At 31.4% G+C, this 973,214-nt stretch overlaps 24 protein-coding genes, 3 long non-coding RNA genes and 1 pseudogene across 70 annotated transcripts; 9 read left to right on the top strand and 19 right to left on the bottom strand.

The window, feature by feature from the left end:
* The first annotated feature begins 2,620 nt into the window (after nucleotides 1–2,620).
* Nucleotides 2,621–27,715, top strand: Gycalpha99b (guanylate cyclase 1 soluble subunit alpha 2). The gene is made up of 11 exons (XM_083097914.1): nucleotides 2,621–3,671; nucleotides 14,846–14,925; nucleotides 15,710–15,792; nucleotides 21,815–22,160; nucleotides 23,645–24,008; nucleotides 24,239–24,418; nucleotides 24,728–24,866; nucleotides 25,148–25,314; nucleotides 25,922–26,065; nucleotides 26,985–27,139; nucleotides 27,227–27,715. Exons 1-11 carry the CDS (start codon nucleotides 3,435–3,437, stop codon nucleotides 27,420–27,422), a joined length of 2,091 nt encoding a protein of 696 aa, XP_082954040.1. The 5' UTR covers nucleotides 2,621–3,434; the 3' UTR covers nucleotides 27,423–27,715.
* Nucleotides 4,531–5,509, bottom strand: LOC145970879 (uncharacterized). The gene is made up of 3 exons (XR_014438653.1): nucleotides 5,345–5,509; nucleotides 5,036–5,208; nucleotides 4,531–4,866 (listed from the first exon to the last, which is right to left on the bottom strand). It is a non-coding gene; the product is annotated as an uncharacterized LOC145970879 (long non-coding RNA).
* LOC145970878 (uncharacterized) lies at nucleotides 6,400–36,249 on the bottom strand. The gene is made up of 3 exons (XR_014438652.1): nucleotides 35,812–36,249; nucleotides 19,821–19,908; nucleotides 6,400–6,641 (listed from the first exon to the last, which is right to left on the bottom strand). It is a non-coding gene; the product is annotated as an uncharacterized LOC145970878 (long non-coding RNA).
* Kek5 (leucine-rich repeat, immunoglobulin-like domain-containing kekkon 5 protein) lies at nucleotides 36,048–305,669 on the top strand. Of its 4 annotated transcripts, XR_014438650.1 has the most exons (9): nucleotides 36,048–36,667; nucleotides 102,628–102,720; nucleotides 189,132–189,170; nucleotides 244,146–244,218; nucleotides 276,579–276,645; nucleotides 285,411–286,312; nucleotides 286,521–287,043; nucleotides 288,253–289,392; nucleotides 305,394–305,669. XR_014438650.1 is itself a non-coding variant. In XM_083097912.1 (8 exons), the coding sequence occupies exons 6-8, from the start codon at nucleotides 285,422–285,424 to the stop codon at nucleotides 289,143–289,145; spliced, it is 2,307 nt and encodes a 768-aa protein (XP_082954038.1). In that variant the 5' UTR covers nucleotides 36,048–36,667; nucleotides 102,628–102,660; nucleotides 189,132–189,170; nucleotides 244,146–244,218; nucleotides 276,579–276,645; nucleotides 285,411–285,421; the 3' UTR covers nucleotides 289,146–296,459. The 4 variants fall into 4 exon arrangements, 3 of the variants coding, with proteins under 3 accessions (XP_082954038.1, XP_082954037.1, XP_082954039.1); XM_083097912.1 differs by lacking the exon at nucleotides 305,394–305,669 and having other exon boundaries at nucleotides 102,628–102,660; nucleotides 288,253–296,459; XM_083097911.1 differs by lacking the exon at nucleotides 305,394–305,669 and having other exon boundaries at nucleotides 288,253–296,459.
* LOC145969764 (uncharacterized) lies at nucleotides 51,091–79,060 on the bottom strand. Its single transcript, XM_083095992.1, has 2 exons — nucleotides 78,994–79,060; nucleotides 51,091–54,766 (listed from the first exon to the last, which is right to left on the bottom strand). The coding sequence occupies exons 1-2, from the start codon at nucleotides 79,058–79,060 to the stop codon at nucleotides 51,501–51,503; spliced, it is 3,333 nt and encodes a 1,110-aa protein (XP_082952118.1). The 3' UTR covers nucleotides 51,091–51,500.
* On the bottom strand, nucleotides 103,813–111,158 carry LOC145970877 (uncharacterized). Of its 3 annotated transcripts, XM_083097917.1 has the most exons (14): nucleotides 110,911–110,986; nucleotides 110,466–110,547; nucleotides 106,874–109,828; nucleotides 106,672–106,790; nucleotides 106,392–106,565; nucleotides 106,144–106,313; nucleotides 105,959–106,049; nucleotides 105,699–105,884; nucleotides 105,444–105,617; nucleotides 105,229–105,367; nucleotides 105,081–105,153; nucleotides 104,894–104,998; nucleotides 104,456–104,796; nucleotides 103,828–104,172 (listed from the first exon to the last, which is right to left on the bottom strand). In XM_083097917.1, exons 3-11 carry the CDS (start codon nucleotides 106,929–106,931, stop codon nucleotides 105,146–105,148), a joined length of 1,119 nt encoding a protein of 372 aa, XP_082954043.1. In that variant the 5' UTR covers nucleotides 106,932–109,828; nucleotides 110,466–110,547; nucleotides 110,911–110,986; the 3' UTR covers nucleotides 103,828–104,172; nucleotides 104,456–104,796; nucleotides 104,894–104,998; nucleotides 105,081–105,145. The 3 variants fall into 3 exon arrangements, with proteins under 3 accessions (XP_082954044.1, XP_082954043.1, XP_082954042.1); XM_083097916.1 differs by lacking the exon at nucleotides 106,874–109,828 and having other exon boundaries at nucleotides 110,911–111,050; XM_083097918.1 differs by lacking the exons at nucleotides 106,392–106,565; nucleotides 106,874–109,828 and having other exon boundaries at nucleotides 103,813–104,172; nucleotides 110,911–111,158.
* LOC145970875 (xylosyl- and glucuronyltransferase LARGE1) lies at nucleotides 296,199–302,298 on the bottom strand. The gene is made up of 12 exons (XM_083097915.1): nucleotides 302,017–302,298; nucleotides 300,095–300,236; nucleotides 299,899–300,026; nucleotides 299,640–299,823; nucleotides 298,776–299,320; nucleotides 298,550–298,699; nucleotides 298,154–298,456; nucleotides 297,641–297,837; nucleotides 297,405–297,546; nucleotides 297,075–297,205; nucleotides 296,888–296,980; nucleotides 296,199–296,793 (listed from the first exon to the last, which is right to left on the bottom strand). Exons 2-12 carry the CDS (start codon nucleotides 300,171–300,173, stop codon nucleotides 296,670–296,672), a joined length of 2,076 nt encoding a protein of 691 aa, XP_082954041.1. The 5' UTR covers nucleotides 300,174–300,236; nucleotides 302,017–302,298; the 3' UTR covers nucleotides 296,199–296,669.
* Mesh (sushi domain containing 2 mesh) lies at nucleotides 302,831–311,372 on the bottom strand. Of its 2 annotated transcripts, XM_083097910.1 has the most exons (15): nucleotides 310,872–311,366; nucleotides 309,947–310,188; nucleotides 309,498–309,685; nucleotides 309,065–309,380; nucleotides 308,660–308,828; nucleotides 308,330–308,587; nucleotides 307,998–308,194; nucleotides 307,778–307,923; nucleotides 307,424–307,705; nucleotides 306,745–307,214; nucleotides 306,326–306,600; nucleotides 305,765–306,191; nucleotides 305,456–305,638; nucleotides 303,089–303,239; nucleotides 302,831–303,011 (listed from the first exon to the last, which is right to left on the bottom strand). In XM_083097910.1, exons 1-15 carry the CDS (start codon nucleotides 311,299–311,301, stop codon nucleotides 302,918–302,920), a joined length of 3,828 nt encoding a protein of 1,275 aa, XP_082954036.1. In that variant the 5' UTR covers nucleotides 311,302–311,366; the 3' UTR covers nucleotides 302,831–302,917. The 2 variants fall into 2 exon arrangements, with proteins under 2 accessions (XP_082954036.1, XP_082954035.1); XM_083097909.1 differs by lacking the exons at nucleotides 302,831–303,011; nucleotides 303,089–303,239 and adding an exon at nucleotides 303,692–304,649 and having other exon boundaries at nucleotides 310,872–311,372.
* Nucleotides 311,373–313,099: 1,727 nt separating this feature from the next.
* On the bottom strand, nucleotides 313,100–316,317 carry Pop2 (CCR4-NOT transcription complex subunit Pop2). Of its 4 annotated transcripts, none has more exons than XM_083097427.1 (7): nucleotides 316,123–316,317; nucleotides 315,618–315,703; nucleotides 314,748–314,930; nucleotides 314,463–314,622; nucleotides 313,978–314,254; nucleotides 313,707–313,847; nucleotides 313,100–313,584 (listed from the first exon to the last, which is right to left on the bottom strand). In XM_083097427.1, the coding sequence occupies exons 2-7, from the start codon at nucleotides 315,631–315,633 to the stop codon at nucleotides 313,456–313,458; spliced, it is 906 nt and encodes a 301-aa protein (XP_082953553.1). In that variant the 5' UTR covers nucleotides 315,634–315,703; nucleotides 316,123–316,317; the 3' UTR covers nucleotides 313,100–313,455. The 4 variants fall into 4 exon arrangements, with proteins under 4 accessions (XP_082953553.1, XP_082953554.1, XP_082953557.1 ...); XM_083097428.1 differs by lacking the exon at nucleotides 316,123–316,317 and adding an exon at nucleotides 315,369–315,497; XM_083097431.1 differs by lacking the exon at nucleotides 316,123–316,317 and adding an exon at nucleotides 315,369–315,487.
* Nucleotides 316,318–322,431: 6,114 nt separating this feature from the next.
* Calpc (calpain C) lies at nucleotides 322,432–385,409 on the top strand. Of its 5 annotated transcripts, XM_083096253.1 has the most exons (18): nucleotides 322,432–322,966; nucleotides 323,300–323,369; nucleotides 323,647–323,704; nucleotides 352,477–352,620; nucleotides 355,094–355,163; nucleotides 361,886–362,168; nucleotides 381,771–381,954; nucleotides 382,026–382,100; nucleotides 382,227–382,396; nucleotides 382,638–382,810; nucleotides 382,904–383,013; nucleotides 383,086–383,318; nucleotides 383,829–383,998; nucleotides 384,103–384,161; nucleotides 384,477–384,624; nucleotides 384,716–384,832; nucleotides 384,937–384,995; nucleotides 385,088–385,409. In XM_083096253.1, the coding sequence occupies exons 4-18, from the start codon at nucleotides 352,483–352,485 to the stop codon at nucleotides 385,112–385,114; spliced, it is 2,016 nt and encodes a 671-aa protein (XP_082952379.1). In that variant the 5' UTR covers nucleotides 322,432–322,966; nucleotides 323,300–323,369; nucleotides 323,647–323,704; nucleotides 352,477–352,482; the 3' UTR covers nucleotides 385,115–385,409. The 5 variants fall into 5 exon arrangements, with proteins under 5 accessions (XP_082952379.1, XP_082952376.1, XP_082952380.1 ...); XM_083096250.1 differs by lacking the exon at nucleotides 323,647–323,704; XM_083096254.1 differs by lacking the exons at nucleotides 322,432–322,966; nucleotides 323,300–323,369; nucleotides 323,647–323,704 and adding an exon at nucleotides 338,406–338,818 and having other exon boundaries at nucleotides 381,771–381,933.
* LOC145970744 (uncharacterized) lies at nucleotides 367,325–374,232 on the top strand. The gene is made up of 8 exons (XM_083097668.1): nucleotides 367,325–367,952; nucleotides 368,310–368,429; nucleotides 368,724–368,890; nucleotides 369,168–369,409; nucleotides 369,499–369,731; nucleotides 369,835–370,198; nucleotides 370,717–370,847; nucleotides 371,122–374,232. Exons 2-6 carry the CDS (start codon nucleotides 368,360–368,362, stop codon nucleotides 369,927–369,929), a joined length of 807 nt encoding a protein of 268 aa, XP_082953794.1. The 5' UTR covers nucleotides 367,325–367,952; nucleotides 368,310–368,359; the 3' UTR covers nucleotides 369,930–370,198; nucleotides 370,717–370,847; nucleotides 371,122–374,232.
* LOC145969917 (dipeptidase 1) lies at nucleotides 384,658–494,433 on the bottom strand. The gene is made up of 8 exons (XM_083096255.1): nucleotides 493,812–494,433; nucleotides 392,474–392,803; nucleotides 390,955–391,087; nucleotides 390,678–390,866; nucleotides 389,976–390,178; nucleotides 388,965–389,125; nucleotides 388,536–388,665; nucleotides 384,658–388,131 (listed from the first exon to the last, which is right to left on the bottom strand). The coding sequence occupies exons 1-8, from the start codon at nucleotides 493,815–493,817 to the stop codon at nucleotides 388,000–388,002; spliced, it is 1,284 nt and encodes a 427-aa protein (XP_082952381.1). The 5' UTR covers nucleotides 493,818–494,433; the 3' UTR covers nucleotides 384,658–387,999.
* LOC145970813 (uncharacterized) lies at nucleotides 419,650–426,822 on the top strand. Of its 3 annotated transcripts, XM_083097808.1 has the most exons (7): nucleotides 419,650–420,133; nucleotides 420,599–420,780; nucleotides 422,489–422,757; nucleotides 424,775–424,882; nucleotides 425,346–425,533; nucleotides 425,639–425,698; nucleotides 426,272–426,822. In XM_083097808.1, the coding sequence occupies exons 2-7, from the start codon at nucleotides 420,778–420,780 to the stop codon at nucleotides 426,601–426,603; spliced, it is 960 nt and encodes a 319-aa protein (XP_082953934.1). In that variant the 5' UTR covers nucleotides 419,650–420,133; nucleotides 420,599–420,777; the 3' UTR covers nucleotides 426,604–426,822. The 3 variants fall into 3 exon arrangements, with proteins under 3 accessions (XP_082953934.1, XP_082953935.1, XP_082953932.1); XM_083097809.1 differs by lacking the exon at nucleotides 425,639–425,698; XM_083097806.1 differs by having other exon boundaries at nucleotides 425,346–425,698.
* Nucleotides 494,434–504,334: 9,901 nt separating the features above from the next.
* On the top strand, nucleotides 504,335–619,390 carry LOC145970871 (uncharacterized). Of its 8 annotated transcripts, none has more exons than XM_083097906.1 (7): nucleotides 515,786–515,977; nucleotides 518,377–518,491; nucleotides 543,852–543,942; nucleotides 566,150–566,446; nucleotides 612,544–612,656; nucleotides 617,062–617,297; nucleotides 617,879–619,390. In XM_083097906.1, exons 3-7 carry the CDS (start codon nucleotides 543,852–543,854, stop codon nucleotides 617,994–617,996), a joined length of 855 nt encoding a protein of 284 aa, XP_082954032.1. In that variant the 5' UTR covers nucleotides 515,786–515,977; nucleotides 518,377–518,491; the 3' UTR covers nucleotides 617,997–619,390. The 8 variants fall into 8 exon arrangements, with proteins under 8 accessions (XP_082954034.1, XP_082954032.1, XP_082954029.1 ...); XM_083097903.1 differs by having other exon boundaries at nucleotides 518,340–518,491; XM_083097901.1 differs by having other exon boundaries at nucleotides 518,192–518,491.
* On the bottom strand, nucleotides 588,270–592,217 carry LOC145970570 (uncharacterized). The gene is made up of 8 exons (XM_083097434.1): nucleotides 591,921–592,217; nucleotides 591,409–591,528; nucleotides 590,948–591,114; nucleotides 590,429–590,670; nucleotides 590,107–590,339; nucleotides 589,644–590,003; nucleotides 588,995–589,125; nucleotides 588,270–588,719 (listed from the first exon to the last, which is right to left on the bottom strand). The coding sequence occupies exons 2-8, from the start codon at nucleotides 591,476–591,478 to the stop codon at nucleotides 588,453–588,455; spliced, it is 1,470 nt and encodes a 489-aa protein (XP_082953560.1). The 5' UTR covers nucleotides 591,479–591,528; nucleotides 591,921–592,217; the 3' UTR covers nucleotides 588,270–588,452.
* A 4,309-nt stretch (nucleotides 619,391–623,699) lies between the features above and the next one.
* Nucleotides 623,700–926,864, bottom strand: Nmdar2 (glutamate ionotropic receptor NMDA type subunit 2). 16 transcript variants are annotated; one of them, XR_014438640.1, is made up of 20 exons: nucleotides 926,741–926,864; nucleotides 735,900–736,405; nucleotides 733,102–733,273; nucleotides 673,107–673,285; nucleotides 672,396–672,810; nucleotides 670,146–670,329; nucleotides 669,631–669,769; nucleotides 654,518–654,747; nucleotides 640,998–641,145; nucleotides 639,980–640,163; nucleotides 639,543–639,682; nucleotides 638,834–638,946; nucleotides 637,869–638,153; nucleotides 636,915–637,096; nucleotides 636,501–636,736; nucleotides 635,802–635,995; nucleotides 632,898–633,014; nucleotides 631,535–631,636; nucleotides 630,820–630,977; nucleotides 623,700–630,714 (listed from the first exon to the last, which is right to left on the bottom strand). XR_014438640.1 is itself a non-coding variant. In XM_083097881.1 (20 exons), the coding sequence occupies exons 3-20, from the start codon at nucleotides 736,191–736,193 to the stop codon at nucleotides 630,920–630,922; spliced, it is 3,372 nt and encodes a 1,123-aa protein (XP_082954007.1). In that variant the 5' UTR covers nucleotides 736,194–736,405; nucleotides 868,232–868,457; nucleotides 926,774–926,860; the 3' UTR covers nucleotides 623,700–630,919. The 16 variants fall into 16 exon arrangements, 13 of the variants coding, with proteins under 13 accessions (XP_082954007.1, XP_082954006.1, XP_082954012.1 ...); XM_083097881.1 differs by adding an exon at nucleotides 868,232–868,457 and having other exon boundaries at nucleotides 623,700–630,977; nucleotides 926,774–926,860; XM_083097880.1 differs by having other exon boundaries at nucleotides 623,700–630,977.
* On the top strand, nucleotides 677,096–680,872 carry LOC145970865 (alpha-galactosidase MYORG-like; annotated as a pseudogene). Its single transcript, XR_014438645.1, has 6 exons — nucleotides 677,096–677,172; nucleotides 677,357–677,524; nucleotides 677,754–678,682; nucleotides 679,064–679,582; nucleotides 679,712–679,868; nucleotides 680,056–680,872. The product of XR_014438645.1 is annotated as an alpha-galactosidase MYORG-like (transcript).
* LOC145970866 (peritrophin-48-like) lies at nucleotides 686,441–687,869 on the top strand. The gene is made up of 2 exons (XM_083097893.1): nucleotides 686,441–686,532; nucleotides 686,691–687,869. The coding sequence occupies exons 1-2, from the start codon at nucleotides 686,526–686,528 to the stop codon at nucleotides 687,701–687,703; spliced, it is 1,020 nt and encodes a 339-aa protein (XP_082954019.1). The 5' UTR covers nucleotides 686,441–686,525; the 3' UTR covers nucleotides 687,704–687,869.
* On the bottom strand, nucleotides 763,349–769,611 carry LOC145970302 (uncharacterized). Of its 3 annotated transcripts, none has more exons than XM_083096920.1 (2): nucleotides 768,999–769,611; nucleotides 763,349–768,546 (listed from the first exon to the last, which is right to left on the bottom strand). In XM_083096920.1, exon 2 carries the CDS (start codon nucleotides 768,368–768,370, stop codon nucleotides 763,766–763,768), a length of 4,605 nt encoding a protein of 1,534 aa, XP_082953046.1. In that variant the 5' UTR covers nucleotides 768,371–768,546; nucleotides 768,999–769,611; the 3' UTR covers nucleotides 763,349–763,765. The 3 variants fall into 3 exon arrangements, with proteins under 3 accessions (XP_082953046.1, XP_082953047.1, XP_082953045.1); XM_083096921.1 differs by having other exon boundaries at nucleotides 769,069–769,611; XM_083096919.1 differs by lacking the exon at nucleotides 768,999–769,611 and having other exon boundaries at nucleotides 763,349–763,693; nucleotides 763,868–768,952.
* On the bottom strand, nucleotides 799,394–802,728 carry LOC145970677 (uncharacterized). Its single transcript, XM_083097546.1, has 3 exons — nucleotides 802,091–802,728; nucleotides 801,498–802,010; nucleotides 799,394–801,452 (listed from the first exon to the last, which is right to left on the bottom strand). Exons 1-3 carry the CDS (start codon nucleotides 802,726–802,728, stop codon nucleotides 799,394–799,396), a joined length of 3,210 nt encoding a protein of 1,069 aa, XP_082953672.1.
* On the bottom strand, nucleotides 800,822–805,124 carry LOC145970804 (uncharacterized). The gene is made up of 2 exons (XM_083097798.1): nucleotides 803,757–805,124; nucleotides 800,822–800,871 (listed from the first exon to the last, which is right to left on the bottom strand). Exon 1 carries the CDS (start codon nucleotides 804,564–804,566, stop codon nucleotides 803,862–803,864), a length of 705 nt encoding a protein of 234 aa, XP_082953924.1. The 5' UTR covers nucleotides 804,567–805,124; the 3' UTR covers nucleotides 800,822–800,871; nucleotides 803,757–803,861.
* Nucleotides 818,473–819,790, bottom strand: LOC145969931 (uncharacterized). Its single transcript, XM_083096271.1, has one exon. The coding sequence runs from the start codon at nucleotides 819,787–819,789 to the stop codon at nucleotides 818,929–818,931; it is 861 nt and encodes a 286-aa protein (XP_082952397.1). The 5' UTR covers nucleotide 819,790; the 3' UTR covers nucleotides 818,473–818,928.
* Nucleotides 819,949–821,289, bottom strand: LOC145970676 (uncharacterized protein F54H12.2-like). The gene is made up of 2 exons (XM_083097545.1): nucleotides 820,392–821,289; nucleotides 819,949–820,211 (listed from the first exon to the last, which is right to left on the bottom strand). Exons 1-2 carry the CDS (start codon nucleotides 821,287–821,289, stop codon nucleotides 819,949–819,951), a joined length of 1,161 nt encoding a protein of 386 aa, XP_082953671.1.
* LOC145970675 (uncharacterized) lies at nucleotides 822,908–824,014 on the bottom strand. Its single transcript, XM_083097544.1, has 2 exons — nucleotides 823,606–824,014; nucleotides 822,908–823,539 (listed from the first exon to the last, which is right to left on the bottom strand). The coding sequence occupies exons 1-2, from the start codon at nucleotides 824,012–824,014 to the stop codon at nucleotides 822,908–822,910; spliced, it is 1,041 nt and encodes a 346-aa protein (XP_082953670.1).
* LOC145970674 (uncharacterized) lies at nucleotides 829,286–834,655 on the top strand. Its single transcript, XM_083097543.1, has 4 exons — nucleotides 829,286–829,516; nucleotides 829,620–829,757; nucleotides 829,880–830,068; nucleotides 830,337–834,655. Exons 2-4 carry the CDS (start codon nucleotides 829,697–829,699, stop codon nucleotides 834,653–834,655), a joined length of 4,569 nt encoding a protein of 1,522 aa, XP_082953669.1. The 5' UTR covers nucleotides 829,286–829,516; nucleotides 829,620–829,696.
* On the bottom strand, nucleotides 846,785–852,243 carry LOC145970764 (uncharacterized). Its single transcript, XM_083097701.1, has 8 exons — nucleotides 851,854–852,243; nucleotides 851,377–851,496; nucleotides 850,916–851,082; nucleotides 850,397–850,638; nucleotides 850,075–850,307; nucleotides 849,608–849,971; nucleotides 848,959–849,089; nucleotides 846,785–848,682 (listed from the first exon to the last, which is right to left on the bottom strand). The coding sequence occupies exons 2-6, from the start codon at nucleotides 851,444–851,446 to the stop codon at nucleotides 849,877–849,879; spliced, it is 807 nt and encodes a 268-aa protein (XP_082953827.1). The 5' UTR covers nucleotides 851,447–851,496; nucleotides 851,854–852,243; the 3' UTR covers nucleotides 846,785–848,682; nucleotides 848,959–849,089; nucleotides 849,608–849,876.
* On the bottom strand, nucleotides 926,789–930,859 carry LOC145970869 (MAPK regulated corepressor interacting protein 2). Of its 4 annotated transcripts, none has more exons than XR_014438646.1 (5): nucleotides 930,601–930,857; nucleotides 929,620–929,732; nucleotides 929,402–929,527; nucleotides 928,960–929,098; nucleotides 926,789–926,912 (listed from the first exon to the last, which is right to left on the bottom strand). XR_014438646.1 is itself a non-coding variant. In XM_083097900.1 (4 exons), exons 1-4 carry the CDS (start codon nucleotides 930,603–930,605, stop codon nucleotides 929,022–929,024), a joined length of 318 nt encoding a protein of 105 aa, XP_082954026.1. In that variant the 5' UTR covers nucleotides 930,606–930,859; the 3' UTR covers nucleotides 927,888–929,021. The 4 variants fall into 4 exon arrangements, 2 of the variants coding, with proteins under 2 accessions (XP_082954026.1, XP_082954024.1); XR_014438647.1 differs by lacking the exon at nucleotides 926,789–926,912 and adding an exon at nucleotides 927,888–928,359; XM_083097900.1 differs by lacking the exon at nucleotides 926,789–926,912 and having other exon boundaries at nucleotides 927,888–929,098; nucleotides 929,620–929,729; nucleotides 930,601–930,859.
* A 7,291-nt stretch (nucleotides 930,860–938,150) lies between these two features.
* On the bottom strand, nucleotides 938,151–938,961 carry LOC145970870 (uncharacterized). The gene is made up of 3 exons (XR_014438648.1): nucleotides 938,924–938,961; nucleotides 938,490–938,576; nucleotides 938,151–938,198 (listed from the first exon to the last, which is right to left on the bottom strand). It is a non-coding gene; the product is annotated as an uncharacterized LOC145970870 (long non-coding RNA).
* Between the last annotated feature and the right edge of the window lie 34,253 nt (nucleotides 938,962–973,214).

Here is a 973,214-nt window from a genome sequence, read left to right as displayed (position 1 = left end):
AGTTGACATCGAGCGCAATATCGGGTGACGAATTTTCGACGGCGAGGATACAATATTGCCCTTTCTTTTCAAAAGTGTCGTCCCGACACTTATACGAGAATACAACTGTATATATAATATATAGTCAATATAATATATATGTTCACAATGACATTATAATATTTTTTGCCTATTTAATTAACAAAGTTTACAATCTCTGAGTAATATCTATAGTTGCTGTGGTTTTATGTATATATTTTTATGTATTTATGTTGTGAAATAATGCAAAAATATACGTTAGTTTTGAGTTATTTTAATTTATAATTACAAAATAATTCTCTCTATATTTTAAATTTAATAAATAAAAAAATTTTATATATAAATCTACAGAGAATGTAGATAATTTTACGCGCCTTGGTAGTCCGAGAAATTTGAACGAATTACGAATCACTGATTTAAATGTGCTAATTCTGCAATGTCCGATATGCACCACTTCCAAGAGATATTTATATCTTTATTGCCCTCATTCTATCACACAATCTAGTGATTATTTTCTCGACATCTTCGCAGCGTATCGATATTTGCATATCTCAAAAATAACACGTTCACAGGACATATACGTTGCTGGACATTTACGTATTAAATATTTTTTTAATTAGCAGAAAATACTTCGATATTATAAATATATTCGTAAAATATATCTCTATTTCTGCCAATTCCTTTTCGTAGATTTCTACAGTGATTGTAATTTACAGCGCATTTCCGTCGGGAATCTCCTGAGTAATGACTCGGCCAACCGACTTCCTCTTGAATGGACCGCTGACATTCAGCTGCGGCACGAAGCAATGTTCCTCGTGATAATGGTACAGATCGATCGCTCCAAATTGTCGAACATCGAGATGGATATCCGACCCCGCCGCTTGTAGCATGAAGACAAGGCAGAAAAGTGCTGGACAAACTTCGTTACCGAACTCATCCATTCTACTACTCTTTATGCTCTCTGCTCGTTTTGTCAATAATCTGATGCAATTCGTTCTTAGCACATCTTATAATTGAAAAGATTACAATTGAAAAGACATTTCAGAAAAAGGAACGATAGAGTAAAATATATTTGCATTAATAATTAATTATTACTAATTATCAATGCCATTAGCATCAACATTTAGCGTCAAAGTGTGCTCAATCGATATTTATAACAATATAACACACACAAACACACATATGTATATTAAGCAATTATATTAAAATTATCTTAATGTTATAAATTTATATGAAAAGACAATAAAATATATTGTATCGCTACATATATAATATTTAAATTAAATTATGCTATAGTTTCACAAACGAGGATGCCACAATAATGTAAAATAGGAGTAGAACAAGAAATAGTCATAAAAAATAAAAGTCTGCATTCTACTGCAAATAACTTGTTATTCCCAGAAGAGAGATGTGTTATTAAAAGATAATTTAAGAACTAATTGTTAGTAGTATATTCATTTTTTCGTGTCAAAATGGTACATTTAATTTTTAACTATTTGTTATATCAAAGTTAATTGTCAGTTTCTCTGACAGAATGCTAGCATCAATCATTGTTAGTATAAATCAGTATAAATTTGTTCAAAAAAATATTAATAAAATTTAAAATTTGTTTATGATTGTAAAAAACTTCTCTCTCCTCTTTTTCTCTCTATCTCTATGAAAACTATTTTTAACTAGAAATATCTGATATTATAATTTTTTCCAAAACTTTCAGGAATTATAATATTGCGAATATATAGCTACGATATCCCAATTTTCGCGATAAACATAGTCTGGCACGATATTAACCAACACAATATTAACCTACCACTTTATTTCAAGAGATGCAAGATAATGACACTAAGATCTTGATTATGGGAAAAACGGAAATTATAAAGTTTTATGATAAAGTGGATAAAAAAATAATTTAGATAGAAAATTACATATAAACGACGAAGCTAAAACGATATGCATCTATTAATTGCAGCAGAAAATATATTTGCATTAATAATAATATTTGTTGTATGACAGATATTTTTTTCACTATGTATTCAATTAGATCATCGTTAAATAAGCCTATCTGTTGTTATTTTCAATTTTAATGACTAACATCGCGCGCAATTTACATTCCACTAATATGATATTAAATGTTCATGTTAAATTTCTAAAATACATTTCATTAATATTATTAAGTGTTCGATAAATTTTTAAAATGAATGAGGATGCATGCTGCACAAAATTTCCATCTGTCAGCTAAATACACCGTTGCGGCAAAATTACAGAAGTTAATAATAAATAATGAGATATACGCTAAATTCCTGAAAATTCCAAGAGTTAGTAAACCGTACGGAAATGCTAGTAGCTAACTGCAAGGCAGGTCAACCAGGTGAGCAAACAAGCGAGACAGGCAGGCAGGCAGGTAGATAGATCTCCTTCTCTATAACCTGCGAGAGGAGAAGACAGAAAGCGCGAGCGGTGTTCGAGAGGGAGGCTGGAAAACACGCGCAGGCGTCTCCGTTGCCCTCCATCGTGGCGCTTTCACCCTCCGTGCACCCCCTTACGCCGTCGACTCACCCTCGCTTGGGTGCCTTCCTCGTCGCTCTTTCCTCCCCGTCGCCTCGGAGCGTTGCTCGTTGCGCCTCGGTCAATCCGCGAGCAGTATGGCGCTACGCGCTCCAGCACGGCAACGTACATAGCGCGTTGTCACGTCGTGTATTTATCGTGACATCCACCGCGTTCTTAGCGGGGTGAATCCGCGCGCGAATTACGGTTGCCGAGCAACTGGATTGCCCGACGTCCCGAGGATTGTGAGTGGAACGGACGAAAGATTACGATTCCGCGAAACGTGGTGAAGGGAAAAGAATCGAAATTTTAGGTAAACAAATTTCTTCAGAGGGTTCTCCTAACGAGTTCTCCACGTTAACATGCAACCGCGTGCGCCGCGTCCGGCCCGACGGAAGTCATAGATGACGCCGGATAGCGTGCGCGCGAATAGCGCGTTGCGGTGCGACGAAGCTTTCCTCCGCTACGTGCAATAAGCGATAACGGGCGATCGAGAATGACGGCACCCTCGGCGGTCATTAGTCATACCGGTATCAGCTACATCACGACGACGACGATCGAAGGAACGATCGCAAGAGCGTTGATAGCGGCAGGTTTTCGGATCGGTCTCACGTGTTCGCGCGCAGCTTAGGATAACGACATGAGAAGATTGCAAATGATAGCAACACATTCGTATGAGATTTGCTAAGAAGTGCGGTAAAGAGATATATTACTAAGGAGCGCGTTCACAGAGTTTTAGACTGTACCAGCTGATCGCTGATAAATAACAACGCGCGACATGTTTATCGTTAATTAACACCGCGTGCTCGCTCGTCTTTCGTTGATAATCTGGAAGATCCTCTCATTGGACTACAGTAGAGCAGTACATCTGCAAAATGGCATGCCCGTTCTCCAGCAGCCGTTTCAAATTAGATCGCAAGGATGAAAATAAGGACGGGGATCATCGTAGGATCCTGAGGATCAGGCAGGACGAGTGGGACAAACCGTCGCGACAATCGTCGGTTCAAATAACGTCATCGCTTCTAGGAGAAGACGGTGACGATCTCGAGGATACGCAGACACTTAATCTGAAGCACCTAAGAGCCGCGGTGACCCTCTTGACGAATCCTTCGGTATTGTATAAACGATAATTTTATTTCTTCAGCTTTCGCTACACAGTTGCATACACAGTCCTCACATAATCTCTTCGCAGTGTGCTTTATCGCTTTATCCAGCATGTATTCTTAATATCATTAATACCTTATCGATGTAGTAGAAAAACTTACACAAATAAATGCATGTATATCGTTCCCAAGTTTTTAGATAGAAGTGAGAGACCTAGAACTATCGTCTAAGGAATAGCTTCAAGCGTGAAGAACCAGCTATCTTTTGTACGGCTTTACTCTCGATGAGTTCAAAGTCGGATTAGTACAGACGGTGACACGCAATTGGTGTAGTTCGCTCAAGGTTTTATTCTTTGTCGTCTATGTACATCTCTTTGTTGCGAAAATTTTGCTCTTCACTGTCGTTGCTCTAAAGCCGCCTATAACCGCGGATTTCGAACGCGACCGAGTTCCGTTTTCAAAGACGACGACGATCGTGATAAACGAGACGCCGAATTGAGGTCGTTTTGAAGTGCAGTATCTGCGCATTGGACGGTTGAATTTATATTTATCACGTTGACCTAAATGTTGAAACAATAAATTTAGATGATTTTTTAATTTTTATTTCATTGCTTTTTAAATAATACGAAATAAATTATGAAATATACGAACTATATAAGAATACGAGATAATTACTAGCATTTGTAATGATTATTTTGATATTTTATGCCGTCTCTAATAACTCAGCAAAATTATTCTCATGATTTAATTATAAATAATGATAACAATGCGCATTTATACCAATTACTACTTATGTATAATGTTAAATATACTTTTTACGTTCTCTTCGTTTGATATATGTAAAAATATCTATTACAAATTTCCCATTTGTTAAACGCGCGCGCGGTTACTAGAATCATCATGGGGAATCGGGACAGTTTTTCATTGAGAACTAGGTCAGAAATATATAATAAATCCCAACGAAAAGTTTCCTGCCGTTCCCGTTAGAGAAAGCAGGAGTTTCCAAGTTCTCCCTCCGCACGGAAGCAAACCGCGTTAGCGACTCACGCGAACGGCCAATGTTTCGAAACCTTGTCTTGAAGAAAGACACAGAGCTTCTTGCTTCAAAGCATTAAACTTGGCACAGAGAAGTCTTGTCTCTTCTACTAATGCGTAATTCCTCCTATAATGCCTTCCTAATACCTTTCTTTTACAGTTCCAGCACCTATGTGATAAATTATGTAATACGTTTGAATTTGAAGATATGCAATATATTATTGAAAAGCGTTTCTAGTTCTTATGTTAAACAAATCTCATATCTATAAATCTCGATAGCTATAAATAATAGTTATATTAAACGAGAAACAGATATTAGTTTACAAATAATGTCTTACGGATAAATAAAATTACTTCTCGAATACTTCTTATGAGAATGTATGCATTGAATCGATATGGATAGTACAAGTATATATCATCAGATGATATCAGTTTCTGATCATTGAATTGCAATAAATCGAAGAGCCTTCCGTCCAATCACGTTGGATTGATTCCCCTCGCATGATCATATCTGTAGTTGGCAAATGTCATTGGTATTTCAGAGGGTTAACGGCGTTTGATGGCAGATTAAGGGAGACGAGAACGCGGCACTTAAAGCGATAACGTCGGGTGCAAATCCAGGAGGCGTTAAGCCACAGCCCACTCACCATCAGCGCTCGATTTCGCGTGTACACGATGAATCGGGTGGAAATGAGTAGTTTCTTGCAAGAATAGGCATCAGGACGAGGCTGTGATGAAGTTTATATTGGGTAAAATCGAAAGTAACCCTCGAGACTTATCGATTGCATTGTATTATGTCATAGGTTTGCGCAATAGAAGTAATTTCTCCCATAAAAGGCACGCCCACAAATCCTTCGCTTTTTCCAAAATTCTAACAATGATGAACGAACAAAAAAATTCATCATTTAATGACACATTGCTTATTTTAAATAGAAAAAATAAAAAAATTGAAATAAATACGATAAATCTTGTTAATCGAAATATTTTCTTTATTTTCTCTTATCAATTGATATTTCTTATAATAATAAATATAATTAGAGAAAGAAATTAGCAATAATAAAACGAATTTTTCAAATATTCGGATTAAATATTATTGAAACGAACATTGGTCGCTTTGCATAAATATTACTGAAACAAACATTGGAGGGAACACACGCCAAGTCCAGTTCATTAGCAATTGAATTTTTATGAAAATTTAAGCGAGACCATAAAGCAAATGCTATTGAATTCATGCGGTGGTACATAAACCAGCATTTCTAACGCCGTACTCTGATTAACAGGGATTTTCAATGCATCAAACTTTCATCTTTCAATAAATATAAATGATATCGTGTCTCTACAGATTCCGTAATCATTTTGTGAAATTCTTCTTCTAGTACTGATCCACTAAACGTGACTATTTGAAAATTATAACCGCAATTTGAGTACCCGATCGTCAGTTCACAGTTACTGGAGCACAATTTCAACGCGAGTGTGTGCGATATTTCATTAAATAGTGTCACAAAAATCAATAAATGTATAAAATGCAACTCTAAATGAGATTGCGAAATTTTATAATTATAATATCAATCTCTTTTTGGCAGCTATATATGCGCAATAATATATTCGCGTAAGAATAATATATAGATATAATAATAATATAATTTTTCATTGTTTCATGAGAGTTTAACATTCCTATTTTGCGTTGGAACTATATCTCCTTGAAACTTTACATTATTTATCGACTTTATTTTTTTCTCAATAAATCGAAGAATATACATACATATACTTTGTGATGATGCAGAAACGAATATTTTCGGCGCAGTTCCGAGTTAAAAGGGTCAAGAGCAATTAGTCCGACAAAAAGGCGAGAAGCACAAGATTGCTCCGCAACCTGTATACAGCCGAATATTCCTCCATTCAATTAGAAGTGCTCGTAAACAGTGTCCGCTATAGCAAATCGTTCTGCAAAATAAATGAATAAATCATCACCAAAGGCGGATGTTACGAATCATTAATGTGCCACAGAGAATAAAACGGGTGCTTTAGATCTAAAACTTAGTTGTAAACTATGCTTAGCAAAATGCAATCTCCTTAGCACGTTAGCTTTTTATCTGCTTTCTTTTTAAATGAAAAGAGAAATCTTATATGAAGAATGTTTCAAAATATTTCTGAAATAATGGATGTTGCGTGTGGATGCTCGTTTTCATCAGAAAACCGATATTTCATGATAGATTTTCACCAACATGACACTAGCATTGAAAAATAAAATTTACACGAAATCATTATCGATGATCCACATATATGTATATCAATATGAGGAGAACATAACGCAATATATAAAAAAGTGATAGTACGCTGTGTGTGTGTGTATGCATGCATTTGCATATATGGGGAAGAAAGAAAATAAAACCGAAATTGGATTCTACGAGCACAATAGCTGGACGCAATAGAGCGTAGCAGAAAAGGCGGATTGCAAATTCCAAATGCAATTAATCTAACGAACAGAGTATCAAGGTATTGTTCCCGCAATTACCTTTCGGCCATCGAGTTTCCCCAATTTTTTCTTCGTTGTAGTAGAAAGTAAGACAAACGAGAGTATGACGACGTACGAAGTAACCAACAAACAGAGAGAAAAAAAAGAGAGAAAAGCTGTACACTGTAAAGCTCGGGTGCAGCCACCAACTATTTCTCATTCACCGAAGCATTGAATTTTTTACGAAGAGACGTCGAGGAATTCCTTTGTGCGTCTAAGAGAGCGCCTCTTAAATGAACATTAAGTAGATTATCCCGCCTAATCCCGAGAGCGCAGGTATTAAACGAGCCATTCCTAACAGCGGCTTCTTAAATGCCATGTCGTGAGAAACGCCCGTTCGCAGTCCACGAGAAACTTCAGTAGCACATAACTTACTTATCATACCTGACCCAATAATAGTGTACTCCGATCATCATGTCGGAGTTGGAAGCTCTATGATGTATCATGCGGCTTGCGTTAATCGAGGGATCGGAATTGATATTCGAACGAAGATTAAACGACATTTTACCTCATACGCGGGAGATTTCATAAAATAATTATGTAACATCGGTGAAATGCGGACATTAATTATGATTTAATAAACATTATATCCTCGGGGAAAATGACGAGCCAATAAATATACCTGGATTCGATGTCCCGCGTTTTATTAAATCTCACTCGAACGTACCAAACGCGAATATTTTTAACACAATATTTCTGCGTCGAATAATACGTCCGCGTAACCGTGTGCGTCATATTAATGTTTCAAGCTTCCTGCGAAAAGCCGCCACGCATCCAACGACCGGCATAAATATTGCGTATAAATTCACGAGATCATAAATGCAGTTACCATGATAACCGTCACACTATATCACAGCACTTCAGAACTTTAAGCATGGCTAAAGTCTGTACGCTTGCTATCTGTCGCGTGCACGAAGTTAAAATTTAGCCTGCACATGGACAAGAATGGAAAATGATGAAGCGCCGGGAAATTTTAATTATATGTTACAAGCTTTGAAGTATTAGCCCGGATTATTGGATACTTAACGTACAATTTTTTAATCAATCTTAAGTTTTAATTTTGAGAGATTATTTGGGATAATATAATAATCTTAAGTTTGAATTTTGAGGGATTATTTGGGATAATATAATAAAAGTATATTACTAATAATCGTAAAACAAAACTCAAAACTCTTATTTATATTTGATCAATTAAAGAATATAACGCGCACTATATATGATATTACGACAAGTTACTGTCTGACATTCAGAGTATGAATGTTACGAGACATCATTACACATATTTTTGCGACTCATCTCTCGAGAAAATATGTAATAATTCGTAATGGCAATTCCCTCCCGGGCTGTAACTTACGGAGACCTAATCATGCTCATTGCAATGCAAAATACGCTCTTTAAAGGCGATCGATACATCCGTTGCTTCTAACGGCACTTCCAACATCGTCGAGTAATCGCAAGGGTCGTAAATGCAGTTCCGTCGGATACCACGTTACCGTATGCCATGCCATGCTACCGCAATGTTATGGAAATACCACGATCGATTCGACGGATTTGCATAACACGCATGTTACCCCCGCGCGTTTTTACTACGGACTAGTTATGATGGATGATCTTCATTGCACGACGTTTCTCAAACGCGAACGAATGATCTTGGGACGCGCAGTTCCTTCGAGGACGAGTGGATACTTTCGGAGCCATTACGTCGAGGAATATGCCAGATCGATAAACGGTCGCAAATATTCTTCCGCATCAAATAATGTTTCCAATGAAAACGTGAGGTTGAATAAAATTTCCGATAGTGTCCAGAAAATTATATCATAGAATGATATCCTCGCGTGGGAAATTTAATAAGACCTTTTTAATAACACATAATAATACACATACACGCATATCTTTCTAAAATTGAATTAAGATTTAATTGAATTTCTACCTCTTCCATAAGATTAATATGAAGTAAATAATAATAATTTGTATTTTCTCCATTAAAGAGCGTGAACATAAATATTATTGTACGTTGTACCAATTTGAAGCAATTTATGTGCTGTATTCATGTGCGTGCGTTTATCTCCATTGAAACATAAATACTGAAAGCGCACGCTAGAGAGAGATCCAATTTTTATCAAACGATGTTGCAATATGCGCCTTTTACTATGAAAATCTCAACGGATTAGTATGTATATAGATACATATATGTATACATATGTATATATGTATATATATATGTGCATATATAAACATTTTCATATGGAAATTGTAACATTTCTGTCTGTTAACGCTTTATAATGCGGAAAAATAGCGTGATAGAAAATATGACATTTATAAAAAAAATTCTTTTTGGAAATAAAACATTTCATTCAGAAATTTCTATTATTGTTTGCTATAATATAGCAAAGCTTCTTTATAACTGATGTCTTTTGTTTTATTTTATTACGATTGTTTATATGAAAAGAAGGATTGTGTCATTAAAACTCGAAAATTCATTGTATAAGTTATATCTCTTTCAACTTTCCACGTTACAAAATACGAAAGGAGCTAGATATTTCGCTTTCATAACTCTGGAAAGTTGCATATATTATTTCATTTTTGAGGTAAGAAAAATAGGTGCCAAGAAGCAACAGAAATACCGTAATCTTATAACGTCTCCCAAGTTAACCGAAAACCATTATAGGAATAAGATAGATAAGTTAATAAAATAACTAGGCAAACTTGGCAATCGAATCTTTTGTGAATTCATAACATGTTTACGCGATATATCGTATAAATAAACTCAATAAAAGATTATAATTTTGCTTAATATGTTATATCTATATCTATATTTTTTTGATAAGTACAATAGTTCTTCCTCTACAATTCTCTTGTAAAATGAATACAATTTTGCATTTATTATTTTACAAACATCTTTACATTGTTTGTAATATTTCCTTCAAAGTATCAGCTTTTGAATGTGCAAGCTCAGTAACTTCCTATGCAAGAATTCCTTTCTCGACGAAAACGACGCTAACAATATCGTGCGGTGAAAGTCCAACAATTCGAACTTCATAGGACTACGTAGAATTTCCGTAAAACGGACGAACATTCAGCATATCTTGGTTAGCCACATGGTATTCATTCTTACCAGGCTGTCGGCTCTTCATTAAAGAAACCTTACGTACGTTTTACAACAAGGACGTGTATAAAATTAATCCTTTTTCTTGCCTTTTTATTTTCTCGAGTATATCGTCCCTTTGCGCTTTGTAGTAGAAACTTTAGTACTTTATGAGAAGCTGGTTCTTTTCAGCAAAATACTAGTCTTCGTAAGAAAGATGTTTAACAGTATAAAGGATATAACAAAGTATTTCATGACAATGTTTATTTCGAGAACAGTCAAAGAGGAAACTGATGTAGCTAAATGACTATATTCTTTAGGATTGTTGCAACAAATGGCAAATATCAGGAGCAAAGATTACAATTATCATATATCTATGTCATAATATACAAATAGGATTGTCTAATAGAAAGGTACAACTAGGTTATTTGAAAAATTTGCAGTATCTATGAGCATCTATTTTTGGTGTGGTCAGAAATAATCAAATTATGCTTAAGGTATTAAACAGAAGGTTCATATCTATTACATGATATAACGTTTCGCCAGATTACAATGGGTACGTTGGTATACTACCCTCTCGCCCGTACAATCCCTACGCGTAAATACGCAGGATGAATGAGAATTGCAAAAACAGATTGCATTTGTCGCCGTGCGTTCGAAAGATATGTCTGTGACACTTGTGACTAATCATTGTTACCGTGAATGACACATAGACAGATAAGCTTTATGGTGATAGGCGAGCGAATCGACACGGGGTTCCATTCCACTCTACGAATTGGATGGACGCGACAGAAACTTCGTTACTTAGTTAAATTGATGGAAATCAAGTTTTACTCCTACTTGTGGAATTGCGTCGATATGCATGTCGTGATGAAAGTGTAGACATCTGGGCCTGCATGAAAATAACGTCAAAATTCAACAGCGATGAATTTTGCAGGAACTGCTTGTAACATACTTGAAGTATAGAGTTTTTAAGATTTCTCGATAAAAAAAGTGAATTTCAATTTAACAGGAATTTTAAAAGTATTGTAAAACAAGTTTCGATAAACAGGTTATACTTACACAGGTTATGATAAAAAAAATGTGTAAGTATATGTGACATAATATTTATGCGCCCCGTTTTCTATAATGAAAAAATATATTTTATATCCTCTTCATGAAAATATGATTTTATAGTACAATTTTCTGCTCAGCAAAAATATTATATTCTATAAGGAACAAATTAATACGCATATATCGATTCAAGCGCAAATTTTATATAATTCGTATAATGATTTCGTATAATGATTGTGAAACGCATATATGTACTTTTATTTCTTCATTGTTCTGCTTCAGTAATTTGCATTTTATCAGTTCTTTTTCTTTCAAATGGCGAAGCTTTATAAATATTCCTGACGAGCAAAAGTGTTCATTAAAATAGAAGTATTGACTTAATGCTATCGAGCAATCAGTTGTCGTGCGAATCTTGTCCCCATAGCCATCACGTTATGACGTATTTGAAATGCAAAAATAAAAAAAGATCTCTACTAAGCCACTAAAGTACCTCTCACGATGTACTTACTTTGATTTTTGAAAGCTGCTGCAGAATAATGGTTGACCGATTTTCAGTGCAATAAAAATATTAACTAACGGAATATCCAATATGATAGTCATTTCTCATAAATACACTGTATAATTATAAAATAATTATTTTCAAAGATGTCATTATTAAAAGTATGTAACAATTTTAACGTATGATTCTTTTATAATAATTATATTATTACAGAATGAAAATTATAATTATATTATAATAACAATTTTTTTAAGAGAAATAGATACACAAAATACATTATATATGATGTTATAAATCAATAGTAAAAATATTTAATTTAATTAACCTTCAAATAGAAAATGACAATTTGTGAATCTTCTTATAACAATAAATCCGACACAACTTATTTTACAACATTATACGTACTTTCCACGATTCTATAAAGTGATAAACATGTCAATTCGCATGACTGTTTTCTCACAAATAGTTTAAATGACCTTCCTCTGCCGTTCTAGAGCGACCTCCTATCGATTTTGGCTCAAATCGAAATGCAACTATCAAGACCTTAATCGAATAACACTTTGTATTGCCAAAATTCTGTCACTTTTTTTCTTTTGTAAAAAGTATTTATATAAAACATATTTATATATAAAATGTTTCCATAATTTTTATAAGTGCTTTTAAATAAAGAAATATTTTTGAAAACTGAATTTTACGTTCTTCAGCATGTTTCTCAACATAAATAGGTCAATCAATCTATAATCGAATTAAAAGTCCATTATATTCTTTTACTTTGTTTTTTGATATTCATTGTAGCATGTAACATCTTATTTTATAATTTTTATCAGGAGTGTGTAATTCTGTCCTTTTGGAAAGTTAGAGAAAGTAATTTAACTACTTATGCGCCAGATAACTAATTAAGTTGCTTTTCCCATTTCCCTCCTTTTTGTGTACATAATTTTATTATGACATCTAGTTTGTATTATGCTATTATTAGAAAAGATGAAAATTAAGATGCAATGAATTCAATGTCTTTGGAATCGATGACTAATACTGCCATCATAATGGCTTGTATGCATATAACATAGCAAATATTTAAACATAATTATCTTTTAATTAATGGTAAAATTTCCCTTTGTAATTGTACATTTAATTCACATTATTATTATTCTCACAATGTGCGCATGACAATAAATGTTAATATGTAAAGAAGATTAATTGGTTGCCTAGCTTTTCTGTAAATCATCCCTCTGATCTAGAGCTTCTATATAGATTATATATAATTATTAATAGATGCTAGTACATAATTTATTAACAATCTCGTTTATAACTAACCAACATTTAGAGTTTAACTAAATATATTTCTTTTCAAATTATATTAAAACTTTGAATATTTTGTGTGTATAATTACAACTTAATTTTGAATTAAATAATTTGCATTGATGATGTTGTTCTATTAACTTGAAATTTCTGCATTATCTCATATACATACATACATACATACATACATACATACATACATATATATATATAAAACTCATACATAAATTTTATTTTAGAAATTATCAAAACATTTTTCCATCTTATCAAATTATCGGAAAAAAAAGAGATAATAAATAGATAATAAATAATATTGACGTATATCTGTATTTTTTTACATTAATTTTACTTGTGTAAATTATTATATTTTTTAGATGCTATCTTTCTAGCAATGTGTAGATACAAATATCATCTATCAATAAATGTCATTTATCAAATATTATAGTTTAATAAATTGTTATTTACCAAGTAAACTTTTCGTTGTAACAGATTATCTAAATTAAAGAAGTCTTTTTTCCCAATAAAAATATCGTTTTAAAATAAAAAATATATAATAAAATAAAAATCAAAAATGCATACTAATAAGTTCTAATTATTTATATTAACTTATATTAACTATGAAAAAATATACAACTCAAAGCATATATTTTATATAACTAATATTTTATCTATTGCGATTTATTGTGCCTATTATATAATAAAACATTATCTTATAATTTAATATTGTAGCATTCAATACTCAACATTCGACATAATTTATTTTTTATTAAATATTAAAAGAACTTCATAAAAGCTTAGAATCCTTTTAGTATGTAAAATTCTAAAGCATAATGTGTTTAATATAATATAATATATACAATTAGTCACAATTGTATGTAATTGCGTTTTAATGTATTAATCTTATATAAGCTAATATAAATCTTTGTAAAAGTTAAGAGAATAACTTTGACTTCTACATCGTTAAGCAATGAAGGTCACGTTGGTTTAAAGTAATGTCCCATATGAATACTCTACAAGCGCTATTCTCTTGAGAAGAATTGCCCATATGAGCGTACCAAATGATACTGTAATTCTTGTTGCAAAATGCAGACTATAATTGGAACAGCGAAAATTTAACCTCCGCATAACTATCGAATTATTGCACAACGATTATTAAATCGTATGCACATCAGGCGTGTCGTTAAGTCGGACATGTAATATATTTTTTTGGTGTATTGATACATGATATATACATATATATGAGCGCGTATATCAATCTTTTAAATGCGGATTATATAAACCGCATATGCATTTTCCCAACGAAATTTTCGATTCGGTAAAAGTTCGAAATCACCACATATATATACATTATGTATGTGTGGATTTTTGTGCATGCTTCCATGTGTATCAAATATTTTTAAATGTAACGTATACATAACTTAATATTTAGGTGATTATGTGTTACAAATAACAATAAGAGAAAATTCAGTATATAATTTAAAGATTCTCGATATATATCATTTTTATTTACAATTTATAATATATTTTCACATTATCTATGTTTTAAATATGTATCAATTATTTCAGAAATTTTATTAACTTAAGTCACATAATTATTTAAGTATTGTTGTCCAACGACTACACAAATAATTTATTATATTGGACCAATCAATTTCGTCATTTTAAAATTATTTCTGTAACTCCTATTCTTATTTTAGAACGAAGTGGTAGCTGTGGCGTTAGAAGCTCTATTAAATAAACATGAAGTACCTCTTCCAACATCAACAACGTCGTCTTTGTGAGTATATTCATTAAAAATGTTCTCTATTAGAAAACAGATTGCATGTTACTTTATAAAAAAAAAATAAAAAACTTAAATAAACTGTTTTACAATATAGTATATTATATTGTACATTATAAAAATTCGTAATATTATAAATTAGCTTTTTCGTTATTAATTATTGCAAAATTTAATTAATTAAATTTGAAGGTTTCTTGGATATACCAATAAACACAATTGTATTTTTATGCTATATTTTCAATTGTATAAAAGCATAAATAATTAAATAACTATATAAAAGCATAAATATTATACAATATTTTTATAAAATTATCACAGAAATTCTCAAAAACGAGTCTGTTAAATAAATTAATAAAACAAAAAATCTAGATATTGTAATAACTTAAATAATTTAATTTTATACTGTAAAAAATATAAAAATAATAACTTTATCATACATGCAAATGATTCAATATAAATTTAAAAGAAATGCAAATCGATCATTTGCATTTTAGAAATCATTTTTACAAAAAAAAAGGTTTACATTTAATTTATTTAATTTGAATTGAATTAAACAAGAGCGTAGTATAACGAACAACTTCTGTATTCATTAATACGTATTTTTATATAAATTTTAAAATTTGATGCGTTTTTAAATAAAAAAATATCCAAATAAAAAACATGAAATTTTAACTAACAATTTGTAATGTAATATTTTTGCAAGTTCTCACTTTTTTTTTAAATTATAATTGAATATACAAGACAGATATAGTAATATCACACTATATATTTTATATTTCAGAGAAAAGCTTCTAAGTAATGTTGAAGAAGAGGAGAATTATAATTTACTGGAAGACATTTACGAGACATTGAATTACGATTGTGGTAAGATAAAATATCTTTTTTACAATTATATAATGATAAAGAATTCTATTTAATATATGTACGAATTTATACGATATAAGAAGAAGATTCTTTGATGTGATATTATTGAATAATGAATTTTTTAATCATTTTACACATAATTATCTTTGCGGTATGTAATTATTTACTAGCATGACAATAACTTTTGTAAGACTAAATTTCTTCCTTTTTATTTTAAATTTGCACAGTATATAGAAATGATGTAAATTACTGGCAGCATTTAAAAGCATGTGTGTGAATTCCTTCTCTCACATGTCGTTATATAAGACAGTAGATGTAAAAAGAAAAAGAGAGATACACCATAAAATAGTTTCGGTTTACGACCATATTAAAATGCTTACCAATAAGCTCAAGTGTAGCTATAATTCTACGAACCCATCGTACCATTTATTACTGTCGCAAAGAAGATTGATGTATATATCGATTTCAAATAAGACTTTCTATGTTTAACGTTTAACATTGATCGGTTCACACACACACACATACACACGTTGAGACGATTATCATAAATTATCAGAATTAAATTATGGAGATTTATCGTGTCGACATCTTAGTTCTTTGAGGAAAAAAGTCAAGACATTAATTTCAAAATTATATAATAGTTTCGAAATTACATTAACATTTATTACAATTGTAAAAATTATATGAAACTTTATATGAAAAACTTTATATGAAAAAACTTTATATTGCAATAAAATTCACTTAATTATTTAAATATTCGCAAAAAGTAACTTTTCGATGATTATAATTTACAGTAAATTAATAAAAAATATCGCATAAGCAATATTAAATATTTTAAGAAATATATACAGATTTCTATAAAATGAAAAAATAGAAAGCTCTTTATAAAGTGTCTTTTAAAATAGTTCTACATATTAATCGGTTATTGGTCGTGTAATTTCAGCAGATGGAAGCTAATTTAAAATATCCTTTTCCTAGCATCAAACGTCATGCTTGCGCGACTTTTACACTTTTTGCAATTACACATTAAGCACTATTGTCCCCTTTGGTTTTGCCGCTCAGCTGATAACGCGAGAATCCATTAATATAGGCTTGACCGAGTTTTTAATTGAATGAGTACGGAATAAGTGCGAAAACTAATCAATATTTACCACGTCTCAAATAAAATATCCAGCAACCAAGATAGTAACAATGTAATCCATCAATTAACCAATTGGTAGAAGTACCCCTTTTTCTCGACCCACGCTTTTGCTTCTGTCGAAAAAAAATTAATGGGTTGCCTCCGAGAACAAGAAAGAAAGTTTTCGGATTACGAGAATTAACTATGTCACAACTATAAACGATTGCATTCAACATGAACGTTATAAAATGTCTGATGTAGTCATTTTTATGCATATTACTTGCAATGGAAGTTAAAACACAAGGGCTGTGAACGTTGTTACAAATAAAGCTCGAGGCAGTCGTCCTTCTTCGCATTCAAATTATTCCATAGCTTTGCTAAAAGTGTTCGTCCCGGATCCTTGGTTACGCGTTCTACTTTCCCTAGCAACTGCATAGCGAAGCGCAATCTGGCGCCGTATGATAATGTTTTAATTTTGTCCCGCGTTTTAATTTGTCTGTCACATGCAATTTTTAGCTTCAATTTAAAATGCTGCAGTGAAGGTAATTTTTCTACAAAGAACAATAATGCTAATATCATTTTTAAAATAATAATCTAAACATTAATTATTTTAAAGTAAATATCACGCATATATAATACAAAAAAATAATTATGTAAATTATTATTTTTTGCACGGATATATTAAACAGATATATCTCTTTTTTTCGAGATATCTCTTTTTATATTCACAGTTACGCAATAGTTTGACTGATTTTATAAACTCATATATCAAAGTTTTGAGACGCGATATCTGCTATCAGAAATTAGAAACTATTAAGCAATGAAGTACCTTCATCGATACTTCGATCACACGATTTGATACGATTTTAACGAGGATGCTGTTGCAAGGTAGATAGATAGCACAAATAGGCGACCATGTGTAAAGCTTTCCTGGCGTTAACGAAGGAACCTTCGGATAGGTAATACGTACTCCGAAAGATTAATGAACTAGATGAACCCGGTCTCGGAAAATTATGTTTGAGATGTTATTTCGTCGTTATATGATGTTGTATCTCATGGATATATCTTATTGATTTAATCTTATATGCGACTGACACAGATGCTTTTCCCTTCCCCATCCAAATTCAAGGAATATGTCAGTTCTCTTCGAACTTGTCATGTCTGTATATATATACCTTTTCGTATAGTCTTGTAAGAGGATAATCTTGTATTATAAATAAATGATTCGTAGACTCTGTTACTATCGCACAAAAATTGGAACGAAAGACGTACGAGAAATGAATATTTCATCGATAATATATAGAAAAGCGCTGCGCGGAAAGAAGAGAAATGAAAAATTATTCCACCCTATAACTCAGCTCTTGATTTCGCATTGTAAAAGCTTTTTCTATAATATTTAGTGGTGAGTTTGAATAATAACAATATTATTATTTTTCAGTTATTTCATAATACAATTTCACAGATTTCAGTTTCTACGATCAAATTTTTACTATCATTTAGTTTTTTACAATATGTGTTTTACATTTATATTATATTTTGCAATTTCATCTTAATAACGGTCTTGTGAATAACGTATAATAATTATATATTTTATAATTATAAATTCTATCTTATCGTTAATGAACCGTCCCTACGTCTTTTGCATAACTCCTTGTACTTTTAACGAGTTACAAACGTGCTTATATTAACTAATTAATTTTATATATAAGTACACATTAAAGAAGATACACTTGAAAAAGAGAGCGGTTTTTAGAAACCTTGCAAATTCCATTGAATTATTTTTACGATCAATGTATCAAGAATAGCGATTTGACAAAACGCATGTAGACATAGAGAAAAGATATATTTTAGAATATTAATTCTAAAACAAACAAGTACTCTTCGGAAAGAAATGAGACTGTTAAAATCTCTTCAGAAAGTTCTTACAGCTGTCTCTTGAGATACTTATCTGCAGCTGACTATCATAGCCAGCAGTATAACAGACTTTTGAAATGTCTGCAAATTTTATCTATATAAAGCTTTTCTTTATTTTTTATGTATGGACGTATCAAAGATTAAAGTACATATCGTATTGTAAAAAATATATGTTAAAAAATGACAAGATGTTAATATCTTCTTTAAGTGTGCACGCGCAACGCGTATATGATTATTATCTGTATTCAATACTGAATTCATTAGTGAATTAATCAATTAATTTTTAAAAGTGTGTACAATGACAAATATACTTTTCATTCTCTTAATATAGGAGCATATATTGCTATACACACAACTCGTTTTCCCCTCTATTGTCCGGAACGTTTCTAATTAATTAAAAATTCGGATCTCTAAAAAGATTCTTATAATTGCTCTTTACATACATTTTGAACTCTATAACGGGTAGTCATAGATTTCCATGATGCAGAAAATCAAGAGCATCGGGGCTGTTTGTTTGACAGCAATGTTGGCTGTCAGTTGGTTTTCCACCGATCCTTCATCTTTGAGCGCATGTTAACCCAATTTACGTTCAGCCGTTCGAGTACTATAGTTACAATGAAGCATGCTTCAGAAACGTCCCATTAATCACATCACAGACAATTGATCCGTGCATGTAATGTATTCGAATCTAACTTCCTCATCGGAACTTATGAATGAGGTCCGGTTCACCGAAGACAACAGTCGTTGTTCGAGTAATGCGCCCTTTGTAACTAATAACCTAGTACGTGAAACGCATCGCGGATGGAATTTAGCGCTCGTAATTTAGAAATACGGTGTCCTAACGTAATAAACTTGGGGCGCATTGTTATGTAACCACATTAGGAAATGCTGCGCCATGCTGCGAGCACCGTGAGCGATTATATGAAACGCCTGTTTATCTGCTATAAAACATGTAACGCACCGTAGTTTCCTGTTAAATATATCGCCAACTTACCTCCTGCGTCAAGACGTTCCTTTGACGACGATAGCACAGCACATACATATTCTCGGTCGAAGTGATCTCCGTATCCAAGCATGTAATTCTGAAAAAAAAAGACAAGGGTAGTGTAACGCGATACTTTTAAGTTCAAACAAAATCACCCCGCGGTCTCTTTTTTTCTCTATGATATATAAAGGCGCGTATACCGTAAAGAAATTACCATCCTGGTGGAATCTCTTTCCCCCGCGTTAGCAATTATGCCGGCCCTTGAATATCGAAGTTCACTGCTAAAAGCGCAGGCCGCGTATTTTAATGCAATTATTGCGATTCAATACATTGCACATGAGTTTATAAGCAAGAATAGCTTTGGAGATATTTAATTATATATAGCATATATAATTAATAAACGCGCGCGAGAGGATTGCGATAATGAATTAATAATGTCTATTTATCTCTCAATATTTGCGTCACTTGAGATCATCATCAGACCATTAAATTCTCGTGTGCTTGCAGTCTATTAGCAACGGTATAAATCGCGCTTATCGCTCGTTGACAAATATGTACCGTTTATCAAGCATGCGGGAAACGTATTTTTGCTCATAAAGATTCATGGCAAGACAAATGGTGAGCATAAGCCACACATTATTTCCTTCGTCGTGACCCAGAACATCTTTTCGCCCTTTCGCTTGCACCGCGATCACTTCGCGTTTCGTATAGACGGCAGGAAATGGTTGTTGTTGTGGTTACTGGAGCATAGGAGATACCTCTCGTACCAACGTAATGCAATCTTGGGAGAAACTCTAACACCGTGTTGTCACCGAGGATATACAGGACCCTACTAGGCTATTTGCAAGATTGACTTAAGAGAGAAGTGTATACAAAATAGATAACATCTTACAATGTTGTACAGCAAAATTGTTTATCACCAGAATTTATATCACAAAACATATATCAAAGCAAACTGTTTGATCGTATTCGAATAACGCGAACGGACCGTCGCTTATTTTTCTCGCGTATCGCCATGACCTAGAAAGTTCGACCGAAAATTTCTTTGTCTGTGTTTCCTGGATAATCGCAGCGTAAATATCAAGCACATAAATCAGAGATAACATTTCCATTTTCAGACAACATGTTATCCTATATCGTTGATCGTGAACAAACATTTGCAATATTTCATCGCGTGATCTAACGCATCTATCAGATACATGTTACGGTTGACGTGCTTAACGGGATAAATGACGAGAATTTTCCTGCCTGCTTAGCATAAAGTTTTGAGAACTTCATTGGGCTTATTTTTGTACACTTTGTCGACAGTCTATCAATTGAAATAAATCACGTAAAAATTTATTTCTTTACCAGAAGCCATATAATATGGCAGAATATGAAAATGCCATGCGTGATATTCCGAACAATTGGCCGGACGTATTGCATCGTGCGACCGCGCAACCGCTATTTTAATTATCGTGTTTTCATAGTGATATCCGATGTGAAATAATACGGGAGCGTTAGAGCAGCCCTTGCTCACCGTGTCTATTTCCGGATTTGCAAGGGATCCGACCACACACACTGGGTTTAACAGAGCTAAAACGCGACATGTATTATCGATCCGCGAAATTCGCTCGAAATTCTCCAACGCTCCGATTTAGTATTCAATATCATATTAAGCGCTCATAGGTATTTTCAATAAAGTTCAGAAAAATCCTTTGTCCTCGCAAAAGCTGAAAAAAAAAGAATTGAAGGAAGAACTCGTTACTTTTTCTCTCTCTTTATATATGTATATACTCTTTATATTATGTATAATACTAGTTCAATATACAGAGTATCTTTTAGCATAGAAAAGATTATTTGGCAAATTTAAGGAGGCTTTGAAAAGACGTGTTGTATATTGTATACTTGTTATTTACGAAGCTTAGCTCTCTGCAATCTGCTGCAAAGAAAGAAATAAACGGTTTCTAAGTGACTCGACGAAATTCCCTCACGGTGAATTAATGTTTGCGAAACTTTTGCAGACGTCGACGTGAACGTGTTTCTCGATCATCTCGGACAAGAGCTGATCACGTGGGCTTGCGTGGGTCTCTTAGAGCGGGCCTTTCGTTGCCTTGGGAACGATCTGACCGCCTTCCTGATCACACTCGATGGCGTAAACGACGTTGTTCAGCATCAGTCAGGATCGGATACCGAGGCAGAGTTTGTGTGTATCGCCACACCGGAAGCGCTGGAGCTACACTTCACCACCGATCATCCCTCTATAGCCTATCTGCTGGTCGGCAGTCTGAAGGGTATCGCAAGGCAGTTCTATGACGATAAAGCCGATGTGTATATACTGCCGGACCCTTACAATACGAAATTTTTTAGGTAAATCTTTATGGATTCTTTCACTTCATTTTACTGTGTCTGATAAAAAAAATTCAATCTTTTATCTCTCGTGTACTATTATATCTCTCGTTTTACTTTTATTTATAATATCAATCCCCAGTCATACATATGCAGATTTTAATTTCCGTTTCTTTTTAGTTCAATTTTAAAAACGGTATAGGATAGGATATAAAGAATGCATATCGAGGCGTAAATGCGAAGGGATGAGAACATTTTCTGAGCTGACTATCTCTGCGTTTAACGGAGAACACAAAAATTGTTATCAAATGTCACGCGTGAGCGAATTTTCCGTAGCAACGAATATAAAGGTTCACGTTTAGTTCTCTTTGAAGCGACACGGTTTTGATTCGGCGGCAGTAGACGGCTATTCGTATAAATCGGCAAAAAGAGAACGAATAAGAGAGAGAGAGAGAGAAGCAAAAAAATATAAAATCCAAACGGCACAGCACTGGAAATATGATTTGAAGAAATACGTGGAAAATAGGTAGCACATCAATTGTGTAATAGAATTATAGGCTTTTCAATATTCACCGAAATTTTTTTCAGTTCAGTCATGATTAGATCTACGTATCAACGAATATAAATGGTACCTGCAAAGATAAATACATGAAATTTCAACATTGTTGTGCTGACATTAATATCCTGCGAGACAAAGTGCAATAAGCATTGTACACAAGTAGCTCTCGCGACATTGTAAATGTCATCTCATACGCAAATAATTTATACACATTTATTTGTACATAAATCACACAAACAATATCTATGTTTACTTAAAATCTTCGCTGGATTTCGATCACGCGTATGTATTCGTTCGCGCATTTCGTCACGTACTAAATGTGATCTGAAAAGAAAAGATAAATTATTATACCATCTATCCTATGTTACACACGTTTGTTAGCTTTTGCATGGGGCATTTAATGTTTGCTCACTGAATCGCGTGTTCCGAAATAATATCACGTGAGTAGAATGCATAATTCGTACAGATAGAGACAAAGGCAGCATGTGAGAGTGTAAACCTTTCGTTTGAACAAATATTGATTCTCGTCAATGGCAAATATTTGATGATAGGTGCAGCACTACCCGAGTCACGTTAATTCTGAAGGGATAAGGCTGATCTGAGCGTGAACACGTGAATGACGTGGAAAACATTGTCGCCGCTGATCGCTTATATTTCCAAATTTAATTAAACGTTTCAGTAGACACTAGTTACATTTATCCAATGGATTTCGGTTGTCTCTCGTTGTTTTATATCGTATTTCATATCAATACGAGAGACGTTTACATCATCTGCAATTACATCTATAGAATAAATTTTATAATACAGTGATATTTTAATCAAGGGTTCTGCGATATCGTCTTGTCGAGACATTTTCAGTTTAGCATATCTATAGAGAAATGCGACTATTCAACCTTGAAATATTTTTTTACAAGAGAAAGAATGATCGTTTCCTTGAATATTGCAGATACCGTATTACTCCGGAGCGTTACAGCGAACAGGATGTAGAAGACTACGATGCAGTATCGCCCGCTTTCCGTCCACTCTCTAGCGAAGCAACAGATCTTCGCATGGGTGTAGCAAGCTTCTGCAAGGCATTCCCATGGCATTTCGTCGTTGATCGTCAGCTAGAACTCGTGCAACTCGGCGTCGGTTTCATGAAAATTTTTGGTCACCATCTGAATCGACTCGGCAGAGAGATATCAACATATTTCATCTTTACACGACCTCACGGCGTCATTCTGACCTTTCATGAGATCCTAAAGCGCGCGAATACACCGTTTATCTTGACCCTTCAGAGACCGGATAGCGTCGATAAATATCCCGCGGAGGTATGTTCGTAACATGATTATTAACGCACGATGATCAACTTACTCGTAAACGGAGAGAGAGTACTTCGTAATACAAACATGTAAATAAAAGCAAACTAGGCAAGGAAATTATTTTGGTTGGTAACTTTTGCGTGATCTCTTTGCGAAACTATAAATTATTAATATCCTTGGTGCGCAAATCTGTGGTAAAATATATTTATTTATGTAAAAAATATTATCTTGTTGTACAGGGTCTGGAAATGAAGGGCCAAATGGTACACTGTCCAGAATCAGATTCGATTTTGTTTGTAAGCTCACCGTTCTTGAATGGTTTAGAAGGCTTAACGGGTCGAGGACTCTTCATTTCTGATATTCCTCTTCATGATGCTACAAGAGATGTTATACTCGTTGGCGAGCAAGCCAGGGCACAGGTGATTAAATTTATAATCGGTCATAAATTGAGCACTCACGTCTACTTGTCGTAAAAATGTTAATCGACATACATCATGTTATTAACGGTTAATACTACCATTATTTTTTATTATAATATAATAATTCAGTATTTATAGCGTGATTAAAATCGTAGCTCAATATCCTCTATACTATGTACTGCACATACATACATACATACACACACAAACACATACATATATGTATATAATATATACACATATATAATACAGATATAGACTACATCATAATATCTATCTGAAATACAATGGTAAGTAATCTTCTTTCAGGATGGCTTAAGAAGACGTATGGACAAATTGAAGAGTTCTATAGAGGAAGCCAACTTGGCGGTCGATGCGGAAAGAGAAAAGAATGTCAGTCTTCTACATCTTATATTTCCACCGGATATTGCGAAGCGTCTGTGGCTGGGTAAATTACAACAGTTTATATCCTGTCATGAGATATAGTAATACCTTTATGCTTTCCTCTTCAAGTTTTTCTCTTTCAAAGTTGAATTTAGTGTAATAATGTTTGAAAATGAAAAGAATAAGAAAAATTAATCATAAGAGAAATTAAACAATTGTACCATTAAAGTACCAATGTGATTCTATACAATTATCATTTTATTGCGCAATATATATAATATATATGTATTATTTTGTAATAAAAATATATGATCAATTAAAAAACTGATATTTCAATTCGTTTAGGAGAGACAATCGAAGCGAAGACATATCCGGATGTTACAATGCTGTTTAGTGACATAGTCGGATTTACGGCCATCTGTGCTACAGCAACACCAATGATGGTCATTAATATGCTTCAAAATCTCTATGAGCAATTTGATCTGTATTGTGGTCAGTTGGATGTATATAAGGTACGTTTGCTGAGAAGACGTTGACAAATTTTTAATATATCTTTCGAATATAAAATAATCTTTGTGTAATATTATTTGATTTGCTAAATCATTATACTTAATTGAAAGAATCATCATTTCTTGTCTGAAATCTTATTGACAAGAATCGAAATAAATCATCAAACGTTTCACTAAATATTAAAAATGAAATTTCTAGTTTATTATAGATGGCAAGATAATTTATTTTATTAAGAATGGCAAATGAAGTAAAATATGCACAATTTTCTATTAATATCTTTTTATAGAAGAAATTTAGTTGATAAATTGTAACTTATCTTATGACTAAAATGTACGATGCCGCCATCTCTGAGACATTAAACGAACTTGATATGAGGTAAACGCAGGTAAAATTTTTACCTCTATCATTATCAGTTTTTTAAATTTTTTAACACTAATAAATAACAGATGCCGATGAATAAAACGGAATGCCATTTTTCAAACTCAATTCATCAAATCAAATTTAATTTATCAAGGAATTCAAATAATATCATTTATAATATATAACAATAGCTATTATGTACATGCATAAATGGATACATTGATTTTTACTTTATTCTTGTATTAATAGGTAGAGACAATCGGCGATGCCTATTGCGTTGCATGCGGCCTTCATCGAAATACTAATACACACGCGCAACAAATTGCTTGGATGGGCCTAAAGATGATACAAACGTGCTCTCATCACTTGACTCACGAAGGCAAGCCAATAAAGGTATTACACGCTGATTACATGATTACAGATAAGATCGTGATTATATGCGACTGTATTATATGCAATTTTCCTTTAGCGTGATATCGATAGTAATAGCACAGTGAATACTATATTTACAATTTTATTGTGCAATTTGGCATAGCACATCAGTCTTAATTTTATTGTGTGTGTATACACTATACTAAAACGTAAAAAACACAACAAATATTAATATTCGAAACAATAAACTAATATATGTATGTATGTAGCATTGTGTGTGTGCCTGTTTTAATACATATATCATATATGTATGTGTTTAATACATATATCATATACGTATAATATAGTTAAAAATCTTTTTAATTTTATGAATATTTATTCATAGAATGCTATTTCTTGCAATATTAGAAATGCCTTTAAACAAAAATGTAGCTATGTGTGATATTTAGTTTATAAAATAATAATTTCCATATCAAACATTTTTTATGATATTCCAATCTCTTTTAAATATAAATTTTGAATGTACATAATCTTTTTGTATGTATATTTTATATTTCGTATTTGAGAAAAAAAGACGGATACAGCAACTCTCTTTCTCTTTCTCTTTTAAAATGATTCCTCAAAGTTTTTCAATTGAAAGATGTTTCTGATTATTACATATCCACTCGAGCAGATACTTCACGTTGTTTATTATTCTCGTCTTGAATACTATTAAAACTTTTCCCATTTAAAGTATTTCTTAACTACGATAACAAGTGGTCAGTGGGAGGAAAATACGAAGCAAGGCGAGACACTTACAGTTGCATTAACATTTAAAGCAAGTTATATAATATTTCTTTTTCATTGATATTTTCTTGCAACTGTCATCTAAGTTTTATATTGGCTAATATACAATATTAATAATATTCAACTTTGATTGTTCTGTTTATTATTCTATCAGATGCGCATCGGCATTCATACTGGAATGGTGCTGGCAGGCGTCGTGGGCAAGAAAATGCCAAGATACTGTCTCTTTGGGCATAATGTCACGTTGGCGAATAAATTTGAGTCTACAAGCGAGCCGCTTCGCGTCAACGTCAGTCCAACTACGTACCTGTACGTGACTGCGTTTTAATATGTAACATGTTTCCTTTCATATTTATAATAATATAAAGTGTAATGGCATTATACAAATATCTACAGGTGTTTAATACAAAAATCGGGATTTATATTGGAACCGCGGACCAAGGATAATTTACCCAAGGGAATGCCAGCCAATGTTTCAGGCACATGTTACTTTCTCAATGGATATCAGCATAGCGATGTCAACGCGAGCGAACCTCTCGATGTGCATATTCAAGCTGCAATTACGGAACTCGGAATCAGTAGCAATATGTAGATATTGTCCGACACGGGGACATATACCGACGAAGCCGTGCCGCTGATAAGTGTGTTACTTTAACGATATTACTATCGATAATAGCGATGACACACATACCCGACATTATCAGATCGATCGATGTATATGAGCTCTCAAGCTGGCACTAAAGGTACATTAAAAGCATGGCGCTAATTGTACGTACACATTGAAAGGGATCCTGTGCGGATGCTATTTATACGCAGAGTCTTAGATTATAATCATTATATACTTATTAAATATAAGAAGTAAAACTCTACCATGGATTCTCTCTATGTTTGTGTATCATTTGAAAAACCTTGCCCGAACATATCCAAATCCAAAATACCTAACAAAGAAATTCTATAAAATATAAATGTCATAAAAAAACGTGATAAGGAAATATATTTTTAAAAATATTAACAATATGCAAAAATATAAAAAATATCTTTTCTATATATTTAATTTTTTAATGTGAATTCTGAAGAAGATTTTGAAATCAACAATACAATATCGCTTTAGAAAAAGAATTATATAAATATCTTGATATCTGAAAACAAATATCTTTACGTGGAAACGATATATGTATAATCCGCACTATAAAATTTCAATCTGATTAAAATCTGTTATCGAAAAATAAATTACTTATCAAAAAGATAAAGAAGATAAGAGTAGCATAGAGAAAAATATATATATACTCTCTAAATTTCTTAGAGTGAAATCTAACTCCAAACGAGTGAATATTCACTCCAAGTGATAGTGAAAATACTGCCACTCGTAATTAGTGAACATTCACTTTTCACAAAAGTGAACTGTTTAACTCTGAACGTAAAGTGAATGTGTCACTCGGTTTGAAGTGAATAATTCACTCAATCAGAGTGGAGTCATCACTTTCGTCAAGTTATTTTTCACTCAATTACAAGTGAACAGATTCACTCTTAGGAAGTGAGATTCTAAGCCGTCTTTTACTAATAATAAGATAACACGTTACGTATATGACGTGAAGCTTCGATTAGTTAAAATGAGAAGCAATCATTGCTTTTTACTTGAATTAATCGAAGCTGAACATCGCACACAGCATGTTATCTCATTGTCGGTGTAAAAGCCGATTAACCTCCTTTTTTCTTGTCACAGCTATATAAATATATTTAACGTTACACACACAAAAATATGTTTACATTTCGAAATATGTTAAAATAAAAAGATATATCCCTAAGAAGTTACTTTAATATGTCTTGTATACCAAGTACACGTGCGACGAGTTGGTAACGTCGCGAGACAACGATACGACAGTGTTGCTAATGGCGGACTCATGCGCGTTTCACATGCGCTTTACTCACTCTTCATGAGTGAAAATTTTCACTCTATATAGAGTGAAAATGCTACATAGAATGAAAATATTCACTCTACAAAATAGAGTATACATATTTACTCTATTTTGCAGAGTGAATTTTTTACTCTACAACAAAAAGTGAGAAGAATTCACTCCTATGAGTGAAAAATCACTCTAACTAGAGTGACTTGACCAGTCACTCAATTTTTCGAGTGCATTTTCACTCTAAGAAATTTAGAGAGTAAGATCTTATGTAAAAAATAAGGAATCTTTATGCTGTTTTTTAATAGAATAGCTTGAAAAAAAACAGCTTTTATAATGCAGAAAATGTTTTGTTATTCTGTTAGATCAGAAGCATATAAAATAGAATTATCTCATGAGAATTATCTTATAAATTATCTTGAATGAAGCGGAAAATAAAGTATGGAAATGAATCTTTTCAAAATGATATTAATTAAATATATATATATATATATATATATATATATATATATATATATATATAATTCACATAAGTAATTTAATAAAGAGAGATAATGATAAAAATAAGTTATTTTCTCCAATAAGACCTTAATTAAATTGAAATTTTATAATGTCGATGTAATTTTATGATGATCTCGATATCTGGAAACGAATATCTTTACGTGGAAAAAATATATGTATATATTTTTTTCCACGTAAAGATATTATTCGTTTCCAGATATCGAAATCAAGCGAATCAAATACTGCGCAAGTCACTTTTTTTAGATAGTAAATAAAATCAATACCGCGTGCATATCTTCATCTGATTAGAAATAAAAATCTACAATAAATGAAAAAGAGAAATATACGAATTGTCTTGTTCTTTAGATACGAAATAATATAAAGTTTTAAAGTCGTACAATAGAATTGTATTATGCTACTTTATTAATAACAGATGCGCGATTTTTCGTATAAGAAAGCAGTCATAATTTACAAGATGCGATTTACGAAACTACTAATATTTCAACTTACGCGGAAGCATTTTCCCTTGAGGAAACTTGCAGCCGTTGTACGAAGTAGCGGCTTTTAAGATAATAACGTCGGTTTGCGGATCATGGTAATAACTAATTGTGCCGTTCTCACGGCAAGAAGCAGCAGCTTATTGAAAAGCTCAGCCTCTTTCCGCTTTACCATGCGCGCATCATTTTACCAAGGACACACAAAAGAGAGGTGGCATGTATTGTAAAACTAAAAACTAGGAGGCGGTTTTACAAAGCCATTGTCACTAACGGCTCACACATTACTAACGCATATGCTCACAACTATGTGTGTGTATGTGTACATGCATGAATATCTATGTGTATTTGTGTGTGTATAAATATGCGCGTGTATGCGTGTGTAACTGTACTCAATGTTTCTTATAGTGGCATTTGTACAGAGCTGAAGAGAGAAATTAAACATTGTTCCTTCCGGCTACATCATGTAATCAAACGTTTGAGACAGAACAAAGTATTCGTTAAAGAGTTCTGAAACAGGACTACTGTGGATATTAAAATATGTGGAAAGATAAGAAAAACTATACAGAATAGCTGGGATAATGATGTGTGGGCAACATAAAAAGTCAGACCTTAATGAGAAGTATTCTTGCACGCGAAACAAGGTGTCAAAAAGACTATACATTTCCATATAAATATTAAGAAAAGAGAATTATGTCATCGCAAGAAAACTGATATAAATAAGTAATAATTAAAAAGTGATCGAAAACATAAATTTAAAAGAAAATCAAAAAATTAAAGAACATTTATCAAGATGAAATATATAGACAGAAAAGAGAAATAGGTGAAGCATAAGCGCTGTAGGAAAAATCTACTTGAAGTATATTGAAAAGGAATAACATCAATTAAAATGTAATGGGACTTCTATCTTCCTCATCGTAAATTCACAGTCTCTAAGATGCTTAACGCTGTAATGTTGTAATGCGATAAACTTATTCGTATCGCATAAATTCACGATTGTATAAAGAAAGCAAAATGTAAACATTCATATTTTGTCATTTATAATATTTAATTACTTCATATTATAATATTTTTAATTAATTAATATATAATTATATATATATATATATATATATATATATATATATATATATATATACATATATATATTATATAATATTTGAATTCAATAAAGACATACACACATTTTGTATAATTATATAATTAATAAAAAATCATTTAAAATCAGATTAAATCTGCTACTTTTATTTATTTTTTTTTCTTATCTCAGTTATATTCAGATATTATTAAGACTTTAGCTTGTTATCGAAATAATTGCACAATAAAAAGAATTCATAATCAGAGATTTTTATATCGTCATAAGTATAAGTTTTGTCGTACTGAAGAAACTAAGTCAAAGGCTCTCATGAGATCCATGAGAAACATAGCCAAATTGGGTTGGCAAATATTTCTTTGTTAAGAGAAACGATATTTATTGAAGCAACTTAATTAAACTGCAAAATTTCATCAAATAGTGATGCGTTTACGTCGCATTTGACGCACAAGGCGAACCCAAGAACCATCAAGAAAATATTGAATAAATATTGAATTTGCACAAGATTGAAATATAACTCAAATTAACTCTACATCTAAAATACACACAAAAATGGAAAATGTATTTATAAAACCATTTTGAAAGGAGAGAGGGATATATATATATATATATATATATATATATATATATATATATATATATATATATTATGATTTTTATTAGATAATTTAAATAGTTATATACCTATTAAGAAAATTATATTTATTTATATTTAGTATTATATTCTTTATTTTTATAAAATAACATACTTCCGTAAATTACTTATAATTAATTATAAATCGTTAAAATAGTGCGAATATAAATAAAATATAATTAGGTTAAATCGGATAAATATTTAATAAGTGTATGCATTGTTAAACATGCTCACGTAGATATTTCGAGTATCTCAAGTTTAATATGCGTGACATAATCTACATTCTCCGTTTAATTACATTCTCTTGATAGTTTCGAACAGAGTATGAAGTAACTGAAACATTGGCTCAATAAATTTAAGAAATCACGATATCAAGATTCATGTTATTTTATATTATTATGCAAATAACATTGTTAAAATTTGCATAAAACTAAAATTTTGATTTCATTAATAAGTTTCTATGTGTTATTATCTGTTATAAAAATATTATTCAATAGATATATATTATATTTATGTAAATATATATTTGTCTTTAATTATCTTTCCTTATATTTTAATAAAAAAAGGATTATCGCACATATGTTAGATTATGCCACTCTATTTTGTATGTTTAATTTGTCTCTGACATTTCGTGCAGCATGATTCTCTAAAAATCATAAAAATGCCTTCAACTTTGTACGCCTTCATCTTGAGCGTTGTCACCCACTTTTCACACAGGAGGACAACTATGAGACAAGTCTGAAAAATTACCTTAGCTCCTTCTGCTACAAAGGTTTCATTATGGAGCACTTCTATTTATTTTCCTATCTGTCTCACTCTTTCATCGCATTATGTTGAATCATCCTTAACGAAGACCAGGTAATTGTTCAATTAATATTAATCAAAAGCAAATGGAACAGTTTCCGGAATCGCGATTTTATCTACTATAATAATAAATTTTTAAAGATTACTATAATTTTGTTATAACTGTAAAAAAATACTTTTATTTAATATCATGTCTCTCCTAATAAATACATAACTTTTTTATAACTTCGATTTATAAATGCACCTTTAGAGAATGGAGTAATTTTTATTTAAATAAAACTGGATTTTGCATTCCCTGCATATTTCAAATGCTGTAACACGTACGTCCAACAAATGCTTTTGAATTACGCAATAAGTCTTCCTACTTACGGTTCTCTCTCTCTCTCTCTCTCCCCCTCTCTTCTTGTCATACTCTCTCTCTTCTCTGCTATCCATATAAATTTATTATTAATTCTCTCGCGTATGGAATATGAATATATATATGTTCTTTGTCCCGTAACGCGCAGCAGTTCCGCTGGTTCGATTAAACTGTAATGACGCGTATCGATTTGCCTCACTGGGGATCGAAACAAATATTAAATACTTATGTGCACTGTCATATCACCATGCGTATCGACTATCATTGTATGTCTTTTGTTTAAAAAGTTAGCAAAAGAAATACGACTTCGTAATATAACATCCGTTTACTAGAATATAATTCATATGCAGAAAGCATCAAGAACATACATACATCACAAACTTGAAGAATATTGGATATGTATTTTCGATTTAAAAATGATTTGTTATTAGCAAAAATTTCGATAAAAAAATCCTATGCAGTTCATTTATATAAGAGACAAAAATAAGATCTTGAATTTGATAATATAAATTTCTGCATTTTACAATAATATCGCCCCATCCACACATTAGTAATAAATGTTGAAATGAGAACACTTTTCAGCAAAATATAATATTGCCATTTTATTTCCATATTAATTTGAAATATTCGTATTAATTTTACTTATTTTTTTTTAAACTTAAGAGGTATAATAGAATCACATTTAATTTTATAAAACATTTCATCTACTTGAATTACGATGAAGCAGATTTTATAAACTTCATATTTAGCTCACACACACACAGTGTTCATCTTTTCATATGACATCGTGAAATGTAATAATATCTAATTCACAATGTTTGAAATATAATGTAATTTATGTAATTAATTAAATTAAATCTCCTATGATTTAATGTTTTAATCCAAATTTAATGTTTTTATCAATTTTGTACGTTGTATATTCCATTTTAACATTAGTCTAGTGTTATTATTGTATATAATTAATAGCATATTAGAGGAAAATAAATGATTTTTTTGCAATTGAATATGTATGTATGTATATATGTACATGTAATAAAAATATATATTCGGTATATGAATATTGTCTATCTTTTTTTAATATTTTTTCATTTTTTTCAAAAATAAATAAAATATATAAAAATAAAAAATAAAATAGCTTAATTACAACGATATATTCAATTAAAAAACCCGAACATTTTTTTATTTATATTGAATTTTACATAAAATATTTATTAAATGTGTATTCTATTTTATTCTCCAAGGTTTAAAAGAAATAAGTGAAACTAGCGCGAATCTTTCAAATCAATATAAAAAAATTGCGATATTTGATATTAATTTGATATTTGATATTAATTTGTGCATAGTTAAGAATAAATATAATTCAATTAACATCGAAATATCAATGCGTTCTCTCATACGTTATAAAATGCATGATTTAATCGTTTCTTTAAATTGAAATGCGCTTAAATAATTTATTACCCACTGCTACAAATTACTGCTTAAAGAGAGAACCGGGAAAAAGTAATGGGTGGGAAAGATTAAAAAAGGACGATAGAAAAGCAAGGGGATGAACGGTGGGAATGTGAGCGAATGAAGGGTGCGATGAATGAAACATAATTTATTCAATTGATACTTATAAATGATAATAACTGATATTTATTGCATTACCCAGCAGTTATATCAGTGGAATAAAATTAGTACATTGTCAAAGTATTATTATATCGGAGGGAGCACTATTGCACGATGAGAAAAATTCAGAAATAGTGTTATAATGCAACGCTAGTGCAAATTAGCTATTTAGGAAAAAGAATTTCCTAGAGTTTGTTTTAAAAAGTTAAATGTTACAGTCTTGAAAGAATATAATATACACAATTATGATACATCTAAAATTTATGCTCGCTTAATTGTTTGAATTTTAACGTATAAAGCAAAAACACGGAGGATCTTGATATTTTATATAGCAATTATTGTAAAAATCAGTTACTATATATTGTTCCACATACTAGCTTTTTATTATTATTTAGTTTTTATATCACGTTAAATTGATTATATTATTTTTCTTCAGACTGATAAAAATTGTTTTGAGCAAGAGTAAAATTTACAATACAGTTAAGTTTGATTAATATTAAACTTTTAATTTTTGTGTCAATTGACACATTGATTTTTTGCAGAATCTCATTAATTTGAAATTTATGTCAGTAGAAAAAATATAAGATAAAACTAGAGTTTTTTCGAAAATAGATGAAATGTAGTGTCTTTCCCTTTTCTTGAATTATACATGGAGAAATAATAAATATTTTCTTTACCATGCTATCTGAGATCTAATGAGATAGATTTAAACCTGTGATAAAATATTTAATTGCTTTCTGGCAGTAATGCAATCGTGTTATGCATTATTCGTTCGCAGAAGACTCAAAGTTTAATTAATCTCTGTGTTACATTGATCATATATAATTATGCCTATATACAAACTTAACTGCATTGTAATATGTAAAATCTGACAATAACCATTTAACTTCACTCAACATAAAAATGTAACCATCAATTAGGTGTTGTTTCGGATACGCTAATTAACAATTATATTCGGTGCGAATGAAAATATATGTGTTTGCTATCGGACAGTTTTGTTCCATAAAGAAGAGTTTATGTAGACAGTCTCTAATTTATCTATACGCATAACAAAGGTGCGCATGTGTTTGTAAACATTATGAATAAACAAATTCACACATTAAAATATTAAAACGAAATGTAACGGAAGTAAATATTACCTTCGAGAGAATTAATCAGTATAATTTAGTTGTTTATTTAATGCATGCGTATTTTATTATTCAGAACTCATAATTTTCTTCGTAACAATAAACAATACCTAAATGTTCACGAAGGTTTATTAAGAAGCTTAAAATTTCAAGCAATTAATCAGTTTTAGTGTAAAAAAATCCGCGCATGTTGAATTTCAATTATTACAGCTTTATTAACAGCTCCGTTCATTAAGATAAATTACACATGACATTTTTGTCGAGTAAAAATCTCAATTCGAAATATGTTACCAAGATTTCCATTATGCGGGATATGAACACGAATCTCTCTCTATTCTGTGTTTATTGATGGATATTTCATCAAATTTTTTTATCGCCCGAAAGCTCTTTCCGTTCCGTCATACAGGACAATGTTTGAAAGAGAATTCGGAAATGTTAGAAAATCCATGAGTACTCACATCAACTTTTCACGATCTTTGGTCCATGGTCCGCTGTCAATCCTCCCGTCCACTGTATAGATATATTCCTGACTGCTCACTTCCCGTCCAGAGACCACGCCGAGAGAGGGTATGAATCGAAGCGCGAAGAACGATTAAAGACGCCACCGTTGGTTCCAGTATCGGCCGCTAGAAGCGCACCGATCGGGAGCGCGCGCCTCGCCGCGTCTCGAGGCTCAGTTCACCGCAGTCAGTCGCGCGCGTAGGTCGTGTCGCGTCGTCGCGTGTCATGTGATATCGTATCGCGTCGCATCGACGCCGATCTCTCTCCCTTCTTCGACGAGAGAACGCACGAGCTGCGCCGATTGTTCAAAATACGATGCCGTGCGTCGCGTGAGAAACGATTGCTCGCGAAGAATCGTCATTCTTGCGATACTCGTTTTCGCATGATTGTCGCGCGACCAGTACATTCGCGTACACGTTACTTGTGCGATTGTGTCTGCTTTACTCATTGTTTCGCATCTTTGCCGCGCGATCGGTGTACGTTGTTTCTTCGGTGACCCCTGTCGCGCGCGTGCGTGTGTGTGAGTGTATATATGTGTCGGTTGCGCGAAATAGCGTGACGCCGTGCGCCACGTTTGAACGACCGTTACGCGTTCGGATTCGGGAGTGCCGGTCTCGAAGCTAAGTTCATGGTATCGCGATGTGTCTCGGCTTGTGCGTGCGACGTCCTTGGTGAGGAGATTAGAGCAACAAGGAGCCGTGAAGCGAGAAAGAGAGACAAGGCAGCAAAGGTGACGTGCTGAGAGAAGGACGCGAGCGAAGGACATTGCTGTTGATTGACGGATACGAGCCGGACGCAAGTACGCCGATGTTGGTAAGTAACCTACCAATCTCTTTCTTCTCGCTTAGTCCGTTGGTTTCCCTCGAGACTTTGTCGCCACGGGTTGCATGGGTTAAAACGAAGATGCTGCGTACGTGTGTGTGTGTGTGTGTGTGTGTGTGTGTGTGTGTGTGTGTGTGTGTGTGTGTGTGTGTATGCATGTGAGTAGGAATACGTTCTCTTTCTCTCTCTCTTTTCCTCGGATATTACGAGAATGCCAATCGAGCTTATCTTACGTTACGGTCCGTGGCACACGAGGCGGTGCACACCGGCCGTGTTCATTTTATTCGTGTAACGCGCTCTCGCCCGGAATGGAATCTCGTCCGGAGCGAACCTCGTGCGTGATCTCTCGGGATCTCTTTTTTGTCTTCGATTCTTGTCAGCGACGCCGGGCTTTGCTCTTCGCTCGACCGCGCACGATGACGATACCATCTCGTTGCAGTCGTGCTCTCGCCTCTTTGAATCGTATTTTCTATCTACATGCATCTAATATTAACCGCGTATCTAATATTAAATGCGATCGTCCGATGTAATTTGTACATTTATTTCTCTCGTGTGAGGTTTAAAGGAAAAAAATAGAGAAGAGAATACACAAAGTATTATATATTTGAAACAGAAATATAATTTTCACCTGGATATAATATAGAATTTTTACGATTTAATGATAAATATGCGTCGAGAATATTTCGACGTATATAATGAGAATAAATATTTCAAAAATAGAATGCCAAATGTAGCGAAAATACGGTTGTTTATATCGATATGCAAGTACGCCGATATAAATTGGTCGCCTGTGCGTGAATAATAACAGAGTCCGAATATTTAAATTATGTAGCGTAAATCTTGAATATTTTTGATCGGTTGAGAATTACTATTATTATATTACCGAATATCAGCGTGTGCAGTGCATTTGACATAATAATGGTTAATAATAGTATTAATATTCGGAATATAATTTTATATTATGCTTGGAATATAATTTTATTTTATAGAAAGAGAGAGAGAGAGAGAGAGAGAGAGAGAGAGAGAGAGAGAGAGAGAGAGAGAGAGAGAGAGAGAGAGATCAATAATACGAGACAGATTATGTGAATGGAAGAAGTGTATGTTGATTCAGACATAACACTTGATTTAGTACGTATTTAACCTTGCGAATGTCCTTAATGCCTCGTGTTATCAAGTACCGAATTCTTTCAAATGTTTATATACTCGCGTAACCATGAAATTCCTTTAGGATATGTGTACGTAATTGATATTTATACACATTTGATATATGCAATCATATATTTTGTCGGATATTTTATCATGTATTCTTTTAATAAGTTATACAAATATTTTTTTCCAGTAGAGTTTGCGTCTATCTTATCAATGTATTAAAATCACTAGGTCTAATCATTTGAACAAAAATATTTGAAAATATTTGAAAATTGTTATATTACAGAAAATAATTTTTCAAGATACGAATAAAATAAGAATTAAACGCGTTGTTTTTTATTTTTATTTCATCTAAAACGCAATTGCAACAAAAATAATTTTCATAATATTTTATTCTATATTTTATACATATGTAGTTTTATAATTAAATATATTTTAAATGTTATTGATATTCTTGTGATATGTATAATAAGAAGGTAAAATAAATATCTCTTGTGTGAAAAGTCTGGGTAAACATACTCTTCTAATATTTACATACATACTTATATCAATCTTCCGTAAGTCATTGTTGTTTGGAGCAACAGTTTTGCGATGCGAGATATCAATTCTTTCGCAGAAGCGATCAATCTATTACAGTTGGCATAAGATATCAAACTTTTCGAGAGATCGGATGAAAATTTATTTTGATCTCCGTTACCTTAGTACTTTCTTTATCTGAATATCTTGTATCAAATAGATAAATTCTTATTTAATGTAATAGTTTTTTAATTCTTATATGTCTCTAGTATTTATAATTTTTCTATATCAAACATCGTTAAATTATTTCGATAAAGTAGGAATAATTGGCGAGAAGTTTACCGCGTATTTTGTGTAAATAAACATCGTTATACTGTCGCTCCTCGAGATGACAAGAACTGCGAGTCTCAGTTTGCCAGCATAATTGGTGCGCGTTGTCAATTCCGAATATACGTTATTATCAAGTTCGAGGAACTTTCTCTTCAGGACGAGATCCGCTTTGCAATATTATAAACGCAGTTATTTGTACAAGCTCTCTTCCTTCTCTTCATTGAAAGTCGAGACAACCGAACCGTTCTATTAAAACGACAATCGAGTCGCTGGATAGCGAGCAAGGGTCGACAATTTCGTAGAGTATTTAATTATAAGGTTTCATCTCGAAATTTAGAAGAGTTTCAAATGCAAAGAGAAAAGTCAATTTCTTCGACAAAACGCTTTCATTTATCAAACATCACAAAAATAACATTCGATGGATATTAATAACAGACGTGTACACTTTTGAAATATTTACATCTGTCAGATAAAAAATTCTATCAATAATACATTAATAGTTTTATATATATATATATATATATATATATATATATATAATTTGTCTATTATTTTCTAGTCAGTCATATATGCTAATGTGATTCATTCATCGAGCTGTGAGCGAGAAACGTGTTGAAACGTTCATTTTCATTTCAATAATATTCCGGTGGCTGTATATCATTTTAGTGCCTGAAAATTTGAAATCGCAGTTTTATATTTTTATATGCACCCTGATCGTATTTTGAATTAAAATATATATACAGCGATCTTTTTGTTTATCGATTTCGCATTAATAAGGAAATATAAAACTGCGATATATTATGGTTCCTTTACTGTTCTCATTGTATTTTTTCAAGCTTGAACATTGCTGGTTAATTAAATATACTTCTCGGGATTGTTTTCATACTTTTAGAGATAATTGAAGATACTGGTATTTAAAAATATGAACGTTAATACTCGTATCAATTTTTTTCATGTTTTTTATCTCTGTACAATTATATTTGGCGTATTACGTACATATTTAAAATACAAGTATCTATGACCGATATATTTATAGTCCGTTCTTATTTAAAATCGTCTTAAGCAAGATCTGAAAATATTATACGGTCATCGTTGAAATCTTAAAGGGATCTAAAACCATACTTAAGATCTGAAATCTAAAAATAAACTATGTGAATAGCCGGCCTATGTATGTGTCTGTGAAGTTGGCACGACAATCTACGAATTATAAAAAAATACTAAGAGTTCTGATAGCACTTTTCATAGTTCTATAGTTCCTGATAAAAATTAAAAAGAGTTCCGCATTCCTTATACTAAAAAATCGAAATCGAAAAAATGTCGTGCTAACTTCGCGAATCTAGCACGACACTCTTTCCTCTAAAGTACCAAAACGCGTTGAATATTATTATTTTTAGCAAGAGTTCCCGATAGTTCTGTTCAAGTTCAGCCTATATATGCAATTTCAGATCGATATTTCAAAAATTAATAATTTTTAAACAATTTTTAAGATTCTCGCCCAGCATGACATTCTCCCTCTAAAGTACTAAACCGCGTTGAAAATTATTATTTCTAATAACAGTTCTCGATAGTTCTGCTATAGTTCAGCCTATATAGGCAAATTTTAGACCGATATTTCAATAATTAATAATTTTTTACGAATTTTTAATGTCCTCGACCAGCACGACACTTAGTAAAAATGTGTCGTGCTGATGATTTTCCGTAGTTTTACCGGCAGTTCTGGACAGTTCTATATAAGTTCTATCTTTTAGAAACATTTTTACGCAGAGTTCCGACCGATTACTATTTTTTAAATAATTTTTTACAATAACCCAGCACGACACTCCCTCTAAAGTACTGAGACACGTTGAATATTATTATTTTTAGCAAGAGTTCCCGATAGTTCTGCTATAGTTCAGCCTATATATGCAATTTTAGGTCGATATTCCAAAAATTAATAATGTTTAAACAATTTTTATGATTCTCGCCCAGCACGACATTCTCCCTCTAAAGTATTAAACCGCGTTGAAAATTATTATTTCTAATAACAGTTCTCGATAGTTCTGCTATAGTTCAACCTATATATGCAGTTTTAGGCCGATATTTCAATAATTAATAATTTTTAACGAATTTTTAATGTCCTCGACCAGCACGACACTTAGTAAAAATGTGTCGTGCTGATGATTTTTCGTAGTTTTAACGATAGTTCTCGACAGTTCTATAAAAGCTCTATTCTTTGAAAACGTTTTTACGCAGAGTTCCGACCGTTTAATATTTTTTAAACAATTTTTTATTATTATCCAGCACGACACTCTCCCTCTAAAGTACTAAGACGCGTTGAATATTATTATTTTTAGCAAGAGTTCCCGATAGTTCTGCTATAGTTCAGCCTATATATGCAATTTCTGATCGATATTTCAATAATTAATAATTTTTTACGAATTTTTAATGTCCTCGACCAGCACGACATTTAGTAAAAATGTGTCGTGCTGATGATTTTCCGTAGTTCTAACGGCAGTTCTGGACAGTTCTATATAAATTCTATCTTTTAGAAACATTTTTACGCAGAGTTCCGACCGATTACTATTTTTTAAATAATTTTTTACAATAACCTAGCACGACACTCTCCCTCTAAAGTACTGAAACGCGTTGAAAATAATTATTTTTAACAACAGTTCTCGATAGTTCTGCTATAGATCAGCCTATATATGCAATTTTAGGTCGATATTCCAAAAATTAATAATGTTTCAACAATTTTTAAGATTCTCGCCCAGCACGACATTCTCCCTCTAAAGTATTAAACCGCGTTGAAAATTATTATTTCTAATAACAGTTCTCGATAGTTCTGCTATAGTTCAACCTATATATGCAGTTTTAGGTCGATATTCCAAAACTTAATAATTTTTTATGAATTTTTAATGTTCTTAACCAGCACGACACTTAGTGAAAATGTGTCGTGCTGATGATTTTCCGTAGTTTTAACGGCAGTTATCGACAGTTCTATATAAGTTCTATCTTTTAGAAACATTTTTACGCAGAGTTCCGGCCGATTACTATTTCTTGAATAATTTTTTACAATAACCCAGCACGACACTCTCCCTCTAAAGTACTGAGACACGTTGAATATTATTATTTTTAGCAAGAGTTCCCGATAGTTCTGCTATAGATCAGCCTATATATGCAATTTTAGGTCGATATTCCAACAATTAATAATATAATTGTAAAAAATTATTTATGAAATAATAAACGGTCGGATCTCTACGTATAAATGTTTTTGAAGGATAGAACTTTTATAGAACTGTCGAGAACTGCCGTTAAAATTACAGAAAATCATCAGCACGACACATTTTTACTAAGTCTCGTGCTGGTCAAGAACATTAAAAATTCATAAAAAATTATTAATTTTTGGAATATCGACCTAAAACTGCATATATAGGCTGAACTATAGCAGAACTATCGGGAACTCTTGCTAAAAATAATAATATTCAACGTGTCTCAGTACTTTAGAGGGAGTGTCGTGCTGGGTTATTGTAAAAAATTATTTAAAAAATAGTAATCGGTCGGAACTCTGCGTAAAAATGTTTCTAAAAGATAGAACTTATATAGAACTGTCCAGAACTGCCGTTAAAACTACGGAAAATCATCAGCACGACACATTTTTACTAAATGTCGTGCTGGTCGAGGACATTAAAAATTCGTAAAAAATTATTAATTATTGAAATATCGGTCTGAAATTTGCCTATATAGGCTGAACTATAGCAGAACTATCGAGAACTGTTATTAGAAATAATAATTTTCAACGCGGTTTAGTACTTTAGAGGGAGAATGTCATGCTGGGCGAGAATCTTAAAAATTGTTTAAAAATTATTAATTTTTGGAATATCGACCTAAAATTGCATATATAGGCTGATCTATAGCAGAACTATCGAGAACTGTTGTCAAAAATAATTATTTTCAACGCGTTTCAGTACTTTAGAGGGAGAGTGTCGTGCTAGGTTATTGTAAAAAATTATTTAAAAAATAGTAATCGGTCGGAACTCTGCGTAAAAATGTTTCTAAAAGATAGAACTTATATAGAACTGTCCAGAACTGCCGTTAAAACTACGGAAAATCATCAGCACGACACATTTTTACTAAATGTCGTGCTGGTCGAGGACATTAAAAATTCGTAAAAAATTATTAATTATTGAAATATCGGTCTGAAATTTGCCTATATAGGCTGAACTATAGCAGAACTATCGAGAACTGTTATTAGAAATAATAATTTTCAACGCGGTTTAGTACTTTAGAGGGAGAATGTCATGCTGGGCGAGAATCTTAAAAATTGTTTAAAAATTATTAATTTTTGGAATATCGACCTAAAATTGCATATATAGGCTGATCTATAGCAGAACTATCGAGAACTGTTGTCAAAAATAATTATTTTCAACGCGTTTCAGTACTTTAGAGGGAGAGTGTCGTGCTAGGTTATTGTAAAAAATTATTTAAAAAATAGTAATCGGTCGGAACTCTGCGTAAAAATGTTTCTAAAAGATAGAACTTATATAGAACTGTCCAGAACTGCCGTTAAAACTACGGAAAATCATCAGCACGACACATTTTTACTAAATGTCGTGCTGGTCGAGGACATTAAAAATTCGTAAAAAATTATTAATTATTGAAATATCGGTCTGAAATTTGCCTATATAGGCTGAACTATAGCAGAACTATCGAGAACTGTTATTAGAAATAATAATTTTCAACGCGGTTTAGTACTTTAGAGGGAGAATGTCATGCTGGGCGAGAATTTTAAAAATTGTTTAAAAATTATTAATTTTTGAAATATCGATCTGAAATTGCATATATAGGCTGAACTTGAACAGAACTATCGGGAACTCTAGCTAAAAATAATAATATTCAACGCGTTTTGGTACTTTAGAGGAAAGAGTGTCGTGCTAGATTCGCGAAGTTAGCACGACATTTTTTCGATTTCGATTTTTTAATATAAGGAATGCGGAACTCTTTTTAATTTTTATCAGGAACTATAGAACTATGAAAAGTGCTATCAGAACTCTTAGTATTTTTTTATAATTCGTAGATTGTCGTGCCAGCTTCACAGAACTCCTATGTATAACCTATTTGCTGTATCGATAAATAATATTCTCAATTATTTTTATTCTCATATAACATTTGTATTATTTTACTTGAAATATAATAGAACACAATATCGAATTGAACATGCCTTGGTTATATATAGATGCACTGGCATCCGGTAGTCCGTTTTGACCATAAATCGGCTACGTCATTGAACTCTTAAGCCGTCTCGCCATATTCCTCTGCTCTTAGCCATCGTGATGCGTCACGAGCCTTATGATAAAAGTTACTCACGTCGCGTATGAATCATACGAAGCATCGAGTTCATACTGCCCTGCCTTGAATGTCGCGTGATCTTGCGTGTCGTTCGATCATACCTATCTTCGTGGTAGGCCTCTCTCAACGATACCGCACCTACATTATCATTCCAAAAATATGTGTCAGGTAGACAAAAAGTAAAGGTCAGAGTTTTGATACAATAACGAGAGACAGCTATTCTTGGAAAAATTTCTGTTGAAACTGAAAGACAATATTGGGAAAAAATGGAAAGGAGAAAAATCGTATATCCCAAAAGAAACGGATATCTATAAAAAAAGTGGAAGAGAATTAAATGGTAAAAATAGAGAAAACGTACAAAATAGAACAATAATCAATGTTCATAATTGGTATGTTTTTTTTCTTTTCTTTTCTTTTCTTTTTCTTTTTTTTCTTTTATTCTTTTTTTTCTTTTTTTTGGCGAAGATGAAGAGTTAAATAAATTTTACACATGTATAGCGTGCACTAAGGAAAAAATAAAAAGATGATAAAAAGAAGATAAAAGTATAATTTAAGAAATGACAAAAAAAATGTTTAGAGAGAACGTTTAGAGAGGAGGGGGGAGAGAGAGAGAGAGTAATATTTTCTTGTATGAAAGCTTTATAAAGTTCATTTAAGAGATTATTATAAAGCCTGATATGTGCGCATATATTATGAAAGATTCATAATGCAGTTTTATACTTTAGTTACGAGATTGGAAACGACAGCTCATATTATGTACGAGCAGATATTATTTCCAACTCTATATATTCTACAAACTTTAAAATTCAAATTTGTATAACATAGATACACGTTCTGCATAATCCTTCTTTTATAGATAGTAAGTTAATTATTTCGCTTATATATAGGGTAAAGGTATTGTTAGATAATACGTTATCTTGTGTGTGTGATACATATATAAAATAATAATGTTATTTTCGTCGCTTATATTTGACGCTTATGTTACTAAGATTTAAATTTCAGAATGGTACTGATTTTAAAGAGAGATGTAGTATTTAAAATAAAGTAACATAAAAATATTAAAATCAAAATTATGAATGAATATTTTTTGTCGCTTAATCGCTTTAATATTTTTACTTTTCGCATATATGTATATGATATTACATACTGTAACATAAGCGGACATTTGTTTTCATTTTGTATTTTCGATCTTGCTCATCTTGCGATATCCCGTACGCGCAAATCCGACTACAATCATTAGTCACACTTTATTTCGCGTCATTCACGCTAGAATAGTGTCAACCTTTCGAGAAAGGAACTCTGATTCATGACACGCTTTTGTGAGCTATGCTCGTTGGATCGAATGCCAGCGAGCGACTTGCACGATTTAACGATCTGTGGTTGTGCGCTTCGGCTACGCATCGCGCGACGATAAAACGTTTCTTCGGAATCAGCCGGTTCTTGTCGCCTGCCGTGACGTTATCTCGTGACGAGATCGGAGACGGTAGTATGCGCTTACCGGTTGTGGCGCCGGTGACCGTCGTTACCCTCACAGTCGGCAGTCTTCGTTGAAAATTGCTGAAATAGAAACGTCGGGTAGACATAACATTTTCAGAGAAACCCGTAAATCGTCGCTCTTTCCTTGAATGTCGACTGAGTGGTGCGTCGAGTTTCCTTTAACGGATTTTGAACGCACTAAAAGATTTGAAAGTTAGAAGAATTCTTCTTGAAGATGATATAGCAAATCGTTGTCCATGTAACTCGATATTAATTCAATGATGATTTAATAATTCTGTTTTCTGTTTTAATTACTCGTAATAAATTATTAAATTGTAAATAGTCAGGTATAAGAAATCATAACGATAATAAAATATATATAATATATAAGATATCGAAATGGATTTTAAATGGATTTTATCATATATTCCCGTCCACAGAATATTTGTGTTGTCAATTAATTATGATATGAATGTTTTTCTTTTTTTTATATATGAGATGCACGTTAATATATACAGCACACGCGCTGTGAATAATCTACAAAACTAAAAAGAAATATTCATAAAACCTTCTTTGTATTGTTTCTTCATAATATTCGCTGAGATTATTTACGATACGAGTCAGCAAGTTTTGCACAATTCAGCGCAATTTAAAAAAGCAGCGTTTATAAAAGTGCTGCGTTGACCGTGGGAACATTTTATCTTTTAAAGAATAGCATCAGTTAGGCACGTAATATCCAGGACAGAAATTGAAACGAGTTTAAGATCAGCATACTTTATAAATTGTTTTCGTAAGTTGTCCCAAAATGATGCTGTGAGAGAGTGGAATTAATTAAATTTTATCAATTATATTAATGAATATATTATATAAGGATATTTATCCAAAAACAATTTGGGTGTGTTCGTTACTTTGTAATATTATAATTAGAATCACGAAATTATACATAGATATTTAAGAAAAAAAATGGTTGGAAAACGAGTATAGTTTTTACGATACTCGATAAAATATCTGTATCGCAGGAATGAATTGACCTCGTGTTAATGGAAGATAAAACAAGAACAGTTTTGTGCCATAAATAACTGCGTGTTACATTGACAGACAGCGCTACATTATGCACATTCCATAAAGGGCACTTACCCTGATTAAGTCTCTAGGCTTATTATACACTGTATGGTATAGACGCAGATAGAGGATGGACGCATCGGATATTGCTCGGTAATCGTGCGAACATGAAAGGGCAGCGCAGAGTATTTTAGTAATATTTTCATTAGGTAGAGGATCAATCTCTCACTGTAAGAAATTAATTACCTTCTCGTGCATACGCGTGTATTTGTTAGCATAATTTGGTGAGGTTCGTCCTTCGCAGCGTACGTCAATTCGACGCAGCTTGTTTGCCACCCCCTTCCCCTTTCCAGTCCACTTATATACGTATTACACATCGTATATGTGCGTGTTTTCACTTCTGTTGGCGGGAAAGTGCACACTGTAATCTGATTTAAAGTCCACTCCGAGTGTGGTACCGTTGACTGTGGCCGTAGAATATAGGAACAGCACGCAATGGAGATCTACGTGACTGATAAAACGACCGGAGCTCGCGGAGACTTTTTCTCCCTCCTTCTCTTTCTACGGGATGTTTTATTTCGTGTATAACGCTCTTTATACATCGGATCATTAGTGACGTAGAACTTATCGAGCCTCATAACGAAGCACGGTCGATGCTGGAATCGTCAATCACAATGATAAGGCGTTTTAGCCGATGCTTATTTTAATTTCCTCGAATTTATTCCCGCACGCGCGTGTGTTCGATTCCTCTCCCCTTCTGTTAACTTTATTTATCTTTGTCAATGACTGGAAAAATCTCTCATTTATTGATGCCAAATCAAACAGTCATAAAAGCGGAAGTCTCCTTCAAATTCATAAGAATTCGAAATTTAATAAGTAGTACTATCTTTTATCTGATGTTTCCTCTTGTTAGTGTCTTTTATATATTTCGAATATATAAAAAGGGAAATTCAAGACTTTCGTTTTTTTTACTTTCTTCGCCAAATCCTACATTTCTCTTCCTCTTTTTTTCTCGCGCCCGATGTTAATCATCGGACTACGAATGGATCACTAAAGGAATGGATCGAGCCGAAGCTTCTTAAATCCCCATCGTTCATAATGGACGAGACGACGCGAGATGACTATGAATTTTTAATACGATCACGTCGAAATCATTATGCCTTGTCAGCGCGATTTACAATCCTCGTCGTGCGCGCGTAATGTAAGACTTATGAGACTTTATCGTGCTTCGAATAATAAGTCTTCCTGTGTTAGAACGAGAGCTACTTCGGATTTCCCTCTGACGACATCAAATAAAGGTGACAAGCCGCTAAGTGCCGAAAGAAAAACATTACGCTGGAAATTAACTTGACTTTCTCGCTGTATTTGCAACTTTAATAGTTAAATATAATCTGACAAGATTTTCGATATTGTAACACGTCTTATCTCGAGCAAGAATGTTATTACATTTTGTTATTACATGTATTACATTTTTTAATCTTTATAAAGAAGTAAATGTTTCATGTTTCTCTTTCGTATCATGTGAATTCTTAAAATGACTTGATATTAAATACAATACAATGTATGATTACATCGATAACGCGTAATATTAATGAAAATTTTGTCAATCTTAGAACCTCAAGATAGAATTTACATCTGACTTGTTGGTCTCACTTTTGAGAATTAATATCAATTTTCATTTAACGAAAAACTGTTTTTCGGATTCTTATTTTTTACATTTAATCTCTCGTGAGAAGTTTTCTAAGTAAATTAAAAATTTTGTATTTATTGGAAGAAAGTACTGAAATTCTATAAATTAGATTTGAAATTTTAAATTAATTGCTTCACAAAGAGATATTTTTTCATTAATTTAAATTACACTTTGTTACATCAAAAATTTAATTTAATTATCAATGCATCAAATATTTAAAAAATACAGAAATTATGCAGCAGATGACAAAATTTTCACCTCTGTTAAGCTAGCAGGACCAAATTAGCAAAATCAAACCAAATCTATCAAATTATTTAGTACCTATTTTTTACAACTTAGTACTCTTAGTATAGAGTTTTAGATTTTGTACCCTCGCCGATTATTCAAAAACTATCCCCGACCCTCATCAATCTCAAGAGTAAAGTACTCGTTTCCATTAGCAGAATCAATCGCTACTTGTACATTCGATGTGGCATAATTTGTATTATCAAAATATAAACATACTTATTCGATATTTTTATATATAGAATCATAAAAAAGAAAAAATTTTATTGCTGAATGTAATATTAAAAAAGGACAATACGGTATAAATATTGAAACTTTATATTTATTGTTGAGACTGATGAGAGGGTAGTTTTTGAATAATCGGTGAGGGTACAAAATCTAAAACTCTATATTTTGATAGTACAAATTATGCCACGTCGAATGTACAAGTAGCGATTGATTCTGCTAATGGGAACGAGTACTTTACTCTTGAGACTGATAGGGCTAAATTCAATTGGGAGTTGTTTGAAGCAGAAGGGATGAATATATTAAGTTTTTTTGATGGTACAAATTAGTACAAATTCAGTCTAGTGTATTTCTGTACTTGATTTTCTTTTTTTATTTTTTTTTTATTATAATCCTGCTGGCTTAATATTAAGGTGGCAGTGTTATGGTTTTTTTCGAAATTGTACAGGTTACAAAATTATTATTAATGGTACAAATTAGTACAAATTCAGTCCGTTATATTTCTATACTTGATTTTCTTTTTTTCTTTATTTTTTATTGTGGTCCTGCTGGCTTAATATTAAGGTGGCAGTGTCACGGTTTTTTTCAAAATTGCACAAGGTTAAAATTATTATTAGAAAATTTTCTCTGGACCAAAAAAAAACAAAAAATTAATCAAGCATATGTTACCATATTTTGCAAGTTAGTTTGTGTTTGTTTGCCGTTCTTTATTCGGATATGTTGTTGGATACTGTTCCATAATCCTTTTTATGAACAATATATCAGCGATCCAAAGTTTTTTTTACGAGTTATTCAGAATAGAAAAACATGTTTGAAAAATTGGGCCGCTCTATCGTAGCCGGATAACAAGGGCTTCTAGCTGCCACGCGACAAAGCCGATAATTATTGGATTTAGTAGAGCTATGATCTTCCTGAATGTGCACGTTTATCACTGTGGAAGATAACAGATAAAAAACTTTTTTATTTATATGGCAGATGTAGCGAGATTATGTTATATATAATTAATGAAGTTTCGAGTCTCATGCTATTACCGTAATTACCTCGATTATCATAATTGTCATTGCGATTATATGTTGCTGAAGCAGACGTGTTATTACATAAATACATCGACTAAATTAATTTTCTTAATCATGTTGCAATGAGACTTGCTATATCGGTTTAATGAATGTTTTCCTCGGTAACGAATAATACATATGCGATTAAATATCACAATTTAATTTCTCTCTCTCTCTCATTCATTGAATTATATGTATTTATATGCTGGATAAATATTTGAATAAATTTTTTATTATATTTGACTAGGAACACTACATGTATACATAAAATGCATATAATTATAATTACTTTTAAAGTGAGCAAAATATAAAAAGATTCAGGTCATTATAATGTTCATTAATATCATCAATGGATTATAGGCATAAGTGCTCTTTGTATTATGCAATGTGTTAAGCACACGTCATACGATAATGCATCATATTTAACGTTTCTTACGTATCTTTAAACAGATCTTGTGCGACTCATCGAATGTTCTAGTTTCGAAGAAACTGCGCAAGAGCTTAAGCTACGTAAACCTGCTCGAAGTGCAAATGTGAGAATGTTAACACATCGTTGAACACGTTCATTAACTTAATATCATTTCAACGTACAGTATAATAATGATTACACTGTAGCTTTATTTTACATGAAATTATAGATCGTTTGTTTCTTCACGAGATATTTTTCTATAAAATTTCTTGAAAATGAAAATGCCATAAAATTTCGTTACATTTAGTTTGTTAAAAATAGAAAAAAATAGTACATAAAATTCCTCATTTTCATTAGCTTCTCATTCTTTATACAAATGTTATATTAAATAAGAAGCAAAACAAGGCTAGGAACCAAAGACGCAGGGTAATGGTGCGTGATAATAATTATATTATGATAGAAACTTTGTAAAGTTATTTATCTTACAATAAGGAGCGTAAAAATATGTTTAAATTTTTATATGTTTAAAATGTACTGTCGACGATGTTTCCTACTGTGGGTCTTTTTCAAAGTCAAATAGGAAAAACATAATTTAAATATTTATTTATTATTTATTGTTCTTAATCCATGCCTTATGGCTTTGAATGGACTTCCAGTCTTACAGAGCTTTACAAGTTTTGTATTCATTAACGTATAAAATATAAAATATAAAATGTGATATAATATATAAAATTAAAATAGAATAGAAATAGAAATAGAATAAAGTATAATATATAAAGTGTATAGAGTGTAAGGTGTAAGTTACAGTAGTTGAATGGAATAAAATAAAATAAAATCTAAATCTAAAATCTAAAATCTAAAATCTAAAATCTAAACTTTAGCATAACAGGCGGGGAAAGTAATATGAGATATTATAAAATAAAATAAAATAAGATAAGATAAAATTAAATTAAATTAAATTGTAACTGCTGATAAGAGTAAAATAAAAGTAAAATCAGAATAAAATCAAAATCAAAAATAAAATAAAAATATAATGAAAATAACGTTGCGAATAAGAAAACATTATCTGTCTTAGCTCCTATCTAATCTAATCTAGTCTAAATGAGTAAAATGTTAAATGTTATGTATTATATGTTATATGGAGTGTGTAAAAACTCTTAGATCTCCCTTTGTAGTTTAGTAATTCTATGTGTTCTATCTTTATTATCTTTGGTATCTTTGGTATCTTTGGTATCTTTGGTTTCTTTGGCTTCTTTGGCTTCCTATTTTGTTGTTGTTCTTAGTCATTATTACTTCTTGTCTCTATCTTTCGTTGCACCTCGGGTTTCCTTGACTTGCGATGGTTTTATCCGCCTTCTCCGTCCTCTTCTCTTCTCGTATCTTGTCTATTTTTCTCATTATATTCAATCCGTTTCCCTCTTCGCTCAAGAATTCTTCCATTGATATTTCGTCTTTTGTTGCTTCGCATTCCTTTAGTACATGCTTTAGGCTTTCTTCTCCTTTTCCACATATCCTGCATTCTCTTTCTGTCTCCTCCTTCCAGTAGTATCCTCCTCTCACTTCGCTACCACATCTATATCTTGCAATTCTGCTCCTATCTTTCTTACTCTTTTTTCCTTTCAGATAATTCGGTACTCCTTCTGTCTTTATCTTTTTATATATATCGTTATATCTTGAATCCTCTGTTTTCCTCTTCCTCTCTTCTTTTTGTCGTTCTTCAATTCTTTCCATTATCTTTTCGGATATCTCTGTCTCCCCTTCTTCTCTCTTCTTTTTCAGTTCTTCTTTACCCATGTCTGCCTCCTCTAGTATCCTTCTCCTTTTCTTTTCCCATTTACTTTCTTCTCCACTTTCTCTCCTTTTCTCTATTTCTTTCATACATTCTATTATTATCTTCTTCTCCGATTGCCTTGCCTTTTCTTCATATTTTATTGCTCTTTTTATGGCCTCCGTTCTCAGTTCCTTCATTTTTGTTTCTTCTTCCAGTATGTAGTTTGGTGTCCTCCTGTCTAGTTTCAGTATCCATTTTATATATTTCCTCTTTATTTTCTCCATCCTTTCCTCGTTTCCCCATCCCCATATCTCTGCCCCGTATAGAGCCACGCTTCCTACTAACGCATTAAACATCTTTATTCTTCTTTCGTAGTCGTCCGCGAATATCCTTTCTCCTATGCTCCAGGTCTGCTTCATCGCCACCATCGCTCTTCTCATTCTTTCTACTATATGTTTCTCCGCTCCGCCGTTCTTTTGCATAATGTAACCTAAGTAGTTCATTTCTTTTACCTCTTCTATTTCTTCTTCTCCCCATTTCCATTCTCTTCTCTTTGTGCGTCCTCTTCCTTTCTCGAATACCATTACCTTTGATTTCCTTGCGCTTAAGGTTAATCCTTTCTTGTCAATGTATCTTTTAAATCTTTTCATCATCCCTTTAAGTTCTACTTCGCTTCTCGCCATCAACACAATATCGTCTGCATATGTTATCGACCATAGTTTCTCTTTTCCTATCACTACGCCTCCCGTTTGCTCCTTTTTCATTTCTCTTTCCAGATCCATTATGTATATATTGAATAATGTTGGACTCATGGGGCATCCTTGTCTGACTCCGCATTTCGTCCAGAATTCTTTGGACTTTCTATTTCCAACCTTTACTATATTCTTTGTCTCTTTGTATGTTTCCATAATTCTCCTTCTCAGTCTCTCTCCGATCCTTGCCTCCCTCAGCATCTCTCCTAGTTTTGCTCTGTCCACTCTGTCGAATGCCGCTTTGAGGTCTGCAAAGAAGGCAAAGATCTTACCTTTACTCTTTGATAATTCTCTGTTGACTATGTAGTTCAGTGTGAAGATTGCATCTGTTGTCCCTCTTCCTGTCCTGAAACCGAATTGTCCCTCCTCCATCCTTTCCTCCGCCACCTTCTTCATCTTTCCGTTCAGTATGCTAGCATATATTTTATATGCCGTATCCATTAGTGTTATTCCCCTATAGTTCTTCGCCTCCTTCCTGTCTCCTTTCTTGTATATTGGGCTTATTATCCCTTTGGTCCACTCCTCCGGTATTCCTCCTTCCTTCCAGATTTTGTTCAACAATTTAAACAATACTTCCCCTACTTCTTTCGGCATTAACCTCCATGCTTCGTTCTCTATTCCATTTTCTCCCGGTGCTTTCCCTTTCTTCAGCTTCTTTAATTGTTCTATCATCTCTTCTCTAGTTATTTCTTCTTCTTCTTCTTCCTTGTAACATTCCTCCCTTTCTTCTTGTACTTTTTCTTCTTCCTTCTCTTCTATTGTCCACCTCTCCTCCGTTCCTCCTAGTAATTCCATGAAATGTAGTCTCCAATCCTCCGTACTTATTTCTTCATCTACTCCTTCTCTCTTCTTTCTGTATCTGTTTATATATCTCCATGCTTCTGCCTCTGTTTTGATTAATCTTATTCTTTCTTCTTCCTCTTTCTCATGTTTCTCCTTTTCTTCCTTACACCATATTTTATATTCCTTTCTTCTTTTAATATACTCTTCTCTGTCTATCTTGTCTCTTTTCACTTTCCTAAGTGTCTTTCTTAGCTCCCTTTTCTTCATCTTCCATTCCTTGCTGTGCCATTCTCTTTTTCCGAACTTCCATGGTATTATCTTCTTCTTGATTTTCGTAATCGAGTTATTTACTTTCCCTTCTAATTCTTTCCATATCCGCCCATTCTCTTCTTGTGTGCATTGCCATCCTTCGCATTTTTCGTGATATTGCATCACTCCTTCTTCCGTCCAAACGCTTTTCTCTTTTATTATCATGTCACTTTTCTTTCCTCTTTTCCTTTCCATCCCCGTCAATTCCACCTCTATTGGCATGTGGTCCGATTCAGTCCTGTTTCCTTCTCCTACCATTTTAACCTCTTCTATAGCTTTGTCATTTGTTATTACGTAGTCTATGATTGACGCTCCTTGTTCCCCGATATACGTCCATTCTCCCTCTTTTCCATAACTGCCATTAAGAATCATCCAGCCTCTTTTCCTGCATTTGTTTATCAATATTCTTCCTTCTTTATTTATCTCCTTGTCCTTTGATCTTCTTCTCTCTTCTTCTTCCTCCTCTCCTGATCCTACCGGTCCTCCTTCTTCTCCCGTTCTCGCGTTGAAATCTCCTCCCAGCATGAGATGGCTCTCCTCTTCCTCCTGTATTTCCTCCATTATTGCTTCTAGAATTTCTTCGATATTTCTGCTATAAAGTGTTACAATTCTCCATTTGTTTCTATTATGCGTTAGACTTATCTCCATTGCCTCCTTATTAATTTCTTTAACCTTTACTCCTTTCAGTTCCTTGCATATTGCCGTCATTATCCCTCCTTTGGCTCTGCCTCTCTTATTTTCTTTGGTTGCTGGAATACAGAACCATTCGAATTTGTTTGGCAATCTGTTCCTGATTTTGTTCCATGTGTATTCTTCCAGCCATGTTTCAGTTAAGCCTATTATATCAAATTCTTCTAAGTATTTCCATGTCTCTTCGCATTTGTTTATTACTCCAGCTGTGTTCCAGAAGCAGATTTTTAGGCCTCTTTCCTCTTCTTCTCCTCTCTCTTTTTCTTGTCCATCGCGCCTTCACTCTTTGCCTCCTCCTCTTTCTTCCAATTGTTCTTTTTTTTCATTCCAGCTGTACCATTTTCCTCTCATATATATTTTCTTGTATCCTACTTTTACTCTTCCGTCGCCTTTTTCTCTTTCTTCTCTTGCTAATTCTCTCAGTCTTCGCTGTATCTCTCTTTCTTTCCTAGTTAGGTCGTTATCTATTATTATTCCTTTTTTCAATTTATTCTTTTTCTTCATCACGTTGTTCTTTTGTTCCCATTTGTTTATTTCAGCAATTATTATCTCCTTGCTCCCTCTCACTTCAATTTTGTTCGCTCTTTTTATCTCTACGTTTACTTCTATGTTTTCTTTGATGTATTCCGTTATCTCTTGTTCCAGATTTTCTGTCTTCCAACTTACTCCTCTGATCACTATATTATTTTTCCTCTCGTTCCTTTCCTTTCTCTCATTAATCCATTCTAGTTCTGCTATTCTTCTCTCCAGCATTCCTTTTTCTTTCGACCATTCTTCTCTCTCTCTTTTTCTTTCTTCTGCTCTCTCTTTCCTTTCTTCCGTCATTTGTTTTTTTATCTCTTCCATCATTTCTTTCCTTATCTCCTCCATCACCATCGTTAAATGTTCTTTCATTTCTGTTACCGTTTCATCTTTGCAAGCTCTCATTATTCCTTCTATCTTCCTTTCTGTATCCGCCTCTGAGTCCCTGCTCATCCCGAAATTATAATTTAAATACATGTATTTAAAAGAAAAACATAATATTATTTAAATCGACAGTACATTTTAAACATATATTTTTGCGCTTCTTATTATATGTAAAATAAATAACTTTACAAAGTTTCTATCATAATATATTATTATTATCACGCACCATTACCTGCGTCTTTAGTTCTTAGCCTTTCTTTGCTTCTTATTTGATTTGTATCACACACACACACACACACACATTTGAACCATTTTTACATTTTTATATTTTTACTTTTTTAAATATTATATTTACATAGAGAGAGCAAGAAATATAATTCATATACATTGCACTTAAAAATATAATATTATTTCACTTGCAAGTTAAAATAAATGAGATTTCTTCGCACACGTATTTGTATGCTAGCAAAAGTCCATAAAGTTGCAGTTAACGTAAATGCATTGCTTGTTTATATGGCATGCCAGAGAGTAGATTCTTGATACTTTTTATGTATTACTCGCGCTCCATAGAAAGTAAGCATGATGTAAACAGATATCCCAGTATTTGATTAAGCCACATACTCTGTTTACAATCCCACACGAAAAGTTTTAATGTCGATGATACGTGGGAATCTGTGTCTGTTATTGTTATCTAAACTGAAGCATTTGGCTTTTCTCTTTCTTATCTAGTTTTATTCAACTCTTTTTATAGTAATATTCTATTTCTAATACTCTGTTTTATAGTAATATAATAGAGTAATATTTATATCAGACATTTTCAACGTAATCGAGTTATAATGCTGTACTTTTAAAATCTATATTAAAAAATTCTATATAAAAGAATTATGTTATAACTGGAATAAGTATATGTGCTGATTTTTGCTCGGATCATATGACAATCGATGATGTATTTCTATGCGTCCTTGTAATTTGACACATAATTATCTTTCCACATCGACTAGTCTTACGTAAAATATCCAGTCTTCAAATAACCAGATCAAATTCCGTTCACCTTGTATCATGCGATGCAAAATATAGTAGATAAGAATATTATTACTTTTTATTTTCTTGAAATATTTTTAATTTAAAATTTTCTACATTTATAAACATGCATCATTGTTTGTATCATATATGTTTGATGTTAAAAATTAAATTTTGTATCATAGTTTTAATCTCTTTATTAATCAATAATTTATAAAATAAAAATTTTACTAACTACTTGCAAATGCAAATGATTCCGCTGATGAGATATGCATAGATAAGAATATTGATCGGTTGTACATATGAACGAGAATTGTGGTTACGCTATGCAATGAAGATATCTGTTTATAATTTAATGATTATATCTTGATGCATGTGTCTAATGCGGATTTGACGGTATGAAATGAAAATAGGATTCTATAGTACAAAGCATGATTGATGGGAATTAATGGGGATTAGGGGAGAATGAGTACAATTTGAGTTATAGCGACATTTATCATCAAATATTGACAATTATGTTCACAATAACAATGTATTAATCTTATGTAATCTTGTTAAAAATGGTTGCAATTCGCGAGAACATTTTTATAAGAAATTTGATTTAAGTTTTATATACATTTCGTTGATACACACATATTTTTGTCGGCACAAATTTTGCGATTGAACTGAAAGAATATGTTTAACCAATTAAATGTTCAATTCCATTGGCCGCTTTTCTTTCGAACAAACAAATCGGAAAAACTCCACTTCGGCTATCACTCCGATTGTACTTTCTGAATATCGGAAATATATCGGCCGTTAGTTGGACAACTTCTAATATGAGAATTATTAAAATGTTGAGAAGTTTTGCCTAAGAAAGTTAGATTAAAACCAAAGTTCAAGATCGACAGGACCGATGTTTGCCGAGTTCGTGCTCGAATCGACTCAAGTCCACGGGTTGCATTTTTCATATAGGCATTAATCAACGTCGCACAAATCGACACCATTTCCTGGGGGGCGTATATTGAAATAGCTACCAACAATATGTTGGGGCATGCGAAAAAGTAGATTTACGATAAGTATGATCAATCAAGAATTGCACTGTGCACTCTGTTTTGAAAAGAGAAAACAATTTAGTTGATTCTAAAGATATCAGAATGCATTACCAGAGAAATATTACCGCGAATATACATATGCACGAGAAATGTCATAGAAATTGTTTAAAATTACTATGCACAGTTCAACTTAATATATCACTATAAATTGTTAAATTATGCACTGACGTATAAATATTGCAGAATTAGTGCGTACACTCGTACATCTGGTCAACTATTTGTCGTTGATACATAATATATACTTATATATAGCTACTTATATCTGTCTATATATATGACATAAATTATCGAATCACTTATTTTGTGTAATTATTGTTATTTTTTATATTCTGTGCAACAAAAAGTTACATGAAATAAATCACATGAAATTTTTCACAGCTCAAAGTAGGGCATGAAAAGTGCGGTCGCACAATATCAAGCTGAGATTCTGTATATAACGCGTAAATAATTCTGTCGATATTTGCTCTGTTCCATACTTGTCTGCGATTTGAAGGTTTGACATTCGCGAAATTATTTCTATCGACACTCCGCAAACCCGTAATATGCGGAATGCTGAAAATATATCGCGCAGATGCACACCGAACACAGCCAAATGGGAGATATACTATGAGACGATGTCGCAAAAATGCTATATACGTTATGAAGGTAAATATATTTCTACGAAAGACGAAAAAACGCGAAATAAGATCCATATGTAGTTTAATCGACTACTAAAAAAATCATGTTTTCTATTTATACATATCCCGTCTGCTTAATATAAAAAACGAAGCATGCTTTGCACTTTGCATCGTCGTGTGAGTGCAGCTCTACAGGGTTTCTATTCGAGCGTAAACATTTCTCCGGCGATGAAGAAAGAATAAGAAGAAAATGGAATAGATGGGAAATGTTAGCACTCGCCATTTATTTATGTGTGTACAATTCATTCTTCATCGAAAATTACGAGAACCTATATATCATCGTAACAATTTATCGCAAAAGTTCAATTACACCGGCAAGCAATACAGAAAATGAGCAATACATAAGAATATTAATAATTGTGAAAGTCCACAGTGTAGATCGATAAATTTAATTTTTCATTTTTTAAATTGATATAAATCGCTAAATGGAGATTCAATTGAAATTCTGAGCAAATCCATCGCCAAGTGTACACAAAGGATCACTTCTTTACTCGCGTTCTTTCGAGTCGCTATCGGTTCGCATGAGTCATACTCGCCTTGATTTTTAATATTCAGCAAACCGTTGGGGATATAAAGCAAGCTTTGTACCTACTCACGACGCACAATCGCATTAACGGTTAAGGTACCATTAAAATCGAGGTCGCGTTCGCGATGGTATTCGTGATACTTTCGCGTACACAATTTTCTCCATTTGCCAATGCAAGAATAAATTTTTTTCTTTTTTGATGCAAAGATAGTCTCAGATTGCGCGATATATTTTAGATACATTTCTTGTCTAAAGACGCGTCGAATCGAATAATTATCACGCGCGTGAGTTATTTGCGTGCAAATTATCAAAAGAATTGTTCTATATGTTACGAGAAACAACTCGCAGAATTCTATGTCGCGTGTGACTTTGCAATAATTTCATCCGCTTGAAATCGAAGATGGTATTGCGTGTGATTTACAGACACAAGAGAGATATTTATAAAATCCGAGCAATTTATATATCTGGACATATTTACGAGCGAATGTACGAATTATTGAACTGAAAGAACGCGTATATCCGCGTCGACGCACTTTTTCGGCGGTAAATCTACTTTCCACCGTTATATTCCGTTTTATAGGTCGATTGGACATAGTCGGATGTAAAGTAATTTTACTGATTGCGAGAAGTAGCGTAAAGAGACGATTAACACGACTGCCCCAATTTCTCGTATCCCTGGCTAATCGAAACGCGAAAGAGTAATTTGTATTAAGCTTCTCCGCGATTCATATAATCATCAATCTACATGTAATTAAGAAAGTAATTTTTCTTGCACATTGTAAAATAATGTTCACTAGATAATTAACTAGACAATATTAAAGATAAATTTGTACGTGTGCTACATCGAAGAATATATATTAATAAAAAAGATTTAACGCACGTCCTATTATTTTATGCAATGCTCGTTTTCAAGTTTGTTTGCTTTTATAAAAAAAAAAAAGAATCGTGCAGTACTCATCGAAGTATATTAAGAAAAAGATGTAAAATTCGCGTTTCGATTATTAAGTCAATTATTGTTTTCCGCGTCGGCGCGTTATTGTTGCGCCAATATTTTTTCCGCTTCGTCGAGAAGCTGGGGCCATCGAAGCGGAAGTAGGGAAACTTGCTCGGGACCGAGAGAGGATAAACGCGCTACCGAGTACACTCGTTTGCTTTCTTTTATTACTGCCTTGCGAAGCAGCGGTGCTGGGATTTATTTGATTTGGCTTACCGAATGGGGGGTAGTCCGGAATCGCAGATTCATTAACATACGTACGACCCAGTTGTTTTCGTTGTTTTCTTCCTTTTGTTGCGTTGCGATAAGCACAACGGTTCCAGATTAAATATTAAGATATGAAATTCGGCCATTCTATGTCGGTATTCTTGGTATCGTTGTATTCGAATAATTCATCTTGTCAACGTATAGCGGGTGCAAATCTTTTTCGTGAATTTAGCACAGTCATAAATACAATATTACAAGTGTATGTAAATACGTGCTTTTTTATATGTTCATAAAGAATAAAGATTTCAAAATTCACGAACTGTATAATATTATTATAATAATTATTATTTAATATAATATGTAATTATTGATAAATATATAATAATTATATAATTAAATAATATGATATGTAATTATTATATGATCTGTTGCAATATTATGGATAAGATGTTATTTAATGTGCCTGCGCTCTATCACTGCAAAAATAACAACAATAAGTTCATTTTAATCCGAGAACAAAATAAAAATATGAATGTAATCAGAAGAGAATATATTAATTTAAAAAATATTTGTTTAAGCAAAATAATTGTCATTATGCCAGGTATTGAACCAGTTTTTATATCTTTATGAAATTATTTTTTTATCAAATGCTGTCAGAGTTATTCTTTTATATTTGTATTAACAAATGGATGCTGTTTCAACACGATTTTTTCCCGCAACATTTTTAAAAATTATTTATTATCTTGCCATCTAATCTTTTGTTAATAGATTGAATGGTCAGTGATGAAAAGTGGTTTGAATGACTGACGTGATATATGATGTCGAATTTTATAAACAAATTTTTGTCTCGGGTTACATCGAGAATACAACGCGAATTTCCCTTCGCTCGACCCAGCTTCGCGCGAGTTGCGTATTTATTCATGCCGCGCCGACGGTGCTTTACTTTTTCGAAGCTATTCGTTCCATTTTCTCCACGACTGCTACGCTCAGCTCGTTAAGCGTGTGTAACGTGTATATGCAAACATATGCTCCAATTACGGAAGTTTGTACATAATGATCTAATTGTGGTATCGAGAAGCAAATTGGCTATGCTTCGCGCTCTATTCGTATAACCGGCCATACATCGGCCGATATTCCGTTTTAGTGCGCGCTGCTGGATGCCCATACGAGCTGGGAGCCCATAGAGCATAGAGCTGGTGCATCGTATACGAGCTGAAGACGCTCGTACTAAAATATTCATGCTTCATAAGAGGGAGCGCCGTGCGCCGGCCGTTTCCTCGAGAGCGATGTAAAATCGCGAGAGCGCGTGCGAGAGCGAGCCGTTCGCAAATTTACATGAGATATCCGAGGGAACCTTAAGCGAATCTACTATCAGCGCGGTAACGATTTTGCGATGAGACCCGGAAATTCGTCCGACCGAAAGTTGTCGAAACCGAGGGATAAACCGCTAGGGAATGTTGCTTGTACAAGATCGGGATATTAGTAGGAATTAACGGGTATTAGTCGAATGGGGTATTACTCAATTAGAGAGTACTCTAATGCCCATTTAACTCGTAAACCATCAAGAATATCAAATACCGTTTCATTGTGTGACGATTATCACGATTTAATTACTCAACATCGCACGAACATTATTAGTATAAATTTAATACTATCGGTGCGCGTATGTGCGTACCAATGTTCGTAATGTTCTCTCTGTATCGAGTCGGAATTACCATCGAATTACTTTGTTATTACGGAAATATCGTACAAGCCCTTTTGCAACAGCCGATTCCTTTTTCCGATTAAAGCGACCTTTATAAATTTGCACCGTAGTTACATCAGCGTATCGTTACTCGACGTCGACGTCGAGGCGATAACAATTTTATGACGTAATAATGATAAACTCATTTACGGACATCGCTTCACAGCTCGCGACCCATCTTCGCTCTTCATTCCGAAGAGTTGCGAGAAGCGTTACTTTATCGTCCAGGACAATGCCGCGCGTAATTTATTTCGGATACCGGAATATTCCCCGCGGAACGGGACAGCGTTCGAGATAGCGTATCGATAATTCACATTGTCACGCGTTTTCATAGTGCGTAGCGGATAACTATATCGATGTTGCCGCGGATAATCTTTCATTCAGCGTACCGTTACGAGCTTGCAGAAGTCATTTGTATAACGAATCGCGCTGACGGTTGTTCGTTCGTGCACAATCGATTTGATACGCTGAGGCACAGAGTCGTTTGCAAACCAGAAACTTTTCGAATTGTTTTCGTCGCCTCCGTAATTTTCTCATCCAATATTCAAAGAAACTATCTGCTTGAAATAGACATCTACTTTCTATTCATTTTTTTATTTATATGATATGTGATATTATACGCGCGAATAAATTCCACAAATTTTATACCAAAATTTTAAGGTCTTTATTTTAATAATATTTAAATAATTCCGCACATGAATTTTATGCTAAAATTTTAAGCTCTTTATTTAATAATGTTTAAATGGTTTCTATTTATACGTTAACTTGAATTATTATCACGTTAGTGTCTTATGCGATTTTAATCGCGATTTCGAAATAGAATATCTTCGACGGTGGATCGTCTCTATTGTGGTCGCACAATGCGATTGGCGTTTCTCGAATACCAATATGACGGATTTCCCTGGGGGGTTGCAAACTACTTGCGGAGTAAGGGCACGTATGTATCGATAGTGGCGATCTATCGGTTAATGTTAATACGCACACGTGTCAGAATTGGTTCCTATTGTTAGGTCACATTCGCATAATAGTTGACATTTCTGACTCTTGTCCCTAAACACCAATGTTCAAGGTGCCGCGAATGACCAAGAACTTTGCATATACAAATATATATATATATGAAAGGATATTGCCGTTGTGTATGATCCATGCTATTCTATATTGACTGTGCCATTTTGAGCAATAATGTCTTTTCATACTGGTTCCAAGTAAAGAGGAAAAGCACATTGTAAGCACAAGTGATCTCATTCGATATTTCTGAGGTATGAAAATTGGTTTGCAAGTGAACATACGAATAGTGAAAATATCGCTTTTTATTGGATTCAACGCTCCTTTCTCCTTTCATAACGAAAATCACATAAATGATATAAATGATAATTAATTTCATCATGCCACTACATTAAAATTATAAATGTCAAGAATAACGAATAAAATGTATATTTATATCTTGTAGACATTTTTTTAAATTTATTAATTACAATTGCTTTTTAAATTTCTCTTAATTATATATTTAATATTTTATTTTCTACTAATTTTTAATTCTATTAATTTATATAAAAATTTTTCCATACAAATTAAATTGTGCAGAATTAACATTCGATTATTAGTCAGTAGTCTCTCGTACAATATTTACTTAAAATATAGTTATTACTCCGTTATACAGGGTGTCCCGAAACTAACGCTTGATATTTTAAAGGCAGATTCTCTGGCCAATTTAAAAACGATTTTTCCTCAGCGAAAATGTCGAGGGAGATCATTATTTTTTGCATATTCCCAATTTTTGTCATCATGTATCTTTCTAATTAAGCCTTAAATTAAAATTCTATTAAAGTAAACTCTACCTAAAATTAACTAAAGAATGTGACTTTATTAATATTTTATTCCCATAAGCCTTAGTTTGCGAAAAACCCTTTATTTTCAATTGTTTATAACTCGAAAACTATTAGTGCCGCGACATTTTCGCTGAGGAAAAATCGTTTTTAAATTGGCCAGAGAATCTGCCTTTAAAATATCAAGCGTTAGTTTCGGGACACCCTGTATAATTCTTTTCTTCAAATAAATGTGACGATTTTATTTTGAAAACCATAGATTAAAATAGAGATCGATTTACATTTTTTATAAATGTCACATTGATATAATTTATTACATTATTGAATTTAGTGAATTTATTATATTAATTTCCAAGTTTTTCGCAAATGTATTTTGAATATTTTATCATTCTGCAATTATTATTTTTATGAATAGCACATCTATATACCATTATTTTGTAATCTTTTTCTTACTACTATAAAATCGTCTAATGACGTATTATACGTCATTAAAACATTATTAAAACATCTTTAGAGGTCATCATCATGTTTGTTGTGTGGGTGTTTTCTTATAAAATTTTTACTTTTAGCTACAAACATTTTATATTGTGTTGTATATTTCATGTTACTTATATAAACAATGTAAAAAAAGATGAAAGTGTACATTTACATTGCATTTATATGTGGAAAAAAGCAGTCACAATAATTAAAATGACTCTAAAATAAATACAACGGTAAGTTTAAAATTACATACGTGATAATTGAATAAATATTAAATACTTCACTTTGTGTGTTAAATTAAAATAATTACATCAATAAAGCGAGCAATTCATTATATAACGAAGATAAAATAGTTTATTTACGCTTGCGTGATTTAGTTTACATTTTTTATTATAAGTTAATATTTTTAATTGTGCACAAAAAATTGGCTTACCTTTTAGTAATTTAATTAACAATAATGAGATTTACTTATTTTAACATTATCAAGCAAAATTACTAATAAATGACTATTGATTCAATTAAATAAATTTATATACACATATAATTTCTCTTCTAGTGAAATAAAATCGAGGAATGTATATTATTATTGTATGAATATTACATTATTATATGATTGCTTTGTAAAATACATCATTTATAAGCACGTTTAAAAAAAAACTGAAATTATTTTTTACAATTAAACGACGACGAAATAAAGGCGCAGTGTCATTTCACTCTTATGAAACCATCAACGTTCGACGTTTTAAAAATAATATAGAATTATCAACTTCTCTACCGCGTCTTCTTACATCTTTACGATTTAACGGTACTAGAGCATGCACTCGCGTAGAGCAGGTTCCCACCAGCGAACGTTTTCAAGGGATTGTTACTCGTTATAAAAGGGCGACAGTCTATTCGCGAGGCAGGCTATAAAGATGGCCGAGATGCATATGCGCGAAAGTGGTCATGATGTTTTTACGTTTTCTCGGGTAATTTCCGGTATATATAAAGTTCAACGTGCTTTTCATGCGCAGACGTGAGTAAAGATAGTTGTCCTATATATTTTATCTGGTCGATTTTGGTTTAATTTGAGTCCTCGGCGCGCAGTATGTGTGTCTGGAGCACTGATGGTCGACACGTGCAACGGCAATTTCTCAAGAAACTTTAGAATTCCCGATTCCACTCGGCATGAAAATTCTGTCCTGAGTGCGAGATGAAGCAGGCTTGTTTTCTCCTTTTCGAACGTGCCGTTGCACGCGCACGTTCTACATTAGAGAGCTGCATGCAAAAGTTGGCACTAATCGATGCTCGTATTATCCCGTTTCGATTGATCACTGCTACTTTACACGTTTCTAAAATTACCACGCTCAAGTTAGTGGACAAAACTTGTATGTCGATTCTACAAATGTTGGATTATTAAATAATAATTTTCAATAGAGTAATCAAATGAATTTTAGAATAGAATATACATATAAAATAAATAGTAAATGATAATAGAATAATAAAATACTTGTGACAATTTTAAGTAATTCCAATAAATGTTAAATTTTTCTTTGTCGGGCAAAATTTAATATTTAATGTTTAATAATGAAGTAATTGGATATACGCATCGAATATTATTATATTATATATATTTAATATTTATATTTATTATTTTATATTTTTATTATATTTATGCATCTTTATTTATCTAGCAAATTCGAAATATATTTTAGTAATACAAAAGCTTAAAAATTAGTGATCAGCTATTTTAGTGGTAATGCGTTTTATCTTCTTGAATACTCGCAGTTTTGGCATCACAATATGAAATAAAGTAATATATAATATTTATTGAGAACATGCGTAACACAATTTATTTGCTTTATGTAATATTATTATACAAAATAAAGAGAGAAGAGGCAAACATTATTAAGAATACAGAATTTTATTTATATACGTCAATTTTGTTTAATACAATGACGCTTTATCTCGATACATGAGATTTATAAAACACAAATGTTTTCACACATTCTATCGTATAAATTTTTAACAATAGAATCGGGGTGAAAAATGTTAATAGATGAAATAATACGATACTCAAACGAAGTATCATCTTTGATAATGTTGTTATCGCGCAACAAATACAAATTTTACAAAGACCATTACTTACCTGTGTGAACCTGGCACCCGACTTTTACAAAATTAATTTCTTTTTATGGAAAATGATAGCATTTTGTTTGTAGTTGTTTGTAGTAACATTAATTTCGTTTGTAGTTCAATGGATTAAAAAATATAAAAATTTTAAAAAATGACGCACCCGACTTTGCGATATCTCAAATCCGCTTGCGGGACTCGATTCAGAATCGTTTGTAGTTGTTTGTAGTGCTTTTGCTTTCGTTTGTAGTTGCACCGTTGCTGAGAAATAATTATTTAGACATTTAGAAAAAAATAATTTTTTTTAATTTTAAAGATATCGCAAATCCGCTTGCGGGGCTCGATTCAGAATCGTTTGTAGTTGTTTGTAGTGCTTTTCGTTTCGTTTGTAGTCGAACGGTTCAAAAATTATAAACATTTAAACAAATGGCCAAGAGTGAACTTTTTTGTTTATTGAGATATCGCAAATCCGCTTACGCAGTCTTCTTTAGAATCGTTTGTAGTTGTTTGTAGTGCTTTTCGTTTCGTTTGTAGTCGAACGGTTTAAAAATTATAAGCATTTAAACAAATGGCCAAGAGTGAATTTTTTTGTTTATTGAGATATCGCAAATCTGCTTGCGCAATCTTCTTTAGAATCGTTTGTAGTTGTTTGTAGTGCTTTTCGTTTCGTTTGTAGTTGAACGGTTCAAAAATTATAAACATTTGAACAAATGGCCAAGAGTGAACTTTTTTGTTTATTGAGATATCGCAAATCCGCTTGCGCAGTCTTCTTTAGAATCGTTTGTAGTTGTTTGTAGTGCTTTTCGTTTCGTTTGTAGTCGAACGGTTTAAAAATTATAAACATTTTGTTTAAATGTTTAAACAAATTGTTTAAATGTTTATAATTTTTAAACCGTTCGACTACAAACGAAACGAAAAGCACTACAAACAACTACAAACGATTCTAAAGAAGACTGCGCAAGTGGATTTGCCATATCTCAATAAACAAAAAAGTTCACTCTTGGCCATTTGTTTAAATGTTTATAATTTTTGAACCGTTCGACTACAAACGAAACGAAAAGCACTACAACAAACAACTACAAACGATTCTAAAGAAGTCTGCGCAAGCGGATTTGCGATATCTCAATAAACAAAAAAGTTCACTCTTGGCCATTTGTTTAAATGTTTATAATTTTTGAACCGTTCAACTACAAACGAAACGAAAAGCACTACAAACAACTACAAACGATTCTAAAGAAGACTGCGCAAGCGAATTTGCGATATCTCAATAAATAAAAAAGTTCACTCTTGGCCATTTGTTTAAATGTTCATAATTTTTAAACCATTCAACTACAAACGAAACGAAAAGCACTACAAACAACTACAAACGATTCTGAATCGAGCCTCGCAAGCGGATTTGCGATATCTTTAAAATTAAAAAAAATTATTTTTTTCTAAATGTTTAAATAATTATTTCTCAGCAACGGTGCAACTACAAACGAAAGCAAAAGCACTACAAACAACTACAAACGATTCTGAATCGAGTCCCGCAAGCGGATTTAAGATATCGCAAAGGGTGCAAGTCATTTTTTAAAATTTTTATATTTTTTAATCCATTGAACTACAAACGAAATTAACGTTACTACAAACATCTACAAACAAAATGCTATCATTTTCCATTAAAAAAAATTAATTTTGTAAAAGTCGGGTGCCAGGTTCACACAGGTCCATTACTTTGATACGTAAACGAGATGATTTTTCCCATATAGGACTTTATACGATATCATGAATGTCATAGAGTTTCATACCGACAGAAATATATATATCCTAATTGACTGTTCACAAAGGTTGCCAACATTATACGAATGCGTATCATGATCTGTAACTACCGCAACAAGTATATATCGGGATATTGCATCACAAATACGCAGTCGAGTGCTTTTTCATGTGACATTGTTATTTCTCGAATTGATACGATTAAGTGATTTAATTTCATTATTATTATTTCGTCACTTTTTAAGCTTCTCTTTAGAAGAATTTAACTTTTACAAAAATGTAAAAAAAATTTGATCGGAAACTTTTTTTAAATTATTTATATAAATCTCTCTCTCTCTCTTTATTTCGATTAGTGATTAAACAAAACTTTGAGTTATTTTATATGTAGTTCTTTTTTCAATTTGTAGTATTTCTATAATTTAATAGAACTGTTATTATTATACGTAACATTTCTTTTTTTGTAGCATTCAATTACTTGTATTAAAGAGCAGAGCCAAACAAAATAATTTGCTGCATTTTTGTAGAGAATCATTATTGTATATATTATTCATCGTAAACAAAGCGAATCGTAATTAGAAGGGTATTTCATGATTTTTGTTTTCCATAAAATTGTCAGTGGTGATGTTATCCTTTTACATAACGTTATACATTAATGAATTTATCCAGGAACTCTACATAAGCTTTTTCAGTATTTTTATTATCATTATTAGTAGAATACTTTTTCACAATTTAAAGCTTTACAGTTCGCCATCTCTAGTCTATTAATCATTGTTTTATTATCTCTTGCATGTGCAATGTAATTCGAGCTACGAGATAGTACATAAAAAAAGAAATTATATAATCGTGCACAAAGTTATTATGTTCAAATGTTTTACATAGTTATGATAGTGATGTTATAAATCCGCTAATATTTATTATAGATATGAAAACTAATAGCTGCATTTAATGTAATCATGCACGGCTGCAATTTTATTCGTTTAGGTCAGTTACATGCAAACATATTCTCGAAGAGGCGCATACGACCGTCTCTATGGAAACTTCCTCGAGTAGCGTAAATCATGGACGAAGGTTAAAGGTTTCCGATAATCCTCCATATATCACGCGAGAGGCGCAAGGTTCGAATTAACGTAAATGCGGTTTTCGCCCTCTGAATCCAGTAATTGTTGTGCTTCTATCTAGGGACAGCGGTTTCGTCACTCGTTCCGTTACTTGGAACTTGTTCTCTCGTTATATTACCCTTAATCTATCGAGACTAGAATTTCCTGCGCACTATGCGGGTATGTATTTAATTTTAAACGCATGTATGCACATATATCCTCGACAGGTCAGTTTCTCGATGTGCGCTGCAATTCAAAGCAATTAAAACTAGAGAGCGAGAGCGAGCGAGCGAGAGAGAGAGAGAGAGAGAGAGAGAGAGAGAGAGAGAGAAAACGGTGATGCAGTGATTGGGACTTTGTTAAAAGCGTTAATTAGTATCAGAGAATAATTTCCCGTATTTAATTTAAATTCATTTTTAATACGATATAGTAATAATGAGAAGATAAAGCTAATGATACGTTAAAACCAAAGTTTTAAAAATAAGATTTTTAAGGACGGATATTTAATATGCAATGTATATTTAATTTGAGATTAAATGACTGTTAAATGATACTTTATAAAAATTAATGCGGGATTTTACTCGTATAATAAAAAGCATATAATTGGCCAGCCAATGATCCAGTTCAAAGTTCTAATGGTAAAACTGTGATTGGAAAATGCCGTTCTTTATATGCAAAAGAGATGAAAGTGAAGACATCTCGAGCGAGTTAACGAATCTGAATATTCATGCGAGTATTTGCATACTTTGCAGTACAGAGTATTGATTTGTTTCGTGTTTTCTTAACATCGTGTTTCATTTATCAATTAATGCATCCTGCTAACATAGATAAAATATTACGGCAAATTTTTTACTTATTCGAAAAATTTATTCGATTTTTATTTATATTAAAAAATTATATTTTTACTATTACTACAATGTAATTTTCACTACATTTGGCAGTATATTTTATTATGCATGACAAATAATGTAACTAACGCTTTGTTTTATATAATTAATATTTAAATGATGAAAAGTACGAAATAAATATTTCACTAACATACGATGCAAATATTTTTATTGGATACTCATTATATTAATTATTCTGCAAACATTGATAATATAAACATCGAGAATGATGTACACATACATTATGTGTTGAACGAAAAAGGCGCCCCAACAATAATGCGTTGTAAATTACATTGTAATCGATATTGCGAGAACGTAAGCAAACTACGTATAGTAGTTTAGGGCGGTAGCTCGCGAACGAGTGCGTGTCGCGCCCTTTTTTATCATTCCCGAACTCGCGAAGTTGCGTGCGGCGGCCTCGTTGCGATGTTCGGAATATTTAAAGACAGTTCCCGGATCGGCTCGATAAAATTATACACCGATGCGACTCCGGTGCGCTACCGGACACAGTGATACTCCGCATATTAAGCGTCAATTTCACGGGACATCGAACAATCACGATATCAATCCCGACGCCGCGTGGTGATATTATTAGTCTAGGCAATGACAGCGTAGCACGCGGCATTGCATCGTATCGCGTCGTGGTTAGAGGAATATCGAATGTCACAGTGGGGTATCGCGTGGATATTCCGCCGATGGATGAGATAGTAAACGCGCACGAGCGATCAATTGTTTAATTGCGGTTGTGTAGGAAGAGTTAGTTAATTGTTTTGTTAATAAGCATGTCGGACAACGCTACGAACTGTGGAGAGTTTATCGTGGCATCGAGGTTTAACCGAACGGGCGCGGATTATTCGTCGTAAGTGGTTTGCCCCGGAGCTTCTGTTCGGAAGCATTGATGGAATAATGTATTCACGCATTTACACTTCGGCAGGTTATGGTTTGATCAGATCTTCCCGATTGTGTTGCGCATTATAATACACGTATGTAATTTATACCGTGAAAATGTTCTCTAATTCGTACAGACGTAAAATTTGCTTTGCTCTTGATGTGTTCGGCTATATAATTTCAATCTTCATGTTATTAAACTTTTCTCTAAAATTATGTGCCCTTCGATATGCTATGTATATAGTCGACGCAATGATTTTTGCATATACACCGGGAACGGTGAATTGCAACCGCGTTCTTATCGCTCGAGGGAATTTCCGAAAAACTTTCGAATCTGCAAACGAATCTAGAAATGGGAAATTCTGTAGCAATGAACGTCTGGTGGAAGGTGCATCTTTTTTTAAAGATATGCGTGATTGAAAAAGAGATTGATCGATAGATAGACAAATAGATAAAGGAAGAGGAAAAGAATTTTTTATCTTTTTTTATTATGTATAAAAACTTATATTAATCTTTTGAAGTGAATTATCTGAATATGATGAAATATCTGACAAAAAATGTAGCATAATAAAATGATTTCAATATCCAACTTTCTATATAAACTGTTAAAATTAAACATGAGCAACGATGTTTCTTTCATAATGGTCCGTACTTCTAATTAAATGCGAAAACCGATAATTTTACTTTGATACTTTTTAACAACATGTAGCTAATCATTTAGTAAAAGGCTATTCCTCATTCTCTGCGGAAGCATCATCTGTAAATAATGCACATTGTGTCTCCACAAAAGTATACGCACGTCGCGAAAGGAGGATCGATATTTCATTTGATGTCCACTTGCTTTAAAGCTCTAATGTCACAAGACAGAATTTGCATTACTGAGTCATATTGCAGTCCATAGCAAAGATATTGACAAGATACTTCATTATTGTCTATCAGAGCATATACTAGAATACATCATGATTCCATCTTGTGTATTTATTTTTTCGAATTCGTTTGAATTTACTTTGTATTATTTTTTTGTACAGTTTTTACAGTTTTTAAAGATTTTTTGAAAATCACTATTACTTGATTTCAATCAATTCTGTTAATTTTTTATCGCAAAATTATGTTAAATTTGATGTGTGTATATTAAATATACGCGTATATAATTAAGAATTCTATTAAAATTATTTCGCGCGCGCACCACATTTTCGATTCTCTCTTACCGAGAGAAACTTTTGAGCGAAACTAGTTTCTTTCAAGATCTTCATACAACTTGTAGAGGTGATATCAAGTTATTAGCCCTCTGCCCAACGAAAGAGCATCATATCGTGCAATGCAACTGAAAAGAAAGTCTCTGAGATATAAGATAGGAGTAAAAAAAGCAACTTTACATGTATTTACATAAAGACGAAAGAAAATTGAAGTTTTAAATATATATATATATATATATATATATATATATCTTTTATATATAAAAAAGTTTATTATATACTCTTTGCACAATAACGTGATTGAAACTTTTGCAATTTGTCAGTTTGACAGATGCAATGATAAAAATGATGATATTTAAAAATACGTTATTTATAAAAGATAAGTAATCTCCTTCAAAGATGAGTCGATCGTAAAATTGAATCCGATAAGTCGGTGCTAATCTAATGCATATGGTTATCTTGTGCGTATGTTTATCTTTTCACGGGTTATATAGTATCCATATGCGGGAGATACTGACATGCTTTTAGGGGGGAAGTATATGTTTATAGACGATAAGATAATTTCGTACTAGGAAAAGCTTTATATATACATATATGAGGATGCTGCAAATAGAAAAGTATTTCTCTCTCAAGATCTATAAAAAGAAAATAATAAAAAAATTTCTATTGTAAATTATTTTTCCGAACAATTTACGTAATTATATCTACTACTCTATTTCCATTCAGCTAAAGTTAGTTTCAATATCTATAAAAAGATGAGAAATATAAATATAATGTTGCGGCATAATTGTATTTTTCAGTGTATTTGTATAATTAATTAATATAATTATCATGTATGACATAATAATGCAACGTTACAAAACAAAAAATAACGATACATTATTTATTAATATTTGTACAATACATGGCTTTTATGATTCATGCTTTCTATCTTTTTCTTTCTTTTCCTTGTCAAGTATTTTTAAATATTAATATTATTATAAAAAATAAATGTATTCTCTCTATTTAAAAAAAGTGGTTGTATATAACTAATATCGTTTATATAGCAGTCTTTTTGATATAAAATAGCGCAAGACGCGACTATTACTTCAAAAGTTAAGGTGTTTCGACATTAATAAGTCATTCGTATGTATGTGGATATGATGCGTAGTGACGTTGGGACTTTCGTGCAGTTTTACGGGCTTTAGACTTTTCAGTGAACCACATTTATATGGTATATAGTTAATAATAAAGTTTTCATATGCCACAGCGTAAGCATTGAAAATATTATAGACGTCAAATCGAGGAAAAGGAGAGAAATATTATTAACATGGAAATAGAAAAAAAAAATAAAAATAATGAAAAATAACACACACGATACACAATAAAAATATCTTTAAAGATATTTATAAGAGAATCCAATTTAAACATGCCTTCAGCGAATCATATATTTAGCATTTCAATACATGCTTATCTTATTCTTCAATATTTCTTCGATTACATCTTTTTGTAAATAAATATTATTTTTACAAGGATGAGGAAGCACAAGCGCAGAACACGATTTACTTGCTCTTCGCTTGATGCACGGCAGCATTTAATTATTCAAATTACGCGTGACACAGTTCCTTGGGAATAGCTCTTATATCTAACAGAGTTGCGCTTCTCGCGTCGAATTTCTCAAGAAGGAGGACATTTGAAAAACTGAACTGCAGAAATCTTCTCGACCTGTGAACAAGACAATGCACTTCCTTGCTCGTCCCTCGTATTATCCATTCACCGCGTACGGTTTCACTATTATAGCTTTTACTAAATCGGTTTTGCATAATCCCGCTTGAAATCGGTTTTACTCTGAGGATTCAGAGCGGATTGTACATGGCGAATTTTTTTTGCGCGCTTTACTTCGACAAGTATAGAGAGACCGCTATGTAAATTTGCTTTATTATATTTATACACTTTATCTATATCTCACTAAATTTACGTATCAAATTCACATTATATGTATATCGCTTACATCGCTTTATATAATCGAGATACATAATAAAGTAAATTTTACGCGAAGTTATTTTCGCACACATTCGTATCTTGTTATTATCTTCAATTCATCCAACCATTAACTTCCAACATTACTCTTATCCGATTATTTTATCCGATCAGAAGTTATTTTTATGGCATTTTCGACTCGTATACCTGTTACACTAATGCAAATATGATTGTACCATATGGTCGTAGAAATGTATGCATTGAAGAGAATTTGTGTTGTACGCCTATTAAGATATATACTGAAATGTTCAGAGTTCCTATTGATCTGATAGAATCAAATGCGAAAGAGCGAGCGTGGCTCGCTTGAAATTCTCCGAGGCTCGATATAAATTCCCGACTATTGGTTGCGCAGGAGAAAATCAGATTAAGAAGCACAGAACGATTACCAATAACGTGTCGGGGAATTTTTTTGCGCGATACCACGAACGAGCAAGGCGGCGAAAGGCGAGATGAAATCGATAGGATTAACGGGATCGTGACAAGGGTGATTCTCCCTGTGTGCACGAATGCTAGGTAGGAAAACTTGCCGCGATACCGAAGCGGAATTCAGCCGCATCCGCGTATAACCGCAGCTGAAATTACGCAACAAACGCACGTCTACCTTGCTCGTCGACTCCCTCTACGTTTGAATGCATATTGTCGTAATAATCCATAAACAGCAGCGTCATCGCTGGCGTTTGATATTATCGGATTTGTAAACTGGCCGACGTTTGTGACGTGGTACGGTAAACTCATTGACGTTCGGATATTTTCCCCCTCTCTTTCTCCATCTCTCTTCAATTTCCAGCTCTTCGATTCTCCTCCCCCCGTCGTTTGTTCTGTGATCGCGGCTATACCGGCATACATGCATACTGATGCACGCGGATCGACATAGTTGTCTCCGTTTCGCGGAGCAATTCGTGGGTTATCTACGCGAAATTGCGGAGTCTTGCGCGAGACGATCGGATTCCGACGATGCGCTGACCTTAATTTCATCCAACGCAATTTCACAAGCAATACTGGCAGTCGACGATCGTAAATAGTTGAGGGCTCTGATTCGCCTATAGATTACCGAAGTTATAAGTTGAAAATTCAATCTGACAGGAACGTTAGCCAATCTGTAATTTATAGCTAATTTAACGTTGATATTAAAATGTGATTTTATTACGTTAAATATTAGAATTATTTTTGCTTACAAAATTTAGTTAATTTTCTATTAAAATTCATTAGTATTTTGAAAAGTATAAACTACAAATATATGAATAAAAAAAAAATTTTTTTAAATACAAATATTCATATAAAGTTTATTTGACTTTCTAAAAAAAAAATATAATATTCATATTTCGTTTGATATACGTACTAATCACACGCTATCGTTAACGGCGCATGTAATTTTGCTTAATTTATGGGCGACGATTTACCCCTCGTGACTGGTTCCTAATTAGCGATGCGTATGAAATTTCAGTGGAATGAGAAGTGAACTGTGAAGGTTGAAATTACATAGGCTCTTACGTAGGATATGTCAGTCGCTTATCGATTAAGGGTTAGGTTAGATCCCATGGGCTATATTGAATTACTATTGAAAATTATTTTCGCAATCAAAAGTTTACTATTTCGTTTGTTTATTGTGTTCGCAGTGTTTACTGTGTTTCAACATACATTACAACATAACATTGCGGTTTCTCGAATTAAAATTAATTAATTATACATGTAGCGTTATACGATATCATTATTGTCGAGCAGGCCGAGTTTGATTTTTATTCGTGAAAATCCAATCACGTAAATAAAATCGGAACAATATAAGTTTCTCGGGTAATAATTTGTGGAATTTATAGCTAAACTTTTAGATTTGGCAGTTACTCCCTTATACAGTTGCATCGTATCTGTTTACGGGATGATTCGACCAGCTTGCAATTTCCGAGCCTTGGCGGGGTGTCAAAGTTCCGATGTTATCCAAGTTTGTACGATTTCCTTAGCGCGGCTAGCGTCGCCTCGTTTCGGAATTACGATTGAATTTCGGCAAAGTATCGATACGTGCAACTTCTTGAAATATAGTCAGGAATATATTTTAATCCGGTATACATTTTGCGGCCATTCGCAAATGACATCCGAGAAGTATGTTTGAGGCAAAAAATAGTTTCCATGTATTGCGAGATCCGGCGGAGCGTGGATGTCATCCAAACACATTTCCTAATCCGATAGTACGTGTTGGATATTTATTTTTGTTGGAACGAGAGAACCCCTCGCGTAGAGATATCAGAGTTCTCGAACGTGATCGTGCGCGATGAGATACGAGTCCGAAGTGTCGTAATGTCGGCGATGGAAAGAGCTACGGGCACGTACGCGTTTTAAGCGAGTTCCAAGTTAGAAACCCGAATGAAAACTGTGATTTCGGGGTCCCACGAGGGAAACGCGGAGGACTGGAGGAAGACGCGAAGCACGTACGCGTGTGTAAGATATCCACCGGCGCTGGCAGGGGAGAGCAGGTAGCTAGGTAGTAGGTATGCATCGAGGCAAAATGGAGAGGTAAGAAAAGTATGTGTACTTAGCGAACGATCGTGAAATCGCGGTGAAATTACGATCGATGACCGACAGTCTATATGCACAGCCAACGTATCGAGCTGTAATTTGGAGCGAACGAGTTATCTGCATAACAAAATAATTCAGCAGCTTCACTCTGACCGCGAGCGATGCGCATCGATACGCCGACTATCAATTGTTGTCTCTAATAATTTTATCGCATGTCTGACCGACATTGTAGCGCGACGTAACGTATTCGTTCGGACCGACCGATAGCATCTGATCCGGACTGACAGCTTGATGCTATTGATACAGGTGACATAAAAATGCGTCCCGACACATTTGCAGACACAGGCGCGCGTGCGATTAAGCGAGTTTAATCGATGGATTTATACGCGACCTTCGTGTGCCGCGTAAATCCTGCTACTCGAAATTGGCAATTAGTTGGCCACCGTGTCTTTGCGCAGTCCTGCCCCGGAAGCATTTCCGGATAAATAATTGCCAATTCCGCCATGTCTCGCGAAAGGATTGGAGTCACCACGTGGCAGGTCATTCTCTTTCATTTACGAAAACAAACAGCGTAATTTTACCGCAGGTAGGAAGGTGGATCGCGTATGTTATGTTAAGATATTGCTAACGTACGTATAAAAACATCGATCAATTGTTTCACGTATGATGTTCTTCGCAAAAGAATTTTAATTCTCTCAATTTCAAGAAATAATCCCCACTCCATCATCATTAATTTGCCTTAATTTGAATTAAATTTCATGTACACAAGTTTCCGTTAAACTCAAATTTGACAAAGATCGAGCTTTAATAATTATATTTCATGATTACGTAATGATAACTGCAAAGACTTAACGATTTAAAATTGTAATTTATGATTCAGCAAAAGATATTCTTTTAATATTTTTTAAAATTATTTCCATAATGTTGTATGGTCACGAAAGAAAATACATAAATTAAAAAATCACGAGTTTAAGAGGCAGGCTAATACAAATATGACTTTAAATAGAAAATATCTTCTCTACGGATATGTTTTTTCATTCGTTGAACTTGTACTTCTCACTCGGAGCGTTTTCGAATTTCCGCTTAAACAAGCATAGGTATATTTTCGCGAAAAGCGTTCTTCTCTACCAATATATCCTGTGAATATTCGGTGAGTATGTGGAAAACGTATTTTCCGGTGTATCTCTCTAACGCGATCCTTTCGCCCATTCTCTTCGTATTTATTCTGCTTTTATTTCTTGGCTCTGCGCTCGGTCTTTAGTCGCGAAAAAGCGCAGCTTTTCCCTCTCGATACACAGAGAACTCGACTGTTACTTTCTAGTAATCGAACACTCGAGCAGAAGATACACAAAGGAGCAAATCGCTAATGAATTTGTTAATGAATACAATTTATGTGTCATAATTAATTGCAATGTAGTAACACTTTAACGCGCTTATGAAACTTATGTTTCTTAATGATACGATAATTGCGTAAATGAATGCTTCATTTATCCGGTATCCTTCGTTACGATCTCATTAAATGTCAACGAAATGTATAAACGCGCACGAAGTATGCCACCTGTGCAATTATAATTGCTCGTAAAATCTACAATTTTCTTAATTGCAGCGAAAGATTGCAAAATAGTATTTTGCTTCTCGTCTGATAAACGAAGTGCTAGCTTTACTTCACGAAAATTCAAGTAGCTCACTCTCGCAAAAAAATATTTCTTTAATTTGGCGGATATAGAAATAATGATATTCAAGAGAAAGATCTCTTAAAAATTCATAAAGTTTTATTTACAAGGTTAATGTAACTTTGTCACTGCGTTGTCTATATTTTTTGTCTATATATCTTATTTTCTTAGCTTTCATGCGATAAAGATGTCATTGTTGAAATTGCAAGACGACATTATTATTCGCGTTCGATATGGAATTGGAATTCAATCAAAATTGAAATCGCGACCTGAAAAACGAATGTGTTGAAATTAATTTAATTTCCTCGATGTGAGATTGGACGGATTATATCGATAATAATCTTTTTAGTGGATACCCTGATTTCGAAGTTTCTACAATGCATGAGTGCTTTTTGTCTCTTTTGAAAGCATCCGCTCGTCGAATAGAATTTTTAATGTACCACGCTATGCATTTATAAAACGAGTGCCTTGAAGAATATCACGCTTGTTTCATCAACGGTGCAACGAATATTAACGATAAGTCTTAAGTGCCGCGATAAAACTATGCAACCCATTTTCAAAGCAGGTCGATACACACACACAGTAACATTCTTCGCTTGCGAAGTAAATCCAGTTTTAATGTAATATTGGATTTTCTCGCCGATCTCTCTCGTGCGCGATTTCGATGGAGCAATCGAAGAAACATTATTTGAATGCCGTGAGCATAAATCGTCTAGCACAATTCGTGCGTAACCCTGGTTTCTAAGTAGATTTACTCGGAGATGCGAATTTCGATTTAGCTTACCCGCGTGATCGTGCAAACCCAATCAGCGATAGATCGAACCTCGGTTTACGTAGCTGCCTAGCCTCATAGATTCGAGGGGAGGGGGAGACGCGTTTACCTGCTTGCGCCGCATCGGTCGATGTTGGGTCGCTCAGGTAAGGCCCGTGTTCTCGACGTTGCCACATGTACCATGAACCATTGGTGGGACTCAAAGCGTTCTGCCTTTGGTTCTATTTGTGTGCCGGACAGGTATGTCCAAAGATACGACGCCTACGAGTGCAAGCAGCCATTGTGCGCTGGTACGTACGTAATATCGTAGAATCGCCTTGTGGCAACCTCTTCCTCTCTCTTCCTCCCTCCATCTCTCTCTCTTTCTCTCTCTCTCTCCTTCCCTCCCTCCCTCCCTCCCTCCCTCTCTCTCTCTCTCTCTCTCTCCATCAATGTTCAGCCGCTCCCGCTCTTTCTCTCGATCTCGTTCCCCAGGAAGAGCAAGCTGATCCATCTGTACGAACTGCTGTGCCGCATTGTTCTCAAATGGTACAGCTGGCTCCCCATACTCTCTCGTCGATGGTAGCGTGTATTCGCATGAAGCGGAGACTACTCGTATGCATCTCGCTCGACGATGACACGACAATACGAGATTGCATAAACGTATAATTATTTTAAAGGATGATTAATGTTATTAGGATATTAATAATTTATTGTGCGTGAATTCGAGGTGTTATATTCTCCTTCGTGCGAAGAAAAAACAGAAAAGTTTGACGACACGTACGCAGTACTTCCATTTTGGTCGACCGTTACAAATTAGATTCGGTCGAGTCTTTCCTTCTAATCTGTTTTATATCCATTGTGTCGAGAAGCTTTTGTCCAATGAAATTAAATGACAATGCAACGGCGACTAGGAAATACATCCGAGTATTTCTAAATTAAATCTGACATAATTGTGAAAATAATCGACACTCAATTTTATTGGAAAGTGAATTTCGCGGACGAGTACGTAAGAAGCATTGTCCAGTTGAAGTACTTCGAGCTTACTTGTTCACTGTGTACGGTACTCTAGCTTGTATTGTATTTTCGCGAAATTTACGGCTTTGCCTCGATAGATGGGAAATTTATCTACCTCCTACGTTATAGTGTTACGATAAAGACAAATGATAGAATTTTATCGTATAAAATTCAATAAGGAGTCACAGAAATTTTTGCATTGTTTTGTAACAGAATTTTCCATACATTATTATTTTCGTTCACGTTTACTCAAAAAAAAAAAAAAAAAAAAAAGCGAAATAACGAAATTGCATGGTTTTTGAATCGCTAAATATTCATTTACGGAGATATAATTTTGACATAAAGTTGTTGGCAATATTTGATGTGCGAAATGAAAACCCGTTATTTGCACGCATCATTGCATCACCGTAACGGCCGATAAAATTAGTTGTCCATATTTGATTTTGTATCTCATATATATATATATATATATATATATATATATATATATATATATATATACTTGCATACATACATACATACATACATACATACATACATACATACATACATACATACATACATACATACATACATACATACATACATACATACATATATATATATATGTATGTATGTATGTATGTATAAATAATATGATATGATATGCAATTCTTGGTAGAAATTTCCGACTTTATTAAACATTATATTATTTTAACGTTCATGTCTCTTACAAAATTGATATTTTAATTTCTATTGTCTATCAATATTATACATATATATATTACTTGTATATAAAAGACTTGCAAAATTATTTCATTATTATAAAGTTAATATTTTATAAGTTAAATAATAATAATTATACGCATATATTGGAAAATAATAATTTATCTATATATTAACAAAGCCTACAATATTATTTAATGTGATAATTATTTTGTTATGGAATTATAATATTAATTTGATACTTTACTTTAGATAGATATATAATATGTTCGCATTCTTTTATTATCTCCTGAAATAAATTATAATATGTGTTCAACTATGAACCGATATATATCTTAATACCAAAAATCTCCAAAGCTCTTTATACCGTGCTGTTTTGCGAAAATGCATAGGTGCACATATTAAATCAGGGTTTAAGAATTATGTGAAAGTGCAGGCTAAAATGTAGGCAGTTGTATTTCATCGTCGATAGAAATGAATTTACGGTCGACCAGCAAAGAAACATTCATGATTGTTTATGGCAGCGAGGTTTTCCGTCCTGGTTCTTTTACTGAGCGCGATCCTTTTTCTTCCTTCGTTCCTTTCGTACACATTTATGCATTCGCGAGGGCCGCGCAAATAGTTACGAGACTCTCGTAAAAAACGGACCATTGTTCATCGAGTTTACCATTTTCCACGTTTCTTCGCGACGCGACTTTTATCCCCCGCGGGAGCCGATTCGTTTTTCGAAGTTACGACTCACCTGGTACGCACTGCGCTTCATGCGGATATCTTATGGGACGCACTGAGGAGTGGAGAGACGGGGGACTCTGCATTACAATTACAGCGTAAAAAAGTTTAAGTCACTTAACACAGTGTGCCGTACAACTATCCCGACGGTATTAAAACTGAGAGGTACGCGAATACGTTTATGCAAACGCGGCGAAAGTCGCCTTATGTGCGACAACTGCATATGTAATATAAAAGCATGTTATCGAAATAAACCATTTTATGGTACTTTAAAACATGTTTGCGAGCATCGAATATTGATAAAAATATTTTTCTATTTACACAGTTTTCGGTGAATTGGTCATTTAAAGTGTTATTTGTGAATTGAGATAAAAGATGTGCATGTGCATGTGAGTGAAGATTACAATTTTAGTACGCAATTATTCTTTTCAAATCATTTGGATGAAAATAGTTAAAAATTTGGAATAATTTGGAATAAAATGGTTAGAAGTAGTACTAATAATAGAAATTATTACAATATATGAATAGAAAGAATTGCGATATTTAAAGAACTTTCATTGTTATTATTTTTATACATTTCTACAATTTAATTTATATTTCTCTCTCGAGATAGAATTATACATTATAATCAAATTTCTCACTCGAAAGCTTATAATATGTTAAGATAGCATATTATAATTGTGTGAATCCTTTAATGAAATTATAAGTATTTGTAGATGCTCTGTTAGAATTCGTTCATGGAGGAGGTAAAATCAGGTCTTCTACCATTACGTGTCGGAAGGTATTTGCAATGATTTATTTCACAGACGGGTCTGCCTGCCCCGTAACGCCCCACAGGAACCCAGCATTATGCGAGGGCGTATATGACTCTGAAGTTTCACGAGGATTCCGATATTTACTACCTCGCGTGCCGGATAGAGTTCTTTATACCGATTTTACGTACCAGCTGTTGTGTTCCTGTCCGTAACTCTGACTCTTTTCCGGGTAAAAAATGTAGGTCGCATATTTCGAAAACGCTCTGCACATGACGATTTACGAAGGATCATCGTCATCGCGACGAACCCTCCATCATATTTAGCCCTCTGTCAGTTACATTCCATCGGTTATCAAATTGAACACGTACGCGTTTTCATTCTGGTTTCATCTATCTAGAAATGATTCGAATAAGGATCGCGGAATAACATTGTCGTTAACGCACTTGCTACGTTTTGTCAAAAGCAAATATATCATGAACTTTTTTTATTTTTTTTTTTACACAATTAATTTAAAATCTTTGGAAAAATATAGGTCAAGGAAGCATGAATTATATTTCAAAGTGACATGAAAAATAATTTTTTTTTTTAAACACGAAGAGTCTAGTTGCGTATCGTTCTTTTTCGTTTTTTTAACATTACTTAGCCGTTTACCGCGAGCAGGATGTATCGATAATATTGCCGTGGCGAAAGGACCGAGTAAACCGCTATGGGTTTACGGCAAGCCAGATGGTGGAATACTACAGATTTGTGCACGACCACGAGAGGAGCACGTTTTTCCTATAACGATCTTATACGTTTTCATGCCCAGATTTGCCGACGCCGGTATGCGAAATTTAGCAAGCCAAGGGAGAAGTAAGCGACAAAATAATACCACGATTGGATAACGCGGTTGTATCCCTAAAACATGATTATATTATCATTTCACTCGCTATGGCTGCGATAGAAATGAATAACAGCTTGCACTGATGTGACTAAAAGATAATAAATATTAATATCGAGCATACACACACACACATTTGAAACAATTTAATCGATTGAATTCACTAGAAACGTAAATCGATAATACATTACATAAATAGACACCTTATTTACGAATAAATGGATATGACTTCCCGATGTGTTTACGAATTAATTGATACGATTGGACATGTACGCGATTAGTGATCAATAATAAAGTACATGTAGTTATGTCCTTCGCAAGTAGAAATTGCTAGAGTAGAGCAAAGTAAATGAGCATTTTCATTATTTAATGTGTCATGCTCAAAGTTCTCTAAGCTTTTTGCCTCGAAGATTTTAACGTACATACATATGATAATTACTTAAGTGAGTTATAATAATTAGCATTCATTTAAATGACTTTACCTTGGCTTCCACCAACGGCGTTGAATCTTGTCGGTCACTAAATCGCTATTTCATCACCACCGCGAGGCAAAAATAGTAAAGCAGATGCTAACTTCACATAAGTATCGTTAGAGAAAGTGCCGGTCGCTCTTTACGGCCCAAGAAGTTGGAATATCTTCGCGTAGAATGGGCCATTCCTGATGCGAATTACAGCCCTCTGCCGCTGTCTGCGACGACCATTCGTTCGGCACTCCAGCCGAGAAAGTCATTGTTCTAACGTGAATTTTCGTCAATTAATCGTCGCGCCCGCCCCCACACCCTACCATTCATCCAAATTAAATCGAGACGGAATGGAATTCCATTTAGCGTACGACCAAACGCGCTTGGTTCCGGCGGGTAGGTTCTGCTGTTGCGTGCTGTGCTCTTCCAACCGCGATCGCTCTTTCCGTTATTAACGGAGTTATTTTTATCTAGCTCGCGATCAACCGGGATAGTCACTTGTAGAAGTCGTTGAACCTATTCCTTGGTACTCGAGGTCCTTATCACGAACGTATAACATATGAGACACTCTCGATGCCGGTTTTACCGTAACGAGCGGCGAATAACGACGAGATATTCAAGTGTCGACGGGATGGTATCGTAACTATTCGCGTTATCGAAGCGGGATACACCTCGAGGCAACGATACCCTAGCTTGTAAGATTCCTCGCTGGATTTCACGCTGTTCATCTGTCGTTATATGGCGTACAGAATCGATCGTTCGCAGTCATTACGCGCGCATGCTGCGAATAGGAAGCGATTCGAGACCAGTTTCAGGAGGGGATGAAAGGCTAACGGGGGCAATGAAGGTGGACGCATATAGTGTTTTGAAAGTTTCAACAGCGACCGCTGCATAGCACGTATGGTACTGCCATGGTTCCGGATACGAAATTATAATTGCTAATCGACGCCTCGATCGTTATTTGCCGCAACCAAATTGAACTCGACCGCATATTGAATTGACTGATAATACAAGCCAGTCGTTGATCCTTTTTCAGTATTTTTCGACCGTTGATTGGAATCGATTAATAATTGATTTCTATAATATCATGACATTTACTAATTCATTAATTGCTAATTAGAAATACCGCAATTAATTTCGGGTCCGAACTGCGAGAGCTTCTCCGGTGGCAGAAAATGACAGTGTTGCAGAACCAACGTTGTTTCTTTTGAAAGTTTTTGTCGCATGCATGTTGCATATTTACGAGTATGGTCTTTTAAAGCTTGAGCTCTATTGATGCGGCATATTTTAAAGGTAACATGTAGGGAAAGAAAAAATGCATATTCATTCGTTTATCATTTGAAATCTTCTATTGTAGATGTATTTTTAGTTGCATTTCTTTTGAGCCGAACGATGGAATTGATCTAGAAAGATGATTTTGTGAGGACGTATCTGTGTAGAATCTATTAACTTGTACTCTCCCTCTTGTTCTCTTCTCTCTCTCTCTCTCTCTCTCTCTCTCTCTCTCTCTCTCTCGTTAGAGCACCATCGGCTTTTACACCGCACCGTTACAACGCCATTATTGTAACGATAATACCGGCCTTAGCGATCGTTGCCTAACGGTGTAATCTAGAACGTTCGTACATAACATGCTTTGGGCGCTAGCCCACAATTCCGAGAGCGTTTCAGGCCGTGTAGCGAATGAAATTTGTTTCGATTGGCTAGTACATCGATCTCGCGCGCGCAAACTATTCCTTTGACGTGTGCATTTTCCCCGACAGATTTCATCGTCGCTCCTTCGAAAGCTCTATCTCTCTCTTTCTTTCTCTTTCTCTCTGGCATGTCCATGTCGGGGCAAGTAAATGCAGTTCGCGTATAGAAGCGCCGAGTGCGGTCACGACATCGCGGTAGTCTTGAATGGAAACTAAACTAGGTTCGATCGCGAGACACAAAATAACAACAACGATAGTTTTTGCGACCGAAGATAACATTGTTTCCAAATCTCTACCGTCTAAAACGCCAAACATAAAATATATTGCAAATTACACAGACATGTTTTGTTTCTAGAAAAAAATTACAAACATTAAGCTTATTAAGCATTGTCCATCGCGGCTTAAAAATTTATGTATTCAGGTTATAACTTCTCTTGCGAAAAGTGTATTCTCTTGGCGACTTTCTCTCTATAGCAGCGACGCCTTCTGATTACGTCACTTACGACCCTTAAAATGAGCATGTCGGTCTAGATCTCCCCACCGTTCCACGGTTTCTGACGGAGCTTCTTTGTGTGTGTTATATTACTAGACGACAAGCGTGATTACCTTCGTCCAACAATGTCGTAGTTGCTCACCGGAAGAGCCGCAGTCTCAATTCCGCGGACTTAAAATTTCACGACGAAGAATGTCGGGCGGATGTTACATTTAAGCCATTCTCTGTACGCTGGAGGGCGCATGCATGTACGCGTATACCTTTGTGATACCCATACTACCTTGCGGCGTGCTCAAATAATTGATGATCGGCCTCTCCTGTTTGTCTCGTATAAGTCGAGTTTAGTTATTCTATTAAAGCCGCAGTGCAGCCGATCGACGCTTGATACAGCTTACCACCATTCGCCGCGTTTATGCGAAAACCGCCAGCGCAGCCCTGTGGATACGGATACGTAGCGTGATTATATGTGGTCCGTATATACAAATCTCAACAATAATTTATTCCGTAGCGAATCATCAACGCCAGACTTCTCTCCGGTTTGCGCGGATATCGATGGTATTTTGGAGTGAATGCTAGAGGGTATTGTATTATATTAAACAGGAGAACGTCAAATATGCAATTTACCTTTAATTAAACATTTCCACGACAGTAATTTTATAATGAATTTATCGCAGCTTTGATATATGTTCAGTATTGAAGAGATTTAATAAATACAATAGTATTTTATTCATTTGATGTTTATTAACGGTAATCTTTTATTTCATTATAATTTTCTATTTATCATGCGCTTTCGCTCGAAGAATTTTTAAATAAATATACAGGGTGACCCATTTTAACTTAGGCAGCCAAATAACTCGAAAAATAAGCAAGATAGAGAAAAATGTTTTAGACAAAAGTTGTATGGTTTCGAGGGGGCCATAAGATGGTATCATTGGTTTGACCTTGAAGAGTCATTTGAAGGTCACGTGAAGGTCACTTCAATTTTTTTAAATGGAACATCCTATATATTTTTGTACATTCTTGTAGCTCATCTCGAGAGCTTTCCAAAACACTATAATTAAGTACATTTTCGTTAAGTACTTTTTGAGTTATGAGGCTTGAAATAATTTCTTAATTTTACATAAACCGTAAAATATCTTGTAAAATATTCATTTTTCGATTATCTTACCTTAATACTTTTATGTACAAAATAATGAGAGGAATCAATTGGTGTAAAGAAAACACATAGTTGTTTCGAAGAAAAAATATGTAATTTGCAATTAACAATTCCATATTTTTTCTTAAAAACAACTATGTGTTTTCTTTACACCAATTGATTCCTCTCATTATTTTGTACATAAAAGTATTAAGGTAAGATAATCGAAAAATGAATATTTTACAAGATATTTTACGGTTTATGTAAAATTAAGAAATTATTTCAAGCATCATAACTCAAAAAGTACTTAACGGAAAGGTACTTAATTATAGTGTTTTGGAAAGCTCTCGAAATAAGCTACAAGAATGTACAAAAATATATAGGATGTTCCATTTAAAAAAATTGAAGTGACCTTCACGTGACCTTCAAATGACTCTTCAAGGTCAAACCAATGATACCATCTTATGGCCCCCTCGAAACCATACAACTTTTGTCTAAAACATTTTTCTCTATCTTGCTTATTTTTCGAGTTATTTGGCTGCCTAAGTTAAAATGGGTCACCCTGTATATGTATATCAAATAGATTTGTGTTTTAGGATTAAAATACAGTCGTTATTTGGCAAAGAACGTTCGTATATCGACGTTAATCCTTAACAGGAGACAATAGCGCGAAAACTTGAGCAGTTTCATGCTCGAGAGGTTGTTGCCATTTAGTAGCCGACTTGATCGTTGAAAGCAGAAAGAAGAGAAAAGCCTCGGTGCAATCATTCTTTATATGGTTAGCGCGTGGTATCGAAGAATGGACGTTTTACACGGGAGCTTAGGGAGCGATCAGAGAAAGTACATCAAACAGCAAAGGCGACTTTTTAGCAGCAATTATGGGAAGACCTGAAAGTATATCATTGTAGAGATCCTAAACTCCTAAATTTAACGGACAATCTATCGTCCAAATGTATTGATTATTATATATATACAACTATATGTACTCGAATGGCTAAAAATCACAGAGTCGGAATTTTTCAGATACAATCTACATGTTAAATGTATCATCCGTGACGACATAATTTTTATAATTATATATATGTGTGATATTTAATAATATATCTAAAAAATTCAAAATTTTTAATTTTATTTTAATATAAAAATGTATATAAAAAGAATTATTCGTATAATTGAGAGATTCAATTTTATCAAGATGATAATAAAAACGCAGGAACTAGATATCTTTTACTACGTTATTAAAATTTGCACGATAATCCACAAAACCATGATATTGATTTTCTGATTCTACTTGTGTCCAGCTGTTACCGGCTTTACGCTCGCTTTATACGCGGGGCGAGTCTTTTTCACATCAGATTACGTCCATGCCGTCTGGCAATATACACATCTCATGTATTTCAAAGAGGTAATACTTCATTTTCTCAACCCTTTCTACAGGAGGAAAACACGTTTATTAATAGGAAGAAGAAAATTATTTTCTCCAAGTTGTTTTCTCTTAAAACATTTAACAAGTTTTGAACGCTCGCGCAATCATTAAGTCAGAAAATTAAGAAGTGTTATTTAAACTTACAATTAGTCCGGAATAATATTCGTTAATCTCCCTCTTTAAATCATTTAAATTATGTGTTCTAAAAAAGAGTACTAAACTCCGATGAAAAATTAAAGGAATAACTATTAATATTAATAGATTTAATTCACGAAAGTAGCTGGTTGAATAATAATACCTGCATATTGTGAAGTGTTCGACATCTGCGGCGTTTTTAATAACGATAAATCTCGGATAACGCCGGTTTTGCACGATATAAAGTATCGCCATGATACTTGTCTCGCGATAAAGAATCGCTACCGCTGGCAAAAAGCGTCGGCTCGCGATGCGGGAAACCATTGGGGAAGCTTTATACTTCCAATATTATCTCGCCCGCAATTTCTCACTAGGAGTCCGCCTGGCCCGCGCCCGTAATGCTCCCCGGGCTTAATTCTTCGCCGGACTTATGATCTTTCCGACCTACCTATATTCATAGGAACCGATATACTATTATCTAGCTGATTTTGCGTTACATCGCGATCATTACAAAGCCAATCTTTTTCTCCAACATGAAAACTTTAAAGCAATCTTGTTTATTTACCTTAATCCGACCTTCTCCATCTGTAAATTATTTTCAAACTCGGCGCTCTTTCCGTGACAGTCGTTTCCTTCGGCCAGGTGTTCGCGACGCGAGAAAGCTTCGAGCCAATCGCTTGAGAGCCAGCCCTTGTAACTTCTCGTTTCGTTGCGAACAAAGTTACAGAGCGGACACCGATCCCTTAAGCTCTACTCTTCCGCTTGTACTACACATAAAGGATTTCAAAGAAATGCAACGTAGCGTATGCACGGAAAACTTGTGTCGAGGGATGTAATCTATCCATCCTTAAAATAATTCTCTTGTAGCAACGAGCGGGCTGTTTTTGAAGGAAATAAAGATTTTCTCTGAAGATTTCTCAAGGAAAATGATGAAATGCATGAACTTGCGCATCATGATTCAGCTGTCGTCAGGTCGCGTTTCGACGACGGGGCTCGTTGTAGCCAAAAATAGCGAGAGCAGCTTGTGGGAGGCCACTGACGGTATTAAATTGGTCGCGCTACCTTAATGAGCAGAAACGTACGGGATCGCTGGAATCTGGTTGTGCATTCCTTTACGTGCGAATAGTGCAGTTAGAAGAGGACACCGACAAGGACGCTGACAAGAAGACGATGCCAATTGTCGGTGACGTTTACACAACGAGTGGAGGACTCTTAGAAGAGAGAGAGACGGAAAAAGGGGAAAGAGAGAATTTCTCGATCCTATCCCACATGACGAATGATCTGTCAAGTAGTTACCGTCTAATGCAGCAGACAGAAGCGCGAAAATACCGCTGATTATGTGCTATTCTTTGAAAGCGTGCCAAAATACACTCACCGTGCGAGACCATGAATGACCGCGAAATATGGTGTAAACAGCACCGAATACTCTCGTTCGTTCCGAATCGTAGTTATCTCGTAGCGATCTCGCTGTAAATGGCGCAACTGCGTTAATTACGCGCCAAATGCCTGAATTTTATTCGTGGATTGCGATTTAACTATACGAAAGATCAGTAACATATACATTAACATCAATACATTCTTTTAACTGATGATATTTTTATTCGCAAGTTAATGTATTGATTAGTTGAATATAATATAATATAAACTTCGACAGTAAAACGTCGTCGTTAACAGACCATTAAATTTTATTTAAAACTATAAAGAGTAAATCATCTTTTTTTATATATTTTTTTTATATATGAATATTTCAATATTCTCGTCACAAAAGTCATTTGTCCATTATTTGTCTTTCAAATGCCTTTCCCACTGTATGTCGCACTTGTAATGGTATAAAAGCAATACATACGTAAAATTATAAATAGCATTCCATTAACGCTTTTCAATATTTTTTAATATTTCACGCCGAGATTACTCGTTACATAATACAGTTTCTCCTCATGACCAGCGGTGTCATGTCATTTTCAACGTATGTCGATAGATACGTCGCTTCTTCCTCACCGAAGCGGCTTATTGAATCTGCAATCGTGTGTATGACAGGTATCCATTGATGTTTCGCGTCCGGCTTGGATGTCAGAGTTAGAGATGTGGATAAACGAACGAAGCTAGAAACACATTTATTCTCGCTAGACAGTCGACGAAGAGATGTGATATTGTTAGGTCCGTCCTCTTTCTGTCTCTCGAGAATTTTTCCTCGATAAGAATTCTTTTCCCTAATTAAAATATTCATGTGTTGATATGAATGAAGAAAAATTTTCTCTTTCGTAATTATTACACCTATTAGGTGAAATCGATTTATTTTATGCTGAAACAGTTTTCGCACATAACATGCAAATTTTAAAATAGAATAAATAATATAAGCATTAAAAAAATTATAAAATATAAATTATAAAATATAAAATATAAAAATTATAAAATATAATGTTTTTCTATGTCCACTAAAAAGTAAAACTATATTAGAAAATTAATAATTAAAATATTTATTATTTACATTTATATTTACACCTTGAAAAATAAATATATCATTAAATCGAGAAAAGTAGAGATAAGAAGAATATAGAGAGTAGAGATAAGAAAAATAAGAAAATAAATTATAAATTTTTATTACATAATATAGTACTGCTTATAAATTATTTTTCGTGTAGTTGACTTGAAAGTGGAAAGAAAATTCTCTATCTTTCGTTCAAAGGTGCTTTTCTGCTCTAAGTTATCACATTCCGCATATGTTTAGGAGTGTATATCCTGGTATCTTTCAATAAGTCCATGAGCGTGTAGTTCGCCAGTCGAGCCCTTACTTCCACATCGTAGATCAAAGTAAGTTGCGCGAGTTGGAAAATAAAAACATTCAAACATTATGCTCTCTCTTCTTATACGAAATAACACACGTTTTTTAAGTTAATATGAATTTTGAGCAAAGTAAATTAGATATAAGATTATTCGACCATATAAGAAGATATTTTTTTTTAAATTGGTATTCCTTGAGAGCAAAAGTTGAGATTATATATTACATACAGTACTTTTTTCAGTATATTTCATCTTTACTTTTTTTTTTAAAAATGGATACTATGAAAATGAGAGAGCAATATATTTATAACATTTCTATTTTTAAAAAAAGTCAGGCATAAATTGTAAAATTCAATCAATCTTGCTCTGCGGTTCGAAGAATTTTGTTTTTGCATAAAAAACTATGTATATTAATTAATTTTCTAATTCTATAATTATGATTACGAACTATCAATTTGCAATACTTTTCACACAATATTGCTCTACTTTCTCAGATATTTTGAAGAAATCTGTGAGAATTAATGTAATAACAAAATGTGTGTTATGTGTGTATGTGTATGTAAGACTTTCAAATTAAGCGAGTCACATATATATTTGTGTGCATATTGATCGGCTTGCAAACTATTGTACTAAAAATGCTTGAGAGAGCGACGTATTTTTATTAACTATGCCATTCAAAAATATACCGTATAATCTGAATGGGAATTTTCTATGGAAATTTACATTCTATTTTATTATGATGTCAAATTTTCTATTTAAAATCTATTTTAAAAAATAGATTTAAAAATTTTTTATTTAAAAAAATTGAAGTCATATGAGAATATATACATATGTGAATATTTAGAAATCATTTATAGAGTATAATTTATAAAAGTGTTTGCATCAAATTCCATTACCGAAAAGTTTCGCAATTTAAGATGCAATGAAAAGAATTCTGCTTGAATTAGGTGACGTTTAATTTATCTCTAGTCGAATATCGGCGAGGATTACTACTTTTGACTTTAATTAAGTTTCAAAGCGATAAAACTTGTTCTTACTTGTTGGCCTCAACCTAAAAATGTGTTCGATCCTGTTACGATGAGACAAATAACTTTTCAGACTTTCAGAAAATATGCTCACATGTTTTTGTTATTATTATTTAATTACAAAAAAAAGTTTAATTAAAAATAATTTTTTGTTTAAAAGGTTTTTTTTGAAAGAATTAAAATGAAAGAACTCCCCCTAGTGTATGTGTATATATTAAATATCAGGAAGAAAAATTAATAACTACACATATGTACAATATATAAATCATTTGTTTTTTCAATTAGTTTAAAGTGAATTTTCAGCGAAATTTTAAATACCGGAAAATCAAAAGAGCGTAACTGTTATAAATTTCCATTAAATTGTTACTAAGAAAAAATCAATTTCGAAACCGTCGGGAAAACTCACCATTAAAATGTTTTTCGCTGAAATTTGATCAACTATCACATATATATGTGATTTCAATCGAATATATTGTGTCGGAAACGGTTAATTTTATATGACGCAAAATATATTCCCGATGTGCGCTTTTGAAATCGAACTGGGACGAAGTGTTCAAACAAGGACGTGGAGATCCTGAGTATTGTATCGTTTTCAAAAGCTTTTAATCAACGAACTGTAATAAATCCCGTTGAGACTTTTTACGGTAAATAACGACGTAAGGTGATATCGTTGATTATCGGAAAGACTACCGAATGCGGCTAAATCGTTTTCTGATTTAATTAAACGTTCCGCAAGATGAATAACTTTTTTCTACCCAAACTGGATCTTATCGGAAGTGTAACTTTTCATAAAGTCGCGAAGGCAAATCGAATCGATTCGCTGGCTTGTACCGCACTGTTGGTCTCTTGTATTTCTATTTTATATTTAGGAAAAATTTGCACATATATATTGTCGGCTATGTAGTAAGTTTTATGGCCAACAAAAATTTTCACTATAGAATCGAAAGTTGAGAATGAAGCACAGCCTCTGGTCGGCCCATTTGTACAATTGGTACGCGAACGTTATAGATGAAAAAAAAAGAACTTGCTGTGAATGTTTTGTGTAAAGTTAATTGAGTTTGCATCGTTCCCTGTCTTTTTTTATATAGTGACTGTTACTATCACTGTATTAGTTCTAAAATATAATACGTGTCCATTAAACGATAGAAAATTGATTTCATGTGTTTGAAATTCATGACGCGTTATGTGAGACGAAAAAACATCATATTCTTTATATTATTATTTGAGTTTCTTTTTAAAATAATATTGCGTTTTTTTATATTTTATTTACGATTGGCAAAACTATTAAAAAATCTGAGATATCGCGTCGCACAATTTTTTCTTTAATACATTAATTCTTACACGAAACATAGCACATGAAAACATGTATTGTTTACAATATAAATTTTAACTTTTAAATCAAAATATTAGATTTAATGCAACAAATTTGATACATGTGACAAAAGAAAAATAAGAATGAAAATAATTACATCTTCCTACAGTAAAGTAAAAATTAATTTTGATATGCATCTTTATCTGTAAATAAGAAATAATCTAGAAATACCGAAAAAAAATATTTACAGTACGTTAAATATCGTTTAATAGTAAAATAAATAGTGCAATATTCGATAACGATGCAATCAGATCCGCGATAAAACCTATTCCTACATTGCAGATGGATATCCTGTGTGCGTATTTAAATATTGGAATATTTGGTTTCAATCAGACAAAATAAATTAAACACAATAAAGGCAAATTATATACTCGCAGAAGCAACTTTGCTCTCTCGGTATACGGAGCTCGGATATATTGGTTGCGGGAAAAAGAACCGATACTGGAGAACCGGGATCCGAGAGAACGAAGCTTCTGCGATAGAACTTCTCGGCGAGTTCGCGCTCGATTAAGATCGCGTATCGCATTCTCCGATCGTCAAAGATCGAACTTTCAGCGACGCGCTTATTTCCGACCGTGCCCCTCGATCCGTTAATTCCATTCCGGCGCTCACGTCGATGGAAAAAAAAATCACCGAATCGAGGAACAACTTAGAAACTTCACTGCAAACTCAATCTTCAGGATTACCAATACTCGCGGTCTCATTCATATAAACTTGTCCGCTTGCCCTTCCTGCCGGAATGGCCTGCCGGTATGTACCTATCTTCAGCTTCTCCTCCTTAGCTCTCTCTCTCTCTTTATCTTTCTTTTTCGACCAGATTTTGCTAGGATAAATTATTTCCCGTCGAGGATTATCCCCCTCCCCCGACGTCAGGACACCCTTACGTTACGCGGATTTCGTACGCGCGTTAACGTCTGGCTGGAATAAAACCACGATACCGGAGATTTTCTTGTCAGCCCGGACGGCGCACCAACGGTACGCGCAAAGGAACTGTAGAGAGGAAATGCCGGCATCTACTTCCGCCGTCCGATCGCGCATCTCGTGCGCTTTTCATTCTTTCTCGTTTTCTCTCCTCGCGTGGCTTATCGATCTGACCTTATTTATATGGCGCATGCCCGATCGCGCAAATATACGGAGCGTCGTTGGGACCGAATGAATTTTGCCTAAATCGCAAAATCGATAGCTCCTGAGGGCTTTTAAGACGTGAGCACTGGAAAATGTAACGAATGGGATAAATATCTTACGAGCGCTAGCATCATATTTCATTATAATTCCTTTGATCAATTTTTTCTTCGAGAAGAAAAAATTTTTCTCTAGTAAAAATTTTAATAGATATAAAACTTTTAGAGGTATTAAATGGTATGAAGATTTTAATTATTTTTCTGCAGTTTTTTAATCAAATATATAACGATATAACATATATATAAATATTTAATTTAATTTTTAAAAATTGCATCATTTTTATGAATTATTGTTAAATAAAGATCTAAAATTAATATAGAAAAAAAAAGATTTAACAAATTATATCATTAGTTAACGATCTACATATTTTAGAAGTAATCTAACTCATTTATTTCTTTGATCATTACAAAATATATTATGAGAGAACCAAGGATAATTACTCTAACAATTTATGAACAAGCAAAATCAATAATAGAATACAGGAATATATAATCCTGTATTTACTTTAGATCATTAGTTGAAATTGGTATAATGAAAAATTCAATATTAGAATCTTAAGGTGATCGATATTTAAATACCAAAAATACTTAGTGTCTGTGAAGCTGGCACGACAATCTACGAATTATAAAAAAATACTAAGAGTTCTGATAGCACTTTTCATAGTTCTATAGTTCCTGATAAAAATTAAAAAGAGTTCCGCATTCCTTATATTAAAAAATCGAAATCGAAAAAATGTCGTGCTAACTTCGCGAATCTAGCACGACACTCTTTCCTCTAAAGTACCAAAACGCGTTGAATATTATTATTTTTAGCAAGAGTTCCCGATAGTTCTGTTCAAGTTCAGCCTATATATGCAATTTCAGATCGATATTTCAAAAATTAATAATTTTTAAACAATTTTTAAGATTCTCGCCCAGCATGACATTCTCCCTCTAAAGTACTAAACCGCGTTGAAAATTATTATTTCTAATAACAGTTCTCGATAGTTCTGCTATAGTTCAGCCTATATAGGCAAATTTCAGACCGATATTTCAATAATTAATAATTTTTTACGAATTTTTAATGTCCTCGACCAGCACGACACTTAGTAAAAATGTGTCGTGCTGATGATTTTTCGTAGTTTTAACGATAGTTCTCGACAGTTCTATAAAAGTTCTATTCTTTGAAAACGTTTTTACGCAGAGTTCCGACCGTTTAATATTTTTTAAACAATTTTTTATTATTATCCAGCACGACACTCTCCCTCTAAAGTACTAAGACGCGTTGAATATTATTATTTTTAGCAAGAGTTCCCGATAGTTCTGCTATAGTTCAGCCTATATATGCAATTTCTGATAGATATTTCAATAATTAATAATTTTTTACGAATTTTTAATGTCCTCGACCAGCACGACACTTAGTAAAAATGTGTCGTGCTGATGATTTTCCGTAGTTTTAACGGCAGTTCTGGACAGTTCTATATAAGTTCTATCTTTTAGAAACATTTTTACGCAGAGTTCCGACCGATTACTATTTTTTAAATAATTTTTTACAATAACCCAGCACGACACTCCCTCTAAAGTACTGAGACACGTTGAATATTATTATTTTTAGCAAGAGTTCCCGATAGTTCTGCTATAGTTCAGCCTATATATGCAGTTTTAGGTCGATATTCCAAAAATTAATAATTTTTTATGAATTTTTAATGTTCTTGACCAGCACGACACTTAGTAAAAATGTGTCGTGCTGATGATTTTCCGTAGTTTTAACGGCAGTTCTGGACAGTTCTATATAAGTTCTATCTTTTAGAAACATTTTTACGCAGAGTTCCGACCGATTACTATTTTTTAAATAATTTTTTACAATAACCTAGCACGACACTCTCCCTCTAAAGTACTGAAACGCGTTGAATATTATTATTTTTAGCAAGAGTTCCCGATAGTTCTGCTATAGTTCAGCCTATATATGCAGTTTTAGGTCGATATTTCAAAAATTAATAATTTTTATGAATTTTTAATGTTCTTGACCAGCACGACACTTAGTAAAAATGTGTCGTGCTGATGATTTTCCGTAGTTTTAACGGCAGTTATCGACAGTTCTATATAAGTTCTATCTTTTAGAAACATTTTTACGCAGAGTTCCGGCCGATTACTATTTTTTAAATAATTTTTTACAATAACCCAGCACGACACTCTCCCTCTAAAGTACTAAGACACGTTGAATATTATTATTTTTATCAAGAGTTCCCGACAGTTTTGTTGAAGTTCAGCCTATATATGCAGTTTTAGGTCAATATTCCAAAAATTAATAATTTTTTATGAACTTTTAATGTTCTTAACCAGCACGACACTTAGTGAAAATGTGTCGTGCTGATGATTTTCCGTAGTTTTAACGGCAGTTCTGGACAGTTCTACATAAGTTCTCTTTTAGAAACATTTTTACGCAGAGTTCCGACAGATTACTATTTTTTAAAATAATTTTTTACAATAACCCAGCACGACACTCTCCCTCTAAAGTACTGAAACGCGTTGAAAATAATTATTTTTGACAACAGTTCTCGATAGTTCTGCTATAGTTCAGCCTATATATGCAATTTTAGGTCGATATTTCAAAAAGTAATAATTTTTAAGCAATTTTTAAGATTCTCGCCCAGCACGGCATTCTCCCTCTAAAGTACTAAACCGCGTTGAAAATTATTATTCCTAATAACAGTTCTCGATAGTTCTACTATAGTTCAACCTATATATGCAGTTTTAGGTCGATATTCCAAAAATTAATAATTTTTTATGAATTTTTAATGTTCTTGACCAGCACGACACTTAGTAAAAATGTGTCGTGCTGATGATTTTCCGTAGTTTTAACGGCAGTTCTGGATAGTTCTATATAAGTTCTACCTTTTAGAAACATTTTTACACGGAGTCCGACCGATTACTATTTTTTAAATAATTTTTTACAATAACCCAGCACGACACTCTGCCTCTAAAGTATTAAAATGCGTTGAACATGATTATTTTTAGCAAGAGTTCTCGATAATTCTGCTATAATTCAGCCTATATATGCAATTTTAGGTCGATATTCCAACAATTAATAATATAATTGTAAAAAATTATTTATGAAATAATAAACGGTCGGATCTCTACGTATAAATGTTTCTAAAGGATAGAACTTTTATAGAACTGTCGAGAACTGCCGTTAAAATTACAGAAAATCATCAGCACGACACATTTTTACTAAGTTTCGTGCTGGTCAAGAACATTAAAAATTCATAAAAAATTATTAATTTTTGGAATATCGACCTAAAACTGCATATATAGGCTGAACTATAGCAGAACTATCGGGAACTCTTGCTAAAAATAATAATATTCAACGTGTCTCAGTACTTTAGAGGGAGAGTGTCGTGCTGGGTTATTGTAAAAAATTATTTAAGAAATAGTAATCGGCCGGAACTCTGCGTAAAAATGTTTCTAAAAGATAGAACTTATATAGAACTGTCGATAACTGCCGTTAAAACTACGGAAAATCATCAGCACGACACATTTTCACTAAGTGTCGTGCTGGTTAAGAACATTAAAAATTCATAAAAAATTATTAAGTTTTGGAATATCGACCTAAAACTGCATATATAGGTTGAACTATAGCAGAACTATCGAGAACTGTTATTAGAAATAATAATTTTCAACGCGGTTTAATACTTTAGAGGGAGAATGTCGTGCTGGGCGAGAATCTTAAAAATTGTTGAAACATTATTAATTATTGAAATATCGGTCAGAAATTGCATATATAGGCTGAACTATAGCAGAACTATCGGGAACTCTTGCTAAAAATAATAATATTCAACGCGTCTCAGTACTTTAGAGGGAGAGTGTCGTGCTGGATAATAATAAAAAATTGTTTAAAAAATATTAAACGGTCGGAACTCTGCGTAAAAACGTTTCTAAAAGATAGAATTTATATAGAACTGTCCAGAACTGCCGTTAGAACTACGGAAAATCATCAGCACGACACATTTTTACTAAATGTCGTGCTGGTCGAGGACATTAAAAATTCGTAAAAAATTATTAATTATTGAAATATCGGTCAGAAATTGCATATATAGGCTGAACTATAGCAGAACTATCGGGAACTCTTGCTAAAAATAATAATATTCAACGCGTCTCAGTACTTTAGAGGGAGAGTGTCGTGCTGGATAATAATAAAAAATTGTTTAAAAAATATTAAACGGTCGGAACTCTGCGTAAAAACGTTTCTAAAAGATAGAACTTATATAGAACTGTCCAGAACTGCCGTTAAAACTACGAAAAATCATCAGCACGACACATTTTTACTAAGTGTCGTGCTGGTCGAGGACATTAAAAATTCGTTAAAAATTATTAATTATTGAAATATCGGCCTAAAACTGCATATATAGGTTGAACTATAGCAGAACTATCGGGAACTCTTGCTAAAAATAATAATATTCAACGTGTCTCAGTACTTTAGAGGGAGTGTCGTGCTGGGTTATTGTAAAAAATTATTTAAAAAATAGTAATCGGTCGGAACTCTGCGTAAAAATGTTTCTAAAAGATAGAACTTATATAGAACTGTCCAGAACTGCCGTTAAAACTACGGAAAATCATCAGCACGACACATTTTTACTAAGTGTCGTGCTGGTCGAGGACATTAAAAATTCGTAAAAAATTATTAATTATTGAAATATCGATCTGAAATTTGCCTATATAGGCTGAACTATAGCAGAACTATCGAGAACAGTTATTAGAAATAATAATTTTCAACGCGGTTTAGTACTTTAGAGGGAGAATGTCATGCTGGGCGAGAATCTTAAAAATTGTTTAAAAATTATTAATTTTTGAAATATCGATCTGAAATTGCATATATAGGCTGAACTTGAACAGAACTATCGGGAACTCTTGCTAAAAATAATAATATTCAACGCGTTTTGGTACTTTAGAGGAAAGAGTGTCGTGCTAGATTCGCGAAGTTAGCACGACATTTTTTCGATTTCGATTTTTTAATATAAGGAATGCGGAACTCTTTTTAATTTTTATCAGGAACTATAGAACTATGAAAAGTGCTATCAGAACTCTTAGTATTTTTTTATAATTCGTAGATTGTCGTGCCAGCTTCACAGACACAAATACTTATGGATTCGCAAACTTATTAGCAATGTATATGTATTTTGAATCTTACGGTCGTTTTTGGGAGAAAACGAAAGGACTGTTCTCAGTTCTGTTTCAGTTATAGAAAAATGGGGGATTTCGCTAGCATGTATCCAGGCCAGCCAGCCTGGGAACCGACTTTACGCCGGGCAGGAACTTTCAATAAGTTTCGCGGTGCCCCGAAACGCTGCTTCCTAGAACCTGCTTCCCTGCTTCACGTATGTGGAAGTGAATCCGAGCTGTGCCGTCTCACCGTGCTCGTTCGCATAGAAACTTACACGATCGTCGAATCGAATTTCGAATTCTTTATCCCGCTCGCCGTAGCCGTCGTCTGCGTCGTCGGTCGCCACCGAGATCCGCCCTCAACTTCGCAATCTGTAACCTCTACTTTCCCTCCCTTATGCCGCGAGTCACGCTTCGCCATAACCATCGCGCAGATTTATGAGTAGCTTTCTCTCGATATATGTATATAGAGATTCATACTCCGTTCGTACGCTGAAGAAAATTTCAACAATATTTATTTTCAATCGAAATCATTTGTTTTCTTTTTGCTGAATACGTTTCGAACTCTTTAAAATTCACCTTTGATTTTACTGCATCTTATAATTAAATATAGGGGGATTATCTAAAAAAAATTTATTTGTATCTATTGTGTATTTTCTCTCATTTTTATCTAAGAGTAGGAGAATAATGTTGTCTTAATAGCTAACATAAATTGTATAATAATTCTCTTACAATAAGAATAAATAAAATAAAATTTATAATAAGCAAAAAGAACAATTTTAAAAATTAATAAAAAAATTTTAATAAGCTGTTAAAAAAGATTTGAGTTATTACAAAAATTCTATCGACAAAATTCTATGGTTTAATCTTTTCATATTTTATTTTAGACTCAATGTTTCTGAAATATTTTTATATACATTATGTTTATAACAAAGTATTTGATTTGATTTTAATTCTATTTTTGTGTTTTTATTTTATAAAGTAAAATATTATTGAGAGATAATGCACTATTTAAAAATATTAATATCAAAACGCGTAAAGTTCGTAAAATTATATTCTTCATGTCAGAATATGATTTAAATTTTCGAAAAATAAAATGAAAATATAAAATTTTATACTTGTTATGATTTTTAGATATTAAATATGTATATAAAATATGTATATAAAAATATATGTATATTATATGTATGTAAATAATATATCATAGAACAAATAATAAAAATTAAGAGCCAGCGCGATAAATGGGACGTAATACGTTATTAATAATCAAAAAATGTAAAAAATATAATACCATATGTTTCGATCCATTTTTGGAACATTTTTGATGGATATAAGAAAAAAATTTATTTATTCTTATTGTAAGAAAATTATTATACAATTTATGTTAGCTATTAAGACAACACATGTAATGAAATTATTATTATCATAAATGACAGAGAATATACATAATATATATATAGTGTTTTTAGTGTAATAAGGAATTTTTTTCAAGAATATGCTATATATATATATATAAAAACAGCCGATAATCAAATATGAGACTGAAATTATTACAATGATATTAAAAGTGAAAGAACAGAAAGAAAGTGTAAAGTAAAATCTTAAAAACTCATCACACATACATATATATGCATACACGGATCACAAATGTAAATTAAATACGGATATGAATTTAAATGAAGAGTTAGCAAATCTCATAAACTTTCTTTGATAGTCATTTAAAAACTAACTTGGCTTAAAAATATTCTTTTTCGTTGTACATTTATACAAGTTAATAGAGTTCATGACTTTCTGATTCGATACAATATTCTTTTCTAAGTCCTTTATTGCTTTTTACTTTATAGCCTCTTTTATACTTGAACTTGGTAAACTTTGACCTCCTTTTTAAGTCAATTATAATCATAGAAAGATAAACACGACAAAATTGCTAGAGAAAAAGATTGCATAATATTCGAAAATTGATTCGCTTACATAACATAGAATCGTGTTATTTCAGTTGCATTTTTTTGACAAAACTGTTTCGTAAAATATGTGCATATTTATTTTAACAATCTATTTTTTGCTATATGCAATTCGTATTTTCTTTGTAAGATTTTTTTACATGGTTTTTTTTTGAAAAAATTAATATTACGAGATTATTGTTCGGATCTCTCAATTTAGCGTTATCGATAATAGTGTTATTATTTATATAGCTTTAAAAATAAAAACAATTAGCAGTTGGATTTAATTTGTTTGCCGTCGTTAATTTGTTTCAGAGATCAACGCAGATATAATTTTATCATAACAATACTGACATGTACGATATTTACAAACATATTTTAATCCATCTCGCTTTTAAGTGCTAATTAGCTGTTGTGTATAGGCTGTTCCATTATTTAATTATAAAATATAACATGATTATATCTTACATTCACTATTGCGTGCAACATTCGATTTTGTCACTTAAAAGTCTATAAAGATATTTGCGCGCATGTTTAGATTTACATTTATAATTTGTTTTGTTAATTGTGGCTAATGGATATTATGGAAATTTTTGTGCTCTTTGCAATTCAATTACGGCATAGAAGCTACACAAAATAATTTTGTAATGAATTTGCCTCTCATAATTTAAAGCGAATATATGTTTCGCGTGTGTTTCGTGACCGAGTCACGTATTCGATCGATCGTACCCAGAGGTAGAATCGCAAAGCGTCGTTCAAGTATTTTCTTAACTATATTAGATGTCGTAAAAATCCAATACGTTGATACTAAAAATGTTATCCATCCGTATACGTATATTCATATCTCGTTTTATACAATTAACAATATATTCATTTACGATTATATCTTTTTGTTTCAGATGCTTTCTATAAAGGGAATAGCACTATTTGTGGTATGCAACCGATTATAATAGCTTGGTAATATTAATCATCCCCGTGTTTCTTCATCTCTGGTAAATATATTTTATACATATATATATGTTTACAACACACACACACACATACACACACACAAAATACTCTCTGAAATTAAATTAACTTCCGAGCTGAAGCTTGCCTGCATTATACTTCTGTGCGAGCGAGTACTTGCGACACATATTTTTGATTAAAATTTCTTAATTATTAATGCGATATACGCGTATTATATAATGACGAGGCGTGTAATTATACTCTCTAAATTTCTTAGAGTGAAATCTAACTCCAAACGAGTGAATATTCACTCCAAGTGATAGTGAAAATACTGCCACTCGTAATTAGTGAACATTCACTTTTCACAAAAGTGAACTGTTTAACTCTGAACCTAAAGTGAATGTGTCACTCGGTTCGAAGTGAATAATTCACTCGATCGAGAGTGGAATCATCACTTTCGTCAAGTTATTTTTCACTCAATTACGAGTGAACAGATTCACTCTTAGGAAGTGAGATTCTAGCCGTCTTTCATTCTTCTTTCCGTTTTCTAATAATAAGATAACATGTTACGTATATGACGTAAAGCTTCGATTAGTTGAAATGAGAAGCAATCATTGCTTTTTATTTGAACTAATAGAAGCTGCACATCGCACGTAGCATGCTATCTGTGTAAAAGCCGATTAAGTCTCCTTTTTTCTTGTCACAGTCATATAAATGTATTTAACGTTACACGCAAAAAGAAACATGTTTACAATCTTACGAAAACTTTTTTGCTATAAAAAATAAATAAAATTGTAAATTTAACATGACAAAATGACATTTAAAAAAATAAACTAGATGTCATATTAATTTTATGGCTATTCATTATTAAAGCAAAAGTTTTCGAAATATACTATACCAATCTCTCTGATCGCAAGCATCATTTTATGAACATTATCTTTCAATATATTTCGTAATTTGAAGTATCTATTTTCTTGCTTCTAACATTGATAATCAAAATAACTGCGACAAGAAATCAGAAGCTGGAACTAAAATAATATTTTTATGTTAAAAGGCAAGTATACCATAAGAAATAGGTTAAAAATAACACAAGTTATAAGAGAACAAATATTTATATTATCAATTATGTATAAGATTATATATATTAACATATAAAATTATGAGTATTGTTAGTATATTATCATAGTATCGAAATATTCTATTATAGTTATTATACTAAATATATTTTAGTTATTAAATATATATTAAATATAAATCTGAATCACAAAATATAGATTTCTTATATGAAAATAAAAATTATATAAAATAAATCTGAATCACAAAATATAGATTTCTTACATAAAAATAAAAATTATATGAAATCTAATCACATGGGAGTTAAATTTAAGTATATTTTAAATTTCTTACATGAAAATAAAAATTATATGAAATTTAATCACATGGGAGTTAAAAATTTAAGTATATTTTAAATTTCTTCATCATCATAATCGGATGATCTGAAAAAATAATTAATTTATTATTTCTCAAATAAAATATTTAACTCGTATATAGAGGCTTGCAAAAATTTATCACATTTCTTATAAATTTATTTTAAAATTAAAGTGAATAATTTTACAAACGCTAAAGAGAAAAAAGCTGAAGTGGCACAAATTAATGGATAACAATAGCACATACTTTAATTGAACGCATATACATTTTTTGTTAGTATTAAGTAAATTAAAATAACCGAAAATCTCTAATATATTTATCTCTCTATATATATTATATGTATATACTTACTCATGTAAATGAATGCTTTTGTTTGTAGATAAATTTTTGAGAGTAACATCAAATGCTACACAACATGCTTTGGGTTGTATTAACTGTAGTATGCAACCAGTGATAAAATTATAAAAATTAATCAAATCTGCAGAAAAATGTACATCAAAACAATAATGCAGTTTCAATAAAATATCAAAAGCTTGCAAGCCATTGCTTCCAATTTCGATTAAATGATCATCTGCCTTAATATAATATATTCCTTTTCTTTCCTCACTAGTCTTACTACATATTAAATAAGGTTGCACATTTTTATTTTTATTATTTTGCGAGCATTCATTTAAAAATAAATCATCTTGTGCCTAAAAGTATAAATATTAATTAATTAATATTTATCCATGTTTATTGAATAAAAATGCTGAGTAAAATGATGCTTTTAATTAGAAGAGAGATACATACATTTTTAAATATGAGTAAATTTTTATGTGGGATTGTTAATCTTGAGCATAAAGTTGAATATTCCACTGAGTGTCTTTTCTTCTTCATTGATGTTATCTCTGTGTCCTAAAATATATGTATAAAAACTTTATATTAAAATATATTTTTTATTAGAATAAATAATTATACATATTTATATATTATTTACATTTTTCTTTTTACTTTTGGTATAATTAGGAGACGGCAATAAATGCGGTAATAAAATTAAAGCTTTCATTTATCTGTAAAAATAAAGTAATGATTATTAAGATATATACTCAGAGAAATCTTGTAGATTATCTGATTTATTTTATTACCTTCAATATCATTAACATGTAGTAGTAAATATGGTGCGTTCAGGGAACAATATTGTAAAATTCTCGGCACGTAGAAAGTAGTAAATTGTGCCAAAAACTTATCATTATCTGGAAATTCAGCTAGAAATTCTCTGTGAATCTATAAAAAACATTAATAATAAGGACAACATTTATATATTAAAGACTTAAAAAAGATAAATAAAACTGTTTCCAACCAATTCGCCTTTATAATACTTAAAACGTGGGTACATTTTTAAAATGTCACTCAATGTTAGTTCTTGATCAGATTCTTTTATTTGTTTTTGGCGATTACATCTCGTTTCATCGCTCAGTCGAAATATATCATCTTTATTTGTTTCATTCGGCATTTTTAAAGCAAGCTCAGCAACCTATGATAGTGATAATTATTGATCTAACACACTATTTCATTATCCTAATTGTATATAATTATATTATCAAATAATATTTACCTTTAATGTAAATATATCTTCTTCCAAATATTTTTCTTGTTTTATATCTTTTAATATTCTTGATTTTTTTATTTTTAATTCTTTAGAAATAGCTTTTCTTTTTTTAGATGGACTTAAATGTTTTCTCATGGTTTTTAAACGATACTCTATAAAACCCTGATTTGTTTTATTATCATAAAAATGTTCCTAAAACCAACATAAAATAGAAAAAATAGGTTTATGTATATTTCAATTTTAAAATATATAAAAAGTCTTCTTACGTAGCCGTTTTCAGAAAGAGTTGATCGAAGTTTCGGAAACTGTGTAATAATTTGCCTCGCTAATTCGATTTTTAATTCGTGTGATGGATATCTTTAACAAGAAAAATAAATATAATCATATCTATATATAATATTACGTAAATATTGTTTATACTATAAATCAATAACAAAATATTATTACTTACAAATTGTTATTGTTAAGTTGTATTAAACCCGCACAACAAATTCTTATAAGTTCTTGTCTATTAGTAGGGTGAATAATACCTGAATCTAAAATATTGATAAGTGATGGATTTCTTTTAGATTCTTTTTCGTTTTCTTTAATCCAGGATCTAATATCAAAATCTCGATGTATCTATAAACAACAATTATATGTCATAGAAATATTAAATAAAAATATTAAATGTTTATATTTTTAATATCAATTTTTTACCTCCTTGCTTTTATTTTCAAAAGGAACTAATGCTTTTTGGCATTTTGGACTAGACGAATTTTCTGTTGTAGATAAAATATTTTCTTTATTTTGTACGTTTTCATTGTTAAATATTTGGTTCTGCGTATTTAATTGCACTAAATTTACTTCATCAAGTAAAATTTCCTGTGAAGACTTTCATTCATATGTATGATTAATAACTTGTACTAAATGTGTGTGTGTGTGTGTGTGTGTGTGTGTGTGTGTGTGTAAGGTATATAAGAATAATCTTTGCTCTTACCACATTATGGCAAGCATTAATTAAATTTAATATTCTTTTCCTTGGGCCAATCTTAATTTTAAGTTCTTTCAAGTCAATTTCAGTTAATTCCATGAAGGCGTAACCGTCAACTCCTTCATCTAAAATATAGAATTTAACTTAAAGAAATGTATTTAAAAAGTTAGAAATTTTGTAATAATAAATACAACGGACATGTACTAACTATATTCTGATGTCTTTATGATGTCCATATCTTTGTATTTTGATATCTCCCATATCATTTATAATATAATTTTATATTAAGCTTTTACAGTGTGTAGATTAAATAAAAAGCAAATGTATATATGTACAAGATATTTAGATGGACGAATTAAAATTTTAATATACATAAATATATGAATAAAAAATAAAAAATTTGTGATTATATACAATGATTATATACAAGATATAGTTATAAAGTATTTTTATAATAATATATGATGAAGAACAATGTAAGATAAATTAGTCTTAAAATCAGTCCATAATGCAAATGGTTTTAGATCACATAACTCATCAGTGTTTATAAATCTAAATGAATCTAACTTAGGATGCACAAGATAAGCATTTAATGATTCATTATAACCAAGATACTGCCATTCTTCACACCATAACCACAGTTCATTGTCTTTTAGTATTATTAATTCTTGAATACAACCAAATGTAATTTCACTATTTTTTTGTACTCCACTGTCAAGAGCAACAAACAAACCTTTTCGATATTCTATACTGTAAACCTCTGCTTTATCAACTTTAATAATTTTGTCTTTACTCTGATATTTCATGTGATATAATTGCTGCCAGCAATAAGTATTTTCAACATAAACTTTTGATCCGTTAACATATTTTAATTTGATTCTTGGTTCTTCATTAGTACCCCAAACTGCGCACTGAGATAACTGACAATAATTACTTAAGGTTTTTGTAATATTTTTAAAATTACATACAATAGATCCATATTTTTTTAAAACATTATGTTTCGCTTCAAATCGTAAACAATTTAACCAACGTAAAGGACCAGAAAAAGATATACACTGAGGGTAGTGAGTTAAATGATGATGCTTATTAATTGGACTTATAGCTGGAAATAATTCTCGGAATAAACAATTGTGTTCTTCGATTAATTCTGATAAATATGGTAAAATAGAGTGTCTTAATTTTGGAGCGAATACTATTTCGTTTATTCTATTCAATATTAAAATTAACGATAGATATTTATCATTTTCAGGTATTAAGTCTGAAACCAAAAAAGGAAAAACTTTTAATAAACACCATGTTTGTACAGCAGTTTGTGAAAGTTTGTAATCTCTTTGATATCTAATAGAAGCCGAAGAAAAATTTGCGGAAGGTTTATTTTTATTTTCTGGTAAACCATATTGAAATAAATTTATTCTGTTGTTAAACAAATCTATGTTAAAATTATAATCGCCACAGGTATTATAATGATGTAAAACCAATTTTAATTCCATTGGTGCGATACCTTCTAAAATATCGTGCATAGGATCAAAGACTAAATTATTTGTACAATGAAAAAAGCGAGAAGAATGTAATGCACTATCTTCTAAAATACCAGACTTTGTTTTAGAATGTTCAATTTCTTTTAATGTTCGTTGAGTATTTATTTCTTTTAATTGTTTGTTATGTAGTTGTTTTGTACGTAAAGAAACAACTTTTAAATTTCTATTATTCTTGAAATCATCTCTATTGATCATGCAGAGTCTACAAAAATATTTAGCAGATGGACTTAAAAATCCCAATAACTGATGAGCGGCCAATCCATCAGCACAAACTGCAGCAATACTTGCTCTTAATATAAAATGTGTCCCATTATACATATATAACATTTACACCATTGTCACTTTCAAGTTTACTTAGATCCAGCAAAAATGGTTTAAATATAGCTTTCATGCCATATTTTTGTATGTCAGCAGTATGACACAAACTAAGAATATGAATTCCTCCTAAAGAAGAGTTAATATATTGAGGCAAATTTTGAATTACAAAATAAAAAGCTCCAATTTTGTGAGGATGAACTTTAGAGCCCAATGGATTATTAACAACTACATCATCATAATATAGTTGAATCCTTAATGCATCTGGATAACGTTGAAAAAATGGATGTTGTTTATAACTTATTCCATCTCTAAAAGTTACAAGTAAATTATCTGAACTGTTTTGTTCAACACAAACATAATTCCGCATTGACGAGTGAGACATTATTAATTTCAATGTTTCTATAATTGGGACATACTGAAAAGTTTCATAAATTTTTTTTTGTCTCCACATTTGTTCTTTTCTATCAAAATATTGCTGCAGTCTGAATCCAAGAGGTATTTCGACTGAATCTATATAATGATAAATATTCTTGACTGCTTTTATTTGAGCTTGTAAGGTATCCATTTTTTCAAATAAATTATCAAAATTTAATTTATTTAATAATTCCTGAACATCAGGAGACTCTATGTTTATATTCTGTTTTTTACAAAAATTATGCATTTCCTCGCGAATAAAATCTGTAACATCTGAAACTAAACACTGTGTTGCATTAGTTATAGCAGTTATAGCCGTACCAGTGAAATTGGATAACATTCTCAAGTTTGCTATAAATTTTTGTGCACTCTTAGAAATATCAAATTCTTTTGACTCTTGAAAATTAATACTGTCTTGAAAATTAATATTGTCTTTATTTTCACAAAATTCATGTATTTCTTCTTTTGAATGTATTTCGATTTTTTCGGAAATATTATAATTATCAGAATTCATTGAATGGATATCTGAATCGCATATCTCATCAGAGACATGCCATTTTTTAATATGGCGAATTAAAGAATCGAATCTTAAAAAATGTTTATCACAAGTATCTTGTTTGCAATAAAACCCTGATGAATAAGATCTGCTAACCATTATAGCATGATGACGACGGAAATGCAAAGAATATTGTCTAACTGTAGGTAATAACATTTTACATTTGAAACATTTAAATAAAGTCATTTTTTATAATATTTAAAGTTATCTTGTAAAATTTTTTATTAAATTGAAATTAAATTTTTTATTAAATTTAAAAGTAAAACAAACAGAAATAAAGATATGTAAATGTACACAAAAACTAATCACTTTTTAACTTTAATCTATTCTCGGGTATCTGTAATACATATAAAAATAGTACATGAGAAAATACAAATCAAACTGAAAAATTGTAGCTGTAGCTGTGTTTCAATATTTAATTTAATAAATATATATAGCTCACATCTACACAAAGAGATTAGAATATAATTCGTCAGAACTATATAACGTTAGTATAACGTTAGTATGTAATTGTGTGTATAATAAATATATTAATTATAAATTATTCTGACGAATCATATTCTAATCTCTTTGTGTGGATGTGAGCAATATATATTTATTATAATTTCCAAAAATATTTATTTATTTATTAAATTTAATATTGAACCGATGAAATTGTCATTAAATATTATAATATATATTTATAGTTACATCATATTAAAATCCGTGTGTTTTTCAAGTGGAACTATTTTAAATTACTATGATAATAAAATGACATTAAAAGCTAAAATAATTTACACAATATTATATATTATAAGACTGGACTCTGTAAATATTGCTCGAAGAATAAATTTTTTCCTTATATAATTTAATTTCCAAAATATATTTTTAGTATACAGAAAACTTTTATTTTTTTAATGTACTTTTTAATGCTTTAAGAATTAATGGTATGTGTGTAAATGTTGTCTTTTTTTACAAATTGAATCAAATCTTACCTTTTAAGATGTTGACGGCGTCTTCCGAAATTCCATTCTGTATGAGAAAGTGTTTCAATTGTTCCGTACTGTTTAGAGTCTCCTAACAAAGGATAATTTATTTATTATTATTTTAATAAACGATTATAATCGAGATCTCACAGCGCGTGGTATGTATTTGTCGATTTAGCAAGCTACAAGTCATTAGATTATTTTTCATTATAGCTATTTGTTTATCGATATACAAGCCGAATGTAACAAAACTACATGTACGGCGAAGCACATGCTGTGAGATCTCGATTTATATATCATTTTCTTGTACATAACTTAGTTTAGTAAGAAATACAATCTAATTAACCTATAACTAACCTATAAACTAATCATTCTTTATGACATGCTATACGTTGAACTTATATAATTTATACATATCGATAAATTAACTACATAAATTCTTATAGACACTTACCTCAGGAAGATACGTTGGCATTTCTGTGAAAATTGTAATCTAAGAAATTGTAATCTAAGGAACGTAATAGCACACGTGGTAACGTCGCGAGACAATACGACAGTATTGCTAATGGCGCGCATGGCGGACTCATGCGCGCCATGCGCGGTTCACATGCGCGTCACTCACTCTTGACGAATAAAAATTTTCACTCTATACTACATAGAGTGAAAATATTCACTCTACAAAATAGAGTATACATATTTTCTCTACTTTACAGAGTGAATTTTTCACTCTACAACAAAAAGTGAGAAGAATTCACTCCTATGAGTGAAAAATCACTCTAACTAGAGTGACTCGACCTGTCACTCAATTTTTCGAGTGCATTTTCACTCTAAGAAATTTAGAGAGTACGCGACTGACGACTCATTAAACGCGGTAACACATGAAAATTGTGAAGTGCCAACAGAAATGAAAGCTAATATCATCGATCCGTTACCTAGAAATTTACCTTACGGCTCGTTATCGGTTATTATCGTATGGAGCAAGTACTCGACGCATGATAAATCAATGAGTCGTTCGCGATAAGACTCAGGATATCGGTTGCACCATATATTTGATTCAGCACTCTTATCGCTATTCCACTACGGATATTGGCACATATGATGGTTAGATGCTGGTCTTGCGCCGTGTTCGAAATGTTCACGTTATGATATATGAGATAAGATGAGATACATTTTCGATACAAATCAAACGGGTTAAATCACTACGGCTGACCAAGCACACGTTTAAAGCTATTACATGTATCGGGAAATTTCTCTCTGTATTTTAATCAATAATAAATAAAAATTGTAAGCTATACAACTGTGTGCGCTAATATAATATACTATATTAGTTTTTATTGGTACGAACTAAAGATTTATCTGTACGCGCGTATATTTGGCTGCGCTTCGATATATCAAATTTAACCGGATTTTGTTCTCGAGATGACATCTCGTCGAATGCACGCGGTACTGTGAAAAACGCACGCACGTCGGATTCTCACGCTTATTTTCAGTTTTGCGCCCTCCAGAGCGCCGTTCGAAAGAATGCATATTGCGACTGTTGCATTCGTAACAATGCGCGCCTGAACGGATTCGAATCGCGCTCGTGTTTGATGCATTCAAAACGGATCGATTGATCGCGCGCTAGCGAAAGTGCCGATTGTTTCGAGTAGAAATTCCTTTGGCAATTCTGTGGGATATCCGTCTTGGATTTGCTAATTAATGTAATGAGATCTTTATGCATTTAGCGTTCACCTCTTTGATATGGGCGGCGATTATATTAATCCGTTGTTATTTTTGTATATTTAATTACATCTGACAAATTCTGAGAAAATTCAATTTATTTGATTTGGCTGCTATATATCACATATTACGTGAGGAAATAATAATTCAAATATAAAAATTACTTTTAAGTGATTCCTTTATTTATAATAGCGGTTAATTCGTTTTCCAATAATTCGTTATTGAGGTTGAATTGGATAGGATAAGATTTCATAAAGACAATTTCGCAAAGATATTAACGATATCATGACGAATTCACGATAATTGTCAATTAGACATTTTCGTTAAACATAATAGACATTAATCATATCAGAGTTTCCGATTACTTAAACTTAGAACTTTAAACTTCAGACGAGAATATAATGACGAATGTTTATTTTATACGCGTGTCATATTTATTTTGCACGTGTGGCAAGATATTATCACTGATGCGCATGAATGAATACACACATATCTTGAAATATATGTTTAACTATTTATCCTTTTCTATTCGTCCTCGCGATACAAAAATCCGCGCGGATTTCACGGGCCTTGTAGGAGCTGTCACACGGCAAATTGTTTAAAATTCCGCGCCCGGTTGGCCGTTTACTGAATTCAAAAGGCTGCCGGTATAAATTGTCCGGACGCGTGTACAAGCGCGACCGGTTGTCGGTCGCGTATGTCCAGAAAATATCACCACTCCGGAATATTTTGGGATTGCCGTATACCCTCGCACGCGCGCGAGACGAGACGAGGGAGACCGATGGAACGAGTCCCCGGGCTCGCCCGTCCTCCCGGATGCCGTCGACGCGCCCGGTGCAGCAATTCGCCACCCCCGAAGCTCGCTGTCTGAATTTTATCGGCACAGCCGCGCCCGGATGTTCTCGCGTTGTGCCCTCGCTCGGAAGACTGTCTCGGCGTCGTGTCTCGTATGTAATGCAATTTGCGAACCAAATTCACATCTCAAACTATCCCGCTGGATAGATAAAGGGTGGCTTTACATTGCATCTGCATGCTTAAAGTCTGCCTGAGTAATTAATTTGCACGAGATACCCCGATGCATGTCCGTCCGACGAGGATCGTCTCGTCGAATCGACCTTTGCTGATTAAAAAATCGTTTATATTTAATTCTTGATATTTGTCGTTATTTTTAGCAATAACATTCGCGCGCGATTCGTAATTTATGACGATTGACATGCCGCAGACTAGCATGAGCTCGCTCTAATGGAATTTACATTGCGTCATAGAATTATGAAGAGAATTTAAAAGGATCTAGCGTCATTTTGGAAAGGATTCAGCCAGTATTCTATATTCTAACTTTGGTGTTAGCTGGTTGATTGCTTTCTCAGATATCTCCTTAAATCTTTTCCTGATACTCTCCTCTAATTCTTCACTATGATGCAACTACTCCTAACAAACTCGTCCTATGTTAAAAAGTTAAATGCAATGTTCGAGAGAGGGGGAGGAAAGGAAAAGGGAGATAAGGAGAGAGAGAGAAAGAGAAGTACACGTTGATACGACAAATTTGATTAATGTAAGTGTAACCTAGTAATGCTACATTATACGTGTTCTCTGATGGTTACGTATCATGTATGCGATGTAATGCTGCGGTATAATAATCTAAGGTAATATAACTAGCGCGCAAGCATCGACATGTGTTACATCATCGTGAGAAATTTATAAAATTAATCGGAGGCAATTTTGCATCGGTAAAACGATTTTAGTCAATTTCTAATATTTACTATTTCATAAATGGATAGTTGTTTGTCATTTTTAATTTCTCGCGATAAATTGTACAAATACAAACACTTATTGGATGCTCTAGAAAAATGTGTGAAAAGTTTGCTTTCAATATCTAAACGAGAAAAATTCATTCCAAGTGAAAACAAAGGGCGAGAGGAAACTTGAACAAGCCTGCGGAAAAACAGATATCGATTACGGCTACGCCGAGTTCCCGATGCCGATTCTGGAAAAAGAGTCGTCGGGATGACACGACGCGTTTCCCCGAAGGATCCGGCTGCAACAAATCGCCTAATCAGGTGGATATATGACGGATGGAGAGGTGAAATTGGTTCCTGGCCGCGAGTAAATCTTGCGTGTGTCAAGGCGGGAAAAGGGTTCCAGAGAAGAGAACCTGGGGAAAATGGACGACGCGAGATCGATTTCCTACGGGATTTATGCCACTATTTTTTATCCAAAGACGCCGCGTACTGTGTCACAGCACCAGGAGGGATGCTATCTTCCGGCGTGTGCCGTTTCTCAGGAGGCGCGCATTTCATTTCGCTATATTTTTCTCGGACGCTTCGAGCGATATTAATACGATAAAGTGCGTCGTCCCGAAAGTTTTAATTAATTCGTCCTCGATGTGATACTTGGAATTCGGCCATGCGTATGCACAACTTTGCGAAACTTTGCGAAGCCTCGATCCGTAACGGATTTTTCTCGGCGCGAATTAAAAAATAGTTCATCGAGTTGACGGTGCTCGCGAGAGTCGGTCGCCGAGCCTTTGTGCGCGACCCCGCTTTAATGAGACACTGTATTCCCAACGTTACCGCGCGCACGCGGACGAAGGTTGATGCAGTTAACCTTCGTGCATAAGATCACGCGAGTTTTTAATGTAATTCTCGTGCCACGTGCAAGTTTTCCCATTGAAGTTACGGTGGTTTTTGCCGCGCAGAGACTTGGAGGCACGCATTAGAGAATCTTGCTTTCCCCATTTTATCGTCGACAGTTTTATTATAGCATTAGAGGAAGTCCCGAGCCTTTGTATCTTTATCTACGCACATTTGCTCTCTAAACCCAGCTTTTGATTTTTACAAAATTTATTCTTTATCGAGTAAAATCGAAAAACTCTTATGATGAGAAAGAGGAACTGACGCTTATTAGAAAAATAAATGAAAAATTAGCTTTTTTATCTCACGATTTACAATTATTTAATCATCGAATTTATTATTCCACGCACGTAACATTTACAAACTCGAGCTTAACCATATGTAAAACGATTTTTCCCTGGGAAAACTCATGCGCATCGCTCGAACATGTTCGATATTGGCGACAATTGCTTTTCCTTCGTTATTCATTCGCGGTAATCTCGTTTGCGTATCTCGAGCGCGGACGTAGCTATTCCGATAACGTGTAATAATCGAAGCGATCGATGATGGTATATAATATGACTGGATCGACAGCGATTAATGAACGGCAAAGTCGGCGCCGCGTTTCCAGATATAATTTCGGTTCGAATTCGCGGACGCGGGGGAGGAGAACGCGGCGCTAACAGAGGAAACGCTCTCCGCGAGCGGAGGATGCGATTTATCACTCATCGGTGAAAACGGCCGTGACGGCGTAGCAGTAGCGTATAATTGCACGTATATTCTCCGGGCCCGGCCGCTATCGGCGACCGCCGCCCCCGCGTCTCACCGCGTCTCACCGCGCCACGAGTCATTGATCGTACGCATCCTCATTTTCCGCACGATTTTAGATTACCATTCGACGAGTTTACGGTCCGTCAATAACCGCGGACGGTGATATTGGAAATTCTCGGTGACGAACGTTATTACACCATCGTGTTCGCGCCGTTCCATCTCCCGACAGTCACTTCGCACCGCGCACTCTTGTCTCCTCCGTCTCTCCTCCATCCCTCCATCCCTCGATACTCTCGAGATATCGGACTCCGAGTTTCTCCGATACGGAAGTTGGCGGTACTTTGGCAGAGTCCATGTAAATTCCCTTTACGGCCTGATATTCACCCTTTTGCGTCGTGCTTAAGTAGCGTTGCCTGCTGCTGGCGCTGCTCCGCTGCCCCTTGTTTGCGGCCGTATCTTTTTTTCCCCTCGGTTTTTTCGTTTCCTTTTTTCTCTCGAGTCTTTTTTTCCCGACTCGCGGCCGTTGTTGCAAGTTTATGATTCGCACATCCGACGAAAAAATCGCGTTATCTCGGAGAACACGAGCGAAATCCGGCTAACGTGATTCTTTTTCCTTCGCGGAGATTATAGCCAGTCGCTCTTATGCGCGAGCGTGCGACGCACATTAATCTTCGCGGAATGATACGCGGTACTACGCTAAAAGAAAAGATCAAAGGTTCAAAAAATTATTTGCTCGCCTTGAAAGAGGACAAACTTTTCTGCCAGCTACCCAGATACATACATACATACATACATTCATTCATTCATACATACATACATACAAATACGCATACATAACATACATCTATATTCGCATACATCTTCTCTCCTTATATGCACGCGTGAACTGACGTTAATGATTTTAAAATATATATATCGAAATACGTGGATCCAATATAAAATCGTAAATGTCGACAGCAGATATGTGATACGGTTTCAAATTTCTATCTCAGGTGTCGTTAAAAATATTATTTTTAATATGTATTCTCGTTTAATAAATTGTTGTAATTTTCAATTTTTCTATTTATTTTGCTACAACTTTGAATCGATTGACGCGACAATTTAATGGCAAGAATTCAGGCTTTAATGTGAAATACGTGATTCCTAAATACCAGGCTTTCTTTTCTCACCCGGAGCAGTTGCTCTTAACGTTTGCAACGGGTGCTTGATAAAATACCTATGTATTTTACCAACCCTAACTCGTGTATCGACTTTCGCGCGAGATAATGGAAGTCGGGAAGCAACGGCGAGCATTTTCGAACGTAACCATTTTATTTAATTGCCTTCATTTTGCTTAACGATCGATACTAGTTGGATGACTTGAATAGTTAACTTAGACAATTTCTCGAGGAAAATTATTTTTGCCATAATATTTTTGACATAATTACAGTATATCGTCTAATCGCCGATAATAATTGAATGACGAATAGGAATAAGTTTTCTTTTACGTAAAACATTTTCCCGGCAATTATGACTCTTGCTCGAATTAATTGTTCAGTTGAATGCAGAAAGTGTACCCTAAAATTGCAAGATATTTGTGGAAAGAGAATCGTCGATGAGATGAAGTTAGCACTCGACATATTTTCAGAACTTGGATATAATTGATAAAGTTTTGGCTCTTCTCTTTTCAAAGAATAATCGTGAGAAATTATCATCTCCATTGCAAATTTTTAATTTTTAAAATCATACCTTTAAATAATTCATTTTCGTTAAATAATCCCTATGTAACTTGGCCGAGATATCTTCTATTTAAATTCTTTATTATAGACATTAAATTTCGCTCAATAATATATGGGTATTGTTACCTTCCGAGAATATCGATTGATCGCTCATTCATTTCGTCTGTTATTTTATTCCTACATAACTACTTATCGTTCAACATAACGATTTATTTCTCGAAATTTTATCGGCATCTATTCATCTCGTTATCAAATCCATTGAGATAATTTGTCGTCTGCGAAATCAATCCCGCATATCGGTGACGGCGCGATGTTTGTAACCGGTAATGTGAGATGATGCTCTTTGTAAACGATGCGCTCTGAAATATCGCAAGCATCCGTATTGGGCAGATTTCCTCTCTCTCTCTCTCTCTCTCTTTCTTTTTATCTTGTTCTTATTTACGCCCGGCGTATTATCTCTATGGTGAACAAAGAATATTTTTTTTGGATAACTTTTTACGCGTTGTCGCTTCTTTTAACTTATGGATGCAAAGAAAATGGATCAGCAAAGGAGAATTCTCCGTTTTTTTCAAACTTTTATATAAGGCGTTCAAGATCTATATATATCGTGTGGGTGTGTTCTTTGAATCAAGTACATGTATATGCAATTTGCTTTGAGAAAAGAGGTTTTACTTCAATATAATTATAATTTAATTTATTCCGGAAGGGTCCTATTTTACGTGTTAAATTTATCTTAAAAATATAAATTTTACCAGGCGGTGGGCATTTACATGTGATCTACTAAAAGAGAACATTTTACAGCGATGTTATCCGGATAAAAGTATTTCCGCTCGCTATTATGCAAAACTGTTCTTTGTGTTTCTACTGTCAAACTAATTGAAGAGATAGCTGTATCTAGAAAATAATATATACAAGCGGGTTTCTTATTAAAATAGCGTTTCATTATACGTACATCATAAAAGTAACAATTGCTGATTAATTGTTTCGCATATATACGAAAAAATGGGCGTGCTTGAAAAATACGCATTACAAGAATATATTTATTTTTTAAATAAAATAGAAGAAATATTGGAATACATAAAATAAAGAAATATCGAAACAATATTGAAGTAAAATTAATTGGAAGATGAAGGATATCGAAATCGGATTAATGAGATTTTTTAAATTAGATATTTATCCTTTGAATAAAAACGAATCTCATACATATATGTCACAATACTTATATTTTATTACGATCTCCGCGTAATATATGACAAGCATTACGGGAAATCGTAATAAAATATAGGCATTAAGAATATTTGAGAAGCGACTTATTACGGATGGATGGAATTTTACTCAAGTTTCGAGTTGCCTGTCTTCCATTTCCCTGACGCATGTCGTAAATTTCTCGTGTCGCTTGGGATCTTCGTTAGAGATTTAGTAGGCAACGCGGGTCGAATTTCAGTATTATTCAATGTGCCAAATTTCGAAGTGTCAAGACAAAGAATGAAGTTCCAAGGCACATAAATATTGTAATTTGATCGATATATTGCATCGCATGCATATTCATACATCCAAAATCCACTATGTGTGAAATAACGCTTACCAATTTAATTGTATATTTCCCAACCGAGTGACACAATTCCGATATTGAATTTATTGCAAGAAAGGAATTTTTTATGCGAATGAGATGTCGTTTAATTGTAAAAAGAAGAAAGAAAAGAACAATTGCTTGACATCGCAAATATAAGTGATTCAAGTGATGAAATTGCTCTCTCTTCGTTAAGCAACTGCTGCTATTTAAACTCAGTTTCGTACGTAGTCTCGTTCAAGTAATAACTTCATATTCGAGTAATTAGCGGCGCTCTGCTAAAATAATATGCACAATTAAGTAAGGATGAACCTCTTGAAAGCTGGAGAGACTGTCGTTTAGAAAATAATGTCGACGCAACAAGATTTATCGTCGCTTATTCGCGACGCGAATTTCGCATGCACGAGGTTGTTCCAATTACAACGTTGTAAGTTCGCCTATCTTTAACATTTATGAGGTGTTGTAATAATTCATTATTCATCGCGTGTCTATGAACATTAACCCGCGCTCGCGGATACAATAGAATAATACGATGAGCGACAATAAATAATAGGCACGTAAGCGTAAATAATTCAGAGCGCAGTAAGCGCATGCACTAGAATGGTGATCATAGACAATGTAAAAAAAAACATGTATTTACCAATATAATTTATACGGTCATAACGCGATAACATAGCGTGCTTCGTGCACTAACGGTGATATTAATTTGTATGAAACTATACATTGGAGGTGAACATTGTATTGTGATTGCGCACTGGATATTCACCTGGATGAGAATAAAATCGATTAAATCTCGTGACCGAATCTTATATACAAACAATCTCCAATATAATCATAAATTTTGCACATATGTATTTTAGATTGTAAAGATTATGAAAATTTTACAGGTTTTCGAATTAGTATCATTTACTTTTCAAAAGTTTAAAAGATTAAAAAGTATGAATAATGATAATTCGATAATAGTTTCAACGTTTGTCGTCGCTGTAAAAATATTCGTTTGTTATATATTCATGTTTAATCTGCAAATAGTTCATCGTTACGGATTTTGTTAGATAAAGCCGCGCAATGTCTTTCCAAGTATCCTCATCACGTCGACATGATGTTCTTGGCGCGATAACAGTTTTTGCATAAGTACAATAGCCCATCTCCGTTCTGCTGGAAAATTCCTTTCTCTCGGTGTATCAGTGCAAATTGGTTTCTCGAGGAAGTAATCTCGACCGGCAAAATAGTTTGATGTTCCCCGCGGAAAAGTATCTAATGAAGTGAATGCGAAGAGAAAACAACGCGGCACGAGCCACTAAAAAAGAGAAATCACCGGTGAACAAGCAACAACATCGCGAATAACGAATCTGTAAATCCCTTTGTCGCAACTGCTGCACTCGGTGAAGAAGTTGGGCGACTTGCTGATTTCTGTCACGGTTCTTTTGCCGCGAAAGCGCGTCTCGGAGTACCGTATCCGAAAGACTCCTCTGCCCGGGACAACTACCACAATATCTACCTCACATACTTGAAACACACGTAAACTCGAGTTCGACTGTCACACATGTACACCCGCGCACACAAAGAACGGTTACTCTTGAGAGCGACCGTAGCCGAGGAAACTGAGAAATATTTTTCCTGAACGTGACAGCTCGGGTATCCGCGGCTGATCGTTCGATGCTTATGTAGCGGGTCTTCGTCAGCTGTGCGCTTCCATCGCCTGCTCTTTCTCGATTCTGCTTTCCATATCGCTCGTCGGGATCACCAATGCGCTAAGGTTACATATACCTTTACCGTCGTTTAGACTAGAGTGGTGAACTATCTCTTTCACGAAGAAACGGAGACCGCGATATCGTTGAGAACATTTATCACTAAAAAGGGCCTAAGGATAGAAATAAATTTTTATCCGCCAAGTAAGATTATTTTGCAACTCTGTCTCAGTGATATTTAAGATAAAGTTTATTAAAGATAAAGACAATTTTTGTAATTTTTTGAAAATTAATATTTTGTATAAAAATCTCTGGATACTACAGTTTAAATAAACCTTTTGCGAAAGAAGAGAAATAAACAGTATCTCAGATATCCTGATAAAATTGCACGCTCGTACGTTTAATCGCGTTCGCGAACATTTTTGTTTACAAAGTTTGCTGGTTCTGAATCGTTTAAGCCGACTTTTGAACAAAAATGTACGTCACGCGTAACTCAGCGTTGGAAGAATGGTACGGGTTGTCGAGTCTGCGCAACGGAAATAGTCGGAAAACGTCGACGTTGAGTCGTTACCCAGCCAGTCGAGACTCGAGAGACTCGCATGAGCGTGATAAATGTGCTATTTCTGGATTGGATGATTGTCGTTTATTACGCACGAGTTCGTAATAATTGTCCTTCCGCACGCCACTACTCGCCGCTCTTTATCTTCGTCACCTTCTCTTCCTCCGCGCTTCCATTTTTCCGGACGTTTTAGTTGCAAACCTTACAAACATACGGAAACCACAGTACATTAAAACTGTGACCGTGGAAAGAGCTGCCACGCGATATATGCATCGGAGCGCGACTCCGATTTTCGTTCGCGCCCCTTTCTTTTAATCCTATAAACGCGCGCTAGGCTCCGCCAGGTCTCCCCTCACCATTTGTCATTTTGCTGGAATTGTCCGTTGACGGAAAATATCGTGCAGTCTTAACCATAAAAGTTTCTCTTAATACTAATTACTTTCTGTCGTGAAATATTTATGAAAACTCCCGCAAAGTTCTCACCCTCTTCATAACATGAAAAAACGAACAAATATATTAACGAAATTAGAGTCACGTTGGAGATAATTGATAACGAAAGAAATAGATAAATTTACACTGATAAATATAGAATAGAGAGACGAATGTATCGATTTTCGCGCTTACTTAAAGAGAATCGTTTACGTTAATTGCAATCCATTACATTCAGGATGTGAAGTATTATACATTTCAAGTGATTTAATTATAATCGTTTTCATTGATCTAACATAAAGAAAATGAGAGTATTTAACGCAGATATTCGAGAAAGATAAACGGAAAGTATGCAGAATTCTAGTGGATCCAATACAACGCATCGGTCTGTGCTCTCTCTTTCTTTTTCTACTACTGTACCGATCGTTAATTATCATATGTCCGCGAGGTATTGCTCGTTTCGATAAATTGTTTGAAATGTACGGGAAAAGAATTACAAAAGGAAGGGAGAGACGAGAAGCGTTAGATATCTGCTGGATTATATCTACAATTCCTTCTTAATTATAAAACGCCAGTCCGTTTCTCTCAGCGAGTCGCTCGTTTATACTTGGCGATGCTGCGAGCGAGTTAGGAACTGAGAGTTATGCACCCCTTTCCGTGGTGCCAGTAGGACCGTAATTTTCTTCCCTCTCCCTCTACTTGTTCAGCATATCGGACGTCGAAGTTTTAATGAATTGGAAGAAAGAGTTTACAAAAGCCGTGAGATTAATACCGTTGTCTTGAATTTTAAAGCGAACACGTAACGGCTACCATCATTTGTAGCTATTTCTATTTCGATGCGAGAAATGGTAGTCTCTTCGAATTATTACAGTCAATTGTGCTAAATATTTAGGCAAGATTACACTTGTCAAGTAGACTTATTATCCGAAGACCTTAAATATCATACGATATTATACAATGAAATAGAACGATTTTCTTTTCTTCCAAATTATGTAATAATCTTAGTTTTAGATTTATTTGAAAATAACTGTGCGATAAACTAAATAAATAAATAAATAAAAATATATAATAATAATATCAATGAAATAATGCGAATAATATGGAATGCGATTTAAATTAAATTTTTGAAATGAATAGCTTAATTAAAAATTTCGATTTCCGAAATATTAAATATCTCAAAAACTGCAAAAACAATAATTAATTAAATTATTATATCATAATTTTTATTAAATATTGCTTCATTTTTCATGTATTATTAGGCTTGATTTGAGTCTATCAGTGGTTTTTACCGCATAAAGAAGATTAAGAGAAAACTGTCTAATTAAATAGATTTTACTGCTCTCGTACATTTTCAAATTTCATGGACACATTTTGCGTAGCTTTGTACTCCAATCACCTATATTCCCCTTGAGTGTAACATTTCGAACGGAAGGGATGGAGGCAACTGCCTCTGTGCATTTCTAGTAATCCCGTAAGGAGAGACCGTGTACAAATCCAAGATCAGTAGCGTGTACACGTTCGTGAGTTATGGTGCACGCGATAATTGACTTACATTACAATGCAAATTACCGCCGTCACGTCATGGTGTAAAATACCATTTTAATTCTTACGCACCGGCTACTTTTCATGTATCCGACTGCAGTCGTTGCAATTATGTCCGTGTAGCGGAGGGTCTCTCGAGCGCCCAGATTCCGCGTGTTGCGAGTTTTCAAATTTTTTCATTAAAAACAGCAATCTCGTTACTTCACCCGTTAAATCACACATTTAATGAAATGCACGGATGCCAGGATTATCGATGAAAAACGCGCGCGACATTGCGTGTAGGTACATACATAGGAACGAGATGATTTATACCAGCAGCGCCGGCGCTTATTCACCAGCTGCGTCATATTCGAGAGCGTTTTAATTGGCTCGCGTGTCTGATATACAATCGCGCCGAATTTTACGCCGTTTTAGCCGCCCTATCTGCTCCCAGATTTTCCTTTCTTACGCTCACGTACCGGTCCCGTGCGAGCACGTGATCCACCTGAAAATGAACTTCGGCGTTGAAAAATATCGGTGCGCACTTAGTAAGCTTTGAACGTTCCTTCGGCTTTCCACCATCACGGCCGATACAATTAAACTCAGCCACGGTAGATGCAGTGCCGTGAAATAAACCCTTTGGCAGTAGATCGGTAAATCGTCCCTATCTTTCTCCCTCTTTTTTCCCCATTATATAGGAGCTTCGGGCGAAAGAATGAATGAATTCAAAGTCCCAAGGGTTTTTCGCGTTCGTTAAAAATTCTATACACAGTTCGACGATTAACACTTGCAACGCGCATATGAGAGCGCGCTCGCGAGCATGAAATAATACGAAAGAGATATTGGATCCCGCGAGAAATCTCTACATGCATCGTTAATGATCCGTGTCTGTTGTACTTTATCTAGCGGAAAGTTAGGGGCACATTCAACCTGACATTGCGTCTCGAGGATCTTGTAGATACAAAGAATTTTGCGGTATATCTGCTGAGTAATATTTTATGCGACCCCGCTAGGAAATCACAGACGAGTTGAAGGCAATTTTCTTCGTGCAGCTGTGCTTCAATTTTATTTTCTGACTAAAGAGACTTCTCTTTTTGATGAAAACTTATGTGTTAGCAGCAATCTTTATTTTTAAAGCTCTTGAATGCAAAGATACTTGACGAATATTATTATTATTTATTCATTATAATGTTTTTGATGTAACACAACGATGGTAGAAGACATAATTGTGAGCGATATGCGTGTTCTTTATTTTATGCGTAAATTAATATTAATTTTTTAGATGCTTGAGTATATTTATTCACCGAAGGTATATAATACAATTTTAACATAATTATAAGAAATACACGATACATCTTGTTTCTTATGATTTGTCGTTTACTCCTTGCATTTATATATAACTGTAGCGTATATTATTCTAAGCAAGCAGAGACTATGTCCTGCAATCTTCAACTTTACAATTTCCAAGTTTTGGTCTTACAATAGCGCTTCCGGCGTACAATAATTCATTACCACGCTAACCGTAATTTCCTTGAATTTTAGCGTGAAATACAGAGTAACAAAAACCGTAACTTCGGTGTACCTACGTTGTGTAGTATTCCACCGTGTCGGGAATCATCAAAAAGCTTTTAACAATGAGACAAAATTTCTTGCGACAACGGAAATCTCTTCTGATATTTCGGACAAATGTCCAGTTTCAATTCATGTTTGTAATTTCTGCTTTTAGCTGTTTTTAAGAATTATTTATGTAATGTTGAAAAGAAAGAAAGTTGAGAGAAAGAAGGAGAAAGAGAGAAAATTTAAGTCTGATTAATACAGGGTATTTGCAGCATGGAAAAATAGGAAGAACGTTTCTTTGTTTTTCTTCTATATTAATGAAACGCACTGGGAAACCTATAATAAAAAATTTTATTTTATTTCAGAAAATCGCATCAAAAATATTTTTAAATATTCTCTCTACATGGAATAAAAATGCCTAAATGGTCAGGAAATTTTTTTACGAGATTTGAATAGGTATTTTATCAATCATCGAAATCGGACGATACAGTTTTATGTTTACATGTTAATAAACTAGCTCCTTTTACGACTAGTAGTCATTTAACATTCAATAACTTTTAGGGATACAAAGCGCTTGTACGTTATCTAGTTTCCCGTTTGCATCAAAAACACCGTTAAATGTCTCGTAAACATTCGATAACAGCATCGAATGGCAATATCATCAGAGGTACAGTAGAGCAAGTGCCGATATAACTGATGGTGAAGAGGCAAACTGCGATCGTTACGCTCGTTTGCCTTGGCTACATCACATCGAAAGGCTCGCAAACGTTTGTAAAATTAGAATCGTCGTGTTTACGCACAATGTAAGTGTAAATAAATTGAAACAAATTTTCTGCATGAGAAACACGTTAAAAGCAGTCCGTTAGATTGATCGTGTTGCAATACAAGCAGTTGATTGTGGAGCGTTAATTGATTCCCGGCGATATTTAACATTTGGTCTGTCGCCAGCATGTGCAAAACAGTTTGTATAAATTTCGTGCTCTTTTCTGCCAGCATCGATTTGCTGTAGCTTGTTTGATTATTAAATCACTTATCAGCTATGGTAATGCTGAACATTATAGCATATGAGAAAAATACTCTCGCAAATAACAGCTTGCTTGCATTAATCATTCGTTCAACGTTACAGTTATTCAGTAATAATTAATTTTCCTTCTCATTGAAACGCGCATTATTCTATATATTAAAAATACAAATTTTCCATCCTATCAATTTGAATTATCAGTTATCAATCATTTGTGCCCATTTTGTAAATCTTTCTGAATTGAATGAATTTCATGTCTTTAATTGTTCCATGATGAAATGGAAGCGCGTCTGTTTGAAAGCTGGATTGTTTCCTCGGCGCCCGATCATTTTTTTCTTCATTTAACCGAGAATTCTGCTTCGCATCCATGCGAACGCTGTCGCATCCATGAATATTGACGATCGAAAGGACCGATTCATATTCTCGATTCTAATCAGGACCCCGTGACTCTCCATTTTTCATCCGTTATCAGCGCTGCATAAACTCCATCCTCTCCTCTCTCTTTTCTATCTATCCCACATTTCCCTTCTTCCTGTTCTTTTGCTTCATCTTCCCTCTTTAGACGGAACGAAAGATAGGTAGCATGAAAGACTGTCTATTTAACGTTTCTCCCTAACGATCTGACGCATCATCGTATCTGCTGCCAATAAATGTAACGACAACACGCAAACAACTCCGGCATCGTTTTTCTCAACTACGAGGAGTACCCCCAAACAGCCGTCCATCCCTCTACTTTTACCCTCCTGTTCGTCACCCAACCGACATCCGCGATACAATGATGAGCCCTTCTTTTTCTTTCATCATATATATCTCTCTCTCTCGTTCTCTCTCTCTCTCTCTCTCTCTCTCTCTCTCTCTCTCTCTTTCTCTATCTATCTATCTATCTATCTCTTTCTTGTCATCTCTATTCGTTCCACCTTGGACTTTATCGCCCTCTTCAGTATCGTCGTAACGATAACGTCGTCGTCGCATCGTCACAGCCATTTTCCCTGTGTAAGAATTCGATCAGAGGCGAATACCCGCTTCGACATCCCTCGGCAACATTATTTCGCGTGAATTGAAAAGAGCTCTAAAGAAAGAGAGAAAGAAAGTCCTTTGCTACACGGAATGACGTGCTCGGCCGAAATGTTTTACACCGTGTCATTTCGTTTCGTGTACGCGCCGAATCTCGCAGAGGCCATTAGGCAGCTAAATGATTAATCGAGCATACGAGGTACACGGCAAGGTTGCCCGCTTCTACATGTTACAAACGCGCGCGAGCGAGGTCGCTGGATAAATTACCATTTCCATGCCAGACACCCCCGCGTTGTCCGCGCGAGATTAGAAATGGGTGGTATATACCGGCTCGCGAGAGCTCTCTGTCATGTATATCTAAAGCCCGAAAAGTTTATTTTATTAATAATAATCTCTTCACGAGAAAGGCAAAGATAGAGAGACAGAGAGTGGTATGTATGCCTGACAACCTCTGCTTAATGTTACATATACATTACTGTTTAACGCTTCGTATAATTTGGAATATTCTAATTAAAGGAGATCAGTATAACTTATGTATTGTACCTATTTACAACCGTACAAGATACTAATGTCATGAAAGATAAAGTCCAGTTTCAAAATAAATATAGGTTAAACTGAAAAATTTCTCTGACATTTAGATCTCTTTGCTTTTTATATCCATTTGACATGTTAGTTTTATCGTTTAAAATCAACTGTCAATTTTCTTTTGTCATGCTTCAAGTCAGTGTTTTTGTTATTGGCTGCGTTCAGCAGAAAAAGCTGCTTTGCAACTGTTGTAAAATTCGTGAGCTTGATTGGTGTATGCTCTTAATTTTGACTGAATCTAAGAGCATACACCAATCAGATTCACGAATTTTATAATAGTTGTAAAGCAGCTTTTCCTGCTGAACGCAGTCATTATCTATTTTTTATAACGCGTTGTCTATTTTTTAATAACTTTAACATGACATAATACCATTGTGTGACTCGGGCTATTTTCAGCTTTATATACAACACACACATAAGTGCTATGAAATATTTAGAACTCTATAATACATAAAATAACTATCTATTCCGATACGTTATCGAAGACGTGTGCAATCATTCTGTATTCCAAGGGAGCTCGTTCAGCGAAGAAATTCTCATTCGCAGCGCAGTTCCTCTCGCGTAATAAAGACTACGAGATTTCTATCGAGAAGGCGGTGCACCGCGCGTTCTCGTGCCCGCGGCGATATATCCATTTGTCTACTGTGTGTTCGAAAAACGTGACACGTGGTGTAATCGGGCAGATACACGCGATCACGCATGTTCGCCGGACCGTTTGGTTAAAAGCAGTCGACCTTCGGGCCTGTACACCCATTGAAAACGGAACACCATCTGTTTGCGCTCTACGATCAAGTCGATGTCTGATAAATGGACCTACCGTTCGATACGATTTCGCAGCGAGAACTTATTGCACGTCGTGCCATCCTTGCATATTCCGTAGAATCCAACCCGAGTTCACATTCATGAGAACATATAAAGTCCCGCATTACCATCGACGTTCTCACATTCTCCCTCTCTCTCTCTCTTTATCTCTTCCTCGGCGGTACCGCTCAATAATAAGCGTATCGTTCATGCGGATCCGTGATAATAACGAAGCGAGACGTCACGATCTCGATTGAGAATTCCGTAACAATAGTATCTCCACAAAGATATTTATAGTTGCAATGCAAGAATGATGACGTATATAAAATAGAAAAAACTAAATATATAGCTTCTATACATTGATACTGTTCAAAAAACCCGGTCAAGAGACAGTAATCAGGACCCTAGAGAGTTAGAGTGGGGAGTCGAAAAGACTCACACTCGATAGAGGGCGTAGCGGGAGTTTTGGAGGCCCTTGCTTCGGAAAAAAAAAAAGGGAACTTGGCGGCGACGACTCGCGAGTAGATACGTTGTCGCAACGCACGTGCATAGCTTTTAATCGAAACTATCGAGTGTTTTCTTTACTTTCGTGGACACTGGGTTCACATTAGATTCTGTGATTGTGATGGACATTGAATATCATTCTTTAGTTCGAATATAAAGACACAGTAGTGTCATTCTGCCAAACAAAGACGAAAAGTCGCTTGCTTACATTAACACGCCGTCAGTAATCCTCATAGGGAGGAATCTCGATGCGATCACTATTTGAGTGATTGTTGTTCACGAGCCTCAATCAACAAATGGTTTGGCTATCGTAAGACTGTGCATAATAACATACAGTACACTGGTAACAAGCTTGTTTCACCTACATACACATACATATGTGTAGATCATTGGGATCATTGTGTCGTGGTCATTGGGACGAATACACACACACACAAAGACGAAAGTCACAGGGACTCTTTGTCTTTTTTTGCTATATACCTAAAGGGACGTATGGTCAGAGTGATCCGTCGTTCTGCTCTTCTTCTATTACGGTGTCATAAGGACCACATTTTATGATTATTGGAATCAGTCTTACCAAACGTTACGCATTAATTAAACGTCTATTATAATCTTTATCGACCAAAGTTCATGATTCTTAGTCTTATTAAAAAGTCTATTTTTCTTGAGTATTACTTCTCCAGAGAGAAAACAAGAATATACTTTGAGATATAAATAACACAAGTCTCTTTCAATTAATAAGAATATATATTACGAGCTTCTTTTCTTTTTTCTCTTTTTCATACGATTGTTCAAAATATATATTACGAGCTTCTTTTCTTTTTTTCTCTTTTTCATACGATTTTTCAAACATATTATTACTATTATTTACTACTAGTTTATAACCAAACTGTTTACAGCAACTAATTTTAATCTTTAATTTCAGGTATTATATTAGTCTGAATAGCGAGTATATTTTATATTTTAATATTTCTTTGGACATTTGCTTTCATTTTTTTGTATACTTAACATATAACTATAACATAAATATTTTCTTTCATATTAGAAACTACAGTTGTACACGTTCATACATATATACTTGTTAACCTGGTTTTCAATTATAACACATTCAATAAATTTTGCCTTTTCAATTTCTTTGTTTATGATACACATAAACGGCTTATTTTTCCTTTGTTGATTTTTTTTAGGTATATCTTGTGTTTTTCCTATTTGTTTTTTTTTAATTTCTTTATTCTAAAATTGAACCTCCCATTTCAGATCTTGACATTTTCAAACAGATACATTCAATTTCCCTCTTTTTAGACATTATAATATAATGCTGTTATATTTAAATTCTTATCCATCGAATCACAATGGCTCTTCGATTGTTTCATGCGACCAAATCTTCAACGACGATGTCAAAACGATATTTCTCGCGTTTGCTTCTTATTACCGTGGGCTTTGCCGTACAATTGTGTGATTTATCGTGATTCTCGCTGCTTCTGCCATCGTTAATATCGTCGCAAAGTTCCCCGAGAGCCGCTGGTAATCCACTTAAAACAATTTATCGGGAGATTGCGAACAGAGTTTACCGTATCCGATGCACGGAAGCTTTACAATGCATGTGTACGTTTGTGCGTGTGCGTGCGTGCGTGTGTTTAATAATATCGTATAATTTATACAAGCATCTTGAAATCATAATTCACTCTGCGCATACGACGAAATTGAAATCGAAATAACAATTATATTTTCACGACGAGTCGCTACGATAATTCGTTGGTTTTTCCATCCGAAACTTAAATTCCTTCGTTAAATGATAGGATTACGGCAAAATTGAAGCAGCCCTTTAAATCGATTACTTCAAAAATACTTATTTTAAATGGATTGTACGGAGAACTCCATTAATCGATCATTCGACATTATTCTCCGCGAGCTTACCATATCTATTGCACGGAAATTTTCAAGCCGGAAAATGCTGCTGGCATGCATACAGACTTGTTATCGAACAGTTATCGGTAAAAAAAAAAATTGCTTGCAGGCGCACGATATTTCGGCGTAGTATTTTTGAAGCACCCTTCAGATTAATCGGAGCTATGTACGATAGTTTAAACAGATGCCGATTTTCTATTTACCTAACAGCGTAAAAACGTTACCACTGTTATATTTAGACGCATCGTCGACCATTCATACCGAATTGTGTCGAGTTATTGCGCGAACCTCTGGTTGCCATTGAGAATAATATTCTTTGCCGTTGATTTCGATTCCCGCGATTCGGTTCCAATGCAAATCTCAGGCAAATGTTAAAAGTATCGCGTGACTGAACGCTTGAACAAAAGGGCAAACAGGACGTCGTGCAATCTGAACGGCTTATGCGCGGCGGCATAATATTACGCTTCGTTTCTGAATGGCGTAAATGTGACACCGCTCGCGCATATATTTAATTCAAGCCCTCGTCACGACCCACTACTTGCCGTTTACTCGGTGCGTGCTCAAACAGGGCGAGACGAGACAAGAGACGAGCGCGAACGCGGTGCATTAAACCCTGCATCTCTCACCGACTATCTACATCGGAAGCGCACGACCCGATACGAGTATTGTTATTAGATGCGTTACTAGGGCGTGGTATTGCGCGAATTTCGGAGCACTGCTTTAGTTTCCGTCTCTACCGCAATTTCCTTTGCTCTTCTCCGCGAGAGAAGACCGGTCTGGACGATATTCCGCACATGAAAACGGACGAAAAGGGATCTGCAACCCGTTTGAGTACGTGGATTTGGGCCAATTTTCTCTCCCTCGCTTGTGCAACAAGCCCGAGCCCTCATCACTCTGGATCACGTATCGCGCATTCCCACGTATCTTTCATCTTATGCCACGTTGCGTGTATTTGCTTATATTTTCTGCAGATCTGTCATCGGTTGCTTTTGAAAAAAGATGAATCAATCGTGTGTCAAGATGAGTTATTTAGATGTATCTATATTCATGATATCGCTCGTAGAAAAGGATCTAATGTCGATGAAAACTATTGGTGAAATGGATTTTATTTAATTTACGAGCCGATTTTACTCCTAACTCGTTCTGTAATAGATTTTACACGATTAAGCGAAGTCAATTTAATCCCTACGGCATGCCTTCAATATAGTGAGAAATTTGCATACACGAGCTATTAATCGTATTTAAAGGGCAAAATAATTTCACGGATGATTCATTATTATCGCGCTTTGACGACGGTCTCGTACATGTAGCCGAGTTACGCGACGCGAATAGATAATGAGGGCGAGATGAAGCATCATCGCGTTTTAATTTGATTCTACGCTCGTTACGTCGTTTGTCGTATATGCCCGGGACAGATCGCTCAACACTTAGTGAATGCGGAAATTATTCACATGCCAGGAATATCAATGTCACTTGCCGGTCGATGGATTAATATACCTAACTGAATCCAGTTGTCGATTCCGCGCGTTCCGCTCTATAAGATGGCTAATTGACGGAGGGACATGAATCGATAATACGCGAAAGCCCGAGTCTGATTTTGAGCGTAATGGCCATCCCCGACGTCGGATATCACGGTCCGTTTGGATAATACGTCTTTTTCTCCCGTCGCACTTCCGGCCGACTGTTTCGTCGCCGTTTCCCTCCTCCCTGACACTCCAACCCCCTCCCGTTATCTCGATATACGAAGATATACGTCGCGCAATGCTTGCCATTACAAAGGGTCCGGCCATTTAGATATCGATTTGCAATTTCGCCGGCAATTACGCAAGGCGCGGAATATGTTCGTACAGATTAGATCAGATTAAATGAATATTTACGAGACGTGCGCGCAACACGAACGTAGTATCACCCACGTGGCTGATCCCATACGCAATACGGCGCCACATTTTTCGATATGAATTACTGCGTCTTCCACGCCGTTATTTAGCAGGCGATATAACGCCATGTTACCAGCAACTTTCGTTAATTAGCTATGCGAAGCGGGCAGAATTTTCAGCCCTTTAAAGCATTCGGGCTGTTCCACAGGATTCGCAAACTGTCAAGCGCTCGTATAAGTCCTTTCGTTGAAAGTTGAAAGGTCGTTCGAGTTCAGGAATACGACTGAATAAAAGTGGTGGATTGTTATTACTTTATTAGTCTACGTTGGTGAAATTATCAGATCCTTCTCGGAAAGTAACGCGGTCGGTCTGTCCTCAAACGTACATGAAAGTCCCGCTTTATACGAAGCGAATCCCGTCGTTTTTGAAATTTTTCACGACTCGCGCGGTTATGGATCGATAAGAGATATGTAAAATAATTCTCCGCACTTGCAGTACTCGCGTCTTATATCCTTATACGCTGCATACCTACTCTATGTATGCTGTACACGTAAAACGAACAGGTACCAAACTAATCTGCGATAAATTTCGACCCGAGCGTCGTTACGCTGTTTACGATCGGGAAGATTCCATGGGCGAACTTTTGATTGCTGTAAAATATGGTGCACCTCTCTCTCTCTCTCTCTCTCTCTCTCTCTTTCGCGCAACTTCCGCCCGCCGACTACGTCGCGCAAAGTAAGTAGAGTAGACTGCCGATATTGAACGGCCATTTCGGTGTGGTACAGCTGGGAAGAGGATCTGGGTTTTTCAATTTTATCTTCCCGAGCGATACCTCGATAAACTCTTTTATTGGCCACCCAGGCCTCGACGGAAAATCATTGTAATGCCGTTCGTCGATCGTGTTGCGTTTTTTCCCGCTATTCTTGCCGCTTCGTGCAGGCTTTTCTCTCTTAAGCGGGTGTGGCAAGTTAATAACTCGATAATTAGATAAAAATGATAGGACTCGTCGCTATATTGGACGTCGTGCAAATGCAATTAGTCGTGGTATCGTACGGAGAGTTAGTAGAGTAACTCCATCAATATCGTATTTATATCAATAAGAGTTTCTTTAACGTGTTTGGCGATAATCTTGTTATACTAGGACAGTGTACAGACTCGACTTTTCGATAATTATTCAGTAACGTTTCTCTTGGAATTAATTTCTCATTCAGCCTTAAATAAATTTTACTTTGACACAGAAATGCAATTTTTTAAGTGTAACAGACAATATAAATTTTACAACATAAATGCGATATTAATAAGTATCTAACTTTTGCCATTTATCATATTAAATGGTTTCGCGATTACGACCATGCTCAAGTAGAGATATCTGAATTTATGCGAGGTTTGAGAGTACGCGAGCTTATCTCCTTTATGATATAGCTGGTTGTTTCTCCGAAAATAAGCGCGTTTAGAAACCCCGGGTGCGCACGCAACAAACTGCGAGACAAAATGAGAGGTCCGTGCTTCAATTAAAATTTACTCGCCGCTGGCGATACCGTAGGTAGACACCTTGTTCGTGCGTGACCGGCTTCACTGATATCTAATGTCAATCCGCAGTGTTGTTTCGAACACAGTGTAGTCTCGACCAGCAGCTATCCGCCATGGTGGCGGTCGCACGAGAGCACCTTGCACTTGTGTGTTCGCACGCATACGTGATTTGTACACACGCGTGTATTTGTACGCGCGCGTACGTACACATACGTATGCACGTACACGGTGATCGAAAACGAGAATCGCCTCTTCGAGAATTTCCTCGATTGCGATTCTAACGATTGTCACTTGTTCGCCCACTTTTTGTCTCGCCCCTCCCCCCCCTTGTCTATCCCATCTATTCAAGTGCCGGTTGCCACAAATTAGCATTTTACGATGCGGCCGAAGGGACAATGGGGTTTGCGTTAAATTCGGTGGAAGAAGAGTAAAGTGGGAGAACCATTACCGCGATCGAGGAAATCCCGGCTGAGTGCTTCATTTAAAATCGAGCGATCCCATGTTTATGGAGCGTAGGGACGGCGATCTACCGCGTCAGAATTTATTCTTAATCGAGCTGATTCTCTTAAGAATTTATATCCGATCCGCATGAACTCGCTAAATTATGATTACATGAATTTTTTAAAAAGTATAAAACGCAATTAAAATATTCTCGATATCTTTATTTTTCTATTTATCATGATTTAAATATACACAACCAGCATTAATATATGCTTTTACAATTCTTCTTTGTGTCTGTGTGTGTAACTGTATATGATTTTTATATTATATTATATTATATGATTTTTATATTATATTATATTATTTTATATATATATAAAATTTTATATTATATTATTTTATTATATTTTATATATATATATATATATATATATATATATATATATATATATATAATTTTATATTATATTATTTTACAATATTATATTTTATATTATATTATGTTATATTATATAATATTATACATAATCTTATATTTTTTTCCTCTCTATGTATTTTTATTATCAAAGCAATGCTGAGTCGTATATTTTTAAATTTTCTTGTTTTTAGTCAAATTTTAAAATAAAAGTTTGAAAATATTAATCAAAATCTGAGAAAATATAAAATAAACTTTTTTCAAGTTTTTAAACATTGAATTATTGAATGCTTTTATATTACATTTATATGTCGCTCTATAAGCCTAACTGTTATCGGCCAATTCTAAGCCATTCGATGATTGAACAGTGTGGTCACGAAACTGACTATGGCGCGAAATCATTAAACGAGGTACTCCGCACCTGAAATAGGCTGCTATTTGTTCGGTGACACAAAATCATCCTCCCTAGATGAACCAGATTCAACAGAGATTCAGCAATTGTGTAGGAACTGATTTGAAATTCCTGTCTATGCTTCGCGATAGATTTGCGTTTATGTATTATATATTACAGTGCAAGTATGTAAAGCGACATAAAGTATATTGAAGGATAAATACGTTGTCGCGTCTGATATCGCAGATAGCATTACAGACACGCCTCTTCCGCCTTTGTAAGTAGAATTCTTTGAATCCTTGTAAAATGCAATAATCTCGAGAATTTTCTCACTGTGCACGCATATGTTGTTTCGTTTTACACGCTTTTAGAATACGAACTTTTGCATTGAAATCTTTCGAATACTTCATATTCTGTTATTCGAAGTATATTTTTCTTGACATTTTTTAATGATTATAAAAAATTTCTTGATAGAAATCTCTGTCTCTTTTAAATAAAAATCGTAATATATAAAATTCTGAAAGCGTCAAAGCAATAATGCTTTTTTTTATCAAATCGTGTATATTGGCTCTTAAATTTTATGTTGTTCTTTTGCTCTATTTTTTTTTAATTTTATTATTCTCACAAAATATGTAATGCGTATTGGATAGCTGAAGTAAATTATATATACAATCCAATATAAATTTTTAATTATTACTATTTACTTAATATTATTAATATTGAATTTCAATTTACTATGAAAATTTCTTTAACTCATATTGATCCATTATTGCATTAATTAATGATGTAATATATATATATATATATATATATATATATATATATATATTACAATTATATATATATATATATATATATATATATATATATATATATATATATATATATTACAATTATATATAATATAACCCAACATATTATATACATATTATATTATATATAATATGTATATAATATGTTGGGTTATATTGTATATAATAACATATACAGGGTGACCCATTTTAACTTAGGCAGCCAAATAACTCGAAAAATAAGCAAGATAGAGAAAAATGTTTTAGACAAAAGTGGTATGGTTTCGAGGGGGCCATAAGATGGTATCATTGGTTTGACCTTGAAGAGTCATTTGAAGGTCACGTGAAGGTCACTTCAATTTTTTTAAATGGAACATCCTATATATTTTTGTACATTCTTGTAGCTCATCTCGAGAGCTTTCCAAAACACTATAATTAAGTACATTTTCGTTAAGTACTTTTTGAGTTATGAGGCTTGAAATAATTTCTTAATTTTACATAAACCGTAAAATATCTTGTAAAATATTCATTTTTCGATTACCTTACCTTAATAGTTTTATGTACAAAATAATGAGAGGAATCAATTGGTGTAAAGAAAACACATAGTTGTTTCGAAGAAAAAATATGTAATTTGCAATTAACAATTCCATATTTTTTCTTAAAAACAACTATGTGTTTTCTTTACACCAATTGATTCCTCTCATTATTTTGTACATCAAAGTATTAAGGTAAGATAATCGAAAAATGAATATTTTACAAGATATTTTACGGTTTATGTAAAATTAAGAAATTATTTCAAGCATCATAACTCAAAAAGTACTTAACGGAAAGGTACTTAATTATAGTGTTTTGGAAAGCTCTCGAAATAAGCTACAAGAATGTACAAAAATATATAGGATATTCCATTTAAAAAAATTGAAGTGACCTTCACGTGACCTTCAAATGACTCTTCAAGGTCAAACCAATGATACCATCTTATGGCCCCCTCGAAACCATACAACTTTTGTCTAAAACATTTTTCTCTATCTTGCTTATTTTTCGAGTTATTTGGCTGCCTAAGTTAAAATGGGTCACCCTGTATAATATGTGGGGCTATATATAATATAATGGGGTTATATAATATAATATGTTGGGGTTATATAATATAATAAGTATAATATAATAATATAATATAGTATAGTAATATAGTATAGTATAGTAATATAGTATAATAAAGTATAATATAATAAGTGGGGTTATATAATATAATATGTTGGGTTATATTATACAGGGTGTTTCATTTTAATCCGACCAGTCGAATATCTCGAAAACCAAGCCCGGAGAGAAAAATATTTCAGACAAAAGTTGTTTGGTTTCGAGGGGGCCATAAGATGGTTACAATGATTTGACCTTGAACAGTCATTTGAAGGTCACATAAAGGTCACCTTAAATTTCTTAAATGGAATACCCTATATATTTTTGCACATTCTTGTAGCTGACATCGAGAGCTTTCCAAAACACTATAATTAAGTACCTTTTCGTTAAGTACTTTTTGAGTTATGAGGCTTGAAATAATTTCTTAATTCTACATAAACCGTAAAATATCTAGTAAAATATTCATTTTTCGATTATCCTACCTTAATACTTTTACGTACAAAATAATAAGAGGAATCAATTGGTGTAAAGAAAACACATAGTTATTTTTAAGAAAAAATATGGAATTGTTAATTGCAAATTGCGCGAGCAACAAATTCGAAACTTGGATATTTCGAGAGCAACAAATTCAAATAATATCTCAATACCAAATTTAAGCGAGCAACAAATTTTTTTCTGATAGTTTACTCTTGTAACTTTGCTCGCTGTGAAAAGTTTTCCGCTATTGTTTAAATTTATTTTGCAAGCAACCAATTGAATATTTTAAGAGCAACAAATTAGCAACAAATTTTTATATTATTATTACGTATAATTTTGTTATTATATATATATTGTTCCGCTAACTTAATCTTCCTTTAGCGGAACATGATTTAAAAAAAAAATTACAGAGCAACAAATTTTTTTCTTTGGCAACTTTTTAGCAACAAATGAGCAACAAATAAAAATATCAATTATAATTGATTCCGCCCATTTTGTTCCGCTAACTTATAAGACGTCTATTTTTATCAAAAGATGTATTAACTGCGTCAATTTTCACGCAAGCTTTATAAAGAGCTTAATTAATATAGACTCAGTTTTCGCGATTATGAAAGCAAGCGCAGTGATGGCAAATTTAGTTACTTTCGTTTAACGCAAACTTTAGGATACTGTCGGCTAATGCAACTAATTTTTAAATTTGTTAAACTCGTTAAATCTATATGTATAAAGTTCTAATTTAATATCGCTTTGATATGGCTCTGACGCTCTGGTCCCTCTGTAATGGAAAGATCAAATATGAAACGCACACAGAGCATGTTGTAATAACATATAAATATATATATATATATGTGTGTGTGTGTGTGTGTGTGTGTGTGTGTGTAAATTGCACGTACACACGGAAACTAAGACACATCTGTCGCAACGAATCGCGTCTCGCGTTCGACGACTGTCCTATTTTGCAACAAGGGATATCAGAGCGATCGTACACAATGTCATTACACACTTGATGGGATTTTTTGTCGACGTGCATATAGTCCATCCCTAATCTTACATCACTTGCAGCCTCCATAACTTTCCTCCCGTCCGATCAATTCTTGATAACACGGTGAAACGAAAACAGGACTCTTGGCCGATGAACGCCAGGGAAAAATTCACTTCGCCTCCACTTCCGCGGCGCTCGGTCTACGGAGATTTACGGTCGCACACGTTCGGAATTTAAGGAACGCCGGCTAAAGGGCGGCCGAGAGCCTATGAAAATTAATCCCACACCAGATGCCGTTAAAGGCCGCGAGATTTATCTACTGCGCGCCCTTTGCCGTGAACTTTACGCTGAAAAACTTTTTCAGCGCCCTCGCCCGCTATTTTAAAAGCTCGTTACTCTTATTGAAATAATCAGTCAGGCTATTACGAGAATATGCATTACGCGAAAAAAAGTTAGATTAATATTAATCAATTGTTGAGTTCGAGACAAATAACTTTAATTAGAAAAAAAGCATATATTTGTAATAAAATACTTGTTTTAAATTTAGATTATTCTGCGGAGAAAATCACTTCAATCACTTTAATAATTTATATATATATATGCGAAAATAATTCAAGTTGAACTGAAATACTCTACTACCGACAAAATCTCCAAGCTGCGAAATTGCCAGGCTCAGATGCACCGTAGAACAGAAGACAGACGTTGGGGGAGGGAAGAAAAAGATAGAAGGGTGAACTGAGAAAAGTCTCGGAAACTTTGGCACAGAACTGGCAGGTGAAATGTAAGACAGAGAATAGCCGGAGGAACGCGGAAGAGCGAAGGAAAAAAAGTGCATTTAATGCTCATGGGAGGGAGAGAGCTTAGCCGATAATCCTCTCGTTTATATTACTTTACAGCCACGCGGATCCTTTCGACCTCTCGGCATTCTCCTCCTCGCCGTCGCCCTTCCCGCCTCTCTTTCACCGACGTGGACTGACAATAGTAGTCTACGGTGTTTTCATATTTCTCCACCGACAACGGGAAATCACCCGAGGATACTACAACACGGTGCTAATGAAATTTCTGCGGAACCGCGCGCGCGCTTGTGGCCGGAAAAATGCGCCATTCCCGGAAAAATAGTTCCCTTTGGCTTATGCGCGCCGCACGTTGTCCGAGTTACGCGAGAAACACGTTTCTGCTTGATTCACGGACATTAAGATAGCGTAACGCTTCCTCAGACGCTAAAGGTTGCCGGCAGTGTTATCAAGCCAAGTGTAATTTAAAACTGTTCCACGTATTTTGAATCCTTTGTTCTTTAAACGCGTATAAACGTTCGAGAAGATTACGTTTTCGTAGGCGCAAAATAAATAAGGCCAAAGAGTTATTCCTGATAAAAGCCAACATGTAAATAAGAGCTTAACTTTAATATGATTATTTGTGGCGAATTTAATTGTCACGCATGCTCTTGATACGAAAATTTATTTAATGGATGCGGAACGTACATTTTAATCGCAATTTTGCCGATTACGCATGCTAGAATATGCAAAGATATGCTAGTAAAATGCGTAAACCCGTCATTCATAAATCTCTCCAGCACTATTATCGATAATGAATTGCCATCAAGCGGAATAGATAATTTTAATGACTACGGTAATGAATTAATATCTCGATAATATATGAATTTTTGGGAAAATGTAACCATTTAGAAGAAAGGAAATATCTTGGCGAATAAAGAGAATAATCACAGAACACAGCATTCCATTATATTCTTCAACTTTCCGTAAGAATATCGCTCTCGGTTCGTTTTATAACGGAAAAAAACTCAAAGAAGGCTATCTCTCAAGAAGAGAAGCCTGAAAGTGACACGCAATTCGAATGCAAAGCAGTCTTCTATGACAATGAGGCCCTTCGGTCGAAAAAGCGTCTCTTCAAATGCAAATCGAGATAGATTCCGCACATATAATTGTCACAAAGTCACTATTTGCAAGTGAAAGCTAAGCCGAAGTTGTTGGAAAGAAAACTATTTAATAACAAAAGAGAGAGAGCAAAATCTCAGATCTTTCTTATTGTTGTATTCCTTGATAATATGGCAGTGGTACACTTGTTGACACGAGATAAATTCCTCTCCTCTCTCCTTTCTACAGTTTTTTCCGATCAGCTTCGAAGAAAGGTGACGAAAAAAGACCAGGAGGTGAAAAGCATGCATCGTAAATAAAATATTGATCGTCTCGTGTGATTTATATATATGAACGTAACGTTATTTTGTGTGTGCCTCTTATGATGACAATGATTAATTTCACGTGATACAATTATCATGCATATATCAAAAGTCACGACAAAAAACTTTGTCACATCAGTCATTGATTGAGCGAGGCAAATGTCTAAAGCAATTTTCGTGCAAAGTCTATGCGCACATCGCGTGTTTCTTTTAAGAATATATACAGCGTAAAATGGTAAAAATCTTTCAAAACACCTGGAGCACAACTTAATCATGTGGCAAGCAAGTGTAAGTTTCGCAGCAGACGCATATATACGGCAGCAACAGCTCTACTGTTTATTTCTTACATAATTTAAGATGATCTAGCCAGGGGATACGAAAGTTGCATAAGAAGAATAACGACGAGGAGGTCTCGGCAAAATGGTTTGCAAAGTAAAATAGAGGCAGCAAATTTTGTTTTAAGTATGCGGTATATAAATACGTGATTGCCTCAATTATGATAAAAAAAATGAAAGATTTCGTACATCGAGAATAGTCTATGATTTTTTCATAGTTTCATCGTTGATCGACTCGAAACTCAATCCAATTGAATTTTCATATAATTCTATGACCGTGGAAATTGACTAATTACAAACAGTAACAGTACAGTACAAAAGTAAAGATAAGAAAGAGACGGCAATATTTGCAACGCAAATTAACCAGTTCAGCGATTTTACTTGAAAATATTGCCTATATATATTGTAATCCTATTATCACAAAAAACCAATAACGTTATTTTTTTTCCAATGTTTTCCCATTGCTTTTTAAATTTTGTCAAATAAGATAATCATATTGTATATAATAACATTAATTTGTTAAGAAATCATGCAATAAAATAAAATATAAATTTAAAATAAAGATTGACATATTTGCAAAATGTAGAAAGCAGAAATATTATAATAAGAATGTTTCTTTTAAAACCTGTCGAGATATTTTAATTTTTAACTAAATTCGTTCATTCTATACATACTGTAATGAAAAATTTAAAAATGTATGCTATTTTACATTATATATTCCATAAATAATTACTAATATACTCTTAATATGCTTCTTCACAATTTTCACAAGTGAGATATTTGGTTACTGATGATAGAGCGACTACAATTAAAATGCATAACGAAGAAGAATGAATTTTCTTTTAAATTAAAAATGTATCTTTTGTGTCACAGAAGAGTTATATATAAATCTGTATTTTTATCATTAACCAACTTTTTTCTGGCATAATTTTAAAAAGCACAATTTATATTCATGGTTCGCATAATAAATTTTGGTGAATTTATTTCGAAATTCCTCCCAAGACTTTGATTATTTTACCGATAATCTTATCGCGACTGCATACAAAAGAAGATTTTTTTTCGGCATTACAGATCTCTTTCATGTATACGATATGCGTTGATCCTCGAATTATGCATCGATTGTATTGTTAAATTCAATGGCAACAAATGTTATCAAAAAGCATAGAAAGAAATCAACCGATGAACACTCCAAATATTCTATAAATAGACTAGTATAAGATAGTAGATAACTACTATCTCGTTAGTCGTTACCATTTCAAAGAATGTATTGGTTGAATCTCGCTTAAGAGCTCCTCCCATTGTGTCGATAATAATACAAGTTAACAGTCTCGCAAGCCCTCTCGACACGAGTCCCGGATTCTTTTCGGTCGAGCATTCCCACGAGCGAGGGAGCCTTAATTGTAATTAATGGTACCAAGAATTAGATTCGACTCTAGTCCAACCCCTCTGGGAGGAAAGACAAGGAACGCGCGACGTACTTGTCTTGTATTTAATCAGATCCGAGTTGCGTATAGCAACGAGACGTTCGCCCTATTACACTCGAAGAATTGGAGGGCAATCCTTTCTTATTCCTGTTTCTCGGGAATTTCACAGAGATTAGATTTGTTCAAGAATATCCCGTGCAGACGCGAGAAATATGGTCGATCGATGGCGGAAATGTAATTTGAGCTCTTTTTACGATGACAGAACTTGTGTGTGTTGAGATCATATAAACATAACATCCGTTTTGCGATTATAAGCCAAGGTCATTCCTGCCAGTTCTGCTTCGAATCCGGTCCGGCAAGTAACAAGATCGTTTCCTTGCTAATGGTATCGCGCTTCGAAGCTAACGTTTTTGCGAGAGGTAAAGTTGTGTCACGCACGAATCCTCAGTATTATGCTTTGAATACCCGCGGCCTTATCTAGGCGTCACACGTAGACGAAGTTTGTAACCGGTAAGTGGATTAGCCCGTCCGCTAATTTAAGTTTATACGTGTTTCAGAAATACGCGAGAAATTTCGCGCCATCATCTAAGCATGATAAGAATGTTCTTAGATAGTTTCGTGATAAAATTTATGGATCATTAAATTTAAACACACGTGATTTTTTCAAATTGTATGAATAAAAAATAGCAAGAAAAAAAAATAAAAAATGGATATATTGGAACTAGATATTTATAAGAAATTTATGAGTTAAATTAAGTATAACGAAGTTGCACACTTTTGCAGAATACATATCAATAGCTTCCAACATTTTTTTTAAATTTCAAAATATTAAATCTCAAAATAATATTAATTATATGAAAACATACAGTACCCTCCATAAGTTTGGAAACACTCTATAAAGGTATACAATATAAAGAAAATAACTTTAATTTCTTTGATATTTGCCGGATGTTATATCCTTCTTCTTGTAAAATAATAATCTTGACTCGCAATTCATATGGAATCTGGCACGTCGGAGCCATTTTTAATGATTGTAGTAATTTTTGTTACTTTTACAGAAACTAAAATCAAACTGCACTTAAATGAGTTCTTATTACTCTGATGTATGTTTCTAATGCGCGTAAACATTACAGGCATTCCACTACAGCATCTGATATGCTGTAGTAGCACTAATTAGCAGAACAAATCAACGCGCGAAATTTAACTCCGAGCAGTTCGGTGCCGCGTAATAATTATTCGACATATTTTCGGTATAAATAGGCGTCATATCATCATTTAAACGTCTTGCAATATATTCATATGAAAAATCTGCATATGAAAATTGCTGCCATGCGATTGTTTATCTGTAAAATGCAATGTGTTTCCAAACTTATGGAGGGTAGTGTACATATTTAAAAAACATACATATTTTTTTAATCATTCTATGATTTGAAAAAACCGAAAATAAAAAGTATTATGTGTCTTCTCATTTATAGCGTGATCTGAAAGCTGCTCTATTATAGTTTGCACATTTGTTAATGCTAAAAAATATACAGATACAGTCTTTGTAGATACAGTTTATAAAAAAATATGCATCTGTTTTTATTTCCTTCTGACAGTTACATTTTTATAGCATAAAATTGAATATAAAACGAAGAAGGATCTATAAACGTTCTTCATAAGAATTTCACGATCTATCTCGATAAAACGATCAAAGACATTAATGCCGTCATCCGTTCTCGTGCGCTGAAAATTTAAGGGAAATCTTCGAGATCGTGAATAAACCAACTGTATTGCTAGCGTATTATCGATCTGTCGCAGCTTTCTTTCAAAAATAGAAGCAGTTTATACGGTTTATAATTAATATGAAAGTGAATATATGCGAAAACTTTGCAAAATTGCATTCAAATAATTCGCGCAATGTTGTATTGAAATAGTATACACTCTAGATTTCCCGAATATTCATTATAACTATATCTAACGATGATGACTTAACTTTGTTTTCGGGCAAAAGAGCTCGGTTAATGCTTATGTCGCGAAAATTGCTCGCCATTTCGTACTTGTCATGATAAAACAACTTTGGATAAATGACGAAAACAGGGGGATAAAGTTTGATCTCGTCATTGTTTCGTTGCCGTCCGCGAAAGTTGATGTTCTTTAATAAGCTGCAAAGTGAAAACTATGTGACACATGATGACACAATGATAAATTATCGTTCTCAGTTACGTCCTTCATTATCGAAATTTTGCACGCATGCTTGCTTACTAGATTCTATGATACGCTTATTAATTGTATCAACACGTTTTAGAGACGACGATAGGCGACGAGATGCAACCGTCGAAGTGATGCGTAAATGCAGAATGTTTCATATGAATCGCCGTGATACAGCATTATAACGCCGTATTAATGTTATTAGAACAAGTATCTGTAGCAAGCAAACAATGTAGATGAGAGGAACTTTCAAGAGCGCGAAGCATACGTAGTGTATATCGTGTCTTCTTTACATTATGAGTCACGTACACATTTCAATTGAATGCAATTGTACCATTTCTGTATTTTGTATTCATATCAGTGACATGTGTATGCAACAGAAATTAGCTTGAATTAATTGGGATACTCCCCAATATGAAGATTCGCGTTTGAATTTCGCAAATATTATTCCTAATGTATCTCTATCTGTACGCAGTGCAGCGCGGTTGATACATGTCCTGAGAAGCTTAAGATATATTTAATCAGTAACATTACGTCAAAGGAGTTATTTTCCGAAACGGCTCATTTATCGTGCTTCAAATACCCAGGAGGAATTCGTAGTATGCAAGTTATCCAAGCCAGAAGGAGGAGCGGGCGGTTGCTCTCGATATTCAGACGGGAGAAGAATCTGTAGCGAATAATTCTCCCTATTTAGGATTAAATTTAAATTTGTTTATAATCATGTAGAAAAAGTTATATATAAAAAATTTAGATTTTACTTGTAATAAAATCACGAATCTCTATTTTTATTCGCCCTCCTCTCCCCTTTCTCTCTCCTTCTTTCTCTCGCATTCTTTTTCTACAATAAAAATGAGAACAATAGCATTTATTATGAAAGTAATTGGTAATAAAATGTTAAATGTAGCATAAAAAGTCATACAAATGAGAATTGATTTTATTAATTTAATAACTTGGTAGAAATGCTAATATAATCATTGACAATCAACTGGCTCACCGCCAAATTAGCGTCAGGATTATCCGCAATGAGCGCCGCTCGATCGAGCGTCAAAGGACGTAAACGTATTCAATCTCGAATCAATCGGGCGTTATAAGATCGACCTGAATTCTATTGCTTAATTGCTGATGTTCTAGATTCCAATAAAACCTATCGAGAATCTATACGTCCTTTATCTCGAAAATCTATATGCCCTTCATCAGATGGATGATTGACGGAAAATTAGATGAAAATTAAAATCAATCGATGGAATAACGCTGCTATAATAATTCGTCATTCTTATTATCTTTTTTTTCTTGTATGGTGATAGAAATTGAATGTTAAACCGGCAAAACAATGCAAATATTTTTGTTTTAATAAAAAAAAAATAATTGTTTAAATTCTATGCACACGAGAGAAGTACGACAGCAAATAATAATCTCTCAAAATATGACATGTTTTTTTTAGCAGCTTGGAATTTGTGTGAATACATATTTAAATCTACCACTACATATAAGATCATTTTAGCCTATATTAATACAGTAATATGAAGCTATTTATTATTAAAAAAATGGAAAAGAAAGAATACTATGCGAGTCAATTTATTTTGTTAGTTTCCGATTTAAACGACTTATTTTGGTGATGAATTTGATTAGAAATCTATTTTTTACTCTATGTAAATAATTATTTACATTATAATTATTTACATTATGTAATTTTATTATGTATTTATTAGGTAAATAATTATTTAGAATTAGTATATGTGTGTGTTTGATGTGTATTGTGTGTGTATATTATATATATAGATATACTCCTGGACAAAATTAATGCATAATTTTTTTCACTTTCTCTTCAAAAGCTGATATTAAAATTTTAACGAAAAATTTTAAAGAAAAAGTGAAAAAAAAATTATGCGTTAATTTTGTTCAGGAATATATATACAAGCAATATTACCTAAAAAATACATGACATATTTGTATATCCAGATTCTGTTTGCGATGATCTCATATCGTCGAGAAGCGCTGTGCAAACTTGTGCTCTCGAGATAATCGACTTCAGCCTCGCGAAACCGGATACTCAAACACGGAGAAGTCGCGTATCATGATGACACGCTACGAAATCGATATTGATGAGTGGTCGATGATGCTTAACCATGTATAGCCGCGAAATCGAAATTACATTGTATAATGCAGCATGCATTCCAATGCAACATATGTGTTAATATTCGATTGCGCTCTATTATAATTTACGAGTTCGGCTTTTTCTAGATCATTCAGGATTTAATGAGGAAATTCTTAGAATAACGTAATTACGATTGCAAGTATGAAAAGCATTGTCTTTGTTTGTTTCGTGACTGAGAGAGAGAGAGAAAGAGATCGTGCTCGAATTTCACTTTTTCCGACGACTGATTTTTTAACTAAAATAGAACTATGTAAGTAATACTTGCAATAGATTGCAATTTGTTAATTGAAACTTATCATGTGTCAAATTTTGTCAAATTGGAAATGTTTGACATTTTGATAAAAAAAAAATATAAGTTAAGGTTTTTTGTGTTAAAGTAAAAATATACTCTTCTCTCACATCATCTACGAGCGTATTTAAATATTAATTTAAAGTATTATCAATGCTTCGATAGTTGAGATACCGTTTGTTAGGTAAAAGAAGTGGAATATAATGATCCGCTGCATATTTTATGTAAAACAGTATTTTATAATCTACAAAAAAATCTCGTAGAATTGACTTATGCAAGAGATCGAATACGACTGTTAAATCTAAAGTATGTGTCAGCAGAACCCGAGTGCCAGTAATGGGCTATTTGATATAAAGTCTCTTAGTTATTACTATAATATGATTACTCGCAAGTTACACAGATGTGAGAAGAAGCATTTCTCGGCATCGCGGAAAAATTCAAGAGAATCAAATTTATGTAAAATATAAACGGAAATTCCACGTAGAAGTTCGACGTGATCAAATTCAATATACTGCTATTCGGCATAGCGAATCTTATGATTTCATAAGAAATATTGTTAAAAGATCTCAAGAAATTTGAACTCGCGCGCAATATCGAAAACATCCACCGATGTACACGGCGCTGCTGGCGCAGCGAAGGGCCTCTCTCAAAAGAAGAGATCTGTAGAGGCGCTGAGAAGGCTCTCTATCTCTGTCCGCCATTGTTAGCTAGTATTCTTTGTTCGGCTCTCGTTACGTGCGGTTGCTCTTCGAAACGACTGCGAAAAGAAACGGAAAAGGGATCGACAGTGTTCGCTACGGCCTTCTCTCATATAGAGAAAGGAGAAAGTTTTCCGAGAATTCGAAAGATCGAGAAATTAAAGTAATCGCAGGCGGTGTTTACCCGTTCTCAAAGTTCTCGTCGTTTTACGAACGACGCAGGCGGTCTTGGACCGTTCTCAGAACTTTCTCGTCGTTTTGACGAAAGACAAGGCGGTCTCGTACCGTTCTCAGAGTTCTCTCTCATACACCCAAGGCGGTCTCGTGCCGTGCTCAGAGTTCTCTCTCTCATACAACCAAGGCGGCCTCGTGCCGTGCTCAGAGTTCTCTCTCTTATAACAGTGACCAGAGGCGGTGTCGATCAGGGATCGAATACCGCGAGAGATCTCTCCCAGCAAGGTCGGAACGAGTCCGACATTTTTCTTTTTTTAATCATTGACGTCACGCAGCGGAAAGTTCCTGTAGGACCGCTAAGCCTACACACGCTCAAACGTGGAGGAAACCGCTTGGTCGTACGATTCTCACAATAAGAATAAAAATCACTCAGCTAAATGGTCGTACGATTCTCAGATAAGTAATAATTAAACTAACGGCTTGAGTAATTCAAGTTCTCAATATATTCTTCCAGGTAACATCCATCAATTACTTACTTGTAAACTTATATGATCAATTTTAAGTATTTAAGATTTTGAAACCTTTTATTATTCTAAATATTTAGTATTATATAGTCCAGCATTAATTTTCTTTTGATATTATCGTTATATTATAAGACTTAATCTTTATTAATCGTTGAAATTTACCTTTAGATATATTACGTTGTTTACTTTTATTTCATTAATCATAATAAGTTAATATATAGGACTTTTTAACACGAATGAATATTCGGGATTTCTTTTCTTTATTATAAATTTTGGTGTTGTTTAACGAAGAAGACACTTGTATTTATCTTTCTGATGTGATTAAGTAAAATCTTTAAATCTTTGCAGTGTTCTTACATTTATTTACAGTCTCACTGAATTTCCTTATCACTTGTCCGGCACAAATATAGTGTTCATATATGCTTCAAGTAGGGAGTGCACATCCATTTTAAAATGAAATCTGTAGAATCTGATAGGAAGAAATTTCCAAAACATATTTTAATCACATTTCTCGAAATTGTGTATTATGTGTATTAAAAAAGTTTTATGGTTCTGATTTAATCCATAAAAATATCCTTTATAAATAAATAAATAAACACACACATACGTATATAAAAAATTATATATATCTTCTAGACTTCCTTCTAGATTTATTTCTTACTTAATTTCTTACTTATTGATTTAAGATTTTCTGTTTATCGTTTTATTCGATCATGCTAAGTTTTATCTTCTTGATCTGTAAATATTTAATCGTGGGGAAGAGATTGCTCTTCTGTCCATATATGTCGATCGCTTCTCGTTGTCTTTGTAATCTCTACCATTCGATCGAATCAAACTCAACGTCGTTTGTTTCCGATGAAACAGTTCTCAAGTCGCTTACGTAGCACATAAATCCAAATAGGATTTAATTTAGTTTAAGCAAACTAATTGACAGCTTAATCCGCGAGATAATTCATGTATGAGTCTTTGAGTTTTTTAAGGACAGTCAGTTATGAAGGACCATTGTTGGATCTACAAATAACGGTATGTAATTATAAAGAATATAACAGGCCTGATTAGCGAATAAATCTACAAAACTAAACTAAATGCTATGAAGCTTACTCAATCCTCCGTATCACGTGGCAAGGTTCTTTAAAGATCATAGTTTGACGTTAAAGATGCGCATGGAACATCATTCTCTTATTTCTAAGTTTCAAAATTTCTTAATTTCAAATGCACTAATTCTCTCTCTAATTAAATCTGATTTGATATTTCCTTGCACGAGAAATTTTTCATAACATATATGTAATTTCAGATGAAATATTGAAACAAAATAAAATTATTTCAATATGATATGATTATGTATTTTCATAAAAATCAGTTCTCGATTTTCAATAAAATAAAAACGCGAATTAGAATATACATTTCAATTCAATATTATTATAATAATCGGATTGACGACAATACCATCGCGAAAAGACAGCCGTAGGGGCAATAGTGAAAGAATTTGGAAAACCAAGTGTCAGGCGAATTGATCCGGAATTTTCTTACGGGAAATATTATATCAAGATCTCGTGATACAACCGAGACGTTGACGGAAACACAAATGCTGTGATGCTGAAGAAATATCGATTGGAAACTGAAGAAACTTTGGTGTTGCGATGAACAACGTTATCCGAGCAGTATCGAAATCTATCCAGTTATCGCTTTCCACGACCGTCATCTCATTTCTGCTTCTATCCGTGTTAAGGAAACTGTGTTACCGATATGAGTCCCAGTTAGAGGGACCTGAAGGCCGCGAGAGGCCCGTATGGGACGTACGCGCTACTCGTGATAAAACAGCGCTTTTACTTTCCTTTTTTTCCTAAGAAGTCGGAGGGCGTGCGTGGCGCGTGCCCCTTGGTTTGAGATGGAGGGGACGGAGTGTGCCTGTGCGCTTTGTCCGTTTCGCGTCCGTAGATACTGCGCTCTAACATTGTATAATTATTGTGCTACGCCGAATCGGGAAGGTCGACCTTCGTCCAATTGGGGACAAAAGCTCGGAGATTACCGTCTCTAGTCAGACACCTCCGAAGGGCAAGCCGAAAGGTGATAGAGAATCGACAAGATTCTCGTAAGATTTTCTCTCGCCCACCCATGCCGTAAGGTGACAGAGTCCTCGCTCGACTCTCTCTCTCTCTCTCAGTGAGCCATGCCGTAAGGTGACAGAGTCTTCGCTCGACTCTCTCTCTCTCACTGAGCCCTGCCGTAAGGTGACAGAGTCCTCGCTCGACTCTCTCTCTCACTGAGCCTTGCCGACGACCCCCGTTGTGGGGCGAGGTGTACGAGTCCCAGTTCGACTCATCCGCATTTCAACAACGAGGTAACAGAATCCCAGTTCGATTCTCTCATTATTATCTGCGTGAGTAACGTCCGAGTTCGACTCTCACATCCGACGCCATTTAGTGTGACGAATCTTCCCCCCGCCTCTTCAGTGGAATGGGAAGAAAGAGTCGGAAGACTCACTCTAGCTTAATTCTAATTAATAACTTTCAGCATTTTTTAGTTACCAAAGATTAAGATTTTAGTGCAATAAGCAGATACTATAGATTATTATATGACTGATAATTTACAAGTACAAAGAACGATAGTTCCTACTTTATTTTACGTTCTTTAGTATATAACGAAACTCGTTTTTTACTTATTTACTCTGTGCATTATGACTACTTTATATTTGTGATCTTATTTTATTAATGTCAATATTTTTAGTAATAATGGATCTCAATTCTGATATTCTTTTGAGTTGTTAGAGGATATAGCATCACACGTTATTAATCTTATGGTTTTAAACAGAGTATTGATTCCTGTTTTAAATTACTATTCTTTTATATAATTTATCTTAAAATACGAGTGTTATTTTTTACGTTACTTTATGTATTTTTATCTAACAGCAAAAAGTATTGTAATCAAGAATTTATTATATTCCTTTATATTATATCTCAAGCAATGAAGTCAGTCATGTCTTGTTTATGATATCACATATGGTGAGATAATTGTTGATGAGCATATATTAAAAATTACTTGATATTTTACATCCACGTTGTAGCAATTATTTTAGATATAATCGTCGGCTATATACCAAAGCAACTGAATCAAGAGACAACAGCGAGGCGCGCGGAACCAGACAAGAGATTCTTATACAATCCGTCACTTGTATAAAGCGTCTTTTCGCGAGCTGGGAAAGCGATAAATTGCCTCGATCGCAGAGTAGCCGGCTCTGCGATCTCGTTCTCCCCGAATCACTGGGAATTACATGATTGCACGGAGACGAGCACATCGTGAATAACGAAAGGCGCCATCAATCTTTAACGAGGATAGCCGGGTCCTCTCCGACGAACTGAACATTGTACGCAATAATGCAGTCTCATTGTTATGTCCGAATTAGATAGCCAGCGAGCCGGAGACCACCCACAGGAGCGGATTCGGCAAATGGCTTTACACGAAGATCGAAGTCGGTCCCGAATCGTCCTTTAGCAGAGAGAACTCGCTACGTGAATTCGACCGTGCGAGATATCCTGACAATTACTCGTAGAGCGATCTTCTTGCAACCCAGCTTCTCGGACAATTTCATATCGGACATCGGATATCCGAGTATTATGCCGTATTAACAGAGTACTTGCTGCAGCGCGCGTTATATTTCTGAACGCAACGCTCGTATATCTTCTTGAACGTAAACGCTACGCGAAGCTGGTTTGACCGTTTCATCTCCGACTACGTGACGTGTCATGAAATAATCGTCAAGCCTCGTGTTCTTCACCTTCATTCTATCAACCCCCGAAATTAATGAAAGGAAATTCGTCGCATTTGCCTCGCGAAAATCCCAGCTATTCTAATACGTGACTGCTAGATCAATGTTGATATCAGTTAGAGAATTGCGCGAAATCGAGCAAACCGTCAATTTTAAATATTTTGATATCGTACATCTCGATTAGAGAACGCACGAAATGTTTTTATACATGCCGGTTGAAATATATACGTGATTATATAATGAACTTTACATTAGAGATTGCCCTAATTATACAGTTCTGAACACATGCTGCAACAAAACTTATATACCCTTTACATAACAATCGGTTGTTATGTAAAGATAAAGATTGTATCCTCGTTCACATGATTATCCGAATAACAATTTGGTATCGCGATGAAAATGAAATGCGATTGTACTCACGATTCGACTTATTATCGGCACGAAACGTTATCCGAGCGTTATTGCGTTCAGTTCCGATTTACTTAAGATGGAGCACTTAATTGCGACACGTATATACAGGATGTTTCTTAATAAGTGCGAAAAATTTTAGGAGATGATTCTTTGTCGAAAATTAAGGGGAGTTTTTCACATAAACATATATACACTCCTACATCCCTGCCTGTGGAGTTACATTCCTCCAAAAATGGGGGTAAAAATTAGCTTTTTATTTTTTTCTCAAATTTGGAACAAGTTAAAGAAATGAAATTAGGTGGAAATTTCCTGCTAGTAAAAAGATTATTTATTAATATTTAAATTAATATTTAAATTTATTTATTAATATTTTTTCAGCCTCCCATAATGTTATAAGGGGATGAAACTAGCAACCCTATTCAATTTTTTATTAGAACTTTTTAATGTTTATATAAAAAATCCTCCTTAATTTTCGACAAAGAATCATCTCGTAAAATTCTTCGCACTTATTAAGAAATACTCTGTATATACGTATATACATGGACATACCTTGATTCATACCTTGATCACAATATGAATTTATGGCGGTAAGCACCGAACTTTAACTCTATATGAAATCAGATAAACGATAAATCGATGTTAAAGCACACCCACGGCAAACACACACGCGACACGGAATTTATCTCCGCGTAATCCGAAGCTCCGGGGCGCGCAAGAGAGCTTTGTATATTGTCCGTTCTCCTCGGATTCTGGAGACCGTTCGCCTCTTCGTGGACACGGATATCCGCCTTATTTGTCACGAGATATTCGACACGTCCGGGGACGTCGTCGTAAAAGACTGAAATCCGAATCGGGTCGATATACGCGGGCGAATATATATTCGCGTCGATGCGAGCGAGCGGGAATCTTGAAAGAATCGCAGTGCGGACTCGGGAGAAGTGGTTATGCATAGCGAACGAAGAATCGACTGCATTTTCACGGTGCACGTATAGCGCGCGCGTGGCACAGCGCCCTCGAAAGCGTAATATTTTCTCGCCCCCTTTGACTTACGCGTTACACTCGAAAAACACGAGAAACATCGGGAGGAAATTTCACGCGTTTCGCGAAATAAAATGGGATATATTCTCCCCGGAGGACAATCCCGAGGTATCGATATAAAATTGGCGGGTACAAACATTTGTATCGGGTCGCATTTTTTTTAATTGTATACCAAAGTTAATTGCGGTTAACCAATTAGACCAACTACCACGGTGCGGTTTTGCCGCGCTCTCCCGCGGCTAATGATAATTGCGTTTCGCTCGTGCCTAGCATGGCAGTTGGTGCAAAGTGCTCCGTGCCGTTAGCGCGTAATGTGCGAGTTTGTCATGCGTGCCACGCGCGCTCGCTTAACAGTTCCCACTGTTTGCGGCAGTCAATGATAAAGTGTCGCTCTCGAGTATGAAACCCCGGGCCGGGAAAAGCTTTTTCTCACCTGACGCGACACCCCAGCGCTCGTCGAGGGAAACGGTCGAGAAATACTTGGCGAATCGGAGTCGGAGGTGATTCGGGCGAGGTGAGTGGTCGTTCTTTTCTCGAGATAATGTCGTAAATCTCTCGCGAATCGACCGGCAAAAAGCGGCCAAATTGCCGCGCCGTAGTCGGAAGTTCGTCAAACTGGATTTCGCACGTCCGAGAGGCAGAGTTTCACAGCTTTAGGGCGCTGACAAACGTTCGTTTTCTTCCAGCGAGCGATGTAGAAACGGCGCGCCGCCCAATGAGAGCGATTCGCTCGAGAGCGCGAGAGCATAAACGGGAGTAAACTGCCGTTGAATTAGGTTGACGAACTTCACGGAGCGCTTCGAGAGAGCGACGGCGACGTCGGCGTTCGAGTACACCCGTCGCTGTGTCTGTTAACGAGCTTAAATTATGTTGTTACAGCTTCGGAGAGTCGTCGCTCGGTGTCACGTTGAACGTCGAATAATGAGTCGTATTGCCCGCCCGGCCTGTTTTTTTTCACAACGCGCTTCTTACGTTTCGGATACACAATTAATATTGTTTTTCCATTGTCGATGAATAAATCTTAGATCATGTTTGACAATCGCTCGAATAACGGATAAATTGTAGTGACATTTACAAAAGAGAAAATCTCGAAATTTACGATTCTCTATCGTTTTTTAGTCTGTCCCTGAGGGAAACAAGCATATTGTATCGATACTACTTTTTCCTCGCGAATGAATTCTAGTTTATGGAAAACGTATTTTTCCGTTTAACACTTTTGCACTAAATTTCTTCCCTGATACGTATTTATAAAATTTATTTTCTACATTGAACGCGCGTGTCCATCAAATATATATTTTTGTCGTTGAGGAAAATTAAATTCGTCGCTTCTAAATTTCTCCACGGTGTTTATCGACAAAAATAGATTGCCAAGCTTCACCGTGAGATTTAGCCCTCATCGCCAAAAAGAATAGATCGAACGTTTCCCTCGTGCTCGTTTATTCGCTCGTGTCTCGAATATCATCGACGATCTCACGTATCGTCTAAAAAATCGTGCCTCGGTCGCTCATTTGTCCCGGTTTGACGTTTTCGCTGATGGTTCCGTTATACTTTCGTTTAGAACCACCTCTCACGTGCGAACGAATAAGATATCCGCAACGAACAGCGAGGAGAACTATCCCGGAGGGTTAGCTCGCGTACAGAGATCCAGATATTGCGATGCATCCGTGTGCAAGCGAAAATGAAGAAGCCACGTGAGAGCCAGACTTTGACGTTTGATCCTGGCAGTCGGTCGGTATATCTCGTGAATTTTCTCGACAGTTCACATGTAGCGCAATTACAGCACGCACGAATATTGCGTACGACTGATGATACGAATATACGAGGCAATATACGAGCTATTTTACTGCCACGCAAATTGCAATCAGATGTTGACAGGAGGTCATGATTGTGATAGATACGCGAAAGTTAATTCTTTACGATTTATGTCATTGATACCGATATCAATTGATAGACTGCGTGTACTATGATAAAATGCTAGAAAATATACACGAATAAAGATATCCGAGATCAATCTTCGGAGAGGAGTGCTATTTTTTTTTTCTTTTTAAATGAACGTATAAGTTGAAAGACTCGAGCGTTTCCGACCCAAATTTTGATTTATGATCGTGAGCATTATTATATGATGCATACAAGATATATTTTACATGCATGCGAAATTTTTCGCCATAAAATTTCTCGTCGACGCGTTACTCCCCGACTTACACAGCTCTGCGTATACACTTTCGCGTGCTCCGCGACTAAGATAAGCAGAAAAATGCCACAACCGAGATCAAAGTCAATAAATTCGGGCAACAAACAGAATGTAATCTTCTAAAAGCTACGTTCCCCGAAATAAATATCTAGCGCGTCGGTCCGCCCCGGGATCCAGCAGCGAGGTTCAAGTCCCGTTTCCGCCTTCCGCGTTTCCGGTGTCTGTGAAGCTGGCACGACAATCTACGAATTATAAAAAAATACTAAGAGTTCTGATAGCACTTTTCATAGTTCTATAGTTCCTGATAAAAATTAAAAAGAGTTCCGCATTCCTTATATTAAAAAATCGAAATCGAAAAAATGTCGTGCTAACTTCGCGAATCTAGCACGACACTCTTTCCTCTAAAGTACCAAAACGCGTTGAATATTATTATTTTTAGCAAGAGTTCCCGATAGTTCTGTTCAAGTTCAGCCTATATATGCAATTTCAGATCGATATTTCAAAAATTAATAATTTTTAAACAATTTTTAAGATTCTCGCCCAGCATGACATTCTCCCTCTAAAGTACTAAACCGCGTTGAAAATTATTATTTCTAATAACAGTTCTCGATAGTTCTGCTATAGTTCAGCCTATATAGGCAAATTTCAGACCGATATTTCAATAATTAATAATTTTTTACGAATTTTTAATGTCCTCGACCAGCACGACACTTAGTAAAAATGTGTCGTGCTGATGATTTTTCGTAGTTTTAACGATAGTTCTCGACAGTTCTATAAAAGTTCTATTCTTTGAAAACGTTTTTACGCAGAGTTCCGACCGTTTAATATTTTTTAAACAATTTTTTATTATTATCCAGCACGACACTCTCCCTCTAAAGTACTAAGACGCGTTGAATATTATTATTTTTAGCAAGAGTTCCCGATAGTTCTGCTATAGTTCAGCCTATATATGCAATTTCTGATAGATATTTCAATAATTAATAATTTTTTACGAATTTTTAATGTCCTCGACCAGCACGACACTTAGTAAAAATGTGTCGTGCTGATGATTTTCCGTAGTTTTAACGGCAGTTCTGGACAGTTCTATATAAGTTCTATCTTTTAGAAACATTTTTACGCAGAGTTCCGACCGATTACTATTTTTTAAATAATTTTTTACAATAACCCAGCACGACACTCCCTCTAAAGTACTGAGACACGTTGAATATTATTATTTTTAGCAAGAGTTCCCGATAGTTCTGCTATAGTTCAGCCTATATATGCAGTTTTAGGTCGATATTCCAAAAATTAATAATTTTTTATGAATTTTTAATGTTCTTGACCAGCACGACACTTAGTAAAAATGTGTCGTGCTGATGATTTTCCGTAGTTTTAACGGCAGTTCTGGACAGTTCTATATAAGTTCTATCTTTTAGAAACATTTTTACGCAGAGTTCCGACCGATTACTATTTTTTAAATAATTTTTTACAATAACCTAGCACGACACTCTCCCTCTAAAGTACTGAAACGCGTTGAATATTATTATTTTTAGCAAGAGTTCCCGATAGTTCTGCTATAGTTCAGCCTATATATGCAGTTTTAGGTCGATATTTCAAAAATTAATAATTTTTATGAATTTTTAATGTTCTTGACCAGCACGACACTTAGTAAAAATGTGTCGTGCTGATGATTTTCCGTAGTTTTAACGGCAGTTATCGACAGTTCTATATAAGTTCTATCTTTTAGAAACATTTTTACGCAGAGTTCCGGCCGATTACTATTTTTTAAATAATTTTTTACAATAACCCAGCACGACACTCTCCCTCTAAAGTACTAAGACACGTTGAATATTATTATTTTTATCAAGAGTTCCCGACAGTTTTGTTGAAGTTCAGCCTATATATGCAGTTTTAGGTCAATATTCCAAAAATTAATAATTTTTTATGAACTTTTAATGTTCTTAACCAGCACGACACTTAGTGAAAATGTGTCGTGCTGATGATTTTCCGTAGTTTTAACGGCAGTTCTGGACAGTTCTACATAAGTTCTCTTTTAGAAACATTTTTACGCAGAGTTCCGACAGATTACTATTTTTTAAAATAATTTTTTACAATAACCCAGCACGACACTCTCCCTCTAAAGTACTGAAACGCGTTGAAAATAATTATTTTTGACAACAGTTCTCGATAGTTCTGCTATAGTTCAGCCTATATATGCAATTTTAGGTCGATATTTCAAAAAGTAATAATTTTTAAGCAATTTTTAAGATTCTCGCCCAGCACGGCATTCTCCCTCTAAAGTACTAAACCGCGTTGAAAATTATTATTCCTAATAACAGTTCTCGATAGTTCTACTATAGTTCAACCTATATATGCAGTTTTAGGTCGATATTCCAAAAATTAATAATTTTTTATGAATTTTTAATGTCCTCGACCAGCACGACACTTAGTAAAAATGTGTCGTGCTGATGATTTTTCGTAGTTTTAACGATAGTTCTCGACAGTTCTATAAAAGTTCTATTCTTTGAAAACGTTTTTACGCAGAGTTCCGACCGTTTAATATTTTTTAAACAATTTTTTATTATTATCCAGCACGACACTCTCCCTCTAAAGTACTAAGACGCGTTGAATATTATTATTTTTAGCAAGAGTTCCCGATAGTTCTGCTATAGTTCAGCCTATATATGCAATTTCTGATAGATATTTCAATAATTAATAATTTTTTACGAATTTTTAATGTCCTCGACCAGCACGACACTTAGTAAAAATGTGTCGTGCTGATGATTTTCCGTAGTTTTAACGGCAGTTCTGGACAGTTCTATATAAGTTCTATCTTTTAGAAACATTTTTACGCAGAGTTCCGACCGATTACTATTTTTTAAATAATTTTTTACAATAACCCAGCACGACACTCCCTCTAAAGTACTGAGACACGTTGAATATTATTATTTTTAGCAAGAGTTCCCGATAGTTCTGCTATAGTTCAGCCTATATATGCAGTTTTAGGTCGATATTCCAAAAATTAATAATTTTTTATGAATTTTTAATGTTCTTGACCAGCACGACACTTAGTAAAAATGTGTCGTGCTGATGATTTTCCGTAGTTTTAACGGCAGTTCTGGACAGTTCTATATAAGTTCTATCTTTTAGAAACATTTTTACGCAGAGTTCCGACCGATTACTATTTTTTAAATAATTTTTTACAATAACCTAGCACGACACTCTCCCTCTAAAGTACTGAAACGCGTTGAATATTATTATTTTTAGCAAGAGTTCCCGATAGTTCTGCTATAGTTCAGCCTATATATGCAGTTTTAGGTCGATATTTCAAAAATTAATAATTTTTATGAATTTTTAATGTTCTTGACCAGCACGACACTTAGTAAAAATGTGTCGTGCTGATGATTTTCCGTAGTTTTAACGGCAGTTATCGACAGTTCTATATAAGTTCTATCTTTTAGAAACATTTTTACGCAGAGTTCCGGCCGATTACTATTTTTTAAATAATTTTTTACAATAACCCAGCACGACACTCTCCCTCTAAAGTACTAAGACACGTTGAATATTATTATTTTTATCAAGAGTTCCCGACAGTTTTGTTGAAGTTCAGCCTATATATGCAGTTTTAGGTCAATATTCCAAAAATTAATAATTTTTTATGAACTTTTAATGTTCTTAACCAGCACGACACTTAGTGAAAATGTGTCGTGCTGATGATTTTCCGTAGTTTTAACGGCAGTTCTGGACAGTTCTACATAAGTTCTCTTTTAGAAACATTTTTACGCAGAGTTCCGACAGATTACTATTTTTTAAAATAATTTTTTACAATAACCCAGCACGACACTCTCCCTCTAAAGTACTGAAACGCGTTGAAAATAATTATTTTTGACAACAGTTCTCGATAGTTCTGCTATAGTTCAGCCTATATATGCAATTTTAGGTCGATATTTCAAAAAGTAATAATTTTTAAGCAATTTTTAAGATTCTCGCCCAGCACGGCATTCTCCCTCTAAAGTACTAAACCGCGTTGAAAATTATTATTCCTAATAACAGTTCTCGATAGTTCTACTATAGTTCAACCTATATATGCAGTTTTAGGTCGATATTCCAAAAATTAATAATTTTTTATGAATTTTTAATGTTCTTGACCAGCACGACACTTAGTAAAAATGTGTCGTGCTGATGATTTTCCGTAGTTTTAACGGCAGTTCTGGATAGTTCTATATATGTTCTACCTTTTAGAAACATTTTTACACGGAGTCCGACCGATTACTATTTTTTAAATAATTTTTTACAATAACCCAGCACGACACTCTGCCTCTAAAGTATTAAAATGCGTTGAACATGATTATTTTTAGCAAGAGTTCTCGATAATTCTGCTATAATTCAGCCTATATATGCAATTTTAGGTCGATATTCCAACAATTAATAATATAATTGTAAAAAATTATTTATGAAATAATAAACGGTCGGATCTCTACGTATAAATGTTTCTAAAGGATAGAACTTTTATAGAACTGTCGAGAACTGCCGTTAAAATTACAGAAAATCATCAGCACGACACATTTTTACTAAGTTTCGTGCTGGTCAAGAACATTAAAAATTCATAAAAAATTATTAATTTTTGGAATATCGACCTAAAACTGCATATATAGGCTGAACTATAGCAGAACTATCGGGAACTCTTGCTAAAAATAATAATATTCAACGTGTCTCAGTACTTTAGAGGGAGAGTGTCGTGCTGGGTTATTGTAAAAAATTATTTAAGAAATAGTAATCGGCCGGAACTCTGCGTAAAAATGTTTCTAAAAGATAGAACTTATATAGAACTGTCGATAACTGCCGTTAAAACTACGGAAAATCATCAGCACGACACATTTTCACTAAGTGTCGTGCTGGTTAAGAACATTAAAAATTCATAAAAAATTATTAAGTTTTGGAATATCGACCTAAAACTGCATATATAGGTTGAACTATAGCAGAACTATCGAGAACTGTTATTAGAAATAATAATTTTCAACGCGGTTTAATACTTTAGAGGGAGAATGTCGTGCTGGGCGAGAATCTTAAAAATTGTTGAAACATTATTAATTATTGAAATATCGGTCAGAAATTGCATATATAGGCTGAACTATAGCAGAACTATCGGGAACTCTTGCTAAAAATAATAATATTCAACGCGTCTCAGTACTTTAGAGGGAGAGTGTCGTGCTGGGTTATTGTAAAAAATTATTTAAAAAATAGTAATCGGTCGGAACTCTGCGTAAAAATGTTTCTAAAAGATAGAACTTATATAGAACTGTCCAGAACTGCCGTTAAAACTACGGAAAATCATCAGCACGACACATTTTTACTAAGTGTCGTGCTGGTCGAGGACATTAAAAATTCGTAAAAAATTATTAATTATTGAAATATCGATCTGAAATTTGCCTATATAGGCTGAACTATAGCAGAACTATCGAGAACAGTTATTAGAAATAATAATTTTCAACGCGGTTTAGTACTTTAGAGGGAGAATGTCATGCTGGGCGAGAATCTTAAAAATTGTTTAAAAATTATTAATTTTTGAAATATCGATCTGAAATTGCATATATAGGCTGAACTTGAACAGAACTATCGGGAACTCTTGCTAAAAATAATAATATTCAACGCGTTTTGGTACTTTAGAGGAAAGAGTGTCGTGCTAGATTCGCGAAGTTAGCACGACATTTTTTCGATTTCGATTTTTTAATATAAGGAATGCGGAACTCTTTTTAATTTTTATCAGGAACTATAGAACTATGAAAAGTGCTATCAGAACTCTTAGTATTTTTTTATAATTCGTAGATTGTCGTGCCAGCTTCACAGACACGCGTTTCCGGTGGACCGTATCCTTTGCATCTTTCAACGTTCGTTTAAACTTCCACTTTATTCATCGTTATCGCGCCCAGAAACCCTCTCCTCGCGCGGTTGATATTCTTACCCTCGACAAAGCGATAGGGGCAAAGAGAAAAAAAAATAAGATGAGAAAGAATCGCCCGGGAGGAGAGAAGGTGAACGCGGGGGAGGGAATGGGAGTGTTCAGAATGCGCTATTTTATCGTAGCGGTTAGACGCGCCCCGCAGGCATCTACCGTTAGGAAGACGAAAACGACGACGTCGGCGATGAAACGTGCCGTCGACCCCCGGTGTGTCCCGCATATGCTCCAAGCTACACGAAAATCCCATAGTCGTACCACTCGCCGGGAGCACTCGTACAACGACGGAGACGGATAAAGGCGGAGAGACTCGGCGAGAGGACCGGAGAATTATTACAACGGCAAAACGGGGGGTAAGTCCATGCTGTTGCCGCAGCAATACGCGGCGACGCAATTTGCACTTGTTGCCGTCAACACAGACTGTGCATTAAGCTTTATTAAACTGGTGCGGCGAGTGTTTAATTTAAAATTACTTCTGGGGGACGGGAGAAGGCGGGGGAGAGAGAGGACGGGGGAGAGTTGCTGGTAAAAATGTCGGCGTCGGTATTCGCGAGAATTCATCGAAATTAGAATCGTGCTCGAGAAATAAAGTCCATCTCATCAAGTAGCTCTCCTTCAAGGCGACACGCGTGAGGATATCGATTGTGGCTAAGATCATCATTCTCGTGCCTCTGGCGTTTTGATTAATTGATAGAATCGATCTTGCGCGGTCCACCGAGTTTATGCGGTGAGAATAAGCTGATTTTGCATACACTGTTAAGCTTTAATAATTTGAGTCGGAATAGAACAGCATTAAATATGTATAATATTAAGCGGATAAAATTCGGATAAAATCTCCGCTACAAATTTAACTATGAGATAAATGAATTTAATCGTGAGATAAATTTGCGCAAAAGCCACGACATACATGAGAGATATATTGTAAGTGAAACTGAATTGTTTTCGCTATACATGTAAATATTGTTAATTAAAAAAAAATCAGGGAACGCGCGGCGTAAAATATATAGCCTTTCGGTACTTTTTGCGTCCTCGCCCGGCGATGTCACGGGACAGGAAACACAGTAGACTTTACTGGAAAGCGAATGGTGCACGTACGGAACATCAAGCTAGGAATGTTGCGCTAGACACGTTCGAATGATGCACGTACAATGGGGTACAGTTGTGGTACATGTTGAGCTGTCAGTAACAAAGTAGACCGACTGAGAGTAAACAGACGCGAGCTGTAAATCGTAAAACTATATACACACTTTGAAATATTATGCGATTAAAACAGCGCTAATTTCCGCAACTTTCTAAATTTGAGAGTTCGATTTTATAAATTGGCTGAATGATAACAGGAAGTAACTTGAACGACTGACCATCGCTCCACATTTGCCATGAAGGAGCATCATCTGTAATACTTAATGCGATCTTATAAATATTTGCCCATTCTCAGAAACTTGTCCCTGCCGTTATATAATATTAACTGCGCTTCGCACAGTTTTCGAGATGAAGGTAAGTTCGCCAATCGCAGAGAAAAGCGGCAAGAGGAAGCGAGTCTGTAAAATCCGATCGCTGCCATGAGGAAAGCCAATATTCTACAAAGAGATCGATATCATCTAAATAAATATTATTCGACAGTCGATACTCGAATTGACGGCATATCCCCCGTTTGTCGCCGAAAGTCAATATTTATTTCACTGGACCGAGAAACGAGAACTTGCGCAAAAGACGCGTATATTACGTTCTTTTGCAAAAAAAAAAAAAAAGTTTGTTAGATATAAATATGTAGCCATCAATATCAAGCCGCGCAAGTATCGGTTCGCCCAGAAACATTTTCGATTAAAGTATCTTTAGCACCAAATGGCTCGATACGGAAGCTTCGCAATTTCCATCGCATAAATACATTGAAGCTTGCTGCAACGTATATAATAGTATACGTGGAGGGGTTTTCAACTCGTTACTTTCAACTACAAAAAAAAACGCGACTTTACAATGGTTAAAGTATAATATGTATCTTACTTTTTGCGTCTGTGCTTGGAAGTGGACAGATAACTTCCGGGAAAACTCACAGCAATATCTCTAGAAACAAAAAAAAGATATATATATATATATATATATATATATATATATATATTTTCGTATATGTAAGATAATAGAAATATATAAAATAAATACATGTAATATAAGTGTAAATACCCTGTGTGCCTGATTATCATGGATTACGTATATAAATGTACTTATGTTTATTATAAATTTATACAGAAGTACGATGATGCGTATCGATTTATGCGCTATAATGCATATCAGATACTCTTTACATGGATTAATGTACAGGATGCGTAGCGTGTTCATTACAAGCGAATCTATGAACATTACCTCCGCGCTGGTAGAGCATTAATGCGAGATAATACTGATTTATGTGGAGCCTTACGAACGAGTTTAGGTCCGTTGTGTCACATGTACTTCCATACAATGTGAATTTCGGTGAGAATATCGATCAAACGTATGTACCACCGACTCTATCGCGATTTTATGTCATGTTCCATTATCTTATGACGCTTGAAATACAGATAAATGACAGATGTTGCCTCGTTTTTTGAAAATTATTAAACTTTTTAACGGAGCATTAAAAAGGCATGATGCATTTTTTCTACATTTTATCTCTTTTACAAATCAAGATGATAAAGAGAGGAAAACGGTCGGTCTTACAATCCTTGCGATTATAATATCTATAACGGCGCATTTTAATAATGCTACACGATCATCGAGGGTTTGATCATACGGTTGAATAGTCTTAAAACATTCCGCTATGGAATTCGCCGCGTCCATGACGTAATCGCGATCGCAAGGATGGAAAATTGATACGAAGGTTCGGAGAAAAGGAACGCGCCGTAGCAAGGAAGATTGGCAGCTCGCCAAAGCGCAGCGATGAGGAGGGGGATGAAGGGAAGGAGAAGGAAAAGAGTCGTGCATCATTGATGACTTTGATGGTTCTGATGCGCCGTACCGCTTTCATTCTTCACGATGCAAAATGCATCGTTGGCTTCGCGATTTAGCCAAGTACATCGCGATGCGCTGCAAGAGCAAGAGAACGAAAATCGGGATCCCGGTAATTTGATTACCGTATAAAATATGTGCCGCGGCATAAAACGCCATTTCGAATCGTGCCGTCGAAATAAATCGCGGCGAATTCATAACGGAAACAAATTCAACCACCCCGATGTTATTGCCGCGCTCGTGTCCGGACGAAATCGAGCGAGCAGCGGACAATATTCGAAAAGCGCACTTCATCCGTGCCAATTTTCGTGCTCGTTAATCGCGAGTTACATCCCTCATCCGATTATGATTCGATACCCGTTGCAATTCCCGCTGCTGTGTCGACTGTAATACCGTAGGGTATGTACCAAAAATCCGTTGTAGCGTATTCATCGCTGTGAGACCCATCCTCGCTTCCTCTAGTACGTTTAACCTTGCGAAATCTTGGTTGATCCGCGCGAATCAAGTTATTCGAGGAGAGAAAAAGAAACAAGAGAAGGAAGAGAGAATAGAAAGGGCAGAAATAATTAAAAGCGAACGATCGGATAAGTATGCCAGATAATATGCATTCCATATTGATGCATGAGAAAAAGAGAGAGCGGGAAATAATGCAAAGTGTGCAACTGGCAAATGAAAGATACGGTGCGAGTTAGCTGTCAGCGCAGCTGTGACTAGTTCCATCGTCGAGAGAATCGGCCCTCCCGACGCTTCTATAATAATAGGAGACGAAGGAACAGTGGAGCAGGGTCGTGTGATGCGACGTCCTCGGAAATTAAACGTAACGGTTCATGCGGTAAAAGCGCGAGAGGATCGTACTGTTATACACTGAAATTAATTCACGACGAAGACCAGTGTGTACATTGAGGAAAAATTGGAAAAGGAACTATAATAAAAGAAACTATAAAACTATAAATTATAGTATAAATGAACTCTTGCGATAACAAGATATACATAGATGTAATTACGCAAATTTCGCTTGTCTTAAAATCTTATTTTTTGTAAGGAATCAAAATATTTTTAGTTGACCTAGTAAAAACAGTATTTTACGATGATTTAAAACCATTATCGATTTTAGCTTTTAGAAACATATAAATTTTACATACATACAAAAATTTTTATGTGACATTTCCAATATTGTACGATGAATTTACTTTATATGTATATATTTTGAATTAAACACATATACAACATACACATATATAATAAATACACATGTATAATAAATATTTCTTTTAATCAATAATATCAAAAGAATCTTAATCAAAGTTCTATTTATAGAATATTATTAAAAAATAAAAATCCATATACTATATTAATTTATATCTATAACGTAGCCAATTGATATCTATAAAGAGATGTATAAAATATTATTATGGATCAATTTGAAGAAGATAAACCGTGTCGTTTAAATTTTATTTTATCGAACAAATGTGGAAAATTAATTCGTCATATTAACGGAAGCACAATGTGCATTATAGTCGAAGGAAATAATTCATGACGTCCTTTATCCCCGACTCGGTATTGAAAGCATTCGTCGCCATTGCGGTAATCGTTAAAGGGACTTCGCCAGTCGCGGGAATCGACTGGCGATTAAGAAAACTCGATATTCAAATCGATCGTCACACCATAGTCGTAAACTACCACAGTCGGTCTCATAAATTCGGCGAAATGCAAATTACGTGGAAACATTAAGGCATATTATTCATGTGACAAGTACATTCCTTAGCGTACATCCCTTTCCTTTATCCGGAAAATATTCTTCTACGCGAACAAGTTTTTGCACATTATCGTTACAAAACGCGATGATCCAAAAATCACATGTGTATTAATCATATGTGTATATTTTCCCATCATGGCTCCATATACGTGAACACCTTGTCGGACATATTGCTGCCATGCTAAGAATTTCCCTTGCGCGATTCCGACAAGAGAAGTTTAATTTCCGTTTCTTAACATTTTTATCTGAAGCAGGAAATATAAATGTACAGCTAACGAAGTGCGAACAATGGGGTATTATAGTTGCACGGATGTAATCAAGGAGCTCTCTTCAAAGAATTTTCAATTCCAAAGGAATCCTATTTTATCGTAGCGTAGTAATTAGGACAGAGATTATTACAACTGCGGCGTGCACAATAATGCGACGTCTCGGCCCTCCAACAGCAAATTACGAAACTCCGAACTCTGGAAGTAAACTCTGGTCGGTCCGATACGGAAGATCCTGGCACCAGGACCGAGTTTACTTTGGCGCTCCAAAGTACCACAACTCTCGCAACCCGCCTACGAAATAGCATATTATAATAACTTATCGTTAATTTTGGCTCATTTCTCCCCGCCCAACTTTCATAACAGAAAAGCGCTCGTTGTAGTGAGGTAACGTTAAGTAGCGGGATCGATTTTCCGATATCGATACAAGACAGACGTTAAGTTGATACTAAGAAAATTAACGTAACGTCTTCATAGCACCCTTCACTATATATTATATTTTAATAACGACAAAGAGAGAGTATTTTCCTCTTTTTAACAAATACGACGTTCTTTTGCCGAAATGTGCATCGTTTGTTTTGAATTTATCCTCTAAATCAAATGGAGATTCGAAAAATAATTTTAAAAATTACCTTCATTTTAATCTTCTAGTATCAATAAACTTGACAAAATTATCAAACGCGCTGTCTCGCAGAGCACAAATTTATTATAATATGCATGAACTCAATCTCTCAATGCAATTTATTAATATGTCGTGATGCAGCAACAAGTACAACGATATATACACGTACTTATCGTAAGTAGTATTATTTCGAAGTTCTAAGATAAAATCCTAGGGATAAATAACGTCTTATAAGTTAGCGGAACAAAATGGGCGGAATCAATTATAATTGATATTTTTATTTGTTGCTCATTTGTTGCTAAAAAGTTGCCAAAGAAAAAAATTTGTTGCTCTGTAATTTTTTTTTTTAAATCATGTTCCGCTAAAGGAAGATTAAGTTAGCGGAACAATATATATATAATAACAAAATTATACGTAATAATAATATAAAAATTTGTTGCTAATTTGTTGCTCTTAAAATATTCAATTGGTTGCTTGCAAAATAAATTTAAACAATAGCGGAAAACTTTTCACAGCGAGCAAAGTTACAAGAGTAAACTATCAGAAAAAAATTTGTTGCTCGCTTAAATTTGGTATTGAGATATTATTTGAATTTGTTGCTCTCGAAATATCCAAGTTTCGAATTTGTTGCTCGCGCAATAAGTTTAAGTAATGATGAGAAACCTTTCACAGCGTGCAAAGCTACAAGAGTAAACTACTAGAAAAAAATTTGTTGCACGCTTAAATTTGATATTGAGATATTGTTTGAATTTGTTGCTCTCGAAATATCCAAGTTTCGAATTTGTTGCTCGCGCAATAAGTTTAAGTAATGATGAGAAACCTTTCACAGCGTGCAAAGCTACAAGAGTAAACTACTAGAAAAAAATTTGTTGCACGCTTAAATTTGATATTGAGATATTGTTTGAATTTGTTGCTTTCGAATGTAATTTAAACTTTGCACGCTGTGAAAGGTTTTACGTTATTGTTTAAATTTATTTTGCAACCAACAAACTCGAAACTTGGATATTTCGAAAGCAACAAATTCAAACAATATCTCAATATCAAATTTAAGCGTGCAACAAATTTTTTTCTAGTAGTTTACTCTTGTAGCTTTGCACGCTGTGAAAAGTTTGCTTATTGCGCGAGCAACAAATTCGAAACTTGGATATTTCGAGAGCAACAAATTCAAATAATATCTCAATACCAAATTTAAGCGAGCAACAAATTTTTTTCTGATAGTTTACTCTTGTAACTTTGCTCGCTGTGAAAAGTTTTCCGCTATTGTTTAAATTTATTTTGCAAGCAACAAATTGAATATTTTAAGAGCAACAAATTAGCAACAAATTTTTATATTATTATTACATATAATTTTGTTGTTATATATATTGTTCCGCTAACTTAATCTTCCTTTAGCGGAACATGATTTAAAAAAAAAAATTACAGAGCAACAAATTTTTTTCTTTGGCAACTTTTTAGCAACAAATGAGCAACAAATAAAAATATCAATTATAATTGATTCCGCTCATTTTGTTCCGCTAAATAGCTCGATTAATGTTTCTAAGAAATACGTTTAATTATTATTTTCCACTGATGATAAAAATCGTAATGAAGCAATGGCGGCGGAAGCAGGTACAAACACAGTCAGTTGCATGTATATTTTTTCGCGTATGTTTTTTTTCGCGAAATGTTGGGAGCAACCGCGATTCTTTCCGCAAGCTTTAATTTATTTCGCGATAGCCTCAGTGGTCGCTAGTGCGTGTGTGGTCAGAATTCCGTAATATAAGGCACAGCAGCCACCACGTGCGAATGCGAGGGACCGAGAAAAAGAAACGCGCGATAACTATGGCAGTATGAAGTGTACTCTCGAGAAGCTTTTCACCCTAATTTCTCTCTTTTGGAAAGTCCGTAGTAGTTGCATGCCCAGCGCAACCGCTATTTCCACGAACTTTCTCCGGAATTACTTGCTCGCGCCCCCGTTGTTTCTAGCCGCTGTTGCCTTGATTTGGATATAATTGTCGCAAAGTTTCGGCGAATAATTTTGTAACGGCGTGTCAAGCGTGCCTCTTGTGCAACTATCAAAGTATACGCGTGACTGTGGATAGTCACGGGAAAGTTTAACAAAAATGTAACCGATAAAAGTTGAACAATGTTCTCGGGGCTTATAAAAATATCAGCGGCATACGGCGGTGTCGCTGATCTCGCGCTAAATCGCGCGATTCGACAAAATATCGCTATCGATATGAAATATAGAATTTTAGTCGTGTATTGTGTATATGATAGAAAGAAAAGCGAAATAAAAAATTATTACCGTCTCTAAAAATACGACTTTAATTCATATTTATAACTGTTACGTATTTTTTTTTCTTAAATAATTAAATATTTGTCAGAATTATAATCGTGATAACATGTTTTAAGAATCACAATTTTAATATTGCATTTGTATACTTTTTTTTGTATTTCATATTGTGTAAAAATATATTGAGATAAAGAAATGTTACATATACTTTACATATACTTTTCTTGATACTCTAATTGGCTGGATTTTATATTTTATAATGCTAATGTCTGCATAGACAGTAAAACAATTTGAGTAAAGAATAATGATAAAGAGTAATGAAAAAACAATAATATGATACAGTTTTATAGAATTTAAGTACTTTATTTTTTAATAAGAAAATTGAGAGAAAATTGTAACAGCAATTTGCGATAAGACACATATCCCAAATGACATGTATAAATACATCACAGATAATAAGATATTTGAAAATAATAAATACATTACAGATAATAAAATATCTGAAAATAATATTTTACGATAACTTAGACGAATTCTTATTTAGAAACGACGAAGAGACGAATTTCTCTCAATAGAATAAGCAATTAAATTATTGAATAGATATTTTTTAGTATATTTGTAATGAAAATTTCACTCTTGATAATCTGATTGCTTATCTCTCGAAATTATTTTTTGATTACAAATATTTAATTTGAACAATGGTTTAATCATTTGGAAACAACACAGCGCTTGCCAATCGCAATCTACTTTCTTTTTATTTACCGAGTGATTTTCGTGCGAAATATCTGCGTGGAAAATGGAAGAAGTTTAACAAGACGTTATACGATTTGAGATAAGGCGGACAGTTTGCTTATGCAGAGGGGCCTGGCTAAGCCAACAGCTTCATCACGGGAAGTGGTGATAAACGAGCCGGCTCGGCCGGGCTATACGTAACCCGACCGCGTTTCTATGCATTATATTTGGGAGAGACGTGGCTCTCGTATCGGGCCGACGAACGATGGTCAGTACGGCGGCAGAGCTAGGGCCAAGCAACATCAGCAAAATCCAGCAACGAGCTCCGGAGAGGCCTCCGGCTTCCACTCGATTCAGCCTCCCTGAGCCGTATTCGGCCGCGTGCACACCATTGCATAACGCGCGGAGATCGCATGTTGCGACGCATGCTGGAATGATGGATCATCGGACCGGCTGAATATATCTCGAAACAGGCATTTTATCGTTATCGGGGACGGGATGGAACAGAGCTCTCGCGGCGCACGATAAAGCACGACGGCTGTTCACCTGTCTCCTCCCCCGCGTCCTCTCTCGACTTTCTTTTCTGCTCACGAAGCTCTGGATCGCGCACGCGGATCTTTAGTCGCTCGCATTACTATCCGCATTACGTGAACCGCGTCTCCTTCGTCTCGAGTGAAAATTCATACGACGTAACTGCACCGTGCGAAGTTTAGTTACTCGCTTTTACTATTACGCGAATCATTTGATCGCGAGCGTGTCGAGAAAATTACCGCAAAAAGTTGATGAATCGCACTTGGAAGGATCTGTTATTCCTAATGTCTTTAATTAAAGAAAATTAAGAGTATAACTTGGAATATCGAAAAAATCAGGAAAATTGAATACCGTGATGAAGTATTGGGGAAAAAAAAATGAAAAAAATTAAATCTTTTATAATAGTTCTGCATATTCTCTAGAAAATTTTTTAAAGAGAAGACAGAGAGAGAGAAAGAGAAATGAGGAACGACAAATAATTTACACTCACGCGAGTAGCTGCGGAATTTTGTACATCTGTCTTTGTCTAATATTAGCATCCGAGTTGGTATGAATAGACAAATAATGTTTAGAAGATAATGTGCAATTTACATCGAAAGATTTATGCAAAATGGTTAGCGTTTTCGTGAAAATGCACAGACAGACGGCGCTTTGCGTCTCTTGTGGCTCAGGTATAAAGCACGTATGTATATACGAACATGTAGCGCATTGCACGCGTCAGTTCAAATTTACGGAACATGTATGCTACTCACGATGGTGAATTTCGGAGACGGAGAACGTATATTCGTAGTCTGTCCCGAGGAAAATTCTGCGGAATAAAATCGCTCTGTAACGCTTTACGATCGTATTATTTCGCGAAAACATACATTATATATGTAAATGTGGCAGTGAATGGTCATTTAAATCACAGGCAACGTGATTCTGACGCCTTATATATGATACTTTGTGTATGAAATGGTCAATATAGATTTTTTGATACATATGCATGCATACACACATGCGTGTATATACATGTGTATATGTGTGTGTGTGTGTGTTCAAATAATTTCTTATAAATTAATAATAATTTCTTAAATAATTTGTTATTTTCCATGTACATATTGATAAATGAAAACATTCTTCTTAATTTTATATAAATATTAATTTTATGATATTATAGGTTCAATTCATTTTATTATATATGTATACAAGGCAGCGATATATATACACATATATCGTCCTTTCTATATATGTGTATATTTTCTTTTTGACTAAAGTAGTAGCTGAGTATCATTTCTTTCTTTCCTCAGTCTATTCCTTTATTCAGTCTATTTCTTTATTCAAAAAATGAAGATTTATATATTTATGGTTTTGGCATGAAGGAAATACATAAGATCCATGGATAGGTAATTTAATAAAGATCTGATAAGAAATATATAATATTCGTTATCACTTCTCTTTTAAAATACCTTATATATTTCCCTTATGAGAATCTAATATAATTTTATAACCTGATTATGGACTTTATATAAGGGAACAGCGTTACAGTTAACTTACTCTGGTACTGATAAGGCAATAATATCAGATTCCGACAACCAAGTCAGGCAAACGTTATATGGTCCTTTAGACTCCACCTTAATTTCTAATTGGGATGTATCACAAGTTCAGAAAGTGAAAGGGAGAGGGAGAGAGAGAGAAAGAGATCATCATTACTGTTACTTCTTAATTACAAAATGTTTATCGCGAGATAATGATGAGACCCTGCAGTTTCAACGTTATCCATGATAAAGCGTTCTTTTGACATGATATATTACTGAATGCTTTAGTTAATAATTCGCATCTCGCGAAGCTTGCATCTCAACTCGCTACCGATGTATTCTATTGCGCGACTTGCATATTAAAGAAAGCCGCTCTTATTGTTAACACCCACGACGTCATTAGTAACTTAATATTAGTAATTTCGAAAGACTGCTTCTTTCAAATCTTTCGATGTATATATACGTTGGGAGAATATATTATATTCTTTCAACGCATATTCTGTCATCAACCTCGTACGTAGCATTTACGTAGACGTAAAACCGGTAATATTATTGCATCAACATCTAATGTTCAAAGTAACACTAATACAGTCATCATCTTTCTCTTTGAAGTCGCCGCGAAACTTTTCCCATTACAGTGTTGCGCGTGTAGATCGAATTACGATTGATAATGGTCGATACTAATTACGGTAATTTATAGGCGAACTTTTGATTCCAAAAGGAAATAGTAGGCAAAATAGGATACCGACACAAGACGATAATCGATCGTATAATAAAATCAAGAATCGACGTTGCTACTAAATTACTACGTATCGTATACCCGTAGTTTCACAGATTTACGGATCGGAGTGAATGTACTTACTAAACATAGTTTTTAAAAATAGGATTTCCTAGAGATACGAATATTTTTCGTTAAGAAGTCGATAAAAGTAGACTAAAATGGAAATATCAAGTTTAACTCATGAAAAATTACAAGTCAAAATAAAATGTCCTCACAAGCGATTTCTAATAAACTGGTAAATTATGACAACCATTTTTAGTAACATTAATATTCGTATATTAATTCCTTCACTGTCAGTGACCCCTATAGGAGCCAAAAAAATTCGTGCCACTTTTGCTTCATGACCTCTATAGGGGCATCTTGAAAAAAACATGTTATTACTATTACGATTTGGTTGTCCTTGGGTATTTTAAGGTTTCTGAGGTCGCTGAATTCGAATCTGAAATCAGAATTTCGAACTTTAAAATGGCGGATCAAAATTCAAAATAATTTTGGGTTTGAATAAAAATGGGTTTCTTATCGTTTTTGGGGTCGCCGAATTCGAATCTAATATCAGATTTTCCAAATTAAAAATTGCAAATTTAATGGAGTCAATAACCGCCACATCCTCGATTCGTGACTCTGAGTTCGGCAGAGAGCGGGATTTAAAAATAATTGAAGAGAGAAATATACAACCTTTATGTATGTCAACTATTTGTTCGAACTCTGGTCCGCCATATTGGATTTGCCATTTTCAATTTGGAAAATCTGATATTAGGTTTGGATTTTGCAACCCCAAAAATGATACACATTTTTATTGAAATCCAAAATTATTTTGAATTTTGATCCGCCATATTGGATTCACCATTTTGAATTTTGTAATTCTGGCTTCAGATTCGGATTCGGCGACCTCAATAATATTTATACTGACATATTCATGCAATTTTAAAAACTTTTTTCTTCAACACACTTTTGGCACGGAAAGTTTCTTTTCGCTTGACAATGAAGAGGTTAATAATAAGTAATTTAAATGAATTGTTTATAGAAGACTTGACATTTCTCGATTTAACATCCGCTCATATGAATTACTGGCGATCATTGCAAAAGTGATCCCTGATCATTTATCGTTTCGGCGTCGAGTTCCAGTCAAGTTTAACTACTTGGTCGAGTACCGAACTTGCGTGGAATATGAATCCGAGTCCTCGATCGTAAGCGAGCTTCAAACTTAAGGTACTTTAGATACTACCCCTTTGAGAAATACTTACACCGCAATTTCTCTATCGCTCAAAGGCCATGCCAGGCTGCTGCGATTTCAAATATTCGTCGAAAGTTCATCGAAATATATTGTAGCACTAGATAATCAGCTTCTTTTATTTAGACTACTTTCTATATAATCTGCCGTCTGCGCCACAAAAGGACATTTCGGACGTATTTCCTCCATTTTCATTCGTTTGTGCATCCTTCTATCCGCCCTTCATTTCATTCCAATTTAGCTTTCTCAACTAGTAAAGGCGCCTTACTAAAGGTTGAAATCGTTGAAGCGAAGAGCGTAAAATTTGAATATCCACTAACAATATCAGCGTTTCGTGCAAGAAAATGCAAAAGCACACCAAGACACAATTTTCCCCTAGAGTAATTTCTTCTTCTTTAGAATTACTTTAATTTACACGAGTTTGCGCATTTCCCTCGTAAATTACGCGGATTATGTGATTTATCATATGATGGTTTAAAAATCCGGTCCAAGTCTTTTTAATAATTCCTCAATGCATATGTATGCATTAAGGGTCGTCTACAATGGTCGTAGCATAAGGTTGTAAGGCCGTAGTCGTAAGAAATTGACCAATCCCAGTTGAAGTTCAGGAGAATAATCAACTGTGATTGGTCAATTTCTTACGACTACGGCCTTACAACCTTATGCTACGGCCATTGTAGACGACCCTTTACGCAACGAAGAAAATTGTAAGATACGATGTGTTAGTATCTCAGAACAAATCTAATCTCACCAAAGGCGATAACATCAATAATTCTGTCTTTTCTTATTGCTATCATTTTTCTTTTTTGATTCACGTTTTATTCTTTCTCTTCTTGCGAGTAACAAAAATTACGTATCAACCACATATCATGAAAGAAAAACGGCTTGGCTTAACGCCAGATGCATCTCTGAGATTCTGAGCAAATCAAATATTTTTCCTCCATTGTGCATTACTTACTTCTGGTTTTAACAATATATATATATATATATCTAACGAAAAATAGCGATGTATAAAAAAATTATAAAAAATCATAATATTACATAACCAAAATCACAGATATTGTAATAATAATTGTTTGCATGCATTTTATTAATGCAAAAGCATCTTTTGTTAAAAGGGATTAGATTTTCCTCTCACATTGCTGGAATGCGAAATAATGCATAACATAATCAAAATTAATTAGCGGATTTTCGAATATATATTTGAATATATATCTTGTCGTTTATTCGTTTCGTATATAAGTTTATGTACTTATAGAACAATATTTGATTTCGTATTATATACGAAATCAAATATTATTCTATAAGTACATAAACTGTAGACACACTTGTACTGTTAACTTAAATTAAATTTCACACGAGATGCTATGTGTCGCGCCTGAAAATGTATAACTTCGCTCGACACACCTTCATGTTGATTTAATAAATAATAAATTAACTTTAAATAAATTTTATGAAAGTCGTCACAATATGTCTTTCTTCGTGTAAAACAAAAAACGAGAGAAAGTGATAATGAATATCTTATAAAGCTTTGCTCAAATATTTACAAACAATATAATATTTGCAGCAATTACAATATTTATAGCAGTTTATATGACTAAACAAGTGCGATTGCTAAAAAAGACCAAGACAAGTTGTCGGCAAAGTTGTAGTTTGCGAACTAAGGTTGATGATCTCTGATAGATGTAAAAATATTACCCATATTAAGCTGGCCCCCCCACTAACGCCAAATAAAATCTTATCCATTAAATAATTTAGTGCTAATTATGTGCTAATTTGTTGCCGTAGTCCGGATTTTGTTGCTCAAACCGTTTAGCAGAAAATTACGTTTGAAGTGGGGGGGGGGGCCAGCTTGACATTAAGCTAGCCCTCCCCATAATGAAAAAAATATATAAAATGCTCCAATTAAAAAATCAATTACACTAGAATTTGTTGCTATTTTGTTGCTTCAAAATAGTGTAAAAACATTTTGTAAAAATTGTGTTATTTAATTAAAACCAACGTACCATAAGTATCGCCGAGCGATGCCATTCATTTGTACAAGAGAAGAGTAACTAAAAGAATTTGTTGCTCGCATGTTTTTGGTATTAAAATAATTGGTAGACAATATACTATCGAAATATATAAAAGACTGAATTTGTTGCTCGTTTTAAACTATTAAAAATCGACACTGTCGGCGCGAAGCCTGTACGGCGCGCATTAATATAACATAAATTAACTAAAAGAATTTGTTGCTCGCATGTTTTTGGTATTAAAATAATTGGTAGACAATATACTATCGAAATATATAAAAGACTGAATTTGTTGCTCGTTTTAAACTATTAAAAATCGACACTTTGTCGCCGTGAACCCTGTACGGCGCGCATTAATATAACATAAATTAACTAAAAGAATTTGTTGCTCGCGTCTTTTTGGTATTAAAATAATTGGTAGACAATATACTATCGAAATATATAAAAGATTGAATTTGTTGCTCGTTTTAAACTATTAAAAACCGATACTTTGTCGGCGCGAACCCTGTACGGCGCGCATTAATATAACATAAATTAACTAAAAGAATTTGTTGCTCGCGTCTTTTTGGTATTAAAATAATTGGTAGACAATATACTATCGAAATATATAAAAGACTGAATTTGTTCCTCGTTTTAAACTATTAAAACCGACACTTTGTCGGCGCGAAGCCTGTACGGCGCGCATTAATATAACATAAATTAACTAAAAGAATTTGTTGCTCGCGTCTTTTTGGTATTAAAATAATTGGTAGACAATATACTATCGAAATATATAAAAGATTGAATTTGTTGCTCGTTTTAAACTATTAAAAACCGATACTTTGTCGGCGCGAACCCTGTACGGCGCGCCTTAATATAACATAAATTAACTAAAAGAATTTGTTGCTCGCGTCTTTTTGGTATTAAAATAATTGGTAGACAATATACTGTCGAAATATATAAAAGACTGAATTTGTTCCTCGTTTTAAACTATTAAAAACCGACACTTTGTCGGCGCGAAGCCTGTACGGCGCGCATTAATATAACATAAATTAACTAAAAGAATTTGTTGCTCGCGTCTTTTTGGTATTAAAATAATCTGTAGACAATATGCTATCTATGTAAATATATAAGAGGCCGAATTTGCTCTTTATTTTATTCGACTTTATTATTATCTTTTATCGTTCTGTATTTCGAAATTTTATTTTTCTTAGTCAGAAACAATTTTGTGTATATGTATGAGGTGTGTTCAAAAAATAAGGTGACTTTTCAAATTTCGCGGGTTAGGTACGTTCGATTTTTAATTTTTTTTTTCTTATGTTGTACACTCGTCCCGAACATATGTTCACAGTTTCAGCTATATAGCATTTTTTGTTTGTATGTGAGAGACATAAAGGTTAGAACTGTTTTGCGTGTTCGGCGATCTGTTGCTGTCGAAAAAATGGATCAAAGAATTTGCATCAAATTCTGTGTAAAAAATGGAATTAAGTGCTCCGAAACGCTTGAAATGTTGACAGTGGCATATGGTGAGTGTAGTCTAAGTAAAAAAAATGTTTATAAGTGGTACAAACTCTTCCAAGAAGGCCGAGAAAACGTTGAAGATGAAGCTCGCCCTGGACGCCCCAGCACGTCAACAACAGATGCAAATGTTAAAGAAGTAAAGGAAATGGTTCTGAATAATCGTCGAATCACTATCAGAGAAGTTGCTGAAGATGTTGGCATATCAGTTGGCTCATGCCATGAAATTTTTTCCTATATTTTGGGCATGAAACGTGTGTCAGCAAAGTTTGTTCCAAAACTGCTGAATTTTGACCAAAAAAGTCGTCGCATGTCCATCTCTCAGGAGATGCTTAATGACGTCAATGACGATCCAGACTTGCTCAAAAGGGTCATAACTGGTGACGAAACATGGGTGTATGGTTATGACGTCGAAACCAAAGCCCAATCATCCCAATGGAAGCAGTCAGACGAGCCAAGACCGAAAAAAGCACGCCAAGTTCGGTCAAATGTGAAAGTTTTGCTCACCGTTTTCTTCGATTACAACGACGTAGTGCATCACGAGTTCTTACCACAAGGTCGTATGGTTAATAAGGAGTATTACCTTGAAGTTATGCGCCGTTTGCGTGATGCAATACGAAAAAAACGCCCTACTTTGTGGAAAGACAATTCGTGGCTTTTGCATCACGATAATGCACCTGCTCACACATCGTTGCTTGTTAGTAGTTTTTTGGCCAAAACCAACACCATAATCATGCCTCAACCACCATATTCACCGGACTTGGCCCCCTGCGACTTCTTTCTGTTCCCAAAACTCAAACGACCCATGAAAGGACGGAGGTTTGCCACGATTGAGGAAATAAAGACCGCATCGCTGAAAGAACTCAAGGACATACCAAAAAGTGCATTTCAGAAGTGCTTTGAAGACTGGAAAAAGCGCTGGCACAAATGTATTATATCTGAGGGGGATTACTTTGAAGGGGACAAAATAAATATTGATGAATAAATAAATATTTTTTGAGAAAATTACAAAGTCACCTTATTTTTTGAACACACCTCGTATATATGTTAGTTTTTACACACAAACACACACACACAAACACACTGACACACTGAGTATATTTGGATATTATATTTTATAGTATTTTATATTTTATATAGTATTTTATATTTTATATAGTATTTTATATTTTATATATTCTTATTACCAAATCTCATATTTTATTTCATTCTTATTACAAAAAACGAAATATGTATATACATAATAGGAGAACATACATATTTTTAACTAACATTCTATATGAAAAGTATTAAATAATAAATGTCATAAAAAACAAAAATTCTTTTAAGAGATTCCTTTAAGAATTCCTTTAAGAAATTATTTTCCCAAAATAAATGTTTATTTATAATAATTAACGTAATATAAAACAAATTTTTATAAAACGGTACGAGTACTTAATTTGACGATTGGAAATAACGACATATTGTTATTTTGACTGATAAACATGTCTAAAACTAGTAGAGTACTTTATTTTTTTCATAAAATTTATTTCTTGTTGGATATATTTCAATAATATGTGTATAAATTATTTTAATACCAAAAACATGCGAGCAACAAATTCTTTTAGTTAATTTATGTTATATTAATGCGCATCGTACAAGCTTCGCGCCGACAAAGTGTCGGTTTTTAATAGTTTAAAACGAGCAACAAATTCAATCTCTTATATATTTCGATAGTATAATGTCTACAGATTATTTTGATACCAAAAAGACGCGAGCAACAAATTCTTTTAGTTAATTTATGTTATATTAATGCGCATCGTACAAGCTTCGCGCCGACAAAGTGTCGGTTTTTAATAGTTTAAAACGAGCAACAAATTCAATCTCTTATATATTTCGATAGTATAATGTCTACAGATTATTTTGATACCAAAAAGACGCGAGCAACAAATTCTTTTAGTTAATTTATGTTATATTAATGCGCATCGTACAAGCTTCGCGCCGACAAAGTGTCGGTTTTTAATAGTTTAAAACGAGCAACAAATTCAATCTCTTATATATTTCGATAGTATAATGTCTACAGATTATTTTGATACCAAAAAGACGCGAGCAACAAATTCTTTTAGTTAATTTATGTTATATTAATGCGCATCGTACAAGCTTCGCGCCGACAAAGTGTCGGTTTTTAATAGTTTAAAACGAGCAACAAATTCAATCTCTTATATATTTCGATAGTATAATGTCTACAGATTATTTTGATACCAAAAAGACGCGAGCAACAAATTCTTTTAGTTAATTTATGTTATATTAATGCGCATCGTACAAGCTTCGCGCCGACAAAGTGTCGGTTTTTAATAGTTTAAAACGAGCAACAAATTCAATCTCTTATATATTTCGATAGTATAATGTCTACAGATTATTTTGATACCAAAAAGACGCGAGTAACAAATTCTTTTAGTTAATTTATGTTATATTAATGCGCATCGTACAAGCTTCGCGCCGACAAAGTGTCGGTTTTTAATAGTTTAAAACGAGCAACAAATTCAATCTCTTATATATTTCGATAGTATAATGTCTACAGATTATTTTGATACCAAAAAGACGCGAGCAACAAATTCTTTTAGTTAATTTATGTTATATTAATGCGCGCCGTACAGGGTTCACGGCGACAAAGTGTCGATTTTTAATAGTTTAAAACGAGCAACAAATTCAGTCTTTTATATATTTCGATAGTATATTGTCTAACAATTATTTTAATACCAAAAAGACGTGAGCAACAAATTCTTTTAGTTACTCTTCTCTTGTACAAATGAATGGCATCGCTCGGCGATACTTATGGTATGTTGGTTTTAATTAAATAACACAATTTTTACAAAATGTTTTTACACTATTTTGAAGCAACAAAATAGCAACAAATTCTAGTGTAATTGATTTTTTAATTGGAGCATTTTATATATTTTTTTCATTATGGGGAGGGCTAGCTTAATGTCAAGCTGGCCCCCCCCACTTCAAACGTAATTTTCTGCTAAACGGTTTGAGCAACAAAATCCGGACTACGGCAACAAATTAGCACATAATTAGCACTAAATTATTTAATGGATAAGATTTTATTTGGCGTTAGTGGGGGGGCCAGCTTAATATGGGTAAAAATATTGATGCTATGTGCACTCAGGTCATGAAGTCGAACGAAAGTTTTATGTACATGCCAAAGAAGTGGACAGGATAGGTCCCATCGCGGAAAAACTTTGAGTAAAATATCTGTCCGTAGAAAGTGCAGAAATATAAATTACATCCAAGTCCCTGCATCGCCAAACATACAAAGTCAATTTCGATAGTGGCGCACATTGCGCCATCAGAGCGATTGCATTATGAGAGATTGTGTTCTGAGAAGAATTCTTGAAGTGCTCGTTGGATTAATATCAAGTCAAAGAAAAGATATGATTGTTCTGCAGAAAATTTCGGTGTTAAATTTGTAAGAAAAGTAATTTGATTCATTTATCGTCGCGTGAAATCTTATTGTTTAATTTTTATGGCGAGATTCTTGCGTTACTCACAATTTATTACGAAAAATAACAGATATACCGAGATTATATCTTTCTTTCTAATTATATTCAAACAAAATACAACAACAATATAACACAATCAAATTATATATTTGAGAATAAGATGTTTGATTTGTTAATTTAAAAAATTAATCTCTTGACAATACATATTGATAGTTGTTTTTGATCTGTGTTTTCTTTCTATTTGTATGAAGAGAAACATTATATTGCGCAAGTTTCAATAGTGGAAAAATATGTTTTGTGTTGAATAACGGGTACAGTCTTTCCGTGAAACAGCCCCCTTGTGCAATATTACAGAAACAACGTAATCGTACGGAAATTGTTTCCAAAAATGGGGCACATTGCATTTTGCACGATATCACCACACGTTTATTACCTTTACTTTCAAGAGAACACTACAATATTCAACACACATTTCTTTTCATAACTATTCTCATTCCCGTTACATTAGCAATTCACATCCTTAAAGTACTTTATACATAATAAATGAATCATAATTATTTGAAATAATTATGAAATTATTCAATTTATCAATTTATCTCTCAATTAATTATATTTTTCATAATCGGAGATGTTGCAATTTATCTATGTTCCGTTTAATAAAATCATTTCGGGGAGAAAAATTGTTCTCTAACTCGTCTCATTTAATTTTCCACGACGTGTATAAGAATAGGGATGCAACGAACTTTTTGCAGCAGCAATCTTGCTCGCAATTGGCCTCCGAGAATATAGCGTTAGGAAGCGTAAGGAAATTGCACGAAATATCTTCGCAGGTTTGTCGTACGCTCACACCGAGCTCTACCGGCATTTCTAATTCAAGAGTTTAGGAAGTTACTATGTAGGCGTACAATACGTAGCAGTTTCGTATCTACAGTCGCGTAGTCTAAAATAGAATTGTCGGCGACTCCGCTAGTCGAGAAATTTCACGTTTGTTTTACACGTTTTGCGTTTTCTGGGGTAATAGTCGCAAACGAATTTTTTTGAGAATTACACTTAATTCTATCATTTTAATTAAGACGTTCTAATTACATTATTTCGCGATTTTTTAAATTATATATGTGAATTTTTATCATTATAGATTCAATCGAGTAATTCAATTTAATTGTATTCGTATTTATTGATCGCAATAAAGCAAGCGCACATTGATGGATCTGTATAATTTATTAATTTCTATATTTTTTCTAGAGTTTGTAATTATTTATTCCGTTATTTAATCCGTTATATCGATGTTTACATGCATAAAGCTACTCTGGGTGATGCAATTTAACTCCATTTTATAGTGCCACGAGAATTTAGAGTTTATAAAGCTCAATATCGTATAGGTAATTTGTGTATTTAGAGGCATATGACATTTGAATTTATTTTGTTATTCAAATAGTGAATAAAGAAGAGAAAGTGGCAGAGGGAACAGGAGGGAGGTATACGGGTGAGAACCTATGCACACAAGACGGTTCGTGCGAAGGTCCAACACGTACTCTGCAGAGTAAATGTTTAATACAAGCCTGTGGAGCAAGATGTAAAGTGGTATCTGGGGAATGCACCTGGACTTTAGAAGAAAATCTAGCACGTCCCACATGTAACTGTCTTTCCATTATTTAGGATTGATAGTTATGCCTTTTCTTAGCAACGCAGTGATATCGCATTGTATTATTTATGACATTTAATACACACCTGATGATAATGTTATTGCAGAACTCGAGGTAAAAGAGAAATGAAAACTTATAATACTTAGTAAATATCGAAGAGAGGATAGAGTCATTTCCGGAAGTAAGAAATTAGCGATATAATTAGTTGATTCATACATTTGGCGAATTAAACGTTAAATTTAAGGCTAAAGTTGACAGAAGAGCGTTTCTTTCGCTTGTGAAACTATTCACGTTTCTAACGCTCGCTTTTACACATCGCAAACACGCCTCGCAGTCGTAACTCTTTAAGCATCGGCAGAAACGACCAACTCGGTGAAAGTCCCGCGACGTACCATTAATTGGCGTTCAACCATCAGCGTAACAGTCTCTTCGTAACGATCGCTCTTCTCCTGTCACAAGACTCACGTTCTGCCTTAACGACGAGGTAAGTTCTGACCTCGTAACGGGGGAACATGTTGTCATCGGGAGGGCATACAAAGTAGCAGTCCCGTATTTATCTCGTGGAAGAGTATTATCGAATACTAGAGAGAGCGGTCTCCGATGCGGTCTTACCAAGAGATAGAACCTTACAAGTACCCATAGTCACATTAGAGGGATGCGCTAATTTATTACGCACCCTACTCGAGAAGAACTGGGACCCACGTACAGTCTATGTCAATTTCGTTCCCATTAATAGCGATGCAATTTGCTTCATCGTCCGCTGTCAATTGCTACCTTTGGTGATGAACTCACGTTCTGTTTGTCTCAAAGTTCGACCCCTGCTCTCCTTTGATTAAGTATTTCAACAGGGGAGATAGCAGAGTCAAGAATTGCCTGCTAAAGCCCGACGCGGAAGTGAATTCGGGCTTCTCAGAAAGTAGATAGAGTACGTAGGAAACGAACCAAGTAACTGCACGAGCTCGCCTGGCTCGCTTCAGTCAGTTTCTTGCTGCGCGAGCGGTGAAGCGTATACGAGAAAGGATTGGATATTGGCGTTATTTTCTTTTTTGGATTCTCGGCCATGTTACGAGTCGAAGACCTTGCATTACGCCACGCGACATGCGTTTGCTCTTAAAAACGGCTATATATTTTACTATCGGCGCGTGTATTCGAAGTAAATTGATGACCTAAGGCTCTCATCGGAAGGCCACTTTCATGCAATAATAATAATCTCGGTGCCGAAGATAAGTGTGTCACAAATGTGTATAATATTATTTCTTCGATTTCTCTTTATTTCTCACGTTTCCTTCCATTTTCGTTTAATGATACTTGTCAAAGAGAATGAAGAGTAAGTCCCTTGAAAAATAAGTTAAATGCGAAGCGCATAAAAAAATATTATGTTCAATTCTACGATGTCACAGAGAGAAACGATAACGCGCTGTATACCTGGGATTTCTCTTTTGTATTGGCACAATGCATTATAGTTCTCATTATATTCCAATATTCAGTGAACAGGACTGAAATCGAATGATTTTTACGCGTCCCGATGCACTAATCCGCGATATAATTGCAGTTAAATGACTTTCGTTATAGTTAGATATCCCGATCCGGTTTCTCATCTCTTTGCGGAGTGCGCGCATTTATGCTGATAACACACAGCTACATCTCAATTATTTCAACCTCTGACTATTGAAGCATTAAACGAATTCACGCGTACAGAGACTGAAACGTAACGAGGTGATGCTATGCGATCTCGAGAACATTACACGACTTTGTGAAGCGATTGCCTGAATACTAATCGTATTCAGATTAATCGATTATCTGATACAATTCAGGTCGGACGTTCCATGCGTAGTTTCCTATACGATAGCTAGGCTAATGGTACACGACGACAAAATTGTAAATGCGTTCTGTCATAGCGGAATTTTTAATAATACAGTGATCTCCTGTGTATCGCGACTCTGCAATAAAACCGCAGGAACTTTAACAGCGCGTTATATTATATTTCTAACGTGTTCATGAAAATTCAATGGGGGCTGGAACAACGCGTGGGTGGGTAACTGTAATAAAGCTAAGCCGTATAACGACACTGTCATTAAGTGGCATTGCGGTCATGAATGTCGGTGCCACGCGATACGACGAACCATTGTTCGGATTAGATCATTTCAACCGAGCTTTTTCGATGCACGAAGATGTGTGATTATTTATTCATGATTACGTATGTAAAGAATGATCTCGCTGTCACACGGTAGAATTCTAGATAATCGCAGGATCGTGGCGAAATTCTGCAAGCCGTATAATCGATTACTCGCCATGTCGCGAGGCGTTGAATCAAGCGAGATGGCTCGACGATAAATGATGAAAATCATTATTTTCTTCAAATAAAATATTTACTTTATTTATTGTTATTAAATATTAATATGCATACAATAATCATCTACACGAGTAAAAATCTAAATAATTTAATAAGGAGATGTTAGCAGCGTGTTGCCAATCACTTTTTCAAATTTATAACTTTTCTTTACGACTTTAATATGCATTATTATTATAATTATAATTATTATTATTATTAATTATTATTATTATTAATTTTATTATTAATTATTATTAGCTTTAAAATTTGTTTGGAAAAATTCTTCAAGTTTATAAAGGTTGATATTTTTTTATTTTATACCGGAAATTTGTTGCTTGACTCTTAATTCGGGCTTAATGGGGAAGGGCACGAGGTTCTCGTGTAACCGTTAATTAAGATGTCTATCTGCGCGTTGCAAAATATAGACCGGCAATAGTAGAGTCCGATAGATACGATCTGGAAACTCGGCCAAATCTTTTCAAAGACGTCGCGCCGTAACGGAGTAATGAAAGACATCGATTTGCAGAGGCGGCACGTTACATGCACCGCGGCAATTCCGGTCGAGCGGCGCGATAGTGGCACGGATAATAAATATCGCTTTGCAATCCCGTAACTTCGTCGTCGAGATACGAATTGTGTCGTGCAAACTATTCGAGTGTCGAGCGAACGCCGCACCGACTAGTGATCGACACGTCGGGAGGAAACCGAGCCTGCGAATTGTGTCATTAATAGATAGACTTCCCCTCCCCGGGTTGTTTCTCCAATGCATTAGCAATTTTCGATGTCATCCGCGCAGGACTCTTTATTACAATTTCGACATGCTTGATGGTTTTTAAGATCTCGACATCTTGATGCGAGCGAGTTCGCGAGTTACATAAAAATAAGCACTTTTCTCGAAATATAGTACATTTTTCTTAAAGTCCAAAACTCTTTTCTGAAATAAGAAACTTACCATGTCATAGAAAGTAGAAGCTTAAAGTGCTGTATAGTTTCGCATACATTTATTTCGAATACGCTACAGTTGCGCTGTAACAAGAGAAAAGACCTGTGGTAATGTACGAGAATAAAGATTCATACGCGGAATAAGGAGAGTTTCTAGTTTTTACTTTTGGAAGATTATTTATAATATAATTCCTGTGTGCATATATATTATCTGTTTCTATTTGATCTCATAATATGTATTTTGATACATGGAGATTTGTTAAATATGTACATCTCAATTGTGTTCTAATCTCCCATATCCTGGCTTACTCTGACATAATTTGTCTTACTGTGATTATATCTGGCGTACTCTGTGTAATCTAGGTCATATTGATTTATTCCGAATGATTCTGATGTGCTATACGATGCACAACCTACATTAGTTCAAATTACACACATCTATTTTCGACTTGATTTTATATGATACTTTAAATTTCTTTATATATGCGTTTTTTGTAAATTTTTTAAAAGTAATTATTGATGATTTATGTAAATTTATATCTGTATCGTAATTTCGTGTGAAAAACTCGTAATTGAGTCATGCAGCTTTTTATCTTTCATTCCGAATATGCATCTTCATTCTCGCGCTAACTCATCCACTTGCGGCGTCGGAGTATTTTGATTCCTTCCTGTCTACAACTTCCTAATAATGACGTTTGAATTCTGAATATAATTATGTAACTTCCGCCATCTACTTGTAAGCATGATCGGCGACCAAGACATGCTTCCGCAAACTCGATCTAATTTCGCAGACAATAGCACTCGGTTCTACGTAACATGCTTATCTAATCGCAACTTTTCTATACATCCAAGAGTTATGACGCGGCATGTCCTTATTGCGGTCACCGAAAGAAAGGTACGTGCTGGAGCACGTGTCACGGGCTTACGTTCTTCCTGGCTGACGGATACGGAGTGCGGCACGCGAGAACACTAATCCCAGAATACACGTGTCACCGTTGTCTGTCACTTGCGGAAAACGCACACGCAAGCGGACGGCATTTGAAAATGCGAGGGAAGCACGCGATAAAACATATTTCCCGTACATATACCTACATATATAACGCGGCGTTGCTTTAAGCGACACTTCTTACAGAATTGTCTGGAACCCTTAGAAAACTCGCCAACTTTGCCAACGCAGTTGGCAAATTTTCGCTATAGACGGCGTCGCAATTTCTCACGACTATTGCCGCTAAAGCGGATTAATTTACGTTCCTCGCACTCGTTCATTCCATTTGAACGAATTATCAACCGGAATACGAAAATTCCCATCACAAGCGCAATTATCCTCCTTTCTCCTCTTTTTTGTTCTCTTTTCTTTCTCTCTCTCTCTCTCTCTCTCTGTCTGTCTCTTTTTTATAAAGTTCATGAAATTAGTACAGCACTCGGTCTCAGTTCGTTCACCGAATTAACGCTTCATTATCTAAAACGGTGAATTTCCATACACCTCTACTGCATGATATTCGAAATTACGCAAAGTACCCTACTTATCACACATAACTAGATATTCTTGTATTTATAAAACGCCATTCCAGATATTGGCGCGTTCATTCTGAAATACAGTTTTTAAAATTTGCATGGCGTACATGCGAAGCTATTTGAGTGGTAAGCGAGAGGAGAACTCGCTATTTAAATACAAGCTATTTTCTAGCACGTATACGATGAATGAATATACGAAGACCCGACAAGTATTCTCCTTAAAATGCGATTGTGAAAGCGGAGAATACTGCTTTTCTCATTCATGATATATCACACAAATACTACAGCGATAAGCTGCAAGAGAAGAGAAGCTGTAACCGAATTTTAGTAATATTGAGAGAAAAAGAATATAAGTATAATTATAAAAAATAATTATAGAAAACGAATATAAGTGTATTTTGGATTAACCGCAGAATATCTAGAGAATTAAAGCTCGTGAACTACAAAAGATTCGAGCGATATTGAACTGTCGCAATTGCTCGAGGTAAAAATAAAAACGGTTATTCCATTAATACGGAATAGATATATATATTTGCATCACAAGTAGGAAACTTCGTGGCTCTCTTTATTATAGATTGACGGCGACGGATGGCGTAATTAAGGAAACCATTAACTGCAAAATCCGATTTATCTGCGACGATTGGCCTCCAAGTTTCGCGACGAGGCAAATGTTTCAATCAACTCTGCTTGGGGCCGGTACCCTACAGCCGTTGTTCCGAGACGTTCAGAATGCGATTATAATAAAGTCTTGGCTAAAAGTTATCGAACTGCCTAAATCCACTTCCGATGATAATAGTGGAAACAAATGGGTAGAAGAGAAAAGATAGCTTTTTTTACATGGAACTATACAGCACTATGTCACAATAGCTTGCATTTCAGAAGCGTTGGGATTGCGATTTGCATGTAAAACGAAATGCGTTTTCTCATATTTACGAGGGGATGATACTTCAATATTCCTTGTCGAGAGATATTCAATATTTTGCTAATATTCATACTTTTTGTCCAATGATTACGGGGAGCTTTTTGTACAGGGAGATTTGATAAGATTTAATCCACAATGATATTGTAATTGAACTCTTTGCATTTATATAAATGGATGGCGATGCAATGCAAAACTGTGTCATCTTGTGCATAGATATAATATTTAAATAATTTGTTTAATTAGAATGCTATTGTATTTTAAATCTCTTTTATGAAAATATTTTTTTTCTTTGTTACAGGTGAATATTTGGGCCATGTTTGAACGGTGCTGCGAGCAGGTATGTTGAAACTTCGTTTGAACTTTATGAAGTGTCTTGAAAACAAAGCCCGGAGTAGAAAATCTACGAGAACAAATAAAAGCATTGTATAGCTATGTTATGCGCCGCTGTGTTGTAGTATTATTATATACAATAATAATTTTACATTTTGCGGAACGTCATATATACAACACGTCGCTTACTTTCCGATTTCCGTTGAAAAAATTGAAATGCTATTTTCCTTTATGACGTTATATGCTCGCATTGCCGTCAATGTAAACGGTTCAACGTGACGGGCCCCATTTGTCCCGGGAATATTTCCGTTCTTTGGCAAAATGTAATTTCCTTGCGGCAAGGGCCATGCGCTTTAAACGAAAAAAAGGTATCGAATGTGAATAATTCAAATGTCATTTCTCAGTCGGATTTGTCGGTTCGATGCCCGCATACTGCCAAACGATATATCCGATAAAGTGCCGAAAGCAATCGCCGTCACCCATTCGGTGTAAAAAAGCTTATTTATGGAGTATCCGTCGATATCCGGCCTAACTTTGATTGTCATCCTAGTACCCTTATACTGTCACAGTTTCCTATCGTGACACAACGATGATCTGGCACCGCTCAGATTGTTAACTAGTGTTTTCCTTTCGGGTTCTCTTTTGCGAAAATATTCCGTTTCCGTGTGAAAAAATGCACATCAGTGCTCTTTTGCGAAATTATTTCTTGCGATATATATATATATATATATATATATATATATATATATATATATATATATATATATATATGTGTGTGTGTGTGATAGAGTATCGCGCATAAACAAAAACGACCGCAGTGCTAGTGATTTAATTAAATTGTCTGTTTTCCAGTTACATGTAATTGAAATGCAACTTTTAGACATCAATGTACTTTTGTACATCGATGTACAAATGCATGTGTATATTTGTGTATGCTGAAATATATTCTCCACATTTGCCCACGAGAAAATATTCGTTGAAACGCGCGGCTTCGTTTGAACAGAATAACTATTAGCTCCCGTTTCGGCTTTCCGCGTTTTATGATTTTAAAATTTGCAATTCTCTGTGAAACATGTTATTGCACGTATTTATGCGGCTTAACATTAAATAATGAACGAACAGATTGCCCTTCGACAGCATTTAACCCGATTTTTTGTAGTTCCGATATATTAAGAGAGCGAGAAAATGAATAATAAATAATATACTATCTAAATAATATGTTATATAAATAGTATATTTTTAGTCGAGTTTCTCTACATAGGAAAATTCGTAATTGATAAAGCGAACTTGTAAATTGAGCTCAAAATTTACGTTTGGATTCGATAATCAATAATCAAATATCTCGTTATTGCCGGGAATAGAGAATTAAATTACCTATATGATCATTTATTGATTAACGAATCAAAAACGGGTTATAAGTCCGCATTTATGATGTGCTGTTATATGGAAAAGCTCATTTATTTCGATGTAATTGAAATACTGCTGCAGTAATGATTCTTAATATAATGAGTTTCAATTTTTTACGATAATACATCTCGAAACATACAGACTTTTATTTTATATAATATTACTTTATAAAATATAATATATTGTTTTAACGTTACTTTATGTATGCTATACAACACGACACAAAATTACATAACTTTTTCACATAGTTCTTGTTTTTCTCTTATCTGTTTTTAGTTCGTATTCTATTAACGCATTTTTTATCATTTAGTGTTTTTTCTTAGTATCTCTCACAAATGCTAGGTAAGAAGCAGCATTTGCGGCGAAAAACTTTGCAAGAGTCATTTATGCGAAGCTATTTTCGAGTATTTTTCCAGTGCGAAAAACCATAGTGTCCCGTTGGTAGCTGGAAGGAACCAGACCGCACGCTAATGGCGGCGATTATCGTGAAAGCATCGGCTTGGCTGCTATATTTCTTGCTCGAAAGAGTTGTTAATACTACGCCCGCGATCCTGCGATGATAACCCAATTTACCGTCCGGCGTGCGACAAGTCGACCTCGTCGTAGAGCTTGACGGTAAACAATGCCGAAAGCTATTTTCGCAGGTCAAGAAGGTGCGAGTCAGCTCGCTAGGCACGCGCTCGAGAAAGTCACGTTTTTGCAAACGGGAGGACCGGCACACACAACCGCTATAAAAAGCTCGTTAGGGCGCCACTTGTTGTCACAGCATCCCCTGAACCCTTTCGACGGCTCTATTATAACGAAAAAATTCATCTCACGGGCACTTCCTTTCACTTGCGAAGCTAGAAGGAGAGATAATACTGTCGGGGGGATCGGCAACGGCTTTTGTTCTCATGGAGGTCATAAAATTGCGCTCTCCCTGTTCAAGGTATATTCCCCGAAGCAATCGATCAAACCAACCCCTTTTGTATCATATAATAAAAATAAACCCGCAATCAAGAAATTAAAGATAAACCCAAATTTTTACAAATACTAATATGTAAGTCAATAGAATGTAAAATACGCATTTTTTAAAAATAGTTTATTGGAATAAATTTATTAAAACATATTGCATTATTTGCTTGAAACGATGCAATTAATAAATACAATGACGTTAATATAAATAAAATATTTTGTATTATTATTATTATTATTATTATGCAAGGTTGAAAACGTGCATAATTGCGCTTTGTGTTCTCTGATAAAAATGAATTTAGTAATTAATACGAAAATAAAATTATATATTTTAAGCGTATTTATTCATTATAATCATGTTTATTTCATTCTTGTATTTTTCATATTTTTTTCTGGATAAAGTGTTTCCAAGATAGCAAGAAATCTACTTGATTAATTTAAATTTGACCTAATAATACGAAGAAAGGATTTGACAAATAGAAAAAATACAATTATTTTATTTATAAACTTTCAAAAAAAGACGGTTTGTACTTTCTCTTTATCTTTTATTATTAGATAAGATATTTATATAATCGCAATATTATATCATATAAACTATGTATCACCGCGATGGAGTAAATACATATCCAATCTTGGACTCCAAATATACTGTTAATATTCGTACACTTTCATAAAATGAAATTGTTAATTATAGAGAACGAAATTCCTCACTTAAACTTCTCTTATATTTATTCAGCGATGCAATCAGAGAGTGTATATATTTTGTATAATATACATTTTGCAAATGGAAGATGAAAATCAGATGAAGAAAAGACGGAAGAATCCTGATAATAAACGTCACGACCTATCTGTATGTTCAAATTAAACTTTTGGAATTGTTACAGAAATTCACGATTATTAAAGTGAGAATCGTTATAAATACCGTAATAAAACATGTTTAAAATTTATTTTATATTATATTTATTATTCAAATTAAATTGTTAGTTATAATTACATTTATTATTCAAATTAAATTGTTAGTTTTATTTATTTTTATTTATTAACTGACAATTAATGTGTTTATAAAATATTTAGCATATAATAAATAAGTTTAATAAAAAATTAATATATATCGATAGCATCGAAATTGGCTGTGAATATCTGAAATATGATGCTTCGGACATTTTCTCATTCGCAATATTTTCGCATGCGAATATGAATATTGAACATTTTCGCAATGTTTGCCATCAATTATTACCGTGTTCTAGAACACCTATGTAATTCTTGCAAATGAGATAGAAGTAATTGATAGATTAACGCGAAACAGCCAAGAATAGTAGGCAATTGAAGGATTAACGGACATGAACAACCAGGAACAATTCGCGAATATTTTAGAGTATGCATGACTTTGACAGGACGACCTATTCAAAATTACTGGCGAGCGTGCGCGCGGTTTGCGTGAATACACCAGATTCTGCGCGAAGCGCCGGGATTAATCATAACAATCGATTCGTATCCGCAGTTCATAAGCGATAATATTGTCAACAGATGAAAGCAGCTGCGAGATGAAGCTTCTGAAAAAAAAGGAGAAGCCTCGAGCCAGCTTCAGCATGAAACGTAATATGACATCGCCCCAATTATGGCCAAATTGCTGTCGCGTTTTTGAAACTGACACTTTGCGCAACGCCCATTGCGATGGAGCTTCGAACGTCCCGATACTAGCGTTTTTTTCCCCTTTTTTTACCATCCACTTTGTTTTTTTCCTTTTTTTTACATCCACTTTGTCGGCCCGCCGGCATAGATAGAGGCTGCACACTGAGAGAAATGTTTTGTATTAGCAAACAAAATTTTGTTACTGACGCAAAAACTAATTGTTGGTATGCGACCAATTAAACCTTTGGTTTCCACGCCGATTTTAATTCGTTGAATTCGTTTACTTAATAATACACAACTATTTTGTATGATATACACAGATTTTGAAAGTGAAAAATATAATATTTTGTTACCGAAACAAAACAATTACGTAAGAATAATATAGTCAAAAAAACTTTTTTGTTAATGTAACAAATAATTTCTTATAAACGAACTTTTTTCTATATAAAATCTAAATTCTTTTGTTCTCGCAACTATATATATATATATATATATATATATATATATATATATATATATACACAGGGTGTTAAAAAAGTATCGCATACGCTCAGTGCCATCCGATAGAGAAGGAGAATTTAAGAAAAAATGTCTAATACAATTTTTCGATCCCATGAATAATTTCGCCGCAATTAATTATTGTAATCAGTTAATCAGCGCGGAGCTACAAGAGGAAGCCAGGGGCGAGGCGCGCGAAGTCTGCGGCGCGACGGCTACCGCACTCATACCATGCTTTCGTACCGAGCGGAGGGAAAGTGCTTGCGATCTATTTATTTATTTTACTCACCTTCTTTTTGATAAGAGTAACAAAATAATTTACAGGAACAATCATCACGTAAAAATTTGCGTGATTATATCACGATACAGACTTTGTTAATTTAATGAAAGAATTTATCAATAAAAATTAGTTAAAAGGCTACAAGGACCAACGCAATGGTGGAAATATGCAAAAAATAATAAAACGGTTATTACAATAAAATAACCATATGAAAATGTTTATTTAATTTGAACATGACAAACGCCGCGTTTCAATCCAATTCGGATCCTTTTCAATGTCGACTAACAAAGTGAATAATAAACATTAAGATAAGATTAAAATTAACGGTCATAGGAGAAATGTAAATAAGTTTCGGAACAACGCAAAGTCAAAAAATCGGAAGCAAATATATGTACAATAACGGAAAATTTAAACCGTCAATCACAAAAAAGGAAAGAACGCATCGCATTAACGTATCGCCACAGAAAACCCGAAAGCTCGTACCGCATACCACCAGTATACCGTTAAAAACGAGATGATCCTCTCCAAAAAAACCGGAAGGAAAACCCACATACAGGTCCATGACCATTTCCAAAAGAAAAAACAGTCAACGATGCATAAATCGATGACCAGTTGGAAACTTGATGGTCCAAATATGTGCGAGTAAAAGCTTAAAAAACTGACACTCTAAAAAAGAAAACCAAGACAGAGCAATAATTTAACAAACAATCCGGAAACTACTTAAGAGAATCCTTCATATAAAGCAAGAGTAAAGTTAATATAATAAAATTACATACCGGTCTCTAAATTTGAAAGTGATCTCAAATCAAAAAATCGAACACAAAGGGAGAGCAAGTTAAGCACAACTTAACGTTCCAATCAACAGAGCCGAACTGAGGCACATGGGGATCACATATAGCACAGAACGCGAAACATCAAAAAAAGGGGGGGGGGAAGAGAGAGAGAAGGGAAAGGAAGGAGAGGAACAAAACGTCACAGAAGGAAAAATTTCAAATAATCACTGCGAACATTTTTTTTATAATGGGCAAATACATCTTATCCAAGAATTCGGTATCGCTCTGAATGTTAAGGCCATGGTTCTGACCAGAGATATGTAACATCTCAGCAATTAGCCTCTTTTTATATCTAGGTTCCTCCTCCAAAATGGAAACATTCTCCCAATCAAACTCATGTCCGTTCAATCTATGAAGAGACACAACTGAGAGAGAACCAGAAGATTTATTAATATCAGAACGATGTTCTTTAATTCTGGTCAGTAACTTCCTTTTAGTTTGCCCCACATATGAAGCATCACAGTCTAAACAACTAATTTTATAAATGACATTCACGTGGTGGAATTTAGATACCGGATCCTTATACAGTCTAATAAGGGATTTTAATTTGTTATTGACTGTATATGCCAATCTTCTGTTCGCATAACTCTTGATGTTGGAAACAAAACCTCTTGGAAAACTTGAGGAAAAAGGAATGGTGAAGAAAGGAATAAGAGAGGAGGAGGATTGAGTGAGAGCAGTTTCGTTATTGTTCACGTCGGAGATTAAAAACTTTAATCTTTGAGAAATAGTGTGAAAAATAAATTTAATAGGATAACCATTGCCTAATAAAGTCGAAATAATAAAAGAAAAATTCTCATTATGAAACCGTGGATGTGACAGTTTAAAAATTCTATCAGTCAATCCAATGATAACTCCTTTTTTATATGACAGAGGATGGTGTGAGAAAAATGATAGAAATCTTCCTGAAAAAGTCGGTTTCCTATACCAATTAAATTCAATATAATTATTGTTGATTATGATAGTTGTGTCCAGGAAATTTATACTGTTGTTGTTTGAATATTCAATGGTAAACCGTAGTCTATTGTGAAGCGAATTAAAAACCTGGAAAATATGTTGGATGTATTGTTTAGGAGCAGCAAGAACAATGTCATCAACGTAGCGAACATAAAAGGGAAGGGAAACAGGAAGAGACGAAATTGCTCTGTCTTCCAGATCAGACATAATAATATTCGCTAAGATCGGGGAGAGAGGAGATCCCATGGGAGTGCCAAAAATCTGTTTATATATGACATTGTCAAATTGGAAGTAGGTGGAGTCCATAATAAGATTTAAAGAAATCAAAAATTCCTTATAAGGAATGTTGATGTTGTTTTTAATTAAATGCCATCTTTTAGCAATTCCTCCAATAACCAAATCTAATGGAACATTAGTAAAAAGACTCTCCACATCCAATGAGACCAAATCGTACCAATCATCTAAGAACACATTGTTAAGTCTTTTAATCAATTCAAAGCTATTCGCAATATGGCTATTCGGATTAGGTAAATTCTTGTCTAACATGTTGTGGAGGAAAGACGCTAGCGAATAAAGAGGGCTATTAATACAAGAGATGATGATACGAAACGGGCAATCTTTCTTATGGATCTTTGGCAGTCCGTAGGCACGTGGTAAGATCCCATCAGTACTCAATAGCGCTCTATAAGTACCGTTAGAGATGTACTCATTTTTACGCCAACGCTGTAACAACTCCCTTAACTGGGAGATGACTCTATTCGTCGGGTCACGGTTCACTACCATGTACGTGTTCCGGTCTGATAGAAGGTCATGCATCTTGTCAAAATATTCGCTCTTATCAAGAGAAACAGTTACATTCCCCTTATCCGCTTTTGTGACAATGATGTCAGGATGGTCAGAAAGGAATTTTTTTGTAATTTTAGTTAAGGATAGCAAACGAGAGTCCAAATCTGAAAAATGAGGAGGAGGTAATAGACATTTATTAAGAGTCTGGACTGACAAACATCTAATATTGTTAGCCGTTTCCTGATCCAAACTGGAGATATTATGTTCAATATTTTTAATGAAATCGAATACAAACTGTTGCGAATTAGGAAGGGAACGCAAACAAAATTTCTCTCCCAATTGTAAGAGGGATTGAACTTCCTGAGGAATATCGGTCTTAGACAAATTTACAAACCAATTGTTATTGACCGAATTAATAAGGGATAAATTATCTTTCATGTGAAAATTCTTGGGATTAATATGTACATTAAAAGGAGTATGAGAGGTTTGTCATGTTCAAATTAAATAAACATTTTCATATGGTTATTTTATTGTAATAACCGTTTTATTATTTTTTGCATATTTCCACCATTGCGTTGGTCCTTGTAGCCTTTTAACTAATTTTTATTGATTTTATCTAACGGACCTTTATTTCATTATAATAATTTTGATATTACTCAGGCGAATTATGAGTGCTCTACAACTTAATTTTTTTAATTTTTTTAATTTTATCGATCGATGTTTCGGAGGCGATGTGAAGCAATGTTTTAAGAATTGGATTGGTTTCAACAAAAGAATTATAGCTACAAAATGTAAAATTTTTTTCTTGAGGGAATGCAAAAGAGTCAACTTGGTTCCGCAACATTTATTTAAATTTACCGATAACGTGATTTCATTTTTTGATGACAATTCAACTTCTTTATACAAAAACTTTGTGCGTGGTTCTATTAGGCGGTTGTTACAGATTGAAATTTATGACGCGTTCAGATTGTTACGATTTCTACAACATAATGTACTGCGATGCTCTAAGATTCTGTTTGGACGGGTCCCGGTTCGTATTCTTAATGAATTTATCAGGAGACAACGTTCCTCTCTTAATCATTTTAATACTGTGGAAAATAAGAGAATCAATAACAAACTAAAATGGATCGCTAAAAAACAGCCGGATTTCCTTCGTCCTAACGTACCTCTTATCAAATATTTTTGTTCCGTCCCCCCCCATCCTCCCATGAATCCTTACAAGCGAAAGTTGAGATCTTTTACAGGTTCTTGCCCTCATGAACAGCACCCCCTTCCCACATTTTCCTTTTCACCCACTCCTCAACCTCCCTCTCATACTCCTTTTAATGTACATATTAATCCCAAGAATTTTCACATGAAAGATAATTTATCCCTTATTAATTCGGTCAATAACAATTGGTTTGTAAATTTGTCTAAGACCGATATTCCTCAGGAAGTTCAATCCCTCTTACAATTGGGAGAGAAATTTTGTTTGCGTTCCCTTCCTAATTCGCAACAGTTTGTATTCGATTTCATTAAAAATATTGAACATAATATCTCCAGTTTGGATCAGGAAACGGCTAACAATATTAGATGTTTGTCAGTCCAGACTCTTAATAAATGTCTATTACCTCCTCCTCATTTTTCAGATTTGGACTCTCGTTTGCTATCCTTAACTAAAATTACAAAAAAATTCCTTTCTGACCATCCTGACATCATTGTCACAAAAGCGGATAAGGGGAATGTAACTGTTTCTCTTGATAAGAGCGAATATTTTGACAAGATGCATGACCTTCTATCAGACCGGAACACGTACATGGTAGTGAACCGTGACCCGACGAATAGAGTCATCTCCCAGTTAAGGGAGTTGTTACAGCGTTGGCGTAAAAATGAGTACATCTCTAACGGTACTTATAGAGCGCTATTGAGTACTGATGGGATCTTACCACGTGCCTACGGACTGCCAAAGATCCATAAGAAAGATTGCCCGTTTCGTATCATCATCTCTTGTATTAATAGCCCTCTTTATTCGCTAGCGTCTTTCCTCCACAACATGTTAGACAAGAATTTACCTAATCCGAATAGCCATATTGCGAATAGCTTTGAATTGATTAAAAGACTTAACAATGTGTTCTTAGATGATTGGTACGATTTGGTCTCATTGGATGTGGAGAGTCTTTTTACTAATGTTCCATTAGATTTGGTTATTGGAGGAATTGCTAAAAGATGGCATTTAATTAAAAACAACATCAACATTCCTTATAAGGAATTTTTGATTTCTTTAAATCTTATTATGGACTCCACCTACTTCCAATTTGACAATGTCATATATAAACAGATTTTTGGCACTCCCATGGGATCTCCTCTCTCCCCGATCTTAGCGAATATTATTATGTCTGATCTGGAAGACAGAGCAATTTCGTCTCTTCCTGTTTCCCTTCCCTTTTATGTTCGCTACGTTGATGACATTGTTCTTGCTGCTCCTAAACAATACATCCAACATATTTTCCAGGTTTTTAATTCGCTTCACAATAGACTACGGTTTACCATTGAATATTCAAACAACAACAGTATAAATTTCCTGGACACAACTATCATAATCAACAATAATTATATTGAATTTAATTGGTATAGGAAACCGACTTTTTCAGGAAGATTTCTATCATTTTTCTCACACCATCCTCTGTCATATAAAAAAGGAGTTATCATTGGATTGACTGATAGAATTTTTAAACTGTCACATCCACGGTTTCATAATGAGAATTTTTCTTTTATTATTTCGACTTTATTAGGCAATGGTTATCCTATTAAATTTATTTTTCACACTATTTCTCAAAGATTAAAGTTTTTAATCTCCGACGTGAACAATAACGAAACTGCTCTCACTCAATCCTCCTCCTCTCTTATTCCTTTCTTCACCATTCCTTTTTCCTCAAGTTTTCCAAGAGGTTTTGTTTCCAACATCAAGAGTTATGCGAACAGAAGATTGGCATATACAGTCAATAACAAATTAAAATCCCTTATTAGACTGTATAAGGATCCGGTATCTAAATTCCACCACGTGAATGTCATTTATAAAATTAGTTGTTTAGACTGTGATGCTTCATATGTGGGGCAAACTAAAAGGAAGTTACTGACCAGAATTAAAGAACATCGTTCTGATATTAATAAATCTTCTGGTTCTCTCTCAGTTGTGTCTCTTCATAGATTGAACGGACATGAGTTTGATTGGGAGAATGTTTCCATTTTGGAGGAGGAACCTAGATATAAAAAGAGGCTAATTGCTGAGATGTTACATATCTCTGGTCAGAACCATGGCCTTAACATTCAGAGCGATACCGAATTCTTGGATAAGATGTATTTGCCCATTATAAAAAAAATGTTCGCAGTGATTATTTGAAATTTTTCCTTCTGTGACGTTTTGTTCCTCTCCTTCCTTTCCCTTCTCTCTCTCTTCCCCCCCCCCTTTTTTTGATGTTTCGCGTTCTGTGCTATATGTGATCCCCATGTGCCTCAGTTCGGCTCTGTTGATTGGAACGTTAAGTTGTGCTTAACTTGCTCTCCCTTTGTGTTCGATTTTTTGATTTGAGATCACTTTCAAATTTAGAGACCGGTATGTAATTTTATTATATTAACTTTACTCTTGCTTTATATGAAGGATTCTCTTAAGTAGTTTCCGGATTGTTTGTTAAATTATTGCTCTGTCTTGGTTTTCTTTTTTAGAGTGTCAGTTTTTTAAGCTTTTACTCGCACATATTTGGACCATCAAGTTTCCAACTGGTCATCGATTTATGCATCGTTGACTGTTTTTTCTTTTGGAAATGGTCATGGACCTGTATGTGGGTTTTCCTTCCGGTTTTTTTGGAGAGGATCATCTCGTTTTTAACGGTATACTGGTGGTATGCGGTACGAGCTTTCGGGTTTTCTGTGGCGATACGTTAATGCGATGCGTTCTTTCCTTTTTTGTGATTGACGGTTTAAATTTTCCGTTATTGTACATATATTTGCTTCCGATTTTTTGACTTTGCGTTGTTCCGAAACTTATTTACATTTCTCCTATGACCGTTAATTTTAATCTTATCTTAATGTTTATTATTCACTTTGTTAGTCGACATTGAAAAGGATCCGAATTGGATTGAAACGCGGCGTTTGTCATGTTCAAATTAAATAAACATTTTCATATGGTTATTTTATTGTAATAACCGTTTTATTATTTTTTGCATATTTTCACCATTGCGTTGGTCCTTGTAGCCTTTTAACTAATTTTTATTGATTTTATCTAACGGACCTTTATTTCATTATAATAATGAAAGAATTTATTTTTAATAAGTAAGAAGGCAAGATAATTTAATTAATATTTTCAGTTAACATTTTAAAAAATGAGTTAAAGAGGATTAATTTTCGCTTCTTACTTATTAAAAATAAATTTTTTCATTAAATTAACAAAGTCTGTATCGTGATATAATCACGCAAATTTTTACGTGATGATTGTTCCTGTAAATTATTTTGTTACTCTTATCAAAAAGAAGGTGAGTAAAATAAATAAATAGATCGCAAGCACTTTCCCTCCGCTCGGTACGAAAGCATGGTATGAGCGCGGTAGCCATCGCGCCGCAGACTTCGCGCGCTTCGCCCCTGGCTTCCTCTTGTAGCTCCGCGCTGATTAACTGATTACAATAATTAATTGCGGCGAAATTATTCATGGGATCGAAAAATTGTATTAGACATTTTTTCTTAAATTCTCCTTCTCTATCGGATGGCACTGAGCGTATGCGATACTTTTTTAACACCCTGTATATATATATATATATATATATATATATATATATATATATTCACTTATACACATATATTTATTATAAAAAACACTAGTTGGGTTATCCATGAAACATGCAATAATTAATATGTACGTACAAATACTGTAATATATATATATATATATATATATATATATATATATATATATATATATATATACATACATTACAGTATTTGTATCTACATATTAATTATTGCATGTTAGATAAATAACCTAGCTAATGTTTTTTTATAATAAATATGTATGTGTAAACGAGTTCATTATAATAAAAAATTATGTACTAATATACAGGGTGGGCCATTTTAATCTATGCACCCAAATTTCTTTGTACCTAAGACAGATACGGAAAAATGATTCAGACAAAAGTTTTATGGTTTCGAGGGGGCCATAAGATGGTATCATTGGTTTGACCTTGAAGAGTTATTTGAAGGTCACATGAAGGTCACCTTTAATTTCTTAAATGGAACCTACTATTTGTCATTGCATATTCTTGTAGCTTATCTCGAGAGCTTTCCAAAACACTATAATTAAGTACTTTTTTGTTAAGTACTTTTTGAGTTATGAGGCTTGAAATAATTTCTTAATTTTACATAAACCGTAAAATATCTTGTAAAATATTCATTTTTCGATTATCTTACCTTAATACTTTTATGTACAAAATAATGAGAGGAATCAATTGGTGTAAAGAAAACACATAGTTGTTTCGAAAAAAAAAATGTAATTGTTAATTGCAAATTACATTTTTTCTTTCGAAACAATTATGTGTTATCTTTACACCAATTGATTCCTCTCATTATTTTGTACATAAAAGTATTAAGGTAAGATAATCGAAAAATGAATATTTTACAAGATATTTTACGGTTTATGTAAAATTAAGAAATTATTTCAAGCCTCATAACTCAAAAAGTACTTAACAAAAAAGTACTTAATTATAGTGTTTTGGAAAGCTCTCGAGATAAGCTACAAGAATGTGCAATGACAAATAGTAGGTTCCATTTAAGAAATTAAAGGTGACCTTCATGTGACCTTCAAATAACTCTTCAAGGTCAAACCAATGATACCATCTTATGGCCCCCTCGAAACCATAAAACTTTCGTCTGAATCATTTTTCCGTATCTGTCTTAGGTACAAAGAAATTTGGGTGCATAGATTAAAATGGCCCACCCTGTATACAATATTATTGCTTAACCACTTTTAAATATAATTTCATGAGAAATAAGATGCAACATAACATTTTATTATATATTTTTTTATTATATAAACTTTAATTTATAATATTCATTATATAAATTTTATTCTTTCAAAATTATATATAAAACGTTGGAAGATAAAATAATATGTGACGGCAAAATGTTACATAAAGTATTGTACGCTACACATTTCCACTTATTAGCATATCGTACTTCATAACTTTGTACGTGATTGCAAAACCGAATGGTATCCATTGTACGATAAAAAATATATTTTCATCTTTATCAGCAAATATTAATTCAATTTTTCCAAAAAGTGGAAATATTTCTTCGCGAAAAATATTTAAAATAAAACCTGGTTTGTAATAAATACCTTTTATATTTATCCATGTTATTGCATGAAATGTTATACATGGTAAAAAAACTTTAATGTTGCAATAATTAGGAAGCTTTAATATTTGCTGCATTGAAAGCTCCTTTCCAAAAGAAATACGTCTTTTTATATCAATGTTTTGAAAAAATCTACAGCACAGTTTTAACTGATGTTTAATCGCTAAGGTTAGTGGCAAATTTCGCCTTGAAGAAGAAATATGAGCAGCTATCTTTGATTGTCTGTGTTTTGCTTCATATCGCATGCACCAAATATTTATTAATGGACCTACAGACTTCATGACGCGCGCATAATGAAGGAGGAAATGGTGCTTCGGTTTTAACGTATCTTTAAATAAGTATAAATAAAGTTCATGGTGTTCAGTAATTAGCGCTTCTAAATATTCTGTACATTGTGAAGTGAAAAACGGTGTAAGCAATATAGTTACAATCTTGTTTAAGCAAATGTATAACTCCCAAAAATTATTGTTTTCAGGGATTTTATGTCCAATGATTAGACCGAAATGAATAACAAACGTTATTGTTTCTGAAGCAGAAAAACCTAGACTAAATCTCTTTAATTTTTCTATTTTCAAGAATGGTGGACGGTTTCCTTCTTCAGGACCAAAATCATACGTACCTATTCTATCATTAAGATTTTCTAATGTAAACAGATTTGATTGTATAAAATGTAATATTAATTTACTCATATCATATTGACAGACACCTTCAAATACATCATGCATTATATCACAACTCATATTTTGTAGAACGAGAAACGAGTCTAATTGATTCCAAACACATATTTCAGTTAAACCAGTTATAGAGACGTCATTTTTTTGCAAGTCATTAGCATATTCATTAACTGTACGTAATAATTGTTTGTCTTCAGCTGTTTGATATCTTATTTGATTAAGAGAGGCTTTACAAAATCTACAAGGATAATTTGCAACAAAACTTTTTACAAATCCACAAATTTCATGTACGCCTAAATTATCTCCGATTACGAGAGCACACTTTATATAAATATATTTACCTTCGTTAGTGATTAGTCCTGACTTTTTTAAAATTTGTAACTCATTAATGAAAGGCCGAAATGTAGCTTTATTCCCATAAGCTTCTCTATCTTTACTCTGAAACAATAACGTTAAAAAAATATTATCAAGTTTTGAACGTGCTTCTGGAGGCATGCATGGTAATGAAAAATATACAGCTCCCACTTTATGGACACCTGCATGACCGCCTAACGGATTATTTGCTTCAAACTCATCATAGTAAATTATTAATGGTAAAACAAGTTTGTCATGAAAATTGTGACATAAGTGTTTCCACAATTCAGATTGAATTATATTACTTACACAATGTAAATCATTTGTCACTTGTTCCATGTAATCTGTTATATCTTTTAAAATATTAGGTATTTCAAATATTGCCTTTAAGACTTTTATTACAGAAATAAATTGGCCTGTGACATTATTCGGAATTAGGGTGAAAATATTGTTAATTTTTCTACTTTCCATAGTTTGTCCAAGTATATAAGAAACAGGTTCTATACAGGGTGATTCTGAACAGACGTTTGTCTTTAAAAAGATAAATTGTCGAGTCTATTCTAAGACGATTTTCCCTTTACCAAAATTGTCTACGAGGCTTAGTTTTTAAATTATTAAATAAAATAGTTCGCGAATTACGGAACGAGTACAAGAGGTAGACAGGGACGGCGCAACTCACCGTCCGATACAGGCGATCATGTGGGGCGCGCGACGCGATCAGCTGATTGCTGCACACGATGAGTGTAACAATCAGTGTGTGTACGCGTATCCACACATGCACCGTACTCTCTCTCTTTCTCTTTCTCTTTCTCTCTCTCTCTCCCTCTTTCTCTCTCACTCTCTCACTCACTCACTCACTTATTCTTACCTTAATAATGAGATTCTTCATACTGCTGATAAATAGCAGTGCCCAGTGTGTTGCACGATAATAATCGTCGTCGACGAGACGTCGTTTCTTCAACACGCAGTCTGACACAAATAAGCGAAGTTTTTTCTTTCATCACTTTCGACACTTTTACAAATTTACTCGCGCACTTAATCACTCACGATTGATAAAAGGAGGAATTTACCAACGGTTACGGTACGAATTTAATAAACGGTTAACGCATTTAATTATTAATTACACACTCGATTAAAGAAACGCGTTAACAGAACGCGATACTCGATGCAAAGCGCGCGACGACCGACGACAAGCAGGTCAGGTTAGTACTAGCGCGTAATGCTACACGTTTATGTTTGGCAGCGCTAGAGGCGCTAGTATTAACCTGACCTGCTTGTCGTCGGTCGTCGCGTCGCGCGCTTTGCATCGAGTATCGCGTTCTGTTAACGCGTTTCTTTAATCGAGTGTGTAATTAATAATTAAATGCGTTAACCGTTTATTAAATTCGTACCGTAACCGTTGGTAAATTCCTCCTTTTATCAATCGTGAGTGATTAAGTGCGCGAGTAAATTTGTAAAAGTGTCGAAAGTGATGAAAGAAAAAACTTCGCTTATTTGTGTCAGACTGCGTGTTGAAGAAACGACGTCTCGTCGACGACGATTATTATCGTGCAACACACTGGGCACTGCTATTTATCAGCAGTATGAAGAATCTCATTATTAAGGTAAGAATAAGTGAGTGAGTGAGTGAGTGAGAGAGTGAGAGAAAGAGGGAGAAAGAGAAAGAGAGAGAAAGAGAGAGAGTACGGTGCATGTGTGGATACGCGTGCATAAATACACCCCCCCCCCCACACACACACACACTGATTGTTACACTCATCGTGTGCAGCAATCAGCTGATCGCGTCGCGCGCCCCACATGATCGTCTGTATCGGACGGTGAGTTGCGCCGTCCCTGTCTACCTCTTGTACTCGTTCCGTAATTCGCGAACTATTTTATTTAATAATTGAAAAACTAAGCCTCGTAGACAATTTTGGTAAAGGGAAAATCGTCTTAGAATAGACTCGACAATTTATCTTTTTAAAGACAAACGTCTGTTCAGAATCACCCTGTATAACAGCCCTGTTGTGAGAAATATTCTTTTATATTCTGTGTCTAGACCGCAAAAGGGATTTTTACATTGATTATAAAAAGACGCTAATTCTTGTTTCATGACTTCTGGAGCTTGTAAAATATTCAAACTTTGATTTACCTTATTTTCTACTATGTCTATAATATTTTCCACTAAATTTGATGTGATATCTACAACTATCATGTTGTCGCGTCATAGAATTATTATTATATAAATATGTTAACGAAGAAGCAGCAGCTTCTTGTATTTCTTTAAATTTAAAATTATTAAAATCTAAAGTATTTGTTAATTTTTCGTCTGCATTAATGCACGCGCAATCGTCTGTATTTTCTAAATCAATATTTGGCACATGAACTGACTGTTTTATCGCATTTGATAAGGTATGTACATTTTTTTCTTTGCAGTTGTGTCCATCAAAAAGATGATCATGTAATAAATGTTTTTCAAAACGAAGCGCAGATTGAAATTCTCGAACGCAAAGTGGTTGCTTGCAAATATATTTATCAAATATACTAAAATTATGTTGTAGTTTTAAATGTTTCATCAATTTCTTTATAGAGTCCAAATTCATTTTACATACCTGACAGACATACATATTTGTTAAACAAATAGATGACAAAAAGTATTATTTTAAAAGTAAATGATATGAGAAACAAAATGTAAGAACGTAATTTTCGTTTACATAACTGTACATACTATTTAGGAAATTTTAAAATAAAAACAAAAAACTTACTATTATATCTCGTATATAAATATCACAAACTTAAAACAATAGAAATTTTTATGTTTTACAAAATTCCTTTTCGATGGATACAACTTTCATATTTATTATATCGGTGTCGTACTTAGTCGTCATTTTATACAAACATTTTTGTATAAGAAGCCATACCTGTTGACATTCTTTAGGATAGCAAGCATGCAGTACGAAAAAGGACTTGTAACATACGTCAATAGCTTTCAGAGCACTCTCAATTTTGTATAATGTTTTATCGATGCAAACGTAGTATCCGTTAACTGAGCTAGCGTCACGTCCTACGAAAATAATAAATGGTTGCAGAGTCAAATTTAACGCAGCTGCTCTATTTCTTTGATGTTCAATATCATGTTCAAGATCAGCAAAACTCTGGAATAAGAAGAAATAAATATTATTTTCAGCTGAACAGCAATTATATTTCCATATACAGGGTAGACCATTTTAATCAATACACGCGAATATCTCGGAAAGGAGAAGTTTTTTCAAAAAATGTTTCAGACAAAAGTTGTATGGTTTCGAGGGAGACATAAGATGGTGCCATTAGTTTGACCTTGAAGAGTCACCTGAAGGTCACGTGAAGGTTACCTCCAACTTTTTAAGTGGGACACCCTATATCCTTTTGCATATTCTTGTAGCTTATCTCGAGAGCTTTCCAAAACACTATAATTAAGTTAGTTTTCATTAAGTACTTTTCGAGTTATGAAGCTTGAAATCATTTCTTAATTTTACATAAACCGTAAAATATCTTGTAAAATATTCATTTTTCGATTATCTTACCTTAATACTTTTATGCACAAAATAATGAGAGGAATCAATTAGTATAAAGAAAACACATAGTTGTTTCGAAGAAAAAATATGGAATTGTTAATTGCAAATTACATATTTTTTCTTCAAAACAACTATGTGTTTTTTTTACACCGGTTGATTCCTCTCATTATTTTGTACGTAAAAGTATTAAGGTAAGATAATCGAAAAATGAATATTTTACAAGATATTTTACGGTTTATGTAAAATTAAGAAATTATTTCAAGCCTCATAACTCAAAAAGTACTTAACGAAAAGGTACTTAATTATAGTGTTTTGGAAAGCTATCGAGATAAGCTACAAGAATATGCAATGACAAATAGTAGGTTCCATTTAAGAAATTGAAGGTGACCTTCATGTGACCTTCAAATAACTCTTCAAGGTCAAACCAATGATACCATCTTATGGCCCCCTCGAAACCAAACAACTTTTGTCTGAAACATTTTTCTCTAAAATGCTTTGTTTCCGAAATAATTGCGTGCGTTAATTAAAATGGCTCACCCTGTATATATGTTTATTATATATGTAGGTTTAAAATTGTGCGAACCCCACCTGCAATGGTTAAAACATAATAGTGAACCATGGATTGATGTTGTTGAACATTGGGAGGTAAGTCGACTTGCTAGAATAAAGGATGTGACTACACTGGATGTAAATGTTCATCTGTTTTTTACAAAATGGCCAATTTTGAAATATCCACAGGGTTACACATTAGTAAATATTGTAGCAGTAGTATTACTTTCAAAGAATTAATAGAATGTGATAATTTTTAACAATTCTTAGATCGAATCTGATTATGCTGCACAATTCGGAAATGTGTTGTCTATATACAATGAATGGCCAGAATTTTCAAGAAAAATATATATTCTGATGAGAACTGAAATTAAAGATAGAGTATATGAAAAACAATTAGATCAAATAAATGACAACATATCAGAAGGTTAATACAAAACTTAACATTTTCTATTATTATTTAATGTATATTTACTTTACTATTATATTATATTATAATATAAGGATATATTTCTCGTAATGTCTCTATTTTTAGAGGAAAGAAATATTAGACTCCTAAAATTATTGCCAGCATTATGTATTCCAACAATGAGAATTCGTAAGGGTATGAGAAACATAAAGCCTACAATAACTGAATCATTAAATTCTTTCATTTTATCAGTAAATGTAAGTAATATTTTTATATCTTCTATATATGTTTTTATGTAAAACAATTTTATGTATGTAATACAAAATGAAATATAATTGCTGTAGTTAAACTGAAAATAATATTTATTTCTTCTTATTCCAGAGTCCTGCTGATCTTGAATATGATATTGAACGTCAAAGAAATAGAGCAGCTGCGTTAAATTTGACTCTGCAACCATTTATTATTTTCGTAGGACGTGACGCTAGCTCAGTTAACGCATACTATATTTGCATCGATAAAACATTATATAAAATTAAGAGTGCTCTCAAAGCTATTGACGTATGTCTACATTTCTGTTCTTGCTATCCTAAAGAATGTCAACAAATATGGCTTTTAATACAAAAATGTTTGTATAAAATGACAACTGAGCACGACGTGAGCAATAACAAAGTTACATCTATCGAAATGGCATTGTGCAAAATGTAAAGATTTTATTTCTTTGTTATTTTCTTTAAAATATTAAAAAAAATTTTTTTTTAAAGTTATATATAGTACATATAAGAATTTATAAGAGTTTATGTACTTCATTGTGACATATTATCACATATGCTTCCAAAATTTTATTTGTTTTGAATAAAGTATGTTTTTTCATCATAAAATGTTTTGTTTATTTATCGATAATTTATATTTATTTAATTATTATGAATATTTATGTAATTTACTTGAAGTATACACACACACACACACACACACACACACACATATATATAAAATATTTTTTTTTAAGTATATTTGCGCAATATTAAATATTAATATAATATTTGTATATATTAATTATATTACGAGGAATATATTATTAATTTCATATCTTATAATAAACTTGTATAATTTGTGTATATAAATATCTCTTCAAATTATTACATTATTGCAATTTCATCCATATTAACGTATTATCAGAAATTTGTAGACTCTTCTTAACACAATACATTAATACGTATGTATCGAATCAAAGCTCTGTACAAAATATTTAGTAATACTGACCAACTTTAAATATTTATTAAAAAATTGTTTGTTTAACTCAATATCATATCGTTCTATACTACATTTAACAAAAATATTTTTTACTACAGTAGATTATTTTGTTCAAATTACTAAAAGGAAATTTATTTTGTAACTACGATAAAACTTTATATTACTACTCACAAAATGTGAGTAACCAAGTAATATCGTTTTGTTAATTCAAGAAATTTATCAAATTTTGTTTATCTAAACAAAAAATTATTACACTTTGCTATCTTTACAAAATTTTCTTATTAAAAACGGCTATTTGTGAGTAATTTTATTTTTTTGCTACCATTAATATAACTTTTTTCTCAGTGTACCTCTGGTATTGAATTCTAGAGACGCGAAATGCCGCTGAAACGATTGCACCCGCCGCGATGCGTTCCATTTCGCGTGAATATCGAGTAGCAAGCGGCAAGAGCAGTCGACTTCCTGATCGCGAGTTATTGTCTGCTACCGACGTCTTCTCGACTCTCTCCTCGAAATTTCTTCCCCCGGTCCTCCACTATCGTAATGCGAATCGCTCTAATTCATCGGCGATGTTCCATCAGGCCGCGCGTCGTTCGAGATGTCACGCCTAAAGACAAGATGCGCATCTCTTCCGCGATCGGGACATCTTATCATTTCGCGTAAATATTAAGACGAGGGCGTCGGTCGATTCGTTTCGGCCAAACTGAATATTACCGGCGATATAAATGAACGATATAACGAAGTTGATGACAGCGCTATCGATATTAACGGATTTCTAACGGAGCGTTATCCCAATAACAAAATTGGAAATTTGGCGCAATATTTCATTCATGGACAGATTTTATTACCGCGACACGATCGCGCATATGCGACAGCATGCAAAACAACGCATTCCGCATGTAATAATTCTCTTATAAAAAGCGATTTCGATGGCGTAGAATAAACCTGGCTCGCGTGCCTTGCATTATTAATACGCTCAATGTAACATCAACTGACAAAATCACGCGCAAAATGCAAATTAGTCATTATTCATTTCTACGTGGCATATAAATCTGTAAGCCGTGGCGTGTTACGAGATCGGAGAGAACGAGCGGGAAAACGAGGAGGAAAAAAGAGAATGGAGGGTGCAATCCGTAAAAAAAGTCATGAAATTCATTAACATTCACTCTAACCTACGTAGGTAGGTGCTCGAGTATTATTCAATTTGTGTGTGATACAAATAATACAAGGTAATACACCAATGTACTCGTTATTCGTGACCTCGTCAAGAAAGCTCGAGCAAAGAGAGAGAGAGAGAAGAGGAAAGGTAGATCGTGTATCGAAATCGGATTATTCATTTTCTTTTCAGTATAGTAGACGAGACCGAATATATTCCAGGCGTATAATATCTCCTGACCAAAGATTACATAACTATGATCGATCGACTGCGTCCTTTCTGCAAGAAAAGAAGCATCGCGTGCCTTTAGGAGCTAATATTTCAAGAACAGCCCGTAATTCAGAGATCGCTAACGGCAATGCACCTTAAGCGATCTGTTTTAAGAGTCTACGGATACTTCTCAATCCAATCGCGCGATTTTCTCTAAAGCCGCATTTGATATCAAAGAACTCATTCTGCGCCCTTTAACATTCAGTGTCAAAAGAATGATGCGTTACACGGTTGAATTGAAAGAAAGACACGATGAACCCTCTAACGAACTCTCAAACGTTCCAGTTTAGCTTTTTACGAACGCGTTTATTTCGCGTATCTACGACCTTATTTATTTCGAGAGACACGCATCGTTAAATTTTTCTGGTTTACTGCGACACGAGATAGTCCGCGTGGGTGCTAAACAAAAATTGTAGCACCTCGGTAGATAAAGAGAGTACTTGCACGGGAATCGCGGGAACCGGCGAAGTGAGACGCCGGGTACATCTACAAGAGTTGTGATGTTCCACTCCAACGGACTACGTCGCGAAAGATATCGTATACCGTGTTCTCTTGTGGAGCAGCGCGCTGCGAGAGAGCGTTTCTTGAAAGCGTGTGCAAAAATACGTCGCGCATAAAATAAAGACGGAAATTTATATCTACGCGCACATTTTTTTATAACGTACTGAAACGTACGAAAACGCCGTGAAATAACGCATGGTAGCTAACTCGATCACTTACAATAACTCGAAAACGCTGGCGTCGACGTCGTCTTAAACGCCTTCAGCGCAGGCTCGTAAAACCATGGATGTTTCGCAGTAAATATTTCGTATATTTGCGCGCACGGATGTCCCGCTGAAATACCTACATCTGACGCAAAATGTAACACTTTTCTGTCGAGCTACCGGACATGCGAACGGCAATAATCGTATCCAGAGTCACAATAAGAGTGCGCGCTCTCGTATCAGCGGTCCTTCGTGTTTTTTGCCGTCGTGTATTTGTTTCAGCCGATATTTGTGGTACCTGGGTATTTTTTTTCGCGAATATCGTGTTCGTTAAAGAAACGTTTCCAAATTTTATATGGAAACCCATATAACGTGACGGTACAACCGAATATTGTTGTGGAAATCGCAGAAAATGGTTCTAGCTATTTTTTATTGTTAATCTTTGATATGCTTTGTAATGTTTTTCACACATTGAATTTTATAGTATACGATGTTTGTGTGCCACGAAAAAAAAGGAAACATAATTTTTTTTAATTTAAAAATTAATGCATTTTTTAAATATTTGCCTATATATAGCGCGAAGCTTTTTCTAGCGAGCATTTTTCGCAAATGTCTCGATACTTCACCGTGTAGCGATGCAGACGCATAACGCTCTTTTATGATATATTACACATGTTGGAATTGGACGTATTTCAACTCCCATCTCGCATCATCGTACGTATCTTTCTCGTAATGCGTTCTCGATCCTTGAACGCACCGGCGGCAGCACCGACGAAATATATTCGGGTCGGTTCGCCGTCGACCCACCACTCGACCCATCCGATCGAAAGCAACGAAAAAATATTTTGCCAGGGCTCGCGATTCTGAAAATACCATTTCGAGGCACGCGCTCAAGGCAAAGGGATATTTGCAATCACGGTAGACCGTTCGCGGTAACGTAACCCCCGGCATCACGATTGATCCTGTGCTAAATGCGATGCGGCTTGCGCAGTTGAAAACTTTCCGCGCGAACGTCCATCTCTCGCGTTTTCGTTATAACGGGATAACGTGCGCAAGACCAACGCCGGTACCGACATTAATCCACGTCTGACCTATCGGGAAATGCGAAATCCAGCAAGGATAACAGCATGGGAGGGTCTTACTGGGTCTTCACCGTATGCAAACACCGGTATATCATACTTGGCAGCTCACTACGTCATGCAGGACTGAGATGTCTCGTACCGAAAACTTGGGATTTCTACACACAAGCCTAACCGCGTCAATACCCGCGTATAAGTTGATATCATCGCACTTCTCAGTCTTATAACTGAGGAGGATTATATTTTTATAAGACAAATTTGAACGCATAAAATACGTTTATACAGGGTGTCAGGCCAATCTCTTCCCAAAAAGAAGCTCTTGTAGCTTACCTCGAGAGCTTTTCAAAACACTATAATAAAGTATTTTTTTCATCGAGTACTTTTCGAGTTATGAGGTTCGAAATAATCTCTTAATTTTATATAAACCATAAAATATCTAGTAAAATATTCATTTTTCGATTATCTTACCTTAATACTTTTACGTACAAAATAATGAGAGGAATCAATTGGTGTAAAGAAAACACATAATTGTTTCGAAGAAAAAATATGTAATTGTTAATTGCAAATTACATATATGCACATTACATAATTTGCAATTAACAATTACATATTTTTTCTTCGAAACAATTATGTGTTTTCTTTACACCAATTGATTCCTCTCATTATTTTGTACATAAAAATATTAAGGTAAGATAATCGATAAATGAATATTTTACTAGATATATATTTTATGGTTTATGTAAAAATTAAGAGATTATTTCAAGCCTCATAACTCGAAAAGTACTCGATGAAAAAATATTTTATTATAGTGTTTTGAAAAGCTCTCGAGGTACAATAGTTTTTTTTTTTTTGGGAAGAGATTGCCCTGTATATATATTAGCGAATAAATTTTGATGAGTCGCAAACGATTAAATATACATACATGTATACAAATTAATACATAGAATTCTGTCGCACGAATAACTTCGTATACGTTGATCGTTTATGTTACCGACAAGAATAATATCATCGTTATTATACTACGCTCGTTATGTTAATCTTACAAATGTTGATTTTATTTTACTATTAATAATATATATGAGGGAATTTAATTAATTACACGAAAATATAATGAATATATAGAACGCTTTACACAATAATTGAATAGTTTGTAATATTCACAATTCTCTCTTTCATTGTAATATATTAAATATATACAATTATTATAAATACTAAAATATAATTATAAATACTAAATAAATACTAAATAAATACTAAAAAAATTATTAAAAATCACAGCGTCCTCCATTATTATTTCCTAAAAAAGTGTAATTACGGTACTTTATATAATTACATTAATAAGCATAGATTTTATAATTATTTATTCGTTATATTTCTCTCTCTAAAAAATATTATCATTGGATTAAATATCGAATATCGGAAGTGTAGTAAAAAGAGCGATGATAGACGCAAGGATCGCTAACGCATTCAGACGATTTACGATGAGTCTTAAAGGAGATTAAAAGATTAAGTGGAACGGTTAAAGGGATCCAATGAGATCGCCTTAAAACTCGCAAGTGACAGCCGTAATGTTTAATAGTGCAAAGGGGTGCAAAGTACTGTACAAGAGTGGCTGGGACCGCTAATCGATAGATTCCAGATCGCGAGACCGTTCTAGGATAAAAAAAACCCCGAGAAACATCTGCTACTGGCATTACAGCAGCAAACCAAACCCGTCAACGCAATTCCCATCGTCATATCGTCGCATGCACCAATGAATAACGGATCTAGTAACGCGCGCGCGAAAAATGTTCTCCATTGGATATATTTTATTTTTATTCGACGGATGATGCGTCACAGGTCCCTCCCTATTTCGTCGCTATTCGTTTCTGCGAACGAATCGGATATTTATTTTTATAATATAATAAAAGAACATACATTCTCAGAGTCGCACGCATGGAACTGAATCATAAATCGATTGATTGCTTCGAAAAAGGAAGACTGACGTAGAGAAGAGGGGAGGAACGTGTCCTGGAAGGAAGAGGGAATATCGTAGTCGGCGAATCTTTCGGTGGTGTATTTCGTAGACGTTGTAAAAATACTACGTCGGCGAAATAAACGCGACTAAGCGTCTGGGAAAGTCAAGACTCGGACTTACGTCGATGGGGCGATGCAAAGGGCAGAAAAAAAGTAAGGGCTCTTCCTTTCCAGGATCGGAAGTGCAATGCCTTTAAGACCGGACGAGAGACCGCTCGGATTATCGATTAAACGACAGGATGTCACTCTCGTGTGTATATCTCGGAGGTGTACGACGACGTCTAGTCGGAGAATAAATATTGAGCAATCACCAGTCGAAAAACGCGACTCGCCTTTCATCTCTCTCTTTGTCCCCTTCTTAGTTCGTTCGCACAGTTTCTATCCTTTTTTAGTACATTGACTCCTCGTACCACGAAGAATAACTTTTCCTCTTCGCTTGCAATATAAAACATACAAAGTAAACATTTTAAGAATCATTTCAATTTGATGACATAAATTATTAGTCTCATTTGCAAAGCGAAAACACGAATAAACGAATGAATCGTCTACCATAATGTAGAGGAAGAGAAGAAGGAGGAATTTCTAGAATTTCTATTTATAGAAAAATTTCGAATCTTTCTCTCAGGATACATATAAGAAGTCGGGTCTGCAAAGCTAACATGAGAAGACGCCGTCAAATCAGAAAATAGAATCGAAGGATCGTAAAATCAGATTCCGCGAGAAATACGTTTTACGATCGTCGACACACAATCTAATTATACTTTGGTTAATATCGTTACGGTGAAAAGGTACGAAACTTCCGTCCCCTGCACACGAGACAATATATTTTCTTTCCGCTTCTTTCGTATCTCGTTCGTTATATTGCGAGCTATTGCGAGGCTTTATGTCACGTCTTTGTTGAACGTCTATACGATGCATCTTCCTCGATAAAAAAAGTGGTCGTTATCGAGGAAAGCGCAGTGACCAATTCATTGACCTCAGGATCTTCGATGGAAGTAGCAGAAAAACGTTTATCGCGGTTCTCAACCGAGGATTTCTTTTCCGCCTCTAATCACTATATTATCTCAGCCACAAGTAAACGGATTAGATTTTGAAAAGTAAATCTTTAGTTGTGTAACAGAAATTTATCGCAATTTTCATATCTCTGCGTTAAAACTATTTGCATGTGAGCGCTTTTAAAAGTGTAAGAGTGTTTGTGTATTTTTCTACTTTCTTTTATTTTTTAGCCTATTGTTTTTATTTAGCTTATATTTCAAAAATATTATCCTGCATTTACGTGAAATATATTCTGTACAATTATTTGATTTCATCATTTATTATCTCTCGCTGAACGTTAAATATAAAAATTCCACTATATTGATGTTATAAAAGCCAAAAATTTTATCAAATACCTTTTTTTAATAAAATATTTGCAATGAATTCTTTGATGTTAAAAATGTGTTAAAATTATTTTGAAGAATTAAAAGAGAGCGAGAGAAAGAAATTAAATTAATTCTCTCTACGGATAATTATATCTAATATCTCTAAAAAATCTAAATGAACAGGGAAGACACTACATTCGAAAATACATTCGTTTTTGTACCTGATACATTCTTTTTACTATACTATTTTCAATGGTATTAAGTCTGACCCTTCTAATTATATGTGACGCATTGTCCTCGCAAATACTTTACTCACGGTGAGAACCCGGGCAAACGGAGAAGATAAACGACTCGATGTACTATAAAAGAATCAACAGCGGCGCGGTCGATGCCGAAAGCCTGAGAGAGAATTGAGAAAATAGGAGGATGAGTAAAAAGTAGCGTAAAGAGGAAGGAAAGAAGAAGGACCAGCCGAGAGAGAGAGAGCGAGAGAGAGAAAGAAGAAAGGACGCGATTCCAGGCCATGCATCGAAGCACATCCAGACGAGTCGATACTGGCTCGCATCGATTTCGTGCGAGCTTATCTCGTCGATAACGGAATCCAGACTCGCCGGGCCAGGACTTTCTGTACTTGTTCGCGCCATGTGTGAGTGGGATGAAAAAAAGAGAGAAAAAACCGTGACCCAGTGCACCATATGCGTGCACCTGGCGAAATGTTTCACCGCCCTGGTGCGATGGAAATCGCGAAATTGAACGACGGACGGATCCTACGCTGCTGACGAGTGACACTGGTTTTGATCGATCACTATGCCGGGTACGATTGGCGCAACAGGCAATTAATAATTCATCGCTTTTCCTACAGATACGGGCATCGCTCTGTCCAGTATTTTTGACAGAATTACCGCGATTGTGTAGTTGAAAATCTCGCATTTCGAGCGTCCATCAATTCATGTTAATTTATCATTTCTCTGTTAATGCTAATGCAGTTTTTACCATTATCAATTATAGCTAATTAGTTAAGCGAATATTTATAGGATACGAGCATCTAAAGAAATTGGATAATTATGCTTTCGCTATTTATGCACGAGCAAATCTAGAAGATATTGTAAGGAAGCATTTAATTTCGCTAAGAAATGGTATTAAATATACGTATGCGATAATTTTATTTTTCGCATACACTTTGCGTAAGAGGAATACTTAATATTAAATACAACATTTTCTCTTTGTTAATGGCTGAATAAAAATACAATTTCATTGCAAAAATACAATATATTTCTGAAAATATATGATGAATAAAGAGATTTCGAGAAAGCTTTATCTAACAATGTAACAATGTAACAATAACCAGATAGTCTGAGCAAGATGAAGGTAGTTGTGAGACATAACATTGTGGGACGTAACATGATTTTATTTGAGAAACTCTCTGATCTCCCGCATAAAAGAACTCGACTCTTCTAGCGGACATTGACCTGCATAGACGGGACGCGGCTCAGTCTCCTTATCAATTGTATCATTATAAAGTTAACGATCTTGCTCGTGTAACAACGGCCGGCCCATTTTGAGGGACTCTATAATCTTTTACAGGGTCTTTGTCCGAGCGTACTCGCTTGTGACATTCGATTTTCCGAGGGCCGGAAGTCACTATTGCCATTCAAAGACCTTCCTCTCGGGTGTGGTGCTTCAAGATGTAATCAATTTTAAATTGTCCATAATCAGTGCCGCCCTGCACGAAGTTACAGTTTGCCTCTGTTTGTGAAGCGACTCGAGTTTCTCAAGGAAAACCGTTTGCGACTTCTCGAATAACAGAGTTGAAGATAAACACGCGTTTACTGTTATTATTATCGTTACTATTATATTCGAAAAAATTCATGAAATATTTAAAACGCACTTTGACATTTTCTTTATATTGTCCGATATTGACATTCTTTTCAATCGGTTAACGCAAGACATCATTTATTTATCAATTAAATTGATCCTGCTGATAATATTTCCCTGAATGAGATAATAATATCGAGAGTAAAATTGTGAATAGCGAAGAGAGAAGTTGACTCTTGCTCGCTCCAGCGAACGCAAAATCTTTCTCCACTCTTGCAAAATCTTTGCCAAAGATCGCAGCCCGTAGTCACGTCGCTCTACAATAATAGAATCTCGTAAAAACGTAAACTCACTTTCACGGTTACGAGCCTGAGACACGAACTTACCTCGAGTACAGACGTGAGGCAAACTATTTTCGAAACTACACAACGACCCGAACCTGCGCGGTAGAGCTGCTTCGTGTTTCACAAATTTTCACGGCTAATTTGCACGCGTTGCTTTTCTCGTTTCCGCTAATTGACGCAATGGCGTGGCGATAATTACTCGGCAGTTTTGTAATAACAATGGCCGTCGAACTTTCTGCATGAAATGTAGATTTGATCGTTGCGGCGGTAAAAATAGATTTCAATCGCCCATCGAATGTAAGAGCTCAGGGAGGATCTCCACGAATTGAGATAAGCGATATTGAATTCTCGATCGAAATAACTGGTCGTAGCAATCACTTATGATGAGCTTGCGGGGATCCGGAAATAATATAAATCCTTCCTAATCTTGATAATTGTTGTTTTACGCCGACGATGTTTAACGCGATTAAATCAGACTTGCGAATTTTTTTCCAGGTTTTTTTACGGAACAATGATTATTTTTAATAGACCACGAAATAACTGCATAAGACGAATAATTTACGTGACATTTTTTTTCAAAAAATTCTATTTTATAAGAAATATTATTTAAGAAATATTTTATAAGAAATGACATCAAAAGTTGGAAATTAATAAATTAAGATAGCACATGAGAAGAAAGAGCACACTGTTAATATTGTATGAAGAGAGATTATTAATTTAACCTCTCTTAATATTAATTAATAAATTCCTTCTCTTTTCGCTTTTTATTATTTATTCCTTAACGAACTCTTGACACACATTATATCGCGTCAATCCTGCTAGAAAATCCGAGAATAAAGAACGAGCGGTGAATTTTATTTTGCCATCTCTTTTTCTGCTTCTAGCATCCGAGAGCTTTCTCACACTTGCGAATTTCAACAATCTGCTTACGCATCTTTCGGGACGCGATGCTGTTTACTTGACGGCTATGTTTTCGTCATGCAAATTACATTTTGCAATGGTACTATGTGCAATTGTCAACGTTGCTGCGGCATATTCGACCATTTATTATGTTATTTCTAAAGGAATCGAGTGTGACTCGACGGCAACGCGTCTTTCTCACATAGCGCCCTTGCTTATGTTTGCCTGCGTGCCTCGCGTTCGCCTCAGAATGCATGTCAGAATGGTAGCATTCCGTAGATGCACGCGACGGGTGAATGTACACGTGTCACCTTGCGTGAGAAACGTCGAAACTGTTTCCCAGGTACGTGACTCTCCAGTTCAACCTGCGAACTCGTCAGAATCCGCTTCTCGTCTCTTCCTCTCTGTCTCTCTCTGTTTCTCTCTCTCTCTCTCTCTCTCTCTCTCTCTCTCTCGCGATTAAATGCGATTCTTTGACAGCGTGATGGAAAACCGGGAAGAAAAAACGAACCGATCTTTAGGGATTCATAATGCTAAAGGTGGATTTATGCTCTGCGAAGATTCGCTTTGATCGATTTGTGACGAGCGAGATACGAATCTTTAATCCAAATTTACAATCGCGCAACGATTGATGGAAATTGACGATGGTATCGACGTTGAATCGAGGCGCTTCTCGACGCGGATGCGAGAATGTAACACCATGAGCGTAGCAAGAAGTGCTGCGAGGACACTAAGAGGACCAGATAACCAGGTAACGAGATATTTATTTTTCACGCTGGAACTTGTAGTCTAAAAAAAAGTTGTTTCGACTTGTTGATGGCGTATCGATGTACTTGTAGAGCACGTTATATTAGATCGGGAAATGGCAATTTGAGAGCCAAGTTTGATCCACAGATTTATTTCGTACGACTTCGCGGAAAAGTCGAATCACATGTGTAATTAAAAATCAATGTTTTATTTAAAAAGTTTTAGTAATTGAATATATTTTAATTTTCTAAAATGGAATTTTTTCATGGATTTTACGATTTATTACACTTGCGTATCCTCCTATACGTATATTTCCGTTGCGTTATTCGAGATTTTTGCATCGCTCTTTTATAGGACTTGGTGATTCTAAGTTGTAAGTATCTTGCGAGAGCACCCGCCGGTATTCCTTGTCGAATTAAATATTTAAGCGACCAGAGTGCTGAATGTCTGAGCACCGCATCTTTTTGCGGAGTAAAAACGTACGTTCACACAGACTGTAAACGCATAGAGTGCCTCACTGTCGTAAGATTATAACTTGATTCTGTGCATAAGTGCTGTGTATACATCGCAAATGGGAAATAGAGAGATGGAGAACATGCTTTTTATCTTAAGATCGAATGAATGGATTAATTTCTTCCAATATCAGTATATTCCTGTGTTTATGGATATTCAACGAACGAGTTTTGCATAGATGAGGAAACGCAGGTCACGGATATGTCACTTCAAGTTCTACAAACCCGCAGTTTACATATCTTGATTGCAGGTTTGCTTTGATAACCGTCGTACGAGCTCGAGAATAATCCGTACTAATCGTTGATATCGTTGATTGCGCGGAAACGAGAGTCAATCCCTAAGACAATTGCGGAATTATTATTTGCCATAAAATATTAACATAGACGTTAAATATCACATCGCGCGGCATCTTAAGAGCACCGGGTGCTCGTTAAGTAAATTCACGAGGTTATAACGTTCCGCGAATCTCCACGGCTCTTACCTACGTTTGATCTTAAATTATTTGCATATCTGGCGTATGCCGATATATGAATGCGTGCTTACGTGTATACCTGGCTGCGCGTGCGTGCGTGCATACATATTTGAAAGTCCGGAAGATTACAGGATTCCCGGAATTAGACTTCACCGGCGCAGGATAGGCGCCATGTACTGCAGCTTCCCCAGCTTTGCGCACTGCATACGCAATTGAGCGGTAAGAAGAGTTACGGGGCCCTCAGGAGAGCCCCCTTGAATAGAGAAAAGAAATGACGAGGGCAAGATCCCGCGAGGATACGCGCGAGTTCTTTCTACCACGTGTACGTGCCACGTCGAATATCATCCTCAAATTTTATTCGTATAAGCGAGCGCGTGTGACGCGGCCACGGATAAAGTATTAAATCCCCCCCCCCTCCTCTCGCATGTGCGTCACGCATTATCCTCAACACGGATTTATTTATTCGCGGGTGCGCGAATGCGCATAGACAGAGATACGCGGCATTCCTCTGGAAAATGCGAGCGATCCGCGTGCGGTATCAATCACGGAACGCATTTGCAATGGAAATTATTCGCTCGGCGCGATCGCACGAGCGCTCCTCCCTTTCGGTAAAAACTCGAATTTCGAACGGTCATCGCGCAGCGATAAAAATTAAATAGTTCGGCGCCGACGTGGCGCGAAGCGACCCCGGAATGCGAAACGAGCGCGAATACCGTTTGTTTCACTCAACGAGACAAATAATCTCGCCCGATGGTTATCGAGAGCGCGACCCACTTTGCGGCCAGACTTATCAAGTCGTGCTAACAAGTCGGATATAGGACAGCCGCCTGAATTCACGGGAGCTGCAAATTCGGCAAACACCTCGTAAAATTCGCCTCCGTGTATTTCGCGGCAAATTTTTCGCCCGTCGTGCTTATCCGCGGATTTATAAAGCAAACGGTGCACTCTCTACTCGCCGCGCATCTGGGGTAGATCTGGGACTTCGCGAGATTTCGTCCCGCGTGTGACGACATATGGCCTCCGCAATCTTCGTACAACTTATCCTATTTCGGCAATCTCTTCCTCCCCCCCCCCCCGGTCTGACCTGACCAGCGATATTTCAGAGAGCGGGATTTTTGCACGGAAACGAATTCTCTTTCTCGCGCTCGATCGCGCCACTCGTTTTCGCGCGATAAGTTATGAATGCAATATCATGAATAATATTCGTTGCGGGTCTGAAACAGCGGAAAGTCTAGAATATATATCTACCAGCACGCAAATCGTATTTCAGCGGATTTTATACGTGTTCCTTTGACTTCTCTGGAAACGCGAGGCGTTCGTTCGTGGTGAGCTCTAATTAAATTAATAAAGCACGCTATCCGATATGTGCGGATAATGGACCAAAGGAAATGTTTGTAAAAAAATAATATTGATGCGGATAATTTATATGAATTTTTTTTTACATCCGTAGATATGATATTTTTGAGAGAACCGAGAATTTAAAATGCCAACGACGAGACGATGATTGGACGGCGATTACAACAGTACGCCGGCTCTTCGGCTCCGACAATTTCCAGTTCGGTGAAAACATTACGGTCGAGCGAGGCTCGCGTTAAAACGAAACGCGTTCAAAAGGAATATCTACTTATCGTTTAACTGGAATGGGGGGAGATCTGCGGCCGACAGTGACGAATTTCGTCGTCGAATATTAATCCCCTTCGACTTATCGGCACGGTTATTTTCCGCGCGGAGGCCGGGCGAGCCTCGTTACCTCTGAAATATCGATACCGGAGTACGGCGGCTGTTGACTACGAGGGTTTTTTCGCAAGAAGGTGGATGAAAAAAGCAGGGGGGAGAAACGCCGCGGAAAAGACGCGCGGCAAGCGAGCAGCGCATTAATGGACGCCTCGAGGCGTCGCGACGCCCGCGCCTGCAGCGAACACGTCGCGGATGAATAATAGCTCTACTACTTAATCGACACTCGCCAGTCATTTTTCGTTTATTCATACACGCTTGTGATTTACATTTTTCGAGGATCCAAACGGATAGTCCGTAGCTTTTAAATAACTATCAGCCATGCTCGCGATGTATGACTAACAAGTGATGTTTACCATATTTCATAATACATCTTTCATCCTGTGATGTTTTTCATGAATAATAATCCTACCACAGAAAGTGACGGAAACTGCTTGGAGAGACATCATAAATTTAATCTCTGCACCATGTCCTACATGAAGTATGAGGAAAAACGCGGAGAAAAATTTCATAAATCTCAAATCCGTGCTACGTACGAGATAAGTTCGTGAGGCTTAATTGATCGTTCGCCAAGAACGAGGCCCGTCGATTCTTCGTATTTCGATTGCCTGCATGCTTGTCCGTCTGTCTGGCTGGCTGGCTGACGGCTCCGTCACGCTTTAACAGGGACGGAATTATTCATGTCACGTAGCTCGCGCTTTATACGCTATTGACTGCATGGTAGTACCCCGTCACATCGAATAAAAAGCAAAAAAAAAGGAGAAAAATACACTGCACGGTCGAAAAAAGAAACAGTACGAGCGGCAAGCCGCATCTTTAAACCCGTTAAAGCGCTATAAATCCACCGAGAGCTTCGAATCATTAAAAGCATATAACGAAGCGAAAATAACATGATCAGAAATAACGTATAAATTGATTAGATGACGCTGAAAGAGAGATTAAGAGAAACAAAACTGTTAGACACAGGCCCAATTGACAAAGATGTACGATCGTCAAATGACTAGCAATTCGTAAAGAGCAAATATCGATACAAGTTCGTTATGCAATATATATTCGAAATCCCTTGTTTAATCGTCGTTATTTATTGCGAACGGTGAGATATCCGATAATCATGTTGTCATAGCGACAAATCGCTCGTTCCGATAGCCTTGAAATCGCCCAGTTTATGCCAGATATTTCATGCTGAATCGCTTGGAACAATCGCGTCATTTTGAAACAATTGTTTCAACGTCGATTTTTATCCGTCCATTTCAATGAATTTTACTCGTCAGTTGCATTATATATTGCGAGCCGCATTAACCGACATCCGCAACGAGTTATTTAATGTTAGGCATTGTAACGATAATGCTGAACGTTACAACGTGTAGCGTGAAGCACAATAGCTTTCCCCCCCCGGGAACGAGATTGTTCGCGCTGACTATGAAAAGGGATTACACGTTATATTTCGAAACTCTCTGGATTTCGCATAGTACATTCTCTATGCGCGTCAACTAATTGCAACGATTTAGTTGCGCAAGGTGTGCCAAAATCACCACATTCTCTTTTGCAACTGTCTGAGATAAACGTAATGACGGTTTTAGAACTCGAGCAGTAACGGTTTTTAATTTGCAAGTAATAGAAAATCAAAGAAACTTATGGAATTAAGGATTGAGAGTGTTGTTAGATAATGAATTTTCTCGTGCAATTAATCTCGAGCGCGAACTTTAGTTTAATAGAAATTTATTACTTAAACTTAACAAGAATTTAATTATTATTTTATCTATATCGAAAGAAAGACCTCCGATACAAATAATGCGTCGTACAAATTTTTATTCTCTAAAAATAACTCGAGTCTATATCTGTCAGAAAATTCGTAATTAGTAGAAAGTGCGAAGTTGCTGGGGCAGTCTCTCCACTGAACAAGTAATACAACAAAGTTTCTAAAGATGAACTTAGAAGTGTGAAAGATTTCAGAATGAAATACCACTATATATTATTGTGTTGGTTTTCTTTTATCTGTCTAAGATACGACATTCTTGGAAATTACATAATGTCCGGCAAAAAAATAGTACAAAATAAAATTTTATTTACAGAAGAGAAATATAAATCCATTATTTATTTTTTTAATATTAAAAATTACAACGCATTTTATAAATATTTTAACAATGTATTTTTACACATGTATACTATATTTTTGTTTTGTAATATAATAATCGTCGATAACATAATTATGTTACACAAATTTCTTCTTTGAATTATGCAATATTCTCGCTAGCAAGAACAATCGATATTATTCGCAATAAACAATTCGGCCTCAATTATTTCAATAATGAACGATGTTTTATGATGTCACCTATACTGGAGAATAGTATATTTCTACAAAAAGAAGTATAATCCAGCCGCTTTGAATAGAAATCGGGAGCAACTGTATTGCAGATGCGCGAAAAAGCGATTTTGTGCGCGTTTGCAATACAGTATACTATGACTTATATCGATAATTATTGATGCGAATTTTGTCTGTCTTTCGATTTGTTGATGCAATAATTAATAGACTGAATCAAGAGAATCATTAATAAGAAACAACTGTTAAATTTATCGCACATGATACTTGAAAAAAAGAAACAAATATTTTTATTTTATTTCATATAATATATTATTTTTTTATTTTATATAATATATTATTTATAATATATTATTTAATATAATACATTATATTATTTATTTTATATAATATATAATATTAATTAATTATTTATTTTATATAATATAATATATTTTTTTTATTTTTATAATAATGATCCAAAAAAAATTAAATTCCATCTGCATCCGAGGATTTCCTTCTTTTGTCATACAAATTACTGTCGACTTTACATTTCGTCGTAACATAATGTCTCTCACGATTCTCTAATACCTTGTAAGAAACGTTACGCAATTCTCGCCAACCTTTAATCTTGTCGCGACCTTCTGTGTCTCTTAAAACTTTGGTTTTAATTAAAGTTTGTTCTATCTGTTACTCGCTTGTTTGAATCATTGCAGGCTTACTTTCATTTCCGCTCCGTTGCTAAATTTTTCATCTGTCATGCGCATTTTTTTCCCAATGTGTATGCGTATTCGAGTGTTAATTCTTCTCATATTTCAGCTGGAATCGTTTTGCAAAAACATTCTTCGCATTTATGAAATGCATTATAATTTGCATGTACTCGGAAATTGAATTATAATTCTCAAAATCAATTGTGCTTTGGTGCAGCAATCGAATCTATTTAAACTCCACTTGATGCGATTGTTTGTCGAATTTATTGACCGACTGTTCATCTACTTCTTTCGACGCGCATTCCTTAATATTTATAAAAAAATTATTTTTGTTACATTGTCTATTATTAGCGGTTGTACTTGCTTATGTAAATTCACGTTAAACACGAACGTTAGAGAAAAAATCGTTGATTAAATCGTTGATTAAATCATTGATTCTGACTCGACAGTAATTTTTTTATAAAAGCTCACGTATTACGATGTTACAACAACAAAAAAATCGGTCTGTGAAATCGTAGAACGAACTTGTAACGCACATCTCGGCGAATGTAAAAATTCGGGAATGTGTATATCTTTAAAATAAAAATAAAATACCAAACACACATATGTACATGCGCGCAAAGAAACTAGGTCACAATGCAATGTCTACGTTTATACAATGAAAAAAATTTGTACGCAAAATAATACGCCTTTATATTAACGGGCAAAGCACAAACTTTATTAACTTTCTTTTTTTTTACATAAAATAATTTCCTGTAATATTTGGAAATGCTGTTTAAAAATAAATGAATAAAATAAGTACATATTCGCTTATATAATATCGCATATAAACACCCTCTCTTCTTTTTTCTTCTTCTTTAGAAATTTTTTTGCTGCTATAAAATAGTGACGCTTGTCGAAGTGAATGGGAGATAAAAAAGAAAAAAAGGAAAATGTATGAACGCGATAATTGTCCAGAATTGTCGCCAATGTGGCAGCTAGTGGCACATGTGCAACAAGAATTACGTACGGCCGATAGGCTAGTCGCATTTATAAACGCCGAGTGTCGTGTAATGAGAAAAGAGGATGGAGTTACGCTCGTATAAGTGGAAAAGAGCGCGCAAAATGAACCGTGAAATTAACGAATGGGCCCGAATTCATATCCGCGCGTCCCATTTTGCCGGCCAATTAATTATTTAAAACGCCCTCGCCTGAAAGCACAACACACGGTCCTGTTGATACCCATATTAACGTTTGCAAGATGGATGACAGAAAATACTCCAACCTTCGCTTTCGACCCTTCTTTTCACGAATGCCAGCATGATGCTCATCCGGAAACATACGCATAGTCGGGTGATGTACGACATGTCTCTTTGCATATATTGCACATATTCTTTCATCTATTATATTTTAATTAATTTTAATTAATTTTAACTTTCGAATCGCTTTTAGTACATAAAAAAAGACAGATGTATAGATTTTGCGTGTTTTATACAGGGTGACCCATTTTAACTTAGGCAGCCAAATAACTCGAAAAATAAGCAAGATAGAGAAAAATGTTTTAGACAAAAGTTGTATGGTTTCGAGGGGGCCATAAGATGGTATCATTGGTTTGACCTTGAAGAGTCATTTGAAGGTCACGTGAAGGTCACTTCAATTTTTTTAAATGGAATACCCTATATATTTTTGTACATTCTTGTAGCTTATTTCGAGAGCTTTCCAAAACACTATAATTAAGTACCTTTCCGTTAAGTACTTTTTGAGTTATGATGCTTGAAATAATTTCTTAATTTTACATAAACCGTAAAATATCTTGTAAAATATTCATTTTTCGATTATCTTACCTTAATACTTTTATGTACAAAATAATGAGAGGAATCAATTGGTGTAAAGAAAACACATAGTTGTTTTTAAGAAAAAATATGGAATTGTTAATTGCAAATTACATATTTTTTCTTCGAAACAACTATGTGTTTTCTTTACACCAATTGATTCCTCTCATTATTTTGTACATAAAACTATTAAGGTAAGGTAATCGAAAAATGAATATTTTACAAGATATTTTACGGTTTATGTAAAATTAAGAAATTATTTCAAGCCTCATAACTCAAAAAGTACTTAACGAAAATGTACTTAATTATAGTGTTTTGGAAAGCTCTCGAGATGAGCTACAAGAATGTACAAAAATATATAGGATGTTCCATTTAAAAAAATTGAAGTGACCTTCACGTGACCTTCAAATGACTCTTCAAGGTCAAACCAATGATACCATCTTATGGCCCCCTCGAAACCATACAACTTTTGTCTAAAACATTTTTCTCTATCTTGCTTATTTTTCGAGTTATTTGGCTGCCTAAGTTAAAATGGGTCACCCTGTATATTTTTATGAAAATATCTTGACATTACATTTCATTAACTTTATTTTCAAATTTGATAGAGATAAATATAGCTTTCGACAGTGAAGCATATACTTCTTATTTGCTAGAATAAAATTCAGAAATTTTAGTCTCATTAAATAGCTGGGGATTTCACTTAACGTTTAATGGTGTGACTTAATTGATCGTTATGAGCGTATTTGTTGCATGAATCAAAAGTAAAACGAGAGAAACTTAACTTTTTGACTTATCTTCACGGAATTTAAGTCATAATGATGTTCTAGATTTTGTGGTAAGCGGGGAATATTTGCTTGGGTACTCATATAAATGAAAGGAGGTCCGGGAATATAATACTGAATAGGCGGAATTAATGGAAATGACAGACTTGAGAGTAATAACCGTGCTTTTGGACGCCATTTGGTTTGCTACTCTTGCAGTTGCATTGAACGTTCAAGCATGGAACGCTGCCTGATCATCGAGTGTCTTTGCGCTTGCTGTACATATATTAGTTAAACCGCCATGTATCTTTAGAGATATTACACTCTTCGCTCGTTCTTGAATCGCAAACATTCATAATGCATCAATATCGAGATGTACGTTGGTTCCTTTAAAATATTTATCTAGAAAAGGGAAGATATTTATATGACACTGAATATGTCTACACATGTATGTGTATAATAAATGTAACATTCAATAGTCAAAGATACGTCTATAGAGGAATTAATATCATTCGCTGTAATAAATAATTACATCCAATTAGAGAGGAAAATCGGAAATTTGGTATACATGCGTGATTTCGAGTACTATTCCATCATGCAGGTCTCGAAACCAATTCAATATTACTACGCAATTATGTAATATATAACGCGTCCATGTTATTTGCAAATAATATATTTGACTATAGACTCAATGACCCACACCTACCGAGGCGTTTCTATGATTGAATGAGATATCAATTTGCTTTATTATACGCGTATGGCGTACAATTAGATTCCCATAGACATGGATATGTTATTATTAACACCGGGGCGCGAATAACGTTTCGTCTCGTAAAATAGGTAAATCAGACAGCATTTCATGCCTAACATCGTGCTCATTGCCTTTGAATTACAGCGTTGCATATCTAGATATAACCTGAAAGGAATAAATTAGATGGGACGTAGATGCGTCCTTATCGAAGTCGACGTTAGAATACAAAATATTCTATTTTTGACTATTTACACAGTAGAATATCCATTGTAAACAGGGGACAATTTCATTCGAAAATTGTTAAATATGTAGATCTATCATCTCGAATGAAGAGATTGTCGTTTTACTAACGATATGATATTCAATTTCGACATTTCGATGCACGTATACGCGTGCTTATTCGCGGTATCTGTTCGCGCGAATAACTGTTGTTAACTCGGACAATAATAACTCGCGGAATAATGGGATTGTAAACTGCAACGTAACCGAAACCTTTTTGCAAGACCGCGAAAATATATGCGGCCCGCGAACGCGCGCGCGTGCACGCAAAAAAATACGATGGCGCAGGAAAAAACTGCCGCGAGGGAATATAGACGTAAATGCGGAGTTTGCTACAATGACATGTAGATATGGTCGGTAATCCGATGGGAAATGAAATAGAGCGCCGGTAATTAGAATATTCAATCTATTCTCGCAAATGCACGGGAATGGATGCGTTTGTGTGCGTATTGTATTCCACTTCCTATAGCCTTTTGTATTTTGCCCTCGTCGTATGCATGAAAATAAAGATAATTTTTTTGTTACTCGCGGCGAAAAATATATTCCTGATTTTCCTCGCGAGAGAAAATTATACCTAATATGGATTAAATTAATATATAATAGCGAGATTTGACGCGAAGAGTTGACCCAATTCATAAAGAAAAGTCAACCAAGTCAAAGACAACAAGAGTATTTTTATGCGACAGATAATTCTCAATTGTTGGATGTAAAATAATCGGAACATTGCATAATATAGTTAATAAACGAGAGTTATAATATGTTTTATTTATGGTATCTCTGATACTAGATATATATGTTGTAAATTTTATTTAAAAATAACAAAATATTTACAATCATGAGAGTAAAAAATATTTGTTCACGTGACAGCTGCTGCAGGGATTCAAGTAAAATTTAAAGAGGATTGAAGTAAACCATTAGCAAATAGTTTCCGTGCATCGAACTGTGTCGCCAAAAAATCCCCGTATCAAATAACAAATAGCACGGATATTTTAACATCTAAATTCGTGCAATTTTTTTTCGCAGAACGACATTGTATTATTATTAATAGATATTTTGTAAACACGATTTCGTTACTATTCATTTCCAGATATCCTAAAGGGCATTTCAGATTTTGAGTTAGTAGCTTAAGCAGCACAATGACCCAAACATTATTCCTGTTAGCGAAGCAATCGTTAATTACATTTAACGTCCTCGTCGCCGAACCATCGTTGACGTAACACATCGATGCTATTGGGACATAAATTATCTAATCGAGCGCGCCGATCGCGTGTGACAGTCTTCAAGTTCCATATCTACCATCCAATTGCAATGACAGATCCAGATTCGTCTATTTGTAATCAGAATAACGAATCAGCTAAATTGAAAATAAGGTCGAAATTTTCTGCAAAGTATATATATCTACAAATTATATCTCTATCTATGAGAATATATGTAGAAATTCTACTCAAAATTGTTCAAATGCTGATCGAATATTAATCGCATGCAATTGGGTTATTTGAATATTTCAATTAATGAAATTATTGTTAAGAAAACGTTATTATTATACTATTTACTTATTCGCGCTTAATGTCATAATGTCAGTGTAATATGAAGGAATTATTTCACTGAAATTAATAAAAATTATATATTAGATTATAAAATTGGACAATGAGACTACTCAATTAAGATTAAAATCGAAGTCCGAAAGAGGCTAACGAGAATGTACGGGAAAAAAGTATGACAGTTATAGAGCGCAGACGGAAATGTAGGGTGATAAAGGAGAAACTGTAATTGGGAATCGTTTTATTGGCCGACGAACCCGTTTTTCTTTCTCTCTCTCTCTCTTCACTGAAAACGTGAATCTTTTCGATTACCGGATTTTCGACATTGTTTCGTCTATCTTTGTCCACGTACGAGCGTTTTTTCGGAATTTTGTCAATTTAAAGTTTCTGCCATGTCCTCATCCACAACCATGTCTGCCACTTCTATTCAGTTTTTTACACTTTTTTCTTTCTCACCTTTCACGACTATTTTTCCTTCCCTTACTCATATTTTTGGCACCTCATTATCATGCGCTATTTATCTCGCCCTTTTTCTCTCTTTTTCGCTTGTTTTTTACATATTTACTACACTGCAGTAACAATATATCTCTCAGCATCTCTTTGATCCGACGCGTTCTTCGCATAGTTATTCTTATTTCTTAGCTTTTTAGCAAATTCCGATAATTCGTTATTTCATTAACGGACTCATTATTACACTTATATAAATAATTTTCTACATCTGTCCTATTTTGTATAGCAAGCGAAAAAATTTAGTAGAATTCAAGTAAATATGCGGTGCTTTAAAAAATAACCCGACATCATTTATACACATTTGTGATTGATTTTGTAATTACGTTAATTATCGCATGACTAAAGTTCGGCGGACGTTGTCGCGATTTCTCGTTAGTCAATCGCAAATCCCGACGTTGAAACAGGTCGTTTTGCGGTTGTTACTCGTTAGTTTAGGGGGTAAGGGTCGATTAGCTCGGCCAAAGTCGAAGCTAAGAGCATAAGGCACACTCCTGAGCCACAGTTTGGCCGATTGCCCGCGTCTTCATCCCTTGGACATCTCCCGTCCGTCCCGTTTCTCTCTCTCTCTTTCTCGCTTTCCCCTTTCCTCCTCTTCACATCTCTCTCTTCTCTTTGTACAATTCCCCGAAGGACCGAAAGCTACGGCACCACATTTAAAGGGACGTGACGTTAAATGGGTACACCTAATACCTACGAGTCTGAATTATACGACAGTCCTTACCGCTCATTTGGTATTCCGCGAGGATAATTTCATCTGAATCCATTAGATGCTCGCGCGGACGAGCAGTGTCAGATCTCCGCTTCTCCTGTTGCGGAGATGCGCAAACGTACGTTATCGTCGAGTAGAGCAAAAACGGAAGAGAGATAAACGTATTACCATCTAGGTCAGATCCTCTAAGACACAATTCGCTCGATATACATATATAACTGCGTTACTCCATTCCGTCGACTCTCGGATACTTTCCCGGATACTTTCCCGGATGCTTTTATGGCAATCTCCATTGTTGATATGAATCTTTGGTAGCGATGTTTTAACGTTTTATGAAAAAAATTCTACCACGAGAATGCTAGAATTAATTCCTCTTCGTAGAGTCGTGTGGAATTTTTATCATCCGGGATTATTTTTAACATTCACGACTGATGCGATGATTGATTGTAACGTACATTTAATACGGTATATATAGTATAACATGCAGATACTTGATTAATACAAATTGAAAATATTTTTTATACGAGGCGATTATATCATACTCTGGTAAAAGAGCCAAAGAAAGCCATTAAAATATTGTGACTCGCAGATAGAAGAGTACGCGCAAAAATCCAGGACAACGCAATAAAAAAATTATTTATACAGTACGTTGAATAAAGTTGACGGATTAGATTACGGCAAAGCATAACATACATTTAATCACTCACGCGAAGCTTACAAAGTAAAACGAGATAAAAGCTTACATAAGATAAAATTTCTTTTATAATCTCCCGTTTTTTATTATCTCTCGCTGTACTATAATTAGCTATTAAATGGTATGTTTTAACATGACTCTCGCGAGAAATGCATTTCTGCCGATTTTATTATATTCAACCAAATCATTACAAGCGAGTTATTTGCTTGAAAAAAAAAAAAGAAAAACAAACATCTCGCGGTTTTAATAATCTTGAAATTCATTATTCTGCGCAAAGTATGACATAATTCATTAGTGCGGAAAAATTTTTTAATATTTTTCGTTATAATCGCGCTCCAATCTTGCTTCGTGAACAAGCGCGATAGAACAAAGCATTTAATATCACTTTTTTCGATATCCAAAACGCAGTTCCATCACGACACCGTTTCTCGATAAACCAAGTATCGAACGATAAACTCCTCTCTCTCTTTCTCTTTTTCTGTATTACAAAGAAAAATAATAAAACCGAAAATTGTTTTGTTTGCACTTTTTTTGTAAGAGAATCATCCAGGATCGTTTCGACACTTTTCGTTCGAGGAGCAATAATTCGTTTCCGTTCGTATCTCTCCACGCGATCGTCTCACTAGCGTCAACAGGTATCCGACAAGACTGTTTTTTTTTTTTTTTTTTTTTTCGTTGTGTGATATCTACGTGCGTACGATTCGTCGAGTTTTGCCGAGGCGAGTTTCGTCCGTGCATCGTGCAATTCGCCTGGGGACGCGCGGTGAGTGGCATTTTATTTGAAAACGAAGTGAATTCCCGGGCGCCGACGATGCCAAATAAGCTGTTTCTCGCGCTCGATACAGCTTAGCCCCCTTCTTCTTCGTTTCGTCCGCCAAATACGGCTGTGTGCACGGCACCGCCAGATAAACAGCAGAAAAGCCCGGCTTTCTATTGAAGAGCTGCCCAATTGAAACGGCGGTGCCTGCAGGCTCTCGTCGGTCGAGAGATGCAAGTGGGAAGATAACTTTTCGCGATCTACTTCTGGTCTTCTGGCCCCCGCGAGGCCAAATGCGTATTAAGCGAAAATCCGTAAGCGAATTCTCTCGCTTCGTGCAAAGAACGTACGCGGGTGTCAATTCCTATCTGCAGAACAAAGTGATGCAATTGAAATGAAAAAAAATCAACTCTTATCCACAATGTGTCTCTCATTTTATTGTTAAATTTAAAGAAAGTCTATATAATAATTTTAGGATAAAATATCTTCTAAAAAATGTACTATTGTATAAGTAAAATATAATAGTATAATTATAATAGTAAAGTTATATAATAATATTATAATGTTATAATGTGCGTGTATGCATAATAACATATATATTTAATATGATTTTTTTCTCTTTTTATATATTTTCTAACTAAGTGAAAAAAACTAAGACCGTAAGAAAGGAGACTTTAAATAAATTTAAATAATTAATAAATATCTAAATAATTAGATATTTGAACAATTATGTGTTAAGTGATATTTATTACGTAACTATTTTCAAAAAAATTTGAACAATTAAAATTATTACTGAATTCGATTGTAATTTTGTTGATTTATTAATAAATTATTAAATGTTCGATAGAGTTTATCGAATTATGATAGTTTTTTATTATTCTATGAGTTTCTTTTTCTAATTTTTAATAATTGAGATATCATTATATAATAAGCATAGATCTAATTTCTTTAAGTGAAATTGCTTCGTCGTATTAGTTATATAAATTTTACCTTTCGTTCATGTGCAGTTTTATTTTTATTTTTATAACATGATTAATTAAACGCAGCTAATATTATCTAATATTATCTAATGAACGTGAGATTAATTCAAGCATTTATGTATGAATATCCTCTTATAACATTATGTGTAATATATATATATATATATATATATATATATATATATATATTTAATAGCTTGCAAAGTAAAGCTTCGTTGAAATTATGTTACTTAAGAAATATTTAAGATAATACAATAATACATGTAGCTCTATATTTTTAGAGATATATTAATAATTAATACAACAGATATCAAATGCATCAAACCATAATTTAGAGTCAGTATTTTTAAGTCATATAAATGTCTGAATAGTATATCTTAGATCGTCGATTCGACTAAAATATAACGGACCTTCTAGTTACAGACGAAATTTCTCATATTCTTTACTACAAGGATTTATATATTTTATATCATAACGTATTACTTACGTTTTGCATTCTCTTACTTGCATTGTACGTATTGTAACGATAAGTTTATGTTGAAATATTAAAGCAGAAATTGTAAAAGTATTATGAATGGGCGTCTTAGAACGATAAAGAGACTTATGTTATAAGTTGAAACTAAGTTGAATATATTTATCTGACTTTACATTTCGTGGCGATTTTGTGGTCTCTCGTTTAGCTTGCATTCTTGTATAGTCTGAATGAAAGTATGTTTTTTCGTAAAATTTTAGCATGTTTTCAAAAATTGCTTATTGCTAAATAATTATTGTTCCTAGGACTTGATGAAGAGAAATAAAGTTTTTATTTTATTTATAAATTTTTTTAACTATACTTTATTTTTTTATTATAATATGTTTATAATAATAAAATTCATACTTATTCAATCTTGTTAGATTTAAAAGTATATATGAGGTATCATTATCTTTTATAAAAGACATAGATTGCATTTCGCGGATATTGATTAATGTCATAACGTAATTGAAACTGATTGAAATAGCGACGCAATCGTCTCCACCTTTACAACGTTCTGCACATTATTGGCAATAGATTAATGAGACATCCTCTCTCGGCAGTCGATCAATTTCTCTCCAATACCTAACCACGCCTCCAACGAACTGTCACTTCCCTCTCGATCATTTCAGATGTATGTATTTCTGTCCGTGCCAGAAACGATCGAATCGAATACGTTTCAGGAATTAAAAAGAAGGTTTATCTATTCAGACGTATAAAATAAGAGGGTTTATATAATGTGAAAACTGGAGAAAGTGAGTGAGAGAGAGACACAGATATCGGAATCACTGCGAGAGATTGTGGCGAACCGCGGGAAATAGAGTACGCCAATGAAGAAGAATGGCCACCAAATTCTCGACAGGTTCTTTATTACTTCTTCGCCGTGAGTTTCGGCTTCGAGGTTAATAGAAGGAAAAAAAAGAGGAAAGACGAAAGTCGCAAACGAATTTCTTCCGTCAAGCGGTGCGAAATCTCTTCCAGAAACCGTCTGTCGCTGGGAGATGAATGAAAGACTCGACGGAACACATTGCTGAATACTTTTAAAAGCTTTCATCAAACAGTCAAGACGTACAGGCACACGCGAATCTTTCGAACAATCTGAGAACGTGCACGCAACAAGAAAATAATTAACTTCTCCGCCCCCCCCCCTCTTTCTCTCTTTCTCTCACGATTTTCTACCGTAGATATATTTAATCACGAGAAACCGAAATTATCCTATACATTTTTTAAATTTATGTTCAATCGATTTACAAAATCAATTTTGGAAGGAATCGCGTACATCTTATTTTAAATATTGTATATGTCTTATTTTTTTTAAATATTTCTTATAATGTGTTATTTACAACAGATTGATAAACGTTTATTGAACATTCCAATCGAGATACTACAACATTTTAAATTACGTTTATATGATTACATCTGTACATATGTATAGTGTATACGTTAACGTTTATACCAACAATTTCCTATATAGAATATAAACTAGGTCAGTTTTGTGGAGAACAAACAGATTGTTTTCTGGTTCGATGCTTTGCATACACAAAAAATTTATATTATATTAACTCAAGTTTTTATTAAAAGTATTTTTAATAAAATACGAAATAATGATCATGCATTTTTCTGGATGTTAGTATAATCAAATTAATATGGCACATTTGCGTGACAACAATTAAAAAGTAATTTTGGCTTCTTGGAAATCGAATTGTTTTACGAGCAACAATTGTACATATCATTTTTAAATAGACGGATTATGACATAATAATTATATGCAAATTGTATTCACGCAATTCTTTACATTGACATAAACTATTGTTAGGGACGTATAGACAGTTAAAACTGGTTTTGTACTTCTTTGGCTTCTTCGTGTGATGAGAGTGCGTATTCTATTTCTTGTTCTTGAACGCATTTTCTTACGTCTTCACTCCGTTATGGCGACTAGCCGACAAAATCAATAGAAGCCAACATCGTCATTTTGAAGCGATGAGGCGACGAGCAGCCGTCCCTGTGACTTTAATATAGAGCGAAATTATCGCATTTAATTATACGGGAACAATATTATTTCAAATAGAGGAACGTGCTCCAATTCTTTCTCCATTGTCGGTTTCAAATAATCACCAATACGAATGCCACGTCCGAATAGCGTGTCGTGCCGCCATTTTTCTATGCTAATTATTCATGTGCCATCTCACACTTTTTGCATTTACAACCCCGTTGATAAATATTTACTTAATAGCATTTTGCAGAGCGCAAACGTCGTATTACCATAAAGCTGCTTTGTTGAAACAACGCGATTAATATATCGATCCATGTAGTGACTCGTCTAAACAAAGTAAGACTTCTACGGAACGGAGGATTTATGAATCCCAGAAATGAAGAGCGTGTTTATCGCATTTTGCCTGTAAATTGATCGATCGTTCTCAGCTTCAATTTATCTCTACAAAGTGCTATTGTGAAATAATACGATTGCTGATTTCCATAAAATATTATTTTTCAATCAAATTAAGTGCAAAGGATATTTCGGAGTGATAGCGATTGAAGAAAGCAATATCGTATGACATTCGATGCACTTAATTTAACGATTGCAAATGTTGGAACGACGTCGACGTCGTCGACGTTCTATATGGGACGTATCCACACAAACGATACCCTTATCGTAAGTGTTTACAGTATCGGCGTAATTTTACAAATGCATTTATGACATGCCTTAATAAAATGACAGCACGTTGCACCACACTAATCTGTAATCAGAAAGTATATTAGATTCTTCTATATTTTTTCGCTTAATGACAAGCTCGCTATATCTTCAGTTCTTTGCTGTGCAGCAAAAGCGTCTTCTCATTTCGCTTCAATTACTTGACTGCGCGACGGTTATTTGAACGAAATAATTACAGAACTATTGTAAACATCTAAGTCTCATTTATCAACGTATGACGAATGGGAACATTTTTCTTAAAAGATTTATTTATACAAGAAAATTATTTATAAGAATTTATTGATATAACAATTTATTTTTTTATGATTAAAATATTGATATCGTAAGATATTCTCATTGAGAGAAAACTCTATCTGAAGCTATTATTTTATGTGATTTCTATCAGAAACTTTCGCATGTTTTTTAGGGATATTATATTCTCAATAATTCACTCTTTTTTTAAATAAAATGTAGTAGTTTTTCTATCAATGACTTTACTGTAATTATCATGCCAAGCTTGCCTTATTTAGATTAGCAGGATATGGTTTCAAATCTTTTAACTAATAATCAGTATTTATAAACACTGTCAGATGGATATGTATATGATGCAATATGCACATGTTATTTTGTTTCAATACTGGATTATTCAATTAATTAAATTATATCGGATCTATTAAATTATTGATTTATGCAGCAATTGACTACGCGTAATTTAATAAATATAAAAATATTTAAATCTATAGTGTGTTGTATTATTAATCATAGTACAATGTGAAAAGGTTTTTTTGTGATGTAATTTCATATAAAGCGCGGTACATTTGTAATTAACAAATAAACACTTCTGCTTTAATAATATATGGAAATAGATCATTCCATTATAAACTCATTTATTTCTCTGTGATATACACATACACACACATAGACGATACTAAATGCAAATAATAATCTTCAATGTCCCAATTCCATCAAATTATTACCGGTACAGTGGGCTATGGGAAATTAAGCCACAAAATTGTTTACGTTCGAAAACATTGCATCCGAAATTAACGTGAAATCAATATCGAATCTCGGAATAAATGAGAGAAAGAGTATTAAGTCGCAATTTAATGTTATACAACGGTAATTCAGTGGTACAAATTTTTGCCATTAATAATTATTAAACACTGACGTCAATAATTTTCAGTTTTCGTCCCAGAATCTTCGTCGAGTGTAATGAAAAGTTTAGAATTACCGTATAAGAGAAATACGTCAATCTCGCACGTGCGATATCGATTTGCATCGATTTTATACCTTATATTGCTGCTTTATATTGTATTTTAATCTCTTTAATGTAACTTTATTCTAAACTAGTTTACCGGCAAATCTGATAATTACATTTTCATTGAGGTATAACGATTATTGCCTCTAGCACAGTATATCGAAATTCAACTGGTACTTGAAATTACTGTTAATAACAACGCTATTTGGATGTGTTAATTATATTGATCAACAGAGGAAAGAAGGCACACGTTTAATATTAGAAATATGATATATGAGCACAAATTTCATTGTTTGAAAAAATACTTATAAGTGCAGTTATTATATTATTAGCAACACTTGAGGAAACTTTGAGTGAACTATGATTGATTATATGTAAAAAAAAGTATTACGATCGTTGCACTCGTTGTTGAAATTAGGCCAATGATGTTATTTCAAGGAACATAGATATCGCCAGACGACGACAATGCTTCCTTAAAATCAGCAGCGCAAACAATATGATATTTTCTTTAAATTCCACTCTATTGCAATAACTTACAGCATCGCGATAGTATACGATATATATTTCCATCGATTTTTCATTATCGATTTTCCAACTACTTTTACATTATTCTCTCAATCAGAGTCTCTTCCAATCTTTCTTCAATCTTTCCAAAAGTGAGTTTACTGAAATCTTCTCTTAATTTTAAATGGTTTAGGAATCGTGTTTTATTATGTAAAATGCAAAATTACTGCAGCGAAATAAAATCGTCAATAATTTTTATTATCCATTTAACCGAAATCAACTGCAACGAAAAGAAATCTCCAGGTCGCTTTGATCGCAAATCTAATCGGCGCTTTGATGGAGCGTCGTGATTGTTGAAAGTGAACGTTTAATCGGAAATTTTGATCTGATATCTAGAAATCATTGTTCGCAAAATGATTCCAGACGGCTGGTCCATTGCTATTTATCCGGACAGGAAGCGTAATGGTGGATGTACAATCTTGTTATTGCTCTGCGGTGATATGGGCCGAGGCTATAGTGATTCAATAATTCAGTACCACGCTCGCCGCCGGCGCTATTTCGTATCTCGAGAGTACTGACCTACATTTACAGGGATAGCTACAAATGAGGGACAAAGCGCAGCAAGAGGAGGGAATACGGAGGTGCGAGGAACACCTTAGTCCAGCCGCTTGCCATACCGTCTCGTCGTCCCATATCCAAGTTCTCCGGGATCCAGGATTCCTGGAAGCGCTTACCTTCGCCCCCTTTGAAAGCGCATAGCGACCGGGGCTCGTGGGAGAACAATGAAAGTCCATCCTCGCTGTGAAACAATGACGAAACGCGCTTCGGTCCGAGTTAGACCCTCCTGGGCTGGAGGTCATGTCGGACCACACATCTCTCTGGGCCTTTTGTCCTATAATTGTTGGCCCGACGGCGATAAGGCGTATCAAACGACCCGGGAAGGAACTCGCTATCAAGCTTCGATCGTGCGTCGCAATGGGCGTCGTTCTTGCACACATATACACGTTACGATCGTAACGTGTTTTAATAGCCGTACCTACCGGCCGAGTGATTAAATGGATAATAATGGCCGCCATTGGTGTAGACACGGATGTCTCGGTACGTATATATCATCCTGATAAAATAAATGTGGCGGAAGAATCGCGTCATTTCACAAAGCGATGATTTCATCTTCGCACGTTGTCGTTATGTGAGTGTTTCGGCTTTTAACTCCACGAGTTCTTATCCGGCATCTCTAGAACTGATTTGATGAAGATCTTTTCCAATATTTGGGAATGGAGTATTTCTCAACTGACAGATATTGCAATCAATCTGAAATGTCATGTCGAAAAATTTTATTATATCGCATTTCTTTAATTTCCTTTCTTGGATATTGGGTGGGTCTACAAATTTTGGGACACTGAGTATGTGAAGGACGTTATTTCAGAGTTATTGAAGGAGGCTAAGGCGGCCTGAGAGAAATTGTACGGACCTCGTTGCAACCTTTGAAGGTTTGAAGGACACCTATTCAGCACAGGTCCTCGAGAAATCCTTCGGCTTCCAGGACAACAAAGGATTTAAGATAATCCTGAAATCCTTGGAGTGTATACCAGCATGTATGCTACTAAAACGAAATTGTATGATAGAGCCAAAAAAATCGATACGAGCAATTTTCGAAACTTATGAAGTAACGAAATAGGTTTGTAAAGAGTGACTTGTAAAACTTATTTAAATTTATCTTAATTTTGATATTCCTCTCCACTTTTACAAACACTAATGTAATGTCACAATTAAAAAAATTTTTTTTATAAAAAATAAAGATTTACAATAAAAATCTTTATTATAAAAAATTAAAAAGATTTACAGAAAGAAAGAACACGTATGTGTGAAAGCATAAAAAGAAATAAATTACACCTATAGCACGTGTTTTTGGTCCGATCGGATAGTTTTTCAATTGACTTTCTGCTTTGTGTTTTTTTTTTGTCAATCAAATACTAACCGAGTTTGCACTTTATTAATTATCTCACGTAGTTTCGCGGTTACTCACGTTCGCGCTATTTTGAAACAAAATTGCAAATTACAATTCGAGTATTCGTTCAAACTCGATCACTTTGGTATTTTTTCAACAACACTCTACATATGGCGTTTCGTTTTTCACCAATTGAAAAGCAATCGAATTTGCAATTTATCGATTATCTTTCATTGTTTATCTTTCTTCTGCGCTTACAACGATATTTGATAAATATCGAAACAAGTTGGTAAAAAACAAAAATACAAATTAACTACGAATTAATTGTTGTGAGCGCGGTAAATTCTAACTGCGGCTTTTTATACATCACGCATTCCTTGGTTGCGTCGCGGATATGTATAAGCAGCCGAAAATAATTTATTTTCGTACGCAAGTTTTCACATCATGTTTTTCACATTAGCAAGCCACGTCTCGCGCAACATGAAAAAAAAAGAAGAAAAAATGCCGGAAGTACGTGCTGTCGACACGCGAATTCATTTCCGGTGCAGGCTTTCGTCGGAACACGCTTGCAGAAGCGCGAGCCCACTCAATTCCCGCGGGAACGTACCTAAAATAATCCCGAGCGCAAAACGTGTCGTTATAAAAATTCCATCGTCTCTCCTCGCGTCGACGATGGAGAATTTTGTGTTCTTCTGACGTTTTCCTCTTTCCTGCATTCGCGCATCACCGCTACCGTCGTGTTCCCATCGTTAAGCACGCGGTATTTCCTCGTCGTCTCTCGTAAATCCGACTCTTCATAAATTTTTCATCGAACTTCGAGGAGGTACGCAACCAGTCGCAGTGCGTAACGTCGATGTGACAGAACGATCACTTTTCTAAAATCGTTTATATCTCACGCGTTCGAAACGACCGGCGTGTCCGGTCCGCCACGTATTCGCGGTTAATTAATAATTAATAAGTATGAAACGCACGTGGCGAGTATAGTAGTGGCCGTCGACGTTAATTGTCATCTAATGAAGGCGCCGACAGCTCTTGGATAAGCCGCTGTCACACAGCGACGCGAAGCCTAATACGCTCAGTGTGGGGAGAAGGCTGTCAATGGGAGAGAAGAGTAAACGGGTAAGGCTTCCATGCAACGGAACCTTTAGCTCCTGTCGGAGAACTGATTATACCTTACGCGAAGTCGGATGCAACCGCGAATAATTAGTTACTGGCAATTACTCGCGATTCCTTACAAGTGGCGCAACTTCGAACCAACGGAGATTGCAATGGTTTATACGGTTCGATGTCTTTCTCTATTCCGGTGTCATCTCTCTATTACGATTTTCGGCGATGCTGGAATATAGAACGTAGCTCAAATTGCGCGAATTGTCGTCGTACATGACAGAACGTGAATTATGAAGGAATGTCGCATAATTCGGACGGGCGTTAATCTAGGCAAATGTCGTCTGATTTAAGTGGAATATCTCGTACATATCATATAGCGAAAGCTGGGAGACATCATCAAATCTTCGCGTCGAATTAACACAGATTTCAAATTTAATTCAGTGTACAAGAAACTGATTTAATATTCATAAAGAAACGCGTGGAAAAAATAACAGATTGTGCAAATAATAAATCAACATCTCTTTTTAATAATCCGTGTGATAAATGTTTGCAATTTTAAATGTATATTTATACGTCATATAAATTTAAAGAGGAAATTGTGCGAATAAGAAATATGATAATATATTTGTCCACATTTTTTACAAAGGAAAATAACGTTAATGTTTTTTTAATTTAGCATTATTCATACGACATGAAAATTTGTGAAAAATTTAAATAATCGATCGCCGAGGACGCGCCTTAGTTACGGATAACATTCGACGGACTTAAATGTAAACGCGAAACTTTGGGCACTTCCCTTTCGCTTCGGGGATTAATCGGTCGACGTCCGATTAAAATTGGCCGATACGCGGTATCGAAAGCCGGTATGCAACGAATGGGCGGCCGTAGTGCTCGCGCATATTAAATCGTATATACTGCGGCAATATACACGATTTAACTCCTCTCGCACAATAGATTCTTCCGCGCGAGTTGCCGCGTTCTGTAAAATCGAACGCAATCGCTCCGAGCCGCGGAAACAATATTTCCCGCGGCTTCTCTTTCATCCGCGCGTTTTCTCTCTCCTGGTTCTCTCTCTCTCTCCCCCTCTCTATTTCTGTCTTTCTTTATCCACGATCTCTCGGCTAGTTTCCTTTTTTGCTTGCCTCAGTCTCTCTTTTCTCCTCTTTAACATCGCGCCAGTAGCGACGACGAGCGCTTTGAACTTTTCCAATTTTCACGCGATGAGATTCAACTACAGAAGCGAATGAGACGCCGGTTGTAATGTGTGTGTAATGATCCTTAGTAGCGTTTGCGGTGATGATGTTACCCCGCTCTGACGTATTAACGAAGGGATCTCAAAGAGAGCATACACGCATGTTGTATGCAATGCATAAAAAAGCCCAGGTTTATACTTTGAAAAATATGTGGATGTATATAGAGGAATTAAAATAGCACATCGCGCATGTAAAATATGCACACATGCCGTATTGACCTAATGTGATGTAAAGAGGCCAAGTTTCGACCAGGACCGTCGAGATTACTAGCGATACTAATACTATTCGTGTCTGATTTCAGGATGCCGACCACTGAGGGACACGATCGTGCCGTCCATGTAGTCCAGGAGAAACTATCCCAGTTCGACACGTAGGTAAGTAGCGCGTTAAATCGACCCCGAGTCCGGACGACGTCAAATTCAATTGCTGGCCCGCCACTTAATATGCTACGGTCAACGAGCTGCAAATTCTTGCCGCGCGGATGCGGTAATTCCATTACGACGTTCGTTAAGCACGCGGTTCAAAAGAAAGATTTCCCGAGGGTACTTAATACCGTAACGAGTTTGTCACAACGTGCTGCTGTGCGACGTGAGTGTCCGGCTGAAATAGCGTAGCGATACATGTGCACCGAGCTCGGAAATTTTACCTTAACGCATAGAGAGGATATCTCTATTTTTCAGAACTGTAGGACGATTACACTGAGAAAAATCGTTTGATTGTACCAACGAGACGTATCTGATAGAAGGCATTTTAAACCAAAGAATTTTTCTAGTTATCATGATAAGACTCGATTTTTTATAACTAGAACGTTTAATAGTATAATAAAACCTTTATTGTAAGGACTTGGTTAATATTGTTCTAGTTGGATCTATAAAACTTCTTGTTATATTAATTAAACATGGACACAGTAATGTGTCCATTTTTTTGTAAATCTAGTATTATTACTAAGAAAATTTGGTAAATTTAACAGGAAAAAATTAATCATATTCATCTGGTAATTCCTAAAGGAATTTTGATTCGTCCATCTGATTTGTCATTTTCCAATAAACATATTGGTTGAATCTATCAGAGTTTCAATTAATGCAACCAGATTTTTTTCTTAGTGTAGGAAAAAACATTTTCACATGCACAGTAAATTTATCATCATATGATCGTATCGGTTTCGATATCTTGCCGACAAGCTCTACGCAATATTTATGAGGTAACGAGTTTAATATCGAAGAGCAGATTCATTTCGATCATCAGTCAACTCATTCGTTCATTCCCATAAGCTTTTCACGGTTCCAGATTTATACTTTCGGGACACGCGGCTCTCGTTCTCGCAATCGAAACTTAATTTATCAGCGTTCACGAATGCACGGTTTCGCGGTTAACTTTGCAGAAATGGAGAGTATTGGATCTACGCGTGGTTTTACGCTGAGCGATCGACTCGATTGCTGATGTTTCTGGCTTATCTATTGACGCATGCATGTAATTTCGCGGACGAGGTTTTGCCATTTAGTCAAGCCAATTAATTAACGTGAGCACGCCTCTACCTTTTTCATTTCGATTATACTCCTACTATGTGCTTTCGTACATAGTAGGATATCGAATATGATCGCTATGTAGGAAATGTACAGTATGCATTATTTAGCGGCGAAGATTGTGCTCTAATTAATGTTTCATGCATTTTTAGATTACATGGAGTTTCCATGTAACTCGTTCATAAGATTAATCAAATTGAAATGTGTTTTTCATATCACAACATGGTATTAGAAAATATGTAACGTCGTGTTCCTTTATTTGTGTTTTGTATAGGCCTGAAAATTTTTAAGGAACGGTTATATCTAGTCAAACTGCCTAAAAAAATATAACTAAATTATGTTATGTTTGATTATATCATCATTCAGCGCATACGCGTGTGCAAATTCGCGAAATAAAAAAAAGACTTGTAGATTAAAGTCAATCAATATGGTTAAATATTCAGTATTAAATCGGTAGCAATAACAACGATTATACCAATTATGATTTAATAATATGTATAACGATCATGTAATACTCGCGGAAAATGCAATTAATTTTGAAATAGCGCTATCGAGTCACGGTCTAGTAATCATGGAAATCGAGATTAGTTGAAATGACATATGGATTACCGCGCAAAGTAACACTCAATTCATTATTATGTATTTAATATCTCACGTTTAACACGCATTGATGCACCACTGAAGTGCATAGATTCGATACATCTATATCTAATTTTCACGAATTTCCAATGCAATAATCGCTGTTACGTTTCGTTAATGAATATCTCGCCGATTCTTTACGCAAGTGATGTATACATAATATAACCGCAGCAGATGTAATATCCGAATTGAGAAATTTAAAGGGAATACGCGTGTTTATAAAGATTCGAATTTGATCAGCCGAGAAATGAAATCATTATTGCTTGTAGCAATTTGCATCAATACCATATCGATTGAAATTCTCTTTTAAATCTGATAAAATCCACCGAATGGCAAAAGACTTTTTATCTCTGGCAAAGCGGATCTCACGTGTGTCGCATAATCTCGGCTAAGCAGCGAGAACGATCGGTTTTCCGCGCGAATTCATTAAATTACTTTCAACACGCTCAAATTCAGCATCACACAATTAGGGGAAAAGTTTCGCGTACCGTTGTACGTCGAAATCTCGAATTAATCGCCCGTTCCAATCGACGATGCCAATTACATCTCGATCGACTCACTCGGCCGGCGACGACGGCTTGCTCATTTGTTTTCTCCATTTACTTGGATGCATAGGTATACCTGTCTACCTACCTATCGACGTCTATATCCCGGTCGATTTACGATCGAGAGAACGAGAGAACGCGCACCGGCCAGAATTTCATTTCGCGGAGACACATTCGGTATCCTTGGGGAGTCGTCCGCTTCCTCTCCCCCGGCGAATTTAAAAAACGTCCGTCATTTTGACAGATCTCACGCGCCGTCTCATGATGCCGTAAAGATGGATTTAAAGGATGTACGGTCGGCGCGACGGAAATGTAACCGTATTGTATCGACACTACGTCAGAGAGTTTTGTCGCGCCACTTGTCACAGCCGCTATTTCGAGAAAGATCTTTTCAGCACGCTCGATAGAGAAAGACCCTATCGCTCTCGTAACTCTAATGTAGCTCCGACTGCACGGAATATTTGTCCCGCGACGCTCCTCTCTCTTATTCCGTAGCAGATGTAACTGCAAAATTCGGTTGCATGAATTACGAAATCGACACGGTGTATTTTTAATATTGTTCATGAATAAAGATATTATCTGAATTATATTCTTCATCAATTATTTACATTTCATGCAGACAATTTGATTCAGTCAAAATTTGAACATAGAAATTTTATCTATTTTGTCGCGCGAGCTTTTATATTTAATACTAAGTTAGTTTGAGGATTTATATATAATCATAGATAATTCAATACTAAATCAGTTTGAGAATTCATACGTATATCAATTTTAAATTAATAATCAGATATATTTTTATGCATGCCATTTCTTGTGATTAATTCGAAATTTAATTTATTTCTGACGGAATTTATTGAGATATTACATTGCAGTTAGTTGGAGCTTTTCGAAAACTAGAATAAATTTTTTAACATATGTATATATATATATATTAAAATTATTAATTATATTTATTAAAATTATATATATATAAATTTATAAGAAATATCTACTTTATCTACTTATCGAGAAAAGTTAATTTCAGCATATTCACAGATATCGAAATTTTGGTCAAGAAATTTTCTGTATAAATAACATACCAAGTATATGTATAATATATATATACGTATATACTTGGTATGTTATTTATACACAGAAAAAAAGGACATTCTTGTTTCGAAAATATATTTAGTTTTAACATGGAAATCTTGAAATGAGATTATATTGCGTTAATTAAAGAAAAATATAATTGCTTGAATAATTGCTTACTTGAATTGCTTACTTGAAGCCATTTTATATAGTTCAATCAAGAAAAATATATTCTTATGATTTAAGATTTAATTTTCTTGAATAGAAAAAAAACAATGTTAGATAGAAAATAACATTTTTAAATCAAAGATTATAATTTTCTTAAAGTAGAATTAAATAATTATATATTCTTGAGGTGGCAATTACAATATTAAAATAAGACTATAATATTGTTAAAATTTAGTTTAATTTATTGTTAAATTTATTGTTAAAATTATTAAATTCTTCTAAGAAGATTATAAATTGTTGCGTATATACGAAACAATGAACGCATTAGTTTAAGTATATAAGTTTTCATTTGACACTTATTTTTTTCTGTATACAGGAAATTTCTTAATCACAATTTCGATATCTGTGAATATGCTGAAATAAATGCTTTTCTCGATAAGTGAAGTAGATTTTTCCTACGATTTAACATTTCATTTGGGCGATATCGATATTACATATTCGTTGAAAATGACAATATAACTCATTAATGCAGTTCGAAAAACGAAGAAGGGCGCAAATGCCATCTCTAAAGTCCGCGCGAAGGCGACGATGGCGGTGATTGCCGCAGTAATACCGTGTGAAATTATACGGAAAATCGGTCTTCCCTGATCGCGCGTTGACCTTAATTTCCACGACAGTACCAAGGTGGAAAAGAGGCCGTTCTATCGCGGTTCGATACTCGAACGGTCCGCCGCTAACAATGGCAAGTGCGAACCAAGCCGGCAATACCTCGACGACGATATATGCGTTCTCGTGACCGAGCGGAACCGCACCAGGATACAATTCGTGTAGATTGCAACAGTTGTGAAAGTTTCGGGCGAACAGAAGAAAAACCCGTGCGGCTATGCGATACACTCGAAACATTATTGCCCAGATAAGGCCATACGGTTTTGTTCGCATACGAGCGGTTCGCCAGTAGCATGAATACCTATCTATCTACCTTGCCAGATACGCGATTAAAAAAGCGAAATATGCCCGAGAAAGGATCGAACTCAAATACTCAATAGTAGTAGAAGGAAAATAAAGCGGATTTGACGATCTCTCACAAAATAATTGACACGTAACCTACAAGATGCATATATTTTTCAGGAATTTATTTTCGGAAAATAATTTATAACGCTGTCATGATTTTAAAATTCTTAATCAGTCATAATGTATGCGATAGTTGATAATGGAGTAAAAATATGATTTAAAAATATACATGTTGACAGATATTAAAATTCAAATTAATTTCTATTCTAATTTTTGCATAAGCTCTCATATGCAAGGATTAATATTTTTATCATTGTTATTCTTGTGTCACTGGTAACTCGCAAATTATTCAGTTTATATTCGTATATCGCTCGCTTATATCACGTTATATATTAGGCAAGGTAAACGCGCGAGATAACACAATCGGCGGCAAACACGCAAGACTGCAGCTGGGTTTTCGGCCAGCCGCAATTGGTACATCGATATGTACACGGATAGGTATTTGCATAGCTATATCAAAATGATGATAAAACATCGCTTGGCGTGGTTTAAACGCACCAAATGAGCCATTAATAGAAAATGCCGCTGAACTCGTGTATATATATCCCGAAAATTCGGGGAGAAATTAATCTATTCAAATTAAAGCGGCCCCGCGGACATACGACGTTACGGCGGTCCCCAGGCGCCCATTAATTATTTAATTAACCGTAATCACGTATGCAGTTTGTGCGAAAAAGTTAGATAAATAACACATCACATCTGGTAATCCGTCGTACTTTGTTAACTCTAGCAAAATCATGATATTTCTTGCGTTACATATATTTCTTGCAATGGATAAAATTACATTTATTTTTTATCGCAACATTCAGCTTACAAAAGACCGATTAAAAATCTTTGAACATTTGCTTACGCATTCATGAAAGATTGATGAATGTAACTATACGATTCTACAAGACGATAATTTATCGAAAGCACGTGAGAAACGATCGGTTTCTTATAAAATATGATAGGGCTAGCAAAGCGCACATTGAAAGTATTATTACGGACTTATATAATGGGGCGCGTATTCCTCCCTCCCTCCCTCCCTCCCTCCCACGCTATATCCGCGTCGATAATAAGCGACGCAAAGTGCCCAATTGATCGCGATCTTCGCCAGTTTCACGCGAAGAGACCACTTTTCTGAGCCAACGAAGCTGAATTAATCGTCGCTCGGCGCTTTACTTGGCGTTTCTGTCAGCGCGAGCACGACGAGCACCTCTTACACTTTCCTTTCACGTCCGAAAGAGCAGCGATTTATCGTTTCTTATTTTCACATCAACCAGACAAAGCGAGCACACGCATACACGTCGAACTTCATGTTTTTGATTCACCTCTTGAAAAAGAGATTTCTAAAGCGCATCTCTTACGTTCGCTTCGTGTATCCAGACTTTTCAATGGCAAGATTTAAATGTGTGTTGAATTGTCAAGCTCTCAATTTTTTGTTTAACTATTAATTGTAATAACGCTTTTATTCATTTCGTATAAAATAAATAAAATGATGTAAAAAATAATAAAAATGCGAAGAATCCAATTAATGTTTGTTAATTAAATGCTAATTTCGATGTAGTTATATTTATGTCTTCTCACAAAAATTGAGAATATTTATATAAAATACATTCTGTATATTTATGTAGAATATTAATCAATTTTTTTTTCTTATATTTTCGATTAAAAAACTGGGAATGTGCGAATTTGTTTCAGACTGCGTGTTTGCGATTCTTCACCTCGTGTGCTACTTCATATTGCTGTGTGAATCTAAAAAGACAAGCGTCTACGAAACCATTGCCGATTCAATCTATGTCAAGCATGTCGTGTATCTTTGCCTCCCCCGAGACGTGTTTGCGATGGCACTCGAGTAGAGATGTTCTAAAATGCGTCTAACATCGTTGATCTCAATTTTCAGAAATTTAGATTGACTAGCAATATATATAACTTTTCTCCGCGTTAAAGATAAACTCTCTTGTCGGATAAATTCAGCCTCAATAAATAATCAGTTAAATAATATTTTTAAACAGTTATATATTTTTTACATAAACGTAAGAAAATTGATGTAATTGCAATTGTTAAAAACGAGAGAGATATTTTGAAAGAAGCTTGGTTCTTCCTTTTGGTTCATCCCCGCAAATCCTCGCAAATATCGTGCGATCAAAACCCGTCGAACATTGTTAAACCAGGATTGCCGCTCGTCCGTCCCTTAATCGGCGGATGTACCGACAAGACGTGTCGTCGACGTATCGGCACATATGCCTGTATACGCTTCGCGGGTTCTTCGAGGATGAACCGCGACGATGGCAAAGGGTCGGTCGAGACGGCCCATTGTGCCCGCCCTGTGCGATCTTCATGGGTCGGAAAGCACACGGCTGTAGAAACACATTCAGGATGGAGAGGAGAATGGCCGCAGCGGGACGACGGGCGGGGGAGGCGATTCCGAGGGACACGAAAAGAGTGTTAAAGAACGTGAGGGACGATGCTGCGCGCGCGTTGCAGGAACAACATGGCTTAGCAGTCTACGAATGTGATACGAATTCCCTGTGAATGTACACGACCCTATATAAGGGATATCTCTCTCCACCGATATAGTGCGCTCCGCATTCTCGGTCTTTATTATTATTTCACACGTGGAATGACTATAGCGGGGAGTAGCGTGAGCACAAAGCGAGCGAAATGTAAAGATCCCGAGGAGCTGCCTGCGGAGAGACTCTTCACTTCAATTGCGGAAAATTCACCACCGTCGAGATTAATAGATATGCCGAAAGGAAACCAAGCAATATAGCGCCTCGTTCTTCGATCTCCTTCGCACACGTAATGAATTCACTGGCGCGCTCTCATTACGTAATCTTGATCGTCAGGTACGAACCCAATAGCATCCCTGTTGCATTCATCTCAATCCACTGTTTCCAATGTTATGGAGCGGTGCTTCGGGCATCTTTCACGATAAAATAGTCCAAACAACAAATAAACACGATGCGCTTCGATCGTTAACTCGCACAAACAAATCGGAAAGAAAAATTTGAATAAAAATGTAAATCTCTTTGGAGTGAACAATTGATAACGTAATGCCAGTATTTTTTATCAAATTTATATTTAGTTCACTAGCATGATATACCCTTTAATCCCACTTTGTGATATAAAGACTGATAAATTCTAATTTTGTTACTCGTCTCTGCCGAGCGAATTATTATATATGTGATCTTATACTCTTCCGTGCGTTTAAAATCGCAAGCACGGGTGATGATGGTTCCTCGGAGAGACTTTAGCATTCAGTGGATAAGGAAAAGAGACGGAAATGCGGACGATTGTTACGAAGCGGTGACGTTTGTGATATGTGTACACTCGCTCCACTTCAGCAAGACCCCCAAATTATTGGGACAACACGGCAGACCGTGTTGCATTTCCATTTGCACTCTCCATTTGCGTACTTCTCTATTCATAACTGCCGCAATAACCGGACATGCTATGTCAAGGATAAATGTCCGTTTTTGCCGTGTACAGATAGCACTTTCTGCGTGGTGTGTGCGAGTGTATCTATTTAAAGCTTGCGATACAGATGAAAGTTGAACGTTTTGTTTATATGGTGATATATATATATAATTGAATATTAATTAAAAATATTTTATTACAAAATTTGGTTACAAATATAAAATATCAGAATAATTGATTGTATAAGCTAATTATATTTAATATTTTGAATATTGCTTTACACTGGTATTTGATCGCCGCGCACACGCACGTGTAAATCGATTGTTTTTATTAATTTTCTGAAATATTTATACCAAAATATCTCGGAGAGTAATATTGACATTTTCGATTCGCAACAATCTCATTTTGAAGACACGATGCACACGATAGCACAGCATAGACCGCAGAAAATCTCATCGAACCAGCGTCACGTGTGCGTAGTCACGTGTACATTGATGCATATAGACGATTGCTTTGCGTCAACCACATCGAGCTCATGCGTCACCGCAAAGCAGGTGCAACGCATGCACGTCAATCAGATTTTCCGACGATCCGTAGACACACGTGGCGAACCGCGTTTAGTTCGCCATTAGCATGATTAAGATCCGCTAATACATTTGTCGCTCTCGATTTACCCAACTTGTAAACGACGTCGCTGATGCATCTATACCAAACGATGTTGCTCATTCCTCGCAAGTGACAAGATATATTTGTGCGTATGATATTATATAATAGAATAAAAACTCTCCCAAGATATTTTGGCATGCGAATTTTACGGTTCGAGATTGGCGGCGTCAAGGTAACGTTATTATCCCTCTGCAAACGAGACACGGAACGAAACCTAGAGTTTTCTATATCCGTCGTAGACGAATATGCGCGGTAATTTTCTCAAGTGGATGTTATTACAGGCGGAAAGAACAAGGAACGTACGAAGTGGGTTGAGGGTGATTACCAAAGGTTACAGCATATACACCAGGTATCGTGAATACTGGGTCACGGAGTCCCGATCTGTCGTGAGATTATGTCGCTACACTATAAGATCCGTTCGTTGTGTTGTACAATGCTCCTTACTATAGCGTCCACTGCCGACACAATACAGCTAACGATGTTTGGTCAAAAATGGACCACGACGTGTTTGATCGAAGGCAACACAATTGATCGTACCTGCCGAATCACATTATATCGCGCTTTATTATGCCTGATCATATCTGTGATCGATGATGTCAGCAAATAGCTGAATTTCACTATTTCTATGCATCCCTTGCTCTTCTAATAGAAAATAATAATTTTATAGATATATGAAGAATTGGTGAAATATGTAAAAATTTAAACTAAAGAAAAATTTTTTCAAGGATTTTATATTTTATTAAAATATAAAAAGATATTTAATTTACATCCTTTTTTGCTGATGACTAAAATAGGGTTTGGTATACTGATATTAAATTAATAAAAACTAATTACTTAATGTAGTGTTAATCCAATGACGAAATATTATCTAGTCAGAGCTCGTTATTCCCTTCGTGCCAAAATACACTCACCCGCAAAAAAAGCGGTACACCTAAAATTTGAGAAAATTTCATCAAATTTTAAATGATCATAACTTGGTAAATAATGATGATAAAAATATGTTTAAAAAAACAAAATGAAGGCTGTAATGTCCACTTTAAGAATATTTAAGTGGCAATTATGCTCAGCCATTGTTTTCAAAATGGCGGATAAGGAAGTGAAAGGATGTAAAATTGATTATTAAAGGATCGAGTTTGGGACGGTGCACGGCGTAAATCAGGTAACGCAGCCCAATGAGACCAAATGCTCGTGAAAGTGTGGAGTGTTATCTTTAAAATGTTTTTTTACCGAGCTCGATACGATGATTTTTCGCTGAGTTATTCCGAATTTAATTAAAAACGCTCTTTTTTCTTCTTCAATTTGCAGCTCAGCGAATAATTATCGTATCGAGCTTGGTAAAAAAGCATTGTAAAGGTGATACTCCACACTTTCACATGCATTTCGTCCCATTGGGCTGCGATACCTGATTCACGCCACGCACTGGAGCAAAGCGGGAACCTTTATTTATCGGTTTTGTATGCTTTCATTTATCCGCTATTTTGAAAAAAAATGGTTGCACATAATTTCAATTTAATTTAGGTGTGTGTGTGTGTGTGCTCGTTTGTATACCACAAGGATAAGGACCCCGTGGTTCGTCAGCTCCACAGTATTTAAAGACTCCAAACCCTCCTTGTGGCGTGTGTGTGTGTGTGTGTGTGTGTGTGTGTGTGTGTGTGTGTGTGTGTGTGTGTACGGGCGCACGCATGTGTGTATTAATAGTGGGTATGACCTCCTCGTGCGCGTATTACCTCATTCATACGATCAGGCATACTCTGTATTAGTCTTTTTATTTCATCCTGCGTAATTGCATCCCATGCATTTTGAAGAACTCTTTGAAATTCTTGCAGTGACTGAGGTGCAGGTACGTGATTTCGTACTTTCTTGCCGAGATTGTCCCACAAATGCTCAATGGGATTTAAATCCGGACTACTTGCTGGCCAAACAAGTCGATTTATGCCAACTTCATCGAGGAAATCAAACACTCTTCTCGCAGTGTGTGGTCGAGCATTGTCTTGCATAAACAAGAAGTTCTCTCCGATAAAGGGTGCATACGGAACAACATACGGAAGGAGTATGTCTTCCACGTATACATCTGCGTTCATGTTCCTGTCAAAAAAGTGCAAATCTGTATGAGCGTCCGCTGAAATACCTGCCCAAACCATCACAGAGCCTCCATTGTAGCTGTACCTTTCACTTACAGTACAATCTGCAAATCGTTCTCCACGACGACGATAAACTCGTTCTCGTCCATCTGGAGAATAGAGACAAAAACGAGATTCATCGCTAAAGAGTACTTTGCCCCAGTCTGCGTAATTCCAGTCTCTATGCGCAACTGCAAAATTGAGTCGAGCTACGCGATGACGACCTGTAAGAAAAGGTACAGCCGCTGGCCTGCGCGAAAACAGATTTTGTTCCGCTAATCTTCTCCGAACGGTGTCAACGGATACATTGCAATTGTGGACATCCCTTAAATTGTTTCGAATTTGAACAGCTGTTCGATGTCTGTCTCTTAATGAATTTAAAACAATAAATCGGTCATCGTTTTCATTGGTACGTCGAGGGCGCCCAGAACCAGGCCTCCTCTTGAAAGAATTGGTGTCTAAGTACCTGGCATAAGCACGTTGCACAGTTGACACTGACAGATCAAGTGCCTCAGCAACGTATCTTCGACTTCTGCCATCTTCAATTAAAGCAACAACTTGAGCAGCTTTTTCTGGAGTTATCGTTGCCATAATCGAGAAGTAATTTCAAGAAGAAGTAATTAATTATGGTTTCAATAGATGAAGTCGCAAGGAGCAACGCGTCTAGAGAGCTAGCAAATCAATCGCATAACTTGTACTTTAGTCTTTCAATGTACCTGGCATAAGCACGTCTCAAACGGAAAAAACATTGAAAGACTATAGTACAAGTTATGCGATTGATTTGCTAGCTCTCTAGACGCGTTGCTCCTTGCGACTTCATCTATTGAAACCATAATTAATTACTTCTTCTCGAAATTACTTCTCGATTATGGCAACGATAACTCCAGAAAAAGCTGCTCAAGTTGTTGCTTTAATTGAAGATGGCAGAAGTCGAAGATACGTTGCTGAGGCACTTGATCTGTCAGTGTCAACTGTGCAACGTGCTTATGCCAGGTACTTAGACACCAATTCTTTCAAGAGGAGGCCTGGTTCTGGGACGCTCATACAGATTTGCACTTTTTTGACAGGAACATGAACGCAGATGTATACGTGGAAGACATACTCCTTCCGTATGCACCCTTTATCGGAGAGAACTTCTTGTTTATGCAAGACAATGCTCGACCACACACTGCGAGAAGAGTGTTTGATTTCCTCGATGAAGTTGGCATAAATCGACTTGTTTGGCCAGCAAGTAGTCCGGATTTAAATCCCATTGAGCATTTGTGGGACAATCTCGGCAAGAAAGTACGAAATCACGTACCTGCACCTCAGTCACTGCAAGAATTTCAAAGAGTTCTTCAAAATGCATGGGATGCAATTACGCAGGATGAAATAAAAAGACTAATACAGAGTATGCCTGATCGTATGAATGAGGTAATACGCGCACGAGGAGGTCATACCCACTATTAATACACACATGCGTGCGCCCGTACACACACACACACACACACACACACACACACACACACACACACACACACACGCCACAAGGAGGGTTTGGAGTCTTTAAATACTGTGGAGCTGACGAACCACGGGGTCCTTATCCTTGTGGTATACAAACGAGCACACACACACACACACCTAAATTAAATTGAAATTATGTGCAACCATTTTTTTTCAAAATAGCGGATAAATGAAAGCATACAAAACCGATAAATAAAGGTTCCCGCTTTGCTCCAGTGCGTGGCGTGAATTAGGTATCGCAGCCCAATGGGACGAAATGCATGTGAAAGTGTGGAGTATCACCTTTACAATGCTTTTTTACCAAGCTCGATACGATAATTATTCGCTGAGCTGCAAATTGAAGAAGAAAAAAGAGCGTTTTTAATTAAATTCGGAATAACTCAGCGAAAAATCATCGTATCGAGCTCGGTAAAAAAACATTTTAAAGATAACACTCCACACTTTCACGAGCATTTGGTCTCATTGGGCTGCGTTACCTGATTTACGCCGTGCACCGTCCCAAACTCGATCCTTTAATAATCAATTTTACATCCTTTCACTTCCTTATCCGCCATTTTGAAAACAATGGCTGAGCATAATTGCCACTTAAATATTCTTAAAGTGGACATTACAGCCTTCATTTTGTTTTTTTAAACATATTTTTATCATCATTATTTACCAAGTTATGATCATTTAAAATTTGATGAAATTTTCTCAAATTTTAGGTGTACCGCTTTTTTTGCGGGTGAGTGTATATGTCGTAACGTGTCCGTTAGTTAACAGTGATAAAATAAGAGCTATGTCAGAGTTTTTTAACAGAATTATGATAAATTGCTACAGCTAGTATTGTCAGTCAAAATTAATAAAAAATTACCGCTACACTTCTGTCATCTTCTCGGAAGTATTGATTAATAGTTCTTGTTCGATCTACATCAATTCTACGATTTATATCAACATGTAATATATAAATTACTTATAGCGCAAAATTATATTATATTTGATCGATATGAAAAAACAATTACTTTAGCCAATATAAATCTTGTACAACATGCAATAAATTTCATGCTATGCTTTGAAGATAAAAATCATTAAAATGTTAAAATATTTTAAGTAATGTTGAAAATTTGATATGTAATTAATTGGATAAAATTTGATAATTTATTGGAAATTTACTTTTTGTAATTTGCAATAGAATGCGAGATAGAATTTTAATAATTTTGTACATAGTGCAAAAAATATTTTAAAAAATTAAAATATACATCTGAGATACGTATATACTCATATATCAAAATATATATAAAATAATGAAATTTTGCTTTCTGAATTGCATATTATGAATTATATACGTTGTAAAATAGAAATAATCGCACAGCCGATTATTGCTTTTTTGAAATATCCGCATTGGATTGTGTAATAAAAATAATAATCGAAAGATGCTTGATTTCGTGATATTTATAAAGATTTTGAAGTAGAAATTGCACTCATAGAACTGATAACTGTTTCTAAGTAATGATGATTCGCCGAAGGAAAATGTTGGTGCGTGTTCGGAAAGCAAATAGCGTCCAAAAGGGAAGCTGCGCGAGAAAAATGAGAGCCAACGAGTTTACAGAAAGGAAGATAAAATTGAAGAGCAGGCCGTGATCGGGATTAATAAGAAGATTGATGAAATGTTTACTCCTTCGAGGAAACTTTCGTACGACATTCTAATATCTTCGATGCGTCCTAAAAATCTTTTTGTAACCTTATTGATTACGTATAATATTTGCATCAATTTTCTTGCACTACATTAAGTTTCTGTTGTATTGTTAGTTTGTATAAAATATATATGTAAAATGAATGTTCATAAATTACTCGGTAAAGTATGAATATGTCATTAATTTGAACATACATGTACATCAAAAAGCATCCAGTTCAGACACAAATCATCATGATGTTTGGTGTACTAGAACGTTAACAAAGATCTGTGGAGCGATATTAAATATTTTAGTACGGTAGAGAGACAAAGAGGGAAAGAGACACACGTGTAATACGCAAATCCGTGAATTTCACAATTTTATTTGCAGTCGTATACGCGATATCGCGAGTGTCAGATTCGCGTGATACATTATCACAGTTGTAATCCTTTGCTTAACACATATACATACACATGCATAAATCCAGGAATAGACGCACGAATGTGCGGCAATGTTTTTCGTCGGCTAACCAGCTGGAGAATCTACAGATCCATCTCAATTAGTTGGCGTTATTACAGCGCAACAAGCTTTGCCTCGCATTATCAGTTATGCCCACCGACCGGAAATGACGGCAAGTTAGTTTCCGCGGGCGCTCGGTCGAGGAACGAGAGTGCGTTTGACTAATACACAACCGGCAAGATAGCGCCGAAATTTCGGGTGCCGCTAAATAGATTGAGCTATGCGCGGTTTACGTTAGCCCGACAATAATAACTCCAGCGGTTATATGGGTGGGCTAAATATCCGCCGTCCGGAAGTGCGGCGCGGCTTGATATAAGCCGACTAGCGATACCCAGTTCATTAATTATAATCAGAAAAAGATACACCGTGTAATTTCCGGATCCCCGAACGCTCAGCGTACACCGTTTTAGGTCGCATTCAATGCCGCCCTATCTACGATATTATTCACGATATGATACTTTAACTCATCAAATCGCCTTTTTTTCTCACCTATAACTTGATTTTTTTAAATTTAAAAAATAATAAATAATAAAAAAATAAATAAACTATTAAATTTAAAAAATAAAATTATATATCGATATTTTCACGATATTATCCGACCCTAGACATTAATGTTCCCATATCGTCAGGGAAAGACGCTATACATGGGAACTAAAAATATTTTGATACCATCGTTGTGCGGATTAATTTCCGAATTGTTTGACGCGAGAATATTGGAGAGAGATAAAGTGCGCTTGATAATGATAAGATAATGCGTATCAACAAGACACATGTATGTACGACACACCGAACGCACTCGTCGATTGTTTTTTTACGGACAGTTATCGCGTTTTCATTCGCTCGCCGTTGAAGAGTGTCCGACGCCAAAAATTTGAATCGCGTAACGAAATAGCGCGTCGTTGTTACATCGCGCGTGTGAAATGTGTCGGCAGTAATTGCCGTGGCAATTACGCCGCGTCACTCCGTCGCCGACCACTATCTATGTAATGCGACTCTAAATGCGCCTTCCCGCATAGGGCACGTACCTACGTTACATTATGCACCGAGCGTGTACGGAAGCTGTTCGGGGAACATACCGACACGCCAAGACCGCGGAATGAGTCCAAATTGTCATGATAATCGAGCAATTAAACTTTTGTTCCCTCTTCTCGCCCGGCTTTTTAACAGCTCGAGCATCCCACGTGTAGGTATCCCATGTTTTCCCGCATGGTCAACAATAGTCGACGAAGAAACCACAACATAGCTTGAGCGAAAGCGCGTCATTAAATAATTTTATTAAAGATATTTCGGAGAAGCAATTTTTCTCCATGTAGGATCTTTTATTCGCACTTTAAAGAAAAAAGCAAATTACAAATCTCTCGATATAAACTCGATCTATTTACACGTCTGTGCAATTATCAGGGAATGTCCGGATAATCGACGAGCTCTGGTGCAGCATCCATACAGCGAGTATGTGTCACTCCTTCCGTTTCTTCTCAAACAAACGAGGCAAGTAAACTTGGCGCCGACAAACATCGGGAAATGGCTGTATTTGAAGTTCCACTAATTGCGAATGGTCTCGCTGCTGAAACTGGCGCGGGAACGGCAATCCTCTCCAACGACAAACGTAACTCTGTGTATCGCGACGGTAAATACATGGATGTAACGTGGAGAAAGTCCGCAGAGTTCAGAAACCCAAAGTAGCAAGCGCCGCGTAGGTTATACAAAGCTAATGAATTTTTGTGACGGCGCTCCTGATGAAGCCAATAGTCTCTGTCAGCGCTCTTGTGCGCGCATGCAACGTTGTTACGAAATTTGCTGAAACTAATCATGAAACTGTCGTGAAAGTACTAGTAGTATGAATAATGTTCCTGTGTTTTTTTTTTCACGCCAAACTTGTAATCGAGCGTAACGATCCTTATTACAAGACATTAAGTAATAATTAGAAAAGAATTATACAAGTAATAATCAGAAAAAATTAGAATAATAAGCTATGGCGTATTTTTTAGAGTGTGTTAAAATTGAAATATAATTTTTTCTTGCAACTTGGAATATTTCGAATTTTTTTCTTAGGCTCTAAAACGATTTTTTAAGGGTTGAAGTTGTAGCAAATTACACGAAATAAACGACATTTGTACGCGCACATATTTGGATATCGAGGTATCAAATTTAAATTGGTGTGCCCTCGATATAATTCCGTCACTCCCGAGAATTATTGATTTATATCACTTGCCACCGGCAACCTGTATTTCAAAATAGCACGGCAACATTGTATGCACAGCGCGAAACAGCGCATTTTAGAACCGCGAAAGAACGATGCGGGAATTACGGCCGCGTCTGCTAATTAATCACGCTTGGCAGTAATTCCGCGCAGCTCGCACCGCGCGCTCATTTCAGGATATGGTGGGTTTGTTTATAGCACCGGCTAACCGTAACATTAAAATATCCGCTACTCAAATGTATCCAAATGATGGTATATCATCGACGCTGCTAATGGTTGCGGGACTACGCATTTCTCTGTGTGTATATAATTATAAATTTTATTATCCGATGAGAGATAATTTGTTCAACGCAACAAATATCGTACGGTTGCTCGATCTATTATTCATGTAAATAAACACGGCACATGACTCTTTTATTTCAGTAATTTTGGAATAAATTTTCCAAAAAGAGGAAAGGACTTTTTAAAGAGAACGATCTAATATTGGATCGTAGATATTTCTTGTTTTTTATTATTTTACTCGTATATTTATTATGTAATGTTTGCGTTTCGCGTAGGCATTTTTTACTTATTTTTTGCATTTACGTACGTTTCTATGCTTGTATATATGCACTCGAATGCGTACTTTTATAGAACGGACTGGCAATTGCTAATCTTGGAAATTGCGCAGAAGGATGCATCTAGTTTAAATAAGTGCATGCAGTCGACATATTTGTGAAACGATCTTACAAGATCAGCGATAGAATTGCTCTAGAGATACATTGCTTTTTATATAAAAATATAAGAGAGGATTGGATATTGTACAGATAATTGCCGTTTTGCACTCTAATCTTGCACTCTAAGGCTCCGTTCGGAAACATCACCCGAGTGTACCCGGGTGATGTTTCCGAACGCAGCCTAATTGTTAAGTACAATGTAGAGCAAAAATGCAAAACTATTACAGTATCATCACAGATTAGCGTTAATCGCATTCTTTCAATTTTTTTTCAACATTTTACGCTCTCAAAAAAGAACATTACAGCACGAGAATAGGAAACTAAACTTCGTAGGGACCATCAATTTTAACATTATTGTTACAAGAGAAAGGCATTAATAAAATTTAATGTCGAATTACTGCTTGTTACGTGCACGTAGAATATAATAGAATTTAAAAGTTATTATTACGCTTTGACCGATAATCGCAATAATTTGTTACTATGAGATATTCTGTCGTTTTGTCTGTGAAATTTTAGTCATGCTATGTTTTACTACGATATGCCATTAGCTTTACCATATTGTAATATTATAGTCTAATAACTCGCTTCGTTAACGCGTATTATTGAGAAATCCTGCACATAATATTCACTTCTATCAACTGCCCAAGTCGCAAAATATGGACGGATTTGACGGAGAAATTTTACCAGGACACAGGAAATAAAGATGAAATATTGTATTGAAACATTATTATCACAGAACATTATTATCACAGAAAATATATCAAATGCATATTCGAATATATTATCACAGTATCGTTAATTATACCGTGAAGAGTATTTTGGTATTTCATCATTAGTATCGTCTATTAGCGCCTGTCTAACAATTGCCGCGCATAATGATTCATTAAAACGAAAAATTCATTTTCGTATCGTCGCGCTTTAAAGATTAATAATGGGCAGCCGTTAACAACAACCGTTCGCGACATTTCCGCTCATAAAACGGATACTCCATCAACGATTTTTACGATGCCAATATATTTCGATTATATCTGTCTTCAATATCTAGAATATCGGTGACGATTCATTGTTATACCGGAAATGTGCGACCCTCATTCGGAGTCCGCGTCTTCCTTCCTCGTCCCATTCCAGCGCCGTCTTTCGCGTCTAATGGCTCGTATAGAGCTTCCGTCGATGTACGCAACGCGTCGAGCGAAGCACGAGCACATTGTAGCATCCGGCAGCATCGCCCAACATTCTGCAGTACGCGCAAAGTTGGAATTTGCAGGAGATGCGAATACCGGTCATGCTGCGTCCAACGTGTACGCGAATTCTCTAAGCTGGCAAGCTCGCTCTTTTCCTATAAAAGCACGTGGTAATCATGCAACCCTCTCGCGCGACCGGGACTGCTGCTTGCAAAGCATGCGACAGTCGTGAAATTGGTCGGAACCTTCGAGTGGAGTAGAACGAGCGGAAAGAGTAATACTCTTTACTCTGAAATTTTTAATAAATTCTATTAAAATAATTCTATTAAAGTCCGCTCGATATGTCGACGATGGTAACACACGTAGGAACACTTGAGTATATCCGATTGGTCAATTTTAATTTAATCGAACTCGTAATTAAATTCTGATGCATAAAATCGCGCACTTAATGGATTCTCTGCATTATATGAAGAAAAAACCGTTTTCTATAATCGACTATAAAATCTATAATACAACATGTAATTAAAAAGAGTATTAACGTTAGAATTTGCATTAAAGAATAACAGTTGGCTCGTAATAACGAGCGCATATTATATTTACGCGCTTTTTCCTCATTTTGCATTTCATTCTTCATGTACATCGTACATTTTAATTCAGTCGACGTCAACGGAGAAGCACACTTTTCTACTCGGAGATGTTCATTTCTCGAGCGGTTAAATCTGCTTTCAGAACGCGACGCGATAATCTCAATTTTGTCCCCCTTTCAGATCGCATTTCTAAAGGAAAACGAGAAAATCCATGGTACTCAAAACTAAAAGCCACGCAGTCTCGCACTTGCGCTACCTCCCAAAGGTCTTCTTTTCAATAGTTCAAAGTAATGGTACGCTAAGCCATGATTTTTGTCATTCTTTTGAGTATTAAAACTTGACTTTGGCGTGCGCTTTTAACAAATATCAAAAGAAGCAAATTACATCGCTTATAAAATAATCATTTGCTTTTTTCTTTTTCTTTTTAAAAACTTCTCAAGAGAGCAAACAACATCGATCTCTCATTTCTGATTCTACAGAAATTCGTACAGAAATATTACGAGTTTTCACGAGTATGTAAACTACGAAAGAATTTATGTCATAACGCGAGAAAAAGTCAGCCATATTCTTTAGCAATGATTTTCTCGAAAATATGATGCATAAAATATTTTACAAATATATACGTACCTTCCTATGTATCTTATTTATTCACAATTTTCGTTTACTCTGTCATTTTGCTAGTTTATCGTCATTTATAGTGTAAACTAAAACATTTTGGTTAGACTGACAGCAAGCAGCCGCCAACATCTGGATTGACTACTTGCGACAGTGTTTTTCAGCGACGCCGTAAAGTCTGGGGCGAGCCTTCACGCGCCTGTTTATTTAAGCAACGAGCGTGCGTATATTCGCGCACCCACGCGTGGAAAGACGTCGCCGGTCGCACGTGCTTCCATGCTCGCATTGGCGAGTCTGTCAGCCGTTTTATAAATAAGCATAATCCTCCTCGAATAAAACATCTCGCTGTGAGACGCACGTTTCCTTCAGAGCAGCTTTTCTTTCAAATTATTTACTAAGAACTGTGTAAAAATACACGACGCTTTATTATGTAAAATAACATTAAATTAATGATCGTTAAATGTTCAATGGAGCTTCAACTGAGCCCGCGATATCTGGTTACCTTTAATTTTCTATCTTCATCTTTTTCAGGCTAAGAAGGTAGGAATCTAGTTGGTGAAGTCTCAGGAATGCCTCGGGGTAGAAGATAATTTTCATAAAATTTGCACAGTGGAAAGATCTTGATATTCCGCGTTATACGAAAGTTTTCATAAAATGAAAAAATTAGCCGGTACTTTATTTGATTTTTAGGGCAGAAAGTTTTTTTCAGTATCGACTCTTCATTTATTTAAAAGAGAAATCTAAATTTTTTTAGTGACTTATGAATAGTACGGATATCTTTTAAAAATTACTGTGAGTGCCAATTTTAATAAACCGTGGAAAAAATCGGAAAGTAATTTATAGTTTTTCTTTATATGACCCGTTAAATAAATGATTACTAAATTTTATATAGTTACATGAGATATATTTAAAATAAATAAGATTTTTAAACTATTAAAACTTGTTGATTAACTATTTTTCGACAAAGCGTAATAAAACGATCTTTATCGAATGCTTTCTCGTTTATAGTCACACAATTCTAGTGTCCACGTATCATTACCGAGAAAGCCAATATTGGTCTCAACCCCTTCGAAATGATCACCGTGGTGCAGATAACGCGACACAAATCATGCGATTCGTATTCAGGCGCAATCGCGCGATACCTCTTACACTCATCGGCAGGCTGGCTTTCAAAGAGAACCGGGATGTGCACGGAGGTCGCGGCTGGCCACCGTAATTTCGCGAGAACCCGCGTAGCATAATAAGGTACCCGCAAGCGACTATCGGGAAGTAGTCGAAGCCGCGTTACGCTCTGTTATTCCGCTTTGCAAAGAGAGAGAGAGAGAGAGAGAGAGAGAGAGAGAGAGCTGGTCAACGACCTGCAACCCGGGTCACTATGATACAAAGCAGACTGGCCTTTCTTCTGCATATGTAAGGCACATTCTTCGCTTTGCTATATTTTCTTTTTTACTTTTACCTATCTTGTGTTTGAAAAAGCTACGAGCGGCTTTACAAAGAGTTTTCACTATGATTTCCGCGGTGAAATGTTTTTATGATGAGTAAAGGTATTTTTGTAGTTTCTGTCAGCGATATTCGTCGGGGTTTTAAATCAGAAATATCATTTGCAATAATTTAATGCAGATCCATTTATTTAAAACAGTTGGAAATAACGTATTCCGTGACTTTTTACTATAATCATGCGCGATATTTAAATATCATTGATATTGTTAACACAGTGCAGCGTATCACGCAACTAAAATCAAGTGTGTAACATGCACTCGTCTTGTCTGACATTAAGCTTGTGGCAAATCTGTTTTGGATATTGCGTTACAACCTATAAGGTAACATGTAAGGAAACTGACAACAAAACGTACTCCATGTCGCAAACTTAAGCTGGCTGAAAATTCAAAAGCGATCTCGATGCCTATAGTAGAGATATAATCATTGCATGAATCTCTATATGGCCACTAGTGACATATCAGATACCTAAGGGATCTAACGTTGCAACAGTGTACATATTGGGAAATGTATCCTTGAGAAGGTATAATCCATTCACACGTGATAATTGAATATGTGTATTAAATATCTACAGAAAAATAAATAAAGTAATGTATATTAAATATTTATAATAAATAAACTCGTGAAAATAAGAATTTAACGAAGTAGAGAGATGACAGCTTTATATTTTAATATTTGAGTTAGGAAGAATCTTGCTCGTTAAATATTTTATTTACAAATGAGTTTTTTTCTCCACAAATTAGAATTAAAAATATACGATAAGAGCATTGAAAATATTTCGTGCATATTTGCTAAGATAATATCTTCGCCTCTTACATTGATCGCGCCTCTTTCACTCTTCGCGATTACCTTGAGAAAGGCCACGGTGTGTTATTGAGCTTACTTACGTTAGTGCGCGTTAACGAGACAGCCTCGTAAACGTTTGCCATGAAGGCTCGATGTAGCGAGCGGTCAATTTGCGCGCACATTTGTGCTGCACACTACCGGAGATGAGCAGATACACATAAAACGGCGCGAAGGAAGGACGAAGATGGCCAGCATGACATCTACACGCTTGACCTGTAACGAGGACAATTCGTCCCTGGCCTCTTTCCAGGGAAGTATATTTCTTCCCGGCTCTTGCTGTTTTTATGCCAAGGTGTACCGCCATCGACGAGACTCGCCAAGGCAAACCAGTCAAATTCGCCAATAAATTGGCGAACAGCAAACAAAACTTGTCAAACTCTCAACTTCGCACAAATTCGAGATCTGTCGTATTCGGTTATTAGAATTATCATTATTAATGTTCCTTTCCGACTCGAGAGTCCGATACATCCGAGTGCGCGTTCTCACGATGATGTTTGTAAAACCGTACGTGATGTATTATATATATGTTCGTGGTTGGCGGAACACAATGCCTATTTATCGTAAACAATAGCTGTCCATTCTCAACGTGATTTCTTCGATAGTAGCGGGGGCGGTGTCCGACTGTCGAGTATTAGATGCCGTTCGTACGACGTCCCGCGATCGATACCGTCGTATATACCTAGTACACCGCGTGTTTTCGCGGTGTCTACGCGAAGGTAAACCGCGCGTGTCTCTCTCTTTTTAACGTCGTCGCTTGAGAAATGGATGTACGCGAGAAGCGATCGTAAATGTCGTGTTTTCGGCAAAAGAATCTCCCACGTGGGAACGGAAGGAGTTGCCTCCTCACTTTACTTCGTGTCCGCCGGTTAAAAACAGTTGAGAAAATCTTGTACCGAATTTCCCCCTTTTCGTTTTTCACGTATCTTAGCTTCTCTAACAACTTCGAGAAACCGATAGAAATAGCCTTTAACTTTTCACAGGCTGTATTTTAAAAGCTAAAATATAGAAATACCTTAAGAAAAAACTAAGCAGAATTGATTTCGCGAGAAATAATTGTAAATCCACGTGCAAAGAACGATTAAACGAAAGAACTAATAAAGTTGATTACGTCGAAGGGGCTCCATGATTCAATTCATGATGCATACATATCCATAGAATGGGAAGACCCTTCCGTAGTTAGATCTCTCAAGAAGTCATTTCCGATTCCGTTAGGTAAACGAAGAAGGGGTTTATTCTCGCCGCACCCTCTCGCTTGTGGATTCCACGCGCATATTAATCGATCCACCACTGTCGAGAGGTCCTTCGGTGAGAAAGTTCGGTCGGCGACGGCAAACCAATCTATGAAAGGCTGCGAAAGCGCCCGATCGCTCGCTCGTGGTAGGTAGGTAAATAGGTTCTCGCACGACCGCAAACTATGATGGACATCGTCATTAAATTCGACTTCAAGCGCACGTCGTAGGTGCTTACCCTCGCTCCCCACTTACCTCTCTTCCTAGTCCTTTCCATGGCGACGAACCGCCATGTATGCGTCGTATGCATGATCTGTGGACGTTGCGAAGGCTCAGTGAGCTTGCACCAGGAGAGCCAAAGAGCGAGAGAGACAGAAAGAGAGGTTAGAGAGGGAGAGAAATCCGAGGGGATAATCCGAAGAGGTGGGTGTTCTCGATATGATTAATGCCTCGCATGCGTGTTCATATGTGGAGGACAGCTGTGAGTGACTCGTGCTCCGCCCAGCTACCACCGTCGACATTCGAACGCACATCCGTAACAAGACGGACAGAGAGAGAGAGAGAGAGAGAGAGAGAGGGGGGGGGGAGACCAGGCTCTTCTCTCCATTTCGCTCATCTTTCACGCAGGGATACGCGCCTGTTATTTCGACTACGTTGCACTCATGTTGCAACGCTCATGCAAGCGATACCCTGGCCTGAATACACGACGCGTATTAACTGGCATTACGATTATGATACGGTATCACTCGCAACCGTGACCCGACCATTGCTCCTCCATCGACCTCTCGGCGCTTGCCGCATATCTCCTGGCGCCTGTCTCTATTTTTTAACACGCATAATGCGCCACGATGGTACTCGCAGTTTCCTCCGGAGCGAATGAGAAAAACGGCGGCTATTTTTCAACGAGAAGAGAAATAATAAGCGAGAAATTAAGGAAATATTTATTTTTCTGAGAAATTATTATTAAATAAATGTATATGCTTTTTTTAGATAAAACAAATCAAAGTTTCTTATCATTGTAACGTATTATTTTATTAATGTAACTGTGTAATTAAAAGATGAATATGGATATTTATACACGAATAACGGGAGGCTCTTTCTATGATATGATACAAATATTGACTTATCAGTATTGTTGAAGAAAATATCATCCAATCATGTGTCATCCAATGATGACGCCACCGACTATACGCGGGACCAAGCTGTGGACAGCGTGATTTATTCCGCAGCACTGGAGGCGACGTTTAATTAACCGTACGCGGCTCAAGTTCTTTCGTTTCTCGCGAAAGTAAGCGTTACTTCAAGTAATGCGCGCGAGAAATTATGAGTGTACGAAACGAGATTAACGTTTCCGTGCTTTTCGTGCACCGCCAGCGTCGTTACGTTCGCTTCTTTCTTCTGCTTCCGACGCGCATTTTTTTGTAAAACTTCTCCCTTAAATTGCACTAGACTTTATTATACGTACTATATTATGATAAGAATATATATGTATTATAAGAAATGTGTTGCGGACAACGAAGGAGAAATCATTAAATAAAAATCGCTCTCAACATCTAAAACTTTATGTATATTATAATTTAATAATATATATTTTAACAAACTTTATGACATTGATATAGAAATTATTACGTATATATTACGTTATTATAAGAAATTAAAATTTTCTATCATACATTTTTTTATTTCAATTCAAGATTCATCATAAATGTGAAAAATTTGATATAAATACTGCACCGGTCTATGAAGTATAGAAATAATATTACTCTTTCTCTCTATTTGAATGCAGAAATGTTAGGTATATTCTATTTTAAAAAGAAAATGCGTGCGGAGCATATAAACTTTCAGCCGAGCCTCTGAAACCGTAAAATTCCTTATCTTATCTTATTGCATACTTGTTTTTATAAAATTTTTCTCGTTGATGTTTCGTGAAATAAATGAAAAAAAACTAAATTTTATTACTTTTTTTTTTATTATTCATATATTTCGTAAGTTGATACATTTATATAAACGGATGAAAAATTTTATCTGAAAAAATTTCCTGTCCATGACTTTTTTATTCTAAAAAAGCTCGCATGTTTGCCGTTCTGCAAAAAAAACTATATATAACATTCAATATAATTAGAAAGCACACTATATAAAGTGCCAAAAAGCAATTCATACCTGGAATGGCTTACCAAATTGTTTTCTATCTAGAAATGATACGCGCGGTACCATGGATGATGTTTTCAGCCATGAAGCTCGCCTTATTTGCTGAGTTAATTAGGAACTAATTACATTCCTGTGTGCATCTACGGTTGGTCTTGTTATTCGCGTTAATACCTCGCTTTCATTGCTTTTGCTCGGCATACAGCTAGTTAAAACTTACGGCACCGACGATAAGCTTAGCATTCCCCTTTATAACTAGCTTTCTTCTTCCCATTACATCGGTTGCTCCTAGATTTCATTTCACCGTCACACGATGCGCAGATTTACTTAATAATATTTTCCTCTCTTAACATTCATTCTCTAAACTTAAAAGAAATTATACATATTTTTACTTCATTTCCGATGTTTATATTCGAATATCAAAAGGCAAGAGAGAACACGTATCAAAATTATTTTCTTATCCTCGACGAATCTACTAAATTTCTTGAAATCAGATGAAAGGATTCGCAGTCCCTTATAAAGGAGATATGAAATGCAAATTTCTTTAATAATACGTATGTAACGCGACAAACAATTCCTCGTATTTGTTGGAGTCGCGGTTGAATGCTTTTCATTAGACGACCCCTATCGCGACTCCTAACGGTGGAATCATCTGTGAGATCGAGAGATTTCTCGCGATTTGTTAGTTGAAATAAATCGTTGCGGCGTATTCGATATGGATCGCGATAAGACGGTAGGATAGTAGCTTGGTGCTGCCAAGCAGACAAATTACGAGAGGATATCGAGCACAGATCGAATTCGATTTGCAATATGCAGAAAGGGGTTCGTTCGAAGAGACGAGCAGGAGCGGGCAGCCCCGATTGAAAATAGTTCGGTTTCAATCTCGCCCATCTCGTGGTTCTCCAGAGCTCTTGAATAAACACTGACTTTCTCGTTCCATCTCACCCGGAATCAATTCTAGCGAATAACCGGGGTGTTAAGTCCGCTCAAGGCAACGATGACTCCCGTTCGTCGACGTAGGGGTTACAAGGTACGAAATTTAAGGGGCTCTTCGGCCACTTTCCGGAACCGACGCGCTCGAAAAAAAGCCACGAATAAATAAAAGAGAACGAGAGAAACCTGCAACCTGCGCGTGGTGCGGTGTCGCATAACCGCATCTATCATGCTCATACGGATTAGGTCCTATCTACGGGATAGAATCTCGTTACCAACGTGATGACGTGCTCGTCACATGACGTTATATACATTTTCTTTTTGATTTTTTTCATTGCTAAGGTTTGATGCGAAACGTGCAATAACCAAATATTCACAAATTGCGCTGAGCTTTAACTTTCTCATACGCGGAATTGGAATGATGTTTGCTCTTCGGAAACTCACTTCAGCGAATATGTTTTCCTTGCATCATATCGAGTTGCGTGTACATCGATTACATCGTCATAAGTGCTTTAACACGCAACAATTTAGCATTGCAGTAATGTTATATATGTATATATATATATATATATATATATATATATATATATATATATATATATGTATTTATGTAAAATATATATTATGTTTTTTAAATGAATAATTTGAGCAATTATTTTCTTAGTAAAAATAAATGTTATGAAATAAAAAAATATTCCTTTTTCATAACAGTTTTATACGCGCTTCTAAAAATTGTATATATATATATATTATTAAAAAAGTTACTTTGCAATACTGAAATTTTTAAAAAGTTAGAGATTAACATTATGTGTACGTGTTTGTGCATGTGTGTGTATTAAAATTTCATGCGTGTCGTTTAAGTTGTCAGATAAAATGACAGTAACACTTTTGAATGATGCATAACAACTTTTTTAAATATGCGTAAATTAAACTTCCGTTGTATTCATTTATTTAATTTTAAATTTTATAAAATTTTGCTCGCTTTGTTAACATGGTACTATAGTTACACCATGTTATATTATATCATATCATTCTTAAGGAAAAATATATCAAACAGACTGAATACGCAATCTTTCCTGACACACGCGAAAAATTGTTTAAAATTTATATATAAATATAATTGTACATGAAAAAATTTTAATATAAATACAATTGTACATGATAAAAGGAATATATATATACAGGGTGACCCATTTTAACTTAGGCAGCCAAATAACTCGAAAAATAAGCAAGATAGAGAAAAATGTTTTAGACAAAAGTTGTATGGTTTCGAGGGGGCCATAAGATGGTATCATTGGTTTGACCTTGAAGAGTCATTTGAAGGTCACGTGAAGGTCACTTCAATTTTTTTAAATGGAACATCCTATATATTTTTGTACATTCTTGTAGCTCATCTCGAGAGCTTTCCAAAACACTATAATTAAATACATTTTCGTTAAGTACTTTTTGAGTTATGAGGCTTGAAATAATTTCTTAATTTTACATAAACCGTAAAATATCTTGTAAAATATTCATTTTTCGATTACCTTACCTTAATAGTTTTATGTACAAAATAATGAGAGGAATCAATTGGTGTAAAGAAAACACATAGTTGTTTCGAAGAAAAAATATGTAATTTGCAATTAACAATTCCATATTTTTTCTTAAAAACAACTATGTGTTTTCTTTACACCAATTGATTCCTCTCATTATTTTGTACATAACAGTATTAAGGTAAGATAATCGAAAAATGAATATTTTACAAGATATTTTACGGTTTATGTAAAATTAAGAAATTATTTCAAGCATCATAACTCAAAAAGTACTTAACGGAAAGGTACTTAATTATAGTGTTTTGGAAAGCTCTCGAAATAAGCTACAAGAATGTACAAAAATATATAGGGTATTCCATTTAAAAAAATTGAAGTGACCTTCACGTGACCTTCAAATGACTCTTCAAGGTCAAACCAATGATACCATCTTATGGCCCCCTCGAAACCATATAACTTTTGTCTAAAACATTTTTCTCTATCTTGCTTATTTTTCGAGTTATTTGGCTGCCTAAGTTAAAATGGGTCACCCTGTATATCAACGTTGTAACAAATAATTGCAATTTATTTAATGCATTCGTATTTTTATTCTAAATATTGTATTATTATTTAAACATATATATTTAAATAATATAATATGTATAATATAATATATATTTAAATAAGAACATTATATATGGATCTGATGTAAATTATGAAACGGAGCAGTGATACAAGGAGTATGCTCAAGTTCGATAGCAGCTTGTAGATATCAGCTCATTCTTTTAGATAAATGAACGTCACGTACATATAAAAACTGTAAGTTTTTTTAACAGCATATTCCTTAATGATCATAACGTCGTCATAAATTAAGTCTTTACGACCAAAATAATTTTCGATAATAGATCGACGCTTAATATTGATTTTTGTTTTGGCGTTACCAACGTCGAGAGTGATAATTAATTCTTGTCATTTGCAGTGTTTCGTAAAGTTTCGAAAAAAGACAAGATTAATGATTCGATAAATAACTGAATGATTTAATGAATTTAATTTCTGCAACGAACAAAAGTACTCGAGAACATGCTTGTATATTTTCTACAAAATCACAGCGTGATCTTTCTATTTACTTCTAATTTAATCATTTCATGACCGTCGACAGAATACAGTCCACATCTGCATCTGACAGTAGCACAGGCACGTAGTAAATATATGGCAATACTATGCGACATACAGAAATGGTTGTACAAGGTATAAATTTCGTCGCTGTCTAGGTTTCATATGGAGCGTGCCATTGAAACGTGTTTTTGTTATAAATTCGACAAATATTTGCCCGCGTGACATGGGAAGGTTGACACATGCCGTTATGAAAAAACCACGAGTGATAAGAGATCAATCGCGTATACGTTATTTCGCGGCGTGTAAAATTGCATAAGAGAGAGAGAAGGGAGAGTATATGGGTTATAATCAATTTCCATTTAACGATACACGGTGAGATCAATTTTATTCGCACCGTGATAACAAAACGTCAATTTCAAAGCAATATGTAACAGTGTAATAGTTATTCGCGTTTGTTAGTGATGGCTATTGAAAATATTGTTGTTATTTGCAGGAGATATGAATTATCCGCTTCTGGATCATATTCTGCGAGATGTAAGTCTCGATCGAATTTTCGCAAAACAACTGTACTCATCTTCATAATACATGGACTCGAAAATAATTATCTATAAAGATATGTCGTCATTTAAGTCAATTTATATATTTATTGTTGCTTCTCTTTTTATATTTGTCGATTCCCAATCTAGCTTTTCTAAGCGTTTAAGATATTTACAACGAAAAATGATATTTCTAACCATTTTCTGAGTGTATATACAGAGAATATATGACTCGGCGCAGCGCTTCGTTTTACCGATCCTTTCTGCTTGTTCTATGGCCTCTCACGCTTTATCCTGCAACTTCAGCATCTCCTCCACCCCCGCAGCCGTTTCTACGCGCGTTTGCTTCGCTTTCTTTCCGCAATATTTCTTTACTTTTTTACGCGAGAGCACGATTTGCTCGACGATTCACCTCTTTGTCTCAGTAATAATTGAATTCGCGTTATATCGGCCACCGCGCGAGAAGCCAAGAAGGAAGAAGCCGACGTATTTGCGCAATGTTCCGCGTGAATGTTTCGCATTTGAGAAGTTGAGAGAGAAAGAAAAGTAACAAAAGAAGAGAACATATAAAACACAACGACGGGGATAAGAAAAGTGCTCGTGTATTGTTCTTTCGCTATCGTGGCAATCCGATTAGACGGATCCACGGTACGCAAGAGTGGACTGCGAGAAGCTACCCTTTGATTTTGAAACTTAATTTGCTCATCGAGCGAGAACAAAGGAGACTGCGCTCAATGAGGCTTTGCTTTCGTCTTTAGCGCGGAATTTTCTTCAGCTTATAGTTTAGGCGTCGTAGAAAATGGGATCTAAATGCATATGTCAGACACTGATGGGACTTTATATCAAGAAAATTACATATATCTATTTTATTATTTCTAATTATTTAATTATAGCATGCAAGCACACACACACACATGCACACATGCACGAAAAAAAATATGTAATTTGCAATTAACAATTACATTTTTTTTTTCGAAACAATTATATGTTTTCTTTACACCAATTGATTCCTCTCATTATTTTGTACATAAAAGTATTAAGGTAAGATAATCGAAAAATGAATATTTTACTAGATATTTTATGGTAAATGTTTATGTAAAAATTAAGAAATTATTTCAAGCCTCATAATTCGAAAAATTCTCGATGAAAAAAATACTTTATTATAGTGTTTTGAAAAGCTCTCGAGGTAAGCTACAAGAGCTTTTTTTGGGAAAGAGATTGCCCTGACACCATGTATATATATATATATATATATATATATATGAAAGATGAATTAAATATATTTTACTATAATGAAATTATAAAATTGGTATATTTAATCATTGGAATTAATTAACTTTACTACATATGATCTACGAGTTTATTTTAAAGTGCTGATACATGGATATAAAATTGCGTCTACACGAATTAGGAATAACGCACGGATGTAATTAATAATTACTCTTTTGTGCAAATAAAATGAATAACATGAAACGGAATTATACATTGATAGATTTTGTCCGTTATTTTTCAGGCGTTTTTTATCATCAGAATATTCATGAATATAACACAATAATTAATAATTAACTTTCTGAATTTTATTAGGCGCATTTTCTCTATTATAAGTAAAATTAATATATTTTCATTTGAGAGATGTAATTTATCTCTGATTGTTAATTTAGGGTTCCTAATCCCGATTTTCAGCAATTGGAAGAACACAAATAAAATCTAATTCCTGTAGAAATAAAAATAGCATAAACGACTTTTATTTCAGAAATTCTTATTTATTAACCTTCGGATAAGTAGAATCTAACAATAGCTTCTTTTATATTTGACACATTGCAAAAGAAAGAATTTTAAAAAATGTACTCTTAATCCGATGAGTAATGAAATAAAGTAAAAAAATATAAATCGAAATTATTATTTAAATTTTATTAAACAAGAAGTGTAAATATATTGCTGCAAAACACAAATGCAGAATCCATCAGCAAAATTAAATTTTATCGCAATTATATTTGAACTTGTTCTATATATTATTAAAAATACATATATCGAGTTATCCCCATATATCCACCAATATATAAAACGTAACAGCTGCCGTATGCCATTTTTGTCAGGCTTTTTATTTTTTCCCCGAACAAACGCAGTTAACGATTATTGCACTCTTTCTCGGTTATCCGGTATGTATTGTTAAACCAGAACTCCCAACGAAAAAAGCGGCTTACGTGACAACGATCGATTTGACGTCGTTTACTTTCCCTTAACAGAAAGTTTTTTCATTGCTCGTTGTTTGCCGTAGCGTATATGGGGCCGGAGATTGTTTTCGCTGTTTTACAGACTCCTATCGAAGTGGAGAAAAAAATCCTTTGTTTCCCTAACGTTTTTGTCAATGCTCTCAAGCGAACGATATCAAATTTTACCAGTCGAAATGCACGTTGTATTAAATGATTTCCATGTAGCATTATTATATTATATTCCAAATACGTTTGCATTTATATGAATTTTATTACTTATATATAAAAGTTATATATATATATATATATATATATATATATATATATATAATATAATCGTAAAATTTTTTTCGGCGTAATATAATAGCGGTGTACACGTAATAATTAAAGCTCTGAATGGTTGAAATAATTTTAATATAACTGGTTTGGAATATCAATTTCAATTGTATATTGCTAATTGAAAATACTGATCGTCACGATACGGTCAACTTTAACGATTGTTATCTTCAAAATATGGTAATGGATATTTATTGTTCCAGCATCATCCTTGGTTCGAGTGGCATTCGATAGAATCGTGAACATTACTGTCCTGAGATTAGAACGAACGTAAGTTAAATTTTCAATAAATTCTCTTGAAACCGTATTTTATTAGGCTTTATTTTTTATTATTAATTGTATTATTTAAAAATTTTATTATCTAATTTTAACACTTCATATTTGTTATTTTGAACGATAAGTAATTTGACAAATTTTAGTTTCTAATTATGTTTAATCAATTAACTTGGCATCGATTAATAAAGTATAAAAAAATCGAGAAAAAATATAACAAATTTTTTGAAAGGATTTAAATTATACATACGTATATATTACGAACTCTTTATTAACAATTATTTCATTAATCTTTTATTGTTGAAATAATCAATGATTTAATTCAGTTTTTTGCATTAATGGTATTTAAACTTTCAATTTTTTATAGGTTTACTGATATAAAACAATTATTTACGGATAAAACTATGGTTATTCACCAAATATGATTAATAATGAATGCCTATTTTATTATTATTTGTATTATTATATTACTTTTTATGTGATTGATACCTTTATTTTTCTGAATCGATAATAAATATTCTGAATTGTAACCATAAGCTCACCATATTAATAAAAAGCTCATCTCAAAATTCATATTTGTCATATCAATTTTAAGTCGAATGACAAAGCACTGTTGTTCCAGACAGTCACTACAACACGACGAGACGAACAATGCCGGTATTCATCAATCATCAATACTGCCCTTCGGCATTTAATATCAATAGGAAAAAAGACGAAGGAAAAAAGAAAAGAGAACATGAAAGAGAGCACAACACGTTTTTCTTTTTTTTAAATTATTGTAGTACTATTATAGTACCAGTAGAGAATTTCTCGTATTTATCTGGCTCTCGTAAAGCACAAAAGAGAAAAAGGGGAAAAGATGATCAAGATGAGGTTCTCTGACTCCTTGTAAATAGATGAATAGATATGTATCATAAGATTGAGAAACCTAAATCTTTCGTTGGTCGGATCATTTAATACAACCAAACATCTACCTTAATATCGAAAGAGTAAAGGTCCATAGAGAATTATATATTTTAATATATAATTACTCAAATATTATAAAAATAAGAATACGATATAATAGAGTATCATTATAAATAACAACATATTTATCAAACTACAACATAACGATTTCTAACTATATATGTGCGTTGAGAATTTTCACGATCAATATTCGTTGCAAAAATATACTTTTAAACGATATAATTCAACGATAATAAACTTAGCAGAGGAAATTATTTTAAGCTTCGTGGATTGAGAGAGAAAAGGATATATTTCTCATATAATTCTCTATTATACTGATACATCATTTCTATCGAATAAGTCTCACTATTAAAACGTAGTATATAGTAGACGGGTCTTTCTGCGACGGCAAAGTGTAATGATATTGCAATTGTGTTGTGAATGCACGATCTAATCGGCCACGTGGAGCGAAAACAAAGTTGTCACGTGCGGGACGTGAGTTTCGCGAATTGGTCTTCCGTATCGGGGTGCGAAAGTGCGGAAACGACTTTGACGACGCTCTGATAGTTTCGCGTGACCCGAAGTTAATAACCCCGCGGCGCGGCACCGAACTTTCGTGGACAATGTTCTCGGCCGCAGATTTATAAGATTCGGCCTTATTTGAAAAGTTTATGCAATTTCGCGGTCCCCGGCACACGGCCTGTAAATATTCGGTCAAACTTCGAACTTTCCGAATAATGCAGCTGAGGTTTATCGAAAAGAACGAGAGCGGACAATAGATAAAGATTAGATAGATATTGGAAAAAACGGAACATTATATGTTATCACATCGAAACGATTGACGAAATCTTATTGAAAAAGCTGACTAAATACTGAGTTGATTAAATACAGCCGTAGAGATTAGATATAGCGGGAAAAACATGATATCGTACGACATGAATTATCATATTGATATGATTGACGGTTTTTGTCGAAAGTTTATTGAAAGATATATACTTAACGCTGAATACGTTATTCCTAAGCTAAATGCTAATGAAATACAGTGATATTATTTCAATTATTTAAGAAAAATATTTCACAATATTATTTTAATGTAATAAATGTAAACATAATAAAAATTGTTCTTCCTTACATTGCAATTATCGAAATTCAATTACATCGCATAATTGTTGCAGCACATATTGATTGTATCAAACATTCTTTATTTTTCAAGAAGTTCTTCGAATTTTTTATCTTTAAAATGTGTTTTAATATGTTTCTAGAATATTTTAATATTGTTTTAGCTTTAAACATTTTCTCGCTGATTGAAACTATTACATTCACAATAGTACCTGCATGATAAATATAACACACACATATACACACATGTACTCTATGTCAAATACAATACAATATATCTTTACTTCAAGCCGCATACTTTATTGTTGTACGTTTTAATTAATAAATAAATTCTTTATTTATTAATTAAAATACACACACATGTATATACACACAGATATATACACAGACATATACACATAAAAAAGACATTGTTAAAGAGCAACAAACCTAAATATAAATAATTTTGCAAGACAGGAATATTTATCACGTTTCTCATTGATTTTGGATAGCCACTACACCCTTTTTTTCTTGCTATTGTATCTTTCATTATCAATGAATGATTCTATTTTCGAGATTGTATTTTTGTACAAAAATTTCCTACTTTTTGCAAGTATGTTTAAAATTAAGCTGTGACACAAAAGAATTCAACAGACCGTTTAAAGAGATACTTGACAAAAGAAAGTTAAGTCGTTTTTAAAAGAATTGTTTTAACAATCTCTTTTTAACGACTGTATAAAGTTTCTTCCTTAAGGAGAAAAAGATCAACTTCGAAGAGAAATATCTCACGTTATTTTCAGTACAATCATTTTTAATTTATCCAATCTCGTATGTTGTAAAATAAGAGGATGAAAGTTATAATAAAACGTAAAAGTTTGTAGATCAAGGTGAATTGAAATAAAACTTCCTTTTTGTCTTCGTATCGATTGGAATTGTTAAAGTGTGTATTCCGCAGATGGATGCGGGAGATGTTCAATGAAATTTTAATCATATTCCACAGATAGCAATTGCATTGTACATGCGTACGTATATATATTGATAAGCAGATCTTCCTCTCATAAGAGGATGCGGAATCTAGTTATACAAACGTGCATTATCGAGCTCATGAATGCGACAGGTGCATATCAACTTAGCATCTCTGCTCTATTCTATTTCGTACGTTAATTATATCTGCATTATTATAGAAAATTGTTTTGTTCTAAGGAATATGAGATATTTCTATCTGTAAGCATGTACGCGATCGTTACACATCGAATAATGTAGTTTATATTCCAAAATTTTAAGCTTGTTAAAAGCCCCACGCCGGCCATTCTTTAAATTTTTTAAGATACGCAGTGCGTAATTTTGCTCGACTAGCTCTTTTATTCAGTATTTACATGCTTATATATAGATATAGTTCCATAGAGATAAATATGAATGTAGCGGATCGGGATAATGGGTTTAATAAATTTTTCATTATCTCTAACAAACGTTACGTACATTAACGTGTATTTCAAGGTGTAATTTTTTATTTTAAATTGCACATTTGTGCTTGTAACATATTAATAGCAATTAATATTTTCCCCATATGTATATACAGGGTGTCAGAGCAATCTCTTCCCAAAAAAAAGCTCTTGTAGCTTACCTCGAGAGCTTTTCAAAACACTATAATATAGAATTTTTTCATCGAGTACTTTTCGAGTTATAAGGCTTGAAATAATCTCTTAATTTTATATAAAACCATAAAATATTCATTTTTCGATTATCTTACCTTAATACTTTTATGAAAGAAAAATATGTAATTTGCAATTAACAATTACATATTTTTTTTCGAAACAATTATATGTTTTCTTTACACCAATTGATTCCTCTCATTATTTTGTACATAAAAGTATTAAGATAAGATAATCGAAAAATGAATATTTTACTAGATATTTTATGTAAAAATTAAGAAATTATTTCAAGCCTCATAACTCGAAAAATACTCGATGAAAAAATACTTTATTATAGTGTTTTGAAAAGCTCTCGAGGTAAGCTACAAGAGCTTTTTTTGGGAAGAGATTGCCCTGACATCCTGTATATATTTCGTCATGTGCGATAACACATATGCAGTCTATTGATATTTCCGACAAATAATAACGCGTTGATAAAACTGTTATAAATACAATCATTAATTCGTTCGCGATCCCTAACTCCGCGACTGTCGATGATGGAATCGGCTAACGATTCTGTCCTTATTCTCTGCTAATTAACTATTAACGATTTATCGAGAAAAAGTGACCTCGGTCGAGAGTTCACGCGCCCTCCATCCGCGAACACCCGCGTTTATAATTAGAAAGTCGATTACCATAGTGTCCCCGTCGTGTCCCACGGTGACCCGGCATAATGAAAACAGCATCCCACGATAATTCACGGAAAACAACGCGCTTTACGGAACCGATCTAACACAACACTAACTAAATATTACATTAATGAAATTCTCTTACTTGTGCAAATCGAGATAGACGATGGAACCACCTCTTTTCACACTAAACATTATATAAAGTCATATGTTATTATATCATCGCATGTATTACACGTCGTCGTACGTTGATATTCATAGCATAATTCATGTGACGCGTTGTCTGGTCCTGGCTTGGTCAATATTTATTGAGAGAATTGATCATCTGCAACCTACTTAATACGCATAATTTCGCACGATGAAATTGGATCAGTTGAATAAATAAGCCTGATACCAGACATAAGCACAGTGAATCGGCTCATTATTTACGTTTTTGATGATGATTGTGAAGTCTCGATTGATTTCAAATGATATGAGTTAATTAGTTACACGTCACTCGTACACACTTATGCTGTGATTAAATTCGTAGACCTAAGAATAAGAGAAATTAAAAATAATTATTTTTTTCTTCAAATATTGTAAAAAAAAATCATGCACTGATTGACTTATTTTTAGTTTCTTGTCTAATTTTCATTCTCTTATCGTTTTTTTATCGTATTTTTATTCTTTTATTTTTATCTTGACATGTATGTTTCATTTTTTATCGTATCTCTTGGTATCCTATTTTTATTCTCTTATTTTTATCTTGACATATATGTTTCATGCATTATTATTAGTCTAATAAATCTTTTCTCTTCGGGGACTTTAATTTGTTACAAGTATTAAAAGTAAAATTACTCTAGATATATTCGTGGCAGATCTCACTGTAAGATGTTCCGAACGTAGACTAGTATAAAATGTATTTAAATAATAATGAGCAAACCGTGGGCTAAAGATTCTTAGTTAAACAATGTTTTGTAACAAAATCAAGCCGGAGGTCACAATAATAACTTTAAATCCACTTTGTACAGAGCGATTACATCGAAAACGAAATTCTCCTTCTCGCCTCACGGCCATTTGTATCACGACCCGGTAATTTAACAAAAAGTTGCTCGCTCTATTTTGTTATTACGTTTAAGCGCTTCCAACTACAAGGTACTGACTCTCCAAGAAGTTTCAATGGAGCGCGCTATACGTGAACGTTTTTCTCGTCGAAGTCTTGGTCCGCGCTCATCCGTGCTTCGAGCGTTATCTCGAAGTACATATAACACATATAAATCCGTCTGCCATAACTTCTTTGATATTCTCGTAAGACGGTCGCGTGGCTCGTCGTCGTCGTTCAATAATCCTTGTTTCCGTCAGGAAAAAGTTTCCGCAGGTCGGAGGCAAGGTGTTGCAAGGTGTTCCCAGTTTCTCGCAAATTACAGATTAAATCGCAACAACATTTTCGTAGGAGACACAAAGTTCCCGAAAATTCAGGCGATTGCGAATCGTTAACAGTAATCTGCATTCTATTTATGCGAGGCCGCTTCATGAAAGATCTGGCACGATACGCGGCACTTTCCTTGCCCATCTCGACGCCGAGTGTTTTTTTTTCTTTTTTCTTTTTTCTTTGTTATTTCTCTGTTTTAAACGCCCCCGCATTTATGCGTGGCTTCCACAGCGAAAGCTGCATCATAACGAGCGCTTTCAAAAGCCATTTGTAAATATCGCGATATCCGTCCACCGACATTGGCCGTACCGATCGTTACATCCGCCAATCATCGGTCGCTCATGTATTTCGCGAAACCTTATTTTATGCGCAAAAATATAGGACGGGCAGGGAGATCCGACGGGATAACCATCACCTCCGGTGTGTTGGCTCGCATGATTGATGAAATTTGTGTAGAAGCAACAGGGCATACTTGCCGTAACCCTCCGGGAATGCTCTTGATTGATAGAGGGTGTTCGAATTTGAAATTCCACCCCGCGGAAAATCGACTTCCTCCCTCCCTCTCTCTCTTTCTTTCTTTCTCTGTATTCGACGTTTTTTCCTCTCTCTATTGCGTGGCGCACGAACATGTCGGACACACGCACAACGTTCCGCGTCAAGCAACTTCCGCATTTTCGCGACGAGACGGGTGGGAGGTTCCTTCCGGCACGATACACGCGCCGCCAAAGGACACTCGTCTCGCCCGTCTATCGTTCATCTAGGCTAAAAGCCACTTCGATCGGTATACAAGCGCCTTACTTTCTCCACCTAACGTCCTCTTGTTGGCTAGCTATTTACAAGTCAAATGCGGTCGATCGATACACGACTAGGATCGAGAGAAAGGGACGTTGTCGCGACAGCGGAAGAGACGAAAAATCGACGCATACAATATCAGAATACGAATGTTATCTTTCGTTTTACATGCATAATATTAATCCCTGCTTTTTCCGAAATGTTCCGTGAAGAGGAGAAAACGCTTGGCATATATCATAAGCGATACATTTCGAATTTGGTTCGATGTTCTAGTTCAAAGAGCGCTGTTTTATCTTGGAATCTAAAGGCGCTGACAAAAGCAAGACTGAAGCGATATGTGGCAGGTTTAAAGAACGATGCGCTCGGTACACATTTATTCTGGAGCTGAACCACCAATCGAGCTCAAAAGAACTGCTCTCGTGGCCACGACAATAAAGTCTCAGAATTGTAAGCAAGTACAGCGACCGCGGTCGCTCTTTGTGGATAGAGACTTCAAAAAGTTCGCGGCACCGGGAAGTAAAGTCGACTGCGCGAAACATGTATATGTGAAAAGTTGGCGGAAATCTACAACGACACATACGTCGAAACAAGTTTCCCGACAAGAACCCGGTGCGATCTTCGTCATGAACAAATTTCTCTTCGTGACGTTAATTCGCCGTTTTCTTTGTACCTTTCGAAACGGGGAAACGTTATACGATTTCAATTAATTTGCTCTAACATTTACTGCCAATTCTCGAATGGAACTGAATGGTTTGTTTAATTTATAATCGTTTTTATCTTTCTCGCAAAATGTTTTGTTTTTACTCAACCACATATACATTTGGAAAACCGTATATACATTTTACGTGATGTAGAGACGCAATCTGAAAAACAAAATAATAAAAAAATAAAAAAAATTGAAACAAACGAATTAATTTCATCAGAATTTATCATATTCTATCCACGAACTGTTTCGATAAATTTTTTCATCAAGATTCGCGCAATACTGTGTAACTCGGATTTCTTTTCTTTTTCGTTGATTTAACTCGTAGAGAGACCCGGGATGAATTGTGCTCGTCGCTTCTCGACGGAAAGACTAATTTGATGCACAATCTCGGACTTCACGGTGATAATAAAAGGGTTGAGGCGTACTCTAGTCGTCGCGTTGTATTAATTTAACTTTGGCGAAACGCGTTGACGCGACGCTAGCGTTGAAGAGTACTGCAACGATATTAAAGCTAAATTGCCAACAGTCCTCGGTAGGGATGTCCCGGCATTCTCGGAAATTAGCGAGGTAAACTAACAAAAAATAAAAGAAGGCAAGCTTGCAGGAATACAAGAGGAGAGGAAGACGAGAGCAGCGTGAAGACGAAAAAAAGGATGGTATCTATGATGGTATCAAACTCAGACCTAGTCAGACTTCTCCGATAACATGAAAAGCCAAGTTTAGTCTCGTATGACTAGCCACAAAATAACCTTGAGCCATGTAACGACTTATATTGCCATAAAAAAATGGTGAATTTAATACTCAATGCATATCATTAAAGCGCATTAAACAAATCCAAATCTACGAGGCTGTAAAATCAAGCCCAGACATATATATATATTATACAAAATAACATAATATATAATATATAATTTTACGTAAAACGCATAATGCACAATTTACAATAGTTCATGTTAAAAACATATATGATGATGTTTACATCAGTATAAAATCATTACGTAATCACGTAATTTGCTCAGTACGAACAATTATTTCAGCGTATATTAACCAAAAGTGTCAAATAGCGTGTCGGATATTTGTATCGTGTATAAATTATTCAAAATTATTAAGCACCCGCATATTATTCGGTAATAATTAATTCCTGCTACATATACGTATGTAATATGATTATTCGATCATATAATTAAACAATGATCTATACCTACACACCTACATATTCAACTATCAATAATAATGAATACACGTGAAACACAAAACTAGTCGCTCTCGTTGATGAATATTAAGTCATATAGCTAATATACATATGTATACATATTTTATATACACACACACACACACAAATACACACATTGCATATATTATCTTCATGTAATATTGCGTAAGATGAGACGCGTCTCATCGTATGCAATTCCGTTTAACTAAATGAGTTCTACGGTCGCGGTCTCGCAGTCACGTTCTAACATCATTGTGCACGTTTCCGCTGTTAATAGGATTCTTCGAGATGGGATCGAGAATGATAGGCTGGTGGTTGCTCTATGCGGCGTTTATGGTCGCCCTGTGTCAAGGCCAAGAGGACTGGATGCAGTGCTCATCGACTTGCAAGTGCAAATGGGTGTCCGGCAAGAAGACCGCCGAGTGTACTAAGCAAAACCTCACGCAGGTACCGGGGGACCTCTCGCCAGAGATTCAGAATCTCGATCTTACCGGCAATCGCATGAATCATCTCACACACGACGCGTTTAGTCGCGTTTTCCTGGTGAATCTGCATAAATTGATACTGCGCGAATGCGGCATCGAATCGATTCATACGGACGCTTTCAGCGGCTTGAAGATCGTCATCGAGATCGATCTGTCAGGCAACAATATACGTAGTTTACATCCGGGAACTTTCTACGAGACTCAACGATTGCGTGTGTTGTTACTCAATCAGAATCGACTGAGGGTACTGGAAAATAATCTATTCTTAAATCTCACCTTTCTGCAAAAAGTGGGGTTGTCGGAGAACAGATTGGAGCGCATCGAGGAGAAAACGTTCCGTAATCTACCGGGTTTGCACTCCCTCACGCTCGACGGGAATAACTTTAGTACTCTGCAACTGCAGAGCTTCGAGAGTCTTCCTAAACTCGGTAGTCTCGAACTTCAGAATAATCCGTGGAATTGTAACTGCCATCTCAAAAGGTTCCGCGACTGGACGATCCAACGAAAGTTATACACAAAGCCGACCACTTGCGAGCAACCGCCCAACATGGCCGGCAAGATGTGGGACGAAGTTACCAGCGACGAGTTTGCATGCAGACCGAAAATCACCGCCATCGGCCCGGCAACCAAAATCGAAATGGGCAGAGGAGACGTGACTTTCTCGTGCAGAGCAACGGGAATCCCACGTCCTCAGGTAATTGTATTTTCGTGCAGACGCCGTCGAAAGTAGTGCTCGGGAACGTCAAACTAATTGTAGAACTCTGCTTTAAGAATCTACAGTTTAATGCGATTTTATTTATGTAATATGCCGCATATGCGATTTTATTTAGCGATTCCTGATTCTTTAATCTTTTATTATTGTTCGCGATATAAAATATATCACATGCGATTATTTATTTCAGTTGTCATGGGCGCATCGTACTCGCGTCTTAGACAACCTCTCCAAACGTCCGAATAGCGACAGAGGCTACGTGTTGTCAGGGAGTCACGATTGGTTGAATCTCACCATTCTTGATGCAACGCTCTCCGACAAGGGCGATTATGTCTGCCACGCGAAGAACCCGGGCGGCAAAGTCGAGAAGAACGTGACCTTGGCCATCGTGGGTGACACGCTGGGCAGCAGAGACAATTTTATCAGCCTGCCGCTGGCCATAGGACTCGGCGTCACCGCGCTGTGCTTGCTGATCGTGGCGATTGTGCTTTGCGTGTGTTACTGCCGACGTCGCCGGACCAGGCACGATGAGAAGGGTCTCGAGGCGGCATCCTTGGAACATCACGGCCTCGGCGAGCAGGAGAAGTCTCTGATTACCACTATCAATCCGGTGGTGAAGCCACCGAGGCGATACGAAGCACCGTCGGTGACATCCCATGGTACGGAGATGACAGAGCTGAATCGCACGTTGCTCGACAACGACTCCGTCTTCGGTCAGTACACAGCCTATATTACTAAACAGTGCGCGGCCAGATGCTAGCGAGAGATCATTTTACATTAGATTTGATAAATCTCGCGGACATTGATTGAAAATTATCAGTCGATACGAGACTCGAATGACTCGCGTAATAACATCGATTGTTATATCGAAGAAATATTCTTTCCTCGCAAGGAGACAAGAGACGATATACGTCACTTATATAATGTACAAATAACGTGTGCGTGTTTGTACGTATGTGTGTATGTGTAATTATAAATCGATTTGTTTCGTATCGGCGTGCGGATCGTAATGCGAGAATTGTCTGACGGTTTAATCAGGTGCCATCGATCTTAAGGTAAGGAGAATCCGCCAAATGGCAGCTAGGAGACTAATGAAGATCCATTAGGGACGCTTATGACACTGAGTATTTCTGACTATAACATCGCGTTGTGTGACAGCGCAAAGACATTTGTCATCCGCGTTCAACTATTGACATCATTGTTTAGCAACATTTTTTTCGTAGACATATGAGAGCAAATTTTTTAATTTATCGTCAAGCGCGAGAATATTAATCATAAATTGCATAGTAGATAATTGAAATAATTGCACAAGTAATGACGACAATAAGATTCACCAAGATTGTTTTGCGTGTATCAATATGCGAGTATTGTTAATAAAAATATTTTTCGATGAATTACGTAGATAATTGTATGCGATATTATTGAAGTATCAAAGACATCTTTAACGATATAAGATTATTGTCTATAACACTGTAAAAAAAAATACAATGACTTGTATGATAACGCGAGAGATTCGGATTTTGTAAAAATCTTCGAAGTTTATAAATACCATACAATTCTGATAATAATACGATATCGCCGAACATTACGCTTGATCAACGATGTTCATGCAACGTAGTTGCAGTTTTCGATCAAATTAATAAAGCGCGCTCCCGCTTGCGATCGTATCGCGACTAATCCGACTTAAAAGCACTCGTTCGCGCTCGTCAAGGATAATGTCACGTCAATTTTCGTGTCAAGGATCTTATTACTAACAATAAAGCAATGTTCTGGCGACGCTACCTTGCCGCGCGCGTCTGCGTCTCGCAGACCTTCTGACATAATTTTTTCTTCTTTCCCAGTTTTTCTTTTTCTCAACCTCTTCTTACTGTTAAATTTTCTTTCTTAACGTTCGTCCTTCTCTTTTGTTCATGTTCTCGCAGTTGACGGTGTCGGAAGCGGTGTCGTGGACAGAATAGACGACGAGAGGGAGCACGAACTGGCTACTCCGGAACTCGACGGAAGCGGTACTAGTGGCACGTTGCCGCGCGGGGGTACCAGTTACCATCATCGACAATATCCACCAGATCTGCTGGCCTTCTCCGGCGGTCGTGGCGCATCGCCGACTAGCCAGACGTCGACAGCGCCTGACAGCACGCGTCTGCCTAATCAGCACGCGACGGCGACGACAACGGCGGCGGCATCATCGTCGTCATATGCCTCGCCGCCGCCCGGCCAGTATCACCCAGCCGCCTTCAAGACGTTGCCACACAGTCGCAGCGTAACACCGTACTGCCTCGGACCGTCATCGTCTTCGTCCTCGGCGGCACCGGTGCTGCCACGTCACGGCTACGTAACAATTCCGCGTCGACCGCGAGCGCCCAGTTGGAGCAGCGGACCTCCGACGTCGCCCACCGACATCCTCGAACCGGTCTATGACAATTTGGGGCTGCGTACCACGGCGGATGGCAGCTCGATGTTATCGTTGAACAAGAGCCCGGAATCGGTAGCCTCATCCATGCGGGGGCGGCCGCTTCCAGTCACGCCAGGCGGCCCCAGCTCGCATTATGGTACGATTCAACGTAGCACGCCGAACATCCTTGCCGGCAGTCCACTAGACCGGGCGGCCCCGGAAGGCGCAGCCGAGTGGCCGATCAAACTGCCGGATGAAAGCATGAACGGCGGACATTCGCTATTGACGCAGCAGCAACAAGCTGCCGCCAGCAATACCCTCGGCAGAAAAGTACCGCCTAGACCGCCGCCAAAGCCCAAGAAGAAATCTGCCAACGGGCCGACGCTGTACGAGGACGAGGGAGAGGACGGCACAGAAGTATGATATCACGGGTATCGTCCACAATGAGGACGATTGGTCGTAGTACGCCATGATGGGGAGCGTGCGACCACATTTACAATAAACCGGTAGTGCCTTTCGAAACGCGCGTTTCGCGCGCGTGGAACTTCCATTTTGCTCGATGAATCGCAGTCATCTGGAGGATGAACGAGACATGAGACGACTCGGGAAGACAACGGCGTGACTCGTCGAAATTACTGACGATGATTAAGAGTCACTTGTTTTCCTTCCTGTAAGTCATCTCTCTTTCCTTTCCTTTTTCCTGTAAATTATTTCGTAAATTATTTATTGAATGAAACAGAAAATCGACCGAAGTATCTAAACCCAATGGATCGTGCAATTCGTACGAATCATTTTTAAACGGTCTGGTTATTGATGGATGTCATTTTCCGTTCCTCATCTCCTATATATTATTTTTTCTTTTTTTTTCTTTTTTTTTGGTCGAGTTCCTTTAGCTTCTTATTTGGCGCTAACTACGCGCGGTGAGGTGATTACGTGATCAAGTGATTAATGTTCCGGACACATTGTTGTCGGCTTAGTCGATAAGGCGAAACCTGTTCGCGTTTTGTATGAAATTTATGCGAAATAGGAAGCAACTGTTGCAAGTGCAGAACACAAATCGTTTTGTCAAGAGCGATATCAGTGAATTCGTCTTGTATTCGTAATCGAAAATCGCGATCGTTTCGATACGATTCACATATATAATATAAATGGAAGTGTTAAGATTCAGACGAAGCAAACGTTTTGCACATGTTACATTTATGCGGAAATAACGTAATGAGAATTTAATATTGTTAAGAAATTATATAGGTGTTACATGTCATCTCCTGTCGCGTTTCTTTTCTAATGTCGAAATTCCGACGCTTGTATCGAATTGTAGCAAGACCGTGTGCATTCTCTTGCAAATTCTCAAACAGCTTACATCGAATGGCATAACGATCTATGTCCCTTTTCTCTCTAAGAGCATCGTTATACCGTATATTCGTAGAGATATACCGTACTCCGTTAACGACATTTGATATCTTTAATCGTCGAGAGATGCCGCATGCGATAATTATAGCAGCAAATTGACTTTACTCTGTATACTTTGCACAATTGGACTGCAGTATTTTGTCAATCTATCGATTATTGTATTTAATATATTTTAATATACGTAAGAGGCACGTATGTTAAAATCAGAGAAGATATAGATGTTGTTAACGCAGTACGTAATATAACAGTACTATATGACGGTGCCATTTTGTATTACGTTAAACGGATAAATCTTACAGCAATGTATAAACCTAAAGTAGATATAAGTGCGATGACACTCGAACGCATGTTTGAGCTTGTAAGAACAAATGTATTATAAAGTACGATAAGATGGTGTGTAACCAAAAAAAAACATACCTAGATAACGTATATTTCTGTCGACGCTAACTACGCGAATATCGTGTCCTTGGAGTTCGTATAATCAATTATCATCGGTAATAAACCAGTGATCGGAATAGCATATTTTGGAAATGCAGTTAATTTGGCGTCGTTGTCCGATTAATCTTCGTCACTACAATCATGCTAGTTATAATTAGATGATATACCAAAAATGACCAGTTTAATGTACATATACTCTGATATCGATTCAAATTTATTTTGGAATTCCAAATTAATTGAACGCGCGTTTCAATTAGTAACAGTAACGAATTTCAATTGCTAACAATTGCAGCATCGCGAATAAATATCCGTACTGCGCGAAGAATCATTGATCGAAGCGATATGCAACTCGTCGATCGCGAATCAAAAGGGACATTGCGAAATGCGGAAAAATGTTAAATGGACATGATTTAAAAAGATGGCGATATTACGACGTGTCGTAAACGTGGAATTCAACGCGTCACTATTTTGAGATACGCGCGATCGCTGCAATTCCACCATCGACGACAATATATCGCAAAGTAGAACGTCCATGCGAGCTATACATCATCGACGAACGAGCGGACTTATGGTCCCGAATACCTGATGGCCGATAAATCGTCTCTTCTTGAAACTAGAAAACATGTGACTTGTCGAAGCGATTGTCGCGCGTTGTACACACAGCCGGCGCATTTTTCTTTCGTTGAAGTTAATGCCTTTTTGACGGGGAACTCATTCGAGCTTGTCCTCTTTCTTTTCCTTTCTTTTTTTTCTCGCGATCCGATTTCCTTCGATACGATTACAGATCGTACCCACTTGCTTCCATTATCTTCCACGCCGGGTTAATTCTGTCGATTTGCCGTTTCCGTTTTCGCGCGAGACATCAAGCTGCTATACATCGTGATAAGGAGTGCTTACGTGCTTACACACCAGCACAAAGACCGCTGCTTCACCCGTAGGTGATATTTCACCGGGGTAAGCGTAGGATAGGTAGAGAACGTTCTTTAACTGCGAATTTATCGCCGACGAGCTACCCACTCTTTATGCTTTTGTTACCTTTTTATCCGGGAGATTAACGTTCTATTTCTCTGGCTTTAGCAGGGATTTTTCGGACGCGATTGTATACAACTTGTTGCGATTGCGCGGGACGGCAGTTCCCCGTAACAAAGTGCCGAGTAGTCGGGCAGATGTATTTCCGATGAATCCCCCGCACAAACTTGACTTACTGTCGAACGATGCTTGAATTCAAAGGACGCGCTCGATCAGTTCCGACATCCTGTCTTTCAGGCAACTCGGAGATCCGTACTGTTCAGACAAAACAACGCCGAATCCTTCTCCATAAATGTATTACGTGGGATCGTGTCGCAATATACGGAGTACCTCGGAAGTGGCGCACTTTATCTTTAGATTTTGCGAATCTATTGATTTCTTTTTCCCGTAAGAGAAAATTTTATCGCGATATTTCGATATTAAATATTTCGATACTCATAGTCTATTTCTTTCGACGCTAATTAAATTTCTTTTAAAATAGAAATTGTGCTTCAACTTGAATATAAATACGTGAAATTTCTAGCATCTATCATTTTACATTCTCTTCGAGATTCCATCGATTAAATCCTTTTATTTTTGATCTTATAATATTGATTATCGGAAATGCAAAGCCCGGGAATAAAGCATAGTTTTGCCATAAATTTTCCGTGAGATCTAAAAAGACAAATTCGATTGCAACATGGCGATTGAAAATAGCTAGTATCGGTATTTCTTCTCATTTCTCATTTACGCGATGTCGAATTACTATTTTCGTTTGCTTGATCTCGCTCTAGGATATAGATGCCGCGATATATCGAATATAATTTCGGGGAATAATTTTTTTTTAATTCTGTTTTCTTCTTTTTATTTTATCTCTCTCGTTTAAGATTATTCTTTACATTTTTCTTTCTCGCATGATGACTGTTGTTCCCAATACGAGATTCACAAAAGCGTGATATATGACAGCCGCCGATACAAAAATCGAGCTTTCCTCGTGCCCGCTTTACTTATGCCGAACAGTATTAAGCGCTCGATGATTGCAGATTTCGAGCGCAAGGAAGGTAACCCGAGTGAGACGTAACGGGCGAAAATAACGACGCGATCGTGTCGCCTCGATTTTTCGCTGCAATCGACGAGCGCCGAAGCCGACGATTTATAGCGGCGCGTATTTATTCGTGACGATCGATCGCGATAGCTTAAACAATGTTCCCAGTATTTCGTGGGCCAGTGCCAACTGACGGCGATGTTTTTCGTCTCCGTTTCCTCCGACATCGAATTAACGTTGAATTATACGTGTGAAATGTTAATCTTCGCGTCTCTTTTCTCTCCTCTCGCATCGCCGTTTCACCCGATGAAAATCGCACATCGACGTACATAAAAAATCGAGCTCGCACGATCGGAGAGAACGTTGGACAGTATTTTAAGCGGCCTAGAAGAGTCGCGGCTCGCCCTGCTCGACCGCCGTGCCATGCCATGTATATACACTGTCTCTCTTTCTTTTTCTCCCCCTGTCTTTCTCCCTCGACTGCACCCTATATCCATACACTGTTCATATTGTAAATGCTGTACGCGATGGAAGCCAGCACGGCACGTTCGGTCGTTACGGCGCCACGAGTATATTTTTGTAATTTTGTATTTTGAATTGTGCTCTCCGCGCGTAGCTCGACGTCTCACTCGGTCCGGAGGTCGATTAGCGGCCGAGAACCAGCCTCGACTGTCGATATCACCGTATATACGCGCGATCCTCGATCCCCGGATGCATTCGGCGAGTATTGCAAGACCCACCGATGCACGTTCCATTTAACGCTATGGGAAAGTGCTGCGCGCGTCCGACAGTTAACGAAGCGAATGTACGTACGTCGTACCCGGCATCGGGATAATTTATTGATTGTCGCCGAATTGTGCAATTCCCGAATCGCGATTGCGAACTGTCTCACCTATATGCATCTCACGCCGAATGTTCGACATCGACCGATCACGGAATCGAACAACATCTATTTCGAACGCGATCTCGTCTGTCATCTTCCGTACGAAGCTCTCTCTCTCTTTCTCTCTTTGGAGAGAAATCTGTTAATCCTTAACAACGAAGTAATCGAGATTCTTAAAGATTCCTCGGAGATTTTTATCCGAGCAATATCGAGACTCGATATTTTTAATTTCTTTAAATGTTGTCGAAACGATCGAATGCCCGAATCTTTTTTTTAGTTTTTGCGAATAATAGAAAAAGTTTAGATTTATTCAGATTTATTCAGATTTATTTTGCATTATTTCCGATTTTTTTTTGTCAGGAATATTTTGCTTTTTCGCGATTTTGCTAGAGATTTGTATTTCTCATCGAGATTTTCATCGATGAAAGTTAACACGTTGCTAGGGTTGATGTATAATCAGGATTAAAATTAAAACCGCGACTTCGCACGAACGAAGACGCCTTATATAGAGGTCATTCAATGCTTTCGTGATAATGCGATATATATCGCGAATTCTCAGCGCTCAATTATCTATCCAACTGCCGCATCGTTTGCGTGATATTTCAAATATGCACACGTACACTCCTCACTTCCAATACCCTTCGATTTGTACGTGCTCGTGAAGTGTAACGCTAATTTACATTAAAATCGGATAATTTACTGACTGACACAAGCGAATTCGTTTAGGCTGCTATTTGTACATGTTGCGTACAAACGAAAATTTAGTTTGGTATTTATCGAAATTATTAGTGGCGTCATTTTAATAATATTAACATATCCATATACGTATTGTATCATTAATATTACTTCAAAATAACTGTGGTTATTCAAATTATTAAATAGTTTTAATGATTCAAATTATCCATATTAATTTTAACAACATTGTGAATTAAATATATTCTAAGGGATTTTAAAAAAGATATCAGATTTTGCTTTCAATTTGTTACGTAGAAATATATTTGTACGCATATATTTGAAATGACATGTTGATTTTATTATATGACGCTTTACTCTCTGCCAATGAGCGGTCAATCGAAGGTACCGTCCAGTAGACCGGTCCAATCTTACTTCTACAATATTCCAAACAGTTATTTATGTGAATCTAATTAAAACACTTTTTATAAAACGCGTATATTTTGTAGAGTTCAGTGAAAGCATTCGTATAGATTTACAACGTACTATACCGAATACTTAGCGTTCTACATTTATGCAACATTCCGTGAGGATAATTTTGTATTCTACAATACTGTATAGTATGTATAATATTACATATATTTAAGCAATCTGTGCAGTTTTGTTTCTTTCCAAAAAATCGAATATTGATTTAAAAAAAGATACATTGTTTAAACGAGAGATATGCACATACATTCCTGATCCAAATATGTAGAGTATTTGGAACAAAATTTTTTGCATTTACTATGATAAATCTTTCTATAATGAATTTTTACGAAATAAATTCTCTAATGCGTATTAATTTTATAATGTATAAAAGTATTCGGTAGATGACTTATTCGTCTCTCAAGACTGACAGTTTTAGAATTAGAGTAATATCTTCTGGTTTTACACCGGAACTCTATGGACGCAATCTTTTAGTTATTTCTTGATAAATGGGGAATTGCATTTAAATAAATAAACGAAAGCATATAAATAATTGCAATGCTATCATGAATTTTTACTGAAGCCTAAATTAATACTGATGCGCGTTATAGGTACATTATGTAAAATTATTTCTTTCTGAAAAATATATAATTTACCAATACATACATACATACATACATACATATATACATATATATTTGTATAACAAAAAATTTACGTATAAAAAGACATATAGATAGTGTTATCATCGAATGTTAATTGAGACTCGAATGAACTCTCAAACTGTGTTCGTTTGCTTCTATAACGATCGTTACAAAGCGATCAGTTTTACTTAGTTTTTAAGTTTTTTTTCTTACGCACGAATGATTGTTAAAGCCTAATTACTATATCCAATGGCGCTAAATCTCGATGAGAGATAAATAACATGCATATTTGGAGTAAGTATACAAAGTGTGCGAAACGCAAATTACTTTTCCAATTATACGCGTATAATAATTTTATTAAGATGTTAAACTATATAATGTCACGTAAGAATTGCATCTGACTGATTCATACTCAATAAATATGTACACTTCTCAAGGAATCATCATGAATCATGAATCAAAAAGAAAAATAATATTTCATTAACACAGTTTCGTATCTCGCATAATGAGAGTAACGTGAGATTATGGGAGAGATAGGAGAAAATTGAAAAAATTTCTATCATGATAAGAGTTACAATGATAATGTGAATGTAAATGATTTATATTTGCGTGTCATGTTGTAGATAATAATCTCTCTGAAATGTAACACACATCCGCATTTCTGTCATATTCTACATGGATTAGAAGTATCGACGATTGCGCGCGCGAGAGAAAACTTCACGATGTTAACGGAACATTTTTACCGTTATTCCTATTAATATTCTTACTATTTGTATTATTATTATTATCATTATTGCTTTATTACTATTACTATGTTTTTTAAATCTATATTTTTTAGGTATGGTTACGATTATTATATTTGCTATTACGTAGTTACTAACGTCGCTATTTTATTGTCGTCATTACTGTAATTATTTATGGAAAAGATACCTTGCCTTGTAACGAATGTTTCAATTTACACACAGTGGTTCAGTATAAAATTTCGGCCGAGTATGATTTGTATGTACAATGTATTAACATACTGTGGCGCTGTAAATATTATACATATTTTATAAAAGAAATATTTAGTGTGATTGTAATATATATTACAATAATGTACTAAAAGCACCACTCTGTACACTCCACTAAATATATGGATTAAATTTTAATAAATACTTCCCAATCCCAAATAATCTGATACGTTTTTTCTTCCACTCGCTATTTTTATTGCTATTATTTGTGATTAATAAATAAATGAGTGCGAAGCATTTCATTTAAAAGGATATATATTTTTGTTAAGAAAATAATTGCATATACATATACTTTTCGATATACTAATCGATAAAAATATAACATACTTTTATTTTTTGTCGCTTAATTATATCTTAAAGTAAAAAAAAACATTAGAATGTTATATTTATCTTAATTTTCTCTTCTTTGGTTTCTTTCTTTAGTTTCGATAATGCAGTCTCGCCGTATTTCGTCATCAATTCTTCCACAAACTTATCCTTCAATTTTTTAAGACATCTGTAACATAAATCCGATCGACCGTTGAATATCGAATAGAGCTGCTTCATTTTAATGTAATTCTATCGAATTTCTGAAACGCGATACGTATTACCTTCTATAAACAGAATCTGTCCTGAATTTACCGATATCTAAGCTTGGGGCGTGAGGTCGATGAATGATAAAGGTGTCTGGTAAAACTATGTATCTATAATTTCAATTTAAATCATGCGCTATATATATATTAATTGTCCAGGTACATATTACATTATTTGAACGAATAAAATCAAACTGCGGCTTACTTATAATTTAACGCCGTTAAATGTGTCACATAGGAAACTTTATTCCACCCAAATCCGACAAATCTTGTGTCATATCGTGGAGCTGATTTCGGAACTACTATATAAGGTTCGAAATCCGGTTCCCATGAAACCTAGAATGGTTCATTCATATCATATTTATACATATTCATTTATACTCTTTTGCACACATATATTTATTATCTTATGCATATATTCATTATCTTTATTAATGTATTTAATAACATATAAAGAATATTCCCTACACAATTCAGTGTGTCACATATACAATTTATAATTAATATTTTTCAATTGTACAGATCTTATACACACTTCATAAGGTTCCATACTATTTCGCCAAAAGCTATAATTTGTCGCAGCGTGTCCTTGTGTCCAAACATGGTAGCGAAACGTATACAAAATACCGCGTTTGAGAAATTTCAGCAGTTCTCCCTTATTAGTGGGGAATATAAACCTATAACAAAAAAAAGAAAAAGAGGCGGAGAGAAGGAAAGGCGATTTTCGTTCATGAAACAATTTATTTCGACATTACGATGATGAAAAATTACCTATAACGTTCAGTTTCGAATGCTGGCACAATCAGAGCTATTTTATCCGATTCATTGATATTTAATCGATTTATATTATTCATGAGATTTTCATGTAGTCCAAATTGCGGTAAAAAGTCGACGTCGAGTTGAAAAATGAATGGAGTTGATACGTACGATATCGCAGTATTCCTTAAGTAATTAATAGGGTACAGTTCCTAATTGAAAAGTAGTAATTTCACAAATTAAGAAAAAGGATTTTTGTTGGAATATATTACAATAAATAATTAAATTATCTCTTTTATCTCTAGATATAATCGCATTTATCGCCATAAATCATATTAATGCTAATAAAGAATATAGTTTTATATAAAACATCCTTTTTAATTTTTAGTTAATCATACTTTAAACAAATAATTCAATTTGCTTTAATACGTTTGTTGAAAAAACTCGTATCTGTTTTACTACACGTTTAAACAATAAATTCATTTGTATCTTTAATTCTTTCAAAATTAAAGACACTGTGTAACATACCCCGTCTTTGTACACGACATGATAGGCAATGTTTTTTCTCGTTCGTAAATCTATGGAACCTCGCACAAAATTCAGGAAATATTGAACCTCCGCATCGGTCAAGTAAAGCGCGACGCTTATAGTCCCCGGCCAGTGTTTTGCCAATGTTTCCAACAGCGGTATCCTTTCAACACTACACTGTGTGACTAAAGCAACATCCATCGACGAGAACACGTTATATTCGTATTCCAATAAAAAGGGATACGTGCGATACAAAATAGCAGCACCTTTCTCGAATTCTCGACACAGGCTTGATTCGTCGTACTAAAATATGCGCGCGCGCAGTAAAAATCGTGCAGTCGCAATAAATAAATTTAAATTCAAAAATATCAGAGAAATCTTGGACTCTCAACTCACTGGAAGTACACTCTCGTGCTTGTCACAACCGAATAAGCGTTTTCGCAACAGATTGCCGTCCATCTCGAGAAAGACCCGGTGTAATTTTCGGAATTCATTAATGTGCTTATTATGAACGTCTTGCTTTCGCGGGGAATTCCAATGGAGGATCTAAAAGTAAACGATACGTTCGGTCAAATCGATTCCATCATCTGATGAAGAAGTTATTAATGGCGAGAAAACGTACGTTTATACGATTGGTGTCGCGATAACACGTGTCACTTATCGTGTGATCGCTCAGCTGTATATTCCAGGTACAATCTATCTCGTGTACAATATTTGGTTGCTCGTTGATCACGGCGTTTATCACATCTTGATCGGCCAGGCTAGTTTCTGGTATATATCCTAACACGCGCTTGGTAACGCTCTCCCATAAACTCGCAAATTTTCTGTCGCGCAACCGCCGCAGATGCATCATCATGACGCCGGTGTTAAATCCTCGACCTAGAGCCGGCCACGGTCGTTGACCGTACGACAACGCCTTTACGTACCAATTGCTCTGATTTTCGATCAAGCCTAGGATTTCAACGGTCGAGAAGCTCTCGAACATTTTCCACAGTGGGTACACGTCGCTCATGACGGTCACGTCCGTATCCAACACGAGTATTTTATCCTCTTGTATCGCGTCCGGCAGTATCAACTTCAAGAGACCATAAACTCCGGAATAATGCGTGTTGGGTATCCACGAAACCTTCGGCATCCACACCTCGGCTCCATAGAACGTTACGTTTACTAAAATAATCGCGTCGAGAACGATCAAACGAAAGAGAAAAACATTCGCATAGAAGAGAGAGAAGCACGCATCTATCAAAAATATACATATTAAAAAAAAATAAACTCTTGAAAAATTTCGTTTTTAATAAAACCTACCGTATATAATTTATACGTTGAGGAAATCTAACAGATTCAATTAAATTTTATATATATATATTTCGTATTATCTATGTCATGTCAAGGCACAGATAAGGATAAAAAGTAGGTTTCTCTGCTTCCTCTGTATACGTTACAAAGAGGAGGTATGCGCTGTCGTAAAAGACAGACAGTTACAAACCATGCGGCAAATCCCACGTTTGGAACAGAGTTGAAAGTGTTCTCCTCGCAATTTCGTCGACGAGCAGATGAAAATGCAACGGATTCGTACGATAAAACAGAATAGACTTGACCACAGTGACGAGAGTAAACGTTGAATTATAACCGGCGCACACCATAGCTATGTGTATCGTGTCGCATTTTACCTTGAAATTGTAGAATATTAATTCGTCGATATGCTGCGGTGGATGTTAATGAGAATAAATTTTACGCAAGAATACCTCGACATTATTTGCCAATCGCGATCGTTCGAGAGAGTGATCTTCCAGCAAATTCGATCCCTCTACTTTTATCGATAACGATTGCCACTTTCCTCCAATATTTGATTTGTTTATCTCCGCGGAGGGGACTAGAAACAACGTCTTAATGTTCTCAATGCTAAAGAGAGATCGATAATAATGTCACACACAGTTTTACCATTTAATAACAGGTACAAATAAAAGACAATGGATGGTATTAAAATGCCGAACAGACATCCTAGCCATGATCGAACCATTGTAATATGCCGTGCATATTTTCCAATTCGCGATATGATGTCTTAAATTAGACTAGATGTACACTGAAATATATGAAAGATAGGAAAATTAATTCAAGTTCGTCTTTTCCCCGTAACAATGTCTTAAAATTCATGTAATTCTACATATCTAAGAAGAAAAATATTTTCTTTCATGCTTGAGAAAGACTTAAATTTAATTTCATTTAATTGTAGACAATTTCAAAGATGCACTAAGTGATTGGCATTCACCAACAGCTAGTTTGCAAGAATTTATTGTCATTGCATAAAAGTTGAAAATATTTAATAAAATATTATATAGTATATATTACATTATATATATATATATATATATATATATATATATATATATATCATCTGAATCTCTTGATATCTACTGATGTATGATAAAAGTCAATAGATCATGTTTAACCTCCGAGTTTATGAATGCGTTATATCCAATTTCCTCGTGTTATGTAGATAACATTATGAATGCGACGTAATCATAATGCATGCAAATTAGTATCGTAAATGAAAACGTTATATTCCTTGCGTAGGGAAATTCCGAATAATTATACCGCAAGTGCGAAATTCATGCATCAGCATTCGGCATATGTTAACAGGCAGATGTTAATTGTAAATAGCGATAATAAATAAACGAAGCTTGATACATTAATTCTCTATTACCCAATGGAACTTTTAAGTCATTAGTTTTAATTCGCTTTTTATTTATATATCTTTTTGTTTGACCGCCTTTGAATTTACAATATGAAAACCATTTCTATTTTGCTATCTATTTTCAAAATATACGTGTCAAATATATGTCAAATATACGTAAAAGATATGTATATTGTTTGTCTTATTTAACTTTGACGTACGTATGTCTATTTCTGTATTTATTTAACTTTTATGTATTGTGTGTATTTATTTTTTCAAAGCGCGTTAGTGTTTATATAATGGCAAAAGAATAGATATTTCTAATCATAATATTGCATTTATAGTTGTAAGATAATTTAAAAAACAGTTTGAATTTTAATTTCAAAATTAAAGCGAGAATTAAGGAGAAAAATCTAGGAGGAAATGTGTGTGTAATTCGTTTTGCTTTTTTTGGAGTATTATTTTGAAGTAACCACTTTTTAGCTGTTAATCGCGTACATATAAGTACCGTACCAGTGACCCAGTTTATATTTTTGGAGTAATACTTATACCATACGTTCCTATATTTAAAGGTATAAAAAATGTTGGAAATTTTAGTTAGCTCCTCTCGTAAGCTGGTTTTGGAATATCATTCACATTTGCAATTTGCGATAATACAATAAACGATAAAATTTTTTATAAAATGCGTAGATTAATTTGGTGATTTTATCCATTACAACATTTTATAGATTTGAATATTTAAATTTAAATAATGCAGTCCTTTGAAATGTTGCTATCAAAACGCTATAAATGCTAAATGATGCAAAATGCATATAAAATGATAATGAACACAATCTTACTCATAAAACATGCAACAAACGAAGTTCATTGATGAAGCGCATATTCAGCGTCGTTTGTATTTCAATTAAAAAAAAAAAGATTGAATTTACAAAAATAATTTGCTCTGTCCTTAATAAATAAAAATGCAGTGAATTATTAAAAAAAATGTAAAAAGTAATATCAAAGATTTAGTGACGGAAATTTTGAAATGTTTTCAAACGTTTCAAGCTTTTTTACAAAACTCAGAAAATGAACATTTACTGTAACCGGTGTTTTTTCACTACTGCTCGTTAAGTCGTTGCTAATACAGAGTTCTAAAGCAGGACTCTCACGATGATACGCGAGTAATAATATAATTACTAGTACATACCAGCGCCGGCTCAATTATTATCTCTCGTTTTGTCATCCGGCAGTGCCCATCCCCGGATAAGCAAAAGTACAAGACGCAATTTCTACATATAATGTTGATTCGTATGCGTTGTGCTTCTCGAGCATTCGATGCTGCCGATGTGGTCTGCTATTATCGTCAGAAATGATGTAAATTGCCACAATTAATCGTTAAGAAACGACAACACGCACACTTAAGCGGATAAAAAATATATAACTAGAGAGTGGATACTTGGACCATACAACTGAACGACATTATTAATGCAACTACCGCCGCGCGACCGAAATTCTTAGACTTGTTACAAATATAGCGCCGTCGGCAATATCGTGCCGGCGTCCTTGTCGCAAGATGGCAGGCGCGTCAGATGCGGCACACGTGATAGCCAGTGACAGCTGATTATCGCGCGTGCGCGCGCGACCACGTGCGTCGCATATGACAGACATTCGACCGCAGGCGCAGAGTTGCATCGAGAACGTCAATATGAATTTATCGACGGTATAACTCCGTTTCGCGAAAATGTTTCCATATCTCTGCCTCCGAGGATAAATTCGTAAGTGAATTTTTGGTAGATTTTTTTCTGAAAAGAATTTTTATGCGACGGAAATATCGGAAATATCTTATAAAATTTTAAAAAATTATCCATTTATTTTTATATTTGATATTATATTAGTGTAGCTCGCGAAAAATATTTTTTCTCTTATTATATACGTATCATTGATATAAAACTTTGAAGTCTCTTATATATCGCCTTATACGTCTATTCCTTTGTGAAAATATAATTAAATAAATTTAATAATGAAATGATATTGAAGAGTAAATTATGAATAATGCAAAATGAATAACAAATACAAAAGTACACATTCCTAAAATTTTAATATAAAATCTAATGGATTTCCGTAGCTCTCGAACCCGTGTAGGGAATGGATTCGTCGTCCTCGCCAATCTTTCGCAATCGTTGTAGTTCGGCTTGTCGTGTTCTGAAATATAATTATATATTATGTAATGTATTAGAGTTGTAGTCGTACATAAAATTTTGATTTCGTAAATTTAATACCTTGCTAAGATTTCATCTTGTTCCCGTTGATCTTTACGACCCTTGAGCACTCGATACCCGACACAAATAATCACCAACAAAATGGGAATCACGCAAGCGAGCACTATGCCAGCTGTAATACCTGCTTCACGAGAGCTGTATTCTTGTTGACCTAAATAATCGAGAGTAATCAAAAATTATTATTTAAGTAAAAACATCTTAAACCCGAGTTAAATGTATCTTATTAGTAGAATGCGAGAGTTTAAGATGAATTCTGTTGAATTATCCTAGAAAAATTTCTATTGTGATAAATTCTAATTCGTTCAATAACTTGACATACATGAACGGATGATAACGTAAATAAATGAGATATTTTAAATAGGAAGGAGAAAAAGGTGTTGTTGATAGGAAAAATTCACGATAACTCTAGTGGAAATTTCCATTCCATTCTAATGCTATTAATTCTTCTATTGCTACATCGTAATGATGTGAATCGTTTTCGTTACCATAAACATTCTGTACATGCATGTGGAATAGAAATTTCCTATTAAATTGATGTATATAAAAAAGTTTTTATTATAACAAATCTTTTTTACAGTTTGTGAACACAAATATTAGCATAATTAAATTGCGGGAAATGTATTTGTTACAACTATGTAAACCAGTTGTGACAATTAAATACTAGATATTATTGCATTTAATCGTCGCTTATTTAATATTTTTTGAAATATATTAATTACATTATATCAATAAATGATAATGTATGTATATTTTAAACACAATTAATACTGTAACTATTTCTATTCCACAGCAAGAACAGTAGTATCATCATTATCTATACGAATAAACATTGAATAATGACGAACGAAATGATAATAAAGTTATATTTAAATTATATCGCCTAAAATTTAATGAACTTATTTATGGCTTATTTATGGCTAATTTGTTAAAATTATTTAATCTATTAATTTGACATATGCAAAATGCATGTTTTTTGAAATCAAGATGTCATGCACGCATATGTATTAAATCCAAATAATGATGCGTCCTAAAGTAATTTTATTATCAGAATATATCTTTTGTTTCTATTATAATATTATTGAATTTGCTATTGAAACAAACGTCATCTAAACGTCACTCTCTTTAGCGGGACTGCCCGTTTTCCTAATCGAATCCGCGCCTGAATCTGATCCCGTGGGTGAGATGGGCTCCTTTAGATCAAATTCTTTATCTTCAAAGTCAATGTACGGTCTATTAGGTAAAGGTTCATGTGTACGGTATACTCTGTCATAACTACGACGCTTCCTAGTGCCGCTATTAGTTTCAATTGTGCTAGCATCGCTAATTGGAGTAATGGCCCTATCGTCATATGACTTTAACGGCGCGGTCTGCTTCAACGTAGATTCGTTGTCGGTACCAGACCCGCGCTCAGAATAGCGCCATGATTTCATGGAACCTCCTTGCATCTGGTTCCTTCTTATATAAAGGAAACTACCGGCGATGCATGCCACCACGGGAATTAATACGATGCTAATAATGCCCATTACGGTCCACGCTGTACGCTGAACGTACTCGATGTGACCTATATTTATATAATAAGCTTCAATCGCGTTCCACATACATAAATGGGAAAACACATTAATTTAACGATCGCAAGAAGAAAAAAAGGATAAGTATGGCAAGAAAAAAAGGATAAACATGGCAAGAAAGGAGAAAAAAGAAAGAGATTAAAAAACACAATTCTCAACAATTCTGTAAACTAGCTTTGCAAAAATGGACTTTCGCTAAGATTAATTAAAACGCCTATTTTTATTCTTACACTGAAAAAAAAAATCTGAGTAAACCTGTGAGATGCATTTAGTAGTGCATTTTTTAAAATATTTAGTTTTTATCATCAAGTATAATAATAACAAAATATTTAGTAATAGTTATAAACATTTTAAAAAAGCACATTTCACGTTTAGTTGAGTCTACTAAACGTTAACATTAAGTAAATTATTTTGTCTTAATCAACTAAACGTATAGGTGATAACGAAATAATTTATTTAATGTTAATATTTAGTAGACTCAACTAGACGTAAAATATGCTTTTTTAAAATGTTTATAACTATTATTAAATATTTTGTTATTATACTTGATGATAAAATATTTCAAAAAATGCACTACTAAATGCATCTCACAGATTTACTCAGAATTTTTTTTTTTCAGTGTAAAACGAATTGCTGGAACTTGGTCTGCTTCGAATTATAAACGACCCGATAAATGCTACCGTTTAATACACTTTCTTTATATATTGTATCTTATTTCATTCCTTATTCTCGTTTAGGATTGTTAAGCTGCTACGGTGAGATTATAATGGAAAATTAATGCATTCATAAGTATACTCACGAAGACATTCCGTATATCCATACTCCGGAGTATTCCATCGGCCTTCCGGTGTGCACACCCGACGTTGATCACCGACAAGTATGAAATCCTGATTGCATTCGAAACTCACTTTCGTCCCCGGGATAAACAGGAAATTGCTTTTACGTCCAAACCGTGGTGTTTCCAATACACCGCAGGATACAACTTAAAGATAGCATATACATATATAATTAGTAAATTAAATGTATATAAATCTAATTAATATTATAAATTTATACATATAAATCTAATTATTCATAAAAAAACACATATTGCTGCACATTTACTTACTTTCCTTTTTATTTAACGCATTGATTTGGGTGTAAGTATCGTAATAATTCTTGGTAAAGTGCGCTAAGTCTCGATTTAAAGTCATAACGTAATCATATTGACATTGATACGAATCGCCGCACAAATCGAGCGCACGATTTATGTCATGTGTTCTGTTCACTGGAAGTATTTCTGTTGGGTATTTTCGATATTCCGGCTCAAACGTGCGATTAGCGTAATAACTCGCTGTTCGACCAAATTCCCGAACGAATAAAGCCGCTCCTAATAGTTTATTCTCTTTATCTTCTAGCATCCAATGTAGCGCGAAATCTTTATGAATAGTTTCCGAATGATTCACGCTATTAATAGGGACTTGATATCCCTGCGGATTTGTCAAATCGTCTGTATTATCAAAATTCCAAACTCCGAGCAATCCTTTAGTTTTATTCTAAAATTGAAAAATAATATCCTTTAGCATGCATTATAATTTAATCCTGACATTTTATGTATTTATTAATTATGTTTCACGAAGCTGATTTTTTATTCTATGGAGCTTATTTTTTGTAAATGAGATTCCTTTACCACATACGACCACGGAAGATACATTCGAGTGGATAAGAAACCCTCATTCTCCACGACTTCCACGCCAGCACCAGTGTCGAACATGATAATGACTTCGCTCTGATTCAATATATATGTGGGAGTATAAACAACAACCCCAGGGAAATGTTGGAATTTCAAGGATTGCCTGTCAAAATATATTCTTTGGCCATCTGCGAAGACATCGAGCCGATATCTCCATTGCGCATATGGGGGTCTCAAGCGAACTTCAATGGTGGCAGAGTTATTTCCTCTCGCTGTACATACAAGATACGTGATATAGCTATCTTTTTTTACATAATATTAATAATATTGCAAAAATCTTTAAGTCAAACTTATATAAGTCTGAAAATTAATTAATTCTTTCAGAGAATTCATGTAATAAAGCGACAAAAGTTTACCTGCTAGCGCGGTAAGATGTGTCGCCTTCACTGGGCCATAAGCGTTGATGGGCATTTGTTCGAATCTACCTTGCACATCGAGTTTGTCTCTAAGATCGTTTACTCGTAACAAAACGAATTCACCTTTACCATTGAAAGTATATTCCACACCGTCGAATGTGACAAAGTGAGGATCACCGAATACCGTCGCTACCCCTGGTGATTGATAGGCAATGCAATCCTGCGATGGTCTTCTCTCGAATCGAAATGTCTCACAACCGACTGCTTGTTCCTCTTGCCAGAGACAACACGTATAAAAAGGTATCACGTCGTGATACCAGTGCGAAAGAGTTGGTACCTTATTAGCCTCGTTCCATGGAAAGAAGCCTAAATTATGCGATCGATGAGGTCGCGATCCCCATTGCTGATCGTAAGTTAGCATCAGAAAACCATTTTTATCATAACAGCATTGTTGTTCCGAACCGTCCAAACTGAAATAATACGAATACGTAATTGTGTTGTGTGTAGTGAAGATAGAATGTAATTTCAAAATTATTTTGACCATTTAATTATAGACAGCAATTTATTCTAAATTACAAATGAGAGGAAATTTCCTTTCGGTTATTATGTTACTGTATTTTATTCGGTATTCACATGAATAAATAAGTTATTTTCAAAATATAAAAAATAAATTATTTACTTGGGTGCGCCTGTCCTCACGCAGTGAGACGCATAATTATTATAGTAGCAATCTATATTCGAATCTTTGTCGCAATTGTAATCCGGAAGAAAGCGACCCTTATCGTACAGAGCGTGCTCCAGAATGCAAGGACAAAGAGCTACCTCAGCGGCAAAGTTCTTAAGATATCGGTCATTCATAATCCATTTATCGCAGAGTTTCTGAGACCACCGCGAGCCGTATTGTCGTTCCCATTGAGGAGCAAAGTACCAACCGAGCGGAATTGGTCTGCTCCACAAGCTCCTATATAAAATTAAAATTGTTTAAATACTATTCAACCATCAGACCGGAAACTTTTAGTCGGATAAAACTTACGGTGTTATCGAGAGTCCAGAGAACAAATGTGGTTCAGTCAAATTGATTTGTATGAAGCCAAAAATCATGTCGCTATAATATGGATTATACGCGTCTCGGTATTTGGCCGGTTTGATGATGTAACTACCAATATTGGTATGCGATCTCTAAAACATATATAGCACAACATAATTTATCGTTGTTTCTTATATTTTCTATCGTATCTTTATAGAATACGAACCTCCAAAGTCGTTATAAATTCAAATTCGGGCCTCGTCTTGGTTTCTCTGTATCCCCACAACGAGATTTGCACCCCCGCTGCTATATTGGTCGTCAAATTATACGCGTTCCATGTGAATTTGATTTCCGCGGGATCTTTCTTGTGAACGGCCTCTTTGTCACTGAAAAAGATCCTCTCCGTTGCCGTAGCTGGGGTTTCTGCGCAAGCAAAAATTTTACACAATTTTTGTTATGAATGATAAAAATACATTTTTCTATTAAGATTATAATCAAATGAATAACATGTACGTGTAACAAGGAATAAAAATGATGTCAAGATAAGAGAAATCTTACCGACGAAGTATTTGCCTTTCCAATCGTAAGTTCCACTATCGATTGCAATGTAGAAACGAATGTAGCCTTCGTATTTTAAGAACGGTTGTACGCAAATTGCGCGGTTTCTATCTACTACTGTGCCCATAACAACCTCGTTTTCGAAACGGCACTTGATTTTCTGGGACTCGTTGAAGCACGGTCCTGTGATATTGACGATGGTACCGCCCAGCATATTTCCACTTTCCGGAGCGAAAACCAGCGGCAAGTGTGCTCCGGCTGTATATCATTAAACATTGAAAGAGTCGTATTTATTTGTTCAATATTTCTTAAAAGTACTGCGCCTCTTACCAATGTCCTTATTGCAAGTGCCCAACATGATTTTTTCGTCTATCCTGAAAATGTGTCGACCTGGAAAACCATTCGCCCATCCTCTGCTCGTTAAATCACGGATTGTGGTCGCCTGAGAGTAAGGCTTATATTCGTAACTCTGAGTACCGTTTCCAGCGTTGAAACCCACCTAAAAACCGCGAATGAATTTTATCTATTTAAATGATTTAAATATATAATATACAAATACCTTTATACAAATAACTTTATATTATTCTCTCGACGAGATATATCATATTCTATTAAGATATTATCTTATGCGAAGAATTTATATAATTGCATATAAAGTTCAATTAAATAAAATGTTTATAGAAATGATATTCTCATTTATTACTGCAGCCAGAAAAATATTTTGCGATTACTTACGTATGCAGGGATTCCGTTTTCGCCTTGTGTTGTATCGCCGCCTGCCTCCGTATGACTGGTCCATTTTATGTTCAAATAATTGAATATGGCGTAAGTAAAAACTTCATCGGTAGCCAAAACCAATTGAAACGTGTTAGTCGTCTGAAGGGCTTGGCCGATGCCACCCGCAAAGGACATATTTTTCCAGGTTGCTATCAGGGCGTGTTTAGGCACGAAAGAATCAGCCCCGACAACACCTTCACGTATATCCCACATGACACGCTCTCGCATCTCTACGCCAAATTGATCATTTCTCCCTTGCAAATCCCTCTCGAGTCTAATAAAAATTTATTTTCTATAAATTTCTTTAATTTATTTTCGAAAAATTGCTATTATAAAATCATAAAAATGTTTTATAGAATGTTATCTTAATTTTTATATTACGTGAGCATACCTAAAATATACTCCTGGTTTCCTTTGATCGATATCGGTTTCTCTCAATCTACCTATACGACATTTACTGAAGAAGATGCCGATGAAGCTGGGATCGTTTTTCCTAGGCCAATCTTTAACCGGAAAAACGAGAGGATACGTAAAATACTCCGGTGGATCGCTAAATTCCAGGTACCCATTAACAGTTAACTAAAATATTACATAATAACTTTTAAAATTGTTTTCGGCAATGAAAAAAATTTTCATTTATAGCAAAAAATTGCAAACTATTAAAATATTCAGACACCATTAAAATATCTAAATAATGAATTTCAAGATTTTTCAAATTTAACGTGAAAATATGGATACTTCACATAAAAAGAAATTTATTGATAGCTTCTGATAAATTATAAAAATATTTGTATTTATACTATCGAAAATTATACAAATAAATAACAAATGCGACCGTACTCTTGTATAATTGAATCTGAAGCCAAAGAAAGGTAATTGAAAATTCAAATTTTTATGGATTTGCAATGTTGTCGCCTGCAAAGGCGTTTGGTAATCTCCTATATCATTATCGCCACCTTTATCAAAATACCAATACATGAATTGAGAACGAATTTCTTTCAATCTGGTATCTATTAATGTATAGAAAGGTGGATTGTCTTCTGGACGTGGCGCATATCTATCAGCCTCAGGTAAGTTCGAATCTGCAAGTATGCATCAAATAGGGATCGATCAACATAATGCTAATAAAATAACTAATTAATTAAACCAAGTAATATTCTTACACTTAGGTAATATCTTATAGTTCTTCCGAAAAAAGAATTTTTAGCAGTAGTGTATTTATAGAATAATAAAAAAAAGTTCTTTATATTACTATAAATATATATTATATTATTATAAATTTATTATATCATATGTGTATATATTGAATTATATTATTATATTATATTTTTTTTATATAATAAATATCCAGCAACATTTTTACAATCTTCATTTGAGCACATTAAAATACTTAATTTAATCATTAAATACTACAATATTTATAGAAACATCAAATATTTCATCAAAATTAGTTCATGATGTATCAAAACGGTTCGTCTCATCTAATGAATCATCTTTGATTCATGTTAAAGTGAGTAACTGATAAACACACTGATTCACGATAAGCTATGATATAGATTGTCTTTGTCGGAAAGTAAAGAATTTTACGAGACTTGTGCATCGAATTAAACCATTTTTTTTAAGATATGTAAAACACAAAAAATTAAATTTTAAGGATTCACGTATTAACAAGATTGATGCAAGCAAGTTACGTACTCATCATTGCTTACTCTTACATTATTTATTGCGAAACAATGGTCACACCCATTGATAACGAATTACTTACCGTATCTTACATATTTTCCATTCTTTTCGTCTGCCATTTTACCAGAAATAACTTGAACGAAGGGCGAAACCGTTACTTTCTCGGAGTCATTTTTCAATGCAAAAACATTTTTAATTTCCGGTAAAATTTCGATCGGATTTTTCTCTTCATCTTTTTTCTCGATTGAAGTTAAATCCTTCTCTTCCACAGCGAGATCTTCGAGTTCCGTTAGAGCTTCCGCTTCTTTCTCGTGCGGCAACAATCCGATATTCTCTTCCGCATTATAACTCGCGGTCGACTCGCGTGAATCCAATCCAAAGAAATCCTCGAATGTCTTGTTTTGCGCGATAATACCATTTGGCATTAACGAAAGGAGGCAAGTAAAAAAAATGATCCATTTCGATAACACAAAAATGCAATCGAGCTTCCTCCACGATGCTCGAGGTCGCATTTTCGCGATGAAACGATACGAACTAATTACTTTAGTACGCACGACAAAACTGAACTCAGATTCAAGTAACATGCGATAACGGTAGACTGATATCATCGGCTCTAGTCTGATAACGTACATTTATCTCTTTACTACAGGTAGATAGATACGCAGCACAGCACATTGAACGAGATTCTTCGCGCGTTCTACTTAAAAAAAGGGCGTATACGCACGCATTCACGAAAAGCGCATTCAGAGTATTTTGTTGATAAATCGAACGATTGAATCGTTTATAGCCTATTGTCGCAAATACATTTTTAAAAAATCGACATTTTAGAAGTAAATTATTTATTCGATTTCTGTAACTGTCCGTTATTTACAAAGCAGATATTTTTAGTACGATTGGTTTGAAAATGTACCAAAATCTTTCTTTTTTTTTTGCGGACTCAACTTTTACAATAAAACAGTGCAGTATATATAGCAAATGTTATATAAAGGATACCTCGCCTTTAATTATATTACTAACTTTTTACACGAATGCATCATTTACGTCATTTAGAACATTCGTTATATATATAATAAAAAGATACGACTCTTATATCAATATATATATATATATATATATATATATATATATATATATATATATACAGGGTGCGCCAAAAGTCTGGATACACCTAAATATCTCACAAACGGTGCATTTTAGAAAAAAATGTTTCAGGCAAAAGTTGTTTGGTTTCAAGGGGGCCATGAGACGGTACCATTGGTTTGACCTTGAAGAGTCATTTGAAGGTCACGTGAAGGTCACTTCAATTTTTTTAAATGGAACACCCTATATATTTTTGCACATTCTTGTAGCTTATTTCAAGAGCTTTCCAAAACACTATAATTAAGTACCTTTTCGTTAAGTACTTTTTGAGTTATGAGACTTGAAATAATTTCTTAATTTTACATAAACCGTAAAATATCTTGTAAAATATTTATTTTTCGATTATCTTACCTTAATACTTTTACGTACAAAATAATGAGAGGAATCAATTGGTGTAAAGAAAATACATAGTTGTTTTGAAGAAAAAATATGTAATTTGCAATTAACAATTCCATATTTTTTCTTAAAAACAACTATGTGTTTTCTTTACACCAATTGATTCCTCTCATTATTTTCTACATAAAAATATTAAGATAAGATAAACAAAAAATGAATATTTTACAAGATATTTTACGGTTTATGTAAAATTAAGAAATTATTTCAAGCCTCATAACTCAAAAAGTACTTAACGAAAAGGTACTTAATTATAGTGTTTTGGAAACCTCTCGAGATAAGCTACAAGTGTGCAAAAATATATAGGGTGTTCCATTTAAAAAAATTGAAGTGACCTTCACGTGACCTTCAAATGACTCTTCAAGGTCAAACCAATGGTACCACCTTATGTCCCCCTTGAAACCATACAACTTTTGCCTGAAACATTTTTTTCTAAACTGCACCGTTTGTGAGATATTTAGGTGTATCCAGACTTTTGGCGCACCCTGTATATATATATATATGTTTAACTTAAAAACGCGGGAAAAAATAGCGCATCCTTCCATCATGGTTTTCTAAAATGTATACCATTGTCTCATACTTAAAATGTGTGTATCACGCTACAAATGCATCATAGAATATATATATGTATGTGTGTGTGTAATGGTAATAGATACATCTATACATGTAGCATATACATTGCGTTTCGCTTGAGTATGATGTTAAACGCCTTTTGTTGTCATTTCAGTATCTAGATATAAATATATATATATGCAAGGATATTAAAAATGAAGGAAATTATGGAATTTTTGTACTGTAATGGTATCTTATATATCAATATTGTCCAAATGTTTACAAAAAAAATTACATTACATTTTTTATTTGCTGTTTGGTGTTGTAAATATTTGCGATTGGTGGTACTTATCACAGAAGGAATCTATAAAAGAGTCACAGATATTGGAATCCAAAAAAAAATTAAAAAGATTTGAAAGAGACATGTCTAAATCGACTTTTGTGTGAAATCTGCAGCAATGATGTCGATATAATATTGCGGATATGAACTATACGCTTGATCATTAAGTGAAAAGATTTTTTTGTAACATTTTATTTGTAATGAAATAATCTCTCTGTTACGATTGATTCTTTCTTTAACATTACGATGTTGAGGCATTATCACCATTACTGTCCATATATCCGCTAGATCCATTCATAACAAATGACGTACCCAAACCATATAAGTGCCCACAATACTTTGCATCATCAATATTATCTTCGAAAAACATCTGGAATAGAAATCAAAGAGATCAATCCTATGTATAAATATAAATACATGTTGCCAAAATTCGTAAATAAAATTATTTGACACACACACACACAATTATATCTATTAAATTAAATTATTTACCTCTCGCATTTTAAAAAAGACCATTCCAGTAAGAAGAGAATCAGACCCAGCTTGATGTTGAGGGCCTACTCTTTGAATTTCCAACTGTTCTGCAACTTCTTGTAAACCACCTTTCAAGTTCTTGCATGATTTCATTAAGTACTACATATATAAAAAAACATATTATAAAATTAATAAATTATAAAATTTTTATACTTATATATTTTTATTTATTATTTATTTATTTATATATTTTTAATTTTGTTTACTTTTTTTAAAAATTTCTATTTACTTTTACATCATATATCGTTGGGAAATATATCCTCAACAGCTCGAAAAATTCACTTTCTTCCTGTGGCAATTTTTGATCTGTGAGGAGCTTCAGTAAATAACCAAAGTCATAACCAGAATGAAAGGATAGCCATTTTATATCATCAACAAGAACAATTCCCGATGTCATTAGCAATTCAGCAAATTCTAAAGGATCGATGCCTTCCTCTTCATGTTTCTTGAACTGTATACCACTATTTTGTAGCATATCTATACTATCCTGTGCATACATGTCTTCACTAGTAACAACAAAATATACACATCTTATTATCAAAAAATTGTTTAGAAAAAGTTGTAAAAAAGATTGATATAATTATTTTAATCCTTTAACTGCAACTATCATCAATAGACAATGAATATGAATACATATCCATAGTTAAGGAGTTAAAATCTTAAAAAATTGCACATATGTAAAACAAATATTAATGTTAATACATATAGACTTACTGTAAGTTGAATTTAAAATTAAACTGCCATGTTGTGTAGCTACCACCAGGCGTATTCCCCGATTCATCAAGGAATGTGAGACCAAGTTGAATTATTCGCAAAAGATCTACATTGCAACGTAAGAGCTGATATTGATAATCGGCATTAGTTCTGAATTCACCTATCAAAACAGGAAAAATCACGATATATATGTGTGTATATATATATATATATATATATATATATATATATATATATATATTTGAGGAATATATAGTAAAATTCTTCAAAAGTATACAGTCTTACCAATAGGTCTAGCTACGACACCAGGAAATTCTGTATCCATTGCAATGTATTGATATTGCTGCACGACTTGACGAATTGTGCGAAATTCCTCTTCGAGATTGTGTCCCCATACATCTCTAATACCACATTCTTCATTACTGGGCATAGCCCCTCCCTTCTGCTGCCCTATTGGGTTGGTCCCACCTAAAAATTTTCATAATTAAATAACACTCAAAAAATAGATGTAAGGATGTAAAGATCAACTTAATATTTGGTCGAAATTATATACACTACAGATTTTTACTTTTACAAACTATTGTCATAATTTAAATACCAGGAACACATGAAAGTGAGACATTTTTGATAAAAGTCTTTTATAATTTATAGAAATAAATTCACATGTATACAATATATGCAAAGTTATAAATGCATACAACAAAAAAAAAGATTTCTTTATTTGTAATAAAGTTACATGATTTTTAATTGATTGTGTTCTTATCAATCTTCAAAACATGGTATTTTGAACTGCACTTTCTAATAGATGTGCATCTTTTTCAAAATATATAATCACACCATTATCAACAAAAGACTTCTACAAAAGACTTCCTTTATTGCATATATTTTCATCCACTTGAAACTTGCATTTAATTTACTCTGCTTCTTTATTCCTGTAATATGTATGTCCTTTATTTCTTAACTGGGCACATGTGTACATTTCACTTTCATTGTTCCTGATTCAGTCAATATATGTGACTTTTAATCTATAAAATACTATTATATCATATATATAAATATCGTATGCATTATTTCTGTTGCGCAAAAGCTTTTATCTACACAAAATATTATTACATTTTGTGCATTGCAAACAGAATTCTAGTATATTTTACACACCGGTAGCCGAAGGCATATTCCTGCATTCACCGAGGCCACTCTTATCTTCAAATTCCCTCTGTCACGGTCTTTCCTTCTTCATATCACTGTGAATTTACAGATAATCAATAAAATAATTACTATATATTGCTTACAAATGTTATTAACTAGAAAAAACACTAAATACATTTCATATAAATTATATAAGATTATTATATTTCATAAAAGTAACAGTTTGTATTGTAAGATATCAGTCAGTATTGTAAGTAGGCAGGTTATGGATCATGGGTAAACAATAACAGTTCATCATTGTAAATATCATGTATAGATGATATGCAGAATGATGCAAGCACATAAATAAATACGATAGTAAAATCATTAAGAGAGAACGATATATAATAGAATTGCTCGTTGTTTGTTGAAGTTAGTTTGATAAGTTTATTGAAAAGTCAGGTTATGTGTCTTTCTTAGGCAGACAAAAACATCGTTTAATGTTCATGACGAGATAACGTACGACAAATAATACCTTTTAATATGATATTCTTGGCCAGCAGAATCTGAATATAATTTAATCCAGGCGATACTTTCGAAGCCACAATCTTGTTGTGTCAAATCATGAACAGCTCTAAACAACTTCTCCTGCTCGCGAATTCAACTGAATCAACTTTGCACGTATGGTACGAAATACAGGCGCTTCGATCGCTGATACCAGAGACACCGACGAGATACTATCAGAGAGAAGAATGAGAGGTGTCATGGCCCGCTTTTAGGTGATCCCTGAAAGCGATACGCCCTCTGTGAACCTTAAAAACGTGCACCTAAACTACGAAGCCAAGGTGCACGAATGTTCTCAGAGGGTAACATATAAGGTGCACAATTTTTGGTTCTATTCCGTGCTATGTGCACAAAATGTCGGTAGCACCAGTGCTGTATAGCAAGGTATGCTTACGTATATCAAATAAATTAATATAAATGAGAAATGACGAATTTGCGATCCTCTCACACTCTCTCTCTCTCTCTCTCTCTCTCTCTCTCTATATATATATATATATATATATATATATATATATATATATAATTTTTTTTTTGATATATGAATTTGCAATGAGCAGCGACATATTTTTTCTTAAGAACAATTATATGTTTTTTTTACATTAACTGATTCCTCTTATTATTCTATGCATAAAATTATTAAAGTAAAATAATCGAAAAATGAACATTTTATCGGATATTTTATAATTTATATAAAATTATGTCAACTTAAAGAATCAAATATCTCGTTAACTGTTCAATTTTTGACTATACTATCTTTATAACTTTTTACACGGAATATTGCGAAGAATCGATTTATATAAAAAAATTAGGATGGTTCCATTAAAAAATATGAAGATAATCTTGAAATTTCTAAAACGCTTCCACTTACGAAAATAATATTACTAGCATATCATGGTCCTTTTAATCGTACAATTTTCGTAATTACAATTTTTTCATATCTGTAAAAATAGCGTAGATATTTCAAGTGAGCAAAGTTTTATATACATATATATGTGTGTGTGTGTGGGTGTGTGTGTGCGCGCGCGCGCGCGTGTATAGCGTATACGGGAGTTATGTGAGCAAGCGAGAAGGTAATAAGAGAGAGCGAAATGGCAATAAGAGCGAACGAGATAGCAATAGCACGAGCAACGAAGCTTGGAAATAGAGTCTTTCTTGCAGCCTGGCATACTATTTCTCTCTCGCTCGCTCCTATTACTATCTCGCTCGCTTCTGTTATTGTTTCACTCGCTCTTACGTACTCATATACTGTCATGCTCATCTCGTTATCAAATCTGCCGCTGGCAAGCGGCCGATGACAAATTATGACAAATAAATAAGTTAATTATTTTAAGATATATTTATAAGAGTATAGAAGTAATTTTAATGGAATAATGAAAATTTTGCGATTAAAATAACAAACACGGTATCAATCGGATAAACGTAGTTAAATATATAATCAAAATTTTTATTATCAGACCAATTAAAAATTATCCGATTTACGTCGTGTTTGATATCATTTTAATCGCAAAAATCTCAATAATTCATTAAAATTACTTTCAAATGGATAAAATAAAAATTAGGAGTTTCAGTTTTTATTTTATAAGATGTTTACATTCGCGAGGAAGCCGAGTCCGCTTATCTTTACGACCTGTCAAGTGCGAGAGCGACAGCGAAACCGCGAGTCGAGAGCGAGCGAGATGACCTATCATCAAAGAATTCCGAAGTCTCTTACAATCGGCTTCTTCACTTCCTCTATCCATTCGCAATTTACGAGATTATAAAGTAAAAACTGAAACTTTTATTTTTTATTTTATCGATATGAAAGTAATTTTAATGAATTATTGAGATTTTTGCGATTAAAATGATATCAAACACGACGTAAATCGGATAATTTTTAATTAGTCTGATAATAAACATTTTGATTATATATATTTAAATACATTTATCCGATTGATACCGTGTTTGATGTTATTTTAATCGCAAAATTTTCATTATTCCATTAAAATTACTCGTATACCCTTATAAATATATCTTAAAATGATTAACTTATTTATTTGTCACAATTTGTCATCGCTTGCCAGCGGCAGGCTTGATAACGAGATGAACATGACAGTATATGAGTACGTAAGAGCGAGTGAAACAATAACAGAAGCGAGCGAGATAGTAATAGGAGCGAGCGAGAGAGAAATAGTATGCCAGGCTGCAAGAAAGACTCTATTTCCAAGCTTCGTTGCTCGTGCTATTGCTATCTCGTTCGCTCTTATTGCCATTTCGCTCTCTCTTATTACCTTCTCGCTTGCTCACATAACTCCCGTATACGCTATACACGCGCGCGCGCGCGCACACACACACCCACACACACACACATATATATGTATATAAAACTTTGCTCACTTGAAATATCTACGCTATTTTTACAGATATGAAAAAATTGTAATTACGAAAATTGTACGATTAAAAGGACCATGATATGCTAGTAATATTATTTTCGTAAGTGGAAGCGTTTTAGAAATTTCAAGATTATCTTCATATTTTTTAATGGAACCATCCTAATTTTTTTATATAAATCGATTCTTCGCAATATTCCGTGTAAAAAGTTATAAAGATAGTATAGTCAAAAATTGAACAGTTAACGAGATATTTGATTCTTTAAGTTGACATAATTTTATATAAATTATAAAATATCCGATAAAATGTTCATTTTTCGATTATTTTACTTTAATAATTTTATGCATAGAATAATAAGAGGAATCAGTTAATGTAAAAAAAACATATAATTGTTCTTAAGAAAAAATATGTCGCTGCTCATTGCAAATTCATATATCAAAAAAAAAATTATATATATATATATATATATATATATATATATATATATATATATATATATATATATAGAGAGAGAGAGAGAGAGAGAGAGAGAGAGAGAGAGAGAGAGAGAGTGTGAGAGGATCGCAAATTCGTCATTTCTCATTTATATTAATTTATTTGATATACGTAAGCATACCTTGCTATACAGCACTGGTGCTACCGACATTTTGTGCACATAGCACGGAATAGAACCAAAAATTGTGCACCTTATATGTTACCCTCTGAGAACATTCGTGCACCTTGGCTTCGTAGTTTAGGTGCACGTTTTTAAGGTTCACAGAGGGCGTATCGCTTTCAGGGATCACCTAAAAGCGGGCCATATATTTCGACCAATGTTTTAATTTTCTCAATCCTTGTTATTAAACAATATACAATTTAATCGAAAATCGATTAAATGATAGAAATCCAAAATATTAAATAATTATTTCGATCGTTGCGATTTTTACGGACAATAATTATTATAATATTTAGAGTCACAAATATATTTCATCCGTGTTACTTTATCGTTCTACTTGACAATCTAAATGTAATTTGGATTGTGAGAGAACACGAAGTAAATCAATCGAATTATAGATGCAAATAATTAGCATAATGAAAGGATAAATTGTTTAATAAATAATCAATTTTAATCAATAAATTAAAATACTTTATTAATTTAATATATTCCGTGTTAATGTACATTTTATAATATATAAAATATTTTGGCAACGAATTATTGATAACACGGTGTTCGACTTTGGCAATATAAAATATAAACAGTAGCGCGCTATGTTTCGGCTTTGTTTTTGACTCTCGAGTAATAAGGTAGTGGTGAGAAACGTTTCGTATTGTATTGTAATTTTATTACTAAACACGATTACGATTAGTATCGAAACATATAATTTGCTTTAAATATTAATATAAATTAATTAATTAAAAATTAATTCACGACATGAAACTGTATCGCAACTATAAATCTTTATCGAATCGCAATCATTCATTACCGTGATTAAAAATTGAAACAAAATATACATAAAAGGGGATAAGAGACTTAATTATGTTATGAACTTTCGATCATTGATGCTTATTATATTTCATTAACAATATTAGAATTAATTATATTTCGACCAATACCTTAAATTTTAACAATCCTTGTTAATTAAACAATGTACAATTTAATCGAGAATCGATTAAATGATAGGAATCCAAAATTTTAAATAATTGCTTCGATCGTTGCGATCTTTACGGACAATAATTATTATTTCAATACCTAGAGTCACAAATATATTTCATCCGTGTTACTTTATCGTTCTACTTGAAAATCTAAAAATAATTTGGATTATGAGAGAATACAAAGTATATAAAACAATCGAATTATAGATGCAAATAAATAGCATAACGAAAGGCTCCATGATAAATTGTTAAAAAATAATCAATTTAAATCAATAAATTAAAATACTCCTATAATTTAATATTCCGCGCGCGAATATTTTATATTACAGAAAATATTTCGGCAACGAGAGAATTATCAATAACACCGTGTTCGACCTTGATAAACAGTATCGCGCTATTGTTAATACGTTACACGGCTTTATTATCATTCGCACAGTACCCTTGAGCAATAAAGTAGTGACGTTTCATATATTATCAAATTCTTCCTTTACATAGTCGACCCTGGCGATATAAACAGTACCGCGGTAATGTTCTTGACTTACGATCATTCGCTCAGTGACTCTTGAGCAGTGAAGTAGTGATGTGAGACGTTTCATATATTATCAAATTCTTTCTCTAAACACAATTGCAAGTGCAACGAGGAACTTTTCGTGAATAAGTGTAAGTGCAACGAGGATTAAAGTGCCACGAGAAAAGAGCGAAGGAAGCAAAAGAAAAAAGGAAGTTTTGGAAGTGGATGGATCAATAAGATATGATGTAAGTCATTAACATAAATTATTTATCACATCCATTATTTATTATATTGTTGCGTCCCCGCATCCCGTCCCACTGAATGTATTCGTCACCCGTTGAATTCTTTCGAAGAAGATCGTTTTCGCGCGCGTTGTCAAGATATTGTTATAAACAACGACTGTCAGAGAGTCTAAGCCCAGCTGTCAAGTTGTGCGGACGCGCGTCTATTTGTGATCCGTTTTACGATTATTCTGAATTTTTGTATGTTACTCGCGATTTATTAAAATTCTTGTGCACCTTAAATCGCGTTATTATTTACGAGTGCACGAGCGTCAGCGTATGTTATGTATTTTGCCGATTGTGTCGCGCGCGTTCGATATATATCGCGTTCGATATATACCGCGTTCCGCGGACGCAACAATATATAAATTATTTATCAATAATATATATATTCAAAATATACATATTTCTCGTTTCGTTTTATTTCTTTGATTGTGATTTAATAGTGATTTTAAATTGTAACATATATAATACATATACTTATAAAAAATATTCCATTTTATTTTAAAATAATTAAAACATTTATAAAATTTTTTATTAATTAATATTTTCAGATACTTTGATGTTTTATAAAACATTTCAAATTAATATATTTATTTAAATATTTCATATATAAAAAGATAGAAATTTTTTTATTTATCATATTTTTAAAAGTTTATATCTAAGAAATATAAATTATTTTGTAATTACGCAGTTTATAATATTAAAATATATCTATTTAAAAGTAAAAATGTAAAAATTAATTGCGCGCAATAATTAGGTTTAAAATCAATTATTTTGAACATTGCTTTGTATAATAGATGTTCTCTTATCCGTTATATTTTTATTTATCGTTTATATTTGCGAATTTAAATTTATGTACTATATTACAAAATAAATTTCAAATTATGTATTATATATAAAATTATATATAATATAACCCTCCCATGGGGTACACCTTGTCGCGGTGGGAGGGCTTAGTACTTGGATGGTGCTTTGAGGTTTATCTTAAATTTTTCTATTTATGATAAATCTTAAGGTGCCTGAATGGGAAGCTAAGTACCCTTTCTCGTCGTCGGTGCCGTCAACGTGCCGCGGACGGTAAGCGCTTCGTTACCGCGTTTTCGCGTTGTAGTATTCTCGCGTCATCGCGTTTTCGCGGAACTTTTGGACTTTTCATATAAAATCCCAAATTCATTTATTGTCACGAGTCTCTACTTCCGATGCCAACTAACTGGGATGTTTCGAGTTTGCACACGTTGCTATGCAACGTACACTCTTGCTTCGTGCTTCGTCAAGTGATTCGGCCCGAATTAGTTAGAACTCGATCGATTGCTCGGAATGGTCGTCAATGGGTCCCTTCTCTTTGCTCGTCTACAGCCACACGCACTGCGTGTGTTAACCCTGTCGAGGAGTCGAGTGGATTCCCCTAGGCACGATTTTCGCTCGGTAAAAGAGGTTGCCTCCCCATTTTCTAAATTGCTGAATGTTAGCATTTAAAAAATGTGGGTATCCTCTTCTTTTGCCGTCTACTAGCCTGGTGTAGCATATAGCAACCGCGAGAGGCATAATATGTCCGGGCGGAGCACCTGAAATCGTGCTTAGCGGGTCCAGGTTCGATATGAGATAGGATAATTATGCGCGAAAAAGAGCTGGTGAACTTCATTTTCCTCTATTTCCGTCAATCGTTTCGTCTCCTTTCCGGTTTGGGCTTAGTCCTCGCTCGTTGTATCGTTGCATTCCCGACCGGTTGACTCAAAGTTGATTCTCGTAAGTGAAATGGGATTTTCGCTCGTACCGAAACCGGGAGTGCGGTTCAAAGTATATACATATTAAGTATATACATCGCGCGATCAAATATAAAATTTTTAATCGCATCGCAATAGTGCGGAAATCGTTAAGTATCGCGCGTAAAATAGCAAAAATAGCGATATAAAAATATCGCTCGTGAGTGCGGGAGTGCCGTTGAAAGTATCGCGCGTCAACAACATGAGAGGAGGAGGAGGCCTGGGAGAGGCATCAGGCACCTGTGAAGCAACTCTATGGTAAATAAATTGTCGCTTATATATAATTATTTATTAATTGCGTATGCGCGATTTAAATTAAGTAATTAATCGCGTAATTTGATTTTTTATGTACATGACTTAAACAAGAGAAAAAGAGAGAAATTTTTACATAAAAACTGTAATTTAAAAGTTTCTACGTTCGAATAGCTTTTAATAGAATTATTAAATTATTACTTATTAGTAGAATTTTTTTCAAAATTTATAAAATTGTTTATCTGCTTATTATTTATGTGCGTCGGATATAAAATTAAATGCATATAATAATAATTTTTTGACCGTGACTACAATTTGAATCTTCTTTGTATGTTACAGACCAACAAACTATTGTCAGAGGAGGAAGAGGCCTGAGGGAGGCATCTTGCATCGGCGAAGCAACCTGATGGTGAATATTTATTATTTGTATATTAATTATTATAAATCGTACGCATAATAATTCGTTCTTTTAATTTAAAGGAATTAGAGAGAAAGAATTTTATAAATATAAAAATTTCTATTTAAAAAATAATTTCAAAATATATAAAATCTTCCCATACGTGTTTATATCTGCTTATTATTTTACACAACGGATATGAAATTCCGCACAATAATAATTTTTTGAAATATTGATTGTATTTTGAACTTTGTTATAAATGAATTTTATATTTGTATGTTACACGTAGTTTTAACGACAACGTAGTTTCGATAACGACAACTCCGTTGCTGCACATCAATCCCACGGTGAGTAACAAAAACTTTTATTTAATTTTAAGTTAACGGTAGAGATTGTAGATAATCCGTTGCCTTAAAATGGATGAGCTAGGATAGATTAAATAACTTTTAATAAATTCGTTCGAAATGTATTGCATCCATCGCGAAAATATATTGCAGTATTTTAATTATAAAGAAAAAAGATCGAGAAAAGATCATTTTTGTATAAATTTTATCTAATTTATTGAAAAGAACATTAAAAATCTTATCAATTACATCTGATGCTAATTTATTCTTATAACGCGTATTTATTTTATTCACTTATCTTATTCTAATATCTTATTCTTATAGCTCATCCATTATAGAATTTGTTGTAGATATTGTTTTTAAACTTAATGTAAAGCCATATGATTAATTAATGAAATAACTTGTAATATGATGTGTTATACACATATTAATTTTATATTTTATTATAAATTATGCATTACTATAAAAATTTATTAATTATATATATTATTATAATATCAATCAATTTTTATTGAAATTTTGTACAGAAAATTTTTATATTATAAAAATTTTATATATTATACTAGGCTGCTAACAACTAAAGTCAGGATAACCATTTACAATTGGGCAGGATACATATACAGATTAGATTAATGTATACATATTGTGTCATTTCATTTTGCCGGCATTTATTAAAATAAATATAAACTGCAACGAGATAAAAATAAATAATTTAAGCAGTTATAAAATATTAAAATATAGTATTAAAATAAATATACAAGCAATAATTATATAAATTACAATTGCATCTTTCGAGAGTGACAGTGTTACGTTAAATTCTGTGATATCCGACATAAATTCTGCCTAATTATAAATGGTTGCTTTTGTATTATATTTTACCATATGAAATATGGCCGTGTTAGCACTCTAATACAATATATAGAAATTTGTAATTTGGCTTTATTTCAGTTTAAAAAATAAAATTAAATTCATTTTTAAAAATGCTTCAAAAATAAAATCTAAATTATTAAAATTATTTTTTTCAGGAATATTAAGAAAATTGTACATAATTATTAGTGTTTAAGAAATATCATGAATACATTCTTATGCAAATTACACCAAAAATTACATAATAATAATACACGAAAAATTCCAAAGTATACGTATAATGATTATATAATAGTAATTCATTAAATTAACATATTTGATTCTATAGTATATATTTTTGAAATATTCATTAAAAGAGTAACTGTTTGTATTTTCATATCAAAGAGTCATTAATAAATTCGAAATCTATTTATAAATTCCATATCGCGCGAAACTGAATATTCATGAAATAAATTATGATTATGAAAATACCGTGCTTTTTCCGCGTTCTTTTCGCGCTTTTAGACGAGATTGCCATTTTAATAAAGGATCTTATTGCCGTCCCTCTCAAATAATATTCTCAAATATTGCTAAAAGTAAAAAATATCGAATAAGAGTATAAAGAGTCGATGTTAAGTTAGCGATTAAGTATTAGCTTCACAAAATTTAACGTTCGCCTTCGATGTTATGAAATTGCGAGTCAATTATTATACGGATTTAATGATTTACTTTCAATTCGATTTATGTATTTACAAATTTCGTATCCGAAATAAATATTCGTAAAATTAATAAATTACGGAAACATATATTTATTTCCCCATTCTTTCCCTATTCTTAAACGAAATTGCCATTTTAATAAAGGATCTTACCGCTGTCCCTCTCGTGAAATAATATTCCTGAATATTGTGCGCTAATTAAATATAAAAAAATATGGAATAAGAGTGTGAAAATTCGATGTGTTAAGTCAACGATTAAATATTAGCTTTATAAAATTAAACGATCACCTTCGATATTATAGAATCGCGAGTTAATTGTTATCAATTTAATAATTTGTTTCTTCGGTTATATTTGTGTATTTACGAATTTCGTATCGGAAAATATTCATAAATAAATTAATAAATTACGGTTGCGAAAACACCGTGTTTTTCCCGCGTTCTTTTCGCGTTCTTTTACGAGATTATCATTTTAATAAAAGAGTTATCGTTGTTCTTTTCGTTAGATAAACGTTAATGAAAGTTGCGTGGCTCGTACCGCCGAGGAGTCGAAACGATTTTCATCGTGGAGAATTATTTCTCATCGGTTCTTGTAAGATCCATTCGCGACGTCTAGTTCGGTGCCCTGTTAAAAATTGGGAATTTTTATTGTAAGAATGGAATTAATCCCAGGTTTTCCTGGCAATTTCCGACAGCAATGATTTCGGTAGTCATTCAACGACGAACGCCATGCGCTTCTTTAAAGTCGAATTAATTTAAGTAATATATATTTAGATGTGAGAGAAATGCATCTATTCTTTTCTTCGTTAAATATGTTCTGTCATTATTAAGATTGGAATTATTATTGTCTAATGCCAGAAAGGTTTAATAGTAGATTAAATATGGATATAGCGTTGTGTATAAATTTTTATTTTTCAAGTAATTTCATATTGTAATAGTTTTTATTAACTGTTTGATAAAAATGATTACGAACGAATATATTTTATTATTAATTATTAATTATTTCTAGGTACTGGGGATATTAATATTAGTTTTTAGTTTCTTTTAAGGAACTATTTGCAGGTATTGGACATCCATCGCCATTTTAGAATATTAGTTAGAATTTTTAGATATATACCATTTTATATATATGTATAATAAAATACATGCACAAATTAACGTATCCAAAACATTTTTATAATTTTTATTAATATGATATATTATATATACGCGAAATTATATATGAATGTTACATAAAATGTGCGAATACTTAAAAATTTAGAGACGAATCGAATGGGTACCCTTATATCAGTAAGATATTGATTAAAAGAAAAAAAATTATTAATTTAAACGTTATAAGAATAAGAATCTAGAGAATTAATCTAGAATTAATTATATATTTAAAATTATTTCATTTATTTTATTTTGCACACTATTCGAATTGAAATTTTTTAAATCTTGCTGTTATCGGGTTCGATTCGTCTCGCGCGCGCAAACGGTACCCCAAATTATGTGTTCGCACATTTAACACAAACTCCAATGATGCATGTATTTTATTATTTATAAATATAATCGTTCGTAATCACATTTCAATAAAAAAAATCGTTATATCCATTTAATTTTCAATGAAGAAATATATTTCTTAGTAATGGAAGAACATGTTTTCTGACGTGCATATCAATTTCGTGAATTGAACATAATGACGAGGGATAATTGTCGTTGATTTATTACTGAAATCACACACATTGCTATTGGGAATAGTCCGGAAGATCCGGGATTCGTTCCCTCCTACAGTGAAGTTCCCGACGTTCAATAGATCACTTAACTTTTCTTCGCAAATTGATCTTGCGAAATCTGATGTAGAAACAAGATGTTAATATCGTTCTCCATTTTTAAGGTCGCTCCTCTTTTTATCGGATATTACCGGTATGTCATCCGCGTATCAAATGGCGTCGAATTATATTATAAAATTTATGCGCAATCGATTATTTTGAATATTATAGATTTATTTATTCGTTGCGTTTTATCGCGAATTTTAAATCGCGATATATCTTATAAAAATTCGCACGTAAATCAGTCGATGAATTATATATTCGCAAACATTACAGACCTCAAATTGTCTATCGAAATATCTTCGCCTTTGTGTGATAATAATTATATCGCGCGCGTGTCTATTGAGGGAGCTTCGATTATTATATTATAGATATCGCGGAATCGGTTATTCCGAATATTATCAATTTATTTATTTGTCGCGTTTCCTCGGGAATTTTAAATCGCGATGTGTCTTATATTTTAATATTATCTTATAATTTAATCGTTGACTTTTACATCGAAGCTTTGTCTATCTTTTCACGTCTTTGAATATTGTTTCTAATAGTCCGCGCAAAATGCGCTAGTAGTGCAAATATTTTTTTCTACTATTTAAAAAACGATCGATAATTTTTTTAATGACTGTTTTAATCGCGATTATTTACAAATTGCGTGATAATTTGAGTGATAATAATTATGTCGCGCACGCGTCTATTGATGATTTCGATTATCATATTATAAAAATTTTCCATTTTATCTTATTTAGTTAGTCATGCGCGAAATATGTATCTTATTTTAAATCGCGACGTTCATATAAAATTGCATATTAATCGTAAATAAATCGGATAGTGAATTTTATATTCGCAAATATTACAGACCTCGAATGTCTATCGAAATATATCTTCGCATTTATGTGACAGCATAATTACATTGCGCGCGTATCTATTGAGGACTTCGCGATTATTATATTATAATAAAAATTATACATATCGAATATTCCGTGTATTATCAATTTATTTATTCGTCGCGTTTTCCCGCGAATTTTAAATCGCGATTTACCTAACTTAATCGCTGACTTACATCGAAGCTTTGTTTATCTTTCCACGTCTTTGAATATTGTCGTTAATAGTCTGCGCTAGTAGGGCAAATATTTTTTTCTACTATTTAAAAGATGATTGATAATTTTATTAATGACTGTTTTAATCGCGATTGTTTACATTATTTAAATCTTATTAAACTCTACTATTACATTGATAGTTACAGATATAGTTAAGTATGTAGTTAGAGTATTATAGGGACGTTGATAAAATCATTCATTCCGTTATTCTCTATTAAACGTGGTGATAATGCGATTTTTTAATTATATATTAATTATATATTAAAATTGTAAAGTTTTAAGATTTATTTTACTTCATTGAATTAATCATGCGCAAGATGTAATATGTATTTTCAATATGCGTTTTCTCAATCGCGACATTTATATAAAATAGCGTATTAATCGCAAATAAATCGCAAATAAATCGCAAATAAATTCGCAAATAAATTCGCAAATATTACAGACCTTAAATGTCTATCGAAATCTTCGCACTTGTGTGTGATAGTAATTATATCGCGCGTGTCTATTAGGGGCTCCGATTATATTATAAAAATTATACATATCGCAATCAAATATTTCGAATATTGTCGATTTATTTATTTGTCGCGTCTTCTCGCGAATTATAAATCGTGATTTATCTTCTAAAAATTCGCAAATAAATCAGACAATAAATTCTATATTCGCAAATATTATAGATCTCAAATGTCTCGAAATATGTTCGTATTTGTTTGATAATAATTATGTCGTGCTGTCTATTGGCGGTTTCGATTATCGTATTACAAAAATTATGCATACACATGGTAATCGAATATTACTAATATTATCGATTTATTTATTCGTTACCGTTTTCTCGCGAATTTTAAATCGTTATTTATCTTGTATTATGCGCCAATAATGCAAATACTTTCTTCTACAATCGAAAAAACGATCGATAATTTTATGAATGACTCTTTTGATCACGATTATATATATTTACGTTACATAAAACTTATTAAATTCTATTCTTGCATATCAATTATTAATAATGAATATCGCATAATTCACCAACGCTAATCAGTCTTGTTTTGACTATGTAGAAATTTTTAATAAATTTTATATTATACGTATATTTTGGATACTTTCGTGTAATTCTTTGTAATAAATTAAAATTATTTTTAAGAAATTAAATTGAATTTATTTTTAAAAGTGTTTTAAAAGTGAAATTTAAATTATCAAAATTATTTTCAAAAAGATCAAACAAATTGCATAATTATAGATGTTCAAGATACTTTTTAACATGTTATATTTTATTTAGAAATTAAAAATATATAAATATATAATTTACACATATATATGATATATAACATTAAGTCCAAATGTTAATGCTGTCAATATCAAATTATTTATGTTATTAAACATTTGAATAAATCGAATCCATTTATTTGATATTGATAACATTATAAATTGTATTTTGTAAATTGTAAATAGTTATAATTGTATATTAATTATAATCTAATATTGATATTTTTAATTATTGACATAAATGTGTATAAAATACAATTATAACTATAATTTAATGATATGCTTTCCGTTAAATTTATCTATTTATGAATTCCATATCGCGCGGAACTGAATACTCGTATTCGTAAAATAAATTAATAAATTATGATTGCGAAAATACCGTGCTTTTTCCGCGTTCTTTTCGCGTTCTTATACAAGATTACCGTTTTAACAAAAGAATTTTATCTGTCCCTCTCGTCAGATAATATTCCTGAACATTGCGCTAATTAAATATAAAGAAATATGGAATAAAAAAATGTGAAGATTCGATGTGATAAGTCGACGATTAAATATTAGTTTTACAAAATTTATCGCGGTCACCTTTGCTATTATAGAATCGCGAATTAATTATTAGAAATTTAATAATTTGTTTCTTCATTTATATTTGTGTATTTACGATTGTGTATTTCGTATCGGAAAATATTCATAAATAAATTAATAAATTACGGTTGCGAAAAAATTACGGTGTTTTTCCCGCGTTCTTTTCGCCCTCTTAGACGAGATTGTCGTTTTAATAAAAGAGTTATCGTTGTTCCTTTCGTTATATAAACGTTAATGAAAGTTGCGTGGCTCGTACCGCCGAGGAGTTGAAACGATTTTCATTATGGAGAATTATTTCTCATCGGTTCTTATAAGATCCATTCGCGACGTCTAGTTCGGTGCCCTGTTAAAAATTGGGGATTTTTATTGTAAGATCCCACAATGGCTCTTATGTGGCATGCGCATTTAATGCGTTGAACGCACATTGCGTCGTCGACTTTCCATCGTCGGTGCCGTCAACGTGTCGCGGACGGCGGCATTTCGTTACCGTGTTTCCGCGTTGTAGTATTCTCGCGTCGTCGCGTTTTCGCGCTTCCGCGTTGGACTTTTTGTATAAAAATCCCAATTTCATTATTGTCACGAGTCTCTACTTCCGATGCCAATTAACTGGGATGTTCGAGTTTGCACACGTTGTTCTGCAACATACACTCGCGCTTCGTGCTTCGTCAAGTGATTCGACCCGAATTGATTAGAACTCGATCGATTGCTCGGAATGGTCGTCAATGGGTCCCTTCTCTTTGCTCGTCTACAGCCACACGCACTGCGTGTGTTAACCCTGTCGAGGAGTCGAGTGGATTCCCCTAGGCACGATTTTCGCTCGGTAAAAGGGGTTGCCTTCCCATTTTCTAAATTGCTGAATGTTAGCATTTAAAAAATGTGGGTATCCTCTTCTTTTGCCGTCTACTAGCCTGGTGTAGCATATAGCAACCGCGAGAGGCATAATATGTCCGGGCGGAGCACCTGAAATCGTGCTTAGCGGGTCCAGGTTCGATATGAGATAGGATAATTATGCGCGAAAAAGAGTTGGTGAACTTCATTTTCCTCTATTTCCGTCAATCGTTTCGTCTTCTTTCCGGTTTGGACTTAATCCTTGCTCGTTGTATCGTTGCGTTCCCGACTTATTGGCTCGAAGCTGATTCTCGTAAGTAAAATGGGATTTTCGCTCGTACCGAAACCGGGAGTGCCGTCGAAAGTATGTACATATTAAGTATATATACACATCGCGTGATCAAATATAAAATTTTTAATTGCTCTTATATAAGATTACCGTTTTAACAAAAGAATTTTATCGCTGTCCCTCTGCAATTGAATATTTTGAATATTATGTATTTATTTATTCGTCGCGTTTTATCACGAATTTAAAAGCGCGATTTATCTTATAAAAATTCGGAAGTAATTCGGTCGGTAAATTGTATATTCGCAAACATTACAGACCTCAAATGATTGTCGAGATATTTTCGATTTTCTATATTTACGTGATAATAATTATATCGCGCTCGTGTCTGTTGAGAGCTTCGATTATTATGTTATAAAAGATATACATATCTCAATCAGATATTCCGAATATTATCGATTTATTTAGTCGTCGCGTTTTCTCGGGAATTTTAAATCGCGATTTATCTTAATATTATTTTATAATTTAATCGTTGATTTATACGTCGAAACTTTGTCTGTCTTTCCACGTCTTTGAATATTATCTTTTATAGTCTGCGCTAGTAGTGCAAATATTTTTTTTTACTATTTAAAAAGATGATGGATAATATTATTGATAATTAATCGCGATTGTTTAAATCATTATATAAATCTTATTAAACTCTACTAATACATCAATAGTTAAAGATATAGTTAGATAGTTAAATTATTAGAGAGGGACTTTGGTAAAATCATTCATTTCGTTATTCTTTATTAAACCGTGGCGAACAACGTGATTTTTTAATTATATTTAAAATTGTAAAGTCTTAAGATTCATTTTATTTCATTTAACTAATCATGCGCGAATTGAATTTACTTTTACTTTAAAAATGTTTTAAAAATGAAATTTAAATTATCAAAATTATTTTCAAGAATATTAAACAAATTGCATAATTGTAATAAATGTTCAAGATATATTTTAACATGTTATATTTTATTTTAAAAATTAAAAATATATCGTATATATGTGTAAATTAATATATAGCTATAATATTAAGTCCAAATGTTAATGTTGTCAATGTCAAATTATTTATGTTAAGCATTTGAATAAATCAAGTACATTTATTTGATATTGATAACATAAATTGTATTTTGTAAATTGTAATTTGTAATTAGTAAATTGTGTTTTGTAAATTGTAAATAGTTATAATTGTATACTAATTATAATCTAATATTGATATTTTTAATTATTGACATAAATGTGTATAAAATACAATTATAACTATAATTATATTATATGAAATAGTATTTACGATTGTAAATTACGTAAATACATTCTTATGTAAATTACACGAAAATTATCGAAAGTATACGTATAATAATGATATAATAGTAATTTCATTAAATTAACATATTTGATTCTATAGTACATATATATTTTTGAAATATTCATAAAAGAGTAACTGTTTATATTTTCATATCAAAGAGTCATTAATAAATTCGGAAAATTTTTATATAAAATGTAAAAATTCGGTGCTAAATTAATGATGAGATATAAGCTTTACAAAATTTGACGAACGCCTTCGTTATAGAATCGCGAGTCAAATTATTATAAATTTAATGATATGCTTTCCGTTAGATTTATCTATTTATGAATTCCATATCGCGCGTAACTAAATAATCCTAAAATAAATTAATAAATTATGATTGTGAAAATATCGTGCTTTTTCTGCGTTCTTTTTGCGTTTTCAAACGAGATTGAATTAATAAAGGATCTTATCGCTGTCTCTTTCGTCAGATAATATTGCTAAATATTGTTAATTAAATATAAAGAAATATGGAATAAGAATGTGAAGATTCGATGTGATAAGTCAACGATTATTACGAAATATTAGCTTCACAAAATTTAACGATCACCTTCGATATTATAGAATCGCGAGTTAATTGTTATCAATTTAATAATTTGTTTCTTCGGTTATATTTGTGTATTTACGAATTTCGTATCGGAAAATATTCATAAATAAATTAATAAATTACGGTTGCGAAAACACCGTGTTTTTCCCGCGTTCTTTTCGCGTTCTTTTACGAGATTATCATTTTAATAAAAGAGTTATCGTTGTTCTTTTCGTTAGATAAACGTTAATGAAAGTTGCGTGGCTCGTACCGCCGAGGAGTCGAAACGATTTCCATCATGGAGAATTATTTCTCATCGGTTCTTGTAAGATCCATTCGCGACGTCTAGTTCGGTGCCCTGTTAAAAATTGGGAATTTTTATTGTAAGAATGGAATTAATCCCAGGTTTTCCTGGCAATTTCCGACAGCAATGATTTCGGTAGTCATTCAACGACGAACGCCATGCGCTTCTTTAAAGTCGAATTAATTTAAGTAATATATATTTAGATGTGAGAGAAATGCATCTATTCTTTTCTTCGTTAAATATGTTCTGTCATTATTAAGATTGGAATTATTATTGTCCAATGCCAGAAAGGTTTAATAGTAGATTAAATATGGATATAGCGTTGTGTATAAATTTTTATTTTTCAAGTAATTTCATATTGTAATAGTTTTTATTAACTGTTTGATAAAAATGATTACGAACGAATATATTTTATTATTAATTATTAATTATTTCTAGGTACTGGGGATATTAATATTAGTTTTTAGTTTCTTTTAAGAAACTATTTGCAGGTATTGGACATCCATCGCCATTTTAGAATATTAGTTAGAATTTTTAGATATATACCATTTTATATATATATGTATAATAAAATACATGCACAAATTAACGTATCCAAAATATTTTTATAATTTTTATTAATATGATATATTATATATACGCGAAATTATACATGAATGTTACATAATATGTGCGAATACTTAAAAATTTTGAGACGAATCGAATGGGTACCCCTATATCAGCAAGATATTGATTAAAAGAAAAAAAATTATTAATTTAAACATTATAAGAATAAGAATCTAAAGAATTAATCTAGAATTAATTATATATTTAAAATTATTTGATTTATTTTATTTTGCACACTAATCGAATTGAAATTTTTTAAATCTTGCTGTTATCGGGTTCGATTCGTCTCGCGCGCGCAAACGGTACCCCAAATTATATGTATTCGCACATTTAACACAAACTCCAGTGATGCATGTATTTTATTATTTATAAATATAATCGTTCGTAATCACATTTCAATAAAAAAGATCGTTATATCCATTTAATTTTCAATAAAAAAATATATTTCTTAGTAATGAAAGAACATGTTTTCTGACGTGCATATCAATTTCGTGAATTGAAGATAATGACGAGGGAATTGTCGTTGATTTATTACTGAAATCATTGCTATTGGGAATAGTCCGGAAGATCCGAGATTCGTTCCCTCCTACAGTGAAGTTCCCGACTTTCAATGGATCACTTAACTTTTCTTCGCAGATTGATTTTGTGAAATCTGATGTAGAAACAAGATGTTAATCGTTCTCCATTTTTAAGATCACTCCTCTTTTTATCGGATAATACCGGTATGTCACTCGCGTATCTGCAATTGAATATTATCGATTTATTTATTCGTCGCGTTTTATCTCGAATTTTAAATCGCGATTTATCTTATAAAAATTCGCAAGTAAATCGGTCGGTGAATTGTATATTCGCAAACATTACAGACCTCAAATGTTTGTTGAAATATTTTTGATTTTCTATATTTATGTGATAATAATTATATCGCGCACGTATCTATTGAGAGCTTCGATTATTATATTATAAAAATTATACGTATTGCGATCAAATATTCCGCATATTATCGATTTATTTATTCGTCGCGTTTTCTCGTGAATTTTAAATCGCGATTTATCTTATAATTTAATCGTTGACTTATACATTGAAGCTTTGTTTATCTTTCCACGTCTTTGAATATTGTTTTTAATAGTTCGTGCAAAATGCTGGTAGTGCAAATATTTTCTTCTATAATTTAAAAGACGATCGATAACTATATTAATGAAAATCATTCGTTCCGTTATTTTCTATTAAACGTGGTCACAACGCGATTTTTAATTATATTTTAAAGCTTATAGAGCTCATTTCTTCTTATTCAGCTAATCATGCGCGAAATAGGATATGTATTTTATTCTCAATCGTGAAATTCGTATAAAGTCGCGTATATATTAATCGCAAATAAATCGGACAGTGAATTTTATGTTCATAAACAATACGGGTCACAAATGTTTGCTAAAATATCTTCGTCTGTTAACATTTGTGTGATAATAATTATATCTCATGTGTGTCTATTGATTCGATTATTATATTATAAAAATTATGCGTATCTCGCAATTGTGAATATTCGATTATTGTCGATTTATTTATTCGTCACGTTTTCTCGCGAATTTTAAATCGCAATTTATTTTGTAATTTAATCTTTGATTTACATCAAAGCTTGTTCTATCTTTACACGTTTTAAATATTTCTTTTCATGGTCGGCACGAAATGCGTCAATAATGCAAATACTTTGTTCTACAATGGAAGAAATGATCAATAATTTTATTAATGACTCTTTTGATCATGATTATTTACGTTTATACGTTATTTATATAAAACTAATTAAATTCTATTATTCTATGTCGATTATTAATAATAAATATCGCGTAATTAATCATCACTAATCAGTCTTGTCTGGTCTATGTAAAAATTTTTAGTAAATTTTATATTATACGTATACTTTGGACACTTTCGTGTAATAAATTTTATTTTGTATTAAGTTTAAAATTATAGTTTATATTAAATTTGTATTATATTTTGTAATACATATTTCTAATGCATTGTATTTTATATATTCTGCATTAAATTTTGTAATATATATATTTGTAATGTAATTATTTTTATATTACATAATTTAATATTTTGTAATGTGTTTTTTATGTAATTGCAAATTAATTATAATTTACGTTGTATATATTATAATTATGTAATATATATTTTTTATATGTATTATATTCTCTGTTTAAAAACTCTATTAAAAAAATAAAAATAAATAAAAAAGTTTTTCCTCCTCAATTTTTCCTCCCCTGTATCTCCGCCTTAACGAAGGCATTTGCCAGGTGAGGAGATTTCAGTACTCTCATGAACCTGAGAGCTATGCCGGCGGTAACATATGCCGATATTCATATAGTCTATTCTTATATTTAAAATCATTTGGACAACGTATACATACATACACATATAGATAAGTAATTTATAAAAATTATTTTTATATAAAAATTATTATTTATCATATTTATATATTATTTTCAAAATAATGATTGTTATACTCTGGTGCTACCGGCATTTCGTACACATAGCACGGAACAAAACCAGAAATTGTGTACATTATATATTACCCTCTGAGAACATTCATGGACATTGGCTTTGTAGTTCATGTCCACGTTTTCAATGTCCATAGAGGGAGTATCGCTTTCAGGGATCACCTAAAAACAGGCCATGACATCTCTCAGTCTTCTCTCTGCTATTAACGAGACACCAGCCGTGGGTAAATTTTCAGCGCTATTAGATGAACTAGTAACATGATAATTGCAGATTGATGACATTACCGACCGTCTTGATTCAGAATAAGGGCCTGAGCAGAATGGCTGCCTTAAGATTTTAAGACTATGTTTTATGCCTTAGGTCTTTGGCTTAGGTAACGCACAATACTGTGTGTTATGTCTCGAGTCTTATGTATACGCGAACGTTTATTTCTTACAAACGTTCGCGTATACATAAGACTCGGGACATAACACACAGTATTGTGCGTTACTTAAGACAAAGACCTAAGGCATAAAACATAGTCTTAAAATTATAAGGCAGCCATTCTGCTCAGGCCCTAAGGAGCAATCGATTGAGCTATTGCTCATTAAAAAATTTGAACTTTCGGCGCCAACTTATTTCCAGCGCCATTCCGGTCTTGTACCGTACAATGTCGCCTCTACATCCATTTAATCGCTTGGAACTACATGGTTACATCTACTTTTCGATGACTGGTAAAATCTCTGTTTGGTGTATGTCACTGCTGTGGATCCATAACTGTGAAATATGAAAATAATTCTTAAAGGAAAAAGGGTCACGTATTCTCAGACTTCTTTGATAATAATCTTTCTTTAAATTAGAAATATTATATTGAAATGAATGAAGCATTAACATTAGAAATAAAAAATAACTAAATGCTACAAAAATGAGACAGATTATTTATATTATAAAGTAAAATATAAATGAAGAAAATTGAAGAAAATGAAAAGATTAATATCACGTTAATTGATTTCAAATTTGCGTCATATATTATCGTAAGGAAAACATTTACAGTATGGATTCTGTAAGAGAATTTAACTGTTACATTCGAGAAGAGTTTCTGGCGTAAAACCAAGTGAACCTTTCGAGCAAAGTCAATGTGCACAAGCTTTCACCAGAACGAGTTACACCTTCAGGCTATGATCGAGTCTCTTCGTCTCTCTCTTTGAGATCGACTCCTCTGTTCCTCAGTCGTTCCCACTCCTCTTTATAATCATCCGTTTCTCTGTCGCACTTTTCACCCGCGATCAAGACAAGACCCGCTTCCACGGGTAACGTCGTTGATAGATGAAAATTATCATCGAGAACGATATCATTATTGATTGCTTGTTTTTATTCAATCAATATAGCGACCTTTCAACAATTCTATTTATTTGGCTCTTATAATTATAGCCATTTCGTCTTGACTTTCTTCTATGTAGATCTATCTGAAATATGTTTGAAATTCATACATTTCTAAAAAGCGAAATAAAAAAAAACAAAATCAGAGAACGCACGCAATCAATGTTTTCAGATTGTAGAAGCTCAAGAATATGTTTGTGATCTTGAACTTTTTCTAGGATGCAATAAATTATAGAAATAAAGAAAAAAAAAGGAATTATAAATTTTATAAAATAGAAGATATTTACTCCAACATCTGTGTATATATATCTTGCATATATCAGTCAAAAAAAATGTGTAACTGTTTTATGCACAAGGTTATATAACGTGTTGCTGCATCAAAACCTTCATCAGCTGATGACATAAAGTGTCGATTGTTTGCTCCATAAATGTATTGTGTTTTATTCAATTGAATGATACTCAGCTTCTTTCCTTGCCACATGAGGAAAGAGATAGCAACACGGCCGGTCATGGAGAAGAAGGAGAGAAAAAGAGAGAGGATCGCCGGCAGTAACTTGGAGAAGGAGGAGGAAGGCCAGCCAGAGGATGGCTGGTGATCGGCTTCGGATCCACGAGTGGCAGTCCATGGTGCGAGTAGCCGGCGCACAGTCAGTCATTAATTCGAGCCAGTCGGTTATAGTCAGTCGGTATTAGACAAGCAGCTCCGGTCGCGAGGTCGCATAGTGCGCCTCTCGCGCCTCGATTCCATCAGGATTTGTTTCTTATTTTTACCTGTTTGTTGAAAATTGCGCTTTTAATTTCCGCAACGAGGTCATTTATTCGACTCGACAGATCTTCGGAGTGGCGCGCGAACTTAACATTAAGTGCGCGGAGTGTCTCGATATCGAGTGCTGGATGAAGACACTTATCTGGTATATAAGTGATAAAGTGTCGACTGCGCGAAGATTCGAAGAGGTGCTCGAACGGCCTCTTGTTGGCGATATATTCTAGAAGAAGCTACAGAAACCTGACTACGGATGGTTAACGTAAGTATTATGTTGAGAACACGTGCGAGAATGCGGTAGTTTCATTAATAGTTTTTTTATATTAAATTAAAGACATGTTTATAAATACATATAAAATTAATAAATATGTATAAATGTGTTATTCTTTTTAGTTTGCTTAGTATATCATTATAATATTAACATAAGAATAATCGATAAAAAATTAAAATGTATTATTAAAAAGCCTCTATGATGACAAATTATATTAGCGACAAATCATATTAATAACAAGAAGTACTAGTACACAATTACATCAATATTCATATTTCAATCATAGAATAATTATGTATTTTTACTGTTTTTTGTTGGAAATAAATAATTATAAACTTTGGTAGGGGGGAGGACAATTAAAATATTTATAATTATGTATTATATAGAAATTAAATATAAGGTATTAAAAATATTGGAATCCCATGCTATAGATCCAACTTGAGATCTTTAAAAATTATCTTTTTTAAAATTTTAAATAGATCGGAAGTCTTGTTTTCTACTCTATGTAATTTTTTATTTAGCAATACAAGTTTGACAATTATCTATTTAGACCCGACTTTGAAAAAACGTTGGCCTACTTTTCTTTCCGTTCTTTGTATATAAAGTTTCGACTTACGAAAGACTTTTTCATACTGCCCACATATCTCCATTTCAGCGATAGTTTGCTATGGAATTTCTAGTAAGGTGCGGCGCGCTATGTGACTCGAATGATTTCTTTATGTGAAAGTCATCTCGCTCTGTTTGTACCGAATCTATAATAGCTAGTGAAATGGAAACTATTGGTCTGAGCGTAGAATGATAATTTTAGTGCGAAAAAGATAAATATTGTTATAATGAAACGACAACAATTTCCACCTTACTTTGAGCGTGGAATATTAGCATCACATTACTTAAAAAAGTCTTTTTCATAATTTTATATTCTTACTATAATCTTATTAACGTTAAATTTAATATCTCATTTGTAATCTAATATATGTAAAGATACTATTTTTTATGAAGTTCGAAACATTGTATTCCTAGCGTGGTGATTCCAAAATTAAATTGTATTATATATCTTTCATAATAACGGATTGGAGAAATAAATTATTTTTTATATAACACATTATCTATAATACTATTGCGAGAAAGCTTACAATATGTGATTTTATATTCAAATTTCAGAAGCATTAGTAAATTTTCCATTAGAATGGTTTCATAGATTCGTTACGGCTCATCAAACTTCCGCATTTAAAACTCTAAACACACATATTTACGATCATTGATTGTAATTTCTCTTCTATATTCGTAATATTTCTGATTTGGAAATCCAATAGTTCTCAATTTTATATGAAACTATATTATATTAATTAGCAGTCATTCTTGAAACTACTCTATAAAAAGTATTATATTTTAATATGAAAGACTTTCTAAAATTAGCAATTTTTCGTAATAATGTTCTAGATTGTGCGTCAAAACAATTTGACGTACAAAAAGTTCTTTTATACATTTATTTTCTGTCACACATCTTGTTATTTAATTTAAATTAAATTTTCAATAATAAAATTTATTACATACATAATTTATATTTTATTTTGCATATTAAAAAGCTCACGTAAATAATAGTTTATATTTAATAAATAACTATTACTGTATTAGAAAAACAAACTATCGTGAATGGTATTTCCGAGCTCTCTTTTTCTGTCCCTGCAATTGTGCATGAACTCAGTAATTTTGTTTAGCACTTAACTTAGATTACTGTAATGAATTGTCCGCGAACGTAGGACACCGTTGTTGTGAAAGAATCCATGTGTCCCTGAAGCATTTTTACTTTCGAATGCGTCACCCATAACCACAAATCTCTACCTACATTTTCAAACTCCTTGAAGCTTAGGTCAGTCATCTCAGCCTTAGTGGAGAACATCCGCATAGTATACAGGGTGTTTCATTTTAATCCGACCAGTCGAATATCTCGAAAACCAAGCTCGGGAGAGAAAAATATTTCAGACAAAAGTTGTTTGGTTTCGAGGGGGCCATAAGATGGTGACAATGATTTGACCTTGAACAGTCATTTGAAGGTCACATAAAGGTCACCTTAAATTTCTTAAATGGAATACCCTATATATTTTTGCACATTCTTGTAGCTGACATCGAGAGCTTTCCAAAACACTATAATTAAGTACCTTTTCGTTAAGTACTTTTTGAGTTATGAGGCTTGAAATAATTTCTTAATTCTACATAAACCGTAAAATATCTAGTAAAATATTCATTTTTCGATTATCTTACCTTAATACTTTTACGTACAAAATAATGAGAGGAATCAATTGGTGTAAAGAAAACACATAGTTGTTTTGAAGAAAAAATATGTAATTTGCAATTAACAATTCCATATTTTTTCTTAAAAACAACTATGTGTTTTTTTTACACCAATTGATTCCTCTCATTATTTTGTACATAAAAGTATTAAGGTAAAATAATCGAAAAGTGAATATTTTACAAGATATTTTACGGTTTATGTAAAATTAAGAAATTATTTCAACCCTCATAACTCAAAAAGTACTTAACGAAAAGGTACTTAATGATAGTGTTTTGGAAAGCTCTCGATGTCAGCTACAAGAGTGTGCAAAAATATATAGGGTGTTCCATTTAAAAAAATTGAAGTGACCTTCACGTGACCTTCAAATGACTCTTCAAGGTCAAACCAATGATACCATCTTATGGCCCCCTCGAAACCAAACAACTTTTGTCTGAAATATTTTTCTCTCCAGGGCTTGGTTTTCGAGATATTCGACTGGTCGGATTAAAATGAAACACCCTGTATAATCCATGTAATCTTCTTGCACCCAAAAGTGTTGTTAAAAAAAAGCTATAAAAAAGGAAAAGATATTATGACATCAATTCCTTTGGAACATGTTTAAACTATGACATAATACCTATAATATCTATAATATCTGACGCGAAAACATTATCGTTATGGTTACTTTCAATCTTTTCTCCTCGAATATTATAAAAAAAGGATATAAAAGACGTAATAGTTATTCGTATTCTTGAAAGAATTTCTACGTTTGCAACTTGTAATATTGCTCGATGTATTGCTCGCATTTATTATATCAGGATAAATTAATTATGCGTTCCTATCCCAGCAATTAATGCATTAACATCTTGAATTTGCACGAGTTGCTCGTTGCACTTTCACGGCAACGAAATCCGGGCTGCAAAATAATCCGGTCGTCAAATGAAGAAACAAAACAGAGAAAGAGAGAGAAGGAGAAAAGACGAGTTCACCTGTTCCCCCGTATTCTCGACATGGTCGAGGAACCTCGAAGTCGACCGGCGCCGTTTCTACTTCGTTGCTCCTACGAGATTCTCTGCCTCCCGCAAAACCGGGTCTTCTTCTCTCCACGACCTCGAAACACACAAATTATGAACGGCGCGAATGTCGCGAATATAGGAACATCGATAGAAGAGATCGGTATAAGAGAACACTGATGTAAGGTAATTTAGAGACATTTCGATGCTAATATAAAAATAATAATTCTTAATTACTCGATAAATATTTTAAATATTAAAATATATAGAGCTATTTCTATCCTTATTTTGTAGACAAAAAACGGAAATTATAAATATTTAAAAGTTGTAAATATAAAAGTAATTTGTTTTATATTTGTAAAGGCTAATTGTTTTTTTTATTACATTAAAAAGAATCTGGATACTAGTGGAAAAAATTTGGGCATTTAATGCTAAAATATTTTTTTATTATTTATATTTTTTATTATAATAAAAATATTTATATTTCTTAAAAACATTCTTGCAATAAATATACTATTATATAAGTAAATAAAATTGATCAAACATAACTTTTGTACACTTTTATTATAATTTTATTAAACTATAACTTTTGCACATTTTCTTGCAAATTTTATTTAATATAAATAAAAGTGCAATCCCCAGTTTCATGCATTTAGATCATTATAACAGAAACACTTTGTAACGATTATTAGCGTCTCCGAATTTGTTAAATTATTAAGATGTTGAAATCTTCCATACATATATATCAAAATGTTCTTAAATCATCTTACATTGACACGAAATATTTAGGCATACTTCATTCGCAACCTAGTACATTTTAGTCAAGTTAAGAATTATCGAAGAGAAGATTGTAAAAAGTCGTATTTTTCAGATATCGCTAAATAAAGAGGTGCGTTCTCCTTGCCATTCAGAATTTACTGCTCTCAGACGCGCGGTCCTTCCTCGTTCTCTCGTAAACGAAACCGGCCGTAAAAATACGAACTAAGAGAGGGCACGTCCTGCAAGATTTATTAATCCGCCATATATTAGTTGCGTATCACTGTGTAAAACGTATGCATATTGGATTACGAGACAAGACGAGCCGCATCATTAGGCGACTCGAGTTTTACATTCCTTCGTAGGTATTGCGGTTTTCTTGGTCAGTTGTGCCGTGTAACAATATATTTGCGGTACTTATTTCTTTATATAGTGAAAAGTCATTATATGTTTTAGTGAACGCATTCTCTTTAAGTTTGTAGAATGTGTACTTATTTATATATTTTTCTTCGTGTAGCAGATAATTAAGTTTTAAATCAGGAATTTTAAAACCTGAATATATGGAACTCTTATAGACCGTGATATTGTTAAAAACTTGATGCGAAGAACAGAAGAAGAAGAAATTGCGATTCGAAGTGAAGAATAAAACAGAAAGGAATTCGAGACAAACTCAAGGGCATCGAAAGATCTTGACTTGTTTCACGATGGAAAAGGTCAAAACAGAAGAGCTAAATCTTTGCGCGAATAATTTATGTATTAGAATTTCGCGTAGTGTTACTTCATTTTAGGATAAGTATTATAAACTTAATTTTTTGATATAGTTGTTATAATATATACTACTATAACGGCACGGTATCCTACATTTAAAATTTAATATAAACAGAATTCTTTGAGCAGAATTATACTAACAGTAGACGCGTTAACATACATGAATACTGAATAATATTAAGAATCAAACATGAGTAATTTTTTACATATAAAATACCAAACGTTAGCAAAATTGATGAAATTGATGAAATTTTATATAGTTAAAATTTTTGACAATTTTTTTTAAATCTATAACTGAAACGCAAGCGATGAATCAATCAATTGTGAATCGATCGAAAAAATTCGTTGTGGAAATTATTAGTTATTGGTCCTTTACAAATTGAAGAAAAGTGTTTCTCAGAAGATTGTTCAGGGTCGAAGAAGTCAATTGTAGACTCAAGCGAAGCTCTACGATTCAAGATCCACAATGAGGAGTTCGAGCATGATTGCGAAGAGTGCAGCAACCTCGCTAAGATCATCAGAAAAACGCTTAAGTGATTCCTTGCCGAGGAAACTCAACTCGTTGGGCGAGTCCACGTAAATCACTTCGTTCAGGATGAAATTAATGTCAGTTAAAGGATGCTATGATACGTGTTAGCGAGTACTGGTTGAAATGAAATTAAACAGCACGAGAGTTTCAGAGAAGACAACAATTTATGGCTTTTTGTAAGCACGATATATAGTATTTGTATTATTATATAATTAGTTACTCATAAATAACTGTCTTATCGTCCACTTTTGATTCATCGATTTATTTAAAATGAAAGTTGAAAACGTACTAAACTAGAATACAAGTAGAACTAGTATGCAAGTGATTTAATTCTAAAGTCGATTTACAGAAATGTCAGATCATTTAAGTGAAAGCATGAGGCGAACGCATGCTATTAACTAATTAATTCATATTACGTTTTATTAATAATTAACGTTAAAGATATAAATAAAATTTTTATTAGAACAGATATTACATTTCATTATAAATAAATATCTATTACTTTTACTATGTAATATAATACAAGAAAAAATATATATGAGTATATTACTCATATATATATATTCATAACCTCGTATAGTACTTTAAATATCGTGTTTTAGAAATAAAGTAAAACTTTCTCTAATATAAAAATGTTGAGCTACACTAGTTTTTGAGTTATAAGAAATCAAAGTTGAGAGTAATAGGAAGTACGTGCTTAGACCTGTAACTATATTTACAATGTACCGATCTGTTATCTGTTATTGGTTTATCATTTCTCTTATGTATTATATGTATGTATTACGTATATTGCATACATTATGATAATTAATTAATATAAATAAATTATAAATAATATGCTGAAAACAATTCTTTTATAAATAAAAATAAAAATTCTTTTCGAGAAGAGGCATTTTACAAACTTTTTTATTATGAATAGTTATTTCTTTTTTGATGATTTTAACAAGATTGCCACACTTTTCATGATCGTATTGGAATTTTTTATTAATGATTTTTAATCTAGAGTCTCACTTCAATTTACAATTGATTACAAATATTACAAGGAAAGCTGAAAAATAATATAATATATAAAAAACTAACTTTATTGTTCAATATTGCATAGCATTAAAGAACGATCTTTTTACCAATCGATTTATGGTTTTTTGAAAGTAGGAAAAATCTCAAATCGAAGGCTACAGCGACAAACGAAGCTTGTTATTGAGATAAGTTAGAAGAGCCTTGTTGATATACCAGACTTGGCATAGAAGTGCATATATAAAGGCCCGATAAAACGCGTGGAAAATCAAGAGCCGCGTTTCTCGATCGACCGAGCGATAATGTTAAAGCGTTTGCATAAATTTCCGGCATTTGCTAAGGGAAGTGGGAGCATGAGCGGCTCTGCTTGCGGGTTGTCTGATTATCGTGCGAGAGGATCGAATGAAAGGCCCCGCGCGAGATGAACTATTTTTAGCAGAGGGGCTTAAACGGTTACCGGGTATCTTATAATAATACTAGGAAATATTTATAACAATATATAGTTTGAGAAGTTTCTTATTTTTAATTATTTATATAAAAAATAAAATTTTGTATTTATCTCGATGATTTTTTTCATAAAAAAATAATATTTAAAAAGAAATATTTTTAAATTATATTTTTAATTAATTGAAGAATGTAAATACATGAATAGTAATGCAGTAAATCTTAAACATTTCATACATCTACTATCTTTTACGTACTTATATTATTGCGCGACGTACATTGTCCCCGAAGTGTTTACAAACAAATTCACTTTCGATGTCAATGTATATACATACAACTACTGATAAAATCGTTAACATCGTTACGCCGGAGCATCATACAGATGGAGTATTATATAAACATTGATGCAAATTGTAAAAATAATGTATAATAATGATATGATGAATGAAAAATATCAAAAACTTGCAAAAACAAACATATTGTTTAATAGATATATTTTTTACTAGCATTTCAATTATTATAAAGAAGACATTATTTATTAATATTTTTTCTCCTCCTTTCTCTTTCTCTTTTTTCTTTTTCTCTTTCTTTAATCGGATTTATTTTTTGATATACCATTTTAATGCTATTATTAAGAACTGCTATCGGCAAATCTCTGATTTAAATAGCTAAAATCTGATTTTCATCTCGCAAAGTTTCAAAAAGATTAATAGTGCTCCAACTCGCGCGCGCCCAATTTTCTGCAACGCTAGGCATTTGAATACATCTCCAGCGGCAACTTTCTAAGTTTCTAGTTTCGCACCAAGTGAAAATGCTGAAACGAGTGCCGTAGAAGTGTCGTGCCTCGTATTTCCGGCAGGGAAATCGCACGCGTACAAATTGTCGATTACGCAAAACTGCTCGCGGAATTGTTTGATCCGCAAGAAAAGTCGACCAAGACCATTAGTGACCGAAGTGACATTAAAGCGATTACGTCTCTCAGCTTTTAAAAATAAAAGGAGACATTAAAAAATGCAACTGCATTCTTTGAGATACCGTAGCATCTCGAATTGCGTTGAGTCGTAGACAAGTAAATCAAGTGAAGAGAGTTCTCACAAGAGCAAAAGAGCATTTGTGTTGAGAAGAGAAAGTGCTTTTGCTGAGAGACAAAACAACCCAATAGGATCCGACAAATTATGCATAATCAAAATTACCATCATTTTCCCTTTTTGTCGTTCGACTTTGTGCTTTAATGGCGCGAAATCAGCCATCACAAATTCCTAGTTTTGTTTGCAGTCGTAAATGCATCTTGAAATACTATCATACGAGATATAATAAAGATTTAGCGAAAGTTATTCGATTTATTTTACTCTTTCTCTCTTTTTCTTTCTCCTAGAATAAATTTATTAATTTTATATTTTATTTTAGCTATATTTTACATATGTACAGATTATTTTTAAACGTGTAATTTAATTGTAAATGTAAATGATACGAAAAAGAACCACAAATAAGGAAGCTTAAATTTGAGATATAATCTGAATGATTTATTTGATGTTTGTATCTACTTTGTCTATATCTATTATGTTTGAATAATTTATTTAATGCCTTACACTTATTATTTATCAAATATATACTTATATATTTTTCAAAATATAAAAATATACTTATTTATTATAATATATTTATTATTTATCAAAAATAATTAAGCTATTATTATAATTCTAAAAAATGTAGTAGTTGAAAAACTATTTATTTTAATTTTAATACAAAATTTTTGAATTAAATTCTGCTTCTGATCGTAACAAATTATTATACGCCACTTTTTTTGCACTATGTAACAACTAGCAAAACAGTCTATTCCGATGTTTTGACGAGTCAGGCAACGGAATCTAATGGGACGGCATAATCATGAAGGAAAAAATGGAGCGAATTATAATAGAGAAGAGGAAATTAGGGTTACAGTTCACGAGGTTACGAAGAATACTCGTTGTGTTGAATGCCGTTATGATGAACATGCATGCTCGGCTCAATTGCTATAGCATCAGAGAAATAATATAAAGCTAATAAATAATTTCGTTGTCAAAGATAAGATCATGCATAAGATATTGTTCTTAACTACAACCCGCGCTTATACGTATCAGATAATCTGAAGATAATTCTTGAAGACATTCTGAGTACATTCTTTTTATCATTCTCTTGTCCATTTAGTGTTAATTACTGATTGATTTAATATAAAGCATAAATCGCGATAACATGAAAATCAAACAGTCACACTCAACAAATTTTATAAGAATTGATACATTCGAGAACATTATTTTTCTCATATTTCTGTTTTTAGCAACAGCTAAGCAATTATCCAAAGATATTGATTATATATAATTACACTTGCCGTGTTATATATATATATAATCTAATTCTTTGAATTTAAAATTACATTATGCGAAAAGTTTGCTTATGCACGCTCAACCAGTTTTGTCATTCGTTGTCAACATGCGTCTGATCAAACGACCGGCCTTACTCGTTTTATGGAACCAAGTGAACGTAATAATACGTTTTGCTTTGGAACATATGACCGACGTAAGATTTTTCCGCCCAAGCGAATCGCGTATTTGAAACGTTCTTACAGAGAGTGATATGTCAAGAATTGCGATAGGAAGAACGCAAAAGCCCTTGTATTTCCGCACCATCATCCGCCACTTCGAAGAGTCACGACGAAGCACGCTTCTTCGACCTGCGAGCTCTCCGCTCGAATGCGCCTGAGTCTCAAGGCCATATGTGCAAGCTCTGTAAAAATTCTCTAACCAATAGAAAGTATACGATTACTCATCAACGATTACGCATCTCCATCGCAAAAATGCACTTTTATTTATTCAAATTACTTTCATATCACGCGAGTACATATATTAATTCGTTTGCGGTTCGTAATAGTTTATAAAATATTCTATAATTTTCTGTGATGTAATATTTATCTAGTAACAACCAAATAATATTTCTAACTATTATAATGTGTTATACTTTTAATACTATACTTCAATTAATGAAATAGATAAAAGATATAGATATTAAAATTTATGTAAAAAATAATTACTAGTAAAATAATTATGTATAAATAATTTTGAAGAGAAACCACGCTCGGTGATTCAGCGGTTATCGAACCGTCTTGCAAGAAAGTTGTAAAAAGTTGCTGAGATGCTGAAAAAATTAAATAGCCGACGATGCGGAATACCAATGCCAATATCAGTTTTATTTCTCGAAGGCATCTAAAAGATACATTCCAAGTCCATATATTCTGTGCGGTGAATTCCCGAGCAGCCGTCTTCCGCGAGTACTTGAGCGATCTACTATACGCGTACGTATGCGTTAGCTGTATAATAGCTACCATACTTTCGTACCGGTCGAACTAGTTCTATGCTTGGTTCTCCAGCGGCCTTGGGGCGCACAGACCACTACGCGGTGTGTGTCGGTGGTTGTCGAGAGAGCCTTTTATAGCTTGCCTCTCCCGACATGGACCGCGAATCCACTCCTTGGCCTTCCGCAATTTCAAGTTATTATAACAGCATCTCTCGTGCTGTCCTCAGATAAAGCGGCTTTGAGCACGGAAACATAGATTAAGGGCTATTCTCGAGATTTGTAAAACTGCTTCGAAGGGCATTTCGTGATTCATGTATAAACATTAACTTTGCGCTAACTTTTAGTTTTTTATTTTAGCAGTAGAAGTGAAGAAAACTTTACGAATAAAATGTTTATAATTTTTTTAATACATATTTTGTTATTAATTAAAAATTCTCTGTTTAAATTCAAAATATTAATTCTAGAATATAAAGGAAGATAAAGAAACACCTAAATAAATAAATATATATAAAATTGTTGCCTTTTTTATATTCAATTTTAAATCTTCAGCTTGTTATTTATTTATAACTAATTATATAATATATTTAAGTATTTTTTTAAATTAGAAAGTAAAACAAATAATTTTCTATACAATAATGATCTTTGAAAATATGTTAATGTCCTAAGATTATATTGATTATGAGAAATAAAAATCAAATTATGCGCGTCAGATACTTGCTGATTTATTAATTTATCATTTACAATTTATCACAGGTGCAGGTTTAATGCATAATGAAGAACAGCGAGCCGTAGTGCAAGAGCGATGTGTTACGAAAGGAATAACTCGCAATCAGACGTATAACACTGTCGCGCGACAAGGCACGCCTCAACACGGTATGCCAAGGTAGCAATAGGTGGCAACAAAAACAGGATTGTTGGCAGTGCTAGAGAAAAAAAAGAAAAGAAACGCGGCTAGTCAGAGCGGAATATGAGCGGGAGAAGGACCGTCGTGTCTTGCGCTAATTAATCGACGCCGTTTTATTACGATTTTAATTGGCGCACAACATCGTTCGGTTGAAAATTATCCGGTTTCGGAACAATACACGATGAAACCGGAACGCGATGAATGTAATTGACTATTTCGCAATCGTGACGCTTTCATGACTATACAAGCCGTGGGCGCACACCTTCTCCCGCATTATCGCCTACGCTGTGAAAATATGTTATCAACGGCTATTGCAAAACTTAGTGACGGCGTTACGGTTCACTGAGGCGTGGAGGATATCTCCCTCGTCGTAGAAACGTTCAATGGCCCATCATCTCAATGGCCTTTATGCATCCTACATAACAAGCGAGGACAGAACCTCTCTCGTTAGGTGGATGTTTACTAAGAAACTAGTTATTTCAGAAAAATAAAATATGGTAAATATGTATGATATGTAAATATGTATATGTGCTCTTTAAAGTGATTGTTTAATCAATACCTTAATATTAGCAATTGAAGAAAAAATTTATAAAAGAAAATTACAATTTCTACGAAATAAGTGATAATCCAAATAATTTTAAATAAAATGTTTTTTTTTCAACTTTTAAGAATCTTAATTTAAAAAATTATTTAATAAGATAAAGACATCACAGAAAATGTATAATTTATTAATTAGCAATAATGTTTCCAGGAATCTCAAGACTGCATTTAAAGAGTCAAAAATTCTATTGATTAAAAAAATGATAGAATGAAATAATTTTACATAATAATATTTTAACTAATATTATTTCACTTAACGATAAAAAACATATGTGTCCTATATATATATATATATATATATATATATATATATATATATATATATAACATTTCTTTTGTCACTTCTTCATTCCTAGATGTTGATTTATCCATACGTAAACATGAGCTGTCAACGGGATAAGTATTGAACATGTTAATCATGAAGACATTAATATTAATGAATCGTCAGGTTGCGATATGTATAGCATACGTGTTTTACAAATAAATATCCCGCGAATATTAGACTCATCATCACAGAATATTTTTTAATTTTGCGATAGCGCAGTTCATTAAAGTCCATTAGACGAGCAAGCATCATCGCCAGCTAAGCTTGGTGTAAAATGTCGATACGGATTGCCGGTTATACTGGTAAAAAAACTACACGTACAAAGTGTAACGGACATGGCAGGCGAGGCTAATCGTTGTAATTTATTCCGACTGAAGGAAGCTTTACTCGCGAAGAGGTGTCAACGACTTTTATTTCCTGCCAAATCCCGAATGAAAAAAAAAAGACATCGTTAACCGCGGCAGTGAAAACTCGACTCGAAGAGAGAGTGTTGACCTGGATATAATATGTTTGATGAGCTTGAAACACATTATCGGTTGAAATATCGAGGTCAAACGTACCGGTAACCGCGCGAATAGATATTCGTGAAAGTGATTTGTTACTTTTGTTCGGCTGACAAGATGTTATTAATGAAATTTTTACAAGCAATGACGCATATACTTTGCGAGAAGCAAAATTTTGCGAGTCGCTTGTTGAGCGCTATCGAGAGATCTATAAAGGTTAATGAGATACGTGGGAAAGAATCCGCAAAAGAATTTTAAATGTTCCCCGAAAAATCTGAAGCCAGTATTTCTTTCTCTCACGTGGAGAAATGTATTTTTTTCTTGATAAGTATTTTGATATATTTCTCAGGACTCTATCAATTTATTGTTTAACACCTTTTTAAAAAAATTATAACGTGAGAATATATGCGAAAGATCTTTTAACATACTTTATTTTAAGTTTAAGAATTAAATATATAAATATCTTGACTTTCTAAAAGAAAATATTAAAGTCAAGATTTATGATATACAAATTCTTCGTAATTGGAAACATCTTTGGATTTATATCCCGCTATATTCTGTAGCAATGTCTTAAGACGTATCGTAATATTATTCTGCGTGAGAATGCTCGGGAAGTTCCTTGTATTCTCTTGCAATTTAAACGTCGACATTTGCTAATGCGCATTATTAATCGTCGCAAGAGAACCGCACTGCAGTATTTCAGGGAAGTTTTTGAACATCTCGTACTCTTAAGGTTGCGCCTTAATTACGAGAGAAGATGAAGATAAGAATGAGAATGTGATATGTAGGTAGAGGTACTGTTAAATTCTCACCCTCTATTAATAATGAACCATTAATATTAATTAGATATAGCGTAATCTTTTAATTCAACTTAGCTAGGAAGTTCTTTGTTAAGAGGATAAGTCTTTGTCTTTGTATACACCTAAATAGCTGAAGTTATTTCCATAAGATTCTGAGTTATAATTAGGAAATAGTTATTATGACGCTTTGTTACGCGCTCGCAAGATTATTTAAAGATAATTTAAGTGTATTGCAATTACATATATAATCTCTTGATTTCATGTTTTTCTCCATAATCGTTAAAAAATTGATTCTAATATCAGTATCATGTGCATGCGACATAAATATTTATGTTATTAATTATATTGTCAACATATGATTTTATTATGATTCTTCTTTCTTGTTTTTCAGGACGTAATGAGCGAGTACGAACGAATCAAGCGTTCGTGCTTGAAACGAGGTGAGCTCTGGGAGGATCCAGAATTTCCAGCGACGCAAGCATCAGTCTTTTATCATCAGACACCACCGTTCCAATTTCAATGGAAAAGGCCGAAAGTAAGATCTCGTTTTTTTCTTCTTTTGATTAATTTAAATTTATTTTTTACTATTTTTAACCGCTTTCTCCTTATAATTAGCAAAATATATAGGACGATATAATTATACATGTATATATGTATAATATATACTTTACATTAATATTTTATAGGAGACTTATAATTTAGAGAGATTTATATTTTTTTTACGCAATTCACAGAGATATTAATTTTTCTACCAGTTGAAAATGACACACATATCTCTTGTAATCAGGGCACGAACATTAAAAGATGATTTATTCCATTGTTAACTGATGCAACGAAGCTGTTCCTTCGGGAGCAGTCTAGAACTAAACTAGCTTCCTCGGTTCGCTCCAGTTCCTAAAGAACGGAAAGACGCGACGTAGAACTTAGGAACCGTAACGAAAACAGTTCGCAACCTTGACACGCAGCTCTGTCGCCTGCGTGCTTATAATTGTCTACTGAATAGACTATCTTCTACTTGGGACAAATCATATAACGGAATAGCTTATTCTGCCGAATGCTCTTATCTTATAATTATTTTACTAACATATTCTTGCAAGCATTAAAATCTGTTACTTCATTATTAATAAATATTTACATTATATAATTTAAATATTTGTTTATCATATTTTTATAAAATTGTTTCCTCTGTTCTGTTGTAATTGTTTATAAATCATTTAACTTTTTATTTTATGAATTTCTAAATGTTATTTTATGAATTTATTTAACTTTTTATTTTATGAATTTCTAATTGTTTATAAATCATTTAACTTTTTATTTTATGAATTTCTTAATATAATTTTTTTAAATAAAAATACTTTTTTAATTTTTTAATTAAGTGGGCAACATCATTTAGACTTTTCGAATCTTCTCGTTTAGAATGAGATTCTTTGACGTCCGCAAAATAATCGCGATTCTGAAATATCGGAGCAGAGATCAACGATCCTGCGGCGTTGGTTACGCAACCTGCGACGATGGGTCGAGAAATGAGCGAGCGGCAGGTGAAGTCGGCGACGCGTAACCGCTGGTCTTTTCCGCTTACTGAACGAGACATTGCGTGGCCGTACACCATCATCGCGTATATAATGATCGCAATAGGAGTCACTGACAGCCACGCATTCCTATGACAAGGTCAACAATTGCGTGGAGAATCTATACGTGGCGTGTGTCGCGCTTTTAACACCGTCACCAAAGATTCCGGTCACGATTGCGACCTGCTACCGACCGGAAACACGCGTCGAAAGAGGAGAGTATTACGCCAGCGCGGGATGCAACAATTGGAGAACAGTTATTTAATATGACCCTGATTATGTATTGCGATATATGCGGTGCTTTGTGTTGTTAATATCTAACATTTCTCTACTTGGCGCAAGGTAATATAATTGATGAGATGTGCACATTATTGTATTAGAGATAATTACTTCTTCGAACAACCTTCCGATTTTTTAGCCAAAATTAACGAAATGTAAATATCTCATTAATTGAAATTATTACAAAATTCACAATAAAATTTACAGTATAAAAGTTTTTTAGATAATTATAGAAATAAGAAAGTAAATATGCTAATTATGGAAAAATAAGTACAAGTCATTTTATGCTAATAAAATCTAGTTTCACTTTATGTCTTAATATTATGGCTGTGAATATTTTACATTGTGTTTTGCAATACATATATTTAAACTTATATCGCACATCTCACATTGTTATGGAGAAGAATCGCTGGAATTATATTTTAAGAATCAATAAAGCACAAATGATAAAAGAATGTGATGAAAGCGATTGCAATTGCTTTGTAGAACTAGCATATTAAACGTGAGAGTAATTACGATAATGGAAATGTAAATTTTAGTGATACATTCGATACGCTCAGAGTCGATTAATTAAGAGCAATTAATAAAAGTGCAATAAATTGTACGTAAACACATGCTACTTATTCGGCTTTGAAAAATCTTTCAGGAAACGTTCATCTAAATAACAGGAAAGGCTTGTGATTCATAAACACATCAATAGAAAGATATGCACTGAGAGAATTCTTCATAATTCGTAGAATACATGGAATCTATTACACATTACGCTGTTCCGTTATGATGTGAACAATTAGATAAATATGCGATGAAGTTTTCATATATTAAAAATCTTTTTTGTTATATTAAAGTGTAGCAATATAACATATATAATTAATATAATATAATTATGAAATTAAAAGTTACATTCTATATATTATTTTTCAATTATAAAAAGTTTTTATAAATTTAATGTGTTCTTCTTCTCTTTTTCTTTCTATTTGATTATTGTTTTTATTATCTTATTAATATTTCTTTTATTTAATATTTTTGATATTTCATATCTATATTTTTCTTATATTATATAAAAAATATACTTTAATATTATGCATAAATAATTTTTTATATAATAATTGTTGAGATACCAATTAAGATGAAATTAATTAAAAATCAATAACTTTGTTTCAGGAATTATGCAATCGACCCATCTTCGTCAGCGATGCGCCAGCTCAATTTGACGTCATTCCCGGGAAGATGGGTGAGTTATCTGTAGAAAATAATTATAGTTAGTATAATTATAGTAAATAGACATGTGATTCAAAAGATTCGGGAACATAGAAGAATGAGATGTAAAGATGGTAAACTATTCTAAAAACATTATTAAAATTTAAGCATTAATAAACGATGCATGAAAGGCACCCACAAACGAACTGGTCGTTCCGCTTTTGCCTTTTCTCCTTATCCTGACAGTACGGAATTCCCTCGATAGACATAATGATACGTTGTGTTCTTTCACGTCTTTGAAAACCTTGGCTTCTACCTAACTCCTTTTCTTCTTGCGCGACGAAAGGTTAGGTGAGTTCATTACCACGGATCGATAATCAAATATTAAATCTTCATAATTGATTTAAAACTCGATAGAACATTAATTTATAATTGTTTATAAGCGATAATTTAATAATATATGAGAAATGTTAAAAAAAATACATATTCTTCTTAAGAGAGGCGTCGATTACATTATCAGGACTTTTAAGAAAGTTAAATTTGTATATCATTATGTATTTTTCTTTCTTGTACTATAACAAAACAAATAATGTTCCTTACTCTAAAGGTGCATGTTATTTTATTATTACGTTTTAAATAATATCATTTTTTGAGGTAGATTTATATGTATAATAATGTATATATAAAATAATATTTTTAATTTCTGTAGAGTCAGTTCTTGTCAAAGTACTTTGAATTTAGTGCTGATTATATTATATAATTGTATATCTTAAGAAAGACTTGTCACTTGATAAAGATTTGCAGTATTCAAAATCAGCAAGATAAACTGATCTCTTTAATGACAATAATTTGATACTGCGATTCAAAGAAAGCCTCATTCACGGTTGAAAGATCTCACAAATTCTGCAATTATTTTGATCACTTTTGACGAACTTAAAAGATAACGTAAAGGTAGTTGTTTTTACGAACGATAGGTCGAAATTATTATACTTCTTTTTTGGGCGGCCTGGGAAATAAAGATCTATAATATATTTTCTGTTACTTTAAGAAAACTGCTATGTGTAAATGCTTAGAATTTGTTTATGTTAATAAACACATATAAAATAATAATATCAATAATGGTTGAACAAGTTTTTCTATAACATGTATTATCGAAGTAAAAAGGTCTAAATGTTTTCTTGGATTATTTTTAAAAGTTTTGAAAGATTAATTTCTGTAAGCAAAAGAATATTAACATAGTGATATAAAAACATTGATATTTCCATGTTGCATATTAATTATGTGTAATATTTGCATTTATTATAGAGCTGCCAATTAAGTAATAAAAAAAAGAAACAGTTACAGTTGGAGTTACTTCTTAAATTGTTAAATGTTAGATTATAATTAAATATATAATTAAATATGTAGATTTAAATTAAATATATATATATATATATATATATATATATATATATATACAGGGTGTTTCATTTTAATCCGACCAGTCGAATATCTCGAAAACCAAGCCCGGGAGAGAAAAATATTTCAGACAAAAGTTGTTTGGTTTCGAGGGGGCCATAAGATGGTGACAATGATTTGACCTTGAACAGTCATTTGAAGGTCACATAAAGGTCACCTTAAATTTCTTAAATGGAATACCCTATATATTTTTGCACATTCTTGTAGCTGACATCGAGAGCTTTCCAAAACACTATAATTAAGTACCTTTTCGTTAAGTACTTTTTGAGTTATGAGGCTTGAAATAATTTCTTAATTCTACATAAACCGTAAAATATCTAGTAAAATATTCATTTTTCGATTATCTTACCTTAATACTTTTACGTACAAAATAATGAGAGGAATCAATTGGTGTAAAGAAAACACATAGTTGTTTTGAAGAAAAAATATGTAATTTGCAATTAACAATTCCATATTTTTTCTTAAAAACAACTATGTGTTTTTTTTACACCAATTGATTCCTCTCATTATTTTGTACATAAAAGTATTAAGGTAAGATAATCGAAAAGTGAATATTTTACAAGATATTTTACGGTTTATGTAAAATTAAGAAATTATTTCAACCCTCATAACTCAAAAAGTACTTAACGAAAAGGTACTTAATGATAGTGTTTTGGAAAGCTCTCGAGATAAGCTACAAGAGTGTGCAAAAATATATAGGGTGTTCCATTTAAAAAAATTGAAGTGACCTTCACGTGACCTTCAAATGACTCTTCAAGGTCAAACCAATGATACCATCTTATGGCCCCCTCGAAACCAAACAACTTTTGTCTGAAATATTTTTTTCTCCCGGGCTTGGTTTTCAAGATATTCGACTGGTCGGATTAAAATGAAACACCCTGTATATAAATAGATTATAATTAAATATATAACTTAATATGCAATAGATATTTGCTGCTGAAATTAATTAGGATAAATATTAACAATATGATTATAATCGAAATTTACAGTTGTAATCAGATTCTCTCTCTAATAAATGTAATATAATATAATTTAATAAATTTAATCAGGAAATCCTACATATATTAATTAAATTAGAAAGTTGTGCGTTTGTACCAGATACTTGAATACATAGTTTACTCGAAAACATATTGCGCTGTTAATTGCTATATATCATGAAAATAGTAACACTTATTAAATGTTACGCATCGTATCAAACGCTAAAATGATTTTCTCGTGATTAAATGCCGGAATAGAATCAGAATGAAGTAGTAAATATGTAGCGTTGATTTAGTTTTAACTGGATATATAAAATATTGAGCTTATAAACTCGAACTATAAATTTCTATTGAGAATAGGAAATCAAACCAGTTTTCAGCTTAATTAGTTTGACAGATTGACAAAAAATATGAACACATTTTTGTTATACTATAATTATCTTTTTTGTCTCTCTCTCTCTCTCTCTTAATGTAAAATTCTTGATTTATTTAAAGAATTTTCTATTTAATTTCTTCTCCAGCGCAAAGTCTAGCCTTCATTAAATGCAATATTAATTATGATTTATTTCTTCTTTTGAATAATATATAATATTTAATTAAATAAACAATAATGTGTAAAAATTTATGTTTAATTTATTTTATATACAAGATTTGTTTATTTATATTTATATATAATTATTATATATATGTATATATTACTATTACAGGTATTATCTTATATTTTTTAATTCTTTAAGTAGCGAAATGCTTGTTGCTTATGCAATATTTTTTAGCAGTAATTTTATTTTTATTCGAGTTTTACTTTGTCTTCGATTCACAAACCGACAACTTGAGTAAGGAAATTAAAATATGACTTTACTTCGGACGATGCGAGCTAATACACCGTAGAAATTTTTGCAACATAATTTTCTTTACAGTTTTGCAGATATTAATATACGAGTGTCGCATCGTGTCGCCGGAAGTCGAGCCTTCAAGTAAACTATGCGGGCGCATTCCTGAAAATATAACTGCGTTCGCGCTGTAGCGTGCGCAACTTTGTCCCGTTAACATGTACGCAAGACACGCACAGTTAAGCAAGATGGCATGTAATAATTTGTACCGACCTATATTTTGCGACATTGCAAAATTCGGTGATTTACTTTTGCGGCCTCGCATGCTGACAGACTGGCTTTTTGATCGATTCGATTATATATATATATATATTATATAATCACAGTTAAGAAATCTTTCAAGCATAGTCTAACGCAATATGGAGAAGAAAAGATTACCATAGAAAATCAGAAAAGATTAACAAAATTATTATTTCGTATAAAACAGACAAAAAAAGAACAGGTTTTTTAGTAAAATGTATATTTTTTTCAAATTTGAAAAATTATGTATAATCTCTTTCATAGTATACTTATACATATATATATTCTTAATAATTAATAATTTTTCTTAATAATTTTATATATATATATATACATATATATATATATATATATATATATTCTTTTTATTTTATTAATTTAAGCTACTTTACTTTAATGTGTTTAATAAACATATTGGATAATTAATTGTTTTAGAAGATTTATAATGGGGTAAGATTCAAATATTATAATTCATATTCTCTTTAGTAAATTGATTTTGTCCTAAGAGTTTATCAAAACATATCATAAGAATAATTATCGAAAATAATATGATCAAACATAAATCTGTGTTCGAATAATTTATTTTTCCTTTCTATTTTACTTGAAGTGACAAAAAGTTGATAAAAGCGAGCGCTCGATCAGCGATTAGGCCTTCGAAAACGAAAGTAAAGTGAGTGAATGTAAGCGCAGTGTCGCTCTTAGATTCTATACAATTTTCTCACGGCGTTACGACACATTCGATGTTATGGAATCATTTTGTTTTCATGAAGAACTCATCAATCAAAATGAAGTTGATTTCTATTATATCAATTTCGTCACTATTTTGAAAAATGCTCTTGAAAATATATTATAATTTCACTAAACATTTAATAATGAAACAATATAATAATATCATCAGTTTAAAATAAAATTAGGCATATATATATATATATATATATATATATATATATATATATATATATATACAGGGTGACCCATTTTAACTTAGGCAGCCAAATAACTCGAAAAATAAGCAAGATAGAGAAAAATGTTTTAGACAAAAGTTGTATGGTTTCGAGGGGGCCATAAGATGGTATCATTGGTTTGACCTTGAAGAGTCATTTGAAGGTCACGTGAAGGTCACTTCAATTTTTTTAAATGGAACATCCTATATATTTTTGTACATTCTTGTAGCTCATCTCGAGAGCTTTCCAAAACACTATAATTAAGTACATTTTCGTTAAGTACTTTTTGAGTTATGAGGCTTGAAATAATTTCTTAATTTTACATAAACCGTAAAATATCTTGTAAAATATTCATTTTTCGATTACCTTACCTTAATAGTTTTATGTACAAAATAATGAGAGGAATCAATTGGTGTAAAGAAAACACATAGTTGTTTCGAAGAAAAAATATGTAATTTGCAATTAACAATTCCATATTTTTTCTTAAAAACAACTATGTGTTTTCTTTACACCAATTGATTCCTCTCATTATTTTGTACATAAAAGTATTAAGGTAAGATAATCGAAAAATGAATATTTTACAAGATATTTTACGGTTTATGTAAAATTAAGAAATTATTTCAAGCATCATAACTCAAAAAGTACTTAACGGAAAGGTACTTAATTATAGTGTTTTGGAAAGCTCTCGAAATAAGCTACAAGAATGTACAAAAATATATAGGGTATTCCATTTAAAAAAATTGAAGTGACCTTCACGTGACCTTCAAATGACTCTTCAAGGTCAAACCAATGATACCATCTTATGGCCCCCTCGAAACCATACAACTTTTGTCTAAAACATTTTTCTCTATCTTGCTTATTTTTCGAGTTATTTGGCTGCCTAAGTTAAAATGGGTCACCCTGTATATACAGGGTGACCCATTTTAACTTAGGCAGCCAAATAACTCGAAAAATAAGCAAGATAGAGAAAAATGTTTTAGACAAAAGTTGTATGGTTTCGAGGGGGCCATAAGATGGTATCATTGGTTTGACCTTGAAGAGTCATTTGAAGGTCACGTGAAGGTCACTTCAATTTTTTTAAATGGAACATCCTATATATTTTTGTACATTCTTGTAGCTCATCTCGAGAGCTTTCCAAAACACTATAATTAAGTACATTTTCGTTAAGTACTTTTTGAGTTATGAGGCTTGAAATAATTTCTTAATTTTACATAAACCGTAAAATATCTTGTAAAATATTCATTTTTCGATTACCTTACCTTAATACTTTTATGTACAAAATAATGAGAGGAATCAATTGGTGTAAAGAAAACACATAGTTGTTTCGAAGAAAAAATATGTAATTTGCAATTAACAATTCCATATTTTTTCTTAAAAACAACTATGTGTTTTCTTTACACCAATTGATTCCTCTCATTATTTTGTACATAAAAGTATTAAGGTAAGATAATCGAAAAATGAATATTTTACAAGACATTTTACGGTTTATGTAAAATTAAGAAATTATTTCAAGCATCATAACTCAAAAAGTACTTAACGGAAAGGTACTTAATTATAGTGTTTTGGAAAGCTCTCGAAATAAGCTACAAAAATGTACAAAAATATATAGGGTATTCCATTTAAAAAAATTGAAGTGACCTTCACGTGACCTTCAAATGACTCTTCAAGGTCAAACCAATGATAGCATCTTATGGCCCCCTCGAAACCATACAACTTTTGTCTAAAACATTTTTCTCTATCTTGCTTATTTTTCGAGTTATTTGGCTGCCTATGTTAAAATGGGTCACCCTGTATATATATGCCTAATTTTATTTTAAACTGATGATATTATTATATTGTTTCATTATTAAATGTTTAGTGAAATTATAATATATATATATATATATATATACACACACACATATGTTAATATTCTTGAATATATATTAAATCTTTCTTATATATCCATATAATATTTAGTTTAGTTTTTATATATCCATATAATATTTAAAATTTTATGTGAATTTTTTTTTATTTTTTATAAATTACTAAGCTTCTGCTAAAATTATTGAATAAATAAAATAAAGAAAAAAATAATCAAGAAAACATTTGCCAGGAACATATATATTTGAATAATTTCAATAACTTCTCTCTCTCCCTTTTTCTTTATTTAAGAATTTCTTACGACAAAACTTTGTTTTCATGAAACATTTATAAAGATTTCGTAAATAGAACTTTTTTAACAGACTATCATCGCTTTGTTAACAGGAGATAAGTGGCTGGTATCGTGTTTGGGCGTATTGCACCTTAGCAAGGGTCTATTCTACAGGGTAGTACCAGCCGACCAAGGTTTCGGCAGTGGTGGAGAACCGGCGGGCTCACCGACCGCAGAATACGCCGGGGTGTTTAGGTTTCGATTGTGGTGGTGCGGCGCGTGGGTGGAAGTTCTCGTCGACGATAGATTACCAGCGGTTCATGGAAGATTGGCCTTCGTGCAGAGTCGCCATAGCGATCAATTCTGGCCGGCGTTGCTGGAAAAAGCATATGCCAAGTGAGTTTTCTTCGATCGTTTTTTTACGTTCAAACTTCATAGATAGATAAATCCATGGATAGATATAAACCATATAGATATAAACCAGATAGATGTATCTAGCATGAAGCATTTTTATTAAATCAAATAAAACAAATGAGATGAATCGATGAATTGTGCGATTATGTGTAGCACTAATCTCTCTCAATTTTTCAAGATGCTTTCCAAATTAGTACAAAAATTACATCTTTCACTCGATATTGACATATACACAGAACATTTCTTCCAACATGCTTCTTAAATAAATTTGCGACAAGAAAATGCAGATTGCATAAAAGTGGAATTGTTCAATTATCCAATTCAGACAACAAATTATGATGTTCGTTGATCCGTAATCTTCGATCTTACTTCGTGTAAGATCATGGAAAGGATATGGAAAGACGAGATATGCGCGTTGTGCTCTTAAGCCGGAGATAATTTTCGAGCCACTTTGAGACGAATGGCGAATTGCCGTGGGCGGCGTAGGCGTTCACCAGGTGGCCGTTCAAGGTGAATTCGCGCGAAGATCGACCTCGGTGTTCGATCGATGAACCTCGATCAGTATCGCCGCGGGTGTAGTATACATGAGATTGTGAGTGCGGATGAACCGACAGGCTGGCGCCGGCTTAGCCTGCTCCGAGATGCTGTTCTAAATTTGGCTAAACTTTAAGCGTGTTAGATTGACACTTCAGGTATAAGGAGTTGAGCTGACAAATCTTCGAAATAAAAAAATCGTATTAATGCATTTATATAAAATTATCAGTATATTATTATCAATAGTATAAAATTAAATAAATATGAAAAAATTGCAAAAGAAATAACTGTAATTGATTTTGCGCGAAGTGATCTGGCATAGCTATTGAGAAATAATATTTAGCATGTACCGGACTCATAATAATGCAGAATGCATCACAAGGACAAACGGTATAAACTTCGCTCGTCGCGCAAATTGAAAAGCGAGGCGAAGAGCAGCAAGCAGAAGTCGAGCGTCCGTCCAAGCAACATGGACAGGAACTTCATCCCGCGACTTCATCTCGCGAAGCCGAGTAATCGAGGTGCGCGATCTCTCGCCGCGAGATGGAAGATGAGTTTGCGCGGACGAACGAACGACGATGACCGGTTCTGCCGGAGGTCCTTGCTCCTCTTCTTAATCTTCCTCTGATGACCCCCTACCCTTTACCGTCTCCTTTCCCTCGTTATCCCCGTCTTGCACGCATCCTCTTTTTTTCTCTCTTTCTTTTCTTCTTTCTCTTCTTTCTTTCCTCTCTCTCTCTATCTTTCGCGATTTCTTGCACTATCATGAGTATGAACCCCACTTGGGCGTTGCTCTCAAAAACTGCTTGCAAGGTGGTGGCGTTGAAAAGAAAGATAATTTTGTTTTTCATTGGACAAAAGAAAACCGAAAAAATAAACAATGATTGAGAAACGATCATCTAGAGGCCCTATATTTCATATAGTTACGTTGCATTTTACAAACATTTTGTTATGCATTTCTATACTCCTTTATTATATTTATCTTGATTTGTCATCATATTATCTTCTAATAGTAGTTACTTAATGAAATAAAGGATGATAGGTTTTTCATCACGTGTATACACTTGGGAAGAGAAAAATTATTTTAAAAATATCATTATCTTTTTTAAAAATAATATTCCTGTGCATTAGATACATACAATATATACAAAATGTGAATATATTTTCTACTTTATAATATTTATTTATGCAAAAAACTTTAAATAAATCTGTAGTAATGTATAAAAGATTTGTTATATATAAATCATATACTAATTATATTAATTATAATATATATATATATATATATATATATATATATATATATTATTTTTGTTGAATCAAACTATATAGAACTCTATATCGCATGAGCGGATCGAATATTTAAATAACTTTTTTAAAATTCTAGTCGAGATTTTGCACGTAATAAATTTACAAACCAAATATTTATACATATGTTAATCTTAATATTTATATATATGTATATGTCACGCTAAAAATCAAGCAATTAAATGTAAGGTATTAACAAATCTTTCATGTGTAGGTAACTTAATGCAGGTTTTACACTCTATCCATTTAAATAATAATGAGCTTTATGAATATGTGTTTTGGTTACGCTCGAAGAAGATCATATATGTAAGTAATTGAAATAAAAAAGGCTTTTACTGCTTTCTATAGAGTACGCTAAGGATATAATATTTATCTAAATAACATTGATCCGCATAGATTTCGGCGTCTAATAAAATACCATACTGATAGACATGATATGTTCCTGATCAACAACCGTGACCGCGCTTTGCTATAATTTCATCATCAAACGCGCCACTTTTGCGTCATAATACTGCATACACGTGCGTAACGAAAAATTGACATGGCTGCGCTTGGTTTTCTTGGAGAAAGTAGAACAAGACAATGACGGGTTTCAAGCGGAAAAAATTATATTATCTTTTCAAGACATACACTGAGGGAAAAATTTTTTTAAATCAAATAAATCTGTTTTCTTGAAACTTTTGCATTAAATGGAAGGAATTGTTTATTTCATTTAAGCAAAAGCATTTAATTTTAATTAAATATGCATGTTATATTAAGTACATTATTTTTATTTATATATTTTTTATATTTAAATACTATTTTCATAAAATATATACTATAATTTATTAAATTAATTATATTATTTTTTAAAATTAAAAAATTTAAAATTTTTGGGAATAAAAATTGCATTTTAATAAATATTTTGTAAAATTAAAATATAAAAATATTTAATTAAAAATTATATTTTTTTAAGCATATATATTTTACAATAAGTAAATGTACAAGTTCAAGAAAAAAATGTTTTTTTTATTTAATATGTCGTTTATTATATAAAAATATATAAGATTTATAAAAAAATTATTTTATATTAATTTTAAAAAATATATGTATTTCAATTAAATATGTGTTTTTAAAATAATTAAAAATATTTGTTTTCGATTGTATATATAATCATTTTTTAATATATAAAATTTTACATATAAGTAAATATTTTTACTAACGTAAAAAATACATATTTAGTTAAAATATATATTTTAAGATTTGTGTAATACTAACAATAACATCATATACTCTTTCGTAAACATAATTTTCTTACACAAATTAAATATTAAAAGAAAAAAACCACTTTGTGTGTATGTGTGTTTCTTAATATATATTTATTTTAAAATACATATGGTTACATATATTAAAGTAAACATATATTTTTTAAACAACTATTGTGTCATTTTAATTAAACTACGTACTTTCTCTGGAATACATTTTTATTTAAAAACAAATTTAATTTTTAAGTTTCAGAAAATAATATACTTTAATTATAATAACTCATAGAATGTATTTTATGAAAATAATACTTAAATGTAGAAAATGTATGTATATTGAAAAAAATCTGCACTATTTGCACTATCATAAAACAAAAAAAAGTAATTTTATTTAAGAAAAATATTTATATGGATGTTAGTGATATATTTATTTGTATACAATATATAACATTAAGTTTATGCATTAACTTATTTATAGCAAAAAAATTTTTGATAGTACAAAACAAAAATAAATTGCGATCAAATAAATATATCCTTCATATTATATATGACATTCAAAATACTGAAAACTATTTTCTTAATTCAAGAAAATATAATAAGAAATTATTTATTTTTTTTTGCATTTAGAAGTTTTTTTATACTATTAAAGAAAGGTAAAATCTGATGAAATAATTATGTTCTTTATATCAATTTTCGATTTACTATACTGGAAAATATTTCTTTTACAATGTAAAAAAATATAAAGAAAAAATAAAAAATTATATATTACTAAATAATTTTTTTAAACAAATTAATTATTCAAATAACACACATATTGTTTTGAAAAAATACTATCCATATTATATAATGAAAATTTTCTAGCATCAAAGAATTATAATAACAAACCAGAAAAATATTTAATACAAAAAAGAAAGAACATAATAATAAAAGCTTAATATGTTTTATTTCATATATAAAAATAGTTTTTCTCAATTTAAGAAATACTTATTTTTTAATCTTAGTAATAATTCCTTTTAAAAAATAAATTATGTTCATGTTTGTTTAAAAAAATATTTATTTACATATTTATTTTATTAAAAACGATTTCTCTAAAGAATCAAATCTTTCTTATTACAGCGTATGTTGCATCTATCAAATAAGGTTTTTGCGTCATAAAATATTTTTTAATACCTAATAAGCATTCATTTTGTAATATGTTTCTCTTATATATGTTTATCATAAAAAAATATTGTTTAATTACTAATAATATAATTAAAGAAATATTATTATTGAATATCTTTTTTCAATTATATTTTTTTTTAAATTATATAGTAAGTCTATCATAATATTTATGTGCATATGTATGTATGTATATATGTATAAACATATATATATATACACGGTGAGTCATTTTAATCTATAATCCCAATTATCTCGTTGGCAAAGCATGACAGAGAAAAAATTTTCCCACAAAAGTTGTTTGTTTCTGTGGGGGCCATAAGATGGCACCATTGGTTTGACCTTGAAGAGTCATTTGAAGGTCACGTGAAGGTCACTTCAATTTTTTTAAATGGAATACCCTATATATTTTTGCACATTCTTGTAGCTTATCTCGAGAACTTTCCAAAACACTATAATTAAGTACCTTTTCGTTAAGTACTTTTTGAGTTATGAGGCTTGAAATAATTTCTTAATTTTACATAAACCGTAAAATATCTTGTAAAATATTCATTTTTCGTTTATCTTACTTTAATACTTTTATGTACAAAATAATGAGAGGAATCAATTGGTGTGAAGAAAACACATAGTTGTTTTGAAGAAAAAATATGGAATTGTTAATTGCAAATTACATATTTTTTCTTCAAAACAACTATGTGTTTTCTTTACACCCCCCCAAGAAACAAACAACTTTTGTGGGAAAATTTTTTCTCTGTCATGCTTTGCCAACGAGATAATTGGGATTATAGATTAAAATGACTCACCGTGTATATACATTTATTTATTTCTTTATTTATTTATTTATTTATATATACATATACATTCAATTAAAAATACATTTGCTTAAATAAAAAAAAGAAATCTCTAAAGATAACATTAATTATACATAAACTTAAATTTAAAGGCCATAAGAGCTAAACGCGGATGATAGTGCGTAAGTTCAACGAGAAAATAAGTTTTTCGTTGAAACTTATTTGTGTGCACAGGGCACAAATTTTCTTGGTACGATACCAAGCAAATTTAAATAATTCTCAATTCGAGAATTTATTTAATTATTATCCCTCTTTCCCCCCTGTAATTAATTATACATGCACGAAAATGTATTTTATTTTAAGAAAAGAAATTATTTATTATTATTACTTATAAATTATTACTCTTATGAAAAAATGTAATTGATAACTATCAACGCTATTCGAATATCCCGCTGAGAATGGCGCGTATATTGCGTAGAAAGCGCTGCGATTTTGCGGGGAACAACCGAGCGGAGAAAAACAAACGCGAAGCACGAGTTGATGGTGTGATAGTGATACGTGAGTGCAGAGTAAAGACAACGCAATAAGACAAAAGACTGTTTGGATTTGTCTGTACTTCGTGCTGAGCCGGCATACGCTGCTCACACAATTAGTTACTTTTTCATATAAGTGGTTTTTCGATAAGTTATTTTTCAATAGAAGTTATTTTTCTATATCGAGGGCCAGTTTTATATGTAAGTACACGTGCTTTTTACATAAATTGAAGAAAAAGTTTCGTATCAAGCTAGCGCCAGACTGCATAATTTGTAATTCTTAATTCGTTAAATTTCGATGCTTAATTCGTTAAATCGATGATTTATGTCTTTTCAGTTTTATAAAAAATCATTTGCTTAAGATCAATACAAATGATGTCTCATAAATAAAGAATTGATAAATTTTCTATCGACACTTGACAAATTTGACAAAAACTATTAATTATGAATCAAATTGCGAATATGTGCTAAATGATATATATTTGTTTATTATTTAAGCTTACATTCATAACACAAAGAATATAATAAATAATTAATAATATTTTTGTTGTAATATAGGTAAACGAACCAAATAATTCCAAATTGATAAATTATATTCATTGTAAATTATGGAAGACGAGGAAGTAAAAAATATTTTACTTGATTTAAAACTAGAAGAGTATATTGAAACTTTTAAAAGTAAGTAATCAATGCATGTGCGACACTATGTATGTATCTACATATTAACACACATTTCAATTAGTTTTTTAGATATTTACAATTTTAAAAGAAATAAATTGTATTGATATAATACATATTTCTTTTAAATATATGTTTTTATGTATTATCTTTAATTATTATTATTTTTTATTATTATGTTTTATGTATATATTTTTTTTCATGGTTTACAAATTGCAATATACTTTAATAAATTGAGTTAATAAATTGTGATATACTTATACATATATATATGTAAATATGTAATATTTTTAGAAAACAAAATTACTATTGACATTATAAAAGAATTATCAGAACAAATGATATCAGAATTGATTCCTGCTATTGGTCCAAGAGTAATATTTTTATCATATTGGAGAAAACTTAAAAATGAAAATCCTTTACGTTCCATTGAAAATGAAAATATTTCGCCTAAAAGAAACGTGAGTTTAGAATGATTATTTTTTACTAAACTCTGCTGAAAGTTTGTTGTGTACTTCTCTTGTAAACTTCTCTTTCATATCATGTTATTTGATATCTTGTTTTTTTCTTTACTTTCGTCTGTTCCTTTTCTCTTTTTCTTTCTTTCTGTTACCTGTGGCAGGCGTTATATCTTTCAATTTATTGACGAGTTATATATCTTTATTTGTACATATATTTTATATTCCATGTTATATTACAATTATACATATATATATAATTATTTGTTATTTTTTGAAGAAATTTGATTACGATACCGAAATTACTAGTAATTCAGATGAATTTGAACTTTCACAAAAAGATTATTCAAATATGCAATTATTTGGAAATTCACGCTTACGAAAAATAAGTGATATTCTTAAGGAATGTGCTCAAGGCCAACGCATATTAAAAGTATATGTAAGAGAAAAAGAATTAACAGAAAAACATAGAAATGAAATATGTGATATGATTATCACAGACTTAGAAAATCGTCATGAACGGTATAAATTTTTGTTTTGCTTTTATGTAAAATATTTGACTTTTATGAATATAATTGCATATAAAATTGTTTATTATTATGTACCTTTAGATTAAGAAATGAAACTGCGGAACAAATTGCAAACATGATTGTTGCTGAGTTTCCAACAGAAGTACCTAGCACTTATTATGTTCCGCCTATAAAAAAAAAAGATTCTCTCTTATATAAATCTATACCAGCACGTGGAAAAATAATTACTATGTGGAGAAATCGTAAATTTTCAAATAAAAAATTAGAAGGTTTAATGAACGTTACAGCAGGAACTTCTAATAATTCTACAAATGGTAAAATCATTATAAATAAATTTAAATAATATTTTCTACATTTCATTATTGTTTGTATATTGTATATGTTTATACATTTTATATTTGTACACATATTTTATAGATGTAAATTTAGACAAGACTGAAATAGAAAGTATTGAATGGTTAAAAAGACATCAAGCCCCGTGGGAACTTGTAGTTCAGCGCGCACTGGAGTAAAACATTTAACATTCGTAGTAAAAACATTAAAAGCTCTAATCAACGTACTTTAATTGATATTTTCACGGAATGGCCTATTTTAAAGCATCCGAATGGCTATTTTTTAATAATCGAAGATTTCAAATGTATGAATTTATCTAAGGAAACGTTAAGTATGGATAAATGGGAAAACTTTTTCCAATGAATAAAAAGTTGGACACCACTATCTCATAAAGATGACACAGTCAATATTTTATTTGAAACATTAGAAGACAATGACATTGCTGATGGTAAAGAAATCTTTTATCAATAATATTTTAATAATATTATAATTTTTCTTATCTTTATCTTATTCTTTGTTTACTTATCTTATTCTTTTACTTATCTTATTCTTTCTTTATTTTTTTCTTATTTTAATATCTATATTATAACTGATAAAATATTTGAATAAAATACATTTTTTAAAATAATAAGTTTCTTTAAATTAAGACAAGTATTTTAATAATTATGCTTTGTACATATATATTAACTTTTATCTAATATTAAGCATTTATGCGAATCCTAAACAATAAAACATTATGTAATCTTTTTTTATGGTTTTATTTTATTATATATTTATATATTATATATTTTATTTTTATTTTAATTTAACATTAATTTGTATGAAATCCGAAATTTTGTTCACAAATTAAATTTTCATCAACTTATTTGTAACTGTATATGTATAATCTCTTAAAAATATTTACTTAAGTTTTCACAAATGGTTTATTACATTATTTTATTTGTTACATTTTTCTTGATTATTTAGATTCGAAAATTGCTTTGCAACTTATGATACTATCGCATTTAATCCCTCCTAAAACAATGAAAAGATGCAGTAATAAATTTTGGAAACCATCTATATGGAACGCAAAGGATAGCATGATAAAACATGCAATAGTTAGTATCTCATAGTATTAATAACTATAACTTTATCATTTATTTATTTATTTATTTTTATTTGTTCATTCACTTTAAGTTTAATATTGTTATTTTTAAATTTTGTTATTTATTTTTTTATTATTATTTTATGTTATTTATTGTTTTGCTATTTTTATATACTTTAAATTATAATTTTATATCATAAAAAAGCTGAAAATTATGCAGGAATTATAATTATCAATTTTGTTTTTTTTTCTCTTTATCCTTTTTTAATGTAATAATAATTTTATAGATTCCTGGTGACGTGACGAGACTTAGAGAGGATACGATAAAAAGATGTAAAGAATTGAACCTCACTATTCAACCTTATATAATTATCATAGGATCTTCATTGAAGGAGATCAATAAATCATATGTTTGCATTGATGACATTTTATACGATACTTCTTCCACTGTGGAAGCTGTTGATATCTGTTTTAAAACATTTCATGTTGTTCAACTATATTATCCAATAGCAAGTGAACACTTATGGTTACTAATACAAAAATGTATTTATAAATTTGCAACCAAATGGGACAGCATTATTCCAAATATTGAGTATATCATTAAAAAGTTTGAAAACGATACCTCTGATAAATCATCTGTAAGTCATAATTTACATTAGTATAATTCTTCTTTTCATCATTGTTCATTTTTACTTTAATATTAATTTAAGAATAACATTTAAAATGTTTCGTTGCATGTTTTGTTCCCGTTTATTGTTATCCATAAATTTTTTGATGGCACATATAAAACTAAATCATAAGTCACGTATGCATTGTGAAGTTAAATGCAATGTTGAAAACTGCTTTCAAATATATAATAATATGTATTCCTTAAAAAGACATATAGTATCTGAACATGTAAAACGTCGTAATGATTTAAAACTTATTCGTGAGAAAAATATTTTGCAACAAACAAGTAGAAATATTTTACAACCTATTTTAAATAATACAAACAGTATTCTTAATGTAAAATATAATAACATTATTAGCCAAATCTCAAGCACTTTTGATGTAAATAATGATAATTATATGTTTGTATTCAAAGAAAAACTTAATGAGTGTGTTACTCATTTTGTAGCAAAACTGTATGCTTATGGTACTATGAATCGTACCATCATTCATGATATTATTTTGAGTACTTCTTCATTATACAACTTTTGCTTAGAATTTATAAAATTAAAATATGGAAAAATAGATGAGTTGTGTAATATATTGCAAGTAATAGAAAAAGCATTTGAAAATTTTAAAACTGAACATTTAACATTTCAATATTTCCAAAAAATAGGATGTTTAATATTACCGTCAACCAAGAAAATACATTCATCTTTAACTTTTGGTTTATTTGATCGATTTACAAGATCTACAATTTGTCATAGAAAAATAACTATTGTACCTCTAAAAATAGTATTAAAAAACTTTTTAGAAATTCCAAATGTTTTTTTTTCCATAACTGAATATATCGAGCATTGTAAAAAAAATGATTCTATTATCATTTCAATAATTCAAAGTAATTTTTGGCAATCAATTGAAAAAAATAGTGAAGGAAAAATAATTCTACCATTAGTCTTATTCTTTGATGATATTGAAATAAACAATCCTCTCGGCTCACACAAATGCATAAATAAATTAGGTGCAATATATTGTTCAATTCCATGTCTACCTGATGAATATGCAAGTAGACTAGAAAATATTTTCTTAGTTCAATTACATAATTATATAGATCATAAATTTTTGGGAAATAAGATATTTAACCATGTAATTGATATGATAATAGATTTGGAAACAAATGGTATAAATATCACTATAAATGGAGAAATACAAACAGTATTTTTTGTATTGTGTTTTATAGCAGGAGATAATTTAGGATTAAATACAATATTAGGTTTCTCGAAAAGTTTTAATTCATTACACTGTTGCAGAATTTGCAATGTTTCTAAAACAGAACTTAAAAAACAAGTAAAAGAAAATGTTGATATGATAAGAACAGTAAACAATTATGAAGTAAATGTAGTAGGAATTCAAGAAAATTGCATTTTTAACATTATCCCACATTTTCATGTGACGGAAAATTTCTCTGTTGATCCAATGCATGATATATTCGAAGGTATTTGTCGTTATGATATTGGAAAAATTTTAAATACTTTAATTAATAAAAAAAAATTTTTTACATTACATGTTTTTCATGAAAGGATTCGATTTTTTAACAAACATTATTTTGGTGAAAATATTCCTTTGATAACATTAGATTCCATAGAAAAAGAGCTCATTATTATATCAGCTTCTGAAATGAAATATCTTATTCTGAATCTCAATTTATTTATTGGAGATCTTGTTCCACTCAATAATGAGATTTGGGAATTATATTTACTTTTAAGACAAATTGTATGTATTGTAATTTTACATGCTCTAAATGTACAAACTATTGACTTGGTTGAAACACTTATTTCTGAATACCTTTCTCTACATATAAAGTTATTTCCTAATTCATTAAAAATTAAGCATCATAATTTATTGCATTATCCGAGAATTATGCGAAAATATGGACCTTTAAAGAGTATGACATGCATCCGATTTGAAGGAAAACATAAACAAATAAAAGAAAACAGCAAAATCTGTAAAACACGAATAAATCCGTCGTTTACACTCGCTTTAAGACACCAGTTACAGCTTTGCTACAGATTTTTTTGTAATCAAGGCTTTGAAGATCATATATGTTTTGGAAGTATTACTTCAAAATTGAAACTAATAGATAACTATGAATGTTTTAAAAACCTTTTGCCTTCTGATGATTTTAAAGATTATAATTCTGTAAATTGGATAACAATAAATGGGACAAAATATGATATTAATTCATTGATATGCTTAAATATAAACGACATTGATCCCGTGTTTGGAAAAGTTAAACATATTATTATAAGTCCATCAAAAAATATTTATTTTCTATATATTAAAATGATAACTGTATGTTATTTTCATCATCTTAGTGCGTTTGAAGTAAAAGAAACGCAAGAATGGAATTTTATATCTCAAAAAAATCTTGCAGATTGTGAAGTATACTATGTTCAACATATGTCAAATATGAAAAGTTACATTCCAGCAAATTTTTAAAATACGTTTTATTTTAATATAAATAATTAATACAACAAATATATATAATTAGTTATTATTTTTGTAGGCCAAATTAAATATATATGATGTTGGGTTTTTAGATTAAGCAGATTTACTTCGAAAGTTATGATTTATTTTTTTTATATTATAATTATCTTTATAAAATTAATAATTTAATTTTTTTAAAACAAAACATGTTTTATTTTAAAAATTCGACATTTTTGTGTTCCTTTATTAACGAATAAATACGAAAAAATATTAATTTTATACGTCGTATTTATATATATAGTTTATTATATAATTAAATATTATATTAATTTTTTAAGAGAAAACAAATAAAATACGCAATTAATATATTTGTACTTTTCATTAAAAAAAAATAAATATTTTTTTCTAATTGACTTTTTTATTTGTAGTTCATAGTTATACGTGCACATACTATGTATATATATATATATATATATATATATATATATATATCCCATTACACAAAGCAACAGTAACATAAGATCAATGCTATAATTTTTAACTCAACAATGTAATTATAATATGACATACCTTGTATATAACTGTTAATTTGGTGAATAAGAAGTTGGTGAATAACATTGTTACTGTTATTTGTGTTACTGTTATTTTGTGTTTAAATATATGAAAATGAGATATGTATATATACACATGCGCATATATACGCACATAAATATTGCGTAGACATAATAGTTGAAATAGTGAAGAAATAATAATTGAAGAGTGTGTGTGTGTGTGTGTGTGTGTGTGTGTGTGTGTGTGTGTGGGTGTGGGTGTGGGTGTGGGTGCGGGTGCGGGTGTGCGGGTGTGTGAGTGTGTGTGTGTGTGTGTGTGTGTGTGTGTGTATAGATATATATTTATTCTTCAATTATATATTAAATGAGATTTATTTTTTAAAACATTAATTGCCTTGCTTTTCATGAAATATATATGCAAAAAATATTTATTTAAAAAATAAGAATTTATTCTTTCAAATAGGTTTTTTCTACGATTAAGGAAATGAGCTTATAATTAGAAAGAATAGTTTTATATGTAAAGGAAAGCATATTTTATACTACTATTATGTTGCTTCTTCGTTCTATTAAATATTTTTCTAATTTTTTATTATGATTCTTCAACGTGAAAAAAATTTTTATTATACTACAGATACCATTTCTCGATTTTAAAAGAATATTTGTATTATTTAAATAATTATTTTGTTTACATTAATTATTTAGTAATTTTTAATATTATATAATTTTTTCTCTCATCCTTATATTTTCTTGCAATAAAAAAATACTCTTTAGTATCTTGAATTTTGATTTTAATATTAAGAATATATTTATTCGATTGCAATTTATCTTAGTTTAATAATATAAAAAAATTTTGTTATGCAAATAAATAATTTTGGTTTTGTCATTATATTTCCTTGGAATTAAGAAATATTTTCTAGTATCTTGAATGTCGGATTTAATACGAAGAATATATTTATTTAATTGTAATTTTTCCTTGCTTAATGATATCAAAAAATTTTTTAATGCAAATAAATAATTTTGGTTTTGTCATTATATTTTCTTGCAATTAAGAAATATTTTCTAGTATTTTGAATGTCAAATTTAATACGAAGGATATATTTATTTGATCGCAATGTATTTTAGTTTAATATAGTATAAAGATTTTTTTTAACATATGTAAATAAATACTTAACTTAAGCGCAAACAAACGTTTTAAATACAAGTAAATACGTGATTAGTACCCACCGAATAAATAGCTTTCTTGAGTTAACTAAAATTTTTTTATTTCAAGATAATTTTTCCCTCAGTGTATATATACATGCATTAAGTATGTAAACTTTCTTACTCCCACAATTACTTTTATAAGTATATTATTATGCATTTTTATTTCAAATCTAAAGTAGAAGAGTCTAAAAATTTGTTATTTTATCTCTCTGGTGTTAATTTCTTTTTAACTAATATTTTTTTAATTTGATAAAATAACAATAAAAATTTCATATATTTTACATTATACTATTGGCATATTACATTATATATCTACGATATACAATTCATACTTAATTTCATGAATTGTATAAATAAAGTTGATGTTTATTTTATTTTAATACAATTTTATTGTTACGCTAACCACGAAGATGTATCGAGGTCGCGGCTCATTAATAATTGATTGCACGCTGCAGATTCCCGATGACTTCCGCTCGTCAGTATTGGAATGTACAGCCGCTAATTAATGATGTAACTCCGATCCAAAGCTTGAAAAGTTGCTGAAATAATTTTACATGCGGTAATATGATTTCTTACTGCAAACATCGATCGTAATTACGATTACGATGATGATTGCGCGGTGATGGAATATTATGAATGATCCTACACGTGTTGTAATATTTACTCGTAGGAAAGTTATGCACGTGTGATAAGTCTAATGCGATAATATTTATCGTGCAGCGTGTGTGAGTGTCAGGAAATACCGCGTATGCTTGATAATTTTTACTCTGAAAAATTATACTACATAATTCTAGTGATTACAGTATGAAATAATCATTACATGCATTGTGCGGACGATTATTTGAATAATATAATACAATCATAGTGTAATCCTCGCTTGTCTCGTAACTATGTGTTAAATCATTTGAAATTGATGGTATTAATGTTAAACGCTCTCGTCGACGATATACACAGAAAAAAAGGACATTCTTGTTTTGAAAATATCTTTAGTTTTAACGTCGAAATCTTGAAATGAGATTATATTGCGTTAATTAAAAAAAAATATAATTGCTTGAATAATTGTTTGCTTGAGGCAATTTTATATAGTTTAATCAAGAAAAATATATTCTTATGATTTAAGATTTAATTTTCTTGAATGGAAAGGAAACAATTTTAGACAGAACATTTTTAAATCAAAGATTATAATTTTCTTAAAATAGAATTAAATAATTATATATTCTTGAGATGACGATTACAATATTGAAATAAGACTATAATATTGCTGAAATTTAAAATTATTGAAATTATTAAAATTCTTCTAAGAAGATTATAGATTGTTGCGTACATATAAAACAATGAATGTGTTAATTTAAGTATATAAGTTTTGATTTGACACTTATTTTTTTTCTGTATCAGCTTTCATATACTTATGAATTGCGTTAGATTTTTATTAAAATATTCGCGCGCAGTGCAAAACAAATCAGTATATAGACCATTAAGACACAAAATAAATGTGGTTTTTTCAACAAATAAATTATAGTTATATCGGAGACTTCTTTAATTTATAATTATATTGTTGTATATATATCTTGCGGTGGATGAATTAATTCCGCAATAGTGTCACATAGTGGGCATGAGATGATAAATATCTCAATGAGAGACACATATTCAAAGACACATTCGCATACCAATCGAAAGATTATAGAAGATAAGAAGAAGGAAAAGGAGAAAGAGGCTTGTTTTACCAATCATTTCCCTATCGCGATGACCTCGCGTTGTAAAATCCGGGAAGATCAGTTTTATTAAATCAGTAGCGGCATCGAAAATCGGTTAGAAAGCTTCTTCGCATGCCAATCTACATAAGCAAAGTATGCACAACATTCCTTCTCGTCGATTTCCATTAGAAAACCGTCTGGTGTCTCTTGGATCTTGCTAGGCTCATGTCTCTCACTTCCTTCGTTCATACATTTTATTCACTAGAAAGTGTTATGTTAGAAAATACTATAAATGGCACGAACATTTCATTAAATGGAAAATTATTGTTTATCGAAGTTATCATTTCATGGACATTTACTTTTATATAAGATTTTATTTTTTTTTAAGTTATATAGAAAGAAAGAGAATTCAATTCACGTATTAATATAAACATATTTAATAGCAAATTTATAGCAAATTTTCGCGACAGTTCTAGATAGATATTTCGTCGGCTTTTTAATCTGAAAGCACTCGATCTAAAAAGAAATCAGACAGCGCCGAGATATTTGGCCGTACATGTTGAACATGCGTGACTCGCGTACACGCGGTACGTTGTAGGCAAGCACAGGCTCCGATACTTTCACTCGGCAAGTAGTCGGTATCGCCAGTTGCCAGCAATGGATCGGAGGTCAGTGCACCGATGACCACAGTCCACGGAGTCGTATCCGCACGAGCGCGAAACGACCGCGAAAACACACACCGATAATCCCGAAGGTAGATGCTCGCCGGCACAGACAACGATTATGATTCCATTTAATCTATTCGAAACTCGATATCATTAAAATCTGTTCGCTGTTCGCATGTTCGTACATTAAAATCACAAGTCATGCACGCTAGATTTACTGAGAGAGTCGAGTCACTTCTAGATCGCCGCTTTCTACGTGACGGAGATACGTCGGTACTTATGTAAGGGAAAATAGACCAAGATTAGTCCGGCCGACCAATAGCGTGCGTATACATGAGAGGCTGTCGATCGAAAAATAAAACTCGTAATCACTAGTAAAAAACACGGCAATGCCGTGATACGCATAATACTTGTCCGGTTAGCGATATTCATCTCGGTTGAGGATAGCAGCACGGTTGTAACTGGTCGACTAACATTTCGCTGTTATTTTTTTCATCAAGAATATATATCGTGCTTCCTGTTTCTAATTATTATATTATTTCTCACTTACGCAGCTGCATCAAACAGTCTTTAACATCTGGTCGCGCTATCTTTCACATACAAGTGTTAATGCAATTACTATATATCGCATCGTTCTTTCAATCATTTTACATAATTTATTATAAATATAATAATACAAATCGTAAGATCTTTTGAATTTTTCAAAAAGAAAAAAAGCAAATTAATTGTTTAGAATATAAAGAACGTAAATTAATTATTTAAGATATACAATTTATCTAATTATATTAATACATTTATATGTAAAATATATATATATATATATATATATATATATATATAAAATAAAGAACATATAAGAAAGAAATAGATTATCTAAGTTTCATTCTAAGCTTTAATTTCATGTGAGCGAGAGATTATCAATTTTATATTTAGATTTTAATAAAAGACGCATTAAAAAGGGATAGATTATCTAAATTTCATTCTAAGTTTTGATTTCATGTGAGCGAAAAATTATCAATTTTATTATTTAGTCACGCAACAATCTTGAGGGTACTACTGTAAGTAAGATATAACGAGTACGTAATAACAACAGAAAACGATCGACGATGACGATGTGGTGATTGGTAATGGAGCGAACCCACTAACGTGACAATGACGTTGCATACACATGTGCGATTGCATCGCTCCGTTAGACAAACGTGAAACGGAAGTGCATCAACAGGCAAGCGTGCTGCTAACCGTTGAGTAACAAAGTGACAGCAGTAGAGTTACGCAGCGACCGCGTTATAGTATCTTTAGTCGAAAGTACGATGACCTCTCTGCGGAAGTTGTTCATGTCTTGTTCATGTTGATTCTCTACATTTGCCAGAGGTGAACACTTCGACCGGCTTGTTGAGTAGCTATTAGCAGCACTTGCATTGATACGTACTTCAGATTCATATCAAGCCAAACGTAAAGTGTCAGTACAGCGTTTAGTTAGATTGATAGTTCTCGTATGATTTTGCGAGTTTAGATCTTCAATCTAAATTATAGGTCAGAATTAATTTATATATTAATTTATCTTTGCAGAGATTATGAACATTTATATCTTCAGATTTTTTGAAGAATTCAAAGCTTTTTGATCTTTGAATTTTTCTATTTCTTTGATTCCTTAATATATTCAGTTATTAAAAATTTATTGCATAAAATTTATAAAAAGATTATATAACAATTATATCTTATCCTGTACATGTGTATCACATGTGTTTATTTTTTATATTTTTGTAAAAGATTAATGATTAATTATTATGATTGATATAATCCATCTCCAATCATTCAGGAATCATTTTCTTTAAATTACTGATGATACGATCAACCATTTGGATAATAAACTTTGCAGGTAGAGGTAGATAAAAGCGAGTTGGTTATAATACCGATCCACTTATACAATCAGAATCTTTCTTCTCCGGGTGTTACGTATATTTTCCTTGGGAAAATATCCAGGTAACACGTTGCGATCGTGCGTGTGAATGGTTACGGTTTTCAGATTGACTCGAATTGCGCGCAAACTGCACGTCTGTTAATAAAGAAGAGGCGTCGACGATGTCTGAAAGGAAGCGCGAGCTGTGCGAGCCCCGTTACCTCCGGAATGCTAATTCCCTTAGGAACGGCACATGCAAGGAAGATAGTATCGTCTCTACTCCCTTGATTATATTCCGAGTTTCGACTGCTCAGCCAAGGATTTACATGACCTTTTTCTTGCTTCTCTTTATCGTCCCACTCTTTTTTTTACTCACGTGTTGTATAGGTCAGGAATGATCTCTCATAAACTATCAATTATATATTTCATTGGATTTTATATTGAAAGTTTAGTTATCGTTAAAAAGATAATTGCAATAACAGCGACTGTAAAAGTCAATAAAATTATATTTCTTCTTCGGGTTTTCTTCTGCATGAAAAATTGACCCGAATGCATTTATACTTTAGCATAAGTATATTCGTTATATCAATATATTTATTTATTTATTTGGAGTACATATATTTTTATGAGATTTTTTTTCTTATTCTTTCGCCTGAAAAAATAAGTATGCTCTTTTTAACGATATCTATTATGCGAATTGTAAGTAATAGATTAAATACAACTATATATGTGAAATATATGAAAATAATAACAGTATTAGCATCGACATATATATTTTAAGTTTGCCATAAATATGAGAATATAAGAACCGAGAAATTTCACTAGATATTGTTTTTTATTGAATACGTATATATATATATATATATATATATATATATATATATATATATATGTCACACTTTTTTAATATGAACGTTTTTAATTGTAACACTATCATATTTAATCGATTGATTAAATTACGTTAGACATTTCCTAAAAATATTTATATAATAATAGAGAAATTATGTTTTCTAGATAAGATTTTCAATCAACAATCCTAAATATTTCTAGTTGAATGCAATATCACCATATTTAGATAGACGATTTGCCGAAGATTGATTTAATGAAAGCACCTGTAGTTTATATAGCCTAGCCTAGCCTATAATAGCGCGTAGTGTACGTTGTCAGCATCGGGAGGTCATAGATGAAAAAAAAATCCTATTCATCCGCTTTCCCTCATCTAGCGATTAAGAAAGTCCAGACCGCGTTTTCTCCATAGTACCAATGCAATAGTGTGAGAAAATACCGATCGATCTTACGATACTCACGGTGCATTCATGGCTGATAAACGATAGCAATTTTATTATGATTGATGTACGTCATTTATTACTGGAAATCGACAAAATATTTTTCTATAGTTTATTTATCCATCATTTATAACACTTACGTCTTAGATCTAAAAATAAATAGTACATCAGAAAAGGAAAGATTGAGCATGAATTAAGCTGTTTAGCAAACTCTTGACATGGTGTTATTTGTTATAAAATTCTCAACTATAAATATTCTATAAATATATAATTTCAATAAATATTTAGTCATTATTATTTATTTTTTTTACATTTATGGCAAACTTAATATATATAATATTATTTGAAAAAGTTTATTTTATAGCGAGAGCATTTAATATTCTTTAGATAAATATGATGTGAAATTACAGTGATTACTTACAATGATTAGTAGCATTGTAAATGACATAAATTATCATATTTCAATTTATGAAATAATTGTAATGTCATTAATTATTTTCAGACTTCACGGTTCTTACGAGGCGCTCAAGTACGGCACATTATTGGATGGTTTATCCGATCTCACGGGTGGTATTACTGAAAGCATCGCGATTCGTCAGGATCCCACAGCCTGCGGACGAGCATTATCGAAACTCCTGGACATGACGTCTCTCATCACATGTACAGTAAATAATAATCAACAACAGGTAGAAGGCGTTTCAAATATGGAACACAGGTTTTTCTCAATACTTTGCTCATGCACGTATTTTTATCGTAGATACGTGCCAGCACGGAGAAACTCGCTAATGGGATACAAATGGGAATCAATTATAGATTATATGCTATTGAGAGGGTTAGTATATTGACGACAATCTCGTATTCTTCAGTGACATAAATTATAGAAACAATAAGAGAGCAACAATAAAAGATATTTGAAAAAGAATTTAAAAAATTATATATCGACCTTGATGCTGTATAGGTGGAAACATTCGGAGGGGAAGCAGTGCAATTAGTAAAATTGAGAAATCCTCTTGGACCTGGTGGAGAATATGTTGGTGCTTGGGCGAGAGGTGGCCTAGAATGGGATGAAGTACCTGTAATGGAAAGAGAACGATTAGCTGTAAGAAATATGGCTGAAGGGGAATTTTGGTAAATAAACAAAGAATTACAATTCATAAGTTATAACATATATCGCAAATAATATATCAGAAGGTTGATTAAAGAATGATGCAAGATATAAAAAAGTTGTTTTTTAATTAAGGTATATTCCAAAAATTTAATATTAAATACCATCTCGAGTGGATTTTCGAAATAAAAATTAAATTTTTATGTATATGCCCTGAGAAAGTTTTGTTAAAAAATATCAATTATATATTATTATCGTTTTCAGGATATCATATTCCGATTTCGTTAAGACATTCACTCATCTCGAAGTAGTGCATTTAGATGCTGAAACTTCGAGAGACGAACCATCGTTACACAGCAAGCACACTTGGCAAATGAAATTATATCAGGGAAGTTGGAGAAGAGGCGTCACTGCAGGAGGATGTCGAAACAATCAAGGTTTGATTATGTGATTATTATTCCTTTTATTTTAAATTTAATGCAAGTTGTTATACATATATATAATATGTATATATAAAATATGTATAATAGTATCTTTTTGCATAGAGACCTTTCACATAAATCCACAATTGCATCTTATTCTAAGTGAGATGGAAGAAGTGATCGTTTCGTTGAATCAGCATTCTATCATGGAGCCAAAAGTAAGAAATCTTTATCGTGCTATTAATCGTGTCCTTTATCAAATGAACTCATCAAACTTTTGCTGTTTTAAGGTGATTGGCTTCACAGCATACACGTTGCCGAAGAATAGCACCGAATCGATAAACAAACAGTTTTTTAAGAAGAACAAGTCTTTAGTTAATTCCCAGTACACAAATAGTCGACAGGTGAGCCACAGGTGTCAGCTCGAGCAGGGTGGTTACTTGTTGGTACCTACGACCTTCGAGCCGACTCAAGAAACAAGTTTTACGTTACGAGTCTACAGTAGTAAGCCTCTAAAACTCAAGTAAGTACATGTGCATTTACCGATGTCATATATATGCGCGGATCGTATGGTCGCATCGGTGCATTTAATGTACAGCATACATTAACTCATGCAAGCATATGTTATATGACTCTTGTTCACCTTCAATTATGGCTTTAACATCTTCTTTCGACTATATTTCAATGAATGCATTAAGTCTTCTTTCTAAAGTATACACTCTTTTGTGAAACGTAATAAATTGAAAATTTTATCGATGAAATAACTCGCTATTTTTATCTGAGTATTTTCGATAAGTTTGTTCTTTTTCTCTTTTCTTCTTCTTTACAATTTTTATGATTTTATATTATATATATTTTATCATTAAATATTTAAATATTTAAAATCTAAAATACATAAAATTTTACGTTTTTTAATTATCGCATTTAAATATCTTTATTTATCATGTTTAATTATTATGTTTTATGTTTGAAATTAAAGAGATTGCTAAAATTTCGTATTATATATTTCATGTAACATTTTTCAATATTTTAGATTATTAGACACGCCACCATCCTTAATGAAATCGGCAATTGTTAAGGCGCCTCCACTTGAAGGCAAAGGTTTTTCTCAATATGAAGCCGTGTTCCTACAGCTTGCCGACGAACACAAAACCGTAAACGCCTTCGAATTACAGGAGCTTCTAGAAGCCTGTTTACCAAATGGTATGCAATTCATCGTTTCTTCATCTTAAAGTATAAAGAAAATCTTGTCAAATAAAATGCACTAAAATATTAATCTAAATTGGCATTTCCTCTTCAATTTTTAGATTACATCAAAAGCTGTGCCTGTATGGAAGTCTGCCGACAAGTAGTACTCACTATGGATGTATCCTTTTGATAAAAATTTAATTTCTTAGAATGTATTTTCAATCGATTTCAAATATTTCTTTCAATATCAAATGTAAATATGTGAATTATCTGTAGATTTGCATTTGATATATAATATTATTAAAATATAATTATATGTTTAAATAATTAAATAAAATGAATATACAGACCAGGTATATATTTTATCAAAATTTTAGAGAAAACTTTTTCTATTGATCTTTATCTCTTTTTCTACTGATTTTCTATTTTACATATTTGAATAGTATGTAAGCGATATTTTTTCCTTATATTTTCTTATTGCATTGATAAACAGAGTTCTGGAAGCGGCCGACTAAAGTTTAATGACTTTAAAGATCTTATGTGTAGTTTAAAATACTGGCAAGCTGCTTTTAAGAATCATACGAAGGAAAAGACGGGTATACTCAAGGCAGAGAGATTGCGAGATGCACTGTTGGAAGTTGGTACGTAAGAGAAAAATGTCATACAGTGCTACGTATGGAGAAAACATTCTCTTTTATTCGCCCATGTACAACGAAGACTTCTCTATCTTAGGTTTCCAATTAAATACGGACGTATTATCCATCTTGATTCTTCGATATATGAGGAAAGACGGAACTCTTCGATTCGGCGACTTCGTTTCGGCGATATTACATTTGAGCGACGCATTTGGTATGTTGAATTATTAGAAACTTTCAGTCACATATAAGCTGATTCATTCGCATTACGCTCTCGGATAATTCGTATTAATGAAAATTATTTTTACATTTACTTAGGAATTTTCGAGAGCAAGGATCCTTTACAAAATGGAACGATAAAATTAAGTTTGTCAGAGGTACATAGAAATTTTATGAAGAATATAATATCTATTATTTTTCTATTCTTACGTATTATATGTACGAACTAAAAATATTAAATTGCTTACAGTGGTTGAGATCATCTCTGATGTGTTGAGTATCAGTCAGCGGAGATCATGTGTACCTTGTGAATCGTCTGTAAATAACATTTTCTTCATTTCGACATTAGATATAAGTTTTAGCCATATTAACGGTTAGCGATTGTGCCTATGGAATATATTTTATACTTTGTATATATATATAAAATAATATCATTATTTTTTACATTACCGCGTTGATCATCATTCCATAATGTAATTATTATGTATGTTATTAAGGAGATATGTGTATAATACGTCGTTTCCTTTTTATAAGAGAATTCGCAATTGGCCAATAAAATTAAGTTTATTTTACATAGTTTTTGCATTTCCATTTAATATATAACATATATAACTTATTCAATAAAACTATGTTTTTTCTAATGTATAAATAAATATAAATGTAATATAAAATCTTTCCTTTAATAATATAATATAAAAATATTAAATGCGCGCTATTTAGAATCAAAGATTACCGTATTTTCGGAAACAGAAATCTCTCAAATTTAGATTTATCTTATTAAATATTATGTTTTATACGAATATCGGAAAGAAAGAAATATAGCAAATGCTTACAATAGAAACATTTATTCATATAGAATTCATTCGAGAGATACAACGGAACTTTTGATATCCTAGAATTTATCGCCTCCAATGACGGAGTGAGGTATAATTCGCGCAAGTTGATTAATTCCTTGTATCAAGTCTCCGACTCGATTCCATACACGCACATATACACGATTCCAATCGAAGGTTCATCTTGCGCGAATTATATAATAAGTGCACACGAGACACAGATAGGTGGACGGCGATATGTGAAGATTACCAGGAACAAATTGACGAAAAAGATGACTTTTGTGTCCGTGATTCGCCAATCGTTTCAGGCAATCTCAAACGTCCCGTCGAAGACTTTTAGATGATGCTTTGATCAAGAAGACTACCGAGCGGCGCTTCAACGGTAGATCGGTACATTCAATATAATCCATCGAAAAACACGTACATTCGTATCAATTACGTACTCATCGACACCTGTCACTGCGAGCACTATGTATATCGGATTCTATGTGACTCTTAATGATTTAATGAATATCACTTCGAGCGTTTTTATACAAAGCGAAATTTGTGCAAAACTAGAATGGCTCTTGCTGTACAAAATACGAGCAGTTGAAACATCTCGCAACTTTGATATGTGTGCAAGTTTGAGTTTAATACTAACAGATACAGAAATAGATAATTCATTTCTCTCTTATCGGCGATTTCAATTATTTAAAAGTATAGTGTATTTTTTTAATACCTTTGATTGTGTGAATGATTTTCGGAGAGTTATTGATAATGCTGAAGAAGACGTTTTAAATTATATATATTTATTAATTTTATAATAAATTAATATTTTTAAAATAATAAAACAATTATACAAAAAAGATTGAATATTCAATTATTAGGTAGCAACTTTTATATATTAATTGTGAAGCTATTCAAATGATTTAAATATTAAAATTTATAAAAATATAATTCCATAAATATAAAAAAATATGTGTGACACGATATTTTGAATATTTTAAAAATATTGACATCACAATTAAAGTTTTTATGGAAAAATATAAATAAAATTTTTAAAATAATTTATGATTTGTTGAACAAAAACAAATTTTAAAATTGTGTTACAATAAATAGAAAATATCTATATTATATAGAAATATAAATATAGATGAAAATAATATGTGACGACCACGTCCGAGATATTGGCTTGAGGACCGCATTTCACAAAATAATTGTAAAACATGACCATCTAGTACGCAGTTATCAGCCTGGAAACAAGCACGTGATAAATATAAAGAAGAGCCCGCAATTCTTAAGTTATTAAACAGAAACAGATTTTAGAATTGAGCTAAATAAAATATGTTTACATATTGCAAGTAAAATTTCAAGGAATTTTGTTAATTTTTATAAGTTGCTCGTAGAAACACGACGTCGATGTCTCCTTCTTCCATAAACATTCCTTTTATAAGCACTTTATAAAGTACGTGTTTTTGTTGCAATGAGGGGAAGGAAGACGTTGAAAGGTATACAGCCGGAGTTCATAGTTTCACACACATATTACGATCGTTTCCAAGAGAGGAAGACATCAAAGTTCAGAAAGTTCAATCACGATGACGTTTTCTCTTCACGCAAATATTGGATAGCGTTCCGCATATCGTTCAGATATTTACATGATCGTGGAAATGTTCACAGCAGAATAGTGAAGATCTTAAAGAAAATCGACCAGACGATGTTAACGATTCATTGGTACTGGTATTGAATCATAAAGAAGACTGTGTGTTACGGATAATTAATGGCGACGAGCAGACTATTTCATAATTAATAATTTAATTTGCGATTTTTATAGTTGTGGCCGCTAATAAAAAAGGTATGATTTAAGCTCAGTATCGCATTGAAAGGGAATTATATCCAATTAAATAATAATCATATTATTGGATTACTAAATTTATATTTGATTTTCGTAGAATATAAAAGAGACGGAAGTTTATACTAAATCCTTGCTAATAATTAAAATTGTTTACTGACAGTGCAATCTCCCTGTCCACATCTTATTATATCATATGAAAACGTATTTCCTTTAATAAAACATAATCGATACACGTTGCTCGTCGCCTTTATAAGATAGGTATCGAGGTAGGTTTATTTTGAGCTTTTGCAAATGTCGACGATGTTTAATTGAGCATCCGCACACGAGGTTCGAAGAACTTTTACGAGCGTACAGGTCGCAGTGTAATCGAGATAATTGAATTTTCGCTTTGAGCCGGCGCTACCGTACCCAGTTGTGGTCAGACTTGACCATGTTAATTTACGCGGAACGGCCGTACACATATAAGATTAATTCGCATGTCGTGGAGTAATCGATCGATCAGACTTCCGTGACCCTTTGCACGGAATTAATATCCAGAGCGCAATTACCGATCGCATCCGGCGAATCTGAAAGATACTCCTCGGACGGCGTAACTCCAGCTGTTCTCATGTCATCCCTCACACGTTCTACCTGTGTAACAGTATTGATATTAATTATCGTAATATATTAATATAATATAGTATAATGTTAATATAATATTTTAGAAAACTATATTTAACTGTTTTAGATATTTAGATTTATTTAAAAAATATTGCCTCGTTTTTTTATTGTTAAAGATTATTATATAATAGCAAGAGAGAAATAATAATGATAAACTCATCGCGTGATGAAAATCTGTTATCATCAATCTTGCCTTTTGCAAAATATTTATAGAGAAGAATTTATGAGCATGATTGAGAAAGATTGTGCAAGCGTGTAGTGCACGTGAGACGTAGCATGTATTGCTACGACAGAATTATGATGGTATTAAGGCATGTCAGAGCGAGCCGTGGCATGCATATACAACTGTACCTTAGACCTTAATCGACTCTAACCTGTGTGAGAACTCGCAGTAAATTCAAGCCGGCGACTTTCTTTAGGTCGAGCACATTCCATTTTCCGCTACGGAGAAGTTCGGCGAATAGTTCAGGATACCTCGAGACGTCTTCAAGACCACGAGGAGTTCTGGATAAAGGAGAAGAGATGTTTTACACATATATAATCTGACATGTTTTTCTTTTAAATAGTTTAATAATTGCAAAAAAAATTATATTAAACGATTCATTAAAAAATAATCTGAAGATAAAAAATCAATTTTCTCTATCAAAGAACTCTATAATATTAATGTTGACAATTAAATTACGGTTTGAATTGTTGCTGAAATACTATTACATGCAAGTTGTTCGGAAAATATGATATTTGATACATATTTCGAAATCTATTATTAATTAATTCTACATCGATTTATTTCATCTTTGACATACTTGTTGATGCCGTCGAAATCCCCGCCGACTCCGATATGGTCCACGCCGATCAAGTTTCTAATATAGTATATATGCTCAGCCACGTCCGAGACACTAGCTTGAGGTCCGCATTTTACAAAATAATTGTAAAACGTGACCATCACTAGCCCACCGTTATCAGCCTGGAAACAAGCACGTGATGATATAAAGAAGAGCTCGTAATTCTGATGCTCCATAATTTGAACGTGCTCCGCGCCACCGCATCGGGAATTTCAAGCCAGCCTGTGCAACACGTAATTTCCATCGGTATACAGAGGAAGCTGTAACCTGGTTGCACCTTTTCCCCGGAAACGGAACAAATACAACGACAGCGTAACAGAGGGATCGATAGATTCAACGAGAAGAGAGACCTCGTTATCATGATATCGCATTCCATATCATCGACTCGGTGCCATTAATTTTCGATTTTGATAATTTGCTTCTTAACGAGCCGAGGTAAGCCGAGCGTTCCTTAATGAGATACAAAGAGAACGACAATAGAGAACGAAATCGCCATTAAATGTTTCATGCTGCTATTAAAACTTTGGCCGTCTTGGGATAATTATCCTTTCGCGGGAAAGAACATCCAAAAAAAGAAAGGTAAATAGAAAAAACAAAAGAATTTTATTTATGTCGTGTTGTTCTTTTTTTTGTATCATCAAGTTGTTTAGCTTTGGGAGATGCGAATTTTGATGCAAGAAAATCCGATTTTCACGCGCTTAAGAATAATTCTTATACAAATATTGATGCTATAATTATTGGATGTGCAACATAAACAATTTTATACAAAAAGTATAAACTACATTACAATGATTTTACATACTTTTGAGTTTTTAAAGATTATATTGTGATTGAAGTCATTTTTCTATTTTGTTCTTTTTTAAGTCTTTTAAGCAAAATTAATTTAAAGAAAGAAATTAAGAAAAAAATGAAGGTAATTAATTTAATTGCGCAGAAAAATGTATTTGTATATATATATATATATATACTTACCAGCTGCTTAAGAATGTCGTCGGGTACATTTCTAGAGGAATTACAAATGGCGAATGCTGAGGAGTGTGAAAAAATGAGCGGCGCTCTACTGACCCTCAGAGCATCCCTCATGGTCGCCCTAGCAGTGTGGCTGAGGTCTATCAGCATTCCAAGCCTATTCATTTCTTGAACTACCGTTTTACCGAATGTCGTCAGGCCTCCGCCTGGAAGATATATCAAAGTTATTTCGATCTTTGTGCTCTTTGTGTAATTATACATTAAAAAAGTTGACAAATCTTTGAAATCAATGAATCTTTGAATCAAATAAATAATATAAATAATATGAATAAAAGAGAATATATATAATTTAACGAGAATATAAATAATATAAATAAAAGAGAATATATATACTTTAACGAGAAATATATACGAGAAATATTAACGAGAATATATATAATTCATCTTTACTTTAACATAATTATTTTTTTTTTAAATAACAAGATATTACAGTAGATTCCATGTGAAATAAAACTTGATACATATTTCATAATTTAGAAAAGAAATGGAGGAGAAAAAATATTTAGGTAGAAATACTTTAAATTTTCACCAAACTTTTGTTTGATATCTCTTAAATACTTGCGAATGTTTATAAAATTAAGTTTGCAAGTTTTGGTTCTGCTAATTCTGAAAAGGATGTTTATTTCAAACTCGCGTCTAATTTACCATCTTCATCGTCGTCTTCTACCGACGAACTTTTCGCCCACGGTGTGTTGCAAGTATGTGTTAGTGTGAGATACCGTACGCCCAACTGGTAGAGTGTTCTTAAAACGGCTAAACTACTTCCTAAACTATGCCCACCCTCCACTCCAATCAGGGAGGCTATTCTACCTCGCCCGTGAGCCTCCAAAATCTCTAGAAATTAGAAATATAGTTGAATAAAGTCGATCGCGCTAAATTATTTGAGATTCTACGTTTCACTATTATGATAAGCAATACTCACCTCTCGACGATACAGTGAACTGCATGTGCTGGGAATATTTTTCTATGAGTCTTTTAATGAGATCTACCTGTTCTAGAGTCAACTGGACTGCATTGAGATGCTGAGATTCGCATGGCACGTAAGCGACCCAAAACTGAAAAAAAGCAATTTGATGTGACGTATATACTTGACGTATATACCTATTACTTAGATTTTTCTAAGAAAATAAACTAGGATTTGCTTTCTCGCATTTTATTTTGAAAAAATTGTCATAAATAATTGTCGTGAAAAGAATTATGTCAGTATTTCTTTGATATATTAAAGAAATTTAAAGAAGACATTTAAAGAAAAGCGTATCAAGATGAAAACGTATCAAGAAAAATGTAAAATAGAATGCATTTAAATTTTTAAGTATATTATATTACTTTTTAAAATAAATTAGTAGATTGTTTAATAAAAGAGAAATACATTATATTTTATAATACATTTTATGACATACATAATAAAAAAATATGCAAAAGAATGCAATTTAAAGCCATACATCAATATTTTCTCTTTCTCTCACACATACATACAAATATGCGCCTGCATACACACACACACACACACACACACACACACACACACTCACTCACTCACACTCACACATACACTTAATGTTAGGACTTGAATGATATGATATCAATGATATGTTGAAAAAACAATTTTATTTTCAATCTTATTTTAGAAAAATTAAATTTTCAAGAAAAATAACATTGCAGACGTAATTGCAGTGTATTATTGAAATTCTAAAATAACTGAAAATAGTATCGATAGTACCCTGATGCGCGACAAAATGCATTACATCACTATATATATTTTGCAATATGTGTAATATGTATAATGTGTGTGTGTGTGTGTGTTGTGTGTATGTATATGTGTGGGCGCACGCGCAAGCATGACATGCGCTTAATACTCGCATCATTCAGACCTAACGAGCTCTTGAGTGCTTGTATGCGACGATAATCGATGCATTCAATCCATCACGCTCATAATATTGCCGACACCCGAAACCCGTCTCTAGCAGTCATCTCTAGCATAGCCTCCAGGAAATGACCGATAATCCTAAATTGCTTATTTACACATATACATTGCACATCGATATAATTTATTTCTTGAATTGCGTAGGCGCTAATGCTGGATTGACGTTAAAAAACATTATCAAATACGATAAAATTGTTAATTAAATATTTATTTTAGAAAATTTTGCACGATAATTAATTTTGATTTTTTATAATAATCATATTTTTAAAAAATATTAACTCACATTTTTATTATCAAGATGTTGGATATTGAAAAATTACAGAATTTTAATTCTCTTTAAGGAAAAGTCTGTCACGAGCATTTTTATTAAAGAATATATTATTAAAGGATCGATTATTTTTAGAGAACCGCTGTATTGTTTTATTCGTCTATTCTTGACTACAATGATGGCTGCAATGTGTTATTCATCTGTTCTTGACTACAATGATGCTGCAATCTAATTATATTTAATAATTACCTGACCGCCCACCATGCCCTGCCGCAGTCTGACCAGATCGGTTTGACTCCAAGCGCTTTTACTCCAGGGCGCGACTTGACGCAAGTCCTTGTCGAAATCGAAGTCTGCCAGTTGGTTGTGCAAGAAATTGCGGATGTTCCACGGTAAATCATTGTGACCGTCGATCAAAGGCACCTCAGAAAGAACCTGCCGAACAGTGTCCAATCGCTCACGTGGCGACGTCAGGAGTGCGAGCTCCCCATCCGCTGGACGTGGCCCGACTCTGCCCACCCAAGTGCCAATTGACAGTATAATCACGCTTACTGTCCATACACCGTTCTGACCGCCACTCTGAAATAAGATACAATAAATGCAATAGATTAGTCTTCATTATCTTTGCTATTTTTACGCATAAAAAAAATATTAATTATCTATTAAAATATTATAAAATATGAAAAGATTTCTTTCATTGATTAAAATACGCGAATTTTGCATTAAATAAAATGCTATTAATTAAATGTAACATAGAATAAAAAAAAATAATTAGAAAACGTGACAATATATCGTATGAATTAATTATTTATAATAAACCAGATTATATTTACTACAAAATATACATGTATAACTCAGATTTTTAAAATATCTTCTAAAATATTATGTTGCTATAAACACTGTAAAAGTGTGACCTTTTGTTTGAGTACTAGGTTACAAATAACAAATTCTATTATTAGTCCTTATCAAAGAGATATTTATCGGACAATTTGTCAAACAGATTGTCTGGCGGCAATATAAACGACCTCAATAATGACACAAAGCGAGTTAATAAAGTACCGTAGTAAAAGTTTTTTTGAAATATGTATTTAGTATGGTATTCGCTCGGGCGAGAGAATAACGTATTGTTCCTGTGGAATTTACCTCGCGTAATGAAGATAGACCGAAAAAGGGAAACAAAACATGAAGAGGATGGTCGTACGCAGAGCTCTGCGGCCCACGCCATTTCCTGCACACCTCCTATCCTATGAAACCAAAGATCTCAGAAACGTGTAATATTTTCACGAAAGGGAGACATGCAGCTTTGATAGAGATTATAAATTATTAAGCCCTGTTCATTCAAGCAATGCTGGTGGATGTTTGCCTGTCGTCGGGATTTGCAATTCACAGAACGAAACAGTGAATTATTTCTCGAGCAATGTATCAAAGCCCTTGCTGTTCACTTTCCAGGACTTGCCCTTTTGCCAGGCGAGCTTGCAAACACGGAGGAAAACCGTACACACGATGGCCGGAGTTTAATCTTCGCCGCCAGTAATCCGCAGGACGAATTGCGGTACGTTACCATGTGTTACAGGATTATATGAAAGAAGCATGCAAACGGATCAGATTCCTTTGTCCCGTATATTATTCTGTTTACGAGCTGTTCATCAAAGGAAAAAAAACTTAAATTTTTTGGAAAAGTGACTGGTGGCTTTTTTCAATTACTAATTATAAAGGAAACTCACTCATCATGCGTCATTTTGCATCGTAGTATCTTTGATCTTGTATCTTATTTTAAAAAAAAATTTATTTCTTGGAATAAAATAATTTCTTTGCTCGTTTCTGGATTTTACGCGGCAGGATTGAATGCCTTAAGTCGAAAGCAGATATTGCACATCAATCGTACTGGAAAATGCCTGCTGCAAACGAGTCGAGAGATTCACGTACAAGAGAGATTAGCTCAACTCGGCGTTCTAGCCGTGTACAAAAGAACGAAAATTACTTGAGTGCTGAGCAATGTCGTTTAACTGTATCCACTGGCCGACCAAACGGCGACCCGCACTACTCGTTGACCGCGGGAATGCGGTCTGTTCATACTCGGCTGCCCATACACGGCGTTTTCCGCGCCGCATCGCTCCGCTTCGAGACTTCGAGAGAGTCCCGACATTGTTTAAACTTCCGGCGGTCTTACGGAAATATTTGCACAACGCTAACTTTCGTTGGCAATAATCATTAAGGAATTTGCAGCTGATCGTACTGTATTTTCAGAGCATTTCACAATATTATTCGATATGCGGTTCATACGTTGTATTTTATTGCAATTATAAAAATAGAAGTAAAGATACAATTTATTGTTGTTTTGTGCAAATATAATGTAACTTCTGAATTTAAACAATTTTAATTATTAGAAAACTTTTTCATTGCTTTTAAAATTCTAATATTTCGCATATAATATAATATCATTCATATATTGATTGATTGTCTATGCAAAACAACATAATGTATGTGTGTACGTATGGGTTCAATAAAAAACTTTTTCCGATTCTATTCGAATTTAATAGAGCAAATAAAATATCGAAATGGGATGTAAATCTACTATGACATCATCCACCGCATGGTAATTAATGAATAGAAAATAACTTAGTACTACGCAAATGTGATATGGTTGAAATTTTGCATCTGCCAGTTTAAACGATTATATGATGCTCGTTCGATTATAGAGACGATGATCTCGAATCTATTCAGTCGCGTTGCTAACAATCGTCGCATGTGTCACGCTTAGCTTTTAAAAAGTCTTAAATTGGCTTGCGTCCAAAATGTCGATTGTAATAATGGATATATGTATATTAAAAAAATGTGGTCGAAGAGCACCACCACCTATTTAAATGTGCTCAAATAACATGAGCATCGATATTTCTGAAAATGTACTTTATAAAATTATTTATTAACTTATTAACTTTTTAATTGTATTTTAATTGTGCGTATGGATTAAATTACATCATTTAAAAAAGAAAGATTGTATATATATAGAAAAGGTGTTTTAATAATACTTTAGAGATTATACTGCAAATATATCTCATTTTGTAATTAGAATTAAATAATTGTTATCGTTTATCGTGATTATTATCTATTTCTGTTTAAATGATATTTTAATGAAAATTGCTATATATAGAGAAAATTGTTAATCCAAACATCGCTTTGTCACATATATTCCGCTCTACATTTCGTTCTTGCTATATGAATAGATAATTTGATCCTATCTGTTCCACCGAATGAGAGGGGCCGCAAAGGGTTAAATTGGGCGGTCGATTCAATATTCCGTGCTCGTATGCGGCGCCACGATATTGCCCGTTTCATAATTAACGCGTCAATTTGGCGATTGGTTCCATTCGTGCATAAAAAGACGACATGCCGCAAATGATTTAAGTCATGACCCGAATTTTAATAATCTTCTTGAACGAGCAAATATAGAGAGGCTTATAACTCGCTAACTCGCATTAACATTTGCGTCAATTTCTCGTAATAACCATAACGCATACGAGACGATAACGAGGGCGCAGTTTGATTTACGCGAATGGTATCCGTGCAGAAAATATCGTAGAACGTTGCGCGTTATGGACGGAGAACATTGTTACATTCGTTATTCAAACGCTTGAACTGCGTAGCGGAGCTTGAAAAGAGGTCATGCGAGACAAACTAGGTTTCGCGTACTTTTAAGTTGCACCGGGAATATCTACTGCGCGCAAAAAGGCGAGATGAGGAGAGGAAAGAGAGAGAGAAGTGAGAAAAAATTACTTTGTAGCTTCGCTTTCTCCCTCTCCGGGGACGTCGTAACGTTTGAAATTGCGCGACGGTGGCATACGGATTGCCATCGCGGATCGTGAACTCAAAAAAAAAAAGATTCTAAAAAAACAATCGAAGCTCTCTCTCTCGATCTTTCTGCAAGCCCAGCTTTACCGGAGCCATTTCGCCAAGACTCGCTGCTGGAAGGAAAAATTACTTCGAGATGTTCTTCCAAAGACGTTGTTCCGCTTGAACAGCCACGTGCATTTTAACGCGTCGAGAATTTATATGACATAAAAGAAATAGGAATTTGCAAAATTTCTGCCATATGTCTTCCTTTGTGAAATTATGCATTATTCCCATGCAAGATTGAGATCCACTTAACGAAAGTATTTTTACATAAATTGGATTTTATACGACGCTTAAAACAAGATTTATATTTTATATTAATAGTGCTTGCGCGCAGAATCTTTCTCGTTGTAGCATTCTTTGATTTCTTTCAGTTTTTTCAATCGCGATCTTTTGAATAAAGCGGATGCATGTAAGTGGAAACTTGGAGGTAAATACGCGAATGCAAGGTAAGTGAATCGGAAATTTCAGAGTTGCAATTCATGTTACGTGACTGGCCGCAATATTTCATGGAAATTTCTCCAGAGATAGAAGCAAGGTGAAGATGGCGATCAATGATCAAAGAAATGATATGTATGCTCTCGAAGGGTTGAATCCGGGCGAGCATCCGGACGAGTATCAATGATTAGACATAAAAGCGCTATTAATCACATGTAGAAATAAATATCATCATTACATAATTATCACAGGAACAAATTCTATTCAGTATGGATATTATATCTCATAAATAATATTTATGTTATATTTATGTATTCGTTTATCTATATTATTTACTATACATATATCGCTGTCATGTATAAATTATCGAATTTGCATTAATTTCCACATTCTCTGCTCTTACGTTGTTGCTTATAATTATAAAAGTTTCAGATTTTGTTCAAATATTCGCATAACAGCTTAAATAGATGAGAATTATGGAACTTCCTATGTATATATTATTTTAGGAAGTAGTGCATAATTCTCAATTTATTTAAGCTGTTGTGTGCATATTTGAATTAAATCTGAAATATATGTATCTATATATATTTTTAATTCTATTTTGTGTTGTTAAAAATGTTGCCGGTGCATATTTTAGGACGTGACATGTTCTCGCGTCATGATTGCAATTTTTCGACGTATCTGAGCGAGAAGTCGATAATATGATTTGCGATTACGCATTACACTTGTAAGCAATGCGCGTCAGTAGCAATATTCTCGTCACTATGACATTTGTCACACATCACATGATGTATTGTCATACGCTGATCTATCACACGCGGATGTTTTATGATTCCGATGTGATAGAAAGAAATGTCAATGCATATATAACGTTGCGAATAAATTACTCGACGCTCTACGTTCGCGATAATGCAATGAATCCGGTAAGTGGATTTGCGCGAATAACAACGTGTATTTTTGTTATAGAGGTGATCTTTAATCCTCTGGGAAAAAGCGGATGTGATTTTCACGCTATGCATAGAAGGAGAATCGACGACCGACGCAAATAGATGGAATCGGGGCGAAATCCGTGAAAGCATCGGCCGCGGAAGCTCCCGTGAAGCGTGATAGTCCTGCGAGAAAACATGGAGACAAAGGGAAAAATCCGTTCACACAGACCAATCTTCTTTTTATTCAACTCTCTTTTTGTATTTTTTTTCTTCTCCTTGTAACGTGTTTTAATTCCCGGGTATTGCACCTTTCTAGATTATAGCGTTCGTAATCGATATACGGTTGTTTCGACTAACATTTTCGCCCCGACCAATAAATATTTCTCGTATACATTTCTAAGTTGGTGCACAGTGCGCGCTCGTGTTTAAGTTAATTTTGCAGATCACTTACGTGATACGGAGTAAATTATGCATGAGACTTTGACGTTGATGGTTGCGGAGTCTGGAATGCGTGTGAGGAGATTTGGAATATTCTAGATATGACTCAGAAAGATAGAGGCGAGATTATCATGAGATTTTAATACTTTCATCTAAATTATTATTATATTATATTGTTATATTTACAACATTTATATTACCAAAAATGTATACATATATGAAAGATATTGTATTCATATTTTAACAATATATTAAATAATAATAAAAATGAGAGATTTAATTATGTTATATGTATATAAAAATTAATAACGAAATAGATAAATGTAAAAAATAAATTTAATGAATAATTTTCTATATAAAGTTGCTGAAAAATTTTTACAGGCAGAATTGATCGTGAGACAGAATATTCTTAACATATCGCAAGATAGCGCGAAACTTTCAAATAATTTTACTGTCATTTAATTAGGTATTTTATCTCGTTTATATCTATAATTATTTTAAATTAAAGAACGGCTAATGTTATTTTTTTGAAATTCTTTGTGATCCTTGAATTTACACGATTTCGTTTCCGCACAAGCAAACTATCAAGAAACAAAGAACCATGCGAATGACAAAAGAATGATAAAATCACTGCGAACTTTTCAGTCTCGAGTTCAGGAACTTTGTTATTTCCCTGGCAGAGGATTCATACGCAGCAAGCACGATGGGAGCGCGAAGGGTGCACTTTGCACGCGAGTGGGGGATGGCAGGCGCGACAGGATCAGACATTGGGGGTGCGAAATGGCTCAATGCGAAAAGTTCGGGCGTGAAACTTCGAGATTGGAAATATTTCGCATTGCTATTTCTCTATTCCAAGAGACTAGAAGCCGCGCTTTGCGTTCGATAGCTTCACCGGAATCCGCGTAAATCAACAGATGGAAACTTTTTCGCTGAGTATCACTCGTTCGTTTCGTAATTCTGGCGTATTATTTCCAATTGTAAATACGTAGCGAAAATTCACTGTTTTTTTGGCTCTCTACTTTTCTACTTCTGATTATTTTCTTGTTTATTTAAAAAAACTACAATTTCATTTATGTAGATATTTATTTATGTAGTAACTCTAATAGAAATTTAATATATAAAATGCAAAACAATACATTTGTTAAAATACTTAATAAAACATAGAAAGAGAGGAAATAATAAGAGATGCATCTTAAAATAAATACTTTTCTACATTATTACTAAACATTTTAATTTTTGCAATTTTTTCGGATTACATACACGTACACATGTATTTATCCATTATTTATTAAATATAGAAATTTAGAGATTTAAAGATATGAATAAAATATTAAAGATGTATAATATGTTAAATAACTATCCACATTTAACATTTAAATGGCAACATTGCAATTTTATTACATCTTTTATTACTCTTACAATATTTACATCCTCTTTTTAATCACTAATGAAAGATCATAAAAGCTTTCATTATGAAATATATTAACAGCTCAATAAAGTAACAGCGATTAATGTGAATTTGTCCCTTTACTATTTTTTCTTTTGACTGCAACCTGGCTTATATATATACATATAAGCTCTGTTTTAAATTAATTTCAGTGCGCTTTACCGCGTGCTACCGACGCGCAAAAACACGATTGTAAACAAGCATTTCTAACTTGTCTTTTTTTCTCTTTTTATCTCTTGCGCTTTCTTTGCAATGCGTATATGCATTCTCTATGTGCATCCGTGTAACTTCTTTTTTCGGTAGTTTGTACTCGTTTACTGCTGTTAGTTAGCTAACAAATGTCCGCAGTCGCTTGTACAGAACTACATTACGTTACAACACAAGTGAACGTAATGTAAAACTTGCTTAACACGATAACCGGACGATCGTTATAAAATTCATAGCGCTTTAATCGTCTTTGACAAACGATTACGGCCGAGTCACGATTAAATTATGATCGCGGATTCTCTTTTTTAAATTATTGGTTGTTCTTCTTTAAATAATTTATCTCTTTTCAAAAGGCTAATTATTTTGCAATCAATAACAATGATCAGAAATCAAACTTATTGGGCACATAATGTACGTATAATGTACATAAATCCTAATTAAAGTATGTTTGACAGTCATCCATTGCTATGGTCGATGCATACAGTAATTTACTTTATGTCTGATGGATTGGGAAAATTGACGTTAATTAAAATAAATCCACATTATGCACGAATATGACGTATTGATAGTAGAATAGCGGTTTATTGACAGGAAGTCGATCTGTTTTCTACGCACGATGGCAAGAACATACATATTCACGCATATTCTATGCGATACTTTTTAAATACGATGAAATATAAATCTCTTTATATTTTTTTTGCGTAATATCAAACGAACTCCCGACTATACATATGTTCCTTCGAACCGCTTTTTCGTAAAAAACGTCAAAAATCAAATCTGTTATCTGCAACGATCGAATTCAATTTGCGTAGTGATACAGTTCTAGTGATCAATATTCATACAGACGCGATAAAATTCCGTCTGAAACGTCGATACAACGCTGTTATTTTTTTACTCAAAAGCTGCAAAAAATGTGATATTGCGGCAAAAATTCGCGCGTATAACGTTGATCGTGCGTTAACTCTGTGATTCACTATTCGCGTACTCAACTATTATGTCGCAGGAAGGGTAACGGATTGACGGGCACGAAAACCGCTTTGAGATACGGTAGCGGAGTTGTGCGAGTTTCGAATCGATGGTGGTGAACCGCATCTTCGACGTGCGAATCACACGCGATCTAAAGTTCGTTGAACGCCGCAGGGCTAAAAGGAACTTGATTCCTGATAAATTTGTGGTATACAGTGGAAACCGAGCAAAACACAAGTGAGATACGATCTCTTTTCGGGAACTATGTCGACCGATAGCGTGTTTTCTTCGCTTTGTTGCTGGCGATAAACACGCGGATAAATAAATTATATTTGTGTTTGTTAATTAATATTTAAACATTAGTTTAAAATTAGGTTAAAAGATTATACATATGTATACCTATTTTTTAAAAATATATTACAATAAAGTTCTTTATGCATATGTAACAAAGTAAAATTTCAATATTCTTTTGATAATCCTGTTAATCATATGAGATTTAATTCATATCTAGTCTCTGTTTTGATCAACACGTATATAAATATTATTTAAAGGAAGATAAAACCATCCACCTTTAATATAGAAATAGAATTTTTCAAGTTTTATGTTTTAGAGACTTGTGGAAATGTCTAACTCGGCAAATGCCACATATATGAAGCACGAGGGACATGCGTCTTCGATGATAGTAGAACGCAAAAACACAAAAATGTTTTGCTTACGGGAACAGTCGATTGCACTCGTGTAACGACTTTCTGCAGTTGGATAGATTGAAATGTGAAAATAGCGTTGAGCTTTGTGTAGGCAAACAGGAAAACAAACCAGCCGGGTATCGGAAAAGCATACGGTGCTTTCAAACGTGAAATATTGTTGCATGGATTCGCTCGGCACGAATTTGCGCACCCAATTTTAGTGCTACTGCGGGTATAGTTACAGAAAAAAGAGAATAGGGTTATTATTTTTATCTCTGTAACTCATTTTGTATTGAGACAAGTTATTTATGGGACAACCATCACGCGCTAGTCATAAATTTCTTGTTATGCAAAATTTCACTCAAATTTGTATACACAATATAAAGCAGATATTATCTATTTTTATATAAATTTTTTAAAAATATCTTTGCATGAAAACACATATTTGATTATTCTTTACTAATTGAATTCTCTAATTTATTATAAATATTTATTGAGAAATTAATAATATTCTAATTTAGTTAGTGATTATCTTTTCTATTATGCGATTATTATTTGCATATTCTCTTTTATCTCTATATACTTGTATTTCAATATATTACTTGAACTGTTACAATTTAATGATACAATTAGAATTAGATGTTAGAGTAATGCTTATGAATATTTATTATGAATATAATAGTAATAGCAGATGTCCCTTTCTCTCTTCCTCTTCTTTCGGTACATCTATACAGAAATAGCTGTTGTTCTTTTGTATGCGTACTCGACATAATAATTTCCGCTTATTGATATCACAGGAAGCTACAAGCTATTGTCAAGTATAACTCAATATCATCTACACCGCAGGATATACCGCAGTATTCTAGTAGTAGCAGGACGAGTAAGGCCAGACACTCGCGGCGAAGTTATGCGCAGCATTTGCCCGCGAGGACATAACTCTGTACGCAAAGTTGGCAGAGAACAGCGTTGGCGTCCCTTCCGTGCTAGAATAACAAACCACCCACGTTACAACTAGGAAGCGCCGGAGAGATGGATGTTGAATTCGATTTAAGCCTGTTAGTGTTCGCTTCCACCAGAATTTTTTATTCACGCTTCGCTGAGAAGATAGTGATATAGATGTAGATTGTTAGATATTTTTTAGTACTTCAGTTGTTGCATATTATATCCAAAATAATACACAAATTTTAATTAGATTCTAGAAATACTATATATGTGTATATTGTATATTGTGCGTATTATACACATTTTGTGATATTATTTATATTGTACATTTGCAATAAATATTATTTTATTTATCTTGATTATTACAATATGATAATTTTATTTTCACACTTTAATTATATTTCTTTGTTTTAATTTTATTTTTATATGCTTTTCTTGTTTATTAATAATTACGGAAGTGCAATAAACTAGTATTGAATCTGAGAGGAATTAAATTGACAAAGAAGTAGAAAAAAAATACTGTTGCGCGTGAAGATATCGATGTTTTTTTTTTCGTTTTTTGGATGGCAATATTTCTTCCAACAGAGATCAACGTAATCCTTCTGCGTTCCGACCGCCAACGATATCGAGGAGCATACACCGAACATACATGCACAGCATGAAATTGAAGTTCTACCCCACGCAACGCTCCTTCGAATTCTGTGCACGTGAGATAGATCTGACGTAGAAAGCGACTACGTCGTGCAGGACTTGCCTGAATATTACGTCTACACCTTAGTCCGCACCGTCTGTACGTGTTCCTATATAAGGTGCCGGGCAACCGGATACTGCAGAAAATCGAAAAGTACGCGCAATGAATGTTGGGGTTTACGTTCTTATATTAATATTCTTGGCGCCGGCAACGTGTATGCTGAGTTTTGAAAAAAATTTGATTTATCTCCAAAGATGTGAATCCTTAATATCATATTCAATATACCTTGCGTAGGAATTGGCAAACGCACATGAATTTAAAATTGGCTAATTCTCAGTAATATCTTGTCAATAATAATAGTTTTTGTGTATGCAATAAATATATTCGCAATCTGAAAAGCTAATAATTTTTTACTATTAATTAATATAAAGGAAGAATATTTTTTTATAACTTATAAACGTTGACCTATATATTAACTAATATTTACTTTAATATTTACTTAAACGTTAAATACGTTAAAAGTAAATAATAAAAATGTAATAATAGAAAGAAAGCTTCAGATTTACAGATTTACATTATGAGATTATGATAATGCAGATTTATATTTTGAGATTATAATTATATAAATAATTTAAAGATTAACATTAATGTAAAATATATTATTAAATAAATTTTATATTAATGTTAATCTTTAATATCTATTAGTATCTATGTATTATGGACAAACACAAATTATAAATAAGTTGATTTTATTCTGATAAGTTTAATCGTCGAAATTATTCAATTAGATTATTCAAAGTTTGATCGAAGCAATCTTCAATCTAGATTTATGTTTTAAAATGATGATATAATCACAATTTACGAACATATACAGTAAACGATAATTTTATATCAAGAATTGTTAAATTATCCAGAGTTCGTGATATCGCATTCATAATCCGAATGGTTCATGGAAAATTCATTGCGAGCAGATTCAATAATCTAACTTCGCGGAAAAGGATGTAATTAAATGCCTTTTAATTCCTCCATTCACAGGCATTGCGCGATATCCAAAATTAGTAGTCAATTGATCCGATCGCGTGTTCGATCAAACGATCAGATCACCTCATTCGTTATGTCTCTTTTGACTCGTCGAAAAGCAACGAATGCAACGAGCACAAGTGTTCGTTGTAATTTTCACATTCTAAGGGAGAACAATACGTAAATACAGAAAACAAACCTGCATAACTACACAATAGGTGCTTTAACTCAACCATTGATTGCAAATCGATGGTTAAAAAAATAAAGTTTGCTGAATTTAGAACCAGAAATGTGATAAACGTGTGATTCATTTATCAGAAGTTCTTATATTGTAAAGTTGTGTGTTTCTTTCTCTTCCGCTACGTCTCTTTCCGCTAATCATTATAAGATTGACTAGCGCAAACGGAGTAAACTACGCTATTGTAACAACCGTTTTCAATAAATTTATAATTCTCGCGATAACGATAGACATAGAAATGTGCAGCAAGAATTAAATTTATCCGATAGGTTTCATGCACCATTGTTTTTTATATTTTCATCGTATCTACTACGTTCTGTCTGCGTAAAGTTTAAATGTTTTTGCGGATTATGATAAAAGTAATATCAAAAGTTACTGTATGTTCTATTATAATAATAAATGTTTAGTTAGTTAATATTTGTAATAAATTTAATAACTAGTTTAAAATTTTCAGGATTTTATACTATATTAAAAGAAATATAAATATAATATTATATATATATATATATATATATATATATATATATGTATATATATATATATATATATATATACAACTTCTTAATGTTAATTTAAAGAGTTTATTAAAAAAAATAAAACAAAAAAAATTTTATAAAATAAAATCTAATACTAAAGAAATTTCTATAAGAATTATTTTGTGTTTTAAAAATAAATTTAAAATAACATATACATATAATATAAAATATAGCTATTATTAAGAAGAATAATATTATTATTAATTTCTTATAATATTTTGTTATTGAGAAATTAATACATAATTTGCTTAATAATATCATTATTTACTTATGGACAATTATAAAAAGTTGATTTTGTTTCAAAAAGCAATTAATATGTATATAGACATTTAAATTCTTTCGTCATGTGGATATAAAATATTTTCTCTAAGATATAATATATTATATAAGATGTAATGATATATATAATATGTAATATAATATAATGATATAATTATCGTTATTTTCTCTTACTTTTAATTGAAAAATTGATACCAGAAGAACGTGCTTGAGTGGCGTATTTCTTCTATCGAAAAACTTGTCAATATTCTGTAAAATGTTCGCAAATTAATGACCTGTACTAAATGCTCTCTCAGAATATCTCTTCATTGTTCTCGAAATCACTTGTCAACGTTCAACAAATACGGGATTCGTTGAATTGTCGCTCATTATCGAAACTATTCTTTTTATCGTTAAAACGCATGGCGACGTTTCGCGAAGCTGTCAACCACATTCAGCCGTTCCGCGCGCACTATCATTTCTAATTACACATCGCTCACGTCGAAGTACTTGTCATTATCGAGCGCAACGGCGTCTCCCTAGATTTCCGCCAAGTACGCAGTTACGAAGGAATCGATCTTCTTCCGCGTTCTAAGCTTGGCATGGGCGGAATTAAATGCCAGCACTTAATTATTTAATTGCTGGCAAGGAAAGGTGATCGAGAGGAAGAATCGGGAACGTGACGATTAACAGCCGCCGAGCCTCGCAAATCATGCGCTTATAATAATGAGGTTCCGAGTAGTCTGCGATAATGGCGTCTTCTAATTTCTATTATCGCCGAAAGCGAGATATTGCGAAAGAATATTTTTTTTCTTCGGCTAGAAGTACTTTATAATAAAGATAGTTTATAAAGATAGATATAATAAAGATACTTTATAATAATGAACACTCATTATATAAAGAATACTTTATAATAAAGAACACTCATACATATAAAGAAATAAAAAAATTTAAACCATTAAAAATTTAACCCATTCGTGTCTTAATGAGTAGCAAGCAGTTTGAAACTTTGTAAATTAAAAAAAAAATAAAAAATTGAGAATCTAAGCAAAGCGAAAAAACTCTTTCGAATTTGGTTAAAAAAATATTATTTTCATATATAAGTATTTAAATAAAATATTAGGAGAATCTTGAATGTATTCGTATAAAAAAATAGAATTTAATTTAAATATTTTTGCGCTATAGATATCTTTAAAATTCAAATATCTTTAAAATTAATAAGCTAGACAAAAAATTTTATTGTTCGAACATTTCCGCTTTTAAAATACTTAATCTTCTTTTCTAAAATTTATTTTAATTTTAAAGTTGTCAATCTACAAACTTCGTAATTTTTGCTTAATTATTTATCGTGGTATGTGTGTGATACTAAATCATATTATATCAAATAGTTCATTTGCATTATTTCAATAATGCAAATATATAGATGTTTTTGCATTTTAAATATTAATATTTAAATTTTTTTCCAATGCTTATTCATAAGATTTAAATATTTGTCGAAGGTATACGCTTCCACAGATATTATTCAAATATTAAATTGTTTGAGTATTTCTATCTATTTTATGTTTTAATCATGTTCGTAAGAAATCATTAAAGAAATATATTATCAAGCTTGACATATAGATTATCGATTTTGTGGAACTATTGAAAAATTCCACATACAACACGATCGAAGCTAGACACAATTACCGTGTGCAACGAAAACGCTTTAAAGCGCTCACCCCAATAATAATTCCTCGGAAAAAGTCGAGTGGAAAAAACGAGGAACATTTCACCAAGTTAGACACTCGTGACAAGGATGTGAAAAAAGGCTAGAAGGGACAAGAAAGGATAGTCAAAGAGAGAAAGAGATGGAGGAAAGGCCACGAAACTTTTAAACGGGTCAGGAGGTCTTGTTCAAAAAGTCGTTCGTGAAAGCTATGCCCGCGATATCGTACAAGAAAAATTATTTTTTTTCTTAGATTTCCATCAAAGAAACGTCTGGGGAAACTTCAATAATCCTTGTCCCGCCTGCATATCTTAATATTTAAATAACATTCCCGTCGCCCGATATTATCTCGCATGAATGGACACCTCGCGGAAATCGATGTCACCGTAATAGCTTTCTTGTTCCAGGAGTTAGGGAATCAGTCCCGATCTCGTCACAATGACGTCGTATTTCTTTTACGCTCGTCTCTTCGCATTTCTGCATCAGCATATTAGATAGCCGCGCGACAGGAAGTATCGATCGCTAATTTAATGCTTCTCTCGTCAAGATTGTATTAGAGATACTTTCTGATTTTTCTGGTAAAGTTTATATGTCAGACATCTTTCGTACGGACCTTCCCTCCGATTTTTAAAATAATTTGATTTGTTTGACAAATATTATTTCCGCAATACGTTTCTTTCTTCCTCTTTTTATATTTTAATCTCTATAACATATACAACACTGATGTTAAATATAATATTATTTTATTAACATTTCATATTTATATAATTATGTCTATAAGAAATCAAGTATGTACTTTTGATTTGATATAATAACATTTAATTTTCTCTTTTATCTCGCATAAAATATGTATTGTGAATTTCTTGCGGGTCTGAACTTTGATAAAGTTTGTTATAACATGATCTTAAGGAAAATCAAAGATTAGAAATGGTTATCTCGAATTCTTTCTAACAGCAGAAGCTCGTTATAAAGTTTCTTTAGAATCAAAAAGTATAGGCAGAAAGAGAATTATAATTAAGAAGGAGATTCGGATTTCAAATATCTTTAGATTTATAAATAATTAATCCTCTGAATTTTTTCCAGTCAAGAAATGAAAGGATTCAATTCAGGATTAAGGAGAGGTAGTAAATTTTCTTTTATCTCAATATTTTTAGTTCTATTCTTTAGATGTAACTTTTTGTGACGCTTTTGTGATACAATTAATCGATTGAATAAGAATATTAAATTGCACATATTATGAAACTTTTTCGTGTTAATATCCTCGATGATTTTAATTTTGATATAATGAAGAAATCAACTCAATCTCGTCCATCGAGGACACTGCAAGAAGATTGAGAGTGCGACGAGAGCAGTTATCGTGGTGCGAAATTCGCGTTTGTTACTAATAGATAAGTTCGCACGTCACGTTCCCAGTGAATTAAATTATAATCTCGTCCTGGATGTACATCGACAATGATAGCGGTATTCGGTCGCTTCGTTGCAAAGTTTTGTTCAAGTGTCATATCTTAATCCATATACATCAGCACATTCTTAACACGTAACATACGTTCGAGTTTCTGCTATTTGTCGACGACTTTCTCGAAGTTCTCAATCCCGAGTCTGATTTACAATTCTCCGCTTCTCTAGAATGCCACACAGTGGCCATACATATTTAACCGACATGTGACTCTGTTCGCTGGATAAAATTGTTCTTCCTCTCACTGTGCTGCGGCAGTTACGTCAGAGCTGGTTACAAAACCTCGACAGACATTCCTCTACTTTACCGCGCGGAAGTAAAGTACGGGCGAGAATCGCACGGTATACCTTCAATTCGTAATCAAGTCGAACTTCAGACTCCGTACTCGGATGCTTTCTTCGAGATGAAAGACACCATGTCCCTTTCGGGACAGAATTCGGGACAGATGTCTTGTCTCTGTGCCAGAACATTCCTCTACTACTTCCATGGTTAGAACGGACGCAGTGGTTTAAAGTTTACGTGACATGGCATTGCTATTTGATTTGAGTTTCTGTCAATGGAGTGGCAAGAACAAAAGTTGTCTATTTTAATTGGTTAATATACAATGGATTACATACGGTACTTACAAAGATCTCATAATGTACACGAGGTTTGAGAATTAAAGATCTAAAAAAAGATCTAAATTGAAAATGATAGGATTTTTAGAATTTATAAATTTAAATGTTAAAAAACCTTCGTATTTGAGAAATTGATAATTATGACAAAGACTAACATTGAATGTCAAATACTATGGCATGTACTAATAAATTAAATATTATATGTTAAAATAGCAAATATATACATTCATATACATATATTAAAATGCATTGCAAATGCACTTGTTTTTTTTTTATATTATAATATAAATTAATAATAAAAGCCAATCACGTTATTATAAGATAAAAATAACTCCCTAAAAATTCCTTAAATGATTTTTTGTTTTCGGCTATTGTCGTGCGATTGGCTCTTACTAACCCGTACTATATTAATTTATATTATATTATATTATTGAGATACCGATTTATATATTTATTATTACATTCTATTATATAATAAAATTAATAAAATTAAAAATATTGATAATTTTGATAGCAAAATTAAATTAAATTATTATTATTATATAATATCTCTTTACAGTATATTTTCGGCAAACATGTTTTCTGCAACACATTTTACTTATCGTTCAGCGATCTCCGGTATGTTGCTTACAAAATATATAAGGTGAGGAAAAGTATCGTTTATCAGGCAGAGTACGTCGATTTAAGCGCGTAGCTTAACGGCGCAGTTTTGTATCGCGCTCTCCGAAGTAGGAGGACGTGGGTAATCCTTTTTAGGGCGTTTGTCAGAAGCTTCTCCCAGTACTCTCTTAGTACTGAGGTCTTTTAAAAGAAGCACCTTTTTCCTCGTTGCCACCTGACGGAAGGTAATTCTCTTAAATATCCGTTCCATAAATCTCGATATATATACTTAGATATGCGCTCGTAAACTCGAATCGAGAAAAGTAAAAAAAGCTGAGCGATTATGAAAAAAGAGAAGTGTAGACATGAATAACAGCGGCGAAAATATAAATCGTAAGTATTTAATTTTGCTTGGGATTTTAATTCTATTTATTACGAAGTTATTTGATTCTAGAAGGCTTAAGTAATCTTGCTGTGTGCAATACGATGGATTAAGAATAAATTAATAATTGCTGCTAATTTTAATTGATTACAAAATTAATTTTTCAAAAATTTATTTAATATTGAATTATATAAATAAATGCATTTAATATTATTTTTATACTACGAAATCTTTTACTAAATTAATAATAGCAATGCATAATGATAAAAGTTATAAAAATAATATAGTAAATAGCCAATGAAAAGCATGGATTCTTTATGGTTTGGAAGCAAAAGTATAGAATTCTCCTATCTAATTATTACGTTTTTGAACCAACTTCCTTCGATAGCAAATTCGCTATTTATCAAGAGAGATACATAACCACAATAACAGTTATACATATATTACAAAGTATAAGATTCATAGATCATACTTGTCGATACTTAGATATAGACGCTCTAACCGGTCAGATAAGTTGTGCCAAACCCGGAATACACAATTTAGATGAGAATGGCCAATGCAGAAATCAGCTTTATGCGGTAGTTTACATTCCGGGACTAGATATACACGGTATGCGCATACAAAGATACAGACCTACCATTAGCGGCTTTACGTGAGTCGCCGCCACTATACAGTTACTGGGTAATGGAATGCACGGACGGTGTATATCGGTGGTCTCGAGATGGGTAATCGAAAACCAACCATGCCCTACTCTCGTAATATGAGAGTTGTCGAACACAACTGCCGGAAGATCGTGCCAAAACACCGTTTTAACAAGACGATTGCGTAATCGAGCGTGTCAGAGGTCAATCTGCGCTAAGATGGACCCATAATGGTGGACTTGTCCTCGATGCTTTAGAACGATGTGTAAAGTACACTAAAAATATATTTTTTGAATATATATTGCATTATATTGTTTTAAGAAAACAACACATATTAATTTAAGAGAACAATTATTTAAAGAGATTATAAATTTATAAATATTAAAAATTGTTTTTCCTCAATCTTCTCCACTCTAATTTAGAATTTTGTTATGTTATTAAAACTCTTTTTTTCTTCATTATCTTTTTATCTTGTATAAAGTGCATTATTTTCAAAATTGTTATAATGCGATTACGCGCAGGAGAGTGTTCGCCTCATATAATATATTTCTCTATACATTGCCTGATGGCGCGATACAACATCTGCATAACTGCGGGTGCGATATTAGTATTAAATCTCGGTATGTGCCAGCGGTAGCGAAACATTGCTCGCAATTAGATCGAGACGTTATACGACCGCTGACCCAGTGCAATCTGCAGTTTGCAACTTCGGTCAAGTTGTTGGAAGTCGTTGCCTTCCTGTTATCGCTGTGTGCCGCGCGGTGGTCTCGGTTTACGCTACATAAAGGTACGCAAACCATAGGGGACGCCTTCGTGTTTGCTTGTAAACCTCGCGTACACGCTCGAAAGCATTCGATGAACAGACGCAGTAAATCCGCTTTAGCGACAAGCTCTCGATTTCTTGTCTGCGATTTCGATGTTTGTTTCATTTCACTTGTGTATTGTCTTCCGAAGACACGCGTATTTGCATCTATCGAATTTTTAACTCATTCTTAAGAGATGCAAACATGATTGTACACCGAGAAAGATTTAGTTTCTGAACTTTTTTACTTTATCGTCTTTATTTGACATTATTATCTGTCTTATAGTGATTACATGATTTTTAATAATATTTCTCATGGAATATATATTTTTATACACAAAACAAGAATTTAGAGAAAGAGAGAAATAGGGAGAATCAAATTTCTTTAACAATAAGTAAAAAATTGCCTTTTTAATCTTTAAAACAATATTTAAATGACACTTTAAAATAAATATCTGTTAGCAAATAACTGCTTACAAAATTAAAATAAAGTTCTTAATTTTTTTTTCAAGAGAAAAGAAGTTTTACATCAGTAAAATATAATAATAAATAATATTTTTCGCGAATAAAAAATTTCGATATATATTAAAATATCAATTATATATAAATGTACATTACAAGATTTTAACTAGAGATATAATAGTTAAACAATTGGTGAGTTCGAATTTTATATCTACGAATATTTATAGGAAAAGAATTTGAGAGATCACAATTGATGAAACATCAGTGATCGAGCAAAGCTTGGATACTATTGTTATTCTTCTCGGTGCGTCTACTTTTTTCCTGCGAGAGACAGTGTCCATTTGCTTTAACTTCTTCCGGAAATCGTGCTCGACGTTGATAGAAACGATTAGTGGAATTAATGCAAATCTCTCAGAGGCAAACGTGTCATTTACATGTCTGATTACCCTCAAGTCTCTCGACGGTTACATCATCATTGCCATATTTGCCCATCGGCGTTGATTGCCGGGTACGATGTCGCGGCCGCATAATTACATTCCTAATCACGTTAGCCAAAATTTAAGGGACCGAATCGTTAATTCGCAGCTGGTGCAAATTCCATGGTAAATCTAATGTCAAATAAAATTGGAAACTATATGTAAAATACATTTATGAAAAAAAGAAAGTAGAAAAAAGTTTGACACAATGCTAATGTGTATCAAGCATTATTTATATAAAGGTTATTGTCTTTCGTCCATATTAATCAATAATAGTAACATAAAAAATAATATATATCATAACATATAATATAGTAATTAATATAATAACATATAATAACATATAATATAGTAATTAATATTGTAATATAATTTATACAAACTCTCTACAATATTGTAATAATTAATAACATATGTTTATATATGCAAATTTTGGTGTAACATGATGTTCTAAATTTATATCTGTAAATCTGTATATGTTCTAAATGTATCTATTAATTCTTGCATGAGTGACATAAGATTTAAGAAAATGTGTGAAAAGTTTTTGTGAAACTATTATATATATAATTAAATTAAGAATTAAATAAACTCATCAAAAATTTTCACGCGTATTGCAGCGGCGTCAACTTCATTCGTACTGATTATTGCTTTTTCATAAGCGACCGAGGCATCTAGGTAATTCGATTACCTAGTAATTTGCCCCGTCGAGTAATTAAATTTTGTCGAGACGACGATGCTAGTGACGGCGACCAGTGTCGCTTACTAAGAAAGCTAGACGATAGAAATTCGAATTTTGAACAACGGTACATTCAATATATCTTGATAGATTTTTTAAATATTTTTTTTTTCTTATATATAAAATTGTTGCGTGAACGAAAAAGTGGATACAGATTAACATGAATGCATTTATTATACACGAGATGTCCATGCTAACATATATTTTAAGTACAAATATTAGGAAACGAATATAAAATTACTTTTTTTTTAAATAAATATCTTAGTAAATGGTGTAAGAAGGGAATCATTATTTGTCGCGTTTTCTTATTTTCCAATGTTTAATTTCTTGTCGCAAGTCTAAAATGTAGTTTTTATTGAAGCAAGATCGATACGACACTAACCAAAGCTTGCTTTTCCTCCCTTCAAAAACTTTATTCATCTCAAACTCTTTATAAATATAAATGAAGAGCATTTTTCCTCTAAACTTTTATGATAATTTTATTTCGATGAACCGATATTACCAATATTATTGTAATAATATACATTTACATGCTATGCATGTATCTAATATATTCAATTTCATTAAAAGCGTTGAATCATTTGATATTACATTTGAATATTCAAAATCAAATAGCCGCCAGTTTATAAATACTTTTATGGGCATTGCCTGTTATATGAATGTAAAATGAAGAAAGGAAGAAATTACAATTCCGATTTTGCATCATATTACACAGCGACAATAATTTCACCAAAAAATTTAATTTCGCCGAAGTGCTTTGACAGTAACTTTGGGTAGAGCAGGTGGTGCGCCGCGGAACAGGCATTTTTTGATTAATTTTATGAAGACAGGCAGATTCAAGTCTACGTCATTCGCAGGTTTAACCTCTCGGAGGGACTTTCGACAATCCCTGGGTCTAATAAATATTTCCCGGGGGAATTTAGAGCGTTTTGCTCTTTTTTTCTTCTTTTTCCTATCGATGCACTTCCTCTTCTTAAGCGAGAGCGAGAAACCGATCGTCACGCGTAGCAGGTGCGCTCGATAATCGGTCTCGTCGCACTTCACGATCCTGAAGAGTCTCGGCGTTGGGGAACTTAAGCGCTCCAGTCGATTGCTCCGGATGCAATTTGTCGCTTTCGAACCCGGCTCGAGTGAAGGATTCGCTTCGCCTACGAATCTTCGTCTTACGAGTTTGCGAGGCGTCGCAAATCTCTCATGCGCCGCCGCGAGATGCTAAAACTTGGATTAGTTTGCTTTCAGCTCCCGATGTCGGTTCAACTAGCCACCCACGAGGTAAGAGCGACGGCGGCTCGCGAAATGAAGCTGAGCGCCGATGTCGCTCTTGTTTCGCCAACTCCATACGACTCGCGTCACCGCAGCTTGTCGGCGCGAATCTTAACACCGAGCGAACGTTGGAAACTCTGAATGAGATTTACGATTAATCTGGTCTTATGCACTCGTGAATTTCAAGAGAAGCGAGTCTTTAGAATGCATAAATGAGTTACATGTCACAGAACCAATGAATTAGTTTTAAACACTAAAAAACGATTTAAGAAATCTTTGAAGCGGTATATATTTATAGAATTCTGTATTCGTATAAAAAAATTTTTGTTTATATGCAAATTTCAAATCTTTGAAATATCGTATTAGGTCGAATTACCGTAAGTATCGTTACATACTTTGTTGTTAAATATACATGCTTAGCCTTTTATACAATTGTGAAAATCTGTACACATAAATAAATTAAAAAATGTATTATTAAAAAATTAAGATTAAAATATATATAAAAAATTCAGATTGAAAAATACTTCTATTAAAGGTGTATCAAATTTATGATAAAATATTAAAGTCAACATAGTGTGAATCGATTTTGTATGCAAATTTAATCGAAATCTTATTTCAATTTTTGAACGACATGCAAATTTTCTGTAAAAAGATTGCAAGCTACATGAAAGCTTCACGTATTCATAATTCTTTGTGATTTTTTAATGTATATTATTAGTTTTTATTTTCGGAAGTTCTCGATTTTCTTGCAATTGATTTGGCTCCGAAGAGAATTCCTCGTCCATCACAAACAGCCTTGATTCAATTGGTTCTGGGAATGGGCTACTGCGCAACACACTGGTACATTTGTCCTTAACAAAGGACTCTGATTCGACTATGTTCTATGTTCTATGCTCGACTAGCTGTGTGTAATATATTTGTATATTCAATCCGCGTCTCATTGGCGAATGCAATGTTACAAGACTGCTTTAAAGACAATTAACTTTGGGGTAATCGATTTTGAAAATGGAACATTTAATTGGTATGTAATACGATTTATGAATTCATTGACCGATTTATGAATTCATTGTGAATTGTGTATTTTGTAACTTTTGTAATTGGCAACACAAATTAGACTTGATATTAATTAATTATAGATATATTGCTTGTTGTTAAAGTTAATTTATATATCATATATTAATTTTATGTACATTAAATTTGATTGATAAAAAAATATATAATAATTATAATGACAAAAAAAATTTCTAGTAAATTATACGTCTTAAATTGTACTTGGTAATAGCAGTATTAAATGTTATTTATCGATTATTAATGGTAAGAAAATATAGTTTCAAGCTATGTATATTCCTTTTTTTATTTTATCAAATACCAATTTACATTTTTGACTACATTTTCGAAGGTCTTAAATGTGGGATATTCGTCACTATTGAATTCAGGTCAGGAATTTCATCTACGCCCTTTGAGTATTTCCATTATCGATCCTTTGCGAGCCTGCAATACCGAGGAAGGGTGGCGAAAAAGAATAAAAGGATAGCCAAGAAATTTTTTTTTCAATACAATGGACGTATGAAAAATGTTGGTGCTTATTTTTCATTTACATTTAAGAAAAATAAAAACAAGACTACATTCTTGATAAAAGAAAATTAATTAAAGACTACTGCCTTAAAAATAAAATAAATAAAATTTATATAAGATACAAACATTACTGTACACTTTAATAATAAAAATATATGGTGATAAAACGAGAAAAGAATGTGTGTAACATTTTTCTGGTCGATGGAGAAAATCTTTTGAGAATTTGGAACCAGTTTTAAAGCTGAGCTTTAACTTTCTTATTTCACGTGTGTGCATTTAAGAAAAATATTTCTCTGTTGAGATTCTCATTGATTTGTTATCCAATTTTCCGAAACCAGACGCGATTACATTCGCGCGAAGATGCTAAAATAATAGAAAAATTTTTTGAGAGCATTCATCGAGGATTATACAAGCGTGATCCTCTTATATTCTTCTGTGTAAGTACGAGCCATGATTAAAAGCTTTAACATTGTTCAATGCAAAAGCTCTTTTGTTCTTTGTACTGCACTACCTGAACTGTCTTCTCTCTTTTTCACGCGTCATTATAAAGTCTTCATTATATGTTAAAATATTTTTTGTCTCTCTTTTAATAGTCTGATTTATAATTTTCACTATACGCTGAAATATTTTCGATTTTTCGTAACAGCTCGCCAGTATTCTTTAACAATAGATCAACTTTGTTGAAAAAATTGCGTACATTACTTTATCATTCTTTTATGTATATAATTTCTCCTCTTAATGCATAATATAATATGCAAAATATATATTATTTTATTAAATATAGTTATACATTATAATTATATAGAATATAGATAGATTTGAATATAGATATTATATTATTAATATTTCTAATATGTAATTTGACACTGCAGTTTGATTGTGTTATTTTACAATATCATATTCCTGTGGTATTGCTGTATCATACGATATTAAAAATTATCTTATTTTCTATAAACTCTCTTTATACAAACCGATGTATTAATAGATGCACTTATGTGCTTCTATTTCTTCGACGAAACTATATATTCACTATATGTATGTGTATACAGAACCGATGCACTTTTAAAGGACCATTTACTTCGGTCCTTGTGCGTTGGTTCATGTCGTAAATCCGACTGGTTTTCGCGCGTTACCAGCATTTGGTAGAAGTGCCAGTACCAGAAGTAGGCGAGGAAGGGTTTATTTTCACGTAGACGAAGCGTTGTACGGTTTAATAATGATGGTCAAAGAGTGCAAAAGAGTGCGATCGTAATAGATGAAGCGAAAAATATCTGCGCATATATAAAGTCGACACAAGTATATAGATTACTTTTATATTAACTATATTTTTTAATAAAACTCTCCGATAAGTTCATAATAGCTTGCTATCTTTTCTTGTCGACATAATTATAAAATTTATACGCAAACTCACATGTAAGATACATTATATACAATATTATCGCAAAATATTACATTATTTTAATTATTTATGCCTCTTTATGCGCTTTTACAGTTTTATAACTTAGAAACTCCATATTTAAAATTTTAAATAAGAAAAACAATGTATGCAGTTTTTAATAATGTACTTCATTTCGTAACGCATTATTACATTATTTTCATTATTTCTTCAACTTACTAAATTATAATTAAAACGTTCTATCATTCGAAGTTATATCAAAAGATCTAAGAAATGAATCAAAATTAAAATAAATTCTTGTTTGAAATATTTACAATCTTTTCTAATCTTATGTATTTAGAAACTTTAGAAAATATGTTAAAATGCTTGCATGTAGATATTATAGTGTATCAATTGATACATGAAAAATGAAAGTGAGAATTGCATGAGACTGATAATAATCGAATTAAATTCAGTGTCGCAGAATAGCATTAATGTTCGTGTGACATGTTTCAATTTCGTGCGAAAAGCAGAAGTGAAGCTACACACACATATACACACACGGTTGCAAACTCTGGTCCGTATAAGCGGAGTTGCGGCAAATATTTTCCAGGCAGATGAGTCAGACTTTAACACGATTATGATTCGGTAAACCGATACGTGACGCACTTTGTTACACGACGTGCCCTTTATCGATTTTCTGTACCCTGTATGGATAATTTCCTTTTATGGATCTCATATTGCCTCCTCAATATTTTCCAGTGTTTTGAATTTCTATCGTCAATTAAAGATGGAGTTATTCTCAGCAGTAAAATTGCAAATTATGTAATAGTTTATTTAATATGAAAGAAAAAATATGTAAAAAAATATTTACTTTGGAAAATTTAAAACACTTTAGAAAAATTTTAAATTAGCTAAAAATATATTATATATAATTATAACCTGGATTTCTCACTTATTTACAATTAATTCGTATTTTTCATTTTTTATTTCTAAGTTTATGTGGAATTTAATTTTTAAAAGTCTAATAATTCTTAAAGTAAGTTTTAAAGCTTTCATTTTTGTGCAAGAGACATCTTCGCACAATGACGTTGTATCATTGCATTAAAGGGCACGGCGCTCTTTCACAGGTGCCCTTTCACGCGGTTATTAGAAATGAAATTTCTAACAATAGCGCTGTAAGCCGGTTACACGTAATTACTTCAAACGAGAGCTTATAATTAATACTATTTCGCTCAAGTGTCGTTCCAAGGAATTAACGGACGCGAGAAGAAGCGGACATAGTATTTTGTACATTGGCAAAACTACTCCTTGCTACAGACATATACATATATACATATATACATGTATATACATATACACGCTCACGAATAGACAATGCTGTGACAACTCTCATTCGCCGCTAAAATTAGTGTTGATTATGATTTACTTCTTATCTATTCATGACACACACAATGTTCATTCTAGCAATCATATCATAGCATTATGTCATATCTGATCTGTTAACACAAAAACATTAATAAAATACATGTTTACGTGCTTCTTTTATTTTACATTTTTTAAATTTCTTTTCAATGAAATTTTAAATTTAAATTTTATTTTATTAATAATAATAATAGTAATTAAATGACATTAATATTATATCGCATCGTACTGTAATAGAGATTACATCAATGCTGAGATAATAAAGCTAATGAGTTGTTTAATCAATTTGTGATGTTATTTTGTTGATTTTAATTACATTAATATTGTAATTGCATCTTGTACTATGAATTAAATCGATAGTAACTATATTGTTAGATTATTGTGGCGAATTTATTGGCGTCATAATTAGGATTCATATAAATTTAATATAGGTTCATTAGATAACAAATTATATCAATTTCGATTTTGATGAAATTATTCGTATATTTAAATTTTGTAAAATAATCTTATAGATTAAATAATCAATTATAGATATAATAATCATATATATAATAATAGATCCTTTATCATATATTATATTAATTATATTGATTTGAAGTTTATCTAATAAAGTCTAAAGTTATCTAATAAAGTCAATATATTATAACATATATATATTGTAATATATATTGTAAAAACTCTGTGGAATTTTTACTCCCGAGTTCATAAAAAAAAGTCGATATCATATTGAGTTTTATATTATAACAGAGAAATAATCAGTCACTCTAGGATTTGTACGAAATATAAGAGAAAAAATTTAAATTTCTCTTTTTAATAAAACATGTCAATTTCTAAAAAGTTATCAACTTCTTAAGTTGGACTTCTATCCAGTTGATCAAAATAAAAATTATTAATGTTTAATAGTTAGAACATGTACATACATACACCTTCTAAAATTTAATTTTTTCTTGAATAAGTTACATTTCTGAAAGAATTAGCACTACTTTTTTTCATTCTCAGCGAGAATTGGAGTTTATTGGCAACAGTAACATTCCACGAAATTTGGCCGCTACTAGAATATGAGAAAATAAATTTTATATATATATATATACACACACTTGTATAATTATATTAATATTAAATACTTTTATTAAATAATTAAAAAATTTGTCGTTAACGAATATAGCGTTAATTCCCGATTGTTTTTTTTGTCCTTTTTTTGCATTAAGCATGTTTAACCTCAATATTCAAGTAAAATTCTTCTAGTAAACAAACAAATTATCAGCTTTGCGTTATTTTAAATTATTTAATTTTAAAGAATCAAATTATCGAATATGCTAATCACAATTAAGAATGAAAAATTCTAGTGTCATTGATTTATATGAGTATAAGAAACACTAAAAGCGAGAATTTTTTAAAATTTGCTTTGTATGATCGACCACAAATTTAAGAAATTTTTGCCAGTTAACAAAATTTTTTCATAAGTGCCAGTCGGAACTGTCGATCGCGACGTGACTTATCTAAGACACGTGGAAAAGATTACCTCTCTCATGAGGGTTGCCACGGATCCTTCGAATTTTAGAAAGAACGCCAAGGGCGAAAGACAAAGTTTGATGTTGAGTCGATCGAAGAAAGTTGCGAGCAAATCCGATGTTTCCTACAGAGATACGAAAGTAACGAGCGAAGCAATCTGCAGGGCTTTGCAAGGATTGGGCTGCTACGGAGTAGGTGAGTTTACGGGAAAAAGAAAACATTCTGACATGTTTATTGGTAAAAATATTGCAATTTTTTAGTTTAACCACACCGAATTTTATGCACGAATGTACAAGAATAATTTATAAAAGAATTATTTTTTAAATCTATTTAAATTTTGATTGGTTATTATCTTTTTTTATTAATAAAATAAGCAATTTATATGAAAATTGTTATTGCAATCCCTTAAAAACCCATTAAAAATTTCTCTGAATAAAAAGAGAAATTAAATTTAAAAATATTTTTATAATAATGCTGCATAACAATTAATGATTCTATGTATACATCAGTTTTAAAAATAGCGCAATTTTTATTTCGCTGCATTTATTTTACGAGATAAAATCTACAAAAATGAATATTGCGTATGTGTGTGCACGCACGTATATGTATATGCTAGTTGAACAACACTCGACTGTAAATATCACTCCGATATTTATCTAGTACAAGTTGCGTGTCATCAATCGTCATCCACGCAGACGTAATATCAATGTGATTTTTGAATGCGAATGCGAACATCGATGCTAACGCGATCCTGGGAGAACCCGCTGCACCGAGAGTTGCAGCTTCTATACGAATGCGTGGGGCGTAGTGATATACATGATGCGCGCATTCATCCGTAAATGGTCTCTCTATCAATCGTTGTCGATATGACATTTTGCTGTAGGTTTTGCGCGATATTTCTCGCCGAGTAACTCTTTTTCCAAGTCCCATGACTGACATGTTAAGCTCAGACTCTGTAATTTCATATCTTCCTTCCTCTATTTTATGCTAATTATTTAATTTATCTCCATTATTCTGATAAATTCAAAATTACTGAAATATATATTTTCGATATGATCTATATATATATATATATATATATATATATATATATATATATATATATATATATATATAATCGATCTGATATATATATAATTTAAAATTTCTTTTTTTATTTTATATATATATATATACAGGGTGACCCATTTTAACTTAGGCAGCCAAATAACTCGAAAAATAAGCAAGATAGAGAAAAATGTTTTAGACAAAAGTTGTATGGTTTCGAGGGGGCCATAAGATGGTATCATTGGTTTGACCTTGAAGAGTCATTTGAAGGTCACGTGAAGGTCACTTCAATTTTTTTAAATGGAACATCCTATATATTTTTGTACATTCTTGTAGCTCATCTCGAGAGCTTTCCAAAACACTATAATTAAGTACATTTTCGTTAAGTACTTTTTGAGTTATGAGGCTTGAAATAATTTCTTAATTTTACATAAACCGTAAAATATCTTGTAAAATATTCATTTTTCGATTACCTTACCTTAATAGTTTTATGTACAAAATAATGAGAGGAATCAATTGGTGTAAAGAAAACACATAGTTGTTTCGAAGAAAAAATATGTAATTTGCAAAAATATGCAATTAACAATTCCATATTTTTTCTTAAAAACAACTATGTGTTTTCTTTACACCAATTGATTCCTCTCATTATTTTGTACATAAAACTATTAAGGTAAGGTAATCGAAAAATGAATATTTTACAAGATATTTTACGGTTTATGTAAAATTAAGAAATTATTTCAAGCCTCATAACTCAAAAAGTACTTAACGAAAATGTACTTAATTATAGTGTTTTGGAAAGCTCTCGAGATGAGCTACAAGAATGTACAAAAATATATAGGATGTTCCATTTAAAAAAATTGAAGTGACCTTCACGTGACCTTCAAATGACTCTTCAAGGTCAAACCAATGATACCATCTTATGGCCCCCTCGAAACCATACAACTTTTGTCTAAAACATTTTTCTCTATCTTGCTTATTTTTCGAGTTATTTGGCTGCCTAAGTTAAAATGGGTCACCCTGTATATATATATATATATATTTCTTATCAAATTAAAATATACTTTTTAGTATCGTTTATATTATATAGAATTTTTTTAATTATTCAAGAATACAAATATTTTAACGCAAAGATTCTCTGAAACTATTTAAAACATCGTTTGTAAAAATATTTTTTTAATAAAACAATTAATTTTATAACTTAATCAATATAAAAAATTATGCTAATTTAAATAACTTTATATAACGCTAAAAATAATTTATTGTTAGCTCTTTTTCTTTCTCTTTTTAAAACAATAATTATTTTTTATTAAATGTATTATATAATGTATTATAATTATTTAATTCTTATAAAAATATATACGTTAAAATCTTTAAAAAAGTTAAGAAAAGGTAAAAAAGTAAAGAATAAATAACATGATGTTTTTTTTAAGTCTTTCAATTGTATATTATTCATACGTTATTTTGTCAAATAAAACTTATCCAAGATCAAAGATGACTTTGCAGTGCACCATTCAAAGTATGTACGCGCCGGGATTTCATTTCCGGTTGCAGAGTGCCTCAGAGTTGGGCGAGCAGCACGACTATCTCGAGTTTCGCGATTCGGATCATCACGAGTGGAGCGAGGATTTTCAAAAGGACGAAACGGATTATCGAGAGTGGTACAATGCGGAGAAGAGTAAAACGCTATCGCATTGTGAAAGTCTGTTGTCGAGCGAGATCAACCATGAAGATCAAGATCCTAACACCACGGATCCATTCTTAGTTCATGAATTGTAAGTAACAAAGAGTTCATTTAACCTGTCCACAATTATTATTTTCTATTCACAATAAATGAATAAATAATAGGCAAGGAACACAAATTTCAATTTACTGTAATTCTTTCCTATAATATTAGATAGAATAAAATATAAGAATAAAACTCGAATTTTTATCATCGTTTAAACGCGAGCAACAATTACTAAAATTAATTATTACAATACAAAAATATTATAAGATTACTTTTCGGGATTTAATAATCTAAGGAATGACAATAGTTACATGTAATGATGTTTAATCATATAGTGTGTATATGATTTTGAATTCTACGCATCAGAGATAATAGCTTTTGCTCTTTTTTAATAAAATATAAGTAAATATAACTCGTAAAATTTAGTATTACAATGTTAATAAATAATTCTAATTTTTCTAATTTTTTATATATATTTTTATATATATTTGTACATTATATCATATATTTTATATTTCATAAATATATGATAAATATATTTTGTATAATATATATTATAATTTCGCTTATAATTTGCTGCACGAATAAATAAAAGAAACTTATAACTTTTTATAAATATAATAACAAGTAATTGTGAAATAAAGCTCTAAAGTAATATTTTAAGATAGAGAATTAGTACAGATATCAACAAAGTTTGATTAAAAAGGCATTTTGTTTCATCGAAATTTTTTTATTGAGCATTTGAGATGCTTTTAATCGGCAAATCGACATCGTGAAGGCAAACGAGCAGGTGTTATCGTGATCGACCGTGAATTCTCGCGAGTTCGAAGTTGTTGGCGCCCAGTAGAGCCGAAATAATATTCTATCGATCGTGTATAATTCACAGTCACTTAACACAATTTGTAGGTTATTGCTCGGGGAGCTTTATCCTATTATTACCTTATCCTGTCGCGTTACTTCCGTTAAGAGCACGAATTTCAGAATTTATCTGCTGTGAGCATTTGATAACACCGGTATTAATTATTTTCTTAGAAACAAAAAAAGATATTTTATTTATTTATATATATTTAATTTAATCAAAAATGCGAGGTATAAAAGAAGGTATAAAATAATCGTGATTCGTAACAACGAAACATATAATTCTTATTTAATAATAATTTTATTACATATATTATATTTTTATATACATAAATGTATATCTATAATATTGTATATTTCCAATGAAAAGCAATTTTGCTTAAAATCAGCATTGCTAGCTTAGCGAGAAATCTCGCGACTACTTTTCTGACAATTTCCGCTCAATGGCTACCTCACTTGAATCGTCAAGAAACTGCAGAATAGGTAAACCCGCAATGACCTCGCGCGCTGCTGCGATCGTAATTGAGCGCGTAGTTGATTGAGGTAACATTTCTCACAATTTCCGTCTAATCACCAGCTCTCCAAAAAGATATCAATCATGAAAAGCAATCGCATAAGCTACGGCAAATAACTCGATAACGGCGCAAAATCGATTAAGATTTTCTTGATAACTTCGTTACTGCAACTTCGATGTTTCAAACGTAATCTTGTATAAAGTGACAAAAATATATATTTCATTTTTAATTCCCGTTTAAATTTACGACTGAAAACTGTCAAACTATCGAGTACACAGAGATTTGGAAAAAATATATATTTGTATATAATTAAAAGGATATGTATTACATATAATTAAGCAGATATATATGTTTAGCTGTCAATATGCATTTGCTAAAAGCGGTCAGTAATTATATAGATAGCTGGTTTTATATAAAACTGCATTCGCATTGCCTTGCAATCTCTTTTCTTGGATGTAGCCATCCGATCGTCAGCCATCCCTTTATCGTTCCTGCCTTAGCTCTCGTGCTTTTGTTTCTCCGGAAAAAAAGCTCGAGCTTGGAACTCGAGAAGATACGACCGCTCTCTAGTGATTCTTATTTCTTTTCCCCGTGATTTCCGCCGATTCATCTCCTGACAGACTTGAGAGAAATCGCGGAGATCTGATCGTGTTTTCCCTACCTTACAATCACTTTGTTCAAATTCTTTAGACTAGTGCCATATAATCATATGCCGAAACCAAGAATTTTTCACTTTAATGGCAAGAATTCCAAGTACATAGTTACTGCATTGCCCGGAAGATCTCGATCGCCTATCAGGTTCGTCATTATTCCTTAAAATATATATTTGAATACATTTATAACATTCAGTTAAGTATTAATCGATTTTATTGGAGTTTTAGATTTAAATTTTATTATTATTCATATATTGATATAATAAATAGTATGTTTATTGTGTACAAATATTGGTATATAATATATATATATATAAGTATTAATAAAAATAATTACATTTTTTGAGTGTTTGGTATTATAATTTTCTATATTATTTATGTACAACATAAATTTTTACACATAAAAGAACCTTCTTATATAAAAAAATCTTTACAATAATAATTATTTCATTATGATTATGAAAAATTAGTTTTAAAGTAATTTTAACTATTTTCTATATAATAAAAACAATTAATATTAAAATTTTAGATTTAATATTTTCAGAGGCCAATATCATCAATTTTAAAAGGACTTATGAGTTGTTAAAATTTTGAAATGTATTTGACAGACACATTTTGCCCGGGAGATTTGATTTACGTACGAGAACCGAAGAATTATTAAAACAACAAAACATCACAAAAGCTCGAAGGTATTTGCAGGAATCTAAAGATCGGATTTTGCAGAGTGTAAAACAAATTTCGAATGTTGATGTCGATTTCGATGTGATCATTTGCATACTGGTACTTCGAGCATTATGTGAGCAAGTAATCCTGACAATGGCGGGTACAAATACAGGAATTAACGTTCGCACTTTTGTCAATATGGCTATTATCTCGGCTCTAGCTGACCTACAAATTTTAGATCCAATTACATTGGATGAGCAAGAGCAAACTGTGTTTATTAAATTGGGATTATTTGATAGTGCGTATAGAATTATAAACAAATATTTCTGATTTTGTAAAATGATAGTTTATCTGTTAAAATTTTTTTCATTGAAAATTTAACATGGAAAATTTCAGTTTTAATATATCTCTACTTTCGTAAAATTTTAATTAAAATATATTTTGTAAAATTTTTATTAAGTTATATAATGAAAATTTTAAATCTCTCTCTCTCTCTCTCTCTCTCTCTCTCTCTCCAAAGGTACAATAAAATTGGCATTTAATAATACTCGCAATATAAGAGCATTTTCCATTTAATAAGTTATCAGAGATATTTTTCACGATTTATTAAACATTTATATACGTTCAAATTAAATTCAGATGTTTATAGAAAATGCATATTCAATATTATTATATCATTTTGTAATGACGATTGTATAATATTGTAATATCATGCGATTACAAATATGGAAATCGCGTTACATGAATTTGTAACGCATCTGTGAAAAGTACCGACTCAAAATAATAATAAACCATTGTAAAACTTTCTATACCAATATATGTCATGATATACATTATTTATAAGTTTGAATATTCATCATAAATTTGTTAGCGCGTCCGAGAAGCCGCGAAGTGGTCGCTTGCTCGAAACTTCGACGAGATCTCTTCGAAGTGCATCGCCCAAAGTTCGGTCTGTACATCTTGACGCATTTGCATCGTTGTTTGCCATGGGCACTGGTCGGTCCGACGCACCAAAGAGGCATTATTAAATTTTATCCTAACGTAAGGGAACGAATTGGCGAGAAGCTGTCAGATTTAGCTGGATATGTGAAATCGGCTTATGTACCGGATCTGACTTGCTTTCATTTCGGAGAAATACCAAACCAGGCTTATGTGATTTACAACAAAAAAGGTCAAAGCAAGGATCAATCGCGAGCAAGATAACGAACTGCTCATAAAGAGAGAAAAATGAAGAAAAAAATATTATATTTTACCAAATACTTTAGATTATTGTTACCTTAATATTACACCATTTCAAATACAAAGAATAACATGGATCGTTTAAAAATAAATTTAAAAAAATTAAAAAATGTTAAAAATATGTTGTGTACAGTATAAGGAGATTATATAATCTGAATAAATTTGACGTATTTACGAATTAAAAGACAGTAAAAAATAAAATTGTGTATTATATTTTGTATATTTTTAAATGTATTTTCCGTAAAAAAATAAAGTCTTCAATTTTAAATTCATTTTTTTCATTATTTCATTATACAGGGTGACCCATTTTAACTTAGGCAGCCAAATAACTCGAAAAATAAGCAAGATAGAGAAAAATGTTTTAGACAAAAGTTGTATGGTTTCGAGGGGGCCATAAGATGGTATCATTGGTTTGACCTTGAAGAGTCATTTGAAGGTCACGTGAAGGTCACTTCAATTTTTTTAAATGGAACATCCTATATATTTTTGTACATTCTTGTAGCTCATCTCGAGAGCTTTCCAAAACACTATAATTAAGTACCTTTCCGTTAAGTACTTTTTGAGTTATGATGCTTGAAATAATTTCTTAATTTTACATAAACCGTAAAATATCTTGTAAAATATTCATTTTTCGATTACCTTACCTTAATAGTTTTATGTACAAAATAATGAGAGGAATCAATTGGTGTAAAGAAAACACATAGTTGTTTCGAAGAAAAAATATGTAATTTGCAATTAACAATTCCATATTTTTTCTTAAAAACAACTATGTGTTTTCTTTACACCAATTGATTCCTCTCATTATTTTGTACATAACAGTATTAAGGTAAGATAATCGAAAAATGAATATTTTACAAGATATTTTACGGTTTATGTAAAATTAAGAAATTATTTCAAGCATCATAACTCAAAAAGTACTTAACGGAAAGGTACTTAATTATAGTGTTTTGGAAAGCTCTCGAAATAAGCTACAAGAATGTACAAAAATATATAGGGTATTCCATTTAAAAAAATTGAAGTGACCTTCACGTGACCTTCAAATGACTCTTCAAGGTCAAACCAATGATACCATCTTATGGCCCCCTCGAAACCATATAACTTTTGTCTAAAACATTTTTCTCTATCTTGCTTATTTTTCGAGTTATTTGGCTGCCTAAGTTAAAATGGGTCACCCTGTATATAACGTAAAAGATTTTTTATTTTAATTATAGCATATGTAATAATGCATAGTACCTATATTTAGCAATGCATAGCATATTTAACAACGAGCAATTTATTGAATAGAATATAAGAAATTGCAATTTAATACTTTGTGAATTGATTGTTAGGATAATTAAGCGAGAGGATATACAAATGGGCACTTAGTTATACACTGGAAAGTATTGTTTTGATTAATTGCGCGATTCAGGTTTAAAAACCCATAAATTTTTCGCAACTGAGGGAGTTTGCAATAATTTACGACCGTTGGCCACCTTCCATGTGTCGATGAAATTTTGATGATCCGCAATTTCAATCTGCGGAATTCGTTGTTACTCAGACGATCGCGTGTCGAGAACGAAAGTTAATTAATTTAATAAAATCGATTCTGCGGTATTAATTATATTACTAATTAATCAGGATATAACTGCTTTTGTCAGAAATTTCTTCATGATTTTTTTAAGTAATGGATTAAAATTATTAATATGTAAAACTATTGATCAATTTTACTTAAGTACTTCGCTAGTGAGTGAAATTATATTACAGTTTTTTATGTAGATACGATAATCATATTGATAATTATTAGAACTAACTCAACATATTAAAAACTGTATACTTTATTTCTATTTTAAGAATAAAATAAAAATATTAGTAATAGTAAAAATGCAATTCTATGGGTAAATAAAGCTACTTAAATAAATTAAATAAATAAAGCTTTTTAAATAAATTGTTGCAATATTTTTTGCATTTAAAAATAATATTCTTAGTTGAAATTATTTTTGATATTTTTTACAATACTGCACGCAATTTTTAGTTTATATCATTTATTTATAATAAAAGCATTCTATAATATTAATGTTTTTATGTAAAATTTTATAGTTCCATAATGTTAAATTATCGAGATCTTTAATGTGTCGAAATGTCTTTAAATTATCTTATCATTGTTTCATTACAAAAATTTTTTTGAAAAATCGTGCTCTAAACCAGGGTACTATGATGATTTTTCTGTGCTTAGAACTACCAATCTTTCCACAAAAGATTTAGATATCCTCGCGTGCGATCGATCCACAAGATTAGAAGCTGGCATATATAGGGATGTTCAAGAAAGGGACACAAACCGATCGCGGCAGCCGCGGACATAACGCGAGGAATAAAGAAAAGAGAAAGAAGGGACATCGCGCCGGACATTTAATGGACTTTTCGCCTCGCGGCGTTTTGTCGTTCGACGACTGCTGATTCAGCTTGGAAATTACGTCAGCTTTCTCGAGAGGATGAAGCACACACGGAAGTGCCACGCCTTTCTTTTCCTCTTTGTTCATCAGTTCACCTACAACGGCGACGACGACCAGATTTTCTTTTGCATTAAGCATTTGAAATGGCAAGCCGCCAATGTTATTGAGAGAAAAATTAAAAGTATAATTCGTCTAAAGATTCAATAAAGTACTCATAACAAATGGTTGAATATATTCATTTTAATTTTGTTTGTCAATATCATCGGCATTTAATAAAAAAGATCATTGCTTTATAGTTTCTCTCTCTCTCTCTCTCTCTCTCTCTATATATATATATATATATATATATATATATATATGAAATTTCCATTAAAACTTTATAATGGCATTGACTATTAATGACACATAATTAAAAATAATTTAACATATAAATAATGAATATATCGTTATTTAGAATAGGATTAACGCAACTCTTAAGATAAAGATAAAGTGCTGAGAGTGATAGGCATAGATACTCGGAAGTTAATGAAACTTTTATGATCTATTTTGCTTGCAGTTGCCTGAAGCAAAACCGCGAAGGTTTCTTTTAGCTAGCACGATGACTGGGACCTTCAATTTTCCATGTCGCGGAAATCGCATTTGCGTCGCCGGCACTTTCGATATCCCTCCTTTAACGCGGCGCCCATTAATTGCTTAAAAGCCTCGGGTTATAGTGCCCCGTTAAGAACTAAAATATGATTATCGAATGGTAATTAACGACCTAGGGTGTATGTTATTATGAATTATTCATGTATTGTGTGACTAGCAAGTAAGTTTAAATTTGATTAAAGTCTTATTAGAGATGGGTGGACATGCAATGAAAAAAATCATTGATTAGATAAAGACTTTCTTCAATAAATATTTAGATAAAAATTTTTAGTCCAGAGTATTATAAGAAGCAAATTATGTCGATTATACTTTCCTAACAATATAATTGGTAATATAATATTTATTATATATTTCTAAATTTAATTTTTTTAATTCTTTCAAATATTCTTTTTAATTTTTTAAATGCATATATCTCAAGGTAGAATAGTTATAAATAATAGAGATAGGGATTAGATTATAAGTAAAATCAAATTCAATATTTATACAAAACAAATATCCTGCAATTGATTGCAATTTATCGACAAGGAGAGAAAATATCCGCGGGAGCTGCACGCCTGGAGGGCTTTAAATATTCGCAATGCCAGGGTTAACTACATATGCACGTCCGTGTATCCTCTATTCATTATTCCGTTACCTCTCCCAAACAATACATAAGCTCGACATTGTCACGCTGATTACTCTGAAGCTGGTAATAACACCATATACAATACCGAATTCACAGACCTGGTCGAATCAATGCCTGGGCACTCTTGTGAGGCATACTACCACCGGGTGGCTGTCCTCGAAACTGATAAATATTCATAGCTCACTGTGGTTGGCACGATTTCCTCGTCGTAAAACGACCGGATGACGTGGGTGAATCCGTGCGACAGTTCCATCGTTCCACGTCGCGATAATCACATCCAAGTAATGCCATGTCCGTTTAAATCGTTGAACATGTTGTAATTGAACGTTCCACACGCATTTTTCAGCACATTTAATGACACATTAAATAGCGTTTAAACTTTCGTAATATTATGAATATTTTGAATGCTCCATATCTTAGAAAAATATTATTAATGAAAGATAGTTGACATTTAAATTAGCCTTGCGGAAATAACTAAAGAATTGATAGAAATTCATGCTTTATGATTACCAATTCTTAATCCTCAAAATTATAGAGAATAGTTTTACGATTTTAAAAATATTTTTCTATTTCTTTTTTGTTTTCTTTTAATTCACACAGAAAGCAGATGTTAAGAAAGATGATGTCTTTCTCTTATAAAAATATTTCTCTTACTGGAATATAAAATAAGATAAAGCGAATGTTTTTTTCTACTCCGCATTGTAAACATTATATTACATATGTATTACATTGTGTATCATATAAAAATGTAAATCCGGTACTTTTCAAATATTTAAATTTTGCTACCATTAAAATACGAATCCAATTCATGCTTGATTTCTTTCCAAATAAAAATCATAATCTCGTTTCCATTAAGTAATGATCTATTGCATAATAGAAGCTTAATGACCATACGTGAGGATGTGAACGCATAAAAGCGGAAGACGGCTTCTACGAACTCACATGCACGTTACATTTTAATCTGATATTAGGACGCATACTGTACATTATAATCTAGGATTAACTGGCCAAGGCTAAATACGGCTTGTGTATACTGACTTCGTGATTTGGCAGGCTCTCTGCGCCATCCGCAAGCCACTATGTTCGATATTAATGGGCTTCCTCTCTAGCAGAGTTAATATTCAAGAGCGGATTAGAGTGGCAAAATTAAAAATGCTGCTTCGAATGTGTTGGAGTCATAAAATTGAGACACATTACGTAAGAAGTATATGCACATTAATACATCATATATTTTTTATATAAATTTCTATAATTTCTATAAATTTCTATAAAATATAACCATATCTTATATATATGATAAAAACGTAAAACTGTTTTATTCATTTTGATAGTAGATATTTTATAATATATTCTTATGCTTAATTTTTTAATTTTATATATAATTATTAAAAAATTTAAAATAAAAAATAGCCAATAATAAGCAAAAACATTTGGCAGTGCGAATGCATGTAATTAAATAAATTATTAAAATAATTATTATTAAAATGATACAACAATAATACCCCAGACATTTCGAACGCATGTTTCGCGTTCCTCTTTATTAGCAATGTTTACGGTTTGACGTTCATGCTTTAATGACTCTTATTACTTGTATTGATTATCTGATTTGACCTATTAAATATTATATTAATGCTTTTCCACTAAAGAGGAACACGAAGTGTGCGTACAAAATGTCTGAAATATTATTATGTTACTTCAGTTTGTTTAATTATATACATCCTCAATTACTCAATCGTTTATTATCGGCTATTTTTTATTTTTCAATAATTTATTTATATTTGCGCTAGAAAGTATTAGAATTTTTTCCATTATTTTAATTTTATATATCTTTTTATATATTATATCTTTTGTTTAAAAGAAACATTTTTGAAGATATTTAAAAATATAACTATATGATATGAAAAATTATATTTTTATGTAATAAAAAAATTAAATTATGGAATGATACTTCGTACATGTTTATATTTGCTGCTGCATTTATCTAATTTCTTGGATAACAATACAAAAAATATATTTTTAATGCTTAAAAATAATTTAAATTTAATTTAAATTATTTCAATAAAATAATTTAATAATTAAATTTCAATAAAAAGGTAAATTAATGTTAACATTAATGTTAATGTTAATGTTAATGAATTAATAAATAAATAAATATACTTTAGATGTTACCAATAAATAAAAATAAATTCTAGATAGTGCGTTTAATGAGCAAAAATTTACTTCAACGAATTGAGGCGACCATATGTGACATAACAAATTGCCATAATGAGGCTAAATATGGACAAACATTTATCATCCCTCTAACGGGTGTTACTGGCATTGTAGATCTCTCCTGATAATAATAGTTCGCTCGATCGTGGCGGTAATAGCTTTCTGCAACCGTAAATATTGCTCATGACATATGTGATGATTGAGCAAAATAGGTTTGTCCACATAAATACATATATATATATATATATATATATATATATATATATATATACATACATACATACATACATATATATATATATATATATGTGTATGTATATATGTATTTATATTTCTCATGTTATAACATTTGTCACAACAATTTAAATATATTAACATAATTTTTTCTAATTTTATCCATTTGAATCGCATTAAAACTAAACACGTATAAACATCATTAAAAATAAACACAAAACTTCTTCTTATATAAATATTTTATAATTAAAGATTATTAAATAAAAATATTTTTAAAATTTGCGGTATAATGTACCGCATGATTGATCTATTAGTAACCATTCTGTGAAATAAAATAATGCTTTTCCGATTATAATCTCAATTTGTATAATAAAAATCTAAATATATTGAATAAATTTGATATATTTCACAAATATGACTCAAACAAAAATAATTCGAAAATTTAGTCTCTTTTTTCAGACCGTTCGTCTCGAGCCATTATAGATCGGCAGCGCATTGCTTCCGGCGAAAAGAGGTGTAAAAAAAGTCGAAATGAATACGGCCCATCGAATAGAATAATGATGAATGCACATATCCCAATGGAGATGCGCAATCGCTGCTGCATTTATCTCTTATATGCTGACATTCATGCTTTTGACGTCAATGCAGCCGATGTTTCTATCACATTGGGCTTACCCAAAGTATCTTTTAAAAATTTTTCTTTTCATTTTTTACATCATTGTTATTACATTATTTAAACAACATTTACAATATTAGCTGTCTATTTATTGCTAATAAAGGTTAAAAAAAATAGATTTTACTTATAATTTTATTTTTAAAATATTACACATCGGAAAATGCGATATGTTATAGAAAAATTTGCAATATAAAATATACTTTTGTATAATATTTATTATAATAATAAATTTATTATATAATTTAAAGATTATTACAGATATATTATATATATATTTTAGTTTTATTTGTTTTATACTGCGCTAATACGATACTTTTAAGCATTCTAAAAAAAGTTCTATTTTTACTTTATTCTTAAATCACAATTTATTAAGAAGATTCAGAAATTAATGCTTTTTAGCATTTGCCGTTGCAGAGACATTTAGGCGAGACAATGATGTCTAATGGAAAGAAAAGAATCACCAGCAAAAATACGACAGTAATACAAGGTGGCAATCCTCGTTTTAGCGGATTCAGTCAAGCCGGTAAAAGGATTAGTTTACGGTGTCTTAAGCCGGAAGAAGCAATACAAAATACTAAAGCAGACCAAGATATACTGGCCATTTCTGGTGCAATTGCGGGTTACAAACTGTATTCCCATAAATATCCGCTTACGCGACGATATTGAAGTCGTTGAACACGTTCGCCAGCGATCATGTGCGGCAAATTGTGAAACAGCTTTTAACGAAATTTGCGCTTGGCAGTTAGTCACAGAATCTATTGAAAAAAATCCTATTATTTTTACTGAAACTACTTTGGCTTTAAATTAAGAACAGAAGACCGAGAATATTCTTTGGCGTATGCAACGCGAATGTCTCTCAATAGATATGACGTTTCATACACATAAAATGCATAAATATGTATACAGACCAATGCATTTGACTTCACTACCTGCAGAATATTTCTTTCTTAGAGACGAAATGGAATGTTGTGCATACTTTATATAGTTTTCAGAGTCATATAAGGCAAACGAAGTTTGCAGAGATTCTTCAACTTTCTTACTATCGAATATTCTGTCATTTCTTCGTGAGTTAAATTTTGAATTATCTTTCCATACGTTAAATTAGAAACTTTGTAATATTCTCTAATGAACAAATATTCTCGCTTCTTGTTAAGTTGTATTATCTTTAAGACTTTCTGAAGTTTGTTTAAACAAGTTTTAATTATGCAAATTTGATTAATGTAACATTTTCTGATAAGTGAAATTTGCACGCAAATGGAAAATTACTTGTATTAAACTTTGTTCAATGTCAATATTGAAATCTGTAATTCCCATATTTACTTATATTATATTATAATTAATTTCCATATTTAGTCTTGTTTAGATAAGTGATATAAATTTATATTTAATTATACATTAAATGTTTATTTTATATCGATCATATTTAAATTATATAATTAATAATTAATAATTTAAATTCTTGTGCATTTAAAAATAACATTTTCAGTGCAATGAATTTTTACAATCAAAGCAAAAGTAAAAACTTCACACTTAAAAAATATATATTACAATATATTTTGTTCTTAATAATTTAAAATGAAAACAATATTAGAGAAAAATTTAAAAAAAGATGTAATATTAAGATTTTAGCCAGTAAAATGTAGATCCAAATTTTTTTCTTTTTAATTGCGTTATTCTGTGCTTAATCTACTTATATTTAATACAATATTACTTTTGTTATCATTTCTAACATGACTTTGCGCGTTAACCGGAAGAATCGCTACGCTTGCAAACTTGCCCGACACCACACTCGTCATCTAGCGTCGCAAACAACCCGCGGCCGTTGCTTTACGCATTCGAAATGCGCCACGTCGCTCTCGGGAAAGAACGAGAAAAACACGACGAAGGTATCCTGCTCGTACCTTGAAGTTTGTACGGATGCGTGTTCCCGCGTTGCTAACGTGAAGGGCCTCATTGTTTCTTTTTAATGCTCACGGCGAAACAGGTCGTCCATCCTTTTTTGTGTGCAGTACTAAAAGAGCTTCGTCAAAGCTCAAAGAAATCACAGGATCGAAGTCGCGGGAGGAGGTTGTGATTTAGAAATAAAAGCGATGAAAGAGACGATCGAACTATAGAATATATATATGTATATATATATATATATATATATATATATATATATATATATAAACTGTCCTATATATATTCGCGTTCTTTCTCATCCATCCTTTTATCCGCCTGCGGTTTGTTCGCAGCACTATTTTGGCTTTGTTTTATCAAGCTACATTTCTTTGTTTCTTTATCTGAAATTTTCCAGTGCGAAAATATTTTGAAACGGATAGTTAGAAAAATGGATGATCAAAAATAGAAATTTTTTATTTAAAAAAATATCCAAAAAAGCATCTAGAATCAAATTTGTTAAATATGTCTGTTGTGAGTGTATAATGTGTATTTAATTATCTTGTAAAAAGGTAATAAATTAAACTAGTTGTTACGCTATAAAACAAAATTAATTTTTTTATCGCTTTTTATTGATAAAGATAGCTAATGCAGTAAATAAACAATTTATAGTCTCAATTTTTCGAAATTCTCGATGATATATTTATAATTTGAGTTAAAAGAAGATTTCGAGATTCGATAAATATTATCATAATCATTATTATATTATCGCAATTTCTAATAATAATAATAACAGAATTTTTAACAATCTTCTCATAGTTATATTTTTTCTTCATTTTCACTTGTATCTTTCACTTGTATTTTATTTTTCAGGATTCACAACAACTCTTGACGCGGTACTGCATCGGGCATGTTTTCCTCATTACATCTGACTATCCATCATGCGTTTCAAACGTGCAACAGCATCGCACTCTTTGTACGATAGGTCATTCCGGCAGCCGAGAACATAAACTAAAAACGCAGTGATCCAACATTTCATAATGAAGAAGTATCAATCCCATATTTCGTATTGGAAAAAATATCAAAGTCTTCATAAATCATGCTTACAATGCGCAAAATGCAAATGCGATAAACATCGAAACGTGTGTCATAGCTCGATATTCGATATAAATTTTATGAGAGCCGATAAGATTGTACGAAATATATTGATGATATATTGATATTTGAGCGATTTGCGCTTATTCATGACTTCACTATTAGAAGATATATATAAATTACAGTTTTTGAGTATAATATATGATTATATTATTTATCACATATCATATGTATATATATATATATATACATATATATATATATATATATATATATATATATATATATATATACACATATATATCATTTGTGTATTACTTTTAACAGTTATACATAAATGTTGTAACAAAAATAAAAAATAGCAGTAACATAGTAATTATAAATTATTATTTTAATCATAATCATATAATAGGATATAGTTAAGATGTTAAAAAATATACTTAAAGAAAGAAAACTTTTTCAATCATGGACTACATATAATCATAACATATATCATAATACACGACGAGGTAGTTATCTTGTACATGAGAAAACAATGCTATCGTTTGCTCTCTGCAACAATAAACTTATTTCCTTTTAAAGTAGCATACATTCAGAATATCTGATATGGCGCATCGCGAAAAGGGAAATAACTGCAGCAAAGAGGATCGCGGATAAAAGATGTTACGAACCTATTTTTCTTCTTATGGAACAAAACACGAAATTCATGATACTTTTTGAACAGCGTTTATGATTCGCATCGAGTCGAATGGGTGATAATATTTTCCAGAGTTGTTTCGTGTTTTACGATCGTCAGCGTACGACGACAACGAAGAATGCCAAGAAATACGCTGCAGAATAATCGATAGACAAGAAACACGTCCCCGCGCGCGTAAATACGTTTAGTTTACATACGGTGTCTATGGTGAAAGGATAGAATGATAAGAATAAGCTCGTGAATGCTGTTTTATCGAAGCCTATACGTGCGATTCTGTTTTTACGAGCAACCAAGTTATCATTGTAAGAGAGCCGGTTCTCTTAACGGAACGCAAAAAGCGTCGACGAACTGAATACCAATTGTGCGCGCGCATGAGAAAGAAGATGGACTTGATCTCATCTTTCTTACACAGTACTTCGGAACTGTAAAATTTATTCTAATAACGTAGTACGATGCGCTTTGCGCGGATGCTGGACGAGCGCGTAAAAATGGAGGTGTAACTCTCTCCCGTAGAGCGAGTTGCTGTAGAGAGTACGATGACGGAGAAATTCAGGAGATAAGGTTTATATTAAAGCGGACGATGTATGCGCTTTTCTCCTTCCCCTCTTTCTCATTCTTTCTTTCTAGCTAGCGGATCCGCTCCTTCTTTTGCATTCTCGCGGAAATGTCTCGAGACAAGGCGCTCTTGACACTTTTATCCCGTACATCTCCCTTACGAGGACGTTTCACGAAGGAATATCTTGCCCATGAGGAACTTGTCCTTCCGCCGCCAGAGATACGAACATGCTCCTGAATTATGTGACGCTTTCAATTTCATTTATATTGCCGTAAAATATTCGTTTCCGAGACGGCGATATACCATTTCTATGCTATATGTGCAATATCCCCAATTCACGCGAGTTGAAATTCTTTATAACCCATATATGTATTCTATCATCTTTAAAGAGGATACGATTTAATAAAAAATTTTACAACAAAAAGATTTAATTTGATCATAACATATTATCGCATGTATAATATTTCTTGGAAATACACGCTAAAGAAAATCAGGTAAAAAATAACATTTTAATCAATAAAATAATATTTAAGTCAATAATTTTATTATATGTATTTATGTGTGTTAATTTTATATTTTTGTAAAAAATATTATTTTTTGTTAAAGATACTATTAATGTAAATTTTCAAGAAATTGAATGTTTAAAGAACTTTATAATATAATAAAAAGTCTTTCTTAATATAATAAAAAGAAAGGAAAAAAAAACAAGAATATAAAAACAAAAAATTTCTACATTATTAAATAAAAATTTAAATTATATATTTTTAAAAGAATAAAACATTTGAAAAGAATTTTTTGAAATTTTTGAAACATTTGATTTAAAGTTCGCGAATTATATGAACGAGTTTTCGCAAGAACAAAGTTATAGATGCGCGACTTTTATACTGAAAATTAGAGCAGACTTTGTAAAAACTTCCGCGTTGTTTCTCTTGAATCCGATAAAAGTGACGTTGACACGGACGACTTTAGAGTCAACTACCGTGCGGAAGCTTCGCGATCGCGAGAACCGTCTAGTGAGTTCACTGAAAAGATTCCTACCCCATTTGGCCCGTGAATATTACAGCAGCCATTAACTCAACGCTGTCTGTGCCACGGGTTTGTTAATTTTTTAGAGGCTTCCGACGACCCCTTGCGCATCTATTACGAGACTCGTGTATGCCCGAACGAGCACCAGTCAGCGTTTCGCATTCGTGTTCCATTGTATAACGGATTCTGCATTGCGAAAAGAGTTGCGCGGCACTCTTTCTTCCCTGCGTGTTTATAAAAAAATGTATCTTTGTACAACGAGATTGTCGCGTCGCCTCGTAAAATATGCACAGTTATTTATGAAACACAATACTTCTTAGTCCTTGTAATACATTACGTACATAAAAATGTTTCTATCATAAAATTCTTTTCAACGCAATATTTTAAGCAAATATTTCATAACCATAAGGTGTCATGCGTATTTTTAAAAGATAATTTAAGAGAGTGAATTTATTTTATTACAGAATAATAATGGGATACGGTATATTATCTTTCACATATTTATATCATTTAACTATCATAAATTTTGCGTTAAAAATTACTATAAATTATTATAAATTTATGTTTACGATATCTTTATATTTCTACATTTTTTCAATTATTAAATTTTTAGCTATAAACGGAAGCTTTGTATCTTTAATTATTGTTTACGAGAAAAATAATCTGCTGGAGAAATAATTTATATCGTTCCGCCCTCGTTCTCTCTCTTTCTATGATTCTATAACAAGGCACGGCAAATATGGCGATTACGAAAGATACGACTGGTGGCGTATGCGGCAGAAATCACGAGCAGAGTCGAGAAAATAAATTGCGCACGGTAACGGGCAACGAACGAACGAAATGGCTATCCGGAGGTTTCCCATGGGAACTGCGTCCTATGCCAACGGAAATCCTGGAAGCGAGAAACAGCGTGCGCGAGCAACAAGATATTAAAGTACAAATTCCATTAAAAATACGTTTTACGTATGAAACGAGATAAGTGATAGTTATAACACTATTTCGCATCTCATATTCCAGCGAATCTCCAAGTATAAATGTCAAAAAGACATTCATACTTTGCATTCTCAAAATATAAAATATTTGGTTATAATCTGCAAAATTATAACTAAATATAATATATAGAAAATTTATTTAATATATCGCTTAAATTACATTCATAATCCATGAAATAATACGTACTTTTTTTTTAATCTTATAAATGTAGGTTATAAAATTAATTTTTAAAATGTGTCATGTGTCCATTGAGTATAATTAAATTTGAGTATAATTAAAACTAAATTATAAATTGCTTTTTATATTTATTGGAAATTATACTGATCTCTCTTTTATAGAATACCATTTTGTCGAGTCAATATTTGCGTAGCTGTCCATAAAAAGAAAATGATATATCGATTATATATATCTTCTTTCACAAACTCTTCTGTCCCATCCATCCACTTCTACCGTGATTATCGTCACTGTGCACGCATTCTTGTACATTAGATAGAACATTTACGGGCGAAGAAACATTGCTGAAGGTAAATTGTAATTGTACCTGCGAGGGTTAAATCACGGGTGCGTGTGAGAGGAAAGCGCGAGAAACGGGCGACTTGATAAGCAATGCGCAAAAAGGAAAAGTAGACGGTGTCTAACGCGGATACAGAGAGTATGCTGCTAGTCAAGTTCAAGCATACATCACAGGGGAGGAATTACGCATATATCATTAAATTTGTATACAGGACACCGCGGGCGTTTTAGACGACGCGGGTGTCGTGCTGATGATATCTATGAACAATAATACAAGAGTGTACTTCTTCTCATATATTATACATAATATATATAATATGTATATATATTTTTATTTTAGAATTATCTAGATCTATTGCATTTTCTATCGACAAAGTTTATGTTCTCTTTTTTCATTTAGAAGAAAACACGTTTTTTATTAACTATTTATTTTTCACTATCTATCAACTATTTATTCTATTCAAGAGAGAAAGAGAAAATGTATATTATATTGTTTTCTAGGAATTATTATAGAAATATTTACAACGATTTGCGAAATACTTGTCACATGTTTATTTTATAATTTGAACAATCAAATAAATATAATGTGGAAATAATAAAAAAGAATGTAAAATAATTGACTTTAATTTCTCTTTATTATCGTTTCTTTTTACAATCTCTTACTATCACTTTTATATAAAACTTTGGAGAAACAGACTGATACTTGTTCATAAACGTTTTTGTAAGCGTTTAAATAATGCCTGGCTTCGTTTAAAAAATGACTGCGAGCAAAGATTTAGAAAAGAAAGATTACAACGGCAATCTCATCATCTTAGTAACATTGAATTTTTATAGAAATTTCAAAGTTTCCTGTCAGGATCAAATTAATATTGTTCCGAGAAAATTGGGACGTAAGCCACAATGTAGAATGACATTATTATCGAAGATCTCGGATAACATCGCCGATAACGAGTCACGGAGAAGTGAAACGTTAAAATTCAAAGAACCTCGAAGACACTGCGACGCCTGATCCCATTGGCACTTCGGTGTTCATGCAGATTATGTGACTCCATCTCGCTCTCGAACACGTCTCATCTATTGCTTCGACTTTCCTCCTTTTGCTCCTCAATACCACGATCGAGATCGAGCAAACTAGTTACGTCTCGAGAGCGCGTACTTTACGTGCCGCAAAAACTTTCTTGCTGTAAGAGAAACTTAGAGCGAAGATATAAAGAAACGGAAAAATGACGGAGACAAGGCTTTTAATATCAAATGGATAAGCTGAAGAAAAGAAATAGGAAAACGAGGAGCTTACTACAGACGTGCATGTTTTTTTCTAAGGCTTCTTAAATGGCTGATCATATGTACGGTTTTACTACTTAAATTGTGAATTATACATTACGCGTATGTGCTATTACAATTAAACATTATTTAATTTTATTATTTATGCGAATACTTGTAAATACACACAAGAGAAATAAATTTAAACAATCAAATAATAGGATCATTTTATATGAAAAGAGAATAAAAGTAGAAAAAAGTAGAAAAAATAAGTTGATTGTTTAAACAATATAACTTTAATATTACGTAAAATTTATTGAAGTACTTTTGTATGTTTAGTGCAAACGTATAGTGTCTGATGTTATGATATTCAAACAATTAAATCTTCAGAGATAAGAAATATTTTCATAAGATAAGAAATCTCACTTTAGTTCGCAAATCTTTGTGCAAATAACTTATATTAAAGAATACTTAAGATCTATTAGGTGTATTAAATGTATAAGATATGATCATAATTTTACGTTTACTGTAATATCGTTAACTCAAGTTTGCTTTTCATTTAAAAGTTTATAAATACAATGATAAACGCAATATACGGTCCGGATGATAACAAATCAAGTAATAAGAAAGAAAGGCTGAAAGACCGTGGCACAAGATGTTAAAGTGTAAAAAATAATAACGACTCTAAGTAAGAGACATAATATATTAATAATCAGTTAAAATTAAAATTACATACGTACGTTTCGATCTTTTCAAGATCCTTTTCAATGTTCAAGAAGTCGTTAGAAAATAAACAAAACATTAAAAATTTCAAAATCATAATAACAATAACGGAACGCGATTAAAACAAAGACAGAAGCGATGGGACAACAAATAGACATTGTGTACAGTAATAACGGACGCAGGTTTTTAAAAACGCTAATAATTGATGTAACGAATGAAAGCGCAAGACAGTTAATGAATTAAACGGCTAGTAATGTCTAGCTACTAGCCACATCTTCCAAAAAAGGTAACGCACCCATCATTCGAGACGGTATAATAAATTCGCATACGTGAAATAATTCTTTGTAAAATACATTGTGTGACGATCCCTCGATGAAAAAGGCTCAAAATTTTTCAAATAGGTCATGGAGCCGTGAGGATAAAAATGAGCTTGGTCAAGATTTTTTTAAACAACAACCAGAAGTCACTCCAGGTAGAAAGTCCAAAAAAGGAATCGGGGGATCGTCACACAATGTATTTTACAAAGAATTATTTCACGTATGCGAATTTATTATACCGTCTCGAATGATGGGTGCGTTACCTTTTTTGGAAGATGTGGCTAGTAGCTAGACATTATTAGCCGTTTAATTCATTAACTGTCTTGCGCTTTCATTCGTTACATCAATTATTAGCGTTTTTAAAAAAAGCTGCGTCCGTTATTACTGTACACAATGTCTATTTGTTGTCCCATCGCTTCTGTCTTTGTTTTAATCGCGTTCCGTTATTGTTATTATGATTTTGAAATTTTTAATGTTTTGTTTATTTTCTAACGACTTCTTGAACATTGAAAAGGATCTTGAAAAGATCGAAACGTACGTATGTAATTTTAATTTTAACTGATTATTAATATATTATGTCTCTTACTTAGAGTCGTTATTATTTTTTACACTTTAACATCTTGTGCCACGGTCTTTCAGCCTTTCTTTCTTATTACTTGATTGGTTAAAAGTTTATTATTATTACAATAACTGAGTTAATTTTACTTTCATTATTTTTGATATCTAATTATATCAATCTATTTGTAATGATTATGTTAAATCATGTCTGATCTAATTATATTTTTTTAATAAATATTATTAGAAGAAATATCTCTTTCATAGAAAAAAATTTATAAAACCCCATAATTGATCAAATTTATCAAATTTTCAATAAGAGAAAGCAGGTTTTAAAGAATAAATTTTTGTAATTTTTTTTCTCAGTTAGTCCGAAGGTAATGCTATGATTTTTGTCAAAATATTTTGCTCAAATATTTCCTCTTCTCTTTTTCTCTTCATAATGGCTTTGCCTTAACACGGGCTCTTGTTATTACAATATTAATGACTCGCAAATTGTAACAAGTTGCTACCTATAACCAGCTGTTACATGTACACCGTCATGATCTCGAAATTAATTTCGTGTTGTTCAGTATCGATCGGCGTATAAACTATGTTTTTCCTCAAAGTAGCAAAATATAGTATCTGGTAAATTTTTCTGTTTGAAACGTGAAATATATGCTATAAATAATGCAATATTATTTTTTATTTTCGTTCTTTCGTTACGAAACATTAAAATAATTTTTATGTAGAGTATGCATTTTTTTGTATGTGTAAAATGTTTATCTCCTCTTGAAGATGTGTTACGAAAAAAGATTTTATTCTTTACATCTGTTATATATTATCGCACTTTAAAAATTCTTATATTTGTAGACAGTGAAGCTCTTAAATTTTGAAAATCCCCAGATTTTCAACTTCTTATACACAAATCCCTGTATTCGCAAAGTACTTAGCGTCTGTTCTTTAAGTCTTCAAATCCCAAAAGACACGGCTTTTCTAGATCCTCGGATTCTCACATGAATGGTCAGATAATAGAGATCGCATTTTATTGCTTTTGCATTGGGGTTCTCGTAAAATACTCGAATAAATAGGCTCGAATTTTAGCGGATCTCGACATTAATCGTACTCGTGTATATAATATTAATCATGATAATTCATACTATATATCGTCCTTTTCGCGATAACTGTCGGCATCGCGTATGCGAAATCTACATCATTTACGATTCGCATTTAATGTAGCTCGAGAGCGCAGCGCAGTGCGTGCGCGCGAAACTCGATGTAATATTGTTACATGCCGACGTCGACCCATTCGCGCGACGCAGCGTGTAATTTAATGTCGGACGCCGCCGAAGCAACGAAGCCGCAAGAACGCTTTTGAATGCATTCGTGAAAATATCTGCGCGAGCGAGCTCGTGCAGATTGCTATGACGTGCGCGTTGTCGCGCGCATGCGAGTGAAGAGAGAAACGTGGCGTAAGAATTTTTTTTTAAATTTGCAACGGATTCGTTCTATGATTACGGTGGTACGCAACGGGCGCTTTTTTCAAATTTTTGCGAATTGCACGACCACATTCGCTGATACGCTTGGCAGAGAAGCGTGGTAACTTTGGTGTAAATAAATACAAAAGGCATAGAGTTGAATGCGAAGTCATGGTGAATCATGGTCGACGTAACAATATATTGTGGATTATTGTGATGTTATCGAGAACACACATACAAATACATACTCGAGAAGATACACATGTACGCAATACATATACATATATATATATATATATATATATATATATATATATATATATATACACGGTGAGTCATTTTAATCTATAATCCCAATTATCTCGTTGGCAAAGCATGACAGAGAAAAAATTTTCCCACAAAAGTTGTTTGTTTCTTCGGGGGCCATAAGATGGCACCATTGGTTTGACCTTGAAGAGTCATTTGAAGGTCACGTGAAGGTCACCTTCAATTTCTTAAATGGAACCTACATTTTCTCATTACATATTCTTGTAGCTTATCTCGAGAGCTTTCCAAAACACTATAATTAAGTATTTTTCCCTCAAGTACTTATTGAGTTATGAGGCGTGAAATAATTTCTTAATTTTACATAAACCGTAAAATATCTTGTAAAATATTCATTTCTCGATTATCTTACCTTAATACTTTTATGTACAAAATAATGAGAGGAATCAATTGGTGTAAAGAAAACACATAGTTGTTTTTAAGAAAAAATATGGAATTGTTAATTGCAAATTACATATTTTTTCTTCAAAACAACTATGTGTTTTCTTTACACCAGTTGATTCCTCTCATTATTTTGTACATAAAAGTATTAAGATAAGATAATCGAAAAATGAATATTTTACAAGATATTTTACGGTTTATGTAAAATTAAGAAATTATTTCAAGCCTCATAACTCAAAAAGTACTTAACGAAAAGGTACTTAATTATAGTGTTTTGGAAAGCTCTCGAGATAAGCTACAAGAATATGTAATGAGAAAATGTAGGTTCCATTTAAGAAATTAAAGGTGACCTTCACGTGACCTTCAAATGACTCTTCAAGGTCAAACCAATGATACCATCTTATGGCCCCCTCGAAACCAAACAACTTTTGTCTGAAACATTTTTTCTCTGTCATGCTTTGCCAACGAGATAATTGGGATTATAGATTAAAATGACTCACCGTGTATATACATATTATAAATTTTGTTATGAAATGGCTTTTGTTAAAATATTAAGTGAAACCACTACGTGCTGAAACCACTACATGCTGAAAAATCGGTAATGTTTTATTTATATTCATTAAAAAGTTGATGATCAATTTATAACAGCATAGATGATTCAATCTAACAATGAAAACTGTATTGTGTTAATTCGCTTATAATCGATATAAAAATGAATAATATACATATACGTACTAAGAGAGTTGGATATAGCTAAAACTATATTATATATTATATAAATGTTCTTTATTTTCCAGCTTTCGTGTGTGTGTTTTAAGTACTACTATTTATGATGAAAAGAGGTTTTTGCAATAAATATTTATTCTTAAATAAATAAAGTAATATTATCAAAGTATATTGTAGGATATATAAATATTTATTTTATACAATATTTATTTTCAGTTTATATAAAAATAATTTATTTAAAAATAAATATTCATTATATATGTGCAAGAGCTTCTTTTTCTCTTTCTCTCATAATTTTACTATAAGTTTAAAACGAAAGCTGAATGAAAGAAAGAACATTTATGTAATATATAATACAATTATAGCTGTATATATATGTATACACGCATATGATCAAAGTTAAAATTTATAGCGTATAAAATCTTCACACATTATACGCTATATTCGATCGTTAAATTACTTTGAGAATGTTTCATCAAGTAGTAAAGCAGAAATCATTGTATCTTAACTTTATAATATCCTTTAATTAATATGTAAATTGACAAAAGTTTCGTAATATCCTTATGGCGGAGTTTCAGCAATGAAATATAGATAAATCTTAGAATATTATGCAATCTTTTTCAGGTGAAAAATAGAAATAGATTGGCTTTTTCCTGCATAATTTTACTTTTTCTCTACAATTTCACGTAAAGCAATTATACAAAGATTTCTTTAAAATATTCCATAATACTTCGAAATGTGCAATATTTTTAAATTTACCTAAATGAAGTAAATGAACACGATTTTGTAAAATTTATGCAGTGCTTTTAAATCTATTCTAATTCCTGATACGCTTTATTGCAAAGTTTATTAAGAAAAGATAATATAATAATCTTTGCACAGATATTTTCTCAGAGATATGTCTCATAAAATTATTCATAGTTTTTGTTTAATTATATGCAGCAGTGGAAACTGTAGAAAATGAAATTGGGTAAGAACAAAACAGCACAATTTTCTTCTGTTCGAATATAATAAGAGATCCGCAGGAAATACGATGAAAAGAGGCTACTTTCCATACGCCATTGAAAGGCCTTATCCCAACTCTCGGAGTCACGTTTGTCGTTATTACACCATTACACCGCTAAGTGAAGTAGATATCCGACTGCCAGATGCGAGAACGAATCAGGAAAATTCTTGCGATTTTCCTCAATCGTGCCAATCTTATCACGCATTCAGAACCAAATAAAAAATAATCTAAATTTTCGCATTTAATATTTCTTAATAATAATAAATGGAATACATTAATAATAATGAGTGATTTGTATATAATAGAAAAAATAAAATATAATGAAATAATAATAATAGAATTCTCTAAAATAATAAAATCTCCTTATTCTAAATTTTAATAACGCAATTGATATTGCAAAATATTTGTTTACAAATCTTACGAGTTTAATTAATTAAATCAAAGAAATACTCTCCCTCTATGGAAACTTTATAATTTTAATAAAGTTTTGTGTTTTACGAGCGTTTTAACTTTTATTTATAAATTAATTTTTCGCGTATATATGTTGTGGATCAAAGAAAAACATCTTCGCTTCTCATTACTTTTATTGTTGTTAATTATATGATTTCTTTCCGTTGGAGGTTTTCGAGTTACTGCGTTTGTGTAATTATATATGCCTCCAACTGAAACGAGATAGTCGAAGAAACACAAGAATAGAAAATTTTTCTCCTGTTAGGAAAAACTAAAAAGCCAACACGAGAACCGAGAGACTACTTCCACGGGTCATTGAAAGCCGGTATACTTTCTTGTTCAAGTTTTGCACTCGTCTCATCGTTACCACGCAATTACTGCTGCAACAGCCGCGACGAGTGTTGTTTCGGTGTCGATATCAAAAAGAAACGATTTTTACTTGTGTGCGCGTCTTTGCGCGCTTGCTCCTTTTTAAAACGTTGTCCGATAAAAAGTCTGAGAAAACGACATCCTGCAACTTACAAGAGCGAGAAAATTTCAAACTATAGCTAGCTTTTCCGTGCCCTGATTCACAGCAAACTATCTTTTCTCCATTGTTGGAAATCTTAAGAAGTATCATAGTACTCGAATTTTTTAGTATAAAAATAAAAAATATAATGATTATATTTTATCGAATATAATTTAATACATGTTGTAATATTTTATATTCAAACACAAAACACACACTTTGTATATGAAAAAATTGATTATCTTTTTTTATCATATTTATTATATAAGAAATTAATATTTTTATTTATTTATATACATTTTAACGTCAATACAATATTAATATTAAATTGCCTTCCAACATCAAATGAGCGATATTTTTATCAACTTGTTTCTAACGAGTAGATCAAAGTAATAACTATTGTGCATGCAGAATTATTTTTAATATAATATTTTAGAACTGACTAGTAGGATAGGCAAAGTTGTAGTACACACAACGTTGATTTGTAAAATATATCCAAATTATAAAACAGTGTTCAAACTATTTTAAATAAAAAAGGATAAATAAAGATACATTTAAATAATACAAAATATAACAAACGAAAATTTATCTCATTTTTTCTCAAATATTCTAAATAATTAAAAAACTTAAGAATGCTTCAAATATTATGTGCGCGTGTATGTTTTATTATTTATAATTATTAATTATCATAAATTAAATATTAATATTTAAAATATTGTATTTAAAACAGAATGCAGAACATTTTTGTATATGTGTTTTATATAAATATATGCACATATATTATACGATAATGTAAAACGAGTTATTATTATGGAAAGAAACGAACAATTAATTTCATAAGTAATATATAATAATCTAAATGTTATATATACCCATACACATATACAGGGTGACCCATTTTAACTTAGGCAGCCAAATAACTCGAAAAATAAGCAAGATAGAGAAAAATGTTTTAGACAAAAGTTGTATGGTTTCGAGGGGGCCATAAGATGGTATCATTGGTTTGACCTTGAAGAGTCATTTGAAGGTCACGTGAAGGTCACTTCAATTTTTTTAAATGGAATACCCTATATATTTTTGTACATTCTTGTAGCTTATTTCGAGAGCTTTCCAAAACACTATAATTAAGTACCTTTCCGTTAAGTACTTTTTGAGTTATGATGCTTGAAATAATTTCTTAATTTTACATAAACCGTAAAATATCTTGTAAAATATTCATTTTTCGATTATCTTACCTTAATACTTTTATGTACAAAATAATGAGAGGAATCAATTGGTGTAAAGGAAACACATAGTTGTTTTTAAGAAAAAATATGGAATTGTTAATTGCAAATTACATATTTTTTCTTCGAAACAACTATGTGTTTTCTTTACACCAATTGATTCCTCTCATTATTTTGTACATAAAACTATTAAGGTAAGGTAATCGAAAAATGAATATTTTACAAGATATTTTACGGTTTATGTAAAATTAAGAAATTATTTCAAGCCTCATAACTCAAAAAGTACTTAACGAAAATGTACTTAATTATAGTGTTTTGGAAAGCTCTCGAGATGAACTACAAGAATGTACAAAAATATATAGGATGTTCCATTTAAAAAAATTGAAGTGACCTTCACGTGACCTTCAAATGACTCTTCAAGGTCAAACCAATGATACCATCTTATGGCCCCCTCGAAACCATACAACTTTTGTCTAAAACATTTTTCTCTATCTTGCTTATTTTTCGAGTTATTTGGCTGCCTAAGTTAAAATGGGTCACCCTGTATATATAAATTTCTTACCCCAACGTTGCTTTGCCGATCGATGTTTGTCCAAGTCCCTTCTTGATGTTCTTCTTGTTTATCTTGTAGATCTTCATGGCACTCACGAAAATATATATCACATCAATCTGCGCGATTAATTAATTCCCGACGCGATGGAAGAGTCTATTGTGCGAATAGTGAGCAATAAGCGTGATATTTTCTAAATATTACACATTCGCGAATATTTATCAATTTTAATTCACTTTTAATACATTTATATTCGCAGTTATATATTATAATGCAAGATAATAATCGTTTTAAAACAAAAATATGTAGGAAAAATTAGTTTTACGAGAGACTTGAATGGAATCACTACCAAAGATAGGAAAATTTTATCGAATAACATTATAATACGTATTGTCTTCCGCGTGTGAACGTTGACAGAATAATAACAATGTGTCATCATCTTTCTACGCATCGACTCTTACCTTCCCCTTCTCCTCTACTATGTCGCGCTGATGAGAAAAATGTATAAGAAAAATGTAAACATTGCAAAGAATGTAAACAAAGACGCGCACCCGTATTTCTTATATTCAAGTTATTAACAGTAGAAAGAGACAACATTGAAGCGGCGAGTGTAATGTTATCTGCGCAATGTTCAAGTAGTAAGAGAGTTGTACACCAAGTCAAGAATTTATTCATTAAATTTTATCTTTTTATATAACTTAATTTAATAGAAATGAATGCCGACCTTTAGTGCACGCGGTTAAGCCGTATTTCTTAAAGAAAGAAAAGAAAAGTACGCATATCGATGCTAGAGCGCAAGAGACACGTATAGAAATAACGCGTATCCCGCGTGGGGCGTATATAGCTGTCTCGCTCGCACTCTCTCGTTCGAGCGCCGAGCGAGACAGACGACTATCGGACACCTCTAACTCGGTATCACGTCTTATAGTGCTTTCTCTCTCGCTCTTGTGCCGTGCGCGAAGGACGCAACATCGGAATGCCCCCCACTACTCTACCCCCACTTTCTCTCTCGCTGCCCGGCCCGCGTACGTGCGCGCTTCGTTTATGTGAGTGTGACGTCAGTGAACGTTACACAAGCATACCAGGACACCATTCCTGTCAGTGCGTGTACTTTGCGACCGCGTCTTCGTGTTGTTTCTTCCTATTACGGTACGTATCGTGAATGATTGAAATTGGAAATACCAAAAGTGTAAAGTGTAAAGCGCGATTATCGTATATTGCTAATTAATGCGCGTCCAATCATAATTAGTCGTATTTGCACAAGTGAGTGTGTGCTATAAAGTGACAGAGAAGGATGAAGAAGAGAAGAAGTTGAAAAGCATCGGATGGAGCAATATTGAGGTTATAAATTTATAACTCATTTAGATTATTATATACGATATTTATGAAATTAATTGCTCGTTTATTTTCTCGGTAGTCGTCCATTTTACATCATCGAATAATATAATGCATATGAAATAATTGGATTTTGTTTTGGAATTATTAAAATATTTATTTTATAGTAATTAATTTCTATATATATGTATACACACACACACGTGTATATATATATATATATATATATATATATATATATATATATATAAAACATGATATTTAAACACTGTCTTTAAGATATATTTGAATTTATATAAAAAGTTAAATTTTTTCTACTTCGTGTTTTAACAGACTCTTCTTAAGAAAAATGTAAATTTTTTTATTATACATATATCCGTTTAAATGAGCAAATCAAAAATTTATTTGTGCGTAACGATGCGATTATTTTTTAAAACATTAATTATTGCAGACATTGTTTTTTTATAATTAGAATAGGTTTATATCTTATCAACATTATATATTACAATTTTTCTGATACATCGTATCGATAAGCCTTAAATTATTTTTATGTTATTTTAGTCTATTAATTCACAATATGTTGGTCTAATGCCCGATTTCACCAACCGCGTTTAACTTTAATCTTACAATTAGTTCAACTCACTCTTTGTCTCTTTCTAAAGGAAGAGTTAGAAGGAGATAAAGGGTGAGTTAAACTAATTGAGATTAAAGTTAAACGCGGTCGGTGAAATCGGGCATAAATGGATCTTTCTGATCTTTGTGCCTTTTAGCAAATTATTTTTTTCCAGAATAATCTTATCTATAAAAGAATCATACATATTTGTATTATGGCACTTTTTTGCTACGTAACTCAAAAACGACTGACAAAATATTTTTTTTTAATATATGGATATAAATTAGGATATCAAATTGGACTTCTTTTAAATCTTGATTGTTATTAAACCCTTCGTTAAACTATTAGTTAATGGGATTTATAATTAAATGGAAAAATATATAAAACAAATTTCAATATATTTTTTCGATTTTATACTGTCATATAAATAAGAATAAATATTATTACATATTATATATTGCATGAATATAAATATGTTAAAAATTGATTTAAATTAAATATTATATTAAATAGCGCGTTTTTGTAAATATTTGATACTTTTAAAATCCAGATTGAATTACTCGCGAACGAAAAAACTACAATATAATTAAATTGATAATTAAATACAAATGAGAGAAAATTGTTATTTAAATAGAAATTAGATACACACACACATACAAATTGTTATAAAAATATACTAACACACACGCACACACTCTTTTCTCTCTTATTTTAACTTTGCACATATTTATTTCTTATCGATAAAATAATTTTTTACCAATAAATGCAAATCAGCATTGAGTATTTAAATTTTTCGAACAATTGGAAAGAATGATATGACTCTATTTACGTGTAATTACTCATTTGCCAATCGTCTAATAAATTCGGCGAGCGTGCAGCGAAAATATTTGCCTTGAGGCGCGGTGGAAATTTGATCGAGTTTGACGATGTAGTTCGACATGCGGTTCGGCATTTAGACGTGTGTGCCAGCAGCCGAAATCGCATTATTTGTACATGTACGTACATGCGTTCGGCGAGCGTGTACGCATAAATCGTGCGCTCGTTGACGCGCCACGATGCGTGACGCACGCGGGCACGCGGTGTGTTTTACGAAGTTTCATTGTTGGCATGCTCGAAACATCATCAGTCCTGCGGTATAACAGTTCGTGTCCTACAGGCCTGCGTGGCAGATTTATGGCTATGACGTGTTCACCGGATATGCGTTTTTTATGCCAAATTAATGATAGCATGAATTTTTTCCGAGATGAAATATTAAAACGCTAACGAGAGAAGCGTGGATTCGTCGCGCGTTATGTTCTCGTAGCATGATTCCGGGATAGTAATACGACCAACATCGTGCAATATTCCAGTTTGATTAATGGTTTGAATAACTTAAATGATTTGAATTGTAATTTGAATGTAATCATGCTTCTAATTTACATTGCAATATAATTATTTATTATTAACTATTTATATAGTATTATATATTACTGCATTAGGTTTTTGATAATGTTGCATAACATATGTGGAATTTATTTGAATAATTTAACACATATGCATAGTTAATTGTTCAGATATTATTTGGACTCGTATATTGTCGCACATTGGTTAAAAAATGTTACCTAGCATTTACTGTGTGCATATATATGTGCATATGCAAATGCAATTATCTAAATAATCTAAATAATCTTTGACAAAACTATCTTTATATAAAATAAGCCATAAAATAAGAGAAAAAAATCACTTTCAAAATACAAGAAAACATTTACTAATAAGACTGTAGATTCAAAAATAATTTGTATTAGTAATATGTAGTACACTGAATAAAATATATGAATAATTAAACGTCCGTAAATATGATCTCAGGTGCTGGCCATTTGAGAATTGTTTGCATGCAATTTTAATCTGAGAGATATACGGGAAATGCGAATTCCGCACCTGCTACTTAGCCTTAGAATCTCCAGATCACCGTTGGTTTACCATGCATCAGAGATGGATTTGCGCGGATCAAATATAAATTAGGTCCGAGTTACGGGATGCGGTCGCGGAACTAAGTCCGGGCGCGATGTAAATTCGCGCGCATCGCAATTTCGGACCTGATCTACGCGCCAGAGTCGAAATGCAGGTGATGCATGCGACCTGGTTGGCCTCGGCTAACGGTTGGATTAAGTGCGATGCAGGTGCCGGCCCGATCCGAATTAGGATTGCATTCGCTCGGATTAAACGTAAATCAAGCGTGGTTCACACATATAGTTTATATATCTACTGAATCAATATCAGTTATGAACGAATATAAATGTTATGCATTTTTATTAGTATCATTTATCAAATTCTCCTTAAAATTTTCCTTAGAATTCTCCTTAAATTTTCCTTGTAATTCTAATGTATAAGCGCGTATATAACGCAAAATTTATTTATTAATACTTTTTTTATATTTTTTTTCAATTTGAATGCTAAATAATTTTATCACAAAAGATTTTATTTTGCGGTATTAATTATTTGATAGCTCTTTCAACACTTTTTACCTAAGGTAATGTAACGGTTAATTAATTTAATTGTCAAAAGTTCCTTTTAATGTAAAATCATTCCATTATGAGAGATAGAGTTAAAATTTTAATGCAAAGCTTATATATAATTATTAATAATTGAAAGGAAAATCATGTTACTAACACATTTTAAAGCTACTCTACTCTTTGATGAAAATCGCGTGCGGAGAAGTTCGATAATCGCATGATATTAATTAAAGCGCGGTGACAATGCGACGTGTTTTTCTCCGGCCAAGTGCAACGCAAGAGAGAGAAGAGAGGTTTGGAACGAACGGTGGTTCCGTTGGCGTTGCACTTTGGGCGTCCCCGGTTATTCATCCTGCGGGGAGTTATTAATGGCCGGTACCCCACTGGGGTGAGAGTTGGTAGCGGCGGCATTTATTCACTTGCAATAATGGCATCCGCAAATGAAACATCCGTTTCGTATGGCGGAGGGGAAAAGGGAGGACACATCGTTGTTGCGGCATTACTGCGGTCGCGACAAAGATGAGTGCAATTGTTGCGGTAAGGAACGGGAGAGCATGTGTTTTCAATGTTCTCATACAATGCAGTTTCCAGAGTTTACATAGATTCCTAAATTCGATCTCGTTTCGTGTAATAGAACAAATAATTGTGACTATAACGAATGATAGATTGGAAAGATTGTGTCTTATATCCGAATAACTAATTTTATTAATCGCGAAGTAATGTTGTTTTTATTTTAAAAAGGAAAATTTAATTTATATTCATTATATATATTTATGTAAATATTTCATAAACTTGATAAAAATGCCTAATATCCTTGATATACTTATGTCGGTATAATCTTTGCATAATTTGATTATAAAAAGCTCTTGTCATAAGAAAAAATTATCTCAAGATGAGAACAAGTTTTTAATATTTTTGATTAGTTTAAGACAATATAATATAATGAGATGAGAAAGATTTGTCACAATAGAAACGAATATTTTTCAAGCAAAATTTTACCGTCGAATTTAAAAGGTCTACTTTGGTCAGAGAGTGATCGTACGGTACCTTCTGAATCTGTTCTGTTCGTTCAACATAAATATTACAAATGAAAGCAGAAAGGTGGAGATAAGGCGAGATCTTTGTCGGAAGTCTTGTTTTATTCGAGGGATCTCTTTCACGTTCGAGATTAAAGAACGTCGAGCACGGGGCTGCGAGAGGATCATAGTTGCGATTGCGGATTTCCTTTATGAAGATTCTGTGAGCATCCCTCGGGAGATATTAAAGGACCTGGCGCAATGGAGTGGGGACCGTCTTCGTCGGGGTCATTGTCCACGTAAATATGAATTAACGACGTTTCCCTCGCAAGGCTTTTTTAAGAGACACAACTTTCTGCGGGAAAAAGAGAAATGTGTTGTTTCCAGTAGATGCGACGTAAATCGATCGAAAATGGTAGAAATTTTAGAGTATTTTGAATATGATTTTACATCGATTTTAACATCTATTCCGACAGTTAATTTGTGTTAAAAAAATTTTTTTAAGAGAAAATTCAATAAAAGTGGACTTAATACAGCGTTATTTGATTTACGATATGCGGACTTGTTTTCTATTGCGATCGATTTTCTATGTGAAAATACTCACGGGATTATATGGGGCGGCGACATGTTAACGGCGGCAACGGTTCAATTAGTTTAACTCAAATAATTGGAGCGGGTTATCGAGGTAGCGTTAAAAGATAATAGAATGCTATCAGCATGCGTGTAATGGCAAATGCAAATATCGATGACTTGTCAATGAAGCATAAATTTAAGTTGTATTACATTACCATTAATCGCACTATTGAATAGTAATACACGCAATAGTGCATCAGATATCAATTAAAGCTATTTTATTTCCTATAATTATCTTGTGTTATGATTTATGTACTGATAAAATTTTGTCGCGAACAATATAACTAATTATTTATAGTTATCTATATTATTCATTAATCTTTTGAAGCATATTATACATTATGTAAAGTATTAATCGGTACAGATCTATATTTGTTTATTAAGAAAAAGACACACATTAATTACCGTAACTGTATTGAATAGAAAGATGAAAGAATAACTTTTTATAAAATGTTAAAGAAATTACTCGGAAAATTCTAATTAAAGTCGAGCGTATTTTACGTTAAGCTTTATTATCTCATGAATTTTGCAGACCATTTTTAACATGATTTTCTTAAAGACCACAACTTCGCATTCTTGGAACCGCATGATCTCTGAGAAGCAAGGTGCTTTATTGATCTTAGGCCAATGGCACCATGGGGTTCAGCTGTATTAGAGGGTTCATCGCAGCCGCGATGATGCTGCCAGGTACTATTGGGTCGCGGACTTTTCCAAAAACATTCGCTTTTATCCCTAATTTTTTCTTGATACTGCCTCTTTAGAGAAGTTTTCTTTATTCGTGATGTATTGTTAAGAGATAAGCTTGCCAGATAAAAAGACTTAATTTTAAGATACAAAGTATAAGAACGATCGCGATGACCTCTTTCAAGATAATCTTAAATTACGTATCTCCTTTTAAATCTTTGCTATAATATTTTAAATTTCTTTACATTTAATGCAAAAAGAGTTATATTTTTCATTTTTTATATTCACTGAAATATTTTAATTATAATTCTTAATGTAGTTTTTGCTCCTAATTTATATTAATCTGGCCATACAATTACAGATAAACCAATAAATAAATAATAGACAATAAATAAATAATAGATAAATAATCCAGCTGTCTATCTGTAACATTCGGTAATTATTAATTTTTCATCTGTTTTCTCGCCAGTTACAATAAAATGCATATAGCAATAAATTGTTACTCGACTTTCGATCGCGTTCCTTTCGCAACACGTATCACGCGCAATGGAAATTCGGTTGAAACGTGCGGGGGTTTAATCTCGGGACGAAATTAATCTCGAAATGTGCCATTTCGTGCGACATAAGAGTGGGATTTATCGACTTCTGCTTCAAATTGCGAGTGTGTACGCGATCAGGATTTGCGCCACTTTCTACACCTGCTACTCGTCCCTCTTTCCCCGCAGTCTGCCTACCTCTCCAACGAATGTGCGGAACGTATCTGTGCACTTGGGGGGAGGCCAGAAACTTGAAACGTTAAATTTTACGGTATATTCTGCGTATTTATATATCTGACGTTTACTTCGTCTCAATAATCGTGCCATAGTAACTTGTCAACAATGTTAATATCAAAATATTCATTATAGTATTGTAAATTGAGACTAGTAACTAACAGTATTACCGATTTTGTGTCAAACGAAGACATTATTATGTAGGTAAATGAAATTATTTTAGATACACTCTCGTTTCATTACTTTTCTTTAAATCTTTATTACGTACTTACTTTAAATTAAATTTTAAATATTAATTATCGTGAATTTTTATTATTTTTATTGTGTTATGATATTCACGATAAAGCACATATATTTTTTTGCAACTATTGCTTTTTTTATGTTTACATATTTTAAATTATTAAGTTCAATTTTTTAATTTGCGCTAGATAAATCTTTGATAAATTTCAACGTACTCACATTTACATATTAAATTTTCTGTAATTATCAAAAATTAAAAAAAGTAAAAATTGAGCCTTGTTCTATGTAAAAGATAACATGCAAGCTCGCATGTTATATCGCACGGATATCGAAATAAATGTTTGATGAAAAAACATGCGATAAATCGTTACGGCACCGCGTTGAATAGTGATCGATTCACATTGATTAATAGCTGCAAATATCGATCAGTAGAGGAAACCTATAACTGAGTATATTGTAGAAAGTTAGTATTAACGAGAAAGCGTGCTAGTATTAACGAGACGTCATTTACAAATATTGGCATCTCACTAAATTTACACTTTTTTATGGACTAGTTTAATGTTTCCGAATATATCTGATCAAATTTTTCTGAGATATTAGCACTAATTGTAGCAGTTAATTAATTTTGCAATTATGTACATATATATATATATATATGTGTGTGTGTGTGTGTGTGTGTACTCATATGTGTGTATATGTATGTGTATAAACTTTTTAGATACATCTACACAGTTACTTGTATATTTTATTATATTTACCATAGCCTTTTATGCTTAATTTATTATGTGTATGTTGTTTGCTTATTGATACGAAATTTAATTCATCTCTGAAAATAGATATGTTTTATATAATGATATAAATATATAATTAGAAATTGAATGCAATGTGTTTTCCAATATTGTTATATCAAAGCGGCAAATCTTGTAATTGTTTGCTATAATGTATTTCTCTTATAATAAATATCGATATCAAATCATGAAATTTAATTATTGGAAGTAAATAATTGCTGTTGCAGCTCTACATTTATAGCAAAAAGTAATGAAAACACATTGATGCAAATCAAACAAAATATATGTCTATTAAAATCTTTATATTTTTTAACATATAAATATATAAAGATACGTACACATATACATATGTTCACATATAGTCTTTTTTTCTTTTTATAAATAAATTAATATAATACTTGCAAAAAAGTGATACGTAGAAAATTATAGTGCAATATTTATCATGAGTAACTTGTAATTTCCTGTTTATAGCGGGCGTGTTGTACGCATCATAAAAATATTTTCGTATTACCAGCGGCATAATACTCGCGTTTGCGTAGTTTCATGTACTAGTTAAGCTACTATGATGGTTTACAATGTACCCATAACGGAATTTCCGGCACATAGTTAATCGGAAGGTCATTTACTTGGAAATCCCTTTTGTGCGTGCATTTACTGCGTGTGCAAGCGAACAAAAAGCTCAACAACAATTGTTTTTATGAGAAAGACAGTGGCTGTGTATAACATTTTTTAATGTATCGAGAATTTTTATTTTTATCTCTTTTTATTTCCGACTGCTGCCAACCTACGGTTGGCAAAAGACGGAGGGAGTATTCGTTTTATATCCATATATTTCGATATAATAATCGTATTAATAATAAAATAATTACAAGATAGTTTTTTGCCAACAAATACATTAAAAATATTTTTTTATAAAAAAATTCGAATTTAGTTTTTCTTAAATTATAATAAAATACAACAAACATTTGCAAATATAGCGTTTCTTTTTCGTAACAAAGCGTAAAAATAATAATAATTTATATGTTTCAATATTTTAATATTGGTGGTATATAATATAAAATGTGCGCAAAAAATAAATGCTAGAGCTAATAAATGATATCCTCTTAGTTGGAAGATAGTGAATAAGCCGATTGCAATACATGCTGGTTGCTTGCTAATTCTATAAATGGCAATCTTGATCTTCAGATAAACGTATAAAAGATCAACAAAGTAATAGAATCACGAGGTTCTCCTTGCACCGCGTAAGCCACCGATTATGTATCGTATTGTTTCAAGTATATAAAGGATCAACGTATCGCAATATCACGGACTCATGATAACTATTTGAGAAACTCATGGAGAAAACAAGAGCCATATCTTCTTTCTTTTTCCGGTTTTGTTCGATAGAATGGTAGAAGTTCTACGACCAAAACTTTGTACTTTTGGCGACACTTACGGCGACGCCGCAGTTGTAAATATTTGTCAAGTAAAGAGGTATCGATGTGATAAAAATATCTAGAAAATTGTATTATAGCGCCACGTTGTAAAAATACAAACATAAGTATTATTTTATATTTTTATATTTAAATTCCTAAAATTGATTAATAATCATTTTTTACGGAATTAATATATTTTAAAAAATTATTATAATAAATACAATTATTATTATAAACGCAATAAATTTATGTAAAAAAGATATAAAAAGTTGATATATTTTATGAAAGTTGATTTAAAGATAATTTTTGCTACAGTTAATTTTTTAGTTTTATGTAGATTTTTAACGAAAATTTTGCTTAACAAATTTTATTTTTGGCTTTCTTGTTCTTTTACAATCTTCGATGATGTATGTTACGTAGTAAATAATTTAATGATAATAAATTACTTTGCTCGTGATGTAGGAACTTTCTCTCCACAGGTAATATCCTGGACAAGGGTGCAGCCCCATGAGAGGCTACGCCGAGTATGTACATATGTAACATGTGCAATGTCACGCGTGGGAATTCACGCGTTCCTGCGACTTGTTTCCTATCGAGAGTGTCCGTAAAGAATTCTTACCGTTCGTATTCTCAAGAGACGTTAACCGCCCACTATGGTCGCTACCAGAAACCCATATTTTTAACGTGTCTGGAAAAGAGCACTTATCTTGCTTGCTTTCCCCCCCCTTCTCTCTCTCTCTCTCTCTCTCTCGATTTACTTTCTGTCGCGTTGACATCACAAGAATGTGAAAAATTTCATCAACAATTCGGTATGAGATATAAAGCAGTTGAAATCCATATAATTTCAACGAGCTCAGATTTCGCAATGTGTATTGCAGCCATACTATAGTGAATTTATTTTGTGACAATAGAAACGTGATATTTATAGCTAAATATATTTTTCTGCATGCCTTCCTTTATATTGAAAGTTTAACAAGCTGAAAATGTATCGTATAAATCGAAATGTATAGAGGTTTCAATCTCTCAAAGTAAATTATAGTAATTAATCCCTGGTGTTTTAATATCCTCGGTTTTCATATATTCTAGAAATAAAATGTAAATAGACATTTTAATCTTATTTTACTATTTATTTTACATATATTTTATGTGTTAAGGGTTTCTCTGTTTATTAAAATACAAAATAATTTATAATAAAGTTATAATTCGCATCTTGTCTATTAATATCTTATTTATATGTTAGATAACATTATTATTTTTATACATATGTTACATAGAATTTATAAATATGTGTATTTATATAAAATTTATATATAATTTAGCAATAAAACGTACTCTTTATCTACATTTAGTTACTTTTCCCGAGAGGATTACAAGTAAATTGGTATGAAACAAGCAAATTGGAACTTTGATATACAAAGCCAAAGGATTTTCTGCGGTATAATTCTCAGAATACGAATATCCTATTTCCCCAACCAGTAAATTATATTTCAAGTTTGCGTAAAAATAACAATGTGCATTATTATTTCTCTCGTTGCATAATATTTCGTGTTAAATATGAAAGAAAAAATCAATAAGACTGCTATAGAAATATAGAAATATCAATAATATGATGTTTATAGAAAAGAAAAAAAATTTGATGCTTTTTTCGTTCGTTACAATTATCGGCATTTTGAATTATCAATACTAGATTATCTCAATGTAGATTATCATAACCATTTTTTTGTCAATCAAATTTTACTGAATATTATTCACACACACAGTGGTATATCGTCGAATTATATTTCGTTGACGCATATTTTCTCATTTTGACCCTGGTTCATCTGGAATACCATCGAATATTCGATCTCGTGACAGCGACGTTTCATACATGTATACACTTTCGCATATACGTTGTATCCTGCAGGATGGATAAAATGCGCATCATACATATGTAATACGAGCAAACGTGCAGGGCATACGAGCGAGCCATCCTGTATATCACAGAATCCTTGCCAGTACTACACGAAATCGCTACTTCTTTCGATTCGGATGCTTCGATTTTCAGAATTTTCCTCAGCAGAAGCGGTTCTGTAAGCTTCGATTTTTAAACGGAGAGGTAAAAATGAGATAAATAATATTGCGTACATGTGAGAGAGAGGTTGTTGGACTACGCTGTAAGGATGAGGATTTTAATGCATGCATTGGAAGACAATGTCGAGAATTCTAATGGTTCAATTATTTATTTCAGAGTTGACATATATGCAGGTGTGTATGTGTGTGTGTGTGTACACATACATATGTATATATGTTGATTATATAAAAATTGTCTAGTAAAAATAATAAACTGAAATAAGCAAAAATAATGAATAGTAATATATATAATTCTTTACGTATAATTAAATAATAATAAAAATAATACAGAAAAACAAAATACTACGAAAAAAGAGAGAGAGAGAGAGATTATTATCAATGAAGATTATTATATTGATAATAATGATAATAATAGTAAAGTATATTATATGTAAATTAATTTGAAATGTAATATAAAAAAAAATCTAATGCAATATAAAATTTGTAATTTCTATTTCATCCAACTTTAATTTTTACTTAGAGGTATTGTACTCGCTTTTCTGTATTTCCAAAGCGATAACGACGGCATTAACGAAGGGGGTACACCACGACTTAAGCTTTAGTGCGAAGTTCAATTCCGTAACTTCCGAGTTCGTTGAAGTAGAAATTTCTGAAACTTTGCTTCTGTGTGCCCAAAAATATACTCCATTCTCCTCCACTATTGCGAAAGTTAAAAATGAGCTTCTCGCGAGTTCGGCACACGAGCCCGCGCAACTTTCGGTGTCGAATGAAAAATGAAATAAAAAGTCGCGGTTTCGGAAAGTTCGATAACTTTGCAATTTATATTGTATTTTCGGCGACGAAAGCTCGTATGATATAAATCGCTAAACCAAAAGGAAATAAAGTTAATCAGAAACTGCGAGCGTGATAAAAATCCAAAAATATAAAATCTTATATTGAATTTTCCATCTTAAAAAATATAGATCACAATAGTAATATTTATCACGTATAAAAGTCGCAATATATTTTATAGAATATAGAGTATAATATATGAATGTAACTTATATATATATATATATATATATATATTGCAAAACGTAACTTATTAATTTACTCGAAAAGCATTTCAAGCAACATAATATAACGGAAACTTTAATACAATTTCGCTTGAATGTATTTAGCTTGAATGTTTATTTTATATCGGCTGCACGTTACATCGTCAATATTTAGTCACACGGGAAAATTCAAACGTAACGCTCGGCGATCGTCGACGCGCAAATTAAGAATTATTTATGAAATTATTCCTATTTGGAAATATTATAAAAGCGGCCCGAAATTCCCTGCAATTCGCATTCAATCGTGACGCATCGCCCATTTCATTTTCCTGCAAAATTATGCTGTCGCGGTTCCGAAATAGTCGGCGCCTCGGCGGAAGCGCGAGCGATGTTTATGGTTTCCTATCTAGCGGCCGCAATTACATTTACACTATCGGCATAGGTGAGTGCATGTACAATTTCGTCGACTACGGCACTTACGACATAGCATAATCGTGTTTTATATTATCATGTAACTTACATGATTGTAATCAATGTTAATGAAGATTAATGTCCTATTTTTAAAAAAATCGTAATTATATAAAGATCTTATTAATAGAATGAGACATAATTAACAAATGAAAAACATTTTTCTCTTGTCTGATATTATAAAGTAACAATATTACAACTAATATATAATAATTAATATTAATTATTACAACTTTTTAATAATTTTGGATATATTTGTGACAGAATCTCCAGAATTATAATTTTTTAAATTTTGAAACTTGTCTTATTCTAAACTTTTAATATAAATTATAAAATATTTTTTTCTTTCGCTCTTAAATTTTCTTTGTTTTTTATTCTTTCATTTGCCATAGAAAAATTGTAAGATTTAATTTACAATTTTAATTTACATTTTCCGTTGATAATACTATTCAACAAATATTAAAAATTTCGATTTATATAAATAGTCTTGAGATTATATACAACTTCTTCATTAATTATTACCACCAACTATTACCAATTATTACCAATTATTATCACCAACATTAATTGAAGCACAAGACTAACCCCCAGATCGAAGTAAAGGATACACACTATTGGATATACACGATCCATCAGGTCCCGGATGTAGGTTTTCGCGGGTACCTAGTTACGGAATAAATTAATGACCGCCGAATTTGCTGTTCTACAGTACATAGAGTTTGTACATAATCGCGCTTCCTCTCTTCCCCTCTCCTCTCTCTTTCTCTCCCGAATCCATAGAATATTGAATCGATATTCAAACTCCGATCGGGAGAACATGTTATCATAACTTAAAATTAATTAACACATGATGCAGAGATAACTATGCATATGTTGGATTTAATCATAATATTGTGCATAGTGTCATTCTTGTACATTTATTTATTTATAATAAATGAAAGAGCTGTTTATATATTTAATTATGTATTTTATATTGCATATTATGTTTTATTTGTTATGATTGAACTACTACGATACGATGTATGTACAGATGCTGTACTACAATAATTATATATTATCATAGCACTATATAATCACCTTGGTATTTATGCGGCTGAAATATTTTGCATAGTCGCAGAGTATTCCGGCACCTTGTTTTGTGGCCATCATTATTTTGTTTGATTAGCTTAATTTGTGGCTGAGAATGCGCCACGGCCCAAACGCGATAACGCTGCGGCTCTGTGGGACTACATCCTGGCTTTTGCAGTGATGGAAATGCGCAATGGACCGCACGTGACCCGTGCATTGCGTGGCTGCAATTGTGTGCAATTACATTTGTGCGCAAACAGCACTAAAACAAAGAAGACCGCACTGAAAATTACTAATATCTCGTGTGAATTGTCGGACATTATGTAATATATCTTGGACTGATAAGAATCAAATTAAAGGTCCATGCATATATCATGTTTGCTATTTGTTTGCCTCTTTATTCGATATTTTTAATAATATTTTTTTAAATATTTGAAATTATTTTTTTATTTTATGTTGGTAATTTAATTACTTAAATTTTTTTAATTTATTAGAAATAATTGTCTTATAAATATTTGTGATTTTAGAAGAAGAATTGTTGATTTGATTCTGAAATATATTTATTGACATGATTCTGAAATACTTTAGATATTAACAATTGTAAAATCGTAAAATTTTGTATCCTCACATTCTTATATAACAAAAAGAACTTGTTATAACTTTACATGCTATTAAAAGTTATTATTTTTAAGTATAATATTTAGATAGAATTTGGAAAATTAAAATCTAAGAATGCTATTCAAGGGCCTTAAAATTCTTAAATATTTAGACTCTTTGAGATTTAGGTCAGATATAAAGATAACTAAAGAAATATATGTTTTTATAATAGTAAAATTTTAAAAGCAAAATTATTGATAAACGCTGTTCTGTAGCATTATGCTTTGTTTTTAAGATAAAGTTTAGAGATAACATTTTTTATTTCTCCAACAGTCTTTAAAGATAATTTCTAAAAAGAGTAGAAAGATATTTGCATAATGATATGATGGAAATTTCACGGACTATCTATAGATGCACGCGTAAAAATATTCGCATTCTACATGGCCTGACAGTAATAAAGACAAGTGCTGTTGTTTTTAGTATTGTACAATAACATAAGGATAAACAAAATAAATGCATGCTCACGATATTTATTTAGTCGATAATTTAAAAGAATTGTTTCACGATATGCTATAAAAAAAGAAGAGAGAAAAAGAGAGAGAGAGAAAATCTCGCTGTCTTCTAATTCCATTCAGATTAATAACGTGCATTTCAAACTATACTATTTTCTCGTTTAACTCGACAAATGCAGCTGCATTAAAAGCTATTCGTTTTTATGGAGTGCATCTTTTTATCTTTTACCTGTTTATCACTTTGCAAATAAATTACATTTGTTCTCCGGGTATCAACCAATTATACCGATATGGATACGAATCAGAGATGCATAATTCAGAAATTGTGCTAAAAATGAAAACATACACACACACATATATATATATATTTATATTTATTTATTTATTTATTTATTTTTGTACATACATATTATGTACATACATAAAAACTTGTAAATTTATATTCCCTTTATCAAAAACTGAAGATCCATATAAATCATACTTTTACGATAATAATTTCATAGACGTTGTAAAATTTGGTACGTGCGCTAAAAACAAATTTTATACACAATGCACGTAAAAAATAGATAGTGCAATTCTTGAAAGGATTTAATTAGAAAATATATTAGAATATTACATCTCTCTTCAGAATCTTCGAGAGTATTTTAAACTAGGTGAACTTACTTTTCTGTTATTCTGTGAGGTTGCCGCCCTCGCTATTTAAGACAACTTAATACCCATCAGGAGGCCTCGCCTGCTGCACGATATGTGTTACGTGTTGAACATGTCCTGCGCATGCATGTATGCCGAAAATACGGCAAGCGCAAAGCGATGAACATGGGTGAGATATTACGCATCAGGATCATTATTTAACAAAGAGCTTTCAGCATTATGTCGTAATTCGCGAGGAAAATGTTGCAAATATTTATAATGGGTACTATTGTTATTTAGAACACAATTTATCTAAAATAATAAAACAGAATTTGGGATTTATATAGTATAGGTAAATATTACACGATTTTGTAATTAGGTTTTCGAAACATATACATACACACATTCTCAATTGTTTCTTTTCTATTATTCTTTCTTTATTTCTTACAAAGTGAAAAAGAAAAAATATAATGCTTTTTAATTTTTTATGTTTCGAATTTTTTGTATTATAACGCAATAAGAATATTCAATCTATTCATTAATAGCATAAATTTATATAATTATATTAATACAATCTTAAATAATATTTATGTTATTATTAATTGTCCAATTAATGTATTAATGCTATTTTTAAAATGTTGTCTCATTGAATTTTTACTTTGCAAAATGTAGGTTCTTTTTGCATCAAAGCTATAGAAATTTATTTCTTGATTATGAAGAAAAGCAGGAAAAGGTTTCGTGACTGGTTAGGAGTTGTGGATTATTTTGAGCGACGAAAACACATCGAGCTGTCCAAAAGTCTAAGTTTTGAGGGGGGAAGAAATCTTTTTCGATTAGATCATCTGAAATCCTCTCAAAAATTTTCCTCGGATTTTGATAACATTGCCGTAGATTCGAATAAACAACGGATCAATGCAACATGCTTTCTTGAATCTAGCTCAGCTTTCGGTTATCTACACTTTTTTGTAACGGTCCATTCGCAAAAGCTGCAAGCGATACGATTGTTTATAGCGCGCGATCAACGTTTCACTATTTTGTCAAAATATCACAACGCGTCAGAAAAGCTTTGTAAAGCAAAGAGATATTTATTTTGTCAGGTTCGGGAATTTGATATAGTTTCATGTTATGAGAACTTTGATGTTGTTGAATTTTGCTCGATGTTTTTCGGCGACAAAAATTTAATCCTAGTTTTTTTATAGTGGACAAAGTTGCGAAATTGTAATGAAAGAATATTCAAAATTGAATTTTTTACACTATTTCTTTAATCTACTATTAGTTTTGATATTTGCACCTAAGTACATACTTATTAAGTTAAAATGATAGAATTGGGTATCAATTATTCAAATAATTGAATATTTTAATATGCATCATTAAACAAACAGTTATCTTTATATTTAAATAATATGTTTGCATAATTTTCCATTCTAGGAAATAATTAGTCTATTATTTGAATAATTAAACTTTTTTCTTTATTAGAATAATTATATGAATATATATATATATATATATATATATATATATATATATATATATATTGTTATTTATAATTATTACATCTACATTTAATAATTACATATTATATGGCAAACTTGAATTAAAATAAGTAATTATTCACATAAAAATTATTTTTGCATTCAAATCTGTTAGATAAATTTGATTAATAATTTATGTGACGTTCATAAATATAATAGTAAATGCTAATTTACTTCTTTAATTCATTATTATCTAATGTTATTTAAAATAATAATCTAATGATTTGTACATATCTTACATAAATCACGATGTAATATTTAATATTTTTGCAAACTTGTTTAATTAGTCATATAATTCACTGTTTATTATCGAAATATATTTTTTTCTTTTTTTAGCTTTCTTATTCTTCGTATAATAATGAAATTTGATAACTTCGTAATTATGAAATTCAACCAAGACTCGGATACTCGCTTTTTAAGATTCACCGGGTACTTTCGCGACTGTCGCGAAGTTCTCGTTAATTAAATTTTTCGAAGCCCACGGAATAATTTGCATTTATTCGCTCATTGCTATTCAACACTGTCTATGTACAATGTCTATTCTCTCGCACACATATTGAATGTTTTCTTTTCTTTCCCCGACTCCAAGAAGTTTACATATACATATATATACACGATACAATCTCGTGCTTATTTGAATATATCATCAGCTTTATGTTATAAATCGTAGTAGCATCAAAATGGAATTTGCGTTAGTTAAACTTTTTCACTTTTATCATAACATATCGATATATACGATTAATAATAATTGCATTGATATAATAAAATGCATTGATAAAATAAAAAAATTAAAAATAAATAATACAATAAAAAAGTTCTATTGTATATTAGATACAATGCATAATACTAAATCTGTAAAATCAAATAGCTTGTCATATAAAAGATCAATATTATCAATTATTAAAAATACAAACTTGTGTACAAAAAGAAGTTAGAATTTTTGCAAGAATATCTCGAATGAAATTTTTAAGCGCTTTATCTTTTCGCGTGTTTAAACATCTCGACAGCATACATAGACAAGGAAGAATCTTTAGTCAGTTGCGGAAACGCAGTCCGCAGGAATATTAAAATAATCGTCAAACATTTCTCCTCGACAGTCCAGTGCAACACGACGCCCCGTTTCATCGACGTAGCAAAAAGTGAAACGTTCTCGCTTCCGGTTTGCGCCCAGAGCTCGTTGCCCTCTCTTGCACTTGTCAGGAAAAGGAGTCGGAAAAAATTTCTCGCTTTTTGCATCCGTTACGAACTCCGTATCGCTCGCTGTCTTTCTCTTTCGCGTGTGTACGCGGCTGTTATTTTTCATTATGTCAAGGAGTTTCCACTCGCCGTGGCGTAACGGGTCTTGTTTGAGAAAATACATCTTTTTTCCGGACGGCGAAATTGATCGTGTACACCGGCACGTTCCATAAAATCCCACCAGAAACTGTCGCATACGAACTGCATACCATTCTCGAGCGCAATAAGTCATGATATAAAAATCAATTTGATACTACATGTAAGAAAGGCAACAATGTATTTTGCAAAATCTGACAAGTTTTCAAATCAATTTATAGTTGACTTTTCTTAAGCTTTGTTAAAATAATTTTTGAATTATAAATTAAAAATTTTTATGGAATTAACATATATATATATATATATATATAGTATATACAATGTATATATACACACACATACATATACATTGTACATATATAGATCTTTCAAAAATTTATGTAAATAGCATAAATTATATGTGATTAAATTATATTAATTGTAAGATATATAACTTTATTTTTATGATTTTGCTAATTATAAGTCAGTAAAGTCAATTTCAGTCATACTTACCAGACAATTGAAAAATAGATATAATAAATGTTTTTTTTATAAATAAGAAGTATACGAAAATAAAACTTGTAGCTTTATTTCTTAGATATGAAAAATTTCTTGAATGTTTGTTCAAGAGAAGTATACTTATATATGCGAGAAAAGTTTGTTATTTTGAGATGTGGAAATATCTTTCTCTTTCTCTCCGAATTTACTGAATTATCTGTAATAAATCTATAGAATTATATATACGAGCACGAAAAGTTTAGGAAATTTGTTGCTTGGATCCGGGACAATAATTTCTTATACAAGTGAGGACAATGATGAGTTGATAAGATAATTTTTAAGAGCAGAGAATATTTCGAGCCATTTCAAGCGAGAGGAATTTAATAAAGTAACTCACGCTAAGCAAATAAATCCATGGGATGGGAAGGAGCGTAAAAATCGCTGTTCCGGATACTCTTATTTGGATAAATGAATGAAAATAAATAAAGGCTTCAATTGTATGTGTTTGTGTGTGTTGTGTATGATTGTTTTATTAAACTTTAACTCTCTCTCTCTCTCTCCATATTTCTTTCTTGCAGAAAAAACAAATAAATAGCACCGCGTGCGTCTTATCTTCTTCTTTCTCATTTTGTAATAATTTCTTTCTGGTTTTACACTCCTCGTTTCGTTCGTTTTCCGATTGGCCGCGTAGCATTAAAATTTATAGATGGTGTTCGGCGATGGAGTTAGAGCAATTTCTCAAGGTACACGCCCTCATGTTCTTCTCTCTCATCGTCTTATAACAGGTGAAAAGGGAGGACCGACGAAAGGAGTCGAAGTTACATTCTATCTTAATTCTCACAATACCGCTGAGCTTGTAACATTGAAATATTCCATTTAATTATAATTCGTTGTAAGTAGGAGGACTCACAGGGTAAAACCGGCATATACCTAACGCTCATACACGTTATGAATAATGAAAGATAAATTATGAAGAATTCGTTTACTACGCACACGCGCGTTGTCCAAATTAGTACGATGAACTAAATTAAATTAGCTCGCAAAAGTAGTTGCAGCCCTTGTATGCGATAAATAAACAAAGCGGTTTTCTATTATATGTGTGCTATTTAAATCATGCTTTCATATATACACATACACACACACACATATACTCTTAATTATATACTTTTATATAAGGAAGATTTTATGATTATAAATTTTAATGCAATGTATTGTAATAATTTATTAATATCGCTAATCTTTTCGATCTCATAAATTTATATATGCAATTACGAAATTAAGTACCGTTAGCTGAGAACTTACATAATCAAGAACTTACATATAATCACGCAAAAGTTGTGTTTATTATGTGTGATTAATGTATGCTATAAATACAAGTTTTAAAAATAAGCAAAATTAGAATAGTTTGAGAATAATCTGATGTACATACACATATTATACATATAATGTATATAAAAATGTATATAAAAATACTTCCTGTAAAGCCTAAAGTTACTTCTCTAATAGTACGTTGCGTTGGTTATAAATGTATTATATACACGGTATTCAAATTATTCTAGATTAAATTTAACAACAAAAAATTTCTAAGAATATTCTGATAATAATATTCTAACAATAAATATTCTAATAATTATCTTATACATATTATATTTGAAAACATATTAATTTAAGCTACTTATATAATGATGCTAAAATTTTTGGAATGTGATATATATTTTAATTTAGTAACTTTAAACTTTTCGTGGTATGATATACGTTTTGAGATGATTTTAAAAACGTGATTAATGATGGATTTGAATATATTATCTCGAAGAGAGAAGATATTTCCGCGCTAGTTAATGGCTAGAGAAGCTTGAACAACGAACGAGTAAATGCACTCGAATATTTAAGAGCCGTTCAAAATGCGACCTCCCGTCGTCTGCTCGCTCCACAACCCTCAATTTTCTTCCCTCATTTATTCTATGCGCAGATTAGCATTAATTGCGACGAACTTCCACGGATGGGAAAAAAATGCCAAGTAACCTCGTTGTTTCAGTTTGCATCTTGCGGAACTGTCGCGCCTTTTCGTTAAAATGCATTATATCCGTGTTTGCATCACTTTTTTATTTGGAATTTTATTAACTTTAAAAATGAGTGCATTCACAAGAAATTATATCTAATTTTTATCATTTAATCCTGTTATCATTATTAAATACGTTCTACTTGAAGAACCATCATCTTATGCGTATTTAAAATTGTAACTTTTATTCTGTATTTCTTCTAATTTCTTCTTTCTGTTTTCTATATCGTCACCAATTTTAAGAATTGGATTAAATTTTTTATTATATTTTTTATTTGCGAAAATGATAAAACCTAATATGCATAATATCTTATGTCTATTATTTATGATAAAAATTATATATATTTATTATACATTGATTTTTTATCATGATAATTTTATGGTCAATAATATTAAGAAATAGAAAAACAGAGCTTAAAAAGATAAAAACAATCGTTAGTAGAAAACAGAAAATGTAATTTAAATTGATTCAACACGTAATATCTGTGAGTTAATACAGATAATCTTTTATTAGACATTTAGAGCGACAAAGTTTCTCACACGGAATAATTAGAACCATCTCAAAAACTACTTAGATATACGAAAATTATGCGCATGACGCGATATAATCGGGTAATTTAAGATGTTATATCTTTCTCCAGCATGGAAATTGCATGATTCTAACTATTAAGTTTATACTACTTATTAAAGAATTCTACTTTGTTACACAGAATAAAATTTACCAAAGAAATACACTCGAGAATAGTAATATTTAATTTTGTCTTATGAGAAGAAACTTTCTAAAAGATACTTTATTCGTTAAATTTATCAAAAAGAGGAATATGAGAGATATAACATATTTCACATTTTAATTTGAATCAAATGTGTATATTAATATGTGTGTATGAGGTATTTTGTTGTTTATTTAATTAAATTTAATTAATTCACTTTTTTAATTAATATAAGAAAATTAAAAACTTGTGATAAACTTAAGGATAGTATTTAAAAATCCGCATTAGCAATATTCCAGAGACATCGTTGTTCTAGAAATAACATTGAGACGTGTCTAAAAATACGTTCATATAATGACATCCGATGTTGCTTAAAATGATTTCCTGCGTGATCCCAATTTCATTGGTTTGAATAATATAAGAGTATTAAATAAAAACTCTTCAGAATTTATATTTGAGCGACTGTTGTCATTTGCACGTCATTCAAATTCCCTGCAATTACATGGGATTACTGCCGTTCGCGCAAACTACTTCTACGAGCACATTCGAGCCGATTTAATATCGATGTCTTGTGAAATTTCTTTCTATCGTTACAACACAGAATTTACATAAGTCGCAACTTTGAATCTCTTAAGAAGCAGTTATGGGGTTTCTGCATTTTTAATGCTTCGATTGCTCTCTCTAATCTATTGCTTAATCTCTTAAGAGTTAAGAGATTTAATATAATGTTAAGAGAACGTAATACAATAAATACAAATCATGCAATGTTGGAAAAAGTTTATTATTATATATTGTAAAATATGTGATATTAATTGTTCTCTTTACAATAGATAATATTTTACAATAGATTAGATAAATAAAAAATATGAAGAAATTACGTGCAAGATTATGCATTTATCTGACAATATTGTTAGAATCAATATATTTTTAATATTTTTGGTTTCTATTTGGTTAATATTTTAAAAGTTTCTAGAGGCTTGAGAGTCCCAATTATCGTTTATTGAATCCAATTAAGAACGGTAACATAAGAAAGTAAAAACTTCTAAACGTTGCTCAACACTTCACGGGCAATAAAGGGTTAAGAATATTGATAAATGAAAAGCGTCTCTTTCGTTCCGCACAGAAGCTAAGCTGAAATAGCGCAATATCGGATTTCATACGACAAAGGAACCGGAGGAGATCAAAGTATTATACAGAGATATGGAAATACGAGCGACATTGAAGAGAAAGAACATATTTTTTTCTTGCAAAATTTTACACTGCAAAAATTTAAAAGCGGTCTTTCTTAATAAACTTATTTTATAACATAACGTTTATCCGGCGATCTAATTAATTCACTGTCCATTTTTTAACTAAGCGATGAGATAATTAGCGCGAGTGCGATTAAGTACCGAGAAGAGAAATTGAATTTACAATAGTCGGATAACGCGAATCTGTTTTCATGTCATTGAGATACTCTCTCCGATTAAGTAAAATGTAGCCAGTTGCTTGTGCTACTGTACGCTTCTTTGATTAATTATTGTATCAAGTAAGAAATATTGTGTAGTTTAATTATAATTGTAAAATATAATTGCCAGCTCTTAAAAAAGATTTTTATTAATTTTTTAAATTATCTTTATCAATTTGCGCATATAATTATGCATATTAATTCTATTTTTATTTTGCAAAATTTGCAACATTTTGAGAATTATGCATTTTTTGTTACTAGTTTTGTGTTTATGAAGAAAATTTCTCTTTTTATACGTATATATATTTATAGGATATGGCATTCAATTTATTGAGAAGATATATAAGAATATTAAAGAAATTCAATTTGTGTGCGATATAACAAGATCGAAATGTTTTCTGGGATTGAATCCATATAATCTACATTTTTTACCACTATATATTATTGATTAAAAGAATTAGCGAGATCGTTGATTTATCTCCGTGGATCACTTAAAATTACAGATTCAAATTCTTTTATTTCTCATACTATTGAATTTAATTAGTAACGAAAAATAAACGCGCGCGCGAATTCTTTTTGATTTTTTTTTCCAATAGTGGAGAACATTTTAGCGAACTATTAATCAGACTTATATTTGCGCTTCTTCTTCAATAAGAGAAAATGACCGAAGAATTTTCTGAAATTACAAAGTGAAGTTCCATTATTCGGCGCTTTTGTTGAAAAGAAGAGCGATCGAGGTGCCGAAAAACGCATTCACGACAATCGGTGAGATCGAGCTGACTTACATGGAAGAACGTTCGCCTCATACATCATTGAAATTCCCCGCAATTACGCGAAACATACGGCCGGGAGAGCATTACCAGTGGTGCAACGAATGACTTCTTCGGCATGCGTAGGAGCTGATGTAATATGGGTCGTTCTTGCCATCTGGGAATCTCTTGTTGGAATCCCATGGCGCTGATTTCTTTCATTGGTTACCGCTTTGAATTTAGAGTATCTGCTCATCGAGCGTCGTTTTAAGCAAATTTGTCTGAATTTCGTTTTCCAATTCGCAATTGTAAATTAGTTCAATGATATTTTTCTGCATCTCGAAAATCTCGTTTGGTATTTTATATCCTTTTTCGAACTCCTGTTCTTTCTGACCACAGACTTTATTTTTATAATTAAAAAAGAAGCTTTAATAAAAATATTTTTCTTTCCTATATTTTCTTTCCTATATTTTTGAAATATTATTTTCTTTATTTATTTTTCTTCTGTTTTCAGTAAAAATTGCCAATAAATGATCATCAGCTCTAGTAAAGAATCATTTTAATTTCATAATAAAATTAGGTTACTATTTATGTGTTCTATTTTTCAAGAAATATAATTAAGAAATATACTATTACATATTTTAAGACATGTATAATGTACATAGTAATATGTCATAGAAATAAATGCAATATTGCGATTATTCATATAGATATATCTCATCTATAATTAAATCGTAAAAATGTATTCATTGTGTGTTCATCGTTAAAGTATAATATACAATAAAAGTCGTTGAATATGGATTAGATCTTTGTAAATGTAATATACTCGGTGAGCGTAAAACATTGACGATAAAATGTCAGAACCGTTATTCGTTGCGTGGGTACAGCATTATCGGCCACGAAACGAGAAGCCACGTGCGGTGCGGTAATAAAGTTGCAAAATAATAACCGTAACGTTATCAGCGAAATTTGTGTGTATTAAAGATAAATTGCGTCGATATTATCGTCCGAAATACTGCATGTAATTCCAACATATTATAAGTTCCACCAACCATGTAATCGTTTTCGATGTACCTATTTTATAGATATATGTCGCTATATGTTTTATAACGATGCAAAATTGGGAGCCAGCTTTAAGCCAAGTAGACAAGAATCTATTAATTGACAAAAGCGTATTTAACGCTTATTTGCACAAGAATATTAGTAATATCTCAATAATTGTTCGTGAACAAATTTCCGATCGTTATTAATAAAATAAAATATCTGATCATCTTTTAACCAATGTTACAATCATGGTAGATATATTTTAAAAATAAGGATTTGAATTCATATATATACATATATATATATATATATATATATATATATATATCAAAATACATACGCAATAAAAAAACCACATACTACACACACACACACAACCACTTGTCTCTTGTAAGCTGCTTAATTAAAAATCAAGCATATCGATTAGGTGATGATCGATTAGGATACGTAGAGTAAAATAGATCCATATTTAATTAAAAGAATCAATATAGGCCATGATTTTAATAATTGAAATGTTTTATTACGCATTTATAAAAGTACGGCACATTAATTATTCGGCATTCTCGTGAAATACAGTCAAACTGTTTTTACAGGCTCTTGTGTTAACATTTGGAAAAGCCATTTGCCTGGCTTCAGGCTGTTCATTGGGCCTTCGGTTTTTGTACATCATCGCATCTCCGATGAATCGTTGAAACATGCGACAAAATCTGGCATAAAATCGATACGAGGTCAGCTCGTTAACTGTTCCGCATATAGCAAGGGAAAGAGCGATAACAATGAGCCACGAAGAAATTGCGTCACACGACAGGTGATACTTCCCGCAAGTCTCGTAATTGCAGAGCATTTCAAGGTGAACAAAAGATCGCGTAAACTCAAATACCTAAAGTGAAATTGTGATAGCGGACAGAGAAAAGTTAGCATAGAATACAAAAAGATGGAAGGAAAGAGCGAAAAAAGAGTGTAACATGTGAAAGAGAAAAAGCGAGAAAAGAAATAGGAGGAGAAAAGCGGAAAATAGAGCGCGAGAAGATAAAAAATTAAGACTTGATGGAAACGAAGAAAGTAACAAAGAGCGAAGAGAAAACAAACAAAAAGAACAGAAAATAATGACACAAAACGTGGAAAAAAGAAAGAATCTTAGAAAAACGATGAAGATGAAAACGAGAAAAAAGATACCAGAGAAAACAAATAAATAAGAAAAGAAAATGGAAAACTATTTTATAGTGAGAAAGCAAAAACGAAGCAAAAAGGGTTGAAAGAAAATAATGTAAAATGTAAAAGAAAAGAAAGAATAAGGATTACAAAATCGATTTTGAGGGAAAAAAAGAGATAATATATAAAACAATAACTATAATTATAAAGAAAGGAGATTTAAAATCTAGTTACAATAAGAAAACGTATAGTTAAATACAAAAAAGTACGAAGAAGAAAAAACAAAATGTATGAGAAGAGAAGAGAAGATTTGGATAAAGGGGAAAGTTATTGCTTAATGAGTTGGTTTACTTTAGGCCAAAAAATAAAACATGTACAAGAGAAAAATTAGAGAAAATATAAGCGTGAACAAAACAAAATTTAAGACAATAAATTAGCATATAAATCGAGTAGAAGATGAAAAGCGAAAGAGAGAAAATAAGAAAAGCAAGAAATTAAATATAGTGGAAAAAGAGAACTAAGAAAATCGTGCATGCTTGACATTGCTTGTAGATTTTATATAAAATTTTATATAAAAAAATGAAAGAGAGAGAGAGAGAGAGAACAAAAAGAAGGAAGAAAAAACAAGAAAAGAGGAGCGGAAGATAAGTCCGGGGGAGCAAAAAGAAAGAAAAATCATATGCTCAACGAATATGCTTGCCGATTTCATGCTCGGCTTGAAATCCAGTTGCGAGTTCAGACGAATATTCACGATAGATACGGAGAAGAATGTGAAATGTCATACCTGTGCGAATATTTTATGATTTGAAGTTAAATCGATGAGCAAAGAAATCGGGATGCCCAGTCAGCTGACGAAGTATGTGTCAGATTTATTGCATGCACTGTATTTCTTTTTACTATTTTTAGCAAAACTTTTTGCCAATTTGCTTGCTTGCCAGATTTTCTGCTAATTTTTGTCTATCTTCTTATGTATATTATTTATATTACAATAATGGATTAAACTTATAAAATATATAAGATTTACAAGATATTATTTTCAACATAATATTGATAGATAAATGTACTTGCAATTGTCGGATAGTAAGATTTCGATAATCACTGAGTTGTTAAATAATAAAAAAGAATTTTGATAAATTAAATTGTAATTAATTTTGTTAACTTAACATTGTGCATAGACAATAGAAAAAAAAATTTAACTTTAGCCAGAAATCTTACTTGAAATATACTATATTAATTTAAATCAAAGATTCGATTATTGTTAAGATACATTAACAATAATATTAATTGTTTGTCAATATCTTATTAATTGAAGCATGATTATCAATTTGGCAGAAAATGATGGATAAAATATTTTATGTTTGTCTGATGTAATCAAATATTTTCTAAATTAATTCTTTCTCTGCAATATAATGTAATTCGTCAATTCATCATAATCTTATATTTACTGCACATGTAGTTCAATCTGAAAATATATAATATATAATTATATATTGCGATTTACATATCGCATGCATATATGCGATGCGTGCAGCTGCACATTAATGCGTATTTAAATGAGCTTGCATATCTGGTGATTACGTAATAAACAGACACACAATATACTCTGACCTAACTAGCATAATAGTGTCCGAGAAGCATCGCGCGGACATTCTGGATATTTGGACAGACAATGCCCACATCTCGGGGACATTCTGTAAACGTTTGGAACACTTAGATATACAATAGCATGCCTAAGGCGTTTCCTGAAGATATCTACAAACTGGATCTACATATCTACAGCTGGCTCGGATAAGATGCATGTCGGAGAATTGCAAACGTATATTAATACTACGTAATTATGCGATATTAATGATATCTAAATTTATTATAAAATATCAGTTTCAGAAAATCTGCAATATGATATTTATCAATCTTTTATAATTATATTAATCTTTTATAATTTAAAATGAGGGAGATGTGAAATATTTAATATTTTATTCCTATAAATTAGGGCAGATTAAACGTTTAGATATTATATAATGGAGTAAAAAAAGGTAAATGAAAAATCTCGGAATATAACAGATAAATAAATTACAAAATACAACAGATAAATAAATTACAAAATTAATATATATATATATATATATATATATATATATATATATATATATATATATTGTGACGTGACACTTGGCGGTCCGTCACAAGGATCGCGAGATCCGACCGAGAATGAATTTGGGCCCTCGTTCTCCCCTAATTTAGGGAGAGAGCGGCTATTGGAGGCGAGATTATACTCGCCTTCCGTGCGTACAAATTTATTTGTTAGCGTTAAGATTAGGCTTAAGAGCGGGCACGATGGGAAACGCTGACGGGATCTCATCCGGTGGCTCAAAATTGAGGAAGAAGTACAGGATACAAGGAAACGGGCGAGCGGAGGCGCCGACTAAAAGGAACACGCCAAGCTAAGTATTATTATTTAATTGCGTCAATAATAAAGTCCACTTAAGACTACCGCTGCCGCCCCTGTAAACATTCACATGCCCAGCAGGTACGGGGAACAATTGAGGGGAAGGCCAACCAGCGGACGAAAACTGACACTGAGACCCCGAGTCGGAGTCATCTCGGCCGGAACAGCGCTAAAGAAGAACATTCTAAATAACGGCGAGTGGCTGCCGAAAGTATCCCTCCTGACGGGCCTCGACGAGAGGAATTATGGAAAATAAAAGAGGAAACGGGGTGCGACAAGCACATGTACAGCCCTGAAGGCCGCAGGATTAAATGGGCCACACGACGATCCTGAGGGTTGCGGAAGCGCCACAGGTGGCCTAGTTACGCATTAATTTGCTAGCGTGATTCCGACGGGCCTTCCGCTCGCCACTGTTCGGCGGACCGGCGAGGAGTACGACGGCCCAAATCCATCGATTTCTCACGCTGATGCCGAGAGCGCCGAGGACCTCACGGAGTCATCGGTGAGACGAGCGTCGACCCCATCAGGCCGTTTATCGTTTAGATTGTCAGGTAGAAGTAGCTCGAACAGGATCGCTGCCGAATTGCTGCCGTTAAAAATTCTTTTCGTGAGACGAATTCATGCTTTCGGTAATTGCGCATTAACGTATGGCGGCCGGCCGACATGTCTTGTTCGAGCTCAAATAAAATTAAGTGCCCTCTCTCTCGAGTATGCGCCGACAGTCAAATTAATTGTCTTTCTTGTTGCGTTTATTGTGATTTTGTGAAAATCTTTGCCTGTTAAACTTTCGATACGACGAGCTCACGCATAAAGGCGATTGCGATACTCGATAACCGACAAATACGTCGCGGCATCGGCTCGCATATTTCCGAGGCTCAAGTCATTTGATACTTTATTGTTATTGATAGTTTTTCGTGTCTCGATTCAACCGTTCCTGTTAGATACGTTACTAGTCGCTAAATTTTTTTGTTGAAGCAGCAGATCTGTATAATCGGTTCGCATCTATATTCGCTTCTGTTAACTGCGTGTGCGGCGGGTAGATCCATTATTATAATTAATTATTTCTATTCGCGAAAGACGGATGTCATTAAAGGAGTCGACACCGCGGTGCTCATTATTAAAAGTTATTTGGGGATTCGTAGCTGCCGAAACTCTAACAAGTCTCGTTTAGCGCGGAATTCCGGGACTTTTCTTGTATGCTTTTTTGTCTGCCGCGTGACATATGATACCGCGGTGATCGCGCTCGAATGCCGGCCCATCGCTGCCGGCTAATAATCGGATAATCAATATTATAAAACCGCTTTGCATCTGCACGAATCTGTCTGTCATTAAAATTTATTCATATGTTAAATATATTAATTCTTGTTATTATAATATTATGTTTTATTTGCAGCCACCTTGTATTCTCGATCCTTCCTTGTGAACTGTTAACACGGACTCCCCCCCTCTGCCAATTTCGAGACGGGGCTAGTCGAGCGTCCGTCGCGATTTTTCTGAGAATTTTGCATTTTTTTTGTGTACTGCCGATACGGTAAATTTTATAGAGCGGTGCGGATTACCGCACCTGGCGCCCATATATTTGGTTTTGGAGAGAAACGTTTTTTTTTGTTATGTAAGGAGATCGCGCCGAAGGTGTGCCGTGGGCCAAAAACACCGGCCACGTAAAATCATTAGCCCTTAAAGAATTAACGGTCACAATATATATATATATATATATATATATATACAAGCCGTTATAAAAACTAGAATATTAAAAATTGTTAAAAAAGAAATTGTTAAAAATCAAAATTTAAAAAATACGAGAAAAAGAAAGATATTACAAAATTAGAGTAATATTTGCTCGAATATTTATTCGAAGAAAAAATATGTAATTTGCAATTAACAATTCCATATTTTTTCTTAAAAACAACTATGTGTTTTCTTTACACCAATTGATTCCTCTCATTATTTTGTACATAACAGTATTAAGGTAAGATAATCGAAAAATGAATATTTTACAAGATATTTTACGGTTTATGTAAAATTAAGAAATTATTTCAAGCCTCATAACTCAAAAAGTACTTAACGAAAATGTACTTAATTATAGTGTTTTGGAAAGCTCTCGAGATGAGCTACAAGAATGTACAAAAATATATAGGATGTTCCATTTAAAAAAATTGAAGTGACCTTCACGTGACCTTCAAATGACTCTTCAAGGTCAAACCAATGATACCATCTTATGGCCCCCTCGAAACCATACAACTTTTGTCTAAAACATTTTTCTCTATCTTGCTTATTTTTCGAGTTATTTGGCTGCCTAAGTTAAAATGGGTCACCCTGTATATATATATATATATATATATATATATATATATATATATTGTCAATATTAATAAATGTTACTATGTATGATTAGTATTCAAGTATAAATAATTATTTGTTTTTTTTCTTTTCTTAATCTTTTTAAATTATTTATTTCTAACGGATATTTTAATATATAAATAATTATACATTTAAATGAATTGCCTCAATATTAGAGGAAGTTGTCGTATTTAATACGTAATAAATACTGAACAGATTTTATCAAGCTGCCATTGATGCATCTGCTCGAGTATGAATTTAGATAATTAATCATAATAGATAATTTTGTAACATTAGAAACATCATATATTTGTATAAGAATGTTAATTTGCGGTTTCATAAACGATGTGAATCAGCCGCGGGCGTCGCGACTTGATATCGACAAGAGTGATATTAAATTTTGCATTTTCTCTTTCCGATAAATGCTAGGAACAAGTTCGTTATTGCGGTTAGACGATAACACTGTACGAAGGATTTCGATGAGAACCTTATAGTTTAATTAGGTTAGCTAAAACTTTGATGGCACGGAAACATTTCTACTAACAGCAATCGATAGTCGTAAATAACTGAATTTTGTTCACGCTATATATTAGTTGGATACCTCGGGGAATCCGCTGTAGTGTAATAAAGCATATAATTTTTTAAATTTATTATTCGACCTTATTTGAACTTATTTAATAAAACAAGACAAGAGATTGATATTCTTCGTAATTTTTTTCTATATAATTATAATTTTCTGTATAATTATACATAATACAAGAATTACTCAAATTTATTTTTGATCGTGTGCTCCTGAGATTTAATTTTGATAACATGAAATAAAACAAGATTTTAAATTTAAATGCAATAATCTTTTCAAGTTATTTCTTTCTCTTCATATTAATTTTATTTTAAAATTTTTACAAACCATTAGATTAACATTCCGGTTAATATTTAAAAGGATCAATCATTCTTTATATAAAAAATCTAAATTAAATAAAAAAATATAAATATAAAAATTAGTATACATTATTGTAATTACAAAATTTATTTTATAAAAGACTTTTATATGTATTACACACACATACACATATACACACATATTTGTATTTAAAATTCTTATATTTATTTTCTAAAAATTTTCTGATATATCAGCGTTTAAGCAATTCGATTTAGGGCGATACGATTTCAAGAACCGATCGATCGCTCAATAAAGCATCAGAAGTCAGTTCAGAAGCTTGCACGCTCGCAGGGATTATAAATCGAGACTCGATAATGATCCGTAATAGATGGTTTCCCCCGTTTTGAAACGGCCGAGCCTGCAAAAGTCGCTTGAGAGACGTGGTATAACGATTATTCATGCTTACCATCTTTCTGGACGTTTCGCGAATTAAGTCCTTGGACGTGCCGTGAATCTCGAGATCGCCTGGGATCGCATCATGCCATTCGATCCCGAGAAACAGTATGTCGAGAAAGGTTTTAACATGGAAATTCGATTTCAAAGTTTGATTTCTATTTTTCGATTACTTTGTATGTGTGTGCGTGTGTGTATGTGTGTGAAGCCACGATATTAATCCCCCCTTCTTCTCTCTCTCTCTTTCTCTCTCTACCAAGTATAAATTCATCATATAACGTTAAACTAAAGAAAGTAGAAATAAGGTAGAAAAATGATATTAATATAATGGCAAAAAAATATAAAAATTTGATACGAGTGAAATATGTATATAATCTATAATTTATGTGCATCACACATTAAAATAAATATAAAATATTTAGATAAACTTATTATATAAATTTATTAATTTTAATATAAATATAAAAGTAAACGTAATCTATGCTATATAAGTGTATCACATGCTTTTTAGAGCTCAAGAATACATATAATATAAATATTATATATGTGTCTTTTATATATACATATATTTATTTTCTGTTCCTTAAATGCCAATAAGACATTGATATAAGCCATTATATGTATGTATGTGCTTTATCGATTTTGCTAAGAAGAATTAAACTTGCTGTACTATAAAAATAAATGCATAACTATATCATATTTTGTACATGTGGATATTACAATACTTCCCATCATTCTGAGAGCGCTATTAGGAAGGTATACAGACTTTAATTTATTTTTTTTTATATATAAAATATTTAATACTTTATTAAGTCGACTATATATCTGCACTGCGGCAGGTGCGATATCGTTTCGTCCAATTACAATTGCGCTTAAAAAGTTTCTCATCAATTGAGTATCTCGAGCGTGCGATCGAGGATCGATCGATCCATTAATCCTGCCAGCTCCTAATCCGGGATAACATTGGATTCTCGTGGTAGCGGATAGAAAGTTTCGCCGCCGGTATGTTACGTGCAAAAGCAGCGCGTCTGCTTTTGATCCTGCAGGTCGCGTCGCATAATTCATGAATAAATAAGAAACAACTTTTAAAACAAGCTGACTGAAAAACGCACAGAGATGACGACAACGATGATGACGACGACTCGACGGAGTCGTAGGGAGGACAGAAGAATCCTAGAAATCCAACGACTCCAGTTGCCGTCTTGCTTCCTGTGTGACCCGCAAATCTTTCTTATTTTCCGACCTCCTTTCGCCGGAGTGCACCCACTCTCTGACCTTTTCGCCTGGCTTCCCCTCGTTCTCAATCCTTCGCATCTTCTAGTCTCTCTCGTTCATGATTCCCCGAGAGGATGGCTTCGAAATTTTCATATATTATGCAAACATCGTTCTCTTTGACCCGATGCTCTTTTATTTTTGTTTATTCATCCGTTTATTTCCGCTGTTTCATTTCGCATTACAACATTTAGTACTTTTGCTTTTCAATTCTGCATCTGAATTGTGTTTTGCTGTAACTATTTTATTCGTATTTAACAAATGCGCTGATGGTGGTTCGAAATCAGGACCGAAACATACATAATAAATAATTTTCAGCAAGAAAGTAGAATGCGCACCGTTTACATTTCGGCTTTTAATTAACTCCTATTTCGCTGTAACTTGCTTTAATAATTGACAATGTGAATTTTGCATTTGTTTCAAAATCCATTATATATAAAGATAATCTGTATATATCCGTATAAACTCCTTTTAAATAGAAAATTTTCTCTTATAACAATCAAAGTGCAATATGGTAAACATGTAGAATATATTAAGTTGTTTCTTGATTTTATTCTACACTGATAGTATGTTTACAAAAATAATATTTATACAAATATAATTAATCAGTATAACTTGAATCAATATTTCTTTTTTGTCTTCAAAAATCTCTAAAATTCCCTCATCAAGCAAGAAATCTCGTTACTTCAATAAAGTCGCATTACTTGAGTTGCACTTATTCTTTTCCGAGGAAATCAATTTCCGCGAGTAGAACGAGAGCTAGAGCTATATTTAAATCTTTATCCGCATTTGTTAGCAAACTCGACCGTAACCTTTCTCGATATTTCTCAACCACGGTCGCCGATTTAAATGCAATTCACTTTGGAATGGTCTCCGCGTATTTATTATCTCGTTTTTCGTGATCAATTATTATTTTTTGACTAAGCTACAGCATTCTCGCCAGCTTCTATATCTTTCGATCGAGTTTGTGCAGCGTAAAATTAAAAAAAAAAGACAATACTTGCCACACGGATATTATACCTTTCCATTTAATGTCACTTTCGTTATTAGTTTCGTTTCTGCCTCTTGCGCTTTCCTTTCTTTCCTTAGTCATAAAGAAATATTTTTCGACCACTGCACATAACTCGCTAAATCATTTAAACATTTTAATGGAAAAAAGTACCGGTCAGCCGTTTTCCGTAGCACGTTCATAATTCACTCACAAGCGATCTGAAATTTATATTTCATCGGGGAACGAAACTCGCTCTTCTCCCCATACTACTTTTGCAACCATAAAACAGAAGCTTGTATCGAATCATATTTTTCGAGAGATAATGTAAATAATGATTCTTTACTTAATCAAATCTGAAGTTCTTTTAATCTAAACTAATTGTGATAGTCTAAACTAATAAGAAAATTAAAGAATAAGAATAAGAAAATTAAATAAAAGAAATAGGCTCAAAAATAATAACGGTTATTCAGAGACAAAAAATGACTAATAGGAACCGAAGCGCGGTAATTATAGTGTAAGAATAAATATATATATAATAATAATAATAATATAATATATACATATAATTAAAGTGCAAGAAAAATTTTCTTTGTAATATAATAAAAATAAATTTTTTTCCTACGCTCTAATTATTGTCCCTCAATCTTTATTTGATATATAAGAAATTATAATAACATACACAATTTTACGATAATTCATTTCTTTTTTGTAAAAAAATATAATTGAGTAAATAATTGAGTAAAAAAAAATTATATTTCACAAAGTCCTAGACATTTATATATTATGTAAATTTTTATATTATGTGCTATAAAAAGTATAGTTAGAAGTATAGTTAAAAGTAAAACAAGAACATGCTTTGAAGAGAAAAAAGTATGGATATTGTGAAAAGAACACAATTTATAACATGTTTGCATTAATGTTTCATATAGAACTAATTTTTTGCAAATATCTGACTCTCAGCGTATCTTTTTTATTTTTCAATCAAAGATATAAAATATATCAAAGCATGTATCAACTGTAGTTGAGAACATACTAACTTTAACGTAGTAGGATATATAAAGTGGAAAGAAATTGAGAGTTATAACGCTACACTCTATCTAAATTTAAAAATAGCATAGTGGCGTTTCTCCTTTAGTTTCTACTCATGGTCAAATGGAAATAGTACTATTATTTTTTCACGAAGATAACAAAGATTTCCGTTTATTCGTATAATAAATTATTATTCATTATTGCAATTTAAAATATTGAAAATTTTGATTGACCTCAACTTGCGAATTGTATATAACTATAATAATAATAAAAATATAATACATAATACGTATATTTATTTTTAGTTTTATTAAAATTTTATATATAACGCGTGCTGATAGTTTGCGAAATAAAATACAATCTTATACCGTTTATTTTATGACCAACTATATTGTAATATTGATGAGTCAAAAAATGTTTGATCGTTTTTTGCGAAAAATGAAAATAATCATGAAACACATTACATTCCAACGTTTCTCATTTTTTAAATGTTTCGTGGATATATAGTGCTTTAATAACTCTTCGATTAGCTCTCTAATTGCCATGAGTGGTGATGGGGCTTTCGTTTAAGCGGAGCGCTTATAAAGCGCTGCGAAAACTTTTGCTGCGCCCTAGTTTGTTACAGAATGCTTATGAATACTTTGTAAGAAGTAGCGAGAATCTCTTAATCCTTCCCCACTTGATACTTTCCACGTGCCGCGTTCGTACGAATCTTTTTAGTCGATTAGCGTGATTACATTAAACATGCAAATCCACCAATTCGACGATCGAGACTTCGACCGTGCGACGGGCAGCTTCTCAGGCTGACAACCAGTTCCCTCTTCTCGGATTTGTCGTTAAGACTTTTTATAGATGTCAAATAATCGGAAGAAAAAGAAAAAGCCTGAGTCAGCATTCCAGTTCGAAGTATATATCGCGGAAATAAAATAGATAATGGTTGGTACATATTGTACATATAAACGGAAAAGTATGACAGTAAATAAATATAAAAACACACACACAGACATATTTAATTCTAAATATAAATATCTTGTTATTTATATTAAGATAATTAAAAAGAAATTAACTTGAATTATTTGTAAAGAAAGTAATAAAAAGCCATTGAAAATTGGAAACGAGATCAGAGTCGTAATCAGAAAACCACAATCTTCTCTTTGTAATCGTTTCTTTAGTATTCCTTTTTTCATTTTTCTGCAATGGATCTTCGTAAAATTTCTTCCTCTTATAATTTTTTTCTTTTACCTTAAAAGATATATGACTAACATTACGCATAATTGTCATATTTGCGATCGAAATTTTGAATAAAAGACTCGTATATTGGTTTCATTTGCGCTGCATTTGAAACATAGATGTAACGGCAGAGAATAGCCGACCGCGAATATAACAGAGTATAATTTTGGGCGACCCAATTCGCCGAAAATGTAAGAGGATTATGAAAACGCGTCGCGTTCGCGAGAGTCTGAATGATTATTTGCGCTCGTGCTGGCGAACCCAAATAAATTACTTGCGGTTCCACTTGGAACGCCGCGCCGTGTCGCGCCGAACGATCGAATGCTAGGTTGGATTGTGTCGTAAGTAGGATTTGTGAGTTATTACAGTATTACAAATCCGCGTCATGGATTCGCCAGTAGCTTGGAGTACTCTGAAGATATCGTTTCGCTTAGATACTAGCAATCAGAAATATAAATTATATGAGATTGCAGATATTAAGCGCGATATGATATGCTTTGTTGTATTTTTATAGAATTTATATATATATAGAGATAAAAAAGATTCCAACAGTCGATATGCAGATTATTGTAAAATGCAGATTATTGAGAATAATTATATTTAAATAATTTTTAAATAAAATATTGCATAAAAAATTTTTTCATAAAAATAGCAGAGATGATATAAATACGTAAAATATATTTCAATGAAAAAAATTAAATTTATTATATATGAAATAATAATTTTAAAGAAATTATTGCAAAGAAAATTTTATTTAAAATAATATTTAAATTTTATTTAAAATAATATTTAATAATATTAAAATTTGTTAATAATATTTAAAATTTTCAAGTTTTTTCCCATTGATTATTTCAAATATTATTTCTGAACCGTTTATAGAAATGTAGTTCGCAAACGTACTCTGCAACATAGTTTCGGAACAGGTTACTACTCCGTGACGTTTCCAATCGCTTGAAAGAACATTTTGACGCCAGCACCTTGCGAGGCAACATATCCGGTGAGACTAGAATTTCAAAGTTTCTCAATTTACGGTTTGCCCCTATAACTACTCTAGATATGTTAGAATCCCTTTAAATACTATATATAATTAGCCAGCATCTCTTGATTTTCTTCGCTTATGCGGGAGATCAAAGATCGTCTTATGTTAGTCAATTAGCGAGAAATTTTAGTAATTTGTAGATAAATGCGATTTTCACTTGTTTGTTTCTTTTTGGTTGAATTAATATTTGATATATATTTATCTTTTAATAACACACAATAACGAATACTAGTAGAAAATGGAACTGATATTTCTTTTGGATTTTCTCTTCGTATCTCGAATGCGTTTCTTATAGTATGTATTTACGATTGTGTCGATCTGAACGGTCTAAAACGATACGTGGATCCTTACGTAGCGATTTTCCAGTTAGATGTACTCTGCTCGTCTCGTTCTCCTTTATGACGCATTCGGCGCGTGTAATACCTCTTTCTATACGTGTCTGACATAAAACTACCTGGATGCAATCCATGGCAGCAGTAATACCGACATGAGCAAAACGCAATACATATGCTAACGATATCGTCGCGCGATTTATGGACAAGCGATACAAGGTGTTCCGCTTAAACCGGCGGTTGTCAGCCAAGTGTGTCTCGATGGACGGCAAGTATGGTCGCTCGAATGGAAAACGGGGATTTCGATCAACGAGGGAATACATAATTAGACGGCCGACATTGTACGAATCGCGCGACGCACTGGGTTATCGATGAGATTCTCTTGTCAACTAAGTCGTCAAACATCTCTCTGTTCGGGCTTATTTATTTTATCGATGTTATATTTTATCTGTAATTATTTATTAATAGTGAAATTGCATTCATGAATTTATTGCTGAGACATTTATTTTACCATCAATTTTATAAATTATCTTCTTTGTTCTTTTTTGAAATATTACAGTCATTAAATGAAAACCATTGAAGATATTATATAGAGAAAAATCATATTTTATATTATAAAATTAAAAAAAATGCGGAGAAGTATTTATATAAAAATATATATAAATATATCTATACCTTCGATTACATATATAAATTCTTTATTGATTATAAATTTTATATAATATATGTATATATTATAAATATTTTTATATTCATTGGTCATAAATCGACATTTTTGCTAACAATTATTTAAATGAAGAATTTAAATTAGTAGGGATTTTTAAGAGATTAGTAGGGTTTTGTAAGAGATTGTTGAAAACATGATTCATAAAATGGATAACGTAAAATGGACAATCATTGGTTGTGCATTTACATGAATACATTATTCAATTTGGATATACATAACAGTATTGCTTTTGAATATACATAACAGTAGAACATCTTTTGAAACTCGAATATTGCGCAAAAGAACGTTTCTTAAGTTGTTAGAATTGTTCTCTGATACGCGCTATGCATACCATAAAATTTTTAATTTCGATTTTAGTGAAATGCTCTTTTATGGATATGATGATTATTGTTAATAACGATACAGGCAAATGCAAGTAATGTAATAAACTGGCTTACATGCATATAGAACTATTCTCTATTTGTACTTTGCCTAATTATTGCACGTTTATTCGCATATGCGTATGTATTTACATGTTGCGTTTAACATCATGCCTTGTGTTACATTTTTTGTTCAATTAATTGATTACGAGTTTTGTAGTATAATTAATCGAACTATTAGTTATAAAATGCTATACCCATATTCAATATTATCAAAACATATCGCTTACATTTTTCTTCTGAAACTATTATAGATATATATGTATTACGTACATTCTGCAATATATTATTACTATATTAATAATTATTTTATTATATTGATAAAATAAAATAATTTATCTGCAATAATAAATAAATTATTTACAATTTACCGAGAATTAAAATCCTATTAACGATACAACTAAACTATAATTCCTATTCTGTTCTTCATTGTAAATTTGTTAGAATAAAAATTTTGATTTTATAATAAATAAAATAAATTATTTATATTAGAAAAGTGTATGTGTGTGTATATAAGAGAAAGAGAGAGAGAGAGAGAGAAAGGGAGAGAAAGAGAGAGGGAGAAAATGTAAAATTTAATTAAAATAATTTTGATTTAACTTTAATAATAGTTGAAAAATTTTATCGATACGAGATTTCATTTAATAAATTTTTTACAATTAGATTCACAGCATTTTTACAAAGTATAAACTACTTAAACTGTTTTCAATTATTTAAATTGAAATGTATATTTATAAAACATAATTTTGAATTAAAATTATAAATTGTTATATCATATAATTTGATTTTAAAACCACAAAGGTATAAAGCGAATTTCTTTTTCGATAAAAAAGCATTTTTTATGATATGTTCGATAATACATATATTCGAAAATTTATTGCCTGTTTATAATTCCTAAAAAATAATGCAAAAGATTTGCTTAACGTAATTTATAGACTACTAAATTTGAGTTATTTCAAAAATGAGAAATATGATACAAATAACATAACATTGTTGTGAATTATTCTAATTATTTTAGAGAATCAACTGCTGTTGTCTATGATTACGCGATACGAATTGTATACAATTAAATAGTATTACGTTGATTTTAACGATATATGCTGAAAGCGCGTATATTGTTTATGTATACACTTCTCAACACGTACAGTTTTAAATATTTTCTTTAAAAACACATTTTATAAATTGCACACTTTACACGTTAACAAATAATTTACTATGGATAAAAAAGCAAATAATTAAAATTGTATTTTGTTTGAGATGTCAAAGAAAATATAATTTTTGCTAAATGCTTGTTTAAAATTGAAATTTTGTTTTTTCTTTTCACAGAAAAATTATTTTGGTTAAAATGTAATTTTATTAAATTTAAAATAAGAGAAATACGTACGTAAACAATACTAATGCGTGTCTGTTAATTTCACTTCTATGTAAACGCTTGCAGAATGTTGTGTGGTCGTGCTCTGTTGGTTGTAGCAACGCTATCCGCATACAACTCCAATTTGCATTGCTAATATAAATATCAAGCTTGAAGCACAAGATAACCTAGCAGATTCCAGCATTCACCAATGTCTGAGAGCAGTTGCTGATTACGTTCTTAATTGGCGGTTTCTTACTTGTGTGTTTCCCATTTTCGCATTGTTTCACGTATTCACGGATCACTGGAAAGTGCGAGATTATTTCCACTTTAATTTTAAGCACATTTGTAAACTCTCAACAATAAAAATAGAATTGCGATTATGAGAAAAGTTGCTTTCTATAAACGATATTTACAGCGTAGAATCAGAGGTACTTGAAGCTCTTAATTCACCGCTTAAAGTTTTTAAACAGAATTTTTTGTTAGACGCGAGATATATGCAATTTATCTTGGTGGATGCTTTGGTTTTTTTCTTGTCGACACCTATCCGGAACTTTCCAAAATTTCTCACGCCAACTTGAAGCTTAAAGTGAAGTATGCCGTAAATGTCTTTCAAACATTTTTCTTTTTTTTCCTCTTTAATCTATACTTGAAACTATCAAGAGGAAAATCTTCGGCAAGTACCGACGTGTTAGCCGTGCAAATAAAATTTACCACCCAAGTTTGCGGCCGAATTTACCTAGTACGCTTTGAGTTTCCAAGTTTATCATAGTGTGCATCTTTTAATAGGCTCGGATAATAGTTTAACATTACGGCATTATGGAGAAGATGCAGTTAAGAACCTCTTTACATATTACAATAATCTATTATTATTTCTGTGATGACACGGATATATAATTATACATAAAAGATTGATAAATTAGTAAATTAGTTTAATTACATACTCGGAGAGCATACAGTTTTAATTTTTTATGCAGAATATAATTTAAAAAACCCGTTATTTAAACGTAATTACATTATATGTGTATTTTTAACATATGGAATGTAATGTGAAAAGATTAAATATTTTGTATATAAAATCTAAAGAGAATGAAATAAAAAAATAACAAGAATTATATTACACGCGCAAATGAAATTATAAAATATGCTCAAAAATTATGTTAGAGCTCGTATTTATTAAAATAATACAAAATTTACGCATCATCGATTAAGTCATTCGCGAGTACCATAGTCAGGAACACTTCCCAATTGGAGTCGGCTAAGTTAGTGGAAGTTATGCCACGCTGCGCTCCAACTACCATGGATGGAAATTCGCCCAGGGGTATTATGGCGTTGGTGTCACGGGGTCGACAGACACCAGAGAGCTAACCCACTGTAATTCTCCAGATGATTTTAATCCGTTGTCACTTAAATCATTCCTTATTAGAAGTTTTGTCGCATTTGAACATTTCATTTAACTTGTTCCATAAAGGTAGTTAAAGACTGACATTACTCTTAATTAGACTTCTTGAATAAATTTTCTAAGTGTTGGTCGTTACGAATCTTTTGGAAATATCTGGGGTCTGTCAACAAAAAGAAATAATTCAACTAAAAATATATTTTATTATAGTAAGGCATCAAGCCTTGCTGTATAGTGTCCACGATATATCTATTTTTCTTTGGTTTGCAATATGTGAACCGAAAAAAAAAATATATGTATGTATGTATGTATGTATGTATGTATGTATATAGTAGACGCATATCTCTCATACACAAAGCGCATCCCAATACATACGCTAGTGTAAATTTTCAATTGAAATAATTTGTTACTGCATTTTAATTAATTAATTGCAGAAATTAATTAGCATAAAACAATTAAAATTGTGTTTTAGAAATTGTTTCAAAAAATTCTATTTTGCCATGTGATCGCAATTGTAACTTTTCATGCTTTGCTCTGGAAATAGATGATAAATTTCAATAAACAGACGATACAATTATGTAATAATTAACAGATTATTTATTCATTTTATTATTATAATTATGAAAATTTTTTGTTGAAAAAATAGAAATTAACAAGGCAATATAATTTATTTATAAAACTATAATTTAACAATAGAAAATAATGAGATAAAATTTACGAGATATCTTGCTTTTAGTACATTTTAATCTAATATTATATGTTTGTTTGCTTAAGTGAAGATAGAAGGAATAATGTACGTACTTATAAATTATCTCTTACATAAGATAAGTTAATATTATCTCTCCTAAGATAAGGAGATTAACAAAAATTATATAATATATATAATGTATTTCTCAGGTAAATATTTAACATGTATTATTATTTGATACCATGTGATTCTCGTAAACTGTACACAAAGTGTACAAAATTATTTATATATTTTAAATTGTAACAAAAAATAATTTTGTAATTTTACATAGATAATCGCAATATTATAACTTAAGCTAATAAATTTAATATAAATGTAGAATTTTTATAATACAATTTCTGAGAATATCTTAGATAAATTTAAATTCTTCTAATCGTGCTACCACCTACAATACATATTTTTGTGCAATATTAATCAATTCACAAATTTTAACTTTCGACTTGCACATTTTTGCAAATACTCCCTGATCTGCATTTGTTCTGTAGAGTTTCGAGTCGTGCAGAAACTTTGCGAGATAAAAAAGGAACTTCTCGAAAATCAAAAATTAAAATAATTATCAATTATAAAAGAAATTACAATTACACTCACCCTCATGGTTGAAGTCTCACATGGTCCCACCGACGCTGAAAAACACCTTCAGCCTGCAGTGGGTTCGCGTCTGTCACCCATCCGCCATACTCTGCTGTTGCTCGGAAAAACAACCGATGGGCGTCACTTGTTTTTGCACAAGACAATTCTCACACTCGACCCCGACCTTCAATTTTCGATACCGCAATCCTTGATTCAAATTCTTCTTATACGTCCAAATTTCACGTTCAGATATTGCATCTAATCTTTGCGACCGCTTATTCAATTGTTACTTGACATCTCGCAAATTATTCGGAGTAATTGTTATAGCTAAATTGTTAGACAAGTCAGATATAAGTTAACCGAACAAATTCATGGAGGATATGAGCAACCGTGAAGAAATTTGCGGATAAGAATTTTTATACAGTTTCAATGAAACTTTTAACCTTTCTTTATCATGTGTTCGTGGAGCAATGGAGACAGCGGTAGAGAATATGGTCTGTCGAAAGCTCGAACGCAAATTTGGAGATCTGCGGAAACGTGGTCCGCGGAAACTTTCTCGCACAGCATCGAACCGAGCAAACGAACAACCGGGTTGATGCGAGGTCGTGGCCCGGCAGCCGGCGACTGGCTGCTGCTAGAAAGCTCGCAAGCTCGAGCCAGTCGGTCTGGCTAGGCGCAAGCTCCCTACTACGCGGCCTCGAAACACCCAAGCGAGCACAACGCCGCGCATCTATCGCCCACCCTCCGCGAGAGAATTTCTTCTGGCGAGTCGCGTCACTGAGGAAAACGCTGCCAGATATTTGGCAGCTTGCGGCGCCTTCAAACTGCGCAGAGTACATTCGATTCCTGTCTCTTTTTATGAGGTTGAAAAATAGAAATTGTTTGAAATTTGGTATTATTTTAGTGGAAGTGCAAATTTCATAATATAAACGTATGAAAATGATCTTTCGTTATCACAGTTAATATGAAACATATTTTGTTTTGTCTATCTGTTATATGTAAGATTGGATTTACTAGAATTACAACAATTTTAATCTCTTATATGTTATGAAATTTTGACTTCTATTAGACTATATTAGAACATTATCATTTTTCTGATTAATAAAAGAACAAGAGAAAGTAATGAATTTTTTCTGAAGTTTTTTAATGCTTACAGAATGAATTACTTTCTCATGAAGTGCCGATTCCGCATGGATGAACCGGATTTAATCCGTCGCAAATCGCCGTTAATCGCGAAAGCTGATATCGATATTAATGACAGCGCGGATATAATGCTACATTCGTCGGTATTCCAATGATTGATCGATAATGAATTACTCCGCCATTTCCGGCTGCAAGCGTATATTAGTCGATTTTATGCACCATTTTTTTTAATTTTATGTAAAATGGAAATACATTATTTTGATCGAAATTTTTCTTGCATAAACTTCGATAATAATTGTATACATATAAATGAGCTTACTTTTTAAAAAATTAAAATTAAAATCTTAAATGTCAAATATAAAGAAGACGCATATGTTTTTTTTTAATTAAATTTATTCAAAATAAGAATGATGATAATAAAATTTTTGTTTTTGATTATGTTTTAAAAAATTGATTTGTAAAAATTTAATTTGTAGAAACTTTACTTATTCAATAGAACTTTACTTATTCAATATCTTATAAGTTAAATTATTAATAACAGTATTTTAATTAAGAGAAAAAATTCGCTTTGAAATATAGAAGAAAATCGATCGTAAAAATAAAAGAATCAACAGCTACTAGACAGCTTAGTAGATCTATACTTCAATTTATACGTTAAGATCTTTTACGATGCGCACTGATATATATTTCGCAATGGCATTTGTGGCGCAAGGTTTATGACAAGCATAAAAAGTTTTATCGTCGATCGCATTGTCATAGGAGATGTGTCTTCGACTCGCGAAAAAAGGCGAATGTGAAAGAAAAGGAGAGAAAAATGAGGGGACAAATTTTCATTAATTATTCTTGACGAACCGACGAAAATGCCACTACGTTTGGAGCATAGTTTGCGAGCTCACGCGTGTGGCAAACCTGAGCACAATTGTGGCACTGCGGATGGCCACAAAGTGCTTTGATAGCGTGAACGCGAAGCTGTGCAAGCTGGTTCATATGGGTGAAGAAGGGACTCGGACATCACTTTTACTTTGCGCGTTTTAATTAATTCCGCGCGCAAAAACGAATTCCAGAAGCGCGCCAACACGAGGCGGTCATGCGCGAGAATGCTTTGTTCGTGCATTTTTGGAAAAAGGTTCTCTATTTTGATCAAGGAAATATTTTGAATAACAATTTACTGTAATCATTGAAAAAAAATCAGATTAAATAATTATCAAAGCAATGCTTTATGTTATATGCGATATATTACAAGAAATTTTAGAAATACACATATGTTATTATAAGTAAAAGAAACATTGAAAAGATTTTATTATATATATATAAACGTAAAAGACTTTGTTTAATATATATACATTTATAATAATTTTATTTATACAGAATGAAAATACTAAAGAAATATGTTTATATATTATCTGTAGAAAGTAGATATTTCTTTTTTTAACGAAATATAAGTTAATTCTTCATAGCTGATAATATTAAAAATAAAAAAAAAAATTTATTAAATTAAAGTTACTTTTTAAGTTTCAAAACAGAAAGTTGTTCTAAAAATGTTATATTTAAAAATATATATTTCCCTTTTAAAACAAATATTTGTTTAAACATAAACTTTAATACATTTTAATTCTTTCTATATTAAATTTAATATAAAAAATATAAATATTAATAATGCTTTATTCATTAAAAAATATGTTAATATATGTTTTATAGATTTTATGTATTCTTGACATGTATAATATAAAATATTTGTTTTGGTGAAATAGAAATGAATTTTACAATCATGAACATAACAATTAATCAAATAATAAAGATAAAAAATATAAAGATACACGTATTTTACAAATTTTTAATAAGGTACGAAGCACAAGAATGCTATGGATATTCTAAATAAAGGATCGCGTGCGATTGTTTAATCGTCAAACAGAATAATTCAAAATAACGATCAATCGAATGATACGGTCTTCGTGTAACGTTTATTTTGCTCACGCATGCGCACACAATTCGACAAAAACACGGTGTACTTTTAATTAAAACGCAAATGCAAAACAGTTCCTTTCGCACACGTTTTATTATGAGAAATCGTCGAATTGCCAAATGCGTTGTAATTTTGCTTGCGTTGCGTTTGCCGTACTAGTGATAACCCTTTGCCGCGTTTGCCTCCTTCTATGTGTGTATTTCGAACATATATTATCCCGCCAGTTTACGCGACCTGAGGCAAGTGTCGTTACACGCGGGATTCGTGTCTCTCTCCCTCTCTCTTTCTCTCTCTCTCTCTCTCCCCCCTTTCTACACATGAATCGATATCACGCGTCAGTTAGTCTCTAAAACGACGCTTGTCGCAATTATTGTTATTCTCACAGCTAAATCACTTTATCATTTTCTATTTATGTAAATCATTTGCTTTCTCGCAAAGATAATACACGTTGACTTATAGAATTTTAAAAAAATTATACATGAATGTTTCGATTTTTGATAAACATCCGTTTAAACGTAAGAGTTTTCCAAACTATCTAAAAAATTTATTATTATTCTATTTTTCAATATTTTATATATTTTTAAACTACTTGCTTAAAATTTTTTATTATTTTTAATTACATGAAGTAAATTTCACAAAATTACATTACTTATTGTGTCATTATTCACTTCATTACAAGATCAAATGTTCTAATATTTTGATAATTAACAACAATATTAAATTCTAATAACAATGAAAGTATATCCATTTTTTAACACTAACTCTTAAATGCATTTTATAGGCCTATAAGATTAGCAGAGTATGTGCGATTTAATAACATGTGAAAATGATGCTATATTTAATGATTAAACATCAATTTATATTGGAGTATCGAGTGAATCAATAATTATGAAATAATCATTTGTGATACATTAACAGATCCCGAAATTTTTTAACACAATAGTATCACGAATTTTGGACATTAGGATCGCATCATTACATTAATTGGCGCCTGGATTTTTGGAGTAATTAGAGTGCTCCGATTAATCATCCGAGCAAGCTTCAAAAAACCAAGAGATAGGTCATCGATGTTCCTTCTTGGGACTTTCAGCCTTCTAATGTCTATTAATCTATCTTGTCTTGGATAGATTCCAGCATTCGTGACACACTTCTTAACGATGTCTTCGATCATGTAGTCCTTCAGATTGACAAGCGACGTTTTAGTTACAAGTTCGTAAGATAAAATTTCGTTCTTTCCTTTACATTTTATTCAACTCTTGCAATTGCCAGAATTCTACGCTTCTACACGAAGAGAACAACAAATGTGTAATATTCGCCCTGCGTATTAGTTTATGAATTCGTTTAACGTAAAGCGTAAATGACGAAACGAAATGATGAAACGAAACTACCAGAAATACGAAAAACCCACCCCGACAATGCGACTTAAATATTCAAATTACGACATTCGAATGCAGATGAGACCGCAAAAAAAGAATTCGCAGGAAAGGCTGGGGATGTTCTTCTCGTATTTTGTGCGTATACGCGTAGCTACATGCAGGTACCTGGATGACATCCAACTAAATTTTTATTCAAATGGTTATTTTAGCGAAACTTTTTCTCCTTGTATATCCCTCTTTGTTATTTTATAAATATATTATGTAATATCTCGTAATCACATGTCACAAAAATATGTCTCGATTCAATGTTAACATGGTATATAAGATATTTTTAAATATGTGCGGTTTTCTCGAACATAAATCAGGTCTTTGTAATAATATATATTGTTCGTCAAGCAATCATTTTTTGTATTACATAATAAATAAAATTTCACTGAATTTATTGTTGGAAAAAAGTCGATTAATGACTTGATAACCAAAAGAAGAATTGTGTTGCAGATATTTTTATTTTGAATAAAAAGAAATATAGCGTACATTTTGGGATTGTTCGAAAATGTAAACTTGATGCAACAACGTCAATGCAGCAACAGGCGTTTCTCTCGCTTGACGTAGGAAGAACTATACCGTTATTAAAATTCCCGGACGCTAAATGGACGTCGTCCCTTCATAGCAGCTTGCTGTCATATACAGCCTCATTGTTCGCAATTCGTAACGCGTTTCGTGAGCCCTATTCTCTTTGTTACATCCTGCATCATTGCAGGTCACGCGATTTGCTGTCAGAACGTTGGTTTTACGACAGATATAATCAGGAAGATTCCCGAACATCCGTTCCATGACGATTTGTTTGACTTTTTAGGATACACGATCCTGGAAAAAGCCCGGGAATGTAGAATTTGTAAAACAAGTCACGTGTCGCTTGGCAATAAATTCGCAGCTTTCTTCCGCTGCGATAATCAACGAACAGCCGTGTCGAAGGACGATGCGGTATTGTCTCACATTAAAGTTTCATAGAACGTCCCGCAAAGCAGTGAAATAGTTTTGTTGTTAAAGTGTAGTCACGTGACTATTGCGTCAGGAACACCCCATATGGCAAGAGCCGCAATGAATGTTGATTTATTTTGAGTCTTTCTAATATGAAAGTACTTTAGCAAGTTCTAATCTGCTTTTAATCTGGAGATAAAATGGAGAAAACTTAATTTTCTTAAACTTAGTTCTTTTTTTTATTTGTCTGAAAAAAATTGTACAAGAGAAGCTATATGGATTTGGAGAAATTTTGGGGAGAGAGAGAAAAAGAAAGAGAGAAAAAATTCTGAGATATGGTGAATTAAATTGAGATTTAGGTCATGTAATGTACATTGGTAAAACTACCGAGTTAGAATCCTAAGGGATGTTTCTCGCATTGTGAATTCTGGAATGATTATTTTTTATCTCTTTGTATATCTTTAACGTATACATAAGGAACTTTGTTCGTAGCGAATATTCCGAGTTTCTGCAATCTCATTCTACGAAGAAGCTCGATCTTTCCGGCTCGATCATTCACTGTGGGAAGGTACGAAACTCCATTAGCATGTTCTAGATCTCGGCGGGTCAAGCATAAGATTCTATGAAAAAGATAGAATAAGAAAGAAACAGAGAGAGAGAGAAAGGGGGCGAACATATATATAGAACAATCGATAAATTCAAAACCCCCAGCGGAACATCTATGCGCAGGGAAAAATACGTCTAAAATCCTTGAAAAAGGAGCAGAAGAGAGATTTTTTTCTTTTAATGAAACAAACTACTAACCGTGCTTTTGCTTATCTTATAAACATTTTTTTCGCAGCATTCTTGATAGAATTCAGCGCTACAGAGCTTTGACTTTTAATTGACTTCTTTTGTAGAGTTATGGCTATAATTTTACCATGATAAAAAAGTCTATGACGTATATATCTATGACACAATGAATAATGCACATAAAATTTTATTTTATCAATTCCGAGTTAATCTTTCGAGGCTCACATTAATGATATCAAATAATATTTAAATTTTGCAAATATTAATTGCTGACAAATTTATTTTAATATACAATTTTATATATTTGCAAATTGTATTTGATTCTTTATGATTTCTAGCCACTTTTTGGTTAGTGCACAATTTTTTCTGAAATATCCTATTGGACTTCCATGTTTTTCTAAATCATCCTATAGCGAAGATTCCTAGATATCACGAGCGCATCATCTGTCAGTTAACTAAAGGGCTATTCCTAGATAGAGAAAAAAATTCCCTCTCCCTTTTCTCTTTTAGCGAGGGCACGTTCCGTGAATGCTGGCGCACGCCTGTGGGACCGGAAGAACGCTTTAAAACTGACACGGCCTATTTGTCTGCGGTGACCCCAGCCTCTCTGACAACATGCCGCAGCATTTTCCTAGCTGCCGCCCTCTTTTTCGACATTTTTCAGGATCTCTTCTTCATCCTCCGTTTTCCGTTTGCCTTCCGTCTTCTCCTTTTTTGTCTTTGGCGAGAAGTAAAAGCCAGTCGCGGAAGTCCTTTCAGGCTTTTTTCCGCAGGCGCGATTAATGACACTCGTTTTCTTCTTGGATAGGCGAGCGGTAGGAAAAGGAGAGAGTTGGATCGTCGAGCTTATTTCTACGCAGTTTTTTTATTGATGAACTGACAGTATAAAGTGTGCAGCGATTGAGGTTGAATATAAATCCAGCGTGGGTGTAGAAAATTTCGGAATTCGTTCAGTTTATTTGTCACTGCGTAGATGCGTAATTACTTTCGATATATTACAAAGTAAAATATTAATTGCTCATCAATTTAACTTCCTGCAGTTTTATATGTCTTTTAAATAACATATTGGATATGTTTTATATTTGCTTTCTTTTGTAAAAATGTTCTATCTACCTCTACTTGAACAAATATTTAAGAAAAGGAAATATTTAAACAAATTTAAAATTAAAAATATAAAATAAAAATATTTATTTATTTGTTTTTCGCTTGTTTAATTTAGATAAATGAAACGATCCACTTTTCAAAGGATATTAATTTCTACATTTTTACAAAGAGATAAGAGATCACAGTTAAATTCTTTGCATACCGTTTGTAATAATCACGCGAGATGTTATTCGAATGTAACGTTGTCTCGATGCCTGAATAGGTTTATGCGTTTGCTAATGGACGACGTGTACACGGAATTACATTCTAGGAGTGTAATGCTAATAAACGGCCGATCAAATGAATTAGTGCGGTAATAACGGCACCGACGCAACAAAGCGCGCTTGCATAACGAAACGTCATTCTCGTGAATGTAGAGAAGTCATTAATTAATCAGGCAACTCAAGCTAGTTGTGGAAATAACGTTGGAGACATTATCTAGCTTGAGTAACATCATTTGTTTAATAGATTCATCAGCAGCTTATATCAATAATATTTTTCTCTTTTATCATAGATAGTCTTTTTATTATATAAAAATTTCTTCTTTGTGATATTTATACCACATATTCTTCATACCATATATAATTTGTGAAAAATATTGTAGTATAAGAAGGAAATATTTTTTACTAAAGCATTTATGTATATATTTTTATTAACATAATATATATACAATATTTGCATATGTATATATCTGCAAGATATATTTTCAGATACACAAAATTTCTTAAAGCATAATATGTATCAATAAATATAATATAATTATAGTAATTAGGAATAAAAAGAATTTAATGCAAAAAATCATGGTGCTATTATAAAAATTAGAACATCAAATCGCTCTGTAATAAAAAAAAAGTTATTATTAACATCCAGAGATTTTGTATTAAACTTAATTAAAATATGATCAAATATGTGAAATATTATAGGAGCATATCAAGTTTTTTTTACATTCACTCTTTTTATGTATAACGAATGGGTTAAATTTATCCTCTTTTGCCCTTTCAATAATTAAAATTTGCTATCAAGTGATTTAAAATAATATCAATTGATTGCTAAAATGTATATGCATATCTGGATTATAAAATCAAAAACAGTTAATACTAATAACTTTGTTATTACAGTAAGTTTTTAATAAGCATATATTTTATAGCAAATTTTAAAATTACAGATATACAGGGTTTAGCAGAAGTGTGGAAACCCCTTAATATTTCGAAAAATACGCATTTTAAAAAAAAATGTTTCATACAAAAGTTATAGGGTTTTATGTGGCGCATTACACAGCAACATTATTATGACCTCGAATAGCGTTGTCAAGGTTATGTGAAGGTCACCTCCAACTTTTTAAATGGGACACCCTATATGCTTTTGCATATTCTTGTAGCTCATCTCGAGAGCTTTCCAAAACACTATAATTAAGTTAGTTTTTATTAAGTACTTTCCGAGTTATGAGGCTTGAAATCATTTCTTAATTTTACATAAACCATAAAATATCTTGTAAAATATTCATTTTTCGATTATCTTACCTTAATACTTTTATGTACAAAATAATGAGAGGAATCAATTGGTGTAAAGAAAAAACATAGTTGTTTTTAAGAAAAAATATGTAATTTGCAATTAACAACTACATATTTTTTCTTAAAAACAACTGTGTGTTTTCTTTACACTAATTGATTCCTCTCATTATTTTGTACATAAAAGTATTAAGGTAAGATAATCGAAAAATGAATATTTTACAAGATATTTTATGGTTTATGTAAAATTAAGAAATGATTTGAAGCCTCATAACTCGGAAAGTACTTAATGAAAACTAACTTAATTATAGTGTTTTGGAAAGCTCTCGAGATAAGCTATAAGAATATGCAAAAGCATATAGGGTGTCCCATTTAAAAAGTTGGAGGTGACCTTCACATAATCTTGACAACGCTATTCGAGGTCATAATAATGTTGCTGTGTAATGCGCCACATAAAACCCTATAACTTTTGTATGAAACATTTTTTTTTAAAATGCGTATTTTTCGAAATATTAAGGGGTTTCCACACTTTTGCTAAACCCTGTATATTATTTAATCATTGTTAGATTACATCTGACTTTATACATAAAAAAAATAGTTTTTTTGTGATTTTATATTATATTATGAAAAATATATAATTTACTATTATCATTTCTTTTTTTCAAATTATTTCATCCCGAAAAATGTAGTTTTAATAAAACAAGGAAAAATAAAATAAGCGACAATATTCACAGTAAATTGAGTTTTATTATATATGTAGAGAGAGATTCATTTTATATATTAATTTATTATATTATAACAAAGAAAAAAATTTTTTAACGTTAAATAAAATTATCTCTTTCCAAAGTTAAAAATTTGTGAAGCGTGAATAATAATATTAAATTAATTTATAAATTGTTTTCTAAGTAAAATCAAATAAATTTTGTTTTTTAAATAAACATTAGATATTATTTTATTTGCCAATTTATCAACATTAATTTGAAATGTAAGGTACAAAATATTCAACATTAATTTCTATTATAAAATAATGTATAAAATATTAAATATTTCGAGCTTATGTATGTTTGACCTTTACAGCGTATGGTATGTTATTGTTATCACAGGCGCTCGGCGTGTTGTCATTTATGCGGCGACACTCGAGCAAGGTAGTAGAGACGTCATCAAATTTCTTTTCAAAACGCGATCGCGATAAATGTAGAATAATTCTATAATTATAATAATTAACACTTAATTAACTTTCGATTGTACCATGACGATAACGTTTTATCGAAGTGTATATTTTTCGCGATTTATTTATTCATAATATCAACTAGGAATAGAAGTGCGTGATGGAGATCAAAATTATAAATTATTGTTTTGAGATTTTTACGGATAATAATTATTTCTCTTATAATATTTGATAAATACGAACTACATTTCGATATCTTAATTTTTTTCGCCGGTTTAAATGTAAATGTTTTATTCGCATTGAGAACATAATAAAACGCAAAAAGCAGGATTAAGTGTTTAACATAATGAAAGGTGATATACCAACCGCTTCATTATAATAATTAATTCTAGAAACATAGTATATTCGTTATATATATATTTTAGATTTTAGTAGAACGTAAAATATTTCGGTGAATTAAATGTGTTTGGTCTTGACAGTGTGTAGCGCGCTATTGTTTACATTGGTTGGCCTTGTTATCATTCGCTCGGCGACACTCGAGTAACAAAGTCATGATACAAGACGCTCCATATATTATCGAATTCTTTTCAGAAATGCGATTATAATAAATATCGAGGCATAATTCTTTATGATTACAATTAATGATTAATTAATTTTTGATAAACGATGTAAAACTGTATTGCGAAAGTAGGATTATTCGTTGTGTTTTTCTCTTCACATTTAATCCTTATTCGAAGTTACCTCATCGACTCGGAGTACGATTCTTGAAATTCGGGAGTGCCGTGCAAAGTGGAAAATCGCGCGTTTAAATGTGGAAGTGTAAAGTGTCGAGTATTTAAGTGCAGCTCTTCAAAATGTCACTGATCTCTTTCCTGACAATTCTGACAATCTCAGTGGAGGAAGAAATCTAAGAGGAAAGGCGTCGGGAGCATCGGCAGAGCAACTTGGGCTATGTATTTATTATCTATTATCTATTATTATCTATTAGTTTTATAAAAATCATAAATCATACATATGTATTAATTCAATTTATTTATTTGAATGGCTTAAACAAGGGAAAATAAAAAAAGACTTTTATATAAATTTTATCAAAGTTTCTATTTAAAGAAAATAGTTGAGAACAAAATTATTCCATGTATTTATCTACTTATTATTGCACATATCAGATATAAAATATGTGTGACGTATACAATAATAATTTTTTGAAATATTAGTTATTTTGATTCTACTATAATTTGGATTTTATATGTGTATGTTAAAGATTAAAGTAGCTCTAATGTCATCAACTCTGCTATTGCGCATCGTCGGTGAGTTATAAACTTTTATTTTATTTTAAGATAATGGATTTATAGAGATTGTAGATATAAATTATAGTTTGCAGATAGATTCATTATACCTTAAAATAGATGGGCTAGAACAAATTACATTAAAAAAACTTTAATAGTTTTCTAAATTAAATCAAATAATTTTTAATATTCTCTTTCGACATACAATATTCATATTGTAAAAGTAAATTAGAACTTAAATTCTAAAGAAGAAATAAATTTTTTTTTCAGTTGGTAAATTTTATTTAATTTGTTTGATAAAAAATAATTTTATAAATTGTATATAATAGTAATAACTTATTTTTATAATACGCAATACTTTTATAATACGCAATGCTAATTTATTTTCTAGACTTTCGAAACTTGTTTAGTAGAAACTGAGTCTCAAACTTTGCTTTAATTGATATATAAAGCCAAGTTATCTATTAATTGAATTATAATATAATAATATGGACATTTTTTTTATTTTATTTTATTATAAATTTTACATTATATATATATATATATATATATATATATATATATATATATTGTACATATATATGCGGATTTATTGTACTTTTTATTATCAGCTTATTCATGTCTTGTGTGTATGTCATTTATTTATATCTTATATTTATTAAATTCTATTAACTGGAAATTATCATTACTCATTTGCAAAATAATTTGTGTGAGCAATGATGTTATTTTTCGCACCCGCTTACATATTAGGATATTTGAGCAGCATTTGGCGCAATGCATATTTTTTTTATGTTTGAAAGAAAGTTTTAGAACTTTCGAACGCGTTTTATAATTAATTTCAGTCCGTGCAGTTTAAAGATTAAAGAAATTCTGCCAACTTGTACGGCTGCCAAGGATTGTGTTTTGTTTCAAAGAGAGAACCGTAATTTTGTGTAAATATCAGAATGACAAGGCAAACGGAAATGTAAGCAATTGACTGGAGAAAACATTGGAAATAGGAACATTTAGAAAGGGATAGAAATAGTGCGAAGAACGTCACTGATTGTTGGCTGCGAGGACATATTTTATTATCTGAGTAAATAAAATTTTGTATCGTTATGGAAGCCTATACAGACAGAAAGAGAGAGAAAATTTGCGCGGTAGTTGATTTTGCCGAAAAAATATTTGCTATTTTTATTTGCAGAAATCACTATTCTCTCAGTCGGAATCATTTTATTTCTGGCAATACTTTTTCTCGTTTTCATTGCATACTCGTGCGTTATGTTATGCTTCATCCTTTCTTCACTTCTGTTTATTTTTTATTCTCGTGTGGGATTTGCGCTCGCAAATCGACGTTGCGAAAATTAGGCGGATATCGATAATAGAGATACGAGAAGAAAGAAACGCGTAAAATGCTGCAAGAGCGCGCGTGTTTCTGTCATTCGGATGTTTCGACAGATTTGTTTGCGCGCACGCACACGTCACTATTTAATTTATCTTATTCTCATCAAAACCCCAAAACTATAGCGATATGCGTTTTGTCCCGCGAATCGGATTTAGATAAAAATTTATCAATACGACCTCGAAACTCTTCCGGGCGTGGGAAAGTTCTATAGAATAAATTCCATTTCGTACACAAATTTGTCCGATTCAGCGATTTCACTCCATAGTGAATTCAAAGGACGTGTTTTGTGCACACAATAAACTTCACATTTACTCTCTGTCAATATTAATCGTCGACTTTTTCGAGTTTATTTTAAGAAACACAGAGAAAAGAGAGATAATGATTACGATAATAATATCGGAATAAATAAATAAATTAATTAATTAATAATTAATAAATAAAAAGCACAATATTTGATTATACACACAAATATTTGAACAAAAATTTTTAATTTAAACAAACCAGCATAGTATGTTGTAAATACTGTTAGTAGTATGATTCAATTTTTGTAACATTGATGGTATATATCGATATATTCGTCTATATATATTCGTGTTTTATTTATACTAGTAGCAATGCGAAATATTGCGGTGATCACAAATAATAATTTACTTGTTCTAATAATATACATCGTATATTCATAAAAATTTCTTATGATTTAAACGATAAAGGAATACTCGCATGTTTATGCTATATGTTTAAATTTTAGCTAGTGTATATAAAGAGATATAAATGTAAGAAATAAGTGAAATATTACATAATTTATGATAAATATATATGAATACAAATAATTGGCTAATACAAAGTTTTGTTCGTTATTGTTATTATTAACTGGATCGTGTAAGTTTTTATTTTTATTTTTAATTAATAAATATTATGTTTTATGAAATAGAAATAATTCTATTTTTCTGAAATGATATAAATTAAAATATTATTAATTTTTAATTCAATAGTAATATAATCATATACAATAGTAATATAATCATGAAAAGTTATAAGTTCTTTCTAGAACAACATTTAAAATATGTTAAAATTTTTATCAATAAAACATAAGTTCTAATAACATTCGGAAAAGGAAAGAAAAGCTAAAAAAACAGTTCGAGAAAGCATTATTACTAGCAAATAGAGTGCATTTTATTGTGCATCCGTTATTATCATAGTACACATTCTGTTATATTCCCTTTTTTCGAGAAATAACATCAAAAAATCACGTGCAGATGTTTGCACGAGAATCATTCAGCCGGTAACTTTAAAGCATGAAACCGGATCGAAAAGCTGTAACTTCACCATTGGGTCCATTATGAAAGATATATGTGCATATACGTGCACATATGTATTCGTGGATATTAGATACCGTGGTAGTTGATGGATGGGAATGTTTGTATGCTTCATATAAAAATAAAAGAATAATCGAGAATGAAATTTCAAAGAAGAAAGCTGAGAACCTTTGGATTCATCGTTTTCTGTCGCATTTACGCAACTTTCACACCGCATTCCTTCGAAATTGCATGTATGGAAGGATATAATATAGAAGGATGCAGAACCAGAGCATGATTCACACTATTATCACCTAATTACTTTCTCTTCTGAGATACTATTTAAAGTGAATCTACATGAAAAAATTGCTCAGAATTATTGTAGTATAACGTTTGTACAATAATTATAAATATTTTTATATAAAATATTTTTTTTATAAATTTTAAAATATTTCTTTATAAACTTCTTTACATTCTTGAAAAGTTAAAAGTTTTACAGAATTCGTAGATATTGACAATAGTTTTTATTAAAAACTTGAATACTTTGATATTTTTATGTATATTTATGACAATATAAATCAATATATATAATTTTTCCTTTTTTGCAAATTTTCATTTAATGGAATTGTATAGTAGTTTCCATTTCTCTAATTCTCATTTTGTTCAACAACGTGTTTTTGTGAGAAATCCGATTAAATAACCGCATAATTGCTCATCGAGATTGGCTTAAATCCCCTAATCGTTCCAATATGCATTGCTCCAAACCACAAACGACAGAGAGATCCGCCTAATCGCTAATTCAGTCTGGACAGAACAATTAATCGGGCCGGAGTTTCGTAAACACAGACAGACTTCGATAGAATGCTTTGCAAATTGACCGATGAATTAGACTGAATTAAGATCGAAGCGAATTCCATTGATTACAAAGACGAATTCAAGAGTTTTGCGGTCCAATATGAGCGAGAATTCGGGATTCGGTTTGCTCGTGAATGGCTAGTGAAGAACCCGAAGAGGCCGCATCGACCACGACAAGGCAATTTGCACGGATGAATGGAGAGACCGGACGCAATGATAGCGGTTCCCGACCACTCTTGCGGTCATCAGGAGACGTCTAGCAATAGGGGTCAGCCGGTTAGACAAGCTGCTTGGCTTCTGTGCACATGACAATGCTCGAGCTTGTCTCTGCTAAGGACTACGACACTACGCGACATCGCTTGCAACCTAACGGAGTCGGGCTGATGGAGATGCGTGTTAGATCAACGCGACAAGCCAGCGAATGTTAGTAGATATTAACGTGCGGAACACGTAATTAGCGAGAAGGGCGATTATCGCTAATGGAAGTGCGTTGTATGGAAAGGATGAGGCAGCGCGGGAACGTGAAATTCGTATTTGCACGTCCCCGTCGCACAAATCGGATCGTTGTTATCCTATTGGGTGCACATCATCCCTTCTTGTATTACATTTCTGTAAAAGAAAAATAATAGATTTTTTAATTCTTTTTTAAGAAAAGTCTGTTGAATTATTTAAAACTTCTGTAGACATACATTTGACAAATTAAGGTGTTTTCATGAAAATTTAATCTCTTCTTTTGTGAGAAAAAATTAATATATATCAATATTGATTATTATTATAGTAATATTCTTCATAAAAAACTAAAAATTTTCTTTTTAACAAAAAATACTGAAACTAAATATATAAATTTTTTAGAAATAGATAAAAAATTGTAACTAAATAAATATATAATAATATATTCGAACAATATATCTAACCTTACAAAATATATTTACAAAATATATTTACCTCTTACATATTATACAAAATATATAAATTTGATGTTAAGATAAAAATTATCGTGCAATTAAATTTTTGTTATAGTGTTTAGCATTTGATATAAACAATATTGCAAAAATTTAGATTTTTTAAATATGTGTATCAAGAGGACAGGATATCGATCAATTTTACTATTGTTCCATTAAAAAAAATAGCCACTGAAAAGTGTTTTCTAGCGGCAATATTATCTCGAAGCTAATAGAAAAGATGCATTCCCTGCACTTACTGCGATAGCCGTTTACTGTCTCGCAAAAACACGAAAACGGTTGGAGCGCTAGATACAGAAATGTTGCAGCCATTCTCGAAAACGAGAATGTTGCGTATAAAAGGGAGAAATGGATGACATCTCGAGGGAGGATAAGAGCGTTTGTAGAGCTAGAAATGGGAAGAGAGCGCACGCGCACATGAGCACGATGTCGAAAAATAGAATTCAATGTCTGCTTTAGTGATTTGCAAAAACACTTTTCCAATATTGACTATGCGAAACACGTTCGAGATATTTCTCTCTATCATGCCTTACCGCCGCTTATTATTTATGGTCCCTATGCGAGGTAATATAGGATAATATTATGGTAAAAGTATATAGATAAAAGCACACACTTGCCTTTGTTGTTACACATCGTACAATTACGATTGCGCAGGAACTTACTCGTTGACATTGTCAAATAATTTTGCTAAACCGCAAAAAAGTCTGACGAAATTCGAATAAATTACCTTTTCTCTTTACAGTCCTTTCATTTTCGCATTTTGGCATCTTAAAGCTGGTCTTTGAAAAGAAGAGTTATTTTGGCTGTTCTACATCGGTAAGGGTTGAGTTCATTTGGAAATGGGGTCACGGGAAAGTATTATAAGAAAATTGTTATTATGTAATCTTCGAATGAAAAGAATTATTTTAATAAAAAATGTTGAGCGTATCTGTGTTATAATTTAAATCTGAATGGAATTAAAACTATTTGGCCCAACATATTTTTACGTAATAATTATATAACATTTTGTAATCTGCATGACATAACCGATTGAAGAAGTAGATATATACAAATCGCTGAATATTGATATAATTCGTGATATAATTTCTCAAAAGAACACAGAAGAATAGGATATTAAAAAAATATATAAGGATGGAACGTAACATATAATTATGTGCTAAATTTTAATTTAAAAATAATTAAAGCAATATTAAAAATATTAAAATTATATAATCAAGATTTTCTTAAAGTTTTTTTTTAAGATATTATGTTGCTGAAAAATCTTTCTACATACAAGAAATATATATTATGACACCTATTATTTTACATATTAATAAAGTTTCTTCTTCGTGTGTGTTATATTTGTGCAGAAAATGCGAAAAGAATTAAACTTTTAATAGTCTCTTCTGAGATGTTCTAAAATGTTTCTGTCTTGTATAAAATTGTGATATAATGAAATAAAAATGAAACCATCATGGAAAAATAAATTAAATGTTGATTTGAAATAATTTCGAATTGCAAATATTTTTTTTTATTTTAATTTTTAATTTTTTTTAAATTTTTATCTTATTTTGATTTTTATTTTTACAAATTGTTTGTTTGAAGTACGGAAATTATGTAGCAAAAATTTGGTTACTTCTAAAATAATAATTCTTAGGAAATCGGAGTGCAATATAAGAGACGTAGAATAAGTAATCACGAGAAAAGCACGACAAGAAGAGTGAGGATTCAAGAAAGATAAACGACGAAATGAAATATCTTACCGGGAAATTAAAATGCCAGATTGCCATGAGAGAGAGAGAGAGAAAGAGACGGAAAGAGAAAAACAAAATATAAGACACAGAGAGTTCCGCTTACTTATTTATTCCATTATAGAACAAGCCGCATGATATTCTAACGCGCAGGTGAGAGGCGCATCAATGCATTTTCTTCGCGCGCTATTGCGTTCGCATTGCGAAAATTTACAGAGAACTCGACACCCATATCTCCGGTTTTGCGAGAACGAATGAAAACTACATTGAAAGATGAGCTGCAGATTTTGAATAAAGAAATTACATCTTGTGAAGCATACTATGTGGATTTTCCGATAAAAAGAAGAATGCGGCAAAAAAAAAATTATTACATATATACACATTATTTTAAATATATATTTAATAAATATAATAAAATTTTCACACTAAAAATATTAATATAACAATTTGTGTCAAATGTATTAAAAGAAAACTGTTTAAACTAAACGAGATAAATGTCCGGATTATAATTTTATATTTAATATAATTATTCAAATTTAGTTAAAATGTAACGAGATGGACAGTAAAAGGAAAATTTTAGCAGATTATCGGAATATTACTGCCCATTAAATATTTAACCTCTCTATTATTTGATTACATGTTATCACAGTCATTTCGCATATTCTAGAAATTTTGATCCTAATTTACAATACGTCCCGTACCTGCTATTATTTAATGCACAAAATTTTGTTTGTATTGACATGTGTCATTGCTATATAAATTGGTGACATTTATTCTAAAATATGTTAAATAAAAAATTTTATTGCATGAAACTAGTTTATATATTCGTTTAGGCATATCACCTCGAAATATTAATTATACAAGAAGGTAATTTCAATCAAAACAAATTTTGTTTCTTCAAAATTTAATTTAATTTTGGAAAACAGTTTTGTAGCAGTTAAGTAAAAAATGTATTTATATCATATTATATACGATATAGAGCGCATAGTCATTAATAGAATTGCAGCAAAAAAAGTAATCGTATATATACTCTTCACGATACAAAAGGTTAATGGAGGAGAAATATGATAATTGAAGATTTTACGAGTGAGAAAATTGTAATAAAATATTTTTTATAAAAATAAATTCTATTTTACAGAGAAATTTTTTTTAGAAATTTTATCACGACTGGTTGTAATTATTTTAATATGAGTCATAAAATAAGTATTTATCAGATTTATTTTGATTGCAATAACATATATTATCTTGAATATACTTTTGCTAAAAATAATAATTACAAATTCAAATTATTCGTTAAGTAAAAATATAACGTTCAAAATAAAATAATCTTTATTTATCAAACGAGCAAATGAAAGTTTGCAACTATAGTTCCGCTAATAATAATTAATTTAACTACTAATATTATATAAACATTATAATAATTGTTTTCTGCAATTTCCTATCTCTGCGCACGATTGTCATCTCTGTCAATTATCGGAAATCCTCATTGCTAAAAGCAAACGATTACATTGCGGTCGTGAAATTATTGTCTTCATTATTCACGTCGTCTGCAATTTGCGAATTGCAAAGCATTCTTGTTGAAATCAGTTTTTCAATTTGTTTAATTTATTCGGCGCAGCTTCTATGGAACAATCGAAAAGTTTTCTCGGGTCTGTCGACGCTCCTCATTGATTTCTAAAGCTGTAGGAGGGCTTTCTTATTATTCGGATGCACTGATGTTAAAGTCGCGAAGTAGAGTGTTAACACGGAATCCGCTTTACGTTCTTGATTTCTCTCGTAAAACTAAAGTTTCAACACAATCCGCGTTCACAGGTCATCTAAGGAAATTTAGACGGATTGTAAAAAGATGGTTTTAATGGTCTTTTCTTTATTTAGTGATAATTTATTTAGTGATAATAGTATGGAAGGATTTGCAATAAATTTATATCGTTGCCATTTTATAAATCTTTTTTAAAACAATGTTGTGTATGTTTTAAACAAAAAAATTCTTTTTTATAAATACTATAATTATCTTTATAGAAATAAACTAAGCATTTTGAATAATATTAATTAATTCAAAAGGTCCTAAGAAATAACACATGCTTAAGAAAGTAATACTACTAATTTTTAAAAATAAAGAAATTCTTTTGTAAAATATAATAAAAATCTTGAAAAATTTAGATTGAAATATAATCTCCGTGTATAAAAATTTAATTCATTTGAATTATAACTTCAAACATTCGTAAACATATAAATCTCCAAACTTAAAACTTGGACAAAAAAAAAGAAGTTTGAAAAAATTTTCATATATGTATATATGTAAATATTATATAAAAATTAACATCAATAATTGTCAAGCAATCAAATAATCCTTGTCAAAGAGTATCATCTTGCTATCTATCTCGATGTATCTAAAGCAATAACGCTGCAATTTGTCATGCCAGCTACATGACGTATCACTGACCACAACCGGAACTACAAATTACAAAGCTACCGCAACAATTAACCCAAAGAGGCGCTAACGGTTAGAGTAGTTTCAGTTCTGCAAGGCCTATTAACAAGGTATTTTGTCGACATTCCGATTGTTTGAATTAATCCAGATCAATATAACATTTGAGGTTTTAGAATAAATTTGGAGTAAGATTTTTATAAACAGAATAAGTAGAATAAGATTTTATGGGGATTATTAATTTCTTTGGTAATATTAATTTCTCATAAATATCAATTTTAATATAAAGAGAAAATAAGCCCATATTTGACAAGAACAAGGAGTATAGGAGTATCTCGTTATCTCGTAACGAGTTTTGTAACATACGTGCAACATCTATAACATTTTGTAATTTAATGTAAGAAGAAGGAAGATTTTTTAATTGGATAGAAAGTGATTGGACGTGTGTATTCAAACTTTTTCTTTCCTTATGGATAATTTGATGGTAGATTTCTAATTTGTAGTTCGACGAGTCGTTTGTTGAGTCACGATACATCACGTGCAGAGCCAGACTGATGAACGGTTATAACCATCAGTCGGCCAACATACAGCACTTCCAGGAAAAAATATGAATAAAGGAAAAATTATAATCAGATTGACTGCAAAATTATCATAAATATATTTTACACGTTTTGATAAAATTTATATATATATATATATATATTAAAAGTTGTTTAAAGAAAATTATTAAACTTTCAGTTGCGAATTTTACAAAATTTTTTGGAAAATATTTAGTTTTGTAATAATACAATCACTATAAAAATTTCTCAATATAACATTGTTTTAAGATGAAAATAATCTGAAAAAATTCAATCAATGTTTAAAGAGACTAAAATAAGTAAGCGAATAAAAAATGATTGCTTCAAATTAATTAGAAACCGACAATGAAACACAGTAGTTTATGTGCCATAGCTTATATATACTATATATATCGATATTTTATGGTAGCTGAAGGCTATTTATTTTTGGCAACTGCTAAAGTTTAGTGAAAATATAAAATTCAATCGTGTGAATGAAGGCAGTGCCTCGAAAAATTCCATTTTCCTTTACATCGCGGTATCGTACAAGTGAAAACACTGGTAAAGCTTATTTATGATTATACATTTTGTAATAATATCAGTTTGATGATGAAATGACTTATCGGAAATTTCGCATAAGATGAGATGGAAGAGTGTTAATTTATATTTTCGATGATTGCATGACATTACTGGATCAACATTTAAACTCGCGTTTCTGATATTTTCTTGATAGCAAACATATTATTTAAATGTAATTATTCTGCCGAAATTATTGATATATTTTTAATGGAAACAATTGCAAATAATTATAATTCAGAGAAAATAATAATATTCAACAATTAAGTTAATTATGTAATTACTTTTTAAATTAAAATTTCCTATTTTTGCAGTTATTTTTAAAAATGTGATATTTTGATATATAATATAGTGACTGCAAATTGACGTTAAAGAGTCTGTGTGTCACAAGCGGAATTTTTTAAAAATATCCAAGCCATTCGCTTTTCCAGATGTATCATGATTTAGAGAAACGTGAACCAATTACTCAGACCGTCCTCTCCGGAACTGACCATCAATTCCATCCAACCAACTATCGTCAGCAACACTTTTCTCACGGGAAGAGACAACTTATTCGATCGCTACCGTGACATATACGCGGCCATTCGGGCCAAGCCCTCGCGAAATCATTCACGGAGACCTCTCACTCTCCCCACGTACCTCTCAGAGTACGAGCCTTCACGGCGGGGGAATAGGAGAAAATCATGAAAAGTACGAATGTGCGAACGAGAGCGAACACATTCGTTGTGCACGCGAGCAAGCGAGAGAAGAGAGATCATTCTCTTCTCTCTCTTCCTCTTTTTCTCTCTCTGGTCTCAACTTGGCGAATGTCCTGGTAGCGAGAGAAGTCGCCAGTGTCTCGGTAGACCTCCATCTGGTACAGCGGGCTGAGAGCCTCTTCGGGGATCATCTATCCGGGGATCGTTCGCGTGCCGCCTGGCAGATCGCCGTGTGCCAGGTTCTTCTTGCTTTTGTATTCCCTTTTTTTCTTTTTTTTCCGTTGCTTTCGTTCCCTAAAGCGGATGTAACGCGGTCGATACTCGTGAGAACGAGAGCGTGTGAGTTGGAATTGTAAATAGTATCGAATACGTAGAGGTTGTATTGTGGCGCACGTTCGAAATCGAGTTTGGCGCTTGTCGCGATCAATTTAAGCAGGAGATGACGAACGGAAATTTTCTGCATTTTTATTTTAGTGCAACGCTAAAACTTATTTCCCGAGTACGCTTTATTCGAACCGTGGCTTTCGATATAGTATGTCCGATCGATATTCCATGTGGATTGAAATTGATGACAGCTATCTCAAATTGCTTCTAGTAACACAATGCTTAAATTAACGGCTCAACATGACTGCATTTAATCTGCATCTATGTGTGTTTAATTTGTATCTGTATCAATAAAATGAACGTATATATATTTCAACGACTAGGAAAATAACTAAAAGATTTAAATTCCTAAAAAGTTTATACGGAGCATCAAAATTTGTACCTTATAATATTTATTTAATAATATTTTTTGGATTTAAAATTAGTTATGCAATTGATGTGTACATATCTATTATAATTATAAACGCATTTATATCTATTATTTCTTTGTTATATTTCTGCAGTAACGTAAATGATTGCAAAATTCAATACATAATCCCAACAAAGATATGTATAATACCTGTTGTGCGTATCAAAAAAATGATTACTCCGAGAAATTCATTCATTTTTCCTTCGTGTAATAAACACGAATAAAGTAAATGCGAATGTGAATACGAAAATTATAAAATTATAATGATACTATGCATCATGTGTGAGCATGCAATTTAATTCGATAGTTGACTGTATTAGGCTCGCTACGTGTTATGCTACTGCCCATGATCGTCGAGTTCTAATCGGGAGGAAATAATTTGTTTGGCTGCACCCGGGTTATACATAGGGATTGGCTGTAGATGATCGATAGCTGTATATTGGACTGTGTTGCCATGCTTGTATGCACGCGGAAATTAGCGATTACTTACGCGTATTATCGCTAAAACGATGTGGTAACAGAAGAAAATTTGTTTAATGACAAATTCGACGAAAATTCGATTTGCGGAAATAAAAATGCAAATTAGAATAAATTTAATATCTCAAAAAGTTAAAGTAGATATAAATTATAAATTTGTCGTAGGACAATACAAAACAAAAGTGCGAACGTTTTGAAGATATTTGAAATTTCTTATTGATATTTTCTAATAAGATACCAAATTTTGAAATATTAATATAATTAAATAATGTAAAATAGCCTTATATATACATATGATAATAATGTATTATTATCACTTGAATAGAAATATAGATTATCGTTGTTAGATAATTAAATCGTATCACTTTTAAAAATATTGCAGTTGAAAAATTGATAATCTATCAGATCATAACATTACCGCAGAAATACTTTACAATGTATATCCGTTTATTATTAATATGCTATCTTGCATTTCACGTATAGAAATAGATGCAAATAAATTATGATATATAATATCATTTATAAATCTTTTATAAATTTTTTTTATAAATTTTATCGTATTTTTTTATCGTTTATATGGTAATATAATGTCGTAGTTAATCTTACTAATCAATGATGATTTTGCAAAGACTAAAGCGTTGTGTCAACATTGTAACTTTTTTAGCTTTATTTTTTGTTTAAATATATATTTATGAAATTTTATAATATTGTCTCTTCTAATATTTCGTTTCTATCTTTTTGCTTAAAGGAGCTATCGATTGCAATCTGCTATTGAGTGTAACACATATATACACGAGATTTGGAAAAGGTTTACTCTTTCATGTCTTTGCATAAAACATGAGTCAAACATTTGATTAGCATATTACAATCATTCAGTATAACATATGACAAATTTTATGCAGCAATTTAATAAGGCGCCTAGTATAATTTTATTGATGCAATCTACATCTAAACTTAAGGATGTGAAATCGCGTTGAAAACATTAAATGTAAAAATATTTTATTTCAAAAATCTGACTTTAAAGTATCTTATTTAGAAACAGTGCCATATAAAATCAGAAAGTAGCGTAAAGATTAATTATCGGGTATATATAACACACACACATATACTAATATTAATACTCATATTAAAAAGATACGTTTTTTTTTGGCGAGTAATATTTTTTAAATTCATGTCAGAGTCTGTTCCTGTAACTTGCATTAAATGTCAAACCTTCCGCTTTTCGAGCAGTATTAATTTCACTTCCACATACGTAATCCACTTTCACGAAACCGGTATTATAGTACCTGTCGTGAACCAGCCGACGCTCTCGACGAAGATCGAAATTATAATATAAAACTGGTCAGCCAATTAAAGTCGCGGCCGCGAAGTTCTGACCTTCACGACAACCTTGTTGTTTTTACAAGATTATTCTCTCTATCGCGCACGTAGGGTTATAGTGTTACGATAGTGTGGACGTGTAAAGCAGGTGCGAAGCGGTCTCATGTGATACATACACTGTGCGCTGAGTCAAAGACGAAGAAGGCGGAAAAAAGGAAGTAAGGGACCCTCGGTGGAATTTCTTCAGCCAACTTTGCGAAACGGTGAGTCAAGTAGCGAGATAAAGTTTAATAGACCTTTGGGTCGAACTTTTGATGTACGGACGAGCAAGAGAACGCATTCAAGTAGTACGTGAGCTTCATCGTAACTTTGAACAGTTCTAGCGTTAAAACATTTTTCGCCTGATCATTTCTTACATCCATTTATTGTACTTAGAAGGCAAACGTGCAATTGGTGTTGCTTTATTTTCTCTCGAAAGTTAAAGTTATTTAAGAGAAATAAATTAATTTACAATTATGTTCGTCAAATATAAATTAGATATTGATATTATTGTGAGAAATAAAAATTTATTTCTTAAACTAAACAATATTTGAAATTAAATTTTTTAAATAGTGATTTAATAATAATTTATTGAGAAATATAAGCACAAAATATTTTAATTTTACCCAGCGTAACTTTTAAAATTATAACAATTAATTATCAAAGTTATGGGAAAATCGATTGTAATGAAATGTATAGAATTATGTTGAAATTTTCAATAAGCTTGATTTAATTGCATTTCTCAGTTAAAATTACGATGCTGTACCGCTATTTGTGGTATTGCTATCTCACTCGGTCAAGTATCTCGATCGCTATTCGAGCAATCAAATTTGCTGGATACCGATACCACGACATATCGATCGGCTAACAAACGAATTTACCGAACATTTGCCTGCTAATTCACCCATGCATGCCACATAATCCGGTTACGTCGTTGGTACCGCAGGAATGCGCGGATACTCGCCTATGTGGCTAATAGTACCGTATTATGTCGGTTTTCGCATAAATGTAAATGTCTTCGCAAGAAAGCACGCAGGATGAATATAATTAGAAAGGAACAAACTAAGACTGATACATCCTTCAATGAATAGATAGTTACTAACGAAATAATAAGTTATATCTATGCAAAATAATATAATTAAACAACAATTAAATTTTCTTATGTATACAATATAGAAGTACAACGTAACTTGCTTTCTTTCGATTATGCTAACGTTATGAATTAATTATTGGAATATTTCTTCTTTCTAAATTTTAATATTAATCTTAGTTATTGATTTTAAATTATAATTAACATTTTACTTAAAGTTTATATAATATTGAATTGATAAAGAGACAAAAGAAAAGAGATGAAGAGAGCACACAATAATATTTTTAAGTCCTAAAAATTTATTTTTCTATCGGGATTATTTTCGAGATGCAAATATCACCAGTTTCGTTATTTCCGAATATTTGTTTAATTATAAGAATTTTATGACGTTGAATACACGTTGAATGCTCGTCAGTTATTTCGCATTTTTATACAATTTGAATATTTAGAATTCTATGTTCAATTGAATTTCCGTTGATTATTTTTGTTCATAATTGAATTTTGCAATGCAATATATTTCGTATCATCGTGAAGATATAATCGCATACGCGCGCAGTCTTATTGATCTGAGGTTACGAGAAATATGGTTGTTCCTTTATACAACAGTATCGCCCTTTGACATGTAAACCTCATTCTATGTGACCTTAGTTGTTACAGTCTGCGGTCTCAGTTTCAATCCTTAGTTTGCAATTGGAGCTGACTAGATCAATCATTTTCAGAGTAAACGTTCGCAACCCTCAAACACGACCTTCCCTTAATTAAATCCCGTTCAATTGACTAATACTGTAACTATAAGACAATACTCTGTTATAATTCAATTTCCAAACAGTTTACTTCTTTTATTTTACTATTTTTAGATTTCTAAATTCTCGGAAATTGTATAAATCCCTCAAAATCATTAAATTCTCTTATCTCTACACACTTTGTATATTTAAAATAAAATATATAACATTCTTAAATATTTAACATACTTGAGTTTTTAATATTTTTTATGGTTTGAAATGATATAGTACAAAAAATAATACAAGCTTCTTTTTAACATATTATATTTTGAGAAAAAATAAATTTATGTAACTTTTCTCTCTCTTTCTCTTTCTATTATTAATAATAAAATATAATAATAAAAATGTAAAATGTTAAACTATTCCGTTCGATCCATTAAATCATGCCAAATAAATTATGTAGCAATCGTCTTGAAAAGGAATCGTCTTAAAGACATTCGATTATCGGTTTTCTAGAATTTCGTCTTCCTTCGTACGTGTATCGCAATTGAATCGGCCGATTTGTCGATGGTCTCGCCGAATGTTTGTCTGTCAATTTGCTTAGATACAGCGTACGTAAATCCGCGGCAATCTAGTTAGCATTATCGGGCACACAATAACGTGTGAATGCGTCGCGATTAAACGTGGGGAGAGAGAGTGGAAGGAAAGGAGTAAATTGCTCGGTACACTGCCCGGAAACGGATTTTGCAGTCTCGTCGTCTTAATGAACGATCGTTCTTCCACTTCGATAAGCTTGGTTTTCACGCAACTGAAAATTAACTTCAACTCTTCCTTGAATTCCGGCTTGGTATGCATTATGCATCGTCAATAAAAGTGTAGTGAAAGTATACTATTTAAAAAATTATAATAGCTGGAAATATATTAAATTAATGACCAGTTTTATATTTGTTATCTTTTAATATGCGCATATTCTTGTCTTTCTTATTGTTATTATCGTGAATATTTATAATAACTTCTTGTTTAACTTGAAGATATAATGTATATACATATATATGAAAACGTTATAGGGACGTTATAGGAATGCTCAAATAAAGAGAGACTTGCTCTGAAGGGAAACATAATTTAAATCTAAATTAATTCGTTATAATTTTAATTAATATTATAGTCTTAACTAAATGAAAATAAACGTGCGATGCTGTTGAGAGAGATAAATGTTATTGACTTAAATTAATTACTTGCCTATTTGGTCACTTTGCATGAAAACTCTATTTCGTGTATTACTCCAATATTTCTTATTTTGTATACATTTTACGTGTACTCAATTATAAATTATATTCATATCCGTTTATATACTACAATTAATTATCCACAAACGCATACTTATTTACTCATATTTGTGTATTTTTTACGTACAACATATAAAATACATATACATATACATATTCACATATATGTATTGTATACAATCACATCTATAAAATGTTTTTCACTGCATATACATTTAAATAATATCTTTTCTTCATTTGGTGCACTTGAGGAAATATTGTCTCAGAATGCTCTAAATAAATGTACGCTTTCTCTTTCTGCATATATACACATATGTGTAGATTTTAACCAAAACTGAGTGACAAAACTATTTTATTTCATGTGAAATGGTCGATAGCGATCTGTCCGCTGCCATCTTCGTCGAACTACATAGATTTTCGCGAGTTGTAAAATATCATCGCATGCCGCGGGAGTAATTCGAAATTCGTTTTATCAATTAATATCGATGGACAGCCGTGTCACAATGGTTTCGTAGGCATGCCACTGGCGGATATCGGACCGGCAGTGCCCGCTGGTATAATTGCCGCTGCGGTATCGTTTGTCAGTAACCCATCATTACTTTGGCTTCTGCGTTATTTGCGGTTAGCTTTGGTCGTGCCATTTCCTCGATATTATTCTCTTTTTTTCTCTTACTTTCTCTCTATCGTTCTTGAGGGAATTCGCGACACGATGTTATTCGACAGAGCATCACCACTAATAAAGCAATAGACAATTGATTATAAACGACTAGACTTTTTATATAAAGCGATATATCGATTTTGCGTTTTTCATAAAATATTTCTTTTTATTTCACATATTGTCTGAAATAATGTTTTTTTAATCCACAGATTTCACATGTAAATTCAGGAAGTTTTCTTAATTTAAAGTATATTAAATAATAATATGATAGATGATAAGAAATTGCGTTCAGTTTTTTATTTATAGTCTTGTACATCCCATAAATGAAATATTATGAAAATCATCATTACATTAATGAAAACAATTCTTGACATAATTATATTGAATTTATAAGATTTTTATTTAATCTTTATCTCGAATTTAATTTCTAATAAAAAAGGCAGTTTTTTCCAAGTTTTTTCTCTAATTTACCATGGAATGAAGTCTCTTGTGCCGAAGAAACAGGTCATTTCCATTTATATGGCGGCTACGTCGATATACAATACACGTAATTCCCGTTCGTAGCGCGACGTCTTATCTCGTCGGAAGTATCGTCGGAAGTTTCGACACGCGCTGCGAGTTTCGCGTTCGCGCGAGAGAACTGCGTTGGTCGAAAGTAGAGAAGAGGAGAAACGAGAAATAACTAGGTAGCACGCAGAGGAAGCCCCATGCCCGTTTGTCGAGCGTGTAACGAGTACCATGGTTGTAATTGCTTCGCGATCGTGGGGCGGTATAACCGGTGCGATATCTGTGCACATGCATTGCGCCTTGCGAACGAAACTTAATTGCGTCTGCGTCAGGAACCATCCACCGACGCTTTCTAACGCTATGATGACGATACGAGACATGCGAACGCGCTGCTCTTTTGTAAGGTCTGCTCCGAAATTGCCACACTCTCGACGTTAAGCTGTCCGCAACAATCTTGCAAACATCTGCGGACGTTTCATAAAACAAGGCAAGATTTGAATTAATACAGATCGCTTTGGAAAGATAAACTTCGATTAGCATCTTTGCTAGAAGCTGAAGGCATTATTCGTTCTATGATAGTCTTTCTATAAAACGATGTTCTATTTAATTCTTTTGCAACTGTAGTTCACTAAGCTTCATGCTATTTATATGCGTGTAAATAAAGAAAAGAAATAAATTTTCAGAATGACCCAGATAGTCTCTTTATTAAAAAAACTATATCGAAAAGACCATATAAAAAAACTATATTGAAAAGACCATATAAATCTATTTAAAATAACATTTTCTACATTACACAATTTTTTCGAAATGCGTAAGATATAATATATGGAAACAATTTAAATCATTAGATTGTAAAAAGTCAATTCGCAATAAGTTTCAAATCAAAATTTATTATTACATTTGAATTAACTATTTTAATACATATACTGTTATATCTACTTATTTACTTATCTAATTTATTATTTGTGGACCCGAGAAGCCGTGGAATTGTACTTAAAAATTTATAGCTTTATCGATATAAAACTGTAAAAATTTAACTGTTATTGTTAATTCAATGTGACAAATTAAGCGTTGGAGAGAATGTAATATCTTTATTATAATTATTGATTTATTTTAACTTTAAAATTTTTAACATCGCGTTTTATTCATCAGGTTTGAAAATGAACGATTTTACTTGCATGAATATCGGAAAAACGTCAATTATATATTTAACAAAATCGGCAAATTTTTTTCCTGGCTTTATCTGCGATGCCCGAATGCGATACAAAAATTTGGCGATCGTGCCGCAAACCACCGATAACCGCGTAGCACAAATATGTAGAATATTTCGTTCCGATATTATCCGCAACACATCGATGCTCTTTCGATGCTACGAACGCTTGTGTGTAGCTTCGTTACATGCTATTACGAAACAATTACGTAAGGTCAATGTGTGGTAATGAGTGCAGCCGGGTGGCAGGTTAATTGTATCGAGAAATTATTGGAACGAGGAAAAGGCGTTTTTACTTGCATCCTATATACACCGTTGTAACGAGAATAACTTAGATCGATGTCGCTTCCGTCCTGACAGCTAAAAAAAAACAAATGCACCGCCTGAGTTATTTACATGTCTAATCAATATCGAGTGCAACGGATCGGATGTATTTATCGGATGTATAAATATCGGTAAACGGATGGTATAGTTGAAAGAATATTTGAAATGTTAAATGTTTATTTTGTGTCTTTGATAAAAATATTTTTTGTGACATTATATATACAATGAAAAAAGAAATAACGTATTGTTAAAGTATTTCATGTAACAGAGAGAATCGTGGAATTAAAACAATTAATTGTGCAATATATTGTACGAATTTAATAGCATGTTCCAAATATAAATTAATTAAATTGTATTTCTCTTTTCTCTTTATGTTCGATAAAATGCCAACCGAAAAAATAACAAAATATTTTATTTTAGTTTACATAATGTTAGAGATAATGATAGATTACGATCTCTCTTACAGTAATGTTCAAGTTAAAGTTTTCATGGATTGACTAATTGAATTTCGCTGTAGTTCCGCAAAAACAGTTTCCTTTTTTTATTATTTTTTTATCAATATAATACAATTTATGTTAAATGCGTGGAGGATTTCTTATACGGAAATAAAATGCATACCTTTCCAGTCGACCTTAATATGCAAAGAAATTATTGCGATAACAAATTAGCTAACTTGTTTTCTTATTGAATTTGTAAGAAAATGATACCTTTGTAATTTCTACTTCCGCAAATTTTGCATAAGTTCTGAACGTACAAAATTATGTGGATATTAATGATAATGAAAATATTTTAATCAGAGAATTTTATTTGATAAAGAATTTTAGGTTGATTGTGCGAATCTCAAATTAAATGAATTAAAAATACTTTAATATAACTTTTCTTACTCTTACCAAATCTTCATACCATCGAAGAGAAACGGTAATATTAAAACTTCACCTACTTTCGGCGAATTTCTACGAAAGTAGTTTCTTCATCGCTTCACGAATTTTGCATAAATTATCGTGCTGTTGCGAAATGATCTTCCTGATGAACATATTTCCGTTTCGTCAATTTTTATCAGCGCTGATTGCGAATCTGACTTTAAAATTTGTCGGTCAAAAGAAAACATTGAGCAAACAGAAATTTATAAAATTTTTACGCTTAGCTTCTTTTTTTTTGAAATCACCGCTCGCCACGTGCGAGTTATCGTTGTGCGTAAAAAAAAGCACGTGAATTTTTAATTTTACGATTTTGCATAACGATGAACGGTAAAAGGGTCGGGATAATTCCGGTGGATTCGTGCAGAAAAACGGATAGGTTCGCACGAATGATGCAATAAATTCTGCGGCAGCTTTCCTAACGAAAGCCGCGGTTTTTACGCAGAACCGAGGCGCTCGTTAATTGTTTTGTTTGCATCTGCTTTGCATTCGGTTGGTAGCACGATTTATTGCGCCGGTAGAATCGCGACGGACAATTCGATTGCACGTATGCTGGAGATCAAAATTAATGCAGCTAATTTGCAGTTCGAAGTGAAAACATTAGCGTAACAAATTTATGTCTTGTCGTCAGTGGACAAAATGGCAGAAAATTCGCTTGAGCGACGTGCAACGAGGGGATTATTCGAGGAATTAAATTTCTGTAGGCCACCTATATTTTATGCATAATTAATCATCTTTATCCTCAACTTGTCCAATCCTGCCATGCTGTTGTATGAGACAAGCAATATTATTTCGCCAAACTACTTAGATGTTGACGCGACCAGAAATTAATAAATAAATCTTATGCATGAGGACTTTAATTAATAGATTTAGGTCTGGTTGAAAACAGTTTAAAAGCATCGTTGTATTGTGTACATTATATCATAAAATACTTTATACTAAATTGTTGATATAATATAAACATAAAGCGTAAATTGTAGAAAAATTTCATGGTTTGCTCACATATATAATGCATTATATGCTTTATTTGTGTAACGAATGTCAATTGACTCTTTTGCTTGATCTGTTTTCACGAGCGTAAAACGATCGTAAAAGTCGATTGTTCAAACTAACCACTTACTCAATCAATAGCTGAAAATAACGCCAGAAATTGACGCAGAGGATACCAACGAGAAGTGGGTGATTTCGAAAACCCTTTCGACCTTTCTTTCAAATCGGCGTCGCGATCGGGTTCAAGCGATATCGTATCGCAATATTCTAGAATCCTGGCTTCAGGTGAGCAAACAGGTGCATTCGACCAGGGGATCAGGTTGCGCGAGAGATCGGTCAGGTAAAGTTACCAACCGGTTTCGTTGTTCGGAAGATGAACGATGGCCGTACGATCGCTTGGATAATTGTGCTAACTCATTACAAGACAGATTGAAGGAAAACATGTGCGGAAAATGTATATATATACATATTTGATTTTGAATATAAGCTGATTGGTCATCTCCATTAAATCAGATTACAATTAGCTTGCAATTGAGATTGTCATTTACACATTATATTACACAATAATATGCAATATTATACAAATTATATACATTGTCCGATAGAAGCTTTGATTACTTTTCCGATTTAAGATAATTAATGTTAGCAGTTTAGATGAATTAATAATATTTTCACTATTCAATAATTGAATTAATGGAAAAATATTAGAACTGCGATCCTCTTTATCGCTTGGTATCCTGATAGTAAGCATCTAACCGCGCACCTGAACTACCTGAATCATACATTTATCTGCGCATAAAGATTAGAGTCCTCCTTACGGTCTTTACCATTCTAGTAAAAAGAGATAGATTTTGTTTTAATGCTTCCTATCCTATAGCTTTCCTTTCGAAGCACATCAGCATCTTGTTGTATGTGACAATATAAATTGCTCTTTTGGCTTCAACCATTTCCTTTTATATTTTCATTAGGCTATTATATTTAGATAATAGTATATATACATATATATATATATATATATATATATATATATATATATATATATAGATATATATAGATAATAGTCTTTTTCTTAACAAAACATTGAAAAACTGATATTAATTATGATGCGAGATTCAAAGATTTTTATAGGAATAGTTATACAATAATGAAATTAAATATATAATTCTTTGCGCATTTTTGTGATATTAATTATTTATAATTATATTTCGTATTATTAACGTACGTGTAGCATAAATATGAATAAATATTTATTGTAAATATAATTTACAATAAAGTTACAGTGATTTAACTTACAAACTAAATTATATAAATCATTATTTAAAAAATTTTATATATATTTACGCACACTTATATACATACATACATATGTATACATATATAGTGTTCATTTGAAAAGTCTGTTTATTTCATGATTGATTAATTTTTTATTTTATCTGGAACTAAAATTTATATAAAAAATAAGACAAGAGAGTTTGAGAAATTAGATTAAAAAATAATAAATAAAATTAGAAAGTTGTAATAAGAAAAATAAGTTTTAAGAACTTTCAAGTTTTGTACTATTCATAAGAAATAAATATATGTACGTACATTCGCAATTTGCTTTTCGAGTTTTTTGTATTATTTTTTATTTTTATCAATTTTTCTTATCGTCTATTTGAAATTAATATACATTTTATATGTATAATATTTTATTTTATCGATCTTTATTTTATCTAGAATTGATAATTTTTTTTATGTTTATGTTACATATTGCTCCAACAACTTTTACCTAATCGATTTAAATGAATTAATGTTAAATCTTTTATGGATCTATATTTATGAATTATCTTTAACCTTTTGTTGACATTTTCATTAAATCGTGTTACACGACTTTCATATTTATAAGTCAAGTAACTGAAGCAAAACTTGAACTTTTTTATAAGTTTAAAATTCTACTGTAGAATTTATTCGAGGACCTTTTCTCAGAAACTGTTCACAGATAAGTTTTATGAGAATTTTTAAAGATTCTACGACTTCCTTATGAAAGATGGTTAAATTAATTCAATGCGAAATACCATGCGTTTTGAAAGAGAACCTTGCGAAGTTGGTCTGTTGGAAGACTCATTAATTTGTAATGCAATTAAAAGTTATTTTTTTCCCGGCCAATCCGACTTTTGAGTAAATTATTCGTTCATTTAGGTCAGAATTAACATAACTTCTTAGGAATGTATTAAATTAATGTCAAGTTCGTCATTCGATCTTTATTTATTCACGAAAACATCAGCTATACTTAAGTAATTTTCTTAGCTAATTACTATTATAACATATTCATCATTGGTACAAATTAATAAATGTCAAATCAAGAATATGATGAGAGTAAAATTATTATAATATTGATTTTTAAGCAATCATTTCGCTTAAGTATTTTTCTTTTTCTTTCAATAATTTAATAATATTTGTTATGCAACTAATATCACTTTCAATTCAACTGAATCGTGAATACAATATCTTGGAGCAATTGATGAACAATCAACGGAGTTCGAGCAAATCGAACATTTCCCTAGGTCAGGAGAACAGCATGAGCGTAAGTGCGATAGATCAACAGTTCTAAGGTGAATGCACCGAGCAATATGTCGTTGTATTGCGTCTTCATATAACTGATAACGTGGATAGTGTGGTAGTGAGATATGTAGTAGGGCAACATATGTGCCAGCGATTCATGTTGTATCATAAGAAGCGCATCTTTAAGAGATTGATCTATCTAGAAAGTTAAATTTGTCGAATGGATAATATTTAAGTTTTCCATCGTGCTTATATTAAAGAGAAATTGCGTTATAACTCTAAAGTATATTATACATATAACATTCATCGAAGCAATTAATTCTCACTTAATTGATGCACAATTTTATATTTTCAATTTCGAAATTAGAGTGATATGCGATAAATATGTAGAAGCGTCTTAATTGCTCATTTAAGACTGGATTTTATATAAATCGTTAAGAAAATGTTCTGTGTTATGCTAAAAACTATTTAATTATTTGCTAGATTCTGGTAGCCACGCTTCCAGAAAGAAATAATTCCCTCGATTGTGAATTCCTGTGATCAATACTTGACAAACGTGTTTATAAAATAACAACTGACATTTAAATGAAAAGAGAAGTACAAGTTTATGGCTGCTTAGGTGTAATTATTTCTTCAGTGAGGTCGACCGAGCGAGTTAATATATTCAAGCAAAATAAAAATGTATTAACAATAATATTTTAGATGTTATCGAGGTTATAAACTTTTGGTGTAACATTATCGAATATATGATAATGATTTCGATTAATTCAACAATTTGTAAGATAACTTATGCAAAACGTTCTAGAATCTTAATTGGAAGCACTTTGATTTATAATTTGTAATTTATAATTTTGTTATAAAATTCTCTCGAGTCAAAATTGTATTTATAATTTTATGTATAATATAGCAATATCATATGTATGAAATACCATAGAATATGTACAGAATGCATGATACAAAAAAATAGAGATAAAATTCTGGCTTAAATTCTATTGGCAATTTTCTATACTTGTGATATATTTATAAGAGAGAGCCGCATCTTTGACATTTTGTATGCCAATAATCAATCATTCGTTGACGTCTTGTGCGAGAAATAATCTCAACCGTATCCCTCTCTATTTGCCAAAGAGAAAACGCAGAATAGCGACAATCGTCAGACATCTTTGTTAACCTGTTACCTTCACGATCGGGTTTACCCCTCGTACGAGCATACGATGTTATAACTATGAGATGCGAGCCTGGATCGAACGAAGAGGAACGAGAAAGGTAACGGTGAGAAAGAGAGGATCAGGTAGAAAGTGGGGATCAGTGGGGAGAGACCGTATAGACTACTACCTTATACCTTCGGTTGCACAGGTGCAACATCCTGCCATCTCTGTTACCCTGCTCGCCCACACTCGCGGAATTCACCTGAAAAGGAAATCTCTCTCGGTGACGAGCCGCCGCGCGTTTTACCTGTTTGCGATGCGCGCGAAAGACAAGGCGTTATCGTCGTTTCGCATCTCGTCGCTGACGACAACGACGATATCAGCGCAAACGCGTGGCCTTCCTTCAGCAGTTACGGCCGCTTATATGCTCTCCTGGTACTCGTTAGTCGTTGAAATCATTCAGACCATTTTATGCGATATGGTAGAGTACAGATAATTTTTTGCTTTCGCTCCCCCTTGTATATCATAATTAAACATTAGACATTAGATAATGATATATAAAATTGTTATTACGGCTGTTATTTTATCAGTACATTTTATATATACATAGTTGAAGAGCATTATGACATATTTTTTATATAGTAATTATGTAGTTAAATTAAATTAAAAGAGTATATTTAAGTGTTAATTATAATAATTAAAATATTAATTAAATTATAGAGAAAAACTGGTACTTTTTTAACCAATGTTTACAAATTTAAATTATTATTATTGTTAATGTTACAACATTTTTAACGATAAAAAAGAAATTTAAATAAACACGTGAATAAACAAAAAGAAATTTAATATTTAATATAAATAAATTTGATATTTTTAAAATAATTTTTTTAAAATTTAACACATCTGATTACAAATAATTAAAAAAAATTATTTAAATAAAAAAATTATTTAAAAAACTATAAAACATTGTATGTACCTCTCTCTTTAACATTAATAAAAAATTAGAAACTCTATTAATCTATTAATATATACATTTATTAAAACATTTAGAGAAAACTAGTAATATAGATTACAAGGCTTTTATAAATACTAGAATATTTGCATTCAATATATGCGTTCAATATATGTTGTGCATTCATATATATTTCTTATCAATACAAATCAATGAAGTTTCAATTTCATAATGTCAAATTATTAGAATTTCAAAATAGTCGTCGTGATCCGTACGCTGATATTTCGTCCGTGTTTACATTATTTCCGCGATATTCCGCTGAAAGATAAACGACAATTCTCTTGGCAAACATTTTTCAAGGCGATATTAACTTCGTGCAATATAAAATCAATTGACGCTTATTACGAAGATTATTCAAATGTTGGATACCTATAACTGCATCGATTGTTTGCGAATCTTAATTAAAACTTCTTCTCTGTGCCAAAAGTTGGAGAAAGATAAAGACTACATAGAAAGAGAGAGAGAGAGAGAGAAAGAGAGAGGGAAGGAAAGAAGCAGTTTATTTGATCTTTGAATAATAATTGAATGATGAAGAGAGAAGGAACCATAAACCAAAGAAATCGAAGAAAGGTGGGAGGTGTGGGCGTTGAGACAGGTAAAATGCTGCACCTCTGAGTCCCAGGCAAGCAGACGATCGAGGAATCGGTCCCAAGGCAGGCGCAGGTTGAACGTTGTGCCGATACGATGCTTGGATCATCGTTAGAAAACGGGAGACAGGCGTTTCCGGTGTCTCTCATTAGTCGCTGTCCTAGGTAATTAGGCGTCGTATCGCGTTATAACTTTCGCTCCTGTCGAGAGAACCGTGTAAAATTGCTGTTATATCCTTGATACCCGCCGTGCGCACTTCGATATTGAATTTTTCGTATCTTTGTTTTGCGAACATTTATGTAAAGATACAAGCTGCTTAAGGAAGGCAAATCTTAATTTCTTCATTTAAATTTCCTGGTAGATTCTTGGATACTACAAAGTAGGAAATTTTCCCTACAAGAAAATGTAATCATCAGTGTTGAAGTGTTGAAATAATTATATAATGGTTTTGTCTCGGTAGAACTGTAGATAAAATAAAATTGTGAAAAATGAAACAGTTACTAAAGCTTATCGCTTGAAATTAAAATATTATGTAAAGCAGTCACGTTTATAATTATTAAATAGAACATTTTTGCCGCATTATGCTTGCTAATTTTATCTAAAAGCGAAATTTTTATTAATTAACCATTTTTTTAAAAGAAATGTATGTACATTTTTCTGCGAGACTTCAAAAGGGAGATTTCTATTTTCGGTATTATAATTATTTTCGTAATTTTAAATTTGTTCATCTCTTTGAAACTCTAGTTGCGTGTGTGCGACGCCTGCGTGTCAGCCTCGAAAGAGCCTCTCGTTCTCGCGTTGCGTCGGTCACGCGCATGCAGGTGCAAGACACTAGCACGTTATCCACGATCGACGTGCGCAGAGTCGCTGGTTATTGGTATCGATGTACCAGGAGACTAGGAGATGCTCGCAGGTAGACTTGCATGCCTCTCGGTCACTGAACGTGTCACTTTCGCATCTTCGTGAAGGCGGTTGTGCGAGAAAGTTGTCAAACGAAGAGAAGATCGATAGATCTGTCCATGGTTGATTAATAATTATTGCAATAGCTGAATGAGATTGATCGATGATAAAATTATGAGCATTCTATGCCTTTCAAAAGGAATGTAATTCTATCAAATGCATTTCATGATGCAATAAACATGATAAACTGCGAAGAAAAATGCATTTGCGCTAAAGATATTTTTTAATTATCAAATAAAAGACATTATCTAATTACATTGTCATTATCATCGTTTTACACATTACATTGTGTATACTTTGTGCAACACAACATAATATTATATTCATATTTTAAAATATATTATTTTCATTTTGTAATTACGTCCAAATAGCGCTATTTGCATTTTCGAATGGAAGGATAATACTTAGAACGCCAGCTATCTATCATATATCAGTAATTGTAAAATCTTTTATTAATTAATAAAAAATTTTAATTATTTGTCGTTCATTAAGAAAAGAGATACTTCACCGATTTTTATTACTTGCATATAAATTAATAACATATCATTTAATTAAGCATTTTTAATATTTCCGGTGAAATTTAACAAATTAATGCTGTTTTAATTGTATATAATTAACATAGATTAGAGATGCGTAATATATTTGTTATAAAGACTTCTAAGAGTTAAAATAAACGAAAGTAAAAAAGATATTATAGCATAAGTGATATTTCTTTTTGAATATGTTTATTTATGTATATATGTATATTTCTTATTTTTAATAAGGTAATATATATATTTTTGCAATTTGGAGACAAGTCGATTGAATAGACTTTTATTTGAGAAAAGTTGGGATTTATATTTTTGCATCTTCTACATTACACTAAATAGACATTAAATAAGCGTAATTAATAAGCGGAATAACTATGATAAGTCAAAGACATTATCGTACATATTTAAATAATAAAGTTTCGACAAGCGGATATTTTTTTGCATATCTCACAGAAACCTAAATAATGCTTCGTTCAGCGATTCCTCGAAACTCGGCAGCAAAATAAGAGTGTTGAGTAACTTTAATGCATCGAATGGATAACTATAGCTCTAAGAATGCTCTGATAGAGCTCAATGAATTCGAAAAATGCAGAGATGCAAAAGGAAATTATATGATAGTTGCAGTTTATGAAGTAAATTATAATTATATTAGTAACTGTTATAATTTCTGCAATTTACAAAACTCAAAAATTATTAATTGATCCCTAAGGTTTGATAATTAATATTCAAAAGGTTGCAATCATTTAAAAACAAGTAAAATAAAACTTTTTTATAAAACGTTGAATTTTTATAGGATGACGTTTTATAAAAAAGAAATTTACGCTTTTTAAAAGATCAAATTTACAAAAAGCGACACATACATGTATGTGGGAATACACGTGTATAACTCGAAATATATTACATGTTATTTAAAATAAAGTTTATAATTTTCGAAGAGAGAGAGAGAGATATCATTTTATAGAAAAATGATATTTTTTTATTTATATCCAATTTACTCTGTTATTTTTTTACAATATAATACTGCAAAAACTTTTTATTGAATAAAATCACCGATAAAATAATATTTTAAGTTTGGAAATTGTTTTCCGATATATATAGAGACATATATGACGCATTGGATTTATAATAATAATGCTCGAATTCTTGATAATTAAATTTCTAAATTTGCGTTAATAAAAACATAATTCAATATTGAAAATATCGTATTATACCTAAAATTAAAGAAAAAGTTTTTTTTCCTTTAAAATAGCAAGCGAATAAATACGTATAATAAAGTAGATGTACCAGAAAAGTTAGCTATAAAAAGTGACAGAGGTAACAAATTAATTAAGGAAGTTTGGTGAGTGAAGTTGGCAATCTTGAGCAATCGCTCTGCTAGTCACTGGAGGGCATTGCGTAGCTGCCCCTGGAGAAATCCAGGCTCAGGTGAGCTCCCGGGACAGGTGTATCGATCAGGTAGTTAATTAAATGCCGTATACCTTCCCCGCGCGAGACCGCTTTTCCTCCGCGCAATCCCGGTTCCTGTAGTCCTGCTACTCCTGAATACGCGTGGTCGTTTGCGGTTTTCAGAACAACCTGGAAACCCGTCACCGAATGACGGTTACGGAATCGGTATTTCCACAAATCAACAGGTGGTTTTTCATTTCCGGTGAACGAGCGCAGACATCGAGAGGAAAAGGCGGCTAATAACGAAGAATCTTTTCAATATACCTAAAAATTAAATTCTCAAATCTTTTATTCGATGCACTTTCGATCGATTTTCGGGACCGGAGTTCCTCAGCAGTTAATTTACATTAATACTTGTTGATCAATAAGTTGTTGATCGCCTCCAGGGCTGCAAACGATAATTGGAATGCGAAATTCGTGTGTGAGATATTGCGAAGTTACTGAGGTCTATTGAGGAGGAAATCACGAGACTGCGCTATAGGAATTCATTGATAGGAATTTATTGAATTCGCTGACAACGATTGTCCGATTGTTAGAAATGATGCAGTTTTCTTATTCTTCGAATATAAGATAATTACAATCTACGATGGATAATATAACACTGATGTTTTATTGTGCGATTATAATATTATAATTTAACACGTAAAATTGTTAAAATCTAATTAATCAACGTTATTAAATTAATCATCTTAATTCAAAAAAATTTTTTATAGAATAACACAAAGATTACATAAAACAAACCGAGTATTAGGTATACTCTAAAAATAAAACTTTTTGATAAAAATATAAAAAATAGAATAGAATAGAGGCATATCTATGACAAATAAAGCATCTTTTTCAAATATATAATAATGTTACAATTTACATCAGTCGTGGGGAAAAAGGAAGGAGTGCTGACGTGTCTCGCTATAAATATTTCCAAATTACAAAGTCACGAGAAGATGCATCTTGAATTAATTCTATATCCAAAGTAGGGAACTTCGTGCTCTTCACGTGAAGCAGAGGTTTATTCGTGCAAGGTGGGTTAATTGTTTTCCGGTATACTTCGTATGAGAAGTGCTTCTGCATGCTGGCGTAAAGTTAATTGTCTCCATGTGCACGTGTCGTGTGGGCGTAACATCCTCCATCCTGCTACAGTCTTCTTCCTATAGTCAGCTCATTAATTAAATGTTCGAAGCAGTTGTCATTTATTTACGATTACAGCATTATTTACGATTACATTCCTCGTGTTCGTTTCGAAACTGTTGGCAACGAATTTTATTCTCACGAAATTAAATGTTACTTTAATTTTTAGAGTATACTTTCTTAAGCAATTCATTTGATTAAAAGCTTAATTTATTATTTTCAATTGATTCCTTTTTCTTGCAAGTTGCTGTGCTTAATATTTCTTCAAAAAATTGCAAAGAGATTAAACTTCCTCAGTTATTATCATAGACACAAATGCATGTAAATTGCCATTTAACTCTGTTAATATGTCAGAAAATAGTTTTCATTACGTAAAATATAGAAAGACAGACTAAAATAGTTGGACCGAGTTTAGCGCGCTATCAGAGACTCGAGGAGGAAGATGCATTTTAATTGGATTAAAGTTATATTTTCGCTCGCGCTATTCTGGCGTAAACGATACCCCCGGGGCATTGCACGCTGAATCTACCTTTAGGCACAAAATACTCTTAAACCGCCACGAGAGATAACCCGTGAGCAAAAGAGAAGGGGTGAGATGGGAGAGGGAGAAGGTAAAGGCGCGCACTTTGAGGTAGATCAAAGGAAAATGCGAACTCTTGGAAACGGCTCCCGTGGGGCCAAAGAGCAGCGCCTGTAAATGCATTTTCCGCTTTCCCGGTTATTCCGGATTATTACACGCGTCTCGGTGAACTCGTGCGTGAGAAACGCGCGCGGCCGACACGCGTCAGGATGCTACTATGATGGGCGAAAAATTGTGGCGCCTTGTTGCAATCCGTTTTTCCGCGTCCGTGAATTAAATTTATTATTTTATCTTAGAGAGAGAGAGAGAGGGAGAGAGAGAGAGAGACATGCTAAATTATTAGACGTATTTTTTGCAGAAAAAATGTCAAGCGTTTAAAATTCTTAATTAACAAAATTATGTCTCTTTTGATATAATTATTTCGTTAGTTATATTTAATTTTCTTGATTAAAACAAGATGACACTGTTGCGAATTCTGCAAAATTTGTGACCTCTTCTTAGATTGCGTTGGCAAGCTTACATCGTTACCGTATCTTTCCGTATCAGCGATATTTCTTATTTGTTTTACATGGTTTTGAAATCACTCCCCAAACTCACATCGACGTGTATCTAGAACCAATGGAAGGATGTAATGGAAAGAAGGCGGATCGTAAGATAGGGTACCGGAACAGAAAAGGAGTAAGGTAACGGCAAATCCTTCGATGTGTCTGACTAGGTGCTCCATTTTATCACTCGTGCACTTCTCCGCACTGCGGGGCTCGCTATAATACGTTCTCCATCTCCGGAAATAAACGGATGCTACATAGAATGTTCCTCGAGATAGTCCATCACGATTGTGACAAAAAAAGTAAAGAATACTTGTCGTATTTCTTTATTGTTTCTTTCAATATCATTCGCGTTCAAAATTGATATTAAAAATATCAGTTTACGTGATAAAGTTTCTCTCGGATTTTATTGCGTTTTAATCTACAAATAAATAGATAATGAATAATTAAATAGGTCTTTAACAATTCAAATAACGTAACTCTCTAAAAAACATGAGAAATGTAAAAAATTAAGCGTTATATACATATATGTATGGAGTGTTTCAAAAAGATGTTAAAAAATTTAAAAGATTTTCCTGATCAAAATAAGAAAAAATTTCTTATAAACATGTGTCTGGAAATACTTTGTTTCAGAAATACAGGATATTGAAGAAAAATTAAGAAATAATATTTTATCTAACAATAAGTATCTCTTTAAAATATCTTTCTCTACAATTTCTTTGAAAAGTGCAATATAAACAATTACTTAATCTTAGTGGAAACTTGATTTTTTAATGCAATAGTTCTCTTTTAGAGCTAAAACTAAAAATTTTTGACCTTTTAGATACAGTATCTTAGATGGAGCATTTTCGGATAAAAATTTTTTCTTACTTTGACGTGAGGAATCTCTTCTTAAATTCTAAAAATTTCTTTGAAACATCCTATATATATAATATGCATATAATATGCCTATAAAAAAGGATATCGTTTTATATCATACTCATTTAACATGGACACTTTTTTATATTACAAATTCAATTTTGTTAAAATTATTATTTTATATATTATGTAACTACAATCTCACACTAAGTATGTATATTAATTTTGCAAGAAAGATTATTTTCATTTTCTCATTCTAAAAGTTCCAACTTCCATTTTCAAATTTTCATTTATTTCGCTCTCTCATAAATCGATAGTTTATTCGACTGATCGTGGCTGTTACGCAAACGCTATTGCTAAACGTTATTATATTGTATGACAAGCCTAATATCTCTTCGGCGATCTCGCTCATATTTTGTTTCGCATTATATCAGCTGGTATTTCTTTTTTTTGCCTTCATTCCTTCATCCTCCTCCGATTATTTCGCTTCGTCGGCCTTAAGTACACATTGGTGTGTGAGAGGGTTTCGAAAGGCATCTGGTACAAATAAGGAATATCGTCTGGAAGAACGTGGTCTGAAGGACGAATACCCGTAAGACAGAGTAGACACGGGGGCGGTTACGACACTCTTCTACTCGGCACCTCGCATTTTCTATTTCCTCCTCTGACATGCTCTTCCTCTCTACCGGGGAAAATCTTTTCCCTTCGTGCAAGTTAGGAAGAGAGGGGACGACCGCAGATATCCGTGCTGCGTATCGTTGCCAGGCCTTTTTCCCAGGAATATCGCGAAATGAACAGCTACGGTTTGCGTCTCGATATTGGTCGGGCGTGAGATGGCTTTGTATCGCTCATGGATCGATTCCGCCGTCATTTGTGTCACGATGGATTACTCGCTTTTCCATTCCCTATCCATTTGGATTCATTTTTGCTGGCTGCCGTTCGACGAGAGGTCGAGACCTATGGAAGAATCGTTACGATTTGATCTTTAAACGGAACCGAAAATCCCGAGAATTAAATGACCCACACCAACTTTTTGTAACGATCCTCGATCGTAATAAAAAAGCTGTGTTATTATTAAAGTAACATTTGCGGTAGGATTGAGAATAAACCGCAAAACTTTTCTGAAGTATAGATTTTTTCCAAACAAATATATATTGATACATTGTAATATTATAAATATTACAATGACGTTATAAACATTAAAAATAATCATGAATATATAAAAATATGTACATTTAAATTAATTAAGACTGTTATTATCAAGATTCATATTTTGATAGGAGACTATATATGCGAGTGCATTTATTTTAATACATGGTATTATTATAATTATATTAAATATATTTCAAGAGCAATGGACGAAGATATAAAAGACATAATGGGATATGTGTAAATCTACCAAGCACTAGCTTTTATACTTCGCTGAATATAAACAATTAATTTTAATGTTTCATCGGGCATAAAATCTCTTGCAAATTTTTTTTACTTTTGTCTATCTTTTTCTTTACAATTTTCCACTTGAAAGCAACGACGCTATATCTATATTTTGCATTCATTCCTCTCGAGTTCTCGCAACGATTACCGTTGCAATAATCTAGCGCACTATTTCACTTCTCTCTCTCTTTCTCTCTCTCGTGAAGATCCGACAGTCATTTATATTTATGTTTCGTTTCAATGTTGCTTTCGGTGCGCAATAACAATAGAGTGGACGGATGATAGCGAAGCTTAAGAATGACGTTATGGCAATGGTGAGATAATAACGAGAACACTGGACTAGAGTATCGTGAGAGAAAGTAAGTACATGGATGTTCGGGGGTGCTTCATCTACGCGATACAGAGCGAAAGAAAGCAAGAACTTTTCTCGCAAGAAGAAAACTGAACTCTCATCTTTTTCCGGTTTTATCCTTCCGTCCGTTTGCACCTTCCCTAATTCTCGCCTCTCCACGGGGATAAGGTAGAACGAACGTTGCCAAGACCGTCATTAATAACTTTTAATATCGTTCGCTGCCCAGGAAAGTCATTTCCGGATATTTGTTTCACCACAATATCGCTAGGTTAGCCAGTACCGCTATTTATTGTGATTACTGCCGCCATGCCGCTTAATAATCTTCTAATCTTAGAATTGACGAGAAAATTGTTTACTTGAGTTTATTTTACGGAACAATAATATTTTTCTGCGCTCAATTTTGAGTTATCTCGCACAATTTTGAGAAACTTTAGGCATGATAAAATGAATGGAAACAAATAATTATAGGTACATGTATGTAGAATTGTATGAAGAATTGAATGAAGATTTTAACAAATAAATAAAATACAAGAAAACTACAACTTTTTCTTTGTTTCTTGTTGAACTTTAATAAGATAAAAATAAAATAATTTTCTTCATGTATTTATGTAGAAGAAAAAATTGTAATTTTCTTGTATCTTTTATTTATTTGTTAATCTTATTTTTATAAACGTATTTTTAAATTGGAAAATAACGTATGTAAGAGTACGTATTGTTTTATTATGCTTTGTTTATCTCTCTCTCTGCTTATTTATACATACGACTGCTATTTTATACATACCAGTTACTAAGATCGCGATAGCGTTAGCAAAGTTAACGAAAGTCGCTACCAAACTTCCCAAGATTCATGTCTTTATTACGACAGTGATGTAGGGGAATAATTTCTCATGCTACTCTATATGTATAATTTAGTATCAAATGTTTCCTAATGACTATATACAAAATTGATATTACCATTAATATTACAAAATGAAAATTGAATTAATAATTTTTATTATTAATGTTATTATATTAAATTATAACGAAATTATAACGATTTAAATAAATTAAAAATATTACAATTCTTTTAATAAATATTCTTTTTATGTGTAGTATTTTATATTTTACAAATTACGTTTACAATACATTTTTCATCCGTGCTTTTCCATAATTTGTATTTAAATATTATAATTTATTTTAATAGTGAATTAAATTTAGATACGTATGTACTATGATTTTTGACTCTTTCTAAAAAAATATATTTGCATTCTTTTGCGCCGAATAGAGACCTAGTTTAATCTCTGGGGAGCTACTTAGTGAGGGAAGTTTGTTCGATCGGGGAGCTTTCTTGTGTAAAAGCACTGGTTAGCCTACCACTACGGTGACGAAGAACCCTAATTATCACTTGGTCGGATATGGTAGGATCGTTCGTGGAAATTCGTCTCACAAATCTTCGTGCTTTCATCGACTCTCTTCTCGGTCTTTTATTTCTTTATTTCTTGTTTCTTATTTTCATCCAAGATTTGCTTCGCTTTGATCTCATTCTCTTTCTAACAATATTCGTTATTTATGATTAAATTTATTTAATATTTTTATTGAAAGTATACATATACTGGGAAGATTAAAACTATATCTTATGTCAATTCACTCTTTGATGATAATACAAATATATTTTTTACATAAATGTAAATTAAATATTAGTCTGTGAATAATATTGTTTAAAAATTGTCTGTAATAAACTATTATCCTTTTATACATATCTTTTTTAAAAATTTTGCTTCATTTTAACCAGCACTGAAACCACTATAACTTTGTTGAGTCTTTTATTTCGTAAAATGAATCTCTCTCAATCTCTCTTTTTCTTTCTTTCTCCCTTATATACAAGATTGTATTCCTTCTTTTGTTATGAATGAATATGCAGAGTATTTTCTTGTTTTCATTACTGATAATTAAATTTCTTGAAATTTTTATTGTTTTTAAATCTTATAAAAAAATAAACGCAAAACGAAATATAATTTAGTACTAAATATGTGATATCCGTGAATGTGCACTTAAACAATTACAGTACCGTTAAAATATCATTTCATATTTCGAAAGGCGTCTAAATTAATTTACACGTGCGGTGTAGCTTATTGAGAGATGAGAAGAGGAATAATCCCGGGATCAACGAATCCAGAGGTTCACGAACTCGAAGATTCGACGACCCGAATACGTTTTATTTACCTCCGAAGAGTGGGTTCTAAATTTCTCGTCTCGGCGGTCCTACTAAAATCACCTTTTTCCTCCGTGATGAAAAGGGATAGGGAATATTTTCGAGCCGGCTAACCATGAAATGAGATACGCGGAGAAGTTGACCCCAGCAGGTATATAGTGATCGATGAAGGTTCGAGGGATCTTCGTAGTTGGAACTCGCTACTTTGCGCATGAACATCATTTCGTCGTCGGGCACCTGTGTACGTGCTCACGGTAAGGGTCGCATGTGTTCATATACTCTTGGTCGAGATGATCCTACTCTCCGAGCACTAGACGATGTTTTCCTTTCGAAAGAGAATAGGAACTTTTACACCGCTCGTCTAGGGATTTCTCCGGAAAGGGCAGCTCCCTCGATAAGCCTTCAGGAAGGATATGTAACCATCACCTCGGGAAAAGTGACGTCTATCCTTCGGACACTCCAGATCGCTTGTTCACCAAATGTATGTGAGTGGATGAAATGCGAGAGTTGTCGGAGTGGTTTCTCCAAAAATGTCGATAACAATATACGTCTTCTTAATCTTCTTATATTTTTGGCGGAGACGCGAATTTATCGTTAAGTAGAAAAAAAATAGTGCTTAATATCAATCATAGTTATATATTAATTGTGCACAACATAGATATGCCAGTAAAGTATTGTTGTCAATGATTATAATATTAATCTTTTTGATTATCTATTACCAATAAAATATACTTAATAATTATTAACGGAATTTTAGAGCGTTCTAAGAACATTTTAACATACTTTGCTAATTCGTAACATTTGATACAAAAATTTTTAATTAAAAATTTACTAATTTTTTTATTCTGTTTACGTCAGAGATATAATTACAATTCAAGAAAAATTGTTTATTTATTATTCAAGTTTATTTAACAGTAAACACGCAGAATAAGTTATTTAAATTAAAATTTATCTAAATAAAAAGCAAGTAAAATATAATTAGTAAAATTTTTTATTTTGCAATTATATTTGCAATAATTTTTTTTATTTTGCAATTAGATAATTGTGTATTATCAAACTTAATTTACAAGCATGCAAAGTTTATTAAATTTTTTAAATGTGAGTTACATTTTTGAACAAAAATTTATTATTTATTTTAATTTCTAGATGTGACTTATTTTAAATTATCGGTTCAAAAATTTGATAAAATTTAATTTGACTAATATTCTAATATCCTAATAAAAATCATTTTATTGTAATAAAAATGAAATGCGCATAAACAAATAAACAATAAATCCAAGTTGTTAAAGTCAGCCGATATTTTTTACGGTTTTTATCGCGAATTTGCCAAACGATTGACGTTTTCGAATTGACATATCAAAATTACATCGCGAAATGAGACGAGAATATTCGGCGCCTATTCTTTTGAAAACGACGATAAAGTAAGATAATAGGTTCAAGCTGACGGCAGAACGATATGACAACGAAATCGCGTTAATTTTGTGGATATAGCGGTCGTCGTTATCTTGCACAAAGAAAGCTTTCTATGTCTCGGATCCATTTGCAAGTAATATTCGCGAAAACTGACATAAAGATCTAGATATATGTTATGCGGAAACGCTTGTCGAACGAAATATCTCTCTACACAGTTGAAATCCTCAAAGAAATATTTTATAACAGCTCTCCGCGCGTAGCATGTTCGTTGCCGGAAACCCAGATATATTCAGCCGTGTTTCGTCATTGCGAATTTTATTCCTACTCTGTGTCTTCCTCTCGCTTTTCAATTATCTAAACGATTGTCACAAAGGATCGTCTCGACGGCCAAGGAGCATTATCACTTCAGCGATTACAAGATGGATCGATGATTCGACACAGTTATAGAAATGTGAAGTTACTGATTTTTTTCTCTTAATGAAAGTTATAAATGAAAATTAAAGAACTGTACGGTAACAATATTTTAATAAAGTCGTGAAAAGTATACAATAATATTAAAGAATTATTGTATTAAAATTTACGGAACGATATTGTAATGTCAAAGACATTTTACCTCTCGAAGTGATTTTAAGTTGCAAAATACTGGGACATAAATTTACAAGTTTTATAAATTAAAGCGCTTATTCTTCTTTGGGCAGCATCTTCCAAGAAGCACAATAATAGATTGGAAGAGATGCAACGGGAAAACAATAAGTTTTCGTAAGAAAACAATAGCATTCCTGTCAAGCGAGCAAAAGCGACCAGAATTTATTATGAATAAATCTGCGTCATATATATTTATCTCGATTCTATTCTAAATGTTTTATCTTACTTTAAGTGAAACTTAAAGTAGACATTCCCGAGACTTTGGTAGAACTGGTTTTTTAAAGAGATCATGATAATATATATTCAATTGAAATTGTTCAAATTGTATGAAATTTTATGCATTATTAAATTTATTTTTTATTAAATTATTTAAATAATTTGTTAAATCACTATTCCACATAGTGTCATAATAATCTTGCTTAAGAATAAAATATCCTACAAAAGTGTGGTAATGCGCTATGTGTTATTGAATTCTTAATTAAAATTATTCATAATGTTATATCTTATTTCAGATGAAAATGGGAACGTGTTGGTTCGCAGTTTGGGTGCTCCTTGTCTGTTTTATCGGTGATGCACGACCGCAATACAGAGATAAGAATATAAGTGAGTATCTATATTGAAATCTCTACTGTTTAATCATTCCAGAGTTACAAAATATAAATGTTCTGTGGAATAGCTATAATTGAGAGAATTTTCAAATTTTTGATATTAAAATGTTCAGTATATACATATTAAATTATTGAAATAAAATTGCTATTAAAATTAGTATTGACAAAAGGGTAATGCAATTAGGCAAAAAATTTTTTTTGTTTTTAAACAACATTTTCATTCAATTACTTATACAATTAATAGAGAGATGAATCTTAATATTCTAAATGAATATATCGATTGTGGGCTATAAAGAGACTGGCAATTCGTCTTACTTCAACTTTAACGAACCATTTTATTCGTGAAAGCAAATCCAGATCTACGATTGCCTGGCTGCACAATGACAGATGATCTTTTGCGTTTCGAGAAATGACATTGCTATAGAGACTAAGTGCTCGATAAATTACCTTTGCCCGGTCTCTAACTGTTCATCCATTTTACACAACTATCATTGAGATAGTCATGCTCAAACGTTTCACTCGTCGTCGCAATAAATTAAGCGGTTAATCGTAGAGAAGCGATGAGCGCACAAGCAATTATGCGGCTTGGTGAATGCACATCGCTCGAAAATAACACGTCGCGTTTAAACCAGTGTTGCGCAAATCGTTGGACATTAAATTCGTGAAATTCGCGCACCCATTGTAATTACTTTTAACTTCCATTCGGTGACTCGTCAAACGAACGAGTAGTAAGTGTCGTTTTATGATTTAGTCGCGGTTTGCAATCGTTGACGCAGAAGTTAAAATGACGTGCGCGTTGAAAAGCTAATTATTCGCGAAATAATTTTGCTTTCGCAAATCTAAATTAATCTGCATGACAGAACTGCAATTTGAAGTTTACAAAAATAATTTATATTTTTATGAAATATATATAATTTTTTTCGTAAATATTTGAAGAGAATAACCAATTGGTTGAATCAGTTTGATTTTCACATGTTGTCAAGCTCACTACTCTGAGTAATAATCAAAAAATTTTAATCGTCGTTCTTTAAAAAGTTATAAATAAAAAAAAATACAAATTACATGTAAAATTTATAAAACAATAAATTAATAAAGTCTATTTATGAAATTTCTTTGTTTATAATTTTTTAATTAACGAACACAAATTTTTTGATGATTATTCAGAGTAGTGATCCTGATAACATATATCTATTCTAGCTAAATTTTGACAAGCTCATTAAAATACATAAAAATCCTGCAAATACATAAAAAAATCCTTATATATAATATTGATATGATTTTTATTCCTGTTTTTTCTGTCTTTTTTACAAACTTTGTAAGTTTATAAAACGCATTGTGCGATATGTCTATGTTAGTTAAAGTGTATAAAAAATAATTTTTATCTGTCCTTAATTATGTGAAGTAAGTTACATGTAATTAACGATCGTCGATCTCTAATAAAGATTTATTTTTTGATAATTAATTACATTCTTTTTTAAACTTTACGTTCCTTATTTTAAATTTTACTATAATAATAATAAAGGATTATTGATTTCAGTAGAGTCATCTATCTGATCGTTTTTATTCTTTTCATTAACCTTGTTTTCTTGCACATTGTACAAGATAATTTAAAATCAATACGAGTATTTTTCTTCGCTGAAAAATCTCATGTTTCACGGTATTTAATCGTAATAAATATCCGTATATTTTCTAATGAGAAAAGTTTATTGTTCATTGCGACAGAGACTGCAGGAAATTAAATCTACATCTTTATTTCGTCTTTCCTTCAAAGATCTTTAATTTGTCCGAGTTACTTGAAATTGCGAAGGATGTATAGAGTCTTAATGTTTCCTTTTTCCTAGCGCACACGAGAACGATTTTCCGCAGGATTAAATCCTTTAGAACCGACACGAAGTTAATTAGACCCACGTGTCGCCTTCTACCGATAAGGATTACAACATTCTTCCGTACTCTATATTCTCTTTGCGTTTTATCTGCAAATATATAGACATCTAAGACATAAGAGGAACATAAATTTCAAAAATTGCAATGGAATTTAATCTACGATATCAATTATATAATACATTATATGACACGGTTATTCATCAAACATTTATTTATGTAATATATCTAAAATGTTTTACATATATTTAGAAAAATATAGAGAACGACATGTAAAGAAAAAAAGAATTATAATTTTAATGTAATTGCAAAAATAATCAAGAAAGATATATATATCCATGTCTTTCCAAAAAGAAACAAGATATACCTGTAGTAAGTAACGTTTACAAATCAATTCTTTTGTCTTGTTAAATTTATCATACATTTATGTACATCATCAGCAGTTTTTACTCTTGATATTTACGGATCATTTTTTAATAATGTTAATTTGCGCGGTAAAGTGAATAAAATACATATTTATATTCCAAGTATAATCGCGTCAAAAATATATTGAACGAGAAAATCGTTTGCGTTTGAAATGAGGCGCGGTCGATTCTCATATATGTCGACTTCCAGACCATGGAGCTGCAAAGTTCACCTCCGAGACAGACTATAATGGAGGATAGAATACCATGTCTCGCAGGTAGTTTCTGTAGTTTCCACATAAAATTTTTGCAGCTCGAGCGATCACGAAATGAATACGGCGAGTACAGACACTTTATTCGCTCAATAAACTTGAACCCAACGAAATCGAGAGGCTTTTGAATTCGAGTGAGTGTCGACGAATGATGCGAGATTGGAAGCAGATTGGAAGAATATATCAGCGATATAGAAGGAAATTCGACGTCACTGATCTGATCCTCGAATAAGACGAGGAGGATGGTTAAAGGATCGAATTAAGTGAGAATATCGCGCGCAAAAAAGTTTGAAATGAATATCTCCGCCACGAAAAATCCTCGGAAAATTCTTAGTCGCCTTCTCGTACCTGTTACGTTTGAGAAAATCGCTCGCGGGCACTATTTTATTCATCCTTCGAATTATGGAAATCTCTTATAAAGTATTCGATTTGCTTCTCCTATTAACGATTAAAAATGAAACGTACCTTTATTGAGTTTTAAATGATTTATTCCACATTTCTAGACTTCTATTGACTTCTATTTCTTTTCTTTGTGCATTTTAAAAATAAAAAGAAATAATTTCTACTTTTAATATACAATATGAAAATCGAATTTCAAATCGGTATTTGTATCGAATCTTGATAAATTGCGATAATATTATTTTAATATTATTTTAAATTGCAAAAATATTTCTATTAAAATATCTAACTTAAATGTAATTTGTTTTGAAGAAATTATATCAAATTGAAGTGATTACAGTCGAATTAAATAAATTTGCGTTAGATGTGCAGTGTAACTTATTAAATTACGAAAGAAATGTCATGAAAAATATATAAGCAGCATTTTTTTTAATGTGCGTAATGATTGCAGGTCGAGGATGTCGCAGTTAAAAAGCTTTCTTCGCAAAGAGAACTTCGGAGTTTGTTAGACTTGTCTAGAAGCATATAATAGGCAATCAGTGTTGGACAGATGTAATTAAAGCGGAATTGAAATCAGGGTTTTCCCCTGAGCGAAGCGAGTAGGTTCTCGTCGTTGGAAAATTGGTACCTAATTGATATTCCGACGAAAATTGAAAATCCTATTTTAATGGAAACCGGTGACACTTAATGAGAAGCGGAATTTTCATTCTGGTTGCGTGTGACGATGATATCGTCGGATTATAGACTTCCTGTTAATGGACTCCGTAATAATGTAAAAGAATAATAAAATTTTATAGTCGTAACGATAATCTGCGAACATCGCTATGATTTATATGCTCGAGTAAACGAATCGACATTCGATACGATAAAACTTTGCTTGCAGCGTTTGATTAAACTGACGTATTTAACGTTAACAACATCGAACAATACTCTGCCGTGTGTCTCTTCTCTTTCAAAATTCGTTTAGCAAATGAATCGCGAACGCAATGATCGCTGATGCTCATTGGTCATCCTGATCACGATTTCATCGAATTATCCTGTTCATTGATTAAGCTTTTGTTTAAACACGAAGATCGGATTATTCGGAAAATTACCACGGTTGTTGATTAACTTATATATGCGATAACAATAAAATAAAATTGCTGCAATTTGATATTATCTTGATTTATACATATGTGTAAATACGATGAAAAATTTTGTGAAACACGAATGTAGACGTGAAAATAATCAAATATTTAGATTCTTAATTATTATATTAGAATTTAAGATTATTGTTACAATTGTAAGGATTTTACGTAAAAATTATTATTGTTATCGTTATTGGCGCCGGAAGTTAGCGTAATCATAGTACAAAATGAGCCGACACGGGCTTAGCGCTGCGCGTTTAGATAAGATTTTAATGCAAATCGGATTTGCGTCCGAGCGTTTATGGCGTGCCAACATCGCAATCCACGGTGAACGACCGTTCAAATCTATTTCGAGGTATGATTTACGTTACCGCGTACATGCGCGTCTCCCTTTAACGCCAGCACGCCATGCTGCTCTTTTCTCTTTCTCTCTCTCACTCTCACCCTCTCTCTCTCTCTCTCTCTCTCTTTCTCTTTCTATCCCTTTACCCTTGTTCCCATTCAAACGAAAAAAAGGACCATTGTCCGCCCGATGCAGCCTGCATTGTATGCGTAGCTGCGATACCTCGATGATTTTGCACTCTACGGTTTCGTTGCCGAAGCCAGGTATATTCGTTTCGCGTCGTCTGCCAACCGGTTAGATTGTCACCATTCGTATTTCCAAGGATTTCTCAATTTCATATGAAAAAAAAGTTACAACTGTGTGCTGGGAAAAGTATTGCTTTAAAAATCGCAATTAAGAAAGAAACAAACTTAGGAAAAAGAATCATTAAAGTACGCAAATAGCTTGACAAAGTGATGCTTTAGTCGATACCTGTGTCATCCTTAGTTTAAAATCGTGATTCTATGATTGTAATCTTTTAGCAACCGAAATAAAAATTATTTAAACGTAGATAAGTAATATTATATGTATAAGAGACAACAGTAGTAAATGATTACTATGCGTATTAAGAGACGCTAATTAATAACAAGTTCTTGCAGAAATTGACAAGATATTTTGTACTTCTCTTGTAACTTGATAATATAATAGTAATTTATGGATGAACGAATAAAAAGACAAACTGAGCAAAGTGCTTGTTATTTATGAATATTGAAATTACATACTATGTGAACAACAAACAATTTCCGACGGTGAATTGGAAATAGCGATCGCATCGACAAGCAGTCGCAATGGGTTTATTTGAGCACAATTTAAATGAAATTTTTACAAAGTTTCGCCGTCCGATTCGCGATACGGGTAATAAAAGCGGAAGGAGGTCACTGGAGTCATTCTACGCGGAAAACTTTAACCTACGAAATATCCGAGAGGAGAACGGACCGATCGGAAACCGGAACTTCGAATAATTGCGTCGGTAGGAGTGAGGGAGTTCGTTGATTTTCCTGAAACGATTGGACATACATGTTCTCTCTCTTTCTCTTTCTCTCTCTCGTGACCTCCGGCACAATCGTTGCGGTCCATACTACCTTGTGCTTTTGTTGGCAACACAAATGTTACAATAGTTTGTACAAAGGGTAGTAAATATAGCGTATAGAATAGTAATTTTAGTTTGTATGCCCTATATATCCGAATTTTCCTCCAAAGACAAAGAATCTTTTATTGTTAAGGTAGAGTATAAATTTCTTTCAGAAAATTAAAATACAAAAAGAACTTAAAACAGCGATAATTTATATCAATAACTTTGATTTATTTCTAAAATATTGTTTACATAACAACTTAACAATACAAGAATAAAAGTGTCTGCTTTCCAAAAATCGGTATCCATAATTAATCGCATTATTTGAGCTAGAAGAGGTACGTAACAATGCTGACATGCAATATATAATAGTCTGTATTTTTTCATAATAATCCGTGTCGGCACATCGGCGCATTAACTAAAAATTATTGCCGCACACCCGCTATAATAGACCATCGTTTTAACTTGCAACGTGATATGACACGTAAAAAGGAAAAGCAGATAAATAAAAATACAGGTAGATTTACGATCAGCACGCTGATTTATATTTGCATCAAGAGCCGGGCGTAACGATTTTCGCAATGGTTTCTATTCTTTTTCAGATTGTTAACGAGTATTCTGCTCTCTGTATTTTTCTCGCTTTTCTTATCTAACATTACGATTTTAGACGCATTCTATATATTATTATACGTCGAACATTCATAAACATTCAATTTTATCGTTTGTTTGGAGCATTTTATCTCCTTAGAAAAATTTTTTTAAATGAATTAGATATATTTAATTGTTTGACTGTTATATAAAAACAAAATATAGTGCATTTTTGGGATCTTTTTCTGCTCGATTATTCCACATTTAGTATTATTACATGCAACACAATGTAATTTTTATTGCTTTAGGGTCGTATTTTTGATAAATCCAATATACGTGCGTTGTATTTTATGGAGACGTACTGTATTGCGCCAAATATTATATTTTATAATATTCTCATTTTACACAGCAATTAATATTGAAAGTTGTATTTGTTATTATCGCTAGATTGTTATATTATCGCTAGATTAACATATTAATTGTATCTATATGTTATTTTTAATATTATCATGGTTAATCCATTTTTACTATTTGCGCTGTTATAAAATGCCACAAAGATTTTCTATTAAATAACGTATAAATGCAGAATGTGTTAAATATAATAAGAAAATTGAACATTTTTCTTTTTTTTCGGAAATTAATAAAGGGATTATTTAGAATTTAGATAGCTCACATTGATAGCATGTTTAAATCACAAGTATTGTACAGTATTGACAAACAGTCTTTTAAAATGTTTCGAGCTGGTAGCAGTTGCATCCTGCATGATAACGTATTTCGCGCATAATGTAACGCTTACATGAGTGACGTGCATTATAGGAACTTACATAGTCGGGAAGCGCTCCGTATTTTAGGTAGTTTGAAGCCACAAAGTTACCCATGAAACTCATCTGCTCGCAAAGCTTTCAAGCAAAATTGCGCAACTTTTTCCAAATGTTTGATATTACTTTTGTCACATTCTTTATTGCGCCATATTAATGAGTTTTTATATCAAAAGTTGCCTTTTATTAAATAATATAATGTGATATCATTATGCTGCAGAAGTTGTATAATAAATAAATAATCACTATTGTGCTCAATTATTAATTAAGTTGTTTTATAACGTATTATAACACATCGAAGAATTGAGAATTTACTGATTATATTTATTAATACTGTTCATTGACCAGTAATATTAAGAATTGCATTGAAAATAAAAAAATGTTTTACTTTTGAATTAAACTTCAATACAACACTATTTCTTTGGATTGGTAAATTGTTCAATTAACCAATCCAAATTGGATTGGTAAGTTATTCAATTTCTATGAATAAGCCTTTATAAATTACTCACGTAAATATTATATTACTTTTCTCTTATCAGCTTACTTTATTATTTTATGCTGTGAAATATGGAATAATTACAGACATTTATAGAGTTTCTGACGATTATGCGAAGCTTCTGGATTACGCGCGCTTTATCTCGCAATGCTTTTAAGGGACCTCTGTGCAAGGCACTATAACTTTCTATACAATTTCCGAGCTATTAGACTAGCGGCTCACACATCTCACAAATATCTATACACTGTGTATACTCTAGTAGCAGTTCAAACATTTACACTGCGAACATTAATGTAATTCGCAGCTAGGTTGCAAATTTTAAGAATATGCGACCAATGATTGCAGCATTTCTCCCATACATTATCGCGTTAGCTTCTTCCCGAGGATTGAAAATTGAATTTTTATTGGAGGCTAAACATTTGATGTGCCCATGAACGCACTAACGTCTCGCATGAATAAATTGTTCGTCGGATCACCGTCCGCGATCACCATTAATGTTTCATAGAGATTTTATGGATGCGAATATTTCCGAAAATGTCGTCGAATGATATATATTTTATTTTATAGCGTGCATTTACAATATTATAATCAAGAAATTTATTTAATAATACGAATTAAAAATATTTCTCCAACTACAAATTTAGAAATATTAACAATTGATACAACATATTGTATTTTAAATTTCCAAGCTATATAACAATTAAAAGAATTATAAAAAAAAGATTATTTCTATTATTTTTTTATTAACTATAATACTAAAATTGATTATAATAGATTTATAAAATTATTATTAGTAATTTTAGAAATGCTCAAGAATATTTTTTGATAACTTTTGTAAGGGAAAACGTCAAATTTAATAAATTATTTCATTATATAAAATCAAATAACTTTATCTTTTTTGAAATTATCAGGCAATTTGAATTGTCATTCCTATTACAATAATTTAGCAAGTAAAGATATCACGAGACATTCGATAATTTTTAGCTGTCTGTGCGAAAATAACAATCCTCGTAGAATTAATCGAGTTTTAAAGACAATTTGTGAAACTCGACCTTTAAAATATATTGAGCACTTTGCGATGTTCGAACGGACTTTTCACGACTTGTCGAGCTCATTAAAGGGCCTAGGGGGATAAGCATGTAAAAGTTGCCCCCGCCCGTATCAAGTTGAGATTGGCATCATAGATTGGCATCTATGTGTCTAAAAAATCCTGTAAATATCAACCTTAAAATTGCATTTTTGTAGGAGTTATGGAGAGGGAAAGCAAAATCAAAAAAGTGATTTTTCTCGAAAACGACTGAACCGATTTTAATGAAAAAAATATATGTTATGAACATCAACAAGACTATTTTAAGAATAAATTAAAAAAAAAATTCTGACCAAAAATACGAGTAAAAAAAATTTTTGAATTTTTCAAAATTTTTTTTGAGGTTATGTTTTAGAGATACACCTCCAATTTTTTTTTTTTTTAATCTTAAAATGTCTGCTTTAACATCTATTTTTTCCAAATTTTTCGTAGAGGTACTTCATGGCGAAAAATGATGAAAATCATGCATGCGGCGCGGTACCACGCTTTCACAGAACACTCTCGCTCCAGGCGCGTATATCGAATGTTCTAGTCTGGTTAGTATGCTGGATTCTTGAATTATTTTACGACAAAGTTAGTAAGAATTTAGATTTTATTTTTACTTGTACGTTTATTTTAAGCGCCTTTCGAAAAAGTTAAGTTTTAGTGAAATTATGATTTCTGTAACGATACCTACGTGATTCATCAGATCAGATGAAATAATTGAAAATCTATTTCGTGAAAAACGGTTAAAAAGAATGTTAACATTTTATGTATATAAAGTATTTAAATAAGGATCGTCAGTTCGTCAGATCTGCAGTTAGTCTATAAAAATAAGTGTCCAGAATTCACTATGAAAAGGATGCAGTACGGTTTTGAACTCCTTATCGGAGTGCTTTGTTAGTGTGAGTCCCCTCGCCTCTCAGAAAACCGGGTACTTTTTATAGGAGATGAGATTATTATTTTTTTAATCTTCATCACTATCACTCTCAATTACTGGAATGTAATTGTATTTCTTGAATACTTCGCTGAGTATTTCGGCCGGTTTGAAAATTTTTGATAAATACCTAGCATGAGATAAATAATACACCACTGCAGCAATATGAGAGCAACAACCAACAGACCGTTTGCCATTGGCACATTCACATGTGTAATGTGTCAAACCAGAAACACCAACACTGTTAGGTTTATATCTTAAGAAGCATTGATATGCTGTTCGACAAATATAACGAGATGGAACTTTCAATTTGAGTACATTTGACTGATCTTTAACATACTCAATTTTTAGTTTACCATCTTTGTCAACCATTTCTGCCAAATATGATATGGCTTGACCGCGTTGGTATGAACCGGTGAATAAGATTTTCAAATCTCTTTCTGTCATTTCTACTAACTTTGTCGTAAAATAATTCAAGAATCCAGCATACTAACCAGACTAGAACATTCGATATACGCGCCTGGAGCGAGAGTGTGCTGTGAAAGCGTGGTACCGCGCCGCATGCATGATTTTCATCATTTTTCGCCATGAAGTACCTCTACGAAAAATTTGGAAAAAATAGATGTTAAAGCAGACATTTTAAGATTTAAAAAAAAAAAAAATTGGAGGTGTATCTCTAAAACATAACCTCAAAAAAAATTTTGAAAAATTCAAAAATTTTTTTTACTCGTATTTTTGGTCAGAATTTTTTTTTTAATTTATTCTTAAAATAGTCTTGTTGATGTTCATAACATATATTTTTTTCATCAAAATCGGTTCAGTCGTTTTCGAGAAAAATCACTTTATTGATTTTGCTTTCCCTCTCCATAACTCCTACAAAAATGCAATTTTAAGGTTGATATTTACAGGATTTTTTAGACACATAGATGCCAATCTATGATGCCAATCTCGACTTGATACGGGCGGGGGCAACTTTTACATGCTTATCCCCCTAGGCCCTTTAAATGAAATCCTGGCGTAAATATTGAAAGAAGACCGCGCTATGTCATTTCGCGACATTTCGAAATCCTGAAACGGCCGGTCGTTAAACGGAAAACAGCTCTCAATGCTTACACATTCACGTATACGTATCATATGACACACAACATCATATGTACATACATTGCAACACACAAGAGTGCACGTAGATGCGGGTGTAATTCTGCTGATATGAACTCAGATCGAAAGCTGTTTCCTTGCACCGCGTTTTATGAAAAAAGATAGCACTCTCACGTGAAAGCCAGCATGCTGTTTGATACTTTCGTATTCGTAATCATTTGGCGGATGTAACGCGCTGTATGGTCAATTTACTGTGCGCGTTTTGAATTTTTATTCGTCGGGAAAACATCATCTGCTACGAGTCTCTTATTTGTGTCCCCGCCTATATCTTTTCTATTTTGTTACTTTTTTGCAAAAAAAATGTTTGCAGTGAAATCAAATATTACATTCTTGAAGAATGTTATTTTATCATCAAAATTAATTTCTTAAAAATAAAATTTAAAAGAATGAAAGGAATGTTATAAAAAAAGATATAATATTTTATATTTGTGTGCTTCTTTTTTTCTCTTTTTTAAAAATAAATTTAACATTGTTTAGTTAAATATAATAATTACTGAGAGAATAATATATTAGAGTAAAAAAAAATTTATTTTATTTTTAATCCTAAAAAACAAATTACTCAAGATTAAAGGAATATGTAGTCTGTTGTGGAAGAAGTACCGATTTTGCTTAATTAATAAAATTAGTATATCACTCTTTCAAAACCGAAAAGAATATCAAAACGTCAATGCGACAATTTTACAAAAAGAGAGAAAAAAGTAATACTGGCTGCAGTAATTCCGCGGAGACGTCTTTATTTTTATTCTTGTACCATTCTTACTTTCGCGTTACGCATATCGATGAAATAAAATTGAGTTTCGTATGAAAAGATTTCGTGGTACTTTTGTCACATCATAAATGATAAAAATTTTTATTCGCACTACAATATTTATTTTGTTCATTTAGTTAAGAGATACGAATGAATATGAATTATTTATAAAAATATACACAGTGGAGAATTATGTACAATAATTACGAATAAGATTTTCTTGACAGCGTTTAAATTATTTACAGAGTATTTAGAACACAGTATTGAGATCTCAATAGATCGTAAGTTTTAATTGCATGTTTTAATTGGTAAAAGTAAAATGAATGTTTCAAAGAGACATTCAAATGACATACGCAATTTTATCAGAAATAATAAATATTAATACACGATAATAATTTATACGCTTAAATTATAACACTTTATGAGATTCAATTTCTTTGATTTTTATCATAAAAATGCTTTGTCATATATACATATATATGATTTCTTATTTTCCGTTTTATGCTTTTTCGATTCGAGATCTCTTCGCAAAGAAGCTTTTCGTGCGATCGCTTCCAATTATTGTGGAAAAAGCTGCCAATTAGGAAACGCATTCGAATTACGTCTATTGAAAGCAACAGCAGCGAGTACAAGCACCCAGCGAAGAAACCAATTCAATAAAAAGCTTGTAAATCATCTATAATATGATTTTTATTTCCACGACATCACTCTTTTGACAGTCTTATGAAAAATGAAAATTATATAAAAAATTAAAAATGACATTTAAAATTAACAAATATTTAAAATTATAAAGAAATACAAAGAATCCAAGAATGATAATTTTTCTAATTTAAAAATATAAAAAATAGAAAATTATAATTCTTTTCAAATGTAAATATTTCAAGATTTTTCAAATTTATTTCTTTGGAAATATTTTAAAAAGTGATTTGTTATATATTATATTATATTATTTTACACATTTACGAGATTTTCTTGGTGCTATTTATTCTTCTGAATAACAAAATAAATCACAAATTTCTTTCATTACATAAAGTCATATCCATTAGTAACAACTTAAACATATATTTTCTACTTTGTGAATTTCTTATTTCTTACTTTTATGAATTTCTCTCTCTTCATTTACTAAGTTTTTGAAAAACACAGAAATAAATGGTGTAACTTACAGAAGCGGGAAATCCGGCAGAGAAAAGGTCGACTTTGCGAAATACGTTGAAATAAACGCGATTGGATTAAACCAGTGGCAACATACACGCGAATAGGCAAAAGAGCTCATTCTTATTTCTGGCAAGGTTCACTGCGCGTTGTTCGCAAAATGGAAATGAAGCCGGGAGTAATTTGCGTTTGAATGACCGCCCTTACTGCGCCTTACTCATTTTCTCCATTCATTTCTGACATTTTGATTCTGTCTTTTTACCGACTACCTTTTCCGCAAAGCTAATCGTTGACAGAGTAATACTCGAATGATTTCTTTGGAGTTTTTCTCATTGTTTCGCTGATTGTTCTTTATTTAATCACGACCTATTTTAAAAATTAATAGTTATAATAATAGTACAATAATAATTATAGAAATAATTATAGAAAATTAAATATATAAGAATGTATCATATTGACCTTTCACAACATATTAATAAAACAAAATTAATAAAAAAAAGTAATAAAAAAGATAAAATTTGTACATGTATATAAATTTTTCTTTTAATATTTTAAGATTAAATAAATCTTAAAATATCAAAATTATAAATTGCTAAAAAGAAATCATTTAGATACAGAATTTTTCAATAATATAGTATTGTGTTAGGAAAATAAAAATTTTGTTAAAATAAAACGTTACAGATTTTTTTCGACAATTGCAGTGACTTCATTGTACAGCGTGTAATATTACTTGACAATTGGCGATAAATGGATATTGTGATGTGCCATGAACATGACATTCACGGTATCAATTATCGAAAAATTATTCATCGTGCGTTATCTCTGCATCTCAATGACGCGTTTTACAACATCCGCTACGTTTGTTTCGCTGAAAATCGGTTCGGTGCGCGCAAGCAAGAATAAAATGACCATTCGTTGGTTGAAATAAAATGTACGATGTAAAATACGGTAATGAAAACATGACGAGAAGCAAATATTGGTTCGTATTTATAGTTGAAGAATGCAAAAATTAGTTTCCCGTTTGATGAACAAATATACAATATTAACATCGAAAATTTATCGAAAGTTTATTTAACTTTAATATATATGACAAGAAATAAAACTAGATCTTATCTTATGCGAATATCGTGCTTTAATATTAAGCTTTCATTTTTCATTTGCATCACTATTATATAATATAGAAAACTGAATTTAAAATGTTATAATATCGAAAGATATGCGTTTTTTGCAAAAAAAATATTTAGCAGTGCTTGTAGAATCGAGAAGACAAAATTCTCCTTGAGATTTTGCCTTTGATCTTCTATGCGGTTCCAGGGACACATTCGGGTCACTGACTGTCCTTTCGAGGTCACATCAACCATGCGCAGAAACAGATGAGATTACAAGAATCGTGCCTTAGAATCTTGCAATGACGTCTTTTAGGCTCATGGGCTTCTCTCTTTCATTTAAATTCTGTCTTAATTAAACTTGAATTCCGTTTGCCCACCGAATAGCTATCCGATTAAATATAAAATTGAAGCTGTTCTTTTTCTGATTTAGGATTAATAAACTGTGTTGTCATATTGCATATCTTTTTTATATTTTAGTAGAGTTATTTTTACATTTAAGCAGAGTTGAAATATGCATGAATTACGATTGTCTAATAATTGAGAAATGTAATATGATATTGAGAGAGATAAATACTCTGACAATTTTATGTCAAATATATTATATGACAAACGTTATTAAACATATAACTATGCAGGCTACATATGAATAATGTTTTGTATGAAATAAAACAAATAATACATGAATATATAATGCATGAATATGTACTGTAATTTTTTTGTTAAATTTAATACTAATAACAGTATTTTAAGTATTTAAATGCATTTATACAATATATAATATAATTATCTTGTTTCATGAACGGCTATAAATATTATTAAATACATTTAAATTAACATAGTTATACACATACAAATTTAATGACTTTTATTTATTTTATTTATTTATTTTAGTAAAACTTTCTATGATATCAATAATAATGCGCCGCCAATAAATATATAAGTGAGATTATGATTGTCGTTCCTTTTCCAAATGCGTTTTGCTCTAAAAAGCTTATGAATCTCGATATATTTTACGTGAATTCTTCTCGACGTTCCCCAAGTGGCATGCAATTTCACGGGACCGAGACGCTCCTCTAATGCACTCGCGCAATTATGAAATCTCAAGTCTCGTACGATGCGGAAACGCGACGAGCAAGAAACTCAGACGGGAAATCTCTGCTCTTCCAACGAAATTCCCTTTGTCCGAGAGAACGACATAAGAAGTCGTGAGTGGCCGCCTTGACAAATTATTGTCAGTCGCATTCGAGCCACTCTACCGCTTCTTTCCCGTCAAACTGCGAAATGGGAACGTATATCAGAAGAGCAAGCGCGCACATTACACACACATATAGTATATATATATACACATATATATACACACACATACATGCATACATACATATATAGACATTTTCTTTCGAAAATGCCATTGCGCTGAAATATTAGCGCGCGCGGATTTGCTATTTAACACTTATATACTTACGTCAATATATTTTACGATAAAAGTTTCGTAACATACATTTTCTTTTGCCAAATAATATAATGCGTAATCTTCTCAATTACAAATTATTTTTATAATACTTTTATATGAGATATATTCTACTATTTGTTGGAAAAAAATAGTTATGTGTATAAAATTTAAAATTGTAAAAAAATAAATCAGTAAAGTAAGTTATATTAAGCAAAGCAGATTTTTTTTATTATGAATGCTTATTTCTTGTATATATAAATAATATCGCATTATAAAATCATGTAAATTCTCTTTGCCAATATAATAATTGTTAATTAGATTTTATTTTATTTTTATATTTACTTCTTTTCTTTGGTATGTTAAAATTTCGTAATATTTGTATGCATTATGCAATATTGCTTAAAATAATGATTATAAATGAAAAATCTGTCGATGACACAAAACGTAATTTTCATTATATCATTAGACTAATAAGAGAAATTTTAATCGATCACGAGAGAATTAGCTTCTTATTTTCTCATGCGAAAAATTTAGAAAGACATTTATGAGTAGCATCGCTATTGGCAGCAAGGACGTGCCTCAAACTCCATATACGATACACCGCCTCTGTTTACCATTACTTAAGGCACTTGTCACGTACGGAAACTCGCGTATATACGAAACGCCTGGCGTTTACACAGGATCTTTCGCTATTTACGCCATATAAATCTCGAAACACTGTGCTTTTCTTGGGTGGAAAACGTAGTCTCGAAAGTACATATTCAAACACACCATCACCGTTTGTGGACTCCTTTGCTAGTATCGAAAGCAAATGGTTTCTGCGAATGCGTTCAAAATCCATCGTATTCGATTCATTTATTTGTTTAAGAGAGAAAGAAAGAGAGAGAGAGGGAGGGAGAATCCAATAAAAGACACATCATATCTCATTTAACAATCCCTAATTCCCGCGTAAAATATTTTAAAATTACTTAAATATCAGCATTATTTAAAAAATGGTAGAAGACTTCTTTCTCTATAACTTTTTATTTTTATTTATTTTAATTTTTACTTATTTCAATTTTTATTTTTATTTTTATTTTTATTTTTATTTTTATTTGCTGAAATACATATAATTTATTAATAGATATTAACGATTAATTATTAAGAAACATAAAATAATTAAAATGTACGTTAATGTTATGAATCTTACTACCAAGCTCATGTCTCTCGCGAAATTTTACGTCTTTTTAACGTGCAGAATTTCGTAGCCGATCAATCAGGACGATTGAAACGAAATTCATACAAACGCACTTCGTTGGAATAGGTAATCAAACAGCTTGATTTCTCTCTTTGCAAGTCAAGTAGTCACGTTTGCTTCACACGAATTGCTCTCGTACTGCTTTTTTTATTCACGAACCAATCGAATATCTTATTTTTGATGAACCGCGTAATTTCGAAAAAGGAATTAATAATGACAAATGGTATATTGCGGTTTACTTAATGGATTATTATTTTTTCCTAATTGTATTTTAAAAATAACTAAATAAATAAATTGTATTTTCTAATTGTATTTTAAAAAGATTTTATCTATTCTTTTCTATCTTATATACAAGCAATATCTTGTTATATCTTACAATTCCACTACAGTAGATACAGCCTCGTGTCATAAATTATTTTGTATCTTATCGCCGAGCGATATTCTCCAATACTCTCATAACTCGCTATAATAGGATAACATTGACTCCAATGCAATAATAGCTTGCGTTCAATCGACAAAGTTTTTATTAGACTGCCGTCCGTGTTTCAGAATTTAGATTCAATTACGGTAAAAGCGTATCGCGCGCGCTATCGTAAGCTGCCGCTACGTTCTATGCGCGGTAATCTTAAAATCATATAAAACATTCAGAAGACCCATCGAGGAAATAGTCCGGGAAATGTAGTTCCGAAAGTCATTGAATTATGAAGCGGGGACAATGGATTGCAGGAGAAGATGAAGGAGAAGGAAAAGGAGGAGGAAGAGAAGGCTGGTTTCTGCGCGCGTGGTCAGACCAAATACGAGACGTAAAACTTGCAAATCAATTCAAGAACGAGCATCCTACATCCTGCTTTAATGCGTACTCTTTCTCGAAATCTCAAAAGAGAGCACGAGATTTATTAAATCACTCTCGGGACACACTCACATTTCGCCGGTCAGCCGTAACGATTTCTTTCGACTTGGCTGCGCAACGAATCGATCTTCCGCTCTTGAGCGGAATATCCAACACAGAGAAAACGAGAAATTTTTCGTTGAATTTTCCTCTCGAATTGAGATTCCAGGACCGAAGGAGTTCCTGGGACGAGTCCCCCTTTCCGTTCGGCAATTTCAAAAAACTTTCTTTCGGACTTTGTGATCTCTTTCATGGTTTGCGGTTGATCTTGAATTTCGGCACGTCGGTCATTTTGAAACGCGCGGTTTCCGCAGTTTCTGCAGAATTTCGTTGATACTCTGGGGAAAGCGACTCGCACGAGAAATTGTAGAATCTGTTCTAAAGACGAACGATTGCCAAGAATGTGAATCTAGCATGAATAATACCAGGAACGAGATTAATATGTTAAATGTTATTGTTATCGACTTGTTTATAGAAATGCATTATTTCTATGCTTTTCCAATTAGTATGCAATAATTTCTGCTACGATATTTTACATATAAGTGCTTTGCTCGCTTGAAGAAGTAATTAGGATGCAGTAATTTCTGCTACGATATTTTATACATAAGTGCTTTGCTCGCTTTAAGAAGTGTGAATGCGTCAAATCAAAAATATCTAAATATTTACATGAAAATATTAATAATTAGAAAGACATAATTAACAATGATTGGCATATTGAATTTATGCTCGTATTTGTTTCTGTATTTACATTATTAATTTAACTTTGCTTTTCTTTTTACTTATTATACCATCAGTTTCAGAGCGAGCTCCTTTTTGATTGTTTATTAGTTTTTTCCAATTGTATTGCTATTATTTATACAGACATATGATATTCAATTTCTTCTTATCTACATCGTAATACTTATAAGTTTTGCATATTTTAATATTTCTCCAAAATTATTTATATCAATGACACATTCTTCAATATTTTGCAATGTTCGTTTTTAATTAATTAATTTTTATTTAGAATTTCATCTTAAAAATTATAATTATATATATAACATATGTTATAAATAATATATATAAGGTATACATAATATATGAGAGTATAATAATATAAGAAAGATGATTATGAAATGTTTTTTACACAATGCTTAAACTTGCGCTAATATAATTGAAAAATTAATCAATTTTTATAGTTTCAAAAGAAATTGAATTGCGCCACATTTTTGTAGAATTTGAAAATTTTTACGCTTGCTTTTGTACTTTCCATTCGTGCGTAAAAATATCGCGAATTTTTCTTTCTAAACGTCTCACCCCTAACAATGCTGCGAACATTCAACTGAAATAATTTTTTGCTTCCGAAGAAAATATTTCGAATATTTCAGTTCGTGCATCTTATGCATTACTTTATTCTTCCTCGAAATAAATTCCACGTTATCGAAGATATCCTCACCTTCTCTTGAAAATGCTTTGCTTGTTTTTTACAAAACGACTAACTAAAGCGACTTTCCTCATCAAGGAGAAGCCTTCATTCGACTTCTTTATTACAAATTCTTTAGTCAATTTTCCGCGATTCCTTCGGCATGAAATTCGCCTTGTCTAAGAAAACGTCTAAGTTAGAGAAATTCGCATATCGATGGCAGTTTTCCGCGGATCTGCATCTCTCGATCGAGAGCTCCGCTAAATTCCTTTTGGAACGAATCTCATACTGAATCTGCGAAGAAATCCATTCAATTCGTTGCGTGGCGTGACCTGTGCTCTTCTATGATTTCTTTCTCATAACTGGTTCGAAAATTCTCTTTTGCGAATGTCTGTCTCGTACAATTCCTCGATGATGTTTTTTGCGCCTTTGAATTCTATTTCACGATCCACTCGTTCCAACTACTCAGTTAGACTTAATGCTAAAAACTGTCGATCCTTGGGATAATTTCTGGGGATCCTTGCAGTAATTTCTGTTATGATTTCTAAGATTTGGCCTTTAGATGCTCAGCGTTCGATAAAGTCAGCAAGCTTGCAGAATTTCTAGTACATGAAGAATAAAATTTTTTCGACAGAACATTTTTTAGACTATCCGCATGATTACTTTAAAATTTTTCCCTTCTAAAAATAGATGAAAATAGTCGATAAAATATTTGGAGGCGTGATGTTTTATTATTTTTTCAATATCGAGTAACATTTTATATATTGTCTTACAGAAGCATGAACGAGAATTTTTCTAATTGCCGTAACGCACGCCAAATGCCAAATATTAGTTTTGGTTATGTTTGGTTTTCATGTCAAAATTAAACACAAAATTTGTACAATACATATTATTGTCGCATATGGTTTTCGTTCGATATTTTCCAAATATTTGTTCTGATGTTCAATAAGTATTTTTAGCTATTTTTTATAATTTATCAATATTATTTAAATTAATGATATTAGTCTTTGTTTTGCATAATTTGAAAAATATAATTTTTACAAATAAAAAATACAAAAAGTACATTTAAAAAAATTTAGATTATTTAGTCAGCATAATTCATCGATTAGTCAGATCTGAAGATGTAATAATAACCAGGCTAAAAATAATATTATTAATTATTATTTATCTGGTTTAAATAACGTGACGAAAGTATTAATTAATTATTTTAATGTTTGCATGTTCGTTGAATTAGCTTACGCGTGAAGGCAAGGCTAACAAGATTTTTGCGCAAGGTAAAAAGATACCAACGATGACTCTGAAAATCCTTGGTTGCAGCGTCACCTCCATGCCGGAAGGCTTGATCCTTTGCGGTCAACTCAAGCGTACATTTTCCAGCTCTCGTGCGAAATGTAACAAGAAAACAGCTCTCGTATGGCACGTTGTTCATTTTCCGCCAGTTTGCTAACTGCTTTTTCATATAATAGGATCAACGTTTGCTTGCGCGATTTAATTTAACGCAAAACCGTTGTCGAGCGTTTTCGTCTAGCAAAAAAGTGAAAATAGCAAAGAGAAGAAATGATAGGATTCGCGCAATACAATTGATTCAATTCAATTACGAGACAGCTACGCTAGCGAACAAGCTTACGGGAAGAAATCGATGTAATTGCACTCGTTCTTGGTACTGGATTACGCCGAAAATTAGATTCTTTGGCGCTGCAAATCCTTTAACAGCTTTCACGACTTTGTCGTTTAGTCCGCCGCACCTTTAATCATCCGTTTTCGCGTTACCTTTGATCTTTTGTAAAATTTAGTTAACAACATGCTGGTAAAATTAACATATAAAACATTTAAACGTTTTATAATTTTAATTACTTTATAATTTTAGGAAACTAAATTTATCGGAACATTTATAGATTAATTAATTATAGGTATATAAAAATATATTGTTATAGTATTTTCAAAAATGTAATAATTATTAAGTAATATGAAGAATAATATATATAATAGAGAAATGCTTAACATCCTTTATATACTTAAAATTCATATTTTATATTATAATTAATTATTTACTAAACATTCACTGTTATCAATATACATCATGTAATAATTTTTTTATAACATGTTTCACAGCAGATTTGTAATATATTTTTTATTAATACTTTAATGAAAACATAGTGTGAAACAGAGAATATTATATACACGCACAAATATACATGTATACTTCAGATTGAAGAATTGAAAGAAAAAAGTTAATGAATAAATATGTACAGTTAAAACAAATTTCGATATAAGAAACCACCATCAATTCGGATTTGAATACGAATTTTTCAAAAACGCATTATTTTTATAATTTTACAAACGATTTGCATAAAATTAGTAATATTTTTTTTCTGCGTGCAATTGATGGCAATTCAGTACTAATTAATGGATGCAATCTCACGACGACATTGAGTAGTGAATCGAGTATGAATTTTTTCATCTTGTCGACATATCGCCATGAATCGTATTTACATCGACGCTGAATGATGATACGTGAACGCTCTTCAACATCAAACGCAGACGAGACTAGGACACTTTAATGAAGCGTTCTGCCAATTCGAGTGTCCCGTATGTTGCTTCTACATATATTACAAGCATGCACGCTCATATTGGTTGAAATTAAATTGAAGGCGATCGACTTCATTCATTTTAGATACTTCTGTTTTTATGTCGCACCTTGTAAGACTCATTTTTTGGCGGTTTTATATGCATTTCGAGTTGCAAATGATTTCTGCTTCATCTGTTGACTCTTCTTATGGAATATTTTTATCATCTTCATTATTATTATTAAAAAAATAATATTTAAGATATTGTAATATTTTTTACATACACACATACATCTTTTTTATTAGTCCTATATTATTGGCAATAATACTGAAGATTATCTAAGAATGTTATATTTCTCTAAATACATGATATAATCCATGCATATCCTTTTACTTTCGTTATTACTATATAATTACTATATAAATTATTATTTAATACCGATTATAATATTTAAGATAATTCAAATTTCTCTTTTTCTCTAAAAATTCTTATGTGTATTTTGTTACTTCGACAATGTCGACTTTTATATGACAAATGGAGTGTTTTTAATTTTCTCTTAATACTGTGACCACATATCTAATTGTAAGATTATCGATCTCTCTACCATATTGAAACGAATACGAGAGGTCGCGTTCATCACTGAAATTCGTCTCATCAGGGCGTGGATCGCGCGTGTCTTTATGCTTGTACGAGAAAGCACACATGACGCATCAACTCACACACAATACAAGAAGACGGACTCCTCGACTATCAATGATCTAGAGTCGAGCTCCTCAAGTTCCTTTGATTTTTCTCTCTGATCTCGCAAAAGAGAATATGAGCTACGTCACGTTACACACAGAAAAACAAGAAAAAATTGATGATAAAGAAAACAGAATGAAAAAGAGACAAAATACAGATGACGAGAAAATAAAACGAAATGAGAGCAAACAGACGAAGTGTAAGAATACTAAGAAGTATAAGAAAAATATAAGGAACGGGATATCGTAAGATCGGGAAGATATTGTCGACTGATCACGAGAGCGAGTCTCTCTTTCTGTCTTCCAGGCACGGCGGAGACAGACGCGGTACAGGCACTCTTGGCTCGTTACCTTCAGCGTCGCCTTCAAGGCTCTCAGCTATCAACACCGCCTCCGCCGTCGGTCCTCTTCAGTAACGATCATCGGGCCCGCGTCCGACAAGTCGCCCAGCAGAGGAGCCTGACCGGCAATACTCTATCACGAAATGTCAGCGACAAGGACGGTGATCAGAATCCCATTTCTGAGGATTATGACGATTACGAAGATGACCTCCAGGGCTACGAGGACAGCGAGAGGAGCAGAACCAGATTCGATCTTCTGGCTGGTAAATCGCGACTTACCTTGAAATCAATAACAGCGACCGGTAGGAAGAGGCTTATCATTCCATTTGACACGTTTTCATGAGACACATTATTGACGATCAGTGCTTTCCTGCTTTGTTCGTTGATTATTTTCTTTTTCATGGCGAAAGAGATTCCATTGTTGCATGGATAAGAAACGAGAAATAAGAAAAAAAGGAGAAAAAGAAGGAGAAACTATACCTTTGACTGATATGATCATATTGTGTTTCTCCTAAATCCTAACTATATAATAGAAAAATAAAAAAACATGCAACATTAATATATAAAAAAAAATCTATTGCAAATAATAATGGTTATTAGAATCTCACACAAGAAAGATATTAAAATACTTTCTAAAACAATGTCTTCAATGCGCACACACCCAACAATATTATAATTTTAATTCATTTACCCAATTTTTTAACGATTTAATTAAAAAATTTCCATATGCATTTTCGTAATATAATTTGTTATACGAAATATAAGAAAACGCATCAAAGCTTATGTTTCCTATGATTTTGAATCTATCAATGGAGCAAAATTATTGTCAGTCGACTGTAATGCATTGACATGGGTTTATGGAAGCATGCATTGACGTCACGATGCCCCGCTTCGAGCTTGAATCGCGTTGAACCGTGGTAAATCGTTCGGGATCTAGCATAGAACTGCATTAATGGCACGCTCTAGATCGTGAATAGTGTCACGACACGTTACAATACCAATCATCAATACCATTTTATCAATTTTGACGATTTAATGATTCTTATATTATAATTTATTAATTTTAAGTAGACAGCTAAATGTATTAGAATATCAGAATAATAAAGATAATTATTAAAGGTGGTACAGATGAAAAGAACAATAACTAAAATAACATTTATACACATTATGGAATTAAGACTAAATTTACTAGCACTTTTATGCCGAATAGTGATTTGTAATATACTTTTATGAATTCATCATTTAGTGCAAAAATATGCTTTTAACATATAAGAAGACAGCATTTTATTATGAAACATAGTGGAACATGTGAAAGGTTGAAACAATATTTATCCTTCGATATCTGTCTAGAATTGTTAAGTGAAAGAATACAGAAAGCTGAAAAATCCGGGTAGAATACGAAAAATAAGCAATACAGACAGAATGGTGATGAAAGTTTGGCAGTAACGTAAAATCGAATAGAATCGATATAGAGGGTAGCATTTCGTTGTCCGGTTTTCTATTTCAAAGTTTTGATGCAACTTTCGCAACCACGAAATGCCAATGGATTTTTCGATTCAAATATATTTGTAATTCATTTCGCAAAAAGATTAGATAACACTTTAATTTTTTGTTGTATCCAAAAAAATTTAGGATTTTGCATTAAATGTTTCTGATTTTCTCGAAATTCTTATATAATTTATATATATTTGTTTATTGATGTTATATAAAAGTCGACAAATAACAATCTATACATTTTTGACAATACATCAATATTGAGCAAAATATTTATTTGATCTATATTCCAAAGAGAATACGAAGTCATGGTATCGTAATATGTGAAAAAAATATAATGTTATATAATAGTTTTGCAAAATATTTTTTCTAAACGATTTTAAATCAAAAAGTCATATCGAGGACGATGCCATTGTGAGAAAATAAATTTAGAAGACTCAAATTAAAATAATTTTAATTTTTTTAATAAGATACAAGATATATAAATTTTCAATATGATACAAATTATCTTGCAACATAATAAATTATCATATAAGCATCATTTAATTTAACTAATATATTTTCATTTAATATGCAACAACTGAGAACTTGATTCAGTTTGATGTATTTAATAGAAAAATTTAACTTTGTATAATCGTTATATTTTCTTTAATTTATATGTATTGAATTCAGGAATTTTATTACAAAGACATAAAAACTTAGAAATTTAATGGGATATACACGATGATGGGAAAATTAAGTAAAATCAACTTTCGATCATTTTTCCAAAAAATATGTATAATATATATAACTTTATTATAATTTCGATAAAATTAACATAATTGATAAGGTTGATATATAAATATCGCATTCTAATCAAAATTTATCATTTTTCTTGTTTGTTTTGCTTATTGGAAAATGTCGACAAATTGACACGCAAAATACGGTGTTTGCCACTGAATGCTGGTAAAGAACTGTCATTCACTCAATAGTTTGAGAGATGAGCGACATAATGGGGATAGTGTGGAGGAAAACAGAAATTATCGATACTTTCCGCATGTTGTGTCAATATTTTTTCCCGTTGTCCCACTTGTCGTTTCTTTTTTCTTTTTGCTACAAAGATATTTCACGGACGCAATTTCTTTTTTACCCTGGCGATTTAACTCTGCGAATTCGATATTCCATCGGCCGCGTTGTCGTGAATTTAATTGAGCACAAGGGGTTCGATATTCGTCGAATGCAATATGCAATCGAGTGACCTATCCAATCAAATCCTCGTATGCTATCGACTGCACACCGACGCGGCGACAGATTCTTGATAAGTTTTATCCATTGCTTCTCCATTCTTGCGTTGTGATTTCTTCTCGTACTGTCATATATTTTCATCTTGAATTAATCAAGATATATGTTGCTCGAATTTTTCATTTTTGTCTGAAATTTTAATTTGCGACAAATATATTTTGCAACAAAATCATATATTATATATTATGTATCTCATGTTTTAATGTCATGTATTAAATAATTAAAACATATATCAATCTTTTATGAAATAGGAAGAAGATCTTATGCGCACATTTACTAAATAAAATAATTGTATAAATAAGATATTTATATAATTTATTTTGGCATTTCTTTGTTGAATCTAATGATTTCGGGGCGTAAACATCCCTAATGTGCCTAAAAGCTATTATGGACATTCACAGATTATCGACTTCACGCGCCATTTGGTTTGCTGAACGGGATCGTTTAAAATTTAAACTTGCATTCTCGATTCTCTTCTCCCATATTTGTCGTTTTTGCTGCACCTTTCATCGCCGTTCTTTTCTTTTCCAATCAACACTAATATGGAAGCAAATATCGAGGTGTTTTAAGTTTGCAATCAAGATAGAAAAGGAGAAAAAATGCTTGCATGCAAAATTGATGAAATGGGAAAAAAATAAAAACATCGAAAAAATGTGAAACATGTGATTTATAACTCATGGCCATCGCAATTAATATCAATGTGATTAATGGTTGATTGACATTTACAAGAAAATGCACTTTCACAATTTATTTAAAAAATTGTTTTATAATATTTGCGTACGTTGCAATTTTTGCATGCAAATTTTTTTTAAAATTAATCCACATAATTGATCAATAGAGATCATCAGATAAAATTAAAAAAAATATTAATATGCTAAAATATCAATAGCTCGACTTTAATTTAAAAATGCACACTATTTATACATTTTCTATTTTTTTTTCAATTTAATATAATTTCGTAAAATAAAAGTTATGTAGAATTGAATATTCACATGCAGATTTAATCATTTGTTAAAGCTTGATTACATTTAAATATTGATAACTAAAAAAAAAACTTTTAAAAATAAATAGGAATTTCAAACCTAAGAATGCTTAAAGTCACGTTAACGTTTTGCCATCAACGTGATCAACAGGCTTAAGACAATGCTGTCGATATTTCAAGCACAGAGCTTGGTAGGTGTGCTTTTATATGCACGCAACTCAAATTCAATAAGGATATCGCACGTTTGTTTCTCGATATACAGGATGTCAGAAACACGAAGACCCATTTTACGCAGGATTTTCGTTTATTCTTTCTCGCACGATTATTTCCGCAATTCGACGATGCTCTTGGAAAGGAAACGAGAACGAGAGCAAGAGAGGGATCGAAAAGGGAGATGAAAGGAATTGTCGACGGTACTTAAGATATCACTGCGACGGACCGGTTGTCTCTCAAAGGGGAACGTTTGTGCAGGGGTCATGCAAATATCCCCGAACGTTTGCCGTAGAACAGCTTGACAAAGACAAATAATACGCGGCGCTCGCAGGTGTATCTCATTCATGCAAATTTTTATGAAATTTTCATGAAGCAGAAGCGATACACCACGAAAAGTTTGAGCGCGGTATCGAGTAAGGCTCGTTTTTGAAGCATCAAAGTATACTAATCCGATGCAGTTTAAGTGGTTACACGCAATTGCAAACGCCATTTGAAGCATTTTCGAAAATGCCATTTGTCTCTGTCATAGGGTTTACCGATACTGTGCATATTATACAGGCGCGTATTTATCGTTACGAAATATCCACATAATCAAGATCAACGATTTATTCTTGATATATTTAACGAATAAGTAAAGAAATATATTTTTTTTCTATAAATTACATACAATTAATAAATGAGATAAGACATGGCCTCTTTTTTTCAACACAAATTCTCTTTACAGTTTAAAAATTATGTACATATGTTCGCATCCAAGAAGTAGCTAGAAATGAATTGTATAATTATCTTAAACTAAACAGACAATGAAAGAGAGAGAGAGAAAGAAAGACAGATCATCTTCCAATTGCGAAAGTGAGCAATACATCATTCTATTGTTGTGCGTGAGAACAATCTCGTCAGCGGCATTGCCAACGTGTGCGCGCGCGTTTCACGCTGTCTGGATTTTTCCGGAAGTCCGGACAGGTCAATTCGTCGCCCACGTAAAACGAGCATTGTACTACATTTGCGTGGCACAAACAAACGCGACGATCGGCGAAGAATCGCGAAAGCAAAATTGCGAGAGTGAGAATGCAAGCGCGCGCGCTTGTCCCGATATTTGTCCTGACAATTGTCTATTCTCACGTTATTGTTCGCCAACGCAACGCCGACAGAAATTATCAAGTCTCTTGAATAACGTGCAGCAATCGATATCGTCATCGTGTACGCGCTTTTGTTGTATCCATGAGAGCGATCACAGTGCATTAAAATTAAAACTATGCATTGTAGGATAGCAGATCTAATTCTTAAAGCTTATAGAATATGTTCGGAGCTTATAGTTTAGGCCGCTAATAGCAGTACTATTTAATCATTATAACTAATCTTTCATTTCTACTTAATTGTATAAAAAATAAAAAAGTTGAAAGGATTTTAAATATTGAAAATGAATATATTACAAGAAGATTGCGTATTGGAAATATGTATTACACAATAGAAAATTACAAATCCAAAATTTTTAAAATAAAAAATAAATCTTTTTCTTATTTCTAATAAATCTCATTTTGTGTTTTTATATTATATTAAACTCTCCGTTATTATGACAAGCAATTAAAAAGTACAATTCCGATACTTTTATATCCAAATTTTAAAATGTGTATTTTGAATTTTTTTATTTTACATACGATCTTTTCAATTATATTGCTTTATATTAGGCCAGAAAAAATGAACAATACAATTGAGACCTTATTTTAAAGACTGAATATTTAATTTTACATAATTTAATAACTTTCAATTTACTTTATCTTAGTTTTATAAAGAGTAACTATTTCTAGATAAAACAGTTACCAAAGGCCGTATAATATTGCGTATTGAAACTTTCCGGCAAATTATCGGCCACAAGAAAGGATGAAGTCTAACATCATTTTTCCACTATTTTGTGAAAAAGTTAATAATAATAATACTTTAGCAGATATTTTATCGAAGATAAAATAACGAAAATATGTTTATAAAGTCAACTATTAATTACTCTGTGAAATATAATTAAATTAAATAAATAAAATTGTAAAATTACAATAGAAATATTACAAATTTTCTTTCACGAGAATTATAATTGTGGAAGAAATCAAAGTTGCGAATAGATTTAAATGAAGAATGGAAAGAGAGAGAACGAAATTCAATCCCTGAAACGGTGTTTTTTTGCAATTGCATCGCAAATTATATTGTTTTATGCACAAAGTATGAGTATGTCATTTCAATATTCGTTCTATAGTAGTCATTTCAATATTTTGCATTCAAGTTTAATATTTATTTCATATATTATAGAGCAAAAACAAGATATGTATCCAACGCTTCGCAAACATTTTGGAGGTAATTTACAAACGGAGATTGTTTCATGCAGCACATTTTTATTTTTTAATTTTTCGCATAATTTTTGCTGTATACTTTACTTGCTATATATTTTACTTGCTTGCTTATTTGTCAGGAAGAATGATCGAAAAAAAATAGGATTTATGTTCTCTTCCATTTTAGCGACAACATATAACGCTTTCACGACGTAATTATGCATCGCTCTAATCTTTTATATCTTTTACGTTGCTTCTTATGAACTCTTTTAATCGTAAAAGGAGCACATCAGTCGTGCGTGAAAAATAACGCACAACATGTTAATGTTAGCGTAAAGATGACCTCGTTGATATCGTAACAAGAAAATAGTGAAGTAGATATTTTTGAATTCACAGCATGTAATTTTCTCTGTACTTTGTCATTACGTCATGCTATCAAACTTTATTATGTGCAAAGACTATGAATTTTAATCTTGATTTTCGTCACGTATTCGCAAAATAGTTGTAATATCTTCTTCGTAATATCATGCGTGTTGATGATAATTAAAGGATAAATATTGATGAACGACGCAATTTGCTATTCATCAATATTTGCTTTTCAACATATTTAATATTTAACATTTACATAATAATTTAGATAGAATTTTACAATAAGATTTATTTTTCCTTTATAATTAAATCATTTTAATAATTATTTTTAATTTTTCACAATATTTTTCAAATTATTTAACTAAAGAGAATTTATTAAATTATAAACTTTCTTTACAGAAATTATATTTGTATGTTATATAAAATTATTATTTATTGTAAATGTTTTATAACAACAGAAATATATCTAAACGTTCTATTTCCTCTTTTTTCAATATATTGCAATATCTCATTATTAATATATGACAATTATATGTATATACAATTATAAACAAAACTTAAAATTTAATATTTTACAAATTCTTCGTTAATTAAAAATTTTGCATACAAAAAAATATTTTAAAAATATTTAACATACAAATTCTCTGCATTAAGGATAAGTTAGAGCTTAAACTTCTTCCCCAGAGATCTAACAATGATTAAGCTTGACACCATTTTCCGCAAAATTCTGTGACATAGTTTATAGGAACATGACATAGTTTCATGAGCTTATCCGCGGCTCACGTGCCAATGTTTAAACGAACTTTAATTCGGTAAACGTCGCGCACTTTCATCCGACAACTACTACTACTTTCCCTATTCAAAACTTTTGTTTGACTTGACGATCCACGAAATCGTGTTCGCCCCTATATCAGTCGCTTATTTCTTAGTCGCTAATTTTGCAAAGTGTCATGTGTTTGCACAGATATTAGCATATTAGAAATCGCTCGACTATGTGAAGTTTATGCAAACCGATAACAAGCACTTTGCGCAATTACTGTATTTCGCTTCATGGTGCAATTTGCATTCGATTTTGCGACAACGAGCTCGCACGTTTCCTACAAATTCGTAGAGGGTAAATATTTAAAACCCAGTATAGGGTATCGCTTTCGAATTGTTTTGCTAATGCTGTTTATCCTTAGTTAATTATTAGTTTATGAAAGTGTACACGTTATGCATACATGTTATATACAAAGAGAGAAATATACCAAAATATTGAAAAAAAGAAATATAATAAGAATAAAGAAATATAATATAAGAATTAAATTATTCTTTAGTATGGCAATTCTAATCTTAAGTAGCTTGTTTTCTTTTTTATTTTTAAATATAAGAATCTTTCAATAAAAGATATTGTATAACATGAATTTTCTTAGATATCTTTAGGGATTGAAGACTTAATATAACACATACACAGCTACATATAAAATCGTTAAATATAAATTATTCTATATAAATATATAAATTTAAAAAAAATGTTTTTGTATTCAACATTTTCTGATGGAAAATATTAAAAAATTCGTGAATTGATAGATTCAAATATTCAAACAGATTCAAATATTTTTATATCTAAAAATCTTTAAAATTTTGAGAATTTCTATATTTAGAAATTCCTAATGAAAATTCTCTATGAAAATGCTATCTAGATAATAAAATATTCATAAACTAACTTTCTTGCAATGTAGCGGAATATATCTTATATAATATATAACTTAAGAAGATAGAGAATTAAATGACAGTTAAATATTTTCTCACATTAATATTAATAGCATGTGTTAAACTTATATAAATAAATATGTTAAACTTATATAAATAAATTGATATATATGCCAAATGATAAAGAAGGACAGTAACGCATTTTTTTTCGAAAAATTAGCACGCAAACTATAGTCAAGGCTGCGTTTATCTTTCTCTTTTACTCCCCTTGCATTACGCGGCATGCAATAAAATAGATTTGTAATGAAACCATTTCACTTTGCAAATAGAATTTCGATTTTGCAAACATCTTTCACTACTACGTTCACACTTCGACGAGCACCCGAAGCTGCAATCAAGACGATATCAAGTTAAATTGACTTTCACTTCCACCTTATTCTTCTTCCGCGAAGATCAAATCGAATTGACATTTCTGTAAAATGTGACTAATGATAGAATTAACTAAAGAAATTAAATATTCAAAACAATTGTAGGATTATTTATTTACTAATTTACAACAAATATACATAAATAAAAATATCAAAAATATAACTTATATACATATAATTTAAGCATATTGTAGATTATAACTTGTAATTATATGTATGTCTTAAAATAAAAATTATAAACAAAACTTTAAAGACATATACATAACATGTTCTGCATAAATAACTATAAAATAGAATATTGAAACAAAATAAACAAAATTGCATGACGATTTCCAACGAAAGATGAATATTGCATTGTTAATTAAAAACGGAAATTAAGTGAAAAACAGGCGATAATTCGATTATTTGATCCTGCTGTCGTTTTCTAACATGGTAGCCGTTTGTTTCGTAACCGCTATTTCGAACTTTTAATCAGTTTATACAATTTGCCGAAATAGAAGTTTGTTCGTATAAACACTAATTAATTAAGTTAGACGGCTGCGTGGTTTTGCGTGATTCTCAGTTTGTAACAGAATATGCATTTACGTAATCGAGTAACTGCAGACACGAGTAATGGCACAAACGTTTGTATGAATCTCTTTAAGCGCTTTTGTTTCTTGTGTCATAAAATGTAATTCCTAAAATAAATCGCTTCAAATTTCGAATATATCTCATTTAAAATATTTGGAAAATATTATTTATTAAAGTAATAAGTTATATTTTATTACATATTAAAGTAATAATTAATTATACCTGAATGTGTGAAAAAACAATAATTTACATCTGACTTTTCCTTTTTTCTCTCTTATTCTTACTTAAGTCTAATACTGGATATCTCACGACAATAAAGTATCTTGAGAAATAAATTTTTGATATAAAAAATGCATATAAATTATGCATATAAATAATTTCGTGTGAAGATTCACTTGGGACATCAATAATATGGGTAATCCAACTTAATTAAGCAGACGGAGATAGGATTTACGAGGAGATCCAACAGTGTATTAGGCGATGTAACTTACAACTTGTCGCATTAACTAGCATGCCTTCAGCCACGAGTCCGATTTCGCCGTCGACAGTATGGCAAAATGGAGACAGGAGAACTCGGAGCCTGGTCTTAATTACGCTTCTTGCGCGAATACGCCAAGTATCTTCAGTTGCACATACACGCACTCACACACACGCACTCACACACACATACACACAGACATATATATATATATATATATATATATATATATATATACACCCTACACACCTACATACACATATACACACATACTTTTACCCTTGCCGTCTCCTACACAACATAATGCGACTGTTATATAGTCTATAATACTCGACGAAAGCGTCGCGAGGAGTGCTCGTCGACGATAATCTACCGTGAATGTCGACACACGTAGGGGCTCGTGGAACTCGTATTAGCATTCTGATCTCAGGCCGACTGGTCCTTGTTAAGAACCCTTCCTGTGAATTGTCAAAGCGCACGTCAAGAAAATAATTAATAGTAACGCGCCAGGCAATTAAAATTAATTACGCATTACTTCCGATATTTTGTTAATTCTTTTTTGCGTTTGTCTCTCATCTTTACCTACCATCGTGAAAAATATGCTTGTTTGCTTTCTCTGCCTTCCTCTCGGCAGAATAAAATACCGGGGAAACCGCTCGTACGTCGTAGTTAACGGCAGTCGCGAGCCATTATTACATACTCGTCAAGGCAATGCACCGTGAGCGCTTTCAAGCGACTTCCAAGTTGAAGATCTGGACGAGGCTGATAAGCGCGGAGACAAAACGGGTCATTATTACGCGATCGTTTCCGGCTGTGTGACTCGAAGGCCCGCCTAAGTGCGATCAAGTTTTCCCGACCCGCACCGACCAAGGATCTCAGTCGGCTCGCTTTGCCATTCAGCTCGTCCACGCTGGAAGGGTTGGAATTATCCTGGCTTTGTGCGCGAGCAAGATGCCTGTCGGGAATACTTCGCGCCCGTCCAAACATCCATGAACCAACCGTGGCGCTGCGACGGAGTGTGTAATCGATTTAATACCGTCACTGAAATTCGATCAATCCAGCGATTTACGTGGAGTTTCGGTGTAAATCGTTCATGCGATTTATCGCGAATGGTTTCGCGCGCTAATGCGCATGGTAAATGAAAAGTTGCTTCAAAAATAGATTGGATTGACTCAAAAGACACTCAAATGCATGAATTGATTATAATTGTATTGTAAATTTTATGGGCATGAAACGCGCAATATGCCAAAGCAAATATAATAGCATAAATTGTAAAATACATAATTAAATATTTCATGACTGATTAAGATTATGCAAATGCCATATTACCCAAATATATTGCAAATTCTATAGACTACTTTTGCCATTATTCATTGCAGTGGGAAACATTGTATAAACAAATTGAAATATTAATAATCGAAATATTATATATTAGATTATTTCACTGTTTTCAATAATTTCGTGCTTTAAATTATAAATTTTAATCATAAAACAATATTATGTCTGTAAAATCTACTATTGTTGAAAGATTTTTCGTGTTAATTATAATGCCCTTTTTTCGAAATAAACAATTGATAGAACGATAAAAGGTTGGAATTAAATTGTAAACATGAAACAGTTCAATGCGGTGAACCGTATAATCGATTTAACTTAAAGAATATTTCATTAGTTATTCAACACACATACACACACACACACATAATACCGGATTTATTCACAGATAAATTTGTTATATTGTTTACGCATTTCATCGCCAAATAATTTTTAATTAAATAATTTTTAATTAAATAGATTAAGTTTTTATAAATTTACGGATTATAATCGACTGAATAAATCTCATGGATTTATTTTTTTTTTGTAATCGCATATACGTAACACAAAGACATAAATACATAAAAAATATTTTAATGTTGAAAAAAAATTAAGTCTTTGCAAATGTATCTTTTGACAGAATCCATCATGCAAATATTATATATACAAACAATTTATATACACTATAATTAATTGTTATTCAAAATTGATTTCCATTTTTATATGCTTAAATAGAATTCCTCGATATTACAGTATAAATTGATTTAACGAATATCTTTAGACCGTTTTAACATCGAATTTTCTATGAAAGCCACGTACGCATCCACGGATAACATTGACAGTTTATATAAAGCGCACATTAACTGTAACTGATTGACTATCGATCGTAATAAATCGAGAGAAATATATCGTGAAATGAATCTAGTTTACTTTGCCAAGGCCGGTTCGAGCGATGGAGAAAGTAGCATAATATCGTTTTATTAAATAGGAAACTATTTCTCTGATATCTCTTGAGGGGATTATTTTATATTTCTGATTTTTTGAGTATACAAATTAAGAATTTATAAAATTTATTATTACATATATTTATAAGAATATCTTTTATAGCTATATCTATAACTATATTTATAGAAAGCTACTTCTGATGTCTCTGATTTTTTGAGTATATAATTAAGAATTAAAAAAATGTATAATTACATTTATTTATAAGAATTTTTTATAGCCATACAATATACTATAATCAGTTTTATCACTTTTCTGCTCTCTTGATATATTCTTCCTTAAAAATATTTAACTTTTTAAATTTTATGATTGAAATTTGAATAAGCTTATATTTTTATTATATGTTTTTTTTTAAATCTTATAGTTTTAGAAGATTTTTTTTTATATTTGTAAATAATTGTATGCATTTGTAGCGTATTATTTGATAGCGTAAGTACAATCTGGGATAAGAAAAAATAGTTTTTTTGAATTTTTAATTTTTATCAGCTATTTTTTGAAATAATTAAAATATATATTGGCTCGCATAATTTAATCAATTTTCAGTTTAATAAGCAAGATAAGTCGCATAGGGGCTTTCAAAGACGCTCATCATAGATGACGGGTAATTAACAAATTCAATAGCGTGGTTTCTCTCTCGAAAATGCCGATAATGCTCAACACATCATCATTTCCATGCTGAAAACGGCACAAGGACTGATCCCCGATTTTATATCATTCGGTGAGACCGTTAGAAAACCGATGTTTTGAACGTAAGAGGACAGCTTGCGGATGACAAACTGGACATACGGATAAATTACTGCTCCCTCAAACTAATTTCAAATATTATTATGCGCTAATTAAATGAATTTCTAATAAAAAAATAGCAGCAAATGCAATTGAAATTTTTTCACTTAAGTTATCGAAATGGAAATATATTTGTAATATATTGATAAAATGTAATATAATAATGTAATGTAATGTAATGTAATATATTGAAATAGTTAATTATAAACACTAATTAAATTGGAAAACTAGAGAAAGTTATAATATGATATCGTTGTAAAAATATCTTTATCTAAATTTATACTTTTTTTTTAAATTAACAATGAAAATAAGAGCTTTTTCTTTTTCTTTTAATAATCTAAATGAAGATATATGAATTACTGTAATTTATATACTTTAATAATCTAAATGAAGATTTATAAATTATTGTAATTTTCTTTAATTTTTTAAAAAATAATTCTTTAGCATTGCATCTTTACAAATCATTTATGAAACGCGAAGCTACTAAATATATTTATAAAACAAATTCATATCCTAAAACTTATGACTTTTCTTTAAACATTTAATCCAATTAAATTAGTGAAAGAAATATATATTACTTACACTGAGACTAAACAATTTTCATGCAAGAATTAATAACATATTATCAATCTGTTTTTTCTATCACTATTACTTATACTTTTACATTTAATGTACATTTGAAGCTAGATGACTATTTTTATTCTCAATTGAAATAATTTACAATTAAATTTCTAGTATTTCTAATATTATAAAATTTTTAGTATCATGTGCTATCTGATGACTTGACCAACCTTAAACTGATATGAACGTCTGCAAATTTTACACTGACAGATGATCATGCTTCTGTGATATATAATAGTCTCTTAACTTTCATTTTCAATGGCTGTATTTAATAGTTTAAAAAACTTAAATTTAATGTTCAATTTTTCAAAATTTGCAAGTTTGTATAATTAATACTAATATATCTTACTTCACTTTATAAAATATAAATATTCTCGCAAAATTTTTGCATTATAATAATTTCTTCGTTTCATGATATTTTAATACTAAATTATTATTTTTATATAATTAAAAATAAAATAATACACACACAATACTTCATATAATAAAAAATTTATATTTTAAAATGAGAATAATTGCAGAATATATTTAGCTAAAATCACAATTTTCTTCTCAATATTTAAAAATCACAGGAGGCATTTTCAATTATTTGTTTCAATATAACGTATCTACTGTCAATTTTTTTAATAATTTTACTTTAATATTATACAGGGTGTCCCATTTTAACTTGGACAGTAAAATATCTCAAAAACTAAGCCCAGCAAACAAAAATGTTTCAGACAAAAGTTGTATGGTTTCGAGGGGGCCATAAGATGGTACCATTGGTTTGACCTTGAAGAGTTATTTGAAGGTCACATGAAGGTCACCTTCAATTTCTTAAATGGAACCTACTATTTGTCATTGCATATTCTTGTAGCTTATCTCGAGAGCTTTCCAAAACACTATAATTAAGTATCTTTTCGTTAAGTACTTTTTGAGTTATGAGGCTTGACATAATTTCTTAATTTTACATAAATCGTAAAATATCTTGTAAAATATTCATTTTTCGATTATCTTATCTTAATACTTTTACGTACAAAATAATGAGAGGAATCAATTGGTGTAAAGAAAACACAGTATGTGTATATATATATATATATATATATATATATATATATATATATATATACACATATATATATATAATATTAAAGTAATATAGATATATTAAAGATTAAAGAATATATATATATATACACACACACATACACACACAAATAATCCGTTTTAATTTACAGAATTCTTTAATAAAGATTAATAACACTTGAATATAGGTTTCGAACCGATCGTAGGACTTAAATACCTAGTGTCTTAAATACCTATAGCGTCGCGCCTTTCTAAGCGTGACCCTGGTTACGAAACGTCGTGGAATCTCAACTTTCATTTTCTACGGCTGTACTTCTTTACCTCGCTTAAAGACATGCCGCGCCGCATGCTTCTGCACGTGACGCATGCCGTGTATGCACGCGGTCCTGGCAAGTGCACATAAGTCCGCGTTGCAATCGCTGCGACTGGCGTGTAACTAAGAACTTGTTTACGCGACAAACGTGCATTTACGGCCGACATTGCACCGCAGACATTGTCTTGAATTCTTCAAGTGTGTAAGTTTCCTTATAAAACAGAGTATTTATGCCGCTTCAACTTCCTGCAATTGTTTTCTGTTTTATACGAAAACTATTATAATATTGATGATTAATGCATAAATTAAATTGCATTTTTCTATTTTTGAAATTTACTTTATAAATGCTTCATATCTCAATCATATTTATATTTTAAAAATATTCATATTCATATTTTAATCGTATTTTAAGAATTTTTTTTATAATTAGCAGCTATCCATTTTTGAATGTGTTATGTATATACATATATAAGTTGTTATAATAATTATTATAATTCACATAATAATATTATATGCATAATTATGTAAATTATAATAATTATTATATTAACTTATATATGTCCATAAATTCATATCCAAAAATTGATAGCTGCTAATTATAAAAAAAATTCTTAAAATATGATTAAAATATGAATATGAATATATATATATATATATATATATATATATATATATATATATTCTCGAATTATATTATATAGTAGAAGGAATTAAATGATTCGCGTCTTGCAATGTTCTATGATATTATAAATTATAATAATGTTTATTATAAATTACTATATAAATTATTATATATATATATATATATATATATATATATATATATATACACTACCGCTCAAAAGTATTTGGCCACCTAGGTAAATTGTGTTTAAATGACTATAAATAAATAAAAATCATTCATTTATATTAATCTATATATTATATATATATTATCTAGATATCTATCTATATCTTCTCTATCTATATATTATTTTTGCAAAATATGCGTCAAGAGATGTGTTTTCTGTTCAAATGGCAGCAAATAACTGACGCAAATCTATATATATATCTATATATCTATATATCCGTTACATTCTAAAATATAAAATAAACAAAAAAATTCCATGAAACAGGCGCCTTTGTAGTAAAAACTTAAAAGTATTCATTCTAGGAAAAGAGCCATAAATACCTTATTTGGCTTTGTAGCTATCTGTTAATAAACATGAAGTGATATTTATAATATAGCTATTGAGAACGACTTTCCGTTAGCGCATAAACAATAAACATCGATGAAAGGCAAGAGACACAATTTCGTTTTCGAGTTTTCTTTTAAATTAAGGGTGGCCAAATACTTTTGAGCAGTAATGTATATATATATATATATATGTGTGTGTGTGTGTGTGTGTGTGTGTGTGTGTGTGTGTGTATTAAAATTATAGTTTTCCTTAAATTAAAATATTTGAATATTATGATAATGATAAACTTAAATAAATCGCGCGGAAGAATTATATTTAATTTTTATATTGATTTGAATTTGACGGAATCAATCCCTGTTAAATTTATATTAAGAAAAAAATCAGGAACAAATTATGTAAAAATGGAAAGCCTGTCATGATTTTTTAAATATAAAACATTTAAAAAAATTATTCTAATGTACATAAAAAAATTCGTATCGGATATTCTGCACGAGATGAAATGATATGTTCTTACGATTTTTATCATAGTTCATGCCATTCTTGAATTTTAATTAAGATATTTTAAACTTTCGCAAATAATCTTGATAATCTGACCGAGGCCTACATTTCTGCAACGTGTATTCACTCGACAAAACACATTGAGAAAGAATGTTATGAGCTCCTTTGCTGTTCATTTGCTGCAAATAATCGATTATGTGGAAATAAAATACTAAATAAAATACTAAATAACGAAAGTTTAGAAAGTAGCAGATCGTTGAATTACTTGATGAATTGGCAGACTTTGTTCGAGATTTTAGAAAACTTTCCTTGTTTTTTTCTTTTTGAGACTAAAATGATGTTATTAAATTTTATCTTTAGTCGGAGAAAGTGACGTAGGAAGCCATGTTACAAAAGGATATAAAAGATTAATGTGTTAACTCTTGCTGATGAAGAATTGATTCGTAATTGATAGCAAGAAATCTAGGAATTTTTGAAAGTTATATAATTTAAATATTTTTTATCTGATAATAATGCAAAATTTCGATTAAATTTTAAAATTATGAATGGTAAATTATAACGAAAATTTATTTTATATATATATATATTCTTTTAATTATTAAATGATGACAATAAAACATAATAATGATTAAAAAATATAAATTTATTGCACATAATTAATTTAATATAAGTATAAATATTATTATTCATAATTATGACATTATGACATTATTATGACATAATTAATATAAATATTATTATATTTTATATAATACTGTATGAAGAAATATGCAGTGTATATTATATAATAACTTCGAATATAAACCAAATGATAAATAAATAGAAATTAATTTCGAGTTGAAATTTCCAGATTCTACGACGAATAATTGTTGCGATTGTGAAATGATTACTACACTGAGGGAAAAATTATCTTGAAATAAAAAAATTTTAGTTAACTCAAGAAAGCTATTTATTCGGTGGGTACTAATCACGTATTTACTTGTATTTAAAACGTTTGTTTGCTTAAGTTAAGTATTTATTTACATATGTTAAAAAAAATCTTTATACTATATTAAACTAAAATACATTATGATCAAATAAATATATCCTTCGTATTAAATTTGACATTCAAAATACTAGAAAATATTTCTTAATTGCAAGAAAATATAATGACAAAACCAAAATTATTTATTTGCATTAAAAAATTTTTTGATATCATTAAGCAAGGAAAAATTACAATTAAATAAATATATTCTTCGTATTAAATCCGACATTCAAGATACTAGAAAATATTTCTTAATTCCAAGGAAATATAATGACAAAACCAAAATTATTTATTTGCATTAAAAAATTTTTTGATATCATTAAGCAAGGAAAAATTACGATTAAATAAATATATTCTTCGTATTAAATCCGACATTCAAGATACTAGAAAATATTTCTTAATTCCAAGGAAATATAATGACAAAACCAAAATTATTTATTTGCATTAAAAAATTTTTTGATATCATTAAGCAAGGAAAAATTACGATTAAATAAATATATTCTTCGTATTAAATCCGACATTCAAGATACTAGAAAATATTTCTTAATTGCAAGGAAATATAATGACAAAACCAAAATTATTTATTTGCATTAAAAAATTTTTTGATATCATTAAGCAAGGAAAAATTACGATTAAATAAATATATTCTTCGTATTAAATCCGACATTCAAGACACTAGAAAATATTTCTTAATTGCAAGGAAATATAATGACAAAACCAAAATTATTTATCTGCATAACAAAATTTTTTTATATTATTAAACTAAGATAAATTGCAATCGAATAAATATATTCTTAATATTAAAATCAAAATTCAAGATACTAAAGAGTATTTTTTTATTGCAAGAAAATATAAGGATGAGAGAAAAAATTATATAATATTAAAAATTACTAAATAATTAATGTAAACAAAATAATTATTTAAATAATACAAATATTCTTTTAAAATCGAGAAATGGTATCTGTAGTATAATAAAAATTTTTTTCACGTTGAAGAATCATAATAAAAAATTAGAAAAATATTTAATAGAACGAAGAAGCAACATAATAGTAGTATAAAATATGCTTTCCTTTACATATAAAACTATTCTTTCTAATTATAAGCTCATTTCCTTAATCGTAGAAAAAACCTATTTGAAAGAATAAATTCTTATTTTTTAAATAAATATTTTTTGCATATATATTTCATGAAAAGCAAGGCAATTAATGTTTTAAAAAATAAATCTCATTTAATATATAATTGAAGAATAAATATATATCTACACACACACACACACACACACACACACACACACACACACACACACACACTCTTCAATTATTATTTCTTCACTATTTCAACTATTATGTCTACGCAATATTTATGTGCGTATATATGCGCATGTGTATATGTACATATCTCATTTTCATATATTTAAACACAAAATAACAGTAACACAAATAACAGTAACAATGTTATTCATCAACTTCTTATTCACCAAATTAACAGTTATGTGCAAGGTATGTCATATTATAATTACATTGTTGAGTTAAAAATTATAGCATTGATCTTATGTTACTGTTGCTTTGTGTAATGGGATATATATATATATATATATATATATATATATATACATAGTATGTGCACGTATAACTATGAACTACAAATAAAAAAGTCAATTAGAAAAAAATATTTATTTTTTTTTAATGAAAAGTACAAATATATTAATTGCGTATTTTATTTGTTTTCTCTTAAAAAATTAATATAATATTTAATTATATAATAAACTATATATATAAATACGACGTATAAAATTAATATTTTTTCGTATTTATTCGTTAATAAAGGAACACAAAAATGTCGAATTTTTAAAATAAAACATGTTTTGTTTTAAAAAAATTAAATTATTAATTTTATAAAGATAATTATAATATAAAAAAAATAAATCATAACTTTCGAAGTAAATCTGCTTAATCTAAAAACCCAACATCATATATATTTAATTTGGCCTACAAAAATAATAACTAATTATATATATTTGTTGTATTAATTATTTATATTAAAATAAAACGTATTTTAAAAATTTGCTGGAATGTAACTTTTCATATTTGACATATGTTGAACATAGTATACTTCACAATCTGCAAGATTTTTTTGAGATATAAAATTCCATTCTTGCGTTTCTTTTACTTCAAACGCACTAAGATGATGAAAATAACATACAGTTATCATTTTAATATATAGAAAATAAATATTTTTTGATGGACTTATAATAATATGTTTAACTTTTCCAAACACGGGATCAATGTCGTTTATATTTAAGCATATCAATGAATTAATATCATATTTTGTCCCATTTATTGTTATCCAATTTACAGAATTATAATCTTTAAAATCATCAGAAGGCAAAAGGTTTTTAAAACATTCATAGTTATCTATTAGTTTCAATTTTGAAGTAATACTTCCAAAACATATATGATCTTCAAAGCCTTGATTACAAAAAAATCTGTAGCAAAGCTGTAATTGGTGTCTTAAAGCGAGTGTAAACGACGGATTTATTCGTGTTTTACAGATTTTGCTGTTTTCTTTTATTTGTTTATGTTTTCCTTCAAATCGGATGCATGTCATACTCTTTAAAGGTCCATATTTTCGCATAATTCTCGGATAATGCAATAAATTATGATGCTTAATTTTTAATGAATTAGGAAATAACTTTATATGTAGAGAAAGGTATTCAGAAATAAGTGTTTCAACCAAGTCAATAGTTTGTACATTTAGAGCATGTAAAATTACAATACATACAATTTGTCTTAAAAGTAAATATAATTCCCAAATCTCATTATTGAGTGGAACAAGATCTCCAATAAATAAATTGAGATTCAGAATAAGATATTTCATTTCAGAAGCTGATATAATAATGAGCTCTTTTTCTATGGAATCTAATGTTATCAAAGGAATATTTTCACCAAAATAATGTTTGTTAAAAAATCGAATCCTTTCATGAAAAACATGTAATGTAAAAAATTTTTTTTTATTAATTAAAGTATTTAAAATTTTTCCAATATCATAACGACAAATACCTTCGAATATATCATGCATTGGATCAACAGAGAAATTTTCCGTCACATGAAAATGTGGGATAATGTTAAAAATGCAATTTTCTTGAATTCCTACTACATTTACTTCATAATTGTTTACTGTTCTTATCATATCAACATTTTCTTTTACTTGTTTTTTAAGTTCTGTTTTAGAAACATTGCAAATTCTGCAACAGTGTAATGAATTAAAACTTTTCGAGAAACCTAATATTGTATTTAATCCTAAATTATCTCCTGCTATAAAACACAATACAAAAAATACTGTTTGTATTTCTCCATTTATAGTGATATTTATACCATTTGTTTCCAAATCTATTATCATATCAATTACATGGTTAAATATCTTATTTCCCAAAAATTTATGATCTATATAATTATGTAATTGAACTAAGAAAATATTTTCTAGTCTACTTGCATATTCATCAGGTAGACATGGAATTGAACAATATATTGCACCTAATTTATTTATGCATTTGTGTGAGCCGAGAGGATTGTTTATTTCAATATCATCAAAGAATAAGACTAATGGTAGAATTATTTTTCCTTCACTATTTTTTTCAATTGATTGCCAAAAATTACTTTGAATTATTGAAATGATAATAGAATCATTTTTTTTACAATGCTCGATATATTCAGTTATGGAAAAAAAAACATTTGGAATTTCTAAAAAGTTTTTTAATACTATTTTTAGAGGTACAATAGTTATTTTTCTATGACAAATTGTAGATCTTGTAAATCGATCAAATAAACCAAAAGTTAAAGATGAATGTATTTTCTTGGTTGACGGTAATATTAAACATCCTATTTTTTGGAAATATTGAAATGTTAAATGTTCAGTTTTAAAATTTTCAAATGCTTTTTCTATTACTTGCAATATATTACACAACTCATCTATTTTTCCATATTTTAATTTTATAAATTCTAAGCAAAAGTTGTATAATGAAGAAGTACTCAAAATAATATCATGAATGATGGTACGATTCATAGTACCATAAGCATACAGTTTTGCTACAAAATGAGTAACACACTCATTAAGTTTTTCTTTGAATACAAACATATAATTATCATTATTTACATCAAAAGTGCTTGAGATTTGGCTAATAATGTTATTATATTCTACATTAAGAATACTGTTTGTATTATTTAAAATAGGTTGTAAAATATTTCTACTTGTTTGTTGCAAAATATTTTTCTCACGAATAAGTTTTAAATCATTACGACGTTTTACATGTTTAGATAATATATGTCTTTTTAAGGAATACATATTATTATATATTTGAAAGCAGTTTTCAACATTGCATTTAACTTCACAATGCATACGTGACTTATGATTTAGTTTTATATGTGCCATCAAAAAATTTATGGATAACAATAAACGGGAACAAAACATGCAACGAAACATTTTAAATGTTATTCTTAAATTAATATTAAAGTAAAAATGAACAATAATGAAAAGAAGAATTATACTAATGTAAATTATGACTTACAGATGATTTATCAGAGGTATCGTTTTCAAACTTTTTAATGATATACTCAATATTTGGAATAATGCTGTCCCATTTGGTTGCAAATTTATAAATACATTTTTGTATTTAGTAACCATAAGTGTTCACTTGCTATTGGATAATATAGTTGAAGAACATGAAATGTTTTAAAACAGATATCAACAGCTTCCACAGTGGAAGAAGTATCGTATAAAATGTCATCAATGCAAACATATGATTTATTGATCTCCTTCAATGAAGATCCTACGATAATTATATAAGGTTGAATAGTGAGGTTCAATTCTTTACATCTTTTTATCGTATCCTCTCTAAGTCTCGTCACGTCACCAGGAATCTATAAAATTATTATTACATTAAAAAAGGATAAAGAGAAAAAAAACAAAATTGATAATTATAATTCCTGCATAATTTTCAGCTTTTTTATGATATAAAATTATAATTTAAAGTATTTAAAAAATTAGCAAAACAATAAATAACATAAAATAATAATAAAAAAATAAATAACAAAATTTAAAAATAACAATATTAAACTTAAAGTGAATGAACAAATAAAAATAAATAAATAAATAAATGATAAAGTTATAGTTATTAATACTATGAGATACTAACTATTGCATGTTTTATCATGCTATCCTTTGCGTTCCATATAGATGGTTTCCAAAATTTATTACTGCATCTTTTCATTGTTTTAGGAGGGATTAAATGCGATAGTATCATAAGTTGCAAAGCAATTTTCGAATCTAAATAATCAAGAAAAATGTAACAAATAAAATAATGTAATAAACCATTTGTGAAAACTTAAGTAAATATTTTTAAGAGATTATACATATACAGTTACAAATAAGTTGATGAAAATTTAATTTGTGAACAAAATTTCGGATTTCATACAAATTAATGTTAAATTAAAATAAAAATAAAATATATAATATATAAATATATAATAAAATAAAACCATAAAAAAAGATTACATAATGTTTTATTGTTTAGGATTCGCATAAATGCTTAATATTAGATAAAAGTTAATATATATGTACAAAGCATAATTATTAAAATACTTGTCTTAATTTAAAGAAACTTATTATTTTAAAAAATGTATTTTATTCAAATATTTTATCAGTTATAATATAGATATTAAAATAAGAAAAAAATAAAGAAAGAATAAGATAAGTAAAAGAATAAGATAAGTAAACAAAGAATAAGATAAAGATAAGAAAAATTATAATATTATTAAAATATTATTGATAAAAGATTTCTTTACCATCAGCAATGTCATTGTCTTCTAATGTTTCAAATAAAATATTGACTGTGTCATCTTTATGAGATAGTGGTGTCCAACTTTTTATTCGTTGGAAAAAGTTTTCCCATTTATCCATACTTAACGTTTCCTTAGATAAATTCATACATTTGAAATCTTCGATTATTAAAAAATAGCCATTCGGATGCTTTAAAATAGGCCATTCCGTGAAAATATCAATTAAAGTACGTTGATTAGAGCTTTTAATGTTTTTACTACGAATGTTAAATGTTTTACTCCAGTGCTGAACTACAAGTTCCCACGGGGCTTGATGTCTTTTTAACCATTCAATACTTTCTATTTCAGTCTTGTCTAAATTTACATCTATAAAATATGTGTACAAATATAAAATATATAAACATATACAATATACAAACAATAATGAAATGTAGAAAATATTATTTAAATTTATTTATAATGATTTTACCATTTGTAGAATTATTAGAAGTTCCTGCTGTAACGTTCATTAAACCTTCTAATTTTTTATTTGAAAATTTACGATTTCTCCACATAGTAATTATTTTTCCACGTGCTGGTATAGATTTATATAAGAGAGAATCTTTTTTTTTTATAGGCGGAACATAATAAGTGCTAGGTACTTCTGTTGGAAACTCAGCAACAATCATGTTTGCAATTTGTTCCGCAGTTTCATTTCTTAATCTAAAGGTACATAATAATAAACAATTTTATATGCAATTATATTCATAAAAGTCAAATATTTTACATAAAAGCAAAACAAAAATTTATACCGTTCATGACGATTTTCTAAGTCTGTGATAATCATATCACATATTTTATTTCTATGTTTTTCTGTTAATTCTTTTTCTCTTACATATACTTTTAATATGCGTTGGCCTTGAGCACATTCCTTAAGAATATCACTTATTTTTCGTAAGCGTGAATTTCCAAATAATTGCATATTTGAATAATCTTTTTGTGAAAGTTCAAATTCATCTGAATTACTAGTAATTTCGGTATCGTAATCAAATTTCTTCAAAAAATAACAAATAATTATATATATATGCATAATTGTAATATAACATGGAATATAAAATATATGTACAAATAAAGATATATAACTCGTCAATAAATTGAAAGATATAACGCCTGCCACAGGTAACAGAAAGAAAGAAAAAGAGAAAAGAAACAGACGAAAGTAAAGAAAAAAACAAGATATCAAATAACATGATATGAAAGAGAAGTATACATGAGAAGTACACAACAAACTTTCAGCAGAGTTTAGTAAAAAATAATCATTCTAAACTCACGTTTCTTTTAGGCGAAATATTTTCATTTTCAATGGAACGTAAAGGATTTTCATTTTTAAGTTTTCTCCAATATGATAAAAATATTACTCTTGGACCAATAGCAGGAATCAATTCTGATATCATTTGTTCTGATAATTCTTTTATAATGTCAATAGTAATTTTGTTTTCTAAAAATATTACATATTTACATATATATATGTATAAGTATATCACAATTTATTAACTCAATTTATTAAAGTATATTGCAATTTGTAAACCATGAAAAAAAATATATACATAAAACATAATAATAAAAAATAATAATAATTAAAGATAATACATAAAAACATATATTTAAAAGAAATATGTATTATATCAATAAAATTTATTTCTTTTAAAATTGTAAATATCTAAAAAACTAATTGAAATGTGTGTTAATATGTAGATACATACATAGTATCGCACATGCATTGATTACTTACTTTTAAAAGTTTCAATATACTCTTCTAGTTTTAAATCAAGTAAAATATTTTTTACTTCCTCGTCTTCCATAATTTACAATGAATATAATTTATCAATTTGGAATTATTTGGTTCGTTTACCTATATTACAACAAAAATATTATTAATTATTTATTATATTCTTTGTGTTATGAATGTAAGCTTAAATAATAAACAAATATATATCATTTAGCACATATTCGCAATTTGATTCATAATTAATAGTTTTTGTCAAATTTGTCAAGTGTCGATAGAAAATTTATCAATTCTTTATTTATGAGACATCATTTGTATTGATCTTAAGCAAATGATTTTTTATAAAACTGAAAAGACATAAATCATCGAGAATTAATTTATTCTATTATATTATGTGTCAAGATGCATGTAAGCCCGTATATATTGTTTAACGAATTAAGAATTACAAATTATGCAGTCTGGCGCTAGCTTGATACGAAACTTTTTCTTCAATTTATGTAAAAAGCACGTGTACTTACATATAAAACTGGCCCTCGATATAGAAAAATAACTTCTATTGAAAAATAACTTATCGAAAAACCACTTATATGAAAAAGTAACTAATTGTGTGAGCAGCGTATGCCGGCTCAGCACGAAGTACAGACAAATCCAAACAGTCTTTTGTCTTATTGCGTTGTCTTTACTCTGCCGCACTCACGTATCACTATCACACCATCAACTCGTGCTTCGCGTTTGTTTTTCTCCGCTCGATTGTTCCCCGCAAAATCGCAGCGCTTTCTACGCAATATACGCGCCATTCTCAGCGGGATATTCGAATAGCGTTGATAGTTATTAATTACATTTTTTCATAAGAGTAATAATTTATGAGTAATAATAATAAATAATTTCTTTTCTTAAAATAAAATACATTTTCGTGCATGTATAATTAATGTTATCTTTAGAGATTTCTTTTTTTTATTTAAGCAAATGTATTTTTAATTGAATGTACATGTATATATAAATAAATAAATAAATAAATAAATAAAGAAATAAATAAATGTATATATATATATATATATATATATATATATATGTTTATACATATATACATACATACATATGCACATAAATATTATGATAGACTTACTATATAATTAAAAAAAAATATAATTGAAAAAAGATATTCAATAATAATATTTCTTTAGTTATATTATTAGTATTTAAACAATATTTTTTTATGATAAACATATATAAGAGAAACATATTACAAAATGAATGCTTATTAGGTATTAAAAAATATTTTATGACGCAAAAACCTTATTTGATAGATGCAACATACGCTGTAATAAGAAAGATTTGATTCTTTAGAGAAATCGTTTTTAATAAAATAAATATGTAAATAAATATTTTTTTAAACAAACATGAACATAATTTATTTTTTAAAAGGAATTATTACTAAGATTAAAAAATAAGTATTTCTTAAATTGAGAAAAACTATTTTTATATATGAAATAAAACATATTAAGCTTTTATTATTATGTTCTTTCTTTTTTGTATTAAATATTTTTCTGGTTTGTTATTATAATTCTTTGATGCTAGAAAATTTTCATTATATAATATGGATAGTATTTTTTCAAAACAATATGTGTGTTATTTGAATAATTAATTTGTTTAAAAAAATTATTTAGTAATATATAATTTTTTATTTTTTCTTTATATTTTTTTACATTGTAAAAGAAATATTTTCCAGTATAGTAAATCGAAAATTGATATAAAGAACATAATTATTTCATCAGATTTTACCTTTCTTTAATAGTATAAAAAAACTTCTAAATGCAAAAAAAAATAAATAATTTCTTATTATATTTTCTTGAATTAAGAAAATAGTTTTCAGTATTTTGAATGTCATATATAATATGAAGGATATATTTATTTGATCGCAATTTATTTTTGTTTTGTACTATCAAAAATTTTTTTGCTATAAATAAGTTAATGCATAAACTTAATGTTATATATTGTATACAAATAAATATATCACTAACATCCATATAAATATTTTTCTTAAATAAAATTACTTTTTTTTGTTTTATGATAGTGCAAATAGTGCAGATTTTTTTCAATATACATACATTTTCTACATTTAAATATTATTTTCATAAAATACATTCTATGAGTTATTATAATTAAAGTATATTATTTTCTAAAACTTAAAAATTAAATTTGTTTTTAAATAAAAATGTATTCCAGAGAAAGTACGTAGTTTAATTAAAATGACACAATAGTTGTTTAAAAAATATATGTTTACTTTAATATATGTAACCATATGTATTTTAAAATAAATATATATTAAGAAACACATTACATACACACAAAGTGGTTTTTTTCTTTTAATATTTAATTTGTGTAAGAAAATTATGTTTACGAAAGAGTATATGATGTTATTGTTAGTATTACACAAATCTTAAAATATATATTTTAACTAAATATGTATTTTTTACGTTAGTAAAAATATTTACTTATATGTAAAATTTTATATATTAAAAAATGATTATATATACAATCGAAAACAAATATTTTTAATTATTTAAAAAACACATATTTAATTGAAATACATATATTTTTTAAAATTAATATAAAATAATTTTTTTATAAATCTTATATATTTTTATATAATAAACGACATATTAAATAAAAAAAACATTTTTTTCTTGAACTTGTACATTTACTTATTGTAAAATATATATGCTTAAAAAAATATAATTTTTAATTAAATATTTTTATATTTTAATTTTACAAAATATTTATTAAAATGCAATTTTTATTCCCAAAAATTTTAAATTTTTTAATTTTAAAAAATAATATAATTAATTTAATAAATTATAGTATATATTTTATGAAAATAGTATTTAAATATAAAAAATATATAAATAAAAATAATGTACTTAATATAACATGCATATTTAATTAAAATTAAATGCTTTTGCTTAAATGAAATAAACAATTCCTTCCATTTAATGCAAAAGTTTCAAGAAAACAGATTTATTTGATTTAAAAAAATTTTTCCCTCAGTGTAGTTGATCACTTAATTACTTTTATATTCTGGTTAATTAATTTTACATAACGGTTAATATGTTCACGATTCGTGGCTTCAAATATTTGTTCGTATCGCTCATTTTCGATGATTTCTATAATTATTAAGTAACTTTTTGCTGATTGATACATTCAATAGATGATTTTTTCCATTCTTGCATCTTGCGTGAGCAATTTACTGTTATTCTCCGTGGCGTGGTTTATTCCTGAGGTGTCTTTTGATCGAAAGTATAGAAATAGGATTCTCGATGGTACGATGTCGCACAAGTGTTGTGGAATAATCTCGGCTGCAAATCTCCTCTCATGAATAATTCGCCGTGACGTCGATCGCCGCATATATTTCCTGTCGATCCTCGTAGATTTCGATGATGTTATATCCGCTCGCACGCGATACGAAACGTGATCGGCGCCGATCGCGTGTGTAAACGTCGCTCTTCGATCGAGGTAGCGCGCCCTGATTGCGACGACGATGTGGGTCCCGAAGGATGGTGAATTGCACTCCAGGATTAGAGATCGGAGCATTTGATCCTCGATAGATTTATGGCGCCTTCGAGATCACCAATCTAGGTCGTCGCGATCATGAGTACGATTTAATGCAATTTTATGTTTGACGACTATCACAATCGATTTCTTACTACCAATGTTCGGATAATTGAATTTTTAAAAAGATTGATTTTTAAACCAATTTTATTTCATGTGTGAAAAAAAAATTTACTTAAAATAATGCATAATATATCTCGCGGTTTGAAATATTTTAATTAAAACTTTATTCTATCTCTCTCTCTCTCTCTTTTAATTCTTCTATTGACAGTGTAAATTTTGAATCTGAAAGATTTATAGAAATGTTAAATTGACATATCTCTTCGCTCAAAGCAATGTTCGCTGCTGTGTTAACAACGATATAATTCTATATCCTTTAATTCGCGAGGATGAAAAGCACCATATGGTAAAACAAACAATATGTGCGCGCACGCATACACACTATATTTTATATATATATATATATATATATATATATATATATATATATATAGAGAGAGAGAGAGAGAGAGAGGGAAAGAGAAAGAGAAAGAGAGAGAGAAAGCGGATTTTCCCTACTTCGAAGAAATATTCCTATATTCCCGCGAGTTTTCCTCGCAAGAAACTGCTATCTTCCTTAAGATAGAAATTATGGCTCCTCTGTGACAAGAATTCAGTCCGGCAGGATTCTTCTGCTTTCCGTCATTTCAGTCGGAAGAAATTTGCAATGTTTCGCTCAACGCGAGCGACAAGGATGATAACAATATCGTCGCTGCAATAATCGAGTTAGAAATACCGTCCACAGTCGCAATAGGACGGTTCATAAAGCACATCGTTTTACGATGCTCTACGCTAAAAAATGATACTGCACTCTAACAATTTTGCATATAACGTTTAATTAAAATGTAACTACATGTGACAGAAAAATTACATATTTGTCTAGGGATTATAAAAGTTAGAAAAACAGCCTCTCTTCATACTAGCAAAATAAAAAATACAGTTTTTTGAAATAAATTTTTTTTTGAAAATATATTTTTTTTGCGTTCAGAAATGTTTTTATTAAAAATTTAAATTTTTTGAATCTGTAAACTTTTACACACTGCGATTTTATACAAGATAAAAGATAGGTCACGTATCGCATGGGAAAACGGGGGAAACTATATCTACATACTAACGTATACGTGCTACGATATATGTTATTTAATGCCATCACGTTCTCTGAGAGGAGAAGCAAGGGTGCTATCAATGTATATTTAAATAAGAAAATATTTCAAACATTCCATTTTAGAAGCAATTAGCTTTCCGCATATTTAATTATATATATTGGAGTAGAATTATATATTATATATATAAATATAAATATATATATATATATATATATATATATATATATATATATTATATATAGTATGTTCCACGCAAATTGTAAAATCCTTTTCTAAATGGCTAAGTATCCACTTTGGATCGGGATTCCGAGGAATTCCCGAGCGCGATATTTCGAGAGTTTCACCCGTGAAGTACTTCTCGAAGATCCGGAAAACGCAGAAGCAGATCGGTTTCTCTCTGGAGACCTTCTACGAAGGCAATGTCTGTTTACGTCACGCATATTTTTTCGGGCGCGCCAGCCGAGCGGGTCGATAAATTCAATTTACAATTCGGTGAAAGGCGACTCGCTCGTACGGAGAAAATGAAATTAAATCGATGAATCAAGACCCTCCTACGAAAAAACTAACTCTCAATGTTTCATGAGTTCTGACCAATTCGCACGATTGCATTTTTCAATTATTTGCGATTATTCACTTATATAATATAACGGAAATTGTTGCAAAAAATTGAAATTAATTTTTTAATCAAAGAACTGTTACGTGAAATTCTATAAATTGCATCTATGTAAAACATCAAAACCATCGAATGTGCTTCCAATAACAGGTTTTATAACAAGTTTAACATATATATTGTCGCTTTCTTTAGTTTTAATATTAAACAGTTCCACAATAAAGTATTAAATTACTTCGAAATGAAATTTAATTAATATTAAATTTAGTGAGAAACATAAGATTTTATTATATTTTTTCACACGCCAAAATTCTTTAATTATAATTAAATAGCTTTGGAATGTCGTTGAAATAATTAATATCTTTTTTTTCCGATAAAATATAAGAATATACATTCTTTATCAAAAAATATAATATATTCAGAAATTACTGCTATGCGTATTTGCAAATTTGTAATAATTGAACTAGAATAATTTTGAAAATTTGTAATAATTGAGCTAGAATAATTTTAAAAATGACAAATTAAAATTACTAAACTATTGGTATTTCCGAAATCGATATATATAGAATAGAATTCTTTATATATTGAATAGAATTCTTTCCCGGATGTTTGCGGGCATCAAAACCGCCAACCGGTGAATTCTGGCGACACGTACCTCCCTCAAGCACGTCGACTAAAAGTATGTTGATCGAGGATGTTCGCATCTGAAACGAACATGAATAGCTGACGAAGGCCGACCAGTGTGAAATCCAATTTGAAAAGCGAATGTTGGAACCAGAATGTTGCTCAGTTTATCGTTGTTTGCCTCGGAAGGTTGATCAGAAAGGTGTGTCCTCTTACGCTGCTTAAAATATCCGAAGAGGAATGTAATTAAAGTGCGATTTGCTTTACGATAATTAATCAACTCGATCTTATAGCTTTGTCTATTTTTAGTAGTTGAGAACTTGAAATACATTTAAAAAATTTTTGCAAGCAAATGTATACTGTACATTATATGTGTGTGTGTACACATATATGTATAATACATATAATACAGTAGAATAGTATAAAAAGTAAAGAGAAGGAAAAGAAATAGAATTACAAAATACACTAATTACAAGTTACAAGAATATAAAATATAAATTTCTTTTTGTGTTGTATTAATATACATATAAAAATATAATTGTTATGATAGTTTTGCATATGTTTTGATTATGTAAAATCATTAATGACTAAAAATAATAGCAATTAAAAATATATTAAATATATATTAATAAGATAAAATATCAGAGTTTATATATAATTTATGCAGAACTTTTGTTTATATAGCCTTCTTTATTCTATAGGAAAGCACATTGATTTTTACGTGTGTATAGATGCATTTATTTACATTTCCTTAGCCAATGTATTCAAGTAATATAATCATACGTCCATAAAATAGGCCCACTAATATGTATATTCGTACATAAGAAGAACAACATATCGATGTTGGTACGTAAGGTGAAAATAGATTGAATTTGTATATATTTTAATGATATACTTGAGTGCTTTAACATAAACTCGCGCGATGTTATCCGATAAAACAGGTTAAAAATTTTCGAAGAAATTTTACTTGTTAACCAAAAATGCAAAATAAATTTTCTCTTACGTTGCCTGATTTAACACTTGAATTTTATTAGATTATATAAATTTAAAATTAAATTTTTACAAATAATATAATAATAATATAATAATATTTTAAATTTTGATATAAATTTCTTTCAGATCGTTTAAAAATCAATTTCGTGTTCGAATGAATAAATGAAAAAAAGAACCACTAAGAAAGCGTATGTATTTTCAACTCTATTTTTCATTTAAAACTCAATATTTTTCTTTATTTTTCGATAAATTTTGCATTTTTGCAATTTTATTTTCTTTCTTAATTTATTTTTGAAAAGTATATAACAATTTATTAACAAATTTTCGATTAAAGAGCAACATTACCGTGCATCAAGCTTGATGCAATTTTGAATATTTTAAATATTGATAATTAAACATTTAAATGCAATAATTATTAATTATACATTAATATATATAGAAATAATTACTGATAATTTAATATTTTTAATAGATAATATGACATAATAAAACAATTATTTATCGTAAAGGAGTGATTGTCCAACACTTTGTATTCAAAAAAATTCTATCTTAACTTTTCATCGGCACAATCGTTCGGCGATATCTGATCTCGACCCAAATTCACGGTGACCCTAGCAGAATTTCGTCAAACTCATGCACACCGATGCACGAAACGTACCATTTACAAGGACTTACACTAAAAGAGAACTCGATTTGTCGGATGCCGATCTGGGTGTGACATTCTACTGTATAGCCGGTGCGTCGTAACTCTTTCCCGCAATCCTCGAGAAATACACGTGCTTGGGCGACATTCTCTGGCTAACTGTTGGAAGCCCAGCATTACTCGATCTCTCGATCTCTCGATCTCTCGATCTTGCGCGTCCGCGCGCGCGCTCATCAAGGACATCGATCGATCGTTCCGAGAATTACATGAGGTCCTGCCCTCAGACAAGAAGTTTCGGTGAATCAGACTGGACCATTTGAACGATCTCGCGGTGATATCCAGGACGACATGGCCACGAAGATCGCACTTTTTCTACTATTGTTGATTCTCCTCGTGGAATCGTTGCGCGCCGTTCCCGGTAGACTCAGTGGTATGTGGATTTGTTTTTTTTCTCGATTGACGTAGTCCGGTGTTGTTACAATTTCGCAGAGTGGAGTGTGGCGTAAATGTGACGCGGTGTGATCTGCTTTCGACGGCTTGTCGATGATTTTCACGAGTGACTCTGTGCCATTATTGTTACCCTGGGAATGAAATAATCTTTCCATGAAATTAAACGATAAAATTCATATTTTTTCTCATTTTTTATAAAATGATTAGTGAATACGCAAAAATGTAAACGCATATTAACTGCGTTATCTATTTGTTTCTAATCAGATTCATATTTCTATATTAGTGTAATAATTATATACATAGGCAAGAAATGGAGATTATGATTTTTAACAAACTTTCTATGATTTTTTTATAACTTTTGTGTATATAAATATGAATATATATATATAACCATCTTTATTTATTAAAAACAACTATTTAAAATAGTTAAAAGAATTTAAATTCGTTTTAATTACGTTAAATAATAGATTTTATATTCATTTTAATTATCTTTGCTCAACCTATGATATAATTATAAATATACTTTGATATAATTCTTTTAAAATTAAATATACTTGTACCTTCTTGAAGCGATCACTCATTAAGGATAATATTATTACTAAATTGTGTAAATTGCTGAAAATGATATCGCTGTTACCGTAATGATACTGTAGTCCTTACTATGTAATTACTATCTCTAGTAATATATCACCGGACTTTTAGTTCAATCGATGAAGTCGTTACACTGTCATTATATTCAAATTTCATCAGACCATGCTTATATCCGCTCTTTCGATTAACTTTTTTTTAACTTCTTTTTCTCGATGCTTTTATCGTTACTCCTTTTTTTCATCATTTCTTTAACGCTTTCGATTAATCTTAAATAATTAACTTTTATTATTATATATTTTATTTACAAATTAAATGTAAATTGTTTATCTATGTCGAGAATATATTTATTATACGTATGTGTGCTTATCTATTATATTATAAAATTATCTAAATTTATACACACACACATATATATGTATATGTAATACGTTTACGTAATACAGGGATTACAAATCATTTAATTTTATGCAATATATATACATATAATCTGAAAAAACTTTGACAATCTTGATGAAATCTCAATGGATCTTGATGGTAACTGTTAAATGTTTATTGCATGGTTTTTAAGTGACGCATATAATATGTATAATATTAAAATAAGCATCTTTCAGAGTTATGCAATAATTATATAACATTTATAATGTTTATATTTATATTTGTTTATATGATTTTATAAAATTTTGTATATAATTTTCATCTCCGCGAAAAGATTGACGTTATGATAGCGAAAAGATTGACGTTATGAAAGTGAAAACCTGTATGTGTATACGTACTTAATTCAGAATTGATGGAATATTTTGGTCGAAGATAAAATAGAATTTAGGAACGCATAGCGACCACACAAATACACACAAACACACGTACACACATGATTTTCCCCGCTGAATTTCCGCTTGAATCTCGAAAGTGGTCTCTTTGCTTCGATAGAACTCAGTCCAATTCTATCAAGGACATTTTCGCTGACCGTGATCGTGCAATAATTTTACTGACCTTGAGATTACAATCATTGAGGAAGTATATCGATAGTCTATATGCCTCAAGAAATATTCTTTTTTATCGATCTTATCTTCTGCTTTTATGCCATGATATTATGCAAATACTATTTGTGATAATGACGTAATCTATATAATTGAATAAAAAAAAATTAAAAAATTAAAATTTAAAGCTAACGAGAATTATTCTTTTAAATATTAAATAACATTATTCACTTATTGCGCTTTCATGTTTTATGATATTTCAATTTAATAATAACTTTATCAAAATGCGAGTGAAAATCATAGAAACTTCATCGCTCTAATATGTATGATGTGTCTCGATATAATTTATATTTATTATAATTCACTTTTCTTGTGAATCAACTGCAAATTTTATTAAGACTGTTTACTGTAGAAACATACTATAAATGTTCTTGCATTGGAATATAGTACAGGGTTAGCAATTAAGGAGCATATACAATGACGTTATTCTATCGAATTTCATAATCTTACGTGCCAGTGGTTACGCTCAACCGCCGGCAGTAGTCCGTTGCACTGCAATGCACACGATTTATTTCGCGGAGCGGAAGTGCATCAAGACACGAGGCACTCTCTCCTCTCGCTTTGCGCGAGGCGTTGCATTTGTGGCAATGCAAACGGAACTCGCACGCCGTTCTTTTTTTGTTTCCCCTTTTCTCTCTCTCTTTTACATACAGTAATATATTCTTTTTCCTTGAATATCTCTTCCTCTATCGATTGTGGACTAATAACGTATATCTTAGTCTTATCTTACACGAAAGGCTTGTGAGTTGCTACACCGTTACGCTTGAAAAGATTAATATCCTAATAAATTTAATCAGAAACCAATAGTATTGGTAAGAATCTTATATCAATATGAAGAAAATATGATTACGTATATCGATTTTAAAATAATACTAAAAATAATTTAAAATAATATATAATTTTAAAATTTTTATTGAAAAAGTTTGATAAAATTTAAATATCTAATAAAATATCGATAAGAAAAATTCTATTATTTTGCTTTCTTGTAGATAAATTATGAAAGAACTTACATTTATTCAAAATAAACACCTCAATTTTGTATCATTTTTATCATAAAGGATTTACATAAAATTTTACGTTACACGAAAAGAACATTTCTAATTATCGTTATGTCTCGTAAAAGAAGATTTACCCATCCCTCTTGCTTCACAGCGTTGTCTCTTGATAGCAATATTTCCTTGCTGAAACTTCAAGCTAACGACTTATATCCCGGCGTATTATCTCACGAAAGGCTCGCGTTTTTTACTACGAAGCCGTCACGCCCCAAGAAGTTTAATTTTTTAATGAGCAAAGTAGACACGATTGAAAGCAACATTCTATTTCCGCTAAAAAATCATTAAAATTACGAAAAATCTCTAGATAACGTTGCAGCTAAATTTATTCCGCTATACATAATATAATACACAGTATATATACTATTCTTTTTACATGAGACTTGATTGAACAACTAATATAAAGTGTAAAGTATAATATGTCTATAGTAGTAGTCTATAGTAGTCAATACATCCTTGTCTATATATTTATTTATTTAAATATTTTTAAAAAATTTTTAATTTTTAACTGTTTACGAAAAATTGTCCATTTTAAAGAAAAAATTACACACATCTTTCCCTATAGATACATGCATCTATTTACAGAGATGTAAAATATTTATTATTAAAATAATAAATTAGATTAAATTACATAAAATCTGAAAATAGCACCCAAATTTTATTTTATAGGATTTTAATTTTATAGGAAAAGTAATTATATATATAAACATTGAGAGTTCTTTTAGATAATTGTAAGAAGTAAATTCAGATATAGAAAACCTAAAGGTTTATCCGTCGCCAATCGCATTAACTGTTACTGTTAACGAAGCCGGTGCCGCGTTGGATGTTTAAACGTTGCTTTCTTTTTTTATTTTATCGCGCTGAAATTCCTAGAGATGGTGAGAGTATTATGCGGCACTTCCACAAATGTACGTGCTCCTGATTGCGATTTCAAGAGGAAAACTCGATCTTTGCTGCAACGCCGTTGGCATGCTCGGTTTGTGGCCGACCGCGGTAAAACAAAACCAAAATTAGATAACGCCGTCCAACCGTACAGACTACTACTGTGAAATTGTCGCATCTTATGACACTTGTGAGAAACGTAAACTTTTGTAGCGCATTTCATAAATACGAATGCTGTAAAGAATTTTCACAGAATTATGCATTTTACGAACAATTGTCGCCGAATTCGATCATATTTTTTAACGGTTCAATTATTTCCTTAAATGTAAAATCACTTAAACTCGATATGTGATATATTTTTTACGAATTTTTTAATTTATTTTCATACCTTAATTATGTTATTTTAAATATTAAACAAATTGCAAAGAAATAAAAATAAATTAACGAAATAAATTTTTCACATACAATTAAAAATAACAATTTTATGATCTATTAAAATTAACAAAATTTTTCTTTGAAATTTTAATTTTAATTACAAAGATATTTTCAACATGCATTATATATGAAAAAGCATAACAATAAATAATAAAAATTAAAAAATATTTTGCTTACTCGAAATTTTTTTTCTAAAGAAATCAATTTAAGAAAAATTTATTAAAAAATTTGCTTCGTAATATTGATATAATTTACAGATACAACATGTAAGATGTAATATACGTAAGGACACTTCATACGTTATTTTGATGCTATCAAGAAACGATGCATGAGCAACCATTTTGATATCATCGTATCCTTTTTATGATTTGCGATCTTTTTGTTTTTGTTTTAATCGGACAATGCATATATCAAAGCGAATATTTTGCATCCATCAATTGGTAGCAATCATTTTATAATTATCCGATCGGATAATCTCGCAGCGGTGAATCCATCGTGGGAAAATGTGCCGGGGATTGCGTTATTGCGTTTACAGGATTAATTACGAAACGAACGCACTTAAACGATCCTGCGTTACGTCCAACTGGCGCACTCATTATCTAATGGCGTACGTTGAATTTATCACAGTTTAATTACGCCGTCAACAGTCGGCGCGCTTTGCCGCCATGAAATATGATTATACGTCTGACAATAGGATAACATAATCTGCTTCCGACCGCTTACAACAGCCGAAATATGCTCTTAATGACGCTGCTGCTGCGAGCGTCATCCTAGTCACGTGCTATTTTATAGATGCACCAAAATGGTGCAGCACGTTGTTGATCTTGCTCACGTAAATATACGCATTAGGGAATTTTAAGAGAGAATTATTGTTCTTGATGGTCCCTGACATGGTTTTCGTTCATCATGGTTTTTTTTATTTTTATGCTTATATATGTATAATCATTATTTATACTATCATATTACATGCAATTAATTTTTAAAAAGAAAAAATATTGTGATTTGATAATATTTACAAAATACACATATTCTGCATATTCTATATATATTCTTGCATAACTTGCATAACGTAAATTCAAAAATTATTTAAATTTAAAATATGTATTATAAATTTTATCGTGTTTAAGAGTTCGACTTTTATAGCCAAAATCGCCAATTATTTAAATTTATGATATTATATTATAAATTCTATCGCGTTCAAAATTTCCACAGGTTTTTATAGCCATTTCTTTTTTAAATAAATGCAAGGCGATTTAATAGTGCAACTTAATAATTTATTAATAATTTAATAATAATTTCCGGATGCATATGATGCTTTAGAGTCTGTGAGAATTCCTCTGAGAATTATTAAAATTAAATATCGTGACAATTTATGTTATTTTAATCGTATATATTGTATCTCCTGTCGTGTTGAAAATGCGATGATTGTAAAAATCTATAAAATTAATGTCGCATACAACCTTTTCGCTTAAGATAAGTAATGAGAAGAAAAGGTTACTATGCAAGTAATAAATGTGGAAAAAAAGTTGAAATGGATAAAGAATGCAGTGAGTAATGCCTATTCACATTTCGCCGCGCCTCTTTTCGATCTACTCACCATTCTGCATCGATTTCACGTGGCTATCCACGTGTTCTTGTCACGTCCGTTTACCATTTCAAACCCATCTTGCGATCTTTGCGTAAGATTTCAACGTAGATGTACATAAATATATGTTTCGGAAGAAAGTGCATGCGTTATGTCAGGGCTGTCATCACAATCTCTCGAACCTCTCTCTAGAAACAGAAACATTCTCTAACAAACTTTGGCAAAAAATATGAGAAATAAATTATTTTTAAAATTAAATTTAAATCATAAAATTTATATAATAAGATTTTACAAAAATCATTATTTAATTTTAAAAATCGATAAAGAAATAATAATATATAACCAAATTGATATTTAATAAAATTAAATAAGAAAATAATTTCTATTTTCGAAATATAAATTTAGTATTTTTTGATATGTGTGTGATAGTTAAGTTATTGATAATTTTGAACGTTTCATGACTTTTTTTCTAATTTTTATTTCAGCTCAATTTATCTCTAGAAATGAACGCTTAAACAGAGATATATAAAGACAACCCTGTAAAATAAAATGTTAAGTCTCATGAGACATTGGCGGCGATCGTAAAATGATATCGAATTTGTGACATAAAAGGGAAAAAAAGAAAATAGGGGAAAATGGTTGGGTACTACATCGTTATCAAGCTTATCGAAGAAATTCATCTTGCAGGAATGAATTTTTGATGGATTGGATTTTATTTATATTTGTGTTTGATCTGATACTATACTTCTATCAAAAAGCATGAAAAAAATGCAGATTATGAGGATAAGATAAAAATTAAATGTAATTATAAAAGTTGATGAGAAATCAAAATATTTTTTCTCATGTATTGCACATTTTCAAAATATTTGAAGTAAAATGAATTGGCTTTTTGCCTTTTCTCACGCAGATTTATGTCATTCCGGTTCTTGGCAGGCATCAAGATCATTAACCGGAGGTGTAACTGAACGATGTCAAGTTGGCGTAATGTAATTTCTCATTGCGCCACCCATGAGGTTACGCTGGATGTGCGGTTACTCTTCTCGCGTCATTTATTACCGCACCCTGTGCAACAAAAAGGGCCCGTCGATAAAACTCAACGACAACGACGAGGACGACGACGACGACGACGACGAAACCAGGCTTCAAGCTTTTTCTGCGATGGAGTTTAATTAGCCCTGTAACGTTCGCGAAAGGTCAACCGCGTGCGATGGACAAGACGAAAGTGCCACTTCTACGCAAACACGTCGGAGAGAAAGTTTTCAACGAGGCTGATTGGCTTCATTTCTCTGTTGGTGCGATGGCTCTCCGCGTTGGGTGAAGTTAGAAAAGGAATCGAAGTTGCTTCTCTCTCTTTCTCTTCTCTCTCTCTCTCTCTTTCTCTCTATCTCTCTTTCTCTCAGATGATTGCATCGCCGACCTTCTTCGGACACAATGTACGTTTCTCTCCTACCCCTTTTTCCATCTCCCGTTGTTGATGAAATTACGTAAACTCCATTTTCCGGGCAGGCAAGTGCCGGAACGCCTGTCCTCTTGAGAGAGGAACCTCGTAAGGAAATATGGCGATGGGCGGAAACAGTAATAACGGAGCTCGGTACTTGGATAAAGTACGCGATGAAGGCATCGGGGAGTACCACCGGTGATGGCGTTTTCAAGTAGTCGTTACATGCCGATTATGCTTCTTCTCCTTCTGTTTCTTATAGATTTATAGACGACGTAAGCCAAGCATCAGGATCTGATTTACATCATGTAAAAGTCTTTGTTAGATTATGCTGAAGAGCAATTAATTTTTTTACACTGCGAATTTAGAGAGTATTCTATATATAATACCGCTCCTTTAAAATTAAATCTATTTCTTCCCAAATAGACATGTATTTTTTAGAAATAATTTAATAGTTTGAAAATTGAACACTGAAACACGTTTATAAAAGCTATTATAATTAAAAACATTATTTGCTACAAACTATGGATTACTTGAGATATTTTTTGAATATTTAACAAACAATTTGCGTTTATGTTATTATTAATGAAACGTGTTATAAAGTTAAAATAACATTGCTTTCGCAAATCCAGTTGTTGTATCAGCAGTGGTTATTATACTTTCTCACGGAAATATTTTGTTTTTTCGTTATATTTGCATTTCTTCAGTAGAAACTTTGCGGCTGGATTGTCAGATTAAATTTTCTACTTTATAATTATCTTCGGATGTACACGTTCATATAATTCCAACAAGAATTAAGATAAATAGCATGTTGGATAAATATTACTAGTTTTTGTTAAAATTTGCTGATTGGATTAATCAATAACTGCTTTCTTATAATTATATGCTACACTCTTTAAAAAAATATACAATTCTCATATATAAGAAAAATCTTTAATTACATATACTACTTTTATACAATTACAAAGCTGCATAATTGTCTTCGTTAATATTATATTTAATATTATTATTTTAAATTTGTCTCTTATGTTTATATTGTATATTGTAATACTTACATATTATAATAATTACATAACAATGTTTTAAATAATGTCTTCGCAAGCGTAAACATTTTATCAATTAGCTTATTAAATTATAATCAATAGGAAATTACTCAGATACACACACACACACACAAGTGATATGCAATGAAAAGATATGAATGAAAAATATGAGATTTGAAAGCAAATCACAAGTTTCAAAGTGGATCACGAATAAAATCGAAATTTATTCAGCGCCATGTGTCAGCGACGCAATCGTCTTTTCTACTCGTTTTCCGCAAAGAATTACACTTCTGAAGGAGAGAGAGAGAGAGAGAGATTCTATCGAAATCCGAAATGTTCCCTTGTTCATATCGATCGCATGCGAATCTACGAAGCACGCCGAAGTCGCATCCGCTTTTCCGCGTCGCGATTCCGCAAGTCAATTTCAGCCAGCAGCAGCCGTTTCCATTGCTGAATGTGGAAATCTGCCTCTTCCATTTGGCGGAAACGATTTGCCCGAGCTCCATCGCTTTCCCTCTTTTTCTATATATTCCTTTGCTACGCTTAGCGCGAAGATGTCTCCAAATTCGGAAGGATTCTATCGTATCGAATCGATTCTATGACCATTACGACGGCATGGGAGTATAGATCATGATGTATATCATCCATAATAAGAGTTGGGAGTCAAGTGAATGCGCAGAAAGACCCACACTTCGATAGTTTCAAAGATCTTTTTGCTATCGAAGCCCCTGATATACTTTGTGAAATATTATATTACTTCGGGAAAAACGTTCGTTTCCTTTTAGAAAAGATCCACTTTCATTTTGTAGAGATACTTGGAATTATTTCTTCTTTTTTCTGATTAGTTTAATGGCAGTGAAAAAATATTTTTTAATTTAATAATGGCTAATGTCATTGATATTAGCTTAATAGTTTGCATATAGAAAAGTATGCAGAAAATTAGTACATCGTGTTTTTAGATAATTTATATTATGTTTTGCTATTGTGTATGTTTGCGTATTGACATTGCTGTGTACTGACAGCGCTAGGATGCAGTCGCGTATTGATAGCTAGAACCGTTCGCTTTGATCACTCCATCAGTATGCATTGCGCCATAATGGACATTTACGTAACGTGGTTCCCGTGATTTTGCCTGCCATGCGATATACATGTCGTCATCCTCGGCACAAAATCTTCTTCAGTAAAATATAAATGCCAAACGTGATTCACGTCGTGTTGGCAGCTGGCTTTTTGAAAGCGTGTCAAGGATACGCTCAACGAAGGTCAGTCACTCTCGTGAAGTTTAGTCGGTCATCCGACTGGCTCACTATTAAATCGCTTGTCTATTTTGTTTGATGAAAAGTGACAGGCCGATTAGAGGTACCGTTACGATCATTAATATCGTCGGAATCTCAACCATTTCTCAATAATCAGGTGCAATACGTTATCAGCAGTCTCTTTATAAAGCACATATATTTGATATGCGTGTGTATGATATCAAACTTGAAAAGATTAAATACATAAATTAAATTAAAAAATTTACATATATTTTGCATTTGCGTTTTATATTTATGATAATAATCCATGGATGTAAAAATTGGATTTACTATGGAATTTTTGAGCGTAATACTTTTTGTTTTCCTAAATATGAAACAAGCATAACGGCACGCTCGACATGATACATAGCGACGGGTATTAAGCTCAATAATGGCTGCTGGCGGATTTGTACATTCGAGCAACGGATTTAGCAGAGTGCGTTGTGAATGCGTGCATTGTGGAACAAACAATGGCGTGGACAGTGTCACCTAAATCCCTCGAATTCTGGCGAGCTTTTTATATTGCCGGGGAGGACATCTCTTAATTACGTCATATATACTTTTTCTCGCATCGTTCTAAAATCATAGCGACTCTTATCGTTGTAGTGGATTACCTATTACCTGCGTTTCACGACAAACAAAATACGCTATTTTATCTCAATATTATTTTAATTCGCTCTCTAGTAAAATTTTATATAAATTAATATGAAATTTTTAATAAAAGATCCCTTTTTAAGTGAAATAATAAGAATTCATTATTTTATAACAATGCAATTAAAAATTGCTCATTAATTCTGCATACCAGAAATATCATAAAAAATTTATACATTGTGCTATCGAGATCGAAGAAATTAAATTGTAATAATACCGAAACTCGAATAATAAAAATTGCGGTAACTCGAGATCCATTAATGACTTCCTTAATGGAAGTAATTTGCTTTTTCTCTATCCTGTAATCTATGCGATAAAAAGCGATGTTGTGGAGCCGAAAAAGTGGAACAGGGAGCAAAAGTCGGAGGTGTCTATTAAGAAGTCCGCTGAATATTAACGTGACGAAACGTTTTCTAACGCCACGGCAGCGCGGAGATTAACGAGGCGATTATTAAAATATGCAGTATACCAGTCTAATTAGTCTGGCGACGAAACCAAGAAGGCGTCTACTTTGTTAGCCTTACTCGTCATCTTCCAAAAGTCACGGACTTTGCCACGATGCAATTTCGCCGTATTACCTTGCTTCGCTTAATTTTGCGCCAACGAATTGAATTGATACAAACATTTGTTTATCGTTAATCTTAATAGATTTACCTTTAACATTTCAACATTAGGGACATTTTAAAGATTTCAGTATTTGAGAATATTATAATTTAAGGACAATAAATATTCGTTGATTAAGAATTTATTATGTCAAATTAATTTAGACCGAAACATCGGAATCGTCGCTGAAATTTTACATTACACCATGTTCTGGGCTAAATGTACGACATCAGCGGTTTACGCAACCGCGTATTAATGTTATAACTCAGCATTATGGCTTTACTACGGAGCGAACATGCGTGAGATTATTATGCTGCTATACATCTTTTGGTGGCAAAAATTTTCGTAATTTTCATTCTTATCTTATAATATCGCCATCTATCTGTTTATAATTAAATACAGTCTGATGAATCTACCTGAAGCTGATTTCGCAATCGATCTTAATTATTTGTAGTTGCCTATCGTTATATAAAAAATTATATAAATAATATCGTTTTAGACATTTTACCTCGACCCATCTTTCTCGCGGCAATCAAGTTGCGAGCGGCAACTTTCGAATATAATTGTATCGAGTAAGCTGGTGAAAGCGACCGCCATCACGTTAAGACGTACAAACCACCGATTATTGTATCCACGCAATCTGTATTTGTGATCAAAATTGTTAGAAGTTTCATTCTGTAGTGTAATATGCAGATTTGAGATTTTATTATTGCATATTATTCAATTGTAATTTTATTGAATTATATAACATTCTTCTTCTCACGAATACGATATATCGATAAGCTTGATAGAATTAATTTATTATATATGTTGAGAAATATATAACAAAGAGTCTGCATCATCTAAAAAAAAATATTAAAATTTATAAATACTATAGAATAAACTCTTGTGCTCTTAATGTCTTAATTGTTATTCCAAAATGTTTGATAACTTGTAACTTATATACAATTAATTTATATATATTAAAATATATGTTTTTTTAAATTATCATAATTAAATTATTTACATAAAAAATATATATATGTACAAGTTTATTTAGTGTAAACTTTAATTTAATATGACTTTATTTTATTACAACAGCTTTATTACGACATTTGATATCATTCTTATGTAATGCATATAAATGTCCATACTTTCCCAGAGAGAAGTACGAATACTTTCCACATGGTAGCATTGTTACAATCTCTTTTTTCTCGTTAAACCATAAATAAATTACAGATTGTCTCTCAATTGGACATTGTTTTTTATACATCTGCAAATGGGTACTCAGTGTTTTCCTCGTCGCTTTAACATCGACAATATTTTGCATGAACGCACAAACGAGGCTACTGTATGTATACACGCATGACTTCTTCCGCATTGCGTAATTGCAATTGGTAAAATCCTCGGTCACCTGAGTGTAGTCGCCGTGTTTTTCTAGTACGCACATGGTCGGAGAAACTGATTATACTAAAGATTAAAAAGATATTAGCAACAATCGAAAAAAAATCGGGGTTTTATGGGGCTTTGAGCAATTTAATTTTGTTCTGTAATTACGATTTTTTCTATATTTGCAAGTTCGATTGACTAAGTCTGGTGAAACGGATTATACTTTCATTGTTGCGAAATGAATATTGTATTATCCTAAGCAAATGTGCAAATATTAATTTTTCGATCTACGAGCTATAAAAAATTGCAGTAATTTTTAAATTATTTGCAAAAAAACGAGCGTGATGTGATTACTTGTGCAATACAAGCGAATAAATTTCTCTTTATTGGATTGCAAAAAATATATCTCGTTGGTTGGTTTTGTTGGCGATGAATCGAAATGTATGAGAAAGAACCGATATATTTCAATAGATTTTTAAAGTAGACATTTTTGAAGAAGAATGACAATAAATCACGAGAAACTACGAGTAAATTTTTATTATGAATATAAAAGAACTATTTGTAGAAAACTGGCACGTTGTGAAATGTATGATAAATCAAAGTCTTTGCATTACGATATATATATTATCAATTTAATAGTTAAATAAAAAAATATAATATGATTATTTTTTGTTATAAATTTGAAGGAAATTATAAGCTTATATATACAAAACATTTTTATAATTATTATTTTATTGAAATAAATTAGCACACACATTGATATTATTATAAATTACATTTTCATGTACTATCTTTTTTATCTCTGAACAATTTTTGGATTTGCAAACACTTTCTTTCCAAGTTTCCCACTACTTGTCATTAAGTACAATTAATATTTGATGAATGTATCTATGTCTTTTTGCATTTTCTTTCAACTTTTATTTCACACATATTGAGAGATTGCGCAAATTTGTGAATTTTTCATCCGTATTGTTATATTCTTATATGACATATATGTATATAGACGAGAGTACTCACACTTTCTTTTATCATCCATTCTGCTGAAACACACGTATCGATATTAATAGCTTCTTCATTTTCTTTGTAGACGACTGTCCAAATTGCGTGGATGAGCACAGCGGTAGTTTGGCGGCTTCAAGATGGACGATGCCCCTGCTGAAGCTGGGCGAGAAGAGGTACTATCTGGGGATCTTCTTCAAGGTATCGCTTCTGCCAGTTACGCTGATTTATCTGACCGAACTGTCGACTCGATCCAACTCTCTCTCTCTCTCTTTCTCTCTCTCTCTCTCCCTCTTGCTGTCTCTCGATCTCTCCTCCTTCCTCCCCTTCTCTCCTTCTCTCTTTTTCCTTCTCGGACTTTATCAAATTATTTCCGCGCTCGTAACTTTCCGGCTTTACCGTCACAGACGGTTTTACGGTGCATCGAATGCCGGGAACCAGCGTAGTAAAGGTCTTTCCGGATAACAGTGACCCTGTGTTGGTTACGACACAGCAAAGAAGCTCGCGTGATAAGAGAAAGAGAATGAAACACGTCGTAAAAAAAAACGACGTATGTGGCACGTAAAAGAAAATTGAAGGAGTTCCTAGCAAAAGCGGTTTCAGGTTTTAAACGTCAAACTTACTATTATGAAGAAATTTTCTAGTTATATATAGCACGTTCAACATTTTTTTTTCTTCAATTTGATATTCACAAAGTTTTTCTTCTTAATCTCTAATGTTAAATGATACTGATTACAAATCTTCACAGAGACAGTAATTAGTTATACATATCTTTTTTTTTATATTTTAACTTTTAATTATAATTTATTTCTCAAGTTTTTTTTAAATTTGCGATACTATGGAGGCAAGTGAAATCTCGATGATTATATTGATGCGTGATATCATGCAAGTCTTTCAGAGCGACATTCCTGGTTCTGACATGTCCTTTCACGCTCGAACACAATCGTATCGATTAGGCTCACCCTTATTACGGCTTCTTGGATAATTTGAACGCTTTTATTGACTCACGCGCGCTATTGACATGGATTTCCATGCAATTCCACCAGTGCAGATCCGGCTTCGCTGCGATCTTGTTGAAAGTGGATGGCGTAAAGACGCTCGTTTAAACGAGCTCATGATAAAAGCAGAGAGAAGAAAACAAGTGGCGTCTCTCTTTTAATTGGCGTTCTCTTTTAAGAGAACGAGTTCTCTTTGTTTCCAAAATAAATAATGTTTTCCAACACCTCGGCTATTAATCGAGACCTTGCAAAACAATTCTACTCGTGCAGTAATCAACTTTTTGAGTAAATTGACGAAAGATAGCGAATTTTCTCTTAGAGAATGTTGCTTCCCTCGTTTCTCGGTAGAAAACTTATTTAAGAAAAGGTAGTGGTTGCAAGGTGAAAGTCAAGTTTTTAGATTACGTATTTTCCACTTGTACTCTAAAAATTCTCAAGTTAGAGTTTAAACTCTGCTATAATTTTGGAGGTAGCAGTTAAAGAATTAGAAATGCTCTACATTAGCGTTTACAGATCAGTTATAATATATATAAATTTAATCAATTAATTTCAAATTTTTCTTACTTTTTTAACAAGAAATAATGTGCTGCAATTTACGCAAAATATATTTCTTTATTTTTAATTATTAGATTCTCATCTTCTTTCGCAACAATATACAGTTTGTATCATGTGCACATAGATTTCTCAGACTCTGACATACCTATGTATAGCTTGCCATCGCGATTGTTACACACTTGTTTTGATTAGGAAACATGAACTGAGTTTGTCATGCATGAGTAACGATAGTTTCGTGCCGATGTAAACACGGAGAGAGAATGCAATATTAGTGCAATCGCGACGATGCTCTATCTATTGCGCTTTATTTGCATTCCCGACAGGTTATATTCGATTTTTTGCATCCTTCTCATTCCTTCTATTCTGTCCCATAATGTCCCATAAGTGCCTTCGGCCAAATAGTCGAAGAAGAGTGTCAAGAAAGTAACGACAAAATTCAGCACCATTAAAATACCAAAGCTAATATTTATTATATTCTTGAATAAATTTCTTTTCTTTTGAATAAAAAACTAAGCAGAAGATATATACATAATATATATTATAATGATATATTATAATGATAATATATATTATAATGAATACAACGAATGTGTGTGTTATTACAATGATTAGAAAAACAAAAGAAAATTATAATTGCAATGACAATTTTGGGATATTATAAAATAATTAAAGCAAAGATATTTTATAATTAAATATTATAGTTATAATGTTATAAGTTTTATCACAATTTTAGATTTATTGAACCAAACTTTATTTCAATATATGTAGAACTATTAACTAATATATAGAATTAACAACTTTAATTTAAATTATGTCAAACAGAGAGATTGAGAGCTAACAGTTAAGATAAATAATTTATATAAATTTATTTACAATATTAATTGCTAATGATGTTAATTCAACGTAGTATATAAATCCATAAAATTAGTTAGCAGAAGGTTCCATAAAATATATATAAAAGATATAAAATATTTTCTGAATTGCGATAATTACTTTATCTAAATATTCTCTATATTTAAGAAAGTAAGGATTTTATTGGATCGTAGTAAATATTGTGTTTATTATAATCAGATGTTATTTATTTAAATAATATTTTCCTAAAATAAATAATAATTTTATTAATAATAATAATGTATTTGAGTCGGCAATAGTCGACAAGTTTGAGTTAATTAACATAATAATATTATTGTGAAATTTTGTCTGAAACAATACGATAATTTTGCGGGGTTATCAAAAGATCCAGAATATATGAAAAGTCGCTAGCTATAATATGTCTAGTAGAATGCGTGGTGCAGTTGCCGCATAAACGTGTTTCATAAGCTGCATTGTTGTTCCCACGATCCCACGGAATTTCAAGCGGATAATCTAGTCTCTAGGTAAGCATGCATTATGCGTCCTAATTATGCAGATAAGAAACTCTTCGAAGATCACAAATAGCTGCATAACTTGAACTGCTTCTGTGACTTTTCATCGCGTGATTTTGTGTCATCATCAGTTATTATCACGATGAAATATGGTTTTATTAAGAATTCTGTAAATTTATGCATGAAGTACGTGTTGTGCGATGGCAACTTTGCACTTAAATCGTTCGCAGTAGCTAAGTGCGAATGCTACTATACGATTCCGTGCTGTTGGGAAGTTTTTAATGGTCGTAAAGGACTATTTCCCTGCGAAACCAGCGATCCTCGCGCGCTTCTGCTGCCATCGTAAAAAACACATAATATAGCGTAAATGACCCAAGTTACCTACAATAATCGATACGTGGCGCCCGCATAATATGCAATATTGAAATACCGAAATATTGCATAACTTTGCGTACCGTTATCACTGTTGGATTTTTTTAAGCGCAATAAAATATTGCAATATGCAAGTTATTAATATCTGTGTCATTATAACCTCAAGCAATTTAAATAGCATTGCATAATTTTTTTAATAATGCTAATCTTAAAGAAAAAAATCTATATAGTTTTAATAGTAATAAAAAAATAAAAAGAAAGAAGCTTAAATCCAAAATATTTGGGAAGAAGTTTGAAACTTTCTATTTGTGTGAAAAAGTTTTGTTCATTTTTTAATATTAAGAGAAAATGAGATCTCATCTTCTATTAATAATATTTATATTCTAATATAACATTATGTTTGCATCACAAATGTTGTTATTGGCGATATTTGTTTTCGTTAGTATTTGAGGCTTTTACGATGTGCATGATCTGGCACTAATTAATATCACTCCTTTCTGAAGTGAATTGAAATATTCACGATACATTGAAATTAGATAAAGAATTTATAACTCAAAAAGAAAATCAATCTTAATATTTATTTTCTTATATTAACCGAATTAATAGTAACTCAATGTCGAAAATATATCATTGTATTTAACGATTGAACTATATTTGATTATTCACGAAAAAATAAATTTCGATTCACATTGCTAGAAACTTCGTCCTACATTTGCATTTTCGTATAATAATTTGATATGCTGTAATACTCTGAATTATTAACATATTGGATAGTAGATTTCATTACATATCAGTAATATTCCAAACATTATTCTCGAATATGATCTCCCGTAATCGATATCAGAATGGTGATTATGTAACCTTAGTGTGAATATTAATGTGCGCCCACACAATGTACATGCTGTTAGTTATTAATGCCGATCAATCTGTTGCAGTAAACGACAAACACGTCGTTACATGTGAGCATTAAGGATAGCTTATCTAAACACCATAATTTACTTACACATAATTTACTAATAGCTCCATCGTTTCTCTTTATCATAATTATTATAATTATTAATGAATAATACGGTTTATATTAACACTTCTCTCTCACGATTATCCGTTTTGCATAATAACTATTTATAGTGATTTAGCCTATTATTTAGCATTATAAATTATTTATAAATTGTTTGTATAACACATTGGATATTAATTAATACTCAACGCAATATCATTATTTGCGATAAATACTAACAAATTGCTACGATAATGCATTAATTTTCAATGTATTCTGACAGAGTCATAAATGTTACTTTACCTTTCCTCTTATCGCAGGCAAATTGGTACAGAGCTTCGCAATACTGCCGTTATCATGGGATGCATCTGGCGAGTATAGCTTCGCAGGAGGAAAACGACAGGCTCGAGAAGCATATCAAGGATTTCGGTCTCGGTCATGAACATTTTTGGACATCCGGTACCGATCAGGCTGAAGAAGGAACGTTTTTCTGGATGGCTAACGGCAGGCCGATCACGTTCGAGAATTGGAACGTCGGCGAACCAAATAATTTCCGGTAAGAATGTTTTGATTGAGACAATTTATATTCCTTCTGATATCGACCGCAATTTTATTGCGATATAATTGACTTAAATCGAATATTACAGCTCGTTTCCGATAGAAATTCATTCTCTTGTTCTTATCGACGACAATGTACTCCGAAAAAAATTGATTTTATTGAATTCAGACAAGACATTAATTTTTGCAATATTTTTAATATTTACATATTTAATGATAAAGTATATTTATGTAATATAAAATTTTATTATATTTTGTTGATAAAAATACATATTAAAGAAAAAATAATGTAATCACATTTTACGAAATATATGTGTGTGTGTGTGTGTGTGTGTGTGCGTGTGTGTGTGTATACACATATAAGCATACGCATTTAAAATTATTATAATTATGAATTTTATGTCTTAAGAGGGAATTTTAAATTTTATTAAAAACTTTTAAGTAAATTTTAAAGAGATGCATTAATTCTTAGCTAGAATCAATCACAGTATATATTATTTGATTTACTTCTTATGACTTAGTAAACAAATACTGCACAAACTTAATCTAATGCTCTTACTCTCTCTCTGTCGTGTTTAGATATGAGAATGGTGAGGAGGAGCATTGCCTGGAGCTCTGGAATAGGGATGGCAAAGGTCTCAAATGGAACGATAGCCCCTGCAGCTTCGAGACTTTCTTCGTCTGTGAAGTGCAATGATGAGTTTGTGCGAAAGGTAAAGGACGGGAAAAACTACACGTGCGAGTGAGTATTCGTGCAACTCGTAGCGTGTTTTCAGGATGATCCTCGAGAAAGTGTATGACGTTGGTCATCCGTTTGTTTTGGCGGACTTAGTAAGTGAGAAAGAGAAATAAAGAGAGGAAGAGAAAAAGAGAGGAGGGGAAGGAAAAGAGAGACAGAGAAACTTCAAATGTGACATGTGCGCTTGGATTGAAAACTACGTGCGATTAGCCGGTCGCTACAGTTGTCACGTTCGCATATCCGCCATTTACGTGTGCGCGAAACGACATACGGTTCAGTCAGTTTTTTCCGTATCACCAGGCGACAGACCGAGCGTCAGATAAATCCGCAGTGTCGGACGATAAAAGCAATTTGTTCATCTTTTGTACAGGAGCGGTTCTAGACGGATATTCGATTATATGCAGTATACTTCGGAGTTCTTGCGAAAGATCTTATGTTGAATTTAAAAGCATAATTACATAATATATATTTTTATTAAAAAACTAAAATTTATATAAATATCAGAGTTTTTAAAAATCATAAATATTAAAGAATTTTTTTGTATTTGTATATATTTTAGTGGAAAATAATTTAAATAACCGGTGTTTGTGTAAAGAGAGAATATTTTATAGGATTAGGAGACTCTTAAGATGACCATACATTTATCAACATTTCTAAAATATAATGACTGCTTATAAAATTCTTTCAAATTCTTTCACCGACAAACATACTGCATGAAATCTTTATTGCAATCGAAAAATCGATCAATTAACATAACTTCATGATATAACTTTAGATATCGTTCTTTTATTATATGTATTTTAAATAAATAAAAATTAAATTAAAATAGGCATTATTAAATGTAAGTATATCGCTGTTATATTATGTCTTGATTAATTATGTGCTAATTATTTTTAAAATCATTTATCTATGCAAGAAGATTCTTGTATCGGTTCTTCGATTGCAGCAAATCTGAAAGTTTTTGACGCATGGTGATACCATATATTGATTAATTAATTCTCCAACAAAATATAGATTAATTAACATGTATATCATAAATGTTAAAAGCGTCGTAATTGCAGGATGAATTACGATCAATAAACGCAAAAAATAATTTTGATCGTACATATATGTATATATATATATATATATATATATATATATATATATATGTTGCATATATATTTTTAATATTGAATCAAAAATTAGGCAATTATTTAGCAATTAAGATAGTGATGGACTCAATTCACCAATTTATGCACGAAGTAGTTAAGTCAAACAATTTCTTCTAACATGCTCATTTCACAAGTGTATGTGAAACTTCACTATATTTTAGTTTCTTGTTTCTTATATCAATACTATAAATAACATATGTATGTATATAAATGCGATATATGCGAATTTTGTATATATATATAAGTAAGTTACAATATATAGTGACTTGCTGCGAGTATAATATTGTTATTAGTACGAATAAACCAAAAGATTCTAGTGATGCTGTAATGCATTCTGATATTGAGAAATGCAATCATTTAGATACTTATGATATGTACATTCACTATTAGAGATTCTTTTGCAAAACACATCTTTAATAAACAGCAATTGCGACATCGTTATTATCTTGATAATCCTAACATTCAACAATATAATTTGGATTATTGGATCATTTTAGATGATCGGTTTCATATATTATTATCTTTATAGATTTTCAGATTTTAAAATTCTAGATAAGGAACTTAAGACCTCTTGTGTATTTTTAATTTATACCTAATCATAATTCTGTGAAATCTAGATGTTTTAAAATTATAATTATATAAATGTAAAATCACGTTTTTATGCTTTCTCGAGATTTGAGTTGCTAGCTTTTTAAATTTTTGAATTTTTAGGATTATTAGGAGCATCTTAGTACTAGTATTTTTAGGATTATTAGGAGCATCTTAGTACTAGTATTCATACATGTTTGCATTTTGAGTTCCTTACAGTTTACGTAACTTAAAGAACAAATTTAAATTTTATATTTTATAATTTGATTTTTTTGACTATATATTCCTTAGAATTATCTTTTGAAAGTGATGCATAAATCTCAAATACTTATTATCATAAATGTAAACGAGTTGCACATATGAATGAATAAAAATATAATTTGTTCGATAACATAATGGTCGCGATTTGCGTTAATTAAATCGCGGTATAAATCAGCATCGTAATAAATTCCGCATGGATAATAGTTAGTGGTAAATGAAACGAGAGTTTGTTCTATATATTTCCTATCAGAAAGTTCAGAGTACGGTGTTGTACATGGCATTATTTAGCGCTAAATAATAAAATCAAAATTATGCTCTGATACGTTCCTACGTATTCTTTCTATGCAAGCTGTTCACTGTTTTACTATTCATTAAAATATATTATTAAAGTTCCAATGATCAAAATCGCAAAATCTTTTCCATCTGTTTTATTAATAAAGAATCGAAAGCACACACGCATTTTAACATTAAATAATTTGTAAAAACTGGCTTTGAATTGTGTATCATGAGTATCTCAATTAATTAATTTATCCATTTTCTGATAAATTCCATACTAAATATTATTATTCCATTTTCAAAATTACTTTAGTAAAATATCGTTTGTTCGTAAATTATTTATATTGGATATGCGAGAATTGAGACACACATAAAGTATGTTATTACATTTCACATTTATTATATCAAAAATGAAAAGAGATAAATATTTTAATAGTCTTAATAATTTATCTGATTACGCATTTTTAGTTTTCTGTCTTTCTTCTCTTTTCCATCTCTTTATAAATCATACATTTTTTTTTGACATTATTTTATATTTAATTAATCTTTTTGCAATACATTCATTAAACGTGACAGTACACTCTACAATTATTTAGATAAATGTATCTTTATTGTTTTTTATTCTTTATTGTTTTTAATTTAATCTTCTTTATCAAGAAAAGAAAATAAAAACGTATTTAAATTTATCACAAAAAATTAAATATTTAAAAAATTGTTGCAATAGAAAAATATGTTTCCTGCCGTAGAAAAATAAAAAAATTTTAGACTTTATATATTTCTCTTAACATTTAAGAGATTAATTTTGTCTATATTTAAAAAAAATAGCTTTTATATTAAAAATATATTATATTAAAAAATTATATAAAACTATTGTAGCATTTCCACTATTAATATTACATCCTATTAATTGACAAAAAAGAAAAGGAACATTGGCGTTGCTTTGATAAAAATTGCAGAACAATGTTACTATCGTCGCGTAATGAATCTTTCTGGTTGACATGAGTCGTGCTTTGGCATTTCCGACAGAATTCTATTCCCACCTGGATGTCTCGTTTCCTTTTCTCATTTAGATTGACAGAACCAATTAGTAGTTCTGTCGATTTTTCCCATCTCTAGGAAACAACAGTGTCGAGAGCAAAGTGGAGGAGAACGAATTGAAGGGAGAAGAAAATGGAAGGGGTTGAAAGGGTCGTTGGATATCTGGAGGGTAGAGAAGGGTTGGTAACGAGAATCGTGCATCGTAGATATATAGCTATAACGTTACATAAGATGTTGCCATAATCGAGTAAAATAAATTTCGCTGTGAATTCGCGTCTGCAATTTCCTAAGGTAAAGTTACGTTGCAGTGCTCGGGAAAGTGCATTATATATATATATATATCATGATTAATGATTATATAGTAAAATTTTCAGAGAGCGTTTGCATAAAGGAGCATACAATAAAATAGATAAATCAAAATAAATACAGCAAAAAAGAACTCATTTCGTGATGTAAAATACTAAATTCTCTGTATAATTATCAAGGCAATATAAATTCTTTTTCAATTCGTCTATTTTTCATGGAGTTCACAAGTATGCGTAACAATGTTCTCACAACAACATAATTGTACACGAACCGGGTAAACGTTTTTCGTATTTTATGTAGCTTCATTCTCATTGTTAGAGAATATGCTTCGTCTTTCGTTCGGCTGTTTTACACGAATATGAGCGATAAAACGAATAAAAAGGAATGCAAGACGCGCCTTACATTTAGAATATATTTAGATTCGTTTTATTTGTGCGAGTCGGTTGAACCGGTACACTATAACGAGGAATTTATGCCACGGAACTTTATTTAGATGGCAATAAATGCAGATTCGCTGGAGAAGCGGCAGGGTATTCCGTGGGGAGCCGTAAACGCAGCGTACGGTATGTAACAATGCGCATACAATACAATGCGACAGAGGAGCAGTTCTTGTTCTTTACACAGACCTATCGTAATACGATACAATGCACATGAAATCTTTAGCATGCATCCGTTATATCGGTGTGGCCGAGTTTTCAGATTTTTATCGGAGGACCATTGCGCGATTCTCTTGTCGTTTCACCTCGATGCCGTTACAATTGCGAAACCTATTCGCGGCAATATGGCACAAATTAAAAGAAAATTGCGCGTTATTTTTAAATTTGACAAATTACAAAATAATATATTTTTATAATATATTGTTATTTTTATAATAAAATTATTATTTTAATAATATATTCTTCTTTTCCTCGAATAAATTGCAATCATTTTGATTATGATGATATATATCATTGAGTGAAAATATTTTATGAACCATTTTTTATGTAAACTTGATTTATTGATTTTGGATTAAAAATATAAGAAATATAAATAATTGTATATAAAAAGAGAATAAAGAGCCATAAAGCAAGGAAATTAATGTGAATTTTTTATATAATGTAAAAATAGCAATTTTTATATTTTATTCACATATAATTCATTTGATTAAAAAGCGAAAAGATATATATAAATATAAATATATATAAGATATATATATAATGCGAGTTGTTTTCTCTCTAGATTTATTTTTTATTTGATACATTATTTATAATTTAAATAGAAATTTATTTTAAATAAATAATCGGAACATTCATGAAAATAAATATTTAATAAAGATTTAACATTTATATGAAATATCAAAATCAATATATATATATTTTTTTAAAGATAATACATAATATTTTATGATGCACTTAATTATCTATATTATTTCATCAGCTTTTAAAAAAAAAATTTCTACAAATTCACTAAACATTAACTCTTGTTTTCTTTTCTCTCCTTTATCAGCAATCGATGAATCAAGCAATCTGCGTCTCTCCAATTTCTACTATTGATAATTATAATTTAAAGATAAATATATCGAAAATTTATATTAAAAATATTTATAAATCGAATGTAAAACATTTATAAATCATATGTAAAATATTTAAAAATATAAGTATATAGATAATATAAAATAATTGTTTACAAATATACAAATGTATTAGTGAAAAAATATTAAAGCAAAATTAATGTGCAAAACAAAAGGATTACAATTCGAGAGAAAGAGGGAGAGAGAGAGAGAGAGGGAGGGAGGGAGCAAATTTTATTTATATATTTATATTTTAAATAAATTATGTGTTAGGTAATTTATTATATTAAGCGTTTGTTTAATTTTGGTGTTATTTTTGCTACTTTAATTTACTTTAACAAATTCTAGTCTACTATAGTTTCTGTCTAACATATACGATATTTGCTATATATATTATCATATTATGCTATTTTGTATTGATCCAATTTCACATGAAAAGGAGCCGAATAGAAAAAGATAACGTTTGATTAAAAACCAGGAGCAATAATATACAAAACAACAATGTTTTATTGGAAACAACATACAATCACGTGCCACGTATGTTCCTTATAAGCCTTTATCGTTCGCACGTTCTGTCAAGGCGTGCATGCTACAGATAGAAACGCTTCAAGTGGAGCAATTCCATTCATCCCGTTCGAGTTTTCACCCTCGTCCTTTCGCCTCGTCGCAAAACTTACGAACGTCGTCGTTCTGATCGGATTAAAGTTTTGCTTTTAAATATCGCGAAAATCTTTCTGCTTTTATTCTCTCTTGGATTAAAGACGTGAGTACAATTTTCCCCAAAAGAGACAGAAGGGGACGAAAAGAAGGGAAGAAGGAACTCTTATTATATATTACATACACGAGTCCCGCCGATCGCAAGGTTTCATTTCCAAACCACGCTGACTAAAGAGACTAATTCTAAGAGAGATTCTCTATTCATTAATCCTAATCTTCGACGACGAAGACCGAGAGTAAGGACGAGAGGATTCGAGCGGAGGAAAATCTTCCTTTATGGTACAAGTACACCGACGAGTACGACATACAACACACGAGTTCATATACCTTTGGTATATATACACATACTCATATAATACCTCTAATTGTGATGTCACAGCAATCTTTTCGGTTGGCACAAAACGGCGCGACCCTTAAGTACAACGCCTTTGGTGGTTTCGTAGTATCTAATCTAAGGGTTAAAATTCCTTTTTTTACGATAATGCGCTCCGAGAGCGTAGCCGCAACCATTTCGATGTAGCGATCGGGTGATTTCGATCATTAAGTCTTTCATTAATTCGCGCGAGTACGTTTTCTGAAAATACTTCCTCTATGTAAGTAAAAAACAATATGGACAAATATACCATAATTAACATAAAGATATAAGTCTTTAAAATACTTTTAAAATTCTTTAAAGTAATATATAATTTATATAATTTTAAAATATAATAATAATAAAATATGTACATATATGGTATATTTTTAAAATATTTTTGAAATTTTATAAATAAATTTAAATTTTTTATTAATAATAACAAAATATTAATTGTACTTTAAAATTATGATTAAAAATCTTAACTTATATGATTCTTCCATCTTAAATAAAATAATTTGTGGACCATAAGTTGCTAAAAAATGGCGTTTTCTTATTCGTTGTATCGATTTTCGCAGGATGTAAGTAAAACACAAAAAATAATAAAAAGTAGCATCAGTATTTTTTTTGACATATTTGTATGAATATTTTATACTTTAAAATTCTGTATAATTTATACTTTAAAAATTTTTGATTAGTTTAATGAGATATTAATTAAGGTATATATATCCCAGCTTACCATAGAACTTACTGCATATATGATTTATATTATATTTATATTGTGATATTATTAAAGTTTTCGGCTAAACAACTAATTAATCAGAGTAATTGATATGATTTTGTCTGCCATAAAATGAATTTCTCTAAAGACTATATTTTTTATTTAAATAAATAATGTTCCGCTGGTTCTCTCCCGATAACAAAATATTTTTATTTAAATAATTCACCTTATAGATCGTGATCGAAAGAGTTTCGGCCAGCAATAGAAGGTTTTGAAAGGCGAGGAATTTGAGTCTGAAAAGATTGTGAAAGGAAATCGCCATCTATACTATAAGTTCGAAAAAATTCAGCATACATCTACTAGTTACAAGTATGAGGAATTCGCAGCATCTACCATACTAGAAATTATTAAGGCCGCTATTTCGTGTGTGCGCACAGTGATTTTTCGGGGCTTCGCAATCTCTTTGATTGACGAATCGTTGTTGATGACAGATTTAATGTAATTACAAACACCGCTCTCTTGTCATCTGTATTAAATATTGAACTTCCCAGTAATTAATAAATTATTTAATTAAATTAATTAAAGTAATTTTTGTACTTAGTTATGTGAATTAACGCAACAAATAAGCTCTGAAAACTGCAAATTTGTATATGTTTCGCAATTATTCATTTTTAATAAAATATCGCAAATGACACAAGTTTATATGTTATATGCAATATTATGTAAAATGAATATAAATTGCAATAGCAGTAACATTGCACCACAATAAAAATGCTCTTAAATTTATTCTGTTCAGCATATAAAAGTTAATTGATGAAAATGATAACATGAAAAAAATAAGAATAATATAAAATTGAAGTTAATAAATGAATTATCTTTCTCTCTTCTCTAATATATTAAATGATATTACAATTTTTATATCTATACTTTTGTGCAATGCAACATAATTTTTGCTTATAGTGCTCTCATTTTTACTGATTTAATAATATAAGATCGTGAGAAGTTTTTTGCCCAGAAATGTTATTCTCTACATTTATAATTTTTAGTTATATTATTCGCGAGATGAAATAGAGGGAAAACTTCTGATAAATGCGAATTGATCCGTATCGTCTTGTCGATTTAAATACTTTTTTGCAATTCGTATGCTGCCTCGCCATCGATAAAAACCAGCTCAAAGTTAGGCAGTGTTTGAGGAATATACGTCGCTCGATGATGAGTACTGACTGCTTTAACATCACATTCGATATATAAAGGCCCACGGTATATCTATATATTCACATATAAAATCAATCGATTAAATCCGTAACGCGCGTGGCGTTTACCGTTTCAATAGACGCTCAAGTTAATTACACTCCGATTCACTGGATGATATTGAAAGAAGCGACAAAGAACATATGTTACAATTTTTTCATAAGATTAATTTCCATTACACTCACATTGATTCTCGACATATTCCATTGACGTTTAATAATCATTAATATCGATGAATCGAATCGTACGATTATTTCATTTCATTGATCTTATTAACTGATTAAGATAATAAGTCGCTAATTGTGGCGCCGACGTAAATGACGGTGCTCCGTAATAGCGCACTTATGAGTACAAGAAAGCTATTGTCGACATAAACATATGTAAAAAGCTTTTTCATTCGCAAGATAAATTCGAACAATTCGCAAGTTCGAGCTCGCGATGAATTGTGAGTGCGCACACTCTACGATAGGAAAGGACCAAATGCGAGACACTTGCGTTTGAGAAGAGATATGGTCGCTCGAATTAACATAATCGTGGGAAGGAAAAGGGAGGCAAGCTTAGGAATGCATACGCAAAAGCACTTACTAGTGCGAATTTATAACAACGGAGACGAATGTTTCGCTGTATAAAGCGAGAAAGAGTTGCGCGTGTGGAAAGATCCTACATATGGAATCGCATACATGAATGCACTCTGAAGTATTATATATCAGGATCTGAAATCCTTGTCATAAATCTTCACGTTCTATTCTAAGTCCATGTGAGAGGATTGAATTCATTCCACACGCTCACACAAGGAAGCTTTCGACGTAAGAATGAAAGCTTGTGTGTGATAAAAAGTTGATGTATACAAGAGTTTTGTCTTTAGAAGCTTAATTATAATTGTATGGTGTATATGAGAGCTTGGAGCTGGCAGTATATATATTGGTATAATCAGTTAATTAAAATACTCAAATATCTTTTGCATATTTACATTTATAATTTATTAAATGGCTCGAACATCGTCTGGGTGTTTTTCTGCTCTCTCTCTCTTTCTCTTTCTCTCTCTGTCTCTCTCTCTCTTTATATAAAATCTTTTAAAAACCTATAAAAATATCTATAAAAATATAATTTTAATGCTCTTAAAAGGAAAACTTATTAAAACTGAGAAATGATATATGATATTAAAATGATTATAAAATATAAAAAAATATAAAAAATAATTTTATAAATTATTATTATTATATATATGTAAAGTTTTAATTAAATTAAGCAAATAATAAAAACATTACAATTAGAGTATTTTTTCGTGTATAACAAGAAATAAACATTTTTACAAGAAAGTTTATATGCACAAATATTTTTCTGATATACTTAATAAACGTTCAAATATATATCAATATTTAGGATCATCAATTGTACGAATGTCCGAGCACATAGAAACTCGAGCGACCCTGCCGGCTCCATTATTATCACGATTCGAATACATCGTGCTAATATTCTCTGAGAATAATTATCTCGACTTAACAACGTAACATTTCCTTTTATCTTTAACAACAACAATAACAATAGGATTTCCTCTGATAGCAACGTATTTCTTAAAATTGTCCGGATGACGAGAATTCGTCTCCTAACTCATTCACACACGCACGTTGCACGCACATTGCACGGTAATTAGTACGAATAATTAATGACTTCATAAGAACAAATGAGATGAAGCGGAGTTGATCGTGAGTATCTCGAAATTCTCGCGTAGGCTATCGAAACACGCTCCGATTTTTATATTCTCCGCCTACAACTTGATGTGCATTGCAAACCTGATGGCAAGCATAATTTTATGTATAAAAGTAGCAAACGATGCAAAATTTTTAAATATGTTGTAAATTTTTTTATAAGAATATTTTAATTTATAACCAACATAAATAATCTAACATAAATGAACTGATCTATTTTTGTAAAATTAATATGTCTATCAATTTTTGTAGAATTAATATATAATAATGTATTAAATATTTAAAAAGTAAATTTATTAAAGAATTTTGTAATCAATATTTATTAAAACACTAAGACATTTCTATAAAAATTTATATAGATTTGGAAAAATAAAAATTAAATATTAAAAATATTAATATTTTTCAATATTTCAATATTAATATTTGTAATTAATATTTAAAAATTATATAATTTAAATTTAGAACAATTCAGAGAATTAATGTATGTGATATATGTGTATTAAATAAATTTATCCTGTATACAACACGAGAATATTTTACATTTTATATAGTGAAAAGAAAATACTACAGGCTGCAATGCACTTTATAGCTTATACGAATCAATGCGTTTATGTACAGCGACATAAATGTTAAAATCTTAATTCTAATTCTCGAATTCGATGCGCACGTGAAACTTGACTTTGCTCGCGGGGTTCGATTCGTTACCTCGAATAATCGTGACTCATTGCGGATTGCCAGGACGTTGTGTCAAAGATCGTAATGACATTGTATCTTTTTTCAAAATATTAAAGATTTTTACGTAATTCATAAAAATTTACGTATATATAAGTTCTAAAAATATTTGAAAAAGATATAAGAATAATAATTGTAATTAATTGATCGCTGCATATTCGATATAAATCGTGATTTCAGGCACCGTAACAACAGTACATAAATATTTCATATCCAATTTCTCATATGTGATACTTTTGATTTGTTGCATTTATGTTGCTTGTATTTTTATTGTTGATTATGTTTATTTATTTCATATATCTTCCTTGTCTTCAAGTAACGAGTCCTGACACTCCGCGATACGCGTGCATTGTGGCTCGATTGACCTCATATTTATACATTATTTCTTGTTTGAGCATATTCACGTCTTCAAAGTAGGTTTCTTTTTTTTTAGAATATTTCATTGTTAATCATATATACATACATGCATATATATATATATATATATATATATATATATATATATATTTACATATATATGTGTGTATGTATATATGTTATATCATACTACATTTATAGTTTTACCAACTCATTTACACTAACTTTATCCGACACACATGCTTAGGTATCATGTAAGTATTTCATATGGTACACATTGACATTTTCCACCAAGATATCGATTAGATTTTTCAGTATTTTTTTGGATTCTTTCGCCGTCGACGTCTACGTCGACAATTCGCATCGACATATCGACATATGACATTTTTTTGGAAATTGGCATGAGTTCGTACAAAGTTTAATGTTCTTTTTAAAAGATTTAGGAATTTCATAACTATCTATTGCATTGCTGGTGCCTGAATAAACGTGTGCCTTTCTTTCCGCAAGTTTTATCTTGGTTCCAATTATCATATAATTTTTCATTGCAATTTCTGTATTTTTCACACATTAGCGATTCTTTTTAAATAATTATAAATTTATATATAAAACATCAATATTAGAAAAATATTAGAAATAAGAAAAAAATTGATAATGTATACAAACATTTTTTCGTATATACAAATGCTCACAAAATAAATTCATATAGAAAGACATTGTATAATTATTTAATAAATTAAAAATTAAAGAGATAATAAAATAAACATTAAATAGGCAATAAAATAATCCGAAGTAATCAAAATATAAATAATATTAAACAAAAATATATATATAAATCAATAAGAAATTAGAATTAGATTAGATAGAGACAATTAGAAAGAAGAACTTTAGAGAAGATACGAAAAAACTTTATAGAAAATATGATGTTCTAGTTGTTTTTTTTTTTTAGCTTTTATATTATAGAAATTCTATTGATGAATACCCGTATAGAATGTATAATATTTATTTTTTAATTTTGTTGAGATTTTGTCTGTTAATGATTTGTTTTAATTATAAAAATGCATGAATATTTAATTAAAAAAATTAAATAAAAACTAATTATCTCGATGAAAGATAATCGCGTATCAAAAGATTTTAAATTTCACTTTGCTTCTATCGAAATGTTTCAACTATACTTCAAGGCGCCTGATCGATCAACCAACGCGTAGATCTTAAATTGCGAGCCGCGTCCAGATGATTGTAGGCACAGGTTGAAATTTCGAAAGGAATCTTTGCACGTAGACACTACTACGTGGGTACATCGATGATACAATTCGTCGAGTGTGCATTAAAAACAAATTCCATCGAATTCGAAGACTCGAAATCCGGCTCGATTATCGAGTGTTCCTTCGAGCGTTACAAAGATTCAGCAGTTTCTAAAAACGTTTCTCTCGCAACAATCACTATCGCGCGAATACAATCGCCATTCGAATGCATTTCCTTTCAATACACTTACTTCGAAGGACACAAAGGATGCATGTTTCGAGGGCATAACGCAAATGTCAACAACGAGCACTTCCTCGAATTATAAAACATCCTCGAATCGCAGCCTTCTTGATCAACTCTCGATCATCGACAGGCACTGACGACTTTCTTCCTCTCGTTGTTTCGTCGCGCGTGCGATGACAGCTGAGAATTAATATATCATCGGATTAGCCTCTTTGATCGAACGAGAGGTTGATGTGGATGGGACTCGTTATTCTCGAGGCAGAAACAGCATGACGTGATTTTTACATCGCGTCACTTCTGGAGTCTTCAGAAGCCCGCCAGTCCGTCCACGCGTTTTCGCTTCCGGCACTGCGCGATCGGACGACTGAAGGCGATCCTCTTACGATCACAGAACTGTCTCCATTTCGGCGATTTCTGTCCTAGTTGTGCCATCATCCGGGATCCTATGACAGATAATAGCTTATTCTTGCAAAATAATTTCGAACGAATCTAATATATCTCTAAAGTACACAGTAAATAATTCGCGATGCAAGATTGAGAAGTAAAAAATTTGGAAGAAGATTCGTGTGTGAAGTAAATTAAAACACAGTAAGATCATTATACTTACAATTTCTTCGGAATGTGATATAGAAAACTCTGTACAAATATGGATACATTATTTTGTTATCGGAAAATAAGAAAGTAAAAGACAAATTTTATATATTTTTTTAAAAATTTAAAAAATTATATATCAAAAATATAAAAACGTATATTTGATAGCTTTTATTACATTATATAATGTGTATCGTTTATTAAAACTGTAGAAGCAAGAAATCATAAGTTTAATACACATTTAATATACATGAAGAAGGTAAATAAAATAACTAAAAAATTAATAGAAAACATCATTATATTAAAAACTTCCTGTATATTATCTTGTATTTTCCATGGTAAAATATAATTGCGATTTAAGCAACGGCGCTTTTTAACTCAATGTTGCATAATTCCGCGTCGCTCTCACCTGTAAATCTCCGTGGGTAAGAACCTCTCAGCATATTCTGTGCTGACCACATGGTTTCTGCTCATGTCCCTTGGACGGGCAACCTCAACGGCGTCGATATACCTGAATATATAAACGATTCGCGGATCATGTTATCGTCATTGTAACACGAAAATCATGAAAATCCCCTATACACGTATATAAAGTAATTTTTATCATGCTTTTCGTCTTCGTCCTTCACGTTTTCGCCCCCGGTCACGGCGCTTTCCTTCAATATTCCCATGCCCCAAATCAATTTTCTCTCCGCGTCGTTATCTAGTCAGACATTATAGGTAATTAATCGATTAATTGCCACAAGCTGCTACCACCAAGTAATTACCTATAATGTGCACATTATAGGCATCGATAAGCATAAGTCATCAATCGACTTCCTTGTCAATTCGCATGCCATGCTCTCGAACACATTAAATGAAATCCGTGATGATAAGAATAATAACGAAAAATAAAATGTGCGATAGAGATATACTTGATGCATAATTTATGCAAACGATCTACTGATCTACAGAAGCGAAGCGACTATACTTATTCTTCTTCTACATCTCTGTTATTCTGTATAGAGTAGATTTTTTTAGACGAAGCATGCCATCGTCGATCCGCGTGACGCTCAACGTCTCCTTATTTTCTCTGTATGTGTATATGTGTATCTGTACGTATTTCGTTTTCTCTTCATTATAGGAAATGAGAAGTCAACGGAGATCACGCGAGTCTACGAAACAGCAGAGCCTCGCGAGATCGCACGAATCGTGTATCGCAATATGTATCGTCGAGATCGATTTCTGATCTTTCTCTACATCATTTTGATGAAGTGCAGTGACGTAGGAACATATTATTGAATTTAAAAGTGTGAGTGAGCCTCACATTCAAAGAGTGAGTGATGGTTTCGTGTGAAATTATGTATATGAAGCTTTAGTGCTTTTAATGTTTGAAATAGGGCGGAAGAATATTGTCACAGTTCCCCTACGATGCATCAGCAACGCGACATATTTTGCGATAGAATTTCTGATAAATTAAAAAAAAATAACTTTACAAGTAGTAGTTGGTGATAGCAAATGAACGACGTACACTCATATATTTCTTGTAAATGATGTTAGATATGTATATGAATATATTATTATCATTATTAAAGATATACAAGAGGTGACAAAAGTGGCACCGTCAGCTTCTTTTTTTTTCAAATGCAATTTGTAATTTATTAAATACATTTAAGTATATTGTATATGGTAAAAAAAAAATTTGTATGGAGAACTTTAACAGAAGAATATTTTCGTGAAAAATTCCTACGTCACTGAATGTTCTTACGTGTGGTTTGGCGTTGCGGACTTACGAATCGAAGTACGGCGGTAGCGGATGCGGAGCTTCTACCGCCAATGGTTCCGGTTGTGAATAGCGGTCCGAGCTTTGGAAGCATCCTCGCCACCAGCCGAGACTTCCGGTTTTCCTCCTTTAAAAAAGCCGACGTGGATATGTGCCAAGGCTTCCTTCTCACCGTCGAACCACCAATTATCGCAAATAACATCGCCCAAATAAATCCATCCTTTATCCGTTCGCTCGAGGCGATACCCAATATATAACGCTTCTTTCGTGGTAAAGTACTTTTCATTAATTTTCAAACGCGACGCACAGATAGATTCACTTGTCACGGAATAAGAATAAGTTTTCCAATATCTATATAGTAAATATGTGATATATATGCCGTAAAGACGGACAATAAAAAAAATCAAGTGCGCTAATCGATACGATATTAATGTACGAAAGCGTAAATATGTACACGATGTATATATAATATTGTACAATTTACCGAAACTGAATAAAAAAGATAAAACGTGCGTTTTCAAAAGAATATCTATGCTATATATTGCAATATTATTTTAGGTATTGTAGGATACAAATATAAAATATGCTGTGTATGTGTATCTCTTTTGTATTATAATTTTCCTCATTGCGAAAAGCGTGTAAATTTAATATTGCTAAAATATTGAAATAAATACAAAATATTCGAAGTCCACGAATCGTAAATGTATGAGTAAAATTCATCAAAAAATTCTATTATCTGAAAAAGTTCTCTTTTAAAGAATTCTCTATATCTCTCTAAATATTATTATCGAAATAAAATATTCATGTGCTAATAATAAAAAAATATATTATAAATAATATAAAAAAATTATACGATGCTAACTTTCTATAAATTATATTAAAACATAAAACTGCTGTTAATGACTTTAATAATGTTTTTTGGTGCATTTATATTCATTTATATTCATTTAATATTGCATCATATATATGTATATTAATTCCATATAGTACGACTTGCAATATTTCAAAAAGAGATCTCATCAACAACAAAACCTTAAAACATGATAACGTTTTTTATATAATATTAAGAAACGTCGATATGCATTTGACGCTCCATCGAAAACGCATGTTTTGCCGTATATATTATTAGACAGGTGCATGCTGTGCGAACAAGACTCCAAGTGACTTTAGAAAGTAGGTTACTACACTTAAGCTCGGCCTGCGAATTATTCATCCTTCGAGACGCGCGGCTTCAATCCGCTATCCGTACAACAATAATTTTCGTAATAATTAAACTTTAACATTAATATTTACAAGAAGAACCGAGCGTAAGTTTATTCAAAATACAAAAGACAAGTAGAATAATTATATGCAACTGCATGCGTAGACTTTTATTACGGATCCACTTCCGCTTTGAGGAGTAAAACTTTTAGATAAGAGCGAAGAGTGTGGAGGGATGAAGAGACTCAAAAGAAAGTTTCTTAGAATAAAGGCTCGGAAATAGGAAACAAGCGACAACATTCTGCGAAAAGTACGGTTCATGAAAGCGTAATCGAGATCCGAAGGAATAGTGTCGGGCGGAAAGTACCGTTTTCTCCCATGGGGAATTTGTATTCGATTAAAAATTACTTCAATTAATCTTTTAATGTCGTCTGCATTAGAACTTAGATCTGTGACATATTTATTATTGTTTTATATACAGAGTGTTCGGCAACAGAGGGATCAAAATTTAAGAGATGATTCTTCGTGATAAAATAAGAAAATCAAGAATAAGAAAATTTCGTCAGAGGCTTCCTTTTAGTTATAAATGTTTGAAAATTCGTGTAAAAGGCACGGCAATTCGCCGATTTCGGGCGTGCATTGGTTACATCAAGTCGTTGTCAAAATACACCGTGACACATAAGTACAGAAGCTTATCTTGTAGCAGCTGATGTAAAATCTGCAAGCATATCGCTCCGAATATCGATTTTTACATCAGGTGCTACGAAATAAGCTTCCGTACTTATGTGTCACGGTGTATTTTGATAGCGACTCTACCTAAAAAAGGAAGCCTCTATTGAAATTTTCTTATTCTTGATTTTCGTCTTATTTTATCATAAAGAATCATCCCTCAAATTTTGATCTCCCTATTGCCAAACATTCTATATATTGACATAAGTATTAAAAAAATTTTTTGAAATATTTCTTCATAATATTTAAAATATAGGTTCTTTATATTTTCTTAATCACTTTAAATTTTTATATATAAAGTATATATAAAAGAATTATATTTTCATAATATCAAGAAATATTGATTTAAAGTAAAGTTGAATGTAAAATATGAATTAATTTAATTTTTATTGCGCGCGCATGTGTACATTACGCGAAAATTGAAAAAAGTTATTAATTAGTCAGATATGTATTATTGATATGACTTTCATTTTCAATCCATACAGTGTTGCAAATATCACAATATTTTTTTATATTGATTGCTCACAGATTCTCAATATCACTAACTCATAATACGAAATTTTTATTTTCTCATCATGCAATGATGTTATACCGATTTAGATAAAATTCTGACATTAAAAGATTAATCATATCGGGAAACGTTACTAACAGATTTTCGAAATGTCAAAGCGACTCACTCATGAAATCCGTGAAATCTTTCTATTTTAGTAAGAAGAAATAAAACCGATCAAACAGAAAGAGAAAATCAGTAAAATAAAATCACTCACAAAGAAATGATCAGATATTAAACGATCGAGCGATTGAAGCCAATCGAAAAGCACGACTAATCGCTTGGAAAAGTTTCTATCTTTGCAAATTATACAGTTCAACTAATTGTTGATCAACCCGGTTCCTCGCTTGATCGCATTGCAAATAGCAGGCGTAGTCGAGTACTTTCATAGCTTGATACGCGGAATTAGACTATCAGGAAGAGGGTGAAGCGTACTTGGTTTGAGTCGGCTTTATTCCGTGGGCCTCGAGATCCTTCTCGAGCTGTCGTATTCTAATCTTGGCCATGTCGAGCTCATGTTTGACTTTCCACAAGTGGGTGTCGCAGATCGGGTCCTTGCATCTGTGGTGCCTCAGGATATCCTGTGCCTCGTAGACCGCGCCACGAAAGGTCAGGGATTTCCCTACGCTCTTTAAATAAAACGTGCCATTTATTCACGATTATCTTTTGAAATGTTTCTATTTTCTTTTAGAACTTTTTTTAATTTCCCAGAATATATAGATTTTTCCGTTATTATCAAAAATATGACAAAATAAAAATATACATAAAAGTTTGCTAATATTAGTAATAAAGAATATATTATATACACATATTTGCTATTTTCTATTGCTATCTTTCTATTATCAATATATCGTAAAAATGTATCTCGCATTATAATATTATCATATTAAGTATTGATAAATCATTTTGATTAAGATTTTCGTTTAAAAATATACCAGTATTATAATATTAAAAAATGATCAATTCAAATGATCGATTACATTCTCTGAAATCTATTGTTTAATTTTGATATTTATATGCTTTAAACTGCTTTGTACATGGTTTTAATAATAAAGTAAAGAAATGGTCCAGTTTCAGAGATAGCGTAGGAAATTACAACGACATTCTTGCAATATTAAAATCTTCGATGCTTACTAGACTGAAAATAGCGCACGTGCCACCATCGTCGCTTTTTGCCAGATGTTGTCTGATATATTTGAAGTACACATGTTCCAAAAGCAGGAATACTGCCGCCAGAAGAATACCCATCATCAGCAAGAGAAACGCGCTCAAGAATTGTTCTAATGCCAGAGGATCACTACTTTTTTGTACTTCTTTTCCAGGCTTGCATGTTCCTGTCATCCAGTATCTTCTCAATCGCTCCAGATCTCCTAGAATTAATAACATGATGTGGAAATGCAACGATAAATTCGTCAAGAAAAATTTAAAAAAATTTATTAATTTAAGTTATATATTTATTTATATTTAAAAAACATAGAGAAAAAATCTTTTAAGTATAAAAATATTGTTTAACAAGTCTTTCAAAAGACTTAGAGAGTATAAGAGTACCATTATCTCTATAATCCAACAGCCGTTTGTTAAACATTTGTAGATACTTCGAGTTCCTAGAGAATGCGAGACCATATCCTGTCATCGCGTACCATGATCCAACCGTCAACAATCGACAATCCTCGTCCTGCGCGACTAAATAGTCCAGGACTGTGCCATCATAAATGAATGCATCCATATCTCTGCAGAAGTTATAATAAGATTTTTTTGCCTCATTATATTTCCGTAAAAATATTTTAAATCGGTTTTACATCGCGAAATAATGTCACAGAGTTTTGCATTCTATCGCATGCACACATACACACACACACACACACACACACGTACACATACATATAAAATTAAATTAAATTAAATTAAATTAATTAAATGCCCCACTTGAAAATGGTTTTCTATTTTAATTCTATCAATTTTAAGCTGATTTCTTTATCTTAGACTACTCGACGAACTAGATTCAAGTATAATATGAGATTATGAATTAAATGAAAATTTCAAATTTTATTTCAGTATTTTAATTGTACTAAAAGCTTTCAATCTATATAAAATACCTTATATTAACGGGAAAATTTTGCATTTGTAAAGTAATAAATTCAAAAATTTATTTTTGCTAAAAAGATATTTTTATATATTAATTATTTATATAAAATTACAGAACATTTTTTAATGCAATGTAGAGCTCCTGAGATTATATTATATATTTTATATATTTTATTTTCATATTTAATAATAGTACTAATAATATCCTGGAAGGCGATTCTCAATCACAGACCTGTCTATGGCATTTAAATTAAGTCTTTTATATGCCTTATTCTCTTTCTTTGATTATGATAATATAAATAAATTATTTATCGATTTTATTGATATTGCTTTCTGATTGTCAGAAATACGGAAACATTATAATCGTGATAAATATTGAAAAATAAATTCAAAAATATGCTTAGCGGACCCACTCACCCAGTAACGACTGCTTCGATGCCTTCCGTCACGCTGCTTTTGTTGAAGGCTTTCATGTAGGAATGCATCTCTTTAAAATACTTTGCCAGTGTACTGTCCGTGTGACTCCACGGTATGGTGCCAAATTTGAACATGGGCTTATGAGAAAATGGTTTAGCGAGCCTGTGATCATCTACACCGCTGAATTCGTGGAATTCTTCCCGCGTAATCATGAAGGCAGCCAGATTGGCAGTGTAAATGGCGAGAAAGACCACGGCGAATAACGCCCACACGTTCGTCATAAATCTATGTAGATAATATTGATCTTTTGTTAGCAAATATTGCAAATATTTTTTATCTAAATCAATAAATAACGAAAATGCAGAATATCGTTACAAATAGTATTTTTCAATCTTTATAAAGATTAAAAAAGTATGTTATTTATTCGACAAAATAATTGTTTATTAAATAACACTTTAGTGCATATAATTTTGTGTACTTTCATGATTATCTAGAAATTCTCTAATTATGTATTATCTGTACTATTTTCAATGAACACTATACATATAATATTTAATAGAATTGTATCTGCAACTTTTATCTAAAATATACTTTTAATTTTATTAAACTATTATCTTCTAATTGTGATGTTCTTGATTTAAAAGATTATATTATTTAAATCAAATTTAATTTTAATTAAAAGATCCAAATTAATTAAATCAAAATTGGAGTCAACTGCGTCAACGAAAGTACATAAATTATTTGAAGTGAATTCGGTGTGATTCATAAAGCAGTTAAAGTAATTTACATTTTGCAACGGTTGTCGCAAACGGATGTTTGCTCACGAATATTTGCCTTACATTTATGCATAGCGACCTATCTCGAATGATAAGTAAGGAGGTGAAAGACTAATTTCTCGAGTTGTATCTCGGTCAATAATTAAAATTCGTCAGAAAACGTCAGGAGCAAAGATTCTTTTCACTGACCTGGCTGTAAATCCTCTGGGAGAGTCGATATGGACGGCAGCTTGAAATAATACAGCCCAGACCAGCCAATACGTACGGCAGAAAGAAAACCGATGGTTTGTCGATGGATTCTTCTGCAGAAACACATCGATGTCGTATTAAAATGAGAAATATTTTACGTACTGGAATAATAGTACAAGCAGAACTTCAAGCTGCTTATGTACATATATATTTTGAAAAAATAGATATGTACATAAAGAAAATTGAATATATTGTGTTATTTCCTTCTTCCAATAAAAATTTAATTTCATAACTATAATGATATCTTGATTAATAATATTATATATATAGAAAACGACTTTTACAAAGTAACAATTAAACAAAAATGCGTGCAACGAATAATGATGTATAATACTGAAGAGAAAAGAGTGAAAGAGTTCACATAAAGAAAGAATTTACATAAAAAAGATAGTTTCTTGCAAAAGTAAAAATGAAGTTCTTAAATAAGGTTTAGATAATATTGTACAAATATACAATTATCATTTTCAGGAATATAAATTATCTTTGATTACTACACCGACACCGAAGCATGCATTAAAATTAAATAATGAATCAAATCGTTTTAATCACGTAATATTATGTAATATCTGTGCGTTGAGAGATAAAAGTGCAAATATATATGAGTACGAGAAAACATATATAGTTGATTAAAAAGCGAAATAAAAGATACCAGTTTTTGCGCAGCGCCTGAAGGGTTTACCTTCATGTCGAAACCAGAAGGCGATGCCCATTCGAAAAGTAATATCATTACAGTCGCGGCATGTATGGCAACAATGCCCACCAGCATCCACGAAGCCGTATCAAACGGTTCTAAAAATCACGTTTAAATGCTAAAATAGCTTCCTATTAGTGTTTAAATTATGTTACACTTTTAATATAAAATAGTTTCCTATAGTGTTTAAATTATATGCTATACTTTTTTAATATAATAATATTAATATTTCGTAATAATACTAGTGCAAATATTTTATAATTTATATGCATTTAATGTTATTTATCTATAGTAAAAGTAATAATATACGTGCTTTTTTAAAGATATTAGTTTAATTTTAAAACGTTATATATTTTTTTTAGAGAGAGAGTTATCTCTATGGAAATAATTCTTACCTAAAAACGCGGTGGGAGATATTATGCCTGTCCTTTTCGCTACGACTATGGCGATACCAGTTTCCATATAAGGTACGGTGAAATCGACCACTGCTTCCCTTTCCGAGTTGATCATTAATGAGGTCATCACCATGTCGGTCTTCCGGTTGACTAGATCAGCTATAAGCCCATTCCATTTCCCGTTCTGTGCACAATAGTTACAATAGTGCATAATAAATTCTATTTGTTAGACGTATCAATTATGATAACAAAGACTGACTTCTATTTGCAAAATATTATCAGATTTTAAAAAGATATACTTAATAGAATGCAAAGTTTTATAAATATTCATACGCGTTTTACAAATTGTTTAATAAATATAAAATAAAATAAAACTGAAAATAATTTCACATTCTTTCTTGCAAAATTAAAATAAAGATTTGTTCTTATTATTTTGATGTTAATTTAATATATGTTTTTGCGAGAGAGAAATGCAAATGATGATAATGTTATGATGTGATTAAAATGCATGATAAGAGGAAAATTATGTTTTTAGGCCACTTAAAGTGTTGCTAAAATACAGATGTAATGCTGCATCATCGGAAATGACTTTTCTACAACGGAAATTAAACGTGTTAAAAGCGCATTCATGCATACATTTCATAATCAGAGTCAATAGTTAATTCAACGTACGTGCCTGACGAGATTGTCATCAGATAACTTGGTTTTTATATTTTGCAACTAATTCTATAAGCTTGTAGAGAACACATAATTTTCTCACTATTTTTTGACAAATTTATTAAATGTAATAGCTTGAAATATTCAATCACAAACCGCATTATTTTTTGGTAATATAATCGTTTTCAAAAAACATGACAAAATAGAAATGTTAAACATTTAAAAAGAGGAAATAAGAGCGCCAATGCAAATGCGGTAAATGCTTCGTATTTAGTTTTTTCTCTCGTTACATTACAAGACACATTTATTTTCCGTACGACGTAAGTAAGCATTGCTTTTCATGAATTTTGCTCGTACTCACCTCTAAAGTGCCCCACTTGCCATCCTCCACTCTTACAAGCTCGTAAGTGAAGCCGATTTCTTCGGAAAACTTCTGTAGCAGATCGATGCAAAATCCGCTACAGCACTGATAAAAACTCTCATTCTTTTGTGCTGACTGAATATCCATTCTGCAACAAAACGGACGTTTGTAAATTGCAGGAATTGCATCCAATACGAGATATTGTATATTTTATATTTGCTGATACAAATTTTTCGGAAGAGAAATAAATATAATATACTATGAAAAAGGTTTTCAAAAAGAAGGATTTGACATATTTTTGTATTATGTGCAGCTCGTATATAATTTTCTGCCAATGTCTTAGAGAAAAAAATATATAATATTTTTTAATAATTATATTTAAAAATGAATATATATGTAAAAAAATGAATAAATATGTGGAAACTTTATTTAGGACCGTTTATATATATATTGAGTATCCGAAATAAAATAATATCTCTGAATAACTCGTAAACAGCAGGTGTTAAGAAATAATTGTTCAAATAAAAGTTGTTGGATATATATGAGGCAATCTGAAAATTATACCATCACCATCCCAATACTTTATATTTCGGCGACATCTATTCAATTTTACAATTAGTTTTTAAAAAATAAAATCTACCTTAATTTTATATATATGTATATATATATATATATATATATATATATATGTATATATATATATATATATATATATATATATATACATATACAGGGTGTAACTGAAAAAGCGCTCACGGAGCAAATAACGTTATTCCTGATTAAAAATCGAGTCGAAAAGTCCTGAACCAGTTTTTTCTATAATGCTTAATAAAGCGGTAATTATTGAGTAAAGTTGCGCCAATAAGCACCGACCTTTAAACGGGCGCATGTCAGTGAGCCGCGCGCCTGGTAGTGTGCGTGAGCGCTCCGCTGTTTCGGTGCTATGTTATGCCGCTATCGTGCAATATTCTTATGGGTTGTAATAATGTGAAAAACTTTAATTTGCATTAAAAATCATATTTCTTCTGTCAAAAGCGTTTCCTTAAAAAAAATGTCGACAAGGAGGCTAAAGGTCAGTGCTTATTGGCGCAACTTTATTCAACAATTACCGCTTTATTAAGCATTATAGAAAAAAATGGTTCAGGACTTTTCGACTCGATTTTTAATCAGGAATAACGCTATTTGCTCCGTGGGCGCTTTTTCAGTTACATCCTGTATGTATATACATATATCGATTCTTTGCAATATTCGGTGTAAAAGGTTATAAAAATAGGATGGCTAAAAATTGAATAGTTTATGATTCATTTTATATAAATCCTATCCCTTTAATATTGCGAGAAATCGATATATATATATATATATATATATATATATATATATATAAATATATACAGGGTGACCCATTTTAACTTAGGCAGCCAAATAACTCGAAAAATAAGCAAGATAGAGAAAAATGTTTTAGACAAAAGTTGTATGGTTTCGAGGGGGCCATAAGATAGTATCATTGGTTTGACCTTGAAGAGTCATTTGAAGGTCACGTGAAGGTCACTTCAATTTTTTTAAATGGAATACCCTATATATTTTTGTACATTCTTGTAGCTTATTTCGAGAGCTTTCCAAAACACTATAATTAAGTACCTTTCCGTTAAGTACTTTTTGAGTTATGATGCTTGAAATAATTTCTTAATTTTACATAAACCGTAAAATATCTTGTAAAATATTCATTTTTCGATTATCTTACCTTAATACTTTTATGTACAAAATAATGAGAGGAATCAATTGGTGTAAAGAAAACACATAGTTGTTTTTAAGAAAAAATATGGAATTGTTAATTGCAAATTACATATTTTTTCTTCGAAACAACTATGTGTTTTCTTTACACCAATTGATTCCTCTCATTATTTTGTACATAAAACTATTAAGGTAAGGTAATCGAAAAATGAATATTTTACAAGATATTTTACGGTTTATGTAAAATTAAGAAATTATTTCAAGCCTCATAACTCAAAAAGTACTTAACGAAAATGTACTTAATTATAGTGTTTTGGAAAGCTCTCGAGATAAGCTACAAGAATGTGTAAAAATATATAGGGTGTTCCATTTAAAAAAATTGAAGTGACCTTCACGTAACCTTCAAATGACTCTTCAAGGTCAAACCAATGATACCATCTTATGGCCCCCTCGAAACCATACAACTTTTGTCTAAAACATTTTTCTCTATCTTGCTTATTTTTCGAGTTATTTGGCTGCCTAAGTTAAAATGGGTCACCCTGTATATATATATATATATGTATAATAAACTTAGAGTTCCATTTAAAAAAATTGATAGATCAAATAGATGTACACCAAAATATAGAATAGTGGCGTGATGATGACATCATATTCAGTTTGCCTTCTATTCCCCATTATATTTATTTAAACAATTATTCCCTAACAGTTATTGTTTACAAGTTATTCAGTTATTAGTCATTATTTTATTTCCATGTTAATCACGTAATAGAAGAAGTTCTAAATAGAGCGCATTTTTTATAAATATTGAATGTATTTAGCAACGTTATAGTTCTTGCATTTTTAAAGAAGAGAAACATTTCTGAAGTTAGGTCAACACACTAATGAGACATTTCTTAAAAGATTTCCACAATAACATTCTGATTGTCTACCCCAAGAATTTTTACATTTAATCGTTCTCCTATGCAGGCCTGGTAGACTCTTTATCTCGGTATAAGCAAGGCACAATTAAATTTACCATGGCCGTGCCATTCGAACCAGATGTCGCAGCAAGAACTGACAGCCATTGTTGGCCGCTCTTTTGAGAAAATCACCCTTCGGAATAAAGTCCTTTTATGCATTTGACGTGTTCAGCTAACAAGATTCGCTCTGAGAGTAACATTAAATTCTTTTGGACACAAAGTCTAAATCATAATTGTAAATGTTGATACATAAAGAGCACAATACTATTAAAATAATTAAAATACAAATATAAAAAATAGCAAAAGTCAAAATTAAAAAGATTACAGGTAAATGAATTTTACTGGCTCTTAATGCAATAAAATTTTGCGCTTATTTAAAAACAATTAAATTTGGTATGAACTTTGTAATTTAATAATACTTTGACATTATTTTAAATATTAATAATTTTTACACAAGAAATTATTAATTTTTTTACTTTTAATGTGTAAGAAAAAATAAAAATAATTGTATATTTTATTAATATATAAGAAAATATTATTATTAATAATAATATTCAAATAATAGTTAAATTATTAAAAACGCGAAAGAATCCGTTTGTTAAATAATAAAATACGTATTAGTCATTATATGAAAAAAGAAGGCAGAGAGAGGAAAGTATTACAATTTTTACAATATATACGTGTTAATCTTATAAATAACAATTATATCTATAGTAATACTAGTAATGTTAATAGCCAAATGTAAAAAAATTTTATATTACATTTTCGTTTTATTCAGCAATTGGAATAAATGTTTCTATAAACTGTGCTCATTGAAACTTCGAAACTTGGAATGAATCTGCTGATATAATAAAAAAAAAATTTGCAAATTATTTATAAGAGATATTTAATTTTCATTAAAATTATTTTTAGTGCATGATATATAATTAAAAATTTTAATTTCGTACAAAAAATCTACATATTTATAATTCGTATAATATCACAATTAAATTAACACAACAATTATGTATGAGTGTGTATATGTGTCATACATGAAATTAATAATGTATTGATCGCACTATTAAATTGCACAATTTGGCGGTGGCAAGTAGTAATTGCTTCGAACGTTGTTTATTTGCGGCTGAATGAATGTAACCGATTTCACTGAAGCATTACTTTAAAATTGCCAATTATAAGTAATATATATATTACTTATAATAAACTCTCATAAATTTCTTTCTAATTTCAATCAGAATAATTGTTTTATTTTTGTCACCTCAATATGCAACATAAAAACATGATAATAATTAACGTCGATCAACAATAATGCTTTTTCGAAACATGAAAAACATTCTGCAATAAAGAAAAATAAAAGCGAAATGAATATGCGCCTGGAAAAAGAAATAAATATCTGTATTCGGCAGATTTTTTTATTATTTACGGTGTCGAAAAAAGAATTTTTATCAATATGCTGATATGTACAGAAATATCGGATTTCAATATATTCGTGAAAAAAATTTTATATTTTATGCTATCACATGCTCTTTCATATCATTCTAGATTTTGAAAATTACATGCAAAAATATATAAGTATAATATATATATATATATATATATATATATATATATATATATGTATATGTATATATTGGTATATGTACGTAATATTTTTATTAATAATTTTATAATAATTTAACTTTTATATGGAAAATATTTATTTTGACAGAAAAATTCTAATAATTTTAATAATGAAGTTCTAATTATATCAATTAAAACTCTATTCACTCACGGAAGATTTGAATATGACGTAATAAAGATATATATGTCTGACTATAAACGTACTTTAACTACTGAGATACTCATAAACGTACAATAGGGTACCCTTTTTTTCTCGAATGGTAATATTTGTCAAGAAGAAGAGAGTATAAAAACGAAACATCGCGTAAAGCACAATAAAGCAGATAGGAGGCAAATATATTTTGTGACGAAGGATAGAAAAGAGTAAGAGAGCAGAAAAGGCGAGGTCCCAATGGAAGCATATGCCGGAATTGCGGGGCGGTGATAAAAATCGAATACATATTCGTAGGTCAACTTGGCGACAATGTCCAGAAAAGTATCACGGTGGAGACACAGCTATAAAGAGCACACAGTGACGTTTATTGCTGCTCTCTCTCTCTCTCTCTTTATCTCTCGCAGCGGCACGTATAAAAGACGCTCACAATTTTGAACGAGAGCGTGCCTGCTGTTGCTATTAAGAAAAATGTAACGTCGCATTAAAAGCGAGAAATGCTTTCATCTCTTCAGTTGCAGTCGCGTAACATGTCGGCTCGAGAACTTTAATACTACACTTCATAGTTTTTGACGTTTTTAATATGAATCTTTACGATATTGTCTGACATAATACGAGTAACGTTTCGTGTGACAATTTGTTGTAGATACGTAATGAACCTATATACTTAGATAATTTCACGTTATACTGTTGATTAAAAAGCAGTTTAAAAACATGATATTAAAAAAATGCGTTTATGATACTGCTATATTTATAATGTTAATTAAAGAGAGCTTACTTAGATAAATTAAATCATATTTTTTATTCTTCGAAAGAATAGATATACATGTATTTTTCAACATTTTATTCGTAAAGCTTAACATTTCTAAAGAAACATTAAGATTTACAAAAAAACGAACTTATAATAATGATTAGAGTTATATTTTCCAATATATTATTAGATTATTTTAAAGCAATTAGTTAATTAAGTATTATATTCACTATTTTTAATGTAAATATATAATAGCTCATTCATAAGAGCATTTAAAATTATGGATGATGGAACGATGGTAGTTCTGTGTTATAAATTATTCTCGACACCCAGGATCAATGAAACTGTTCGCACAAATTTTGTTATTGTGTTTTACCAATCGATGATGTCGAGTATCGGTTTTAACGGAAATATATACAACCGATAATTAATAAAGATATGGAATAATTTCTATGTGTATGAATGCATCTTCTATTTTTTTACTAGAATTTCGATACATTTACAATGATAAAATCAGAAGCTTCTAGAAGAACAGAAATGATTTTCCTGCTCCGTGCAATAATAATTGTTTAAAGTAACAGTACAGTAATCCTGAAATTTAATATACGCGAATCGCTAATATTAATATGCTAATGTATCTGAGATCAAATGTCTCCATATTCATAGTTATAGTAAACAATTACATTTTGATGCAAATTATTGAAATAAACTAATTTTATATGAAATTTCTAATAATTTCAACACACATTCATTGTGGTAATTGATAAATTACTTAAATAATTATGTAAATTACTTAGATGATATTTTGCCAAGCAATATTAAATTATGTAATATTTTATTGTAACTTTATTTATTTTTCTATCGATTATCCCAACTGTGCCTTAAATTGGTTTAAAGATTCTTATTTTAGATTCATTAAGAATAATTTTTTTTTTATTATTATTTTATTATTATTATTATATAATTATTATGAGTTTATTAATAAAAAAAAATATATAAGAAAGATTTATTTTATCTTCAAAATTTTATATAAGCAAACTCAAATCTTCATTAAAGCACATTTTTATTTTAAGTAATATTGATTTTATGAAAAACTGTCCACTTCAAAAAAAAGTTCAATTATTTATATCAAATAAACATGTTGTAAAAAATATTTTATCCGCTTTTGATATGCTTTTAGAAATAATCGTATTGACAAATTTTATGGTCGGTTTTTTATAATATTTTGTATATTAATATGTTTTGTATAATTTGCATATTATATTATATATTCATTTATATATTAACATTTTTTCTATGTAATGTTATGATAATAAATAACAAAATAGCCGATTTTTTTATAAAATCTAATTGTAAAAATTAAATTATTCCATCTATTCAAAAATAAATGCATATACTTTTGACTTACATTATGAATGACACACGAAATTTCTCCTACCAGTTGATTGTAATAAAGTGCACTCGAAGTCACGAACATGTTTGTCTGACAATAACATGCTATTGCGATTGCATAATACAAGGTTAAACTAGCACATATGCTTTATACAAAATATGTTCCATATTAATCATGAATTTTATCGCGCGTAATTTTCAACTCTGATTTAGTCAATTTTGATGTTGATATTCTTAGAGGCGCATATAATTTATTTAGTTTCATACCCACACACAGCTGCAATTAATATTAAATCACTCTCATTTTCGATAATGCAGAGAGAACTGATTCTCCGTTTTAAATATTTTCATTATTTCTTTTTTAATTGTCGCAGTTCTGCAAAAGCCACAAAAATGCATTTTAAATTCGCACTTTGGATCGATGCAACAAGAGTGATTTATTACAATAGATAAACGATTATCAACTCGAATCCATTTTGCTGTACATATCAGAAACGTGAAAAATGAATAATAGCTTTCTGCGGTATTGTGACTAATTGACAAATAAATCGTTTTGAGAAGATTAAGTGACTCTCTTTGATATTACCGCATATGAATACGCGATTAACTCCCTTTGATCGAGTTTTTTTTTTTTAACGAAATATTTTTCATAATGTTGTCACTTATGCTCAATTACTCTTGTAATCTGTACATTTGCACAACTGCGTAAAAATTATGATATATTTGATAATTTAAATAAAAATGATAAATTAAAATTCAATAATATTAAAATTCATTAAATAAAATTAAAATTCACTAAAAGCAAGAAATAGTTTCATTTTATTCACTTTCATACACACCTACTGGCAACAAAAAGATTGTCATATTTCTTTTATAAAAAAATAACGTACTTTGTAGATATTTGTTTGAGATATAGTAACATTTCCCTCCCTTTTTCTCTCCTTCGCTCTCTCTTCTCTCTCTCTCTCTCTCTCAACAAATATATAAAATACAAATTTATAAATATAATGAATATAAATTGCATTTAATACATTTTAATACAAATTTGGAGAAAAGTTATAAATATTTGTCCGTTTCATAAAAAAATAGTAGTCCTCTAAAAAAACTAACTTTTTTAGAATAAATTTTGTAGGATATTTTGAATTAAATTTTATCGAATTACTCAGCGATTTGTCTGCGAAAAATAAAGTCTCAATCATACGAAAATAAAAGATTGCTATAAAATTCGCTTTAGCTTAAGTTACAAAGAGAAGTTTTTCGTTGTTATTTCCAAGAAGCATTACATAAGAGTTTTGTCGGAGAGCTGTTTCTCGTATCGACATTTCGCTTGCGTGGCATCCGGGTCTTTATCCGCGAGCATCCGTTTACGCAATATGTTCGCATGGCCTATGGATTTCGCAGGTTAACATGATAGAAATTGCCAAGAATATTTGAACCATAAAATTTAATCCTTATTTTATGACAATGCGCTATAAACTATAGATTATAGCATTTCACATTTCCGAATTAGTCGAAAATTTTAATAATTAAGAGAGTTCGACTTGATTGGATTAATGAGATATTCGATACGTATCAAAGTATATACGTATATACGTATCAAAGTATACGATTAGAGATACTTTAAATGATATAATAAAGAGATAATTGCGCAAGTGCATTTATTATACTTTAATTAAATGTATTAAAGTTGTTATTTATAACAAAAAAACTTTAGCAATTTTCAGTGTTTCTATTCACATGTATTTTCTCAATGAAGCTATTACTGGTTAATATTGTCTTGCAAAATGGATGTTGTCTATCACAGTTCATCATCATTAATTATGATACTTTCGAGTTCAACCTAGTAAGCGACTCAGTTGTCTATCATGTACAAAAGTTTCAGATAAGCGATACTCCTTTATTAATATGGGAGAATATGATATTCCGATTCATCACATACTATATGCAGCGAGTGCTCTAATATATGAGCATAATTTCAGAAATGAGTTTAGTACATACATACAGAAATAATGAAGAAAGTTCATATGAACTTTTTGTCTTATTTCTCATTACTTTTATGTACTATTCTCTATTACTTTTACGTACTAAATTACTTGTGAAATTATACCCGTATTGAAAAATATCTTGAATACACATTTATAAATCGCGTAATAAATCTTGAATTTAAATCGGATATCTCAAAATTATTATGGTTTCGCATAAGAATATGTAATGCAGTCCCGCTTCGGATTCGGCTGCATTCCAAGTGAGAAGGTCTGCTTTGCAATAATTCATATTCCCTGTTCAAGATAAGGATTCAATCTTTACTATTTGTAAGTCTCAGACACTTCCAATAAAGGACACCAGTTAATCTAAAACGATTTGCATATTAATATACAATCTCACAGCTTTGTCCGAGAATCGTAGTTCGTCAACTATTTAACGTAAGGTCTTTTATATGAAAACTTCTCTGATATATATAAGACATGTATATATGTATATCAGAACAGCGCTCGTGCAGCTGTATATATATGTACATTTTTTTTAGAAAAAAAACTTTATCTTATAATAAATTGTAATAAATTCATTAAAACCAAGCAAGCACATTTTTCTTTCTCAAAAATGTAATCCTGGCGAGATAATATTTATTATCTCGTTCGTAATACTAGCTTAATTAGATAGGAATGTGATCTTCAGCTGGAAAAAAGATTTTAAAATATAACATGGACAAATTGACATTGTACAGACAGTATATTATGGGTGAAGCGTTACGTTAGGTGTAATTTATTGCCAATTATTCTGTACTGTGAGTAGTACCTTCGCAAGTTTCTTATAGCGCTAATATCAATTCGTTAAGGGAGAATAACGTACTTCTTTCAGGCTGCACACAATTAGCAATTAGATAATTCTTTCCATTTTTCCTCTGACAATTAATGGAATACGATTTTTATTTTTTATTAGCAACAATTAGTTTACACTTTTCATAAAAATGTAGTATAGTGTATCATATTTTAACTAATGGTTTAATTTTTTCAGTTCCACATCCTTATTTAAGTATGCATCTCTCGTGCAGCTGCCACCGCGCATACATTTCGGTACGGAAAATTCATTAAATCAATTTATTAAAATAAAAAACATTATTTTGTTAGTGAAATAAGAATCGAATACGCTTCGCGTTCCCCAATAAAAAATATGTATGTGTTTTGTTCAATATGTATGTGTTTTGTTATATTACGAATAATCTGTACAAATCATTATAATAGATGAAATATATATTTAATCTAATATATTTTCAATAATTTATTATACTAACGATTTAAAAATTTATATCGCATATTATTATTAAAATAAACATAATAGGCGAGAACTTTGTAATAAAGAGAGTATAATGCATTACAAATAAAACAATAAATTACATACAACACAAATTATATAATAAAATTATTATACAATAAATCTATTAACTAAATATAAATTAACTAATTTTTTATTATTGAAATTGCACATTATCATCACATATAATCATTTTTTTTATATTATAATAGTTATATTTATATCTGTAAATTTAAAAATAAAGCTATATATTTGGTAGTTCTGAAATTTATTTAAAAGAAGAGTAACATTATCTTACACTGACAGTTTTCGTGTGTCAATTTGTCACAAAGTTTTTAATTATATCTTTTTCGAAATATTTTTACTCGGAGGAAGAGTGATAAACATTAATTCTCGCTATTTACCGATATTTACCGCTATTTACTTATTTCAAGCGTGATGCAATTGTTTGTTTAATTAATTTAAGATTAATTATTTTAAATACTCTTTAAAATATTTTTATAATCTAACGTTTAAAAAGAAATTTACTTTTTAAACTTTTTCTATAAATGAAACTTTGATCTAACGTTAAATTATATATAAGCGATTTAATTATACATGGGTATTAACAAAAAATAGTTATTAATAAAATTCGTGATAAATTATAAAACAATAAGTAGAGACATTGTGAACGATATTCTTAGAATTGATAATTTCATAAAAATTTAATGAAATACATATTTCTCAAATTAAAATAATGTGTAGCATTTTAATATAAATAAATGTTTTTATATTTTCACATTATATATAAAATTCAGTTTATCTGAATATCTGGTTTGTTCTTTTTAAAATTCTCATAGAAATTTCTCATAGAACCAATTGTTGTGACATCGACAATTGAAACAGAAAATTGATTTTTCTCTTTTTCTCTCTCCTTTCTCTCTCTTTCTCTACTTTCTACCCTTTTCTGCGAGATAATTTCCTAACGCTCCTTGGCGCGCATGCAAGGGAGGAAAGAGAAAGAAAGGAAAAAGAGTTTCAATTACTTCCACACTATTATTTTCGCAGACAGATATCTTTAGAAAATTTGTCGGCGTGCTATTTCCGAGATGCGATTCACATCAGAGTTCCCTGATACACATAAATATAAATTAAATCGTCATTCTTATTTTTCCGCTCTTGTGTGTTTCAATAAAATGATTTTTTTTCGTATATTCAAGGACTATAATAATAACTAAATAAGATTCGGAAAAAAATATTATAAATAATCTGTAGCAATGTATTAACTGTAATAACTATTATATAATATAATAACTGTAATAGAATATTCTAAAATTTATGAAATGAAAAGGCAAAAGTGAATGAGAGTAAAGAGAAATTGAAAATTATTCAAATTAACATAAAAATTTGTTAAAAATCATGCTATTATTTGAAAATATACTGCATCGATATCCATATTTTAATCCTTTCACTATCAATAATTCCTAAATATAATGATATCGTTGATCTTATTTTTTTCTTGCTATGCAGAAGAAAAATATAGCAAATATATATAGAGAGTTATTTTGTCTCGTACTGTTTTCGGTAAAATGCTGTATTGTTTTACACAAAAATAGATTTTTCCCGCGGATCCTCGAATTTACACTGAAAACGTGCGCTGCAACAGCTGTCGCATGCACATACTATTCGAGCGGAAACAAGTTTTTAACGTATATTGCGTGACCCCGTTTCATGTAAATAAATACTGTTATATGCAGAGAATGTCTGCTGGGAACTGTAACCCCAAACGACATCGATGGCACTTCAAATTGGATAACAACATCGAGAATACGCTCGATAAATTTCAACAATTTAGCTCGCGTGCAACGCGAAGGTCGATACAAATACCCGATAAATATAGCATCGTATTGGACTATTAAATCAAATCACTGTAACGATCGCAATTAATTTTTTTACGCTTTTTGCCGTTATATGAATACTACAAACTCGAACTTGAAGAATTTACTGAAAGCACATTGCAAAGTGCTTGCCAATGAATTTATCGCATGATAAATGTTATTATGTGTCACTTAAATGCCAACTTTTCACTCTTATGAAGCGCAAGTGTTAGTTTAGTTTCGCTCAATGTAAAATTAAAGGCCGGCTCTTTAATTGCAAGACTCTTTCTAACTTGATATACAGGGTGTCCTCCCAGACAAGTCCTCTACCATTTTGCAAAATTCGCAATAATTATTAAGTTATAGGCAAAAATGTCTCAGCGCATGAGAAGCGATCTGTCTACCGCTTCTTATACTCTGAGACATTTTTGCCTATAACTTAATAATTATTGCGAATTTTGCAATATGGTAGAGAACTTTTTTTTTCAGTTTGACCCAATCTATCAGCACTTTTCGTTTGATCACTTAATAATCACACACTACAAGCGGTTTACCGCTTCTCATGTACCGAGACATTTTTGCTTATTTTTTAATAATTATTGCGAATTTTGCAAAATGGTAGAGGACTTTTTTTCTCAGTTTGACCCAATCTACTACTACTTTTCGTTTGGTCACTCAGGAATCGGACACCCTGTAGAAGCGACACATGTATCTTGCCCTTGTAAATGAAATAAATGTGCAGTATAACGTGACTTCCGGGCTAACATTCAGTCTTTATTTAAGAACAACGCCGAGAATTCGTCAGAATTGAATGAATTCTGATTTTCGCGGCATGTCATGAACTAAAGCATATGTAACGTTTACTATATCACGTTAGCATTACTTATGTAAATCATTAGTATTAACGTGATTAAATTTTACTGTAGCTTATTTTAGTAACGGTTAAATTATAAATTGTAGAGAAATAAAGTAAAATAATATAAAATGAAATATATGAAATAAAGTAAAATAATATAAAATGAAGTGAATAGAAATAAATAATTTATAAAATTTTTTAAATTTGCATAATTATTACTTCTTATTGTTATTATTGTGTTATTTCATCGAAAAATAACAGTAATAAGTTGAAACAGTTCTAGAAATTTTACGAAGCGAAATACACGAAGCACTGACATTAAGTAGTAATGGTTCGTGTGTAGCCAGACGTTGTTTCTGAGTAGTTTATTCCCTTGTGATCAGTCGAGTTTATCATCGCGACGCTAAATCTTTTAATCACTTAGGCAATCTCTATAGTTCACTATACACATATTATGTCTTTTAAATCTGTATAAACATATAAAACAGTTTATCAACATAGTGAATAACAGCTTAAACTATAAGCAATTACATTTGTTTACAATAATTAAAATCGATGTATGATCATTAGTTCATATCTCTTATTAATTTTCAATATTAAAACGTTTTTAATTATTATTAATAAAAACTAAATTTTAGCGAAAATAAAATATTTTCCATACAGAATACGAAATATTTATTATTTCATATAAATATGAAGTATAAATATATAAAGCATAATATAAGTCTATGGAAAGAAGTATTTATTTTTCAGGCCAAAAAATTGTATTAATAAAAGATATATATATAAAATATATTTAAAATCGCAAGTTTGCAAATATCACACGTATGAAATATCAATAAGTTTGGACAGATCTATATTTCTCTAACAAAAAATTCCAATTTCTCAAACTTACTCGATCATATCGGAGTCCTTGGCCACTCGACAATGAACACCGCGATCCACCAAGCATTTTCCGGTCACAGGATCAGGCGGTGCAAGATTGATGTAGGGCGGCTCCTCTAGAAAAGTTATTTTAAGGTAAAACTTCTCTGGTACGCCTTGCGGAGGAGTATGGCTATTGCCCGGCCAGACGATATCTTTGATATCCAGACCCTCCTTTTCCCAGGATTTCCAGACGCCGATCTGTAGATAAGCAGACAAAAAATATGATCAAACATGACAGCAATCTTAATGAATCTTTTCTTAGTGTCATGTTGTTAGTACAAAGAAAAGATTATATCTTTAATAGTTTAGTTAAATAAATATCATATAAAAGAGTAAAAAGAACAAAGAATAAGATGAAGAAGTTCAACATCAATTTATTAACACATCGAATATGAAAGTTTTAGAAGAATTCTATGGATTTTCTTGTAATTATCCATTCTTGTAATTATACATTCTCTCTGTTTATGGTTTATTTGATGAGTAGTTTTACTCTCTTTTTCTTGTTTCTGTGACTTCTGAGAATAATAGTAAAATTTGAGTAATTTTTAAAAATAACAGTAAAATTTTAAAATGTTACTAGATGCGTAGATCCATTTAAATAATTTAAAAGATATTTTGGAAAAATCATAATCAAGCTTCTTGCAATTTACAGTACTTAAAAGTTTTATTCAAATATTTGCTGAACGCTGTAGCTTTAGTTTCATTGTTTTAAATTTTGCATCGCTAACTCTTTATACTTGAATACATATAAAATTGTTTTCAACAAGAAAGAAAACGTCAGCAATAAAAATATGACGCAAAACGGAGATCGAATTACGAAGTTCTTCTGACACTTTCCTGAATCGCTTTCTGACGATTTAATACGAAGGTAGAGTTAGGTGCACATCGATGTAATCTGAAATTCGTCATGTACTTCAATCGCTTCCCACGCATATCGTCTCCTACTATCGGACGTGCAATTTACTTCCTATTCAGGTGAAACTGTGCTCGGTAATGGAGCGTCATTAGTCAATGTCGATGAAAATTTTAGAATCATATATCTATCGTTCGCTGACTCTATAATCTTAGAAAATTTATCATTGCGATTATGATTGGTACAACTTAAGTAACTTAAGTCACTTGTAAAAAGAAAGTAAAATAGGATAGAGATATGTTTAAATTTAATTACATTATTTATTTACATTTTAAAAAGAAAATGTATTTATAAAATATCCTCAGTAAATGTCAGAAGTAAAAATAGATATTATTAATATGCTTAAATAAATGATGAGAATATTATATAGTTATTTGAAAATAATCAACGGGGTTAATTGGGAAAAATTCCGTTCCAATTCCGTTACAATTTATATAATTATCAAAACTTATTAAAAGATATTAAATATCAGTTAAATAAATAATTCATTAAATTTCAATTATAATATTATTCCTACAATATTTTAAGAGCGTTATTAATGTTTCGTATAACAATTTAAAAGCAAATGAACCAACAAAATATGAAAATAATGTGGACATAATTTATAGCAGCCATTAAAACCATTTGCACACACTGGACATTTCCATATGTTAAAACTTACAGTCGACCCAGCTTACCCAAGTAAAAATATGTGATCATTACGTCAGCAACTCATGTGGATAATATTAAAAGTGCATTTATATTTGCTTTTCTGCATCTTTTTCACATTATATTCTTGAAAACTACATATGTCAAAAAATAAAATTCATTATTTAATTATTGTTACACGTATCTTAAATTTATTATCATGATAATACTTAAAAAATAAGATAAAATTGTAGAAAATTTTGATGTGATTTATGTTACCGATAAATTTAAAATAAATTTTCGAGCTTATATCAAAAAGGATATTTCTTTATTATAAAGAAAGAGCTAGAACAAAGTCTGCGCATGAAATTATCTGTTAATTTGAATTCTGTAAAAAGTAATATCAATTTTTACTTTTATTACATGTTATCGAGAATCGATTTATTCAATGTATTCGGAATAAACGGAACAAAAATTGTTTCGCGTAATTATCATTATTGGAATTCAATAGAAATTATAATGTAATAAATTATAATGAATTATAATGTATACATTTTTAATAAAAAATCATGCAATTGCATTAATGTTAAATTTAAATTTATATAATTTTTATTTCTTCCTTTATAAAAAATTTTTAGTTTTTATATAAAATATTTTTAATTCTGATTTTTTTTCCCTGCTTTCTCTTCTCCGAAGAAATTTTACACACTTGTATTATTATATTTATATTTGATTATATTTTTTTTTCAACTACGTATAATATAATTTTAAAATCTAAACAGAGTATGTTACCTTTTTCCGTTACACTTCATCAATTATTCATCAATGTTTGTATGGCGCATTTAATTCAGTGTATTCGAACGCGAATTGATTTATTCTATGCATCCCAAAATGTCTGATCTAAAGAGGTAATTTTACGATGATGTGAACAAGAAATCGAAGGACAGTTTATTTGTACACACATAGGCAACATAACATTCATGCTGTTAATTACTGTTATTTTTTTCGATAGTATTGCTCATTTCGTCGGCAGCCTTTTCCCGTCAGCCGTCAAACTTTATTTGACAGTCATGTACACTAAAGCAAATAAAATAGGTGGTTCCTCGCGCAGAGTACACAGCAACTTCCTAGGGCCAATAAAACGAAATTGCATTGCTCCGGCATAAGCGTCGCTTAACTTTTGAATATGTAGAGCCTTCACCGGCAATCCATTTCGATGCGAACGAGACATCTACATATTAGAAACCGATACTGCACGGAAGAGTAGAGTTGCACCAAGCATGTCGTCATGAAAATTCATGCACAAGCCAATTCATATATGGCAACATAGTCGTTCACTTCTCATTCTTACAATTACGGAGGGACAAAAAAAACAGAATGCTGGATCTCTTATTAATACCTTTTTGAATGATTGAAGATCTAAGAGATTTGCGCATTCGTAATTTAAAAAAATTGATTCCATATATATTTTCTATTTTTTTGTTTTTATTAACCTAATTCTATGTCTGTAAATTAATACAGCTGCCATACTGTGTGCATTTCGCTTAAAGGATTCTTACTTTATACTGGAATTATAAAGCGCATTTATATTGCATTCATATGTTAACGCATAGTTACGTGAAATCCGAACAAGATTAATGAAAGTAACATCAAACAGAATGTGTGAATAAATGTCGTATATATATATATATATATATATATATATATATATATATATATATATTACTTAAATCGAGATTTTTTTCTTATACATATATATTTAAATATAGAAAATAATAATTAAAAAATAATAATCTTAATATTTGATTTTAGTAATTCATACTTATTAATATTATAAATACATGAAAGAACATTTTACGCTAATTCTCATATTTTTATTTTCGCGCATTTATCCAGATCTCCGTATTACATTTATTTTAATACTGATAATTAAATTAATATGTACACACATATATTATTTTCTTCTTTGTTTATTATTTAATTAATTTAAATAACGGATAATATAATATAACGCGTATCGGTGAATCGCAGGAAACAGTCGGAAATTAAACTTTTGCTGAGAAATATCTCGCGAAATGGTGCCGGCGCTACAAAGCGCCGGTGATAAATTAATGACTAGATTAACATGCTATGAATTAATAAACAGGTTACACGTTCATTACGCGGACTCGAGATTATAACAATGCCGCGTCGCGATATGCCATAACGCGTTCCTTGGTGTTGATATCCTCTATCATATTTATTGTCAAGGCAATCGCAAATACTCTTTTGACGCGGTGTCAACGTGAATGTATCGTAAAATCTCATGGAATCTCCTAATTATAGCTGTCTCGTTAACGCATCGCGTTTGCTAATTATAAGTTCCACCGCCTGTTTAGTTCGTGGCATGTTAGCAGTTACATCTTGTTAACCAGTTTATTGCTCCATAGCGAAACATAAACTTTCTAGTATAATAACCACAATAATTATAGTTAAGAGCCATTATAGACTAACATATCGAGTGTACATGAAGGCCATCTGAACGATAAATATTATTCACTGTACGTTAACATAACTTTAAATGTATTTATTAATCAAATGAATGTATATTGCTATTTTTATAAGAAAATAGAAAAAATAATTGATTTGAAAACTTAATTCAATAGTTCATAATATGACATAAAAAATAGTTACTATTTATTTTTATTTATTAGTTTATAAACAAATCAACAGAAAGATTACAAAATAATGCGGAATTAGAAATTAGAAGAAAAGATTCCATAACACATAAATGATTTATAAGAGTAATTTTTTTCTCTGATTTAGAGATAAGAAGATATTTTCTTGCACGCACGCACACACACGCACACACACACACACACACACACACATGCTGTAAATCAAACTTACACTTCTCCCAAAAGACATTTTTCATTTATCATGGATAGTACTTAATTTTTCAATCTAACTGTTGAAAAACTAATATGATTTTATGGATGTTTCACCTCCTTTCCTCGGTTACGATATCCGGATATATTTAACAATTTTACAGTGTGTGACATGAAAAACTACTTATAGGATTCAGAAATTTATCGAAAAAAGCCTCGAATAGAAGAGTTAATTGCCCCATAAGGATTTCGACCGCGACATAAAGCCACCACAATGGCTGTCTCCTCGATAAGCCCGGTTAGGTAAAGGGAAACGGGGATTACACTGTACGCTGTACATTGTCCACCGGTTTTACTGGAATCGTTTACGATACATCCCACGGTATTTGGCACGATTCCAGGCGTCCCGTTGGACTGCCCTCTAATCTGCAAAACTTCCAGCATAAATTTTCTTCTAAGAATATCCTGGGGAAGGGATAACTTTCAAGCTCGTTTGGGAACCAGCTTTCTGAGGACAATCCAAGAGGTGAATGGAAAAGGACGTAACTCGAGCAACTTGGCGGAGAAAACGTATACGCAGCATATGTACATCTCCCGATGTTGTTTTCACTAGAAGTTTTGAGAATTATTGTACATTGAATTGCCAATTTTTGTTTGCAAATAAAATGACAGAATGCCATAGATTATACAGGGTGCGCCAAAAGTCTGGATACACCTAAATATCTCACAAACGGTGCATTTTAGAAAAAAATGTTTCAGGCAAAAGTTGTATGGTTTCAAGGGGGACATAAGGTGATACCATTGGTTTGACCTTAAAGAGTCATTTGAAGGTCACGTGAAGGTCACTTCAATTTTTTTAAATGGAACATCCTATATATTTTTGCACACTCTTGTAGCTTATCTCGAGAGCTTTCCAAAACACTATAATTAAGTATCTTTTCGTTAAGTACTTTTTGAGTTATGAGGCTTGAAATAATTTCTTAATTTTACATAAACCATAAAATTTCTTGTAAAATATTCATTTTTCGATTATCTTACCTTAATACTTTTATGTACAAAATAATGAGAGGAATCAATTGGTGTAAAGAAAACACATAGTTGTTTTTAAGAAAATATATGGAATTGTTAATTGCAAATTACATATTTTTTCTTCAAAACAACTATGTGTTTTCTTTACACCAACTGATTCCTCTCATTATTTTGTACGTAAAAGTATTAAGGTAAGATAATCGAAAAATAAATATTTTACAAGATATTTTACGATTTATGTAAAATTAAGAAATTATTTCAAGCCTCATAACTCAAAAAGTACTTAACGAAAAGGTACTTAATTATAGTGTTTTGGAAAGCTCTCGAGATAAGCTACAAGAGTGTGCAAAAATATATAGGGTGTTCCATTTAAAAAAATTGAAGTGACCTTCACGTGACCTTCAAATGACTCTTCAAGGTCAAACCAATGGTACCGTCTTATGGTACCCCCTCGAAACCAAACAACTTTTGCCTGAAACATTTTTTTCTAAAATGCACCGTTTGTGAGATATTTAGGTGTATCCAGACTTTTGGCGCACCCTGTATATGTATGCTGGGATTTTCTATCTTTCTTGTCTTACGAGATTATATTTGTATTTCATTGAACCACATATTAATTAATTAAGAAGATGATAATTTTCTTGATCGAGAAAAAAAAGAGAAATTAAATATAAAAAGTATCAATAATTACAGAACTTAACAACCACAAAACAGAGGAATCGCATAATTACGTATAAAAACATATTAAAACTTACAATTCGAAGTAATGTTCAATATACATATATATAACAGAAAGTGACAATATTCTTTAATTTTTTATAATTAATAAGTAGCTTAAAATAATTCGACAGTGAATAATTCTACATAAAATATACAAATTTTATATGTGTCTCTATTGGTAATCTAATAAATAATATAAATTGAATGCAATGGAAAAATAGATCATAAATCATATTCATTAAATTATAAAGAAATATTCGTTAAAAATTTTCTCTCTGCACTTATTCAAATTCAAAAATATGCATCATAAATATCTTATTTATAACGCAACATAGCCAATACTATAAAAAACTATAATTACAAACCATTTCGTACAAGCAAACACGTTAATTAGATCAATTTTCCTATTCTATCTCATAGCAATTAATGCCATTGACGAGTAAATGGAAGCGTAACTATTCGCTATTCGAGCAATTTCGCTAATTAGCCTCATACGCACCGTGCGTGTCTTGATAGAACACTCGTGCATCATTGCATATGTACACCATATGTCAGGTATCGAAAAGCTTCAAGTGACCACGATGTGTATTGGGTCAGATGGTTAATTCCGAAGCCAGGCTTGCATGCCTGTTTCTCTGATAATTGGCTAATTACTCTCCTCGTGATTATATAACTAACAATTTACACGCAATCAACACCAATTGCTACAAGTTTTACCTACAAAGGTAACTTTGAGAGTTATTAATTATTACTATAAAGTGTGTTATTATGTATATATATTTATTATAATATATATATATATATATATATATATATATATATATAATTTTAATCTTTAAAACACATCATCGCCTGTTGATGAAAGCAACATATCGGAAACCAGTCATTGTATGCTTGTCGATGGAAGCAATTAACATTTTTAATATTATACTTTGTATTAAAATTTATGCATCTTTTTCTTTTACAATTCATTTCACTCTCTACATAATTAGCTTATTGAAATAAAATGCTCGGAAAAAATAAATAACAATGTAATCTTCGGTAATTCTTCTCAACATAAATATATGCCCGATATTTTTTATCAATCTTTTTATTATTAATTTGTTGCATTTTATTTTACGTGCATATTATAGATTTTTAATTGTTAATCATCTTTATTATAACGCGCACGAATATCAAAAAACAAACTGCGGGATTAATTAGTATAGGCAAAATATCCTTTTAGATAGTATAAATAGTACGAACACATAATATATATATATATAAGTTAGTTAATTAATATTATATAAATCAATATATATTATGTGTTCGTACTATTTATACTATCTAAAAGGATATTTTGCCTATACTAATTAATCCCGCAGTTTGTTTTTTGATATTATATATATATATATATATATATATATATATATATATATATATACATAAATGAAATATCTATTTAACTGCTCAAATATTTTTTAATTAAGCAAGTCATTCTTGTTTGTCATTGTTGTTGAGTTCGACAGGCTATCCTATTTTAATTGATTTTTTTTTCCATCATTCTTGTTATTTTGCTTTCGGATTGCCGAGGATTCCTGGAATTTATTTGAAGGAATATAGGACGAAAAAATCGATATGACTGCGATGCCAAAAATAAAACGCTACATTGACGTAAAATTGGCAAGTTATCGTGAACTTATAATTTACGTGCTATGAAAAAACGAAACGTTTCGAAATAACTTGACTGCTGTTGCAAATGGAACGGGTAATAATTATCACGGATAGTGAAATTTTACCGTCAACATTTCACTAACGCTACAGTCCCTTAGGCAAGCTGTTAATATACTTATCGATATTCGATTTTATGTCGCTTTATTTCATATATTTGATATATTATATATATTATTAAATATCCAATTTACTGTATCTAAAGTTTATCATATAAATTGATCGATTAATATTAAATAATTATCTGAGAATAATTGTATTTTCATATACTTTAATTAATTGCACCAGTTGCTTCTCGATATATTTTTATACGTACATCATAATAAAATTAATTTTTCGAACATTCAGAATTATAACTATTTATATATTTTATAATTGTAAATTTATGTTATTAATATACATATATAAATTTGTGCTAATAAATGTAAAATAATTATTAATTAATATTTTATCAATCTGCTACAGATTACATGAAAATCAAGTTATTGAATGCTTCTGAAGAAAGCATCATAAATTATAATAATTACAGATGCAAAAATAGCTTATTAATTTTATATGCAATTGTATATAATAATTTGTACTTTTGTATTTTTATATATTAAATAAAGCGATTTCTCTTCTTATTTATTTTGGTTATGTAGTTTTCAGCATTGATGACATGTACGAAATAAAAAATTATATATAAGCATTATGAGAGAGACTTTTAGTTGATTGAAATTAATGAGAAATTTTCACAATAAATAAATAAACGTAAAATCAATCAATTAAATTATTTTGTAAATGTCAAACTAATGAAAAATAATTAGCAAATTACGCTTAAGATTGATAATGAAAATGACAGTATTTATAGTGATTATTTCCTCGTGTATATCATGTAGTGCGATTTATCTCACTTTATAAGCAAGAAAGGCATGTTTGAAACATCGACTAGTTGCGAGTGTCCGCCACATGTACATTCATGTTGTGTTCAGTTGATTGTCAGAGTCGCACACGTTATCCTGTCGACGAATGAGAAACGCGTGTACACTAATTAATTCTAGCTACAGCTTCCTAAGTGACGACCTAATTTCGCACGATTGCGCGAATTACAGGGAGGGCGCGAATTAAACTGCATTCCGATGCGAGTTTGGCGATTCTTGAATCGGAAATTGGTATTTAGCACATATATATATACCTAACATGATTAGTCGATCGACGCGTTTCAACGCGATGCCGCTCGATGATGCCACGACGGACCACGATCGGATTTTGACCCGATAATCCGCTTATTTTGCAAAGGCAATTTGGTAGCGAAATGTGCGGAAAACATGCATACGGTGCGAAAATAATGCATCACAGTATCGTTGAAATTTTACCATGAATATTAAGTATTCATTATCTATGAGAATTATAAGAAAACTAAGAAGAAATGTATATGTGTGTCGAGAGAAGATTCCATTTTTTCTAAGTTATATTTATTTGCAAATTGGATAAATCCACTTATTGATAAAAGGCATTCCTTGCAAAAAAAATAATCGATGACATTTATTAAAAAGATATGATAAACAAACATGAAATTTAATTTTTTTGTAGGAGAGAAGCGCTATCATATATGATAAAAAATATTATTATTATAAATAATTATATGTTAACGTAATATTTATATATATATATATATATATATATATATATATATATATATATATATATATATACAGGGTGACCCATTTTAACTTAGGCAGCCAAATAACTCGAAAAATAAGCAAGATAGAGAAAAATGTTTTAGACAAAAGTTGTATGGTTTCGAGGGGGCCATAAGATGATATCATTGGTTTGACCTTGAAGAGTCATTTGAAGGTCACGTGAAGGTCACTTCAATTTTTTTAAATGGAACATCCTATATATTTTTGTACATTCTTGTAGCTCATCTCGAGAGCTTTCCAAAACACTATAATTAAGTACATTTTCGTTAAGTACTTTTTGAGTTATGAGGCTTGAAATAATTTCTTAATTTTACATAAACCGTAAAATATCTTGTAAAATATTCATTTTTCGATTACCTTACCTTAATAGTTTTATGTACAAAATAATGAGAGGAATCAATTGGTGTAAAGAAAACACATAGTTGTTTCGAAGAAAAAATATGTAATTTGCAATTAACAATTCCATATTTTTTCTTAAAAACAACTATGTGTTTTCTTTACACCAATTGATTCCTCTCATTATTTTGTACATAAAAGTATTAAGGTAAGATAATCGAAAAATGAATATTTTACAAGATATTTTACGGTTTATGTAAAATTAAGAAATTATTTCAAGCATCATAACTCAAATAGTACTTAACGGAAAGGTACTTAATTATAGTGTTTTGGAAAGCTCTCGAAATAAGCTACAAGAATGTACAAAAATATATAGGGTATTCCATTTAAAAAAATTGAAGTGACCTTCACGTGACCTTCAAATGACTCTTCAAGGTCAAACCAATGATACCATCTTATGGCCCCCTCGAAACCACACAACTTTTGTCTAAAACATTTTTCTCTATCTTGCTTATTTTTCGAGTTATTTGGCTGCCTAAGTTAAAATGGGTCACCCTGTATATATATATGTAAATATATATTTATATATAATTATATAAATAAATTATTATAAAATAGTAATATTGTCAGAACGTTAATTCTTTTGAAATTTAAATGATAGTTAAATTTAATTATATAGCTGCTACAAAAATGCTGAACGTTTCGTTGCCTTTGAGCCTTTAATAAACTCGTAATAACTGAAACAGTCTACGTTCAATAGCTTTATTTATGTTATTCTGGTATATGTATACTTTACATAGACTATCAACATTCTAGATTTATTATTTTCTATGAAAAAGTAGCTTCACCGTCTACTTGCTTTTAACAATTATTTCTCTTTAAGCAAATAAAGTTGAAAAAATTCCGAGTTTATCATATTTTAATTTAAAAAAATGCATTTTCTTCTATATTCGTACATGCAATACGCTGTTCGCCCTTATCAACTTGTCAGCTCGATCTTACGCAGGAAATACCAAGATCGCCTTCAATATCTCTGGTTAATTATTTCTAGCAGTGAAACGGAAGACGTCACTGTCAAGGGAATAAATGGGAATACGGGATCTCGATATTCTCTGAAGTCACAATGATTTGTACCGACATGATACGAACGAAAGATATAATTAGAAACGAGATGTCGAGACTAGCATAGTGCGAGAACTTCGTCAAAGAGACGATCGTCTTCTTTCAAATTAAAAGAAATAATTAAAATTGTGACTTGCGCGCAAATTGTTAGAATCGAGGCGGTCGCACGGCTGTCAAGGTAACAAAGTTTCGCATCCCGTTGCGTCAGTTGCAGGATAGTTAATGAAATTTTAGCATAGCTTTCATTACGTGAAGAGCTAGATTAATAGCATTTTAATTATAGCTTTGCAAAAATAAGCGTGGATAAATGAATCATGTACGAAAAATGTTAGATTTGGATAAAAGCGTAATCACATCTTCTTTATTCAAGAGAGACATTTAAACTTATATATATATATATATATATATATATATATATATATATATATATATATATATGTATATATGTATATATGTATATATGTATATCTTAACGCGTAATAGTTTTTCTAATTTTATTGTAAATTAACAGTCTTAAAAGTGTAAAAAAGATTTTAAAAAAAGAACTTCAAAAAATAATTTGTCTAATTTATAGTAGAAAATATATTATAAATGTCTTAAACAAAAAAGAGAAATATGTAATATTTGTGTAATATTAAGTTGTCATTTTTTTTAAAAACATAATTATAGATTTCTAGATTTATGTAATTATGTTAATATAAAATAATACATTACACGCAAAAAAAATTTCTGAGATGAGCATAGAAATATTAGAAATATTTTATTTAGAGTATAAACTATATAAAAAGTATCGCAGATATGAATTATAATATATTATAAATAACTTGAGCAAATCTAAGAGTTTTATCGCCGTACTCAAAAAAGAAATCTATTTCGGCGATAAACTCAACCTCCAAACGAACTTACAGAAGCGGATAAATGATAAATTTTTGCTTATGTCGAAACGTCGCTGTTCCTACGATGCGAGCGTTTTAAACTTTAATAAGATGATGAAAGAATTTCTCGAATAAATTGGTCGAACAAAGATGGATTTACGTCGCGAACAGAACATCAAAAGATGAAGTTAAACTTCGTATTAACATTCTTGATAAAATTCCCATCAATTTTATGAAACTTAACACTACTGTTAAAACTGCAAAACAATAGTAAAAATTTTTGATGGATATTTAATAATATATTAGAACATGACAATAATATCAATAATATCAAAAAAGCTCAGACATAGATAAGATGCGTAAAATCTGAAATATATATACTACTGTGATTAAAAAGTATTAGGATTGGTTCAATAAAAAGTAAACTATGAATTTATTCATCCAAATTTATTTCGTCCCTTTCAAAATAATGCCCTCCTACTGCAATACACTTATACCAACGTTTTTTCAATTTTCGAAACATTTTTTTAGTCGATTTAGATATAATCTTTAGAACACGCAGCGAATTCTTTTTTATCGACTCAAACGATGTCTATGAAGTTATAATTTTAGCCAAGGGAATAGGAAAAAGTCACACAATGCTATATTAGGTGAATATGGAGCTTGTAGAATGGAGAATTCGTTGAATTTTCGATCAAAAAATGACGAATAAGAACAGAAATGTAAAGTGAGTAAATTTCATGAATTCCGATCATTTCCACTGTTTCTGTGCACGAAATTTCGAAGACACAAATTCTATGCAAATTTTTATTCAGCAAAATTCGAAAATGTTAGAATTTGCCAGAAATATTTTTTTTCAATCACAAAACAATGGTTTGTAAACTAACAATGGTAATGAAGTGAAATTGTCGATAAATGTCAGAAACAGTCAAATCTAAAAAAAAAAAAGATTTTTCGAAATAGTTAAAGCGCACTATTTAAATTAAAATCAGTCCCGATACTTTATGATCACAGTGGTGTATATATTTGTAAGTAAACGAAAGTCACAAACGAACTTTTTAATCAGCTCTTATTAATTGGCAGAACAATTTCATTATAATTTGTTTCCTTTATCGCTTTTATAGTGCAGTAGCGGACCATCCGTTATGATAAATTAATGTAATAACAAAGGCTTCTTAAGCTTCGGTTGATTGGATTTTTATCGCAAGCGAAAATACGTTTATATATATATATATATATATATGTGTGTGTGTGTGTGCGCGCGCGTGCGTGCGTGCGTGCGTGCGTACGCGTGTGTGTAATATTTATTATAACGAATAATTCGGTGAAAAGGAAAACTATGAAAATGGTAAAGGATGCGAAATATAATACGATTGTTTTGCCGATTAATAAAATGCACTTTATGACTTTCGTTCACTTAGAAATATATATATATATATATATATATATATATATATATATATATATATATATATATATAAAATAATATAGCGATTATAAAAAATAAATGATAATTTCCAACTAATTTACACAGTGCAAATAAATTTTATTTCATCTTTCCTGTTTTTAAAAATGCACATTTACTTGTATATTATTATATTTATTTATCTTGTAACAATATAGTAGTGTCGTATAAGAGATATAATTTATTTGTGTAATTATTTATCTAACATTATATATATGTACGAAAATATAATATGCCATTGTACATTCTGTAGAAAAAAAATCTCAGAATAAAATAATAGAATTCTAAATGATAAAATATCTGTTGAAAAAATAAACATTTATGCAGTGCATTCCATAATTTCACATATTGATAAAAATTGAAAATCGTTTGAAAACTATGTACGGATTTTCTAGTGCGCAACTTTATGCAAAACTCAAGCCACGAGCTCTCTGAAAAGAATTTTTCTAAGATATCTTCCTTGTTGGAAATTTCCATAGCGCGCGTTAAAGGATACCATAGTAATATCATCCGTGGCGAAGCACCACGTAATATTCTCTCGACTATTGCGTACGTGACAATTGTGTTGCCACCGGTTCCGCTGGCAATAGCACTTTGCATATCTCGTATAGCAATTCATAATACGATTATGAATCGTTCGACCAAGCCTGACAATTTCTAGAAAGCATTGGCGTGGCGAATCGTGTTTTCGCTGAAAACTCGACTAATCGAAGTCCAAGAAGTCTTTGCTATCGCATTAATTTATTATAACGGATGATCCGGTGCTGTACTATGAAAACAGGATGCGAATTATAATAAGATCGCTTTGCCGATTAATAAAGGAGCACTTCGTTTGTGATTCTCGTTCACTTGCAAATGCATTTTCAAGAGGAATATCGCCAGACGTAAAAGGAAGTTGCAGTTTACTGCGATTCTGCGGTTCAGTGCTGTAAATCCGACGTAACGAAAGAGACGATCGCGGTGTTATATATAGCGCGTTCCCTTTGAGCCTTTTCGGCATCGAGGGCGATAAATTCTGCTCTTTTGCTCGATAACACCTCTTCGGCACGAAATCATTTCATGCGCGAGGATGGAAAAAATTTTCTGGTCCATTGCATATTTTTATAAGAACTTTCTTCTTTAAAAATTTAATTGTAACGAATTGAGTTAATTGTTATGAATTTATTTTAGTTATGAATTTATTTTATGGTACTTTTTATTTTATGAACTAACAGAATATGTTCTCCATATGTATATATACACATATATATTACTATATATTCATTTCTTAATATATCAATATAATACATTTCTTTTTAAATTCTTTATATAAAAATTTTAATAAGTTTATGCAACAATTATACGTTGATTACAAATAAAAGAAATTTTTAGTGTTATAATTATTATCTATGTTTTATTTTTTTTTACATTGCATAGTTTTAAGGAATTTTTAATATTAGAAATTCTTTCTATTTGTTATACAAATACAATATGCAAATTATGCAAATACGTATCTAATTACATAAATAGAAATTTAGTATTGAGATAATGACGTCGAGATTCTATGTGATCCTAGTTCGATGTTCTAATTATTCATGTGTCTTTATATAGTTTATTTGTAAATGCTCAAAGCTGTGTTTATGTACTCTTTGGCGTGACTAGCAATAACTTTCAAAAGGTAAAGTTTCGAAAGGTAAAGTGCACACATACATATACACACACACACACACACACATGCAAAATGATTTAGGTTTACCTCCTCCCAGACGAGCTGCTTGCTAACTCCCGGCCGAAGGTTCATAATTTTCAACTCTGCTGCCTTTAATACACCATCTTGAGTAAACTCCACGTTCGGCTTTCCTTGATCACCTTCAACGGAAACGTTCTTCAAATATCTAGAAAAAAAGACATATATAATAGAACGCGTTATAATATATTATGTATTATATGTAACGTAAAAGCAAATATTTTATAAAAATTATAATTAGATATAAAAATAAAAATAAATTTGAAAGCTAGTATATAAAATTAATATATAAAATTCTCATATTTATTTAATAGAGAAACTCATATATATATATATATATATATATATATATATATATATATAAATTTTTTCAATTTGCAAAATTCTGGAAATCTGCGAAATAGAGAGAAAATTCCAATGAAATTGCTCGAAGAAAAATTCTGCTGTGATTCAGAGAAAACTTTGTTCGAATACGTGACAAATAAATTTATCATCATTTTAGAAAAAATTCTACTAGAAATTACTTGAAAAACAGATCTCCCGTGCTCCATCGTGCTTCACCGGCACCTTCGCAGCTCAATTGAGTGTTCAGACTGCGATTTTTATTTTTCGGATCATTGACAAAGTCCTCGACCCCATACGCATAGACCTTGATTGCCGTCGTGATCTCGCTTACCAAGCTTTTGCTACTCGTATCGAAATGCACACCTGCAAGAGAAAAATGGTCGAGCGAACTCGTTAAACTGATTTCATTATTGATGAGTTTTATATTGGCTTGTATGATGGCCGATTCAATCATATCGTACATTTTTTTGTAATTTCCACCTTTCTCTACCGATAATAATCGGATAGAAATGAACGAGAGACTAAGCGAACTTGTAAATAATTCATGAAACACGGATTTTATTTCTCAATACAGGGATTATTACTCCTCTTGATATTCGCAATTTTGTGCTCGAGTCCGTGGACATTTACAGAAATTGGATTCTTGAAATAACTGAGCTTTAGCTCGTACTCTGATTTTGTTCATTTATTTTTGAATAAATCATGATTTCGTTTGCATTAAAAAATTGTTTTAAAAAAATATATCAATAAAATATAATTTCATCATTTTTCTGAAATAGAATTTCTTCTTTTGAGATTTTCTTGAGTTTTGAATTTTGAACATTAAAATGTTAGATATTCACATGTGTTTAAATATAAGAAATAAAACATACATTCTACGAATGCAATAAATCGAAAAAAATAATATAAATAATAAAAAATCTTCAATTTTATAAATTTTTTTAAAGGACGCATAAATTCTGCTGTCAATTTTACTTTACGATTTATTTCTAAGAAATGTTCGTTTTGCTTCGTAACATATATGAAACATATATTTCGTAACATATATTTCTTTTTGAAAAGAATCTTCACGGAAAATTTACACATCGCAAGATGCTTCATTCGACCAGATTTTTGTGCGACACGATGTGCCAGCTGCATTTCCATAAATATCGGAAGTGTCAACGAGATATGAAAAATATAAATAAATCGATATATCAAAAACTGAGAAACTTCGATGCGACTTATACAAAAATCGCCAAAGCACATCTATTTTTTGTGTTTGGCAAAAGCAAGCGAAAAGATTCAAATCAATAATATTTGCGTTGTATGGATATATTCTTGAGTATTCACACATTGATTAAATACTCAACGAGATATTCGCATAGAAAATATTAAAAATTCCTCGAATTCCATTCGAGTAAGACACGTTTCTCGTAATTTCACAGAACTATAAATTTATACAATACACATTTTTTTAGAAAATATTCAAAATTCTCATTTTTCCTCATTATTTTGAAACAAATGTGACTCCAAAAGATGTTAAATAGCAATATTAGAAAATTATATTGAACCTAAGCAACATTTGTTTTGTTTGATTCGTGGCGATCGCGTTTAAGAACACAAAGTATTTGCGTTCTATACACAGCGTGAGTTTACGCGCCAGTTTTAGTGAAATTTGTGAAAATTCAGACGTGAAAGATTCAATTCGAGTTATGTATTTTACGTACGTAGCTCACAGGATGGAATCCGATGAATTTATTTTTCTCTCAAGGATATTCTCGGGAGAAGCTGGAGAAAGAAATCAATTTTCCGTCTCCGTGATTCTGGTCACGGTGTGAATAATTCTTCTGTCTATCCACTTGAGAGTCCGTGCATTCTTTCCGATAAAAGACATATTCTGAATGTTAACACATGTGTAACGGATGTGTAAATACGCTTTTGGCTTGATTCCCGGTCAAAAGAGAAGTATGAGATAATACATATATTCTTTAAACGAATTCTACTTCAATAATTCATGAAAATTGCTTCTATTTTGCTCTTTCTTTATGTGTAATGTCTTATTTTAAATAATGAAAGTATTTTATATTTATCTTTTCTACAATATGAATATATTTAACGTTTTTTAATTCTTCTTTTGAGTTATAAATATGCGTATATTTTAATATTCTTTATTTATTAATTTTAAATGCATAACTTTTAATTAAACACATGATTTTTAAAATATAAAAGTATTATAGTAACTTTTAGTGAAAATCACAATTTTGTAAATTTAATTAAAATTAATTATACAAATATTTATACAAGTATACTGTATGCGAGATGCAGATCATAGTTTATGCTAATTTGATAAAGCCAGGAATTCATGAACTAGGAACAATGTTTTGAGTTTGTATAAATTTCTGGATCTGGACCGCAAATATGTGGATGCAAATAATTTTGCTACTCACCTAACATTCCGACCGGGAACTGACTGGGGGTTTGCAAATTTTCGATAACACTCTGCGTGACAACCCACACGTAATTCTCGCCAGTAATTTTGTACTCCCTGGCAGCAGTCAGGATATGAATTGCCTCCTCCCTAGTTGAATACAGCAGCATCACTCGGGATTCGCTATTTACGAGCTCCTGGAGATCGTGTGGGTCAGTGACCAGAATGGCGCTTAGTATGGTAAACTTGAATGTGTCCTGCATGTCAGAGATTCTCTCCCTGACCGCCTGTATGAAGTCATCGTGACCAGCTATTTGCGACGTGACGACACTAAACTGATGCCACTTGTATCTCTCCAGGATACTCAGCATCGCCGCGGTCTGATGTTCCAGTGACGGTGCCAGTTGCAGCTGTAAGCTGCTCTGCGATGCCCGCTAAACCAACAAAACTTCCGTCATGTTTTGCAAATGTCGACGAAACACGCGCAGACGATATATTTCCGTTCGAATTTAATTTCAGTTTTATATTACGAAAAATACTTTCAAAGTAAATAACAAAAACTCGTGTTATTGCAACTATGCCATTCATTTGATCTCATTTATTTTAATATAACTTGAAAAATTCTTTAACATCATAAAAATTTCGCGTGAACAGATAACTGTTTACGTATCTGACAGAAACGTAAATCCGTATAAATTCTTTTACTTTTTATTTCAATTGTTATACTCACTCTCTCGAGACCAGAGTTATCGGCGTTCCATGCGATCACAGGGATTCCAAGGTAACCGGCCAATTGGAGAAAGTATTGAGCACTGGCTGTGCTACGTCCGTATTGCTCGTAATTCATAAGATATAAGATGGCCGATACGTTCACCGAGAGAAATTCTTTGCAGAGCGAATCTAAAATAGCTGCAACATAAATCCCATTGTGATTAGTAATAATTTTAATAATAAAAAATATTTATTGCCATATATTAAAAAGATTTTCAGAAATATTTATATTAATTTAATATTAAAATAAGATCCGAATTATTGCTTGACACAACTATGCATTAATAGTTCTCAATTATTCAAACGATTAGTGTCAATTTATGTCAATTGATAAATAAATTTGTGTCAATTATTTTAACGATTAATATATATTAACGAAAATAGCAATTTATATATTGGTCGCCTACGTACAACTCAATATTTCTTTTTAATCTTCATTATTTAACATATTTTTGATTAATAATTAAACAATCAAGTCAATTAACTATCGACAAATGACAGGTATTATTATGCTTTACAAATTATAACTGAATGAATCATACGAATCTTTCATTAAGATTGTTAAGATCATCATTTTTATGCCGAATGCATTATCGTTTAGCTACGAGGATGAAGTGAAGATGCAGTTTAAATTTTTTCTCAGTACCGTATTCACACATTATTCTTTTCCATTAAATATATTTCCGCGTTTTTATTACGCGCACATATATATTTCTCAAAAAATAAGGAATAAAATAATGTTGAAAAGCGTTATTTGGGCCACAAATGTAGTCCGAATTGCCTCACGCAGCGAGTTGCTTGAGCAACTGACCTCGTTTTCATTCTATTCTATTGTTCCCCGATGCAAAATAACTTGAAATTTTAAGTTTAACGGGTTTTTATACGTCACACGATAACTCTATTTGCTTTCTTTATTAATTGAATATAGATAGAGAGCATAGAAATTACGAGAGTGAATTAAACTTCCAGAAAAATAATATAAAATAACTAAGAGAGAAGATGCTATATCAGGTAAGATGTCATTTTTCCGTTATTTTTAGGTTTTTAAATTGATCGATAAAAGGTAGGTATGTACTAATCTTTATACTTAACTGATTGTATTTAGTGTAGATAATGAAACGACAATGTGCAATCATTTTTTTATATTATATTTATAACTGACAATGAGATATAAATATAATATGATATTACTTTTTTTTATTTTCTTTTATTCATTTTATTAATAATTACAAAAATATTACTTTTTAAAGTTAGGTACAGCATCTTTCCCCGAGTTATTTTATTTGAATTTAGGCAAACAATAATGCTTTCAATTATATTCAATTGTATTCTTTAAAAAATTTTTAATTTTTCTTATCGATTTTGTTTCGAAAATTAATAGTACTTTGATTTTTTCGTAAAAAGAATACTAATTTTATATTCTACATGTGGTTTATTTTATCGTGTTAAAATAAAATTGCATTATTTAGTTTAACTTATGCAAACAACTTCTGCTCCAAGAGTAAAAGTATAAAAAAATCATATACAGGGTGTGTCATTTTAAGTGATGCAGCTGAATATCTCTTAAAGTAAAAGAGATTGGGAAAAATGTTTCAGACAATAGTTTTATAGTTCCGAGGGGAGCAGAAGTTGGTCATATCAATTTAATTGTAGGTGGCACCACTTTCGAGATTTCTGCATGGCGGCCATTTTTTTAAATAGCAATCGATTTTTTTGTTCTAGTGAATGTTGTAACTGGCATTGAGACGAATACAACGGTTTTTTATTTTTTGAAATTGGGTCATTTTTCACTGAGTTACAGTGTTCCAAAGTTAATAATTAAAGTAAAAAGCTTCCACCCCCATACAGTGTGCGTATTTCGTGACTCCAAACCGCCCTTCACCCCTCTCTCTCTCTCTCTCTCTGTGTGCGTGTGTGTTGTTTCTATCGGTTATTTGGATTGATTCTGTTTGATGATTAACCAGCTCCAGACTACTTGACACGCATTTTCCCGTGCTTAGCATTACCCAGGATGAACGACGTGGACGTGGCGGGTTTTCATCCCTTTGGGGTGCTTGATTTACGTGAGTCCCCTTGCCTCTCACGATTCGGGGTGCTTGATTTACGTGAGTCCCCTTGCCTCTCACGATTCGGGGTGCTTGATTTACGCGTGTGTGTGTGTGTGTGTGTGTGTGTGTGTGTGTGTGACGGATACCAGGCTTAAAAGCACAAACTTTTAAATTTATTCATTTAATAAATGTTCGAATACACTACCGTTCTGTTGTAAACATAAACGGAGCCGTTTTTGAAAATTTGTAACGGTAGATAATTATTAACTTTGGAACACTGTAACTCAGTGAAAAATGATCCAATTTCAAAAAATAAAAAACCGTATTCATCTTAATGCCAGCTACAACATTCACTAGAACAAAAAAATCGATTGCCATTTAAAAAAATGGCCGCCATGCAGAAATCTCGAAAGTGGCGCCACCTACAATTAAATTGATATGACCAACTTCTGCTCCCCTCGGAACCATAAAACTATTGTCTGAAACATTTTTCCCAATCTCTTTTACTTTAAGAGATATTCAGCTGCATCCCAGGTAGCACATATTCGTTTCAAAAACGTTTCACAAATGTTTCTTCGAAACGTTTTATAACCGACTCTTGAAAACGTTTCTGATTGGTTAAAATGTCCACTTGAAGAACGTTAAGAGATACGTTTCTTTTCTAATAAAAAAAACGTTTAAAAAATGTTTAAAATACGTTTAAAATACATTTTTTTCTTTTATTCGTTAAACGTTTGTTTTTTTATGGAATTAATAAAATAATGCATTCATATACACTCTCTAAAAATGAATCAGTATATTATCACTGAAAACAGTAAACAGAGTTACTGATATACAGTTGATATAGTTGATATAGTGATACAGTTATAAGTTATTATAGCACTGTAAATCAATAATATTTCACTAAAAGAATTAGTAATATTGGACTGTTTTAATTAGTAATATTAATTTATCTACTTCGTATAAAATTAAAAATTTTATTTATATTTACATGCATATTAGAACATGAATGTTAAATAGATGATGATTTATTTTACATCTTTAATATATAACTGAACAGATCATTTTCGTTTATTCGCCGGACATGTCCGACTTATAAAATCGATTTAATATCTGAAATTCCTGTATTAAGATTGTATCAGAAATTAAATCGAAGTGATACTTTTAATTTTATCTGTCGTCTTTTGCAAGCTTTATATAATCCTCATGATTAAAACTTAAGTACGAGAAAAATAGCGCACCGTAGCGGTAAACAAACGAACTAGCGATTACTAATTTTGGGGTAAAATTTTACTTCCACTGACTATAATTAATGAGATATAAGATAAAGTAACAAAAAATAAGCGGTTCTACTAGAGATCAATGAAATACTGATTCTTAGTAATCTTATTCATATATTTGTAAATATAAATTAATATAGTTTTCATAATAATTATATATATATATATATATATATGTGTGTGTGTGTGTGTGTGTGTGTGTGTATGTATATGTATGTACATATGTATATGTACATATATAGTTTAAAATTAATTTGAAATTAATAAAAATTAGTTTTTATTTTGTCTATAGAAACGTGAAAAATACATTTCCTTAACTATGGTTTTAAAAGCGTTTCTATAGGAACGTTCTTATTAATGCTTTACGGTTAAAAAATATTGGATACGTTTAAGAAACGTATATAAAACGACCGTGCTACCTGGGATTCCCATGAAACATTTACGCAAACAATTGCAGAGATATTGATAATTAAAAATCGGATATCAGAGACTATCTATATCAAATAGTGATTTGATATCCCATTTTTAATCATCAATTCAATATGTGATATTACTGTTTTTCACAATTCATGTGGAATATTAACAGAATGCAGTATTTGTTATTGTGTTGAGCAAGTATATATAAATTGATGCGAATAGCATCGCTGATTCAGTCATCCTTAAGAATAGTGTAGGATGCAACCACTGGAACGGAGCAGTAAGTAATTTTTTTGTAGTTTTTAAGATAGGTGAAAAAAAGACGTATATTTAAAATGTACAAATAAAATACGGTACAAATAAATACCATTTTCTTTATCTAATGTTTTTTATACGTTTTAAAGAAACGACATTTACATTATTTAAAAATATATATTCAATAATATCTGTTGCGTTTGTTTTAGAGATGCATTCTTCCATAATATTGCTGTTGTTCGCTCTCGGCGCATTGGTTTGCGGTGACGATGTCGAAGAAATCGAAAATGTACAGTCAGTAGTAATTCCTATCAAAAATGGCCTTCTTGAAATAACCGTCATTAAAAGCCTCATCTTTCTCAATCTTACGAAAAATGGTGAGTTACATAGATAACTTTTTATCTCCTTTGTATTATTTTGTTAAGTGAATTTTTCTACTTATTCTTATCAATCTCACAAGTGTATGTTTAATATTTCTCTTTATAAATTAGGACAATTATTTTTTAATTTTTAATTTTTTAATTCTTAATTATTTAATTTTTAATCTTTTAAATTTTAAAAAGCATAATGAAGAAACTATATCAATGAATGCAATATTTCTTCCAGACGGCGAGAACATGATAAACATTCTTCATACTAAGACTTCACCGCAAACTCAAGAGAGTCCCTTTGTGCTTGAGCAGAATTGTGGCGGTAATAATAGACTTTGCGTAAAAAGTGCTAATGTTATGCATACTGCCATTTCTGGAAGTAAGGATCACGAGACCATCCACATTACTCGCGTAGCAGATTCCACCGCCGAGCTTGCCGATTGTTACCAATTTACTGAAGGTACGCAATGGTTCGGTGGACCGCAACATCGTTCTCAACATTGGCCCATACAACACATGTATTATGAGGAAGAGCCGTACCTACCAACGCATCACACAAACATGGCACTGTCCGAACGTTACTGGTTATCCAGCAAAGGAGTCTCTATCTATGTGAACGAGACGAATCCGCTGTTCCTCGATCAGAATTATCGAGACAATTATCTATGCCTCATCGCAAAGAACAAGGCGCCATATCGACATCGTGACAACGTCCAGCTCAATTATGAACTAGGTGTCTTCCTGGATCCGAAGACTGCTCATCAATAGTAATGGTTAAAACCCATTTGGGTAAACCGACGGGTCGTCCTGACGAAAGGATGATTCAACATCCCATATGGTCTACTTGGGCCAGGTACAAGGCTAACGTAACTGGTAAAATTGTGGAGACTTACGCGGACGAGATTATCGCCAATAAATTCCACAACAGTCAAATTGAAATTGATGACAATTGGGAAACTTGTTATGGTTCCGCTGTGTTTAATTTGTTCAAGTTTCCCAACATCACCGCTCTGATGCAACGATTAAAACAGAAAGGCTTCCGCGTTACTTTATGGATACATCCGTTCATCAATCGAGGCTGCAAACCCACATATTCTATTGCATTGCGCAACAACTATTTTGTCAAAAATCTGGATGGACGCGTTAAGATGTCGTGGTGGCAAGGTGAGGTCACCAGTCGATTTAAAGAAGATATTTCTTAATTAACACTGCAATCCTTTGCTCTTCTCCTTCCGCATCTCTTTAAAATTTCAATTTTAAATGCTAAATAATTTATTTTGATAATTTAGTTCTAAATTGCATCGCAAAATTAATGAAAATGTATCTGATAATGTAAACATCTCAACAAACACCAAGTAACAGTTATATAACTGTTAGTTATAATTTCCCACTTAACAATACACCTGTTACATAACATACGTGTTATATTGCATTTATATTGTTAATAAGAATTTATAACAGTTATATAACTGTTGCTTAATGTTTGCTGGGGATATTCGAAAAATTCTTCGAATTTCAATCATTTAAATGTGCTACTTTTTTCAGGAGCGGAAGCTGCCATGATCGATTTCACTAATCCAAAAGCAGTAAAGTAGTGGGTAGATCGATTGAAGTTTCTTCAGGAACTTGGCATCGATAGCTTCAAATTCGACGCTGGCGAAGTGTCCTGGTTACCACAGGTGGCGAAGTTGAGCGGCTCACTTGATCTGCAACCGGGAATATTTACGAAAGAATATGTCCAGACGCTAGCCACCAATTTCAATGATTATATCGAAATACGGGTAGGATGGCGCAGCCAGGAATTACCGGTATTCGTTCGTATGATCGACAAAGACAGTAGATGGACATGGAACAATGGCCTGCCTACGCTAATCACGACGCTGCTGCAGATGAATCTCAATGGATATGTTTACGTATTGCCAGACATGATCGGTGGTAATGGCTACTTGGACGGTTCACTTAACGATACGGAATATCCACCTAAAGAGCTCTTTATCAGATGGCTACAAGCTAACGTCTTCATGCCGTCGTTGCAATATTCCTTCGTGGCATTATGACAAGAAAGTAAAGAAAAATTCTATTTGAAATAGATAAAATGCAATGAGAGATAAAAACATTGTCGAATATAATTTAATTTAACTCTTTTACAAAATATTATTCTGAGATAATAATATCTTATCTATATTTTCTCAGACCATTGCCATCTGTAAGAAATATACCGATTTGCATGCTAGTATGACGCCAGAAATTCTAAACGCTATGCAGCAGGCTATCACCAAAGGCACGCCCGTAAATCCACCTATCTGGTGGGTCGACCCGACTAATAAGGAAGCTCATAAAATTAATGACGGTAATTTAATAATATTATACATGCATAATATATTCCAAACCTAATAAATAATTTCTCATTTTTCTTCCTTATCTGTGAAAATTTATTCATATGTGAAAAAAATAGTAACTTGAGAAAAAGTATGATTTATAAATATATGATCTATAAATTATACGTAATTAAACTTTACTTTTTAATCGGGTTGCAGAATATCTTCTTGGAGAGACTATACTCGTTGCTCCGGTAATTCAAGAAGGTGCCATCAGTCGCGATATCTATTTTCCTGCGGGAATATGGCTTGATCGTGAAACGATCATTAACGGACCGAAATGGATAAGAAACTATCCTGCTCCCCTAGACACACTTCCGTACTTTAAGAAATATCAGTAATAATACAAAAGAAAAAATTAAAATAATATAATGAAATAAAGGTCCGTTAGATAAAATCAATAAAATTAGTTAAAAGGCTTCAAGGACCAACGCAATGGTGAAATATATGCAAAAATAGAACGGTTATTACTCAATCCCCTTCCTCTTTTATTCCTTTCTTCACCATTCCTTTTTCCTCAAGTTTTCCAAGAGGTTTTATTTCTAACATAAAAAGTTATGCGAACAGAAGATTGGCATATACAGTTAATAACAAATTAAAATCTCTTATTAGATTGTACAAGGATCCGGTGTCTAAATTCCATCACGTGAATGTTATTTATAAAATTAGTTGTTTAGACTGTGATGCTTCGTATGTGGGACAAATTAAAAGGAAGTTACTGACCAGAATTAAAGAACATCGTTCTGATATTAATAAATCTTCTGGTTCTCTCTCGGTTGTGTCCCTTCATAGATTGAAGGGTCATGAGTTTGATTGGGAGAATGTTTCCATTTTGGATGAGGAGCCTAGATATAAAAAGAGATTAATTGCAGAGATGTTGCATATCTCTAATCAGAATCATAGCATTAACATTCAGAGTGATACCGAATTCTTAGATAAGCTGTATTTGCCTATTATAAAGAAATATTCGCATTGATTTTTTTGGAAAATTTTTCTTTTGACTTTTGTTCTGCCTTCTTTCCTTCTGTGACTTTTTGCTCTTCTTCTTCCTTCTTTCCCCCCCTCTCCTTTGTTTGATGCTTCACGTTACTTGGCTATACGCGATACCCATATACCTCAGTTCGGCTCTATTGATTGGAACGTTAAGTTGTTCTTAACTTGCTCTCTCTTCGTGTGATTTTTTTTTTTTTTAATTTGAGACCACTTTCAATTTAGAGACCGGTATGTAATTTTTATTAGATTAACTTTAGTCTTACATTATATGAAGGATTCTCTTATAGTTAGTTTCCGGATTGTTTGTTAATTTATTGCTCTGTCTATTTTTCTTTTTTAGAGTGTCACCTTAATTAAGCCTTTAATTACACATATTAAGGACCATTAAGTTTCCAACTGGTCATCGATTTATGCATCTTTGACTGTTTTCCTTTTTCATTTTGGAAATGATCGTGGACTGGTATGTGGGATTTCTTTTCGGTTTTTCTTTTCGAGTGGAGCAGCGCGTTCTTTGTGGCACACTGAGGATATGGGGTACGGGGTTTGCATTCGGTTTTTCTATTGCGATACTCCGATTATTACCGTTAATGCGTTGCGCTCTTTTTTAATTGATCGTTTGAATTTTTCCGTTACTTTGCGTATATTTGCTTCCGATTTTTTCGACTTTGCGTTGTTCCGAAACTTATTTACATTTTACCAATGACTGTTAATTTTGTTTTTATTTTTATGTTTATTACTCACTTTGTTATTCGATATTGAAAAGGATCCGAATTGGATCAAAACGCAGCGTTTGTCATGTTTAAATTAAATAAACATTTTCATATGGTTATTGAATTGTAATAACCGTTCTATTTTTGCATATATTTCACCACTGCGTTGGTCCTTGAAACCTTTTACCTAATTTTATTGAAAAAATTAAAATTTGACATGTAAAATTAAAAAAATTATTAAATTGTACCTACGAAAATTATTTAATTGTTTTTATTTGTAATAATAATTATCTTGTTTTTGCAAACACTTATGTCGTGTTCATTCTTCATTATCTTAAAGGCAGATAATTTTTCTTTACCTTTTACAGTCGTAAACATTTGGTCTTGTAAATATTTAAATAATCTAGTTTCTGCTGCTCTTATTTCCGCGAAAGTTAAGTATAATCTCTTTCGTTCTTTTCCAGATAAATATGCTCTTTTAGATAATTTGCGCATATCAAGATCGTCGTTTAATTTCTTTCTTTTATCGATCTCTTTTTTCCTATTTAAGAGAAACTTATGCATCCATGCCAAAAAACGTATTAGCTTATTATAAGACGAAAAGTAATCATCGACTTTAAACGTAGTAGTTTCCGTGCTAATTGTGTATACTAAAGCTGACTTTTTAATTTCGCTATTTATTTCTTCTTCGACAAAGTCGCCCTTTCCTTTGGGCCAATCTATATCTGGCTTATAAAGCCATGAGCGGCCTAACCACCACTCAGATCGTACTAGCTGAGCGGGACTACAACCACGCGACGGAAGATCCGCAGGATTTAAATCCCAGGGTACATATTTCCATTCCTCTTGTCTACTGAACTCGCGTATTTCTTTTATTCTGTTTCGAACGAACGTTCCCCATTGCATGTCGCGTTTGATCCACGCCAACACTGTAGTCGAGTCGGACCAAAACATCGTTCTAGAACTTTTTCGCGTTAGAGACTTAATAACAGAGGTTGTAAGTCTGACCGCTATTGTAGCCGCCATCAATTCGAGATGCGGAATTGTAGCTTTTCTCTGCTTCAAAAGTAGAAGATTCATTTCCGGCGATCACATATGCGGCGGCCTGAGATGCCAGGAAGACAATGGCGATTAAGTATATTTCTGTGCCGAACAAAAAATATTGGGATCAAATTGACTGTTACAAGTGAAAAAATCTATTATTTACATATAAAATTCGAATTCGTGCAAAAAAAATTTTGAGAAGTATTTCAATCAATTTTTCATAATCTTATTCTAGAAATTCATTAAACATGCTCACCCTTCATCGCCTGTCACTTGCTTTACTCGTTCTTGAAAAGAAGAGAATATCGTATCGTATATAAATATATCCTATGTTAATAGGATTTATTTATATACGATACGATATTCTCTTCTTTTCAAGAACGAGTAAAGCAAGTGACAGGCGATGAAGGGTGAGCATGTTTAATGAATTTCTAAAATGACGTGTTAACGTCACTGTGATTCGTTTATAACTGTCCGAATTAAGGCGTATCTGCTTTTATAAATATGCATGGCGTTATCGCAAAATACAAAAACAGATTATCACATCTGTTAAAAAAGATTAGCAGAACTGTACTTATTTTTTATGGAACCCTAAATACATTTTCTCTAATTCTCATATAAATTTGCATAGGTCCACAGAAAAAGACTATCATGTGTATTTCATAAAGATATAATAATAAATATTTATTTTTGAATTAATAAATGTAACACGTTTCATACACAAATAAATTATTAATTTAAAAAATTTGTATAAATATTTTATAAAAGAATTACAATTTATACCAACATTTTCATATACCATAATATTTAAAAAAATATTTTCTTGATTTCCTTTATTGATTTGTACAATAATATAATTCATTTAAATCGCAAACTTTACTATAATTTTGTGATTTATCGAAATTTTTTAACTTGCAAGACATTCATCTAACATCTAGTAGCATTCAACTAATGCTTATAAAATATGTACGATCTTGATTGAAAATGTATTCTTTTTTAGAAGAAAGGATTATCAGTCTTATTACTCCGAAAAAGATATATTGCACAATAAAGCAATCTTTTCGTAATAATTATAAATTGATAAGTTTATGAAACATGAGGAAAGGAAAATTGAAATTATATTCATATATAAATTTGATTTCAATCAAGATAAGAGAAAGAATATTATTGTATATATATTCATCGTAATTAAAAAATATAAATAATGCATATATTAATTTTATATTAATTTTCGTATTACAAATGAATTTTGATTTAAATAGTAATCGCGATAAAATATTTTATCATTAACTCCTTTTAGATACGGTAAATCCATAATGTGAAATAATTCGCAATATTATTTATCGAAGTATTAATCGACTCATGGCCGATGACAAATGATGATAATAATAGAAAGATTAAAGTATTAATTCGTGATTCTCGGTTATAATATCATATCTATGGAAAAATCACAATTATACAATTGTGTGTATCGAGAAAGTAGAGACTTTTTAAATGAAATACTCGTGCGTAAATAGTTTCTAGTTCTTTTCAGTTCATTTTATTTATTAATTCTTATGATAAAGCAACATAAGATTTTTGCTAAATAGCATTAAATAGACGATTTTAAGATTTGTTAAAATCAAAACTTTATTAGATAAATTTGTTAAAAATATTTCAACTTGTAGCAGATTATTTATTTATTACTTGTTAGATTTATTTTTTGTTAAATTTGTAATAAATTCGCTTGTTAGATTCGTAACAAATTTATTTTCATTTATAATTGTTAAAAAACTTATCATTGCAGACAAAGATAAATTCATCATATATGTATAATTATCGAGAAAATTTTCAGAGATATGTATTATATTGAAACTTTTATTTCAAAAAAGAAAAAGAAAAAATGACAAATATTTCTTTAATATATTGTATTTTTCTTTGGCTTAAATTATATATACATAGGAATATACTACAGAAAAAAAATATTGTTATTATAAGCATATTATTTCTTATCGAAACTTATCGTATCGCTGAAGTATTTTATTTATTATAAGGAGTTGCCACATTATACTCTTGATAATATCGTAACAATGAATCGAGATATCGCCAAAACAAAATCTCAAAGTGAAAAGTTGAGATTTTATTTTGGCGATATCTCGATTCATTGTTACGATATTATCAAGAGTATAATGTGGCAACTCCTTATAATAAATAAAATACTTCAGCGATACGATAAGTTTCGATAAGAAATAATATGCTTATAATAACAATATTTTTTTTCTGTAGTATATTCCTATGTATATATAATTTAAGCCAAAGAAAAATACAATATATTAAAGAAATATTTGTCATTTTTTCTTTTTCTTTTTTGAAATAAAAGTTTCAATATAATACATATCTCTGAAAATTTTCTCGATAATTATACATATGTATATGATGAATTTATCTTTGTCTGCAATGATAAGTTTTTTAACAATTATAAATGAAAATAAATTTGTTACGAATCTAACAAGCGAATTTATTACAAATTTAACAAAAAATAAATCTAACAAGTAATAAATAAATAATCTGCTACAAGTTGAAATATTTTAACAAATTTATAACAAATTTTTAACAAATTTATCTAATAAAGTTTTGATTTTAACAAATCTTAAAATCGTCTATTTAATGCTATTTAGCAAAAATCTTATGTTGCTTTATCATAAGAATTAATAAATAAAATGAACTGAAAAGAACTAGAAACTATTTACGCACGAGTATTTCATTTAAAAAGTCTCTACTTTCTCGATACACACAATTGTATAATTGTGATTTTTCCATAGATATGATATTATAACCGAGAATCACGAATTAATACTTTAATCTTTCTATTATTATCATCATTTGTCATCGGCCATGAGTCGATTAATACTTCGATAAATAATATTGCGAATTATTTCACATTATGGATTTACCGTATCTAAAAGGAGTTAATGATAAAATATTTTATCGCGATTACTATTTAAATCAAAATTCATTTGTAATACGAAAATTAATATAAAATTAATATATGCATTATTTATATTTTTTAATTACGATGAATATATATAATAATATTCTTTCTCTTATCTTGATTGAAATCAAATTTATATATGAATATAATTTCAATTTTCCTTTCCTCATGTTTCATAAACTTATCAATTTATGATTATTACGAAAAGATTGCTTTATTGTGCAATATATCTTTTTCGGAGTAATAAGACTGATAATCCTTTCTTCTAAAAAAGAATACATTTTCAATCAAGATCGTACATATTTTATAAGCATTAGTTGAATGCTACTAGATGTTAGATGAATGTCTTGCAAGTTAAAAAATTTCGATAAATCACAAAATTATAGTAAAGTTTGCGATTTAAATGAATTATATTATTGTACAAATCAATAAAGGAAATCAAGAAAATATTTTTTTAAATATTATGGTATATGAAAATGTTGGTATAAATTGTAATTCTTTTATAAAATATTTATACAAATTTTTTAAATTAATAATTTATTTGTGTATGAAACGTGTTAGATTTATTAATTCAAAAATAAATATTTTATTATATCTTTATGAAAAACACATGATAGTCTTTTTCTGTGGACCTATGCAAATTTATATGAGAATTAGAGAAAATGTATTTAGGGTTCCATAAAAAATAAGTACAGTTCTGCTAATCTTTTTTAACAGATGTGATAATCTGTCCTTGTATTTGCGATAAAGCAACATAAGATTTTTGCGATAACGCCATGCATATTTATAAAAGCGGATACGCCTTAATTCGGACAGTTATAAACGAATCACAGTGACGTGTTAATAGGATATATTTATATACGATACGATATTCTCTTCTTTTTAAGAACGAATAAAGCAACTGACAGGCGATGAAGGGTGAGCATGTTTAATGAATTTCTAGAATAAGATTATGAAAAATTGATTGAGATACTTCTCAAGATTTCTTTTTGTACGAATCCGAATTTTATATGTAAATAATAGATTTTTTCACTTGTAACAGTCAATTTGATCCCAATATTTTTTGTTCGACACAGAAATATACTTAATCGCCATTATCTTCCTGGCATCTCAGGCCGCCGCATATGTGATCGCTGGAAATGAATCTTCTACTTTTGAAGCAGAGAACAAATGTCCGGCGGCGGACCCTTGTCCGCCGAAATTGATATCTTACGAAAAGGATTGCAGTCACTATTACGAATGCAAAAATCAAGAAAAGATCTTGAAAACCTGTAAGACCGGTTTATACTTTAGTAACAAATGGCAAGGTTGCGTTAAGCCCGAAAACTCGGAGTGCGACTGCAATGATGGGGGTAGCTCCGGGAGTGGCGAGGAAATCGAATGTGTTAACAATGACGATCTACTTCCGCACGAGTGCGTATGTACTAAATTTTACGAATGCAAAGAGAAAAAAATGGTTCTGCACAATTGTCCGTACGGACAATTTTTTGACAAGGATAGAAAAATTTGCATTCCAGGGAAAAATTGCAAGGCAGCAGAAATCGAATGTGAAGAAGGTGTCCTTAGCGAACACGAATGCCAATGTAATAGATACTACTTATGTAAAAACTGTCAGAAGGTCTTGCAAGAATGTATGGAAGGATACTACTTTGATATAGATTCGACGGAATGCGTAAAAGGCACTTGTCCGGTAAATAACGAAACGTGTACTCAGGGCGAAAAGAAGAAACACGAGTGTAACTGTAAAAAATATTACGCATGCGAAAATGAAGGCTGGATCGCTCAGGAGTGTAAGAGAGGTCAATATTTTAGCTCGACAGAACAGAAATGTATAAAGGGAGAAGCTGATGAATGCAACTCTACACCTACACCTACACCTATAATACCTGGCGAGTGTCCAGATGATGTCCCCACATTATGGCGTCACGAATGTGACTGCAGATTGTATTACGAGTGCATAGAGGATAAGAAGCAACTACAGATTTGCGCTTGGGGCAAATATTTTGATTACGTGAATCAGGTATGCGAAGAAGCGAAAAAAGTTAGTCCCAAATGTCAAAATACCTGGGACAACTGGTTAACTAAATAACTATCAATTTTGAAGAGTAAGAAGAGAAGCTAAAAGTATAGTAACGAAAATATAGTACGAAGAATTAATTGTAATGCTTATTAGAAATGTGTTACCATATTGTAGGAATGTATTATTCCTATTGCTAAGATATTTTAATAAATCTGATGTGTGTATATATATAATCTAACAATAAGATTGTTTCCTAAAATTTTATTATCAAATCGATCTTCTGATACCATATTATGGATATACAAATGGTTAAACTTTCAATTCAGATATAAGATTTATGTAAGGATTCCCATAAAATGTACTAGACCCAAAACATTTTATTAGTTGCACGGAATAATAAATACTTCTCCACGATTAAAGTACATATAAAAACAAACCGGGAACCTCCGGGTTTTATATCAAAAAACCAAGAAAATTGAAAAATTACAGTTTTTTTATCGGCTTCTAGCATCAAGTCGTAACAATATTTGCTTAATATAAAAGTTTTGCAGTTTGTATGTGCAAAATAAGATAGCTTCCCGGAAGAGATTGCATGAAGGAATATAAGTGAACTTTTAGAACTGAGTTTAGAAGCCTAATAAAAAAGGTTTCGGTTAATTAGACTTTCGTGCATATGTGTGTGTGCGCGACATCGAGGCACGAGAGTAAAACAGGCCCGTAGATTAGTTGCTCGATATCGAGACAGACGGCGCTAGAATCGGTTTGTGTGACAAGGAGAGACAATCTCGTACCATCCTTCTCTTCCATTTCGCGTGCAATAGTATACGTCAGTATACATGTATGCGCACACTAAGGCATTATACTCTTGCGTTTTCTTTCTCGTATTGCGCGTCATAGATACTCGCTGTCGCGCGGCGCCGTAACAATCGTACGCGTAACAAGCTGCGTAAAAACAGCGTTACAACGTGTTACGTGGAAAATATTCTATGTAAGTTATACACAATATATATACACTATATATATATACAGTGATGGGAAAAAGTTCCGGAACGGTTGAATATTTCATAAACTATGCACTTTAGAAAGAAATGTTTCCGACAAAAGTTGTATGGCTTGAAGGGGGCCATAAGATGGCGTCATTGGTTTGACCTTGGAAAGTCGTTTGAAGGTCACGTGAAGGTCACCTTCAATTTCTTAAATGGAACCCCCTATTTTTTGTTACTTATTCTTGTAGCTTATCTCGAGAGCTTTCCAAAACACTATAATAAAGTATTTCTTCATTGAGTACTTTTCGAGTTATGAGGCTTGAAATAATTTCTTAATTTTACATAAACCATAAAATATCTGGTAAAATATTCATTTTTCGATTATCTTACCTTAATACTTTTATGTACAAAATAATGAGAGGAATCAATTGGTGTAAAGAAAATACATAGTTATTTTTAAGAAAAAATATGTAATTGTTAATTGCAAATTAACAGCTGTAGTTGCGTGCTGCTGGCGTATGCACTCTGGCAACAGCCTGCGAGAGCTCAGACAGTTTTAGTAAAAATCTTGTGTTCGCGTAGTAAATTAATAGTGAAAATGAAGTGTATTCTGCAGGAATATACGGATATGATTGTGGCATCCGGGCTAGCGGGAGAAAATACTTATCGCGCGGCCGTAATTTACGTGGAATGATTTTCCGGACATGCACGAGAGCCAAGTGAACGTACAGTTTTACGAGTTGTGCAATAATTATGTGAAACTAGGTATCGTGCATAATATCGGGATAACCGGTCCAGCAGTGCGTCTTCGTGTACGAAATGAAGAAAAGATTCTGGTAACATTTTATGAAAATCCTGGAACTAGCGTGCGTCATGTGGCACACGAATTTGATTTTTCGCGATACGCAGTACATCACGCTTTACGTGTAATGGATTACGTCCGTATCATTACCAACGTGTGCAACACATTTTATCGAGGGATTTTCAACCACGGATCAATTTTTGTGAAGGTACTGTCATCATCAATTTTTTACATTTACGATATATTCAGCGTACAGTAAAATTTTGAACAATTTTCACAAATATTTAAATTGAGAGTGGAATAGGCCTATGGGGGAAACCACTATAAAAAAAGCGCACCATGCTATCTACCGCAAGGTGGTGTGGAAATGATAGCGCATCATTTTCTCGCCACTAAAAGGACGGGTCATTTTTCGGCGCGATATTGCGATATATCGCACGCCACCATCATGTCTCGGAGAGCGATCCGCCCATCGCTTCGCCGTGCGCCTAGTATAGGATTACAGTGGGACGATTCTCGTCGCCGCGCGCTTCTACTCACGCAGATTGGCCGATATTCTTTATTTAATTTTTCGTTAATTATTGCGAATATCACAAAGCAGTACAAGTCCTTTCTTCTTAATTTAAGCCAATCTACCTCCTTACTTCGTATGGGCTAAAATCTCCATGACACCCTGTATATAGTACTCTGCGACATTCTGTATACATACAATAAAAAGGATATTTGCATATAACTTTCTACAAATTACAATTTATGTACGACGTTTGTTAAATCGATATAATCAAAAACTAACAATATAAAATGTATTATGCAAATTGTTTGATGTAATGTCGTATATCCATAAAATTTATAAGTAATATTTATAAATATTTTCACAATATATTTTTATTATATATATGTATATATATATATATATATATATATATAAGTTTAGAATAAAAATCTTTCATTTTAAATTTACGAACATGAACACATATAAAATACAAATATTTGTACACATATTTGAGTTACGTATAGTTAATCATTATATATTCTCTTTAATTCTTTGTATCTTTTTTCAATTAATATTTTTTCATGTCTATTTAAATAAAACGGTTCGGTTCCAATTAGAGTAACTGATCCAAAGAATAAGTATTCATTTTGTACTATTTGAATATCTGTTTCTTTAGGCCATTTATAAACATCTAATTCGGATTTTAAAAATTTAATTTTTGTAGAATTTTCAAATATTTCAATGACTCTTCCAATATAGAATGTGTTATTATAATAGGCAGCATAATATTTTTCCTCATCCAAAAGTCTTAAATTGGAAACAAACTCTTGAGAAATTATTTCACATTCATTTACATGCTGTTTGATACGTTCACAAATTTCAACAAAGTTTGTGATTTTTGTTTGATTTATATCTAAAACAAAATTTCTTTTTGTCTTTGTTCGATCTAATCTGCTTGGAAAATTTGTTATTTTTTGTGGAAGCTAGATAATTTCATCAGAATTGCTGTTGTCATTTTGATTTGCCTCCTTAGTAATTTCACTCTTAGAAAAATCCGAGGAAAAATCCAAGAAAAGACTTGCATTATATGATGTTAGTTGATCATCCGTATAAAGTTGAGTACATATGAAATTAGAACTTTGTGATACATTTTCAATAAAATTAATTTCTTTTTGAATCGAATCATCAACACTTGATGAAGAACATAATGAGACACTTGATAATTTTTCAGCTTCCATACATGTATTTTCTTGAGTGCATTATCATACGGAATTATGACGACATTATTATTACATTCATCAGGTTGTTCATTAATATTTTTTTCTATTACATTAGATTTTGGATTTACTTGAAGAAAATTTAAAATATTAGAATTTTTTACCATATTTTGACTTTTTATTTTTAAAATGCGTTTTAAAATGCTTATTAAAATTTGAAAGAACCCATTTATATTTATTATTTTCAATTTGTGTAAATGTTTTAGAAAAAAAATTGCACTCTGTGCAATTTACATAAGCAGTTTGATTTTTTATTTCTATGCTAATATTATCTAAGTTAGAAAGAGTTTGTGATTTTTTAGCTTCATCATAATCGATGTTTTGTAGGAATTTAATATTATATGTAGGAATTTAATAATATAATTTGAAACTACGTTTTTAATATGATTAACAGCTTTAGATTTATCGTCTTCAGTTAAATAAGAAGATTTGTTTTTAGATGTCTTAATTGTATCATCAAAATTATTTTTATTACGTTTTATATTTCTATCTTTATTTAAGCATTTACGTTTATTAGACGTGCTTTGATGTTGTGTACTAACGTCACATAAACATTCTAAATTTTTTTCTTGAGTTTTTTCAAGAATAGTAGATTCAAGAAACTTTTTACTACTTTTAATTAATATATTTAATAATTCTTTACGCCTAAATAAAATTTCAAAATATTGTTCTTTTGTCGTGTATATACCAAAAAAATCTTTTTTTTCTTCAGGAGTTAACAATAAAGTTAACTTTTCTTTGGCAAAAGTCTTTCTTCGTTTATTTTGCTTATTGATATGATATTGTCATATCCAGTAAAAAGGAGAAGTTGCTTCAAATAATCAGGAGATACAATATCTTGTAGACTGAACTTTTCTATAAGTTTAACATCGACAATATGTGAGTGGGAATGGTTCTGAACGGCCGTACATGCATACAGATACTGTGTACCGTCCAAAATGACCCCCACTCATCCCCATTCCTATGCTATCGATGCTGCTTCAGACGTAAGCGCGGTAAAATGCGAAATAATACAACGTAATGCGAAGTAATTCGAAGTAATGCAAAGTAATTCGAAGTAATTCGAAATAATTCGAAGTAATTCGAAGTAATGCATAAGTAATTCCAGGAAAAATGTACATGTATTGCGACAGTGAGACACCCCTTGGTTGGTAATGTACCGACGCTTTTAGTTATGTTAAAATGAGGGCGCCTACCCGTCGGAGTTCGGCCGCGACTCCGGCATCCTCTTAACGAATATATTAATATTATCTTATCTATATTATAAAAATGGTAATTAATATATCGTAATAATTTGTTTTATAATTATTTATACCTGAACTATTTCCTGTTTTCTTTCATTTTTAAATATTTATCATTTATAGATATACTTTTATAGAAACATAACACAAATAGGTATTAAAAAATTTATAAAGATATCACTTAAAATGATACACCCTGTAGATATGTTGTTAAACTCAAATAAAATTTACCAACTGTTTATTGAACCAAATTTATTTATAGAACTAAATATCGTATTGATTTTCATAAAAGAGAAGCAGACTGAAATTTTGTAATTCACGGAATGGTGATATAATTTTAACAATAAATTTGTTTGTTGACAGTGGTCGGAAACGGTTTTGCATGTGCTATAGTCGCGCAATTCGAATCTCACAATCCTCATTTAATAATCGCATTTACACATGACTGAAAACATTCTTTCGAAAACACTCGAGAACACACATGATATATAATGCTGTTTCATGAAATATGAATGCTTTCCTACTTTCTATCAAATACTCTAAAAAAGATCGATCATGAAAAAGTTGACTGGTCTCGTCCGATGATTGATATGGTCTACACACAATGGATCTCGAATTTTGAAACATCTTGTAGGGGAATTATGGTTTGAACACATGATCTTTAAATACACAATTTAAGAATGTTCGGACATATTTAAAGAATATACGCGTTTTTCTTTATATCTATATTACTTTGTATTGAGTTTAATAATATGAGTTTAATAATAAGAGTTTAATAATAATAATTCTAATCTATAATATACTTATAGATTAGAAGATTATCAAAATTTGCGAATAAATATTTTAATCAAAAAATTCATAAATTTTTATGCTCGCGAATAAACACTTCTTTGCAGTTTTTAATCACATGTGATCATATTCCACTTTTTGATAAATGTTCTGTATTTACTTTTGCGCAATCTTCTTGTCTATTATTACTTTATAATGTTTAAATGCTTTTGTACAAAATTTACTTTAAGAACAAACTAAAAATAAGGTATGATTTAAACATATTGTGCGTTCATTTTCGTACATTAATATACTTAATAATGTTCAAATTTTATGCAATTGATAATTTATCGAAATAATTATTGCTACTATTATAAAACGTTAATGTAATTAATTTAATTTAATACATCATTAACTTATGTTATCTTTTACGTTCCCCATATTTTTCTCAACAAATTAATATAATTGCTAAGTAAAAATAAATAATTATTAAAAGCAAATAAAATACGTGTAATGATAATTTATTTGTACTTTTGATATCAAGACTGAAAATGCACCACTAGCTAATTTGATTTGTAATATAATTACTAACAAGCATTACTTCAGCATAATCAAAACTGTATTCATTCGCGTATCGTGTTATCATCAACAAAGCCATAACAGCTATAATGAAATAATATTCATTACCTTGCCGAAATGAAATAGCACCAAAGGTAAAATTAGCCATACCATATGCAATATTATCAACAAATGTAATTTGCCATTGTTTTGCTTTTAGAATATAAAAGCGAAATGATGAAATATGTTATCAAATATATGTTATCTCTCTTTCCTTTTTAAAAATAATTTTTACAATATATATATATATATATATATATACAGGGTGACCCATTTTAACTTAGGCAGCCAAATAACTCGAAAAATAAGCAAGATAGAGAAAAATGTTTTAGACAAAAGTTGTATGGTTTCGAGGGGGCCATAAGATGGTATCATTGGTTTGACCTTGAAGAGTCATTTGAAGGTCACGTGAAGGTCACTTCAATTTTTTTAAATGGAATACCCTATATATTTTTGTACATTCTTGTAGCTTATTTCGAGAGCTTTCCAAAACACTATAATTAAGTACCTTTCCGTTAAGTACTTTTTGAGTTATGATGCTTAAAATAATTTCTTAATTTTATTATACATAAACCGTAAAATATCTTGTAAAATATTCATTTTTCGATTACCTTACCTTAATAGTTTTATGTACAAAATAATGAGAGGAATCAATTGGTGTAAAGAAAACACATAGTTGTTTCGAAGAAAAAATATGTAATTTGCAATTAACAATTCCATATTTTTTCTTAAAAACAACTATGTGTTTTCTTTACACCAATTGATTCCTCTCATTATTTTGTACATAAAAGTATTAAGGTAAGATAATCGAAAAATGAATATTTTACAAGATATTTTACGGTTTATGTAAAATTAAGAAATTATTTCAAGCATCATAACTCAAAAAGTACTTAACGGAAAGGTACTTAATTATAGTGTTTTGGAAAGCTCTCGAAATAAGCTACAAGAATGTACAAAAATATATAGGGTATTCCATTTAAAAAAATTGAAGTGACCTTCACGTGACCTTCAAATGACTCTTCAAGGTCAAACCAATGATACCATCTTATGGCCCCCTCGAAACCATACAACTTTTGTCTAAAACATTTTTCTCTATCTTGCTTATTTTTCGAGTTATTTGGCTGCCTAAGTTAAAATGGGTCACCCTGTATATATATATATATATATATATATATATATATATATATATATATATATATATATATATATAATCGTAATTCATATATAGCTATCTGCAAAATATTTCTAGAATCTTTACATTAAATTAAATCAATAAATATATATAAATAGTTTACTTTCTTTAAATGTTACAATGTATTACACGTATGTTATAGTATATTTCGACTTAATGAAAATGTAATAGCTAAATTTGTACCAAGGAACAACAAATCGATTAAGGTAATTCCTTTGATCAGAAACTATCCCGCGTATCTGAGATGTGCTATAATGCTTTACCAACCATGCGTTCGTAATTTGTTGAGAACGTGTAGTCTGCTAAGATAAACCAATGCCAAATAAACTTAGTATAATAAAGCAATCAAATATATGATGCATTTTATAAGTGTTTATAATTAAAATAAAATTTATTATTATTAATTCAAATGAATTAATGTTACAAGTATTATTAATTTAGAAAGAGATTAATGTTATACATTAAAATACTTACAAATAATAAGTATACGAATATTATCGTATACTTACAAATAATAAGTATACGATATTTAACGAATATAAAGTATATTCGTTAAATATTATTGTATACTTATTATTTGTTAGTCGCAATAAAATTAGTTGCAAATAATTGTTATATACAAATAGTACTTTCATAAATCTTTATTTTCTTAGTATCATTTTAAACATTACAAATATTTTAATATGGAATATTTATTTCAGATTTTTTGCACATTTTATTAGCCTTTAAAAAATTAATAGCATCCAAGTAAAAAAAAAGGATCTTATTCATGCGTCTATTAAAAAATTTCATATATACATATATATATATATATATATATATATATATATATATAAAACAATTAGTAAAAAATATTTTAAAATATTTCGTTTGTTTTGAAATCTATCAATACTCATATTTCTGAAAACGATAAAAGTACAGAATGGGCAACGAACTCGACAGGCCAAAGCCGCTTGTTTTAAACTCTCGTCAAGTATTATTAACGAGCAGATTATTTACGATCCCGTTGGTGTTCGGTTTAAACGATAAATGGGTTATTTACGACTTTGCGTGTTTCGCGAAAATTAATAATTCCTGATAAAATGTCAGAAGAAAGGGAGGGATTTTTGCGTACAACAGCATACGGCATTTAAATTGGATGCAATGAAATTAGGAAATTTGTGAGCTCTGTTGCCGTCTCACTTGATGACTGTCAAATAAATAACATATTGTTCTTATTTAATTCTATAGCTGCGTTCAATTATTTTTGTACGTTGGCAAATTATAAATTTCTTTCCGCAATGCATTAATAAATATTGCGTTAGAAAACGCAATCTAATGTAATTTATTAATCTACTCTCTAAAAGTGAATCAGTGAAAATATCACTAATTTAAACGGTAAAATAAGATTTCACTGAAAATCAGTGAGTATTTTACTGATCTTCAGCGGAAACGCTTATTTTTTTGTTATTTTATCTTATATCTCACTGATTATGGTCAGTTAAAATAAAATTCACTGTAAAACCAGTAATCGCTAGTTCGTTCGTTTACCGCTACGATCGTTATCTCTCTCGTATTTAGTTTTAGTCATAAGAATTATATAAAGTTTGCAAAGAGCGACAGATAAAATTAGAAGTATTATTTCGATTTAATTTCTGATACAATCTCAATAGAGAGGCTTCAGATATTAAATCGATCTTATATAAGTCGGACAAATAAATGTCTGACGACTTAATGAAAATTATGAAGAGATGAACTATAGTTTAATATTACTGACGATAACGAAAGGAATATTACTGATATTGAGAAATATTACTGATTGAAACAGTCAAAATTATTAACTGATTCTTTCAATAAAATATCACTGATTTACAGTGCTGTACTTATAACTGCTGCAATCAGTGACTATTTACTGTTTCTCAGTGATAATACACTGATTCACTTTTAGAGAGTATGATAATATTAACGTAAAAGTGAACATAATTAAACATGTAATCCATCAAGATTATTTTCTTTCATGCAATTGCATTTCCGATGTTATTCTATTGTAAGCATCATACGTGTGAACAACTTAATAGGATTTCACTAATTCCGAGCTATTAATAATACACATCTGCATCGGCGAACCAGAAATTGGTTGCATTTATTTCAACCAACAATTATTGATGCCAATAACGATAATCCTGATATATCAAATTTACCCACAAAAATATTTCGCCAATAATTAATAATGATTACTCTGCCATAATCGGAAACATTAGCTTGGGAATGCTGCCTTGAGTATTGTGGCTCAACGTTTGTACATCAATAACCAACTTAACCGCACTGCTAATTAATCAGCCAATTGAACGTATGGAGAATAGATTTCTATAACTATATGTTTCTAAAGTTGATCGATGTTTACCTTTCAGAATAAATACAACTAATAATTCGCTTTCTTTTTTTTGATTATAAGAGTAACTCTTTTACTTATCATGTTTGACTACATATAATGTTATTTTTTTCTACTAGCAATAGATATTCTGCTCAATAAATATTCTGCTTACAATTAGGCGCAAATTTCTATTAATTCGATTAACTGTATTTATTCATTTTTAGAGCTATATATTATTCAACAAAATGTAACTTTATTTGATTCATTAAATGAGAATTCACGAAGAAATTAGGTATGATTGTAGGAAGAAACAGTTACAGTATTACTTTTCTTACAGTTGGCACATTCAACATCGTATAATATTTTTAACGCACGATTAGCGAAATTTAATGAGATAATAAGATAATGATTATTTTATTTTCTCAAAGTATACTTGAAAATATAGAAAATAACAAGGTATATAATTTTTTTATCTTTTTCTTTCAGATTATACTAATAATAATATAATAGAGAAAATTTTATATAAAATATATATCATATAGAAAATAAATATTGTAAAATAAATATGTTTAGTTGTTATAGTTTTGAAGAAAGTTAACATACTATATCATATTATAATTGCTTATGCCGCATAATTGCTTAATATGATATCATAATACATTCGCATTATGCTATCATTAAGCAATGATTCTATTAACGTACATTTAATTATGCACTGTTGATCATTTATTAAATTGAAGAAAATGAAAGAAAAATTGTATCTGTTTATTGTTTAATTATTCTGTCGTATTTAGCCAGAGCATTTTTTATGCGAGTTTAATACGTAACAGTTTACTATCAATTATAAATTTTCAAGTTTATCTTAATTAAAATCCATCCTGGAAAAATTCGGCATTACGTTACGACAAAATTCAAAAACTTGGAGTATAAAACATCATGGCTTACAAATATTCTCACCGTAAGACACAAATTAAGGACGCAAGTTTAATTGAATGCACACTGGAAGTAAGTAAATATCTAAATCTAGCTTGTATAGACTATAATAGAGCTTCCGTAAATAGGACTGTAATGAAAGGTATGTTAATACCCAGCAGTTTAATATAGTAAAACAATACGAGTTTGATCGATAGTTGCTTAATGTTCTTCAAACTTGTTACTTACACAAAATAAATTAAATTGTTTAATCTCAAATATATATATTTAGATCCATACTATCAATTTGACTATTTTTTATATTATATTTGGTATAATTATTTCTTATTTTTGGTATAATTATTAATTATAATTATTTCGAAGAAATAAAACTAAACTACAAAAAAATAAGATTTAACCCCATATAATTTTATATGGTTATATTTAGTATACTTTTTGTAATCTCAAAGAATGTTGGAAAAATTCTACTTTATGACTCCTTAAGAGCTAACAAGGCAATCATTTTTTGTGTGTTATTGTCTTTCTTTTTTTATATTAGCGGAAAGAAGGTAGTTTAAAATTCACAGCGTCATTATTACTATAAAATGGTATGATCGCAGTTGCGATATTGTAAACATCGAAAATAGAACAGCTAACATGCTGTCCGAATATCACATGCTGTCCAATATCAAATTTTCTGCAGAAATCATACACCGGATGACAGCAAATGCGTAAACACACTGACATCTATCCCCCATTGTCAATGTGTGAGTTAAACCTGAAATATCGGCATGTCAGGATATCTTTCGGATGAGGGAGAAATGCATCGCGCCAATGTTAATTCCGACAGATCGTGCATCACTCCCATGGGGAAACACAGCGCGTAGAGAAATATTTCCCGCGGCGAAATCTTCCTGGCCAATGTTGTCGGACGGAAAATTACAAGAGAGTTCGCATACAGTCGTGTTTGCTTGGTGATGTTCATACAACTTCAAATACTACCGAATAACGAAAAGACATATGTATCACAAAATGAACAGTTATTGAAAATAATCTTGTTTCTAGTAGATTTAATCTCAGCTGTTAAAATTTTGCACATTGATAAAAATTTGGCTGTAAAAATATAATATACATAATGCAAACTTTATAACTCTGTTATATAACTTTGTAATGTCATTAATATTATGTCATACTGTCAATGTTAATGAAAAAAATATGGTTGCAAAGTTAAATTTCGCTTCATTCACCTTATCATCTCAAATATTAGTCGAAAATATTGCTATAAGCATCAGTTATATTGAGAGAGCAAACAACTATTTTCCCTCGATTTCATGTAGATGTTTATTTACGTATTAGATTCTTATCAAAGCTCTTGTAAGTCGCTGTAAGCTGTAGTGAGAATTAGTATATATCTTTTAATCTCATCCTCAAAGTGTGAAAAGAATATTCACATCATTGAAATATAAAGTTGTTAATTGCAGAAAATTATATATAGTATAATGTTTTTTTAGATTTTATTACATTATATAAGTTTATATTCTACAATATATTTTACATTGCAAATAAAAATAAGTTATTAAGTAGTTATTAAGAAAATAAAGAAAATATAAAAATCTATTTTAAAAACAAGAAATAAATATTAAGAAATTTATATCGTAAACAGTAACGCGCGCATATTCCTTTTAATGAAAACATTTTGAAATAAAATTATATACTTTAAATAAACATCGAACTCTCTCTATATCTATACAATAAATTATATAATAAAAAAATATAAAATATATGTAATATTAACCATTATATATATCTAATAAGAAAATAAAAAAACCTTTTTTCTTCAAAATTCAATCTATTACGGAAATATTTACCTGTCGGACTCGGTGTGAGCTTCATCATTCTATGGTTAACCTGCAGCCAATATTTGTCTAGAAATGAGAACTTCGACTTCTTTGTCCTGGCATGATCTTTGTACAGATTGTAGATAAGATTGTTGATGGTCTTATTGTATTCTCGTGCTCCGAAATTCTTATGTGGCACTATCATGCCAACGTTGAGATTTTGCAATGAGCTATTGCTGATGATCTTGATTAAATCTTGATGACCAGGCTGACCGATCGACGATTTCAAACGGTTCTTTACGTCGCTGGTCGAGACGACAAGTACGCCCACCATCAACAGAATATATAAGTCACGCATCGTTATTCCTTTTTAAATCGCAAATTTGATTTATAACTTTAAAAGATTATATCTTTAAGAGATTGATGTCCAGTTTTGCAAGAATATATTCACCATCACACTTTGGATTGAAGTCAGGTACATTGTCATAATCATCGAATAACAACTTCGCAATCTAAGTTGTTTACGATACATATTTTACTCTCTTTTTTATAACTTTAGTCACTATTATATAGTTTTTCGTATATTCTTATCATTATGTCACTGTTGAATATTTATATATCACATTTAAAAGTTGTAAGACATCTTGCCACGAGTACACTTAGACTTTTACTTGCTAGTCTTTTTGAAGATTTTATTTAATCACGTGATAGTTGTATGTGATTTATAATTAATTACATATATATTAATATACATATTAGTATACATATATATTTCATTTATTTTTAAAATTTAATTAACGCACACGCGCATCATGAAAAACACATATCACAACGAGATAAGACACTTTAGCAACACCCTTTTTCAATAGCGTTTATATAATTATTTAACATTAAAAACTGTAAATATATATCTCTTATGAATTAAACACACGATAATATTATATTTAGTGAAGGAAGACAAAATTTGATTCACCAGCACAAGATATTATAGACACAGAGATTGAAAAATTTATGAAGCATCGAGGTCTATCAAGTTGTCGGTAGTTGGGAAGATGCTGAAAGATAAATGAGATTTTTTTTCTATGCCAAACAGATAATCTGTATAATCGCAAGTTAAGTCTCGAATATATTACGGTTAAGTTATATATGCTCTTTACTTTTAAAATGTTTAAAAGTCTTTTTCTAAGTTTTTACCTATTCTTTAGGAATTTATGTATTTACTTCAGTAATTAGATCTACAATCTTTTCTAATTATTGAGCATATATAAATATAGATATTTTCAGCATTTAGTTACATTATTTAATTTTAATTTTCTTTCTCTATTCTTCTTTTTAATAATCAAATGTTTTACTTCGCTCTGTACATGTAATTTCTTGAAAGAATCGATCTTGTTCTTTTAAATCATAAAAAACAAACAATCATAGAAAATAAATATATTTTGGAGCATAGAAGGCTTTTTTGTATTTATATAAACTAAACTGATTGGTATTTATTAGAGAATAATTTTTCGTAAAACAATAAAATTTTCTATTCCCTAGCATTTGTCAACTAGTATGTTAATTTGTATGTTAACATTTTATTTCTTTATTTATATATTAATAGAGTTTCTTCATCAATATAGAATAAAAAGAAAGAAGCAAAGAATTAGATCCGTTCTTATATTTTAATATACAATATATATGAACATATATATCATATATTAAAATATACAAATATAAAAACATATATAATATAAGATAGAAGAATCTATGAAGAAGAGATAAAAGAAATGTTTGAGAAGTAAAACAATTTAAGAAAAAATTTAAAAAAATTAATTAAATAATTATTTTCCTATATATAAATAATAGATACATATATAAAAAGACAAATTATAAATTAATTATCAATATTTTTTGTAACATTGGGAAATTTTATTTATACTCTTCTTATTTTATATTATTGTCGACATTTTGAATAATTGCTATAATAATTATTCAATTTTATCTGTTTTAGTTGAAGTCATTTAAAACTATATTAATACAGAAATATTTTGTTGAAATTTACTTAAAAGAGAAATCTATTTCTTTTAAAACTAATACACCTATCCCCTTTAAGATTGATACACTTTCTCATTCTTAATAAATATCAATTTTTTTTTACTAAACGTAAATAACTGAATAATTTTAAATAATTTTAAATTAAATTATTTAATATATAAACTAATAAGATTACATAATTAGTAATATTTCATAAAACATAATGCATTATATATATATATATATATATATATATATATATATATATATATATATATATATATATATACGAATACTTTTTTAGCTTTTCATAAAAAAGATTTAATATTTTATTTAAATTGCAATCATATATGTATGGCAATTTAAAAACTTTATTAGCAAAAATCTGAAATCTAAAATATAAGCATAATTTTACCGTCACATTTTAAAACTTTATACTCTCATTTCATTGATTGTCTCTCTCTGCGATTTATTTTAATAAAAATATTAATTAGGAAATTTTTGCAATAATAATAATAATTGTTAAAATGTATTCGGTATGTGGATATAAAGAAAGAAAGTTAGAAATTAAACACAATCGTGTTTCCATTGTATGCTGATAATTGAACCATATTCTATTCACAGTTTCTATTCACAGCTGTTGCAATTATTATTTTTTGCCAAGCTCCAGCAAGATTGGCCGGAAGCAATTACGACGCTCTCAATTAATAAGCTCGATAATTTCGCGAGGATCTAGAGCGTCAGAACCAATGTGAGCAACTGAGCCAATTATTGAAATTTTCATCCGCTTGATGGAAAGCTATCTTCCGCGGCGTGTAATACCACATTAATCGCTAATTATGACAGCATATCGTACATTTACATTTGATAATTGTGTATATGTATCTGTTTTTTGCTTGAAAAATCCTCTCTCTCTCTCTCTCTTTCTTTCTCTCTCTTCCTCTTTTTACGCAATAATAAAAATTACAGCCACATTAATAGTCAAATATTTTATATCTATTCATGTTAATTGCACTTACTACAATTTATTTAAAATTTTCCTGGTTCCTTCTCTTTTTATTAGTATTTTTCGAAAGTACGAATATATACATTTTTATTTAAAGTACAATAAAATGTAAAAATATAACTAAATGCATCTAGATAAATATGTTTAGCGCAATATTTTTCAGAGGAAATCGAAGTCTCTTTATCATCTCAAACGCGCTCGTTCATCAGTTTTACTGACAATATGATATAGTACGATAAAGTGAAAACGTACACGAGGGGATAGCGTTGTAAATTCAAGTAACAACAGTACGATGAAGAATGGAGGCACAGTGGCATACCCCATCACGAATCTGTTTTCTCTACCTTCGATATATCTATTATCTGTCATAGAATGTAGTATAGAAATCAACGGAAACGTTATTCGATCGGTAAAGCTTCGATTGTTTGCATTCACTCGTACATTCTCTCATTTATGTAAACAATGTGGAACAACATATTGCTGGCTATTGCAATATAAAAAGTAATAGGAAAAACGTGAGAAGCGAGAAAAACCGGATTACATTTTTGATCAGATTTATGGAAATTAATATTCTTTATAAAACTTGTATATAAGTGATAAGCGAAAATTTGCATTATGACATATACTCTCAGCAGAAGGGCAAAATTTTAGCATCCTAAATAAAATATTGAGTTTATCAAATCTAAAATTTTGTAATATAAATGTGCACGTAAAATGCGCAAATAAAAATGTTGTTTTCTTTGCAATGTTCTCTAATAATCATCCATTTAATAAAATCCATTTAATAAAATTCAACTATCAAAATTTAATTATCACACATAATTTTGTTTCACAATAAATTGCAGTGCTATATTTTTATCATAATTGGCAAAAATAAAAAAATTCAATTTTATATTAAAATCTTATATCAAAACTTTTAAATAAAATAAATTCAAAGAGACATACACTGATTCATATTTGAAGATCGCGTACTTACGTAGAGTAAATGAATTTAATTAAAAACATTAAATACATCTAATATAAGTATAAATATAAATGTTATATTTTTATCACATTTACATATATAATATATATTATTAATTTATTACACTTTTATAATTTTTATAAAAAATATTTAGCAAAATATATCAACAATAATATAAGCAAAACTGAGCAAAATTTGAATATTGAAATATACAAAAGAAGTACGAATTTTTATAAAAGAGATGCGCGATATCACAAAATTATTTAAAATTGAATATGGTTATTTGTCATGTTAAACCAAATATTACGAGTATACAATAAAATAGAACAGTTCAAGGTAGAATAGAAATATTAAATACGAGTATCATATAATTCTAATTCTACACAAATTCTTGAACGTGTTCAATTCAATGAGCTAAACTAATCTTAGAGAGGCGACAAACGAAATCAAGCGTAATAAACAAGCTTGCGCTCATTCCGCGACAGAAAATCACCGTTAACGCGAAAAGCCATCTATAGGACTTCAGGATTTCGGAACGTGTTTCTTGGCAAATTTGAAAGTTAAGTTGTGGTATCACTGATGGAAATCGATGCTAAAGTTTAGGAAGATAGTCATGTCGACTTCGATTAAACTCTGGATTTCGGAAAGTACTTCGGAAAGACCGTAGTCACATGAAATGGAAATACCGCAACTGATGACCATCTTCGTAGCAAACTTTGAGTTTCAAATAATATTGCAAGAATTCATTCATGAAACTCGTAGAGCTACAACAGCGATTTATTCTGTTAGATTTATATGACATTCAAGAAACTGCTGCTGCATAGTTACGAAGAACAATGCGTTTAATAAGATCTTAACAGTATACTAAATGTTAAATTAAATCTTAATTATGAATAGAAATCTATTAGATAATAAAGAAAACAAACAGATAATTATTGCACTGAATGAATCATATATATAATTATTTAAATTACCTCTGTAAAATAACAAGAGAAGATAAATAAACATATTTTTAACTAACGCTAGATATATAAATGTTATATCAAGCATCTTATATTTTACATCTACCCCGAAAAAATTAATTAAATTCATTAAATTGTAATCGATGATACAAATTGCCACAGCAATTTCACATTTGATGTAAATTACCGCAAATACAATTTTTCTAATTTGTAAAATGCAATATTCCTAAGATAGATCAGATTGGATCAGAAAAAAATGCCGATAACATAATTTATAGAACGTATTCTCAGCCCTAGTTTCAATGATAATTCGATTGATTTCGATTGGTGTTTTGGCTTTTACCTGAAATATCAATGTACTTACGAAACATCTCATAACTAAGAATATAAATGATCGATGGAAAGTTTAATAAGTTTAACAATCAATAATTTTATATTGATCAATAAAAGATTTGCTAGAAGATATCTGACAATGAAATATTGATATATAAAACTGTAGAAACGAATAAAAATTCGACAGGTCATTCTAAAACTGGACTATACAATTTTAACAAATAAATATCAATATGAATCAAATTGTATTACATGACTTTGACTAATTATACATGATAGAAGTTTATCTATCGATTTTCAATCCTATAATCTTACAACGACATGTAGTGAACCTTGTTTAAAAAAGATATTCACTTAAAAAATAATTTTTCTCTGGAGATTTTTTCAGAAATTAGCATGATATAGTCTTCTTAATAATTATATTTTCTTTTAATTAATGAATTAATAAAAATAAAATTCTTAAAAAACAGAAGTCCCTATATATTTTATTTTAAATAGCATACTCTCTCTTTCTTCATGAATAGCAATATTTTCCAATAAATTCTAGATATCTCGATAACTTCCAGTCCTATTCTAGATAACTGTCAAAGTTGTTTCAAGATGTATCGAATTAGAGCTATTTATGCCAAGGGGAAATCGCCGATAACAGGATTCACGGAAATATCCGGGTAGCATTATCTATCAGGATCTCGATTCGATGTCAACCTGCGCAAACCGTTCCGCATTTCGACGTACTGTCAGAATTATTGATAGAAGTGGGACTTTAAACGAACGGAAATAGAGGGATACAGATTGGAGACGAACTCGTATTAATAACATTCGCATAATATCGATGTTCTCGCAAGAATATTTGAAGATTTAGTCTTCTGTGTTGATGTGAGATGAATGTAAGAACAAAAATCATATTATATAAAATCATATTATTAAAATCATATTAATCGTTTATTTCGAAATAGATAAAAAATAAACTTACGAATATATAAATTGTTGCATCCATGCATCGCATAATAAAATAATATATTCTATATATTTTTATACATTTCCATATTGGTATTATTTTCTGTATCCAATATCTCTGATATTTTATACAAAAAAAACAATACATCTACAATTCCATATCATATAATTGCAGTTATAAACATTTAAACTTAATTTTTGTATAATTTCTTAACATAATACATACATGTTCATTCATACAAAGAAATCGCATAGTCGCCGTATTTTCTTTGATAATATATTTTACGAAAGAAACCAGAAGACTGAAATAAAGAAACACTGCTAGCTAACACTGTAATATGATTTTCTTTAATTCATTCTTGCTTTCTTTCTTTTAGAAGAATTAGAAGAAAGATGCATTATATTGAAAAATGCAGTATATGTGTATATGCTTTTAATAATAAAAACTGATCTGTAGTTGTTATCCTCTCAAAACCATATTTGACTTCATAAGAGCGAAAAGTAAGTTTCTCTTTCTTTTTCTTTCTCTCTTTCCTTTTTTCTTCTTCTGATTTATCTTAAGTCGTGCGACAAAACGAAATAGGAAAAAGAGAAATCGAACCACGAGATTACAGGGAATTGAAACGGTAGATATGGTTCAAAGAACATTATTGAAGAACTTTAAAGTTAGATAGAACATTTGGCAAAAATTGCAGTAACGTTCTGTTATTGTCAAAAAAATTAAAGATTTATAAAAAATGAGTATTACTTATTAAAAAAATAGGATATATGATTTAATTTGATATTTTCAATATTTCAAATATTTGATATTTTAAATATTTATCATTAGATAATATCTATCATCATAAATATTGGATGAAATCTATTATCACAAATATCTAATTATCATAGTTAAGGATAATTAATTAAAGTTTTTTCTCAATATGTCATTCACAATAAAACTTTTAAAAATAGATAGAATAGAAATAATTTTAAAAAGTAAAAAGGTAATCAAAGAGAAAAGCTATGATATTTTTTTATTTTGAATATTAACCGTTTTTTCAAATATTAGTTATATTAATTCCATCCTTATTTGTTGGCAATTCTAATTTGTTGCATTTCAAATTATTTTTCTTCTATTTAATCATGGCTTTTCAAACATAAAAATACCTGCTATTATTTTAATGTCCTTATATAATCTTTAATTTTATCCTATTAATACACAAAGCAGCAATCTCTTTAATTTTCCTTCGATTTTTTCTGTTTTCTGCTTAATTATTTTAATATCTATTTCCATCTTTTTTATTATTGGAAAAAACTTTTTTGAATGAATCGAAAGTGCTATACATATTATAAAAGTTCAAACAAAATCGATAATAAAATAAAAACTCTTAATAATGGTCTGATCAAATTCTAATTAATTTTTTAAACAAATTTATTCAACAACAATTTTATTTCAATATAATATTAAATTATGACGATTAATTTTTTTTAACAAACGTTTTGTTCAGATGTTATAAAAAATAACGCAGATTGTCAAAAAGTTAACTTTATTACAGTTAAAAATGGTTAGAATGTTTATGACGTAAAATTTAAAAACTGTACACTTTTCGTTGAATTTTCGATATGATCAAAAATTGTTAAATTTTTTTCAACTTGATTCCAATACATTTTAGTATCTTAAAATGTTACAAATTAATCATAGAAATAATATTCTTTAGAATATAATAATACTCACACTTACATTTATAGATATATCTTATATATTTCTTTTATTATATACGTTATTTTTAATTAATTAATTTTATTTTTCTTTATTTTTAATACATATCTTACTTTATCAAAGTAATCATTTAAATTTTATCAGCATAAAATTAATTTTTACGTTCTTAACTTTTTATATATTCAATCAAAAATGTTTAATTCTCTCATTTACATTATCTTGAATGTGATCTTTCACATTTCAATTTTCCATTTACCTCATTGCTATTCTTTTGTCCAACTTAAAAAGTTAGAATTGAATTTAATGTGAGTGAAGAATGTGTAAGGATCCGGCGAAGCATGCTCTAATTAAATTTTCATTTTCTGGTCTAGATCCAAAGCCGTTGCTGTACATTGTAGCTTATTTTTTATGATTAAAAAGCTTTCAATTTTACGTTTTTTTTTCATCAGCGGGTTTAAATAAAAGTAGCGAATATTTTGTCATTTCGATCAAGAAAATAAAATTAATTCCAACCGTGTTCCATCATAACAAAATATGAATAATTAAGCGAGAACAGTGCCATTGAAGCTATATAGAGAGTGCGTGTCTTTCTCTGATGTTATGCATACTAATAATAAGTGTCTAGCATAATAATATGTGATAAAGCTTTATAATAATTAGTTAATAATGTAAAATTTTAAGATTACTCAAAATAATAATAAAATATCTTTCCTGTTAAGAACTTTGCTTTATTTAGATCACAATTTTTTTATCCTAAAATATTATTCACACTAGAATTAATATAAATTGCTGCATAAAATCTTTAAAAAATAAAATTGTATATCTCTCACATTCTAGATAAATCGTCCAATCTCACGCACAATATAAACAAACGTCTTAATGTGTAAACAGAATTAGCGAAAATTTGATTTCATCAGTTCGGCTTGTTGACTCAAAGTATCGATTTTCTTTTTTATCTCCTTTTCCAATTTTTTATCTCTTTTACCAATTTTCATGGGATAGCAGATTTTTTTTATCATAATCCAACGCATGAAATTAAATTCAATACGAATTAAAAGAGTATCATACGATATAATCGACAGGAATTCTCATCATTAACGCTGAATTGCGTTCGCAATTGTTCGACTATTTTGCATGACAGAATACATTGTTATGCGCATGTTTCATTTTTAATAAGATAAATAGTTTTGCAAGCCCAATTCCATTATAAATTCTATTATGCATTCTAAGAATTTATTTCTAACGCAAAAGAGCAATTTTTTATTATTGGCACAAATGATAGTTTTTCAATTCTAATTATTTTTCTTTATAATATACGAGATAGCAATCAATGTAAGCAGATATATGTATATGTATAGCTATTATACATACAAGCAGATATTAAAAATATTATTTATTTTCTATAATCGCAACGTTTTGATGAAAACAAAGTGAATCACAGCTTTTTTAAGAAAAAAAAAACAAAAGATTTCTGTTATAAAACTTTTACATTATATGATTACATAACAATTATATATATATATGGTTATCAATAATTTCAATGTACCTCGAAATTATCACGAGTTTGAAATTGAGGCGGAATTATTGTTGTAATTATTGTAGCTTAACTATCTGCTTATCCGTATGCTTCATGCGTGAAATCCAGAGCGGAACATCTATAAACTAATATCTTTGCATTTAAATTACATGATTATCTGGTAATATATAAATAAATCTGATAATACATAAATAATACATAAATAAAATAAAAGCATTATCTACATATATTGTATATCATTCTCTGTTTACAATATATGATATATGCATATATTAATTAATATGGTATCAATATATATTAATTATTATATATAATTATATATTAATTAATAATTTTTTATTTCAATGTGTAAATAATTTATCCTAAAATTTATATATTCAGAAAACCGAAGTATCATATGTACTTATCATTCATAGAAAATCAGAAAATTCCAGAAAAATAAAACAAATTAGGTTTCTGAATACTATCATAGATTTTGAATAAAACATTACATTTTTCACATTAATAGCATTAAATTATATTTTTAATAGCATTATATACAGTTCTCGTATATACTAATATATTTAGATGTCGTAATAAAAGTATGAATAACAACAATTAAATCTTATAGTATTCATTCAATCAAATAAACTTTGATAACTTTGATAACAATTTTAATAAAACAATTTTATCGTAAAAAAACTTTTATAAATGCAATTAATACAATAAAATTTTATATTCAATATTTTTTATATCTAATATTTTCATATAACATATTGATATATTATTTCATCTGTTTTTTCTCACACAATTATTGAAACCATAATAATGTTATATTTAATTTGTTGCCTTATATTGTATAATTTCTATCGTAGCATTCAGCATTATTTTATAATTTGTAGAGATAAAAAACGGTTTTAAATTTCTATTGGCGAATCTATTGAGAATATGAAGAAAAAAGTATATTCCTGAAATTCTATTTTCAAGGATCCAAATAACTAACATATTTAATATATTTATTAACTAATATTTTAATATCAGATGTAGTATATCTTTATAAGTGTAAAGATTATATATCAAATGAAAGCATTTTTGTATTTTATATAATAAGTATTATTTATTATTACCACACGAATTTAAATAATGCGCAAGTAAAATTGAAACGATTGAATATGTTTAATATCTACAGGTGATTCATGCACGTGAATATCAACTCTAATCAATAATTACATTGCGAACAGAATTTAAAAAGATGAATCCGAAGAGAGCAACAAGAAAATTAAAATACGAACAAAGAACGGTTTAGTTTTAACTATCATATATCATGCGAGGATGACACAATCTGGAATTGCTTTTTTAACATTGGCTATGCATCTTTCTCTTGACAAACAAGGAATGCCTATGTTCTTATAAAAATATATGCTATATTATATCCTGGCTATACATATGCGTGTGTGTGTGTTATTGCATAAAATTTTAGTTAAAAATTAATTCCATAAAATTTTTATGTAATATTTTGTGAACACTATTATACAAATTTTATATGAAATTTGATTGCTTAATAATTCGTTAATAACTTTAGTTAATTATGTTTCATACATATATCATATTAATTAAATCGCTTGATTGCAAGCAAATTTGACTCAGATACATAATTTTTGAACGTATTTGTTTTTTAATTTTGAAAGTTAATTATTTCTTTTGCTTTCAACTTATGCTTTTGCTTTTTTGGACAACTCTTGTAATGAAGGAAACTAATGCTAAAATAAAAATTTAAACAAAATATTCTAAGAAAATTAAATCTAATTAATATAAAAATATAGTTTAAAATTTATTCATTATCCAAAAGATAAAAAGATTTAATTGAAGATATAGCCAATATTATGGAAAAGTAAGTAAATCTTTGAATCTTTGTGTTTCTACGCATGCTAAAGAATAAAAAATTAATCTAACATTTCTTAAAAAATTTCTTTGATGCCATTTTCCTAAGTATCTATAATAATAATAAAACTATTGTTTTAAATACGAGATAATAATATAAATATTTGACAAAAATTAAAAGAAAATATTTGATACATTTTTATCTAATTGTCTGTGTGAAGTTACAGAATCGTTTTTTCTCTAGAGATGTTTAAAATATAATTTATTCGCGTAATGTAGTAAGTGATATCTTCCTTATTTTAGCAATATAATAAGTAAGACAAACAATTCTGTATAAAGTAAAAAAAATAACAAGATACCATTATATTACCTCGCAAGACTGCCTGTAGCGTAAAACAAAGTGTAGAGTTACCAATTCGTGAAAGGCAAGAAGAGAAAATAAAAAAGGAGAAAAACAAAAAATAAAGGCTATTAAGACCATACAGCACCCTTCAGCTTTCCGGCTAGTTTAATTCAGGCTTCGTGCGAGGAACTTGTTAACGCAGTAAAAGTTGTTTCTATAATCGAAGCTTGGAAAGGAGAAATAAATCGTATTCAATAAACAAACTTTATACAGGAAAATTGTGTTTAGCTCTCTAATCGCTTCTGTATTAATAATTATCCAATTAAAGTAACTTATAAAATATGCTTTGCTGAAAAAGGTATTATATAAATTATTTCACATTTATTTTATTTAAAATTTTTTATACTAATTTTAGCTTTGTTTTAAAGCCTTTAAAATATTAATATTATAAAATTATATGTATATTAATATTACAAAATTATATAATTTGCAAATATTTTTATCTATGTTATCTATTTTATGAAATATATAATGTCTTTTTTATATAGAACTATATTTTATAATACATTTATCACTGGTATTTCTCTATAATAATCTCAAAATTCTACATTTTTCAATTATATAATTAATTCTATTAGATATAGCGTAATTCTTTTTCATTGAGAAGCATAAATTAATAATAAAAACGAGAGATAGGTACATTACGTTTTATTAAATTCAAATATATCAGAGATATTCGTAAATGGAGGGCAGTTAATCAATATCTCGTGCAGTAATAATGCATGCGATAACGAAAGAAACGTTGCTGGAGCGTACCGTTAAGCGGTTCGCAATACGAATGAAGCAATAAATCTCGCGTCTATACATCGCAACAATCGGTTACGAGTAGCATGAGATTCGTTGTGAAAATGGCACGAGGCTGACGTCATTTTAACACAGCATCGTAAACAGAACGTAATGTCGTGTCCTCAATAATACAAGAACGAAAATGAAATAAAATGAGTAAGAAAGAGGAAAGTAAAGAATGCCATCCTATTAAGAATGGATGTTTTTTTACTCGCTTGGTTCTAGGCAAGACTTAATCGATGCAGCCTCTAATTAATTTCTCGTTAAGTAATGTATGCTGGAAGGCTGCAGTTTCGCGTTTGCAGAAGAGTCAAGTCTAGATGTAGAAGTGCATTTTCGGCCAGTATTACGCAAACAGATGCTCGTCGTTATTTCACGCATCACTTGACGAAGCTATGAATGCTCAACGCGTAGATCGAAATATTCATTGTGGGAATGAGATAACGAGATGCGCGTGTTAGTAGAGTTACGTCAATTTCAATGGAAATAACTGACGAAATTAATTCGTGCGTAATGTCGATGCATATGAGAGCAGTTGCATTATGAGAGAAATGGCACGAATATGGTTTTCCCACGAGACATATTGGACGACACATCACGAAAATTGTCCATACATTTATATATCGCGGCGTTTGCAGTACTTGGCAAGTATACCATGCAAATGTGGTATTTTAGATGGAATCGTTGCAAAACCGAGTGTTGGCAAAAATCACAATTGCATTGCAAATATTTTCATGAAGAAAGAAAGAAAAGAAGTAATACGATCAAACTTTCATGTGGCTATTATTAGCTCGAGCGAAAAGTAAACTTTAGAAGTAAATCTTGAAGTGTTGTGAAATTTCTATAATCAAGCATTTGAAATAACTAATATTCTAATGAACAAGATTACTAAATTGAATATTTAAATATCGTAACTTAACATATATAATTTCTAGTGATTCTAAATTATACTTATAAAAGGTACATATTTCTCTTATATAAAACAATAAGAATTATGAATTAAGATACTTATATAGCAATTAAAGCTATATTAAATTAAAAAGAAGAAAAATACATAAGAAACTATGATGTACAATATATTTTAACATTTTCAAAATTTTACTATTTCTCTATTCTCCGAATTATCTAAATAATAACTAAGAATATATAAATAGACATAATTATTTCGATTAAAATTTTTAAATAAATTACTTTCAATTTTTAATGAAGTAAAAGATATTCGAGACTTTGACTTGCGATTAATTATACTCATCCGTTTTCGCGCTGATCGATGTTCTTCTAAAGATCAACAAAGTAGAATAATACCTTTATTAAAATAACATGGAAGCGCGCGCGATTTACTTGACGACATTGATCGATCTGGCAGTGGTATCGGACCGCGATGTAATTATCCACGAAGATCCATTTCTGTGGACGTGCCATAACATTCCTTCAGAATCTGCAAAGGAGTAGCAGCGACGAATATGCAGAATGATGGAGAGAACTCTTTTCCAGGAACGATCAATTCCGAAAATGAAATCAGGTCATTTTCGATCGAAATTGGACGCATCCACGCATCGCACAATCCACCGGAGATGGATACTACACCGGCACGCACGGCCGGTCCGATTTTCGCCACTTTGTCCAAGTAATAGTCGCAAGGAGAAGCACACGAATAAATCGTCTATTTAAATCACCGCGCTATTGGCCGGTCAATTGTGTCGCAAAGGGCGCGTGTTGGGCTGTCACGAATCAGCTGTTTTGCCGCCGCATGTTCTATCTCCGCGCTCATGATAACAAAATCGAGTTCACTGAAACGTCTCACGTATTACACGAATTATTTACGATAGAATTCGTCGACGAAGACAACACACGGCGATGATCGATTCGAGAATCAGCGACGCCGCGAAACTTCATCGCCTGAGACTTTGACGACGATTTTCGAGATTGCGAATGTTCAGATAATCGATCGGCGTAACTGTTTTCGCTAGTAGACGAGAATCGGGAGATTCAGCGGCGGTTTCCCACGCGGGAATACGTATCTCGCTTCTCGTCGTATCGTTGACTATAGCACACTCTCTCAATTCTCTCACCTCCCCTCTTCCCACTCTTCTAGCTATCCTCGCGCTGCTCACGTGATCAGGAAGTTTCACTGGCGCAGCGGAAGAACTTGGTTGATCCGCGTCGCATCCACGCGGTGTGCGATCTCTCGATTTTGACGATGAGGCTTTTCCCATGCACTTTGCACCCTCGGTTAGAATTGAACTCGAACGACCGTTGAGATCGCTCGAGAACCCTTTAAAGGTTCTCGAGAGTCTTCGAAAGCTATAGACGACTAAAATTCCAGCTTGTTCCCTGCCAGTCAGGGATGCACGAGACGCTCGACGCTCGTATCTTTTCGATACTGCGACACTTTCACTTGTTTCTTCTTGTTTTGACACGTGCACTGTTACGAGGGATGTATGATGACAGTCTCATAAGTCCCGCTGTCACGTGTATCATGACGCTTACCAAGAGAGACTTATAGACAATACGAGCTCGATGGAAAGATACAACACGACGCGAAAACAATAAGAAGAGAAAGTGAAGAAAATAAAAACGATAGGATGGATAGACGTACAGAAGGAAAATAGAACGAGGTAAGAAAATAAAAGAGTTAATAAAGAAGAAGAAAAAAGAAGGTAGAAAACGAAGGTGACAAAGACGAAAGGCAGAGGAAAAAGGGACAGCTACCACCCCCGTAGCCTTCGATTTTCGGGAGGAAAGTGAAGGCCGCAGACACCGCCCAGCTAACCGCCCGGGTGTGCCAACACGAAAAACCACCCCCGTGGTATGCTCAACGGCGGATGGACCGAATCACCCCATCGCGCATGTGCTCAGTTGCCATGGATACCGCGGTAGATACGGCGTTGGCGTCAGCGACGGCGGTCCATGGTACTTTAAGGGTTGCTAGGACCTTCGCACGCAACGAGGGATGTTGGGTTTTAGCTGTATAAAGAACGAAAAACGATTTTCTCTCTCTCAGCCGCTTTCTCCTCACACCGCACACTCTCTCTATTGCAACTCTGTTTGGCACTCTACTTCCCATAATGAAAATGCGGGTCGGCTCTCGAATGCTGATACAATACAAAAAGGATAAGAAGCGAAGGATATTTATGTGAAGTAGAACGACGCGCCCCGAGAGCTTGATATTTGCGACTTAATGTGGGCGAGCTCGGAAAACGGTGAATTTATGGTATTTATTTAATCCTGCTGGATCAAAAAAATTCCATTTAACAATAATTGATGAAATTCCATTTAATAATAATTGATGAATATTAATGATGAGGAAAATAAATGCCCAGAATGCTTTCAATAATACAAAATACTAAATGTAGAAAGCTAAATTATTTTTCGTAATTGCACATATAGGAATTTTTATTTCTTAAAAAGAACTATTTTAACATTTTACGTAGAGAAACAATAAAACTAAATCATCATAATGCTCATTTAAAGCATTATTGTTATAATTTTCACATATACACAATTTTCGTCAAAGTAAAAGAGCGATTTAAGTTTCATATCTATAAAATACTAAAATTCAATTAATAAAAACTAATTGAAAAAATTAGGAATAATTGGAAATAATGCATTTATATGTGACATTATCATGTGTTAAAAAGAGAACAGATTTATTAAAAATTATAGGTTGGTCTTAATAGAATTCCCGCTTAACTAAACGTAATTCTATACTCCTCTCGGAAGTGGCGCCTAACTGCTTGCCAGAGCTCGTCTGGTCTTGATGCAATAAGCGGCCATAGCGTGTTATTAAGGACGGAGGAACGACGATGTTCCTTTTACGGGAAAGAAACAGTTATTATGTTGGACAAAATTGTAACTCGCACTTGAAATTAGCGACATGTATGTCATAATCTTCCTGCATCTTCATGATGTCGTTTAATTAGAAGAATATCTTTTTTTCTTTTATCTGAAATGTAGATTATAGTAACGCATCGTTCATTAGATATTTTATGCCATTACATATACATTATTATTATATTATTTATTATCTTATTTCAGATTAAACGTTATTGATTTCTGATAAAACCAATCACAGCTGATAATACAAGACACTATCGATAATCGATTAATACAGGTAATTGTATTCACATACAGAATCACGTGATTTCGCGCTCACTATGCATGAGCATACCGTTGCTATCTCGTAAATAGAGGATACCGCCAATCGATACAGATCCTTGTTGCGAGACGAAAACAACGTTAGACAGGATACTGACACAGTCAACATCCATTATTCTCTAGCAACCTCTTTAAGAACTTCCTCTCCTCAAGATAATGCAAAAATGCGACTCAAATGCGGTCAAGTAGGTAGTAACCCCTGACTCCATTCCACTGACATTCGTTTGCACACTCATTTTATATTAATATAATAACCATTGAAGCAAAGGTATATAAAAAAATTTGTACGGCATAATCAATAGCGAGTTACTCAATACACAATGAAAGCGTTTCGCTAAATCAAAACGAACGAGATTCTACTAAAGCTAAATTTATACCGATCTAAAAATATTGTTGGTCAAAGCAAAACTTGGACCCAATAATAAGCAATAATTTGCGACAGCAAGAAAATCTTAATTATATGTCAATAAAAACTGTCAAATTTTATAAAAATTATATTGTATAAAATATCGAAAATTTACAAAATTAAAATTGTGTTGCATCTTAAAATACAAAACTTTCAACAGCCGTAAATTCGGATGTGAAAGTTCCATGAAATTCTAATTAAAGTTCAAACTTGTATGTCGATTAAGAAACGTGAAATTTTAAATTAGCTTAAAGTCAAATTAAATTATATGAAAAAATTAGAAAATTTATAATATTTTTATATTCTTTCTAATGTCTAATCTCTTTGATTGCTTTGAATGTGATCATTCTCTCATTGATGCGATAAAATTTTGCCACTTATGTATATATTTAATAATTAACATTAAAATATACAGTAAAATATTCAACATTAAAATATACAATATTAATATATACTAAATTATAATGTTCAAATATTTCATGAATCTGAAAGTAAATTCTAATTAAATTCAAATCATATTCACTTCGAGAAAAACACTACTCGTTTATATTTAAAAGGTCTTAATGTGATATGGATCAATAGAGCTCATATAAAATTAGTTTCAACTTATGTATTTAAAGATTCTATAGGAATTGAAATATATATATCACGGCGTGAAACTCGCGAACCTTTCGATCCGAGAATTTCAATGGATTGCTATATCTAGTGCCGCGCAAGATTGTAATTAAGTCGAGAGCGTACGTGATTGCGTTGCAACGCAGTATGAAAGTAAAAGGGTGTAGGACACGTAATTTTGTTCGGAACTATGCTGAATAGAGAATACGAGAGTTCAATATAGTACTTTGCTCTATGTGCTGTAATTAGGAGCTTCATTCCTAAAGACGAAACTCGGTTGAGTCTTGTTTTGCCATTCCAAGCGCAAAAATAAAGTAATTGTTCGAATGGGTTTTGTTCTACTCAATTATCCAAAGGCGTCGTACATATGTTTGTTAAATTATCACATAAAACATGTATCTTTCAGTAATACTTGAATCCGCGAGACGTTATAAAATTACGGGAAAATAAATGAAGGATGACAAATAATAATCTGTATACATAATAAAAAAAAAATTAGGTAAAATTGAATTAATTGTGATATTATTATATATCGGATATTAAATCAGATATTAAATTACTGTAAGAAACTTTTAACTACTGCAAAAAACTTTATATATAAATTTCATTTTAAAATAAATAGCATGTCTTCAAAAAAATGTTTATCGTCAGATTTTTTCACGAAAAATACTCTGGAATACTCGAGTTGAAGAATGATCGAGTTCACAATCCTGTCTAAAAGAGTTATAAAATCTTCAATGGAATTTTCGATATCGGAGTGCATCCGTTCTTAAATGATTGAACAACGAATGAACTCATCGTTCAATAAAGTAATGGGCAAAAAGTGCAATATAGCTTTGTTTCGCAACATATATCTCTTCAACTTTACATCATTCAAATTTATCACCTAGTATGCGTAGGTATGTGAACGTTTACGAACAAAATTGAATTCTGATGGCATTACATGCTCGTGATGAGAACGAAATTCTCCCTGTTACTGCGAAATTAACATCGTTCTGTGTGAAATAGCTTGGAAAGAGAGAAATAACATTAGTTCGTTGCCAGAGTAATTATTAAGGGAATTGTGTTCCACTTGTATTAACCTCATAGACAATGCTGAAAAATCATATTATATAAAGCGTTTCATTTCATTCCACATAATTTCATTCTTAAGATTTGTTTATATTCTTTATTGCCGAGGTTTTAAGAATATTCTTAACTCTCTCATCTGTTATCTTCAAATTTTAACTGCTTTTCATGATTCATTATATAAATTTTATATAATATTTTATAATTTTGTGTGTGTATGTGTGTGTGTGCGATTTAACTTTCGCGTAGTAAATTTTAGCAAAAAATGTACAATTTGACCATGTGTGTGGACAATTTGTGTGGACAAAATTTTTCATTTGATGCTGGTGAATTGAAGTAAACAGATCGAGGTCTCAAGAGCAATAATTGAAAATGTCGTCTCATCGATCTAAATATCTACGAAAAATTTGTGTTATGTTAAAAAGCAATCCAATTTGTATTATTGAAGGTAAAAGTTAGAGGCAAAATTTATATATCGATGATAAGAATAATTGAGTAACAATTTATATATATTAGCTTATGTAAATAAACGAGAACTGATGATCAAAGTTACAGATCTTCTGTCATGGACGGATAACATCAACGTTTTATCACATTTTGGCTGCATTCCCGCGCTCCGGAATTCTATTCTGATGGTAATAATCTTATGAATGTACAGGGTATTTCCGCAACATACACATCATTAAGTCGGGATGTCCATCGTCAGGGTCATGCTTTATTAGACTCGCTGAATAAGATTAGAAAGCGAGTTCAACGGGAAGTAAGGAAAGGCAAATCCTATCATTTTATTATAGTAAATAATTGCGAAATTTAATAATATAGATAATAATAATATATATAAAATATTCAATTCTAATAAATTGACAAATTTGTTTAATAACACATTATAACATTTAATTATAATATTTAATAATAAATATTAATATATATTAACATATATTAATAACGTAAATTTAATAAATAAATTTGAACAAATATAGTAAAAAATATAATAAACAAATATAATAAAATATACTTATAATGACAAATATTTTTGATCTTTAAATGTAATAAATTATAATAAATGTTCAATATAACCACCATCTTCTAAACATAAAACAATTCTGCGCATGAAATTTTCTTTCACGCGACTTATCATGAGAGAAGTGATCTCCGCATGCGTTACGAATTCTATTTTTAAGAATTTCTGCATTTTCCGGCAGGGTGTGATATATTTTATTTTTTAAGATGTTCTACATAAAAAAATCCATAGGCATAAAATTCATGGGCAGAGATCACTCTTCTGATAAAACAAGTGAGAGACATTTCAGCAGGATTGCTCTATGTTTAGAAAAAAATAGTGATTATATCGAGTTTCTATAATTTATTATATTTAAAAATCGAATGTATTTTTCAGTATAAGTATTTTTCATTATATTTGTTCAAATTTGTTTATTAAATTTTATTTATGTTATTTTATCTATTATTATTTTATTTATTATTAGATAAATATTTTATTTATATTATTAAATTTCACAACTGTTCATTATAATAGAGTGATAAAAACAGATTCCTTTTTCCTTATTCCCATTTTGATCTTATTCTGCGAATCCAGTAAAGCATGCCCCTGAATGGGCAGATAGGCAACCCGACTTAATGATGTGTATGTTGTGGAAACATCCTGTATATGAGCGATTTAGTTTATAGTTTCAAGCGTTTACAAAGCAACCGTTTAGCAATTTACTAAGCAACTATGTATCTTCAATATAATTAGAGATAAAAAATTAATAGAACTGACTGTATAAACATAATTTATATATGTTTAATGAAAAAAAAAGAAAGTAATTAACTCAAAGATATATTACCATGCAAAACTCACTTTTATTTAACATTTTTTAAAAAATGATTCAAATAAATAACATATTATGCGAAAAATTATCTACATCGTGAAAAATAATATTTAATACGAATAGGATCATAAGTTATATAAATTGCTTTTTTTCATTATGCATGCAGTTACTTTAAAAAAATGGTAAATTTAATGTTCATGCGATAAAAAATAAAAATAAAATTTTAATAGCAATTGTAATTAAATATTATTTATAAAAATAAGATAAGTATAACAAGTAAAATTTTACCCCAAATTTTGTTTGTACAATTAAATATAATTGAATTTAACATAGAGGAAAAAATGATGTTAGTTATTTGCATATTTTTTATATTTTATACTTTAAATATTTTACGTTTTATAAATTTCAAAATAGTCCGTAGGTTTTAAAACAAATTATGACGCTAAAAATTATTTGCGTTGTAAAATGGAAAATAGCACGTGTTGAAGAATAAAGTGAAGAAAAACAACTGTTTATTCATGAAAATTGAGATAAACAGTTAATGTTATTACAATTCTGCAAGTAATATTTTAAGACTATTTGTATATATGAAAAATTATCCAGCAGTAATTGTATATCGCATTGATCCTTTAATAATACTGATAAAATCGAAACTGTAAATGTTCTTTTTTATTATCCATACAGCCATCTACGGAAATATGGCTGAGCATGTCCATCGCGTAACGGGATACGCATACAATCCGACATAACGGTATCGGCATCAAATATTCATAAGGGCGCTTCAGGTTCGCATCGAATCTCTGAAAACCATAACGCGTACACTCGGCTTACGAGATTTCGCGCCGAATCACTATATTGAATGGCCTTTGTGTTATATGTATCTATGCGAACCACAATACGCGCTCTCTTTCCGATTTCACTATTCTTATCAGTTGGCCGCATCAATCGCCTTTATACAGAAGATAACAATTCACTTATATCAGTTGCATATTGACGTAGCATTTTTTTTTCTCCTGCCGCGCTTTCCCAAATGTCATTTCGTGTTACAAAGCGTACTTTTTATGCAAAGAGGTAAATATACATCGGTACATCAGCTGAAAAGTATTGCCTCTCCCACATTCTTTTCATCTTCGAACCAAATAATAGTGCGTGCTCCAGGAATGACCTACTTCAACGTCCTTTCCATTTGTCCTTTCGTTTGTTTTTCTGAGAAAGACAGACAGACTTTTAAAACAAATTCTTAGCTCTAACGTTCACTCTTTTAAAGCGAGTATTTCTTTTTTATATAATACATTCTATACAAGTGACTGTTGTATCATAATAGTTACAATCATTACACTGTCGTGTAATTGATTCTTTCGAACATTTAATTATTTGTAGCATTGATAAAAAAATGTGATTACAAAATAATTTATTTTCGTTATAAAGATTTCCATGATCGTAATATTTGAGTTAAAAATATCTGTACCGTCCCTTGTTTCGATAATTTCGACGAGTTTGTGTTATAATATATTCTATATCTGATAATATCTCTGTTGCATTGGTACACAAGTTTGATCAGGAAAAGGAGAAGAAAGTAGAAATTCAAACGTATCCGGTCTCGAGTAGTGAATTCCATCCGGTTGCACCCTCGAGAGATGTTGACGGAGTAGTTGACTAGTGCAATTTCCTTTGACCGTTTGCCCCTCTACGTGTACAAACTTCTTTACTTCCAAGTGAATTTCACTATTCGCTAAAATTTTTCTCGCGTTTACTGTGAAATTCTATTTATATTTAAATACGAACTTTTTGAACACTCAATTATATAATCTATAATCTCTTGAATTAATGTCAATAATAGAGCTAAATGCAAAATGAATTGTTGTTATTAACTTTCGACATTTTTCAATTTATTTTTCCGAAAATTCACGTATTTTCACTAATCTAAAAATTATTCATGCAAGATTTTTTATTAAAAAAGAAGTTAAATAATTAGAAAAGAGTTAAATAATTTATATTTATATACATACAAAACATAAAAGTTTATATGTATATAAAAGTTACATAAGTAAATGTCTGCGAGAGAAGATATTAATATTTATTTTGCTATACGCACACACACGCATACACATATACGGACTGTTTCGCAGATATATTTTCTGTACATTTATCTAATTTGTTTCTTTTGGCAAATCATAACATCCACTATTATTTTTCCAAAATTGTTTTTCTTCTACTTATCGAAAGAAGAGAAATTGATACGATTGAAATAACAACGTGCATCAAACAGAAAAAAAGGAAAATATTCTCGCAGAATAGTTGATTGCATTTTAACAAAAAAACCGATTATCAAGAATTGGCTAGAGAAAAGCACTATGAGACCTATGAGTTGAAAAGTTTAATTAACGGATCGATTTCTCTCTTTATTGTGACGAACGGTCGAATATCTAGGTTTCGAGAAATCCTATATACATGGTCTAAATAATGCATTCGATCGATGGATCAACCGGACAACAAGATTGATTAAATGTTCTCAGCGTCGAGACGATATCAACAAAGGAATCTGGAACGTCATATCGATATATAGCGGAGGAATTTATTACAATAGTAACGTCTGATTATAGTGTAAGTACGATTGACGCTTCTATTTGATAAATGGTCAAGAATAGCAAGCATTATCAAGATTGATCCATTTTGTTAAGAAAAAATAGGTCATATTGCTTCATTTGTAGTTGAAATCGTAAGAAGTCATCAAGAAAGATAACATTTTATTTTATATTGTCCATAAAGATCTATATTATATAGTATCTAATACGGATAAAATAAAACAACACAACACACAATCAGAAAATAATGTTTGTAAAAAAAGGATATACATTTTACTACAAAAATTAGGAAATATTACAAAAGAATTAAAATATTATAAAAATATTAAAGCATTAAGTATACAAAAGAATTCTTTTTTAGATAGGAAGAGGATAAATGATGAGATCTTTCTTTTTCTCTCATTATTAAATAAAAATTTAAGAACATTTTTGTGTTTTGAGAAAAATATTTTTGTTAGCAGTTAATTACTTTTAATAATAGATAGACTTTTAATAAGATAATTCAAAAATATTTTCCTATAAAAAAAATAAAATTGGCGATAAATAGAATAAAAGGTTTCTGTTATAACTGTATGTGTATAAATTCAAGTAATAAGTTTACTTTTCTGATCATAAAATGCGTATTAGATTACGTGTATTAAATTACGATTATTTTATTTCAATTTCATATAAACCATTTTACATAAATCAAATCATATCAATAAATTTAATGAAATCGCATAAAATCAATAAATTTTATTTAATAAAATAAATTTAAATAAATTATTAATTTTGTTTATATCTTTGTTTGAGTTTAAGACATTATCCATTATAAATTTGATGAATAGAGAATTTAACACAGTGTATATAAAAATTTAATGTAATTTTTACATTATAAATATTATATAAATTTTAAATTAAAAAATTCTTATTATCGTATTAAAAATAGTTCAAAAAAGTTCTTTAATAGTTAGCACGATTTTATCTTATTGTTAGACATGCGAATAAAAATAAAATTATTTTTTATACACAACAATGACATGGTATCTAATGGCAAATGCTTTGTCATCAGAATACATTTACAAGAAAGACGAACAAAAAGGAGAATTAAGTTTGATGAACTAAAAGTTTGCGTTCCTCAAGTTACGAATCAGTGACGCGCACCAATTTGAGCTCCCTGGAGCAGTGTAATCGCATCAATCTGAAGAACGACGTGCAATAAGAGAACATTGTTTACTCGAATGACTCAAACTTTTGAAGGAAAGGTCAGCGCAAATCTTTGTGCGAATGTCGTCGGGTAAGTCGATGGTGAAACGATCGAACAATCACAAAGTTATTCAAAAAAGATAATAAAGTATCTCTTCTTTTTTCATATCCAAAAAATAGATCTTACTCAGAAAACGGAGAATGCGTTTAATAAGCAGAGCTGAGATTTACTATTGTGAAATGTATAGCTTTGGTTTCATTCGAGCTTAACAATTTGTCGGGTAGAAAATAACCATTTACAACTTATAGCCATAGGGATACATATGTAGTTTTTCAAATTAAGCAACATTTGAACAATAATAGGAACTGATGATAAATATATATATATATATATATATATATATATATATATATTACATATAGTTTGTTAATTACAAACATTAATATAACTGCAATTACACGAGAAATATTGATTTAATTAATCTTATTGTTATTATTGTTATTAAATTTTATTATATTTCACAGTACGAAAAAATTAGCGATGATTATTTATATTTATTGTATTAATTTAAGAATGTTACACGCTTACTATAATATTAAATAAAACAATATATATTCAATCAATAGCGTTATTTATTAAATATATTTTTTGGACCACGTTTTCTAATTAACTTTGCCATACTTTTCTTTTGTAATCATTTTGAAAAAATTGTTTTTAGGTCATAAATAAACATAATTTTACATAACTTTTTAGAATTATCAAATTTTATCTATTGATTAATAAATAATAAATTTTAATTATATGTGTAATATATCTTATTATTTATAAAAGCGAAAGGAAGTCATTATGCAGAAAAAATTTTTTACAATTTGTGAAAATGTTTGAAAATGTATTATAATCTTTGTTAAAGTCCGTTTATACTATTATATTTTTTTCCTTTTTTTTCAATTTATTTCTCAGCACTGTTACCGAACAAAGGATCCTTAATAAGAACGTGAGCAAAGGAACGTTAAGGCAAATAATTCAAAGGATCTTCAATCAGCGTCTCAAACAGCATGCGAAACTTAAAACACATAGTTTCCAATTATAGCATATACTTTCTAGTAAATAGATTAAATGTTGATTCATTGTTCAAAAATTTCGCTAAATAGTTATCATAGATGACGCACATTTTATACACTTATGCAAAAAAATGACAGTAGAAATTGTATGAATAAAAGGCATCTCTCAATAACTGAGTTTATTTAATATTTGAATAAATTCTTTTTTATCATGTTTGAAATCTCCTATGAATTAATTAAAAAATAAAGTTTATGTTTTTTATAATCAAAATTCGAACTCTTTTAACATTCTGTAAAAAAATATATTAGAGAAAGAGGGGAGAGAGAGAGAAATATATTTTAATATTTAATATAAGCATATATATATATATATATATATATATATATATATATACACAACAATGACATGGTATCTAAATATATATCTATATATATCTATAATATATATATATATATATATATATATATATATATATATATATATTAAATAATCAACATCTATTAAATAATTTATCTAATTAAAGTATATGTAAGAAATATTAATATTATATTTATATTTATATTAAATAATGATAATAAATAAATATATGTATATATATTTATTTATTATAATTATTTAATACATATATAAATATAATATTAATATTTTTTACATAAACTTTAATTAGATAAATTATTTAATAGATATTGATATCCTTATAAATGTAAACAAATATCGAAAAGTATTTCGTAGAAACTGACATGTGAAAGGCTTTACCGTTGATTAAAGTAAATGCGATCAAATAACGAAGATGTCACGAACTGCAAATTGGCTATAGACTAACTATTCGGAAATCTTAATCAGTTAAGTTTCGTTATGTAAGTTATATAAGAAATATATATACCTGACATAAATACAATCAGAATTTATAATATAAATATCAAAATGTACATTTTAAAAATTAGAGAAAATTTGAACTAATATAAGAAAGTTTATTATTGGAAGATGAGATATATAGCACATTCAACAATAGTCAAATGTATCAATAATTTGTGACTAATGCATATTTTATCTCGTAGCTTCGCTAATCTTTATTAACTTGATTATGAAATTCTAAATAAAATTATATGAGATGAAAATGCGACCACTAAATCGAAACTATTTCCGTTAGGTGAGAAAGAAACTATGAAAAAGATACATAAATCAATGTCCTTGGCAGCGTAATAATAGAGTGACGAAAAAAAAAGAGAACAAAATAGTGCGGAAAGATCCGTCTAGCTCACTTATACCTTCTACGAGTTCTTGAAAAAAAACTTAGCTCCTAAACTTCTCAGATATATCTTAATTTTCTATTTCGCCCAATACTTTGGTGAAAGTTTTGCGGTTCGTATGCAGCCATATAAAATACTTCGAATGCCTCCTTTCGGAGAGACTTTCCTTATAAATTATACTTGAAATATGTTCGAAATGTTATTCATTAGAAATTATATATGTGTTCTAAAAATATTATTAACTTTGTATTTTATAAATTGTTTTTTTATTCTCTTTAATATTGCAGAAAAATTTACAAATAATAATTATTATGCATATTATTAATTTGATAAAAAGTGTCATATCTTTTATACACTATGTTTATGTCATTAATAAATTTTAATTATCTTTTTTGTTGTTAAAAATAATATATACAGTTTTCAAAAAAGGGAAAGAGAGAATTTATAGCGTAGTTTGTAATGTATCAGATAAAAATAATTTAGAAGTTTATGAAAGATAAATTTAGCACGTACGCTGCTTATCTCTCGATCATAGATTATTTAAGTAAAACAAAATACTCGTTCTTATCACTTGTTGTTTAATATTTTCTCAATTTTATCTAAGTTTATTTATTTTGTGCAAATAATAGAGTCAACAAAAACATGTACACGCTTGCATTTCTGTCTTTTTAAAGCTGTTATTTTTAATTGCATTTGTAATGGAATAAAATGGATTTAGATTGCGGCAAAATTTCAGTAAAATTAAATATAAGTTTATATTTTTATAGACAAATTTTGTAAAATAATATCTTATTTTAAAAGTTTAATTATATAATAAATTAAATAGATTTAAAATCAAACATAAAACTAAAATAATAAGTATATATTTTTATATTGTTTTCGTTTTTTAGCTTTTCATTTCTAAATTAATTGGTTCGAAGTAATTAGTATAAATAAGCGTATAAAATTCAGTTTTTTTTTTCATTAAATGAAGTTGAGCCAAATCAGAATCACGTAAAATTACCGCAGATTTCTTTTTAATTTCAATTGCATATTATATCTTATAATAAAAGTCTAAAAGAGCTCTTTCCACAAAAATTACAGTGAGATTTAAATTATAAGTGCTATAGAGATGCATTTATTTAAATTTTAAATTTTTTGTTGCAAATCTGAAAAGATTCGATAAAATTAAATATGGTCACATTTTTCTGTATATTTTTTTATTCATTGCAACATCTATAGAAATCATCGAACTTTAGTTGTTCATCAAACAAATCGATAATTCTCTTCTTTAATTTTTTTTTACATAATTTTATTTGTGCTTTAAATACAAGAATTTTTATCGCAAACTTTTCTCTTATTTTATCACGAACTTATAACTAAAATATCATTAAAATTATAATAAAATATTAACTATCATTAAATCTTAATTAATATCTGCAATTTTTTTATATACTACGATGAAATCGTACATTTTAAAATCCATATATAAAAATGTTCAGACATTTTTCGCCAGATGGCGACAGCTTGCAAGCTCAAAAGCTCGCTTATCCATTCGATCCTTCAAGCGCGAAGATTAACATTTTAAATAATCAATAAGATTCGATCAGACATTATCGACATTATTGAACTGAAATTAATGCTAATTGGATCGCTTTAATTGATTATTTGATGAAGAATATGATATTTCCTTAAAATACAGTGCGACTTCCTTTAGTGACGACAGCTGAAATTACCGATGGATTTTCGCAGAGCGCTGCTGGCACGAACCTAGCTTTATAGCTGTCGATATGCGAGTAATCTAAAAGCTACACCAACAATCGTGAAATTTATCTAAACTTTTCTCATCGCTATATTGCATCGTATTTTAAAACCTACAGTTTGTTTTGATGTAGCTTTCGGAATACTCCGTTAACATTAAAAAAATTTCCATTAGTTAAATTTCTAAAGTTACACATTTGAGAAAAATTTTATTTACTTGCTCATTGTCAGCCTATATTATTAATTAATGATTTTCTACCAAATTAAGTAGCTAATTGCATTGATCTTATAAATCAATATTTTATTATGAATAATTTTTTTATTTTATCTATTTTAGATAATCCTTAATATGTACATATGTAAAAAAATATTTAGGACAAAATTCTATTTATAATTTTAATGCAATGCATAATATATACAAAGAAAATATACACATGTACGTGTTTTTTCATTTTTAAAGAATTATAATACATTAATATATAAAATATTTATTTTTATACATTAGAATATTTAGGATATATGCGACATATGAAATTAAAAATATATTTTTGTTTTGAGAAAGAGGATGCTGTTACAGATTGTCTAACAAATTATAAATTATCTAATAAATAGATTTTAATCATTTCACGTCCTTATCTTAGATGACCTTCGATATATATAAGTAATTTAATAAATACACATTTTATAATTAAGATCTTTATATATTTTTCAGTTTTTTCATATTGAATTTTTTCATGCTTTCTTAATCAACTGTATTATTAGAATATATACATTATCCATTTAAAACGAATAGGGTGTTTCCTTTTCACATATCAGTTATAGATCAATTTCAACTTTTAACAAACGCAGCTGTGTAAGGAAAAAAAGTTATTGTATATTTGGAAATTGTTCTTGTGATATCGAAAGCAATGATATCGATTGTGACTCCCAACAGTGACCCGCGATTTACTCCACACATGTCAGCCGTTGTGGCCGCTGCGTTTAACCGCGATGTTCAATTTGCCCTGTGGTCTGGCCGCTTCCGGTTTTCAGCAAGGCATTTCGCTACTTCCCTACACTATTATGCGGTTATGCGGAAGTCTTCGATAAGATCGTAGAGAATTGACATTATAATTGGCATTATAAAAGAATTTTCGCACAATACTCGAGAAAATAATCGATACTGCACAAATATATGAGAATCAAAATTATGATTATATATATATGTATATATATAATTTATAAATATATTAATATATTTCTGCATTATAGGTAAAAATTGATAAAAAAATATCCAGCATTAAATATATATTCTTCGAAATATATTTCTGACTTGATCATGAATATGAGATATAAGAATGGCATGTTGCAATATTTTTGTTTAAACTATTTTTATAGATTTTGGCGGAAAATGACAAAAATATACGTTGTATATGTTGCATGTATAATCTAAAATTTTTAGATAAATAAATTTAGATATAAAAATCCCTATAATTTCTAAATCCAGAAATATATAAATAAAAAAATATAAATTAAATTATTCCTAAATAAATTTTTAATAATAAATTTTTATTTTTTATGCAGAATTCTCTTTGCTCTTTGTTTCAACGAGAGAAAGAAACCTTTCTTCTATAAAGATTCTACTTCAATAATACGAAATCCACAAAAACAAGACATTTCTCCAGGAAATTGTCGCAAACGAACGCAATATTCGTGCACTTGTAGTGTCTCTGCGCGCTTTACTTTGCAATCTCCGCATTGCCAGTTCCATTAATTCTACTCTACATTGGCGTTCAGAATTTTCCTACAATGCGAGAATTTAATGAACCAGCAAGCGACGCAACTGCGTTACCGAGTGATTGTCGTCACTGCTAAGATACCGTATTACGACTATTTCTTGGTCAATGTATCCATCAGAAGGAGATGACTGAATCTGGCATGTGACAATGGCTAAAAAAGAAAAAGTAATGTCTGAGCGGCGCCTGGCTGTCGTCCAGCTTTCCTAATGTGATTTACATAGCAGAGCTGCGCCTGATGTCTTTCTTTCTTTCGAGCGCAGCAGCATGAAAACATCCGATTTCAGCTCGAGATATATATATTCCGATTTTTCACAAATTCATTAAACTCTTTTATCAATATCAATAGAAATTTTATAAAAGAACTATCGTCAACACGCTCGATTGTCATTTACCGCACGTGACTATGAACTCGTGAAATGTTTACGGTAGATTTAATTTCTTCATAATATTGAAGTTACGACAAAAGATTATAAGAAGCAGTGTATGTGACAATACACTCGTTCTTTAGTATTAAACTTTATATTTTTACGACTTATAAAATAAACGGCACTTTTAAAATTTTATGAGCTACATCATAATTTTAGAAGTTATATCAGATTGGAATTTTTTTAAAGAATTAAATTGTGTAAAAATATTTTTAGAAACATATATTTAGATATTCTTAAATTTATCTTTAGTTTGGAAGTTTTATAGATTGGTATATTTTTGAATCAACAATTATTTAGATTTACAATTATTAACAATTATTAGGTTTAAACAATTAAATTAGATTGTTTTCATTTCTTTTCAAGTTAAATAATTTAAGTGAAAACATAATTAACAATTTCTACAGATTGCGCAACATGTAATCTTGTTCTTCATATTGTAGTTTTAACATTAAAGATCGAAATTAAATGTTGCAAAGTTAAATTAAATCGAAATTAAAAAGGACAGTTTCGACATACATTCTCATGTATTTCGAAATTGTCCTTTTTAATCAATGTAATAAAATTTGCGTCAACGTAATATAGATCTCTCCTAAATTAATTAAATATAAATCTATACTGTGTGGAATGAGCACATGCAAATGTTGCAAAATAGACACATTATATTTTTATTTATTAAAATCTATAATAATTGGAAAATTGATATTTCATTTTCACCTATTTGTGCTGAAAATTGACATGAAGTTTCCCACGATAGTGGCACAAATATTAAATTAGCACAAATATTAATATTTTTCAATGAAAAGATAAAAATGGTAAAGTAGTATTAAGTGGTAAAGTAGTATGTAAACTGTATACATACACACATATTATCTATAAAATTTATAAGGTATTTTACATTTATACGTGCATTAAATATATGAAGTATTATTACTTTATAAAGAAATTGTACAAGCAATTTTATAACGCTGAAAGAGCATGCTTAGTATGTTCCATATTAAGAATACAAAGGTTGAATGAAAGTGTGTATGTGCGAGAGACATTACTAATAAAAAATAATTACTCATAATTACAATAATGCATAATTATATTTGCATTAAAACTAATGTGTCTCATTACTATATTTACGTCATTTATTTCTTTATTAATTGCAATAATAATTAAATGACATCATTGTAAATATATACTATTATACATATGAAACTAAGTTTACTTATTCACTAACTATTCATATATTACTTGCATATTCTATTACAACTATCTATATTTTATAAAAAATCCATTCTGAGATTATCTTATTTAGAATGAACTTTGTGTCATCATCTATGTGCTTCATTTGCATGTTTGATTTTTGAGTAATATATTAATTAATTATCTTGAATTATACTCGGCAATTCTCTTTATATTGTAATCTATTGCAGTGTAATTGAGACCATTATGTAATGTAAAAAATTATTCTTTAATATTCTTAAATATTAATCTTTACACTTTGTTTCTAAATTACGCGAAAAAATCGAATAAGTTTACAAATCGTAAAACGTAAGACGTAAAACGACACGCCAAAACATTTTAGTATTCCATTGGCAGCGGAGAATTCCTTTTATCGCACGAATAAAATGCTGATTTGACTCTACGGACATGAAGAATGATACTATTGAATGATGCTATTGAAGAGGGTGATGTTAGATTTTGTTTTGATAAAGGGTAAGCTCTCTTCCAGAAAAGCAATGTTTCACGAATAGGCCCGAACCAATCTATGAGATTTTCTGTTTTTTTCTCTCCTTCCCCTTTAACCTGGTCCTATGATTCCAAAAAAAATCCAGAAAGAATTTACGATTTCGCACATAATCTCACTTACAATCGCAATGATAAAAAGATATTGTCGATTGAAGATCTTTTTGAAGACCAAGAGAATGTTTTAAACTTCTTACTTTTAAGAATTAAAGGGTGATTTATTATGCAACCCCTTGATGTAAATAATAAATTGTCATTGAATATCTGCATATAAAATTCTGCATATAAATTTCTTTGAGAATAAGAGCAAAGATTTCAGGATTTTTGCAAATATTATTTGTTTAAAATAGAAATGCAAATTTCTTTCTCATACATGTGCATATATGTATGTACATATCGCATTTCCAGTGCAAAACAAATTGCCATTTGTAAAAAATTCAATACCTGGTCTAATAACTTTACATTTAAGATATTGTTTCTCAATATTTTTAACTTTTAAATTCCTTTCTTTTAATCAATTGCATAATTTAAAATAATCTTTGATGTTGAGGAAAGGTAAAATATAATAATATGTGTAAAGGAAAGAAGACAACAATGCCATCAATCAAATAAAATTAATACTTACCGGTAGGACTGGGTGTGAGCTCTTTCATCGCTATTTTAACGTGAAGATCATATCGTTGGAAAAATCCCAGCCTCGGACCTCTCGTGCTTCTTTGTAGCGCGCTAATAGCAGTAGTAACTGCTCTGGTATATTCTCTTTGACCAAAGGATTTGTATGGCACCATCATGCCCACCTGTTTCATAAAAATGACAGGAATAATATGAAATTTTGATAAAAAGCAGACATTCTCTTACGAACATGCATTTTCATCTATTTTGGCCAACGTGAAACGACCATTTGAGATAGATTACTCTTACTCTGTCAAATGCGACGAAAAAGATTGTCAACAGATCGCACAGAACGATATTTCGTAAAGTTTCTACCAAAACGCAGTTGACATGTCCGTTACAAATAGTTTAGTCGAGTTTAGGATAGAACATCAACACGATACATATTGCCAGTGACGTGTACAATCTTGTTGGGAAACATGCAATCGTCGATTTTATCATTATCGACATTTTCGTGTCATCTCTTGGATTATATTATACATATGTAGTATTCTTTTTATATAATAATACGCTTAATTTCTGTATTGATTCAGTTTCGATAAAATTATTACTACGATTATTCTATCGTGTTGATTTGTATAATTATAATAAATCGATTTAATTCGAATTAATCGATCAATATTAATTTTAATTTGTATCTATTACGTCAATTTTTTTTATGCATTTTTCCTTATACATTTTTTCAGTCATGTATCGTAAAAAAATTTATTATTCTAATAATAAAGATTTTAAATACTTAAAACTCTGAAAATACTTTTTTTCATACTTATAATGTTTGAAAATATTATATATAAATTTTAAATTTATATTCAAAGATATGAAAAAAAATTTATAATACATTTTGTTGTCTGTTTTCTTACTTTTAATATGTAACCGCTTATAAAGATAATACAATAACGAATGGTGTTATTCAATAACACAAAACTTATTAAATTGGATAATTAATTTTTCCTTTTTCCAATATTCTATAATCACGATTTTGCAATTTTGCAGCATAATAACGTTTTCTGAACATCAACAAAAGAATTGATTATAATTTTCAGCTATTGCCTATTCAGTATATTGAGATCGATGATACATTAAGTGCTCAAAGCGATCAGAAAATTGCAGCAAGGGCGTCTCGTTCACTTTATTATCATAAGAATCGATATCGGCGTGTACCTGTTGCATAAATTGATCGATGTAAACAAATATAGACTAAGACTGGACAACAATTTCCGTTGAGTCTATTAGCTGGAGCTTATATCATTAACGCTCATTATTAAAACCGTCGATATCGATCAAATAATTGTTAAAAAATTAGGAAAAAAATAACATTTTCATCGATGATGTTTATTTATGCGCGATGATAAAAACGTGAACGTAATATTTTTATAATTTATTATTATAATTTTAAAATATATTTTTAAATGTACAATTGCATCAGATTTACTTTAATAAAATGTGCAATGCATAAACAAGAGATTAATCGCTAACTGTTCGCTTATCGATATAACTTTCAAAAATAAAGTTATAATGAATGCCTATTTCTTAACGTAAGAACCATGCTATTATTTTATTCATATTTTATTTTCTTCAGACTTTATATACGTTTACAATATATACACATAAGTATGTTCATTTTAAAATTCTAGAAGCTTCACAATATTCTATCTCTTACATTCAATTTTTATAAACGAATTAATGACATTTTCCATAGATATTTTCATCCGTGAAACTATCATCTATTGCAATATTTATTGAATAAAACTGTATAGTGATACTATTGAATAAAAGCTATATAATAATACTTTTATATCATTTGTATAACGAATTTAATCCAGAAAAGTGCCATAATATCGATTATCAGTAATGAATCGCGTTAGTCATACATCTATCCGCTGCAATTATGCTGCTCTATTCCAATATGTACGACGAGTACTTGCTGCAATCAGTGCGAATGGAGAGGTTTTTGCAAATTGATCCATTGTGCGTCTGCATGAGTTTGAGAAATCGAGAAAAAATTCATGAATCTCGAGAAATGTCGGAACAGGAAATCTCTTGAGAATTTCGCTTTATAAGCCCAAAAAGAAAGAGTAGAGAGTAACAAGGTAATTATTCTTAATTAACACAAACTATTAACTTAACAAGTTTATCAACATCTATTAAAAATGATTATTTTGACGCAAACATTCCAGAGCTAAGTCGGAAAATTTTTCATTAATTATACCTAAGTTCAGCATAAGAATTTAATAGATATAATTTATAAAATGATATAACATAATCCACAAGTAAATTAATTGTAAAATAATTAATTTGAAAAACTACTTAATTTAAAAAATTCGCTAATAAAAAAATTTATAAAGCAAAAAAATTTACTATATAATAAGCTGCTTATTATATAAATTTTAAAAAAACACAAAAAAGTTTGTGTAAAATATAATTAAATGTATTAAAGCTATTTTAAATAATTAAAAATGTACTTCCTAAAATAATTATTAAATCATTTAATTAAGTAGACAACGTATACATTTTCTAATTAAGTTATAAAAAAAATTATGTTTTAAATAATACAATTACATAATAATATAATTATATAATTTATATAATATAGTATATATATTGTCGATAAATGTGCCTTAACACATGACTATATATAAATTAAATAAGCTCAAGTAAAGATACAGATTACTCTCCTATAACAGTATGAACCGATTCTTTAACAAATTAGGATTCCCTTTCCTTAGCACGATTAGTTTGGAAAATACTTACTTTGAGATCGGTGACGTTATGATTATTTCCTACGGAAGATTGTGGAGTGAAACGTGCTGGAGGCGCGCTCGTGGTAGTCGTAGTAGTCGGGAATGATCGCTGCCTCGTTGTATTCGAGAGTCTGCCCTCACCGATACGAACTGCCGAATTTCCTCTGCCCACATTTATGCCCTTGGGGGCTGTACCCCTACCCGCCCCGATCTTGATACCTCCCTCTCTGATAGTGTTACCAGGCGGGCTACCTAACACTAACAGTGGTGATACGACTAACGAGAGGATCCACGTGGTTTTCATGGTGTGAAATTTGTTGCTCGAGAAATTTATCACAACACGGCGATCTGCTGGCGATTAATTCGATTCTACTTTGCTTCCTCGCGTTACCTTAACACTGCACTTCCATTCACAACACACGTATGAATACTTTAGCATCGTAACGATGCGACGTAATCGCATGCACGAACATTTTCGCCAGCGTAACGTTGTCTTGTCACGAATGTTTGGTATACCTAGAACAAAGATTTACAAAATTTTATTAATATTAAGTAAACAATTCAAATACAAACATTACAAAAGAGTTAAGTGCCTAGTAAAAATTTAAAAATATTTGAGAAATAACAGATATTAAATTAAAGAATATTTTTAGGAGATAAAATTTATTTATCTTGGAATAGTCATATCTTATATCATTTCTTACATCATTTCAAGACCAAAACTCTTTAATACTCTTCTTTTCAATTAAATTCTTCTGTCTCAAATTTTCTATTATAAAAAAATTATTCCATAAGGCGAGATGCAATTTTAAATGTTAATAATTTTCGATGAAGGAATAAAAGAAGGCAAAAAATAATCTTTAATATATGTTGTCAAAATAATGATTCTATTGTCTTAATTTAATGTTGGGATAAATATAAAGCTCGTTATAAATTTCTCTATTCATTTTCGTGTTATCTCAATTACTGATCGCAAATCTACAGATATATATTGGATATTTTTTCAAATAACAGAGTTTTGCTTTCTGGAGAATTGTATTCGAACTATGAAAGCGATAGGCTACATATAGTGTAGCCAATTCTCCGTAGGATTAGTCGGGTAAAACAATCAGTCATCACTATCTGTCATCGTATATGTGAAATGTTCTATTTGACAGATTGAGTCTATCTCGTACCGAGTCTGAACATTGATGGCGTAAATCTGTAAAATCTAATCGGATAAATTCCATTTTGATGGACCTGCTGTTTTGACATATTTCGTTTTCGCAGATTAAAATCACCGAGCAAAAATCTCTAGAAGCAAAATAAAAAAAATTGTTTTTGCCTCTGGATATTTCGTGCATCTTTCAAAAGTTTTTTAAACAATGTGCAAATTTAATATGCATTATATCTGCAAGAGAAGCACGATGAAATGGAATGATGAAACTAGGTCAAAACTTATTAACAAGTTAACTAATTAAAGTAATGCTGGAAGCACAAACAAACTAAGGAAATAAAGTACAAACTTACAATGCATTTGATACGATTATCTGATTGCTTCTTGACCAAGCAAAAGAATATTGCTTCAATCACAAAATTATATCCAATATATGTATACTCATAGTACTTTTTAAAAATTTTTAATTTAAATCAGAATTTTTTAATAAGAAATCAGAATTATATTTATAATAAATTTTTCGCAAGCAAATATAATATTGAAAGCAAATATAATATTAATCAAAATTAATTCAAATGCATTTAAAAGTTTCTAATATCTAACAATTTTATTTAAAGCAAAATAGATACGTATTTTCTGAATTTATTTATATTTTTTAGAAATTTCATAGATTGATTTCTAGAAATAAAGGAAGCAATAACTTTATGTCCGGATAATTCGTATATTAGGTACTTTGAGGAATTTCAAATGGGATCAATTTTCACAAATCTTTTTGATTTTATTTTCAAAGATTTTCTAATGCTAATGTTTCGAACTTTGCATGAACTTTTTTATTTTTTTTTAGAGAAGAAACAAGTTTTCAAGTTGCATAACAAAAAAAACTTTTGGTTTTATGTAAGTTCAATGACGAACTGTCGGTAATTTTCACTAAAAAAGTTTATTTGGATAAAAAAAACTTTATTTAGAATATCAAAAATATACGGAAATACCAAAGATTGAAAATATTATAAATCAGTTTTGCTAAATTTTTCATTCAAAATTATTTTAACTAATTCTGTAATTTATATTCGTATATATTGCATATTATACATAATTTTTACATAAATTGTTTAAATATTATATCAATTAATTCATATATTTTCTCTCTTTTATTAAAAGTATAATTTCAAAAAATCTCACAAGAAAAAGAATTTTATTAATTTCTGATTTCGTAAACCTTGTTTTATCATAATTTTAAATAATAATATATAATCAATTCTAAATATATATCAAATAAATATATATTTCAAGAAATACATATCTTAAGAAAAATTAAATGTATTTATTATATACATTTAGCTCAATCATTATATATATTACAAATATGTTAAAAGTAATATGAAATAAAAGTTTATAAATTTTTTTAAGATTTTCCATCCTAATATAAATTTTTATTTGTGGCATGAAAACTTTTCATGACTTTGCTTTCGTAACATGGTACACAAATTGCTTTTCACCGTTATAGTCATTATTTTAAATTTAATCAAACTTTCGACAACAACCATGAATGAAATCGTATCATCGAAGTGCTCTTTAACTTGACCTAATTTTTATTTTTAATTAAATATTCTATAAAAGCTGTATGAGAGAATACGTATAAATATATGAAACTTTGTTACTATCATCAATAAGTGACCTTTCATTAACCAGCATAAAGTACATAAAATAAATGATATATGCTGTCGATAACAAAAATGATAAACTGCCAACACTTCCTGCTTTATTTTATTGATTGTCGGACCTACATTGGGAATGACGTTTGTTTTAACTTTGATACATTGACAGCTATTTCATTATTGCAATGTTTCTACTGTACGCTCTACTGTCGATTCCGATTACATTTATATTTTGAACGTATAATGCGCGAAAAATATTTTTTAAATATTTGATTATCTTTCTTTAGGAAGTTGCCATTAATCATTGACATAATAAAGTGATTTAAACGAAGATTATAATAATAGAAGCATTAATGTCACGTGCAAATTCAATTTGTAATTTATAATTTATAATTTGTAATTTATAAGTAATATATTTAACTTTACAATATTTAATGTACAAACAATTTTAATTTCAAATCGTCATTATTCAAATATAAAATGCAAACACGTTCGTTCTCAAATTAAATGACGAAGAATTGCAAAACATTCTTGCATAGTAATAATTTTTATTCTGTATTACGTAAACACGACTGTAATGCTTTGATATAATTTTACTTTCTTTCTATCACAGAACAAAATAATTAACATATAATTTAAATAATAAATTTTTTCTGTAATATTTTGTTTTTTAAATAGAGAAAAATATAGTAATTATTTATACATTTTTTATGCAACTAACAATATTGATATTTTTGCGTTATTATGTATTATATTACCAATTATTATCAGATCATAATTACTAATTCGCCTTGTAATGTATTTGTATAGCATAAATATTTCATAATATGTGTGTATAAATTGTACGTATAAAATTAATAAAATTAATGGTTAAATTTAAAGAATTAAATAGAGATAAAAGAATTTAGTTCTTTCTATATGGATAATATTATTTAATAATTTGAGAGTGAATAGCAATAAAACATACAAAGTGATAATTACGTGACATAAATTCTTTCAAAATTTTTTATTAGATATATATGCCTTATTAGGTTTGTCGAGTTCATTGTTATAGTTTCTTACTTTCTTTCTTTCTATTCTGATCTGTTTCGTAAGACTATTTTTATTTTATAAATATATAATATTTTTTGTCATATTTTTCACCCATAATATAATTTTATCATATTATTTAATCATTATTTCTTAACTATATTTGAATAACAAACTAAGAAATAAAATAAGAAATTATCGACAATTAAAAAGAAGAAAAAAGGGTACTTTTATATAGTTTTACATATCTCGACATATTTGAAGATTATCAATGAATCGACAAGCGATTATAGAGTGATCTATAAATATCTTTACATATCTTGGCATATTTGGAGATTATCAATGAATCGACAAGCGATTAGAGTGGTCTACAGGGAATATTGGAACACATATAGGGCTACAACATATAGGTTGAATTTTTGCTGCCGCGTATTGCTCTGACCCGCGTTTATCATCCTTACGTATCAAATTTCACGATATTGGACCATGTCCCATATGGATTGCCCTTTGGTAAACCGACTACTGACTATCGCAGATTCCTGTGGCCCGGCTCTATTTCTAAACCCTTGTCCCTTCTATTAAGGCACCAAATTAGTTCCATTATGTAAAGGAAGCTCCTATCCATTCCTATGCATTGATCTATTAATGATGCATACATAATCAAGCGGTTTAATTATAAAGCCGAACATCAAGTGCACATTCCTATAAGTAATTATAGAGAATAATCCATTTAGTATCCACATTATTTTGTTTACCCATAAGACAATGTGGGTATTAAATGAATTATTTTAATGATAGAAATTTTACTTAGCTTTAATGAGAAATAGTACTGATGTAGTAACAACTCGTGTTTAAAATGATTATTATGTTGCATTTGACAAAATGCAGAACTTAGAAGAAGGTATTATGTATCTTCTCATTTAAATAATAAAAAAAATCTTGATTCAAACATCAATTTTGATTTACAAAAATCGAAAAATTTGATAATCAATAATCTTTGATAATATATTTCTTTTCTTAAAGATTTTAATCATTTCTTTATCTGTTTTATTTAGTAAAAACATAAATTATTAATATGTATAATTTTTGATAAAGAGATTAAACTATTACTTTTAATTATTTTTACAAAAAAATATATAAAAAGGTTTAAAAATTTTTTAACCTCTCTTGCACATTTCATCTTTAAAAGCGTTAAGCTTTGAAGTGCACCGTATTGTATGAGAAGGACGAAAGTTGCATTGTACGCAAACTGCGATGTAGTAAACTGTGGAAATGACCGAGTTTAGCACGGACAATGTAATGAAATATGTCAAGTCATAATAGTTAAGGTGACCAAGAATTTCTTTTTTATACTGGACACTTCATCAGATTTTTTTTATGCAACCTATCCCGGTCTGACTAATGCCACAAATATTTTCCACCGGGTATGCTATCAACAGATGCATCTATTTTCCTTTTTCTAACTTTTCTAGATTTAAAAAAATTTTTACTTTCTTAGTACCAGAAATTCTTTTGCGTACTGGTTTACATTTTTCTTTTTCTTCTCTATATTTATATTTAAATGAAAAGCAGTATCCAGCTTGTTGAACTGCTTCTATTATCTGATTTTAATATTAATATATCTTACTTCTCGTGGATAGCTTTGGATTTCGACTCATATATATCTAATTTCTGTATCTCACTTGCAAAATTTGCACAAATTAACAATTTCGTATTCTTCTCTTTTACATTGTATATTATATTAGCTTGCGAAACATTTGTGATTTATTGTTACAATGAGTCTAGATATTATTTGATAAATGAAAACACAGTCTTGTTACGAATTTCCGACATGATTTAAGTAACAAGATGTAGGTTAATTAACATTATCTCCATTAACACTCATTAACGACAATAATAATATAATGCGTTAATAAATAAATTCAAATTTTACAGCTTGTAAAGACACATCTTATCCTCGACTTTAATCCTCGATCACACTTGAAACAAATATATTTTAAGAACATGAATATTTAATAACAATAGTCTGATTATAATTAATTCAAATTGTTTATAGTTATTATTAAATTAATTATAATTATTACCTGACGCTTAATTAATATCGAGTTTCTGTTATTAATCACTTGCGGATTGCGGAAATATGAATCATTAAAATTTATATCAATGTCGATATTTCGTATCACAGTGTTACATTACCGGAATACACGACATGCATTTGTCCTATCGAATAACCGGTATCTCAGATAAATGACAATCCGATAATCGGTGTTCCGATTAAGCAGCGTCAGCGTAATATATATGTATATATACAGGGTGGCCCACATAACTCTTAACAGCTCAATATCTCGAAAACTATGCCATCGATTTTAAAGTTCTTGGTCTTAAATTGCATGGATCTGAAGGGCCTTTCTAACTACATAAACGTGAAGTGGCCCCCCCTTCCCCTTTAAGGGGGGCGGGGGTAACTTTATAATTTTAAATGGAACCCCCTATAAAACGTTACATATTTAGATTCTACAGGAAAAAACAAGTAAATTTTGTCTGAAACATTTTTTTGTCAGATATTTCCATGATGAGATATAATAGTTTGAAGTTTCGACTTGTAGGTACTTACTAAGCGCTCGGAAATAGCGTTGTTGAATTATACGCGCTTGAGTTCTTTGCTTATTCGTGAAGAAATAAAATGTTCTTTAAATTAAATGTTCAAAATGTCCACCACGGACTTGTAAACATTTATGTACTCGAAACATCAAAGTTGTTCTAACATTTGTTAATATTTCGGGAGTCACTGAAGCGCAAGCGTCACGTATTCTTTGTTTCATATTCTCTTTTGTCGTCGGCGGTTCAAACATAACTTTGTCCTTTACATATCCCCATAAGAAGAAATCTAATGGTGTTAGATCGGGGGATCGAGGAGGCCATTGACGAGGTCCCCCACGACCTATCCATTTGTTCCCAAATTTTTCATTCAAAAATTCTCTGGTGATGATTGCAAAATGTGGAGGAGCGCCGTCTTGTTGAAACCACATTTCTCTTCTAATGTGTAGTGGCACATCTTCCAAAAGCGCAGGCAAATGATTTTTTAATAAATCACAATAACTTTCAGATGTTACAGTTTCTTCAAAAAAATAAGGTCCAATCACAAAATCTCCTATTATGCCACACCAAACATTTAAAGACCATCGATGTTGAAAGGGAACAGATCGCATCCAATGTGGGTTTTCAACGGCCCAATAATGCATATTATGTTTATTTACATGTCCTGAATTCATAAAAGTAGCCTCATCGGAAAAAAGTATTTTGCATAAAAAGTCATTTTCCATAACACCCTGCAGCCACTCACAAAATGTTACGCGGTGATCGTAGTCTGCCATCGAAAGCTCTTGTGATAAAATCAAGTGATATGGATGATATTTTTGCCGTTTCAAAATTCGTTGAATTGAAGAACGACTGATATGTGATGTTTGTGCAAGTTTACGTTGACTAATATGAGGATTTAATGTAATTGCAGCAAGAATATTGACACTATTATTTTCATTAGTGACAGGTTTAGGTTTATTGCGAATTTTTTTACACAATTCACCGTGCTCACGAAGCCGCTTTTCTAAATTATAAAATGTTACATGAGATTTTTCGATCCCATAACGTTCAAAAAACATCACTGCTGCACGCCGATAATTTTTTTGGCATTCACCTAACACTAATAACATATTCACTTCTGTATCAAAAATAGCCATAATCACAATGTTACTGCTTGAATAACAGCTCTAAACTGAAAACGTTTTCATGGATAATTGAGTCAAACTCAAGAATTGTAAATATTATTATTTTTGTTTTTTCACGAATAAGCAAAGAACTCAAGCGCGTATAATTCAACAACGCTATTTCCGAGCGCTTCAAGTAAGTACCTACAAGTCGAAACTTCAAACTGTTATATCTCATCATGGAAATATCTGACAAAAAAATGTTTCAGACAAAATTTACTTGTTTTTTCCTGTAGAATCTAAATGTATAACGTTTTATAGGGGGTTCCATTTAAAATTATAAAGTTACCCCCGCCCCCCCTTAAAGGGGAAGGGGGGGCCACTTCACGTTTATGTAGTTAGAAAGGCCCTTCAGATCCATGCAATTTAAGACCAAGAACATTAAAATCGATGGCATAGTTTTCGAGATATTGAGCTGTTAAGAGTTATGTGGGCCACCCTGTATATTCAAAATTCTCTATTATTTTTCAATATTATTCAATAAAGAAATTTAATCGGCGTGATCACAAAATATACATTTTTCCAATTTATTATATTTATTAATTTATTTATATATCAGTTTAATATATTCTTTTTAAAATTAAACTTATTCAGTATTTCTTTTCATAATTTTTTATTTCTATTACAATTATTTATATTAAAATAATTATTTAATGATTTATCTCTATGACCTTGTTAAGTCATAAAGATAAATCCATTATCACTACACTTTTATCTAAAATGATACTTATTTCTACCTCATAGATTATATAAATACAATATTTACTTTCTTCAGTATCAATAACATCATATATTATTAATATTATCATATTTTAAAGAATTTTATAATTCTTCAGTTATTTCCTTTTCATTATTTTTCGGAATAAAATTGATATATATATATATATATATATGTATATATATATATATATATATATATATATATATATAAAATAAAAAAGAAATTTTTCTTTCTGATTATTATGCATGCATACTATAACTTATAGGTGACAAAAACATTATTGAAAGAAGAACTACATATAATGTATTGCATTATAAGTAAACTTCATCAATCCCTATAATAATAAGCAAAAGCTCTCTCTCTCTCTCTCTCTCTCTCTCTCTCTCTCTCTTAATTGGAAGGGAAAGCAAAGAACGGAAATTTCATCTCCAAGAATCGATTAAACATTTATCAGGATTTGATCCGTAGCTTCGTATTTGTTATATCACTTGATAGTTCCCCAATCACCGATGATTTCAATTTCTTTTCCATCGGACCGCAATTCGATATTCAATCAAGGATTGATTCGACATATGTACTGAACGAAATAACCCGGAACGCTGAGATCACCAGTGGAAAGTTTCGATGGAAACTACCGGTTCTCTCTCTCTCTCTCTCTCTCTCGTATCGAGACGACAATTAAATGTCGAATACTATTCCTTTTTGAGTTTTTGTACAACTTTTTACGGTTACTAAAGAAGAGAAAATTTCTGTGCTTTTTTTATTATGTGATTTCTCGAGCTAACAAAAAAAAATTGAAATATTAGGAATCGTCGGGAAGATACAATAATTTACTGTGATTGAGTTTCGCAAAGATTGAGTTTTTTTTTGAACTTTTCAAGAAAAGTGAGGAAGAGATGAATCGAGATGTGCAGTCTCAATTTTGAGTTTATCAACTTCCTAGAAGCCGGGAAGTTTTATTAAGTTATGTGAGAAAAGAAATAAGTATCTGAAGATGGAAAGTAAACAAAATCGTGTAAATAAATATAATGTTCAAATAATGCAACATGTCTAAAAAACATATAAAGAAGAAAACAAATACAAAATGCTGATAAAGTCGAGAAGAAATTGTTCTTAGGCGTTAATAATTTATACATCGGAAAGTACAAATGCGCTGTGTATATGTGTATGTGTGTGTATGCGCACGTAAGTTCTTTGAGGTCGGATCTATAAAAGGATTTTCGATGGTACGCAACAGACGAACCGAGTTTGAGATGCTACTGCAAAGAGAATATCAAAAAACAAGCGACTAGTCGAAAGCAACCTCACCTGAATACGGGAAAACATAAGAAGAGATGTACCGAAGATTACAGAAGGGAATATAGAAAAGGAAAGAAGATAAGCCAAGTTTGTATTCCATACGCTCAAGTAAGGTTTTTTTCTTTATCTTTCTGGAAAAAATAATTTTGTGCGTTTCAACGATGAATAAAACGGTGTCACGGTTTTTTCCGAAGAAAATTCCAATGTATAAAGTATGTATAAATATTAAGTATTTATGGACATATAAACATTAAAGAAAAAGTTACAATGCTTTAATTTTCTTCGAAATTGCAATGCCCATAATTCAGGACGAAACGTTGTACAATCTTTAATTCAATTAAAAAAGAAAAACCGCTCAAAGAAACCACTTAAAATCTCATTGCCATTGCGATAAATTGATGCATTTCAGAAGTTTTAATTCATTATAGAAGTGTTTAAACATCTCGTCTTATATAGGGCCATATATAAAGTGCCGTACGCAATTGCTAGCGCATCCCCTCGATTGCTAATAATGCATTCGTTGTGAATAGGACTAATTTACCTTTAAAGCTAGTTCACAATTAGAACCGGAATGATGGTGTCCATGGGATATAGCTATAAACGTTTACACATGATAATGACCTCTGTTAAGCTAGCAGGACCAAATTAGCAAAATCAAACCAAACCTATCACATTATTTAGTACCTATTTTGTACTAATTTGTACCACTAATAATAATTTTGTACCCTGTGCAATTTCGAAAAAAATCATGACACTGCCACCTTAATATTAAGTCAGCAGGACCACAATAAAAAAAAAACAAAAAAAGAAAATCAAGTACAGAAATATAACGGACTGAATTTGTACTATTTTGTACCATTAATAATAATTTTGTAATCTGTGCAATTTCGAAAAAAACCATAACACTGCCACCTTAATATTAAGCAGGACCACAATAAAAAAAAAAGAAAAAAAGAAAATCAAGTACAGAAATACACTAGACTGAATTTGTACTAATTTGTACCATCAAAAAAAACTTAATATATTCATCCCTTCTGCTTCAAACAACCCCCAATTGAATTTAGCCCTATCAGTCTTAAGAATAAAGTACTCATTCCCATTAGCAGAATCAATCGCTACTTGTACATTCGACGTAGCATAATTTGTACTATCAAAATATAGAGTTTTAGATTTTGTACCCTCGCCGATTATTCAAAAACTACCCCCGACCCTCAACAGTCTCAAGAGTAAAGTACTCGTTCCCATTAGCAGAATCAATCGCTACTTGTACAGTCGACGTAGCATAATTTGTACTATTAAAATATAGAGTTTTAGATTTTGTACCCTCGCCGATTATTCAAAAACTACCCCCGACCCTCAACAGTCTCAAGAGTAAAGTACTCGTTCCCAATAGCAGAATCAATCGCTACTTGTACATTCGACGTAGCATAATTTGTACTATCAAAATATAGAGTTTTAGATTTTGTACCCTCGCCGATTATTCAAAAACTACCCCCGACCCTCAACAGTCTCAAGAGTAAAGTACTCGTTCCCATTAGCAGAATCAATCGCTACTTGTACATTCGACGTAGCATAATTTGTACTATCAAAATATAGAGTTTTAGATTTTGTACTTTCGCCGATTATTCAAAAACTACCCTCTCATCTGTCTCAACAATAAATATAAAGTTTCAATTTTTATACCGTATTGTTCTTTTTTAATATTACATTCAGCATTAAAATTTATTCTTTTTTATGATTCTATATATAAAAATATCGAATAAGTATATGTATCTATGTATGTGTGTGTGAAACGAAAAACACATTAATATATACATTAAAATACAGTTTACCCACATTAACTTCTCAGTAAAATTATAACAGTAATGGTTAAGGATATAAAAATGACAATTTCGAATTTTTATTTTAGAAACACAAATTAAATTTATTGAAAGAGATGAAAAAAATATTAATTGTATTTCTTTACAAATATAAATTGTTTATGCTTTAATATAAATAAACATAATATAACATTTAGCATAAATATTGTTGATTTTTTATAATATTGCGTAAATGTAACTTATAAGTCTAATATAAGTCTAATAATTTCTCATACTTTAAATTATATATATATATATGTATATATACAGGGTGGGCCATTTTTAATCTATGCACCCAAATTTCTTTGTACCTAAGACAGATACGGAAAAATGATTCAGACAAAAGTTTTATGGTTTCGAGGGGGCCATAAGATGGTATCATTGGCTTGAAGAGTTATTTGAAGGTCACATGAAGGTCACCTTTAATTTCTTAAATGGAACCTACTATTTGTCATTGCACATTCTTGTAGCTTATCTCGAGAGCTTTCCAAAACACTATAATTAAGTACTTTTTTGTTAAGTACTTTTTGAGTTATGAGGCTTGAAATAATTTCTTAATTTTACATATACCGTAAAATATCTTGTAAAATATTCATTTTTCGATTATCTCACCTTAATACTTTTATGTACAAAATAATGAGAGGAATCAATTGGTGTAAAGAAAACACATAGTTGTTTTTAAGAAAAAATATGGAATTGTTAATTGCAAATTCCATATTTTTTCTTAAAAACAACTATATGTTTTCTTTACACCAATTGATTCCTCTCATTATTTTGTACATAAAAGTATTAAGATAAGATAATCGAAAAATGAATATTTTACAAGTTATTTTACGGTTTATGTAAAATTAAGAAATTATTTCAAGCCTCATAACTCAAAAAATACTTAACAAAAAGTACTTAATTATAGTGTTTTGGAAAGCTCTCGAGATAAGCTACAAGAATGTGCAATGACAAATAGTAGGTTCCATTTAAGAAATTAAAGGTGACCTTCATGTGACCTTCAAATAACTCTTCAAGGTCAAACCAATGATACCATCTTATGGCCCCCTCGAAACCATAAAACTTTTGTCTGAATCATTTTTCCGTATCTGTCTTAGATACAAAGAAATTTGGGTGCATAGATTAAAATGGCCCACCCTGTATATAATAAAAGCGATATTTATTAACTACTATAAACTATTAAAAACAAAAAATATATATATATATATATATATATATATATATATATATATATATTTGAATTTGAAACATAAAATTTAGAAAATTGTTGTGTGTGTATAGATGTGTGTATGTATGTGTGTGTGTGTGTGTGTGTGTGTGTAAATTAAGATTTTTAATTGTCTTTGGCATAAATTAATAATGCTGGTGTTATTTTAGCATTATTTTTAACATATCTTTCTTTTTTATCAAGGTCATTGTATTCAACCCATGTTCCCGCTCTTGGACAAATTGCTGTATAGTGACCTATTTGAATGTTTCTTGTTGCCATAGGTTTCTTGTATGCAACTACTCCGATTAATTTATACTTAATTTTGTTCAATGGATTCAAGCAAAATTGGCTAATATCAGTCATTTCTATTTGATTAATTGCTGTACTCACAGAAAATATCTCAAAAATAATAATATCTCCTGAAAAAAACGAATAAGATTATATACATTTTGTGAGATATAAAAAAAAATAATATTTCTATAAAATAAACGAAGAGAAAAGAATTACTTTTATATTCCTTTGCAATGTTAAGTTGTAGCATAAAAATCTTGTGATAAGTTAAAAGTAAAGATTATTTTTGATGGCGCTTAGAGATAAAGCATATTATTGTAATTATTTCTCAAATTTACGTTCAATAATGAGCTTCATTTTAGAATTAATTATTTCAAATCACTAACCTGTTACAGATAATGTTGTTTTCTCAAATCCAGTACAGCCTTCTATGCAACAAGGATGTTCTCCTTCCAAAAGTATAGTTTGTTTGACAATTTCATCAAAATTTGTATTATTTATAATTTTTGTTTCTTCAATTTGAATTACAGGCAAATTTTTATATCGTGGCGGGCAACCAAAATTGCACTGAGAGGTTTCTTTAAAACTAGGAGTTTCTTTAAATAAGATGCCAGTTAAATAGCCTACATTTGTCTCACAATCGACATATTTGCATCCACCGCTATTGGATATTGGAAATATATCTAAAAGAATCTGTGCGCGCAATTTGTAAATATATTGACTAATTCCGTTTTTTATGGTATGAACAATTAATTTAAAGAATAAACTTGTTTCTATTGTTTTTTCGATGTGTTTCAAAATATGATGAAAATCATGTCCTGCTGCAAGTAATATTTGGAAAATACTGTTAAATGCGCAAGTATTAGAGACAGTATAATTGTCATTGTGAATTTTTAATGACTTTAATGAAATATCATTACCATTTTTCATAATAGGTATTTTTGCAGCTTTTTTACATTTTAGAGCATCTATTATTTTATGTGGATTTTTTCCAAGATATAATGCATCACTTTTATTCGATTTTACCTGCCCGATTCCACGCCAATTTTCCATTTCGCGATTTGTCAAAATATCTTTCATGTTTTGCATATTATCTTTACATAATATACATATGCGTGATTGACCATAACCTTCTTCAACATCTCCAAATGGTAAAGAGCATTGAGGTAATGCGTGTACATATTTTTTACATAAATGACAAACATGTGCACCTGATGGTTTATCATTATTTTTGCAAGCAGGACATGAATTATTTGAATCTAATATAAAATTATTATCAGAACTAAAGTCTTTTACAGGTGTGGAAGTTAACAATATATCCTTCGAATCAGTAGATGATATTGTTGTATCTTTAGTGCTTTGTGCGTCAACAATTTTTAATATTCCACGCAAGTAATCCACATGTTTCTGAAGAAAAGAATCAATGCGCATCAGTGGACAATTTTTTAATAACAAAGATTTTAATTTATTAAATTCACTTTCGACCGATGCACTAGAAGCAGGTACGCGACCATAACCGAATTGATCTGTGTAGATATTTGTTCAGAGTGGTAATAACCCGGTAAGCAAAATGCGCGCAATTTGCCAGCAGATTGGCGACAGATTTCCACAAGTTGCTAGCAGATTGGCATCCGTTATGTCCGCAATAGGCTCACGATTTGCTAGCAAAACCTGCTCACAGAATCTGACAGCAGATTATTAGCAAAAACCGAGCAGGATCTGCTAACATCACTTGATGTCAAATTGTCGGCGGAAACCGAGCAGGATCTGCGCGCGCGTAATCTGACGGCAGATTGGCAGCAGATCCCGAGCAGAATCTGCAGCTTCTGGTCATTCATATAAATAAGTAATATAAATACAATAAAATTAATTACTACAGATGTTAAATAAGACTATTATCGGCGAGTTATCGGTTAATTACAATTTTCTTCTAATACAACATATAATATGTAATATGTTATATCGTAGTTATATCTCACATAGTAAAGGACTCAATTTAATTAAATTAATAATAAAGTAAATGGTGAAAATAATTAAATTTAACTTATAAAACTTGAGATATAATTGATTTAGAATTAAATTCTTCCTTTATGCTTCAAATAGGCAGTAAATGAATAATTATCCATTTATCCTATTGATTCCAATCAGTTTAATATTCTGAATCTTATCTGCTTGTATCACATATCAGAAATTAAAGTGATAGAAATATGTAGTTACTATATTTTTGATCTTTTATTAATAATAGCGACTTTATATATATTTCTGACAGAAATTTGATTGCGAGAAAATACATCACATAGCGGTAAGCTAAGGAACTATCGAATCAAATGCAGATTGTTGCCAATTTGCCATCAGATCACGCATGCAAACCCTGTTCCACTTCTGCTGTCAATCTGCAGTCAAATTGCGCGCACGCAGATTCTGCTTGATTTTTGCCGACAATCTGATATCAAGTCATGTTAGCAGATTCTGCTTGGTTTCTGCCACCAATCTGCGTCAGATTCTGTGAGCAGACTCTGTTCGAGTTTTGACATCAATTTGTCAACTTAATTGGTAATAACAGCTTCAGTACCAAATTTGTAGCCGTTTTGCTAACATTAGTTGATAGCAGACACTTGGCATGATATGCTTTCTACAGACTTTGCTATCTGGGAATCTAATATCAATTAACAGACGTTCTACTATCTGTAGAAAATAATGCGGATTGATTCTGTCGCCAACATCTGAAGCAATTGAGGATTTAACTTCAAATAAAATTTGTTTACTCCACGTAGTCCAAGAATTTTGAAACGGATTAAAGATATTTGTTTCATTATCTTCATTTTCAATTTCAAATATAGCGCTATCATTGTTGTCGGTTTCGCGATTTTCTAAATCCACGTTACTCGCTGTCATTAAATTTGTTAATTTAATTCGCTCCAAATCACAATGCGTTGAATGGCCATTTTTTGAATTTCCATCGGTTTCGGACAATGCTATTGTAAAAATGGATTTTACTATTTCTTTTGCTTTTATTATGTTTCTGCAAAGTATTAATTGACCAATTGCGCCTAGGTAAAAAGTTCTTACTCGCTTATTTAAAATTTTACAAATTTTAACATATAGTTTTATAAAATGTGCAACATCAATTCTAATATAACATTTAGGCAAATTGGAATTTTTATTAAATGCATCGGCATAATCTTCAATAGTTAGATAGCCTGTAAATGCGCGAACAATTGCGATTAGAAACGCTTTGGACGAATCGCATACTACTTCTTTAGGCGTTGATGCACCAGAACGTAACCATTCTGCCAGCCAAAAATAAATTGAATTGACATTGTGGCTTTCGCTTATCATTTGGCAAACCGAAAATTGTCCACTTTTACAATTAATAACACAATGATATAAAAATATATGTTTTGACATTGACCCATCAGCTTTACATAGTTTCTTTACGATGCTACCGGTCGCATCGACAAATATACATGCATCACTTTCGATAGAATATTTTCTGTACACGTTTAATTGATGATTAGTCCAGTAATGAACAAAAATTGGATCTAATCCAATGTTATGGATTACATTGTTCATAGATGTAGATTTTAATATGGCTAACGCTTTAAGAGGATCCGTATGTATATAATTTGCTTTTATAGTTTCTGCTTTAGCTGTACGCAAAACGGCCGAACTGTATAAATGAGGGGGTTCTGGATTTCCTACTGTCATTAACATATTCGCTTTTTCAGCACGATACACATGAACTGCCTTTTGTTGTAATTCTTTGCCAACAATTGTTCTGATAGGATTTCTTAAGTATCGTTTGCTGCAGTTTCCTTTTCCTTGTGTGTATGTGCAATTTAATTGTATACAGTCACTAGAGTAATCAGTATCATTTATGATACATTTTAATGTACTACCACATTTACAAGAACCTGAACAAAAAATGTCTGCATTTATATATTCGTGGCAATATACAAAAAAAAATATGTACATATTATAAAATATTTCTATAAACGTTATATCGAATGAACGAAATATTATAACAAACCGAATAAAAAATTTAAAAGACAATAAAATATATGGACATATATTGTTTTACTATTTTAAATTTATAAGATGAATTAAACATTACTCTAGCATAGTAATAAAATTTATAAAATTCTCAGGGTTTTAAAATGTCTCTATTATCTATTCATAACAATCTTACCATTGATGATTCCTGTTTTTGCATCTGTAGAGATATAGTGATTTTTAAATTGAAAAGCACATTTCATGCGCGTGGTTTCCCAAAATTTATTTGTTATTAATTCCTGCCATTTACCAGGTTGCAAGACTTTCCGTAAACGATAATATGTTTTCCCTCTTTCATTTATTCGCCGCTTGTACACTTTATCAATTAAAAGGTTCGTAAAGTCTTCTCTCAATAGGGAAATAGTAAGATGTTTCTTATCATCATTAACATTCGTTGAGCAATTTACAGATCTTTCACTCCAATTGGACGTATCACTTAACATACTTTCGCTCGCGGAAACACTCTTGTCATTGCACGCATCTTTGTTTAAAATCACATTTTTAATACCATATCGATTACACATTGTAAACACATATAAGTTATTACTAGTCACTTTATTTTCTAATTCTTGCGCTATGACGTTCCAGATATCATTAGTTTTTGATATAATATTATTATTATTATTAATAATACTTTTGTATTTTAATATCGTTTCTTTTATTTTTGACGGAGGAATTTTTCCCGGTCTGCCGCGCACTGGATTCGTATTAACGCTACTATTCATTGTGAACTGTTTGAGATGAACTGTCTCTTATGAAGAGCTGCTCGAGACTAAAGAGCAATCATTTCAAAAATCGACTTTTAAAGGATATGTGTCTTCTTTGATAGATACCGAAAAGCCGTGTACGACTCGCGGTGTCTCAAATTCGATGATATCAAAAGTTACCGCGGCTTTTCGGTCGAGTTGCCGCGAGTCGTCTCGGTTTCGCGATATCAAAGCTTTTGAAAAAAATATGCCGCCTTCTATTGTAAACTATTTGTATTGATTTGTATCTTCTTTCCAATAGAAGGCGGTATATCTTTTTCAAAAACTTTGATAGAGGCCGAGAAGCCGCGTACGACTCGCGGCGATTCAAATTCGAAGATATCCAATTACCGTTGCTTTTTACTAGCTCGAAATCGCTTGAAGAAGATTTATAACTTTACAAATATTGTACAATAGAAGGCGGCATATCTTTTTCAAACGCTTTGATATGGAGAAGCCGCAGCGACTCGACTAAAAAGTCGCGTAATTTTTGATATCGAATTCGAGTCCCCGCGAATCATGCGGCTTTTCGGTATCTATCAAAGATTTCAGAAAAGAACCGCGTATCTTTTAAAAGTCGATCATCTGAAACAGTTCACATCGAAATGTTAATATGAATCCAGTGCGCGGCAGACCGGGAAAAATTTACATCCTTAACCATTACTGTTATAATTTTACTGAGAAGTTAATGTGGATTAACTGTATTTTAATGTACATATGAATGTGTTTCTCGTTTCACACACACATAGATATGTATACTTATTCAATATTTTTATATATAGAATCATAAAAAAGAATAAATTTTATTGCTGAATGTAATATTAAAAAAGAACAATACGGTATAAAAATTGAAACTATATTTATTGTTGAGACAGATGAGAGGGTAGTTTTTGAATAATCGGCGAAAGTACAAAATCTAAAACTTTATATTTTGATAGTACAAATTATGCTACGTCGAATGTACAAGTAGCGATTGATTCTGCTAATGGGAACGAGTACTTTACTCTTGAGACTGTTGAGGGTCGGGGGTAGTTTTTGAATAATCGGCGAGGGTACAAAATCTAAAACTCTATATTTTGATAGTACAAATTATGCTACGTCGAATGTACAAGTAGCGATTAATTCTGCTAATGGGAACGAGTACTTTACTCTTGAGACTGTTGAGGGTCGGGGGTAGTTTTTGAATAATCGGCGAGGGTACAAAATCTAAAATTCTATATTTTGATAGTACAAATTATGCTACGTCGAATGTATAAGTAGCGATTGATTCTGCTAATGGGAACGAGTACTTTACTCTTGAGACTGTTGAGGGTCAGGGGTAGTTTTTGAATAATCGGCGAGGGTACAAAATCTAAAACTCTATATTTTAATAGTACAAATTATGCTACGTCGACTGTACAAGTAGCGATTAATTCTGCTAATGGGAACGAGTACTTTACTCTTGAGACTGTTGAGGGTCGGGGGTAGTTTTTGAATAATCGGCGAGGGTACAAAATCTAAAATTCTATATTTTGATAGTACAAATTATGCTACGTCGAATGTACAAGTAGCGATTGATTCTGCTAATGGGAACGAGTACTTTACTCTTGAGACTGTTGAGGGTCAGGGGTAGTTTTTGAATAATCGGCGAGGGTACAAAATCTAAAACTCTATATTTTAATAGTACAAATTATGCTACGTCGACTGTACAAGTAGCGATTAATTCTGCTAATGGGAACGAATACTTTACTCTTGAGACTGTTGAGGGTCGGGGATAGTTTTTGAATAATCGGCGAGGGTACAAAATCTAAAACTCTATATTTTGATAGTACAAATTATGCTCCGTCGAATGTACAAGTAGCGATTGATTCTGCTAATGGGAATGAGTACTTTATTCTTAAGACTGATAGGGCTAAATTCAATTGGGGGTTGTTTGAAGCAGAAGGGATAAATATATTAAGTTTTTTTTGATGGTACAAATTAGTACAAATTCAGTCTAGTGTATTTCGATCGTTAAATTGCGTAGCACATACGAAATTCCTAAAAATCCGTTTCTAATTTCTGTTCCACAAAAAAAACTATTGATCTGACGGCATTTTGTCATTAGGAAAAGTTGTTGTACTCGTCTAGCACAATCTGGTACAAGAGAAAAAAAATTAAAAATGTTAAATTTTTTTTACCCCCACCCCTTTTTAATTGATATTTAATCAAACTTTATAATTACCTATATTTTTTTATCTGTTTATCCTTTCTAATTATGAGCACAATATAACACAATTGATAGAAATTCAATTAATGCTATAAAAAATGATTTATATAGTATTATTGTTTTTAACTTTACGAATTTTTTTTAGCTAAATGGAATAAAATAACGTTTGCTTAACGGCACAATACGGCACAAACTTATGCCAATTTATTAAAAAAAATTGAACTCGATTGGGACAAAGTGCGGGGCTAGTAATTTTTTATTTTTTTTTATTTTCTCGAATATGGTTCAAGTTATTGAATTGCAGTTTGCGGCACACATTAGCACAAACATAGCACAATGCAGCACAATTAATAAAAATATAAAATTCAAAAAGTGCGGGGCTAACTTCACACAGGTGAAGATATTGACAGTCACTGAAAACAAGTCTCTTTCAGAAATTGTAAAGAATTTTATGTAACATCTCTCTTTTGAGATTTCTTTCATTCATCACGACGATTTACTTCCTGTTTCAATTATGACAATGTCTATTTCAAAATATTATTAAGATTGTAGATTTTTGGTATCTTTTCAGAAAAGTTTATTAAAAGATAAAAATATCTTTTTGAATTGTCTTTAGTTTGTAAATAAAACTGCCTCTATTAGAAGATATTTTATTTTCTCTGCTCTTTGTAGATGCGTTTAAAAATGACAATTGATTAGTTTCAGCAATTTACTGTGGAAACATGCTGTATTAAGATTTAAATAATCTTTTTTTTACTCTATATACCTGAATTATATACTGAAAATTATACTGAATTATATAATGTATATATTATTAAATAAATTAATATATTAATAATATACATAATAATAATACTAATACTAAACAAATTAATAGGTACTTATTAAATAAATTCGCGTGTATATTGTTTGTAAATAAATAAAATAAATTGGCACATTAATATCATATTCTTATTATCATTATTGTACCTCATTAGATAATTAATTACTCCTAGTTATCTAATGATTACAAAGATAAATAATGCTAAACTAATCTATAGTAATATACTATAATAGAGTAATATATTATATTACTGACTGTAAAGATAAATAGTGCTAAGCTAATCTACTTCTTTTAGCAACATAGAAAATTAAACTTTCAGGCATGCACAAACCGCAAAGTCTTTTATACAGAGTACATCAACATGTATTAAAGGTCTTTAAAGGGCAGTAAAAAATAGTACAAAAAATACTTATGGCACACTAAAACCTATGAAAAGATCTAAAGAAAAGCACTCTTTGTCATTTCGACCTTTCACAATTTCTAATTTTTACTTTTTTGCATTTTCTTTTTCCTCCAATATATCTACGTTGTATCTTCTCGCTGATAAATATCAATTATTCATCTAGAAAAACGATTATATAACTACGATTTTATTTTTTTATTATTATTTTATAATTAACACACACTTAAACATTCATTTCTTTTAAGCAACAACTATATTTAGAAGAACTATTATTTAGAAGAACTATTATTAATTCAGAGGGAATAAATTAACACAAAATCGTTAAACTCAGAAAATTATAAAATATAATCTACATAAATCTACTACAATTTAAAGAAATTAAAAAGTAGATCTTTTAAAAATAGTGATATTAATTTTTGTCGTTTCATATCAATAAATATATATCCGAAATGACTTCCTTCCTTTTCTTTTATTTATATACATATAAAATTATTTATTATATGAAAAACTATTTTATACAAAAACTATTTTGTACACAAATTTATTTTGATTTGATATTTCTTTCAAGTTTTATTTATATTTATGTAATATTTTCAATATTTAAAAATATGTAAGATGTTTCTAATTGTAAATATAAAAAAGTATGTATATGCATAAACATTCGTAAATGTTTTAATACTTATCTTTGCAATTATGCTTTTTCTTTAGCACAGTTTGTTTTATTGCATACTTCATAGTGATAATATGACCTCAATATATGATACAATGAATAACATAGAGATTTATGTATTTTAGATTTATATGTTATAATAACGCAATTTCTATGCTAATAATGTGACGGAGAAAATTTGCAGTCTTAGCATTTGTCGTTGCGCAAATTTTCATCGCGCAAACTTTGAACTGCATTTCCAAAGTCCTTGTTTGCTGGAAGTTAAGACATTTTCATTACAGAAGTACTCGTTTGTGTGGATTGTTTTATTGTTCTATTACGAGCCAACGAAGATCGCCCTAAGCTATGTCAAAATAAAAAATTCGAATTTTATAAAGCGCATTCGTAAGATATTTTTAATTCTATTTTTCTTTAATTGTAATAGAATGACACAAATATCAAGATTCCTTGGAAGTCGAAATGACAAAGCAGAGCAAAATTGCAATACAATCGTGTGCAACTTATTAAGTACAACAAAAATATATTTCTCAGAATTATTGCCTATGAATAAAATCTTCGTAGTTATATAATACTTTAAGTGTCTTTGATCAAACAATACTCTTTTTGAAACAAAAATATAATCAATAGCAATATTAATCAATCATAAATTTATATGCATAGCATTTATATATATATATATAGCGTTAAATCCTTCACTTCTTGCTAAATATACATATCTGCGAGCGATAAATAAAAAATTGAGTAATTATGATATTGGCGCGGAGTTAATCATAATATACTATAATGTACTACAATATTTCACAAAATAACATATATAAGAAACACGGACCCTAAATAAGGAACAGATCTCATGCTTTTCCGAGAAATTGGAGAAATAATACCCCCCCCCCCCATTGTTGCATCTCATAAATTAGCTACTCTTATATTCTCCTTCTTCTTGCTTCTATCATCTACGCTTTTATGCCCCTATCTTCCATTCCTGTTAACCAATTCTTCGCCATCTCAACAAACGTGAGTAACTCGATGGAACGAGAGGGCGATCCGCCATTGGTTGCAGTACTGTACGAAGTTAGATCCGACGAGACGATAAATTCAATAAGACAAAAGCGAGCTCCGGGGACATCAGTACATACTGTGGGGATCCCGCTTCCATGTCGCGTCAGGGGGTAGCGCTCTTATGCTCCCCCGGATAGTTCCCAGGGATGCCGAATAAAGAAGATAAATCGGGTAATCCCTAGGCACGTACGTGGTAAAAGTGGTGAACCATGTTTTCCGCGGTCATTACACCCGATATTGTCTCTAAGATGAATCCGATGTGCTGTTTCACAAACGAGGAAGCTAGTAAGAGATACTATTAAATGGATTTTTGGGTGTGACATCCGGCTGCCCATATATCTTCATTTGGATTGAATAAATCAATAATACGAAAACCAAATAAAAAAATTATTATTATATCAAATTTATACGATATATAAGATTGTGATATAGGATTTATATTTTTATAAGGAATGTAACTATGTTATTACAATATTATCCATCTTGTATTATCAAACTTGAAGCAAAAATTAATAATTAATATTTTATGTCGAATAATAATAAGTTTTACATAAAGGACATTATTTAGATTTTTAATTTGTATTTGTATACTACATCAATTTTAATATCAATTTATGTGTTATTTACAAACAAATATATTACATATTTCTAAATAAAATGCGAGATTCCTATATACGTAAATAAACAGTTTATTATGTTTTCATTTCAAAAATTCAAAGAGATCTTAGATTTATATATTAATATATTTTTATATTTTTTTATTAAAATTAAATAAATGTTATATACAATTGTATATACAAGATATCAGACATGATAATATTAGAAATAGAAAAAGTGAACATCTAAAAAAAATGTATATTCTTTCTTAAGTGGCATGAATATATTATCACTTATAAGATATGGTACAGTTCAAGTATATAACATTGTAAACAGTGAAATTTCACTAGAAAATCAATGACATTTAGTGGTTATTTTCTTAATAAAATCTTATTACCCTAATCAGTAAAATATAAGAAGAGCAAAGCATATGTTTTCACTAAAAATTATTGAAATACTCAGTGATCTTTAATGACATGTTACATCATTACTATAATCATGACTTTTTCATTTTTCAAAGTTAAGAAAGTGTTACATATTTAGAGACAATTAATCTTTCTGTATATGTATATATTTGCCTTATCAAGTAAACTTTAATTTTTAGTTTAATTAATTTCGCGTTACGAGATAATATATTTATTTGAGAAAACTACGAACACAATCTCACCTTAAGGAAAGATAACGATAAATAAAAATGAATAGCTCCAAAAGAAAAACAATATTTTACGGCAACGTAAGGTATATTGGATTATACGGGAAATTGTAACAAAGTAGGAAATAAGATATCGCCGCCTTTATGGATCCGTTATTGTTAGGTCACATGATAAATATATCTAGACTCCACTTTCCGAAACGCAAAATCCATGTACGGGTTCTTGCGCGCATCTAAACATATCCCGAAAAAGCATTTTCACATACCCCATGTGCAAAGAAATGCCGCGCATTCACCGGAAAATTTACTGATTTATCGCACCCACAGAAATTCCATTTACTTTTAGAATAATATAGACACTGAAATTCTAATAACATTAAATAAATTGTATTTTTCTACATTTCAAGAGTTTTAGAAATTATATTAGCTTTTTGTGATCATTAAGTATATTGAATGTTTCATTAAACATTACTTTATAATAAATATTTATTACGAAAGTTACATTAATTATTATTAAATTATTTTTCCTTGTTAAATAAAGGAATTGCCAGAAATGCTGTCCCATCAAATATTTATTTTAGAAGGGCAATCTTATGACAAAAAATATACGTGAATATATTCATATTATACAAAAATTTTGAAATGAAATAAATTGGTTAGAGATTTTATAAGCGATCAGAAAAGAAAGAAAAATATAATTGCTGTGCAATCTGTCTTCTGGCGAAAACGTGCAGACTACGGTATAAAATATACTGCGGCTATTTTTGTAGAAGATATATAGATGCATGTGTGACATTCCAGTTTACGGTGTGAATGCAAACTACGGCACATTTCGGCCTACGATGGAGCGTCGACGTCGTGCAGCATGTGCACGATTGTGGTATTGTTTTCATTGGCACGATCGTAATTTCATTCCATTATCTCGTCCTCGCCAGTCGCGCACACCTCGATTTTCCGAATGAGAATAGAAACTAAGACAATTTAACACATTGCATTGCTTATTTAGAATGGAATATATTGCAATTTATTATATACTTATGTTGTCATCCTATAAGTATCTTCTCTTTTAGTTTCTTTTTATTTTCCCTCAATAATCTATATAAAAATCAAAGAAAAATTTGAGATTTTCAAAAAGTTACATAGCTCTTGACGCACAGTAGTGATTTTAAACCATCTTTGGTACGAGCGAATAGAAAATATCTTTGTATTCTTTTTTCACATTACGAAATAAATAAATTTTATAATAAATATATAAAAAAATTTAAAAATATCAAGATTTTAATTCGTATAAAAGTAATATAGTATATGTATATTATTCCTTTACTGTAACAAATTTCAAACTTTTATGTAATTTTATACATATTTTATACATATTTAAAATTCAAAACACTATATTCCAGCATAAAAATATTTAATAACTTTATTATCATAATCTAATAGCATTCGTATCTATATTATATCAATTAAAGCTCTAATTGAGAACATTAGCATTATACCTAATGATGAAGATATAATATCGTCCATAAAAAAAAATTAAAATTTTTTCTAATATTTATCCTAATTTATATTCTTATTTTATTTATATTCTTATATTTTGCTTATAGACGACCTACTCTTTAAGAACAGTAAATATCGAATTTCCTTCTGATTACCTATCTACCTATCTACGGGGTCCTATGTCATCTATAATTCACGAACATAGCTTCTGCCACCCCGATCTTCCTCGCGTTTCATCCGAGATAATCGAATTCCATGCGTGACTCTGGCCAATCGCACAGAGATTTGCGCGATTCGCATGGACGACCGTGTGAAATTCTGTCACGGGAAGGAAAGAAAAGGAAAAGAGTCGATGGAACATGATCCCAAAATCGATAGAGCATCTGCAGCATCAAGTTCGCAAGCCGCCTGGTATATGGTGCGCATGGTCTCCGAGAAAGTATTTGCATTTCGACGCATTTTTGCCTGCCTTTGCGAGCTTACGCGTCAAAGAGCGTTCGATATTTCCGAGGCACATACTCTGATTTCATCATGGATTCATCTTACAATCGATTTTCGCTTTCTTGTGAATAATTTGATATTGGAATGTCCCTCGCGTCTCTCTTGTATTTCTTATAACATGAGGTATAAAATGGTTTAGAAAGAACTTTTTAACGACGACAAGGGATTTCTACTGGTAGGAAGAGTGTTTGTCTTCGTTTAATTTTATTCGATTTAAAAAAAAATTATATCCTATAGATATTTTATGAAAAAGCAGAATTAGTTCCAGTTTTATATTTCGTCTCGTATAATCTTATATCATGTCTCACTAGAATCACAATGAACGGTATTCATTTAACTTTCGTGAATATTTTATATAAATGAATTTAAAAACCATAAGTAATATAAATAATACTGGTTACTCTCTCTTTTCTTTTGCTTTATTATTCATATATGTCTCATTAAATGTATGCAACATAAATTTAAATGTGAATTCTCAATATCATATGTTTTAACATAAACATTGGTTGCATAGTATATTTCATCAAGTATAATAATAATAAAAAATAAAATAAAGAATAATAATCGATATTATAACCTATTCAAAAAATAAATACCAATGGTTTTTATTGACTCTCATTTGGAAAACAATCGAGAGAAACTTTCTTCTTCTCGATACTTGAAAGTCGGAACATATCGGCCCAGTAGATACAAAAAAGAGAAAGAGAATTTCTAGCTGCATCGATATGGCTCTCTGAGAAGCTTCGTTACTTAACTTCCACGAAAGAATATACCCCGCGCGCAGATCCCGTTTTGCTCTCTGATCTTCTTCCGGTTAGTAAATCACAAAAGCTCGACCGATCCAACAACCCCTTCCTTTAAAGACGCTTCGTCTCGTACGTTTATTCACCCTTTTATCGCCGGTAGCCTCTCCTTTTAGCACCATGTTTTCTCGTCCAGTTTACCCTTCGCGGTTGTTCATCTCTTGTACTTTCCCTCTTTTGTTCTTTTTTCTTGTTAAAATCAGTTCTTTTATTACTTCACCATAAAATTTAAATGATTTTCATGATTTCAACATTTCATACGAAATATTTCTTAAACATTTACTTAAACATTTATATTATTCTTCATAATTCATTTTGTAAACGTTTTATTCTACACAAAATTCTAAACAAATCGTAGAAATCATTTAAATTTTATGGTTAATTAAATTAATTTATTGATTGATAAATCAATAATTTGTATGTAATCTGATAATAAATAATTTTAAAAAGATATATATATATATATATATTCTATTTGTTCCATGTATGGGTGAAATGGCTGTGTTTACAATAAATCACGAGCCCACTTTCTTGTTGGTTTGATATGCATATTTATTTTTAATTAACAAAGAAACAGTCTTGTTTGCTCTACGCCATGAGGCCGACTGACTAGGCGACATAACTGCCACCACGCAGGGGCAGTCAAAAACAAAAGGTAGTGAGCGCGGTCAGTGCTTCGTGCCCCTGATAGTTGATTTTTGATCGGCAGCTAGGCATGAATACTGCATAAGAGAGGATCAAACATATCGGCCGCCTTGAAAAGAGTGTCTTTTCAACAAGGAACAAGAAAAAGACTAAAAAGTTTAAGTGACATACACTCTATATAATCTGAAACAAACGATATTAATTGGAGAAATAAAGGATAAACTGAATTAGTCAAATGAATTCGATGTAAATTAGTCATAAACCAGCAGACCCTTCTACGTCCATCGGAAGAGGGCATAGCCGTGTCACTGGTCTCTTATAAACTCCTTTTACAGTTTTAATCGTAGCGGCACGTACCACGCCATCCAACCCGGGATGCACAGTCTCAATCCGTGCCAGTAGCCAACACAGTGGTGGAATATTGTCCTCCCGAACGATAACTAAGTCGCCTGGTTTTAGTGATGGCGCGTTAACCTTCCACTTAATACGCTGCTGCAATTCATTGAGATAGTCGGTTGACCATCTTTTCCAAAAATGTTGCTTGATCTGCTCAATGCGTTGCCATCTGGATAAACGATTTTCCTTGACATCTAGTAGTGTAGGCTCAGGGATGGCGGCCAAATTGTCCCCAATCAAAAAGTGTGCAGGACTCAAATATGTATGATCATTAGGATTATTCGACAGTGGGATGAGAGGTCTGGAATTAAGTACAGATTCAATTTGAGTTAAAATGGTTTGCAATTCATCAGCCATAAGAGCTGCGTTCCCAGCGACCCTTTTAAGATGGAATTTCATCGCCTTTACAGCGGCTTCCCACAAGCCACCGAAATGAGGGGATTGCGGAGGAATGAAGTGCCACGTTATTCCATTCTGTGCTGAAAAATCAACAACGTTGTTTTGACGTACTTCGCTGTTGAATCTTTGATGTAGTTCCTTTAATTCTCTTGAAGCTCCGACAAAATTCGTTCCGTTATCCGTATATATGTCTGAAGGCCTTCCTCTTCGCGAAATAAATCTCTTAAGAGCGTTTAAAAACGCTTCCGTTGACAAGTCAAAAGCCAATTCAAGATGAATCGCCTTGCATGATAGACATACAAATACGGCAGCGTAAGCCTTTGAGTGCTTCGAATTACGTTTTCTTGTATCTCGCACCATGAACGGTCCGCAATAATCAATTCCGCAATGCAGGAATGGTCTTGAAGGAGATACTCTCGGTAATGGAAGGTTTCCCATGATTGCTGATTTAGGAATTGGCGCTGTGCGGAAGCATCTTACACAATCTCGTATAACTTGTCTTACAGCACTCCTTCCAGCTATTGGCCAAAACCGTTGTCGCAAAGAAGCTAGCGTTGACTGTGGTCCTGTATGAAGCAATCTTTGATGCTCACTTGCTATTAACATTTTTGTGAAATTATATTTCGAAGGCAACACAATAGGATACTTTGTTGAATATGGTAATTTAGAGTGTGATAATCTGCCTCCAACTCGAATAATACCATCATTATCCAAAAATGGCGATAAACCAATAAGCTTGCTGTTGCGGGGCACTGAATCGCCCTTCTGTAATGCCTTTATTTCGAGTGAGAATGCGGATTTTTGAACGATTTTCGACAGTTGTGTGGTCGCTCGACATAATTCTTGAGCGGTGAGAGGACCAATCTGTCGTTCTTGCTTAACCCTTCTGGCGTTCTCTATGAAACGTAAAGCATATGCCATAGATCGGATTAAGCGAGTTGCACTGGACATAGTGTAAAAAATGCTCCACTCCTGCGATCTGTTTATTGCAATTAAAGTACCCTTGCGAGCTTCTGGAAGATTTTCCGGTATGGACACGAGAGCTGATTCCGCCTTCCAGTCTGCAATTCCACATTTGAGCCACTGCGGCCCATTCCACCAGAGATCTGATTGGATCAATTGAGAAGGTGAGATCCCTCGAGATATTGCGTCAGCAGGATTCTCCTTAGAATTTACATGCCTCCACGATGATGCATCTGTTAGTTCTTGGACTTGTCCGACACAATTTGCCACAAAAGTGTTCCAACGTTTTGCGTCTGCTTGTATCCATCCCAGTGTGATCATGGAATCTGTCCAATAATAAATGTTGTCAAATTTAATGCTAAGAGTCTGTAAAATTCTGTGAGTTAGTTGGGCAAGCAAGTGCGCCGCACAAAGCTCCAATCTTGGAAGAGTGACTGCCTTAGCTGGGGCAACACGTGATTTTGCACAGAGTAGACGTACTTCTTTATGACCATCGGAACCTGTTGTTCTAATGTATACTACGGCTCCGTAAGCATCCATACTAGCATCACAGAATCCATGCATTTCGACAGTGTGAGGCGATGACTGCATTATGACCTTTCTAGGTATTCTTAGCGTGATTAAAAGAGCCAATTGAGCCTCGTAATTGCGCCATCTTGTCTCAATTTCCTCAGGTACTGTTTCGTCCCAATCAAGTTTGAGTAACCAAAGCTTCTGTATTAAAATTTTTGCGACTATGATGACTGGTCCGAGCAATCCAAGGGGATCAAAAATTCGAGCAACACTCGATAGAATAGTCCTTTTCGTTACTGTGTTGTAAGGTGTTGATTGCTTCACTTGGTATTGCAAGGTGTCGTTGACCGAATGCCACTGTAATCCCAGAGTTGATAGATGCTCACTCTTGCTTAAGGTTAAGACTGATTGCTCTGATGCTGAATCCGGAATATTCTGAAGCAATTCCTGACAATTCGATGCCCATTTTCTCAATTGGAATCCGCCCTTGGCTAGTATAGCCATCACTTCATCACGGATCTTGAGTGCTAAGTCTAAATCGTTTGCACCAGTTAACAGATCGTCAACATAAAAGTCTGACAATACTGCTGCAGCTCCCAATGGGAAATTTGATCTCTCTATGTGTGCTAATTCTTGCAATGCTCGTATCGATAAGAACGATGCCGATGCGGTGCCATAAGTGACCGTTTTGAGCTCAAATGCCCTTATTTCTTCTTCTGGATTTGTTCTCCAAAAAATACGCTGATATCGAGTTTGAGATTGCTCAACACGAACTTGCCTATACATCTTCTCTATATCGGCCGTCACAACGTATTGCCAACAACGAAATCGGAAAATTATGTCTAAGAGATCTTGCTGCAAAGTTGGCCCTACCATGAGTGCATCATTGAGCGAAATTCCAGTTGTGGTTTTGCAAGATGCATCAAAAACGACACGCAATTTAGTAGTTGAACTCGCTTCTTTAATGACAGAATGATGCGGTAAGTAATAACCAGTTGTCGATGAGTCATGCTTTCCAACCGATTCCATATGTCCCAATCGTTGGTATTCGTCGAGAAATTCAGTGTATTGATTTCGTAACGTTGGATTTTTATTCAGCTTCCGTTCCAACGCGTAAAATCGACGCAATGCTATATCTTTAGATTCACCAAGTTGCTCGATTATATCTCTTCTAAACGGAAGTTGCACGATGAATCGTCCTTCGTCGTCACGACGATGTGTTTCTACAAAGTGCTGTTCACAGAGTTTCTCTTCAGCTGTAAGAGTAATTCGTTTAGGACATTGTTCCTGCTCCCAGAATCTTGTGAGGCTTGCGTCAAGTTGTTGGTTTGTAATGAGGTTGCAATGTGTCGGCATTCGCTTCTGTCTCATGGATTCACTTGAGCCACCTAATATCCAACCGAAAAGCGTTTTTTGGAGAACTGGACGCTCAGATGTGGCCTTAATTTGTCCGACACACAAACTTTCCCAGAAAATTGTAGCTCCAATAAGCATGTCAATGTCATCTGAAATATGGAATTTGGGATCCGCTAACCTTAGATTTTGCGGAATATCTAAGCTTAATTTGTTGCATGATACCGATGGAAGCCTGTCTGTGATACGCTTCAATATGAGGCAATCCGCTTCCCTGCGAAATGAATAATGTCTTGAATTAATCGTGACCTTTGTGATATTTCGGGCGAGACTCATTGCTTGATTTACTCCCACAATAGGAATGTTTACAGTGTGGCACGGTAATCTCAATTTCTTCGCCAATGTTTCCGTTATCAAATTGGATTGGGAACCAGGATCAAGAAGGGCACGGCATGAATGAGCATTCCCGTCTACGTCTAACACCTGAATGATCGCAGTCGATAGCCATACTTGACCATTGTGGTCCTCAGGACGAATTGCACTCGTGACTATTGAAGATTGAGCTATTGCTTCTCCTTGCTTGGACTCCTTTTGCAATTCGCCTTGATCCTCAGATGATGCGAAATGTAGCAACGTGTTATGCCGCTTACCACAAGTTTTACATCCACGCGAAGAACAATTTTTAGCCTGATGCGATGTGGATCTCAAACAATTCAAACATAATTTGCTGTCTCTAACAGCCTTTGATCTGTCCTGAACGCTCATTTTTAATAACGTGTCACACATGAATACAAAATGCTCACCTTTACAAATAGGACATTTTTTGCCTTGGACCGCAGCGTTTGCAGAAACTGATCTCACTTGGCGCTGTTTGCTTGCAGTGACTGACGTGCTTGACGGTAGCGCCTTTCTTTGAATTATTTCTAGCGTATGACACCTATGTTCCAAAAAGTCTATTAACTCCTGAAGTGTCGGAATGTTCGGTTCCTTCAAACTGTTTTCCCATTCTCGATTAGTAACTACATCGAGTTTACTCGTGATCAAATACACAAGAAGATCATCCCATTCGCCTGTGGAACGACCGAGAGCTCGCAGGGCACGTTTATGTTTTAGAGTACCGTCGATGAGAGATCGTAGAGATGAATGATTTTCCTTTGACACTGTGGGCAACTCAAACATTGCCTTTATATGTTTTTGAACAATTAGTCGTTTATTGTCGTATCTTTGGCGCAGCATCTGCCATGCTTCTAAGTAATTGTCCGCAGAAACCTCTAGAGATTGTATAACATCGGCGGCCTCACCTCGGAGCGATGATCTCAAATAATGGAATTTTTGAATGCTTGGAATGGCTTCCACATCATGTATGAGTGACTGGAAAGTATCGTGGAATGGATACCATTCTTCATATCCTCCTGAAAAAGTCGGCAATTCAATTTTCGGCAATCGCAAATTATTATTAACTTCATGCCGATGCGCTCGCTCATCTTCTCGTGGCGGCGCGACAACTTCGGCGGGTGTGCGAGATAATATAAGTTCGTCAAATCGCGAAATAATATCAAAATATGTATCCTCGAAAAGTTTTCTTTCTTCGTGCATGACCTCCTCATCTGTCGCGAGATCTATCGTTGTTTGGACTTTATCGAACTCATCCCATGTTGCTTCTATCTTTTGTTTACGTTGATGTATTTGTGATAAGATAGCGGTGATTGCATCGTCAGAATCGAGAAATGTGCGAGCTCGCGTGAGAGCATTCTTAATCGCCCCGCGTTTTATTCTAGCCTTCTTTAATTCGGCTTCCGCCATTACAACGAAACAATAGTTTTTTTTTGAGATGTAATAAAGACGAGAATATGACGTGACTCACCAGAATGTCCACAAAAAAGAAAAGATGGCCGTCGTATCGTCGTCAAGGACGAGAATATGATGCGACTCACCAATATGTCCGCAAGGAAAAAAATGGCCGTCGACGATCGTCGTTATGCCGTCGAGAATCGTCGATACTTGTGCTGATTCACAATGCTTGTGTTACGTAGCCTTGCTACTCGGTTTGCTGCTGTGGATAATACGTCTGCTGTAACGCCTTGTCACAGATATTCACAGACACGCTCCGTGATTCTCAAGAAGAAAATGCCGTTTGTGTTGATATTTCTGAATATTTGCCAATATTCGTCAAATTATTCGATAATGTATCCGGTACTATCCGGCTCGAAGGACCATGTTCCATGTATGGGTGAAATGGCTGTGTTTACAATAAATCACGAGCCCACTTTCTTGTTGGTTTGATATGCATATTTATTTTTAATTAACAAAGAAACAGTCTTGTTTGCTCTACGCCATGAGGCCGACTGACTAGGCGACATAACTGCCACCACGCAGGGGCAGTCAAAAACAAAAGGTAGTGAGCGCGGTCAGTGCTTCGTGCCCCTGATAGTTGATTTTTGATCGGCAGCTAGGCATGAATACTGCATAAGAGAGGATCAAACACTATTATTGATTTATCAATCACTTAAGTAATTTAATTAACCGTCAAATTTAAATGATTTCTATGATTTCAATATATGATTTGTTTAGAGAACTTTGCGTAAAATAAAGCGTTTAAAAAATGAACTATAAAATGTAAAATAAACGTTTAAGTAAATATTTAAGAAATTTTTTGTATAAAGAGGATAAAACAACTGATTTTTTTGCATATTAATATACATTTAAAATTAATATATACTTCGTAGTTAGAAATTCTCTTTTATTGTATATATCACAGCGAAGTATATTTCACATATTACACGAAAAAGATTTTACGTATATATTATGTACGTCTACGAGCAGTCATCACATTTCCGCTTACATTAACCTATTTACTTACTAATACATGACGCATTACCGTTACGGATGCAGGTTGCATCAAAGTGTATGAATGCATTATACTCAAAACTTTAAAAAAGTATTTTAATACTGTGAGTTAGATGGAACTATAAGAGATATATCGAACTTTGGTATTTTCTTGATAAATTTTACAACGTTGTTTTGCATTATCTCCGCTATCTCTTTATCCAGATCATTTTATGATTTAGCTATTTTATATTTGAGATATTTTACATACTGTTTTAGCTATTTTACATACTGTTATCGTGTACTATTATTTGCAAATATTATGGTTTAATCATATAATATAAAAAAATATATGAGAAAAATAAAATATATATGGCAAAAGAAAATAAATATGATAGTATTGTAATGAAATGCTACCATAATATATAAACATGAGCATATTGAAATGATAGAATTAAGATAAATTCTTATATGACTGTAATGTAATGTTTTTATTTAGTCTTGATCGATAAATATCAAATTATTATTCACGATTCTATTTCATATAAATTTATTAAATATTAATCGATTATCGGAATATAATTTGTAGAAAAAATGTTATCCTGATATCGAAAATAAGCAAAAGATATTACTTATTGTCACATATATTAAAAAAATGAAAGATAGGAGAAGTATAAACGTCAAAATCTAATATGAGCTGACAATAAATAGCGTGATAGTATTTGAGAGATATTTTCTCAATCTACTCTCTAAAAGTGAATCAGTGTATTATCACTGAAAAACAGTAAATACTCACTGATTACAAGCAGTTATAAGTACAGCACTGATTACAGTGATAATACACTAATTCACTTTTAGAGAGTAAGGTACTTAAATTTAAGGAACTTTAAGAGAGGGATACTTCCCTAATATTTTAGTAAATTAAGATTATAATAAAGCTCTGCTAAATACTTACAGCAGCATTCCATGATAAATATCGCACGTTCAGAAAATAAACAAATATGTACATACATAGTCTGCAGTTAAATAATGCATATCAAAATAAAATCTCTCGAGATAGTTTATCGCGAGATCGCTGGCAGCGTTATAGCCTCGCTAAAATGATTCATGCTGTCGCGACAAGCTGACTGTGTAAAATTTAAAGTAAACCAATCGTCAAACTGGACATTTTTTGTTTAACCTTTGAAATATAAACCACATGCGGTTCGCGTATAGTGTGCGCTCGATATACATATGTCGGTGAAGCTTAACGTTTTGTGCAATCTCTGACAGCACTCGGACTCCTGGTGACTCGCGATCCCGCGGAAACGGTCGTTTTCCACGTGTCGTTTCGCTTATCTCTGCTGGGAATAGTCGGAAAATTTCTTTCAGAGACGAATTGTGAGCACTGTCTGGGAGCGCAGTCCGCAAATAGTTTCGCATTTTACTACTACTCCACCGACTGCATCGGGGTTACAAACGTTTCCTATTTATGTACGTCCAGAAAAGTTTATGTAATATACTATCTGACACTGTATTCAACTTGAGATATTTTTAAATAGCGAATAGCACTAATGCGTTTAAATCTGATATTTAACACATGCTGCATTGTAGAGAAAAATACTCTTTATAAATGTAACGCATGAGACCCATTATTAACTTAACAGTAAAAATGAGATAGCAAACGGATATAGAGATATTACGATATATCCATTTTAGGTTATTGAATTATGAGATAGAAAGATAGGAAATATAATATCAAACATTTTTATATTTTGATTTTACGAGCGCTCGACAATCATTTGTATGCTTTTGCTTGTAATCATTTGCATAAAATAGATTTCTCGTTTATAATTTTGGAAATTGAATTTGAAATTATAATCTGGTTTTAATCCGTAATTAAAAATTTTTGCATAATAAATGGCCTTTGTGCAGTCATATTTACAATGCAGAGTATTTCAAAAAGTTATTTAAACCATTTTTTGTAGTTAAAACATTTGTTATTTAAAAAAATATCTATACAAAGGCAACTAAAAGAGGATGAATTTAATAAAAATGCAGAATATTAAAAATAAGCATTTAAACCGGTTTTTGTGTTTAAAACAATTATTATTCAAAGAAACACACACACACACACACACACACACACACACACAAAAGCAATTAAAAGAGTATTAATTTAATATAATATAAATAAACAAAACTTTAATATAATATAAATAACAGGTCTAAAAAAAACGTAAAAAAGAAATAAATAAAATAAACTCAAAATACTTTTTCTGATATTTTACTGACTACGTAATAAGAGAAAGATTAATTATATTGATTGCTTATCTTTAACAAGAAAAATAAATATCTAAAATACATATTTCAAGTAAAATAAATAGATATTTAAAATACATATTACAAATTTATAAGATCAACTGAAGAAAATCTTAATTAACAAGAAAATGAATTATTATCTCACATTAACCATTTATAATCTAATAGAAGAAATAACTTATTTAAATATTTTTCTTTTTTTTTTAACCACTTTTTGTACCCTTTGCATTTACGAATGCTAGTTTTGTGAATACGAAAATTCTTTTACTATATACAATATAAGTATCTATATATAAGAGTGTTACGTCAAACTTTCATTTATAGTTTGACTATTCTAAAGCTGTCCTCACGTACAATTAATATTCAGCCATGACATAATAAACTTACACACATCAGTATGAAATGTACCCTTGAGTTTCATAAGAGAACTTTATATATTATAATATATGTGCTATATATGTTTATATAGATATATGATATATAGATATATGTGTGTGTGTGTGTATATGCATGTATGAATGTACATATAACGTGAGACACTTTCGCTTAAGCTTTGGCAATAACGAAGTCAGTACATATAGCTTATCTGGGACTACCTAGAGATAGTTACATCTAACTTACAGAACAGAATTCGTCTCCAAGTTGCATAATATTGTTCTCGACCTGTGAGGCACGTTGCGTTCATTGTTGCAGACCAAGGTTCTGTGTTGAACAGCCTGCTACTACTCGCTTTTGAAACTCCCATTGTAATTTTATACTACTCAGACTAGCGATTGACTACAAATCGGCATTTACTCTTTTAATGTCATTTAATGTGAGTGCTAGATCAATAAAATGATTTATCACATCATATCAATAAACTATTGATTACAATCATCTATGACAAACTGTTCGTATAAATAGAGCTCACATATTTCGCAATTAATTTTATATCAAGTTAATACATGTACAAGTTTGTACATGTATTTTTTATCATAAAAAATATCACCAAAGTTTGATTTATCAAAGAATTGGCGCACGCACATACACATACATTTATTATAATTATAATTATTAGTATTATTATTATTATTATACATATATATATATATATATATATATATATATGTATATATATATATAACAATTATAATAATTATTTAAAATATTTATACGTATATAGAAAGAAAACATATATATACGTACATATAAGAAAAACTTTAGAATTTTTTATTTGCTTATTATTTTGTTTAAATTCTTCTTATTTTTAGTGAAAAATTAAAAAATCAATGGAGAAACTGTTTATTCAGCTTTATAGAGATACGATAGTGTTTCATAAGCATACCTCTGTATGTTTTGTATAATGAATGATCTCTAATATATAATTCTAATATATTTTTTATTTGAGATATATAATTATTTATATTTTAAAATTAGTCTATCAAAAAACAATAATGCATATAAATTTTTCTTTTGTAATATATATAAATCTTTAATCTAATGTATATAATTTTTTTTCTAATGTATATAAATTTTTCTTTTTTTAAAAAACGAAAAAATTAGAATTTATAGTTTACACTATACATCAATATTGAATAATCTTTAAATAAAATATCTTTTCTCTTTATCTTTATCTAAGAAAAAAATTTTGTAAATTACATACCAAATTATCCTCTTCGCATTTGGAAATAGTTCTATTGTTTCTGTATAAAAGCTACATTGGGCACGAACGAAGATTCTATTGTAGAAAGATCGACGTGTTGCTACGTAACGATTATGTGTGCTCAAGCGGAGGGCCATACAATAGCATCTCGGGAAAGGAAACGTTCCGGTAAAGCTTCACTTTTCAAACGGCGTGTGAAACTGTACTAAATACAATCATCGCGTTGCCGATGAAGTTGTTGCATATATTCCATTATTCTATCCAGATTGAGTTTTATCGCGTTCACTCGCGAATACAAAATAATTCCCGAGTGGTATTCACTATATTTTTTACATGACGATTTAACAATTTATAGGAAATATTATGCACATTATTATTATTGCATAGTAAAAATCTATAAAAAAACACAAACTGTTGCAAAAAACATAGACGTGCGTAAACGTATGTATGTTAATTCGACGAGTGAATTGCATCAAATTTTTTTTCTCTTTCAATCAAATGTGTGTTTAATGATAACATTCTCATAATACTAAAGTTCTGTTATGTACACACACAGAGAAAAATGTATACTGTGTGTGTATTCAAGTAAATATTATTTATTTTAAGTATACATATCATAAGTTTGTATGTCCGCAAATATATCATAAGTTCACCACAAGCGTTAAATTTAATTGAATATATTCTGAATTTTAGTAAGTGCAGTATTTTAGTCAAGAATATTAAATTAAAACAAAAATTTGGTTTGCTTACTGCAAGAGTTGGCGTAAAGTAAGTTTGATTTTTCTTTGATACAACTTTACAATATTCTTGAAGAGAAAATAAATTCTTCTTTTGAGTACATGATAATGAGATTTTCTAACACTTGTGATGAGTATATTTTAAGACTATTATCAAGAATATATTCTTTGTTGAAGAAAACTATTACTTAAAAAAAGAAAAATAAACTGAGTAATCGCTTTTCTTGGCAGTAGAATGATATTTTTCTCTGTGCAATAAATGACATTATATTTATGTGAGTGTTAAATGACTTAAAATTAAATAATAAATGTTTCATGTCTTTATAATTTATTATCATAATTATTCCAATAAGTAGAAAGTATCAAAAGTCGGATATTTTCAATGTTATTTTATCGCTTTTGTTGAAAATTTTTAAGCAATTTAAAGTTTCTCAATTAAGTAATTCAATATCACTTTTTGGAATAAATCTCCTCTCGATTGCGAGGTAAATGTGATTGCAAATTTCTCAATTCGTATGCTCTCAAATTGGTTCCATATAAATACATCAGCGAGTATGTTTGTATTTTGCGGTTTCTATTTTCGAATGACCTCTGGATAATCGGTAGCCGCCAATCACTGTACGGTCAATGGGGTATAAATCGTGCATATAACGACATATTGCGGGACAATAGGTTAATTGTCCGGAGGTTGGAATAGGATTTTTGCATTTGTGAAAAAATACAATTTTTTCAGTCAACTAGCAGCTGACTGAAACGCGCCGTGCTCCTTATGCATCAATATGCTCGTATAGTTATGGTGCAAAAAATGCGTGCGTGCAAATGTTACCCTCGTTTGCTGTTCGAAACGAAGTTGTTGAAAAAGCCAGTAATATACAGTTTATCATAAAAGCACTTTACAAAAATATCGCAATCAATGCACGTCAGTTACATTATGCATTCGATTTTATATGGAACAACAGTATATAAGCGCACTACAATGCATAATAGTACCGCTAGCTCGATCTTTAGCATTCGTGTAAATTAATTAGCGCTGCAAATAAATGTAACGTAAATGTCTATTCTCCATCGTTTTAAAAAATATACGTATCCTACAATTTTTTTGTATACAATACTTTATGTATTTATTTATTATATTTTATATATTTTATATAGATATATTATATATAGCGAATCTTTTACAATATATATAGTTTTGTTTAAAATACATATTTTCATTATTTTCATATTTTTACTAAAACTGAGTAAAGTTAGATTTAAATATTTGAATAATCGTAGTAGTATATTTCATTTAACTGTATTTAGTCGTGTGTTAATTCGAAGATATTCTTTAATATATTTTGCTGCAAAAACTTAAAGAAACTTTTTCTATATTTTATATTTTTTATTGAATTTAAAAAAAATTTATATATCATGTATATAAAAAACTGTATCAAATGGCAAAGTATATTTATTTTTTCGAGGATATATGTATACAGATATTTTTTTGCTGATCGATCAGTAGTGGGATAAAAATCATAAATTATTTGCTAGTGTGAATAAAATTCAAAATATGAAAAAAATATTTTTGAAGAAAATTGCTGTGATAACTTGGATAAGGATAATTTAACATACTTCTATTCCTAAGCAGAATAAATATATAATTTTATAAGAAAGCTTGAAAAGCAGCTTAGTGAAAGATCTTGAAATTGTCAGCCAAGTTGAAATATGTGGGATAGTTAACTTTGTCTGATCTTCATCTTAAGCTGCCTTGTGAAAATCAATATACATTAACTGTTGCAAGGACTGTAACTTATTAAAAAAAAAACACACACACACACACCAGATATAAATTTTCCATAAAATACATATGCAATATGTCATAGAGAATATTTTCATTTCAACTAAAAAAATCAGTTATTTTTAGGTAAATTTGATTCGTGGCTGATGCAACGTTAGATCTAAAAGGTAAAATATGTATAGCAGCATAAATAAAGTAGAAACTAAACCAACTATGATTCAATCAGTAATTCAGAAAACAGAAAAAACTCAACAGATTATAACGATTTAATTAGCGTTACAGTCTTTACTATTTATCAACAGAGCGATTGAAAACATTATTGCATATATAATTAAAATAGTATAATTAAAATGATTATATTCACGTAAGACGAATATCTCGATTATAACGCTAATAATTATATCATTTAAGTTAGATGGCGCACTTCACAATGACATCTTAATCCATTTCGACCGGAACACAAAATGGAATTCGAAGAGACGGAAATGAGTGCGGCAAAATCTCGCATCTTAATTGCGTCCTTAATTAAAGAGCTTCTGTTTACGCGCAAGTTGGAGCTTCTATTCTTTGCCGTAAAACACAAAGATTTAAAAGTCATCGGATCTTCTCCATCGCGACTTGTTCGCAGCACTCCTTGAGCGTGATTCGCTTAATAAATTCGTACCACCTAATTAAAGAAACAAGGGATTGTCGACAAAAACTTTAATAGAACAATCAGATTGCCGCATTTCGATGAAGAAGTAGAGTCTTCACGTGCAAAAAATCAACTGAGAATACCATATTTCTTGTCATTATCAATTTTACAAGATTGTAATCCTCATTTTTTATCATATAATCCTTTCGAGAGATTTTGTTATCATATAATCCTCCCAAGATTAATCAATCTAACCGAATTGAATTGGTCTGATCCTGGAACTTAAATTTATCTATTTGCGTATATATTTCAGATTTTAAAATGTTATCCCTTTTATAAGAATATAAAAAAAAAAACTTTGAAATGTATTATGAAAAATTTTATTCTATAATCATAGTATCTATTTTAAAAAGCAATTCGTTATACAAATGCTAAAAATAAATGTATTTAAAAATATAAATATAATAATATCACTATATATAATAATGCCATTGAATATTTAACACACACATTATAATAACGTAAAAGAGAGAGAATGTTATTTAATTAATTTGTTAATGAAGCACAAAGATAATATTTTATTCTAACGATGAGAGATTCTAAGAAACTTCTGAAATCCGTGTGCAAAATAGACCAAAACAAGCAAGTCATCCCCTGTGTAGATTTCGTCCTCATCACAGTTTATCATATTACTTCCTAAGTATAAAGCGAATGTTATACTAACGATTCTACTATTATTTTCTGGCAGTTTCATTTGAAATATTTATATTAAACACAACAAACTTCTGTCGCTCGGGATTAAACAAAATATTATTGTTGTTAACATTGGCATACTAAATTTATGTTAATCTCTCGATGTTTAATACCACAGAGAATACGTTTCATATTTGTTGGCAAATGATTCATCTAAAAGCGGAGATTGAATTGAAACATGCGTTTGTCGAATTTGGTTCAATAGTGTTGCGCAAAGCCGACGTTAATCCCAGATTAGACACAGGAATAATCTCACGCGAAATAGAAACGGGTCTTTGACGTATAAGGTGCGTTTCAGGCAACGAATTAATCACAAATTCGTGGCGTAAAACGTGGCTAATCCATTAAAATAGATATTTTTTATGTCGATATTTTATGCAGATGTGTGCTGTTTTAAAGCTTCAATTCTAGAAATTCAATTAAGCTTAATTATATTACAGAGCACAACGATGTTAATGTTCAATCATTTGGGCATCGAGAGACTGAATTCTCTTTCGGAATAAAACTCAATGAAGACAGCCTCTCAAAGCCTTCACATGCAAAAAATCAACCGAAAATACCATATCTCCTGTCATTATCAATTTCATGAAGTTAGAGAAACATTGTAATCCTCACGTTTTTGCTATCATATAATTCTTTCAAAGATTAATCAATCTAACCGAATTGGATTGGTCTGATCTTGAAACTTGAATTTATCTATTTTTGAATAAGAGGTGAAGAGAGAGTATTTACTCAGTTGTTAAAGTTGTAAAATTTCCAAATCATAATTTTCCTAATTATGCTTGAAAATTTGAAATTTTGTTTAATTTTAATCATTTTTAACGTTTTTTTTCACTAATTACATTTTTAATTATATAATAGTTTGAATTAAATCAATGTGTCAGTTTTAATGCAAAATTAAGCATCTCACGTTTCATCTAAAGAATCATTTAAATTAAAATTTTATTTACATAGAATTCATATAATTAGTAGTTTATATTTTTCATTAAAATATCCTGTGAATCTAATTTCGCAAATTTAATTTTACATTGGCAAATCTAAAAATTTAAAAAAACTTTTCTGATATATAAAACTCTCTACTTTCTATTCATTTTATATTATATATATATATTATATTATATATATTTTATATTATATATATTATAACTGCGTCATTATTACGCTATTCCTTCCAAAGAAATTCCACTAATAATTTAAAGATAAAACTCTTCAATCTTCTTAAATAAATGAACACCAAAGCATTCCTGTGTAAGTAGTATGATAAACGTAGTTAATATTAATAAATTCCCATCATTATGCTCGATATGAACGTAAAATTTCCAAAACAAATGCATTTTATAGAAACAAATGTCCAATCCATCCATTTTTTTACAAAGCTAATGTTTGACAGTTGATAGTAAAAAAATTTCATCTGTCAATTCGCCTGTCATTTCGTCTTTAGTAACGTTATAATGTAATGACTTATAACCGCTAGCAGTCTGAAAGAGTTGGTATCCATGAAAACGGAAATAAAAGTTAGATGCATCCCGGCGAAGGTTCGCAAGGTGACAGACCGCCGTTCGTCGAAAAATAACCGAGCAATATTTCCTGTCAACTGGATGTATGTGAACTCGTTTCTCGTACAAGTTTCACGCTATAAGAAATCGACAAAATTCGTTTAAATTTATGTCGTAGTCGAGTGTCAGCTTAGGAGAACACTCGCCCTGATACTTTTCCGATTAATCATCTGAATTAATCGAAAATGATATGCTTTCTGGGACACTAATTTTCGATCATATTCCCATGACTAATTATTTTTAATATTGTTTTTTTAAAGAATGAGCTTTCTTAAATTAATCCGAATTAATAAATTATGATAATAAGATCAAAAGAAGTGCAAATTTTAGCACTAAGATAAATGTTAATTATCTGTTTTGTTGTTATGTGAAAATTTAACATATTTTTATAAGAATTTTTATCTTTTTATAAAAAAGATGCAAAGAAAAAATTTCAAATCCAAGATAATGTTGTACTTTTGATAATTAAAGTATTAAAATGATAAAATGTATGAAATACGTCAACCTGAAGAAATATCTAAGCGTTTTGAAATAGTGAATAATTTCACATTCAGCCAAAAACTCTGCACAAGTGCCTCCCTGAAATATTTTTATATCGTTGACGTTCCTACAGTACGTGACCCAATCTCATTACAAAGGCGACGTATCTTTTGTCGATGCATAAGAACAGACAAGTTAGGTAAAGAAAATTACACTATCACAGCTTCGGTTTTTTCCTATCCTTAACGATGCGAACACCGGCTGGCGGGAATTGAATTTTTTCCGGGCAGTACCTCATCGAGACTCATAAAGAAACGATAGGTTGGAAATCTTTTGTACTTTTGGCACGACAGAACATTGGCACTGGTATATAGTGATAAAAGTGACCTTGGCCTTTTGGCACAAAATTGCGAAGGTGTTTGTCGCATCCACTCCATGACCATGTCGCACCTATCGATATGTTACGTCACTAGCAACGAGTGCAAACCTCTGATAAGCCTGACCTATATGGCGTTTTTCTACTAGCGCATTCGAAAAATTAAAAGAACTCAATTAAAATAAAATAATATATACTATTATATACTATTATATTAATAATATACTATTATATATTATTATAAATATATATTACGCGCGCGCGCGCGCACACGCACACGCACACGCACACGCACACGCACACGCACACACACACACACACACACACACGTAATACATTATGCTAAATTTTTCATGAACAAATAATAAATCATATTTAATGATCTATTAAAGAAAATATCCTGTATATTGCTTTTATATTGACAATATAATTTTTATAATACAAAAATATAAAATTATACAAAATGTTCATAATAAATCAATATATAATTTACTTCTTTTTTAATTTATCATATATATGTAGATTATTTCATGTATTTTTCTAATTAAAATTAGAATAATTTTTTAATTCGGTTCGTTTATTTAATGCAAAAAAATAAAATTAAAAAAGAAGGATCTTCCTGAAAAGAATAATTATTTCAGTTTTTACAGTACCTGTTTCAATGATTTTCGCGGCATTTATAGTAAAGTCACGTGAAGATGAATTTTATATTCATGTTGCACATTAAATCTTTCCTCCATGTCGGATACAGACCCATTTTTAATTGTGAAACTTTTTTCTCTGAACGAGTTATTTATTCAGCAATTAGAACATACGGTTATTTTCTCATTTCTTTCAATCGATTATTCAATTCTGATATCAGTCTATTTTACTTCTTTGATAGCTATTAAAAGTATTTGAAATGGCTCTATCAGGTGTATCTCGTAAAAACTTCACGGACACTCGAAATACTTCAGATAAAGAGTTTCTCTGCGCTTTGTTTATGGAAGGCACGAGAGGTTGGCTCGCTGATACACACATTCTCTCTTTACACAAAAGGTAATTCTCCCCTCAGGCGCATGCAACGGGAGTGCGCTTTGCAACGGGATTTCTAAAGCCATCTCTACCTAACTAACATTATGTGTATTTATATCATATTAATTTGCCGACGTATCGTTGCAAAAGATTTTATTTCCATACTGTAAATATATGGAAATTACTAACGTTGAAACTCATTCAACGTTAGATAAATAATCCATTAAATACAAGTTCTGTATTTTTTAGTTTGCATAAATTTATCATATATATTAAGGAACACGATTGCATTTATCTACGTAATAAATTTACATAATAAAAATACGAACAAATTTATTTTTAGGCTATATAAAATATAAAATAATCGTACACATACCACTACGGTTCAATTTTCTGCAAAAAGTTAATTTCTCCCTACGTGCAGAAAAAATTTATATATGTTAATAAAAATTTGAATATTATGTGTTATATAATTAATCGATATAATTTTAAACTGAAGAGTGAAGATGTTTAAAACTTTTTTAACCTAATCGTCTGTAAAGAAACGAGAGATTTTCCTTAGCAGATCAAAAGATTCATCGACTTCTGGAATTGAAAAAGTTTTAATCTGTCTTTCTCTAAACCCCAGAACATGTTACCAACTTTTCAGTTTATATAATCTATCTATATAATAGTGATTAGTGATGGAATTATATGACATTGATGCGTTTCTATTAACTTTAAATATTTATATCTTATTTTATTAGTTTTGCTATATTTTATTTTTTATCATCTCTTTTTATTATCTGTAACCATTTTTTAAATATTATTACGAAGCTAACGAGTACGGGAACATTAAAAAACAGATTGTTAATCATTTTTAATCCATTAAATCCATAAAATCTTAAAATGTTTTGCATAATCCCAGAAGTCTTTCTTCTATATATATATATATATATATATATATATATAAGAAAGACTTCTGGGATTATACAAAACATTTTAAGATTTTATGGATTTAATGGATTAAAAATGATTAACAATCTGTTTTTTAATATATACATATATATATATTGTTACGTCCCTGGTTCGGGTCGCGGTCGAGTCCGTCGTGGAACGAGAAGAAGTCCGTTGTCAAGAGGTTGTTGACAGCGGCGGCGGTCATTTGAGTCTGGAGCCAGCTGTCAGGCTGTGTGGACGCGTTTCTCTTACGAGTCGATCCGTGTTATTATTATTGTGTATTTACGTTCTGAGTTACCGTTTGTGTTGTAATTGTGCAGTGCATTAAAGTTCATTAGTTTCCTTAAGTGCTTGTTTATTTAGCGCGTCCCGCGAGCGGCCGATCTCTTTACCGTGCGACTTCGATATCTATCGAAGTCCCCGCCCCGGGCGTAACAATATATATATATATATATATATATATATATATATATATATATATAAGCTATTTCTAAAAATTTAAATCTGCTATAGACTTAAATAAACTTCCTAGACATTGTTAAAATTGAGCGATAGAAAAGATTTACAGAGATAAGTTATTCATGTGAAATTACTCTAATTTTTCAAGAAGTTATCATTTTATGCACAGTCAAATTACATGCAAAATAAAAACTTCTACGAAAAGTTCTCATTGAGAAACAACATCGTATGCGACGCTAACGACGAAAATTAACGCTTCTTATCAAAGAAGAAGTCTTCGCCAGTGAACCGATCTAGATCGGGAAAATTAACACGATTAATTTAAGCGCAGGCTCGTTGACTTGTAAAATGTAAATCAGTTAGCAAGAAATAAGACAAAAGTTTTGAAAATAATGAATGTAGTCTAACTAAATTTAGATTAGGAAGCAGAAGCACAAAATGCCGTTTTTCTTCTATTTCTTTTAGAACTTTATATAGCATCGTGAAAGTTCCAGGGAACTTGACAGCTATGTCGGTCGACGGCGCATCATTTCTCGCGACAACCTCATGCGACAACCTCATGCGAGAGTTATTAAGGACTTTATCTTCCTATAAACGACGCCTGATAGATTGTCCAGTGCGCTTTCGAGTGTGCAAAAGAAATTTTTCATTAGAAAAATTTCAAAGAATCAAAAACAATGACGAAAAAGAAGACAGCGAGAAAAAGGGGAAACAGGACAGATAAACATTTATCATCGTGAACGAGTTGTAAAACGATCAAAATAGAACATTCTTATAAAGACTGAAAGAAAAGTTATTATGTCAGTGAATGGTCTTAAATTTACATTCGATTAACACATGTGAGATCCTTACACGAATTCAATATCTTACTCTTTTTCGTATTGTCTGCAGCTCCTTCTCCACTTCTATATTATTTAGAAGTGCTGTTCTACTTGATTTTATTGTTTCCTTATATCGAGTTAATTCTGAATTTTCACTTTTATATTATAGAAATCTTCGCATTCTCTATGAAAAATATTTTTCAAAAATTTAGATGTGATGTATGTATGTGTATGTATACCACATTATAAGTATATTATTTTAATTATTAATTTAATTATATAAAATTAATTTTATTTTAAAATATACTACATTTAAAAATTTGGAATCCATTACGTCAATTACATCCTAATAATTTTATTTTAATTTTGTTATTATGTGTCTTTTTATATGTGTCAAAAATTTTTATAAACATCTCAATATTTCTTCCATAAAATATACTTTACACGATGTATATTATTATATATTATATAAAATTCTTTTCTTTTAAAATTTATTGTATTATTCTATAAACATACACGCAAAATAAGTCTTCTATTAAAAACGATGTTTTTATTTAACTTGCAGAGAGTTTGAAGAAGACAACTATGAAGAGTGGAATTTAAATGATAGGAAAAAATCTCGCAGCAATCCCTCCCGGGTAAACTGCTGTTTTCGTACATCTCGTCCAATATTTCACATGTGCCCAATATGTTTTCACAGTCTTTTTTAACCACTGAACTAAATTTTCTCTCTTTTTTTACAATGTTAAAGGTGACTGGTAAATTTCAAGAGGGAGCGAAGCGTATCCGTGTTTTCCGATTCACTGATGGATTTCAAGTTCCATGCATTTTCTCTTCACTCTTTTAGATTCCTCAATAGCTATATGCGCTCAACAAAGTGTCGTTTACACTTTTCGAGACTTGTCATGTTGCATGCAATAAACTATACGAAACAAAAATGTTAATTAATTTATGAAGCAAATATTAAAATGCTATCTCCTGTCAATAAATTTTAAATATTATAATAATCTACCTTTATTTTTAAAGAGAAGTAGCACGTGATCCTTTTTTATTTCTTTGTCTTTTTATGACCACACAAATTTTATCACGCAAAGACATCAGCAATTATGAAGTATCTACGAAAGCATTACCTTTTAATAAATTGTCTTTATCATCCATATTGATTCGACAAATCCAAGTTTTCTGTCAATAGAAAACGTACAATAGAAAATTACTTGAAGGAGTGCATTACGCTTTATAACCATTAGTTATGTCAATTTCATATGTTCACGTTTCTTTTTGTTCTCTCTTATCCATTTCATTTCTCTTGCAGACATTCGAGGACACTTAGCTGCGCGAACATGATATCGCTTTTACTTTTATAGTGATCAAAGAATCGCTGATCGCATTTGTCGACAAAGTAAAGCGAAATTTTTCTCACATGAATGGCCACGATAACAATAGAAGACTTGGTGATCGATGCAGTCTTATGTGTGACTTTAATCCTTTAAAACTTGAATTATGAAACTCTAACCCTTTTAGTTGATAAGTCACATATTGTCGCTAAAACTGATTAACCGTAAAAAAAATTGTAAACTCGATAAAATAAATGTATAATTTATAAAGAATTTCGAAAAATAAACGCTTAAGTATTATAAAGATACATAAGAAGAAAAGAAATAATTAATAATCTCTATAATATAATGATTTAATTAAGGAAAAAGTACACACACACACACACATATACATACATACATATTATTGCATCAGTGAATCTATTTCGATATATGTCAAAGCGAGCAACGCAACTATCTGAAATTCACGAAATAAAACCATGTCACTCTCGCACGCTTTAGCAAATAATGGAACACGCATTAAAAAGGAATGGTTCATTAATTTAATATCTTGAATGAGAATATTCGAATGTGTGAAAAGCAGAACTATCCACGACCGAATTATTTAACAGTTATCCCGAATCTAATATGTTTGCTGTTGTTTATAAATAAACACCTTGACAATGCATTTAGAGATTACCTCTCAGAGATCTCTCAGATATAGCTTCGACACAGGGAAATCCAAAGACCTAACAATATACAGTGTGTGTATATATGTATATATATATATATTGTTGGGTCTGTAGATTTTATCCCTGAAAGGGAGAGGGTGGCATAGATATATATGAATACGTATGTGTGTGTATGTCATATTCATACAGAATGCTCCTTTATAGTAGTTTGTGCACGCTTTTGATAAATTTAGAATCTACTTGAAAATGTAAGTAAAATGAAAAATATGATTGTGTAAAAACCGTAATATTTTATTGCACGTGCATAAACATAAATAAATTATTGACTCAATATACAGAATAGATCTTCAATTCCTTACTTTAAAATTTTCTTCTCACACAAACAAATGTAATAAAATATAAGTAGACGAACATTTTCTTATATACATGAAAATGATAAATCTTAAAAAAATAGCAAGTTTCTAATCCACTTTCTTCAATATCTCTTGTGTAATGTGATCAAGATAGAATCAATTTAAACAATGTCGCTCGTATTACAAAAATCTCAAAACCATCGTATCGCATTGCAGCAGTGTACTCGCGGTATTGTTATTAACGGCATTATTTCTCAAAAGGACACCCAAGTTGAAAAGCCGCAAGTGTGAAGAAATTCGAGTCCTAAAGCTGTAATGTTTCGTAGCTAAAATAGCGGAAACAATCCTGCTGGATTTACGGAGTTTAAGAGCTATTCTAAGGTCTCTTGGGTGTGCGACGCAATGGCCGCAACTAACGCAGCTGCTAGAGAACGCAACAGATGGGACACACGATTTCTTTCCTTCCTATAGATAGCCTACCAATTAGAACAGATATTTACAATATAGACGGAATGTTGCATATTATACTACTGAGATTTGTACACATTTAAGCAATTTGAATTTTAGTTGAGATTGATGAAAAATATAAAAAATAAAAAAATTCTAATATTTAAGTTTAAAATGAGAAGCTATTTATAAATTTCTTTACTACAAGAATTGTTATTATATAATAAATAACAATATTATATAAGGAAATGATTTTTATTTCTTTTCATAAATTCTCGTAGCAACCTGAAAAAATTAATATTTATAATATTTCGTTAATAATATATCGTTAAATGTAGATATGTAAAATGTAGATATTTATCACGTTTCGGCTGGTATCGACGCATTAGCAGATTGGCTGTTGCCAATCACTTTGCTTTACGAATCAGCCTCAATTCCTAGAAGGCAACATTAAAGGTATCTAACACGAATGCTATAAATAATAATATTACTCTATGATAAAGTGAAATAATAAAAGGCAACGCACAAATATTATTTTTTTTTGTTTTCTTATACTTTTAATTTAATTAAAACAAACATAGATAGGTATCATATAAGTCAAGCACAATATGTATTATATTTATTTTTATAAAAAAGATCTTTTACGATCTAATTACGATCAAATTACGATCGTATTTAAGAAATGAGTGAAGTTGTACATACATATTCATATATATCTATGTCACTCTCTCCCTTTCAGGGATAAAATCTACAGACCCAACAATATATATATATATATATATATATATACACACACACACACACACACACACACACACACACACACACACACACACACACACACACGCACACGCACACGCACACGCACACACACACACACACACACTGTATATTGTTAGGTCTTTGGATTTCCCTGTGTCGAAGCTATATCCGTCTCTATCATAAAGAAAGAGAGAACTTAAAAAAGATATAATTTAATGAAATATATAATTGTTACCAATAGCAAGAAAAGTTTAATATTTTGAATAATCCTCTTAAATTGTCGCGTAATAAACTACCGCATAAAATTGCTCAATTTCTTCGCCATTAATGCGTGCAGTTGCACAACTAATGTTGTAACAAGTCCAATATTTCAGTTTTATACATGGGACATTATTCGCTGCATTTAATACTAATCCGGTACTAAGCATAGCTACGCAACGCGTAGTGTATATCTGGGTTATGCGCCGACTTTCTGCATCACTTTGCTCACGTACGTGTACGAATACGCTGCGAACGAATTCACGTACATACACCTAGGAGATTTCAACTTAATCCTATAACTCCGCTCGTGCAAAATCATTAAGATGTATGAGACGTGTACGTGGTCTGCGCAAATTATGCTACATGACACGATAACTCACTCGCGTGTCTAACATATCAGAAAATATCTATTAAATATTTAAATATTTCATCATATGTGTCTGTTATTACATATAATTATTTGACGCTATTTAAAAAAATGTTTTACATACAAACATTATTATAAATTACACATAATATGAGAACAATGTTAACCTTTAAATATATCACGAGATATATCTCGCAATTTATATTGTGGATATAAAGAGAAATAAAAAATACTGAAAATGTCTTTATCCCTGCTTCAGATCGATTGTTTGAAAAGTCAATCTGACACTTGAAATATACAGACGTGCACACAATGTCGAGCGCATATTGTGTGTATGTGTGTGTGCGCATGGTACATCCAACTATTTCAATTTTCCACAATATTGCCTTATTACGACGAATATTGCCCTATTATCGTATAACAACATTTTTTTTTTAAATTAAAAAATTATTGCAATTAGAATTTGAGATTATCAAGTTTTCTTAACAGATTTAAGCATGTTTTAATTATTTACATTTTTTACGGATAGAATACATTTAAATATGAATATTTCAATTTGTATTAAAAACATATAATGTTGTAATATAATTTTAAGAATTAATTTTATCACGAATTCTTCCTTGATTATATACGAATAAGTTCTCGAATCTATAAAAATTTATTAATCAATACATATATGTATGACCAATAATTTGTACGATTTAGTGCGACATATGTAATAAAATGCATGAAAAGATAATGCATTTATATCTTCATTTTACAAACAGGCAGATTTTCAAATACACGAATACAAACGTGCATCTATGAAGCCGATGCGCATGTTCGATATAATGAGGATTTATGCGCCTATGAATACATGCTTGCATGCTTTGCATACTAATGTATCAAAATACTATGCGTTCGCGCAGTATTTTATACCGATGAAATGCACATGGCATATTTTATACTTCGGCACATTTGCTACAAGTGACTGAAACTTCTATACACCCTCGCACGAATCATGACAAGAGATGAGACATTGGCGACTATGTACGAAAGTTTGTACCGTGTAGCCGTTTCTATAAAGTTTCAAGAATTTCGGAGGAAATCCACATACTATACAGGGTGACCCATTTTAACTTAGGCAGCCAAATAACTCGAAAAATAAGCAAGATAGAGAAAAATGTTTTAGACAAAAGTTGTATGGTTTCGAGGGGGCCATAAGATGGTATCATTGGTTTGACCTTGAAGAGTCATTTGAAGGTCACGTGAAGGTCACTTCAATTTTTTTAAATGGAATACCCTATATATTTTTGTACATTCTTGTAGCTTATTTCGAGAGCTTTCCAAAACACTATAATTAAGTACCTTTCCGTTAAGTACTTTTTGAGTTATGATGCTTGAAATAATTTCTTAATTTTACATAAACCGTAAGATATCTTGTAAAATATTCATTTTTCGATTATCTTACCTTAATACTTTTATGTACAAAATAATGAGAGGAATCAATTGGTGTAAAGAAAACACATAGTTGTTTTTAAGAAAAAATATGGAATTGTTAATTGCAAATTACATATTTTTTCTTCGAAACAACTATGTGTTTTCTTTACACCAATTGATTCCTCTCATTATTTTGTACATAAAACTATTAAGGTAAAGTAATCGAAAAATGAATATTTTACAAGATATTTTACGGTTTATGTAAAATTAAGAAATTATTTCAAGCCTCATAACTCAAAAAGTACTTAACGAAAATGTACTTAATTATAGTGTTTTGGAAAGCTCTCGAGATGAGCTACAAGAATGTACAAAAATATATAGGATGTTCCATTTAAAAAAATTGAAGTGACCTTCACGTGACCTTCAAATGACTCTTCAAGGTCAAACCAATGATACCATCTTATGGCCCCCTCGAAACCATACAACTTTTGTCTAAAACATTTTTCTCTATCTTGCTTATTTTTCGAGTTATTTGGCTGCCTAAGTTAAAATGGGTCACCCTGTATATATAAATATATATATATATATATATATATATATATATATATTTAAAAGCCAAAACAAGTTTTCGCTTGCTTTATCTAATGATGCGTAAAATTGAATTATCTTTAGGCATCATTAAATTCAGAAAAATTATCTAAGTGCAGTTAAGATTAATGACATTTTACGAAATTGCGCTAGATAATAGCTTTCCTTTCATTAAAATTATTTCTGTTATTGTTGTCTATTATTTTTAATATCATTACGATATTATATCACTATGTGCAATTATGTATGTATGTATATACACACACACACACACACACACACACACACACACACACACACACACACACACACACACACACACACACACACACACACACACACACACACACACATACCGATCAAAAATGACATCACCCAAAAATGCAGAAAATGAAAGTATATAATTAAGTTTTTTTTATTTTTTTTTCTCTAATTGTTTTGCTCATGTTCATAGAATTATTAAAACATAAAATAAGAATAATGAAAGAAATATAATTTGATAATATTTAATATTTTGAAGTAATCGACTTCACTGTTAAAAATAATGTAATATTTTTGACCAGTAGTGTGTGCATATATATTTTGTGTATGCATGTGAGTACATATATACAAAATACATATATGCAAAAAGTAGTTAAATATCAAATATTGAATACAATAATTCAAGATGAGCGATTACTTCAGCATCATCCATCATTTAACATGACAGGCTTACCTTGAAACTTGGCGACATATATTTCTCAAGATGTACGATTTGATTGCATTCATTCACGTATTTTTACATGCAGACGCACGTTCAAACTTAGTTGCTAATTCAAAGTTACCTATTAACTACCCTGACTTAAGTGCCAACGATCGTGCAGCGCATCTGTTCACTCTACTTGCTATGTACGAAGTGTAGATGGTATGACGTCAACAGTAAAGTCTATGTTATATCGCGATGAGGAAACGTCAGCTAATTTTTAACACGTTTCCGTAATAAATTGTTACGTGGATTGTATATATTTAAATAAAATCTGTCAATAATTAATAATAATGATAATAATAATTATAGAATAACATTAATAACAATAATAATAATGTTAAATTTTCTCCGTATTTTTATATTGTTTCTATCCCACAAAAATCGAAATATACATATATAAATTATTAAACCCTGCACTTTTTTTAAGAAAAATATTTAAAAAAACATCTAAAAAATATGTTTTAGAAAGATATTTTTAAGAATTATAAAGTTGCGAGAGAGACACATACTTGTCATACATTCCATTTCACACACTTTCTATTTTTTTTCTTTAAATAAATTGGTCAATTATTATTCAATTATAAAAAAATAATTATTTCCCATCGTCCAAATACGTTTGTGGGTCACGCTCAAGCGATATCTCTGTCAGGATCTCGTGCATGTCGGAGCGCATCCGTTCCAGAAAGCCGATCGCATACGAGCACACCAGCTAATGGAATTGCTCTCTTGACGTACACTTCACCACCTGACAAGCATGTACGCGGCGATATTTCTCGGTACTTAATAGTTTTCAACGACGAAAGCCGTTTGTTTCTTTACTTTCGCGGTTCCTCATCTCGTACATTTTATGCACTTCATTTATTTTCCTTTTTTATTTCTCTTTCTCTCTTGCGCTTTTTCTTTCATTTTCTTAAGAAACTCAAAATATACTTCATATCGTGACTTACTCTCGCGTAAAAAAAATTCGTATAATTATGATCGTATAATTACAAAAAAAGTCATCCTTCCAATTTTCAGATTGAACCGAACCGGCGAATTATGTCTCTCTGCCTCCAATGCAATTAAGTTAGCTAAATTGCTCGTCGTTGGAGCGGTACAGTTTATGGAGATTAGAGAATATTCAACTCTAATGCCAAGCAATTATAAAGATTATCATCTATTCGACATAATCTTTTTTTAATAATTTTTTAAAGCCAAAATAATACAATTTCCTACATGTCGAAGTTTCGAACACAAAGCGAGAATTATCTACGCCCGAAATTAAGTTTACCTTTCTACTTCCCATTAAATTAAGAAAATAGAACAGTAGACACTTGTCACGTTCCGCGGATTCGAGGGATAACTTCCTAAATTCGAAATTCCTTCTCACGTTATTGTTCCGATTAAAATGCATCCGTATTAGGACCGAAAGCTCTCTTTGCTATTTCCCCATAGTACTCTTCTCCCTGTGAGCTTCCAGCATTCGTTCCTCATGACACATTTTCGCTCGTTCGCGCTTCTTGGCAGTAATCCCAGAATATAGCTATTCTGTTCGTAGCAATGGCGACGATCCTCTCGGGAAGCCGATGCTTCGCATAATTATAACATGCCAGCGCAGCCGACGTCTAATTTTGATATTTCTTTTATCGTATTTTTGTCGTCAGGTTGTTTTTCAGCATTGTCGTCGTCACATTGTCCCTTTCGATTCTTATTCAAAGTATCTTCGTTTACGCACAAGTAAATAAGGCAATTGATAAAAAGAGAGAGAGAGAGAGAGAGAGAGAGAGAGAAAAAGATCGAGAGCTATCGCAAAACGCTGGATGCAGAATTGCAGAATATTATATCGATAAGCCGCCGGAAGAATTCCGATTTACAAACGACGCGTGAGCGATGTCAGAAATTTCAAATAAAACGTCTTGCCTTTTGATTGTAAAATCAGATGTATAATCTGTCGGCGCCCTCGCAAAGTGCTTCGAATAAATATAACGTGATCCCTCTTGTGTTTTTGAGAGCAAGTTTTTATACGTAAAATTTAAAGACGTATATTCGAATTCAACTTTAAAATAAAATAACAATATAAACCACATCTGCCAACGTAAAATAAAAACATGATGTTTCCCTCCTTATCTCTAGGATGTTTCTATTGTCGTAGCGAGTCACGGAATCTTGCGACAATAAATTTTCCCTCACGTACTTGCCCTTGCTCGTGTCAGATCGAACAATAAATTTGTCGTCGCACTCAACGTTGTCGGTTTGCACGGAAACAACGCCGTACCATAGTCCGAGACATCGACTCTGGTAGATATTCCGGTTTCGCCGTCTGCATGCCAAGAGAAACTATGTGAAATTTAATCTTCGACGTAGCAGTCGGCTAATGATATTACACCCTTTCATTTAATTCTGCGCGCAGCGCAAGATGATCGATACTACCGTGACATTAAATAATTACTATCGTTGAATACTTAATTGTCATTGCTAAAAATTAAATGTATTAATTCTTTTATTTTACTAATGTATATTTTTACTAAATTAATTTAAGCTGATTTAACGTCATTTTTAAGCGCACACTGAGACATAGCGATTTTAAAGATATTCTTAAAATATGCCTTCTCCGAGTAAAAAAAATAAAAATTTATTTCAACGCGAAAAATATTTAAATGTTACAAATTGCACGAGAATTCCATTAGAATGTAAAAATCTGGAAAAAAATTTCTTCTCAATATCCACACCTGTATTTAATGAAAAAATAAATGAAACGTCACAGTCTAACTTTTAGTTTGCTAACTGTGAGCTTTTACGAAGTTTTCCAAAAAGATTATTCGTTTAAAAAATATCATCATATAACCTCAGAGTAAAACATATCAGCACGCTATGCATACTAGGAGAAATTCTATGTCAAGATATTAAAATCGGAATAAATCAAGCAATCAAAACTCTCGAATACAAATCCGATCATAAGAATTAAAATTGAAAAATTGAAAATGCAGTTTCTTTCCTCTATATCCCTAATATTGTTTTCTTTTCCAATCGTGCGAGCGAATCCTCGCAATATAATTCCGATATCTCAAGTCGACAGCGATATCACCGACACTTTTATACACTTTCGTTTGCGAAAAATATTATTTTTCACACCTCCGTACAGAAACGCCTCCATAATCTAGGACTCTCACGTAGATAACGATACCTCGTTTAATCCGCTTCTGCTCTTCGCGAAACTTTCTTCGAAGTTTACCATTTTCACAATACTTTGTTGACAAATTCTCTAAACTCTAAGTATTACCGCCTAATCAGGTTAGCAATATTATAGTAAGATTATCGTGTTACTGAACAACTCGATCGTTACACGTGCACGCTTACAAAGCTTTGTTATGAGAAGGTTGTTCTATTACTTTAATATAATATGTAAAAATGAATTATTCGTGTGACGAGTCTTTGCTACAAATAATAAGTTTAATAAAATTTTCTTTTATTTCTGTCCAATTATTAGCTGGTAATAATATTATCTTTCCAATTATTAGCTGGTAATAATATTATCTTTCCAATTATTAGCTGGTAATAATTATTCTACCTAAAAAATACTTGATATAATTTCTATAGTATCTCTGTTTTATTTGCAAAAAACCTCTTGTTTTAATAAATTTAACATTTTGTTATGGATAAATCAAAGTCTCTTTTTTCTATTACATCGATTATCCCGAATGATTATTCTATTGTTATGGAACGTTCGATTTCGTTTTCATTTGCATTTTTATTTTTGCATAAATGACAATATTAATCAAGTTAAAACTGCAAAGAAGGCAAACAACAGAACAAAGTACAGATGAGAAAGAAAAGAAAAATCGTGGAAATTGAACAGCTAGCGTTATGATCGCAATTATGCAAAACACTTTCCTGGGATACAACCGCGTATTACAGTCTGGGTATAATCTCGATTGCAAGTTGGATGGCGAAAGGACAACGACCGAAAGAAAGCGACGGCAGACTATGTGAGATAGAACGAAGCATAGAAATTGCATGGTCATTGTATTGAATTAAAAAAGATATCATTACACGAAGTCATAAAAGCCACTTTTACAAAAAATTTCTATTATATGTTTTAATTTTATATAGATTTAAATTATACTTATAACTGCATTTTTGTGAATATTTTGAAAATATTTGTATGAAATTTGAAATGACAATTTAACGAAAATATACTCGAGATTTGTTTCTTTTCATATATCTTATAATCGTAAAATCATAATTATTTCCTAATATTAAAATTATCCAATATTTAAACACACAGTCCGACTCCTTAAAAAGTAATTTACAAAATCGAAAAAAAACAAAAAAACAAATGTATAAACTAAAAGCGAAAATCCAAAAAGTAATTATAATTATATTACACGAACCGAGAGTGTGTTCTCTAAGTTCGTAGAAAGAGATTGTACCTTTTCATATGGTCAAATGCAATTTTTATTATGGCACAACGCTTTTAAGCATACATGGTCACAATAAGGTAGCCATTTTCAAAAGATGGAATTTTACTACGGAAATATAATTTTAATCAAAGGATACATATATCAGCAAATATTATTTCATTCTTATTTCTTTTATTATGAGTGCTCAATGAAACTTTACTGCCACAGATAGTCTCTAATTATTACTATTCAAAAGAACAAATGAATCAAATGATACGCTCTCGACATTTAAAAAAGTTCTTTTAAAGTTATGTAATATGCATATTTTAATTTAAGTGAAGATATCAGGATACGGCTTATATAAAATATTGTATTCATTTCAATAACGTAATAACAATCATTTAATATACTAAATTTTCCTTATCTATAACATTTTGTTTTAGGAAGTGTCATAGTATAAAAATTTTAATTTTATAAATAATTAATTTTACTGAAAATATATAAAAAGAATGTTCTTTTAAATTTTTAAACACAATACTTTGTCTCATTGTTAGTGGTGTGTGTGTGTGTTGTTTTAATATTCTTACAATAGATTTACATAATATGCCTATTTTTCATTTTTATTTCATTTTTATTTCATTTTTATTTTGATTTCAACAATGATTTTGATGTATGTTTGATAATATTTGTTAACCATTGTCAACCATTTCAAAATTATGCGCTAATGCCAAATAGTTTAGAAGGAAATATAAATTGTATAATGCAAGTTGAAAAAAAAAACAATCAAAAATTCATATTTGTGATATAAAGTATTAAGAAAACCGCAATTAAAAAACAAATCATATATTGCGTTTAAAGAAAAATATTCTAAAATTTATGCACACTTATATAACAAAGCAAGGCTTCCTTATAGAAAAACATTTATCACAAAAATTTATTTACACGTATTTCTATATATATATATATATATATATATATATATATATATATATATATATATATACTATATATATATAATACGTATTACTTACAAATATTTTTAATTTTAATATGTGTGTAAATATAAGTTTTATTATACAAAAATAGTAAAGTTTCTTCAAAACTAAGAAAGAAATGAAGTTAATTAAACTTATATTACACATATGCATATTCACATTATACATCATGTAAATACCAAGGTTGCAAATTATGTAAATATTCATATTCATAATTATATGTAAATTGTATAAATTTTCGAAATTTAAGATAACATTAAAATGATTTATAAATTTATATAAATTTATAAATTAATGATATGCACAGTTCAAGTACAATTATTCTTTTAAAATTATAATAACTAAAATTGTAATAAAATAAATATATTTCGATAATGGATATTTAATATGATAATCAAATTTGAAATATACAATATTTCCATTAGATTTAAACAGCAATAAAATAATACATAATTATAATTAATAAATTTATTGACAAATGTTAATTTATGTTAACTTATTGTTAATTATGCTTCGCAATAAATTTTTTACCGGAATTCTCTCTCTCTCTTTCTTTCTCCCTATTTCTTTATCTCCCTCCTTTGTTCTTCCTTTATTTATTCAAGCATTTTTATTCTATATTTATAGAAAATAATATAATTCTCTTTATTTCATAATATTCAATTTAATACGTAATGTAAAAGTATGATTTTACTTTTTTGTCTATTTAGAAAAGATTTTATTAATTTTTGCTTGATAATTATACAATGATAAATACAATTGCAAGTTATAATTATTCATGCAACAATATGATTCATAAACAAAACCGCTTCGTTTTAAAGAGAAATTAAGGTCAACGAATATATTTAGCCAAGAATTCGGGATCAATAAGAGCCTTAGAATCCAAGTTCCATAAATTTCAGATTTTTACTCTCAAAATCAAAGACTTAAAAATGTTAAAATATTATTATGCGTTCTAATAAAAAAGAATTTATAGAATAAATCATTCTGTATCTCAAAAATTAAAGGAAAGATTCAGTAAAAAATATAAGGATAAAAATATAAGCAAACTCTGAAAATGTCAACTCAAAAAATCTAAAGATTCAGACAATTAACGGAGTTAACATGAAACATATTCAACAATTAATTGGCCAAAAAAAAAAATATATATATATATATATATATATATATATATTCATATATTAGAGGCGAATGTAGCTCTTTTAACCATTGAAATTTTGAATCTGTCAATACATCATACATACCACTACATTATATTGATAACATTAAAAATTAATATTATCACGTAATTTGAAATTATATTGCAACCCGCAAATTGATTGCATATATATTCATGCATATACAATAGTTAAAATTGGTTAATACCTAATGACAACAGAGCGTTAACCAACGTTAAAAATCTAAATGTTGGCAAAACACACGATACGTTGGCACACCAAATGTGATTAACGCAAAGTCAATGCATGTATCGCTAGCCATTGTTATACTAATTATAATAATGTTATACTAACATAACGAACAAGATTCCATTTCGCATGTCCTCTTTATTAATTAACTGAGAAAATGAATAAGTTTATTCTAAAAAAAGAGAGAAAGAGAGAGAGAGAAAGCGTCTATTCTAAGAGAAAAGGATTATGCACGATCCACGGCCTTCGGTAGAGCTAAACGTTTGAATAATATGAATATGAAGCGAGAGTTAGCTGAGCGAACAAAGCTTGAAGACGCAACGTCAGAGATTTAATATTGAGCGGATCAAAATTATTCAGTTGGAACACAGATTGTTATAATTTAAAATATTGATGATGATTTAAAATACTGAGATTGTTATACTTTAAAATGTTCTTTGCTTTCAGTTTCATATTTCGTATTTCATATTCATTTTTTATTGCTTTATTTATATATTCTTGCTATTATGTGATCATTATCTAGAATTTATAGTTTAAAAAGAGAAGTTTTTGAACGTACATATTTGGTTGTAAAAAATTTTATGAGTTTCTCGATATTATTGAGAATTTGTAAACTATCATCCTCATATATCAATGTATTTACGAATCTACTCTCTAAAAGTGAATCAGTGTATTATCACTGTAATCAGTGCTGTACTTATAACTGCTTGTAATCAGTGAGTATTTACCGTTTTTCAGTGTATTATCACTGAAAAACAGTAAATACTCACTGATTACAAGCAGTTATAAGTACAGCACTGATTACAGTGATAATACACTGATTCACTTTTAAAGAGTATAAATAAATGGGGATATGTATAATAACTAATGTAACATAACTCGTATATCTGACAACCTAATAATCTCATAATCTGATAATAATTAGTAATTCAATAGCGGATAATAATTTAGCATATTCAATAAATAGTCAACAATTAGGCAATTCGAAAATTCGATCTGATAATGTTATATAATATAAACATATAAATTCTCTACATAATTTTCATTAATATATTTCATATTTTCTCGATAATTTAAAAAATTATATAAAATAGTTGTAAAAATTTGAAGTATTATATGAAATAAAATAAAAAATTGCAAAAATTTAAAAATAAACATAGATAAATTTGCAGCAATATAAAATATGTATATAGTGTAAATAATTATCACAGAACAATGGAAAGCACAAAATAAACAGGAAAAATTGTCAATCTCTCTTCCTTATCAATCTCCTTTAAGTTTGTTTTTGTATAAGATAACTCGCGCGCGAGGAAAGATACTTAACTTTGGAAAGCAATATTTTATTAATTATTAATTATCAGCGCAAGAGAAAATAAAACATCAAGAAAGAATCGTTATTATATTTATATTTGGTTATAATTAAAAATTTGGATTTTTTAATTGTAATTAAATATATATATATATATATATTGTTACATTCCTGGTTTGAGTCGCGGTCGAGTCTGTCTTGAAAAAGGAGGAAGATCTCGTTGTCAAGGAATTGTTGATGGAGCAGCCGTCATTTGGAGTCGGAAGCCAGCTGTCAAGCTGAGCGGTCGCGATTCGATCCGCGATTTATCGTTATCAATGTTCCGTGTTCTCTGTGTTGTGAATAATCCTGTGTTCAGTTATTAAAGTTCTTACGTTCCTTTAAACCGTGTTATTATTCACGAGTGCGCGGGTGCCGCGTGGTTAGCGTGTGCCGATCGGTTGTGTCGCGCACGCGTTCGATATATCTCGAGGTCGTCGCCGCGGACGCAACAATTTATATATATATAAAATAACGATATATTTTTTTATTTGTTTTATTTTTTGCAATGAGATCTAAATAAAATGCCTCAATAGCTTTACGTAATAATCAACATAAATGATTCAGTATCTTTAAATAATAATCAATATAATCATACTGTTACTTAAATGTGCTCTTTATTGCTTACTTATTGAGAGTGATACAAGCCACAAAGAAAAGTGTGGCGGTTTTTTCGCGCGAGCATGCGACTCTGACTCGCCTGCCATCTAACAGAACATTACAATACTTAACATTCCGCCCGACTTTGAAATCTTTGGTTTCAAATATTACAGTGTAAATAAACAAATTAACAGATTGAATGTATCTTGGGTCCGGACGTCAAATAGAAATAAAATGCAAATAACAACTAAACAAATGTAATTAAATTGTTAATGAATAGGTAATAGAGATAGTTTTTCGACTGGTCTTTTATAAATTCCGCGAGCTGTCTTAACAGACGCAACTCGGACAACTCCGTCAAGTCCGGGATGGACATCGATGATTCGTCCCAATGGCCAATGAAGAGGTGCGGTATTGTCCTCTTGCAACAGCACTAGGGCTCCTGGTTGGATATTAGTTTCAGAGATGTTCCACTTATGTCTGGTCTGGAGTTGATGTAAATATTCTCTTTGCCATCTTTGCCAAAAGTGTTGACGTACTTTCTGCAAATGTTCCCAGCGGGATAAACGGTTGTCCGCCGTATCGAGATAATAATACTCGACTGGAGATGTAAGTGAGTCTCCTATTATAAAATGGGCGGGAGTTAATACAGATAAGTCTTGAGGATCAGAGGATAAAGGAATCAGTGGTCTAGAATTCATGACTGCTTCAATTTGTGTAAGTAATGTATAGGCTTCTTCAAAGTTTAGTACTAGACCTTGAGTTACAGTGTAAAGATGACGTTTTGCAATTTTAACTGCCGCCTCCCATAGGCCGCCAAAATGTGCGGCTCTCGGAGGTATGAATTTCCAGCTTATTTTTTGTGCGGCTAAATCTTCAGTGATGGTTGCGTTGTTAGATCGTAGAAATTCATAGATTGCTTGCAGCTCCTTATTTGCACCAACAAAATTAGTTCCGTTGTCAGAGAATATTTGAGCGCATAGTCCTCTTCTAGAAGTGAATCTCTTGAGTGCTGCTAAAAAACACTCCGTTGTCAGTTGAGTAACCAGTTCTAGATGAACTGCCTTTGTGCTTAGACATGTAAATACTGCGATATATGCCTTTAAAATTTGTGGTCTTCCGCGTCCTTGACTTGTGCGATATTGGAGGGGTCCAGCATAGTCTACCCCACAATTTATGAAGGGACGTGTTCCTTCAGTTGCACGTTCTCGAGGAAGATTTCCCATAATAGCATCAGGTACCGATAGTCGCATACGGTAGCACTTAATGCAATTATGCTTTATCTTTTTTGCTTCTCGCCGTCCTGACAGCGGCCAGTATTTTTGACGTATAGAACTTAAAAGTTGTTCCGGTCCACAGTGCAGAAGGCGGACGTGCTCTTCGTACATCAGTAGATTGGTAATAAAATGTCCTGAAGGAAGAATAATCGGGTGTTGTTGTTCCCATGACATGTTAGATTGTTGTATTCGCCCGCCAATCCGGATTAAACCATTCGTGTCCAGAAATGGGTTGAGTGGAAGAAGCTTGCTTTTAGTGCTGACCATGCCTTTTTTTTGCAACTTGAGACGTTCTAGAGGAAAGGATTCTTGTTGCACCATCTTCGCTATTGTTAATTCTGCTTCTAGTAGTTCGTCTACAGTCAATGGTCCTGATAACTTCGTCTTTCGACATTTAATCTGAATGAATCGATTGCAATAGGCAATAACTCGTTGCAATTTTTTATACGATGAAAATTTATGTAGAATGCCTGAAATAGGGGAACACACATTAAGAAAAATTGACTTTTGTTCAGGAATGTTGATGATCTTCATGTTTGATGTGTGCGGTAGTTCATGAAATAGGAGCCACTGAGGTCCTGCCCACCATAATTCATTTTCGATGAGTTTATCTCCTAGTAATCCACATGACAAAATGTCCGCCGGGTTTTCAAATGAATTTACATGACGCCAACTTTCCGGCTTCGTTAACTTCTGAATTTTTGAGACTCTATTTGCGACAAAAGTTTTCAGCTGCGATGCAGCAGTTTGTATCCATGCGAGCACGATTTGAGAGTCACTCCATAAATAAGTTGCCGATACCTTTATCCCAAAAGCTTGAGGTACGACGTGTACTAATTTTGCAAGCAATAGAGCGGCACAAAGCTCTAAACGTGGTACGGAGAGTGTCTGCAGTGGTGCTATGCGAGATTTGGAGCACACAAGACGCGAAGTTAAGACTCCTGCGTCATCCCGACTAACTGCATAAATGCATGCGCCATATGCCTTGGTCGACGCGTCACTGAATCCATGTAGCTCGATAGTTTCCGTTATGTTATTTGGACAAATGACTCTAGGAATGCATATTTTATTTACCTTTGATAAAGACTTTATATACGTGCTCCATTTTTTATTCAGTTCTTGTGGAAGCGGTTCATCCCATGATAGTTTCAATTGCCACAAATTCTGTAAAATGTGTTTTGCTTCTATTACAATTGGTCCAATAAGACCCAATGGATCATAAATACGAGCAATCGTAGAAAGAACAGTCCGTTTTGTGATACTAGTTAGGTCCGCTGGGGTGACGTTGAACTGTAATTCGTCCGTTTTTGAGTTCCATAGAATACCTAAAGTCTTCAATGCCTGTTTCTGTTCTAGTAGCAGTAGCTCATCTGCTTGATCTTCTTTTTGCAAGTGTTTGAGAACTTCTGGCTTATTTGATCGCCATTTTCGCAATTTGAATTTGCCTCGTGCTAACAGTTCGGTGAGTTGTTTTTGAAGTTCCAAAGCTTCGGTGATGGTATTCGTACCAGTAAGAATGTCATCCATATAACAATCGTTTTCTAAATAGCGGCTGCCAGAGGATAATCCTTTCTTTCGTCTTCTGCTAGTTTCCTCAAGCAACGCATTGCTAAAAACGGTGCACAAGACGTTCCATATGTGACCGTATTCAGGTTAAAAATTTTAATAGGCAGGTCCGATTCTTCTCGCCATAGAATGCGTTGCAATGGTCGATCCTCTTCTCTGATCAAAATCTGTCGATACATCATTTTAATGTCGCTAGTAATTACAATCTGATGTATGCGAAAACGCAGTAAAATGTCAATTAGATCGTTCTGCAGATTAGGTCCGCACAGTAGCTTATCGTTGAGTGAATTTCCATTAGATGATTTTGCCGATCCATCAAAAACGACTCGTAATTTCGTAGTCATTTTGTCTTTGCGTATGACTGCTTGATGCGGTAAGTAGAAAACTTCTACTTCTGAGTTAACGTCTTCAACTTCTGACATATGATTCAACAGCAGGTATTCGTTAAGAAAATTGTGATACGCATTCTTCAAGTCAGGCTGTTTGTTCAATCGTCTTTTCAACGAGAATAATCTTTTATCGGCCTTGTCTCGAGAATTTCCTAGTTGAATTTCCGCATTCTTGGGAAGACTGACTATATATCTTCCGTCGAGTTGTCGCTGACAAGTATTTATAAAATGTTGCTCGCAAGGGTCAAGCTGATCTATTTCTTCTCTAATTTCGATGTCTTCAATCCTCCAAAATTGTTCTAATTGGTTATTTAAGGTTTCGTTTGTAATCAAATGACATGTCGAAACTTGATGTTCTTGAAGGTTATTCATTTCACCTCCAACAATCCATCCTAGCTTTGTTTTTTGCCATATTGGCTCATCTTTTGACAATTGAATGCGCGGAATGCATAGAAGATTCCAGAATAAACCTGCACCAATCAATAACTCGATGACTCCTGGAGTGTCAAATGAAGATCCGCAAGCTCAATGTTATCTGGAATACGAACAACATCACTTGTTAACTTTATATGTGGCAACGTTTTTGTAATCTTTGGCATCACCAGGCAACACATTTGTGACGAAAAGGTACCGAATCTCGATTGAAATTGAACTTGAATTGATTGTCCTACTGTTGTCTTCATACCTTGAACTCCGCTTATAGACATATTAATATTTTCGAGAGGTAATTTAAGCTTGTGTGCTATGGTGCTTGTTATGATATTTGATTGAGAGCCCTGATCTAGTAATGCTCTACAACTATGGCGCTTTCCGTACTTGTCATATATCAGCACTTGTGCAGTGGACAATATAACTTGCGGGGATTTCCCTTGCGCATAATGAATCGCTGTGTACTCGGAGCTATCTTGTGTGATGCAACAATTTTCTTCAGAAGTTTGTACGTAATGAACAGCTGTATTGGAAGAATGCGGTTCTGCTTGACTCGTCGTCTTCAAGAGTGCATTAGAAGGAATATTTGCTGTCCGATCTTCATGTAGTAAAGTGTTGTGACGTTTGTTACATTTCTTGCAAGTAGATGCCTTGCAGTCCTTACTTATATGTCCTGGCCGTAAGCAATTAAGACATAGACGCTTAGTTTGAATCTCTTTTGCTCTTGTCACAATCGGCATGTCAAGAAATGATTGACATTGATAAATCTTGTGATTCTCATTACAAAGTTCACATGCTCGTTCGGTCGTGACTAATGATACTGCTCTTTCTTTCTTCGATGCTTTTGCGCACTTAACTAATTCTTGTTTAATTTTGCATTTTTCTATTAACTCAAAGGATTGACTTCGATTTTCTAAACACTTCATTAAATCTTCGAGAGATGGTAGTTCATCATGTTCAATCTTGCTTACCTCATTTTCCCAATCTCGTCTCGTGGCGAAATCAAGCTTACTCGTGACGATATAACTTATTATCGTATCCCAATATTGTACAGGTTGATCTAGTGCGTTCAATGCTCAAACGTGCGACCTTACTAAATCGACGAGAGACCGATGTGTAATATTCTCTGCTTTGCTAATGGCGGGTAAGCTAAGAAGTTGCTGAACGTGTGTATTTACAATGAGTCTTCTGTTGTCGTACCTTCTTTTTATCAAATCCCATGCGATATTGTAATTTTCTGCGCTTGTGTTGAGACATTCTATAACTTGTAATGCATCGCCTTTTAGTGCACTTCTAAGATATTGAAATTTTTGAATTGGTGTAAGACTTACGTTCTGATCGATGACAGATGTGAATGAATCTTTAAACAGCATCCATTTTTCATATTCCCCCTGGAACGTGGGAAGTGCTAATGTAGGCAACTTTACTTTTGTGAAATTGTTATTTATGTTCTCTGCTGCTGGAACGTCCACTGCTTCTGTTTGTAAAAGACTTCTTGCCTTCGCCATACATTTGTAATAAAGGTTTTCAAATTCCAGACGTTGCTCTATTTCTTCCTGTGCTGGTTCTATAAATTCTACTGCTTCGTCTTGAGGTTGATCCAATTCTTCTAATTGCGCTTGAACAGTTTCGAATTTATTTAATAATAATGAAGCAACATTTAACCGTTCTTGTACTTCTACCTTATCATTTGCCGCTGGAGATTCTAAGAATTCACTGAATCTGATTAAATTGCCTTTTATGTGCCTTCTACTTAATCTTAGTCCTTTTTTCGTTGACATGGTGCCTTCCCCCCCCTTTTTTCTTTTTGGAAAGGATTGAGATAGGAATGAGACTCACGTACCTGAAACTTCTCTTTATTCGGCTCGATTGTATTGTCAATATTGCAGGATCCTTGTAGTTTGTGTTGTTTGTCGTGCTATTTGTGTACAGCTTTTCGATTATTTCCTTTATAATAACCGTGCATTGATTTGAGGTTATACTTGCGATGATCGCTTCTTGTTGATTTTGTGTGAATATGATACTTTTTATTGCAAATGTATATAATGTGTACACTGCTATTATGTTTTACTAATGCTGATTCTCGTTACGAATATCCGTAACGCCGTCGAAGGACCAAAATATGTTACTTAAATGTGCTCTTTATTGCTTACTTATTGAGAGTGATACAAGCCACAAAGAAAAGTGTGGCGGTTTTTTCGCGCGAGCATGCGACTCTGACTCGCCTGCCATCTAACAGAACATTACAATACTTAACACATACTAAGTTGTAACAATAATTTTTTATATTTTTTTATTAGATTTCACGGAAAAATAATTTTACATCATGCATGCATATTGGGATAAGATGCTAAAATTGTCATCTTTTCCTGATAAAAATGCAGCATCTTATATCGCATAGTATATATAGTATATATTATAGTATATAGGTATAGTAAACATTAAATATAAAAATTAAAAGAAAAATATAAAAAATATAAAAAAAACAAGTGCACATGTTTGTAACGGATAGGAATAATTATCTAAATAAATCATACTTGAGATTATAAGTTGTGTAGCAATAACTACTATATATATATTTTAAAGTATTATTAAATAAAATTTAAGCCATATTTTTTTAATTTATATCTTATAAGCTTAATTAAAAAATATAACATAAAGAAATACGACTGCGCACTGTTATTTCGTTATTTGCGCTAAATATCATCAGGTGAATAGGTTAGTAATTAGTAATATCTTTTATCGAAAATCCGATAGTTTTTCCTCCAAGTTACTCTATACTAAAATTTTAATTTTGCTAAATATATATCCCGTCTATGAACAAAGCGTATTGCAAGCTGCATGTTTTGTTTCTGCCGGCATGCGGTTTGCACAAAAACTACCTTTTATTCTCTCCACTATGTGAATTTTTTAATTCAGTATTGTGTTTAAAAATCAGATATTGAAATTTAAATCTCTATTCTGACATAATAATTTTTTCATGTATTTCTAATATAAATATTGTTATAAATTAAAAAAAAATATATTAATAATAACTACTTAATGTACAATATATAATATAGACAGTTAATAATTGAATATAAGTGCAGTTAATAGCGTTATTTATATTTTGCTATTCTATTATAGATCGGAAACTTATAAGTCTCCTCAATTAAATTTGTATTTATTATATATATACTTCAACAAATATATATACTTCCCTAAATTTTATGCTATAACATTAAAATTGAATTCATAATAAGTGTAAACATTGCATTAATATAAAAGGAAAGCGAATAATGATGAATGAGTGTTGGTGGTATTATAAGAAATGTGAGAATATACAAAAGACAAAATCATTCTCTCTCGAATGCAAATATTTTTTGCGGACAATAAATATTTCATAATACAATCTTACATTCTCGCTCTTGTATTAGCTCTTGTATGATTTTGTCGCAACCCGAAATAATGCGAGCGTAATTTATTATTTCAAATGCATATATACCTCGATATTAAATGTCAGTCAAACAAACTGACATAAGACAAATACATTTAATATTAAGGCATAATATGCATCTGCATTTGCATTTTAATAATATCTACTTAAAGATTAAACTTCTGATGTCAATATATCAATTTTATTATCTGGTTTTTCTGCAAGAAAAGATGGTGCTTATTAAAAATTATGATCGACAATTCTTTGAATAATTATGTACTATTAAATAATTATCTGCATATACATGCAATCTTTTTTATTTTATTTAATGGCAGTACACACACACACACACACACACACACACACACACACACACTATTTCCGTTCGATAACCGTTCAACGGTCGTTCATTTCCATTCGACAAACGTTCAATAGCCGTGGCTATTGAAAAATGAACGGTTATGGAATGGAAATGAACGACCGTTGAACGGTTATCGAACGGAAATAGTGTGTGTGTGTGTGTGTGTGTGTGTGTGTGTGTGTACTGCCATTTCTCTAAACTATGTTGTTTCTTCGCTTCCTCGGTTATTCCCGATCGTCGATCCATCGTTGTTTCGATTCGTCGATCAAACGATATGTGCCCCGAGTATCACCGTGCGTTTTATCATTCGTTGCCACTCTTTAGCTCTTCGTTTCTGAGCCGTTCACTACCGTTTGTCGTTTTTCAATAGCCGTTCTGTATCGTCCGCTACCGTTCGTAGCCGTTTGACAGCCGTTCGATAGCTGTTAGTTGCCGTTCCTGCTCCGTTCGATAGCCGTTTCTGACCCGTTCGATAGCTGTTAGTTGCCGTTCCTGCCCCGTTCGACAGCCGTTTCTGACCCGTTCGATAGCCGTTCGTTAGCTGTTCCTGCCCCGTTCGATAGCTGTTCGCAGCCGTTTGTTGCCGTAATTGACCCTGTTGGTAGTCGCTTCTAAGTAGTCCGTAGCCTCGTTCACAGTCGTTTCTGACCCGTTCGATAGCCGTTCGATAGACGTTCCTGGCCCGTTCGTTGGCGTTCGATAGACGTTCGATAGATGTTCCTGGCCCGTTCGTTGGAGTTCGATAGACGTTCTTGACCCGTTTGTTGCCGTCCTTGGCCCTGTTGGTAGTCCGTAGCCTCGTTCACAGTCGTTTCTGACCCGTTCGATAGCCGTTCGACAGCCATAAACATTATTTTCCACAGTAAAATTCTAAAAATAATAGATGTTTATTTTTTTAATTAATTATAAAATTTTTATAAACCTAGTACATTTGCATCTCATATCTTTAATGCTCTGTGCATATCTCACTTCATATTGACAGTATAGTTTGCTATTTAAATATTATATAAGATTATATTTGTTTTTGCATTTATCTTTGAATCATCCATTTTGCCGGAAATATTTGAATTTTAGATCCTAGGTATGAAACATTGAATTCAATTAAAAATCGATTTAGCGATTAATAGCACTGTACCCTAAATAATTGCACTAAATAAATTTTATTTTGGTCGTCTCAATTAATTAAACGAAAATTAAATTAGTGAAGTATAGATATAATATACATTTTCATTAAAATAAAATGAATCTTCTTTTAAATGAGTATTGCATAGCTTAAAATTAAATCAAGAGTGATTGGGATATAATTGGTAAAAAGCATAATTTGAAGCATTTTTACGATTTTAAAATTAGTGCATAGAAAGTATAGTGTTTAGACACTGTCACATATTTCATATTATGATAATAATTTTTTAATAAAATTATAAAACTAACAAATTAAAATTCATAATTTTTTAAAATAGTTTTATATAATCATACAAATTTAAAAAATGCATATTTTATTGTTAAGATATTAAATATACAATGTAGGTTTACGATCTTTAATAACATTCAAAAATATATTATATTTAAATTGCATAGGTTTTAAATAGAAGCGTGCGTCTAAATTAAAAATAAAAAACCGTTTATCAAGTCTGAGCTGTATATTTCATTCTTAACACGATTCCTTATTTCATTCCTTATTTCAGTTTCTCCAAAACAAAAAGTTTTGAATAATTCCTTAGTAATCGAGGCATCTTGAGAAAACCAAATATCACTCGTTCCTATTTACACGTCGACAACAATGTTGACTTGCTTTTCTTTTTTTAGTTGTATACTGCTTGTAAAAAGTTTTTGTAACGAATGAATACACTTAATATGCTAAAAATTATACTCACTGGTACAATATTATGTAGTAACCACTATAGTGAATACTGACGATGTCCTATTATCAACGTACTGGAAGATATTATTCCATAAAGTTACTGTACCATACAGTAGAAATATATTACCTCTACTTTTATTATATGCTTAAGAGAGAAGATGTGATTGTTTTGTATTGTTAAGAAGATAAGATTTGAATAAATATATCAAACAAAAGAGAGAGAAAATTGAAGTAATATATACGATTCTTTTTTGTAAAACGCAAGAAGATAAAAACTAATTAGAAAGAAATTGCTGCGCATTCCAACATTCTATTCTGTCAAACAATAAGCGTATTTGCCTAAACTACATATTCCACATAACGATTCGGATAGCGTAATAATTTTTCCGGCATTTTATGATTTTAATTAAATTTCTTTGCCTATAAATTATTTTTAATAAAAGATTTATTATTCATTATTATATATTTTTTATAATTATGTAACTTTTTGAATATGATATTAGTATACACTTCAATATGACATATTCAATAATTGCTTGATTATATTTCATTAATTTTTGTGATTTCCTTAAAAATATTACGTGACTGATATAAATATGGAACTTTTTTATTTCAATTAGACAAAATTTATACATGTATGTGCTAAAGAGATAGATTATTGATTTTCATATTCACTTTTTTGCTTATAAAACTTATGGTTAATGCCCATCATATAATAAAGCGGAACATATAAAAAAAAAAATGGAAACTAATTTTTCAACGAAATCGAAATGCAAATCGATCGAATGCTATCAATTTTTTATTTAATACACTGTACTTAAATGCAGTGTAAAAGAATACACATTTAGTTATTAAAAATTCTTAATAGATCCGCAGAATTCCTTTCTTAATTTTTTTGCCTTTCTATCTACTATATCTCTACTTCTTCTTTTCATTTTTGCTATCTTATCTTATTTTTTTTTATTATTTATTTATGCAATATTACAAAAGAATTAATAAAGATTCGCAAAATATATGAGGAATTATCAAAACAGATAAATAAAATTTGTAGCTTGAGTTTATATATAATGGATTCATTTTATTTAATTTTAAACGCTCCGGCAATGAAGTCTACACCATTCAAATTTTAATTTTAATTTAACACATATGCGAGCAGTAAGTTTTACATTTCTGGTCGTTCTTATATTATATATTATATTATTTTTAACTACTTATATGTTTTAATTTTATGTTACTTATTTTACTTTCACTTTCGCCTATGTGCATTTATTTTGATCAAATATGAATTTAAGATATATTAATTGTAGATATAGAGAGAATTGCAATTTAATGAAACAAAGATTTATACATATTCAACAAATATATTTCGACAAAATTTATTATAGTTAAATTAGGATTTTTATATAGTTTTTGAACATATATAGATTAATTAACTAATTATTTTTCCCAATACATAAATGATTTTTAATTTTATAGTTTAATTTAAGTAACAAATATTTCTGCAAACAGAAATTTATTTGTTTTAAAATATACAAATAATAATATTTATAATTCGAAAACAGCAACTATTATTTACTAAGAATTTTTGCATTGTGTTTTTGTTGCAAAGAGAAATGGTTAGAAATATGTTAAATTATGTATATCGCCAAAATTATCTCAGGTATCCCAGTATAACTTACAGAAGCATAGTAATTAATTGAAAGAATCGGTAGTATGCATGGTACAGTTACGGATATAAGCTGCTAACATCGCAATGCAACATATATTAAGTCTTTCTGTAAAAATACTTCTTATACCATAACGATTCGTATGAAACATGATCAACATTATTACTCTGAAATATTAAAATGAAGTTATATTTGAATTATAAGAACGCTTTTATTTTAAATTTAAATGAAAATAAGAATCAATAGCATAACATATATTTCTCGATAATAAAACTGATCATTATAATTATCATTTCGTATAGAAGAGATATACATTTATATTATAAAAAAAAAATACATAAAGGAAAAAGATTTGAAAATAGACGTGCATATGTAGATTTTATTAATTTTATTTATATGTGTATATATTTATATATACATATACATTCCATTTTCCATTGTCTTTAAATGTGTATGATTTATTAATAACTTGAAAGAAATTTCTAACAATATATGTTTAAGTTTTATATATGCCCACAGTTATATGGAAAATATTAAATTATAATTCAATATTATAATAATTATAAAAAATATAATTTATCCTTTTGCTCTGAAATTAATTTCTTAGCCATAACTTTTAATTCTTTCCTGAATTTGTACGTGGAAAAGCATTCAGAAATATCACTTCAGCATGAAGTTTGTATTGATCATCATCATGTTATTTGCCACTAAGTCTATTAATTCTTGTTCTGTCACCTACACATACACAATTTGATCATTGTAGTATATTTGATAAAACATTTTATATACTTTGCATTAGAAAATAATCTGAACGTAATTATCATAGCACATGTATGCAATTAATGTTTAAATTATAATCTGCAATTTATTATTAAAAAGGGAAATAGAAATTTACAAGTTCAATAATATAGAAATAGAACCCTTGGCGAAGGACAGTGATTACGATAGTAACAATAGTGACGATATTCTTGATGAAAAGTTACAAAAGAAACAGCGAAATTTAAGCATACCTGAAATAATAACATTAAACGAAGCAACAAAGATATGTTGCATTTCTTATTACTATATGGAAAATGGATCGAAATATTGTACCGAATGCTTTCTAGAAGACCCGTATCAGTTTGAAGAAACTAGTTCTGTTCGGGAACATAGAACCATAGGTTGTAGCAATATGGATAATATGTCATGCAAAGGGTGCAAAAAAATGTTTGAATCAAATATTGCCCTGCAACATGTGCCCTATTTGCACAAATTAAAATAGATGAGTCATGGATAACATTGTAAGTATCTTTTAATTTATTATATATCAAAAGTATCTTAAAATAAATTATTAAATAATTTAAACTAATGAAATGCATATGTTTTCTTCTGTTTTCAGAAACGGCTTCCCCACGGCCCGACGGCCTATTTTATATATTATTTTTTCTTTTATATTGTATACTTTTTTTATTAAACTCACACATTTAAATAAATTATATATTTTTAATTGTAACAAAAAAAATTGCAATTATTTACACGCCTTTCCCTTGCGCTCCAATCCTTTGCGTGCTCTCGCATTAATTATAAGTCTCGCTATCGTTCTCTCTTGTACGCGTTCTCTCTTACACGCGCGGCAAGGGTGTAAAGCAGTCGAATATTGGTATCATAAACAGAAAACATAAAAAGAAGGAAGGTTCCAAGATCCATTTCTCTTCATAGGAATACTGTTCATATTGTTTATACCGAGCGTAGAAAAAGACCATGAAAGGATCATGAATGGTTAATATATACAGTGGGTGTAAAAAATATTCGTACACTAGTGTAACCCTTCCAGTTTTGAGACCTTTATAATTCCTACAGCGGAGAGTAACATTCGATTTCAATCTCAGTCGTGTATTGTCCGAAAGGAGAGCGTCAGCGAGTTTAACCGTGGTATTTCTTTTTCCGTGTGTGTGTGTGTGTGATTATTTCTTACGCTGCAAATAAAATGGATTCTATTTTTCATTTTTCATTTTGGAAGAGGAGTTTTGTAGAGCTCTTATTTTCTGTGATACTAAAAGTGGTATTTGTCTGGAAGGTAGGTAGTGTTTTTGTGAAAACAATTGTGCGTATGTGTATGTGGATTTTTAATATATATTATTTTATAGTACCCCGATGATGTCAAAATTCCCGGGTTCATCAACATACAGCATCGACGCAACGTGCGGGCGGAGCGCTGGAACGCGCGACACGATCTCGCGGAGGAATGGGGCAACACCCCGGAGAGTCGCCAGGATAATGATGTAAATGGATCGTGGAGATATCTCGACATTTTTAATCTGCGGCTGCTCTTCGGGATGGAGTCCCTATTTGACGAAATCTGCGAACTATCGGTTATAAGATACGAAGAGAACAGAATAATCGAAGAGGAGAGAATACGGGAAATACAAAGAAGACTGGGAGAGGAAAGAAGAAGACGGTTACTGGAATACTGGTACGGCTCTGCAGTTCCAGGGGGCTAAGGTACATATTTCTTTTTAAAATTTTTAAATTAGTTTTTTTTTATTTTTTTTATTTTAATTAAGATAAAATTAATGTAGTGTTTTTCCTGTTTCAGGAGCTGCCTCCCCCTTACAGCCCGGCGCACCGTCCGCATTATTTTATATTCATCATTTTATTTTCTTTCCCTATATTTTATTAATTTTTAAATTTTAATATTAAGTACACACACACACACACACACACACAATTTGTAATACTCATACACACATTTAAATAAATTCTACATATTTTTAATTGTAACGAAAAAAAAAATTGCAATTATTTACGCGCCTCTCCTTGCGCTCCCATCCCTTGCGTCTCTCTTGCGCTAGTTGTAAGTATAGCGATATCGTTCTCTCTCGCACGCGTTGTTCTCGCGCTATTATCGTTCTCTCTTTCGTACGCGCTATCGTTCTCTCTCTCACTCGCGTTGTTCTTGCAATATCGTTCTCTCTCGCACGCGTTGTTCTCGCGCTATTGTCGTTTTCTCTCTTTCATATGCTCGTCGCTCACTTACCTTTGCGTCGTCCTTCTCACGCCATCTTACATTGCACCATCCTTGTCGCACGTTGATGTCATCCTTGTCGCACTGTCCTCTTCACACACTTAGCGCTATCCTTTTCCCACATGTAGCGCTGTCCTTTTCCCACACGTAGCGCTATCCTTCTCACACCACCGTCTTCTTTCCGCGGATCCCCCTTCTCCTCGCAGACTCCCTTCCTCGCGCGTGACGTCACTCACCGAGCGCTGCAGTTCCTCCTTCCCCGCGCGTGACGTCACTCCCCCCGCACCACGGTTCCCCTCGCGCCTCACCCCCCCTGAGAGGACCTGCGTTAGAACCCGCCTTGTATACCTACTTACAATGATGATGTTAATAAATATGATTATAAATTAAATTAATATAAATAATATTATTATAAATCAAATCCAGCCATATTTTTCTGTATGTATTAACTTATGTATACCTATATATACCTAACATATTTCAAAATGCATTAATTTTAAAGACAGAATGTTCATCTTCGTAAATAAAATTTGAATTTGATTTTTGAAGGAATTGTTTTGTTATATTATGAACAAATATTCCATTAAAATTTATTATCATGTTAAATATTTGACTCAAATGATTATATGTCTTCTGAAAAAAGATATTAAAAAAATCTTTATATTACAAAATATAATCTATTACACGAATTATTTTTGACATCTCTGTTTATAAGTCTTTTTTATACTTTATCATTTGACACACACAATAAAGTATGTTATATACAGATTCTTTATCTATATAATTTGCTTAAAATTTATAAATTTACAAGGTGCATAATTCATATATGAAGTCAAAGAATTTTATTATAACCGTAAAAATAATTATAAACTTTCCGTATTCGTCTATCGATTTTATCAAGAAAAATGATACTGTTGTTACATTCAGTAGATTTCACTCTTTTCTTTCCTCTGATTCAAGCACGTATGATTTTTCAGAAAACTATAAATGTGAAAATAAAAAATTGGATTAAGCAAAATATAGGCTAATCCGCTCAGAAAATATCAGTTTAAACACTGGACATCATAAAAAGAATAAAATTTCTGTAAAAAATTTTGGGGACTGCACCATCCTCGTTTGCACTTATAAATTTCATATTTTTATCGACCAGATGACAACAAAATTTGGGAAACCTGGATAAAATTGATATTTTCCTAACACAAGAATTCTCATGAAAATTAGAAAGCTATAAAATGAAAGATATCTTGTGCAATTGTATGTGCATTCGCTTGATAGGCGCGTATTAATATAGCCTCAAGAAAGTAATAAAAGTCAATCCCTTCCCTTGTCTTTAGTAAATAGATTACGCATTTAGTTAAAGTATAAATTGTAATTTTATCACGATTTTAATTTTATTATTATAATTGTATCACACAAATGCCGCTGCCAATATTAAAAATTCTAGGCCTTCTTATTTTTTTGGAAGACACTCTCCTAGACAAATCCAATAAAGTCCTGATTCGTTACATTTTTCTAGTTATTTCACGGATAGGGATGAGAGAAAGTCGTGGGAAAATTTAACAAAAACTTCTATTCGATAGATTTTTCTATGATCTGACGAAGAGTGTAGACCAAATCGGGAAATAAAGAATAAATAAAGAATAAATAAAGAATATGTGTAAAAAAGCGTAAAAACGACTCTTCTGATCGCTGTTTTTTTGTCAGTTCACTCGACTCGAGATACGCCTTTGAGACACTCGTTTCATCCAGAAAATATTAGTTGAATCTTTCACTCAACCGATTCTTTTTCTGGACATGACACTGATATGAAACTATTTTATACAAAGAGATACGTTTGCAAAATGAAATGCACTTGTTCGAATTTATTGACTTTACTTCTAACTTCGACTTCATGACAACACGAAACCGACGTCCCCTTTCTCTGAATTTTCGTGAATTTTATATGCGTAGCGTCGCAAAGGCACATCACAGGAACATGTGCGCTTTTACCAAGTTCTCCCAGTGGATGGCTATGTGAAAATATTTCGGGGATGAAATTTTATGTAAAATGCAGGGCCGTCACCTAAACGTCAGAATTAAGCGCACAAGGGTAAATATTTATTTCAGCCTTCAGCACTTTATCCGTGCAAACTTTTCCGAACTTTTGCCGAATTGAATCTCCAGAGCTTAATTTTCCATGTAATTTTCACCAGTTATCTTTTTCCTTCATTATTTTGTTTTTAGTTCCACAACTTTTATTTTATTGCACTAATTGCAATATTTATATTATTTCACGTAAATATTGTTGTCCATTATTAAATATTTAATGATGACGAAATTGTATCTCAAATAATGAATTGATTTATTGATTGCTTTATTATTTATTAAGATGAAATTTATAAAATATCCTATATAAAAATCAAAAATTGTTTAGTAAAAATGTATAAAAACTTGCTTTAATATAAATAAATTGCTTTAATTATCATTTCTTTTATACTTTATTTAGTCTTCATTAGTTTTCCATTACATAACGTTTATTAATTACATATGCTGCTAAAAAATCATATTTTTTATTAATCTCTACAAATAATAAATACAAATTAATGTCTTAACAAAAGAAAATAATTCTAACATGTAGGTTATATAATTAATAGAGATAATGATTAGAATATTCCGATCAATAAAAATAAAATTATTCAATGAATGTAATGGAAAGAAACTTTGTTTTTACGAAATTTAAATGCGCTAATTATAAGAAGTAATAATTCCCAAGCGTTACTTGGATTACAGTCGTGGCTGACAATTATAATATATAAAAATCTTGTATAATGATGAAAATATTGTAAAATGAACTAAACGCGGCACTTCTATTTAAAAAAGCTCGGTTGAGCTAACTATCAAGCTAGGATTAAGTCTTGGGATAAGTTTCCGAATTGAAAAATTTTTTTCCAGACTCTATTTACTTGAGAATGTACATATACGAGGACGTTTAATTAAAATTCTTCGGACCGTGCTGGAAACGAGATCCAACACGACAATTCGCAAGTTAAATGGACAAATGGTTTCTGTGACCCATATAAACTGATCTGAATTTTGAGTTATCCAATAGCCGATTGATCTCATGCGAAAATCCAATTTTTTTATAAAAAAAGAGAAAAATATTATATAATACGCGTATTCACTCTCTGAAATCACAATATCTCGTTGTCAGAAGATTACTTTTAATCTTATTTTTTATCATAATTTTAATTTAATTAACTTAAAATTATGATAAAAAATAAGATTAAAATAATAAATATGATAAATAAATTTAATTTAATTAAAGAATTATTTATTAAAGAAAAATAAAATCAAATCATATTTCACACGCATATACAAACATCTTCTGTTTATTTGAATTAAAAATAATCACGAAAAAATTAAGAATTTATAAGAAAAGTACAAAATTTTAGATATAAAAAAAGAAATTTTTTTAAATTCTTCTATATATCTTATAGAACATACAACATAATTAATAACCAATATCTCTTTGAAAAATGAGTAGAAATACGACAATTTCAAGGACTGTGTGTTTCCGCCTTCTATAATCCTTAGAAACGTTTTGACTGTAAGTGAGATCTTTTTCTTCTCATATTGGTCAAATATTTCAGCTTTGAATCCTGCTTGTATGAGATTTATCACAGCATCCTACGTGAGCTACGTTCAGGTTCAATCCTTTCATGCGATGGGACGAGTAACAACGTTCTTTTTTCGTTAGGAACGGATATCTACAATGAAGGGTGTGTAGAGACGGACGGTATCAAGTAACACGACATGAGAGCTGGAGAACGGAAACGATCTACGCGGATATAGCTCCCCATACGGACGTCAACGTCGACGCGAAAGCGTGGCTGGATAGTCCTCACAAGGACAAGGGAACCAGAAAAAGGAAACGACATGAGTTCCATCGGCGCCGCGCTTTCACGGTGGATTTCCGAAGCAGAAAACTAAGGAGAAGGCGCTGAGTCCGACGTGAGAAAAGCAAGCAAGCGAGTACGCTTTCGAAGGATAAAAAGGAGAATAAAAGAATATTCGACGTCTAGCTTTTATACATACATGCACACCACACACACACACACACACACACACACACACACACACACACACACACACACACACACGCACGCACACGCACACGCACACACACACATGTATAGAATTTTTATTATTACCGCAAACTTGTCATTAAAACCTCCCTAAAATTTTGAAATCTTGGAATAGCAAAAATAGAAATACTAATAAATAAGAAAAGTTATATAATATATAGAAAAGGTGATTAAAAGAACGTTTTTTTTTCAATAATTTAATAAAAGAAGGGGAGAATAATGTTAATACTTAATATTCTTTTCTCTATTCTTTAACTATTGTATATTTTTCATAGCGACATTCTCACGAAGCAAGATTGTTTTATAAAATTCATCTTACGATTACGTTTGTGCGCAATGAAATAATGTGACCATGTTGTTTTATAGATTCAATAAATAAAATTACATCACGTCGGTAATATTTAATTATAATAGGGATTCTATTTTACGAGAAAACATCTGCCGGACACGTCGCTCGAAGATTCCTTTGTACTTCTCGACGCTTTTCGAAAGACGTACGCTGTTTTCCGACCGCTTGAGACACATTAGTAGATATGGGCCACTATGGTGCGTCAAAACAAACCCCCACCACTCGGCCCCTGGCGCCGTGGGCGTGGCCAGGTGAAGTGGAGGGAGGCGTTCTGATTGGTGGAAACAATGCCCCACCTCCCGAAGTCTCGATTTTGATTGGCTTGCACCATAGTGGCCCAGAGTTTGATTGGCTTGCACCATAGTGGTCCAGAGTTTGATTGGCTCGCACCATAGTGGCCCAGAGCTGCGATTGGTCGACGCCGGCTGTGTCGCCGATTTATCAAATTTTTATTTCCCTACCTCCGCGGTACTAGACTCGAAGAAGCAATCCTCCTCCCACTCCAGCCCTGGCCCACCTGTATAGGGTTCCGAGTCAAATTCCCGTTACCTAGCCCTTAGTCGCTCTCGCTACGTCTTGGCAGAACGAACCCCCCCACCTACCGACTTTCGGAGGGTAGCCGGCGGTATATGTCTCGAGGAAACAATCCTTACCTCCCCACTCCATCTCGGGGCCCGCTATGGAATATCGAAACAAGTCCCCTCCGCTCGAACGGTTCATGACGCACTTTATCGGAAAAAGAGACAAAGCATCTCAGTAGGAGACAATAATTATTATAATTATTATAATTATTATAATTAGACTACATTGCACTACAGAGGTAAAAAGATGAACATGCGGATGATTGAACGCAAGGCGGGGGTGTTATAAAGGAAGAAGGGAAAAGTTAAAAGTATTAAACACGAATTAAGATAAAAAATTTTCACATTTATTAATATACCCGCATACAATTCGTAGTACTTCGCAAAAATTTTTTTTATATCTTCTTACAATTAAACACGCTATTAATTAACATTATATTTTTCATGTTTTTTTTCGCGAAGAAAAATTTTATGAAATAATTCTACGATTAAATGATCGTTATATTTGCAATTTTCGGAAAAAAGACTAAGAAATCCATCGAGATCGTAACCGCTGCACATATAATATAAAAATACACAACTGTAGAGTCCGCAGGTTTGAGAGAAAAGCCCTTGTAGTTGTTCGGTATTCCATCGATAAATGTTGGAATTTCGCCGGAGACGTAGGAAAAAACCCGGATACAAGGGCGGTATTCCGTAGCTATCGAAGTATGTCCCTGTACCGTCTTCGTCGAGGAAGAAAGCGATCCAGTGTTCTCCAGGGCGATTATGATTGTCCGTATTAGCGACGATGGCCGTCGACCTCGTCCACGCCATCGGCAATCTGTCGGCAGGATAGACTCCCACATGTTTGACATCTAGCTGACGCAATGCTTGCAGAATTTCGCGAGAGTCCATTTGTTTGCAGCGAAGACGAGCGAACAAGCGGTATTATTTGAATAATTTCTTTTGGTGGCTTGTTTTCGGGTTGTACAGCTAGCGGATTTTCTGTTTGCGCGGGGCGGTTAATAGCCGCACGTTCGATTTTTTGCAGATTTTTCTTCTCTATTTTATTATTTGATTGTGCTTTAATATTTTCATTTTCATCGTCGTCGTCGTCGTCGCTTACTATCAAAATTTCGGGAGAACTGCAAGTCGTTCGAGTAATGCTGTCTCCGTCGCTGCTGAAATTATTTTGCGCAACAATCCAGCTTTTTAATTTGTAAGCGTTGCGTAATGCACAATGAAAGATTCCGAATTTTCGAAATCCGTGATGTCCGCACTCTTCTTCTACCGTCAGATTTTTGAATGCCGGCGAGATGCCTTCCAAATTATATATATTTCTAGAAAGTAGATTCCTCAAATAACTCGCTTTCTCGTTTCCTCTAACATAAATGTGACGCACGCATCTTGTAATTTGCCGCAGTTGCGATGTAAAATATTTCAGATTAGTTTCGCCATCGAACCATTCAATGCCGTGATGATTTCGCGTGAGCCAGTTGTTTTCTTGTCTTATTTTTTCAGGTAATTCGGCAAACGAATGCGTCGGTATCATAATCCAATGATCGACGATTGGAGCGTCAATCGCTACAATAGCAACCTCCTTAGGGATAAACTTTTTCTTCGCATCGCGGAAACCCTGAATATCGACGACTATATCCATCTTACGAAAAAACTTATGTGATTCGACGCGAGGCTCTATGTAAAACAACGACGCCGAGCGTGTCTCCAACGAAACTGAATATTTTTCGAAACGTTGCGCACTGATGTCGGAGTTTTGAGCGAAGTAGAGGGGGAACAATTTTAAGCGTCTATAAAAAATTTACCCCGAAAAATCGACGATGACCTGACGAGACGAGTCGATTTCTATGACATTATCGAATTCGGCATAAATAATACAATTAATCGTCTCGGAAAGTGCTCTTACGAATCGCACTTCTAATCGTAAACTACCATGTTTGACGAGATTCCAATGTCCGGCGCAATTAGCGGATAGATCGGGAGTAAGATCAAAAGCGAATAAAGTATATCCTTTGAAATAGTCGTCTCTGCTTATAGAATTTCCCTCGTTCAAAAAATGAATACCTGTTCCCGAGAAAAGCGTTTGATAAGCTTCGATGTAAAGCGGCTCCTCCTCGGAGAAAGCCGGCTGCAAAGGCCTACTGGGGATTTGCGTGCCATCGACGTACAGCGAGAAGAAATTTATTCCGTAGTTCTTGAAATTAAACGGATTTAATTTTCTGTCACCGTTAAACGCTTTATTACTAACGAAACCGACTATTACTCGCTTCGGTAATTGACCGAGTATTACATTATCTAACGATTCACCCATAACGCCGCTATGAATCGTGAATGTTTTAACCTCGACTCTCGTGAGCGGATACTTGGCTGTAACTTTACTCATCATTCTAGCATGCGCGAGTAACAAACCCGAGCTTATTTTCGCCCTTCTAACGAGCAAGGTAGCGTCGAGAATGTGAATTTTCGATGTTCCGCTACTTTCCATGAGACAGAACGAATCTTTCGAACGAACGAATCTCAACCGTACTTCTACACCGTTAATTAAAAATTTGTCTTGATTGAAAACGTCGCAATGGAGATGTCCTACGAGATCTAACGCCTTTCCTCCGGAAATGTAACGAGCGCGTCTCGCGAGAGCGGGATTGCCGGGATTTGTTTCCAACAGATCGTCCATGTGTCCGGGTGCATCCATGTCCCATAGACAGGAAGTTAGATGGGAAGTTTTTGCGGGTGAAGAATAATTTAACAACGCCTCTATGTACGCTCGGTACGCGTAAGCGTTGTTTGGAGGCGACACGAGCTTTTGATTGAAATACACGTCGATTTGATTGAAGATAGAATGAAGCAAATGATTTACAGGGCCTACGGCTATTCTTTCGGCGCTTGTTCCTGAAGCCTGTCTCGTGGAATCGGCGCTTGTTTCTACACGTAGACGAAGACTCAGCATGGTGTGCGTGAGATCTAAATATTCTTCTCCGTGTCCGGGGATGACGAATTCTATCGGCGAGTCGTCCGAGAGAGAGGTCACGGGTTTGTAATGAATCCATTGCGAATTTTCGATGCTAGTTTGCGTAGGTGGTAGAGAGAAGAGATCTAGTTCGCTCTTTAAACACTCGCTCGAATGCGTGTGAAGAAAAGACATATTTCTTTATCGCAAATTGCTCGCTGTCGTCCGTCGCTCGCCACCGTCGTTAAATTAGAATGCTCCGAATATAACCGCTTAAGAAAATATATCGGATACGGTACGTTTTTTACCGATTTTACGTCGTTTCGCAGACGTCTTAAGTCTTTTTTTCACAACCGTACGACTTTTCTTCTTCTTTTTATTTCTCTGCGCTTTTGTACTCGTTCTTTTTTTCCCAACCGCTTTGATTTTCTTACTCGTCCGTCGTCGCTTGCGAGCCGATGTTATTGCGGATCGTGCGATGTGATTATCAAGCCCGACAAAAGGGAACTGAGCTACATGCATTTTCGCATCAGACTTATATCCCGAACCCTTCATTAGACTACTTATTTTTTCTTTGGCTTTTCTCTTGAGTTTGTCTCGCGATTCTTCAAAACGGTGTTTGGCCGCTACCTTAAATGGCGTATTGTTTTCGACGTCTTCGATTACATTAACGCCAGCCCGTAAAGCTTCTTTTCCCACAGCTCGCGCGGCTTTACCTAAATATGGTAGTATGCGTCTGAATAATCCCCCGAGAAAACTGCCGATTCCGTGACCGCGCTGATAGGGCGATCCGACGAAAACTCGCGGGATTCCGCCGCCGCGACCGCCTCCGTTCTGTAATTCGTCGCGATATACCGAGTAATAGTCCATTAATAATAATAATAATAATAATGAACGGTCAAATGCGTTTTTCTCTTTCGCGGATTCCGTGTATTTTATAATATCTAATCGATACACCTAAAATGCAAAGTTACCGTCAACGTTCCGAATTCGAATGGTATGCTCTTCCCCAGCTGATCTCTTATATCTATTTCGATCGTACGGAAACTCGTTCGCCGCAGCGCGATGTATTGCGCGAGCGAAAAATGCTTTATCTGAGTGGATGCAAACGGATAATCGTTTCGTGCATCGTGCGCGACTATTCGAAGAAGAGGCGATTGTACATCGCCCGTAATATAAGGTTCGCAAATGTCGCAGTAGACGAAAAGTTTGTCTGGAATACCTCGCAACAAACTAGCTGGTATGTCGGCTATTATATAGTCGTCACCCGTGAGTACAAAAGGAAATTTTGGAAAAGCAATGCTCGAAGAAGGAGGAATGTCAGGATTGTAGTAGATCGGTAGTAGATCGTTCGAACTTCCACAGCGTGAATCAAAACCGAGCATACGACAAAGCTTGTCGGAAAAATGCACATGATGTTCCATATCGCATTTCCTCTCTTTGCAGGAAAGTCTCATAACAACTTTACCACCAGCTTTTAATTCCCAAACGACATGGGCTTTTACGGGTTTGCACGCGTCATTCATTGTCTCTATAATATCGCGTACGCTCGAATAAACGCCTGGTGATACTTCGACATCCGCATGAGAAAACGCATCGATGCTCTTATTAATATCGATAAATTTTATTGTTCCTTCTCCAGGGCGTATATGTAAAAAGCTACACGGAAACTGGATCTCCGTGAGCGCTACTTCCCAACGACCGCTTAAGTCTATACGCTGAGGTAATTCGGTGGTGAAACACGTTGTTTTATTTTCCGGAAAGTAGCGCATGCTACTATTACTCGGGAGGATTATGTGAAATTCTTCCCCTCTCATTTTGATATTAAACTCGAGGCTGATATCCAAGAATCGAATTTAGAAGGATATCCCCGCCAACTAACTAGTAATTGTTTATTGTCGCCCCGTCCCTTGGTTTTTATCACGCGGTCTACGATAAATTCTCCCTCTCGTAAGTCTTTAATAACTTGCGTTAATTCCTGCTCGTAAAAAATCCCGTCTATAACCTCGCCCTGTAAATCGCTTAGTTCGTATACAGGAGGTCTTCTCCATTCGAGAACGCGATGAATTCGAAATATTTCTTCACTCCATCCCGCCTCGTATCCTTTCTCAAACGCTGCTTTTGCTCTACTAATGCGTACGAGCTCGCCCGCTCTGTATTTACACTTTTGTTTGCGCCCGCGATTTTTTCTTCCTTCAGCATCTTCGGCATTGATATTCCAACGTCGATTCATATTTTCTCGCGCGATACGCGCATTTTCCAACGTAACGATCGCTGGTTGCATTTTAATGCTAGAATGACGAGTATGATTGTAAGCGTGAACAATATCCTGCAAAATATCGATATAACGGCGAGTATTTTTATGTGTAAAATAGCGCCACATCCTCTCCTTAAGTGTTCTGTTGAAACGTTCGACTATAGCTGCTTTGATATCGGGATTTCGCGCTACACGAAATCGGATGTTTTTTTCTTTTAAGAATTTTTGTACAGCGCTCGCGATAAATTCTTTACCTTTGTCGGTTTGTAGGTAAACGGGTAAACGTTTTTTGTTTCTCGAGAATATGTTTTGAAAGGCCTTTATCACGCACGTCGAAGTTTTATCGCGCAAAGGTTCTACCCAAGCAAATTTGCTAAGTACATCGATAACCACCAGTAGATAGGAATATCCGTCGTTATAACTCTTAAGATTACGAAGATCGATTAAATCAGCCTCCCATAAATCATCGATATTTGTCACGTTATAATGTAAACGCGGAAATTTTCGTCGTACTGGACGATGCAGCGTGTACGCGTCTTGCGATTTAAGCCAGTCGACAACCTCGTTACGCGAGAAATTCGGCTTAGCCGCTCGTGATAAATTGACCGTCGCTGAATAACCCGCGTAGTGCGAAGGATCGTAATATAATTTTTCGAGTTCCATCTTATTAGAATTTGCTCCAACCGAATAAACCTCTTGCTTTCTTCGTCGGGGAATTCTCGTCCTTACTTGCTAATGTTTTATCGGCCTCATCCTCATCCTCATCGGCAGATATAAATATCGTATCTCCTTCGGATACAACCGTCTCGTTTAACCTGCTCCGTGAACGACGAGTTTTCGGAGTGGAAGTAACAGCTGCTAATTCGCTGCTTTTAATACGACGAGCTATTTTGCCTACGTGTAAAAAACTACGATTTCCTATGAGACTGGAAGGTGTGTTTATGTCCTGCAGTAATCGCGCAAACTGAACTCTTCCGATTGCTTTTACTGTTTTTCTCTCGCGTATCGCGTCATTTATGAGATCGCTAATATTCGAACCCGTTACAACCGCACCGTTTATAGTCACGAGTCCTTGTCTATCCCAACCGATCTTTGACGACGGAGCATCGAGTAAATATTTCAATAGCGTGTGAGCTTTGTAGCGATAAGTTTTCGGCACACTTTCGATTATATTTTTAATCATTTCCGCCGATTGATCGCGCTTTTTTCCGAAACTATTAGCGTCACCTCCTCCTCCATCTTCAACGCTACTAATTAAAGTACGCGTAAATTCTTCGGTATCGTCATCTTCCAAGTACATGTCCTCGTCTTGCTCAGTTTTATCATCGGCGTCGCCGTTTAAAGCCCCACGCGAATCTTTGCGAAAACGCTTTTTTGCATCCCGAACAAAGTAAAGATAACGTTGAAGTACTTCTTTATACATTTTCCATCTTTCACCCACGTCGGCGGGAGTCGAGAGATTGAGAATACGACACATCTCCGCATCGAGTCGCGATAAAGGGGTTCCCGGTGTCCGTACAGATTTATTATTATCATTTTCCGTATTATTAACATTTTCCGACTGTTGATTTTGCTGCTGCTGCTGCTGCATTCGTTGCATTTTTTCGAGATTTTCCGTAGAAATTAAAACCATTTTTTTAGCCTTTTCCATTTTTAATACTTTTCCAAATATTATTATTTTTCCTCACAAAGAATATAAAGAATTGTATTTCTTTTCACTCGCCGATAATTCGTGATAATAAAGCTCCGAGTATAGGGCCGATAATATAGGGTAAAAATCCTCCGCGTTGTACCAATAGTTTTCTTTTAGTCTTCAAATTACCCCGCTTTGCCGCGATGCGCCGTAAAGTCGTTTTATGCTTGGACAAGCGCTTTTTTTCGCTAGATTCGAGTGGTACGTTACCTTCGAGCGTATTGAAAATACACTCCTGAATACACTTTACAAATTTATTGTCGGCATCGCGTAAGAACGCCGCTCTTTGATTTTTTTTCAAATAGCATAGAGTTTTTAAGAAACACAGGTTCTTCTCTCCGATGCAACGTTTTGCAGTCTTTATTGCGCTATTCGGTAAATTCCTCGCTGTCGCTGTCGATGATGTTTTGTTAGTGTCTGCTTTTTTCACCATTGCGTCGTAATCGCACAACTACAACTCGCGGCTGCGAATACCTTTCTTTTATACGCTTCCGGCTCTAATGACAGATTTACGTGGTATGTAGACGTAATGTAGAGTATCCTCCGGAAAGATACACGTGCGAAATCGGTATTCGTCTGGAGTCGATTGTTTCAAATCGAGCAATAAATATCCATGCGGCTTCGAGGTAGCGTCGTAGTACGCTTCTTCCATAAATTTTGGATCGTCGGGATATACCTGACGCGCTAAATGACGAATTTGCGCACGATCGCGCGGATTTTTGAAAACTACTATATAATTCGCGTTGAGAGATATGTCGCGCTGTCCACGTCCCTGATGGAAAAGATTTTGCGAAATGAGTATAACGCTGAGATTCTTATGATGACTTCCTTTCGTAAATAGATCCACGATAGCGTCGCACGAAGACGATTCCCTCATAAGATCGTCGATTATCACCAATTTCGGAGAAAGCGCATCGTTAGAATAATCCTCCGGACGCGGTAACCCTTCGCGAAATTCGATTATATTTTTCCTCGATTTTATTAAAGCATTATCGCTATATTTGCTCTCGCTTTTCTCTTCTTCTCTCTCTCCCGTGTCGCAATGTAAGCACTGATACGCATCTTGCCACTCAGCGTAATAAAATAAAATTCTCTCGAATCGGACATCGGACATGCGGGATAAATGTCGAAGAAATGTTTTCACGAAAATTGTTTTCCCGCATCCCGTAGGACCGCAGACGATCGACGTCCAAGGATGTTTCCAGCGCACGTCCATTACACAAAATAATCGATTTCGCGTTTAGGAACAATCTCATAAATAAAAAAGTAAACGACGATATTTAACAACAATAATCTAAGAAAGAAAAAAATGCGCATGCTCCTCGAATATTATACAGGAATGTAAGAAGAAAATAAGCTTATTCGCGTGGGGCCCCATCCGCGCCGGCCACGTGCTCGCGCTAGCGTTCTCTGTTACGCGTGCGAGCGGAAAGCACCGCTGATTAGATGATACACGACGCGCGACCGCGAGTAAGCGTATTCGCGCGAGGGTAAGCTCGCATCGGCGACTTTCGCGAGCACCAACGCTAATGAGCTTATAATTGATTCTCCATATACGCTTATAGTAAAAATAAAATGCTTAAATTCTGGAAAATATATTTTAAATCGATGTATCGCCTAAATTACAAAATACCTGTACATACTCGTATTTTATGAATCAACCGATAGCTGACTCAGACAAACACTATCCCCCCGTGATATAATAATAATATCTAGAGATTCTTAAAACCCTAAACACACGTTAAAAAACTAGAGACTTTCAATAAAATAATCTCATCTTAAGATAACCGTCAATGGTTTTCATTTTAAAATAACCCCGCTATATTTGCAATAGTGATTAAGAAAACAATTCTGTTTCCAAATAATTTAGGAAGATATGGAAAATCTTTCTCACCTTGAATCTACCCTAGCGAAACCCTCATCCTAAATCCTCAACCTATTTTTTTTCTCATGCTGAAACAGCATATATACCGTATCGACTAAGAAATCTGATAAGATTTCACATTTTTTTTTTTAAATTAAACATTCAGATATACCTCCGCCCGTAATATCTATAAATTTATCATTCGAATCTTCCTTAATAAAACATCCCCTAAATATTTTTCCCGTGGTGAATCACTCGAGATATAGCTTAGAGAAAATTTTTAGAAGTTTCTAGAAACGTTTATAGAAGTTTCTCGGTATTTTTCTTTGATTATTGTAAAATATTTTGTTTGAATACGCATTTATGCTCACTTCTGCCCATATTATTTCCCCCCACTCTTTTTGCTTAGATTTTTTTTTTAGGTGGGAGAAGCAGTAATATAAGCGCGAGGACAAACCGTGTATTCATTCGAATTTCGTCGTTAACAGAAGTTAAGTCTCGAGCGAAGAAGAAAAATTCTACGCAAATACGCTAACGTTGTTGTTGTGATTATTTTTTGCACAGTACATTTTTCGAGTTTGTTTCGAGTGGTTAATAGTAATGGCCGGAACGACCGAAATAGCCAGTTTTGTGAAATCCTCGCATGTTTGCGATATTAAGGAGCCGGGAAATGGAGACAATAAAATCGGCAACGGTGGAAGAAACCGACATTTGTTGCTATCAACAACATACGGACTTAATTCATCCTTCACTAAGAAGATACAAGTGGGATTGCAATCGACGAAGGAAGACTGTTTTGTTCCAATTGTTAAATTAACGAGCAATAATGCCGATGGGATTTGTCTCGACTCCGACACGTGGCAGCAATTTCAATCCTGCATGGAACATATGAGACAGTATTTGAACGACGATCAAAAAAGAACGGGAGGAATAAATCCGATTATTATTAACAATATCACCATCAACTTTACCAGCGCTTATGGCTCGAGGGCTATTCTAGTGGCATACAAGGAAACCAACGAATATTCCGCGAGTAATGTCGAGAAGGAAGAACAACCTCCGTCGAAGAAACGAAAAACTTATAACACCGCTATCGTGATGCAGAAAGTTACTTTCCTCGGCTTGGAAAATATTATAAAATGCATAGATACGCATTTGTCGCAATTAATTAATATCGTTGATACTGTCAATACATGTGCTAACTATATAATAAACGAAATAGAATTAAAACTTCCCTCATCGTACATAGATTGCGAAATTATAAAACTCACAATTAAAGGAAATTATGAACAAATCGAACAAAGTGTTCGAACTCAAATTAATAATTTAACATTTTTAGATGTATATTTCAGCATTATATTTGTAGAGATACTTTCGCTTAAATTTAATGAAATTTCTCGTGCGATTTTACAAAAACGAAAATTTTATGAAAACCAATAAATAAATGTACATCGATAAAATATAATAAATAACATAACAAGTTTTTCTTAAAAAAAAATTCACAGAGTACTTTTTACTACGTTTTCAACATATTTCCCGATATCTCCTTCTGTCCTTTACTGCGAACACGCAGCAACACGTCGTGTATTATTATTATTATTAGCATTAAACGTGTATTTTTTCTTATAAAGAAACAAATAATTTTAAAAATGTATTATATTCGAGCAATAGCTATGGTCGACGCAAAATAAAAATCTTTGACAAATAAAATAATTACAAATTTTTTTTTATTACGCCTAGTTTTTAAGAAATCATATGCGTAAACCATTACTTAATTAAGGTAATTAGCAAAATGTTTAGCGTCAGTTGCTTTCTCGAAAAACAAAATAAGAAATGAAATAGATTATTCGCGCTACGGTGAAAAATATAATTACAATACGGTATATACGACTACAAGAAATTTCAAACTTCTACATTTTTTATGGACTTCTCCGTGCGCTGATAAAGGTTTGTTTGATTTTCCTTTTTGAGTGGGGAGGAAAATATATAAAATGGACAACGCTTAACCGAATATAAGCATTTTCGAGATTTTCTTTGCCCGAGGAAACTTGTACGATTTTCACGCGCGTGTTATTCCTTTAAGAAAAAAATGGCGTGTAATAAAAATTTGATATCGAGTTGTGCAAAGTTGGCTGCGAGTTTATCTCCAAAGATAAATTCCGCGAGCTACATTTCCAAATTAACGGAAACAAGTGAACATAATTACAGCGTATTTTCGAATTTCGCGTGTGCCTGCTCCGATACATTGCTTGCGATTTTATATAAATTGGGGCATTTCGGCGGCGACGCGAAATTACTAAATATTGCCGGCGAAATAATTAGTGCACGAAGAGCTTTGAGCGAAGATGAAAAATATGAAGAAGAGGAAGATGTAGGTGGACATATAACCTACCTACTTCGAAACTACAGTAGGATCCAGTCGACGGGTAATTATTTTACTTATTTTATTTATTTTTGCTTTCAAAGAAAAAATACGAAAAATCGCGATTATAAAGTTAAATATTTAATTACTAATTAATCACAGGAAACAATAATCTCGCGAGAACAGCGATAGTGCGACCTTCACGTAGACGCCGCGCAGAGGAAGAACCCGAGGCAGGTCCTTCGCGTAAGTTTTGCACGTAATGAAAACGAGTGCTAATTTTTCTCGGATAGAATGTTCGGTAGTAATAAAAATAATCAATACTAATAAAAAATATTCTACATTTCAGGAAGACCGCGATTACTCGAGCAAAATCCGGCGATTCCCGTTGTCGTTCTTGACGACGACGACGACGACGAGGAAAGCATGAACGCTGACGACATCACATATGCAATCAGTAGCCCTGATAGCGAAGTGTTCTCGCCGGGTAAAGATGATGATTATGTAAAAAATAGGCTAAAACGAAAATTCAAATATAAAAATAATTTTAGAACTGTTTTAAATTTTGTTTCTATAATATTAAATATTCGAATCTTGAAATATTATTAGAATTTCCGCGAGAGATGGAGGAGCGCGAGAGAGTCGAGATTAACGAAGAAGAGCCAGAAGAGAGTGGGGAAGAAGAAGAAGAAGTGCAGGAAGAGGAAGAAGTGATAGTGCTGGAAGAAGAAGAAGAAGAAGAAGAAGAGACTGTGAGAGAGGAAGAAGAGGAAAATATATACGCTCCCTCCAGAGAAGGTAACTTTAATAATTTATTTCTCGATATATTTTTATGCTCGAATTTAATCCAAATTCTTAATTTTTCTTTAGAAACTCGTCGCTGGGGGATTAGCTATTCCCCAGAATATTAGTAGCGGAATAAAAAACAACAAATATTGCTAAAAAGGTGAGATTATTTCGTTGTATTATAATATTTATAGTACGGATTACATTCGAGTATAAAAATATTAAAATAATAAAAATAACAAAAATAGTATTTATAATTTATACGGTTTTTTTTTAACAGTACAATACGGAGGTGGTGTTGACGGCCAACAAAATTCTGCGCTCTCCCACACCAATGAGGAAGAAGAAGCGGAAGAGGATGAGACTGAGGGGGAGGTAGCCGAGTTACCCCGCTCGGAAAATATTTCATCCGAGACCGAGGAGGGTGAAGAGGACGAGGAGGAGGAGCATGAGTACCAGCAGCAACAACAACAGCAACAACAACAACAGCAACATCAGCAGCAGCAGCAACAACTTCACCAACAGGTCGGAAATAATAATTTTAATTTTGTAAATTTAATATCGGAAAATGCGCGACAATTTAGAAGATTCCGGGTAATCGGTAGAGAAGCGAGTTTCGCGATACGTCCGTTGACTGAAGGCAACGATATATATCACTCGTTAGAAAACGCGTTTCGCGAAATTCACGCGTATGCGTTAAATTCATGTGAACCGGACGATTACGTAGGATTATCGTTTGATTCGCCGAATTTATCGCATGGTCCTGCGGGTATATCTTTTCGTCCGGCGCGTGATTTGAGTTACGAGGACATTTGGAGACTTGTGAGTTCGTTAGCACAGAGCGCCGGTGGTCTCGATATCGCCGACCAATTTAACATACGGGTTTATAATGTCTCGATGCCTTCGGGTCGCGGTCGCGTCACGTTAACACGGGAGGATGTCGCGAAACGTTCGATAGTCGAAATTAATAATTCCGATAACCTGTGCTTCCCTCGAGCTCTCGTAGTAGCTCAAACTTATAGCGAGCGCGGTAATATCCGTACGGGTGAGCTGCATGAGAAATGGAACGCAATAAGATATCAGCATTCTTCGTTACAACGCGAATGTGCATTGCAATTAACGAGAAATGCCGGTGTCGCAATACCGGAAGAGGGTTGTGGAATTCGTGAAATCGAACGTTTCCAGCGTTATTTCGCCGCCGACAATATCGCGATTATTGTGTATAATTTTAATACTTTCGGTCGCGGCGAAAAACCGATGTATGACGGTGCCGAAATACTCGCTTCTCTCGGACGCGAGTCCTCGCGGCGATTAAATATCATGTATTACGAGGATTCGCGACATTATAATCCTATTTTAAATTTAAAAGCCGCCGCTGGTACTCGCGATTATTGCGTAGCGTGTAATGTAGGCTTCCGAAACGATAGACCCAATAGTCACCGGTGCTTAAATAAATGCCCGCGATGCTTATCCGCACCACCGTGCGATTCCACTTACGCCGAAATAAAATGCGACGCGTGCAATCGGCTATTTTACGGTGCAAGGTGTTTCGAGCGTCATCGTAGCGAGAAATCGTACGACGGTAGAACACGCGCTAATGTTTGTAGCATCGTGCGATTTTGCGATAGTTGCGGGCGTAACGTTAAATCGAATTTAAAACACGAATGCGGCGTTTCTTATTGCAAATTATGCCGTTCACAACAACCGCGCAATCATATGTGTTATATGCAACCTCTTCGACAACGTGTCGATATTTCCTCTGCCGGGCCATCTTCATCAGCGATGGTACCGGATGAGGTAGATATATCTAGCACGAGAGAAGAAGAAGCACGGAACATATGTGATAACGCGGAAAAGAACGAACGTGCATATGAACGCGGAAAGGGACGTGTGGCTTTCGTATTTTACGATTTCGAAACGCGGCAGGACGAGACGGTCGAAGGAACGGGAAATATAAAAAAACATATTCCGACGCTATGCATCGCGCAACAGATTTGTGAAGCATGCGTGGGGGAAAATAACATGCCCGTGTGGTGCCGTTGGTGCGGAGTGCGAGAGTTCGTATTTCAACGCGATCCGGTTAAACAGTTTGTAGATTTCGTTACGCGTCCGGTAAAATATTTTAAACACATAATTTGTATAGCGCATAATGCGAAAGCGTTCGACGCGCAATTTATTTTGAAATATATCGTGGAAAATTGTAGGGATATTGAACCGAAAGTAATTTTAAACGGCACAAAAATTATTCTTTTAACCGCGGGACATACAAAATTCATCGATAGCGTTAATTATATGCCGATGCGCTTATCCGAATTACCTAAGGCTTTCGGGCTAAAGGATACTGAGGATAAGGGCATTTTTCCGCATTTATTTAATACTATCGAAAATCAAACGTACGTCGGACCGTTACCCGATGTACAATATTATTCTCCGGATAACATGAAATCGCAAGAGCGCGAACGCTTTCTCACATGGCATACCGAAATGAGGGAAAAAAATGCCGTGTTCGACTTCCAACGCGAGATAGTGCGCTATTGTCGTAACGATGTTGATATTCTTCGACGAGCGTGCGTAGCGTTTAGAAAAATTTTCCTAGATCGCGGAAATGTATGCCCGTTCGAGGAATGTACAACTATTGCTTCGACCTGCATGACGGTTTTCCGGAAAAACTTTTTGCAAGCCGATACGATAGGCATTATTCCTACGGGGGGATACAGATGCGCGAGCAATCATTCGCGTAAAGCCTTACAATGGCTGATATGGATGGAGCGCGAACTCGACCGCCGTATAAATCACGCGGGGCGTGCGCGGGAATATCGCACGATCGAGGGTACGCTCGTCGATGGTTATTTCGAAACGTCTGTTGCGGGAAAGACGCAGCGTCACGTGTTGCAATTTCACGGTTGCTTTTGGCACGGATGTCCAACTTGTTTCCCTGTAAATCGCGATAAAGCGCTTTCGTCGGGGGAGGATCGCGGAGATACATTAAATTCGCGATATGAACGAACTCTCGCAGTTTCATGGCGCCTTCGTCAGCGGGGATACATAGTGTCGGAAAAGTGGGAGTGCGCCTTCGACCAAGAAATGCGCGACAATCGTGTAATGTATGATTTTCTCGCGAACCATCCGATGGTAGAAACACCACCGCTCGATCCTCGCGACGCGTTTTTCGGTGGGCGTACGGGAAATATCGCAACTCAATACGAAGTCACAGGTACGGAGAAAATACGCTACGTCGACGTATGCTCATTATACCCGTTTGTATTGAAGACGGGCGCTTTTCCGATCGGTCATCCGGAAATTTACGTCGGCGATGAATGTAGCGCGTTAGTCGGAAGGTCACCGAATTATAATTTCGACTCGCTCGAAGGCCTCATACGCTGTAGAGTACTCCCTCCTCGTGATTTATTTCACCCCGTACTTCCGCATCGCGTACGAGGAAAATTACTCTTCGCGTTATGTCGTAGTTGCTGCGAAACATTTTCTCAGACACCGTGCACTCATAATGATAGCGAGCGTGAATTCGAGGGTACCTGGGTAACCTGCGAATTACGCAAGGCCGTCGAGAAAGGTTATCTCGTAACGTCGGTAAGCGAAATTTGGCAATATAGAGTTAGCCAATACGATCGCGCGTCGCGGCAAGGTGGATTGTTCGCCGAATATATTAATACGTTTTTACAGCTTAAACAGGAAGCCAGTGGTTGGCCGAGCGAATGCAGGGAAAACGACGATGAGGCAAAAGAGCGATACTTGAGGGAATATGAAAAAACTGAGGGTATCGTTCTTGATAAGCGAAACATCGCGCGGAATCCTGGTTTACGCTCGGTTGCGAAACTATGCTTAAATTCATTCTGGGGAAAATTCGGCCAACGATCCAATTTGCCGACTACCGAAATCGTAAAAACACAACAACGTTTCACGACATTACTAACGAGCGCCGAATACGAGATAACCGACATATTACCCGTGAATGACGAGGTAATGTATGTTTCGTGGCGACTGCGACAAGAGGCTCTCGTTCCCTCGCCGATAACAAACGTCGTGATAGCAGCGTATACGACTGCACTAGCGCGTTTAAAATTGTACGAGTACCTAGAACGTTTAGATCGTCGTGTATTATATTACGATACGGATTCGTGTATTTTTATAAGCACCGGTGATTCGAACGAATACATGCCGCCTACGGGAAATTTTCTAGGCGACATGACGGATGAACTCGAAAGCTACGGCCGCGGTAGCTATATCGAGGCGTTCGTGTCCGGGGGTCCGAAATTTTACGCCTACATCGTGCGAACACCGGAGGGTAATACTCACGAAACTTGTAAAGTTAAGGGTATTACTCTCAATTACGAGAACTCGCGACGAATTAATTTTAATGCTATAAAAAAGCTACTATTAGCGAGAGAAAAAGACACACAGGAAAACGAAGAAGAAGAAAATAACGAAACTTCGATAAATCTACGCTTTAATGCGATTCGACGTACGGCGTTTCATGAAATTGTTACGCGAAGTGAAACAAAAATATGTGCGCCGGTATTAGTAAAGCGTAGATTTATCAATAGCAGATATTCGCTACCATACGGATATGTGTCGGTATAACAATATTCTTATTTCTTGGGTGACTTTTCCTTTTTTAAATAAAAGTCGCGCATTTTCCGATTTTATTTTAAAAAATAGAATTATAAATATTGTAAGTAGCATAAGAAAAATGTAAAATTTATAACAATATAAATATAATTCTTCTTTGTATATATTTCTGTATATTAATAATAAGCAAAAATTTTATTAAAAAATGGCTGGTTTTGAAAAATATTAATAAATGTGAAAATTTTTTATCTTAATTCGTGTTTAATACTTTTAACTTTTCCCTTCTTCCTTTATAACACCCCCGCCTCGCGTTCAATCATCCGCATGTTCATCTTTTTACCTCTGTAGTGCAATGTAGTCTAATTATAATAATTATAATAATTATAATAATTATTGTCTCCTACTGAGATGCTTTGTCTCTTTTTCCGATAAAGTGCGTCATGAACCGTTCGAGCGGAGGGGACTTGTTTCGATATTCCATAGCGGGCCCCGAGATGGAGTGGGGAGGTAAGGATTGTTTCCTCGAGACATATACCGCCGGCTACCCTCCGAAAGTCGGTAGGTGGGGGGGTTCGTTCTGCCAAGACGTAGCGAGAGCGACTAAGGGCTAGGTAACGGGAATTTGACTCGGAACCCTATACAGGTGGGCCAGGGCTGGAGTGGGAGGAGGATTGCTTCTTCGAGTCTAGTACCGCGGAGGTAGGGAAATAAAAATTTGATAAATCGGCGACACAGCCGGCGTCGACCAATCGCAGCTCTGGGCCACTATGGTGCGAGCCAATCAAACTCTGGACCACTATGGTGCAAGCCAATCAAACTCTGGGCCACTATGGTGCAAGCCAATCAAAATCGAGACTTCGGGAGGTGGGGCATTGTTTCCACCAATCAGAACGCCTCCCTCCACTTCACCTGGCCACGCCCACGGCGCCAGGGGCCGAGTGGTGGGGGTTTGTTTTGACGCACCATAGTGGCCCATATCTACTCACATTTGTTCGATGCGCAAACACCAAGAGAATCATGTTTCCTCAATTTAATATCTCGATTTCAATTTCGCGACTTATTTATCTAAAGGTATATATATATATATATATATATATATATATATATATATATATATATATATAAATGTAAAATATTAAAGAAGAGAAAGAGAGGGAGAAAGAGAGGAAGAAAGAGACAGGGAAAGACGAGGCTGGGATGCTCGAGAAAATCGAGTTTTGCTCAATGTTTGAGCACGAATTTGATTTTCATTTTACGGTATTAATAGCCAGCTCGAACAAAGAGAACGAACGAGAGAGGAAATTGGTCGGTAACAGTATTCAAATAGATGAAAAGCGCAACGACTCTCATCGCCTTTTTCTCATCCAGCCCGCAATTTCCTAAATTATCGCTCGAAATCGCACGGTGACGGTCGTGAGAGCTTTTTCGATTACAATTTCAGGTTCTGCAGAAACTTCTATTTTTGCATGAATAGTTTTTTTTCGTCGAGTTTGAAACATTGTTGAGATTTTTAATAGTAAAGCTTATATTTTTTTTTATTCTTGTGTCGCAAGCAATTTCAGATTTTAAAATAATTTTCAGATTCTTCATGCGAAAAGTATATATTTTATTAATAAAGCTAATTTTAATTTTACACACACACACACACACACACACACACACACACACAGCTATATACATATATGTGTGTGTGTGTTGAATTTTGATTGGTTTATTTTGATCGTCTAATTTTCTATTTTTTACTATTTTTTATTTTCTATTTTTATTTTCTATTTTTTACTAATAATACAATTAATTTTAAAACTCTATTATATATTATTATTGATATATTGCAAATTTCATGAGACATTTTATAACTCGACAATTAGCAAATACAAAGGTATAGAGACTCTATAATTTCTTAATAAAAGATAAAAGATAAAATATTTAAGATAAGTAATAATAAAGACAAAGATAAAATAGTTTTCTTATCACTTATTTTATAAAGGATCAGAACAATCGTAATTTCGTCGCTCCTGCGGCAAATTTTGTAACTTTGCTATACTCAAAACTTTTACGTAAATGGTTCTCAACTAGACGGTCTTTACAATATTTCAACCTCTTCCAGACATTTCTCAAAGATGTCAGAAACATCATTTCTCTCGTAAATTTCCAAATCTTTCAATCAATTGCTCCTTAATTGTAACTCTTTTAAATTTACAATGCTAGTAAAAAAATAAGATTATAATGAATTTACACTAATATTATTTAAAAGATTTATGATAAAATTGTTATTTATTTTTCGCGAAAAATCTTGTTTTTTATTTGATTTATCAAAAATTACGAAACGTTGAGAACGCATACGCATCATTCTTTCATATTGAAGATTTGTGAGAAGTTATTGAAGGAGCCTCTTTTCTTTCGAGCACCCTTAAGTGATGATACTTTCCGAAAAGTCCCTCAGGAAAAGTATGTTTGATTTTGAAGAAATGACTTCGTGTACGTTCTTAACAACTTTACGCTACAACTTTACGTTGCTTTCCTCGTAAGTTTTGTAACTTTCGAACTCTAGGATAACACGTACAGTTTTATTAACTGTGCGGCGCGAAAATAATCAGTTAAAAAATTAAAGTATATTCGCTAATATTCGGAATCGTTCACTATTGAAGTTATAATGTCTGCCACACACAAAGAAAGCAAAGAAAAATAATTTTGATCTCATCAATCACATTACTTTTTGATACATAAAGCTTACACATATAATTATTCTTAAGAAATAAATATAACTAATTTTCTGAAGAAATCAAAGATTTTCATAATTCATTTAAGCAAATTTATTATTATTATATAAATTTTTATATTCTTATATACTCATATATACATTTTGACAATGCAAATGTCAATATGTCATGTAAGATATAAACATTAATATAAATATTAATGCATATAATATTTAAGGATTTTCTCTTCATTCAAAATTAAAATAAAAAATGAGATTTAATACTGCTTTCATCAATATAATACACAATGATAGAGTTTTCATATATGTTAATTTGTATAATACAAATATATCTTAAATATAAAATTAAATTACATATAAAGAATTATCCAAAATAATATTTAAGAGAATAACTTTTAAATGCAATAATCTGAAGAGAAAGATAATACAATTTTTCATATACTTTCTAAATATTATTTAATTTTATATGCCCCATATATTAATGTATACATATCTCGATATATGTATATGTGTGTACATTTTACTTGTTCAAATATTCGCTGTAGATATTACACAGTATGACATTATAAATAGAATTTTGTATTATTAATTATGAATTATTTAAAGTGCTTCGTATTATACAGTGTTGTAAAATAGATAATTATTGTGGAGATAAAAAATATGAACAAATAATAATTAATAAATTATACATTTCTCACCTCATAGATATTCCAGTGTTGCTTGACGCGCTTCTTCTTTCCTTCTTGTTTAGTTTTTGCTGTTTCTTCATGACACTCATACGATATTTACGACAATACGATTAATTACAATTACATACGCATCAAGAAAATACGATGAATGTGTGACGAATGTATTTTGTATATTCGATAGAATTAATTAATCGCGCAAATTAATAACTAAGTGAAAAATGATTGCGTTCTACTTCTCTTAATATTGCTACGATTACGTCTCACAAGATAATACGTCATACGGAGTGTTCACACCGCTGCCTGCTTGCACGAGTCTCGCCGCGTGAATGAAAACAAACACACCGAATGTAAACAGCGTTCCATACCGCAAAATTTGGCACTTTCTTGGGACATTGTTTGTTATTGTACAAATTTTGCTATTTGAGATAGATATTTCATGCTATATGTACTTTTCAAGTATTAAAATGACGTAATAAGAAGATTACAAATTATTGATTTATTACGATTTTCATGATAATTGTTTTTGTAATAATATTTTAAAATATATTTCGTATCATACTTTATATTTTTCGCCGATTTAAATATAATTTCAATCATTTTTATATTAATAACGCGCGCAATAATATTGATAATGAATTTCAAGATTAGATGATTCAACTAACGAAAAAGAATTGTGATATACTCGTATATCAGCCATTTTTTTATAATTAATTTAATAAAAATTCAAAGGATATTTCTCATAAATTCATTTTATAACATTGTGTAGTAGACAAATAATATGTATAATAATAGTCACACAATGTTTAACTGACACATTTTTTTTAACTAATTGTAAGTATACATAGAACGCTATTTATAACTCATATTTTGTCATTCGCGCAGCACGCAAGTAATGGTACTTCGTATGTCGTCGTTATCTCGCGAAACGCGATCATGATAAATACTAGGAGGTGTAGAAAATGCGATTATTCTTTACGATTGGAAATGATAAGCGCGATTAATTATCGCCTTACATTACGTAACGATGCGTTCGGAGTGTCGTGTAAAGTATTGCGCGATTGTTGTGTTCTTTTGGTTAGTGCGCGCGCAAATATAATTAAGTGTCTTCTCGCGAGTGAATATTGTGTATAAATACTTAAGTAGCAAAGGATGTGGTGTGGAATAAGAAAGAAGAAACAGGTCCAAGAAATGGCGTTTCGCATGTATTTATGTATATGTGTATATACAGGGTGAATTTTAATGGTTGTGTCAATCTTTTTATCATACGGGAGATTACCGATCGCAATTTTAATAAATTGATTGATATATAGATGTCAGTTAATTGAATCGACTGTATCGAAGGCCGAAATATAATGTGTACAATTAAAGCAAGTTAAAAGCTGAAATTATGTAGTATGGATTTATTATTATTATTAAAGCTACATCATCATCGTCATCATCGTCGTCATCGTCGTCATCGTCGTCATCGTCGTCATCGTCGTCATCGTCGTCATCGTCATCGTCATCGTCATCATCATCATCATCATCATCATGATTATGATTATTATTATTAAATATATATGTTATTATATTTATTATTATTATTATTATTATTTTACTGTGATCAAATTAGGGATTTATTATTATACGTATTCGATATATTAAAGCGGAAGAAATACATATTTAAAAATTCAATTCAAATTTAACACTTTAACGTTTTATGTAAAACTTTATTTCAAATTCCGCATTTATTTTTATAATAAATTTTTATTGTTTTATATGCTAAAAATATGGAGCAAAAAATTTTCTTCCTTCTTAAAATAAAATTACGCAATTGTTTCATAAGAATGTATTTCTTGTGGAACAATTGCGTGATTTTATTTCAAGAAGGCAGAAATACTACATACCTTTAGCGTATAACAATATTAAAAATTTTTATCATAAAAATAAATGCGGAATTTGAAATAAAGTTTTACATAAAACGTTAAAGTGTTAAATTTGAACTGAATTTTTAAATGTATTCTTACTGCTTTAATATATTATATATGTATACGTAGCTTTAATAATAATAATAATAATAAATATAATAATATATATATTTAATAATAATAATAATAATAATAATAATAATAAGTGCGTAGCTTTAACAATAATAATAAATCCATACTATATAATTTCAGCTTTTAACTTGCTTTAATTGTACACATTATATTTCGGCCTTCGATACGGTCGATCCAATTAACTGACATCTATGTATCGATCAATTTGTTAAAATTGCGATCGGTAATCTCCCGCATGATAAAAAGATTGACACAACCATTAAAACTCACCCTGTATATATATATATATATATATATATATATATATATATATATATAAATTTAAAACTTAAATAAATATTATGTTCGAAAACCGAAATATCATTTCGCTTAAAAATTATTCGCAAGTAAAATCCGCATTTTTCAATATGTTATAAATTCGTAAATTCGAATTTAACGGGCGTCGAGAAACTTCTCGAGATATCTATTTTTCAGAAAAACTCGATCGTTCGTATTATCTCCAATTTTTTTGGGGCATAAGAAACGCGTGTCATAAACAGTGACAACAACAACGTCAACCGTCGACAAAATCAGCGCGACGCACGGGCATGCGCGCCCATACGTCACGAACAGCTGATTGCCAATCAGCTGTTCTAAAAAGACTGCGCGCATGGCAACCGCGAAAAAGCCGACGTCAGACCTCATCGGCGGCCAATTACGCGCGGCGCCATGAGGTCACCGCTAAACAATTAAATTTATTGGGCCACGTCGCAACGGGCCCAAAATTCCGCTCGCCTTATAACGGGCACCGCACGCGAGCAAGCCGAAGTCTCGCACTTTTTGTCAAACCGCTTAGTTAAAACCGCTCCGCATAGTAAAACCGCTTGTAACGACCGCTTATTCTCTTGGACTTTCGCAATCTTTGTATCAAACCGCTGATTAACCGCATTACACGACCGCTTACGACTTTGGACAACGCATTTTTCTCGCTCTCGTTTCTCTACACCGCTCGCGATACCGCTCGCGAAACCGCGCTCACTTTGTTACACCGCTGTTTCGCTAATCGAAATCACTGCACTAAACACTTGTCTTTTAATTGTGACTCCAATAAACGTCAGTCCTTTGTGTGAACGAGGCGCACTTTTTTCGCTTTACGACCTTCCGGTCCTATCAACGCACTGTCGCATTCGCTCGCGAACATATTACAAGTTCGCAAAATGACACTTTTTAAGACTTTTCATTATATATATATATATATAATGAAGTCTTAAAAAGTGCCATTTTGCGAACTTGTAATATTTATTTAAGTTTTAAATTTAGTATAAATTTTTACCATAAACTTCGAGATAATTAATAGCACATTTAATAATTATAAATTAATATTATTCTGCAATCGTGTTTTCTACATTAGTATGACATAGTTCAAATTGCAAAACATTATTTGACTACGAACATAGCACGTGTTGCTTTACAGGCAGCGTAAATATCCGCGGGAGCTTGTTAATTAGCGACTAACATGCGAATCTCATTAAACATCTAGAAGGCTGGTAAGGCGCCGCGTTCTTGTACGTCAACTAATCTACAAGTAAAAATGGCATACCATATCGCAATGATAAAATGCCCTGCAATGTCATGAAGCCACCTCGCGAATTTCCTCCAAATCTCGCAGATTTTCTATAAAAACACTCTCTCTGTCAAAGAAAGTTAAATCTTTTGTAACGACAGACGTTGACTACGAGTTTATTGCTTCTTAAACGTTGAACGAGGGTATATTTCTCATGTAAACTGAAAACTGTTTACCGCGCCGATATAATAAATGGCCCGCCGGAAATTCCCACGTTGCCTTCCGGAAATTAGAAAACTTTAATTACGAGTGGCGTGACACGAATTCATCCCTCGGCATCAGCATTCCGTATTAAGTAGCTATTACGATGATATTTTATTGGATTTTATTAAATCCACGTGATAATTAATCTTCGATAAATATGGGTGTTTTGTTTACCTTATAATCTGGGCAAAATGAATTATATTTGACATAATTCATATTTTATAATTTTATTTTTTATATTTAGCTTTAGTATATACATTATTATACAAAATAATGAGTTAAATAATACTATAAATTTCATAAATTAAATTAAATAAATTGTAGAAAAAATAGCACACAGGGCAAAAGTATATTTGAAATTTAAACTATGAAACATACATCAAATAAAAGAAACAAACAAAATCAACTTTAACTCTGATATTTGATCAAATTTTGATATTTGAAGTAAGTCTTTTATCGCTAAATAATAATAAATCAATTGTTACGAGATTAATGATCAACCAAATGCATATTACATAGCCTGCTGAGGTAGTGTGATGCATTAAAGCGATACGTGAAAACTTAGGATCCAGATTATCCTAACATGTAAACTGTAATTGTGAATTATCCACACATAATTATATTTCGTATAACGATTACAAATGGTCTCTCCCTGACTCGCAGATACACAATTTTTACTATTACAGAAGTAAAAGATAATTATGAATACGCACTCTCTCTTTGAATTTTGGCAAACGAAAACAGCAAATCCACTCATGCACCGCGTAATACGATGATAAGAGGCACTAATTAGTGAATAGAATGGTAAACCCTCAATTTCACAGCCAAAAGGATTCATGTTAATTCAAATACCGATAATTTTAAGTAGAACGTTCTTATGCAATGCATAAGCGTTTGTGATTATTAGCGAAATATTATATAAGCATATAATAAGTATGCGTGAACACGGAATATAATGGAATGCTTACCATCATTTCTCAAATAAAAGTATAATAGATAAATAATTTATTATATTTTGTAAGTAAATAATAAATAATAAATTTGCATACAATTAACCAGAGGCAATAATATATGTATCAATCAATTAAATAGTTACATGATTTCTAACACACATACACACACAGAGTTATTAACTCCTTTCATTATACCTCTATCATATACTTTGTTTCTTTTGATCTTCTCTGTATTCTAGTACATAACCTATGGTTCCGAAGTTCAAATTAATCAATAACGCTAACCTCCGAAGATTGTAGCATAACGCACAAGCTTAATTATCGACGATCAGGGAGCAACGACTTAAGTCTTGCCAGCCATCCCTGAAGCTTCTTTGTATGAAGTTAGTCAACTTCAGGCAGGTGAACAAGTTAAACTTTTCTAATTAGGCATTCAGATGTGCCGTCCCAGTGCTTTCGTATCATATTAGTTTCGTAATTAGTTACATCATAGCGAAAGAATTAACGAGCTTACAAAGTTTAACGAAAGACCACGAAATGATATCGCGCCCCATAGCGTCGTGGTGCATTATGTGTACACATAGCGACATGTTCGCAGGTAAAACTTCAGAAAACATACAAGTTTCTCAGTGGCTTGTCTGTCAGACAACGTATTATTCTCAATTTAACTCAGGAAAGGCCGAAACGATTCGTATAATCGAATAAATGAGATGCTATTTATTTCAAAATATTAAACCTCTTTGTGTTCCTTAATTTGGAATTACTACAATTAACTTGTGAAAGATAATTTTTAGATTAATGTTTTGCTATGTACAATATATTCATGTGAGCAAACATCTTAATGAATTGCTTTTATTTTGTCGCAAAATATTTGTCTTGTTTGTTTTCGAATCAACAGAATTAGTAATATAAATGTAATAAATTTTCTCTTGCATGTATCTAATGAATTGTTTTGTTACATACCTGCATTAAAAAAAATATTATATGTATATAACTTTTACTTTTAAACTAAAAATAATATTTTCATTCTTACAAAAGAGGAAAATTTAAAACCAATATTATCGAATATTAACACATGTGTTCTATTTAAAAATGATATAGATAATCTACTTGTCTCTTTTTTCCCTCTTCCTCTCTCTCTCTCTCTCTCTCTTTTTTCGCTGATAATTTTAAACACGTCAGAATATTTAAACAGAGAATTTTTTCTTTATTTTAAAATTTTTTTCTAAAATTTTCTATAGAAAAAGAAGAAGAGAAAGAGAAGATTTAGAAATTTAATTTACCTAATCTTATTGGTTTGTTTCTCTATCATTTGTGACATACTCTCTCGCTCACAATAATAACCGCAACAGCTGCACATGATAAACTTCTACAATAAATGTGGTTCATCTTATGACTTCAAAATTACGTTATCTACACAGTAAGAAGCTTGTTACGGCACCAACCGTGACCGACTTCTTCGTAGAAATATGAAGGACTGAACGATCCTTTAGAGAGCTTGGTGTTCAGATTAGGGGATCTTTCTTCTTCTACCATTCTACAGTACTTAAAATATCACAAATTTCACAGAAAGTTTTCACAGAAGCAAATTATGTAACGTTACTAGAAATCTGTACATCAAGTCGTATTTAAAAATCGATAGTTCAAATGACTTAAGATAAACAAAAATTAATTTAATTTAGTTCTAATAAGACAGAATATTTCCAAATTTATATCAAAATAACATGATAATATTTACCTTATGAAGCAAAAATTTTAAATTTATGTGATATAAAGATTATATTATAAAAAATGGCATTATTAAATATTTTTTTATAAAATGTTAAATTGAAAATGTTGCAAAACAAATTTGGTAACGCAACGATATTACGTATTTTCATTTTCACAAACGCCGTTCTCGTTGATTAATTCGCATCATACTTCTCTAAACGGAAACTTTTTTATTATCCGTTTATGCAATTCTAATTACTTGGATTCGCACCATGCAAAAAAGATTTCACTAATTACTCTCATATTTCATCCCGCCGGTATCACATAAATCTTTCTACTATGGAAAATATCCGTAATCTCGCGGTACTTACTTGAGAAAAAAACAATTACATCATTTCTCTCTCTAATAATAAGATAACCTATATAAGAATTCACGATAACACACACACACACGCACACGCACACGCACACGCACACACACACACACACACACACACACACACACACACACACACACACTCTTCAATTATTATTTCTTCACTATTTCAACTATTATGTCTGCGCAATATTTATGTGCGTATATATGCGCATGTGTATATATGCATATCTCATTTTCATATATTTAAACACAAAATAACAGTACCACAAATAACAGTAACAATGTTATTCACCAACTTCTTATTCACCAAATTAACAGTTGTATACAAGGTATGTCATATTATAATTACATTGTTGAGTTAAAAATTATAGCATTGATCTTATGTTACTGTTGCTTTGTGTAATGGGATATATATATATATATATATATATATATATATATACATAGTATGTGCACGTATAACTATGAACTACAAATAAAAAAGTCAATTAGAAAAAAATATTTATTTTTTTTAATGAAAAGTACAAATATATTAATTGCGTATTTTATTTGTTTTCTCTTAAAAAATTAATATAATATTTAATTACATAATAAACTATATATATAAATACGACGTATAAAATTAATATTTTTTCGTATTTATTCGTTAATAAAGGAACACAAAAATGTCGAATTTTTAAAATAAAACATGTTTTGTTTTAAAAAAATTAAATTATTAATTTTATAAAGATAATTGTAATATAAAAAAAATAAATCATAACTTTCGAAGTAAATCTGCTTAATCTAAAAACCCAACATCATATATATTTAATTTGGCCTACAAAAATAATAACTAATTATATATATTTGTTGTATTAATTATTTATATTAAAATAAAACGTATTTTAAAAATTTGCTGGAATGTAACTTTTCATATTTGACATATGTTGAACATAGTATACTTCACAATCTGCAAGATTTTTTTGAGATATAAAATTCCATTCTTGCGTTTCTTTTACTTCAAACGCACTAAGATGATGAAAATAACATACAGTTATCATTTTAATATATAGAAAATAAATATTTTTTGATGGACTTATAATAATATGTTTAACTTTTCCAAACACGGGATCAATGTCGTTTATATTTAAGCATATCAATGAATTAATATCATATTTTGTCCCATTTATTGTTATCCAATTTACAGAATTATAATCTTTAAAATCATCAGAAGGCAAAAGGTTTTTAAAACATTCATAGTTATCTATTAGTTTCAATTTTGAAGTAATACTTCCAAAACATATATGATCTTCAAAGCCTTGATTACAAAAAAATCTGTAGCAAAGCTGTAACTGGTGTCTTAAAGCGAGTGTAAACGACGGATTTATTCGTGTTTTACAGATTTTGCTGTTTTCTTTTATTTGTTTATGTTTTCCTTCAAATCGGATGCATGTCATACTCTTTAAAGGTCCATATTTTCGCATAATTCTCGAATAATGCAATAAATTATGATGCTTAATTTTTAATGAATTAGGAAATAACTTTATATGTAGAGAAAGGTATTCAGAAATAAGTGTTTCAACCAAGTCAATAGTTTGTACATTTAGAGCATGTAAAATTACAATACATACAATTTGTCTTAAAAGTAAATATAATTCCCAAATCTCATTATTGAGTGGAACAAGATCTCCAATAAATAAATTGAGATTCAGAATAAGATATTTCATTTCAGAAGCTGATATAATAATGAGCTCTTTTTCTATGGAATCTAATGTTATCAAAGGAATATTTTCACCAAAATAATGTTTGTTAAAAAATCGAATCCTTTCATGAAAAACATGTAATGTAAAAAATTTTTTTTATTAATTAAAGTATTTAAAATTTTTCCAATATCATAACGACAAATACCTTCGAATATATCATGCATTGGATCAACAGAGAAATTTTCCGTCACATGAAAATGTGGGATAATGTTAAAAATGCAATTTTCTTGAATTCCTACTACATTTACTTCATAATTGTTTACTGTTCTTATCATATCAACATTTTCTTTTACTTGTTTTTTAAGTTCTGTTTTAGAAACATTGCAAATTCTGCAACAGTGTAATGAATTAAAACTTTTCGAGAAACCTAATATTGTATTTAATCCTAAATTATCTCCTGCTATAAAACACAATACAAAAAATACTGTTTGTATTTCTCCATTTATAGTGATATTTATACCATTTGTTTCCAAATCTATTATCATATCAATTACATGGTTAAATATCTTATTTCCCAAAAATTTATGATCTATATAATTATGTAATTGAACTAAGAAAATATTTTCTAGTCTACTTGCATATTCATCAGGTAGACATGGAATTGAACAATATATTGCACCTAATTTATTTATGCATTTGTGTGAGCCGAGAGGATTGTTTATTTCAATATCATCAAAGAATAAGACTAATGGTAGAATTATTTTTCCTTCACTATTTTTTTCAATTGATTGCCAAAAATTACTTTGAATTATTGAAATGATAATAGAATCATTTTTTTTACAATGCTCGATATATTCAGTTATGGAAAAAAAAACATTTGGAATTTCTAAAAAGTTTTTTAATACTATTTTTAGAGGTACAATAGTTATTTTTCTATGACAAATTGTAGATCTTGTAAATCGATCAAATAAACCAAAAGTTAAAGATGAATGTATTTTCTTGGTTGACGGTAATATTAAACATCCTATTTTTTGGAAATATTGAAATGTTAAATGTTCAGTTTTAAAATTTTCAAATGCTTTTTCTATTACTTGCAATATATTACACAACTCATCTATTTTTCCATATTTTAATTTTATAAATTCTAAGCAAAAGTTGTATAATGAAGAAGTACTCAAAATAATATCATGAATGATGGTACGATTCATAGTACCATAAGCATACAGTTTTGCTACAAAATGAGTAACACACTCATTAAGTTTTTCTTTGAATACAAACATATAATTATCATTATTTACATCAAAAGTGCTTGAGATTTGGCTAATAATGTTATTATATTTTACATTAAGAATACTGTTTGTATTATTTAAAATAGGTTGTAAAATATTTCTACTTGTTTGTTGCAAAATATTTTTCTCACGAATAAGTTTTAAATCATTACGACGTTTTACATGTTCAGATACTATATGTCTTTTTAAGGAATACATATTATTATATATTTGAAAGCAGTTTTCAACATTGCATTTAACTTCACAATGCATACGTGACTTATGATTTAGTTTTATATGTGCCATCAAAAAATTTATGGATAACAATAAACGGGAACAAAACATGCAACGAAACATTTTAAATGTTATTCTTAAATTAATATTAAAGTAAAAATGAACAATGATGAAAAGAAGAATTATACTAATGTAAATTATGACTTACAGATGATTTATCAGAGGTATCGTTTTCAAACTTTTTAATGATATACTCAATATTTGGAATAATGCTGTCCCATTTGGTTGCAAATTTATAAATACATTTTTGTATTAGTAACCATAAGTGTTCACTTGCTATTGGATAATATAGTTGAAAAACATGAAATGTTTTAAAACAGATATCAACAGCTTCCACAGTGGAAGAAGTATCGTATAAAATGTCATCAATGCAAACATATGATTTATTGATCTCCTTCAATGAAGATCCTATGATAATTATATAAGGTTGAATAGTGAGGTTCAATTCTTTACATCTTTTTATCGTATCCTCTCTAAGTCTCGTCACGTCACCAGGAATCTATAAAATTATTATTACATTAAAAAAGGATAAAGAGAAAAAAAAACAAAATTGATAATTATAATTCCTGCATAATTTTCAGCTTTTTTATGATATAAAATTATAATTTAAAGTATATAAAAAATTAGCAAAACAATAAATAACATAAAATAATAATAAAAAAATAAATAACAAAATTTAAAAATAACAATATTAAACTTAAAGTGAATGAACAAATAAAAATAAATAAATAAATAAATGATAAAGTTATAGTTATTAATACTATGAGATACTAACTATTGCATGTTTTATCATGCTATCCTTTGCGTTCCATATAGATGGTTTCCAAAATTTATTACTGCATCTTTTCATTGTTTTAGGAGGGATTAAATGCGATAGTATCATAAGTTGCAAAGCAATTTTCGAATCTAAATAATCAAGAAAAATGTAACAAATAAAATAATGTAATAAACCATTTGTGAAAACTTAAGTAAATATTTTTAAGAGATTATACATATACAGTTACAAATAAGTTGATGAAAATTTAATTTGTGAACAAAATTTCGGATTTCATACAAATTAATGTTAAATTAAAATAAAAATAAAATATATAATATATAAATATATAATAAAATAAAACCATAAAAAAAGATTACATAATGTTTTATTGTTTAGGATTCGCATAAATGCTTAATATTAGATAAAAGTTAATATATATGTACAAAGCATAATTATTAAAATACTTGTCTTAATTTAAAGAAACTTATTATTTTAAAAAATGTATTTTATTCAAATATTTTATCAGTTATAATATAGATATTAAAATAAGAAAAAAATAAAGAAAGAATAAGATAAGTAAAAGAATAAGATAAGTAAACAAAGAATAAGATAAAGATAAGAAAAATTATAATATTATTAAAATATTATTGATAAAAGATTTCTTTACCATCAGCAATGTCATTGTCTTCTAATGTTTCAAATAAAATATTGACTGTGTCATCTTTATGAGATAGTGGTGTCCAACTTTTTATTCATTGGAAAAAGTTTTCCCATTTATCCATACTTAACGTTTCCTTAGATAAATTCATACATTTGAAATCTTCGATTATTAAAAAATAGCCATTCGGATGCTTTAAAATAGGCCATTCCGTGAAAATATCAATTAAAGTACGTTGATTAGAGCTTTTAATGTTTTTACTACGAATGTTAAATGTTTTACTCCAGTGCGCGCTGAACTACAAGTTCCCACGGGGCTTGATGTCTTTTTAACCATTCAATACTTTCTATTTCAGTCTTGTCTAAATTTACATCTATAAAATATGTGTACAAATATAAAATGTATAAACATATACAATATACAAACAATAATGAAATGTAGAAAATATTATTTAAATTTATTTATAATGATTTTACCATTTGTAGAATTATTAGAAGTTCCTGCTGTAACGTTCATTAAACCTTCTAATTTTTTATTTGAAAATTTACGATTTCTCCACATAGTAATTATTTTTCCACGTGCTGGTATAGATTTATATAAGAGAGAATCTTTTTTTTTTATAGGCGGAACATAATAAGTGCTAGGTACTTCTGTTGGAAACTCAGCAACAATCATGTTTGCAATTTGTTCCGCAGTTTCATTTCTTAATCTAAAGGTACATAATAATAAACAATTTTATATGCAATTATATTCATAAAAGTCAAATATTTTACATAAAAGCAAAACAAAAATTTATACCGTTCATGACGATTTTCTAAGTCTGTGATAATCATATCACATATTTCATTTCTATGTTTTTCTGTTAATTCTTTTTCTCTTACATATACTTTTAATATGCGTTGGCCTTGAGCACATTCCTTAAGAATATCACTTATTTTTCGTAAGCGTGAATTTCCAAATAATTGCATATTTGAATAATCTTTTTGTGAAAGTTCAAATTCATCTGAATTACTAGTAATTTCGGTATCGTAATCAAATTTCTTCAAAAAATAACAAATAATTATATATATATGTATAATTGTAATATAACATGGAATATAAAATATATGTACAAATAAAGATATATAACTCGTCAATAAATTGAAAGATATAACGCCTGCCACAGGTAACAGAAAGAAAGAAAAAGAGAAAAGGAACAGACGAAAGTAAAGAAAAAAACAAGATATCAAATAACATGATATGAAAGAGAAGTTTACAAGAGAAGTACACAACAAACTTTCAGCAGAGTTTAGTAAAAAATAATCATTCTAAACTCACGTTTCTTTTAGGCGAAATATTTTCATTTTCAATGGAACGTAAAGGATTTTCATTTTTAAGTTTTCTCCAATATGATAAAAATATTACTCTTGGACCAATAGCAGGAATCAATTCTGATATCATTTGTTCTGATAATTCTTTTATAATGTCAATAGTAATTTTGTTTTCTAAAAATATTACATATTTACATATATATATGTATAAGTATATCACAATTTATTAACTCAATTTATTAAAGTATATTGCAATTTGTAAACCATGAAAAAAAATATATACATAAAACATAATAATAAAAAATAATAATAATTAAAGATAATACATAAAAACATATATTTAAAAGAAATATGTATTATATCAATACAATTTATTTCTTTTAAAATTGTAAATATCTAAAAAACTAATTGAAATGTGTGTTAATATGTAGATACATACATAGTGTCGCACATGCATTGATTACTTACTTTTAAAAGTTTCAATATACTCTTCTAGTTTTAAATCAAGTAAAATATTTTTTACTTCCTCGTCTTCCATAATTTACAATGAATATAATTTATCAATTTGGAATTATTTGGTTCGTTTACCTATATTACAACAAAAATATTATTAATTATTTATTATATTCTTTGTGTTATGAATGTAAGCTTAAATAATAAACAAATATATATCATTTAGCACATATTCGCAATTTGATTCATAATTAATAGTTTTTGTCAAATTTGTCAAGTGTCGATAGAAAATTTATCAATTCTTTATTTATGAGACATCATTTGTATTGATCTTAAGCAAATGATTTTTTATAAAACTGAAAAGACATAAATCATCGATTTAACGAATTAAGCATCGAAATTTAACGAATTAAGAATTACAAATTATGCAGTCTGGCGCTAGCTTGATACGAAACTTTTTCTTCAATTTATGTAAAAAGCACGTGTACTTACATATAAAACTGGCCCTCGATATAGAAAAATAACTTCTATTGAAAAATAACTTATCGAAAAACCACTTATATGAAAAAGTAACTAATTGTGTGAGCAGCGTATGCCGGCTCAGCACGAAGTACAGACAAATCCAAACAGTCTTTTGTCTTATTGCGTTGTCTTTACTCTGCCGCACTCACGTATCACTATCACACCATCAACTCGTGCTTCGCGTTTGTTTTTCTCCGCTCGATTGTTCCCCGCAAAATCGCAGCGCTTTCTACGCAATATACGCGCCATTCTCAACGGGATATTCGAATAGCGTTGATAGTTATTAATTACATTTTTTCATAAGAGTAATAATTTATGAGTAATAATAATAAATAATTTCTTTTCTTAAAATAAAATACATTTTCGTGCATGTATAATTAATGTTATCTTTAGAGATTTCTTTTTTTTATTTAAGCAAATGTATTTTTAATTGAATGTACATGTATATATAAATAAATAAATAAATAAAGAAATAAATAAATGTATATATATATATATATATATATATATATGTTTATACATATATACATACATACATATGCACATAAATATTATGATAGACTTACTATATAATTTAAAAAAAAATATAATTGAAAAAAGATATTCAATAATAATATTTCTTTAATTATATTATTAGTATTTAAACAATATTTTTTTATGATAAACATATATAAGAGAAACATATTACAAAATGAATGCTTATTAGGTATTAAAAAATATTTTATGACGCAAAAACCTTATTTGATAGATGCAGCATACGCTGTAATAAGAAAGATTTGATTCTTTAGAGAAATCGTTTTTAATAAAATAAATATGTAAATAAATATTTTTTTAAACAAACATGAACATAATTTATTTTTTAAAAGGAATTATTACTAAGATTAAAAAATAAGTATTTCTTAAATTGAGAAAAACTATTTTTATATATGAAATAAAACATATTAAGCTTTTATTATTATGTTCTTTCTTTTTTGTATTAAATATTTTTCTGGTTTGTTATTATAATTCTTTGATGCTAGAAAATTTTCATTATATAATATGGATAGTATTTTTTCAAAACAATATGTGTGTTATTTGAATAATTAATTTGTTTAAAAAAATTATTTAGTAATATATAATTTTTTATTTTTTCTTTATATTTTTTTACATTGTAAAAGAAATATTTTCCAGTATAGTAAATCGAAAATTGATATAAAAAACATAATTATTTTATCAGATTTTACCTTTCTTTAATAGTATAAAAAAACTTCTAAATGCAAAAAAAAATAAATAATTTCTTATTATATTTTCTTGAATTAAGAAAATAGTTTTCAGTATTTTGAATGTCATATATAATATGAAGGATATATTTATTTGATCGCAATTTATTTTTGTTTTGTACTATCAAAAATTTTTTTGCTATAAATAAGTTAATGCATAAACTTAATGTTATATATTGTATACAAATAAATATATCACTAACATCCATATAAATATTTTTCTTAAATAAAATTACTTTTTTTTGTTTTATGATAGTGCAAATAGTGCAGATTTTTTTCAATATACATACATTTTCTACATTTAAATATTATTTTCATAAAATACATTCTATGAGTTATTATAATTAAAGTATATTATTTTCTAAAACTTAAAAATTAAATTTGTTTTTAAATAAAAATGTATTCCAGAGAAAGTACGTAGTTTAATTAAAATGACACAATAGTTGTTTAAAAAATATATGTTTACTTTAATATATGTAACCATATGTATTTTAAAATAAATATATATTAAGAAACACATATACACACAAAGTGGTTTTTTTCTTTTAATATTTAATTTGTGTAAGAAAATTATGTTCACGAAAGAGTATATGATGTTATTGTTAGTATTACACAAATCTTAAAATATATATTTTAACTAAATATGTATTTTTTACGTTAGTAAAAATATTTACTTATATGTAAAATTTTATATATTAAAAAATGATTATATATACAATCGAAAACAAATATTTTTAATTATTTAAAAAACACATATTTAATTGATATATTTTTTAAAATTAATATAAAATAATTTTTTTATAAATCTTATATATTTTTATATAATAAACGACATATTAAATAAAAAAAACATTTTTTTCTTGAACTTGTACATTTACTTATTGTAAAATATATATGCTTAAAAAAATATAATTTTTAATTAAATATTTTTATATTTTAATTTTACAAAATATTTATTAAAATGCAATTTTTATTCCCAAAAATTTTAAATTTTTTAATTTTAAAAAATAATATAATTAATTTAATAAATTATAGTATATATTTTATGAAAATAGTATTTAAATATAAAAAATATATAAATAAAAATAATGTACTTAATATAACATGCATATTTAATTAAAATTAAATGCTTTTGCTTAAATAAAATAAACAATTCCTTCCATTTAATGCAAAAGTTTCAAGAAAACAGATTTATTTGATTTAAAAAAATTTTTCCCTCAGTGTACATATATATATATATATATATATATATATATATATATAAATAAAACTTATTTTTCAATTAAGTAAGTAATTGCAGTAAGTTTTATTTTAATTATTGTAATAATTGTAATAATTGTAATAGGTTTTATTTTAATTATTTTAATTAGTTTTAATCTAACAATAAAGATTGCTATAGCTAAAAATATTTTTAAGATAAAGTTGAGAACACATATATATACATATACATATATATATATATAATGTAATAATATAATATAATAAAATTAAAATAAACTTTTGAAGATAATATAACTTAAAACATAATAAAAATGTGTATAAAATATTCAATAATATTCTCTGTATATATTTTGATAATATGAGAATAGAAAAAGATTTTAATATCATATGGAAATACCGATTTCCATTTTGCATATCATGCAAAGAGTATCTAATATTATCCAGAGCACATACGTATACAATATACATATATATCATATATATATTTTCTAAATGTTTCTGAAATGTATCGCTCGATTTCTCTTACCATTGTACTAATATTAACTCATATTAATATTGAAGCCGTTTATTGATCGAAAAACGTGCGTCAAACGTGAGTTGGCTCTCTCGCGTATTATGAAAATGAAAGATCGATCTCGCAAATGAAATGCAATCCGACCGCGTTAATTCGCGAATGTGAAGCCCAGCTGCTGCACACGATTAATGTTTCGAGAATCAGATTATATAAAATTTAATGAGTTTCCTCGAGAGACTTAATATAATTTTTCCATGTGATTTGTAATCTTTTATTTTTGCTGTTGAAAATAATTCGTATATATTCTCGCAATATCATATGATGATATAATATCTTTTTGTATTAAATAAAAATCTATATAATTCTTTATACAACGCAAAAAGCAAATACATATATTGAATATAATTGAATATTTCCAACATTAATGATAAATTCTTTAATCCTACGATATGTAATTAAGTATTAATAATATTTGCAATTCCTCACAAGTCTAAATGGTTAACACATTTCAGTGAAGTATTTTTTTATAGAAAAGAAATATTTTGTTTTTATTATGAATAACAATGAACATTGATTTAATTGATATTCTATACCTTTTATATAATTCTAAAAACATTGCACTAATAAATTGAAATAAAAGAAATGAAGAATTTGAAATTTATATTATATTTGAACTAATGACACTACACCATGGACAAGTTCAGAGCAGTACAAAAACTTTTCCAATCTCATACAGAGACGTTAGAGAAATAAATTCTCACAATATATGAGATGTGCTTGGCGATAAACGTTTTGACGTGCTTCTCATCCCGTCTTTTCATGCTACGTCATGCATCCAGTAGAGCGAATGTATTCTCGGTCAGACTTTGCCCAGCTACTCGATGTATTCTGCATCAATATTTTCATGTTAAACTTAAGACAAGCTTTTCTAACTGGCAGCCATGTGTATTCACGCACGTCCAATTTCCGTTTAGCCCTCCCAAATGGAAATCTTGCTCTAAACCTTTGATATTCGGTGCTGCCAATAGTACATTCAAGATTGCAAATATGGCTGTCTTATAAAGATATAGCTACATTCTGTAGTTTATATCGTCAGTGATATGCTACGAAAAATATGATCATGGTTAAATTTGTTCTACATGTTGTTATTGTTTTTATAAAACTTAAAATTTACTTATTAAACTTATTTGAAATTTAAACGGTTAATATGAATAACGGAAATGATTAATATATATAACTTTAATCTTTAGTTCGCTGATGTGATTATCTAGGGTTTTCCTAATTATTATAGAGCTATTTTTATAAAATAATGCATATATAAAATATGCATATAAAATAATGCGCTATTTTCAATTTATAAAAATATAACAATAAAATAATAAAATAATAAATAAATTTTAAATATATTGTCTGTAATATATACCAAATTATTAAAAAATTAAAGAGAAGCAAATTAAAAAATTAAGAAGAATTGACTCTTAAACACTTTTCAATAAGAAAAAATCATTCTTAAATTAAATAAAATCTTTAAAATAAAAAATTGCGAATAATAAAGGAATTTCAAAAATTTCCCGTCATTGCTTTTTTGTTTATGTCACGTCTGAAAATTAATTTGCATGCAAAATTTCATAACGGCACTAGTAACTTATTAATTAATTGGAGATAGATTACATGAGCGCCATTATTTCTTTTTACGCAATAAAATTTTCAACGTAACATGTAATGAATTAAATCACAAATAATAAAAGTATAATATAGTCTTGTATTAAAAATTAAATTTAAAGGTTGTTTTATTCTACATCATTTATATTCTACGCGTTTGTGCGCAAATTGCAAAATCGTTGAACCTTAAGAAATATTTGTGCGCTCACCAGAAATAGAGAAATGAAATTACCGAGAATGAATTACATCAAGGTTGATTCGGATTCTGATTCGATAGAACAGGATATACATACAAGACGAAGAAATAAGCCGGAAAGTTAAACTCCAAGTTATATCCGGGTCGTCTGCAAATTCCGAGGATCGTTAGATAAATTTAATTTCCGTTTGTTCCTGTGGACTATTTACGCGGTATATTTGCTCTTCTGCGACCGCCGAATATACATAAGCGGATGAAGGAAGTGACGCGATGCGACGGTCGTCTATGTATATTCCTGCCGTTTATTCGAGTCCTCACGCTCTACGGCCGCAGTTTCGCAGATTTACGACAACGTTCTCGTGCATTCCGTGTCGCAAACGCTGCGCTTGTAAGAAAGCTAGTATCCGACCTTCCGCACGTACGTAACACTGCAACGAATACGCCAGGCATTCTTGAGCTGCATGCTCTTAATACCTAGGAACTTTGTCGGCTGCAGTTACGAAACCTCATACACATGCCGCGCGAGTTAACGCGGAGAACGCCAGAAAATTTCCGTCGCCTTTGAGCATACGATGTGAAGCACTCACGACGGATATCGCGTGACCCGTGTATAAAATGCACCATTTATGTTCGGGGAGCAATGTGTAAAATACATATTTTCTTTCTAGAATAGGATTTTAATTTTATAAAACATTTATCTTGTTGAGAGACTCTATAATTATGATGATAATTCATTTTTATTGCAAATTTTTATTGAATAAAATCTAATGTATTATAAATAAAAATTTAAAAAATTAAAAAAGTGAAATCAAAGATTTACAAAATAAAATTAAAAAAATATATAGCTTGCAAAAACTATTCGTCGTTTAAAAACCGGCACAGGAAATATGTGTGTGTGTATATATATATATATATATATATATATATATATATATAATTTTTTCTTTATATACATACATTTTTATTTTTTATTCACATACATTTTTACTTTTTAAATATTATGTCTGAAAAAAATATGATTTAAACATAAAAGATTAAAATATAAAACGTTAGGTAAAAATATAATGAAAAAGTATTACATTAATGAAAAAGTATTACATAAATGAAAAAGTATTACATAATCTCTTTCTCTCTTTCTCTCTTGTACTTAATTTAAATTTTTTATTTATAATATTCAGATTTTAATATTTTTATGTCTGATAGTTGCATATGTGTACTTTCAAATATAATTTTTAAAAAATCAACTACTTTTTATAGTAAAACTCTAACATATATAAAAGGCATAAATGCAGCATTTTGCTAGCAGATTAATATTTTAAGTACAACTATAAATTATAACGCTACATATCAAAAAGTTTAGGAAAAGAAATAGCTTCAACCGTGCATTATCAAGTACGAAAAATAACGAACTTTCCCATTATTCAAAGTTACTTAAAAAAAGAGATTACAATGCATAGAAGATCTCAATCTTCTCCCCAAAATGACCTAGTTTGAAATTTTAGATTTCTGTGCATCCTTTTATGTAATACATATAACTGCATATAACTGCATAATGTATGAAAATTCCAAATTCTTAAACCTATCATAGTCGACATTTATTATATAAGATGTAATCAGTTACATCGATCTTTTATCCATAGCTCGAAAAATCATTCTCTGATATTGAAATTAATTTATTTCGATAATTCTGATATTGATATTATCAGAAAGGATAGAATAATAATATATATTCTTTTTTAATGTAAAGTTTATTTATAATAATTTAATAAGAATGACGCATCTTTAAATTTAAATAATAGCATTTCTTTGAAATGAATAGTTCGAATTGATAAATCAATTTTTTTTTAAACGGACTAATCAAAACTAAAAATCTAGGTTATACCAGATACGGATATGTAATATTATGCATATGCCAAAAGAACAAGGTTGACTGTTTGAAAAATGAGATCTTGTAGCCGCAAAGCTTTCTCACGGCTCTTTGTACAAGATATTGACATATGCAATTCTGTTTCTGCCCTGTTTATATCCTTCTCCTATACCGCGTTCATTTTAAAAGAGTATCATGAGAAGGATATGATAAAAAAAACTCATTGTTCCTTTCCGTTATTCGAACTCATCAGAAATGTGACATTTCACTTATGCTAAACAGATATAACAGAATTGATTCTTGCCAAGTGCGCGTGTTGTACAAAGCATTATTGATTATTGGTAACTTCATTCGTTTCATTTGCCCTCGGCGCGAGTGCATTAAAGTGTTCAGACATTTGCCTAGCGTGGTTGCAGAATTAGAGGGCGGTAGATTGATGAAAGACGATTAACGTATTTACTACGGCGACCAACGATTATAAGGATGATATTCATAAGAGCTTTGATAGGTAATTTGATTTGCTTTAATACTACGTGAAAAATAAATGGATGTATCTGTCTCTTCTCGTTTCATTGTATTCCCTGCACGGGAAATACAAAACAGATTGAGTTTGTGATTCACATGGGCATATCATGAAATATACGACATCATTTCACGTCATAAAAAACTGAAGACTAATGTGTTCCATTTATTTTTCAATTATAATTTTTTATTATCTTTTATACAAACAGTTAATGACTATTTAAAAAATTATTTAAAAAATTATTTAAAAAATTATTTAAAAAATAATATGTATTTCTACATTTCAAGTTTAATTGATTATTCTTCTTAAAAAATCGAAAGCGATTACATGTCACTAGAATAAACGAAAAGAAGATAAAAATGCAATCGCTTCAAAATGTTCTTAATACCACAATGTACCATGATAGCCTATATAAATCTACCGCGACAAGGGAAAAATATATTTCCGCGTGCGCAACACCTAGATTCTCTGCAAAATCCCCTTCGACATTCACAAAATCCCAATATAGATTTAATCTTATAATACGAGGAATGGAAATAAAAATTGCAAACGCAAAAGATTACTATTTGTAAAAATTAGATGTGTTATTAACAAATCGTTAATTGTATTATATTTGAAATTAATTATATTTCAAATTTCATGTCGTAAAAAACTAATAATATGTCCCATTTATTTTTCAATTATAATTTTAAAATTAAAAGAATCAAATGTTTTAGAAAAATTAAGATAATAAGAGAAACCGTGTTGCACTGTATATAATGAGAGTATGGATAGATAAACATTAAAAAAACATAGAAAATGTGAAGATTTTTTGTCATCGAATATTGAGAAATCCGGGGTCTTCGTAGACATTTAAAATATTAACAATTCGAATATAAACAGTATCGTGACATTTGAAGTTATATTTTTAGAAGCATTTCGATTATTCGTTCTAGATACACCTCTAAAGTTCCACGAATTAATTTCCATACTTTATAGATATAAAGAGATTCTAAAAAAGAAATATCTGTGCAATAATGTTCTTTACACACACAAATATTAGTTTGAGTAAATTATTTCTTTATAGTAAGAACTTCAAATTTTGTAATCTCTCTTTATAATCATAAATTTAAATTATTATTAAGAGAAGAGAAATCGTTCTTTCATATAATAAAATATATAAAATATTTTATTTTTAGTACTTGTCATAAGTAAATGAATATCATATAACTTTAACCATTTTGCAAATAACATTGCCAACAATTGACACATCCATATTATGTACATATTATGAGTGTGTTTTACAGAGGAATTATAGAGTGTATACTTTAATTTTACTTATTATTACTTTCTTGGCAGCCGAAAAAACTTTAATTATATATCGAGATTTTTCTGATATTAAGAAAATATAAATGTTTCCGTGGCTACATTGTCCGACATTGTTGTCACAGAGATATGATATCGGATTGTTTAACAACCGTTTAGCAACCGTTAGCACAGCTAACCGCTATTAGTCTTTTCCTTTTTATATGTCGAAGAAAAGACAGAAGACTGAAAGATCATTGCTGTGCATCAATTCCCGGTGTGTCAAACTTTCAAACTTTTATCTTGTAAAATACTGTGACAACTTTTGCGAATAACTGTATATAAAAGTACTCAAAGAAAAATTGTGCAAAGATAACAAAAAAATTTCTCGAATTTATTCTGCAATAACTATTTAGTATAGTTATATATGTCTAGAAGAACGTCTATGTTAAAGATTTGTGAATCTTTCTTTTGCTTATAATTAATATGACACAATCGATTCAAACTTAAAATTACAATTTAAAAATGGAGATGCTAAATTTATTTTTAAACTAACTACAGACATGTCCATTATAGATAGAAACTTTATAGAAAAGTTTTCTAAAGCTTTTTTTGAAATATGTTTATAAACAGTTTTTATACCAATAAACAACACTATGAATGTTTGAATTTTTGGATCTTTAAATTCGAATTTGTAGTTTATATCATGGCTGTGTCGTTGATTAGTTTAAAACCAACAGCTTAAAGCATTTATCATAATACCACAGAATTAACATACAGATTTATTTAAGGATTTGCGAGTTCTGAAAGTATAAATTCCGCAAATTATAGAAATGTATAAAGGTAAATCTTTAATAACATAAGTGAATAATTAAAACTGAACTATTGCTTGCTTTTTTGTTGCATTCGATATTTTATATTCCATATGAAAAATAATAGAGGTCTTGATACAACTTTTCATCTAGCTATACTTTTATTAACGAGCCATATAAAATTGAAAGACCAAGATTTAACATTCATAAAGCACAACATAATGCAAAATATATGTTATAAAATGTATAGCTTGATTACATTATTGTACAAATTTTTACATAAAACGCCGATATAGGAACATAGTGTGTCAGACTACGCCAAAAATTTTTTAAAGCGTAATCCGCCCTAGTAGATCTGGCTCATAGAACCGTGAAATCCTGACTCGTTCACACGATATCGGATTTAATGAAAATTGATAACGCCATTTATGTGGTGAAAAAGCCTTGCTCTCAGCGCCAGCGGTTGTTCCAGAGGCGGATCGCGGAAGTTATTTGTCGCAGGTATTCCGGTAAAATTTTATTCAACGGTTCTTGATACTTAGCAAGGTATGGATTCGAGATGCAATATATTTACAACGTGCGACCATGCCTGAAGCATGCTGTTCAGCGTTTATCGTTAACGAGAAATTATTGAAAATTGGTTCGTTATTTGATGCAAATAATGTCTGCGAAATTTTCCGACATTAATCTAAAATTGTGTCTGAAATGTTGAATTGATATTTAGATTCAATAACAAATTGTTGTAATAATTATGTACATACTTTAAATATATAGTAATATATATATATATATATATATATATATTACTATATATTTAAAGTATGTACATAATTATTACAACAATTTGTTATTGAATCTAAATATCAATTCAACATTTCAGACACAATTTTAGATTAATGTCGGAAAATTTCGCAGACATTATTTGCATCAAATAACGAACCAATTTTCAATAATTTCTCTCTATAAATTATAAATTATATATATATATATATATATATATATATATATAATTATATTATTATATACTTTAATATATATAAATAATATATCAATCATTATATCATGATATTGCGTGTACATTTTTTAATAAATTTTTTAATGCATTTTTCTTGCTAATATAAATTTTAAGCAGTAAATTTATGTTACAGTTCTCTTGTCTTTTGCTCATTCCCGGATTTTAACTTTGTATAACTCGGCGAGTAACATCGTAAATAGATTTATTCTGTGGAAGAATCCCGTCATGTACGAACAAAGTTCAGTAATCGTTAAAGGCTAATTCAATCCGAACAATCTCTTCCATCTGTGTAATTAATGTTAACCAATACGGATGTGAAACATAACGAAGCAATACGGCAATTCATTAACATCTTGCCTCTGTGAATATAATCATAATTGTAATCCGATCGATGGAAAATCCCCGATGGAATTACGGTCACCTATTTTACTCGATAAAAGATGGATAATATGGTTGCGCAAAGGGGAGATGTGCAATTATATAATAAGTTATCCTATACATTTTCTTTCTTCGCAAAATATTGTGTCATTCTTATTAACGTATACCCTTATTATATTTATCATTAATAGTTTAAACAACAAAATATAAAAATTAAATTAAATAGCATTCGTTGACTTTAATTTTGAATTAAATTCACAACGTTAAAATATTTAATGCAACAGAAAGAAATCTTGATCGAGATATCAAAAGATTTTTTAACATCAAATTGAATTTATAATAATACTACATGTTTTGTACTTTATAATATTATGAATAGTTTTTATCGGAATTTTAATATTAATATACTCTACTACAATATAATAATTGTAGACATATAAAGAATTATTGCTTTTTATATTAATTTCCAATTTTTCCAGCAAATGCTATATAATATATACTATATAATAAAGATATATTATTATTTCAAATGTACTGAATTTCTTTAAGCTTTATCAATTTGCGTTATCATTTTTCTTTTATTACAAAGTAAATCTTTTATTATCTACATATCTCTAAAGTATAAATCTATTTTTGTGGAAATCTCTCACAGTGATTCTGCATGTTCAACATGATGGATTTACAAGCACGATGCATTCGTATTATATTATCTGTAACTCACTGTGCGATTCAAAGCAATACAAATTTTCGAAAAATGCTGAAAACGATGTAAACACAAATAACTCAAAAGAAAAATTGCGCAGTCCGTGAAATAAAAATGCAACCAGAACGTGCAAATTTTTGACGGGGATGACGTGTGGTGTATTTTTACTGTGCTCGCGGGAAAGAAAAGAAAAAAATGAGAAACGGAAGAAAGCACGAGGAAAGAAACAAGGAAAGAATATTCCCGGCGGAGTCATCCTATAGCCACGGGCGCTCTGACGCAAGTAGCTCGTCGGACCGGCATAAAAAACCAGAAGTTAAAAAAATAGCGAACGAAGGATCATGACGAGATAACTCGGGATTATGGTACACTGGTGATCGCTATTAATTGATCGATGCCGGCTAATGAAGATTAATGAAATCGCGTAAGCAAATTTCATTAGCAGCGTCTCATAGATAAATTTGTGATGGAAGGAGAATTCTGCAAAATATAAGTCTGGAAAATAATAAATCCTCTTCCACGTCCTAGCCGGCGATTCTCCTTTTAATTTAACACAGTCGGGTTGAATCTCTTATATGTTGATGAATATATTTTCATTTCATAAGAAATTCTCTAAAATTTATTGATTATTCATAAGTAAATATAACCATATTTGCAACAACGTATTAATAAAAAAAGAATTTATTTGTGAAATATTATTAATAATTAATAATTATTAATATTATAGATATTATTCTTCTACTTGGCTTATCAATTATATAATGTTAATTTTTATCTTTTATAGTAACAGAGTAATTTGATTGTAATCACATATAACTATTGCAAAAAAGATTGAGAAATTCTAATTATAAACGGCATTTTTCGATTTTCCGTTAATGGCCTCTGTGAAGTTGGCACCTCAACTATTGGCACCGCAAGTTTTTATGCAAGTTCTATTTGCACCCCAAATAGTTCTATAGTTCTCGATAGGTTTTAGAAATTCCGGCGATTTACCTAAAAAAAATAGCATTTTGAAAATATGAGGTGCTAACTTCCCGGTAGCACCGCAACTTGCGAAAAATGTCATTTAAACTGTGGAATTCTATAGTTCTCGAAGAGTTCTATAGTTCCTGATTAATTTTAACAATAGTTCTAATTGCTAAATAATTTTAAATAATTTTTTAATATAGGAGCCAGCACCTCATCATACGATAAAAATGGTCAGAACTTTTTTGTTTTTCATTTTACAGCTTCGGACCTTAATACTTATCGATAGAACTCTTTGGGGTGCAAATAGAACTGTCATTAGAATTCCAAAATTTCGAAAAAAATTTTTTTAATCTTAGCGCGGGCACCGCATATAAGAGATCTATGGGGTGCTGACTATTTCCTCCGTTTTTTCGACAGTTCCTGACAGTTCTCGAATAGTTCCCATCGTTTTGATAGGTTTTAACAATAGTTCCGACCTTTAAATATTTTTTAACAATTTTTTAATCTTAGCGCGGGCACCGCATATAAGAGATCTATGCGCTAAGTTTAAAAAATTGTTAAAAAATATTTAAAGGCCTATTGTTAAAACCTATCAAAACGATGGGAACTATTCGAGAACTGTCAGAAACTGTTGAAAAAACGAGGGAAATAGCCAGCACCTCATAGATCTCTTATATGCGGTGCCCGCGCTAAGATTAAAAAATTGTTAAAAAATATTTAAAGGCCGGAGCTATTGTTAAAATCTATCAAAACGATGGGAACTATTCGAGAACTGTCAGGATCTGTCGAAAAAACGGAGGAAATAGCCAGCACCCCATAGATCTCTTATATGCGGTGCCCGCGCTAAGATTAAAAAATTGTTAAAAAATATTTAAAGGCCGGAACTATTGTTAAAACCTATCAAAATGATGGGAACTATTCGAGAACTGTCAGGAACTGTCGAAAAAACGGAGGAAATAGTCAGCACCCCATAGATTTCTTATATGCGGTGCCCGCGCTAAGATTAAAAAAATTTTTTTCGAAATTTTGGAATTCTAATGACAGTTCTATTTGCACTCCAAAGAGTTCTATCGATAAGTATTAAGGTCCGAAGCTGTAAAATGAAAAACAAAAAAGTTCTGACCATTTTTATCGTATAACGAGGTGCTGGCTCCCATATTAAAAAATTATTTAAAATTATTTAGCAATTAGAACTATTGTTAAAATCAATCAGGAACTATAGAATTCTTCGAGAACTATAGAATTCCACAGTTTAAATGACATTTTTCGCAAGTTGCGGTGCTACCGGGAAGTTAGCACCTCATATTTTCAAAATGCTATTTTTTTAGGTAAATCACCGGAACTATTTCTAAAACCTATCGGGAACTATAGAATTATTTGGGGTGCAAACAGAACTTGCATAAAAACTTGCGGTGCCAATAGTTGAGGTGCCAACTTCACAGAGGCCCGTTAATGTAATTTTCGAGTTAATGATTACTTTTACAGCAAAATGAATGTGACAAGATAGGTTTATTAATTTATTCACGTGTTCATAATCACACAACTACTGCAATTATTTATTAAATAATATCTGCTGACAAAGTAAAGCACGAAGTTGTAATGATCTAATTATGCAAAAATAATTATCAAGTGGAAAACAAAATCGAAAAATATGTCGTATATAATTAGTAATTTTCAATTTAAATAGAATGTGATGCAAATGCAGAAAGCGTTCTCGCATTAAATGAACCTGTTTTAAACGCATTGGTTAATCGGATTTTCCAGTGCATTAAGATGAAACACCCGGTAAACTCGTTTTACTCACAATCAAATAGCTCAGGGAATTTAAATCGTGTTATTCACAATCAAAATTACAAATATGTGTATTTATTAAATTTTTCATTTGTATCTATCGTCCAGTTTTAATTTTAAATGACTATGCGTGCATTGTTGTTTCCGCGAAATAGAGCGCATGCATCTCTTGCATTTCATTCTATTTACCTTGCGATCAATCAGCTTTACACTGCGTAAGTAACTTCAACTCATTTCCAACCCTCCCTCTCTCTCTCTTTTATTACTCACGCTCCGAAAACATTACCATTTTTCTTCTGTATCATCATGTTCCGATTGTTGTTCTATATCCGGTTATTTTTTTTATTAATATCAGTTAGCACTGGCCTGTTAGTTATTGTTGTAGTTAGTTATTTCAATGTTCGCGCGGTTTTATCAACATCGATCACTTTATCAATCAAATATACATGTTGATATTTTTTGCGCTACCAATAATGGACGTGCTACAATCGACAAGTTCTATCGTATCGCCGAAAAGTGACAAGGACACAAATACTAAATCAATATTACAATAGCCGCCGTGCACAACGGAGCTAAAAGTATCGGTTTGCGTAAGAATATTCGGATAGACAAAACACGTATGACGCAGAAAAATATGTAGATGTTTCAATACTATGATTGGAAGATATACAAGTTTTAATAAATAATATTTTTCGCAAATGACAATATCTTCTGCTCCCTTAGCGACATTTTAAGGTTATTGCGAGAGTAGGTATTTTAAATTTAAAGTGAATAAAATTGAAAGATTTAGAAAGATATTATACAGATAGAAATATATATATATATATATATACCAAATTTTAAATTAAGAGAGTAATAATTTTATAGAACAATAATGATAAATTTTATGTAAAAAATTGCCTAAATTTGTAATCAATATTGCTAATTTATATTTTTCGATATAATGTTATTTATGCTTAACAATATCTAATATATTTTTTAACTATATTTATGAAGATTTCTAAATATTTCTCGATTCGATGAAAAATTAATTTCTGGGCCTCATCGCGGATATCGAGTGTTCTATGTTCTCGAGTGTCACATGCTTACAAAAAAAGAGAAAATTCAGATATGGGTCGTAGAACAAAAAACGAAAGAAAAGATAGAAAAATAGCCATATGATCGATGTGCGTATTATAAACATCTGTTGACCTGCTTGTATTGATTAATGACAGTTTACATCCGGCTGACAAATGCAACATCTATCGTGCAACTTTGAACATATAATCAATGCATCAAAAAACGAAAGAAAAAATGAAAAAATAATGTGTGCTAATTGATGTGTTTATTCTGAACAGTTATTAACCTTGTATCGATTAGTAACAGTTCACATCTGGCTGATAAATACAACATCTATAATAAACAACATACAACTTTTAATATAATAATCAATGCATCAAGTGATATCACAGTAATCAAAAGTGTAAATAGTCATTTATATTTCCTACTGTCTTTTATTATATCTCAACATGAATTATAATTATGCAAAAAAGATATAAAAACTTTTATAATGCTCTAAATATATAAATCAGTTGTATTTATTATAAGTGTTTATCATATTGTATTATGTTATATATGAATAATATTGAATATGAATAATCTTTCAACATTTCAACTAGAAAATTTTAAAATATAGTAATATAATTCACATATAACACTAAACTTGAAATATATTATGTAAAAATATTTGATACATAAATAATTCCAAGATTACTATAAAAAAAAGGGACATTCTAATTCAATCGTAAAAATAAAAGATAAAGAAGAGAAAGAAATTACAAAAAAATTGAATCGTAAATTATTGAAATTGTTCACCTAATTTTGAACATTTTTGAACACAATAAAAAGAGCTTATATAAAGTTTTAAAGATTTCTTTCTTTGTCCATAGAATCATATGGTAATGTTAAGCGCTTAAAAAGGATTCTAGATAAAAGAAACTTCTAGCCTTACATTTTTATGTGCATTTCTTGAATAAATTATTTATGCAGGTAATTGTTCCACGGGAAAAATCGTGTCACCATGCCAAAGTCGTGGAAATGCAACGACGCAAATAAAAATGACGTGCGAGTGTAAATATTCTCCTATCCTACCGCAACCACATTTTCGATATTTACCTTATCAATTCTGCTTCCTTTTTGACGATGTAGTCGTTTTTAGTTTGATTTGTACAACCTTCGTGTCACTGAAGGTCGGCTCGATTTTCACGTTTCATCAACGAGCAAACAGACAAGCGTTTGAGGACGACGGACGGTAAATGGTCTATATAGAAAATGCAACTTCTCCAATTTTCTTCGATATAGTATAATGTTCAACTCTGAATTTGAGCTCTTTTATATTTTACTGATTGTGAGAGAAATTAATATAGATATTATTTAATGCATTTTATAAATATCGTTAATGTAGAAATATTTTTAAACAATAATATATATCTAAGATAAAATAAAAAATATTATATTTTTCTATTTTTCTAAATATCATGCATTAAATCATCAGATAAATTTATATTTCTTATGTTCCAACTAGAAGTATTCGTCTATAAATAATATCGTAAATTTTACGAGTTCCGATACAGATACGATGATGTAATATATTGAAGCGTTACGGGATCGATACAGCACTTTTTGAGCAACTGTGAAAAGAAACGCGATTTCTGATTATAGGAATTTTTCCGCTAACTTGTTAAGAATAACGAGGTTTATCTCACACCTCACATCACATACATACACATACAATCTTACTAAAAACATATACGTTAGTCTAAAAAATATAATTGTTAGGAGACAGTTAATTACAGTACACACACACATACACACGCGCGCGCGCGCGCGCACGCACGCACACGCACTATGTATGAAAATAAATAATACAAAAAAAACAAAGTAAAGAATACAAATTAAAAAATAATTAGTTTCTAATTTTTTATAGATAATTTATATAAAAAAATTTTAAAAACGCATTGAATAATATAAAAAAGTTTTGGGTAAATATATAAGTGTTCCGAGTTTCTTCAATAATAAAATTCATACTTAAAATTTTTAACAATATTTTATGACTTATAACTTATTCTATAATTTTATATTTTATTGTTAAATAAATACTTATTATTTGTTAATAATTTTATAATATTTATTCATTCAATGTGTAATTTTAATTATACTCTTTGATTTTTTTCTAATGCATTTATATTTTTTGAAATCATAACCCTCTTTTTAATAATTTTTTCACTTCTCATTTCTTTTGTTTTATATTAATCGAGATATATTTTTATAAAAAAATTGTAAACAACAAAACAGAATAGAAATTTCTTCTACTTCATCTGTATTTTGAATTTTTCCTATTAACTCATTCTTTATAAACAGCCCTTTAGTCAGTATAAAGATGCCTTAGGATTTACAGATTCTTTCTGAAAGATATTACAATCTCGTCACGCAAAAGAAGGACGAGATCAAAGCCACGTTTTCCAGCAAACGCGTTTAAGGTACAAATTACATCGTGAAATAGAAATTGCAGGTATTATCTGCCATCTACAGACTTGATCAATGTTATATGCAATTTACCTAGCACTTTTCTGTTTTCCCCTTAAACGCAAAGTAATGGAACACTTCACCCAGGTCATTTATCTATTTAAACATAAAAATTCATAACCTTATGCAAAGAGAAATTTTTCTCATACACTTTCAAAAATCATATGTTGCGAAGATAATTTGAATAATGCGAGCTTTTATCTTTGAAATCAACTTTTATTATGCATGACATTTTACCATAATTATGCTCTCCACGCATTTTTTAAATGCTTAATATTTTAATAAATCTAATAAAGAGTTATTACAAAAACTTATCAATATTGAAAACAAAAATAAAATTAATTACATGTTAAGTAAAACATTTAAAAAATATCTGATAAATAAAAAACAATATAATTCTATCTTCCATTTTTAAAATAAATTTAACAAGCAAATATTTTAAAATTTCCTGGTCAACTATTAAGATAATTTCGTTTACAAAATAGGTGGGTTTAATGTTTAAATTAAATATATTATATTTTTTTTAATTTTAAAGACACTGTTCTTAATAATGTCTATTTAGCGTAATAATAATTTTGTAGTAATGCCGTGATAATTTTTTGTTGATACATTTGCTACTACGAAAAAGGAATAAAAAATGCTGCGTCATATACAGGGTGTCCCAGGTATCTTCCGTCCAAAAAAAAAGGCAGATTCTCTGGCCAATTTAAAAACGATTTTTCCTCAGCGAAAATGTCGAGGGAGATCATTATTTTTTGCATATTCCCAATTTTTGTCATCATGTATCTTTCTAACTAAGCCTTAAATTAAAATTCTATTAAAGTAAACTCTACCTAAAATTAACTAAAGAATGTGACTTTATTAATATTTTATTCCCATAAGCCTTAGTTTGCGAAAAACCTTTTATTTTCAATCGTTTATAACTCGAAAACTATTAGTGCCGCGACATTTTCGCTGAGGAAAAATCGTTTTTAAATTGGCCAGAGAATCTGCCTTTTTTTTTGGACGGAAGATACCTGGGACACCCTGTATATTTTCGTACTGCGCGTTACAAAAATCCGATTTTCGTGAAAAAAAATTGCCTTGCACACACTTCACGCGGTTACTCACGCAAAATGCATCGTCAGCGCTGCAACAATATAAGCAATGGCAATAAATACTTATGTTTATGTTGGCCGCTAATGAATAATAGCACGCAGATGCATTTATCGCACTTGCATCGTTAACTCGCGCAAACATGCAAGTACTTCGACAACACTGTTGCGGTTAAATAATTATCATTGTGGGAAGATGAATTTCGAGCATTAATATTATCGCTTTCAGCATTTGAAATTGTATAAGAAGTTGAATAATATAACTTTTTTAAATGTTATAGTGAAATAGATATTAAATTTATTTATTAAAGTAGTATTTTGTGTTTATATAATCAATGCAGTTTTTATGAATACATTTCATAAATTCAAAGTAATTATAAAATTCTATGATTTAATATCATTGAATATTTAAGATCTTATATTAAGATACTAACTAGGGATATTTGTTATACGTAACCTATATATATAACGATCATAGAGAAATTAAACGCGTTCGATTCAGTAAGTTAAATTCACAGAATTTTATTAGAAATTAAACTTCGATTCAGTTAAATTCGCAAAATTTTGTACGAAGCGCGAAATGATGTACTAAACAATATCCACAAATATGTTTGGAATTGCTTTATAAAATTTATACGAACATTTTATCGTTAAGAGTATTGTTCAGAGATTGATATATATATAAAATATTTAACATATCACGAAAAATATTATATAAACTTGATTTTCATGTAGAACGCGTAATGTATCAAGAAATAAAAATTTATAAGAGACTCTGTATCTTGCTTAACATAAAGTTTTAGAAATACGTACAAATAAAGAAACGAGATAACAAATCGAATGTCAAAGATGACAAAATAGTGGAAATGAAAAGTCTATTGCAATATACACTTCATTTCACGCAAATCCGCTTTACGATTATTTGCCCTACGATACATATATGTTACTGATTATTTTTCATCATTATGGCAATGTACCGAAGCAACACGGTTGCCACGATATTCCATCCCTCCGCAAAATCGCTATTTTACTACCTCCCTTTCCACACTCCCTCTTTCCAAGCTTTCGCTTTCTGAGACTAAAATACAAAAACTGTTAGTAGAGGAAAAGTGCAAAGAATATTCGAGGAGCAATAAACCGGGCAAAAAATGACAAAAATAAATGATGAATAAATGTTTAGTTCAGCCTTTTAGCAACTGACAGGTCTGCAAAAGACACGCTCCTCGCATTTTCTCATTTTCTTGAGACGGCGAATAAAAAAAACCTTAATCCTCGTATCAAAATAACCGCTTTGGCAACGCGTATAGAAGATTTTTGCGCTCGCTTGCTAATGTTAATATTTGAAAGCAATGTACTTTGACACATCGTAAGCCCAAATATCCCTTATCTTTTTTTTTGATTGATCTTTTATCGAATGGGGAGATTTAGCGATATATCATCGTCCATTAACTGTGCAAATATCAGAGGGGATGATACGTAACTCTTTCACGTTCATACGATCCTCACAGCATTTAGGAGCTACTTACTCCTATCTGCTCTTAACGACATATTGGTATCGATCGCGCTATCAGCAATCATGTCATGACGTCGATCAATATCCGCTGTATTAGAGCTATATATTACGAACCATGTTTGCGCATATAAAAATGCGCGTTTTAAAGATGCGAAATTTTATGTATATATCTTGATTTGAAATATGTTAATCTCTTTCATTGTTACATTATATTCTCACTTCAAATGATATACTAAAACTATATAAAAATATTAACAGTTGAATTCAATTAGATGGGAAGACACTTTTACAACTACCTATAATTAATATTCTTTATAATATCAAAAATATTAAGAAATATTAAGGAGAAAAATCAAGAAAAAATAAGTTTTTTTATATATAAAACGTAGTGACTTTAAATATCACGTTCAAATGATTTTTTCTCTCTCCGTGTTAATATATAAAAACACTAAAAATATTCTAAAATTACTACTGCAAAATTGCTATATAGTAATCTAATTTGTGACGAATGGACTTCTCTTCATCATTTATCATGGAAAATTTATTTTGCATATTTCAAATAAACAAGAACACAGGAAACGAAACAATTTTACCATCTATATAAAATAAAAATAAAATCAATGTTTTGATCTCACTGTATTTTTATCATAGATATTTTCCATATCGTGATGTAAGTCATATTTTTTTCCATATTAAATAACGGTTTTGAAATATTGCATAAAAGAATAGAAGAGATAAAGTCATATCTCATTATTCATATCTCAGGGAGTTAAAATCTAATCTTTTGTTTATCACATTTTTGTTATACCGAAAGTTTGGAAGAGGCAATTTTATCTTCATATTTGTTAATAGCATTGTTCTATATTTCCCGTATTAAATAAAAAGTTAACTGAATGACCTACATTTTGAGTCTTGACATTAAAGATATCAACATTTTCATGCTATCGGTAATGATGTGTCTCTCTGGACAATGTATCAAAGTCAATCTAAAATTGCATCGAGGCGGGAATACATGTCTAATCAACGTCTTCTATTACAATACATTTACTTTAATTTATACGTGAGAGAGAGAGAGAGAGAGAGAGAGAGAGAGAAAGAGAGAGATCTGATGTAAAAACACTCAATTTTAATTAACGATACTCTTTTATATTAAAGATAGGAACGCTAGAACGCTGTATAACCTTGAATCTAACCCTTAGAGACAGGATGTTATTTCTCGAATGATACGATAGATAGAACATCGCAAATCAGACTCGTATTTCCTGTGATTTATGATGATAGGTAATATATTATTTGAAACTTTTTATAAGATGCTAGAGAAATATAAAAATGTCATTATTTTTGATAGCAAATTCCACACATTCTCCTTTATCGGATAAATGGAATAGAATTACAGACGTTCGTGCCGAGAAAATTGAAAAGCTGGATATTACATTTCTTAATAAAAGTGTTTTTAATGAATGTTAAGATAATATCTAAATAATTATAAGCTGACGGAACATTATATAACTGTATTTTTAATAATGATATTTTTGCGTTTGACTTAATTAATCATTTTTTTTTATTAATTAAACTTGGTGTGATTATATTTGTTGATTTTTACTGCACATAATAAGCACAACACGCAGTGCTTTTTGCATATTTTCTTTAAAATGTCTGCTAGACGTTGATGCACGTCTTATAAGTTAGCGGAACAAAATGGGCGGAATCAATTATAATTGATATTTTTATTTGTTGCTCATTTGTTGCTAAAAAGTTGCCAAAGAAAAAAATTTGTTGCTCTGTAATTTAAAAAAAAAAATCATGTTCCGCTAAAGGAAGATTAAGTTAGCGGAACAATATATGTAACAACAAAATTATACGTAATAATAATATAAAAATTTGTTGCTAATTTGTTGCTCTTAAAATATTCAATTTGTTGCTTGCAAAATAAATTTAAACAATAGCGGAAAACTTTTCACAGCGAGCAAAGTTACAAGAGTAAACTATCAGAAAAAAATTTGTTGCTCGCTTAAATTTGGTATTGAGATATAGTTTGAATTTGTTGCTTTCGAAATATCCAAGTTCCGAATTTGTTGCTTGCAAAATAAATTTAAATAATGATGAAAAACCTTTCACAGCGTGCAGAGCTACAAGAGTAAACTACTAGAAAAAAATTTGTTGCTCGCTTAAATTTGGTATTGAGACATAGTTTGAATTTGTTGCTTTCAAAATATCCAAGTTCCGAATTTGTTGCTTGCAAAATAAATTTAAATAATGATGAAAAACCTTTCACAGCGTGCAGAGCTACAAGAGTAAACTGTCAAAAATAAATTTGTTGCTCACTTAAATTTTATATTGGAATATAGGTTGAATTTGTTGCTTTCGAAATATGTAAGTTCCGAATTTGTTGCTTGCAAAATAAATTTAAATAATGATGAAAAACCTTTCACAGCGTGCAGAGCTACAAGAGTAAACTATCAAAAATAAATTTGTTGCTCCCTTAAATTTGGTATTGGAATATAGGTTGAATTTGTTGCTCTCGAAATATCCAAGTTTCGAATTTGTTGCAATAAGTTTAAATAATAAACAAATTAAATTACAAGAATATGTATATGACGATACAATAACAATTAATAAGATTTATATGGCCTTGAATACTTGTGCCAAATATATTAAGTAAAAATTTAGTCAATATGTTTTCGATGTAATTTAAACTTTGCACGCTGTGAAAGGTTTTTCGTTATTGTTTAAATTTATTTTGCAACCAACAAATTCGGAACTTGGATATTTCGAAAGCAACAAATTCAACCTATATTCCAATATCAAATTTAAGCGAGCAATACATTTTTTTCTGATAGTTTACTCTTGTAGCTTTGCACGCTGTGAAAGGTTTTTTATCATTATTTAAATTTATTTTGCAAGTAACAAATTCGGAACTTGGATATTTCGAAAGCAACAAATTCAACCTATATTTCAATACCAAATTTAAGCGAGCAACAAATTTTTTTCTGATAGTTTACTCTTGTAGCTCTGCACGCTGTGAAAGGTTTTCAGCTATTGTTTAAATTTATTTTGCAAGCAACAAATTCGAAACTTGGATATTTCGAAAGCAACAAATTCAACCTATATTCCAATATCAAATTTAAGTGAGCAACAAATTTTTTTTTGATAGTTTACTCTTGTAGCTCTGCACGCTGTGAAAGGTTTTTCATCATTATTTAAATTTATTTTGCAAGCAACAAATTCGGAACTTACATATTTCGAAAGCAACAAATTCAACCTATATTCCAATATAAAATTTAAGTGAGCAACAAATTTATTTTTGACAGTTTACTCTTGTAGCTCTGCACGCTGTGAAAGGTTTTTCATCATTATTTAAATTTATTTTGCAAGCAACAAATTCGGAACTTGGATATTTTGAAAGCAACAAATTCAAACTATGTCTCAATACCAAATTTAAGCGAGCAACAAATTTTTTTCTAGTAGTTTACTCTTGTAGCTCTGCACGCTGTGAAAGGTTTTTCATCATTATTTAAATTTATTTTGCAAGCAACAAATTCGGAACTTGGATATTTCAAAAGCAACAAATTCAAACTATATCTCAATACCAAATTTAAGCGAGCAACAAATTTTTTTCTGATAGTTTACTCTTGTAACTTTGCTCGCTGTGAAAAGTTTTCCGCTATTGTTTAAATTTATTTTGCAAGCAACAAATTGAATATTTTAAGAGCAACAAATTAGCAACAAATTTTTATATTATTAATAAAAAAATAATTAAAATTCCGGGTCAATGAACCGAGATCGCGTATCTTGTGGCGACAAACAAAAAAAAAAAACAGCACCTATATATTATTTTGGCAAAGATGGAAAAAACTGTGAAAATAACATATGAATCAAGTGCAAGATTTATTGACAATAGACAAACGTTTCTACCCCATTCGGGTTCTCTTCAGTGAAAAAGATAATTAGTTAATTGACAAACGCAAACAAAAGAGTGGTACAAAACATTGCTAGCATGTAAAAGTCGCAAAAAATAAAATAAAAGTGTCATTGCGCATCAAAGATTAATTTATGTCTGTGAACGTGTGCAGACATGACGCTCGAATTATTTATAATAACTTACATAAACAATTATGGAGTTGCCGGTATATAAAGGTATCGGAACGGATAAAAGACGGCGACGAATTTGTTTACGCATGAGAGACAATAACCGATTAGTGTACATGTGCAAACATGACACTCATCTTAGGCGTTGAAAAGTCTCTGAAAAGGAACGTTCCTCCATATAAAAGCATGGCAAAATCCAAGCATTTAGTAATCAGAAGTAGCGAGTCATTAATGTGTTTATGGTCCTGAAAATTACCGTGGTAAATCTGTAAAAATTATAAGCAGAAGGAGTCAAGAAGACCCAACATACATGTCAACAGATGTCGCAAAAATAATATGTTATGTACCGAATCAATAAAATAACAAAGACGAACCGTTACACTTTTGAAATCAAACGCAAAGATAAATAACATGAAGTAAGAAATAAAAATAAAAAAAGAATTCGCAAAATAATAACCGTTGAACCAAAAGGTAAGAAGCAATTGAAAAAATTCGATAGAGAGCTCACCAAGACGCCCGGAAGAAAGCAGAAAGGAGTTAGGCCCATCAAAGAGCCCGAGAAGCGTCGAAACTCATGTATCGATGGATCGCAAGTTCGAACAGTAATAAGACACGCAAGCCGAAATATCCGAGCTAGCTGTTAGAGAGGGAGGGGATAAAGGAAATAAAAAAAGGGGGGGGAAAAGGAAAGGAAAAAAGGAGGTAGAAGGAGAGGGAAAGGATAGGAATAAAGGAGAGATAAAAGATATGCTAGACTAAATTTCTAAAGGAGTTAAACTAATTTATTTAAAATGGGAAAGTAAGAGCTATCCAGCAGATCCGTGTCCTCTTTGATATTAATACTGTTAGATTGATTTTTGATATGCAGCATTTCAGATACCAGTCTTTTAATGTAATGTGGTTCGTTGTCTAATATGAAAACGTTATTCCAGTCAAATTCATGACCTGCTAATCTGTGCTCCGACACAACGCTTAAATTAGCAGATGGATTATCTATGTTAGAACGATGTTCTTTAATCCGAGTAGTAAGTTGTCTCTTAGTTTGTCCAACGTAAGAGGCATTACAGTCAAGACAGTTAATTCTGTAAACTACATTGGTTTTTTGTTCGTTGGGTAGGGGATCCTTGTGTACTTTGATGAAACAGTTTAGCTTATTAAGAATGAGGAATGCTAATTTTTTATTAAGGTGATGCGACAGAGGTATAAATTTCGGAGCTATGTTTTTAATGAAGGGGATCGCAAAGTAGGAGGGGGGAGGGGGAGGATCAGATGTAGAAAGACAAGGAGAAGTAGACGAAGGAAGAGAGTTGACTGAATTAGGAATAGAAAAAATTAGTTTATGAATTCTATTGCCGATAACTTTAAAAATTAAACTAAGAGGATAACTATTTTCAATTAAAATTTTAATGATGAAATGGAGATTTTTTTCATGGAATTGCGGGTGCGAGACGTGGAACACTTTGTCAGTCAAGCTCACAATAATGCCTTTCTTATGGGCCATAGGATGGTGTGAATTAAAATTTAGGAAACGTCCTGAAAAAGTAGGTTTTCTGTACCAGTCCGTTACGATTTTATTGTCCTGAATAATAAGTGAAACGTCAAGAAAACTCAATGATCTATTCTGTTCAATTTCTACTGTAAATTCTATGATGGAAAGAATTAAAGATTTTTTTAATATCTGAAATGAGTGTGAGGGGTGCAGCCGATATAATATCATCGACGTATCTAAAGTAGAAAGGAACACTACAAGGCAATTGTTTGAGTGCTTTCTCCTCCAAATCACACATCACTATATCCGCTAAAATCGGAGACAGTGGAGATCCCATTGGTGTGCCAAATGTTTGTTTGTAGATAACATTATCAAAAGTAAAAAAAGTGGAATTCATTACTAATTTTACACCTCTTATAAACTCATGGAACGGAAGAGAGCAGCCTTTTTTTATATGATGCCATCTCTTGGCCAACCCACCCACTGCTAAATCTAGAGGTATGTTAGTGAACAGAGAAATCACATCTAGCGAAAAAAGGTTTAAATTTTCATCAAAGGGCCGATCCTGCATAAGTTTAGCGAGGTTAAAACTATTGGCAACATGACTAGAAGGATTGGGGATATTTTTATAAATGAGATTGTGTAAAAATAAAGCAAAGGAGTGTAAGGGACTTCCTATGGAAGAGACTATAATTCTGAGCGGAATGCCGGGTTTGTGTATTTTAGGCAGGCCGTAAGCTCGTGGTAAAGTTCCCGCACTAGTTTTGAGAGACTTCGCTTTAATATTAGTAATATAATTTTTTCCAACCCAATCCTTCAACAATGTTTTTAAATTGTTATTTAGGATGTTCAAAGGATTTCTGTCTATAGTCTGGTATGTGTTCGAATCGTGTAACATCTCATTCATCTTGTTTTTATATAGAGATTGGTCAAGACAAACAGTAACGTTATCCGTCGATGGACAGAACAGAATCCGTCGGATTAAAGAACATCGTTCTAACATAGATAATCCATCTGCTAATTTAAGCGTTGTGTCGGAGCACAGATTAGCAGGTCATGAATTTGACTGGAATAACGTTTTCATATTAGACAACGAACCACATTACATTAAAAGACTGGTATCTGAAATGCTGCATATCAAAAATCAATCTAACAGTATTAATATCAAAGAGGACACGGATCTGCTGGATAGCTCTTACTTTCCCATTTTAAATAAATTAGTTTAACTCCTTTAGAAATTTAGTCTAGCATATCTTTTATCTCTCCTTTATTCCTATCCTTTCCCTCTCCTTCTACCTCCTTTTTTCCTTTCCTTTTCCCCCCCCTTTTTTTATTTCCTTTATCCCCTCCCTCTCTAACAGCTAGCTCGGATATTTCGGCTTGCGTGTCTTATTACTGTTCGAACTTCCATCGAGCGATCCATCGATACATGAGTTTCGACGCTTCTCGGGCTCTTTGATGGGCCTAACTCCTTTCTGCTTTCTTCCGGGCGTCTTGGTGAGCTCTCTATCGAATTTTTTCAATTGCTTCTTACCTTTTGGTTCAACGGTTATTATTTTGCGAATTCTTTTTTTATTTTTATTTCTTACTTCATGTTATTTATCTTTGCGTTTGATTTCAAAAGTGTAACGGTTCGTCTTTGTTATTTTATTGATTCGGTACATAACATATTATTTTTGCGACATCTGTTGACATGTATGTTGGGTCTTCTTGACTCCTTCTGCTTATAATTTTTACAGATTTACCACGGTAATTTTCAGGACCATAAACACATTGATGACTCGCTACTTCTGATTACTAAATGCTTGGATTTTGCCATGCTTTTATATGGAGGAACGTTCCTTTTCAGAGACTTTTCAACGCCTAAGATGAGTGCCATGTTTGCACATGTACACTAATCGGTTATTGTCTCTCATGCGTAAACAAATTCGTCGCCGTCTTTTATGCGTTCCGATACCTTTATATACCGGCAACTCCATAATTGTTTATGTAAGTTATTATAAATAATTCGAGCGTCATGTCTGCACACGTTCACAGACATAAATTAATCTTTGATGCGCAATGACACTTTTATTTTATTTTTTGCGACTTTTACATGCTAGCAATGTTTTGTACCACTCTTTTGTTTGCGTTTGTCAATTAACTAATTATCTTTTTCACTGAAGAGAACCCGAATGGGGTAGAAACGTTTGTCTATTGTCAATAAATCTTGCACTTGATTCATATGTTATTTTCACAGTTTTTTCCATCTTTGCCAAAATAATATATAGGTGCTGTTTTTTTTTTGTTTGTCGCCACAAGATACGCGATCTCGGTTCATTGACCCGGAATTTTAATTATTTTTTTATTATTTGTTATACACTGAACCTTAAACTATTTATTCGATTTTTAATTTGTTTTATATTATTATTACGTATAATTTTGTTGTTATATATATTGTTCCGCTAACTTAATCTTCCTTTAGCGGAACATGATTTTTTTAAAAAAATGACAAAGCAACAAATTTTTTTCTTTGGCAACTTTTTAGCAACAAATGAGCAACAAATAAAAATATCAATTATAATTGATTCCGCCCATTTTGTTCCGCTAACTTATAAGACGTCGTTGATGCCGCAAGCGCGGCTTTGTGACTTTGTGACCCGGTAAAAATTATTCTAACCGCGAGCTACTCGAGCATTATTTATCTCATCCCCCTTTGTGTCGTCAACGGTTATGGCTAATGTTCCATTGGCTGTTAATTAACGTTGTTAATTATTATTTCCGTAATGTGTAGGAAAAATCTCTTAAAGTTTTATTCGATACCAAGATTTTTCACTATACATGTCTTTTTTAGTAATATTTCACGCAATGTTTAGTTTTATATGCTTCAATTGTTTGTAAAGTAAAATAATAAACGATATATATCGCGTGCACGCGCGCAAACGTAAGCAGTAATATGAACATCTATAACGACTGTACGGTAACGTTAAATATCGATCGTCAAAGGAAGAGAGACAGAACATTTTCTATTTATTTTTCTAAATTGCACAATCAAAGATCATTTATCTTTACTCTTTATGTGTCAACCTGTCACGTGTTTCCCTCGACACAAGGATCATTAATTAACAATGTTAACCGCAGTAGTTGTTGAAAATAGGTGATTTATTACGACAGAAATAGCGCGAATAGAATTGTGATACTTGCTCGGTCCCTCTTTCTTAATTATTATATTTTTCAACGCAAATAAAATTTTGATTTATCATAACTGTTTTATATATAATATTTGATATTTTTATAAATATGTTTTTAATGTAGATGTGTGTGTATGTGTGTGTGTGCGTGTTTCTTTATATATATATATATATATATATATATATATATATATATATATATATATATATATATACAGGGTGACCCATTTTAACTTAGGCAGCCAAATAACTCGAAAAATAAGCAAGATAGAGAAAAATGTTTTAGACAAAAGTTGTATGGTTTCGAGGGGGCCATAAGATGGTATCATTGGTTTGACCTTGAAGAGTCATTTGAAGGTCACGTGAAGGTCACTTCAATTTTTTTAAATGGAACATCCTATATAGTTTTGTACATTCTTGTAGCTCATCTCGAGAGCTTTCCAAAACACTATAATTAAGTACATTTTCGTTAAGTACTTTTTGAGTTATGAGGCTTGAAATAATTTCTTAATTTTACATAAACCGTAAAATATCTTGTAAAATATTCATTTTTCGATTACCTTACCTTAATAGTTTTATGTACAAAATAATGAGAGAAATCAATTGGTGTAAAGAAAACACATAGTTGTTTCGAAGAAAAAATATGTAATTTGCAATTAACAATTCCATATTTTTTCTTAAAAACAACTATGTGTTTTCTTTACACCAATTGATTCCTCTCATTATTTTGTACATAAAAGTATTAAGGTAAGATAATCGAAAAATGAATATTTTACAAGATATTTTACGGTTTATGTAAAATTAAGAAATTATTTCAAGCATCATAACTCAAAAAGTACTTAACGGAAAGGTACTTAATTATAGTGTTTTGGAAAGCTCTCGAAATAAGCTACAAGAATGTACAAAAATATATAGGGTATTCCATTTAAAAAAATTGAAGTGACCTTCACGTGACCTTCAAATGACTCTTCAAGGTCAAACCAATGATACCATCTTATGGCCCCCTCGAAACCATACAACTTTTGTCTAAAACATTTTTCTCTATCTTGCTTATTTTTCGAGTTATTTGGCTGCCTAAGTTAAAATGGGTCACCCTGTATATGTAATCCGTATAATTTTATAATTAGTTATCCGTATAATTTTATAATTATTAATTAATTATTGCAAACAAAAAACGATGATATAGAGATAATTATAAATGACGAATTTGTCAAGTTCAAGAATGTCAAACATGCTCTGCAATTTTGTTTGATGAAATGGAAATTAATTTCTATTTAATTAATGCTATATGAAAGTTAATACATTCCAAACTTTTAATTAATAATAATTATATATATTTCTTAACTTTTATAAATAATATGTTTTAATATACTCCGTAAACTATGAAAAGGAAAGACGCATATAATAATTAGTGCAAAAAAATAGCTGTAAAATGTGGGAAATTGTCATTCCATTTTATAAACTATATGTATAATTATTTCATGAATTCATAAATACAGATATGTGTAAAATGAAATCTTTGATCTAATTGTAAGTTAAAAGTCAGTGCTAACATCTCATTTATAATTTTTTGAAAAATATTTTATAATTACGGGTTTTGGACCATGAAATCGAGTCGTCGTGATAATTAGGCCAATCAACTCTGGCAACAACCATTTGAGCTTCATTTATTTAAGCATTTTGTGCATTTCTTGTCACTGCCCTCGCTAATGGGTAGCTTGATAGTTAATTAATAGTTGTCGTCACCTAGATTTCCTTAGACCCTTAGGAACAGCAATTTACACACCATTGATAATAAATATTGTTCCATAATAAATAAAGTTTCCTGTGTAAACGTCACGCAATTAGAAATATGTATTTATGTAAGTTATGTAACTCCATAATTTAATTTCACAATATGCATAACATGTAAACATATGAAGTTCAGCTAATTTAAGCCAACAATATAAAATTTTCACGGAGTAATTAAGGTGAAATATTACGGTGAAAACGGAAAATGTTTTAAAATATCTTTTTTTGACAAAGTTATTAACACAAATCTTATGCACATATCAATTATACATGCTTTGAATATGTTTTGTATAAAATTTTGCTAAGAAATCATGATGCAAAATTATAATTTTTATTAAAAACTTGTCAAAGAAAATATTCCAATATACTTTTATCTAATTTTCTCTTAAAAATATATATACTTTTTTATCTAGTTTAATTAAAAAAAATTTATATGTGCTACTTCAAGAACAATAGTTACAATTAATACTAACAATTTGAATTTTATATAAGTAATTAACAACTCATATTCAAAAATAATTTGTTAAAATAACGTACAATGCAAAATAATATAGCAGAATAGAATAATTACGTTGAATAGGATAATAACGTCGATAATAGATACTAAGTGGAACGAACACGAAATCTCACTTGCCCGTTTACCGATTTACGTTTAATCTGGAAAGTTTAACGAATCACGATATGTCAGATTATATAACTAAATAGCAATTCATGGGACTTATTGCAGCGAAATACACACAATTAAAATTGTTTTGACTGTGTTAAAAAAGCGATTAAATTAATCGCCCTTAGCAATGTAATGCGACGATAGTCCGCTTTGTACACGTTTCTAATTGTAACTGTATTCGGATCAGTATATGGTTTACACATATAATAAATGCAATAGAATAACATGAGAAATGTCATCGTTACATGCGTTTATGATTTTTAAAGCAACAATAAATTTTAACAAAACAGTAATTGTAGGAAAAATTATACAGTAAAATCACAAGTGATTTATTTATTCTTATAGATGTACAAATGATACATGTAGTTGCATATATGAAAACAATTATAGCACAACTATGTATGACATTAATATTAACCACCCGATCATGCTGGATTTATATGTATACATTTATAATATTTATTTTAAAAATGTAATTTACTGTATAAAAATAGCGTAAAAATAAATGCATATAACTAATATTAGATGTACTAATACAACAAAAATTATGTATATTATTACAGCAAAATAAGAAGTAAAAATAAGTCTATTAAAAATAATAATTTATAAAATTGATGTAAATTATAAAATATTACTCGGTTTTCATTCAACATAGAGTTTATATATATCAAATGTTAAACAGCGTATTTATTTGTTATATATCTTTTATCTTATAGATATAGAAAAGAGAATTATTAAAATTTTGTAAAGTTTTTGTAAAACATTTATAAAACATGAAAATATTTCATGAAGCGATATATAAAACTACTGTTTTTGATCATTCGAAAAGGGCGAATCTTGGCAAGAGGCCTTTGTCACACCTTACAATACACATTCCCGCGACTTAATTAAGCCACTTGCCGAATACCTTTGTCTCGAAGTGTGCGCCATCGATACATACAAGTTCCGCATTAAACGGAACGCGAATCGATACCGGATTGCGTCCCACTACCAAGTAGCTTACACGAGGTTATCGAAACGGCCATAATCAACATCTAGATACTATTGTACACGCTGTTATCATTGTCAACGATAACTGAACATTGTCTTTTATTTTCAAATACATTCTGCTGTTACATATTTATTAAAGTATTTTTGATTATGCATATAAAACAAACACGGAGAATAAAATAATAAAAGTTATACATTACATATAAACATTATTTATCATTATATTATATTTTTATATAACCATTACAAGAGTTAATTTAAGCAAATATATTTAAATATGCATAGAAATTGTATTTGAGAAATTTCTTTTTTTGATATCTTCAGATTTTTATATTATCTATTTTCTTTAGATATTTTTAATTGTTTTTAACTTAATATGTAGATTTAAAATGTTTCTACATTTCGATACTGATTATATAACAATATAATATTATTAGATACAAGAATTTTTCTCAATATAAAAAATTTTGAAAATATTCTAAAAAAGATTAAACATTCCAGATTAATATAAATTGATTAATTATAGAAATTCTACAAGGAAAAAGAAAGATTTCATTTCTCTTTTTCTCTTTTTTCCTTCACTTCAGTTTTAAAATTATTCATCTTCTTTGTTGCTTCTTTTTGGCTACTTATACATTATTTCTCAAATCAACCTTATCTAGCAATTCATTCCTTTAATTAAAAAATAATATAGAATCAAATGTGTGTATGTATTTATATTTATAATTTTTTTTTAATTTTTTAAGATTCTTGCGATCATCTTTAAATCATTTTGTTCAAGTTGTCATCAATTCCACATAATCTTTTAAAATTGTTTGCCTTGGAATTTTTTGAAACTGTTTACCTTGGTTGTTTTTACGCCTATATCCTCCGATTGCCAAATTAACAACAATATAAATTCAGTGGAATATAAATTCAATTTGTACATTTAATTTTATCCTGTTTTTCTTTCTACAGTAAATATGAAGAAAAATGTATATAATTGGCGCTATTAATTTAGCATTGTTAATCGATTTATATGTTCTCTTTATTGAATATACTTTTTTTTCTTATATATTTTTTCTAAGATTAAACAGCTTGCAAAATGTGGCATTATAATCATTTGATAAATACTTCCAGAGAAAAATTATAAATATAAATACATACACACATTTGATTCTATATTATTTTTTAATTAAAGGAATTAAAGATAGGGTTGATTCTTTTGAGAAATAATTTATAAGTAGCTAAAAAAAAGCAACGAAGATGATAAATAATTTTAAAACTGAAGTGAGATAAGATGAGTAAAATTATCAATTTTATCCATTTCTATTTCTGAATTATAATCCGATTTTCTCCCAGTTCTTTTTCTTTTACATAATTAATGAAAATTGAACGTCACTAACTTTCTATCATTTATTAACGAAATCGCTCTTGCTAAACAAAACCGCGGGTCGCACCGTCCACTTATTTTATACATTCCGCAGGACCACAAGGTCAACTCTCCTTCCTACACACCTAACTTCGTTACGTCAACCGTCCGGCGCCAACTGAACATCCGCATAATAATCGTCCCTTCCGCGAGATGCGAATAATGTATGTGTTTTGCCTGATATAGATAAAAAAAATCTCGCACGAACACATCGACTCACCCTTCGTCATATGATAATCCGCTTGTCTTGCCAAGAAAGAATTACCAGTAACTGCTCTTGCATCCTCGAACATGTACGTAGCCTTCGCTGTACGTGGTTAAGCTCCGGCAAAGTCGGATGATTCTTGAATAATCGATAGTTTAAGAGAAAATTTTCGACGGAGTTCCCGAAAAAGTACAAAGAAAAGAATTTTCTTTTCGTCGCGAGTTTCGCGCGCGACTCGCGAGATCGACAGATGAGGGCAAAAAGGAAAACGAAGATGCTCTCTACGGAGAGGCGCACAGTCGGCGGCCAGTCGCGAGACGCGTACCAAACCCAACTGAAGAGCGACGATACTGTCCCCGTGACCGCGCCCCCGCCCCCGATTAAAACCACCCGCGCACGCGTTTCGCCCCGAAACTCCAACATAGACTTCCGCGTCTTCGGGACACCACCTCTCTCTATATCGAGTATTTTACGTAGATCGCGAACTCATGATTGCCTTGCGAGACGTGGGAATTCCGTGGGGAAGGACTAATGTACGGAATGTATCGAAATGTTTGGCAGAGAGCCGACTGATATTCTTCCCGAATGTGTAATAAATGAGCCGTTGAATGTGAGACAGTGAAATATAAATATAGCATTTATTTTCTTCCTCTGTAGAGTAGCTCTTTAGACTTTTTTTATTTATCATGGATAGGTGACATCACTCATATAATCCTATAAAAGAATATATATATATATATATATATATATATATATATATATATATATGAGCAATGTAAACACACACACACATACACATACATGTATAAAAAAATAAATGATCACCATGAAATATTTCATATATAATATTTCATATGAAATATAAGACTGCTTTCTTTCACTTTTCCTTGTCTTTCTTCATCTTCACCTTAATCTTTCTGAAATCTTAACGCGTTTTTTTTATTTTTTAGAAGATATATGTATTTTTTAATATTATAAAAAACATAGTGTTTTAAATTCTATATAAGTCATACTAAAAACATACATACAAAAAAAGCTAAAATATACGCGCATAAAAATTTTATATTATATTTTTTATATATATTATATTTTTCTGTAACACATACATAAATATTCGTGACAATATTCTCTATTCAATAATTTATTTATACAGGGTGACCCATTTTAACTTAGGCAGCCAAATAACTCGAAAAATAAGCAAGATAGAGAAAAATGTTTTAGACAAAAGTTGTATGGTTTCGAGGGGGCCATAAGATGGTATCATTGGTTTGACCTTGAAGAGTCATTTGAAGGTCACGTGAAGGTCACTTCAATTTTTTTAAATGGAACATCCTATATATTTTTGTACATTCTTGTAGCTCATCTCGAGAGCTTTCCAAAACACTATAATTAAGTACATTTTCGTTAAGTACTTTTTGAGTTATGAGGCTTGAAATAATTTCTTAATTTTACATAAACCGTAAAATATCTTGTAAAATATTCATTTTTCGATTACCTTACCTTAATAGTTTTATGTACAAAATAATGAGAGGAATCAATTGGTGTAAAGAAAACACATAGTTGTTTTGAAGAAAAAATATGTAATTTGCAATTAACAATTCCATATTTTTTCTTAAAAACAACTATGTGTTTTCTTTACACCAATTGATTCCTCTCATTATTTTGTACATAAAAGTATTAAGGTAAGATAATCGAAAAATAAATATTTTACAAGATATTTTACGGTTTATGTAAAATTAAGAAATTATTTCAAGCATCATAACTCAAAAAGTACTTAACGGAAAGGTACTTAATTATAGTGTTTTGGAAAGCTCTCGAAATAAGCTACAAGAATGTACAAAAATATATAGGGTATTCCATTTAAAAAAATTGAAGTGACCTTCACATGACCTTCAAATGACTCTTCAAGGTCAAACCAATGATACCATCTTATGGCCCCCTCGAAACCATACAACTTTTGTCTAAAACATTTTTCTCTATCTTGCTTATTTTTCGAGTTATTTGGCTGCCTAAGTTAAAATGGGTCACCCTGTATATATTATCTTTTCATTAGAATTATTCAATCTTATAAAAAAATAATTGTTTTTCTTATATTTTTTATATTTGATACATAGGAAAATAGCTTAAAATAAGGAATACATCCTCTTTTTTCGCATAAATTTAATGTTACTCTTTTTAAGTAAAATCAGCTTTAGATTAAAAAATTTAATAAATAGTTACATTAATGTAGGTTTTTATTTTTACTACACGTCACGAAAGATGCGTAAACAGAAATTACAAACAAAATATGATTCAATCCTTTTTTAATAAGTCATACATATTAGCCATTAAGATAAGTCATACTACATTCAATATAATTTTGCGGTAAATTATATCGCGATAATTAATTTCCGTCATAACACCGCGCGGTGACGACGGTATAAGTTTCTGTAAATTTCGATATTTCCGTTAACGTTATAATTATCCACGTCACAATAATTTCTATACGTGAGTTCATACTTATGTTTCTCAAGGGAAACCATATAACGCGTTAATGCATTAACTCGTAGTTAGAATATATATCCTTGAGGATTACTTCATCCTACCTTTCCTTTCAGGAAAATACAACGTTCATGTAAGGTTCTGCCATGTTGTAAAGGAACAAGGCAGGAATTCAAGCAACAAGCGTCATCCGAGAATATTATTATGCATGCGAGACAAAAGATAATGATATTGTCGACATGAGTAAATTCTATGTAAGCTTTTATTTAACAAAGGTCGGTGAAATCGCGTGTTGCTTGACTATTAATTTTAATAGTGATTTTTTATTCGTACATATTTATAGACATTGAGACTCTTTCTCTTCCAATATTTTAAATTTTCACTTAAAAGAAACCCGTACACGTAAAGAACATTTACATGTCTTGATTTTATGAAATAATGAAATGATGAATTTCTAAATCTTATGGATTACTTAGAAATAATTACTTGGAAATAATTCAGTGGAAATATTTCGTGATGAAATAAACAAGTTGTAATAATAAAATTCTATATCATTCGAAATTGCGTCGAGAAGTAACACAGTACGAGTTATATAATAACATCATTTATATGCTTCAATAGAACGATGGAGTTCTCGTGTAAGAGCACAAAATTGCAATGTCTATCTACGAGACTGTCTGGTAAAGAGGTAGAAAAGATAGCAAGAAGGAGGAAGTGGAACGAAAAAGACAGATATCGATCTATGTGAGCCGCGAAAGATCATGGCTGCATTTCAAGAGTAGGAGAAGAAACGCAGAAAAAAAACACCAGCAAAAATGTACGAACGTTTTCCATCGCTTCCTTCACAGACTTTTGTTTTCGACATCCTTAATGCTCCCCCTATTCTCTGACAATGGCTAGAAAAACAAGATTCCTACGAAAGGCTTCCGATAATGCATTTTACGGATCGTTGCATTCAAAAAACCAAAACGATGATTTTGAAGTTAGAAAGTAAAGTCAAAAAAAGATAGAAAGCTAATTGCATAAATATTGAATGTCGAGGTAGAGAAATCAAAACAATTTGCAATTTGTTTCGTGAACCTATTAAGAAATTAATAATGTTATTAAAATAATGATATTTTGTTTGTTAATATGTTTGTGATTAGAAAAATTTATTATTTCTAAAACGTATTATTTTAAATTATTATCAATATATTATTATCAATATAAAACCAATTATTTTGTGAAGATATTTAATATAAAATTTAATATAAATTTTCTCAATAAAAAGAAAATATACTCATGAAAGCATTTATCAATATGTATTTTATATAAAATAAAATAATTTTTTGCAAATTGCAATAATATTTTTATTTTCTTTAGATAAAAAAAATTAGTTGATATATTAAAAAATGCTTTCGAAAACTATTTGCACATAATAAATGTAATATCTTTTTCATCATTAATACAATTAATTGATATCAAGTTCAAATATTGACAACGATTTCTAATGGTTAATCATATAATTCATGTATCCAAATTGGTTACAGTGTAGTGAGTCGTAGATTATATTCGCGGGGAACTATCTAATCGCCAGGAAACCGTATTGAATTATAGTTCTAGTTAAACGCGTGTTATCCAATGGTAAGAGGCTTTAGCACTGTTATAATATAAGCCAACCATTGCGGCTGGAAGACACTGTAACCCTTGCGTGATGAAATTTCGGGACTAATCTTTGAGTGTACGATTTTAACTAAGTTTCATGTCATAATGGGACAAGGTTCTTGTGACATCGCGTAACCATAATGCCAACTCTGAGATACAGCATAGTCTACTAGGAGGAATTCCAGTTTCTCTGCTAGTTACTAAGCTAATTGGCAAAATACCAATAGCCGGCCGACTTCCGTTCATGAATAATCGCGTGCAATGCAACAATTACGTTTTGGCTGCATTTAATCTCTTAGCCAAATATTAATTAAACAATAATATATATATATATATATATATATATATATATATTTATATTTATATATTACAAGGAAAATTAATTTATAACCAGATACATAATTATGGCATAATTTTATAAAAAAAAATTTTCATTTCATCAAATAATCAGGCGAAGGATAGTACGAATAAAAATATTTTTTTCCCATTAGAAGTTATTTAATTATCCACATTGTCAAATCATTAAACTATATTATTATATTTATATTATATATTATTAAATTACATAAATATATATTTCTTTCGTATTAATTTTATTCTGATATATTATCTAAAAATTATACTAAAGAGGTGTACTTGAATATTTATTAATATTAATTTTTTTAAATATTTACCATAAACATATTGTATAATCTATTATATAAGTAACTTTAGAAATATATATTTTACATAAAATTATTATATATACATACCTAAATATCTCTGTGTGTATTCATAAAGATAAGAAAAATTAATATATATAAATCATAAAAACTATGCAATTCAAAGTGTCTATATTTTAATCTGCAACCTATATGTGCATACTTGATTACTAATACTCTTATGCTATTACATATTTCTCTTGTTAGGAAATATGTGAATATAGCTCAATGTATAGCAAATCCAATAGTAAATATAGAATAGATAAAAGCCAAAAATGTTTATCAATTATTGTTTGCCTCACTTCAATTTCGAATCGTTCATTGGACAGTTTCACACATTATTATTTTCATATCGATTGTCAAGTTTGTATTGTATGAAGTTTATATAAATTGCCTCTACAATAACGTAAATATCGTTCATCCTCTCAGGCAAGAGCAATCAATTCACTAAATGTATTCCGTCATCTCAACAAAGACTACTACTATCCATGTTATCACCGCTATTCGTAATCACTTGTTCGAATGAAAAAGCATCAGTGGCATAAAAAAACGCGGAAAAAAACTATAAAATACGATTTGCAGGGATGACGCTCATACAAAAATATTAAACTAACAAACTAATTAGCAAGATTTTATCAAGACAATACTATCAAAATCATATTTACGCTTGGCTATCTCTATACATGCTGATCAACATTATAAATTCATTATACGCAAAATATTACAAACACGTATTCATGCGTATGTGTGTGAATTATATACAGGGTGACCCATTTTAACTTAGGCAGCCAAATAACTCGAAAAATAAGCAAGATAGAGAAAAATGTTTTAGACAAAAGTTGTATGGTTTCGAGGGGGCCATAAGATGGTATCATTGGTTTGACCTTGAAGAGTCATTTGAAGGTCACGTGAAGGTCACTTCAATTTTTTTAAATGGAATACCCTATATATTTTTATACATTCTTGTAGCTTATTTCGAGAGCTTTCCAAAACACTATAATTAAGATGCACAAAACACTATAATTAAGTACCTTTCCGTTAAGTACTTTTTGAGTTATGATGCTTGAAATAATTTCTTAATTTTACATAAACCGTAAAATATCTTGTAAAATATTCATTTTTCGATTATCTTACCTTAACACTTTTATGTACAAAATAATGAGAGGAATCAATTGGTGTAAAGAAAACACATAGTTGTTTTTAAGAAAAAATATGGAATTGTTAATTGCAAATTACATATTTTTTCTTCGAAACAACTATGTGTTTTCTTTACACCAATTGATTCCTCTCATTATTTTGTACATAAAACTATTAAGGTAAGGTAATCGAAAAATGAATATTTTACAAGATATTTTACGGTTTATGTAAAATTAAGAAATTATTTCAAGCCTCATAACTCAAAAAGTACTTAACGAAAATGTACTTAATTATAGTGTTTTGGAAAGCTCTCGAGATGAGCTACAAGAATGTACAAAAATATATAGGATGTTCCATTTAAAAAAATTGAAGTGACCTTCACGTGACCTTCAAATGACTCTTCAAGGTCAAACCAATGACACCATCTTATGGCCCCCTCGAAACCATACAACTTTTGTCTAAAACATTTTTCTCTATCTTGCTTATTTTTCGAGTTATTTGGCTGCCTAAGTTAAAATGGGTCACCCTGTATAATGATAAAAGTATATGAGAAGTAAAAAAAAATGTATATAAATAATTCGAGAAAATGTATGTGAATAATTTATTAATATTAAATAATATTTGTTTTTCTTTTCTTTCTCAAGAATATGTAATATTTACATACCGATACATTTTTTCATCATTAAATAGTTTTAATATAATTTAATTATTATATAAAGATTAATTAAGCATTCTGCTCACGTAATATTCCGATACATTCGATAAGAAATATACTTTCTACATTATTTATTGATTTTAATCCGTATTATTGATAAAATCCAGGATGTTTTAATGAAAAAAATCAGTGTTCCTGTGATTGTCTTTATACAAATTTTAATGAAAGAGATATGATCAAAGAGACATTCTGTAACGTAGAGATCAAGTAACAGATAATATTAGGAGTCTGAGCGGAAGGTCAGAGCCGAACAGTCATCGACCTCCGACTTGCGATAGTTGACCTGGCAAAAACACGATTGGCGGTTCTCGTTAAAATGCTCGACAGAAAAAACACCTTCCAAACGATCCTTGAATGACACTGACATTCGTTTCGACAGAAGACCAGTGCTTTTTACCGAACAAATCTCTAACGATTTTCGGAATTGCAACAGGTACATGTTTTTGAGGAACCACGAGGTACTGATCTTTCAGCAGTGATAAAAGTTTTAAGAAATTTATTCATCAATTGCAGATATTAGATGGCAGCAGCGCCTTTTTATAAATTCATTTACGGCATTTTGTTCGCAGCGAATTTCATTGAAAATTTCATGTGACTTGTATTATTGATGAAATTGGATGCAAATACAGTCCGACGATGATAGAACGCTGGGAACGTCTTTTGCGCTTTTTCCGCGAATTCATTTACATGTGATTTCGATAGAAACGGAAACTGCAATATTAAGCTTTTAAAACCGTGTTACTATATATGCATTAAAATGAGAGAGAGGGCTTTAGTATCTATGTGTAATCCTCGTATATTTATCATAAAATATTTCGTTTAGTAAAAAATGATAAAAAAAATTTTACAAAATTTTCTTTCCATAACGACTAATGCCGTAGCTATAACTAAATTATAATTAAAAATTTAGAATGTAGATTTATATTTTAAAAAATTTATTTAAATTAAAAAAATTATTATAGTTATATAATAATTATACAAGCTATAATTCATCTCGAAATTATAAAACTTTTGTTGATAACGCAATATTGCAAGTAATATATGTGTTTAAATAAATGACACTATCTAATAATAAAAGATATTATATTAGATACAAAGGAATTTCTTTTTATTCACGTTACGCCAAAACTAGATATGAATTTTTATTACGAATAATGAATAATAAAATTGCGCATGATGTATAATGTTACTTATCAGAAACGTAAAAGAAATTTATTAGATAGTTGGTAAAACTTGAAGAAAACGCGTCAGATAACTGTGTTATAAGTTTTGTAATCAAGATACGTGTACGTTTAATACAATCAAAATTGCGTGAGATCTACTTTACGACATTACAAAAGTACAATATATCACCGAAGTTCTGCTCGCCCAATTTCACAACCGAGATTCCGCCCATCGATTTTCCACGTTCTTCTCATTCGAAATATATCCGAGTTTTTCATCTTGAATTTGCCATATTCACGATCGCGTCATGAATGGAATGTTAAAACGAAATTCGGATTCGTCTTAGTGTCTGATATAAAATAAACTATAATAGCAGCACGATCCTCGAATCCCGATTAATTTAATTGTATCCATTTGAAGTCACATTTCCACTGAATTGAATCGATTCTCTTAATTTTCCTCGGTACATTTGCGCCTTAGTAAACGTGTCAGGAATTTTCTCATTTTGTGTTTGTATTTTACCAACAGGATATTGTGGCAAAAATTTGTAAAATATATGTGCATGCGGATCTCGCAAATTTTTCGCGAGTTTCTTATCCCTTGATCTTTTATTCATCTAGCTCGATCCTCTCGTTGAACCTTGTCACATATCATATAACAGTAGCATTTGTAATATCGTTGGCTTTATAGAGATCGTTCGATTATTTTCAGCATTTTACCAGTACGTGCGCATTGAGTGCATAAAAATAACCGAATTATTTATACGACCAAATATAAATACATAAATAGTAGAGTTTATGAGCAAATTACAGCGAAGCTCTCATTACTAGCATGTCATATTTTTTATTTACACTCGTAACAACACACACACACACACACGCGCGCGCGCGCGCGCGCGCGCAACACACATATATGCATATATTTTTTCAGAATAAACTAAACAAATGAGTAATATTAATCTAAATTAAGATATAACAAAAAGTTAATAATTATATACATTATTCACTAGAATTATGTTGTTCGGGTATCTATTTTTACATACAATTAAAATATATTTTATTTAATAAATAAATATTACATATAATTAATAAAAATAAATATTTCGTTATTTTATAAACATTTAAAAGAATATACGCTGCTTTAAATAAAACTTTTAAATTTTAAAGTTTTTAATAAGAAACATTTGTTATATCGCTCTCCATACAATTTTATTAATATTACTTTCATAATAGTAATCGCTAACGATAAAATAATATCTTATTATAATATTAATCTCTTTCGATTTTAATGCAGAATTTTAGGCACTTCAAAAATTAATCATAAAATAAAAATTCATATTCAATAATCTCGATTAAATATCTCAGCAAAAATGTAAAACATTTATCAAGAAACTGTTTGCCAAGAGAATAATAAAAATGAATGATAAATGTTTATGAGAATAGTCAGGAGTAATTTTGTATTAAATTTACATCTACATATGATTTTTAGAAGCTTGCGTCTATGTGAAAGAAATCGCGACGTAGAAAAGGGCGTGGTCCCTTCATTTTTTTATTTTAGAGCATGAACCGTATCGTTTTAGGATATAAACTAAATGAATAGCTTTCGGCAATCAATACGGAATTCATTGCAAATTGCTACACTACAAATCGACATGTTTAACCTGCCCATTGTTAATGCATTTATTTATTTATGGACCGCTCCGTTAACAGAGCTAAAATCTAACAATCAAATCTAACAGTCAACAATCAAGTTAACTACGATGGTTATACTGTTGTCAATGACCGTTAGATTTAATTACAAACACAAGTCTGTAAATTCTACGCAATTAATTTTGCCATCGATTCAAGCATTTATAACAAAAATTAATTTCCTTCAATATTGGACTCATTATTCTTTATTGTATTATATTTGACAATATTATATTTTTTAATCTTATTATATCTAGCAATGTGTATGGAACATTTTCATGTGAAAAAAGTTTCTTTAACATATCTGTAGAAACATTTCTTCTTCGCAATTTTTATAAAAATAAAAATATATGCCTAACAAAATATATAACAAAATATATAACAAAATATATAAAATATATATATAAAATATATAATAAAAAATATACTATCTTCTTGATGTCTTATATTTTCTAACAAAGGAAATAAATGAATGATCTATTAAAATCATTGTAATAAGCAAACACAAAATATGGATTTAAATACTCGAAACTTAAATGAGTATTTAAAATTAATGCTTTTTAATTTCTAACTAATTAACAACTTTTTTATTGATATTTTTGTTCTCTGATTATTATTAAAACAGAAATTCAATAAAAATATTGTTTAATTTATATTGTCCTTTTGAAATTTTATTCTAAATGATTTTTAATTCATATCGTTCTTGTAAAACTTTATTTTATTCCATTAAAAAGCTACATATACAAGCTCTATATACTACGAATTTTACTATTAGTTATTTTTATGGATATCCGAATATAAAACTGATAAAATAAAATTTTTGTGAATACGAAATATATTTGTCATTATCTATATTAAAATTTTTTTAAAAACTATTGCTAATAGCAACAAAAGCAATGTTTTGCGTACCATAAATCGAATATAGGGTCAAAGTTATACAGCATCATAGTTAGACAGCGTTAAAAAGCCCGATTACCGCAACGATAATTAATCTACATATTTAAAATTCTAGTGGAGAAAACTCGCTTATTATTATCCATATAATAATCTATAGTATTAACAGTATTAATAAATTTCAAAATTATCCTTGACATTAAAACAATTACGATGGAATTTGTTAATTTCAATAAAAATATGTTAAAAACTTAATATAAAGTAATATAAAATAATTTAACAAATTCAAAAAAAAATTATAATTTATCTGTATATAATATTATATACAATATTCCTTTGTCACTTTTTAATGATATTATATCAAAATATATAACAATTATTCTCTTAATAAGTGATAATAAATTTCGAACTCTACTTAACCTTAATTAAATGTATAATTCGAACTCGACTTAACCTTAATTAAATGTATAATTATAAATAATGAAAAACCTTAAGGAAACCTTAAAGAAAGAGAAATATGTATATTATTTGGATAATCTTTAAATATGTATCTTTATATATATGTAAAACTTATTAACTTATAAAAGTTATCAAAATATTTTTGTGAAAAATTACATTATTTTCATTTGCAAGATGCAACCGTGCTTAGACGACCGGCGAAACAAAATTGTTTAACGATAGGAACTAATACGTCAGATTTATCGCAAGGATAAAATGTTTTCCATAGAATGACGTATGTTAATCTTTCCAACAATCTTCGCTTATGAGAATAGAATAACCAATAAAATACTAAAAACAAGAAAAGATGCGCGTGACATAAGAAGACCTTGAAGTTGTACGATATTACACTATGAATTCAAATGATATGCGATGAAAATTACCACATTTAGGTTGAGAGAAAAAATATAAAAATAAACGATGTGAGAAGAATACACAAATGCGCATTCACACACATTCTTGAGAAAAATTGAACATATTCTTACAAGGTACAAGCAGATGCAATAATAACATCTATATTAACAATGCAATTGTTTTGAGATTTTTATGCAATATTTATACAATCTTTTTGAAGTCTTCTATACGAAATATTATCCCTCAATAATTTAAATTGAAAATATTCAACATTTAATTAATTAATTAATTTTTATATACTGGCTTGAGATTTTACTAACAAAGTAATTGCAGTTGCGATCTACATATGAATTTATTGTATTTAAACAAAAAATAGACAGAGAGAGAAAGAAAGAGAGAGATAGAGAGAGAATAAAACCTAACAACGCATGCAGAGAAATGTTCGAATGTGTTACGAATACATCTCTATGAGACATTGTTAATGCTCGTGGTTGTACATACGTAACCGAAGTTGCGAGCAATGCATTTTCTCGAGTTTTATCCTGTGTTACTAGTGTATGTTACATATTTGCAGACATGGAATAACGAGTTCCAACTAACAAAATGCTTGTGGCGAGAGAGGAAATGGAGGTCATGAGACTCGATATTAATAATTTCTGCCGCGAATAAATGGACGTTCGTCAGGCTATCATTCGTTTACATGGTTATCGTTCGAATACACAACCGAGTACACACGAAATACGACTAATATACTATGACTTTGTTATTGTGTACAGTTTTATTTGTACAATTGTGTATATGTATTTATAAAAAAAAATTGTACAGAACTAAAGATTTTTTAAATTATTCATTCAATAACGTAGAAAAAAATATATATGTTAAATATATATTATCTCGATGATATATCGAAATACATTGACTTTACATTTAAATTTTAAATTAAATCCAATCATTAAATGGTTTAATCATTTCATTAATTATTGTTTTAATATAAAAGAGAGAAAATATCAAAAGAGAAAATTTTAATTTAAATTTGAAATTTAGATTTTAGAATTTTATAAATAATATAAATTCAATAAAAATTATACTGATTTATTAACTCCTATTTATAAGAAATTTATTGTCTAACTGCAATGTAGTTCTTTGTAAAAAATAAGTAAAATAAGAGAAGTAATATACAAAAGTATAAAAATATGATATTACATATAATTAAGAAATTATATATATATATATATATATATATATATATAAATTATAATATATTTGTTTTGTAATTAAAAATTATTTTGTAAATAAGAACATAAAATATTTTGTAAAAAGCTGGAGAGGAATTTATTTTATAAACTAATCTCGATTAATATTTTATAAGTAGTCTAAGAGTACCTCTATATCACCTTTTACTAATTGTAAGTTAAATGAAATTGATCAAACCTCCTTGTTGGGTTCAATTAGCTCCATGAAAGGACAAGGTGTAAACGTAAACCGCAATAGCCACAAGTCCACTATCGACACTTACAACTCCGAATGAATGGCATATCTTAAAAGCAAAAGAGTATCTCTGTCTTTATGACCGATGTGCGATTTACCAAGCAAGTAAGCGAACGAGCAACCACGAACTCTTCGCCGCATTTTTCAATCCTACGAATATCAAATGAAGTTTACTGAGCCTCTAGTCACATACGATTTACAAAAAATCTTAACACCACACTACGATTTCCTGATTGTTCTCGCAATAACTCCATATTGAGATGTGTAATCATGCTGCTCTCTTATGAAGACAGGTATGTTTGCGATAGATATATGACGACATATACGAATATCACCGCAGAGATATTGCCCGGAGGTGAAAAGCTCTTTGCTTCGCAGAAGCATTTCTACGATCTTTTCTAGCATGTGTTCGTGATCGCAGTTTGACGATATCATTTGCACAACCTTGCGCCGTTTGCATTGAAAATTTCTCATCGCATACTACACATTATTGAGATATTTCGAGATATTTTTCTAAATTTTGAAATTCAATATACACAATGTCAAATGTATAGTGAAATATTAGGTTCTAGATATACTTGATTTTTCCATAGCACTTTCTAATATTTCAGGATTTTAAGACACGAAAATTTTTAAACTTGTTTTTTTTAAATTAAATTTTAGATTTATGAATAAACACTTTTAATCTTTAGAAAGAAAGAAGTAAAAAGAAAGATATTCATTAGATTTTTAAGATTTCTCCAATATTGAATTTTTTAAAATTATAGTAAGTATAATAATTATTGTAATAAATTAATATGATATAATTTTTTAATGATATAATATTCACATTACATTATAATAAATTAATTTATTATTCTACAATATATATAATAATTTTTTTCGTATAAATTTCAATTTTTAAACAATTTTATATAATGTGTTTTATTTTATTGAAAACAAAAAGTAACGAATTATTATTTCATAATCTTTCATTTATTTATAATTAATTATAAATTTCAATTTTATAATTACTAATAAATCTAATTTCTTTCTGGATTAACAAATGAGTATTCACAAGCAGCCACTAACCAAATAAAATTAATCTATCGCGTCTGTGCGGTACACTAATGATCGACTCTAATGACGGATAATAATTACGTTCGCATTAACTCGACGAATTGATTCAATCGATTTTTGAAGCGGACGAGAAAATTATGTCAAAAGCCTTATACTTAGTTAATATAATTAAAAGCAAACTATAAATTATAGATTTCTCTAGATAAATTTTACACTTCCAGAAAAAGTTGATATATTTCACAAATAAAAATAAATTTCATTTATCATAACTTAAAAAAAATCCTATTAAAATCGTTATGTTAAGGATTTATATCACAAATATTCATCGTATTTCTATCCTAATAATAATTATTATTAAATATAATTATTATATATTAAATATAATTATTATAATTATTTATGAGTTGCATCGAAAAATTATACAATGTCCCTGTAATGATCAGAATATCTTGTATTATTTTATAAGAGAACACACGCGTGCCAGAATAGTAAATCGTTTAAATGATAAAATAGTGAATACTCTCTAATGGAGATTCTACTATGCCTTTCTCCAATGTCTCATCCTACTGCCAGAATAGATTCTGACGGCGGAAATGTCGAGTATCTCCATTCAGTGAATTATACAAAACCCTTTTTGTCTCTGAAACACATTAGCTGGGATCGAAGCATCTGACATATCAGACTAATAATAAGAGAGAAAATTTAGATATCGAGGACGTTGAAATCAAATATGATGAACTACATATATCGCTAAATTTGTGAATACATTTCATCGCGTCAATCGTATTCGAAATTATCATTTTATGCTGATAAGAATTGGTGTTTGCAATTATCGCCGCGGTCGCAAATGAAATTGCGTTAATTTGATAGCAATTCATAGACAATCATGTATGCATCAATTATTTGTCTAACGATTGGAAGCTAGATAGATTTGAATTCTCTCAATTTCGTTAACTATATTCTGAATACAAATAAACGTTGCATTAAATTCCGAGTCCCATTATCAGAACCATCGCGAACTACTAGTGTAAATAATAAATCGCAATTAATCGCTCCTCTGGCACGATTTCGGACTTGTGAGAATTTGTGAGGATCAGGGGAAATTAAATGAGCTTCCTGTTTTCATGATATCTCAAACGCAAAACCAATCAAACAGTTCTGTGACTACTTTTTCCTTGTTCTCTATATTTTCTTTGTATTGTTGAGCAATGTTTACACATTTATTTTACGACAGTTTAATGAATTTCTTAACAATTCTTAACATTGCTTTACAACATTTTGTCTAAGATGATTAAAGTTATCACTTCTTTTATACTACCTTTTTCACTACCGTTTTTACTTTATAAATATTGATTAAACAATGTAAATTTATTTATTTCATTTTATTTTTATTTATTCTATTTTATTGAGATTAACTTTTTTCATAATGTTTTAATAGTGCAATATAGAAATTAATATATACAGGGTGGCCCACATAACTCTTAACAGCTCAATATCTCGAAAACTATGCCATCGATTTTAATGTTCTTGGTCTTAAATTGCATGGATCTGAAGGGCCTTTCTAACTACATAAACGTGAAGTGGCCCCCCCTTCCCCTTTAAGGGGGGGCGGGGGTAACTTTATAATTTTAAATGGAACCCCCTATAAAACGTTATACATTTAGATTCTACAGGAAAAAACAAGTAAATTTTGTCTGAAACATTTTTTTGTCAGATATTTCCATGATGAGATATAACAGTTTGAAGTTTCGACTTGTAGGTACTTACTTGAAGCGCTCGGAAATAGCGTTGTTGAATTATACGCGCTTGAGTTCTTTGCTTATTCGTGAAAAAACAAAAATAATAATATTTACAATTTTTGAGTTTGACTCAATTATCCATGAAAACGTTTTCAGTTTAGAGCTGTTATTCAAGCAGTAACATTGTGATTATGGCTATTTTTGATACAGAAGTGAATGTTATTAGTGTTAGGTGAATGCCAAAAAAATTATCGGCGTGCAGCAGTGATGTTTTTTGAACGTTATGGGATCGAAAAATCTCATGTAACATTTTATAATTTAGAAAAGCGGCTTCGTGAGCACGGTGAATTGTGTAAAAAAATTCGCAATAAACCTAAACCTGTCACTAATGAAAATAATAGTGTCAATATTCTTGCTGCAATTACATTAAATCCTCATATTAGTCAACGTAAACTTGCACAAACATCACATATCAGTCGTTCTTCAATTCAACGAATTTTGAAACGGCAAAAATATCATCCATATCACTTGATTTTATCACAAGAGCTTTCGATGGCAGACTACGATCACCGCGTAACATTTTGTGAGTGGCTGCAGGGTGTTATGGAAAATGACTTTTTATGCAAAATATTTTTTTCCGATGAGGCTACTTTTATGAATTCAGGACATGTAAATAAACATAATATGCATTATTGGGCCGTTGAAAACCCACATTGGATGCGATCTGTTCCCTTTCAACATCGATGGTCTTTAAATGTTTGGTGTGGCATAATAGGAGATTTTGTGATTGGACCTTATTTTTTTGAAGAAACTGTAACATCTGAAAGTTATTGTGATTTATTAAAAAATCATTTGCCTGCGCTTTTGGAAGATGTGCCACTACACATTAGAAGAGAAATGTGGTTTCAACAAGACGGCGCTCCTCCACATTTTGCAATCATCACCAGACAATTTTTGAATGAAAAATTTGGGAACAAATGGATAGGTCGTGGGGGACCTCGTCAATGGCCTCCTCGATCCCCCGATCTAACACCATTAGATTTCTTCTTATGGGGATATGTAAAGGACAAAGTTATGTTTGAACCGCCGACGACAAAAGAGAATATGAAACAAAGAATACGTGACGCTTGCGCTTCAGTGACTCCCGAAATATTAACAAATGTTAGAACAACTTTGATGTTTCGAGTACATAAATGTTTACAAGTCCGTGGTGGACATTTTGAACATTTAATTTAAAGAACATTTTATTTCTTCACGAATAAGCAAAGAACTCAAGCGCGTATAATTCAACAACGCTATTTCCGAGCGCTTAGTAAGTACCTACAAGTCGAAACTTCAAACTGTTATATCTCATCATGGAAATATCTGACAAAAAAATGTTTCAGACAAAATTTACTTGTTTTTTCCTGTAGAATCTAAATATGTAACGTTTTATAGGGGGTTCCATTTAAAATTATAAAGTTACCCCCGCCCCCCCTTAAAGGGGAAGGGGGGGCCACTTCACGTTTATGTAGTTAGAAAGGCCCTTCAGATCCATGCAATTTAAGACCAAGAACTTTAAAATCGATGGCATAGTTTTCGAGATATTGAGCCGTTAAGAGTTATGTGGGCCACCCTGTATATATACAGGGTGACCCATTTTAACTTAGGCAGCCAAATAACTCGAAAAATAAGCAAGATAGAGAAAAATGTTTTAGACAAAAGTTGTATGGTTTCGAGGGGGCCATAAGATGGTATCATTGGTTTGACCTTGAAGAGTCATTTGAAGGTCACGTGAAGGTCACTTCAATTTTTTTAAATGGAATACCCTATATATTTTTGTACATTCTTGTAGCTTATTTCGAGAGCTTTCCAAAACACTATAATTAAGTACCTTTCCGTTAAGTACTTTTTGAGTTATGATGCTTGAAATAATTTCTTAATTTTACATAAACCGTAAAATATCTTGTAAAATATTCATTTTTCGATTATCTTACCTTAATACTTTTATGTACAAAATAATGAGAGGAATCAATTGGTGTAAAGAAAACACATAGTTGTTTTTAAGAAAAAATATGGAATTGTTAATTGCAAATTACATATTTTTTCTTCGAAACAACTATGTGTTTTCTTTACACCAATTGATTCCTCTCATTATTTTGTACATAAAACTATTAAGGTAAGGTAATCGAAAAATGAATATTTTACAAGATATTTTACGGTTTATGTAAAATTAAGAAATTATTTCAAGCCTCATAACTCAAAAAGTACTTAACGAAAATGTACTTAATTATAGTGTTTTGGAAAGCTCTCGAGATGAGCTACAAGAATGTACAAAACTATATAGGATGTTCCATTTAAAAAAATTGAAGTGACCTTCACGTGACCTTCAAATGACTCTTCAAGGTCAAACCAATGATACCATCTTATGGCCCCCTCGAAACCATACAACTTTTGTCTAAAACATTTTTCTCTATCTTGCTTATTTTTCGAGTTATTTGGCTGCCTAAGTTAAAATGGGTCACCCTGTATATTGTGACGTGACGCCTGGCGGCACGTCACAAGGATCGCGAGATCCAACCGGGAGGAATTTTTGGGCCCTCGTCCTCCCCTGATTTAGGGAGAGAGAGCGGATTTTGGGGGCGGGAGTAGACCCGCCTCCCTTGCGTAAAAATTCATTTTTTTTATTATGGCGATAGTAATGTTAAGATTAGACGCTACTGTAATGGGGGACGCTAGCGGAATCTCACCCGGTGACTCGACACGGCGCGGAAGACCGGACCAAGAGATACGGGACGAGCGGAGGCGCCGACCGGAAGGAGAATGCCGAGCTAAGTACCTCTCTTTCTACTTTCCTAAAAATTGTAACGTCAATTTAAGACTTCGCTGCCGCCCCTGTAAACCTCCCTATACTCAGCAGGTACGAGGAACAATCGGGGAAGGTCGACCGAAAAATGAGATCGAACTCCGGAACCCCGAAAACGGAGCCGTTGCGGCCGAATTAAGCGCTACCGAAGAACCAGAATAGTTACGGCGAGCGGCCACCGTAAAAACCCCTCACACCGGGCTTCAACAGCAGGGCCAAGAAAAATAATCAGAGAAGAGACAGGGAGCGACAGGCGCGAATACGGCCCTGAAGGCCGCAGGATTAATTGAGACGCGTGACGATCCTGAGGGTAGCGGAAGCGCCACAAGTGGCCTAATTGCACATTAACTTGCCGGCGTGAATCCGACGGGCCTTCCGCTCGTCACTGTTCGGCGGACCGGCGAGGAGTACGACGGCCCAAACTCATCGATTTCTCACGCTGATGCCGAGAGCGCCGAGGACCTCACGGAGTCATCGGTGAGACGAGCGTCGACCCCATCAGGCCGTTTATCGTTTAGATTATCAGGTAGAAGTAGCTCGAACAGGATCGCTGCCGAATTGCTGCCGTTAAAAATTCTTTTCGTGAGACGAATTCATGCTTTCGGTAATTGCGCATTAACGTATGGCGGCCGGCCGACATGTCTTGTTCGAGCTCAAATAAAATTAAGTGCCCTCTCTCCCGAGTATGCGCCGACAGTCAAATTAATTGTCTTTCTTGTTGCGTTTATTGTGATTTTGTGAAAATCTTTGCCTGTTAAACTTTCGATACGACGAGCTCACGCACAAAGGCGATTGCGATACTCGATAACCGGCAACTACGTCGCGGCGTCGGCTCGCATATTTCCGAGGCTCAAATCGTTTGATACTTTATTGTTATTTATAATTTTTCATGTCTAGATTCAACCGTCTATGTTAGATACGTTAGTAGTCGCTCAATTCTTTCGTTAAAGCAGTAGATCTGAATAATCGACTCGCATCTATAATCGATTCTGTTAACTGTGCGTGTGGCGAGTAGATCTACTATTGTAATTAATTATTTTATTTGCGACAGACAGATGTCATTAAAGGAGCCAAAACCGCGGTGTTCATTATTAAAAGTTATTTGGGAATTCGTAGTTGCCGAAACTCTAACAAGTTTCGTTTAGCGCGGAATTCCGGGACTTTTCTTTTACGCTTTCTTCCTGCCGCGTGACACGTGATACTGCGGTGATCGCGCTCGAATGCCGGCCCGTCGCTGCCGGCTAATAATTTGATAATCAATATTATAAAATCGTTCTACATCTACGCGAGTCTGTCCGCCGTTGGAAATTTATTCATATGTTAAATATATTAATTCTTGTTACTAAAATATTATGTTTTATTTGCAGCCACCTTGTATTCTCGATCCTTCCTTGTGAATTATTAAAACGGACCGCCCCTCTACCAATTTCGAGACGGGGCTAGCCGAGCGAGTCCGTCGCGGTTTTTCTGAAAGCTTTGCATTTTTTTCGTGTGTACTGCCGATACGTTAAATTTTATTAGAGTGGTGCGGATTCCCGCACCTGGCGCCCATATATTTTACTTTGGAGAAGAAACACTTTTCTTTTATATTAGAAGATCGCGCCGAAGGTGTGCCGTGGGCCATTATCACCGGTCATTTAATGTCATTAGCACTTAATAAATTAACGGTCACAATATATATATATATATATATATATATATATATATATATATGTATATACAGGGTGACCCATTTTAACTTAGGCAGCCAAATAACTCGAAAAATAAGCAAGATAGAGAAAAATGTTTTAGACAAAAGTTGTATGGTTTCGAGGGGGCCATAAGATGGTATCATTGGTTTGACCTTGAAGAGTCATTTGAAGGTCACGTGAAGGTCACTTCAATTTTTTTAAATGGAACATCCTATATATTTTTGTACATTCTTGTAGCTCATCTCGAGAGCTTTCCAAAACACTATAATTAAGTACATTTTCGTTAAGTACTTTTTGAGTTATGAGGCTTGAAATAATTTCTTAATTTTACATAAACCGTAAAATATCTTGTAAAATATTCATTTTTCGATTACCTTACCTTAATAGTTTTATGTACAAAATAATGAGAGGAATCAATTGGTGTAAAGAAAACACATAGTTGTTTCGAAGAAAAAATATGTAATTTGCAATTAACAATTCCATATTTTTTCTTAAAAACAACTATGTGTTTTCTTTACACCAATTGATTCCTCTCATTATTTTGTACATAAAAGTATTAAGGTAAGATAATCGAAAAATGAATATTTTACAAGATATTTTACGGTTTATGTAAAATTAAGAAATTATTTCAAGCATCATAACTCAAAAAGTACTTAACGGAAAGGTACTTAATTATAGTGTTTTGGAAAGCTCTCGAAATAAGCTACAAGAATGTACAAAAATATATAGGGTATTCCATTTAAAAAAATTGAAGTGACCTTCACGTGACCTTCAAATGACTCTTCAAGGTCAAACCAATGATACCATCTTATGGCCCCCTCGAAACCATACAACTTTTGTCTAAAACATTTTTCTCTATCTTGCTTATTTTTCGAGTTATTTGGCTGCCTAAGTTAAAATGGGTCACCCTGTATATATATATATATATATATATATATATATATATATATGTATATTAATAAGTTTTGTTTATTTAAATTTTCCGTTAATAAAAATATGATGGAAAATTGAAGAGTAAAATAATTAATTAATTTATAAAGTCTATGAATTAACTCATTCTCAAAAAACAAGAAAGAAACAAATAACATTTTATATAAATAATCCAATTATTTATAAAACTGATAAGCTCTAACATAACCTTTTTTCTCTGCAAATTTTTTTATCTCATCGATTAATTGAGTGCTACGTCATGCCGTAACAAATTAGTTTTAATTTTTTCGCATATAAAAATAATATTCAATATATTGTAAAAAAAAAAATTTCTCAAAAAACTAAACAAATTTCTCAAAAAACTAAATCGATAAAATACAGACAAACTATTATTAAATAATAATTTCTTAAGTCATTGTCTAATTATACGTATTTACTTAAACTTTAACTATATCCTTCCTTTTATATATCCTTTTATCTACGAAACTTTTAATCTTAATTCAGTTATAAGCAAAGGATTTAATTTACGTTTAAGCAAAAAATATGAAACTCGCGATAACTATTTAAAGCCATACGAAACAAGTGAAAAGTAAAATTAACTTATGTGGGACAAGGTATGCGCGATGCTGAAAGAAAATAAGCGCGTATTTAGTAGGAATAACAAATAATTTAGACTTCTTATCAACGAGTAAAGGGGATATAAATGACAATTATACAACCCTACTATTTGAGATAAATATCTGGGCTGTACAATTCTGAAAATTGCGTAAAAGTTGTCTTATTTGAGCAGTTTGTCTTATTTTCTATTTTCCTCTAACACAAATGGATCACATTATTTTTTTTATCGAAAAACATATACAAATATACTTATTTTTATATAATTAAAGTTATGAAGAAGCTACAAATTTATTTAAATAATTATAATTTGAATTTACGGAATCAGAAGTAATATTTATTATCAATAAGTTTCTCTTTACTTTTTAGAAAATTATTAAAACTAAATTTTTTGGAATTTAAATATTTAAATATTATCTATTATGGTAGAGTAAAAAAATTGAAAATTTTAATGCTGCTTTGAAATAAGAGTTTTCAAAAAAAATGTAGCATATGGCTTAATAAAATATTCTCGTTTCGTATCTAATCATATATGTATATGTTATTTACGATTGTTGCTTAAAGATTAAATATTTTTTCATTATTAAAATTTCTTATTTCATTACTTAAATTTAAACTTTTAGTAATATATTTTTGAAATTTAAGTTATTATTAAAGTTATTTGTGACAAATATTATATTATATATATATATATATATATATATAAAACATGAGCATCGGCGATGACCATGTACTTATTGAGCTTCGCTTCATCCTTCCTGTAAAGCAGATTGTTGACCAATCGTTCAAGTGGAACGGACCGATTATAGTAAGTGCTATATTTGATAATGAGTTTGTTATGCCAATAAGTACTTAGTAGGATTAAAGCATTTAATCGCTTGATCCCTTTCACTAGGCTTATTTGTTATCTTCTTGTTAGCACGATGTTCCAATAATCTTAGGATTTAGTTATTCTTATAACTTCATTTAAGTAAAATTATTGATAAAATATTTTATATCACTTTATCATTTTAATAATTGTCAATTTATATATGAATAAAATTGTTCATTTATATGATATATATATATATATATATATATATATATATATATATATATATCATATAAATGAACAATTGTTAGATAAAATGTTTTATGAATAGTTTTATTTTATACTTAAATAAAATTATAAAAATAATTAAATCTAATAACTAATACACACACATACACGTACGAAAGTACATATGTATGTATATAAATATGTGTGTATGTATATCCTGTGTGTATATATATGTATATGAATTTCTAGCATATACATTTTTTACACTGTAGGAGATTGGTTGCAGCGAGCAATAATCACTCTTTGTTGCATTATATATGTAGATTTTATAAAAATCTAAAAATCGATAAAATCAATAAAAGATGATAGCTGCTCGTTGCAACCAATCTCTTACACTATAAAAAGTTTAAAAAAAGGACATATGTAGATATACGTATGTGTATATTAGTCATTTTTATAACTTTATTTTTTACAAAACGATTTAATCTTTTATAATATACTAACAATAAATGTAAACTTTTTATGTTTAATATAAGGCGATATGTAATAAAAAAAGCTAAATTTTTTGTAAAAAGATATTTACAGAACCTGCACATATAAGTTTCTCTTTGTCATTCTACATTCTACATTATTAAATATATCTGTCACTTAAAAATATGAGTTAAATATGTTCATATATAAAAACTTCTTGTAAAACTCTTTTAATATTAATAATATTTCTTAAATAGTTATATTTTTTAAATAGGTGTATGTATATATATATACACACACACATGTATATATGTGTATATATATGTATATATATGCAATTTTTTTTATATTTATCTATGATATAGTATTTTTTCTTTTTGTCCTAATAATATTCGATATATCATAGAATATTCAGGATTGCGAGATCGCCAATAAATCGGTCTAAAAAGTTCTCGAATGAAATTTCGGGAACGTACATTCAGAACGAGAGAACCAATCAATGTAATCGACAATAGAACAGTTAAATTGGAATTCCGATGTACTTTTCTATCAGTTCTCACGAATTCTTCGAGTTTTAAATAGTATAACAAATATTGCCCGGAATCTTGTCGCTGATAGAAGAACGAAAGTGTTAATAAACATATTTCAATAATGCTTTTGAAAAACTTCAAGACAAAGTGCAATCTTCCTTGCAACTCAGCAAACGAATCATTCTCAATAAACATCATTGTTTGAAAAATCTTGGATGCTTTGCTGTCTTAATAATTATATCATTTTTTCGATGATAATAGAACATAATGTTACATTGTTTATTTTACTATCAGAAGTATTTCGCGATATTGATAGCGATACATCTTCAATATATATTTCCTCTTTATATTAAATAATATTTTATTTTGATACACACACATATTTACACACACACACACACACCCACCCACACACACACAATAATTACAAATATCTTATATTTGCTACAAAAGAAATGCTATCTTCTGTTATTAAAATATAATTAAATCCACACTATGCATTCATCAATTATAAATAATAACATACGTGAAAAGAAGAGAAAAAGACAAATATAATAAATATTTTCATCTATAAATTCAGTAATCGAATACAACACAACACCTGACACAACATTCTTTCACCTTATAGAATATAAATATTTTCATACATTAAAAAATACTTTTCTCCAAAGTAAAAAATTAACGTGATGCATAAAGCATCTTGATGCCCCCAATATCTTGGGAGATTGTGAAGCGCGAATTATTTTGCAGTCTGACACGCCCGTAAGTATTTCAAAAAACGAGAAACATTGCCGGCAAGTTTCATCATCATAGCACATATTTGCGGAAAGAAGTGAGAACGTAGCCGAAATAATCTCTTTTACAGCACGCTAATGACTCCATAATTTCTAACTTTTAATGTCATGATGATGATAATGCGCGCAAGGAACACGATTTTGCGTTTGATATTCGCACATTATAAAACAGTCTGCTACATACTGTATTTAATCATATAAATACGCGAAAATTCATGAGACATATCACAGCAACATAATTATATATTATCTTAATTTCCTAAGTTTTCTCTTCTCTTTACTTTGTTGTGTCTTTGGTTCAATATTACTTTTATCTTTATGATGTTCAAATTACATATCTGACTCGTATATTTAAATTAGAAGATGCAATAAAATAAAGTTATACAAAATTGCTAAATATTAATACTTTATCATATTTCAGAGATAATATAATCTCATTTATAAATTGATTTAAATTATGAACATGTTTCGCTGTAATTTACATGACAATGACTGAGATTATAACAAAATCTCATCTAAAGTTAATTCACAAGAGAAAATGTTTATAATATCTGGATTTTTATAAGATTTATGTGCCTAATATTTACAATTTTCTTGTAAATTTCACAATTGTAAATACACGTCAATATTAGAGTTAATAACAAAAATTCTTTTAAACAAATAACTATAAACATATATTAATAATAACAACAAATCAATATGAGATATTATGAGAGCAGTGACGAGTAGATGCAAATTTCTACTGAAAATCATATCTAAATGTGCAAAACAAAAGCAACATTAATTAACAAGATAGTTTACTTCGACATGATTCATTTATTAGTTCTTGTAAATGAACGCACTTTTAGCGATAGTGCTCGTAGAATCTAACAAATAAAAATTCCATAAAGTGAAAAATTCGAAATTGAAAAAATCAAAGATTATAAAATATATCGTTGTAAAACACAAAGGAAAAAAAACAATAACTATGAGATATTCTTATTTTTTCATACTAAAGAAAGCGATAAAGTTTAATCTAGTATTCCGCAATAGGAGCAAGTAATAAAGTTCAACGATTTAGATAGACGGATCAATGGTAAGACGCGATTAAAGTTTTTTCTTAGAACAGAACGTCCTGATTTTTCAACAGTCGGCAAGCGCCTATGTGACAGCGACTTAATTAAAGTAATTTCTAGTGAGATGAGCCCGCTATCTTAGGACGGAATTACGCGACTAAGAGGTGAAATTCGAGTCCATCCAAAGGAAGCCTTTCCGAGACGAATTTCAGAAATTCCGCGAAGGTAGTGCTTAATTATATCGTGTCGGGAAGTCAGACTGAAAGTAAATATTTAGATATTTCGTGTCTTAATTTATCATGAATGACATCTTGAACGATTCAAAACTCATCTCATACCAAGCTTTTATAAAATACATTCTCTTTGCTGGCAATTTTCATGTTCTCATCATTTGCACATCAAGAAAATATTAAAATATTAATCTGTGCTTATACAACAAATTTTAAAGTTTGTACAAATATATTATGAGAGAGATGCACAAGTCATTCATATCAATTAAATAATCAAAGTAATCAAATTAATATTTTAAATTAAAGCGGAATAAAAATGTAAATGATAATATTATTTTAAATTAAATATGCGCTTTTTGCTTTTATTGCTTTTATATTAAATATCAAATTACAATTGCTGTTTGTTCGTTGTTATTTCAAAAAAGTAAAGGAATAAACATTAGTATGTAAAATCATTATGTATTTGCAGTGTATTATTTGAAATATAAAAAATAATTTATATTTGTAATAGTATACTGCAAATATATTCAAAAAATTTGAAAACAATTTTTCAAATTTTGAATTATATTTTTTGGACACCGATATTAGACCAAAATAATTTTCAAATTTTAGCCTCTCTACAAATAGAGTAGTGATTGCAAATTGCTGACAAAGTTTGATCTACAAAGTTGATTCTCAATTTCAACTTTCATCGCCTAGAAAAAAAAGTTTCTTAGGGTTATGAGATGCGGAAAACGTGGTGTCAGCGATCCAATCCACGTATTCTAGCCACAAAAATCGATGTGCTTAAAATGATATGATCGCAGATACTAGAGCGTTATATAAAATGCGGATAGAAATAAAAAGATGAGAACACAATCACATTATAAAGTTTCTTAATTTTTCTTGTGCAAAGTCTTCAAATATTTAATTTATCGAATTGTTGCCACATTAATTCATAACAGTATTTAATTATAAATAATGAAAATATCCAAATAAAAAAATCTTTTATTCATTTATCACTTTAGTTCTAAAATATGTTTTTATATATTTAAAATAAAAATATGGAAATATATGTTTACGTATAAATATATGCTTATTTAAAGTACATTTGAAAAATAAATTTCTTTTATACACTGCCAAAAAGCTAAATAAATTAAAATGCATATAAATACAATAACATATACATATACAATTAATTAATCAATATGATAATCTATTCGCCTACATTATGTTTAACTCATACAAGAGATGAAAAGTTAATTAATTGTTAAATACTAATTACGTTAAATGTCGATAATTTAAAATGTATAAAGTTAAAAAAGAATAAAATTTTCTCAGAAAAAGATTACAATTTTTATATAGAATCAAACTAAATATGAATATACAAGACTCTAAGTACAAAAACAATTTTAATATAAAAACAGCGAAAAGAGAGGCAGCACAGTAAGTATATTATATAATTTAATGAAATTTTATTCGAAAGGAAATTTATTCGAACGTTTCAATCGCCAGTTTGGATTATCTTCAGCAAAATATGTAAAAAATACCAATCTTTATAGTCAATTCACCTTAAAATTCAGAGGTATGTATATATTTTTCACAAATGTTCATGTTTATATATAATCTTCGATCGTATAATGCTCAAGTAATATGAATATCGTTTTAGTACTTTGAAGACTGAATGAGGAAAATTTTCGAATCGAAAAAGAAATAAGTTCAAAACTGTCAGAAATGATCAACGAAGGAGCGAACAAAGTGGCTCATTAAAAGAATGATTTTTAGACAGAAAATTATTGAGAAATATGAAATATATATCTTTATGTGTTTATGTAATATCGACGCTTTCATTCAAGGAATTAAACTTTATTCAAATTAGATATATTAACTGAATGTAAAGACAACATTTTCAGCATATTATAATTTCAAATGAGAAGAAAATAACGGTTTATTTATTTTAATATATCTGCTATATTATTTATTAATTTTGTATTATTTTGTGTAAATACAATACAAAGCACAAAAAGAAGAAAAAAATACCGCTACATTTCTACATTTCTGCTTTTTATTTTCGACCCGGAAAAAAAATATTATGAAATTTGTCATATCGTGTAATTTTTCTCTACGTATTTTCCTGTAAAGAAGAAACATAAATTAACATCAGCTCTGGTGATAATTGCGTACATTTTCAACATGTCGAAAGATGGATCTACATATATACCAGTAAACGGATGTAACCCACAATTCCCATTAATCTCGATTAGTCGGTAGATCAAGCATACATTTCTCGTCGTATGCGAGAAAAACGGGAAAAAAGAGGAAGAAAAAGAAAGGATAGGATTGTGAAAGCGATGGAGGATGTGCCGAACAAACGGATATTTGACTCGCCCTGGAAATCCCTGAGAAATCCAATTGTGGTCAGCGGGATCGGCCGGAAATGTATCAAATGTAGGATCGAAATATTGAACATCAAATACATCCTCGTTTCCCTTTCGTGATTGTGATTTTACTATACTACGTACTACATTCCGAGCACTTCAAATGCTTCTATCATTTTTTGCGCTAAATTATGACCGACAATTTTTTTGCAAGACGAGTGTAGTAAGAGAAAAATCATTGTTCGATGATTCTATTTTGCATTAATTCAAAGTTAACGTGATATTATGTATGTATTGTGTGTGTGTGTGTGTGTTTGAAAATATTACATGGTCAATATTACATTACATAGGCTTCGTATCTCTGAACTGCTCGTATCATTCGTTGTGCAGATGATATCGAGTTGTAGGATATACAAGAGGCAAGGATCATTAATGGCTGCGTTCAACAGGAAAAGCTGCTTTGCAATTGTTGTAAAGTTCGTGAATCTGATTGGCGTATACTTTTAATTTTGACTGAATCTAAGAGCATATACGCTAATCAGATTCACAAATTTTACAACAGTTGCAAAGCAGCTTTTACTGTTGAACGCAGCCATCACTTCACCATTTCATATTTCAGCATACATCCGACTCAATTTTTTATAATCAAATCCTCACCTTTGTTTTTTTATATAAATTGATTCCTTGCAGTATTCGACAAAAGGTACTGAGATAAAATAATTGAAAAGGGAATATTTTATAAGAATTTCATAATTTTTATAAATTTACATAAAATTATGTTAAAGTATAAAATATCTTATAAACTATTCAATTTCTGGCTATCTTACTTATAAACTATATATGTCCAATTTTTGGCTATCTTATTTTTATAATTTTTTACATCGAATATATATATATATATATATATATAAAGGAAAGATCAGGAAATTTTCAGGGCTTTCAAATCAGAAAATGAATCAAATTTTCATCTTATGTTTAGAAAATATAATTATTCGTAATCATATATATTTTGAAGCAGCCATCAATTGCTTTCACTACCAAAATCAATTTTAAAAGAAGTGGGTAGAAAATTTCATGATCCAACACATCAAGATCTAGAAAGTTTGTGCAATTCAAAAAGATTTCCTTAACTGCATCTTTATATCCCGCTTCATACTTTCAATTTCGACTCAAGTAACACAAATTCCTGTCTGATCCTTGAAAGACACTTTTAGTGTTGATTCTTTATTAATAGTTTATTTTCGTTTATTGCGACCCACCATTTTCATTTCATCCATTCGTTTCGACGTGTGAAGACACGTACTTCAAAGATTCGTGAGAGTCCGAGACGACTCGATTCTAGCGTGTTATTCGCGCTTCGTTCAGGTAACTTTGTATCAATTAACACGATGAGCAGTCGACCTTCTCGCGAACTCCATTCTAGCTCACTGTTTGCTTTGAGAGCTCGATATAGATCTAGAAGACTTAATCTCCACCAACAGTGAATTCCGACACACTTCGTGATGTGAAACGCAATAACGAATGTCTCATGAATATGTCATGAAATTAGATTGTTGCATACTAACATGTTAAAAGAAATAAATATTTATAAACACAAAGTATATAATTATAAAAATACAGAGTCAAATAAATACACGCAAATCCATGTCCAATAATTAATTTCTCAGTTTTTTTAAGTTTACTTTTCATTGTAACGGTAAATTAAATTCTACGTTTTTCTCTCTTGTACACATTCGATAAATTTTTATTCAAAATTCTTTTAAAAATTAAATTATTATTATTATTATTAAATTATTATTATTATTAAATTATTCATATAAATTATTCATATCAAGAAAATACTAATTATTTCATAAACATGCATTTTCTGACAAAAAAATAAAATTTTTTATTTATTTTGGAGGCAAAAGGGCTATATTTTCTTTTGTGCTGACATGTAATGTGACAAGACTTTCCTCGTGCATATATTTTTTTTTAAGTATGCTTTATGTGAATACATATTTCACTAACATGTCACGCGTCCATATGGTGGAAAACCTTTGATATAACAATACCGGGAGCAATGTTATCTCGAGAATGCTGCAATTCGCTCGACTTCTAAGGATCCTTGAACTTCCTCGCGTAAGACTATAATTGTTCCCTGTTGTAACAACGCCCGACAGGAATTCGTAGCAGTCGATACGACAGCAAAGTTGTGACAATCTATTCCGCACGAATTACTTTGCGTTACTCGCAACGGCTTCTTTAAAGCTTCCGATTGTTCGACGAATACAATGTCCATCTCACAAAACCGCTTTGTGAATGGCGTGGCTGTCTCGGTATAACTACAAACGATTATTTCCTCCAAATCCTGCGAATTCCTTCTATTCATTTAATACTTTAATAAGCAAAAAAAACAAGAATTTTTTATCTAAAGAACGATATAATCCCGTTTACAAATTTAACTAATTATTCCGATTTTTATAAACGTTTTATATTAGAATTAAATTTTTTATTGTGTGTATATGTGTTATGTGAACGATGACAGCAGAGTAATAAATTTTTTCATTAAAAAAAAATCCTATCACGAGTCATTAAAAATGTTTTCGCGATTTCTATGTTAGATAATATTAATATCCGGTTTCTAGAGAGAAAGAAGAGTATTTTTTCTTTCTTTCATTTTCTTCATATAGTGCTCGACAGCAACAGAATATTACAAAGTCATTTTTAATTAGCAACCGTTTTCTTTGATCTTTAATTAATCGATATTATTCCAACGGCAAAAGATAAATCATGATTAATTACTTTAAAATAAAGTCGAATGAGTGGCATTGCTTTTCAGATTTTTAATCAAGAGATATCATGATAAACGGTCTCTTATTTGTATACTCCGCTAATTTAATGCTACAATAATTAAATACAGTGTTATAATATTCATTTAATGTTCACCGATAAATATTATAACTAATTTATCGTATTCCGTACTATATTAATTTTCATTACATAAAATGGAACAGTATCTGCGCGGAAATGAATTGTTTTCAACTAATTTATTATCAAGAAAGAAAATGTGATCACAGAAATTATATTTGTATAATCGCGTAAAAATTGTAACATCGCTTTGAATTTATTAAAATTTTATTAAATCCAAAATATCGATTTTATAATGTTAGAATCTGAATTAGCGATGCAGTAATATAACATCACGGATATAAGTGGGACCCCCCTCACCTAATATAAGAGTTTGTCGAAAGTCGCTGCTTTATCCAAAAGTTTTAAGCACGTCCTTACATACTTTCTCCTTCTTTCGCCATTGTCCGTCGTGCCACATTTTCGACTTTCAGAAAGTTTGGTAAATACTTCGCCTATTCTATTCTCGCGTAATACGAAAGCACTGCTCAATAAAAAGTCAAACTTGTCGGAGAATATGATTCATTATTTTAATTTATAGCGGTTAATTTTTAAATTTGTGTTGATCCAAGTTTAATATACCGGTTTACGGTAGTGCTTGAATAATAATAATGATAAAATAATTGTAGATGTATATTAAGAAATTATGCAATATTTAATTATAATAAAAGACAATTTATTGTATTGTATTCTCAATTCTCCTGTAATTAATAAATAATGAGTCAATTTTAATGAAATTGCGAAAAAAGCCTTACAAAATAATAGTAATTACTTGCAGTTTGGAGAAATTAAATATTATAAAATGGTAATTTGTTTTAAAAAATCAAACATTTTAAAAAACAACATTTTAAAATATCTATATGAATGAAAAAATATTTGAAAATAATGCTTGTTTATAAATGCATGTATTTTTTTCAGATATGAATGAAACATACAACTGTTTGTATGAATGAGACATACAATTGCGGACTGACATATATAACTATTGAAGTGAATGAATACAATCAGTATCTCGATTACCATTATATAAAAGCGATCAATGATTGGTAAACTGCCTTTAAATGATACATTCATACGCACTGTCGCGTACAACACGAGTAGCCGTTGTGTCGGCGACAGCAAATTCAACGTTACATGAAGTGAATAATTTGATATTGTAACGCTGGATAACTATGTCACACGTATTTTACTTGACGGTTGGAAATTTCCATACAAATTAGCGGACCCGCGAGTCGCGTATCATAATCCGCAAATAGTAAACGATTGTATTTGTGGTAATTCAGATGTTTGCTGTACCTTAACCGCTTCACGTCCGCAATTATTGGATTTGTACTTAACTTCCGACTTAAAAATTTAATCTTGCTGTTTAGTGGCAGATTTTACGAATTATATTAATAGATTATTATCTACACGTGTGTGGCTACAACTAATTTAAAAAAAATCATTTTAATATACTTTTCAATACTTCAAATCAATTTCTACACTTTCAAATATTATACTTTTCAATATATTAAAAACAGCTTTATAATAAAAAACTGGTAACAAAATGTTACATCCATCAAAAAATATCCACCTATTCACAGGATAAACTATCACACAGGATAACTCATTCAACAGTTTACTGTGTTTTGTAAATTTTTTTTCACGTATTCTGCATATCTCTTTTTGCAATACGCGTGACCTATTTCAAGCTCAACTTGATTTAGTTTAGAGTCATCTCTGATGTATACGCATCATGGCGTAACGTCAACGAATTAATTTACCGCGACTGAGATAAGCCACGGATGCGTCACGCAAACGCATATCTCTACTATTGGCGTAGTGAAAAATCTGTCTACATACGTTCATGAACTACTTGCGCGCGCACGCAGTCTATACTTCAGAGAGATTATTATGATTAAGAGCTCTACGGACTCTCAAAATCATGGACTATAATGTTCGTGCCGCTGAATTAATTTGTTTATTGATATATGAATTAATTACATATGTAAAATAAATGGTATTAGCTATTCAAAATGGATAGAGAACAACGCTTTGGACATGGTGCATTGTCACACTGTAAATCCATCTGGAAAATGGATTTTAATTTCAAATAGCTAGAATAAATGTTTTAAATTAATTCAAGAAGACTATGTTATTAATACATTTTATTACACACACACACACACACAAAATATATATATATAACCATATATATATATATATATATATATAACCATATAAATATATATATATAATTATATATGTGTTATTTATTGTGTGTGTGTGTGTGTGTGTGTGTGTGTGTGTGTGTGCGCGCGCGCGCGCGCGTGTGTGTGTGTACACGCAATATAACGAATTTGTTACTGTGTATTAATCTTTATTATACCTATTCATTTAATAAATTATTATTGAATGCTAGATACACATTAATCATCCGCAATAAACTATAGTAATCACAGTTACAATAATTCATATTATGAGCTACCATTAAATTAGGCGCTTAATAAAGATTAAGCTGAACAGTTTAATAATACGAATAATTTATCTGTATCTCCCTCGAAATAAAATAAAAACCTATATATATATATATATATATATATATATATATATATATATATATATATACAATGTGTGTGTGTGTGTGTGTGTGTATAAAAGTTCTGTAAAACGAAAGATTAAACTAACATTTTTTTAATAATAATTATTTTCTCGTTACATAACATTTAATATTTAAAAAAAGAAAGATGCTACATAAAAAATTTCAAAATATATTGCAATTCAAATATTTGCACATCAAAGTTAAAAAAGATATAATAAAATGAAAAAAGATATTTTATGCGTTAAAGTTATATTAATTTTTTTCAAAAAGCATTCAATATAACTTGAAAACGAATAATGTATCAAGAAGGCATATCCGTCGTCATAAATTCAACTGCCTTGGCGTTTATCGTAAATGAAAATTTATCGAAATTTCTTATATCGAAAAATATTTTATACAGCTGAAAATAAATCAACAAAGCATAAATCCGTCTTAAATTTACAGCGCGAAATATTTCGTGGGCGATTACAGAAATATTTTAGTTTCGTAGCAATAGCTCAAATTTTTGTCGAACACTATGCAATATACAGATTCGCAATTAAGTCTATTCCTCGTGATGATAATATGAATATTAACAATTTAATTCGAGATGCAATACCGATTTCATAAGCGATTTGTCAGTATTACGATGTTTGTTACGGAGTCGTTTATCAATACGTTTTAAACGCAGCTATATCTGTATATGCATACACATGGCGGGATTAATTACAAAAGAGTACGTAAATTAATAGTGGACACCGGACATGCTACATGTGCGCGAGTTCAAACAAGCCAATTAACTTTGGAACGTGATAAAAAGATCGCACTTTACAATCGATGCGATGTTCTATCTCTGGTAGAGTAAATTTACTTTACGCGCTAATTTATTGTAATTCGATTAACTTCCATTGTGTGTATATGTGTGTGTGTGTAGCGCCTCGACGCCACAAGACTTTTTTCATTGTAGTTATATTTAAAATCTTAATGTATTGATAACATAAAAAAATTTCTATTTTGTATTTTTTAAATTTAATTATTTCTCTCATTTCTTTATTACTGTCCTCGAATAGCTTTACGTATGGTAAAAATAATTCTATTATCAAAGGTAAGATTAAAATCAAAATTATAATTGGATAAAAAAGATCTAATCTTTTTTTCTGCATACGTAAAACGTTATGTTCAATCTAAGTAAACTAACGGATCACTTTATTACCTTTCTAGTGATTTCTAACTGATTGTGAGAGTATCGTCCATTTTCGTGTGAACAAAAGTTTTTCATACAAAAGGCAACCGTGTTACGGCCCATTTTACACTATCGATCCCTGCAAGTTGTCGAGAGAGCGCCACGTTATAACATTTTCATCACTGTCCAACAATGTTCTCCGCACATTTGTAAACGTTATCGTCAAACAGTTCTCTCTCTCTTTCTCCCTCTCCTTTCTCTTTACCACAAAATTCTGTGGCATGTTCATGTACGTATCATTGTAAGAATCAAGTAACGCGAAATAGGGAAATAACCGCAAATATGTAAATCGGTTCGATTGCGATATTGAACCCTATGATAACATCGTACAGAGTAAACGCAGTGCTGACTACTAAAGAGTTACACAGAACATTAGAGATCACGAATACCATTACACATCTTGTATAATGGAGGCCGGTCATGAATTTCCATATGATTATAAACTAAACATATTATACATACGTCGTCATTTACTGCTTCGCGGTTATATGTCGGATATCTAGGTAATAATGGTAACAGAGGTTATTACCATGCATGAATTTTGTTATTTAGCTATTATACGCAGTGTGTCGATATTATTCCATAATTAGGATTGTTTGTTAGTTTATACTTATATTATATGCAATTGTTAAAACAAATAGAAAAAAGGAGAATATAAATAATAATAAAATATAAAATATATGTGGGTATAATGTGTGCAAGTACAGAATATAATATAATATAAATACAGAATATAATATATTATATATAATATAAAATATTTATATATGATATAAAATAATATATTTAAATATGATATAAAATTAAAAAATTGTAAGATTAATATTCTCTTACAATATGTGTATAGTAATATTTCCTTTAAAAATGTCAATTGTCTGAAAATTTTACCGCAAATTTTTTTCTATGAATATATATATTCACATCCTGAAAAGGAAATAAACAATATAACAGCCTAAAAAAGATCTTTTATATTAAAAAAATTTGTCTTTCTTATAGAAGGCCACAAAAATAATTATTTTGATATCATGACATAAATTTATATACACTTAATGTAACATGTTCGAGATAGTTTTTCAAATTTCTAATACGAAAAAAATTTAGAAAGTAACTTGAAAAAATATAAAACGAATATAAAATATATGCAGATTATTTATTGAAAACATTTTCGAACATGCACCAAGCAATGCCAAGAGATATTCTTTTCCGATCTTATTACACAGATCCTATCAGTTTAAATATGCGTAACAACAATAGGATAAATTTAATCCTCTTAGGCATAAATTTAATAGGCATGTTTTACACAGTTTTTTATAGTGAAACTTTTTTCCCTTGAGAATAAAATTTCTGGTAATTTCCGGTATAATTTCTCAGAAAAACTTATACACACTTTATAGAAAGAAAATAAAAATCAACTTATATATATAGAATTAACTTATATGTATACAGAACATTATATAATTATGAAACGCGAGAGGAATAAAAATAATTAAAATGATATTATTTTCATTTAAAATGATAGTGAAGATAAACGATTATTATTGAGAAATTTATTAAGAATCAAGAAAAGAAACATATAAATTATATATTTTTAAATATAAGAAGTTAGTACGTAGTATTTTTATATATAAGAAGTTAGTAGTTAATAAAATTTCGAGCATGAGATATCTGAATTTATTTTAACTAATGATTTTGAACTTAACTAATCAAAAAAATTAAAATTTAAAAATTTAATGTTATTGCATTACATTACAATACTATTACATATTAAATTGTATGTTTATTATATAATGTATGAAAATTATATAAAAATTTATAACATTAATCTCTAATTTGTTACTTAATAATTTGTAAAATAATTATTTTAATTTAATGCAATATTTGTATATTGTATTACTTTAATGCAATATAATAATTTAATACAAGATATATATAATTATATATATTTGTGTGTCATAAGTTTCACAATTACTAAATTCTTTTCAAATAAAAAAGTTTGAACAAGTTTTAAATTACAAAAAATTACAAAATAAAATTACAAAATACATTCACATCTATGTATATAAAATTTTGAAAAAGAAAAAGTATCTTAAATTACAAATATCAATTTCTATAAGTTTTTTCACACACAAATCTCGTAATATCGTACTGTATTTATATTTCATCGTATTTAATTACGTTCATCTTATCTCTCCTATTCATGAACAATGAAATTACGAGAATTTCATCTAATACATTTTCTATTAACCTTTCCCGACATAGCGCAATAGGCGAACTTCGAATAAACTCGCATTGTAACTTTCAAGCGCAATACAGCGTTGCTCAAAGAGTACTCTCTAATTAATATGCATTTGATCTAGTAACGGCTTCAGTATGTTTTTCGGAACGAACGTTCTATCGCACACAATGCACAACTGTCCCTTTGAGGAAATATTTTTTTTCAAACAATTAAATGTGAGTTGTAGCATCGGCTCGCAATTTCGAATAGAGATCAAATTTCTACTACTTCCGAAAATTAACACGAGAATTCTCTATTATTCATATTCAACAAATGCAAAAAATCCTGGATATCAATGACGCTATTAATAGATAATAATTTTCTGCTATATTTGTCGATAATTCGGATGGATGCTACATGCATCTAGCTATCGAGATTGCGACCCCGTTTTTTATATCTTTTTTCTACTTGAATGATATAAAAAGCAAAAATCGACAGATGACAAAATATTAAAGGTCTAATCTTAGGATCACAAAGAGATTGTAGATTGTGACCGTAATTTTCTAAATAAAATCTTGCCGTACGAGGCATAAAACGGTCGGGCGTAAAGCACGGATGAAAAATAAAGCATAACGATTGCGTCAGCGAGACGCCGTCATGTTTAATATCTCGTTTATCTTTGACAAGTAACCGATAAAATTTGCGAACAATCACGATTAATGGAAAAGTTCAAAGAAATCATATTCACGTTATTTAGTTATTAATAAATGCATTCGACATAAAAATAATGAAGTGTTTCTTATTAAAAATTAGAATAATTTCTGCTTTATTATCTATTTGCATACTTGAAGCACAATGTGAAACTCTTCTGTTTTAATCTACAAGTAGGTAAATAATTATTTATGTGTGTCTCTCGATATTTTTATTGTCTTTTTCATTATAAATAATAACTGCGTGTATATAATTTCATATCGCAGAGATATATTTTGAAAAAATTAAGAAAATTTTATATTCTCACTTTGGCGGCAATAAATATACACAAATTTTTTATTTTAAGCGTCTTTATAATGTTATCATGAAACAATGAAAAAAATATGCCTAGGCCCTTAAGTTAATGCGAAAGTTTTACGAGTCTCAGATTATTACAGCTTAAGCTTCTTTTGCCTGACATCGCGATCTTTATTGCATCAAATGTTCGAATAAAAATAACATTGAAAAAAAGAAAAAAGAGAACATTTTAAATATATCGGAAAATAATACTAATAAAATAAAATAATAACTAAAATAATATACTTGCTTTGTTTTATTTTTATAGGGAAAAAAGAGAACATTTTAAATATATCGAAAAATAATACTAATAAAATAAAATAATAACTAAAATAATATACTTGCTTTGTTTTATTTTTTATGTTTTTTGTTTAATGCATAGAAAATGCTACATAATAACAATAAATAAGTTTCTTTATAATAAATAATTCGTTTGTCTTATGATTATACCGAGGTTATTAATAAAACATATTTTAATTATCTTCTAAATATAACAATAATATCAAATAAAACAATTTTTTTATTTAAACAAAAAGACAAAAAGCTTTTTTGTAAAATGATTCTGTATTTGTTTAATTTTAACCTTTATAATTTTTTTTATGCCAATTACTTTAAAAATTTAACAATAAAAAAGCGAAGAAAGCCTTCTTAGATTTTTGATATATTAAAAAATTATTAATTATGTAAAAATGAATGTGAAAAGAGTGAACAATATATAATATATAGAAGTGTACATATTTTTAAAACAAAAATATGTTGCATATATTTTGACAAAAATAAAACTTTCAAATTTTAAATTTTCTGAAAACTGATATTGAAATATATCCTACATTATTTTGTAAAAAAAGATTTTCATAAATATGAAAATTTTACAATCTTGCAAAATTTGACCAAACTTGAAAATTTATTCAAAAATAATTTGAGAAATCTCTGATACACTTTACATGTAATAGTGAAGTTAACAGAATTGAGAAACAATCTTCTAAAAAAATATTTTGTTTTGTAAAGTTGCAACAAATATTTAAAACAATAATAATTTTAATTTAAAGCATACTTTTTAATATAAAATTTTGTATTTTAAATTATAATTTTTAATGAAAAAATATAATAATTTTCGTATAAATTTAACGAGAAAGTATAATAAATTGCAATTTAATTATAAATACAAATTAAAAGTGTAAAAGAAAAATTATAAAAGATCCGAGTGCATAATATATCCTATATATTTATTTTTTAAAATATTTATTTTTTTATAATATTTTTTATAATATTTGTTTTATAATATTTATAATATTTGTAAAATTATCCCCTATAAAAATTCATTTAATAAATTGATCGAAAAAATTAAAAATGTGCACAATATTTTATGCTCTGAAAACGATTTCTAAGGTGCTATTCATGAAAGACGTTTATACGGGAAAACATTTTTCGCTCTTTTTCCTAAAAGAGCAAAAAAAAATACTATTGGGCATACAGTGGTACCGTTACTTCTTTGGGACGATCAAATTCGATCAAATTGATATAATTTTCGACTGCAATTCGATAGAACGATTTCGTATGTATATATGTACACACCCCGTACTTGTCCCCGAGGTTTCCATTTCAAACTCTGACGTTTTTGTCGGACAAACCTGAGGCGAAAATGTCATGATCGGGAAGGTGCAGTCACACAATACTCTAGCGATTCCAATGGAAAAGTTTAGTCATGCAATATCGTTTACTAACTTCCTTTACGATATCAGATGTTTGCGAAAAATCGGATATAAATATATAAATATTTTTTATTTCTTTCATATTTTAAATTACAATTTAAAATATGAAGGAAATAAAATATTTATAAATATATTTATAATATATTTAAATATCTAATATTTTTTTATTTTAAATTCATTAGCATCACATAAGATAACGATTAATTTTGCTCAATTGGGATCGTTTTAAAAATACTTATATAAAATGGAAATATTATTTGAAATTTAAATCGATGAATATACGCTGTAATTTACTCGATATGCGCACATACACATAAACATATAAAATTGCATATATATAAACATATTTATCAAATTGCAACATATTCGTCAACTTAGGTTTCTAGTAAAAAAAAATATATGTGCACGTATATATCTACGTTCTGTTACTTCGGCAAGAATTGCATTTTAATAGTTATGGATGCATAATCATAAAAAGAATAGCACTTTTAAACGAAAGTACATTTGACATAAAACTATCGTAAGTCATCTTCGCAAATTTTATTCACACATATATGTTTACTTATATGCGTGTTATATGAATAATCTAAATGTGTACATATACACATGTATAACGTAACTTTTTTTTAATAAATAGTGATCAATTTTAACATCAAAAAACCAAAAGTATTGTATTTTTTATTATTTATAATTAAAAAAAAATATATTGAAACTATTCTTTAAAACACTATTAATGAAATTGCATCACATCATGAATAATTAAAATAGATAATTATACGTATATAAAAATACACCACATATTGTCAAAAAATAAACCAATTATACGTGCAAACATATTATGCCATTACAGATAATTAAACAATTAATTATAAGTAAAATAGATAAATTCACTCACCAACGACTGCAAATTAACCGTATCGAAATGTACCTTTTCAGGAAGTCATCTACGACGCACAACACGAAGATCGTTTTTCAGAAGAATCGTGATCTTTAGTATATTTAATTATTCTCTCTCACACACAACCTTCTCCGTGCAATGACCGATAGTTTAACGTACGCACAACTCACTTTTGATCAGCAAACAACATGAAAAACACAGAACGATTATACTTTCGTAACGGACAAGCGTGGCGCAGTGATGCCAGAATGGATACGCTGGCAACAGCAAATTATTTCACATAGAGTATAGCTCGACGTTCCTCGACTCACGACTGTTCCAGGAACGCCGAGCTATACTCTATGCGAAATAATTTGCTGTTGCCAGCGTATCCATTCTGGCAACAGTGGTGTGGCGTGAATTGGCGCGGGTCACGATTACCACACAAATATGGCGGACGCGCATGCGCGCGCAATTTCAAGCTATATATGACACCCATTATTAGATATACACAATAAAAACTGTAATTATTCTACATATTAATTAACACAGCTGATTTAATTATTATAAAATGCTGGACATTTTATATTTGTCCTTTTTCATATTTATTTATATTCGATATATTAACAGAAAAGAGAAAATATAAAAAGTAGAAGGCATTTCTCCTATCATTCCAATTTTCAAAAATTTATGTAATGTTTGTTATTTCGGTATGCATAAAATTTTAAAGTACTTTGAGTATAATCGGATTTTATATATTTTCATAATAAAATATTAATAATTTTCTCACTAAAAAGATTAATATCCTTAATGTAATGTTTAATATGAGAATCTATAACAAATTTGTGATCGATTGATATTCAATTCAGACAATTCTATACAACAAGGTATACGAAATTCCTAGGAAACGATGAATTCTTCGAGTGCATTGGGCTACCGGATATGGAAACTATTCGCGTGACATTTCACGAATGGAATGTGAGATATACCGAGCTGGCGATAGTTATCATACCAAGAAGACACTAGCAATTTCTACATTTCCCAGATATATAAAAATGTAAATTTGGCGAAATATTTTTCTCTCTCTCTTTTATATGAAACGATATTTATATGAAATAGGATGTGGATAAATGTGGAAATAGAGAATAAAAGAAATATTCGCATGTATGTAAAGACATTATTCATTATTGTTTTGTCATTAGAAACATTATCTGTGATTAAACTTATATGATAGCTATACATGCATAGATATACATATACATACATTATTTAAAGTCGCAGTAATTATCATGCTATTCCATATTATAATCATTAATTTCAAGTGCGATATCTCCTATCCTTCACATATTAATAAAATTTCCTTCGATAAGTGAAAAACACTTCATTTTTCATATATCATTTCATATATTTAGCTATTTAGTTAAAGTGCAGTCACTTTATGGACGTAAGAGTGAAAAATCTTGGAAATGTGAAATGCAATATGTGTAAAAGTATATTTACGTGTATATTCTAAAAAGATACAACTCCTAAAATTTGCTATGTAATTTTTATTATAAACAAGGTTGAGCATTTCGTAAATGCTTTGTGCATCATTGAGCAACAGATTTATATCGCCCAACATTGCAAGAAGATAAAAACTGTAAATATGTATATATATATATAATTATTGTATCTCTCTTTAAATAATAATAAAAATATAATATCATAGTAAATTATGTATTATAATTATATATAAACATATATCGCGCGTTATTTAATGGTCGCTAATAAATAAATAGAGTTTGGTATAATATTCTTAATTATTAAATATCCCTCTCGAGTTTTATAAAGACAATATTACAAACAAGAAAAAGTTTTATATTTCCCTAATCCCTCTTTAATATGCTTGTAAGAAAAAATCAAGAGAAAAGGTTAATATTTGAAATACAATTGAAGATAAGGGGAATGTTTCGTCATATTTCAAATCACTTAGCAATATATGTCTCTCTATGCTACTGTATTATTATATATTTCTTTTTACTTCTTGTATGCTCTAATTTTTGCTAAGTTCGTCAATTATTTTTCGTATTATTTCCCCTCTTTCCTTTATCAAAAGATTTCAAAGTTATTTTCGAGATAAGTAGATACATATATCTAAGCTATCATATTTTATCAGAGAGAGAGAGAGAGAGAGTTTTGAATTTACAATAAATTTTACAAATAAAAATAAAGATTGAATTTATTAACTCTCAATTTACCTTTTCTGTTTCTTATATTTGTTTGAGAATGTTCGATTATAGTCAGCATGTTGGGCCTGGCACTAGGAATTTGTGTTCCTAGTGATACTTTGCACAACACGCTGCCCCCACCATGCCTCCAAATTGAAAGGTTCAAAATCTGTAAAAAGATGTAAGATACACCCTACACATCCATCGGGAACATCATACTATAGCAGATAACAAATTACTATATAAAGAAAAGCAATATAAAAAGCAATAATAGTAACAGCAATATATAAAAAAAATATACAAGATAATTAAATATCTCAAACAAATAAAATTAATCTTTCTTATTGCATAATTCTTTCAATAAATAAATTAAGAAAGAGAGCAGAAATTATAGCAAATAAATATTTAAAAATTAAATCATCAAGATTTTTTTATTATTTTCATATAGAACTAAGAAAGAAAAGCTATTAACCTTTTAAATGTGGATTTGGTTCATGTTCTTGGTAATATGTTACTGATGCCCCATTTCTATAATTGGAGGAATTACTATGTGATTGATTGTGACACATATCTAACTCTCTAGATACAGAATTCCAAGCTGAAATGTAAAATAAACTTCTTTCAGAAATATATATTTGTACAATTTACACACAATTATTTAATGAAATTAAATTGCATACATATACTTACAATCACAGATATAATTAATCAAGTCACCATGTTGCGACTGAGTCTCTGGCTGATGTCTAGAAGATATTGAAGAGGGCCTCTTCCCATTCATTGTTGTCATTTGCGATCTACTACTACAGATGAAAAATTACAATAAATAAATGTCTCAAAGATACAATTCTCTCATCTATAATGTAATATTAAGAAAAAATAATCCTAATTAATATAATTTAATCTAATTATAGCTATGCATTGTCTTGCAAAAATATTATATGACAGAAGCCTTTGGCTACTATGTCCGATCCAGGGATGATATTAATTAGCACAATCGAGATTAGCATTTTATAATTGCCATACACTCGATAATTTGGAATATTTCGCGACATGATATTGCTAAATATTATAGATATAATGAAAGTCATGCAAATAATAATTAAACTCTTTCATGACTACAGCTCATGTTTAGGCTCTATATATTTGTGTATATAATATATATTTGTTAAGATATATCCAGCTATTTTCGAAATGTTACAATTCGAACGCTACATATGCAACCCGCCAAACAATTATGTATAGCCATGACATGATTTCCACATATAATAATAGATGTACATTAGGTGCTAAATTAAAAAAAAAACGGTATCCAAAAATGAATATGTCTTATCATTGAAAACAACAGAAAATGCCGAATATTTCAATTTTTCGACGACGAAATTTCATCAAATTCTACAAATTACGCGAGAGCTACACAAGGCGCGAACTGACGAGTAGAAATGTCAGCGCGGGAAAAATGGCGACAGAGACAAATGCGGACGCGCTTTATCGTTCTCGTTCGCGTACTGTCGCCCGTGTTTCACTGAGCAGCCATCGCGCGAATTTCCGTATGCTGTCATTCGAATGATTATAAATTGGGTGAAATTCAGATGATGGCGAGGATTGGAGTAGAGATGCATATGCAAAAGAGGTCTTGACATTTACCAGGTTTGGCGCGATAATAAATACCTCATTTTTCCTATTTCTGAGGTCTGTCCACTCCTACGACGATGCGACTCGATCTGTCGCGGTGAGTGATGATGGTCGGGATACGCAGCTGCCTGAACGAGGCTGCGTCGAGACGCGTACGACGGATGAGGCTCCAGTGCCGCTGATAATGAAAAGAATGTTCAGTATGTCAAACACAGCTGTCTGTAGCTGTAGCTTAGCCTGAGTTACACTATAGTTGACTGTCAACAATCAGTCGCGACACAGCCATAGAATAATAAAGATACACTGAGCATTGATGTAGATATATTTCACTTGTTATACGACACGCTTTATCGGACATACTGATTGGCTACAATTGTACGACTTTCTAAACCCTAGAAATTCTCTATCCAATAGCGGAGAGGTCTGAAAACGACCATCCTAACATTTTCTATAGAATGATTTTACCCAGACTTGTTTTATACCGCCAGAGAGAAGACTGAGAGATGTCATGGCCTGCTTTTAGGTGATCCCTGAAAGCGATACTCCCTCTATGGACATTGAAAACGTGGACATGAACTACAAAGCCAATGTCCATGAATGTTCTCAGAGGGTAATATATAATGTGCACAATTTCTGGTTTTGTTCCGTGCTATGTGCACGAAATGCCGGTAGCGCACCAGTGCTGTATAACAAGATACTTATGTATGTAAATTGATAGTAAATAAATTATTCAATCGCGAAAGATACTGTGTAATGTTCAAAGATGAAATAAATATTTTTCTATATTCATTGTCATATTTATATCTTTTTATTTACAAAACACAAAATGCCTGCTGTGGGATAAAAACATTTTTAACCGTATTTCTATAAATTTTCTTAATTAGCAGTAAACTGATCTTTGATATTTATCAATCATTTTTTAAATTATTTAAAAATTTAATTATTAATACATGTATAGAATATTTGTCAAATTAACCTAATAAATCACTGATTCTTCTGAAGTTTTTATAATTAAGACTCGAAAAATATAGATGTTGCAAAATATTTTAAGTCTCTTCCTTTATATAAAATATAAAGAATTCATATGTTCCATTTTAATATAGCTAACATTATTTTTATATATTTTTATTATAATTTTCATACCAGCATAATATTTTTATGTTTAGTACTTTATATAATACAATGTACTAAATTATAAAATTTAATATAATTACAAAATAGTATCACTATTAATAAATAGGTTGTATGCATACTGTCTTTTAGTTTCTAATCATTTCCAATCACTATACATTTCTATTCAATATATTCTCTTCTGCGAATTCTTGGATTATTATGGTTTATTGTATTCCTTTGTGTTAACGTCATAAAGATTACCATCACTTGTCATGCTTATTCCTTCCTATGGAATCCGTCGAAATATTTTCTATGGACATTTGTTCTCTTGCGTATAGATATTCAAATCACTCAGAGAGAGAGAGAGAGAGAGAGAGAGAGAGAGAGAGAGAGAGAGAGAGGAGGAGAGAGGGTTTGAGATATTCAAATCACTGTAGTTGCCTTTTTTCTATTTTTTCAATTACTGTCTCTTTTTCTTTCATTTTATTCAAAAATATTAATATAATTAATATAACATATATATATATAATTTTGATATCTCTCTTATGCCTGTTTCTACCAACATCGTTTAACTTAATCTTAGCTTAACTCATTCTTTGTCTCTTTCTAAAAGAACAGTTAGAAGGAGACAAAGAGTGAGTTAAGCTAAGATTAAAGTTAAACGACGTTGGTAGAAACAGGCATTAGTCAGACTCTTTCCCTTCGACCTGTCCGGCATGGGTAACCCTATCTAACTACGGCCGGCATTCATAATTCACTCTTATATTTAAGATCGTCTTAAGTAAGTTGGAAAATACAACTATTTTACTAACTGAACGGAATCTCAAGACGCGATCTAAGATCATACTTAAGATTATTTTAAATATAAAAATAGTCTATATGAATATCGGCGTACGTTACTGCCGGCATAGCTCTTAGGTTCATTAGAGTACTCAAACCTCCTCACCCGACAAATGCCTCCGTTAAGGTGGAGATGCGAGGAGGAAAAAATTTTTTTTTATTTTTATTTTCTTTCAATACAGTTTAATACAAAAGTGAATGTAAAATATAATTTGAAACTTAATACAAAATAATTTTTATTTATTACATGGAATAATTTAATACGCGAAAATGTCCAAAATATACGTATAATATGAAATTTACTAAAAATTTTTATATAGTCCAGACAAGCCTGATTAGCGATGATTAATTACGCAACATTTATCATTAATAATCGATATGCGATAATAGAATTTAGTAAGTTTTATGTAACGTAAATATATATAATCGTGATTAAAAGAGTCATTAATAAAATTATTGATCATTTCTTCGATTGTAGAAGAAAGTATTTGCATTAGCGGCGCATTTTTTGTAGATTATCAAAGGAAATATTCAAAATACGAAAAAATAAAATAAGCTTCGATGTAAATCAACAATTAAATTACAAAATAAATCGCGATTTAAAATTCGCGAGAAAACGCGAATAAATAAATCGATAATAATCGGAATATTCGATTACGAGAGATATACATATAATTTTTATAATATGATAATCGAAACCATCAATAGACACGCGCGTGACATAATTATTATCATACAAATGATGATACACATTTGTGGTCCGTATTGTTTATGAACATAAAATTCACTGTCTAATTTATTTGTGATTAATACGCGACTTTATACGAATTTCACGATTGAAAATAAAATACATATCCTATCTCGCGCATGATTAGCTAAATAAGATAAAATGAGCTTTATAAGCTTTAAAATATAATTAAAAAATCGCGTTATCGCCACGTTTAAAAGAGAATTGAATGATTTTATCAAGGTCCCTCTAATAATCGATGTAATAATAGAATTTAATAAGATTTATCTAGTGTAAACAATCGCGATTAAAACAGTCATTAATAAAGTTATCGACCGTTTTTTAATTATAGAAAAAAATATTTATATTATTAGTGCATTTTACGCGGATTACTAAAGACAATATTCAAACGTGGAAAGATAGACAAACCTTCGATGTATAAGTCAATGATTAAATTATAAGATAATATTAAATTATAAGATAAATCGCGATTTAAAATTCCCGAGAAAACGCGACGAATAAATAAATCAATAATATTCGGAATATCCGATTGCGATATGTGTGTGTATATATTTTATAATATAATAATCCAAGCGCCCTCAATTACGTTAGATATACATAATAGACATTATTATATCGCGTGCGATATAATTATTATCACATAAATGCGAAGATACTTTGATAGACAATTTGATGTTTGTAATGTTTACGAATATAGTACTCACTGTCCGAGTCATTTGCGAATCTTTATAAGAGAAATCGCGATTTGAATTCACGCGAAAACGCGACGAATAAATAAGTCGATAATATGTGGAATATTTGATCGTAATACGTATAATTTTTATAATATAATAATCCTAGCTCTCAATAGACACGAGCGCGATATAATTATTATCACGTAAATATAAAAAATCAAAGATATTTCGACAAACATTTGAGGTCTGTAATATTTGCGAATATACAATTCATCGACCGATTTATTTCCGAATTTTTATAAGATAAATCGCGATTTAAAATTCGCAATAAAACGCGACGAATAAATAAATCGATAATATTCAAAATATTCGATTGCGCATAATTTTTATAATATAATAATCGAAGCCATCAGATACGCGAGTGACATACCGGTAATATCCGATAAAAAGAGGAGCGATCTTAAAAATGGAGAACGATTAACATCTTGTTTCTACATCAGATTTCGCAAGATCAATTTGCGAAGAAAAGTTAAGTCATCCATTGAAAGTCGGGAACTTCACTGTAGGAGGGAACGAATCCTGGATCTTACGGACTATTCCCGATAGCAATGATTTCAGTATTAAATCAAAGACAATTATCCCTCGTCATTATCTTCAATTCACGAAATTGATATTCACTTCAGAAAACATGTTCTTCCATTACTAAGAAATATATTTCTTTATTGAAAATTAAATGGATATAACGACCTTTTTTATTGAAATGTGATTACGAACGATTATATTTATAAATAATAAAATACATGCATCATTGGAGTGTGTTAAATGTGCGAACACATATAATTTGGGGTATCGTTCGCGCGCGCGAGACGAATCGAACCCGATATCAGCAAGATTTAAAAAATTTCAATTCGAACAGTGTGCAAAATAAAATAAATCAAATAATTTTAAATAATTAATTCTAGATTAATTCTCTAGATTCTTATTTTTATAACATTTAAACTAATAATTTTTTTTTCTTTTAATCAATATCTTACTGATATAGAGGTACCCATTCGATTTGTCTCGAAATTTTCAAGTATTCGCACATTTTATGTAAATTCATATATAATTTTGCGTATATATACTATATAACATTAATAAAAATTATAAATAATATTTTGGATACGTGAATTTGTGCATGTATTTTATTATACATATGTATAAAATGGTATATATCTAAAAACTAATATTTCAAAATGGCGATGGATGTCCAATACCTGCAAATAGTTTCTTAAAAGAAACTAAAAATTAATGTTAATATCCCAAGTACCTAGAAATAATTTTTCAAAAGAGAGATATATTATATTAATTAAAAATATATTCGTTCGTAATCATTTTTATCAAAAAATTAATAAAAATTAATCACAATATGAAATTACTTGAAAAATAAAAATTTATACACAACGCTATATCCATATTTAATCTACTATTAAATCTTTCTGGCATTAGACAATAATAATACCAATCCTAATAATGACAGAACATTTTTAACGAGAAGAAAAAAATAGATGCATTTTCTCTCTCATCTAAATATATATTATTTAAATTAATTCGACGTTAAAGAAGCGTATGGCGTTTGTCGTTGAATTACTACCAAAATCATTGCTTTCGGAAATTGCCAGGAAAACCTGGGATTAGTTCCCATCTTACAATAAAAATTCCCAATTTTCAACGGGGCACCGAACTAGACGTCGCGAATGGATCTCACAAGAACCGGTGAGAAATAATTCTCCATGATGAAAATCGTTTCGACTCCTCGACGGTACGAGCCACGCAACTTTCATTAACGTTTATTTAACGGAAGGAACAATGATAACTCTTTTATTAAAACAATCTCGTCTAAGAACGCGAAAAGAACGCGGGAAAAACACGGTGATTTCGCAATCGTAATTTATTAATTTATTTATGAATATTTTCCGATACGAAATTCGTAAATACAAATATAACCGAAAAAAACAAATTATTAAATTCATAATAATTAACTCGCGATTCTATAATATCGAAGGTGATCATTAAATTTTGTGAAGCTAATATTTAATCGTTGACTTATCACATCGAATCTTCACACTCTTATTCGATAAATCTTTATATTTAATTAGCAATATTTAGGAATATTATCTGACGAGAGGGACAGCGATAAAATTCTTTTGTTAAAATGATAATCTTGTATAAGGACGCGAAGAGAACGCGGAAAGAACACGGTATTTTCGCAATCATAATTTAATAATTTATTTTAAAAATATTCAGTTCCGCGCGATATGGAATTCATAAATAAATAAAGCTAAATAAATAAAGCATAAATAAAGGATATCATTAAATTTATAATAATTGACTCGCGATTCTGTAACGAAGGTGTCCGTCAAATTTTATAATGCTTATATTTAATCATTAATTTAGCATCGAATTTTTACATTTTATATAAAAATTTTCCGAATTTATTAATGATTCTTTGACATGAAAATACAAACAGTTACTCTTTTATGAATATTTCAAAAATATATACTTCAGAAATAAATACTTTAATTTAATGAATTACTATTATGTAATCATTATACGTATACTTTCGATAATTTTTCGTGTAATTTACATAAGAATTTACAATCGTAAATACAATTTCATATAATATAATTATAGTCATAATTGTATTGTATTTTACAATTAAAATATCAATGTTAGAAAAATTAAAATACAATTATAACTATTTATAATTTACAATTTACAATTTACAAATTTATGATGCTATCAATATCAAATAATAATATTCGATTTATTCAAATATTTAATAACATCGATATAATAATTTGATAATGATAGCATTAACTTTTGGATTTAATATTATATTTGATTTAATACACATATATTTTTAAGTTTTAAAATAAAATATAACATGTTAAGATTTCTTAAACATTAATAATTATGCAATTTTTTTAATATTTCTGAAGATAATTTTGATAATTTTAATTTCACTTTTAAAATATTTTTATTTTTAAAACATGTTATATTTATTTTTACAACGCTTTTAAAAATAAATTCAACTTAATGAAAATAATTTTAATTTTCCCCTAGGATTATTGGAATATTAAAAGAAAAAATGAATCTTACTTAATAGCTCTAACAACCTACTATTAAAGGATTCTAATAATTTTAATAGCTCTAACAATCCTACTATTACAGAATTCTAATGATCTTAAGAGCCCTAACAACCCTAATATTAATAGAAGAATTCTAATGATTTTACTTAATAGCCTTAACAACCCTACTTCCTGATTAACTAAAATTATTCGAGATTTGAGGAACCTATTTCTAATCATCATCTCACCTAAACCACCTCATCTATATATTTTAGTCACATGCCCTAACCGCGTGCCCTAACCGCGTGCCCTAACCGCGTATCCTAACCGTATTCTTCAGGCCAGTTGAACCTACCTTTCGTTGATCCTGGCCACTTTCTTTCTTGATCTCTAATCAGAGATCGAAGAAGGAGATAATTACTCCTTTTTTTGCCGGATAAGTACCGGCAAAAGAGCGTAAAATATTTACGCTCATTTAGTAACGATCATTCGATTTTACGATCGTTCGTTAAATATTGAATATAACTTTATTTACTGAAATAAAGCCAAATTACTACAAATTTCTATAAATTATATTTTATAATAAAATATAAAATTAATGTGTGTATTTATCATATTACAAATTATTTAATTATTTAATCATTTGGCTTTATATTAAGTTAAAGTAAAGTTTAAAAACAATATCTACAAACAAATTCTACGATGGATGAGCTATGAGCAATTAGAAGATAAGTGCGTATTATAAAAATAAATTAGCATCAAAAATTGATAAAATTGATAATTGTTAATGCGTGTCCTTTATTTAATAAATTAGACAAAATCTTTACAAAAAAATCTTTTCTTGATCTCTTCTTTTTTTAATTAATATTTCAATATATTTTCGCAATAGATGTAAAGCATAAGTTCAAAAGAACTTATTAAAATTATTTAATTAAATTAAATTAATTTAATTTAATTATTTAATTTAATTTATTTAATTTAATCCATCCTAGTTCATCCATTTTAAGGCAACGGATTTATCTACAATCTACAATCTACATCTACATCTGCAATCTCTACGAATCCGTTACCTTAAAGTTAAATTAAAGTTTCTTTCACTCACCGGCATTGATGCGCAACAGCGGAGTTGTTGTTATCGAAGCTAGTTGTCTGTAACATACAAATATAAAATTCATTTATAATAATGCTCACAAAATGCAATTAATATTTTTAAAAAATTTTATCGCGCGGAATTTTATATCCGATGTGTAAAATAATAAGCAGATAAACACGTATGGAAAAACTTTGTAAATTTTTGAAACTGTTTTTTAAATAGAAAATTTTATATGACTTTTATGAAAATCTTTCTCTTTAATTCATTTAAATAATAAGATCGAATTATTGTTCGTTTATAACAAGTTAACGATTTATAACAATTAATATATAAATAATAATATTCACCATCAGGTTGTTCCGCCGGTGCAGGATGCCTCTCCTAGGCCTGCTCCTCCTCTCAGATCATCAGGGTTGTTGCATCGATCTATATATCTATAACATACAAAAGAAGATTCCAATGTAGCAGCGTTCAAAATAATTAATATTTCAAAAATTATTGTATACATTGAATTTTATATTCGATGCATATAATAATAACAGATTAATAAAATAATTCTATAAATTTTAAAAAACATTACTAATAATTCTCTATAACTTTATAAAAGTTTATACACCTTTACAAGATTATAGCTTTAATTTAAAAATCTTTTTCTTTAATTCTCTCTTATTTAAATATAAACAAAAACATCCAATTAATTATTGCGATTAATTGTTTAATTGAAATTATAATAAATATATTTAATATTTCATATATAATTACAAATAAATAAATTGCTTACCAGAAGGTTGCTCTGCCGGAGCCTGATGCCTCACCTAGGTCTCCTCCTCCTCTCAATCTTAGACGCACGATACTTAACGGCACTTCCGCACTCACGAGCGATATTTTTATCGCTATTTTCGCACTTTTACGCGCGATACTGAGCGGTTCCCGCACTATTTCGGTACGATAAAAGATTTTCTATTTGGTCGCGCGATGTATATACTTATATAATATGTATATACTTTGAACGGCACTCCCGGTTTCGGTACGAACGAAAATTCCATTTCATTTACGAGAATCAGCTTCGAGTCAACAGATCGGGAATGCAACGATACAACGAGCAAGGACTAAGCCTAAACCGGAAAGAAGACAAAACGATTGACGGAAATAGAGGAAAATGAAGTTCACCAACTCTTTTTCGCGCATAATTATCCTATCTCGTATCGAACCTGGACCCGCTAAGCACGATTTCAGGTGCTCCGCCCGGACATATTATGCCTCCCGCGGTTGCTATATGCTACACCAGGCTAGTAGACGACAAAAGAAGAGGATACCCACATTTTTTAAATGCTTACATTCAGTAATTTAGAAAATGGGGAGGCAACCCCTTTTACCGAGCGAAAATCGTGCCTGGGGGAATCCACTCGACTCCTCGACAGGGTTAACACACGCAGTGCGTGTGGCTGTAGACGAGCAAAGAGAAGGGACCCATTGACGACCATTCCGAGCAATCGATCGAGTTCTAACTAATTCGGGCCGAATCACTTGACGAAGCACGAAGCACGAGTGTACGTTGCATAGCAACGTGTGCAAACTCGAAATCCTAGTTAGTTGGCATCGGAAGTAGAGACTCGTGACAATAATGAAATTGGAATTTTTATATGATAAGTCCAACGCGGAAGCGCGAAAACGCGATGATGCGAGAAAGCTAAACGCGATGACGCGATGACGCGAGAAAGCTAAACGCGAAAACGCGGTAACGAAACGCCGCCGTCCGCGACACGTTGATGGCACCGACGACGGAAAGTCGACGACGCAATGCATCCAACGCATTAGATGCGCGTGCCACATATAAGCCATTGTGCGACTCGTGGCAATGCTGTGCTGGGTACTTAGCTTCCCCTTCAGACTCCTTGAGATTTATCCTAAATTAAAAAATTTAAAATAAACCTCAAGGCACCATCCAAGTACTGAGCCACCCCACCGCGTCAAGGTGTACCCATACAGGGGTGGATTATATATATTTATAATTTAATATATAATTTGTGTGAAATTTATTTTATAATTAAAAAATTATCTATAAAGCACCTCTCTTTTTTCCCGATTAAAAAAGAGAAAGATGCAGATATGTTTCTAAAAAACAAGCTTCAAGTCCTGATTAATTCCCCTTTTAATTAAAAAATAAATTATAAAATATATATAATATATATATTATAAAATTATATAGTATACATATCACACAATTCAAATTTATTTAAAACATTGTATCGGAAATTAATTATTAGTCATTTGATTTATTACTATTCGACATTATATTTGAATATAAGAAATGTACATGAGAATCATAATGAAAATAATTATTGCTTGTAAATATATTACAATGAGGTATTAGTTAATAATTATCTATTTTCGTCGCTTTGATTTTTACTTTGAGAATGAATAAATTGTGCGCGAAATATTTAATTCAGTAAATAACTCATCTATCACACACTCTTTTGACACATTTAATAAATCTTTAACCGTGAAGTTAATTAATTATTCGAACTGTTTGCTAATTGTTTGTGAATAATGATTGCAAGGAACATCACACAGAGCATCTCGATCAGCATAATCAAAGCACTTTGTTTATCAAGAATGTATACTAATCGATTTGTTATAATTATAATTCTATAGGATTACTTTTTATTACACACATATACTTCTCATTTTTTATAATATATAATTTCACACAGAATATTTTACTCCTTACATTTCTAATTAATTATCAAAACAGTACATCTGCTTTTAACAGTACATCTATCCTTTATAATTAATTTATTATTTATTACTTATAAAATTGCTGTTTAAATATTCTTAATTGCGATAAATTATAATTTTTTCCTTTTTTTACTAGAGATAAAAAATAATTATAATATTAATCGATTCATTTTTATCTCCTCGATAATGGTAAATATATGGTTATATCTCACAAAATTTTAAATATATGGTCATATCGCACAAAATTTTAACTATATGACTTTATCATTCGATTATTTTATCACGCGTTCTCAATTTGAATTGTATTTAGATTGTTAAAAAGTTGAATGATAAAACATTGAATAAAATACACTTAATCTGTAGTATCGTTAAAGAAATAATTATTTTCTTATAAAGATCACAATAAAACGATAATTTATTTTATTGTGATTTTTATAAGAATAATTATTTCTTTAACGATACTTAAAAATTAAGTGTATTTTATTCGATGTTTTATCATTCAACTTTTTAACAATCTAAATACAATTCAAATTATTATTAATTTTAATTCTTGTCACACACTCCTATTTTTAAATCAATACGTCAAAAATTAAATTCAAATATAATCAATTAATATTCTTATAGATCTATTCTTTATAAAATTCAAAATAATTTATTTTGTAAAACTAATTATTACGCGCAATCAATTTTTTTATCTTTTAAGACAGATTTATCTCTGATATTAATACTTTAAATGTAAAACTAGCAAAAAAATGTTTTTTTATTATAAATTTTTGAAAAAAATAATTATAAAGAGAGTATGTTAATTTTCATATATGAAATATTTAAATAATTATATTATTTTAAAAATATTTTATAAAATATTAAAATATTTATATATAAAAGTATTAATTAATAACAAAAATATTATAAATGCTTTATTATAGATACTTTAAATGTGTTAAAATAAAACCTGTAATATTTTATACATGCATTATATTACGTGATTTTTAGAGCGAATTATATGTACCATTGAGAAAATGAAAAAATAATAAGCAATATATCTATTTTGAAAATAATATATATAAATAATAAATAATTTTTATAAATTATTTACCGCATATCTCTCTCACTGCTCTCTGACTGTCTGATACTTTTCCAGATGTTCTTCTTTTTTCTTCTTCATTCTTTGCTGTTTCCTCATAGCACTCATATTCACTCGCGAACAAACAATTAATTATATTTAGTCATATATAGAAACGATCGCGAGACATTTTGCACGGCACTCCCAATCGCGGAATAATTACGAGAAACGCACTTTAATATATCGTATAAGGGATAGGGAAGTACGATTCGTTCGACGTTTTTATGAGATCAAATTAAATACTAATTCGTCACAAATGTTGTTTTCATTTTTGAAAGATATATGCAGTACATGTATATTAATACGAATTATAGGATCGAAAGTTTAATATAATTGAAAATCATGATACAATAATCGTTTAATTAATAATTAATTTAAGAATATACGACGTATTTCGCACTACTATCTTTATTGCTCGAGTGTCGCCTTGTGAATGATATCAAGACCGTATGACTAGCGCGCTATTGTTTACATTGTCAAGGCCGAACACCGTGTTATTGTTCGTTCGTCGTATCGAAATATATTGTATTATACTATATTATATTTTATATTGTAATATAATATAATCATGGGCGCCGGGAGGGGGGTGCAAAGCGGTGCACTTGCACCCCCCTGGCCCTGGCCTATGAAATAAGTGGGGAAGAGACAGAGAAAAAATTCAATAAGAAAATCATGTAATATAGAATAATATCGATAATTTTTTCAATTGAACAAAAATGCAATGGTTAAATATTAATTAACATTTGTAATAAGCCTTTGGGAAATCAATTTTAGAAAAATCAATGTTTGAACAAAAACTTGAGCCGTCTTGGTTGCTTTCCAAATTCATTTGTCATATTATCAATAAATTCAGTCTCCTCTTGCACTCTTTTTCTATGAACGCTGACACAGTAATGAATCTTTATTAAAATTCAATAAATAACATAAACGACGTTAACAAAAATATAATTATGAGCTTGGAAAAAACCGTTTTTCCAGTGCATCCTCTTTTGAGTCCACCCCCCTAAAAGTAATTCTGCCGGCGCCCATGAATATAATATAAATTTGTTAAAGTACGTAAAATATTTCGATGATGAACAGACAATAATACCGACCTTGGCGTAAACAATACATATTTATATTATATTATATTATATTATATTATATTTTACGTATTTTAATACAGCAAATAATTTTTCGATATTGATCGCGATCGCGTCTAGAAAAGGATTTAACGGAGCGTCTTGTATACCTACTTTACTCTTTGAGTGTCGTCGCGCGAATAATAATAGAGCCGAAAAAATTAGTCCGAAAGACCGTGTTATTATCATTTTTTTATCGAAACATTTTTCAAGACTATGGCATATAAACATTAGCGCGCTATTGTTTACGCCGCCAAGGTCGGTGTTATTGTTTGTTCGTCATCGAAATATTTTACGTACTTTAACATATATATATACATACATATATATATGGAATATATTAAAGTATATAGAAGTACTTTAGATTATATAGATTTTTTTAATTATATGATTATTAAAAGATTGTATGATGTATCATGGAGTTTTACATTATGTTAATTGTTTAGATCCACGATTCAATTATTTTACTGCGCGTCCTCATAATCCGAATTATATTTCAATGATTGAAAAATAAAACAATAAAACGTCGCAGACATATTATATTCGACTCTATAAATATCCATAAATATTAAAGAAATAATTTCTGCTCATAAAAATCGATTTCATATCGAAATAATAATTTATTATTTTAGATTTCTGTTACTATATATATGATTCTTATTATAATTGATTAAATGAATAAATAAGAAATATGCGGTTCGAGAATTTTCGTGATATGTATATAGATATTAATTATGTGTTATTTATAAAAGTTAATTAATCATTGTTATAATAAATAATTTTTCGATGTTGATCGCGATCGTATCTAGAAAAGAAATTTAACGGCGTATCACTATATTACTCATTAGAAAATATTAGACAATAACATATGAAATTATATAAATCGTTTCACAATCGACATGCAGATATTACAATGCTATCTGTATCTCATTTATATAATTTCATATGTTATTGTCTAATATTTTCTCTAACGTGTAATATCAATGTCACGTTGAAGGTAGATTAAAAAGATGACCAAAACGTTCATGTTTATTGCATGTATTGTGACGAATAATTTGAAATATACTAATAATTAAATATGAAATATATTTATATTGAAATATATTAATAATCAAAAGAAAGAGGAAGGTTTTTTCTCGTGCTCCAATTACTGCGCCTTTTACTGACTCTTAGTTGTAAATTGTCTAATTTTTAATTATTATTATTTGAACCAATGTTTTATTTTAATTTTAATATTTATAGTATTTAATATTTAGAAATAAACTAGAATATTTTTTCTGATAAAGAGGTGAGCGTTGGCCTTCTTTTGGAAAATTTAGCTTACGGCCAGACATTATTAGTTTCTTAGTTTTTTAGTTTGCTTAACTGTCTATGCGCTTTCGTCACATTTATTGTTAAATTTTGCGACCGTTATTATTGTACACAATTTCTATTGGTTTTCCACCGCGCTTGTCCTTGTTTAATCGCGCTCTGTTTATTATTTAAAATTTAATTTTGTTTATTTTCTAACGACTTCTTGAACATTGAAAAGGATCTTGAAAAGATCGAAATGTACGTATGTATTTTTTATCTCTAACTGATTATTAATATATTATGTCTATGTGCTTTCGTCACATTTATTGTTAGCGTTTTTAAATTTTGCGACCGTTATTATTGTACACAATGTCTATTTGTTTCCTACCGCGCTTGTCCTTGTTTAATCGCGCTCTGTTTATTATTTAAAATTTAATTTTGTTTATTTTCTAACAATTTCTTGAACATTGAAAAGGATCTTGAAAAGATCGAAATGTACGTATGTATTTTTTATCTCTAACTGATTATTAATATATTATGTCTCTTACTTAGTCTTTTATTATTACTTTTATTTTTTACGCTCTAACATCCTGCGCCACGGTCTTTTAACCTTTCATTTTTAATTGCGTAGAATACTTTTTGTGTTATAATTTATTTGCAATGATAAATCGTGAATTGTAATAAAAATGTGATAAAAATTACGTAGTAATGGCGATGGTGATGACGGATGATGTGTGATTAATATATAATAAAATCGGGTAATATATTTTAATAACTAATTATATTTAATAGATAGAGAGAGAGACCACCCAAAACTTATTTACATTAGAAGTTTATTTAATATATACAAACGTTTTGCATTAGAACATTTGTGCTGTCAACATTTCGTGCACGTAGCATGGAACACAACCCGAAATTGTATGTTACCCACTAAAAACATTCGTACATATTAGCTTCGTAGTTTATGTTCACGTTTTTATGTTTATAGAGAATGCATCGCTTTCAGGGATCACCTAAATGCGGACCATGACATCTCTCGTTCTTCTCTCTGGCATAGCTCTCAAGTTCATTAGAGTACTCAAACCTCCTCACCCGGCAAATGCCTTTGTTAAGATAGAGAAACATCGAGGAGGAAAAATTTTTTTTTAATTTTATTTTTATTTTCTTTGAATACAGGGTTTAATACAAAAGTTAATGTAAAATATAAGTAATAAATATAATTCGAAATTTAATACAAAATAATTTATTACATGGAATAATTTATTACACGAAAATGTCTCTAAAATATACGTATAATATAAAATTTACTAAAAATTTTTACATAATCCAGACGAGACTGATTAGCGAAGATTAATTACGCGACATTTATTATTAATAATAGATATGCAATAATAGAATTTAATAAGTTTTATATAACGTAAATAATCGTGAAAGAAAAAAAAGAGTCATTAATAAAATTATTGATCGTTTCTTCGATTGTAAAAGAAAGTATTTGCATTACTGGCGCATTTTGTGTAGACTATCAAAGGAAATATTCAAAATGAAAAGATAGGGCAAGCTTCGATGTAAATCAATGATTAAAATACAAGATAAAATAGCGATTTAAAATTCGCGAGAAAACGCAACGAATAAATAAATCGATAATATTAGGAATATTCGACTACGATATGCGTAATTTTTATAATATGATAATCGAAACCATCAATAGACACGCGTGCGATATAATTACTATCACGCACAATTGCAAAGATATTTCGACAACCGTTTAAGGTCTGTAATATTTGCGAATTTATTTGCGATTAATACGCAATTTTATATAAATATCGCGATTGAAAAATACATATTGAAAATACATACATCTCGCGCATGATTAGTTAAATGAAATAAAATGAATCTTAAGACTTTATAATTTTAAATATAATTAACATAATTAAAAAATCGCGTTGTTCGCTACGTTTAATAGAGAATAACGGAACGAATAATTTTATCAAAGTCCCTCTCTAATAATTTAACTATCTAACTATATCTTTAACTATCGATGTATTAGTAGAGTTTAATGAGATTTATATAATGATATAATAATCGCGATTAATCATCAATAAAATTATCAATCATCTTCTTAAATAGTAAAAAAAATATTTGCACTACTAGCGTAGACTATAAAAGACAATATTCAAAGACGTGGAAAGATAGACAAAGTTTCGACGTAAAAGTCAACGATTAAATTATAAGATAAATCGCGATTTAAAATTCCCGAGAAAACGCGACGAATAAATAAGTCGATAATATGCGGAATATTTGATCGCGATACGTATAATTTTTATAATATAATAATCGAAGCTCTCAATAGATACGTGGGCGATATAATTATTATCACATAAATATAGAAAATCAAAAATATTTCAACAAACATTTGAGGTCTGTAATGTTTGCGAATATACAATTCACCGACCGATTTACTTGCGAATTTTTATAAGATAAATCGCGATTTAAAATTCGAGATAAAACGGGTCGAATAAATAAATCGATAATATTCAATTGCAGATACGCGAGTGACATACCGGTATTATCCGATAAAAAGAGGAGCGATCTTAAAAATGGAGAACGATTAACATCTTGTTTCTACATCAGATTTCGTAAGATCAATCTGCGAAGAAAAGTTAAGTGATCCATTGAAAGTCGGGAACTTCACTGTAGGAGGGAACGAATCCTGAATCTTCCGGACTATTCCCAATAGCAATGATTTCAATAATAAATCAACGACAATTATCCCTCGTCATTATCTTCAATTCACGAAATTGATATGCACGTCAGAAAACATGTTCTTCCATTACTAAGAAATATATTTTTTTATTGAAAATTAAATGGATATAACGATCTTTTTTATTGAAATGTGATTACGAACGATTATATTTATAAATAATAAAATACATGCATTATTGGAGTTTGTGTTAAATGTGCGAATACATATAATTTGGGGTACCGTTCGCGCGCGCGAGACGAATCGAATCCGATAACAGCAAGATTTAAAAAATTTCAATTCAAATAGTGTGCAAAATAAAATAAATCAAATAATTTTAAATATATAATTAATTCTCTAGATTCTTATTCTTATAATGTTTAAATTAATAATTTTTTTTCTTTTAATCAATATCTTGCTGATATAGAGGTACCCATTCGATTCGTCTCAAAATTTTTAAGTATTCGCACATTTTATGTAACATTCATGTATAATTTCGCGTATATATAATATATAATATTAATAAAAATTATAAAAATATTTTGGATACGATAATTTGTGCATGTATTTTATTATACATATATATAAAATGGTATATATCTAAAAATTCTAACTAATATTCTAAAATGGCGATGGATGTCCAATACCTGCAAATAGTTTCTTAAAAGAAACTAAAAACTAATATTGATATCCCCAGTACCTAGAAATAATTAATAATTAATAATAAAATATATTCGTTCGTAATCATTTTTATCAAATAGTTAATAAAAACTATTACAATATGAAATTACTTGAAAAATAAAAATTTATACACAACGCTATATCCATATTTAATCTACTATTAAATCTTTCTGGCATTAGACAATAATAATACCAATCCTAATAATGACAGAACATTTTTAACGAGAAGAAAAAAATAGATGCATTTCTCTCACATTTAAATATATATTATTTAAATTAATTCGACTCTAAAGAAGCGTATGGCGTTCGTCGTTGAATGACTATCGAAATCATTGCTGTCGGAAATTGCCAGGAAAACCTGGGATTAGTTTCAATCTTACAATAAAAATTCCCAATTTTCAACGGGGCACCGAACTAGACGTCGCGAATGGATCTTACAAAAACCAATAAGAAATAATTCTCCATGATGAAAATCGTTTCGACTCCTCGGTGGTACGAGCCACGCAACTTTCATTAACGTTTACCTAACGAAAAGAACAACGATAACTCTTTTATTAAAACGATAATCTCGTCTAAGAACGTGAAAAGAACGAGGGAAAAACACGGTGTTTTCGCAACCGTAATTTATTAATTTATTTATTAATATTTTCCGATACGAAATTCGTGAATACACAAATATAACCGAAGAAACAAATTATTAAATTCATAATAATTAACTCGCGTTTCTATAATATCGAAGGTGATCGTTTAATTTTTGTGAAGCTAATATTTAATCGTTGTCTTAACACATCGAATCCTCACACTCTTATTCCATATTTCTTTTATTTAATTACCGCAATATTCTGGAATATTATTTCACGAAAGGGACAGCGATAAGCTCCTTTATTAAAATGGCAATTTCGTCTAACAACGCGAAAAGAACGAGGGAAAAACACGGTGTTTTCGCAACCGTAATTTATTAATTTATTAATAAATATTTTCCGGCACAAAATTCGTAAATGTACCAATATAATAACTGAAAAAATAAATTATTATATTCATATCAATTAACTCGCGATTCTATAATATCGAAGGCAATCGTTAAATTTTGTGAAGCTAATACTTAATCGCTAACTTAACATCGACTCTTTATACTCTTATTCGATATTTTTTTATTTTTAATTAGCAATATTTAAGAATATTATTTGAGAGGGACGGCAATAAGATCCTTTATTAAAACGGCAGTCTAAAAACGCGAAAAGAACGCGGAAAGAGCACGGTATTTTTGCTATCATAATTTAATTCATGAATATTCAGTTCCGCGCGATGTGGAATTCATAAATAGATAAATCTAACGAAAAGCGTATCATTAAATTTATAATAATTGAGCCGCGATTCTATAACGAAAGCGTTCGTCAAATTTTGTGAAGCTTGTATTTAATCATTAATTTAACATCGTATTTTTACATTTTTACATTTTTTATATTTAATACCGACACGAAAATTAGCAATATTTGTAAAGTTTCTCATCAAATATTTATGAAATTTAAAATATATAAAATTATACATATATATCTAAAATTTATATATAAAAATTTTCCGAATTTATTAATGACTCTTTGATATGGAAATACAAACAGTTACTCTTTTATGATTATTTCAATAAATATATAGAATTAAATATGTTAATTTAATAAATTATTATTATATAATTATTATACGTATACTTTGGATAATTTTTCGTGTAATTTGCATAAGAATGTATTCATGATATTTTTTAAACACTAATAATTATGTACAATTTTCTTAATATTCCTGAAAAAAATAATTTAAATAATTTAGATTTTATTTTTAAAGCATTTTTAAAAATAAATTCAATTTCATTTTTTAAACTGAAATAAAGCCAAATTACAAATTTCTATATATTGTATTAGAGTGCTAACACGGCCATATTTCATATGGTAAAATATAAAACAAGAGCAACCGTTTATAATTGGGCAGAATTTATTCCGGGTATCACAGAATTTAACATAACACTGTCACTCTCGAAAGATGCAATTGTAATTTATATAATTATTGCTTGTATATTTATTTTAATACTATATTTTAATATTTTATAACTGCTTATATTTATTTTTATCTCGTTGCAGTTTATATTTATTTTAATAAATGCCGGCGAAATGAAATAATATGTATATATTAATCTAATCTGTATATGTATCCTGCCCAATTGTAAATGGTTATCCTGATTTTAGTTGTTAGCAGCCTAGTATAATATATAAAATTCTGATAATATAAAAACCTCTGTCCAGATTACCAATAAAGATTGATTGATATTATAATAATATATATAAATAATAAATTTTTATAGTAATACACAATTTATAATAAAATATAAAATTAATATGTGTATAACATTAATCATATTACATTTATCATATTACAAGTTATTTCATTAATGATTTATTTGGCTTTATATTAAGCTTAAAATCAATATCTACAACAAATTCTATAATGGATGAGCTATAAGATATTAGAAATAAGATAAGTGAATAAGATAAATGCGCGTTATAAAAATAAATTAGCATCAGATGTAATTGATAAAATTTTTAGTGTTCTTTTCAATAAATTAGGTAAAATTTATACAAAAATAATCTTTTCTCGATCTTCTTTCTTTATAGTTAAAATACTGCAATATATTTTCGTGATGCATTACATTTCGAACGAATCTATTAAAAATTATTTAATTTAAACTATCCTAGCTCATCCATTTTAAGGCAACAGATTTATCTACAATCTACATCTGCAATCTCTATGGATCCGTTACATTAAAATTAAATAAAAGTTTTTGTCACTCACCGGGCCATTGATGTGCAATAACGGAGTTGTCGTTATCGAAGTTACAGGGTTGTTATTGAAGTTACGGAGTTGTCTTTATCGAAATTATGTTGTCGTTATTGAAACTACGTCTGTAACATGCAAATATAAAATTCATTTATAACACAGCTCAAAATACAATCAATATTTCAAAAAATTATTATTGTGCGGAATTTCATATCCGGTGTGTAAAATAATAAGCAGATATAAACACGTATGGAAAGAATGTATAAAGTTTGAAATTATTTTTTAAATAGAAATTTTTAATATGATTTTTATAAAAATCTTTCTCTTTAATTTTTTCTTTAATTCCTTTAAATTATAAGAACGAATTATTGTGCGATTTATAACAATCGATATACAAATAATAAATATTCACCATCAAGTTGCTTCGCCGATGCAAGATGCCTCTCCCAGGCCTCCTCCTCCTCTCACAATAGTTCATTGATCTGTAACATACAAAGAAGATTCCAATTGTAGTTACGGTCAAAAAATTAACATTTCAAAAAATTATTATTATATGTATTTAATTTTATATCCAACGCATATAACAATAAGCAGATAAACAATTTTATAAATTTTGAAAAAGATTCTACTATTAACTAATAATTTAATATTTCTATTAAGAAGTTTATAATTATAATTCTATTAATAAATTATAATTCTTTTTAATAAGTTTAATGATTTAATAATACTATTAAAAGCTATTCAAAAGTAAAAACTTTTAGATTACAGTTTTCATGTAAAAATTTCTCGCTTTTTTCTCTTGTTTAAGTCATGTAAATAAAAAGTTAAATTACGCGATTAATTACTTAATTTAAATCTCGCGTAGAAATTAATAAATAATTATATATAAGTAATATAATTTATTTACCATAGAGTTGCTTTACCGGTGCCTGATGTCTCTCCCAGACCTCCTCCTTCTCTGATGTTGTTAACGCGCGATACTTTCAACGACACTCCCGCACTCACGAGCGATATTTTTATATCGCTATTTCCGCTATTTTACGCGCGATACTTAACGATGTCCGCACTATTTCGATGCGATTAAAAATTGTATATTTGATCGCGCGTGTATATACTTAATATGTATATACTTTTAACGGCACCCGGTTTCGGTACGAGCGAAAATCCCATTTCACTTTTGAGAATCAGCTTCGAGCCAACCGGTCGGGAATGCAACGATACAACGAGCAAGGACTAGGCCCAAACCGGAAAGAAGACGAAACGATTGACGGAAATAGAGGAAAATGAAGTTCACCAGCTCTTTTTCGCGCATAATTATCCTATCTCATATCGAACCTGGACCCGCTAAGCACGATTTCAGGTGACCCGCACGGATGCTATATCACTAGCGCAGTACACAAGGCTAGTAGACGGTAAAAGAAGAGGATACCCACATTTTTTAAATGCTAACATTCAGCAATTTAGAAAATGGGGAGGCAACCCCTTTTACCGAGCGAAAATCGTGCCTAGGGGAATCCACTCGACTCCTCGACAGGGTTAACACACGCTGGGCGTGTGGCTGTAGACGAGCAAAGAGAAGGGACCCATTAACGACCATTCCGAACAATCGATCGAGTCCTAGACAATTCGGGCCGAATCACTTGACGAAGTAGAGCGTGACCATCACTAAGCCGATCGAGCGCGAAGCTCGAACCCGCGCGCCCATGTACATTTTGTACTGGACATACGTTCTGCGCGGCCGGCATCACCAAGTGCCGCGATGCACAAGGCGCGAGTGTACGTTGCATAGCAACGTGTGCAAACTCGGTGAAACATCCCAGTTAATTGGCATCTGAAGTAGAGACTCGTGACAATAAATGAATTTGGGATTTTATATGAAAAAGTCCAAAAGTTTCGCGAAAACGCGACGACGCGAGAATACTACAACGCGAAAACGCGGTAACGAAGCGCTTGCCGTCCGCGGCACGTTGACGGCACCGACGACGCGAAAGGGTACTTGGCTTCCTCTTCAGGCTCCTTAAGATTTATCATAAATAGAAAAATTTAAGATAAACCTCAAGGCACCATCCAAGTACTAAGCCCTCCCACCGCGACAAGGTGTACCCCATGGGAGGGTTATATTATATATAATTTTATATATAATATAATACATAATTTGAAATTTATTTGGTAATATAGCATATAAATTTAAATTCGCAAGTATAAACGATAAATAAAAATATAAAAGATCTATTATAGAAAATCTATTATATAAAGCAATGTTCAAAATAATTGATTTTAAAATTAATTATTGCGCGCAATTAATTTTTACTTTTAAATAGATACATTTTAATATTATAAATCGCGTAATTACAAAATGATTTATATTTCTTAGATATAAACTTTTAAAAATATGATAAATAAAAGAATTTGTATTTTTTTATACATGAAATATTTAAATAAATATATTAATATGAAATGTTTTATAAAATATAAGAAGTATCTGAAAATATTAATTAATAAAAAATTTTAAATAAATGTTTTAATAATTTTAAAATAAAATGGAATATTTTTTATAAGTATATGTATTATATATGTTACAATTTAAAATCACTATTGAATCACTATCAAAGAAATAAAACGAAACGAGAAATATGTATATTTTGAATATATATACTATTGATAAATAATTTATATATTGTTGCGTTCGCGGAACGATATATATCGAACGCGCGCGACACAATCGGCATACGTTGACGCTCGTGCACTCGTAAATAATGACGCGATTTAAGGTGCACAAGAATTTTAATAAATCGCGAGTAACATACAAGAATTCAGAATAATCGTAAAACGGACCACAAATAGACGCGCGACCGCACAACTTGACAGCTGGGCTCAGACTCTCTGACAGTCGTTGTTTATAACAATATCTTGACAACGCGCGCGGAAACGATCTTCTTCGAAAGAATTCAACGGGTGACGAATACATTCAGCGGGACGGGACGCGGGGACGCAACAATATAATAAATAATGAATGTGATAAATAATTTATATTAATGACTTACATCATATCTTGGTCCATCCATTTCCAAAACCTCCTTTTTTCTTTTGCTTTCTTCGCTTTTTTCTCGTGGCACTTCAATCCTCGTTGCATTTATTTGAATTCCTCGTTGCACTTACACTCATTCACGAAAAGTTCCTCGTTGCACTTGCAATTGTGTTTAGAGAAAGAATTTGATAATATATGATACGTCTCACATCACTATTTCACTGCTCAAGAGCCACTGAGCGAATGATCGTAAGTCAGAAACATACCGCGGTACTGTTTATATCGCCAAGGTTGACTATGTAAAGGAAGAATTTTATAATATATGAAACGTCTCACATTCTTACTTTACTGCCCAAGGCTACTGTGCGAATGATAATAAAGCCGTGTAACGTATTAACAATAGCGCGATACTGTTTATCAAGGTCGAACACGGTGTTATTGATAATTCTCTTGTTGCCGAAATATTTTCTGTAATATAAAATATTCGCGCGAGGAATATTAAATTATAGAAGTATTTTAATTTATTGATTAAGATAAATTGATTATTTATTAAACTATTCATCATGAAGTCTTTCGTTATGCTAATTATTTGCATTTATAATTCGATTGTTTTATTTCGTGTTCCCTCATAATCTAAATTACATTTAGATTGTCAAGTAGAACAATAAAGTAACACGTATGAAATATATTTGACTTTAAATATTAAAATAATAATTATTGTCCGTAAAGATCGCAATGATCAAAATGATTATTTAATACTTTGGATTTGTATCACTTAATCGATTCTCGATTAAATTGTATATTGTTTAATTAACAAGAATTGAGAATATTTAATTCATTGATCGAAATATATTTAATTCTAATATTGTTAAAGAAATATTATAATAAACATCAATGATCGATATCATAACATAATTAATTCACTTATCCTCTTTTACGTATCCCCTGTTTCAATTTTTATTCACAGTAAGGAATGATTGCGATTCGATAAAGATTTATCGTTGCGATACAATTTCATATCGTTAATTAATTTTTATTAATATTTATAGCAAATTATGTTTCGATACTAATCGTAATCGTATTTAGTAAAAAAATTACAATATATAAAGCGTTTCTCACCGCTACTTTATTATTCGAGAGTCACCGTGCGAATGATGACAAAGCCGTAACATAGCGCGCTACTGTTTACATTTTATATTGCCAATGACGAACACCGTTATCGATAATTCGTTGCCGAAATGTTTTATATATTGATAATGAATGATTGCGATTCGATAAAGATTTATCGATGCGATACAGTTTCATGTTAATTAATTTTTAATCAATTAATTTTTATTAATATTTACAGCAAATTATATTTTCGATGTGAAATTGATTTTTACAAGCAGAAATTATTACTTTAATGATATTTATAGAATCAAATATAATTCGACCGCGACGCTTTCTCTCGTTCTATTATTTAAATGTAATTTAAATTCAAAACGCACAGCAAAGCAGTCGAATCATAAATCGAAGTAATTAACATAATGAAAAGCTTCGTGATACGTCAATCCTTTTAACAAATATTATTTAATTAATCTATATAATCTAAAACACTCCTATACACTTTAATATTCCGTATATGTTAAAGTACGTAAAATATTTCGGCAATAAATGGACAATAACACGTTCGGCCTTGGCGGCGTGTTTACATGTCACGGTCTTGATATCATTCACATGGTAACATTCGAGGAGTAAGGTGCGAAATACTTCGTATATTATCAAATTTTCTCTCTAACAATAAAACGCAATCGCGATTAATATTGAAACATAATTCGCTATGATAATTATTATTAATACTTGCTAAATTTTTAATTGTAATTATTACGCAATCGGGAGTGCCATGCAAAATGTCTTACGATCTTAATACTCATCTTAATTAACTAATCTTAATCTTGTTTTCGGAAGTGAATGTAAGTGCAACAAAAAAATAGCAAAGAGGAAAAGCAAGTCTGAAAAAGCACTGGACAACGTACGGAACAACAATATGCGGTAAGTAATTTATAAATTATTTATCATTTATATTCAGACTGTATTATGATAGGTGGACGTCGTCACTTGTGAAATGATTTATTTGTTAATTTTCGATAAAATAATGCAATAATCGTTAAACTAACAATGGAGCAATATGGAGCATTTGGGGAGCAATCATTTTATACCGGATATAATTGTCGAAAACCATTAGAAATATGTTTTTCAGTGAAAATGATAAGTTTTACGTTTTTTGGAAATATTAAAAAAACTATTAATTTTAAAAGGGGGCAATTGTAGATTCGGACGGAGCAATCGTTTGAGCTATAGTTTATTAAAAAATATGAACTTCCAGCGCTAACTTATTTCCGGCCATTTAATGTACATAGCACGGAACAAAACCAGAAATTGTGCACATTACATGTTACCCTTTGAGGACATTCGTGGATACTGGCTTCATAGTTCCACGTTTTTAATGTCCATAGAGGGCGTATCGCTTTCAGGAATCATCTAAAAGTGGGCCATGATCATTGAACTATAGAACTAACTGGAATGAGCGCTCCTTTGTTACGAGCCGAGCCTGCCTGTGCGACGAAGGCCATCGCTATTTGGAATCGCTTTCTCTGTTACACTAACATGCTATAGTATATTTCTCCTATAGTTTCATGATGTACTATCTGTGCCCATACCTTAGTCAGTATATGTTTGAACATACAATGAATGAATATACAAAAAATATTATTGCAATGAAATGGATTATTTAAGGAAATATAATGACGACAATAAACGAAATAAAATAATGCTTTATTTTGCTAAATTTTTGGTGAAAAAATTCTGTACGCCACTTTAATGAGCAGACGTATATTTTTAGCTAAGGTAATACATGAAAAAGAGAGCAATACCAAATAGATACTGTCTCCCTCGGCTCGAGGTCACCGGGCAATAACAAAGGCAGCGCTCGTTCCAGTTAGTTCTATAGTTCAATGGCCATGATACCCTACAATCTTCTCTCTAGTGTGGATAAGTTCTTTATATTGGTGGCATTTACATCAGAGAGTCTTCTCTCTGATACTGCCATCTGCGTTCATTTTAGAAGTATAGAATTATGTAGTTCAAAATATTTTTCACTGTCGATAAAATTGTCATTATTTAGTATGGATGTTAGTATACATTTATAAATTATGATATATTTTATTATATATGTAGTGTCTGATTTTCATTCTAGCATACATTACGACTATCAATATGTATTACTATTAAAAATATATTTGTGTCTGTATGTGTATTATTCTGATAAAGAAAAAAATATAGAAAAGAAAAAAAACCTTATTTCTTGATAAAGCATTTCATCGTTTTTAAATAAAACAATGAAAGTTATTTTATATATTTTAACATTTTTATTAAGCAGTACAATAAAGTAAATTTTACATATAATGTAAAAGATATTCTCTCTATAAAAAATATTGTTTTGTTTATTCTCCTCAAACATATTAAACTTATTAAGTAGTGTCAAATGACAATATTGAATATTTGCAATAAATAAAAGGATTTTCTAAATTATATGAATTATATGAATTAATGTGTAATATATACACACACTACTCTTTTATATATATGTATATATAAAAATATAATATATTAAAAAATGTACATTCATGTACATTAATGTTATATACAAGATGTATGCAATTTATATTTTATTCCTCTCAAAAAACAAAAATTTATATTATTTTTTTCAATGTTGTAACCACAATGACAAAATAACTTTTAAACACTTATCAGAATACTTTTAGAAGATTGTATGAAGGAAAAACTGTTTCCGTTTCTTTCCATTATTTGTAGCAAATTTAATTATCGTTTAACAGATACATCCGTAACGTAAAAGCATATCTATTCTCTTCAATTCTTATAAAACTTATTTCAAAACTTATCGTATTATGGACTTCTTCTTTTATTATAGAAATTATGTGAAAATATTACATAGGAATATAGTTATTCGTAAGATATGAAACGATTTCATACTCTTATGTTATGTCAATAAAATATAAAAAAATGATTCTATCGATATCTTATTATAAAATAATAAATATCTTATTATAAAATTCCAAGATATATAGTACTTTTTACATAAAATTTCATTCATTTAAAAAAATTTTCTTATTACAAAATGATATAATCGTCCAAAAATAAAAAGAAAGGAAAAGTGAATCAAAATATTCAGCATAATTGTATTTTTAAATTCTTCTATTCTTCTTTCTATTTTTCACTTTAAAAAAGTGTAAAAGCTCATTAAGAATTGAAAGCGTGACGAACCCAAGCCATCTTAATCCTCGAGCGAAGTCCTGCCGAGATAGTTTTGTCTCGGAGTTTAAAAGTTAGCTAAATGAGCACAAAAGTTTACACTAATTACATTGCCCTTTTTCATTTGTTTCGATCGCAAAGGGTAGTGTACTTTGCCGCATATAAGTCGAACAATAAACTGATAATCAGCTAGTCAATCGCTAGCGAATCAATAAGAATTAATTTTTTCTTTATAGTAATGTAAGCTACAATTTTATCACTTGCATTGCTTCGTAGAAAAGTAGTTCGTACAAAAGTGCGTATTCGTATAAAAGTTTGATAAATAAATTTAATTTAATTAATGTGTACTATAATACTCTATTATAAATGTTTTTAATTTTTATTTTTGGAAAGAATGCAATATAAGAATACTAGGTATGAAAATAAAAAATGTAGAAAATAGAAATAAATAGAGATTAATATTTATAAAGTACACTTTTATTTATCTGTTATTTGTGATCGACACACACAATATAAGCACATTAACACATTAGTTTATGCATTCTCAGCGAATGTAATTATTTTTATAGAATTAATTATCTATTTTATTTTACTTATTTGTTTAATTTAATTCTAATTATTATTGAGTATTATTAATATTATTTTAACTTTACATATTAATAAAATAATTGTATATTAATAATATATTTCTTATATTTAATCTTTATTTTATTAAGTCTCAATTTTAATACGATTTTTATAAGTGTCATTTTTGGTAAGCAGTGAAATATGAAAAATTTTCTGCAGATAATTTTTTTATTGTAATATAATTATATTTATTTTTTTTGTCTAAATAATTATTACGAAACAAAATGGTACTTCGAGGTTGAAAAATATATGTCTTGTGACATTAATGAAGCGATACAATTGTTTTGAAATTGCTTTTAAATTTTTATTACATTTACAATTACTAACGCGTTACATAAATGCATCTGATATTTAACTCACAATTAGTTATTATATATATAATATTATCCTATTATATATATAATAGGTAGAACAATTTTAAATTGTTCAAACAATAATGAAGATCAATTACAATAAAATCTTGTAACTTTGATAAAATATTTTTTCAAAAATTAAAGGAGGGAAAATTATATTTTATATTAAAACATTATATTAAAACGTTTTTTTAAAGATAATAATTATTTGATGTGTGTAAAACTTAATGATAGCAAAATAAAGGAATTATAATAATTGTTATCATATGCATCCTGTATATAGAGACATAAAAAATTTTAATTTATTTAATAAATTAGTTACATTAGCTATAAATATATTTTTTTTATTTTATTACGTTTTAATATAAATTTTTAATAAGTATTTCGCAAATATATAATATACTTCTAGGATTATATATAACTACAACTTTGTGATTTTGATTATTAAAATTATTCGCGTTTTCAGTTATATATATTGTATATCGAATATTTATTATAATAAAATATACGAAATGTAAATTTGTTAACTGAACAAAGATTTTTTTGATGAAATTTGATAAACTATCTTTTCTCTCTCCTTCTTAGTATTATGAGAGATCGAAACTTCCGAAGAGAAATCGAATTTCTCGGAACAAGAATCAAAGGATAACTTATGCAAGCAGTACTTATGCAAGCAGTACGAAAACTTATCATTAGTTTGATCGAGAAGCAATGATCTCGATTGATGACTTTATCCTGCCCATATGTGATTTCCATTGTTATTATTATGTATATTTATATAGAATATAAAATAATAAGATGATTATATATGCTAATAAAAAAAATCTTATTTCGAATATTTTAATAGTAATGATGACAATATTACTAAAAGATATCTGATTAATTTATAAAGACTGCATTTATTCTCTCTCTAAAATATATATTATTATACAATTATATATTATACAATTATTTATACAATTATACAATTATATATATTATTATACAATTATATATATTATTATACAAATATATATTATTATACAATTATTTAGAATAAAGGTGAATTATTATATCTCGATATAAATATGATAAAATAAGACAAGTTAAATATATAAATAAATAAATATAGACACATTTTTTTAAAGAGATAAGAAAAATATATGATCGAGAATAAACTACATTAGATTATTTACTTTCTTCGGAAGTAAATTGCATATGTATTGCTATGATCTCAATGATATCAGAAGATAATATTATTAAAGCAGTCTCCTTGACTAGAGATGTGTCTAATCAGGAATTCAATGTTTATGAAGCATCATCGACCGCATATTAATAGATGCAGCTTTGATTACATTGAAATTACTCAAATTACATCATAATTTAATAAAGTTCTCCATATAGATGCAATATGGATATAAAATTAATGTAAAATAAAAATACTAATTTTTCATGAATATTTGCAATTAGCTAAAGTTAGTATTAATATGAGTACATGATGAAATTCGTTTTCTATTAAACACTTTTTTCTTTCTTTTTTACTTTTTTATAAGATTAATAACGTCAAATAATATCACAAATTTTTTACATTTGCTTTATGAGTTTTTATTGCAAAGAAAATATTGACATATACATCTTAAAATCGGACACAAAAGATCTGTATGTAAGTTTCGTGATTTATATAATCGTGATACAAATTTTTCAAAAATTTTTTGTATTCGAAGAAATGTTATCAACCGTATCAGGATGATTAATAAAACGTCTTTGATTACAAAATGGGCATTAAGGATAAGTCATCACGACCTGTTATGTGTGATGTCGTAGGTCACATGTGAGAGACAGAAAGAACACGATGCGCAATACATACAGTCATGAAATCGGACAAATACGTATGCAATGTGGCAACAGGCAGGTATACGCATCGATTTCCGATATATGCACCATATACCTATATACTATTCTTCCTCTCTATAGAACTACTCTACGCCACGCCACGATCCTTTGCCCTTGCCTTCCTTTCTGGTCATGTTAACCATGCGACCAACATGGCGAAGGGCATATACGAATTTTCGTTATTTTTCTCTGCTTCACATCATGAGTGCACGGACTATTGATCGGTATTGACTGCGCGCTACCGTCAAGGATTTTGTGTATCAGCAGGATACACATTCATGCTTGTATATAATAATCTTGATGGATAATATTTTTACATTGCTATATTATTTCATCCTGTGTCAGATTTTACGAATTTTTTCTCCATAAAAGAAATACCAAGTAAATGTTTACAGTTTTCTCTTGCAATTAGTTTTCTTCATATTTTAGAGAAAAAAATTATATTTATAATTCATAATTATTATCCAAAATATATTCATTTCAGACAATATATTTATTTAAGCTTGTGATATTTTAATTAACAAGTTTAGTTGCATATAAATAAACATGTTATTTTTGCTGCAAAAATATCAAAAACACGTTATTTTTACTCAAAATATAAACAGGCAGCTAATACGAAAAAAATAAACTGAACAATATGTATTTAATTTTAATATAATGTAATGTATTTAATTTTGAAAATTTGATATTTTTTTAAATATGTATATTTCCTGATTAAATACTTTCTCTTGATTATTCGATCAGAAAAACAGATTGGCGTGAACATAGTAGACTGGACTTTTGCAGTGTCAAAAACATCAGTGGTCTCGTTCTGAAATAAGTGAAATTAGTTTCTTGTACTTTTACATTATTTGCATGTTAATTAAATTTAAAAGGACGATCCGCTGTAGCGAGTTTAATAAGCGTCGCACTTTTGGAATGCATAAATGACGATGCGAAAAAATAGCAATGAAGAAAAAATAAACGAAAGCGAAAGAGAAATAGATACGGATGACATTTATGTCAACGATGACTTGGCTCTAAAAGTTTTTCACAAAATTTCACTATATACTTAACGGATATAAGGTTTTACTCGAGGGAGAAGGTAAAACGAAAAAGAAAAATATGTTGCAAAATTCATCGAGATGTAACATCAAAATGCTTGCCAAAAATAATATTACTTTAGTTATGCTAATAACTAAAATAATATTACTTTAAGTTTTGCAAGTTTTTCAAATCATGAGTACTCGAGCGATGCAATACCAAAAAATTTTCAACAAATACAGGAGAAAATTTAATTAATGTTTCCTTATCTTTCGAATAAAATAGAAATTTAATCGATTACATATAATTTTTGACGCAATAATTATATTATTTTACTTAGCTATACTGATCGTTACATCTTTTAAATGAAAACAATGTGGAAAAACTCAATTTTATCACATGTTTCATATTAACAAGAACTTAATGAGATCGGATAACAAGCGGTTTATCTGGAAGCATTATTAGAGGATTTCGCGCGAAAAACGACCGAGTTTCTGTGTGCAATAAGTAACGACTATTAGATACCACAATGCTTAAAACCGCTGTTGCTTCTCATGATACTCGTAACACAGCTTTCACTGTGATGTTAGTTATGGAAAACGTGTACCAATACTTCTCAAGAGAAATGGAGTGTTAAATAAGTAATTTGACACAAGCTGTTAATAATTCATAACATTTTAGCGTAAATTGAACACTACTTTCTCTCGTAGATGTCATGTGTCATGATGCCATGTGAAATATGCAATTTCAAATGAGACTTACAAAATATATTTTGCGTGTAGGCTAATGTTACTATACTAGAGATTAGAAGTTCAACTCGCAGAATTTAACTATAAGATATGCCGAATTTCGAAGCATGAACAAAAATATACAATCTTCATAGAAATTGAAACGGAATCAAATTCCTTACGAAAGAGTGACATTTTCTTCTCAATGTACTTTGAAGAATTTTTATTTAATTTCTGTCGCGTGTAATAGCAACATAAATATAACTCTGCATTCTATTAATTCTTCAAATTTCGTTTGTCAGTTAACGGATGCGAAATCAAAAAGGTTTTCAATAAACTGATGAAAATAAATGTTCACAACTTAATAAGGTTACAAGTATTGAATTAAATTTTCTTTGCAATTTTTTCTGTATAATGAAAATAATATATAATATAATTAATTAATAATTTTAATTAATTTTTCAATCATACATTTGAATTTAATTAGTGAAATTTTTAGTATATTACCTAATATGCTACTTTCAATCTTTTGTTACTTACATTTTATTTTATCCAATTTTTGTATATAGATTACCATTTTGAATATGATAAATTTTACTTAAATAAAGATAAGATATACATCATTTATTTAATATATGTGTTTGATGGCTCGTAGATAATGATAATCTCCCTCCAGAGCAATCCTATTGACCAACGCAAAATTTAGTCTCAATCGAGAATCGTTATGAACACTAGTTATTGTGTCAGTTTCCCAACTTCGTTATTTGAATAGTTTGAATTCTTCAACAACCTGATTTCAATATTGCGTTCTGGGAAATTCCATTAATAGGAGCGCTTGATTGCCATGGCAGAGTTCGTGATACGCAAATGCCTTTTCGCTTTAAAGATGCTCAATATTTAAACTGTATCCAATATTGATCAAAATTACTCATATTAAATAACAAAATTTTACATTTTAACTAAAAGAAAGAAAAATTATATTGCTAACTTTCTATTTTGCTTTAACTTACTTATATCCGTTTATATAAAATTTATATCGACAAAATTATTTTAATTTTTCGAATGCGCAAATGTTTTGAATAATTACATATAAAAAATCAGCGTTTTTAATTAAAATTTAGTTTTCCTAATAAAAATAAATAATAAATTTATATTTTGTGTTTCATCTTTTATATTTTTCTACGATAAATATGTTTGCATATTTAGTTCAAATACATAGAATATAATTATTAATTATTATTATTAAAATTATATACATACATAAATATATACATATTAAATGTAAAATTATTTTTTAACATTATCTCTTCGATATCCATAATCTATTTATGTATTTTATTGCAATGGAATTATAATTACTGCTATATGAAGGAACATTAGCGCTGAAACACACTGAAAAATAAATTCTTTTCTATTCTATCCGCTTTTTAATACTACTTTGATATAAAACAAAGAACTACTTAAATTAAGCTTAAAGTTAATTTTATTATGATAAACTCGCATCTTAGAATGTTTGACTAAGATGTATGCATTCTATGATAAATACTACAGAAATGCTACGGCGATCGTACTCTGATTCTAGATAGACATTTCCGCTCTGTATACGTACTGACATGAAGGATGAACTAATTATAACAATCCATCTTCTTGAGTGAAATAAACAACTATGTAAATATTGCATTAGCAACAACGCACTTCCGTCAGCATATAATCGATAAAACTGAAAGGTCAATGAAAGATATATTTGTTACACAATGTATTTCTCTATCTGGAATTTCTTTAACAAGAAGAATTATTCAAATTAACGAATCAATTTAATAATTTAATAATTAATAATTGTTAGAATCTGTTTATTCCATGACTTTCTGCGCTTCTGATTACATTTGTCTATCCATAAGTACTTATCTATTTTTAATTCTAATATCAATTTAATTAGTAATTTAAATTACAGTATAGTAAATTTTATAGAATAAACATGTTATAAAATACATTAGCAACAAATATCTTCCTTATAAATTGTAAAAATAAGAAGAAAAATGATCTTAAAGAATCACCTATAGATAAAGATTTAAAATTCTTAGACTTTTAATCGATTTCTAGTATTTTAGTATAATTTAAGTGAAGAGTTAAAGTTTACAATTTTTCACTTATTATATACATTTAAGGATTTAAGGATAAATTCTCAATTTTTAATAAATATGTTTCGATATGTATATAAATTATACACTTCTAAAAAATAAAAATATCTTATTTCCGATTTTGATTGTAACATAATAAATATATTTTTACTTGAATAGAAAAAGGCAGATTATAATATTTTTAAAACAATATTAGTTTATCAAAGAAACAAATAATAAATATATAAGAATAAGAAAGAAATATTACTTTTTATTTTACTTATACAATCTATTAAGATTCCTATTTATTCTACATTATATTTATATTTATAAAAAACACTCAACACAAAAACACTCTTTTTAATGAGCATAAAATTAGTATGTATTATGTATTAGTATGTATTATTTCGTTACGCATTTGTATTTTACTTAGATTATATGGGATTTAATCTGACGTGAAATATTTTTTAATGTATACAAATGGAGAACGATAGTGACAAAGGAAAAACCATTCGCGAATACATTATAAAGATTCCAAGAAAGATCGCTATAGGAAATATCAGTTGAAATATACGATCATTTTGAAGAATACATTTTGAAGATTTTCAATTTAACCGAAAGCTTTAAAGAAAATCTAAAAGAATTTGAACTCTGATTAATGTAGTTCATCAGAATTAATATATCAATAGGATTACCACGTACTACGTTAAGTTTTAGTTCATCGAAACAAGAACTAAAGTATAGCGAAGAGCAGCGAAGAGATATAAAGGTCGTGAGTTCGAGCTATTACAAACAGGCCGGAGGGATTTTCTCTTAAAAGATCTCTTAAAAATCTCTCGTTGCCATCGCACGTTGCGCTCGTTCAATATCTCGATATGCCGCGGTGAGAACATGAAAATGTCGGTCGAAGGGATTACTCGGCTTCTCTCCTCTCGACACCGTTGCTTCGAGAGTTCGCGCGCGCACGAGAGAACAACCCTTTTTCGTATTCATGTCCTCGAGCCAACCCTCTTCCACAATCTACCGCGGCTTAACTCACTCGTCCTTATGTCCGCGCGTACGTGTGTTCTGAAATTTATGCTAACGTCGTAACAGCAATTTCTCCCCACCGCCCATTTCTAAATCGAGCCTTTTCTCTCCAGAAATTTTTCACTTTCATTTTCGGCTGATATCTTTTATCTGTTCGGGTTATTTCCCATTTTTTGGCTGACCTGTCATATATCAGATCGCTTTGAGAAGACTGGTAATTTTTTCGTGTTGATGATATATAACTGGCTATATAATAAATATCTTTCCACGCATGTGTATATGTAATAATTTGTAGATGTATATATAAGCATTATATATATATATATATATATATATATATATATATATATAAAGTGTTTATAATAATAATTATTATTATTACTATTCTATATTATATTATTTTTAAATTTAAAAAAAGTATGTTAAAAAATTTATGCATTGTCAAACACGAAAATTTAAAAACACTTATGTATAGAAACTTTTAAATTTCAATGCTTCGCATACAGTAAATTGGAATACATTTTTAATGTGTTTGACATTAACATATTAATAATAATTCTAACAGCAAATATGCAAAATTGTGTGGAATATAATTACAAATTATTTTTGCTAACAATATAAATTTGATTTTAGCAAATTTGATTATTTATATTTATTGAAGTAATAGAAATTATTAACAAATATTAGTTACCAGAGTATGTGTAGTTTTAATTTTTTATTGCGTGATAATTTTATTCTGCGTGTGTGGGATGTATCAGGCAAGCACTAACAAACTTTACGACAACCTGCTGTACCAGCTATTAATGCGAACAGAACTTTGTTTACTGCATCAGTTAGTCAATGATAATAGACAGCTATGTATATTGCCAGGTAAACTTCGCTAATCAAGCATCATCTCGTTAATCAATGTGTAAATCCTGACAAATCAAATTATTTCTCATTTCAGAAAAATCAAATAAGTAGAACAAAAATAATATGATTCTTTTCAACTTTTATTCTTTCGATTTATTTTGTCAATGATTTATTTTGCACAGTTTCCATGTAAAAACAAACCTATATCAATTAACTATCATCTTTTGTATAAATTTGTTTTTATATTATCATAATAATGTATTTCAAATTGAGAAATATTTATGAAGACAGAATCATATTATCTTTATATATTTCTCGTTATATGTATAAAAATATTTCAAGTATGAATGAAATCGTTGATGCGCTATTAACTCCATGATGGATAATCTGCGGAACACGTAGGTGATGCTCTCGTTGCATATGCTCGTAAAATGTACCCAGAGGAATTTATTGCATTTCGATATTGATGGCAAAAGTGATTCTCTCGAATTTGCCGATATACTAGCTTCATTACAAATTTAATCCAATTTAAGTTTCATTCCGAACCAGGTTTCTTCCGTCTCATTGAATTAACAATACTCTATTGTTACGTTAAATCTAATCTCGAATCAGAGTGAATGTGAGGAGCGCGTATAAATTGGCAGTTTACATTCCGAGATAAATTAATGTAGTCTATATACAATTTCTATATTTCTTTTTATTTTGAAAAACTGAATTAACGTTTAGCTTTAAAAAGTTAAGATATCTGTCTACAAATTAGATTGATAATTTAATATGTCTTAAATTTCTTATTTAAAGAGATTTATTAATTATTAAATTTAAAACATACTTGCGAAATATTGATTTAACGACTGTTTAAAACGAAGGAAGAACGTGCCAGACACAATTGCCAGGATTTTGTCTTCGTTTCATTTCCGACACTGATGTGTCACACAAAACTACTGCAGCTTGCTGTTCTTTTCAGCAACCTCTTTTTATTTTTATTTTGTCTCGTGATTCGCCTGCGAATACAGCCAAATACTACTAGGAAAATAAATTTCCGTTCGCTCGACCGACATCTAAAAAGAAGAATAAGAGAGGATTACGGAAACTTATTTAGAAGAGCTACAAAAATACAGATGATGATAAAACTGAAACGATATGTTGTGAAATAATGAGAGCCAATTGATCATAGAAAAAGAAAATAATATACTAAAAAATAATATACTTTCTCCTTGTTTGTAAAGTAAACGAGATATGTTTATTTAAATTTTAATCTTTTCAATTGTTAAAGCGGTATAAAAGTTACATATAAAATAATTTCATTACGTATAAAAATTATTTTTTAAATCAAATAGCAAATTATGCATTGCAAATTTTGACTTTTTTACTTGTTTATATACCTGGTTTTATGTATCGAGTATGTGAGAAATTTGAGAGATTTCAAGAGAACAAGAAGAAATTACAAATTACCATTTTTTTGCAATCGTTGAATTTTATCGATTTATTAAAATTAAATAAAAAATTCTTGATTTACTGACGATATATTTAATTCTCTCGGAAAATGTAACACGTAACGACGCGATAACAAGCTCTTATCAAAATGTTTATTTCTCGCGATTTATTTTCTTATTTATTATTTTATATAGAAATTGAAGTAAGAATAAAAATTTTAAATCGTTTATCGTTTTATTGTGATTTTTATTGAAAATAATTGTATCTCTAACAATTACTTAAATATTTTGTTTGATATTTTATCGTTTGATTTTTCGATAATCTGAATATAACTCGGATTAAGGACACGCAATAAGACACAAATTGCAAAATGGAGTGATAATAAAAAATCCGATAAGATAAAGTACGTAAAATACTTCAACAAAGAATTAATTGTACACACATATGTATAGCGTGGTATATTTGACCTTAGCGACATATAGTATGCTAATGTTTATGTGCCGTGTTCCTGTTATCATTCACGCGGCGATACTCGAATAATAAGGTAGTGGTGCGAGACGCTTCCTTTTCTACGCAATCGTGAGAAGTATAAGGAATTTTGCTCTAATTATTACAATTAATAATTAATTAATTTTTAATAACAATGCGTAAATATATCGATATACTTACGTATCTTACAATCTTTATAGAAGCATATATTTACCACTTATTCACATCCATTATGTCAAATAAGAGAATCGAAACATAAAATAGGAATTAAAATTATAAATTACATCATTTTTGTTTTCGTATTAAATCGTTTTGTTGCAATTTTGATGGACAATAATTATTTCTTTAACGATGCTCAGAATCAAATACATTTCATTTGCTTTATTGTTTGGTTTTTCGATAATTCAAGTACAATTTCAATTACAATTAAAAATGTGCAAAACATGAATATAAATGTAAGATTAACATAATGAAAGACTCCGTGAGAGATATATTAATCGTTTAATAAATATAATTAATCTGTAATTTAAGAAATATAGTCAACGTATACATTTTATACGTAGTACGTAAAATATTTCGACAATGAGAATTAATAATAATGGTGTTCGACCTTGCCGGCATATAGCATGCTAGTGTTTACATACCTTATTATCATTCGCATGACGACACTCGAGTAATAAAATAATACAAGATATTTTATATATATATTGCTATAATGATTCGCTAGTAATTATCTAGATGATCGAAAATGAGTGCTTTTCCTTTGTTACATCTATAAATCATTATAATATCATAAATCGTGTTGTCACTCTAAAAATATACTCTGAGATAAAAGTTCAAACGTCAATCAATTCCATTTTCTTTCATTTTAAAACTTAATTTTTGCTCGAAGTTATTTTATCTATTCGAAATATGATCTTCAAGTGAAACGGTATATTACTTCGTACGTGATCGCGGAATTCAGAAGTGTCGTGCAAGATGTGCATTTAAATGTTGTTCAAAATGTCGTGCACCTAAGTGGGGGAGTGTTGTGTCAAAGTGCGTGATTTCTTTCCTCCTGATGATTCTGACAATGAGAGGAAATCTAGGAGAGACATTGGGCACCGGCAAAATATCCTAAAGGTATTTATTATTTTGTATATTTTTTTAGAGAAAGTTGTTACACAAAATCACGTACCGCGATTAATTTGGCTTATTTGTTTGATTGATTTAAATCAAGAGAAAATTAGAAGAAATATTCTTAATAGATCATTCTTTTAATAGATTTTTTCAATATATACTAAAGCATATCACAAATGTAAATTATAGCATAAATTAAATAAAAGATAAAATTAATTTGAATGAAAATCTCTCTTATTTCTTTTATTTAATAAAGAACGCGTTAATAATTTTATTAGTTGTGCGCAATAACTTATTTTTATAATGCACGTCAATTTTATTCTAATTTTTTGTAGTCCATTTATCTATGTATGTACATATGAGAAAACTTTGCTTTGACTAATGTAAACTCAAGTTCTTGATTCATTGAACCATATATAATGTAAATGCTTAATCAATTTTATTTTATTATAAATTTATTATAAATTTTATTATAAATTATAAGTAACATTACATATTATTATGAAAATATTAATCAATCTATTTTGATCGATAATTTAGCATTATATTAAAGTTAAAGCAAAGTGATGTTAAAACATGTATTGTTAGACGATCATAGCATTTTACGATCATATCTGAACGTAAAATATTATGCACATGCATTGGCAATAAAATTAGCTGGCAACGGAAGTAATTTGTCTCTTTCATTAATTTTTAGTAGAAATCAAATCTATGATTCTAGTTAGTCGTATTCAGTCGTACTCAGTATAAATATAAAAGATGGATTTAATATTGGTCCTAAAAATAATTTATTTCAGTATAATATAGACAAAACAACTCTAATCAATAGATGTAAAAAATATAAGTAAAATGCATGTATCTTTGCATATTTATGTGCAATGGCACATAACATAAATAAAGACACAAAAAAATTAAAACATGCATAAAACGAAGAGATAAAAAAACATCACTATGCTGCATTCGTAAATTAATTCGTAAATTAAATTGTGATTAGATTACGCAATCTCATAAAGAAACGTAAAAGGTTTATGCATCTGTTAGCAATATTTATGACCAACAATGATAATTAGTCGACAATAAAAAATATTTCTTTCTTTCTTCAATCTCTAATGGAGATCAAAGTTATTAGATATAACTATATAAATATAGTCAGTGTTTGATCTCTCCTTCATGCAATATTCTATGCTTAATTGCCGATCAGAAAATCAACCAAAAGGGGCAAGAGACAATGACCGCGCTTCTTATCTTTGGTTTTGAACGCTCTCGCGTGGTGATGTCTATATCGCAGCGTGTCAGTCAGTCTCTTTGTGCTGAGCAAGCAAGATTGTCTGTGTCCATTACAAATTAATAAATGTGCATATCAAACCAACAAAAAAGTGGGCTCGTGTTTTATTTTACACTCAGCCATCTCAAGCATGAACAGTCAGAATCTATATAAAAGATAGGTCCGATAAAAGGCCTAAAGAATTGATAAGCACAAAATAGAGGACAAATGCTGGTCAAAAGGAGTAACAAAAAGTACTTTAAAGATATCTCTAAGGTATCTAAAGCAATTTTTTACATCTTTTATCAACGTATGGCAATATTAAAAATGTTATGTTAAAAAAAATTAAAATGCCACTTTTGAATAAAATTACAATTGACAGTGAGCAATAAAAAATAAAATTTATTATTTTAGCGCTTTAGTGCATAAAAAATTTATGAAAGTTTGAGAAATAAGAGAATTAGTGCTGAGAAAGACAATCTTAAAAGTTTTTCATATATTTAATTAAGCAAACATTATTTGAAAAATGTTATAAAAAATTATTATAATAATTTTTTAATATTTTATATATATTTATATATTTTATATATATATTTATATAATATTAAAATATATAAGCGTTGAGAAAAGCTCTCTTTAAATTAACAATAATTAGAAAAAATACAAACATTAAATATACATTAAAATATATACATTAAAATATATATGCATACATATATATACACAAATATATATACATGTATATATACATACATATATATATACACAAATATATATACATTAAAATATATAATATAATTAATAATTAAAGTAAAACAGAGTAAAAATATATAAATGGTGCGCGCACTGTGTGCTACTATTATAAACGCGTTTGTCTAACAGGTAAATTATTAGTAGAAGATTGAATTTAAGCTGATGATGAATAATAGCTTTTACTGACAGGTTAAATTTTTAAATTATGAACATATGTCAGAGGCTATTGTAGATGTTAGGATACAAGAATAAGATGTTAGATGTTAGATTACAAGAATAAAAATATTTTTTTAAAATATATATTATATTATAAATAATAAATCAATTATAAGTAGCTATAATCAACTATAATGTTTTATATTGTTAGAAAAAAAATAATTAAATGTAGACATATGAACTTATATTATCCTATAAATATAATTATTGTTAAAATATTGGACAAGCGGTTACATTATTAAACATTATTACAAGTTCTTAAATATGTCTTTGAGTTATCTTTTACTACATTGCATTATTTAAATTAACAGATTATTAATTAAAAGTGTATTTAATCAAAAATCGCTATAGAAAATCTATTTCCTCCTTCCATTTGATAAAATTTATTCGAAAGTAATTTAACATGGTTAAATTGGAAACTAGCGATTTCCACAGTATATTATACATATACATATAGAATGCACACATATGTTGCATAGCAAAAAATGTTAAAACTTTTCAAATTGGGAATGGAAAATCGCGCGTTCCAAATTTTTATACGTACTGATAAAAGTCATTTGCCGTTTCATTACGCAATATATACGAATTGCACGCGCAAAATAAATCGAAATATTATAGCAGATATCGAAACATCATATAACTCTGCAGCGCAGAAAGTTTTGTTTTACCAAAAATTATTTATAAGCATATAAAGTATAACTAAATGTCATAATAATAATCTGCATTATAATATCATAAATATTTGCATCTACATGTATTACCGCAAATTAAAAACTAAATTGGCTATTGTAATTTTGTATGATCTTTATTAGAATTTTTAAATGCAATTAATTTGCGAATTTTTGAATATACGAAATCACAAATCTTTTTTATAATTATTAGATACATAATTTCGTGTGTTAATCCATTCGATGGATATACATATAAATTCATGCTATATTTGTATAAAAATCTAAAAAGTAAGATATATATATATATATATATATATATATATATATATCTTTGTTAAGAATGCTCTAGAAAATTTAATGAATCTATCAATTTTTAACACAATTATCAAATTGAGAAATATTATCCAGATAAATCGAAGAGAATACTGAATCAAACGAATTAATCGATGATTATTATTATGGTAATCTTGTGAATTTAACTCACAGCGATGAGTCTATAACTAATGCTGCAACGATATGTAGAAGGCGCGATAGTGCATCGCAATAAGCGAGATGTAACGAAATAGATTGTCAACGAGAAAGATTGCGAGAATTCCTTCGAATTTTCGATAAGTGTCGTCTGCGCTCTAACTTGTCCCCATCGTGCCACAATCGTCATTAATGGCT

This window comes from Camponotus vicinus, unplaced genomic scaffold, assembly GCF_025532165.1.
Source record: "Camponotus vicinus isolate PSW18456_S1 unplaced genomic scaffold, iyCamVici1.0 SCAF_4, whole genome shotgun sequence".
Lineage (NCBI taxonomy): Eukaryota > Metazoa > Arthropoda > Insecta > Hymenoptera > Formicidae > Camponotus > Camponotus vicinus.
Note: the sequence above shows the minus strand (reverse complement) of the source record. Positions and strands in the feature narration are given on the sequence as shown.

Bases quoted from the DNA above. Each gene is read 5' to 3' on its own strand.
- Gycalpha99b (XM_083097914.1), top strand. From the start codon at position 3,435: ATGGCATGCCCGTTCTCCAGCAGCCGTTTCAAATTAGATCGCAAGGAT. The intron at 24,009-24,238 runs GTATGTTCGTAA...CTTGTTGTACAG, and splicing joins TCGATAAATATCCCGCGGAG to GGTCTGGAAATGAAGGGCCA. The intron at 26,066-26,984 runs GTATTACACGCT...TTATTCTATCAG, and splicing joins ACGAAGGCAAGCCAATAAAG to ATGCGCATCGGCATTCATAC.
- LOC145969764 (XM_083095992.1), bottom strand. From the start codon at position 79,060: ATGTGGCAACGTCGAGAACACGGGCCTTACCTGAGCGACCCAACATCG. The intron at 54,767-78,993 runs GTAAACGCGTCT...GCGATGGACAAG, and splicing joins GACCGATGCGGCGCAAGCAG to AAAAAGAGAGAGGAGAAGAA.
- LOC145970877 (XM_083097916.1), bottom strand. From the start codon at position 110,931: ATGCCAACGTATCTTCCTGAG. The intron at 106,050-106,143 runs GTAAGTAATAAT...TTCTTGTTAAAG, and splicing joins CAACTTAACAATAACAATTT to ATATCCATCACACGAATTAA. The intron at 105,368-105,443 runs GTTGGAAACAGT...TGTTTTTTATAG, and splicing joins AGTATTATAAAGGCGAATTG to ATTCACAGAGAATTTCTAGC.
- Kek5 (XM_083097913.1), top strand. From the start codon at position 285,422: ATGGGATCGAGAATGATAGGCTGGTGGTTGCTCTATGCGGCGTTTATG. The intron at 286,313-286,520 runs GTAATTGTATTT...TATTTATTTCAG, and splicing joins CGGGAATCCCACGTCCTCAG to TTGTCATGGGCGCATCGTAC. The intron at 287,044-288,252 runs GTCAGTACACAG...ATGTTCTCGCAG, and splicing joins CGACAACGACTCCGTCTTCG to TTGACGGTGTCGGAAGCGGT.
- LOC145970875 (XM_083097915.1), bottom strand. From the start codon at position 300,173: ATGGTTCGATCATGGCTAGGATGTCTGTTCGGCATTTTAATACCATCC. The intron at 297,838-298,153 runs GTATGTTACACA...CTTTTCAATTAG, and splicing joins ATGTCGTGTACAAAGACGGG to GAACTGTACCCTATTAATTA. The intron at 296,794-296,887 runs GTAATACGTATC...TTTATGTTACAG, and splicing joins ACAGATTCTGTTTATAGAAG to ATGTCTTAAAAAATTGAAGG.
- Mesh (XM_083097909.1), bottom strand. From the start codon at position 311,301: ATGCGACCTCGAGCATCGTGGAGGAAGCTCGATTGCATTTTTGTGTTA. The intron at 310,189-310,871 runs GTAAGTAATTCG...GCATACTTGCAG, and splicing joins TGGAAAATATGTAAGATACG to ATTCGAACTTACCTGAGGCT. The intron at 308,195-308,329 runs GTAAGATTTCTC...TTGCTTGCGCAG, and splicing joins GAAAGGCAAATACTTCGTCG to AAACCCCAGCTACGGCAACG.
- Pop2 (XM_083097427.1), bottom strand. The intron at 313,848-313,977 runs GTAAATAGAAAT...TTATATATGTAG, and splicing joins CAACGATATATGATGTAAAA to TACTTAATGAAATCATGCAA. The intron at 313,585-313,706 runs GTAAATAATTTA...TTTCTATTCCAG, and splicing joins TCTTTTTTAAAATGCGAGAG to ATGTTTTTCGAAGATAATAT.
- Calpc (XM_083096249.1), top strand. The intron at 355,164-361,885 runs GTGAGTTATCTG...CTTTGTTAACAG, and splicing joins CGTCATTCCCGGGAAGATGG to GAGATAAGTGGCTGGTATCG. The intron at 384,996-385,087 runs GTACATAGAAAT...AATTGCTTACAG, and splicing joins TAAAATTAAGTTTGTCAGAG to TGGTTGAGATCATCTCTGAT.
- LOC145970744 (XM_083097668.1), top strand. From the start codon at position 368,360: ATGGAAGACGAGGAAGTAAAAAATATTTTACTTGATTTAAAACTAGAA. The intron at 368,430-368,723 runs GTAAGTAATCAA...TAATATTTTTAG, and splicing joins GTATATTGAAACTTTTAAAA to AAAACAAAATTACTATTGAC. The intron at 369,410-369,498 runs GTATAAATTTTT...ATGTACCTTTAG, and splicing joins TTAGAAAATCGTCATGAACG to ATTAAGAAATGAAACTGCGG.
- LOC145970813 (XM_083097806.1), top strand. The intron at 422,758-424,774 runs GTAAGTAACAAA...CAAATTCTTTAG, and splicing joins CCATTCTTAGTTCATGAATT to ACTAGTGCCATATAATCATA. The intron at 425,699-426,271 runs GTGCGTATAGAA...TAAATTTGTTAG, and splicing joins TAAATTGGGATTATTTGATA to CGCGTCCGAGAAGCCGCGAA.
- LOC145969917 (XM_083096255.1), bottom strand. The intron at 389,126-389,975 runs GTAAGTATATAT...GCTTGTTTCCAG, and splicing joins ACGACATTCTTAAGCAGCTG to GCTGATAACGGTGGGCTAGT. The intron at 388,132-388,535 runs GTTAGAGTCGAT...ACTGTTACACAG, and splicing joins TACTGCGAGTTCTCACACAG to GTAGAACGTGTGAGGGATGA.
- LOC145970871 (XM_083097908.1), top strand. From the start codon at position 543,852: ATGAAAATGGGAACGTGTTGGTTCGCAGTTTGGGTGCTCCTTGTCTGT. The intron at 612,657-617,061 runs GTATCGCTTCTG...CTCTTATCGCAG, and splicing joins ATCTGGGGATCTTCTTCAAG to GCAAATTGGTACAGAGCTTC. The intron at 617,298-617,878 runs GTAAGAATGTTT...TGTCGTGTTTAG, and splicing joins GGCGAACCAAATAATTTCCG to ATATGAGAATGGTGAGGAGG.
- LOC145970570 (XM_083097434.1), bottom strand. From the start codon at position 591,478: ATGGAAGACGAGGAAGTAAAAAATATTTTACTTGATTTAAAACTAGAA. The intron at 591,115-591,408 runs GTAAGTAATCAA...TAATATTTTTAG, and splicing joins GTATATTGAAACTTTTAAAA to AAAACAAAATTACTATTGAC. The intron at 588,720-588,994 runs GTTAGTATCTCA...ATAATTTTATAG, and splicing joins GCATGATAAAACATGCAATA to ATTCCTGGTGACGTGACGAG.
- Nmdar2 (XM_083097880.1), bottom strand. From the start codon at position 736,193: ATGAAAACCACGTGGATCCTCTCGTTAGTCGTATCACCACTGTTAGTG. The intron at 670,330-672,395 runs GTGAGTAGCAAA...TTTCTCTTGCAG, and splicing joins GTTCCCGGTCGGAATGTTAG to GTGTGCATTTCGATACGAGT. The intron at 669,770-670,145 runs GTAATTTCTAGT...CTTTTTTTCTAG, and splicing joins ACGGGAGATCTGTTTTTCAA to ATATTTGAAGAACGTTTCCG.
- LOC145970302 (XM_083096919.1), bottom strand. From the start codon at position 768,937: ATGGCGGAAGCCGAATTAAAGAAGGCTAGAATAAAACGCGGGGCGATT.
- LOC145970677 (XM_083097546.1), bottom strand. From the start codon at position 802,728: ATGAATAACCTTCAAGAACATCAAGTTTCGACATGTCATTTGATTACA. The intron at 802,011-802,090 runs GCGAGAAGAATC...CACCGTTTTTAG, and splicing joins CCATTGCAACGCATTCTATG to CAATGCGTTGCTTGAGGAAA. The intron at 801,453-801,497 runs GTATATAAAGTC...ATGCATTCCTAG, and splicing joins CTGAATAAAAAATGGAGCAC to AGTCATTTGTCCAAATAACA.
- LOC145970804 (XM_083097798.1), bottom strand. From the start codon at position 804,566: ATGTCAACGAAAAAAGGACTAAGATTAAGTAGAAGGCACATAAAAGGC.
- LOC145969931 (XM_083096271.1), bottom strand. From the start codon at position 819,789: ATGGATATAGTCGTCGATATTCAGGGTTTCCGCGATGCGAAGAAAAAG.
- LOC145970676 (XM_083097545.1), bottom strand. From the start codon at position 821,289: ATGTCTTTTCTTCACACGCATTCGAGCGAGTGTTTAAAGAGCGAACTA. The intron at 820,212-820,391 runs GTAATAAAGCGT...TCTCGGGAACAG, and splicing joins AGTAATAGTCGGTTTCGTTA to GTATTCATTTTTTGAACGAG.
- LOC145970675 (XM_083097544.1), bottom strand. From the start codon at position 824,014: ATGGAACTCGAAAAATTATATTACGATCCTTCGCACTACGCGGGTTAT. The intron at 823,540-823,605 runs GTAAAGAATTTA...GATTTCGTGTAG, and splicing joins TTACCTACAAACCGACAAAG to CGCGAAATCCCGATATCAAA.
- LOC145970674 (XM_083097543.1), top strand. From the start codon at position 829,697: ATGAACGCTGACGACATCACATATGCAATCAGTAGCCCTGATAGCGAA. The intron at 829,758-829,879 runs GTAAAGATGATG...AAATATTATTAG, and splicing joins TAGCGAAGTGTTCTCGCCGG to AATTTCCGCGAGAGATGGAG. The intron at 830,069-830,336 runs GTAACTTTAATA...TTTTTTTAACAG, and splicing joins ATACGCTCCCTCCAGAGAAG to TACAATACGGAGGTGGTGTT.
- LOC145970764 (XM_083097701.1), bottom strand. From the start codon at position 851,446: ATGGAAGACGAGGAAGTAAAAAATATTTTACTTGATTTAAAACTAGAA. The intron at 851,083-851,376 runs GTAAGTAATCAA...TAATATTTTTAG, and splicing joins GTATATTGAAACTTTTAAAA to AAAACAAAATTACTATTGAC. The intron at 850,308-850,396 runs GTATAAATTTTT...ATGTACCTTTAG, and splicing joins TTAGAAAATCGTCATGAACG to ATTAAGAAATGAAACTGCGG.
- LOC145970869 (XM_083097898.1), bottom strand. The intron at 929,528-929,619 runs GTAAGTATATGT...TTTACATTTCAG, and splicing joins GATTAATTATATCTGTGATT to CTTGGAATTCTGTATCTAGA. The intron at 929,099-929,401 runs GTTAATAGCTTT...ATCTTTTTACAG, and splicing joins ACCAAATCCACATTTAAAAG to ATTTTGAACCTTTCAATTTG.